Genomic DNA, 1,153,158 nt, shown 5'->3' on the forward strand with positions numbered 1-1,153,158 from the left:
TACGTGGCAGGCCACAGAACCTCACCCACCACTCCGGTAGCAGACCCCTAACCTCGGGCTGAGTTACTGAAGTCCTCAGATCATGGTTTAAAAAGACTTCAAGTTACAGAGAATCCACCCTTTAGTCTAGTTTAACCCTGCAAGTGACCCGTGCCCCATGCTGCAGAGGAAGGTGAAAAACTCTCAGAGTCTTTGCTAATCTAACCCAGGACAATATTCCTTCCTGACATCAAATATGGCAACCAGACCTCGAGCATGTAGGCAAGACCCACCAGCCAGACACCTGGGAAAGAATTGCACATGCCCATCCCACTGTAGGTGTGTGTGCCCAGTGTGACACCCCTAAGTAGGGTATTAGCCCACGCAACCAGGTTGCATGCAGCTTCTGCAGACTTTCTGGCTCTGGTGCTTATCTGAGACATTTGTAAGGCAGCAACTTGCTCATCAGTCCATACATTTGGCTCCCACTATGCCCTCTCTCAACAGTCCAGAGATGATGCCACATTTGGTCATGTGGTCCTAAAATCCTTGTTAAGAACAGCCATGCTGGGTCAGACCAAAGGTCCATCCAGCCCAGTATCCTGTCTTCCAACAGTGGCCAATGCCAGGTGCCCCAGAGGGAATGAACAGAACAGGTAATCAAGTGATCCATCCCCTGTTGCTCATTCCAGCTTCTGGCAAACAGACGCCAGAGACACCCCAGTGGTGCAAGTAGAATTCATTTCTTACTGGTACGCTGTACTCATGGGAGGGACACAAAGGGGGGGCACCAGCTAAAGGAGGGCACGTGACTTCCCCACGTGACTCCTCCTCACCTGCCTCCAGCCCAGGGCCCCCATGCTTTCCCTATCCCCTCCCCATGATCCCTATCAAAGTCTTATTCAGTAAGACGGAACTAATGGAGGCTGGGGATGTCTCCACCCTTTAGACCATTTTGCAGCAGAGCAAGGTAGCAAGAGCACTTCTACTAACCCAATGGGTACTGCTGAGGGAAAATATCTCCAACAACAGTGCACTGGGAGCACATATACATACCTACGGGGAATGGCCACGTGCAATCACCCAAAGAATAGGTACAACTTTTGTCTAGAAAGTGTCAATCTAAAGAGACATGGAAAGGGGACTTCCAAAATCCGCTTGAGTAATGGCAGATGATCTATAGCCTCCTGAAAAAACTTAGAAGGAGGGGCTAGCACTGCCTGCCTTCTTGGCAGAATAACTCAAAGTTCCCACAGTCTAAGGTTAATTTGAATGACTGGGTATAGGGAGGAAGAGACATAGAACTTAACTCTATCCTGTTACACTCCCATAAATCCTGGGTAATTCCAGTGATATCTATGGCTTTATTCTGGGGTTCCAGCAAACTCTGGCCCACAGACTGGACCAAACATCCTTTAAAAGTTCAAGTCATGTTCTAGAAAATCAGTTGCCCCAAAACCCAAGTACCAAATGTTAGCGACCCTGCTGCTGACACTATAGAAGATGTTTCAAAGAGCAGAACACCTCAAACCCCTGAACGCAGCTGGAAAAAGCAAGCAAGTTCGGGTGCCACTGGTCATGGCTGTCAGAATGGGAAATTAATAAACAGCTGGCAATAGAAATTAGATAGTTTAGAGGTGGCCCATCGCTGCCTAGCTAACTGTGTTCTGTGGTGTTCAGGAGCTCACTTGGGAAGTTGGGAGGAAGTTTGTTAATAGAGAAGTTTTTTCGGGGGAGGGATAGCTCAGTGGTTTGAGCATTGGCCTGCTAAACCCAGGGTTGTGAGTTCAATCCTTGAGGGGGCCATTTGGGATCTGGGGCAAAAATTGGGGATTGGTCCTGCTTTGAGCAGGGGGTTGGACTAGATGACCTCCTGAGGTCCCTTCCAATTCTGTGTATTCTAAGAAGAGAGACCTTTTCCCCCAGCATCTCTCTTTCTCTGATTTTACAGAATCATTTGGCCTCAAAAATGTCAGTCCTTCCTCAGTGCTGCATTTTGCTGCCAATTCAAAGACTGGCAAGGAAAAATCTGCCAACTTCTTGGGTCTCGGTTATAAATGAGAACATTATAAAGGAGAATTTGTGAGTTAGTTCATTTGTAAACACTACAGCAAGTCACTGTGTAAATATGTCGCTTGTGTTCCTATTATTTCTCTCAAGCAGTTTACCTGGCATCCCACACTGCATGCCAGGATTTTCCTCTCCTTAAGTTACCACAGTTCCTTCACACTTAAAAAAGCCCAGCTTCTTTTTATACTATTTAAAAAACAACCACCACCCAACCCTTTAATTAATCTAATCACAAAGCATCTTGATAATTAGGGTAGGAGAGTCACTGAAAACGTTGTGAATACAAATCAGATCTGCAGGTGCACTTGCATGGCAGGATACAGTTCTATTGCAGCCAATTAGGGAATGAGAACAAGTAAATAAATAACAGAGGGTTCCAGATATGTTGCTCATTTGAAACTTTTATCATCATGCAAAAATTTTTTTAAAAAATTGCTCTACAGGCTGTAGTAGCCATTCACATAAAAATACAATTTGAAATCAATGAAAGTACTACCAGGTTTGGCCCTGTTCATGTTACTCAGAGAGCAGGAATTGGTTTGATAGAGGGTCTTTCATATTCAAGATAATCTCAACGTATTTTTCAAAATAAGGAGTTAGATGCAGATGGTGCAGGGGCAAATCAATCAGCAGTGTGCTGTCAAATGGATCAGCTGTCATGCGCACAGCATTGGATGGAACACCAAGGTAATCCCCTACTCTTCAAAAATGAGCAAGGAACCTTCTACCTGCCTCCAAGGCAGGTTTAAAGTTTTGTCTGGAGGAGGGTCTCTCTCTTGCAGGGCAGCGTCTTCCTAGCCCAGAACTACAGCATTAGCAGTAGAAGACAGTGTAGTCTAGTATTTGAAGAAACCTAATCCTGACATTGGCTTGCTGGGTTATGAGACAAATCCATGTTCCATAGTATTCTAACCTGTAAAATGGGGAAATCTAACACCTGTGCAAAGTGCTCTGTAATCCCTGGGTGAAAGTTATTACCTATGGGTATCATTATTGACCCCAGTTCTGGTGTGGGCATGGAACGCACAATTCTATGCGTTAGGAGTATGAGCAACACCAGCTGCAACTGATACAAACCACAATTGGGACATTAGCTGACTATGAACAGAGGAAAGAAGCAGACCAGATTGAAACATCAATTCTGTTCACAAAATATATTTATTGTTGATACAGAGTGAGACATAATTTTCAATACTTGATGACAGTTGGTAGCATAACATGATCATAGGTTCCTGACAGAATGTAATTAAAGGCCATTTTACACCTTGCACTCCTTAAGTATTGGAGTGTTAACATGATTCCAGCAGAGGGCATGGCGAGGGAAAGGGGGACTTTTTGGTTACATAATCTTAGTAATAAGTTAGGCAAACATTCCTTCAATTGCATATAGAAAGGAAAAGTTCTTAACAACCAGCATTCAACACAGGCCCTATAGTATGTAGTAGCAATTGGCCAGTTCACATAGTGTCACCCTCCCCTGGGACACTAAGCATTACGTGCCCCTGGATTTGACTGCATGGAGTTACTGAGCAGATTCTACAATGAAATAGAAGCGTTTGGAGACAATTTCCCCTCCTCTAAGGTCAATGGGAGATATTTTTTCTTTACGTTTTTTCAATCACCAATAAGCGAGTTTTATGACGACTGAACAGCACCCTCGGATGTCTCATTTCTGATGTAATAAGATACAGGTCTTAGCTTTTCAAACGGCCACGCTGATTGAACTGTGATGGCTGCTGCTCTTGAAATGGCTCTTCCCGTTCTTCTCTTTCTTGGTCTGCTCTGTAAATGGGCTGTCATCTTCTTGGAGAAAATGCCCTGCTGCTGGAATTAGAGTTGATGGCTTTTTGCTTGATTTGGACGTCGCCTTACCCTCCTCTACCAAGCATGCTCTGCTAAGAAAAGGGGAGGGAAAAGCACAGATTTCAACATTTAAAGCTACACTGGATGCTCTCTTAAATGTCAGCAACAACTACACACTGTTTGCAGGTTACCCATATTCAAGGGAAGATGTTGTAAAGCAAAAGTGTCAGCATATATGTAACCACAGTAAAAAGTTAGGGGACCAGGAAACAGAATGCATCAGTGCTGTAGACTCAATGAGCAGGACACCAAAAGTACACCGAAAAGCTGGAGGAAAAATTCCTTTTATCCTTCCTAACAGTATTGCCTATGGCTGCTAGCCATTTTAGGCCCCTTTAAAAAAAATCTGCCCTTACAATAAGGAAAAACTCATCCCCAAGGTCAGTAGGTTAATCCTATTCCTAGGGTCTTAGGATACCACCTTCCATCACATTTTAAAAATATCCCCCTCTATCCCCCGCAATTTCCTGGTGTCTGTGAGCCAGGATCAAACTAGCCTGGCTAGCTTTGAACATGTCACACTGACCACGTGCTCCACTGATCATTTTCCAGGCACCATCAGGCCACGCAGATGTAACAGCGTTGAAGTTTCATATTGTGTGGCTACCCCAACTCCATTATCAAGAGTTCACAAGCTGCACTGATGTTCCTTCTAGCCCCACATCAGATATCTGTCAAACTCCACCAGCATACCCTGCATCTGGAAGTAACTCCACTTCAGTAACTTCTCCCTTAAAGTCGTCCCCGTTAACTTTGCTACATTGCTGATCAATTAGGGAACGTGCTTGTTTAAAGTTGTGCAATGCTTCCTTATAATGTTGTTTGGCAGCCGCCTGCTTTGCCCACTGCTTGCAGGAAGAGCAGCCCGTTGGAGCGAGCTGGGGAGGGGCTTGGCGCCAGGGTGGGCCGGCAGCCCCCCATCAGCCCCTGCTCCCCTAAGATCCCTGTGTGGCAGCTGCCCAGCAGGCTATCGATTACTGGGCAGTTCAGGTGTCCCTCCCACCACTGCCCTGTGCTGCTCCTGCCCTCTGCCTTGGAGCTGCTCCCGGGGGCCTCCTGCTTGCTGGGGGGAGGGGGTGTTAGGGGTAGGGGAAAGAGGGTGTCCCCCCTCCCCCTGCTCCTGCACCCCATCTCCACAGAGCACAGTGCAGGGGGGGGGGCGGGGAATGGGACATGACAGGGCTCAGGACAGAGGGAGCTTGCTGGCAGCAGCTGCTGTCTCAGCTTGCTGATCTGCTTAAAAAGGCAATGTACTTAGAGTGCGGTCAGCGTACTTAAAGGGGCAATGTGCATTTTTCTCACACACAGGGTGGCTCTGTCTCCCATGCTGTCTCCCCTCCCTCCATTCATGATGCCTTGTAGAGTGTGAGTCTGCATTAACAACGTGTTAACCCTTGAGGGCTCAGCCGAGTTCTAATTCATCATTTAGCAGTAAGCCATTCCCTGGGAAATATCCCACCCTCTTATTCCACCACCTCAACCAAGCTTCACAATCATCATTTTGTGTGTGTGTGTGTGTGTGTGTGTGTATAATTTTTGTCTGGTGAAAAAAATTTCCCCAGAACCTAACCCCCCTCCCACCCCCATTTACATTAATTCTTATGGGGAAATTGGATTAATTTAACATCGTTTCGCTTAAAGTAGCATTTTTCAGGAACATAACTACAGTGTTAAGCGAGGAGTTACTGTACTGTATCAGGCAATGGGATCCACCATGGATATAGAGACCCGGATGGCTATGTTCCTAGGCTCGCTGAGGATTTCCTATTGCTATGGCCTGTGGGAGAGGAGGTTGGTGGAAACAAAAACATGTAGAGGTTCCAAGAGGTAAGGGAGGATAGGTACCTGGCTCAGTAAAGAGCATACCACTAAGTGGGAGTTGGTACTAGACTGGCCAGTGGCATGGTAAAAGCATGGTGGAAGCTGGTGGGCTTGGAGGTTAACCAGAAGGAATCTGTTGCTCCTAGTCCTTGGTGTCCAAAAAAGGTAGCAGTGGTAGGTGCGGGACTGTGAATCTTTAGGCCTAATTGAGGTCTGAGCCCCAAATGCAGGCCTTGAAAAGTTACATGGTCTGGTATGACAGGGGAAAAGCCAGGCTACCATCAGTTGGCAATTACTTTAGTAGTTTATGGTGGGACAAGGCAGAGTTTCCAGCTCACCAGTGGTGATTCGGGAGTCGAGAGCCCAGGAATTTAGAGATCAGGAGAGAGGTGGTTAACGAATGGGGGCTGTTCTCAAAGTGTGCATGTGTGTAGCAAAATAAAGGGAAAAGCTGTAGGTTGTCATTTAGAACTTTAACCACACTCACATGATACATTTATTATAGCTCAGAAAATAACCTGCAAAGAGCAGTTCGGGTGTAAGGAAAAGATTGCACTGAGGAGCAGTTCCTGGGTGGATCATTGCACCACAAGCGTATGTGTGAAACAAAGAGAACTGCCCCAATGATCACAAATATTGATCAAAACCCAGATTAAATAAATGAGGAGAAAGTAAGACAGGTGAGTTTTATATTCCTTAGTTGCTATTAGAAACAAAGCAAAGTAAAACTTTTATTAGTTAACAAAATATATAATCTAAATCTTTACAGCATCACCTAAGAGTTTTTTGCAGAACTGACAAAGGCTATTTTAGCGAGAAGGCTTCACTGCAGTGGTTGTATGAAAACTTGCATGTAACTGCTGTTGGTCTGAATATTAACATTGCATAAATTTAACACTGCATAAATTAACATAGGAAAATCTTAAAGGATCTGGGGAAAAGCTCTGCAAGTCACAATCATAAAATTATTTCTTTTGCTTAGGATCCTGCTAACACTGAAATCCTGAAGGTGAGGAAAGAAATTGCAGGTATTGGCCCATCCACAGATTTTTGCCTGCAGCATTTCATCTCCACCCAGAAGGATGTGCTCTACGGCACCAAGAAGGTGGGATTGGTTGAGTGGGGGGTACTTTCTCCTGCTCAGCAATAAACAGCAGGGGCCCGCATAAACTAGGAACAAAACCTCAGAGGCTGAAAACTGTGGGCCGTCTCCTTTTGTTAAAATGATCTTAACAGATTGTGCAAATATAGTGGATCCGTTATCGCCGTGAACGAGGTTTCAGCCTGATTTTTGAATTATAGCTCAGTCATTGTCATGTATGCTGCCCCGTTCGCTCTTCTGGTTGGTTGCGAATGGCAGCACCGTGCTTTGCCAAGTCTTTACAGTATCAACTTAAATTCTGTAACTAGTATCACTGACGTTAAAGAATGAGAGAGTTGTTAGATCCTTTTGTCCACTTCCAGTCAGTGCAGGGCCATTCCCATTTATTTTATATGTGGCCAATCTTGTTCCGAGTATAACAAAGCAGTGGGGCTTCCACTATTTCCTTTGGAAGGCTGCTCTCTTCAAATCGCCCACTTGTCATTTTTGTTGCTCTTAACTCTCTCCTCTTAGCCAATATCCTTCTGGCAATGTACCTAGAGCTCAATGGAATGCTCCAGGTTTGTGGCACCATTGTGAGCGGAGGGACTATCACCAGCCTGCTCTGTGATGTGATTCTCATGTCTCATATGCTGCCCATTATCACCCCTATTTCAGTACCAATGTGGACACAAGAACAAATGGATATAAACTGGCCATCAGGAAGCTTAGACTTGAAATTAGACGAAGGTTTCTTACCATCAGAGGAGTGAAGTTTTGGAACAGCCTTCCAATGGAAGCAATGGGGGCAAAAGACGTATCTGGCTTGATAAGTTTATGGAAGAGATGATATGATGGGACAGATCTTCAACTATTAATGGTAGATATGCCCAATGGCCTGTGATGGGATGTTATATGGGGTGGGATCTGAGTTACTACAGAGAATTCTTTCCTGGGTGTCTGGCTGGTAAGTCTTGCCCACATGCTCAGAGTCAAGCTGATCGCCACATTTGGGATCGGGAAGGAATTTTCCTCCAAGCCAGACTGGCAGAGGCCCTGGGGGTTTTTTGCCTTCCTCTGCAGTGTGGGGCACGGGTCACTTGTTGGAGGATTCTCTGCACCTCAAAGTCTTTAAACCACGATTTGATGACTTCAATATTTCAGACATAGATGAGGGGTTTGTTACAGGAGTGGGTGGGTGAGATTCTGTGGTCTGCGTTGTGCAGGAGGTCAGACTAGAAGATCATAATGGTCCCTTCTGACCTTAAAGTCTATGATTCTATTTCAGTATTACTGCTTACCTAGTTTCTCTCCCTCCAGCCAGAGCATCTGCAATCAAATTATTCTCCCCAAAAGCAGCAGCAGTTTTGTTAACTGCTGCCTATGTTTCTAATTTCTGTAAATTCTCTATGGGTCGTAACAGTTAGTCTCATTTTAATACCATGTGCTAATTTCACCAGTTTGCCGTTTCTTCTCACTCTTCCGAGTCATTAATGAAGGTGTCAAAGGAGAATGGTCCAAACAGTACTCCCTAAGGCACGTACCTCTTCCCCACTTAATAAACTGCCTTTTATTGCTACCTTTCGTTAAAGTCTTTTAACCAGTTTTCACTCCACTTCTGTTTTCCCAGCCATGCTAAATTTAAAGAATTTTTCAATTCAGATTTTGTAGGCAGTGTCAAGCGCTTCACTAAAATCCAAATATATCACATTTATTGCAGGGCTTGGTCAAATATGGCTTTATTCTGGTTACGAAGCACTATTAAGGTCCACTCTCTGCTACAAATTGGAATCATGATTGTAACTAGGCTGGGGGACAATGTTTTGTAACCAGGCTTTCTGGCAGTGATGTATTTGTAGTGTACGCTAGGCTAAGGCTTGATACCATATTTCAAAGTATTTTCAAACACAGCCTAACGTGGCTGTAGAAACTGCCTAGCACAGCTACAATTGTACACCTGTACTCAGAACCTGTGCTGTACAGATGGTGTCGGGGTGTAGTATGGATGAGACTACAACTCGAAAATGAGGACCGACTGGTAGCAATGGGGGAGTCTGTAGCATAGGCAGGGTTCAGGGGGCTTTCCCAATGTCTCATCTATATCTGCTCTGCATAGACTAATAACAGGGTGATAGAAATGCTGGTAGACAGTCTAGATTAATGCTCCCATTGTTACTATCACTGGTAGTACTGCAACAGTGAAAGAAATTTTAAAAATATGCTGCTGAGGACTCTGCCATAGCGTCTACCCTTAATGATAGTAATAAGTATCCTTCTCCCCCACTATTACAATAGTATGAACAATACACTTCTATTTATTAGACCAGCTTCCTAGGACTTCAGGTAAAGATTTACACATTTGAAGTCAAGATGTCAAACTCCTTAGTATTAGCAGCTCTCCGGGCTTTTCTCAGAAGGGGAGAAAAGACAAGATTGAGACATAAGATTACAGTCAGGGAGAGAAATGAAGAGCATATTGAAGAAAGGGTGAAGTGATTATAAGCATGATAGGCAAGAAAGAGGAGTCAATAAATGCAATTTATGAAAAGCGCAGAGAATTCTCTGCCTGAGCATAAGTGCCCAGCTTCCCCACCTGGACACTGGATTAGTTAATTGGTTTTTAATATCTTGGTCTCGTCCCCCTAACAAGTTTTTTCCCCCTTTTGTTTTGCTTCTGGTAGCCAACACTAGTTAACATTTTGCTTCCTGAATCCTCTTTCTATTTATCCCCCTTAGCACACATTTTCATTTGTTAATCTTTGCTGTATATTACTATAATATTTAACACGGATTTCATAGTAATTGTACAATTTTTGTAATAAGTAGGTAAAAAATCATTCTATTTACAGCTGTACACATGAAGGATGAGAACTGCTGATCATTATGACAATGCAATTGTTGTTTCTGGCTGCAAATATTTCCGTCATAGAACGCTTCCCTGAGTCAGGTATATTAAGGTAGTAACTTGAATGAATCACCATTCTTGGAGCATGTATGAATGAGACTGAGAAATGGGCTTTAAAAAACCCCCCATTCTTGTGCAGGAAACATTTGCAACCACTCAAGAGGTTTGGCAAAAAATGGACACTTATTGCCTCCCACCCCCTTCTTCTCACCCTGCATCACAAGAGGATATGAGCATCTCCCAAACATGAATGAATTCATCCCTGTGAACACCCCTGTGAGGAAGGGAAGCATTGTTCATTGTTTATATTAGTTTACAACAGGTTTATACATGATTTAGAGATGTTAAAAATGTTAACAGAAGGTATTATAGATGATTATAAGCACATCAGTAGAAGGTATTATATATGGTTATAAGCAATCTAGAACTATTGATTAACCATTGACTAAAAGAACTACTAACACCCGTACCTATAAACATCCACAACAACATGCCGGAGAGGAAGATGCTTAGTTCAGATTTCAAAGCAGAAAGGCACTGCATGCCAGTAAGTGAAAATGTGGAAAAATTAAATATATGCAGATTAGCAGGGTCTGGCTGGTATGCACCCTAAAGGGTAAAGGGAATTTAGCTAAAGCATTTACTGAACTCCAGGCAGTTATCTCTGAAGAGACCCAGAGAATTAAGGAGGTTCCAGAAGGCTGGAGAAAAAGCAAACCCTTTCCGGCTGGTGAGTGCCCCACTGGAAAAAATGCAGTCACACTTTTCGTGCTCAAGGGAGTGCAAGGAATGTAGTTGTGGTCAATGCCTGCATGGCGGTCCAAAGCTTCTTGCATTTCCTGACACCTTATGTGCCTGAGCAGGGCTCAGTCATAATCTGCCCCAAAATAATAAATAAAATGGCTTTAGGTTTGGCAAAGGAAAAAGACTGGGTATCATAAAAAATTTCATTAGCAGTGAGATCCGTTAGACTGTGGAATATCAAGGGACGTGTGGGAGCACAATTGCTTAGGGCATTTATAACTGGATAGGAAGATGCTCAAGAGAACACACTGGAGGGAACAGCCCTGCATTCCTAGAGGAAATAGAAAAGGTGACCTAATTGGTCCTTTCCATTTCAGATCTTTATACTAACTGTATACTACAGTGAATCACGTTTGGTTGGGACTACTCATTCACCATAAGAAATTAACCACCAAATGAAGTGGGGAGCTTCTCTAAAAACGTAAAAAATTCCATAACTTGGATCCCTCCCCACACAGTGCAAACATACTGCAGCTGTTCGGGTGGAGGCCTTTCTTCCAGCGTTGCTAATCCACCAGGGAGTCCTATTTCAAAAGGAATACACTAACTACATGGACAAAGGATTACAAGGATGGAAAGAGAGAAGTTTATTAAGCGTTGCCAATCTCAGATGGTACGGGTTGTTTTAGCACCGCAACACAACGGTGACTATTTGGCTGGATTGAGATTCCACAGCAGCAGACCATTAGCATATTAATACCAATAAAGACAGCTGTAGTACAAATAAAGCTGCACTGACCCAGAGTTACTGTCAAAAGGCTGAAGTGAATGGATATGGTGAAACTCTTGCTAGTATTCACTACAGGTGTAACGAACTATAATAAAGGAAACAAGGCTACATTATCAGTATCAGAAGAGTTTGCTAAAACACTGGAGCAGGAGCGCTGATGTTTTCCTTTCAACTACTGGAGTTCACCAACATTAAAAATTGAGATCAATGGTCTTATTTAAGCACTTGCTTTTATACATATAAAGCAGTGGGGTGTGTGCATTGCTCCCATTGATTTCTTCAAAGACAGAGAAATTCACAGATTCTAAGGCCAGAAGGGACCACTGTGAACATTCAGTCTGACCTTCTGTATAACACAGGCCATAGATAACTCCTGTCTGAACCACACATATAGCTTTTAGATTAGACCAATATCCACCCTTGATTTAAAAATTGCCAATGATGGAAAATCTACCACAACTGTGGTAAATTGTTCTAAAGGTTAATTACTCTCACAGTTAAAAATGTACACCTTCCTTCTAGTCTGAATTTGTTGAGCTTCAACTTCTAGCCACTGACCTTTGTTATACCATTGTTTGCTAAACTGAAGAGCCCATCGTCAAATATTTGTTCCCTGAGTAGGTCCTTACAGACAGCAATCAAGTCACTCTTTAACTTTCTCTTTGTTAAGCTAGATAGATTGAGCTCCTGGAGTCTATCACTGCAAGACATGCTTTCTAATCCTGTAATCATTCTTGTGGCTCTTCTTTTAACACCTCCCTCCCCCCAACATTCTTCTTCAATTGTGGATACCAGAACTGGACCGTATTCCAATAGCTGTCGCTCCAAGGCCAAATACAGAGGTAATAGAACCTTCCTATTCCTACTCAATATTCTCATTCATGCATCCAAGGATTGCATTAGCCCTTTGGCCACAGTGAGAGACTGAGAGCTCAAGTTCAGCTGATTACCCACCACGACCCCCAGGTCTTTTTCAGTCACTGCTTCCCAGGATACAGTCCCCTGGAAGTAAGACCTAAGTTCTTTGTTCCTAAATGTACAACTTTACATTAGCCATATTTAAAATGCATATTGTTTGCTTGTGCCCAGCTTACCAAGAGATCTTCATCATTCTGTATCAGTGACCTGTCCTCTGAGCATGGAATACGTCCCTTGGTACTTACATTGGAGAAGGCCCCAAACCAAGACCCCAGAACTGAACCATCATGAAATATTGTTATGTTCAAAGAACTGAACCCAAGCTTAGAGGCTTGAGTTTATCTCTAATTTAAACATATACTGTGCTCATTTCTAGCCTCTTTCTCCTATGCTGCGCTAATATGTCAATACAACTAAGTGTGGTGAGTCAGCGAGTAGTACCCAAGTGCTTCAGTTACTAGTATAGCTGCAGGTTTGGTTGCTTGTTAAATAAAATACCCAACTGCCACACTATTATGATGTGTATACATCAAAGACCCCTAAAAACTACACCGTGCAGTTACAAGCCAGATACAAAAAAGGAATGTTAAATCACTGGCTTTTGAAAGGAGTCACAGACTTTTAAACAAATCTATTATATTTTGCAACTATTCATTTAAAAAATCCGTCAGACATAAGTGGCTAATCAAACTTTTATAGAACATCGGAAGTTTACACTATATGGTAAAATTATAATGCTAGCAAATTAGGCTGCAAAAGGATAGGATAAGCAGGTTACAATGCCACAGTCTGGGAGTTGGTTGTACATCAAAAATCAAAACTTCCTACAATCTGACTGGTTTGCTGGCCAGTTTAAGACATGCGTTAACTTGTTACTGAAATGGGTGATGTTATGGGTTGGAATTTTATGACAAAAATACCACTCAGATGAATCCGTTTATCTTGCAGCTAAAATCGTAGGTACGAGGAAACATTTGCTAACTGTAATGTCTATTACACTGTGGAACAGTCTCCCAAGGGAAGTTATGGAAACACTTTTGCTTGAGTAATTTAAAATTGGACTCTACAAAGCACATGAAAACATACTATTAGGAACAATCCTGCATTGGCAGGTGAAAAGGATTAACAAGATGATCCAACAGTTTTTTCCATTTTATTTCCATAGGCCATTCAGTAGCTGCATTCTTCTACCCACCTGTTTGGCATGATTGACACAATGAAGGTATTGGCTGGCTAGTGCAGAGCAGCTGAGGGTCTCATGTGAGTTTTGCTGATAACATTGGAGAATCTTACTCTGCAGATCAGCACAAATTGGATGAGACTCATATCGCCTGGGGAAAGAAAAACAGAACAACATTTTACAGTTTCCGACTGAGAAAGATTTCATGAGGGCTTTATCCAGCCGTTTTGTTAAAAGTAAACCAAATAGTAAAAGTGAAGGAAAATTTTGTAGAGTTAGGAAGGAAAGCTGCTTCCAGACTATACTGTGCTTTTACCTGAATAACATAAAATACAAGTGCAAAAGGGAGCTATAAACTATTAGGACCAGAGACCAGCTACATCTTCTAGATCCAACATTCAGTTCTAGTTTTTAGAGACACTAACACCCAATTTACTTCACCTGCGCATAGGTCTCTAATTAAAAGGCCCCAAAGCTACTAAACAGGCCTGGTTTCACCTACAATAAGAATAAGTTACAGAAAGAACCACAAGGTAAGTCAAGCCTCACCAATGCATCTCTCTGTGACATCTTAATACTTCTGCTGGTCATGTTGTGCCTGTGTGCATAGGACAGGCAAGGAATGCTATCTTCTTGGACCTGGCCCACAGAGCACATAAAGGACCCACTATTGCCACCAGATGAGGGAGATGACCTTTTGCTCAAATGATATCCTGTTATTTTTAGAGCTCAAGGCTCCAAGTTCTAAGCCCAATTCCCTGGTATGTATGTGATTTAAATAAGAATTTTGTCTGTTTTCTTCACTATATGGGATTCGTGACACTTGCATCAACCTCTCTTGTTAACGCAATGTAGCCATTATCTTCAATGGGAGCTGTGGGAATTGAACACATCTCAGGACCAGTCTTTTAAAATGTAAGCTGTTTTGGGCAAGTATCTTGTCATCTTGCCCTTATCCATGAAGTGCTATCCATGCCCTATAGCGCTGCAGAATCAATAAATAATTCCTGAGCTCTAAGCACGGCTCAGACACAGACACCCTCTGTAAACCTGTGCAGGTCAAACTGTCACTATTTCCCCATCTGTAAAATGGGGGTGGAATGCATGCCTACCTCAAAGCTAAGAATGTTTGCAAGGTGCTTTCAAGATGAAAAGTGCCAAGTATTATTAGACTGACTGGCGACCTGGGTGTGTTAATTGTAAAAAAAAGGCATTTCTATGGCATTCATCACTACAGCATAAAGCCAAATGATGTTTTTTTAAACCCAGTAGTAAAATGCTTTTTTATGGACTATAAATAAACACAGCTTTAAACATCATATGATTCTTCTACTTTGAAGACTAATATTCATTTTATGTGCATATATAGCATACTTAACTCGTCTTCCAGTTAGTTCTTCAAGGAACCTGAAACTGGCTGCTCAAATATACATTCCACAATACATTATTTTCAGCTCAATAAGGTTAAAAAAAAAAAGACTCATCAAGCCAGAGTATCCTCAGATGAACATTTGGCTCCTTATTTGCTGTTTGGCCTAGGCAGCTCTATATTGTACTAGAGTATGAAAGTAAACTGCAATGCACAATACTGTTCCTTAGGGACATTTGCTTCTTGGCAGCCTCTCAAGATGTAGTACCAAAAAAAAAAAAAAAAAAAGGTTAAATCTCCTTGATTTTACAGTATATGCCCATATAAAACATCTCTCTCTTATACTCTCTTCATCCAGTACCTTACATCTCCATGAAACACCTAAAACAGAATTTAAATCCAGTCCCATTACATGCTTACATTCTTTATGATCTGAAAATTCAAACTTTGTGGATTCTTATGGATGACGATTTTCCCTTAATCCTGTCTCTGCTGATACTAGCAAGCGTTTTAGAGGCTATTGTATCAGAATGTATGACCACAGAATGTTGTACACTGACTGATTAGAATGAGGTCTTTGGCTGTATCAATATCAAATAAAATGTGAGGGGAAGCACAGCATATGCTCTTTGCAGACTTATGACTCACCACTCTGATGATTCTGTTTCTACCAAGATTCATAGATTCCAAGGCTAAAACCAATGCTCATTTTACCTGACTGAAAGCCTACTCTGGACTGATAATCGAATCAGTTAACAGAAAATAAAGACATACATACACATGCATTGACCTAACCCTGCCTTAATTCACAAATGACTTTAAAAGTCTGCCATGTATTGTGTCCCATATAAATTGGGAGGTTGGGGGAAGGAAGGAAGAAAATGATTCTTTATATTTTCATTATGTAAATTTGTCTAAACACTATTTCAATAGTTTTAGGCCACAGACAAGCTTTTGTTTGTTTTTTTGAGTCATGCTATTAGCAACACAGTTCAAAGCCCATAAATTATTTTTTATTTGAAATGTGTCCAGGTATACTTTTATGCTGCTGTCAGTACTACAGCACTTCAGAGCCTTTGATTTTCTGTCTGTTAGTCACTTGTTTTCATAATGTTTTTAAAAAAGGACCTGCATCCACTGCCAAGCTCCTCAGACATTCGAACCTGGTATTTATGGGAGCTCAATGCGAACAGGTGCAGTTCCTTGAGTAGACCATGGCCATTTGCTTGGATTAGTCTGCTCAGGAAGAACACTGGATCTGTACTGATCTGCTATGCTTGTTATGCTACCCTAATGCACTGTTTTCACTTTTGAGAAACGTCTAAATGAGATACTATCTAACATTAGGTGGCCATAAAACACAAACTGTGGTACCTTCCATTTGGAAAGAGATTCCAAGATGCTTCCAATGTGCATACTGGTAAGTCTGCCATACAGTTACCAACTGATTTCTGAAGAGGAATGCACTCTCTCCTTATGATGTACAGAACTGCTGTTAAGTGGGCATCACAGAAAGCAAATGGCAAGACAACTCCTTGGAAGGGAAACTAAGTATCTACCTATAAGGGAAGATTTTCTAAGGTTTTATAAAAGAGGTTAAGGGCCTGGTGGGTTTGACTGAAGAGGAAAGGTTAAAAGAGTTAAATGATGAAAATACTAATGAAGTGATACCTGCAATGTATCTTCATTAAGCAATTAATGTATGTATTTCAGGGTTGTTTTTTGTTATTGTTTTTTTACAGCGGTCATCACCATTGTGGCTTAAGAGACCACCACATAATATCCACCCTAATCTACTGTTGATAAATATGTCCTGCCTCTGTTAGACCACCCTGTTCAGAAAAAGAGTTTTATGATTCTTAGCCACTCATGATTTACTGTATCTAGGGGGTGTGAAGGCACTAAGGAAGGAGAGGAAGTGTTTAGGGTAGTCCAAGGAGATATAATGAGAAACAAAGGTGTTAAATTAAGAAAAGGTAAATTTAAGATGACCATCAGGAGAAACACATCCTGACAGTGAGATCTATTATACTGTAGAACAATTATCCACAGGAAGTGCTGGAATCTTCATCACTTGGGACAGTCACAATGAGACCAGACAAAACAACAGAAAAAATATAATGTAAAGAACAGTCTCTTGCCTGGTAAGGGGATGAGCTGGATAGCTTGATAAGTCTTTCCCACCTCTAACAGATGCGATTCCATGACCACTTTAAGAAAATAACACATCCAAGAGATTTAAATAGAAAGTTGCTGGTTTTCATGGCAAAAATCAAAATGAGAAACAGGCTGATCTAGGCAGTCCATTATATGGAACAACTGCAAGAATTTGTTTTTGAACTTATTACTGTATTACTTCTTGATCTGCTTTTGCTTTCCTAGCTGCCCCTTAAGCACCTGACATGCTAAGAGAATGCTTCTGTGTATGAGAGTACGCCTTAAAGGATGCCATTCACCCACCCTTTCAATAAAGCTGATGTAATGGAAGTTGGTAAAGATAATAAAATGAAAACAAAAAAGAGAATAAGAGGTTGTTGTTTTTTAAATTCACATTCTATGCTATGGGATGAAGAAAATATTTAATGAAAGGGACTTTTCTTTCTATCTATCTATCTATCTATCTATATAGCTACCTATCTAGTCTTTCTCAAAGAACTTAGTTCATTATAGTCCCAGGGGCTCCAAGAAAGGAACCCTTTAGAATGTTCAAACAAAATGTCAACCAAAGAGGAAATCTGAAGCCAGCATGGTAAGCTACACAGTGTTGTAATAAAATGGGCATCCTGAATGGAAGAATTTGAATGACTGATGAGTTTCCAACTGTGCAGGTAACTGGTATGATCCCATAGGATGAGGAATCAGACAATTGTCAGAAGAATGTAAGAGCACACATTGAAACATACAGGATACACAGATTTCTCAGGTCATGGAGTTGCTCTTTAGCTTTAGGCCTCTCAACAATAAGGCACATATTTATGTGTGTATATATATACAGACAGACAGACAGACACACACACACACGCACACTTATCAGGAAGTGAAACATGTAGTTTCCAGTTGAAACTGCAGGGAATTTAGAGGGACATGAATCCAGTTAACAAAACTGGATTTTTGCCCAGAAGACTTGATTTATCACCATCTCTCATAAAAGAAGTGCCATTGGATCTTAATGGACAGAGGTGGCCAGAGCCTCAGTTTTATTCCTCATTCAAATGCTGGCACCTTCCAACAACACTTATTATCATTATTATTATTTGTATTACTCTACTGCCTAGGAATCCTTGTCAAGGCCCAGGACCCCATTGTGCTAAGTGCGGTACAAACAGAACAAAAAGATGCTCCCTGCCCCAAAGAGTTTATAATCTAAGTATAAGGCAAGAGACAAGAGATGGATACTGACAGATGGGGGAGTACACGGACACAATGAGACAATATTGGTCAGCATGACAGGGAGTGGAGTGGTCTCCACACACCAATAGCTTTACTGTTATCAATTTTTTGCAAGCATCATGTAAAAGATATTTGAAGGTGGATAATGAGGTGACTTTTCAGATGCTGACAGAAAGCGTGAGGGGAAACTCAGAGGAAAGCACGATGGTGCTTGTTAGAAAATTTAAGATGAGGGTAGGGCTGATGGTGGCTGGCATCATGGGCCAAAAGAAGGCGGGAAATGACATCTCGATAGCGAATAAGAGATGATAGGGATAGGGTGGGGATAGGCCATGAAGGGCTTGAAAGTGAGGACAAGGAGGAGGAATTCTATAGTATACCTATGGCCTGTGTAAATTGCATTTTTATTATTAATTATTATTATTATTATAATGCTTTTAAAATTCACAGCAGCATCACAGGTGTTTGAATTTAATGGGATACGCATGGTGCTGAGTTATCCCTCCCACCCCTAACTGATTTTTCCACTATCAAGGAGGACGAAGCAGGCATCCTAGCTTTCACCTAAATGCTGAGGCAGTGCCTGCTTGTGGGGAGTTAGCGGGCCGGTCCCACCTCAGTGGGGATAGGGAAGGCTGCAGGAGGTCTCACTACATGGCGCCACCCATCTACCCCACCCTGGCCAAGGACAGAGATTGGAGCTCGGCTTACTTCTTATTCAGCTCCAGCCTCGGTCCCTGCTGCTTCTGCTTCCTGGCCAGCTGGGTGGGGCCCCCTCAGGCACCTGCTCATGCTCCAAGTGGTAGATCCTGGTTTCAGTACCTCACCAGCCAGCACTTTGGTTCCAGATCACCGTGGGCCAGGCTGGGGTTCCAGATCACCGTGCACTGTTAGCCCTACCTCCATCTCCCTGCTAGCAGGGCAGGAAACTAGCACCATCATGAGCTGCTGAAGTGGCCCAATACCATGATTTTTCCAACAGCAGGGAGGTAGAAGCAGATGTCTCTGCTTTTGCCTCCCCGCTGTTGGAAAAATAACAGCATTGGGCTTAATTTAATAATTTCTGTGCAACCCTTGAAATCGTGATTTTCATAGGGCCTTAGTTATAACCTTATCTTGACAGATAAAGGAGGACTGATCACAGAACAAAAAATTAGTGGTGGTACTAGGTACAAGTCATCATAACTTGATCACATTTGTTATGTGCAAGCAGAACCTGAAGCCCAAACTAGGAATGCATATACGTGGTGATTTAAAAGGCCAGTTTCACAAAGCGGACAACAATTATAAGCCAAACCAGGTGAGAGAGAGAATTTCAACAGAAACATCTGAATGATAGTTGGGAACTGTTTAAGCAAATTTTACTAGATGCCCCAAAAGCCACAATAAAGAAGGCCACAATGATTAAAAAACTGTCTTAGAGGGGAAATGAAGGAAGTTATAAAAAAAAAAAAAAAAAAAAACCAACATAAATGGAAGAAAGGGGAAGTTGATAGTAATGACTATAAACCAGAAGCTAAGAATTTGTAGAAAACTGATAAAGGAAGTAAAAGGACACAAGGACAAAAGAAAATCCAGGGCCGTCCTTACCCATACACAAACCATGCAGCTGCGTAGGGCAGTGCCCTGCACAGCTGCATGCTGCTCCAGCCCCTGCTCCGGCTCTTCCCCAGGCCCCCGACCCTGCTCTGACCCAGCCCCGCCTCTTCCCTGCCCCAGCCTCCCCTGAAGATTGCAGTCAGGCCTGACCCTGCACTCACGGCATGGTAAGCAGAGCAGCCTGGGGACCCAGGCCTCCACAGGTGGGGAGGTGGGGGCTGGCCACTTCCTGCGGGAAGTGGAGTGATCCAGCCCCAGCCTGCTCCACTCCCTTGGCTCCTACGCTTGGGGGGGGAGGGGGGACCCACCCCCCAACACTCGCCAGTGGTGCGGCTGGGAGCCAGGGGAGCGGAGCAGGCTGGGGCCGGGTCACTTCACTTCCCATAGGAAGTGGCCAGCTCCTGTCCCCCACGGAGGCCTGGAGACAGCCCCCCCCTCCCCCTGCGGAGGCCTGGGGGGGCTGTGTAGGACACCAGAATAGCTAGGGATGACCCTGGCAAAATCTATCAAGAGTTCTTATTATCCTGAACTATATTAGGGACAAAAAATTCCTCAGAATGGCATTGATACAATACTAGATGGAAATGGTAGAACTAGCCATAATAATGCAGAAAAGGAAGAAGCGTTCAATAACATTTCTGTTCTGTATTTGGGAAAAAAAACATGTAGTCAGATCATATGATGATCATGCCATCTTCCATTCCAATAGTAACTCAGGATGAAGTTAAACTGCAGATACTGAAGGTAGACATTTTTAAATCAGGAGATCCAGATGACTTGCAGCCAAGAGTTTTAAAAGAGTTGGACAAGGACAATTAATGTTCATTTTTCAATGACTCTTGGAACACTGGGAAAATTCCAAAAGTCTGGAAGAAAGCTAATGTTGTGCCAATATGTAAAATGGGTAAACAAGTCGACCTGGGTAATTATAGATCTATCAGCCTGACTTTGGCACTGGGCAGAATAACTGAAAGGCTGATAAGGAACTCAGTTAAAGAATTAGAAGAGATTAATATAATTAATGTCAATCAATATGGATTTATGGAAAATAGGTCCTGTCAAATTGGAAATCTTTTTCTGATGAGATTACAAATTTAGTTGATAAAGGTAAGAGCATTGATGTAATAAACTTCTGTAAGGCATTTGACTAGGTATGCCTGAAATTTTGATTAAAAACAGAATACAAAATTTACATGCACACATTAAATAGATTAAAAACTGACTAACTGACAAGTCTCAAAATCTAATTGTAAATGGAGAATCATCATGGAGCAGATATATTTCTAGTGGCGTCCCACAGGGATCAGTTCTTGCCCTTCTGCTATATAACATTTTCATCAATAATCTGGAAAAAATTTGCAGATGACATAAAGATTGTAAGCGTGATACATAATGAAGAGGTCAGGACGATGACACAGAGTGATCCGGATCACTTGATAAACTGGGCACAAACAATGTGTGTTATAAATACTGTCAAATGTAAAGCCTAGCAACAAAGAATTTAGGCCATACTTACAGGATTAGGGACTCCATCCTGGGCAGCAGTGACTGTGAAAATGACTTGGGAGTCACGGTGGATAATCAGCTAAACATGAGCTCCCAGTGTCATGTTCTTGCCAAAAGGGCTAACGAATTTCTTGGATGCATAAAGAGGGGAATATCAAGTGAGTGGGGAGATTATATTACCTCTGTATTTGGCCCTGCTGCAACTACTACTAGAATATTGTCCAGTTCTGGTGTCCACAATTCAAGAAGAATGTTGGTACATTGGAGAGGGTTGACAGAAGAGTCATAAGAACGATTAAAGGATTGGAAAACATGCCTTATAATGACAGACACAAGGATCTCAATCCAATAAGCTTAACAAAGGCCAGACCTACAATAAAAAATTAGGTGAACCCAATTATGTCACTCAGGGGTGTAAAAAAATCCTCACTCCTGAATGACGCAGTTAACTCCGGGTGTAGACAGCACCAGGTCAATGGGCCTACCACTGCCTCCCAGGAGATGGCTTAACTACAGCAACGGGAGAATATGTCAACCTTCTCTTTCACTGTTTCTTCACTAGAAATGCTGCAGAGGCACATCCGCAGCATTGAAGCTATGCCGCTTTGCCATTTCTAGTGAAGACACAGCCAAAGAGAAGGTTAACGGGTGACCTGATCACAGGCTGTAAGTACCTACATGGGTAATTGGGCTATTTGATAATGAGCACTTCGATCTAGCAGACAAACAGCACAACATGATCCAATGGCTAAAAGTTGAAACTAGTCAAATTCAGACTGGAAAGAGAGCGTGTGTTTTTAACAGTGAGCACTTAGCGACTGGAACAATTTACCAAGGATTGTGTTGGATTCTCTATCAATGGCAAGCAAGACTGGATGTTTTTCTAAAAGATACTCTCTGGTTCAAACAAGAATTAATTCAGGGAAATCCTATGGCCTGTGTTACACAGGAGATCAGACTAGATGATGACTATGGTCCCTTCTGGCCTAATAACCTGTGAATCTACATTTGATGCAATAGGGATAGCCTGTGGGGGATGCAAAGAATGGGGTGATATGGTGAAACGACTGGCTAGGAAAAACATCTTTTCCACAGCATTCTGAATGAACCTGAGTAGGGTAAGACTGCATTTGTCAAGGCCAGCAAAAAGGATGTTGCCTTTATCAAGATGCAAGATGATGAAAACCAGCATGACAGTTTTAGCTGTGAGAATGCATAGGAAAGGCTGTGTCTTAGACATGATATGCAGAAATAATCAGCAAGGTATAGACAATGTCTGGATGTGAGGATCTACACAGAGGTCTGAGTTGAAGATGATACACATGTTATGGGCCTGAGTGATAGGCAAAAAGATCACTGTGGACAATACCACAAAACAATATAATGTTCGCTGCTTTAGTAAGGACTTATGTGAAAGGAGCGCTTTCTACCAAATCACGTCCTAGAACCATGTGAGGGTTTCTGTTCAAAGTGGTAAATAATAATCAGAAAACAAAGGGGAGAGTAACAAGAAGGCACATGATACTAAAGATATGTTTTGCACAGTTATTTTTAGTTTCAGAATTCATTTTCCCCTATGATAAATTATTCAAGACTACCTTCCCACATTCAACACATCACAAGTCATGTGTGGATTATGAAATATGCAAAACACAAATCAAACAATAATGTTCTTTTAAAATATTTTGGCATTACTGCAGTGTAACCAAAATCTACAATGGATATTTCTAAATGGTCCACAATCAAACCCCCATCCACCTACAATCCAGCTGATTACAACGTGGAAAAAAACACCACCTGAAGACTAAGTGCTCTACAGTTTGATTCTTGTTTGATTTACACTTGACTTTTTTGAGACTTTTTTATTGAGACTTTTTTGGTAGATGAAAATGAAAGTGGAACTGTTCCAAGAAAAAACTATAATTAAAATGGTGAAAGTAGACAGGATTAATTTCTCTTCCATCATGATTCAGAATATGGAATAAATGAGGAAACGCTGTACTAACGACTTCTGCACTGTGACCTTGAAAACAACTCACTCTGCCCACCGTCAAATGACTCAACCATTTATATTACTAGCAATCAGTTACTAGTGTTAATTTCTATAATAGTAAGCTAAAAGAATCTAAAAACGAACACGTATGGTGTATTACAGCAGACTAAATTCAGCATTGACAAACTGCATATGAAAATTTCATAAGCGCCTCGACTTCTCCCTCCTTCCAAGGAAAAGTAAAATCTACTTCATACATTTTGACCTATGAAATTTATAAAGGAGGATAGAGAACATTCAGTTGTCTCTTGAAGGCAATGTTAAATCTTCAGCTATTTCCAGGATGTTAACACAAGCTTTGTACACTGCCCAAAAAGTCGCGTTTAACAAACATGACTGGCAGAAGGCTCTATTGACCATTTTATATGTCTTCTTTGCCCTTTCTCAGCTGGTAAAATACCACTGTCTGGCAGGCTTTTCCTGTACTTTTTAGTATGATCTATGAGACATATATAAATGGAAACCATCCCCAGCAATGCAACACTATATTTACTGAATAAGGGAGTAGCATTAAGATTAATGGGAAAGAATTAAGACCCCAATGCAACAAAGCATGTAAGAACATGCATAACTTTAAACACTAAGTAGTGCCATTAACTTTAATGAGATTACTCATGTGCTTAAAGTTATAAACATGCTTAAGTACTTTTTGGATGGGGGCTTAAAATTAGTCTTAAGGATCAGGAAAGATTTCTTAACAGTAGGACCCTGTTAGGTTGAGGAACCATCTCCCAAGGGAAGTAGTAGAAACCCTATTACTTGGGACATTCAAAACTAGACTGGACAAACCATTAGTAAATGTGCTGCAGGAAATAACCCTGACCTAGAGCCTTCAAAATGACAGAAGTAATGTGATTTAGAGAAGTTAAAAGCACTTGTACAGCATGTCACCACACGCACAGTACATGACTCCTGTTGACTTTGATAGGCAGATTTAGACCCAATAAATTTGTTTCAACCTGTGCTGAGTTTCTGTTCTTCCAAAACATTATTCCTTTAAAAAAAACTTTAAAAATGCAAAGTATGCCATTACAATATATTATATAAATGCACAGAGGTCACAGTCACACAGTTGCTGTGGGAACCACAATTTTGGCATCCTGACTTGCAAGTGTTTACATTTTCAGCCATGATACTACAGGAACAATTTGCTTTGACTATTAAGATATTTTTACTATATATTTCAGGATAAACAGTGTTTTGATACAACAGTGATGGGCATTTTAGAAATTCTAAGACAGGTAGAAAAATATACTCCCTTAGTGTCAAAAATATAAATCAGTAAACCAGAATTTATTCAAAGAAACTCTAGATGGTGTGGGGGTGCATGCACCTGCATACTTGCCTTCTGTACAATTTGAGAATGGTAAACATTTCCTGGTCTTGTGATGGGAAGAGTTTCTGTGCAAGTCAGGAGAATGGTAATGACAAACAGCCAGCTATACATCTGCTGTACCACAGGGCAGAGAAATATAGAGTAACTCTCCCATGAGGGTGCATCTAGTCACTCTGGTATGCACAGAAACACACACATTTATATCACATATGTGGTTATATAATCATCATATAAACACATATTTCAAATACCATAGCATGAAATCAAAATGATAAAAATTAACTTTAAACTATACTTGTGGCGTTAGCTCTTTGCCTAAATCTTTCTAACTAGAGAGAATTGTTAAGGCTCCCTGGGAACTGGCATTGATACTTTGGCTGACATTCCTGAAAGAGGCGACTAGTCTGCTTCTTATGACCACCTCTTTTCCAGGACTGGTACATGTAATGTAAAATAAACAAGTTCCATAAAGAATATACTCAGCCACTGCATCATTGACTTTTGCAGACGAAAGTCAACCTGCAAGGCCCTGAAATCTGCTATGCAATGCTGAACTACCATACAGTAGTCAAAAGAAGAAAAAGAACAGAGGGAGACAAAAGCAAGGACCAAAAAACCCCAATGAGTAGCATAAACCAAAGGTATGATCGTGTAGGGATGCTGAAAGGTTTTATTGCCAATTGTTTCAGAAAAGCTGAATGATTCTCTTCTGGCTCTGTAAAACTCACAAGAAACATGGTCACCCCAAACTCATAGCAATAAAAATTTTATAGCAGCACACACTAATACAGAATCTTGCTTTCATTTTATATATATGTATGTGCTTGGCATAATTCATTTTTTAAAAGAATTCTGACAGATATCAATGTTTCTTTTTAAGCTTTTTAGACTTTTATCTATTTAATTTTTTACAGTTGCGGGTAGTTATTGGGGGCAGACAATTATTTAATGACTGTAGATGTTGAGATTCAAAAAGTTAAAGCTTTATGAATGCTGTATAATTATCTGCAGCTCCAGCTCCGCTAATGCCGGAATTGGCTATTTTAGCGGCGCTGTAAATATGTGCTTTATGCAGCATTCTTTACCTACAATGCATTTTATACACATTAAGGTGGGACTTTCTTACTTTGCCTATCTGTAAATTTTGATTATTTCGACGGAAATATTTTTTCATCAGTTTGTGTGTGTATACAGTGACGCAATTTACAGATATTTATTGATAAATTTAATCCTTCCAAGCCTAAATATATGCAATATTCCGATGTATAAACACACTCTTCCTGAACATCAAAGGTCTCTGTAAAATCTACATCACTCTCTATAAAATACCCTGAGGCATACAGCACTATGTTCTGGCACATTAGCCCCTAAATATTATTCTCTTGTGTAATATAAGTTTAACTATTTTTTTTATGGGGAGAGCCAGGAATTAGTGCACAGTCTGAAAGTCTGTCACTGATCACAAAAGAAAGAAATGCTACGGGCAAGAGGTACAGTATAGAGAAAGCAACAAAAGATTTAACTGCTGCTGAAACAGGTTACAATTATTTAAGGGAACTGAAGTTTCCATTCTTCTTAAAAGATGATGTGACAGTAAGATTACTGTATATCCAGATGTATGGATTACAGAAAGCATGTCTTGGATTCACAGTGATGAGCTGCATTTGTTATATGCACCTCTTGAGATCTCTCATTAGGCTGTGTTAACAAGTCATCCTGTCTTTAGGAACTGACCACAGTGTTCAAGTTAACTTGTGATGAGCTAAATTAAATAGCATTGTGTTGGCAAACAAAACCAAAAAAATCAAGAGGCATAAATCACCCCTGCAAGTATTTTTGATAAGGGGATGCTAGATCTGGTTGGAATATTGCTTATCTTTTAACCCTCTCTTACTGTATATTGGAGAAATTTAAAAGAAACTTCCTGAACATCTGTTAGACCTGCCTAACATAGTTATATGGGGAAACGTGCTTCTCACCATGAATACATTCTGAATTGTATTTAGAGTAAATTAAGTATTCAGAATAATATAAGATTTTCATGTTAACTTAATATTCCCTTCACCGCCTAGTGGTAAACACCTTCCTGAAACTCAGACATGATGTCTGACACTAACAATATATACAGCAGTGTTCTTCAACCTTTTTGGACTCAGGACCTACTTGTAAACCTTGATGGTCTGTCACAACCCAGTGCAAAAAACATCTGGCTTACTAAATATTTTTTACTCATTAAATGTAATATACACATTATCATAATAAGTAAGTACTAAATAAGCACATCAGGTGTACCATAGCAGCAGCTCCAGAGGATGTTGTGAAGGCCAAGACTATAAGAGGGTTCAAAAAGAACTCTATAAGTTCACTGAGGTCCATCAATGGCTATTTACAAAAGTATCTTCAAATTTAATTGTAATTATGACAACCTGCGGTAAGGCCTAAACTTATCATGATCTATTAACATCATTTAAATTAAATACAAAATAATATTAAACAGTACATGTTACTGCTGACATTTTAAATAAAAGTCAAAGAACTGAACTGGCGGAAGTTACTGGCTAACCAGCTGGAACCAGAGATTGTTGAAATGTTAAACCAGCTTTGACAGCGGTAGCTTCTTCTGTGGATGCAGAGAATATTTTCTTCATTTCACTTTATTCAACTAGTTCAATTTAATGACTAGTTCATTCAAAGTTAAACTAACTGGGAGTTGATAAAGCAGGAAAGCGTCTCTTCCTCTTACAATCTATGACGAAGAATTAGATGTGAGAAGTTTCAGAGTAACAGCCGTGTTAGTCTGTATTCACAAAAAGAAAAGGAGTACTTGTGGCACCTTAGAGACTAACCAATTTGAGCATGAGCTTTCGTGAGCTACAGCTCATGCTCAAATAAATTGGTTAGTCTCTAAGGTGCCACAAGTACTCCTTTTCTAGATGTGAGAAGTATTTATTAGTTCTAAAATCTTGAAGGACATGGTGACCGGCAACAATCGCTTCAATTCACTAAATACTGATTCTACTGCATTTAATAAATCAGTTAGTTTTAAATACAAAACATGTTTTGATAAACTTTTTTTAATGCATCCAGCACATTTAAGGTAGTTTTTATTTAACTAAATTTTTTTTAAATGCTGGTTTTTCACATTTTTCATAGAATTCCAATTTCCATCCAAATAGAGCTTAACACAAAACATAAGTAAAACATAATAATCTAGTACATTAGAAAGACATCAGTCACCATTTTCTATTAATCTGAATAAATTTATTAAAGGAATTATATATCTTAAACACACATGCGTAGAGATACAGTGCACTGCCTGGACTAGCAAAAGTAGTAACAAATTTAGTGTAAAGACTGTTGTTAGTTGCAAGTCAACATGTTTTAATGGTTACCAACTCTTGAGAATCCACTTTTCTTTTCGAAAATAACTGCAAAGTACCAATGCAAAACAAGATTTAAATCAATCTTGTACAATCTATGATTCATTATGGAGGCAACTGTTGATCCAAGAGAAGCAAGATGATTCCTGTGGTCAGCTGCAGGTGGAAGTTTTTTGGTGCTCTTGGGCGCTGTGGTTACTTAGATGTCTAAGTGAAGCACAGGGTCTGAGATGACCCCCCAAAGGAGTGACCAATCTAAAAATCTGAGGGTGATTACTTTGATGGTGAGGATTGTAACAGAGGAGGTGAGATTTCAAAGCACTTTTCCCTTCTTCCAGTATCACTTCCATCAAGTATCAATAGGCAATTTCTAAACTATTCCTTTTATGTCTCCTTATTGATCGAGCCACCAGCAGGAAAGCTGCCCCTTTTAAAGGGGTGAAGTAGTGTACCTTTTTCACCACTGGTTGTGTAAAACAGTCAGAGAACACCAAGCAAAGCTACAGCCTATTATCCACTCACATAGTAAGATGGTTCTATTGTAAACTGCACTCTGCACTGACTGAAAGCACCCATCAGTGATACCGAGAGCTCAAAGAGACAATAATGAACATTACTGTAGTTAGTTATTGTTTGGTCTACTTACAGCCCCATTTTATAATGCCTCAGCCATCAGAGCTATTTTATGTGATGTCTTTTTCATGCATCAACTTTTTTATATATCAAAGCAAAAGCCAACACTAGGCAGTTTCTCCTGCAGCCTGTTTGATAATAAATGTTAACACTGAACCCTGGCTGTTATCAATCTTCATAAATGTGTCCATGATATGGCAAGCCTGTTCCACATTACAATGAGCCTGCCCCTAATGCATGCACAGGAATGACCCAACGGCTTAATGGGTCTTCTAAATGGCTTGAAAAAGGGACCAATTTTACTGGGGAAGGAAGTTTCAAACAAAATTTGTTTTTCCTTTCCTTAAGTATATATGACAAAAGATTTCACTTTACCTTTGGTCTATCCCTGTCTTGTTTGAGAAATGGTTATAACCTACTTTAATACTAATTCGCAAACATACAATAGAGACCCCAGGGAAACTGCATGTAGTATTCAGGCCTTTCTAATAAGAGAAACTTGTTATGAGGATTTAATTAGCTCCTTTTGGCAGATATCTACATGACTGAGAATGTTTTGTCTCCAAGTACAAGAAACAAATTTTGACAGAGATGACTAACTCACTTTTGAAAGTGTACAACCTATTAAATAACTCTCAATGGCTATGTGGGGCAAGAACCTCATTTATATGTAAGTAATATTTGGGAAGTAGTTGGAAACACTAATAGGGCAAGCTGTTACTCGAGGTTATTGAGCAAAAAACCCCATGTGTATGGGGGGGTGGGGTGGGGGGGCCCTTGTATGGTCTTGACAGCGTCTGTATTTTAAATTCCACAGGGTCTAAGGATAAGAATAATCTTACTTGCCTAAATGCTCTATGGTTTGTATGGTCCTGGATACATTAAGACTGCCTCTCTCTTTGTGCTATAGAGTGGCTGTAGATATCACCTAAGACAGTCATGTTAAGAGCCTAAAAACTATTCATAGATTCTAAGGCCAGAAGGGGCCAAACTATGATCATCTAGTCTCACCTGCACAACACAGGCCACAGGACTTTCCTGAAATAATTCCTGTTTAAAATGATGGAGCATGGTAACAGACCTTTACAGTGATGAGTCCTCAGGTGTGGAACTCACTTCCCCTGACTGTCCATCAGAGCCTTATCTGTGGACCAAACAGATGGCTACTTGCAAAGACTTTTTACATGGGGGAAAATGTGAGGGGTCTGACATTTTTTTTGCTTGAGGAAAGAAGAACCACTGAGCTGGAATCTTACTGGAATTGACTCAATCTGTAAATAATTGTTTATTGTTTTCACAGTATCTGCTGATTACCATATTTATATGAAGAGTAATAAATATACTAAATACAACTATTATACTGCATCAGGAACAATCTTATGGGGGGAATGGGAAGGAAGGAAGGATACATACATTGAAGCAAAGGAAGTACATTTCACTGTTCAATGTGAGCAGAGAAAGACGCATTGCAAAACAGTGCGGACAACGGGCAATCTACCTCACACAGTTGCATCAATGCACTTCAAACCAGACCTGCAACACCTCATAATCCTGGACTTTCTTTCCGTAGTGTATGCTACACAATGCAGCACTTTCTAAAGTATATTGTCTAACTTGATACATCATTGACAAAACAGTCCATCTCTTCAAGGTTAATGGCCAAGGACACAGCACTCAAGTGGTCTCCTTAAAGATGCACACGTTAAACTTCACTTCAGTTCAATAATTTTCTTCGGGTTGTAAGCCTTGGATTAGTACATATTTTGACTCTGTACTGCAGTAAGAGGGATGGGGAGGAAGAGAAGCATGTGAGAGGGTGAAGGAGCTTACATGGTTTTACATTGAAAGCTTTCTAGTTTCAGCTACAGATCCTTCCTGGTGAACATAGCATTTGCCCTTACAAATATACTGCTCTAGAAACAGGTATGGGTCAAATTTCTGTCACAGAACAATTTTCAGCACTCATCTCTTCAGTGCTGGAAGCTGGGGTTCTGTTGTTAATATTTCCAGTCAACTATCACTACATATATTTGAATGGTCACCACTGTTAGTCAGAATTCAATTTACTACAACTCAAACAAAACTTCTGAGGAAATTTCTGCTGAAAAATTAATGAGATGGCTTTTGTGTGTTCAGAAATTAGGCATGTATTTTAAAAATGGCAAATACTGTGGCTAGATTTAAAAATGGGTTAGGACATTTTATGACCAACAACAGCATTTGTAATTACATGTTAAAATAAGAGTTGTTGAAACACACACTTCACGGCTGCAGCAGTAATCACTAGATGAGTCAGAATGGATGTGAACATCAACAAGATCAGAAATAATTCAGTATGGCACATGCAGATAACTAGAAATAATGGGATAAAATTAAACGGGAAATACAGACTGAACACCAGGAAAAACTTCCTAAAAGCAACATGCATTAAGCTGTTAAATAGTCTGCTGAGACAAATGAATAAAGCTGAGGAGTTTTATAAAAGAGAGGTTACTTATTTTGGGTAAATGGAGTTCTTCTAGATGTGTGATCCCTATCTGTATTCTATGTGGGTATGCATGCACTCCACACACTTGAGACTGGAAGATTCTTGCTAAAGTAGTGTCCATTTGTAAGTGCCTGCACACTTTCTCTCCTCAAGCTCCAAGCGGAGGGCATAAGGGACAGTGTGAACCGATTGCCTCTCCCATTCTTTCTCTACCGTGAAACCAAGTGTGATCTGAAGCAGAGGGGCAGGAGGGCGGGTAGTGGAATACACAAAGAGACCACACACCTCACAGAACTCTGATTATGGAAGGTAGGTAACCTCTCTTTCTTCTTCAAGGGCTGATCCCCATGTGTATTCCACTGAAGGCGACTGACAAGCAATTCTCATGAAAGAGGTGGATGCAAGGACCCTTGCGGTATTGAGGATTGAAAGATCACAGACCCAAAAGAATGCATGAGCTGAGAAAGTGTGCACCAGGGCATAGTGTCTTGTGAAGGAATGAATGGGACTCCATGTGGCTGCTTTGCATACGTCCACAAGAGGTACTCCTCCAAGCGCAGCTACTTAGGCAGCCTTTGCTCTGGTGGAGGGGGCCCTCACTCCATGTGGCAGAGGAGTCTGACAGCTGGCAAAAGAGGAAGATACACTCCGAAATCCAACTAGACAGTTGGTGACGAGATTACCAGCTCTTTCACGCATTCTGCAAGGGCAAGAAAGAGTCTGCGTGACTTCCTAGAGGGTTTTGTTCCTTGAAGACAGAGTGCCAACGATCAATGCACATCGAAGGAATGGAGTCTCTGTTCCTCCTGTGTGGTATGAGGCTTCCAAAAAAAAAAAAAAATACAGGTACATTTATGGACTGATTTTTGTGGAAATCAGAGACTACTTTGGGGACAATTTTAGGGTGGAATCATAAGAAAACCTCATCATCATGGAATACTGTACACAGTGGGTTGGCCATTAGGCCCTCAATTCAATGATGGCTACCAGGAAGGTAACTTTCATAACTAAATGGGATAACAAGCATGTTGCTAGTGGTTCAAAAGGTGGTTTAGTTAGTGTCAAAAGGACCACGTTAAGGTCCCAAGCTGGAACATCCGTTACTGGATGTGTGAAGATGAAAACAGTTGTTAATCAGAGAGTGGCAGACACTGATTGCTGCTACATGACCCTGTAGCGGGGTGGTTACCCACTCTGGCCCTGACAGGGCTGAGGCCAGCCCGGGGAGAGGGCTGGGGCTGTGGGGAAAAGCCCAGGCTGATTAAGGGAGCAGCCGCAGCTGTGGCCAGCTCTATCAGGCCCATCTGGCCCCTATAAAAGGCTGTGAGCCAGGAGCCCAGTCAGTCTGCCTCTGCCTGGAGAGGGAGAAGGGCTTGGCTGCAAGGTGCTGAGCAGGACACCTAGGTGGAATCTCCTTCCTTAGAAGTTTTTAAGGTCAGGCTTGACAAAGCCCTGGCTGGGATGATTTAGTTGGGGATTGGTCCTGCTTTGAGCAGGGGGTTGGACTAGATGACCTCCTGAGGTCCCTTCCAATCCTGATATTCTATGATTCTATGATTAGAGCAGGGCTAGAAAAGGGCCAGAGGAGCTGGGCGCTCCGGCCTCGAAAGCCTCAGGCTGTAGGCCTTACTACAGGCTGAATACATGCAGGGTTCCAGAGGGGCAGCCCAAGGGTAAGCGGAGGCAGGAGGTCCAAAACCCCCTTGCCGGTGATGAGTGGCGTATACACTGCAGTCTGCCCCCGATATAAGGCGCTAAGTGGGGACTGGCAGTAGCTCAGACTGAGGTGAGGTGGGGTTAGAGGGTGGGGTTTCCCCGGGTCAGGAGACCCAGAACCCGAGAGTGTGGGGGTACTGCCCGGGGGCAGCACCCCAGAGAAAGGGGCACCGGGTCCTGGGAGGGACACAGGGGCCGGCGGTAAGGCAGATCACCGGCCTGCAGAGGGCGCTCCAGGGCTGCACAAACTAATTCCCAACGACTACCAGCAGGAGGTGCCGCAGGGGTGAACTGAACCTTTACAGACCCCAAAGTGAGCGAAGGGAAAGATCAAAGGATTTCAAGGTAAGCAGATGGTCTAAGATGGTAAGGACAGTTGAAGAAGAATGGGGAACCAAAATTGTTGTGGCCACCTGGGAGTGATGAGAATGATCACCATTGTGTCCTGCTGGATCTTTCTGAGAACCCGAGCTAAGAGTAGGATGGGAGGAAAGGCATACATCAGACTTCCTGACCATGAGATTGAGGGCATCTCTTCTGGAGTTTGCTCCCTGAAGAAGTTTATTGTTCACTTCTTGTTATCCCAAATATGTCCAGAGATGGGGGTCCTCACTGTTGGAATATGTTGCTTACCATTGAGCTGTGAATCTCCCATTAATGATCTGTTGAGAAATGACAGCTGAGATGTTGTGGCTCACAGGGAAGTGTACTGCTGATAGTGTAATAAGATGACACATATACCAATTTCACAGCTGAACTACATATACACAAGGGGATGTAGATCTTGCTTCCCCCGCTCCTTGATACAGAATAAAATTGTAATATTGTCCGTCACCTGGACATAATGGGACTGCATAAATGGTAGGAATCTTTTGCAGGCCTCCTGAACTGCTCTCAAGACCAGAAGATTTATCTGCATTCTTGATACATGAGAGCCATGTACCTGGGCTTGTGCGTTTGTCTAGATGCACTCCCCAACCTAACAGAGAAGCATCCATGATTGAGGCCCTCTGAGGAGGTGGGGAGAGTCTTGCACCAAACTGGAGAGTCTTGCACCAAACTGGAGAGTCCCATGACCTATGAGGATTTGTAACTAACTTGTCCACACTCTACTTGCTTGGCGCACAAACTGTGCAAAGCCACGCTTGCAGCCATTAGACGCCATGTGTCTGTTCGCCTATTCGACATTGGTGAGGTGTTGGTGGTGTCCAGTTTTGGGCCCCACACTACAAGAAGGATGTGGATAAATTAGAGAGAGTCCAGCGAAGGGCAACAAAAATGATTAGGGGTCTGGAACACATGACGTATGAGGAGAGGCTGAGGGAACTGGGATTGTTTAGTCTGCAGAAGAGAAGAATGAGGGGGGATTTGATAGCTGCTTTCAACTACCTGAGAGGTGGTTCCAGAGAGGATGGTTCTAGATTATTCTCAGTGGTGGAAGAGGACAGGACAAGGAGTAATGGTCTCAAGTTGCAGTGGGGGAGGTTTAGGTTGGATATTAGGAAAAACTTTTTCACTAGGAGGGTGGTGAAACACTGGAATGCGTTGCCTAGGGAGGTGGTGAAATCTCCTTCCTTAGAAGTTTTTAAGGTCAGGCTTGACAAAGCCCTGGCTGGGATGATTTAATTGGGGATTGGTCCTGCTTTTGAGCAGGGGGTTGGACTAGATGACCTCCTGAGGTCCCTTCCAACCCTGATATTCTATGATTCTATGTGCAGGAGGATGAGGTATGTCTGAACTGATGTTTGTGGTCTCTGTCTGAGCTGATTAATCAGAATGTTCATGGACTGGAACCTCCTCCATAGGAAGGTAAGCTCTATCTCACAGTCTGTGTTGGAGCAAAGGTGGACTTTTCTACATTTATGTAGATTTCTAGTGCTGTTAGGAGAGTAAGGATGAAGTTAATGACATTACTTCCCAACGAGACCTGTCGGTCAGAAGCCAGTCATCCAGGTATGGAAAGACTACTGAATTGAGACGAGATTCTTGATGCTAGAGTGACCATTCTGAATCTGAACTTCTGCATAAAGATATTGAGGTGGTGGTGGTCTAAGATGGGTCTCCATCCTCTGTTTTCTTGGGGAAACATTTGGATTGGAATCCTTTTCCCCAGTGCTGAGGTGATACATGCTCTATCACCCCTTGTTAAAGTGGTATTCTTTTGTGAAAGTGGTCCCTGAAAGGGGATAGGGAAGGGTGTTTGTGGAGGGGGAGGGGATAAGAACTCTATGGTGTATCCAAAATGAATGACACCAAGGACTCATCAGTTTGTTAAAATTGTTTACCATCAAAGGAAAATGTGGGCTAGCCAGCCACCAAATCAATCTTGGAGGAGGGAGAACATGGTCTCCAGGTCAGTTCACAGCTCTGGGAGGTCCCATCAAAAGTACTTCTTGCCTGGTGGTTGAGGATGGAAAGAGGACTATTCTGCGTGGACCTTTGCAACCTGTCTCTTTCATGGTGTTTCATACCCTCTTTGATGGAAGAATGGTTGAGCTTGTGGTCTAGGTTTATATGGCTGCTTGCTGTATTTTCTCCTGGCAGCTGTGTGTAAATAGAGACTGGAGGGTTGCCCATGAGTCTTAACGAGCGTAAGGATTTGTCAGTCTTTTTGCTGAATAAGTTGTCCCCTTCAAAAGGCAGGACCTCCACGATTGCCTGTTCTTCTCTGGGGAACCCTGAGGAGTGAAGCCAGGATTCCCACTGCATCATAATAGCAGTTGCCATTGATGGTGATGCTGAAGAAGGAATATGATATATCCAACAGGACTGCCGGATCCAGTTCTACTACTTCTTCCATGGGTTCCAGAAGGAGCTCGGGCTGGTCTCTGGGAGGAGAGGAATAATGACTCCCTACAGGACCATACTAACTCTGTGTAATGTATATACAGTTTCCATGGTCCCCAATACGGCTAATGGGAAGGGTCCATCATGGGCTGTGGTGGTCCCCAAAGTACCGATGGTCGCAGGGAGGTTATACTGCTCTACAGTGTGGTGGAGGAACCCAAGAGGTACTAGATTTTGCATCTGGCCTAATCTCCCTGGGTGGTGGCTATGAGGGTCTTTCCTTAATGCTGGAAGTTTCTGATGATAACGTAGGGTCCAATTCTAATGGTGGTGCCCTTGGTACCATCAATATCTTGCTGGTAGATGAGAGCGGCAAAGAGTCTTTCTCTTCATAGTAATCCTGCACCAATAGTATCAAAATCTCTCTGGTGAGGAACAGTTCTGAAAGGAAGGGAGAATATGGATCAGACTGGACCATACCCTCAGTTGCAATATACCTCTCCCCAGATAGGAGGGGTGAAGGCTTTTGTCTCCCCATACCAACAGAGCTGGTATAGGAAGTCCATTGGAAGATTTATCTTCTGAGTGCAAGTGTGACAGTATCATTAGTGCTCACTTTTTGAGCAATTTCTTTGCTGGTTCTGCTGGTAGCAGAAGTCTGGGCTTGCGGTGCTTTTTTTTTTTTTTTTTTGCTTGATACTGCTGGTGAGGTGATAGCTGCTGGTACCGGCACCAAAGTGATCTTAGTCTTCCGAGCCTGAGAATCATGCCTTGGGTCTTTGGGTCTAGCACATTATGATTCAGTTGACTTAGAGTTAATCTTTTTAGAAAAGGATTTGAAGGGGGATTTATCTCTAGAATGCAGACAGTGCCTCTCTTGAGTAGAAGTGATGGTACTAGAGGGCACGCTTCTCAATAACTCTGCCCCATGCACAGGGGTCAGACTGAGGTCTCATCTCTTGCTCCACAAGGTATTATCTGAGTGTCAACTCTCATGCTTGATGGGGCCAGCATGTAAAGGAGCAGCAAATTCTGGACTTGCCAGAAATGTGGGCCTCTCCCAAGCAGTACAAGCACATCTGGTTGTTGCTACTGACGGGAAGGTCTTGGGCAGAAGACGAAGTCCTTGAATCCTGGTATTTTGGGTACAGCTCTATGTCCATGTCAGGAAAAAGGAAGGGGAGGGACACCAAAAGAAGAAAAAATGGACTAACTAATTACACTAAAAGGACAAACTATCTAGTAAGAAATATTTTTTAAACTGTTTGCAGTTAAGTCGAAGGAAGAGTTCTGAGGACACTGGAGTGTTCTGTCTCAGACCACGTGGCGGTAAGAAGGAACTGGAGAGGCCGTCAGGCTGCATTGTCCCTTATACACTCAATTTTGAGCACAAGGAAAGAAAGCAGAACAATGGACACTACTAGCAGGCATCTTCCAGTCCCTTGTACATGGAGAGCATATGTACCCTCAGTGGAACAGAAACAGGGACCAGCTAGTGAAGAACTAAAATAAAACAGTAGTAACAGTACTGCGGGGAATAAGCCTGCAATGGCAGGGAGATGAGCTGGAAGAACTAATAGTTCTTTTCCACATCTACTATAGTTATCCCCTTCCTCCAAAAAATATGATATGGTGCAGTTGGCTTTGTATATTAAGAACGGTTTTCTTTTGAAGCATTAGATATAGATCTTTGCCAGAAATAATTTGGATTTTGGACTTGATGGACCTAGACCCAACCTGCTATGGCAAGGCAAATGTAATAGTCTGTGTGTGTGCATGCAGGCATGCACTCATGCAAGTAGCCAGGGTCTGGCAACCTGGAATGTACTGAACACTGACTGGTAAAACTAAATTTAAGAGGATGTCTACAATTGAAACTCACTGTCAAATTCAAGATGGAAAGAATAAGACATGTTAAGAGAGATAACATTCATAACTGGTTACACACTGCCTTGGATTTATTACATGTTTTTGAGCAAGGTTTCTGGATCTAATCATAAGGGAATAAATATGGTGTGCCTGACTTTGTTTAAAAAAAAAAGAGAGAGAAGTTTAAGTTTACATCAGATTAGCGGTGCTGTCATGCTGCTCCCCTGCTCAAAGCAGCGTGGGCAGCATAGCACACCAGCAATATTCAGTTCCAACAGAGAAGACATAACCAAAAGAAGAAGTGGTGTGTGGGACAGGGAAACAATACATTACTGCATGATCTGTATCACACTGCATGTTAGGAACATAGGAACTGCCATACCAGATCAAACTCTAGTTTCATCTAGTTCAATAGCCACAGCAACCAGTACCAGATGCTTCAGAGAAAACAACAGGCAGATATGGAGTAATCTGCAGTAGGCAGATATGGAGTACTTTTCCCCCCATGTTAGGTCTCATTTTATCTGTAAGAGTTAGAGATTGCCTTAAGCCTAGAAGCACAAGATTTAATATCCCTTTCAAAAATTTGTAATAATGACAACTCTGGATAGAGAGGGAGAACAGAAGTTCACTATCTGCTTTCTCTAGAGCATTCATTATTTTATGTACTTTTATCATGTCCCCTCTTATTTGTCTCCTTTCTAAGGTAAACAATCCCAGTTTTCTCAATCTCTCTTCAGTTGATGAATAGGAAAGGATGAAAAGCAGCAAATGTTAATTGACAACATTAGTATTCTGTATACTAAGCAGGAACAAAGATGGCTAGAATAACTCACACGCACCCGCGACAAGCAGCAGCAGAACGTAAGGTTCAGGGACTATTCTGATAACATCCCTTGAAATGTAATACAATCACAACACTAGGTTTACTTTTGAGAGAACGTGAGCTAGTGATCTGAACAAGAAATGGGACCCACCAATTCCTGTACTCTAGTTGCAAGTCTGATACAGACCCTCCCTCTGTGGTCTCAGGCAAGTCACTTAACCCCTAGTGCATCTGTGTTCCCTTGTGCTGGGCACTGTTTGTTAAGCACCTTTAACAGAAGGAGTACAATATAAATTCGAAGCATTATCATCAGGGCTTCACATATTTCATAGACCCCTAGGGTTAGAAGGGACCACAATGGTTATCTAGTCTAACCCCCTGCCAAGATGCAGATTTGTTGTGTCTAAACCATCCAAGTCAGATGGCCATCCAGACTCCTTTTAAAAACCTCCTGTGAAGGAGCTTCCATGACCTCCATAGGCAGTCTGTTCCATTGTCCTATGGTTCTGACAATTAGGAAATTTTTTCCTGATATATTATTTAAATCTGCTATGCTGTAATTTGAACCCACTGCCTCTTGTCCTGCCCTATGTGGCAAAAGAGAACAACTTTTCTCCATCTTTTTTTATGGCAGCCTTTAAAGTATTTGAAGGCTGCAATCATGTTTCTCCCCCGACCCCAATTTTCTCATTTTCCAAACTAAACATACCCGGTTCCTTCAGCCTTTGCTCATCTGGCTTGCATTCCATCCCTTTAAGCCTCTTTCTCACTCACTTCTGGATCCTCTCCAGATTTTCTACATCCTTTCTATACATTGGTGACCAAAACCGGACATAGTACTCCAGCTGAGGCCTAACCATCGCCAAGTAGAGCAGTACTATCACCTCCCATGATTTACATGCAATGCCACTATTAATGAAACCTCAAATTGTATTTGCAAAAAGAAAAGGAGTACTTGTGACACCTTAGAGACTAACCAATTTATTTGAGCTGTATTTAAGTGAGCTGTAGCTCACGAAAGCTTATGCTCAAATAAATTGGTTAGTCTCTAAGGTGCCACAAGTACTCCTTTTCTTTTTGCAAATACAGACTAACACGGCTGTTACTCTGAAATTGTATTTGCTTTTTTTGCAATAGCATAGCACTGATAACTGTTGTTAAGGTTGTCATCCACCACCACTCCCAGACCCTTCTGAGCAGTGCTGCTGCCAAGCAAGTTAGCCCCCATTCTGTATTTGTGCATTTGGTTTTTCCTCCCTAAGTATAGCACCTTAAATTTGTCTTTGTTGAATTTCATTTTGTAGTCTATAGCCCAGATGATCCCTTCTAATTTTTTACGCTATCTTGCAAATCTGATCAGTGTGCTCTCTATTCCTACATCCAGGTCATTAATAAAGATGTTAAATATATCACTGGACCCAAAACAGATCCCTGTGGAACTCCACTTAAGACCCCCTTCCAATCTGACATCATTCCATTAATAGCTACTCTTTGTTTTCAGTTGTTTAATTATGTATCCACTTAATGGTAGTTCTGCTGAGCCTGCATTTCTCCAGTTTACTTATCAGAATGTCATGTGGGACTGTGTCAAAAGCCTTGCTAAAGTCCAGGTATATAATGTCCGCTTCATTCCCCCATCCACCAAACCAGCTATACCCTGTCCTCCAGAATATTCGCAAACTGAACTTTTTTATAATTTTTAAATTTTTCTCTGGTAGCTTCCCAGGGATCAAGGTCAGGCTGACTGGTCTATAGTTCCCCAGCCCCTCCTTTCCCCCCTTTTTAAAAATGGGCACTACGTTAGCCCTCCTCCAGTCTTCCAGCACCTCTACTGTCATGCATGGGTTTGCAAATATTATCGCCAGTGATTCTACGGCTCCATTATTCACCTCTTCCCAACTGCTCGTTGAAGAATTTTGTTGCATTTAACCAATGAACAAGTGAACTGAGTGTTCACTGACAGTGCTGTCTTCCTGAGTCTGCAGACAGAATGAAATAACAGCTCAGACGTGAATTTTCCTGTTCATTTCAATGGGTTGTTAATACTGAAATCTAAAGATGACGATCCCAAACTACTTCCCCACACCTCCACAGGTGCTAAAAGTCCCAACAGTTTCCAGGCCAGTTGCTAATCCCTCCAGCATCACCCCCACCCTCCAGCTACCTACAAGGCAGTTGTATTGTCAGTACAAACATCTGCAACATACTTAAAAATGAAAATGTGGGGACAACATAAACTAACTTGAATTTAGTTTCAAAATTAATAACACGAGGACTATTGTTCTGGTTGTATTATACATTTTCCTAATTTAAAAATTTAAATGAAGCTGCCACAGAATTTTCAGTCTGCTGCCCCAGAGTGTCTTGCTGAAGAATCTAGGGCTAGATTGCCAAAGAGTATTCAGCACTTGGTTATTAACTAAGGTCCATCAGTGGGTTTCCTATGGCACTTTGAATTCCAGAGTCCATTGTGTTTCCATATGGACACACAAAGGTGCACTGCACTTAAAAATGAACCTATGCTCAGAAAAGTAGCTGCTTAAAATGACACGTTCCCCTCCCCTTGGGTAACTTCGAATCACATCAGGTTCCTACAGTGAAAAAACAATTCCTCACTCCAATTAATCCTACAGAACTCACACAGTTAAGGGAGATTCTATTTTGAGCTAGATTCTATTTTGCTTCATGCATCATCAACATAACTACCAGATGCTAAATTCTACCTAGTGAATCTTTATGACTGGTGATGATGGAACAGGCAGAAAGAACTCAGCTTGATTTGCAGGTCACATATGGAACTTGTAATGCTGGTAATTAAAAAAAAAAAAAAACAACCCAAACCCCAAACAAAATCCCCCCTACCAAAACAAGAAAATCTAAACAACTTTTGACTTATGACCTAGTTCAATTTGAACTAGAAGCCAGTGAGGGAACCTAAATACTACATGGATCCTCACAATACTATTTTTTACAAAATCCATTTTCTGAATATAACAGCACTTTGTAATAAAGTGAGTATTTGGTGTTAGCCGTTTCCAAACTGTTTAATGCACACTTCTGTTTGACAACGGTGATTGCACTTAGCTGGATTCTATACAGAGTGACTGCAGTCTATTTTCTTCACTCATTTTGCAGCTCAAGTATTAGATCAACACTACTGCAAAAAAAGAAAAGAACTGGTTAATTACGACTAGCAGCAAATGAGCTATAATGGAGGTGTTATGAATGTAAATCAGTGACGCCTGATGCAGCAACAGCAGCATCTGTGCATGCAGCTTGCAAAGTAATGAGATTGTGATGATGTACTGGCATCCTGCTTTGATCACTTCATCTTGTTCAAGAGCTCTGCTGGGAAAACAAAGGTTAGTGGACTGACCTCCCTTCCTGCAGCTTGCACATGCACAAATAATATTAGCAATTGATCAAGGACTGATTTCTTTCCAACCCCTTTTCAGAACGGATGGTTTCATAGTTGGAGGCCATGGGTAAACAGATAGCACAAACTCCTACAATATGAAGTGTCATGTTCTAACATGTTGAGGTAATTGGCAATTCATTCTTCACCCTGTAACCAGAAACAGGTGTATGCTACTTTAAAAAAAAACATACCATCAACTGTGCAAAATGTGTTCCCTCTCATGCAAACAGGTTTGCTGGTACGTGCTCAAATGCGGGGGCAGTGAGATTTGTAGATTTTCAATCTACAGATGGCTCAGATGCAATAAAAAAAGAATTTGTAAATCTTAGCAACACAAGATTAAAGAAACAGAACAAATGCATCAAAAAAGACTGCATTTTTTAGCCTCCCTTTGTTTTAATACTGTAATTGGGAAAGAGTTAACTTGTGTTTATGTTAATTCCCAACAAAGCATGTTTAACACATTTAAACAAGAGGCTTTAGTCTTGAAAGGGATTGTGAAGCCAGATGCATCACTGCCGAGTTTATTTGCCAGCTACACTAAGAACCAGCAGTTCATACTGGTTGTGGGTCACTCAAGAAACTGCAGCCAGCAGCAAGAGCAGCCCTTAATGAGCACATCTATCAATTTTCAGGGGACTTGGTTGATTACCATTACACAAAAATAAGTACCATGCCAATTTAACTGTTGGCTACTGAAGCGTGAAGGAAGTGTTTCACTCACTTGATTTCATAAGGAAGTCTATAAAATTACTTAACGTGTCCATGTGAGGAGATATCGGAGGCTGGAGGCATTTTAACACAAGTGTGTGTCCATCCACGTTAACGTGTGATGATGGGAAAAGATTCAAGCTGCACTAGTACATTATCTAAATAGATGTCTTCTTCCTATGCTCATTTTGAAGGGTTATTCCATCAAATTACCTTCCAGAAAAATCTGTATTTTTCCTATTTTAATGAAATCATTAAGTTAATGTCAACAAAAAGAAGTTTCTAACTACTGACTTGTTCAAGTCTTAAAGAAAAGCTTTTTTAAAATCTCACATGCAAATGCCAAGCTAAGTGAAAAACTGGTGATTACTTGAGGGGAGCATTTTTAATTTACCTAAGGTTTATACAAGGGGAAGGAGAAAAAGACATACAAGACATGGCTTAGTTCTCTTAATGAACAGGTTTATTATAGTACTGGTTTAAAAAATGAATAAATAGGTGAGTAGACCTACCATAAACCCACTGAAACCTTATTTGTTGGTCTACAGACATAGTTCTCAACACTCAAGTTATATTTGTTGAGCATCTCAACAAAATACTTAACATTTACATGCAAACTAACATGATTCTGTGCTTAAATTACAGCACATGAAGAAATCACAGATTCTTTTCTAAAATCCTCCGCTTCCACTTCATTCAGAATGAATCTACTTCTACCTAAAATGTACATAATTAATATTTCATACAGCTTTGTTGGGTATTCTACATTCCTAATGGATTGTATTGATCAGAGCAAGAAAGTTGAATGTCTATACTGCTGTAGAAGAAACTAAAATTGTCATAGATGAAGTGATCATTGTTTCATAGGTTTAATATGTTGAGTGGAGCTTCTACAAAGCAGAGGCAACAAATAATGTTTCGGACTCAGACATGTTGAAACTCTGTTCAAATTGTGTCCCTATAGACATCATACACAGACTACATAATACCACTTAAACTCAGGTCTACCATGCTGACCAATATTGTATCATTGTTTCGTTGTTTACCAGGGCCTGCCGGAGGGTTTTGATGCCGTAGGCGAACTATGACTTTGGCATCCCCACCGCCTCCCCCCTGCACATTCAATGTAGAGAAAAATGAGACGTCTAGAATGAACTTTTAAATTATTTACTTGGCATTGGAAATGAACAATGTAAACATAAAAATAGATTTTTTTTTACACTTTTCATTAATACTAACACAATTATTCTGTATAAAAAAATTACCTTCCGTCTAATTTGGCACCCCTTAAAGCCTGGCGCCCTTGGTGACCGCCTAGTTTGCCTATATGGTCGGGCCAGCGCTGTTGCAGACATGCCATCTGTCAGCATCCATCTGCTGTCTCTTGGCTTTTACTTAAATTGCAAGCTCTTTGCAGCAGTGACTGTCTTTTTGTTCTGTGTTTGTACAGTGCCTGGCAAACTGGGATCCAGTGCATGACTAGGGCTCTTAAGCACTACAGTAAGGCAAACAACAACAACACTGTGCATTCCCTCTAGCATAACTTGTTATCCAAACAACAAGAGTCCCTCATTCATGATGTGTAGGTTGTGCTATAAATCGTGCCATGTTCCCCCCTAAGGTTCCCACTGGGGTTGAACATGATTTCAGTATGGAATTATTTTCAGAACACTGAAATCCAGAATTTAATTGCAACTTTTAGTCCTGAGGGAATTCTGCACCAAAACATTAAAAATTGTGCATATTTTATTTGTCAAAGTAACATAATATAATCAGACCATTTTCAAATATTTTGGTAATTTATTACAAAATACTTGTCAGCAAGTATGTCTGTAATAATACAGACAACAAAAAAAGATTCAGGAACTGTTTTTTGACAAATAGATTCCTTAGTAGGCATATTAGCACGTCCATATGGCTCCACAGCGAGGGACAGAGTCTTGCATGCATACACACCCAGCCCTGCCCCCGTGATCCAGGTGTAGGGCAGGCAGGCTCAACCCAGCAGGATACAAGTGTGCAGGGGCTTATTGTAGGGAGATCCAGGTGTGGGGTGAGAGGGTTCTGTGTGGGGCAGTCTGGGTGCTGGTGGCTCAGTAGCGGGTCTGGGGGCAGGGGGGAATCTGGATGCATGGGGGCTCATTGGGGAGTTCTGCGGGGTGGTCCAGGTGAAGGTGGTAGACTCAGCAGGGGTGGTCTGGGTGTGGGGGAGATGGGGCTCGGCAGGGGAGTCTAGGTGCAGGGTGCTCAGCAGCAGGGGTTTGGGTGCTGGAGAAGTGGGGCTTTCAGGGGGGGGTCTGGGTGCAGCTGGTTGGGACTCAGTGCAGTGGGGGTCCAGGTGCAGGAGGCTTGGCGGGGTTGGTCTGGGTGCGGAGATGGGTTTCCAAATGCCGGGGGTGAGGCTCAGCGGGAGGGGAGGGGGGTCTGGGTGTGTGTGGGGTCTGGATGCATGGGGGTTGGGCAGATTGGGGGACAGCTCCTCATACAGTGACCTCTCCCGCCATGGCTGGGGAGCAGTAGAGGTAGGAAGTGGGAGGTGGTGGGGGTGCGGACCTTCCTGCAGCTGAAGGAGGTTCCAGGGGATGGGTCTGACCTCGCCCTGGGAGCAGCCCATGCAGGGAAAGAGGAAGTGCTGTCCCCACCCAGCTCAGCTGGGACTAGCAGCTGGAGCCCAGCACAGGGTAGGAACCACCGGCTGTGGTGTCCCCAGCCCTGCCTCCCGATGCAGTGATTTACATCTCCCCCGGCTGCTCCCGAGCCCGAAACAGACATGTGTTCCTCCCTCCACCCCCGACCACTGCTTGGGAGGGGTGCAGGAATCAGTTTTTCTGCAGAGAAAGAATAAAATCTGTGGGGGACATTAATTCTCCACTTGCGCAGTGATGCCGAATTCCCTCAGGAGTAAACTTTGCCACTAACTTATTGAATAACCTGGAGTGAGTCCAACCTCTGTGCCTCAGTGTTGGAAAATTAAATGTCATGTAAAAATAATGTAAAATGTGCATGCTACAATTTACCCTTAGACATACTGTGAGGATTACTTAATATTTGCACGGCACTTACACATGTGGGGTTTTAAGAATAGTATTGTCTAATATTTTACCAGGGGCAAGTAAAAATAAAATCACTGAGTGCTAATACAGCACTAATAAGTTCCGTGCTACCTTTATAAGAGGAAGAAGCTAGTTACCTCAATTTTTTTTTTTAGATTCCAATGACCTCTGCCAAGCAGGGCTTCTAAAGAAGTCAGTGGGAGTTCAGCTCAGTGAAGGGCTGCAGAATCTGGCCCACTGTTTCCAAATATGTTTCAGTTTTCAGTTATTCAAAGACACTATGTGGTATTTTTGCTGGGATTCAGTAAATACTACATATTATTTTAAAAGTGAATTAATGCTCATGAAAGGTGAAAGCATGGAAGATTGAAGCTATTTATCCATAAAATTATTTATCCTAAATAACAGGCAACAGCGCAAGCTATCTAGGTTTTGCGATGAGCTCCCCATCTATGGAGTCTATAAGTTCATCAAGAAGACTACTGAATTCATCTTCATAAAACCCTTGTAAAACCCATTTTTCAGATGGGGACGCTGAGGTACAGGATTGTCAAGGTTCCTCCCCCACTCTGAACTCTAGGGTACAGATGTGGGGACCTGCATGAAAAACCTCCTAAAGCTTATCTTTACCAGCTTAGGTCAAAACTTCCCCAAGGTACAAAATATTCCACCCGTTGTCCTTGGACTGGCCGCTACCACCACCAAACTAATACTGGTTACTGGGGAAGAGCTGTTTGGACGCGTCTTTCCCCCCAGAATACTTCCCAAAACCTTGCACCCCACTTCCTGGACAAGGTTTGGTAAAAAGCCTCACCAATTTGCCTAGGTGACTACAGACCCAGACCCTTGGATCTTAAGAACAATGAACAATCCTCCCAACACTTGCACCCCCCCTTTCCTGGGAAATGTTGGATAAAAAGCCTCACCAATTTGCATAGGTGACCACAGACCCAAACCCTTGGATCTGAGAACAATGAAAAAGCATTCAGTTTTTTACAAGAAGACTTTTAATAAAAAATAGAAGTAAATAGAAATAAAGAAATCCCCCCTGTAAAATCAGGATGGTAGATATCTTACAGGGTAATTAGATTCAAAAACATAGAGAACCCCTCTAGGCAAAACCTTAAGTTACAAAAAAGATACATAGACAGAAATAGTTATTCTATTCAGCACAATTCTTTTCTCAGCCATTTAAAGAAATCATAATCTAACACATACCTAGCTAGATTACTTACTAAAAGTTCTAAGACTCCATTCCTGGTCTATCCCCGGCAAAGACCCAGCATACAGACAGACCCAGACCCTTTGTTTCTCTCCCTCCTCCCAGCTTTTGAAAGTATCTTGTCTCCTCATTGGTCATTTTGGTCAGGTGCCAGCGAGGTTACCTTTAGCTTCTTAACCCTTTACAGGTGAGAGGAGCTTTCCCCTGGCCAGGAGGGATTTCAAAGGGGTTTACCCTTCCCTTTATATTTATGACAAGGATGATTAAGTGACTCACCCAAGATTACACTGGTGATAGAGCAGGGAACTAAACCCAGATCTCCTCAGACCCTGTCCAGTGCTTCAACCACAAGACCATCCTTTCTCTCTGCACTGCACTTTTAAAGTACAGAAAGTTAATACCATTGCTTTAGGATCGGGCAATAATATTTCAAGGTCTGTTTTTTTCCTTGTTCATTTAGACAAAGGACAAGTTGACAATAACCTCTTCCTAAACTTTTACTGTAGTACTTTCTTTAGGTCAACAAGTTAAGTAAAGATGATTCAATAAATTGAGCGTATCTCCTTCCTGACGTATGTACAATTGACCATAAATGATCAAAAGCAATCTGTGCTCCTAAATTCACTTTCCAGACAGGGACCTGAAAGTGTTTTACAAACATGAATAAATTAAATTTCACAGCACACTAGTTGCCAATTGGAGGAATACCTCATTATTATCCTCTGCCACGCCCTCTGGTTCTCCCATCCAATTCTGGATCCAAAGTTCTAAGCTTCAAGGCCCTGAACAGGCAGATGCCTGGCTATCATATATATATATCATGTCTCCCATCAGAGCTGTGGAAGTTATCTAGGATCAGGTGAAACTATCAGGTCCCACATAGAAAGAATATTTAGAGGAAGGTTCTAAACTAGCCACTACAGTAAACTCACTGTGAAAAGAGATCAGAATAAGCTGAGAGGTCTTACTAAAAACATTGTGCATTCCCCCTAGCATAAAGTTAGATCAATCACAAGAGCCAACTCTTCACAGAGGCAATCCCCACAACTGTAGGGCTCAACAACATACAGGCAACCTCACAGTGAGCGGAGAAAAACAAACAAAATCCACCAGTAACATCCATCAGTAGGCCAAACTGAGTGGTACATAGAGGCCTCTATGGCCACATCTACCCTACACACCACTGGGGGCAGCATATAGTGTATGTATAGCTACATGCTGCAGTGAAAGCAACACACCCTTTTCCCCTGCTGGAATCTTTCCCTGAAGCAGGGGAAGGGTTTAGCAGCAGAGAGTTGGTGGAGCCTTTCCCTGCTGCACCCCCAGCTGCCGGAGTCTTTCCCTGCTGCGGGGAAGGGCTCCAGCAATGGAGAGCTGCCCGAGCCTTTCCCCATTGTGGAAGTCGTTCCCTGAGATGAAGAGAGGCTCCACAGTGGGGAGCTGCCCAAGCCTTTCCTTGCCACCTCCCCCCTGCAAGCGCCATTCCCCGCTTGGGGAGTCTTTTAATGAGACAGGAAAAGGCTCCAGAAGCAGGGAGGCAGAGGGACACTGTAAAAAATAGCAGCGTAGACAGGGAGGCACTGCTTAGGCAAATAGAGAGAAAGTGTAGGGAATGGACTCTCGGACATACCCACCCCCTTCAGGTATGCCTTTACTCTACTTGTCTGAGATACTGCTATTTAGATCTGTGCTGGGGGCTATGAGGTTATGCTCTCTATATGCCACTGAAAAAAACTGTGCAATGTACACATACCTATGGCTAAAAACTATCTGTGTACCTTCATTTTATACTGGTGTCTAGATGTCGGAGTGTTTGGCACTATAAACAGAGACAGAAAAACAGTGTTACAAAACAGGAGGCCCAGAATTTGGCTCCCTCAAAGGCATTGGGAGTTTTGGAGCACTGAAGTGACATTCTTCGTTCCTGGAAAGAGGCTTACCTTTGTTTTGCTCTGCAGCAACACCACCTGGACAGTCCACAACAGCGTGACCTAATTCCCAGAGGCCACCTGGATTTCATCACTACCTCACAGCTTGCATTTCCTGGCAAAGTCCCCCAACGACTATGGAAAAGTTCTCTCCAAAACAGCAGCAGTACTAGCAAGGTAGTTTTGTGGCATGGGTCGAAATGGAACCGGTGAGGGGCAATGATACAGTTTGTAAAAATGCACTAATGCACAGCTGTTAAAGCTGAAATCCACCAAATGAAGTAAAAAACCCACAGAGGTGAAGGTAATAACATTTATTTTAGGTAGAATTTGGCCTCTACAATTATTTTATCCCTAACTGAATAATCAAGATGTTACTTGGCTCTGAAGACCATGGGGGAATAAAATGTCACCACTACAGCTGCCAAATTTCCTGCTACCAGCCCTCCAAATTAAAGGAAAAACCCATACAGATGCAAAATGTAATTAGTCAGTAAAAGCCCAAATCCTCACCAAAAGCCCTGCTCATCCTGTAATATTGCATTCTTTTCTTCTTGTGTATACTTCTAATTATGAGGGAGACATCTTCATAATATAATAATTCTGGTTATAATGTAACTGCTGGTAACATAACTCCTACATTAGAAAAGGCAGCATGCTCTAGTAATGTTGTTTTAATATAATTTGTGTACTGCAGGAACTGACTGAACCTGATCATTTAGAATTTGATCAATGTGAATTAGTGTCTTAGAGAGATAAACCATTTGATGATTTAGAATTTGATCAATGTGAATCAGGGCCTTAAAGAGATAAAACATTTATCATGCACATTTGGAATATCACACTAATTCATGCAGCACTGAAGTAGATAATAAGCAGGCATCAATAAATAGTGCAGACAAAATACAGAGGATATATGAGTTCTCTGATACAAGTCTATATAGGGTATTTAGTCTTCTCCCTTTAATGAAAGAATTGTGCATAAAGCCCACTGAAGCCACAAATGACATAATTTCAAGGACTGAAGGGAGGAAGGTAAGGAAAATGCAAGAAAGATAGGTAGATAGTTATTTCAAACTCTAGAAATAAATTTTAATTTAAAAGTTGAAACAGAATTCTAAGCTATCTGGATGAAACTTCCTAAAATTCGAGACGTTTAAAATGATTAGTGGAGCAGCTTCGTAACAATACCACAATTAGTGCTATTAATCTCACACTTTCAACTTGAAATCGTACTAACATGCAGCACATTGGTTTACACATTTAACAGAATTATAAATTTAGCAGTTCAACCTTATTTAATTCTTCTTTTACAGCCAATTAAACAAGCTCTTTAAACATTATTGCTTGAAACCCTGTCCTCCATTCTCACATTCAATTACACTGACACAAGAAGCGGCTGGTGATACCAAAAGAGCATCATCTTTAGATTTCACTAAATCATTCATAATTTATGTATCAAACCCCACACCAAAGACAGTGTTAAAATAGCATTCATTTAGTTTAACCCCACAAGAGCATGGAAATTTACAGTTTTAAAAAGAGACTTTTACATGAAGGAAAATGTGAAATATGGGGTAATAAAATCCATTTGCATCCCAAGTGTCCCTCACTATTTTTGCTAATTATGAAACATATCTGAATTTATAAATGTACTTCCAAATACCTTTTCTTCTAGTCTTTTCTGCCTCTATATAGCAATGAACCATATCTGGAACCACTAATCAGGCTACCCCAACAAACGCTGGCATCTTAGCTTACATCCACACTACAACGTAGGTTGGTATAAGTCAGTGGTTCTCAAACTGTGGGTCGGGACCCCTAAGTCATTTTAATGGGGTCACCAGGGCTGGCTTAGACTTGCTGGGGCCAAAGCCTGGGCCCCACCACCCGGGGCTTCAGCCCTGGGCATCGGGGCTCAGGTTACAGGTCCCCTGCCTTGGACTGAAGCCCTTGGGCTTCAGCTTTGGTTCACCCCACCCGGGGCGGTAAGGCTCAAGCTTGGCCCTCCCAACCCAGGGGGTGGGGTTCAAGTGGGGTCAGGCTTCGGTCCTCTCTCCTAAAATCTCCTGTTGGCTTAGAGTGTCTGCATTAGCAGCATAGCTGCACCACTGTAAGCTCTGCAGTGTAGCCATAGCGTTGGATAAAACAGGATTGGGATACAAACCTCCCCTTTTTAAAAAACACCCTTGTATTTGGCCCTCTGTATTTATTATTAGCATGGATTTCAAGGAGACTACTCTCATGCTTAAAATTAAGGATATAATTTTGTCAAGAGATAGAGTCACCCTGCCCCCTCACCCCAGACCTTGTGTCCTTCACATCCCTGGTGTCCTCCACATAAAGTGCCATAGCCTTTATGTGGAGGACACCATCAGCCTATTGGCTATTCTGGGGTGAATCAATCTTTCTAGTTTTTTTGCTAAAATTTTCAAGAGGTCTTGGTATCATCCCAGTGGGTAACAGGGAACGTTTTAATGTTCAATGACAAGAAAGCCATTTCTCACCCAGGTCTATTTTTAGAGACTGTTGACAAAGTGTATTTGAGTACAACTATCAGAAACTGCTGACAAGACGGATGAGTTTGCCAAGGTGCACTTGGGGACTTGGTCATCTATGGATGACCGTAAACAGGAAACAACTGGCTTCAAAAGTGTTTACGGGAGACAAGGAAGGTGAGATAATATCTTTGACTGGTCAAAATTACTTCACCCATCTTGTCTCCCTCATATCCTGGGACCAACATGGCTACAATAACACTGCAAACAACAATGAAAGATATAGTCTGAGGGTATATCTGCACTGCAGTTAGACACCCACGATTGGCCCACACCAGCTGACAAGGGCTCACAGAGCTCAGGCTAAAGGGCTGTTTAATTGTGGTGTAGACTTTCAGACTTGGGCTTCAATCCAAACTCTGGGACCCTCCCACCTCACAGGGTCCTCGAGTCTGTGTTCCAGCCCAGGCCTGAATGTCTACACCATAATTAAACAGCCCCTTAGCCTGAGTCAGCTGACACAGGTCAGCTGCAGTTTTTTAACTGCATTGTAGACATACCCTAAGGATCTAATCCACGAATCATGGGACTGGAAGGGACCTCAAGAGGTCATCTAGTCCAGTCCCCTGCACCCATTGCAGGACTAAGTATTATCTAGACCAGGGGTCTCAAACACGCAGCCCGCGGGCCGAATGCGGCCCGTGGGGTTATTTTCTGCGGCCCGCCAGCTCCCCGCGGCCCCCCCAGCATTTACCTAGAGTGGCTCCGGCCTGGCACGCACCGGGGGCAGGGCAGGCTCCCTCCCTGGCTGCCTGCCCTTCCCCCGCACAGCTCCGGGAAGTGGCCGGAACCTGCGGGGGGGGGGAGGGCACAGGGGTCTGTGTGTTCCCCCATTCCTGGCCAATGGGAGCCTCAGGGGAGGTACCTGGAGGAGCGGCCAGCACAACACACAGACCCCTGTTCCCTTCCCCCCCCGCTCGCTTCTCGGAGTGGCACGCGGGCAGGGCAGGCAGACAGGGAGCCTGCCCTGCCCTGCCCCCAGTGTGCGCCGGGCCGGACCCGCCCCCTGAACCTCTCCTGCACCCCAACCCCCTGCCCTGAGCCCCTTGCCGCACTTCTCCTGTACCCCAACCCCCTGCCACACCCCACACCCCTGCTCTGAGCCCCCTGCACCCCAATCTCCTGCCCCGAGCCCCCTGATGCACCCCGGCCCCCTCCTGCACCCCAACCCCCTGCCCTGAGCCCCCTGCACTCCCTGGAGGCAAGGAGGGGGCAGAGTTGGGGTGGGAATTTCAGGGAAGGGGTTGGAATGGGGCAGGGAAGGGGTGGGAAGAGGCAGGGCCTCACAGAACGGGTGGAGTGGGGGCAGAGCCAGGGCAGCGCAGGTTGGGGGTGGTCAGTGGTGCAGCCCTCGGGCAAATGTACTAGTCCTCATGTTGCCCTTGTGGTCATTTGAGTTTGAAACCCCTGATCTAGACCATTCCTGACAGGTGTTTGTCTAACCTGCTCTTAAAAATCTCCAATGACTGAGATTCCACAACCTCCCTAGGCAATTTATTCCAGTGCTTAACCACCCTGACAGTTAGGAAGTTTTTCCTAATGTCCAACCTAAACCTCCCTTGCTGCCATTTAAGCCCATTGCTTCTTGTCCTATCCTCAGAGGTTAAGAAGAACAATTCTCCCTCCTCCTTTTAACAACCTTTTATGTACTTGAAAACTGTTACCGTGTCCTCTCAGTCTACTCTTCTCCAGACTAGACAAACCCAATTTTTTCGATCCTAGATATAACATCAGTTCACCTGTTATGCTTCCTTACTTGCACATGCAGGCCAAACTTCCCTGAAATTATTTTCCTTCAATGGTCATTCATGTCTCTGTTGACAATCAGAAGAAGGAAGTCTCAACAAGTCTGAGGATTTCACAATCCCATTCCCCATATCCCCTTTGCACAACTATTTTTCTGGTTAAAGGAGGACTGAACGGAATGCTTTTCACAACTGGTTTTTAAACTTCCCAGATGATTTTATGTTGTGTGATGTTAGGTACTACACCTAGAACCCTGCTGTTTAGGCCAGGCCTGTAAACATCTGGAAGAGCCAGGCAGTACTTGACTGATTTTGGAAATTGCTGGGGGCTGGAACACGGCAGGCCTCCCAACTCTGCAAACGAAGTCACTGGACATAAGTCACAATAGCTACTACCACCTACCAACTATTCCCTTATTTCATATCTAGTAACATGGATCAGCATTCATGATGCGCTCTCCATCAGTACCTGGCCTGGGCCAAAAAAGCTAATGATCCAGCCAGCGGACCAAATTCGGTAATGAATCCTGGTCATGTGCCATGTTGTGCATACACTATGAAAAATATATTTTTTTTTAATTAAAGAAAGGAAGGAGGGTGCTAATTAGATGTTTCAAATTCAATGACGTTGATAAAATTAATTAGCCCCATAGATGGAAAGGGAGGGAAGGAACAACTGAATGATCAATAGCAACCAAACCATCTTCTCACTCCTACTTGCAGTTCCTCCAGATCAAGGTTGAAGCACAGTGTCATTGTGTAGTTCAATCAATACTTGTTCGATGGTCAGAAATGTTCAGTCCATAAGGCTGCAAACCTGGTACCTTTAACCAGCACTAAATTAACATAACACTAAACTAAAAAGAGATTCTCAAATAATATGTAAGTGAATACACAATGAAATGGCAAACAGATCCAACCACTGAAACATGTAGTAATTTTATATTAAGGTTGTTAAAGACTTTTATCATTTTATTAAGCTACTATAAACCAGACGTAGTCGGGGGCAGGGTATCAGAGCTCTACATAGGCTTCCACACCTCCACCCAAAATATGGCCACAATTCCATAATTTTTGTCTACAGTATCTATTGGTAGATGGTGAGAGTAAAGGGTTGTAAAAGGTTATTTTCATACTCATACAAAAATGATGAATGGCACTTTCTGCTTAATGGAAGAATTGGCAGAAACTGAAAGTCCAAAGCTAAGGGTCAGAGTCTCTTTGGTCCATCAATTACTGCATCTTCATTTAACCATCCTCAGGTCTAATAATAATTCAACCTGACCTTCGCTATTACAGGCAAAGTTAAATCACTGATTTAAATACCTTTTATGCTAAACAAGAATGGGATGACTACTACTGAAATGCAAGGTTGGCACCCAAGTTCTGGTATTACATTAACGAAGATGCATGTTTAAGGAGTAGAGTTTTTCAAAGCATTCTTAAATAGAATCAGGTGTAAATAAATTAATATACTACTAACTGTGCTGTCAATTTCTATGCAATCAAGGTACATAATACAATATGGGCTGGCTACCAGATTTCACCAAAATTCTTTCATTTCAATAACCAGTCCTGCAAAAATATATTTCATTTGCCACCTTCCAAGCACAGGCTGCTAGGTCAGGTGGAGAAATTTTTGCCTATTTTAATATGAACACAACTTCATCATATTCACATACTCAAAAGTATCGGGGGGAGGGAGGGGGAGCCTTACTTGAACCTAGCTTCCACTTCTTTGACAGCTTGTTGGTATTGCTCCGTGGTTACTTTGTAGAACTGTGCACTCTGAAAAGAGAGGAGAAAGTGAAAACGTTATGACCTAACGAATATTTATAGTGGTGAAAACATTCCTGGCACTCTACAGAACGTATAAAGAACCCAGGTCCCTGCACTGAACATCTTACAGTATAATCCTGACAAACAAAAGGTGGGATAACTGTTAAAGTACAAGACGAAGCAGAAGCATTATTGGTGAGCAGTTCACTGCAGAGCTAGAATGGAAAGTTTCTTATCCAGAGAAAATATTCTATATAGAAAAATGTTTCCATCCCGACTTGGGATGACACGTCAAAATTTCAAAAACGGTCACAAACCAAAAATGCAAAAAAATTTAGTTCGGGTCAAAATGTCTCATTTCAGTTTTGACTTTACGGTAGTTTAAATTTCTAAACAAAAGCCTCTTTCAAGTTGTAAAACTGGAAATTTTTATTTAGAAAATGTTGAAACAAAATTTATTAACAATTTAGCAACTTCCTCAATTTTTTCCATGTTAAAAAATTAGTAGAAACTGACTCTTTCCCCGAAAAAGTTTCAGTTTCAACAAATCTGCATTTTCTGATGAAAAAGCTTTTAGTCAAAAAATTCTGAACCAGTGCTAGTTCTTTGTATAGTAGGAAGGCTGCATAAAAAACTGGTTTTAAGGAAGAACTGGAAGGAGGAGGATGACTGGAACATAAATCAGGAGGCTGTTGCCATCATTGAGGGAGTCAATTTTTACATGATTGGATAATCCATAAATGGAATCCTTATTGTTGTGTGTGTATGTATTTACACTTGTGTACACTCAGACTTTATGTGGAGGCGATATTCATGTCATAAATTGCAGTTATGTTATAAATTAACCACTCATCCTCTGACTGTCCAACTGGCTCTTTGCTCACCAGTTCATTTCTTTCTAACTTATTCTAATAGTCCAAACTTTGAGTAACTTCCAACAGCTGCTATTTTATCTTTTTAAAATCAAGCTTCCTTTGTTAGATAGTTTTTCCCTTTCACCAACAAGTGATATGGGGCGGTTGCTGACCTGTAACTTTAGGTTCTTTGAGATGTTTGGTCCTTAGCTGTATTCCATTGTGGGTTATGCATGCACACCATGTGCCCAGTCTCAGAGAATTTAAAAGTAGGGCCTGTTGGTTGGCACATGAGCTCTAGTTCATCTCTTGCCTGGGATCAAGGGGATAAAGGGCAGAGTGGACCGACTGACCCTCCAGTTTCTTCTCTACCACAAATCAGATAGGATCTGAAGCGGAGGGGAACGAGGGTGGATAGTGGAATACAGATAGGGACCACGCATCTCAAACCTCCCCTTTTTCTTTGAGCGATGGTCCCTATTGTATTCCACTGTGGGTGACTGACAAGCAGTACCTATGTAGGATGAGAGTGCAAAGATGTAGATGGTAGAGCTGAGTGGAGGACTGCCATCCCAAATGAAGTATCAGCAGAGGAGTCCTGCACCAGAGCATAATGTCTCGCAAAGATGTGAACAGAGCTCCACGTGGCTGCTTTACAGATGCCAAGGAGGAGTACCTTCTGAAGTGATGCCACAGTTGTTGCTTGTGCTCTGGTAGAATAAGCTCTTACCCCAGGGGAAGGTTCAATAGCTGATAGAATAGAATGCAGCCAGAGATCCATTTGGAGGCTCTTTGGTTGGAAATGGCATGCCCCCTGATTCTTTCTACTGTAGTGATGAATAGTCTCTGAGATTTCCTGATTGGTTTTGTTCTTTGCAGGTAAAAGGCCAAGTCCTGCCAAACATAAGGGAGTGGAAACTTAATTCCTCTGTGGAAGCGTGCGGTTTTGGGAAGAACACAATAAGTAAATCGACTGGTTAAGGTGAAATTCGGAAACTACTTTAGGAATGAATTTAGGGTACAGATGCAAATAAAACTTTTCCTTTTGGAACACAGTATAAAGGAGGCTCTGCCAACATTACTCCAAGCGCACCAATCCTTCTAGGTGAGCTGACGGCTACAAGGAAAGTGACCTTCATGGAAAGGAGAGACATGGAGCAAGAGGCTAAAAATTCAATGGAGGGCCTTGTGAGTACTGAGAGAACAATGTTTAAGTCACACTGGAGAGTAGGCTTCTGAAAAGATGGAAAGATTCTGATTAGGTCTTTCCAGAATCTACTGGACAATGGATGTGCAAAGTCCACGTAGGCCTGAGAAGGTGTATATCATGCACTGATTGCCACCAAGTTGACTTGCAAGGAGCTGATGGATGAGTCTGATGTCTTCAAAGAGAGGATACAGTCCAAGAAGAGAGGAATATGTGCAGTTTCTGGGATAACGTCCCTTTGACATGCCCAAGAAGAGAAGCGCTTCCACTTAGCTAGGTAACACCTTATAGTAGAATCCGTTCTACTACTAGAAAGGATGACTTTCATGGCTGTGGAGCATGAACATTCTAAGGACGATGCCCATCCAAATATCAAGCCCAGAGGTGGAGCGTACACAGAGCGGGGTATTTGATCTTGCCATTCCACTGGCTCAGGAAACATTGGGAGGATGGTTGATGGTTGGGAAGACATGTGTAGGAGGTTGGGAAACCAAAACTGTCTAGGCCAAAAGGGATGATCAGATCTGTCCTGCTGGATTCTGCATAGAACTTGTAGCAGGAGCACCAGAGAAGGGAAGACATAGTTGAACTGGTCCAAGCAAGGAAGAAGCAGAGGGTCACCCTGGGAGTGGTAACCTAGGGCTCCTCTGAAGCAATATATGGTGCAGCTCCTGTTTGCTTGAGAAGCAGTCAGGTCTCTGGTTGGGGTTCCACATAGATTGAAAATATTGCGCAATACCATGTCATGGAGCTCCCACTCATGTTTGATTGAAAAATATCTGCTGAGGGAGTCTGCAAGCATATTTTGCTTCCTCAGAAGGTAAGCTGTTGATAGGGTGGTTCTATTGTTGATACACCAGTTCCAGAGACTGACTGTTTCTGCACATAGGGAGATGGATCTCACTCCTCCCTGCTTGTTGATATAAAAGACAGTCATAACATTGTTAGACATTATAATGACATGGAGAATGTGGATAAATGGAAGAAAAGACCTGAATGCTTTCCGGACTAGTCATAACTCCAGGATCTTAATGTGCATCATGGACTCTTGAGATGTTCAGGTACCTTATGATGTGTGCCTGTTCACGTGGGCTCCCCAAACTAACAGAGATACACCTGTAATAATGGTCCTGTGTGGAAAAGAAGGGAGAAAGGGGACACCCATGCATACCTGCCGAGGAGTTGTCCACCGTTACAGGGAAGACAATACTTTGGCCAGAACTGTTACCGGTTCGTGGAAGAGTGGTTTGGAGAGTATACCAATGCAGCACCATTTGAAGGCAACGAAGGTGGAGTCTTGCGAACGGGGTAACATAGGTACCCAAGGCCAAAACAGCTTTACAATCCTGCAGTCAATGCCACCGATACATCCTCTAGCTCTATGGCTATTGCCATCGTCCTGTGCAGGGAATCGTGGTTCCTTAGGGAGGTCCAGAATGCCAATAAGGACCTTCCCTTCGATGAATCACACTTCCCTTCAGTCAGAAGATGGATAAATCCCTGCATACCCTGAAGGACTCCAGAGCTACCTTCCACTCACTGGAGATACACAGGCCTGCCCATAAGAGGAAGTTTTAACGCCCATTGTTCAGACCTAAGAATATGGCTAAGTAGTTTTTCCATCAGAGGCCCTATGAACTACCACGCAAGAGACAGAGGGTTCAAAAGTCCCGCTTTCCTTCACCCTCTGCAACAGGCTCTACATCTCAGTCTCTGAATCAACATTATTTTTCACGGGAGCTTGAGAGTCACGAAAGACTAAGGCTATCTCTACACTAGTGAGCTTACAGCAGCATAGCTGCACCAATGTAGCTGAGTCGCTGTAAGATATCTAGTGTAGCTGCTCTAAGCCAATGGGAGAGAGCTCTCCCATCAACATAATTAATCCACCCCTAACTGGTGGATTACTCTCCTGCTGGTGAGTGGGGTGGGAGGAGGTATTTTTTCATGCTTTGTGTGTATATAAGATCTTCAAACCTTTCCACAGTATGCATCCGATGAAGTGAGCGGTAGCTCACGAAAGCTTATGCTCAAATAAATTGGTTAGTCTCTAAGGTGCCACAAGTACTCCTTTTCTTTTTACTCCCATTTGAAATACTGGTACATAGTCAATATTCATAACTTCATATCCAATGATAGCACATGTAATCCAATGATCAACAGATCAAGGCTTTTAGAAGGATACCTTACAAGGCATACTTTGTACAAAACATGTCATAATTACATCACCATGGTAAATATGGGGGTGTCAATGTGTTGCTTTGGGGTACAGAGTGTCACAATTAGCTCACCCATCTTGTCTCTCCAGAAATGTATTTCCATCTTCCCTTAATTCTGGAATGCCTCTCCCCCTGACTCCACCAATCACCCTGTCATAAATATAAAGGGAAGGGTAAACCCCTTTGAAACCCCTCCTGGCCAGGGGAAAGCTCCTCTCACCTGTAAAGGGTTAAGAAGCTAAAGGTAACCTCGCTGGCACCTGACCAAAATGACCAATGAGGAGACAAGATACTTTCAAAAGCTGGGAGGAGGGAGAGAAACAAAGGGTCTGGGTCTGTCTGTATGCTGGGTCTTTGCCGGGGATAGACCAGGAATGGAGTCTTAGAACTTTTAGTAAGTAATCTAGCTAGGTATGTGTTAGATTATGATTTCTTTAAATGGCTGAGAAAAGAATTGTGCTGAATAGAATAACTATTTCTGTCTGTGTGTCTTTTTTGTAACTTAAGGTTTTGCCTAGAGGGGTTCTCTATGTTTTTGAATCTAATTACCCTGTAAGATATCTACCATCCTGATTTTACAGGGGGGATTTCTTTATTTCTATTTACTTCTATTTTTTATTAAAAGTCTTCTTGTAAAAAACTGAATGCTTTTTCATTGTTCTCAGATCCAAGGATTTGGGTCTGTGGTCACCTATGCAAATTGGTGACGCTTTTTACCAAACCTTGTCCAGGAAGTGGGGTGCAAGGTTTTGGGAAGTATTTTGGGGGGAAGGACGCGTCCAAACAGCTCTTCCCCAGTAACCAGTATTAGTTTGGTGGTGGTAGCGGCCAGTCCAAGGACAACGGGTGGAATATTTTGTACCTTGGGGAAGTTTTGACCTAAGCTGGTAAAGATAAGCTTAGGAGGTTTTTCATGCAGGTCCCCACATCTGTACCCTAGAGTTCAGAGTGGGGGAGGAACCTTGACACACCCACTTTCAAAATGCAAGACAGGCAAGATTCAACCCATGGGCAGTAAAAGCTTTTCTAGACCCGAAAATGTTGGAGCTTCACAGTGGGATGTACAATATTCTAAGACAATTGACTAACAAGTTGTGACATTTTATGTCTAGATAATGTACTTTTTTGTAATTTTCAAGAGGTTTTTATGGCTTGATCTGAGCTCATCTGAACTCCATGTCAGCAGACTTGGACTTAGGGTATATCAGCTGAGGCACTTGGCTTCATAATAGGAAGAATAAAAAATGAAGTCAGTCATACAAAACTGTTCAAAACTTCTCTAAAATAGTTTTTCTGTAACATGTGGGTCATATACAGAGCACTTGATGTGGTGTGGTACAATGGGTTTGTTGGCACTTACTAGACCTGATTTAGGGCATTGAAACTCTTGAGTAATGTGGCATCACAAAAATCATGCCATTATGCCAATGAAATCTTTATTCCACATCATACTATCACATATTCTATTTTTTTTTTACATATACACTTTTAAAACTTGAGTTTAATTGTTTACACAGTGTTACAATTCAAGGTTAATTACTATGGCATCCATAAAACATTTAATCTATTTAGATGGCCACAACACAGTCTATGGAAACTATCATTCTAGATTTTCATGCCCCTCTGCCATGTACATTGGTCAAACTGGACAGTCTCTACGTAAAAGAATAAATGGACACAAATCAGATGTCAAGAATTATAACATTCATAAACCAGTCGGAGAACACTTCAATCCCTCTGGTCACGCAATTACAGACATGAAGGTTGCTATCTTACAACAAAAAAACTTCAAATCCAGACTCCAGCGAGAAACTGCTGAATTGGAATTCATTTGCAAATTGGATACTATTAATTTAGGCTTAAATAGAGACTGGGAGTGGCTAAGTCATTATGCAAGGTAACCTATTTCCCCTTGTTTTTTCCTACCCCCCCCCCCCGACGTTCTGGTTAAACTTGGATTTATGCTGGAAATGGCCCACCTTGATTATTAGACACATTGTAAGGAGAGTGGTCAGTTTGGATGAGCTATTACCAGCAGGAGAGTGAGTTCGTGTGTTTTGGGGGAGTGGGGGGTGAGAAAACCTGGATTTGTGCTGGAAACGGCCCACCTTGATTTTCATACACATTGTAAGGAGAGTGATCACTTTAGATAAGCTATTACCAGCAGGAGAGTGGGGTGGGAGGAGGTATTGTTTCATGGTCTCTGTGTATATAATGTCTTCTGCAGTTTCCACAGTATGCATCCGATGAAGTGAGCTGTAGCTCACGAAAGCTTATGCTCACATAAATTGGTTAGTCTCTAAGGTGCCACAAGTACTCCTTTTCTTTTTGCAAATACAGACTAACACGGCTGTTACTCTGAAACCTGTAACAAGAACAGTTTACGAAAATGCACTGTAAAGGCCTTAGCCTTGATCTTGAGGGATCATCCTTTTGTGAATGCAAAAGCGGATTTGGTCTTCATGATCAGTTGGTCACAAGAGCTTTCCTGACCAAGTGTTATCTCTCCAAATGACGTTAAAAGAAAAGCCACAAAGCGGGTTACTGTATTGGAGACTGATCTGAAACCACAAACTTATTTCAGGAGTACTTGTGGCACCTTAGAGACTAACCAATTTATTTGAGCATAAGCTTTCGTGAGCTACAGCTCACTTCATCGGATGCATACTGGTTAGTCTCTAAGGTGCCACAAGTACTCCTTTTCTTTTTGCGAATACAGACTAACACGGCTGTTACTCTGAAACTTATTTCACTTAGTACTAAAAGAGCGACTCTTTCTGGAAAGGTAAAAAGATAGACATTTCATACTCTGAGCCACTGTGTCTTCTAAAGGTTTTCCTAATAAATTACAAACTAACTTGAGCTCTTCAAAAATCAAAAGAAAAGAATACTAAGCTCAGAAGAAGGGTGAAATTAAATTTCAAGTCAAAACATCACCACAAATTATAACAAATTGTGCAACACATACCACAGCCAAAAGCACATAAACCGATCACAGAGGGGCATGGTGGTCTACTGCACTCCTGCTTCTCTGATCTGGACCTAATAATTCATTTGTATGGGAATTGAGGTTTCATGCACATGACTGGAGGTAGCGTATTTTTTAATAAATCAGTAAGAAAATGAAAACGGAATAGTCTTCACACCAGTGACCTCTTTACATTTAAGCAATCTTGTCTGCCCAATGACAGTCGAAGCCAGGTTTCTTGGATGTAGATAAAATCAATAGGTATGTGATTAGACAGTGCACTGACTATAGTGTGAGCATGGACAGGTCACTATTTGAAATGATGAATAGCCCTCTATCAACCTATAGTCCCTTACGATGCTAACATTTACTATAATCTTATTTGGGCTGCAATTTATCTTTCTCGTGCCTGATCAATAAAGATGAACACAACAGTTGTAAAGATCGATTGTAATTTTTTATAATTTTCAAGCATGAAGGTGCATTTTTGACACACAGACAACATTCCAAGTGTACTTGTTCTATCTTTTTAATTGCCGTTTGAGTGATCAAATAAGCTGCTACTAAGAAGATATTTGTCATCTTAGATTGAGTATATCATGTGTTTCTGTGTAATACCTTCCCTTCAGAATTCACTCAGGATTTTCTTTCATGTATATAATTGTTTACAATCCAGAGATGCAGTCATTTTAAAAAAATCCTCCCCACTTCTTAGAATAATTTCACCAGTAGCCAGTGCTGAGAATACTGACTAGAAATGATGCTTGCTATAACATGCTGTCAATTAGAAATTACATTACTGCATTGTCTACTAATGGACTAGCAGAGTAACGGTTGAATTAATAATAGCTTTTATTTCCTCTACTGTTCATGTGGAATAGCCCCTCAATACACCGATAAATACACATCAATGTTGCACGTCTACTGTACATGCACACACACACATGCTATACTATAATTATTTATTACATACCGAAAAAACATATTAAAAGAACAAGTCAAGCACTCAAAAATTAGGAAATACCAGAATTAAGGTGTCAAGGTTCTTTCCCCACTCTGAACTCTAGGGTAAAGATGTGGGGACCTGCATGAAAGACCCCCTAAGCTTATTCTTACCAGCTTAAGTTAAAAACTTCCAAGGTACAAACTTGCCCTTGAACAGGATGCTGCCACCACCAAGCGTTTTAAACAAAGAACAGGGAAAGAGACCACTTGGAGACATCTTCCCCCAAAATATTCCCCCCCAAGCCCTACATCTCCTTTCCTGGGGAAGGCTTGATAATAATCCTCACCAATTGGTAGAGGTGAACACAGACCCAAACCCTTGGATCTTAAGAACAATGAAAAAATCAATCAATCAGGTTCTTAAAAGAAGAATTTTAATTAAAGAAAAGGTAAAAGAATCATCTCTGTAAAATCAGGATGGCAAATACCTTACAGGTTAATCAGATTCAAAACGTAGAGAATCCCTCTAGGCAAAACCTTAAGTTACAAAAAAACAACACAGGAAAACACATTCCCTCCAGCACAGCTTTTTTTACAAGCCATTAAACAAAAGAAAATCTAACGCATTTTCTAGTTAGATTACTTACTAACTTTACAGGACTTGTAAGGCTTACATTCCTACTCTGTTCCCGGCAAAACCATCACACAGACAGACCAAACCCTTTGTTCCCCCCCGCTCCAGATTTGAAAGAATCTTGTCCTCTCATAGGCCATTTTGGGTCAGGTACCAGCGGGGTTTCCTTAGCTTCTGAACCCTTTACAGGTGAAAGAATTTTGCCTCTGGCCAGGAGGGATTTTATAGCACTGTATACAGAAAGGTGGTTACCCTTCCCTTTATATTTATGACATAAGGTTACCTGTGCAACCTTAATTCTTCCCCGTTGTGCATATGCATTATGATACAGTCTTTAATTACATGATCACATACTTTCTCCATACAACCCCTGCTTCAATCAGTGCACGCCTGTACTCACTGAATGGGTAGCTAGTCAATATTTCTTTTTATCCTCATTGCTCAATATGTGGCCCCAGGCATTGTTGAGTGCACACCATCCAAACTCTGCACTGAATGCAGAATAATTAATTGCCTCATGGATTTTTCTACGATGCCCTCACCATAGTATCTTAAATGTGAAGTTAAACTGGGAGGTGGTATTATTATACTCATTTTACACATTGTGAACTGGTGCAACCACTACTGAAATGCTGTGACCAGTCCTGGTGCCCACAATTAAAGAAGGATGTTGATAAATTGGAAAGGGTTCAGAGAAGAGCCACGAGACTGATTAAAGGATGAGAAAACACTCCTTATAGTGATTGATTCAAAGAGCTCACTCTATTTAGCATAATAAATAGAAGGTTAAGAGGTGACTTGATTACAGTCTTAAGTATTTACATGGGGAACAAATACTTAGTAACGGACTCTCCAATTTAGCAGAGAAAGGCATAATACAAGCCAATGGCTAGAAGTTGAAGCTAGACAAGTTCAGACTGGAAAAAGGGCTAAATTTTTAACAGTGAGGGTAACTAACCATTGGAACAATTTACCAAAGGTCACGGTGGATTCCCCATAACTGACAATTTTAAAATCAAGATTGATGTTTTTCTAAAAGATATTGTCTATGAATTACTTTGGGGGAAGGTCTATGTTACACAGGAAGTCAGACTGATAATCACAATGGGCCCTTGTGAAACTATGATTTAAAGGACTTCACAATACCTTTTTCTATTGCAGTTTGAAGAGCAAATGAGCAAAGGTAGTAAACTGTTTTATCAACTACCTTGGTAAATAAATGAAACAATGATTTTCTGTTTAATTTTGGCACCTAAAAATGTTTCCCTGAATCAGAGAGGTGAATTGTGGCAGATAGTATAATGTTAGATAAAGGGGAGGCTACAGAAACAAGTATGCTGTGTGAGAGGAACGGGGATGGCTACCAAAACTAATATACTGCATGAGAAGAATGGAGGTAACTGAGGAATTGACTAAAGTATTACTGTATTCAACTGAGGCTAGCCCCAGCAGGTGTGAAAGCATTAGGCACACAATGAAATCACCACAGCTTCATTATGCACATTAAAGGCAGACCTCACCACTGTGAGTCAACCAGGGGAATTCCCTGTGTATTGCAGTAGTGCTTTGATGTGGCTCTGTCCACAGCACTGCAGAGGGGTATTACCCTGGGGAAGGGCTAGCACAGACATTTTTGAAAGAGATACATTGACCCAAATACCTGCTTAACAAATATGCAGGAGGTAATAGCCCACACTGTGAACTCCAGTTGCAGAGCAAAAATAACAAGGATTCCTTGTGGCACCTTAGAGACTAACAAATTTATCTGGGCATAAGCTTTCGTGAGTTAGAACCCACTTCACCAGATGCATGGAGTGAAAATACAGGAGCAGATATAAAGACATGAAAGGATGGGGGTTGCTTTACCAAGCGTGAGGTCAGTCTAACGAGATAAATCAGTATCCACTGGAACTTCATGGCCATGGGGAGGATATACCTTGATTTTAGAAAGACTTTTGACACACTTCCAGAGGATATTCTCGTACACAAGCTAGGGAACTGTAGGCTAGATGAAATGACTATAAAATGGATGCACAAGTAGTTGAAAAACCATACTCAAAGAGCAGACATCAGTGGGTAACAATCAAACTCGAAGGACTTATCTAGTGGAGTCCTGCAGGCGTCTGTCCTTGGTCTGGTTCCAGTGAGGTTAATCAATCACTGGAACAATTTGCGAATGGTTGGATTCTCCATTAAGCTTGGATAATTTTTATTTACAGGATATGCTCTATTTCAAAGACATTCTTTTGGCCTGTGTTATACAGGAGGTCAAACAAAACAATCACAATGGTACCTTCTGGAGTTGGAATCTATGCAACACAGTGAACCAACAGAAGTTAGGATGTAACCAAGTCCAGATGACTGTGTAGTGGTGTTGGGAATGCATTTCATTTAGTACTCTTTTTTGTACCCTTTGTTATACATTTCTTTGAAAAGGTGTACTAAAATTAATTGGATCTTATGGAAGAAGTGCATTTTCAAGAGGAAACCAATGGGGAATGTTGATTTTGGTTGTGGAGGGGGTCCTGGATAGAAGGGGACTTAATCTACTATGTAAAATTAGGAACATTTTAAACTAAAATATTCAGGATGGAACAGAGACAAATAATAACTAACAATAATGGGATAAACTGAATAAAGGAAAATGTAATCTGAATACTAGGAAACACATTTTAATTCTGTCAGACTCTGGAATAATCTTCCTCCAACAGAAGCAGTGGAAGCCACATGTTATGCAGAAATAGGGGAAGAATTCTCTTTGCTGGTAGCAATGCTTTTCAAGTTTTGTATTAGAAAACAAGTTCCTACAGAAGCTTACAAGTTCAGTTGTTTCATCTGTATGTGGAACCTCAAAGCACAAGTGCATTTTTTACCTATACTGAAAATCTTTTCAGAACGTTTTCAGCAAGTTTGAAGCTCTAAAAGTTATTCGGTCATCCAAGCTGACAAAGGTTATCAACAGAATCAAGAGAATGTGAGAACCCTTGTTAAATTTCACTAAAGGAGCAGTACCAACATAACCTATTTCATACCAGAACTCCTTTTTGCTTTTGAAGTTTTTCTTTATGTGCCTTTAACTTTTAAAACCTGAACAAATTCAGTAGGAAGGTATATTCCACATAATCTATTTAAAGATTTTTACTTAATAGTTATGTTGTTTTTAGTTTATTTGACAAAGAAAGGGATATGGTCCTTTTATACAAGACTAAAATCTGACTTTTATTACAAGTTAGTGGCATGAAAGATAAAAACAAATTGCTTAATTTTCGGAGGGGCTAAGCACCTGCAGCACCCACTGAAGGATACAGGAACTCTGAATGCTTGGCACTTTTGAAAATCAGGCCAGAAATGTAAAATTAAAAGCTCCTCCCACCCGAAAGGCTTAAAGCGATCACGATCAGAAACAAATTCACTCAACAATAGCTACAACGACCCTCCACAATTCCTTCCATAACAACTTTCTGAAGGTTATTTCCATCTCTATGCCTAATGCGACCAAAACACACATTTGCATCCATTGAGTTCCGACACATCAGAGTCTGCTTCTCTCTTAATTGATTTTAACTGTGTCATTGGAAAACCAGATGTACAAATTATACTACAAGCAAATTTGTATGTTGTTTAATATATTATATTTATTCTGCCTTGAATACTATTGAAGTGTTGCATGAAGGAAGTTATCAGTTTGCAAGTCCATAAGATCAGTGCCCTTGTCAAAGTGCTTTATACTAGATTCCAGTCATTTATGATCTCCCTCATTGGGTCTGATTGCGTATATTTTTTCCATCCTATAGATGAAGACTGCCAAAGAGCAGATCTGATTTCCAACACCAAATGTTCAGTATAGTGATACATCTCCTAAGTTTGTGAAAGAGAGCGTATCAGATCAGCAAGTGAAGCAAAGCAGACAATTCAGATATGACCTTTTCATCTGAGCTTCCAAGCTCAACTTTTAGGCACACTTGGCTAACATAACTATTAATATCTCTAAAACCTCTCCCAAGATACACTTCACTTCTCTTTCTTACTAGAACACTGATCTCTAATTGGTTAACACTCAGAGCTGCCAAAGAACATGAAAACTTTTACTAAAAGGACAAAACTATTCAACATTCTTACTGCTATTCACCTTACCATCGAATCTGTATGTAATTGTAGCATATTCTCTAATACAAATGTTCTCAATCTTACAGACATACGCTCAGATGCACAACTATATTTAAACATCCTATTGATGACAGTATGCCTAATCAAAACCAATCCTGTCTACAACTTTTCTTCCAAGTCTCACCATGTTTTCAATATTACATGTTACAAATTACATTCTCACTAAGGAACCATATTGTTATTTCTCAGTACTCTAAAGGGCCCTGTCATCGCACACGACTTCAGAACACTGAGGAACCTTAACTGGCAAGTGAGAAGTCGGCACCATTCTCACATCTGTACTGCTCACAATCTAATGCCAACTGTATGTATGCAGTTACTATAATGGCATTTATAAATGGATGTCTGATATTTAAATTATGTACCAGCTTTCATCCCAAAGGATCCCAGTGCATTTTATAAACTTACACTCAAACTGAATATAAAGGAATTATTTATTTTACCACTGAAAGAAAACCACCTCTGGAGTAAAATGTGTTAGCTGATTAATATCCAGCAACACTTCCAAATGGTTTAGGTCAAACAGTAAATAACTCACTACAGTGGAAATTCAGTGAAGCAGAATATCATTATCAAAGTAAGGATTTGGCCAGGACTCTGGTGGTTCACACACCAAATCTGCCCTGTGATTTTTAATGACCATCATTGGTCAGAACTTCTGTTTCATATCCTATCTACAAAAGAGCAGTACAGAGTTCCCGAGGACTATGCTGAGGTAGTGATTCAATATTTATTCAGCAGAAGAGTGCTACCTCCTGAATCACCAATGCTGCACTTCTGCAATACTTAGATGCTCCTTGAAGATCTCAAGATACCCACCTGCACAAGCTTCTCTCAGCTTATGATACCTGACAGGATCACAGAACAATCTTACTATAGCTATTTCTAAAAGCACTTATCGCCTCATGGTATTTAAGGCAGTGAAATTACATCACTTAGGATGGAATAATTTCCTGAACTGTTAAGAGTAAAGAAACATTGACAAGATGGGACAGGAGTCCTATGTACAGAGAAATACACTATTCCTGGTATTTAAGTTTAGACCCCATGCACACACACTAGGAAGAGGACCCTCTAATTAAAACCATAAGATATTTATTAATTTTAATATATCTTGAGCACCTGTGCAAACTACATCTGCTAAATGTCATTAAATGTATGGCAGGACAAATTTTTTCACCTGAATAGTAAATTTGCTAAAAAAATATGCAGTTCTGGGGCAACTGAGATTATTGACAAATTCCGATCAAATCTGGCAAGCAGATTCAGCTGAATAAGAAAAATGAGGGAATTTTTTTTTAATGTCCAGTTTTGCATCGAATCTTCATTTCAACTGAAGCATCACTTTGAAATGTCATTTCAAAATATCATTTCAAAACTGTTTTGTTTCAAAATGTCATTTAGAAATGATATTCAAAATGTTTTGTTCGGCCCAAAAGACATTTTTCAGTCACACCTCAGTGAGGGGGGGAAAAATAAATGAAAAAATCAGTTTTGGTACAAAATTAACTGAATTTTTTTCTCCCCTGATTTTTCAATTCAGCCCTCAAACTGAAAATATTTCTTGCTCAGCTCTAATTAAATGCAGTATTCTTTGCAACCATGTTTTCTATACATTTGTGGCAGTTTTTGGTATCTGCCCTCCATCCAGTTTCCTTTGGGAGTACCAACAGCAAGAAGAACTCAACATTTCTTTTTGTCAGTATCTATGCCTTCCTGTTAATGCTCACCACCTCAAAGAGCCCATACTTTCTTCTTCGAAGACTCCTTGTGTTATTGAAAACAATTAACCACTTAAACTTCTTCCTTTCATTCTCCATCTTACTTCTCTCCTCTTTCTTTTACAAAAAATTCCTCGTCATATTTATGTCAACTCACAATTCTTTGGTTTTCACTGTATTTCCTGATTATTCTCCTTCCAACATTGTTTTCTCCTTCAAGCCTTTACTGTTACAATATCTTGCCAAACAGCCTTCTTGTTTATTCAACTGTTGGTTGTAGGTGTTTCCTAACACTCTGCTGTCTTCTGTATACACTTCTCCCAACCATAGTTTTAGCCTTACCACTCTAAATTCTTTTTTCCCAGTCAAACTAATCATTGCTACCCCTACAGATCAGAGAGAGCATTCTATCTGTGCAGAATCTATATTCTTCAGAGATCCACAATGTACTACCTACCAGTCTGCACCAATTTTTAGCCACCTCTTTAGTTTGCAATCTGCTGCTATTTACAGAGTCCCAAGCATAGTACCAGTGCATTTCTGTGAAAACTAAAACGCCTTCAAACATCCTTTTCTTAAGGCTGCTTCATAGTTTTTCAGGCCTGGTTCACAGGACCCAAGAATCTGCTTCTATGCTGCTCATTCCAGCATGAACCAGGTCTACTGATCCCTCAGTTCTTGCTTGGGAGTTGTCCACCACGATTGGTCTCCTACTGTGGCACCAAGGAGGAGATATGAACTAACCACATTTTAGATTGTAATCTATTTGGGACAGGGACTGTCATTATTATATGTGTGTACCATACCGTAATGTAATAACCTATAATAATGGGGTCTATCTAGTTATGGTCTTTAGGTGCATCCACAATATAAATGTTGAACAGTAATTCTGGGGAGAACTATACACAGTAGAATACACTTTTCCTAAATATCAAGTTTCCTGCCACAACAACCCTACTTAATTCTCCTTCCCCCATTAGGAGTAATGGATCTGCCCCTCCGTATTACTATACCATGCTCATTACCATAGTACCATAGTATATGGATGGATCTATACATGGACTTTTAAATTTTGATTCTTGCACTTCACTGCATGTACCCAGCTGGCTTTACCCTATACTCGTAAGTATTTAGAATGTGCTTCACACTTTCAGTGCTTCCCCCCCTTGTTTTACTGCACAGTAACACTGGCCTCATCTGTATTAAACACCTGAAATTCTCATGCCCTAGACATGGTCACTTGTCTTTCAAATCTATAGTGGTAAAACACTAATTTCACAGTTATGAGATTTAGCAAATGTCTTTCAAGATGTAATTCACTGTAAAATTACTTCAAGTTACAATAATTATTTGCAACACTGCCTACTGCCATATTTATTTTTAAATTCTCCTGGGTGCTGTGTAAAGTGACTAGTCTAGTTCTCAGAATCAGCACTTTTGATCTTATAGTGCTCAATCCTGTGGATGAATTCACTAAGAAAGCATCACATTTGTGGTATTTGCGAATTGCAGCTTTCCACTTTATTCTACCATCCACCTCATACTATCCCTAAAGCCTGCACCAAAAGAGAAGCAAAACAATATCAGTCAGTAAACTGTTATTCTATTTACCATTAGCAAAATGGCAGTTTAAAATTTTACAAAGGTTGCGGCAAACACACATATATTGTTTAAGACTGACATCTTTAATATAAAAGTACACTTCTTGTAAGGGTCCATTAAGGAGTCCTTCAATTTTATATATCAACACCTACAATTTCCTCTCGATTTATGGTAACAGCTCAGTGAAAAAAATGCATAAACCTAATTCAACTTCCCAATAAAGGAAGGAAAGAAGAGAAATTTCCTCAACTTCCGTTTTTCCCAGAAAGGTCTTCCTAGTTTCTTTTCTCTGTCCAAACAAAGGCTCCACTAATTAGGTGGGTGGCCCTTCACTCTCTCGTGTGCGGCCACCCTGAATGGAGCTCGTGGACCACAGTTTGAAAACCACTGCTCTAAATGACTCATGTAGAGTTTTACGTTAGTTATTGCCAAATGCTACCACATTAGACTTTTTAGATTGTAAGCTATTTGGGGCAATGAATGTCTGTTTTATGTTTTGAGCAGTGTTGTGTACAGTTAGTACTAAACAAGTCAACAGCAAACAACAAAAACTTGGATGTGAGTAGAATACCTGGTTTAGTAGGTGATGTTAGGTACTAAAAATGCTGCAATACCAAGAAAAGAGAGCGTGTGTAATGGGCCGAATATCTGCCTTATGTCTGAATTCTCTTGTTTGTGTCTATTTCTTAATGTCTTCAACATGAGTGTGTAATAGTGCATATAAATAAATAAGCTCTTGTGTATATATGATCTACAGTAATGTATGGGGTTAAACTCTCAGATATGGGGGGAAAATAAAGATTTCAAACATGTCAGCAGAGTATCTACTCATTTCAAAGGCATGATTATCTTCCCATATTTCAAAGGAAAAGCCTTTTGAAAGATCTGGCGCAGAAATATGCATGTGAACAGAAGCATATTGTAAAGTTTAAGCTTTCAGGTACAATGGTTCTCAGTTACAAGGCATGAGATGCTAGAATACTTGATTCTCTGTGGTACATTCAACAAAGCAGAATACACCACCAGCCTGGCATTATCACCTCTGTCCAGCCTCCAATCTGATGGTTAATGAAAACTTTTGTTTGATTGTGGCATATAGCCCTTCCAAAACTGTACCAAGCTCCGCTCAACTTCTGGGTTGGACCTTATTCATACTGCACAGATAAACGGATTTAGAAGCCAAAAAACTCTGAAATGGTTAGGTCCAATATAAAAAGTAAAGCCAGTTACCAATCTCTTCTTTTTTGTAAGGAGTGGGGGATCCAGGAATTTAACCAAATACAGGGCTGATGTGTATCAAAGGGGCTCTGATCTTGTCAAGGCAGCATCTGACCAGCAACTATGGGGTTTTTCCACCTAGCCCTTTATTTCCTCTTACCTCCTGCACCTCTATAACATTCCTCTTTTGCTGTTAAAACCAATTAGTAGCTCTGCACTGGTCAGCAGGGATTGCTCATAAGTAATGCAGCAGTCCTACTGAACCCTCCTCAGAGGCAACCCTACTGAAGCCAGCAGTTAGCCTCTGTGCAGAATCTAAACATGCACTTCACAATGAACATCATATGACATATGGTACCTCTTTTCCCACTGCCTCCTTTGTCAGCTGTCTAATGTAGGACCAAATCCTGAGGTCTTGGTCTTGATTCATTCCTTACTCTGGCAAAACACTCACTGAAGAGATGATGCAGTCATTAGATTGTTAACTCTTCAGGGCAGGGACCCCTTATAGACTGTAAAAATTACACCTAAAAATATGGGGAAGACCTATACGCCTAAAACAAGAATAAAAATTGATGCTCCACGCTGTGTAATCATCTAGGGAGTGAACTGCATCCCTTTATGAAAAATTGCTTTAATGAACAGCACAAAAGAAATGTAAGTGCAGTTGTTATAATCTGGAACTCATGTGAATTAAATTCTTGAGCTATGCTTTCCCCATACACACATTCACACAAATGGTGATCCACCAAAAACTTGTGTGCCTGAATCAGAGCTTATTGCTCAGTGAACCTCAAACAGCATTACAAAATCCATCAGCTGCCACATGTAAATGACCCTTTCCCAGGGCTCAGCTTCAGCAGTTCTCCTTTGCTGGAGAGAGCCCCCTATTCAATTGAAGGCCAAGTTATTAAGAAATCGTTTGTCGTCGTAGATTGGATTGATCGTTTGTTTCCTGAATTCCTTTTCCTATCATTTACTCATTATACGCCTCCTCCTGATGGGAGAGGACATTTATTTGCTTCTGCATTTATTGTGCTGGCAAACAGAAACATTCTGTAGCATTTCCTGGGGGTTCTCTCATTTATCTATTGGATAAGAGACTGAAGTTTTCTAAGGGCAGAAAAATTAAAATATCACTCAGGCTGACAGCAATGAAAATGAGGGTCTGTTTGTATAGGAAGGCTGTTTCTGAGCTTTAGGTTTACAAGGCTATTTACTAAAGAGGGTTGCAACATTTCATATAGCTACCACTTCTTGTATAATAAAAAAAATTCCTGGCTGTTTCCTAGCTGGATACGCGGATACTCTGAACAGAAGTGCTGAAATATGCCATGTTCTAATGCATATCAGAAAATGATATTGGTACCTGTTTAAAATGGAAAATACACTTAAAATTATGTAATTTTCTGTTTTAAGGTACATGCCTACCATCCATTGCACAATGGAGCAGCGTGTTCCCGTGATTAGGAACAGGAACTGGGTGTCACGAGTTCTCGGCTGTGTTTCATAATGTCACTGACTCTGTGACCTCAGTCAAGTCATTTAATTTTTTGGTGGCTCAGATTCCCCACTTAGCAAATAAAGTTTATATTTGCCAGCCTCTCAGGAGTCAGATGGGCTGTATGTAAATCACTTGGAGACTTTATGATGAAAGGAGTTACTGAATTTTACCTTTATACAATCAGTAAGCATTTTAAAAAGTCTCCTAAAATTTCAGTATGTTGCCTGTAATGTGATGCACTTGAAAGAGTAAGGTAGGATTTTCCTCAGTTGTTACTTTCCAAAGGTAAATTCAGGCAAGTTACCCAATCTCACATATTTTTAAGTAAAATATTTAATGGCATGATTTCATATAATCATTTTTATTGTTTATATTACTGTTTGTGCCTAGAGGATCAGCACCCAGTTGAACTAGGCACTGTACAAACACACAGGAAGACACAATTCCTTAGATTTTACAATCTAATTTAAAACCGAATTAAACACTTGGAAGTAAGAAGCAAACAAAGAGATTGGGAGAGAGACAGACAAGGATAACAGACAAAGGAGGATGTAGTTACAGATTAGCTGCATACATATATAAAAAACTTCTCATGTCCCATATAACACAGGAACCTGTTTGTTAACGTTAATAGCATGTTTACTTGTTTTGGTCAATACAACCTCTTAAAAATTCCCTAATTACATATTTTAGTTTAGCTCTAGAAAAAGGAGGGGACATCAATCCTACAGGATGGAATTACTTTCTCTCTCACACCTTTCAGAATCAGATTCTACTTGCCAGTAAATTCCAGTTTTAAAGCAAGCAAGGGGCAAAGCTGGCAGGACTAGTTCCTATTCTTCCTGACTTTGCAGGTGGGAATCAGAAGAAAAATGAGTGGAATCCAGAGGAACTGTCACTATAAGCTTTTTTACAGCAAGAATTGTTCCCATATCCTCAGTCCAACCCCAAGATTTCCGAGTAGTTTCATATAATCTATATATTCATTCCTAGTAATAATTTGCACTGATGTACATCAGAGGATCACAAAGTGCTTTACAAGTATCAAGAGTCAGGTTATTCTTATGAGGTAGATTGTTTACATGAGAAAAATCCTGACTCATGGCGACTGACTATTATTGGACAACCAACAAGTTTCTATCATTAAACCTCCTAAGAGGTTAATAACACTGAAGTCCAGAACAACATTAAGCATATTGCATATATCCATGCTTCTCAAACCACGATCTGTAGAGCCTTCCCTGGAGGTTTGCAGAAGGAAACATTAAAAATCAAGCAGGGAGGGACTAGAGCGCTGGGAGTGCAGATGGATTCATGGGGGGTCTCTCTTTTACAAAGTTGTCTGTAGAGTGAAGTAGTCATAGAACCTCAGGACAATATATAAATAGTTGTTTTCTGATTGGCTGCAATGAGCCCAATGAAAGTTAATATTCCCCTCCTTCTTGGTCAGTAAATCTTGCATTCACTTACAAAGTCAACAAGGGCCTGATTTTCAGAGGTTCTAAGCACCCAGGACTCCAACAGAAGTCAACGCTTAGCACCTCTGAAATCTACACTCAAGTCTCCTTATTGGAAGTTTGTAGATACAAATGAGTAAACTACAGTTGCTTGTCCAAAATCGTACTGCAATTCAGTAGCAGAGCCAAACCTGCTAGTCCTGACTCCTACTCCTTTGATCTAATCAGATAAAATAAATTCCTTCATGATTGTGATAACAGTGTTTCAGTCTTCTCTCTTCTAGATGTCTTATTTACTAGATACACTGTATTCGGACAAAAATCACTATCTTTGAAACAATCCCTCTAAAAACTTACTTTTAAAAGTTCATTCAAATTGGCTTGGATAGAAACCATGACACATCCACTGAACACTGGCTGCAAGACTATAAAGAAAGTGTAATGATAAAGGGAAATGTAAACGGCACTAACTCACACTACACTCAAGTAGGAGATGTTGAACATCAATGAGGGCTCAGAAACAATACAAATTCACCAAGTGAGATCAGAATTAGAACAAGAAATAAAATAGTCATTCTACCTGGAAAAAGTCAAGCCAAGATGTCTGAGAGAAAATAATTTAACATGCAAAAGTTTAACAGGAAGAAGGCACTTTGAAAGAGCAAGTGAGTGTCTAAAGATTGGAAGGAGACTTAAGGATGAATTCCGGACAGCATGTTAGGTATGAACTTCAATATATTATGGCAGAAAAAGAGTGAAAGCTTTGGATTGCATTTGAAGAGGAATCACATCACAGTATAGGGAGGTGGTAATCATCTATACAGCACAGGGAAATTGGATGCATTCAGTTCAGGACACGAACACAAGACAAAGATATAAAGCAAGAGGGACTAAGAAAAATTCTGTAAAAGTGATAAAAGCGGTAGACGAATAGATTTATGGAGGAAGATTAAAAGAACAACCTCTAAGAACACCAATACTTTTCCTTATATATTTCCAGATGGTTCACACAGTATCCAAACATCAGGTATTAGTATGTTTAAGACAAATGAAGCACTGAAATGTGGTATAAGTTATTGCTACTTAACACACAGTATTCTGGTATTAATGATTTTTATACAAATTAAAGAAAACAAAGCACAAGACAGATAGTTCCATATTTTGCTTTGCATTTGAAGTGTAGATATAATAATTTTCACAGCCAAAAAAAAAATCAATTTCTTTTGCATATCTTGGGAATCTGGAAAAATGGATCGTACAAACAGCCTCTATAAAACATGGCTATTCCTGGTGCTACTATATCTTTTCATAGAAACACAGTTTATGATAAAGAAAAATGTCCTGAAACATTATTGTATTTTTGTCTCATGTAGTTTATATGTAGAAAAGGAAAAAATTCTCTATTGAAAGAAATGTTTCTCTACACACTAATGTCTATTATTCAGTGTAGTGCATCTGCTTTTTTTTTTTTTTTTTGTTATTAAGTGACATTTCAGGACTGCTATTGATTTGATGCAAGAAAATGAAAGATGGGAACGAAAAGTATTTTTTTAAACAAGAAAAATGTCATGGAATATAAAGGCAAGGCTGACTTGTGATGGTTGTTGGAAAATACACAATTTTTTTTAAAGTTAATTTAGTGGAAGGCCGTAATAGAAGATGAGTGGAAAAAAAAATCAGTTTAAAAAACAATTGTTTAGAACTATAATGAGGCTCAGCCAGATATGGAGCTATTGCACTAAAGCAATACTATAGTCAAAAGGCTACAGTTCAGTCTCTGCCTTTTGTCAATCAGGTTGAGGTTAGAGATATTTTAACTGATAGCAAGATTCCTGATCTTAATATGCCAAGCAAAGAGCTCTCTCAACAACAGGGTAATCCCAAAAATATAATGTAATCTAAAGAGAAGAATTTTCTGGCATTTGCGACATGATACTGGATCTCAAGTTGAGTTGACAGCTTTATTATGTGAAACTGCAACAACATTACATTCTGGTCAGTACTAAACAGGGTATTGCTATGAACAGTATAGAATCACAAAGCATTGCAAAATTATGATGAACTCCCAGTTTTATCTTTCTGGTGCTGAGTCTGAGCTAAAGCATAGAAAACACGGTTACTCACTTTCTCGTAACTGTTATTCTTAGAGATGTGTTGTTCATGTCCAATCAGGTGTGTGCTCGCAAATGTGCACAGTAACCAGAAGATTTTTCCCCTAGCAGCAACCGTAGGGTCAGCCTGGGCACCCCCTGGAGTTGCACCTTCATGGTGCCCAATACAAAGCCCTGCTGACTCCACACTGCCTCAGTTCCTTCTTGCCGGCTACTCCAACAGAGGGGTAGGAGGGTGGGTATTGGAATGGACATGAACAACACATCTCAAAGAACAACCGTTATGAGAAGGTGAGTACCCGTTTTTTCTTCTTCAATTGCTTGTTCATGTGAATTCCAATCAGGTGATTCACAAGCCCAAGAACAGGAGGCGCGGTCGGAGTCATCCACTGATTGGAGCACTGCTCATCTGAAGGCCGCATCGTCTCTGGCCTGCTGAGAAATCGAGGAACGCTGTTGATGAAGTCTGCGCCCTGGTGGGGTGCCAGTAAACAGGGGTGCGGGAACCCCCGCCAGGTTGTACCATTCCCGGATGCAGGATGTGATCCATGACTAAATGCATTGTGACGACAAGCACAGGCCTTTCATTCTGTCTGCCGCTGCCACGAACAGCTGGGTCGATTTTCTGAACGGCTTCGTTCTCTCAATTGTAAAAGGCTAGTGCCCTGTGGACATCTAGTGAACGGAGTCTCTGCTCCTTGCCGCTAGGATGAAGCTTAGGGTAGAACACCGGGAGAAAGATGTCCTGGTTAATGTGAAACTGTGACACAACCTTTGGGAGGAAAGCAGGAGGCAGCCTGAGCTGCAACTTGTGCTTATAAAACATGGCATAAGGGGGCTCTAAGTTTAGGGCCCTGAGTTCAGACACCCTCCCAGCCGAGGTTATCACCATCAGGAATGCCACCTTGAAAGAAAGGTAGAGCAGGGAGCATGACGCCACAGACTCAAAAGGTGGTCCCATGAGTCTAGTAAGGACCAGGTTGAGGTCCCAGATCAGGACAGGCTGACAGATGTTAGGGTATAGCCTACTGAGCCCTTTTAAGAACTGGCTGACCATTGGCTGACCATTGGGTTAGTAGTTAGAGCGGCCCTCCTCACCCGGGTGAAAGGCCGAGATGACAGCTAAGTGCACCCTTATTGAAGATAACAAAAGCCCCTGCTGCTTCAGATGGAGGAGGCAGTCCAGAATAAGTGGCACGGATGCTAGTGTTGGGGATGAATGGTGTTGCGCCGATCAGACTGAAAATTTCTTTCACTTAACGTATGTGGCTCTCATAGACGGTTTTCTGCTGCCAAGGAGGACCTGTCTAATGTGGTCTGAACAGGAAATCTCCATTGGGTTCAACCATGGAGCTTCCATGCTGTGAGGTGAAGCGACTCGAGGTTCGGGTGTTGAAGACAACTGTGATCTTGTGTCAGAAGGTCTGGGAAGAGAGGCAGGGTGATTGGGGCTTCCACGGACATGTCTAGGAGAGATGTGTACTAGTACTGATGGGGCCAGGCTGGTGCTATCAATATGACTTGAGCTCATTCCCTCCGGATCTTGAGTACCACCTTGTGAATGAGCGGTATGGGCGGAAAGGCGTATTGGAGACCTTGCACCTGTGCTCCTCATGAACCTCCTCCACTGCCCCTAAAGATAGGAGCGATTGCACCTCCTGGATAAGGAGCTGCTTGTGAGAAGGGTCCCTGAAGAGGGACGGGGAAGGGGGGGGTGGAAGAGTGGGAGGGCACAGAACTTGACGGAGTATCCCCTCTCTACCATGCGGAGGAGCCATCAGTCCGAGGTAATACAGGACCATGCATGGTAGAAAGGGAATAGTGGGGACGAGAAGGTAAGGCGGGATGGATCCAGTCTTTGGTGTGGTATACCATCCTCAACCGTGCCTTCAAAAGACCAGTTTGTGTCCTGAAGACAGCCTGAGTTATCCCGAGCCCTGGCCAGAGGTTTGGCGCAGCCTTCTCCTGCCGTTCCGATTCCTCCTTTTGGACCCGTCTTGGAAGTTCTGCTGACCAAACCACTGCTGGGGCTGAGGATGGACTTGTCTCTGCTGAGTTGAAGGAGTATAGAGGCCCAGGGACCTGAGGGTGGCTCTGGAATCTTTAAGGCTGTTTAGCCTTTTGTCATCTTCTCTGCGAAGAGAGTCTCACCTTCAAAGGGCAGGTCTTGGATGGTTTGCTGTACCTCACAGGGGAGGCCAGAAACCTGGAGGCATGAGCCCCTTCTCATGGCCACTCCAGTAGCCATAACTCTGGTTGCTGCATCTGCCCCGTCAAGTGCCGCCTCAAGGGACACTCTGGAGATCAGTCTCCCTTCGTCAACCAAAGCCGAAAATTTGGCGTGGAAGTCCGAGGGGAGCAACTCCGTAAATTTAGCCATCGCCGAGCAGGCATTGTAGGAGTACCTGCTGATGATGGCCTGCTGGTTAGATACTCGGAGTTGCAGTCCCCCCGTGAAGCAGACTTTTCGCCCAAAAATGTCTAATTTTTTGGCATTCCTATTCTTCGACGAAGGGCCTTGAAATCCTTGCCTCTCCCGCTGGTTAGCAGCATCCACCACCAGAGAATCAGGCAGAGGGTGGTAATAGATCTGTTCATAGCCCTTGGAGGGCACAAGTACTGGCGCTCATTGTGCTTAGTCGTAGGTGGCAGTGAGGCCGGGGTCTGCCAAAGGGTCTTGGTTATGTCCATGATTGTCTTTATCAGTGGTAAAGCGATACGGGCAGGGCCGGAGGGAGCCAGGATGTCCACCATAGGGTCCTCATCATCCACAACTTCCTCTGCCTTAATGCCCAGAACCTGGGTGACCCGTCACAGCAGCTGCTGCAACACCCTGGAGTCTTCCAGAGCTGGGGCTACTGAAGTGCCTGCTAGGGCCTCATCTGGTGAGGAGGAGGAGGAGACCACCAGGGGAGGGAGTGGCTCCCTACCATCCCCACTCAAGCTATCTCTTGACCCTGTGGAAACTGCAGTAGGTTGGCCTGGTCCCGGTGCTGTGAAAGGCGCAGGTGTTGATGCCAGTGTCGGTTCCCACACCAGCGCCGGTGCCTGGTGCAGCATGTGCGCCAGGGTTCCTGTAGGTGTTGTTGCAGCCAGTGCCGATGGTGCTGTAGCTGCAATCGGGGCCGCTGAAGCCTCCGGTGCTGAAGTGGCCGATGTCAGTGCTGGTATTAATGACTGAGGCATTGGCTCCAGTGCCAACTGTGGCAGAACGAACGTCATGGACACCACTGATCCTGCACCCGAGTAGAACCCCTGGCTCCGACCCTGGGCTTGATGGAAAGCCCACGGAGTCCAAAAGGGCGACTGAGGTGGATTTTGCCATTGAGGGGCCACTGCATCGGGTGGGACCACCTACGGTGAGGAGGATCTTCTGCTCCTGCTATAGTCAGAGCGGTACAAGTCTGACTCCGACTCTGACTCCGAGTAGGAGGACCAGGGTGGAGTTGCTCCTCTCGAGGTAGAGCATCAGGAAGCAGAGTGCTGAGGTGAGGGGGATCGGCGTGTCATCATCGCTGACTTTCCCTTTGACTGCACGGGATGCTGGGATGGAACCTGCGGTACCGGGACACTCCCTTGTCTCGGCGGCAAGAACAGCGCCATGAGCCTCAATAGGTTCTGCACCACCTCGAAAGCCTCTGGGGTGGACGGGAGCGGTAGATGCTCCGATGGGTGCAGTGAGCGAGATGGGCCCATACTCGACTGCCTCGCTTGGGCAGGAGTCAATGTGGCCCCACTCTGAGTCTCCGAGCCATGGCATGACTGAGGTGCCACTGGTGGCTGGTCCCTGGGTCTTGCTGAGGGAGAATGGCCTCTCTCCGACCTCTTTTTATTCTGTTCCGGCAATTGGGACTGGTGCCGAAGGCTGGAATGTCCCCAAGAGGCTCCATGACGGTGCCAAGCTTCCTTGCCAGTATCTTTCTTCAGCACTGGATCCTTCAAAGACGGTGCTGGAGCACTTCGCCTCAAAGACGACATGCCAGAAGCAGGATTCCTGGTGCCTGGGTCTGACTGATGTCGGAGAGCAGTCTCCATAAGAAGAATTTTGAGACGCTGCTCTGTCTCCCTAATGGTTCTCAGTTGGAACTCCCGACAGATCTTGCAGCGGTCTTTCTGGTGACCCTCACCCAGGCACCGTAAGCAGATGTGGGCGTCACTTTTTGGCAAGCGCATCGCGCAAATCTGGCAAGTCGTAAAGCCTGGGATCGCGGCAGGCCCCGATAACAAATGGGGGTGGAGAGGAACCCCCATAGCTGAAACTTATAAAGAACTACTGAATTATACTAACTATTGGAAACTAACTATGTAGAGCGAATAAAGCACTGCTAATCCACTTGCCGAAGCAAGAGAAGAGCAAGGGGAAAAGTTTCAGCTATCGTCACTGGCGGTAAGAAGGAACTGAGGGGGTGTAGGGTCGGCAGGGCTCGATATTGGATGCCATGAAGGTGCAACTCCACCCTATGGTTGCTGCTAGGGGAAAATTCTTCTGGCTACTGTGCACGTGCACACACCTGACTGGAATGGACATGAACAAACACTCGAAGAAGAATGAATAGTTTGAAAGCCCAAGCTCACAGGTGGGAATTTGGCAATCTGGATCTAATTTTAGATCGGCTTCTATTCTCATCTCTGCCACAGAATTGCTGTGCAAACTAGGCCAAGTCACATTATTTCTCTCTGCCTCAATTTCCCCAACTGCAAAATGGGAGGGCAACATCACCAACCTCACAGAGATGCTATGAGTTTTAATTCATTGTCTACACAATATATTAAGATTTTCAAATGGACATCACACTATGTTTTCTTAGTTATATGTGAAGGAGTTCTGCAAGCAAATACATAGGCTTTTGTTTTTTTCAGCCCCTGTCATTGTCTATAGACAGGAGGATACAGACGCAGTATCTAGGCTGGCATATAGTGATGCCGGAGAAATTTAATTAAGTTTTATAACTAGCCTGCTCTGTGGATGATATTAATGTAATCACATCTCCCTTTCCTTACTCCACTAGCAACACTTAGGACTTTGGTTTATACAGGAAATAGCGTTCTTGGAAACATTTTAAATGAAATTCAAAATGTCAGGCAAATTTTGCTGCACTTTTCCCACCCCAGCCCCTTGGCTCTTGCCTGGAACCTGGGAGAGAGGGAGAACAGATTCCATTATGGACAACACTTTGCAGGTCTGACATACATTTTCAGCACATGAAGGCTTTATCTTGACAAGGGTTCAAAAGGTGTGTTGTTACCTCATGACAGCTAACCACCTTCCAAAATCCAAAATCCTAGCCCATGCTAAGATGGTTGAGTTAAAGCCTAGTCTTGTACCTCCTAGGCTTTAGCTCAATCAGCTTACCAGGTCCTAAAATGTATCTCGCCTTGCCTTGCATCTTGCTAGAGTTTTGGAAAGCACGAGTTAGATCGAGACAGCTGATGTAACCTAATATCCCATTTTTAAATCTTAGCCAAGATATGGACAGATACTATGACAAGAGGCACTGTGACTTGTGAATCAGGATGGAATCAATGGCATGGCATGGAGTTATGGGGCACTCTGGTGCTGGAGGGGTCGCCTTTCAAATGAGATATGTACACCTAAGTCTTGACCTCTTGCAATCACTAAAGATCCCAACCTCAGCTGTTGCGTAGGGATCAGTGTACTGATTACTTATTATTCACATAGTGTTTGCAAAATGTCAAGAGTGCTAAGCAGTTTTATTAGTGCTGTTGTGTACTGTTATAGTTAGTGGTTTAGAATATGTTAAAACCAGCCCAGGCACAAAAATCTATTTGCCCATCACTTAGCATTATGACTGACAGTATCAAAAAACTTACTGATATTTTACTTGTTCAGCAAGGAACTTATTCACCCTGGTCAACCAAACAAGTAGAACTTTGCCAGTTAGCCAAGTTACACCCCAGAGGTAAATTAATTAATTCTCAAGAACATTCAGAGACTTAATGTTTACAAAGCTCTCAGTTCCTCACATAAAATGTATTACATACAACTGCATGTTATCATCATCTAAACTCATTTTCCACTCTGATGGATCCAACCCAAAGTCTCCACACATTTTATTGATATCATTGTCATTTGATTCTGAAAGCCATCAATGAATGAAGTCCAAACTTGTACAGAGAAAATGCGTTTGCTGTACTAACTGCAGCTCTTAAACACAGGACAAAAGGAGTTGAATCCTTTCCCAGTTATAAAATTCTTGCTGATACACTAATGCAATATCTTCAAGAAAAGGAACAGGGTGATAGCTTATTTATTTTTTAAATTAAACATGCTTACACTACTCCCAATATATTGTAGAGAACATAAAGGTTTGAATTGATTTACATTGCTTTGTTATAAAACTTTTTGATTCTCTTATTATCTACACCTTGCAAGCTGCAGCTGAGTTGTTGAGTCTCAGAAAGGGTAAACAAAATACCGGAAAATATGAACAAACGTGAAACCTATATTGTTTGCATCTTAGTACTTATGTTCATTACAAACTCAAAAAAAGGCAAGACTTGGCTCTGAAGCTGAACTGTATATTATCTTCTTTTCAGAGCCCTGGGGCTATCATTGCAAAGCACAGTGGTCCATTCTAAGCCCTGAATAGAGAAAAGGAAGAGATCATTAAATTATAATTTCCCTGCACAATTGGTATGAGCATTTCCTACCAACCGGATTAATTTGAACGCAAGATCCCAGAATAAAGCTGCTCAGCAGAAAGGATGGCAGTTTAATGTCTAGTAAATTTGATTTCTCTGAAAACCCTGACACATCATAATAGTGAAATCCTATTTACTGTAGCAAACAGGATGGATTATACTATTTAATACCTGGTATAGTGTGTGCCATCAGCTCACAGCTTTGTGCTCATCTTACCTTAAGGTTAATACTCCTTGAAAGCCTAAACGGTAAATAGAATTCCCAAATTAAGTGCCGATCCGATGATTTGTAAATCCTTCCTCAAAATTTAAGTCGCGAAAAAAATAAAATGGATTCAGGTAAGACTATCATTTTTCCAGAACTTATGTCTAAATTCTTAGGCTCTGATCTGACAATAAGCTTTGCACAAAAAGAGCCTCTGCATCCATAAGAACTCCACTGAAATCCATAGAGGTCTGCCAACAGAATTCACTGTAGGATCCGGACCTCAGACTTTAAGCTATTTGAGACAGGGATTTTGTCTATCTCTGAGATTGTACAGCACCTACCATGATGTAGGGGGCCTCTGAGGGCTACTATAATATAAACAATAAATACTAACAACATCTAGCTCTTTTAAAATACGTACACGTACTCTGTACACTGCCCAGTGAAGATATTTTTAGGAAATCAGAAGCATAGGAACTTATTGCCTTGACTGAGCCAAAGCCTGACCAATATTAGGGCTTATTTCTTACTCATTCATATGAGACTGATAGAAGTTAAATAATTTTGTGATATATTAGCTTATTAAAAACTCCTTCATTCTTACTCCCACAAATAGGGGCATGATTCCCATCAGGATAGAGCTGAACACTAAATGACAACTGAATGTAAGTTGTTTCACTTCCTATAAACTGTATTACTTATATAGTACCATAGATCTGCATGGCACTGCTAAGGTGAAGAGAGACAACCAGCATTTCTCATGGATTTAAAAATACTCTAAAGCAGCAGCAACTGGATCAAGGAATGGTGGAGAACAAGACACACTATGAACAAAATTAGTACAAATTATTATTTTTGTTGGCCTCCAGATAACACAGTGATGAGCACATTAGAAATGCAAAGACAGATGAGATCTTGAGACAATGTAAAGTTAGACCAATGACAGAATGACTCATATGGCTGATCAGGACAACGGCAAATACAAGAGGGGGACATAATTCTTGGTGTGTGTTAGAAAAAGAGGTCTTGGAAGCCTGCAGAGCTTCACAGACAGAAAGTAGTAAAACCTCATCTCATCAATTCTTACACTGCAATTTTAAGGAAAAGTCAACATATTGTATATGTGAACGTTTAGGGTACTATAGAATGTAGAGTGGTTCTATCAAGAGATATTGTTCTATGGGCCTTTTTTTAAATCTAATTTTCTGTTAATTTTTCATTTAACTTACAAGAACCATAAACAGACAATGAAAAATATCTACAACTGCATTACAGCTTCTATTCCAATTGCTACAAATAAAGGTACCAGGTCCTGTTTCCATCAGCATAAAAAAAAAAAGTGACCCAAAAACCTTATATCTGTATCCTACAACTACATATGTACCAATCCTCAGTGGTCTGTTCTGATCAGAATGTGTGTAAGGAGCAATGTCCATATATCTCTTGGGTATATACAAAGTAGAATATGCCCCTTTTAGGGCTGATGAATTAATTTCTCTCTGAAAGTCTAATCTGGGAACTCTTAAATAATGAGTTTATAGCCTAACCAGATATACTGTATCTGAAGGTTATTTTTTAACTTCTTTGTTAAACTATTCCATCTTGCTTAGCTGCTGTGGAGTATGCAATAACTCTTAGTTTATGTGTCATCTTTGACCTAGAAACACTAGCAGCTGTTGGGGGAAATCACTGTTTTTTGGAAAGTACCAAAGGATTTTTAGCACATAAACCAAATTTATGAACAGCTATTGCCCCTGAGAATTGAACTGTTTATGTTTTAGTCCCACAGCTGTCACTGGTGCACAGTTACTTTGTCCTGCATTAATCCCCTGAAAAGGTTGACACATCTTCACTCCAGTCACTGAAACATTTTATAAGTGACATACTTCATCTGGCAGTGAATATGTATAATAATTTCTCTCCATAAGGAGCACATTGTGCTGACACTAATCTGTTCTGTTGTCATCTCCCTTTATTATCAATGTCCACACTGTTTTTTCAGCAGCACAGAAGAACAAAGCTGTGAAGCTTCTAATTGAAAAAAAGCTAACTAATCAAAAGGCCAATTAATCATACAGATGAGCTCTGACACTTAGTGATGCAATAGACACAAATACCACCTATTAGTAACCAAGGTGTTGTTAAAATGTGCTTATCTGATGTAAGAGTGATCTTAAAATTTAATTAGCATGCTTCACCACAGATGACAAGACTAATAATACAAATTTCTTCATATTGACATTTTATTTCTCCAAGTTCCCATCTTTTTATTCCACTCTTATCTTCTCTCTGTTCTACAGCACACACCATTATCTGTGTGCAGACTTCCACTGAAATCAATGAGAGTTTAGAAATAAACTACATGCTACACTACTCTATTAATTTGCACATTATAGCTCCCTTTTAAGCCCACCTCCACCATTCTCTACAACATTGAGACTCCAACGGCCTCTCCATTCCTTCCTTGGTTACTTTCACTTCTATTCAGATCACGGTGCTCAAAAATTATCAGCATTGTTTTGTCTAACAAATGACCCGGAGGTGGGGGGAGACATCCAGGTAAAAAATATCTCAAAACTTGGATGCAGTTCAGATCTTGACCTGACCTTTGCACGTAGCCCCTGTTCTTCTTCCAGTCCTGCACACCCCAAATCTGTTCAGAAGATAAACCAGACTTTGAGGATAGGGCTCATCTCATTTCAGCACCTATGGAACATTCACTGCATTGGAACCTACATGCCTCAGACTTGATTTACAAACAAACAAAATAATCACCTTGCCAAAACAGTGGTTCTTTAATATATCAATACAAAAGGCAGAATGAAGAAATTAGCTTTATAACATGCCATGAAAAGCTCCCAACTCTGACAGATAGAGGGCACACACTCCATGGCTGAGAACTCTCAACTGAGAATATCCTGCTCTCATTCTGAGGAATTCAATTTCAAGAGGAGAAACCAAGATAGAACCATAGAACATTAGGGTTGGAAGAGATCTCAGGAGGCCATCTAGTCCAATCCCCTGCTCAAAGCAGGACCAACCCCAACTAAATCATCCCAGCCAGGGCTTTGTCAAGCCTGACCTTAAAAACCTCTAAGGATGGAGATTCCACCACGTCCCTAGGGAACCCATTCCAGTGCTTCACCATCCTCCTAGTGAAACAGTGTTTCCAAATATCCAACCTAGACCTCCCCCACTGCAACCTGAGACCATTGCTTCTTGTTCTGTCATCTGCCACCACTGAGAACAGCCTAGCTCAGGGGTCAGCAACCTTTCAGAAGTGGTGTGCTGAGTCTTCATTTATTCACTCTAATTTAAGGTTTTGCGTGCCAGTAATACATTTTAACGTTTTTAGAAGGCCTCTCTAAGTCTTTATTATGTAACTAAACTATTGTTGTATTAAAGTAAACAAGGTTTTTAAAAATGTTTAAGAAGCTTAATTTAAAATTAAAATGCAGATCTTATCAGTTTAGTGCAGTGGTTCTTAACCAGGGGTACACACATCCCCTGGGGGTGCGAGATGCCCTTTCTGGGGGTGCGAGACATGCGAGATTTTTTTAGAAGGTAAATAATCAAAAACGCAAATTAAGCACAAGCACATAAGTACAACTACTTTGTTTCATCAAACCTATGTATTTATTAACATTATATATTTTTAAGGATTACTGTAATATACAAAGTTTTTACGTTTTCAAGTTTTTAAGCTAATTGTAGTGTAATTTTTGATAAGGGGTGCGAGAACATATTTTGAGAACTCCAGACCGTCAGTGGGCTGAGCGGGGCCAGGTGTAGTATATTAAATTGCCCCCATAGGAATGTGCTACTTACAGCGTACTACTTACGGCTGCCAGTCCTGGTGCTTTGAGCGGCATGGTACAGGGACGGGGAACAGGGGTGGTTGGATAGGCGTGGGAGTCCCAGGGGTCCTGTCAGGGGTTGGGGGTGTGGATAGGGATCAGGGCAGTCAGGGGACAGGGGGGCTTGGATGGGGGGTGGGGTCCTAGGGGGTGGTCAGGAGACAAGGAATGGAGGGGTTGGATGGGTGCAGGGGTTCTGAGGGGGGCAGTCAAGGGGCGAGGGGGTGGGGGAGTTTGGATGGGTGTGGGGGTTCTGAGGGGGGCAGTCAAGGGGCGAGGGGGTGGGGGAGGTTGGATGGGTGCGGGGGTTCTGAGGGGGGCAGTCAAGGGGCGAGGGGGTGGGGGAGGTTGGATGGGTGTGGGGGTTCTGAGGGGGGCAGTCAAGGGGCGAGGGGGTGGGGGAGGTTGGATGGGTGCGGGGGTTCTGAGGGGGGCAGTCAAGGGGCGAGGGGGTGGGGGAGGTTGGATGGGTGCGGGGGTTCTGAGGGGGGCAGTCAAGGGGCGAGGGGGTGGGGGAGGTTGGATGGGTGCGGGGGTTCTGAGGGGGGCAGTCAAGGGGCGAGGGGGTGGGGGAGGTTGGATGGGTGTGGGGGTTCTGAGGGGGGCAGTCAAGGGGCGAGGGGGTGGGGGAGGTTGGATGGGTGTGGGGGTTCTGAGGGGGGCAGTCAAGGGGCGAGGGGGTGGGGGAGGTTGGATGGGTGCGGGGGTTCTGAGGGGGGCAGTCAAGGGGCGAGGGGGTGGGGGAGGTTGGATGGGTGTGGGGGTTCTGAGGGGGGCAGTCAAGGGGCGAGGGGGTGGGGGAGGTTGGATGGGTGTGGGGGTTCTGAGGGGGGCAGTCAAGGGGCGAGGGGGTGGGGGAGGTTGGATGGGTCGGGGGTTATGAGGGGGGAAGTGCGCTGGCTGTTTGGGGAGGCACAGCCTTCCCCAAAACAGTAGGAATGTGCTACTTACGGTATACTACTTACGGGCTGCCAGTCCTGGTGCTCCGCAATTAGCACATTCCTACAGGGAGAAATTTAATACACTACACCAGTGGACAGAACCCCAGACTGGCAGCAGGCTGAGCTGCTCAGCCAGCCGCTGGTCTGGGGTTCCGTCTGCCGGCTCCTGCCTGCCGGGGTCCCAGCCGTCGGCCCCGCTCAGCCCGCTACTGGCCTGGGGTTCCATTCACCCAGGCTGGCAGCGGCCAGGACCCCAGCTGGCAGGAGCATGCCAGTAAAAATCAGCATTCATGCCGCAGGTTGCCAACCCCTGGCCTAGCTCCACCTCTTTGGAACCCCCCCCTTCAGGTAATTGAAGGCTGCTATCAAATCCCCCCTCACTCTTCTCTTCTGCAGACTAAATATCCCCAGTTCCCTCAGCAGAGGGAAGATGCAGCAGAGATCCTGTGTCCCTTGACACATGGGAAGGAGTCGTTCATTACAAATCTTCAGCATTGCACAAAAAGCTGGCACTAAAATCAGTACTGTTTGTTATCTCAGTTATATATGCAACAGTACACATTCAACACAGGTATGCTAGATCTCAATTCCACTGAGCTATTCTACTCTGGCCCCTTTTCTCAAGTCTTCTCTGCCACTTTAGCTCTGTATCTGCTCTGAATAAACAAAAAGTCACTGAAGGATAAAATGCATTTTACTGTATGTATATGATGTAACTAAAAATATAAAATGACTGTTTATTGATTATCCTTTGTCATGCCTCCTGGAAACCCCCAACTATTACACAGAGCCATAAGAGACATCCTGCTACCAACAAGCCCAAACCAAACTGACAAAAAAGCTTCCCTAGTATTCCTCCGTAAGGTCAAGCAAATGCTTGGCCGAAAAAGTAAGCCTTGCAACATGCGCCACAATCTACAAGATTCTAGTTTTGGTAGAGCACCAGAAAGAAGAAGTTCAACAGCTGAGGAGTCTCAGCTGAGAATGCATTGAGACTCCATGTCTCAATGGTCCAGCTAATGTGTCATCTTAGTGGCAATTTAAAATAAATTGGTATCTGGTCATTTCAAAATATATTTCATTGCCAAAATAATAAGAACTTCATCTGTCTTGTTTGCAAAAAGTAGCTCAAACCATAAAAACACTACATCCCATCTATCCACTAACTAAAACGCTCATTGTAGCCAATTATATACACTGACAATTTGTGCAATATGCTGTCCTCTCTAATCCATTACAAAGTTTTTAGTCGCCTGAATGACACATCACGAAAGCTCATGCTCAAATAAATTGGTTAGTCTCTAAGGTGCCACAAGTACTCCTTTTCTTTGTACATCTGTATATGTGAATAAATATAAATTACAGTAATATCTTAACCATATTAAGACTTATCAAAAAACAAGAAAACTCAAAGTTAAGGCTGGCATATTATTCCTAGATTATAAAGCCAGAAGGAATCACTGTAATCAAGTCTGACCTTTTGTATAATGCAGGCCCTAGGACTTACTCCAAATAATTCCTGTTTGACCTAGGATATCTTTTAGAAAAAGAGCCAATCTGGACTCAAAAAATGCCAAAACCCCAAGTTGTTTCGATGGTTAATTATACTCACTGTTAAAAATGTACATCTTGTTTCCAGTTTCAATTTCTCCTGCTTCAACTTCAGGCAATTCATTTTGTTATACCCTGTTTGCTAGACTGAAGAGCCCATTATCAAATATTTATTCCCTATATACATACCTATAGACTGTAATCTAGTCATCCCTTAACCTTCCTTAAGTCTATCACTATATAAGGCATGTTTTCCAATCCTTTAATCATTCTCATGACTCTTATCTGAATCCTCTCCAATTTATCAATATTTTTATTGAATTGTGGACACCAGAACTGAACACAGTATTCCAGCAGTGGTCACGCTGTGCTGAATATAGAGATAACACCACCTCTTCCACTCATATTCGATATTCCTGTTTATGCATCCAAGGATTACACTAGCCTTTTGGCCACAGCGTCACACTAGAAGCTCATGCTCAGCTGATTATCCAGAGGGCCTTTAATCCATGTAGTTTCTTGGATGAAAAATGCAAAGCTATGCAAATTGAAAGTTGTTCCAAATTTTGGGACATGCCTTAAATGATGCCAAAAAGGCGAGAAGCGTGATTTGTTACAAAATGTCATTATGTAAGATGCAAACATTAATAGCAATACATCTTTCTGAAATATTTACTCCATTAAAAAGAATGCATTTCATTACACTTCCACTATCGTTAAGCCATCTGGATTGTTCCAACAGTTTGCAGTGTAGTTTCAAATTCTTTTGAGGTAAATTTGCTAGTGCCTTCTAAACATGTCAAATTACTCTAACAATAAAGATGAATCTTTCCCTGCATATCTTGGTGGTTTGGCTAAGAGCAATGATCTCTGTCTAACCAAAGATGTGATTGTGGGTTTTTTATTTTTTATTTATTTTTATTTATTTATATATTTGGAGGAGGAGGGGAAGGGGAAGATAATTACGTTTGAAAGTTGTAATTTCACTCAAAATCTTGAGAATGTTGGGCAATGTCCAATGAAACAAAACCAGTTCACCTACACTGGCTCTTCATCCTGTATGCCCTTTATTGCTGGAAAAGTAACCTCTTGTGAAGATAAAAAACAGTGTGTGAGTAAATATTGTGAGAAATGAAAACTCATCTTAATCATAGAATCATAGAATATCAGGGTTGTAAGGGACCTCAAGAGGTCATCTAGTCCAACCCCCTGCTCAAAGCAGGACCAATCTCCAATTTTTGCCCCAGATCTCTAAATGGCCCCCTCAAGGATTGAACTCACAACCCTGGGTTTAGCAGGCCAATGCTCAAACCACTGAGTTATCCCTCCCCCCCAATATGACAATTATATTAATGACAATATTAGTCACTAAGGAATCAAAAAATGATTCTCAAAATAACAACCTCTATCTTCAGTCTTCACTTGTCCTTCTCAAACAGAAAGAGACAAAAACCAATTAATTCCATCATTTTAATTCTGGCTTATGAAATTCTTCCTGTTGATCTTTAAGCTTAAACAGAAACCACAAAGTTGGTCACGGAAATTAACAAAACTCTTAATTAAACAAGAAAAATGGTCTCACCCTCTCTTCCAGTCGAGCTAGCTGCTCTTTGTAGTATGCATCGTGCTTCTTCAGTTCTCTGTCTTTCTCTTCCAGCTGCTTGGCCTAAAAAAAGAAATGCAAACATAAAACTGGATCAAGAAAAAGCAGCGCTTGCAGAGGAAAAAGTCTAGTATAAATTGTATCAGTAAGTAGTATACAGCAATTGAAGACTGGAGCCTAATAGTTTTTGCCAAAACAGTATTCAGTATTAATAAGAAGAGGATTGCTGCATTGAAAATGTAAATGTAATTGTCTACTGTATCATTATTATTATTTGCTCAACAGCTGTATTTGGAAATGTCACAAAGGCGCACAAAGCATACTACTCTGAAATTAACTCTTTACTGGAAGGTTAACTTCATGGACAACTATTGCATTTAAGAAAACTTTCCATTAATTCCAGACAAAAGCCATGTGTACTCAGAATGATAGCATGTTAAAAGTCCAAAAATAAAATGGAGATTTTGGTGTGTACATGGCCATGGACCCCACACCAACACACACATTTGCATGTGATTTTAAAAATGTCTTTAAAATGATCAGTTCTGCATTGGGCCCCGATCCAATATAGCACTTAAGCATTTGCTTAACTTTAAGCTCTTTATTAGTCCCATTGACTTCAATGAGACCGCTCAGATGCTTAAACGCTTCATTGGATCAGACCTTAAAGCACAGTGTGCCTATTGCTCCATTGTCCTGTTAGGGTACCATTAAAAACAACGAAAGATCAAGGCCCTAACGTTGACACACCCTCAAAATACATTCATGGGAAAACTTCTAACGATTCACAAACAAAACTAGATTTTGAACGCAAACCTGTGTTTAAAGAAGTAAGAAATATTGCCATTAAAGAATCATGTTTTGTACAATTCCCACCCCCACCACACACACACTTTCTAATAGAGTAGGCTTGAACTGAACAACATATAATGACTTACAACACTGATATATAAAATGAACTGTTAGCTATATTTTAATGATTTGTAACTATGGGTAGTGAATGAGTACCAATAAGGTAATGCTACGGCCAAGGCCTTGTTGGCATAAGCACAGTTCTTTTACGTAGAATCGATGGCTTGTTTAAAATCACGTTCTTGCTGACAGAACAAAAGGTAACATGTTGTGCTGAAAGATGTAAGTGAGAGATACGCAAACATGTAATGAAAAAAACTCCTCTTTTTCTGGGACAACCCTAGGTAGGGGCAGAGGTGACATAAAATGAAATGACCCAGAAACTGCAAAAACAAGCAGAAACCAAAAGTTGAGTAACTGAAGCTTACACATCCAGAATATATGGGTTACCTAAAACACAAAGCATTGATGTGCTAAAAGGCTATTGGATAGAGATGAAATAATCAGTAATGTGGACATGTATAAAAGACGTAAGTGAACATGGTCCCAAACTGAAGATGCATCGGACCAGAAACTGAAGAACAGGACTGAAGGACCAGACCAAGGGATCAGAGAAGGTGATGTCTATCACAGAAAGTGGAAGAACTTCCCGGTGCCACAGAATGTGGTAACTTGGACCCATTTACCAATTCGGATTTGTCTGTTATTATTTGTCTGGCATAAATGTAAGTGACAATAATTCTGTCTGATATTGTATACAGAAAGGAGAAAACTGATTAAGTCTAAATGGGGTGGACTTTTGACTAAGTTTCCCTACTTTTAACCCACCAGTCCCTTTTTCACCTCTCTGGAAACTACCACCGTTGCTGGAGCGGCAGCTGCTGAATAATTTGCAAAGCTTTTACTGTTGTGTGAGCTGCTTCCTGGTTTACTTTCAGTTAATGGACTTCTGTCCTTTTAATATTATGACTTGAGCGCTCACGAAAGGTGCTGGATTTTCAGCACTGGTGAGTGAGGTGGTATTTTATTGCTTTTTGCTTATAGTAGGATATGTAGAATCAATGTGACTCACTAAGGACAGTTTTAAAATATTTAGATACTGTGCACACAAATATCACATATAAGAACACTTTTAGAGGGGAATGTTTGTCAGGTGATAGGTAACAGGATGTAGAACATTTCACCTCTAGGATATTGGTAAAAATTCATCCCAGGCACATGATAATCAAATAGTCATTGCCCACTGAGGGCCATTCAGTGGCCTACCTAAAATGAGTTATTGATCTCTACTGAGTGCCTTTCAGCCAAGCACCAACATCACAGAACCCACCACAACTAACACCCATGATGGTAGCATCAGCTGGAATGCCAAGGAGACTGGAAATTGAGTTACCTTCTCTCTCCTCGAGGCAGCATCTTTAAATCACATTGCCAGAGCCACACCAGGAAACTTACAAACTCCACTCTCCATATTGTACTTTTTTTGTGGACACAGGACTTATTCTGCTCATCAAGCCCAGGGAATTCTTTTTTGGTATTCAGCATGTACCATGTTTTTAGGCAAATAGTCTTTCAATGTATAAAATATGCACTCTGCATCCCTCGTTTTGTTCCGTGTTTCTACTTACCTTTATTTCTATCTCCTGAAGCATGTAAAGTTAAAAACAAATAAAGTCATGAATTCAGTGCATGAATGGAGGACATAAAGAATACAAAGAGACCACTGTGTGGGTAATGTGTCAGAAATCCAAGGCACATCAGAAAGCTACAGGAAAAATCATATTAATCACATTTATGCAGCCTTGCAAAAATCTGCTCACCCAGGACAACTCATTTTATTTTCCACTGCAATCATCATAGTAAAGGGCAAGCTATTACATTTGTGCCTGAGCTGGTAAATTTTTATGACAATTTTGTAGGGCTGCATGTATGGTCTAAGAATCAAGATGGTAAATTGGAAACACTTACATGTCATTACACTATTATGGTGTGAAGGAATCCACTGTATTACTAAAATACAATGTTAATTACATCTGAAATATGCTTCCAAGAAATAAAAGATTCTGAAAATGCCAGAATCATCAAAAATTGAAATATTTGTTTTTTTTTTAAATCAAGTGCCTATCAAGATCACCAAAATACATTTACATTTCAATACTACAATGTGGGAATATCATCACACAAGAACCTTTCTGTGAGGGGGCAATTAAGAAATTACAGCATCAGCATAATAGGCACTGGCTACAAAAACTTTATCAGCTCCTCTCTCTATAAAAATCATTTAACCTCACAGATTCCAAATGCATTATCATCTTAGCTGTCCTGTGCAACTTCATTCCACGTGTGACAATACCTACCATGATCCCTGAAATACCTGAAAGCTAACAAACAAAAGGAATACCTAAGTACAGTTAAGTAGCAGAGTAATAAAGAAAATGTAATGAATATTCCATTATGACTATTCCAAATACTCACAGTAATTTAATAAGCTTTAGGTCTTAGAATTCAATACTATAAATACATCACCTGATCCTACTGATGAGACAAAGTCACCCAATGAAACGGTCTTTGAAAAGTCAACAGACTGTAAAAAATGTCATAATGCAATTCACCTTCCACATGTCCAAAGATTCACAACTTTAGGAAATTTAAGAGTAAAACACAAAAAAGTCAAATATGAATAGTAATGACTGGGGAGACCACAAAGCACCTAATCACAAACTCTTTCTCCTCAACTAGTTCAACAGCTCAATTAAAACCAATTCCCTGTTCTTCACTGAAAGAAACCAATAGTAGCAAAGACTCTTCCCAGGAATGAAAACAGGAAGTGGTAGAATGAGAAATATACAGAAGACCATCAAACTTGAAAAAGCAGACTTAAACCCTACCTGTTCCATACTAAAAACGGATCAAGCTGTGGGACATGGTTAAAACTTGATAACGCCCAAGGATTTATCTATACAAACACTTAGTTTTCAGCAAGCGAGGAGGCGAATCTACCTTGCACTAGCCTGCCATGCATGAAATGTCTATGCGTACCCTGCTGCCGTACACTAAAAGTTCCCAAGTGTGCTTTGATCTACCCCATTTTTAAACGGGAGAATTTCAAAGGGCATGAGGGAACTCATAGGGCACAGCAGTAGAGTTCATACAGACATTTAATGCATGGCAGGCTTTTGCATGGTAGATTGACAATCCAGCTTTCTGTGAACTAAGTGTTTGTATAGACAAGTCCTAACTCAGTTAACATGGTTATATCCTGTCTGTGCACAAAACTAAGCAAAGTTATAACTGTCCCTAATTTGTGCAACAGCTTTGGACTTTGCCAGGCTGCAACATGGTTTCATATCATGTACAACCCAAGAGCAAAGAATGTTTTATTCACGCTGGGAGACTACCATTTTGTAGCCTAGTTCCTCTTTCTCAACTTGGCAGTCTCTAAAGTATGGAGAGAAGTTAAGAACCTATCCATAAAAATGTGTATCATGCTAGCTATAACCATTTTAAGCACCATTTTACTTTCCATACATGTTATTGCCAGCATGGTTTTCCCATCCAATAATTCACAAGGACATGGACAACGCTAGCCAAAACAATGTTATAAACAGACCTTTAAATAGTTAAAATCATAATTTAACATGATTTGTAATTGTGTTAGAAACGGACCACTTATTACAAAAGTGTAGGATTGTGAGTGTGAGTGAGTGAGACAGACTTTTATCTGTATTTGAAACTATCTATGAAGAAAGGACTGTAGATAAGGTAAAGGTGGATCAAGATAAAGAGTCAAAAGTTCTGTCAACGATGGCCAGGAAATGGTCATATTTCTAGTAAATGGTGCTTAAAACAGGGTTTCTGCTCAAACCTGAAAAAATGGCAACTTTCAACACTATTTTGAAAAGGAAAAGGTGTATTTGGAAGTAATGTGCTTCACCCATAAGGAACTCTTGTCAAGGAGTTCTGCTTTTTGCGCCTGCCCGTGGGATCATTTAAGATACTGAGAGTATGCAGCACTATCCTACTACACAAGTCAATGGCAGAAATTAAAGAAAGTGAATATTTAATAGGTCACAGAATCTATGGAATATGTAAAAATCAAGGAACCATTGAACATTCACATTTACAGAGCAACCTTGGATGCAACTCCTTGTAGAACTAAAATTCTTCTTTTCTTTGGTAGGCTTAGAACCTACTAACCTGCACAGAGTATGTCAGTTTTTAGCTAGGAATTTCACGTGCATGTTACAACTACAACAGCTGTTCCCTTTGTACTGAGATCTCAGCACTGCAGCCCACTATCTTAGTGCCTGTAATCTATGCTAACTGTAGTAAAACAGCATTACACTTGTTGTTCTGGACGCAATTAGTTTTACGACAGTCCCAGTCAAGCTGCTATAGAACATGATCAGGCATACGCATATATCATATCAGAGAAACCGTATGTGCTGCTACTAAAGCAGAAATCACTTTCGTTTGCTTGAAATGTGCCAATTTATCAGGACTCAAAAAACAGAAATGACCAGATATCATTAAAATATATATATTAGGAATGTTTTTATCTGGCTGCTAGTTGAGTTCTTCTCCAAATTGAGAAAGAGCCAGGACCATAAATGTAGGATTTCCACCACACCTAAGACACTGACATTTGAACAGTCCACTGTTATCAGATGTTCTGGCTGCGTGCGTGTTCTTTGTGCTTGCCGCACTGGCTTTGGCCAGATAGCCCATACAGCAAGCTCTGATTAAACTGCCCAATAAGATCACCAGACTTGGTTTAGTAGCAAAGGTGCCCAGCCAAGTTTATTGCTGACGAAGCACAGTGCTAATGCTGCGGCTCAAAGGTTACAGGTACATTAAAACATGTATGCTGTGACAACAGACGCAGCTTAGTCAGTGGCGGGACTTTCCACTGCCCGCTTGGCTGGACAAAGACGCTTTCTCTGAGATACATTTTTATGCATCAATACAAACAAATTACATATTACCCCTTTCATGTAGTTAGATGCCACTCTCTGACGTGGCTAACCCCCCCCCCCCACCACCATTACCTTGTACCTAATGGTTTGATTAAAACATTTTCATTCATTATGCTGTCATCTTGATCTTATCTTTAGAATGGGTCAGTATGTTTTTGTTATCTTTGGGGAATGTGCTGGTATTGAGGTGTTTTGGTACCACCTTTTTGGAACATGTTTGTGTATATATTTGTGTATAAATAGCCTAGCACTATTTAGGAATGTGTGTTTCTGCAATATTAGCCCTGTTTTTGCCAAATTTTGTAGGCAGGGCTTGCCTTTTGCGCATAACTTTACTTTGATTTATATTAGCAAGTTTGACCATTACTTTAGTTTAGGCCTCATACCAGGTCTCTGATAAAAGGGCTTATGTCTTAGGCTCTCTTCCTATTACAGCCACTAACACATCCTGCTGAGCAGTTATTTTCGTCTGTGCACTGACAACATGGAGCTGACAACATGGAGGTAGCACCTTTTGGAGAACTTTTACTTGCGCTTTCATTCCTGCATCAGGAAACGGGCAGAGCTTCCGCCAGACACTGGTGGGCATTCTGGTGGCATTTTCTGACCTACCAAAGGCACCTGACAGAGCTTATGGTGGAGCAGAGAGAGAAGGAAGAGGACGATGACAAACTGGCTGATGTTCCTCATGATACTCGTTACAACTGCTGATGCCCCCTGTATAGACCAGCACTTCTGGAACATCAAGCACAGACTGTAGGTCCTTGCAGACCTGGGATGAAGCAGCAATGGGTTCAGAACTTTTGCATGACAAACATTACATTTCTGGAGCTTTGTGAGCAGCTTGCTCTGACCCTCCAGCATAAAGACCCATGCATAAAGGCAGCTATCCGGGTGAAAAAGTAAGTTGCTATAGCCATCTGGAAGTTGGCTACCCCAGACTGCTATTGGTCTGTTGCCAGTCACTTTTGTGTTGGAAAGTTGACTGTGGGTAAAGTGGTGGCAGAGGTTTCTGAGGCAATCAGGCATGTGGTTTACCCCAAGATGGCGGGCATAAAAGATATTCCTGAAGTAACTGCTAACTTTGAGAGAATGGGGTTTCCAGTCTGCACTGGGGCCACTGATGGGGCTGTGTGCCTATTTTGCCCTCCTCAAGGAGCACATGATTACATAAACCACAAATGGTACTTACTGTTATGCAAGCCCTCATGGACCATAGAGAGCAATTTATTAATGTCAAAATGGGTTGCACTGTAAAAGTTCATGATGACAGGGTTTTTCACTGATCAGGAGTCCATGAATACAGACAGGCTGGGACACTATTCCCACCAAATGACACTATCATAAAAGGAGTTGCTGTCCTCACCGTTATTCTGGGGGACGCCACATACCACTTTTTGCCTTGGCTTGTAAAACCATCCCCTAATTTCAGAAGCCCTGGTAAAAGATAGTTTAATTACACTCAGCAGGTATAAAATGTTGTTGAATGTACTTTTGACAGCTCGAAATCCTGTTGGAGATATTGCGGTTTGCTGTGCTCTTCACCACCTTTGCGAAGCCAGAGACGAGCCATTTCCCCCTAAAGGGACCTTTAGCAGCGAGGGGCCACTGAATTGGTACCCTCAGCTAGGAAGTGCAGTTACCACAGCTGGAGCTGGATGCACCTGGGCAACAGAAGGCAGAGGTGCTTTGTGCTCCCACATTATGGGCTTCTCTGGCCCAACGGAAGAGGGGAAGTAGTACCTTTATGAATGTGCTCTGGACAAATTTGGCACAAAATGTTTTTGTTACAGCACCCCTTCCCCCACATACGTACACACAGTTCACTGTTTCCAGGCAGCTCATTACACTGTTGAGTGGTCACAAAGCAGCGTACTTACAGGCACAGCAATCTAAGGGTATTCTTAAGAAACAGGAATGCACTAGCAAAAATCTGTGCCTTTGCCTTCCAAGTGAATTTTACTGCATTTTAATGTTTGCATTTCCCAATTCACTATTTTGAACTCCACATGGGGGTGGGAGGAAAGCCAAGCAGCTGATGGTATACAATCCACCACTTGCTGGGGCTTCTAATATCTCTCCCATTCCTATTTTAATAAACAGTAGAATGGAGCCAGAAACTACCAGGCTCAGGGCAGCCTCTGTTCCTTCTGTGTCTGCTCCAGGCTCTGCAATGGGCTGTTCCTTGAAGGGGGGGGCATCAAACAGCTCCTATGAATACACCCCCAAGATATGCTGCTGCTGCTCCTGCTGCAAAGCCTCCAATGGGACCGGTTACAGCAAAAGAATGACTTTACTGTCCTCAGTAGGCACCTGCTGCTGGCTCCCATCAGTGCCCATGTTGGATTCTGGGGCCAGCAGAGTGCCATCCCAGCTGACCAGGTCATCATGCACCACCACTGGCTCTCTGGTTGGCACAGTGCCCAGCACCCAGTCAAAATCCTCATAAAACGGGCATGATTGTGGCAAGTTGCCTGATATGCGATTCTGGTTCCTGGTTTTTCCGTACTCAGTCTTGACCACTTAATTCTCTCCCTGCACTGGTCACCGGTCTGGTAAATTTGCAAAGCGGCCAGCTTCTTCGCTATTTGCTGGCATGCATGGTCATTCCTGGTACTCTTAATAAGTTCACTATTTTGCTGACCTTGCACAAGAGATTTTTGCCAGATTTTGACTTTGCTCCCATGACCATGAAGTAGCACCGTCTGCAAAAAGACTTCTTCAGTTCAGTCTCCATAGCAAACACAGAAAGCTCTCTGATGATATGTTTGCAGCTCAGTTTTCTGAAGAGAACGGAAGGATTAAATGCTGACTCACCAAGCTGTTCCACTACAGCAAGGAGGGTTGCCTTCATTTCCCTGGAGTTGACTGGAGATTCTTGGGATAGAGAGGACAAAGGAAGTTGTCCCATGGGATTGCGCGATACGGCTGGTGGACTCCCAGGACCCAAGTCGGCAGGGGTGGAGGAACTACATCTACATTACAAAAAAATAGGGCTTGACTCCTGGGTCCTGGCTTGAATCCTCCACCCCCACAGGGTCCTAAGACCCTAGGTCTGAGCCCTGTCCAAGAGATGTGTGTAGATAGAAGGGTGGTTTGGGCTCAGTCCTGTGCCTGAGTCCTGGCTTGATTACACTGCAGTGTAATCATTCCCTGAGAGTACACAATGACACTAATAGCCAATCCTGGTACTCTTACTCTATTAGTGGTAGTATAAAAACAATGCACCTCTATGGGAATGAGCAGTCTCGATAAAAACAGTTCGTTTCCTGAACTGTGAAAGAAACTGGTAGTTTTGCCAGCCCTGTAAATAATTCAGTTAAAAAGTATCCACCAAGTGACCTATGCTATTTGTATTTATGGAATAAGACAAAGCAAGCAAAATTTAAAATCACTGCAACATTTACAAAGCAAACTGCATAAGCATGCCCATTGTAGGAGAATTCACTGCTCAAATATAAACTTGCAAAGTAATATTGTATTTATGGGGATGTAGAACATGATCTCAGTGAATATCAATTAGCCGTAACAAAATAATTAACAGTAGCCATGTATTCAATTAACTGAATGTTGCACTTTAGTTGTAAATGAGAAATTATACAAGGTTCATTGCTTCTTTACAAAGTAGCTCTAATAAACAAAGTGTTCACCTAGGTGCTGTTTAGAAAATAACCTCAGAAGGTCACCTTCGAAAAGTAGCCTACAGTCTCCCCTATTAAAAACCTAAATTATGTTAAATGTTACCAGTCATGGGAATCACCATTGCTCAGACCAAGTTCAAATGTTAAGCTAGGTTTCATTTTCAAAAGCAGCAGCTGGGTTCACGTGGTCTGGATTTGAATGCTAACAGCCAAGGAAGAAGGATATCTGCAAAAAAACAACCACCCCCCCACAATACATCGTCTCCTTCACGCAACATCAGGTGATAGAAGTACAAGTGTTTCAGCAGAAGAAAGAAAAATAGTTTTATATGTATAAAGAAATCAGGGCCGGCTCTAGGTTTTTTGCTACCCCAAGCAAAAAATTTGTTGCCCCAAGCTCCGAGAGCACCACTGCCCAAGCAGAAAAAGAAAAAAAGGACGGCTGGAACGCCGCCCTTGGAATTGTGCCGCCCCAAGCATGTGCTTGCTTTGCTGGTGCCCAGAGCCAGCCCTGACAGAAACTCACTTACCAAGAGACAATTGCGCTCTTTCCAAGCTACACACAATACAATACAAACCACCACTGAAAATGCAGCCATCTCTAAGATACAGAATGGCAGCCACGCAAACAGCCAAAGTAAAGAACAACAAAAGAGGGTTCAGGAACAAATTCATAATCTTTAGTTAGTTAACTGACTACTTGTGTGCAGTGTTTGAGCTGTATATCGTCTATCATTTTGCTATCCATTGCAGCAGAAAAAACATGATCATTTAGTTTAATTTAGCAGGGTATGTTTAAAAGCAGATTTAAAAATAAGCTCTGGAAATACTGGAAAATTCCCTGTTCACCACTGCCCATTGGCTCTGAGCTCCAAATTCATTAACAGCTACAGAGTTTTCAGAAGAAAACTTGTCTGAGATCTCCATAGTTAGTCTTCTTCTACTGGAGAAGAATAGACTGCTTCAAAATAAGAGTTTTGAATTTACTATGCACCATGCGTCAATTTAGAAGAGTTCCAATACTTCATCTACTGCTTTCTAAGGGCTTGTCTACACTGGCAAGTTTCTGCGCAGTTAAGCAACATTTTGCGCTCAAACTGCAGACGAGCACACACTGCCAAGCCACTTTGAGCACAGAAACTGCTCAGCTGCAGCGCTGCAAAAAAGCCACCTCGACGAGAGGCTCCAGCACTCTATTGCCAGTGTAGACACTTGATTACTTTCTGTGATGTAACTGGCCTCCGGAGCTGTCCCATAGTGCTGCAAGTGACCGCTCTGCTGATGGTTTTGAACTCGGCTGCACTGGGTGTGCCCCTCCCCTTTCAAAGCACCATTTCTGACAGCCCTAGCAAACTGTGCTGATCTGGTGCGGGACACAAAGCAAACCATTAATGTGGAATGCTGGTGCTTTTGAACACAGAGGCAGGTGTGTGTGTGTGCGCAGAGAGCCCAGGGAGGGAGACAGGAGCTGATGTCGGGGTTTCCCCCTCCCCCAGTACTGGTTGCTTCCTGCCACTGTCTGAACTTACAAGACACCATGCTGACACACACTCTGTTCCCAAAAACACTCTGTCTCTCTCCCTGCTCCATACACACACACACCCTTCAGTTGAAAAACAGCTAGCAATGTAACAGGATGCCCATGGAACAATGGGATTAGGAAACCTGCATCATATGATGCTGTGCCTGCCCCATGAGGCATTGCAAACCCTTCCCAAAGCACCCTGTGGCCAGCTGCACCGTGGGATAGCTACCACAATGCACTGCTGTCTTTGCAAGAGCTGCTAATGTGGATGTGCTCCAGTGTCACAAGGAGCATAGTGTGGACACGCAACAGCACTGTAATTCCAGCGTTTTAATAAAAGTGGTATAATTTGTAGTGCAGAAACTTGCCAGTGTAGACTTACCCAGCGATGAGCTGCCAGAAGCTGAAGAACCAGTTCCTCCAGACACTCTGGGTTTTCGGCGGCACGTCCTTCAGTCGCTCCAGGACCCGCCACTGAAGTGCCGCCGAAGGTTTGGAGTGCCGCCGGGTAAGTAAAAATTCACAGGGAACCCTCCCCAGCTGACGGCTCAGGCAGGACGGTCCCACGGGCAGCATGTGGCCCGCGAGCCGGAGTTTGCCCAACCCTTTAACAACTGGTTCTAAACCGGCTTCAACATTTAACAACCGGTTCATGCAAACCGGTGCGAAGCGGCTCCAGCTCACCACTGGACATACCCTAAGCCTGTTCCACGTAATTCCCTCTTTCTGGGGAGGAGGAAGGAAGGAATAGCTGGACAAAGGATAGACTTTGCTAAATGATCTCCAAGGCTAAGAGACTGACAACTGATATAGAGGGCTTGTAAATAAAATAAAGAGCTGTCTGTCAGATTGACTTGACAGGACTAAAGAAACTTTGCCAGACAAAATGTTAAGTACAGAGATGAGGGCTTTTTTGCCACTGAATAAAGGGAAATGTCACACAAAGTATCCACAGGCCTTTAGGCAGGCCAGCCTACTTAGAAGGGAAGGTTAATGTAATAAAGGGCAAAAGAGAGCAGCTGCTAGAGCACCGGTCCTCTGCAGCCCCGGGAGTATGAAGACCTCGCAGAAAAATTGCTGGCGGGGTTGCTTGAACACAATGTGCTAATGTTACAAGAGAATAGATCTCAAATGCCACAAAAATAGATTTGTCTTTCATGATGTACTCAATGGGGGTTTTATGCATGTAGGATGAGAAAGATTAATTGCTGGTACAAGCTATCATGATCACCACTCATCTTTCACTCATTGAACTGACTTCCAAAAAAGTTCAAGTCTCACTTTTAATAATTATGGCCAAGGACAGGGGTGGGCAAACTTTTTGGGCTGAGGGCCACACTGGGGATGCAAAACTGTATGGAGGGCCGGATAGGGAAGGCTGTGCCTCCCCAAACAGTCTGCTCCCGCCCTCTATCCACCCCCACCCACTTCCTGCCCCTTAACTGCCCCCCTCAGAACCCCCAACCCATCCGCTCCTTGTCCCCTGACCACCCCCTCCCAGCACCCTCTGCCCCTAACCGTCCCCCCAGGACCCCACCCCCATCTAACCCCTCCTGCTCCTTGTCCCCTGACTGCCCCGACCCCTATCCACACCCCTGCCTGCTGACAGACCCCCCAGACTCCCACGCCCTATCCAACCCCCCCTGTTCCCCGACCACCCCCTCTCCCTGCAAACCTCTGCCCCATCCAACCACCCCCTGTCCCCTGACTGCCCCCCAGGACTCCCTACCCAACCTCTTGCGCTGCCATACATATGAAATGGTGCCCTTCTCTGCTTTTCTTAAATCAGTTCAAAATTGATGCTCGTTATGATGATAAAGGTATCTGAGGGGCATTCAGCCTATGCTGAATTAAACTGGGTGTTCTCAGTCCAGTTTTCAGTAACTGTCCATGTAGCAAAGTTATAACAAAGAAAATTGTTATCTTTACAGCATGGGCGGTCAACAACTGAATGATCCATGGAGAATGAAGCATCCTCTTGCCCCTAGAAGGGGCACTTCTCCCTAGGTCAGCACTGAAACACAATGGCAGCTCAGAATGAGGAAAACTTTATTGCCACTGTCTGTTCTGTAGCTGTTAACAGGATAAACAGCAGATGGCGCCGCCAAGGCTTTCACTCTAGCACCTTTCACTCTTACCTCAGAAATCAAATAGGATGGCATCTTTCACCAGACCTTATTTTGTATGAAAAGAATTAGTGTTTGATTTGTTTTGCTTTGTAAACAGAAGCTCAAGAAGTGTCATCCACTATAAGTGAAAATAAGCATTAAAATAATTCTCATTGACATTATACTAACATGAGCTGCAATAACCCAACAGCTCCATCAAACACACTTCAACCTCAATCACATTCAAAACCTCACAAAACTTATTCAACCCTGTATTTATTAAAAGTGTGTAAGCCTCAAAGATTATGCTGTTTTTCCAACTGTACATATATTGGTTGTTTCATTAAATAATTAAACATATTTGAAACCAGAATAATTTACTTCAAACAGGAGTTGCCATATTAGAGCTGGCTGCTGCACCTTCCCCCTTGGAATCTAATTTCTAACAAAGGCTTAAAGGCTGGATAGAGAAGAATGGTGGTAAGAAAATTTTTTTCCTTCTCAGCTACACAAGTTACTCTCTCGTGCCTGAGATGAGCATTTGTAATTTCTTCATCTTTTGCTTTGCTTTTGAGTTCAGGGAGAATAAGGACATTTCAAAGAAACTAACTTTTTTTTAACATCAGTCTTGTCCATGAAGGATGTTTGGAATATACCAGACTTACTCTTTTCAGGTAATAAAGATGAGGCACTAACAGAGACTGAGGTGTCAAAAGTAGTAGCACTGGACCAATTGACAAATTAAAAGAGTAACAAGTCATGCCAACGCCAGATGAGAGAACATCCAAGAGTTTTAGAAACTTTGGAGTGAAGTGGCTGAGTTGCTAACAAATTTATGCAATCAGCTATTCTAGGGAGGCCAGGGAATGTTTTTTAAAAGAAGAACTGACGTAAGCCTGGAAATTACCGTTAAGATAGTAATTTCTAAAATAAAGTAATTTACCTTAATTTTAGTTCAGTGTCAAATAAGTTGGTTGAAACAGTAATTACGGAGAGTTTTATAAACAGCTAGATGAACATGAAAGGACCAATCCAATCTACTACAATTCTTTGACTGTGGAAACAAAATAGTGGTGAAAGGTAAAACAGCTGACAATCAGACTTTCAAAAAGCCTTTGACACAGTCCCTTCCAAAAGGTCTGAAAACTAAATACTCATGGGATGAGATGAAAATTACTGTCTTGCATCAGAATCTGTCTAAAAGACAGAAAGCTATAAGAAACATGGTCAATTTTCCGTACTACAAAAAGTTTACAGAGTGGGTGCACAAAGTTCCATATTACAACCAGTGTTGTTTATCAATAATCTAAAAGAGGGGACCCCGTGAGATGGCAACATTTGGAGATAACAATTTGTATGTTAGTCAAGACCAGATTAAACAGTGAGGAACTTCAGAGGGACCTAATAAAGTTACAGTGAATGGGCAGACTGATCGCTGATAAAATTCAATGTTGATAAACACAAGATGATGCATATTGGAAGAAATAACTGCTCTACTCATGTTGATTGTTTGATTGTAAACTAACCAACCATCAAGAAAAAATGACTATGCATTGCTGCAGACAGCTCAATAAGAAGTCCTGCTCCGTAAGAACAACACAACACAAGAATGGCCATATTGGGTCAGACGAAAGGTCCATCTAGCCCAGTATCCGGTCTTCCGACAGCGGCAAATGCCAGGTGCATGTGTAGCAGTGGTCAAAAAACACAAGCAAAACATTAAAATGACTATGTAACAGAACAGAATAATACAGAAAATATTACATTGATTGCTGTAAATCAATTATATGTCTTCACCTAGAGCACTGTATTCAATTCTGGTCACCCCAGATATAGCAGAAATAGGAGGTTCAGAGACGTACTGAAAAATAATTGGAGATATGGAAAGACTTCCATATGAAGAAAGATTGGAAATATTTAGTTTAGAGAGAACACGACATGGTAGAGGTATACAAAATAATTAGTTGTACAGAGAAGATAAATTAGGCGCTCCTATATTTACTCCTTCTCATAATGCGAGAGAAAGGGAATATTCAGTGAACAGTGAAATTAAAAAACAACAAATCCGAAACTAGTTAAATGCATAATTAACCTGTAGAATTCATTGCCACAAAGTATCATGGCCAATTGTTTAGTAGGATTCAAAAGACGATGTTCTCACAACCATTATATATTAGATAAAATAGTTAGGTTTTTGTATTGTATTGTTTGGTTTGGTAGAAAGGACATACACCTCATGCTTTAGAGAACATTAATAAAAATACCTACCTCATAAACTACCAGGAATTAGGAAGAAACTTTCTATATGGACTGCCTAAGGTAGTCTGTGACTGTCTGTGACTCCATGGTAAGACTGTTACAGTGATCCGGGAGTTTGCATTTGTTACTGAATTGGTGAAATCGTACCAGTAGCTTAGGGTGTCTAACCTGCTTTTTGGACAGCCTGACCTGAGGTTGGTATTCACATCGTGAACCACTCCAGACAGCGTGACAGGGAGTGAAATAAGAGAAGGTACATCAGTTCTATGCTCTGAGTTTGTGGGAACAATGCTATGGATCTCCACCCTCTCCCTGCCACAAAAAAAAAAAAAAAAAAAAAGGCAGAACAGTCATAAATGCAACTGACATTTCTACACGGACAGTTTATCAGCCCTAATAAATGTATATTGTGGTGTATATATTGAGTCCTTAATTTCCTCTCTAAACACTGAACTAACCATGTGTAAGCCAAATATTCCCACACCTGTCTTTTTGCACTCCGCCAAAGCCCTATAAAATACATGAGATACATGAGTGTGGTGCTTTATATCATGCAAACTCAAGGCGGCTGTTTTAGACCTGAAAACTCTTTTCCAACCTTCATAGGCAATTAGTTTAAACCCCAAACATAAGGTTTCATTGCCCATGTAATACTGTTTTAGCTTCCATAGGTGTAAATGTTAATAATAGTTGAAATTATCCACAATATATTTCACCATTATTCGTCATTTATTATTTGTATTGCTCAGAGGCTCCAATCATGACTGTCGTTCCATTCTGCCAGGTGCACAGGAAGACAGCCTTTACTGTGTATGAGATACCATGACCTGATGGTGCATTAAGCATGGGGTTAATACTTGTAGGTATGTTCTGATGACTGATGTTTGTACAGCATTTTGAAAATGTAAAGTCCTATATAAATGTGCCACGGGGGCTGGCCCTGTAAGGGAAATCAGGGACCAACCTACCTGTGACAAGCTCTTTTCTTGAGGCAGACCAAGTAAACCTAGACCATTCCTGAGAGGTGTTTGTACAACCTGTTCTTAAAAACCTTCAATGACAAGGATTCCACAACCTCCCTTGGAAGCCTATTCCAGTGCTTCATTACCCTTACACTAAGGAAGTTTTTCCTAATATCTAACCTAAATGTTTCTTCCTACAGATCATGACAATTATTTCCCATCCTATCTCCAAGTAGACATGGAGATCAGTTGATCTCTTTATAATAGCCCCTAACATATCAAAAAACTGTCATGAGGTCTCTCCGCAGTCATCATTTTTCAAGACTAAATAGGCCCAGTTTTTTAACTTTCCTCATAGGTAGAGCCCTACAAATTTCACAGTCCACTTTGGTAAATTTCACAGTCATATGATTTTTAAAATCTTAAATTTCATGGTTTCAGATATTTAAATCTGAAATTTCAACACAGTGTTGTAACTAAGGGGATCCCATCCCAAAAAGGGGTTGGGGGGGGGGGGAGGGGTTGCAAGGCTATTGTAGGGGGCCAGCGGTATTGCCTTACTTCTGCGCTGCTGGCAGCCATGTTGAGCGTGAGCTGACAGCCAAAAATCCTCAAGGAGATGACAGAGAGACAGGCCAATATTTGGACTGAAGGAGATGTCTCTGGATTAGAGAGGCAGATCTGTGAGTCATCTGCACAAGGACAGTAGCTGAATTTGTGTATGAGGATGAGATTATCCAGAGATAAGGTGTAGAGGGAGAAAACAAGTGGGCCCTCATAGAAGGCTGGAGGGCAAATGAGGAGGATCCTTCACAGGATACTCTGAAGGAGTGATTGGAGTGGTAGAAGGAGAACCAAGAAAGGACAGAGTCATGGAAGCCAAGGGAGTAAAAAGTTTGAAGAGGAGGAGCAAGGTTGACTGTGTCGAAAGTGGCTGTCATGTCAGTACTCCATTCTCATTCTGCTTAATTCTGACATTTGGTTATTGTCATGTAAGACTGAAACTATGTCCTGGACCCACTCCCACTGTGGCTAAATATTGCAGAAACTTCCAAATGGAATGATCTTGCTTATTACCAATATATTATCAGGATTGCAGCGAAAAGTACATAAAGAGATACATAAAATGGTCACACTATGTTTATTTTTAAGAGTTCCTTCTATGAGTACCCATTCAACAGTCCAGGCATCCCTCCGAGACTTAACATACACCAGTTATAATGAATCACTAAAATTCAGTGCCAGGTATCCATATAATCATAAGTCATTCCCAACCACAACTCCATTTTGCCACAATTCAATTTACATACCCCCATCCCACCTTCATTCTGTCCCTTCCCAGCAATGTTCTTACACACAGGGGGGAGAAAAGAGACACACAAAAAGCCTACATATCAATGTTTCCCAGATCCATAGAGAAGAGGTTCGTGGATCCCCAAAATGCTATGTAAGTCAAATGATTAAGCCTCAAAGTCATAAAGCTTCAGTGTACTTCACGGAAGGTAGAGTATCCCCACCTCCAAAATTACCATGTAGAGCGTCTGATTAAATTGAGATTAAGTCATGAGTAAGTTGGAATATGAACAAGAGGCTGCTAGGCAGCTCTCTAACTCCACATTCTAGAGGCCATTTTCCTCTGATCCCACTGAGGATTACCAAAAGAAACTACACCATCTGTTCAAGGAACTCCCTGAAAAAGCAGAGGAACAGATCTGTGCAGACACATGCCTAGAACCCCAACCAGGGGTATTCTATCTGCCTCCCAAGAGCCATAAACCTGGAAATCCTGGACGCCCAATCATCTCAGGCATTGGCACCTTGACAGCAGGATTGTCTGGCTATGTGGACTCTCTCCTCAGGCCCTACGCTACCAGCACTCCCAGCTATCTTCGAGACACCACTGACTTCCTGAGGAAACTACAATCCATTGGTGATCTTCCAGAAAACACCCTCCTAGCCACTATGGATGTAGAAGCCCTCTACACCAACATTCCACACAAAGATGGACTACAAGCCGTCAGGAACACTATCCCCGATAATGTTACGGCAAACCTGGTGGCTGAACTTTGTGACTTTGTCCTCACCCATAACTATTTCACGTTTGGGGACAATATATACCTTCAAGTTAGCAGCACTGCTATGGGTACCCACATAGCCCCATAGTATGCTAACATTTTTATGGCTGACTTAGAACAACGCTTCCTTAGCTCTCGTCCCCTAACACCCCTACTCGCGCTACACTGATGACATCTTCATCATCAGGACCCATGGAAAAGAAGCCCTGGAGGAACTCCACCATGATTTCAACAATTTCCATCCCACCATCAACCTCAGCCTGGTCCAGTCCACACAAGCATTCCATTTCCTGGACACTACTGTGCTAATAAGTGATGGTCACATAAACACCACCCTATACCGGAAACCTACTGACCGCTATACTTACGTACATGCCTCCAGCTTCCATCCAGGACACACCACACAATCCATTGTCTACAGCCAACCTCTAAGATACAACCGCATTTGCTCCAATCCCTCAAACAGAGACAAACACCTACAAGATCTCTATCAAGCATTCTTAAAACTACAATACCCACCTGCTGAAGTGAAAAAACAGATTGACAGAGCCAGAAGAGTACCCAGAAGTCACCGACTACAGGACAGTCCCCAACGAAGAAAACAACAGAACGCCACTAGCTGTCACCTTCAGCCCCCAACTAAAAACTCTCCAGTGCATCATCAAAGACTTACAACCTATCCTGAAAAATGATCCCTCACTCTCACAGATCTTGGGAGACAGACCAGTCCTCGCTTACGGACAGCCCCCCAACCTGAAGCAAATACTCGCCAGCAACCACACACCACATAAGAAAAACTTGTGCTGGAAATGGCCCAACTTGATGATCACTTTAGATAAGCTATTACCAGAAGGAGAGTGGGGTGGGAGGAGGTATTGTTTTATGGTTTCTGTGTATATAATGTCTTCTGCAGTTTCCACAGTATGCATCTGATGAAGTGAGCTGTAGCTCACGAAAGCTCATGCTCAAATAAATTGGTTAGTCTCTAAGGTGCCACAAGTACTCCTTTTCTTTTTGCAAATACAGACTAACACGGCTGTTACTCTGAAACAAGAAAAACACTAACTCAGGAACCTATCCTTGCAACAAAGCCTGATGCCAACTCTGTCCACATATTTATTCAAGTGACACCATCACAGGACCTAATCACGTTAGCCATGCTCCTTCACCTGCACATCTACCAATGTGATATGTGCCATCATGTGCCAGCAATGCCCCTCTGACATGTACATTGGCCAAACGGGACAGTCTCTACGCAAAAGAATAAATGGACACAAATCTGACATCAGGAATCATACTGTTCAAAAACCAGTAGGAGAACACTTCAACCTCTCTGGCCACTCAGTAAAAGATTTAAGGGTGGCAATTTTGCAACCAAAAAGCTTCAAAAACAGACTCCAGTGAGAAACTGCTGAGCTTGAATTAATATGCAAACTAGATACCATTAACTTGGGTTTGAATAGAGACTGGGAGTGGCTGGGTCATTACACATATTGAATCTATTTCCCTAAAGTTAAGTATCCTCACACCTTCTTGTCAACTGTCCAAATGGGCCATGTTGATTATCACTACAAAAGTTTTTTTCTCCTGCTGATAGTAGCTCATCTTAACTAATTATCCTCTCCCAGTTTGTATGGTACCTTCGTGTGTGTGTGTGTGTGTGTGTGTGTGTGTGTGTGTGTGTGTGTGTGTGTGTGTGTGTGTGTGTGTGTGTGTGTGTGTGTGTGTGTGTGTGTGCGTGCGCTTACTATATGTTCCATTCTATGCATCTGATGAAGTGGGCTGTAGCCCACGAAATCTTGTGCTCTAATAAATTTGTTAATCTCTAAGGTGCCACAAGTACTCCTGTTCTTTTTTTGGTCCGATTACTGTAACTGCTCCAAAAATAAGGCAAAATATGGTGCACAAAGAACTGAATTACAGTCTGAACTTCCTTGCTTTAATGTTTTTGAATCATAGCATTTCTCTTAGCTAATTTTTATGTTTTAGAATACAAAATTGGGTTTAGTTTTCCACTGTACCCATGTAATAAGCAAACTGATAATGACGAAAATATTTTTGGTTCAGCCAACTTAGATTAAATCCCGCAAACCTAGTTTTATTGTTTTTCCTTGTAGAGAAATCATATTACAATACTGAACTTAAAAAAGTATAATTTTTTATCCCTAGTTGTTCTGGACTATTTTTTTTACATAAAATATTTTTTAAAAGCACTGTTTGGTTTGAGATTAATCCTGAAATATTTCATTGTGAATATTCTGCAGCTACAGATGTATGAATAGATCACTGCTGTGGAGACTCACAAAGCCTGTAGATATAAAACTCCTCTCTATTTTTTATTTATAAATAGAGAAATCCATCACAAAGCACTCAGCATGCAATAATATCCAGCCATCTGAGTGCCACATGCTTTGAGAGAGATCTAAGACAGCAACAAATTAAACTAGATCCTATTACTTTAAGGTCCAGGACTGAAAAGAGCTGCTGAACACTGGTGGTGAACCTGTGTCACTTTGATCTCTATTGTAACAGAAAAGCAAAATGACATGTTCAAATGAAAATCATTTATAATGGATGAAGGCAGGCCTGCACTCTCCTTGGACCACATATGTTTAGGAGTAGTCAAAAAGGGGGGAAAAAATAAATCAAATCAGCACCCCTCTTAACCCCCCAAAAAAGAAAAAAGTACACAAAACAATTATTACATATTTTGAATCCATGGTAAAAAAATAGCTGGCAATAACAGGTCATTTCTTATCTAATTTAGCAGCTCTATAAATTGATTCTAATTGTAAGTACACAGTGCCCTGGTAATGCAAATACGAAGTACTGGGGAGGCAAATAATGGTTCAGAACAGGGAACTTGGTGCTTTTCACCACTCTATTACTACCAATTTACAGTGTGAACCTGGGCAACTCAGTTCTCAGTGCTTTAGTTTCCACATCTAGGAATAGAGAAAATGATCCCTGTCTGCATTCATAAAAGTGTTTTAACATCCTGCAATGAAAGGTGCTATAAAGTGCAAAGCTACAATACAGAGCCTTCCACTGTACATCCCTATGGCTCTCCTCGTATATTTTGGACTTCATGCTACCTTTCAGAGTTTTTATGGTGGTAAATTGTTACTGAGAACAACATATGATCTGTGTTCCAAGCAGTAAGATCTTGGCGGGGCTTGTCATTAAAACCCCCAACGTAAATTTAGGAAGTATTATTCAAAATAGAGTGTTTTTCAATAAGTTTTCTTCAAGGTTAAAGTTATAATAATCACTATTGTAAAAGAGCAAAAGAAAATATTTTCAAGCTTCCTTTTGAATAATTACTAACCTAGAAATAATTCATTCTTGTCACCCATATTTTTGTCCATTTCCTCAACATCTCAAGTCCACATAACTCTGCTTATACACCACTCTTGGATACATCAGCACATTTCTGGGAACAGGGATACCTTTGTAAGGCTGCCTGGCTCACCAGCCAAAGAATACCACCATTTTTCTTCATAAATCATAGGAATATTTTAAAAACTACAGATTGGCCAGAGTCAAAAACTTCAAATTGCAAATGAGACTCTTAAATTTCAGTATATAACAGATTTGTCTGCATGACCATGCAGAACCTTTGTTAGCCCAATTTTATCTTCTTGGTTATTTCATTCAGCAACAGTTAAGAGAGGACTATGTAGATAGTTAAGCTGCCCCAGTTTTATTGGGCTTAAAAATCAGGGCCTACAATTTGAAACTGACTAGCAATGTTGGGTTTCCAACTTAAGACACTTTAAAGATGTCTAATTTTCAGAAAGTGCTGAGCACCCATCTTCAGAAAGTCAGGCCTCTTTCAACTTCTCATGGACACTAACAGTTGAGGCACTTAAAACACTAGTCAACAGTGAAAATTTAGGTTCAGATCATCTCCCATATCTAACCTTGATTTAAGCATGTGTTCATCTAGTTTGAGAGTCATGGGAATGGTGTACAGATCTCCTCATTGCCCTCCCAAATCCCCAACACAGCTGATAAAGTTCCTCCTCTTTGAAGAGGCCCTGGAGTTACCTACATTCAAGTCACCAATTCAACTGTGGCTGACATCTAATGTGGCCGACTACGTTTCAGAAAGAACTCAAGATTTCATGGCTTCCATGACAACATAAGATTATTCCAGGCAGGAACTAGTAACTTACTGAGCTGGTTACACTCAAATCTTGTTTTGGGGCTGCTATTTTAAACCTTCATCATGGACAAGCCACTACTTTCTGATGTGGGGGCAATCAAATCAAGATAAAAGACTTATTTTACTGTCCACACTTGGAAGTGAAAATAACCAGATCAGTTTCATCAGCAGAGCAATAGATTGCACCAGTCAATAGACAACAAGTGATGGTAAATTAAGACATATTTTGTCCACAGATGTTGATATAGGGGCTCCCAAATGCACTTTTCCTAGGCTTTATCATCAGAGCTCACCCTTGCATACTGAGAGACAGATAGAAATGAAGTGGAAGGGAAAATAAGTAGAACACCAGTAGATAAAGTCACATTTTAATTCTAATTGCGGCATAAAGTGATCTCATGACAACTGCACACAAACAAAAAAGTGGTTTCTTGCTTCTACCATAATGTCACCAAGCTTTGATCAGTGAGCATGTTCCAGCCAATAAACAGTAATTCACCAAAGACTTCATTCAGGGGCATTTTACAATGTAAGCAGTTTTCACTTTACTTGGTAGACAAAATTTTGATATCCATGAACGGCAGAACTGGTCCTGGAAGGAACAATCACACATGTTCTCTGCTTGAATCTAGCCTAAATTCACTCACTGATGTTCTAGAGGTACTAAGGGAGGTTTAGCCACCCCCTGCAAAATGGGTCCCATGTTTATCCTAGCTGATAAAATCCAGTGAAGAAACAGTGAAGCAATTATTGAAGAAGATGGGCAATGTTTACATTTAGGAAGGCCTGGTGCCAGCATCTCTTAAGGAAACCTACAACTGCTCATGATCAAGAAATCATCTATGGACAGATTTCCTTGGCCCTGATTGGTTTGGACACTTGGTATAGTATAGATTCCACTAATTTAAATGAATGATCTCCTAATAGCAATAAACTAGAAATAAGTGTCCATGATGACTTCTCTCAGCTACTTTTGATGTCATTGAACACAATATTGCAGATCTAGTGAAGATCAATGGTTCATTCTTGAGTAGCCTCATTCCTTTCTTGTTCAGAGGACCTAGCAGGTAGCACTGGATGATTGTTTACCGGCCATAAGGGTTATCATGTGGCTTACCCCATATCAAACAGAAGGTGTGTGAAGCCACTGAGGGAGATATTTTGAGAAAGAGGAAACGTTCGATTTGTCCAACATTGGCCCTAAGTTACTATACTTTTATAAGTGTATGCAACCCTGCACTCCTTGACATAGGGCCACTGTCTTGTGTCTCATCCCTAAGTTTGAAGAAGGTAGTTACCCTTCCTGGACATTCAGCCCTCAACCTCAAATTAGTTTTTATCTGCAACACAAAATGTGTTATCAGTGGGCCAGATCAAAAATATATATTTTAATATTTAAATGCACATTAACAGCCACAAACATGAATTTAAAAAAAAATAAAACCAACACATTTTTATATACACAGCACTGCCCAACTAGACATACATATCTCAGACTCAGTCAACTCTCAAAACGGCTGCTCCATGTAAGTTTCTTCTCTCCCTCAACCCCTTTCCTTGTGTTCGGCACTTGTCCATAAACTTCAAAGATAAAGAAAGAGGGATCATCTTCAAAGATTACCCAGAGCACTGGATGGGCACTTTTTTTTAAAAAAAAATCAAAATAAATGCTGCCCATGCCAGGAGAGCAGTTGAATCTCCAAAGACACACAGTAATTTATGCGCACAGGATTGAGCCCACTACATTTGAATGCCTTCTCCTCTGCACTGTCAGTTAGCAGTGCCTTTTATTGTTTAAACACCACTCCTTTCTTTTCAAATTCAAGCTATTCTCATTCCTTATCCTTTTCACTCTTCTTGGACTACACAGGGCCTGAACTCCGAAGTAAAAAGTCTACTAAAGAGAATGATGGCCGAAATATCTATATTTTGCGAGTATATATTATACTATAGCTAAACACATGGGTTTTTCCGCTATGGGGAGCTAACAGCTGCAAGACTTCTACTTTAAACTTCTTTTTTTCCTTTACACATATCTATAGGAAATTTAAAAAAACTAGCAGTAGACGCAGTTTTGATTTGTTTTCCACAATGCTTCTCTCTTTCACCCCTGCTGATTCCCCATCTCATATCCTCTAAAATTAGGTATTAGCACCAGCATTTTCTGACAAATTATAGAAACAATGAATATTTAAAATTAAAGTACTGATGCAGTTGTACTGCAATGAACTGCGACATAGGAGATTTCAAGCAGATAGGAGCTGGGAATGCTGCTAAGGCAAACACCAAACAGAACCCCTAAGGGATATGGGATGGAGCCAGATAGGGAGATGAGATGAGACAAGTAATGGAATATGAAGCCTTCCATCTCTAAATGGACAGTTCAAATCCAGCCCACGTCAATCATGATCAAAAAAGTTAGAATCTGACAGGTGCTTCGCCTAAATGAAAGCAATATTTCAGCTCCGGTGCTGCTCCTCATGAAAAGGAGTCCACATCGCTACTACATCTAGCATTAACGAGCAACTTAGGTGGCAATCCCAGTAGAGATGCTAAGAAAAGAACAGAGCTTTTGGTTTTAAAAATGGCTAATTAGGACTTGATACTGAGGTGCTAAGCATCTCCTGGAGAATGCAGAGCCCTTGAATGTTCTCTGAAAGGAATGGACATAAAGAGTGTTCAATACCTTGGTGTCAAACCCTCAGTGACAACAGACTGCCCACCTGCATAGCAACATTTAAAAGGATATTCTGTACATGAAGATTACATTAATAAATCCACCATTTGTTTCAACAGTGGCCATTCATTTCAATACTTTACCATACATAATTTGAGTGGCAGCCTTTTTTTTAATATTACTATTTATCAAATATCCACCTTTTACAGCTTATTTTTACATGGGATGTTACAATCAGCCCTCAGCATTTTTATCTAGCCACAGAGCAAACCACTGTAAAAGTAACTTAGCATTTAAGAATGCAGCACAAAAAGAACTTTACGAATGGATTTTACATAACTAATACACTTTAATTCACCTTGTTGAGGAAGAGTCAACATGGCTTTAGTAAAGGGAAATCATGCCTCACCAATCTACTAGAATTCTTTGAGGGGGTCAACAAGCATGTGGACCAAGGGGATCCAGTGGATATAGTGTACTTAGATTTTCAGAAATCCTTTCACAAGGTTCCTCACCAAAGGCTTTTAAGCAAAGTAAATTGTCCTGGGATAAGAGACAAGATCCTCTCATGGATCGGTAATGAACAAAGGGTAGGTATAAATGGTCAGTTTTCAGAATGGAGAGAGGTAAATAGTGGTGTCTCCCAGGGGTCTGTTCTGGGACCAGTACTGTTCAACATATTTATAAATGATCTGGAAATAGGGATAAACAGGTGGCAAAATGTGCAGATGGTACAAAACTACTCAAGATAGTTAAGACCAAAGCTGACTGCAAAGAGTTACAAAGGGATCTCACAAAACTGGGTGACTGGGCAACAAAATGGCAGGTGAAACTTAATGTTGATAAATGCAAAGTAATGCACGTTTGAAAGCATAATCCCAACTATACATATAAAACAATGGAGTCTAAATTAGCTGTTACCACTCAAGAAAGAGATCTTGGGAGTCACTGTGGATAGTTCTCTGAAAAAAATCCACTCAGTGTGCAGCGGCAGTCAAAAAAGCGAACAGAATGCCGGGAATAATTAAGAAAGGGATAGATAATAGGACAGAAAATATCATGTTGCCCCTATATAAATCCATGGTATGCCCACATCTTGAATACTGCATGCAGATGTGGTTGCCCCATCTCAAAAAGATATATTGGAATTGGAAAAGGTTCAGAAAAGGGCAACAAAAATTATTAGGGGTATGGAACGGCTTCCATATGAGGTAAGATTAATAAGACTGGGACTTTTCAGCTTGGAAAAGAGATGGCTAAGGGGAGATATGATTGAGGTCTAAAAGATCATGACTGGTGTGGAGAAAGTAGATAAGGAAGTGTTGTTTACTACTTCTCATAACACAAGAACGAGGGGTCACCAAATGAAATTAATAGGTAGCAGGTTTAAAACAAATAAAAGGAAGTATTTCTTCACACAATGCACAGTCAACTTGTGGAACTCCTTGCCAGAGGATGTTCTGAAGGCCAAGACCATAACAGGGTTCAAAAAAGAACTAGATAAATTCATGGAGGATAGGTCCATCAATGGCTATTAGCTAGGATGGGTAGGAATGGTGTCCTAACCTCTGTTTGCCAGAAGCTGGGAATGAGCGACAGGGGATGGATCACTTGATGATTACCTGTTCTGTTCATTCCCTCTGGGGCACCTGGCACTGGCCACTGTCAGAAGACAGGATACTAGGCTAGATGGACCTTTGGTCTCACCCCGTAGGGCCGTTCTTATGGTAAAGAACAATTTGTAGTTTTTACTAGTAAGTATAAATAGACTATATATATTAAAGATGTTGTAAAATGAGAAACCCACACAATTACACTCACTAAACACTTTAAACCACTTTCCTTATTTCTAAAAATAAGGTTCCCACTGTGCAGAAGGCATTGTAAAAAACAGAACTGTTTTCCATTGCATTATGGAATCAAGAAAACTGCCAAGAAGTTACTGAATGCATCCGATGAAGTGAGCTGTAGCTCACGAAAGCTTATGCTCAAATAAATTTGTTTGTCTCTAAGGTGCCACAAGTACTCCTTTTCTTTTCACCTTGTACAGTAACGAGGGTTCTTCGAGAAGTGTGTCTTTCTGGGTGCTCTAATGTAGGTGTGTCTGTGTCCCTACGCTGCTGATTAGAGAATTTCGGTTGCAGTGTCCATAGGGCCTGCACACATGTTGTCTCTCCTAATGCAGTGCCACAAGGCTAGCCATCGTGCACAGGCTAACCGCCCTCAGTTCCTTCTCTACCGAGTCTCATAGCAAGAATGCCAACGTAGAGGGAGGGCGGTTAGTGGAGCACCCATAGGGACACACATCTCAAAGAACCATCATTACTGCACAAGGTGAGTAACTTCTTCTCCACCGTTGGTGACTCCTAAGCAGTACCCCCTTTGGAGGGCTGGAACGTTAGAGTTGGGTTAGCCACAGATCTAAGTGCTGTGGAGCCAAAGATGGCATCAGAGATAGAGTCTCCAGTGATTGAATAATGTTCTGCAAACGTGTGGACTGATGCCCACGTCGCTGCTCTGAAGATCTCTGAGATGGAGACATTCTTAAAGAAGGTGCCAGATGAGGAGATTGACCTTGTGGAATGCATACAGATCGAATCCAGAGGGTCATGTTACGAATTTGGTAACACTGTCTGATGCAATTCGAAACCCACTTGGAGAATCTTTGGGCTGATATCGCTGAGTCCTTAGATCTTTCAGCCGTAGAGTGGAATTGTCGAAAGGACTTCCTGAAGGCCTTTGTCCTACTGAGGTAGAATGCAAGGACTCTCCTGATGTTGAGGGCATGCAGTATGGCCTCCCTATTGTCTCGGTGAGACCTGTGGTAGAGGGCAGGAAGGTAAATACACTGATTCTTGTGAAATGAGCTCACTTCAGGGATGAACCTTGGATGCAGCCTAAGTGTAAGCTTATCAGGGAAGAACACTGTCATGGGGGATGCGCCATCAGAGTGGTTATTTCCCCTATTCTTCGAGCCAAGGTAATTACAAACAGAAAAACCATTTCCACCTTTAGGTATGCAAGCGAACAGGTGGCCATAGGTTTGAAGGGGGGCCTTGTCAAACCTTTCAGCACTAGGTTTAGGTCCCACAATGGGGTAGGAAGTCAAGGTTGAGGGAAGAGGTTTGTTATTCCCTTAGGAACCTGTAGTAGTCGCACGCAATAGTACGGAGTACCTTTCTATGGGTTGATGAAATGCTGTAATAGCTGCTAGGTGGACCCTGAGAGAGCTCAGGGATAACCTTGATTGTTTTAAGGGTAAGGCATATTCCAGAATATGTGGAAGAGCTGCTGACACTGGAGAGAGTTGATGGGACGTGCACCAGATCTGAAACCTGGACCATTTCTGCAAGTAACTGCGCCATGTGGAGGACTTTCTACTGTGCAGTAGAACCCCTTGTAGTTCCTTTGAGCATGATCTCTCTTGGTGCTAGAGCCATGTAGAAGCATGCCTTGAGGCAGAGGATCCCCAAGCTGGGATGTATAGTATGCCGCTTGTCCTGAATGAGAAGGTATGGAGTGACTGGAAGGAAGATTGGTGGATACATTGCGAGCTGCACCAGGTAAGGGTACAAGGTCTGTCTCAGACACGTGGGAGCAATCAGAATTATGTGAGCTCCGTCCCTCTTTATTTTTAGCGGGACCTTCAGCAGAAGGGGAAACAGAGGGAGGAGTAAAGATGGTCCATGTCCCATGGGAAGAGGAGGGCATCACCCAGAGAATGCTGTCCAATCCCCACCCTGAAACAATATCATGGACACTTCTTGTTCTGATAGAATGGCAAACAGATCTTTGGATGGTGTTCCCCATGTGAACAAGTTGTGAAGTACTGATGGGTGCATCTCCCATTCGTGGTCGTGTGAGAATGTGCAATTGAGCTTGTCCACTATTGCATTTTGCGTGCCTGGGAGGTAAGCTGTGGACAAGGTGACGTTGTGAGAAATACACCAGTTCCATAGTTTCATTGCCTCCATGCAGAGGGAGAGTGATCTGGCTCTCTCTGATGGTTGATATAATAAATGCAGGCTATGCTGTTCATTAGGATCTTTTCCATTAGGATCAATCCTGTTATCAGTGAGAGGAAATGGGCGCAGGGGTTCCTAACCACTCTCAACTTGAGAAGATTGATATGCCAGGATCTCTCTGCACGTGACCATTTGCCTTGTATTGTGAGACCATTTAAATGCACACCCCATCCTATGAGGGATACTTCGGTGGTAAGAAGCAACGAAGATGGTGACTGGGGAAAAGGGGATCCAATTGCATGCATTGGCTAGGTTCTTTCACTAGTCCAATGAGTTCTTGATCCTGGTGGGTAGTGACAGGGATTTGTTCAGACTGTCCCTCTTTGGTCTGTAAACCAAGCTCAACCACAGCTGTAGGCATCGCATGTGAAGTCTGGCGTGCAGAATCACCACCGTTCCAGCTGCCATATGACCCAGGAGCCGGAGGCAGATTCTGGCTGGCACTTGAGTGCTGCACTGAGCTGTGTCTAGGTGATACCAGGGATAGAAACCAGTCTTGAGGTAGGAAGGCTTTGGTCTATAGCACATCTAAGTCAGCCACTATGAATTCTAGGCATTGCACTGCTGTGAGGATCAACTTTTGGGAACTGATCTGTAAGCCCAGTTCTGTGAACAAGCGTATTGTGTCCTCGGTGGCTCGACAAGCCTCTTGAAGCGACCAGGCTCTGCGAAGACAATCGTCCAGGTAATGGTAGATCATTTCCCTTGTGATTGCAGATGGGCGGCTACCACTGAGAGAACTTTGGAAGATACTCTCGGGGCCGAGAGTCCAAATGAGAGGACCCTGTACTGGTAGTGGTTGTGACCCAGAGTGAACCGGAGGAAACATCTGTGAGCCAGGAGTATTGAAATGTGAAAGCAGGCATCTTGTAGGTCAAGGCCCGAAAACCAGTCTTTCTGTTCCAGTGACAGAATGACCATCGATAAGGTAAAAAAAAAAACAGGAGTACTTGTGGCACCTTAGAGACTAACAAATTTATTAGAGCATAAGCTTTCGTGGGCTACAGCCCACTTCATTGGATGCATAGAATGGAACATAGTAAGGAGAGAGAGAGAGAGAGATACACACACACATACATATATTCAGAGAAGGTGGAGGTTGCCATACAAACTGTGAGAGGATAATTAATTAAGATGAGCTATTATCAGCAGGAGAAAAAAACTTTTGTAGTGATAATCAACATGGCCCATTTGGACAGTTGACAAGAAGGCGTGAGGATACTTAACATAGGGAAATAGATTCAATATGTGTAATGACCCAGCCACTCCCAGTCTCTATTCAAACCCAAGTTAATGGTATCTAGTTTGCATATTAATTCAAGCTCAGCAGTTTCTCATTGGAGTCTGTTTTTGAAGCTTTTTGGTTGCAAAATTGCCACCCTTAAATCTTTTACTGAGTGGCCAGAGAGGCTGAAGTATTCTCCTACCGGTTTCTTAATGTTATGATTTCTGATGTCAGATTTATTCTTTTGCGTAGAGATTGTCCGGTTTGGCCAATGTACTTAACATTGGAGGGGCATAAGAACATAAGAACGGCCATACTGAGTCAGACCAAAGGTCCATCTAGCCTAGTATCCTGTCTTCTGACAACTGCCAGTGCCAGGTGCCCCAGAGGGAATGAACAGAACAGGTAATCATCAAGAGATCCATCCCCTGTCGCTCATTCCCAGCTTCTGGCAAACAGACGCTAGGGACACCATTCCCACCCATCCTAGCTAATAGCCATTGATGGACCTATCCTCCATGAATTTATTTAGTTCTTTTTTGAACGCTGTTATAGTCTTGGCCTTCACAACATCCTCTGGCAAGCAGTTCCACAGGTTAACTGTACGTTGTGTGAAAAAATACTTCCTTTTGTTTATTTTAAACCTGCTGCCTATTAATTTCATTTGGTGACCACTAGTTCGTATGTCATGAGGAGTAAATAACACTTCCTTATTTACTTTCTCCACACCAGTCATGATTTTATAGACCTCTATCATATCGCCCCTCAATCATCTCTTCTCCTAACTCAAAAGTCCGTGTCTTAGTAATCTCTCCTCATATGGCAGCTGTTCTATAACCCTAATCATTTTTGTTGAGGCACAGTATGATTGTGGGGAAATACTCCCTGGTTGACCATGGCTCAGTGCCGTAATCTCGGTACCAAGGGGCAGAGAATCAGGAGCTTCCAACATAGCCAGGTGACCAGCTTGATGGAATTCTGCCCGTACCGAGCATCCCAGCATCGGTGGCAGTGCTGGGGGAGATGGAGACCTTTCCCGTACTAATCTCTCTGGTGCCAGATTGGTCAATGTCGCTGGTGGTACTGATGTCAGCTCACGTACTGGGACAGTCTTAGGGCATATGCCCTCACATCTCTGTACCGAAGATTCAGTGCCCATGCCCAAAGGGCACAACCTCAGTGCCAGTGGTGCCAAGGATACTGAGTGAGATCACTTTCGGCTATTGCTGGGCTTGCTGAGGGGACTTCCCGCTCTCATTTTTGACTTGTGAGAAGAGTCTCTGGACCATCCTACTATCCTTTGAAATCAAAGGTTGAGGGAAAGACTCATGCCCGCCAGAGGACTGGGGTCAGAGGACCGCCTCCATTATGTTTTTCAGGCAGAGCGCTCTGTCCCTGCAGGATCTCAGTCAGAGCTGCTGGCAGATAGAACACTTCTGTTGGACTGGCCCTCACCGAGACAACGAATGCACTAGGAATGCTTGTCCGTGATCAGGATTGCCTCGCTGCAAGTGAGGCACTTCTTGAAGCCCATAGAGTCGGACGTACCCTTGTCCAGAGGGGTCCCCCCACCACCAGAGGTCGACACAAGAATAAAGTCTCTCTAATATCCTGGGACTGACACAGCTACAACAACATTGCATACAGCTGAAAGTTAGAAATAGCACAATATCTTTAAGTTTTTCCTTGTAACTCAAAGTATCTTCATATAACACTACAAGTACTCCTTAATGCTTAAGAAACTGATTTTCCTAAAGAACCTTTGTGTATGTGGCAAGGTATAGTGGGGGGGTTAATTTTGAATTTTAAATTATCTAACCTTGTAGATGAGATGCAGACTTTGCAACCAACACAATCTTTCCATCAATCAAACCCAACCAGGTTTTACTGGCAGCCCTTGAGGCCAATTAGGAAACTGAAAAAGCAACCTACTGCTACCAGGTTATATTTTTGCCAATTAGAAAACTTCTTGGGTGCTCTGTGCCAATGAATCTTAGATCTCCAGGTCAAGCAAGAAGGGAAAAGCCCCTGACATCTGTGGAAATAAAGAGGAAACAGAGGACTGAAGGAAGCAGAATAGAGTCAAAAACAGTCTAAATCAAAATGTATAGTACTGTTACCTTTAACAAAATGAGACATTTTTCCGTAAGGACAATAAAAAGAGTGTGTGAATTTTACCCTCCAAGAAAGAAGCTTCCTCTCAATGGTTTCAGCAATGTATTAGTTCTAACATATCAGCAGAGAACATACTACTTCAGCCTGTGACCTCATCAAGTTCAACCCCTGATTCTGTTTAGCTTGTGGGAGACCTCCAGGAAAACTCAGAATTGCTGCCAGAAAGAATCATGGTGACTCAGTAGGTAGCTGTCTTCACTCTGCATCGGGGCTGAAATACTGTCCAGCATGGTGTTAGATGGCACTGTGCATTGCATTGCTTTTCCAGAATGACTCTTTGGAGTCATTAAAGTTCCACATAAAACTGTAGCTATATTATAGTTGTTAAATTCAAAATCCTGACCATGTTCCTATTCAAGTAGCTAACACTCTCCTTACTTAATTTCCTCCTGAACTTTCATACTGAATACTTTCGTCTTTAGCTTTCTGTCTTGTACAGCACGAAACACACTCTCAGTACTTATTAAATCAATAGAAAAACTACTACTTTATTCACATCCAGTATTTAACTCTTCTGTAACATTACTAAGCGTGTAAATTGCTACCACGTTCCACCTCTGGAGATGAATTTCGTTGATGACAGCAATGAGAAATACAGGTAATTTTATATTTATCTTACAAAAGCTCTTTGAAAGCCCTCTAGATAAGAGTCATTATATGAAAGCTTAAAAAAAGGTATTTATAACTATCAATTTGAACATATATATATATAGACCTTATTTTCAAACTGCTTTAATCAATCCTCACAAATCCCCTTGGCAATGGTGTTCAGGAAGTATCAATCCCATTGTACAGAAAGGAAAGAAGGGAGGAAGAGACAGACTGTAGCAACTCCTTTCATATATTTATTCATCCTGACCTTGTTTTCTAATTAACCAAACAATGTGAAAGCAAATGTGATTTGCTGGTCTTATTGTTTTCAGTTGTTTGAAAGATGACACATTAAACCCAGGGTTTGTCTATATGGTGAAGTAGCGCACACTACAGGGGTGTGATTTCTAAAGCACACTAAATGTGTTGCATATTATGGACCCGGCTGGTGCACACCAAAGTTTCCCTAGTACATTTTAAGTACAGAGTACTGTTCAAGCACTACATTTAAATGCAGTAGGGAACCTTTAATGCGCACCAGCTTGGTCTACATGGACCAATAAATGAAGAACACATTAGTTCGTTTTAGAAATCATACCCCCGTAGTGAGCACCACCCAACCTTGTAGACAAGACCCCAGTATTCTGAGGTTAAGGATATCAAAAGAGTCTTATGGAATTATAAAAAGAAAAGGAGTACTTGTGGCACCTTAGAGACTAACCAATTTATTTGAGCATGAGCTTTCGTGAGCTACAGCTCACTTCATCAGATGAGCTCATGCTCAAATAAATTGGTTAGTCTCTAAGGTGCCAAAAGTACTCCTTTTCTTTTTGCGAATACAGACTAACACGGCTGTTCCTCTGAAACCTGTCATTATGGAATTATGTAGTCTGTATCTGAATACTGGCAAAAAACCAACAACGATAAACCAAGTAATAAAGTGAACTGCCACAATGGGACCAGGTTCAGCCAGGGCAAATGCAGTTTTCTCCTTTCATCCATCCAATGCCCTGAACAACAGTGATGAAAAGTAGTTCAGATTCCATTCCTACTCAGCTCTGGGTCTTTACTAAGAACAGACCCCCAGCTGTACCCAACTGTGTCAAATTATGTGCAGTGTTTTTGTGTTTTTTGTGATTTAGGCTCCTGGGGGTTTATTAATCTATTTGCATCATAAACCTGTTGGTTAAGAAAGAAAAAACTAGAGATGCCCTAAAGGCATCAACTCAGTTCTGCCAGCAGATGTTTAAGTATTACACATTATGCAAAAATGGACAAAAAGTTTCTTATCTGTATTAAGCAGAGACATTTTAAAAAAGCAAAGCACAAATAAAATTTCTTATTGTATGTTGAAATATGCTGAAACTAATTTTGATGTAGACTTATGTATTAGTAGAAAACTCCACTTTTTAGCCCTAGACCAAAACACATACTAGAAGCTACTGTACTACTGCTTTCTCTTCAGCTAACAGTTTATGTCAGACTAAACACAGTTTGGTATCCATTGTCAAGAAAACTGGAGTTGTTCAGGCATAGCTGCAGTTACTGATGTTATTTGTTTGGAAGCCTTGTGATTTAGTGAAATCACTAGCAATTGTTTAGCAAGTAATTAAACTATAAAGCCGAGACCTGTGATTTTCAGTCTTTTGAAAGCAATAATCATCAAAATTCCAAGAATCATTTAAATGATTCCCATCTAAGTATGCTGGCTACATTTCTGCTGTTGTCACTCATCCAGTTACATAGTTTATATGGTTACATTACTGGCTTTATCCAAATTATACATTTTCTCTCCAATTTTACTGAACATGCACTATAAATGTCCATGTTTTAACAGATCTGGATCACAAGCTTTTAATCACATGAAATGGACATGTGATTTGTGCATTTATGCTCATTCACACTGGCCATGACTTTCATTTACATAATAATAAAAACAATCCTAGTTTAAAAGGTTAAGAAGTTCCAAAAAACTGGACTATTGTTCTCAAAACCTTTTTCAAACCTAAGAATGCATTATATTTATTTCACAATTCCCCTAAGTGCCTTAAAATTACACACAATTTAAACCATGATTCACATACCATACTTTGACTTCATGCAATTCTTTTCTTCATCTCAATTATGTCTTAATATTATGGGGGCTGAAATGCATTAAATAAATCATATTTCACAGACTCCGAGTAAAATAATAATACTTGCATGCATTTTTGAAGAAATTGGCCTGCACTATAAATGTAGTTATAATGTCATTACCTTATTTTCCATATTGACTAAAATATTACACAGCAGAGACTGCTTCAAGCTACGGATGGTAGCTTTTAGCAAACCTTATGTTTATTCTGCTGCTGGTAATTAGCTGTTTTAGTTAATATAATTCAGCATTTACAAACAGCAATTTATCCAATATATAAACTCGTTCCTGTAATTAGCAAAACATTGTTATTGATTAAGATTTAATATGGTGGTTTCTGTTTCTGCAGTGTACTATATAAAACGAACGATCATTAATTTGTCAGAGGACAGTTCCTAATCAGAGGACTATACTTGCACCATACAGTTTGAACTTAATTTTTTATAAAGTCTGTATTCCTAAAATCCAGAATTAAATATAAATATGGAAAATGTGGAGGAGATGCTTTAGTGAAAGGGCAATGACAGTGAAAAATAAATCCAATGGATGTGTAATACTTTAGAAGAAAATTAAATATCCAGTCTTTCCATTTAAATCCAGAACATTTTGATTATTGTTTGGGTGTTAAATTAACTGGTATCTGTAATGCTTTACTATCAACACCCATTAATGCATATTCGAAATATGATGAGTTTTATGGGGACCGAGTAGGGAAGGTTGTGCTAGGATTTTTCAAATCCAGCGGTTAACATACCAAAAGGGAAGGTTTTGAAACAACAACATTCAGAACAGTAAGAAAGTATCAATGCTGTTTAAATATAATAAATACTATATATTTATGAATAATCTCTAGGTGTCCCTAGCCTCTGTTTGCCAGAAGCGGGGAAATGAGCGACAGGGGATGGATCGCTTGATGATTACCTATTCTGTTCATTCCCTCTGGGGCACCTGGCATTGGCCACTGTCAGAAGACAGTATACTGGGCTAGATGGACCCTTGGTCTGACCCAGTTTGGCCATTCTTATATTCTTCCTGAGCAACCTGAAGGATTTAATAAGCTATATTACGCACACCCACACACCCCAGCAGCACTGAAATACAACTATCTGAGGGATGGAGGAAGGTCTGATGGCACAGCACACTGCACAACAGTGGGGAGAAAGTTGATGGTATTCAATGTAGCCACTGAAGAAAGATGAAAGGCTGAGTAACGCAGTTAAACTCTTTGGTGGTAAGGACCATATCTTTACTTTTTATTCGGTAAAGACCTTCTCACACTTTTAGAGATTGTGTTAATAAGTAAAATAGGTTTACTGTAGCTAATAGCAATAACATTGAGAAATTGAATTTTAGAATACAACCATTGCACAAATAAATGTAACGATTCTGACACATTCTAAGTCGCCCATGTATTTAACTATTTACAATGGAATAACTAGCTTCAAGGAACCAGTAAACCAATATTTTTTTTGAAAAATCTCTTATAATTTCATCCACTTAGATTTATACAATGAACTTGGGACTTCAAGAACCACAGATCTCCACTTTAAAGAAACAAAGAGTCAGGAAAACCATTACATTCATTAAAATGTGCCTAAAATAACTAGTTTATCCACTTTGCTATAAAACAGAGCAAGCTTGAGCATAAATTATTTATGATGTGGTACAGTTTAATGGAGTATAAAAGGGATTTCTCTTCTCACTATTAGTACAAGTTGTGATTTTTTTTGTATGGTCCATTCCACACTCAGCAGTATATTCTATCCATTTAGAATTATGACAGATGCAACAATTTTCTATATCATTCTATCAACTACGATCTTGAGAAAATTAGTTACGGTACCTGTAAATGTTATTCTCTTAAGTTGACATAGTAGTATCCTGCAGTGAACTACTCTGTGGAATTGTGTGGCCTTCAAACATACTGCAGAATGATGGCAAACCCTTCTGAAATTTGAGGAACATCCCAACACAACTTGGATAGCAGCAGTTAGTCATGATTTTGGGGATAAAGATCACATCAAGATAATCCACTTCAATTTCCCCTGGGATCAGGATCACTAACTGCCTAACCCAGTGTTTCTCAAATGCGGCCACCATAGCCTCATGTGGCCACCAGGGGATTTTTCTGCAGCCAGAACAGCCTCCAGGGCAGAGATGGGGGGCAAAGCAGCAGCCCCTCCCTACAGCATCCAACTGTTGCTCCTGAATGCACTACATTGGTGTTTGCTGGCGCCACCAGCAGGGAATCAGTGCCATGCACCACACAACCTCTTGGAGGGTCCAGGAAGCACATCGGCAGATACATGGGGCTGGGGTGTGTGCTCAGCAGGGGAGGAACCTTCAACTCCGCAGGCAGCCGATGAGTTCCCGACCTACGTTCCCAGGGACAGAGGGGCTTCAGGAGTGGGCTTCAGTTCACTGAGGCTCTGGGGGCAGGCTTCAGGCTTCAGCGACCCTACCTCCCTGACTCCCCATCCTCACCCCCCAGTCGTGGGGTTCTGGCAGCGGGCTCTGGCCTTCAGCCCTCCCCGGCTCCAGCTCTGGACTTCAGCCCCAGGACGGTGGGACTCCGGCTTAGAAAAATTGTCAGAGCGGCCACCAGCAACAGTTGGTGGGCATACTCTGAGGCCACCAAAAAATTTCTTATGAGAACCCCATATCCGATGGAACACACTACAATCACAAGGAATAGATGAGTGGGTAGAAATTTATGCAGAATGCTTGCCCCCAGGCAAGACCTGCCCCTACTTTAGATATCGCTGCATAGAACCAGTAGCTCTTCTAGAACACAAAACTACAGAAAATATTATGTTCCATGAAGGAACAAGAAACCAGTGTTAAATTGATAATTTCCCTCAATACCCCACAAATGATAGGGAAAAACTAAGAAACCCTTCAAAGGATAAGTCTGCATTTTATATATTATTTATATAAAAATCAAGCATTCTATTAAAAAAGAAAAAAAATAACAGACAAGAAGGAATAGTCCACTGAACAAATATGATTGAGAGGGACAAAACAGACATCTCATATCAGAACACACACATTCTAGGAATAGTCTGGATAGTTTTGATTCTTTTCCTAATATACTATCTAACTTATAGTGGGTGGCGTGGGTGCAAACACACACCACTGAGTCATTTGGACATTACATTGTCTTGTGGCTCTGCATTTTAGCTGCTGATCTAGGGTTACAGTCATTTGCAATAATGTATTCTGTAGTATACTTTTTTCAGTACCTATGTGAAACACACTGATATTGCTACCCTGTCCAAAGATCTGCCTTCCATCAACCAATAATTTACAGGTAAATCTAAACATCATTTCAAGTTTGCTACAACAGAAAAACTATCTGAACATAAAAAGATCTATTCTGTGAAGGAGATGTTTAAATATGATCTTGAAGTCCAGAAATAAGATGGGTGAACTTGAATGCCTGGTATTAAATGACAATATTGATATAACAGGCACCACAGACATTTGGTAGAACAACAATAATCAATGGGACACAGTAATACCAGGACACAAAATATACAGGATTGATAGAGCAGATCATGTTGGTTGGGGAGTGGTATTATATGTGAATGGAAGCACAGAATTCCACAAGAATTGAAGGAAGTATTCATCTAATTGCTAGACACACTCCTTTCTCTCCCAAATCTTTCTCCCCAAAGCTAAGCAGCACAGATCACAGCTGGAAGTGCAAGTAGGGAGCCTCACATACTGGAAAACCAATATTTTAAGTTTCTCAGGAACAATATTCCTGCAGACACTACATCTAATTCAGCAGCCATCCAGATTTGGTCCTCACTGCATTCAATACTCACGGAAGAGTTGAAACAATAGTAAAAATTGGATCGAGTATCTTTTTGTCCACCTTCTTCATTGCTGGGGAGATTTGACGGTTAGGACACCTCCCATGCCAACGTCTGCTGATTAGTGAAACCTCCAAAATCTGTACCAATTAGACTACTCTGGCCCCCAGTATCACTTAACGTTGAATGTTTTGTCAATAAAATGGGGGGGGTCAGGGGAAACAGGGTGGATCAACGATTTTTTAAAAATAAAAATTTGATTTTTTATTTAAACTAAATTAAGGTTTATTTTTTAAATAAATGTATTTAAATTAAATTTTTAATTGACAACTTATGTTAAGGCCTAAACATTTTACAATATATTAAAATTAAACACAAATAGCATTTGAATATATATTTGCTTCCAAGTTTTAAAGAAAGTCAAAACCACTGAACCGGTGGAACTCACTGGCTAAGCACCTGGAACCAGAGAGTTTGGTTGAAGTTCTAAGCCACCTTTTGACAGCAGCAGGCTTTTCAGCAAGTATAAAGAGAATATTTTCTTCAGTTCAGTTTATTCAAATGTTTTAGTTCAACGACTAGTTCATTCAAAGTTACGAAACCGCTTGGGAGTTGAAAAAAGCAGAAAAGTTTGTTTTCGTCTTCCAATTTCTGAATAAAACTAAGAAGATGAGATGTACTACTTCTAAAATCTTGAAGGATAGGTCAGTCAAAAACAATGAGTTCAGGTCACTAATTAAAGATAATACTTCCTTTGTTTAATAAATGTTTTAAATACAAAACATGTTTTGTTAAACTTTTTGATAACTCCTTTCCTGGCGTATCAAGCAGACTGCAGGTAGCTTTATTTAACTAATTAAAAAAAAAAAATCAAAAAGGTGGTTTTGTGCATGTTTAATTTTTGAATGTGAATTTCCATCCAAATAGAACCTGCAACAAATCACAAGTAAAAATTTAATCATCTAATAAATAAATGCATCCTTCACCATTTTCTAACATAACATAAAAAAATGTCAAAATTAAGAATCTGAATAACTGTATGTTAAGCTATATAATTGTTCAAATAAATGTATATGGTATAGGCAGCAGGTTTAAAAACAAACAAAAGGAAGTACTTCTTCACACAATGCACCATCAACCTCAACCTTGTTGCCAGGGGATGTTGTGAAGGCGAAAACTATCAGTGGGTTCAAAACAAGAATGAGACAAGTTCATGGAGGCTTGTCCATTAGGCTATGTCCATCAATCGCTGTTAGCCAAAATGGTCAGGGATGCAACGTTATGCTGTGTGTGTCCTTCGCCCCTGACTGCCAGAAGCTGAGAGTGGACAACAGGGGATGGATCATTCAATGATTGCCTGTTCTGTTCATTCATTCTGAAGCATCTGGCATTGGCTACTGTCAGAAGACAGGACACTGGGCTAGATGGACCATTGGTCTGACCCAGTATGGCCATTCTTATGTATCCTTCCAGTTAGCAAAAACAGAAGTACCAAGTTTAATACACTGCTATATTTAGTTCCAAAGGAACTTTTTTTAAGTTGTTACCAACCAGTCAGAATCAACCTTTCTTTATGAAAATAAAAAGTGCAAATGCAAAACACAATTAAAATTAATTATTTAACTCAAGCTTTCCAGCTTGCTGATTTAAATCAATCCACCCTGGGGGAAAACAGACCCAAAGAAGAAATCCTCTTGATTTCATTGACCTCAGAAAAGTAGTAGGAATCTAGGATCTCCCTCAAAGCTTTTCAATATATTTCCTGTTTCTGAAAGTCTTCTTTTCAGTTCTTCCTCAAAATGGGATCCACAGACCAATGTAAGCATGAGGTAGAAGAGTTAAAGATGTTGCACTTCACATCAAATTCCTCAAACACCTAAATAAGACTTGTGCCTTAAATACAGTCTGAAAAATTGGTTGAGGAGAACATAATAAAAGAATGATAATGTAATACAGACCACCTCAGAATCAAACACAAGATAATACAATGACATTCTAAATCAATAGTGTTGTATGATCAAAACAATCTCACTGGCTGATCAGGTCTTGAAGGCACAGCTACTGAAAGTGGCCTTTTCCATATTAACACTGTCACAGGCATCATATACATTACACCCATGAGCAAGGAGTATAAAGGGATAAAATGGGAAAAAAATATTCCCTCTTCAAAAGATTATCCTCAAACACAAAGAGGTGAAGAGAAGGTTCTTTATTTTGATAGAAATGTATAGAGAACAGACACCACTGTTACAACATATGATACTAAAGTATGAGTTGACGCACTACCAGACTATTGTCAGGGGGAAAATTTTTGATCTGCTGTACAAAATTTAAATAGAAAAAATTACATGTAGTTTCATTACAGACAGCTGATAACTTAATATTTCTTTCCATTTTTAACATATGCAGACCTAGCTGAATGAAGAACCAACATTACTTAACAGCCCATGCCCATATTTAGAACTGTTATAAAACTGGATTGACACACTGCAAATGAAACTGTTACAAGTTACTTTGGCTGCAAAGAACACCTACCAAAACCAGAAATAACATAACTGCTTTTTTTAAATCTTGAAATAAATTACACCTCGCTAAAAAAGTCAAGAACATAGAAAAGTAAAATGGAGCTTGCAAACAGACATGAAATACATGGAAGGCAAAACTGATATTCAAACAGACCTAAATCCACAAGCAGAACTGCTTTAAATTAACCAGAATCATGCTTGTTTATACTAGTACTGACTCCAGACAACAATTTTCATTTTCTTAAAAGGAGAATTTTAAATTATCTCACACACAAATAAGAATAGTCTGCACAAGATGGAACAAAATATTAATATTAAAAATTCTGGCTATTTAAATTATATCTTCAACATAAATATATACAGAAGCCTATAAATGTTGTATTAACCTTAACATTGCACTGTTAGGAGTTTAGGACTCAAGACTCAGAAAATGCCAATGTTAAGGATGCATGCACGGCCTCAGCTCTGCCGTTTTGTTTGTTACAAAAACATTATTTTATTTAGATGTCAGCAATGAATAACCATAGGTTTTTTTCCATCCCAAGTTCTAAGCACTCTTGTCATCAGTTAAGAACACATTACACAACCATTACAAGCCTAAAGACCAACAAACCCATCCTTCTGTGCACTTAAAACCACCAGGCAGTAAAATAAAACCAAATATAACCAAAATTTCTCCTGCTTCAAATCTGCAAAGGAAACCCCATCCTCAGATCCTTCAGGCCTCCCCAAATGTCTGCTTAAGAAAGTGAATTCTTGCAGCACACCCTCAAGATCAATACTACCACCTCTAGTGCACTCCACAGCCTAGCTTCATCAATCCAGTGAAAATAATTCAGTCCATGTCACCTCAGTACCATTCTTAACTGCCTCACATACCCATTGAATAAGAGCAATGACAGCACAGAACTTTTCAGTAACCCACAAAATATTGTTCATAGTGAAAAAGTAATTGCCCAGTATTACTCTCCAAGATCTCTCCAAAAGAAGGGAAAAAAAGCCCAATCCACTCCCAGTATGGGCTTTGTATGTGTACAAACATCTCCCTCAAGGCCACCTCATGATAGATCTAAATATATGATCATGGGCCTCTGATAATTAACTATGTCCAGGAGAATCAAAAAGTGCAACAATTGCACTATCTTTGATCTACTACAGTTGAAATTCCAATTTGCAAGAGTCAAGGAAGTCAGATATCCATATATTTTCTTAGAGTATTTTTATCCCCACACCCTTTTTCGTAATCTTAATCAAGAATGGAAGATTAGATATCAGTCAATAGTTTACTAGATTGCCAGCATCGATAGATGTTAAACTATGTGATACTAGAGATATGCTAAAGATACATTTAAGAATCTCAAACAAAGGACCCAGAACTTTGCTTGTGGTCTTCAGCAACCAGGAAATATAAGGATCCAAAGTACATATTGGGACAAGGCCGTTCCAACACAAACTGAGCTTACTCAGTGGTTCTCAAGGGGGGGGGGGGTGTCGGGGGGGGCGCACGAGCAGGTTTCAGAGGGTCTGCCAAAATAAACCATAGAGCATGGCCATTGTGAGACTCACTGGCACCCAGGTTAGAAAGCCCAAGCCCAGCCGTCCAGAGTTGAAGCCAAAGCCCAAGCAATTTAGCCTCACGGGGTCCCCTGTGGCACAGGGCTCCAGGCAACTGCCCTGCTTCCTAGCCCCTTAATACCAGCCCTGACTGGATATGCAGGAAAACAGCTGTTGTGGCACAGGTGGGCCGTGGAATTTTTACGGGGAGGGGCTCAGAAAGAAAAAGGTTGAGAACCCCTGGCTTCCATGACTGGCTGAAATTCAAGCAGAAAGGACATACCACTGGGCCCTTCCAGATATTGCCCTGCCTCCACAGATGCAATCATAATCTACTATTTCTCAAATATATAAATAATTGTCTATAACCCTGGAAAGAATTTAATAGTGTTTTTCATTCCTTTATGTTTAACCTAATTTTTATTTTCATAATGACCTAGTATGTCTTTATTTGACTGACTTTTACAGAAAATTCTCTTCCTAGGTATGTATTTTAATAATTTTGTCAGTGTCCTTGCAGAGCTCAGGATAGAAACAAGAGAAAAGCTCTCATCCTGAACATGTCAGGAGCCTGATGTAATACAAATGTTATGCGCCCGAAATAGATAGGTTATCATACATTTGTCAGTACAGCTCAGATTTTCAGAGATAAAATTACATGTGGAGCTGGTAGCTATGCCTATAGTTAAGGTTGCCTAACCACTTGTTTTCAGTTACTTATAACAACTTTAACAAACATTTATCGTTCAGACAAATGTCACACGCTAGGTGTTTGTTTCAGCCTCAACCCCTCTCCTCTGAAATGTTTCAGCTAAAAACAGTTTAACCATTTCCAAGAAAAACGGTTAGGAAAAGGTATGTTGGTTTTGACCATCTTAAAAAAATATTACTATTTCACTAAAAGCTCTAGCATTCACATGCTTTGGAGCAGGGACTTGAGATTTGGCAAGACAGGGATGTGTGTCACCCCGGTATCAAAGATGTGTCTTTTGCTGTCCTCATTAAAAACAGCCTAAAATTAGCCACATTATAAGCCTCCAAAAATTACAGGTTTCAGAGTAGCAGCCGTGTTAGTCTGTATTCGCAAAAAGAAAAGGAGTACTTGTGGCACCTTAGATGCATCCGATGAAGTGAGCTGTAGCTCACGAAAGCTTATGCTCAAATAAATTTGTTAGTCTCTCAGGTGCCACAAGTACTCCTTTTCTTTTTGCAAAAAAATTACAGTTCATACACTCAGAGGATTTTAGCATTTGGTAGCTAAATCCTCCAAAGAAGCATCTCCACACTCTCACAGCTCCTAAGTATGCCCACTGAATGACTGGGCAAGCACCATCTCAGTACTGCAAGAAGTAAGTAGGATTTTTTTCCTCAAACTGCTCTTCTCAGCAGCAGGGGGCAGGGTGGTGCCAAGCACCAGAAGTGCAAGCAGGGAGACGGTCTTGCCTATGCTTACATACCCCCAGGGCTAGCACCCAGGAAGCACAGAAGGAAAAAGAGGCAACTTGACTTGAATGCAGGGAGAGAAACTGTGGAGACAGAACCTGACAGAAATGTGGGATGAATAGGAACAGAGGGGTCAGAACCAGAAGCAGAATAATGCTGGAAGGACTGGACAGAAGCAGAGGGATACAAAGGCTGGTAATTGTGGCCAGTCAGTTTGGCCTTATTATCCCAAAAGCAATGCCTGTAATTAGTTTCTTGTTTTGAAGATCCACTAATCCGTTAGCATGGTGAGAAACGCATTGTCTTTTTTTTTTTTTTTTAAGATGGTTAATTCAAATCACGTTTGTAAAACAATATTTCACAACTTCTCATTTTCCTAATCATCATGCAGATAAACAGTGGGGATCATGACATTAGGATAAGTAAGTAGCTTATGATTTTGCTTGGAGAGAGAAACTCTTGCTGTTTTTCACGCCGCCCCCTCCCTTAGGGTTACGCAATAGTAATAAATGAGAAAGTCCAGAGTACTTTATGATAGATAGTTAATGGTCCTGTGCCTGAGCCAACAGGCCTCTTTCCACAGCATCTGTTACAATTCAGAGTCATTAGCATACCTTTAATGGTTTCTTTTCAAAATAATTTCTACTAGAGCATATAGAATACATCAAGGGGGGAAATATCTGACATTGAAAAGGGAATTCCAAACAGAGGCAAATGTTCTTGCCCATGTAAAACTTAGGACTAAAATACATCTTTTCAGTATACATAGAGGATATATGAATACACTGTGGGCTATTATTTTCCCCACTTTAAAGTTGATTTTTGAAGCCAATTTTTGGCCTCCAGCAAGTTTTTTTTATGCTTCCGATATCCCAGTGATGAGCCTTTTCCAGTGTTATTGCATTGCCCTTTTTGTATTTAGAGCACAGATACTAGTCTAACATCTTAACAAAGGAAACAGAAATGTATACAACACAGAGCGTGGTCAAGTTATTTGTACTGTGAAAGGCTGAACTGAAGGGCTGCCAACAGAATTTTAAAAATTAAGTCACAATGGTGGACCTCATGATGATAGCTGAGAGTGTCTGGTGTTTTGGTGTAAGTGAAGAAAGACTTCCCTAGGTTATAAATCAGACTTTCTTTTAATGCTTTTCAAGGCTGGGAAAGAGGAGATTGAGGGTAGGAAGGAGGAAAGTGTTATTTCTACATTTAAATACTGGGGAAGTACTCATAGTATGGTGATGGGGATCATACAAGTACCTAGATAAATAGATCAGTAAAGCCTGGCGTGGTTTTTGCTTTCCTATACTGTAACTAAATTGATATTTTGAATTTCTCTTCCTCCCCTATCATCCACCCACTTGGAACAAGAACACATACACAAAAAAATCACAGCTATTTCTTACAGAAGTTTGTGAAGGTGGGAGCTAGAACAAGATAGGTTCATCATATCACTTTCTCTGAATACATTAGCCACAAGTGACCTGTGGAATTAAAGAAAAGGTAGGTAAGATTTTCATGCTAGTTTGGTGTGCACTAAAAGTCTACTTTTAGTATTTACTTTAGCTCATTTGACCTTATGGAAAAACAGAGGGAAGAGTGCTAAAGGGAAAGCCCATGTATTCACCTTCAGCAGGATTTATTCCTAGCCTGATAGATTAATTTCCTGTTGGTTGAATAAAAATTCTTGTACTCCAGCTGGTGCATTGGAGGCTGCTGGAAATGGGATTCGTCAGACTGCCTTTCCTAGAAGACAGACTGCCACTTCCTGCAGTAGTAGCTGCAGCTTTCCAGTGGCCTTTAAGGACAGCATCAATGCAGTAGTGTTGAAATAATTATGGCATGACAAGAGACTGAAATTTGAAGAATTATCTTATTTTCGGCAGTTAGTTAATTTTTAGTAAGAAGCCTGGTCCTCTTTTCTCTCTATTCCCATTCTTCTGTTACTACCATTCACTATCTCTTTTCTAAAATTTTAGACTGAAAGCTTTTCAGGGCAGTGGTTAGGTCATTCTATTTGCCAGAGGCACCTAAAGCACATTTCGGGACACTATATAAGCAAATACATGATTATAGTAATCATATTATTATTTAATTAGGTATAATCAAACTGTTGCTAACTTTCTGTTAACATCTGTTTAACTCAAACTTCTGACATACACTCGGGGGAAATGCTGTATTTGTGAAAGATACAACTCCACCTACTTTTCAAACTCAGAGCTGTTAAACTGCCCATTCCTGTCCTCTAAATAGTCTTCCAGCAAAAATAAGACTAAGCAAAAATAAGCAAAAATTGGAGGATTGGGCCAAAAGAAATCTGATGAGGATAAGTGCAGGGTCCTGCACTTAGGACGGAAGAACCCAATGCACAGCTACAGACTAGGGACCAAATGGCTAGGCAGCAGTTCTGCGGAAAAGGACCTAGGGGTGACAGTGGAAGAGAAGCTGGATATGAGTCAGCAGTGTGCCCTTGTTGCCAAGAAGGCCAATGGCATTTTGGGATGTATAAGTAGGGGCATAGCGAGCAGATCGAGGGACGTGATCGTTCCCCTCTATTCGACATTGGTGAGGCCTCATCTGGAGTACTGTGTCCTGTTTTGGGCCCCACACTTCAAGAAGGATGTGGATAAATTGGAGAGAGTCCAGCGAAGGGCAACAAAAATGATTAGGGGTCTGGAACACATGAGTTATGAGGAGAGGCTGAGGGAGCTGGGATTGTTTAGCCTGCAGAAGAGAAGAATGAGGGGGGATTTGATAGCTGCTTTCAACTACCTGAAAGGGGGTTCCAAAGAGGATGGCTCTAGACTGTTCTCAATGGTAGCAGATGACAGAACGAGGAGTAATGGTCTCAAGTTGCAGTGGGGGAGGTTTAGATTGGATATTAGGAAAAACTTTTTCACTAAGAGGGTGGTGAAACACTGGAATGCGTTACCTAGGGAGGTGGTAGAATCTCCTTCCTTAGAGGTTTTTAAGGTCAGGCTTGACAAAGCCCTGGCTGGGATGATTAACTGGGAATTGGTCCTGCTTCGAGCAGGGGGTTGGACTAGATGACCTTCTGGGGTCCCTTCCAACCCTGATATTCTATGAAGACAACCAAGACCTTATATTTATAGTGGAAAAAGGGAATACATTTTAAAATCCCCAAACATTTGTTACATGTAAATTTAAAAATTGCAACAATGGTATTTCTTTGTAGGTCACCATTAAGTTCCCCCATACATTGTCTGAAACCTCTCTGTCTCAGCTAGAACCATGAGCAACCCAATTTTATAACTAAATATTAAATAAGCTATCCTGTGTAAAAAAGCAAAGACAAACCACATTAAAAAAAAAAAAAGAACTCAACCCAAGAGATAGACAATACTGATGCTTAAACTGTAGTTAATACAGAAAACAGCATCACTGTGGGAATACAGAACATTTTTCCATCTCATTTTACCCTATTATAAATATTAAATACTAAAAAAAGATTTCACATTTAATTTAATACAGTTTCTCTCTTTCATACACACAAACCTCCAACTTTACATTTAATTGCCGTAGCACCAAATATCAGCCTTCAAAAGTATTTAAAGAAATCTCTTTAATCAACATCATTTTATGAATAGGTAGGCTGGATGGAAAGTTCTTCATTAGTGTGTTCACGCTGAACGTCAGCCAAGTCAGTTCAATATCATACTGCATTCAGGATAGCAGCATCTGTGACACAATCCACCTCCAATCCAGACTTATGATGCAGAATAAGCATTCATTGAAGAAGAAGAAAATCCAAAAAATTTCTTCATTGTTCATCAAAAATTGTTTTGTGGATTAACTAATTTTCCAAAAATACTATAGATATGAAATCAGGGAGCGTTGGTGTTCCTCAGTGAAACAGCAAATAGTTCAGAGGTGTGAACTGCCCTATTCACCATTTGTCTTCCAAGAGTTACTGTTCCCTGATGAGGACTATGACATGTTTATGGAAATATGCTTATGAGTGTAAATATAATGTAACTAGAATATGCTTTATGCAAAAGGTCTCTTGTAAGGTATCATTACAAAGCTTCTGATCTAGTGTGTTCATCCTATTTGTATGAATGTATCACTCTTGTATCTAAAATTAGAAATATGAAGCATTACTCTGAGGTTCTATTTTAATTATGCAAAGTGTGGGCCATTAATGGTGACTTAGGATCTTGATGGCTCCCATTAACTAGAACAATTGTTTGTAAATGGCTCTGTTTACTTATAAACCTTCATAGAATCATAGGTTGGAAGGGACCTCAGGAGGTCATCTAGTCCAACCCCCTGCTCAAAGCAGGACCAATCCCCAACTAAATGTTCCTTCCTGTGTTCCTGTGAGTCAGATCGGAAAGAATGGAGACTTGGGGTCTCATAGGACATGTGACCATGTCACCTGGTACTGGAATCCATCTTAAACCTGGTGCTTTTCCATTTAGGAGGAGGGGGGGTGGGGACCCAGAGAGACAAAGGATTCCCGCCTTGTGCCAAAGCTATAAAAGGGGGTGGAACAGAACAAAGGGGGCTGCATTCATGAGAAAATCCCTAGTTACCATCTGAGCTGCAACTAACAAGAACTATACCGGGGAAAGGATTGGGCCCAGACTAAGAAGGAGTCTAGTCTGTGAAAGAAGCTTATTGGAACAATTCTGAGGGTGAGATTTACCTGTATTCAGTTTCTTAAATGTACTAGGCTTAGACTTGCGTGTTTTGTTTTATTCTTCTTGGTAACTTACTTCGTTCTGTCTGTTATCACTTGAAACCTCTTAAATCCTACTTTTTATACTTAATAAAATCACTTTTGTTTATTAATTAACTCAGTAAGTGATTAATACCTGGGGGAGCAAACAGCTGTGCATATCTCTCTATTAGTGTTATAGAGGGCAGACAAGGTTTAGAGTTTACCCTGTATAAGCTTTATAAAGAGTAAAATGGATTTATTGGGGGTTTGGATCCCATTAGGAACTGGGTGTCTGAGTGCTGGAGGTAGGTGACCTGCCGAGCAGTTTTTAGTTGAAGTCTGCAGCTTTGGTGGGTGCAGAGCAGACCTGGGTCTGTGATGCAGTAGGCTAGCGTGTCTGGCTCAACAAGTCAGGCTTCTGGAGTCCCAAGCTGGCAGTGGAAAACAGGCTCAGAGGTAATTCCAGCACATCAGGTGACAGCTTCAAGCAGGTCTCTGTGACTGAACCCATCACAATGACAATGTAAATGTAAACTACTTAACTACTAACTGTTTTAAAAACATCCCAGTCATGTGCTTATCTAGAGTCTTGATGGTTGATGTCATGAATTACTGAGGTAGGGGAACTAGGATTTCAAACCTCTCCCCAAAAATGCGGTCACCCCTTAACTGCCAACCAAGAACTAAGCGGCAACTCATGCCGTTTTGAAAGGCCCAAAACTTCCACCACCTTCTGGGTGCAAAAATCCCAGTTATTTCCCATCCACACCTTCCTGAGTGCAAAAAGGCACAAGTGTCCATTCCAGTTTCCCTACCACTCCTAATAACTTCTACTGTGCAACTACGTACTGTCTATATAAAATCTGCAGCACATGGAAAATATGGGTAGAGTAAAATAAACTGAACATACCACAATAAACTACAAGGAATGATGTATTTATGACATTTTTGTATTCAATAAGATCCTCCATTTCTTAGTTTACTTGAAGCCGCAGCAGAATTCAGACGTGGGATATTACAATAAAAAGGGCGCTTACTGCACAATGTAGGTCTACCTTGCTGCAGAGTAGGAAGAGTCCTGACTACAACTAACATTCCAAAGGTGCGTTGAACGAATGTCATAAATCTGCTGATATCATGGTCACTTATATGGCTGCCCATAACTTTTGGGCTTGGCTACACTTGCGAGTTAGAGTGCATTAAAGGAGCCCCGGGCGCACTAGCTCACTACCCGTCCACACTGGCAAGGCACACAGAGCGCTTTGACTCCACAGCTAGAGCGCTCCTGGTACTCCACCTCGGCGAGTGGAATAATGTTTGGTGCGCCCCCGCTGGAGCACTGTGGTGCCAGTGTGGACGCCCTGGTCTCTTAGTGCGCTCTGATCGACCTCCAGAAGTGTCCCAAAATGCCTGTTCTAGCCACTCTGGTCATCACTTTGAACTCTACTGCCCTGCCCTCAGGCGACAATGACAATGTAAATGTAAACTACTTAACTACTAACTGTTTTAAAAACATCCCAGTCATGTGCTTATCTAGAGTCTTGATGGTTGATGTCATGAATTACTGAGGTAGGGGAACTAGGATTTCAAACCTCTCCCCAAAAATGCGGTCACCCCTTAACTGCCAACCAAGAACTAAGCGGCAACTCATGCCGTTTTGAAAGGCCCAAAACTTCCACCACCTTCTGGGTGCAAAAATCCCAGACCTGCCGTCAGACCTGCCCTTTAAATTCTCTGGGAATTTTGAAAATCCCCTTCCTGTTTGCTCAGCCAGGCGTGGAGTGCTCTCAGCGAATCTTTCCAGGTGACCATGCCTCCACGTGCCAGGCAATCCCCAGTATGGAGCAATGGCGAGGTGCTGGACCTCATCAGTGTTTGTGGGGAAGAAGTTGTCCAGTCCCAGCTGCGCTCCAGCCATAGGAATTACGATACTTTCGGGCAGATATCAAGGGACATGATGGAAAGGGACCATGACCGGGACACACTGTAGTGCAGGATTAAAGTGAAGAAGCTGCGGAATGCCTACTGCAAAGCCCGTCAGGCAAACAGCCACTCCTGTGCTGCCCCTGCGACCTGCCATTTCTACAAAGAGCTGGATGCGATACTTGGGGGTGACCCCACCTCCATTCTGAGGACCACCATGGACACTTCAGAGCCCAGTGCAACAAGGCAGGAGGAGGAGCAAAGCAGGACCGAGGGTGCTGAGGCAGGGGAAGACACCCCGGAATCCCTAGATGCATGCAGCCAGGAGCTGTTCTCAAGCCAAGAGAAAGGTAGCCAGTTGTGGTGGCGGGTGCTTGGGGAAGGACAAACATTAGGAGGTTCCCAATAAGCGGCTTTTATTTCGGGAAGGAAGTTATTCGGTGCAGGCTCTTGGGGCGAAGAGGGTTAGGGCTGCATGCATGCATAGATGCGGAATAGGGTGTTGATGTGCTCTCTCACATCGCGGTAATCGGCCTCAGTGATCTCTTCAAAGGTCTCATGCAGAACTTGGGCAATGCGCTTGTGCAGGTTTCTCAGGAGAGCCACTGTGGTCCTTGTCCCAGTAAGGCTAACTTGTCTGCGCCACTGTGCCATGAGCGGCAGGAAGAACATTGCTGCACACAGGAAAGCTGCATATGGGCCAGGGCAGAAGCCGCATTGCAGTAGAAGACCCTCCCCCCTTGCTTCCCAGGTCACCCTCAGCAGCGAGATCTCTTCCAGGACAAACTCCTGTGGAAAATGGGGGGACAGTGTTCAGTATAGGGGCCCCCGCCGATGTTGTCTCTCACCAAGGCACAGAAACCCAGAGGACAGTACAGCCATGAAACAATCAGTCACGCTTGACCCTGAGCTTACTCACCATTTTGGGGCTCCCATAGGTTATGTATGCTCGCTATGGGACGGGCAACTTATGCTATTGTGTAGACTGTGCTTGCCCTTAAGTACGGGGGAATCATTGCTCTGTCTGGTGTGAACAATGCTGCCTCTGTTAAGTGTTGCATTTTGCTTTTACAGATGCAACCTTGAGATCTCAGCCGCCCGTGTTATCACCAGCAGAAAGACTCCAAAGAATCAGAAAAAGGCCACACAGAAGCAAGGAAGACATGTTGCATGAAGTAATGCAGCATTCAAGTAATGAAAATCACAAAGTGCAGGAGTGGCAGGACAGTGAAAGGAGGATCCGCCAGCAGAATGAGGAGCGCCGGCACCAAAGTGTGGTGCTCCAGCAGCAAACCATGGATTGGCTCATAAGCATAATAGTCTCTATCCAGGCACTTGTAGCCATGCAGGTGGAGCACTACAGCGCCCGCCCCTCCCTGCAGCCCTTGTCCCAAAATTCTTTCCCTTGTGTCCCCATGTCACCTCCAACCGCCACCAGCTGCCTCCAACACTTATAGCCTTCACCACCCAACCCTGAAAACTACGACCCTTACAAACTGCACTCAACCCCCATCACCATAAAGTATAGCCATCCTGAAGTGCAGCACTCACTGCACAGCACTCCAAACAGGAAGTTATGATAACAGAACATATGCAAATCTGTGATTGTACCGTTCCCCACCCCACCCCCTTGCCCTTTCTGTTCCCAAACAGTTGTGTTTCTTTTCAATAAATGAATTTTCTTTTCGATAAGTGGATATTTTAGCTGTGAAAACATTCTTTATTATTGCATAAAGTAAAAGATACCTTAGCCCAGGAAAGCAACAGGCACTGCAAGTCAGCATAGCAAACACAGACACCTAACAACATTGGAATCACGGCACTTCACTCCCATGCAGGGCACCAGACATTACTGGTGGCTTTCAGCCTCAAACTGCTCCCTCAAGGCATCCCTAACCCTTGCAGCCCCGCGTTAGCCCCTCTAATAGCCCTGCTCTCTGGCTGTTCAAATTCAGCCTCCAGGTGTTGAACCTCCAAGGTCCATGCCTGAGTGAATCTTTCACCCTTCCCTTCACAAATGTTATGGAGGGTACAGCACGTGGATATAACCGTGGGGATGTTGTCATCGGCCAGGTCCAGCTTCCCATACAGACAGTGCCAGCGGCCCTTTAAACGGCCAAAAACACACTCTACAATCTTTCTGCAACAACTCAGCCTGCTGTTGAACTGCTCCTTGCTGCTGTCAAGGCTCCCTGTGTAGGGTTTCATGAGCCACAGCATTAAAGGGTAAGTGGGGTCTCCAAGGATCACAATGCGCATTTCGACTTCCCCTAGGGTGATCTTCTGGTCTGGGAAGAAAGTCCCGACTTGCAGCTTCCTGAACAGGCCCGTGTTCCGAAAGATGAGTGCGTCACGCACCTTCCTGGACCAGCATGTGTTGATGTCAATGAAATGCCCATGGTGATCCACAAGTGTATGGACAACCACAGAGAAATACCCCTTCTGATTAACATACTCAGAGGCTAGGTGGGCTGGTGCCGGAATTGGAATATGTGCCCCATCTATCGCCCCTCCGCAGTTAGGGAAACCCATTTGTGCAAAGCCATCCACAATGTCATGCGCGTTACTCAGAGTTACGGTTCTTCTGCGCCGGATGCAATTAATAGCCCTGCAAACTTGCATCAACACAATTCCAACGGTCGACTTTCCCACTCCAAACTGGTTAGCGACCGATCGGTAGCTGTCTGGAGTTGCCAGCTTTCAGATTGCAATAGCCACCCGCCTCTCCACCAGCAGAGCGTGTCCTTGCGCAGCAGGGCGGAGGCGAGCTCATCACACAGTCCCATGAAAGTGGCTTTTCTCATCCGAAAGATCTGCAGCCACTGCTCGTCATACCAATCTTGCATGACGATGTGATCCCACCACTCAGTGCTTGTTTCCCTAGTCCAAAAGCAGCATTCCACGGTGGTGAGCATGTCCATGAATGCCACAAGCAAACTCGTGTTATATGCGTTACTCAAGTTGATATCATAGTCGGAGCCCTCACTGTCACTTTGGATCATAAGGAATAACTCAACTGCCAAACGTGACATGCTGGCGAGACTTGTCAGCATACTCCTCAGCAGTTCAGGCTCCATTCAAGCAGACCGAAAAGGAAGACAGAGCACGCAGTACAAAAAACGTTGAAAGATGGCGCCAAATGTGGATGGAAGCACATGGATTGCTGGGATACGAATCGATGCATCACGGGGCCCTGGGACAAGACCCAGAATGCCCCCCCCCCCGATCCCTTCCCACAAGCCACAGAGCCAGAATAGGAAGAGATGCTCTGTGGGATAGCTGCCCACAATGCACCGCTCCCAATGCTGCTGCAAGTGCCACAAATGTGGCCACGCCAGTGCACTTGCAGCTGTCAGTGTGGACAGACTGCAGCGCTTTTCCTACTGCGCTCTCTGAAGGTGGATTTAACTCAAAGTACTCTACATCTGCAAGTGTAGCCATGCCCTTTATGTTACACAACCAGCTGGAAATCTTTGTTCCAATTTTGTTCAGTTTATAATGTAGGCACATACTCCCAGCTAGTGTACCAATCCAAATCTCCACCCTGGACCATGAAAAATTATTTTAGGACTGTTTAGAATTAATTATTTCATTTCTTGCTCAATTATTTGTTAGCTAACTCAGAACTGTTTTAACTTCTTGCAGAGCAAATTAATCTTTTTTCTCATATCTTGTATTTCAACCCAAGAAAAAAATATAACCGATGTATTCTGGGAGAAAAATATGTCAAGCCAAGACAGTAACCTATTCTAATAAACACATATATTACAAAATCAGAATGCAAGTCCTAAGACTTGGCAAGATATTTTGTCAAAATTGAGGGGACTTTATTTCTTACATTTAAAGATTTCTGTCAGGGGAACGTGTTTTAATCCACTACGCGCATTTGTACCATGTCATTTATAAGGACAAAACCTGACAACTTTTTGATTTGACTTTTGTTGTGTCACACAACTGGCAGGGTATACACACTCCAAAGGCCCAGAAGTAATCAAGCGGGGGAGATGGGGAGAGAATATGTATATACATGAACTGTGCTGAAAACTAAGGGAGAATGTTATTTAAAACTTGTTCCTTTATGATGTCTGGGGGCAGAAAAGGATCTAGACTCTTTCTAATGTATTGAGTCCCTCAAGAAAAGTGATGGCACTCATTTGAAGAGACGGCACAGTACATCTATTAGCGATTCCATAAAAAAAGAGTAGCAGCAAGAACAAATCAGTTCATGTATGAGGGAAGCAAAAGGAGAGTATTAAGCTTCGAATTAAAAATTAACTCAATTTGAATTCAACAGAAAGAACAAATGGATGGAATAGCAAGGTTTGTTAAGTGCTACATGAGCTGAACGCTGGGATAAAACCTTGCTTAATTTTATCTCATAGTATCTTGGGCCTAACTACTATTGAAAAATTAAGAACAGAAGACAAAACTCTCCTTAAACGTTGCTTGGAGTAAAATCAGAGTCAACTCAAGAGCCAAACAATTTTTAAATAATGATAATGAATATATTTTTAGGTCCTACACCTGCCCCCGAAGACACCTGACAATTATAGTGATTTTACAACTCCATTTATTTTCTTTTCCTATCCATGGATTTTTTGAATAGCAACAAACACAGGAAAATACTATGCAGAGGAAACAATTAAACCAACTATACACAAAGTGCTGTTAAATGCACAAAATACATAAACTGGAAAAACAAAAATTATTTTTATTGCTTCATACAGAAGAATGTTCCATTGCCTGAATGAATGTTGTAGTTGACAAACTGGAGATAAGAAAGGGAAGCAGCTCACTCATCTTAGTTCAAAGGCACCCTAAGGGAGGGTTTCAGAGTTGAAATAAAACAACCATTTTATGAATGAATCTGATGAAGTGAGCTGTAGCTCACGAAAGCTCATGCTCAAATAAATTGGTTAGTCTCTAAGGTGCCACAAGTACTCCTTTTCTTTTTGCGAATACAGACTAACACGGCTGTTCCTCTGAAACCTGTCATTTAACTAGTAAACAGCTCAAATGACAAATCATAGTGGGATTACAACCTGGAGCAGGAAATGTAGCCTCATCTACAGGCCATTTTAAATTATCTTTACTATTTAACTTTCTCAGGAAAAATAAATTGCCTACCACTGTTAATAATGTAATTTTACACATACATGTGTTTTAAACATTTCTTCAAGGCACTGACACATACCATGCCCAGGTGAGAAAAGCATTTGTTATCTAATATATGGGTAGTGAAGCGGGATAGACACCCGCTCCTGCCCTGAGGGGCTTACAACAGCCCGGGAGAGGGCTGGGGCTGAGGCAAGCAGCCCAGGCTGAGAAGGGAAGTAGGCTCAGCGGGGGCCATGCCCCAATTAGGGCTCAGCTGGCCTTATAAGTAGGCAGTGAGCCAGGAGCTGACACACTCTCTCTAGCCTTTGGAGAGGGAGGGACCTGGCTGTAGGGAGCAAAGAGTACCTAAATTGGAGCAGGGCTGGGGAAAGGCCTGGGGAGCTCTGGCCTGGAAAATCCCAGGCTGCGGCCTAATAGAAGGCCATACAGGTACTGGGGTTGCAAAGGGGGCCTCAGGAGGTATTTAAATGGGATGAGGAGGGACATTGTGGACCTGTTCAAAAAAGGACGTTCTATATACAGGAGCAGCACAGAAACAGCTGTGGGAGAAACAGACAAATGGAGTGCAGGGGAACATATTAAGACACATGTCTGGGTAAGTGGGGAGGAAGAGGAGGAATTCTCTAAAGATTGGAAGGCAATGACTAGGACCCTGCCGAATTCACAACCATGAAAAACATCCCAGACTGTGAAATCCGGTCTCCACCCGTGAAATCTTAGTCTTTTCTATGCTTTTACCGTATACTATACAGATTTCACAGGGGAGACCAGTGTTTTTCAAACTGGGGGCCCTGACCCAATAGGGAGTTGCGGAGAGGGGGTGTGTGTGTGTGTGTGGGAGGGGGGTTGCAAGATTATTTGTGGGGGGTAGGGGGTTCGTCATCGCAGTGTTGCCACCCTTACTTCTGCACTGCCTGCAGAGCTGGGTGGCCAGAGAACGGCGGCTGTTGAGGAGGCACCCAGCTCTGATTGCAGCACCCCTCGAGCAGCAGCTCAGAAGTAAGGGTGGCAATACTATACCATGCCACTCTTTCTTCTGCCCTGCGGTCTTCAGAGCTGGGCAGCCAGAAAGTGGCAGCTGCTGACCGAGGGCCCAGCTCTGCAGGAAGCAGCACAAAAGTAAGGGTGGCAATACCATTCCATGCCATCCTTACCTCTGCACTGCTGCTGGTGGTGGTGGCGCTGCCTTCAGAGCTGGGCGGCCAAAAAGCAACAGCTGCTGGCTGGGAGCCTATCTCTGAAGGCAGAGCCGCTGCCAGCAGCACTGCAGAAGAAAGGGTAGCAGTTCTGCAACCCCCTACAATAATCTTGTGACCCCCCAACTCCTTTTTGGGTCAGGACCCCTACAATTATAACGCTGTGAAATTTCAGATTTAAATAGTTGAAATCATGAAATTTATGATTTTTAAAATCCTATAACCGTGAAAGTGGCAGGGCCCTAGCAATGACAGACTGAAGCTTGAACTTGATGGTTCTAGACTATTCTCAGTGGTAGAAGAGGACAGGACAAGGAGTAATGGTCTCAAGTTGCAGTGGGGGAGGTTTAGGTTGGATATTAAGAAAAACTTTTTCACTAGGAGGGTGGTGAAACACTGGAATGCGTTGCCTAGGGAGGTGGTGGAATCTCCTTCCTTAGACGTTTTTAAGGTCAGGCTTGACAAAGCCCTGGCTGGGATGATTTAATTGGGGATTGGTCCTGCTTTGAGCAGGGGGTTGGACTAGATGACCTCCTGAGGTCCCTTCCAATCCGGATATTCTATGATTCTATGATGGTGTAGAGAAGGGGGAGACAGAAGAGGGATTCAAAGGGAGAAGGATCACATGGTCAGATAGACAAACAAAGAATGTGTGACCCTAGTATCTGCATTTTTGTACGCACTGCAGAGGGGTTAGATGGGTGTCATCGAAGCCAGTGAGGAAGTGGTTACAGTAATCAAAATGGAAGCTGAGGCTCTAGACAAGTAGTAATAGCATGAGTAGTAGCAACTGAGTGACAGAAGAGTTTTGATCTTTAAAATGTTGTCAAGGAAGAAGGGATAATATGAGGTTACAGACTGAACGTGAGGAAGGAGTTAATGATATAAAAGGGGAAAATATTCACCAGTAGTTCTGATGAAAAGAGATCTTCAGGTAAACAGGATTCTCGTTCCTGACTCCACAGTGTACTCCAACTGTTGCTTTCATGCTGAATAAGCAAAAAGCTAGGGGTGAAAATCCTGTTGGAAACAGTATCGTTAGAGAAGTGATACCACTAAGTCTTCTACTGTATTTTGGTTTTTCAGATCGATATGGCATGAGATAGAGGCTCATCTTCTAGTTATCGGTGTGTTGAGAGCACTGCTAAGTGAAAGGCCTTAAACTCTAAGAGAGCTGATTATTTTCCTTGGCAATTTTAGAAGGGAGAATATTATTACTATATAGAGTAGGGTACAGTATGTTTGGGAATGAGTCACGAGTACCACCGCCCAATGGTACTCCATAGTAAAACATTTGAGATGCTTCCTTTTAGGAGCAGCAAGCAATATGATTCCAGGTTCATGACAGCCCTCTCTCATTTGAAAGCCAGTCTATGATAACTATCCATAATAGCACCTTCTCCTCTGGAACCCTCAACACTTCATATACTCTCCTGGGGCTAGCCAGAGGAATTTACCACATCCTCAGCATTCATTCCAGACTTCCCACTTTTCCCGGCAATCTGTCAGTCTCTTCTTAAACAAACAAACAAACAATACCACCCCATACACAGCATGTCGTGATAGTCTTACTAGGAGATATTCTAGGTTATGAGAATACTGGTAATAGTGCACATATGAATACCATGTCTTCCATAAAAGGAATGGATGTGTCTTTTTTGACAAATCCTCTCTCCTTTTGGAGGTGCTCTGAGTATCTCTTCATGGTATATGCTGACAACCAATGAAACTGTGGTCACAAATGGGAATGGGACACTTGAGTGAATGTAACAGTGACAGAGTTATGGTGAATGTTCCCCACCAAGCCACTGGACAGAGACCCTAAACAGAACAGCTATCACAAGGGTGTGGGGTGACAACACAAAACCACTGTAACTAATATTGCCCTGTATTGTTTCCAAACTTTATCTAATTTTCCACTCTGAACACTGGTAAGAACCTTTGCTTGTAAGTTGTAAGTAATCATAAATTATTGTCACTGATCATATTCTAAAAAAAAAAAAAAATAGCTTCGCCCTGTCTACCATAAGTAATCACATTCTGCTTCAGGCTATGTAGCTTACTTCAAATTATTTCAGAATCATCCAAAAAGACACATTTTTCTATTAAAATGATGAATGGGATAAATGAAGTATGTAATAAATACTCGTTTGTAAAAAGACTTCTGTTCTCTTGAGGACAAACACCTTACCTCACCGGGTATATCTGCCCCCGGGTATTTTCTAGTGACATCGTCCCTCTAAAATATGGTTAGTATAGGACTGTTAGGAAAGAGCAAGGATAGTCAGAATATAATCTCTTTATGGAAAACAGGGAACCTCCTTTTAGTAAAGCTAAAAATTGAGGACAGGTACAACAGGCCACTAAAGCATAGAAAGTATATACAATGACTTGGAGAAATCACCCAAGGATGAAGGGGAGAACATCTGAAAAGTCAAGCCACACAAGAGGAAGACGTAAATAAAATGTATTCATTTGTGACAAATGGGTCAAATTCATTCCTAATGTAACTCCACCAATCTCAGTGATGATAAATCAAGGGAAGTGTTTGGTCTATTGATTTCAGTGTTCAGAATAAAAAGGGAAGTATTTTATATCTCATATGTGATTTTGCTCGGCAAAAATATCCAATAAACTGATTAGTGCACTCACTTAAATGGCAAAAAATATTTTTAACAGAAGAATGTTTTCTACCATATAGATTTTTTTTAAATAAAGAGAAAAATTATTAGAGTCTTTTAGCGTAAAAACATTTATAAAATGTAAACAAAGATTTAATTAAGTAACTCTTGTTCCCATTTTAACATTGAGACAATGGATAAGGGCAACTTTTAAAATATATAAAAGTGTGGATGAAGAGCCATAATGATGATCAACTTTTAATGTTATGGTTAAAGCAAATGGACAGAACAATATTTCTCTACTCTTCAACAGGAAATGAGACTATAATGTCACTGGCAGCTCAGTAATACTGTTTTCCAACATGTAAGGTCTTAATGACAGCTCATTTCAGCCCAGGTAGTGAAGCAAATATGTTAACGGTAAATGCCAGGTCATTATAAGGAAATGGAAATATGCACTTTGGTTATCTATAGATTTTTTTCCTCCATGCTCTCCCTATCTCACCCTGACACTCATGATTCAAGTGATGGAATGTCAATAAGCTATTTATGGCAAAGTTGCCACATGTAAAACCACACAACAAGAGGAAGCCCATTTGATCTGTACACAATTTTGAGATGAAGAAAAAGTTTTTAAAACACAGGCTTCCAAAAATAAAAGTTTTCATAGGATGAGAAGTCTGCCACCAAGAACGCTACTTTAGAATTCAAAGAGCATCCCAAACCACTGCACTGGGACCTCAGCTACAGAAGCACTTGCCAGGAAAAACACCACCAATGCCAAAATTAAGTCTGTTGAGATTAAAATCGAAGATAGACAATTAAGTCTTTCCTCAGGAACACCACCCATGGGGAATGGACAAGGGAACGACAAGATAAAAACAAAACAGGAGGGTATGACAGATAACTATTTTTTGGATATTTTATCCTTCATTTTGTTCGGTATTTAGATCTCCAGAGAGAAAGACCATAAGACACTTAGTACAGAATTAATTATATAATTGTATATCCTTACAACCCTATCACAACAGTAAGTGGACCCTACAGACTAATGCATGCACTTCCTTAGTATGATTCTGACATAGGGAATCTATTTTGCACATTGGTGAAAACAATCCCAACACAGTTTTCACACAGTGAGGCTACATTAGCACTTTCCGCAGTAAAATTTTTGTCACTCAGGGGTGTGAAAACTACCAGCCCCCGCCCCCGGCCGACATAAATTAGACTGACAGAAGTGTCTGTGGACAGCGCTATGTCAGCAGGAGAGCGTCTCCTGCCAACAGTTACCGCTTCTCATTGGAGGTGGTTTAATTATGCCAACGGGAGAGCTTTCTACTATCAGCATAGAGTGGCTACACAGGAGACCTTACAGCAGCATGAATTGGTATAGATGGGGGTATGACTAAGGATTACTAAGGAACACAGCTGCACACTAAGCAGTATTGCCAACTCTCACGATTTTGTCATGCACCTCATGATAATTCCTGTTTGACTTAAAGCACAAGGTCCTGGAGTCAAGTGGATATTTGATGACTTCAGCCTTCATTCTTAAAGAAAAAGTAAGTTTCTAGCCCTTGTGGCTGTGAAGAAAGCTTCAAAATGTGACCCTAATGCACCCTAAAGGCTCAAAAAGCAGAAGGCAATTAAAAAGAATACCAAATCTATTATTTTTACATAATCTTATGATTTTAATGAGCCTGATTCATGACTTTTGAACATTTGCAATAATTAGCAATACGGCACTAAGGAAAGATAGGGTTTAGGCAATATCTGAATGGCTTTTAATGCCGACCACTGGAGTTTGGAAGAGACTGCCAAAGGAATCGACAGCAACTAGATTTAGCACTTGCACAGCACTTTTCAAATGTGAGCAAGATTAATCAAATCCTGTGAGGTAGGTAAGTACTGTCCTTGTTTTACAGATGGCCCACACAGCCACCACGTGTTGGAGGAAGGGCAAAAAAAGCTTTCACTGAAGCAGCAGCTGCCAAGCAGTGAGTGAGGAGCAGCATGGAGCAACCCAGCCAGGACCTCCCCGCCCCCGATTGACACAGTTTGGACCCAGGTCTAAACAGAAGATCCCGCTCTTCTCCACAGAAGAAGTATCTTTACCTCATGCATTTGTAACGCCGACCCACACAGGGGTGTCAGCAGCAGGGATCAAACTTGGGACCTCTGAAACTAAATGCATGAGCTTCTACCTTATAAGCTAAATGACACATCTGTTAGCCAAGGCTGTACCAGGCTCATCAATCTCCAGCTGGCCTAGCCACCATGTGAGGGAAACAAAGCGCCACTCCCAGGAAGCAGGGGTTACATATTTAAGGTCTCCTCCATTCACATGTAGAGCCCTACCAAATTCACAGTCCATTTTGATCAATTTCACGGTCAGAGAGTTTTAAATTGGTCAATTTAACATTTTCAGATGCTTACATCTAAAATTTCACGCTGTTGTAATGGCTGGGGTCCCGACCCAAAAAGGGGTCGTGAGCAGGAGGGACTGCAAAGCTGATGGAGGGGTGTCCCAGGATTGCCACCCTCACTTCTGCGCTGCCTTCAGAGCTGGGCTCTGAAGGCAACAGCCACAGAGCTTCCCGTAGCCAGGGCAGATTCCAGGAGGTGGAGGAGTGTCTGATCTCCCCCATGCTGCTGGGAGCCTTCAGAGCTGGCAGTAGCCACGGAGCTTCCTGCAGCTGCGGGAGGTACCCAGAGATGAGTCTCAGCTCCCCCCAAGAGCAGCTGTGCAAGGGAAGAGGAAGTCCCATTCCTCCCCAGCCTGGTGGACTAGCAGCTGGAGCCCAGTGAACGGTAGGAGCCCCCAGCTGGGTGCCCCCTGCTCTGCCCCTCCAATAGCTAGATTTCACAGGGGAGATCTGATTTCACAGTCCCTGTTTTTCACAGCCATTCATTTGGTAGGACTCTGGTCATATGGACTGGGAAGGTACTAAGGAAGAAATACTTCATTAGTAACAAATCAGAACCAAAGGAGCACCAGGGCCTTCTAAGGACTCAGAATTTCAGTGATGTTATAAGCTCATTTCATATTTGCACCTAGAACCAGCCACAGAATCATAGAATATCAGGGTTGGAAGGGACCTCAGGAGGTCATCTAGTCTAACCCCCTGCTCAAAGCAGGACCGATCCCCAATTAAATCATCCCAGCCAGGGCTTTGTCAAGCCTGACCTTAAAAACTTTTAAGGAAGGAGATTCCACCACCTCCCTAGGTAACGCATTCCAGTGTTTCACCACCCTCCTAGTGAAAACGTTTTTCTAACATCCAACCTAAAACTTCCCCACTGCAACTTGAGACCATTACATCTCATTCTGTCATCTGCTACCACTGAGAACATAGATCCAATAGATGGATCCAATAGATCCATCCTCTTTGGAACCCCCTTTTAGGTAGTTGAAAGCAGCTATCAAATCCCCCCTCATTCTTCTCTTCCACAGACTAAACAATCCCATTTCCCTCAGCCTCTCCTCATAAGTCATGTGTTCCAGTCCCCTCATGATTTCTGTTGCCCTCTGCTGGACGTTTTCCAATTTTTCCACATCCTTCTTATAGCGTGGGGTCCAAAACTGGACACAGTACTCCAGATGAGGCCTCACCAATGTCGAATAGAGCCACTGGGGTCAAAACACTCTTCTAGCCCCAAGAACACCCGAGGAAACAAGAGGAGACTTCTCTTCCCTGCCCTGCCCCCTCACACCTTTCTGCCCCCACCAATGGGGGAAAAATCCCAAAGCGGAGGGGAATTTGGGGAAGAGGAGAGGTAAGGTCCTGGATGTTGGAGGAAGACATGTTAAGAACAAAGTTAGCAATGCTGGAGGGTGGCACTAATGTTAATGATAGAGCACAGGTTTAAATAGGGGACTTTCAAAAGATAAATTTTTTAAAAAAGTTTTCTAACTGCCCACAAAGCAAGTCTGAGTAACCACATGAGCCTACGTTGCCATGAATTTATTACCATCTTCCTCTTCCTCCCTTCTCTCCAATTGTTTGTTGTAGTCATCTGTTGCATCTTGTATTAATTAGACTGTAAGCTCTTCAAGGCAGGGTTTAATGTTTTCCCATATGCTTGTATAGTACCCAGCACAACTGACCCCTATCAGCGGAGGAGACCTTAGGTGCTACCACAGTACAGAATATTAAAACAGCTGAGGAAGAGAGGTTAACTGACCAAAAATAACAGATTTAGCACTCAGAAATCCCTTTTCTGTGGAAGTATAAACTGTATAAGTCCACTGAATGCATCCGATGAAGTGAGCTGTAGCTCACGAAAGCTTATGCTCAAATAGATTTGTTAGTCTCTAAGGTGCCACAAGTACTCCTTTTCTTTTTAAATTATCATTTAAAAATGGATACATTATTTAACATTGTGACACAAGGACTTCTTCAATGCCAAGCATCAGATGGCAAGGAGTATATAGAGATACAAGGATTAATTGGGTTCACCAAAACAATGTCACATAAGGTCGCTAATGAAAACCTATGTCACACTGATCAGCGTAATCATTGTGAGATGTTTGTATAGAAAATATGTGACGAATTATATACATAGAGAGAGAGCGCATTTTACTCAGATTGTAAATGGACGTTCATTGTGAACAATACAATACTCAATTTGCATATGACTAACCAGAGTGAGATAAGCATTTGTCCCCTCCACCCAGTATATAGATTACCTTTTGGTGACCTCTCTTAACTCAAAAAGAAAAGGAGTACTTATGGCACCTTAGAGACTAACCAATTTATTTGAGCTTAAGCTTTCTTGAGCTACAGTTCACTTCATCGGATGCATACTGTGGAAAATACAGAAGATGTTTTTATACACACAAACCATGAAAAAAATGGGTGTTTATCACTACAAAAGGTTTTCTCTCCCCCCACCCCACTCTCCTGCTGGTAATAGCTTATATAAAGTGATCACTCTCCTTACAATGTGTATGATAATCAAGGTGGGCCATTTCCAGCACAAATCCAGGGTTTAACAAGAACGTCTGAGGAAGGGGGGATGAGGGGTAGGAAAAAACAAGGGGAAATAGGTTACCTTGCATAATGACTTAGCCACTCCCAGTCTCTATTCAAGCCTAAGTTAATTGTATCCAATTTGCGAATTTATTTGAGCATAAGCTTTCATGAGCTACAGCTCACTTCATTGGATGCAGTCTCTAAGGTGCCACAAGTACTCCTTTTCTTTTTGCGGATACAGACTAACACGGCTGCTACTCTGAAACCTCTCTTAAGTCACAGAGCAAGAGACGATAATTTTGTGTGCACACACACACACAAAATTATCGTCTCTTGCTCCGTGACTTAAGACAGGTCACCAAATGGTAATCCACATACTCCTGGCTTGGGGGGGGGAAGAGGGGACAAATGCTTATCTCACCCTGGTTGGTCATATGCAAATTGAGTATTGTATCATTCAGAATGAATGTCCATTTACGATCTGAGTAAAATGCTAATAGATGGGGCGAGAGCTGGAGGGAAAAACAAAAACTGCAGGAATTATCCTGTTAGGAGTAAGATAATGAACTTTTGAAACTATATTTAGGAGTACAGATGAACCCCCTAGGTACTCCTTCAATCTGTGAGGAAAAGATGTCAGTGGGCTTAATCTTATGAGAAGGGGTCTCAACCAAAATGGTTGAAAATGCTGGGGAAAGAACTTGATTTCCTCTATCATAACCATAACATTTATGTTTTCTTTACACTATTAAAACAATTAAGGATCAGCAATGGACATTCATTTTTACAGCACTGTAGGCATGTGCAATGCTTTACAAATAATAACATGAAAAGAGTTGAACCATGGATCTTACACTCCAGATCAAGTTAAAGAAAAGATAAAAAGGTTAGAGTTAGAGTTAAACTACTTGTATAACGTCAGAGGTTTTTGTGTGACTTTGCAGCAGACACATAAATATGGCCCCTGCCTTAAAGAGATTAGAATTTAATTTGAATGAACGATAATACCAACATTTAAATATGAGGTGTGAGAGACAGAGCCAAGAGAGTAAACTGACCAGCAGCAGACAAAGAAAGTAGTGGCTTTTAAAAAAAATTTAAAGGACAGTGAGTGTTACTTGGTACCTGAGAACACAGCAGGTTGCCCATAGCCACACATTTAGACAGTTTACATTTATTTAGATTAACTGTTATGTTATGTTATATAGATTAATTAGATTATCGGGAACTAAAACAGATCCATAGCCGCTTTGTTTCTTAATAAAGTTTGAAAAATGGCAAAGTTGACACCTGACAGTATTTAGGTAAATGAATGAATTACAACAGTAACAACAACAATTTAGCACTAACGAAGCACTTTTCACTCAAAGGTCTCTCAACATGTTTCAAAAATTTACAGATTGAAAAATTAAGGTGCAGAAAAGTTTACCTGACTTGCCCAAATCACATAGCAAGCCACTGGCAGAGAATTCAGAAAGCTGACTTCTGTTCGACAAGCACAAAATCTGTGCCACACCCAATTGGATAGGCTGCCTCTACATGCAAGGCATGCTGTTGTACACACCATAGGACCATCCCAAATTCCAGGCAATAGGTGCCCTCACCACCATAAGGCAGTGAGATTCTCTGAATGAAGGTCCACATGAAAAAAGATTGCATAGGATTTTTAAACATTACATCATTCCATTCCCTCCCTCCCTAACAAATGACACATGCATCTTCCTCTGCAGCTGCATCTCCGCTTGAAACAAATCCTCACCCTCCAGCCAGTAAGTACAAAATTAATCAACAATGAGTTCTTGGTTGTTTCACCAGGCAGATGTGGCTGATGCATTCTAGGCTAAGTGAAACCTAACAATGAAAAGTGACATTTCTGCAAAATAAGCTGTTTTTTAAATTTGTGATAAGAAAAGCCTCAGTGTTCAGAATTTTCAGAGAAAATAGGCCTTTTTCCACATGCAGGTATCAGGTTTTGTTTTATTTTTGGCAGGTCGGAAAGGTGATGTCTCTCTCTCTCTCAACACGATGAATAAATTAATTACAGAACCAAATAAGTTAAGAAAAGCCTGTTAAGCCCATGCAAAACACCCTCCAAAGCTTTGTTCAGCTAGGATAACAAAAATCTCTTGGTCTAGGCAAGGTTGCACAGACAATCTACTCCAACTGGCAATCCGTGTTACATGGGTTGAACAAGAATGTGTGTATTTTAGCTGCACTTTAAGGTTCTCAAAAACATGCTGACCATCTTTTTATGGTTCTCAGAAAGGGAAAGTCTCCAGGGTTATGCATGTACCTATTTCTACTCACATGAGCAGTCCCATTGATTTCAATGAGAATGCTCATATGAGTGAAGTTAACCAAATGCATAATGGTTTGTAAGATAGAGCCTTAGATTTTTTTCAGCTTGCAAACACCCATTTGTTCATTGCTTATACTCAAATTTATTTATTTTTTTTTTTAAGCAAAATGGTGCTTTCAAGCCTCAAAGAATGGTCATGGGGACTTCTCCCTGAGCACTACAAAGGCAACCGCAGCGATTGATGTGGGAAGCTACAAATCCGCCATACATTTGAAATGGACAGCAATCTAAGGTGTCAGTTTTCAGAGAAAAACAGCCGGCTATATTTCACAACTTGGTTGTCAGAGAGGTTTTATATATCAGCTCTCATGAAATACAGCTCTTCAGTACATACTTTTTCAATAAGCTGGTATTGAAGTTTGGGGCATAACCATAAAAAAAAAATCACACACACGTATATAAACATGCTATTTTGGTCTCCAGTATAAATAAGCTGGAGGAGAAAAAAAAAGAAAAAATTGTATCTTAGAACAGAGGTGCCGTCTCTCTGAGTTTCCTGGGGTTGCTTGACCCCCCACTCCACCACAGGCACTTCCCCCACTCCACCCCTTCCCCCCAACCCCTCCTCTTCCTGCTCCAACCCCTCCCCCAGCGCGCCCCTCCTGCACGCCACATAACAGCTCATTGTGGCAGGGGGGAGGCACTGGGAGGGAGAGGGAGGAGCTCACTGGCAGGGCCACCAGCGGGCAGGGGGCACTGGGGGAGCAGCCAGTGGGCGCTGAGCACCCACTATTTTTTTCCGATGGGTGCTTCAGCCCCGGAGCACCCACGGAGTCGGCGCCTATGTCTTTGGAAAATTCTTAAAATCAGTCAATGTTTAACCAACCACACTGTTAATGTACCTTTATTAATACACATTTATATATAAATGTTTGTGATAAAGTATTCAGTAATTTAATATCACATTATCTAACCAGATCTCCGAACACTTAAATACTGAAAATGAACCAGGCTAGCATCTTAGTTATTTAAATGCTCTCCTCACATAAAAGTTTTCTCCCAAAAAGCGACATACTTGTGACACTAAAAAGGACCTGTCAGTTTTAAAGCAGCTGCTCTTTTAAGGACTGTGATATTAACAGGGCAAAGAGAAGAAATCTTCTGATAATAATCATATTTGCTAAAGAGGAAAAGCACTACGGGGGGATAGAAACATTCTACTTCCTATATTTTACAAAAGAGTTTGCCAAAAGCATAAAAATTTTAGGACACTGACATTTGTTTTTAAACCTTCACATTTACATAAAAAAACTTATTGCACTTACAAAATGCTGTGTCTTCAGGCGTTCCTCTTCTGCCGCAGCTCTCTCTCTAAGAATGGCTCTAGTCAAATGCTCATTTGAAGCAGACCGCTCCCGCTCCAGAACTTTGCCAATTTCATCACGTACATACTTTTGATCTTGTTTCAACCTACATTGAAAAAAGGGTAAAAGAATTTAGAATGGATATACATTGTCAAATAGCTTGAATGGACAAACACATTATCATCATCAAAAGAGTACAGTACTTATGACAATGTTAAATGATTACTGGCTTTTAGAGCTCACTGAATATCCAATATCAATGCCAGAAATCTGTATATTGCAATTTTGAGACAATCAAAAATATAAACCTTCTGGCATTCATAGTGGATATGCACTGATTTATTTTATATACATTTATATACATACACACACACTAAAATAAATATATATACACACACATATAATAAATATATATAAAAACACACACATACATATATATATACACACACACACACACACCCCTAACAATATCAATAACCCCCGACATCTATCAGTATCAACATCTCTCAATATATATTGAGATAAATAAATTCAGCATCCCAACACTGTACCCAAATCTTAACAGCATTACCTCTGAAATTAAGCAAAATAAGGAATAAAACTAATTAAAATCTCATGCATAAACAATACACAATATACAGATTTTTTTAAACGAATTCTTGTTCGAGAATACTCAGCTCTATTCCTTTCTCTGGCACTGATACACTTTGTTACTTTTGGGCAGGTCACACCTACTCAGTGCATCCATTTATTCATCTGCAAAAAGGGTGTAACAGCTATGTTGACATGCTTAACATCTGGAAAAAGACTTAAGAGCATCAGATGAAAGGCGCTATTTAAGTGCAAAGTATTATTATTTCCTGAATTTGTGTTTTCAGAACTTAATCATGCATTATATTAGTCCCAGGGAATTCTCAACATGAATAGAATATAATGTCACAAGCTATAAAATTAATGGAAATCTTTACAACAATATTTTTATGAAAATGCATGTATACGTTACACGTATATGCAAACACATTTTAAAACAGTTTAGTCAATAAAAACACCTGCTTTACATATATATTCTCATACCAAACACAAAAGTAAATATCTACCAGTTCATCACCGGTAATGGAATATCAAATACTGTTTTTTAAATAGGCATCTGAAAAACAGTGAAGGAGATGAGGCTTCAGAATTTCCACTGAATGTATGTGTTACCAAGGGAGCTGCAGAGAACAAATCATACCGCCACTTTCTGAAAAGTGTCAGAAAGTCACTGAGGTCACTTTCTGAAAGGCACCAGCATTACAGTACATTAAACATTTTCCTTGGGGAAAACTTTAAGAGGGGTGGGGGATGATGGGGAAGAAGACAGAGCGTGTGTCATTTTTGTGCTCAGACACAAACCTCTGAAAGACATCAACCAACTGGGAGTTTTTATAAAGTTTATTAAGCAGCATCTTCAATTACTCCAGCAAAAAGATTACGCAGACATGGACCAAATTCCATTAAGTGATTTCCCAAGGTCCCCCAAATTAATCCAGCAGCATCAATGTATTTAATCTATCGCACAATCAATGATGCAGACAAAACACAGGCCAGTTTTCCTTTAGATTACAAAACTATTGTATCACACAAAGAGAAGAAGTGTCAAAATAGAAGTCTCAATAATTCCTTTTTTCTGAAATAAAAGCAGCATTTAGACTTTTCAGAGATTAAAGATTCCCTCCTCCCCCCCCACAACCCAATCACCTATTTTGTATTCTACTCTCTGTAGTTAAAGACTTGATTCCTCTTTTTATACATTACACTACTGGTAGTATATTTCACATATTTAATTATTGTATTTAGAGAAGCTGCTATTTGCTTGACTTTTTTTTTTTTAAAAAAAGCTTGGGCTTTTTAGCTCATATTCATGTCTCCTCATTTTTGTATTTGGCATTAGGCAGAATTATGCACCTTGATGTTGTCTCCACAATCTCTTTTCCAAAGAGTCAGTTTCCCTAAACCTTATAAATAATAAATTCTTAACTCCTAGATAAGTTGTTTGATGGCTTAACTGAATTGCTGTTACGTTCAACTTCCCTGCTAGCTATACTACAATGAGAATGGAAAAGTTCCTTACCTTTTAGGAGGAGTCAGTGTGTTCCTGTTGTCCTTGAGGAATGTTTTTGAACCATCCTTGATATTGGGATGTTCTGCTATCACTCTTCAGGAATGTGTTTGTGTGAGTACTCCGTGCCTAGCACTTCTTAGAAATGTGTGTTTCTGCAACATCAGCCCTGTTCTTGCCAGATTCTCTGAACTTGCAAGTAGGCAGAGCCAGAGGTTTGCTCACAGTTGACTTTTGATAACTTTGCTTTATATCAGCAAAGCTCAGGCTTCATACCAAGGCCTCTTATACAAGGACTTCTCAGGGTATCTTCCTACTATAGATACAAAACTATTCAAGATAGTTTAAGTCCCAAGCAGACTGCGAAGAGCTGCAAAAGGATCTTACAAAACTGGATCACTGGGCAACAAAATGGCAGATGCAATTCAATGTTGATAAATGCAAAGTAATGCACATTGGAAAGCATAATCCCAACTATACATATAAAATGATGGGGTCTAAATTAGCTGTTACCACTCAAGAAAGAGATCTTGGAGTTATTGTGGATAGTTCTCTGAAAACATCCATTCAATGTGCGGCGGCAGTCAAAAAAGCGAACAGAATGCTGGGGATCATTAAGAAAGGGACAGATAATAAAACAGAAAATATCATATTGCCTCTGTATAAATCCATGGTACACCCACATCTTGAATACTGTGTGCAGATGTGGTCACCTCATCTCGAAAAAGATGTATTGGAATTGGAAAAGGTTCAGAAAAGGGCAACAAAAATGATTAGGGGTAGGGAACAGCTGCCATATGAGGAGAGATGAATAAGACTGGGACTTTTCAGCTTGGAAACATGACGACTGAGGGGGGATATGATAGAGATCTATAAAATCATGGCTGGTGTGGAGAAAGTAAATAAAGAAGTGTTATTTACTCCTCATAACCCAAGAACTAGGGGGTCACCAAATGAAAATAATAGGCAGCGGTTTTAAAACAAATAAAAGGAAGCATTTCTTCATACAATGCACAGTCAACTTGTGGAACTCCTTGCCAGAGGATGTTGTGAAGGCCAAGACCATAACAGGGTTCAAAAAAGAACTAGATAAATTCATGGAGGATAGGTCCATCAATGGCTATTAGCCAGGATGGGTAGGAATGGTGTCCCTAGCCTCTGTCTGCCAGAAGCTGGGAATAAGTGACAGGGGATGGATCACTTGATGATTAGCTCTTCTGTTCATTCCCTATGGGGCACCTGGCATTGTCCACTGTCGGAAGACAGGATACGGGGCTAGATGGACCTGTGGTCTGACCCAGTATGGTCGTTCTTATATTCTCCAAGAAAGGAGTAAGAGAAGCGAGGGCACCATCTGAACTTCATTCTTCGGATGAATTCACCTTTCTCAGGGCTTGGCTACGCTTGCGAGTTAGAGTGCATTAAAGGAGCTCCGGGCATCCTAACTCATGACGCGTTCCCAATGGCAAGACACGTAGAGCGCCCAGACTCTGCGGTTGGAGTGCTCCTGGTAATCCACCTCCACGAGAAGCATAACACTTACTGCGCACCGGCTGGAGCGCTGCAGGACCAGTGTGGATGCCCTAGTCTATTAAGACAGGTTTCAGAGTAGCAGCCGTGTTAGTCTCTATCCGCAAAAAGAAAAGGAGGACTTGTGGCACTTTAGAGACTAACAAATATATTTGAGCATAAGCTTTCGTTGGCTACAGCCCACTTCATTGGATGCATGCAGTGGAAAATACAGTGGGGAGATTTTATACACACAGAGAACATGAAACAATGGGTGTTACCATACACACTGTAACGAGAGTGATCAGGTAGGGTGAGCTATTACCAGCAGGAGGGGAAGGGGGGAAACAAACACACCCTTTTGTAATGATAACCAAGGTGGGCCATTTCCAGCAGTTGACAAGAACGTGTGAGGAACAGTGGGGGGTGGGGGGAATAAACATGGGGAAATAGTTTTACCTTGTGTAATGACGCATCCACTCCCAGTCTTTATTCAAGCCTAATGTAATGGTGTCCAGTTTGCAAATTAATTCCAATTCAGCAGTCTCTCGTTGGAGTCTGCTTTTGAAGGTTTTTTTGTTGAAGAATTGTGACTTTTAGGTCTGTAATCGAGTGACCAGAGAGACTGAAGTGTTCTCCGACTGGTTTTTGAATGTTATAATTCTCAACGTCTGATTTGTGAATCACTGCTCTGTCTGATGTGAACAATGCTGCCTCTGTTAAGCGTTGCATTTTGCCTTTACAGATGCAACCTTGAGACCCCAGCCATCCTTGTTATCAATGGCCGAAAGACTCCAAAGAATCAGGAAGCGTACTCAAAAAAGCAAAGAGGACATGCTGCATGAAGTGATTCAGCAGTCCATTAATGAAAATCAAAAATTGCGGGAATGGCGGGAGAGTGAAAGGAGGGTCTGCCAGCAGAGTAACGGATAGCCGGCACCAAACCACGGAGCAGCTGCTAAGCATCATGGAGCACCAAGCAGACTCAATACGGCACTCGTAGCAATGCAGGCGGAGCACTTCCATGCCTGCCCCAGCCCCACAGCCCTTGTCCCAAAACTCTTTCCCTTGTGCCCCCATGTCAGCGCCAACCCACTTTCCTCACCATCCGCGTTCTTATCACCACCAACTGCCTCCAACACCTATGGCTTCACCACCCAGCCCTGCAAACTACGACCCTTACACACTGCACTCAACCCCATCACCATGCATTTTAGCCAGCCTAAATTGCAGTACTCATTGCACGGCACTCCAGACAGGAAGGATGAGTATATGACATACGCATATCTGTGACTGTCCTGTTCCCCACCCCACCCACTTCGCTCGTCCCACATAGCACAGACGTGTCATGCCCTTCCTGTTTCCCAAGCAGTTGTGTTTCTTTTCAATAAGTGAATTTTTTAGCTTTAAAAACATTTTTATTATTGCATAAAGTAAAAGATACCTTAGATAAGGAAAGCAACAGGCACTGCAAGTCAGCATAGCAAACACAGACACCTAACAACATTGGAATCACTGCACTTCACTCCCATGCAGGGCACCAGACATTACTGGTGGCTTTCAGCCTCAAACTGCTCCCTCAAGGCATCCCTAACCCTTGCAGCCCCGCGTTGGGCCCCTCTAATAGCCCTGCTCTCTGGCTGTTCAAATTCAGCCTCCAGGTGTTGAACCTCCAAGGTCCATGCCTGAGTGAATCTTTCACCCTTCCCTTCACAAATGTTATGGAGGGTACAGCACGTGGATATAACCGTGGGGATGTTGTCATCGGCCAGGTCCAGCTTCCCATACAGACAGTGCCAGCGGCCCTTTAAATGGCCAAAAACATACTCCACAATCATTCTACACCAACTCAGCCTGCTGTTGAACTGCTCCTTGCTGCTGTCAAGGCTCCCTGTGTAGGGTTTCATGAGCCACAGCATTAAAGGGTAAGTGGGGTCTCCAAGGATCACAATGCGCATTTCGACTTCCCCTAGGGTGATCTTCTGGTCTGGGAAGAAAGTCCCGACTTGCAGCTTCCTGAACAGGCCTGTGTTCCGAAAGATGAGTGCGTCATGTACCTTTCTGGACCAGCACGCGTTGATGTCAATGAAATGCCCATGGTGATCCACAAGTGTATGGACAACCACAGAGAAATACCCCTTCTGATTAACATACTCAGAGGCTAGGTGGGCTGGTGCCAGAATTGGAATATGTGCCCCATCTATCCCCCCTCCGCAGTTAGGGAAACCCATTTGTACAAAGCCATCCACTATGTCATGCACATTACCCAGAGTCACAGTAATCCTCTTCAACCCATCCTGTATCCTCTAGGGGCTCATATTTGGTGTAGTCTCCATTGACTCTTCCTCTTTTCCTATAGGACTAGCCGCTCTTCTCTTCTTCCTTGCCCTTCCACCTTCAGTGACTACCTGCTGAGTCCCTTCTTCATTTTCCAACTCTATAAACCTATTCTTGAGCTCTATTTCTCCTTCACTAGCCCATCTTTTCCTCTGCCTGGTTCTCTTAGTCACATGCTTCCACTGACCACTTGCCTCACCCAGCAGTCTCCCCTCAGAATTCCTCAGTCCTGCTTCCATCTGCAAGTCTGAGCTTTTCCCTTCAGATATCTCATGTCTTTGCTCCACAATCTGCTCGAACCTTTTTAAACTCAACCAGACTTTCCATCTGCATCTCCAAACCTCGGATCTTTTCCTCTATCAGTTCTATCAGAGGGCATTTCATGCAGACAATACTCTTACCGGGTACCCCCTCCAGGATCACGTACATACATACAGCAGCTTCCATATCCAGTCATCCTCATTGTGTCTTCCACTACATGGGTCACTCCCACCGCTGCCTCTGTATCTGTCACAGCCTTCCCACCTAAATCCTGTTAATCTGGGAAACACAAACCACACCAAAACACCACCACCCACAGCAAAAACAAACCCCAAACAAGCACCACAAGACAAACTCTCCTTACAAACTCCCACTGAAACTCCCCTGTTTACAGCTCTGTTTGTTGGCTCCTGTGCCGCTACAGCTGTCTCTGCCAGGGCCTGACTGGCTGGCTACCTCTATAGGACCCCTAGTCAGAGAAGCCCCGCCCCCTAATCAGGGCTCAGCTTCTCTCCCAGTACAAAGCGCCTGCAAGCCTCTCCACATACAAATAATACAAATACAAAACCAAATACAAATACCTTCTCCTCCAACAGAACTCCCACGTTACTCGAGTCAATAGCAAAGTCGGAGCCCTCACTGTCAATTTGGATCACAAGGAATAACTCGACTGCCAAACGTGACATGCTGGCGAGACTCGTCAGCATACTCCTCAGCAGTTCGGGATCCATTCCCACAGACCGAAAGGGAAGACAGAGTGCGCACTACAAAAACCATTGAAAGATGGTGCCAAATGTGGACGGAAGCACAGGGATGGCGAAGATGCGAACCGATGCATCACGGGGCATTGGCACAGGACTCAGAATGCCCCACGCCCCCCCAGCCCCCTTCCCACAAGCCACAGAGCCAAAATGGGAAGAGGTGCTCTGTGGGATAGTTGTCCACAATGCACCACTCCCAATGCCGCTGCAAGTGCTGCAAATGTGGCCACGCCAGTCCACTTGCAGCTGACAGTGTGAACACACTGCAACGCTTTCCCTGCTGTGCTCTCCGAGGGCTGGTTTAACCCACACCGCTCTACATCTGCAAGTGTAGCCATGCCCTTAGAAATACAATGAAGGAGAGGCCCCAGATTTCTTCAGGACCAGAAAGTATCAGGTATAAAGACCTTTTTCCCTCTGTTGGTAAGGAATTTCCTCTGTCGCTCTCCATTTTAGAGGAGACCATAGCTTATGAAGTAACATGGTCTCGTGAAAAGGGTCCTAAAAAGGGATGGGAAGGGTGGGTAGGGAAAGGGAAAGGAAATGAATTGGATAACATATTCCTCCTTTACCATGCTGAGTACCACCTTGTCTGAAGTGATGTCTTCCCAAGTGCAGTAAAAGTGGAATAGGTATGATCCTAAGTGAAGAGATATTGGTGGCATGCTGTCCCCAGTCAAAGTCAAAACTGCTTCAATGTAGCAGTTATTTGGTGAGAAACACTTGCTGCCATGGAAGACAGCTCTTGGCCTTGAAAAGATCTTGATCTCCTCCTAGGGGCATACTGAGACCTCTGGTGGAATGAGGATCGTGACTATAGTTTAGGTTTAAAATGTTTCCTTTTTGTAGCAGGAGTATAGACTTCCAGTGAATGAAGTGCTGCATGAGAGTCTACATTTCCTTTGGTCTTTCTCTTGCTCCTAGTATATTTAAAGAAACTCTTCTTTCCTTTTTTGTAGCTTCCTAGGTATACCTCATTTTGTGCTTTAGCCTTTCTGATTTTGTCCTTACAGGCTTACACTATTCTTTTGCATTTCTTCTTAGAAATCTGTCCATATTTCCATTTTCTGAAGTATTTCTCTCTTATTTTCAGGTCATTAAAGAGCTTGTAATGGGGCCATATTGCCTTCTTACTCTTCTTCCTCTCTTTTCTTCACATCAGTATAATTTGCAGTTTTGCCCTTGAGAAACTGCCAGCTCTCCTGAACTTATTTATCCCTTAGATTTTCTTCCTACAGCACCTTACCTATCAGATCTCTGAGTTTGTTAAAGTCTGCTTGTTTGAAGTCCGTTAGCCTTTTTCTGCTGCTCTCGCTCCTTCCTTTCCTTAGTATCATGAAATTTATCAAGTCATGATCGCTTTCATCCAAACTGCCTTCAACCTTCAGATTCACAACCAATTCCTTCATGTGAGTCAGAATCAAGCCTAAAATGCCTAGCTCTTGGTTACTTCCTCCACTTTCTGAAACAAAAGGTTGTCAAAGTCCCTGCAGCGCTTGTTCTTGTTGTTGTTTTTGGCAGGGGTGGAGGGGGATATTTCTGTTATTTGTTCTAGAAATGCCTCATCATCATCTTCTCAATGATTCAGTGGTTTATATTAGACCCCCTACTATGAACTGCCTGGTTTTTTTCCCTTTTATCTTTATCCAGAGACTTTCAACTGGTCTACTTCTCATGTCCTTTTTGACTCAGAACAAGTGTATATATAAAGAACTGGTGGAATTTAGAAGCTCATCTTTATGGACATGTCATGGGCTCAGTGATGAAATCCAAGGAAAGACTTCTGTGCCATCGTCTGTTCTCCATCGTCTGTACAGATGGCTAGTAGTATTATAATGCCTCTCTCTCCTACTGACAGACAGAAGTGTAGAGGTACTCAGAAGCATCAGATTCATATAGCTGATAAGAGCACAGGCTTGGGAGTCAAGAGACTTTGATTCTACTCTTGGCTCTGTTAGTATTTAATTTTGTGACTGAGTCACTCTCTCTGCCTTTGACCTAGTAGCAACATCAGTATATCTAGCCATGCCCACGTGACTAGAATTAGTTAGCTTCACTGTTCTTATTGAAAAAATTATTCAGGACTTAAAATTCAAAATAAAGGCTGCTTGGGAAATATTTATACTGATTTATTTGTGCTGCAGCTTTTGTAAGAAAACAGTGAACTATTTCATAATCGAATGTGTTACATAACTGTCAGGAAGATATGCTTGATATTCATTCTACATTCTCTCTCTTTTTGTCTTAATTTGTATTAACATGCCTCATTCTGCAAAATTCTTTGTCCATCTTTGGTGTTATGTCCCCTCTGAGGTACAGCCTGGCTTAACAATGACTGTTTACCTCCTATCCTTTCGCTGTAAAAAAGTGAACCCCTTCAAGCCCCCCTAATCTTTTTGTTGTCCAGTGTGTCCATATCTTTCCGACACTGAGCAGCCCAGAACCGAACACAATATTTCAGGAACAGTAACTCCACAGCTAAGTCTATACCATATACCTGCTCCATGATAAGCAATCCTAAACCACAATAGCTCTATTTGCTCCCATATTGTAGTGCAAATAATTATCTAATTTGCTGTTTTATATCAACTCCAGCTCTATTTAAATTATGATATACTGAAATTTCTAATAACTGATATTGGCTAAAAGAAACTAACAAGAGCTGGTAAGAAAACAGTAACTGCCCCAACCCTAGTTCATATGATTTAAAATACTTCTCACCATGAGTACTTGAAAATGTTCTTTTTGAAATACTTGTTGGAGTTGACCATGATTTGGGGGCAATGGCAGCATCAAGTTTTATTTACCAAAAAAATTAAATCTCTCTCAACTTATTTAAATTCACCAGAGTTTTAAGCAAAGTAGTATGCTTTTAATGTAAACTTCACTTATTTGTATTATGTAATTGGGTGGCTTGTAGAAGCTTAATGAAACAAATACAAGTCAGCTCTGTCCTAAGATTTCAAACACTTGCTTGCATCAACTTACAGTAGTTTATTTCCTTGACATCATGAACTCATTTTATTGGCATACAGTACAAACTTTACCTGAATGAGAGCAAACACTCACTAAATCTTCAATGATTACTTATATTACTAACTATTCTAAAGCAAAAAATCCAGACGTGTGATTTATATTCAGATACACAGTTACGGATCACACTTTGTCAGTTCAGTCTAATAATCAAAGAACTCTATATAAACAGACATTGCACAATGAAAATTTTAATTACACTAAAATGGAGGGCTCAGTCTAATACCTTATATTAGACGTTGCAACAGAAAAGGGGGGAAAAAAACAAGCAACTAAAATCTTGCACTGCTCATTTATACCCTGGAAGAAATAATTTAGAAGTCTGAGGGAATGCTGAATCGGCAGTCAAGACTGCTTGCTATACATTTTTAAAAAGAAAAGTTGATAGTTGGTAACTCAGCAAAGTAATTAGATTATACAATATTGACCAACTCAACATGTACTGCTTTCCAGTCACATTACCTCATTAAGTAAAACAAAAAGCACATAAGTATCCTGTGACATCACCCCTGTAAGTGGCTGAAAGTAAATGTTAAGTACTAAAGGGAATTCTTGTGGATTTAGATTTAGAACCAACCGCTTTAACATTTTATGTTCTCGTTATTGTATGGCATAAAATTACACGTACAAGGTTTGTACTCCAATACAAAGAACGCCTCCTCCTGTGTTTCTACAGCACCTTCCCACCTGAAGATCTCAAAGCTCTTCACAGCAACTATGGCAGTATTACACTATTGTCCACATTTTACCGATTAGGAGACTGAGACATACAGAGACCTACCAAGGTCACCTAGCAAGTCTCTGGCACAGCTAGAAGTCTACATCAGATGTCATGTCATCCATGTGTCAACTGCCAGATATCTGTCTGTCTCCACTCCATTAAATCAAACATGCAGCAACAACAGCCATTTCGCCCCTCCTAACCCGCCCCAAAGCATTGTCAAACCTATTTTAGTAAAATGACCAGCGGAAAAAAAACACCACACAATGTGGAAGTAAAGCAAAGGGATAAATTTTCTAAGAAGGCAGTGAGGTTTTAGCCATGTAATTCCCACTGAAGTCAAGCCAGATCGCACAATGCTTGCAACTTCCTTGCTTTTGCTAGCAAAAAGCTGAACATTAAGAACAGGAAAAGTTATGCATGCTTACCCGAAATTTCCCTTTGTCTGAAATTCACTACAACGATACTCTAACCTACTTGCTGTTTGGTGACCGAACAAGATCCATCAATCATTGGCTGCAGCAAAATGTTGCACCTTCTTAAGTTCCTTCCAGTTGAGAAAACTTACAGGAAAAAGGCAAAATTGCTCCTACTGCAGAGCATGGTAAATTTCACCTAATGACAACAGATCCAAATTGTTGGATGTTAATTCCATTTCTATTCTGAAGGATCTTTTTGTCTCCAGGGTGGGCCAGATCTGTGGACCTTATAACTTGAAGAAAGGAAGTTTTCAGGTAAGCACAGGTAAGTTTTATTCTTCTTCTTCATGCTAAGTTCCACAGACACATTACAATAGATGTGCCTAGCAGTGTGCCCCCAGAGTGGGAAGCAGGCTCACCCAAAACATGGTAAGATACATAAAATCTCTTCCGTCTTCCCCTGGGCACTAAGGCATATAGAAGACTTCTGTCAAAAGAAAGGAAATAGCGTTGGCTAAGACTGGATGACCCATATGCCGAATGTGGTGAATTTATGCATTACAGAACTCAATACAGGAGACATGATTACTCGTGCCCTGAAACAGTCAGTGCTCCTAAGGACCCGATTTTGGTGTTTAACCAAAGAAGGAATATTTCTTTAATTTACGTAGGGAATAAATGCTATGACAGTTGTGAGGACTACCTATCTGAATTCAGAATATAATAATGGGTCTTCTTAGAAAAAGCTCCTAACTTCAAATAAAAAAAAATCATCTGATTGAAAATCAGAGCCTATGGGAGGCCTGTCCTAATGGACAGGAAATGTGATACCCACTGAAGGAATTCAGTCTCAGCAGTGCTGACAGGAACAGAAAAGGGTTCCATGGTTGGGCTCTATTACCTTGCAGGGTTGGAATAAAGGTCGATACCCTAAAGAAGCATCTAATGTCAGGATTTGTACATTTCCTTTTCTTGAACATGCTAAGAACATTATCCTATTGACCCTTTTACTAGGACACATTTATACACTCACAATAAAAAAAACCTGGAGGAACACAAGGCTATGTTTCATTGGTTTCCAATGGCAGTTAAATTATGGGCTTCACACGAGCCAGTACATTTATTTTATTTGTTGCCTTCTCTCTTTTGGGATCCAGGACAGCAATAATCACTTCTTCCAAATATTTATATTAAACCTGACTGGTTCCCAATGGAGGACTGGTTCTGTAACACACAGACCTCCTCTCTGAGATAGAGACATTCAAAGATCCAATGTTAGGTTAAATCAGGCCTGAAAGCACAGCCAGAAAGATATAAAAAGTTTCACTACCACACTCTTGTTCTTATCTTTTGTATTGTCCTGAGGAGCAACGAAAAATGTTGGAAAACATAGCAAGGACTTTTCCCAATTTGGGAGAGGTCATTCACCACTTAATTTCCTGGGTCCTGACAAGGGGCTGCAGGACACTTAATTTACCCTTTCCAGATGCAAAGAGTTCGATTCCCAGCCCACCAAATTGACTTACAATAAGAGAGATATTTCTGGGTATAGGAGCCAGTCTGCTAGTCTGACTTCTGCCAGGTAAAACTTGGTGTACATCTCCCACTTCCTTGATGGACAATGTGATACCCACATTGTTATTTGCTTCTGAAACATGGCCAACGCTAGAAACTCACAACTGGAAGCTTAAGACACTCCATCAGAGATACGCATGGAGAATACTTGCAGTCCACTGACGGGATAAAGTAACTTAATACTGATGTGTTACAAAGGACTGACCAACAGACTATAGAGATAATGATTGGATAAAGACGGCTGAAGTGGACTGGGCATTTTGTACAGATGTAAAAAAAACCCCACATTCCTAGACAAGTCCTTGACTGGATACTACTTGGTGGAAGACAGAAAAGAGGACAACGAATGATGTAAGAAATCTGTTGAGAAAAATGTTGTCATGAGGTACCTACGATGGAGCAAGAAATGTGGCACTAGCCAGAGGTGGAAAGAGAAGGTTACTCACACTATACAGTAACTGAGGTTCTTCAAGATGTGTTCCCCTATGGGTGCTCCACTATAGGTGTGGCAGCACCCCCTGCACCTCAGATTGGAGATCTTCATCAGCAGTGCCCGTCGGACCACACATTCACACCTCCCCCCTCTCAAGTTGTGAGTGGGATGTATACATAGCGCTGTGGGTTCTGACCACCCCCAGTTCCTTCTCTGCTGCAGAGCATATGTTTAGGGCTCAAAGCAGAAGGGAGAAGAGTGGGTAGTAGAGCCCCCACAAGGAAACACATCTCAAAGAACCTCAGTTACTGCACAGAGTGAGTAATCTTTTCTTCTGAGCGATGTCCCTATGGGTGCCCGACAGGGTGGATAAAAATCAATGATTTTTTTTAAATCAAAATAATTGGATTTTTTTTTTAATTTAAATCGGATTTTTTGATAAAAATGCTTTTTGAGGAAAAAAACTATCTAAAGATAGTTTTAATTAAGATACATTATAGCTCAGAGATATCTCATCATGGAATAGGTATTATAAATTCTAATTCTATAGTATGAGACAATATATTCATGTAATGTTTAAGAAAAAAGTTTTGTAAATGAGTTCCAATAGTTCATGCATTAGGGACCCAATACTTATGGGGTTCCAGGGGCTTCGGTATAGATTATTTAGGTTAATCTTTCTACCTACCCAATGGGGCTCAGTCTAGAAGATACCATCAGAGATGCTTAGTTTTGCAGTTCTCAAACTGTAGATTTGTCTCTCCAGTGGTATCATGCTTGTTAAGAGCAAAAATGTTTTAAATAAGTAAATAAATAAATAAATATATAGAGGTGAGAAATAACAGACCTCAACCCTGTTGTCCCTCTGCAAATTTGTGTACACAGAGTCAATCCCTTACCTCTCTCTAAAAGTGCAAAGTTTCAAAAAGTTCAATGAATAGAAGACAGTCGGGGGCGGAATAGATCTGGACAAGGAGAAGAAGTCTGGAGATAAATGTGAGAAGGGAGGGACAGGCAGTAGAAACAAAAGTTTCTGTTTGAGCAGCATATTCCAGAAGTCTTAAGGTCTTTCTGAGTGTAGCCTTCACTGATTTGAGATCTCCCATACTATTCTCTCATTAGAAGGGAAAACCTATAATGGCAGCAGGCTGTAAAAGAGAGCCAGTTTGGGAATATTTTAATGAAGTTCCTCTACCTCTGGGTAAGACAGGCATGCGTGAAAAATGCAAACAGTGCAACAAAGAAAGGCAAGGCCTGGTTGCCAGGATGAAACAACATAATGAGGAGTGTTTCTTCTCAGGAGGAAGCTGCATTAAAGATGATGAAAGGAACATGTCTGAACATGCAGGATCTTCAGGCTGGTAAACTTTTTTATTTCATACTTCTCTCTTTAGGACTGCCTGTCTTCCTTCTGGACTATTCTTGAATTTTCATGTTTGAGCAAAAAATATAGTTGTTACTCTATGGTACTATCATTTTAGATGCAGTTGTGATAAAAAAAATACACAGCTGAAATAGGCGGATCTTCCTTTTACAATTTCACCTTTAAAGTAGTACTGAGTGTCAGTGAATGCAATGAGCAAAACTAAATGAGCAGTATGGTAATAATAACTAAATAACTGCATTGACTTATTTTGTTTCGGAGAAGCCATCCTCAACATACAGGATTCTGAAGACTATCCACCTTCAAGATCACCATCATTTTCTATCGTTTCAGAGTTATCCGCCAATTATGTATGTCACATAGCCACAGTATAGCACCTGTAGCAAAAAGAAAAAAAAAACATCTCCCTCATCCAGAAACAACCATAGATAAATTTGTGATAAGAACCAGCACATTACAAAAAGAGGCAATTGATGAAAAAATTGCCCGGTTTGTTTATGCAACAAACTCTCCTTTCCGTATGACTGAGAACCCACACTTCATTAACATGGTTCAGTCATTAAGACCAGAATACAGTCCACCCAATAGAGCAGATGTCGCAGGCAAACTGCTGGATAAAGTGTATGAAAGAGAAATTGAGCAATGTGCAAAAGGTCTAGAGGGTAAAATTGTTAACCTGAGTCTTGATGGGTGGAGCAATGTCCACAATGATCCTGTTGTATGTGCTTCTGTGACAACAGAAGAAGGGAACGTCTTCCTTACGGAAACAATTGATACATCAGGAAACACACACACAGCAGAATACTTACAAGAAGTAGCAGTAAAAGCTATAACTGAAAAAAATTCAAATGTTTAGTACGCAGCTTGGTCACAGACAATGCTGTGTATCTAGGTCCCTCTGTATCCTATCCCTACCCTCCAGCATATCTACCTCTCCTCCCAGTTTAGTGTCATCTGCAAACTTGCTGAAGGTGCAATCCATACCATCCTCCAGATCATTTATGAAGATACTGAACAAAACTGGCCTGAGGACCGACCCTTGGGGCACTCCACTTGATACCGGCTGCCAACTAGACATGGAGCCATTGATTATTACCTGTTGAGCCTGACAATCTAGCCAACTTTCTATGCACCTTATAGTCCATTCATCCAGCCCATACTTCTTTAACTTACTGGTAAGAATACTGTCCTCCTGTATCTTGCAAAGTATTCAGAATAGAAGGGAAAGAAAGGGAAGGTATAAAGGAGCAGTGCATCCCATGTTATCAGGAATGCGTCTCCCAGAGATCTGTGTTCCAGTCCCACTCTGAAACAGAATTGAGAGCAGCTGGCATTGTGTAGTGTGGCAAAGAAATCTATGGTGGGGCATCCGCATCGATTGAAGATGGGCTGAAGTGCTCACATATCCAGTTCCCATATGTGATCAAGGGAGAATCTCATGCTCAATGCATCCGCGATGGTGTTCTGGCATCCAGGAAAGTATGCTGCTGAAATGGTAATAGTGTGTTGAATACACCAGTTCCACAGTTTGAGTGCCTCTGAGCATAAGGAGTGGGACCTTGCTCCACCCTACCTGTTGATGTAATACATGCAGGCGAGATTGTCATGACTCTGATGGAGTCATGGAGCACGCATAGGAACATCACTCCAAGGAGAGCATTGGGTTGCCTCATGTGTCACAAGGCATGAGAGTACCTAATAAAAACTAATAAATAATAATAATTGGTTGGCAGTTCACATAGCGAGGAAAATCTCCTACACTTAAGAAAATCTCTTTGGGGTAAGATTGATATTATTATGAAAACCCCATCAGACACATTGACTGTTGTAATCAGACCTAATCTGCTCTCTCTGGAAGGAGCACGGCTTCAAGATCTCAATGAATCATTGTGTTCCAAGTCGGTAGATGCTGTGCTCTCCTTTTCTGGTATCCATTTCCTGGACTAAATCAGGAAGCTTCATTTAAAAAAGAATCTGATTTATCTGCATTCACCAGTTGCGGGAGCAGACAATATACAAGTGAAGCTAGATCTCTGCCAATGGATAAGATAGAATGAGATGCAGATGGGATGCCCAGAATTAGTGGATAGCTATCATATCCACTAATTCTGGACCTTTGAAGCATGTGCATATATGATATCAGTTGTCTCAACAGGCTGCAATAAGAAACCGTTTTTTGTGTCTGACACTCCTGTTGTTGTTAAACATTACCATCACCTTCATATTCTGCTACCATTCTTCCAAGAGGACACCTTTGCCGAATACTATTCAACCATAGCTCAGGCCTCTGGTTGACTTCCCTGGCACCATGCGTCTGTCCTGAATCTAAGATGCTGGATCACTGAGTGGTAAGGAAGGGCCATTACAGAGGTGGCAGCAGGAAGAGGGAGCCAGCCCTGAAGGCCCCTTACTGCACACCGTGGCATTGCAGCATTATACTGCATCCAGTGCCCTCCATTTCCAACCTGTGACCTATAATACTGATGGACAGCACTATGTGGTAATTCCATACATATATTTCTTGTAATTAGACTTCATTTTTAATGTCACTGCTCCAAATTTGTGGTTTACTCTTCACGTAGGACACTATACGAACGTCTATCCCAGTTTTTCAAAATGAATCTATGATCCAAAGTGAGCCTCAGCAGCAGGATAAAGTTGAAAAGAAGCTACAAGTTTTTAGCATGCATATTAACCCACTTATCTTAAATTTAAAAACATTATTAGATCAAAAAGACACATATTATTAAAAATCAGCTATGACATGCACAAGGTAGAATAAGCCTTGAATGACTGATCCGTGACGCGGCTCTTGAAATATTGGATTTCCACACTTGAATAAAATTTCATTTAAAGCTTTGTTTATATTACAAGGTGTATTGGTTTGAATTGCGTTAATTATGTATTGTTATGCAGTTAGTTGAGACAGTATAAATCACATATTAATGCCTTCACAACTGCTTCATGTATTAATTTGGCAGATGTGTTGCCTTAATAATAACAATTATCAAAGCAGCAAGTGGGAGACCTGTTGACCAATATATCTGGGCTAAAATGTGTGTGTATATCACATTATCAATACACATTATTCACACTACCTATAGTAATTTGCATTAAGCATACAATATCTATATAACTGCTAGAAATACATATGCAATATAATGTTATGTGGCCTGAATTGGCCTATGTCTTTCTATAATCTTATTCACTTATGCTAATACTTTGCAAAGCTGAAGTAAGCTTTGGCATTAGAAAATAGAAAACTTGTGAAAGGCAAAATACATTAATGTTTTGCCCTGGTACAAGCTGGAGAGGTACCTTCAAGGACCATTACCTGGAATGCTAGCATACAAAACAGACAAGAAAGGTACAGAAAAACAAGTTAAGGAACTGGTACGAACCAGTGGGTCGGACTTTAGTGAAATATAAAGAGTTTTATTATTCGTAAAGCCTCCTATAAATACTAATAGCTGAAATGTGTCACTTTGGAAGCAAATCTTCTGGTAAGGTGAATTCAACAATGCTGCACAAGATGGCTTCCTGGAAATTGGTACTGTATTGAATTTTATTTCCTGTATTATATTTGTATAAATCTCTTATTTGCTCTCTTGCATATATTTCTTAATAAACCAATCAATTGTGTATGCAATTTACCAACAAGGGTCAAGGCAACCCCACCTTTGCCTGGGCTATGAGGGGTAAACTGTAGTCTGCCCACAGAGCTGGCAGTCAAGCTTCCCAAAGATACATTTAATTGGTGGGGGGAGAGCGAGGAAAGTGGGACTGGAAGAGATTCAGACCTTTAATTTTGCCTTTTATCAGCCTAACTCTCTTCAAGAAGCCTGCAGAGGCACTAGTCACTGCAAACCCCTCAGAAGGAGAAGAAGAGTGGAGGGTGACAATTTCCTCAAAAACCAAACACAGCTCTGGGACACTAGCTGGAAACTACACAGTGTGTGTTGAACTGAACTGTCAGTCTAAAAATATGAAATGAAGTTTAGAGACACAAGGTGGGTTAGATACCTTGTGTCTCTAATATCCTGGGATAGACACAGCTACCACCACGCTGCAAGAAAAAAAGTTTGGCATTTTCCTCAGAAAAGCTCAGTAGTAGCAAGAAAAAGTTAACCATGACAGGATTTGAACATAGGATTCCATTTGATATTTCATGTCCGAGGCTTAGACCAGTAAGCCATCTCTTCCCCTTTATGAAACATTTTGTTTGGATCTAAAAAAATTCAAGAAATCTTTTATCAGGTCAGTGTGTTCAGTTTGGTACATTGGAAAATGTCTGTTCAGTTCTCATTCAAAAGTGTTCTCATTGTCTTGGATTTCCCAAGCAGGCAGGGACTAAAAGGACTGTTGAAGCAATGCACTCTACCCTGGTACAGTTCGGCTCTCCATAAGCTCTTGAGCATCCTTTCAGCAGATTCAAGAACTGCACTGATCTGTTGTGAAAGATCAATATCCAGGTCTTTTGGACAGCTCAGCCAAACAAAACGGATAGGGGAAGCAAAGAATTATCACCCCTACCAGAGAGACCCTCCCCATCAAATAGATCTGTCTTAAGATATGAATACAGAATGATTGGTGGGCAAGGTGCTTTCTGCAGTCCCCTGCCCTGAATTGTTTAAATGGTAAACTATTTGTTCCCACACACTACCCATAAGCAACTGTGAAGGATAATCAAAGGTTAAAAAAAAATTGAACATAGAATCATAGAATATCAGGGTTGGAAGGAACCTCAGGAGGTCATTTAGTCCAACCCCCTTCTCAAAGCAGGACCAATCCCCAACTAAATCATGTGGATGGTATTCTAAATTTTTACTTAAAAATGTAAAGACTAAGAGTATTAGTGAACAGGATTCACTGACTGTGCTTTCTAAGCACATTACAACATTACCAGATCTGTTTCTGTCATGAGCTGGAGAGAGAAATGCTGTTAATTATACAATATTAGCCTCTGACATAGCACTGAAATCCTGCACAGCATGAACCATGTTAGCTAAACTAACAAAATGAATAATTTAACTTAGTCAGAAAGGATTCACTCTACTACCTTCACTGTTTATCTCAGAATATCAATTTCTGACACTCCTGAAATTACAGTTGTAGGTGATGAAGATTAGCACTATTCACGACTCTAGAAAAATATAATCCAGGGACAGCAGTAAAATTACTAAAAGGTTCAGAGATCATTATAATAGCAAGAGTTTGTACCCCCACCAGCCGCAATTACCACACTGAAATCCTTTATTATAATCTAATTTAGAACTCAAAATTTATAATTGGAAACAATGTAATATTAAAAAACAAATGGGAAATTTTTCTAGAATTTGAAACAGGTATTACATCGAGTGACAGATTAAACATTTTCTTTTTAAGTCACTTTTGAGGGAAATAATTGTATAACTCCAAGACTGCAGTAGACTGCTATGAAGGGAGCGAGCAAGTTGATGAGTTCACAGTGATCCAGAATAAACCCTTGCCAATACATCAAAAGTTTGAACTCTGTCCCTTTTCGTCACATTATCTACCAAAGCTTACATATTTCCTGGTTTATAGGCCACTAGTAGGAAAGCCATTGTCTTCCTCCCTCTGTGGAGGGCAGAAATCTGAAGATGCAAGTTGATCCTAGGAATCTAAAAGTATTCCCCGGGGTAGAGGAATGATACCACAGCACAACCTCCATGTAACAAAGAATATTTAGGGATATTACAGGACACTTTTTCATTTTGTTATGATGTGCAGGAGGCATTTTGTTGAAAATGAATATTCATTCCATCCAGCTTTCTTCATCTTTCACTGTATTTTACCAGCAGGTTTCTGTGGTATTTCCTCAATTCAGACTGCTTACACCCTCCAAAAACTCTAGTGGAACATGTTTATTGGGCAAACTGTCATTTTTTGCTTAGTTTGACATGAGCAAGTTTGTTAATGTATTTTGACAGACTTGCATAACATCCTAAAATGTTTTGAACAATGCAGTTTAGACCATGATGCAATATTAATGAGTGAATAATGTTCCTGAATACTGGGTTTAATATTTAATAAGTCTGAGTGCAGGCTGGATGTGCTGCAGAAAGATGTGGCTGGAAATCACTGCAGCTGTCAACGACCAGAAAAGAGGCTACAGACTCCAAGACAAACCTTTAACCTAAACTTAAGCTGGGGTCTGAGAAGTATGAAATTGATGTTTCTTCAACTACACTTCTAGTAACTGATCATTATTCATCTGACTGAAAAGTTTATCCAGTGCCCTTCATTAAAACTTAAATTATCTAAGTTCTCCTGTCTGCACAGACAAAAAATATGCAGGGTGAGGGAAGAGACACAGCATCTCAGGATTTACAACTGAATCAATCTGAAAGGGATTGCAAGGATGGTTGCTTACTGAAAGTCACATAGAATGTGACAATGCATTTAACATGGCACATGGAAGACTATACTAGAACCCAACAATGAATTAATCTCAAGTAACTCTATTACTTTAAAATGATTTCTTATCATGTTTGTGCCTTTAAAAAAAAATAATCAGAAAGCCCCCTAACTGTACTTCTATGTAAATTATTGGATTCACACACGGCTTTGTATGCTACGGGTAAAAACACCAGTCTATTTTTGCTGCTTTTCTGTTGACAATGCTAACAGTAATTGCTTTCTTCAAAAATCTCTGCCTGATTTCACTTCTAAACCCAGTATTAGAAAGTACGCAAGTGTTCACAGAAACTGTCAGCCTTCACTGCATTTTAAAGTGATAAACTTGAAAATCATATGCACCTGAAATTTTTGTAGCGACTATAGTTACAAGTAATACTTGTTGATATGTGACAAACTGCAAAAAAAAAATCTTTTTTTTCTTCCAGTTTTGTTTGACAGTCAGCTTCTCTCTTCTCCCTATTGAGTAGTAGTCCCCTTACTCCCTTGCTGAAATTTTTTTATAATCAACAGAACACAAAACCTAAAGAAAACCACTTTTCTTTAAATAGGCATGATTTAAAAAAAAATAGGACAAAACTATTTAAAAGACGTTTTACTAAAAAAAATTTTTTTAAATCAAGTCCATTAAAAAAAAATCCAACTGACAATGTCCTTTTAAAATATCCTGCATCTTTTGATTGTACATTTCATAAAATTTTTTCAGATTCGTGGTTATATTAAGTACCACTTCAGTAACTCTATGGAATACATTTCAAAGGCTTGTGTGTCATTTCAGCCATGTGACTTTCACTGAAGTCACTGGGATTGGCATGGCCACAAGTCTATGCAATGCTTCAAACATTTACCCCCAAAGATGTCTATTCACCTGTCATTATACATGTACAGCATATTTAGTGCCCTACCAAATTCATGGATGTGAAAAACGCATCATGGACCATGAAATCTGGTATCTCTGTGAAATCTGGTTGGGTTCGGGGGAAGGGGGGTGTCGCAGCACCATCGCCACCATCAGCGCAGAAGTAAAGGTGGCATGTTGGGGAGGCGGGGTGATCACTTTTGAGAGGGGGGTAGGGCAAGCCTTATGGGTGGGGGACTACCCAGGGCAATGCAGTGAGGGGGTGCTGTGGTCACTCCACACACACAAAAGCCAACCCAAGGCCTCTTTAACCCCCAAGCACTAGGGAGGGGCAGGGTTGGGGGTGCCCCAGAGCTGGGTCAGACCCACCTCCAGCGGTGGCACAGAAGTAAGGGTGGCAATACCATACCATGCCACCCTAACCTCTACGCTGCTGCTGGTGGCAGGACTGCCTTCAGAGCTTGGCACTCGGCCAGCAGCTGTCATTCTCCTGCCGTCCATCTCTGAAGGCAGCGTCGCCACCAGCAGCAACACAGAAGTAAAGGTGGCTATATTATGATCCCCCTACAATAGCCTTCGACCCCCACATGATCCCCTTTTGGGTCAGGACCCCCACAGCTACAAAACTGATTTTTCAGATTTAAATACCTGAAACCATGAAATTTAAGATTTTTTAAATCCTATGACAGTGAAATTTACCAAAATGGACCATGAATTTGGTAGGGCCCTAAACGTATTATATATATCAAGTAAGAAATAGGCAGTTATATACATGGAGAGGAGACTCCAAAACATTTCCATTTCCCTCCACCTCGTATCCTTATCACTTCTGGAAAAAGTTCAGAGAACAAAAGCAGTGCGCCAAGCCCTTGGAATATTTTACAAAGAAAGTAGATTTTTCTCAAAAGTTATATTGTAACCTCAGCTATATGCACACACACACACATATTCTGGAGGCACTATACTGGCTCTGTACTTGAAGTTCCTTTATTCACATTTAAAGCAAGGTTTCATTTTATTTTTCATAAGATTATCATCACAAAACTTGCAATATTACCTCTTTGAGGAACAAGGAATTTATTTGTAAAGTCAAGGAAAAATTAAATATTAGTTCATCAGTTTAAAATGTTTTAAAGTGATCCACTTTGGTAGCCTACCAAATAAGTGGCTGAATTTTGGAGACTTGAAAACTGATTTAGGGGACAATTTTACCTGGATCTAAGGCCCAGGCAACTTTAAGTTACATAATTTGAAAATAACCATCATTATTCATAAAGACTTCAATTTATGCCATAGAGTCCTGCGGATAGTGAATTATTTGTCAATAAATGGCAAAGGATATTTTTAGACTATATAACTTTTGATGTCTAAAAGCTTCACAGGAGTGAAACTGACATTCTCCTGTTTTGCAGAACTCAACCCCATAGCTGCTTGTCGTCTGAGAGTCTTAGCAGCAGAGCTCCACTCATGTGGACCTCCACTCCTACAAACACCAAAGGCACAGCAGAGGAGCATCTCTTCTATACCCTCCAGCCAGGTAAAGGGGATTTAGATCAACAGGGAAATCCTGTCATCACTATATTTATCCATTACATCTTACACTGTTGAAGTATAAATATAAATTTGTGTATGTGTGGATATGATCCAGTTCAACCATAAATTATGGGACTTGATGCAGGTATTCTTGGGAAAAGTCTGTTACACAGTAGGTCAAACTAAATTACTGTAATTCTCCCTCCTTGACTTCAGTCTCTGAAACCGCCAACATCTTCCATCACCTAAAACACAATTGTGCATCTCCTGCTGCCTTGACTTATTTATTTTCCCTGCTCTGAAGAGCAAGGAATAGGATATGTGTAAAGAGAGTGCCAGTTATAAATGTTATTAAAATTATACACAGATTTATAAAAAAAAATTCCTTTTTTGGCTCAACTGTCAATAGTTCATAGAATCATAGAATATCAGAGTTGGAAGGGACCTCTGGAGGTCATCTAGTCCAACCCCCTGTCCAGAGCAGGACCAATCCCCAACTAAATCATCCCAGCCATGGCTTTGTCAAGCCTGACCTTAAAAACTTCTAAGGAAGGGGATTCCACCACCTCCCTAGGTAACGCATTCCAGTGTTTCATCACCTTCCTAGTGAAAAAGATTTTCCTAATATCCAACCTAAACCTCCCCCACTGCAACTTGAGACCATTACTCCTTGTCCTGTCATCTGCTATCACTGAGAATAGTCTAGATCCATCCTCTTTGGATCCACCTTTCAGGTAGTTAAAAGCAGCTATCAAATCCCCCCTCATTCTTCTCTTCCATAGGCTAAACAATCCTCTCCTCATAAGTCATGTGTTCCAGACCTCTAATCATTTTTGTTGCCCTTCGCTGGACTCTCTCCAATTTTTCCACATCCTTCTTGTAGTGTGGGGCCCAAAACTGGACACAGTACTCCAGATGTCGAATAGAGGGGAACGATCACATCCCTCAATCTGCTGGTAATGCCCCTACTTATACACCCCAAAATGCCATTGGCCTTCTTGGCAACAAGGGCACACTGTTGACTGAAAACCAAGAGAAAGCCTTGTTGACTTAATCATTATTTGTTTCCACTAGTATCTACATTATGCTACACACTGTATAAATATCCTCTGAGACGGTCTGGTGATAGGCAGCTGTATAAAACACTAAGATAGACAGTACAAATACAAAAAACAAAACGGCTTTCACCCAAAGAGCTCAAAGCCAATAATCCATCTACTATGTTAACTGTCTGCAGCTCTCAAAATTATCAATAAAAATGTCACAGACTGTGCTTGCTAATTCATGCTGCAATCTGGACACAGGCTCCTGACAATTTGACTACTACCTATTCTGTACAGAGTTCATCTTTTTTACGCAACTATGGTGCAACAGGATGCCTTGTTTCTAAGAGATGCAAACCGAAATCATTCACACATGAAACAGCATTGCAAAAAATACAGGAGAGTTTAACCAGTTTAATTTATGATTTTATGCCACAGGCATGAAGGATCTAACTCAGGACAGTAAAGCTGCTTTAGATAGTTTATGTATGTGTTTAGTTTTGAGATCTTTTTTCCCCATCTTTGTATAACTTGCAATGAAATTGCTTCCCGATTATACCTTTCCTACTCAATGGTATGATGCCCTGGTCAGAAGTCACATTTGCTTTTCTTGCCAGCTGGTAACCAATTTTTTATGTCTACTTTCTCAAGCTTGTCTGTCACTACAAATATCCTCTGAAATGAACAGGGTTGGGGTTTTTTGGTACTGTATGTTGTATTAAATAGCAACTAAGTTCAACAAGACTTGTAGAAAAAATAATATGTGATAGCATAAATATTATATCAAGGCATACATATAAGGGGGAAGAATTAAGGTTGCACAGGCTACCTTACTTGTGCCATTTCCTAAGGTTTGAGTGTTTTACTTTGCAATCTTAATGATGTTCTTTTAACAGTTATACTTTTAAATAGAATAGTTACACTGCATAGGATAAAAAAATTGTAAACACTTGTTCTTCAAGGTTGCCAGGGATTAGGAAGAAACTTCCCCTACTAGCAGGTTATTCCAAAATTGCACTTTACAGGGTTTCTTGAATCTCTCTGAAGCACTTGATACTAGCCCGTCAGAGAGAGGACACTGGACTACTGGTACGATCCAATATGACATTTCCTATATTCCTAAATATAATTACCAGTTAGATAATGTCCCCAACTGCTTTTTAAGACAAAGGTCATTCATTCCAAAAGTTATTAAATCCTTGCTCCAAAACTCCCAAAATGAAAATTGTACTCTCAGGCACTCTCCACTGTAAGATGTGAGGGCTGTCAATCCTCTGTCATATAGCCAGCAGCACTGTAAATATATTACCGCTGTCTGCTTACACAACGCAACAAGAGATGATCAAGAACTCTCAGCCACAGCATATTAAACTACAAACATTTTTCTGATGAAACCAGATTTTTGTCCCCGTATGTGGGAAGAAGCAACTATTCTAATTTGAAAGGTAATATATCAAAGTTAGGTTTCAGAGTAGCAGCTGTGTTAGTCTGTATCCGCAAAAAGAAAAGGAGTACTTGTGGCACCTTAGAGACTAACAAATTTATTTGAGCATAAGCTTTCATGAGCTATAGCTCACTTCATCGGATGCATTCAGTGGAAAATACAGTGGGGAGATCTATATACACAGAGAACATGAAACAGTGGGTGTTACCATAAACACTAACAAGAGTGATCACTTAAGGTGAGCTATTACCAGCAGCAGAGAAAAAAAAACCTTTTGTAGCGATAATCAAGGTGGGCCATTTCCAGCAGTTGACAAGAACATCTGAGGAACAGTGGGAGGGGGGAATAAACATGGGGAAATAGTTTTACTTTGTGTAATGACCCATCCACTCCCAATCTTTATTCAAGCCTAGGTTAATTGTATCCAGTTTGCGATTCAGCAGTCTCTTGTTGGAGTCTGTTTTTGAAGTTTTTTTGTATGGTAACACCCATTGTTTCAATGTTCTCTGTGTATATAAATCTCCCCACTGTATTTTCCACTGAATGCATCCGATGAAGTGAGCTGTAGCTCACGAAAGCTTATGCTCAAATAAATTTATTAGTATATCAAAGTCAGTTACATGTCACAGCAAAAGCAGAGTTTACTTCAAAAATAAATTAAGTCTAGTTCACAATTCATACAATACCTAACATACTACCCATGTACAATGAATAAGAGAAAATGTATGCATGATTTAGAAATTAAAATACATTGCTCAAACTTTAAATGACTAAAAAAGAAAAATAAAATTCTTTATTGATACTATTTTCCAGAACTATGCCATTAAACTAGAATAAACATGTTATTAACAGAGAAGTCAATAGAAAGCTTTAAAATATACAGTACCACAAAAGGTCAAGCCTCAGTATTGATTTTAATATAACATTTTTGTGCAGCTTCCCAAAGGGTTCTTTTCTAATATTGTTTTTCATTTTTCTTTCACTTTGTACCTTGATTGGTGAATTTGTTGTTCTCCTCTGCAAAAAGCTGTCTACTACAAGAAGCTTGTCGTATACATGACATACTGCTAAGATCTGACAAACCAAGATGGAGAAGGGGTAAGCACTCAAACACATCAGAGTATCAATTAAATGGCAAAATGTATTGCAAATATATATTGAACCCCCCACTCCAAACTCGACCACAACAAAAGAATAAGTTTCAAAGTAACAGCCGTGTTAGTCTGTATTCGCAAAAAGAAAAGGAGTACCTGTGGCACCTTAGAGACTAACCAATTTATTTGAGCATAAGCTTTCATGAGCTACAGCTCACTTCATTGGATGCATACTGTGGAAAGTGTAGAAAATCTTTTTATACACACAAAGCATGAAAAAATACCTCCCCCACCCCACTCTCCTGCTGGTAATAGCTTCTAAAGTGATCACTCTCCTTACAATGTGTATGATAATCAAGTTGGGCCATTTCCAGCACAAATCCAGGTTTTCTCCCTCCCCCCCACAGAAGAGTTCCCAGAAGTCACCTACTACAGGACAGGCCTAACAAAGAAAATAACAGAACGCCACTAGCGGTCACCTTCAGCCCCCAACGCATTATTAAGGATCTACAACCTATCCTGAAGGATGACCCAACACTCTCACAAATCTTGGGAGACAGGCCAGTCCTTGCCTACAGACAGCCCCCCAACCTGAAGCAAATACTCACCAGCAACAACATACCACACAACAGAACCACTAACCCAGGAACCTATCCTTGCAACAAAGCCCGTTGCCAACTGTGCCCACATATCTATTCAGAGGACACCATCACAGGGCCTAATAACATCAGCCACACTATCAGAGGCTCGTTCACCTGCACATCCACCAATGTGATATATGCCATCATGTGCCAGCAATGCCCCTCTGCCATGTACATTGGTCAAACTGGACAGTCTCTACGTAAAAGAATAAATGGACACAAATCAGATGTCAAGAATTATAACATTCATAAACCAGTCGGAGAACACTTCAATCTCTCTGGTCACGCGATTACAGACATGAAAGTTGCGATATTACAACAAAAAACTTCAAATCCAGACTCCAGTGAGAGACTGTTGAATTGGAATTCATTTGCAAATTGGATACAATTAACTTAGGCTTGAATAGAGACTGGGAGTGGCTAAGTCATTATGCAAGGTAACCTATATCCCCTTGTTTTTTCCTATCCCCTCCCCCTCCCCCCCCAGACGTTCTTGTTAAACCCTGGATTTGTGCTAGAAATGGCCCACCTTGATTATCATACACATTGTAAGGAGAGTGATCACTTTAGATAAGCTATTACCAGCAGGAGAGTGGGGTGGGGGGAGGTATTTTTTCATGCTTTGTGTGTATAAAAAGATCTTCTACACTTTCCACAGTATGCATCCGATGAAGTGAGCTGTAGCTCACGAAAGCTTATGCTCAAATAAATTGGTTAGTCTCTAAGGTGCCACAAGTACTCCTTTTCTTTTAAAAAAGAATAAGAAGCTAATGGCTCCATTCTGATCATGTACCACAGAGACCCACCTTCAGGGTGTACATTTTTTCAAAATTAATTTAGAGTTTTCAATGATTTTCCTTAACAAATGGATGAGGAGGTTTAGAAATATGTCAGACAGAGGCTGCAGTAAGTTATTAAGAACGGACCTCCTGGGTCAGACCAAAGGCCCATCTATCCCAATATCCTGTCTTCCGACAGTTACCAGTGCCAGGTGACCCAGAGGGAATGAACAGAACAGGTAATCATCAAGTGAGCCATCCCTTGTCGTTCATTCCCAGCTTCTGGCAAACAGAGGCTAGGGACAACATTCCTGCCCATCCTGGCTAATAGCCATAGATGGACCTATCCTCCATGAATTTATCTAGTTCTTTTTTGAACCTTGTTATGGTCATTGCCAACTTTCTAATTAGGGTTGCCGACTTTCTAATCGCATAAAACTGAACACCCCGCCCCTGCCCCCACCCCTTCTCCGAGGCCCTGCCCCCTGCTCGCTCCATCCCCCATCCCTTGGTCACTCACTCTCCCCCACCCTCACTCACTTTCACCGGGCTGGAGCAGGGGGTTGGGGTGTGGGATGGGGGGAGGGCTCCAGCTGGGGGTGTGGGCTCTGGGTTGGGGCTGGGGATGAGAGGTTTGGGGTGCAGGAGGGGGCTCCAGGCTGGGGCCGAGGGGTTTGGAGTGCGGGAGGGGGTGCGGGGTTTGGGAGGCAGGGAGTTGGAATGTGAGGGAGTTGCAGGGTACAGGCTCTGGGAGGGAGTTTGCGAGAAGGGACTCCGGACTAAGGCAGGGGGTTGGGATGCGGGAGAGAATGCGGGGTCCCGATGGCACTTACCGTGGCTACCAGGAAGCAGTCGCTATGTCCCTGCGGCCCCTAGGCACCTGAGCAGTGAGGGAGGCTCCATGTGCTGCCCTCGTGCCTGCAGGTGCTGCCCCCGCTGCTCCCATTGGTCACAGTTCCCAGTCAATGGGAGCTGGGGAGCCAGCACTCAGGGGGCAGGCAGCGCGCGGAGCCTCCCTGCCCACCCATGCGCCTAGGGAGCCGCGTGGAACCGGGCAGGTAGGAAGCCTGCCTTAGCTTTGGGCCCCTACTGTGCTGATTTTTAATGGCCCGGTCGGCAGTGCCGACCAGAGCCACCAGTGTCCCTTTTTGACTAGGCATTCTGGTCAAAAACCCAACACCTGGCAACCCTGTAAGTTATCCAACTAATGACACACAAAATGCCATGCTATTTGGGGCCCTATAAAACAAACTTGAGCAATTCATTAACAAGGAATGTCTGAAGAGAAATTGACTGTATTCACTAAAAACATTTGTCAGGTGAACCTCGTATAACAAAGTTTATAAGACTAGATGGTTCAAATGTGACAGAGGTTAGTAGTTACTGAAAGTTATTACCACCTGATGGTTGTTTGGTGACCTATGATAAAATGAACAGATATCATCATCACTAAAAAAAAGTCACAATTAGCAACCCCGGCAGTCCCAACAGACTCAAGCAACTTTGGTGTGTGGCTGAGCAAGAATGACTGAATGAGATTGCAAAACAAACTAGAGGCTTGTATACATAAACAGAGTTGCATTGGTTTGACTAAAGGTGCAATTTAAAACTGACTTTGTTAAGTCAGTGCAAGACTTTGAGACCACTTATTTTGGCTTAATTTAAGTCAATTAAGAAAAGGCTTAAATTGAAGAGAAATAAGCCACTCGAACAGAAATAAGAGTTTCTACAAAGGGGTTTAAAAACCAATTTAAGTTAACTTCTGCATATTGCTGAATTTTTATAACAGAAAATATTAAGCAACAGCTTTCCATATAATTAATACTTTTTATTTTCTTGTTTATGTATAAAAATCAGCCATTTCAGGTCTTGGAATAGAGTGCCCAGCAAGTCTCAGAGCAGAGTTACTACTGCTGAGCGACTGAACAACATAGGAGCATATTTCTTATCTGTTTTGGGATTTTTTAGAGGGAGGAAAAGATTTAAAGACAGTGATTTTTGAATGTCTCAAGAACTGAGTGCTTGACTTGTGGATGATATTTTTAACACCCAGGACAATACAAACTTGACTAGAGCAAATCTACAGCAGCTCTGATTTTCAAGCTTCCAAGTGCATGACAGTGTCTTGACTGATTAACTTGCTTTAAAGGGTCTCCTTTAAAAAAGGACACAATAAAATAGCCTTTAGTTGTACAAGGCCTTTCTCTGTGCTTTCTGTCATCACTTTATAAGCTCCATAAAAAAAAAAAAAAAAGGGGTGGGGGGCGCAGAAGAGAAATCAGGCGTGCAGAAAAAGGTCATTGCCAGCATCCCTCCAAGACAGTTACACATCAGCAAACTACACAGATACACATCATCTGAAGCTTTTACAAAGCTATCCACGTAAATGCACACATATGTCATCGTTGACAAGGAAATAAAAAGTTACAACAGTGTACATTTTACCTAATTAGGGAGTACAAGTCCTGAGCTGGCATTAGGATTTGTAGAATCCTCTTCCCCTCAATTTGTCCTTTTCTCATAAAAATCCCATCTCTCCCAGGATACAAAATATAAAGCAACATATAGGAATGACAGAGTAGGTCATGCTGGTGGGGGAGTGGCTCTATACGTGAAAGAAAGCATGGAGTCAAATATAATAAAAATCCTAAATGAATCGAACTGTACCATAGAATCTCAATGGATGGAAATTCCATGTTAAATGATAAGCGTATAGCAGTAGGAATACACTACGAGCCACCTGACCAGGAGGATGATGCTGATTATGAAATGCTCAGTGAGATTAGAGGCTACAAAAACAGAAAACTCAATAATAATGTAGGATTTCAACTATCCCCATACAGACTGGGTACATGTCACCTCAGGACGGGATGCAGAAGTAAAGTTTCTACACACAATTAATGACTGCTTCTTGAAGCAGCTAGTCCCGGAACTCACAAAGTGAGAGGCAACTCTGGATTTAATCCTAAATGAAGCACAGGGTCTGGTCCAAGCGGTGAATATAGTTGGACTTCTGGGTAATAGCAACCATAATATAAATAAATGTAACATGGGGGGGGGGGGGAGGGGTGCAGTGGAGAGAGTACCAAAGAAGCCCACCATAGCCGCATTTAACTTCAGAAAGGGGGACTACAGAAATATGAGGAAGCTAGTAAAACAGAAATTAAAAGGAACAGCAAAGGAACAGTCACAAGAGTGAAATGTCTGCAAGCCGCATAGAAACTTTAAACACACGCACACACAGAGTAAGAGAGGCTCAAATTAAATGCATACCCTAAATGGAAGAAAAAGAAAGAAAAAAAAAAAAAAAGTAAGAGCAACAAAAAAATGCCACCATGGCTAAACAGAGTAAAGGAGGAGATTAGAGGCAAAAAGGCAATCTTTAAAAATGGGAAGTCAAATTCTAGTGAGGAAAACAGAAAGGAGCATAGAAAGTATAAGTAGGCAGGCCAAAAAAGAATTTGAACAATTAGCAAAAGACACAAAAACTAACAGCAAAAAAAATGTTAAGTACATCAGAAGCAGGAAGCCTGCCAATCAACCAACCAGCGGGGCCACTCAATGAAGACAAAGCTGTTGCAGAAAAGCTAAATGAATTATTTGCATCGGTCTTCATGGGAGAAGATTTAGAGATTCCCACACCTGTGGAACTCATTGCCAGGGGATATTGTAAAGGCCAAAACTATAACCGATTAAAAAAAGAATTAGATAAGTTAATGGAAGCTAGATCCATCAATGGCTATTAGTCAAGATGGTCAGGGATGCAACCCCATACTCTGGATGTCCATAAGCCTCTGACTGGGCATGGATCACTTGAGAATTGCTCTGTTCTGTTCATTCCCTTTGAAGCATCTGGTGTTCGTCACTCATGGAAGACAGGATACTGAGCTACATGGACCACTGATCTGACCAAGTATGGATGTTCTCATGTTCCTCTTCTGTTCCTCTCATGTGATTGGGAGGAACAAGCCCTACTAGCCAGTTCTCACAACAGACTAGCAGAGAATATACTTGACTTCAATGGCGCTATGCTAATTTACATCAGCTGAGAACACTGTCCACGATCCTCACTCTGATCACTATGGTTACGATTAGTACACATAGCTGCTAGCAGAGGGCGCATCCATGCACGAAGACAGCCCACAGTCCCAGCCAACAAGATGCCAAAATTCAGATCAATACAAGCTCTCATGGAACAATTTACATAGTGGTCTTTACATAGTGTAAATTTACATAGTGACTACTATTTCATGGATATATTGTTTCCTCCATTTCCCCATTCACCAACTCAGAAAAGCAGACAGACAAAGCATTAGCCTTTTAGTAAAATCCTAGCTTCAGACAATTAGTACTGGTTTTGTTTTGGGAGAAGAGAGAAACCGACAGCAGAAAAAGGGAAAATATTTAATTAACAAAAAAAATAAAGTTCCTTACCAGTGAAACCGAGAACCCAAGAGTCACTAAGAAATCCAGAGAGGATGGATAAGTTATCAATTTATTTTTTCATTATAAAAACAACCACTTCTTACAGGCACAGCAGAAGCAGTGCTCTTTCAGTAGGAAACTGAATGAGAGAAAGGTGTCTCAGGATACAGTGGTGTGTCCCATCCATAAGTATACCAGAGACACATACAATTAAAATGTTAACGTTCGTCATGAATGTTTTGCCAAATCACATATGAAATACATGGACATACACACATGTAGAACAGAAATAATCAAACAAAATGCACAAATAAAATTTAGTTAAACTGAACTATTTCCAAGATCAATAAGGTTGTTTGAAAGGCAAAGAAATTTCAAATACTTGGAAGCAATAGTTATTACTGTTTGTCTTTTACAATAAGTCTCTTCTTTCACTCATCCTCCTTGTTTCTCAATGAACTGTCAGATTTATTTAACTGACTGACAACAAGCAAACCTCAGCTACAAGTTCATCAATATCATAATAAAAATTTTAACTTATTCTCCCCTTTTGATTTCCTTTTATACACTTTCTTCTGTATCTGCCTTTTAGATTGCAAACTCTTGGAGGCAACTGGATCTGTGTCTTACACAGCACCAAGCACACTGATGAACAAATAATTCTACTTCCAAGGGCAGAATGTCAAGATATCTACCATATTGGAATTGGAATTGCTGTGCAGGTTGCATATTAAACCTGCACCTCCTTCAATGTTCACCAACTTGGGGGAGGAGAGGAGTTTGCAACAGTATTTAGGCCACGGACCTGTAAATCAAATTCTAGGGTTCTGACACGAACTTTCTGTATGCCCTGGAGCAAGTCAGTTAACTCTTCTGTGCCTCAATTTTCCCATCTCTAAAGTTCAGAATGTTTACTCTTCTACCTCTCAGGTGTGCCTTGAAGCATATTAAATATTTGCATATGCTCCAAAATACCCAGATGAAAGGCACAATCTGAGCAACTATCACAGTTATTATGTAGTTAGTCACCCACCACTGTTAACAAGGATAGTTCCAAATACCACCTACTGGCAGTAGATAGCAAGCCTGAGTAATAGCATAAGCCAGAAAACTGTGAAAGTAGAAGAACACTGGAGGGTTGGAAAATCTGAGACTTCATAATACATAAAGTTTGTTTCTTGGCAACAAACCCATCTAGATTAATATCATTTCTCTCTATTGCGGATATGAATTTTGTTACTTCGTGATCTCTAGTGCTAGCTTAATGCTGTCACTCTCTCCCAAAGGCATGCACACTGCTCCACTGAGTTGTGGAGATTTCTCAGCAGAACTCAATGGAGCAGGTGCATCTTGCTGACCAGAAACAGATTCTCATCTCTGAAGTTCATGAGCCATGGCACCATCTGGCACAATGCACGCCATTTCTGTGCCACCAAGACAAATATTTCCAATTATATGAAAATCTTTTACTGGCACATCAACAGCAAGTTCAAACTACCATCATTACCGATATGAACATATAGATATAGCTAACAACTGAACATCAGAATAGTGACACAAGCCAAGTTAGAAATGCAAGGTCTATCTATCATCCTCCCACCCACATTGAGGGGGAATCTGGAGGACTGCCCTCACCATCACAAGCACTGAAAATTTTATTCATGTGTTTTATACAATTTTGTATCTTGACAAAGAATTAAATCACTAACATCACCTCCACACTTGCTTCTGTACCAGATACTGTTCACACATTTTAACCAACTTGGAAAAACAGTGTGTGTAAACAATCATTTCCTGATTTTTACTGTTGTAAAACTGCATCTTCCCATGCCTCTTACCCGACTCTTTTCGGTCATCTTTTACAGAATTATGTATATTTGAGGCTGTAAGCTACTCTGGGCAAAGACCTACGCTTTTTCATTGCTTGTGAAGTTTCATGCACTCAATCTAAATAATTAACATGCAAAGGTTCTAACAGATGCTTAATTTTTGTTTTTTGAAGAGATGTACAGCTCTTTACACTAATTTTTATTCTTAGTTTTCAGTACATCAAGTCTAATTTGCTTCTAATATCTATATCAGGAATGTAGTTACTGATATGAAATGGTGAAGAGACTATGTGAACGCTCTGCTTTATTATTTTCTGTCTTTATCCTTTTCTCAATGTGCTTCTGTTATATTTAATGAAAAATACCGGAGCCCTGCTGTGACAAATTTAACACCTGTAAATTCCCATGACTGTAACCAAAGACTGTGTAGCTCAGTAGATGTGCCTGCACAATATTTCAAAGATAGTAAATACAAACTCCGCTGAAGCTGAACTACAGTCACAGTATCACTTCTCTTAAAAAACAAACAAAAAAAACCTTATATGAAAAGCATTTCTAATGTGGAAAAACAAAAGGTAAAAACAAATAATTCAGCTATTTAAAACAAGTGCCCATAATTAATGCTAACTCAGTCCCTCACTGGAGTATCTAATGCCATACTTTGCAGGATCTTAAGGTTCTATGATTGAACAAGACATGGCTAACGTGTACCGTTTCCCCAAATCATTCTGAGTGTTGTCTTCATTTAAAAAGGTGTACTGAGGAACAGTCTATGTAGAGCTAGCACATTAATCCAATTTGTTAGCATGGGTGGCTGAATTTCTAGTATAACATCTGTACAGATGCTTCATTACAACATTGTTAAGAAAAGTCAGAGGACAGTCTGGTGAAAAGTGTAGAGGTAATGGAAACATAGGATGAAATTCTGGGTCCACTGAAGTTAGTGGCAGAACTCCCACTGAGTTCAGTAGGTTCAGAATATCACCTCATAGTGTTAATTCTTTTAGTTACAAGTGTTCTTGAGATAATCGTGGGTTGCTCTGAAGACTGATAATTGTGTGACATAGTTCATCTTCAAAATCCCAACAACTTGCACCTTTTGGAAAATAACAAAAAACCTAGGGGAGAGAGAATCCAAATCAACTCTGGGGGAATTGTGATCTCATGGAAAATCTCTGATTTCTATTAGCCTCTCATATTGCTCAGGATTTAACTTGACTTGTTCTCAGAGAAACAGATGATGGGATTCAGCATCATATCCAGTCACCCAAACACACATGTGCAAAGGTATCAAAGCCACAGATCTGTATTTTACAAATATACAAACACACTTTTTAAATTAAAGTCTTGGAAATGTATGCTATGAGAGCACTGACAAAAATACAGCGTTCAGCTCTGTGGAAAATGTTAGGAAATGTTTGTTCAAAAGTCAGCAGTTGGAGGAGGACCTTTGGAGGAGTGAGCATGGAGAATTACCAGCAGGAGGTAGTCTGGTCTGGGCTTGCTGAAGTTGACAAGAAACATCTCTCCAGAATCCAGAGACTGGCCCATCAGGAATGACAGAGGTCCTGGCTGCCAACAGAGTAGCGGGGACACCAAATTAGAGTACATTGGAGTGGTTTATGAAAAAGAAGCCTGAAATGGGGTATGAAATAAGCTTTTCTAGGGCTTGAAAAGGTCAGTGGGCACTGCCAGATGATTAGCCCTGAAGTGGACTCCTAGGTTTTAATTTTATGTAATAAATTACAAATTTTGTTAATTCTTCCTCGAGTGAAGGTATGGTGAAAAGTGATTTCTGCAGCAGGCTTCAAAGAACACCCACTGTCCCTATCAGGGGATCCCTGTACTTGAGGACAGGGTCCTCATAACAAAGAAGCAGAAAGAGGGGGAGTTCCAAAGTAAAATTTCGAAGTGAGAAGTTTAGTGGTGGCAGCAGGTAACCAATGCCAAGGTCACAGGAAACCTGAGGTCATGAGAAGCCCAATCCTGCAAATCCTTAAACACATGCTCACATATGTGAGGAGTCCATTTGAACTCAATGTGTAAAGTTAAACATGGACATAATTAATTTCAACTTCAATTTTATTTTTAATTGAAAGTGATGTAAAACTTATTAGATGTTGTTTTTCCACTTTTAACTAATAATGAATGTGAAGTACTCCTCAAAAACCAAAACTAGAAGAGAATATTTAAAAAGTTGCATTTGTATAACGAAGAACAGAGTCTAGAAGCCACAAGTACTTCTGTGTAATCAAGTCATTTCTTTCCTTTGCACTTCGATCTTTGAAGACAGCAGAAGACATCCTATAATGAGATCAGGAAGTAGCCATATACAGTGAACACATGCACTTAGATAATCAGCACATTCCTTTTTTATTAGATATCTCAGCTCAAACAATTACACCTTTCAGATGCTTCAAAGCATCTTTATGTTTAATAGCATTTTTACTATGAGAATAAGGTTGAAGAAAGACTTTTTTTGAAAGAGGAATAAAAACACAGCTATGTTTCACATGCTATTGTGTGTAAAAAGCTATAAAGCTAATTTAGAGACATGAAAGCATAAACTCGATGTACATTCTGATACAGTCCAGCTTTAAGTGCTTTTATAAAGAAAAGGTAGCAATGAAAAAGTAGTATGTTTTCAAATTAAATTGCTTACAAAAGAAATAAAAATCCAAGCACAGCTAAGTTTTTAATAATAGAATGTGGTATCATTTAACTTCACTAATGTAAAGAACTGGGGTGAAAGATGTAAAAGCTATTTTTTGATGCATGAGCATTCTGACAGGCACACACCTCTCTACAAATTTCATCAAAAAAGATATTCGATGTGCTGACTGGCTTTTCTAGATAAAAGCTGTGAAAAAGATGTCAAAGGCTAGGGGTCAGAACTGGTGACATTTTTCTCTCTGACAAACGGATTGAGGGAGCAGGTGAGACGTTAATCACAACTGTATATTTTTTTACTACTCACATGTATACCATTAGGTTCCTGCCAAATTGGCCTAGAACAGTCATGGTAGATACCCCCATAGCATTTTGTTATTCAGGGAAGACTACCAACTTACTTTCTAATGCACAGCTCCAGATGTACAAGCCTTGACATATGCACAATGTAAATCACTCCCCAGGAAATTTCAACAACACTTTTGTTGCATTTTTCTTCTAATAGGTGCTAATGCATGTGTAGGGAAACATAATTAACCTAAGCTTCAAGATCTTATCTACATTTTTGCATTTGAATTAAAAAAAAAAGGATACCATCAAAAGTATTCCTTCCCCATCGATGTTTATAACCATCTGGAAGGCTGAAAACCATTTTAAGCATTACATGGTAAGTGGGTTTGCTATGATATGTTCTGGACATGTTGGGCTACTAGTGTTTAAAAGTGAATCGTTTGCTTCAGCACTCTAACTCAATTTTAATGAAGAATTACATGGACTCTGCAAAAAGGTAGTGGTGGGCTGGGGAGGGGCCTTAGCAGACTGGTGTGGGAAGTTCCAGAGAAGGAAGAGAGGGGTCAACATTTTGCTTCTACTAAAAAGTATGGATCATGACTCAGAACACTGCTGAGTCGGATCAAAAAGGGATCCTGGCAGCTCCAGCCAGCACCACTGACTGGGCCATTGACTGTCCGTTTGGGGGTGCTGTGCAGCATGACTGGCAGGCTCCCTCTTAGCCTCTGCACCGCGCGGCTCCCGGGAAGCAGCTGGTATGTTTGTCCCCGCTCCAGCTCCTACACCTACCTAGGGCAGGGGTGTGGAACGTAGAACCCACGGGCAGGATTCAGCCCCAGGGTTCATTTCATCCAGCCCACGGTGCCCCCCCGCAGGGCTGGAGCTGTGAGCTCAGGCTCACCCCATTGTGGGGGGAACCCCCTGAGCTTCCGTGCCCCCCCCAGCGGGTAAGTGGCCCACGATTGATTTTTTTCTGTGGGTCAATGGCCCGTGACAGAAAAAAGGTTCCCCACCTGAGCCCACTCCCCCAGCCGGAGCCCTCACTCCCTCCCCCGTGCCCCAACCCCCCTGCCCCAGCCCTGATCCCCCTACCACCCTCCAAACCCCTCACTCCCAGCCTGGAGCACCCTCCTGCACCCCAAACCTTCATCCCTAGCCCCACATCCCCAGCCAGAGCCCTCACCCTCTCCACACATCCCAAACCCCTGCCCCAGCCCAGAGCCCTCAGCCCTCTCCCACACCCTGAACCTCTCATTTCTGAGACCACCCCGGAACCCACACCCCCAGCCCAGAGCCTATACCTCCTCCCACACCCCAACTCCCTTCCTCAGCCCGGAGCCCCCTCCCATACTCCAACCCCTCAGCTCTGCCCCCGAGCCCGGAGCCACCTCCCATACCCCAAACCCCTCAACTCTAGCCCCACCCCAGAGCCCGCACCCCAAGCCAGAGCCCTCATCCCCGGTGAAACTGAGCGAGCGACAGCGGGGCCTCAGAGAAGGGGCAGGGCAAAGGTGTTCAATTTTGAGCAGAAAGTTGGCAACCCTATTGCTGAGACATCCTTTGCACCCCTGCTCCCTATATAGATTACTATACTCTTCCCAGCATGAATAAAGTACGTGGGCTAAACATTGGTTGCATATGGAACCTAAACAACATAAAGCCATTCACAGAAGGACCTATAGAGCAGCTTCTGTAGCGTTCAGCAGAGCCTGATCTAGAGTGGAACACTTGCAACCCCATAGCTTTACATTAGCCAGAGTAATTCTAGCATATTCATAAAATGCAAATATCAACTAGAATGTAACCCACAGTATCTGATCAAGACCTCACATCAAGATCAGTGTGAAAAAATTTGCACCTCTTAAGACTACAAGACAACTTTAAAAAAAAAAAAATGAACACTGCTGAAAAAATTTTAAATAACTTTGGCACACTGCATAGAAACAAAAAAGGAAGAAAAAAAAACCTGATGCTTCTTTCTTACTTAAGATTATTATGTACAAGATTCAAAGACTACTGCCAAGAGCTGAGTTTTCTTATCATAGACTCTTCAAACCTCACCTCATTTTAAGACAAGAGAAGTGTATAAGTAGAGGCATTGCGATCAGATTGAGAGACTGATCGTTCCCCTCTATTCGACATCGGTGAGGCCTCATCTGGAGTACTGTGTCCAGTTTTGGGCCCCACACTACAAGAAGGATGTGGAGAAATTGGAGAGAGTCCAGCGAAGGGCAACAAAAATGATTAGGGGCCTGGAACACTTGACTTATGAGGAGAAGCTGAGGGAACTGGGATTGTTTAGTCTATGGAAGAGAAGAATGAGGGGGGATTTGATAGCTGCTTTTAACTACCTGAAAGGTGGATCCAAAGAGGATGGATCTAGACTATTCTCATTGATAGCAGATGACAGGTCAAGGAGTAATGGTCTCAAATTGCAGTGGGGGAGATTTAGGTTGGATATTAGGAAAAACTTGTTCACTAGGAGGGTGGTGAAACACTGGAATGCGTTACCTAGGGAGGTGGTGGAATCCCCTTCCTTAGAAGTTTTTAAAGGTCAGGCTTGACAAAGCCCTGGCTGGGATGATTTAGTTGGGATTGGTCCTGCTCTGGGCAGGGGGTTGGACTAGATGGCCTCCAGCGGTCCCTTCCAACTCTGTTATTCTATGGTTCTAAGAGAGATCTTATCACCTATAGTATTTTTCTTACATTGACAAAAAAATTCTTTATCACTAGCTAAATTCAGGCATGACTGTCAGCAATGATCTTTGCAAAACATGAAATCAGATGTTGAAAAGAAGGTCTGACAAAGCCAATCTGCTTTTTACCAAGGCAGGGCAAATGAAAATTGAATCACGGATATCCACCAATGAAAAAGTCTCAAGTCATAAAATAAATAATAGAACCACAAAATAAAAATTGCCACATGGTAAAAATGTTTACAAATTGCAATAAATTAATCCTAAATGGAAGTACTAATCAAAATTTCTAAATTAAATTAAAAATAGCTGCAATATTTCAAAGAGAAGAGATTTTACCCTAACATATTGATTGGCTTTACTGCTTAATCAAAGGGGACTGATTAGGTTTTAGAGCGTTTGTATTCTAGTATCCAATTATATACTCCGTCAACCTAATCCAATTAAATAATGTAGTGCTGTACAGGAAACAATTGAAATATATGCAGACAATTTTAGTAGTACTCATGAAATTATGATTTAAGAAATCTACCATAATGAGCCTTTCTCCCCACTCAAAAGGGAAAGGACAGTACCTGGTTTATGATTTTTGTTCCATATGTTTGAAAATATATACGATGCACCCAGAACATGAAAGAATTAGTTAACTTGAGTATGTGTCACTAATGACAGAACAGACATTCTTCAAAATCTGGTTAGTAATTCAAATATTTTTAAAATAATTGCTAATGGATTATTGTACACTATTTAAAATACGTCCTAACAATTTCAGGATCCAAGGCCTCATAACCTCTTTTCCCTGTGAACCATTAAACAGCCACTCATAGTAAATAACATTTGTGAGGAACAGATAATAAAAATTAAAAGGACACAAAGAAATCATGAAGCAGCTTCTTTCCATTGAGCTGTTAGTACAGCACTTTGCATCTTTAAAGCGCTATGCGAGCACTAAGTATTAAAGCAGTTCCACAACTGAACAACACACAGAAACATTGGACAAGAAACTAACACTTTTCCTGATGTCAAAATTTACTCTTGTTCAAGTAGAAGAGTTCTAAAGCTGTGTCTACACTAAAGAGGCTTGGTCTACATTTAAAAAAAAATTAGGTAGACCTAGCTATGTCACTCAGAGCTGTGAAAAAATTCACACCCTAAGCTCCATAATTAGATCGACCTAACCCCTGGTGTAGACGTGGCTAGGCTGATAGAAGAATTCTTCCATTGACCTGACTACTGCAGGAGACATGGATTAACTGCAACGATGAAAAAACCCCTTCCATCAGCATAGGAAGCTTCTGCACTATGGCACTACATCGGCACAGCTATATCACTGTTGCTCTGCCACTGTAGCAGCTGTAATGTAGACATGCCCAGAGGCTATACCAGCACAGCTATGCAAGCATAACCCCATAGCGCAGATGCAGCCTACACCAACGGAAGGGGTTTTCCCTCAGTGTAGGGATACCACCTCCCTGACTCATGGTAACTATGTTGATAGATTTCAGAGTAACAGCCGTGTTAGTCTGTATTCGCAAAAAGAAAAGGAGTACTTGTGGCACCTTAGAGACTAACCAATTTATTTGAGCACAAAAGCTTATGCTCAAATAAATTGGTTAGTCTCTAAGGTGCCACAAGTCCTCCTTTTCTTTTTATGTTGATAGAAGTATTCTTCCGTCGGCTTAGCTGCATCTATACTGGGGGTTAGGTCAGCATAACTGTGGTGGTCAGGAGTGTGTTTTTTCCACGCCCCAAACAGACGTACCTATGTCAACCTAATTTAAGTGTAGGCCAAACCTAAATAGCACACCTCTGCATTTTTCTTAGAGTTACTTCCATGCAGCAAAGTGTTTTCTAGGACTACAGATTTAGTTTAAAAAGTGAAGAAACTGGCCTGACAAGGCAAGTCAGGCTTGTGATGTCAAAGCAATTTAGATCAAAATTTAATATGAGCAGTTAATTTGTTTTAACAATGCTTAACACCAAAACGTACAATATAAGTAAAAGGACTGCTAAGAGTTTCTACTGATGGCACTGTAGTTCAATATTTACATTAAACAGATCTTAATCCTCCTCAGTTACTGTAACCTATCAAAAGCATTACATAAATTTAAAAAATATAGTTACAGCTGATTACAAACAAACCTTTTTTGAGATTCAGTCTCCCTCCTGGCTTGTTCCAATGTCAATTCTTCAGCTACTCTTTTCTTTAGTTCTTCTTCATTAACTACAATTAGCAAAAAAAAAAAAAAAAATTAACTTTAAACTTGACAATTTAAAAATATGTTGGAGGAACACAGTATTATGTCCAATTACAGAAGCAAGCAAAATTTTGCAAACAGTTTTTTATTTTCTTCATTTCTCTATTCAGCAATGTATGCATTTTCCTCAAGTTGTCTTCATTACAAATTTTCAATTAACACACTCCCACCAAAAAAAAGTTATGTCATGTCATAAGAGACACACACACCCCCCCCACACAAATCTTCCTGTAACTTTGAACCTCTAACACCTTAGCATCAACAAGTAAACTGAGTTAGGAGGGAAACAAGTTCCAGTAAGAAGGATGCTCTTCTGGTAGCTCCTTTTGTTTAAGGGAACTATCTCAAGTGCCTCCTCTAATATCTACTGTGGCAAGGAGAAAGAATCGTATATTCGGATCCCAAAGCACTTAAGACATTAAGGTTAAAGCCAACACCCTGACCTCCACCCAGGAACTTAACAGAAATCAGTACAGTTTCCAGAGTGCTGCCTCACACATCACTCAAATGGCCTGCTGCATTTTCATTACCCCGGGACTAAATGGTCCCAAATGGATAAGGGAAGCAGGTTCACATCAGAGAAAGATTTGCACACTTCTAGATAGGCCCAAACTGAAAAAAAAAAAAAAAAAATCATCTTCGCCACAGGCTACTATTTGATCTTCCAAAAATCAGTCATGAACCTACTAAAAGTCCAAGACTGTACAGTCTGAGTCAAAAATAGCAGACTCATCCCCCCCATCTCTTAACCAGGGCTAGAAAGCTCACCCATGCCAGCTACTCCGGTTGCTTTCATCAAATCATTATCACTGCTTTGGTTTTATCTGCATTTGGCCTAATTTGGTCTCAAATTCTCATTCTATCCTCGGAGTAGTGTAGTTACACCAACCTAATTCTCTGCCGATGCAACCGCACTGAAGCAGCATTTCAGATGTAGACCTGCCCTTATGCTTGGTCTACACTACAAATTTATGTCTGTATAACTGTGTCGCTAATGATAATCAGCACAAATCCAGGGTATAACAAGAACGTCTGAAGGGGGCCCCCTCAGAGAAAACCTGGATTTGTGCTAGAAATGGCCCACCTTGATTATCATACACATTGTAAGGAGAGTGATCACTTTAGATAAGCTATTACCAGCAGGAGAGTGGGGTGGGGGGAGGTATTTTTTCATGCTGTGTGTGTATAAAAAGATCTTCTACACTTTCCACAGTATGCATCCGATGAAGTGAGCTGTGGCTCATGAAAGCTTATGCTCAAATAAATTGGTTAGTCTCTAAGGTGCCACAAGTACTCCTTTTCTTTTTACTTCTTTCCAGATACTCCCCTAGTGCTAAGGAGACAGGGTGGGGTGTCTGACCATCATTAAGGACCATCAACTCATTTTGCAGCTCTCCCTTCATTCTGTCAGGGCATGCCAGAAAGAGGAACTATGGATTCAGAGGAGACGTCATGAACCGGATGACTGCAGACCAACAGAGGGGTCTTGGAACCCTGAAAGGTCATGAACCCCAAAGAATGCTCAGAACTCATGTGAACCTTAGGCATTTAGGGATCTGGGGCAAAAAAAAATTGTCCCTTCTTGCCCTGATATTCTATGATTCACAAGTAATGGTATACAGATGCTCACTGTTTTACCTAGATCTGTGTATCTCATGCTGTCTACAGCAGAGAATTATTGTTCTAGAAATCCTTCTGCAAGGCCTGTGTCTGTTTACTTCAACTATCACATGTCCCTGGAAGGGTAAACTATAAACCTGAGTGCCTACAAAGGTGGAACTTTGAGGAAGGAAGTGCTTAAGTTTCTGGGGATCAACACTCAACTTGGGAGCCTAGGACATTTAGATCACAAGGTGCGATTTCCAGGAGAGGAGTGTAACAGATAATTCAATAAGATCTACCAAAGATATTGTAGAAAATTGCCTTAAGTTTAAATATCTTTGGAATCAACTTTATTATAAATGCAAAGTTTATGTATAATGGTGGGATTGCATGTAACTTCTCTAGGGAGGAGACATGGCCAATGTAAACCCTGAGAAATGTTATGAGCTTCAAAGGACTATTTTAAATGATATTCTACACATGAAGGAACTTTTGGGACAAACAAGTTAAGTGGGGGAGGAGGCAAATGCAAATTCCCACCTCTGGACCCAACCTTTTAAAGCTACATACTAAGGAGAGAACCACTGTTTAACTAACTACCTATTCACAGATCAAAGTCCCAAATAGTATAAAGGAAAGACTAACCTCTGCATAGGGGTTCTTGTTCTGAACAAAAGGCATGATGAACTTGTAACCACAGAAAAACCCTTGTGAGAGATTTGAAGGACTGAGCACTACCAGATCTCTTTTTGGAGCTGGGGTGATCTTTGGTAAGCTTATTAGCATGTGTATAGGTTCTTTAATTGTTCTACTATGTTTTCTCTGTAATGCTATCACCTTAGAAAGACCTGTGTTGTACATTCTAGCTGTGGGCAATTACACTGTTTGTAAGTTCTGAGGCAAAAGCAGCATACGCAGGCAGCAGTGCAACCTGGAAAAACCTCAGACAGGAGTGAGAAACATGTAGGTCTCTGCCCAAGAGAGGTGACACCTGGGAACTGGAAGCCGAGAAGTGGGTGCCCTTGCTGGACGAGAGAAGCCAGAGCCAGTGACTGAAACCTTCCCACACAAAGCACAGTCTCTAGCTCCAACATCTCTGGCACGCTTTCTGTGCACAGTCTGTCTGGTACTTCTTGTCACAGTTCAGGACAACAGCACCTGTATTCCCTCTCCATAGTCCAGCAAGGGCACCCACTTCTAGGCTTCCAGCTCCCAGCCATCAACTCTTTTGGGAGGAGAGCTGTGAGTTTCCCTCCTGACCACTGTTTTTCCAGGCTGCATGGTTCCCTGCCTACACTGCTTTGTTTGCTCCTCAGAGATTGTAAACAGCGTAAATGCCCACAGTTATAAGGTACTACACAGCCATAATACAAGGACTGCAAAAAACTTTTTATGTGAATCAATCTGAATATATTTAACTTAACTTTGAAAAGATATTTCAATATTTCACATCTCTAATTCAACTCTTGGCAACATACACACGTATACAGAATAACAATTAAACTGCTCACCAGAATCAGTTTCCTGAAGTTTATTGTTCTTGTGTAAGAAAAAAGTAAAAAGAAGTCTAATGAAGCATGGAACTGTCTTTTAAAGTATAATAAATAAGATTTAGCTATCAGCTAATACAGACATGACACATTTAACCTGATCAATTACATATTGATCAGCCAAATATTAACAGGGAATAAAAAAAAAAAGAGTGGTAGATCACTGAATAAGATTCTGTTATATAGGTGGAATGCTTCATATCTCAGTGAAGATTATAATTTCAAGAGGAGGAGGACTTGGTATGAGGAAAAACAGCCTCAAAATTTCATTTGTCAGGAAAACAAAGAATCTGAAAGAAACTGCATCTGTTAGAACAGGTTCTGGGTTAGAGCAAAAAGACTTTTCACATCTAATGGTAATTTCTGCTCAGACCATACGATATTCAAAACAGACAACTGGTAAAAAAAAAAAAAAAAAAACTACCAGAGAACTGGTAGATAAGTCTGGTCAAACAAGTGTCATCTAAGGAAGGTAAAAACAGAGCCATTACCAAAAATTAAATAAATAAGGTATAACAAAATGGCACAACAACAAAAGAGAAAATTAAAGACAGACCCCACATTTTATTCCTATAACAAATCTTGAAATGTTTGCATCTCACAGATATTATACAATTCCATAAAGAACTGGTGAATGGTACCTCAGTGTATATACACCGTCAAAACTAAAGCAAAGTGGTTTTGCACCATAGCTCAAAAAAATATACAACTCCAGAACCCATCTATGACCCCAACCACACCAGTCTTCAGAATGTGCGGTGAATTTAAAATACTCATGGATTGACCAGCCCAGAAGACAGAGAGAAACATCACCCAGACTCCCAATAGCGTCAGCACATCCTCTCCCAAAACTCCAGTTCTGTGGATGCTCTGGGTTCACAATTTAACTCTTACAGGGCAAGTGACAGGTGAAGCAACAGACATATAGATAGACTTTGCCTAGGATTTTAAACACCATTACTCTTTAGATAGCATGAAAAATACACAGATCAAGACAGAACAACATGCACCTTTATATGCAGTTTCCCATCTCAGTTTCCTCACCATTCTGGACAATTTTTTGGTTTTAGGGAAGAGTATTGTGAGGACTCTTGGGGGAGGGATAGCGAAGTGATTTGAGCATTGGCCTGCTAAACTCAGGGTTGTGAGTTCAATCCTTGAGGGGGCCAAAAACTGGGGATTGGTCCTGCTTTGAGCAGAGGGTTGGACTAGATGATCTCCTGAAGTCCCTTACAACCCTGATATTCTATGACTCCAGGCTCATCATCCTGCATCTGACTTCTCACCAGAATCATATTGTCTGTCTTCCTCTGTTCTAAGTAAGCTTCCTTCCTTTCACCTTATGGTCCTGCAGTAAATCAGGACCCCGCCCCCTGAAAGCATGGCGCTCTCTCCTGCCCAAGCTTCCTGTGCATCTGTGAGAGACCCTCAAGTTTGAGTGCGCATCCCACCAACAGTCCCAGATTTCTTTCTTCTGCTGCTGGGGCCGTTACAGGCAGTAGAGCACTGTAGCTATGCCACTGTAGCACCATAGCTTAGGCACACCTTACAGCAACAGAAGGAGTTTTTCCATTGTTTTAGTAACCCCACACCCCTGAGTGAAGATAGCTAGGTCAATCTAACTGGGTCTACAACAGGGTGTAGCTGCAGTGCTTAGGCGTGTAGCACTATAGCTATGTCAACCCAAGCTTTAAGTGTAGACCAGGCCTAAAGATTTTCATTTCTCCAGCCTCCGAGAGCTTGCCTACACTTATCACACTGCAGTGGTGCAGCTGCACTTAGTGAAGATGCGACCTATGCCGACAGGAGACTGTCAGCAACCGAGAGGCAGCAGATATGTTGACAGGAGAAGCCCTCCCATCAACACAGTAGTAATGTCTACATGGGGGGTTAGGTCCGTATAACTATATCGCTCTGGGGGGTGGATTTTCCACAGCCCTGAGCGACAGTTATACAGACATAAATTTGTAGTGTAGACCAAGCATAAGGGCAGGTCTACATCTGAAATGCTGCTTCAGTGCGGTTGCATCGGCAGAGAATTAGTTTGGTGTAACTACACTGCTCCGAGGATAAAATCGTGGTACTAACATGAGGTTTCTAAGCCATCACTTTGTTCACAAGGATTGTAGGTTACATCCTCTTTCCCATCCTTTGTTTTCTATATTGAAAGTATCAGTTCTTCAGGACAGGAGCTGCATCATACTATACATTTGTACAATGCCTAGTAAAATGAGGCTCAATTGTGGCAGGAGCCTCTAGTCCCACCATAATACAAACAAGTAAATAAATAAAGGATGCAATTGCAGCAGCAACTGTGGAAGTTTTAATCAGAAAAAGTTCAGTGCAAATGCAGCTGTGAGATAATTGAAGGGTCTGCTGAACTACCTGTGAGTAATGGAAGCAGTTACACAGGGTAAGGACACTACAGACACACAAACCAATGCCTTTGCATCAACCTTTGCCTCAGAAGATGGAGAGTTACCTAACCCAGATCTATTACTTTCAGGTAAAAAGTGGAAGCATAGTCAGTCAGAGACGAAGATGTCAAAGAGAGGAGACATTTGAATCAATTAAAAAGCAAATAGTCATACATCTCTGAAGGAATTTAAGAATGAAGCGCCAAAGTTGCAAACAAAATTATACACTAATTAAAATCAATTACTATACTGGCGGCTTAGAGGGTACCAAATGTTTTACTTAAAAAAAGCAGCAGGGGAAACCCTGAGTTATTATAGCCAAACAACTTTACTTTGGTACCGAGTAAGTTAGCTGAAAAGATCGTTACAAATAGAACTATTAAACAACTGTAAATGAAAATTATTAAAATCTAATATTATTCTTTGACAATATATCAACAAAATAGTGAAAGAAAGATAACCTTTGACAAAGTTATTCACAAGAGGCTGTTAAGAAAACTAAACAGTCACGATGTGACAGCTAAAGTACTATCATAGATTAAGAACTAGTTAAGACAGAAAACAAAGCAAAAGAAAGTAGCATAGAAAAGAAAGCAATCAGTGAGGTGGCAACATCTGCAGATGACTACCCTAAATCACACATGGAGACTACAGAAGACTGTGAGGAACTTAAAAGGGAACTTAGCAGGTGGACACACTGGTAGAAGAAATTCAATTTGGATGAAAAGGTAGTGCACAGTTGAAGGAATAATTTGAATTATTCATGCATGTTGTTGGTTTCTACATCAACTACAGCCATGCAGGAAATATTTGGGTGTCCTGGGCAGTTCAAAGAAAACGTCTGTTTGATGTTCTGAGATGGTCAAAAAGGAAACAACAAAATGTTAGGAGGAAAGGGAATAGAAAATAATGCCAGAACAACAAAAATTAGTAATACTCCCCAGCCCAACTTGAATACCATGTCCATTTCAGCCATTCTATCTCAAAATAGATACAGCAAAGAATGGGTCTTTCTAAAAGATCTATCACCTCATCCAGAATTTACAGATTTGATAAAGGAATCACTTAGAGTTCTATGGCCCACATTATGCATTAGGTCAGATTAGATCAGCATAATAGTTGCTTCTGACCTTAAAAAAAAACCAATTAATACATGACACAAGGGGTCTAAAAATGAGACGAGTGAAAAAAGTGAAAATGATTTATTGACAGAAAAGACAGGTATATAAGATAATGAGTAATATGGAGAAGGAAAATCAACAACTTTTACTTACCCTCCCATAATTCAGAGATAAGGGGACAATGAAGAAGCTGGAGGGCAACACATTTAAAATTGAAAAAAAGAGAGTGTTCTTTGTGGGGGTTTTAATACAAAATAGGCGAAGAAATAGAACCGCCTCAGTTATGCTTTATGGAATAAAAAAAAGTAATAGTTAGGAGTATAACTTAGGGCATAAGAAAACCACTGCCAAATGTTAGAAAGAAATTCTCCCTCTGGACATACTGTTCCAGAATTCGCAAAAAGAAAAGGAGTACTTGCGGCACCTTAGAGACTAACACATTTATTTGAGCATAAGCTTTCGTGAGCTACAGCTCACTTCATCGGATGCATTCAGTGGAAAATACAGTGGGGAGATTTATATACACAGAGAACATGAAACAGTGGGTGTTACCATAAACACTAACGACAGTGATCACTTAAGGTGAGCTGTTACCAGCAGGAGAGCGGGGGGGCGGGGGGAAGAGGGAGAGAGACCCTTTTGTAGTGACAATCAAGGTGGGCCATTTCCAGCAGTTGACAAGAACGTCTGAGGAACAGTGGGGGGTAGAGGGGGGGAATAGTTTTACTTTGTGTAATGACCCATCCACTCCCAGTCTCTATTCAAGCCTAAGTTAATTGTATCCAGTTTGCAAATTAATTCCAATTCAGCAGTCTCTCATTGGAGTCTGTTTTTGAAGTTTTTCTGTTGAAGAATCGAAACTTTTAGGTCTGTAATCGAGTCACCAAAGAGACTGAAGTGTTCTCCAACTGGTTTTTGAATGTTATAATTTTTGACGTCTAATTTGCAAACTGGATACAATTAACTTAGGCTTGAATGGAGACAGGGAGTGGATGGATCATTACACAAAGTAAAACTATTTCCCCATGTTTATCCCCCCCCCTCTACCCCCCACTGTTCCTCAGACGTTCTTGCCAACTGCTGGAAATGGCCCACCTTGATTATCACTACAAAAGGTTCCCTCCGCCCCGTAATAGCTCACCTTAAGTGATCACTCTGGTTACAGTGTGTATGGTAACACCCACGGTTTCATGTTCTCTGTGTATATAAATCTCCCCGCTGTATTCTTCACTGAATGCATCCGATGAAGTAAGCTGTAGCTCACAAAAGCTTATGCTCAAATAAATTTGTTAGTCTCTAAGGTACCACAAGTCCTCCTGTTCTTTTTGCGAATACAGACTAACATGGCTGATACTCTGAAACCTGTTCCAGAATTGTCTACTGCAAGTACCCTGCACTTATTTCTGAAGCATCTAGTACTATTAGAAACAGAATACTGGGATATACAGGTCACTGGTATGATCCTGTATGGAAATTTCCTATGTGCCTGTATACACTAAACACTTACATTACCATCAAGTATGGGACCATGCTCTTTAAGGCGGTCTCCAAAACTATCATCTGTCTCACTATCTGCCAAGGCAACTACAGCCCTATAGACATTCAAGTTAATGAAGATGTCAGAAAGAAAATTCTTAACTGCATGCTAATAATCATAAATATTGAATCAGAAAGCACAGTGTTACAAACAACTTGGCGACTTGGAACATTAATAACATTAACCTAAGGCTTTATTGTGTATTTTATTGTGCCTTCAGAATTAAACTGACTTTTCCCTCACCTTCCAATCTGAGATACAATATGCAAATAACTTCACTTTTATTGTTTGCCACTTTATAAGCACTCCAATTTGGACCACAGTTAAGTTCCACACATTATATGACAGGCATACAAGTTGAAAACCAATGAAAACAAGAACCTTGAAACTTTCATTCTTCTTTTTTTAATCTAGCCAACTGTATAAATTGTATGCAGTGCAAGTAGATTATTAGTTTCCACCTGACCAGAAAAAATTACATGATACATGGACTGAAACACAAAGTACTCTGAGCTATTAGGTTTTGAAGCAAGACAATAGGCAGTTTGCCACGGGATAAAAAGTCAACATGCAGACACAAAGAAAACTATAGGATATAGTTAAAACAAAAAAATCTCAAACGAAATTGCTTTTCCAAAGGGGATTAACGAGATGCCTAATATGTCTTCTCTATGTCTGATACACTGGAATCCCTAATAAGTTAAATAAACACTAGCTTGATTTTATAATTAATGAACATCTTGTGTTTAAGGCACTAAACTGGGATTCAGGAGATCTGGATTCAGTTCCTGGCTCCACCAGAGACTTCTTGTGCTATCTTGGGCAAGCTACCTAATCGCTCTGTGCCACAATCCACCACCTGTAAAATACTGAGGAGTTGCAAGGATAAATTCATGAAATGATTGTGAGGTGCTCAGACACTACAGTAAGAGTGCATAAAAGTACCTATATAGAGTACATAGTTGGGCATTCATATTCCTTACTTCGATTGTAAACTCTTTGCTTCAGGGACTATCTTTGTGTTGCGCAGTGCCTACCACAATGGGGTCCATGAATTCCTAGACACTATAATAATACAAATAATAAAAACCACCACGTATGTTAGTCAGAAACTATGGGAAGGTCCAAAATATTAGTGCTTTACAAAAAAAAGTGTTACGGCAATCTTTTGAATAATGAATACTGTATTTAAAAGGAATGAACCCATCCGTGTTTTTTAATAAAAAAAAATCTCCAACACCACCAGTTTGGGGAATGGTATTAGAAACAGGTGGGAGAGACAGAATTTTTCATGTCCAGGTTTAAATCCCAAGCAGGAGAGCAGAAACATAATCATTACCACCTGATGACTTTTTATAACCTGATTTTAATAGTGGCCTATTAAAAATGGGTTGGAGGTCTAAAGGCTGCTCTCAGCTGACTAATGTCCACAACATAAAAGCCACCACCAAAATGGCACCTTTCTTCACAGTCTCAAGAGTTGTCTATAAATGACTAGTCTTGGAGACTGAATTCCTCTCACCCTTGAAATAGGTTCCTCCAGGTCAGACTGAAGCACACTGGTAACTCAGGGAAAGCTCACACTACTGTTGCCCACACGCTGCACATGTTCTATGGATACACAGGGAGAGTATGTTTTTAAGAGATTAAAAGTCACTAATGTCATCAAGTAAGTTTTACACCAGTCTCCTGAAAGTATAGCTAAAGTAAAGTGTGCCACTGCACATTTATCAAAAATAATTAGACTGCTGCTTAAAAACAAAAGCATTACAAGCCAGGAGACCTCGGTGACCCAAGACACTGTCAGACACTGGCTGGAAGAGCAGAACAAAAAAACCCCAACCAACCAAAATTACTTGTTATGCTGGTCTTTGGTGGCTGTCAACTACTCCCTCGTTCTTGATCTGTTACCCTAGACTGTAAATTAGCAGGGGAGGGGCCTTGCCTAACATATATGAAGTGCCAATCATTCTGGTGGTGCCATAAAAATAATCTTACACTCTTCCAATGGATTTTTTGGCTTCAGGACTTACTGCCCAACAATGAGAACAAGAGAACACAAGAGCTGTTATGCAGGTTGGGAAATGGAGGTGCAATGTATCTGTTATGAAGTATAGCTTGTCTTTTCTTTCTACAAAATGATTTTTAAATAGTCCAGTAGTAGCCAAACAATGTTGTATATAGTCTACAAAACAACAAATTGTCAAAACCAGTCTCTCACTCCATGGAACAGTCATGAACCATCCTTCCACTCCATCAACACTAAATGAAGCACTGGCAATAGGCATCCACCTTAAAAACCAAAATATGCTTTTCTCTTTTGAAAGAGACAGGAATCCCTGAGCGGCCCTCAGGAAGTTTAATGATGTGTGTACAAGGAGAAAAAGCAGGAAGATAATCATCCGCAGGGAAGGCATACCAGAATCACTTTGACTGACCTTATTATATACTTTCTGAATTTCTGTATTTAAGAGCAACAGATTAAATCACCAGAGTACAGCCCTGAAGAATGCTATTCCTAAGTGGATTTATTTTTTTAAGGGCAAATGCTACCCTCAGATACATGCCGCAAACAGCTCATATTTAGTCAGGGAGCTAAATTCACCGCTAGTATAGCAGTGGCAATTCCCATGGACTTCACTGGAGTTACAACCACTTACACCAGTAGTGTTTCTGGTACAGAAGCTGGGCATGCCTCCGAGGGCAGAATTTGGTCTTAAGTGTTTAGTATTGGAACAAAACATTAAGAGATTAGCTAGGGTAATTAACACAAAAACCAAATACAATTTTAAGCAAGTACAGTTCCAAAAATACAAGAGTTAAGGTTCTGAATGCAGTATTAACTACATCATGCTGCACATCTTGCGTATTTTATGGCACATATTTTACAATATAAAAATATTAAACTCGAAAAAAAACAACAAAAGATATTACCTGCACCAGATGGAATGTAGCCAAGTCAACATTATGGTTGGAAACTTAGATTTTTCAAATTTTATGACTTTTGTGACTTTAGTTGTGAAACCCTAATATTGAATAAATATTGATTTTTTTTTTTGCATTTATTTTCCTTGGTTTTGTTTTTACTTGCCTGTACTTAACATTTGCATTTAATGGGCTTCATTAGTTTCTGACATTCAGACCTCAGTAAGCTCTTGCTGTTACTACCAGCTCACCTGTGATTGCTTCCTGCAAAGCTAGGCTAAAAGAGTCACACATCAGTTTACACAGATGTACATATAAAATGGAAAAAACACAGAATTTTTTTTTTAAATGAAACCTTAAGGCAAAAATTTTGCTCTGGATCCTTCAATCCACAGGTGGAGAACGGGAGAGTAAGACGGCAGAGTGATAATGACCAAGTAGAGTTATCCTGCCCTGCACTAAGCAGTGCTCAACTGTGATTTGAAAAAGCAGTAATTACTCCTGGGGGAATTCTGCACCACTGTGCAGTGCAGAATTTTGCAGAAATTAATGTGCATGCAGCATTTCCTTTGCCCCACAGAAATGGGCTGCAGTGCTGCTGGCTGCCACTAGGGGGTGCTGGAGCCAGCAGAGTCCAGATCACACATAGAAGACACAGCCAGGGCATGGGGGGAGGGGGGGGTGGCGGGGAGGCAGCTAGAGCGTTCCCTGCAGCTGCAGTTCCCAGCATGCCCTGAGGGAAGGAGACAGTGAAACGCAGGAATCTCCATACAACCTGGAACTGAGCATCAGGCTGTTTCTCCCTCTGGGTACTTGGGGGTGGGCGCGCATGGATGCCCGGGCTGGGGGGGGCCACAGCTGTGCTCGCGGGGGAAGTGGTTGGGTGTCTGGGCTAGGAGGGCCCTGCAGCTGGACTCCTGGGGGAGGCGGGAGAGTGTGGGTATCTGGGTGGGGGGTGGAGAGGGGGCCCGCAGCTGTACTCTGTGAGGTAGCGGGTTCAGATGTATTGGGGGGGGGCACAGCTGGGCTCTAGAGGGGGGAGGGGTTGTGGGTATCTGGTCCCCCGGCAGGGGGAGAGGGGAGCAGAGAAACAGAAACTGGGTTGTCATAGGGGTTTCTTTAACTTTCTACTCCTGGGGGAATTTTGGTGTGTCTGTACTGGTACAGATATACTTGCTGATAGGTATTTTGAAATAAATTACCAAAATAATTGAAACTGGCGTGATTATGTAGTGTTATTTTGACAAATAAAATTTGCAGAATTTTAAAATATTGTGCAAAAAAAAATTTTTTTTTTGCACAGAATTCCCCCAGGAGTATGTCTGTGCTGCAGTGTTTGTTGCCAGAACCACACAATCATGTACAGCTTTAATCTCTCCACTAATGCAAACTTCTATTCACACCCTCATGTCTGCCCAAAACCCAGCTGACCCCTCCATAGTTCAAACTCCCTCTTTCCGCTCATTGTCATCCCCAAGTGCCTGTGGATGTGGAACCTGAAAAAGTTCATCTCAAAGGAAAACTTCAATGAGACTTTTAAATGCTCCCTCTATTAAAATTAGTGACCACTTAATCACAAATTACAGAAAATTCACCTGCCCCAAAACTGTAAGCATGTTGAATTCCAAGATTAATAGTTAAAATGTGGATCAGCAGGATTCAGCACTGCTTTAATTACAAATCTCAACACAGCCTAGAGTGCCTTCATGATACTTTATAAAGTACCTGTCACAAAGAGCTTAGCATAAAAGCACAAATGGATACAATTCAGAACACAAGTCGCACGGGATCTTTATTGCTGGAATGTTTCTCAGAACAGGAAGGTTTCGTAAGTTGTAAGAAATTTAGTTAGATATGGAATGCTGATGCTAGCCCAAAATGGAAAGGTGTTCTCAGTGCCAATCTTCTGTTGGGATTTTCTTGAAAAAAGAAAGCATTATTTCTATAACAGACTATGCCAAATGCACTCATAAGACAAGGTCTCTGTTCCAGGAAGCTTATAATATAAGCTAAACAAAACACAGATAAGGGTTGCAAGGAACAGATTACTAGAGGTGGTCAAAATATTTCTGACAAATGAAAAATGTGCCCAAAAACGCACTTCATGAGAGAAAACAGTGAATTGTCATTATGAATGAAGTGCCTCTATGAATGACAATGAATAGTTATTGGGCTAGAGAGAGAAAAGGACTCTATAACCGAGTACTTAGGATACTCACGTAGGCTGCGGGAGACCCAAGTCCAAGTCCATGCTCCAATTATTTATACAAAGTGAAATAGTTTGAACTAGAAAGAGAGAGGGACCCACACAAGAATATCCCATAGCCCGGTGTTTGAGCTTTTTTCTGAGAGGTGGCAGACCTGTGTTCAAATCCTTTCTCCACATCCAGCAGAAGGCCCTGACCACTGGGTTAAAGTTCTACCGTCAACACTACCTCCTTCTCCAGACATTTTGTGAATCAAAAAATCAGTTTCATGTTGAATGATACCTGCTTCCCAATTCACTAAAATTTTTCTCAATTTTTAGATTGTTTGACCCAAAATGATATTTTCTACCCTTTTTTTTTTCAAACTGCATACAACCTCAAAAAAAAAAAAAATCAATTTCACCAACTCTAATTGTAATAAAAAAGCACGAAATAACTGTTTTTCAAAACACGTGTATGTTTAAAGCAACCTGTAATTTCCTTGCAATTAATGGCTTCAGTGAAGAAGTGGCCAATTTATGTAAATATGGATCTAATTTTTGTTTTTTCAAATATATTTAGGCGCTTCATTTCCTTCCAGAAATATCACTGCCTGTCTGAAGTTTTATTAGACCGGTTAAAATTGCTTTCAGTGTCATTATAAAGTTGTAAACCCTTTAAACTGAACCCTCTTAATCTATCCTCTTCATTCGTCTTTGTCAAGGAGACACAGAATACTTTATTTCGGCACCTATTTAACCATATGTCAATTTGCTGTCAGGAAAAAAGCAAAACACACTTGTCTATGAATGGGAAGAAATACTCACTTTCACTGTGCTAGGCCATCCTGGACAGTATTTCTCTTTAGATTTAAATCAACAGCAACCGTGACTTGTTGTGCTGAAAGTATATTTTAGAATATTTTGTACGGCTTTTTTTGTTTAAAAAACAGGGGGTAGGAGTGTTGGGATCTTAATTTAATATTAAAGAAATAATCACATTGTAAATCATGATGTGAAAGATTTACAGCGCTGCTTTCAATAGGATAAAGTATACAGTGTTGTGTCAAGACCATCTAAATTTTTTCTGCTTCTGATCTCAGAGATTCATAAATGTATTGTAAAGTTATTTGATCTCATGGTATGGAGAACTTACTGGGATCCATTTTAATTTCTCTGAACCTTGCTGAAGTCATGACTAATAATGAATGGAGGGAAAAATATGGCATTTAAAAGAACTCCTAATACCTATTGTCTTCATTTCAAGAATTCAGCATGTGTAGATATACTGTCCGAATATATTTTGATGCTGTAGGACTCCTAACCAGGAACATATATTTTGTTAACAGACAGCAAATAATAAGATAGATGATAAACACTGAAAGGTTGCAAAGCTCAAAGAAAAAAACAAGAGGGGTTTACACACATGGGACATGCCTCAGAAAAAACATTGGATTAAATCAGTTACATTATGTGGAAGATGTGATGGTGAATTTAAGTAAATCTCTAATGCGGGAAAGGGCATTGAGAACTTCAGGTTATTTTTTGTATAAATAGATCCTCCTAAGGTATGCTCTCAAAATATCAAACAGCCCTGAAGTGCTATAAGTTAGCGTCAGGTGAAGTTTTACAGAAAAAAATTGGTACCAATACAGTTGGATAACTAGAAGTGTTTCAAAGCAGGATGAATTATAGAGAACTGACAAGATGGAACAATCAAAGCACAAAGTGAATGCACTGAGCGATGCACCATGGATCAGCCAGACTGCGCATTATGTATTTTTATTCCATGGTACCTGAGAATTGAGCAAAGTTCAAAGAAAGACAGGAAAACAGCATTACAACTAGAAAGTGGTTAGCTTACAGTATTTAGTTAAAAGGAAAGACTTCATCACTGAAGCTGCAGAAAAGATCATTGCCAGTTCTGTTTATTAATTGATCTTAGTGCTAAGTAAGATCAACAAAAATCATAGCATTAAGAAAAGGAACAAAAAAAAATCTTAATCATTTGTCTTCAGCTGCGAGGTGTAACAATTTAAAGCTTTGGAGAAGGGTGGCTAAGAACTCAGAAGTAGTTTATATAGTGCAAACAAAAGCTATGACCAATTTTTCTTCTTCAATCAAAACCACAAATTTTATATTCATCATCATCATGTTCCCATTACGCCTCTGGCGTTTAGGGCAGCAACAAAGTTCCTCCACTCCTGTCTGTTTCTGGCAAGTCTTTCAATGGTTCCCCAGCTGTGCCCCACATTTTTCAGCTTGGCTTCCACAGCTCTTCGTCATGTTGTTTTCGGGCAGCCTCGTTTTCGCTTGCCTTCAGGTGTCTATCTTACTGGTGATGGAATCAGTTTCCATCCGAAGCACCTGGCCAATCCACCTCCAACGCCTCCTGGTAATGATGGTGCTCATATCCTCTTGGCTGCACTGTGTTAATAGATCTTGGTTTGAGATTGTTCTGGGCCAAAAGGTAGAGAGGATTTTTCTGAGGCAGGTTGTATGGAATGAAGATAGTTTGGACATGTCATATTTTCTCATTTCCCAGTGTTGGGGACACTGGGGCATGGCCACTAGGTAACTCGAGGGGATGGAAGACCACGAGTGTCGATGAAGCCCCCTCGCACTAGGCCCAGGTGTCCTTGGCCCCCCCTCCTACCTGGAGGCACTCGCAGCAGCTCTGCGTACTAGGCCCAAGTGTCCTTGGCCCCCCCGCCTGGAGGCACACACAGCAGTTATGCTGAGAATCTGCAACAGTATGTTGCAGAGTCAGACTGCCTGAAACTAAGCAAGGCCAAACAGGGGAGATATGGAAGAACAATGCTGAATAAAGCAGCTTTATGTATAGTTTAACAAATGATACAGAGAATCAGGGAACTAGCTGGGAACTGAATTGGCTGACTATATGGATACTTGGGGCAGCTTGCTATTGGATAAGTATGCTGGGAAAAAGGATGTATAAAAGCCTGTGTAACTTCCTGCTCTGTTGTGCAGGATTTGAGATTTTATTCTCCCTGTACCTTTTTGCAGCTGCAAATAAACTTTTCTGCTTCTCCACTCCGTTGTGATTATTGGGTGTAGCACACCGGGTAACGAACCAACTCAAGCTGTTGTTCAGCCTCTCGGCACTGGGTGCCGGCAACACCAGCATTCTGCACTATAAAATAATGCTGAAAGTACGCCGCTCTGATATGTTATGTTTATATATATTTTATGTTCATAAAAGGGTATTTTATGTGCTTCCGTAGATTTTTTAGAAACATGCAAACTCACCAGAACAAGAAAACTTCAAATTAAGTACACCACTATTGATAACTTAACTCTCTGTAACAACATATCTCCCACTGTTTAGAGCATTGCAGAATTACTCTGACAGTCTATTAGCTGAACTTAATTTTGGTGTGATAATTTCCTTTATAGCTTTCAAGTTCCATCTGCAAAAATGTAGTTTACATACTAGATTTCACCTTATCATTATCATCATCAACCCTTTCACAGGCTGCTTCCCATCAGACTGAGGGCTTTTCCACCCTTGAAACGTTACAGCAGCACAGCTGCACTGCTGTAGCACTTCAGCGTACATACATACTACCTACGCTGACCAGAAAACCCCTCCCATCAACACAGTTAATCCACCTCCCAGAGAGGATATAGCTAGGTCAACGGAAGAATTCTTCTGTCGACCTAGCGTTGTCCACGCAGGGACTTAGGTCAATTTAACTACGTTGCTCAAGGGTGTGGATTTCTCCAAAGTGATATAGTTAAGCCAACTTAATTTTCTAGTGTAAACCAGGCCTAAGTGTTTTCTTTTTTTCAGTCATGGTAAAACCATAGGGTTTTCAGGTTTAGGTTTCATTCTTTCTGTCTTTGATCACAAGGAATACATTTCACTGGTTAAGTTTGAGGCTTTTCTGAAAAGCCATTTTACCCTGGCCACTGCGACAAAGGTCATGTCTACACTGAAGATTTTAAAGAACTCTCTCAGTGTTGATCTCACACCAGTCCACCTGCATTAGCGACACTGGAAGTAATACCAAAAGCCAATCACAGGCACATTTGTCACTTTGCTGGCTCACCCAGCTCTCAGCAGAATTAGATGACCCCATGGTAAAGATGCCTGCAGCAAATTTGGACTAGTGTTCCTACCATTATTAAGACCAATGGGTCTGCACTTCTGCCAGACCAAAGCTGGAAAAATTCCCTAAAATTCTCAACACACACACAGTCTAAGTAGCTGTTTCTGTGCTTCTAAACCACTTTGGTTAGTTCTGAGTACATGTGAAAAGGGGAACAAGAATCTGGATTTTTCTCTATTTATTCTGAAAGAATTTAAGTCTTTTAAACCAGAAGTGATCACAGTTGCAAATAAAGCAAAGTAAATGAAGCACAGCTTTGTAGAACATACAGGAAAGAAAATGAAAACTTAAGACTCCTTCGGAATGATTTTTAGCATTTTATTATAAAAGTGACCAGAATTTGATAAAATTTGATTATATGAAGGTGAAATCAAATCTTTTAGAAATGGATATTTCCCATAACCCTACTGTCCTAGAATCGGACAAATTCATAACTGAATGAAAAGCAACTGACTTAAGCATAATTCAGGTAAAGTGAGGGGACATTGGTAGAAATGAAGAAGCATTCTGAATAACTGACAAGAGACATGGCTTTGTTCTATTGAGGGTATCTGTCTCTAACATTTTAGATTGAATAAGACCACAAGACTGCATAAAAAGAAAGGATGGTCTTGTGGTTAAGGAATATGATGGGGAATCAGGAGATGTAGGTTTATTCCTGCATCGGTTACATATTTTTTCTGTGACCTTAGGCAAGTCTCTTCAATACTATGCCTCAGTTCCCTCATCCGTCAAATGACAGTAATACTCAATTATCTCTCAGGGCTGTTGTAGGGCTAAATTTAACATTTGTAAGTCATCTTGTAACATTTTAAGCCTACTGGTTTTTGTTTGTTTTTTATTATTATTTGCACTGTATATGCACCCAGGTTTGATGGAAACGTTCATATATAATGGCTGTCTTTTAAAGAACCTTATTGAGGTTACAGGGACAAATCACCCCGATGCGTAGAAAAAATAGTAAATATGGCAGGCGACCAGCTTGGCTTCACAGTGAAATCCTTGCTGATCTTAAACACAAAGAAGAAGTGGAAGATTGGACAAATGACCAGGGAAGAGTATAAAAATATTGCTCAGGCATGCAGGAGTGAAATCAGGAAGGCCAAATCACACTTGGAGTTGCAGCTAGCAAGAGATGTTAAGAGTAACAAGAAGGGTTTCTTCAGGTATGTTAGCAACAAGAAGAAAGTCAAGGAAAGTGTGGGCCCCTTACTGAATGAGGGAGGCAACCTAGTGACAGAGGATATGGAAAAAGCTAATGTACTCAATGCTTTTTTTGCCTCGGTCTTCACGAACAAGGTCAGCTCCCAGACTACTGGACTGGGCAGCACAGCATGGGGAGGAGGTGACCAGCCCTCTGTGGAGAAAGAAGTGGTTCAGGACTATTTAGAAAAGCTGGAAGAGCACAAGTCCATGGGGCCGGATGCACTGCATCCGAGAGTCCTAAAGGAGTTGGCGGATGTGATTGCAGAGCCATGGGCCATTATCTTTGAAAACTCATGGCGATCAGGGGAGGTCCCAGACGACTGGAAAAAGGCTAATATAGTGCCCATCTTTAAACAAGGGAAGGAGGAGGATTCGGGGAACTACAGGTCAGTCAGCCTCACCTCAGTCCCTGGAAAAGTCATGGAGCAGGTCCTCAAGGAATCAATTCTGAAGCACTTAGAGGAGAGGAAAGTGATCAGGAACAGTCAACATGGATTCACCAAAGGCAAGTCATGCCCGACTAACCCAATTGCCTTCTATGACGAGACAACTGGTTCTGTGGATGAGGGGAAAGCAGTGGACATGTTGTTCCTTGACTTTAGCAAAGCTTTCGACACGGTCTCCCACAGTATTCTCGCCAGCAAGTTAAAGTAGTATGGGCTGGATGAATGGACTATAAAGTGGATAGAAAGCTGGCTAGATCGTCGGGCTCAACAGGTAGTAATCAATGTCTCCATGTCTAGTTGGCAGCCGGTATCAAGCGGCGCGCCCCAAGAGTCGGTCCTGGGGCCGGTTTTGTTCAATATCTTCATTAATGATCTGGAGGATGGCGTGGACTGAACCCTCAGCAAATTTGCAGATGACACTAAACTGGTAGGAGCAGTAGATACGCTGGAGGGTAGAGATAGGATATAGAGGGACCTAGACAAATTGGAGGATTGGGCCAAAAGAAATCTGATGAGGTTCAACAAGGACAAGTTCAGAATCCTGAACTTAGGACGGAAGAATCCCATGCACCACTACAGACTAGGGACCAAATGGCTAGGCAGTAGTTCTGCAAAAAGGACCTAGGGGTTACAGTGATGAGAAGCTGGAGATGAGTCAACAGTGTGCCCTTGTTGTCAAGAAGGCCAATGGCATTTTGGGATGTATAAGTAGGGGCACTGCCAGCAGATCGAGGGATGTGATCGTTCCCCTCTATTCGACATTGGTGAGGCCTCATCTGGAGTACTGTGTCCAGTTTTGGGCCCCACACTACAAGAAGGATGTGGAAAAATTGGAAAGCGTCCAACGGAGGGCAACAAAAATGATTAGGGGACTGGAACACATGACTTATGAGGAGAGGCTGGGGGAACTGGGATTGTTTAGTCTGCAGAAGAGAAGAATGAGGGGGGATTTGATAGCTGCTTTCAACTACCTGAAAGGGGGTTCCAAAGAGGATGGATCTAGACTGTTCTCAGTGGTAGCAGATAACAGAACAAGGAGTAATGGTCTCCAGTTGCAGTGGGGGAGGTTTAGGTTGGATATTAGGAAAAACTTTTTCACCACTGGAATGGGTTACCTCGGGAGGTGGTGGAATCTCTTTCCTTTGAGGTTTTTGAGGTCAGGCATGACAAAGCCCTGGCTGGGATGATTTATTTGGGGATTGGTCCTGCTTTGAGCAGGGGGTTGGACTGGATGACCTCCTGAGGTCCCTTACAACTCTGATATTCTATGATTCTATTAAAACAATTATAATCACCCACTTAATAGAAAAACAATAGGAATCTCAATTTAAATTTTCAAAACAAATCTGATTTCTCTCTTCCATTGAAAATTTTATATTGATAACACAAGGGATCTTAAAGTCACTTACCGTGCATTCTACCAAGAGCAGACATTGAAAGATCCCAAATGGCATCAATTTGAATGTTCTATCAGGGTGAGGGCAAGGCAAATAAACAGAATGGAAAGATAGAGATAACACTTGCTGCATCATATAGCAAATATCAATCTTTAACAACATGGTGACATTTAGCCTTTTCTACTACTGCTTACAATTTTTTCCAGCATGATATTTATTCACAGCTCCAAATGCTGAAAGAATCTCTCTATTCTCGGAAATCACACTATTAAAAAAATGCTTTTTTTAAGCAGTAAACAGTACATAAAGACCTAGTTTTTATTCCTCATCAGTAAAGGCTGTTGGAAGTGTTTCGCAAACAGATTAGTGTATTACTTTCATCACTACATCTTTCAAAGCTGTAAGCATAATTTATACAAAAAGATCTTTGCTTGATGATTGGAATTATATACAATAGTAATAAAGATATGAAAAATTCTGCTTTCTCCATTTAAAGTAGTCTGACAACCTTACCTCCAGGTTTTCATGGACTAACATGTCGCCAACAATAAATGGTTATTGTGTCTATTCTATTTCATTTTGTATAAAAAGGTGTGTGAGTATCAGGGGTCTGCTTCAATGGAAAAACTGATCAAGTGCAGCAGTCTCTATATCAAACAATATAAAATTTTGAATACCTATACGTGGGAATTGAAACTCAGCAGCAGCCATCAAAACAGTCACTTTATACATAACTTTTAATAAAGACTTGTGATGACAAATGGCAGAGATCTTTCTAACAGATATTCTGGTTCTCTCAAGTCTAATCCCTATTTTATTATTCAGCTTTATAGGGAAAGATTTGTACAGAATTGTTTTCTTTACAACAATATGAAGCATACTCTCACATGTAGTTGACTCAGCTTGGATGCAAATTGCAACACGCCATCTTCCCTTCATTTGTAACTCCATTCAATTAACAGAAATAATTGAAACCCAAATAGAAATTGAGAGATATGAACCATTAAAATATATATGTAACTAATTGGTCACTTGTGTGTCCAAGCTTTACAGTCCAGTTCAGGGATGAAAATTCTTGGCATACAAACATGGATTCTTTTTTGATGTTCTATTTAAACAGCAGGGACTGTATTTTGTATCTTACAAAGGGGTTGTAGCCATGTTGGTCCCAGGATATTACACAGACAAGGTGGGTGAGATAAAATATTTGTTATTGGGACAACTTCTGTTGATAAAAGAGACACACTTTTGAAGTACACAGAGGTCTTTCTTCAGGTCTGTGTAGGTTCGTGTGGCTCAAAAGCTTGTCTCTTTCAACAGAATTTGGTCCAATAAAAGATATTACCTCAAAACCTTGTCTTTCTATTCTGTGTCTTAAGTATAGCAGCAGCAACATATACTGAAACAACCTACACTTATTATACAGAAGATAATCTAAAAAAAAAGTTTACACAAAAAAAGTGACCAAATGTTTACTTTATGTAATACCAGTAACAGAAGACGAAGTCTGGTTGAAATGTCGGCATTAGATATTTCGAATGTGCTTATCACTTAAGTATTCTAGACGCCATGGACACATGTGCCTGTAGGTTAGGCACAAATAATAGGTTTTTTAGAGGAAAGGGAGAGAAGTGGAAGGAAATCACAAAAACAATATGAATACAAATGTCTTAATTTCAGTGAAAACACTTTTGTATTTAAGTACCACCTAAAGTGTTTGAAACACAAATCATAGCATTGTGTTTGTGCCTGCTAATCAGAAACTGAACCTAACTACAAACAACATTAACTTTACCTGTATTTTCAGCATTCAGCCAAATGAAATAAAAATTATTTTAATGGTGAAAAATAAATTAGATGTTAAATAGATTATTAAATCTGTAAGAATTTTACATATATCTATAGTAACAGGTAATAAGATTTTAAAAATAAACTTTAAAATGACTATGATGCCCTTTAAAGGGACATAGTATTCACAAGAACTCTACTGCTGCTAAGCGACCTGCATGCTTATAACATTACAAAATAAGAAAAACATGCCACTATAAAGGGATGCAGCAGGTAATCTTACTGCTGCAGAGAGCAGAGCTAGTTTCATTTTAGTAACAAGCTAGATCTAGTACTGCCAGAAAGTAGCACATTGACCCTGCATGAAAGAGCCTCACAAAGGCAGTATTTCTCAATCCTAGCAGGGGGACTCGGGGCTACAATACAAGGTCCAGAAAATTTCATAGATTATAAAACTAGAAGGGACAAATGGTCAAATGATAATCCCAAGGACAAAGAACAGGCAGAAATAACAATGTAGTGATCTACACTGCCATACTAAATATGAGTTCAATTCCAATCTGTTGTTCTCCAAACCACTGCCCTGGAATGTAGTGAAAAGAGCATACTCCACTCCTAAATTAGGAGAATACAGATCAGAAGGACCTTGTGTCACTGGCTCCACATTCAGGGACCACTCCAGAAGTCTGACACAGCACTGAAAGGAAGCTCTTCAACCAGAGTGTTAGTTGGCAACAACAAAACACTTAACTGAAGCAGGAGGTTGCAAAGAAGAGGAGACTCAAAACTCCAGCAAGGACACAGAACATCCTCCTCCTCTCCAATAGTCATTTTTAACTTGGCTTTTTAAAGCGACACTGTCAAATGCAATGTAGAATTTTTTAAAATGTCTTCGAAGTTGAGACATCCCTATCCCTTGGGCTCACTCCCTTGCCAATATTTGCAGGTTTATTATAATTTTCCAACTTTTTGGAATCCCACACACACAGTCTCTCCCTCTTCCCCTATTGCTGAATGACATTTCTACCAAACAGTGGAAAGTGATTCAGTGACTGAAAAGGAGAAGCAGTAGAAGTGACTCTACACAAAATACTGTCAATTCCATAAGGCTAAACTGGAAAAAAAGAAGAATTATTTCCCCCCTCTAATCTTTCCATTACAAGTAACACTTAAAAGTGCTGTAACAATAGATTAAGTTATTCGGAGAGGTATGCAATTTTTAACTTCTGAAGGTGTTTCCAAGTTTTAGTGACATTTCTGAACAAAACGTCAAAGATCTTAAATACATGCAAGCCACTTTCAGGAAATAAGATCAATTTACAGTATTAGTAGATATATTTTTTCCTAGCTCCAAGGGGACAATAAGCAGTAAGTGGTTGCCTCCTGTTTAACTAATAAACAGCTCTCAGAGAGCTTTTGTGGAAGAAGACTATACAGTACACTTAACCTGTCTGATCTGACAGCTGATGAAGAGCTTTAGGAACACTTGGCTCCAGCCTGCACCTGCAGGTGGAAGATAATAAAACAAACCCTTTCTTTTCATGCTGATATGACAAACAGCAGATCCATAGCTCTAAAATGTTCTTTAATATTACATTAAAGATCTTTTAAGCTGCACATAAGTCATCACCGATAGAAAACAAGCACCTCCTGTTACAGCCAGGAGGCATCATTACTTTAGCAGGATGAATGGGGCTCTGTATAGGTATGTCCTTAAGAATCTGCCATATAAAATGTACTTTTTCTTTAATATTGTGAAAAAAATGAGAACCTGCAAAATTCAAAAGGTTTTCCCTCTTCACCTGACTGAAGAATAAAGACTTGGTTTAAAATCAAAAGTGAACTGAGTTACACGTACTGAACTCTCCTGGCACACTCCAGTACATTTTAATTTCGGTGACAGGCCATGTCAATTACATGTAACTCAGATAAGCATGTTCTTGATACCATATAGTACAATCTCTAATTAAACAAAGGATTCAGTAGTTTTGACATGCTAAGCTGCTTGTCAAAATTTTTGATGCTGCTTAACTCAAAGCTAAAGAAACCCACTTTAAAAAGGCAGCTATTGTGTTTTTTTGTTTTGTTTTTTTTAAGAGAGAGAAAGCACGTGATCTCACACACACACACACACACCCCCACCAGATAACTCTCAGGACTTGTATTCTAAATGGCATATTCCTTTACGCTCCTAAGACTAATTACCAAAAAGGAGAAACCTCGCCTGTAATACTAGCATTACACCATAAAATCACATTTGTTGAGCCCCGTGCAATGGCTGCCTGCCACCTTACCACCTCAAACTGTTAAAAAAGGCTCCCCATCCAATCTCTGTCTCCCCTATGCCTTCCCCAGCTCCTTGTCCAGGTCTCACTGCCCAACCAGTTCCAAGTTTCCCCCTCACAGCCAGGCTCCTCATCAGATCTCCCCACACCACATTGGTTCCCAGTTGCATTCCCAGACAGTCCCAGTCTGCTCCAAATCCTGTCTCAGGCTCCCAAGCACCCCTACACGCACCATGTTCCAGTCCATCTCTCCCCACCAGCTTCCAGTCTCAGTTCTCACCCCCGGGCTCCTTGCTCCCATCTATCTCCCAGCCCAGTTCGTCTCCCCTCTGCATTCAAATCAGGCAGCTTACTCCCCTATGCTGCCCTGCCATAGTAAAAGGATCACTAAGAACACAGAGGCAGGCTACCTGCTATCAGTTCTGGTACTCAGATCCAGCATGGTCCCCAGTCACTCAGAGTTGAGACTGCACGGAAACACGTGCTCACCCCCAGGGTTGAGCATGCCCAGTATAGATACATTTCCTAAAGATTCTAACTGTGAAGGTTAGCAGATCTCTACTAAGGGATATTTCAAAGGGTTACAAGGGTTACAACTTGGTCAAATTTGGACAGATATTCACGAGGACAGCAAAAGGCACATCTTCAACATAAAAGTCAGCTTCCCTGCCCCCACCGCCACATTTCGAGTCCCTGCTCTAAAGAACAAGGGTGCTCAAGATTTTTTAAATAAAAGTCCCACCAAAAATTTTTTTACATGGACAAAACATATTTTCCCCTAGCCTCATGCTCTGAAACAGCTGAACCATTTTGTATAAAGAACACACCACTTAACACACATACCCAGCATGGAGAATTGTAGTGGGAAGTGGTGGACAACCTTAATAATAGGCACCTGTGACGGGGTGTACCAGTCCTTTTGAGAGGCCTTGCAGTCCTACCACACCCTGCCCTAGGAAAGGAGCATTGAAAGTGGGTCCTCCAGGCCTGCCTAGAAAGACTGCACGGAAGTAGCCAATGAGAGTGTAGCAGGCTCAGTTAAAAGGAGCTGGAGGGCCTGAACAGGTCAGTGGATGGCTGGGATCAGAAAGCTGTGAAAGTGCACAGGTAAAGAGGCTTGAGAGAGACCCTGGTCAAGAAGGGACCAGACTGTGAAGCTCTCCAGGCAGAAAGGCCTAGGAGAGAGAACCCTAACTAAAAGGGGGCAGAGACTGTTACAAGCTCTCCAAGCAAAGAGGCCTGAGAGAAGATCCTGAGGAATCAAGACAGAGGCTGAGAAACTCTCCAAGCAAGGTGACCTGAGAGAGACCCTGCTCAAACAGAGAGCCCAAGAAGGTGATGGGACTGAGTGAGAAGCAGCCCAAGGAACACAGCAGCAACTATTAAAGGGAAGCAGCACATGGCTGCTGTTTATAGGGTCCCTGGGGTGGGATCCAGAGCAGTGGGCGGTCTTGGGTTCCCCCGCTGGCTGCTGAGGAAATGGCCTAAGGCCCAAGAAGGTGATAAGACTCGGTACTAAAAGCCCAAGAAAGGGTCTAGAATTTAAACAGGCCCAGAGATGGGGCTGAAGACCCCAGAGAGGGCCAACCACTTTTTGGATTTTGTTACCCGAGAAGGGGTTTGTTCATGCATATTAATTGAGAGACTTAGCCAGAGGGCTTAGCCACTGAAGACCCACCTAACAAGGGCAAAAGCCGACAGGAGGCGCCAGGAAAAAGAAAAAGTGCAGGATTGCACCCGGCCAACAGGAAGCGTTCAAGAGAGATGAGTGCACCTCATCACAACAGTACAATAAGCCATGCCCATAACACATATCATTCCGTTCTTAAACCCATCGCTACACACTACTGTTTTGTCTGGCAGAATGTTCTATGATCTAAATCATGCATGACTGGAAATACCTCTTCTTCTCTAGCTTAAAAATATCATTCCACATTTTTAGTTGAGAACAACTAAAACACCACAGCTCTGAGAGCCTAAACAGCCGAAACATAAGCCAGGTGCCAGCAGCTTTTTATTTTTGGTTTCCCATTAGTTAGTTATTGCCAGGGGGAGGGTGTTTTTTGAGCACAAAATCCATATTGTTTGTGAAGAGGATCACTAACTGCAGGTGCTACCCAATAGTCAGCAAAGGCATAGCAGGTTATCTTTTTCCTGGCACTTTCCCTGTTGGCAGCAACTCTGGACCTGAAGTGGTCTGTCCTTTCTGTAACTCAGCACTCTGGCCAGATCATGTTTTCTGTATGCTGTTTTCAAGGTACATAGCATCCAGCAATTGGGGAGTCCTCTGGGTTATGCAAGGGGGCTTTGGTTCTGCCCCTCTAGTCTGAGGTCTTGGGATCTTGACTCTTCTGTCCTTAGGGTTTTTCTCTCCGTATCAGGGGTCTGCTTCTGTTTTTGGCACTCCCTAGATGTTGGTAAGGGAATCCAAGCCCACCCTCTCCACTGGATTCTGATCCAGGGACCGCGGTAAGCAGCTAAGTCCTGCATCACCAAATGCTCAACTGCTGCCTCCACGGATCACTTCCTACCAGATCCCTGTTTCCCAATGGGCAAAGCAGCTGGAATCAAAGATAAAGTCTCAGACCTTCTGAGACTCACATCTCCCTTCCCTTGGAGTCCAACACATCTCAGGAACTCGTTCTCAGGAGTTCAGAGTGCAAGTCAGTTCACCTCCACTGTCTTCTGCCCTCCTACGCTGGGCTGGTCTCCCTTTGAGATCCTCCTCCAAGCCATGCTTGCTTTGCAGGTGTGGCAGAGTGGGGCTGCCTGGGCCCAAGGCAGCTGCTTAACCCCTTCTTTACCAGTGCTGTGTTTGTATAGCCCATCATACTGTGTAACAAAAAACAGATCTGCTCTTCCTAACCTGTACACAGTTTCTTAGCAACCAGATAACGTGTTGCATATAGTATCTTCATAATTGCTGTAAAAACATTTTTGCTATATCTGCATTGCTAAATTACTGAGGAAAAAAAGACTTACAGCAAATATCTGCATTCAGTAAAACCTAATAGAGCGCTTAGAGCTTGGGGTAGGTTAGCATGAAATTTAATTTGGCAAATCCACCTGAGACCAGGGAAGCACATAATATGCTGTACATTTGGAATGGCCTGTTTTACAGTACATATAGAAACAAAAATGGTACTTCTAAATGAATGCCTATTAAAGGAGAAAACACTGCCTGTGCACAAAAAGTTACCAGAGAGAAAGACAGAGAACTGACCACTAAAAGCAGAACTACTAGACCTACTTTAATCAAATAAATGTTAAACACACTGCTGTGGTAAACAGAAACAAACCAAGTTTCTCCTATCTATTTTTTCCTCCTTTTAGTTTTGTCTTGAGTCTCAAAAATATCCATTGGTTTTCCAAGATGTGAGCCATAAAACCGGTAAAATGATAATTAGACACAAACTTTCCAACTCACTGCTTGAGAATGTTCACGTTGCACTCTTCCACTATGCCTACCTGCTCTGATCTTGATAATTTCAAGACTACGCAAGTTAAGAAGAAATCCAGCTCTCCGAACAGCAGAATTGCTGTGAATTTCAAAACAATTTTTTCTACCCTGGGTGGGGAAGAGATCCAGCTATGCTGCGAGCCAGGACCAGCTTGAAACTCTGCCAAACTCTTGCCAGTCCCACCAGCCAAGCACAGCCAAGCTCATGAAGGAAAAGGAACCTCGGTAAGTGTGTGCATGTATTTTCCCTTACGAAGTTTAACTGTAAAGATAGCACGCAGCCCATCCCTAAGTTAAGACACAGGTATCAACTTTTCACTGTTTTACTCATAAAAGAAGATATAGGAGTACAACAAGCATTCTCCTGTAAGGTAGGGAAGGAACGCATGTGGAGCAGTTTGTTTATGTACACAGTAATGTCCCTTGTATCATAGTAAGGGCCCTGGAATCCTGAGAGATCTCAATAAAATTTTTATGTAGATACTCTGCAATACTCTTCCAAAGGATGTATGCCTTATTTTTCCTCCATGGTAGGACACCTTCCCATGCCACTCTCCACTGAGTTTGTCTGGAACCATTACAGTAAACAGGCTAGTGGCACATGGGTCCAGGCAGTTTTGGGATGCCAGTGGCAGCTGTGCCTTTGTTACCCTCAGTGAGATATCAGCTAAAATCACCACCACCTGTGGAAAACAGTACCAGTATTCAGTGCCATTGCCCTATACTTGAACCCATGGAAATAGGGCCCGAAGTGTTGTTATTTCATGCAACCTAAAATCTTAATGCCCTCCTCCTTCCCTCCCCCATGCCCTTCTGGCCCATATCCATCATGGCCAAGACTTAAGAGAAGTGCTGTGCAGAGGTACTCCAAAGCTGAAGTGTCAATAAACATATCTTTAAAAAAATTGGAATAAGGGGAGGGAGTTTTTAAATTAATCTTTCACTGCCCATTACAGCTGTAAATCCAACAATACATCTGTCTGTTTTATCTGTAGCTACTGCCGTTGCAGCCTTGAGGAGGGCCCCTTCCATACCAGCAGAGTGCCTGACCTTGAGAAGGAGGACAAAGGAGATGGCTAAGAAGGATATGTTTAGTGAGATCCTGCAAGCAGTGTTGCATCAGATCAGAAACTCAGGACTTAGTGGGCCAACATGGCAGATGGCATGCAGAGGAATAGAGAAGACAGGAAAAAAATGGAGAGACACCAGGCATCCCAACAGGAAAAGGAAAGGAAGGTGCATGACAACAGCTCCCACTATAGATTTTCCAACCCCAAAATTATTTCCCACTGACCAGTAGCAATCCCATGCTGCAAGCTACCAGAGTGCATTTGCCACTTGCTTCTTAACTGTCAATGTAGTTCTCATTCTAGTGTCCTTGAGCTGGAAAGGCTGGAGTGAGCTTGGCACACAGATCCAGATATAGAATTTTCAGATGCAAAAGACAACATTCATCATCCCAACCCAACATTACAATGCTATCTCACCAATCAGTGCTTGTTTTTTAGGCTCAAAAGCAGTGCTCCACCGTCTGCAGCTACTCCACGAACGCCACCCATGAATTGTTTTTCGCTATGTCCCTTAACAATCTGTCCTCCCAGCTACAGAACTTTGGATTTAACTGTAAATCCACTAAAGATTCCATAGCTGAGAACATGTCAAAGCACACAACTGAACTTCTGGTGTACAGTAGGAGTGTCCACACAACGAGTTACTGTGTGGTGAGCTAGTGCGCTGTAGATTCACATCCTGCCTTGCTGTTCTAACTGTGTAGGCAACCCAATAGTTCACCTACTAATAGCCAAACTAAACAGTGCATTTCCATCTGCCCCAAAGAATGCATCAACAAGATGGCAGAAAGTTTAAGAACAGCCAATAATTATTTACTGATCTGCAAGTAGATTTATCAGGTTATACTAAAATACACACTAAAACAGTTTTAATAACACAAATTAATAGGTCTATATCCTCTACTGTGGAGGATAGGGCATTATATTACACTTTCAGGGGATTGGGTGAAAACACTTAATAAATTCAATCTCTGATTACCATAAACAAAACAAAAAACAAAAAACAATTTGACTTTTTGCTTCTAATTTTTTATTCTGTTTTGCACTGAAATATACACCCCACCAAGGTGGTTTGTGACAGTCCACTCAATTAAGAGGTCTCTCTCATTTCCTATGCATACCACTGTCCTCCATATACTTTTGGCATCTAGGGACATGAGTGCCAGGTTAAAAATTATAGTGACAAAATGAAGAATTTGACAACTTTAGCAGGCTACTGGGTTAGAAGACATTTCATCATCTAATTATAAAATTTTACGCTGATACTGAAATGCTTTGGGTGAAAGGTTCAAACTACACACCACTGAAAACAGAGCCAAATCTGAGAAAGAACGTGGCACCAACTGCCATAAACATGCTGCAAGACAGCAGGGGTATGACTATTTTAGTCAAGGATGCTAGGACAAATCCCTACTCAACTAAACTGCCTTGTGATCTTTAGCATGTGATGACTGTAATGACTTCTAATCTCTATCTGATCAGCCAGCCATTCAATGCACTTTAGCAAATCTTTTCAAGAGAGTGTAAATTAAGTTTGCTGTCACCAAACAACCAAAAATTTTTATTAAAAGTGTACCTTTTCCAAGATTAAGAGCGGCCTTGCCTGGATCCTTTTTATAAAAGTGACACCGTCCAAGCGTGGCCATGTTAGACTCTATTTTCATGTACAGACCAAACTTTTCTGTTACTTTAAAATGGTCATCACACGGTAAATGAAAAGGAACAATTATTTTCAGAGTGCAAGACTAGCAAAGGGTGAGAGACTTTACTTGCAGAGGAGCTCTTGATTAACCCAAATGGGCACTAACTTGGCAAATTCTAGTTGCATTCTTCCATGCTGTTTTACAAATCGTAAACTCAAAACTAAACAAAGTACAAGCCACACAGAATAGCTCCTATATTTTCCCTGAAGCTCCCCGATCCAATTGCTGATGAGCACCACCCAGTAGTCTTTCTATCCTCAGTAATAGGACCTTTCCTCTGAAGGTGCTGAAGTGTTTAAATGAAGACTAGATGTCTTCCTAAAGACGTGTTGTAGTTTAAACAGAAGTTATAGGTTTGATGCACAAATTCCAGAGTAAGATTCTTTGGCTAGCGTTATGCAGAATATCAGACTAGATGATTATAATGGTCACTTCTGTACTCAAAAACTATTCCATAGTTTCAGTTGCATCTAGTTAGCTCCCAATGAGGAGTGTCTCCATGAGTTGCCTCCAAATTCTGAATGTAAATTAACCCTTGAAACCCTAGACCATTGTCTATCTTGACAGGGCTTATTTATAGAGACACCTCTGGGGTGGGGTGTTTCAGGTGTTTGAGGGCTCCTACAGGGACAACAAAAGAGCTGTACACCCGCTCACATAGCAACACACATAATTTAGGGTACCATTTCCAAATGAAAGGACCTGGTCATGTTTTTCTACTTTTGTTGAACATTCTAAGTCTGACTTACCGTATATACTCGGTCATAAGCCAAATATTTTTGGTAAAAAAATGACGCATCAAAGAGCGGGGGTAGGCTTATAAACGGGTCTACACCAAAATTTGATTATTTTAAACTCTATGAAATCATTGAATTGAATATCTAATATATTGTCGTTTTGTTTACCGGGAGCATCTGCAGGCATGGAGCCCCTCAGTTCCCTGTGGCCGCAGTTTGCCGTTCCCAGCCAATGGGAGCTGAGGGAAGTGGCGCCAGTTCCCCACAGCTCCCATTGGCTAGGAATGACAAACCACGGCCACGGGAAGCTGAGGGGCTCCGTGCCTGCGAACGCTCCAGGTAAGCAAAATGCTCCGACCCACCAGCGGCTTACCCTGACGGGCCAGGAGTCAACATTTGCCAACCCCTGAAATATAGGGTCAGCTTACGGAAGGGTCATACAGTTTTTACCATTTTTACTTATCCATCTTGGGAGGGCGGGGTCGAATTATAAACGAACCGGCTTATGATCGAGAATATACGGTAGTTTGTTAGCTGGGGGGGGATAGAGGCTGTTTTATTACTCGTTTGTACAGAGGGGCTTTGATGCTTAACTGATTTTTGTAGGTGCTACTTTAATACAAATAATGAATAACCAATATTATTAGGAACAAAAACAGAAGAGAAAAAAAAGCCTTCAAAACTCAGGAAGAATCTGTTCCCACAAGGGAAGGAACGTTGGCCAGGCATTAGAGCTTTTTTTCCCCTCCTTGTAATCAGGATTGTTGCTTTGGGGTTGTTTTTTCAAAATAGAATATTAACTTTAGAGTAATCCAGTAAAGCTAAAATGAATTAAATCATTCTCTTTGTCTATTATGACTGAGTTTCAGATATAATACACACACAGAAAAAGCACTTAAATAGGGATATCAAATTACTTTTCATCAATATTGCCCTAGGAATTATAGATATACTTTAAAAAGATTTCACACTTGTTACATATTTTCAGTACATTTAATGTTGCTCAGAAGACTGAAAATGACTCAAGCAACCTATTATGGTTTAAGATATAGTATTCAAACTTCAGATTTCATTATAGTTGTACAGAAAAAAAAAATTCCCAATTGAGGTCAACAATCATTGGCAAGCAAGACATTCTTGCAAGTGATGTAACCTGTTACTCCTCAGCCTGCAGCTTCAGAAAACTCTACTCAATTTTTCCTACTTAAAGTTTTTGACCATTGTGAAAAGAATTAAAACAAGACATCCCAAGATAAAGGGTGCAGTCCATATGATGTGAGGTTCTTAACACAGAGATTGACTTTCAAACAAGGGATGTAAGAAAAATCTTGCAAGTCACTGCTTTATCTTATCATCCAAACACGGATGAGGACAAATTAGGTCTGGCTATAGTATAAACAGGTCCACCAGCATTAATGCATCAAAAGAACTCAAGTCTGTAGTTCTTTCCTGAAAACACTCAAGGAAAAGTATACATTACCACATCTCTCATACCTCTCTAGCATTATTTAATCCTCTTAAATACAAGTCATTTTTTAACAACAAAAGTAAGCTATAACCCCTGCTGTACATTCTAGCAGAAATAGTCACTTCATCTAAATGTATGGCGGCTGTTTTTAAAGTTGAAAGTATATATAAGAAAGATAGTATGAGTTTCCCTAAGCTTGCAAAGGGTCAAACTGAATTTGAAGCCTTTGGAGTTCAATAAAAAGAACTGTATTGATTCCCCCAGCCTACCATACAGAGAGAAGACAAATAAAGCGTACAGTTTATGCACACTAAGATTAGACCTCTGGAATCCCTGGCTGCCAGTCCTGTGCACAGATTACCCATTCCAAATTTCCCTTTTTCACAGTTGCCGAAACATGAGACTCCCATTCTCAACACTTGTTTCATTTTATTTTCTAGAACTGCCCACAGTGATAATAGTGAGCAACAGCAATGAACATTATTACTGTTTTACAGGGCATTTTAGCACTGTGGTGGGATATATCACAATGAGATTATCTCAAAGGTAAGGGTATGATTTCAGTCAAAAGATACAAAGTGCAGCCTCTGGAGTGGCCCTTTTTATAACAGTAACATAGCACACAACGTCACAAGAACTACATTCGTTTAACTAAACTGGACAGTAGTGGGGCTGAGGCACGGCACCAGAGCCCTACTCCAAATCCCACTGAAGTCTATGGAAAAGTCAACTGGACTACACCCTGGAGTGAGGAGATCTGGTTTCCACTCCTTTCTCTACTGCTGATTGGTGTGCGATACGAGGCATGTCACCTTGCCTCTCCATGTCAAAGTTTCCCATTCTGTAAACTGGGGATAGCTCCTTACCAGGTGTGTTGTGATGCTTAATATTTGTAACACTCTCAAAAACAGTAGATGAAAGATGATACATTCACCTCATTGAAACTTTGCCTCAAGACCCATTTCTACCACAGTGTCTGTGATAAACTGGCAACTGAGAGCAACTAAGCAAATGGCTATTAGGGAATACTGATATTAATATTTCTGGTATATTTTAAAAAAATAGTTTTACTTGAAACCTGCTCATTGTCACATAATCATATGCTCCTATCACTGTTATTCTTGTCCTCTCCCCTCCACATATTTGTTGCATCTTGTCTTAATTCAGATTGCAAGGTCTTTGGCACAAAGGCCATTTTCAGTATGTATTTGTATGGGGTTTGGCACAACGGTGCCTTGATCCTAACTGGGGCTTCTGGGCACGAGCAAAATACAAATAAATAATAATCCAGGTAATCTTTAGTACGAGCTACAATTATCCTTATTTTCATCAAGACAAAGAAAACAGATAAAGTATCCATCTTAAGGCATATTCTGTATATCTCTAATAAAACAATGCGAATACTTGATTTTGATAACAACAAAAAAGCCCAAAACAAGTAGGAAAAAAAAATCATCATCAGAACCTGAGAGCTACTTCCTAAACTAACATTTTATTTTCTTTCCCTAAATAGATATTCAATATAATTTAGAAAAAATTTAACCAGAGATGTTTTTCCTTTTAGGAAATTCCATACAATTAGATACCTGGCTTCCTTTTAATGAATTTTTAGAGAAGATACATTCATCAATAGCAAGAAAATACATCACACTCCAATCACAGAAAAGAAAAAATAAGACAAATTTGAGAGTATTTAAGTGTTCTGACTAGATTGTTTTCCTTATCTGTTTTGTGTGTGTTTAATAAAGCATTTTAAAACATTTAGTGAACAATAAGCAAAACTAAGTCCATCATTATCACTTAGCTTGGAGAGAGGGGGTTATTGTCAATGTCAGGCAGAGAAAGAGTATCAAACAGGGTAACTTAAAAATTACAATATTCTAAAAACTCTCATTTTTACAAAGTAATCAGCAGGCACATTAACCTACAGAGTCATCTCTACAAAATGGTAACAAGTTTATCACAGTAATTTGAAAACTTCATCATACTCTACTTCTCCCCAAATTCTCAGAAAGTATGGCCATACCTGCAGTACCTCCAAGCAAGCCATGATCACCAGATGCTGATCGTCGCTGAAACTGCGGCCTTGCAGTGGACGAAGAAGACTCCTTCATACGATCAATGACACTCTCAGACAGCTGGAAAAAACATAAATCCCAGCAAGATAAAACAGGTCGCCAAAAAAACCCCAAACAAAACCACGGAATAAAAACCAAACATCTAAAATTTTATCAAAGATTTTGAATTAGCTTTGCAAAGCAATAGGTCTTCCACCCCTACTCCTTTCTTTCTTCCTCTCCAGACAAAGCCTGGAGGTATTTTTGAAGATGGGCAGGGGGAATGAGGGCATTTGGGGCTTGCTATAGAATATGAACAGAAAGCAGCAGGGTGGGGAGTAAATTGGTCTGGGGAAATAAAATAAAAAATGGAAGCAGCATAGGAAATGTAACAAGTTCTGTACTGTTTAATTTTCTTAATTATTTGGATCCTAATCAAGGATCATATTTTGTGTTTACATAACACATAGCCCAAAGGAGCCTTGACCTGACTGGGGTCTCTAGACACTACCACAATACTAATAACAACAGCAGCAAGTGTAATCTTCAGCTAAATCCACTCTAACATCAGCATAACACAGAATTCCCACATTTGTTAATAGTTTCAATGAATATGAATTGACGTGAGAACAAGAAATGAATGCACAGATTCAAGCATAGTCTGTAATAAGCCTGTAATGAGTTGAGCCCAGGGAAATACTTGACAGTAATATTAGTAAAATGGGTGGTAATATGAAATATTTATAATGTTCCAATTTACAGCTGTATCTTGTTTCCCCAATGCACCTTTTTAGGAAAAAGTAGTAAAACTTTATTATTTACTTCTTGGTCAGATTCTCCTGTGAAAAAACAGGTTCCGGCTAATTAAAATCTAGTTTTAACTTTATCAAAATACAAAACCAATTACATAACTAATAAAACCTTGTCTAAAAATATTTTATTGGTATAAATTCTTTATTTGATCAAAGACTTAGCAGGGAGATTCAATTTACACTTGAAGGTTTAAAATTATTCCATCCTCCTTATTTGCAAGGCTTAGTCAACCTCAACCCAGATATGGTTCTGACCTTCTATCATATGCTTAAATTTTATTCATGTGAGTATTACCACTGAAGCTGGGGATATTTGTAGGAGCAGGATTTTATATTTGTACTATAAGAATTAATGTATGATTTGATCATCCTGCCAGCTACCCTTTTTGAATAGCAGAAAGGAATGACCCTCTGGGGCACTGGTAAAAATGCATCTGCCAATGTTAAGGCAGGGACAGATCATAACAATCCTTATGACTGATTATGGTCACCCTTTTGTTTTAGGATAAGTTATAATGTCCACTATGGTTTCCTATATGTATTATAAATTAGGCACTCTAGTTAAATATACATTTATTTGTTTTAAGGTTTAGTAAGTAAGAAACAGGATCTTGTATTGCGTCTATTTTAAGGAGATTAGAGGAATGTTGAAGGTCCGGGCCAAAATGTGAACTGTTTTGATTACAAGATTTAGTAAGGTTTTATTTACAATGCCTTTCTTGCTCAACATAAAAACCGCTGTACACCTTTGAAGGTCTCTGTAAAAGACTGTTTCTGTGAATGAGGAGTACATGCATCAGGAAAAGATAAGGTGTGAAGGCCATTGTTAAAGTCAGATGGTCAAGAGAGGAGGAGTGAAGAAACTTAACTATACCAGAGAACCATCAACGTGCATCCATAATGAAGGAAGGGCAAATTGACGACCCTGAGGTGGAGGCTGGCACCTCTAAAGACAAGACAATTGATTAAATCGAAACCAGGACAGGATGACCCTCTCAGAGGTGTTCTGGAATGTTAACATCAAAAGATAACACCAATTAGGAGTAACCGGTCACAAACTGACACAGCAAGATCCATAGACTTCAACAGAGAAAAAAAAGACTATAAGAACAGGGTAGCTGGCCATGGCACTTTGGGTTCATCTTGCCACAACTCCAGGAGCATCGGATTGCGACCAACAGAGCCCGGCTCCTCTGTGCGACCGATCTGGCTGGCAACTAGACTGGTCCAGACTCTGGACTGGTAACTATAAACATCAACCGGCTAACTTAGAGGTGGGCAAACTACGGATCGCAGGACCCTCCTTCCCTGGGAGGCTCTCCCCTAGCCCCTCCCGCCACAGCCTCAGCATGCCATACTGCCGGTGTAGTGTATTAAACTGCTCCGCGTAGGAATGTGCTGCTGGTAGCCGTTACGGAGAGCAATTTACTATACTACACTGGCAACGCTCTGGGTGGTGCCGCTGTAGCGCTGCCAGCCACCAGTGCTCTGTGCTGTGCGGTAAAGGGGCAGGGACTATGGGGGGGTTAGATAGAGGGCAGGGAAGTTCGGGTGGTGGTCAGGAGTGTGGAGGGGGTCGGGGCAGCCAGAAGGCGGTGAGGGGGGGGGTTGAATAGGGGCAGAGGTCCCAGGGGGCTAGTCAGGAAGGAGGAGGAGTTGGATGGGGCAGTGGGGGGAAGTCAGGGGCAGGGGTTCCGGGGGCAGTCAGGGGACAGGGAGCAGGGGTGGATGGGGCGGGGGGGGGCCATCAGGGAACAGGAGGGGGTTGGATGGGGCAGGAGTCTCGGAGGGGAGAAGGCCATCAGGGGACGAGAAGCAAGTGGGGAGGGGAATAGGGGGCAGGGGCACAGCCTCCCCTAACCAGCCCTCCACACAATTTCCAAAACCCGATGTGGCCCTCGGGCCAAAAATTTTCCCACCCCTGTGCTAACTGCTGTATTCGCAATAAATGCGGCATATTGCCCTTTTCCCTAAAAAAGATCCTGTGTGACTCTTATACACGTAACATATTCACTAGAGTAATGCTAAGCATTTGCAATATTGGGGCATAACAGACATAGCAAGTAACAAGAAGATTCTAAAACTGCTTGATTGACAGACAGATATAAATACAATATGAACTGCATTTGTCCTTGTCTTCCTTGTCTACCACATCTGAACCCACACTGGTTAATTCCCAATACTTTAAAACCAAGTTTACTCTGCCAAATGTTCTATCCATTCCCCTACATCAGTGCAGTCACACTGACAGTAACAACTTTAAACCACACTGCGGTATTTAAAATACCATGAGTTTTGGGTGAAGAAGAAATACAAGGCTTTTCTGTACATTGAACTGCAGCGTCTGAGACTACCAGATAACCAGGGGAGGGGCAATGCCCATGTACACCACCAGGTATCCCTGTCTGTTCTGGAGCATTCTCCCATGTGAATGTCAGAAAAGGGCAACCACACAACAAGAACCCTACAGTGCCTTGTCTGGTTAAACTTTAATCTTCTGATGCAGGGAACAAGGCACTTCAAACCCTAACAGTGTCACAGAAAAACCTGTGCGTGTGTGTTGACCAGTGACAGAATGAAAAGAGAGCGAGAGAAAGAGGTAGGACATGTGGAAAGGGTGAGAGGAAAACAAGAGGAAGTCGAGGAGTGGGCGCAGGCTCTTCCAGCTCAGCCTCCCTCCTCTTCGCGTCCTCCTGTGAGTTTTCCTAATGAATCCTGACGACGACGAGATCCCAGCGGCCTATTCACGGGAACGCTTCGCTGCCGCGCTCTTCCTAAGCGTCCGACAACGCACCCGGCCTCCACGATGAGGGGCCTCCCGCGAACTCCAAGGTGGAGGGTCGGGAGGAGAGGAGGGGTCTCGGTGGCTGGGCCAGGGGCTCAGAAACAGGGGGGGGGCGGCAGGAATGCGACAGGGCCAGGCGAGAAGCGGCTGCAGGAGGGGAGGAGAAGACGGGGAGTGGGGCCGCAGAGAGGACGGGGGTCCTGGGGAGGTGGGCGGCGGGGGAGAGCAGAGAGGCAGGCGCAGGAAGAGCGGGACAGGAGGAGGTCTCAGGGGCCGTGGGGGTGGAAGGAAGCTGAGCGGGTCCCCGGCTTGAGGCCGAAGGGGAACGGCGGAGGGAGGAGGCAGCTGCCGGGGGTGGGGGCCGATGGTCGGGGCGCCTGCAGTGGCTGGGGGAGCGTCCCCCGGGTCCCCGGCCCCGCTCTCACCCGCACGCCCTTCACCACCGTGATATTCTCGTTCTCATCCGCCTCGAAGGTGACGCGCCGGGCGCTGCTCCCGCCGCCGCCCATCGCGGCTCCAGGCTGCTAGGCCACAGCCGGGGACAGCACCAAGGAGACTCGCGCTCCCCTCCGCCAGCTCACCCCGCCACAACACCGCCCACCATTGGCCGGCCGCCGGACAAGCCCCGCCTCCCACCGATAGAAGCCCCCTTCCCATTGGCTACTACGCGGTAACCATGGAAATCGCCCGGGAAAGGCAAAGGGTCCGGAAACTTTTTCTACGGAAAACTTCCAGCGGGCGGGCCCTACAAGTCCCGGAATGCACAGCGCCACGAGTGCCCGGCGAAAAGGGCGAGAGGGACGCAGTGCAGGCTGGGTAGAGTAGTCCGCCAGCGTCTCCATTGAGCGAACCAGTCTCCCGTTGCATGCTGGGAGCTATCCGTTTCTTGGCGTCTGGGAAATGTAGTTCTCGTGAGTCGATGGAGGGGCACAGAGGTCGGGTTGCCAGGTGCCTGGTTTTCGATGGGAACACTCAGTCGAAACGGGCCCGGTGGCTGGGCTGTTAAAAGTCCGGTTGGCAGCACGGACGCAGCGGGGCCGGCACGTCCCTCCGGCTCAGAGGCGGCTACGGGGGCTCTGTGCGCTGCCCCCCGGCCCGAGCACCGGCTCCGCAGCTCCCATTGGCCGGGAACTGCAGCCAATGGGAGTTGCGGAGGCGGTGCCCGCAAGCAGAGGCAGTGCACAGAACCGGAGGGGCATGCCGGCTGCTTCCCGGCAGCCGTCTGAGGGAAACGCTGCCTAGAGCCTGCACCCCTCATCCCCTCCTGCACCCCAACCCCCTGTCCCAACTCGCAACCCCCTCCTGCACCCAAACTCCTTCCCAAAGTCTGCAGCCCAAGCCCCCTCCCGCACCCTGAGCCCCTCATTTCTGGCCCCACCCTAGAGCCCACACCCCCAGCCTGAGCCCTCACCCCCCTCCCGCACCCCAACCCCCTGCCCCAGCCCGGTGAAAATGAGCGAGGGTGGGGGAGGGCAAGCGATGGAGGGAGGGGGGATGGAGTGAGCAGGGGCAGGGTCTCAGAGAAAGGGGGTGCAGGGGCAGGGCAAGGACGTTTGGGTTTCTGCGATTAGAAAGTTGGCAACCCTAGCACAGGGTGTCCTGAAACTGCCCTCTCCTCCTAACTCTATTTCCCTGTGTGCATCCACTTTGATACCATGTTTAATTACGTCACCCCACACTATTTCTCAAATAGTCTATATATAAGGCCCTTCGTTTTTGTTTTTTACTGAAAATTTCCCAGGTTTTACAAAAGCTATTACTTGGTTTTTACCAATTTTAACCTGAATTTTGGACACAGCTTGGTAACCTGGCCAGACCTTAGGGGGACCCCACAGACCCAGCTCCCTGCTGCTGAAGGAGAGATGGGAGCTTGGTAACCGAGCCGCTGTCTCTCCTAGAGTGGGCCCAGAAATAGAAGAAGGGAGGAGATGGTGCTCTCACTTCTTTACTTTTTTCTATTTGTTGCTTTTTTCCTGTCCTCCCGTTCCCCAATATTAACCCCAATGTTTATCCAGTAAACTATACGTTTTTGTAATATACATAGATAAATTCCTGAGAAATTTTAAACAAAATAAAAACCAAAATCGAAGGGCCTTGTCTATACAGTAAGATTCCAGGATTGTCACTGTCTGCGTGTCGCTCTGTGCATCAATGAAAACAGCTACAAACATGGCTGAGAGCTCTTTTTGTTCAGAATATCACCAGGTTCAATCACCACTGGGATTTGTGGTTTGTTACAGTCCAGTTTTTTAAGTTTCCAGTCATTTTCGGCTTTTTTACATTTTACAGATTACAGCCATACAGGTGCACGGGTTCTCACATAGTACAACATAAGATTCTGCCATTCTTATGACAGCCCTAGATGCACATTATTTATTATTTGTATTACCACAGCACCTAGGAGCTCTAATCATGGGCTAGGCACTGCCCAAATGCAGAACAAAAAGACGGTCCCCAGCACTAAAGAGCTTAAGTCTATAAAAGACAAGAAATAGGTGGATACAAACAGATGGGGGTGTACAAGGAAACAATGTGGCACTGTTCCCTCTAAGCTGTGCACGTGTGAGCACGCACACAGATCCTAAACCCTGCGCACACGGCGAAACACCGCGAGCACAAAAATTTGAACAGAAGGACAACACTTTGCACAGACATTTTTTGCACACATGGCCTGTCAAAAATTTGCACAGAAGACATTTTTTGCGCACACAGCCTGTCAAAAATTAGAGGGAACATTGGTGGCAATGTTGGTTAACTTGCTAGACAGTGGTATCATCTACACATGGTGTGTTGTCTTGTAATATTGTTTACCTTAATTTAGTTCAGTGGTTACCTTAATTTAGTTCTCTACCTTTCCCATACAGCACCCCCCCCCCTTAAAACATTTCAGGATCATGCCTCTTATAGCTTCAGGATCACTCCTGCCATCTAGCCATAAAGAAAGAGAGGTGATCATTACTCCCTGGACTTCTTTTGGACATTACTCTTCTGGACTTGCTGGAGTTCACAACCTCCAGGTGGAGAACCCATGTTCTATTTTCACTGTCCTGATGGTCCAGTACCTTTATTGACATACACTTTAGATATGTGATCTTCTTTGTAAGAGACTCATTTCAAGAATAGAATCAGTAGCCAATAGTGTACAATAACTTTCCTTTCCAGTCTGCAGCATAACCTTCCTTTGGCCCAGCGATATTAGGGATATTCATACTGGTGTAATTTGCTATACCAGTGTAAAACGGGTGGCTTTCCTTGATTTTAAACAGGAGAGAAGTGTATTTTGAAGAGGGAGTTGAAAGAAAAGATGGAGTATGTGGTACTGAGAATGACCTCAGGTTCCACTGTATTGTATTATAGATGCCAGGGATATAAGGACAGTCATGAGGCAGGAGGCAAGCTATATTGTACACACAGCTTGTCTCCAGGAAAATATACTCTTTTTAGCTCATTCTCCCACTATCCCTATTTGTTTGTTTCATCCACCCAGAGCCAAGATTTGGAGCAGAGACTGTTTTTTTACTGGATGTTTGTACACCATCCAGAACAATGAGACCCCAATCTTTCTACTGGGTCCTCTTGACACTACTGTAATACATATAATAATAATAACAACAACAGTGATTTGGGGGTATCTTACATATTTTTTGACCCTTTGGAGATCTCCTCAAATTCTGCCCTTCACAGCCAGGTTCATGAAAGGACCTCATATTTATACTGAAGCAGCACTGAACCCCACCCCCCTGCAGGAAATCTGCCCCAAAGTGTTTTCTTTTTATCAAAATGGATTATTTAAACTTATGTCAACTGGGTCATTTCATTTCTTTGAAGAGATGTAAACATCATGTTGCTTGCCTCAACAGAACTGCTCATGTGTCCTTGATATATTTTCAAGCAATTTTTATTTGGATGTAAAGTGTCTGTCAGCCAACATTTCAGCAATATCCGCCTTCCTTGGGGTTTAAGATATTGCTGAAGCATTGGCTGATAGCCACTTTACTATCAAATAAATATTGCTTGAAAATATATCAAGGACATATGAGCAGTTTTCTTGAGGTATGCAACATGATGTTTATGCCTGCTTTTATGGATGTTAAACCAGTTTCTCTGAAGGGGCATTTCGCATATTATACATTCAGCACCCTGGGTAATTGTATACATTTTGGAAGGAGTGGATGGACTATATCATCTATGTATCTATATGGTATTTGAGCACCTGCTAACCAGACGTTTGTTTGACAATTTCTTTACCTCACCAGAAATGTCTTTTCAGAGTCAAATTGTATTTACTCAGTCACCTGTGTAACAATGATGGCAATTTCCTCTTCCAAACCAGGATAATCTCCTGAAATATGTTTTGTCCTCTGTTTGAAGAGTTCTTTATGCGACATATCTTAGAAAACATTCATGATTTGGTGTATTGAAGGTTCTAGGTTGAAAAGTTCATTGTGTTTCAACAGGAGCTATTCCTTACCAAGAATTTGTATGCCCTCAATTTTTTTCTTTACTATTTGGGATCACTGAATGCAATGGTACATAGTCATAGATTTCAGAAAAGCAAATTTTGAGTAATTAAGGTCCAGAATTTTTCCTATGGAAAAATCTAGGGAGACAGGGAAGATGGAGGAAACTTACCTCTCAGAATTTCTTCCGATCATTCTGATGAGAGGACAAGGTTCACCACTTGTGGAATGGGCAGGAGTGTGGTCCCCCAGAATCCAGGGATCCCCCAAGATAGGTGCAAGACAGAACTATCTGCATGGAGGAAGGATTCCCCTCTGGGCTATACAACACATTTTGTGGGGCTTCCAGGGCCAATGATGGGTGAAGGAAGCTCTGTGAAAAAGGCTGCAGCATTTACAGACCATGAATTATCCATAAAAAATGTGAGGCAAATGAACTCAGAAACTGTACCATGTCCACAGACAATCTGCAAACACATAAAAGGCTAGAGTTATTGAATAAATTATCTACTAGAATGATTTCCTTAGTCCTAATATGTAGTATACCCATTTTAAAGATGGGGAATTGATGCACAATAAGGTGAAGTCACTTGCTGGCTCAGGAGCTGAGGAACTCCCCACCAGTTTATATTAATTGAGCTCTGATTGAAAGAGAGTTGGCAGAGGAGGCCAATTAACTGAGTGGAGAATACAACTGAGGGTCTCATTGGATGAAAGTATCCCCAGTATAGGACTATATAGGACTATATAGGCAAACAGGAAGGTAGATGTATGCAGAACTGGCATTTGCTGCACCCTTCCCCAGAAGTAAGTAGGGAAGTCGGCTATTGATTATAAATATAATATCTAATAAGGCATTGTGGTGGCTGTGGTCAGTTACTGAGTCTGGAAAGTACTTTCAGGGGACCACCCTGCGATACTTGTCCAAGGTCACTCATCAAGTCAGTGGTAGATCCAGGAATAGAACCCAAGTCTCCTGACTCCCAAGTCTCTTCTCCAGCTATTAGATAGTACCTTCCCCCAGTCCCAAAAAAGACGACTAACACAGAGCATTGTAACAAATACAGTCTTAACAATGAGCAGAAACCCATAGGCTCCTACCAATTTCTGGTTGAACTGTACCCATTTTTGAGGTGCATTAGCAGAAAGTCAGTGTCAAACTTATAAACTTCCAATATATCAAGTGTATCTTAAATGGCTGTGTGGTAGTTTAATTAGCTTAATTATCGCATTCCCTTCTTGTGATGCTGTATGTTAAGTTCCCATGCAGCATGCTTTTATAGCCAGATTAAGAAATGCTGCCACTCTTCTGCCTTAGTATGGGAATCATTCTTGACTGGATGTATTCCTTTGAGTTAGGATTAGTTCTCAAACCACATAATATACAAATGATATATTTGTATATATATTTTCCTTATATATTCCTGATATATTTTCCTTCCCCATGGAAGGAAAAGGTCTGGGTAGAGACCGTCGAATCGTGGAAGTCAACAAATGGCTACACAGGTGGTGTCGGAGAGAAGGCTTTGGATTCTTTGACCATGGGATGGTGTTCCAAGAAGAAAAGGAGTACTTGTGGCACCTTAGAGACTAACCAATTTATTTGAGCATGAGCTGTAGCTCACGAAAGCTCATGCTCAGATAAATTGGTTAGTCTCTAAGATGCCACAAGTACTCCTTTTCTTTTTGCGAATACAGACTAACACGGCTGTTACTCTGAAACCTGTTCCAAGAAGGAGTGCTAGGCAGAGACGGGCTCCACCTAACGAAGAGAGGGAAGAACATCTTCGCAAGCAGGCTGGCTAACCTAGTGAGGAGGGCTTTAAACTAGGTTCACTGGGGGAAGGAGACCAAAGCCCTGAGGTAAGTGGGGAAGTGGCATACCAGGAGGAAGCAGGAGCGCACGAGAGGGCAGGGCTCCTGCCTCATACTGAGAAAGAGGAACGATCAGCGAGTTATCTCAAGTGCCTATACACAAATGCAAGAAGCCTGGGAAACAAGCAGGGAGAACTGGAAGTCCTGACACAGTCAAGGAATTATGATGTGATTGGAAGAACAGAGACTTGGTGGGATAACTCACATGACTGGAGTACTGTCATGGATGGATATAAACTGTTCAGGAAGGACAGGCAGGCAGAAAAGGTGGGGGAGTTGCACTGTATGTAAGGGAGCAGTATGACTGCTCAGAGCTCAAGTATGAAACTGCAGAAAAACCTGAGAGTCTCTGGATTAAGTTTAGAAGTGTGAGCAACAAGGGTGATGTCATGGTGGGAGTCTGCTATAGACCACCGGACCAGGGGGATGAAGTGGACGAGGCTTTCTTCCAGCAACTCACGGAAGTTACTAGATTGCAGGCCCTGGTTCTCATGGGAGACTTCAATCACCCTGATATCTGCAATACAGTGGTGCACAGATAATCCAAGAAGTTTTTGGAAACTGTAGGGGACAATTTCCTGGTGCAAGTGCTGGAGGAACCAACTAGGGGCAGAGCTCTTCTTGACCTGCTGCTCACAAACCAGGAAGAATTAGTGGGGGAAGCTAAAGTGGATGGGAACCTGGGAGCCAGTGACCATGAGATGGTTGAGTTCAGGACCTGACACAGGGAAGAAAGGAGAGCAGCAGAATACGGACCCTGGACTTCAGAAAAGCAGACTTTGACTCCCTCAGGGAACTGATGGGCAGAATCCTCTGGGAGAATAACATGAGGGGGAAAGGAGTCCAGGAGAGCTGGCTGTATTTATAAAGAATCTTTATTGAGGTTACAGGGACAAACCATCCTGATGTGTAGAAAGAATAGTAAATATGGCAGGCCACCAGCTTGGTTTAATAGTGAAATCCTTGCTGATCTTGAACACAAAAAAGAAGCTTACGAGAAGTGGAAGATTGGACAAATGACCAGGGAAGAGTATAAAAATATTGCTCGCGGATGCAGGAGTGAAATCAGGAAGGCCAAATCACACCTGGAGTTGCAGCTAGCAAGAGATGTTAAGAGTAACAAGAAGGGTTTCTTCAGGTATGTTAGCAACAAGAAGAAAGTCAAGAAAAGTGTGGGCCCCTTACTGAATGATGGAGGCAACCTAGTGACAGAGGATGTGGAAAAAGCTAATGTACTCAATGCTTTTTTTGCCTTGGTCTTCGTGAACAAGGTCAGCTCCCAGACTACTGCACTGGGCAGCACAGCATGGGGAGGAGGTGACCAGCCCTCTGTGGAGAAAGAAGTGGTTCAGGACTATTTAGAAAAGCTGGACGAGCACAAGTCCATGGGGCCAGATGCGCTGCATCTGAGAGTCCTAAAGGAGTTGGTGGATGTGATTGCAGAGCCATTGGCCATTATCTTTGAAAACTCATGGCGATCGAGGGAAGTCCCGGACGACTGGAAAAAGGCTAATGTAGTGCCCATCTTTAAAAAAGGGAAGAAGGAGAATCCTGGGAACTACAGGCCAGTCAGCCTCACCTCAGTCCCTGGAAAAATCATGGAGCAGGTCCTCAAGGAATCAATTCTGAAGCACTTAGAGGAGAGGAAAGTGATCGGGAACAGTCAGCATGGATTCACCAAGGGCAACTCATGCCTGATTAATCTAATTGCCTTCTATGACGAGATAACTGGCTCTGTGGATGAGGGGAAAGTGGTGGACGTGTTGTTCCTTGACTTTAGCAAAGCTTTTGACACAGTCTCCCACAGTATTCTTGCCAGCAAGTTAAAGAAGTATGGTCTGGATGAATGCACTATAAGGTGGATAGAAAGTTGGCTAGAGTGTCGGGCTCAACGGGTAGTGATCAATGTCTCCATGTCTAGTTGGCAGCCAGTATCAAGTGGAGTGCTGCAAGGGTCGGTCCTAAATGATCTGGAGGATGGTGTGGATTGCACCCTCAGCAAGTTTGCAGATGACACTAAACTGGGAGGAGAGGTAGATACGCTGGAGGGTAGCGATAAGATACAGAGGGACCTGGACAAATTAGAGGATTGGGCCAAAAGAAATCTGATGAGGTTCAACAAGGACAAATGCAGAGTCCTGCACTTAGGACGGAAGAACCCAATGCACAGCTACAGACTAGGGACCGAATGGCTCGGCTGCAGTTCTGCAGAAAAGGACCTAGGAGTTACAGTGGACGAGAAGCTGGATATGAGTCAACAGTGTGCCAAGAAGGCCAATGGCATTTTGGGATGTATACATAGGGGCATTGCCAGCAGATCGAGGGATGTGATCATTCCCCTCTATTCAACATTGGTGAGGCCTTATCTGGAGTACTGTGTCCAGTTTTGGGCCCCACACTACAAGAAGGATGTGGAAAAATTGGAAAATGTCCAGCGGAGGGCAACAAAAATCATTAGGGGACTGGAACACATGACTTATGAGGAGAGCCTGAGGGAACTGGATTGTTTAGTCTGCGGAAGAGAAGAATGGGGGGGGATTTGATAGCTGCTTTCAACTACCTGAAAGGGGGTTCCAAAGAGGATGGATCTAGACTGTTCTCCATGGTAGCAGATGACAGAACAAGGAGTAATGGTCTCAAGTTGCAGTGGGGGAGGTTTAGGTTGGATATTAGGAAAAACTTTTTCACTAGGAGGGTGGTGAAACACTGGAATGTGTTATCTAGGGAGGTGGTGGAATCTCCTTCCTTAGATATTTTTAAGGTCAGGCTTGACAAAGCCCTGGCTGGGACGATTTAGTTGGGGATTGGTCCTGCTTTGAGCAGGGGGTTGGACTAGATGACCTCCTGAGGTCCCTTCCAACCCTGATATTCTATGATTCTATGATAGGTTATAACCTGAATCCAGAGAATGGTGAAGGCCAGCATTACCAGCCATTTACAAACAAATAAATCCTAATGAGCCCAGAAACAAGTTTTCATTAAATGTCAAACTACAGTTTCAAGATTTTAAGAAAAGCCATGAAAATACATGATAGGTGAGGTGACATATAAAGGCTCATTACACTTCCACTGAGTGTCAAGTTTCATTCTTCTACAAAGGATCATCCTGTCTGGTCTTTGTTGCTGCAGTGAGCATGTTGCATTTTAGCGCTATAAAGATCTGCAGTTAACCCTTTGTACAGATGTACTCCTGCAGGACATGTTCAGCATGAAAAGATTACTGCAGCCTCAGTGTTTCTTGCTAGTAAGTGTAATGCCGACTCACGCAGAGATGTTGGCAGTAAGGTTCAAACCCGGGACCTCTTGAGCTAAATGCAGGCACCTCTACTGCATAAGCTAAATAATACATTTCTCTTAGCCAATGTTGTGGCAGGCTCATCAATCTCTGGACGGCCTTGCCACCACTAAAGGGGGACAGAGTGCCACTCCAAGCAAGCAGGGGGTTACATACTCACCCTGGGTAAGCAAATGAATTCCCTCGCTTCAGAGACTTTGAATTGCCTAAAATCCCGTATGGGCCACCACCTGTAACTTTAGCACCCTTGTGGCCACGATGGAGTCTGCTCTGCAGGCAGCTCCGGCCAAGAAAAGGCACATGCAGAATGCAGCAGGGAAACTCCCTTCTATCCCAGGGACACTTATTCCACACTCCCTGGAGTAAATACACACACACACACACACACACTACAATGAATATAGGAAATGAAATATTTATTAGCAGAGGAATTCCTGGTCATCTTTGGCGCCAGTGAACTTTCGACAACAAACCCCTCCAGTGCTGCCTTCTTGCTGCTCTCTGCAAACCCACACAGAGCAATAACCTCCCCACTTAGCTAGCTACAGCCTCCCTCCTTATTCCCCATGAAACGTCACAAGCCCCCAGTACTCACAGCCTATACAGCTCTGCACAACAGTGATATTGGTCCAGCTCTGGTTTGTTCTTCTCAGGTGATTCCTCTCGAGCATAGTGCTCCTCCTCGCTTCTGTCCTAAGGCATCCCCGGTCAGCCACTCTGCCCCCCCAAGTTTCAGGCAGGTTCTCGGTTGCTTCACTTTGTGAGGGCCTGCTCACTGTAGTCCTTTTGTCTGGAACAACAGTTGCACACACCCTGTCACTTCCCCTCTCTCCACACCCCTAGAACAAGCAAGCCTTCCTCTTCCTGGAACCATCAGCACTTCCTCTGCCTCAGGACAAGGTTTTAAAGGGGCCATGCTCTCTAAACCTCAATGGGGTTACAGTAGCAATAACCAACAATGGCAAGGTAATCGCTGCAAGTTCTCCAGATCTAGGTGAGATATGACATGCCTCCATCCCACTGATAGCAAACCTAAGGAGCATCCCTGCACTCAGGCTGTGCCAATTAGGTGTACCTGCAGAGTTGGCTCTGCCTGGAGAATTGGGAGCTTAAAAAGGTGGAGCTGGCACCAAAGCAAGGAGGGAAAGTTTGCCCAAGAAGAGAGGCTGCTACAGACTCCTGTATCCAAAGGAGACCAGCCTAAGGCAGTGATCAGACCTCCCTTTTCCCTCCCCGTCTTTGTTTAAGGCACATAGACACAGCAGCCCTGAGAGGGTTTCTGGGGACATCTGCTCTCTGTCATTGCCCTGTAACTAGATCTGAGGAGCAGCGCCAGGGACTTGAGATAAACTCAGAAGGGCCTTGGGAGTGAGCTCATCTCTCGTGGGGAACAGTGAGTTTGCCCAGGGTTCCAGAGGCGACCCAGGGGCAAGAGACAAAGAGACAATGACTGAGCCCAGGCAGAGAGCTGGCCGACTACAAGTGGTGGGGAATGCAGACATGATGCCTGACACAGCTGGCCTGTCAGAACCTTGACCCAGAGCAGGTTAGGGACTCCCATCTGATGAAGACCACTAATTTAGATTACCTGGATATTAGCAAAGAGACACATGAGCAGTGCTTGAGGGCAGAAACCTGACCCAAAGAGGCATGCACCCAGGTGGTGGGACATCATTTAAAAGAGCTTTGCCGGCAGTGAGGTAGGGGAGTATTGATCTTCCTGTCCTGAGCGTAAATAAGTGGCAGCTAAGAATGTCCCAAAGGCTCCTTTGGTCTCAATGCCCTTAGTGGAAACCATATTTGAGAGACTAGGAATGGACATGCGGTTGGCTTTAGAGAAGAGATCATCAGGAAACCAGTAAATACTTGTAGTGGTGGACGATGCCACTCACTACTCTGAAGTGCTCAGTTAAGGCAACAGTGATCGCTCCCAAGCTTGTGAGAGTCTTTGCCCGGGAAGGTTTCCCACAGGATATATTGACTGACCAGGGCTCCAGCTTCACCTCGCAGGTGATGCGTGAGCGATGTTCCCTCCTTCAAATCAAGGCTTGAGGACATCAGTGTACCGTCCACAAATAGATGGCCTGGTGGAAAAATATAACAAGATGTCAAAAGATGTTGAAACGATTTGTCAGGATTGAATCTTGGTGCTGGGACCAGTTCCTCCCACCGCTTCTATCTGCCATGTGAAAGGTACCCTAAGCCTCCACAGGTTTCTCGCCCTTTGAACTGCTCTACAGATGCCAGCTCTGGGGATTCTTGAATGTGTTGCAAAAGGGCTGGGAGGATCAAGATGCAAACATGCTCAGGATGACCCAATACATCATTCGACTACAGGAACATCTCAAGAAAATGAGCACTTTCACAAAGGAGGACCTCGTCCAGGCTCAACAGAGGCAAGAATAGGGATATAATCAAGGGGCACACTTACAAACCTTCCACCCCAGAAACAGGGTGTTGCTCCTGTTACCATCCTCTGAGCCAAAATGAATGGCCCGTTGGCAGGGCCCATTCAAAGTGCTGAGACAAACAGGCCCAGTTGTTTATGAGATCAAGCTCCCCAGCAAGGGGACAGAGACAAATGTCTAGTCAATTTTCTCAAGCCGTGAAAGACACAGGAAGTCCTGATAGAACCTTGGCCAGGGAGTCCTGAACTAGGACCCGAGGTAGCTGCTAGCCCAGAGTCTGAACTCATACCATTAAATGAGGCCTTGCACCAGAACAGAAAACCCAGTTGGTACAAAATGATCCAAGACTTTGATAAGATGTTTTCTACAAGCCTAGTGAGAACACACATAATACACCATCATTTGGAGACCACGCTGGGACAAGTGTTTAGAGAGAATCCTTGACCCTTGCCCAAGAGGATATGGGACACATTCTTAGTAGAGGAGCAGACAATGCTGAGTATGGGGGTCATTGAGGAATCGAAGAGTGACTGGAGGAACCCTATTGCCCTGGTCCCCCAAGCAGATGGCACAGTCCGAGTCTATATTGACTTTTGTAAGGTCAGTTCCCTCACAAAGTTTGACAGTTACCCAGTGCTGCAAGTGGATGAGCTGTTAGAATGGTTGGGCTCAGCACAATATCTCAGCACGGTGGATCTTACAAAAGGCTATTAAGAGATCCTCCTGTCTCCATCCTCTCAGGAGAAAACTTCCTTTGGCCATTTCCACTTTAAAACCATGTCATCTGGCCTGCAAAGGGCCACAGTCACTTCCCAGCACCCAATTAATCAAATATCTCCACCCCACCGGCAATATGCCACGGCTTACCTTGGCAACATTGTAATTTATAGACATACCTGGAAAGCCCATGTTTGTCACCAAAGAGCAATATTGACTTTCCTACAAGAGACCAGCCTCACTGGTAACCCTGCCAAGTGTAAGTTGGCCATGACAGAAGTGACTTATTTAAGATAGCAGATAGGAGGAGGTCTAATGAAACTACTGATACATAAAGTCCATGCATTAAACTGCTGCCCTACACAAGAGAGCAGAAGACAGATGTGCCCCTTCTGGGACCTGGCAGGATATTATCGCCGGTTCGTCCCCAACTGTGCATCAATTGACCTGCTAAAGGGCAAAGAAACCAAAAGGGTCAGGTGGGACGACCAGTGGGATGAAAATTTTAACAACCTGAAGGCGCAGCTGAGATGGGCCTCTGTCCTCGCCAACTTTTGTCACTCAGGGGTGTGAAGAAAACACCTCCCTGAATGAGAAAAGTTTTAAGGATGAAAAGCACCAGTATGGACAGCGCTTCATTGGTGGGAGCCACTCTTCCGTCGATGAAGCTACCGCCCGTCCTCAGGGGCTGGTTTTATAAGAGCAGCTACACTACGTACTTTACAACGGTGCGGCTGCAGCGGCACAGCTGCGCTGTTGTAAGGTGCACGGTGTAGACATAGCCTAAATTAGTTTGTAGATGCTAAGTCCCTTTCATGTCTTAATTGCCTTTACTTTATGTATACAAATGTGTTCAGTTAACCTGATCAAAGATGTGAGACGCTGCAGGAAACTGGTAATAGTACCTATGTTGTCTTCAGCTTATCTATCCCTGTTATAATGAATGACCGGCAGTTTCCTAACGTAAATCGGTGTAAGTAGATTACTCGTGTGCACACAGGAAATAGAATGTTAACTTCAGAGTGATGGGTCAGTGTATAGTCACATGCTGCGCTCAGAACACTTGATAGTCTGTCCACATCCGATGAAGTGAGCTGTAGCTCACGAAAGCTCATGCTCAAATAAATTGGTTAGTCTCTAAGGTGCCACAAGTACTCCTTTTCTTTTTGCGAATACAGACTAACACGGCTGTTACTCTGAAACCAGCTATAAAAGAGAAACCTCAGGCCTGATCCTGCCATCTCTAGTCTGCTGAACTTTAAACTGTTACTTGGAATACCCTGGAAAGTGCATGGAAAGATGCTAACAGATTATACAGCTAAGATGCCATTTGGAATATACCCTTTGGAATGATTCCAGAGAGACTTTGTGCAAACCAGCAAACGCCCCATAAATACTACAGATATGATCTAAGGCCTTGCAATCATTTGTAATGTATATGATCTTTTAACCATTCAATAACTCTCTTTTATTAATAAATCTTTAGTTAGTTTACTAAGGATTGGCCGACAGCATGATAGTTGAATAAGATCTGAAATATATATTGACCTGGGGATACGTGTCTGATCCTTTAGGATTGGCAGAACCTCATGTATGGTGAATCGGTTTTTCAATAACCTCTCATCATATAAGACCAGTTTGTCTGGATAGGAACCAAAGACTGGAATGCCTAAAGGGGACTGGGTTTGACTTCTTGTTAACCAGTGTGGTGCTGCTACAGAAGCTCTTTTGTTACTGGTTTGGTAACTCTAATGATAGAATAACTCACCAGTGTTATTCATCCGATGCAGTGAGCTGTAGCTCACGAAAGCTCATGCTCAAATAAATTGGTTAGTCTCTAAAGTGCCACAAGTCCTCCTTTTTCTTTCACCAGTGTTTGGGGTATGCCTGCCCTGTTTCTTGTGGTCTGCCCTGAGTGCGATATCCTCAGTCCAATCTTGGCACCAGTCACAGTGGCTACACACTGTGAAAGACTCAAACCCCAGGATTATGTGCTGTTGTCTGGCACTCCAGGCCTATGGCTTCTGGATGCAGCACTGAACTGGAAAGGAGCATGCAAATGCAGATTTTTTTTCCCTGAGAGATTGGGACTGGATAGATGCCTGAACAAGAAACCTTTCTGTCTTAGGGGACGGGGGAAGTACGTGATAGGACACACCCCCATCCCACTGACAGCAAGCCTAATAAGCGTCCCTGCACTCAGGCAGTGTCAGGTGCACCTGCAGAGCACACATTTCCTGGAAAATGGGCACTTAAAAAGGTGAAGCTGGCCACAGAAGCAGGGGGGAAAGTTTGCTCAAGAAGAGAGTGTGCTAGAGACTTCTAGGTAGCCTTGTAGCCAGTGGATCCCAGCCCAAAGTAGTGACTAGTCTTCCCTTCCCTCCACCCATTGTTTATGGCAGACAGACACTGCAGCCTTGAGAGGGGTTCTGGATGTCTGCTCTCCGTCAGGGCTCTGTAGCTGGACCTGAGGAGCAGCGCCAGGGATTGGAGATAATTAGACTCAGAAAGGACCCCAGGAGTGAGTGCATCTCCTGCAGGGAGCAATGAGCTTGCCCAGGGATGTGGACCCAGGGGCAAGAGACATAAAGAGATGATGATCAAGTCCAGGTTGAAAGCCGGCCCACTGCACTTGGGCACCCTCTTTCACTGCTGCAAATAGATCTAGACATGGACAATGCTCGTTTGCCATGCAGTGAAACTAAGAGCTGAGTACTGCACCTCCAGTATACATGGCCAAATCCTGCTCCCATTGAAATCAGGGACACAAGTCTTAGAGACTTTAATAAGAGCAGGGGTACGCCCTTGATCCTTGAAAGGCAAAATTCTGCTCTCTGTTACGCACCGGAGGCCAACTCATATTCTGCCCTCCCAATAGGCATATGCTTCTCATAGACATCAGCAGGAGTTCCACACACAAAGGGAGCAGAATATCAGAGTCAGGTGCCATCTTGCAGAGGCGAAAGCAGAATTTTGCCCTTAGTGAGGAAAAAGAAAAGAAAAAGGCTTTGCAAAGCATCTGGTAAGGCCTGACTGCCTTCCACCTAGTGATCAACCTCCTTTGGGTTGTGTAAGCTTTGCAAACCTAAAATAAAGGCCTGATTTTGCAAGGTGCTGAGCATCCTCCACTCCCATTGCCTTTCCTGGCAGCTGTAGACATCTTGGGATCAGTGCCTAAAATCACTACCCTTTGCTCTTCATGCTCTTCATGTTTTGTTCCTGTTACTTTAAGGCCAGCACCAGCTGGGATTTTTCAGCATGGCCTACAGCCGTCCTGCCAGTAGCAGTTAGCAGCTGGTATCACTGAGATAGCCACGTATAGAAAGCTGTGTAAGTCACATCTGCTTGGTTTGCTTTCATGAATCTTCATGGTTAATGACCTGATTCTGTGAGTAAAGACGAATAATTCTCATCTTTGCTGAGCAGTAAAGGGCAAATTCGTCTCATCCCATTGCTGCAACAGGACATCATGCAGTGAGCATGGAGGCCTGGCCACCCATCCAAAGCATGCTGTGAAATTCTGAAGACCAAACTTCACTGTTGGCTGGTTGGCCATTTACTATCTGGAGGAGGCGAAAGCATCCTGCGATCTACCAGCTCTCTGCAGAACACCACTGGTCATTGGCCCATAGTTTCAGAACCCTGGGGATACAGCCTTGTTCTCTGTTTCCTGTACTAGATATTATACAGATGCAGCATTTTACCCCGAAGCTTTTCAGTGATGTCTAGTGTAATTCCAATATATCACTTAGCTATATACAGAAAGTAGTTGCAAGGCTTAATTAGTTAATGCATGTAACGTGCTTTGGGATCCTCAGAGGGGAGGTGTTATGGATTTCAAAGCTCAATATATTAATATTATGTCATATTATTATATGATTATTTATGTTGATACATTTTTATCAGTTTGGCATGGTGCACATCAGCACTAAGTACGGCTGCAGAATTTGCAGCCAGCCAGCCTGTCATTTCCAAGACCAGACTTGATTTATGGTCTCATTTCCTGTTTTTCCTCCCACTGCTCACAGACCTTTTCTTTCCTCTCCGTGGTCCATTTATTAAATGTAGAGTTGGAAACACAATTAGAATTTACTCAAGTCTGTAATATCTGACTACTAAATCTTCAGAAGAGTAAAAATTCTTCCCAACTTCCATCTTATCCGCGTTGCCTGTTGAACTGATTAACTCAGCTTTATTTATTGACTGAGTAAAAAAAAAAATTGTCCAACTCCAAGCAATAACTATGTGAATAATTCTGAAATGCCTCAGCATTGCTAAAAGACCACAAACCCAAAAGCACAGGAAAAAATGCCTTCTTGGCATCCCATAAGTACTGATGTATGAAGCTGAAAACCTGGAGTGTCGTGGTGTTAAGCACGGATACAGCAGGTGGAAAAGATAAGGTTCAAAACAGAGGGGGAAAGCTATTAGCTGTGGATTATGGGAAGGTCCCTTCCTTAGTCAGTGCCAGCAGAAACTAGATACTGATTTAATTTGAGTCTGTTTCCTCTGCTAAGTGTCACTTTGGGATTCTAATTTGAAAATATCAACATGTATAAAAAATCATTGTATTTAAGCAAGAATTCAACCTTGTTTTTCAGAGGTGCCATTCATGCATCATTTTGTGAAGCAAAAACAAAGGCAGTGGCCAAAAACAAAGACATAGCTCCAAAACAGCTGAACTAAAATTGTGGGGGAGGCCCATGTTTCTTGTAGACTTTTTGTACACAGCTCACCTTCAGCAAATGGATGCTAAAGCAACAGTCAGGCCAAATACAGTCAAAAGGTAGGTTTTCTGCAGAAACCTAAACCCAATAACATTTCTATTATATTTATGTCATACATTTTTAACTAATAAAGGAATTCCCTGTGGTGCTTCCAACTATACATTGCAGCATTACGCTAGTGCATGAGAACTAGAGAGTGAAAATGACTGAAGACCAATTATAAATAAAAGTGACATTGACCAATTGATTTTCATTGTCCAACATCTCCAGATACTGGTGTGATAAGTGTACTAGTAAAACACATGGGGGGGGGGGCAGATTCTTATCTCTTACCCTTGCAATTCGTTTGACTTCAGCAGAGTTACTCCTGAATTGCCCTGGTATAGGGCGAGATCGTAATTAGTCCAAGGGAGTTGTCTTGTCAGTAGCTAAAAACTGCATTATACATTTCTGGGGGAAGGATTCTATTCCATCCATAGACTATGTTAATGCCTGTTTACCATAGGAAAAAGCTGTTTATAGAGTAATTCTCTATATGAAGGTCCTTACACCAAGCCCATCACCGTGGTATCTGAGTGCTGAGATTTCCATAAGACTTGTGATACAATATAGAAGCCCTGCTTGGCATTCTAACTATCCAGGGACCCAGTCTTTGATGCGCTGGGGAGAAGGGTGGAGAGCATGTTGTGTTTTTCTAAATGCTTTGACTATTTTGAATGCTACATTTTGTTAACAAAAACTTTTTCAGTATGTATTAAAAAAGACAGGCAGCTAAAAGAGCTGGGCAAACTATTCTTAGCAGAGAGTTTATTCAATAGATTTAGCCCTATTTTTCCTTTTGGGGTGATCTTCACCACTGTGCAGAATGCCATCTGAATGAATTACCTACAGCCAGATCATGATAGTAACAGATTTGTTTGTTGTTTGCAGTTGTTCCATGGGCAATTCTGTGCGTACATGATGACTTGGGAAATTTCGTCCGTATAAAACTGATGAATCCTGGTTGATTTTATGAAATTTAAGAACATAAGAATGGCCATACCGGGTTAGACCAAAGGTTCATCTAGCCCAGTATCCTGTCTTCTGACAGTGGCCAATGCCAGGCGCCCCAGAGGGAATGAATAGAACTGGTAATCATCAAGTGATCCATCCTCTGTCACCCATTCCCAGCTTCTGGCAAACAGAGGCCAGGGCAGGGATCGGCAACGTTTGGCACGCAGCCCGTCCAGGAAATCCGCTGGCAGGCCAGGACAGTTTGTTTACCTGCAGCGTCCACAGGTTCGGCCGATCGCAGCTCCCACTGGCCGTGGTTTGCCTTTCCAGGCCAATGGGGGCTGCAGGAAGCGGCGTGGGCCAAGGGATGTGCTGGCCGCCGCTTCCCAGAGCCCCTATTGGCCTGGAACGGCGAACCACGGCCAGTGGAAGCTGCGATCAGCCGAACCTGCGGATGCTGCAGGTAAACAAACCGTCCTGGCCTGTCAGCAGATTTCTCTGATGGGCAACGTGCCAAAGGTTGCCGATCCCTGGGGTAGGGACACCATACCTACCCATCCTGGCTCATAGCCATTGATGGACCTATCCTCCATAAACTTATCTAGTTTTTTTAATCCTGTTACAGTCTTGGCCTTCACAACATCCTCTGGCAAGGAGTTCCACAGGTTGACTGTGTGTTGTATGAAAAAATACTTCCTTTTGTTTGTTTTAAATCTGCTGCCTATTAATTTCATTTGTTGACCCCTAGTTCTTGTGTTATGAGAAGGAGTAAATAACACTTCCTTATTTACTTTCTCCTCACCAGTCATGATTTTACAGACCTCTATCACTTCCCCTTTAGTCGTCTCTTTTCCAAGCTGAAAAGTCCCAGTTTTAGTCATCTCTCCTCATATGGAAGCCGTTCCATGCCCTGTTCTGTTGCCCTTTTCTGAGCCTTTTCCAATTCCAGTATATCTTCTTTGAGATGGGGTGACCACATCTGCACGCAGTATTCAAGATGTGGGTGTACCCTGGATTTATATCGAGTCAGTATGATATTATCTGTCTTATTATCTATCCCTTTCTTAATGATTCCCAACATTCTGTTCGCTTTTTTGACTGCTGCTGCACATCGAGTGGATGTTTTCAGAGGAACATGTATAATTGAATGCCTCAATGTATATTGATTCAGCCACATGCTAGTGGAGTTTGTGGCACATATCTGGCAGCTCTGGGCTAGGGAGGTATGACAGGAACAACTAAGAATCATTAACCTGAATAGTCTTCCATTCAGGTAGACACACCCTAGGACAGGGTAGTCAATAGGCAGACTGAGGGCCAAATCCAGACCGCCATCTGCTTTTGAATGGACCCTGAAATCATTTTATTTACTTATTATTATTTTTTATTCTTATTATTTTCTTTGGAGTCTGGACCTTGATTATACCTTACCCAAGAAATTTGGACCTTGACAATAAATAATTGACTGCCCCTGCCCTAGGACAAGGAGACAGCGATAGCATACGCTGTCTCCCCAGGTTGTCTGCAAAGAGTGGGTATGGAGCAATGGAAAATCCCCAGCAGAAAAGAATGAACAAAGAAACAAGGTGTTAGAAGTGTCTGTTAAAATGAGGCATGCTCACTGAGCTAAGGTGGAATCTTTTGACCGCTGGGCCTGAAAAAGCAAAGAGAAGACACCACAACCAGGAATGGAAAACTGAGCTAGAGGAGCGAGATCCAGGAAAGGCAACCTAGGATGCCTCAAGGCACCGACCAAAATCCAAGGAATGCTCAAAAGTGGGGTGGTCTCTGAGGGAGAGAACTGCATGCACGTTTATGATTTTTCAATAGCCCTGCATATCCCTAGTGCTGAGTAAAGTGTGATTGGTTTACACTGCAGTCTGTATCTTACTTGCTTCAACTGTCAAGTGTCCCTGAAAGGCAAAACTACAGACAAAGGTACCCAGGAGTAAGGAGCTCTTGGGAGGATATGCTAGTATGACTGGGGTATCTTGGAGGGTAAGCACTGGTCATGGGAGTCCAAGATAGCTGGACCACAGGGTCTCATTTCCTAGAAGTGATAATAGAGCCAGAGACTGTGTCTGGAACCTCCCCAGGCCAGCTCAGAGCACATAGATCCAGCACAGGCATGCAGACACAGTTGTCTGGTGAGCATCCAGGAGAGGGGGCTCAGCAAGGACTGTGATAACACACTTTTTAGACTATGGGTTGCTTCCATACTACTACCAGCACTCCCAGCTACCTTCGAGACACCACGGACTTCCTGAGGAAACTACAGTCCATCGGTGATCTTCCTGATAACACCATCCTGGCCACTATGGATGTAGAAGCCCTCTACACCAACATTCCACACAAAGATGGACTACAAGCCGTCAAGAACACTATCCCCGATAATGTCACGGCTAACCTGGTGGCTGAACTTTGTGACTTTGTCCTTACCCATAACTATTTTACATTTGGGGACAATGTATACCTTCAGATCAGCGGCACTGCTACGAGTACCCGCATGGCCCCACAGTATGCCAACATTTTTATGGCTGATTTAGAACAACGCTTCCTCAGCTCTCGTCCCCTAACGCCCCTACTCTACTTGCGCTATATTGATGACATCTTCATCATCTGGACCCATGGAAAAGAAGCCTTTGAGGAATTCCACCATGATTTCAACAATTTCCATCCCACCATCAACCTCAGCCTGGTCCAGTCCACACAAGAGATCCACTTCCTGGACACTACAGTGCTAATAAACAATGGTCACATAAACACCACCCTATACCGGAAACCTACTGACCGCTATTCCTACCTACATGCCTCCAGCTTTCACCCTGACCACACCACACGATCCATCGTCTACAGCTAAGCTCTGCGATACAACCGCATTTGCTCCAACCCCTCAGACAGAGACAAACACCTACAAGATCTCTATCAAGCATTCTTACAACTACAGTACCCACCTGCGGAAGTGAAGAAACAGATTGATAGAGCCAGAAGAGTTCCCAGAAGTCACCTACTACAGGACAGGCCTAACAAAGAAAATAACAGAACGCCACTAGCGGTCACCTTCAGCCCCCCAACTAAAACACCTCCAACGCATTACTAACGATCTACAACCTATCCTGAAGGATGACCCAACGCTCTCACAAATCTTGGGAGACAGGCCAGTCCTTGCCTACAGACAGCCCCCCAACCTGAAGCAAATACTCACCAACAACCACATACCACACAACAGAACCACTAACCCAGGAAACTATCCTTGCAACAAAGCCCGTTGCCAACTGTGCCCACATATCTATTCAGGGGACACCATCACAGGGCCTAATAACATCAGCCACACTATCAGAGGCTCGTTCACCTGCACATCCGCCAATGTGATATATGCCATCATGTGCCAGCAATGCCCCTCTGCCATGTACATTGGTCAAACTGGACAGTCTCTACGTAAAAGAATAAATGGACACAAATCAGATGTCAAGAATTATAACATTCATAAACCAGTCGGAGAACACTTCAATCTCTCTGGTCACTCGATCTCAGACCTAAAGGTCGCAATATTAAAACAAAAAAACTTCAAATCCAGACTCCAGCGAGAAACTGCTGAATTGGAATTCATTTGCAAATTGAATAGAGACTGGGAGTGGCTAAGTCATTATGCAAGGTAGCCTATTTCCCCTTGTTTTTTCCTCCCCCGACATTCTGGTTAAACTTGGATTTATGCTGGAAATGGCCCTTGATTATCATACACATTGTAGGGAGAGTGGTCACTTTGGATGAGCTATTACCAGCAGGAGAGTGAGTTTGTGTGTGTATGGAGGTGGGAGAGTGAGAAAACCTGGATTTGTGCTGGAAATGGCCCACCTTGATTATCATGCACATTGTAGGGAGAGTAGTCACTTTGGATAAGCTATTACCAGCAGGAGAGTGAGTTTGTGTGTGTGGTTTTTGGAGGGGGGGTGGGGGGGTGAGAAAACCTGGATTTGTGCTGGGAATGGCCCACCTTGATTTTCATACACATTGTAAGGAGAGTGGTCACTTTGGATGAGCTATTACCAGCAGGAGAGTGAGTTTGTGTGTGTGGTTTTTGGAGGGGGGGTGGGGGGGTGAGAAAACCTGGATTTGTGCTGGGAATGGCCCAACTTGATTATCATACACATTGTAAGGAGAGTGATCACTTTAGATAAGCTATTACCAGCAGGAGCGTGGGATGGGAGGAGGTATTGTTTCATGGTCTCTGTGTATATAATGTCTTCTGCAGTTTCCACAGTATGCATCCGATGAAGTGAGCTGTAGCTCACGAAAGCTTATGCTCAAATAAATTGGTTAGTCTCTAAGGTGCCACAAGTACTCCTTTTCTTTTTCCATACTACTGGCTCTAAGGATTCATTCTTTGCACTGTGTGGTTGATTGTGTGACCAGATAGTAAGTATAAAAATCAGGACTGGGGTTGGGGGGGCAATTGGCACCTCTGTAAGACAAAATAAAATCGGGGCATCTGGTCACCCTATTAGTTGGTCACCTCAGTCACATGGTATTGTTTCTTTTCCCTGATTCAATGATCTATGATTTATAAGCAGGATAATTTCCTTTCTTGTTTGCAAGGTATCTGAACATTTGTGATTATTCAACAAATCTACCCTGTGAATAGAATAAAAAGTGTTTGAAAAGGGCCACAAGTGTTTAACACAGTGGTTCTCAACCCACTGGCTGCTTGCGGCCCAATCAGCACACAGCCATGGTCCATGTGACATCCTCAGGGCAATACAGGTAGTATATATATTGTGTGGATGCAACCCACATAACACAGAGAACTGCATATGCAGCTCACAATGGTAAATAGATTGAGAACCACTGGTTTAACACATTAGCAAAGCATGTGTCATGTTGCCTGTAGTGGCAGGTGCTCTAGGTGATAAGAGCCTACTACTGCTACCACTAATGGAATTACTCCTCTAACTCAAGTGGCGGAGGTCCTTAGGACAGTGTAGAAGGAGCACCATTGCCTTCTGAGCACCCCCTTGTGGCTGAGTGTGGCTCTGCTGTGGCCTGCCTCAGTTTTCCCTCCTGAATGAGGTAATAATGAGGTCACTTACACAAACCAGTCAAGGAGAAGCCAAACACTATACTTGCTTCTCTGAGTGCTTGCGTATGTCCATTCCACAGTAGGTGTGCGCGCCGCCCATGCACAGTTGTCAGAGAACTTTTTTCCCTCAGCAGTACCCATCACGGTGGCTCAGGCACCCTCTGTTGTCACCCACCACTGCGTGGAGATATAAGAGAGTGGAGCCACGTCCAATATCCCTCAGTCCTTTTTACCGCCAGCGATGGTTGTTAGAGTGCTTCCAGACTTCTTGTGGCAAGTACTTCCCTCACTCCTTGTATATACCCTGTTCTTCTTGGATGTTATTTAGTAAGGTAAAGGGTAATTTAGTTAAATTTTAAAATTAGGTTTTCGTCTTTCTGATCAAATTCAAGATTCAGGACCGGGACTGGAACAATGCCTCACTCTCCAGGGTTAAAGTCCTGCTGGTCGTGCGATAAGCTGATGCTGGTCAGTGAAACGCACCCCACCTGCCTGAAACGCTTGGGAGAATCCCACATTAGTGTCACCTTTGTAAAGGATTCAGGCCTCGCTCAAAGAAAGATTGAGTGGCCTGGCTCAAGTGTTTGCTTATGGAGACAGCACTTTGCCCTCCCACCCCCCGCATCAGTGCCATCGCTTCCGGTACACACTCCAAGTACTATAGCTTCAGAACGGAGCAACCCACCAGACATGGCTACGGCTTCTCGATCTTTTTCACTGCTGCTGAAGATGAGGCTCAGTACCTTGGTCGAGTTCAATGGTACCAAAGACAGCTACAGGCAAAGTCTCTAGAAGAGGGTCTGAGGAGAGGCACTCCCTAGAACATTTATCAACCAAAAAGAAGATCATTGCTGTCGGAAGTTGTGCCAGGTCTGTTGAGGCCAACCCCTGAAAAATCCTCGCATCATGGGCAGGAATCATTACCTCTACCAACCATTCTACCAACATCAGGAGCATGCAGTACCGTTACCTCCCATGCTTTTTCACAAGCTGGTGCAGTCAAGAGGCAAACCAACAATGATATCCCCGCTACCTCCATCACTGGGCTCTGACTACCTAACCCCAGTTCTGAATGGCTCTGCTCTTCCGTTGTCAGGGGACTCAGAGTCTTCTTAGTCAGACTTGGAGGTGTGCTCTTCAGGGAGCATACCCTGCCCTGGGTCATGCAGCAGTCACAGCACTGGTCTCCTTCTAAGAGCCCAGATAAAACTTAAAAGTCCCAAGACAAAAGTCTCTAGGTTCCAACTAGCTCCTTCTGCTCTACGGCCTCAGGCTTCTCTGATACCTGGAGAGCTCTACCATCATTCCCCTGCTTGTTCAGGGTCTCTCTCAGGCCTCCCTGCCTTCCATTTACTTAGTGAGTTAATTATTCCCAGGTGGACGTGGCTTGGCTCATTCCCTTTAGTGTAACCTGGGTATCTAACTCCCCTAAAGGGCCAGCCCTGTGACAGGCAGCGCTGCAGATCAGGATTCAAACCATGCTGACAACCTCCGTGTGAGGTGGTTACAAAAGTGGCAACTGAGCCAGGTCTTGAACTCCCATGAGTCGCAGATGCTTGGGATAAGTTTCAGAGGGGAAGAGTGTATGTCACATCCCCCTTTAATAGCTGGTCCACTAGCGGCTAATAGCTTACTTCTGCTACAAGCTAATGGAATTACTCCGTTGGCTTACACAGAGGACTGTGCTGAAGTAGTTAGGTTCAGTCCCTACTGAAAACCTACACGGTGAGAGGAGCCATTACAAGAATACTTCTACAGTGAATGCTCTGATTAGTATGGATTCATGATGCTTTCCATGAAAAGTCCCATGAGCAAAATGTCACTCTTCCAGCGGTGGGTGAACAAGCAAATGAAAAGAGATGTGGATAGCAATGAAGTGAGTCTGCAGATTTAATTGTAATATCTGAACACATTTCTTTCTGTATTGACAACCACCCTCCAATAGGTGAGGAGATAGACAGCTACAGACATAGATGGCTAGATTGGGGGAGGGGAGCCTACAGTTTATAAAGAGTGAAAAGTAAATTCAATTTTATTTTATTATTCAGTTTTAATAATCTAAAGTGCTATTACTAACTTGGGGCAGTAAACCCTTTCTATTTCCGTGCTTTTTTAGAGTCTGACACTGTCCCTTTAATGCAGATAAAGGTCTGCCTTAAAGTACCCTGGCAATTACAGGCCAGTAAACCTAACTTCAGTACCAGACAAATTGGTTGAAACTATTGTGAAGAACAGAATTATCGGACACATAGATGAACACACTATGGTGGAGAAGAGTCAACATGGCTCTTGTAAAGAGAAATCAGGCCTCACCAATCTATTAGAATTCTTTGAGCGAGTCAACAAACATGTGGACAACAGGGATCCAGTGGATATAGTGTACTTGAACTTTCAGAAAGCTTTTGACAAGATTACCATTCAAGAAAGAGATCTTGGAGTCATCGTGGATAGTTTACAGAAAACATCCACTCAATGTACAGCAGCAGTAAAAAAAGCTAACAGTAATGTTAGGAATCATTAGGAAAGGGATAGATAACAGAAAATAACATAATTCCACTATGTAAATCCATGATATGCCCATGGCTTGAAAACTGCATGTTGTTCTGGTCGCCCCATCTCAAAAAAAGATATATTAGAACTGGAAAAATACAGGGGAGGGTAACAAAAATTATTAGCAGTATGGAACATCTTCCGTATGAGGAGAAATTAAAAAGACTGGAATTGCTCATATTAGAAAAGAGATAACTAAGGGGTGGTATGATAGAGGTCTATACAATCATCAGTAGTGTGGAGAAAGTGAATAGGGAAGTGTTATTTACCCCTTCACACAACATAAGAAGCAGAGGTCAGCCAAATGAAATTAATAGGCTGCAAGTTTAAAACAAACATGAAGAAGTACTTCATCACACAACGCACGGTCAACCTGTGGAACTCATTGCCAGGGAATGTTGCGAAGGCCAAAATGATAACTGGGTTAAAAAGAATTAGATAAGTTCATGGAGGATAGGTCCATCAATGGCTATGAACTGAGATGGTGATGAACGCAACCCCACGCTCTGGTGTTCCTAAGCATTTGACTGCCAGAACTGGGAGTTGACGGCTGGGGATAGATGACTGGATAATTACCCTGTTCTGTTCATTCCATCTGAAGCATCTGTCACTGACCATTATCAGAAGACAGGATACTGGGCTATATTGACCATTGGTCTGACCCAGTATAGTCGTTCTTATGTCTTAAGGGACCGGCAAAAATGAGTTGCCTATTGAAGGCTGTTTATAACTAAGAGTCAAAGAGGTTGTACTGTAGCCCACACGGAGATACAAGGGGGGATTCTCGTGGTCATTTAAAATAGAGGGTTGGTGACTGGAGGTCATCCTCTGAATGGCTTCACTGCACTTGCATTAGTAAATACAACACTGGCTAAGGCTGCAGCACACAGCAGAGTTCCAGTTGCTTCAGCACAAAAGCAGAGGAATTGAGTATTTAACATCAATATCAGCAGAACTGTTTCATGACCTTCAACGGGACCCGGCCCCCTACTGTGTTATTCATCAGCAAAACTTGGCTGGGCTGGGGAATCATTTCAGACACACTCAAACGCCTCCTGCGGAGAGCATCAAGGGCTTGGGGACTTAACAGTGATGAGCCTCACACCGCCCATGCCTGAGTCAGAAGGGCTGGAAGCTGCGCTCTCAGAAGCTGCTTTTGATCAGAAACACGTTCTGTGCTGTCCGAAGACAGATCCACTTGAAACAGTTTCAGTTCATATTCTGACCCATCTTCCCCCTGGGTCACTCGACCCCAGCCACCCGAAATAAAACAAGAACCTTCCTTTGGCTGACATGTGTCATTCCTCTCTGGAAACCCCTCCTCTGGCTCTGTATAAACACAGGGTAGCTGTGGCTGCTCATCAGGACTGGGAGCCACTTGTTTAGAGGGCTACGGGTGGGCTCACACCAAGGAGCCTGCAAGTCCCTGACTGCAGTACCAAGGAGCCCTGTCCCAACCTGGGGTTGCTCAGGGCAGCGCAGAAAAGGCCACCGAGTATCCCCCCCAGCCCCCAGCTGCTCCACTGTCAGCACCTGCACAGTCCTGAAAGACAGGGCAAGATTATGCTAATGAATTTGCAGCATCTCCAGGACCCCCCCATGCCCCCCCCAAGTCTTACCCTCTGCCTCCCTGGTCAGAGACTACCATGCAATAGTTTCTACAGTGCAGCGTGAGGAGAAGACAGAGCTTTGCTACAGAATGTGCCAGGGGGGTTCTGGGGACTTTTTGCTCAAAGTCTAGCATCATGCTTATAAATCATTAATTGTCTAGTTTTTCCTGTTGTGTTTTGAGGGGCCTTATTGAGTTTTAGGACCTTGGTATTCAATTCTCGCCCAACTGTGGGACAGCCTTCCTAAACTGTATTTATTAAGCCACCACTCTCCCCTCAGTCAAACCTCTCAACTCACTTCTGCTGGGAAGCCCACACCAAGTGAACTAGCTAGAATATTAATTAGAAAACTTGGTCCTCAACTCTATTGGGGAAAAATAAAATCAATAGTTCTGTGTTCTGAAACTGCCTGAGGCAGGAGAGATTTCATTCTTCAAGAGTCCTTAATTTCATGCACCCATAACAAAAATGGATTTAGCAGCAGAATTGTTTCTAAAGAGAATATTTCTCACACTTTTCCCCTAAGAGACCAATGAACCTGCATTTCTTCCATCTCATTGCAGTAGCTTTAAACAAGGCTCATCAGAAAACAGTTGGAGAAATACTCCTGTTTGCCATCTAGGGTATTTTACATGCACTCATGTTTATTTTACCAGTCGTTTAGAATGCAGCAGGTAGACTTTGAAAAACCGTCTCTTCAGCTATCTGGGATACAAATAGACTGTAATAAATAAAGATGGGCGTAGCGAGTAGGAGGAGAGAGGTGATTTTACGTCCACACACAGCACCGGTGACACCAATAATGGAATACTGTGTCCAATTCTGGTGTCTACATTATGGAAAGAATGTTGAAAAACTGTAGAGGTGCAGAGAAGAGTCATAAAAATGATTTGAGGGGTGGAAAAAAGGCTGCTCGATCTGGTTAGTTTATCGAAAAGAAGACTGAGAGATGACTTGATTATGATGTATAAGTACCTTCACAGAGAGCCCATACTGGTTACTAGAATCTAGCAGAGAAAAGCAGAACAAGAATCAATGGCGGAAGTTGAAGCCAGATGAATTCAAGTTGGAAATAAGGCACACATTTTTAACAGGGTGATTAACAATGGAACAAACTACTGAGGGAAACCGTGGATTCCCCATCTCTTAATATCTTCAGATCAAGTCCGGATTCCTTTCTGAAAGATACGCTTTAGTCAGGGCCGGCCTTAGGGAAAATGGTGCCCTGGGAAAACTTGTATTTGGTCACCCTTTTTTTGAAAGAAAAGGAGTACTTGTGGCACCTTAGAGACTAACCAATTTATTTGAGCGGTTTCAGAGGAACAGCCGTTTATTTGAGCATGAGCTTTCGTGAGCTATAGCTCACTTCATCGGATGCATACCGTGGAAACTGCAGCCTCCCACCCCACTGTCCTGCTGGTAATAGCTTATCTAAAGTGATCATCAGGTGGGCCATTTCCAGCACATTTCTTTGAAAGAAACCCAAACTGTACTGCAAGAGATATCACTGCCTAAAGACTGACAGATGGTTCAACACTGCACCTGAAGTGGCTCACTGGACCCAGCAGGTCCTCCCTTGAGGAGAGCCAGGGACTATCAATCAGTGAGCATGGAGAGTGTGACAGTGGTGGGCAATTCCAGCTGACCCCTGGCTCCTGGCAAGGGGAATATTTAATTTGGGATCACACAAGGAGCTCAGCAATGCGTGCTGGCCTGAAGCAGCAGCAGGGGCAGCAGAGCAGAGTGGGCAGGTGGGATTCCAGCCCCTCTGCGGGGGCAGGAGCAGCAGCAGCCAGGCGGAGGCAGAGGCAGAGGGAGTGGGGCTGCCCTTGCTGGGAGAATTGAGGCCTGGTGCAGGGCTCCTCAGCCACGACTGCCCCTTTCTGTAGCAGCCCACAGCTCCTGCCTGGATGTGCTGCCATGGCTCCCTCCCCATGCATGGAGCATGTGTTAAAGTTACGGAGGCCCTCCAGAGACACGCCTTGCTGCCATGGGAGGGAGAAGGGGCAGCTTGCCTGGATCTTGGGCTCATTGGGGGCTTGGGCTCACTACGGGCTTTTCTCAGAGAGGGGGTGCATTTAACACCCTCTTGACCACATCACCCACCCATGAGGCCAGCCCTGTGCATAACCTCTGCTGAGGCAGATACATGGGTATCCCTAAACACCTGACACAATGGGTATGTGGGGGCCCAGCCACTTGCGAGAATGGGTGGCTATGTACGGGGTGGGAGGCTGGTGTCTGCAAGAACAGATAAGTGGGAGTCCATCTTCTGGGATGAGCACAAGGGGGATAGAGTGTCACCTGCAGGGATGGGTTTACTGGGGTCTATAGTGTATCACAGGACAGGTGTGTGGGGTTCCTGGTGCTTGCTAGGGCAGGTTTCGTTAATAATTCCATGTGTATGTTTTCTCTCTGAAAGCCCACCTCAGTACTACTAGATGGCCAGCAAAAGGCACTGTCATTGGATCATAAAAATTGCTGTACCAGGACAGTCCAAACAAAGCCTCTAGAACCTGTTATTTTGTCACCAACAGAGGTCAGCGCTGGGTGCTTCAAAGGAATAAGACAACTGTTTGTGCTATTTAATACCCGGGACAGGAATTCCTTCCTGACCAATTGACAACCCCGGAAATGAGAATCTGGAGCCCACTGTAGTTTTATCCTAACAGCTGTCAAAATGCTTGACACAGCACGTGCCCCAGGGGTTGCCAACATAAAAGGGGGAAAGACCAGGTTTCTGGGAGGTAAAATACGCTCAATATCTGCTCAGGCAAGGGCTGTGTGACAAATTTGGAATTTGAGTCTCTTCTATCCAGTGATTTTCATGGGGATTACTGCAGATGCTGTTATAAAGCTGGGAGTGATGGTGCAGTATCAGATCCACCCCTCCCAAAGAAGGTGACTGGGAGCCCAGCAGGGCATCCTGAGATTGGCTGCATTGGCCTAGACTGCTCCACTCCCCCAGCTTCTCCTTTCACATTCCTCTTCTCCCTGCTGCAGGCCCGGGGAGCCCGTTAGGAATCATTTGGCTGTGAAGCTGGTGTGCTGCCACGGGCGACACTGAGCCAGGTTCCCCCACTCCTTCTCTGTCCCCTTTTCCTGCCCCCCTTCTGGTCACTCCTGTCACTGACTTGGTGCTGGAGCACGGAGTGTCTGAGCTCCTCTGCCCAGTCCCCCTCCAGCGGCATCAGTGACTCGCCCTGACACTCAGTACCTGGGGGCTCAGCGTGAGACGCTCCTTCAGCTTCTGCCACAGCTGAACTCGCTGCCGCACCCAGGGTGGCTAGTGGTGCCTGGAGCACAGCCTGCAACTCACGGTGGGCTCTGCGTTGTTGCACGGGCGCTGCATCTTGCCAGAACCCCGGCCATCCTGCAGCCCTCTGGCCACTCCTGGCTCGCTCCTCTCGGCGCCTCTGAGGCATGGAGGGGGCACGGCACTCCACACTGTCCCTCACTGCTCTAGGTGCCCTCCTGCCCCCCCGCTGCGCACACCGCTGCGGTGTGCCTGGCACCTCCCTGACCATGGCACCCTGGGCAGTCGCCCAACCCTAAGGCCAGCCCAGTCAAACACAAGCTATTGGGCTCAATGTGGGGGTAACTGAGTGAAATGCTATGGCCTGTTATATACAGGAGGTCAGGATAGATGATCTAATGGTCACTTCTGAACTTAAAAAAAATATCTATGAATCTGTGACCATCTCGGCCATCATAGTTGTCAACTGCACTGTACGCTATGGCCACTTGGAATTTCGCTGTGGGCAAGGAGACTGAATTTATGTCCTACTGCTCCAAAAGCCAGGACAGCTATTATGGGAGTGGCTATGCGAATACGATGATATAATTTTAGCTCTAAGCTACTGTCTGTGTTAAACCTCGCAGCAGGCGCAATCTGAAATAGCTGTTTCCAGAAATCCACACAGGCTCAGACTGAGCTGCTTGCTCATGCAGCTGGCAAAGGTGCTTTCACTGCAACCAGCCCGCTTCACAAATATTTAAGTATTACAGTATCAGAGCCAAGGACAATTACCGCTAGCTGTCAGCAGTATAGGTGCAGTGACACACAGCTGAACCATTTCTATTCTACCCAGCAGAGGGCTGTGATGCTCACACATTGGCCAGTTCACTACCATCCTTTTCTGGTAACCGAGTACAGAAGAATTTAGGAATTAAACAGGCTTGGGACAGTTCCTTTGCTTTGACTCAGTTTATTTTAGGTTCAGAGAGGTCCATTTTACACTAGCTACTCACGTTGCTTTCCTGGACCAATGGATCTACTCACATGCTTAAAGTTAGGCACATACTTAAGTACCTTGCTAAATCAGGACCCTGGTAATATACAATAAACCATACTGCGAATGAGTAATTCTGCACTGTGCGGAAGCTGTGGCCGTGCAGTGGGGAACTCTTGATCATGTCTTTTGTTTTGGCAGATGTTTAGCCCCATTTTGGGAGCACGTTCGTCTCTAATGCACCATTCTGGCACACTGCAGGGTCTCAAGTTTGTGCTGATTGTGCATTAGCTCCTCTCGGTATAATTCCTTCAGATTTGTCTGTTTCCATTCTAAAAAAGAGACTGCTTGCATGCGCAAAAAAGAAAAAAGAAAAAAGAAAAAGTACTGTATTACTCGCCTATGGGAAGTTCAAGGATTGTGGAGTCCTCTGTGAAATAGCAAATTGATTAACTGCATGTGACTAGAACAGATTATTTACTCAGTAAAAGACTAGCACAAGGACTTTTATCTTATTTAGAGTCCCGGTTGTTAATCTGTTTGATTTGCCAGTTTGTAAATAGCAGGCTAATACAATTTTGAAATATTAAACCTGGGCCATGATGGCACCTGATGGAATATAAAGGGCAGCAAGTGCTCACACAAATAACAAGGCAATAGCTGAGCAGAGTTTTCTTTATCTATTCAGTTTAGATGAGGAATATAAAAAAGGAAACCAAATGTGGGAGGGAGAAGCTAACCTGGCCTGCTCCCCACGAAAGCTTCAGGTTACACCCTGTAAAGTCCTGGTTCTCGTAATCTGTATAGTGTTTTCATCCATAGCTCTCAAAGCAGTTGACAAAGATAAGTATAATTATCCCCATTTTATAGATGGAAAAACTGAGGCACAGACTGTGGAAGTGACTTGTCTGATGTCACACAGTGTATCAGTGACCAAACTGGGAAAAAGAACCCAGGACTCCTGACTTCCAAGTCTGTGTTCTGTACTCTAGACCAGTGTTTTTCAACCTTTTTGAGACCAGGGACCGGTTTGCTGCCTTCCTAAACTGTGTCAGGGAGACCTCAGTGACTGGTGCCGGTCCACGAACCGGTCGTTGAGAAACACTGCTCTAAACCACTGCTTCTCCCATGCTACCTTCTTCCCTGCACTTTAGTACACACAAGACGAGACTAAGTAATAAAAATTATACTGTGATGAAGTCAGTCCACCGGATCCTCAATATTTTTCTAGAAGTAGGTAACTTACATGTTAATTACACACAAAAACAATATTAAAAGAACATGATTAAGGTTGTAAAGTCAAGCATGCTAAAGCTAGGAAATGCCAGAATTAAAGTTACCCATACAAGCTTAATTCGGCCCCCTTGTGCATGTGCATTATGATAGTGTCTTTAACTACACGATCACATACTTTTTTGACAAGACTGCTGACTCATTCAGTGCACAGGATGGTGGGTGTTCAATGAGCAGCTATTTAATGTGTGGCCCAATGCCTTATTGACGGCACAATATTCAAACCCTGCTCTGAAGACAGAATTATTAATTTCCTCACAGGCTACCTAATTTTCAACTGCTTTACTTTGCAACCTTAATAATATTCTTTTAACAAAGTTCTTTGTGTGTAATTTCCTGGGCCTTTTAAAAAGGAAAATGAAAGAAACAAATTTCATCCCGTGATATCCTATTGACACCTACATGGGTCATCATCAGGGCTGAAACTTTTAGATCCACCACACACGGGCTTTTTCCACTTAAGCTAAAGGAGTAACTGATAGCAGTAGTAGGTTGTCAACCTATACATGAACCAGAACCAGAGGGGGATGAGAACCAAACATTTTGCCAGTGGGTTTCACACGTATTTGCGGATAGCAGAGGAGTGGTGAGACTTGGGAATACTGGGTTCCATTCCATGCTCTCAAGGGGAGTGTGTTCTAGTGGACACAGACTCTTCTGCCCATTGTCCCCCAAGCACAACTACTTCTGCCCCATCTCCTCCAACGTGTCCCTTTCCCAGTCCTCTGACTTCTCCTCCCCAGCTTCCTGTTCCAGTCCCATTATCACCTAGCTAGTCCTCGTCTCCAGGTTTCTCATTCCAGTCCCAGTGTCCTTGCCCAGAAAGTCCTAGTCTCACCTCTCTGGACTTCCAGTCCGAGTCTCCTCCCAACTCCTAGTCCCAGTCTCCTTGCCCAGCCAGTCCCCATTCCCCTTCCTGATTCCTCATGTGTTCTATCTCTCCCCCTGCATCTTGGCCTCCAATGCCCTCATCCCATCAGCATTCCCCATTCCCACTGGTTCCCAGTCCTAACCTCCTTATCCAATGTCAGTGTCCCCCAGTTCAGCTCCTGGTTCCAGTCTCGGTGTGCAGATAGTGCTGGTTCTGCCCCCGCACCCTGGCTCCTCCTCAGATCTGTCTCCCCTTCCTCCTCACTTCCTTCCTTCCGCTCCACCGGGCCAACCCCTGGGGTTAAATAGGAGGCTTGGCCAATCAGAGGGCTGTAGAGTACCATCACTCTGGATTTTTTGGGCAGCACTTCCTATGGCACCTAGTCTCCATAGTGGTCCCTGGGTGCGCACCTATCTGGCCTCCTGATAGCACTGTGGGACCATCAGCTATTTTAGGCTCAACGAGACCTGGGTTCTAGTCCACAGGTCCTTGCTGTTGAAGCCTGCTTGTTTCTAATCTGAAGTCTGATCCATAAACTGCTGGAGGGTAGTCCTGACAGAGGCCTATTCCGAGGGGTATCATGTGTCAGACCTTCTAGGCCTTGCCTTCGAACAGCAGGCAAAGAAAACCTAGCTTGGAGGCCTTATCCTAGGCTTTTATTCAGGCAGATCATTCAAAATGATTGATCCAGCCAACCCAGGCTTGGCTATCCCCAGTATAAGCTCTGGGCATGAAGATGGGTTGCTGCTGCATCTCTCCACCTGCCTTGCCCTCTCTATTTCTGCTCTCGTTGCTCAGGGAAACACGTAGGTCACCAAAATTATTCATTTCTGCCCACCAAAGAGCCTTCGCACCTATGGTACCTGCCCCTTAAACCCTGCCAGCCAAATTGGCCATTTGGAATCCCACCACTCCCACCAGTGTCATTATTGCAGTGCTGGAGTACACCAAACTCCTGTGGTGACAGGAGCATGCCAGGTGTACCACAACTCAGAGACGAGCTCTATGGGTGCCCCACCAGCTAGGCCTTGTAGGTGCTAGCCCTGGTGGGTCCCAGTAACCACTCTGATACATGGAGGGGGGAAAGCGTATTTTATTAGGGCTGGTAGGAACTGGAAAGGTGCAGATACCCTAGGTGCAGAGGCTTAAACAGTTACAGTTCAAAATGAACAATGGTTTTTGGTTGGGTCTCTGAGCCATCCAATCGATAGTCAGGGCTCTTCAAGGCTAGTGCCTGGGGTTCCCTCTCCAGCTTAGGCTCTGTTCAGGCAAATAAGGACTTGTAGGTTTCTGGGCCAGGCTCAGTTACTGTCTCTCACTGGGTCCCCTCTGCACTGGTTTCCTGCCCAGCACTGCTACTCCCCATAAGTCCCACACAGACTTGCACTCAGCTTTGACATCCTGCACTCACAGCCTGTTCCATAACATGGCTCTGCATACAGCTCCTGGGGAATCCCCTCTGTATACAGCTTCTCTCCAGCTCCTGCTACCCATGTGGATGCCACTTGGCAGACAGAGCCCAGCCACTTCCTGGTTCGGGATCTTTCCTCTTGCCTGGCCAGGGAAAAGGGAAATACAGTAGGGAGGGGCTGATGGAAGTCATAACCCCTGCTTAGCAGATCCATCACAGGAAAATGGGGAAGGAAGAGCAAATAATTAATAATTCACTTACTACAAAAAGGCAGCTATCTTATGCAAACCTCCCTTCGGAAGGTCTGCTGTGGGTAGAAGAGTGTATGTCATCGCAAATGTGTAGCCCCCGTCCACGGATTGTAATTAAAAGTGGAACTCAGCCCTCTTAACCAAATGAGTTTGACATCCCTCGCATATTCATAAATGTATTAAACAAGCTTATTGTCCCACTGACAGTTAGTTTGGAAAAGTCATAGTAAAACAGGGAGGTAGCAGAAGATAGAAGAAAATCAAATCTAATCCCAATCTTCAAAAAAAAAAGGAAAGGAAGGTGATCCTGTCAGACTTACAGGATGATCATTAACTTCCACACCCAATGAAATAATGAAACATATACTACAAGAAAAATACATGTTCAACATATATATTCTCTAGACTCCAGAGGATAATGGAAAAATTAAATTAAGGGGAAAGTTGCCTGAATGTGGATGGAGTAATCACTGCAGGATTGGACCATAATTATAAAACTCCTATTTGAGGTTGTTAAGTATTATTTTTCTCATTTTGCATGTGTGTAAACTGAGGCACTGATATGCACACATGACTTGCTTGAGGCCACATAAGATTAAATCTCAGGAAAAACTTCCTAACCGTAAAAACAGTCAGGCAATGGAACAGACTGCCTCGAGAGGTTGTGGAAGCTTCTTCACTGGAGATTTTCAAAAGGAGGCTGGATGGCCACATCATGGATGGTTTAGACACAACAAATCCTGCATCTTGGAAGGGGGTTAGACTAGATGTCCCTTGTGGTCCCTTCTAACCCTGGGGTTCTATGATTCTAACAGAACACAGCCATAGTTGGCTGTCAGCCCCATGCTGCAGCTACTAGGCCCCATTCCCTCCCTAATAAAATTAATATGTTTGAAGCATCGTCACCCAGTAGTAACTTCTGTATTATTCCTAATGACCAGGTGAATGTCTTCTCATGGGTCCAATTCCTGTAGTAATATTTATACTTTATACCCAGTCCTTAACCAGGCAAAGCTTCTGCTGACTTCAGTGGGAGTTTTGCCTGAGTAAGGACTGAGGACATCAGAACTTGGCTCGATATTTCATAGCAGACGAGGCAGTAAACATTAGTCATTGTGGCAAACTGATTTGTATTCCATATGGCATTTTCAATGGCTTCTGGAAGACTCACAGGTGAAATAATAATCACAGACAAAGTATCTTTTTTTAAAAAATGTGTTTTTTCTCTCTATGCATCACTTCAAGGGATTTTAATTAAGTCCATGCCTGATTATGCTGGATATGACTTTGGCAGCCAAATTATAGTTTGTAGAGTTTTGTCGCAGTGCATGATTGTTCTCGGGGCAAAAACATTTCTACATCTATTCAGTACTGTGTGCTTCTAAAATATGTGACAGAGATGTGTTTAATTCCACACGTATAGTCAGGTGATGAGAGTCCCATTTTCTTTTTCTTAGTAATATATATGTGGAGGAACTTGACTTGGCTTGAGCCAGTGCCATTAACCCCTTATTTTCCTGAGCACAAAATACGTACAGCTCTCCCAGGGCACCTCAACCCAAACTAGAGCGAGGAATTAGGCTCAGAGTTGACATAGAGCCAGTCTCATGAGATCTCAGGCCTAAGATGGTGGAAATCTCAGGAGAGTTGCTGTTCTTAGGAGATTCCATCATCTGGGGGGGCATCTGAACTGAATCTAGAAAAATAATCCCCCCCTGGTTTTGCATTCAATCCAGAGCCAAGGACACTGGTGGATTTGGTCCTGGAGATTTGAATCTGAGTACCCTTAAAATTTAGAGGGTGGGGAAGAAGATAAATCTGAGGTTAATTTCAGGCTTCAATCCAATCCCCAGGTGTCATAAATATAAAGGGAAGGGTAACAACCATCCTGTTTACAGTGCTATAAAATCCCTCCTGGCCAGAGGCACAAAATCCTTTTACCTGTAAAGGGTTAAGAAGCTCAGGTAACTTGGCTGGCACCTGACCAAAAGGACCAATAAGGGGACAAGATACTTTCAAATCTGGGGGGGCGGGGGGAAGGTTTTAGTCTGTCTATTCTGTGTGATTGCTGGACACAGATCAAGGAAGCAAGCAATCCAACTCCATTAGAATCAGTAAGTACAAGCAAGGGAATGCGTAAGCTTATTTTTGTTTTGGCTTGTGATTTTCTCTGTGCTGAGAGGAAGGTGTATTCCTGGTTTTCTTTTTGTAATATTAAAGTTTGGCCCAGAGGGAAATCCTCTGTGTTTTTGAATCTTTTGTTATCCTGTAAAGTTATTTTCCATCCTGATTTTACAGAGATGATTTTTACCTTTTTTTTTTAAATAAAATCCTTCTTTTAAGAACCTGACTGATTTCTCTATTCTCCTAAGACCCAGGTGTTTGGGTCTGTGATCACTTTGTAACCAGTTGGTTAGGATATTATTCTCAAGCCTCTCCGGGAAAGGGGGTATAAGGGCTTCGGGGGATATTTTGGGGGAATAGGAACTCCTAGTGGTCCTTTCCCTGATTCTTTGTTAAATCACTTGGTGGTGACAAAGAATTTGTGCTTTGGGGAAGTTTTAACCTACGCTGGTAGAAATAAGCTTAGGGGGTCTTTCATGCGTGTCCCCACATCTGTACCCTAGAGTTCAGAGTGGGGAGTGAACCCTGACACCAGGCCTCACTTGTAAGGCCACTGCTTGCTGAAGTGAGATTTTTTTGTGGAGATTTTGTAAACACAAATGGGAAGGAGAATAAGATCCATTTATTATACTCACTTGTAATCATCAGGATGTGACTTGGTTTGTGCAGTCAAAAAGCCTGTTCCTATCTCACTGTACCACCAAACCAGCACCAGGGGCTGATCCTCATTTCACTCACATCAGTGTAAACCAGGAGTAACTCTGCTGAAGTCAGTGGAGAGACCCCCGTGAAAAACTGGTGTGAGAGGAGCATGAGGTGCCATGACTTACATTTTTGCTTGGTAGGATCAATGGTAATTTAAGTCAAAGACTACCTTTGTCCATTCTTTTCAGCATCTCTAGAAACCACAGCTTACAATTCTGCATCTGCTTCAGGTTGTACCTGTAAGCATGTTGTAACTGGGTGTGTAGACCTCACACAGGGCATAGCACAGAACAGCTATGTCAGACTCCTGCTGAGACTGCAGAAAAACCTGACCATGGGAGAATGTGGCTGGGTTAATGAACGAATCAGGTCCTGAGAGGCAGCTCAGGCTAAAGGCAAAGGGCCCCCAGGGGGAAAGCTGCATTTCTATAGCGCTTGCTCTTCAAGAATCTCATGGTGCTTTGAAAATGTGAAGGCCAAGATTTTCAAAAGGTTCTGGAGACAAAATAGCCTGCTTTGGTATATTTGCCCTCTCAAGATGTTTTCAGAAAGGGCACAAGACAGGCACAAGTTCCTTTGCAATCCCGGAATGTCTTTCCAAGGGGCAGCTCCGTATAGGGTGCTATCCACATAAGGCAGGTGTCAATAATGTTGCATGGAATATCAAGTTTTCTATAAGTAATTGCTTCTCCCCCCTGGACAGATATCACCAATGAGCTCCCCACAATGCTTCTGAGTGTATTTGTATTCTTGCTCCTGCCACTTCGGACCCCATCTGTATAGGAGCCATTTACACTATTTTTGCCAGTGTGTGAGACTTTATATTTGCTCAGGTTGCATTCACTTGTTGGAAGGAGGGACCATATCCCACATCCCACTCTGCTTTTTACTGTCCTGTTGCTGTCCCTTTCATTATGGCAGCAGGACTCATACTATTTCATTCCTGGTCTCCCCAACTCTTTTTACGCAGTCGGACCACTTTCATAATAGAATAAAATAAATAATAACTCCTTCCACTATAGGAGGCAACTTTTGTGCCTAGATCCTACAGTGATGAATGCTACAGAAAACCCTCTTAACAAAGATGGGATCCAGGGGAAAGAGGTCACCAAAACAGACTACAGGCCTTATTCTCCACTTTTATCTTATGTAGGCATTTACAACAGTACAAGGCAGTATACTCCAATGGGTAGAGCATTGTACTGGGTCCTGGGCGACTGGGATTTGTTCTACTCCTGGCTCTGCTGAATAACCCTGGGCAAGTCACTTTGCTTCTCATTGCCTCTTTTCCCCTTTCTGACTTTGATTTGTCTTGCCTAGTTAGAATGTAAGATGTTTGAAGCTGAAACGATCTTTTACTGCGTGTCTGTAAAGCACCTAGCACAGTGGGGGCCTGATCTGACCTTTAGGTGCACTTGAAATACAACTAATAATAATAGCGCGCAAAGTGTTACCAGATCACAATCCTGCACACAGGGAAGAGTCTTTTGTACCTCTTCTGCACTCATTTTGCATAAGTGAAAACGAAGGGGCCAGGCAGTGAAGATTCAAGCCCCAAGTCTTTCGAGCCAGCACACAGCTATGCTGAGCATACCCAGAGCTTTCTCTCTTGTCTGTGAAATTCAGCTCGTGGCACAACCCTATCTGCTAAAACAATTCAATATTAACAAGATAAATTAGCACTATTAAATATTTAACTGTAGGGAAAAAAAGCTGTTTGAAAACATAAAATATCTACTGTGTAAATCTAAATTGTAGAGAATGGCAATGTTACATTAACAGAGATGATCCGGTGCTTTAATATCTTATTTTAGGCTATTTCCCCTTTGGAGAACATGCAGCACAATTGCCACATCAATTTATGAACACATTCCCATGCCCACATTTGTTTGCTCTCTATTGTTTTCTTTGACTTTTATGGCACCTTGGGTGTGTCATTGCTAGAGAATAAGTGATTTTTAATCTTCTAGCTGTGGAATTCTGCCACCTTTTTCCATTCAGCGCTCATCTCTTCGTGTTTTATTTTTGGCCCGCAGAATTTTAGAATGTCATGAAATGTATGCAACAGACACAGCTGCAAAACTGATGGTGAGTCCGACTAACATCATGGCCACAGTTATTAATAATTAACTTAAAATTATCTAGTGCCTGTCACCTCTAAAGGATTACAAGATGCTTTGCAAACTTATATATACAACGTCTGAAACGCAGCCAGCTCTGGAGCAGAGGATGAGAGCCAGTTAGCACATAAAAGAATACTTGCCAGTGTGCAGATTGTGCAGAAACTTTGCTCTCAGTAACTTCCTTATGGAAATGATCATAATAATATTAATTGATAATAATTTACCCTTTTGGGGCTTTCATCAGAATCCCATTTAAGACAGTGGAATGACTCCCATCAACTTCAGTAGGTATCGTACGAGGCTCACATAAATTAAAAGGCGAAAAGAACTTTAAAAGAAGAAATATTATGGAGGAGAATTCATAGATTATGAAACCAGAAGGGCTCATTGTGATCATCTAGTCTAACTTCCTGTATAACACAAGCCATTGAACTTCTTTGAATTAATTCCTGTTTGAACTAAAGCAGCTCCTTTCGGAAAAACATCCAGCCTTGATTTTAAAATGTCCGGCAATGGAGAATCCACCACAACCCTGGGTAAATTATTCCAGTGGTTAATTACCCTCATGATTAAAAATGTAGTCTGAATTTGTCCAGCTTCAACTTCCAGCCACTGGATCTTGTTATACTTTTGTCTGCTAGTTTGAAGACCTTTCAGTTATCAAATTTTTGTTCCCCATGTAGGTACTTATATAGTTTGATCAAGTCACCCCTTAACCTTTTCTTTGTTAAGCTAAACATTTAGAACTCCTTAAGCTTTTAACCTATAAGGCCTATTTTCTAATCTTTTAATAATTCTTGTGGCTCTTCTCTGAACCCTCTCCAAGGTATCAACATCCTTCTTGAGTTGTGGACATTAGAAGAGGACATAGCATTCCAGTAGCAGTCACACCAGTGTCAAAAACAGAGGTAATACGATCTCCCTGCTCCTACTGATTTAGTTGAGGTTGGTCCTGCTTTGAGCAAGGGGGTTGGACTAGATGACCTCCTGAGGTCTCTTTCAACCCTAATCTTCTATGATTCTATGTTACTCAATATTTTCCTGTTTATACGTCCAAGCATGGCTTTAGCCCTTTCAGTCAAAGTATCACACTGAGAGCTCAGGTTCAGTTGAGCCCCACAAATTTTTGACAGTCACTCCTTCCCAAGATGGAGTCCCCCATCCCGTAAGTATGACCTACAGTCTATATTCCTAGATGCATGACTTTACATTTGGCCATATTAAAGCACATGCTGTCTGCTTGTGTAACACCAAGAGACTCCGGTCATCGGGGGGGGGGGGGGAGGGAGGATCGAATCTGGGACCCCTGAAACTTGGTGCATGACCCTCTACTGCATGAGCTAAAAGCCACATGGCCCTTAGCTAAAGCTGTAACAGACTCATTTATCTCTAAGTGGTCTCGGTGCCACTAGAGGGGACAGAGCACCACACCCAGGAGGTGTGCGGGTTACACTTGCTACCAGTTTACCAAGCAATCCAGATCACTCTGTATCAGTGACCCGTCCTCTTCATTATGTTCCACTCCCCCAATTTTTGTGTCACCTGCAAATTTTATTAGTGATGATTTTATGTTCTTTTCTGATTGTTGATAAAAATGTTAAATAGCATCAGGCCAAGACCCAATCCTAGAAACATACCCACTGGAGGGTTATTCTCTATTTGCAATTACATTTTGAGACCAGTCAGTTAACAAATTTTTAATCCATTTAATATGTGCCACATTCTTTTGTATTTCTCTAGTTTCTGCTCATTGTAATATAGGTAGATTGCTGCCTATGGTTAAGATTACACCAGGATTGCTACTTTAAACGGTTACTATCAGCGGCTTATAACTCAACATTTTTACTTTTTGGAGTGAAATTGTCCCTAAAGTTCATTTTCATCCCAGGAACAATATTTGAGATTTTTGGGTTTGGGGAAAAAAAGATTCCCATTGTATCTAGATGGAGGTAGATGATCTAGATGCAACCACCACTGAAATGCAGCCAGCTCTGAGATCAAATACAGCAGCTGGTTAACTTCGCATATCAGCACCACTGAATAACAGCGGAGGGCAGGAAGCGGAGATGAATAGGGCAGCTAACTAACTGCAGGGGGAATTTTAGATAGAGATTATATGAGTTGGAATTTGGCCAGGTCACCAGTGTTAACATCCTTACTGTTGTGAAAATGCCGTGGGATCTTTAATGGCTATAAGTGGAAAGGAGCTTGTCTTTCACATCTCATCTGATAGAAGGAGAGTGGGGAATTAGTTTACTCTCTCTAACACTGGGCTCCAGTACTGCCAAAGTCACAAAGGATATTTCTTTTCAGCCAGATGCTGACTGCTCGCAGGAAGCTGAGAAATGCCAGTTTTAATTAAAAGCTTTATTTTCAAATACAATTCAGAGATTATAAGAGTGAAAAGAGCCTCTCCACTGGGAACCCTCAGCATGCTGCCCTGTGCAAAATGAACATAATGGAAAGACAAGACATAGTGTCCTTTTGCATCAGCTGGGGTTAACCATGATACAGGTATATAAATCCAGCCTCTAAAGCCCCTACACAGTGCTTGGAGGGCTGTGAGCTTCCAGGAGTTGCCACTGACACTGCTGATAGGGGAAGAGGAGCCAAAGTGAGGCTCAAGGACTTCCTTTCCCCACTATGGTTGACTTATGGGGAAGAAATGGAGACAGAGAAGGGGGAGGGGAGGAGACTCCTGGGAAGGAAAGGACCAAAGGGCAAACAAACACTTGCTCATCCTCCTGTGATGGAACTGCTAAGCAGAGGACTACAACTCCCATCAGCCTCCTCCCCACTGCATTTCCCCTTACCTGGCCTGGTAAGTGGAAGGGTTCTGAAAAAATCATGGAGCAGGTCCTCAAGGAATCAATTCTGAAGTACTTAGAGGAGAGGAAAGTGATCAGGAACAGTCAGCATGGATTCACCAAGGGCAAGTCATGCCTGACTAACCTAATTGCCTTCTATGACAAGATAACTGGCTCTGTGGATGAGGGGAAAGCAGTGGACATGTTATTCCTTGACTTTAGCAAAGCTTTTGATACGGTCTCCCACAATATTCTTGCCAGCAAGTTAAATTATGGGCTGGATGAATGGACTATAAGGTGGACAGAAAGCTGGCTAGATCATCGAGTTCAACGGGTAGTGATCAATGGCTCCATGTCTAGTTGGCAGCCAGTATCAAGCGGAGTGCCCCAACGGTCAGTCATGGGGCCGGTTTTGTTCAATATCTTCATTAATGATCTGGAGGATGGCGTGGTTTGCAGATGACACTAAACTGGGAGGAGTGGCAGATATGCTGGAGGGTAGGGACAGGATACAGAGGGCCCTAGACAAATTAGAGGATTGGGCCAAAAGAAATCTGATGAGGTTCAGCAAGGACAAGTGCAGAGTCCTGCACTTAGGATGGAAGAATCCCATTCACTGCTACAGACTAGGGACCGAATGGCTTGGCAGCAGTTCTGCAGAAAATGACCTAGGGGGTCACAGTGGACAAGAAGCTGGATATGAGTCAACAGTGTGCTCTTGTTGCCAAGAAGGCTAACGGCATTTTGGGATGTATAAGTAGGGGCATTGCCAGCAGATCGAGGAACATGATCGTTCCCTTCTATTCGGCATTGGTGGGGCCTCATCTGGAGTACTGTGTCCAGCTTTGGGTCCCACACTACAAGAAGAATGTGGAAAAACTGGGAAGAGTCCAGCGAAGGACAACAAAAATTATTAGGGGGCTGGAGCACATGATTTATGAGGAGAGGCTGAGGGAACTGGAATTATTTAGTCTGCAGAAGAGACGAATGAGGGGGGATTCGATAGCAGCCTTCAGCTACCTGAAGGGGGTTCCAAAGAGGATGGATCTAGATTTTTCTCAGTGGTAGCAGATGACAGAACAAGGAGTAATGGTCTCAAGTTGCAGTGGGGGAGGTTTAGGTTGGATATTAGGAAAAACTTTCACTGGGAGGGTGGGGAAGCACTGGAATGGGTTACCTAGAGAGTTGGTGGAATCTGCTTCCTTAGAGGTTTTTAAGGTCAGGCTTGACAAAGCCCTGACTGGGATGATTTAGTTGGGGATTGGTCCTGCTTTGAGTGGGGGGTTGGACTAGATGACCTCCTGACATCCCTTCCAACCCTGATATTCTATGATGATTCTATGAACTAGGAAGTGGCCAGGATTATCAGCTGCATGGTGAGCCAGGAGCTGCATGATGGAGAAACCTGCAGGAACCGTGCACAGAGCCTCTTGAGGAGTGCTACAGCTGGGTGCAGGTCAGTGTGCAGCTTATGGGGGAGCAGCAGTAGCTAAGCAAAGAGCTAGTACAGAGGGGCCTCAGTGAGAGACACACCACTAACTGATTCTGGCCTGGAAACCTGCAAACTCCTATTTGCTAGAATAGAGACTGGCGAGGCCACCCCAGGCACTAGGTCCAAAGAGTCTGAATGCTCAACTAGACTGCCCCAAGGGCCGAAACAAGAACCACTATGGCTCACCTTGAACTGTAACTGTTTGCGATCTGTACCTAAGGTATCTGCAACCTTTCCCTTTCCTGCCACCTCCAGTGAAACACACTTTCCCTTGGCCATGTGGCTGAGTGATTATTGGGACCCACCAGGGCTAGTGCCTACAAGGCGTAGCCGTTGAAACACTTGCAATGCTTGCAGTCATGGTACTCCTGGCACACAACTGGCGTCCTTGGGGTTTGATGTACTCAGCAATGAGTCCTAATAATGATGCTCCACTTCCTCATTTGCTTTTTGAGATTCACCTTCTACAGTAACATTTTCACATCATTTGCAGTGACATTAACCAAATACACAGCGTTGAGGTTCCATTTACTCTGCACTCTGTGTTGTTCTGAGTAATGGCCTAGCTCTTACTGGAGATCCTGGTGCAATGCTGCAGCTCTCAGTGGAGCTACACCTGCCTATCCCAGGTATGATGTGACCCCGCTGCCTAAAGCTAACTAGCTTTAAACAAACAGGATAGGCTTTTGTCTGGCTATAGACAAACCCATCCATTCTTCATGGGTACCAAACGGGCCTGTCAGACTCTTCCCTGGTTGCCTTCTGATCTCATGATAGGGCCTTCACCTCCCAGATTGCTTCATTACCACTCACCTTCTGCAATGCAACAGAGTTAACCAGGGAGTTAGTTCTCTGCCTTTCTAGGGCTAATACGGGATTTCTGTGTGCTTTCACTCACAGATATATATCTTGTGTGGTACTGCTGCTGAGATGGGGCCTATGCCTTCGGTAACACCTATGTCCCTCCCATAGCACTGGTACAGGGTTTTGTTTAAGGCTGCTTGTATCTTGGCCAACACATCAGGGACTGAACAATGGATATCCAAAGTTAAAAGCATGAGTTGCTACAGCTTGTACTAAAGAATCAAGGCTCCTTAGCTGCGTCTGCAACAGACTCCATAACCTCTGCAGACCAGGCACTGAGAGGGACCTGTAACATACCAGGGCGTTACGTTGGCAGTTAGTTAAACATGTCCAGTGTGTGTTACTCCCTGTTTCTGATTGGGGGCATGTGTGTCAGATTCTGACCTTAGTTATAATAGTGGGAATCTGGAGTAACTCTGTCAATGGAGATACTTATGATTCTACTCTGGTGTGACTGAGAGCAGACTCAGGCCCCGGCTGTACAGCATTACACAATTTTCCTACTCCTTCCCTCTGCCACACCTAGTTTTCTTCCACCTTCTGAGCCCCACTGCTGTAGTAGTGTATCAAATTCTGTACAAATATTTAAGTGTAATAAGATAGATTCCATGAATTGATTTTCCCCAGAGGTCAGGTCAATAAGATTGTATGAGCAGCGAATATACAGTGATTGCCATTAAAAAGAGCCAGCTGTAGTAGATTAATTAAAGATATGCAGTATAGAAACATCCACATAGCTGCAGCTTTTCTCAGCTCTCATGAGCTATTAGCTGAATGTCCTGCAACATTAGAAGTCTCACTGCCAACCTAACAATGTACAAATTTCTTTTGAAGCAATCACAGCAATGCTAGAGTTTTTGAGAATCCAAAGGGTACTTTTCCCTTTCTATTACACAGAGAAATTGCAGTGTGAAGTAAATAAACGTTTGAAAAAAACCAAAACTGACCTAGCTAATATTTATTGAAGTCTAACAATGGATTGAAAATTTTCATCTGCTTTTTGTTTCCTCTAGATATCCAGCTTTTAGAAATAAACAATGGACTGTCCTTTCTGGGTAATTTTGAAACTAAAATATAATGTAGCATATATGTGAAATAATATGTTCCTATTAAAATGGTCTAGTGATTAGAACAGGGGCTCGGCGTGAGGACCGCTGGGTTCTATTCCCAGCTCTAGGAATGAGTGTGATCTATTGGTTAGAACATGGGGCTAGGAACCAGTAATTCCTGCTCAAAAAAGAAGAGAGACAGATGTAGACTATTGATCCCTTAGTGACTGAACTGATGTTTCCTAATTCACAAATAAGACACCTAGTTACTACAGTGATAGACTCAGTGGTAGTGTTTAGACAGATATACAGATATACAGGAGCTGTTATAAGAAAAGGAGGATTTGTGGCACCTTAGAGACTAACCAATTTATTTGAGCATAAGCTTTCGTGAGCTACAGCTCACTTCATCGGATGCAACCGGATGGAGCTATTATGTAGCACTCTAATATTGTGTGCAGATTTTGCCCTTATTTACATTCTGTCATTCTGATGGACTGAATTCTGTAATCAGCTACACTGGTGTAAATCTGGAGTAATTCCTTTGACTTCAGTGGATTTAGACCAGTGTAACTGAGAGCAGAATCTGGCTCATTGACTATAGTGGCTCTGCCTAGGAGATATGTGAAAGCAGAATGTGGGTCCCTTGCCTCTAACTCGCCTTTTAAATATAAAAATGGAAGATTTGTAAGGATATGGGGAACAGATTCTGATCACACTTACACCAGTGTACACAGAGTGAAATAAATGGACTTGATCCAAAGTTACCCTAGGGTCACCTACAGCAGAAACTGGTCCCATTGTGAACTGCACTTTAGTGCTCAATGTGGGAGCTCGGTGGGATAGTGATCTCAGAATTCTGGAAACAGATTTTTGAGACAGAATGGTTACTCCGACAGAGTAATTACAAGGATAATTAAGGAACAATGCAACACTTTGCACAGCCCTAGGGCAAATGCTACCACATGGTTACCACAGAACAATGTGGTTTTGCCATAAAATAAAGGCACTGCTAATTAATTGCAACAAATATTTGCTGTATTAAATTTAATGAGGTGCGTGTGTGGGTGTGTGTCTATGTGTAACACACTACAAAGCCAAGGATATTATGATTCCACTAAGGAACTGGTAGTGAAAGCGAATGTAAGAGGGGAAAAGCTGATGTGGTGACAGATGAAGAATTATCTACAACTGCTCCATGTTAGCCTTTGTTGTTCATATACAGGAATATGTCCAAAGAGAGGCACATGCTTTTCTGTGGGAGGTTAGTGGGGTTTTAAGGAACCCACTGGACTTTGAGGGATGAGATGATAAGTGGTTGTATAAGCTGGCCTCGTAACAATGGCTAGAGATGGGTAGGGGCTCATTTAATGCTGAGGCTATACTGAAGTTCCTGGAGATGGTCCTGATTTCCAAGGGTCTCACCTGTTCTGCAGACCCAGCTCACAGGACAATTTTTAATGTAGCTGTAACAGGCTGGTCTCTGCCCCTTTAAGGGCCCAAGGCTTGGGACCAGCTAGCCCTGATCATTAATCAGATGCAGTGGGGGAGGGGCAGGAGTTGGGCTGTCAATAAGGAAGAAAAGGCAGGAGCAACAGGAAGTTCCCTGGAGAGGCTGGTAGAGTCCCCGGGAAAGGGAGACAGCTCTGGGTGGGGGGAAAGCTCTGGGTGGCAGCACGCAGCCAAAAAAGCAAAGAAGAATTCTGCAGAACCCAAGAGTAGGGGCATAAAGCTTGCAGAAGGAGTACCCTGGAAGGAGGCTGAACTTATGGATTGTTATGTTTAATAAGGATATGGTGGGACCATTCTTGAAAGCCTGCACAGAACAGGGGCCTTGGTAGTGGCAGAAGATCCCCTTTATGATTTCTAGGCTGTTGCATACTGGCAGGTTTATCTGAGGAATTTATCTTTATGCTTGAAAGGGCTATGCTTGTCTTAATAAGTGAGCCTGAAGAGGTGTTATTGAAATGAGGAGTTTGTGAAGTCCCTTTTCAAGAGCCTGAGGAAGGGGAAACTGAGCTAGAGCACCCCAGTGTTGGGTCTTGCTGCCGGGGGGGGGGGGCAGTGCCACAAGATGGAGGGTCATGTGACAGTCTCGTAGAATGATTTATGGGTACCTACACCACTTTCTGCTAACGTAACATCTTCCCATCCCAATGCTGTGTCTAGTGCTAGTTAGAAAATGACATGTTTTCTATACAAAATATTTTAAAATGTTCCTTTTGTCTGAAATTTCACTGATTTTCAGTGGGTTTTTGATTAACTAAAATGAAACAAACATTTTGGCTTTCAAACAACTGAAAAATGTTAGTGGTTTTGGATTCTCCCAACCTCCCTTTTTTCCCTCTCTGGAAAAGGGGGGGAAATCCATACCTGAACATATTTCTTTTGTCAAAAAACTGAAAAATCTTTACAAAATCAAACATTTTGTTCTGCTAAAGTACTTTATTTGATTGAAAAGACTTTATTCAGAGAAAACAAATGTTTCAGCAACTAAGGGAAGATACAACAGAGTCTATAAAATAAAGACTGGTGTGGAGAAAGTGAACAGGGAAGTGTTATTTACCCTTTCACATAACACAAAATTTTCCATATCCCTGAGTGACGTAGTTCTACTGACTTAAATTGGTAGTGTAGACCAACCCGAACATCCCAAACCAAAGTTGGCAAACAGGAATGTGTGCTCTGCTTAATTTGCATTCAATCAGTAAACAGAGTCATCAAGCAGGAATGGAAACAAAGAAAGCTCAAGCAGATGAGAAAAAGCCAGCAGGGAACATCCTTCCACATAGACTCTTTGTCTCCAAGTGCCCAGCTGGAAAAAATTTTCAAGAGGGGGACTGAAACTATAAAAAGGAGGGACAAACACCCCAAGGGACACCTCTCTCTCTCTCCCTGCCCATTGCATTCACTCCACCTGAAGAGAAAAAGGAAGCAGTCATTGGACTCTGGGAGAAGAGTCCTGACTTACAGTGTTTGGTCATTAAGACTGCTGAAAGCATGTGATGAGAAACTTTGCTTGAATCTAATATAGTTTAAGTTAGGCATTAGTACATCTTATCTTTATTTTCCTTGTAACCATTTCTGACTTTTATGCCTCATTATTTGTACTCTCTTAAAATCTATCTGGTTGTAGTTAATAAACTTGTTTTCCTGTTTTATCTAATCCAGTGTGTTTAAATGGAAGTGTCTGAATAACTATTTGATATAATAAGATGGCATATTATTCTCTTTAAGGAATAACAGATTTAAAATATTTGAACTTTCTAGGAGAGAACTGGGCAGTACAGGACATACATTTCCAGGGAAATCTGAGACTGGGGGTGTGTTTGGGTCACCCTGCAGCATAACCAAGGCTGGTGAGATCCAGAGTGTAGCCCAAGTGTGGCTGGCAGGCTGTGGTTCCACACAGACATTCAGGGGATAACTTGCATGCTTGTTGGCTGTTTGTGAGGAGCCCAGGTGGAAGTGGCTTCAGCAAGGCATTGTAAGGCAGCCAAGGCTGCAGGGCAGGGGTGATACAGCCCCCCACTGGTCTAGACTGTACCCTTATATGTCACAGCAACTATTCCCAGCTCTAGGAATGAGTGTGATCTATTGGTTAGAACACGGGGCTAGAAACCTGTAAATCTATCATCTCCAGTGATCCAGTGGATACAGTGTACTTGGGCTTTCAGAATAGATTGGTGAGGGATGATTTCCCTTTACAAAACAGACTGATAGTTGATATAAAGTACTTGGACTTTCAAAATAGAAAGTGAGGCATGATTTCCCTTTACAAAAGCCGTGTTGACTCTTCCCCAACATATTGTGTTATCCATGTGTCTGATAATTTTGTTCTTTTCTATAGTTTCAACCAGTTTGCCTGGTACTGAAGTTAAACTTAATAGTGTGTAATTGCCAGGTCCACTTCTGGAGCCTTTGTTAAAAATCAGCATTACATTAGCTGCCCTCCAGTCATCTGGAACAGAGCCTGATTTAAGTGGTAGGTTACATGTGATAGTTAGTACTTCTGTAGTTTCATATTTGAGTTCCTTCAGAACTCTTGGGTGAACCCCATCTGGTCCTGGTGACTTTTACTGTTTAATTTATCAATTAAGTTACTTACCTACATCCCTTAGCATGCTAGCTTACTCACCCTCTCCTCATTTTTAAACCTGTACTTCTGGGGTTTAGGTGTGGACAGTAGGGGTATTATGGCACAACCACACGTGTGGGTATGTGAACAGTCGCTAGCGTAGATGTACCCAGCAAAGGTTGTTTTGGTTATCGTACTTTTCTAATACGATTAGAGAAGTTGCTCTCAGTGGTATACCATGAGCAGCTGGAGTGCATTTGAAGTGTCAGCACTCTTCTGCTGCTATTAAGCCAGCACAGCAGGTGTATCCTACATGGACGGGCCTGAAACATTCTGCAGAACAGCAGGTGCCTCCTACACGGACATAACTGAAACATTCAGTAGCAAACAAGCAGTTAAGGGACATAGAAAAAAACAGTGATGTGATAAACTAGGTGAAATAATTCATGGCGGTCAACAAACTTCATTTCTACTGGACGCCTCTTCTTTTTGACTAGCCTGCCTAATACTATTATACTGCTAGCAAACTCACTAGTATTCTGCTATATACACCAGTATTAGATAGTATATTTAGTATACTCATTAGATAAATAACCACTAAAATGGGTGTTCTGTCTAAAAAGCAGTGTGTGTGTGTGTGTGTTCCCTGTGAGATTTAAATGATCCAGTGTTATTACAAAGTGCTCTGAGTCATAACTTTGAATGTTAGACCCCATTATGACCTAGGCTGATGTGATACAACATAACAGTCTGTGTCACCTCAGTGCTACATGCCAGGAATGCAAAGCAATATATGAATGCACTGAGCCACATCAAGAAATAAAATAAAATAAAACCCTTCTCTAGGCTGATGCATTCTTCTCTTTCTAGCTGCAGCGGAAGGATAATTCATTTAAGCAGAATTAGGTGGGCATTTCCAGAACTGATGTAATCAGTTGCTAAATACCATGTCATGATACTTGCATTTGTTTTCAAAACCCAGGCTACAAACACATAATCACTTTTGAGAGGAAAAGACAAATGGAGAGTTCCATAGCTGGAGCTTCACATTGTATCTAGAAAGAAAAGGAGTACTTGTGGCACCTTAGAGACTAACCAATTTATTTGAGCATGAGCTTTCGTGAGCTACAGCTCACTTCATCAGATGTTTACCGTGGAAACTGCAGCAGACTTACTTTCCACGGTAAACATCTGATGAAGTGAGCTGTAGCTCACGAAAGCTCATGCTCAAATAAATTGGTTAGTCTCTAAGGTGCCACAAGTACTCCTTTTCTTTTTGCGAATACAGACTAACACGGCTGTTCCTCTGAAATTGTATCTAGAAGTTGAGGTTTGCACTGAATGCACCATGACGTGCTCACTACAGGCAGATTTGTCTGTGGCCCCTGTTTCTCCAGTGTACAATGTGAATCGCATCCCTGACTTACAGTATGAAATGTATTTCATTTGCAAGTCTCTTGTGACAGGGAAGACATGAAAGACTGGGGGAAACACTTTTGTTTCATACCAAGCGGTTGGGTTCCATTTTATACTGATTCAAGGGCCTGGTTTCTGGAAGTGCATAGAATGGGGAGTAAGGCTGCTGCACACCAGCATAGTGTGAGTGAAACTGTGCAGGGGGACAAGTTGAGAGCTAGGCTCAGTTCTGCATGCTAAGGTGTGGGAAGTACTTGTCTACTCTGGGATTTCAGCCAGTAGTGTTGTTGAAGCAGTAGTGTTTATAGCAATTAGTACGTTGCAGTTAGGAAATGCAGACAATTGAAAAAGGAAGCTAAAGGTATCAAAAAAATATAAATACTTTTTTTTAATTGAGCACCAGTACGGTTGAGAACAATAACATGGAATTCTTTAAATATAGCAAGAACAAACAAAATCTTTACAATGGTATAGACTTGACACTAGATAAGGATAGTAAAATTGTCAGTCATGATTCAGAAAAGTCAGAAGTATTTAATAAATATTTCTGGTCTAAATTTGGAAAGAAGCAGGATGATATGTTCATATTTTATACTGATAAAGCAATATTTTCTATTCCAACAGTGCTGTAACTATGTAAGATGTTAAATAGCAACTATTTAAGTTAACTATTTTTAAGTCGGCAGGACTGGATAACTTGCATCCAAAAGTATTAGAAGAATTGGTCAAGAAGCAATGTGAACCATTAATGTTTATTTTTAACAAATTTTGGAACACTGGAGAAATTCCAGAAGATTAGAAAAAAAAGTTAAAGTTGCACCAAGATTTTAAAAGGGTAAAGGGCATGATCACAGTTAACCTGTGGAACTCATAGGCAGGTGACGTTGTGAAGGCCAAAACTATAACTGGGTTCAAAAAAGAATAAGAGCTTCACGGAGGATAGGTTCATCAGTGGTTATTAGCTAAGATGGTCAGGGATGCAACCACATGCTCTGGGTGCCAGATGCCAAGACTGGACATCAGGAGATGAATCACTCAGTAACTGCCTGGTTCTGTTCATTCCCTCTGAAACATCTGGCACCAGACACTGTCAGAAGACAGGATACGGGGCCAGACGGACAATTGGTCTGATGCAGTATGTCCGTTCTAATGTTCTTAATAATTGCTGTTCCCTCTTCTGCCAGGGTGGAGGTTCCTGGCAGCGGGAGGAACTGATCTGTTCTGCTTTATAGGTAAGAGAATTCCAGGGGCCCTAAGAATGTAGGTACAACTGGCTCCCTGCAGAGCCCAGTGATGGCTGCCTGTGAGCCAGCACTCCTTGTGCTTTGTGGGAAAAGGGAACATCTGGAGGAGCTGCCACTCTGCATTCCCCCACATTCCAGAGAGGTGCACCACATCTGGGGCTAGCAGTGCCTCTGTAACCTCTCAATGGCCTCGACTGAAAGATCATCCCAGCAAGCTCTCTATATACTCTGGTTGGGCAGCGGGTACAGCACTGGTCCCACACCCTGTCCAAAAAGCTAGCTTTCTGGCATGCATGTAAAGAGAAAGCCTTGCTGCATGTTGGCTTCCAGCTGGAAAGATTACTGCTGGCCCATGCTGCATTTAGCAGCTAGTGTGGCTGGAATGGAGACACAAAGGGAAAGTCTCCCACCCACAAAATGGCATCATGCAGATTGCGATTAGGCGCCGACAGCAGCAACCAGTGGTGCAAGCATCCCGTGCTGCCGCTATCACTGCAAAGGGCTAAATTGCTCTGATTTAACTGAAGTTCCCCAGTATATCTGACTAAAAAAATACATGATTATAACTGCTCCTTTGTGTGTCTTTCCATGCTCATTTGAAAGAGGTATGGCAGCTCATAAAGCACAGCAACATCCCTTAAGCCCAGAGGGTTTAATGAAGAATTAACGCGATTGTAACAGCATAGCTGAAATAACAGGAAGGAAATTGAATTATTCCTCTCATATTAAATGCATATATTCTTGAACATTTCTGCCATTATAACTTTGCTAACCCATGGTGTGAAATACAGTCTGTTTTCACATGGGTGCATTAAACAAAGATGCGGGCTACAGTACAACAGATTTGAAGGGAATGGCAAGGCATCAGGATGAAAAAGCACCCCTGACATAGGGTTATATCAGTTCTAAATTGTCTCACAGCTGTTTCTAGCTCCATTAGATGGAAGACTGAGTAATTTATAGAAGTCATTTTTAACAATTTGATTGTTGGTATCTATCTGCTGAATTGATTGGTTGGGGAGACAGATCTTTATTTTTAAAATAGCAATAACATCCTTTGCAAATTGCTGCTCAATTTATCCATGATGCAAACAGTGCTAGTCAGCATCCATCAATTTATATTGGGAAAATATGCTGTTATTTCTTAATTATCGGTCTAATTGTGGGAAGAGCAGAGCATGAGATAAGCTGGGCTGGACAACAAACTACAGCAGCTAGGACGCTGTCTCTTTCCCTGCTGAAAGGCATGCAGCTCTCATTGAGACAAATGGGACTTCATATGTACGCAAAGGAGACGTTTGCTTGAAGTTTGCTATTCACCACAGCTTAACCTTATGTGGAATAAAGAGACCAATCTTTCCTCCATTGAAGTCAATGGGAATATGATCAGTTCATGCCAACCATCAAATTGTTACAGATGAGAGATTACTTCCATAAATTACCCAGTATTAAGTGTAATGGTGTTGGAAACAGTCATCATGAACAATGACTTGTCCCCAAACCAGACAGGCTCTTCTGACCAAAACATAGGAGTTGCCATACTGGGTCGGATCAGCAGACCATCTTGTTCAGTATCCTATTTGACAGTGGCCAGTACCAGCCGCTTCCGAGACAGAAACCCGGCAGCGAGCAGTTATAGGATAACCTGTCCTCCAGGATAAGTTTGCTCCTGACCCCCAAGAATCAGATGTTGTTTCAGGCCCAGGAGCATGAGGGTGTATGTTCCTTTTAAGTTCATTTTTTAAAAAATTATTATTATACCTCTGGATATTTTCATTTTCCATATATGTGTACAATCCTGTAAAGGTCTTGGCCCCAATGATATATTCTGGCAATGAGGTCCACCAGCTAGCTGTGCATTGTGTAAAAAAGTACTTTCATTTTCCTGTTGTGAATTTGCTACCTTTCAGTTTCATTAAATATCCCTTGTTGCCATATTATGAGAGGATGAACAGGAGATTCCAGTCTGCCTTCTCTATAACTATTTGTTATTCATTATATTTTTATCAAGTTCTATCTTTCCATCTAGTATGAAGAACCCTTTTCTTCCTCCCAATCCCAGTCCCAAACGGAGTGTGGTTCAAGATGTTGTTGCTGGGTTCCCAGTGCACTGTGGTACAAGATATAGGTGGTAGAGTAATGGCCACCCTGGACATGTGTTATATGCCAGCTCAGGAGCCAGAAACCCTTAATACCAACCCTTAGTGTTGGTCCTGCTTTGAGCAGGGGGTTGGACTAGATGACCTCCTGAGGTCTCTTCCAACCCTAATCTTCTATGATTCTATGATTAATAGTTACCAGTTGGAAGCCAGGTAAATCTTGAGGACCTGATTCATCCAACTATGAATGTCCTCCAGACTGCGGCTTTAGAACTTCATGTAGTTAAGATGTTTCTGAGATTCAGGTTTCAGTTTTGTGTTTGACCTTTTCCCTTCTCTACGATTTCCTCAGATCCCAGAGAAAAAAGATACGGACAACAGCATAGTAAGATAAGTCACAGTGTGGTTCGTTAAGTGACAAAGAGTAATAAAACAACAGGAATCATACCATTCTAGAATTTCTTTCCCCTGGCTTTATTCAAACATACAGACAATCTCGGTCAAACTGAATGAGTACAGCGATAACACTGCTGTCATTCCTTCAGTTGTCTATTCATACCCACTTGCCTGGGCAAGTAGGTGTGTCTGTTACCAAAGTGAAAAGTTACAAATGGCAGTCTAGGGGGGATGGCTATAAAGTTCCAGAGATCGTATGTCTAGCTGTGCTTCATCAAACATCATTACGAGCATCCAGGGCCAGAGTCTCAGCTGGTGCAAATTGACTTCCATGGAGCTACACCAGTGCCTTAAGAATCCTTCCCTGTCCAGCAGTCTGGTTTGCAAGCCCATGACTTCCTTTACATTTCTTAGCAACTGTCTTCTTCCTGACATTGTCCATGGCTTAGGAGGAACTTTGACTCCCTTGGGGAGTTGCAAAGTTCAGGACTTTGCCAACTCCAAAGACAAGTTCCCACATTTTGGACAATCTGAACAGTCCCAACTCTTTGGAAAGCTTCAAAGTTAAATTCCTACAGCCAAATCCTGGAGTCAATATTCAGTTTTTGTTGACTTCAATGGAAATTTTGCTTGAGTAATAACCACGTAAGAACTGGGTAAAGGCTTTGGGATTTAGCATATGAGGGAGGTCCCTTGTAATCAGTGAGTATATAATGTGGGGGAGATATGTAAAGGCACAAAGGGCTATTAGGCACCTAATCCCCTCTGAACTTCAGTAGGAACTTATTACCTATCTCCCATTTGTGCAGTTGAAAAAAAATCTCTCCCACATGCCTAACTCTGAAGCAAGAGTGGCATCACTAAAACAATGGTGAATCTTTCCCCACTCACTATGACGAGTGAGTTAATACTAAGCATCTCTTAAATCTGAACTCCAAATGTAGTTGTTGTAGTAGCCAGGCAAGGTACTAACAAACTTCAACAGGACTTTATTTTTTAAAGGGAAACCTCCTTTTCCAAGCTGCTGCTGCACCCTCAGTAGCTCTCCCTCAGCCTCTTCAACTCCTCACCCCTCCTTCCTGTTTCCTGTCCTTTCAGACTCCCAACAGCCCGTGCTCCCAATTCTAATAATTAGAAGCAACATCTAAACACCACATTCCCTCCTCTCTTAAGAAACTCTCCCAATTACAATAAACATTGTTGTTCTAACCACAGGAACAAATAGGAAACAAGGCACTATACTGTTGACAGAATTATTACACTAAAAACACTATAGATACAACATAACAGTCTCTAGTCCAGACAGGTGGTTGTCTGGGTCTGACAGACCATCTCTCAAGCCCCGGTTCCAGTGCAATGTCTTGTAGTGTTGATACTACGGTGAAGTTATCCAATGCAGATTGGGTGTTGGCATAATCTCATCTTGGTGCATAGGCAGGTGCAAGATAAGAAGCATTCCATACCTGCTCATCAGAAAGTCGATAGGTGTAAGACTCCTTCTTCTCTATGATTTTTTAGGGGCTGTGAATTTATGGTCCCCTTTGCGTAAAATTCTAGGTTTTCATAGTCTAACGAAGGAACCACTCTGAAATTTTGGTTCCTTAGCACCGCGCTACTTGCCTGTGAAAGGCTTATACTTTGCTTGCTTCTGTTCAACTGTTTTTCTCACATCATCCTCGGTTGGGGCCTCAGGTTGTGCCTTTAACAATCCAGCAATGTTCAGTTTAGTACCCATGCAGTAACTCTGTGGGTGATCTTTGCGTTGTGGCATTTCATGTATCCCGGTATGCTTGCAAGAAAGCAGTAGTGAAGGTTATCCACAATCGCCCTTCCAGTTTAGCCGTTTGCAAACTCTTTCAAACTTCTGTTAAATCCTTTGATTTCCCCATTGGCTTGAGGGTAGTATAGGGATTATCTTCTGTGTAAAATGTTCCTCTCTGCTAGAAAAGTTTCAAACTTCAGGAAAGTAAATTGACTACCATTATCTGAAACCGGTTCTTTGGAGTTACCTTCTGTCATAAATATAAAGGGAAGGGTGAACACCTTTAAATCCCCCCTGGCCAGAGGAAAAACCCTTTCACCTGTAAAGAATTAAGAAGCTAAAATAACCTCGCTGGCACCTGACCAAAATGACCAATGAGGAGACAAGATACTTTCAAAGCTGGAAGGGGAGGGGGGAACAAAGGGTCCTGTCTGTGTGATGCTTTTGCCGGGACCAGAGCAGGAATGCAGGTCAGAACTCCTGTAAAGAGTTAATAAGCAATCTGGTTAGATATGCGTTAGATTCTGTTTTGTTTAAATGGCTGATAAAGTAAGTTGTGCTGAATGGGATATATATTCCTGTTTTTGTGTCTTTTTGTAACTTAAGGTTTTGCCTAGAGGGATTCTCTATATTTTGAATCTGATTACCCTGTAAGGTATTTACCATCCTGATTTTACAGAGGTGATTCTTTTACTTTTTCTTTAATTAAAGTTCTTCTTTTAAGAACCTGATTGCTTTTTCATTGTTCTTAAGATCCAAGGGTTTGGGTCTGTGTTCCCCTATGCAAACTGGTGAGGATTTTTATCAAGACCTTCCCCAGGAAAGGGAGCGTAGTGCTTGGGGGAATATTTTCGGGGGGAAGACGTTTCCAAGTGGGCACTTCCCCTGTTCTTTGTGTAACACTTTGGTGGTGGCAGCGTTTAACCTAAACTGATAAGAATAAGCTTAGGGGGTCTTTCATGCAGGTCCCCACATCTGTACCCTAGAGTTCAGAGTGGGGAGGGAAACTTGACACCTTCCCTGCTAAAAACTGAAGAGAGGAACTTAATTACTGTAGCAGAAGAGACTTGCGAAGTAAATGTTACCTCAGGCCATTTACTGAAATAGTCTATTAAGGTGATGGCATAACGACAGTCAATTGGAGCAGTATCAAAGGGTCCTACAATGTCAGTCGCCACTTTTTCCCATGCAGATTCAGGAAGAGGAAGAGGCTGTAATGGAGGGGTACATGTCAGTGCTTCAGTTTGAGAGTCCATCCCTGGCCACCAGTACAGATCCCATAGTCATTGGTTGGTTCTGACAATTCCTTGATGAGTATTGTGTGCCAGGTGCATGAGTTTTGACTGTAATTCTTCTGGCACAAGTAGCCGGTGTGTACCTCATAGCACACAGTCATTGAGCTAAGAAAGTTCATTCCAAACTCTAAAATAAGGCAGCAAAACCGGGTCAAGGTTTTTAGGGTTACTGGGCCATCTCTTTGTCAGAAATTCCCGAAGTTTTTGTTGAATTGGACACGCTGAACAAGCAGCTTGAAATTGTTCTCTTGTAACTGCAGTAAGAGTGCTTGTAATAAGCGCAGCTACTACATCCTCATCCTCCGGTGGACCATCTGGTGAAGGCAAAGGCAGGCAAGAAAGGCAATCAGCTACCCGTTTTTGGTTTCCAAGCTTATATTCCAGTTCATAATTGAAAGAGTAGTCTTGCAGACCATCTAGCAATAAGATATCCTGCTCTTCCCAGTCCTTTCGTGGTGAGAAACATTGTCAAAGAGTTGTGGTCTGTGTGCAACTTGAACGTGCGGGCCCACAGGTAAGTTCTCCATTTTTCAGTAGTCCAGACACAAGCAAGTGTATCTTTTTTTTACTCTCAGCATTACTTAGTGTCCTTGAGGCAAATGCAACAGTTCTCTGTGTTGTCCTCATGAAGTTGTGTGAGGACAGCCCCAAGTCCATAATCAGAAGCATCAGTAGTTACAATTGTGGGCAATGCAGGACTGAATAGTGAAAGTACTGGACTACGTACAATCAAGTCTTTCGCCGTTTCGAAACTAGCTTGTGCATCTGTTGTCCACACTAAGGTTGAACTTCCCTGTAGTAATTCTCATAATGGTTCAATGACAAAAGCATAGTTGGGAATGAATTTTGCATACCAGGAGGTAAGACCCAAGAAGGAACGTAAGGTTTGCAAATCTGTTGGAGAAGGAGAATTTGAAATTGCCAGGATATGAGCCGGATCAGGTTTTAGTCCAGCCTGTGAAATTGTATGCCCCAGAAAGGAGAGTTCAGTTTGTCTAAATTTGCATTTGGACCTATTGAGCTTGAGGCCTGCTTTGCTGATGCAGTTTAGTACATACTGCAGGTTACTGTCATGCTCCTCCAAAGTATTTCCAAACACGATATCATCCAAATAGCACTGGGGCTGATGCGAGACGATATGGAACACGTTTAAAACAGAATAGTCCCTCATGCGTAATAAATACTGTGAGGTCTCTGCTATCTTCATGCAACATAACCTGGTGCTATGCGCTTTGTCAATCACAATAGCTTTATTTGGCTCCCTTAAATCCACACAAAGGCTAATGCCTCCACCCTTCTTCTGCGTCACTACTATAGGTGAAACCCATTCTGAGGAGTTAATCTCTTCAATAATGTCCTCTTGAACAAGTTTTGTAAGTTCCTCTGAAACAGCTTCCCTGACTGAAAATGGTAAGCGCCGTAATTTCTGTCGTATAGGCATCACATTATGCAGAAACCCACAAGCACAGCCGACTTTCTCCTCAACCTGGTGTTGGGTTCCAGCTGAAACTGGTGTGTGTACCACAAGAATGCTTTGCTGAGGAAGATCAATTCGTCCATTAACTACCCTGAGATTTAAAGCAGCCAATAAATCTCTGCCAAAGATAGGAGTGCCTTTGTGGACAATGTAGAACTCTGCAGTTACACAGCAATCCCCAAAAGTAACTATTGCTGGCAGGCAGCCACATACTGAAATATGGTTTTTCAAATAGCACACCAAATGAAGCTTGGGTTCAGTAAGAGGCACATCTTTAAAGTAATGCAAATAGATGGAATCAGGTAGCATAGATACGGCTGCGCCAGTGTCCAACATTAGCTGAATAGAATGTGATTTGCCTGAGAGTATGGCGGAAACGTTTACAGTGCACTTTATTTGTTCTGGAATATGTGCAGTAGTGATTTTGTCCACGCTCAGCACAGTAACATCTGGTATTGCAACTGCATGCACCTGTTGATTGAACTGGCTGCTGCGACATACTTAGCAAAATGCCCAGTCTTTTTGCAATGATTGCACTGAGCTACTTTTGCCAGACATCCTATGTAGCTTGCAAGGTGTTGTGGGGATCCACAGCGAAAACATGCTTTTACTGTATTTTGAATTTGCTGATTTGGTGGTTTTTCATTAGTTTTCCTCTTGTAATTGTTTGTTTGTCTGCAAAGATAGTGAACTTTTCTGCAAAGGAGTCACAGCCTGGACTGTGCCTCCTGTATCCATGCTCATTATTTTGGCTTCAGCTGTAGCTGACTCAATCTGGGTAGCAATGGTTATTGCTTTTTCTAGTGTAAGTTGTGGTTCTAGAAGTAAACGTTCTCTTACACGAAGCATGGTTGATTTCTCCAAGAGCTGGTCTCTAATCATCTCATCTGCCATATTCCCAAAGTTACAAGTTACAATCAGACTCCTCAGGGAAGCAATATACTGCATTATAGTCTCCCCTGGTTTCTGCTCACGCTGGCGAAATCTGTAGCGATTAGCGACTATGTTCACTTTTGGTCCAACAAGTTCTTTAATGCAGTGAGTGCAGTCTCATATTTATCATCGACAAGGGGAAAAGTGTAAAATATACGCTGCCCTTCTGCTCCAAGGCAGTGGATTAGCAGAGCACGCTTTCTTACTTCAGAAATCTCTGTAGCACTGATTGCAAGCAGATAAGTCACAAACATATGGATCCAGGCAGTAAAAGCAATTGGAGGCTCACCTGGGCTTTGTAGAAAGGGTGAAGGTGGGTTCAGAGGCAGAAGATCCATCCTCATCACCAAAATGTTGTAGTAGCCAGGCAAGGTACTAACAAACTTCAACAGGACTTTATTTTTTAAAGTGGAAACCTCTTTTCCAAGCTGCTGCTGCATCCTCAGTAGCTCTCCCTCAGCCTCTTCAACTCCTTACCCCTCCTTCCTGTTTCCTGTCCTTTCAGACTCCCAACAGCCCGTGCTCCCAATTCTAATAATTACAAGCAACATCTAAACACCACAGTAGTGTAAATGTGAGCTTATTTAATTCTGTTCTATAGTGGTACTTATCTTGAACTCACCACTGCAGTAGCTGAGTGCCTTCCAGGTGTGCATTAAGTGATGTGAGTTACATCTGGCACATGTGGTTTGTTCTCTCTCATCCCCTCCTCAATGGTTAATTGTGTGCACAGTAGAGTGTTTTGGTTGGTTTTATTAGGTGGGTTTTTTTTTTTTGAGGGGGTTTGTGATGAGGTGTAAATCACAAGAGCTGAATTAGGCCAAGTGGGCCCAATCATCCAACTAAGCTGCAAATGGGAGAGATTTTGACTGTGTGGAGGGAGCTAATTGGAAGGAAGCTCACCTGTGAGGAACAGGCAGGGCTTCTATAGAGCCAGGAATCTGAAAATAGTGTAGGGAAGCAGCTGGGAGGAAGCCTGCAGTCCCTAGAAGAAGTACAGTAGGAAGGAGTCCAGGGGTAAGAGCAGTAAGGTTGGTGTAGATGCCGACCTTAACAGTTCACTACAGGGCCCTGGACTGGAACCCAGAGTAGCTGGTGGGCCTGGGTTCCCCTACCAGCCACTGCAGAGTGGTATGGCTAAGGGCAGCGGATACGAGGACTGCAGGAGTTGCTGCTGGAGTGCCATAGACAGGGCAGCGGGCATGAGGACTGCCTGATGCTGCTTGAGGAGAAAGACCTCAAAAAACCACACCAAAAGAGAAAACCATTGGGTGACCTGGCCAGAGGGCTGAGTCCCAAAGAGGAAGCAGCAGCTCCTGGAGTGAAAGACGGACTGCAGACAGAGAGAGATGGAGTGCAACCTCAGGAAGGGGTGTCGACCTGGCAGAGCTAATCCCCAGAACTGGCAGGAGGAGGCGCTCTCCAGCGGTGAGTAGAGCATTCCGTCACAGGGGTCGCTCTCATTTATTTGTATGTACATCGCATGTACATATGTAAAAAAAATCTAACTTTCCTTCCAAATCACAAAGATGTCAATATGCCCAAGCAGATTTGCTACTTTCCTTCTGAGTGATAACATTATCTGCCTGAATATGTATATGGTGTTAGCTCCATTGGGATTTGTCAATACAACTCAGAAACAGCCTCCATTCAAATCCACAGCTTGTAAGTGACTCTCAAACCTGATTTATTAAAAACACTTATTTTCAAGAGCACCAGATTTCTGATTAATTTCCAGCACCATGGGTTATTTAATGCTGTAGGTTACATTGTCATTTTTGATTTTCCACAGAGTGCCTGATAGATAGAAGCTATCGTGAGCCTGTTTTTTGAGTGCATTGTTCTGTTACATAACAATAAAATTCTTATTGATGAAATGGCAGTGTCTCTTTTATATAAGGTAAAGTCATCATATCAACTCTGGGGACCGTGGGCCAAACAAATACACAAATGAAGGGAGGATTATTAAATTATGCCACGAAAGCTTAACATTGCAGAGGAGATACCATTGCCAGTGTAACAGCTACATTTAGTTGGTGTAATGTAACCCAGCGATTCATGACTCTGATATTAATTAATCAATGTTAGATGCTCATTTTATTTTTTTATGCTACTGCTGAATGTTACAAAATTGAGTGTCTTGTGCAGAGGGCATAAATCAATTGTAAATTAAATTAGCCTTTCGTTAGGAAGTTTTTTTCTTTTCTCTTCTACTGATAGCTATCCCCTGAAGTGGATTTATAAAGCACAGGTGGTAGAGATGGGAAGGAACCTGCTACTCTAATTCTTTTGGTTCATGTCTTTGCCAGTGCAAGATTGTAGCTCGTACAGCACAATCACCTGTGCACATTTGAGAGCAAAGCTCCCTGCCCCTTGCTGTTCCCACTGCAGTGAGAAATTGTGAGTAAGGGGAGTGAAAATTGCATTGTACGGTAGCAGTGAGATCTTCAAGCATGAAAAACAGAACTGACAGTGTCTCTATGCTCCTGTCAAAGTAACCTCACAACTCTGTGGGCTGCGCCACTGATTTAACTCATCAAACTGCAGATCTAAAGGTCAGACAAGTTTGAAGTGGAGCTATCGTCTGGAGGAAGAGGTCTCTCACATTCACTCACAGAGCACTGATGCTTTTAATAGTAGAGGAAGTAGCCTATGAATATAAATAGGCACCTTCACAAGTCATTCAACTAATGGCATTATGTGAGTTGAAGTAAATATTCTTCTGCTCTCCTCCTGGCAGGGAAATATATAATACAGCCATTTTCAAAAATTTGGGATTGAATTTAGCGCTGATAGAGATTAAAGGATTGACAGTCCGAGAGCCCAAAGCCGTAGGCAAAGAACAGCTGCAGAACACACTTATCTCACCCCAGTTACGGGTTTTGACCCAGACCCAGAAAGACCACTTCTAGGGTAAAATTCTGTTCCCATTGAGTACAATAGAGTTGCACCAATGTAAATTAGAGCAAAATATAGCCATCCATCTCCATTCAGATAGATGCTCCTTTCTGCTTCCCTTTTGTTTCTCCACAAAGGGATCACCATTATAATTTGATTGCTAAACTTAAAGACAGGGGCCCTGATATCGAGGTCTGTTGTGGCCCCTTTACATCAACCTAGTTTCTGCAGACCTTGCCATCATACCCTTCAACTAGGGTATCAGGAAAACTGATCCTTCCTAAGACAGTCCCAAAGTCAGTGCCACAGAGCAGCTTATCCAGGAAGGGCTGTTGGAAGGAGTTAATGCTCAGAGGTCTTCTGTGCTGACTGCTGCAGTGGCTTTGCCCTTAGAGCACTGAAATCACAAATCCAAGGTTATTCCCAAAGGCAGCTCTTCCACTCCATGGAGCTGCCACTTTAAGAAATTTGACTTGACTGAGGAGCCAGTGGAGACAATTGCTAGATCGTCATCAGCTATCCCTCAATGCGAGGATGATGTCTGCTGGGGGAAAAGTCATTGATGAGACTTAAGATGGCTGAGGAGTCCAATTTGTGCTTTACAGGTGTTTCTATCTGTGTGACAGGTGGCTGCTTGGAGAGACCACAACTGCTGATGAGGATGCTGTACCCTTTCCTTCCTCCTCTGCCGGGTCTCAGCCTCTCGAGCATGGCGATTCTCTTCAGAACGAACCCAGGCTTGATGTGTGATGCAACGCCATTGCAGTCTATTCCCAGCCAGCTCTTCTCAGTTCGGAGCATCAATGCCTCCCTACTTAAGATATACTTTCAGGGTGTCCTGGTAGTATTTCCTCTGTCCCCTGCAGGTCCTCTTACCGTGACTTGCTTCGGAAGACAAGTATCAGCCATTCCACACAAGGGTCAGCCCAGCCAAGTTGATGTTTCATAATCTTTGCCTCAATGCTGCTGCTGTTAGCTGCAGAGAGAATGCTGCCCTTGATACGACAGTCTTCCCATCTGATACAGAGAATCTTCCTAAGGCAGCACTGTTGGTACCACTCCAGATGCTTAAGATGGCTTAGGTACGTCACCCATGTCTTGCACCCATAAAGAAGACTGGGGCTGACCACTGCATTGTAGACCAGGATCTTAGTTTCCATCTGCAGATCTCTGTCAATAAAGACATGACAGAGCAACTTTCCAAAGGATGTGCTGGCACAACAGAGCCGATGTGCAATCTCCGCATCAAGATTGGCTGTATGGGAGAGGCAGCTGCCAACATACGGGAAAAGCTCAACACTTTCCAGGGGCTCACCACTGGTGACAATTTGTAGAAGAACCCCTGGGAAGTGTTGAGTTTTTCCCTTACCTTGGCAGCAACTTGTCACTGGGGCAGGCTGGTGGAGCATCTTAGTCTTCCCAGTGTTGAGGCTGCAATAGGTGCCTGAGAATAGATCTAGGGTGGGTGATCAAATCAGCCTTGGTGTGTCTGAGGATAGCACAGTTGACAGCATACTGAAGGTCAATAACAACAGTCCTGGTGACTTTATGTTTAGAATAAAGACGGCGCAGATTGAAGAGCTGGCCGTCCATGAGATACTCAATCCCAATTCCAAAAAAAAGGCAATCATGAGTAAGAATCAAGATTACATCAAGATAGATAGAAAAAAGGGTTGGGGCAATAACACAGCCCTGCTTACCACCAGTACGGATGGTGAACGGGTCCATCTCCAACCCATTACAGAGGACGGTGGCAGTCATTCCATCATGAAATAGCCTGAGAACATGAATGTACTTCAATGGACAACCAAACCTAGACAGCACCTTCCATAATGCTTCACAATTGAGGGAATCAAAGGCCTTAGGTCAATAAATGCCACAAACAAAGGCTGGTGTTGTTCTCTACACCTCTCTTGGATCTGTTGTGCAACAAAAATCATGTTAGTGGTGCCCCGAGACAGTCTGAAACCACACTGAGTTCTGGAGGGACGGCTTCAGAAAAGGGAGGAGACGGTTCAAAAGGGTGTGAGCAAGGATCTTCTCAGAAATGGAGAGGAGTGCAACAGCTCGGTAATTCCCACACATTGAGTTGTCCCATTCCTTTAAAATGGTCACAATATTGGCATTTTTTAGGTTGGGTGGAATTTAGATATAGAATCATAGAAATGTAGGACTGTAAGGGACCTTGATAGATCTTCTAGTCCAGTTTTCTGCACTGAGGCAGGACCAAGTATTATCTAGACAATCCCTGACAGGTGTTTGTCTAACCTGTTCTTAAAAACCTCCAATGATGGTTATTCCACAACCTCCCTAGGTAATTTATTCCAGAGATTAATTACCCTTACAGTTAGGAAGTTTTTCCTAATGTTCAACCTAAACCTCCCTTGCTGAAATTTAAGCCCATTATTTCTTGTCCTGTCCTCAGTGGTTAAGAAGAACAATTTATCAGCCTCCTCCTTGTAACAACCTTTTATGTACTTGAAGATTGTTATCATGTCCCCTCTCAGTCTTCTCTCCTCCAGACTAAACAAACTCTTTCAATCTTTCCTTGTAGGTCATGTTTTCTAGACCTTTAATCATTTTTGTTGCTCTCCTCTGGAATTTCTCCAATATGTCCACATCTTTTCCAGAGTGTGGTGCTCAGAACTGGACACAATACTCTAGTTGAGGCCTTATTAGTGCTGAGTAGAGTGGAAGAATTACTTCTCATGTCTTGCTTACAACAGTCCTGCTAACAACAGTCCTGCTAATGAATCCCAGAATGATGTTTGCTTTCTCTACAATAGTGTTACATTGTTGACTCATATTTAGTTAGTGATCCCCTATTGCCCCTAGATCCTTTTCTGCAGTACTCCTTCCTACGCAGTCATTTCCCAATTTTTATTTGTACTATTCATAGAATCATAGAATAACAGAGTTGGAAGGGACCTCTGGAGGCCATCTAGTCCAACCCCCTGCCCAGAGCAGGACCAATCCCAACTAAATCATCCCAGCCAGGGCTTTGTCAAGCCTGACCTTAAAACTTCTAAGGAAGGGGATTCCACCACCTCCCTAGGTAACGCATTCCAGTGTTTCACCACCCTCCTAGTGAAAAATTTTTTCCTAATATCCAACCTAAACCTCCCCCACTGCAACTTGAGACCATTACTCCTTGTCCTGTCATCTGCTATCACTGAGAATAGTCTAGATCCATCCTCTTTGGATCCACCTTTCAGGTAGTTAAAAGCAGCTATCAAATTCCCCCTCATTCTTCTCTTCTATAGACTAAACAATCCCAGTTCCTTCAGCCTCTCCTCATAACTCATGTGTTCCAGTCCCCTAATCATTTTGGTTGCCCTTCGCTGGACTCTCTCCAATTTTTCCACATCCTTCTTGTAGTGTGGGGCCCAAAACTGGACACAGCACTCCAGATGAGGCCTCACCAATGTTGAATAGAGGGGAACGATCACATCCCTCAATCTGCTGGCAATGCCCCTACTTATACACCCCAAAATGCCATTAGCCTTCTTGGCAACAAGGGCACACTGTCGACTCATATCCAGCTTCTCGTCCACTGTCACCCCTAGGTCCTTCTTAATTGATTGTTCCTTCTTAAGTGTAGTACTTTGCATTTGTCCTTTTTGAATTTCATCCTATTTATTTCAAACCATTTCTCAAGCTTGTCAAGATCACTTTGAATTCTAATCCTGTCCTCCCAAGCACTTGCAACCCCTCCCAACTTGGCATCACCTGCAGACTTTATAAGTGTACTTTCTATATCATTATCCAAATCATTTATGAAGATATTGAATAGAACCACCCCCAGGACAGATCCCTGTGGGACCCTGCTTGATATACCCTACCAGCTTGATTGTGAACCATTGATAACTACTCTCTAAGTATGGTTTTCCAGCCACTTGTGCACCCACTTTATAGTAGGTTCATCTAGGCTATTCTTCTCTAGTTTGTTTATGAGACGATCATGTGAGACACATGAGTAAAGCCTGATTTAAGTCGAGATACATCAGATCAGCTGTTTCCTCCTACCCACAGGGGTTGTTACCCTGTCAAAGAAGGATATTAGGTTGGTTTGACAAGATTTGTTCCTGACAAACCCATGCTGATTGTTACTTATCACCTTATGGGTGATTTGTCCATGTGTGAGGGGGCTGTTGATTCCTTACTGAGACTTAGTGGGTTTTTGGTGGGCCATCTCCCAATCCCAGGAGAAAGGGAAAGGACTGAAGAAGAGTCAGGATCCTAAGGCTGACAGTCCCCGGAGCCAAAGGAGTGAGGCCAGCGCTTGGAGTCAGCCAGATTGACAGGGCAGGCAGGCCAACAAGGGAGTCAAGAACCCAGTGGGCCCATCCTCTGTGTGAGCTGGGGCTACCAGGGGCAAAGTAGAACAGATCCAAACAGGGTGCAGCAGCTGGGGAGAGAGCAGTACGCCAGAGCAGCAGGCAGAGGCAGAGCTGAGCTGGAGCAGCCCAGAGCAGGAAAGCTGAAGCAGCGCAGACCAGCCATGCTGACAGGGAGCCAGGGCCAATTTTCAGGGGGAGCCACAGGGCAAGAGCCGGGAAAGCAGATGGCTGCCATGCCACAAGCAACCCTGAAGCCAAGCACTGTGAGCGGCTAGCGGGAGCCCTGAACAACAAGGGCACAGCAGAGGGAGAGAGATCACCAGACAAGAGACCTTGAAAGCTGGACTCATGGGGGGCATGCAACCCCAACAGGAAGGCTGATACTAGGGAGAAGGGTCCTGCCACCGAGAGCCTGAGGGTGTGTAGCTGCCACCAGAGCAGTGTCCGACCCACTGTATCACTGCAGCGCAGCCAGGCTCTGGGAGGCCTGGGACACGTGAGGAACACACAGTGACCTTTCCTTACGTCCCAGAGACTGCTGTTTATGGTGTCCCTTTGTCAATAGCGTGCGGTTCCTTGTTCCTTTAACCTTTTCTCCCTTATATTTTTACAGTTGCTATTTTAAAAATTGTATTTGGTTCAAACTCAGTGTAGTGGTCACTGGGCCAGGGAAGTGGCCGGGGTGGAGAGAGTACCCCCTAGAACCTATCCTAAGTGAGCCACAACAAGACTGGAGATTAAGCCCCCCAGGAATCCTGGGCCCAGCCTTATTGGGATTACAAGGACTCTTCCACTCTCCCATGTGGCAGAGTTGTTGTCGAGGTCAGGCAGGGATTCAGGTAAAGGGAGTTGGGGTGGGAACTCACAACCTTTTGCTATCCGCTTCCACAGGGATAGTATAGAAGCCAGAAAAGTTCCCCACAACAGCAGGACCGTTCCCCCTCTTATACATGGAAAAGTAGGTCAGAGTTAAGCCCACTTCCCTTCCATACTTCTCTGGGAAAATTGACTCCACGTTTGCTTTGTTCTCCACTTACGCCCCTGTTGATTGGGTGTACCAGGCCTTCGGTACCTCATTGCCTTGGTATATCCCACTCCAGGCCCCACAATCCCACTCCCCTGTATGCTCCCTGGGGAACACAGCTCCCTATATACCCCATACTCTCCTACCTTGCTCAGCTTTTAAATGTTGATCCATATCGTTGATAGGTATCAGCTTTATCAACATTGGTACATGTAAAAGCTGAATGTGGTAGCTGAGTGTGGAGCTGAATTATGTGGGGGAAGCATGTTGAAGAGGGGAATTGTGTGGGGGCATAGGAGGATATGGCTGTTTAGACAGGGAAAATATGGGGTGGGGCGTGGGGCGAGCAGGGCTGCATACAACAGGGAGCAAGCGGGAAAATATGCATGTGTGGGGAGGAGTTGAGAGGGGATTCATTGGTGGAGATAGAAGTAGGGTGGATTTCCCCCCGACAAACTTCCTACTGTCTATCAGAATGGTATAAGTTGTGAAGCTCATTCACTGAAGGAGAAAACAGTCCCAACCTCTGAGGTAAAATGGTTGCCACACTTGTCTTTCATGCTGGCATTCTATCTGGCAAAGAATCAGTGTTCACAGCTCCCTCTGGCCTCCTAAGGCCACTGTGTGGGCAGCTTAACAGGTGTCTGAGAGTAACAGAAAAGGAGTAAGAATAAAGAAAGGGCTGTACCTGAGCCAGGGAACTGCTAGATTCAGGTCTTTTCCGACCAGGCCTGCCCCTCATGAAGCAGCCTTTCAATGCTCTGATAGTATCCTTTTTGGTCCATCAATAAAACCCTAGTTATTTGATCGTCTGAATCCAATCAGATCCTGATTTCCCCAGAGAATCTTGCTCAGAGTGCAAGAAAGAAAAAAGGGGGGGAAAAGCCAGCCATTTTCTCTTTAATGAGTTCATTTGCTGATGTACAAATGCTCAAATTCACTATTAATGTTAAATTAGGTGGTTAAATTAGCTAATTATGTAAAATATGAACAGAACACTCCATATGTAATAGGGAGATTTGGCAGAGAAGGGCTACTCAGCTATAGTGGTCAAGAAATCACATCCCAGGCCAAATGAATTAAGAATGTTGGAAATGCTTATCTCACTTGGATATTGGCCTAAATCCAGTATTCTGCCTACTGAAGTGGCTGGTCCCTGATGCTTTGAAGGAAGATGGATTATAAAATAAATTGTCTGAAATTTTCAAACTATGTTTAGACATCTAGGAAAATGACTTACTGCGACCAAGTTAACATGGTCCAATGGAGTGGGCACTTGGGAGACCTGGTTTCTATACATGGTAACTCTCTGGCAGAGGCAGGTAACAATGGACTAGTCACTTCAACTCTTTGTGCTTCTGTTTCCCCTTTAGCTGTGTGTTCTATTTAAATTGTTAGCTCTTTCGGGCAGACACTGTCTCTCATAGAATAATAGAATATCAGGGTTGGAAGGGACCTCAGGAGGTCATCTAGTCCAACCTTCCATACCTCACTATGTTTGTACCGTGCCTAGCACAATGGGTTTCCCCATCGCAGTTCGGGTCTCTAGATACTGCAAGTGGCAGAACCAGGTTTTGCAGCCGGGGGGATGATGGGTCATTGGTGGTGAGTGAGTCCATCCCACACTCGCCCAGCAGTGGCAGCTCCTGTCCTGTGAGGCTGGGCCCAGCTCCCCATTCTGAGTGTTGAAACCTGGCTCATGGTCGCAGCACCACATGAGCCCATGCGCCATGTGGCAACGCCTGGAGTGGGGAGCCAGGCCCAGCTCTGGGGTACAGGAGCTGTCACTGCTGAGTGAGCGTAGGTGGGGTCACTCTCCAGCTCAGTGTGAAAGGTGCCACACATACAGCTAAATGCCACAAGAGGGTGCAGTTGCCCCCCCCACCCCGTCCAGGGGTGGAGCTAATTGGCGCTACTCTCGTACATTTAAAAATAAATTAAGCATTTACAGTCCCCACTGAAATCATACATATTTAACTTTAGTGTCCCAAGTTTGAAAAGTATGGATAAATGTGAATCATCTGAAAATTAAGTACATGGAGGAAAGGTCTTTCCTGAGCCTGATGCCTTATCTCTTTATGCCTTGACGTGTGAAACAGGCAGACAGTGCTGAGTATAACGCAGAGCAGTGCTTATGGCTGATGCACATATGGGCAGATTTATCCAAAGGTAATTCCTGGTTACGCCAAAGTTGAATTTAACCCATATCTTTCTGTGCCTCACATTCAAGCGTGATGCAGAACTTTGTCTAACAGGCTTTTGTTGACATTTTAGCATAACTGTACACATTCACTGGTCTGTTAAAGCCATCAGATCTCATTAAAAGCCAATATTGATCCTGCATTGTGCTACCTTGCCCTGGATCTGAGTCTAGTATTCCCCTGCTGAAGCACCCTGTTGAGCAAACATATATGTCATGACCTTTGATTATGGAACTGGCAGATGTCTAACAGATCTGAATAAGCTTCCGAGTATGTGTAACAAGGTGTACCAGACCTTTGTGGCCCCCTGCTGGAGGTCCCAAGGTCATACCACACCCCGCCCCAGGAAAGGAGCTGCAAAGGTGGGTCCTCCAGGCCTGCCTAGAGAGGCTGCATAGAAGCAGCCAATCAGTGCTCAGCAGGCTTAGATAAAAGGAGTTGCAGGAGCTGAGCAGGTCAGTTCCTGACTATATTAGAGGAGCAAGAGAGGGGGCTCCTTGCTAGTCACAGGAGCTCGAGAGAGAATCAGAAGATGGGTTCTGGTGGTACTGGCATTCAGCGAGCAGGAAGAGGATGTGAGAACTTCAGCCCTGAGGAAAGAGTGAAGAGAAAGGGGCTACAGTGGAAAAGGCCCAGGGAGTAGCAGCAGCAAAATTGCTATGTAGCTGCTGTTTATAGGATCCATGGGTTGGGACCTGCAGTAGTGGGTGGGCCCTGGTTTTCCCACTGGGAAAGTGGCCTAAGCCCTGGGAAGAAGACAAGTCTTGTTTAGAAGCCTGCTTGTTACAAAGATGGGGCTGAAGACCTTTGTGAAGGCTGACAGTTTGTTGAACTCTTTGCTACTGGGGAAGGGGTTCATCCATTTTTTACTATGTGCCTTGACTTGAGGGTGGAGCCTGCCTAGCAAGGTCAACAACCTAGAGGGGATGCCAGGAGTGGGGAAAAAAGATTTCAGCATCACATTCAGCTACTAAGAGGCACTTAGGAGGTGAGTGCCCCCTGTCACAGTATGCCAGAATGGTCTAACAAAGGATCCTTTAGGAGGTTTTAAGCCCCCTTACACTACAATCTAATTTAATGAGAGCAATGAGTAAAAATCTATGATTAGGTAGCTCATGCAAAGAACGCTGTGAAATGCTGAAGGCTAGCACCAGAGGTGACAAACCCAAATGCACCTTTTCTCTTTCTGTGATGGAGACAATAGATCTCTCCATACAACATGGCAGGAAAGGGGTTAAGAGGGAGCCACAGAGAAATAGGAAATAGTCCAGCTGGACCTGGTCAGGGTATTAAATGATTTCTCTCTCGGGAGGAAGTGGCTCCTATCAGGGAAAAAGACTATTTACTATGCAGCAGAGCTTAGCCTTGCAATGAAATGAAGGAGTCAACAAAGGCTGATTCAGAAAGACTCTCTGCAGGAGTGGAGTCACCTCCTGGTAATAGGCTGTACATATTTGCAGGACAGCTGGAGCAAGTTGTATCCCAAAGGTTTTGTTGGACTCTGGGCTCTAGGTACAACCAGATCCCTGTATGAGGCAATTTATTGCGCCAGCCAGGAGCTAGCTGGAATGGTGCTATGGCTGGAGTGCCTAGAGTCATAGAAAGGCAGGGCTGGAAGGGACTGCGATAAGTCATCAAGTCCTGTGTTGCGGCAGGCCCAAGTAAATTTAGACCATCCCGGCTAGGTACTTGTCCAACCTGTCCTTAAAAACCTCCCGAGATGGGGATTCCACAACCTCCCTTGGAAGCCTGTTCCAGAACTTAACTACCCTTAGAGTTAGAAAGTTTTTCTAATATTTAACCTATCTCTCCCTTGGTGCAGATTAAGCCTATTCTACTTGTCCTACCTCCAGAACGATTGATCATGGTCCTCTTTATAACAGCCCTTAACATATTTGAAGACTGTTGTCCGGTCCCACCTCAGTCTTCATTTCTCAACCATGCCCCGTTTTTTTAACCTTTCCTTGTACGTCAGGTCTTCTAAACCTTTTATCATTTTTGTTGCTTCCCTCTGGATTCCAATTTGTCCATCTCTCCTAAAAGGTGGCACCCAGAACTGGACACAGTACTCCAGCTGAGGCCTCGCTAGTGTTGAATAGAGTGTGACGATTATCTCCTGGGTCTTACATATGACAGTCCTGTTAATACAGCCCAGAATATTAGCCTTTTTTGCAACTGCATCCCAGACTCTCATGCAGTTTGTGACTCACTATAACCCCAGATCCTTTTCATCAGTACTACCACCTAGTCAGTAATTCCCTAGGCATATTTAAACTATATCCCTGCATTAAAACAGTTGGAAGAGCAGAAGAATGCAGTGACATCCTAATAGCAGATGTGGAGAAGCAACCTACTTAGTCCCATTGGGATAGGACTGGGACTGTTTTGACAGTGGATAAGCTGGGTAGCTGGAATTCATTACAGACTGTAGCACCTACCAGCCCTGACCCTGTTGGGCTAGGCATGGTACAAACAGAACAAAAAGACAATTTCTGCCCTGAAGGGTTTACATTCTGCATCCTTAAATTAAGGGATCCACCTGGACTTGCTGAGGTTGTTTGTGCATGAGAATCAACTGGACCTGCCACACCCAAGAACAGCTGTACAAAGGCTATGGGAGTTCACATCATGCTATGTGCTAGGGAAGGAGGAATTCAGACCTCTGGTTGACACAGTGTAAGCTCTCTGAGGTTACTAAAAGTCGGTCACGATAAGCCAGATTTGGATCCTTTTGGGGCTTGCTGGATATTATAGGAAAATAGTATCCGTGTTTGCCACATTAGCGCCTCCTCCCCTACTGACCTCGTCAAGATAACAGTCCCCAATAAGGTATGGTATTTGAATTCAGAAGCAGGGACTTTTTTTGAGAGAGAGAGTGGGTGAGACCAAGCAGAAAAGTCTAAATCCTGCATTATTATTATGTTGTAGCGGGTAAGAGTCCCAGTCCTGGACCAGGACTGATCTGTGCTAAGTCCAGGTGACAGAATAAAAAGTGGACCTTGCCCTAAACTGCTCATAATCTAAATAAGAAAGGTATAAACCCTGCAGTATTTGGGGAGCAGCTTGGTCTTGGTTCTCTGTTCCCAGTCAAGGGGAGTTGTGGGAAGCAGCAGCCAGCCTGTGGGCTGCAGGTTGCCCACCACTCCTTTAATGGCTAGGATGAGCTTGGGGTGGATGGTAGAGAATTCATGGAGATGTGGCATGTCATCAAGGTATATGGAGCAACTGACCATTTTGGCCTTTAAAGTGCAACCTTGTGACCATGCAGACCCTGAATAGGTTAGTCTATCAACCCGTCTGGCCTCCCTCAGGGTAGTATGAGTGCCTGTCTCACAGATAACGAATGCTCGCAGAGAGATCTGTGGGGTGGCGATATAGATTACCTTCTCTGCTACTCCTACAAAAATAGGCTTGAGCTCTGAAGACCCCTAGAGTCCTCAGTGGAGATCAGCACCTGATTGCACTAGGTGCAGCACAGACACACAGTAAGGACAATTCCTGCCCTAAAGAACTAAACAGACAAGCGAGACAAAAGGGTGGGAGGGGAAACTGAGGTGAAGTTTCTTGCCCAAAGTCACACAGGCAGTCAGTAGCAGAGCGAGGATAGAACCCAGCTATCTCAAGTCCTTCTCTAGCCCTCATAGAATCATAGACTATCAGGGTTGGAAGGGACCTCAGCAGGTCATCTAGTCCAACCCCCTGCTCAAAGCAGGACCAATCCCCAATTAAATCATCCCAGCCAGGGCTTTGTCAAGCCTGACCTTAAAAACTTCTAAGGAAGGAGATTCCACCACCTCCCTAGGCAACGCATTCCAGTGTTTCACCACCCTCTTAGTGAAAAAGTTTTTCCTAATATCCAACCTAAACCTCCCCCACTGCAACTTGAGACCATTACTCCTTGTCCTGTCCCCTTCCACCACTAAGAATAGTCTAGAACCATCCTCTCTGGAACCACCTCTCAGGTAGTTGAAAGCAGCTATCAAATCCCCCCTCATTCTTCTCTTCTGCAGACTAAACAATCCCAGTTCCCTCAGCCTCTCCTCATAAGTCATGTGTTCCAGACCCCTAATAATTTTTGTTGCCCTTCGCTGGACTCTCTCTAATTTATCCACATCCTTCTTGTAGTGTGGGGCCCAAAACTGGACACAGTACTCCAGATGAGGCCTCATCAATGTCGAATAGAGGGGGACGATCACGTCCCTCGATCCGCTTGCTATGCCCCTACTTATACATCCCAAAATGCCATTGGCCTTCTTGGCAACAAGGGCACACTGCTGGCTCATATCCAGCTTCTCGTCCACTGTCACCCCTAGGTCCTTTTCCGCAGAACTGCTGCCTAGCCATTCGGTCCCTAGTCTGTAGCTGTGCATTGGGTTCTTCCATCCTAAGTGCAGGACCCTGCACTTATCCTTATTGAACCTCATCAGATTTCTTTTGGCCCAATCCTCCAATTTGTCTAGGTCCCTCTGTATCCTATCCCTGCCCTCCAGCGTATCTACCACTCCTCCCAGTTTAGTATCATCCGCAAATTTGCTGAGAGTGCAATCCACACCATCCTCCAGATCATTTATGAAGATATTGATCAAAACCGGCCCCAGGACCGACCCCTGGGGCACTCCACTTGACACCGGCTGCCAACTAGACATGGAGACATTGATCACTACCCGTTGAGCCCGACAATCTAGCCAACTTTCTACCCACCTTATAGTGCATTCATCCAGCCCATACTACTTTAACTTGCTAACAAGAATACTGTGGGAGACCATGTCAAAAGCTTTGCTAAAGTCAAGAAACAATACATCCACTGCTTTCCCTTCATCCACAGAACCAGTAATCTCATCATAGAAGGCGATTAGATTAGTCAGGCATGACCTTCCCTTGGTGAATCCATGCTGACTGTTCCTGATCACTTTCCTCTCATGTAAGTGCTTCAGGATTGATTCTTTGAGGACCTGCTCCATGATTTTTCCAGGGACTGAGGTGAGGCTGACTGGCCTGTAGTTCCCAGGATCCTCCTTCTTCCCTTTTTTAAAGATTGGCACTACATTAGCCTTTTTCCAGTCATCTGGGACTTCCCCCGTTCGCCACGAATTTTCAAAGATAATGGCCAATGGCTCTGCAATCACAGCCGCCAATTCCTTCAGCACTCTCGGATGCAACTCGTCCAGCCCCATGGACTTGTGCACGTCATCCATGGGACCATGCTACGCGTGTAGGCTGACTTTTGCTCATGTTGAGACACAGTACGCCTCTAGCCCACCAGTTCTCAGGGTGTGGCCTGTGGGCTGCTTGTGGCCCAATCAGCACCCAGCTGCAGCCCATGTGACATCCTCAGGGCCATTCATGTAGTATATATATTGTGTGGATGCAGCCTACATACTACATAGAGCTGCACATACAGCCCACAATGGTAAATTGGTTGAGAATAGGGTGACCAGACAGCAAGTGTGAAAAATCAGGACGGGGGTGAGGGGGTAATAGGCGCCTATAGAAGAAAAAGCCCCAAATATCAGGACTGTCTGTATAAAATAGGGACATCTAGTCACCCTAGTTGAGAACCACTGCTCTAGCCCCTCAGAAGGCAGCTAGGAGAAGCCCAGGACACTTTGCATGTAGGTTCTATTGGTTTTAACAAAGCTTGCACAGTTTCACCAGTTTGGTGTTAAGGTGAAGACAAGAAAACCCAGCAGTCACCACGCACCCTAGGAGGTAAGTGCATCTTAGAAAGATTAAATCAAATCAGGGTTTTCAGTCCTTTGAAGGTGAAGGAAAAAAAATAGGGCAACTATTTTGGTGTAAACCATCAGGCTGGGCTCAGAGAACCGGGAGTGGGGAGACAGTAACATAGATGGAGATTTGCTTGTGCACTTTGTGGACGCTGTTGTTGCTGCTGCTGGGGCTGATACTGAGGTACTGTCAGAGTGACACATCCAGTGTATGTGGAGAAAGAATATTCACATTTAGTAAAGCCCATCACAACTTTGAAGGCTCAGGAAAGATGTCTTAGCAAGACAGCGATGTAATAAGTACAAGAAACATATTTCTGAAGACAGGTCCTTAGCTAAACTGCGTGCACCAGGAGAATCTTTCTGCTGAAATCCTTCATTACTTGATTTTAATTTTTGTTATTTCATTTCCAGCTCTGTAAAAACTGAGCAATTATGGTCTTCGATTACCTCTTGGCACCAACCCTATGAATGAATGGCCTTTATGCCGATTGCTTTTTGAACTGTTGGAGAGAAAAGATGAGCTGGGTCACCTCTATGAATAGGCTTGGGTCTAGGGGCTTGTATTTTCTGGCAAGTATCATCATTTGGTTTTTGGGATGAGTCCAATGAAGCAGATGGGAGGACTCTATGCCTGACTTCAGGCTTGGTCAATGGCAAAGCTTCCACTCACTTCAGTGGTGCAGGATCAGGCCTTGCAAAGAGTCCTTTCTGTTGTACTCCTGGGTCCGTGTCCTGAAGCAGGGTGTGCATTAGAGCCAGTCTCCAAGCGACCTAACAAGTGCAGCTGGCTAATAGTAAGCTGACTGGCTACACTGTCTGATTGGTGGAAAGAGTCAGCAGACCAACTCAAGCCCAGCAGCAATTTGGTGGCTGCTCAAAGCATTTGCCCATGGAGGTGATCACTCCTGTGCCTGCTTTTTCCCAGCCCTATTCCTGCCTTGGTCCCAGCCTTGCCTCAAGCCATGTAACTCAGCTCTGACTCCAGGTTATCAATTCCTGCTCTAACTACTAGGTCTGATTGCCCACATCCTGGACAGTTAGTTGCTCTGGTATCCTCTTCTTTCACCACCTCTTTACACCAAAAGTTTTAAATTACCGGGATCTAAATCTGAGCTGATGTTTTGGATCACCCTTTCCAGGTTGCTTGCTCTTTCTCTTACCTTCCCAGCAAACGTCCTTGCTTTTAAGCCCCAGTACCAGCGTCAGTGATATAGGGCTAAGTGGTTGGGTCAATGACTGTCTACACTGACTTTAAAGTTATTGAGCCAATATGTTTTGGATCAACAAACAGGGCTAACAGGTCAACCATCCCAGCCTTGTAAATTGATAAATTTTTCAACAGACTATATTAGAGTCAAGGGGATTGATTGACCTGCTCTCTGGATTCTTGGTGTAAACAAACAGCTGACTGCAACCATCTGGCCAGCACTGGGCTCTTGTGATTCATTACTGTCAACAGGGCCAGATCTATGCCAGCATCCCTCTTGAATGGGCAGCCAGGGCAGGAGGCATGAAGGATCTGATATTAGAGACCACCTTCACTACATGATAGTGACCAGGATCTAGTATTTCCTTCTAACATGAAGCTTTATCTTCTGGGTTCCCTTCATGTTTGACCCTTCACACTGGGTCTGGCCAGACAAGATGCTCTAGGGAAACTTTATTATTAGGGCTGTCAATTATTGCCTATTAACTCAGGTGAGTAACTCAAATCAATTTAAAAAGATAATTGCAATTAATCATTCTGTTAAACAATAGAATACCAACTGAAATTAAATATTTTTCTACATTTTCAAATATATCTATTACAATTACAACAGAATACAAAGTGTACAGTGCTCACTTTATATTTTATTGCAAATATTTGCACTGTAAATAGTATGAGATGAATTGAAAAATACAAGTATTGTACTACAATCTCTTTATCATGAAAGTGCAACTTACAAATATAATAGCTTCTTTGGTTATATAACTGCACTCAAAACCAAAACAATGTAAAAAATTTTACAAGTACACTCAGTCCTACTTCTTGTTCAGCCAATTACTAAGAGAAACAAGTTTGTTTACATTTATGGGCGATAATGTTGCCCACTTCTTAATGCCACCTGAAAGTGAGAACAGGCATTTGCCAGGCATGGTCGTAGCTGGTGTCACATGATATTTACAAGCCAGATACGCTAAACATTCATATGCCTCTTCATGCTTTGGCCATCGTTCCAGAGGACATGCTTCCATGCTGATGCTAGTTTAAAAAAACCAGAATGCGTTAATTAAATTTGTGACTGAACACTTTGGGGGAGAATTCTGCTTTCTGCCATATATTTAATGTTATATAAGTCTTGATGATCCAGCACATGTTGTTCATTAAGAATACTTTAACTGCAAGTTTGACAAGAAACAAAGAAGTTAGCAACAGCACTTGACCCAAGATTTAAGAATCTGAAGTGTCTTCCAAAATGAGAGGGAAGAGGTGTGGAGCATGCTTTCAGAAGATTAAAAGAGCAACATGCTGATGTGGAAGCTACAGAATCCAAACCACCAAAAAAGAAAATCAGCCTTCTGCTGGGGGCATGCGACTCAGATGATGAAAATGAACATGCATCGGTCTGCTCTGCTTTGGATAGTTATCAAGCAGAAGCCATCAGCATAGAAGCTTGTCCTCTGGAATGGTGACTGAAGCATGGAGACATGAATCTTTAGAGCCTCTGGCATATAAATATCTTGCGATGCCAGCTACAACAGTGCTATGCAAACACCTGTTCTGACTTCCAGGTGACATTGTAAACAAGCAAGCAGCATTATCTTCTGCTAATGTAAACAAACTTGTTTCTCTTAGCAATTGGCTGAACAAGTAGGACTGAGTGTACCTGTAGGCTCTAAAGTTTTTACCTTGCTTTATTTTTGAAGGCAGGGGGGTTTTGTACATAATTCTACATTTGTAAGTTCAACTTTTATGTTGAAGAGATTGCACTACAGCATTTGTATTAGGTGAATTGAAAAATACTATTTACAGTGCAAATATTTGTAATAAAAAATAAATGATAAAGTGAGCACTGTACACTTTTGTATTGTGTTGTAGTTGAAATCAATTTGAAAATGTAGAAAACATGTGAAAATATTTAAAGGGTGTTTAACAGCACGATTTTTTTTGTTTTTACACTGCTTGACAACCCTATTTATTATCCATTAGCCTCTTGCTTCAGCATCCAAAATGGCTGGTCTGCAGATGTTTCAGTGATGCAAACCAGCTGGTGCTGGACAACTTAAGCTTCTTCCACACCCTAGGAATACCTTGGGGACAGCCATTTGAGGAGAGCTTGATAGGATTCCCTTCAAAACTCATCCACACTGCTTCTGCTTACTGGCAACCATAGAGCACCAGGACTATGGATGAAGCTCACCAGTCACTTCCCAAGTGAAACCTGGTCTCCAAAGCCAAGAGTGTAAACCTCAAGTGAGCTGTAGCTCATGAAAGCTTATGCTCAAATAAACTGGTTAGTCTCTAAGGTGCCACAAGTACTCCTTTTCTTTTTGTGAATACAGACTAACACAGCTGCTACTCTGAAACCTGTCATTTTCTTGAGAAACCCTGACTCTACAGCCTGCCCTCCTTCCCTGGGGATTGACAGACCCTAATCCTGCTTCCATTGGTATTTGGCCAGTAACTTGAATAGAAGCCAGCTCAGGCCCTGAGCTAACAAATGAACTGATGTCTCCTGTACAGCACTGCACAATTCACCCACTAGGTCACACAGACAGCAATAGTAAGAGGCAGTTCCAAAGGGGGTTGCTTGACATCAGCTTATTGCTACTAAAAAGCAGGAAAGAAATATGAAGTTTCACTGCCTTAATATTTACTAGCTCCTGAGAGCATGTGTGTGAGTTCAGTGGAACTAGGCTGGTTTACATTTTCTGAAAATCTGTCCCCTGATCACATGTATGTCACTTTAAGCATTCTGTCTGTTCTGGCTTTACACTGTGCACTCCTCAAGGCAGGACAGTGCCTGGATTGGTTATTGCTGATGTCAACATATTTGTATGATCATTCTTGCACCAGGAAAGTGTAGGGGACAATTTCCTGGTGCAAGTGCTAGAGGAGACAACTGGGGGGAGCTTTTCTTGACCTGCTGCTCACAAACCGGGAAGAATTAGTGGGGGAAGCAAAAGTGGATGGGAATCTGGAAGTCAGTGACCATGAGTTGGTTGAGTTCAGGATCCCGACACAGGGAAGAAAGGTAAGCAGCAGGATACGGACCCTAGACTTCAGGAAAGCAGACTTCAACTCCCTCAGGAAACAGATGGGTAGGATCCCCTGGGGGACTAACATGAAGGGGAAAGGAGTCCAGGAGAGCTGGCTGTATTTCAAGGAATCCCTGTTGAGGTTACAGGGACAAACCATCCCGATGAGTCAAAAGTATAGTAAATACGGCAGGTGACCAGCTTGGCTTAACGGTGAAATCCTAGCGGATCTTAAACATAAAAAAGAAGCTTACAAGAAGTGGAAGGTTGGACATATGACCAGGGAAGAGTATAAAAATATTGCTTGGGCATGTAGGAATGAAATCAGGAGGGCCAAATCGCACCTGGAGCTGCAGCTAGCAAGAGATGTCAAGAGTAAAAAGAAGGGTTTCTTCAGGTATGTTGGCAACAAGAAGAAAGCCAAGGAAAGCGTGGGCCCTTTACTGAATGAGGGAGGCAACCTAGTGACAGAGGATGTGGAAAAAGCTAATGTACTCAATGCCTTTTTTGCCTCTGTCTTCACGAACAAGGTCAGCTCCCAGACTGCTGCGCTGGGCATCAAAACATGGGGATTAGATGGCCAGCCCTCTGTGGAGAAAGAGGTGGTTAGGGACTATTTGGAAAAGCTGGACGTGCACAAGTCCATGGGGCTGGACAAGTTGCATCCAAGAGTGCTAAAGGAATTGGCGGCTGTGATTGCAGAGCCATTGGCCATTATCTTTGAAAACTCGTGGCGAACGGGGGAAGTCCCGGATGACTGGAAAAAGGCTAATGTAGTGCCAATCTAAAAAAGGGAAGAAGGAGGATCCTGGGAACTACAGGCCAGTCAGCCTCACCTCAGTCCCTGGAAAAATCATGGAGCAGGTCCTCAAAGAATCAATCCTGAAGCACTTGCATGAGAGGAAAGTGATCAGGAACAGCCAGCATGGATTCACCAAGGGAAGGTCATGCCTGACTAATCTAATCGCCTTCTATGATGAGATTACTGATTCTGTGGATGAAGGGAAAGCAGTGGATGTATTGTTTCTTGACTTTAGCAAAGCTTTTGACATGGTCTCCCACAGTATTCTTGTCAGCAAGTTAAAGTAGTATGGGCTGGATGAATGCACTATAAGGTGGGTAGAAAGTTGGCTAGATTGTCAGGCTCAACGGGTAGTGATCAATGGCTCCATATCTAGTTGGCAGTCGGTGTCAAGTGGAGTGCCCCAGGGGTCGGTCCTGGGGCCGGTTTTGTTCAATATCTTCATAAATGATCTGGAGGATGGTGTGGATTGCACTCTCGTCCCCCTCTATTAGACATTGGTGAGGCCTCATCTGGAGTACTGTGTCCAGTTTTGGGCCCCACACTACAAGAAGGATGTGGATAAATTGGAGAGAGTCCAGCGAAGGACAACAAAAATTAGGGGTCTGGAACACATGACTTATGAGGAGAGGCTGAGGGAACTGGGATTGTTTAGTCTGCAGAAGAGAAGAATGAGGGGGGGATTTGATAGCTGCTTTCAACTACCTGAGAGGTGGTTCCAGAGAGGATGGTTCTAGACTATTCTCAGTGGTGGAAGGGGACAGGACAAGGAGTAATGGTCTCAAGTTGCAGTGGGGGAGGTTTAGCTTGAATATTAGGGAAAACTTTTTCACTAGGAGGGTGGTGAAACACTGGAATGCATTACCTAGGGAGGTGGTGGAATCTCCTTCCTTAGAAGTTTTTAAGGTCAGGCTTGACAAAGCCCTGGCTGGGATGATTTAATTGGGGATTGGTCCTGCTTTGAGCAGGGGGTTGGACTAGATGACCTTCTGAGGTCCCTTCCAACCCTGATATTCTATGATTCTTTTATTTGATCTCAAAAGTACCCCATATCACCCCCTAAAAATAGACTAATTTAATTGCCAGATTAGTCCTTCAAAGGATTCTGACCTCCATGTGCATTTGTTTTCTAGTACATCTGACAATGGATTGTGCCATCCGTGCAGCAATGTCTATTTAGAATGTAGCTATCCATTTGTTTATCTTTGTGATGGTGTTTCTAATAAATGGTTCAAATTTTCCTATAGAATTGGAATGAAATAAAAGAAAGAGGAAATGAAAATAAAGGAGAGATCCCTAAGATGAAACGAGCTAAGATTTCAAAAGTGGCTGTTGGCTAAATTCTGCTCAGAGTTATGCTGGGGTTTAGTGAAATCTGCTTGAAGCTGGTAGACATGCATAAGACTTCAAATATTTAATTGGCCCCCCATAACCATGGGGTCTCAATCTCCAGTGTAAGGCTGGGAAGTACTATAACCCCATCTTACAGATGGGGAACTGAGGTCCAGTTCCTCAGGGTTATTTAGGTGTCTAATTCCCATGGACTTGCCCAGCATCACATAGGAAGCTTGTGACAGAGCAGAGAATTGAATCCAGGTCTCCCAAGTCTCAAGCTAGTCCCCTAAACACTGAACCAGCCTTCTTGTTGGATGTGGGCAGAACCATCATAAACATGTCTGACAGTGAACCCTAGACCAGTACCAGTAAGACCTACTGGCACAAATGTTGACAGCAATCATTTCAATTTCACCAGATTTAAGAGGTGTGAATGGTAGATTCAGATTCTACTAGTTCTTACAGCCGAGGAATGAGACCAGAAGTGCTTGTGCACAGGTACAAAATGCTCCTGGACATCCTAGCCATATTTCACAAACATGACCACAGTGTGAATGTTGCCTGAGTAAGGATTAGAGGAAGCTTCTGATAAGAAACTCAGAGGCTATAATAGGCTTGTTCCATCATGTCCCACTGGCTTTTAGGTCAGCCCAGCCGACCACCCAGAAAGGGATTACACTTCAGATGAAAAAGGATTTTTTTTTTAAACCGCAAAGGAAGTAGCAATTTTCCAAAGGTCCCAAAATTTACTGAGCTTGTATTGCCTGCAGTCAGCTGCTGAGGATGTGATTTAGTGATCTCAAGGAAATGTTTGTTACCTAAGGCTACATACTTATTGCTTTTTCTGTTGGCAAATAAAAGTCGGTTTTATTATACCCATTCCAGTTCCCCTTCCCCTCCCCAAGAAAGCTACAGTGCCAACATGCTGCTCACTGTTCTGCAGCTATTGATTGTTTTTTGTTTGTGTGCTTGAATTTATGGCATATTACTGGCTTGTCTAATCCACTGCTTGCCTGCATGCACTGTTGTGGCCTGTGCCAGCCTGGTTGCTGGAAAAGTGTGCCAGCTAAACCTTGCTATGTAGCCATGTTTGTAGGAATCGGAAGTAGTTTCTGCAGCAAGCTGCTCTCCTTTTCTATCTGTCTGGTATCTGTCACTGGACTGCTGACCTTCAGGAGCACCCATGAGTGGATAGATGGGCTGTTACACTGGTAGCTCCTGAGGAGCCTAATGGCCTTTTGTACACACCCTTGCTATTTTGCACAAGATCAGAATAGCAAGTGCTGCAATACTGGGCCTGATCAAGTGCTCTCTGAAGAGAACGAGAAGACTCTTCATTCTAATTAGCACCACAGACCCTTCTGAGAGTGGTTGTCCTCAGATATTGCTAGTTGGGACTAGCAAGAGTAGGACTCTCACAAGAAAGATCATAATAGTTAGAATCCAGATGTGCAGATTTAAGAGGTTTGGATAAAATCTGGGAAAGCATCAGAACTTGTAGCACAGCAAGAGCTAATAGCTGGAGGTTGAAGCAAGGCAAATTCATACTTGAGAGGAGATCATTTATCAGTGAGGGTAATTAATTACAGGAACAATTAACCAAGGGATGTGGTAGATTCTCCATCTGCAGTCTTTAAATCAAGAATGGACAGCTTTCTAAAAAAGCCTTCTAGATATCCACAATTGGTCTTGAAGCAGGAATTACTGGGGGAGATTCTCTGGCCTAAGTTATACAGGAGGTCAGGCTTGATAATCATAATGGTCCTTTCTGGACTTGGAATCTATGAACTCAACCTGAACTCCAGACTTTGAGGTTCACCCTCCACTACAATTATTAGTTATATTATATTAGTTATTGTGCTTAATTATTTCATTGTTTATTTGCACTACAGAAACACCAGTGTTGTAAGTCCTCCAGGAAGTGTGGCATCTCTGTACATTCTCACTGCAGTCATTTGCTTTTTCCTCTGAGCCATATAGAAAAACAAATGCAAACAGGACAGGTTTAGTTACAGGCTACAGCTAGAGAATAGCCGGAAGTGTGTTACTTCATTGGTATAGATGGTCTCCATTCTTAATAAAGTGTTTAACACTGGTCTTGTCAATAAGATACTGCAACATGCAGGGGCCAATTGAGAACAGGACCCCATTGTGCTAGGCACTGAAGAAATAGAATAAGAGGCAGAAGTGCTTACAGTCTAAATAAACGAGATAAATAAGTGGGGGAAGAAAGGGATAGCACAGACAGGGAACAGAGTGATGGTTTGCAAGCATCATGTTAGTGCCATTTAAAAGAATCTTTGGGGTTTAGTTAGAGGAATTAGTTAAACAGAAAGGGGAGGGGAGCACAAAGTGCAGTGGTAGCCAGGCTCAAGTGGAGAGAGAGGGGGATGAGAGGTGGCTGGAGCAAGCCACCAATCAGCACCAGGGAGAGAATGGCCACCATGGAACCTGTCTGATGACATCAGCATCTGACAGTTCCTTCTCCAGCTTCTGTGCCTGCTATACTGGGTTAAGTTTCCCTGGCCCAGCAGCTGGCTGCTCCCTGGAGCTTTTCTTCCCCAAACCCAGATGGGTTTGGGGAGGGAAGATGCTGCATAGGTTGCAATGCTCTCTGGTGGGAAGTTGTGGGGGTCACTGACTGAACCTTCACTGCCAAACAGTCTTTTTTTTACCAGAGATGGTAAGAGCTTTTGCTTGATTTTTATCACTCAATATCATTTTATGGATGTACAGGTTACATTTTGGGTTTTGCTCTGTGTTTAATGTTGCTTTACCAGCCTTGAATTGGTATTTGCAAGCACTTTGCCACATCATTTGCAGATCATGAAGTTTCACCTCCACTCGTGAAAGTTCCTATGCCCTACTGATAGTTTTATAACTTCTACATCAGGCTGAGAAGGATGCTACCCTGCAGGAAGTATGTGGGGAGGACTGTTTGTGTCTTCTTGCTTGGGTGGCAGACCCACAGCAGCATCAGTGGTTATGCTCTCTCTCCACCCCTGGAACGAATCAACACTAGCCTCAAGTCCATTTCAAGCCTTTGCATCAGGGTACAACTTACTGAGTAAGCGCAAAACTTTTGAGTACTATCAAAAGTAAAGAAGTTTCCTGCCCACTACCTAACCCCTGCAGGATTACTCAGACTTTAAGGTCAGAAGGGACCATTATGATCATCTAGTCTGACCTCCTGCACAATGCAGGCCACAGAATCTCACCTACCCACTCCTGCAATAAACCTCATCTATGTCTGAGCTATTGAAGTCCTCAAATCATGGTTTCAAGACTTCAAGGTGCAGAGAATCCTCCAGCAAGTGACCCATGCTGCAGAGGAAGGTGAAAAACCACCAGGGCCTCTGCTAATCTGCCCTGGAGGAAAATTCCTTCCCAACCCCAAATATGGCGATCAGCTGAACCCTGAGCATGTGGGCAAGATTCACCAGCCAGATACCCAGGAAAGAATTCTCTGTAGTAACTCAGATCCCACCCCATCTAACATCTCATCACAGGCCATTGGGCCTATTTACCATGAATAGTCAACAATCAACTAATTGCCAAAATCATGTTATCCCATCATAACATCTCCTCCATAAGCTTATCAAGCTTAATCTTAACCAGATAAGTCTTTTGCCTCCACTGCTTCCCTTGGAAGGCTGTTCCAGAACTTCACTCCTCTGATGGTTAGAAGCCTTTGTCTAATTTCAAGTCTAAGTGTCCTGATGGCCAATTTATATCCATTTGTTCTTGTGTCCACATTGGTACTGAGCTTAAATAAATTCCTCTCCCTCCCTGGTATTTATCCCTCTGATATATTTATAGAGAGCAATCATATCTCCCCTCAGCCTTCTTTTGGTTAGGCTAAAGAAGCCAAGTTCTTCGAGTCTCCTTTCATAAGACAGTTTTCCATTCCTCGGATCATCCTGGTAGCCTCTCTGTACCTGTTCCAGTTTGAACTCATCCTTCTTACACATGAGAGACCAGAACTGCACAGTGTTCCAGATGAGGTCTCACCAGTGCCATGTATAACGGTACTAACACCTCCTTATCTCTACAGGAAATACCTCGCCTGATGCATCCCAAGACCACATTCCATAGGTGCCTTGAGTCCCAGGCAGATAGACAAGTTTCTCTGCTCCTTCTCCTTCCTCGCCTGCTCCCTACAGGATTACACTCCCCAGGCTTAGAAGCCACAGGTAAACAAAAGGTTTTCACCCAACCTAGGTACTCCTATAGGAGCCTACCTGCTCCCTACAGCTCTCCTTCAACTGAACTATTTGCTGGCTTTTATGAGGACCACAGGGCTAGAGTCACAAAGGAATTTAGGCACTGCAACACTGAACTCCCAGCACCCTTCCCCCTAATGGGGTTATCAGCCCTGAGCTAGGCACCCAGGCTCCTTTTGCATTATGTGGGGAGTATTAGGCATCTCAGTACTGTTGTGAAACTAGCCCCAGGTGATCTTCAAGCATCACCTGGTAACTGACCTCACAGCATTAGCTAGGAGGCAGCCGATTACTCACAGTTGGAGCTGGACCCAACTCCCCTTAAGGGCCAGCCATCCTATGACACATGCTGGGTATTGTATGGCCACAGGATGGTCAGAGATAATGCTACTCCCCAAGTTCCAATTTTGGCACTGTTTGCTTAGTGGTCTTGGGCAAACCTTGGGATCCACCAAGGGACTTGGGTGTTGCAACACTGAGCGTTAATGTGCCTAGAAAAAAAATCACAGGAACAAGACTGCACTCCACAAAGCTCAGTTATGTGCCTAGGCAATGAACAGGGAGAGACAGGCACCTAAGAATGTGAGCCACAAATGTTAGCATGCTAGAGCTGCCTAACATGGCCAGTGGAAGATGCTGACAAGATGTGCTAAGCCCCACCCCTCTCTCCAAGATAGGCACCTAAACCCATGCTGCAGGGAGGGGCCTGTGTCAGTTTAATCATTCATGAAAGGGAACCCCATGTCCTGAGTCAGGTGGCTTAGGAACCTGAGCTGCTTTGAAGGAATGAGTTAGGGACCACTCAATTTACACAGAAGGGCTGGAGGAGGAGCCCACCTTATAACTTTTAGCTCAGTGGTTAGAGCACTTACAGGGGATGTGGGCCTCTCCCAGTGCGCTCTGAGAGGTCTCTCAGTTTGTCCCTCCTCCAGACTAGAGCAGTGCCCCAGGGCTCCTTCCCTGGAGGTAATGTCTTCATCCTCTCAGGGCCTTTCTGGCCCCAATTCTTCAGCTAGGCTACTACAGTTCAGCTCCCCTTCTGGGGTGCCTCCAAGTCCAGGCCACTTTCACAGCAGCTGGTGGGTACCTAGGCCCACCCTATACTCCAGGTCCCAACCCAGGGACCCTATAGATAGCAGCTATCCATCTCCCTTTAAATAAACTGCATTGCTGCTCTAATTCCCTGGGCCACTTCCCCATAGCTCCAGCACATTCTTCGCCATTACCTCAGGGCCTTGTCCTGGTGGAGTCCTAGCAGCCAACCCAGAATACCATCCACTCTCCTCTAGCTCAAGCAAGGAATTAAGCTCAGTCTGGCCCTTCAGCTCTTCTTATACTGACCTACTAGGCCCTGATTGGCTGCTTCCCACACAGCCACTCTAGGCAGCTTGGAGGACTTCTCTACTGCCCTTTTCTGGGGTGGGGTGTGGCAGGGCCACAAGGCCTCCAGCAGGGGGCCTAAGGGCCTAGTCCACCCCATCAGAGTGGTGTACACCATTTAAGCCAGAAGGAGCAAGAGGAAGGAAGTTATTTGTACAATTGGGTGAATTCCAGGTTGCCTGCTACACTGGACCCTACCTTCTTGCCTGATTCCTGAGCCCTGTTTCCTGACCTGTTCCAGGTTCCTACTTTCTTGCCTAGATCCTGATCCCCACCCTTGGCCTCCAACTCTGGCCCTTGGCTTGACTCCTGACCCTGTTCCGACTGCTAGGTCTGATGACCCTGATCATGACATTGGGTCTCCTACCTCCTAGGTAGATGTCCAAACTACTGGACTACAGTGTCATTCTGACTTTCATGCATTCTCTCTCTCTGGCCCAATGAAAATTCCACTGGAGTTTAATACTTTAAATAGTTACTGGGCTAGAGAGAGAAAGAGAGAATGTCCCTGATCCAGGGGGAAGGGTTTGGGCCTGGAAGCCAAAGTGCACAGATGCTAGGGAAGTAGCAAAAAGACTTCAGCTTGGTAGGGCTCAGAGAGATCCGCCAAGGCAAGGAAGAGCTGCTGCGAGCAGACTTTGGGAAGAAGAAAAGAGCACCCCAACTAGGAAAGGCTGGGAGTGGCCTGCTCAAAGCAGGGAATTGAGCTGAACTTTGTAGACTTTATTGTGGGACTTTGAATTTTCTTTTGAACTTCATAAGACCGTAATGAGTGGTGTTTAGACAGAAAGAAGCCAGTGTGTGGCATTTATTGAGGAGCCCTGAAGGCGGAAAACTCAGGCATAATTGCCCTGCTTTCTACCCCTGGCCCTGATAGGGCACTGAAGATGTAGCTGAACTGACCCTGTAACATGCATATTAACTTATTAAGATTTAAGAGTCAGAGTCTAGGCATAGATTCCAGTGCTGGGGAATGGGCACTCCCCATCGTGACCATTGGCATTTGCAATGAATGTGCAGATTGCTGTGTAGGTTAAAGCCACTCCTTGCTGCATTAACTCCTTCTGTGTGGCTTTTGACTTACATGGACAAGGAAGGAGTGAGCAGCTACAAGGATGGTGCCAAAGGCAATAAGGCCACCCTGCTGGTGCTGTCTCCAGAGGGAGTCTGAAAGGACCACAGAGGGGCAGGTCCTCAAATATCCTGAGGATGAGTGGGCTGGGGGCCAGGATACCCCATGATTCCTTTGCTTCCACATAATTAAATAATCAGCCCCTTGCTCCTTCCATGCCACTGGCAGTATACAGGGACCATAAAGGAAATGGGGGCGTGGAGAACATCTGGCACAGAATTGGCCTCTTGAAAATAACTCCTGCTCAGGGGGCCTCTGTGCCTGGCGGAGAACAGGTGTAAGGGCTCTAAACTGTCCCTACTTCCAGCTGTGAGTGCAGGGGATGCAGCAGGGGTATGTTGTGCATATGGCCAGGGTACTCTGCGTCAGGGGGTCTCAACCTTTTTGTTTCTGACGTCCCCCCAGTATGCTATAAAAACTCCATGGCCCACCTGTGCCGCCACAACTGGGTTTCGGCATATAAAAGCCAGGGCCAGTGTTAGGGGGTAGAAAGCAGGGCAATTGCCTGGGGCCCCACGCCACAGTGGGCCCCACAAAACTAAGTTGCTCAGGCTTTAACTTCAGCCCCAGGTGGCAGAGCTCAGGGCCCAGGGCTTCAGCTCTGCACCGCGGGGCTTTGGCTTTCTGCCCTGGGCTCCAGTGAATCTAACGCTGGCCCTGCTTGGTGGACCCCCTGAAACCTGCTCATGGCTCCCCAGGGGGCCCCGGACCCCTGACTGAGAACTGCTGCTCTGCATTACGGCTATTCTCTGCTTCCCTTGACTCATAGACTTGTACAGGAATTGGAGTGGAAGTTAGAGCCGTCTTGTGGCTATTCTAATTTATGGGGGCAGGAGCTATAGAGGGCTCCTCCACAACTCCAGAATACAGACAGTACAAATGTGGATTAAAGTCACTTTAGCTCCTACATCATACGTCCCTGTCCCAAGTTCAGGAATGAATTAACTGAGAATCAAGCCCCATCAATCTGGTGCACTTTTTTTTTTTTTAATAACTTATCCCAACACAGAATTTAACTCCTAAAAATAAGCTAGGTTTTTTTAAGTACCTCTCAGGAGTAACTGTGAAATCTTTCAAGCTGTGGTTCTTGTGTGACTATTTATAAACAAAGGAAAATAAGTTCTTCCCCATTGCATAAATGGTTTGTGTGTGTCTCAATGCAAAAATGCAGTACAATAAAAGTATCAATCACATGTCGTGGATGACAATATTTCTGGCATGCAGCAGATTGTGGAAAACCTTCTAAGAGTCATTGCTGAGTTTCTGAGATGTCTTTTTAAAAACCTACAAAATAGTCATTCTTCAAATGTATTGAATTTCAAATTGCATCCAAATTCGTCTCAGTTCTTTTCCTTCCCTCTCCCTCTCTCCCCTCCACCACTGCCCCCGCCCCAGCCGCCATGGTACGACTGCACCACTTCTTTCCCTGGAAATACATGAGCAGATTTGAGACATTGGGATTTTTAGTTATATTGGGCCAAGTGTTGTGTTTTTGCTGCTACTAAAAGGTGCTGGTTACATAAAAAGAATAAAGAAAAGATATCCATGGTTATATTCAATAGGATGAAAAAATGAGAAGGGATATAAAACCAGTTGGTCAGATCCATAAGCACAAAGGACAGGAACGGAGCTCTGGGTCATCGAATTCAATCCTCTGCTATTGCGGGCACCTCAATAGAATCCTCTTCATAAACTGATTAAGTGCTATTTTAAGCCCGTTAGGTTTCTTGCTCCCACTCCTTCTTTTGGGAGGCTGACTCCTTAGATGCTTAGAAACCTCCTTCTAATTTTCAGGCAAAATTTACTCGTGGCTAGTTTACACCTCTTGTCCTTGTGCAGACATTGTTCTTTAGCTTAAAGAGCTCTTCTCCCTCCCTGGTGTTTACCCCTTGGATGTATTTAGAGAGCAATCCTACCCCTTTCAGCCTGCATTTTGGTAATATGGCAACAGTGTGTTCCTATCAAATGCATCATTTAAAAGAAATTTTCCTGTTAAAAATAAATAAAGTGAAGGAGAAAAAAACTCCAAAGAATCTTCTTTCACAGTTTCCACCAGGAAAACAGCCCATCTTTCCTCAGAGATTTCCAGTTGCTTCTAAGGGAAAATACCTCACACTTCTGATCTGATTTTCTGCAGGGATTGCAGTATCCAGGCTTGGTTGCTTTGATAGCTGAAATGCAGCCGTACTTTTCCACTTAACTTAATCTCCATTACTATTTTTTTCTGGGGAAGTGACACACAATGTGCCTGGGGAAATGTTGGAAGGAAAAGAACAATAAGAAAATATGTTTGAATCATATCTCGGTCTTGATTCCCAGTGTAAAAAGAGGTGACTTTTTCATCTGCCCCATAGATTGCTTAGTTCTTATTCACAAACAGGTTTCAGAGGAACAGCCGTGTTAGTCTGTATTCGCAAAAAGAAAAGGAGTACTTGTGGCACCTTAGAGACTAACCAATTTATTTGAGCATGAGCTTTCGTGAGCTACAGCTCACTTCATCAGATGTTTACCGTGGAAACTGCAGCAGACTTTATATACACACAGAGAATATGAAACAATACCTCCTCCCACCCCACTGTCCTGCTGGTAATAGCTTATCACAAACAGAAACACAATGGCTTGAAGGCAGCTATGAGCTGGGAAACAATACTGGTTGTTGTCATACAGGAAATCAGATTAAAAACAAAAGATCTTTCACACAGACATAAATAATTCTGTGAAAGACAAAGTCATTCAAACACAACTTATCATGGGGCCAAATCCTGATTTCCTTATAAGTCTTAATTTAGTTCTTACTCAGGCAGACTTGTAAGGACTTGTGTTAAAACTGAGTGAAGACATCAGGATTTTACTCATTCGGAGGAGCAGAAAGCATGGGACTGGATTTTCTGGTCTCTCACCCATTGTATGCAGTGTAACGCAACTGATGTCTGTGGAGTTGCTCTTGATTGGAAAACATGCCTCATAGTGATGAGAAAACCTGGATTTGTGCTGGAAATGGCCCACCTTGATTATCATACACATTGTAAAGAGAGGTTTCAGAGGAACAGCCGTGTTAGTCTGTATTTGCAAAAAGAAAAGGAGTACTTGTGGCACCTTAGAGACTAACCAATTTATTTGAGCATGAGCTTTCGTGAGCTACAGCTCACTTTGGATGGGCTATTACCAGCAGGAGAGTGAGTTGGGGGGGGGGGGGCAGAGGGTGAGAAAACCTGGATTTGTGCTGGAAATGGCCCAACTTGATTATCATACACATTGTAAGGAGAGTGATCACTTTAGATAAGCTATTACCAGCAGGAGGGTGGGGTGGGAGAAGGTATTGTTTCATGGTCTCTGTGTATATAATGTCTTCTGCAGTTTCCACAGTATGCATCTGATGAAGTGAGCTGTAGCTCACAAAAGCTTATGCTCAAATAAATTGGTTAGTCTCTAAAGTGCCACAAGTACTCCTTTTCTTTTTGCTCATAGTGATTGAATCACCTGGAATGGCTGCATGAGAGCAGCCTAGGGTGCTGCTTCTCATTCCTGGGGTGGGGGGGAGGAATGTGGGGAGGGCAGGACATACTGTTTCTATAATGATCCCAGTGCCTGTTCACTCAGGGAGCAAGGAAGTTTGGGTCCTCCTGTGGCATGATGGAAAAAGATCAAGCTTCAGGAGGGACATATATTGTTGTGTGACTGGAGGCGCAGGGCTTGATTCTGGGCTATGTTCAGATGGGGGGGGGGGGCTGCAGGGAGCCATTTGCAGCTCCCTGATACAGGGCTGCCTGATTCCAGAACAACTTAGGGCTGCATTGATGTAGCTCTGCCATACACAATTGTGGGTCCCTTGTGGCTGGCTGGAGGATCAGACAGAGCAGAGCGGTGCTTCATCTTGCTCCCTCTCCTTGTCCTGCCAAGGCCGATCTCTGGAACTCCCTCTCCTTCTCTTTAATGTGTTATACCAATAAAATAAAACCCAGCAGGATCTTATTAAAGGGAAAAAGGCAAAATACCACATTTATTGTGAATACAGAAAGAATCATAGTAAGCAGTTAGTTATAACATTCCATTCAATCTCATATTTATTCACACATTCATTCATACAAACACACACACACACACACACACACAGAGGTTCTGCAAGGTTGTTATCATAGTTACCAGCCTTAGAGTTGCTCATGCCAAGCCACTGGCCAGGTGGCCTGGACATGAGGAGGGAGCAGGGCCTTGTCAGATGCTCATCTGATGCTCCTGGAAGTTGGTTTGCAGAATCAGACCCCCAAAAGTTCTCACTTTCTAGAGTCTATTTTTATAGGAATTTATTCCTAGGCCAGTCTGTGGGAATTGCTTCATCATGCTGTTGCTGAATCAATCAGCAGATAGCACATTCCTGACGGCTCCGTGCTGCTAGATGTTATCTTGTTCTTTGGTTCTCCCATTCTTGAGGCTGTTGGGCGGATTCCAGTCTGCCCTCCGGGGGGTCCTCTGGTTATTTCCACTTGATGCCTTCTTCGGCCGATGGACACTGGATTCTTAGGCTGGCACCTCCCTGATCATTCAGTTATTATCCACATCAAGCATCCATCCACATACATCCTCTATCTCTGTTTTAATCACAATTGTTAATACAAAAAAGGGCGGGGAGTCTCCGTGTGCTGTTTCTGTTGTTACAGAGTATTGCTTTGAGTCTCTCTCTGTGTGAATTGCTTTGAGAACAGACTCTGTCTTAGAATGTACTAACGCAATTAGCAGCTTGCAAGTTTCACACGTAGAGGGAGAGAAACAGTACCAAAACCCAAGAGATCTCTTAATTAGTAATACCCTGGAATTTAAACTATGGGGAATCAAACTCATTTGTGATTTTAATACAGAACTTCTTTAATATGGTCCAACAAATGATGGGGGGATGGGACAGGAGGTAGCAAGGGTGCCTATGCCAGCAGATTGTTTCCCTGTCCAGGGGGAATTCTTCAGTGACTATTTAAGGCCACTTTGTGCCACTTATTATTTATTATTATGGTAACATCTGGGTGCCCTATCAGGGACCAGGACCCTGTTGTGCTAGGCCTGTACAAACACAGCACAAAAAGACAGTTCCCCCCACAAAGAGCTCACAGTCTAAAGTGGACTGGAGAATCAGGCCCTTAGGGTGTAAGGCTGCTCCTGGAGGGGAGAGAACCGTGTGGTGCAGGTGCTCAGTGTGTGTAGTGTTGTGTATTGCGGACATAGCACAAATCCTGGATTATAAACACGGACATGTGCAGACCCTTGGAGCCATGACAGCGGACTGACTCTGCATTGCATAGACAAAGGAGAAAAAAATAGTAACCACACTCTATAAAAATCAGATTCAACATATACAACTGCTTAAGCAACTATAAGGGCAAATTCACATTAACAGATTCAGCACTCTGCTCAATACATTCAAATACATCACATCTATCCCACTTGCCCCCCAATGAAATGGGTACACAACTTCAGAAGTGTTTGTGGTCCAGTTACAAGTCAAGTCCTTCCGGTGGCTTGCGTTTTCTTTCTGGATAGTGTCTGCCAAGATTTTGAACACTTCCCTGAGCAAGGGGTGTGTCTGCAGCAATGTCTGATTTAGATGTTCCCTCAGAAGATGCTGGTTGTTCAGCACAGCTGCTTTCTGGTCTGATGTTATTGGCTGTTGCATCAAGCTGGGGCACAAATGCACAAGCTGAATGCACTAACAATTGCTGGAAGCCATGTACTGGGTCCCCAATAATCACGTACCAGCACGGTTTGACCCACTTGTAGCTGATGAGGTGCACTGATCTCTCTCACCGTAGCTTGACTTATTTGACAATTTCTGACTTGTAAATGTAGATCTGGCTTTAACAAATCCAAATGTGACCTGAGATTTCGGCCCATAAACAGCATTGCAGGTGTTTGGTTCGTCATGGCATGTATCGCATTTTGATATGCTAACCAAGTGTGATAGCTTCTGCTGTAACAACTTCTCTCCTCTGTCATGGATTGTAGGGCTTGTTTAAAAGTTTGTACAAAGCTTTCAACCAAGCCAATTGTGGATGGATGATATGGTGCTGAGGTAATTGTCACGGAGTCACAGGTCCAATGCTCCGGAACAATTCTGTATGAAGCCAGACAGGACTCTGGGGCAGAGTCATTCTCCTCAGGGCACGCTGCCCCGGGCAATAAGCCTCTTCGGCTATGGCCTTCCTGGGTCTGACCTCAGAGCATTCAGCATCCCTGTTCTCACTGTGCATCTCCCTCAGTGGGTCCACCTGGACGGGACCCCTGGGGAAGCCAGAGGGGTCCTGCACCCTAACTCCATAGTCAGCAGTGACTCTCAACCAGCGTGTAAAACAGAAAGTTTATTAGTCGACAGGAACACAGCGTAGAACAGAGCTTGTTAGAACAGAAAAGAGGACCAATCAGCAAAGTCCAACTTGGGGGGACCCAGGGCCTGGTGCCCCCTGGGCGCTCCCTCCGACCCGCAACAGGAGACTGACTCACTTCCAGCATCATGACCTCTGACACCTCGGTGCCCCCCCTCCTTTGTCTTGCTTCCTGGGCAAAGTGTCACCTGGTCACATCCCCCTTCTGGTTCTCAGGTTTTAAAGGGCATGAGCCATCGCTTATGTGCAGGCAGCTGGAGCAGACTCACCTGCCCCTGAGGTTCTCAGCAAAAGTCACACACCCTGATTCCCCTTATTATTAAGCGTTGGCATAATACACAGGGAAACGGAAGTACACACAGTATTCATGCAAAACAGTAAGACTCTTACAGGCTCACGTACAGCATAACAAGGGGAAAAACCCCACTTTGTCACAGTTAATATGTAGAATACATTTTTCCTCACGAATCACTGAAACTCTTCTGAGGACCATTGTCACTCACAATTTGCTCTGGCAGTGCAGGTTTTGCAAACAAACGTCAAAGTTTTTCTACTCTCTGTGCGGCTATGGTGGTTCTTGTGCAAAAAAATTCTGGCCATCTGGAGTGTGCATCCACATCATTCCTAAAAATGGTCCGGCAAAAATCAACATGCAGATGTTGCCAGGGAGCTGATGGCCATTTCCAGAGGTGTAATGGTGCTGGCTTAGGCATGCGCTGTACCTGTTGGCATCCCGAACATTGCTTAGCAAGCTGCTCTATTTGTTGGTCAATGTCTAGCTATCATACAAAACTTCTGGCAAGTGCCTTCATTTTTACTGCCCCTAGGTGACCTATGTGGAGCTCTTCTAATATTTTTGTGTGCAGTTTACCAGGTATAATAACACAAATTCTTCACATGATACACCTTTGATGTATGGGAAGCACCTCTGCATGTGTAAAAGGGTGCCAGATTAGGGCTGTCAGTATATTCCCAGCCCTTCAAAGTGGCTGCATAATCCTGAACTAGTGTGGGATCCCTCTTGGTTTCTTGCTCAAACGACAAGCCACTGGGGCACACTCAATTTGAAACAAATTGACAAATTCGATAGATTCTGTCTCTGTTACAGGTGGTCCTTCAAGTGGCATGAGCAGGTAGGAGAACCCATCTGCATTTGTATGTGCTTTTGTTATTTTGAACTCAGTGTCATAGATGTAACCAGGTAAGAAGAGAGTCTAGTATTGCCTACGTGTTGCCCTTGTCACAGATACTTCCTCAGATGAAGGATTGCTACTAGGGGTTGGTGGTCTGTGACAATGGTGAATTTTCTCCCATATAGATACTAGCTGAATTTCTTCACACCCCATACCACACTTAAAGCTTCCTTATCTATTTGTGCATAATTATGATCTGCCACCGTGAGAGATCTTGAGGCAAATGCTGTAGGTGTCCCACTGCCATCTGGCGTTGTGTGCAATATAACTGCCCCAGTTCCATATGAGAAGGCATCATATCCTAAAGGGTGGGTTCAAGTGTGTGTAAATACACTGTCTGATGTGATCAATTATTTAGCTTCCAGGAAAGGTTTTTACACTCACGTGACCAAACCCACTTTTGACCAGTCTGCACTAAACAGTTTAGCAGATGCAGTTCAGTTTCTAGGTTTGGTACAAACAGTCATAGTATTTGATAAATCCCAGAAATGATCTAAGTTGTGACACATCCTTTGGCAGTGGAGCTTCCAGGACTACTTTAGTCTTCTCCTGAGATTTATGTAGGCCCTGCACATCAATAATGTGACCACAATAAGCTATCTGACTCCTTGAAAAATTCACATTCTATCCAATTAGCTCGTAACCCATATATTCTAGACATTTTATGTTCTTCATCACCACTGGTCACAATGATGTCATCCAAATAACACTGTGTTCTCAGGATAGCTTGCAAAACTTGGTCCATTGCCTGTTGCCATATAGCAGGAGCTGAAGCAATACCAAACACTAGCCTGTTGTACTGGTACAGACCTCTTTGAGTGTTGATTGTGAAGTATGCCTTAAGATTCTTCTTCAGCTTCCATCTGTAGGTACGCCTATGACAAATTAGTTTTCCCGAATCATGGTCCTTGTTAGGATATAGATATTCAGGCCTGTCTATAAAGGCCTATACTTTAAGAATTTAGGTGTATTCTTATCACTTGGCTAGTTAGAGGTATAAAAGAAAGAATCAAAATCACTGTCTGCCAGTGTAAGGGCCTTTTCTTACTGTGACAGTCTGAGGCCCTGTGCTTAGGCTAAGGCCTTTGGCTAAGCAGCAGAGGCAGCCATAAGCTGGGAAGCGACAGGTCACATCCTCACATTCCAAACTAGTCACATTGAAAGAAGGTGCTATTGGGCTGTTAGGAATACAATCCTGTCCTGAATACAATCCTGTCCTGATAATGCCTATCACCTCCAGAGAAAGGGAGTGCCTAGAGAATGTAAAAGGAAACAGCATCCTGTCTGGCAAGAACTCACTTATCAATACTGGGATGTGAAATCCTCACTCCTGTATTGTTTTGTCATTATAGTTCCCACTTTGTTATTGTTTGTCTGTATAATCTCTGTCTGGTTCTGTGATTGTTTCTGTCTGCTGTATAATTAATTTTGCTGGGTGTAATCTAATTAAGGTGGTGGGATATAATTGGTTAGCTGATCATGTTACAATATGTTAGGATTGGTTAGTTAAATTTTAGTAGAATGATTGGTTAAGGTATAGCTAAGAATATTACTATATAAATTAGGGACAAACAGGAAGTAAGTTGGGATTCGAAAATAAGGAAAAAGGAACTTGTATTTAGCTTGCTGGAAGTTCACCCCAATAAACATCGAATTGTTTGCACCTTCGGACTTCGGGTATTGTTGCTCTCTGTTCATGCGAGAAGAACCAGGGAAGTGGGAGAGTGAAGGAATAAGCTCTCTAACAGTCCTCCTGCCAGTGTAACAAAAATATCTTCAGTTTGAGGCAGGGTGTATTTTTCAACTTTCAGTACAGAGTTTATGGTGACCTTAAAATTGCCACATACCCTTACCGCACCATGTTGGTTTTTTTCCACAGTTGGAATGATAGGAGTTCCCGACTTGCTGCAGGCCACTTTTGAAACTATGCCCTCCCTTTCCAAACATTCCAATTCAGCATCTAGCGTTGAGTGGATGGATACTGCAAGGGAAAGATCAACCTCTGTGGAACTTGGGCTCTGCCTTGTCATCTAGGATTATTTTAGCCTTCATGTGTTTTAGAGTTATAGATATTAGATATTTTTAGGTCAGAAGGGACCATTATGATCATCTAGTCTGACCTTCTACACAACGCAGGCCACAGAATTTCACCCACCACTCCTGCAAAAAACCTCTCACCTATGTCTGTGCTACTGAAGTCCCCAAATCGTGGTTTAAAGACTTCAAGGAGCAGAGAATCCTCCAGCAAGTGACCTGTGACCCATGCTACAGAGGAAGGCAAAAAACCTCCAGGGCCTCTTCCAATCTGCCCTGGAGGAAAATTCCTTCCCGACCCCAAATATGGCGATCAGCTAAACCCTGAGCATAATGGGCAAGATTCATCAGCCAGATACTACAGGAAATTTTTTCCTGGGTAACTCAGATCCCACCCCATCTAATATCCCATCACAGGCCATTGGGCCTATTTACCATGAATATTTAATTACCAAAACCATGTTATCCTATGCCCTCCTTGAATACTCCCAATGTCTGACTTAGTATCCCTCCCCTTTAGTGGAGTCTCCTTTTGACTGTTTTAGTGGAGTCTGCTGAAATTGACTGCAGCATCTCCATAGATTTCCAATCCAGAGGAACCTTATGTAACCATTCACGACCCCACTGGCCCGGTTCCCACTTTCTCAATGACATGTAAGTCACTCCAATTGGCACTATTTTTTCTCCCATATAAGTTTTTAGTAACATTGGTGTCTCCCTCATTTTGGTATTTTTAACAGTTTTATCATATTCTGAACATGAGATAAGAGACACTGCAGAGCCTGTGTCCAATTCCATTTTAAGCAATATTGCCACCACCCAGATTGCTGAGTTGTCACTTTTGCTCACACTATATATATCCAGGCTGGCTACTCCACTTTCAAAGTCTGTGTCACTACTGCCTCTGTCTACAGAGTGTACAATTGATATTCCTTTTTCTGTACTCTGATTTGGTCTCTTCCTTATTTATCTTAATGTGACAAACTGCTTGGATATAACCTTTTTATTACAGATTCTGCAATATGCATCTTTAAATCAGCAATCAGAAACAGCATGGAACCCTTTTCCACACCAAAAACGTGTCTGTTTGCCTGCTGAGTGGATTGACTCTTGCATTGGGTTACAGATAATTTTTGCAGTCCGACTTCTGTTTTCGTGCCATTATGCAATTTTATTGCATCTCTAGCTGCAGTTTCCATTGCTACTCCAGTTTCTACTGCACATTTAAAGGCAAGATTTTCCTCAGTTAAGAGCCTCTTCTGTATGCTTTCAGTAAGCAGTCCCCACTCAAATGTCTCTTAGGATCTCGTTAAACCCATCCTTAAAAGTACAGAATTCTGATAATCTTAAAATTGTGTGGCAAAGGAGGAAATAGATTCACCTTCAACCTGATTCCACTTATGAAACCTGAACCTTTCTGCTAGGATCAGGGGTTTGGGTGACAAGTACTCTTGAACAATTTGCACCATCTCTTTAAAGGTTTTGCTGACTGGCTTCTCTGGGACGATCAGATCGTGTGCGAACTGTATGTTTTCCCTCCCATCACACACAGTAATGCTGCTACATGTTTTTCTGGCGGAATCTCATTTACTTCAAAATACAGCTCCAGTCTCTATAAATGTGGGCCAGTGCTGAAGTCCTCAATTTTTCCAATATAGCCTGCTACTTTACCTCGCCGCTGTTAGTTTAGTTGTTCAGAGTATTCATAGTGGTAGCGGTCTTCTCTTCCCACCGGGACTGCAAGCAAGCTTACGGATTGTTTTGCTAGTCTGATGCCTAGATCAATGGTCTCCAAACTGGGGTGCGCGCACCCCAGGGGGTGCGCAAGATGATCCCGGGGGGGGGGGCGGCAACAGGAGCACCGCCGGATGGCGTTCTGCCATTTTTTTTCTTCGGCGGCAGCTCTACACATCCACTGCTGGTGTTCCCCTCCGGCGGCCCGCCTGCGGTAAATCTTCCAGTCTTCTTCCGTTGGCAGGCCGCCTGCGACTGGTCTTCTGGTCTTCACCCTGGGGGTGCGCGAGCCAAAAAGTTTGGAGACCACTGGCCTAGACGGTTCTTGACATCCCAGCCTGGTTGCCAATTGCTGTGTGTAGTGAACATAGCACAAATCCCGGATTACAATCACAGCCATGTGCAGACAGTTGGAGCCATGATGGCTGGCTGACTCTGTATTGCATATAGGAAGAAGAAAAACAACAAAGTAACCACACTATATAACAGGAGATTCAACATGATCAATTGCTTAAGAAACTACAACTGCAAATTCACATAAACAGATTCAGCACTCTGCTCAATACATTCAAATACAACACATATAGCAAGAACTGGTTCTTACAACTCTTCCTCCTCATTGCATCATGTATTACTAAAGCTAAGATTTTGTCATGGATATTTTTAGTAAAAGTCACAGAGAGGTCATGGGCAAAAACGAAAAATTCACAGAGGCCATGACCTGTCTGTGACTTTTACTAAAAATATCTGTGACAAAATGGAGATCTGCAGGTCCTCACACTGCCTGAAGCGGGGCAGCTGTGCAGAGGCTAGGAGCCACTTTCATCAGCTGGGGGCTGCGGGGTACCCTTGCTGCCTGCAGCTCCAGGGGTCCCCTCCTGGCTGCGAGGGCCAAGAGCTTTCGGGTATCCCTGTCGCCCACAGCTCTGGAGGCCTATGGCAGCCAGGAGCTCAGGGGTTCACCCACAGCAGCCGGGAGCTCGGGGGTTTCCCCGCCGCCTGTAGCTCCAGGAGTCCCTGCCACCCACAGCGGCCAGGAGCTCAGGGGTTCCCCACTGCCTGAGGTGGCTGGGAGCTTCGGGGGCCGCAAGAGGCGGCAGGGGTACCCTGAAGCTCCCTGCCCCGTGGGTAGCGGGAGACCCTGCAGCTCCCGACCACCGCAGGCTGAAGTCACGGAGGTCAATGGAAGTTACGGATTCCCTGATTTCTGTGACCTCCATGACAAAATTGCCTTACGTATTACTAATGAAACAGGTCCTGAACTCAGGTTCCCTCTATATCAGTGTTTCTCAAATGGTAGGTCCCAACCCAATTAAGGGTCATGTGAAGGGTCTAAAGGGGTCACTTGTGCCCTGGAGGTGCTCACTCCTACCCTCACATTCTCATTTCTCTTGGTCAGCAGGCAGAGGCATGGGGAGCAGGATCTGGACAGCAGCAGTCCTGAAGAAGCGCCACAGGGGCACACATGGTGTAGGGACAGGCTGCTGACTGTCTGCTCACTGGCTCCAGCTGCTTCCTCCACACTGCTGTTGCTGCTTGGATCCCACTCCCAGTTCCCCTCAGCAGCAGGTAGCAACTTGGGGAACAGGATCTGGACAGCAGCAGCGTGAAGGAAGCGACCGGAGTCAGTGAGCACACAATCACCAATCTGGTAGTGATCATGGCGCACCTGCACGGAGAGAGGGGCAGGGCTGGGAGAGTGAGAGCAAGGAGGTTGGGGGAACTGAGCAGTGATGTGGGGGACAAAGTGGATTGCAAATGCAGTAAGGCTGTGGGATCTAGCAATTACTGTAAAGGACTGAAAGCCAAGAAAGTTACAACTCTTGGAAAAGTTCACTGTTGTATTGATGAAGTTCCTCCTGAATAAGGTGACTGTTGTAGACATCAGGAATCAAGAGGCAGGACCTATTGATTTCAGCCCCACTGTAATCTCTGCAATGTGTGTGTGCAGCATAGTCAATATGAATCACCAATTAACAAAACCCAACATTGGCAAAAAGTCAATTTGAAAAACTCCCTCCAGCCAGCATATAAAAACTGATTCAAAACACCATCTTCAAGCAAAGGCATGAGTAAATCTGCCCAGAAAGTCAATAAAGCTGAGTTTTCCCAGATCAGATAGGAAGCAAGTTCTAGAGCTGAGGGCTTATTTGCAAGGAGAAATTGACCAGAATAGCTATTGCACAGTAAGATATATATAATGTTTGTAGGTTTCTGGGACAAGGAAGGTTCTGCCACCCTGGAGGCACAGAAGAGGCCTCCATGTCAATGCTAAGTGTGTGTGGGATATCTATTTCCACCCTGTGACTGGCAGCTCTGTGGACCGTTTTTATCATCTGCATTGTTAATGTTGGGGGCAGAGTTAGTTGTTTTTCCTCTTTGTCCATGTGGTCAGGATTCAGCATCCATCTGGCTCTGGATCATTTTGAGCAGCACAGCCCCACTCTGCATCAGAGCTGGCTCATGGGTGGCGAACCTAGTAATCAGAGTCAGAGTCCAGAATCATGAGACAGGAGGCAAATGTCAGCTGCATGAGGATACTGGGAAGTCAGAAACAGAAGATAAGCTGGAGATCAGAACCACAAGGTGGGAACCAGTGTCAGGCTGGGTCAGGATACGAGGGGGTCAGAGGCAGGAGACAAACTGGAGATCGGGAACCACAAGTCAGATGCTAGGAAATCAAGCCAGATCAGGATGCCACAAAATCAAGCTGGGGTAGCAGCAGGATGGAGAACAGATATTCCAGCAGTTTCCTATTCTTGCTGCTGGCTTAAGTAGGGCCAGCAGGCCAATCAGCTGCTCTGGACTCTGATAATCAGACCTTGGGGCGCATGAGCCTCTCACTCACTTTGTGGGTCCCAGGTAAGCTATTGTTAGCATTTTGCCAGGTGGAAGATTAGAGCATGGCTTCTCCCAGAAGCCTTACAGGCTCAGGTTTGAGACCCATTAGTTGTGATGATCTGCTTGTAACAGGCAGATACAAATTTAGCACCAGTTGATACTGTGGAATGCACCAGGCCCCAGTTAACACAGAGCTCATCTGGAAACTGATGAATTAAGCAAAGAGATCAAAATCTCAATAGGTGATAATTCTATGATGATATCAGCATTTATCATTCAATAGTAAAATCATATCTGTCATGATGACCAGCTTGTGATTTTGTTACATAGTCTGACATCACAGTAAGCTAAAATAGAGACCTGTAGGAAAATTATTTTTTCCCCTGAAATATTTTAATGAAAATGACAATTCTCTTGTTTGTGATTAAATGTTTCAAGTTTTATGTAGATGATACAAAACTACTCAAGATAACTAAGTTCCAAGCAGACTGCAAAGAGCTACAAAAGGATTTCACAAAACTGGGTGACCGGGCAACAAAACTACTCAAGATAACTAAGTTCCAAGCAGACTGCAAAGAGCTACAAAAGAATTTCACAAAACTGGGTGACCAGGCAACAAAATGGCAGATAAAAACAACGAGGAGTCCAGTGGCACCTTAAAGACTAACAGATTTATTGGGTAAAAAACCCACTTCTTCAGATGCAGATGCTGATAAAATGGCAGATGAAATTAAATGTTGATAAATGCAAAGTAATACACATTGGAAAACATAATCCCAACTATACATATAAAATGATGGGGTCTAAATTAGCTGTTACCACTCAAGAAAGAGATCTTGGAATCTTGGGATCTTGGGATAGTTCTCTGAAAACATCCACTCAATGTGCAGCAGCAGTCAAAAAAGCGAACAGAATGTTGGGAATCATTAAGAAAGGGATAGATAATAAAACAGAAAATATCATATTGCCTCTATATAAATCCATGGTATGCCCACATCTTGAATACTGTATGCAGATGTGGTTGCCTCATCTCAGAGAAGATATATTGGAATTGGAAAAGGTTCAGAAAAGGGCAACAAAAATTATTAGGAGTATGGAAAGGCTTCCATATGCGGAGCAATTAATAAGCCTGGGACTTTTCAGCTTGGAAAAGAGATGACTAAAGGGGGATATGATAGAGGTCTATAAAATCATAGCTGGTGTGGAGAAAGTAAATAAGGAAGTGTTATTTACTCCTTGTCATAACACAAGAACTAGGGGTCACCAAATGAAATTAATAGGCAGCAGGTTTAAAACAAACAAAAGGAAGTATTTCTTCACACAATGCACAGTCAATCTGTGGAATGTCTTGCCAGAGGATGTTGTGGAGGCCAAGGCTATAACAGGGTTCAAAAAAGAAATAGAAAAGATCATGGAGGATAGGTCCATCAATGGCTATTAGCCAGGATAGGCAGGGATGGTGTCCCTGGCCTCTGTTTGCCAGAAGTTGGGAATGGGCGACAGAGGATGGATCACTTGATGATGACCTGTTCTGTTCATTCCCTCTGGGGTACCTGGCATTGGCCACTTTTGGAGGACAGGATACTGGGCTAGATGGACAGTTGGTCTGACCCAGTATGGCTGTTTTTATGCTCTTATGTTTATCTGAAAACCCCCAAACAATTTTTTTTAAAATGTTGGCAACCGAAAACAAAAAATTGTTTGCTTTTGGGGTTTTTGATGATAGCCTGAAAAATATTAACAAACATCAACATTTACTCCAAAACTTACCATTTTGTCAAAAAAGTCACTTGGCATAAAAAAACAGGTGTTGCTGGGAAGTTTTCTCCCAGCTCTATCAAGATATCAGCATGCTATGACACAGCTCCAAGACATCATGTTGCAATGCTATTGGGTGGCACTAAAGCGTCATCCAGTTACAATGCCGCACCACGTTCAGTCAAAGTGTTATCACGCCATGTAGAAAACTCAACCGGTTACAACACCACACCATAATGTTGCTTTATCAGGCCGCAGCAGCGAAACCACACGGCATTATGATGTGGCATCGTGCTATTGCTTCATTATGCAATGCCAAAACCTCATCCCTTTCCAGTGTCATGTCATTGAGCCAAAGCATCATTGTGTGGCATGTAACCCTCATCTCACGTGACGTAACAGCATTGCATCAGAACCATGAAATCATGATGCTGTGTTGCCTGGTGAGGCCTTTATGCTCCTCTCTCCCTTCAATCCTCTATTTTTTTAAAATCTTGGTAGAGTCCAAGACCAAACTAAAAATGAATAGCAATAATAATACATTTGATCGTGAGCTGCCTGGAGCAGGGACTATCTTTCTTCAGTGTTTGGGAAAGTGCCCACCTACCATGTAGAATCAGAGTCATTGGACTGGAAGGGACCTCCAGAGGTCTTCTAGTCCAGTCCCCTGCCCTCAAGGAAGGACTAAGTCTTATCTAGACCATCCCTGACAGGGTGTTTCTCTAACCTGCTCTTAAAAATCCCCAAGGATGGAGATTCCACAACCTCCCTAGGCAGTTTATCCCGGTGCTTAACCCCCGACAGTTAGGGAGTTTTTCCTAATGTCCAACCTAAACCGGCCCTTGCTGCCATTTAAATTTACATAAAAAGAAGTATGGGCTGGATGGATGCATTACAAGGTGGGTAGAAAGTTGGCTAGATTGTCGGGCTCAACGGGTAGTGATCAATGGCTCCATGTCTAGTTGGCAGCCGGTATCTAGCGGAGTGCCCCAAGGCTTGGTCCTGGGGCCGGTTTTGTTCAATATCTTCATAAATGATCTGGAGGATGGTGTGGATTGCACTCTCAGCAAGTTTACGGATGACACTAAACTGGGAGGAGTGGTAGATACGCTGGAAGGTAGGGATAGGATACAGAGGGACCTAGACAAATTGGAGGATTGGGCCAAAAGAAATCTGATGAGGTTCAACAAGGACAAGTGCAGAGTCCTGCACTTAGGACAGAAGAATCCAATGCACCGCTACAGACTAGGGACCGAATGGCTAGGAAGCAGTTCTATAGAGAAGGACCTAGGGGTGACAGTGGACGAGAAGCTGGATATGAGTCAGCAGTGTGCCCTTGTTGCCAAGAAGGCCAATGGGGAGTATAAGGCCAATGGGGTGTATTTTGGGGTGTAGAAGTAGGGGCATTGCCAGCAGATCGAGGGACGTGATCGTTCTCCTCTATTTGACATTGATGAGGCCTCATCTGGAGTACTGTGTCCAGTTTTGGGCCCCACACTACAAGAAGGATGTGGAGAAATTGGAGAGAGTCCAGAGAAGGGCAACAAAAATTATTAGGGGACTGGAACACATGACTTATGAGGAGAGGCTGAGGGAACTGGGATTGTTTAGTCTACGGAAGAGAAGAATGAGGGGGGATTTGATAGCTGTTTTTAACTACCTGAAAGGTGGATCCAAAGAGGATGGCTCTAGACTGTTCTCAGTGGTAGCAGATGACAGGACAAGGAGTAATGGTCTCAAGTTGCAGTGGGGGAGGTTTAGGTTGGATATTAGGAAAAACTTTGCACTAGGAGGGTGGTGAAACACTGGAATGCGTTACCTAGGGAGGTGGTGGAATCTCCTTCCTTAGAAGTTTTTAAGGTCAGGCTTGACAAAGCCCTGGCTGGGATGATTTTCTCCATGTTCTCTCCACAGGTACTGTTGCGGAGAGTGGACCAGATGATACGTCTGGGGGGAGAAAGCAGAAGGAGACTCCGCTGGTTGGAAGGCATGAGATGCGCTGTCCTGAGATGGGGGGTTCCACGACCACCACTCCCAAGAGATGGAGGCGGGTGGTGGTGGTCGGGGACTCTCTCCTCCGGGGGACTGAGTCATCTATCTGCCGCCCTGACCGGGAAAACCGAGAAGTCTGCTGCTTGCCGGGGGCTAAGATTCGCGATGTGACGGAGAGACTGCCGAGACTCATCAAGCCCTCTGATCGCTACCCCTTCCTGCTTCTCCACGTGGGCACCAATGATACTGCCAAGAATGACCTTGAGCGGATCACTGCAGACTACGTGTCTCTGGGAAGAAGGATAAAGGAGTTTGAGGCGCAGGTGGTGTTCTCGTCCATCCTCCCCGTGGAAGGAAAAGGCCTGGGTAGGGACCGCCGAATAGTGGAAGTCAACGAATGGCTACGCAGGTGGTGTCGGAGAGAAGGCTTTGGATTCTTTGACCATGGGATGGTGTTCCATGAAGGAGGAGTGCTGGGCAGAGACGGGCTCCACCTTACGGAGAGAGGGAAGAGCATCTTTGCGAGCAGGCTAGCTAACCTAGTGAGGAGGGCTTTAAACTAGGTTCACTGGGGGAAGGAGACCAAAGCCCTGAGGTAAGTGGGAAAGCGGGATACCGGGAGGAAGCACAGGCAGGAATGTCTGTGAGGGGAGGGCTCCTGCCTCATACTGAGAATGAGGGGCGATCAGCAGATTATCTCAAGTGCTTATATACGAATGCACAAAGCCTTGGAAACAAGCAGGGAGAACTGGAGGTCCTGGTGATGTCAAGGAATTATGACGTGATTGGAATAACAGAGACTTGGTGGGATAACTCACATGACTGGAGTACTGTCATGGATGGTTATAAACTGTTCAGGAAGGACAGGCAGGGCAGAAAAGGTGGGGGAGTAGCACTGTATGTAAGGGAGCAGTATGACTGCTCAGAGCTCCGGTATGATACTGCAGAAAAACCTGAGTGTCTCTGGATTAAGTTTAGAAGTGTGAGCAACAGGAGTGATGTAGTGGTGGGAGTCTGCTATAGACCACCGGACCAGGGGGATGAGGTGGATGAGGCTTTCTTCCAGCAGCTCGCAGAAGCTACTAGATCGCATGCCCTGGTTCTCATGGGTGACTTTAATTTTCCTGATATCTGCTGGGAGAGCAGTACAGTGGTGCATAGACAATCCAGGAAGTTTTTGGAAAGCGTAGGGGACAATTTCCTGGTGCAAGTGCTAGAGGAGCCAACTAGGGGGGGAGCTTTTCTTTACCTGCTGCTCACAAACCAGGAAGAATTAGTGGGGGAAGCAAAAGTGGATGGGAATCTGGGAGGCAGTGACCATGAGTTGGTTGAGTTCAGGATCCTGACACAGGGAAGAAAGGTAAGCAGCAGGATACGGACCCTGGACTTCAGAAAAGCAGACTTCGACTCCCTCAGGGAACGGATGGGTAGGATCCCCTGGGGGACTAACATGAAGGGGAAAGGAGTCCAGGAGAGCTGGCTGTATTTCAAGGAATCCCTGTTGAGGTTACAGGGACAAACCATCCCGATGTGTCGAAAGAATAGTAAATATGGCAGGCGACCAGCTTGGCTTAACGGTGAAATCCTAGCGGATCTTAAGCATAAAAAAGAAGCTTACAAGAAGTGGAAGGTTGGACATATGACCAGGGAAGAGTATAAAAATATTGCTCGGGCATGTAGGAATGAAATTAGGAGGGCCAAATCGCACCTGGAGCTGCAGCTAGCGAGAGATGTTAAGAGTAACAAGAAGGGTTTCTTCAGGTATGTTGGCAACAAGAAGAAAGCCAAGGAAAGTGTGGGCCCCTTAATGAATGAGGGAGGCAACCTAGTGACGGAGGATGTGGAAAAAGCTAATGTACTCAATTATTTTTTTGCCTCTGTCTTCATGAACAAGGTCAGCTCCCAGACTGCTGTGCTGGGCATCACAACATGGGGAATAGATGGCCAGCCCTCTGTGGAGAAAGAGGTGGTTAGGGACTATTTAGAAAAACTGGATGTGCACAAGTCCATGGGGCCAGATGAGTTGCATCCGAGAGTGCTAAAGGAACTGGTGCCTGTGATTGCAGAGCCATTGGCCATTATCTTTGAAAACTCGTGGCGAACGGGGGAAGTCCCGGATGACTGGAAAAAGGCTAATGTAGTGCCAATCTTTAAAAAAGGGAAGAAGGAGGATCCTGGGAACTACAGGCCAGTCAGCCTCACCTCAGTCCCTGGAAAAATCATGGAGCAGGTCCTCAAAGAATCAATCCTGAAGCACTTACATGAGAGGAAAGTGATCAGGAACAGTCAGCATGGATTCACCAAGGGAAGGTCATGCCTGACTAATCTAATCGCCTTCTATGATGAGATTACTGGTTCTGTGGATGAAGGGAAAGCAGTGGATGTATTGTTTCTTGACTTTAGCAAAGCTTTTGACACGGTCTCCCACAGTATTCTTGTCAGCAAGTTAAGGAAGTATGGGCTGGATGAATGCACCATAAGGTGGGTAGAAAGTTGGCTAGATTGTCGAGCTCAACGGGTAGTGATCAATGGCTCCATATCTAGTTGGCAGCCGGTGTCAAGTGGAGTGCCCCAGGGGTCGGTCCTGGGGCCGGTTTTGATCAATATCTTCATAAATGATCTGGAGGATGGTGTGGATTGCACTCTCAGCAAATTTGCGGATGATACTAAACTGGGAGGAGTGGTAGATACACTGGAGGGCAGGGATAGGATACAGAGGGACCTAGACAAATTGGAGGATTGGGCCAAAAGAAATCTGATGAGGTTCAATAAGGATAAGTGCAGGGTCCTGCACTTAGGACGGAAGAACCCAATGCACAGCTACAGACTAGGGACCGAATGGCTAGGCAGCAGTTTTGCGGAAAAGGACCTAGGGGTGACAGTGGACGAGAAGCTGGATATGAGCCAGCAGTGTGCCCTTGTTGCCAAGAAGGCCAATGGCATTTTGGGATGTATAAGTAGGGGCATAGCGAGCAGATCGAGGGACGTGATCGTCCCGCTGTATTCGACATTGGTGAGGTCTCATCTGGAGTACTGTGTCCAGTTTTGGGCCCCACACTACAAGAAGGATGTGGATAAATTGGAGAGAGTCCAGCGAAGGGCAACAAAAATGATTAGGGGTCTGGAACACATGACTTATGAGGAGAGGCTGAGGGAACTGGGATTGTTTAGTCTGCAGAAGAGAAGAATGAGGGGGGATTTGATAGCTGCTTTCAACTACGTGAGAGGTAGTTCCAGAGAGGATGGTTCTAGACTGTTCTCAATGGTAGCAGATGACAGAACGAGGAGTAATGGTCTCAAGTTGCAGTGGGGGAGGTTCAGGTTGGATATTAGGAAAAACTTTTTCACTGGGAGGGTGGTGAAACACTGGAATGCGTTGCCTAGGGAGGTGGTGGAATCTCCTTCCTTAGACGTTTTTAAGGTCAGGCTTGACAAAGCCCTGGCTGGGATGATTTAATTGGGTATGGGTCCTGCTTTTGAGCAGGGGGTTGGACTAGATGACCTCCTGAGGTCCCTTCCAACCCTGATATTCTATGATTCTATGATTTAGTTGGGATTGGTCCTGCTCTGGGCAGGCGGTTAGACGAGATGGCCTCCAGAGGACCCTTCCAACTCTTATGCTTATGCTCAAATAAATTGGCTAATCTCTGAGGTGTCACAAGTCCTCCTTTTCTTTTTGCGAATACAGACTAACACGGCTGCTACTCTGAAACCTTCCAACTCTGTTATTCTATGAGTCTATGATTCTAAAACAATACATAATAATAACAATTGGGTGACGCTGGGAATACTGAGGCTATTGAATCGGGCACGTCAGACTGGCTCCAAGCCCCTCCCACTAACCTCTTCCAAGGCTAGAACATTTTATGCCCAGTTCGCCCAGATCAACTCCGTTTCATCGACCAGCTACCTGATCCTGGGCCGCAGGAAACAGAACGCTGTGGAAACTACAACTCCCAGCGTGCCCAGGGCCCGCCCCACACGTGGCATAGACGCTCGACAGCCCATATCCCGCCTCCTCTCGGCCCTTATTGGAGTGTTCAGTCCCAGTCGCTCCACTCCCTCGATTCCGATTGGTCGACCTGCAGCCAGCCAGGGGGCGCGACCCTGTGTATGGGGGTGGGCTCAAGATGGCGGGAGAGGCGCCTGGGAGATACAGGAGCACCATGAGCAAGAGCAAGGACCCCTCGGGCCTGCTCATCTCTGTGATCAGGTACGGGGGCTCGCAGGCCCCCCCCCCCGCCGCCGCCGCCGAGGATGGGGGCGGCACGTCCCTTCCAGGCCCCTCTCAGCAGGGCTCGCTGGGCCACGCTTCCCCTCAGGCCCCCGGGGGAGCCGCCGTTGGGGTGGCCCCCGCCCCCCGGGGCCCGGCCCCCGCCCCCCGGGGCCCGGCCCCCGCCCCCCGGGGCCCGGCCCCCGCCCCCCGGGGCCCGGCCCCCGCCGTTGCAGCAGGGACCCTCTCCAGCAGCGGGGTGCCCACGGCCACGAGAGGCGCCGCTTGTCAGAGCTGAGGGCGCCTGTGGTGCCGTGACTCCAGTGGACCCCCCCCCACCCCCGGATTTCAGGGACCCCTGCACAGCAGCAGGAGGCCCCCATTTCTCGGGGGTGTGTGTGGGGGGGAGACGGCTTAGCCTCGGGGGGATCTCAGGCTGTAGCTGCAGGGGACCCCAGGCTCTCAGAAGCCGCTCACGCCACTGGGCGCCAGCGTGCCCTGCGGCCGGGGGGTACCCCCCTAGTTATCAGAGGTGCTTGTCTGACACAGCGGCCTTTGTGGGCATTGGGGGGGTGGCGTGTGTTGCCCACGTAATCACAACAGCCCTGTTAAGTCCCAACGGCTCTGACAGAAACAGTGAGAGCTAGAGACCGGGCAAACCCAGCAGGGCACCCCCCTTAATTTTTAGGAAGCCCTTCATTGGGAGTAAGGGCATCCATGTGCTCTGTGGAAGCTGTAATGTCTAATAGGTCCTACCCCCTTTCCCTATGCATTTCCTTGGCTGACTTGATTGAAAAAAAGAGGACCTAAGGATCTTGTGACCACAGCAGACTCTTTCTCACATGCCCCTTGTGCCCTATTCTGGGCAACAGGACTTAGTCAGGACCATTCTCGTGATGTCCTGGAAGGACTGGGAACCTCTGTATCAGTGTTTGCTGGAGCACCCTGCATGCACAGCGGCCTTTGAGCTGATTAGACAAAGGCTGGTCAGAAAGCACCGGGAAGTGTACATGCAGTCTCATATCCTGTTATAAACCACAGCAATTGAAAAGTTGCTGCCTTCCAGGGATTGTATTGTATTGCCTTGCAGGGGATGAAAAGGAGAAACTGCAAGCATGTCAAATCATATTGTGACTCTGCTGTTTTTTGGCTGCACTCACTCCTACAACCCCTCCTCTCTATGTCAGAGGATGATCCAGCTACTGTGCCTGAAGCTGTCTGATCCTCCTCACTCCACTCCACTAGTTTCCCTCTGTCTCTTTAAAAAATACTTTTAAAATCACATCCTTTTTATGCTGCTTATAACCAGTGAGTTGGCAGCCACTTTCCCTCACTGGTGTTTACTAATGCCAACTTCTCACATACTGATGCTTACTAATATCATTATTTGCTGTCCCCACACACACACATCATATTGTAACTACTGTGCATTATGGGATGGTTGCACTAATAATGCATTATAAAATTCAGTGGCTTTGTATCATCTACCTGGAATAAACTATAAAAATAATTTGCATTTACACAGCATTTCTTATTTAAGGATCTTGTGCCCTATACAAATGGTAATGACTGGAAAACAATCTGGTTTTCTTTAGTGTCCCGCAGGCGTAGGTCAGTGATTGGACACTAGATGCAGAGGACTCTGAGTTACGACAGAAATTTTTTCCCAGATGTCTGGTTGGGGGATCTTGCCCATGTGCTCAGGGTCTAATTGATCACCCTATTTGGGATTGGGGAGGAATTTTCCTCTGGATCAGATTGACAGAGATCCTGGGAAGTTTTCATCTTCCTCTGCAGTATGGATAGGTCACTTGCTAGTTTGAACTAGATTAAATGGTGTATTCTCTGTAACTTCAAGTCTTTAAGATTTGAGGATTTCAGTAAGTCAATGAGAGGCTATGGGTAAGTCTGTCACGAATGTCATGGATTCTGTGATATTATGAGAGTGCTGCGACTGCCTCAAAATTCAAATAATTCAGTCCCGGGTGATAGGATTTGGTCTTCAGCTCTGGGTGGCGGGGCTCAGGCTTCGGTTAAAGTCAGAGCCTTGCCACCCGTAACTTAGGTTCATGGGGCCCCTTGGGGTGTGGGGTCCTGGGCAATTGCCCTGCTTGCTGTGTACATTTTGATTTTATTTTTTATTGCTTGCGCACTGGCCATGAAATAAAAGTACACATCCCAAAATCTTAGCCTTATGGGCAGGAGTAGGTGGGTGAGGTTGTGTGGTCTGCAGTGTGCAGGTCAAGACTAGATGATCATGATGGTTCCTTCTGGCCTAAAACTCTATGGGTATGTCTACACTGCAGTTAGACGCCTGTGGTTGGGCTGTTTCAGCTGACTCGGGCTAAGGGGCTGTTTAATTGTAGTATAGATGTTCAGTTTTGAGCTGTAGCCTGATCTCTGGGATCTTTCCATCTTGCAGGGTCCTAGAACTTGTGCTCCAGTCCTAGCCTGAATATTTACACTGCAATTAAACAGCCTCTTAGCCTGAGCCCTGTGAGCCTGAGTCAGTTGGCACAGGCCACGAATAGGTTTTTAATTGCAGTGTAACCATACAAAAAGTGTGTATGAGACCACACAGAATTCCAGAAAGATAGCAACCCTTAGTGGACAGTTGTTTAGATCACATCTAAGGCATGTTGTATAATCTTTCAAGCATCCCAGATGTGTAACACTAGTTTTTAGAGTGTATGATGGTAACAAAATAAGAGGCACAAATAATAGTAAATACAGTGAGATGAAATGAGGTGGTTTTCTTCAACACACCTGAAGTTTTCTGTGTCCTTGATTTAAATTTACCACCCAAAAATACATTAAATTATTGAAAGCCAAAGAAATTAATAACCTAAGTGCATTTTGTTGCAGTAGATGACCAAGTTGTAGAGTCCCGTTACAAAATAACTGCAAGAATTCATTTGGGGGAAGATGAAATGTCTAAGCAAAAACTAACTCTCTGTGTGTGTGTGTGACATGTTTATAGTGGGAAAAACAAAAGGGGCCCTAACATAAAATTCATATTGTGAAGTAATTCTTTACCATAGTTTATTAATGACAGCTTCAAAAAGTTTAATAATGTAAATGTGACTACCTTTTACTACTTAAGTTGTTTTTAGTGTCACTGAGTGTGGATAGTGAAATTGGATGAATCATGTTTATTTTCTGTTCCTGTTAAGTTTCACTTTATGGTTCTCAAACCCAATGCTCTTGGTTTGAGATTCCAGCATAGCAGGGAAGATTTAAATCTTAAAATTTCCACAGTTTTTAAAAACTGAAAACCATGTCTGTTTATTTTAGATGTTGTCACATCTCTTATCCCCCTTTTTAACCATACTTAAATTTGGAATCCTTTAGGTTTATAGTGAAATATCTAATATTGTTATATGTTTATGTTTTACCTGTCTAGGAACTTTCATTATGGTAACAGTGCCTCTATAAAAAGAAAAGTAGTACTTGTGGCACCTTAGAGACTAACCAGTTTATTTGAGCATAAGCTTTCGTGAGCTACAGCTCACTTGCATCCGATGAAGTGAGCTGTAGCTCACGAAAGCTTATGCTCAAATAAATTGGTTAGTCTCTAAGGTGCCACAAGTACTCCTTTTCTTTTTGCGAATACAGACTGACACGGCTGCTACTCTGAAAAGTGCCTCTGTAGATAGTTTAGGCCCAAACTTTCAATTTAACATTTAGATAAAATACTGCGTGAAAATATTAAAACGTTCTAGTGAGTCATGACATTTAAGAAATAAAAAATCAATGGAAGCTGTTCTTGTTTTGAATCTAAACATTCGCTGCAGTGTTTGCAATCCAGACATCATAATGAACTAGTTCATGGGAATCTGAACGTAAAACTGATTAGCAGTGAAAGGAAAACTGATCCATTAATAACTTCATTTTCTAGTTGAGTGCAAAATGTAAATGGCATAAATAGTGGAAAGGAAGTTATATTATTAAAATTCATTCTCTATGATCTTTTATTAGTAATTAAGATAAAGATGAATGTGCTGAACATCTAATGACATTTCCATGCTGGTTGTTTGGCATATCTTGAAAAATACAAGTAATTTTATATATATAATTATTGTTATATTTGAAGTAAAACTGAAGGAACCGCATTTGAGCTCAGATGAGAGCCAACTGAGATGATGTCAAGGAGTGTTTGCTACATGGGAAAGATACATGGCTGTTAGGGAAAGCCATATAATTTTGAGCTTGCAGTAAGATATTGCCAACTATAATAAGCAAAACGTAGTTATTTTTTGGTGTAACTCCATTCGTGTCCAGTCTTTTATTTGCTAATCTCGTAAGGCTGTTGTAAAGCTTAAAGGGACATCATCAACTTGAAATTTAGTTTGTTTAAAATAAAAAACTTAAAATAATTTAATCTCTACTAAACCTGCGTCCAAGTTCTCATGCCAATTTTTCTGATTTTATAGTCATGGTTTCCTGTTTGTTTAAATGTGAAAGACCCACACAAAAAGCAGGGATAACTTGATGAATTTCTTTGAAACAGTGAACTGGATCAGGATCTAGATAAGTAAGAAATCTTCTTAAAAGAACGTTTCCAGAAAACCAGTCTATTTCCAATGCAATGGGCTATGTATCAGAAAAAGTGAAACTGACTATACATAAAATGCTGTAAAACACAAAGAACTGTAAATGAACAGGGAAATAGAGAACATTTGAGAACCCAGTCTTTCATTTACAGTACTCTTAGGTGTTATTTGTAACAATAGTAGGTATGCTTTCAGAAAAAAATATCTTTTTCAAGTTGACAGTGTCCATTAAATTTTTGTTTGCAAAATGCTTTGAGATTTGGATACCCTTACTCTTGTTGAGTAGCCCATTACTTATTGAGTATGATTGATATTGAATATTGTGCCATCTAATGTGATATTAGTGCCAGGAGCCTAGGAATTGGAACTTTTGGATTTTATTTCTAATTTGATGATTTCTTACTCAATGTGAATAAGAGCATCAGAGCCAGATTCTCAGCTAGTGTAAATTGTCAGACCTCTATTGACTTGAGTTGATCTATAACAATTTACACAAGTTGAGAGGATAATTTAGTGTAGTAGCATCTGCTTCATCAGGATATCTTGGGGCACTGCCTGTCATTGGCCCTCTGAGTTTTCTAAAGGTGGTCTTGTAAGGGTCCTAAGATCTACTTAGACTGTGCCAGGGTCAAAAGCTCTGTCCCTGCAGGGTTTAGAAACTCTAGAATGACCTCAGTCTCTGGGTCATTTAGAAACACCACAGTATCTTGGGATGCAGATAATCAGGAAATTGAGGGATAGTCCATAGAAAGGATTAGCTTGTGTCTCAATAAAGTAGTACTGTGTTACTGTCCCCAGTTAGTGGCAATCCTTCCCATTGCATTGGGAATAGACTGGTTTTCTGGACACTTTCTTTTTAAGAAGATTTTTCATTTATCTAGGTCCTGATCCAGATCATTGTACAGTACCACGTTTGCTCACAATAACATACAAAGTAGGCAGAGTGGAGGAGATTATCTAATGCAGGGCTTGAAAACTTTGCTGTACACCTGCGAGGAGCAGGGAGATAAAGTGGGATTGTACTAAAGCACTGTTTCTGTGACCTGCTGTGAAGCACCCATTTTTTATGTTGGCCGTGTCTGCTAGGTAGCTATTAAATTCAGGAGGAAGAGTCATTAAGTGGTTAGAGCAGCCGACTGCTACTTAGGCTCATATTGTGAGAGCTGAGCAAGGTTCTATTATTAGTGGCTCTGCCACTGACTTGCTGTGTGGTCTTGGGTGGGTTCCATCACCTCACTGTGCCTCCATTTTCCTATATGAAAAACTGGGATATTGCATCACAGACCACACAGTACACCCATAACATGTGGTATAAATAACTAGACAGAGTGTTGTACTTAATAAATATTTGTCAAGTACACGGATGATAGGTACTAGAGATAGGTGCACTATTGCATCTGGATGTTCCCCCTCTCTGCTGCTGCTGCTGCTGCTCTCTTCCCCTCTGGCTGCTTATAGGGGGATCTCCATTCTATCTTTCCCCTTTGCCCTCGTGGGTGCTGGAAGCAGCACCATTAGCAGTCTTTCTTATTCTCATCCCATTTCCCTCCTGCCTTGTCAGAACAGCAGAATAAAACTGAAATGATGGCAGGGCAGGGACTGTGTTTTTAATATTGGGCCTTGCATTGTGATGTTTAGAGTAGGACACTGGAAGTCAGGTCTCTTAGGGCAGGTCCACGCGACCTAAGTTACACATCTCCAGCTACGTGAATAACTTAGCTGGAGTCAACGTACCTTAGGTTGACTTATTGCGGTATCTACACCGCTCTGGGTTGACGGTAGAAACTCTCCTGTCGACTTACCTTACGCGTCTCATTCTGTTGGAGTACCGGAGTTGACGGGAGAGAGATCGGCGGTTGATTTAGCGGGTCTTCACTAGACCTGCTAAATCGACCCCTGGTGGATCGATCGCTGCAGCGTCCATCCACGGTAAGCATAGGCAAGCCCTGAGATTCTGTTCTCGGCACCACTATTGATTTTCTGTGTATTCTGAAGCAAAATGCTTATCCTCTCTGTGCGTGGTTTACCCATTGGTAAATTGTGCATAATAATCATAGAAATGTAGGACTGTAAGGGACCTCAACAGGTCATCTAGTCCAGTCCCCTGCGCTGAGGAAGGACCAAGTATTATCTAGACCATCCCTGACAGGTGTTTGTCTAATCTGTTCTTAAAAACCTCCTGTAATGGAGGTAATTTGTTCCAGTGTTTAACTACCCTTACAATTAGGTAGTTTTTCCTAACATCCAAATTAAATCTCCCTTGCTGCAATTTAAGCCCGGTACTTCTTGTCCTGTCCTCAGTGTTAAGGAGAATAATTTATCACACTCCTCTTTGTAACAACCTTTTTTGTACTTGAAGACTGTTGTCATGTTCCCACTCAGTCTTCTCCAGACTAAACAAACCCATTTTTTTGTTCAGTCTTTCCTCTTAGGTCATGTTTTCTAGACCAGTGGCTCTCAACCTTTCCAGACGACTATATCCCTTTTAGGAATCTGATTTGTCTTGCATACCCCCAAGTTTCACCTTACTTAAAATCTACTTGCTTACAAAATCACACATAAAAATACAAAAGTGTCACAGTACACTATTACTGAAAATTGCTTACTTTCTCATTTTTACCATATAGTTATAAAATAAATCAATTGGAATATAAATATTGTACTTTTCAGTGTATAGTATATAGATCAGTATAAACAAGTAATTGTCTGTATGAAATTTTAGTTTGTACTGGCTTTGCTAGTGCTTTTTATGTAGCTTATTGTAAAACTAGGCAAATAGCTAGGTGAGCTGATGTATCCTCTGGAAGAACTCTGTGTACCCCTAGGGGTATGCATACCACTGGTTGAGAACCACTGTTTTAGACTTTTAATCATTTTGTTGCTCTCCTCTGGACTTTCTCCAATTCGTGCACATCTTTCCCATACTGTGGCACCCAGAACTGGGCACAGTACTCCAACTGAGGCCTTATTAGTGCTGAGTAGAGTGGAAGAATTACTACTTGTGTCTTGCTTATCACACTTTTGCTAACACATCCCAGATTGATGGTCATATATTTTGCAACAGTATTACATTGTTGACTCATATTTGGTTTGTGATCCACTATAAACCTTTTCTGTGGTACTTCTTCCTAGGAAATCGTTCCTTCTTAAGAGCAGTACTTTGCATTTGTCCTCATTGTGTTTCATCCTGTTTAATTCAAGTAAATTTACTTAAACTTAATTTCTCAAGTTTGTCAAAATCATTTTGAATTCTAATCCTGTCCTCCAAAGTGCTTGCGACTCCTTCCAGTTTTGTATCATCTGCAAACTTTATAAAGGTACTCTTTATGCCATTATTTAAATCAGTTTTAAAGATATTGACTAGAACTGAATCCAGGACAAATCCCTGTGGTACCCCACTCAATATAGCCTTCCAGTCTAATTGTGAACCATTGATAACTACTCTCTTGAGTACAGTTTTCCAGCTAGTTGTGCACCCACTTTATAGTAGGTTCATCTAGGCTATTTTTCCCTAGTTTGCTTATGAGAAGATCACGTGAGACAGTATCAAAAACCTTACTAAAGTCAAGATATATCATGTTCACTGCTGCCCCCCATCCATAAGGCTTGTTATCCTGTCAAAGAAGAATATTAGGTTGGTTTGACATGATTTGTTCCTGACAAATCCATGTTGCCTGTTACTTATTACCTTATGTTCTTCTAGGTGCTTACAAATTGATTATTTGCTCCATTATCTTTCTGGGTACTGAAGTTAAGCTGACTGGTCTGTAATTCCATGGGTTTTCCTTATTCCCCTTTTTATAGAAAGGTACTATATTTGCGCTTTTCCCATTCTCTAGTATCCTGTCCTCCATGACTTCTCAAAGATAATTGCTAATGGCTCAGAGATCTCTTCAGCCACCTCCTTAAGTATTCTAGGATGTATTTCATCAGGCCCTGCCGACTTGAAGAGATCAAACTTGTCTAAGTAATTCTTAACTTGTTGTTTTCCTATTTTAGCCTCAGATCCTACCCCATTTAGTCTGGTAGTTGTCCAATCATTGTTAATTTTTTATGGTGAAAACTGAAACAAAAAAGGCATTTACTACTTTGGCCATTGCTGCGTTTTCAGTTGTTGTCTTTCCCTTCTCATTGAGTAATGGGCCTATCCTGTCCTTGGTTTTCCTTTTGTTCCTTACATATTTATAAAATGCTTTCTTGTTATCCTTTATATCCCTAGCTAGTTTAATCTTGTTTTGTGCCTTGACCTTTCTAATTTTATTGCTACATGCTTGTGTTGTTTTTTATATTTATCCTTTGTAATTTAACTTAGTTTCCGCTTTTTGTACGACTCTTTTTTGAGTTTCAGGTAACTGAAGATCTGGCTGAGCCAGAGTATCCTCTTACCATACTTTCTATCTTTCCTACACATTGGTAAAGTTTGCTCTTGAGCCCTTAATGCCTTTCTAAAAACCCACCAACTCTCTAGAACTCTTTTTTTTCCCCTTAGACTTGCTTCCTACGGGATCTTACCTTCCAATTCTCTGACTTTGCTAACATCCATCTTCTTTAAGTCCGTTGTCTTTATTCTGCTGTTTTCCCCCATACCATTCCTTAGAATCATGAACTCTCATTTCATGATCACTTTCACCGAAGCTACCTTCCACTTTCAGATTCTCAACTAGATCCTTCCTATTTTACACTGCTTTTGTATTTTTTAAACATGTTGTGAAGTGCTTTGAGATCTTCCAATGAAAGATACTGTGAAAGTGCAAAATATTATTGTTGGAGGCCAAGAGCCAGCTGTTACAGAGGTCTAATGTTAGTCCCATCTGCCTTCATACTGTTTCTTTAAAATGTAATGAATTGGATTGAGAAAATTCTGATCAACTGATGCAAGACAATTTGGGGAATATTTTCTTATCTTGCAGAGGACAAACACATGTATTTATATTGATTTTTCCTAACCTTTTGTTTTGTCTGTAGTTCGTTGAGGCAGCTTTTGTACTATGAAACAAGCAAGCTGGCATTTAGCAAATGCTATTTTTTGAGAGATCTTGTCAGAATTTTAGTGGGTGAATGTCTGCCTTTTATTTATTGTAAGACGTTTTTCTTTCCAATTAAAGGCTGCTATTTTTAAGAAGTGGCCTTTAATAGCTGGTTTAATTGGAAAAACAATCTTTGGTTGTGACTTGATAAGACTTTATTGTAGTCTAGGTGCAAAGCTTCACAGAGGCATACGTACGTACAAACACACATCTGGATGTAAGGAGAACTGAGGGCGCAAGTGGAGATATAGCATGTTACCAACTTTGTTTCTAAAATGTGTGCTTCTATAGATGTAAATCTGAAAGCATAGTATTCTCACACATGTAATTCCTTTTCTCTCTCTATATATAAAATAAATACTCATTGGTCAGTACTTTTATTCTTTTCAAAGTGAACTTTGCTGAATTCATTCTTACTAATGACCTGGCATTTGATCTTCTCTTTCTGTTTAAGAGCATAAAGCTGATGTCCCAATTCATGATTTATTGCAAGGAAGTCCAATATATAGCTGTTGCACTCAGAGTAGCATGCTGGAACTCCCACATTCACCACTGTAAGCTCAACACCTGGAGGAACATCTGGAAGACAAAGACTTTGAACTGGGGAAGGGTGGTCCCAGGCTGGAAGGTAATCCCAGCCTGTGTATTGAGGAACTGTAACCTGTTTGTACCATCTCTTAGGGTGAGAACTGCTTGATTCAAATCCTGCTTAGTTTGTAGACTTAAACTGCAAATTTATCTTTGTTTCTTAAGTAACCAACTCTGATCTCTGTGCCTGCTACTTAGAATCACTTAAAATATGTCTTTCTGTAGTTAATAAATCTTTTTTATATTTTTCCTAAAACAGTGGGTTTTGAAGTGCTTGGGAAATCTCAGCTCAGGTTAACAAGGGCTTTTGCATGTCCACTACCATTTTGTCAGAGTGGCGAACTACTTAATGAACTTGCACTGCCCAAGGGACCCTTGAGCAGCATAAGACAATATAGTCCTGGGGTCCAAGGCTGGGGAGCTGGAGGGAATTGGCTGGAGTCTTTCTGTAGTGGGTTCATGAGTGGCTGGGAAATCATTTGTGTAACACAGTTGGATGTGTCCCTGCCTGTGGTAGTCTGTGTAAGTGCAGTACTTGTCAGAGGTTTTCACCTTGACATCACCATCACAGTGTGAGAGGCAACGCAGGTTGGCGTGGGACAGAGAACTCAATGGTCCCACAGTCCAGGTTGCACCCTAGGGACACCATCACAATAGCTATTATTCTCATTTCTTGTATCACAGTTAGGATATAACTGTCACAAGAAGTATAGCCCAATAATTCTGATCTGTATATGCTGCAACATTTTGTAAATCTATTTCTATCACAAGCAGTGTTCTAAAACATTTTTAAAAAGACCCTTTCTCCAAGTGTTAAAACCAGCAGCCTGAAAGTTCACAGGATAAAAATATTTATCTCTGTATATAATCTGTGAACTGAATTGTAAATAATAATTTAGACTTTCTGTATAGCCCTCCCTGCTGAAGGGATGCCAAAGCAATTTTATAGACTGTATACATAGATTGATCCTATACGAATCTGAACTAAAATGCGGCACTTACTCCTCATGAATCATTCACACTACACAGAAGCTTAGGACAGTGAGTGTGAAATGATACCTTGTCCAGCTGAACCTCCAAGGAATTTTGTTTGTAATACTTTGGCAGAATGCAGTATTCAGAATTGGGGATCTGGCCACAATACTGGGATTAACAGCCGTACTCTTAAAAAGAAAAGGAGTACTTGTGGCACCTTAGAGACTAACCAATTTATTTGAGCATAAGCTTTCGTGAACAACAGCTCACTTCATCGGATACATACTTACTCTTGCAAAACAATCAAGCAAAAAACACAGTGGATTTTTTTCATGACAAGTGGTCAGGAGGGCAATGGTTTTGCATCTTCAGAAGAGACTATCTCCCAGCAGTACTGTGCCCCCTCTGCAGTGCTGAAGCTTTGGTTCAATCCTGGCACAAAAAGAAGCAAGCTAACTACTGAATCACCAGCACTACTTCCTACAGCACATAGTTAGACCTTGGACAGCTCCCACCCAAATACTGACTTTGACCAACCCTGGTTAGCTATGTGATCTGATGGAAATGAAGCAGTAGGTGGTATAACAAGCTTATAAATGCTGCTTCTGTTTTCATCTTTCAGATCTCTGATCTGAGTAGGATTGTACAGCTTTATTTTAATGGCTGTGAAAAATACTGGTGAGAAGATTCTGTCACTGATGGAAAATGCGGTTGCTTAATGAGCTTAACTTTTTCTTGTGTCTGAATCCATATGAAGTCTATTTGTGCTTGTTTTGGGATCTCTGATTTGTTTAAAATTAGTAACTAGTTCCCTCTGAAGAGACTGAGATTGTTCTGTTCTATATAGGTTCTTATGCTAGCTTCATCACCAGAGTATCTGTGTGCCTTTCAGTTATGTATTAAGCAGTGTGACTAACATCTCTCATATGTAGTTCATTCTCGCTCTTATCCTCTCCCCATGGGTGTGCAGTGCAGTGTTTTGTTTTTGGTAGGGTTTTGTTTTTGTTTAAATGTACACACTGCTTGAGACATCTCATGATGTTGAATTCTTGCTGCTAATGTAAGCTCCGATAACTGGCGTCAAGTCTGTCTGCTTCAGAATGTAGTATACAGATATCTTCTGCTTTTTGCTAAATCAACCAGCCACTGGTCAAGCTGACCTCTGCTGTCACAAATACGGGAGACACAAAGCTTTGGAGATGCTCATTTAAGGGTCTGGAGACTATTTGGCTCTTAAGCACTCAACTGAAGCCAAATTGCACAGATCTGCTAAGCTGATTCGGCTCTCAATGATCAAAGGTTCACCGTCGTTTCCTGTTGGAAATGTTTAAACCTGTGTACAAGAAACAACCAAGATTAATAGAATCCAAAGAGATCGGAGAGAAACTTTTTTCTAAATTCTAGTTTATTTTGTATAGTTAACAGCGCTTTGATTAGAGTCACTTTCTCTGTTTCTCTTTTATAGTCAGTGAGTTAGTTCCCCTGATTCTTCAAGGTTCTAAGCACCCTCAGTTCCCATTGATAGGGGTGTTGGTGCTCATGGTATTATGCAATGGTTCTCAGACTTATTTGACTGGGCCCTCCTTCTTTGTGTCTGTAGCCGTTCTCAGGCCCCTTCCCCCACAAGTACGTATACTGCCACCCAGCTCTGAAGGCAGAGTGGAGAGCAGCGGCTGCTGGCCGGGCGTCCAGCTCTGAAGGCAGAACAGTGACAGCAGCAGTGCAGAAGTAAGGGAGGCAATGTGAAAAGTGATGACATATCACTTTTCACAGCAGACTTATTGCACCATTGCCACCCTTACGGCTGCTGCCACCCTGGGGCTGACAGTGGGAGCCCCGCCTCCTCCGGGTGAGGGATTGGGAGCGGAGGGGAAGGAGAGCCTGAGCCCAGGCTGCCTCTTGGTGAAGGATTGTGGGTGGGAGGAGGAAGGAGAGCCTGGGTGGAGGGGCTCTGGCTATCATCTTTATCTCTGCTTCCTGGGTGCGCATGACCCTTCTGCATGAGCCCCAGCCATCCGGGGCTGATAGCCAGCACTCTTAAAAAAACCCAAAACCACACAGCTCTCACCTCCCTTGACACATTCCTGTGCCTGCCTTGGGAGGCCCGCCCCATAGTTTGAGAACTGCTGGTATAATGGAACGATATTCTGCTGGGAGAAGATCTTTTATAGTTCCATAGTCAATTTACTGTTTCCTGATATTGATACCCCCTGCTCCTCATGCCTATTAACTTGTACAGTGCTGATTTTAGTTACCTTCCTGCCAGCATCTCATTGTCTCCCAAAGGTGTATGTTTTATCTCTTAAACATTTTAACTTGTAATTTTCTCTTGCTTTTCATCTTAAACATTCATGTCACTGAATCCACAATTTAATGGGAGCAATCAGTTAACCTGTGGAAATAATGAGAAAACATTTAGCTTGTTGCTGCTCTGTTAAACATCTTTTGGATTTTTTTGTTCCTTGTGTATCCTAGGTTATCTGTTCTTTCTTTAAAGAAGAAGTTTTTATGTAATTGTTTCAATGGGATTCTGTGGTAATTTCAGAACATATATTATCAGTTTGTGTTTTGAGGTTAAGTACTGCTGGAAGCTGTAGATCAGTCCATCTGGGATTTATCTTTAAGGCAAAAATTTTCAATTATAAAATTCAAATAAGTCCTTTAGTTTCATGAAGCTTCGGAAATGTATGACAGTGTATATAGCAGGCAGAAAATATAACACTGTTGATCCCAGGGTGCCTCACAAAATTGTGCCCTATTGAAATTCAGTTGCTTGTAGGGTGTAGCCTACTGGCACACAAAACACTGCACCGGAGTGGTGGGGAGGGAATTGCTAGCTAGATGTACCAGGCAAACTTCTTTCCTTATTGGATCTTTAATGTCCACACAAAGAAGCCTGATTTTGTTTTTAAGGCTTTATCTGAAAGACCCCTAGGACTACATTCTGATGTCTGTTCTCACAATGAGTTGGACTTTACTGTGAGAGTAGTCCCCTCCAGTGGTATTAATTGTGGAGTATGGTGCTACTCAACATGGATAAAGGATCCGCAGTTAACTTGCATGGTCTTTGTTTTGCTCTGTCTGGGCCTGATCCTGAGAATTGCATACCATTGTGGGTTCTAGACACAAGAATCTAATCCTGGGAGGTATTATGTTGTCCCTTCGAGGGTATTTACTTACAGTTAGTATCGTTATTAAAGGACATCGTCACTAATTCATGGTTTTTATGACGATTGTCCACTTATCCCTGAAGCACCTCTTTGCTGTCTCCCATAGTGTCCCTCATGCATGGGAATAAATCCCAGTCAAAATGTGTAAAGCCAGTGCCTTATTTTCTTCAGGATCCTCCTTAAAACTTTGCCCCTTTGGTAATGCAAACAGCAGTCTGCAACCTTGCAAGGTTGAGCGTGTGGCCTGTTGTGATTACTGCCCTAAGTGGCTAAGAATTGTGCACATCCTGTTGTTTGGTTACTCTGTCTCCCCTGTTCTCCACCTAACCCCCTTGTCTATCTGTTATGACTCATCCACCCGTTCTTGTAAGATCTTTGTGGTAGGAACTGTCATTTTCTATAGGTTTGTACAGTGCCTAGCACAGTGAGGCCCCCTGCTTGGTTGGCTTTTAGAGGGCTTCTGCCATATAAATGTTTAATAGTGATGATAATGGTTTAAATTGAAATGATAACTCCTGTGACTGGTCTGTGACTTTAGACATCAAAAAGAGATGAATAGTTAGAGGTAAAATAATAATACTAATAATTAATAATAGGGTTTCTTTTCAGTCTGCTTTTATTATATACTGAAGTCTCGTTGGAGCTTTGCAGACATTTCCTGCACAGAGGAGACAGACTGTTCCAAGTATCCACAGTGCACCAGTTCAGAGATTTTGTTGCTGGTAGCAACCGCTTCCTTCATTTCACTCCAGATGTTTTCTGTTGGCCTCAAATCAGGTGCCTGTGTTGTCCAGTGCAACACATTGATTTTGTTTATCTTCTAGAGGACTGTATACATTCTTATATGCACTTTGGGTGGTTGTTCTGGTGCAAAATAAAACTATCTTGTAAGTTTCCTTCCAGATAGGTTATTTTGATGCTTCACTGTTCATTTTATTGTTCTCAGTGTGCTGAAAGTGTACACGACACTTTATGAAACATAAAAAAGAAAAGGTCTCCATCCTAAATAATATTGACACTTAGCACTGAGTGCTTTTTATCTGTACATTTTGAAGGTGGGCAGTAAGCATTATTATCCCAACTTTACAGCTAGGATAACTTGGGCACTTACATGTTTAAGGCCTAAACTAACTTTGATGGAAGTGGATGGTATCTACCTGTATCCTTTTAAAGCCCTGGCTTGCCCACGGCTAGAGTGTAGTTATATAAGTCCAGCTACACTGTAGCTTCTATGGTGTTTTAACTTGGACAGTCACATTGTAGCTGGGTCTCCTGACTGTTTTATAGCCATGTCTTGGAGAAAGCTAAGCCAAACCATTTTGAGTACTGAAGTAGAATGAGGACTTGACTCTACAATGTAGTGTCAAAATTAGAAATTGGGAGACTTAGCAAGGTATACAGTAGTACAGCAAAGAGCAATATGGAAACGGATGGCAGAGAAGCCTAAAGAACAATGTGGAGTGGAGTACTGTTGAGATCAGAGCTCTGTTTTCTTCATGCTCCTCAGTGATCCAATGCTCCGTTCCCTTTATTTCCAACTAATTCAGGGGGTAATATACCCCGAATCATTTCATAGATCTTTGTCTCCCTGATCAGCTGAAAACCATATGAATGTTTTACTTTTTCTATTTTTATTTTCCTATGTATGTTTGCAAACTTTTGAGGATTACTAAATTCAGGTGTCTAATTACATAATTTCTTTACAGTTTTAATTACTGCTAAGTAATGTTCCTGTTCTTTAATTCCAGGAATTTACAGCAATATGGGGGACTGCTTAGTATACAAAATTAGTCAATTAAAGTGGCAATTTTTCACTTCCATAAACTGCCAACACAGAAAAGTTGCTCAGAAAAGTTGTAGTAATACTGTTTTACTTCCTCAATATTTACAGCATCATCCATCTGGGAAACTCAAAGCCACTTACAAATATTGAATGAATTAAGCCTCCCAAATATTTAGGAATGTATTCTCTCTCTCTCTCTCTCTCTCTCTCTCTCTTTTACAAATGTATAAACTGAGATACAGATAAGTAACTTGCCCAAGGTAGCACGGGCGGTTTTAGTTGGAGCTGTAACTTCCAGCTTTCTAACTGTGCACTTAAATTCTCAATCTTAAATGTTACATTAACATTATTTTCTCCCATTGAATATCCTATATCTACTCTTGCAGCTACAGAGAGAGGAGCCCAAGTTGCACTAGGATCAATAGGGCTCCACCAAGTGTGGAGGAGGATTTAGGGAGCCCATTAAGGGAGTCCGCCTCCTCTGTGTACTACAAGGGACGTTCTGCACGTTCCAGCCCAATAGGATTTGTGCAGTGTGCCATGGAGATGGAGTTGATGGATCCACCTGTAACATGCTTTGGGACGGGGAGAGGATTCATTCTCCTTTTGTGTCAAACTCACTTACCCAGGCTTTGTGTGGGGTGCGGGTGAAGATCTAGCCCTAATGAATACTGAGCAAAAACACTTAGTATATCTTTTTCATGCAATTTTTTGGCATATCGATGTGCCCATGAAAAAGGAATGGGAGGAAGCTTTTGGAAGTTCTCAGATACTGCAGGATGGGTGTCTTGGAAATTATATGTGTATAATATATTCAGTTTTATGGATGCAGTCTCTCTCTTTCCCTCCATCCTCTTGATTCTTCGTTTTAAGGCTCAGCAGCACCTATAGCCAGCAGGTGCTTTTGTGGCACAGCAGCATTATGAAAGCCAGCAATGTGGATGTTGTAAACTTTTTGAGCAGTTTGTGTGAGCACAAAGTGGGGATGATTCTTAGGAACCTTAAATCTTGCTTTAGTCTTTCTGAGTAACACCTATTGTGGTCTGTAGTGTCCCTTTTTTTCACGAACGTTTTGGTAGCTCTGGTGATAACGCCTACCCAAAGACAGGATCTCAGTTGAAGCTGAGAGTAGCAATTTGCCAGGGCCAGTGTATTTCCAAGTACTTTTTCTAGCTGATCATCTCTTAATATCTTTTTCTACTGCAGTAGTTATCTATTATGCTGCTGCATCACATGACAAATGAGTCTGTTTTCTCTTGCTGTTGAATAATAAGAGAAGCATTCAGTGTCATTTCTATCATGGCTGTGAATAGGTATTTATTGGCTTCTGAAGGAATTATGGGTTGTGTGGTGTCCTTGTTTTTAATATCTGCTAACAGTGTGTTTTGGTCCTTCACAGCACAAATAGAAAGAGATGGTCCCAGCCCTGAAGAATTTACAACCTGGTTTTCGATATAGTGCTACATGCTGCAGATGCAAATGTTAAGGAAGGGTTGGGGCAGGGCAGGACAAGGGTTTCATCTTGCAGTTACTCAATATAGTCATGTGCCTTCTTCCATTGCGGGTGATGATTATTCAATAACAGATGCAAATGGAAAAAGCTATAACTTTGCAGTTGGACAATAATGTGAATATAATTAGTGCAATCTGATTGCACAGTTTACTCTTTAGCTGTCACTAAGGTAAATCCATTAATAAATTATATTAAATGAAAGAGAGAACCTCCCCATAGCTCTTATCTGGTGTGTTCCATTTTCAAAGCACTGTATGGAGGAGGGATAGCTCCATGGTTTGAGCATTGGCCTGCTAAACCCAGGGTTGTGAGTTCAATCCTTGAGGGGGCCATTTAGGGATCTGGGGCAAAAACTGGGGATTGGCCCTGCTTTGCAGGGGGTTGGACTAGATGACCTCCTGAGGTCCCTTCCAACCCTGATATTCTATGATTGTAAATATCAACCATCATAGTACCATAGAAATATAGGGCTGGCAGGAACTTTGAGTGGTCATCAAGTACAGGCCCCTGCGCTGTGGCAGGACCAAGTAAACCTAGACCATCCCTGACATCTTTGTCCAACCTTGTATTTAAAAACCTCCAATGATGGGGATTCCACAACCCAACTTGGAAGCCTATTCCAGAGCTTGATTACCCTTATAGTTAGAAAGTTTTTCCTAATGTCTAATCTAAATCTCCCTTGCTGCAGATTAAGCCCATTTCTTCTTGTCCTACTTTCAGTAGATATGGACGACAGTTGATCACAGTCCTCTTTATAAAGAGCCCTTAATGTATTTGAAGACTGTTATCAGGTCCCCCCTTAGTTGTCTTTTCTCAAGACTAAACTTCCCCAGTTTTTTTAAGCTTTCCTGATAAGTCAGGTTTTCTAAACCCTTCATCATTTTTGTTGCTGTCCTGTGGACTCTATCCAGTTTGTCCATCTTTCCCAAAGTGTGGCACCCAGAACTGGACATAGCACTACAGCTGAGGCCACCAGTGCTGAGTAGAGTGGGACAATTCTCTCCTCTGTCCTAAGTAAGACACTCCTGTTAGTATACCGTAGCGTGATATTATCCTTTTCCCAGTTGCATCACATTGTTGACTTGTATTCAAATTGTGATCCACTGTAACCCCCGATCCTTTTCTGCAGTATTGCTATCTAGCCACTTATTTCCCATTTTGTAATTGTGCATTTGATTTTTCCTTCCAAAGTGAAGTACTTTGCACTTGTCTTTTTTGAATTGCATCTTGTTGAATTCTGACCAATTCTCCAGTTTGTCAAGGTTGTTTTGAATACTAAACCTGTCCTCTAAAATGCTTGCAACCCCTCCCAGCTTGGTGTCATCTGCAAATTTTATAAGTATACTCTCCACTCCATTATCCAAGTCATGAATGAAAATATTGACTAGTATTGGACCTATGACTGACACTGTGTGACCCCACTAGCTACACCTTCCCAGTTTGTCAACGAATCATTGATAAATTACTCTTTGAATACAGTCTTTCAACCAGTTGTAGGTAACAGTATTCTCTATATTAAAGCTGGGAAGAATGAGGTACAGAAGTTATGTGATTTGCCCAAGGCCACTTAGTGAGTCAATGGCAGAGACTGGTTTAAAGTGCAGATGTCTTTCATCCCTTCGCTCTTAAGGCCTGTTGCAGTGGCCTTGAAGTCAGTTGGAAAAATCTCCTTGACTCAAGTGGTGTTTTGGACCAGGTCCTAAATGTCGCTTTGGCCATTTTGGGGTAAAAACTAACCAGTTTGGAGGGATCCTACAGTAATGATCCTTCTAAAAATGCCTAGAAGTGTCCTAGGTTGGAAAAATGGATATGAGATAAAATGCCTCCTCCTGTATGAGCTATTGACTTCTTGGAGGTGCCTACACCCTCATCTCCCAATGGATTGAACCGTTGTTCAGTTGTTAAGTATACTGTGAGTGTCTCAGGAAAGCTTGACTTCACTAAAGTAGGTAGGTGCAGATAGAGAGAAATACACTCTGAGTCTAATCATGCCAAGCTACTCTGACATTGTAAAGTGACCTTAAACTGTTAGACTAGAGCAGTGTAATGGGGTCCAAGCTTAGCTGAGAATTCAGAACAAAATCGTTGTTTTCACTTTGGTTCCTCTGCAAAGACAGATAATTGGGTTAAACTAGAATACAGCACATGCAATGAAAGCTTCTAGCAATATAAAATTTGCCATAATGGAGACAATATTACATCAAGTCTTGTATTCTGCCTATCAGAGACCAATATCTGTTATTCTGCAGAAAGCAAAAAACTCTCACAACGCACCTGTCTAATGCTATAATGCTCTTGGGCAATGCCGTATATGTTGTAAGGAGTTTGATTCTGACCCCAGGACTATTAGCTTATTCAGCCTCATGAGTTGTGGTTTTTTTTTTTTTTTTTTTTAAAGGAAAATTTAAGAATTTAAATGAAGTTGTTTGGAAAGGACTCGACTAAGCTCTGTAACTTGGTTAAAGGAATTTTTTCGTCTCCACTATGTGGCGAAGGGAAATGGTGCCAGTAGTTCTTCAGCGGAGCTGTTTGGAAAATGAAATTTCTGTCTGACAGAATATTCTAATACTTGTAGATTTGTTTTCATTTTGAAACAGGATAAAAAGTTAAAATATCAAATATTTTCTTAGAATAAAGTTTTGAAAAATTTCAATTCAGAATAATTGAAATGAAAATGTTGACATTTTAAAAATTATGGAATACCATTGTTCATTCAAAATGAAATGTTTGTTTTTAATTGTCCTATAAAAATCAGAACATGTCATCAAAATCAACATTTTCCTCCGAAAAGTTTTGATTTTGATACATCTCCATATTTTTTTCAGGAAACATTTGTGGTAGAAAATTTTTGACCGAGTGTCATCTTCAGCATTCATTGGTAAGAGAGAACTTTTGAGAAAATGTAGGCTTTGTGCCTAACTCTGAAAATGATCAAATTAGGGTTGGCTTCTGATTTCTTCTGGTAACTTCCTATAATTGGAAATTCTCCTCTAGAACACTTTAACTATTAGGATCACGACCTTGAAATTTACATGAAATATCATAGTCTGAACACATCAGAACCTTCCTATCAGTGTGCAGTAAGTATTGTTAATGTGTTCTTGGGCTCAGTGGTTGGCTTCTCTGTGTTGGATGAGCTGGAGTTTCAATGGGGCCTGTTCCTTCACCCCAGGCTGAGTGTGGTGCAGTGGTCTAACCTGGAGGTATGAGAGCATGGATCACTGCCTTGCTCATCTCAGAGGAATGGGTGCAGTTTCCTGGCTAGTTGGAAATATTGTCATTTACTGTCTGTGTGGAGCAGTGATGAATCCAATAAAATCCTAAGACTCTGAGATGTATTACTTTGACAATTCAAGGGCAGAGACTTATATTTTGTGATCTTAGCTAAGGCACTGAACTAGGTTAGACTCTGCATTCACTTCCTGGCCGTGACCTTGGGTCAAGTACTTAATCTCGGTATACCTCTGTTTCCTCACCTGTAATATGGGGATTGTAACACATCCTTTCTCCTGCCATTTATTATTTTGTTTATTTAGACTGTAAACTCTTTGGGACTTGAACTATCTTACTATGTGTTTGTACAGCACATCGCACAATGGGGCCCTGTTCTCAGAGCTTCTAGGTGCTACAAATTATGATACAAATAAGAACAAGTTAAGTTGAGAGCATTGTGAACTGTTTGCGGTCTGTTTATAAACAGAAAAATGTCAAAATGAGTTGAATAAATTATTTGTGCGAATGGTGACAACAGTACTTGTTGAAAAGGATAAATTTAGATGGACATCGCCGTACTGCATTCTGATGGCATAGTAGCCTGTGGTATCTCAGACCTCACTAAGACTTCTGTAGTCTAATCATTACTCATTAACTCTTTTAACGTACTGCATGGCTTCTGAGAGCAGCATTGGTCCAGTTTTGATCTGTACCTCTCCTGTAGGATGCAGGCACTTTGTATTTTGCTGTGCAAATGTCTAGTGGTTTTAGCAAGCTACTTACTTTTCTCATGGTAGGCAGTTTAACTCTGTTATGAGGTCAAAAACACCTGGTCTGTATTTCAGGTCAATATTTTTTTTTAAAAGAAGGATGAATGTGAAGGGAATTATTATTTTTTTTTTTTAAATCTGTTAAACTGGGAGCTTGCTGTAGCATGTAAAATGGGATGTAAGTGTGTCCTCTAGCACCACAGTGGTGGTGATTTAATTTTATGGAAGAGTCTGTGGCACTGCTGTTATACATTATTAACATTGTAGACAGAGAGGTAAAAATCAAAGAATTATATGAGCTAAAGATGGAAGAGGAGCTGTGAGGTCACCTACTCCATCTCCCTGTGAACGTAATATTTTTTTGAATGATTTTTATTGTGTGAAGGGAAGCTAAAAGAACAAGCATGAAATAAGAAAAAGAATCAAAGGTAAGTAGACTATAAAGCAAAAGTTGTCATATCATACAAGATTTAAATTACAACCCTTTATAGTCAAGGGCGTTGAGAGGTGTGGCCAACTTGGCTCAGTATCAGAGACCCCATATCCTGTTTGAGTGCTCCTCTCATCTATAACATAGGTTAGAGAGAATTGACGAGCAATGTCTTTCAATCTCACACTGAAGCACAGTACAATGATTCCCAAAAAGGGTGGGATATAAGGACCTGTCTCATGATAGGAAGGAAAGTACTCCCTTCATCATCACTCAGCAGTTCTCCATAAATATAACTTGTATTCTTCCCCATAAACTATCAATAGAGTACGTTTAAAAACCAAACAAACCAACCCTTGAGCCTTACTGCCTCTATTTATTTTGCATAGAATGGATGAAAATTTTACCCTTTAATCTTATGGGCAAATAAAGTGTGTCTCCTATAACTTGAATGCTTAACACACATTATTAACCTTTATCTAAGGTACTTATATGCCCCCCATTACCATAGTATCTCAGAGCCTCACAGTCTTTAATATATTTATTATCACAGTAGCCCTGTGAGGTAGGGAAGTGCTATTATCTTCACTTTATAGATGGGTAGCTGAGACACAAAGAGGTTAAGAGACTTTGGGGTGACTAGATGTCCAGATTTTATGGGGACAGTCCCGATTTTTGGGTCTTTATCTTATATAGGCTCCTATCTCCCCCCCCCCCCCCCATTTTTCAGATTTGCTGTCTGGTCACCCTAAGTGACTTGCCCAAGGTCACGCAGCATGTCTGTGGCAAAACAGAGACTCCAGCCCAGGTCTCCCATGTCCTAGGCTGGTGCCCTACCCACTGGGCCGTCATCCCTCTCAACTTCTCCTTGACTTTTTGTGTTAATAGCATCTAGGAAGCACTGCTGTACTGTTTTTTAGCAGTGTTATTCACCAAATCTTTATAGTCTTCTGCATAGTGAACGACAACCTTATTTCCAATGGCTTCCCTATTCTGTAAAAAAAACCTTGCTGTGGCCAGTTTGAGAAGTGAGCCTTTCTGGGAGTAGTAAAATAATGTAAGGGTGGTGGTGGTGGGGTTTATAGGCACTCTCAATCAATCATTCATTTATATCTACACAAAACCTTGCCCACTGAGTTCCGCAAAACATCCTGTTTAAAAAAGAAAGCAGAATGAAGCAAATAGTGCTCCGAAGCGGGAGAAGGTGCTCTTTTACAGCCTTTCCATTCATGGGATCTCAGCTGATCCATTTGCATTCTTCAGTCAAGGAGAGGGTCCCTTTCACCATCTGCAGCTAGGCACTATTTTGAAACAAATTCTGCTGATAGGAGTGAGAACACTACAAAATAAACGGGGTTTATGGGGTATAATAATTCTGTTAGACCCTTTGTTGTTACTATTGAAAGAGGTATGGAATGAGTAGCAGTTTTTGAAAGCGCGTATATCCTGGCAGTGGCTATTTTGCAGGGGTTAGTTCTTCAGCTTACTGCTCTGCTATGTGGTTTTCCTAGAATATACCATGTATGTAGGATTTGTTTCTGCTGCTCTCCTCAGAGGAAGGCAGCAGGATAAAAGCTGTATAATTGCAACCTCTTTTTTTTTTCTTGCCAAGTCCTTGGTAGTCTAGAATACTATCTCTTGGTTTATAGATACCCTTGCTGTAGTCTTGGGACAGTTACATCACTTGAGGTGTTTTTTAAAAAGGAGTGAGGGCGCAACTGCTGTTTGCTTTCTCTGAAGGGAAGGGGTAAGGGGATGGAAGCTTTGGCCCTATCTTTGCTGGCAGTAACTTTCTTTTAGGGATAGGGAGAGCGTTGCCTGTATATATTTTTAGTGCTTTGTCCAGGTTTGTTTTAGATAACTCAAACGGTATGGTTTCTACCACTTTCCTTAAGAGACTATTTCACAATCCAATACTGGTTTTAGTTTTTGTCTAGACTTCATTGTTTTAACAAGTCCAAAGTGAAAGCCAAATTGTACAGTAGTATAGAGCAGTGATTTTTTCCCTTCAAACCACTTGACCTGCTGCTCTGAAATATCTGAGTAGCCCTGGCAAGGAATTGATGAGCACTTTCACTCCTAGAACTTGGTTATTTGCATTCTACTTTTAGAGATGAGAGTGAAGGCCGTTCTGGAGTTGTATGCTGTGTCTTAAAAGGTGTAAGCCTCTCTCATCACATGTGTACAAAGGTCCCTATGTAAGATACTTCCAGATTTTCAATTCTGTAGAGTCTCAGGCTTAAATTTTCAAAAGCAGTTAGTGATTTTGGATACCTCAATTTTTGTATGCACAATCTCAGACACCTTTTAAAGAGAGTCATTTTCAGAGGGTGGGCACACAGCACTTTCTGAAAGTCAAGTCTTTTTCAGGAGTCTAAAGTTGGACACTCAAACTCACTAGTGCGTTTAGAATTTCAGGCCTACGTCCTTGTCATATCCTCTGCAATTAAAATCGTTCAAAATTTAGTCGTGTTTATAGTCCTCACATGCCACAGTATGAGAATCTTTATAGATAACTTCCACTAAACCCATAGAATTTGTATGAAGTGTGCCTGCAGTTCCTTCTGGTTGTGAAGATACACCCAGTCTGTCAGTTGATATCTCACTAATAGGGTAGTTTAACTCTCTCCAGCGAAACCAAAAATTCTAGCTCTTCTAGGGTAACAAAAAGTGACACAGGAATCTAAATGAAAATTCAAACCCTTCTCTTTCTGGGTCACAGCCCTCCCTCAGGGGTCTGTTCAATATTCATCCCTCTCCAGGTATAACAAATGTTACCCTAAATGCCAAAATTTTTACAAACAAATGTTATAGTTATGATCTGTTAAAATCTGGCTATTGATAGTGATTATACAAAGCCATGTCCTGATTATCTTGCTGGGCCTTTTTGGTAATGTCATATCTGTGCACCAATTCCCCAATTCTTTTTGTCAAAAGAAAATCCCTACGACTTCTATGTAAAATGCGTGGGAGAACATAGAACAAAGAATTGGGGGCTGGGGGGAGGGGAGACTTTTCTCTCTCACCCCAGTTCCATTCCGTTTCACCAACCTGACTGGTGACCAGGTAATGGATTAATGATTGATTAGTGGCAATGAGTCAAAATTATTGTTATATTTAAAAAAAAAAATTAAACTATCCAGATGAGAATATCGCTAAACTGTGTGAGTGCCCAGCTATATACATTTGTCCTTTCTCATCCCATTTCCTGCCTATAGTTTGTTACCCGTACTTACTTGTGTGACATCTGTAAGTTCTTTTGGGCCAGGACTGTGTGTTTTTATGCATGTTCTGTGGTGCACCTGGTACACTTCTGGGCTCAGTAGTAATAACAATTTGTAATAAATAATTGCAATACTACCTACCTGAGCTACCTGAAAAAATTAATAAAGCTCAGTAAATTATAATAACTAGCGGATGAGAGAGAAAAACATACTTAAAAATAAGACACTTAGAAGCAAGGAAGATAATAAAGGAAACTAAAAGATCTGTGTCTCATGCAAACAACTGTTATTGCTGGGTCTCAACTGAACTTTATACAAACATGTTTACCAGAGGTACTCTCCAGTCAATGGCATTTGAAGACTAACATAGTGGCTGCTTTCCAGCCAATGGTGTACTTTAGATTTAAGAGTTCCTGTGCTGGTAAATCGCTTCTAAACATTGCCATTGTTTTGACCTTGTTGTTAGGACTCTCTCCACCAGTGATGATGTCGAGGACAGAGAGACTGAGAAGGGCCGTCTGGAAGAAGCTTATGAGAAGTGTGACCGGGACTTGGATGAGCTTATTGTTCAGCACTACACGGAACTCACCACAGCTATCCGCACCTACCAGAGCATCACGGAGCGAATCACCAACTCACGCAACAAGATCAAGCAGGTGAAAGGGCAGGCAGCACTATGTTTGGCATCTCTCTCTCTCTCTCTTCCCCCCCCCCCCCACCTCTGCACCCACCATAAAAGGCTGCATGTGTTCAAATTTGTTTCTGCATTACATATCTACCTTTGCCCTGGTTTCTGTCCCTATTGTGATGATATAAAATTGAAGTATCAAGGTTTTCATTCAACCCTTACTTCTTCGAGAGCTGTCCCTGTGGGTGCTCCACTCTAGGTGTTGGTGCATCCCTGCGCCTTCACTCGGAGATCTTTACAGCAGTACTCGTACCGGTCGCACACGTGCAGAGCTTGCCCTCCCCCGCTCTGAGTGCACCTTAATAGTACGCGTACGCGACCGGTCCCCTCAGTTCCTTCTCTACCGTCCCCGGGCTGAGGCGGAGCTCAGCAGACTCGTTAGAAAACTTTTTCTCCCTTGTTACTCTTACCCTTTTGGATATTAGTTTGTTACCAATAGTGCTAGTTATTAGTGTTACCGGTAGTGTGTTAGTTTTGCTTAAAAATAAAAAAATCCATAGTTTCTGTGAGCGCAGCCGCTTCCGACATGCCTGGCTCCCCAGCGCTGCTCTAATTGTAAGGATGTCATCCCTCTGTCTGATGGCCATTCAAAATGCATAAAATGTTTGGGGGAGTCCCACATCCCCCAAAAATGTGCCCACTGCAGCCAACTTAAGTCTAGGGCACGAAAGGACAGGGAGTTGAGGCTAAAGCTGCTCCTGCTGCAAAAATCCTTAGGGTCAGCTTCAGACCCAGGCTCTGGATCCGGCTCTGCTCCACATCACAGCCCCCCCACCTCTAACAAAATGAAGAAAACTTTAAAAAAAACATCACTTTCTGTCACCCGCAAAGCGAACTTCGCGGGAGAAGGCTTCTCCCAGCAGGTCTTCCGCCTCCCTCCCAGTGCTCCCTCGGCTGAGCAGTTTTGACGCGCCAGGCTCCTCCGGCGCCGCGCAAAACCCGGCTGCGGCAGTAGCACAAAGCTCCGGTGCCGAGGCTTAGGCTTCCAGTTGCCTGCCTCTCAGATGGCACCTTTTGGCACCACGGTGGAAGCGGTGCCGACACATGCGGACATGCCTGACCCCTCGCAGGCTATCACCACTCTCCTGGCACCGGCACCCGCTGAGCTGGCCAGCAGCTAAATGACTTTAAAGACACCAGTGCAGAGTAACTTTTTGTCGCAGCAGATTCCTCTCGCACCGCCCTCACCGCACAGAGGAGCTTCAGCACTCCAATTTACGCAGTCAAGTGACCTGCTTGTGTCACCCATTCTGCAGTCACCCTTACTGAATGCCTACTTTTCACCAAATGCTCAGCCAGGGTCCGAACAGCCTTCCTCCAGTGAGGAGGAAGCTGGTCTCCAGGAGGATTTTTCACCATATGAAATCTCTCATCCTCAGACCCCAATTAATAGAAGTCATAGAAACATCACCTTGTCCTACTCTCAGGATCCTGTCCCGTGGTGTGTAAACCCGTGGATGGCACCACCTATGCCTTTCCCACCACAATGGCAATATTGGGCCCCGTCGGCATCCTATCCTCGAGACCACACTCGCTATGCCACCTCAACCGGGCCCAACATCGGCCCAGCTCCACAAGCTTACGAACCTGCCACTGATGCCAGTCACCAGACGGCATCATCACAAGTGCAGAATCAGGCACGACCTGTCTCTATCCCAGTAGACCCAGTTGTTACGCCTGACGAAGCCCTGCTTCCTATTTCCCCTGTCGTCTTAAGATGACTTTTCAAAATTTCAAGACCTTTTGAAAAGAGTGGCCAGTGAATTAAGAATTAATCTGGAGGAGGTTCCTGAACAGCAGCATGAGTTAATGGACATCCTGCAACCTTCTTCTTCTTCCAGGATTGCATTGCCAATCAATCCAGCCCTTCTGGAACCTGCCAAAGCCATCTGGCAGACTCCTGCTGGAAGCTTACCTACCTGCAAACGAGCGGTCTGCAAGTACTTCATCCCTTCCAAGGGCTCTGAATTTCTTTTCACCCATCCAGCACCTAATTCGCTGGTAGTTGATGCAGTCAACCAAAAGAACAAGCACCAGTATCCCCGCTCCACCCCAGCTGATAAAGACAGTAAAGTGTTTAGATCTGCTTGGATGTAAAGTATACGCATCTTCCACCCTACAATTTTGAATTGCTAATTATACGGCCGTTCTGGCAAAATATGATCACAAAAATTACAACAAATTCATGGACTTTATTGAGGACATTCCAGAAGCAAAGAAACCGCAATTCACTGCTTTAGCTCTGAGGGACAAATCGTATCACGTACCACTCTTCAAGCGGCCCTCGACGCGGCCAATACTGCAGCAAGATCCACCACTACAGCAGTAGTCATGCGCTGAGGGTCGTGGCTCTCTTCTTCTTTTCCTCGAGAGGTCCAGACTACTATTGAAGACCTTCCATTCGATGGTGACAAACTCTTTGCCTCTACAACGAACGACGTCCTTCGCTCTATGAAGGATTCAAGGGCAACTCTCCAGTCCTTAGGAATACAAACCCCTATGATCAGAAGGCGACAATATAGATACCAACCCTACCACCGTCCACGCTACCCCACATGTACTCAGCACTTCCAGAGATCACACGACCAACAACAGCAACAACGCCAGAGACCCAGATACCAGCGTTGCCGCCCCCATTCCACATCAGTGTCTCAACCCCCTCCAACTAACAAGCAGATTTGAAGCCTTGGTCGAGCGTTTAGAAAACAATGTTCCTACTTCAGCGCTTTACACCCTCGTTCCTACTTTTGGACACCCCCTATGACCATTCTTCCATCAATGGCACAACTTTACCACTGACAAGTGGGTTTTAGAGGTTATCACACTTGGCTATTCCATCCCCTTCCTATCTGTGCCTCCTACCCACCCACTCTCCCCGACCCTCTTCAGGGACCCCTCTCACGAGCAACCACTCTTACAAGAAGTACAACATCTCCTTCTGTTGGGAGCAGTGGAACTTGTGCTCAAAAGACACAGAGGGAAGGAGTTTTACTCCCATTATTTCTTAACAGAAAAGAAAACCGGGGATGGCGACTGATACCTGACCTCAGGCGGCTCAACAATTTTATCAAGAAGCAAGAGTTCAAAGTGGTAACCCTTGCCACCATAATCCCAGCGCTGGAGCAGGGCGATTGCTTTTCAGTCCTCGACCTACAGGACACCTATTTTCATGTGACAATACATCCAGCCCACAGACGCTTACTTCATTTCACCCTCGGCTCGACACATTTTCAATACAGGGTACTACCCTTTCGCCTATCCACTGCCCCCTGTGTTTTTTCCAAGCTCCTGGCCATAGTTACTGCTCACCTCAGGAAGCAAGGAGTCATAATATTTCCTTACCCTAGATGACTGCCTCCTCAAAGCCTTAACACTTTGATTCACACAACTCACCCGTCGATTGTTTCCTATCCCTTGGCCTACCAATAGACAATGACAAATCCACTTTAATTCCTACCCAGCACCTGGAGTTCATCCGAGCACACCTCGATTCCCAGATGGGAATAGCATCTCTCCCATCCGATCGCTTCAACACCATAAAGCAGTTGGCAACAAAACTTCGCAACAGTCCTCAAGTTACCGCTCGAGATGTTTACAACTACTAGGTCATGTGGCCTCTTTCACTTTCGTGGTCCAAAATGCACGACTCTACATGAGGTGCTTCCAAGCTTGGTTGGCCACGGTGTACAGACCCAATGTGCATGCCCTAAACAAACCCCTATCCATACCTTTCCGAGTCAAAGACAGTCTCCTATGGTGGACAGTTCCCTCCAACCTCTGCTCTGGAGTCCCCTTTCTCCAGGAAGCTCCATCCATCTTAATGACTACCGATGCATCCCTCACAGGGTAGGGTGCTCAAGTGTTACATCACACAACTCAGGGGCTGTGGTCTCCATCGGAAACCTCCCTGCACATAAACATCCTGGAACTTTGAGTGATAAGCAATGCCTGCCGTCACTTCCTCCCGATAATCCGTAACCAACATGTACGGATAATGACAGACCACATCGCCTGCATGTTCTATGTAAACAGGCAGGGAGGAGCTTGCTTTCATTTGCTTTGCACAGAAGCTATGAAACTCTGGAACTCGTGCCTTGTGAACAATATCCGGATATCAGCCGCCTACTTTCCCGGGGCTATGTATACCACGGCGGACGAATTAAGCAGATACTTTCCTTGGGACCATGAATGGGAGATAAACGAAATGATCATCACCAACATATTCCGCATTTGGGGCTACCCAGCCATAGACCGCTTTGCAACTGCGAAAAACACAAAATGTCCCGAATTTTGCTCCAGAGCAGGACTGGGGAAGCACTCCTGGGAGATGCATTTATGATTCCGTGGCACCGGAACTTACTCTGTGCTTTTCCCCCAATCCCGATTCTCCACAGAGTTCTGACAAAAATACAAACAGATCATGCCAAAGTGATCCTGATTGCCCCAGCATGGCCCAGACAACCGTGGTTCCCATTCCTCACCAGGATGTCAACTCAACCACCAATCTTGTTGCCTCTCATTCCGAACTTCCTCTCGCAGCAACACGGCCGATTTCTCCACTCCCACCTGTCCATGCTTCACCTCAAAGCTTGGTTCCTACATGGTTCTCCCAAAATGAACTAGCATGCTCTGACGAAGTCCAAAGAGTGCTCCTACATAGCAGAACACAATCTACTCGCACCACCTGTCTCCAGAAGTGGAAGTGATTTACACAGTGGTGCTCAACTAAACAACTGCCTCCTATGTCTGCAACAATATACTCTTATACTCGACTACCTGTTGGACCTCAAACAATCTGGCCTTTCTTTTAGCTCCATCAAAGTCCACCTAGCTGCTATTAGAACCTTCCATGATAAAATTGACAGTACCTGTGTGTTTGCTCATCTGATCACTAAATGTTTTCTCAAAGGACTTCAATCCCTATACCCAGACGTTAGACCCCCTACTCCTCCGTGGGACCTTCACTTAGTGTTATCTTGCTTAACTCAACAACCATTTGAACCTCTAGCCGCTTGCTCCCTCTTGCGCCTTTTTATGAAAACAGCATTCCTAGTGGCAATCACTTCTGCCAGATAGGCAGGAGAAATAGCAGCTCTCATGGCAGACCCACCGTATACCCTGTTTTTTAAGGACAGTTACCCTTCGATTACACCCCAAATTTATTCCAAAGGTCCATTCGTCATTCCATATCAATGAACTGATACACCTGCCGACCTTCTTTCCTAAACCACATGCGAACTCGTTTGAATCCACAATGCATACTCTAGATGTATGCAGGGCTTTGTCCTTCTATTTGGATAGAACCAAGCCCTTTAGAAATTCTTCTAGACTCTTTGTTGTCTTCACGGAGCCATCCAGAGGGACACCTGTTTCCACCCAGAGACTTTCAAAATGGATTTCTGACTGTATCCGATTCCGTTATCAGATATGGAAAGTTATGCCTCCAGCAGACATCAGAACCCACTCCACTAGATCGATGGCTACCTCCGTGGCTTTTCTACGCAAAGTTCCCCTGACTGACATCTGTAAAGCAGCCACTTGGTCTTCTGAACACACTTTTGTTAAGCACTATGCCCTTACTCAGGGCCCCTTCTCGGATACACGATTAGGCAGAGCTGTTTTAGCTACTGCATTTCTACCCAATCTGAAGTCCCTACCTCCTTGAGATACACTGCTTTTAAGTCACCTGGAGTGGAGCACCCACAGGGACAGCTCTCTAAGAAGAAGAGGAGGATACTCACCCTGTGCAGTAACAGACGTTCTTCGAGATGAGTGTCCCTGTGGGTGCTCCACTACTCACCGTCCTCCCCTCTACTTTGTAGTTGGGGTGGCCTCCGTTGTAGAGAAGGAACTAAGGGGACCGGTCGCGCACGCGTACTATTAAGGCACACTCAGAGCGGGGGGGCAAGCGCTGTGCGTGCATGACCGGTACGAATACTTCTGTAAAAATCTCCGAGCGAAGGCGCAGGGACACACCAACACCTAGAGTGGAGCACCCACAGGGACACTCATCTCGAAGAACGTCAGTTACTGCACAGGGTGAGTAACCTCCTCTTCTCTTGTCCTGTCTCCCTTCTACTTGATGATACCTTGTGCTGAACCAAATATTGAATGGAGAAGATGCCATTACCTGCCAGCTTTGAAACCACCATCAGAGTTATTTAAATAGGTCAGATTCTCAGCTAGTGTAAGCCAGTGAGGACCTGGTCTGATTTGTTACTTGACCAGCAGTAGATCACCCAAATCTACACAGCTAAAACCTCTCCATCTAGTCTATTCAGATTCTTATGTTGTGCCCATCAGGATGGTCTCTGATCACCTGCCACCTAGGTCATCTCAGTGACTCATCAGATGTCCACTGACCCATTAAATATGAATTTTAAGGTTATTTGCATAATCAGCTCTTGAGCTGTGCCTCCTGGTGGTCCTATATTTTGATATAGTTTCCTAACATTTATTAACCATATGTTTCCTAACATTTATTACTGCTCTTGTAAATAACAGTGGCACTCCTAGCACTGGTGAAGGCTTACTCTTTGCTGTTCTCTACCTCCAGTTCTGATTATTATCCCAGTTGGTGAATTCGCCACTCTCCCAGGCCTTGTTTTACTTTCTCTATGGATTGCTGTACTTAAGCCTTGAAAACCAGGTACATAAATTGTTCCATTGTCTGACTAGCGCTGTGGAGATCATGACTGGAAACCTTTCAGAGCAATGCTCCAGAAGCAGTAAGCTATGACCCTTCTGAGGCAGCACACTGACCATTCTGGTTTTTCAAATTCATTTAGCATTTTCAAAGCAAATGAGACCTCTCTGATCCCTTCCAGGGATAAGAGTTCATTCGAAGGATTTATGTACAAAGCCTGACTCTGTGAAGGCCCAGATCAATAATCTTAAACTTGAAATAAACTATAGCCTGTTTTCACCCAATATGCTAAGCTTTGCAGAGGTCAAAAACAATCCTATAGGGACAATGACATTCCCATCTAAACTAATCACTATGGGGGGAGGGGGGTGAAGGACCTTTGGATATTTGTTTTCTGATTAGCTTTAGTCAACATGTATTAAAATAACTTTGCCCTAATCTCATGCGAGGCACCATATATGATGCTAGACTCTGTGCCATCAGTCTAAATTATGCTGTCAAGCTTTCCATTTTGATGTTCCTCTCCTTTGTTATAGGTGGATGTTCATATTGCAACAAACTTGGACAGAAACATTTGTGCAAAAGCAAAATGCTTTGTCTGTGTTTAGTAGTCTGGATATCTGTTTGTGAAACAGCTATTTTCCTCAGCTCATATTTGTCCAGGAACCGAATCTTGTGGGAATGTGTCAGGGCCTGATTCTGATCTCATTTTATGCCCATATAACGCCATTGACTTAAAAGGCATTACGGGGTCATGACAGAGGAAAATACATCTTCAGGTGTTCACTCTATCTTCTTTCATATCTCTCCTCCTGCCTAGCAGCATTTTTGAGATTAGCATTGGTATCTGCCTCTTAGTTTAACAGGGAAAAATGAACAACTTGTCAAGGCAGAGCCGCTCTTTGGATCACTAGTCTATTTTGTACTCTGACAAGGACATCAAGTTTCAAACGTTTCATTCATTTCCGTGGACCTTTTGGTCTTTCTTAAAGTGACCACCATTTTGTATAAGGCACCGACAAGGCCACTAAGGCTAAGATGATACTGTCTAGTTTAAGGGCTTGTCTCCACTACCCGCTGGATTGGCAGGCAGCGATCGATACAGCGGGGGGTTGATTTATCGCGTCTCATGTAGATGCGATAAATAGACTGCTGAGCGCTCTCCTGTCGACTTCGGTACTCCACCAGAACGAGGAGCGCAAACAGAGTCGACGGGAGAGCGTCAGCTGTCTACTTACCACAGTGAAGACACCGCGGTAAGTAGATCCAAGTACGTTGACTTCAGCTATGCTATTCACGTAGCTGAAGTTGTGTATCTTAGATCGACCCCACATGGTAGTGTAGACAAGATCTAAGATATGCAACAGGACCTGTGCCCAGCAATTGCTGTGTATGGCATTCAGTTTTTCTCTGCTGTTGTGACAAGTTATGGAGCACGCAATTGTTGAGGTTTTCCCAGTGTTCGAAGATATTTCAAGGAGAGTCTGTTGGGTCCTGAGCCATCTAGAACCTTATTTTTGAAGCTGGGCTTTAATGTGTATACTTCAGAGCATGGTGCTGTTGTGTATTAATTGACTCTATTAGGAGTTGTCTTTCTTTTGGTCCATCTGTATGTTTCAGGAGGTCTCTTCACTTCATCCAAAGGAGGATAGAAGGGAAAGAGGTGCAGCTGAAGCATTGTTGTAGGTTCTTAAAGACTCTATAACTTGAAAATAAATCCAAGGGCCTCTCTGCATTTTTAATTCAGTGATGTTAGTGAGAGTTCTGGCTAAGAAGGGGTTAGGCCCTAAATATTCATGGTTTATCACTGAAACCAGATAACTGGTGTAAATGCTGTGTGAGAAGTGGTGTTAATTGCTTACTGATTTTAAGGCACTTAAATGATCATCCATTTATGGCATACAAGAAAAATTGGGTTGTACTGACCTTATCCCAGGAATTGAGGAATGCGATAGAAAAGCAAGAAGTTCTTTGACAGTCTGCAAGAGATGGCTTGAGATTTCAAAACAAAGTGAATGGCAGGCAGTGCACTGTTTTTTCTTAGTGTTATAGTGTCATGATGTGTAATGTAGATGCTGAGCTGAAGTTTATCCTACTTACAATCCATTTTGACATTCTTTCAGACATTTTGTTAGATAAACTCCATCTCTTGCTAACAAATTTGGTGTCACCTGATGTGACCAGGGTCCCAGGGGGGCCACGCTGAGATTGCTCAATCAGGGCAAACTGCAAAGAATGGGGCAGACAATCCCCAAAACTGGAGGTTATTTCTAATATTTAGATTTACCAATCCAGCAACAAAACAGCTTTTACAATATCTTACTGATTACTCAGAAGCCAGAAATACAGTTCCCTTAAAGCAACCCAGCCTTGGGCTCCCACCCACACAGCCAAGTCAAATACTTGGAGGATTACTGAAAATCTTATTCATCATATAAAAAGTTCTACCAATCCCAAAGGGTTGGACACATTACCCATCAACTTAATGAGTACTTCAGATCTTACCCAATTGACGTACAGCCAATTCTTATTAATGAAACTAAAATTTATTAAAAAAGAAAAGAGTGCGTGCGTATGGGTTAAAAGATCATTATGCCTGCAGATATAAATAAAGTTCTTAGGTCAGTTCATGGTAGAGATGGTGAGCTTCAGAGTTGCAAAAAGTTCTTTCAGAATTAGTTCCTTCGGTCATAGTTCAATGTCCAATATCAGGGAGACCCAGTCTGGAGCTGGGGACTTAGTCTTGCGACTCAAACTTCCCCTGGTGAAGCTTAAGCAGATCTGAGATAACAGGTCAGGGCCCAAGAGTTCTTTTCATAGATCCCCAGCAGCCTCTTGCCAGCAGGCATTCCTTGGGTACAGCATTGTGGCTTTGAAGTAGAAACACCTATTTCCTATGTATACACGGGTAACTAGTTGCATTCATCAGCATAAGGTAGTTATCCGTTAAGCAGTTCATAGACAGTTTACTACAAACTTCAAAGAGAAATATAGACAATGAAATTATTACACTCTAGTCTCATCTAAATGTTAATATTCCCCTTTGATCTCTGAATCAAGGATATAGTAACTGACAGGAACCATCTGTTTACATGGTTAACATCTAACAAGATATAAGTAAACACATACAATCTGTATTACCTCTAATTCTCTAACAGTACAGGTTCACATTTCAAACCTCTAGTCTATGGCTATGTTAGCTGTTTATAAGGAATAGTCCTAATTACCATCTATATACTTTTCTAATATGTCTTTAAAAATTGAATTTGGGTCATTTAGCCCGCTAGTTGCTTGACTCTTTCGGGTTTAATGTCACACCTGAGCTACTGGTTAACAGGGATCCTCCTGTATAGTCCGCTTTCATAAAATGGAGAAACAATAACTAGAAAAGAGGAGGAGGGAGAGATGCCACAAGAATGTAATAGGCAGACAAAAAATGTTTACAGAGGAACAAAATAGTAGCTATTTATTTACTTACACTAAACAATTGGCTTCCTGTTTCATGCCTAAATGCTGAATAAATGTTGGAAACAGCTGCAAGTAACTCTTTAGTCCTGGTGTTAAGATGAACATGTGTGGAATCCCATTAAGGCTACTCCAGTAAATAATGCACTAATAGCACAAAACTTGAATTAAGCCCCAGCACCTAGCTTCACTTCATTTCCCCTGTGGTTGCTCTCATTATTTAGGGTGATTATATGATTCGTCTGTGCTAGAGAGGAATAATAGGCTGGTTTTTAAAAAAATGTGTATTTGATTATTGCAAGTTGAAACTCATGTTAAAATGAGTGAGTTAGGGGAAGTGCTGACCATATGGCAGGCTCCAAGAGAAAGGGCATTAGACTGACCTCATCTTCAACCTGTTGCCTTGTAGGTGAAGGAAAATCTCCTGTCATGCAAGATGCTGCTGCACTGCAAACGGGATGAGCTGCGCAAGTTGTGGATAGAAGGAATTGAGCACAAACACGTCTTGAATTTGCTAGATGAGATTGAGAACATCAAGCAAGTGCCCCAGAAGCTGGAACAGTGCATGGCCAGCAAGCACTACCTCAATGCAACTGACATGCTGGTAAGATGGGATACCTAACATTGATGGTCATCTGTATATTAGAGTCAGCTAATGTGGCTCTCTAGGTAAATAGATCTTTCTCTGTGTGTCCACTGCTTGCTCTTCTCCTGCACTGTTCTCTTTTACCCTGTTATGTCACTCAGTTTGTGCTTGATCTTCAGCTTGCCAACCTCTTTGACTTCTTTGCTGCCCTCAGCCTTTTCTGACGTGGACTCTGGGTCTCCAATAGCTCTTCCTCCCCTTGTCTCTTGTCCATGGTTTTTTGAAGCCTCCTCCTTCTTTGCACTTCATTGACTCCTTTCCTTTCTTCTGTCACTGTGCTCCTTGCCTCTTGCCGTGCTGGGTTTCCTACTGCATTCATGGCCTTGGTTCTTATTCTCACTGATGACTTCCTCCACTGTAAGATCCTTCTCTTAGCTCCATCTATTTCCTTTCCCTTCCATCTCCTCTCTGACTGGCTCTGGTGCTATCACCCTGATCATCTCTCCTCTACCTTTCACTCTTATAGAATCATAGGACTGGAAGAGACCTCAAGAGGTCATCTAGTCCAGTCCCCTGCACTCCTAGCAGGACTAAGTATTATCTAGACCATCCTTGACAGGTGTTTGTCTAACCTGCTCTTAAAAATCTCCAATGACGGAGATTCTACAACCTCCCAAGGCAATTTATTCCAGTGCTTAACCACCCTGACAGCTAGGAAGTTTTTCCGAATGTCCAACCTAAACCTCCCTTGCTGCCATTTAAGCCCATTGCTTCTTGTTTTATCCTCGGAGGTTAACAAGAACAATTTTTCTCCCTCCTCCTAGCAACAACCTTTTATGTACTTGAAAACTGTTATCCTGTCCCCTCTGTCTTCTCTTCTCCAGACTAATTCTTCTTTCCAGACGAATCCTCTTCTTCTAACTACCTTCCCAGTCATCTGCCTCCACCTCCTTCTCTGCTGAGAACTCGCCAGTTTTTTTTAGGAAAAAAAGAAAATTGACTCTTGCCAGCAAAAATTTTCCTCCTCCCTCTCCCATTCTCTCTCTCTCTCTCATTTCCCTTTCTCCAACTGGCAGACCCCTGCTTTCTCATTCACCACGGAGGAGGAGAGGCTTCTTGCTTCACAACTCAAGTCTCTCTTTTACTGTTTCCCTCTAATTCCTTGATCTGTGCCCTTGCTCCCATTTCCTTCCACCTGCTCTCATTCTCTGCTCTTTCTCTAAGCCTCTTATTGAAGTGCTCTTTCTCCTTGGGCTCATTTCCATCTGCTTTACAAGCACACCTTTCATCCTCAGTCATGAGGAAGCCTCTCCTCACCTACACCCTCTTCTCCAATTTCTGTCCTATTTCTCTCCCTTCCTGTGTCCAAAAACTTCAGGCGTGGTGCCTAGACTTCATGACCAAATCTAGATTCCACCCCCTGCCAAAACTACCCTTTCTTTACCAATGACACTAGTAACCTTCTGCACGGGGTGGGAGTTTTCTCTATTTATGACAGGTTTCAGGGTAACAGCCGTGTTAGTCTGTATTCGCAAAAAGAAAAGGAGGTGCCACAAGTACTCCTTTTCTTTTTGCGAATACAGACTAACACGGATGTTACTCTGAAACCTGTCATTATGCAAGGCACTGCATTTAGCTGTATGGAGTGGAAATCTATCAACTGCTCAAATAAATTGGTTAGTCTCTAAGGTGCCACAAGTACTCCTTTTCTTTTTTCTCTGTTTATGTTCTTCTTGATTCCTCCACAGAATTATGTTTCTTGAAATCTCCTTCACCTCCCTCATCAACTCTTATCCTTCCTGTCTCTCAGGATCACAACTTTAGTGTTACCTTTGACTCTTCTCTTTCCCGCCTTGTAATCCATCACTTCTCAAATTCCTGTTGCTTCTTCCTCTTCATTATTGCCTGTCCTTTCTTCATTTTTCCCCACTGCCAAAACTCACTCTTGATTTCATTTTTTCGGGTCCCTCTTCTCTATACTGTCCAAAACACGTGTCTCTAAAGTTGTCTTCCTTTCTCACTTCTCGTAAAATCTCTTTTCAGGCTTCCTGTTACTCTTGGCCTCAAACTTAAGCTCCTCATGTTGGCCTTTAATGACATACATAATCCTGCTTCCGTGTACAGCTCCATTTTGTTGTCCCCTTCCTTCCTTTCTGACTCATTACACTCCTTCCAATCGTTTCCTGGCTGTTTTTCTTCAACTCGTACTCTTGCCTTTCTTGCCTTCGTGCCTCCTTTCATGCCACCCTCTACATCTTGTCTGCCAGTGGTCTTCTCTGTCCTCCCTCCTTAAAAAAGCTTTTCTTCCTGGAACCCTTTTTCAGCCTTGTTCTCCTCATCCTTCTTCCCCTTATTTCAGTGGTTCCCAAACTTTAACAGCCCGCGAACCCCTTTCACTAAATTGTGAAATCTCGTGAACCTCCCCCTAATAATTTAATATTTCTAGGGATTTAAGTTTAGATTTCCTCTGCTCTCTGCACTCCGTGGGGCTTCTGCTGCTGGACCCCGTTGACTGCCCCGGTCCACTGAGCTTGGGCTGCAGGCCCCGCTGACCGCCAGGACTCGGGCTGCCAGCCCCAACTGCCCATCCCTGCTCTCCCTGGGGCTTGGGCTGCCGGCTCCCTCACTGATGGGGGCAGGGCTCAGGCTGCCAGCCCCAACTGCCCTGCAACCGGGTCCCACCTGCTGCCTCCAATGCCCGGGGTCCTCTGGCTGCCAGAAGTGAAATTTTTCTGGCGAACTCCCTGCAACGTTCTGCGAACCCCAGTTTGGGAACCACTGCCTTATTTGAACTATTGTCCTGTCTCTTGTCTACCTTATTGTAAGTTGTTTGGGGCAGGTCATGAATCTGTTTTGTAAAGCACTATGGAAATTTCTGGTACGATATAAAATATTAAGTCAAGCCTGTTCTAATTCTTGGAAGGCATTAATAGAGCCATGACAAGAAGAGCAGGGATGGCTAGGATTTACTTAGATTTTGAGGTATTTTTAGTCAAAGTCCTTGATGGAGGAAATATGTTATCTGGAGTGAGAGGTATTCTCTTGTGTTTAAAAAAAAAAGCAAACAGGTTAAGAAGTGGAATAAACAGGCAATGTTCAGTGAAGAAAGAGTTAATGATTGCTATCTTGTGGATTAGTATTAGGACAGTTTAAATTCATTACTGTTAACCTATTGGTTTTTCCCATTTCTGTTACATTTGACCTAGTTAAACCTGTTAAAGAGCTAGTTTGTTGGTCTTCAAAGAATGGTTGCATGGAGGGCCATACCCTGACTTTGTGATCGTGGTGTTCTTCCAGAGAAGAATAGTCCCATTTCCAGCCTGTGCTGAGTTCTGATTTTATTGCTCTAGGAAATGAAAGAAAAACGTTCGTCTGCGAAGTGCTTTGCAAATATTGAGTAATCCTTTGACTCCTCAGTTGGTTTCATAGATGAGAAAACAAAGGCACACACAGCTGAGGCTTGCACAAGGTCGTAAGGGAAGTGAGTGTTGGTGCCTGCTCTTTGTGCTCAGGCTGCTCGACAGAACCATGCTGGTTCTTCGGCAGGGTTATCTGTTGTGCCTCATCAAGGTGCATTGCTGTAAGGGGTTACCATTTAACTTTTAAACCAAGCAACGCAGGGAAAGCTGCAATTAAACCTGTATTAATCCCTCCATCAGTTCTTTCAATTCCCATTTCAATACAAGTGCAGCTATAGCATGTAAACACAATAACTTATCTGCATCCTGACTGTTTTAATAGACAAAAATTGGTGAGGGCTCATTGGCTTTTGCTATCTTCTTTTAATTCTTCCTGTTTGTCAATGTGATGTTATAATCATGTGCTGGCTGCAGGATAATACCTTTCTCTCATTATATGATCTGAATAGTGTATAAAATAATTATTAAACTGTCAGGAATGCAGAATGTTTATAGATGTGCTTGTCCTTTTGTTTCCCTCCTCAAGGTAAACGGCTGCTGTTGGTTTATAAAAAGCCTAAAGTGATCTGACAAGGCGCTTGTATCCCTTGCATTGAAATTGGAGAGCTGATTAATATTGTTGCCTGTAGCTTTGTGATATGTACAGTCTAAATTAGACCTTTGCAGCCTTTGTGTTGGGTTGATGCAAGCACATTAATGGCATAATTTCTGGTTGCTGCATCATATTTCTTCAGTCTGTTCTTTGTATTCCACTCACATTAATTGAAGTAATTTTGCCACTGAAGCGTATTTCAAACCCTGCATTTAAATTGAAATTTTAATTCCCTTATTGTTTGGAAAAGATGGCTGAAGATGGCTTGTTACAGGTTTCATTATCACTCAGAACTCTCCAGCTGCTGGTTCTAATGTACAACGACTGATTAAATCTGGGAAGAATTATTAATATAAAAATGGCAGCTTTTTCCCAATAGTATGAGCAGGCTCATGTTTGTATGAAGTTAGATATTTTTTTTAAAAGTGGATTTTTTTATCCAACTGTTTACATCGGTCTAAAATTGCACAGATGAGCTTTGAACATCACTTATGCAACTTCTATGATATAGCATCCCCCAAAAATTCATTGTAGAATTGCAGTTAAGTACTGCAAGCTAAGCCAGAGAGGAGATTTGGGGGCTCTGTACTAATTGCTAGTCACATATTCCACAAGTAAAATAACTTGTTTGAAACCTCCTTCTGAGTGTGAAGATTTGAATAAGTTTTTTTTTTTTTTTTTTAAAAGTGGTGAACGTTCACAGCTCCCACTGAAGTGCCATTTGAGGGCCTTAATTATTTTGGTCTCCTGTTTTTGTGCACATTTGTAGGAATTAATAGCTGTATAATTGGAGAAAGGATACATATATTAAGTATAAATAACCATTACTAGCAGCACCATTTACTCTTGGATAGTAATTGGGCTTATGTCCACTAGGATTGACATAATATGCACTTGAGGTGGTCTGATACTGCCTCCAGTAGAGGGCAGTGTGTCACATAGTATATTGTAGACTGATACCCAGGAGGGTGGGAGAAAACACTGGGACGAGCCAGGTATTAGGAGGAGTAGAAAGGCACTGGGACTTGAACAGTGAGCCTGGAGGGAAAGGCTGTGATACTAGCTGACAAGGTGACTGCAACAAGGAGCGAGGGTGACGGGGTGTGAACGTGAGAGAGACAGGACTGGGACAGGAACAGTCTGGAGAGAACAACACAGTAAAAGAGGCAGTGAGAGGCAAAAAGGCTTTGCTTACAAATTGCAATTCAAATCCTACTGAGGAAAATAGGAGCATAAATTATGGCAAATCAAGAGTAAAACTCAAGTCAGCCTATGGAACTCATTGCCAGGGGATGTTGCGAAGGCCAAAACTATAACAAGGTTCAAAAAAGATTGAGAAAAGTTCATTGAGGACAGGTCCATCAATGGCTACTAGCCAAGATTCTCAGGGATGCAACCCCATGCTCTGGGTGTCCCTAAACCTCTGACTGCCAGAAGATAGGACTGGATGACAGTGGCTGGATTACTCAGCAGTTGCCCTGTTCTGTTCATTCCCTCTGAAGCACCTGGCATTGACCACTTTCAGAAAACAGGATAGATACTAGGCTACATGGACCGTTAATTTGACCCAGTATGGCCATTCTTATGTTTGTTTGGGGGAAGCAGGTGCAGAAGTGTCTGACTAATAGAGCACATTCCCCTTTAGAGCTTGGAAGAGAGCCCAAGATTCCTGAATTGACCATTCCTCTGCTGCCAGCAAATATCTGTGAAACAGAGTGGCAAAGTGTGCAGCTCATCCTCTTCTAATGCTGGTCCATATAGAGGATAACAGCCTATTATTGCTATCAGTTATTCTGTTAGCGCAAGTGGCCGAGGTCTGTGCGGTGGCTCTAAAGGTTCCAGCCCTGCTGATGTGGATGTCAATGTGATGCCACATGATGGAATTTGTTTTTTCAGTTTTTTTAAACCTAAGAAATTACATGCTAAGGAAGAAGAAACAGTATGTGTTCATGTCACTAAACACTGTATCAATGTTAAAGCCACAAGGGGACCAAATTAAGGATGCAGGGGCAACCTTGAGTCTGGCATTTTGTAAGTTCTTAGTGCCTGACTTGGCAGCCTTACTATCCTTTTAACAGATTTTTTTTGTGTTAAATATATATATAGGTAACTTTTATATTGAGGCAACTCATTTAATCCACAGGGATCCCAAAACACGTGATGAATTTACACACACACACACTCCCCCCAGCACTAGAGCACAGCTACCGCTATGGTGGAATGTACCAGCTGTTTAACAAAGCACATTAATGTTACGTAATTAGGTTAATAGCAAGGATGGATTTCTTTTCACATCTTGCTTTACTGTGAATACTGTAAACCACACCAGCGTGCTCTCTGGGAGTTTGTTTTATTATTCTATCTCCTTGTATGGCTTCTATCACTAGTGTCTCAATGCCTCACGATCATAAATTAATTGATCTTTATAGCCCCTTAGGGAAAGTGGGGAAAACTATTTATCTCTGCTTTTCAGATGAGACAGAGAGAGGCTAAGTGACTTGCCCCAGGTCACAAAGAGAGTCTGCAGCAGAGTGGGGAACTGAACTCAGATCTTCTAGGTCTCTGTTGAGTACTTAAACCATGAGACCCTCTTTTCTTCTATCTGTTCTGTGGAAGTTTTACCCGAGGAGATAATCTAATTTCCCACCCACAACTTTATCTTCCCATCGCATTGGGTCCGGGAGTTTGTCGACCTTCATAGCTTTTTGCGATGTTTTATTCTTCAAATATTAAGTGCTCCTATTTAGGTTTCCTTGTGCCAGCGAGAGAAGTATGTAGCTCTCCCTTTCTGCATTTTAAGGTGAATAATAGCTTCCAAGATTTCCCTTGAGAGTTAGACCTATTTCTTGAAGCCAGGTCGCATTGTTGCCAACTTGCTAAAAGGGGCCACAGCAATGGTTCCCTCAACCCACCCAGCAATATTGTTAACCTATCCAACTATACTCTCAGCCCAGCAGAAGCAGCTGTCTTATCTCGGGGCCTCTCCTTCTGCCCCTCCACCCCCACAAACATGATACAGTTCTGTGGTGACCTAGAATCCTATTTTCGACGTCTCTGACTCAAGGAATATTTCCAACATACCTCTGAACAACATACTAATCCACAGAGGCCTCCCTACCAACATTACAAAAAGAAGGATTCTAGGTGGACTCCTCCTGAAGGTCGAAACAGCAGACTGGACTTCTACATAGAGTGCTTCCGCCGACGTGCATGGGTTGAAATTGTGGAAAAGCAGCATCACTTGCCCCATAACCTCAGCCATGCGGAACACAATGCCATCCACAGCCTCAGAAACAACTCTGACATCATAATCAAAAAGGCTGACAAAGGAGGTGCTGTTGTCATCATGAATAGATCGGAATATGAACAAGAGGCTGCTTGGCAGCTCTCCAACAACACTTTCTACAAGCCATTACCCTCTGATCCCACTGAGAGTTACCAAAAGCAACTACAGCATTTGCTCAAGATACTTCCTGAAAAAGCACAAGATGAAATCCGCACAGACGCACCCCTGGAACCCCGACCTGGGATATTCTATCTACTACCCAAGATCCATAAACCTGGAAATCCTGGGCGCCCCATCATCTCAGGCATTGGCACCCTGACAGCAGGATTGTCTGGCTATGTAGACTCCCTCCTCAGGCCCTACGCTACCAGCACTCCCAGCTACCTTCGAGACACCACTGACTTCCTGAGGAAACTTCAATCCATCGGTGATCTTCCTGATAACACCATCCTGGCCCCTATGGATATAGAAGCCCTCTACACCAACATTCCACACAAAGATGGACTACAAGCCGTCAAGAACACTATCCCCGATAATGTCACGGCTAACCTGGTGGCTGAACTTTGTGACTTTGTCCTTACCCATAACTATTTTACATTTGGAGACAATGTATACCTTCAGATCAGCAGCACTGCTACGGGTACCCGCATGGCCCCACAGTATGCCAACATTTTTATGGCTGATTTAGAACAACGCTTCCTCAGCTCTCGTCCCCTAACGCCCCTACTCTACTTGCGCTATATTGATGACATCTTCATCATCTGGACCCATGGAAAAGAAGCCCTTGAGGAATTCCACCATGATTTCAACAATTTCCATCCCACCATCAACCTCAGCCTGGTCCAGTCCACACAAGAGATCCACTTCCTGGACACTACAGTGCTAATAAACGATGGTCACATAAACACCACCCTATACCGGAAACCTACTGACCGCTATTCCTACCTACATGCCTCCAGCTTTCACCCTGACCACACCACACGATCCATCGTCTACAGCCAAGCTCTGTGATACAACCGCATTTGCTCCAACCCCTCAGACAGAGACAAACACCTACAAGATCTCTATCAAGCATTCTTACAACTACAGTACCCACCTGCGGAAGTGAAGAAACAGATTGATAGAGCCAGAAGAGTTCCCAGAAGTCACCTACTACAGGACAGGCCTAACAAAGAAAATAACAGAACGCCACTAGCCGTCACCTTCAGCCCCCAACTAAAACCCCTCCAACGCATTATTAACGATCTGCAACCTATCCTGAAGGATGACCCAACACTCTCACAAATCTTGGGAGACAGGCCAGTCCTTGCCTACAGACAGCCCCCCAACCTGAAGCAAATACTCACCAACAACCACGTACCACACAACAGCACCACTAACCCAGGAACCTATCCTTGCAACAAAGCCCGTTGCCAACTGTGCCCACATATCTATTCAGGGGCCTAATAACATCAGCCACACTGTCAGAGGCTCATTCACCTGCACATCCACCAATGTGATATATGCCATCATGTGCCAGCAATGCCCCTCTGCCATGTACATTGGTCAAACTGGACAGTCTCTAGGTAAAAGAATAAATGGACACAAATCAGATGTCAAGAATTATAACATTCATAAATCAGTCGGAGAACACTTCAATCTCTCTGGTCACGCAATTACAGACATGAAGGTCTCTATCTTACAACAAAAAAACTTCAAATCCAGACTCCAGTGAGAAACTGCTGAATTGGAATTCATTTGCAAATTGGATACTATTAATTCAGGCTTAAATAGAGACTGGGAGTGGCTAAGTCATTATGCAAGGTAGCCTATTTCCCCTTGTTTTTTCCTTCTCCCCCCCCCCCCCCCCCCGACGTTCTGGTTAAACTTGGATTTATGTTGGTAATGGCCCACCTTGATTATCATACACATTGTAAGGAGAGTGGTCAGTTTGGATGAGATATTGCCAGCAGGAGAGTGAGTTTGTGTGTGTGGTTTTTGGAAAGGGGTGGGTGGGTGAGAAAACCTGGATTTGTGCTGGAAATGGCCCACCTTGATTATCATACACATTGTAAGGAGAGTGATCACTTTAGATAAGCTATTACCAGCAGGAGAGTGGGGTGGGAGGAGCTATTGTTTCGTGGTCTCTGTGTATATAATATCTTCTGCAGTTTCCACAGTATGCATCTGATGAAGTGAGCTGTAGCTCACAAAAGCTTATGCTCAAATAAATTGGTTAGTCTCTAAGGTGCCACAAGTACTCCTTTTCTTTTTGCGAATACAGACTAACACGGCTGTTACTCTGAAACTTCAGTTTAGTTTCTAGAATTGAGCTTGTGAAGATTACTGCTCGTTATTGCATTCGATTAAAAGCATTCAGCCTAAGATCGATCATTCAGAATAGAAGCCTAGTTTGCGGTAAACTTAGGTCATTTTCGATTGTGCCGATGCATGTTGAGTTCACTGTCTGCCTCTGTATTGCGTGATCTCTGAATCCTAGCTCTCTAGAATCTGTCCGATCTTCTTGCGTAATTTATTATTTATTTATTGAGCATGTCACTTTGCTTAGTGCTTTGCAACACAACTGCTGCCCTAAGGAGCTTACAAGCTAAACTAGACAAAGCAGCTCCGATACCCAGAAAACTGCACAATGCAGATTCTTCGTTTTGTTGTTATAGATTGCATCCCAGCACTGAGGCTTTGAGGCCAAAGTAAATTTTTGAAGTGGGACTTGTCTGATGAGAACGTGGTCAGTTCCTCAGAAGTGGGAGCCTTGTTTATAGACACATGAAAAAAAGTGAAGAGATGAGTGTAAAGTCAATGAAATAATCAGTCATGACACAGGCTTGGGATGGAGGAACAGGAGGAGTAGGAAGGAGGGATATAGAGGGGAGAAGGGAGGAATGAAGGGTTGCAGAAGCTTGTATGTGAGTTCAAGTTCCTCATTCTTGACATGGAAGGTGATGGGGAGACAGTCAAGGGTTTTAAATAATTGAGATTTTTTCTGGGGAGAAGAGGAGAAAATTGTTCTGCTATTTTTCCACTCCCAGGGTGGAGGTGCACTACTTGGTTGCCATTTAGCCATCTCCTACCTTTCCCTGTATCTCACATTAGTAGCATACGCTGGCACTGATGGTGGGAAGTAGAAGTCTTATTGGGAGGGATGAGCTGGAGTACCGATGAGAAGCGCAGTTAGGAAAGTAACAAATACTTTTCTCATGGATTGCATTTTCTAAATGGACATCCAACTTAATTCTTAATTACTGAGGGACAATCTCTTTTGCTTTTCACAGCCAAATCTCTGTACAACTTTTCATGACTGATGTACCCAAGTATTCAGATTCTAATATCTAAACTGTATTGTTAAATCTATTCACCTAAATTTGGGTTATTGCTGATAATGTATTCTATATATCATATGACTTTTAAAAAACTAACTTTGTATTTGTGGATAATCTAAGCACTATACCCAGATGTATAGACAGTCTTTTTCCCAACCAGTGTATTACAGTAACTCCCCACTTAACGTCCTCTCGATTAACGTTTCGATCTTACGTTCCTGCTCCATTACAGAACATGCTCGTTTAAAGTTGTGCAACACTCCGCTATAACATCGTTTGGCTGCTTGCTTTATCCATGGCTGGCAGCCCCCCATCAGCTCCCTTACCCTGCTCCCCCAAGCGCTTCCGACCCGCTGGTGGACCCCGCGGATTAGCGCCTTCCCCCTGCTCCCCACGGAAACAGCTGGTTTGCGGCGTGCAGGAGGAACGGGGGAGGAGCAAGGACGCGGCGTGCAGGCTCCCCCTTCCCTCCCCTGCCTCCTGCCTGTGGCAATCGGCTGGTTTGCGGTGTTCAGGAGGGAGGGGAAGCCTGCGCGCTGTGTCCTCACTCCTTCCCCCTGCCTCCTGAATGTCAGCAATCAGGTGGTTGGCGTGGGCAGGAGGCGGGGACGGAGGGGGGAGGAGTGAGGATGTGGCATGCGGAGTAAAGGGGGAGGAGGGAGAGAAGAGGCGGGTTAAGGATGGGGGCTTGGGGGAAGGGGTGGACTGGGCAAGCCAAGGGTTGAGCCCCCCCCCGCCCCCAGCAAAGTCAGTGCCTGTGCTTGAAGAACAGCAAGAGTAGCAGGGGGACAATCCACCCTCTTCCACTCTCTGACTCCACCACCTCAACCAAGCTTCATACTCGGCAGTGATGATTGTAGTATTAAATTGTTTCTTTAAATTTGTTTGAAACTTATACCTGTATTAAATTGCTTGTTTAAAATGTATATAATGCCTTTTGTCTGGCAAAAAAAAAGTTCCCTGGAACCTAACCACCCCTATTTACATTAATTCTTATGAGGAAACTGGATTCGCTTAACATCGTTTCGCTTAAAGTCGCATTTTTCAGGAACATAACTACAACGTTAAGTGAGGAGTTACTGTATATAATTTTTTTTTAACATTAGCTTTAATAACATTTTTAAATCTGTTCCAACACAATGTTGGATATCTGTAATCCTAGATGGAAATTGAAGCAAGTATGTTGCATCTTCCTGCTAGTACGTGGTTGCTCAGGGTAATCGTAAACTGTCAATCTAGAAATCCTTTGTCGTAAACAAACATTTGTTGGTATTAATATCGTACATAATTAAAATTTGAAAAAAATTCAACTATTTGTTACTATTTATATGCTTTGTTCACTATCTGCATTTCTCTCATCTCGGGCAATGAAAATCGGAAAGGGCAGTTTTTCATTGGTTTCATCAGTTTTGCTTTCTGCATTTTCCTGCTGCAGTGTTTTGCTTTCAAACACTTCAGCAGAATTTGTTTGTTTAAAACAAATGTTTTCAATGGAGTTTAAAAAAAATAGTCTGGTCCTAGCTCTTATAGAGGCATATTTTTACAAAATTTAGACCTTGGGCTATATTTAAACACTGTCTCCTTTAAATAACTCAATCAATAGTACTTCCAACATTTTTCTCCGGAGGCTGTTCCATGGTCTAACATATCTCACCATTGGGAAGTTACCTTGATTAAATAGCCAGAATTCTGTTTAAAAAAGGAAAATGTGAAATTTACATTCCAGTGGATTTTATCTCCTTTCGGTGGACACATTGATGTAAGCATTAAGACAAACAAACAAACAAAATACCTTTTGACTCTGTTAAAACAACTCATTCATGATCATTTTACTCATTGGCATAACTGATAATTTTTGTCATTGGTGATAGCAGTAGGATTTGACTGGGGAGAGAAAGGAAACAGGTCCTTTATTTATTTTTATTATATGTAATGTTTGGTGAGAGCATGTTCTAGTGATTAGCATATGAGTATGAGAGCATATGAGTATGAGAGCACTTGCATGAGAGGAAAGTGATCAGGAACAGCCAGCATGGATTCACCAAGGGAAGGTCATGCCTGACTAATCTAATCGCCTTTTATGATGAGATTACTGGTTCTGTGGATGAAGGGAAAGCAGTGGATGTATTGTTTCTTGACTTTAGCAAAGCTTTTGACACGGTCTCCCACAGTATTCTTGTCAGCAAGTTAAGGAAGTATGGGCTGGAAGAATGCACTATAAGGTGGGTAGAAAGTTGGCTAGATTGTCGGGCTCAACGGGTAGTGATCAATGGCTCCATATCTAGTTGGCAGCCGGTATCAAGTGGAGTACCCCAAGGGTCGGTCCTGGGGCCGGTTTTGTTCAATATCTTCATAAATGATCTGGAGGATGGTGTGGATTGCACTTTCAGCAAATTTGCGGATGATACTAAACTGGGAGGAGTGGTAGATACGCTGGAGGGGAGGGATAGGATACAGAAGGACCTAGACAAATTGGAGGATTGGGCCAAAAGAAATCTGATGAGGTTCAATAAGGATAAGTGCAGGGTCCTGCACTTAGGACGGAAGAACCCAATGCACAGCTACAGACTAGGGGCCGAATGGCTAGGCAGCAGTTCTGCGGAAAAGGACCTAGGGGTGACAGTGGACGAGAAGCTGGATATGAGCCAGCAGTGTGCCCTTGTTGCCAAGAAGGCCAATGGCATTTTGGGATGTATAAGTAGGGGCATAGCGAGCAGATCGAGGGACGTGATCGTTCCCCTCTATTCGACATTGGTGAGGCCTCATCTGGAGTACTGTGTCCAGTTTTGGGCCCCACACTTCAAGAAGGATGTGGATAAATTGGAGAGAGTCCAGCGAAGGGCAACAAAAATGATTAGGGGACTGGAACACATGAGTTATGAGGAGAGGCTGAGGGAGCTGGGATTGTTTAGCCTGCAGAAGAGAAGAATGAGGGGGGATTTGATAGCTGCTTTCAACTACCTGAAAGGGGGTTCCAAAGAGGATGGCTCTAGACTGTTCTCAATGGTAGCAGATGACAGAACGAGGAGTAATGGTCTCAAGTTGCAGTGGGGGAGGTTTAGATTGGATATTAGGAAAAACTTTTTCACAAAGAGGGTGGTGAAACACTGGAATGCGTTACCTAGGGAGGTGGTAGAATCTCCTTCCTTAGAGGTTTTTAAGGTCAGGCTTGACAAAGCCCTGGCTGGGATGATTTAGCTGGGAATTGGTCCTGCTTTGAGCAGGGGGTTGGACTAGATGACCTTCTGGGGTCCCTTCCAACCCTGATATTCTATGATTCTAATGAGTTCTTATTCTTATTTATTATGTTGTATTACCATCGTTTCTAGGAGCTCTAGTGATGGAATTAGAACCTCACTGGGCCAGGTGCTGTAAAAACACAGAACAAAAAGACAGTCCCCTCCCGAAGGAGCTTATCATTGAAGTATACTTTTAGCCCTGGCTCTGCTGCTGGTTTACCAGGCAAGCCACTTAAAATGCTGTGCCTCAGTTACCCTATATGTTAAATGGGTATATTACTCTAAGATATTATTTGTATTATTTGTTTACCTCAAAGGGGCATGGTAAGACTTCACTTATTACGTTTGGGAGGGTGCTTTAAGTTCCTTATAAAAGGCATTTGTGCTAAGTAGTAAGTGTTAGAACTGAGCTGGAAAGAAGTTCTGTTTTTGTATTTTTTCTCGAATTCAATTTTCTGATCTTGTTTCAGTTTTTTTTTAATTTGCTATGATAGATTTAAAGATAGTTGAAAGTAGAAATTCATAAGTGGAGTGTTTCTTTCCCTTTGTAACATCTTATCATTTCTTCCCTTAATGTACTATCGATAACTTCCTCTCATTCCTTTTGTCCTGTGAAATCCATTATCTGAGGGAGTCTGTTGCATTAAACTGTTAGTGCCTAATATTGCCTCATTTGCATTGACACATGCTTGACCTCAGCCCCTCCACTCTCTTAGTTAATGCACCAATAGGCACTGATATCTCTCTGGAGTATTATCATTTGGCTGTTAGCTCAACTAATAACAACCATTCTTTTAAGCTGATGAAGGTTTATTAAATAAAAAACATACAGTAATGAAGGTGGAATGGAGGTAGCTAGCATCCTGTTTTTACTGGTGAGAGTCTGCTGAGTCTATACGATAGTTACTGGATTTTCCATGGAAGTGGGGACACCAGTACAGTTGTGATCAATTGTTTGGTTTAGAAACAAGCATTTCTGGACATTTAATTTGATCTCCACTGATTACAATGTAGACACAGTAATAAAAATAATAACCGGCCTTGTCTGTCTAATGATACATCACCTCTTGGATGTGCCATCCAAACAGCAAATAGCGTTGTGGTTTACATTTCCATGCTTTCACACGTGGGATTTGTACCGTAGCTTAGAGATCTTTAAGCTAGAAACTTCAGTTGAATAAGGAAAAATGTAGTGATGGCTTGCCTTTCAATTGATTTAAAAAAAAAAAAAAAAAAGTTAAACTTCTAGCCAGCACCATCCATTATATAATTGAATAAAAATCCTTTATTTTGCCAGTAGAATCTTTGGTAGTTTTTTATTAAGCTGACTTATCAAGGTTGTTTTGTAACATTATTAACCACTTTAATTTCTCTTATAATGCAGCTGTAGTAATGTTTTTGCAGTAATCACTGCTTCTTCAGTTATTTCTCTTTAATTCTGAATCTCACAATCATAGTTTTTTCCCTAGTAAATAATGGAACACTATTAAGAGAGAGAAATCACTCAAGATCTCGAGGATAGTGGAAAAACATAAAGCATACGTCTTTCCAGACAAACTTGATTGCATATTAAAAATAGAACTGCAGAGTTAGTGGATGAAGGGAAAGGAGACACACTGTTATCTGGTTTACCGTAGTACATAGGAGCCGCAGTCATGGGCCAGGACTCCATTGTGCTATGCACTGTACAAACACAGAACAAAAAGACAGTCCCTGTCCCAAAGAGCTTATTGTCTAAGTAACAGACAGGTAGATGGGGGAATACAAGGAAACAATATTAGTCAACGTGATAAGCCATGGTCCCAGCAAACCAGCAGCCTAACTGTTGTCACGTCTTTTGGAGGCATCATGGCACTTGAGGGTTTTAGGGAGGGATTTGAAGGAGGATAAAGTGTTAGTTTTGTGTATGTTTATAGGGCGCTCCTCCCAAGCATGAGGGGCGGTATGGAAAAAAGCACCAAGGTGCTTGTTTGAAAACGTGGAAAGTGGGTGATAGAGGCTGGCATTATTGGCCCATTGGAGGTGAGAGTCAGCATTTCAATACTGAATGAGAGATGATAGGTAGGATAGGCCATGAAGAGCCTTGGAAGTGAAGACAAACAGCTTGTGTTTGATGCAGTAGAGAAGAGGGACCCAAGTATAATATATTTGGATTTTAGTAAAACATTTAGTACAACTGGGATGAATTTGGCCTAGTGTGACTCCACTGAAATCAATCCAGTTACCAGTGGATAAACTTGGCACAATGTTGCATGTAATCTTGTTCTCAAAAAGGCTTGGATAGAAACACTGTCACATAGAATGCAATGGTTTTGCCAAACTGCCCATAAACAAAGGCTTATGTAAAATGTTCCCATTTGGGGAGGAAGCTGTGGTTACCTCTAGAGATAGGTGTTAATTCTTGTCTTACAGAATGTCTTCATTTACTATAAATGGCAGGTTAGTGAAATTTGGAAGCAATACTAAATTGAAAGAAGTTGAAAATGCCATTGACAACAGAGAAACAGGACAAAGAAGGAGCTACAGAGATTAGAAACACAGACTGAAAATATCAGGGAATCAACTTGAAACACTGCAAGCTGATAGACATGGGCGAAAATTGTTCTTTGTAATGCAATAATAACATGAGGTCCCATGTGTGATCGGTGCCCCATTGTGTAGTTACTGTACAGACAGGTAGGAGACCATCTCTGCTCCGAAGATCGTACAATCTACAAAGCACACTCAAACTCTGTTTAGTGACAGTTAAGGTTGAATCAAGACCTAAGTTCCTGCTAAGCTGCATGGCCGTGCAGCAGCCTATTATGCGCTGCGCAGATCATTGTGGCTGCGGCAGGGACAGATGCCTCCCCACCATCCCTGGACCTGCCGTGGCAGAGGGAGGCATCCCTCCCCAGCCTCTCCCGTCCCGCACTGTACTGTGTTTATAGTGACACCAAGCCCATGCTCAGCAGGGGCCCTGCCAGCCTGGCATGACACTCCACTTCACTTGTCCTGCGGCCAAGTAGCCGCAGCGCTGGCTCCTTTTCTCTCCGACCCCTCCCCCGCTTCTAGGTCCACCAGCCCAGGGCTTCTCCCCCCTCCGCCCAATCACTCCTCTCAGCCGGCTGGCTAAGAGTTCCTTTCTCCGCCTCCATCACCGGTAGGCAGCAGCCGCTGGCTGCCTGCCAGTGATGGTGGAGGGTGGTGTGTGGAAAGGAGCCCACAGCCACTGCCTCTCCTCTGGGCTGACAGTGAGAGATGGTCTGCTGCTTCGGGTTCCCCCAGGGAGCCCGAAGCTGCAGACCGTCACTGGTGGCCCAGACTGCAGCTGGGGGAGAGACGACCTGCCCTGGCCCGGGGAAGAGGCACCCCAACCCAGCCCTGGCCAGGGAGAGGTGCCTGTCCCGCATCCCCAGCCATAGAGTTGCCGCAGCAGGACGAGGCGCCCCTCCACCACAGCCCAGGTGCTGTTGTGGGGAGTCCTCTCTCCCCACTGTAGCCCCGGGGCAGCCTGCACTCCAAATCCCTCATCCCCAGCCACACCCCCAGCTGGAGCCCTCACCCCCAGCTGGAGCCCTCACTCCGCTGCACCGCACCCTCTGCCCCAGTCCTGAGCTCCCTCCTACACTCCAAACCCCTCGGCCCCACCCCCGCCACATGAATTTTGTGATGTACACCAATATGGAGGTGATGTGTCAAACAACAAAATTCATTCCGCATACGTGTGCGAAAATTAGAGGGAATGCTAATCAGGACACAGCCCATGAAATGTAAACCAGAAAAGCACGGGAATAACAAATTAAGGGAAAAGTCATACAGTCCTTGCTACTTTCACAGTGCCTGCAACAGTGTTGGCAGCACACTCCATAAGGCTTTCGTGTCCACCTCCAACAGTCTCTGAAAAGCCTTATGGATCCCCCCTTCCTGAAACTGGTACTCCAGTGCAAAACATTAACATTACATTGAGACACACTTGTATCAATAGGTTGGTACATCTGACTGTCACACATTCCCTACATTTGGGAAGTTATTCTTCATTAATGTTGTGGAGGTTGCCATTAAGATTTTGTGCTAGAGTACAAGTGAAGAGGGAGGTAATAGTTCTACAGAGCAGGAACGCAGTGGTTTCTCTCTCTGTCTCTGGGAATCAGCCTCTTGATTCTTTCAGTCCCAGTCACTTCATGACAGAAAGTCATTGTTGAATAGGAAGAAGTTCAGTAGGAACTAAAATGATCTGGGGCGGCTGGTAGGATTGCAGAAAGATTTGAACGAGCTAAATTTGTCTAGCTGGGGTAAGAGACAGCTTCTGAGGGACACAGACCTTAACATGTTTGTAAAATTAAGGTGGAAAAGCAGTTAGAGTAGGACATGGGAGGTGCCCATGCTAGTGCTAACAGGCAAATGCAAAAGGGAAAATTTAAGTTGAATATTAAGCAAAATAACCTGCTGGCGAGATCTTAGTAGTCTCCCAAGGGAAGAGACCATCATTAGCACCATCATTTGGGACATTTTAAAACTAGAAGTATTATAACAATAAACACAGTCCTGCATTAGTAGGGAGATTGACTGTGTGATCTGCTAGTTCTCTTTGATCTCTAACTTCTCTGATGTTATGAAACTGGTTGGCCCCGTTAACCAAAGAGTTGACTCACCCCTTAATTCTCAGGAGATAAACAATGGAGTGTAATGGCCTTTTTAGATGACTCCTTAAAAACTGAGCTGCCCACCGTCCTCATTTTTCTTAACCACTGTGCACCTTCCTTCCCACTTTTGTGTGGTGTGATTGGTCATTGCTTGTTTCTGCAGGGGTGGCTGCATTTCAGTGCTGCTGTCTGAATATAAAGCTCTCTGGAAGCCTTTGATAAAAGGTGCTGTATAAATTCAAAGTATTATTTACTCATTAATTTGCAAGCATGTTCGTAATATATCTGCCTTGTTTCCCTTTTCCATCAAACTTCTGTTCTAACGTTGTCTGCTTGAATCAGGATGAAGGTATTTCTCCCTTCTCCTGCATGCCTGAGCATTGCCTCCTGTCGTAGGTTAATGTTCCAGTTACTATTAGTCTTTAGTCTTGATTCATTCCTTATCCTTTTTGTTTGTGTGTGGCAATTCCTATTAGTTTTTCTCTCAGGATGATTTTAGCCATTTCTGAAATATTCTCTTAGGTAAGATCTTCATTAGCACTGAATCTTTTATAACTTTTCATTTCTGCTCTTAACTTGTTAATGTTACAGGGTCAGTTTTGAACCGTTGGAAAAATTTCTTTTGAGACCAGCATGCAATACATTTCTGGTTTTTCTCACCCCACCAGAATTGACCCACCGATGGGCTGCGTGCGGGGTGTCTGCTGATTTTCACCTCATAGGATGAGAAATAGGCTACAAAACCCAGCAGGAGTGAGTGAGGGAGAAAGATGCTTGTTTCCTCTTGCTTTTACTGTTACCCTGTTCTGTGTCTGTCCCAACCCTGAGCAGCCCCAAATTTCTCCTCTCTCTTGCTTCGCAACCTCCCACAGTGTTCCTTTCTGAGGTAAAATCTATTCCATTTCAGAGCTGATCATAGAATCATAGACTATCAGGGTTGGAAGGGACCTCAGGAGGTCATCTCGTCCAACCCTCTGCTCAAAGCAGGACCAATCCCCAATTAAATCATCCCAGCCAGGGCTTTGTCAAGCCTGACCTTAAAAACTTCTAAGGAAGGAGATTCTACCACCTCCCTCGGTAACGCATTCCAGTGTTTCACCACGCTCCTAGTGAAAAAGTTTTTCCTAATATCCAATCTAAACCTCCCCCACTGCAACTTGAGACCATTACTCCTTGTCCTGTCCTCTTCACTGTGATCGCTGATTGCTGAGGGGATAGATGAAGCAGCAGCCAGGCACACATCAGTGAATTTTACTTACCTCAACCTCCCTCTCCTCAGCCCATCCTCCACTCAGCATCATGCCATGTCTCTAATCCCGCAATTCTTTTTCCGTGAATTTTACTCGCAACATGTCATTTTTGGGTCCCCCCGCCAGGTAGGAAAAGCTTGAGAATCACTTATCTGATATGGGGCTACTCACACACTTAAAGTTATTGCATATGCTTATGTGCTTTGTTGAATCAGGGTCCTAATCATTAAGCTGTTCTCCACATTTTCCCTTTTTTGTCTGATCACAAAATTCTCAGTAGTAAGAGACTATCTGTGCTCATCCACCTTTTCTTGCTGACAGTGGCAAACGTTATAGGTCAGACCCCCCACTGTTGTAAGTCAGGTCTAAATTGATTTCAGTGGAGCTGTGCCAATTTGAATCTGGCCACACACGTTTAAACCATCTCTTAGTCATTTTACTTTCCTGTCTCCCACAAAATTGAATTTCTTGTTTGTTTGTTTTTTAAATCAATTCTCTCCCTTTTAAATGTCAGCATTGTCTTTATTCATACAACTGGGCAGTTAAAACCTTCTAGGTTGCTGATATTTATTTGCCATGTTGTCCAGAAAGTTCAGCTGTCTTTTTCCTTTGTCATGTATTGTGTGTGGCTTGTTTTTTTTTCTCTTGTGAGCTATCACATTTTTATGCTTTCCATTATCTTTTCAATACCCCTTTCCTCCATATTTTTTCATCCAGCAATTGCTTTTTGTGTTCATGTACCAAGGGGCCTCTGAACTGTGAATATATTTGGGACACAAGTCTAAACTCAGTGTTCATTCCCTACTCCCATTCTTACCATCCATTATTTGTATTTCTTCTTGCCGAAAGAAGCATCTAAGGAACAGTCCCCAAGCCCAAATTCTTATAAACCTCTAGGAACTGTGACCTCTCTGTTCATCCATCATGTAAGATGGAAAACTAATATTTTGTTCCTTATAACAGTGGTATTCAAACTTTTTAGGCTGTGTACCCTTTTCCAAATAATATAGTCTACTGTTTGCCAGAAGCTGGGAATGGCCGACAGGGGATGGCTCACTTGGTGATTACCTGTTCTGTTCATTCCCTCTGGGACACCTGGCATTGGCCACTGTTGAAAGACAGGATACTTGGCTAGATGGACCTTTGGTCTGACCTAGTATGGTTGTTCAGTGGGGGAGGTTTAGATTGGATATTAGGAAAAACTTTTTCACTAAGAGGGTGGTGAAACACTGGAATGCGTTACCTAGGGAGGTGGTAGAATCTCCTTCCTTAGAGGTTTTTAAGGTCAGGCTTGACAAAGCCCTGGCTGGGATGATTTAACTGGGAATTGGTCCTGCTTCGAGCAGGGGGTTGGACTAGATGACCTTCAGGGGTCCCTTCCAACCCTGATATTCTATGATTCTATGATTCTTATGTTCTACTGCGTACTCCCATCTGAGATAGGCAGAGGTGATGCGTTGCGGAGGGGAGGGGAGGGAGAGATTAGCACGCAGAGTCATGTGCCCCCCCCACCGCCTCTCCCAGATTTCTGCCTTCCATTTAGAAACAGCTTCTAGAGTGGGGGACGTGGAGGAACATTTGTGGGGGCGAAGTGGTGATGCCAGGCAGCTTGGGCCAGCTCCATATGGCGGAGCTTGGGGAGGGAGTGCCACCTTCACCCCCTGACTCACCTCAGCGGGCCATGGAGCTTGTCTGAGTGGAGGGGGTGCAACCAAAAATTTTAACTCAGATGGGAAGCTCGGCTCAAAGTTTGAATTTTTCTGCCATTACAGGGCATACCCCAGTTTGAAAACCACTGCTTTATAACATTTCTCCTCCCCAACTCTCATCTCTTAACTCTGTTCCCAAGTGTGAAATTTTCTGAGAAATATGTTTTCTTAAGAGAGCATTAAAGGTAGATTTAGAGCTGGTTAGAAAACTTAGATTGAAATGAAATTTTGGAGAAAAAAAAATTGGTCACATGACATGTTTTCCAGCCATATTGCTAGCGCTCCCATTTCCTTTGATGAAGAGCAGTATGTAGGGACTAAGTATTAATAGTATCCTTAATGCGGGATTTGAGTCACTGTGGTGATAAGGAGGAGGTTAGAAAAAACAAAGCTTGAGGGGAGGGGAATCTAATGTCTGTTCTTTACTGACACTAGAGCTGGAAGAAAGTAAGTCCTGTCATCTTACAGACCAGCTGTGCTGCTCCTAAATGGAAACAATCCCATGATATCCCGCGCTCATGGCTTCCCCTCTCCTGAATAGAGCGCTGAATTCCTTGGATCATTCATGGGATAAATTTAGTACTCCACAAAAGCACACTATTTTCGCCATTGGCAACATGAATGCAGAATTTTGAATAAAGTATTTTATAGTGTACTCAGACAGAAGATTTGATAAGTCTTTCAAAATGCTTTTATAATATTCTGGTTGCTTTTGTAATGCCAACATTTACTCAGTAACCTCAATTGTATCCTCTTCTAAGTGTATGGGTATACAGTGGTGGTGGTGGTGTGTCTCAGAGACTATTTTTTGTAAATATTGATGGCTATTGTTTTTTATTGCTATTTCATAAAGCACCTATCTGAAAGAATACCAAAGTCCTTTATCTACATAATACAGACACATTCCTTCACCCTCCTCTGAAAACCAGATACCTAAGAGGTGGGACATGGCAACACACAGAAAAGCTACACCAACATTTTAAGAGAAGAAGTGAAGAATAACAACCAATTCTGAAACTGCAGAGGCAATTTAGATCTGTACACTTTGAGTTTGAACTTGATCACTGAACTCGCTAGGAATAATGCCTCCCCTCTGCCCCCATTTTCCTTAAAGGATGTTTCTGGCCAAGACGTCAGTTTTATGTTTCCTCTGAAAGAAGACTGTAAGACGTTCCTGTTCCTGAATTTGAAAAAATCCAAAACTCTCTCACATTTAACACTTGAAACTTTAGAACAAAAATTGAAGTGCTATTTAGATTGTAAATACGTTGGGGGCGGAGATAAGAACATCTGAGCCATGCTGGCTCAGACCAATGGTCCATCTAGCCCAGTATCTTGTCTTCTGACAGTGGCTAATTCCAGGTGCTTCAGAGGGAACGAACAGAACAGGCAATCATCGAGTGATCCAGCTTCTGTTGTCCGGTCCCAGCTTCTGGTCGTCAAAGGTTTAGGAACACCTAGAGCATGGGGTTGCATCCCTGACCATCTTGGCTAATAGCAATTTCATGGAGGACATGTCCATCAATGATCTAATTCTTTTTCGAACCCAGTTATACTTTTGGCTTTCACAGCCTCGCATGGCAAAAAGTTCTACAGGTTGATTGTGCATTGTGTGAAGAAGTACTTCCTTTTGTTTGTTTTAAACCTGCTGCCTATTAATTACATTGGGTGACTCCTAGTTCTTTGTGTTATGTGAAGAGGTAAATAATACTTCCTTATTCACTTTCTCCACACCTTTTGTGATTTTATAGGTCTTTATCATATCTCCCCTTAGTCTTCTCTTTTCCAAGCTGAAAGTCCCATTCTTTTTAATCTCTCCTTATATGGAAGCTGTTCCATACCATTAACCATTTTTGTTGCTCTTCTCTGTACTTTTTCCAATTCTAATCTATCTTTTTTGAGAAGGCATGATTAGAACTGCACACAGTATTCAAAGTGTGGGCATACCATGGATTTATATAGTGGCATTAGGGTATTTTCTGTCTTATTATCTATCCCTTTCCTGTACATTTAGCAGATGTTTTGAGAGAACTATCCACAATGACTCCAAGATCTCTTTCTGCAGTGGTAATAACTAATTCAGATTGCATCATTTTGTATGTATAGTTGGGATTATGTTTTCTAATGTGCATTACTTTACATTTGTCAAAATCTGCCATTTTGTTGCCCAGTCACCCAGTTTTGAGAGACCCCTTTGTAACTCTTCTCAGTCTGGACTTTGGACTTCACTATCTTGAGTAATTTTGTATCATCTTCAAATTTTGCCCCTTCACTGTTTACCCCTTTTTCCAGATCATTTATGAATCATCTGGTCCTAGTACAGATCCTTGGGGAACCCCACTATTTGCCTCTCTCCATTCTGAAAACTGATAATTTATTTCTACTCTTTGTTTCCCATCTTTTAACCAGCTACTGATCCATGAGAGAACCATCATTCTTATCCCATGACTCCTTGGTTTGCTTAAGAGCCTTTGGTGAGGGATCTTGTCAAAGGCTTTCTGATAGTCCAGATACTCTACATCCACTGGATCGTGCTTGTCCACATGTTTGTTGACCCCCCACACCCAAGGAATTCTAAAAGATTGGTGAGCCCTGATTTCCTTTTACAAAAGCTGTGTTGACTCTTTTCCAACAAAGTCTGTTCATATGTGTGTCTGATAATTCTGAAAGATAGTCTCTTTGTTCTCTGTTTATACAGCACGTAGCACAGGGTGGGGTCCTGGTTCGTGTCTAGGACTCCTAGGTGCTACTGCAATGCAAATAAATAATACTTGTTTCAGGCTAGCACAATGCCAGCATCACAAATTAAAGTATACTACCGATTATCTGAATAGACTGAGGGACATTTATCAAAACTCCCAATTAGTCAAATAAAATTATTGAAAGGGCAGGAGCCATTCAGCAGCAAGGTGGCCTCCCCTGTGGCCAGGGGTGGCGGCTCCTCCTCGCTGTCCCTGTGCTCTGCCCTGTACACTCACTCCCATGACAGTGGGGCTACAGAGGGCTCCTTGTATTGCCATAGTGCTGGTGACACCCAATCCAGGCAGGTGCTGAGTGCAGAGCAGAGGACCCCCTGGCCAGGACTCTGATCTTCTAGACCAGGACTGCAGCCTTCCCTTGCATCTTGTGCTTACAGGGATCTGGTGTCATCAACCCTGTGGCAGTGCATGGAAACCTTTGCGGCTCTGCTTTCCGCTCCTGCTCGCTCATGCCAGTGACAGCAGAGCTGGAGCAGGCTCCCTGCACTGCTGTAGGCACCATTCAGTAGCAGGGTGGCCTCCCCCAAGGCCAGAGATTTCTCCTCCTCCTCCTCCTTGCAGTTCTGGCCAGAGGTCTTTGCTTTATTATTTGAACCTCTGTTATCGGAATCCCTTCCTTGTTTCCCAGTGTGAGATACATGGGGGACAAGAAAGGGATTCAGATAATGCGGAAGTTTGGATAATAGGGTTTTGGATACATGGGAGTGTATTGCTAATATCCGTTAGCAAAATGGTTCCTCTCCCCCTTCCCCCTCCCCCTGGTTTCTAAAATAGGTAGATTTTTTTAAATCCCTGATTTTGAAATATATGTCACAGTTTATTCTGAAAAAGCGGCAAAGAGTCCTGTGGCACCTTATAGACTAACAGACGTATTGGAGCATAAGCTTTTGTGGGTGAATGAAATATAGGTCACAGATTATTCCTGGATAGGAGGATGCCTTGCAAAATGGTTAGTCTTCTTCTAACCAGAAGCCCAGGCAACACTTTGGCCTGGGTTTGTTCTCTTTGCTGTCAACAGAGAGCATCAGCATCAGGAGTTTATATTAAAAAATATAACTTGAAGATCCAGAAAGTTCAACTGGGTTGGCACCTGGATAGATGTGTTGGGCTCCATTGATTCCTGTGGCAAGATCCACTATGCTTCCTTGCTGGAAGATCGCACCAATCATAAACCAGTGGAGATGTGTGTATTAGCTTTAAGGGGATGGGGGGTGAGGGGGAAAGGGGGCGATCCAACAACAACAAAATATTTCTAACTTACATGGAAAAGAGGAAGACTATATTCAGATCTAGTCATGATTCTGACATTAAAGATAATTGGCCCTAATCTGCAAGGGATCAAAAGAACTTGCAATACGTTTTTATTAGGAAAGTTGTGCTTATATATTAAAAATAATTTTTTTAGACAAAGGCCGAAACATAGAAAGTTGAGTCCCGCGCTGTCCGTTTAACCCTTGTGAGCTTGGTAAGTATTGTAACCATTCTACGAATGGGATAATATAAAATACAAGTAGTATAAGTATCATGCCCACGGTCACTCAATGAGTCAGTGATACTTCAGGGAATAAAATTCTAGTATCCTCATAGATTCACAGGTTATAACGCCAGAAGGGACCATTGTGATGATCTAATCTGACCTCCTGCATAGCACAGGCCATAGGACTTCTCTGTATTAACTTCTGGTTGAAGTAGCGCATATCTTTTAGGAAGACATCCAATGTTGATTTAAAAATGTCCAGTGATAGAGTATCCCGCACAACCCTTGGTAACTTGTTCCAGTGGGTATTTACCCTCACTGTTTTAAAAAAAAACCCTGCACCTTATTTCTAGTCTGGATTTGTCTAGCTTCAACTTTCAGACATTGGATTTTGTTATACCTTTGTCTGCTAGAGTGGAGAGCCCTCTATTATCACATATTTGTTCCCCACTCAGGTATGTGTAGGTTGAGCAAGTCATCCTATAACCTTCTCTTTATTAAGCTGTATAGATCGAGACCCTTGAGTCTCTCACTATAAAGACACGTTTTCCAATTCTTTAATTATTCTCATGGCCCTTCTCTGAATCTCTCCAACATATCAATGTCCTTCTTGAGTTATGGACACAAGAACTGGACACAGTAGTTCAGTAGCAGTTGGACCAATGTCAAATACAGAGGTAATAGAACCTCTCTACTACTCAACGTTTCCTGTTTACACATCCAAGGATTGCATTACCACAGCATTGCCCTGGGGGCTCACGTTCAGCTTTTATCCATCACATCCCCCTTGTCTCTTTCAGAGTCACTGCTTCCCATGATAGTCCCCATCCTGTAAGTATGGCCTACATTCTTTGTTCCTACATGTATGACTTCACATTTGGCCATATTAAAACGCTATTCAGTGTGCCCAGCTCACCAGAATGTCTGGATTGCCTGGTATCAGCGACCTGGCCTCTTCTTTATTTACTACTCCCTCCAATCTTTGGATCCTCTGCAAACTTTATTAATAATTATTTTGTTTTCTTCCAGGTCATTGGTAAGATTATTAAATAGCATAGGGCCAAGAACCAATACTGGAGGGTCCCCACCAGGAAAAAAAACATCTGCTTGATGATTCCCCGTTTATAATTATATTTTTAGAACTGTTAGCCAGCCACTTTTTAATCTGTTGAATGTGTTCTGTATTGATTTTGCATTGGTCTAGTTTCTTACTCACTCCCAGTCCAGTGTTCTAATCATGTTTGATGGGCATGCCAGAACAGAATCCAGCTTGCTCTTCTGTAACTTCATTGGCTTTGAAGTACTAACAGGGGTAAATGCTGCTTTATGTGAGTAAAGAAAAAGGGATTTGATTTTGCAGCCACACAAGAAGATAGGCTTAAGAAGATGCTGTTTTTTACATAGGGTTTATTTCAACTCCCAGTGAAGTCAGTACGAATCTTTACATTGGCATCAGTGGAGCTGAATCAGACCCGTATTTCATTTTTCTCACCAAAACGGTTCTTTAAATAAAAGCTTTCCCCTTTAGCCTCTTGTGTCTTGGCAATCAACAGTAAATAGGGGTTTACTGAAGTGTGGCAGTGGCTAGGTAAAAGGCTCAAAGCCTGCATAACATTGATCGTTGGCTGTGTTGTTTACCTCTAGAATTCAATCACTGTGAAAGTGGCGTTATCAGGGGCATCACTCTCCAGCATGTCTAACTGCAAATATGAAGTGTCACAAACGCCATTTCCGAAAAAAAATTGCTGTAGTTTTTGCCAAAGAAGAAACGTAAATGTATATGGAAGTTTTTTTTATTCATACAATAAATGATTGACTATTCTATTTGTTTTCCTAAAGCTTTGCTTGAGACTTTTATGTTGATATAATAGTTTAGTTTTGTGCATGGCCTTTTTTTTTAAGCTCGAGAAGAAAAAGAAGAAAAGAGCCCAGCGATGTGAGTGAGAAGTAGAATGTCCGCTTTCAAAATGCCTACTTCTTCTTTCCTCGCTGCATCCCACTCCCTTCCCATTTCACAATCCTTTTCCCAGCTCTGTTTGTTGATTTAGGTCCTCCTGAATTTGTTCCTGATGTGGTGAAATGCTGAGTGTTTGCTGGGCAGTACCTAATACCCCCAGCTTTCATTGAAGTCCTGGGATGTTAAGGACTCAGCACCTCAAAGGATCAAGCTCTTTGGGCAGACACAGTCAACGCACACCATTACCCGCCCTCCCTTCTATCAAAATATGTCTACCTCTTGTTCTCAATGCCTTTTACCTGCAGGGCTGCAGCCACTTCCCTAGCACAGATCAGCAGAAGAGGGAGTCCCATCCAGTCCCTCCTGGCCAAGGGGTGATGTCAGTTGATAAAAGTGGAGGATTCTTAGCTGATTCTTTCCCTTAAGAATAGAAATTTAGTATTTAATTTTTTTTGATGTTGCATGCATTGTCATAGTACCTAGGCACTATATAGAGGTCGACAGTAATACAGACATAAGTTCTACTAAACAGGCCAGGCAGAATAGAATATTACAAACTACAATCATGCACTGATAAAGTCCCCTAACCTCTGGCTGCAGAAACCAAGAATTGGGAAACTACCTGGCTAAGGAGATATGCCTTACGCTGTGCTCCAATGGGCATCAGACCTCCGTTCTCATCCACGAGAGGGAGCAAATTTCACAGGTCTGGACTTCTTGCGGAAGAAGAGAAGTCCAGTTTCTTCTTATAAATTTCTCTATTAATGTAAAAGACTGCAATGGCTGAAGCTGCTTCAGGGCAATTTTGGATTTTGGGGTAAGTAAAGCAGGACATAGTTGGCCCATGAACTGTGTGTATCTGTTAATATTTATTAAGGGATCAGACCTTAGCTTGGCTGCCTGCTTACTAAATCTCCTTGCTTTTCATTTTTAATATCTAACTGACAGGTGTACTGTTAATTTAAATTCTATGTTGTAAGCAAATGTCTTCACTTATTTTACTAACAGCATCTTAGATTATTAAAAGAGAGATTTTAAAAATTCAGTCCCCTTCCATTTATGCTGTTTTATATTTGCATGTCTTTCAGCTTGGATGATGAAAATCTATGGAATAAGTTTCACTTTTGTTGATAGTCACTTTCAGGTTTTTAGTTCTGTGATGTTTAGATTTCAAACATTACAAAGGCGATGGTATATCTCTGAATTCAAAACAACTGCAGAAACATTTCTATTGGTCATAGATTTTATAAAAGCTTGGCTTTACAAAATGTCAATGCTGGGCCAAATGTAAATTGACAGTGTCCCTTTAATCTACTAGTTTGTCATTCCGAGAGGTTTGTGGTCAAATTCATTTTTAGGGCACAACTGAAAATTAGCTAGGGATCTCATTCTAGCGCACAGCAGGTGTTAGCTGGTCACTCTTGAAATGCATTGGCAGAGTTTTGTGGGAGAGGCTTGCCTGGTGCCTACCTATGTTATGCCAGCTCAAGCCACTGCCTGTCACTGTATTAAAGTCTCAAAATGAGGGAAAACATTTTTTCATGCTAAAATTGTGTATGTATTAAACCAAAAAGATTAACCTCCTAGAAGATCTTGATAACTCAGAGTACTGTCCCCAGTTCTCACCAGACACTGCCTGTGATTCCCATGTAAATCAGACTTGGTTGGTTTAACAGTTCGAATAGGAGACTCTGAGATTCAGGACTTCTGGGTTCCATTTTCTGCTGTGCTACTGAGTCATTACCTTGCGTAAGTGAACTAAAATCTTCATGTCTTTCCTCTATCTGTAAAATGGGAACAGTGTGACTGCTCTTTGAAGTTTTGGGAGGTTTAATTGTGTAAGGATGTGAGACTATCAGTTTGGCTGGAGTCACTATTAAGAGAGGAGGAAGCAGACTTAAGACCAACTATTCCAGCAAGAACTTTCAAAGCCTTATTACTTGCTAAACCTATTTCAGGAAGCACTGTGCTCTGGTTTTGTTTAACAATGTTCAGAATAGATTCTCTTTCACGCAAACGTCTGATGAGACGTTTGAAGGTGCTCGTGACAGTGATTTTGTTTATATCTATGTCAGTTTTACAAGTCTACTTGTTTTTTAAGAACAAAATTAAAAATATATCTCTCTTATTTTGAATTTGTGTCTGCTTTAAACAACCTTCCGGACAGCACTCACTGCGGTGTTGATATGTACCAGAAAGAACAGAGATCGTTTCTCTTTGACCAAAGGAAAAATGGGCATTGAGGAAGATTTAGGATTAGGAGAGTGGAGCCCACATTTAATATTTAATAAAATTTAGTAACATGATAAATTGTCATATTTCTTGAATTTTCTTTCCAGGTATCAGCAGTGGACTCTTTAGAGGGTCCTCTTCTTCAGGTGGAAGGACTGAGTGATCTGAGGCTAGAGCTTCACAGTAAGAAGATGAACATGCACTTAGTCCTAATAGATGAATTGCACCGTCATCTGTACATCAAATCTACTAACCGTGTGGGACAACGGAACAAGGAGAAAGGGAAAATAAGGTTGGTTTCAGGTAGTGTTAACTCAGCACTTGGGGGTGGGAGGGTGGAGGAACCACTTTCTCCCTTGGTGAGCAGAAGACTTTCCAGAGAGAGTGCTATCATCTTCTGCAAAATCTAACCTCTCATTGGGGTGAATATTTCTAGCTCCACTGGTTGAAAATAAAACCTTCCGATGATGGTCCCTTCTGACTTAAAGTCTATGAGTCTGTTCTGCCTTCTTGAGCCTGCAGACAGACTGCTCCACTGCCGATCCTCAGACATTCCCAAGCTGCAGCCCAGTGAGGACAGACCAGAGTGTTGTCAGTTTTCACTGCTCCTGTTTGTAACCCTGTGGGTAGTAATGACATTGGCAGTCAGGGTAGTTTCACTCTGCTACGTGTTTAGGAATGCTATAAGTAGCAACAGAGGCAGGCAGCTAGAGTCGTTCAGTAGGGAGGAGAACACAAAAATAGAGATTGTGGAGGGGTAGATTAGTAGATATTCCCCATCCCTATGCAGTGTTCAGGAGGCTCTGATGGGGTGGTAAGGGTAAGAACAGCGAGAGAGAGAGCATGCTTTCCTCCTCACTTCCAGCAGTCTGAGGGGGATAGAAAACTTCAAACTAATCATACAGCTTCTAGCCGGAGGTCATGAAATTTGAGGTTTTTAGCAGAGTCTACAGACAGCAACTTGAGTGAGGTAACAGGTTGGTGCTTTGCACCTGGGTGTTGCTTCTGATCATTGGGATACCTCATTGACTTTTGTCCTGTGGCTCTTATTTGTCTGATCAGTGTTTCTATTTCAGTCCCTGTGTATGAGGAGGGTGGGTGGGAAGAGATGGATGAGAAAAGCTAGAAAAAAGAAGTAAAGTGGGAGAGGGTATTCTTCTGAATGAGAGAGTGAGAAAATAGAGTGTAGGGAAGCAAATAGGGAGGTAAGAGGGAATACAATGAAAACAACAGAGAAAAGATGCATAATGATTTATGTTGGAAAGAAAAAAGAGTAGTGTAGCGAAGCAAGGAAGGGTAAGAAGGGGTAATCAAAATAGAGGGGGCGTAGTCAGTTACATTAAACAAATTATAAAACAGAAAGTTGATTGAAGTTGAAATTTCTAAGCAGAAGGCTTGTTAATGAGTCATCATAGTCTCTTGCTCACTCACCCCATTAATTAAAAACAAACACAAAGCTTGCTGCCCCCATATACACACTTGCTGATAAACGACAATCCTGTGTTCCTGCTGCAGGGACACTTATCTCTTTCCTGCTCTCTTTTCTTACATTTAACACGCACCTTCCTGTCGTACCTCATCGCTGTTTATACTGTAAGCTGTTTGGGGCAGGGACAATCTGTCATCTGATGATAGAAAATCACCTAGCAAAGTTGGGTCTGATCCTGATTGAGGGCACAGGATACTACTGCAATATAAATAATTGAATGTTGTTGTTAATTTCACTACAATGACTTGCACAACTTTTTAATTCCTTTGAATTGGGGGTGGTGTGGATTTTGGAGGAGGTTTTCACACAGGCAGCTAGGCCTTGAGTTAGTGCGTGTCGAGAAAGTGTTTCAACCCCGAAGGTAATGTAGCAACCTCATTATTCTTTGCTTTTCTTAACGTGATTTCTTGCTCGTGTTTCCCCTGCCTCATTCAGCCTCTTGCCTTTCCTTATGTGGCTGGGCAGCTTGACACACTCTTGACAGATAAATGTTAATTTATTGCAGAAAGTAGTAAAGTACCTTTCTTTTTAGGTAATAGGCCTCATGGAAGAGGTGAATGTGTGTGTGTTGAGCTGCAATTTTGAAGAGGGGAGAGGGGGGTAGGATGTTGTGGAGTGGGCTGGGAGGAGATTTCCATGCTGCTTAGAAGAAGGCATGGAAGTGGACTTTATCCCTTATAGTAACGGCGCTAGTTGCCTCATTGGATGGTTAGGCTTCCAGATCGTAATCAACTATTTAATGCCTATTGACCATAATTTTGGCATGAATTCATTTTGTCAGTGCTGGAAGAAGATCCTTTACAATAACCAAGAAACTCCCTTGGTAAAACAATACATCAAAAGTCTTGAGGTGTCTGAAGAATGCACTTGAGAGCAGGGGGAATTTTTTGAAGCAAAATCCAATTTGTTTAGGTCCTGATAGTGCAGCTACAGCCGCATAGGCAGGTACTGATACATATTAAATCAGTGAGACTTTGTTGGGGGCGGGGGGCTGTCTTTGTGGATCTAGTTGTGGGATCGGGGCCCTGGTTTCCTCTTATGCTTATCTTTTTAAATGAGCTTGCAATAGTAGTGTCTCTTCTGTCTCATTGTTTCCTTGCGCTCTCCCTTTCTGTTTGTATCCAGCTGTTTTCTCCTGTCTTATACTTAGATTGTAAGCTTCTCAGGGCTGGGATTGTCCATGTTAATGTTTTTATAGTACCTAGCACAATAGGATCGTGGTCTATGATTGGGGTCCCTCGGTGCTACAATAGTATGTTAATGTATTTGAAGCTGTTGGTTTGCTTTTTTCCCCCTGCCCAGTTCACTTGTGAAGGATGCCTCTCCCATACCTCTTATTGACGTGACCAACTTGCCTACACATTGGAAGTTCCTTGACGCCACCCAGTTCAGCACTCCCGGGAGCTCTAGTGGTGAGTATGAATACCTGCATGTTTCATTTATAGATCTCTAAGTGCAATTGTAAAGGCCGGTAAATATCGTTATCTCCATGTGTGATGGGGTGCTTACCCCACACAGTCATAAAAGGAGTTAACCAGGCCCTGCCCCAAAAGGAGCAATGGAGGTGAGTCCTGTGAACAGTGCAGAGAGGCTGCAGGGAGCACAGCCAATCAGGGAGGAGTTGCAGGGAACAACCAATCAGGACCCGGTACGCTCAAATAAAAGGGAGCTGCAGGGCAGGGTTGGGCTGTTGCTGCTGGGAGCCCAGGGAGTAAGAACTGCGTCCCTGGAGGGCTGAGAGAACTGTAAGCACCTTGGACAGAGCAGTGGCTGGCTCCTGGTCCTGAGCAACTCTGAGTGCCCTGAGGTGAGGGTGAAGAAGGTGCTGGGGCCATGGAGAAGGGGGCCTGGGAAGTGGCCCAGGGTAGTAGAGCGGCACTGACTGAGGTTACAGAGGAGCAGCAGGAAGCTGGTATTTACAGGGTCCCTGGGTTGGGGTCCAGAGTAGTGGGGCAGGCCTGGGGAGGTGGCTGAACTGTTAGACAGGTACACTTCTGCCCCGCCTCCCGGAAGGGGAAATACAGATGAGAATCGAAAAGAGGACGCTGCGGTTCTAGGAGCTGAGAGAGGAGCCGTAGGATGGAGCAGAGACAGAGTGACAGTGGACAGACCGCAAATGTGGGTGTTGGCCTTGAGCTAATCCCCAGTACAACCAGGAGGAGGCGCCAGTTTGGCAATGAGGGCTGCACCCTGTGACACCATTTCACAGATGAGGGACACTGAAGCACAGAGATGTCAAGTGACTTGCCCAAGGTCATAGAGAGAGTTGGTGGCAGAAGCAGGAATAGAGTGCAGTCTGCTAACTCCCATTCAGATATCCAGTACTAACATGGTTTAGCAGGTTTCTTCCTGACTAGTCATCCATTTATCTATTTTTTTCGTTCTCTGCTCAAATTAATTATATTTCATTCTATTTGCTGCTCCTGGTGTTGATTGTCTTTTTGATATACATACTTCTGGCCAGGAGGGAGACTTGTAGTTAATTCCTTTTGGGTCCAGACATCTCCTTACCTTATTTAATAGAGGATGGTAGGTACACAAGACAGTGCAAATTTATTTTTCTGGATTAGAGCTAAAAAACCAGAACGTTTCTCCTAAAAGCCCTTGTGGAAACTTATCTGCAGAGAAACCTCTGCCTATATGCATCATAGGTTTTCAGCGTTTGTTTCTCTATTTTTATTGTTGCTAGGGAAATTTTCATAATATATTTTGCACTTCCTTAGCAGTGAAAGTACTGGACGAAGGGTGAATTAAGTCTCCCAACAGCTCAGTGAGTTGTCGGCAGGGTTGTCCTTATTTTGCAGAGGAGTATGCTGAGCTTAGAAAGAGGTGAAGTGCACACCTCTCAGTGTGCTGCCCAGCTAAATGAGTGATGCAATATGGAGCACCCTTTCTTCATGGTGCATAAAACAGCTCCACTTTACACAAACTACAAAGGGAATTAAAAGTTAATAAGCAGGTTAAGAACCTTCCTTTTTCTTTTTTGTCGAATTTTGTCCTTCTCCCATTGCCTTTAGTTTTTTTCCTTTGATTCCTTTTTTCTTGTTTCTTATCTCTCCTTTATTTTCTGTTCCTCTTTCTCCTCACATTTGTCTCATGGCCCCTTTGTTTAACTTGATGGGCTTTCATTTCTCCTACATAGTACATTTCTTCAGTGCTGGTTGTTTGCTATAGAGACCGGCTCTTCATAGAGAGAATGAGTGTGTCTGTATTGCTGTTTAGGAGGGGGAAGTGGGAAGAGCTTTCATTAGTGGCATCTGAGCACCAGTTGATGGATTTTTCTCCCCCACAATCTCTTGCTGAGGTCTCTCCATAGAATCTATGACTTGGTGGCTTCAATGCTGGAATATAGGAGCCACCCAAAAGTAATGGAAAATCTGGTCATTCCTGAATTTTCTGTCATTGTTGAAAGGACTGGTTCAGTGACTTGCCCAAGGTCACATGACAAGTAAGTGGAAGATGTGGGAAAATGTACCCTTATGTAAACACTAGCCTGTACTCTCTTCAGTACCTATTTGTGTAGTTCATCTGCTTCTGCTGCGTATTCCCCACCTGAAATCCTAGTCTTCTGTCTGTGCAATAACAATGACTGTAGTTGTTGTGGAGCTGATGGTGATGTCCCAGAGGATTCTGACTTCAACGGGGAATAAGCAGAAGGAGAAGATGGATCTATTTAATAAACATTAAAACCATCTCTGTGTGAATATGCTCAGCAAGAATAAGATCAAGTGAGAAAAATATCAGGTATATCAGCAAAACAGCTTCTAAATAATACTAAGCCCTTCTAATTCTTCTCACCTTCAGAGCATTGCGTAAACTAAGTGATGCCCATCGCATCTTGTGCAGGAGATAAGCACTCATTACTGTACAAGATTGGCCAGCAGATCATGCCAAATCCTATCAAATGCAGACCTGGCCACAGTGATGAATGCATTTTAATGTCTGAGGCTGGACTACCATAATTCTTCTTGTTTAGGAAGGAAGTGCATTTCCTGATGAGGTGCCAGCTTGTTCAGAATACCTGGCTGCTCACCAACAGCCCCTAAGACTACTTGACCTCAGTATGCCACTTTCTTTATTGGCTCCACATTAACCGGAGAGTGTCCAGTTCAAGGTCACTGTCCTGACTTTCTAATATTCAATTCCTGTGTGGAATTGGCCATGTGTCCCTGCGACACCATGCTTCCCACTAGAATTGATCCCCACAACAGCTGCATTGTATGGGAGCAATGACTGTGTCAACCAACAAGGGCAGGTTCATGACTGTGAGAGACAGAACTTTCTCAGGGACCAGATCAAGAGTATGGAATTCTCTGCGGGAAGAAATAAGAATGACCGATACTTTCCCCACACTTGGAGCCAAGAGTAAAATCCTCCTCTTTGCCCAGGCTTTCCCAAATATTATTATTATTATTTATTATTTATTTGTATTATCCTAGCACCTAGGAGCTCCATTCATTGATCACGACCTCACTGTGCTAGGTACTGTACAACAGAATCAAAAAATATTCCTTGCCCCAAAGAGATTACACTCGAAGTATGAAATGAGACACAACAGATGGATACAGCAGACGGGAGAGTACAAGGAAATAATGAGATCGTGTTGGTCAGTATGTTAGGCAGTGGTCTCGGCACACCAGCAGCCTAACCGTTGTTAAGGTTTTGTAGGCCTTATGGCAAAGGAGAGTTTTCGGGGGCAGATTTGAAGGAGGATAATATTTACAGGTAGCTCCTGCTAAGCGGAAAGGGGGAGAAAGCACAAAGGTGTTTGTTTGAAAATGTAACAAGTGGGCACTGGAGACTGGCCTCATGGGCTAATCAGAGACAGGAGTCGACTGATCCTGAGTGAGAGATGATAGGTGAGGTAGGGATAGGCCATGATGGGTCTTGAATGTGAAGTCAGCAGCTTATGTTTGATGTGATAGAGAAGAGGGAACCGGTAAAGAGATACAAAGAGAGGGGTGATACGGTCGAAGGACAGGATTTGTCAAGGCCAGGGAAAAGGGATGTCACAGTAATTGAAATATGAGATGATGAGAGCCTGGATGCGAGTTTTAGCTGTGTGGACGGGTAGGAAAGGCTGTATCTTAGAGAAGTTATGTAGAAAGGATCTGCAAGACTTAGACATAGCCTGGATATAAAGATCTAGAGAGAGGTCTGAGTCGACACCCAGGTTATGGCTTGCATGACAGGATGACAGTGTTGTCCACAGTGATTGAGAAAGGTGGTAGTGGGGAGGGTTTGGGGAGGAAGATTGAGCTCTGTTATCGCGATGTTGAGCTTGAACTGATGGCGAGATGTCCATGAAAAGAAATCAGAGCGAGGCTGGGAAGATGCTGTTTTTCAGGCAGCAAGTAGGGAGTTACAGAGCTCGTTCGCCAAGGTTGCTAGAAAGGTAAAGAAGACCCCTTTAAAAATGAAGGGGGTTAAGTGGGCAGCGGCTGAAGGTGAGTCTCTTACAGAGTCTCCCTGAGGGCATGAGGCAGCAGCAGTCTGTCTTCATGAGGGCACTTTATAGAATTCCAGTAAGAAACAAGCTGGAAGCCTTTGTCTTTCTGCTGTACTGTGGAATGATATTATGTGATTAGAGATATGTAAATCTTACAGCAAATGGGGTGAATAATGTAATCAAATGACACACTCACCCCAAATGTAAGAATAAATAAATTCCTCAATAGGAATAATACAGTAATTTCTAAAATTAAGTCAGTCACTGGCTGTATACCCTGATTGAGCAAGGTACTTTAAGGACGTGTAGTCCTGTTGAGCTTAATAGTGGTCCTTGTGTGCTTAAAGTTAGGCATGTGTTTAAAATATCTTGCTGAATAAGGGCCTTAAAAATGCAATTTTGCCTTGAAAAGTGAGTGAAAAATGTCATAGTCGGTTTTCCTGTTTATTGGCTATCAATTACTTCTAATTTAAAGCTGCTCAGTTAAGTTAAACGGTGTGTGTTTTACTTGTCAGCGTTGCAGTCTCACCATGAGATCTAAGTCAAGCATGATTCTTTCCTAATGCATTATCATTGGTACTAAAGATTCAACAGACTAAATGATCCTCACAATTACATTTGGATTGCCCCAAATGCCTTTGTTACAGCTACACAAATGCAAGGGAGGGCTTACTTTGAAGGCAGTGAGGTTCCACACTCCACAGGTGCAGCTGGGAAGACAGTGTGGCTTGCAGAACTTCTTTTTCCCCCTTCATGAAGGTAATTTATAGATTACAAGGCCAGAAGGGACCATTGTGGTTGTCTAGTTTGACCTCCTGTATAGTACAGGTTTGTAGAACTTCCTCAAAATAATTCCTAGAGTAGATCTTTTAGAAAAACATCCAGTCTTTATTTAAAAATTGTCACTGACCAAGAATCCACCATAACCCCTAGTAAATAGTTCCAATGGTTAATTACTTTCACTGTTAAATGTACTCCTTTATTTCCATGATGCATAAACGGGGGAAAAAAATCCACTCTGATTTTCAGATCCAAGGATGAGTTTGCAGAGTTGGGACGTATAAAAAGAAACCCTTCATTTTACTTTATATTTTCTCAGTTTACAGGTAATCGTGATACAAGAAACATGGAAGCCCATGTTGCCAGTTTTATAGTCCTTGTTAGTACCGAACCGTACTTTAAACTGACAGCACCAGCTGATTGTTCATATCAGGCTGGCAGCTTGAGTTTTGAAGCATGTAATGTTTTCACACTTTTTTGTGTGTAATTAGTATTTTTTGTGTGAGAGAAGTCAAAAGATCCAAATACCTGAAACCAGTGGGCCCGCTTCTGTAATATAAGCAATATAATTTCATCCAGTTTCTCCTTTATTGAGCCCAAAAACTTGTTTGACTAAAGCTTATCTTCCAGAAAGGCATTCAGTCTTGATTTGAAGACTTCAAGTTCTCACACCAGTGCAAATGAGGAGTAACTTCACTGAAATGAATGGAGTTAAATTGGCATAAGTCATCTCCGAATCAGTGCTTATAATGCCATGTTGAGGAGGGCAACCTTCTCAGATCAAAATGCTTGTTTCCCAAAGCTAGAAAAGTCGTGGAATTGTGGGTAGAACTGTGTGAAAACCATTGCTTTAGAAAGGCTGACGTCCTCCTGGCATTTTTTCCATGGTATTGATCCCTCATATGTTTTGATACTGGAGTGAGAAGGGAGGCAGGTTAGAAAATGACTGAAGCTTGTATAAAATCATTTCTTTATGATTACCACATGGGCCAAAATAGAAATTGAACAATGGAAATTATGCAGGTGAAGGCTTTCCAAGTAATCTCAAATTAGGCCTTTGGGGCCCTATGAACTTGCATTCTTTTTGTCAAAAAGGGTTAAAGGAAGAGGGATATAATCTGGAAAGACATAATGTATGGAAAGTAGTACATAAAATTTTACTAGCTGCCCATAAAAGCATGCATCTAAGCAAATATACCATAATAAATATCAGCAAAATTTGACTAGTCATAGGAATGAAAAACAAGACCCAAGAGTCTGTTCCTTAGCTACTCTATGTGGAGGAGTTATCAGCAGTGGTTTTGCTGGGGATTGGATTGGATTTGGGTGAGTAAAGTGCCTCTTATAGCAATTTCCTTGTTGAGAGGTGGTGGAATCATACAAATTAGGTGCCATCTATTAGGACAGATATTTTTATAGAAGATCGTCAGACTGGACATTCACCAGGGATATTGCTACCTGAATAAGTGTGGGAGGTATTTAATTATAGTATAAATGATTCAACTTTCTGTTGCTTTAAATCAAACATCTTTTTTGATAAGCGGATAATTGTGCATTTTCATGTTTGTTTCCTATGATGTAGATTTATGAAAATGACTTCCCGTTTTACTGAAGAACATAAGAACAGCCATACTGGCCCAGTATCCTGCCTCTGAAAGTGTCCAGTGCCAGACGCTTCAGAGGCCATGGACAGAACAGGGCAATTTTGAGTGATCTATCTCCTGTTGTCTTGTCCAAGCTTTCTGACAGTTGGAGATATAGGGACATCTGGGACATGGCATTGTGCTACTGATCATCTTGGCTAATAGCCATTGATGGACCTATTCTCCATGAACTTATTGAGTTCCACATGTTGACTGTGCATTGCGTGAAAAAGTACGTCCTTATGTTTGTTTTTGAACTTGTTACCTGTTAATTTCATAGGGTGACCCCCTAATTCTTGTGTTATGTGAAGGTGTAAATAATGCTTTTCACTTTATCCACACCATTATGATTTCATAGATCTCTATCATATCCCCTTCAGTCGTCTGTTTTCCAAGCTGAACAGACCCAGTCTTTTTAATCTCTCCTCATATGGAAGCTGTTCCATGCCCTTAATAATTTGTGTTGGCCTTCTCTGCACTTTTTGCAGTTCTAATCTATCTTTTTTGAGATGGGGTGACTAGAACTACACGTAGTATTCAAGTTATGGGCGTACCATAAATTTATATAGTGGCATTATATTTTCGGTTTTGTTATTTATCCCTTTCCTAATGGTTCCTGACATTCTGTTTACTTTTTTGACTGCCATTGCATATCGAGTGAATATTTTCAGAGAACTATGCACAATGACTCCAAGATCTTTCTTGAGTGATAACAGCAAATTTAGATTGCATCATTTTGTATGTATAGTTGCAATGATGTTTTCTAATGTGTATAATTTTGCACTTAACATTACACTTCATTGCCATTTTGTTGCCCAGTCACCTATTTTTGTGAGATCCCTTTGTAACTCTTTGCATTCAGCTTTGGACTTAATTGTCTTGAGTAATTTTGTGTCATTTGCAAATTTTGCCAACTCACAGTAAACCCCCTTTTCTAGATCATTTACTGGTCCCAGTAGAGATCCTTGGGGGACCCCGCTATTTACCTTTCTCCACTGTGAAAACTGACAGTTTATTCCTGCCCTTCATTTCCTATCTTTTAACCATGAGAGGATTTTCCCTCTTATCCCATGACTGCTTAGTTTGCTTAAGAGCTTTTGATGAGGGACCTTGTCACAGGCTTTTTGAAAGTCCAAGTACACTTATAAAAGCTGTGTTGACTCTTCTCCAACATGTCATATTCATCTATGTGTCTGATAATTCTGTTCTTTACTGTAGTTTCAATTATTTTGCCTGGTTCTGAAGTTAGGTTTACTGGCCTGTAATTGCCAGGATCGCCTCTGTAGCCTTTTAAAAAAATTGACATTACATTATGCGATAGACCCAGGCCAGTTGGGTACAGCAGAGTAGGAGAAGGCAGATATACTGGCTATTGGATAAGCAGTTTTCTGTTCCCTGACTGACCAGAGCAGGGGCTGCTCCAGGCTAGGGTGGACACATGACTCCAATTATCCTGCCAAGAGTCAGGTGAGGTCGTTAAGCTAATGTGAACACCTGACTCTAATTAAGGCCCCTCGGATGCTATAAAAAGGCTCACTCCAGTCAGGCCGAGGAGAGCCAGGGAGCCAGAGGAGATGAAGTGTGGCTGAAGGGCTGGGTAATGAAGACACTCTCAAGCCACTGGAAGGGAGTCCTAAGGTAAGGATGAAGAAGGTGTTGAGAGAGAAGCGGGAGAGCTGTGGGGAAGTGGCCCAGGGAAATGTAGCAACTCTAGCGATGAAAGGTTGGCTGCCAACAGCTGCTGCCATTAGGGTACCTGGGCTGGAACCCAGAGTAGAGGGTGGGCCCGGGTTTCCCCCAACCCACCACTACAGAAACACCTCCTGGGAGGGGAAGACTAGTCTCCTGTCCTGACAGGGTCCTAACTGTTCAGGAATAAGCCCTTAGGGACAACAGAGACTGTGGGGGGAGTCCTTCCTGGGTTATGATGAAAATGGCTCAGTAGGCTGAGACCCTTGCCTCTAGAGGGAGAAGGGCTACGTAGAGAGTCACAGTGAGCCTCTGAGTCTAGCGTAATCCGCCAGGAAGCGCAGGACCCACTGAGACAAAGTCGGAGCTCTGCCACAATTAGCTACCATCTATTCTCTAGTACAGAGGCTCACTTAAGTGGTAGGTTACATACCACAGCTAATAGTTCTGTAGTTTTGTATATGAGTTCCTTCAGACCTCTTGGGTGAATACCATCTGGTCCTGGTGACTTATTACTGTCTAATTTATCAATGTATTCCAAAACCTCCTCTGTTGACACCTCATTATGGAACAATTCCTCAGATATGTCACCTAAAAAGAACGGCTCAAGTGGTGGGAGTCTCCCTCACATCCTCTGCAGTGAGGACAGATGTACAGAATTCATTGAGCTTCTTTGTAATGGCCTTATCTTTCTTGAGTGCTCCTTTAACACCTCGTTTGTCTAGTGGCCCCACTGTCTGCTTGGAAAGCTTCTTGCTTCTGATGTGTATACAGTTTTTTGATGTTAGTTTTTGTGTCCTTAGCTAATTGCCCTTCAAATTCTTTACTGGACTGCCTTATTATACTTTTACACTTGACTTGCCAGAGTTTATGCTCCTTTTTATTTTCCTCAGTAGGATTTTACTTCCAATTTTTAAAAAATGCTTTTTTGCATCTAACCACCTCTTTTACTCTGCTGTTTAGCCACGGTGGCATTTTTTTTGTGTGTCCTCTTATTTTTTATATGGGGGTATTATTTAAATTGAGCCTCTGTTATGGTGCTTTTAAGTAGTCTCCATGCAGTTCGCAAGTGTTTCACCCTTGTGACTACTGTTCCTTTTAATTTCCATTTAACTAGCTTCCCCATATTTGTGTAGCTCCTCTTTTTGAAGTTAAATGCTATTGTGGTGAATTTCTTTGGCATTTCCCCCCTTCAGGAATGTTAAATTTAAGTATATTATGGTCATGACTACTGAGAGGTTTAGCTATATTCGCCTCTTGGATCTGACCCTGTGCTCCATTTAGGACTAGATCAAGAATTGCCTCTCCCCTGGTGGATTCCAGAACAAGGTGCTTCAAGAAGCAGTCATTTGTGATGCCTAAAAATTTTATCTCTGCGTCTCTTCGTGACATGACATATACCCAGTCAGTATCACGAGAGTTGAAATCCCCCATTATTGTTGTGTTTTCTAGCACTATAGTCTCTCTAATCTCTCTGGGCATTTTCAGTCACTGTCCCCATCCTGTCAGAGGGTCAGTAATACACTCTGATTGCTATACTCTTATTTTCAATCATGGAATTTCTATATGTAGAGATTCTATGGTAAAGTTTATTTTATTTGACTCTTTGCTTTCTTTTACATATTGTGCCACTCCCATGCCATCACAACCCGTTCTCATTCCTGTATGTTTTGTACTCTGGTACTATCATGTCTCATTGATTATCCTCATTCCACCACGTTTCCGTAATACCTGTATATCACTATTCTCATTTAATGCAGGCATTCCAGTTCACCCATCTTAGACTTACAGCATTTGTATATATGCTTTTGTAGAGGTAAGGCAAAGACACTGTTCTTCTTCCGAGAGCTTCTGACCTCATGTAATTCTTGGACTGAATTGCATTGTCATATGATAATAGCTTGGTAATTCACTCTAGATTCCTGGATAGTGTTTTGGACATCTGAAGAAGACCATCCCCCCCAAGCCCATACCAAGTTACACACTGGGCTCAAATCTTTGGGACAGGCCTCTAGAATTTTCAGTCAGTGCTGTGTAGATGTCCTTGCACTGTATACGTGTCCAGTAAAGTTAGGAGTTATTAATACAGAGTTTCTGCAACAAGGTTCCGTCCATGGTGAGGCTCTCTGGCTGTGTTGATTACATATTTTAAACATAGCTCCTGTTAAACTGGTTTCTAAGAAAGTTTGGTTGTCCAGTCTGGATGGAGCCAAACCATCGGGAAAACAGTTCTAGCCTACGCAATTCAACTGATTGCCAAACCATGTTAGAAACTGCTTGGCCAAAGAAACGAGTTTAGCTGAAACCCCATGAGGGGTAAGTGAGGTTCATCCAGCAAATCCTTACTTACCTGAGGAGTCCTTGCGCATGCTAATAGTTGCTTTGGTTTGTATGGGGCTACTCATGTGAGTAAGTATTTGCAGGATCAGGCCCTAAGTTATTAACCACCTTAGCTGCAGTTATGTTTAAACAGTTCCGATATACCTATGAGGCCAGTATAGAAAGGCCTAATGAAATAAACCTCTACTGAGGTTGCTCAACTGCTGAAATAGGGAGGGAAGGATGCTAATTCTAATGGAAATTGGTTCGTTCAAAACCTTGGTCCACACAACATGTCCTTTTCACTTGGCAAACAGTTTCTGAAAAAACCTAATTATCGCTAACATCTCTTAATGAGCAGTGTGAGTTTCATTTGTGCCGCTTCACAGTCATTTTATTTTGGGAATACGACAAAAATGACTTTGATAAAACTGGATTTTTTTTCTATTTCCTTCGCTGACCCACAAAAGGAGACTGAAATCTAACTAACAGACACAAAAATGACTTAGCAAGTAAATAATCACTTCAATGTATTACAGTGCTTTTATTATTTTGTATGTTTTTTTCATGTCTTCTCTACCTTCTCTAAGTGCTAATGCAATAAGGAAAATGATCTTACTTGTCTTCAAAAATTCCTTACTGATATACTCTAGTTATAAACCTACAGACCTAGGTAGGTATAAAATGTATTCTAACTGTGTTGAGATTCTGACTTGATATTAATGAGTGGCATTGTTAGTGTGCATCGTTAGGCCAAGAGAAAATACTGGTCAAGACACTCCATTCTGCAAGACAATCTGAACTGGGATATATATCTGCACCTGCATGGAGCCCTTCTGTCTGTGCCGAGTAGTTTGCAAGATTGGAGCCTTCGGCCTACATTTTCATATGTGTCTCTTGCCCAATTTGACACTTTTAAGGTTGTCTGATTTCTGTGCCAAAGCTTTGTGTTCAAATGACCCATTGCTGACGTTGAATGACAGAAGAGGGTATGATAAGGGAGAAAGAGGAGTGGTCATAATAGAGAGAGAAGTAACATCAGTTGTATCTTGGGCTGTGATCTAGTCAGGTCCCACGGGACCAACCTAATCTTTCTTTGAGAAGATAGCTGATTTTTTTAGACAAAGGAAATGGAGTAGATCTAATCTACCTAGATTTCAGTAAGGCATTTGATACAGTTCCACATGAGAAGTTATTAATTAAATTGGAGAAGATGGGGATTAATATGAGATTTCAAAGGTAGATAAGGAACTGGTTGAAGAGGAGACTGTAACATGTCATACTGAATCGCTGGAGGGAGGTAGTGGAGTTCCTCAGGGATGGGTCTTGGGACCAATATTGTTTAACATTTTCATTAATAACCTTGGCACAAAAAGTGGTAGTGTGCTAAAAAAGTTTGCAGATGGCACAATGTTGGGAGGTAGTGCCAATATGGAGGAGGACCACAATATCATACAAGAAGATCTGGATGACCTTGAAAACTGGAGTAATACAAATAGGATGAAAGTTAATAGAGCAAAATGCAAGGTCATGCACTTAGGGACTAGCAGCAAGAATTTTTGCTATAAACTGGGGGCTTATCAGTTGAAAGAGACAGAGGGAGGAGAAAGAGCTGGGGGTATTGGTTGATCACAGGATGACTATGAGTTTCCCACTTGATGCGACCGTGAAAAAGACTGATGCAATTCCCCATCCCTGAGGTGGCTGTATTACACTAATGGATAATTCTCTCCGAAGAACTCATTTCTGCTGTGATGCCCACAAGTTGACTTAATCATAACAAAAAAACTCCTTTCAATTTTATTTTTTTAACTTATTATTTAAAACGTTGCCTCTTTCTGCAATTCTTTGTGTCCTGTCTTTTTACATAGCTTGTGCCCCAAGGAGCATACAGTCTCATGTCTGGGTCTTGTACACCTCTGGTGCTTAACAAATAATGAGTATAACTAATGAAATAGGTGAACTATATGTACAGTGAAAAGGTGTACTTGTGGCACCTTAGAGACTAACAAATTTATTTGAGCATAAGCTTTTGTGAGCATCTGTAGCTCACGAAAGCTTATGCTCAAATAAATTTGTTAGTCTCTAAGGTGCCACAAGTACTCCTTTTCTTTTTGCGAATACAGAGTAACACGGCTGCTGCTCTGAAACCTGTCTATATGTACAGTATGTGGTACACAAAATGCTTGGCTCTTGGGATGAAAAGTGCTAAGAAAATATGAGCTCTGAACTGAAATGTGTGCACCAATTGTAATATCCTAATAGCTTTGTGATTTAAGTGCATTGTAAATATCTCCTGTGTTCTCACTACCTGCTTGCTAAAAATATCCATGGTGCTTTGCTAAAGTTACCCCCAAAACTTGCACAAATAACACACTGTAGCTGTGGGAGGTTTTTGTAAAGAGAATTTAAATTGGCACTGGTTGGTTCTGATTGACATAAAAACTCAAGTTATTCTTCTGTCTTGACATTCTGTCATCTAATAGGGTCTACTCTCAGTGTGTGTGCAATGCTCAGAGTGGAAATGAATAGGTGAGCAAACTCCTGTAGCACAACGGGGCTGGGCTGAGCTGACGGGACAGAGTCTGAGGTTATGCCAGGGGAAGAGTGTAATCTCTGCTGAGCAGATCAGTCAGATCTATAATTAAAAGGATACCATCAGGGTAATATGTGTGCAAGTCAGCTGGCACTGAAATAAATTTTAACTAACCTATTAAAAATGATGCAAAATAAATAGTAACATGACAACAAAGCGCATAGGAAAATGTAACAATTACATCTGCACTTTCTGGGAGGAGATGGTGTGCAGGGCAATTTTGAACTTTTGTGGGCCTGGTGATGAGCTGTCTCCAGAAGGTGCTTGAGGTTTGTAACTTGCACCTGCTCCAAGTGTGCCTTTCTAAATGGCCTGACTGAAGTAGATTTGAACAAGTTTCAAGCAAGATTTGTTAGTCTTGCCCTACTTCGGTGGGCAGAAGTCATGTCATGGTCCACAGCAATAGGAATATGGGAGCGTTGGTCAGAGACTTTGTTAAAGGGATTAGATTAATACATTCCCCTCTCCTGGAGGAGATAACATAAACTCAGAAGTACCCCTCTAACATTTTGATGAATTATGGAGCTTGTATCTGGGTGGTGGTTAAACAAAGTGTAAATATAACGAGTGGCTTTGCCTAGGACTTTATATGATGTGACAATGTACACTATAGAAAATATTTATAGTTACGTTGCCTTTTACTTTCACATTGGCTTTTCAGTCTTTGTTACTCAGGTTGTAAAGCAGTAAGCAACTTTTTTCACTTCTTAAATTCAGGAAGAAGATGTCCAAAATTTTACTTTTCCTATTGCAATAGTTACTGAGGCGGAAGAAGCATAGGAAGGGCCAGAGCTGAGATGTCAGTGAGGAGGCACCTGTTTGGAACATTCTTTTCCGAGAACTCTTGTTTTGACATCTTTGTTCTGATATTTAGGCAAGCCTGTTGATGGACCTTCTGTTTCAGGTGGTGTTACCTCCATAGCTAGCTCTAGAGCTCTGTGTTCCTTGTGACATGCGTTTCTCTTGTTTGTGAAATCCATTTTGAAGTTTTCTGGTGGTTTATATAAACTTTCTTTACATTCTTGGATGATTCTAGAAGCATATTTTTAAATCAGTCCATTATAGAGCAGTATAAGTTACTGGAGTAATTTGTTGTCCAGCAGTCAGAGCTTGGTTCAACACCATCAGGATGAAACAGTTATTTGTCTCTAATCTCTGTGTCAGTAACCATTATGAGGTTGGAATCTCTTTATCTGTATACTTCTGAGCTGTGTGTCTGTATACTTCTGTTAACAATCCATGTGGCCATACAGTTCTTTCTTTACAACACATTTTGGTTGGACTTGCCTTGAAGACTTTCACTTCACGTTGGCTTTTCAGTGTATCAATTAGGTGTTTCACCCAGTCTTTAGCATAGGCTCCCTTTTGTTACTGTTCATTATCTGTAAATTAAGAAATGTTGATTAATGAGCATACTTAAAACAAAAACACATTACCCTGAGATTTTGTGGTCATGGTCTCCTAGCAACAGAACTTCATGTCAAGATACTCCATGTTATTTCAAGGGGACTGTATCCAGAGTACCCTTAATTCTCCATCTAGTTTTTCAAACCTAATCCTTTTTCTCTTTTAGACAATTTACTAAAAGGCTCTTATTAAAGAGTGTGATTAATATCTTCAGTCTCTTGACAGCAGTAATAAAATAGAATAGGATAACATCAAACCATCATTCCATACTTTATTGTAAACTAGAATGCAAAGAGGAAAAGAAAAAGTCCTTTCCTACAAATTCTTCAGGAGTTTGTTCTTGCTAAAATAATTGGTTCTCACAATAAAAAATTCTCTTTTGTGAAACATGGAAAATAGCTAGGTTGGGGGTTCAAGCCTATAATTGCATTGATATGTATAGCACTAAAATGATTATTAATAAAGCTCATATTTTATGAATGTCTTAATCACACTAGAGTTCAATATACCGCAGAACTTGCAGGTAACTTATTCCTCCCTGTGTATAACCTCTGACTTTGAATCAGTCTACTTTGCAGGCTGCTATGTTTTGTGTATAGTGAAGAAATTGAGTTGTTTTGTGTTTCAGCGTTTATTCCTGCAGTAGTCCATGATAGGCAGAGTTCTGCTTCGACAAGCCAATTGGAACATTACATTTGCTTGGTGTTGATCTTACTTTGAGTGGTCTAAACAATTGTTTGTGGTGGTGGTGTGATTTCAGTGCGAGAAGTGAGTGTGCTGGAGATTAAAGAAGATATGGAGCTGGATCCGGAGGAGAACAGTACTGTCTTCATGGGGATCCTCATCAAAGGGCTGGCCAAACTGAAAAAAATCCCTGAGACCGTGAAGGCTATCAAGGATCGTCTGGAACAGGAGCTCAAGCAGATTGTCAAGAGGTCCACAACGCAAGTGGCGGACAGTGGCTACCAGAAAGGAGAGAGCCTTTCCCAGGAAAACCAGCCCAGGTAGGCACATTTCAAATGCTGAGGTATGGAGTATTGGCATAAGCTGTGGGCTGAGGCCATCACCCTCAGGAGCACCAGCAGCCCTTTGGCTACAGCAGTAGTCTCAAAATTTTAAACATGTGCCCCAGTGACTTGGGAAACTAAGTCCCATTTAGCTTTTTGCAGGATCAGGTAATAATTTTTTTAATTGTGTTAATGTACCCAGAGGTCTGGGCACTGGGCACATGGTTTTATAAAAGTTGATATGAATGAATGATCATCAGCAGCTGATGAGCTCCTAAGACACATGGGTTTTGTTTCCATGCAGACCTCCCAAGAATATAAAAAATGATGGAGGAATCATCCTCCGATAAGGGCAGAGGGAGAATTGTTAATAAACAGAATGATATGCAATGTTTTCCATAAGGCATCTCCTGTTTTTAAAAGGTGAATTTAAAATCTTTAGAAAAACAAATGAAATAAAATGTAAGAGTCCCCAATTAACAGAAATCACATGTAGACAGTTGGGAAACGCAGCCAACCTAGACAAATTAGCTACGTTTTTAATTGAGTAAGTGACAACTCCTGTCTTAAAAGCCAAAGGTTCTTTTTTTCCCCCACAAGAGCCAAATTCTGTAAAAAGTTAAAGATGTGTAGAGTATGCCTCTCAACACTGTTTAAATGTTGTTAAGGTTTTTAATGATGGTAGGTTCTTCATCTCAGGACTTGGCGGGTATAATATGTTTTAGTTCATCTTAAAGCTAGAATCGGATATGAATACCCTTTGGTGTCTTTCATATCCGAGCTCATTGTCTGTCTTCAGCTACTGTACGTAGAAGATATCCATAAAAATGATTACTACTAACAAATAAAATGACTAATAAAGATGACTAAAAAAGATGAAAAGCCCAAAGGATCTGAATCTATAATTAAACTTCTTATGGGCAGCTTGCAGTAACCAGATGTGCACATAACTTGTATTGTCTGTTTTTCCAAGACTGGGTGCTGACTGTTGAAAGACTGACTGGTATTCTTTCCCTTTGAAAAGTGTCATGTCCCCTTCTGCTTGGGCTGGAGGCCAGGAAGTCTGTGTTTGGAAATTCTAGAGTAATTCCTTTAGGAACTTCTCATCAAAATGATTTAAATTCTGTCATTCCATGAGAAAAAGTTACACTTCTGGAGCACAGCCCTAGAGTTTCCTAATTTGACAGTGCCCCAGTTTGGATTATGAAAAGGTGTGGTACTTTAATCTCACTGTTGAATATTTTATTTTTCTGCCTATCATTAGCCTAGCCTAGTAAACTCTATAACTTCCATACTGTTCTGAAATATTAATTCACAATGCGTTTACAGAATACACAATTTTTAAAAGCCGTTTATATACTACTACATACAGATAAATTTTTTTTGGGGGGGAATGCATTTTCTCTGTAATTGACCATGATATACCTCAATCTCACCCTACCCTGCGTTCACCTCCGCTGGAGATAAGCAGGTTGAGGGCACCATTAACCACTAGAGGGAAGTAGGAGGTTTACTCTGCTTAAGCAGTTGTAGAAATTATCAAAACTGTAGACTGCAATGTAGTTGTGTAGAACTACTGTGGAATCTCCACATAGTTGGAACTGATCTTGGCTTTTCTGTAGCTAGTCTCTCTTCCAACCTTTATCACTACCACTGGTGTTTAGAACAGTACCTGGGTTCTTTAATATTTCTAGCAGTTTGTGCATTCCCTTGAACAATTACTTTGTGGAGAAAAGGTTCTGATTTTATCTCCTTCGTGAGCAGTTCATTAGATTGTAAATAGTATCTACAGAAATCTCTGACCTGGCTATGAAGGACAAGGTATAGTGAAAGAGTAAAACTATTGTATTAGTTTTAGTTTGAGAAGACTGGTAACATTACTACTGATAGACAAAGATATTGGGCCAGATCCTCTGGCTGTGTAAATTGTCATCGCTCCAGTGTCTTCAACTGAGCTATGAGGTTTTACATCGATTGAAGATCCGACTCACTGAGCAGGCATAATAACTATCTCATTACCAAACCCATGCAGCTTTTCCTTTCAGAGGTCTTAGGAAATTTCCTTACTTGTTTTTACCAACTCTTGTTGCTGAGGCTTGAACAGCAAAAACAAAACAAAACATCGAACTCCAAATTACCCTGAACTAAGCAAAGGACGTTATCACTGGTAAAGTGCATGCATTATCATTGGTGACCTCATGTAAGTGTCAGCAGTCACTTCCTATGGACTCATTCTCTTTTATTGCCCAGACAATAGGAGTTGCCTCAGGGCATGTGTCACTTTCTGTCGACATGTTTATGTATTTCTTGGTGAGTGGATGCTGAGAACTTGAACTGACAAACTGCCCGAGCAGCCCTTTGTCATTGCAGATATTTGTTCTGCTCAGGTCACTTGCTCCAAAAAGACCCTCCCCCACAACTTATGCCTTTGGAGTGAACTATTTTTGTGATGCTTTATGTTGTCTCTTTAACCCGCACTGCATTAATTTTCAGTCACCTTGTCTCAAAATGGCCTAAGAGATTTAGAAAAGGTCCAGAAAAAGGGCAATTAAACATGATTAGAAGCTTCAGGGGACTTGACTACAAGGAGAACTGGAAAGGATGGGAACTGTTTAAATGGGAGAAGGACGTATGGTAGTTCATTAGCTAAAATGATGACTGTCACAGAGAGTGCCAGTTGGGAGCTTCCAATCAACCCATGCCATAATGTGAGAATATGAAGGCACTTGTAATTAAGAAAAAATATAAATACCTTTTTGTTCAATGCATAATATCATTGAGTGCCAACAGGGTGAACAGTTTTAAATTCTGCAAACAAGTTGACTTAATCCCTTTTTATTACAAACACATCTCTCATTTATATTTTCTTATATCTGACGTCTGTCTAACCTATTTAATCCAGACTTGCAAAATTGTGCTTGCTTGGGGCAAACAACTTTTTTCTTTTTTCTATGGGTGACTAAATTATTATTTGGCTTCATTGTTGCCATGGTAATGGCAGGTGAATCGATTTTGTGCCTGGGCTGATAAATTTTCACAATTATGTATGTTTAATTATGAAGGTGCCCATCGGCTTCAAATTAAGGTTGCCTTCAGTTTTCCGCGCAAAGCAGGGTATAAGTCCTTTCAATATGAAAATGCCAAACCCTCGCAAATTCTGCCTCCATGTCATATTTGGCACCCTGGTTCTCTGGCTTCCACCCTTACCAGTTCCTCACCCTTGCTGCCTTTTTGCCTCCTCACTTGCGCCTGCTAAAGTGAGCCCCTATCTTTTGTACCTAATAAGGTCTATCAAACTGAGGCTCAGCTCTCCCAAGCCTTAGGTTGTCTATCTGATGGAGAAGCTGCCTATCAGAAATATCAGAGGGGAGCCGTGTTAATCTGTATGCACAAAAACAACGAGGAGTCCGGTGGCACCGTACTCCTTGTTGTTTTTATCAGAAATAGAAGCTCTGTTTTCAGGATGGATAAAGTAGATGCTTTTTTAAAAAATTGGATTTTAGAAATTGGATTTTAAAATTAAAATTAAATAAAGCTCACTTTTGAAACATAAACCTATTTAAATTTGAAATTATGACAACTTATATTAAGGCCTAAAATTACTAAAATCTCTTAAAGTCATTTAAATTAAATAGAAATATATTCAAGATGTACTTATTTCCTGCCGAAGTTTTAAAGAAAGTCAGGCCACCAAAATGGTTGGAAGTCGCTGGCCAAGCACCAGGAACCAGAGTTGGTTGAAGTGCTAAACCAGCTTTTGACAGCACTAGCCTCTTCTGCATATGCAGAGAGAATATTTTCTTCAGTTTATTCAGTTCTTGACTAGTTCATTCAAAATTGAGAAACTGACTGGGAGTTGAAAAAAAGCTGGCAAGCTTGTTTTCCTCTTCCTACCTCTGAGTAAATAACGGGTGGGAGGAGATGACACCTATTAGTTCTAAAATTTTGAAGGACAGGGTGACCAGAAACAACCAGTTCAATTCACTAATTGCTGTTACTACGTCCTTTGGTTAATAAAGCAGTTAATTTTAAATGTAAAACATTTTAATTTAGGTTAGATATTAGGAAAAACTTTCGAACTATAAGGGTATATAAGCTCTGGAATAGGTTTCCAAGGGAGGTTGTGGAATCCCCATCATTGGAGGTTTTTAAAAACAGGTTGAACAAACACCTGTCAGGGATGGTCTAGGTTTATTTGGTCCTGCCACTGTATAGGGGGTTGGACTTAATGACTTCTTGCGGTCTCTTGCAACCCAACATTTTGTGTTTGATAAACTTACTGTTTTCTTATGTATCCAGAATAATTAAGGTTATTTTTATTAGTAAAATAACACCATCTTAAAATGCTGTTTTTGTGCATTTTTAATTAAATCCCAATTTCCATTCAAATGTAGCTTGACACAAATTACAAGTAAAAAATTAATCATCTAGTAAATGAGAAATGCATCATTCTCCATTGTCTAACATAAATTGTACAAATTAGGAATCAAAATCTTAAGCTATATATATATATATATATATATATGTGTGCGTGTGCCTAAAATATATGTTAAGAAATCTAATTGATTAAATAAATGTGTATAGAGAGAGTGTGTCTTCCTGGTTTGCAGAAAAAAGAACCAAATAGTGTAAAAACTATATTTAGTTGCAAATCAAGATGTTTTAGTGGTTAGCAACCAGTAAGAATCTGATTCTATGATTTCCCCCCAAAAAAGATTCTTATTGGTTGCTTTATGCATAAATAAACTATAAATAACTAACAAATAAATAAATAATGTGCAGATGTTATTTAGACTAAAGCCTTCTTTCCACTGCCTTCTCCTCCTCATCCATATCCCAGGGGTTGAACGTTGATGCTTTCCCCTGGTAAACACATACAACACACACGTGCAAAGACCTATTGTAGCAGAAGAGGGCTACTCTCCTCCACAACTTGTATTCCAAAGCTATTTAAGGTACTGTTGCTAACTTGAAAAACAGTGGAAGTTCCCATACAAACAACTTTATTGAAAGTTAAGATTGCTCAAATACATGCAGTCAGTTAACGTAAGGCAACATATACAACTACACATGCCTTACCACCCAAATATCCTAGTTCCCAAATGCGCATACAGACTCCTGGCTTCTATAACAAACACCTTGTTCAGTATACACCCATCTTCAAAAGCAGTATTTCTGTTCTACATCATCCCCAGGCTGTCACTTTTACCTGCTACTAATTTGTAGGCATTTCCTAACATTAAAGGTGAAGGGAAAAGCTCCTGGTACCACAAAATGGAATGCCTTGCAGTACAGGATTTTATATTTTGTTTCATATGAGAGAGACTAGAGCTGCACATTTCAGATCTGGGTCCAGATTTGAACTTTTCTGGTATTTATAAAGGTGTTTGGGTCCGGGATGTGGTACAGATCAGGGCAACAATGAAGTTCAGTTCAGGATCCAAGCTTTCTAAAGGTCAGAGTTTTTAATCAGGCACTTTGTTTCAGCCCATCTCTATTTTTAGTATAATGTACAGACAAGCCATAGACCTGTTGTACTGTGCTTCTCTACCTTCCTAGACTTGTCATAGAATCATAGAATATCAGGGTTGGAAGAGACCTCAGGAGGTCATCTAGTCCAACCCCCTGCTCAAAGCAGGACCAAGCCCCAACTAAATCATCCCAGCCAGGGCTTTGTCAAGCCTGACCTTAAAAATATCTAAGGAAGGAGATTCCACCAACCCCCTAGGTAACGCATTCCAGTGCTTCACCACCCTCCTAGTGAAAAAGTTTTTCCTAATATCCAACCTAAACCTCCCCCACTGCAACTTGAGACCATTACTCCTTGTTTTGTCATCTCCTACCACTGAGAACAGTCTAAAGCCATCCTCTTTGGAACTCCCTTTCAGGTAGTTGAAAGCAGCTATCAAATCCCCCCTCATTCTTCTCTTGCGCAGACTAAACAATCCCAGTTCCCTCAGCCTCTCCTCATAAGTCAAGTGTTCCAGTCCCCTAATGATTTTTGTTGCCCTCCGCTGGACTCTTTCCAATTTTTCCACATCCTTCTTGTAGTGTGGGGCCCAAAACTGGACACAGTACTCCAGATGAGGCCTCACCAGTGTTGAATAAAGGGGAACGATCACGTCCCTCGATCTGCTGGCAATGCCCCTACATATACATCCCAAAATGCCATTGGCTTTCTTGGCAACAAGGGCACACTGTTGACTCATATCCAACTTCTCGTCCACTGTAACCCCTAGGTCCTTTTCTGCAGAACTGCTCCCGAGCCATTCGGTCCCTAGTCCGTAGCGGTGCATGGGATTCTTCCGTCCTAAGTGCAGGACTCTGCACTTGTCCTTGTTGAACCTCATCAGATTTCTTTTGGCCCAATCCTCCAATTTGTCTAGGTCCCTCTGTATCCTATCCCTACCTTCCAGCATATCTACCTCTCTTCCAAGTTTAGTGTCATCTGCAAACTTGCTGAAGGTGCAATCCACACCATCCTCCAGATCATTTATGAAGATATTGAACAAAACCGGCCCCAGGACCGACCCTTGGGGCCCTCCACTTGATACCAGCTGCCAACTAGACATGGAGCCATTGATCACTACCCGTTGAGCCCGACAATCTAGCCAGCTTTCTGTCCACCTTATAGTCCATTCATCCAGCCCATACTTCTTTAACTTGCTGGCAAGAATACTGTGGGAGACCATGTCAAAAGCTTTGCTAAAGTCAAGGAACAACACGTCCACTGCTTTCCCCTCATCCACAGAGCCAGTTATCTCGTCATAGAAGGCAATTAGATTAGTCAGGCATGACTTGTCCTTGGTGAATCCATGCTGACTTCCTGATCACTTTCCTCTCCTCTAAGTGCTTCGGAATTGATTCCTTGTGGACTTGCTCCATGATTTTTCCAGGGACTGAGGTGAGGCTGACTGGCCTGTAGTTCCCAGGATCCTCCTTCTTCCCTTTTTTAAAGATGGGCACTACATTAGCCTTTTTCCAGTCGTCTGGGACTTTCCTCGATAGCCATGAGTTTTCAAAGATAATGGCCAGTGGCTCTGCAATCACATCCGCCAACTCCTTTAGCACTCTCGGATGCAGCACATCCAGCCCCATGGACTTGTGCACGTCCAGCTTTTCTAAATAGTCCTGAACCACTTCTTTCTCCACAGAGGGCTGGTCACTTCCTCCCCATGCTGTGCTGCCCAGTGCAGCAGTCTGGGAGCTGACCTTGTTTGTGAAGACCGAGGCAAAAAAAGCATTGAGTACATTAGCTTTTTCCACATCCTCTGTCACTAGGTTGCCTCCCTCATTCAGTAAGGGGCCCACACTTTCCTTGACTTTCTTCTTGTTGCTAACATACCTGAAGAAACCCTTCTTGTTACTCTTAACATCTCTTGCTAGCTGCAACTCCAAGTGTGATTTGGCCTTCCTGATTTCACTCCTGCATGCCCGAGAAATATTTTTATACTCTTCCCTGGTCATTTGTCCAATCTTCCACTTCTTGTAAGCCTCTTTTTTGTGTTTAAGATCAGCAAGGATTTCACTGTTAAGCCAAGCTGGTCGCCTGCCATATTTACTATTCTTTCTGCACATCGGGATGGTTTGTCCCTGTAACCTCAATGAGGATTTTTTAAAATACAGCCAGCTCTCCTGGACTCCTTTTCCCCTCGTGTTATTCTCCCAGGGGATCCTGTCCATCAGTTCCCTGAGGGAGTCAAAGTCTGCTTTTCTGAAGTCCAGGGTCCATATTCTGCTGCTCTCCTTTCTTCCCTGTGTCAGGATCTTGAACTCGGCTATCTCATGGTCACTGCCTCCCAGGTTCCCATCCACTTTTGCTTACTAATTCTTCCTGGTTTGTGAGCAGCAGGTCAAGAAGAGCTCTTCCCCTAGTTGGTTCCTCCAGCACTTGTACCAGGAAATTGTCCCCTACACGTTCCAAAAACTTCCTGGATTGTCTGTGCACCGCTGTATTGCTCTCCCAGCAGATATCAGGGTGATTGAAGTCTCCCATGAGAACCAGGGCCTGTGATCTAGTAACTTCTGTGAGTTGCCTGAAGAAAGCCTCATCCACCTCACCCCCCTGGTCTGGTGGTCTATAGCAGACTCCCACCACGACATCACCCTTGTTGCTCGCACTTCTAAACTTAATCCAGAGACACTCAGGTTTTTCTGCAGTTTAATACTTGAGCTGTGAGCAGTCATACTGCTCCCTTACATACAGTGCAACTCCCCCACCTTTTCTGCCCTTCCTGTCCTTCCTGAACAGTTTATATCCATCCATGACAGTACTCCAGTCATGTGAGTTATCCCACCAAGTCTCTGTTATTCCAATCACATCAGTGTGATTGTCCTTTCAGTGTAATCAAAAAGCTTTTCTCCTTAACCATGAGCTTTGTGTTTGACACTGGTAATGTGTATTAGCTGCATACCCCATCTGAGAACTCTGGCAGTTGCCCATGTGGTACTTAAATTAGAGGGATACATTTGAAGGATTACGTTCTATAGTGAGCTATCTGGAATAGACATTTCTGTTGGTAATGTCCTGCTTTTACCTTTTGTGTCTGTGCTGTAAGGTCAAGAGAATGTTTTTGTCCAAGATGGCTAAGTGACATATGTGAGGGGACCACTATCTTTGGGCCTGGGGGTGTTTGTATAACTTCATAACAGCAACAAACTTAATTGACATTTTCTTCTAAATAATATCAGTTGTGGTAAGTCATTGTCTTGTCACACAATAGTTACAGGCTTTTGCAATGGCACATTAATTACAATAATTGGGCAGTAAAGAAGCCACAGGGAACAGCTAATGTGCTGTACACCTAGATGAGGGTCTAGCTATAACACCTTATGTGTAATAATAAAATTTTGATGATTGACACAGCTGATAAGCCCTGATACTTCTGGTTTCTGATCTTTCATGTAGGTTTTTAAATTCTTTCATACTGTTCATCCCATAATCCAAAATGTCACGAAACCGTTGAATACCATATTATTTTGAGTCTGTGTGTGTAAGTAAATGAGACTTACCTTCTCTCTCAATTTAAGAGAGGGGAAGAAAACAGATAAGCCCCTGCCTCCCACTATGTCTATCTAAGGTACTTGTAGGGCCTTCATTACTATGTTATCAGAATGCTTTATGGTCTTCAATGCATTTGTCCTTCCTTCTAGTTTACTTCTGGAACTGCTTGAACTTCTCTTTGACAAATTCAATGCTGTAGCGGCTGCTCACTCTGTGGTGCTGGGACATCTTCGGCAGACCGTGGCCTTTCCATCCAGCCTGTATGATGGTGATGTCAAATTGTATGACATGGCAGATGTGTGGGTGAAGATCCAGGATGTCTTGCAGGTAAGGATCTCTCAAACAGTCATGCACTCAGTTTAGACCAGCAATTTTTGCTGACAATTTGCCAGAAAATTCATTCCTATAGAGGCTCAAGAAGCATACATGCTGGAATTTGTCTTTATTGTTGGGTAAGTGTCCGTGTTGCTATAATGGACTGCTGGGTCCCAAAGCACATAAACCCCAGCAATCAACGTCTGTTTTGGCTTCATCTTTATGGTACGTGAAGAGGTGATACAAGTTACCTGCCAAGTTACCAAATGATGTTATCAAAAGCTTTCAAACAGTAACATTTAACTCAGTGTTGTTACCTTATCACATTTTCCTGTCACATAGAGTGTCACAACTGAAACCACCTGTCTCCTTTTGTCAGCATGCCTTCATTGCAGTCAGCTGAGACACTCAGGCTGGAGCTGCTGCCTGCATATTTTCTCTGAAGACTCTTCAACTTTTGTTCTAAATTGTGGTATACTCTGCTGTAAAGGATTATAGAAAGTTCCATGTTTTATTTCATAGACTATCAGGGTTGGAAGGGACCTCAGGAGGTCATCTAGTCCAACCCCCTGCTCAAAGCATTTTCTTTGTTGTTCAGTTTAACTGCACAGTGGTGTGTGATAACTGTCTCTACATATATAGGTATGGATAACTGCATACACCATGTGTGACTTATTAAGTAGTTTTGACTGGCTTACCAGCTCTTTGCCAATTAATCTCTTTTCCCCGGGCCTCTTTCTAGCCCTCTAGGCATCTTCAAACAGGCTCTTTATAAAGAATCAGTTTGACCCACACACGTTTCTTTCTCTCCCGATGTGAATTTTAACCCTCCTTCCCTTTGTTATTATACCTGCCCAAACCTCAGGATAGATAATATTCAGCCCCAGGCTAGTGACCGTCACAAATTTTAAAAACCTTGTGCAATTAGAGCTGACTGGAACAGGTTAGTGGCAATGGTTAAGCTTGTGGATGGCAATAGAGTGCCTAGTTCATGCTCTGGCTATGCTATCTTGGCCCTTGAGGGCCAAAAAACCTTTAAGAGCTTTGGCAGTTCTGCCAGTCTCACTCTAGGGAACAGAGGCCCAGGAGTGAGAATCTTGCACAATGTTATTGCCGGAGAAGCAGAAATACAAGGCAAGTAATTTTCCCTTATCGGCAAGAGTTGGTGATGGTTGCATCCCTCATAAATGGTGAACTATAAAATTGAGAAAACCTTTATACTCTCCCCAACCGAGTGTGTCTCCTCCGTGACAGAAGAATCAAGTGAGAGAGCTTTAAACTTTGTTATTGGGACTGTTTCTTGTCATCTACCACCTGTGATGCTTAGTTGCTATAAGCCTGACTGTTCAGAGCTCAGAGGGAGCCATAACACCCTCCAGAAATGACCTAAAATAGCTTTTCTGCACATAAAAATGACAGCAATTCAAACTCCATAATCTTGTGCCCATCTGGGGCTGGAAATAAGTGCTGGATAGTCATGGGAAGCTGGGAGTCTTCCCTATTTCTGTTTGTAGAGAGCTCCTATTTATTGCACTGCAGGGTCACAAGCATTGGTGGCTAGGTGCATGGGATGGGGGGAGGCCCTCACTCCAGTGGGTGTGTGGGAGGAGCCTCTTTTATGAGGCCCCACTCTCCAGTGTGTGTGTGTGGAGTGGGGGAGGTCACTGTCTTTATCTCAGCCTCCTATGGAGGGGAGGCCCCTAAGGTGGGGTTAGAAAGCGAGTCCTCCCCATACTCAGCAGCAGTTCCTGCCCCGCAGGGCCGGGCCCGGATCCCCTCCCTGGCCCGTTGGCTTTTGCTGCTCACAGCTGAAGGGCTTGACTCTGCACTTTTCAAGCAGGCAAGACTCATGTTGTCTTCAAAGGGACTCTTCTGCTATTAGAGTAGGATGAGAGATGATGGTTTAAAACCCCTTTTAAGATATATATCATTTAGTTTATTTTAAGTATCTGGCGTATCAGTTCTCATTTGTAAAGTTTTGAACAACATGGTGAGGTCTGGAAAACTTTCTTTCATCCCTGCTAAAAAAACTGAAAAGTTTCTTTCCTCTGGGCACATCATACACGAGGCCATTCTTAACAACTTCTTGGAGCTCAGGTCAAACATTAGTCAGAGCTGCTTGGCAGTGGTGTCCTTGACATTCATTTTAGTTGTCACTGTTTTTAATTTAATGCCAAACGAAACCAGGTAAAATGTGGCATATAAAAAGAGTAGGAGATAAGATGGTTTGTTTGGTGGTGGTGGGGAAGATGGGGGTGGGAAGGATAAATAACTCCCTGTGATCTAGCCTCCCAGTTGGCCTTGTGGTAGTTTGTGTGCAGAGCCTGAAGATAGCTGGTTAGAGGCAGGGAGCCTAGTCCCCTGAGGGGACTACAAGTTTCAGGCAGTGTTGACTGGGTTGTGCACACGGGGTGGCCTGGAGCGGAGCAGAATTGGCAGGCTGAGAAAGTGCAGTGGTTATTTCTGACATGCTGGAGCATAGCGATGTCCTGTATTTCATCTGCTGGAGCAACACTCTAGACTGCTCCTGAAGCTCTATGCCCCAGCGGCAGAGATAGACATGGGGGGAGGGGGAGTTAGGCCCCCTCCCCCAAGCCACCTGCTGTTTATGTTCATAAGATAGTGGACTTTAAAGTTGACACTTTTAGGTATAGAAAACCTTTACTGGCCTATAACTAAATTGTGTCCATTCTGGTTCTTGAACAGCAATAATTTAAGGACTGAAATTCCACATTTTTGTGAGGAAGAAGAGGAAACATTTCTTTGGCAGATTGTTTTTAAAAAAATCAGTGTTTGTTTCAATGTGTTCAGGGGTTAGGAAGGATGGAAGAAATTGTGAGAAGATGGATTAGTGGCAGAAGTGAAGTCAGGTGATGCAGTCAAAGATGAATGAAATATATTAATGCTTATGCAGTGTGTCCCATGCCTCTACAATTTTTCACACGGATAACATGTCCTCTAATAGTGTGTGTGCATGTGTAATATATTATGAAGTAGCTGTTTTTCTAGCAGCATGCATACATACATACATTTGTGTATATATGTAGGGGGTGGAGAGGCACCCTTGTGAAAAATGTAAGACGGTATTAATTTTTTTCTATCAGCTCAAATGACCTGACTTATTTTTCCTGTAGATGTCTGAATGCTTCCCAGTAATATTCACTGTTAGTGCTCGATTCTGTTGTAACCCATGTGCCTAATAGGGAGATATCTCTTTAAGAGACCTATTGGTGGGAGGCAGGAGTGAGTTGTGTCTGAGTCATTGTTGCTAGGCAGATTTAGCACCCCACATCCAGAAGCTTCTGGAATTGGGTGTGGTAGTTTTGGGTATGCTCCGATAGGTTCCCTGTTACTGGCGTCACACTCCATGAGGGCAAGCGGTCAGGGTAGCTGCTTTGCAGGGGGCCATGTGCCCTGGGTGAGTTGGGAGAAGCTGAGCCCAGGAGCAGAAAGCAGGCTGTCGTCCCTAACTCTGAAGCATTTTGCAGCAGTTTTTTTTATATCTATATACTTAATGGAGTGATGGGTTAATCAGTTAGCTGGCTGGCTAACAGTGATTTCAGCAGAGGAAGAGTCTGCATGGATTCCAACTGAAGATTTCTACAAGCAAGTGGAGGGAAGATGATGTTGTTTTAGACTCAGCAGACTGTATAGATTTGGTGATCAAAGACTGAGACTTAGGTGAACTGAACCTAAGTTTTTGGGAATTCTCTGTTACTTCTCACTGTGGTTCTGTGGGGACTAAACTGTTCAGATTTTAATTTTTCTTTATTTATGTTTACATATGACTGTGAAGATAATGCCTGTGGATTATAAAATACCATATTATGCTGTAAAAATTAGATAATTATTTATCATAAAATTTTATAAAGTTGTTTAATTAAATTCATTTTTTAGTTCCTTTTGGGACTTGAATGTGGGGAGTTTGAGCCTGTGCAATCCTTGCTGAAAATCCTTAGTAGAGACTGAACTCTGGGTCTCCAGCTACTTTTCTATGGGAGTTGGGGTTTTTTTTTAGGCACTGGAGAAGAGCAACGAAGTGTACTCTAGTCTAGCCCACCCAAAGGTTACACTATTATGTTACTCCTGGGGGCATTCTGTGCGGAATAAAATAAAAATCCTGAGCACAATATTTTAAAATTCAACAAGATTCTGCAATTTTTATTTGTCAAAATAACACTAAGTTATCACTCTAGTTCCAATTATTTTGGTAATTTATTTCAAAATACCTGTCAGCAAGTATGTCTGTAAAAATACAGACACACACAAAAATTCTCCCAGGAGTAGAGATTTAAAGAAACCTCTATGACAACCCAGTTCCTGTTTCTCTGCCCCATTTCCCTCCAGAGCCCAGCCGGGGGGCCAGACACCCACAACCCCTCCCTCCCCCAGAGCCCAGATACCCCTCACCCCGACAGCCAAGCTGCAGTCCCCCAACCCCCCCCCCCCGCCCAGATACCCACACCCTCTGGCCCTTCAGAGTAACACCAGCATTTAGTTAGATCCTGCTGAAATATCACCTGTCTGATATGCCAGTCATCTTGTCAGCTGTGTGCTATCAGGGTGTGCAATGCCATGCTGCACTAGAAAACCAAGAAACATCACGACTCTACATCTTTTGAATTGGAGAGTGCCTGTTGGGTCAGGTATCCTGCCTCCAGGTAAAGTCTTTACCAGATTTCTTCTTTTTGTGATATTGATAACTCTCCATTTGCATTGCCTTCCATCCAAGGTTCTCAATGTCCAGGACCTGTGGATCCCCCTCTTAGGCTGGGGGGGCATCCGTTAGCAGTGGATGGGCTTCGCCCGCCTGCTTCCCGGATCCCAATAGGATCCAAGGTTCTCAAGATGCATTACAAACATCAAAAAGAAGAGGAGTACTTGTGGCACCTTGGCGACTAACAAATTTATTAGAGCATAAGCTTTCGTGAGCTACAGCCTACCTACTTCATCGGATGCATAGAATGGAACATATGCATCCGATGAAGTGGGTTGTAGCCCACGAAAGCTTATGCTTTAATAAATGTGTTAGTCTCTAAGCTGCCACATGTACTCTTGTTCTTTTTGTGGATACAGACTAACATGGTTGCTACTCTGATACAAACATCAAGTAGTTTAGTTGGCAAAACCTGCATGAAATATTTTATAGGTGGGGAAACTGAGATGCAGAGAGATGAAGTGATTGGCCAAACGCACAAAAGAAGTCTTTCAAAACAGAATCCATACCTACTGTCTGCCAGTCCTGTGTCTTTAAGAAAAAGACAATCCTTCTGCACTTTAATCTGTTGTATTATTTCATAGCTGGGGATCGCAGAAAAGTTAAATTGTAAAAAGTGTGCTCCCTCCAGTATGTACATATCTTTTTCCGATACTTGCCTGTAGTCATCCTGTTATACATAGGAGGGAAGTATGGGTTAGTGATTAGTGCAGGAGATTGGGGATAGGGGAAGACATCTTCATTGCTGAGTTACTCCAGAGTTAGACTAGTGATTGGCACCCAAGTTTGAGTGCCTGTGTGTGAGGAGCCACACTGCAAAATCATACCCGAGTTACTGATTCCTCACATGTCCGTTAATGGCACTCTGTGCTTCAGTAAGCTGAGAGCCACTGATTCTTTCCCAGTGAATTCTGGGAGAACCTTTCTGTCTTTCTGGGCACACAGAGGGAATTGTGGGAATGTATTGGAAGACAGTCAGCACTCAGATGACTTAGCCTGCATCCTCCTCTCTGTGAGGTGGATGGGTTACCAGCATGAATTAAAGCAGCACCTGAGCTTTAACCTATGCCCCCATCTTGTTATACCAATAAAATAAAAACCAGCAGGATCTTAAAGGGGAAAAGGCAGAATGCCACATTTATTGTGACTACAGAAAGAATCATAGTAAACAGTTAGTTATAGCTATAATACATACACAGGTTCTGCAAGGTTGTTATCATAATTACCAGCCTTAGAGTTGCTCATGTCAACCACTGGCCAGGTGGCCTGGACACGAGGAGGGAGCAGGGCCTTGTCAGATGCTCATCTGATGTTCCTGGAAGTTGGTTTGCAGAATTAGACCCAAAAGTTCTCAGTTTCTAGAGTCCATTTTTATAGGAATTTATTCCTACGCCAGTCTATGGGAATTGCTTCATCATGCTGTTGCTGAATCAATCAGCAGATGGCACATTCCTGACGGCTCCGTGCTGCCAGATGTTATCTTGTTCTTCCGTTCTCCCATCCTTGAGGCTGTTGGGTGGATTCCAGTCTGCCCTCCGGGGGTCCTCTGGTTGTTTCCACTTGACGCCTTCTTCGGCCGATGGACACTGGATTCTTAGGCTGGCACCTCCCTGATCATTCATTTATTATCCACACCAAGCATCCATCCACATACATCCTCTATCTCTATTTTAATCACAATTGTTAACAAAGCGAGATAAATACAACAAAAGGATGGGGAGTCTCTGTGTGCTGTTTCTGTTGTTACAAAGTATTGCTTTGAGAACAGACTCTGTCTTAGGATGTACTAACACAATTAGCAGCCAAAAACCAAGAGACCTCCCTCTTAATTAGTAATACCCTGGAATTTAAGCTATGGGGAATCAAACTCATTTGTGATTTTAATACAGAACTTCTTTAATATGTTCCAACAATCTGGGCTAATTTGTCCAGATGGAAAGCACCACTAAACTTTCATGAGGATTTTGTGTGTGGACAGGAGTGGAGTTTGAGTCAATACTGAAGTAAGAGCCCAAGTTAACTGTGCAGTGGAAGAATACTTTGATACTTAACTCCTGGTTCTATTTCTGACTCTTCCATTAACTGTGTGTCTTTGGACATGTTACCTAACCAGCCTCTGCCTATGTTTCCCCATCTGTAAAATGAGGATAATATTTCATAAGAATGGCCATACTGGGTCAGACCAAAGGTCCATCTAGCCCAGTAGCCTGTCTTCCGACAGTGGCCAATACCAGGTGCTTCAGAAGGAATGAACAGGACAGGTAATCATCAAATGATCCATCTCCTTCAAAAGGGTATTGTGTGACATGATTATTTAAGTACATTAAGATCTTTGGATGAAAAGCAGTAGAGAAGTATAGTGTATTTAATATCTATTTCCATAAACTCCATATGAAATGTAGATGGCGTATATGCAATCCATATATACAGGTTCTCTTTACAGAAACTAATGACATTGTCGTTTCCTCCAATGCTGAAAGAATGTCCATGATTTGGCTCTTTCTGTTTCTCTTCATATGGCCTTAAGTGCACTGAACTGATGCTTTTGAAATTCTGAATGATTAGTCTCATTAACAGTATTCTTTCATTTAATGGAGAGGATCCCCGATAATGTCACGGCAAACCTGGTGGCTGAACTTTGTGACTTTGTCCTCACCCATAACTATTTCACATTTGGGGACAATGTATACCTTCAAATCAGCAGCACTGTTATGGGTACCTGCATAGCCCCACAGTATGCCAACATTTTTATGGCTGACTTAGAACAACGCTTCCTCAGCTCTCATCCCCTAGTGCCCCCACTCTACTTGCGCTACATTGATGACGACATCATCATCTGGACCCATGGAAAAGAAGCCCTTGAGGAATTCCACCATGATTTCAACAATGTCCATCCCACCATCCAGGACCAGTCCACACAAGAGATCCACTTCCTGGACACTATGGTGTTAATAAGCGATGGTCACATAAACACCACCCTATACTGGAAACCTACTGACCGCTATTCCTACCTACATGCCTCCAGCTTTCACCCTGACCACACCACACGATCCATCGTCTACAGCCAAGCTCTGCGATACAACCGCATTTGCTCCAACCCCTCAGACAGAGACAAACACCTACAAGATCTCTATCAAGCGTTCTTACAACTACAGTACCCACCTGCTGAAGTGAAGAAACAGATTGACAGAGCCAGAAGAGTACCCAGAAGTTACCTGCTACAGGACAGGCCCAACAAAGAAAATAACAGAACGCCAGTAGCCGTCACCTTCAGCCCCCAACTAAAACCTCTCCAATGCATCATCAAGGATCTACAACCTATCCTGAAGAACGACCCATCACTCTCACAGATCTTGGGAGACAGGCCAGTCCTCGCTTACAGACAGCTCCCCAACCTGAAGCAAATACTCACCAGCATCCCCACGCCACGCAACAGAACCACTAACCCAGGAATCTGTCCTTGCAACAAAGCCCGTTACCAACTGTGTCCACGTATCTATTCAGGGGACACCATCATAGGGCCTAATAACATCAGCCACACTATCAGAGGCTCGTTCACCTGCACATCTACCAATGTGATATATGCCGTCATGTGCCAGCAATGCTCCTCTGCCATGTACATTGGTCAAACTGGACAGTCTCTACGTAAAAGAATAAATGGACACAAATCAGACATCAAGAATTATAACATTCAAAAACGAGTCGGAGAACACTTCAATCTCTTTGGTCACTCGATTACAGAGCTAAAAGTGGCAATTCTTCAACAAAAAAAACTTCAAAAACAGACTCCAATGAGAGACTGCTGAATTGGAGTTAATTTGCAAACTGGATACAATTAACTTAGGCTTGAATAAAGACTGAGAGTGGATGTGTCATTACACAAAGTAAAACTATTTCCCCTTGTTTGTTTCCCCTCCTACTGTTCTTGTAAAGTGCTGGAAATGGCCCACCTTGATGATCACTACAAAAGGTTCCCCCCCTCCCCCGCTCTCCTGCTGGTAATAGCTCACCTTTCCTGATCACTCTTGTTACAATGTGTATGGTAAGACCCATTGTTTCATGTTCTCTGTGTATATAAAATCTCCCCACTATATTTTTCCACTGTATGCATCCGATGAAGTGAGCTGTAGCCCACGAAAGCTTATGCTCTAATAAATGTGTTAGTCTCTAAGGTGCCACAAGTCCTCCTCTTCTTTTTACGGATACAGACTAACACGGCTACTACTCTGAAACCTGGAGGATGGTGTTTGTGAATGTGGATTGTCTGCTGCTCTTGAAAAATGCAACTTCAGCCAGACTAGCTGTACAAGGAAGGAAGATACTCTCAAAGCTGTTAATCTTTTAAAGTCAGACTAGATCTATAGACTTCCCATTTTATTTTTGTTTCCTGTTTTTTATCCAAAAAGAAACTTATTTGCATTTTACATAATTTCTTAAAAAACAGCCTGGTGTGGAAAACGTAATGATTACCCTAGTTTGGGTGTGTTGTGTTTTTCTTTGGAAGTATGTAGGATCTAGACCATAAGATATTTAAGTTATCTTATGACTTTAAGATATATACTTGGAAGACAGCTCAAGAGCTAAGTGGATAACATAGACAGGATTGGTTTCAGAGTAGCAGCCATGTTAGTCTGTATTCGCAAAAAGAAAAGGAGTACTTGTGGCACCTTAGAGACTAACCAGTTTATTTGAGCATAAGTTTTCGTGAGCTACAGCTCACTTCATCGGATGCATACAGTGGAAAAATATCCGATGAAGTGAGCTGTAGCTCACGAAAACTTATGCTCAAATAAATTGGTTAGTCTCTAAGGTGCCACAAGTACTCCTTTTCTTTTTGTAGACAAGATTATTCTCACTCCAAGAGGTGCTCTCTTCAAGTTGGACTGAGCCATGTTGGCAGGGTGGTATGGCAGAAGTTTGCATGGCTGTTCTCATGTTATAGCTTTTCTGTGGATAGAGTTATTTTAGCCCTGGGATGTCAATCTACTGTTTCACAAGCTCTAACATTCACTTAAAGTTCAAAGAGATAAAAGCATCTGAAAAAATTAATTGGTTTCTATGTAGTGTGCAATCAACCACTTGAGTTCACTGACACAGGGGCTCACTGAGGCTTACAGTTCAGCTGATTTAAAAAGAGGATTAGGTCATTTTAGGGGCATGAACAACATTTGCTGCTATGTGAGCAGGAACAAAAATATATACACCCCTCCTGCAATGTAAAGTTTTAAGATTCAGTGAAGGCTAATGCTTATGGGGTTCAGGTGGATTTTTCTTCTATTTTATAATCTTGATCAATTAACAAGATGTATCACTGAAGATTTTCTAGGTTCATGTCTACATACTTCAGTGATTGTGGTGCCTTAGAGCCTAACCATCCAATGCGCATCCGATGAAGTGAGCTGTAGCTCACGAAAGCTTATGATCAAATAAATTGGTTGGTCTCTAAGGTGCCACAAGTACTCTTTTTCTTTTTGCGAATACAGACTAACATGGCTGTTACTCTGAATACTTCAGTGATTGGCATCCTAGGAGTACAGTACCTTCGAGTTTTCTTCTCTCTCAAATAATCAAGTAAGATGATAACTGAACTAGATGGACCAGTTATCTAGATGCATATAACCTGTTGGAGTGCAACTGTAGTACCTTGACTATGATACAATACCTCGCAAGCTGAACAAATTGGGCCTGATCAGTATTTGGATGGGAGACTTCCAGGGAAAATCTAGAAGATAGAGTAAGAAGTACTAGCAGATCAACAGGTGGTGGTAGTATTTATTTGGATTCTCTTCTGCTCAATAGTACTAAAAATTCCACAGTATGGTGTTTGGGGTGCATTTTGCTTCTACTGGTGCCCTGTTTTTCAGAATTATAATACAAAAATCCTGGCCATGTTTGATCATTAAATATTGCCTGGCACTCTTTATAAGGGTACGGGTGCTAATCCTTGGGCCCTGGGAAAATTTCAGTGTGTTATAACACTCTGCCAGATAGAATTCTCCTTGCAGTTTTAGTTATATGTTGTTCTTCACTTTCTGTTCTAAACTGTGGAGCAGCTTAGAAACACCTGCCAGGGATCATAGAATATCAGGATTGGAAGGGGCCTCAGGAGGTCATCTAGTCCAATCCCCTGCTCAAAGCAGGACCAATCCCCCATTTTTGCCCCAAATCCCTAAATGGCCCCCTTAAGGATTGAACTCACAACCCTAGGTTTAGCAGGCCAATGCTCAAACCACTGAGCTATCCCTTCCCCTGATAGCTCTATGTTAACTTGGTTGATCTATGTTAACTTGGTTTTGCCTTAAGATTGTTTTTTATCTGCACTGTGCTTATAAAAAGAAAAAAGGGAAACAAAAACCATCATTTTACCTCAGTTTTGGCAGCACCTCAGTGGCAAGTGATTGATGCTTATAGATTAAAATCCAAATTCTGCCTTGGATGCAAGTAGCAGGTGTAATGGGATACCTCGATGAGACTTGCTACAGACTCAGATTGCAGAATTTTGGCTTCCAGTTTGTAAAGCACTCTAGATGTCTTTCAGGTGAAAGGGACTATATAAATCTAAAATCAGTATAAAACTCCTTTATACTTGTTGAGAACCGTGCTAATATCAGTGATGTTGGTGCACAATCTAAGCATTAAACAAAAAACTCATTAATTTTAAGCTCCGTTAGAGATGCAAGGAAAAAAAACATGTTTGCCAAATGGAAAAGGGCTAAATTGGTAGAAGAAAAATTTTAATTTCAAGCTTCAAAAGAGTACAACAATTAATGGGAGCATTTAAAAAAAAAAAGAGAACTACTTGATGGGTATCCTTTTAAAATTAATGCAAAAAATAAGGAAAGAAGAGAGAGAAACCCCCCAGTAATAAAAAATTGCCATAATTAGAAAAAAAAATTACAGTGAGGCCTAGTGGCTGCAGGTAAGATTAGAGCCCCATTGTGCTAGGCCCCGTATAGACCCATGGTAAGAGACAATCCCTGCCCTGAAGATTTTACGGTCTCAAAAGCAAAGATAGACAAAAGGTGGGAGGGGAAACAGAGGCACAGAGAGGTGAACTTACTTGTCCAGGGTCACATAGGCAAGAGCAGAGACTAAAATCAGTGTTTCCTGACAGGGCCATCTCTACCCATACACAAAGTACGCAGCTGCGTAGGGCACCAGGAAATTTGGGGCACGACATTTCCAGGTGCCCAATGTAGCTGCTCCAGCCCCTGCCCTGCCTCTTCCTCATGGTCCCTGCCCCTGTCCCAAGGCCCCCACCCCCACTCCCCTGAGGACTGCAGCAGGGCTGGCCCTGCACTCACCGGCGGCGGGAAGTACAGCGGCCTGGCCCTAGCTGCGCCGCCAGTGAGCGCTGGGGGGTGGTTCCCCTCTCCCCCCAAGCCAGCTCCCCTCACCCGCTCTGTGGAGGCCTGGCCCCCTCCCCCTGCGAGGGGGGGGGAGTGGCTGTGTAGGGCCCCAGAATAGCTAGGGACTGCCCTGTTTCCTGAATCCCAATCCAGCTCCCTACTCAGTGGACCACAACATTTTGTAGTAACAGATGGCTTCTAAGAGCAGGTGGACCAAATTTTCTTTTGTAGCTGTTGTTCAGAATGCATCATCTTGAAGTTTCTCCCAACAATTTTAAGATTATGAAGCATCTGTTTCCCATTAGTGCTTTTGAGGAGCAGACTGAAGTGTTTTTCCCAGTGAGATTGTGAAGTGGTTAGTGCACTTTAAATCAAGTTTGCATTTCAAACTGCCAACACTACTATTTTTGTTCTGAATAAGTGGTGTATACAAATGTATAAAAAGAAAGGGTGGTAAGCCTGAAAATCACTTCCGAGCTCTTGTCTTCTGGAACGATTACTCAGTGGGAGACTATAGAAGAGATTAAACAGTATCTGCAATTAAGTGGAAAAAATCCCTGCCTTAAACTGATTCCCCAAACTCTTGAAAGTCCCATCAGTTAGGTTCATTGTTTGCTATTCTGATTCTTATCAGCATCCTCTGCTCTTCACCTTTGCAACCAGATCAGCCAACTAGAATTAGGCGAGACTGTGAGTAGTTCATCAGCAATGTGGGCAAGGTTTATACTGGCATAAAACCACACTTTTTTTTTTTTTTGATGTGCTGAGCTTATTCACACTGCCTTTGTGTGAGCAGCTTTAGAGGCAGTGAGACATACACTTACCAGCATCATAAAAAGTACTATGGATGAGAAAAGACCAGATGCTCATCATGTCCACACTGCAAGAGATCTAATCTTTCAGCAGTGCATGTGTGATTCATGCAGTAAACTCCTACTAATGATAGAGAGCTGCTGATACCCCAGGGAAAAGTCTGAAAACTATTGTATTTCAAAACCTTTCTGCTGCCATGTTGTACATTTTTTTGTATTTTTCCATTGTTATTTAGTATGCCTGACATTTACATGACAATAGGATAGGGACTTTCTTTTCTGTGTTCACCTGCTCCTGGTGTTTATTCCTGACCCAAAATCCTAATCCTCTGTATTTCTTTGACACTGCATGTTTCTTCAGGAACCATGTGTGAAGTTGGAAACTACAGGGCTACATTGCTTAAAAGCCTTTTAAAAATTCCCTTCTACCAAGAATTCTTGTTCTCCTTACTTGTACCCTGTCCTGACCTGATCATATTTGCAGGAGAATTATTAGAAACCGTAGATCCTGGACTAGGTTCTCTGTTAGGATTGCTTTGTATTGCCAGAACAGCACAAAGCAGCTGTAGTGTACCCATGAATTGAACTTTGTACCTTTTTTCTTTTCAATAAAATGATACATCTTTGAATTTAGTGTTGGTGAAAGGTGCTGGCCTGACAGCCTTAGAGATTGAAGACATCTTTGTATAGGTTGGGTAGCAGAAATTCAAGGCTTTTTCTCCTTCATTCCATTGGTGTGCTTCAACTGTCACCTAGAAGGGATCACCTCTACCAGGAGAAGAGGGAGTCCAGTCTACACGGCTTAGTCACTTATTGACTGCTTTTGCGAGCCTGCCATTTGTGGAGGAAGATTTTGGTACGTGGACACCTGAAACTGGAATGGAGCTCACCAATTCACTTCGCACAAGCCAGCTAACAACTTGAAGATATTGTTTTTATGCAAATCGCCTTCACTAATAAAGAATGAGAGAGAAGAAATATGTAGACAGTAGGGGAGAGAAGCTAAACATCCCAACCAAGATGTTTAAAGGAAGTTTTCATGAGCAGATTATTAGCTTATGTATCATGGGAATTAGCCATGCCAAGCCCCTTCGCATTGATAACCCAATCTGTGTCCACATTATCTTGCTTTCTCATTATAATATTTGTATCATGCTGTTCATTTTCAAAATGTTTTATAGTCACCATCTAATTCTAACAACTCTCCAAGGAGTTGGATCTTATCTTCATTTTACAGATGGGGAAACTTAGTGAGCTTCAGACCAAAATTTTCAGACATGTCCACTCCTTTTAGGTGTCTGGTTTTTTCGGTGCTCATTTTGAGATACCCAGAGCTAGTTGTCTGGGATGAGGAGTATCTTCAGCTTCCATTGACTTAGAAGTGTTTAAAAGATGGAATTGGCCTATTTGGTGCTTCTTAGTAACCTCATCCACGTATTTTATTCTTTGTTCCAAGTGGTTTCACCTATGCTAGAAGTTCTCAGACTTTTATATAATTTAGACCATATCTTAACTGAGAGAAAGCGTTATGGGCACCTTCCCCCCCCACTAATCCTGAGGGAATTCTGCACCAAAAAAAAATAAAATTTCTGTGCACAATATTTTAAATTTGTGCAAATTTCATTTATCAATAAATGTGGAGGCTACAGCGTGGCAGTGGGGAGCACAGGCCAGTGGCTGCATGGAGGTGGGAGATGGCCCTGAAGCCTTCCCCCTCCCTGCACCCCCAAGACATGGACTCGGGTGTGAGGCTGCACCTGACCCTGACACAGTGCAAGGGCCGGGCCTTCCCCAGAAACATCCCGGGGCTCTGCCCCTCTGCGCCATGGGCACCAAGTGTTGGGCAGGCAGGCTCAGCCCAGCAGGATCCAAGTGTGGAGGGGCTAAGTGTGGGGGGATCTAGGTGTAGCGTGAGAGAGTTCTGTGTGGGGCAATCTGGGTGTGGGTGGCTCAGTTGGGGGGTCTGGTTGTAAAGGGGATTTGGATGCATGGCTCATTGGTGGGTTCTGGGTGCAAGGGCAATGGGACTGTGCCAGGAGGTCCAGGGGAAGGTGGCTGGGGCTCAGTGGGGTGGGTCTAGGTGCAGGAGTGGTGGTCTGGTTGCATGGAGGTGGGGCTTGGCAGGAGGGTAGTCTGGGTGCAGGGGTGGGTGTCTGTTGGGGCCCAGATGCAGGGGGATGGGTCTCGGTGGGGTGGGGATTTAGGTGTGGGGGGCTCGGTGGAGGGTTCTGGGTGCGAGGGGTGAGGCCCGGTAGGTGGGGTCTGGGTATGAGGGGGTCCAGCTATGAGGGGATCCAGATGCACAGGGATTGGGTGGACTGAAGAGCAGCTCCCCTCACAGTGACCCCACCCCCATCCTGACTGAGGAGTGATGGGGGCAAGAAGTGCGTGGCAGGGAGATTTGGAGCTTCCTGCAGCTGGGGGAAGGGATCCTGGGGGTTCCTGGCCTCTCCATGCAGGGTAAGTGTGCTCCTACCTCATCCCCAGCTCAGCCGGGACTAGGAGGGTAGGAGCCACTGATGGGGGGCAGGGGAGGGCCAGATGCAGGGGAGGGGGGGCTTGGTGGGAGCAGCCTGGTGCGACAGGGTGGGGCTTGGTGGAGTGGGGTTCAGGTGCAGGGGGCTAAGTGGGGGGGTTCTGGGTACAAGGAGGCTCGGGCTGGCGGCGGTCTGTGGGTATGGAGTGGGGTCCGGATGTACAGAGGTTGAGCGGACAGGGGAGTGGGTCTGACCTGGCCTTGGCCTGGGCGTCCCTAGCCTCCTACCCCCCCCGCAGTGATTTACTTTTCTGCCGGCTATTCTGGGTGCCTGAAAGGCCATGCCTGCACTGCTGGGGAGGGGCATGTGACTCCTCTTGCAGCTTCCCTCTCAGAAAGTCATTTTTCTGCAGGGAAGCAAAGAAATCTGCAGGGAACGTGAATTCTGCTCCTTTGCAGTGGCACAGAATTCCCCCAGGAATACACCTCATATGTAATTATGCAGATCACCTCCCCTCCCATTCAAAATCACACAACATTCCTGTGTCAGCTACAGCAAGTAGGAGTAGTATATCGAGAATATTTAATATACTTTTAGCTGTTTCAATGTGGAAATGAGGAAAACCAGAACCATCTGACTAGCCAGCTGTTTGTTGACCACGACCAAATACCCAGTATACCTCTGGTGATCCACAGACTCCAGTTGAAGAACCTTTGTCTTACACACTTTTATTCTAGCTGCCCAAACCCTAGTCTTTAGATGGAAGCAGTGCTGCTCTCCATGCAGTGGTTGAGAATATGTTGACACTAGCCTTGTAAACCTGTTTTTATTAGTTTATAACTCATTCGTAAAAAAACTAAAAAAACCCATGCTTTGGGCTCAAGTTTGGCAAATAAGACCTCAGCATGGGAGAAATTGATATATAACCAATTAAAATTGCTCTCTTCATTTTATAAAATCAATATAAATATAGGGAGGCAAAAGACATTAAACCTGGTTATACAGCAAGAGATATGAAAAATAGAGAGCTTAGTTCACAACAGCATTTTATATGTTTAAGAAAATATTATACTGAAATGGACTTGTCTCTGTCAGTAACTGCGTGGACTTATTGAACAATTACTGACTGAGGAAATATCTGTTAGCTATTATCTTCAAAAACTCGTGGAAGACTGGAGAAGTTTCAGAGGACTGGCAGAGGGCCAATATAGTACCAATCTATAAAAAGGGGAATAAAGGCAACAGCCCAGTCAGCTTAACTTGGTACCTAGAAAAATGAAGGAGCAAATAAGCAATGAATTTGCAAACAAAAAAAGAAGATAATAAGGTGATAAGTAACAGTCAACATGGATTTGTCAAGAAGACATCGTGTCAAACCAACCTAATACATTTCTTTGATAGTGTAACAAGCCTTGTGGATAGTGGGGAAGCGGTAGTTGTGATGTATGTTGAATTTAGTAAGGCTTTTGATACTGCCCTGCATGACCTTCTCATAAACAAACTAGAGAAATACAACCTAGATAGAGCTATTATAGGGTGGGTGCATAACTGGTGTTGGAAAACTTTTCCCAGAGAGTAGTTATCAGTAAGGCTAAGATTTAGTCACTGGTATTTTTTGTAAAAGTCATGGAGAGGTAACGGGCGATAAATAAAAAATTGGCGGCCTGTGATCTGTCCATGACTTTTACTAAAAATACTCATGACTAAATCTCTACTTCTGGGGTCCTGCTGCTCCGAGCCCCTGCTTGGGAGAGCCTTGCTCCAGTGCTGGAAGTTGACTTCCCCCTAGCTGCTGCTCCTGGGGGCTGCGCTCTGGACATCCTCCAGGCGCCCCTGGGACCGCTGCTGCTCGGGTGCTCCCTGGAGCGAGCCACACCAGCCACTGTCCCAGTGCCAGCTGCTTGGGGCCACCTGTGCAGCCACCAGGACCACTGCTCAGGTGCTCTCTGGGGACGCCTGAACAGCGGCTGGTGCAGCTAGCCCTGGGGACTGCCGGAGCAGCTGGCCCCAGGTTGCTCCAGCAGTGGAAATCCGTGACTTCCGTGATCTCCATGAAAGAATCACAGCCTTTGTTATCAGTGGTTCACAGTCAAGCTGGAAGGGTATATCGAGTGGCATCCCACAGGGATCGGTCCTGGGTCTGCTTGTGTTCAGTATCTTCATAAATGATATAGATAATGGCATAAAGAGTACACACATAAAGTTTGTGGATGATACCAAGCTGGGAGGCGTTGCAAGTTCTTTGGAGGATAGGATTAAAATTCAAAGTAATCTGGACAAACTGCAGAAATTGTCTGAAATAAATAGGATGAAATTCAATAAGGACAAAGGCAAAGTACTCCACTTAGGAAGGAAAAACAATTGCACACACATGAAATAGGAAATGACTGCCTAGGAAGGAGTAGTGCAAAAAATGGATCTCAGGGTTATAGTGGATCGCAAGCTAAATATGAGTCAACAGTGTAACACTATTGCAAAAAGAGCAATCATTATTCTGGGATATATTAGCCGGAGTGTCGTAAGCAAGACACAGAAGTAATTATTCCTCTCTACTCTGCACTGATAAGGCCTCAACTGCAGTATTGTGTCCAGTTCTGGGTGCCACATTGCAGGAAAGATTTGAACAAATTGGAGAAAGTTCAGAGGAGAGCAAGGAAAATGATTAAAGGTCTACAAAACATGACCTATGAGGAAAGATTGAAAAAACTGCGTTTGTTTAGTCTAGAGAAGAGAAGACTGAGGGGGGACATAACGGTTTTCAAGTATATAAAAGGTTGTTACAAGGAGGAGGATGAAAAATTGTTTTCATTAACCTCTGAGGATAGGACAAGACTCAATGGGCTTAAATTGCAGCAAGGGAGGTTTAGATTGGACATTAGGAAAAACTTCCTTACTGTCAGGGTAGTTCAGCACTGGAACAAATTGCCTTGGGAGGTTGTGGAATGTATGTAATAGGAGGTTTTTAAGAACAGGTTAGACAAACACCTGTCAGGAATGGTTTAGTTATCATGCAGTCGTGCCTTGACTGCAGCAGACTGGATTAGATGACCTATTGAGGTCCCTTCCAGTCCTACATGTCTATGATTCTATGATACTGTATGCTTAGGGCTTAATTTCCAGAGGTGTAGAGCACCCATAGCACACCTATTGATGAAGATATTTCGCATCTCTGAACATCAGGCATTTAGTTCTTAATTATGCATTTTCTGGCACTCTGATTTGTATGATGATTGAACAGTTATTTCTCAGTAACCATATAGTACGCAAATTCCTGTATTCTGGTTGGCCAATGACCATTAGCTAATCAAAGTGCAGGTTGGGATTTACATAAATCCTGAATAACTATACAGTGATTATTTGAGCCCCTCTGCCCTGATTGACGGCAGTGTTCAGAACTTCCAACTCGTATGCAAACAACAAACATAGTGGCTGAGGTAATGTCTTTTATTGGATCAACTTCTGTTGGTGAGAGATGCAGGCTTTTGTGCTTACAAAGAGCTTTTCTTCACACCTGAAGAAGAGCTCTAGACAAGCTTGAAAGCTTGTCTCTCCCACCAGTGGAATTTGGTCCAGTAAAATATATTACCTCATCCACTTTGTCTCTCTAACATGATTTTACAAGTAGCGATCAGGTAAACCAGACTGCACAGTACATTCACAAGAGGGTTAGAGCACTGAACTTGTGCGAGCAGGAAAAGAGAAGAAATGAAATCAGAACTGCTTAGCTACAGTGTAAACTATTTAATTGATGGGCCTGATTCCCTGCTGCCTTGTACCTTGAGGGCTACTCCTGTGAAAAGTGGGTGTGAAATTATACCATTCTTTGCGGATGTATAAGTGACAACACAAGGGTGGGTGGCAGCTGAGAATTAGGCCTGGTAAATTCAATGCCATATGCCTAGGGGACAGTTGTCACTGAGTTATAGTCTGATCTGATGAAGTGAGCTGTAGCTCACGAAAGCTCATGCTCAAATAAATTGGTTAGTCTCTAAGGTGCCACAAGTACTCCTTTTCTTTTTGCGAATAGAGACTAACACGGCTGTTCCTCTGAAACCTGTACTGAAATGTGCACTCTGTCCTCTTGCTCTTCTGCTCTGGCTACTGGAGTATTGGCAACCCCAAGTATTGAAAAATCATTTGTCAGGCTTTTGAAATCATGAGATTTTAAAAATAAATGCTGGGGGGTTGTTTTTTTATTTGCCTTCTGGTTTCGGAGTCTGTAGGTTTTATGTCTTCAAGCTTTCCGCCACAACCAGGAGCACTAGAAACTTACCATTTAGAAAAAATGAAAGATGTGATTCTCAAAATAATCACCCAGTTCTGGGCTGGCGCTTTAAGAGAAATGCCCAACATGGCAAGAAATGACAATACCGTCTCTCTCGTCTCTCTGCTCTTTTGCTACTCCCCTCAGAACTCTTACTGCCTTAAAATCAGTCCTTAAAATCAGATTTAGTTTCTTACCAGCAATCTTTCCACACCTTCCCTTAACGTTTACTATTGTCCCGGGTGCCTTAGCATTGTTTGTGTTGGAGTGTAATCTTTTCAGAGCAGCAGATGGCACTCTCTCTGGTTTATGTAGCATCATCTGCTTTATGCCACTGCATAAAAGAGGAACATACTGCTGATCTGTTTTGAACTTGATTAGCTTGTGAGATATGACAAGATCACACTTCAGTGTGGCATTATTACTAGTTTATGCTGCCATATTTGACAGAGAATCTCTGTTGTATATCTCAGTGAATAAACTTACTCTGAGTTTCCTATTTCTTAAAATTCAGATATAGGTAACAGTAATGGCAGCCATCTGTAGAATGGAAGGCAGCTGGTGGTCTGTATAAATGGCCTTTGTTCCCTGTCTTGTTCTTGGAATATCAAATATAGCTCCTTGAACGTTGCAGTATTTGACTGGATGTATGTGTTAATAGCAGCTGTATTTAGCTTAGAATCAGCACGTTACTTACCCTCTTTTGGTAAATGACTGGAAAAGACATTAACTGTGTCCACACTAGAGAAGAGAAGGAACTATGGAAACACATTTGCATCCGAGGAAAGGGGTGATGAGGGAATTAGTTAATTAAATGTGGCCTGTATACAGTCATTTTACTCTTGGTATGCAATGTAATTAAATGCCTTGTAAAGCTCCTTGGGATCCTTGGTTACTGGAAAAGGACTGCAGGAACGTGAGTTATTGTTGATGTATTGAGCAACCATCAGTGAGACAGAGTTGTAGAAAAAAAAGGAGTATGAATCAACAATGTGGTATTCTTTCCAGTGGTAATAGAAACTAACCTGGGCTCTTTAGCCTCTAGTATAGCTCGGCTGGAAGAACTTGAAAAATAAAAGAATAAAATGAGAAATGGATGACATTTACTTTTCGTTTCAGAATACCATGACTATGTGGTTCTGATAATTGTATTTGCTTTGGGTTCCCTTTTTCTCCAGTTGAATTCTGTACCCCATGTTTGCATGTTTTTAACATACATTTGGACTTAGTTTTACTGGTCACCTCTTACCATAATCACTATGGAACAGTTCTTTATTTCCAATGTCTTTTTGATTTGTTTGGTGTAGGTTATTATGAACCATCCTATAGAGTTCTATCGCAGGGAGATGAACTCTTTTGGAAAGTCCAGCCTAAGGGAGTTTGGTGCCCAAATCCCATGATTAGTCAATGGAATTTGGGCACCTCCCTCCCTTTGATGCCTTTGAAAATCCCAACCTTAATTCTCTGTTAAACTTGATAACATGTCTTAAAAGATCAGAGAAGACTATAGAAAAATAGCATTGTACAGAAATCTGTAGGGCCTTTTCATAAATAGGGTGTTACTTGTCTGGCTTGGTTGCAAGGAACCTCTCTCCTTCTGAGAGACCCCCTTTGGAAAGGATTTTTCGCCTACCTGGCCTCATTGAGCAGGTGTAGGTAGGGGTTCTGGTTTCTTTGCTTTCCCACAGCTGACCTAAGACCTTGAGCGCAACTCTGGGGCCAAGAGGCAGCAAGAAAGTATTGAATGTACTACTCTGCAGGGTCATTCCACCTGCATGAGGGCTAATCTTGACTCTAATTTCCCTTTCTAGCCTTAAACTATCAGGAGTTGCTGTATATGAAAAGTAGAATAATCCAAATCAGATAAACCTCCCAGTAGGTCAGTAAATAGATAAATCACTGTTCTCTCTTAAGCATATTATTCGAAGTCTTTCCCTGTTGCTCACATATGACTGTGACAAAACCTAGCAGATTTACAGATGATTACCTAGGACACAATAAAAAGATGATCTCACTTTATTACAATGATTTGTTGCTGTATTTCTTTGCAGTTTAATCAGAATGTCACATGTCTGATACTCTTAGAAAAATTGCATATCCCAACCACATTAGCTGCCAACATGATAAATAATGGTGCGCTTTGAATTGTTCCTCCTTGCTAACCTCTCTGGATAATTTACCTTAATTTGAGTGATGCCTGTCCTTCAAAATCCAAAAAGAAAAGGAGTACTTGTGGCACCTTAGAGACTAACCAATTTATTTGAGCATGAGCTTTCTGATGAAAGTGATCTTCATCTGATGAAGTGAGCTGTAGCTCACGAAAGCTCATGCTCAAATAAATTGGTTAGTCTCTAAGGTGCCACAAGTACTCCTTTTCTTTTTGCGAATACAGACTAACACGGCTGTTCCTCTGAAACCTTCAAAATCCAGGTTGTCTACTAGTGGAAACAGCAGAACATACCCTAACAATCTGAGGCTACCTTTTTGTAGTTGACACTGTTATGCACACCATGGCCACCTGGAAGGTAACAACAACGATGATGGTAGAACTCCTACTCCAAAATGCATTTAAGCTAAGGGAGAACCTCTGCTGGCTGTTAGTAGAATAAGAATTAATGACACACTTTTGAGAAGTTATGATTCCATCCAGCAGGGAGCAGTAGTACATGCTTGCGCACACACAAGCCTGTTCATTACAACACCATCTGCATACACAAGGGTTTTGTGAGGGTAAGTATATTAAAGATTGTAAGTGCTCAGATATAATGGTGATGGTCCATATAAGTGCCTTAGATAGATACTGTTGAATGGGCTGAGACACACTGAGAGTTATACAGACAGACATCATCTTCCTTTAATTATGTGTGTATATAAAGTCTGCTGCAGTTTCCACGGTATACATCTGATGAAGTGAGCTGTAGCTCACGAAAGCTCATGCTCAAATAAATTGGTTAGTCTCTAAGGTGCTACAAGTACTCCTTTTCTTTTTGCGAATACAGACTAACACGGCTGTTACTCTGAAAACTGAGAGTTCTGAAGACAAATCCTCTTTTTTTTTTAATCCACAAGATTGCTACAGAAATTACCATCTTTTAGTGTATTAAAAAAAAACCCCAGCTACTAACTTTTCAAAATTGAAGCAGTGATCAATCCATTTCCAGGACACGTTTCAGTAGAATTCCTTTGTGATTAACATTATACAGACAATTGGAGAGCTGGCACCTAAGTATAGTTATTCAAGCAACCTGGCAGTAGCTTTTCATCTCCCTGTCTTCTCACTCTTTGAATTTCGCAAAGGAATAAGCACACTAAAAACCATTTTTGATCAGCACATTAAGTTCTGCAAATACATTCCTTCCTTTGGCTGTGGTTTTTAGTTATCCTTACAGATGGTTAGGCCAAAGCACTGGCAATCAGCAGACCTTATTACCTGGACATTGACAGTAATTCTGATACAGTTTTGGAGTTGAGGAAGTGGTTTTGGAGGACGTGGTGCCCAGCGTGAGTTGAAATGGCTGTATATCAGATAAGTAGTTAGGCTCAGCACCTTGCTAGAACAAGAATCACGGTTCACTTGTGCTAATGATAATTTGTATTTGTCATTCATTGAAAGCTCTAAAAGCATTTGGGAAATATGAATAAAGCCTCCGTGCCCCTGTGACTCAAGTATTATAGTACCGATGATATCATTGGGTAAATTGAGGTTTAAAGAAGTGGTGGTTTGCAGAAGGTCACGCAGTGGCTTACAAGTCAAATTCTGCCTGTCTTGCAGCCTGTGTGATCACTTTGAATTCAGTGGGATTTCAAAGGGTACAAGACAGGTTACAGTTTGGCTCTTCAGTTCCCTTTCCAAACAATTAGACCACAGTGATTCTTATAATATGACGTTCTGTGCTTTACTATTAAGAGTTTTCCCAGAGATTTTTGTTAAGGAAAGAAGAAATCCTCTTCGCTACACGTGCTTCAAATTTGTTACTCTGTACATATGTTCCCACACTTGTTATATAATACAATATTTCCTAAAAACTAAACCGATATTATCCGAGTCTTTGCAATGCCAGGATAAATGTATTCTGTTCTCAAACAACAACAAACGGAGAATGATTTCTTAGTTCTTACAATCCATCTAAATGTGTATTCATAGAACTGTAGAAATGTAGGGCTGGTAAGGACCTCCAATGGTCCTCAGATGCAGCTCCCTGTGCTAAGGCAGAACCAAGTAAACTTGATCAGCCTTGGCTTTATCTAGTAAATAAACAAAACTACAAACTGAGTTTAACATATTAGATATGTAGGATATGAATTAGCAAATTCTCACCCTGAGCGATAAACAGGCTGACAGATTCTTAAGGCGCAAGCTGCCTATGCTTTGCAGCTTGGGTTTCCCTGGTTTTCATATACAGGCTTGAAATCCCTTTAGCTCGGGACCATCACTTCTCCCAGTTCAGTCTTTGTTCCTCAGGTATTACCAGGTGTGTTATTTTAGGGGGAGAGAGGTCACCAGATAATATCACACCCTGCCTTATATAGCGTTTGAATATGACGGGAACCCTTTGTTTCAAAGCTTGGTTCCCATACCAGTCTGTGGGAAAAATACTGACATCCCAGGATGGAGTCTAGCATCATGTGATCTGATCACATGTCCTTGTAGAGTCATAGCAGCCATTGCTCAAGGCTGTTTGGTGTGTTCTAAGGAAGGCTCATCATCAGGTGGGAGATAAGCTTCTCCAAAGGCCTATTGTTTTTTCCTAATGGCCCATTTCCTTGAATAGGCCCTTCCCTGCTCACTATCTAGTGGGCATTACCCAGATGTAACTAGATTTGAAATAGATACATAGACAATATTCATAACTTCAGATACAAGCGGCATTAATGATCCTCTGAATTTCTATTTCTTTTATCCCAAAGTGATGTATAAAATTAACATATGTGGATCACATTAACCATCTCTGAATTGCAACTGTCTCAGGAGTGTAGTTCGGTACCTGTTTAATAGAGCAGAGTAGCATTGTGCAATAGTTTAGCACTGGAAGTGAAGAATGCAATAGACCATGTTTTTTAATACAGAGTTAATTTAGGGAGAAAAATTATAACTCAAATTGGGATTTGGGTGGGACACTGGTATACACTCTTCTATTCTTTTTCTTTTTTTAAAAGCACCCAGACATCTTTAATGAGTACAAGTAGACAGAACCTCAGTTTTTCATCTGATCCGAAGGACACTTATGCAGTGGATCAAATTGCCCCTGGATTGTTCTTGTGCATCCGTATGCGTGTTTGTCAGGGAAGGTGAGGTGATGGGGTGGATGGTCCTAAGAAGTGACAGAGTCAGTGATTCCTATTGCAAATTTATTTATGCACCATAAATTGTTTCTTAAAATTTACCAACTTTAGTTTTTTAATGGGAACTTCAGTTCTCTTTGTGTGTTTTCTTAAAGTATGTATTTCATTAGCTCAGTTTAGATAATCAAAGGTTTCCACTCTTTATTGATTTTTATAGTGGCTAGTGTAATTTAGTGCCCTGCTTCCTTCTTGTTATGGCTATGCGAGTAGATGTCTCAACACGTTCTTCTGGACATTGCTTACTGATTATAAAATTATTGCAGATGGAAACAGAAAGGTGTTGTTTAAAATCTGACAAATGTACACTTGCTAGAGTCATGTTTGCTAGTGTGGAGGGTTAACTTTACAGCGCAGACTCAACTGCAGCCAACAAAAACTGTGTAATGTTTTTTAAAGCTTAGAACAACCTGTGGCATGTTCCATCCACTACTGGCTGATTATTTTCATGATGTATTTTTGGTGCTGTACATAATTACCCTACCAGGTCAAGGCAGAGAGGTAATTTTATACAAATGTAGGTTTAATTCTGGTTCTGAATGGAATACAAAGCCTTCCAATCAAGGGGAGATGAGAGCTGGAATGGTTTAAAGAACACAATGCATAATATTCACTCTCCTGCATCTGAAGGATCTTTTTACATGTGGCATAGCACTGTAATGCATCTTTCTCACCATTTTATTTGAGGGCTTCCCCCCCCCCCCCCCCAAAGCCTCAAGTCTGTTAATCCCACCATACTCATTATCCTCCTGCATCCATGCATTCCTTTGCTGAAATTCTCAATCTCTTCATGACATCTTTGGCTAAGATATAGGGAAGATAACCTGCTTTGAATCTGCTTTTAAAAATTTCCCAAGCTGTGTGAGCACAGAATGGAGATGATTTGGTGATTTCCCTTTCATGAAACTTGTAGGGAGCTGTGCTTCGTAGATTTAATCACTGTTTTGATGGGACACTGTCTTTTGCCATTTGAGCTGCAGTGGTACGAGGGCCGGATTTCCCATTCGGCACAGTAGGCACGTGCTCAGGGGTGACGACGTTCTCAGGGTGCCTAAAAATTCAAATTTTGCTGCTCCTGGGTCCAGAAGGGGGGTGGGCGCCACTGCGGGAGAGATGGCCCCACGCAGTCCTGCTGGAGTGTAATGCTCCTCGCTCAGCCCAGCAGACAGTGTCACCTCCCACTGGGACTGGTGAGTGTGGCTGGGGGCAGGGCTCAGGAGAATGGGTCTCTGGGAGGGGCAGCTTGCAGGGGGGGAGTGGGAGGGTGCTGGGTAGTTGGGGCTTTGTGGGGGGCTCTGGGGAGTGGACAAGGTCTGTGTGTGTTGGGGGGGTTCTGGGTAGTGAGAGGGGTCTGTGGGCAGAGGGGTGCTGGGCGGAGGGGTGCCTAAAAGTGGCGGAGTACCCCTACCGTCCATGGTGGTTAGGAGCTCTGAGCTGCTGCAGGAGGTGGGAGTACCCCGCAACTCCCAGGCAGTGGGGGCGGGGGCTCCAAGCTGCCGTGGTTGGCGGGGGGACCCTGCAGCTCCCTGTTGCCACAGGTGCCGGAGTGGGGAGAGGAGAGGGCTCCAAACCCCCCTGCACCTAGGTGTGCCCAAGGTTTAAATCCGGCCCTGAGTGGTACAATGAAGATATTTACATCAACACATTTTGTGGGGTTGCTTCTTTTATACTTTGATGCCATATTCAATCTCTGAAGTGCAAAGCCTGGTGTGGAGAAAGTGTCTTAGTGATGGAGAAGTACTGAAGGACGGATCAGCTTAGAGTGAATGCCATCGCTCCCTCCCAGGATGCACTGGGCCATAATCCAATTTGTAATTGCCTTCATCCAACTGACTGAGGGCTATAAAGATAAAACAATATCATTCTGAGTAGCAGTACCGTGGTCAGATCTTGATTCTGCCAACATTTATGCACATACCTAATTTGATTCGCATGAGCAAGCCCGTTACAGCCAATAGGACTGTTTATCAGAGTATAATTAAACATGTGCCACAAGTGTGTGTAGAAGGAGGCCTGACTTTCCTTGTTTAGTGTCCTTAATAATTCAGAACAGATTGCCATAAAATAATGGCTAAGTAAACCCCTGCTTACTTTTAACAGTGAACTATTAGCGGTGCAGTAATTAACAGGACAAAGTCAATCCGTTTGGACCGAATGTGTATTTTATAAATTAAAGATTTTAGTCCTCTTGAACAGAATTTATTTTTGTGATTAATTTTCTTTTAAGGGATCCTGTTGCTCCCAGGTGATTGTGCCTGTGCATTGTTGAGCCTTTGGTGCGAGAAGTACTCCCCCTTCACATTTATCTTAGCCCGCCCCTACTCACTTTTTAAAAGCATTGCAAATCTTCCCTATACTTAGCCTCCTATTCATGACCTTCCCAGCTCACTTTGCCCCTCCAGCCTTGAATTTTCACCAGCTTGGTTTATTTCATTTATTTGACTTTAAGTGGGTGGCCTTTTAATTGAATGGTTTTGTAGAACTTTGTTTTATAGCCCCCAAAGATGCGAGGGGGCACTTAATAAGTAGTTTTTGGTATTCCTTATAATTAAATCCTCTTATTTCTTTTATTTTTTTGTCAATTTGTTTAGTGACAAACAACTTGCTCGTTAGTTGGCTTTAAAACTTGTCTCTCTTTATATGGAAATTATGTGAATTGCCCATTATTCCAAGGCAGTGTTTACTATTTTTGTTCTTTTCTCATCTGAGGATGAGAATGGGAGGGATAGCTCAGTGGTCTGAGCATTGGCCTGCTAAACTCAGGTCCAATCCTTGAGGGGGCCAGTTAGGGATCTGGGGCAAAAATTGGGGATCGGTCCTGCGTTGAGCAGGGGGTTGGACTAGATGACCTCTTGAAGTCCCTTCCAACCCTGATATTCTATGAGGAGGCAGTGTTGCCTGCTGGATAAAGCAACAGACTGGGACTCTGGAGTCCTGCCTTCATTTCCCGTCTCTGCCATTGGTTTGTTTAGTGAACTTGGGCAAGGTACTTCACATCCATTTACCTCAGTTTCCCCGCCTGTAAAATGAAGATAATTATACTGATCTTCTTTATAAAGTGCTTTGAGATCTGTGGATGAAAAGTGCTATATAAGAGCTAGGTATTGTTATTATTTATTGTTAAATTATTTACATATTAATAACTGCTTTCTGTTTATATATTATTAATTTATTATTAATTTAGCTTTCTCGTCTCTGTTTTTGGGGTTCCTGTCTGGTAAATGCCCTTTCCGCTTCCTTTATTTACTGAGACACACTGGTGGATGAAACAAACAACTGTTTTATTCTGAAGTCCAATACCATAAGGCACCTCCTTGATGCAGGCTCTGTGTAATTATTTCTTTCTTGTCTTATTGATTAACTTATTCGCTCCCTCCCCCTGCAACCCAAAATGGTAATCTCTTAAGGATTTCGAACTCCATTCCTTCTTTGTCTGCTCCATTACGGTCTAGAAAAATTGCTATTGATTCCTGTGTTGATTCTTTCCTCATCTGAACAGTGGCGTTAAGAATCCAAAAGCAGTTTGATCAGCCAAGGTCTTTTGCTTCCTTAGCTTTAGTTGTAGCTGCTAAGCAACACAACCTTTTGTGTTATCAAACCATTACAAAACTGGTATGTTTTTGTTTGCTGAGACATCACAATACTGATAAGTTCAATGTGTTCAAGTTGGCAGGGTCTGATGACATTCATTATAGGGTGCTTAAGGAACTAGTTGAAGCAATCTTGGAAGAGTTAGCAGTTATCTTTTAAGAACTCCAGAGGACTGGAGAAGGACAACCATCCTTATCTTTAAAAAGGGGAACAAAGAGGACCTGGGGAATGACAGACCTATCCTCCTAACTTCAATACCTGGAAAGATGCCTGGAACAAATTATTAAGCACTCAATTTGTAAGCACCTAGAGGATAATAGAATGATAAGCAATAGCCAGCATGGATTTGTCAAGAACAAATCATGCCAAACCAACCTAATTTCCTTCTTTGACAGGATTGCTGGCCTAATGGATAGAAGGGAAACAGTAGATCACAGAATCATAGAACTGGAAAGGACCTCCAGAGGTCATCTAGTCCAGTCCCCTGCACTTGTGGCAGGACTAAATATTATCTAGACCTGTGGTCACTGACCGGTCAATCGCGATTGACTGGTCGATCCTAGAGGATCTCCCAATCGATCGCGATCTCCGGTGGTGCAGTGGGGCTGCTACTAAGGCAGGCACCCTGCCTGCCCACGCTGCTCCTGGAAGTGGCCAGCATGGCCCCGCGGCCCTGGGGTTGGGGGCAGGCGTTTCCCTCCACACACTGCTCCTGCCTGCAAGCACCTCCCCCCTTCATTCCCCGCAGCTCCCATTGGCCGGGAATGGGGAGCTGTGGCCAGTGAGCGTCCACCCAGTAAAACCAGCCTCTCCGTGTTCGAAGGTTTGAGAGAAAGGCAGGTATTTTGATGTACGCTTGATATTTATATGGAGTATTGAGCTATAAATTTGTGACTGAGAGATGAGAGACTAAGTCATGAAATATGATTATTGCTGAACAAAGTAAGAGAAAGAGTGAGGTGAAGATGAAGGACTAATTATAAAAGTACGGCGGATGTTGGTTGAGGTTGGATGTATGAACCTCAGGAACCTAGGAGAGGAAGATATGAACTTCTGAAAATAGGAGGAAAATTGTATAGTTTAAATTTATAATACACTTTTGTGGGTGAGGTGTAACCAACTTCAGTGATAAGTTTAGCTAGAATTTGAATAATGATAGATAGCAATGATGCAAGAGAACGATTTACAAACTAAAGTATTGACATGTAGGGCAGCAGCCAAACGTCGACATCAAGGGCCTGGGGGCATATCTATAACCAGTTCTATTCATACATGTATTTCAGTGTTCAGATAGGTCTTGATCCTGCAGTGTGCTGAGCACTTTGGCCCTGATCCAGAAAAGCTTTTAAGCACAAGTTCAGTGGGACTGCTCGCTTACTTAAAATTATGGGCATGCTTTGCTGTCTGGAGGCCAGAATGCTTAGCACCTTATAGCACGAAGGCCATATTTCTTCAATAAACTAGAAAAGTAGAGTTTTTAGAATGTGATTCAGACTTCTTTCCATGTGCTCTCCTGGGAAGTAAACCAAACAGAATATGTAAGGTTCAGGATGGCTCAGAGGCTTATCTTTGTCAGTTCTCAATGTCTGGACTATGTTGCTTGTGAACAAAGTTGTATATTTGCATTGCCGTTTGGGGGCTTATATGGAATAATTTTTGGATTTCAGTTTAGTCCCTAGTCTTCATCTCAATACCACAGTCTTGAATGACAGACTTGTTGGCATTCTCAACTGTGATTAAACGGGTGATCCCTCTAGATGTGAAGGTTCAGGCACGTTTGTGATATTATACGTGTAATGTCAATGCTGTACTGTTTGTGTGGATAGCTGTCTTAATTCTGGAGGGCTCTCAGTTTCACCTGAATTCTTTAGCACATAATTAAGATGGGATAATGATTTTAATACCATCAGTTTTTAATTTTTAAAAAGCATTTATGCCTATTCTAATGTAGTGGAACCATTTAACAACCATTTTCCAGTATTATATTTGTCCAAAGTATGTTTTTTGTACAACTATTGTTATTTATTAATAGAGTAGCACCTAGAGGCTCCAACCAAGACTTAGCCCCACTGTACTAGGCACTGTACAAATATGTATGGAGCAAATTTGCTCCAGAATGTAAGTAACAATTAAAGAAGACACAAGACATGGTCTTTCTAACAAAGCTAAGACAAGACGACAGCACAACCTAAGAGATCAGGGAACAACGTGCAGGATACCTTTTCTGTTTATTTTTTAAAAAGGCGGGGGAGAACATAAGGGTTTAAGAAAAGAGCAAAAACAATAATTGTTAGAGCTTATTCCTTCACTCTCCCACTTCCCTGGTCCTTCTCGCATTAACAGAGAGCAACAATGCCCGAAGTCCGAAGGTGCAAACAATTTGATGTTTATTGGGGTGAACTTCCAGCAAGCTTAAATCCAAGTTCCTTTTTCCTTATTTTCGAATCCCAACTTACTTCCTGTTTGCCCCTAATTTATATAGTAATATTCTTAGCTATACCTTAACCAGTCATTCTACTGAAATTTACCTAACCAATCCTAACATATTGTAACATATTGCATCCAATGAAGTGAGCTGTAGCTCACGAAAGCTTATGTTCTAATAAATTTGTTAGTCTCTAAGGTGCCACAAGTACTCCTTTTCTTTTTACAGTTACAGACTAACATGGTTGCTACTCTGAAACCTGTCATATTGTAACATGATTCGCTAACCAGTTATATTCCACCACCTTAATTAGTTTACACTCAGCAAAACTAATTATACAGCAGACAGAAACAATCACAGAACCAGACAGAGACCATGCAAATAAACAATAGCAACATGGGAACTATAATGACAAAACAATACAGAAGTGAGGATTTCACAAGTACATCTATAAAGACATAAGAGTTTCCCAGCTGTGTCTATTGATAAGTGAGTTCTTACCAGGCAGAAAACTATCAAACTAAATTTCCTTTTACATCTTCTAGGCTCTTCCCTTTCTCTGGAGGTGATAGATCGGATCACCTTGCTAACAGCCCCCTGTTGACTAGTTTAGAATGTGAGGATGTGACCATACCCTTCCCAGCTTATGGCTGCTTAGCCAAAGTCATTGGCCTAAGAACAGGGCCTCAGACTGTCACAGTGAGAGAAGGCCCTTACACAGATTCTTTCTTGTATACCTCTATTAGTAGCTAAATGATAAACATATACCTAAATTCTTAAAGTATAGGCCTTTAAAGGCAGGCCTGAATATCTGTATCCTAACAATAATGAGCCCTTTCCTGCCAATATAGTTGAAATATACATCTTAAGAAAGATAGTGGTGCATTACAGAGAAAATGATGTACAAAATATTTTCTTATATGTCTTTACAAATGAAGGTATGCCTAAAATAGAGAATAAAAGTCTGTTCATAGAGCTGCATATTGTGTGGGTATCACAATGATAGTGTGTGTAACAAGGAATAATTTCTTTTCAATATGAAAGTGACATGGAGTTGGAAATGGATATCATTTATTATTAAAAATAAAAATTTTCCTTCTGAGAGCAAACAAGAATGAATAAATCAATTATAAACAAAAACATTTCTGGAGAGAGTGAGTGCATGGAACTGTAAAAAATTAAAAAGTTAAATAAAAATAAGCCTCCAATCAAGAGTAAAAACTACACGGCAGAATATAAACACAAGAAGTTTGAAAGCAAAATAGGTGAACTAGAAGGCATTGCAGAGGATGACAACTTTGTTATGATAGATATTATGGAAACATAGTGGAATGAAAGAAAAGGAGTACTTGTGGCACCTTAGAGACTCACCAATTTATTTGAGCATAAGCTTTCGTGAGCTACAGCTCACTTCATCGGATGCATACTGTGGAAACTGCAGAAGACATTATATACACAGAGACCATGAAACAATACCTCCTCCCACCCAACTCTCCTGCTGGTAATAGCTTATCTAAAGTGATCACTCTCCTTACAATGTGTATGATAATCAAGGTGGGCCATTTCCAGCACAAATCCAGGTTTTCTCACCCTCCGCCGCGCCCCCCCCCCCCCAAACTCACTCTCCTGCTGGTAATAGCTCATCCAAACTGACCACTCTCCTTACAATGTGTATGATGATCACATTTGGGGGGGGGGGTGAGAAAACCTGGATTTGTGCTGGAAATGGCCCACCTTGATTATCATACACGTTGTAAGGAGAGTGATCACTTTAGATAAGCTATTACCAGCAGGAGAGTGGGGTGGGAGGAGGTATTGTTTCATGGTCTCTGTGTATATAATGTCTTCTGCAGTTTCCACAGTATGCATCCAATGAAGTGAGCAGTAGCTCACGAAAGCTTATGCTCAAATAAATTGGTTAGTCTCTAAGGTGCCACAAGTACTCCTTTTCTTTTTGCGAATACAGACTAACACGGCTGTTACTCTGAAACCTGTCATAGTGGAATGAGAAATGCTAATGGGATAGCTACTCAAGCTATACAGGAAAGACAGTCTAGGTTGAAGAGGTGGAGAAGTAATGTTGTATCAAAAGTATTCTATAGATTCTAGTGAAATAAAAACTATGAGTGGAGAGGACCACACAGTTGAATTTATATGGATGCGAATCACAAACTCCTGAGAATGTAACATATAAGTAGGAATGAACTATCAGCCCCTGGATCAAGAAAAGGAAATTGAGTACCCACAGTGTTGAGAGAAATTCAGAGCAGCAGCAAAATCTAACAAAATGATGACAATGGGTGATTTCAACTACTAGTGTAGAAACTGGTCAAATGGAACAGCAGGAAGAGGTTGAGAAAAACAATTTCTGTAAGTGATTGCTTCTTGGAACAGATAGATCTAGAGCTCACAAGAGGAGTAGCTGTTCTTGACAGTGCCCTGGTCTACACTGGGGTGGGGAGGGGGAATTGATCTAAGTTACGCAACTTCACATACGTGAATAACGTAGCTGAAGTCGACTTATTTAGATCGACTTACCGTGGTGTCTTCACCATGGTGAGTCGACTGCTGACGCTCCCCCGTCGACTCTGCCTGTGTCTCTCGCGGCGTTGGAGTACAGGAGTTGATGGGAGAGCACTCGGGGATTGATTTATCGCATCTAGACAAGATAAATCGATCCCCGCTGGATCCATCTCTGCCCGCCGATCCGGTGGGTAGTGAAGACATACCCTTAGTCTTAGATAACACATAGTGGCTCAGCTACTGTCACTTCATGAACTAGCACCTAAGGGCAAGTCTACACTGCAGCCTAAGTTGATACAATTTATATAGTTCAGTAGCGTGAAAAAGCCTCCCCCCGAACGACACAAGTTTTGCATTGTTCACACTGGCACTATGTCGGCAGGAGATGTTCTCCCGCCGACATAGATTTGGCTTCTCGACAAGGTGGAATAATTCTGCTAATGGGAGAGTGCACTCCTGTCGACAGTGCGTCTTCGCCAGATGCACTACAGTGGTACAGCTGCATTGGTACATCTGTGCTGATGTAGTGCTTAAATGTCGACTTGCCCTAAGTAATGGTGACCCCGGTGTAATTAGGCTTACCATTCAAAGGGCAGGAAGAGTACCAAAAAGAGACATTGGTGGTTAACGTCAGAAAAAGAGACTTCAGTAAAATGAGAAGGTTAGTCAAGAAGTCCCCGAAGTTAAAAGTAAAGGAAGTAAAATCCTTAGTGTAAAAAAAAAAAAAAAAAAGGCGTCAAAGGCATTTTTACCTCTGAAGAAAACGGAAACCAGGAAGAACACCAGTTTGGCTAAGTGTCACTGTTTGAGATACAAAGTTGGTAAATTAATATCTTTTTATTTGGCCAGCTTCTGCTGGTGAGAGAGACAAGCTCTGAAGCCACACAGAATTCTTCTTCAACTCTGGGAAAGGTGCTCTGAGAGATTGTCTACACTACAGGTTAGTTCGATATAATTTACATTGCTCACAGGTGTGAATAATCCACACCCTTTAGCGACGTAAATTATACCGACCTAAGTGCCAGAGCTCTCTCCTGTTGGCTTAGAGCAACTCCACCACAAGTGCTACAGTGGTACTGCTGTGCCGCAGTAAGTGCTGTAGTGTTGATGTAGCCTGAGTGTCACAGCTAAATGCAAGGTGGAACAGATGGTTTAGCATAAGTCGTTAGCACATATTGTAAGGGACCATTCAATGTAGAAACTGGATTTATGGCTTATTATGAAAATCTGTAACCCACTAACACCTTCTTATCCCCTTACACCACCAATGACCAAAGGGTGGATTAAAGAAGTGATTTTATTGCAAAATGAAAGAAAGCTTTAGAATTCATAACTAGAAATATCCTGGAGAATGTGGACACCTGGACAGATCTTGGGTCTTTAAATATATTGTTCAGTACGTTTTCCCAACTCTAGTATTGTGTTCAGATCTGCTAATGTGAGGGAGATGGACAAAACCCATGATATACTCTGCCTGAAACAGCAGTAATTCTTATTTAAAATAAGAAAATAAGACAAATGGGATAGTATTTGTTTAAATGCTCCTTTATCTGCTTTTGCTTCTACTTGGAAAGATTTTCATTGGAAAATATGCATTAGCTATTTCGTCACTGCCTTCCTCCTCTCCATACCACAAATGAAGATTGAAGAGTGAACAGTTTTGGAGTTGAAGAACCACACAGAATTTGTTGAAGAAAGCTACAGTGAAAACCAATAATGGAAGACCTGCACTCTTGTTGATTTAAAACATTTTCAGCTGTTCAGTTTAAGATATTAAGTCCTTATACAAGGTTTAATGCAAACACTGTTAAAAACCCATCTTAAGTAAGGATAGATTGTTTCTGGGAAAGAAAGATCATCTTGGTTTTCTTATTTCTAGATCATTGATGTTAAACTGTACAGTAGAACCTCAGAGTTATGAACACCTTGGGAATGGAGGTTGTTCGTAAATCTGAAATGTTTGTAACTCTGAACAAAACGGTATAGTTCTTTCAAAAGTTTACATCTGAACATTGACTTAATAAACTTTACTATGCAGAAGACAAAACTTGCTTTTAACCGTCTTAATTTAAATGAAATAAGCACAGAAACAATTTTGTTACCTTGTCAAATTTTTTTTAAAAGTTCCCTCTATTTTTTAGTAGTTTGCGTTTAACACAGTACTGTACTGTATTTGCTTTTGTTATTGTTTTCTCATCTGCCTGATTGCATACTTCTGGTTCCAAAAGAGGTGTGTGGTTGACTGGTCAGTTCGTAACTCTGGTGTTCGAAACTCTGAGGTTCTACTGTATTTTAATCAGGAGAAGAACATTGAAAGGGACATAATAGACTTAGACTATCAAAAATATATTCCAGATTTTAGTTTTAGGAAGTTGTGGAATACAAGGCAAGCAGGCATGTTGGATTTCTTGTAACTTTTTGGTAAATAGCAGAAAACCAAGAAGCAGACTCTACATACTGTAGTCATAGGAACATAAAAATTGCCGTACTGGATCAGACCAGTCCAGTTTCTAGTCATCAGCAAATTGCCAGTATCAAACTTCAGTTGAAAGTGCAAGAAACCCAGGGAGTTATGCAATAACTTTCTTCAGGGTAAATTTCTTTCTAACCTTCAGTATTTAGAGTTTGGTTTATGCCAGGAAGTGTAGGATTATATAGCCCTTCCGAAAGTTTTTGAGTGGTAGCCGTGTTAGTCTGGATCAGCAAAAACAACGAGGAGTCCTTGTGGCACCTTAGAGACTAATAAATTTATTTGGGCATAAGCTTTCTTGGGCTAAAACGCACTTCATCAGATGCATGGAGTGAAAAATACAATAAGCAGTGTGTATATACAGCACATGAAAAGATGGGAATTGCCTTATCAAGTCGGGGGTCAGTGCTCACGAGACCAATTCAGTCAAGGTGGATGTGGCCTATTCTCAACAATTGACAAGAAGGGGTGAATATCAAAAGGGGGGAAATTACTTTTGTAGTGCTAACGAGGCCAATGCAATCAAAGTGAACGTCGGCCATTTCCAACAGTTGATAAGAAGGTGTGAATATCAGTAGAGGGAAAATTACTTTTTGTAGTGACCCATCCACTTCCAGTCCTTATTCAGGCCTAATTTGATGGTGTCCAGTTTGCAAATTAATTCCGGTTCTGCAGTTTCTCGTTTAATTTTTGTTGAAGAATGGCCACTTTTAAGTCTGTTGTTGAGTGTCCAGGGAGATTGAAATATTCTCTTACTGGTTTTTGAATGTTACAATTCTTGATGTCTGATTAGTGTCCATTTATTCTTTTGCGTAGAGACTGTCCGGTTTGGCCAACGTACATGGCAGAGGGGCATTGTTGGCACATGAGGGCATATATCACATTAGTAGATGTGCAGGTGAATGAGCCTCTGATGGTGTGGCTGATGTGGTTGGGTCCTATGATGGTGTCCCTTGAATAGATATGTGGACAGAGTTGGCAACGGGGTTTGTTGCAGGGATTGGTTCCTGGGTTAGTGATTTTGTTGTGTGGTGTGTAGTTGCTGGTGAGCATTTGCTTCAGGTTGGGGGCTGTCTGTAAGTGACGACTGGCCTGTCTCCCAAGGTCTGTGAGAGTGAGGGATCATCCTTCAGGATAGGTTGTAGATCCTTGATGATGCACTGGAGAGGTTTTAGTTGGGGGCTGTATGTTATGGCCAGTGGTGTTCTGTTACTTTCTTTGTTGGGCCTGTTCTGTAGCAGGTGACTTCTGGGTACCCTTCTGGCTTTGTCAATCTGTTTCTTCACTTGCAAGTGGATATTGTAGTTGTAAGAATGCTTGATAGAGATCTTGTAGGTGTTTGTCTCTGTCTGGGGGATAGGAGCAAATGCAGTTGTATCTTAGAGCTTGGCTGTAGACAATGGATCATGTGATGTGGTCTGGATGAAAGCTGGAGGCATGTAGGTAAGTGCAGCAGTCAGTAGGTTTCTGATATAGGGTGCTGTTTATGTGACCATCACTTATTTGTACTGTAGTGTCCAGGAAGTGGATCTCTTGTGTGGACTGGTTCAGGCTGAGGTTGATGTTGGGGTGGAAATTGTTGAAATCCTGGTGGAATTCCTCAACCGACTCCTTCCCATGGGTCCAGATGATGAAGATGTCCTCAATGTAGCACAAATAGAGTTGGGTCTCTTGGGGACAAGAGCGGAGGAAGCGTTGTTCTCAGTCAGCCATAAAAATGTTGTCATACGCTGCCACCTTAATTGAATTGGCTTCGTTAGCACTGACTCCCCCCACTTGGTAAGGCAACTCCCATCTTTTCATGTGTTGTGTGTATATATATGGGAGCTTACTGTATTTTTCACTCCATGCATCTGATGAAGTGGGTTTTAGCCCATGAAAGCCTATGTCCAAATAAATTTGTTAGTCTCTAAGGTGCTACAAGGACTCCTCGTTGTTTCTTCTGAAAGTTGTAATTTTAAATATTCTTTAAACTTTGGATATTCTTGTTAGCTATAAAAAATATCTATTTCTGCTGGGAATCCCACTAAACTTTTGGCTTCAGTTATGTCTTAGGACCATGCGTGCCATATGCTAACCATGCACTGAATGAATAAAAGATCTTGTTGCCCTATCCCTGACTTCCTCTGGACCCCTCTACACCATTCCATTCAGAGCCTTTCTGGAGATCTGCTGTGACACGCATAGGGTGCGTTCTGCCCCCAGCCCGCTCCCTTTTTCTCCCCCTTATCCTCCACACACCGTGCCACTGATGGTGCAAAGGGCCTTACTCAGGACCTTCCAACCAGGGAGAACTTAATGAAAAATTATTGATTTTGGGTGACTTATACTTCCACAGCAGCAGGTAATGTAAACCACTGGGGACTACAATTCTGCTACCTCGAACTGGGTCTCCAGATTCACATCCATCAATCTGCAGGGCTGTCTGGACATTGAAGTCTTGCCACTTTACTCTAAAATCTAAATCTTGTATGTTGGGACTTTGGAGAGTTAAAACCAACAAAATTAAACGTGAAATTTTAAGTGTGAAAAGGTGGAACCAGATACTTCTTGGAAAGCAACAGGTGTGAGGTTTCATAAAGAAGGTGATGGGTGCTTTTGGGATTTTGAAGTGGCATTTGGCTTGAGCTCAGAAGGGACTACTGGTAGGGTTTCCACCTCTAAGGTACAAAAACCAGGACATTTGGGATGCTTCTGAGCCATAAACCTGGACAGCTGGCCGTGCGTACTGAGCACCCCAACAGATTTCCCAGGACAGCTACTTCCAAAACAGGGAAGTTGCTGGGAAAATCTTGACAGGTGGCAACCTGAACTGCTGGTTGGAGGGATTTCAGAGCTGAAATCAAGTTTGTCTGAAGCTGGGGAAAAGCAGTGAGTGCTCTTGGAAGCCTTCTCTATTGGCCTTTGTTGACAATGGTGAAAAGAAGATAGACAGACACAGCTATTTACTCCTAGAAGCTTTCACCCTGATCATTCTAGCAGGCTACAAGAGTCTTACCTGCCTCTTGATTGTGAGTTATTTACTCTCTGACTGATGCATTTAGAACTTTTGAAAATAAAAGTATATTATTCCTCCACTTATGACTGATAGGATCAGGGGGATAAAAGCTGCAGACTAATGGAAGTGAAAAAAGAATCACTTGGGAACTGCTGGTTCCTTCTTGACAGTGATTTGTATGTCTATAGATTAGATTATTAAAGCACACATGCTGCTTGGTTGTATTTTAAATGTGCCTGTTGGCTTTTCTTTGGCTTTGTGGTAACCCCCACTCTCCTAGCATTCTGAGCATTATTTAAAAAACCCAAAACAAACCAGTTTTCTATCACTGTGCTTGGTTTGACCAAAGGTCCTCCCCATACAGTTATACAGATGCCCTCCTCACTTTTATTTGAGGGGTTCACATTCCTCTTTTCCACCTATGAACTCTGCCTACACGTTGGAGGTCAGGATAGTGTTTATCTAGTCTGCAGATAGTCACCTTTGAGAGTAACAATAGCAACAGAGTGCCTTGGACTAGCCAGCTTGCAGTGAGCAGCTGTCGTGGTCCTGCTCTCTTCCCTTCCATGGGATGCACCTGTTCTAATTTATATTGCAGTAACACCAAAAGGCCCCAGTCAAGATCAGCGGCCTTTTGTGCTACGTGTTATACAAACACAGTGAGAAACAGTCCCTGCCCCATCAGTCTACACAGATGAAACAAAGGGTGGTTTGGGAAACAGATGCAGAAGCAGGTGGAGGTCACACAGCAGATCACCAACTGAGTAGGTCTCTTGCCCTGTCTATTAGCCCACACTCTCTGTGCCTTTTCTGTCCACTGCATGTACAAGTGACCAATTTGAGTCATTTGTTCTCGTGCCATGTTGCATGGCAAAGCTGCCAAACCACCTAGCAAACCCTTCTCATTTTTCTTAGTGCCATGGATTCTGTTGACATGTATAGAATGTGATGTTCCTTTAAAGTAATTTACACGTTTTGCTGCTTGAAGTCTGTGCTCGTCAAAAGAGAGAAAACCATTTAAATAGCTACATTTGATCCACTGAAGATAAATCGCTGTCACACATCAATAAATAGGTAACTCTCATGGCTGCCAACAGTATTAGATTGCAAAGACAATAAATTTACAGACTCCCTTGTGAGTCACAAATGTCTTAAAAAACTCACAAGTAATTATCTGAAACAGACAAGTTAATGCAGATTTGCTATCTCTTCATTTTCCCATCAGTTCTCATCACCCTTGTCTATGGTTGTAATCCAGTCCATATTTTATTTTTTAAGTAATATATGTATAAATTAAATGTACCATCACATAACTAAACACAGAGTACTGTGTATCTTCAATAGCATTGTTGAACTACATTTGTTTGTCAGGTACAGTTGTGCTATGAAAGATGGGCTTACAGATTGGACCTTGAGAATGTTTAGAAGAAGTGTAAATAGAAGCATTAAATGGTAGGTAGCCTTCTGGAGACTGAGGTTGAGGCTGCTTCTCTTTGACAGCCCTGTATTTTTTAAGTGGTGTTACGGGAAGCAAAACACAGTTGTTTCACTTAATACCTTAGTAATTGGAAGAATTATGTAGCACTTTGGATAAATGAACTCACCCTTTGTCTCTGAAGTTCAGAAACACAGCGGAAAGAGAGATCCCTGGAATACAATCCTCTACAGGGTAGAATGCAAAATATGGTATCAGGATGACACTGCAATTTTTTATTCTTGCATCTGGTTCCAGTATACCGTGAGATTTAATGACACTACAAATACCCAGACACGTTTTTGTGGCCTTTTAGTTGTTGGGTTGCAGAACTGTGTACTACGGTGGATTTCATTCATCTGTCAAAGCAATATTCATGCTTAAAAATAAGCTAGTGATGCTTTTATTTCTAAACTTTGTTGGCAGTCTTTTTAGAAACTCCATGCTACTGTTGGGAAAATGTAGCCTGCTTGAGTGCTATGCATGCTAGACTGGGATCTTATTGTATGATGATTCCAAAACTCATTTGAGAAAACAAGAGTGGTGGTTATGGGTCTACCTGAATAAAATTTCTCAAAAATAATTTGAGTCTCAGCTGAGCTCGGCAGAGTATCCATCATTGAGTTGTGTGCTCACCATATGATCTCAGAACTCTGACTGAGAGTTACACAGTAGTTCAGTCTGTACCCATGGTGAAGTGCATTACTGCAGTGTGCAGAGGGTCACCTTCCTGCCAGTGAAGTCATTTGGAAATTGTGGGTGGTGTTTTGAGTTCGCATTTGGCATTCGTTAGCATCCCACAGAGCAGTGGTGGTTAGCAAGAAATGGTTGGTAGGTAGGAACGGATGACTGGCACGGGCTCCCTGGATCTAGGCAAAGGCTGGACATGGCTGGCCTTGCTGTTCGTCTTGCAAACTCCTTGCTAGATCTCTGCATGTGGTTTTGATGCTGTTTCGTGTCTTGTGTCGCTAGATGAATCCAGTCAGGGATTTAGAGAAGCAGAACTGGGGGGTCTCATAAAGGAAACTGCCTGTCTCCCGAACTGGTGGAGGTACAGATATGACAATCCTCAGCCTTTGCAAATGGTTAAATCTGAAATTTTATGCTTAGCAGAGACTGCTATTGACTTTTTCTCTGACCAAAGAGCTGCAAAACAAACTAAATGATTTTAGAAGGCTTCCCCTTGCCCCTTCAGTTGCGTTCTTAGTTGCATTCTAGTACATAATTAGTATTTCTAGCTGCTGTTCACAAGATAAGAGAAAATCTACCCCAGGAGTGGATGCTTTCCTCTCCCCAATTAAGAATTCTATTCAGTCTTCCTGGTGCATCTGTTCAAAGAACAGAGTGAGAAATCTCTTCAAGGTCACACACCTCCTTGAAACCAACACTGTGTTTTTCTTAATCCCATTACAAGGTCCCCAGTATCATTAGATGCAAGTGTTACTGTTTAGCTTTCATTTGATAAGCTGATGAAAGGGGGAGAAAAAGACTCCCTGATGCAGAAAGACAGTCAAGCAACTACTGTAATGGAGCATGTTTGGAAACATAATAATCCGCTTAACGTTGGCATTTTGGTGGCCCACTACTGGACCTTTCATAGTACAGCATAAAAGAGAGAAGGGATAGAGAGCCTAAAGGGTACTTTAAAAGGAAGAAATGGCTAGTACACTAGAGCTTTGAACAATTTCAAACTTTGATTATTTTTCCCCCACACCTGAAAATGTGAATCTTCTCTTTGCTGTGAGCTCCCCCCTCTGGCATCAGTGTCTTATTAATATCTTGTAAGACGAGCAAGCTTCTCAAAAACAGGTTTCTTACTAGCATTAGTTCAGAGGTGCATTTTGGTAAACGGTGGGGTTCCTAGCTTTGTCTCGAAAGCTAGGGAAATCAGAATGCTGCTTACAATCTCTGCAGTGATTCTAAACCTCTGTTCATGTAACAACAGGAAGATTAGAAAACCACATTCATTGTGAGTTTGAGTGAGAATTTCTCTTGAGCTCAGCAGCGTTCAAAGATATTGATGACCTTATAGGCAGTGCCTGAAAGAGTGGCTGTTGTATTGTGTCAAAGGTGAAAGTGCCATCGCGTCAGCCTCTTGGGCTGACTAGACTTGCTCCTACAGAAGTCCAGGTCTGCCATCCTTGGTATTAGTAAGGTTATAGATGAAACCTCTCACTTTTGACCTTGCATGGCTGTTTTCTGAGAGGTGTGTTTTGTCTGCTAGGGGTTTTGCCTTTGGGCCACAACTTAATATCCAGATGTGTTCAGATCTTTAAGTTTAAGCTAATACGGCTACGAATAACAACCCATAGCTGGTGAATCAAGAGAAAATGTGGTGTTCATGTGTGTGGCATTTGTTTAAATAGAGTTGTTTTGGCACTCCATCACATTACAAAGAGGCAGCCTCTGAAAATCATAAGACCTTATTTTTCTCCAGCTAATTCTGACAAACATAGCTAGGTACAGTATACAAACTTACTCTGTCTAGGGTTGGGTTTTTTTTTTTGTTATTTTTTTATTGGGCCTTCATAATCATTCTCTTGTTTGGTCTGTCTAGCAGACTTTTAACATAAAGCAACAGTGATAATCTTTATCAATAACTGTCATAAATGTAAAGGGAAGGGTAAACCCCTTTAAAATCCCTCCTGGCCAGAGGAAAAATCCTCTCACCTGTAAAGGGTTAAGAAGCTAAAGGTAACCTCGCTGGCACCTGACCAAAATGACCAATGAGGAGACAAGATACTTTCAAAAGCTGGGAGGAGGGAGAGGAACAAAGGGTCTGTGTCTGTTGGTATGCTGCTTTGCCGGGGATAGAACAGGAATGGAGTCTTAGAACTTTTAGTAAGTAATCTAGCTAGGTATGCGTTAGATTATGATTTCTTTAAATGGCTGAGAAAAGAATTGTGCTGAATAGAATGACTATTTCTGTCTGTGTGTCTTTTTTGTAACTTAAGGTTTTGCCTAGAGGGATTCTCTGTGTTTTGAATCTAATTACCCTGTAAGGTACCTACCATCCTGATTTTACAGGGGTGATTCCTTTACTCCTATTTACTTCTATTTCTATTAAAAGTCGTCTTGTAAGAAAACCGAATGCTTTTTCATTGTTCTCAGATCCAAGGGTTTGGGTCTGTGGTCACCTCTGCAAATTGGTGATGATTTTTACCAAACCTTTCCCAGGAAGTGGGGTGCAAGGGTTGGGAGGATTTTGGGGGGAAAGACGTGTCCAAACTGTGTTTCCCAGTAAACACAGTTAGAGTTTGGTGGTGGCAGTGGTTATTCCAAGGACAAAGGATAAAATTAATTTGTACCTTGGGGAAGTTTTAACCTAAGCTGGTAAAAGTAAGCTTAGGAGGTTTTCATGCAGGTCCCCACATCTGTACCCTAGAGTTCAGAGTGGGGGAGGAACCTTGACAATAACAAATCAACTTTCCTATTTTTTCAACCACTTTTCATCCTCCAAATTCCTGTCCCTGTTTAGTGAGTGCTTCCTTTGGTAGTGTCCCCTTTTGTGACTGGCTGTGGGGTGGAACAGTTTTTTCCCGTTCCTGCCATTTTGAGGTCACTGGGAAGAAGTGCTGTAATTGGCCTAAACAGAGATGGAGTGGTCTGAATCTGAATAGGATTGGTGCTCAGCACCACTGACGTTTGTCCTTCCATGCTTCGTCCACTCCCTTACCGTTAATCCTACTTGATGTTACACCTAAAATACGATGGCAAATTCTTCAGAGCAGCATCCTCAGTATCTTCTGTTTGCACTGTAAAGTATGCAGCACACTGTTGGTTGCTGTAAATATAGTAAATACTATCAGTTTCTGATGCTGCATGTGCTTTACAGTTGTTTTCTTACTTGAGTCTACTTTTCTGTCATATACAACGTTGCCAGGGTGTGTTGACAGCTGCTAAAGATGTAACACAGTTTATTGGCACTTTAGTTTTTCATGCTGAAGGTCCTCTGTTCAGTGTCCACCTGGTGATTGTATTGTCTGCAGCCAAAATTCATTGCGAAGTGGCATTGCAGATCGGACTTGAACTCTTGCAGAGCTCAGATACTTCTTACTATGTAATACACTGACAAAGTCCTTGTGATCGTAAGCCAGCAACTACACAGCCTGCTATTTAACTATAAAGTGCATGGACTGATAACACAATTAATACAAGCCTCAGGATAAATTCAATACAGAAGGTGAAATCAATGGTAAAAATCCGACCAACTTCAGTGAGGCCAGGATTTCACCTATAAACTTCTGCTCTCTGCGTTAGCTAGCAGGTTGTATATATGTTTAATAATGAGTTTGTAATGTATGTACGTGCATTGTATGGATCATTGGCAATACCAGAAGAGTGAGGGGTCATGGAGACTGTACTGCCCTCTGAGGTAGTTCAAGGTTAAAATTCAGGAGCAGTGTGTGAAATTTGCCTTGTTGCTCCCAGTGAGCCTGTCCTGTGGCTAAACACAGGGCTTCATGCTGCCATTTTAGCACCAGTCAGAAGTACTAAGTTCACCCCAAAAGAAGTTTTTATACTTGTGACTCAGATGGTAATTGATGAGCTATATGCTCAGGGAGCATAAAATCCTCGTGAGTCAGATTTATGAGGGCCTTCAAGTTTCTTTGTCAGAACAGCACTGTTGTTAACAGGGATAGTGAATTACAGGGGAAGCACTGGTATGTTGGAAAACATCTTGTCATATTATTTCTGAACTGGAATATCAGTGTGCCTCTAAGACACTCTCTTCTGTGACACTTGGGGGCAGTGGCTTGGCAGGGATTAAATCCTTAGAAAAAAACAAAGAAGTTTCTGGGATATGCAGGTGGTAGCAGAAAAGAATCCCAAGGCTTCCTCCCCCTTCTTGCTGTAGGAATATTGCACATTTTTTAGTCAAGTGCCTGATTAAATTTGACATTTGAAAATAGAACTTCATGCAGAAATAAGTACTGTACTTCTCAGCATTTAATTAAGATGTTTAGTTCCTGTCAAGTCTGATAGTTTCTTTTTCCTGTTAAGGGCAATACGTCTTCAACTTCTGAAATTTCAGAAACCTGTACTTAACCTTTAATCGTCATTCCATTTACATAGAAATCTGATTAACAACTTTTAAAGTTCAGGAGCTGGGAGTAAATGCAATTAAACCCGTTTTGGAGTCTGTTATTAAGAGCTGGCATTTAATGAAAACTGAGGGCATACTACTGTTACTGTCTCCACCATAGCAGGATGTCTTAAGCAATTAGTTAGAAACATGAAATACATGAAGTGTACTACATTACCTGTGAGTTAACACAGTTGGTATTTAAACAGCATGCTGTCTTCTTCCCTTTGCTGCTGCTGTATTGAATGTGCCGGTTTCTGGATAGTAAAGCAGTTCTCATAGCATTTTGGTTGAGCTGTCGCACTGGTCATTTTGTTGTACATACTAAAGCTGTGCATTTCTTCATTAACTTAGTCTCACTCTGAAAAGTGGCTGTATGGAAAATATCTCAACCAGAATCAACAGATGAGCTTTTCTACTGTATTCATTGATGTATGAGCTGACTTGAGTTGACCAAATATGCATTGCTGACTAGTTTTTACTCCTGTAAACACTGTGGAACAAGTGCATCTTTGGGAGACTTGTCTGGATTCTTTTTTGGCTGGGGTGACCTGACATCCTGATATTAGAGGCTTTGTCTTGTATATGCAACTATACCCCCCGCCTCGAAAAAAAGTGTTCCAATTGTTCACACTTGCTATCTGGTCACCCTATTTTTGGCTCACATATCATTGAAAGAAATGTTAACTGATGATGATGACAGGGCCAAATTCTACACTCAGCTGCCCGTCCAGCCCCATTGTACACCTGTTCACTTTTTTTTAATACTACTTGAATAAGGGGGAGTTCAATCAACTCGAAAGGCAACATGTTTAAACTCATTACAAATATACTTGCTTACACAACACTTAATGACCTCCTGCTTTTGTGCCTCTCTGGTGAAGCCTATTGCTTCTTGCACCTTTTGTGGACATACTCAGCTGGTCACCTGCATTCTTACATATGTTAGTGGGCTGTATATATTGTACAAATACTTACTAGTCGCAACAGAGAGACTGAGGATCAATGGGCAACGATGGATTGGGCAGCGATCGATCCAGCGGAGGGGATGACGTCTAGTCTAGTCTAGTATGACGTCTAGTTTAGTCTTGACGCTATAATTTGGCCGCCGAGTGCTGTCCCATCAACTCCGGTACTCCACTGGAGCGAGAGGTGCAGGCGGAGTTGACGGAGGAGTGTCAGCTGTTGACTCACCTGCAGTGAGGACACCGCGGTGAGTAGATCTAAGTACATCGACTTCAGCTACGTTATTTACATAGTTGAAGTTGTGTATCTTAGATCGATGCTACGTTATTTACATAGCTGAAGTTGTGTAACTTAGATCGATCCCCTGCTCCCAGTGTAGACCAGGCCTAAGGATTGAAAGGCTAAATTGAATGTAGCCAATAAGCAAACAGAAGAATTACAGTTGTTACTAGGCATATGCCAATTTACGTGCCAAAGGAGATGGATGAGTTCTTCCCCTGCCCTTGGTACTAACAATGAGGGGTAAATTTTCAAAGCAGTGACCAGTTTTTTATTTGTGTGATTTCCATTGATTTTAATGGGAGCTGCACAGCTGAAACCTGATGCATTGCTATGAAAATGTACCCCATTAAGTTTTGCTTATATCTCAAGAAAATGGAAAAAGAAAAGGAGTACTTGTGGCACCTTAGAGACTAACAAATTTATTTGAGCATAAGCTTTCGTGAGCTACAGCTCGCTTCATCGGATGCATTCAGTGGAAAATACAGTGGGGAGATTTTTATACATAGAGAACATGAAACAATGCCATACACTCTGTAACGAGAGTGATCAGGTAAGGTGAGCTATTACCAGCAGGAGAGTGTGTGTGTGTGTGGGGGTGAACCTTTTGTAGTACAAATTTATTTGAGCATAAGCTTTCGTGAGCTACAGCTCACTTCATCGGAAAAGTTCCGCCTTCCCCCCCACTCTCCTGCTGATAATAGCTCACATTACCTGATCACTCTCGTTACAGTGTGTATGGTAACACCCATTGTTTCATGTTCTCTGTGTATATAAATCTTCCCACTGTATTTTCCACTGAATGCGTCCGATGAAGCGAGCTGTAGCTCACGAAAGCTTATGCTCAAATAAATTTGTTAGTCTCTAAGGTGCCACAAGTCCTTCCTTTCTTTTTGCGGATACAGACTAGCACGACTGCTACTCGGAAACCTGTCAAGAAAATGGATATCCCTGATGGATTTTTTTTCTCTTTGTTTTGTTTTGTGTTAAGCTTCTGACCCTGGTGGCAAAAAGCTGCCCGTCATACTGGATAATTTCTATTAAAATAATCTTTATTTAAAGAACAACTGATGTGTAAGGGGAAAATTCAAACTCACTGTTTGTTTTCTGTCCTAATTTTCAAATTCACTCTTGGCAGTTGAAAGAAATTTGCCAGCAATCTGTTTTTATTTTGCATGAAAGCAGCAGAACTGCTGGGAAAGAAGAGGGAGAGAGGAGGGGCAGAGGGGAGAGAGACGCCTGCACATGCATGCACATGTGGCCCTGCTAAGAGAAGAACCAGTCTTCACATTTTGGGGAGGACATCTAAATAACCTGCTACATCACCGCTGTACTGTGAAGGGAATGGTAATGCCTGAAGTGGTCTACTGTGTACTCTTGTAAATCAAGTGCATATTAAAAATGTAACTTCCCTGTTGCAGAACTACTCACCCATGACTTGGGAAAGGGGTCACCCTGTTCAAGTCATTGTGCAGCCCCTGCTGTTACTCCTTTTGGCTAACAGCTTCCAGAAGCTGATTCACCAGGCTTACCTGGTGTGGCAGCTCTCAGCACCTCACCCTTTGGCTCTGCTTATCTTGTGTGTTGCAGATGTAGGTTAAGATGAAAACTCTAATAGCTGGCATTTCACAGGTGCATAAAGGTGGGGAGAGAGGGCATAAGGAGCCTCTTGTCTTATGCCTTTCTGCCAGCAGTAGAACACAGACTGTCTCTGTCCCCTTGCAGCCCTCAGTGACAGGGAGAATCAGAGAGGGAAATCCTGGCTCTGTGGCAAATGAAAGTTTCGCCACTGCTTTCACAGGAAACAGAAGGATACCTAGAATCTGTAAAATCAGACAGACCCTCAACAAGGTGTTGATGATTAATTAGCTAAAGTTTGTACAGAACATTCAATATGTAAATTGCTATATAGTGTCATGTATGTTTGTTTATTATTTCAGCCAGAGTTCCTTTCTTGGTTGAAGGTTGAGCTCCCTTGGTCCTTCTTGAAATTCGGAGCTTAACATGTGGCCTATTAAGTGTCTTAAGGTGGTGATACACAGACTGAGACTTGGGAGCTGCAAGTGGCTCTTTAATGTGTCTCCTGCAGCTCTTTGCAGCACATGATATTAAAAGATGGTGTGATATAATTATTAACCAATCAGGATGCTTTTCTTATATTATTAACCACTTGTAGAACACATGGTCAGTTATTTTGCCGTGAGAATTATTTGTGTATATGTGTGTGTGTATATATATATATTAGGCTGTTGAATAATTGCAGTTAACTCACGCAATTAACTCAAAAAATTAATTACGATTAAAAAAATTAATCGCGATTAATCGTACTGTTAAACAATAGCATACCAATTGAAATTAATTAAATATTGTGGATGTTTTTCTACGTTTTCATATATGTTGTATTCTGTGTTGTAACTGAAATCAAAGTGTTTTTTATTACAAATATTTGCACTATAAAGTCATAAACAAAAGAGATAATATTTTACAATTCACCTCATTCAGGTACTGTAGTGCAATCTCTTGGTAGTGAAAGAGCAACTTACAAATGTAGATGTTTTTTTGTTACATAACTGGACTCAAAAATAAAACAATATAAAATTTTAGAGCCTACAAGTCCACTCAGTCCTTCTTCTTGGTCAGCCAATCGCTAAGACAAACAAGTTCGTTTACATTTACAGGAGATAATGCTCCCCTCTTCTTATTTACAATGTTACCAGAAAGTGGGAAGAGACATTTGCATGACACTTTTATAGCCGGCATTGCAATGTATTTACGTGCCAGATATGCTAAACATTTGTATGCCCCTGCATGCTTTGGCCACCATATGTATGGAAACAATGAACTCACACTGGTGTGGTTATTTTGGGTAACGTTGATCGCTAATTTGGCTCTTGAATCACTGTGGTCTTAGTATCACTGGTCTAAAGACTTCTCCTTTTGCTCTGCTAATAAATATGGAACCTCGTTACTTTGTAAAATATTCTCAGATACATAGTACATCCCTTCACAAAGTACAGTAAAACCAAATATGGTTCTGTATGTTGTGTGTACGAAAAGGTCCATGCAATTGTTCTTGGCAGCTGCAGAAAGAACTCACAACCACATCAGACTTTTGAAATAAAAGAATTCCAGTTTTAAACCTTCCAGAGCTGGCTAAGAAGGTGTATGATTCAGTACCTAATAAAACTGCCTTGAAAGAGTTGAGTTTAAAATACTTTTGGGGTTAATTTCCCCCCCCCCCCCACTGAGATATGGAAACATTCACAGGTCTATGCTAATGGCTGTGCTAATTGAACAACTGGAATTGATAATGAATGCAGTAGAGTTGGCAGGCGTTCTGTTTCTTCAATGGTTTTGTTTTTTATTTAAAAAACTTTAGTCCTTGTATGATGATAGACCTGGATAGTGCACTGAGAAAATTGAGTTTTTTTACTGTCTTGTTGTAGTTAATTTCATGCGGCGCATCAGGATTATATGGAACAGGTTGTATCGCGCTAAACAGTCTTCACTGCACCTTATAGTCTGTAAAAAGAAAAGGGGGACTTGTGGCATCTTAGAGACCAACCAATTTATTTGAGCATAAGCTTTCGTGAGCTACCCACTCTCCTGTTGGTAATAGCTTTAGGTTTGGGGCGGGGGGAGGGAGAGAAGAAAACCTGGATTTGTGCTGGAAATGGCCCACCTTGATTATCATACACATTGTAAGGAGAGTGATCACTTTAGATAAGCTATTACCAGCAGGAGAATGGTGTGGGGGGAGAGAAAACCTTTTGTAGTGATAAACACCCATTTTTTCATGGTCTGTGTGTATAAAAACATCTTCTGTATTTTCCACAGTATGCATCCGATGAAGTGAGCTGTAGCTCACGAAAGCTTATGCTCAGATAAATTGGTTAGTCTCTAAGGTGCCACAAGTACTCCTTTTCTTTTTGCGAATACAGACTAACACGGCTGTTACTCTGAAACCTTATAGACTGTGTTTATTCTCGGACTTACTGTGTTTGCCTTGTCCTATCTATTTCTGTTTAAGTCTCAGTCCTTTGTGTATTTAGCCTCTGTTCTGTTGAATTTTTCATCCAGTATGGTTTGTGCAGAAAGCCGGGTTTTAAAACACAGTCAAAGAGTTTTCTTTTGACACTTTACAGGATTTGTGGGTGACAGTGGTGTTTGACTACTGAAATGCAGATAGTACAGGTTTGATACAGTTAATTAGCCCATGGCTGTATGTACTATTGGCTCAAAACATCTCTCACCAAAATTCTCATACAGGCTTTCATATCACCTCACCTTACCTTGGCTACTCCTTCTTTTGAGGGCCTCACAAAGTCCCAGCTTTCCAGTTTGTGAATAATGCTGCTGGCCATCTTCCTGCATTTACAGAGACGGGCCCAATATCATACTAAAATACCCCATTCACTTGAGGATCTGTTTTGCCATTGCCTTCCTTGTTGTTAAAACCTTCCATGGACTTGCTTCAGCAGTCTTCACAGACAGCGTGTCCTCTCTAGTCTGCTCCCTTTGCTTTGCTTTCACCAGCCAACTCTCTGCACTTTGATACAGTTTTGCATCTGTGGGTGCCAGGGCTCCATCTGTAAACTGGCATCTAGAAAGTGCTCTCGACTGACCTTTGCTGATTGCAAATGTGAACATAAAACTTGCTTTCTCTTTGCTTGTAGCCTCAGCTTCTTGTTCTCTCTCATTAATTCTGGAATTAAAATTTAACTCTCCAAAATATTTTCAGATGTCTAGTAGGAAAGATTCTGCCCAAAGTAAAGTTAGCAACATGTAAGTACTGGCTGCAATAATAAATAACCTAAATGGACTGGTGCCATCCGTCATGTTGAAAGGCAATGATAAGTTGAGAGTAAATCTTGTTCCTAATGCCAACTCCAAGTAGTGTGGTGCTGGAGATCTTCACAGGGCTGCGAAGAGGAGAATTCCACCACTTGTGCTTCCATTTTACCACCATTAACCATTTCCTTAAAAACCAGATCATCAGGTAATGGGCCAGATTATCAGGTAATGGGCCAGATCATCAGGTAATGTAAATCAGTATAGCTGCATCCAGTGCAGTGGAACTTTCGTGTCATATTCTGGTCTAACCAGACCAGTGAGGCTTTGTGTCGCTTGCCTGCCTTGTAGCCCAAAGTGCTTCAAAGGGTTCTGCTGCTGTGGTTCTCTTGTCTGGACGCTCCCAGACACCATATAAACACTGTTGTATTATATTGAGTTTTTTGATTGATGGTTCAGCAACTGTTAATCAAATGTTATAGCAACAAATCCTGAAATCCTTACTTTGTCCTGTGGTGAAACTCCTGTTCACTTTGGTAGGCAGAACAATGTGGTTTTATTGATTTTAAAGTTTAAGCTGACTGTGGTTTTTATAAGTACATGCCAGGCTAATAATTTTTGACACTGAAATATGGAGTTTATTAAGGTCTTGCATTGTGAGGATTGCAGAGGGTGCAGAACTGTTGGAGATGTTGGGGTGGAAGAGATGCAGAAAATGTTGAGATGGATGAAGACAAGCTGAGAAGTATGTAGGGTACAATTGGCCTATGGAACTAATACAGCAGGATGTTATTGAGGCAAATAACTGAGTAAGTTTTTTTTTTTAAAGATGTTTTCATACATGTAAATAAGATCTGCTTTGTTAAAAATTAAAAGGGCTTCAGCTGATCCCCTGCAGGGGGCAGGAAGTACTTTCCCTCGTTGTGCTGTGTTTCAGAGTAACAGCCGTGTTAGTCTGTATTCGCAAAAAGAAAAGGAGTACTTGTGGCACCTTAGAGACTAACCAATTTATTTGAGCAAAAGCTTTCGTGAGCTACAGCTCACTTCATCGGATGCATACTGTAGAAACTGCAGAAGACATTATATACATAGAGACCATGAAACAATACCTCCTCCCACCCCACTCTCCTGCTGGTAATAGCTTATCTAGAGTGATCATTCTCCTTACAATGTGTATGATAATCAAGTTGGGCCATTTCCAGCACAAATTTTCTCACCAGGTTTTCTCACCCTCCGCTCCCCCCCCCCCCCCACAAACTCACTCTCCTGCTGGTAATAGCCCACCCAAAGTGACCACTCTCTTTACAATGACAGGTTTCAGAGGAACAGCCGTGTTAGTCTGTATTCGCAAAAAGAAAAGGAGTACTTGTGGCACCTTAGAGACTAACCAATTTATTTGAGCATGAGCTTTCGTGAGCTACAGCTCACTTCATCAGATGTTTACCGTGGAAACTGCAGCAGACTTTATATACACACAGAGAATATGAAACAATACCTCCTCCCACCCCACTGTCCTGCTGGTAATAGCTTATCTAAAGTGATCAACAGGTGGGCCATTTCCAGCACAAATCCAGGTTTTCTCACCCTCCACCCCCCACACAAATTCACTCTCCTGCTGGTGCTAGCCCATCCAAAGTGACAACTCTTTGCATAATCAAGTCGGGCTATTTCCTGCATAGATCAAGGTTTTCTCACATCCCCCCCACCCCCATACACACACAAACTCACTCTCCTGCTGGTAATAGCTCATCTAAACTGACCACTCTCCAAGTTTAAATCCAAGTTAAACCAGAACATCTGGGGGGGGTGGGTAGGAAAAAACAAGAAGAAACAGGCTACCTTGCATAATGTGTATGATGATCAAGGTGGGCCATTTCCAGCACAAATCCAGGTTTTCTCACCCCCCCACCCCCTTTTTCCAAAAACCACACACACAAACTCACTCTCCTGCTGGTAATAGTTCATCCAAAGAGACCACTCTCCCTACAATGTGCATGATAATCAAGGTGGGCCATTTCCAGCACAAATCCAGGTTTTCTCACCCCCCCACCCCCCAAACACAAACTCACTCTCCTGCTGGTAATAGCTCATCCAAACTGACCACTCTCCTTACAATGTGTATGATAATCAAGGTGGGCCATTTCCAGCATAAGTCCAAGTTTAACCAGAACGTCGGGGCGGGGGGGGGGGGTAGGAAAAAACAAGGGGAAATAGGCTACCTTGCATAATGACTTAGCCACTCCCAGTCTCTATTTAAGACTAAATTAATAGTATCCAATTTGCAAATGAATTCCAATTCAGCAGTTTCTCGCTGGAGTCTGGATTTGAAGTTTTGTTGTTTTAAGATAGCGACCTTCATGTCTGTGATTGCGTGACCAGAGAGATTGAAGTGTTCTCCGACTGGTTTATGAATGTTATAATTCTTGACATCTGATTTGTGTCCATTTATTCTTTTACGTAGAGACTGTCCAGTTTGACCAATGTACATGGCAGAGGGGCATTGCTGGCACATGATGGCATATATCACATTGGTGGATGTGCAGGTGAACGAGCCTCTGATAGTGTGGCTGATGTTATTAGGCCCTGTGATGGTGTCCTCTGAATAGATATGTGGGCACAGTTGGCAACGGGCTTTGTTGCAAGTATAGGTTCCTGGGTTAGTGGTTCTGTTGTGTGGTATGTTGTTGCTGGTGAGTATTTGCTTCAGGTTGGGGGGCTGTCTGTAGGCAAGGACTGGCCTGTGTCCCAAGATTTGTGAGAGTGTTGGGTCATCCTTCAGGATAGGTTGTAGATCCTTAATAATGCGTTGGAGGGGTTTTAGTTGGGGGCTGAAGGTGACGGCTAGTGGTGTTCTGTTATTTTCTTTGTTAGGCCTGTCCTGTAGTAGGTGACTTCTGGGAACTCTTCTGGCTCTATCAATCTGTTTCTTCACTTCCGCAGGTGGGTATTGTAGTTGTAAAAATGCTTGATAGAGCTCTTGTAGGTGTTTGTCTCTGTCTGAGGGGTTGGAGCAAATGTGGTTGTATCGCAGAGCTTGGCTGTAGACGATGGATCGTGTGGTGTGGTCAGGGTGAAAGCTGGAGGCATGTAGGTAGGAATAGCGGTCAGTAGGTTTCCGGTATAGGGTGGTGTTTATGTGTCCATTGTTTATTAGCACTGTAGTGTCCAGGAAGTGGATCTCTTATGTGGACTGGACCAGGCTGAGGTTGATGTTGGGATGGAAATTGTTGAAATCATGGTGGAATTCCTCAAGGGCTTCTTTTCCATGGGTCCAGATGATGAAGATGTCATCAATATAGCGCAAGTAGAGGAGGGGCGTTAGGGGACGAGAGCTGAGGAAGCGTTGTTCTAAATCAGCCATAAAAATGTTGGCATACTGTGGGGCCATGCGGGTACCCATAGCAGTGCTGCTGATCTGAAGGTATACATTGTCCCCAAATGTAAAATAGTTATGGGTAAGGACTAAGTCACAAAGTTCAGCCACCAGGTTAGCCGTGACATTATCGGGGATAGTGTTCTTGACGGCTTGTAGTCCATCTTTGTGTGGAATGTTGGTGTAGAGGGCTTCTACATCCATAGTGGCCAGGATGGTGTTATCTGGAAGATCACCGATGGATTGTAGTTTCCTCAGGAAGTCCGTGATGTCTCGAAGGTAGCTGGGAGTGCTGGTAGTGTAGGGCCTGAGGAGGGAGTCAGCATAGCCAGACAATCCTGCTGTCAGGGTGCCAATGCCTGAGATGATGGGGTGCCCAGGATTTCCAGGTTTATGGATCTTAGGTAGTAGATAGAATATCCCAGGTCGGGGTTCCAGGGGTGTGTCTGTGCAGATTTGATCTTGTGCTTTTTCAGGAAGTTTCTTGAGCAAATGGTGTAGTTGCTTTTGGTAACTCTCAGTGGGATCAGAGGGTAATGGCTTGTAGAAAGTGGTGTTGGAGAGCTGCCGAGTAGCCTCTTGTTCATATTCCGACCTATTCATGATGACAACAGCACCTCCTTTGCAGCCTTTTTGATTATGATGTCAGAGTTGTTTCTGAGGCTGTGGATGGCATTGTGTTCTGCACGGCTGAGGTTATGGGGCAAGTGATGCTGCTTTTTTTTTTTTTTTTTTTTTTTTTTTTTTGAAACTGCTGAATTGGAATTCATTTGCAAATTGGATACTATTAATTTAGGCTTAAACAGAGACTGGGAGTGGCTAAGTCATTATGTAAGGTAGCCTATTTCCCCTTGTTTTTTCCTACCCCCCCCACCCCGCCCAGACATTCTGGTTAAACTTGGATTTATGCTGGAAATGGCCCACCTTGATTATCATACACATTGTAGGGAGAGTGGTCAGTTTGGATGAGCTATTACCAGCAGGAGAGTGAGTTTGTGTTTTGGGGCGGGGGGGGGGGGGGGGGAAGAAAACCTGGATTTGTGCTGGAAATGGCCCACCTTGATTTTCATACACATTGTAAGGAGAGTGGTCACTTTGGATAAACTATTACCAGCAGGAGAGTGAGTTTGTGTGTGTGGTTTTTGGAAAAAGGGGGTGGGGGGGTGAGAGAACCTGGATTTGTGCTGGAAATGGCCCACCTTGATTATCATACACATTGTAAAGCGAGTGGTCACTTTGGATGGGCTATTACCAGCAGTAGAGTGAGTTTGTGGGGGGGGAGGGGGGCGGAGGGTGAGAAAACCTGGATTTGTGCTGGAAATGGCCCAACTAGATCATCATACACATTGTAAGGAGAGTGATCACTTTAGATAAGCTATTACCAGCAGGAGAGTGGGGTGGGAGGAGGTATTGTTTCATGGTCTCTGTGTATATAATGTCTTCTGCAGTTTCCACAGTATGCATCCGATGAAGTGAGCTGTAGCTCACGAAAGCTTATGATCACATAAATTGGTTAGTCTCTAAGGTGCCACAAGTACTCCTTTTCTCATTGTGCTGTGTTTTACAGTTGGTCAGTTGTACTGAAAGATAATGTTTTTTCTCTTAAGAACTTGGTCTCACTGCTGGAGTCAGGACACTGGACCACATGGAGCAGTGGTCTGATCCAGTGTGGTTTCTCCTATGTGCATATTGGTATAGTTTATCTGTTTTTCAATGTCCATAGATAGTGAGAGCCAGCCCTTCATCTTATCTTATCTATCTTTAGGTTCTGGTGACATCACAACCACCCATGTTATTTCCCCTTTTGGTTTGTGGTTGTCTTCAAACCCCTCTTATGACTGTATAACCATATTGCCATACATTTTGGTGTTTTTTTGATGATGATCTTGTAGCAAGACCAGTTCTTTGTGGTTCTAGTTTAACTCTTTACTGACATCTTGTAATCCTTGAGTAAAATACTGCATTATTCACTTCAGATATCCTGCTCATGTTAGCTCTAGATTTAGGATAGTTTCAAAATCATGGGGCCCATTATGAGTACGTTCTGTCCATGAACTAGGAAAATTGCCAAGCTTTTTTCCTGGAAAAGATTTTATATGACCTTTTGTTATTTTTAAGGTTATGGATTCAAGTAAACAAAGCAAATACCTAACCAGAGAATACAGAGCAGCACTGGTACATTACTGGGGAAAAAAACCCCACAATAACCTGAGTGTAGTAATTAGTTTTTATATGGCAAGAATCATGCTTGTATTTTAAAACCTTCTCTCAGATGAAGTTTTAATTGAGATATTTTAGGAATTGAAATCAAGTTACCTTTATTTAATTGTGTTGTATCTTTTTAGAGCAATTCTCAATTGTTCCTAATTAGTGGCATGATATCTTTTGCCTAGATATTATTTCCTAGATACTATTTCTTAGTAATTTGTTTAAAAATAGACAGCACAGTCCTGATGTATTCCTCTCATTACACTCAACACTTTGATTGGGTTTGGCTGGCTCATAATAGAATGGAATGTGGAATGTGTTATCAATAGCTCCAAGATGCTTAAAGCTTCTCAAGTATATTCAGGGAGTTTAATTTCTTGACAAAAGTAAATTTGTTTTGTGTTTGTTTTCTTAAACTACATTAGCTTCCTTTATCTCTCCAGAGCCAACACAGCTAAAAGTGAATGAGCTGGAGTGTAATCCTGTTTCTGCATAATGAACAGAATTAGTAGTTCCTGGGCCAATCAGTTAGTTCTTTGCTGCTCCACTGAAGGTGTTGGGGTTGCACAGATTTTACTGAGGGTGTTGTTTGCCCTTTAGAACTTCCATCATTGATGATGGTCTAGAAGAAAACTCGGCTCGATTGAGAGATCCTAAATTGAGCATGGAGGGCTGGTAGCAAGGGAGGAGAAATCCATATTCTTATTTAAATAGAAAGTACATTTGGTCTGGTAATCACTGAGAGACAGCCATGCCATATTTTTTCAAAAATAGGACCCTCATTTTAAGCTGTATGCAACAATCCATGGTTTCCAACTCCCAGAGAAATGTACCAACCGCTGGACCATCCTTCCTCTTTCTCTAATTCAAGTACTTTACAGGCTCTGCTGGGAAAGCCTGAGGCTTCACAGCAAATAAGTGGCATAGTCAGGTTGAAAATTCAGAGGTTCTTTGCTACTAGACAGGCTTGTGTCCACACTCTCCTCTTGTATTTGTGTCCATCACTGTAATATCTAAGTATGTACACTTTTGCTCAGTCCACTAGACCATAAGGCCTCCCTCCCTCTAATCAGCTAGAATTCAGGTGATGATTCAACTGTTTGAATTAACAGCACTTTTTAATCTCTCCTGTTAAATATATCCATTTAAATATTCCAAGTGTGTGGTACATATATTTAAAGGGATACGATGATGTAGTTTATGCCCTAAATTTCAGTTAAAAAAAAAAAGAAAAAGAAAAAGAAACATGTCTTACAAAAACCAATCTGAAAATAAATAATTTAATCATGCACTGTATTTCAGTAGAATTGGTATTTTGTGTTTTGGGGGGAAGTAGTGTGGATTTCTTTGTGGTACAGAAAATTCAAACACAGCGGCACTGAGCTGGTGCAGTAGAACCAAACATTGGAAATAATAAACAGAAGGGGAATAAAGTGTCTAATTCCTTCATTTTTAATTATCTTAAAGCCTTGTCTACACTGTGACATTTTGTAACCCCTCCTCCATCATTGCTGAACAAGTTCAGCTTCAGAGGTGTCAGCAATGTTGGGAGGCCTTGTCTAGATAGGCTGCAGCTAGTGTTTTAAGCACCGTGATATGGAACCTTAATGGTAGGTATTGATAGGTCTTTAAACACCAGCTGCCAAGCTACAATAAAGTTCTCAATGTTGTTAACATCAGTGGAGTTGTACCAGTGCTGACTGCATCTGAAAAATTTTGCAAAATTTCTGGAATGTAGACAGTACTTTTATGGTGGTCTTAAATTAGGCGAGTGATTTAGGAGCTACGCTTCATTGAAAATCAATTGGACTTAGGCTTGCAAGTCACTTAGGCACTTTTGAAAATTTTACCAATTGTCATTTTTTTAGTTTAGCAGTGTCCTGTTAAGACACTTAGGATTTGTGAATAAACTTGCATCGCTGTTCTATTTCAAATGTTGCATTCGTCTTCTCCCTGCTCTCAGATGCTGCTGACAGAATACTTGGATATGAAGAACACTCGGACTGCTTCAGAGCCATCAGCCCAGCTTAGCTATGCCAGCTCTGGCAGAGAATTTGCTGCTTTCTTTGCAAAGAAGAAACCTCAAAGGCCTAAAAACCCTCTGTTCAAGTAAGTGTTGTTATGATGCCAGAATAGTACCTGGCATTGAGGTTGTCTCTGGAGCATCAAGTATTGTGCACTAATAACGTTTTCAGACACTTCAGATGGAAATGAACTACCAAAGCTGGAGCTTTTCTGTCATCCGAGAGCTGTACACTGTTCCTTCTTCACTGTTTATATTACGGTAGTGTCCAAAGGCTTCACTTAGGAATGGGGCCCCTTTGTGCTAGGAGTTGTACAACATGTAGTAAGACATCATGCCTGCCCTGATGTGCTTACAGTCGAAGTAAAGACGAAAAACACACAAGCAAGAGCAGAAATTGAAGGGCTGCATAGAGAAAAGGAGAACAGGACAAACAAGATCATTGTGTAAAGACTAGGCGTTTAATCATACCACATTTTAAAGGAAAAATTTGGAGTGAAATTAGAGTTGATAGTGTGGAGTAGAATGAAGCAGATGGGAGGGGAATGTAGGAATAAGAGTGAGGCGGAGTGGGAGTTGGACGTGAGAGAGGAAGAAAATATGGGGAAGCAATTTGACTGCCAGGGAGAGGGAGGCTGGTAGGGTCTGGGGAGTAATGCAGATAGGAGAAGAAGATTGACCTTGTCGTTAAGGCACTGAGTCAGGAGGGGACTTGTGTTTGATTCCCTTCTCTGCCACCAGTTTCCTGCACTAGTCTCTAACTTCTCCGGGCCTCATTTCCCCAGCTGTAAAATGGGGATCTTAATACTTCGTTTCTCTCTCCCCTCCCCCCACTTTGTCTGCCTTGTCTATTTAGACTAAGCCCGGATTGTCTTTCATTATGTATCTGTATGGGGCTTAACATAAAGGGGACCCAATCTCAGCTGAGGCCTTTGGGCTCTGTTGTAGTACAGATACATAATAATAATGAGGAGGAACTTCAGGGAGCAGAGAAGGAAAATGTGAAGTCCAAATTTAACAAATCCAGTCAATCTGTTACTCTGAGGAAACTGGAAGGAAATTAATGTGAGCATAGGCCTGTCCTGCTGGAGTTGGAGGTGGGGTCCTCCTGGCTAGGTTGGCTCAGCATGTGGAAATGGGAAGAATGCAGGAACTTGGCATCCCTGGATGGCTTGCCCTAACTTTGTCAGTGGGATGGGCTAGGAGAAGATATGTCCTGCATTAACACTCTCCTGCACTGCTGAAGCAGCTGTCTGGGGGGAAGGGAGGTATTGGGTGCTGGGCCTCTTTCCAGCCCTCCCTAAAGCTTCTCCTGCTTTCTTTAATCATTAAGAACCAGTCAGTGGCCTCCTTATTCTTTTTTTTTCTTTTCTCCAAACCTTAACTATAGCAGACCCAGTTTTTATTGTCTGTGTTCTGGTAGGGCCTAAAGGGCCAGTGAGAAATCAGGGCTCCGTGTGCAAGGCACAGTGCGCGTGCGCACACACACAGATCCCAGCCCCAGATCACTAAACATACTCCCCTGGTATCAGAGGCTTTCACTTTTTCCAAAGAGTTGGACGAACACCTGGCCCAGCCATGACTGATCCAATAGGTGGCTTTAGATCCACATCCCCAACATTTCTCTCCCCAGATTCTCTCTCTACTCCTGTCTACTCTGCCAGAACTCCCCTTTGGATTTAATTCCATTTCTAAGATGACTTGCAGATGTGCTTCAGAGCGCCACAGGGCTGCTCTCCTTTCTCCATTACTTCGCACGCAAATTCTGCAGCATTATCAGCCCCTCTCAGTCTGAGGAGAGAGGAGGATGAATTAATCTGCTCTGTTTCACCCACAGTACTCTGTACTCCTTTCTATCAGTTGAAAATGAAGTTAAGGATAATTGGTTAACATGATGGTGCCTAACTTCATAAGAATAGCCATCTTTTACCACTCAGGCTCCAGTCACTAAGTCACTGCTAGCACCTTAGTGACAGTGACGCTTATCAGGATCTCTCATTCTGTTATCTGTCTTCTGTCAGCTGTCACTACGTGTCTATGGAAATCTCTCTGTTGAAATGGAATTTTTCTGTCCGCCGAGGGATGCACCTGTTTGATAAAGTCATATTCTTGTCGTCTATTCCATCTTCAGTTTTTTTCTCTCCAGACAGAGAGGCTCTCTTCCTTGTATTTCCATCCCCTGCTTCCAATTTAGAGAAGCCATCCACTTGTCATAAAAATCTCTGCGTTTAGAGTCCTCACTTTGGAAATCACTTGAACAGGCGATGGAGCCTTGCTCTCATAGATGGATAGAGCTGTATGATGTGTGAGCAGTTTGTATAGCTCCTTGGAAGCTAATTTTGTAGATAACTGGGTAGAGGGAATGTGATCTAGCTACACCAGTAGAAATCAGAACTTCTGGGTTCTGTTCCTGAGATTCTGAGACTGACTTGGTGTCATTTGGACAAGTCATTTAATTGTTCTGTGCCTCAAAATTTCCCCATCTCTGAAGTGAGTGTAATACCCATATAACAGGGCTGTTGCGTAGCTTACCTGATGAATGCTTGTAAAGAACTTTGAGATCTTCAGATGAAAGGCCCTATGTTAATTCAAATTATAATGTATACTATAACAGGCCCCAGTCAGTCATGGCTCCATACACAGTGTCCATACTGTGAAGAGCTGGCAATCTGAACAATCAAAAATGATACCCATAGTGTGTGGGAAAGGGATGGGTGTACAAGCAAGGTGGCAATGGGTCCACAACATGTTAAGCTTATGTTTTGGGGTTTTTAACACATTTGATTATATAATTGTTTTATTTATATTATAAAAGCATAGTTTTAGAGACTTTTATCTTGGAATCACTTGCGATTGAAGTGGAGGAAAGGAAAGGATTGCATGAGTAAGAGTGCGAAGTGGAAACTGGAGGCAGGGAGCAGAGGGGAAAGGATAGAGAGGAGGGGTGGTGAGAAGTCAAGTAAGGCAGGGGGAGCGTAAAGTTGGATAGCGGTAGGAGAGGGATGTGCTGTAGGAGGCCCAACAACAAATGACAATTCAGCAACTGAGAGGAAAAATCCAGTCTCCAGGTCTCAGAGCTGAGTGAATGATAATGCTAGGAGGCTGATAAAGCTTGCTACTGTCGTGCCCCATCAGAGACGTCTTCCGGGCCTGGAGCCTGGGTGGGTCTCTCTGCATCTGGTGGGAGGCTGGAAGGCTCTTTCACTTCCTGTCCCCCAAGCTCTATCTAGTGGGGGCTGCTTTGAGGAAAGACTTGAAATGGAGATTTCCATAGTTAGCTCCCTATGGGCACCTCTTGGCTGCTGCTGAAGCAACACAATAATAAATAATTGAATAGTTTGTTACTCCTAGTTTTCCAGGGGAGTATTGAGTTTTAATCACTGGCTGCAGCGCTTCCCGGTTAGGAGCTGAGGTGTGTGCTTAGTGTGTGGGTTTGGTTTTGTGGAATCCACCTGTTTGCTGGGTCTTCTCTGTTTGGAAAGCGCCTAGCTGTCAGAGCTAATGGAATTAAGTAACAAATAATTTCTCATTTAATCTAACACAGTATCTCAATCTTTGTGGCTACAGAAAAGGCACCATGAGTTGTGTGACTGACTGCATGCTTTTTATTGCAGGTTTGAGTCGTCCTCCCATGCTATTAGCATGAGTGCCTATTTGCGTGAGCAGAGAAGGGAGCTCTACAGCAGGAGTGGAGAACTTCAAGGTGGGAAGCTTGATAGCTCATTAGTTTGGTTGATTGCTTTGCCAAGTATCTGCAGACCCTGCCTGGATGGCTCAGAACTGTTAGCTCCTCTCTAACAAACCATATGTAGGCCATAGTCAAGGCCATGTTTACACTAGCGCTTATGTCTACAAAACTTGTCGCTCAGGAGTGTGAAAACACCCCCCCCAAGTGGCATAAATTTAGGCGGCATAAGCCCCCGTGTGCACAGCGCTATGTTGATGCTCTCCTACTGAAATAGCTACTGCTGCTCGTGAAGGTGGTTTTTTGATGTCGACTGGAGAGCTCTTTCCCATCGGCACGATGCGGCTGCATGAGCGCTCTTACAGCGGCACGGCTGTATCGGTAAAGCTGTGCTGCTGCAAGCTTGTAAGTGTAGATGTGGCCTAAGACTCTGTAAACTTGGCCAGCTCATATCCTCTATTTATTTGCTCTAGGTAGGAAGGCAAACACTTCTATATTTTCTTTTTTCCCTTTCTAACTGCACATACTGTAGGTGTGAGTTTAAAAGGACACACATAAAACAATGACTTAAAAGAGAAAAGATCTCACTCTAAATGATGCTTTTGGAAGATTGAAACTGATGTTTGTTTCCTTACCTGAAATTTATTTTCACACTGGAACATGCACGTGTGCCCTGGCTGGGTCATCTGCAGGGACTGAACTCTGCATCTGAAAGCATGAGCCTTTACTGCTTGAGCTGAAGGACCGTTCTTTTGCCGATGAGGCAGTTACAGGCACACAAGTCTCTTTACCTGATCCAACCACTAGAGGGGGGACAAAGAACCACAATGTGTTAATGTGGGTTACATGTTTTTTTAAAAGGTAGATTTGGAACGCTGAGCTGTTGCCATTAGTTTGTTGTTCGTGAGAGATGGGGTGTGTATGCAACAATATATATATATATACACACACACACACAAAATGTGTGTGTATATAGTGTGTGTGTATATGTGTGTGTATATATATATGTAGCATCTTTCCTCTGAACATTGAACAACTGTAAATTTCTCTTCCTGACAGCTTTATCCATAAGGGATGACTTTTTTTCAGCAGCAGGGGAGAGTGGGACATTAGGTAAAATCTTCTGAAAAATCTTCATAGTAATATGTATAAGAAAGACCAGAGTGGTTCTATAATCTGATCCAGTCTCTTACAGCATGCATATTGCCCTAATGCAAGTTGACTATGGGATCTCTGTTGAAGTCATTGTTGTCCAGATAGCAGCGATGGGCAGAGGCAGAATTGTACCCTGAAATCCTATTCACAAGAATATTGGGGTGATTTTAACAGACTCTAGATATTTACAGCTGAGGTATCAGGTGATTTGTAGTTCCAGTTCCCTCCCCAGTGACTTACATCCATCCTCCAGCCGGAAGTTGACCCTACAACAACTTGAGAGTAAACTCTTATGTAGAGTGTTCTTTTGGATGGTTATGCTATATCTAGCTTAGCTGATGTTACAGAATATATCCATATAGCAAGGCTTGGATGCTCTGTTGATGGCTCTCTGGAAAACCCTAAATTAGGTAGACAGATACCTAAATTGACACTTGACCTTCACTATGGTCTGACAGTTTGTAAGAATAAGATAGAGGTGAAAATGTCTATCTTTGAGGTGTGATATAATGGTCTAAGCACATTACGAGGTGTTCAGTTTACTTCTCTTCATCTTAGAGGCTAAAATTGTCAGCTGTAGAAACCTGCCACATGTATTTATGTGCTGTGAGAAACACGTTTGTGGACATGTGGTTAGTGGCTGTGCAAAGAAGTTTAGAAAGATAAGGCAAGTAAAGCACTGTCCTATTATAGGGAATTGGGGAAGCTCAAAGGGTGGGGTTTCATTTTGTTATTACACCCACGCAGTTCTAATATCAAATCTAAAAAAATCCTGTTTTTAAAATTTTGTAGTAGTAATAATTCTAACAAGCTCTACCGTGCTGCATCTAAAGTACAGTACGCACAACCCTCACCTTTCTCGTCATAAATTATCAGATTTTTCCATACCAAATGGCTGTGGGATTTAATTACTGACTGCACCAACGCCACCCATTGCATCCCGGAAATCAGATGGAGCAGCACGATCGAAATCCAAGAGTGGGAATTCCTGACGGGAGTTACATGCTTAAAGTTGTGAGAGGAGCTGCCACTGCTTCCTTTCAGTTTAGGTATCTTCCTCGGTGCTTTCAGGCCTGCTGGGATTGTCCTAATTGCAACCCTCCAATATAACCACCATGTCATCTCAGGACCTGGCTAGTTTTCTATTTAGCCTTTAGAAAAGAGGGGGTGAGAAAACAATATTAACCCATCCCACGTACATTCCCTCTTCCAGATCTGCTACGGCTGAGAGGTTGTGGTGATAGTGGTTTTTCATATATACTTATGCTGTTACTTTGAATTGATGGTTTATTTTATATAGCTCTGTTTATTGATGTGATAGTGCTATACAAACATTGATGAGGCATGTTCCCTGCCCTGAAGAGTTCTCTACCCATGGCCCTCATCCTTCAAGGTTTGGAGCCTAAATGAGGCCTGGCCTACTTTAGAAAATTAGGTCGGAATAACTACGTTGCTCTGGCATGTGAAAAACAGAAGAATTCTTCCGTTGACCTAGCTACCGCCTGTTGGGGAGGTGGATTATCTATGTCAATGGGAGGGGTTCTCCTGTCAGCATAAGTAGTTTCTACACTGAGTGCTACAAATGTGCTGTTTTAAGTGTAGACATGCCTGAGATAAGACAAGTCATGGGACAACAGTTCAAGAGAAGGGAGAGTATGAAGATTTCTGAAGAGAAGAACTGAGTTTTAAGGAAGCATTAGAAGTAGAAAAGAAAGAGAGCTTAAGTGAGATGATGAGGGAGACTGTTCCAGGCATAGGGGTGGGATGTTAGGAGTGGGAAGAAAGGAGGGGGAATCACAGGACTTAACAAGCAAGAAAGAAGTCATAGATGTAGGTGGAGACAAGATTATGCATCCCTTTGTGTATGAGTATGAAAAGCTTGACTATGATGCAATAGGAGATGAGCAATCAGTGCAGGGAGTCGACAGGGAGGATAGATTAGGTGAATTTAGTAAGAAATCATCACTATTGAGCCAGAGGGGAAAGTTCCCTGTTAATTTTTTTTCTGTGTTAAAAATCTCTCCGCCTCTCTTTCCATTGTAAAGTGCAGTTGTTCCCTTTCAGCTAGCCCATTTATCTGCCTGATCCCTGGATCACAGCCAGATCTGCATTTCCATTTATCCCTTAAAATATAATTGAATTGTTCAGTCAGGTTAGTGGAAGGCTGACTTGCAACACCATGCTCCTCTGAACACCGCGAGTTGCTCTTCTCAACAGCCTTATCCATGGGGATGACTTTTTCAGCAGCAGCAGGGAGAGGGTGGAATACTAGGGAAAAAATCTGCTGAAAAGATGTTCAAAGTAACACATAAAAGAAAAACTTGAAGTTCATTTCATGCCAACTTTTTGAAATAGGATTTTAATTTCAGTTGCCTTAAAATCCACAACGATCAGGCTGACGCTTGGTCGTTAAGTGGTGCCATTTGGTCTGAAATATTGCAGTGCATATGGCATGCATTATCACCCACTATTGGAAGAGACCTGCTGCAAGAAGGTTAGGGATGGAAGCATTAATTCTTGAGGGTCTAATCCCAGTGAAGTCAATGGAAGAAGAATCAAGCCCTAGTTTTCTTTGCTTTTGTTTAAGCTGGATGCCTCACATTGTTTGCAAGAGAAGTTACATCAATTCACAGTCATTTAATAAAATGGAAAACATAGTATTCCTTCCTCTGAGTTAGTACAGAACCCGTGTCCCAGCGTGGTGGTGATGGGCTGTAATGTTTCCGGAAGGTTCTATCTTTTGTATGAAACATAAAACATGGTCCTGACCACTTATGGGCATTTGAATTCCTATGTATCTGCTGCTGCAGCTGCTGCAAATGCAGGGTTGTTAACTATCTTGGTCAGATTCTAATGTTACACTTTCCTTCTTAAAAAGAAAATGAGTACTTGTGGCACCTTAGAGACTAACCAATTTATTTGAGCATAAGCTTTCGTGAGCTACAGCTAACTTCATTGGATGCATACTGTGGAAACTGCAGAAGACATTATATACACAGAGACCATGAAACAATACCTCCTCCCACCCCACTCTCCTGCTGGTAATAGCTTATCTAGAGTGATCACTCTCCTTACAATGTGTATGATAATCAAGTTGGGCCATTCCCAGCACAAATCCAGGTTTTCTCACCCTCCGCCCCCCTCCCCCCCCACACACAAACTCACTCTCCTGCTGGTAATAGCCCATCCAAAGTGACCACTCTCTTTCCAATGTGTATGATAATCAAGGTGGGCCATTTCCAGCACAAATCCAGGTATATATATGCCATCATGTGCCAGCAATGCCCCTCTGCCATGTACATTGGTCAAACTGGACAGTCTCTACGTAAAAGAATAAATGGACACAAATCAGATGTCAAGAATTATAACATTCATAAACCAGTCGGAGAACACTTCAATCTCTCTGGTCACGCAACTACAGACATGAAGGTCGCTATCTTAAAACAACAAAACTTCAAATCCAGACTCCAGCGAGAAACTGCTGAATTGGAATTCATTTGCAAATTGGATACTATTAATTTAGGCTTAAATAGAGACTGGGAGTGGCTAAGTCATTATGCAAGGTAGCCTATTTCCCCTTGTTTTTTCACCCTACCCCCCCCCCCCCGACGTTCTGGTTAAACTTGGATTTATGCTGGAAATGGCCCACCTTGATTATCATGAACATTGTAGGGAGAGTGGTCACTTTGGATGAACTATTACCAGCAGGAGAGTGAGTTTGTGTTTTTTGGGGCGGGAGTGGGTGAGAAAACCTGGATTTGTGCTGGAAATGGCCCACCTTGATTATCATGCACATTGTAGGGAGAGTGGTCACTTTGGATGGGCTATTACCAGCAGGAGAGTGAGGGTGGGGGTGGGGGTGGGGCGGAGGGTGAGAAAACCTGCATTTGTGCTGGAAATGGCCCAATTTGATTATCATACACATTGTAAGGAGGGTGATCTCTCTAGATAAGCTATTACCAGCAGGAGAGTGGGGTGGGAGGAGGTATTGTTTCATGGTCTCTGTGTATATAATGTCTTCTGCAGTTTCCACAGTATGTATCCGATGAAGTGAGCTGTAGCTCACGAAAGCTTATGCTCAAATAAATTGGTTAGTCTCTAAGGTGCCACAAGTACTCCTTTTCTTTTTGCAAATACAGACTAACACGGCTGTTATTCTGAAACTTTCCTTCTTACATTTCTCCTGCAGTTTCAGTTGGATTGGTTATTCCTCTTTACTGATAGCCTTAGGTAGGTAGTATTTTGCTGTGCATTGTGAAAAAGCTGCTGCATTTCACCTCAGAGGTGACTGCATGTCATTGGTCAATGAAGTGATTTCTATGTATAAGCTATATTTCATTTTGCTTTTAGAGTGCTTTGGAAATGTAATCCCTTGGGATGCAAAGTGTTGGTGGCGTTGGGGCAACGGTTGCTAGGCCAGCATGTTCGTCAGCTGCCATGTGCTTTTTGTTCTCATTGTACTGGGTGAGATTTGGACATGGAGGACATAACTTTTCCATTCAGAGGAGAAAGTTATTGTGAAATACATACATTGTTATACCATTTGTGGTAGTCAGATCACCATTTTGGGGAAGTTCTTACACATCATTTGGTCTTGCTGGATAGACAGGCTATAGTTCAGCTCAGAGCTATCTGAAGTTTAAGGGTTGGCATAATTTAAGAAGATGGTTAAAACAGTTCAGTTCCATCATAACTGCACGTTTGAACTGTATTGGGGGATCTGGATTACCAAGCTGTAACTGCAACAAAAAAGGTGGTATTTGCAGTGTAGATGGGACTTAAAAGAGAATATAGAACCTTAAAGATGGGTCATCATCTTTGCATTCCATTCTTTTGTTTTTTAGTTGAAACCATTCTGGACAGTACCATTGCCTGTCTGTTTTTTATTTGTATTATGGTAATGCCTTACGCCACCAGCCTAGAGCTGGCCTTCGTTGTTCTAGGCTGGTGGATACGTACATGTGGAGACAGTCCCTGCCCCGAAGAGTTTACAGTCTGTTGTTTTTCATGTTTCTCTAGCTGTCATCAGCGACAGCTGGACAGTGCGGAATGTATTGGGCTGTGCATGGCAAAAGACAAATGATGATTGACGTGATTAAACTCTGTGTGTATGTAGCTGGAATGGAAGAGAGGCAGTAGGGGGAATTTTGGAGCTACCTTGCTAACTGGTTCAAAGCACACAAGTACAAAATACACGGGAAAAACAGTGGCAGCCAAAAATTAAAACTCAGTGGGTTATATCCTTTTTGTCATATGCGTCTGAGGAAGGAGTCTAACCTAAGCTGCTGATCTTTCTTACCAATAGCTATTCCTGCGTTCGCTGGATTCAGAACACCTGAGGTAGAAAGGCCATAGAGCATCTTATCAGCAGGCAGATACCATAATGATGTTTGTTTTGCTAATAATTTCTAGCACAGTATCATTTTGTTGAAGGTGCCATTGGTCATGGACTCTTAAATACATCAAGTGTTATATCAGGTCCCTGTCGCTGCAGGTAGTTGTGTAGTTGTTTGGAGTGTTTGTAGAAGCTGTGGCCTCAGTTCAGTTTATCAGCAGAACTGGTAAGGGAATTTTTATGTGCTGTGAAAATCCTGAAGAGCCTTAAGGGGACTGATCAGTCTGGAAAATAGCATCCAGTCCCTCTCAGTTAGCTGTGCTAGGGCGGGCCCTAGCAGTTCATATCAAGGTCAACTTCGCTGGTGTTGTGCATCTGGGGTTTTGATTTTTAAGAATGAACTGTTAAGAGCTGCTGAACAGTTAATGGCATCTGCAGCTGCTCAGCACCTCTGAGAAGTTTGGAGGATCTGAGGATCTGAGAAGTTTGGAGGATCTGAGGATCGCAAAGCATTTAAAGATCAGTATGTTATTCTTATTTTATAGTTGGGCAAGCTGAAGCACAGAGTGAGTAGTCCAAGGAGTGTACAGACTGAGTAGCAAAATTAGGGTCAGAACTATGGAGTCCTCACTTTTGAGTTCCTTGTTGTTCAGAACAGTAGTGCATGCTGACTAGGTGTCAGTATACATTAGCCCACCGTTGATATACTTGCTGGACTGATATTCTCATCAGATGGTGTCTCTCTGAAATTTCAGCCTGTAATAATGTGCAGTGTATAATGATCAAAATGTTCTAGTTTCTCTATTATTCCCTAGAGTGTAAGTTCCTTGGAGAATGGCTGTCCTCCTTCAGTGTTTGGGAAGCCTAGAGCAGGGGTTTTCAAACTTCATTGCACTGTGACCCCATTCTAACAACAAAAGTTACTACATGACCCCAGGAAGGGGGACCAGAGTCTGAGCCTGCCTGAGCCCCCACACCTGAGGCTGTTGGTGGGGGGGGGGGCAGCAAAGCCCAAGGGCTTCAGCCCCAGGTGGGGGTGAGGGGGCTGTCACCTGAGCCCCACAACCCAGTGCTGAAGCCCTCAGGCTGGGCTGGGCGGTGGGGCTTGGGCTGTGGCTTCAGCCCCAGGTGCCAGCAAGTCTAACGCCAGTCCTGGCGACCCCATTAAAATGGATCCCAACCTACAGTTTGAAAACCGTTGGCCTAGATTTATCTGTCTACGGTAATTATATGGTCCCCATCACCATAGTATCTGAACTCCTCACAAGCTTTCGCGGGTAGAAAAACACTTCTTCAGATGCATGGAGTGAAAATTACAGATGCAGGCATTATATAATGACACATGAAGAGAAGGGAGTTACCTCACAAGTGGAGAACCAGTGTTGACAGGGCCAATTCGATGAGAGTGGATGTAGTCCACTCCCAATAATAGATGAGGAGGTGTCAATTCCAGGAGAGGCAAAGCTGCTTTTGTAATGAGCCAGCCACTCCCAGTCCCTATTCAAGCCCAAATTAATGGTTTTAATTTTTGTTTATTGCCCATGACCTGTCCATGACTTTTACTAAAAATACCCATTACTAAATCTTAGCCTTAATTATCAGTAACCTTATGAACATAAGGAAACTAAGGTCTTAGTTTGAATCAGAGGCAGAATTAGAACTGAAGACTTCCACGGATCAGTTCTGGGTCCAGTTCTGTTCAATATCTTCATCAATTTTTTAGATAATGGCATAGACAGTACACTTATAAAGTTTGTGCATAATACCAAGCTGGGAGGGGTTGTAAGTGCTTTGGAGGATAGGATTGAAATTAAAAATGATCTGGACAAACCTCAGCATGTTTGCCCAATCCCTTGTAATATTTGCAGGTCATAGAATCATAGAAGATTAGGGTTGGAAGAGACCTCAGGAGGTCATCTAGTCTAACCCCCTGCTCAAAGTAGGACCAACCCCAGTTAAACCGTCACAGCCAGGGCTTTGTCAAGCTTTGTCAAGCTGGGCCTTAAAAAACCTCTAAGGAAGGAGATTCCACCACCTCCCTCCGTAACCCATTCCAGTGCTTCACCACCCTCCTTCTGAAATAGTGTTTCCTAATATCCAACCTAGACCTCTCCCACTGCAACTTGAGACCATTTCTCCTTGTTCTGTCATCTGACAGTCAAGCTCCATCCTCTTTGCAATTCCCCTTCAGGTAGTTGAAGGCTACTATGAATTTCCCCCCCAACCTCCCTTTCTCTTCTGCAGACTAAATAATCCCAGTTCCCTCAGCCTCTCCTCGAAAGTTATTTGCCTCAGCCCCCTAATCATTTTCGTTGCCCTCCGCTGGACTCTCTCCAATTTGTCCATGTCCTTTCTGTAGTGGAGGACCCAAAACTGGATGCAATACTCCAGATGTGGCCTCACCAGTCCCTCACCAGCAGGTCTCACCTGCTGAATAGAGGGAAATAATCACTTCCCTCGATCTGCTGGCAATGCTCCTACTAATGCAGCTCAATATGCCATTAGCCTGTTGGCAACAAGGGCACACTGTTGACTCATATCCAACTTCTCGTCTACTGTAATCCCCAGGTCCTTTTCTGCAGGACTGCGGCTTAGCCAGATGGTCCTGTAGCAGGTGCATGGGATTCTTCTGTCCTGAGTGCAGGACTCTGCATTTGTCCTTGTTTAACCTCATCAGATTTTTTTTTTTTTAGCCCAATCCTCCAATTTGTCTAGGTCAGTGCTACTCAAAGTGGTGGTCCGCGGACTGGTGCCGGTCCGCGAGCCATCGGCTGCCAGCCTGTGTGCACATTGGAAAAAAAAATTGCCGGTCCCCCACATCAGATAGCTTGAGAAGCACTGGTCTAGGTTACTCTGAACCCTATCCCTACCCTGTATCTGCCTGTCCCCCCAGTTGAGTGTCATCCGCGAACTTGCTGAGGGTGCAATCCATCCCATCATCCAGATCATTAATGAAGGTGTTGAACAAAACCGGCCCCAGGACTGGCCCCTGGACCGGCACCTGAGGCACTCCGTTTGATACTGGTTGCCAACTAGACATTGAGCCGTTGATCACTAACCATTGAGATACTCATGCAAATGATTTTTGGTGGGGCTAATAAAGCCCATTTTTTAATTCAATTTACGGAAGTCAAATGATTCAATGTTGAAGTTGCCACAAGACAGTAACTGGCCAGATTGTGAGGTAGTATGTTCAAACTATATTTGTATATTACTTTGTCTCAGCCGTTTGCCAAAGATCAAGTGTAGCATCTGTTTTAATAGCTAAATAACCTTTTACAATAGGGATGTATCCATCCCTTGAAGTACGGAGGATCTGAAGGTTGTCTTCATGTAGGTCTGTGGTCTGGTTGAGTTACTTATTGCTGTGGCAGGGTCATGAACTTTTAGAATTTTCTGACTCTTGTGCATTTAAGATCTCAACCATAGCATACTTTGTACCCCATAAGTGGATCAGAAGTAGAGCTGCAAGAATGTGAGCTCATATAAGGAGTGTATGGATAAGTTTTACCATCAGGGAGCAGCGCCTGGAAACTGAGATGTCATTTTATAAATATGTTTATAAATGAGTCTCGAGGGTTCCCAGAGCCTCGGATGGATGCTCTTTGGTGGAGTTTTAAAATTTCAGTGTCAATAAATCAATACGCTTATTATGGTTTGGACCTGGGTGGAATGTTCACTATTGGTCAAGTGGTAAATCATAGAATATCAGGGTTGGAAGGGACCTCAGGAGGTCATCTAGTCCAACCCCCTGCTCAAAGCAGGACCAATCCCCAACTAAATCATCCCAGCCATGGCTTTGTTAAGCCTGACCTTAAAAACTTCTAAGGAAGGAGATTCCACCACCTCCCTAGGTAACCCATTCCAGTGCTTTACCATCCTCCTAGTGAAAAAGTTTTTCCTAATATCCAACCTAAACCTCCCCCACTGCAACTTGAGACCATTACTCCTCATTCTGTCATCTGCTACCACTGAGAACAGTCTAGATCCATCCTCTTTGGAACCCCCTTTCAGGTAGTTGAAAGCAGCTATCAAATCCCCCCTCATTCTTCTCTTCCGTAGACTAAACAATCCCAGTTCCCTCAGCCTCTCCTCATAAGTCATGTGTTCCAGTCCCCTAATGATTTTTGTTGCCCTCCGCTGGACGCTTTCCAGTTTTTCCACATCTTTCTTGTAGTGTGGGGCTGAAAACTGGACACAGTACTCCAGATGAGGCCTCACCAATGTCGAATAGAAGGGAATGATCACGTCTCTCGATCTGCTGGCAATGCCCCTACTTATACATCCCAAAATGCCATTGGCCTTCTTGGCAACAAGGGCACACTGTTGACTCATCTCCAGCTTCTCGTTCACTAACCCTTAGGTCCTTTTCTGCAGGACTGCTGTCTAACCATTCGGTCCCTAGTCTGTAGCGGTGCATGGGATTCTTCCGTCCTAGTGGAATAAATACAAGTGGAATATGCCAAGCATAAACATGATTCTGGTTTGCACTGTAAAACTGGTATTATTCCTGTTAAACCTCAGCCATTGTGTGCCATTGGTTAGGCTTGTTCTGCAGTTGGAAATTCCTTACCTTTTTTTTTTTGGTTTTGTTGTTGTTGTAATTAATGAAATCAAAGCAAACTGCTACTAATTAAGATTTTTCTTTCCTCGTTGAGAGCTGAAGAAACAGTGACGGCGGCAGCAGCAGCAAATGGTATCTCAGACTGACAAGTGGTAAATTAAAACTTATACATTAGGCCAGGCCCGGAAAAATGCAGTTATGTGTAGGTGCCTTGTTCCATTTGAATTAACCAAAGGGCTGTCTGAGGAGGCCAGCTGTGTTCTCTGATGACAAAAACGAATCTTGACATTTTGGATAATGAAAATTCAGTTCAGCACCTCTTAGAGATGCATATGATAATATGTTGTCAGTCAGATGCTTGCAGGGGAGGCGGAATTCTTATCTTATTACAAGAGAGAGTGTGACAAGTGGACAGTCCCAGTTAAAAATATACCCCCACAAAGGAGAGACTGTGGGAGGGAGTCTGAGGTGTAGAAACTCAGTTGCGTTAAGAAGGGGAAAAGTATTTGACGTGGTGAACTCTCTTTCTGGTGGCTGCCTTTGTCTCCCCAGGATGCAAAGTATCACGGTTTTATCTGAGGGTGTAGGGAGGTGGGGGGCAGAGAATCACTTTTTTGTGATTTGACAGTATTAATGCAATCATCCAGTTCAGACCTTGTAAACCACTTATTATTTCCTCTGCGTGTGTTTTTTCTAGTTTAGTGGATTAGCTGCACTGTCTCTTCAAAGGCTATCCAATCAAAAAGGGGTTATTAAAACCAGGGTGCTTTATGACTGAGAATTAATTAGAGCAGCATTTTCATGCAAAACATCCAATTTTTTGATTAGCAATGGAGCAGGGCCGCAATTAACACTTTAGGAAGCTTACATTTCCAGCATTTTGATTCTCAGGAAATGAGATTATCAAACCAGGGTTAGACACTTGACAGCAAAAGGGGGATTATGTGTAAGAAAATAATTTGTTTCTTGATTTTGCTTCTGAGATTGCCATTAAGGAAGCACTGAATTCAGAGGGAGTTAAGAAAGGGGGGAGGGGTGGGAGGAAAGAAATGGACGCAGGAGAGGTCCCTGTGCTTCATTAGTGTCCCGCGTGCTATGCAAAGTGCCTTCTTCGTCTCTTTTAGTTACAACACATTTTACATTTGAAACACAGCAACAGGTTTTTATTGCACTGTTGTTATTATACAGCCTTTTCTAATAGATTTCTGGGATTCTTCCGCAGTTGTTAAATATTCAAAATATTTATATCCTTGGGGAGGAGAAAAAGATCCTTTCAGTAGACACACAGCTTTGTCTGTGTTGCTTTAAGTCGATGTGTGCTGGTTTATTTCCTAAACCATTTTCTGATCTGCTGTTGGTATCTGAGGACATAGATTGAAGCTTATTAAAGGCTGACCTTTGCCAGGAATATGTGTCTATGATAAGAAGCAAAGCATCTTCGCCACTGTTGTAAAATGCTGAGCGTTTCCATCTCTAGTTTAATTGTTCTCCCTGTTCAGGGAGACACAAGGTAATGAAAGTCAGACTTCGGGCTGTGGAATCTTTTCATTCCTCAGTTTGTGTCTCCATCTTACGAAAGGCTAAAAAGAAACGGATCTCGTTTGAAGGCTGATCAATCGCTGCTTGTTATTAAGTGCTCCAAAGCTGTGATTTAATGTCTTACCTCAGGGGAAAGAATTAGGGGGCACCTGTCCTGCCAGTCTAGTTATATTTTAAAATGGCCATTTAACTCCAGTTTAATCTTTTGATATTTTTTAAAATTTATATTTGGATGAAATTGTTGCTCATGAAAGTAATTAGCTAACAGTGACAGTCAGAATGCGAAAAGGCCCAATATAAGCTGCCCCCACATATCACCTCTGCCTGGGCATCCCCATCTTGAGTTGCAATGCCCATTAGCTTGCAGCAACCATTTGTCTTCCAGTGTTGGTCCCCACACAATTCTCCTTAGTTTTGACCTGCTAGTTCACCTCTCCTCCTCACCGCTGCTTTGCTAATGCATTCTAATTCTGACCTGCAACATCCTCTGCTATTCTGTTTCTGGATTTCCATAACGCTCTTGCTAAATAAGGTTCCTCGGTCTTGAATTTCAGCTTCTCCTGCTGTTCAGGTCCTTGGCCCACCATACAGCTCTGCAGGTATACCTCATTTCTGAACTGCATTGCCTCTGCTATTCCAAGTCAAGTCAAAGGATGTCGGCCATTTGATGGGGACAGACTAAAATACCAGGAGTGCTGCGCACTGAAAAAAGTCCTGTCAGTAGAGGAGCTTGCTGAATTAAGATCGAAACCCAAAGGTTCCGAAAAAGAGGTTCATGAGCCCCCCCCCCCCCCCCCCCGAGTCAGCTGGTCACATGCTGCTTCATTCTTTTCCCTGTATGAAGGAGAATGTTGAAGGAATGTTCAAATGACAAAACCTTCAATGGATGAACATTTATAAAGAATCACTTCTGAAGCTCTAGGTGACACTAGTACTACTGGGTGGTAAGCCTCTGCGATTGTGAGTTTGTGCCTTTGCAGGGTTTGTGTTGGCATGGTATAGCTGTCTGAAGCAGTTTTTTTCACATTTGCATTCCTTCTAACTGTTATCAGGCGGGTCTAGTGAAGAACGGTGATGTCGTATGGTGAAATAGAAAATATGTTGAGAGATGATGTGTTACTCTGCAGTGCAGATTAGTAAGAGAAATAGGAGGGTAGTTGGCAGATAGAAAATACATCTGCTGCTGATAATGCCCTGCTCTGCCTCTGTTGTAGGGCTTTTAGTTATTTATGGCCTACTTTTTGGAGGTGCTGAGTAGCTTCAGCTTTCATTGAAGTTCATGAGATGTGCAAGTCCTGGACACCTTTGCCATCAGGTCACTTGGGTCTTCATCCTCTTTTGGGTCTAATTGGACACTGAGGAGTCTAAGTGAACGTTAGTTGTGCATCTTGGTACCTCTGACTTAGAACAGCTGTAAAAGGCATGAGGTGAAAGTAAATACATTTCAGTAATATGTCTCCCCCAAAATCTGTGAAGATTTTCCCTCCAAATATACATGCATCCCTTATGCAGCAACCAATGCAGAGGCCTGGGTGGCTAGAGTTTATCATGTGGGGGACCTGTCAAATAGTGTTCAGCCATTGGTTTTGCAGCTCTCAGATAGTTGTTTGGTATGTGTCTTTCTCCCCCAACCCTCCCGCTGCTGAACCAGAATGGAACATGTAAATGTTGTTTTTCTTTATTGAAGGAAAATGATGACCTTTCCTCAGCGCAGCCTGCAAGCGTGGCAATATTTCTGACAGTCAATCATGGGATTCCTCTTACTGCAATTTGAAAAAGCATCTTGGTCTTTTTAGCTTCATAAAGTTTCCTTTTTCTTCATTAACCTTTTGGACTTCCACTCTCTCCTCTGAAGTATGTGTGTGTTTTTTTTGTATGGTGTGTGATAGAGAAATGTTTCATGTACTGTGGCTTGCAACAGCTGGGTGTTTAAGAACATGATTCATTGACCCAACCTGGCCCTTCATGCCCTAGGCTGACATGCAGTATTGTGTGTCAGTCTCCTCTAATACCCCCTCCATCTGTGAAGGAATATCCATTGCTACATGACTCAGCATGGACTGCAGTCCAATCTTGAGTTAAGAAAAAGAACTGCTTCTTGTAGCTTGTTAAGTTGATGGTACAAAATTTGTCTTCCAACCTTGGTTTATTCAGTACTGTGTTATAGTCGTCCCCCATACTATGCAATCTGGACCCTATTCCTGAGTCTCAGTTGTCATTAGAGAACCATTCCCTGCAAAGTCTTCTCTGTACCATTTGAGGAACGTTACTATATTGTGCCCTCATTATCATTTGGATACAAATTATTGCACGCCTTTGGGTACCTCTGTCTTCTCTTGCTGCAAATGTCTCCTTGTTGGCCTTCGTGACAAAAATAGTTTGCACTTCTATAGTACCTTCATCTGGAGATTTCTAAGTGCTTTAATTAAGTCTCACAACACCCCTATGAGGTAGGTTAAAGTGAAGGATGCATAAGGGATTATTTCATCCATCACAGAAAAGCATCCATGTCAAGTGGAGTGCAGCAGCTGTTAAACAGTGCACAGCAATGCGTACGTCAGTTCAGGAAGTGAAGTGAAGAATATACTATTCAACTGAAATGGCAATGGGAACGTAGGTAGACTGAATGTAATTACCTGAGTTGGAATTTGCCCAGGACATTGGGGCTAATAACCTTCCTCTTGCAGAAAGCACAGTGGGATCTTTAATGACCACATAGGGTCAAGTCTTCTGATTTATGTCTCATCTAAAAGACTTCCAGCAAAAGGATTCAACTCCTTCTAAAAGCTGCATCTTGAATTATTGCTTTACTTTAAAAGTTCAATTCATTCTCAAGTCACTATGTTAGCATGAAATATCTGCTTGCATAGTCTTTAAATCTGGATTGTGAATTAGTTCAGAGCTCTGGGGCATCTTATTTGCTTGAGTTATTATATATGGTGCTGCTGCCCACACTTTGCTTTTCAGTGGTTTTGGATATCTTGTTGAACTCTGTCTTGCATCACAAGTAATGGATGCAGTCAAGAAGTTTCTGTCACAAGTTCTCACTTGTAAGATCAGGAACTTTCTGTCTTTCTCGCTACCCCAGTTATATAACAAAACACTAAAGACATTATTGTTTGGTATAGCGTTTATTTCGCTTCTAGATAGTGTTTATCATTTTCTAAGTTGTTTGGTTCTAGTTGTACAGGTTGAGCAGATGTCACTAAGAGAGTTAAGGTTTATGTTTCCTTTCTTCGTTTTGGAATTGAACCCCAAAAGCATTGCATAGAATTTGATTTGTTATAATCTACTCAGAAAACAAAAATATTTTGCTACCAGTGGACAAATGGCCCCACTTGGATGAAGGTGAGTTTGTAGCTAAAGTGACAGTGTTTGATTTTAAAGGAAAATAGATTTATATTGCCACATATTTCTAGGTACTATTCTGAAATTCAAAAAAAATCCTTCCTTTTAAAAATAATTTGTCCTCTGGACTACTCTAATTTCCACAAATGGACTATTTGAACTAACAAGAGCAATGGAGAGTGTGAACAGGTACTGTATGAACTTCCTCCAGCCACAGCTTTACCACTGCCCTGCAGTCCTCATTTAAACGGCAACCACCCTGAACCCCCCTAGTGGGACTTTTCTTAGAAGGGACCAGATGTATTGTTAATTGTAGCTTTGGAGCTACAGGAAGTTCTATGTCTGACGATGACCAGTCTTTCTGGTTTTCTCAGAAAAGGAGCATTCTTTACGTGAATGAATGGAGCAGACACCTCTGGAACTGTTAATCTATATAAGAAGTTTCCAGGAATGTCACTCAGTGTGTCACGCTGAAGCCTGGAATGTCTTTTTAGTCTTTGTGAAGCAATGGAAGCAGTTGCGAACATAGTTGGAAGCTCTTTTTGTTCAGAATATCACTGGGCTTTGTGGTTTGTGTAACTGTCCAATTTTTAAATTCTCAACCATTTTGACTTACAAATTACATCCGTGCAGTGTACAGCTACAGTAAGGCACATATCTATGGCCTGCCAAGAGTCCTTAAACCGTTGTGATATCAGAGGTGACTCACCCAGTAATCCCCTTATTCTACAGCCAATTTGCATGCAATAGTTTCATAGGTTGTGAGAGAGAGACTGTACAGATAGATGGTGGATCACTTGGCCCAGCCACCACATCAGTGTGCCCTGCTGTCATCTACACAAATCAACACAAATCTCCCAAAACAACCAGCACACACAATAACCCCAAACGTCACTCTGAAGCCTCAAAAATCTGTTGAGCCTGCGTGAAGCGACGGAAACAGCTGCAGGCATGGTTGAGAACTCTTTTTTTTGGAATATCACCTGGACCAGTCATTATTGGGATTCGTGGTGTATTACCGGAAAGTTTTTAAGTTCTTGGTCATTATTGGCTTTTTTTACACACATGACTTTATAAATTATACCTGTGTGAGATCACAGGCTTTCAGCTACTAGTAGAATACTAAAATCCTTTAATCTCTGGGTTAAAGCCTCCAGTGGGCAATGCCAGCCATTCCTTTGCCTTGGAGGTTAACAATAGCAGCACCTCAGTCCCTGAGTCCCTTTGAAGTGCTTCCCTGTCGTGTCTAGGTCCCTTATCCACTGAACACTCACAGTAGGTCGGTTGTCCCCAAAGGAGCAGTGCGTGTGTGATTCTAATTTAACCCACTAGTTACAAGCAAGAAATCATTTCCACCTAATGGTTTTTCTGTATCCCACAAGAAATAAGTTGTTGGTCTTAGCCCAGTTCCTAGCAGTGAGTCACTTTTATCACAAAAAGCAGCAGCACTGTTGGCTTTCTTATTGGCAATCTCAGCAAAAAGGTCAAGGATTGAACTGGCCCGTGGAGACTGAGCTGCCCTCTTGCTCCCTCAGATAGTACTTCTGTGGCCAACTCGGGGCGCGCCATAACAGAACCCAGATAGTATTGTGTGTGGGGTTCACCAGAAATACTTAGAAAACCAGAAGTATAGACACAGAGTAAGTTCTCTTTGGTACTGTCCTGTGTTGTACCTGCTCAGTGGATAAAGAGAGGTGTTTAGAGTTAAGCCTCATCATTCCAATGCCTTTCACCACTGCTGAATTCGCATTAAAAAAAGAAATAAAGGACATGAAACCATTGTCATGATCTCTAAGGTGAATTTTTAAAAAAATGCACCAGTAGCAGCTGTGTTAGTATTTGCATTTTTTTTCTCTTCTTGCTTTGACTATCTGACCTTTTTTTTTTTTTACTGAAGAGTTTTATCTGATAATGTCGGAATGAAAAGTTACATTGACAGAGTGGTGGGAAGCTGGATGGAGCCCTGCTTTCAGTTAGGGTTAAAGCCATCTAGGTGAGTGTGAATTAACATTTCCCTTGTCTTGTAAAAGGTCGTCCTTTAATTGAGATTCAATGCATTTAGTCCAAAACCTAGGTTCTAGGAGACCTCTGTTCACAAAGAGGGCACAATTGGCAGCATAATCTCATCAGAGGCTTAGGTTATATAATAATAAATCATTGAATTCAAAGCTAAGGTGACTGCTACAGAGCATAAAACAAGATAGATGCTTGAAAGACTTGCATGGCTTGTTGTTTGAATTAGTAACTCAGACTTGGAGGATTTGTAGGTGTCCAGGGTTGATCTTGATAAGGAAAAACAGGTGTGGGAACAGAATTCTTACTTCATTACAGGATTTTAAAAAACATTCTGATTTGGCTTTGTTAGTTGTTGTTCATTCCAGCCAGTGTGTGAATTTGAGGTGTAATGTATTGTATAGCTGTATGCATATGATATTTGGGAATTTACATTACAGCTTTATTTTATGTAACATCTTTCATGTACACTTAATCCCCAAAACAATTTACGGAGTTAAATGTTACACTGAAAAGTTAATTTATTTCCCCCTCTGGTATTAAGAGGTGATGATAAGCAAGAAAAGTTTTTTATGTTGTGCTATGAAGATTCAGAGGATAAAATTGTCAAAAGTGTGTAAGGCCCCCATTTTTAAAGGTGTTTAGGCATTGCTGTGCTCAGCATTGCAATGCCTAACTGATTTAGGAGTCCATGTCTTGTCTTCAAAAAGGATTTAGGCACTTACGAGCCAAAATCCCTAAATCCCTTTAAAAATATGGACCTAGGTGACTTAAGTGCTTCAGTATAATTGAAAATCAAACTGATTTAGGCTCTTAAGAAAATATTCCAAATACAATATTATTGAAATAGTCTCTCAAATGAGATCTTAAATGAAAAGGGAATGGATAAGGTCGATAGATGCAAAAAGTCTGTTCTGGGTACAGGAACTTAAGGGGAGAAGCACCCTCAAGTGGGCAATGCCAGCCATTCCTTTGCCTTGGAGGTTAACAATAGCAGCACCTCAGTCCCTGAGTCCCTTTGAAGTGCTTCCCTGTCGTGTCTAGCTCCCTTACCCACTGAACACTCACCGAAACGCTAGGTCGGTTGTCCCCAAAGGAGCAGTGCACACACTAGTGTGTATGATTCAGCTCAGGATCAGAACTTTGCTTAATGTCACAGCACATATTTATAGTGGAAACATTACATTTATTATCAAAGATTCAAGTGACAGTGAGTAAGAATATTGGAAACAAATGGTTACATATAAAATAAAACCATAACACGCTTTCTAGAACTTAAACTTAACAGGGTAACTTCCTATCTAAAGAAGTTTTATCTCACCCAATGTCTTCTGCAGCTTTTCAAAAAGGTTGGCTGAGGTCCCATTTTCATGAATGTAAACACACTGCCCATTTACGTCCTAGGTGCAAGATAAGGGGTTGTCTGCTTTGCCTTCTGCTTGTACTCCCCAAAGTTCATTATCCAAACTCAGAGACCGTATAACCACCTGTGTGTTGCTTCCCTATTGAATTCACACTTCCTCATCGTCTTCATACATAAATGGTATCCATTGTGTTAGCCTACAATTAATTTACGTCTGACAGAAAGATGAATAAACATCTCTACTCTGTCAGAAAAACTTTTTTCACCTCTGCAGGTGACTAATACAGATGCGAAGAACATGTTTTTAGTATATTTACATAACTCCTTACACGCTATCTGTACACACATTTCACATCAATATTAATAACCAGAGTGTCCCTGACTTTCATTTAAGACCTCACATGACATTCTTTGATGAACTGGAACGTACATACCAGAATCAGGATGTTCCTGTATCTCCCTTGCCAGCTGACATTAAGGAGTTCTTAGGTCACAACCATCTCCTTCAGCCCCAGTACTGACTCCCTGCATCATCTTCTGGGATGGTACCTGTTCGTCCTCAATGCATGTTGCAAGTGGCTAGGAAGCTGTTCATGCATCCTCCAGAACCATTCCCCCTGTGCTGGGTCTACATCACAGTCATCAAGGTCCCCCTTCTGGTATTGCACCACCCTGGCTCTCAGGATATTCTGATTCCTTGTCAGACTCCGAGGTAGATTTGCAGATATCTTGGTACTGAGAGTCCAGAGCTTCCTCCTGCACCTGGTTCCATACTCACTGGCTGGGTTTTGAGAGAACTGCATGCTTGGGGCAGACTTGCGTGGGGCCTGATAGGGGCATTGTGGGGACTGGTGTACTATCGGATATTTCCAGCACCCAGATCTACTTGCAGTCCTTTGAGATCCTGGTGGAGATGAAACAAACAATTGAGGACCACCTTTTTGAAGGGTGTGCCTTGTTCTCATCCAGGACAGATGAGGCTTTGCACATGTAAAACTCAAGTGGTGTCAAAATCATTGGGCCCTTACAAAATATCGTGCTCAGAACAAGCTTAGTGAGCAATCTTACCCGTTCTGGCAAGCTGGACCAGTCCTAGAAGAGGCAAAAGTTACATAGCAGGAAGAAGACTACACCCTCTCTTTCCTCACTCTCTTCTTCCCAGCAGTCAAAGGCCTTGGAGCAATCATTTTGACTCTCAGGTTGAGGACAGTGTACTGCCCAACCTGGATCTCATTGTCCATTCGCCTTTCCAGGACAGGTTATCCCATTTCCTACATGCCTGGCTATCCCACTGGGATATACCCTCCAGTTCATTTCCCTCCCCTGCTCCCACCTCCTTACAGGTTGCCTGCTCCTCTGTGCTGATCCATCCTGGCCACAGTAGATGCTTGACGTTTGTTGTATGAGATGATAATTGATAATTACCAGTTCAGTGTTGTTGTCGTGTCGTCCCCCCCCCCCCCCCCCCCCGTCCCCCCCCGATCTATCGTTAGCTCTGAGAATATTTACCAAGTGCTTGGCAGTAGTGGCCGCATACCTATGCAAAAGAGACGTCCTCAGGTATCCTTACCTGGATGCCTGGTTAGTCCAAGGTCATTCTAGTCATCACATGTAGGTTGCTGTGCAGCAAATCCTGTGTATGTTCAGTGCCCTAGGCCTGAAATTAAACAAAGAAAAGTTGACATTAGTGCCTGTGCAGAGGGCAGAGTTCATCGGTGCAGTCCTGGATTTGACCTCAGCCAGGGCTTCTCTGCCTCTTGACAGATTTCACACTATATGGGACCTTTCTGCATCCCTCAAGGACCATCCATGCACCCCTGTGAGGACTTGTCTCATGCTCTTAGGGCTGGACCTCAGAGCTTTGCAGGTATGTCTAATGCCAGTCTATGAGCCCCAGATTCATCATCTAGACAAGCTAGTGTGCCTCCCAGACAGAGTGCTGTTGTCTTTGACCTGGCTGAAGAGCCAAGACAAGCTGTGCAGAGGTGGCAGTGTCTTTCCCAGCAATGACTTCGGTAATGGACATGTCAACCATGGGAGGTGGGTGGGGTACACATCTGGATGACCTTCAGTCTTAATGTTTGTGGATTGCCTACGAGGCCAGATTGAAGATAAATATTTTTGAACTGCACACAACGTTCCAGGCATATCAGTACTTTGTACCACACATTCAGGGCAAGACCATCTTGGTGCTTACCAATAGCACTGCAGTGGTTTTCTATGTGAACGAGCAGAGAACAGCCAGAACAGAGCCTCTGCCAGGACACAGTCAAGCTGTAGAACCTGCATATTCGGACAGCAGTCACTCTCAGAATGTCACACCTGTGGGGGGTTCCGAGTGGCCTGCTGGATCCTCTGAACCCTTGGTTCTCAAGCAGGGGTACACATACCCCCGAGAGTACGCAGAGGTCTTCCAGGGGGTACATCAATTCATCTAGATATTTGCCTAATTTTACAACAGGCTACATAAAAAGCACTAGCAAAATTGGTACAAAGTAAAATTTCATGCAAACAATGACTGGTTTATACTGCTCTATATGTTATACACTGAAGTATAAGTACAATATTTATATTCCAATCGATTTATTTTATAATTATATGGTAAAAATGAGAAAGTCAGCCCTTTTTCAGTAATAGTGTGCTGTGACACTTTTGTATTTTTATGTCTGATTTTGTAAGCAAGTTTTTAAGTGAGGTGAAACTTGTTGGTATGCAAGACCAATAGACTCATGAAAGGGGTACAGTAGTCTGGAAAGGTTAAGAGCCACTGCTTTGAACAGATGCTTCAGTTTGGACCATGAATAGTCCCACAATGTTTCATGTAGGGGACGTTCTGTCCCTGGGCCTGTTTATGGCTCGACAGAACAGTAAGTGTCCACTGTTCTGCTGCTGAGTGGGTCAGAGCGCAGGATTGATATCAGACACTTTTCTGTTTTGATAGTGTAGAGAGCTCCTCTACATGTATCTTCCAGTACCCCTGATTCCCAGGATCATGCTCATGCTCGAGCAAGAACATGGCAGAATGATCCTTATTGCTTCAGCCTGGCTGAGACAGATGTGGTATTCAGACCTCTGCAAACTGTCCACTGGAGAATCTCTGCTGTTACCAGTAACCAGAGACCTCCTGACATAAAGCCAAAGCCAGGTGCTGGACCCGAACCCACAAGTGCTGCACTTCACGGCATGATTCCTTTGTGGCTGCTACACAAGAGGCATGTTGTTCAGCGGCAGTCCATAATGTGCTCCGTAATAGCAGGAGACGCCTTTCACAGGAGCTACTTACATGAGTAAGTGGAAATATTTCTCCGTCTGGTCAGTCTCCCCTAATGTGTTCCCAACGTGGGCTAATATTCAGATGATCCTGGATTATCTGTTTTACTTCAAGAGTCAGGTCTTGCCATTGGCTGTATCAGGGTGCATCTGGTGGCCATCTCAGTGTTTCACCCTCCAATTGAGAGTAAGTCTGTTTTTACACACACTATCACATTCAGGTTACTAATAGGTCTGGACAGATTATTTCCACCAGTCAGAGACCCAGTGCCTTCCTGGGATTTGAATCTCATGTTGTCTGCACTTATGGACCCTTTTTTTGAAATGTTAGCATTGTGCTCATTTTTACACTTGTCAGCAGAGGTAGCCTTCTTGGTGGCCACCACCTCCAGCAGGAGTGTAGGTGAACTGAGTGTATTGGTCATGGATCCCCGTACACTGTTTTCTACAAGCACAAGGTGCAGCTGCGACCTCACCCCAAGTTTCTTTCAAAAGGGGTTTCTGATTTCCATCTGAATCATTCTATCTACCTGCTATTTTTCTTCCTGCAAACCCATATGCATAGTGATGAGCAATGACTCCACACCCTAGACATTCATCAAGCATTGGCTTTTTACCTCAATAGGACAAAGCCCTTGAGGGTTTCTTCCCAGCTCTTTGTCTTGTATGCGTAATGTCTGAGGTCTCAGCCAGTCGCTACTCGGGCTCTCGAAATGGATCACAAGCTGCATTACAGTATGTTATGCTGCTAAAGGAGTGACACCACCTCCTAAACTCACGGCATGCTTGCCCAGAGCACGTTCGATCTGAACAGTGTTTGTTGCATGTGTCCCAATTATGGACATCTGCAGAACGGAGACATGGTCGTCCGTTCATACTCTTACCAGACACTATGAGCTGTCTGTGCAGTCAAAGGAAGATGCAAATATAGACAAGGCGGTCCTACAGTCCCTCTTCCGATGAGACTCTGAGTCCCAGCAGTAATTAATTGGGACATTACAGTGTAATGGGCATATATAAACACGTGAAGAAAGAAAAATGGTTACTTACTTTTTGTAAATGTTGTTCTTTGAGTTGTGTTGCATGTGTCATTACACGACCCACCCTCCTTCCACAGTGTATCGGTGTGTATCATAGGTTTCCAGTTCAAAAGAATTTGAGTCTGGGGTGGGGCAACTCCACCCTCTCTGCCATCTTCACGGAGCACCAGGAGCTCATCGATGAGAGGGGCTGCCCTGACAGGTCCCGCTAGGGAAAACTCTCTGGCACCGGTGCACAAGTCGCATGCATGCACACCTACAGTGTAATGGACATATGCAGTACACTTTGATGAATAGTTACAAAAAGGTACGTAACCATTTTTCCTTACTGTTGGACTTAAGAGGCCATCTCTAGGGCTGACAGGGATATTCAGGCCTTGGCTTCACTAGTGAGACTGCTAACATGGTCACCAGATAGTACTGATAGGATTGGTTTATTTTTGTTGTAATTTAGACATTTACAAACTGGGAACTGCACTGAAATGACCCCAAAGTCATTTCACTCAAGCCATCAAATGGTAAATGACTTGCAATCACTATCAACTGAGAGAAAGCTCAACAGACAGTCTAGTGTTGGAAAGCTCTACGTCCCATTACCAATCCCCTGAGCCATCTAGTCACCGCTGTGAAATCTGTCATGGCACCAGATGTTTCTGTGAGTTTTCTCCATCATAAACCCCTTTTATAACTCAGCTTGTGGCAATTTACTCCAAGTTAGTTGGAAAAACCACACTACATTTGTTTCCTCTAAGTAATGGGTACAGTTTAAGTACTTTTTGAAGATCTCATTAGTGTTTTCAAATTTCAGTCTAATTACTTGACAGTATAATAACAAAGACTTGATGTGCTGTAACTGGATTCTCTTAAATAATATAAAAAATATTGTAAGTGATTACGGGCTTGGATTTCTTCCCGTGTTCCTCTCTGGGATTTTTAATTGCAGTGATTGTGTAGTTGTGTTTGACTTAATTGTCATCATCAGCTACTGGATAAAGTCCCCTGCGTAAGTGCTGTGTATTCATTGCACCTCAGTGGCGTCTAGAGATGTGTGAATAAATTTAACAAATGTCACTTTCTTTGTGTGTTTAATGAATATATAAATGCTTTCAAATGGCCTCTTCCCGAGACTATAACTATATATTTCTCTTTTAATGGCAGATGTGCTGATAATACATGGAAAAGCTGTAATTTAGATAATAATTGGTTTATAGTGTACTTGCCGCCTTTCCTGCAGCTGGATGAGAGATGGCCATTTTAAATAACCCCAGGTTAAGTAAGTAATAAGTAACGCATGATCAGGTGTGTGTAACACATGACCAGGTGTGTGCTTATGGGATATCTCTATGCCTGGGGTGAGTCATGTGGAATAAGAACTATTGCTTTTTTACCCAATAGTGAGATGGGAGAATTTTTTCATTATCTTAATTTTTAAAGTGAATTGTTACATAATTTTTTTAACATTATATTTTTTATTATGTAAAGCCAGTAACTACACCAAGGTTAAGCAAGCTTTAAAATAACACGGTACAGAGCAAATTGTATCACATAGTTTGTATGACTTGTGGAGAAGGAAGGAAGCTATTACAATTGTATTTTAATTTAATTAGCTATTACAGTCTAATACACTGAAAAATGGACGTTCCTTTGTACACCCAGTGATATTTGATGTTTAATTTATTTGGGCCACATATGGCTAATGCGTTTCTCATTATCTGGCTGTTATCTGGTTGAGTCACAAAATAAATAATAATGCTTTGAATGAACATAGTGTTGTTTACATCCATAGATCTCAAATCACTTTATAAAGTTGAGTGAGCATTATTATGTCCATGTTACATGTAGGAAAACTGAGGCACAAAAGTGACTTACTGGCAGCCATGCAGCAAAGTAATTGCCAAAGCCAAGAACAGAACCCAGATCCGATGATTTCCCAGCTTGGTGCTCTCTTGTTGGTCACCTGTTACTCTATCCTATTCTTGATCATACCTAGCACTTGCTATCTTCCAGACATTAGTTACATACAGTGGGATTTCAGAAACTTAATCATAGGTGATTAAAATTGAGTTTATAATGGGAAGTGTCTTGAAAGCCTAACTGGTAGACATTTCAATGGAGAGTGAATTTGTGTGGGGAGGTGGAGGGTGAGAAAACCTGGATTTGTGCTGGAAATGGCCCACCTGATGATCACTTTAGATAAGCTATTACCAGCAGGACAGTGGGGTGGGGGGAGGTATTGTTTCATATTCTCTGTGTATATATAAAGTCTGCTGCAGTTTCCACGGTATACATCTGATGAAGTGAGCTCACGAAAGCTCATGCTCAAATAAATTGGTTAGTCTCTAAGGTGCTACAAGTACTCCTTTTCTTTTTGCGAATACAGACTAACACGGCTGTTACTCTGAAATTTGTAATACTAGTTAACTCTGTGTTTCTGAATTTTTCTGAAATTTAGACTTTTAAAAATAAAATTCCAATGTTCCCAATTTCAAATATATGTCCCAGTCTATTCAGAGATTCAGGATTTACATGCAATAAGAAAACTTTCTAATGGTGAGATCTGTTAGTATGCTGGGAAAAACCCTTTTCTTAGACATTTAAAACTAAACTTGTTGCACTAAGCATTATCAAATATACTATAAGGAAGAACCTTATGTTAGCAGAGGAATAGACTAAATCAGATCTTTTCTATCTCTGACTTTCAGTGATTAACTTGTAACTAGAGAACTGTGCCATATAAGTTTTTAAAAAGAAATCAGCAGTGACTTGCTGGATTGTCCCCCTCTGATTAACACTCCGGTATTTCTAAATGTGCCCTTTAACTGAGTATCTAGGTTCTATCATGTTTCTTGCCACCTTTGACTTTCTAATTCTGTTGCTTGGAACAGGAGGGTCTATTAGTGTAAATACATCTATTATGTGTGCACACACAGAGGGGACATTTCCAAACAAACATCTGACAATTCTGGTTGTGTTAACATACATCTGTTAGTACTAATTGATGACTGCAATGGTGTGTTGAGTATTCCACACGTCAAAAACCTGCAGGCCTTTCTTGACTTTGTAAGGTCCTGAGGTGAGCTGAAGAAAGTCAAATGTTTACTTAGAGTTGTGATAAGTGGAGACACTGTGATGGAATACCTAGTGGCATTGGTCTCACAGAGATGTCGGGCTGTAATCATTAGTTTCAGTGGAGCAATCAGTTTAACATTATACTAAACAAACTAGATAAAGCACTTGTCATTGGCATTATGCTACGTCTCGGATTATATAGTCTTATTACTATTTTTTTCTCTTAGCGGCTGTTTGGAATATAGAATATTGGGGTAAGGATAAAAGGAAAGGATGGTTTTTATTGACATTATTTATAGCATCCTTTTTTCAGCAACTGTCTTCGGGGCAGGGACCTTGTCTGACTTTGTGGTTTTGTTAAGTGCCGTATATTCTCTCTTACTAGTAATCATCACTCACTCAATCCTCTTTCAGTGCCTGAATTTTTCAAAGTGGAATTATTATAACAAGTTACAGTGTCCTGACTAGTTCAATCAACAGATATTCTATCCTCCTATCAGCAGATGGAAATGGGGGTGGGGTGGGAGGTGGAAAAAACCTTGCGACATCAGACACACTATAAATAATGCTGTGCCAGCTGAGCATCCTAGTTCTATCTTGTCTCCCACCAGATGGGAAGAATTTTTTTTGTCTGCTAAGCTATTTTGTTTGGTTTGTTTCCCCAGCTACCTTCCTGTTAAAGAAGCCACTTGGGAATACATAGAGTTTCCATAAAAACACTTGGAAGCTGATCTAAGTAATATACATATGTTATGTATCAAATGTTCTGGCTTGATGAACCATTCCACCATTCTTTGCTCCTCCTACATCCTTCATGACAGATAGCCTTTTTGTCCTACAGTGGTAATTGACAGGCAGAAGGACCATTAGAGAAGCTGAAAGTGTCTGTCCCTAAATGTCTCTCTAATGGTTACATTCCAGAATAATTTCACTTCTGTTTTGCCTGCAGAATACAAGAGGAGCTAGTCATCTCCCTTAATTTGTCAGAGGAAAACAGGTTTGGAAGTCAAGTGTCTGAGAACAATGAAATAAAGCCATGTGGGGGCTCTTAGTAGGTGGGGTGGGTGCTGCCTACCATGTTCTGAACTGAGTATGCTATGATTTTTATGCATTTCTGTAAGCTGGAATGCACCTTTATGTGACCATTACACTTACACAGTTTCAGATGCAACCAGCCGACAATGGAAGAAAGAGGAGAATAAACACTCTGTACCTCCACTTTGCTGAATAGAGGCCACAAGACTGATATGTGCAGAAGTGGTGAATTTAAGGAAGGAGGAAAATATAGGCTTTCCTCCTCAAGCTGTCAAAGGACAAATGCCCTACTTAGCAAGGACATGATCACCGCTTCTTGTCTCTTCCTTGCTGCTGCTTTTCCTCTGTGGAAATCTCAGAGGAGTCCTCCCTCACAAACCTTACTGCTGAGGATATGGGTTCAACACTAAAAATTATGTTAGAATCTGGGCTTCAGTTACTATGCAGAGTGTAGAAAGGATTTACTCATATAGTGTAGAGAGACTACCCATTTCCTGTCCTAAAAAGCCTTGAAAAAAAGACAGAAATGCCATCTGAGCTTCACCACTTATGCAGAATATCTGGTATACCCAGGACCTTTTGTAGTCCTTTCCACCTGTGCAAAGTGAATGTAGAATTGAATCACACAGATTTGGTAGGTTTCAGAGTAGCAGCTGTGTTAGTCTGTATCCGCTAAAAGAAAAGGAGGACTTGTGGTACCTTAGAGACTAACAAATTTATTTGAGCATAAGCTTTCGTCAGCTACAGTTCACTTCATCAGATGCATTCAGTGGAAGATACAGTGGGGAGATTTATATACACAGAGAACATGAAACAATGGGTGTTTGAAGTGAGCTGTAGCTCATGAAAGCTTATGCTCAAATAAATTGGTTAGTCTCTAAGGTGCCACAAGTACTCCTTTTCTTTTTACAGATTTGGTAGCGTTCCATGCTCACATTGCATTGGTGGAAATGACTGCACATGGTTAATTGGGCCCCCATCCTCATGGCTTACACTGTATGCCATACTGAGAGATTAATGGGATTTAGGGGGCACAGTACTTTCATGGATCTACTGCCACTATGGCTGGCTCTAATTATTTAATTTTATTTCTTGCAAGCATTTAACAAGGTAAAATAATTTATGATTAATGTAGCACCGCATGCAAGTATGTGAAGTTTGCAACAAATAGGAGACATGGTCCCTGCCTTGGAGAATTTACAATCTGGATATGATCTCAGAACCATTGTATCGCTTTGGCAGGGATGTTTCTGTGCCTAATCCTGAAGATAGAGAAATTGAAGCCGAGGCTTAGAAAGAAATTTGAATTCTGCCCCCTGGGTTTAGGTACTGATTTGTCAAATACTTTTAGCCAGAGCTCATCTTAGTTTGTGTGAAACAACTAGATATGTTTCAGAGTGGTAGCCATGTTAGTCTGTATCAGCAAAAACAACGAGGAGTCTTTGTGACACCTTAGAGAATAACAAATTTATTTGGGCATTAGCTTTCGTGTTCTAGCCTACGAAAGCTTATGCCCAAATAAATTTCTTAGTCTCTAAGGTGCCACAAGGATGCCTCGTTGTTTTAACTAGATATGTGTGAATGGCTTAAAAGGAAAATTCTTCAGAAAACAAGGAAACGTTTGGAAGCTCTAGCTCCAAACTTCATTTTGAGAGGCATTCTCGGTTCATAGGGCCAAAGGAGGCCATTCTCTAGTGGCCTGACTTCTCAATCCCAGGAAAAGTCTGTAAGGAAAGAGATCTCAATTTTAGTGCCTCTAATTTGGCTAAGGTGCACTTTATGGGTTTTCAGTTACTGGCAAAGGTTGCCTTGCTTCATCTTCCGGTGACAGCCTATTTAATATCATAAGGTCCCATTTCCCAAACGGGCTAAGAAATAATTGGCCTCTAGGCATTACTTGTGAGCAAGGATATCCGCTGAAAAGTTAGGAATTAAATTCAAAAAGGTAGTAACTCCCAAATCATATTGCAGACAGTGTCCTGTGACGTATAGGAGGTCAGACTAGATGATCTGGTGGTCCCTTCTGGCCTGAAACTTATTGACTAAATAATTTTTTCCTCAATGCAGTAAATGAAAATCCTTAGGATTATTTTTTCTGGATTGTTCTGGTATGTCATGAGACCAGGGAGTTTGTGACTTTGTGTATTGGACCATCTGTCTGCTAGTCATTCCTCTGATAATAGAAAGCCATTCAGTTTATACTGATGGAGCAAAACTGCAGAAACACTATTCATTATTCTGTTATTCCTATTTGTTATTTCCACCACTTCTCTTTGCTGGGTATGGTATCTCCTGAATTAGTCTAACCAAGTATCAGCTGTGTCTGATGTACTGTAGAGAATCATCATAACTGAGTAGTGCCGTGTGATTGAATTAAAGGTAGGGAAAGAAGATTGAAACCTTTTTCCATTTGAATATGAAGCTGATGCAAATGGCAGAAGATAAGCAAATTGTAATACGTTTTGATGAAAATGTGTGGAGTTGGAATGATAGGGTTTGATTGTCTATATTGGAAGTTAATGATGCGGTTGTGGTGAAGCAGTATGGAGGGATGAAGACAGTGGATATAATATGGTGAAATTAAACAGGCTAATTTCCGTCCTTGATGCAAGACTGCATTATTTTGAGCTATGAGTGCAGATTATTACATGGTTAGATAATGGGTTTAACCCTCTAGATGCTTTCTGATTGTGCATAAAGACACCAACCAAAGGAAGGAAAAACTTGAGCTTTATTGTTTTTTCCCTTCATTCCCATGAATATAAAAATTCTTCATCAGAAAGTAGCCATGTCCAGTGAGTTCAGTGTAATGCAGATGGCAAGTCTCATGTCTTATGAAAGTGCTTTGGGATCTCTAATGGTCCCATAAAATAGATATAATTTGTATATTTCATCTGAAATATTTACATAAAAAGTTTCCATACATGTTAGGATATAGATATTCAGGTCTGTCTGTAAAGGCCTGTACTTTAAGAATTTAAGTGTATTCTTATCACTTGGCTAGTTAGAGGTATAAAAGAAAGAATCAAAATCATTGTCTGCCAGTGTAAGGTCCTTCTCTTACTGTGACAGTCTGAGGCCCTGTTCTTAGGCTAAGGCCTTTGGCTAAGCGACAGAGGCAGCCATAAGCTGGGAAGCGACCCGTCACATCCTCACATTCCAAAGTAGTCACATTGAAAGAAGGTGCTATTGGGCAGTTAGGAATACAATCCTGTCCTGATAGTGCCTATCACCTCCAGAGAAAGAGAAGTGCCTAGAAGATGTAAAAGGAAATTGAGGTTGATAGTTTTCTGTCTGGTAAGAACTCACTTATCAATAGACACAGCTGGGAAACTCTTATGTCTTTATAGATGTAGTTGTGAAATCCTCACTTTTGTATTGTTTTGTCATTATAGTTCCCACTTTGCTAGTGTTTATTGGCATGGTCTCTGTCTGGTTCTGTGATTGTTTCTGTCTGCTGTATAATTAATTTTGCTGGGTGTAAACTAATTAAGGTGGTGGAATATAACTGGTTAGCTAATCATGTTACAATATGTTAGGATTGGTTAGTTAAATTTCAGTAGAATGATTGGTTAAGGTATAGCTAAGAATATTACTATATAAATTAGGGACAAACAGGAAGTAAGTTGGGATTCGAAAATAAGGAAAAAGGAACTTGTATTTAAGCTTGCTGGAAGTTCACCCCAATAAACATTGAATTGTTTGCACCTTCGGACTTCGGGCATTGTTGCTCTCTGTTCATGCGAGAAGGACCAGGGAAGTGGGAGAGTGAAGGAATAAGCTCTCTAACAATACAGTTTACTGTAAGTTTGATTTTAAGCTGCCCCTCAGTATGGTCTAGTTTTGGCAGGTCCAGTTTTGTACCTGCTTTTTATGTCTGTGCATGAATGTGTGTGCACACATGCAAGTGCTACCAATTAATTGGAGGCAGAAATATTGGCGCATTCTGAAACCCAAGGAAGTCAATGGAAAGAATCCCATTTTCTCTTTGGCTTTGGACCCTTAGACAGCTAGGTACCGTATTCTGAACAAATCAGGTATCTCTACGTCAACTGAAAGGATTTGCACCTACATTTAATTGCTGGCATAATTTGAACCTCTAGACCAGGAGTGGCCAAACTTATTGACCTTCCGAGCCATATACGACAATCTTCAGAAGTTTGAGAGCTGGGGCGCACCTGCCAGGGTTCAGAGCTTCAGCCTCTTGGAGAGGTGGGTCTAGAGGCTTCAGCCCCATGGTAGGTGGCTTGGGGCTTCAGCGGGGCATGCGCATGCTTGGGGCTTCATGCGTGGCCGGAGATTGGGAGCGGGTCTGGGCTGGGAGTAGGGCCACTGCCAGGTCATGGTCGGGGCGAGCAGCTGGGTGCAGGGCCGAGGCAGAGCTCCGGGCAGAGCAGGCCTGGTTGATGCTCCCTCCACGTTCCTGTGGGAACTGGCCAAAGCCCCGCCACACTCCCCTGAATGTTCCTTCACGCCCCCCTTGTGAGGGAATCCCACAGTTTGGGGACCACTGATCTAGTATGTAATGTGACACCATATTGGTAGAACTATCTGCATTTTTTATGCCAGTGATACCCAGAGAGGAAGCTGGAAGTGCTCTCAGTTACATTTTTCTAACACCATTATTTTGCAATTATGCCCTCAGTGACACTGGCCCAACCCAGGAGGAAAAAAATCTATTCTCAGATTTGCACAGGTGTAACTGATTGGAAATTAGCAAAGAATTCTTTTGATGCCAAAAGGGAATAGAATCCATCTCATTGTCTCTTACTTGTATTGGCTCTGAATGGCAAACAGGAGTCAAAAATGGTAAACACTTTTCTGTATGCCTGCATGACAAGAATAAGAATCCCCACAAGGAGGGGGCCTGTTGGGTAAATGGTGTATTTTTACATAGTCACATTTCAGAGTTGGGATCCCACTTTAAAATTTTTTTTCCCATTTGGTTTGCATCAGCCAGTCACGTGCAGGGGAACGGTATTGGATTAGAAAGTCACCTTTTTCTTTGGAGACCTTGGCAAATAGGAAGTCATATTCTTATCAGCTTGAATCTGTGCATTGTTGACTATTGAGAAAAGCGAATCCATAATTGATACTTCTCATTAGTGTGGTATAGCTGTTTTAACCTTAGGTAACAGAAAACCTAACTACATTGTATTTAAAGATATTTATGCTGTAAGCTGTGTGTGTGTGTGTGTTTTTCATTAGGATCTGGGTTGAGTTTTCCCCCTTAGCTATGGGTCTGGCGCATCTTGATTTCTGAATGTTCTTGACTGCAGCTTCTCTTGTGGTCCTAGACAGATAATTTAATGGTATGTTGTTCAAATACTATATTAATTTCTTTATTTTCCGAAGACTGGTACAGGCATGTTATGTTCATAAATATGTCAAGGCTATTCCTTTTGCTGTGCAACTCCTGTTGCCGTGAATAAAAATTAAGGGTATTATAATGAATCCAATCTTACTATTTTTATTGGGTGGAGACCATTCTCTTACTAATAACTGATAGCTTACCACCTGAGCATACTTGGGCCTCATTTGGACAGGATATAATCTTTGTATACATGAAAAATAATAATGCTTTGAACAAATAAAAAAAATGGATAACACTGAATGGAGAAAGAAAACATTAATTCTAGGCTATATAAAGACATGTTTTTCCTAACACAATTGAATATATGAAATAAGCAGCTGGGAAGAATCTCTTACAACACAATCACAGTGCCATACATAATGAGTTTTTGTTTTTTTTTAAATAATGGTTGATTGTTAAGACTGCTGCTAGGAAAGAGAAAAGCTACCTCTACTAACACCAAGAAAGGCTTTTTGGTATCAAGGATTTAAAATCCCATCCTAGAAGTTTCTCATTTGACTAAATCTAGAGTTTTACTTTCTCTTTGCTGATGCCAAGAGCAGAAAATGCCTCTTAGATGAAGGCCGTTATGTAAAATTGCTTTTGAAAAAGTAAGACCTCTCTCTGGTGTTTAATTTACTCCCTAATGTTTAGATTCACCTAATGCCAACAAGTAACTGTGCTGAAGCTGCATGCTGCCATTATCACTGCTTAACCTTTGTTAACTCCTTGGCGATGTGGTTTTTGCCATTGCCGACTTTGGGATGCCAGCCAGAAGAGTTGGTCTCTTGAGCTCAGTCAGTCAGAGCAGATGGACAAACAGAGGAAAAATATTAAGCATAAAAACAGATAAAACAAATACCAGAGCTAAAGAAAATAAATGAATTTTAAAAGGACATGATAATATAGGACAAAATTTGATTTTTTAAAAAAATACTTGTAATCTCATAGAGGATGTTCTGTGGATTAATTTTTTTTTATCATGTACTCCCTGGCGGAGAGATTTTTGTGAGGCCTACAGAAAAACAGCACTTAGCTCTTATGCTGCCTATGCTAGCTCCACATGCTAGCTAATTAGCATGCAGTTTTCCCTGTAGATTTTGCGTGTTCTTGCTCTTGGTGCCTGAAAAAGAAACAAAGGAAATGGAACTATTGGTATCAGCTGCATTTGAAACCATGGTGTCAGGGGGAATATATTTTTTCCAAAAGAAAAAAGAACAAACGCCATTAAGAAATAAAATTGATTTTCAATCATCTAATAGTTTATCAGTTGGTGCCAAAATTTTTCAAGACTTCAGGTTAAATTTTCAAAAGTGATTGAGGAGCTCATTAGAGACACAAGGTGGGTGAGGTAATATCTTTTATTGGACAAACTTTTGAGCTTACATAGAGCTGTGTGACTAAGGGCTTGTCTACATGGGAACATCCAGGGAAATTAATCTGAATTAATGAAAGGTTATTAACGAATTTGATGTGGATTAGTTAAATTGTATTAAACCCCTGTGTGAACACCCTTAATCAGAATTAAAGTGACCTTAATTTTGTTTATCTTAATTCACTTCCAAAGTATATTAAACTAAACTGAATTAAGGACACTTTAATTCTGAATAACATGTCCATACAGGGATTTAATTTATTTTAGCTAATCCACTTCAAATTCACACTTTAGTTAATTTGGATTAATTTTCCTGGATGCCCCCATGTAGGCCAACACTTAGTCTCCTAAGTGTCTATCACTTTTTAAAATGGGATGTAGGCAGCTAAGAGTTTATCTGCGCTGCCCCACTGTTCACACTATGGGGATGTGAATAGCCGTGCGAACCAAAGTGCTCCACTGCAACTCCCCCCATTGCAGGCACAATCTAAAAAGTTCCTGATTTACATTAATGTAGCCCTCTTCAAACAACACTACATTAATGTGAACTCGGAACCCTTTACTATGAGCCTGCAGTGTACACACCTGGGAGTTACAGAGTAGCACTTAGGTGCACGCTGCTTTTCACAACCCTGTAGTCCAAAATGTGTACCCTATGTCACTTTGGTGCTGTAGAAAACTTTACCCTTCAGCCCCAAATGGCAGAAATCTCACTAGACCAGATGTTTTTTATGACATTTTTGTTATCGATAAAGGTTACAAAGGGAGCACAGATGCTTGGGTACCTCAGTTCTGTATGCAGTACAAAAGCCTAGGTGTATGAACTGAATGGAAAAGAGGGAAGATCTGATGTGGAACCAAAATGGCCGGGAGAGGTTCAGTTCGGAGATTCATATCCTGCCTCTGAAATTCAGAGGGGTCTGGAATTGAGTTTTTGGTTTTAACCCATCTCTCTGTGATAAGGGGTTTGTTGTTCAAAGACACAAACGGCAGTAAGGTGTACTCACCTCCCACTCATTTCAGTGGGAGTTGGGCACTGAACTGTCCTTTGTCCCTTTGGAACATCTCCCCCTAAATGCTTACACTGCCATGTGCAAAGGATGGCAGTGGAGACTGCAAAACGGAGCTGAGAGTTAAAGGCAGTGGAGACTGCAAAACGGAGCTGAGAGTTAAAGAGGGGTAAAAATAAAAGCGGAGAGTGAATAGTCTTTAAGCTGAGTTTCTGATGAATGCCACTTTATTCAAATAGATGAGGATACAGGGTTTATTCAGGGAGACAGGACGGAGCTGTATGAGGTACTGAGGGATGTTTAATTTGCAGGAGAGGTATAGTATGCAGCATTGTGCGGGCTTTGCTGTAGTTCTGGTTGAAGAGGCACTGTCATTACAAGCTCCTATTTTCAAGAGTTTATAACTTCCAAAAATTGTCCTCGTGGAATGAAACTGTTCATGCTTCTTAGCTCGTAGATAAATTTGGTTGTTAAAAGTTTGCTTGAATTCCTGTCAGCTGCTTTTGAGCTAGCTGAGTGGGGTTGTTTTCACAGTATAGGAAATGTGGATGGGGTTGGGAACTGGGTAGATATTTTACGTTACTTTAATCCCTATTTTAGACATTTCTTTACTAACCAGACATGGACTTTGCCCCTTCGTGAGATGCCTTTGACCTATTGAGACAAATTTGGTCTTGAAAGTCTGAGTCGTGTTTCTGAAAGTCATTCACAGCACAAGTGCTGGACGTGATGTACTCGCAAACATTTAACATAGCCAGCTGTGGAACTGCATATTTATGTCTGGGCATGACTGTATCCGGAGCTCTTCACAGCTGGATTTGTTTCCGTCATTATATGTTATGATCTGATCCTGCTCCCACTGAAGTCAGTGACAAAGCTTCAGGGGTGGAGGATCAGATGCTTATCTTCCAAGTAGATCAGATGCTTATCTTTCAAGGAGAAAAAAAGACTTCAAATATATTAATCAACTAAATAAGGGATACCTCTGGGGTGCCAAGAGGGGACTTCAGCAAAGGGAGTGCAGGAGAACTGAGCAAGAGCTCCATTAGTTGCCAACCCAGCCCCCCAAGAATGCTATTATCAGAGCTCCCTCTGGCCTCCCTCTCTCCAGTACACAGTGCCTCTCAGCGAACCCTTTCTGTCTGCAATATACTGCTCGCTGTACCACCAGTTCTGCCTGGTAGCCCCAGCAGAATTCTCCTGGCAGCTGCCTATCTGCTTTGGAAGTGAGGTTGCTTTTCAGATACCCCTTTTCATTGGATGTGCTCTTCCCTTCCTGTCACCAATTAAGGCGGTGGGCACCACCAGAATTTATGCTAACAGGCAGCCAGGCAATTACTGTTGTGGCTCGCCCCCCTGCTGACCACCTAGGGCCTTAGCCTACTGGGATTGTTAAGCAGAATACCCTATTGAAATCAGATGGGGGTTCTTCTGAAAAAAAACAAACAAACAATAGCATAATATGGCTCATAGCTAGCAGTGCCCAGTAGGGTTAGGGCTTCTCTTTAGACAAATGGGGCCCTTTGGAGGCCCAAAGTGGCATAAATTTATATTTTACTTTTTTAAAAAATAAACCAAGACTGACACGTTGCTTCCCAATGGCAAGATGGTCTCTCAGTTGTCTTTTAAAGTCTCAACAATAATGTCAGATTAATATAAGTTTATAGATGATGCACAGAGAATGTGTTTTTACTTCTAAGTTTCTGTCACAGTGTTCACCAAGGAGTAGGGTAGAAAGATGCAGGAACACAGAGATTAGGTTTTCAAATTGAGAAAGGAGAAAAAAAAAAAAAGTAGAAATCAGGCTTGCCCAGAATCAGAAATTAGGGGGTCAGGAAATGGAGACAGCTGGAGACATCAAGGTCCGCTCGTATCCATCCTAAAGTTCTGAAGGAAGTGGCCCAGGATGTGAAAAGGACCTTGAACAGATTGATTCAAAACTTCTTTGCTAGAACTAACAAATGCTAATGAGGGCATTAGGGAATATCCAGTAAAGTACGGCTTTACAAACTGAGCATAAGCAGTACAGTAGATGTTGCTTTGCAGGAAATAATGAACAGTGACAGAATACGGGTACACCCAGAAGTTGTTTATAGTGATACCTCTTTGAATGTTATAGTTAAGAAATCCTCAGCATTTCCATGATTTGTTTTCTAGTTTATACACACGTTTATTCAGTTTGGTATGTCCAAGTTTTTCTTTCTGATCACTTGTCATGACTTCTAGGAGAAAAAAAGACTTCAAATATATTAATCAACTAAATAAGCATGACTTAACAATGATGAAAAATATTTCCACGACCCCCTCCATCCTTTCAGCCACACCCTCAGCAGAATCTGAATAAATACCTAAACCTTGCAACATATCTTGATGTTCAATAAATCCCAGCTCTGGATGACCCTCTGCTGTCTCACCTTCACAGAACATGAATGAGCTGAGACATCTCAGTCTATCTCTAGTACTGGATAAGAGCATAAATAGAGAGGTTTCAGAGGAACAGCCGTGTTAGTCTGTATTCGCAAAAAGAAAAGGAGTACTTGTGGCACCTTAGAGACTAACCAATTTATTTGAGCATGAGCTTTCGTGAGCTACAGCTCACTTCATCGGATGCATACCGTGGAAACTGCAGCAGACTTTATATATACACAGAGAATATGAAACAATACCTTCTCCCACCCCACTGTCCTGCTGGTAATAGCTTATCTAAAGTGATCAACAGGTGGGCCATTTCCAGCACAAATCCAGGTTTTCTTACCCTCCACCCCCCCACACAAATTCACTCTCCTGCTGGTTTTAGCCCATCCAAAGTGATGTGAGAAAACCTGGATTTATGCAGGAAATAGCCCGACTTGATTATGTAAAGAGTTGTCACTTTGGATGGGCTAGCACCAGCAAGAGAGTGAATTTGTGTGGGGGGCTGGAGGGTGAGCAAACCTGGATTTGTGCTGGAAATGGCCCACCTGTTGATCACTTTAGATAAGCTATTACCAGCAGGACAGTGGGGTGGGAGGAGGTATTGTTTCATATTCTCTGTGTATATATAAAATCTGCTGCAGTTTCCACGGTATGCATCTGATGAAGTGAGCTGTAGCTCACGAAAGCTCATGCTCAAATAAATTGGTTAGTCTCTAAGGTGCCACAAGTACTCCTTTTCTTTTTGTAAATAGAGAGGTTGTCTCTCGAAATTGTGAGCACTTTATTTATTTATTTTTACTCTTAGCATGATTATAGCAGGAGTTTTCAGTTACAGGCATTAAAAAAAATAAAAATTCTTCCACATCTCTAGAGATTCCTTTTTGGAGCCATATCTCCTTTTGGACTGCTGCCCCTCTGAAAGTGGAATTCTTCCAGCTTTCCTTGACTTTATCTCAGCTCTCAGAATATTTTTTCTTTTTCGTATCTTAGAAAACATCTTTCATCTTTGCTTTAAGTAGTCAAAAACAAGAATTAATCAAATCATCTATCTTGGGACTTGCCCTGATTTGGGGTGTTCCTTTGGAAGTGCTAGCAACATTGCGTTTTAAAGCTTCTTATCTAGCAGGGCTCTAAGTATGGACCCTCATGTGGAAATTGGAAGGCATAGATAGAGGTTCTCACCTATTAAATCTTTTCTCCAAAAAGAGGTCTGTCATCCCTCCACCTATTTTTTTTATTTGTTTGACCATTGACATGCTCTGCCTAAGATTTTCAAATGTGGCTAGTAATTCATTGACTCAGTTTTTGAAACACCTTAAGGATTGAAGATCAGCATTTTCTGAAAATCAGGCCCTCCACTAATAGGCGTCTCAAGTGGACACCCCAAAACCTAACATGCTGAAATTCACTAGTTACTTTAAATAATGTTGGCCTCTGTCTTTCAGTTTCTTTGTAAATACAGGACCAACTGTACATTCAGCAGAAAATGGGCACTAATAGAACGTGGCTAAAAGGATGATCTGTGCCATGTTATTCCAGAGATGTCCTCTGCTTTCTTAGCACAGCTGCTGTGATTAGGTTAGTGTTGTCACAGATTAAATCAGCTATGGAAAATTATTTCCCTGGTGAGACAAAGCCACCTCAGCTGTTTTCCAGGTCTTTATGAAAAATCAGAGTATGAATAATAGGGATTTTTGGTTTTGGACCGGGCTAGTAAATATTTCTAGATTCTAACAGAACTGTGACCATATGTGTTTGCTTGGACTTTTCTTAATGTTTACATGTGGTTTTCTGGACACTTCTGGTCCATTTGTATTGGCAGGTTTTCTGAGGGGATTGCCATCTGGTATTTTCAGCATTGCTATATATCACCTGTCCACAGGGCTAAAGTGACTTTGCTCCTTGTCTCCTTTCTGAAATGAGTTCATTAATTAAAAAAATTAACAGAGGAGGAAAACAATACTTTACTATGCATACTTAGGATACCCTGGATCTGCCATTTACACTACTGCGAGAGACAGGAAGTGCAACTCACCATCAATGAGAGAGTGAAGCTGACTCTAGAGAAAGTCCTTTAACATGCACAAAGTAAAGAAACTGGTGGGAGGGGAAGAGAGAAATAATGCTTTTTCTTCTGATCTTTCATTTATAATCATCCTCACTGTTACTTGAACAGTACTGTGATTTCAATTTGACTGTGTCCTTTTAAAGGAAGAGCCTTCGTCTCCTGCTTCTCTACCTTACCTGATGGGTCGTCTTACCCAGTTGATGATCTTGACAAGTTCTCAGCTGGATGATCAATGAAAATCACATTGTTTTCTCTAGTATGTTGTTTTAGCACATCACGAATGCTCAAGTACATACAATGCAATGACTGGAACTTTTTTTGCCATCTTTATTGTAGGCAGTCATTGAGGTGGGCTGCAGAACATTATGCAGGAAGTCCAAACATCAGAAAATGGGACATTTGGCTTTTTTTAGTGACCATTTATATATGTATCTCATTTTCCTTTGTAAATTCTTGATGTGAAAGGCCTGTACTCCCATCTGTTAGCTGACCCAGAAGCAGTGCAATTCTTTAATGTAATCACAAGACAGTCTCTTTAGATGTCTCTCATTCTAAGCCCATAGCTTCAGGATCATTTACAGCACTGGTTTTCAACCTTTTTTCATTTGCGGACTTGTAAAAAATTTCATATGGAGGTGCGGATCCCTTTGAAAATCCTATACATAGTCTGTGGACCGCCAGGGGTCCGCGGACCACAGGTTGAAACCCACAGATTTACAGCAACTAAATGTATAGGTTGTATAGAATTGCTATTCTGAACACCAGGGAACTCTTTCAGAGGGAAGAGGTTATGCACTCCCTCCCCAGCATTTAAATGATCAGTGGACACGTTTTGCTTAGCAAATCCTAAATAATGCATTTCCTTACCCCCTAGTGTTCTCACACCTTAACTGAAAATCACTTGCTGGCTTGCAGCCCTACCTCTCCTTTGAATACTGTGGACCCCACATTTCATACAAACGGGCGCCTTTTCATACATCCTTCTCTTTTTTGTTCTTGATATAGGATGCACTCAGATATCTACTTTGCATTGTGATGGTCTTTGCACTTATATAAAGGCTTTCACCCAAGAGTAACAAAGTGTTTCACAAAGATGAGTTGTGTTAGCCCCACTTTTGCTATCTGTAAAAGAGGAATAAGTGTTTAGGCCAGGAAGATTATGGCAGACCTGGGAAAAGTACCCTGATGACCTCACTTCTAGTGCCCCACTACTAATTGCTATATATGCAGTCATCTTTTTTCAGGGGTGGGGGAAGGTGTGTGTGTGGAAATGGACTATGTCTGGTATGCTTCCTTCTGAGTATTCTTCTCAAAAAATCAAGATTTCCAGAAGTAGGCACTAATTCCATCCACCTTTGAATATTTAGGGATTCTGTCCTCACTGCATGCTTTGTAAAGAACGTGGATGCGGGTTGCAGAGTATATCTCCAGTGTTTTGTCAAAGGAGTCTCAATTTTTTTTTACCTTTTCCAAGGGTTTGGTGGTTCAACACTGAATCTCTAGTTGTACACTTTTGTTTCTTACAGCCAGGCTTCCATTTTATTTTCTTGTCATTTGGAATAACAGGTATAGAGCCATCACTCATGGTCTGTTCTGCATCAGTTCTCCTGTCAGGTAGGATTTGTGCAGCAGAGTCAAGTATTTGAGCCTACTCGGGTATCAAAAGTTATACCACTTTCACAGTCTGTTACATCTCAAACCAGGAGTGTTAGAAATAAGTGCTGTATGCCAATGGATACTTGGTAACTGCTTTTCATTGGCATCCAGTATTCAATGCCTAAATGCTACAATGATGGGTGCACTACAAATACTAAAAAAATTCATTTATAACCCTAGTGAGTCACATAAAATTGGCCCATAAATTCACATCTCTCTAATTTACCATATTGACTCTTTTCACCCCACATCCATTTTAGCTTGTTTTAGTAGCTGCCATTTCAAGAACTACTAGAGCTTGGAAATCAGTGATTTATACCATCTGAAAGCAGCTGGGGATTCCAGTTTTCAAATATTATAAAGCATTAACCTCTGACACTAGAGGTTTGTGATATATTAGCTGTTACAATCATGCTAGAATTGAAGAATGTAGGAGGAAGAAAGGGAAGTAGGATGGTAATTAGAGTGATTGTATTTTACAATTTAGGTGTCAACTGGTTTTCAAAGGGCAAAGTTCTGTGAGGTTTTACAAAGCTAATAGTCAATAAAAACAACTACTTAAAAAATTATTTCAGTAAGTTCCCCATAAGAACCCAAAGTTGCAGCTCACTGGCTTCGATGCTGTTGTGATGTGCATGCTCTTGAGATGCTTCTGCATGCCCTTTCATATAGAAGAGATCTGTAGAATTTACTTGGGATGAAACCAAGACAGTTCTATATAATAAGGCTTAATGAAAATTACTCTAAAAATCTATGGAATTTGAGAGAATGAACTCCTTTCTACAGAATTTTTAAAGTAGGATGTTGTAGAAGAATGCAATCTCTATTGGGGTGGAAAGGCTGGTCTAGTAGGTAGGGCCCAGGACTGGGAATCAAGAGACCTGGGTTTAGTTCCCAGCTCAGCCACAATCTTCCTGTGGGACCTCAGGCAAGTCACTTCATGTACCCTGTGCTTCTGTTCCCCTTTTGTGAAATGGGGATAGTACTTCCATACCACACATCAAAATTAATTAACGATTGCGAGATATTAATATGGTAGAGCGCCGAGGGCCATATAAGTACCTAGAAGGGGCTTGTCTACATAGCGCTACAGTCCAGACTGCAGGGGTATGATTTGTAGAGCATTTTCTACAAAAAGTGCCCCAATTAAACTCTGACATCAATTTCCATGCATTGCACTTTAGTGGGATTCCACAGCAGCTGCCCCTTACAGAGAAGTCCTATAGAATACAGGAACAATCTTTCTCCACAATTTTTAATACAACCCACAGAATATGATGTCTGTCTGTCTATGAGCTTGTCTAAACCCCAGTGCTGCAGTCCGGACTACGGGGGTGTGATTTGTAGAGCACTCTAAAGTGTTGCACTCTTGCTGCCCCATGTAGACCCTGCTGGCATGAACTGAAAGGTGCCTAGTTCACGTTGATGTTGTCATGTTTCAAACAGTATTATGCTAATATGAACGAGGTACCTTTTAGTTCGCACCTGTAGGGTCTACATGAGGCAGTTAAAGTGCAACACTTCAGAGTGGTCTACAAATCACACCCTCGTAGTCTGGACTGCAGCACTGTTTAGACAAGCTCATAGATAGATAGACATTATATTCTGTGGGTTGTATTAAAAATTGTGGAGAAAGATTGTTCCTGAATTCTATAGGACTTCTCTGTAACGGACAGCTGCTGTGGAATCCCACTGAAGTGCAATGCATGGAAATTGATGTCAGAGTTTAATTGGAGCACTTTTTGGTAAGATTGTAGTGAAGATAAAAATCTTTGTATGAATGAGAGCAAATGACAAAGAGAAGGTACAGAGCCTATAGGAGGGAAAGTGAGTTACAAATTATTTCAATATTTTGTCTTTTTGTTACAACAGCTGAAATATTTTTCCAAACCTTTATAATGTACTGAAGCATTCCATCCGTTAGCCAGCCTTCTAAAGACAATCTTCCTTCTTCAAGCCGTGTTCAACGGTATTTGTGACAATGCCACATGGAGTAGGCAAGGTCCTCAGAGCAAATGGAAGGCTGGCTGGCTCCATTTTTGGAGGAACAAGTTTATCTGTGTAGATTCTTATATGGTACTCATCCCCAGGGAGGCTGAGTACCCAAGTTTAAAATCTGCGGTGTTGACTGTCCCATACTGTTCAAACAATTCATTATAGAACCTGAAAATTATTTCATTTGTTAAAAAACAAAACAAAAAACCCACCCTGAACGAAGATGCCTTTGCTTGCTTGCTTCCATGTTGTGTAAGCATATGTGTGTTTATATCTTTGAGACTTTCTAGTCTTATATTTTGAGGCCATCATTGCATCAGGACTGCTAAGGAAGAATCTGAGAAGAGCAAGCACAAGTCTAATTATTTTGTTCACTAGAGGCAATAATTGACTTGTTCAGAAGTAATGAGATCATTCAGATGTAAATTCGTTTTTGAGAGGGAATTTTAATAACGGATAGTGTAGGAAATTGTGTTATAAATGAAATAATATTTTGTTTATAAAAGGAACCAGTAATGTGACTACAGAAGGTTAAGGCCATTTCAGCTAATTCACAGCTGGAAAATAATTCTGGGAGACTGTGTTTGACTGATGCATAAATAGTATGCATTCTGGGATGTTAGTGTGAGGTTTTAACGAGGGAATTATCATATTAATACAGATCTTACATGTCCCTGAAACTGCACTAAGGGTACTTCTACACTGCAAAAGAAACTCCTACAGCAGCGAGTCTCAGAGCCTAGGTCAACTGACTTGGGCTCACACTGCAGGGCTAAAAATAGTAGTGTAGATGTTGCCACTTGGGCCGGAGCTGCGGGAGGTCTCCGAACCCGGTCTCCAGCCTGAGCGGGAATGTCTCTGATGCTATTTTTAGCCCTTTAGCGCAATCCTGGGTCACTTGATCTAGGCTCTGAGACTAGCTGCTGGGATTAATTGATTTATGTTTGCGGTGTCGCCATATCCTGAGACTACAGGTGATAGTTTTTGGGCATGTAAAGTTTTAGGTTTTGATGCAAGGGTAACCCATTTTACTGCTGTATTTTATGACAATGGAATTCCCCTCGCTGTGGGTAACACAGAAGATAAATATGCAGATGCCCATACCCTGAGTTGCTCCAGTCTGGAATAAAGACACCAAAATGTAATAAAGCCACTCAGACTAAGAAAAAAATCTTTGTTTATAGGAAAACAATTTGAGGGTTAATTAAGATTCTTTATCAATCTAAACACAATCTTATCATTACAGCAATACTATTATTTTTGTTTGCATAGTATTTACTGTATCAAACATACAGTTTTCTTCAGTACCAAAAGATACACCGGCCACAAATTTTATGCATTTAAAACATGCACCATGGTTTTGGCACTGTCGTCACTACGTCGTCGTCCTGAGCTGAACAAACACCAAGTGCCCAGTTCTTTGCATAGGCCGATATCCTTCTTGTGGTTATCTTCTTCCTGCAAGAAGTAAAAGCAGGCCTGTAATTGTCGGCCCTCAGAGCAGAGGTCTTCACCTCCTCTCCAGTATGGCTACCTCCCTCTGGGTCTGGTTGAATTAATTGACTGAAGAGTTTTGAGCAGTAGCTCCCTGCCTCGCCCACATAAAATATACATCACAAACACACAATACAGTACCATATTCTTAAACATCTAACAACAACAGTTCCTTACAGGGAATCTCTAACTAAGTTTGCCTCTAACACATACCTGTAATAAGTAAAAACAGGCCTGTTAGCATCAGCTCAGGGCAGAGATCTTCACCTCCCTTCCAGTACGGTTGTTTCCCTCTCGGTCTGGCTAACTGAAGAGTTTGGTTCCCTCCCCCTGCTTTTTTTCCCCCCACTTGGGAATGGAATTGGACTTCACCCTTGGAGATGCCATGCTCAGAATGCTCCAAGTGTTTGTGATTTTTTTCTTTTTCCCTACTAGTCCCAGACTAGCTGAAGTCAGTAGACAGCTCCTTCGCTCTTATGATGAAAAAACCTGACTACTACTGTTTAAAGGAGCAGCGACAGAAACATGGGTTATGCAACCATAACTTCATCGATTTGCTAAATTTGGGGTCCTACTCAGGCCCACCTGTAAACAGAGTCCAGTTGTTGACTGATATGTGAATTCTGAGGAAATAATATTTAATGTTCTTCTTTAAGTGCTGGTCGTTATGTGTATGCCATGTGCTCCGTGCACCCAGAGCTGGAGAATTTTAAAAGCAGTGTCCATTGGTCTGGATGTACACCCTTGATGAGCTCATGCCTCCGACTGAGGGGATAAAGGGCAGGTTGGCTGACCTGTTCCTTCTCACCACTGCATGGAACCTCTTGTGTCCAAAGTTTCAGCTTTATTCTTTTATCTGTGAACATATATTATACATCTGTAAATAGTTTTAGAAATTTTTAGAGGTTAAAGTTCTTTATCTAATGGTTTTACTATTTTATGGTTAGTTAGACTCCCTGACCTGGGGAACCCCATGCCTCCCCCCATATCCCGTTTTGGGTACTGGACTATGCCCAGGACTCCAGGCTTCAAAATTTGTGCTTCCTGCCTGCACTCCTTCTTGGGCAGCGATGACCACCAATATTCCTTGTGCTGCCTTGAGGAAGCCCCCATTGTGGCAAGGTGCAATATCTGATGTTCATTCTCTAGTTATGCCTGAGAAGGGCAGGAACTTTGTCTTAGGAATCACCTAATGGAAAAGGCCATGATGCCACAACTGAACCCAGGCTGGGAGACCCCACCCTTTACACTGACCTTACTCAGCAAGGAGTTCATCTCTTACCACGAGGTCTGACTCCGGAGCGAGGGAGCTTATCCTCACAGATCCCTCATTTAGGTCTTGCTGAGAGAGCTGGGAGCATTCTCATAAGCATGAGATTAAATCCTTCTCCAAATTCACTTCAAAGAAGTTGGATTCAGCCCTGTCTAAACCGAGCAAGTCTCTAAGCTCAGCCCAAGAGAATTTAGCAGTCCTAAATCTCAGGAGAATGATGAGAAAGCCCACAAGTTTAGGACTCCATTGCCACCGGACTGTGATTTGGAGGGCATGATGCCTCTAGAACCACCCAAGTACAAGTTCCGGGTCTGTTGGCACCTACAAAGAGCAATCAACACTGGCTATCCGTGGTACCAGCTTTGTCTTCCATGGCTGTGGCACAGATGGTCTCTACTGCAGCTCCATCAATTCATACAAACAGGACCCCACACACCCTGGGAAGAGCCAAGATCTATGCTCCTTCTTTACTCTCCCAGATCCAGTGTCTCCTGCTCCATTGGGTCCCTCCCTCTCGAGAGTGGTCCCGACTCCACCGGGAGAGCCGACTTTTGGGAAGAGTCTGCCTCCCATTCCATCATTGGGTTTTAACTTCCCTCCAGCGGCACCATCAGTACCGCCACTGGATCTGGAATCGGCTTTCTTTTTCTTGGAAGATTTTGTTATTTCCTCCTCTAAGACATGCCTTCTCGGAGAGGAGGTCTGGACCCACTTGGGACCAGCCTCCACCTCACCACCTGCCTCAGAGCCATTGGTACACCAAGCCATTAGGACCTCTGCAACCTCCATTCAATCCATCCTGTTGGCCATACTGGAGGCCATGGGGGACACACACCATCCCGCAGAGTTGGTCTGGTCTGCTAGGGAGTCCTCCCATCCCCTCTCTCCAAGAGGACAACTCGAGATGCTTCCTGATCCTGTTGAGGAGGAGGAATACATGCTGGATCCAGTGGTTCTGCGAAAACCAGTGAGATTGCCACGTTTGTCCACAGAGGAGTTAGTGGCTCCAGTGTCTTCCTTCCCTCTCCCTTCCTTCAACTCTTCCCCCCCCCCCCCCCACCCCCGGATGACTAGAAGGAGTTCCAAGAACTCCTCCTCAGAATTGCTGGTGAGCTGTAAATTCCTCTTGAGGAAATTCGGAATCCTCAACATAAGCTCCTGGACGTCCTCCAGTTCCATTTGAATAGTGCTCCCTGTTAACAAAGCTGTCCTGGACCAGCTAGAGCGGTCTGGTATACCCCAGTGATCTGAACCCCTACTCCTAAGAGGGCAGAGGAATGCTACTATGTCCTAGCCAAAGGGGTAGAATTTCTGTTCTCTCATCCTGCCCCTAACTCTTTAGTGGTCAAGGACTCCATGAGAGATCTAGGCAACAACACAGTTATCCTGACTGTTAAGGAGGGCAAGCATCTAGACTTAGTGGGAAGTAAGGTCTTTTCTTCTTTTAGCCTTTTGTTCGGGATAGCCAACTACCAATCACTAATGGATGAGTATGATTTCCTGAATTATTCAAAATGTGTGGACTTTGCTGACAGGATTCTCAGCAGGACAGAGCTCATTCTAGGCTCTCATAGAAGAAGACAAGATGGTTGCCAGGACAGCTCTTCAATCAACAGTAGATGCAGTGGATACATCTTTGAGGAATATGGCTACTCGCATTGTAATATGCAGGGAATTGTTGCTTCATGCTTCAGAGTTTCCCAAGGAGGTTCAGAACACTATTGAAGAAGACCTGCCCTTTGATAAGAATAATCTGGTAACCAGAAGATGGATGAGTCTTTGCATACCGTGAAGGATTCCAGGGCCACCTTTTTTTCCTTGGGTATGTATGCTCCTGCCCCCAAAAGAAAATTTCGTAAGCAGCCATACAAGCCTAAACCAGTGGCTCAACAATTCTACCACAAGAAACCTTATCAGCCACTCCATAAGAGGAAGAGGGTTCGAAAGCCCTACTTCCCTGCACCTTCCACAGCATGTTCTTTGTCCCAATCCTGAACCTCGGCTAAGCATTATTTTTGATGGAAGATCAGGAGCTGCAAACCACCAAGTCCAGCATCTGCCAATACCCATGCACCTTTTGGGGATTGTCTGGCACTCTTTTTCAACACCTGGTGTGCAATAACAGACAGATGAGTGCTGAACATCATCTGTTCTGGCTATATGATAGAGTTTACATCTGTACCCCCTCTAAACCCCTCTTCCTCACCCTCTTTCGGAGTCCCTTTGGAACTGTGGTCCTTTGTTCTGCTTTGCCATCTGCACCCTCACACCCACCTCCTACTTGAGTACTGCTTGTCAGTCACCCACAATGGAATACACATCGGGACCAGCATTCGAAGAAGAGAAAATTACTTACAGTAACTGGAGGTTGTTTTAGGTTGTGGTCTGAGGCGCCGACTCCATGGGTGCTCCGGGGCTGGAGCACCCACTCGGAAAAAATGGTGGGTGCTGAGCACCTACTGGCAGCCTCCATCAGCTCTTTCCACCCCAGTACCTCCTGCCTGCTGGCGGGCCCCGCAGATAAGTGCTTCCCCCTCCCTCCCTGCACCTCCCACCCACCACAATCAGCTGTCTCATGGCGTGCAGGAGGCTTTGGGAGGGAGGGTAGCGAGGGCACGGCATTCTGGGGGGAGGGGGCGGAATAGGCTGGGAAGAGGCAGGGGCAAGGGTGGAGTGGGAGTGGGGCGGGGCTTAGGGCAGAGTTGGGGGTCGAGCACCGCCCCTGACCGGCACTTCGGAAAGTTGGTGCCTGTGTGTGTGGTCCTGATATGTATTCCACAAACCACCCTCCTTCCTCTCTGCTTTGGATCATCTTTGCGTTTGTGATGGACAAGGAACTGAATAGGTGGTTGGTCTGCTCTGCCCTTTATCTCCTCAGTCAGAGGCACAAGTGAGCACGGGTGCATGTGTAGACTAATGGACAGTGGAATTCAGATAGGGTCCCCATATCTCAAAGAACCTCCAGTTACTATAAGGTAAGTAACTTTCTCTTGCTTGTGACATCTTTCAGATGCTTTCAAAAATGCACCACTGTGTCCTCCCTCTAGTGTTTAAACAGATGATTGGTGAATCCAAAAGTTTCTTGACTTTAATTTCAGAAACTGTCACTCTGAACACTAAATGATATCCATTATTTAGAGGGGAGACAAGGAGCCAGAATTTCTGGGCTCTGTTCCTCGTTCTGTCACTGGCTTGCCTTGCGACTTTTTGCAAGTCACTTAGGTTAACATTCCCCAACTTGGACACCTACATCCAGTGAAGTCACTGGGCGCTATCAAGCCTCAGTACCTCTGAAAAGCAAATAACTTATTAGGTGCCCAAATTTAGACTTCCAAGTTTCAACTTTAACTTAAACTCCTTTGTGCTTTAATATACACACTTGCAAAATAGCAGCATGTGTTGTGAGGCTTAATTAATTTTTGAGACCCTCAAATGAAAGACCCTGTTTTCTTAATGATGGCCACGGTAGGGTCACAGAGCTTTTGAGTCTGGGAGCTATATCTTTTTTCCTTTGGGTGGGTGAATTTTAGAGTAGAATTAATGGCTGCTGGCTCGTACCAGGCACAGTAGAAATAAGAATGTTACAGCACCTGGCGCTGCTGTAAGGACCAACCTAGGGGCACCTCTGGGAAGTGTTGGGAGGTTGGAAGCATGCTGGCTTGAGAAGGTGGAAGGAGGAGGATTGATGGATTTGAAGGGCAGAAGGCATATGGAAGGCGTTGAGTTTTGGTGGAGAGAAGAGGAATGGGAAGTATGAAACTGGTGGATTTTGGTTCTGGGAAGGGAAGTATGGGGATGATGAGACTTTTGGAGGGACTAGGATTTTTCTCTGGGAATGTCCTGTATTATTGACTGGAGTTGACCGTTCTTCAGGGAGCCCCTTGTTGTTAGCATTTTGACAGGACATCACTGGTTTCGCCCCACTCTGTCTTTTAAATTGTGTCTCGTGTGTTCAGTGCGTCATACAGGGGGACCCTGATTCTAGCTGGAGCCCCTGCAATCTGCCACAATATAATAAATAAAAATGAATAAGCCTTAACCTTTAAACTAGTCTTTGATTACTGCACTGATATATTGTGGGGGTGCAGGATTTCTAGGAAAGTTGTGTAGAAGTTTATAGTGTTCTGTGTGATTATAATAAAAGAGGAGGAGGAAGAGAGGGAGAGAAGAATATAATTGGTTTCCTTTGCACTTTGCTGATAAACACGTTGCTCTTGTCTCCTTTTAGCTTCAGAAGTGTTTGTTGTGCTGCAAGTTGTGTTCCAAGCTCCTGTTTTGTCCTGTGCTGAAGAACCTTGGTTAATTTTAATCAAGCCTGAACTGTCATTCTGGTTCATCAGTGTCACATTAGCATCATTCCCGTTCATCCATGTCTTAGCAGCAAATCTGAAATTGCTGATTATTAAAGTGGATGGAAATCACAGCTCTGTGTGTGGCCAAATAGCTACTCATCAGTTGGGTTTTTGACGGCGGCTGATAGTTTAATGCAGGCCTTAATCAAGGGCTTCCAAGTATTTTCTTTGCTGGTTTTAAACTTCAAAGTATTGAATTACATTAACACATACACAGACACCCTGCCTATGTTATTTTAACATTAAGCACCTGCTTTAAACATATCTGAGCAGGGACATTCTAAAACCAGTTGGTTGCTTCCTTTTTGTTAGGCTGTGCTAAGGAGACAAAGTATCACTGGCACCTAAGAAGAATGGAGAGATTAAGGAAGGGATGGCAGGAGCTAGCTGCCCTGAGGACATACCTCGTGACTTGGATAGGTATATACTCAGGGTGGCTAGGCCCTCCTGCTGTTTGCACCAGCATGCCTGTGCTCTGTTCTTAGCACACTAGCTCAATCAGAGTTAGAGTGAATATGTCTTCTTGACCTGGAATTTGCACTCCAGCTCCAAGTGGAGACATTCCCACAGAGCGGCTCAGCTTACTCAGCACAAAAAAAGTGGGATGTGGCCCCAGAAATCCTAGTGGCTAAGGTGAATACATCACCAGTGAGGACACTAACTCAGGTATAACTTTGCAGTGTTGCTGCTGACAGGTAGGCAAGGCTAGGGTGGTTACTTATGGCTTGTCTACACTACCAGCCAGATTGACAGGCAGCGATTGATCCAGCGGGGGTCGATTTATTGTGTCTAGTATAGGTGCGATAAATTGACAGCTGATCGCTCTGTCGACTCAGGTACTCCATCTCAAGGAGAAGCGCAAGGTGAAGACACCGCGGTAAGTAGAGCTAAGGACGTTGACTTCAGCTACGTTATTCACATAACTGAAGTTGCATAACTGAGATTGATTCCGCCCCGTAGTGTAGACCAGCCCTTAGATTTGGGTTCCAACCTGAGTTAACCCTGCGATAAAGACAGGGCCGTCCTTAGGATTTATGGGGCCCTATGCAGTATTATTAAACTGGTGTGCCATGCCCGACGGCAGGCCCGGCTCACATGTGTATTTTAGATAAGGGTGGTCTTTTGAAGGTTTCATTTAAAAAACTATATGTCTGAAGATCTAAGCATTTAAGGCTAAAGATGAATAATCAGACTGTGCATCTAAAAATCAATGCAAGGATTTTTTAGAGATGTGATTTCATAATCTTCAGCAACACACTAATGAAATATTTTTAAAGCATATTTTAAATGAAGGTCCTGTAGACCAGCATGTTCTGAGTAAATATTACAGTAATGCACAACTGTTTTTGTCAGTAAATTCAGAAACTGAGGGTATATACCTGGGGTTTGGCAAATGCCTGTTAAATGGCTTCCTTACCCTTGAATGGCTCTTTAACAGTTTCAGTGTAGTGCTAATAGGTCTGGCAGACTGGAGGCTTTTTCACTTCTAAGTACTAGATCCCCTCTGGAGGAAGACTCACCAGGCTGCAAAGCCAGCTGTGTTGGGAGCCTGCAGGAAGGGTCAGAACAGAAATAGGAAGAGGGTGAAGGGTGGACACTAAGACCCAGGGCTGCCCCACGCAACCCAGTATGCTGCATATGCCTAAGGATGGCCCTGGATAAAGACATTCCACAGAGGTGAATGACAAAAGAAAATGTAACCTGGCCAAGCAGTAGTTTGTTTAAAGCAAAAAAAAAATAACCTTCCCTGATCCAGAAGCTTTCTCCCTAGCTATAGTAGATGTTTTTTGTAGCAGAAAGGAAATCGGGATTTGTCTGATTTTGGACCAAGTGAGTGAACGTTTTCCGGGGTGAGGGGGCCCTCATAGGAATTCCGCAAGGAGAGCTTCCCTTCCTGCTGTAATATGGGGGCGTCAGCTCAAGTGCCTCTGCTTCTGTGCCAGACAATGGAACCTTTTTTCTTTCTTTTTTATTGAATAGCTTTAAAACTTAGGGTTCAGAGTACCCCACACTAGCCATGTTGAATTGATTTCAGTTTTGCTCTCTGTCCACACTGGCACTGCCCTAAACCGTTTTAATGGCTGAAAGTTCTGGGTATCTTTTCCACAATTCCTGCCTCAGCTCCCAGAAGCAGTGCGTTCTGGAAGATTTTTGCAAGGTCTGCAGTACATTGTGGGACAGGAAGAGGAGCACTAGTTTAACCATTTTGGCTTGTCTTGATCCAGACTGTTCCTAGACTTAGAGATAGACTTCATTGGCATGACAAGCTATAAAATGTTGCCAAAGTAGAGAAAAAGAGAAAGCCCTAAGATGTCTGTCAGTGGTATGCATGACTCTCGCAAGGTAGAGTTATGCTAAACCCATTCTGATGAGCCATTTAACCTGTAACCAGTTAGTTATTAAGGATGCTGAAAGGTACTTATAACCAGTTATTAGAGTAAACCGTTTGTGTACCATTTAGGGGTTTTTGTTTGTGGATACAAAGTGTTCTACAAACATTGATGGGGCATTGTCTGTTTTAACATTAGGATAGACCATGTCTCTAGGTTTTGTTGTTTGCCCTCATGTGACTGGCCCGTTTTAAAAGGATCCAAAGTAGGGCTGTCAGTTAGTCGCAGTTAACTGACATGATTAACTTAAAAAAATTAATCACGATTAAAAAAATTAATCACGATTAATCATGGTTTTAATTGCACTGTTAAACAATAGAATACCAATTGAAATTTATTAAATATTTTGGATGTTTTTCTACATTTTCATATAGTATTCTGTGTTGTAATTGAAATCCAAGTGCATATTTTTATTACAAATATTTGCACTGTAAAAATGATAAACAAAAAAATAGTATTTTTCAGTTCACCTCATACAAATACTGCAGTGCAATCTCTTTGTCGTGACAGTGCAACTTACACATGTAGATTTTTTTTTGGTACATAATTGCACTCAAAAACAAAACAATGTAAAACTTCAGTGCCTCCAAGTCCACTCAGTCCTAATTCTTGTTCAGCCAGTTGCTAAGACAAACAAGTGTGTTTACATTTACGGGAGATAATGCTGCCCACTTCTTAATTACAAAGTCACCAGAAATTGAGAACAGGCATTTGCATGGCACTTTTGTAGCAAGGTATTTACGTGGCAGATATGCTAAACATTCATAGGCCCCTTCATGCTTCGGCCACCATTCCAGAGGACATGCTTCCATGCTGATGATGCTCGTTTTGGGGGGTGAGAGGAAGCATTAATTAAATTTGTGACTGAACTCCTTGCGGGAGATCCTGTATGTCCCCTGTTCTATTTTACCTGCATTCTCTCATACATTTCATGTTATAGCAGTCTCAGATGATGACCCAGCACATGTTGTTCATTTTAAGAACACTTCCACTGCAGATCTGACAAAACGCAAAGAAGGTACCAATGTGAATTTTCTAAAGATAGCTACAGCACTCGACCCAAGGTTTAAGAATCTGAAGTGACTTCTAAAATCTGAGAGGGATGAGGTGTGGAGCATGCTTTCAGATGTCTTAAAAGAGCAACACTCCAATGCAGAAACTACAGAACCCGAACCACCAAAAAAGAAAATCAACCTTCTGCTGGGGGCATCTGACTCAGATGATGAAAATGAACATGCATCAATCCGCTCTGCTTTGGATTGTTATCGAGCGGAACCCATCCTCAGCATGGCTGCATATCCCCTGGAATGGTGGTTGAAGCATGAAGGGACATATGAATCTTTAGTGCATCTGGCACGTAAATACCTTGCGATGCCAGCTCCAACAGTGCCATGAGAATGCCTGTTCTCACTTTCAGGTGACATTGTAAACAAGAAAAGGAGTACTTGTGGCACCTTAGAGACTAACCAATTTATTTGAGCATGAGCTTTCGTGAGCTACAGCTCACTTCATCAGATGCATGTTTCCACGGTATGCATCTGATGAAGTGAGCTGTAGCTCACGAAAGCTCATGCTCAAATAAATTGGTTAGTCTCTAAGGTGCCACAAGTACTCCTTTTCTTTTTGCGAATACAGACTAACACGGCTGTTACTCTGAAACCTGTCATTGTAAACAAGAAGCGGGCAGCATTATCTTCTGCATATGTAAACAAACTTGTTTGAGCGATTGGCTGAACAAGAAGTAGGACCGAGTGGACTTGCAGGCTCTAAAATTTTACTTTGTTTTATTTTTAAATGCAGGTTTTTTAGTACATAATTCTACATTTGCAAGTTCAACACTTATGATAAAGAGATTACACTACAGTACTTGTATTAGATGAATTGAAAAATACTATTTCTTTTGTGTTTATACAGTGCAAATACTTGTAATAAAAATAAATATAAAGTGAGCACTGTACACTTTGTATTCTGTGTTGTAATTGAAATGAGTATATTTGAAAATGTAGAAGACATCCAAAAATATTTCAATAAATGGTATTCTGTTGTTGTTTAACAGTGCGGTTAATCGTGATTAACTTTTTTAATTGCTTGACAGCCCTAATCCAAACTGATTTAAAATGGGTTTTGTAACCAATTCTTAATAAATCCAAGTCACAGTCTTCTTTGGCCATGGCAAGTTTCTCTGAGTAAGTCAAGAAGTTAAAACGCTGAAATTTACAGTACTGTTGATGGAATCCATATTCTTTAAGGCCCAGTACAAAGCTGTTGAAGTCAATGGAAAAGCTCATAGGGGGTAGTGGCTCAGACCCTTATAGAGCTACTGGGAGCTGCTACAATTGGAAGCCTTGTTTCACAGCCTGGCCCAGCCCTGCTTTATGGATGGACATCGGTCTATTGTGATTAGATCCAACCTCTGAATCCTACATTCGTCCAAGCCCACTGGATCTTGGTAGTGACTGGTCATGATGCCTACTGCTGGGTCTCTCACGCACTCCCAAGGTGCAGATCTCATACCTGACATCCTTCTTGGGAACTGGGACCCCACAGTCTGACCACCTAGGTCTCAGAGCCAATGTCACAATCTTCTCAAGCCCCAGTTGCTTACACACATGTCACCCCCGCCCCAAGTCCACTTGACTGTGGAAACTCTGGTTTACTAGTTACATCCTTCGGGGACAATGTGACAGTAAAAGCAAGACACGCATGCTTTACTGTTAAAAATCACAAGAGTATAATCTTTGGGTTCTCTCAAATCCTTAGGCTAGTTAGCACTTCTGGATCTGGTCATTATCACTTGCTTAGAGCAGCACCCCTTTTCAAATTGGCTTTATCCCCTGTTTCCCCATGTGCTGCAAGCTGGGGGGAGGCCTAGGTTTCAGTCCCCCATCCGTGACACTCTCCTCCCAGTCAGCTTCTGTGTAGAGACATTCAAAGTCAATGGCCTTGTTAGTGAAAATCCCATTATTCTACTATGGAAGAGTTGTTCACCAATGATGGCTCTTGATTGCTCTGTTGGAGTGTCTCATAGTCTGTCCATTAGGTGTCAGATGTTTGCTACAAAATGGCTGCTCTAATCCACAGTGCTTTAGAAGAATACTAGGTACTGAATGGAATGGATGTGTAACAAATGCTGAGATTAATGCAGAAAGTTCATCCACGCCTTATGTAAAGTTATTCAGAAAAAGAGATGGAAATATTTGGGAAGTGTTAAAGACGATGCTAGAATATTGCCCAGGCAGATGTGCCATTGGGTAGCTGGAAAAAGAAAAGGGGCCGACCAAAAGAATCTCTCAGTCAACCACTAGTCAAAGAACTTAACCTATAGAACTTAACAACACAGAGGACATGCAAAGAGCGGTCCAGGATTCACAAGGATGCCAGTGCCTTGTTTGTGCCCTAAGTGACCTCTGATGGTGCAGGAGGGATTTGGGTTCAGAACCCACCATGAAAGTTGGAATCATAAATGATATTCACAAAATTAAATGGAATTCATAATTTGACACAGATGTATCCCCAAACTGTCTCACCGTGATCTGAGGTGAGAGGCTTATCTTTGTCTCAAAGTTATAAAGAAATTAATGGTGCTCAACAGATGTAAAGACAGCCCTGAGCTGCAAAATTTAGATCTGGAGCTAACTCAGGGTTTGGTTAGGCCAGTTTCTAAACAGAACCGTGAGTCTACCAGTTGTGGTAAGCGTGTGATTAATTTAAACAGAGGTATAGAAGAAGTGTTACTATCATACCAAAGCACAAATGGGCTATTTAAGAACAGAGGCACCACACACCTCTAGCTTTGTCTTTTCTTGCTTTTTTTGGCATATATTTAGCCCTTCTATGCTGCTGCGAGGAATTGTGTGTGAATGTAAATTACTACCAACATTTATTTTTTTAAATCATGCTGAAGTACAGGCTGCTTCTTTATGCATAAAATAGCTACCTCATTCTCTCTTCTGTCTAAATCTGTCTTTGAAGCCATAGTTCTCATTTATGTAGCACTTGGCTTACTTGAGGAGTGGAGTGTCTGTACTTTACTCCCCCTGTTTGCCAGCTGTAACACAGATTTAAAAAAATTGATTGAAAGTGATTGAAATGTGGGATTTTGCATATTAAATGCGCACATGGTGATGGAATGTTGTTTTCATCCTATTTATCAATGAGTCATTACTGGAAATTTCCCAACACCACAGTATAGGGAGCATGGAAATGATGACACCATTAAAAACGATTGCACTATTCAACTGATTACACACCATCACATCTCTGCTCCCTCTGAAAACTATTAAAAGAACATTACGTTTCTGAGAACTGCTTCACTTTCATAATCTATTTATTTAATTGCTATGTTGAAGTTTTATTCATTGCCCAAAATCCTCAAGCCTTTTTTAATGCAGTTCAGCCTATAAAAGCATATAAAAGTTAGCTATTCTTTTCCATATTCTCCGTACACTCATTTTTGTCATTTCTCCTGTATTCAACTGGTTCACTCTCTGAGAAGATCTGTTGTGTTGTATATGATACTTCCCGGGAGTACCCAGGATCGCCACCAGCTGCCTTTAGCATGAGGAAGTCTTGTCTGTGCCTGCTGTGGATCAGCTTACTGAAACCACCAGCCTTTGGCAACACAAGCACTGCCTTCCATTAGCATTAGACTCAGTATGTAAATATGCCTCCATTGTAGAGTTGGTAGTACTTTGTTTACATGTAGCCAGAAAGAGAGACATTTCTTACTTCCTATCTGGTGGAACCATTCTAAGGCATGTCACCTTACATGCTTTAAGAACATAATTTTTGTACAGATTCATAACTCCTTAAATATCACCTGTGCATACATCTTGCAATGATTAAGGGGACCACCATGACACAGGCTTTCATTAGAGACCTTACAGGACACTCTTTGGTGGACTACAATGTAAATACCAGACCCAGGGGATCCCTGTAACCCTTGTGCTTCCCTTATGCCCTCTGCCAGATGGCATCAAGAACTCCCCTGGTCACATTGTACTAATTATTTTTGTTCAGCTTTGAACTTTGCATGTTAGTAGTAATAATTTATCAATAAATAGTGGCTCCTTTTAGAGGATCTTGAAGCACTCTACAAACATTTAACTAATTGGTCATTGCAGCACTACTGTGACAGAAGTAAGTAGTGTTATGCCCATTTTAAAGATGGGTAACTGAAGCAAAGAATGGTTACTTGACTTTCCTAAGTTCACACTATACCAAATCCTCCTCTGGTGTATATTTGTATAATTCCATTGATTTTGGAGTTATGCTGAGTATCTTGTCCAAAACACATGGCAGAAACAAGACTGCATTTCACTGGTAGTTAACATGAATCCTTCAGAGTGTTTGTCAGTTAAATTTGTAAAGCTCTTTGGGCTAATAATGCTTAGCCTTACATCTACAAATGTTAAGTAATTCTTCAGGATGAAAGTTTCTGTATAAGAACAACGTTATCATTATTTTATTATTGAATAAGTGGACCGTAAATCATTTTGAATGATAACTTACCTACAAAAGAGACATCATGGTCCAGTTATCAGGGCATTAGACTTGGACTCCGGATGCCTGGATTCTGTTCCCAGCTTTGCCAAGGACTTAACTATGTAACCTAGTGCAAGTCATTTCATCTTTGTCAGTTTCTTAACTCATTCTTTGTTTCTCCCTTGTGTTTAGATTTTAAGCTCTTCAAGGCCCTTCCTATGAGTACCTAACACAGTGTGGCCCTGGTATTGTTGGGGCATCTAGGTGCTATTCAATAATACAATAGTTGCATGGCAAAAGTCAGAAGCTATGGTTTCAGTTTCTTCCTCACCCCTGCCTTCCTGTTATAAGTGGTGGTGACTGGAAAAGTTACTGGGTCCAAAATAACTTGTTCCAGGATTCTCTAGTGTGTCTGTGTTCAGATGGGAATGTGTGACGATACTGACCCTTCAATTCATTTTAGGATGTGAAGTGATTTCTTAAATCTTGGGAGTTAGAATCATAGAATATCAGGGTTGGAAGGGACCTCAGGAGGTCATCTAGTCCAACCCCCTGCTCAAAGCAGGACCAAGCCCCAACTAAATCATCCCAGCCAGGGCTTTGTCAAGCCTGACCTTAAAAACTTCTAAGGAAGGAGATTCCACCACCTCCCTAGGTAACGCATTCCAGTGTTTCACCACCCTCCTAGTGAAAAAGTTTTTCCTAGTATCCAACCTAAACCTCCCCCACTGCAACTTGAGACCATTACTCCTTGTCCTGTCCTCTTCTACCACTGAGAACTGTTCAGATCCATCCTCTTTGGAACCCCCTTTCAGATAGTTGAAAGCAGCTATCAAATCCCCCCTCATTCTTCTCTTGCGCAGACTAAACAATCCCAGTTCTGTCAGCCTCTCCTCATAAGTCATGTGTTCTAGTCCCCTAATGATTTTTGTTGCCCTCCACTGGACGTTTTCCAATTTTTCCACATCCTTCTTGTAGTGTGGGGCCCAAAACTGGATACAGTACTCCAGATGAGGCCTCACCAGTGTCGAATAGAGGGGAACGATCACGTCCCTTGATCTGCTGGCAGTGCCCCTACTTATACATCCCAAAATGCCATTGGCCTTCTTGGCAACAAAGGCACACTGTTGACTCATATCCAGCTTCTCGTCCACTGTCACCCCTAGGTCCTTTTCCGCAGAACTGCTGCCGAGCCATTCGGTCCCTAGTCTGTAGTGGTGCATTGGATTCTTCCGTCCTAAGTGCAGGACTCTGCACTTGTCCTTGTTGAACCTCATCAGATTTCTTTTGGCCCAGTCCTACAATTTGTTTAGGTCCCTCTGTATCCTATCCCTACCCTCCAGCGTATCTACCTCTCCTCCCGGTTTAGTGTCATCTGCAAACTTGCTGAGGGTGCAATCCACACCATCCTCCAGATCATTTATGAAGATATTGAACAAAACCGGCCCCAGGACCGACCCCTGGGGCACTCCACTTGATACCGGCTGCCAACTAGACATGGAGCCATTGATCACTACCCGTTGAGCCCGACAATCTAGCCAGCTTTCTGTCCACCTTATAGTGCATTCATCCAGCCCATACTTCTTTAACTTGCTGGCAAGAATACTGTGGGAGACCGTGTCAAAAGCTTTGCTAAAGTCAAGGAACAACACGTCCACTGTTTTCCCTTTGTCCACAGAGCCAGTTATCTCGTCATAGAAGGCAATTAGATTAGTCAGGCATGACTTGCCCTTGGTGAATCCATGCTGACTGTTCCTGATCACTTTCCTCTCCTCTAAGTGCTTCGGAATTGATTCCTTGAGGACCTGCTCCATGACTTTTCCAGGGACTGAGGTGAGGCTGACTGACCTGTAGTTCCCAGGATCCTCCTCCTTCCCTTTTTTAAAGATGGGCACTACGTTAGCCTTTTTCCAGTCGTCCGGGACTTCCCCCGATCGCCATGAGTTTTCAAAGATAATGGCCAATGGTTCTGCAATCACATCCGCCAGCTCTTTTAGCACTCTCGGCTGCAACGCATCTGGCCCCATGGACTTGTGCATGTCCAGCTTTTCTAAATAGACCCGAACCACTTCTTTCTCCACAGAGGGCTGGTCACTTCCTCCCCATGCTGTGCTGCCCAGTGCAGTAGTCTGGGAGCTGACCTTGTTTGTGAAGACAGAGGCAAAAAAAGCATTGAGTACATTAGCTTTTTCCACATCCTCTGTCACTAGGTTGCCTCCCTCATTCAGTAAGGGGCCCACACTTTCCTTGACTTTCTTCTTGTTGCTAACATACCTGAAGAAACCCTTCTTGTTACTCTTAACATCTCTTGCTAGCTGCAACTCCAAGTGTGATTTGGCCTTCCTGATTTCACTCCTGCATGCCCGAGCAATATTTTTATACTCTTCCCTGGTCATTTGTCCAATCTTCCACTTCTTGTAAGCTTCTTTTTTTGTATTTAAGATCAGCAAGGATTTCACTGTTAAGCCAAGCTGGTCGCCTGCCATATTTACTATTCTTTCTACACATTTACTTTTCTTTCTACACTATTCTTTCTTTACTATCTTTTCTACAGTTCTGGAAAGCCTGTGTGTATTATCTCTGTCTCTTCATTTTGTCGTCTTTTACCCCAGCTACTGTAATCCTTTTAACACACAGTTAAATTGATTTTCTGTAAAATACTTCTTGGCCCAATGACCTTTTTTAGTGATTTACTCCATATGCTCATTACCCCTTTCTGTGAAGGTGATTTTGCTAAACTCTCCTTGATTTTAATACCTTGATTTTTGAGCATATGTCCTTTCATTTTTTCTTTTTTACCATTAGCAGGAATTTCTGAATACATCTCCTTGTGACAAATTAAATTAGGTCACAACTCAGCGTCCCATCCATATAAATTCTTTGGCTTTGCTTTTTAACTTAGATGTTTGAACCTTGGCACTGTCTTTTGTTGTTGTTGTTCTCTCAGTGTGTTAGCACCAGGACAAAATTAATAAGCACTTGAGACATCACTGAATGGAAGGTCAGGTTGAACCAAGTTCTTGAAATGGAAATTAGAGCATCATCTTTTCTTTACATTCCCTTTCTTAAACAACAGGATATTGATCCAGTGGGCTGTTCTGTTATCTTCCTAGTTTGTTTTTCTGGAGGAGCATGCTTTAGTTACCTTTACATTTAACGTGATGAAAGAAGATGGAGATCAGGTTTAAGTTATTATGAAGCTAAGTCTTCCCCTTCTTTCTGTACTTTCTTATTCTGACTTATACGACTGATAAAAGTCAGGGGATCTGAGGCTGAGCTTTGTGTGAAAGTTTTTGAGCTGTGAAAAAGGTTCTTGTTTAATATCTATTTAAGATTAAAGCAAGATGCACAAAAAAGCGTAGATGTGTTACATCTTAATAAGTGAATTTAGTTCCTCTTTTGGTTTTCCATGTGCTGTATTATGGGGCAATAAAACTCTGTTTGGACAGAGTCTTTCATACAAGTAATATCTGAAACCCCTTACGTAGTTAAATACTACTGTAAATTGGAAATTGAGAGCCTCAGGGGAGAGAGCTATTATTATTATTTGTACTACAGTATTGCCTAGAGACCCCAGTCAGAGGTCAGGGCCAAATTGTGCTAGACACTGACCAAATATTTCGTAAAAATACCCCTGAGAATTGGTATCAAGGTTAACAACAAGACACAAGAGATGAATAAGAGAAACAACTGCTGCCCATTGCACTTCTCCTAGCCTTCTAGTTCCAGCCTCCTTTCTGTCCCTTTATACAGTCTTGCGTTTTGATATGGGCATCCACTCTTCTGCAGCTTCTGCTGACCAGTACTGGCTCATTGTTTCCTTATACTCCCCCAAGATGGGCTATCTATGGGTATATCTATACTACTCATTGGATCGGCGGGCAGCAATTGATCCAGTGGGGGTCGATTCATCGCGTCTAGTCTAGAAGCAATCAATCGACCCCCTGAGCGCTCTCCCGTCGACTCCTGTACTCCAGCACCGCGAGAGGCGCAGACAGTCGATGGGGGGAGAGGCAGCAGTCAACTCACCGTAGTGAAGACACCGCGATGAGTACGTCTAAGTATGTCGACTTCAGCTATGTTATTCACGTATCTAAAGTTGCATAACTTAGATCGACCCGCCTCCCCACCCACCCCCCGCCCCTGAAGTGTAGACCAGGCCTTTATGTTCTCTCATCTCATACATTTTAGATTATATGCTCCTTACAGTATGGACCACCTTTTTGTTTGTTTGTACAGCGCCTAGCACAAGGGGGTTGTCAAGGTTCCTCCCCCACTCTGAACTCTAGGGTACAGATGTGGGGACCTGCATGAAAAACCTCCTAAGCTTATCTTTACCAGCTTAGGTCAAAACTTCCCCAAGGTACAAAATATTACACCCGTTATCCTTGGACTGGCCGCTACCACCACCAAACTAATACTGGTTACTGGGGAAGAGCTGTTTGGACGCGTCTTTCCCCCCAAAATACTTCCCAAAACCTTGCACCCCACTTCCTGGACAAGGTTTGGTAAAAAGCCTCACCAATTTGCCTAGGTGACTACAGACCCAGACCCTTGGATCTTAAGAACAATGAACAATCCTCCCAACACTTGCACCCCCCCTTTCCTGGGAAATGTTGGATAAAAAGCCTCACCAATTTGCATAGGTGACCACAGACCCAAACCCTTGGATCTGAGAACAATGAAAAAGCATTCAGTTTTTTACAAGAAGACTTTTAATAAAAAATAGAAGTAAACAGAAATAAAGAAATCCCCCCTGTAAAATCAGGATGGTAGATATCTTACAGGGTAATTAGATTCAAAAACATAGAGAACCCCTCTAGGCAAAACCTTAAGCTACAAAAAAGATACACAGACAGAAATAGTTATTCTATTCAGCACAATTCTTTTCTCAGCCATTTAAAGAAATCATAATCTAACACATACCTAGCTAGATTACTTACTAAAAGTTCTAAGACTCCATTCCTGTTCTGTCCCTGGCAAGAGCAGCATACAGACAGACCCAGACCCTTTGTTTCTCTCCCTCCTCCCAGCTTTTGAAAGTATCTTGTCTCCTCATTGGTCATTTTGGTCAGGTGCCAGCGAGGTTATCTTTAGCTTCTTAACCCTTTACAGGTGAGAGGAGCTTTCCCCTGGCCAGGAGGGATTTCAAAGGGGTTTACCCTTCCCTTTATATTTATGACAGGGGTCCTGGTCCATGACTTGGGCTCCTAGGAGCTATGGAAAAACAAATAATAAATGATGTCTGGAATAGTTTTCATCTCTCCTCCTCACTCTCTCTCCTTTTTCCAGATCTTTCTCCTTTGGCTATGCCTCTTAATAATTATAGATCAGATATGCTGTGTGTGTGTATTTGGGATGTTGGGGTGCTGTGTGTGTGGTATCTATTTATTTATAATACATAACATAAAAACATTTGATTTTAAATAGCATTTGAACTGACTGCTATGCACAAATGGAATCATGCTCCTGTAATATAGCCCTCTATTGTCTAATGATTTCCTCTGTAGAATGTATATGGATACCCAAGACTGGCTTATTTTTGATTACTGCTTTTTCCCAGCAGTATAACTGATAGCTTGCTGTGGTGTGTCCAAGAATGAGCTTTGAAATACATATTTTAAAATGATCTGATCAGGCATTGCGTTGATTCCCAGAACTGGAAATGGGTTACAGAGCCTTTCAGCCCCACATCAGTGATTCAGATTTGGTACTTGTCCTTAGTGACCAAAGTTACCATCTGATGGCTCTGTGGTATATGTGAAATGAAATGATGGTCCCGGTTTTCAGTAAGCAAATATTCACATCACAGAATCCATTGTCACAATTGGCACCATCTTCGTACAGTTATTGTCACTGTCAGCAGAGGCCCCAGTCTGAATGCGTAATAATGGAAGCACTGCTGCATGGCTGTTATGTTATTTCTGCCCAAGATTGAGGCCTAAGCGGAGAGCTTTGAGTTATGCATTTTATTACCATGATAAAGGTGAGCTGAAGCCCAAGTCTCCTCACACGCTTACTCTCCATTATCCCTCACCCCTTCTTTATACCTTTACACTTGTCCATAAAGCTGGTGCACTGGAGGTGGAGGTGTGGTGTTGAGACTTCGTACGTGCAGTGTGTAGGGCTATGCCTATTGCTTACCGTAGCTTTCTGAGCCTACGTGTGCCCTTTATTTATGTTGTAGTGCTACTGTTTTACACACCCTGCTGTGTACCATGCAAGAACTCGCTTGAGCAAGAACTTAATCTGTCTCCGTCTTCTTTTTATCCCTCATAAAAAGGGGATAACGATACATACTACTTCATAGCGTAGTTCTGAAGTTCAATAACTGTTTCTCAAGTGTGCTGAAATGAAGAATGGGTCCAATCTGGCAAGCGCTTGTTAGTGGAAGTGGTTCTTACTGACATATGTAGTTCCATTGAGTTCAGTGGGACAGCACGCTGCAGGAAGCCCTGTGTCCACTGGGCCATGTATAGTTCTTCAGGGTGCTGTATCAGTGATTACTAAACTGGTATGCTTTGGCTCTTTTGTTATCTGTCCAGCTCTGAAACTTTCACACTGCAGGAGGAGAGTGGAAGTTGGCTCCCGAGCATTTGACGACCTACATTGTACAGTATTTTAAATGTCTTATAGCACGTGAGTGCTAGGACTAAAATTTAAGTGGTTGAGGTCAGACAGAGGGAATTAATACAGTGAGACAGCCAGTTGTTCTGAAATCACATCCAAGAATTTTGTCATATGCTGATATCGAGCCAAAGCATATGGATCTCCATATGGTGACTCTTTCTAGTTTTATACCACCTGTAGTCAAGCTGATTTTCAATCACTGAATTCGCTTGAGAGGTAAAGCAAAATAAATATGGTAATGAAAATAAGATGGCAGTGTTAAAGTGCTGAAGTTTTATGTGAGTTATCATTATTACAATAATTACTAGAAGAAGAAAAAACAAGTTTATTTAATGAGCACATTAGTAATATACAAATGAGTGTTTCTAACACCGTGTTAGCAGTGGTGGGGTGGGTTCTGTGCACTTCTTTGTCTCTGAAGAGAGGGAAACTCATTTTTGTTTTGACTGAGTTTCCATGAGAAGATGGAGTTAACTCATTTCAGGTATCTTTAGCAGTAATATCAGTGATAATCCATTTAAATGTCTTCGTGATTCAGGAATAATGATATTGTGGATGACATCCTGCATTTTGATTGAATAAAAAGAAAAGCAATAAAGCTGCTCAGATTCTAGCTCCATGCTATTTGCAGTAGCTTTATACCATTAAGGGAGCCTTGATTTAAAAAATGAGGAGAAAATGCAGTTTTTTTTAAATGTAATTTTTCATTCCCTTTTTTTCCTTCGAGCTGCATGGGCTGTGTTGTTGCTTTGTGTGGCACGCAGTCATTTCGCTACGTCACATGTTATTTGTGGGAGAGGGTTTTGAAAGGTAAGTGCCAAGGCAGAGAGGATGTTCTGAGTAGCTGGGTAGTGTGGAGATGCACGCACACAGTGCGCTCTGCTGCGTTCCATTTGCCCAAGTGATGGTCTAGCTCCCGCTGGCAGAAAAGCCACCCAAAAGCGGGGGGGTGTCACAGAAAAACTCCTACAATGCCTACTCTGCTAGCCAGAGGTTTTCCAAATGTCAGTAAGAAATGGCTGGTGAGGATGCGGTAGCCAGAGCACCTGGAGGATTTGCTGGTTCAATGCATCCCTCAAACAGTCTCTGCCAGCAGGGCTCCTACAGTGGACACCACTTCCTGTCATGCTGACTGATATCATCTCCCCCATCTGTCTGTCTCCATCTGTAGTCTCTTGTTTTATATTTGTCTTAGATGGTAAATTCTTTAGGGCAAGGGTCATCATTTTGTTCTGTGTTTTGTACCGTGCCTAGTGCAATGGGATCCTGGTCCATGACTGGCGCTCAGAGGCTCTATGGTAATAAAAATAATAATCAAGTAAAGCTGCCATCTGCTGTGCCCTAAGGGTGAATCCCCTCAAGTGTGCAGCCTTCCCCATTGGTGTGTGGGGAGCTGTTAGTGGCAGGGGGTGTGAATCAAGTCCGTTAGTCATGGTGTGTCCAAAGATCTCCTCCCTGAGCTAACAGCATGATGGTATGGGGATAGCATACCCATGTATTTTCTTCAGAGTGACTTTTGAAGCACTCCTTGTGGCTCCCATTCGACAGCTTGCCTGATGGATGTTGATGATGATGTTGTCTTGCAGTGTGGAAGACTGTAGTTCCATACAGCCTTTAGGAACACAACTTGCTGTCAGTACACTCTTAAGGGGGGGAGGGGCTATTGCAGGGCACACTCACTAAATTCCACCTGCCCAATCTCACCCTGCAGAAGAGCTCTTTGTAGATCAGAAGCTTCTCTCTTTCACCAACAGAAGTTGGTCCAATAACATATATTTCCGCACCCACCTTGTCTCTCCAATCTTACCTGGGCAGGTGGAATGTCGTTCGCTTTTCATTATTGCTAAACATGTGGGTAGGTTTTGCATCTGGGTTGGTAAATTGTCATGACCTCTTCGTAAGGATTGTGCTGATGGGAAGTCAGTAGAGCAGCATCGCAAGAAACTACAGAGCCAGAGGCTAGATCTGTGGGGTTCTGGAGTTGGATTTGCTGCTGCTTTGGTGTGTGTGTTGTAGGGAAAGGGAGGGGAAACAAACCTGCTGATAAGAATATTCAGAGGCCACTCCACAGAGGGAAACCTTGCGGAACTTTCCTTGTCCCCTGGGTGTCTGGTTGTGGTTTCCTGGTGTTAGAGCTTATCTGGGCCACAGTGAGTAGGTGAAAGCTATTGCTATTAGAACTGTATCCTATTCCTTCCCACCACTTCCTTCCCAATGTCTTTATTCCTTGTAAGCATTAGAGCAGGGATTGGCAACCTTTGGCACGCAGCCCGGCAGGGTAAGCTCTGGGCTAGTTAGATTCCCTTACTTTGTTGAGGGACATATTTTAATAAGCACTAGATTCAATTGAAAGACGGAGCAAATTGGTGCATTTCAAAGAGAGAATTTACTGAAAATTCCAAATGCTCGTGATGAAAGTGAACACGGCATCTCTGAAAAAAAAAAAAAAAATACTGACTGAAGTGATTTTGCACAAACTCTATGCTTGTCTGCAGCTGCCCAGAGTTAAGTCATTAAAATACAACCAGCTACCTGTACTCTTTAACTTGCCACCAGATATGTTCTTAATAGATTGTTGTAGCTTTAATGAAATCCAGCCTCGCTGAATCACTAAACTTGCTTTCTCTTGGAAGGCTCTTTATTGGGACCTGACAGATCACTTCTCCAGTGCTTCCAGACGTCCTGGCTCTCTAATTCTTCTTCATAACGAGTTTTGTGCTGCATGATAAAATATTCATGTTAAAATAGGTTCTAAACTAATTATCTGCAGCCAGCAGTTGCCAGTGCAGTCATTTGCTGTTAGCTTGGCTCAAGTTAATGGCTTGTATTTCAGTACAAATAGTCCCTCCTGGCTGTTTCCTGTCGTTGATTCTTATCCTAAATGGAATTTCCATTCATATCTAGACTTAATTCTTCTTACTTTCACAGATGCTTTTTCTTCCTGCTTTTTGCACCCTGTTTTTAAAGATCAGGAGATGTTATGTATTTTTTTCATGCAGTAGTAGCTGCAACCTCATATTCCTCTGAAACAATAATCCAATAGGTCCTGTCTTTGTGTACAGTGAGCCTACATTTCAAGTCTTTTTTTTTTAAGTGGCCAGGTATTCTTAGCAAGAATAGAAAGTGGCCGTTCTATGGAAAGTGATCTTTCTGTTTTAGCACTGAAGTTATATAAAGAAAAGAGGGGAAGGTGGCCTGTGTTTAAAAAAAAAAAGAAAAGAAAAAGAAAAATTACTTTAATAATTTGATCTGTCTTGGTTTTGGATAAAAAGTTGTTAGCTGAAGTCTTTCTGACACAGTTAAAAAATGTAAATCCACCCATTCTAAGTCTTAGCAGTGTACTTAACAGACAAATGTGATGTAAGAGAATTGAATAAAAGTGTGTTGGATATCATAAGGTTATTAACATCTTTATTTTTCCTTGTTGCATGTGGGAGAGGACATAAAAACTTTACCCCACCCCCAAAATGATTTATAAAGATTTCCTCTTGACTTTAAAGCAACAATATTACATCTCATATAAACTATATTTTTCCTAATAATATCTTATGCCCCAGTTCTGCAAAAACTGATGCATATCAATAAGCTAATTGAAGTAATTAGGACTAGCTACATGCCCAGTGTTTAAGTACATGCTTACTTGTTTGCAGGATATGGGTATAAGATTATTTAAAATGGAATGAATTTAGAAATTTCGTTTTTGCCATTCAGGCTCTTTGTTTATATTTTTGGGGTAAGTCCTATGGCCTGTGTTATACAGGAGATTAATAATCAGACTAGATTATTACAATAATTCCTTCTGGGCTTGGAATCAATGAGTATTTCAGACCCTTTGCATTGAAAAAATGGTCTCGTCAATTTCACTCTTGTTTCTGTTCCATTTCAGTTTCTGGTTTGCATACTCTAGGGGCACTGGGGTTCCCGATTCTAAGGGAAACTTTAAATCCAAATGAAACTGTTGTCATTTGAAATTTTTATAGGTGTAATTACAGCAATTCTATCAAGGTTTTGTACAAGTGGTTGGTTTTTTTTATCTATGTTTGGGGCATAAAGAATGTAACACACATCCTTTTAAATCAGGGCTCCTCAAACTGTGATCTAAGGCTTTCAGATAGACTGTGAAGCCGTCTCTTGATTCTCAAAGTTCAGCTGTGTGTGTGTGTGATTTCCTGGCCTCCTATGGAATCCATCCCAAGCCTTTGTAGAAAGCTGTCCTCCTTAAATGGCCTCTCCACATTCTGCTGCTAGGCACTTAAATATCATGGTGATGGACATGGTATAAGAACTTGATTAGAATAGAATTGGTTTGCTCCTTTGGGAAGAGTCAAGCAGGCTTCATTTCAGGTCAGTTGGGAAACAAAACAAAAATTCCGTGTTAATAGTCATCTCTGTTGTGATGCCTACAAAACTCATCTGTTGATAATGGGTAGGCGGGTGGTCAGATATGCCTACTATTTACTGTGCAAAACCTGCATATTTCACTGTTACCTCATACTACCTAGCCCCATTTGTTTGTTGCATCTTGATTGTAAACTATGTAGGATAGGAGGCTGTTGTTAATTTCATATTTCTACAGAGCCTAGCACAATAGGGCCTTAATCCTAGAGTGCAGCATTTAGATGCTAATTGAATACAAATAATGAAAACAAAGAAAGAAAGTAAAGTAATTTGCTCAGCCTAACAGCAGTCAGGAGTAGCTATTCTGTCAGTTTAAGGTCTTGAGTAGATTATTGTGCAAATCAGGAACAAAGTTGCTTTTTCATATGGTTGGTCTTTGGCCCAAACGTCAGTTTCATAGTTGTCCCACAAATAAAAAGGAAAATCCTGTTAGGACCGTACAAATAATTTTTTCCAGTTTAATGATTTTCAGATCTCAAGCATGTTTTTGTGGCGAATAAAAGTAATCATGTGAAAATAAAATGTACAATGTAAATTTCCCATACCAGGAGAATGGTGGGTGGACTATTAGGGAGAGGTTTGGGGAGCAGAGAGAAGCTTTCTTTCTGTATTGAATACTGTGAAGCTCTCAAAGCTACATGGAGTTTTAAATCACGTGGACAACAGTACATTTTTTCACTATCTTGTTTTATTGTAGCTGACGTTTGGCAACATGAAAATACTGTCGCGGTGTCAATGGGATTAAGGAGTATATACTCTCGTAAAGGGAAGTTGATCTCAGAGCAGTTGAGGGATTGGGATAGTTTTGTAGTGTGTAATCTGTTCCACATTTTATTCTACTCTTCTCCTTTATATCATTCTCCTCACCATAGTATCTGAGCATCTTGCAAAAGTGCTTTTAAGGGTATCTCTACACTAGGAGCTGTGGAAGTGGTTCCCGGTTCACACAGGCATCCTTGCGCTAGCTCACATCTGAGCTAGCATGCTAAAAATAATAGTGTCGTTACAGTAGCATGCACAGTGGTAGTGATAGCAGGAGCTACTCTCCCTACATACACACCCAGGCCTGCTGACCAGGAGCGGGATGGGGGAAGCAATTGCCCAGGGGCCTGGGCAATTCAGAAGGGCCTGGGGGCCCCTGGCTGCTGCCGTTGCTGTGGTAGCCACGGCTGGGAGCTCCAGGCCCTTTCAAATTGCCTGGGCAGGCTGCAGGGCTCCTGGGCACGCGCGGGGTTGTACTGGTGGTGGCGAAGGCCAGCGGGCGGGCATGTGGAAGCCCTGGAAGAGCTGGCAGCAGCTTGCTGGACACCAGCCAGCACAGGCGCAGCACGGCCCAAATATCAGGCAGACCATGTCCCCCTCTTTCCATACGCCTGCAGTGCAAGATACCCACTACATGACTCACCCCACTATATACGACCTTTCCCTTGCTAATGTGGGACCCTCCTCTCTAACCTCCCTGATGAGCCTTTCTCTGGAGCTGGAGCACTGTCTCCCTGGTTCAGAAGTGTCCCAGGCAGGATCACACAAGACGGCCACAATGTGATTTTTGGGTCCACTTCTGCAAACTTTGTCCGCCTGTGAGCCCTCCTGCTCTCTCTTGGTGGTTTAACTTTCCTCCTTTGGTCACTGCTGGCATCCTGGCTGTTGTTTGGGGGAGGGAGGCCAGAAAGCAGGAAGGACGTTCCCAATTTCCTTAAACCAACACTTGCGAGCAGGAAGCTTTTACAGATCTCCCCAGGAGGAGCAAGACTTGTAAAGGTAAGCAAACTGAATTTCCTCTTGTGTGAGTCAAGGGGGAGCATAGGAGAGGTCCGATGCTCATTTGTTCTCAGCACTGCCTCCCACTCTGTGCACAGGTCTAACGATTCATGGGAATGGATGAACTCCTGGGAAGCAACGTAGTCATCCTCTGACTCCTTGGGAATTCTTGAGCTGAGCAGCAGCACCCCAAAAGTTGTCTTAGCTGAAAATGACCTGCGTTTGTGGGGTAGGAGGACAGGGTGATTGGGTACAAGGAACGTTTCTGCTTCATCAATCACCGGTACTGATTTATGCCAGATTTTGAAGGCAGTGGTGGTGGCTGGGGTGGGCAGCTGCCCGGGTAGCGCCAAAGCCTCCCTCTGGAGCAAGAAGGCAGCCCGAGCCCATGAGCAGAGGGGCGACAAGGCCGGGGGCAGACAACAGGCTTGGGGGAGGAAGGGGAAGAGAGATCACCCCCCCCGCCCACCCAGCAGCTGGGAGGGTCGCTGAAAAGTGAAAAGCAATGCAAATGATTAGCCTCCAAAGGGAGGTGACCTGCATCCAACGTTTTCCCTCTGCATGGCCAGCCTTTTCCCCCCCTGCTGTTTCAGGCAAACCTCCCCAAGCCCCTTATACGCACCGCCCATGCGGTTCATTTCCCCCCCCTCTTTTCCCCTGAAGGAGAGGAACGTGTTCTGTTAAACACCTGCAAAGTGAAGCAGTCATTAGAGGAAGGAGAGAGACCAAGTTTTCCTGAAGGACCCCTCCCTCCATTTCGGAAAAAAGAAAAGGAGTACTTGTGGCACCTTAGAGACTAACCAATTTATCTGAGCATGAGCTTTCGTGAGCTACAGCTCACTTCATCGGATGCATCTGAGTGATTTCTAGCATCTCTTTACAAAGGGGTTTGAAGGAATATAAAGGGAAGTTTTACATTCTCATTCAGCAGTATCGGGCACTCCCGTTTCATAAGAATGCTGTTAGTGTGCTCTCTCTCAATGTATTGCTAAACTGACCCTTCCTACTGCTGCGTAAAAATGCCAGTTGTTCTCAGACTGGTGGAAAATGGAGATTCCATATGATGATTGCTCCAGTTCATTGATCACTGTTGCTTTTGTTGTTTACAGCTATTCAGATTAGTATTCTGTTCTCATTACCCTGCTGCTCTAGAAAAATGATTCTTACCCTTGCACAGGAATGAAAGCTCTTGTCTTACCAGGTGATAAACAGATATGTAAAAACAAATCAATAGTGTCCATATTCAGTTTTTGCTTCGAGAGATATTTTTAATGGAGACTGTAGGGATGGAGATAGAAGAAGCTCTAAATTGGAATAATGCACCTTTATTATAGACTTTTGGCCCCATTTTCCGAGGTGTTGGACACCCGCAAATCCAGCTGAAGTTAATGGTGGCTACATGTGCTCAGCACATCTGAAAATCAAGCAGCAGGAGCTGCAGCATCTCTCACAGTGTTCAGCAGCACCATCTCATCACAATGAACGGGAAACAGAGCACACAGGAGCTGTTGGTCAGCAATCTTCCCCAAAAGTTTGTAGTCTTCACACAGCCTTGAGAAGCATGCCATAGTGCATTCCGTCCAATCAGCCATATCATAAGAATAGCCATACTGGGTCAGACCAAAGGTCCATCCAGCCCAGTATCCTGTCTACCGACAGTGGCCAATGCCAAGTGTCCCAGAGGGAGTGAACCTAACAGGTAATGATCAAGTGATTTCTCTCCTGCCATCCATCTCCACCCTCTGACAAACAGAGGCTAGGGACACCATTCCTTACTAATAGCCATTCAAGGACTTAACTTCCATGAATTTATCCAGTTTTCTTTTAAACCCTGTTATAGTCCTAGCCTTCACAATCTCCTCAGGCAAGGAGTTCCATAGGTTGACTGTGCGCTGAGTGAAGAAGAATTTCCTTTTATTTGTTTTAAACCTGCTACCCATTAATTTCATTTGGTGGCCCCTAGTTCTTACATTATAGGAACAAGTAAATAACTTTTCCTTATTCACTTTCTCCACACCACTCATGATTTTATAGACCTCTGTCATATCCCCGCTTAGTCTCCTATTTTCCAAGCTGAAAATTCCTAGCCTCTTTAATCTCTCCTCATATGGGACCTGTTCCAAACCCCTAATCATTTTAGTTGCCCTTTTCTGAACCTTTGCTAATGCCAGTATATCTTTTCTGAGATGAGGGGACCACATCTGTATGCAATATTCAAGATGTGGGTGTACCATGGATTTATATAAGGGCAATAAGATATTCTCTGTCTTACTCTCTATCCCTTTTTTAATGATTCCTAACATCCTGTTTGCTTTTTTGACTGCTGCTGCACGCTGCGTGGACGTCTTCAGAGAACTATCCACGATGACTCCAAGATCTTTCTCCTGATTAGTTGTAGCTAAATTAAGCCCCCATTGTATTTTATGTATAGTTGGGGTTATTTTTTCCAGTGTGCATTACTTTACATTTATCCACATTAAATTTCAATTGCCATTTTGTTGCCCACTCACTTAGTTTTGTGAGATCTTTTTGAAGTTTTTCACAGTCTGCTTTGGTCTTAACTATCTTGAGCAGGTTAGTATCATCTGCAAACTTTGCCACCTCACTGTTTACCCTTCCTCCAGATCATTTATGAATAAGTTGAATAGGATTGGTCCTAGGACTGACCCTTGGGGAACACCACTAGTTACCCCTCTCCATTCTGAAAATTTACCATTTATTCCTACCCTTTGTTCCCTGTCTTTTAACCAGTTCTCAATCCATGAAAGGATCTTCCCTCTTATCCCATGACAATTTAATTTAAGTAACATTGTACATAACATCGTTGAGCCAACACTAGCTGCAGGTGCCATATGGCGCTAGTTCCTGAAAACCTTGCTTTGGCAATCTCCCTCGCTGATCCAACCAACATGTCTCATAAACTCAAGCTTCCTTTGTTTTAATGTCTTGATGATACCAAGTATCACTGCAGTATTCAGATACCCACATGTTTCAAGCACTTCAATTTTCTGCACTTTAGTATTCTGAAATCTGAATTGCTTTCCCTTATTTGTTTTCCTGGGAAAATCCGTCACCAGTGTCATAGCATTAACTTTCTCCGGTCGTTTTCCCTCATGAGTTGTCAACAAATCAAACAAAAACTAGTTATGGACTAGTTTATAAATCCTGTTTGTGTGGTGGAGATGGGCTAATGCAATGGGGAATTTAGTGTAAAAACTTGTTACAAAATCTGTGGCCTTTTGAATACTTTTTGTCTTCCACCCCTGACGTAAGGGGGGATATGATAGAGGTCTATAAAATCATGACGGGTTTGGAGAAAGTAAATAAGGAAGTGTTATTAACTCCTCAGAACACAAGAACTAAGGGTCACCAAATGAAATTAATAGGCAGCAGGTTTAAAACAAACAAGAGGAAGTATTTCTTCATATTTCTGTGGAACTGTTTGCCAGAGGATGTTGTGAAGACTATAACAGGGTTCCGAGAGGAACTAGACAAATTCATGGTGGACAGGTCCATCAATAGCTATTAGCCAAGATAGGCCGGGATGGTGTCCCTAGCCTCTGTTTGCCAGAAGCTGGGAAAGGGTGACATGGGATGGATCACATGATGATTACCTCTTCTTTTCATTCCTCTGAACCACTTGGCATTGGCCATTGTTAGAAGACAGGATACTGGGCTAGACGGGTCTTTGGTCTGACCCAGTATTGCCGTTCTTATGATGTTGATAGTAAGATCTCGCACCACTCTTTAAAAATTACTTTTAGAGTTTCAATTCTGATGAAGCAAACCCTTTCAGGCTTCAAGAATGTAACATAATTAACATCCTGTAAATTCCTCAGTATCTACAGCACACATGCATCCTTTGAAGGAACAATAGTATTGATGGAATTTATGAACGATTTTTAATAGCAAAATGTATTATTTTTGAAACCTCATAATAGCATCTTAGTCTTCAAGATCTCTAATTAAAATAATCTAGCACACTGCTACACAATTCGTCATGTGCAGCGGTTTCTGTATAGGAGAGGCCCAGGATGGAAATGGTGTATTTTTATAATTTGGGATTGAGGTGTGTTAGCACATTTGTGAGTGAAGTTGGCACTGCTACTATGTTTTGTTCAGACCAGAGTTGTTCATCGGTTGCTTTCACAAGCATTAAATGTACTTACTTTTATATATTTACGTTTTTAGAAAAGCCCATTTTAACATGCTATGACTTCTAATGTACATGAAGGCTCAGTAATGTAAAAAGTTAAAGGAAAATTTATCCTCCTTAAAACTCAGGGTTTCACCTACTTCTGTTTTTGGATTGCTTGTGGTTTCTGCATAGCACTGACTAGCCCCACACTAGAGTGGTAATGTTGTTTAGTGGGCTAGGCATGGGGTTGGTAGTCATGAATGCCTGAATGTTAATTTTGCTCTACAACTGGCTCTCTGTTTGCCATTAGACAAGCCACTTAACTTTTTTTGTCCCATCATGCATTGATTTGTGAAGGAGTGTGAGCATTAACGATGACCAGCAATACCTCACTGGATCATTGTGACGAATGATTAGTTAATGGGTGTACAGTGCTGTGAAAACGTAAAGTGCTCTCTACTGAAGTTTCACTTATTTGTTACTGATGGAGCGCTTTATAACACTGGAAAGGTATTGGGTTTACTTAGAGCACTTCTAGATGTTCTTTCTAAAAGGCAGTAATGAGAATTGAGCTCAGACTCTGATACTGAACTGACAGGCACATTCTGAGCTAGGCAAGGAAGACAGAAAAGAATCTGTAGAAAGGTTTCAGAGTAGCAGCTGTGTTAGTCTGTATCCGCAAAAAGACAAGGAGTACTTGTGGCACCTTAGAGACTAACAAATTTATTTGAGCATAAGCTTTTGTGAGCTACAGCTCACTTCATCGGATGCATTCAGTGGAAAATCTGTAGAAAGTACAGCTATAGCGATGGTTTGTTGTTTTGGGTGGAATGGCTAATGTATCATGAGTCTCTGATGTCACACTGGCCTGACTACTCAGGGACTCCAAAAGAAAAAGGAGCCTAACATGCCATTATTAATCTTCATGCCTCTTAATAAGAACTTTTAACTTTCATTTTCTGAGCCATCAACTTTTTGCTTTGAAAGCCCTGGTGGCACCACCAAATATGTTCCTAATTAGTTTTAATAATAGGAAGACTTATTAGTGATGTGTGTTGGTCTGCTGGGAGAGACCATGACTGAGATTGATACCAGGGAAGACAATGAAATCAATTTTGGCATTTCAGTGGAATTTCTCTGTAAGACAGGAGCTGAAGAGGGGAAGTGGAGTACAGTCAGTGGTCAGCAGTGAATAGGTTAAATGTGAAGTTTGATCTGCTTGGTTTTAGATTGAGTGGGTAGAGACTGGGAGTGAGGGTTGGAGGGACTCTTAGTGGCATACATAACTAAAAGGAGCTCTATTAACCTTTTTTTATGTTTTAGAGAGCCCGAAAGAAAAGTAGGCTTTGTGTACCAAGGCTTGAGAGTTTTTAAGAAAGTGGGTCAATCTGGTTAAATTGTGAATGAGTATTCTCCTGTGAACATCTGTAAACTGTTGAGTTTAATTGGATTGCAGCTGGTGTTGATTGTAGATTTCTGGGGATTTTTTTTTCTTCATTTACTTTATATCTCATTTCCTCTTTCCTACTGTTTCCTGGTGCAGTTTGTTTTTTCTGGTGTGTTTTAAAAAAAATTAAAGAACCCTAAATAGAAGTGGGTTTATCTGTTCAGCCTTTTTTCCCTGCAAACACCTGTTTACAGATGAGTGTAATTGGGCGACACCTGATGCTGAGTATGTATGGGAAGAGTAGATGGTGTTTATGGACTGACTTATTGGGTTTTACGTTGTGACATTCTCTTCTTTCAGATGCTTTGATGTCTTTTAGAAACAGGTTAGCAAACAGTGTTTGAGGCTTCTTAATGCAGGGTCTATTCTGAACAATAACTAGTGAAAAGGGCAAATTCCTATTCAGCCTATTTTGTTTCTTTTGTGCATTGGGAGTCAGAACAGCTGAATGCAATGACAATTGCTTTTTACTCCCGTTAGTCCCGCAGAGCCAACACAGCTGAGAGGTGACTTGAATTCCGCTCCTTCTTGTGCTTCTGCAGCAGAATTGTTCCAGTCAGCTTCTCACCTATACATTAAAATTTCCCCTGTGCGATTGCAGGCAGAATTGGAAGGCATTGTGGTTGTACAGGTAAAGAGCCTAATTTGGCCTTCAGAAGATGTACTACTCGAATGGATGCACAAGAAAGTAATAATGTAACTTGGTTTTCAGAAGCCAGAGTGAGGATTGCATGGTTACTGTTAACTAGCCATCTTTATTTACATTTGATGATGAAATTGGAGTACAACAAACATGGAATCCCCAAAGCTATTTTTATAGAGTTACTTTTCAGGGTAGAAAAGCACTTTAACAACATACTTTAACCCAACTAGCACTTTTCTTTTGTTGCTTTTTTTTAAGTCACGTACCTCTTATCAGATGTGTTGCACAAATTGTACAGATCCTGGTTTGTGACCCTATGGAATCAGGCCCTTAAAACTATGAGAGAGGTGTATAGAAAATCATATCATACAGCAGAACCCAAGTACACAAGATATCTTTACAAATATGTATCTGAGCTTTTGGGAAAGTGCATGACGTGTTACTATTTGCCAAACTCCATACAATTATAAAAAGTCCCTAAGCATTCCAGGGGTTTGTGTACAGGTGCCTACTAATTGCTGGCTCTGCCAGGGACCAAGATTTTTCAGTTGTTTCTCCTCCTCTGGATGTGGTCTCAGACAGGTAGATGCAGGCTGGAAAGAAGCTGTAGGTATCTTAATGGATAAATGCATTTGGTGTAGTAAAAGTGGGTCTGTCCAGTGTGCTGCAAGATTGCTGGCTTAAAGAGCTGGCCATGGTACTACCCAACATTCAGGTGGGATGGAAGGGTCATAGTTGAGAAGATGTCCAGAACACACTGTGGATGCCTCTGGATGTAGTACATAGGAGGGAGAATTTAAGAAATGATTACCATAATCCTAGTATAATCCATAGTTGGTATGGCTATTTGTCCATCGCTATGAAGTGAGCTGTAGCTCACGAAAGCTTATGCTCAAATAAACTGGTTAGTCTCTAAGGTGCCACAAGTACTCCTTTTCTTTTTGCGAATACAGACTAACACGGCTGTTACTCTGAAACCTGTCATTATGCAAGGCACTGCATTTAGCCGTATGGAGTGGAAATCTATCAACTGCATGAAAAAACTTGTACAGATACAGACAGACATCATCTTCCTTTCCAAATGCAAACAGATGGACATCGTACCAAAAGGACTTAAGGTAAAAAATCCATTAAAATCTACATACCACACAGACTATGCTGACAGCTTGTGCCACACGCTCTCAAAGAAACTGCGGAATCACCTGATCAACATCCTCTACAGCAAACAGGGAAAGATTAAGAATGAGCTCTCAAAAATGGATACTCTCATAAAAAACCAGCCTTCCACACAAACTTCCTCGTGGCTGGACTTTACTAAAACTAGACAAACCATTTACAAGACACACTTTGCTTCTCTACAAAAGAAAAAGGACACTAAACTTTCTAAACTACTACATGCCACAAGGGGCCACAGCAATGGTTCCCTCAACCCACCCAGCAATATTGTTAACCTATCCAACTATACTCTCAGCCCAGCAGAAGCAGCTGTCCTATCTCGGGGCCTCTCCTTCTGCCCCTCCACCCCCACAAACATGATACAGTTCTGTGGTGACCTAGAATCCTATTTTCGACGTCTCCAACTCAAGGAATATTTCCAACATACCTCTGAACAACATACTAATCCACAGAGACCTCCCTACCAACACTACAAAAAGAAGGATTCTAGGTGGACTCCTCCTGAAGGTCGAAACAGCAGACTGGACTTCTACATAGAGTGCTTCTGCCGACGTGCACGGGCTGAAATTGTGGAAAAGCAGCATCACTTGCCCCATAACCTCAGCCGTGCAGAACACAATGCCATCCACAGCCTCAGAAACAATTCTGACATCATAATCAAAAAGGCTGACAAAGGAGGTGCTGTTGTCATCATGAATAGGTTGGAATATGAACAAGAGGCTGCTCGGCAGCTCTCCAACACCACTTTTTACAAGCCATTACCCTCTGATCACACTGAGAGTTACCAAAAGAAACTACAGCATTTGCTCAAGAAACTCCCTGAAAAAGCACAAGATCAAATCCGCACAGACACACCCCTGGAACCCCGACCTGGGATATTCTATCTACTACCCAAGATCCATAAACCTGGAAATCCTGGGCGCCCCATCATCTCAGGCATTGGCACCCTGACAGCAGGATTGTCTGGCTATGTAGACTACCTCCTCAGGCCCTACGCTACCAGCACTCCCAGCTACCTTCGAGACACCACTGACTTCCTGAGGAAACTACAATCCATCGGTGATCTTCCTGATAACGCCATCCTGGCCACTATGGATGTAGAAGCCCTCTACACCAACATTCCACACAAAGATGGACTACAAGCCGTCAAGAACACTATCCCCGATAATGTCACGGCTAACCTGGTGGCTGAACTTTGTGACTTTGTCCTTACCCATAACTATTTCACATTTGGGGACAATGTATACCTTCAGATCAGCGGCACTGCTGTGGGTACCCGCATGGCCCCACACTATGCCAACATTTTTATGGCTGACTTAGAACAACGCTTCCTCAGCTCTCGTCCCCTAACACCCGTACTCTACTTGCGCTATATTGATGACATCTTCATCATCTGGACCCATGGAAAAGAAGCCCTTGAGGAATTCCACCATGATTTCAACAATTTCCATCCCACCATCAACCTCAGCCTGGTCCAGTCCACACAAGAGATCCACTTCCTGGATGCTACAGTGCTAATAAACGATGGTCACATAAATACCACCCTATACCGGAAACCTACTGACCGCTATTCCTACCTACATGCCTCCAGCTTTCACCCTGACCACACCACACGATCCGCTGTCTACAGCCAAGCTCTGCGATACAACCGCATTTGCTCCAACCCCTCAGACAGAGACAAACACCTACAAGAGCTCTATCAAGCATTCTTACAACTACAATACCCACCTGCGGAAGTGAAGAAACAGATTGATAGAGCCAGAAGAGTTCCCAGAAGTCTCCTACTACAGGACAGGCCTAACAAAGAAAATAACAGAACGCCACTAGCCGTCACCTTCAGCCCCCAATTAAAACCCCTCCAACGCATTATTAACGATCTGCAACCTATCCTGAAGGATGACCCAACACTCTCACAAACCTTGGGAGACAGGCCAGTCCTTGCCTACAGACAGCCCCCCAACCTGAAGCAAATACTCACCAGCAACCACATACCACACAACAGAACCTCTAACCCAGGAACCTATCCTTGCAACAAAGCCCGTTGCCAACTGTGCCCACATATCTATTCAGGGGACACCATCCCAGGGCCTAATAACATCAGCCACACTATCATAGGCTCGTTCACCTGCACATCCACCAATATGATATATGCCATCATGTGCCAGCAATGCCCCTCTGCCATGTACATTGGTCAAACTGGACAGTCTCTACGTAAAAGAATAAATGGACACAAATCAGATGTCAAGAATTATAACATTCATAAACCAGTCGGAGAACACTTCAATCTCTCTGGTCACGCGATTACAGACATGAAAGTTGTGATATTACAACAAAAAAACTTCAAATCCAGACTCCAGCGAGAAACTGCTGAATTGGAATTCATTTGCAAATTGGATACTATTAATTTAGGCTTGAATAGAGACTGGGAGTGGCGAAGTCATTATGCAAGTTAACCTATTTCCCCTTGTCTTTTCCTCACCCCCCCCCCCCCCAGACGTTCTTGTTAAACCCTGGATTTGTGCTGGAAATGGCCCACCTTGATTATCATACACATTGTAGGAAGAGTGATCACTTTAGATAAGCTATTACCAGCAGGAGAGTGGGGTGGGAGGAGGTATTTTTTCATGCTTTGTGTGTATATAAAAAGATCTTCTACACTTTCCACAGTATGCATCCGATGAAGTGAGCTGTAGCTCACAAAAGCTTATGCTCAAATAAATTGGTTAGTCTCTTAGGTGCCACAAGTACTCCTTTTCTTTTTGTCCATTGCTAGTGGCTATAACCCTTAGAGAGTTTGGAGTTTGCTACTGCCTCTTAGTTAATGGGCCTAATCATTTAGTGTATGCAGTAGAGGCTTGAATTTTTAGCTCCAGAGGTTCTGGGTTCATTCCTTGCAGCCGACCCTGCTAAAGAAGCCGACCCTGTTATGCTAGTTTAATTTGTAATTAGGAAGACAAAGTGAGCTGAATTTCAGATTTTCATATTTTACAAGTATGAGAGACATTATGTGGAAACAAAAGGAGCTGAAAAGCAGCTGTGGAGAAAATGAGAAATGTTAAGATTAAATTAGTGTTTGCCCTTCTTATAGTCTGTGTATCCTTTTAACAGAAAAATAAAATATAAAATGCCAAAATGGATGAAACAGCTGATGCAGATGCACTCACTAGTATAGAAAAAACCTATAAAGTTTAAGGTTAAAATGAAAGAGTGGGAAGATTGTGGAATGAAGTCAAGACAGAATAAAAATGATGCAGAAAAAAGGAATGGTGGAGAAAGGAAAAAAAAGATTGTACAATACGTTTGAACATATACAAACATTTTTAGTAACAAACCAGGAGGAGACAATGTCAGTGAAGGAATAAATACAGGCTTTCAGAGACTAGGCTAATAGAGCTAGACATAGATTAAAAAAATCATCATATGAATGATTTGGCTCAGGGTACACAAAGGAAGATGATGGAACAGTTGCCAGAAACAGAGAGAGACGTTTCCTAACGGTGGAAGAAGAAACTATTTGAACTCAGGGCCATGCCAAAACAGGTGATCAAAACCCATAAATGACTGGAGTCTGACAAAGCTCAAACTGGACCCTGTCCAGAATTCTGAAGCGGGGAAAGAGAGCCGGGGAAGGAGAGCAGTGCCTGGAGATGACAGAGAAGATAACCTAACACTTGTGTGTAGTAAATAAGGATTCTTGGTTTTGTTTCAAATCAAAAGCAGTTGATAAAACAGCAATCCTATTTTTTAAGCAGGTAAACACTGATAGAAATAAAAAATGGCAATGGCAATGTTCCTTTAAAGCGTGTTTTATACCTTTCCTTTGCTTTCTGTTCATACTATCCACTGCTACTCTTTTTATGTTCATATTTGCTGCTGTTCATTCTTTGGTCATGCAGGGCAGGAGTGTGGGAATTGCTAGAGCAGGGGTTCTCAAACTTCATTGCACCACGATCCCACTTCTGACAACAAAAATTACTACATAACCCCATAAGGGGGACCAAAGCCTGAGCCTGCCCAAGCCCCGCTGACCCGGGTAGGAGGGCTGAAGGCCGAGCCCCACTGCCCTGGGTGGAGGGGCCAAGCCCAAGCCTGAGGGCTTCAGCCCGCAGCGGGGGGCCTGTACCCTGAACCCTGCCACCCAGGGCTGAAGCCCTCGAGGTTGAGCTTTGGCCCCGGGCAGTGGGACTCAGTCTTTGACCCCAAAAGGCGGGGCTCGGGCCTCAGCAAGTCTAATACCAGCCCTGGTGACCCCATTAAAACAGGGTCTTGACCCACTTAGGAGTCTCAACCCACAGTTGGAGAACTGCTGTGCTAGAAGAAGTGGTCTGTGCGCACGAAGACGCTAGATTGCCAGAAGGCAATGGACTAATACCGTACATTGTGGTTCAATGGTGAACGTCGTTGCCACTGTGTTGTGGCAAAACAGTCGATTTAAGCTCACAATTGTATAACCACAATTAAAATAAACTCGTAGGAACAAATTTTCAAAGACGTGAAAAAGCAACAAACTACTTACAAATAAACACCTAAAATTAATGAGAACCAGAAACTGAAAACTGGGAGATGGTTTCACTTTAGCATGGGGAACAATACTGGTGAAAACTCCCATTGACTTCAGTGGGCCTTGGATCAGGCCTGTGGAAAGTAAAGGTTGAACAAAAGCAGCATTTTTCACCAAAGTGTGTGAGGGGTGGTAAATGGTGTCCATGATTTGCTAGAAGTTTATTATTGCTTCTGAAGGTAGTATCCTACAAAAAAGACTCTTTTGTAAGCTCATATGAGTATGGTATATGGGATGAGCTACTTGAGCAGTTAAAAAACTAGCTTGGATATTAAAATTAATGTGCCCGATTTGTTCATTTCATATTGCAATGACCTGGAAAAGTGATATACAGTTATATGATCAAATTTGCTGATAATTAGGGCCTTACCAAATTCACAGTCCCTTTTGGTCAATTTCACAGTCATAAGATTTAAAAAATTGTAAATTTCATTATTCCAGCTATTTAAATGTGAAATTTCACAGTGTTGTAATTGTAGGGGGTCCTGACCCAAAAAAGGAGTTGTGGGGGGGTTGCAAGGTTATTGTCGGGGGGTTGCGGTACGGCTACCCTTACTTCTGCGCGGCTGCTGGCGGTGGTGCTGCCTACAGAGCTGGCAGCTGGAGAGCGGCGGCTGCTGGCCGGGAGCCCAGCTCTGAACCCAGAGCTGCCACCAGCAGCAGCACAGAAGTAAGGATGGTCTGGTCTGGTGTTGCCACCCTTATGTCTGTGCTGCTGCCTGAAGAGCTGGGCCCTCAGTCCGCTCTCTGGCCGACCAGCTCTGAAGGCAGCAGGACAGCAGTAGGGGTGGCATGGTACGGTATTGCCACCCTTACTGCTGCTGGCGGGGTGCTGCCTTCAGAGCTGGGCGCCTGGCCAACAGCCGCCGCTCTCCGGCCACCAGCTGCTGCTCTCCAGCCACCCAGCTCCGAAGGCAGTGTAGAAGTAAGGGTGGCAAAACCGTGACCCCACTAAAAACCATGCAGTCCCCCCTGCAAGTCCCTTTTGGGACAGGACCCCCAATGTGAGAAATGCTTGTAGTCTCCCCCATGAAATCTCTATAGTATAGGTTAAAAGCACACAAAAGACCAGATTTCACAGTGGGAGACCAGACTTCACGGTCCATGACACGTTTTTCATGGCCTTGAATTTGGTAGGGCCCTACTGATAATCCAAAACTGGGTGAACCCATATAAGGGAGAATTCAAGGCCACAAGAACCTCACAATGGCTTGGATGAAGTAGGACAGGAACACCTAAAATACAGCCTGAAGGTGAAATTCAGGTCATGATTGTTGCCCTGTAGTTTGTGGCGTGTTATATGTAAGGGTACAGCCTATGGAGCCGAAAAGCTAGATTTTGATCCTCAAGCTGGTTTAAGTTTGTGACTCGGTTCAAGTCAATTTCTCTCATGCATATTTGTCCAGATGCAGCCCTTCTCATTATCAGGTTGGACAAAGGGGGCAGGGTTTCTTTAGACTGTTGAGCGCTTGTCAGATGCCTACTGAACATGTGCAGAAATGGTTTTTCAATTGCTAACAGCCTCATTAAAATCAGGTTTCAGAGTAGCAGCTGTGTTAGTCTGTATCCGCAAAAGGAAAAGGAGGACTTGTGGCACCTTAGAGACTAACAAATTTATTTGAGCATAAGCTTTCGTGAGCTAATGAGTCACATTATTTGTTCCTGTATTTTTGCTGTGACCCTATAAGTTGCATTGATGGGCTAAATTCTGATTGCTAGCTCAGTGGCGTAAAACTAGTGTAATTCAATTTAAATCCTTTATTTACTCCACATTTATAAAAACGGCAACTCCAGTCAGAATCTGTTCCCCTGTTACTCAAAGTGGGTGTAGAAGTAGGGCTATATTTTTGGAAAAGAGGAGAGCTCACCAAAGTATACAAAATTCTGCAGGGAACAGAGGGTAGATAATACATGACTATGTAATCTAACATTAAATGCAAGACCAGTGGGGTATGATCTTCTTTAAACAGATTTAAAACACAATTTCTTTAACCAGAGAACAGTTAATACATGTATTTAAACTGCTGAAAGCAGCAGAAGCAGCAACTGGTATACTTTTAAAAGACTAGCTGAATAAGTGCTATGTGTACAGGGGAAAAATATTGCAGGGCAGAACTGTGTTAACTCAAAGGAAGAGACAGATTTTAGATGAGCTTTTTGGCCTGGCTTTGTCCTAAAGTTTCCTCTGTTCCAATTGGATGAAAAGATGATCCTCTTAGTCTTAACGACCATCGCTTTCAGGAATTGTAAAATTACCAGATCTCATTAATGCAGGGCTCTATCATTCATCAAAGCTCTTCTTATGCATCATGCTGGCTTCTTTTCTTTCCACCTCTTAATCTTTCTCTCATTATAACTATGTGTCTGCCCTTTGGACCTAGCTGCTTCCAAGAAGTTGACACCTGCAGAGATATTATTTGGCAAAGATTTGTTAACTCTTTCACAATTGGAATGGTATGCTGAGCCTTCAGTGGAGGACAAAAAAAATCTGTTGACAGCTGCTGTGTAGAATGAGCGCTGCTGTAAATATCATAGCAACAAAGACCAATGAAGGGATGGCACACTAATGAAAAGTAATTATTTGTATAACTGTCCATTGTGTACTCTTGATAAATTATTAGTGTAGTTTCCTGCATGTACAGCTGCGCATCAACATTTCTTTTGCAAAGCTCCACTTCGGCGGCTCTCTTCTGATCGAATAAATTTTTCAGATGTGTCTCATGTATTTGGATAATTCAGGAAAAAAAAGATTTAAAAATAAGACCAACTTTCCATGGATTGTAGCCCTCAAAGAGGGAACATATCTTCGACATGTTCACAAAATCTAGTACTCAAAATGATACTAATAGTTGTATAGCTCCTTTCATCTAAAGAACTAAAGCACTTCGCAAACACTCATTTTACAGAAGCACTGCAGCGATCAAGTATTTTAGCCAAATGAATACTGTTTATAAAGACAGGTTTCAGAGGAACAGCCGTGTTAGTCTGTATTCGCAAAAAGAAAAGGAGTACTTGTGGCACCTTAGAGACTAACCAATTTATTTGAGCATGAGCTTTCGTGAGCTACAGCTCACTTCAAAAGTGAGCTGTAGCTCACGAAAGCTCATGCTCAAATAAATTGGTTAGTCTCTAAGGTGCCACAAGTACTCCTTTACTGTTTATAAAGGAATTGTCAAGAGTTTTTTAGAAATACCTGTCACTGGTCCAGTGTCTTTGTTCATTGATTGGGGCTCTTATCTCTCTCAGTGGGGGATGCCAATTTAATGATGTATTTTCCTGTTTTAAACCCAGTTTCAGGAGCATATTAGGGCTGAGAAAACCCATGTCCCATTGCAAGTAAGAATTTGAAAGTTGTTTTAAGTTGATTCTGTAAATATATATATTTTTAAGTTGGCTGATTTGTGAGGTGTCCTACTTCCTCTTAAAGTAACCAAGTCATTTTTTATATGTAGTGTTTCAGAGTAACAGCCGTGTTAGTCTGTATTCGCAAAAAGAAAAGGAGTACTTGTGGCACCTTAGAGACTAACCAATTTATTTGAGCATAAGCTTTCGTGAGCTACAGCTCACTTCATCGGATGCATACTGTGGAAACTGCAGAAGACATTATATATACAGAGACCATTTTTTTCTCACCCTGGATTTGTGCTGGAAATGGCCCACTTTGATTATCATACACATTGTAAAGAGAGTGGTCACTTTGGATGGGCTATTACCAGCAGGAGAGTGAGTTTGTGTGTGGGGGGATAGGGGGGTGAGAAAACCTGGATTTGTGCTGGGAATGGCCCAACTTGATTATCATACACATTGTAAGGAGAGTGATCACTCTGGATAAGCTATTACCAGCAGGAGCGTGGGATGGGAGGAGGTATTGTTTCATGGTCTCTGTGTATATAATGTCTTCTGCAGTTTCCACAGTATGCATCCAATGAAGTGAGCTGTAGCTCACGAAAGCTTATGCTCAAATAAATTGGTTAGTCTCTAAGGTGCCACAAGTACTCCTTTTCTTTTTATATGTAGTTTATTTTAAAATAACTTTAAAATTTGCATTTGGCATTTGATTTAGTACTGCACTACATTCTTCTTTTTAAAAAATTGCACTATACTCCATCAATAGAGCACATGTTAAATGGATCAAGGACTGGCCAACTGACAGTCTTAAAAAGTAGTTGTCCAGGGGAATTATAGAATCATAGAAACCCCCTGCACTTATGTAGGATCAAGTATACCAAGACCTTTGCTGTCAGGTGTTTGTCTAACCTGTTTTAAACAACCTCCAATGATGGGGGATTCCACAACCTCCCTTGGAAGCCTATTCCTGTGCTTAACATCCCCATTTGATGACATAAGGATAGTAGTTGTTGTTGAGGGTTCCACAAGGATTGATACTAGCCCTGATGCTATTCATTGTTTGATCAATGATCTAGAAGTAAATATAGAATTGCTGCAGATGATACAAAGACTGGCAGAATGGTGAAATGATGTTAGGATAGTCAGTCATACAGGGTGATCTGGATCACTTGGTAAGCAGGGCCCATTCAAACGAAAGTGGGTTTTAATACAGCCAACTGCAAAGCCATGCATCTAGGAAGAAGGAATTTAGGTCTCACCGACAGAATGAAGAATTGTATCCTAGAAAGAAGTGACTCTGAAGCGTAAATTCAGGGTCTGCATTTTAAAGAGAATGTTGAAAAAATTGAAGAGGTGCAGAGGAGAGCCACAATATGATTGTAGGACTGGAGAAAATGTCTTTCACTGAGATATAAGAGCCTTCAGAGGAGAAAATACTGGATGGTAAAGGACTCTTTCATCTATTGGAGAAAAGCATAACAAGAACCAATGGCTGGAAGTTGAAACCAGACAAATTCAAATTAGAAATTAGGCACAGACTTCTAACGGTGACCGTGATTAACTATTGGAACAAACTACCAAGGGAAATAGTAGATTCTCCATATCTTGATGTCTTAAAATCAAGATTGGATGCCATTTTGGAATATATGCTTTAATCAAACGCAAATTATTGGGCTCAATCCAAGGGTAACTGTGTGAAATGTAATGGCCTCTGGTATAGAGAAGGTTAGACTAGATGATCTGCTATGTTTTCTGGTCTTAAACATAATATATTTCCATTAGGAGATTCATTTTTCAGTCATAATCTGCTTCACATATTGTCAACATGGCATCTCCATGTCCTGTTAATGATTTTTTTTATTATTATTATATGTCAGCCAGTTGAAAATAACGGTCTTGTAATTGATTGGCATATCACTTCTGTTGCATTGCAACTCAGAGCAGTGGGACAAAATTTAGGAGTGAATTCCCTCTTCCTCCTCCCTTTTCATTTTTTCCTCTAGAAGACTTCCAGGTCCTCTACAGTCCCAACATTTGCTTGAGTTTGTCAACATAACACAGTGATAGGTGGGAGAGAGGGAAATGACTGTTCAGCCACACACTGAGGGTTAGACTTCAAAAGTGCATAAGGCAGTTAAGTACCCAGTTTTTACTGAAAGTTAATAGGAATTAAGTACCTAACTCCCTTTTGGTACTTCTGATAATGCCAGGCAGAGTCTTTGTAAACTCAGGCCAAGTTCTTGTCCCCGATCCCTGAAATGGCTATTTAGCTCTACAATTTAATTCAGTGGAGTTTGACTACATTCTTATGTTGCAGAAAGCAGAGCAGTTCCTTAGGCACATGCTTGATCGTATATAAATGAAAATAATTCCTTTTCTTGCCCTCAGCACAAAATGGCATGCATCATGGGGAATTCAAAAGATTTTGGATGACTGACACTCGTTAACTGCTATTCACCTGCTTAGGTGGACCAGTCCTATCTCTCATAACGGCAATCTGCTTTCATGTTTCTTAGCCTGATTTCTCTTGGCAGCCAAACTGGATGTGGTTGACAGATTATGTCTGAAAAGACTTTGGTAATTGCTCGATCTGTTCAGCGACTATGTCAATGACAGATGGTCACACTGAATGTTTAAAATGTTCAGGACTTCTGGATGCTCCTTAAGCTTATGAGCAGCAAGCTTTGCCTACATTTCTGCTATCTATTAGCAAAAAAATTAAAATATTCCCGTGCATTGCTGTTTTCCCCCCCAAGTCTTCAGGCATGTTCCATGTGGATCTGTGTTTTCCTGATACATTCTCCTTTTTTTTTAAGTAGAGAAAGTCTCAAGATGTTACTGCAGACTGGCATAAGTAAGTGCCAGCTGCTCTTCCAGACTCGTTAATGAATTTATTTTTGCCTGAGAACTGCACATATGGCCCAGAGTGGAAATATTGGGGTCTGTAATTGTTACGAGGGCTGGCAGATTTCATTTTAGAAGAAATAAATATATTTTTAATCTGTGTCAGGGGTTTCTTAACTTTTTCACAGCATTGACCATATCTTAATGGGGAGATTGTGTCATGGATCAGCTCCCCTCCAATTCATAGTCACATAACATCCATGTGGCAATGGGAGCAATTGCGTACATGGAGAAATAATGTTAGGAAAGTAGCTAATTCATTTGTAGCTGTTTTAAATACAATGCAATTAACAGTTGTAAACAAGGGGAGCCAGCACCCTCTGACCTGCTATTCTTCTATGGAGCATCAGTTGTCTACAAATCATGGACTGAGAACTGCTATCCTACAACATATGGCTTGGGAATATAGTTGTATACAGTAGCATATAATATTTCATGTAATGTATGTCTTCCTCTCAGGTTGAAATACTCATTTGGATATACTTATTTATTACTCTTCTTTTTTAAATTTTTGCTTATAGGTGCTTTCAGTCATTTAAGTTATTCTTAAACTTGACCACTGCCTAGGGAACAGAAATGGGCTAAAGCTATTTAGGATCCTCTTTCTTCTCTCAGGTAACTTGATGACACAAATTAGGAAGAAAGATACAAGTTTTCTTGAATTTTAATAGGCCTTCTAAGATTTTCTTCCCCCATCTATTTCTAACCACATTATAATATGGTTAGCTCCATACACTGTGACCAGATTGTCAAGGTGATACCAGGTTCTAGCATAGTTCCTTTGCTGCACAGGAGGGAATGCCAATCAATCCGTGTAACAAGCCAGGCCTCCTGCACCCACCTCAGGTTTCTTTGCATAGTGCTATATGTTAATTTCCAGCTACTTGATGACGTTAGGTCAACCATACCATGTGTCAGACCTACCTGTGCCACCAGTGTGTGGTAAGTTGATTTAAAATGACGGTTACTTGCTGTTGCAAGCCCTAGCGATCACCTAAGCACACCATTCTGTGGGATAGCTGTATTCTTGTGTTAGCTACATGTCTGGAATAGAAGAGAAGTGAATATGTACCTGGTCTGATTTTGTGATGACCTTCCAAGGGATGTGAAGTGAGGAGACTGTCTGTCTCAGGTGGGGTACAGTTAGCCCAAGTCAGGACACTGTTGTGGTTATGCAGTGTAGTGGGCATAGACAGGGCACAATGCAGGACATGCAACTATGTCAGGTGAGCGTGTCAAAGACTACGTCGGCACTTTGAGCTGGGGATCTGAGTCCCACTTTTTCTAGCTCTTAGTGAGTTAGTGCCCTAAAAATAATAGTGTGGCTGTGATTGCATGGGCTCTGCTGAGTGGTGGCATGGGCTAGCCACCCTGATTACGTACCCACGGCGTCCAGGCGGGTTGGTACTCGGTGCAGCGAGCCTGTGCCGCCGCTTGCTGCTGCCTGCTGCTGGGTCTACACTACGATTTTTAGGGCACCAGCTCAAGGAGAGCTATCATGAAGTATGTCTGCTTGAGCTTGGACTCGGACCCCCAGTTCCAAGTGTAGACATAGCCAGAGTGTGATTCAGTTTACCGTACTTTCCTCTGTAGTGTAGGTGGGCCCCAAGCACGAGAGGGATTGTAGCCTGATCTGGTAAACATTCCCTCGCTCCCTGTTCTTGTTGTCTTCTGATGACTTTTGCTGTTTTGAGAGTCTTATGGCGCCATTGCTTTGAGTCAGTCACATGGGTTCCTTGATGTATTTGGTGCTACCTTTGCCTTTCCTCATTTATTGAAACTGCCAGTCTCTGTATTTATTTTTGTAATAGCTCAATATGAAAAAATCAGGGAAAGAGAAAGAAACTGAGCTTTTGTATGTCTCCTGACTGCCTTCTTTGGGTTAGATTTAATTTACAGTATATTGAGGATTCAATTTTCAAACTTGGACACCTAAGTTAGGTCCTCCAGTTCCATAGTTAGATGTTCAAACTGGCACCTATTTTAAGCACCTCATTGCTAATTTGGGCATCCAAATCTAGAATTGATCACCCTAATTTAGGTGCCCGAGTACAAAGATGAGGCTCCTCAAGTATTTCTTTGGTGTTAGTTTCTATTCTGCATAGGTTCTTACACCATGCTTTTCACCATAGTATCAGACTACCTTCCAGTAATGAATTAAGCAATGTGACTAATATCAGGCATGTGGTGGTGTCATCCTCTCCCCAGACTTCTAGGTTTTTCGGGGTGGGAGTGGGGGGTTGTTCTTTAAAATATACCTGTTGCTATGTATTTATGTTAGAGAAGGTTTTCAGTCCTGTCTCCTTTATTGCACAGTTAAAAATTAAACATTTTTATTGGAGCTCCTCTTTAACATACTGAATATATCGGTTTTAGAGTTACAACCGTGAGCTGTAGTTCACGAAAGCTTATGCTCAAATAAATTGGTTAGTCTCTAAGGTGCCACAAGTACTCCTTTTCTTTTTGAATATATGGGAAGGTTGTATTCCCATCACTTTGTGCTCAGTCTTAAGCCAGAGTCGTACTGTACGTTCTAATAGCAGAGCCAAGGATAATATGAACCCTCAGGGAAAGTGAACTGACATTTAAAAATACTTTTGAGTAACTTCTGAATGAATAAGTGTTTCAGGTGTTGAAGCCAGCACCTGCTCGGTGTGTTCTATCTAAAGCTGCTATTAAAGAGCCGATCAGGAAAGCTAAGCCAGTTGTGATAATGCTCACTAGGAAATAGCTGCATTTGCCAGCATCAGCTTTAGATATAGACATTGGCAAGCTGGCACAAATATTCAAGGAGTATTGGCCCATTTCCATGCTATCCTTTTTAATGATCTTTGTATTGCAGAAGATTTTCAAATTCTACAAATTTGAACATTGTGCGGTACCTCTGTGGTTTGATTGCCACAGGTTTTCCTGGTAGTCTCTCTCTTTTCCAAAAGTAGCTTCTCCAGGTTCTTGGATCTGCCAGTGGTGGGGCTGTTGGGCATTGCCCTAAAGCAGCCCTCAGAACAAAGGACACTTTGCCTTTTGGTCCAGTATGTTCTGGATATTTGTTCCATATGGTAACTGAGGTGAGAGGAACCAACTTCTCTACATATTTATTTTTGAAAGTTTTCCCCTTTCTGCACACAACAATCTGAATAAAAATAAGAAAAAGAGCAAAACACACCCATCTGGTCTACCTGGCAGAGCATCATAGCCCCCGTAGGAGACCTTCCAGCTCAACACAACGGGGAAGAATCCAGTAAAACTAAACCAAAGAGCAAAATTAAAACATCTCAGTCTTTTAAACTTGTGGTTCATAGAATCATAGAATATCAGGGCTGGAAGGGACCTCAGGAGGTCATCTAGTCCAACCCCTTCCGCTCAAAGCAGGACTAATCCCCAATTTTTGCCCCGATCCCTAAATGGCCCCCTCAGAGATTGAACTCACAACCCTGGGTTTAGCAGGCCAATGCTCAAACCACTGAGCTATCCATCCCCCCATCACACACAGTCCTGGCAGGTTGAGTGGGTGCATAGTAAAAATGCACCATACTCAGGAGTCATATGTAAAGTGGCTAGGAGAAAATCTAAGGCAGTATGATATGAAACTTCTGCCAGTCCTTCAGTTTGTAAGTTGTATCAGTTTAGGTTCCCTTAAACCCATTTACAATGTGTAACTTATACCCCTTTTCAGATCAGCTCTGAATGTGAGCATACTGATGTGTTCAAAAGCTTGTTTTTAAATGAGGAAGTAGTCCTTTTGACTTTCCACAGTACCAATGATTGAAAAGTGCAGTTTAATTTTTAGAGTCTGGGTATTTTTCTAAGTGGTTTCTTATGTAAGCAACTACACATTGCTATCTTGCATGCCAGATCTTCTTTCCCATCTCTCTTCCATTTGTGGCCTGTGATTCTATAATAGACTATCAGCTGATCTCAGAGAGATACTGCAAGATCTTTCAGCATTGGCAATGGATTTCAAATTTTGCCAGTAGTTAACTGGGTAGCTGTGTTACCTGATGTCCTTCACTGACCCTCACTAGTCTGTCTCATAATGTTGTTCTCGGGATATATTTTAATGACTGTCTTTTAGTCACTGGGTTTCTTGAAATTGTAGCAGTGGTCACAATAATAATATTAAAGTAACTCACTTGACATGCTTTCACTTTTGAGTCCAGCTTTTAATTAAACAGCTCATTTCAAAAGCCATTGCTAGAAAAGTTGCCAGAAGAATTGCATTAATTTGAGAATATAAGGCCAGAGTTCCCTATAGTTAGTTACAGCTGCAAATGAATGTAATATTGAATTTAATTGAGGACGTTACTGGCACTGTTGTCCATCATACAAACCAATACCTTTTTGTTGGTGCTGTAGCTTTCTTCCAGCCTGAAAGTGATGAAATCTTTAATAAATGTGAGACTGCATGGGGTCTCCTGGGCTCGTGGTAAATACCAAGCACCAAGATACTGTTGAAATTAATTTGGAAACATAAAAATGTAGCACAGAAAGAAAAATAAAATAAAATACGTAAAATAAAAATAAACCCCCTCAAAGTCATGGAAAAGGGATGACTTTGAAACTCTCTGTAATTATTGTGCCCCAAACTCTGCGTTCAAGAGTGCTTGTTAATCCGAAAAACCTCCAGGATTACATAAATAATGAAAGAGCTAAAAATGCCTTGGTTTTGTAATGTAGATGAAGGCAAGGTGTCATGTCAGGACCACATTTACATACTAGAATTATTTAGTTATCCTGTCTTGCCCTCGAAAGAAGTGAAATGATTATAAATATTCATAGGCTCAATTAAAATATTAATGGCACACTGATACTTTTGTTTTAGGTCTCCAAACACCCGTAAACAGTCTCATTTAAATATGATGAAGAGTGTAGGGGATAGCGTTTAAGGAGCAAGAATTGTCCTTTTGCATGGGGATTCACGGTTATCCTGAAGTTACAAGTAAATAAGTTATTTACTCTGTGTTTACCGAGCAGTATGCAGTAGTTTAAAAAAAAAAAAAAACTTTGTTACAATAGTTTGATACAATACTACATGTACACATGTAACTCCCACTGACAGTCATGGGTATTCGGGTAGTTTAAGAACTGCAGGATCAGGTCCCTAATCAACGAATTATTGAGGTCTACTATCTAGTCTGGGAACATGTGTAATTCCGTGGACAAGTTTATGGTAGGAAGGTAAGGGAGATGTCATTCGATTTGTAAAAATCTACCAAATCATAATTTTGGTGGTGTCATACTCCGTGGCATGGCACAGGGGAATCACTCTTCTCCTCTCCCCCCCCACCCCACCCTCCCGCCGCATGTCAAGTACAAGGTCCTCTGATTGGTGGAAATTGTGAATAAAGTATTGTCGGAAGTGGGTTGAGTTGGGTATCATTTGAAAGCCCTTTCTCCCATGAACACTATGTGTAGATATATAGATAGATGTGTAGATATATATTCAAGAAAATATTTACAAATCAAGCTCTTTTTAATTATACTTTAACACGGGGGTGCATTGCTTGCATAAAAAAGATATTCATCTTTGGTAATCCTATGGAAATTAGCCTTGACATGTAGGACTGAAAACATTTATTCATCAAAGTTATCATCAGTTTTGTCTCCATCTAGGACACAACTGCTAGACATGTTGTTCCACTGATCCTGATCCACACTGCACTTGCACATCTCTGTACAAGGCAGGCTGCTGGCCAAACATTTGCAGATTGGTGAGCATCTGGTCTTTAAAGCACATGGGGATTTGATTATCTGACAGCTTGATATGGGAGCACATGGTATTTCACACACAACTGGTGTGATCCGTCCCTCCTTCAGATCCCATCCATGCCCGACAGAGGAGGCTAGTTTTGGATGTGCTTGATCATCCTGGAGCCATACCATTGCTTGATAATTTGCCTTCTTGACAGCTGGTGTAAATGCATCCCTTGTTGGTGGCAATTTTTCCGAGCAAACTGAGCTATCAACGGGGCTAGCAGATATGATTGGCAGGATGCATACAAGGGTCATTTTCTGTGGCACCTCATGTAGTGCTGAGTTAAAGACTGACCATATTGTAATGTACCTGACTCCTGAAATGGTGTGGTATGGTAAGTCCTGGGTGTCCAAATCATTTGATGGTCCATCTTCTATCTCTTCAGCTGAAGCCATAGTCAATGATTTTTTGCCTGTGGAGTACATCCCACTTTTGCATAATAACTATGTAAGGTCAAGGTTAGTGAACACAGAATGCTTTACTATAGTCTGTTTAACTGATGCATAAATGAAAACCGGACTTCATGGTTCCAGAATTTTGGGCCATTTCCAGCACAAATCCAGGTTTTCTCCCCCACAAACCCACTCTCCTGTTGGTAATAGCTTATCTAAAATGACCACTCTCCTTACAATGTGTATGATAATGAAGGTAGGCCATTTCCAGCACAAATCCAGGGTTTAACAGGGAAGTCGGGGGGGGGGGGAGGAAAAAACAAGGGGAAATAGGTTAACTTGAATAATGATTTAGCCACTCCCAGTCTCTATTCAAGCCTAAGTTAATTGTATACAATTCGCAAATGAATTCCAATTCAACAGTTTTTTGTTGTAATATCGCAACTTTCATGTCTGTAATCGCGTGACCAGAGAGACTGAAGTGTTCTCCGACTGGTTTATGAACGTCATAATTCTTGACATCTGATTTGTGTCCATTTATTCTTTTACGTAGAGACTGTCCAGTTTGACCAATGTACATGGCAGAGGGGCATTGCTGGCACATGATGGCATATATCACATTGGTGGATGTGCAGGTGAACGAGCCTCTGATAGTGTGGCTGATGTGATTAGGCCCTGTGATGGTGTCCCCTGAATAGATATGTGGGCACAGTTGGCAACGGGCTTTGTTGCAAGGATAGGTTCCTGGGTTAGAGGTTCTGTTGTGTGGTATGTGGTTGCTGGTGAGTATTTGCTTCAGGTTGGGGGGCTGTCATAGCCGCTTGCTTTAATGAAGGAAGCAAATTCTTATTTCGGTTTCACCTGCAGAGGAAATACAGCTATGTGAGAATGAGTTGAATTCTGTTCTGCCTTCTGCATCATCCACTATATTGTCAGCGATGCTCTAGTTGCAGGCCCTTTAATATTGTCAATGCTGCATGAAGATGAAGATACGTATCTTGATTTTTGGGTTCCAGGGTGAGTTTGCAGCATTGGCAGTCAGAAAAATGGTCCTTTGGCTTCTAAAAGAAGACAGCTTGATCAGGAAGTTATTGAACAAGAAGAAATATGGAACTCCAAGATGCTATTTGTTCAGTCACTTTTAAGAATACAATATAACACTGCTTTATTACACAAATTCTAGACTTAAAATGCTCCCTTCTTCAAGTATTACTTTCATTTCAGGGAGAACTTTGAAACTATTTTTGTTAAGAACACGTGGGGAAAATAAAAAAAGATGAGTCAATTAAGTGAGCAAAACCTTTCACTACATCTCTTACACTATATAGGGATCTGATTGTAAGGGTTGACTAAAGAGGAGTCAGTTAATATCCTATATGGGCATATTGGCTGATGAACATTACTAATTAAAACATCGTTGTGGTCCCTTTTCACTGATACCTGTAATTAGCTGATATAAATTTGAATTATATATTGTCTGTACTTACCTATATGACTTATAATATTGATAAGTCTCACCACAAAACTTTGCAACCACAGCACATCATCTGGGCTCTGCCTTGTGAAATCAGGGCAGTGCCATCCTCATTAAGAAACAGCTGATCCTCCATGATCAGTCACATCACCTGCAGTTGCAGTTCCAGTACTTTCATCAGGTTTACACATTCAACTTGTTGCATGGGGGCTGCCTTGTTCATAAAAACAGGTTTATGTTCATAAAAATTATCACTGTTGCCAGTGCTGGTGGGAGTGCCACTGGGCAGGGTTTTAACCACATAGTCATCTAACTATGTTTAGAGCAAATCTAGATGACACCGTGGTTGAAATGTTGGCAGCCTCTCTATCATAGGACTCTGAGTGTTGCTATCGCTGGTGGAACTGCACCAGGGACTGCAGTGGTGGGAAGAATGAAAAGGGAAAAAGTCTCGGTCAGCTCCCAGACTGCTGCGCTGGGCAACACAGCATGGGAAGGAGGTGGCCAGCCCTCTGTGGAGAAAGAAGTGGTTAGGGACTATTTAGAAAAGCTGGACTTGCACAAGTCCATGGGGCCGGATGCGTTGCATCCGAGAGTGCTAAAGGAGTTGGCGGCTGTGATTGCAGAGCCATTGGCCATTATCTTTGAAAACTCATGGCGATCTGGGGAAGTCCCGGACGACTGGAAAAAGGCTAATGTAGTGCCTATCTTTAAAAAAGGGAAGAAGGAGGATCCTGGGAACTACAGGCCAGTCAGCCTCACTTCAGTCCCTGGAAAAATCATGGAGCAGGTCCTCAAGGAATCAATCCTGAAGCACTTAGAGGAGAGGAAAGTGATCAGGAACAGTCAGCATGAATTCACCAAGGGAAGGTCATGCCTGACTAATCTAATCGCCTTCTGTGATGAGATTACTGGTTCTGTGGATGAAGGGAAAGCAGTGGATGTATTGTTTCTTGACTTTAGCAAAGCTTTTGACACGGTCTCCCACAGTATTCTTGTCAGCAAGTTAAAGAAGTATGGGCTGGATGAATGCACTATAAGGTGGACAGAAAGCTGGCTAGATTGTGGGGCTCAACAGGTAGTGATCAATGGCTCCATGTCTAGTTGGCAGCCGGTATCAAGTGGAGTGCCCCAAGGGTCGGTCCTGGGGCCGGTTTTGTTTAATATCTTCATAAATGATCTGGAGGATGGTGTGGATTGCACTCTCAGCAAATTTGCGGATGATACTCAACTAGGAGGAGTGGTAGATATGGTGGCAGGTAGGGATAGGACACAGAGGGACCTAGACAAATTGGAGGATTGGGCCAAAAGAAATCTGATGAGGTTCAACAAGGATAAGTGCAGAGTCCTGCACTTAGGACGGAAGAATCCAATGCATCACTACAGACTAGGGACCGAATGGCTCGGCAGCAGTTCTGCGGAAAAGGACCTAGGGGTGACAGTGGATGAGAAGCTGGATATGAGTCAACAGTGTGCCCTTGTTGCCAAGAAGGCCAATGGCATTTTGGGATGTATAAGTAGGGGCATAGCCAGCAGATCGAGGGATGTGATCGTTCCCCTCTATTCGACACTGGTGAGGCCTCATCTGGAGTACTGTGTCCAGTTTTGGGCTCCACACTACAGGAAGGATGTGGAAAAATTGGAGAGAGTCCAGCGAAGGGCAACAAAAATGATTAGGGGTCTGGAACACATGAGTTATGAGGAGAGCCTGAGGGAACTGGGATTGTTTAGTCTATGGAAGAGAAGAATGAGTGGGGATTTGATAGCTGCTTTCAACTACCTGAAAGGGGGTTCCAAAGAGGATGGAGCTAAACAGTTCTCGGTGGTAGCAGATGACAGGACAAGGAGTAATGGTCTCAAATTGCAGTGGGGGAGATTTAGGTTGGATATTAGGAAAACTTTTTCACTATGAGGGTGGTGAAACACTGGAATGCATTACCTAGGGAGGTGGTGGAATCTCCTTCCTTAGAAGTTTTTAAGGTCAGGCTTGACAAAGCCCTGGCTGGGATGATTTAATTGGGGATTGGTCCTGCTTTGAGCAGGGGGTTGGACTAGATGACCTTCTGAGGTCCTTTCCAACCCTGATATTCTATGATTCTATGATTATTACTTGTTTTTCAGTACACATGGAGACCCCAAGCATAAACCGGGACCCCATTGTGTTAGGCACTGTATAAACATGGTCTAAAAAGTAGGGCTGTCAATTAATCACAGTTAACTCATGCAATTAACTAAAAAAAATTACTGTGATTAAAAAAATTAATTGTGATTAATCACACTGTTAAACAATAGAACACAAATTGAAATGTATTAAATATTTTGGATGTTTTTCTACATTTTCAAATATATTGATTTCTGTTACAACACAGAATACAAAATGTACAGTGCTCACTTTATATTATTATTTTTGATTACAAATATTTGCACTGTAAAAATGATAAAAGAAATACTAGTTTTAATTCACCTCATACAAGTACTGTAGTGCAATCTCTTTATGATGAAAGTGTAACTTAGAAATGTAGATTCTTTTTTTTGTTACATAATTGCACTCAAAAAGAAAATAATGCAAAACTTTAGAGCCTACAATTCCACTCAGTCCTACTTGTTGTTCAGCCAATTGCTAAGACAAACGAGTTTGTTTACATTTATGGGAGATAATGCTGCCTGCTTCTTATTTACAATGTCACCTGAAAGTGAGAACAGGCGTTCACATGGCACTTTTGTAGCCAGCGTTGCAAGATATATACATGCTGGAATTGCTAAACATTCATATGCCCCTTCATGCTTTGGCCAGCATTCCAGAGGACATGCTTCTATACTGATGATGCTCGTTTAAAAAAAAAAAAGCGTTAATTAAATTTGGGACTGAACTGCTTGGGGGAGAATTGTATGTCTCCTGTTCTATTTTATCCACATTCTGCCATGTATTTCATGCAATAGCAGTCTTGGATGATGACCCAGCACATGTTTGTTTTAAGAACACTTTTATAGCAGATTTGACAAAACAAGGTACCAGTGTGATATTTCTAAGGATAGCTACAGCACTCGATCCAAGGTTTAAGAATCTGAAGTGCCTTCCAAAATCTGAGAGGGATGAGGTGTGGAGCATGCTTTCAGAAGTCTTAAAAGAGCAACACTCTGATGCTCAAACTACAGAACCCAAGCCACCAAAAAAGAAAATCAACTTTCTGCTTGTGGCATCTGACTCAGATGATGAAAATGAACATGCATCGGTCCGCTCTGCTTTGGATCGTTATCAAGCAGAACCCATCATCAGCACTGACACATGTCTTCTGGCATGGTGGCTGAAGCATGAAGGGACACATGAATCTTTAGTGCATCCGGCACGTAAATATCTTGCGATGATGGCTACAACAGTGCCATGTGGAAGCCTGTTCTCACTTTCAGGTGACATTGTAAACAAGACGTGTGCAGCATTATCTCCTGTAAATTGTAACCAAACTTGTTTGTCTGAGCAATTGGCAGAAGTAGAACTGAGTGGACTTATAGGTTCTAAAGTTTTACATTGTTTTATTTTTGAATGCAGTCATATTTTGTACATAATTCTACATTTGTAAGTTCAGCTTTCATTATAAAGCGATTGCACTATGGTATTTGTATTAGGTTGTAATAAAAAATAAATATAAAATGAGCACTGTACACTTTGTATTCTGTGTAGTAATTGAAATCAATATATTTGAAAATGTAGAAAACATCCAAAAATATTTTAAAAATGGTATTCTATTATCGATTAATTTTTTAAATTGCACAATTAATCACGATAATTTTTTTTTAATTGCTTGACAGCCCTACTAAAAATATGGCGCTTGCCCCAAATCTCAATATAAGGTAAGAGACGATAGGTGGTTACAAGAGACAGACAGCAGTGCCCAGGAGAATACCATGGAACCATCCTGCTTGACAGAAATGGAAACTGTTCAGGAGGATCCAAGGGTGACAGGAGACTTTATTGCTCGTCTAGGGCAGTTGTCACAGAATTTTGCACAGATGTTAGGAAGGGAGAGGGAGAGAGAGACACTTTAAGTATGAGTGTAGAGGAGGATATGGAAGTGCCATAATACAAATTACCATTTCTGGTGACAGGAACTAGAAGAAATGTTTGCCTCTGAAGGGTTAAATGAAATTCTTGACAGCTATGACGTGAAGGCTACATAGACATTATTGCATTTATTTTGAACTTTAAAAACCAACAGTTTGATTAGCCGGAGCAGGTTTTCCCCCTGAGGGAAGACTGTGGAATGTAATTTCATTACAAAATATAGTGCTTGGACTTGAACTGAAGTAGGATTTTTTTCTTCCCTTAGGGAATTGACATTTCTGTTTCTTGACATTTCTCCCGCTGTTAGACTAGCTTCTTCGTGCTTATTTTTTCTGGTGAAATTGTAACTTTGTCTCCTCAAAGCCAGGGATGTCTTCTCCTGTAGCTAAAACTGCTAATAGTTTGAATTAGCTTACCTGGCAGCATAATAGGCAGATCATTAGACAGCAAAGATATATTGACGTATTTAAATATAGGGTACCTGAAGAGACAATGAATTATAGAAAAGGAATTAAGCGGCAGTCAGTGAAAATGGATACATTAAAATTGCCGTTAGCAAAAAGTTTTGAAAAATAAAACAACGATGGGGCTTAGGGTGAAAAATGATCATGTGCCACCTACTGTACGTTGCAAAAAGAAAAGGAGGACTCGTGGCACCTTAGAGATGAACCAGTTTATTTGAGCATGAGCTTTCGTGAGCTACAGCTCACTTCATCGGAGGCATTCAGTGGAAAATACAGTGGGGAGATTTATATACCCTACTGTACCTTAAAAGCTCTGGGTGGATGCATTTTAAATGCATCAGAAATAGAACAAAATAATGATTAGCTTGACTCCTGCAGCCCATTGTTTTAAAGATGTCACTTGTTTGCCTGCAGCTCAAATAACATTTTTGATAGGGTGTCTGGGACTTAGGCTCTCTCTGTCCTCTGCTCGATTTCTTTGCCAGCAGTCAGCCTTTGGGCTAACACATGGTGTTGCATGTCATTTGGTATCTAATACATTGGAGTATCATATACATGCGGGGGAGTGGAATTTATGATCTGCTAGGTCTTTTCCAACCATTATGATTCTGTGCAAGTCGTGTCACACTGGGTTGTAGCAGGGGGGAGACATCTTTCTTCTAGTCGTGCTTACAGGACGAAATGCTTATTTCACCCCTAACTCAGTAGCATATTGGCTAATCCAATAGTGACGATGCATGGTTCCCAACCTTTTCCAGTTTGATTCCTCTTCATAGTTCATCTGCCAAAGTGCTGGAGAGTGTTTTGCTCATAAGGTGAAGAAAGTACTTGTTCCACTCAGCAACTGACTCGCTGCTAGATGATCTTAATTGCTTTCCATGCTTACTTAGGTCCTTTAATTTTCTCCTCTGTGTGTGAGAATTGAAAAACTGAATCCCCTTCATACAGAAATTAAAAGGATATGAATAAAAATATTCAAAAACTCTTTACTCCTCTTTATCAGGTATCTGCTCTCTCAGGCAGACCAGCTTCCATTCTGCCTGAGAGAAGCTGTCTACCAGTAACTTCCAGCATCTCTGTTTTAGCCCATGTATTGGTTGTCTGTGATGCAGGAAACTGTTCAGAGCTCCAGTTTTTCCTGATAACTGTGTTGCAGCAAGCCTTTGCATTACTGAGCTGCTCTTCCCAAATAACGGAACTCCTTTGCCATGATTTGATCTGACTGCTTTCCCCAGTCTGTAATTAGCCTGAGCAGAGTATAGATTTAAGCAAGATATTATAAATAAATTCTCTATCAGATAAGGGTTCTCGTATTTTGGGGGGGATAGAAGAGATGTGTCTTCTGATTTTTCATGATGAACAGGGTTTTTCAAGGCAGCTTTTGTAAATACTTGAAACCAAAAGGTTAGGACCACAATAGATGGGGGTACCCTGAACTGAATACGCCTTTGCTGTTTGCAGATGCAGATGGGCTTAAATCCACCCTTAGAAAGAAAGGGATGGATTCTCCAGCCCTCATTTAGAGATGGCACACAGCTCTTCAGAACGTAGAGCTAGCTAATAGTGCAAGCTTCTCAATATTATTACACAAATGAGCCTTCACATTTAGAACATTTAGAAAGTTTACCTCCTAGGGGTATAAGGATAGCTTAGTTGTATGCCCATTCACTTCTTTAGCTCTCTCTATACCTTTTGATTTGTTTGCACTTGGCACCAAGTGTAATCATGGCCTTTGTGATGTAGACATCAGAACTGAGCTAAGGACATCCAAGTCTGTTCACATTAGCGACTGGCCACGACCAGCTTTAGATGTGCGTGATCAGATTCACACCAGTGATGTAGATGAATGAGGCCAGGTCTACACTACAATTTACACTGGCATAACTACATCGCTCGGGGTGTGTGAAAAATCCTCAACCCCTGAGGAATGTAGTTCTACCAACCTCTAACCCCTGATGTAGACAGCGCTATGTCGATGGGAGTGCTTCTTCTGCCAACATAGCTATTGTCTCTCACAGAAGTGGATTAACTAAGCTGATGGGAGAAGCTCTCCCCCGTCATCTTAGAGTGTTTTCCTTAAAGCACTGCAGCGGTGCAGCTGCAGCTTTTTAAATGTAGACCTCCTTGAGATTTATCACATCACTAGTCAGGGCATTGGGGGAGAACAGCAGTCTTGGGTGTTGTGGAGTAAATCTTCATAACTTGTGTTCTGTGTTTGTACAGCACCTAGCACAATGGTTGGATCTTTTAGGCATGGCTGGGCATCTTAAGTATTGCTGCAATACACTTAATAATAATAATAGATTTCAGAGTAGCAGCCGTGTTAGTCTGTATTCGCAAAAAGAAAAGGAGGACTTGTGGCACCTTAGAGACTAACAAATTTATTTGAGCATAAGCATAAGTATATAAATCTTCCCACTGTATTTTCCACTGAATGCATCCGATGAAGTAAATAAATAAATTTGTTAGTCTCTAAGATGCCACAAGTCCTCCTTTTCTTTTTGCAAATAATAATAATGTATATCCTTTTCCTTACTTTGTTTTGAGAATTAAAAGCACCTGTCATTAGCGCTCGTAAAAGTGTGAATAAAAGTTGTTCTAAAACACAGGATGAATGCTGTTCAGAGGCTCGGTTATTGGGGGTGGAGGCTGACGAGTCAGCAAGAAACCTGGGTTTAATTTTTACAGTGAAATTCAAAACTTCATTTCCCCATTTTATTGCAAGTAGATGTTTTTTATTACAATTTGACAATTATTGCTTCTGTCTACCTTTTTGATTTTTCTGACATTGAGTTCTGTGCTTTTCAGCCTTGAAATATCTGTGTAAGAGTAGAAAGAAAAAATCCTAACAGTATTCTGGAAGATGTAGGTAATAACTGTTCTATTCTTCACATAGGAGAAATCTCGTGTTTCATTGCATCCATAACATACAGAAACATATGGAAAGGTCTCTTCGTTTTTTTCCCTGGAATTTGCTAAATTAGGTCCAGCATGATTCTGACACACTGACTTTTATTAAATTGGTTTTTATTAAAGTCTGCAGGTTGTTCTTGTGCTACCAGTGGCTTTGATTAAGCACTATGGTAGGGTCATATGCTGGAATAACAGCATTTCCAAATCCCTGGCTGTGTTTGAAAGAATTGTGATTAAAGTTCTGGCTGTTTTCCCGCAGTTGCTAATGTCTGCTGAGGGTTGAATTACCATGCTTGTTATTGGTGCTTGATTTCTGTTATAGCCCCTTGCGCTTTCTTGCCAATATCAGTGGCAGTCTCTGGAGGGAAGCAGTTTTGCATTGAAATGGGAGAACTAAAAACTGTAACAAAATTAACAGAGGGGTCTAGAGTTTCTGATGTGACTAGAGAGCCAGAATGTTGGATGTTTTCTAATGTCTAATTCATCTTTGATTGAATTTCAGACAAGACAAAGCAAGGAGGATGAGGAGGTGGGGAAACCCATCTAAAAAAGATTATGGATGAACAGGTTGAGAAATGCTGTCTGACAGGTCATATTCTGAGCAATCTCATAATTTCTGCTAGAGCCAGGAATTGTTTTTGTGCATTTTGTTCGCTGGCATGGACAATCCATTTAGGGCTCCCCGTGGGAAAATCCATGTTATTAGCACAGATCTTTTTGCATATTGCTGGAAAATGAATTAATTCAAACTAGTTTCTGTACATATGAGAAGAAATGGCACACTTTTATGGTTGCAAATTTATAGAGACATCACAACGCAGACTCGCCATGTAGGATGATTTTTTTTAGCACTGCCTGACATATAGATCATGCTCCTGAGTAGTAATATTTTCATAACTTGTCAAAGAGCTGACATGTTTATCTCATTAGAAATGATTCATTCATGAAAACCTGGGAAGCAAATATACCACAGTCCCCTGGATGGTATCTTAGGCACCAGAAATCCAGTTGTATAAGGTTCCTGAATCTTCTGCTTTCTTTGTTTTACATGAAGAAGGAAGGTGCTCACATACATACATACACACACATGAATATACAGAGTGTATGTGTGTAACTTGTATTTCTATAGTACCTTCCCGCATATGACCTCAAAGCACTTTACAAACATTGATCGATTGATTGATTGATCCTCACAACAGCCCCATAAGAGAGGCAAGTAAAATAACCCCATTTTACAGATGGTCAAAGTGAGGCAGAGAATAATTGAGCCGTTTTCTCACAGTCACACAGCAAGTCTGTGTAATCAGAGAGTAATCAAAGCCTTGTTGACTCATGCCTGTGCTCCAACCACTACACATGCTTCCTTCATTTAAAAATTCTGTAAGAATTAAGTTAAGTTAAGTTATGGTAGATGAAATATGGACCTGCTTTGGTCCTGCTTTGAACAGGGGGTTGGACTAGATGACCTCGCAAGGTCTCTTCCAACCCTGATCTTCTCTGATTCTGTGACCTTCTTTTAGGGAAGATATGTGAACAATTTCCAAGAATATAAAATAACAGATAACTATATGGCTAGAAATATCTTTGTCCTTTTTTCTCTCTCTCTCTTTCTCTCCAGTTATTTTTCAGACATTCACTTTGAATGTGAAACATGTCAGGAATATAAAATTTCTAGATAGGAGCTGTTTGCCACTTAGAGAGATAAGATAGTGAAAGGATGCTGTGAAAGGAAAAAAATCTTAAACTGAAGGCAGTGTGGCATGTGGGTAAGTAATCACACTTCATTAGCACTGGCAAGTTCTCTGGTTTCAGATAAGGATTTGTACTGCACCCATGCCTTGGAACGGATTATGTCTGTAGACATTAATTTTAGGGAGACCAACAAAAATAGTAAATATGTGAGCTGACAAATACATTAATCAAAGTTCCTGCTTCTGAATTCTGAACTTAAAAAACAAAAACAAAAAAAACCCCCATGAATTTTAAACTTATTATGGAGCTGAAAGGAGACTTTACATATGCGTCTGACACTCTGATCAAATGATAAAGTGGAGTCAAACTGAACCTCAACCTTTTGTACAGCCTGTGAAAATGAAGGCACATTGCAGTTTTTCAAGGCAGATGGAGTGTGAGAAACTAATAAATCAGGTTTTGAAACATTAAAGAGCAACTTATTTGAATGCATATGGTGCTGGATCTCAGACAAGGCAGTACTGGGGAGTCTAAATAGGTTTGGGCATGGAGACATGAGCAGAACAATATGTCTGGGCATCAACTGCATGACCATATCTGAATCCATTACTTGCAATAATGTCCAGAAATTTAGTAATGGAGGATAACATTTTGTCAAAATATGCGTAGGAACCCCACGGAGTTGCAGGCAAGCGATCAGAATAAGATGTATTCAAACAAGCTATCAGCTCAAATTCTGCTAAATTTGGCTCATACATATTGTTTATAGAGCAGAAAGTTGCAAGGCTTAAGTAATAACCTTCCCTCCCCCCCCACTCCCCCCCGCCAGTATGATAACACTTTATTCTTTTACAGTGCTTTTCTTCCATAGATCTGAAATAGCTTTACAAAGGAAGGTAAGAATCATCATTCCCATTCTACAGATTGGCAAAGTAAACAGCAGAGACCTGAACTAACTTGCTGAAGTCATGCAGCAGGCTGGTGGCAGACCTGGGACTAGAATCTGGATGTATAGCTGAACAACATTAATATATTAAACGTGGGTTGCCTGAGCTGCATTGACTGCCTGTTGTACTCTGGATTGATTTTAAGGTATTGGTGTGACTCTGAACCTTAAATGGCTGGGACCGAAGTACAGAAGATGCCCTGCTGCTGTAGTTGTGGTCAGTGAAGTTGCTTGAGCTGGGGCTTCCTTGGAATAATAGAAAAGCCACAGCTGGTAGGGCACTGTCTCTTTGATTTCCTTGCCTTTGAAATCATTCCCCCGCCCCAGCTTTGGGTCTGAAACAGACCAAGTTTGTTGAACTTCAGGGCAAGCTGCAAGGTTCATCCTTGCTCCCTTGCTTTTAGGGAGAGGGGAGATTGGTGAGGTTGGGTAGGGGTGGAAGTTTCTTTTGGGAGATGGAATTTTGTGTAAATTTTGCTGCATTGGGGCGTTATGTTTTGAAGGAGGCCTGTTTGCTTATTTATATATTTTCAAGGATTATCAAGGATGCCTGGAGCTCTCTCGTAGCAGGAGTTATATATGCTGAAATAAGTAAATAAATGTAGAAGGAAATATACACGTGTGACCCATACACAATCAGTCCAGTGTTAAGATATACCTGGCGAGATAACTTCCATAGGGAGTGCTTAAAATGTAGGGTAATAAGAACAATGGTAAAGTATGAGACAGTGTTCCCTGTTAGTAGGCATATAACCAAGAGGTTATTAAGCTGATAGCAGGAACTTGTTTCTGATATCACTTATACCAGTAAAAATCAGTGCTAACTCAGTCACTGGATTTGAAGTGGTTTAAAACCATTGTCAGGTACTCAGAATCAGGCCATAGGTCTGCAAGCAAAAACTAGCTAGTGTGCTCAAAAATAATGATATCCTAAGGCAGGCAATATATCAGAGAGAGATGGATGCAGTAATTCATGCAAATAAAGCTGGAGAGATGGGGGGACAGTGTCAGGAGAGAAGTCGGGAAGCAATTGGAACATTGAATTGTGGGATTAACAAATCAAAATGAGTATTTTGGCATGAAAGTATTTACTATTTTTAACACTCATAAATAATTAATTAAAGGAGCCTCTAAACTTTACTTTGAAAGTATCGAAATAAACAAGTGGACAAAGCACTAGGAATTGTATTGCAGGAAATAGTCAGCTAGGTGATCAAAGGAAACAGTGTGAATGAACATTCTAGTCAAAGGGGTCTTGTCCATCCTTGATTTTTCACAGTGCTGGGAAACATTTCTTGCCTTTAGCAGAGAAAAAAGGGTAAGATTTTCTAAAGAGCCAAGGTGATTTAGGAGAAAAAATGCTCGTAAGTCACACAGACTTTGAAAATCTAGAGCTTTGTTATAGAGTATGTTGAAAGATCCTAGAATGAAAATGTACTTTATATGGGGGCATTTGAGGGAGGTTCAAGAACTGGTTTATTTCTAGTTATATTAGGACTAGTATTAATTTTAATATTTATTGTATTTTAAAGTAGTGCTTAGAGACTCCAGCCAGTATCAGGGCCATGTTTTGTTAGCTGGTGTACAAATGCATGGTAAGAGACAAGTCCCTGCCTTAGATTCACAAATTCTAAGGCCAGAAGGGACCACAGTGATCATCTAGCCTGACCTCCTGTGTAGGTCCGTAGAATTTCCCCAAAATAATTCCTTGTGCATATCTTTTAGAAAGACAAGCAGTCTTGATTAAAAAATGGTCAGTGATGGAGAATCCACCAAGACCTTTGGTAAATTGTTCCAATGGTTAATTACTCTCACCATTAAAAATTTACATCTTATTTCCACTCTGAATTTGTCTAGCTTCATCTTCCAGCCATTGAATCATGTTATACCTTCCTGTGTTAGAGTTTGAAGAGTTTACAATCTAAATAGACAACACAGACAAAGGGTGGGAGGAGTCAGGGTTACAGAGAGGGGAAGGCATGTCCGAGTTTACACAGCATATAATTAGTGGAGCTGGGAATAGAAACCAGATCTCCTGAATCTCAGACTAATGGATTTATCCCCTGGACCATGCTGCCTAGGGAAGGAATAAATATAAATGATAAAGCAACATGAATTTGAAGAACAGCAAATCCAGTACAACACAAAGGAGAATTTTTGGTGGATGTCCAGTTTCTGCTGATTGGAAGAGAAAAAAAAACACTCTTTCCTGCCTGTCATTACTTAAGCCTTGTAATGCTAATCTTCCCTGCAAAGGAAGACCTGCAGAGAATCACTAAAAATACTGGTACTGATAAGAGAACTAGCAGCTCCCAGAATTAGGAACGTCTAGTTTTAGTTTTGCCCCCAACATTTCAGCTTTGATAGTTTGAATTCAAATGTAGAGCATTACACCACTGAAATAAGATCAAGGGTTTCAACCTGCTCTTGTCTTGTTATGTGTTCAGATCTCACATCTACCATACAACCGGCAATCCATGCTCAGGAGATGACTGGTATTAGAATAGCTGCAGTGTTACAGGTCAGCAATTAGGAGTGTCAGTAGGCTGTAACTGGGAAACTTTGCCTCCTGACAATGATTGTTTTGCTCTTACCAGGGCTATTCATGATTAGTTTTTGTGGCTATTAAAGCCTGGAATAGGGAGAAATAATGTTAATATTAAGTGACAATCAGGTGTTGCAGTTTTCTCATCATGATACAGACAATAGCAATTGTTTTCTAAAGGTACAAAGTATAGAAATATTTTTTCTTAACTGTTAAGGGAAGACGGTCTTGTGGTTAAGGAACATGACTTAGACTCTAGATCTGTGTTCTGTTCCCACTTCTCATTCCTTTGTGACCTGGGAGAAATGAGTAATCTCTCTCTGCCTCAGTGTTCTCATACACAAAGTGCAGATGACAATAGTTGTGGGATTGTTGTGAAACTTAATTAATTTGCAAAACATTTGAGTTTATTGGATGAAGGGTGCTATAGAAGAGCTAAGCATAGGCATTATCATAATGTTTATTAATATAATATGTGTTGCTCATGTACTGTACATTAAGTGGGTGCATACACTTGTAAGTCTTTGAGGGGAGTGGCAATCCATCTTGATGAGCTGGAGAGCTGCTTCTTAAAGAACTGAGTTGCAGAGAGCCCTGAAATCATGGTACAGTGTCACAACGTTGCCTTGAGATTATGGGTCTTCACAGCATGAGCTCCTCGTGTACTGATGTAACCTGATTATGAGAATATTTCCAGGCCATGTCAGGAATTTGGTATATGATTTAGTGGCTCTTGGCTACTCCTTTTATTTAATAAAATGTCTCCTCTGCCTTTCTTCCTCTCTCCTCTTGTCTGCTGAATGGATGAGGAAGAAGTTTTCTGTCTGTACCACTCTGGCTAGTAAAAGAGGTCCCTGGGTTACTGTGGCACATAGAGACTTTCCCAGTGATCAGCCAGATAAATGCTCTTGAGACCCAAGCAGCATGGGATCGGGAGGTTGGAAGTGGACATGCCTGATGGGAGCTGCTACTTACAAAGAGAAGTGCAGAAAGGAAGAATCAGAGCACCCTGAGATTCTTGCTCTCTTAGTCATCTGCTCTTGCCTTGTGTTTGCTCATTGTGTAGCATGACATTTCAGGCTCCACTACGGAACCATGTGGTACATTAGTAACAGACTCATCTCTGACTCCCACCCATAAAGATATTCACTTCACTGATGGCACAGCATGAGGATATCATTAACTTTGAAAAAATTTCACTTCACCTCAAGTTTTTTTCCCTTGTAGCTTATTACTCAGCAGATTAAATCAGCAAGCTGGTGCTCATGAGAAAAAATGAGTGCAACAGTTGCATTTCTTGTAACAGCTGCAACACGTTTAAGGCATTCCTGGTTGCTGTAAAATGTGGCTATTGCAGTTGCCTGTCAAACTATTTTCAAGTTTAAAAAAAGCAACCAAAGATCATGCTAACATGTTGGGGGGCGGGGAGTGGGTGTTTTGTCTCTCTCTATTGTCTACCTCCTAAACTTGGTATCAGTCAGGGATTCCACTGGGAGGCCACTGGTTTCTTTGGGTATGTGTGCAAACCCGCCCACGCCCCCGCTCCCCGCAGCAAGTCTCAGAGCCCAAGTCTACCAACTCGGCTTGTGGGGCTTGTGCCATGGCACTAAAAATAACAGGGTAGATGTTCCCGATCGGGCTGGAGCTTCAGCTCTGAGACCCAGGGTGGGGATGGGTATCAGAGCCCAGGCTCCAGCCCAAGCAAGAACATCTGCTCTGTTATTTTTAGTGCTGTGGTGCATGCCTGAATCTGTGGACTCGGGCTCTGCGACTCGCTGCCTGGGTTTATTTTTCTGTGTAGACATACCCTTTGTAGGATGGATGACTGGATACCTTCTGCTGGTGTGGAGCAGCCAGGAGCGTGGGACACTGTGTTGGCACGGCGTTGCGTATAGTGTATTACAAAACAAAGACCGTCTCTGCTCTGAAGAGCTTAGTCTAAGGCCTTGTCTAAAGGGATTTCAGCCATCATTGGCCAGGCACTGCACATCTGCACCATTTGTATCTTTCCGGTAAAATATTTTAATATAAATAAAATTACTTTTCTTTGTAGTTCCCACCTACGCACAGAGCATCTATTATTATTAATTGAAAGTATAGGAGCAGAGAAGATTAAAAAGCGTATCCTTCTGCCTGAGTTCTGGTTGCGTAATGTGCTCAAGCAGATAAGACAGATTGTTTTATTCCTTGCTATGAAGTTCGTCCCAGTCAATAATATTGATTAGTGTAGGGTGACTTGACGTAACAAGAATAACACCCTTTTCTTAATTTGAGCCTGTATTTCCTAATTCATGCCTCAATAGTTCATGCTTGGATGAGTTCTTCAATAAGTCAGTTAGTGACAGACGCCACTGGAAAATGCAGAGTCAGACGTTAATGGGAGAGATGAATAATTGGCACTTTTTTTCTCCTTTCTACATTTAAATTCTGTCATATTTGTGAGGGTTTTTTTAAGTTAGCTTGAGCATAAACATTTCAATTTCATGTTTGGAGAATTGTCCTTTCTTTAATTGGAAATAGAATATATTTATGAACTGTGTATCCTTAGCTAGTTGTGTGTGTTCATTGAATCCTCTTGTTAGCACAAAAATTTTCATATGTCTTAATGTGCCCTAACTCTTCTGTTAATACTTATATACACATCTGGGGAGCTGAGTTTACTTGTCAAAGTATTCTAAGTAACTCTAAATACCCCTGGTTTATGTAGTTAATTCACTCCTCCATTTACTCAGCCACCCATTTTAATGATCTCATAAAAAAACATGCAATACAGCATACAGAAATATCTTTGACAAAGATTTTCATCATAGAAATACTGTGTAGTGGAACCTAGAGGTCAAGACTTGAAGTCCTGAAGTCTGCTCTGGGTTCTGCCCTTGACTCAGAATCACTTAACTTCCTTGTATCTCAGCCCTGGTCTAAATTACAAACTTTTAGTTGGTATAACTATTGGAAAATCCATACCCCTGAGTGACGCAGTTATAGCAACCTAACTCTTGGTGTAGACAGTGCTGTGTTGATGGGAGAGCTTCTCCTGTCGACATAGCTACTGCCTCTCGAGGAGGTGGAGTACCTATTCTGACGGGAGAAGCTCTCCAGCTGGCATAGGTGGTGTCTTCACGAAGCACTGCAGCAGGTCAGCTGCAGCGCTGGAAGTGTAGACAAGCCCTCTGTTTCCTTATGTATTTAATTGGACTTTTAACGTTTACCTACCCAATAAGGGTATTGTGGGGATCTCTTTGAATCAATATCAGGACTGCAAATTGTTCTATATCAGTGTTTCTTGACAACCAATCCGTGGACCAGCGCCAGTCCCTGAGATCTCCCTCATGCAGTTTAGGAAGGTGACAAGCCGATCTCTGGTATCAAAAAGGTTGAGAAACACTGTTCTGTATAACAGTACTGAACTGGAGGGACCATTGCTAGGGTGGAAAGGGAGTTGGCATCTCTCACCTGATTAGTCCCTTATCTCTGTACTAAGATTGTTAACACAGTGACTAAATAGATCAAGCTGTGGTAGAGCTTTTGCGTGACTTGAATACTAGGCAAAGGACTGAGGCATGTAAACTTCACTCTGAAAAGAAGATGGGAGTCATTTATTCATTGGTTCTCACCTTTCCCCCCTCATTTCAAGATTCAGTCTTCCTTCCATCTCATGGGAGATAGCTATGAAGGTCAAAGAGCACTGTAGTATTGTAGATGAGAAAGAGGCTATCAAAATAATGTGACTAGGCTCTTTATTATTTATTTTTAATTAATGGATGATTCATGTGTATTATGTGCCATTACAAGAATACCACCAAAATATCCTTACAAACATAACCCAACTGACTTAGATTGCTTAGGGCTAGATTCAGCCCAGGTTCTTAGAGCCTAACCCTTAGAAGTAAAAAAGGGGAAAAGGTTGTGTTTAAGACTCTATTATCAACCACAAAATGACCAGTGCTGAGTGACGGTGAAAATGGCCAAGATGATAGGGTAATATAATATATTGAATGATCAAAGATTCCACAGTCAGAAATTTTTGTCATTCACGTTTGAGGCAGAGTAGACTCCAGCTTGCTCTCCCATCGTTTTGTTTAGGGTCAACAGGAGTACAGTCTTGTTGCTGTCAAGAGATATGACACACAGAATGAATGGCTCTGTCAAGTAAGAAAATGCCAGTTTACCATTATTTTCTTTCTATATCTGTGCTTAAAGCCAATTGATAGTGGGATTTATCTGTGGCAGTAACTTTGGTACAGATGTAATGACACAAGACTGGTGTTTCATTTCTGATTTTAAGATCTTTAGTCCAGATTTCAGCTCTGTAAATCACACTAAGTATGTGTATACTGTACCTTCCAAGAGATGGCCTTGGATTGATTAACTGATGCAAGTGAATGTGCCAGATCAGATCTGTTTATTTCTGCTGTATCTGCAAAACACTGATTTTGCATGTACTGTACCTGGAATTTCGGCAGAGAAGTCACAAGAGTCAAACAATGTGGGAAACTGTTTGACTCTTAAAAGCCTTTATAAGAGATCTAAAAAAATCAATGGAGCTACACAAACAAAACAAAATAAAAAGGAACAATAGTTATGCTATCATAAGCTACACAATATAAAAACCAAGCTAGCTCCTAGGGAAACAAACAGCAGCAGGGTGGAAGGTCCCTACCTGCAATAATATTTTGCACTTTTATAGAGCCTTTCATGCTAGGATCAAAAGCACTTTCCAGACATTATAGTTAAGTTTCCAAATATCTCTTAAAGGTAGGTGGTGTTATCCCTGTTGACCAGAGCCTGGTTGTTAGCTCAAGCAATAGAGACACTCATTCTTTTGAGAAAGGATGGTTCAGTGGTTGGGGCACTAACCTGGGACTTGGGAGACCCGGGTTCTATTTGCTGTTTTTCCACAGACTTCCTGTGTGACCTTGGGCTAGTGACTTTAACTCGGTTCCTCATCAGTAAATGGGAGTAATAGTTTTAGGAGTGTTGTGAGGATAGAATCCATTTATAATATCTGAGCATTTCAGAACTATGATAACGGGGGCCATATAAGTATCTAAGAAAGATAGGTGGGTAAAGTGAGGCACAGGGCAGTTGATGGTTTGTTCAAGGACACACAGCAATTCAGATGCAACAATGGGAATTGAAACTGGGTCTAACTGATGCTTAATTCTGTGCTCAGTCCTCTAGGCCAACTCTCAACCCATACTGTTGCTAACAACCAGGAAGAAATACTGTCTCTTATGTTTACTAATGGTGATGTGATCCATGTCTTTATTTCATCTTTCGGTCAGAAGTAACACATTAGAAGCCCAGTTTATCCTAATAGAACAGAAGAATTGAAATATGTTCATTTAATTACAGACCTTTCATGATGCATGCTGAGGGAGGGGAGGAGCCTGAAATCATTTTAAGATGCTAATGAATTTTAGAAAGGGTACATTCAGATCTTGTAAGAAAACTCTTCTTGTGTGTTTTTGTTTTCAAGGAGGTCCTGATGATAATTTAATCGAAGGTGGTGGATCAAAGTTTGTCTGCAAACCAGGCGCAAGAAATATTACTGTCATCTTCCATCCATTACTCAGGTAAGATTTCATATATATATATCTATAAATACAAATAAATGGAGCAAGTTAAAATAATGTGCTTTCCTCAATTGTGTTTGTCTTGTGGGTTGTTTTGTTTTGAAGAGAGGAGTGGTGTTTCTGTTTCTGAGATGAAATACCATAGCAGTGATGATGTATTGATGCTCTTGCAGTAAAGTTATTCTCCTAGATAAGTTCATGAAGGATAGGTCCATCAATGGCTATTAGCCAAGATGGGCAGGGATGGTGTCCTTAGCCTCTGTTTGCCAGAAGCTGGGAATGGGCAACAGGGGATGGATCACTTGATGATTACCTGTTCTGTTCATTCCCTCTGGGGCACCTGGCATTGGTCACTGTCGGAAGATAAGATACTGAGTTAGATGGACCTCTAGTCTGATCCAGTATGGCTGTTCTTATGTTCTTCTGTAAAAAATCTTTAGGTAGCTTTACAGCAGATGTGCACTTCACCTCTTAAAGCTGGATAGCATTCCTGCTGGGCTTACTTGCTTGTTTTGACCCCTTTTGCATCAAACAATGTAATTTTTATTGATCAGGGCTGGGAAAAGTTTAATCACAGCTTGTGGCAAATTGTTGATCACTCATTGTCCGTTATGTTTAATAAAAGTCAGAGGAATATTTTCTGTGCTGCATGGTAAGTTAATTTCTCAATAAACAGGTACAACTTACGGACTGCAAATTAAGTCCCTGGTCTAGGATGCAGCATCAATTATTAAAATACATTAGAAATTCTCAGCTGAAAGCTCATCAAGGGCTGTTGGAAGTTTTGAAATATCTGAGCTGAGTTAGTTAGAAATAGGAGGCTTATTGCAGCGCTGTTCAATTTTAATCTCACCCTTTCCACCTTGTGATTAATTTTCTTTTTATCGTCAGTGCAGAATAATATGAGGTTTCTTTTACTGTGCGATAGCCTACAAACTTGTCTTGCACCTCTAGTTTTTCACATGTGATTCCCCCTTCTCATGCCTGATTTTCCCCTAGTCAGTCACAAACCAGACCTCAGAATAGCACCATCTCTTAATATTATTTATATTACTATTAAAAATCACTGATGTTAGTGTGAATTTTTGCAGCACTTTATAAACATTGGGCCTCATCATGAGAGGAACTGAAACCCCCCAATTGCCATAAAAGTTTGAGTGCTGTGGGCATTTATTATTTCTCAGTGTCAGAGTTATGAAGTAAAGCATGTTCCTTGCCCTGGAGGGCTAACACGCCGATATTTGTTTTCAATTTGTGTTCCTACCTCTAGAGAGGTGGCCATGTTTAGTGATCAGAGCTGGGAGTAAACTCCAGAGTTCTGTTCTCCTCCCTGCAGATGGCTTGCTAACTGCTTTTAAGCAAATTACATAATGTTTCTGTGCCTCGATTTCTTCAGCCATAAAACGGAGATAAAGTAATGTATCTTTGACAGGGTCACTGGCCTAGTGAATAACAGGGAAGCTGTAGATGTGATATATCTTGATTTTAGTAAGGCATTTGGCACAATCGTACATGACAGTCTCATAAACAAACTAGAATTGTGGTGTAGATGAAATTACGATAAGGTGGGTGTGTAGCTGGTTGAAAGACCATAGTCAAAGAGTAGTTATCAATGGTTTGCTGTCAAACTGGGAGGACATATCTTCAGGGGGTCAGTCCTGGGTCTGGTACTAGTCAGTATTTTCATTAATGACGTGGATAATGGAGTGGAGAGTATGCCTATAAAATTTGTAGGTGTCACCAAGCTGGGAGGATTTGCAGACACTTTGGAGGACAGGATTAGAATTCAAAATGACTGTGACAAATTGGAGAATTGTTCTGAAATCAACAAAATAAAATTCAATAAAGACACGTGCAAAGTTCAATACTTAAAAAGAAAAAATCAAGTTTGTACTACAAAATGGGGACTAACTGGCTAGGTGGTAGCACTGCTAAAAGGGATCTAGGGTTATAGTGGACCACAAATTGAATATGAGTCAACTGTGTAATACAGTTGCAAAAAAGCCTGAGATCATTCTGGAGTGTATTAACAGAAGTGTTGTATGTAAGAAGACAAAGGAGGTAATTGCCCTGCTGTGCTCTGCCCTGGTGAGGTCTAGGCTAGAGTACTGTGTCCAGTTCTGGGTGAACCAGTTTAAAAAAGAAATGTGGACATGTTAGAGAGAGTCCAGAGGAGAGCTACAAAAATTATAAAAGGTTTTTAGAAAACTTGACCTATGAGCAAAGATTAAAAACATGGGGCATGTTTAGTCTTGAGAAAAGAGTGAGGTGGGGACCTGGTTAGTCTTCAGATATGTTAAGAGCTGTTATAGAGGACAGTGATCAAATATTCTCCATGTCCATTAAAGGTAGGGCAAGAAGTAATGGGCTTAATCTGCAGCAAGGGTGATTTAGATTAGATACTGGGGAAAACTTTCTAACCATAAGGATAGTTAAGCTCTGGAATAGGCTTCCAAAGGAGATTGTGGAATTCCCCATCATTGGAGGCTTTTAAAAACAGGTTAGACAAACACCTGACTGGGAAGGTCTCTGTATACTTGGTCCTGCTTCAATGTAGGGGACTGGGCTTGATGAGCTCTCATGGTCCTTTCGAACCCTACATTTCTATGATTCTATAATAGCCTATCTTTACAAGTCTTAAAAAATAAATCCCTATATGTGTCAAGAATATATTAATTAAGATTTGTTGTGTGCTTTGAAATCCTTGGATGAAAGGGGCTACATATATTCAAATTACTACTGTATGATACTGTATGAGCCAATATCAATAAATGAATTAGATTATTTTTGTTAACAACATTTTATTTCCCCCGTCTCCTTTACATCGGAAGAAACACTGATTGCTAATTTATATGCTGTACTTTTTTCTTCTTCATTTGACAAGGAGCTTTTGCTCTTCAATTAAAATCTTTGTTTAACGAATTTACTGGCAATTAATAACTACTGTGTAAATAGCTCGAGAAAGCATGTTGCATAAAGTCATCAACCACTTTATTATGACAGAGAAAGACAACTATTATTATAATGTGCTATACAAAGTGACCACTTTACCATGGCATGTAGTTCTGGCTGTTCATCTTTAGTGACTGTGTTGGCTTGTCACAGCACTCAGATATTGCTTTATTGCTGACAGACTTTACAAGTGTGTGAGGTAAATGAAAACTTCTTTACCCCTTTTCTCTCTTCTCTCACTCCCACCTTCCCATCCCCCGCCCCAGTCAACACAGATGATGCATTTTGAATAGCAATTTTCATGACACCCTCTGGTTTCATTACCAGCTTGATGGGTAGGCAGTGGAAATAATTTGTGTCATAAAAGCCGTTACAACAAGATTTAAGACTGAAAGATCTCGGCATGCAATATGCTTGTCACACAGTGAGAAAGATGGCATTTGCAACATCTTAACTTACTTTTGTGGAGTAGCACATCAATAACTGTGTGAAGAGAAATAATAAAGTGGCACAAATTATCATTTTACTTACCCCACTCTACAGTGAGGTGAGCCTCGGGAGTAGAGAGTTGTTAGTAATGTGATTTGTTTAGCATAATGCCACTAACCATACCCATCAAGAGAATAAATAGATGTGTAGATTAGAAGACCTGGCTGTTTGGTTGTAATTAACAAGAATATCTTCCGCTACAATGAAAGCTTTCTTGCCGTAACTGCAAATGAGAGCTGCCATGACATGGACAGAACTGGTACCCAACGCTACTGTTTGTGGGATGAGGGTAGCACTGATTTTTTTAAATAAATAACAATAATAACCCCCTAGAAATAAGGCAAAATAGCAGGAGCTGAACACATTCCTGACAATGTACTGGTTTACCAGATATAACCCAGGCAGTAATTTAGCCACTGACCTTAAAACTAACTGGCCTTAATATGTCATTTTTGGATGAAAAGAGCAGAATTTGATGGACTTTTGTAAATAATGTTGACATTTGGGAGAACTCACAGCGCAAAATCTTGCAATTAGTGCGTGTTTGCCAGACCTTTGACAACACAGTATCTTATACACTCTTGTATTAAGGGCATAGCTATTATGAAGAGAATTCCTTTAGACCAGCGTATTTTTTACTTTTTTTTATTTGTTAGGGCTTGTCTACATGAACTTTTAGTTTGTTGAAAGCTGATATGCAAATCTACCCCACGCTGGGCTGCCTGTCTGCATGGCCCTTTCTGACACACATTAACAGTTCATTAATACCCTTTCGTCTAGTCCGGTTTCCAAAACACTAGATAAAAATACATTAATGAACTATTAATGTACGTCAGTGGGATCCACATGGACAGTTAGTGCGCAGCAGGGTAATTTGGGGTGGATTCACACCTTAGCTTGCTGCAAACTAATATTTTCTGTTCTTCATCTGGTTAAATTTTTACACTAACAGGAAAGTTTTAAAAATACCTCAGATACTAGCTGTTGTTTATTCAGACTCTTAATGACTGGAAACATTGAGCTGCCTCAGGATCACTGAAATTCCAGTGAATGTTCTAATGATATAACACTCCTGTCTTACGTTTTGCTAGCCGAGTGTGCTGTCACTTAATGTCCTGCTGTGTTGAATCTTGTGTGGAGTGGTCTAAACCAGAATCTTCCAGCTTTCCTGGTCCTGAGTTTGAATTAATCTCTCATTTTGTCAGGTTTCAGAGTAGCAGCCGTGTTAGTCTGTATCCGCAAAAAGAAAAGGAGTACTTGTGGCACCTTAGAGACTAACAAATTTATTTGAGCATAAGCTTTCGTGAGCTACAGGTCACTTCATCAGATGCATGCAGTGGAAAATACAGTGGGGAGATTTTATATACACAGAGAACATGAAACAATGGGTGTTACCATACACACTGTAACGAGTGTGATCAGGTGAGGTGAGCTATTACCAGCAGGAGAGAAAAAAACCCTTTTGTAGTGTTTTTACGTAAAAGAATAAATGGACACAAATCAGACGTCAAGAATTATAACGTTCAAAAACCAGTCGGAGAACACTTCAATCTCTCTGGTCACTCGATTACAGATCTAAAAGTCGCAATTCTTCAACAAAAAAACTTCAAAACCAGACTCCAACGAGAGACTGCTGAATTAGAGTTAATTTGCAAACTGGACACCATTACATTAGCCTTGAATAAAGACTGGGAGTGGATGTGTCATTACACAAAGTAAATCTATTTCCCCATGTTTATTCCACCCACCCACACACACACACACACTGTTCCTCAGACGTTCTTGTCAACTGCTGGAAATGGCCCACCTTGATTATCACTACAAAAAGTTTTTTTTCTCTCCTGCTGGTAATAGCTCACCTTATCTGATCACTCTCCTTACAGTGTGTATGTTCTCTGTGAATATAAAATCTCCCCACTGTATTTTCCACTGCATGCATCCGATGAAGTGAGCTGTAGCTCACGAAAGCTTATGCTCAAATAAATTTGTTAGTCTCTAAGGTGCCACAAGTACTCCTTTTCTCTCCATTTTGTGTTTCTATTCTGAAAAGCAGCTGTTTAAATGATAGCCTGGGGCTCCATGTTTTCTGTGTGTCTGTGATTTCCCAATAAAATATGCTCAGATTTTTTTTCTGACTTACATCTTGGGCTCTGAAAATCAAGTTGAGATCTGTCCTTTTTGCACACATGGATCAAACCTTGATCCAAAGTCCACTGAAGATTGTGGAAGTGTTTCCGTAGACTTCACTGGGCTTTGGATTATCCCCATTATCCCCAGTAATATAGGTTCTACCTGTGCACTATTATCTTGATTGGGTTTGCCCGGGTGGAAGTGACTGGAACTTAATAAAAGGCAAGGTGGGTGAGGTAAAATATTTAGTTGGGCCAACTAGTGTTAGTGAAGGAGACAAGCTTTGAGCTACACAGAGCTCTTTTTCAGGTCTGGGGTGTCTCTTTCACCCACACAAATTGGTCCAATAAAAGATTAAAAAAATATTACCTCAAATATTATTAAAAGATATTATCTTATCCACCTTTTGTCTCTCATATCCTGGGACCAACATTGCTACAACAACATTGGAACTTAATAATCAGTTCTGTTGAGGATTCACAAGAAGCAATAAAATGAAGTTTACTTTTCCGTAACTGACTCTGCAAAACTACAAAGAGTTAAAAGCAGTAAACACTTGCTTTAATCAGTGAAGTCAGCAAAATGCTTGTGAATGTGCACAGAGAGCAAATCTGTTGAGTGAGGTGCTTTTTTTATGTGGCCATTTGTCAGAATAAAACCACTCTTTAAAAATTCACTTGTTTTTTATTTTGCTTCTGAACTCTTACATACTGTTACTCCAGACACAACACTTATGATTTCAAAATGTCAAAGAGGACAAATATGTGAACTGTTTTCAAAGTGTGCCTGCCTTAGAATTCATGTGGTGTAGCAAGCCAGAAATGGGAAGGGAAATGCTATGCAGCTCTGGGATATGGTCCTAATTTCCACTAGGACAAATAAGATGCACACACCCCCTCCCCACCAGATTAATTACCAGCCCTTAATGATATACCACCCCACAAGTAATAAATGAACAATGGATTTTCAGAAGGCAAGTGGGTATTCAAAAAGAGATGATTCCTGGGAATAGATTTTTACTAGCAGGTTTTGAACATATGAAAACTAATTGCACTTACAAATTGGAAAGGAATACACATCTGATTTTCCTTAATTACATATTGTGGGAGGTGTTGAAGTATAAAAGTTAGCACAATGAGAGTCCAGCTTCTTTCTTCATCCTCCACTGATAACCAGCATCTGCTTGCATTGTTAATGTGACAGGCAGAAGGTGTTATTGGTGTGTGGACTCCCATTGGCGGAAGACAATGTGGAGGACCAAATCCAAACTCCTGTGCATTGTGGAATCTTAACAGCCTCAGTGACAAGTCTGCTCTAACATTTGCTTGGTGTTCTTCATTCTTTGTTTGTTTCAGCTGGCATTTGAAAGGCACATGGCTCTTCAGGGTAATAATCATTTTACATATGCTTTACGGAGTATGTTTATTACCAGACAATTGAAGAACAGATGTCTGCAGTCTTGAGGCTGTGTGTGTGGAAGGGGGAGATGGACGAGAAGGAGCTGGAGACATGGGGATAACATTTCAAATTGTGAAAACCCTGTTGATCCTAATGCAGTTGAACACTGTTTGGATATTAGGTATCAGGGCCTCAAGGGGGTATCTCTTTATTAATATCAGCCACACTTTATTAGGATCAGACCGCAATTAAGAGTTGTAAGATGGCACAGACAGCAAAATGCTGCTCATCAGCCTGAAAGAAGCAGTTGCTTCTTATCAAGTTTGTATCCATGTCAGGAAATGGAATGGGAAAACTAAACTGTCTTGGCACCCCAGTTTACCTGTCTGTCTGATGGGTAGTCTCTGTCAGATAAGTAGGCAGCTGCTTGAAAGGAAAAATTGCAATGTAATATCACTGATCTTCTAATCACTGCATCCAGTTGCAGAGGGTGAGTAGTTAGAGAGTTTGTCTTACATAAAGTAAAAGGGACTAACAAACAGGAAGCTGCCATCTTGATAATCTGGTCATATAGTTTGAGACACAGGAAACACAACACAACAGTTAAATACATGAATGATGGGACACCTGTCAGTTGCTGAAAGGTAAGTTTTTGTATTGTTTTGAATTTGGTGGGGGCGAGGTTAATTTAACAAATTAAACTATTAGGTCCACATTAAACTAACTCCCATAATTCTAAAATAGCAGTGTTTGTCTTACAGCAGCTTAGAAAGTTCCTGTCTCTTTCATCCATTCTATTGCTGAAACAGTGAGAAAAGCCGTGTGTGTGTCTGAGTGTGAGAGTGTGTGTGAGCGTGAGAGAGAGAGAGAGAGAGAGAACACATATAACATACTGACAGCATGTGCTTTGTCCCCCTCTAGGGGCTGGTTCTACGGGATAATGGTTTACTCTACTGCCTGTTGGAATTACTTTGTCAGCCAAGTGTTATCAGTCTGTGCTAAGGTGCTGAAGTTTGGGATTCAAATCCCATTGATAATCCATGAGGGAGTTTGTTACATATACGTAAATACTATGCATGATATATATGTAAATATACATATGTATATTTGCTTAGTAACTATTGCCTGGCAGCATTAGAAATAACCATTGCAAACTTTAATTTTTGATAGGTGTTTTATAAAATGAAGGTCATTGTTGACTTCCGTTAAAATGTAGCAATTACTAAACGCTTTGGCGACTTTGAAAATAGCAGTCTAAGGGTTTTGGATGCTATATTTCCTTAGCAGTTTTGAAAATGTCAGCTGCAAATACAGTCTGGGTGTGATTCTAAATGTATGCCTGTAAATAATTCAAATGAAAGAATCAACTTACACAACCTATAGGTACTTTACTGGTAACACTTTATATAAAAGTAATATTTATGAAGTTTTACTAATTAATGTTTTATAAAAAGCGTTTTTCAATAAATCATAAATTGTGCTATAAAATTCTGTAGAGAAGTACTATAAAATTACTTCAGTATTTCATATTTACTTACATTCCTATTATATGAAACATGCAAATGGGAAAATGAACAGGTTGGTGTATATGGTGTGTTAATATGTATGTATAATTAATTTATATTAAATATATATAATTGTCTTTGCACCATATTAAAATAATCTTGAAATAAGTTGCAAGGAAAATATATTTACATTAATAATTTAACTGTTAATGTGATTATTAAATTAAATGCACAATGTCGTATAGTTTTAGGCCTAAAACTATGGTTTTACTAAATATATATGAATAAAAATATTTTTATCTTTTTAAAATTAATACATTTTAAAAAATCCTCTGTATATTTTGTGAATCAAAGTGATATCATGCTAGTGCAGGGGAATCAGATAATGAAAATTACTCTAACTCAAAATGAAACTGACCATTCTTACTTCAGGGATCAAGCTGAATAATGTTCAGAAAACAACCAAGTAGCTTACACAGAGAAGAGAAAGTAGATTTTAAAAACTCAAATGTAATAATCTAAGATGTTGTTAGTTATACATATAAGGAATTGTTAAACATTTGCCCAAAAAAACACATCAAACCATCAGAGACCCTGTTTAAAATGTAACTATTTATCTTTCACGAATAAGAATTTTTAATGTTGTATCAAGACATATTGCTTGTAGCCATTCTATATCTTCAGAGCACTGTACAAATATTTAGCTAGTTATTCTTAACACCAATAGTACAAGGCAAGTACTGTCCAAACTTCACACATCAGGAGACTGGAAATTACTCAAGCCGCATGGTTAATCAGTGTTGGATAGGATTTAGAACATGGGAGATCTTGACTCCTGATTCCGATAATAACAATGATGTTTAATGCCCACGTCTTTATTTTGGAATCATTAATGTTTGTTCTAGAATATGGTGAATGTTTTATGCAACTTTTCTTAGACTAGGTGTTTACTTCAATTGACCTCTGGATTTCAGTAAACAAAATCTTAAGTGAGCAAGTTGATACCCACCTAGTGAATCTTTCTCCCTGTGGTTTAATGAGTATTTAGAAGACATTTAGTTGAGGTGTCCCTTGCTGTTGACATTTAGTTCTTTATTCTGTTGACAGCAGGAATGAATGCTTCTTGCAGGCACATCCTAACTCTCTCTCTTTTGACAGGCTCTCATAAAGTCTGTGTAGCTGAATTACAAAGACACATTTCAAAAAGCTTGTTGTTGTGACATTGCTAAGAAGAGGGTTAGTTCTGATTCAGGTCACTGCAAAAATGGTGTGTATGAGTGGGGGCGAGATTATTAACTTCTGCCATTTTTTAATGCTTTATGAGAGCTGACAATCTTGCTTTGTGCGTCTGATTAAAGATGACAGTTTATAAAAACCTTAAGGTAAGGCTGTTCATTTCCTCCGACAGCAAATAAAGTGCCCCAACCTCCCACACAAACACACTTGCACACCAAAAAGCTCCTAATATGTGATACATTCATCTTATATTGTCTGTCAGAGAAGGTGCTACATCAGATCTGTCAAGTTTTGAGTTTGCAAACACGCTTCGTCCATACTGTAAATCAGACAGCCTGTCATAAATTTCACATCTCTCCAGCTCCTCCTACCCCCCAGAACACAATCAGTGGAATCCTAAACAGCGTACACATTTTGACAAACATGGTTACTTGTGCAGAATGGCTGAGAGTCCTGTTCACAATTTTCAACCCTGCCTGTTGCAAATACCTGTTAGAAGTGTATGAAACCATTTTTACATGTTACTCCTATAGATTTTTTGTTAATTAATACTTAGCAATTAGTAGTTATTTTCATCTTCAAAGCTCTCTACAGGCACCAGCAAATCTTCACAGCAGCCTTGTGACGAAGGTAACTGAAATGTGCACATGAGGAAACTGAGGCATAGTATTTGAGGCTGGCCCAAGGCCACAGAAGACATCAGTGGGAAAAACATAACTAGAACTCTGCAGTTCCTGGCTTCCAGTTCTGTGATCAGACACCGGACCTTACTCTCTTGCCTCATGTGAGCATGCTGTCACCCAGCAGCTATAGTCTTTGAAAGAAATCTCTGCACACTTTCCATCCCTAAGGAGTTCTCCCAGTGCCTCTTTCCTGAAGAGGTTTTAATGTATCTGTGACTCCTTGGTTTTTCAACATTCTTTCTATGCAAAGCCTCACACATTTTCTTCCTCTTTTCACAAGGGCAAACCCACTAAAATGGGTTCTGCCAATGTGAGCATATTGTCAACAGATTCGTGTGACTTTACATAAAACAGACATCTGTGGCAAGGAAATGCTCTTACTATTAACTACACCACTCCATGCTTGGAGCTGGTTACAGTGGCGACTGGTGTGTAAAAAAATGCCTAACCTAGCTGGATAAAAGAGTTAGTTCCAGCTTTCATAACAGAACAGGATACAGGTGGTAGGCATGATTCGCAAGATGCCCAACAGTGTTTCAAAAGGAACCTGAACCTTCCCATACCAACTTGGATCAGCTGTAAGTTGTAATCACCTATTGTCACCCTTATTGGCAGTCTCAGTAAGTTAGGTTAGAGAAGTTTGAGGTGTTTGGAGACTAAACTTCCCTCGTCTATCTCCAGAGGATCATGTCTCCAAGTCAGGGCTGAGACAAATTCATGCACATTGGTGTAGTAGAAATATGCCTCCAGAATTGTACCAGAATATTGCTTTCTTATTCATTGCATGTAAACGTGACGTTTGGAATATTTTTTGCAGTAGTCTGTATGCTATTAACCAGGAAATTCAAGTTGTTTTTCCCTCTTAGTAGTCCAAACACTAGTGAAATGGGTGTTCATGTGCCTTCTGAATACTGATTATTTTTATCTTAAAGCATGTACATGACCATTAATCTACAGATCTGACAGTGGATAAAGTTTTGTTGACACACCATATAAGATGGTGGAAAGAGATTATGGAGGGAAATCAGAGATTCACTGAGTCCAATTCAGGAGTTTTGTCCGTATCTTCAAGTCACTCAATGGTCTGGACCCAGGGTACCTAAAAAGTGTCTGAAGCACCAGGATGAGAACCATGGTCATCAGCTTTGCTCTTCAGGCACAACAGAATTGTCCACCACAAACTACCTGTGCAGTAGACAGCTTTCTCAGAAGCCAGTCCAAGACCCTGGAGTGATCTCCCATGAGTACTAAGAACTGCCTCAATCCTCCTCAACTTTCACTCCAAGTGGAAGGCCTTTACTTTGTCCTTGACTTCAGTAATAAATATACAGAGCACAACAGAAAATAAAATTTAAAAAATGGACCCTCACGTAATTTTTCACTTGGGGAGAAAAGAGAGAAGGAGAGAACCAAATGTGACAAATTATAGTCATGTTCTTGCGTGCACTTCTGGAATCTGCTCAAAAAATATGATGAAGAGGGTGTTATAAGAGTCTGAATAGAATAGAGTAGATCCAAGAAAGAAAATCTACAGTGCGGTAAATGTATTAAATATTAGAATATCCTGAAGCACCTTGCTAGGGAACACATGATGTCTTCCATAAAATTCTTTCAGTTGTTGATTCAGGGACAGAAAGGGGCACAACCAGATTCTTAATGAAAGTAAAGGCAAAATATCTTCTGCTTTTTGTCCAAATTTGAAAAGGTGTAAACAATGAATAGGGATACCACTTGTATTTTCTTCTTACTGTAAACCTATAGAGATCATGGATCCGAAAAAAACAGAACACAGATTTTCATGTATTTGGAATTGCATAGTTTACAGGCATTTTTACCCTAAGAAAAGTTTAGGTAATGACTATGTCAATTCTGAGTTTTAAGTCATTTAAGTCAGGGGCTCTGAAACCTCTGTGCTCGTTTTAGCTGCATTGTTCTGAATTATTTGCACATGATTAGGAGGGTCTTGAATAGAACAGAACGAAATTCAGAATGTCCATGGTGGGGAAAATTCTGACATTTCAACATTTGATTTCATTCCAAATTGGAACAAAAAGTTGAAATTTTTTACTGAATGGAAATTAAAAAAAAGATTCAGAAATGTTGAAATGATCAAAATGAAACATTATTTCATTGTTTGTTGAAATGACCCTAAATGCTTCTTTTCCAATCACTTCAACAGTAAACTGCATTTTCCCATTGTGGTGCATTGCCTGATGGGAGTTACGTTTTGGAAGCCTGATACTCCCAGTCGCTCTTGTGGACCAGGCTCCCTGGCCAGACCGTTATATTCCCATGATATACAGTAACCCCTCACTTAACATTGTCCCGGTTAATGTTGTTTCATTGACACGTCGCTGATCAATTAGGGAACATGCTCATTTAAAGTTGCGCAATGCTCCCTTACAACGTTTGGCAGCTGCCTGCTTTGCCCACTGCTTGCAGAAAGAGCAGTCCGTTGGAGCGAGCTGGTGGGGGCTTGGAACCAGAGTGGGCCGGCAGCCTCCCTATCAGCTCCCCCAAGTTCCCTGTGGGGCGGCAGCCCAGCAGGCTATCAATTGCCAGGAAGTTCAGGTATCTTTCCCCACCACTGCCTTGTGCTGCTCCTGCCCTCTGCCTTGGAGCTGCTCCCAGGAGCTTCCTGCTTGCTGTGCAGGGGTGGGGGAGTGGGAAAGAGGGGTGCTAATGTCAGGGTGTCTCCCTCCCCCCACTCCTTCCCCCTGCTTCTGTACCCCATCTCCACAGAGCTGGGGAGGGGGGCATGACAGGGCTCAGGACGGAGGGAGCTTGCTGGCAGCAGTTGCTATCTCAACTTGCTGATCTACTTAAAAAGGCAATGTATTTACAGTGGGGTCAGCATATTTAAAGGGGCAATGCATGTGTGTCTCTCTCACACACACACACACACACACACTCTCTCTCTCTCTCTCTCTCTCTGTCTCACACACACACATGCACCACCCGGCACTTTGGAAAGTGGAGGGAGTGGTGCGCTCCAGTGGGATAGCGTGGGTTCATCATCACATTCAGTTTCTGCAGGGAGTGTTTGCAGCCACTGCCATGCGTCGATTGTGTCTCCTCCCTCCATTCGTGCTGCCTTGTAGAGTGTGAGGCTACATTAACAATGTGTTAACCCTTGAGGGCTTAGCCGAGTGCTAATTCATCGTTTAGCAGCAAGGCATTCCCTGGGAAATATTCCACCCTCTGACTCCACCACCTCAGCCAAGCTTCATAATCATCATTGCTGTGTACAGTATTAAATTGTTTGTTTAACACTTATACTCTGTGTGTGTGTACATGTATATTTATATTTATATTATATATAAAGAAAGGGGACCTGAACTAGACTAGGCAATGTGCTGATAGAGTAATGCTGTTCAGTGTTTTATTGAGCTGATTTGAAATGAAACATTCCAGGTCATTTCAACACAACAGAATAATCTGAATTGGGTCGATCTGACCCAAAACAAAATCTTTCATTTTGATTTTTCTGATGGAAAATTGAAAACTTTCTGGAAAATCAAGATTTGCCCATAGAACATTCCAACTTTCTGGAAGGTGCATTTTCTGTCTGAAATATTTTCTGACAGAAAATTTCCAACCAGCTGTTGTCTCAGTTCTGTTAAGAAATTTTAGCTATGCTATGGAAATCCCCAAGTAGCTATAATTGAATTCTGCAGAAAAGGAATGGTCCTATATTTTGATTAGTTGGGTCCCAAAGTAATGGCATACCACATACATTAGTAGTAATTAGGGCTGTAAAGTGATTAAAAGAATTAATTGCGCAATTAATTGTGCTGTTAAACAATAATAGAATACCATTTATTTAAGTATTTTTGATGTTTTCTACATTTTCAAATATATTGATTTCAATTACAATATAGAATACGAAGAGTACAGTGCTCACTTTATTTTTATTTTTGATTACAAATATTTGCACTGTAAAAAACAAAAGAAATAGTATATTTCAATTCACCTAATACAAGTACTGTAGTGCAGTCTCTTTATCATGAAAGTTGATCTTACAAAGGTAGAATTATTTACAGAAAACACCTGCATTCAGCAATAAAACAATGTAACACTTTAGAGCCTACAAGTCCAATCAGTCCTACTTTTTGTTCAGCCAATTGCTCAGACAAACAAGTTTGTTTACATTTGCAGAAGATAATGCTGCCCATTTCTTGTTTGCAATATCACCTGAAAGTGAGAACAGGGGTTTCCATGGCACTGTTTTAGCTGGTGTCGTAAGATATTTACATGCCAGATGTGCTAAAGAGTCATATGTCCCTTCATGCTTCAGCCACCATTCCAGAGGACATACATCCATGCTGATGACTGGTTCTGCTCAATAACGATCCAAAGCAGTGTGGACCGATGCATGTTCATTTTCATCATCTGAGTCAGATGCCACAAGCAGAAAGTTGATTTTCTTTTTTGGTGGCTTGGGTTCTGTAGTTTCCATATCAGAGTGTTTCTCTTTTAAGACTTCTGAAAGTATTCTCCACACCTTGTCCCTCTAAGATTTTGGAAGGCACTTCAGATTCTTAAACCTCGGGTTGAGTGCTGTTTCTATCCTTAGAAATCTCACATTTGGTACTTTGTTTTGTCAAATCTGCTGTGAAAGTGTTCTTAAAACGAATATGTGCTGGGTCATCAACCGAGACTGCTATGACATGACATGAAATACATGGCAGAATGTGAGTAAAACAGAACAGGAGACATATAATTCTCCCCCAAGCAGTTAATTCACAAATTTAATTAATACTTTTTTTTTTTTAAATGAGCATCATCAGCATGGAAGCACGTCCTCCGGAATGGTGGCCGAAGCATGAAGGGGCACATGAATGTTTAGCATATCTAGCACGTAAATATCTTGCAACGCCAGCTACAACAGTGCCATGTGAATGCCTGTTCTCACTTTCAGGTGACATTTTAATTAAGACGTGGGCAGCATTATCTCCCATAAATGTAAACAAACTTGTTTCTCTTAGTGTTTGGCTGAACAAGAAGTAGGACTGAGTGGACTTGTAGACTCTAACATTGTTTTGTTTTTGAGTGCAGTTATGTAACAAACCTACATTTGTAAGTTGCTCTTTCATGATAAAGAAATTGCACTACAGTACTTGTATGAGGTGAATTGTAAAATGCTGTTTCTTTTGTTTTTTACAGTGCAAATATTTATAATAAAAATAATATAAAGTGAGCACTGTACACTTTGTATTCTGTGTTGTAATCGAAATCGAGATATTTGAAAATGTAGAAAAGCATCCAAAAATATTTAATAAATTTCAATTGGTATTCTATTGTTTAACAGTGCGATTAATCGTAATTAATTTTTTAAATCATGATTAATTTTTTTGAGTTAATCGCATGAGTTAAGTGCGATTAATCGACAACCCTAGTCGTAATTGCATACTATTACTTAGTATTTCCATGACTCCTTTCACCTGATGTTTTCAAGCCCTTTACAGGCATCAATTAATTAAACCTCACAACACCTCACTACATGTAAACCCTGATTATCTGACATGTTGGTGGGGCATCTGAAACATTCAGATAATCAGGTGGAATTGTTTCTGTATGGATTTTGGATTCCTGGGATTTATTTAAAAATCAGATAATCTTAATTTGGATAATCTGGATTCAGGTAATTTGTTGAATATTACACTTCAGGAGACCAACTGACTTGCCCCAGGACACATACGTCAGAGTCAGGCCAGTGCTCAGAATCCAGATATTCAGTCCCCTGATTTAACCACTAGACCACAGTACTGCATAGCTTTTAGAGTTCTCTCTCTTTGACAACATAGCTTCCTTTAATTTTATATTTAGCATACAGGAGCTCTTTCACACAGGAATTTTTGTGAATATACTTCGTGACCTCCAGGAAGCTTTTCTCCCCTCCTTCAAATCACTTCTAAAGTCTCATTTTTACCCACAATCCCTCAATCAATCCTTTCATTCCCTACAGATTATTTAAAAAGTCACATTCTTTTTCCTGCATCTTTTTCAGAAGACAGGTTTCAGAGTAGCAGCCGTGTTAGTCTGTATTCGCAAAAAGAAAAGGAGTACTTGCGGCACCTTAGAGACTAACAAATTTATTTGAGCATTAAATTTGTTAGTCTCTAAGGTGCCACAAGTACTCCTTTTCTTTTTGTCAGAAGAGAGAAGGATAGTCCCATGTTTAGGGTGCTAGCCTGGGAGATGTCAGTCCTCTGTCCAAGGTTTCTTGTGCCACCTCATGGAAGTCACTTAATCTGCCTTGGGAGAATAATGGGGATAATAGAAGTTCCCTGCTTCATAGGGGTGTTGTAAGACTCAGTACGTTAAAGTCTGTGAGGTGCTCAGAAATGATGGTAATGAGTGGCCATATAAGTCTGATAGCATTTGTCCATGTTGTAAACTCTTCAGGACATGGACCTGTATTTTTTCTTTCTGTTTATAAAGCTATTCACAGAAGATTTAGTACTGCAAAAAATAAGGTATAACCCCATGGTCACTTGCACATAGATGCTGGATTTTACATTAAAATTATGCAATCCTCTGTTTTTTCCCATCTCGTAGATGTTTTTCAAATGACAACTGGCCGTATGATCCAAAGTGCCATTTGATCAATCTCAAGCTAAATTGCTATCCTGCACTTCAGCTTTTGATCTGTGGCTGGGTTCCTTCAAATAATGCAATTTTCTTGCCTCTAAATGCACCTCTGCTCTTCTTCCCACCTCTTTGCCTGATTTAAATGAATTTTAAAGCAAGGTGGCCTGGTGGGGTTATGAAAGGAAAAGGGACATCCTTGTTCTGGATTTTGATTCCTTTGAACTTAATAGTGCTCACAAAATAACAAGTTGAAGAGCATTTTCTGCCATTCCTTTTTTTTTTTTTTTTAATCCAGTGCCGAGAAGCCTGAGCTCTTATGTACTTTTTTTGTTTGTTGGTTTGTCTGGAAAGGTAGTTGAATGAAATTGATATGTTGGTTAAGGAGTTGTTGGAGCCGATATCCTTGATACGATTGCAGCAAAATCAAAATAGTGTCAAGTATTTGAGGGGAAAAAGCAGCAGGCAAATGTGATTCTTTTGCCCCTTAATTAACTATCTTTTGAAGTCAATATCTATTCTCTTCTTTAATGCAACTGAATTCTTCCATCTTGACTTTGAAAACTAAACTTTAGATGGGACAGAACATTGGGAGAGAAGAAGTCAAAGAGGAAAGCTACAGGGCTTTTAGCAGCAGATGGCTGTGAGGTTTTTGTGTTGGTATGTCCAATGGAAAATGCTCCAGTAGTTCTGAACTCACTATTACCTGAATGTTTATAATTTATATTTGGTATTTTGGTAGCAACAGTCATTTGTCTGTGATTTTCTCGCTATACTTCTGATCAACATTTGTGTGAATGAAATAAAATGCAGATGAATTCTCTGTTTTGTCCCACATCTGTATTAAAGCCTTACCAGGCAATTCTTTGAGTAGTTGTTTGTTTGTGCAAATTAAATGAACGTTTTTACCATGGATTTTCTTCCCCAATGTGTCAAGTGTTTTCTGTTTGGAAAGGTAGATCATGGTGTGTGGTTTGATGGTCAAAGAAGGCTAGTACAAAGGATCATTCATCTGGGTTGTGTTCCCAGCTCTAAAACGGATTCCCTGTGTGACTCTGGGCAGGTCACTTAATTGCTCTGTACCTCAGTTTGCCATCTATAAAATGGGATACAATGCCACCTGTTAATTTAGTATTCTAGTAGTGAAGTAACTTTTGCCTCATGTGCATGTATAATGAACCATTACTGCATCTATCTACGCACCTTGGTCATCACTGAGCGAGTGATAGAAATCTGTGTGTTTGATTCTGAAGGTCACTGCTTGAATCCCTGTGAACAACCATGGCGTGTTTAGTTACGTAGCCATGTTTTGTTGCATACTCACTCACTGTGGCTAGTGCTCATAAGCACATCCTACAATACCCGCAGACAGATTCTAGCCACTTGGAAGTGTCACAGAGAACTCATGACAGGAGTTCAATTAGGTATGAACTAGAGATCAAGGGGGCCTGGTCCTCATGGTCATGCACACGTTCTCCCATATCAACGTGTACCCAAATGCACGAAAGCCAACCACATAATCTCGTTGTTGTAAGCCTTCTTGTCCTATTTCCTTACACCACCCCATTACAGTGGTTATTGCTTACCTTATATCTGAAGTAAGATAGTGAACCCCTTTGGGGCAGGAGCTCTCTTTTGTTTGTCTCTCTAGTTTCAGGTATCCTTATGACATTACTTAATTCTGATATCCAACAGTGGTCTCTCTGCATTGTCTCTTGCGGAGGTGATTTTTTTTTCTTGTGGTAGGAATGGATTATGTAAGAGGATTGTGTGTTTGTATCTGGTCTCAGCCAAAGTAGTGATGCATATTAATACTAGAGCAGCAAATGTGTGCTTATTTGGGTGGCACCATAATGCCTCTTCCAAGGCAATAAATATAATTTAGCTCTATTGTACTGGTTCTGTCCGTATTTTCAGACATTCTTTTCAATCCAGTGGTGTGAGTCTTATACTGGCTTGTTCCAATATTCTCTTCAGTTGTAACCTATGTTAAAATGTCGCACAGGCCTCTGGGCGTGGAGCAAACTCTGAAGGCCTCCTATCAGTTTGATGATTAGCCTTTCCCCCTCCTGGAGATAGAATGGTCAAGTGGAGAGAGCACAGGATTAGTACTAATCCTGGACTTGTTGTGTGATCTTGACACATTTAATCTCTTTTGCCTTTGTTTTCCTATCTCTAAATGGGGATACTGATACTTACTCTCCTATAAATCACTTTGTGATCTGTAGAGGGATAACCCTATCTAAGTGCTAATTTATTTTAATTTTGCCTTTTTTACTTTTGTTTTATAGTCAGTTGAAAGCATATTTCCTTTCATAGACAGTGTGTAATTAGAGGAGTTTTATGTAGTTTTTCTGTTGAAGCATTCCCAGTGAATCACAGATGGTTTGAGTACCGTAGACATTTATTTTAGGGTATGGGCACCAATAAATAGTTTTGCTTCTGTGAAAAACCTGGACAATAAAATACATCCAGAATTTAATTTGTGAAATGGACCCTTTAAATTCAATTTTTCCTCTTGATAGTGGCAACTTGAGGTCTTGAAAGCTAAATAGTGCCTTCTAATGTCAGGGACTTAGACCTATTTGTATCTTCATACTGGTGTTTTGTTTTTTCGGCAGTGACTGTGAAATAAATGTTGCAAGATAGAAGAACCTAAAAGCTTTACCATTTTTATTTTTATGGAGGCTAAAGCACCAATCCTGTAATAGTTCTTAAAACTAATGGAGTGGTTGTTCCAGGGGCACTGAATGATGTGGTAATGCCTCTGAACAGAGAAGTGCATCTTTTATTAAGGTGTTGCACTGGCCGGTCTGGTTGGCTTCTCACAGGATGAAAAGGCTACAACAAACGTGTGTTATTGGTGCTATATGTCCTGTAAAAGATACTCACCATCAAACACTGTCTCTGCTGCTTTGTCGTGTTCATCATTTTAGAGATTTTTAGGAATCCCGTTATCTCTGCAGTAATCCCGGGGAAAGTGAGTATTTTAAATGAAAAAAAAAATGATTCCATATGCTAGCACTCCATAAAATGTTATAGCCCTTCTAAGATAAGGGCTCCGATCCAAGCTTCCTAGCAAATATCTGAGGCATGGTGCTTGGGATACTTGGATTGGTGCCTTTTAGTTCTGGATAAGGCAGGTAACTAGTTCAGTGGACAAGAGAGAGGTTACATTGATATAGTTATTGTGATTATAAAGGTAAATCAGAGAGTCTACAAATAACAACAAGAAGGAACAAAGATCCAAAGAACCATCAGACTTGGTTTTCTTTAAATAGGTCCCAAGAGCTTCAGGTAAAAAATCATCCTTTTGTCAGTTTGGTTTTTTTTAAATGAAAATGACTGACAGCATTCTCAGAGAGCCCTGGTTTAGTTGGGGTCCAGGCAATGGATAGATCACAGCAGAGAAGATCAAAACTCTGCTGCACAGAGTAGGAAAGTTTACATTTTCTGAACTTGTATAAAGCTGAGGGGGGAGGAAATAAGCCATCCTTGTTTCACCTTCACAAAAAATGGAGATGGGGTTCCTTCACCACTCTGCAGTCCAGAAGAACTGTTCATCTGTATTTATGAGGCACCGCCAGTTAATCATTGCAATTAGTTCATCATGGATAAATCATCCCGAGTAATACACCAGACGGTTGAGTTTAATGAAAATTGGCCTTGGAATTCACCATGAGGAGCAGATTGAGCCCTTGCCTCACATAAATCATTACTCCAAGGTGAAAATCAAATTGCTATTCAGAAGTCGCATTCTGATAGAAATGAGTTAATTACAAGGAATCTATAGATTGTTGGAGTTGCTGTACTCTGCTTTCTTTGCTACACCCTCTTTCCATGCCTCATACTACTCTGTTATCCTCTCTCCTAAATATTCTCTTTGTCTCCTCCTTCACAGCTTCTTTCATACCACCCCTTAGACTTGGAGCAGTTTCCGACTCATTGAGCGCTCCCACTTTTCTCTTTAAGTCCTCTCTTAAAATCCACTGCTTTACAAAACCTTTTCAGTATTGATTTCAGTGACGGTCTGATTATCACAATTAATCCTGGCATATTTCTAATATACATTCATTGTGTTCATGTCTAGACACCACTAGCCATTGTTTCCATGTGCTTCATCCTTGTGTTTACATGCTCTTCAGGACAGAACTTTTAATGCGCTGTTTTTAACAGTACCATGTACACTTACGGTACTCTGTTTAAAAAAGAAAAAAGACTGTTGTCCTTGGCGCTCAAATCTGTGGAGGATACTTGCAAAAAATGGGTAGTGGTTGCCAGTTTGGGGTATGGACAGAACAATGAATGGCTCATCGTCCTTCTACACTCAGTTCGATGGAGGACAGCAGCAGGTTTAACTGGTGATTGTCATTCTTAAGGATAGAACAATGCATTGTATGGTTCATTCTCATAAAGTACTATTAGGATGTCCAAGTTTCTCTTAAGATGTTTGAGTATGGTTTTTAAAATGATGTTAGTAAGAACTTTGAACTGAAAATGGTAGCTGTTGAGAAGAATGGCTAAGGCTTATAGTGGCAGATAGAGCTATGTTGATTTATTGGTGAATGTAAGACTTCACTTAAGGGCAGGATTCAGTATGACAGAGTCACCATGAAAAGGCACTTACCATGTGTTAGGTATCACAGGTAGTGTGTAGTTAAAATACACACTGGGATGTATTGTACTGTGTATGTGTACTCAGTCTCAATCTCTCTGTTTATATTTATAATATATATTTATTACAAAAATTGGCCTCCCAGTAATCCTAGACACTTGCACAGCAAGAAAAATGTGACCTCCTTCAAAAATTAAAATCAAACCAACTTGCAAGAGAATGTGAAAAAAAATACCCCATCTTTTCTCCCTATGACTTCAAATCTTCCCAAAAGCTCAGGAGAAATAGAAAGGCCATGAAGCATGCCCTGAAGGTTTGCGAATGTGAGTTATTTCAGGCTGCTATGCATGTACTTTTTGAGTTTCAGAATTGAGGGCATCTGCAGAAAACCGTCTACAGGGAGCTTTGTTCCATTTACATGTAAGGGACCTCCACCTCGATTGCTTCCGCTGATCTCAGCTGTGGTGGTCTCAGACAGGAGAGAGCTGGTTTTTCAGGTAGAATGGTCCCAAAATGTCTACCAAAATTGATGGTAGAGAGTGATAGATGGGACAGATATTCCAATTTGAATCCACCTCAACTGTTTCTACAAATGACTAAATTGATTCCTACCTAGCCATGTTGATGTAGAATTACCAGATGTGCATGTACCATCATTTCCATGGTGTGCATAATCTTGGATAGAGCTGGCGAATTTTGTTCAGTGTTTGGGTCAGATGGAGTGAATTGTTTTGGCTGAAAAAAAGAGGGAACGTCAAAACAGTTCATTCTGACATTTTCACGATGAACTGTCTAGACATTTTGCTTTGAAATGACATTTGTGAAACAAAATGTCAGTTTAAATTGACCCAAACTATGTGTTTTGGGGTGTTTTTATTTTGGTTTGGAACTCTAAAAAAAAAAAAAAAAAAACCACTAAACAAAACAAACCAGCCGCACACATTTTTGGTACTCTAAAAAAACCAAGAATTTGATTCAAAGCGAACCATTTTTTAAAATTATTTTTTCAGTTCTGCAATTGAACAGAAAAGTCAGTTGGCTCAATTCCAGGCCTGGTGCAATTTCTCGTGTACGTTTTTGCCCATCGGACCCTTGACCTCTGTTTCTGACAGCATGGATACCAGTGCCCTTCCACGTTTCTGTAACTTTGTCATGAAATGTTGAATACCCCAAATTCCTTAAAAATGTGGTATTAGTTAAATTGAATGTGATGGAGGGACACGATGCAGTTGCATGAGCACCACAGAAATCGATCACAACTGATGGCATTAACAACAGTGAGCTATCCTGTTTACGTTCTTTCCACTCTCAGTGTTGCAAACCTTGATATAAAATAAAAGCATCGTTATCTGAATTAATTGGTCTCCAGGCCCATTTGGCTGTGAGACTTATTCACATTAGTGGAACACCAAGTGTAAGATGAGTGAAGGACAGGATGCTTGGTGTCTATTCTATTTTAAATGTTGGTCTTCAATTAAAATATTTAAATATATGCAAAAAATGAGCATTTTTTCCAGAAGGGTGGCATGCGTGTATGCTCTGATGATGGGATTTGTACTGTCACAAACTAAATGAAATTTAGCTAACAAATGGCATTTTAAAAAAATGCTTGTTCATCTAATTTAACACATGTTGATAAAAGAGATAAAGATCGCCTGTGAACTAATCAAAAGTGGCAGATTTTGTTCTCTTTCTTAGTAAAGCCTCTAAAGATGACACTGTGTGTGTGTGTGTGTGTGTGTGTGTGTGTGTTTTTAAATGACTGTCTTAAACTTCTAATATTTAAGTAGATCTTTTGAAAGACATGATGTGTATATTTCAGCTGGCCTTGCAAATTTTATTTTAAACAAAATTTTAAATGTAATTATTTTTTCCCCTTCCATACAAAATCAAACTGAGATAACTGGGACTGACAGTACATTTGTATAGAACTTAATAGGTGTAAATCCTTCTCTTGTTGGAATTAGCATCAGGCACAGAGAACCTGGCTTGGGGAGAAGAGGATGTCATTGTCACTCATGGGCATGAGCTAAGACTTCCCTGTGTTTTGTGGCTGGTCCCAGCAGCTTAACACAGAAACAAGTCAAATTGTCAAAAGTCATTAGAGATTGTCACTTCACAGACCGTCACTGTTGCACCCCCTTGGAATCTCAGCGGAATGTTTTTTTCCCCTTCCCTCTTCCTTAAGTAACTAGGGCAATCTAACATTTTGTGTGGATAGATACAATTTAACCCTTGTGGAGCTTTCTGGATTTTGGATTAATGGGACGTGGAAAATCATTACTTTTCTGGTCCAGGACCCTGGATATTGAGCTTTGACATCTATATACAAGAGAGAAGAGAGAGAGAGATTACGTTTTTTGGTGATCTTTGTAGTCTGAGAGGAAGGATGGTCCAGGAGTTAGGTTGCTAGTCTGGATTTTGGGATCCCTGGGCTCAGCTGTAAACTTCCTGTGTGACTTTTGGCAAGTCATGTAGTCTCTCTTTGTGAATCCCACAACTGTGAAATGGGTATAATAGCACTTCCCTACTTCATGGGGTGGTGAGACTAAATACATGAAAGATTTGGGATGCTCAGGTGGGGGCACAGGTATCTAAAATTAAAAAAAAATTGTTTGCCACTCCCTGCCTTCAACTCCAGATTTCCTCAAGTCCCTAGGGATACAGTGTCTTATCTACCCTGGGATTTTAGCATGTTAGTTCACATACATTAAAAATACAACCTCTTTTCCCAGTGTAGACTTGGCCATAAAGCATGATAGGTCAAAACCAACAAAAGGAGAGAAGGGCCGAGATATAAGTATTCTTCTTCTTCAAGAAGGTCGTGTCATCTGATTCACTCCTTGTGGGCTGGGTCCTTCCTCAGCTAATTGGGACTGTTCCTGTGCAAAAAGAGCTCCCAGCTGCCTGCTTGGCATCCTACCCATCTGGCAGTAAATTGGTGGGAGGAGCTCTCTACAAACCTAACTAGCTGCCTCCCATCCAAATAGCAGAGTGGACCCAACTCCCAAGCAGCAAATCAGAGAGAATGTGCCTTCTTTGAGAACAGATATTGGCAGATAAAGGACAACATTTTGCTTTATCTGCAGCATACAGAAGTGGAAGCTGAGGAACACAGAATCTAAGTGACTTGCCCTAGGTCCCATATAAAGTCAGTGACAGAACTGGGGATAGACTCCAGATTGCTGGATTTATATTTCTCTGCTTTCACCACATGGTTTATCTTTTCTCCTCTGGGATGTGCAAGATGCACAATCAGATAGTCGTTACCACTGTACAAAGGAGCTAAAACTGCACAGATATTTTCTTTAGCTAATGCAGATTAGTCTTGAATTAGTTGCTTCCCTCCCCAGAAGAACACACTATGTGATCCTGATTGTGTGCCATAATCAACAGACTGGGCAGTGAGTGATCTGTTTCCCAATGTATTGCTTCACTCTGTCTTGGGAACAGGGTGAACTTTTGATCAATCAACAGATGTACAGTCTAAGGAGTGTTTATGTAACTCTGCATAGTGCTTTAGGCATGTGCTTTCCCCCACAGCAGTCATTGGAGTTCAGCTGCCCGGCTCTGACACACTGTAACAGGTTACTAATATGGCACCAAGATGCTACGGTAATAGGACAATTAGAAATGCTAATAGGTAGAACGTATACAAATAACTTTCATCTCTTCATCCTCTCTCTCTCTCTGGCTGCCTTAACAGTCACTGGTATCTTGGGGTCTGTCACCTGCCTGAATAAATCCCACAAACAAACAGTAGTCACTCTTGGGTGACATTGGGCAAGTCATGCGACCTGTAAAATGGGAATATTATTACCTCTTTCGTAACTTGCTTTGAGATCTGCTAATGAAAAATGCAGTCTAACAGCTGAGTATTCTTATTATTGCTGTTTATACCTTACTGCAACAAATGTGAAGTTATGGCATTTGTCTGTGGCTGTTCGTAAGTGGATATCTTTTCCACAGATCTATTCCCCTATTTTCTTATTAGTTTCATTTTGATTATTAATTGAGACAGACAATTTAATGTAGGAAAGAGAGAGGTGTTCAGAGGACAAGAGGGATTACTGGGATGTAAATAGGTAGGCTTCTTGTGGGACATTGTCATCACTTGTGATGAGATCATTCAGTAATTGGGTTGCTACTGGTGTCGGTTATATAGGAGCCATTTTCTTTATCAGACATTGTCATACAGTATTGTAAAGCCTAGTTTACGCTTAAGTTTTGCTGGCTTAACTCTGTCAATCAGGGGTGTGACTTCCGCCCTCCATTCCCATGCCTGACTGACATAGCTATGCTGGCAAAACACCTAGTGTAGATGTAGTTGTCTCAATTTAAAAGTCCTTGTGGCAGCACATGATAACCAGGGGCACCCTAGACTAGCTGCCAGCAACTGGCGCCCTAGGTGAACCATGCAGTCGGCGCCCCCAAACCCAAGGGCAGATCTAGGCTGAGGTTTTTGGTGAACAGAAACATTTTGCCCCTTTTTTCCTTTTAATGTTTTTTTAAGTGCTTTTTTTTTTAAACAGAGGCTTAATTATTTGGTTTGTCTGTCCGTCTGTCCAACCAATGTTTCCGAGATCAGATAAAATAGAGACGTGAAATTTTCAGAATGGATTTATACATGACAGCTAGATGATATTTCAGTCTGATTTCAAATAAAAATGTTAATTATAATTCGTATTATTACAAATCCAAAATCATCCATTACACTGTCTTGCTTAAACTGCCATTACCACCACATCCAATATAGAAAGAAATAAGAAAACTCTTCAATTAACTTTAACCTGTATTTACAAAACACTCTGAATAAAAAACACTGTGTTCTTAAAACATGACTTTTCTTGCTTTAAGTTTTGAAAATTCAATCACTAGTTCTTTTAGATCCAGTTTTCCAGCTATTTCATGCTCTATTGACATTGTGGCAAGTCCAACAAGTCTCTCTTGCACCATTGTTGAACGCAGACATGTTTTTATAAGTTTTAACTTTGAGAAGCTATGCTCCCCACTAGCTACGGAAACTGGCAAAGTTAAAAGAATGCATAGAGCTATAACAGTGTTTGGGAAACTCTGACTTTATTTTCACAAACAAATTTCAGGACGTCTTCAGGAGTGGACTGTTTCTTAAATCGTCTTGAAAAAGCCTGAAGTTCACTACACAAATGTGTAGCATCAATGTCTTTTGAATTTTCATGAGTCAATGCCAACTCCATTTTATACAAAATTCTCTTATCTGTTTTGCTGTTTTCTTTTGCAAGCTGTAGATATCGTATAGAAAGCCAAATACTGACTCTAGCTGCTGCACTCAACCGAGTGAATAGCAGTATCAAAGACTGCAAAGTAGAAATTCACTTTGAACTTCTGTTTTGGGTTCTGAATGGGTGTGTCTTGTCCTTCATACAAAAACTGCTGTTTCTTTTGCTGAATGCAAACTGGCTCTGGTTCAAATTCTGTTGGAAAGTCTATTTCTTCAGCAGGCTCAAGAAAATCTACCAGTGTTCTTTTGAACCCTTCATCGCTTCTGAATTCCTCCAGAATATTTTTAGTTTGCTGCAGTTTTTAAATAGCAGAATGTATGTTCAGGTTCTTTTCCTGCAGCTGCTTACTAGTGAGGTTAATCTCGAAAAACATATTCTACCACAAAATGAGTGAAGTCACAAATTTGAACTCGGAAGGGCCATTTGCAAGAGCTTCTGCATCTGAATGTGCCATATTGCCAGATGAGCCAGTAAAGGTAGTATCAGAAATTTCAATTAGGGCACCATAAATGTTTCCAGGTTCATAGCGAAAAGGCTTCAAAGCATCAATGCGACTCTCCCATCTTGTCTGACTAAGTGGTTTCGCAGTTAGAGAATTCACATGGCGAGTCAGAATCTCCCAACGGCGTGTTGAGCCTGAGAAAAACACATAAACACGTTGCACCAGGTCAAAGACACTGCTTGCCTCCAAACAGCATCTAGCAGCATCATTGACAACCAAATTCAGAGAATGCACACTGCAAGGAACAAAAAAAGGCCCTAGGATTGATTTCCATCATTCTCCTTTGCACACCATTGTCTTTACCCTTCATATTACTCCCATTATCATAGCCTCGGCCACGTAAGTTTTCAACAGATAATGACGTTGTTTCAAGCTCTTGTAGAATAGTTTCAGTCATAAATGCTCCAGTTGTCTCCTTCAATGGTACGAAACCCAAAAAATGTTACTTTATGAGCACTTCAACATTATCTTCATTTGAAGACTTTTCCATAGCCACAAAACAAATGATCATCGTCATTTGTTCAACGTGACTCACATCTGGTGTACAGTCCAGTATTATTGAAAAGTATTTTGCAGAATGGGCAGCTTCTACAATTTTCATTTTAATGGCATTTGCTACGATTTGAGTCACTTCATTCTGCATATTCCTAAGTAATGAACCTGTGTTGCATGATCAGTTATTTTACATAGATGCTCCTTCATGACTGGATCAAACAAAGGTAGGTATTCAACAAATTTTTAAAAGTTTCCATTACCTGGAGTGTATAATTTTTCATTTCTACCACGTCCGTGGAATGCAAAATTTTCCCCACCAAGAACTCTGACTAAAGCAATCAGATGCTCTAATATTTGTTGCCAATATTCTTCCTTTTCCTTGATCACATGTAAATTTTCTTCATCGATAAGTTTTCCTTTTTTTCAATTGTAATTCAAGTTCTTTCCAATTTTGAAAACACTCCAAATGTTCTGTACTACTTTCATGTGAAGAGAGAATTGAAGATATGTTTTTCCAGTCCTTCGAACCATTTTCAGTAAGTGATGTACCAGTTCCTTGATTTCTAAACAACTTGCAGCAAAAGCAAAACACAGAGTCCTTCGACACTGAATATTGTAACCAGTTTTGATGAATTTCTTCCCCATTAATGAGTTTCCTCTTGTAATGCTGAGCAGAGAATTTTCTTTTATTCCCATCCTTAGAGAAGGGAAATTCATGAACTTGTTCTGGTCCATGTTCCGCGAGTATTTGCCGCACATTGTCATCACATCTCGGCCATAAAGCTGGGTCCCCACGCTGTAACTTGTTTGTAACTTCCTCATCCTTTCTTCCTTCAACTTCATTTACTTAAATTTCAGTATGTGTCTCTGAAGGTGAATAAATTTTCTCCACTTCCATATCAGTCTGATGCTGTGACGTCACAAATTGAAAAAAAAATTCACTAAAATATTATTTATTTTTGCAGTAAATAAAAGATTTGACTTGGTAATAAATTCTCAGAAATGTAGAGAAATTAATTATAATTCATATTCCCTCCATACACGCGTGGGAATTGAAATAATGACATCTTTGTTGTTTTATTTCTATTTTTTTCATCTTTTTCATTTTTTTTTTCAATTTGATTTTTTCCTCGAATTTGGCACCCCATTTAACTTGGCACTGTAGGCAACCGCCTAGTTTGCCTATATGGACGGGACGCCCCTGATGATAACTCTGTTCGGGGAATGGTTAAAACTAAAAGAACGTTTTTACCAGTATAAACCGTGCCTCTGCTAGAGACGTTTGTTGGTATACCTACACCTGTAGAACTACACTGCCAAATCCTTTCAAGTGCAGACAAGACTTAAGATGTTCTCTCTTTCATCCTTCCTTCCTTCCTTCTCTATCTGTCTGAAGGCGTGTTGAGAGTCTTATATGTTTGTAAAATGTCAAGTTCCTCAGATGCAGGGTGTTGTAGAATTACCTATTTAGTATTATTAATTGTTCAGTAGACAACAGCCTGTTTTACCTATGGTTCATAAGGCATGATAGGTTTTACGGGACAAAGTAGAAGACATTTCTTTTTTCCCCTAGTGTTTTTTATTGTAATCAGTCGAAAAATGAGGGTTTTAACGCTGCTGTAATTCTCAATACCTCTGGCTATTCAAATGGCATGTTAGTTACTTCAGAATTACTTCTTAAGCACAACATTTTAGTACTCCTTCGGTTTTTGCTAATTGCTATTTTCTGATTGTTATTACTGTACTTCACTGTCTGTATATATATCTTCTCTCTCTTTCTCACTCACGCACACACACACACAGTCACTCGTAGCTCTCTTTGCTTAAGACATGCAGAGCAGATATTTGCATTCTCCCATTTCCTGTGTTTTGTAGCTCTCTGGGAGATGATTTGTAGAGTGTAAGTTGTATTTCAATTTCTAAGAACGATCAGAGGTACTATGTCAATTTTAGAAAGGTACAGGAGTGGGAAATAGTTGTTGAAGCAGAAACGGCAACAAACAAAAACTGCTGATGTTACAGATAGAGCCCTGGGCAGATACAAAAATGAGTATCCACATCCAGTACGCATCCGCAAAAATTATCTGTGGATATCCGCGGATTTGCAGGGCTCTACACCAGGGCCCCACTTAGGCTCTGAGGCACATGTGCACACCCCCACTCCCACCCCGCTGCAGCCCGGTTGGGGAGAGCTGAGCCACATGGGCAGCTGTGAGGAGCCCGCACAGAGTCGCGGACCCTCCACCTGCCCTTGGCCAGGCGAGGAGTCCAGGGGGCAAGGACACAGCTGGGGGCTGCTCTCAGCACCCCCGCACTGTGAGCAGGTGGAGGGTCTGCCGTGGCTCCCTGGCCGGGCTCCACACTGGCCGGACTGGGGGTGTGTGTGTGTAATCTGTAGAGCTGCCCAGGGCAGGTGGAGGGTCCGCTGCAGCTCCCCACAGCTGCCTGCCTGGCTTTTACTGTGGTCGGGCTGCGGCTCCAAGCTCCCCTTGCTGGAGCTGGGTTGGGAGAGCTGCACTGGCAACTGTGGGAAGCCTGGGTCCCTCCAACTGCCTTGGGCGGGAGGAGGTCTGGGGGACAGGGACAAGGGCCAGGGGCTGCTCAGGTAAAAGCCGGGCAGGCAGCTGTGGGGAGCCGCCGCAGACCCTTCACCTGCCCTGGGCACGGGCCTGAGCAACACCCCCCCCCCCCCCCAGTGTCTGTTCTCCCCCAGGCCACCTGCCCAGTGGCCCTGGCTCCCAGACCCCCTGCCCAGGGCAGGTGGAGGGACCCAGGCTACCCACAGCTGCCAGCCTGGCTCTCCCCGACCCGGCTCCGAAGTGGGGGGGCTGGCGATGGCTTGGTGCCACAGCCTGGCTACAGTAAGAGCTGGGTGGGCAGCTGTGGGGAGCCATGGCAGACCCTCCACCTGCCCTGGGTGGGGGGCCTGAGCAGCCCCCAGCCCCTGCCCCTGCCCCACAGACCTCCTGCCCAAGGCAGGCAGAGGGTCTGCGCCACAGTTCCTTACAGCTGCCCTCCCAGCTCTTACGGTCAGAGCCATGCACAGATACAAAATTTTTATCGGTTTCAGAGTAACAGCCGTGTTAGTCTGTATTCGCAAAAAGAAAAGGAGTACTTGTGGCACCTTAGGGACTAACCAATTTATTTGAGCATGAGCTTTCGTGAGCTACAGCTCACTTCATCGGATGCATACTATGGAAACTGCAGAAGACATTATATACACACAGAGACCATGAAACAATACCTCCTCCCACCCCACTGTCCTGCTGGTAATAGCGTATCTAAAGTAATCATCAAGTTGGGCCATTTCCAGCACAAATCCAGGTTTTCTCACCCTCCGCCCCGCCCCCGCCCCCCCCCCCCCCACAAACTCACTCTCCTGCTGGTAAAAAAAATTTGTATCCGCGTCCTCTCTGCTATCCGCAAAAATGGTCCACAGATATAAAGCGGACCCACTGATTTGCAGGGCTCTAGTTACGTCTGCCAATGATATGAGAACTGGCTGGTTGTGTGGATGTGTAGCATAGTCACAGCATTGTTAGAGAAAAGGTTTAAAAATATGTATAAATATAATGCAGCTTAGTTTTAAAATTGTGACTCTACTTTGATCAGTGAGAGGCAAGATTTGTTGAGGAAAAAGAAGAAAGGAAATAACCATGAGATCATGAAAATCACCTTGACCTTTGCCTGAAGATTCTTTCTTTTACTGTACATCTTTTGACATTTTTGATAACCATGTCATTACAAAAAGGGGGGGAAATTCCCACCTCGCATGACAAGCCACCTCACAGAGACCCATTTTGTCACAGGCCATTAATGTTCGTCATTACATAGCTTAACGTGGCTGCCTCTTCTCTTCACTGAACTCTACACAGATTTATCTTGGAGGGCATCCATGGGGCCGGGAGGGAAGAAATGTTGTGAAGCTCTGTGCTTAGAGGCTTCCTCTCTTGTGTAGCATGTTGAAAAAGCCAGTCGCCCAGAGGGGGCTTGTATTGAGTTGTTGGTGAGTAACACATGGCTTCAGTGTCACTTTGGTTTTAATAGGAAATGCTTGTTCTTTAGAGATGGCTGAAGCCTGGGTGCTTCAATTGAGCTCCCTGGGGCAGGAATTATGGTTAGCTCATGCTGGAGCACACTATGCAGTGGGAGGAAAAGGTTCACATGCTCTCCTAAGGCAGTTGCTTTGCAAAGCTGCATTACGGAGCTAGCAACGACGGTCAACATACTTCAGTTGGAAAACTGCTGTCTTTCCGGATTTATTGGGCTTTAATTAAAGTTACGCCTGTTCTCTGTTTGAGTACTTGTCACGTGGTAAGTAGTATACCAATATCCAGGGCAAGAAAGCATTGCCACTTCTCAAGCCCTGCTGCTGTTACTTTTTGCTATTTCTGTACAAATCTCTATCTACAATGCTGACATAAATATAAAGGGAAGGGTCAACACCTTTAAATCTCTCCTGGCCAGAGGAAAAACCCTTTCACCTGTAAAGGGTTAAGAAGCTAAGACAACCTCGCTGGCACCTGACCTGCATTCTTGCTCTGGTCCAGGCAAAAGCAAAACACACACAGAGAGAACCCTTTGTCCTTTCACCTGTAAAGCGTTTTTCCTCTGGCCAGGAGGGATTTAAAGGTGTTTACCCTTCCCTTTATATTTATAACAAATGCCCACTTATGTTGGAAGAACAGGAGGACTTGTGGCACCTGAGAGACTAACCAATTTATTTTGAGCAGAAGCTTTCGTGAGCTACAGCTCACTTCATCGGATAAAGTGAGCTGTAGCTGTGGCTCACGAAAGCTCATGCTCAAATAAATGGGTTAGTCTCTCAGGTGCCACAAGTACTCCTGTTCTTTTTGCGAAGACAGACTAACACGGCTGCTGCTCTGAAACCTGTCACTTATGTTGAGGAAGCCATGAAATCTTTAAAGGAAGTACAAGATAAAAGAGAGAACGCAAAAAGTATCTGATCTCTGATTTATATATACACCAGTAACTGTGATATCCAGATGCTGATATAATCTCTCGGTTTCACTTATAAAGCACACAGCAGAAATTCTCCAAAATACATGCACCAAGTCCTGTTGTATACCCCAAAGGGTGGAAAAGTGGCAACAATCCAGTGCTACAGCTGTTGGTGTAAGAAGTCCTACAGGCATTGTGTTGGAGGGAACAAGGTGGCACACTACACTATTCGGGCTTTGAATCTCGCTGTTAACTTGGTCTGGATTCCTATCCCACAATTCGTCATCCAGGGACCAGGAAGTGCGGGGCTACTGTCACCTAAAATCATCATGTTACAATGCTACTTGTTGCATTGCTACAAAATCAGTCCCCAGTGTCATCCGTCCTCAAAGTATTTCAAAGACAACGTCTTCTAGGGCATTGAGAAGGCAGTGATTTCTCTTCCAGGAAGAGTGTCACAGAAATGACTTTCCTTCTGCAGATCTTTGTTACGTGTTGTTTTGCCTCGTTAAATTGCCTTTGCAGTTCCCGATTAGAAAAATAACACAAACGACAAAAGAAACTACCATAAGTAGGCCTAAATCAATGCAAGATTGGAGACAGAGACTCTGGGAAAGATCCTCTCAGTTGGCTTAAATTGTCATACCTCCATTGTCTTCAGTGTTATCAAGGGAGCTGTGATAATTTACACCAAGGATCTGCTCCAGTCCATGATTACATGGAAAGAGTAGAACAGAGGGACAGCTAGGAGACCGGGCCTTTCATACCCTTTATTTCAGAGTGTATCATGGACAGGTGCTGTTCACTTGCCTCAATCCCAGTAGTTTTAGTGTTATTAGGGATACCACGGCTTGCAAGGTAAGGTATTTGACTCACCTTTCTTTCTCATACTAGCCAACGTTTTCACTGATGTGTTCCGAGTATTAGTCTAATGACTTCCAGCAGTGGAGACTTGCCAAATCGTCATGAAAATTTGCCAGACACAGAATCTGCTTGTCTATGCTTTTACACAAGGATGAACATAGTGAAAATTTTGGGACACCGAATGAGCAATTTAATTTGATTACACAAAAAACAATTAATTGCCCTAAGCAAGTATAGGTGAATAGGATTCTGCAAATCTGCTTTAATGCAGGTTTTCAAGCCCAAACTCTCATGCTTAGAGAACATTTACAATTATGTCTATATTCCTTTCTTTCTCCCCCTTTCTCTACCCTGTTGATGGGCTTCAGGTGGGTGGGTGTCCAGACTCAACTGAACCAGTAGATGGGACCAGAAACAAATGTTTCTACAGGAGTCAGTGTAAACAAGGGGATATCTTGTTATTAATTGTCTGTCATCTTCATTTGTGTTCTGTCTAAGGCAAAGCTTAGCTGACAACAGAAGCTGCACATTCCCCTTACTATGTTTATAACTATGGAACTGTGTATTTTTCAATTTTGAGAAATTTTCCCTTGCATTGCATATCAAATATAGTGACTAATCAGAAATATCTTGCCGATATGCTGGTAGGTATTAGCAAGAATGTATATTCCACCTTCTGAATTGCATATAAAGTAGAAAGCATCATCTAACTCTCTCCTTATTAAAACAAATGTTAGAAAGGACATGCCAAATTCTTTTTTTTTTTTTTTTCCCTCTGCATGGAGTCTTTCAGGGTTGTTTTTTTTAATCACTAATTTTGTCATTTAGCTCAGAATTTCCTAATATTGGCAGACACAGAAGACAAGGTAGAATGTCTGTCTCATAAGTATATGATATGCAAAATAATATCTCCTAGGTATAGTCAAAGATTCATTCAGAAGGTTCTACTGATATTGATAAACCTTAAGAAAACTTTGGTTAACCTTATATTGTGTCAGTCCCAGGATAATTTGTCATAACTTCTGAAACATGAATGGATATTTAGCTTTTACTTCAAATTTATTAATCCCATTTCCTACTCCTTCACTTCTTTTGTTGCCTGTAATTCAAGGGCAAAAAGTAAAGCATGTTTGATGAGTCAGTCTTTGTAGAGCTAGAAATAATAGACTGAAACGTTAATGATATGCAAAGGAGCCTTGAAATGAGTTTAAGAATTTGTGGAAAAAGTTAAAGATTGTTAAAAAAAAAAAAAAAAAAAGAGCTTAACAAAACAAAACTTACACTGACTTTTTAAAAAACTTTTTATTGTATGCATCATGTGATAAACTAGTTTATGGTTTTATCTAAATGTGATCTTTTGGGCAACAGGAATTGTATGATTGTAAGAACTGCAAAAGATCACTGCAATGTACATCTTTAAAGAAATGGGCATTGATCATCTGTTTTACCCTCTTTGGAGCATTGGCAGTGCCATACTAAGAAATGGGTACCCTCTATTAAATTTCACCACTGAATATGATGCATGTTCATTTTTTTTAATGATGCTTACTTTAATCTATGCAGACAGCCATGAAAACGCTTCTTACTCAGTTGCCAGCTGTCATTTCTAATGAGGCACTTGATTTTGATAGTAAAGTGTATGTGAATGTGGGGGACATATAAGAACCTAGATGGACAGAAACCTCCAAAAAGCTCTTTGCCTTTTCTTCAAAGCCAAGTGTTGACACTGGAATATTCATGGATCTTAGAAAACAAGTGCAATTACTAATATTATTGATATTGCTCAAAGCTAGCAAAGATTAAGAAAATTACTACTGTATATCAATGATTTTAGAAATGACTCTGGAATGGTTTTCCAGGGGTAGTTGTGGAAGCCCCATAGTGTAAGTCATTTAAAACCAGACAGTACAAAATACTCTTAAAATACACCACAGGAAACAGTCTTGCTTTGGCAGAGAAATAGAGTGGATGAGCCAGAAAGTCTTTTCCATCTCTAACTTCTGTGACTGCCTGAGATGTTTAGCCATTAAGTTTCTCTTGCACACTTTCCCAGCTGTCTGTCAGGGTTCTACAGGCAATGTGTTAAGTGTCAAAAAATTAAGTAGCTTCAAGCTTTAATAATCTATTCTTACAAGGTTCAGTGAACACATTTTAAGTATGACTTATTCAAGTGGGGATTGACACTTTTGACAACTGCTGGTTGTATATCACAACAGCAACAAAAAAATTGGCTTTGCAAAGATGGCATTGGCAAATCCCTCACAGCCAAAAAAATATCATCAGCTCTTTTTATTAATCTGCTTCATCCAGATGTGAATCGTTGCATTTCTATACTCAGATCCTATTAATATTCACCTCAATTTAGGTTATTAGAAATCTGATTCTAATATGTTGGGAGGGGAAAAAGGATACAGATGGGATGTTTTTAAGAGGTCTCTGATGATGAAACACGAGTGCAGTTGTTAAAGGGTTAATTAAGCATGCATTCTGAGTGGACTAACCTTCTGTCAGAAATTTCTAAAATGACCAAAATAACCCAAACTCCAAACAAATGTCCAAAGTAACATTTTAAATTCATGCAGTGCTAACGTGACCTGCATGTATTATATATTCAGCCTTACAATGAATCTCAAATACTGAGAAGATATTTAACTCATTGGACATCCTCTGTTGACAGTACATATCTTCACCCGTTGAAGGCCTCTGAACAACAAAAAATAACTCCCTTCATTTGAGATGAGACAATTCCCTAAAAGAAGGGTGAACGTAACGATCACAGCCCATTACTCTGACTGCAGTGTGTGCGTGACCATGAACCTTGAAAACACTGCTGCTTGTCCTTTTAAAGCTGACATCTCGAACCGGGTGATCTCGGATTCTAGGCTTTAAACATATGTATGTAATGCAAGTCTCTCTCCCCTAATAGGACTTCCTCACCACCCAGGATCAGACTTCAATTACTGGAATTTCTAAACACCTTTGCTGAATGCTTGGTCTTATTTTTAATAGTAATTTGTATCTTTGTGCTTTCCCACATGCCTGACTTCTCTGGTACAAAGTAGACGGCTGTGCCATACTGATGGTTTGCAATGATAAATTTCCCATTAACTTTACTTGCCGCCACACCAGAGCAACCAAGACAAAAACAAAATGATTCCAGCTAACTAATTCTAGTTGAAGAGAGTTCCAGGTCCTCCTTTCTTTAATGTCACTGCTGTCCTGTGGTGACCTGATACTGAGATGTATTGTGTTCCCCCTGACGTATGTTACAGGAAGTAGTGACCTGACCTTTTAAAAATTTTATTAACATTTATGCGTTTATTTTAGTGTGTGATGTTGAGAGAAAAATTATTTTTCATTCAAAGAGACAGAGGACTTCCTGGGGCCTGGATTGATTTTTCATTTTTGTAGTTGCATATTTAAAACCGCTTCTATCTGAAGTATCCTTATCTAATCTAGCTGTCTGTTTATCTGTCTTTGTGATATGTAAGTAGTTATAATGTGCCTGTCACAATGTTATCTATACACTAAGGGCTTGATTCATAGTCTGTTGAAATAAGTGGAAAGGCTTCCTTTCAATTCAGTGGATTTTGGTCTCGAATGATGAAATTTTGGGTTTGGGAAGAAAGTATATGAAGCAAGTAAAAAAGTCTTGACCTTCTCTTACCCCAGAGACTCCTTAGGCTGCCACCTGTTGCAACGGGGTGTTTGTGTGTGTTCGGGGGAGAGGAATGAATATCTTGTCAGCCCTATGGGTTAGGGAAGTTATTTCAGGAACTGAGTGGCAGCATTTGTAAGATGGACTCACGCTCCACACTGTACTGGACCACACTGTAGGGGTCTGGTAATCCCTGATGAGGCTCAAGAGCGACTGGAATGTTAATTTTACTTTCATTAATACAGTTCAAGAAAGGAAAAAAATCAAACAGGCAAAACTGGAGAGGGAAACTACAAGTCAAGCCTCAGAATGCTCTCCATAAAGTCCCCACATAAAGAACCTAATGCAATCAAAGATTTATCAAGTAGGTAAGGATAGCAGGGTTTCCTATGCTGCTATGCCACTCCTCCCTGTCAACTGCTTTAATGGGAAGGCCATCAGACACACTGAACATGCCACATTCCCTCATGGTAGTGGACAGAATTTTGGCTTGTTTTGCCAGCTGTCTCACCAGTTTTCCTGCCCTTTCCCAGAAGCCTCTTTGTCCCCAGCTGGTTGAACAGGGAATCTTCAATAGCGTGGGTCTCTGAACCATAGTAACCAGCAATTTGCCATGCTGACTTGACCACTTAGACACACTTCTGTACAGTGATCTGAATGACCTGGTTGTAAGTGATCACAACCCCCCAAAAATGTGTGCAATACAACCAAAGGCAAAGTAATATAACTGGGAATCAAGAGTGCAGGTTACACCTACAGGAGTGGTGGCTCTGTCTTGGAAAGCAGTGACTCGGAGGAGGACTGGCTTGATTTGACTCTTTTATGCTGGTGTAAATCACGTATAGCTAATAAGGTGGGGGAAATTGCACCAGTGTAAGACCAGTGTGAGAGCAGGATCAAGGCATTGGTGGGTATGCCCTGTGGTTATGGAACCAATTTAATTTTGAGAAACCTAAATGTTTTAGTTCATAAATCACTGAGTATCTTGAGCAAGATACTTCCTCAATGTCATTTTTTTGTTGGTTCCTCAGAGCAAAGGACTGGGAGCCAGAAACGCCAGAGCTCAAATCCCAGCTCTGCCACTGACACCATCTGTATCCTCTCTGCCTCCATTTCATCCTTTTACTAAATGAAGATTCTACCACATACCTTCTTCCGTCCCATGTCTGTCATAACAAATAATTAGGTAATGGCTGTAAAATACTTTGGTGAAGGTGAAGACTGTTGTATCATATTTATATTTCCCAACTCACAGGATCTGCCTCTTCCATCTGTCTAGCCAGTCAAATAATAACAATTTTAAAACATACACAATAATAATGATTGAAATTATTATCCTAGAAACAATACCGTCCGTTAGCGAGAACTATATCAGCCAGCTGACTTATCAAAGAGACACTGCCCCTCTGCACACATGTGCGTTGTCTTCATCGTTATGTAGCCATCTTGCTTTATTACATCCTTATTAGAATGAATGTTTTCCACATCTTTATGGAGTACCTGTTAATAGCATTTACTTGATTTAAGGAATGGCTCCAGTATATGAACACAACTCATTTCGATGAATAAATTTAGCACTTTAATGCTATTTATTTACTCCGCACTATAAAATGTAATGTAATAAATAATGGGTCCCACAGGGGTGTGGGGTAAGTCAGTGATCATCTTCTCAGTAGGCAGATGAACACAGCTCGAGTACAGAAATAATGATCAAAATTCACAGTGCTCCCTGGGATCTTATTTAAATACGTGAATCTAATAAAGAAGGAATTACAATGCTTAACAGTGTGCTTAGTGCTGAGATCTGAATGTAATGAGACTGGGTGTGGGGAATGCACAGCCACATTAGCTAAATCTGAAAACATCAAATCAGCCTCAAATCAGAGGTCTGGGCAGCTAGAACTGAGAGATCTAATGCTAGCCTGCACGTCTTCCTTCCTTGATTGCAAATGGAGGTTCAGGGCTATATATTTCCTGTATATCTTACTGTCCAAAACCTGCTGTTGAAGGCTAATTTGGGGTTTTCAAGATTTAGCTAATAGAACTGTACCCATAACTCACATAAATGAAGCCTGAGAGAGAAAGGGGAGGTGTGGTGTGTGTGTGTTTATATATATCCCATATATATTATATATAAAAATCTATGTTAAAATTTTATTAAGGTTGAAAATCAAGAAGTTAGCAAATGCCAGAGTTAAGGTTGCCTGTTCTGGCTTGCACGTCTTTTACGAATGCTGTGTTGGTCACTATTTCTCTGATCACAGGTGCCCCAAACCGAATCAGATCTGCTGGGTAGTAAGCGGTTGGTATGCTTGGGATAGCCTGATCATGTCCCAGTCTAAGATTGGGAGAATTGCAAAAATCCTCACTGACACAGCTAAGGGCAAGAGGCCCAAGACCTGAGCTGGGTGCAGTCAGAGAGACCAGAAAGGCAGCAAGCCCTGCAACTGGGACATCCTCCTTTTACAGACAGTTTTCATAGTAGATCTGCACTTGCAAGGCAAATCATTAAGAATTGCAGGCCCCCATTATATTTGGATACAGCGCACACATTGTTGCATTGTTTTAATGACTGAGAGATAGTAAGTGAAACTGGCTAGAAACCGTTCTCTGTTTTCATTCTCCAAGCTTGAGAGAAGTGCAGAAATAAATACATAAATAGTGAAAAAAGTGAAAATTTAATATTTGTAATAATCAAAGGTATCTAATTCAGTAACCCATGTAAGGGAATTTGTTTATAATAATGTCCTTTTTAACCTGTCTGTATTGCTGGTAGCATTTTTTGTGGGGAAAAAAGTACCTTTTTTCCTTCTAATTGCCAGCCCTGCAAACTCCACCTGGAATCTTTACTTCTTCTCTCCATCATCGGTTAAAAGAAAGAAAGAAAGAAAGAAAAAGATTCTGTAGGCCATCGTATGTCCTTAATTACAACCATACCAGCAATATTGTCTTAAAATATTCCCTCAGTAATGTCTTTCAGCCTTGTTCAGTGGGTTTCCTCAGGTATAGCTGATTAGTAAATAATTCAGTAACTGATGCACAAGAAGGAATAGAATCCACCTCAGTCTCCCAGAGCTGTATTGACTGTGCAGTAGTGAAACACAATTAAGATGAAGTGAGCTGTAGCTCACGAAAGCTCATGCTCAAATAAATTTGTTAGTCTCTAAGGTGCCACAAGTCCTCCTTTTTGCGGATACAGACTAACATGGCTGCTATGAAACCTGACAATTAAGACTGATATTTCAGAGAAGTGTCAGCAATAGAGCTAGCCACAAAGATGATAATGTCGTTCCCCTCCCCCTCGCTTCTCCCCCCCACCCCCACCCCCGAAAATGTTGACTTTTCGGTAAAAAATCAAAAATGTTGTCCATCAACAGATAATTTTGGTGCTGTGGTGCCTCGTGGAAATTGTAGTTTATATGCCTTCAGGCTCCCATTCTCCTTATGGGCCAAGCTTCCTGGCTAGACTACATTTCCATTGATGCCCAATGGTCTCTTCCTTTTGCTGAGTCACCATGGTGCATGATGGGAAATGTAATCCATCTGGGAAACCTGGCCCATAGAGAAGAATTGGGGGAACAAAGCACCCAAACTACAACTCCCACAAAACATCACAGCAGCATTTCCAGATTGAACATTTCAACGTTTGGGCATTTGGCTTTTCCAAAAAAAATTTTCCAAAGAATTTTTCTATGGAAAGCAGCCACTTTTTAGGGGAAAAAAATCATTTAGTCAAAAATCCTATTTTTCATCAAAAACTGTTTTGATGGAAAATTTTGCACCAGCCTAAGCATCAGATAGAATACACCCAGGGAGCAGATCTGTTGAGCAAGAAGGTGCCATTTTTATATAGACCCTTTTCCAAGTAGGGCCCACACTATAAAAAGAAATGTAATTTACATCTCACTCAGACAGTTGGAATTCCCAGTTGTCTATAGTCTGTTAAATTTCTTTTCATTTTGGCTAAATAAATCATTTCCTGCATGTGAGAATAGAGCTGTCTCTGTCCTTCTGTATATAGGAGCCATTTCACACACGCTATTCATACAGCACATGAAAGGCATCTTGCAGAAATAATTTGGGTTGGCTATTTTTAGCCGCATCAGCAAAACCACTGCAGAGGTCTCTTCGGTCCTTGCTACACATCGTTGAGTAAAAGAAGTCTCTTGCTGCTGGAGGATTATGACCAGACAGATGCGTCTGCTAAGATCAGTTTTGCTTCTTACTGGGCAATAATTTCTCTTTTATCTCTGTAGAAAGCCTCTATGATGGGTGGTATTTGGGGGGTGTCCAACTGGTGGAATCACAGGATCACCCATATTACCTCGAAGGCATGGTAGGCCTCAGTTTGTTGAGGTTGTATACTCTTCTGGGAGGTGTGGGGTGGGGTTTGAATAGCCTCCTTGGAACGAGCTATAATATGCTGATTCCAGTATTCATGGCTGCCTGCACCTGCCTCGGTCTCATTAATGGGATCACAGACTCTATCCAACCTGATTGTCTTCTAGGCATGCTGTTGGGACACACAGAGCATACTTGGTGCCTTCTCTCGGTGTCCTAGAATGTGTGCAAGGGAGGGGTTAGGTAGCAGGATCTTACTGGCTGCGCTGAAACAGAGGAGATGAAAAGGGCGTCTTATGCTGTGCCATTGCCAGCCATGTCTGTTTTTAGAGGAAGAATAAGAATAGACTTGATGGGGGAGGAACCAGTTTCTTCAATCCCTCTCCTCCTTTCCCCTAATTAGGAAGCTCATACACCTTTCATCCTACAGTCATGTATTTCTCACCCCTTTGGCCTTCTTCCTGTTTAAAAAACAAAAAGGCACTTTATTCTGGCCATTCTCAATTGCAGCATTTTGGCCACTCAGGGATGTACCATTTTTGACCATGCTGTTTCCACTACCTTAGGACTACCTTTTTGTTGAGCTTCTGCAAGGAACTGCCTCATTTGGGGCAGCAAACTGTAAAATCCAGAATACGTTCTGTGAGCTTAAAAAATGTAATATGCAGCAGCAGGAGCTGCCCCATTGCCAGGTGGGAGAAATTGGTTTTATTCCCAGGCCTTCCTGCTCAAAGGTGTAGAAGCTGGTAATACAATGAAGGTTAAAGGGTGGCATGAGGTAAAGGAGAAGTAATGTGGTGATAGTCCATTTGATTGTGCTGGCACCTGGCTAAGGTGTTGGGTAGCCTTTTGTCTCTGGGGAACTGGTTTGAAGTTGTTTCCCCAGAGTTGGAACATGTCTTATACATCAGAATTTTGTAACTTTACATACAATGTTGCCACACACGTTTTACCAGGACAATAGTATTCAGCATATTATGAGTTTTCAAGTGATACCTCAGAAGGCAACTTTGTACAAAATCCGTTATAGTTTTCTTAAAGGGTACAGACTGTCACAGTTGGTAATAGATTTTTGGAAATGAAATGAAGGAGATGAAGGAATAAATGAAACCTTTCCTTTTTAAAACTCAGTCAAGTTGCACTTCAATTACAATGTCTCTGGTAAGGAAAATATTTTGGAATGTTTGGTTATGCCAAGTAACAATGGATGAAAAGCTGAGGCTATGGCACTTTGTTTCCAAAATGTCACCAGGAGTAACTTCATATGCTTTTTAGTTTCTCTATAGCTGGTGGAGGAATGGAGTTAATGGGGTCTGAATGGCAACAAATTGGTTGCCATCAACATCTACTGACAATTTTTGTGAGATGGTGTCTGAGACATTGTAAACGCAGTGCGTGTCTTTCTCTGAATCTCAGTGGGCTTTGATGGGGTCCTACATTTGGAATAAAATATCTCCATAGAGTCTTACATAACACGGTATGAAAAGTGTTGCTAGTTGTTAATATTTCATTGGTGTCCACTCTATCTGTCCAGTATGCAGTCAAGATAGGTGTGGTAATATCTTTTATTGGACCAACTTCTGTTGGTGAGAGACAAACTCTCTGACAAACAGAAGTTGATCCAATAAAGGATATTAACTCACCCACCTTGTCTCCTTAATATCCTGGGACCAATATGGCTTCAACTACACTGCATACAGGATGCAGTCAGGTAGATGGTGGCTTTGATGCAAAACTTTCACTGTGGGGAACAGGTGGAATGTGGGAGTTCATAGGGGGCTTAATAAAGACCATCTTTACACCTCACCATTGAGAAGAAAGTAAGAGCATTTGACTGTCATTTATTTATCTATCTATACAGATATTTGACTCTGTGTGTGTGTGTGAGTGATGTAATGTACTATTTATTATAAACACCTCTAGCCCGATATAACGTGACCCGATATAACACGAATTCGGATGTAACGTGGTAAAGCACCGCTCTGGGGGGCAGGGCTGCATGCTGCGGCGGGTCAGTGTGTCTGGCTCCAACACGCTGCTTTGAGCGGTGTGTTAAGGGTGCCGGGCCGGGGCCGAGGGGTTGTATAAGGGGCAGAGGCTCTCAGGGGACAGGGAGCAGGGGGGGTTGGATGGTTCGGAGGTTCTGGGGGTGGGGCGGTCAGGGGACGGGGAACCAGGGCGTTGGATAGGGCTTGGGAGTCCCCGGGGGCCTGTCAGGGGTGGGGGTGTGGATAGGGGTCGGGGCAGTCAGGGGACAGTGAGCTGGGGGGTTGGGTAGTGGGTCTCTGGAGGGGGCGGTCAGGGGACAAGGAGCAGGAGGGCTTGGATAGGGGGTGGGGTCTTGGGAGGGGTGGTTAGAGGCGGGGGGGTCTCTGGAGGGGGTAGTTGGGGGGGTTGGATGGGTCGGGGGTTCTGAGGGGTCAGTCGGGGCGGAAAGTGACTATTAATAACAGAAATGCTTGAGGCCAAAGAAAGTTCGATATAACGCAGTTTCACCTATAACGCGGTAAGATTTTTTGGCTCCCGAGGACCGCATTATATCGGGGTAGAGATGTATATATGAAACAAAGCATGAAAAGACAAGAATATAAACCAGCCTGCAGAAGTTGAGTGGTCACTAGTTCACGTGTTCTTGGGTTAGAACGTCTATCACCTTACAAAAAGAAAAGGAGTACTTGTGGCACCTTAGAGACTAACCAATTTATGTGAGCATGAGCTTTCGTGAGCTATAGCTCACTTCATCGGATGTATACTGTGGAAAGTGTAGAAGATCTTATTATATACACATAAAGCATGAAAAAATACCTCCTGCCACCCCACTCTCCTGCTGGTAAGAGCTTATCTAAAGTGATCACTCTCCTTACAATGTGTATGATAATCAAGTTGGGCCATTTCCAGCACAAATCCAGGTTTTCTCACCCCCCCACCCCCCCCCCACACACACACACAAACTCACTCTCCTGCTGGTAATAGTTTATCTAAAGTGACCACTCTCCTTACAATGTGTATGATAATCAAGGTGGGCCATTTCCAACACAAATCCAGGTTTTCTCCCCCCCCCCCCCACCCTCCCCACAAACTCACTCTCCTGCCTGGATTTGTGTTGGAAATGGCCCACCTTGATTATCATACACATTGTAAGGAGAGTGGTCACTTTAGATAAACTATTACCAGCAGGAGAGTGAGTTTGTGTGTGGGGGGAGGGGTGAGAAAACCTGGATTTGTGCTGGAAATGGCCCAACTTGATTATCATACACATTGTAAGGAGAGTGATCACTTTAGATAAGCTATTACCAGCAGGACAGTGGGGTGGGAGGAGGTATTTTTTCATGCTTTATGTGTATATAATAAGATCTTCTACACTTTCCACAGTATGCATCCGATGAAGTGAGCTGTAGTTCACGAAAGCTTAAGCTCAAATAAATTGGTTAGTCTCTAAGGTGCCACAAGTCCTCCTTTTCTTTTTGCGAATACAGACTAACATGGCTGTTACTCTGATCACCTTACATAAATCTCCTAGAAAACCATGGAAAGTAGATTCCTTCAACATACAATTTGAAAAATGGACCTACAGCAGTTACTTTTAGGAACTTCAGAGCAATCTACAGGAATCCTGACTCTGACTTCATTTTCATGGAAAGATTCTTCCCTCACTTCCACTTTGTAAGCTCAATATAATTGAGTAAAATTCCTACCAAGCCTTGAATGGATTTCAAAGCGTATTTGTGTCACGGACCCACAAATGACCTCTAAATCCTACTGACTGTTTGCCTGAATATGTTTTATTTCCTAACCATGGAAGCATTGGATGAACTTTTCACACTTGTACATATTAAAGCATTTCACAGATTAACAAGATGAGTGGCATCATTTCTTCTTAATATATGACACCCACCTCTGTAGTATCTGGGTGTTATAAAGAAGAAAAGTATTAGAGGCTTTTATAAAAACCACTGTAATAAACTGTAATAAACAGCTGTATTGATCGACCTCAGTTTAAATGAAGACAGCTGCTCCATTTTAGTTGTTCAGGTGTTCACTAACCTATTCATTACCCATGTCTTCATACATTTAATGCCTTCATACATTTTTTACCCTTATTTTTAGGTATAGAGGCTATCATTTTGTCAATAGTCTGTTCTAAGATTTCCAAGATTTACAGGAAAAATTTGACATCCTGATATCTTTAAAGTTTAATTGGTTTTGCCAGGTGTCCTCTTGGTTCTATTATTATTCTTGTTTGTTAGTTACAATATGCCGTTAGTGGAGCGCCAGGCATTTTAGGTTTGAAATCAATCTCTGAGTATGGGCATGAGTCTTCCTCATACTTTCCGCCCCTCCCCTATTGATGATTGATGTTAACTGAATGTGCTGCCAAGCCTAGAAAAATAATGTTCATACTATTGATTTTATTTAACTTTATTTTCCAAAATAATTCTTTGAGAAATGGTAATTATAAAAAGAACCTTTCTGGGCCTGATCCAAATCTTGTTGAAGATAATGGGTGTCTGGGAGCTGAATCAGATGCTTTGGTGCCTATTTGTTATGTATAAGTAGTTCATGTGTTTAGTTCATAAGCATAGTGTTGTAATATGGCATCTAATATACATTAGGCAGATCTGTTTTTAACTGCTCAGAGCTGGAGATATCGAGCCTGTTTTACTACTGCTCTCGTATAACACCGCTTTAATTTCAGTGAAATTACACCATCATAAAACTGGAATAACACAATGGTACATCAGACTCATTGATTTGAACCATGAGGCTATTTTATCCTTGGCACAAAATATCTGACTGACTAATAGCCAAGCAGATATCATGAAGTACAGTGAAAACCCAAACAAACACAGTATGGTAAGAGGACATGTTATAGCTAGACTTCTTGGAAAGGGGAATAAGTATAGAGTTTAGCATACAGCTAAAGCTTCATCACGTTATTTCAGAATAAGGTGAGGTATGAACTGAAGTGCTATAGCTATTCCAGAATAGCTCCCGGTCTGAATGCTCTTATTCTAGTATAAGAGTGTCCACATGAAGAGCTATTCCACAATAGCTATTGTAGAATAGTTTATTCCATAATAACTATTCTTATCCATATCCCCATGTAGATATGCCGTTGGTGAAAGGCATCATGAAAGAACGTAAAGCTTGAGATTTTCAGGGGATTTAACCACACCTCTTCAATAAAGTCATAAGTCAATTAAGTGAATGAAAGGAGTGGTTAGGAGAGAATTGGGGTCCTGAATCAAAAGCTTATATGCCATGAACAATCATTCAAAAGAATTGTCTATCCCATAGAATCATAGAGTTGGAAGGGACCTCAGGAGGTCATCTAGTCCAACCCCCTGCTCAAAGCAGGACCAATTCCCAATTTTTGCCCCAAATCCCTAAATGGCCCCCTCAAGGATTGAACTCACAACCCTGGGTTTAGCAGGCCAGTGCTCAAACCACTGAGCTATCCCTCCCCCCCATTTTCCCACTGGAATACAGCCTGGCTCAATTTGTATCACTATTGCCCTGTAGGCCAACATGTTATGACTTCAGATTTCACACAGAAATTTAGGCTTAAGTGTGGATGTTTTATTACCATGGTGAGGATGCTGCATGGTAAAAGGTATTAAATAAGGGTCTCTTCTACCCTGCTCTGGTAGTTGCTGTCCAAGTGGCATTTAAAGGTTCTGGGATTCTAATGCTGGAGATAATCCCTGACCAACTTTCCCTTCATTAAAATGGATTTTGATGTGCAAAGTTGCCTTCGAGCTATTGGCTGGGTACATTAGGGCTGCCCTGTTGGCTTAATATCTTAATCGTTGTCAAGGGAACCTACGACCAGATCCTGAGGTGGTGTAAATCAGTGTAGCTCCGCGGAAGCCATTGGTATTACACCAGTTTACACCAGCTGAGGATGCGGTCTGGAGAGTACAAGAGCATGTTGAGCCAGATTCCATATTATATTAGAAAAGAGAACAAACTTTGTGTAAGAAATTTATAATCTGAGCAAGAGAAATTTGTGCCATGGCCATCTCTTCACCATGCACCACATTTTCTAAACATTTTATAGATTATAGTCACAGGAAACACCTTAATATGCCAGAAAATTGTGGGCTTGCAGGAGAGGGGATCATTTGTGTGTGTTTCATATGTGTGTTCTTTCCTTTTCACTGGAACATACTTCCCATTCTTTAAAAAGTTGGTGGTTTGGCCTTGTGAAGAAAACGGTTGTATGGGGGGAAAACAGATCAAGGAATGTTTTCAAAGTCAGCCTTTCCACCAAAACCCTTCAATCTACTGGTTCATTTTCTGAGCACTGTGACCCTCTTGAATGTCATCTGCTCTATTCCAATTCTAAAGCCTTTCTCTCTCCTCCCTCGCTCCCTTCTCTTGTGGATCTCCTCTGTTCTGTCCTCTGCCCTTTCTTCCTTTGTGATGCTTCCCTCCTCCTTCTCCTCCTGCTGCTGCCAAAGGAGTTGCATTATCTGGCTCATTCTAGCTGACACCTTTTGTTAGTGTTATCAGACAGATTAGAGTGACTAAAATCTGTGTGGGTGCTGGTGCAAATTCCTCCAGGTCAACAGGTTTGTTTCCGATGATGGCTCTCTTTGATTGCTTAGTTAGAGTGGTGATTGATCAATACCAAATTTGCAGTTTATCCCAAGTCTGAATTCTTGTGAATTTAACTAGCTGAGCACTGGTTTGCAGAGACTGTGTTTGCTTCTCTGGTTGACTCAAAGTTTGGTTGTCTTGGATATCAAGTAGATTGTCTGTCTGATTGGGCAAAACTTCTTAGTTCCTTCCTACACTAGCTGACTTTGGGAAACAACATCCACTGTTTAAAATTAGGTTTCAGAGTAGCAGCCGTGCTAGTCTGTATTCGCAAAAAGAAAAGGAGGACTAGTGGCACCTTAAGAGACTAACCAATTTATTTGAGCATAAGCTTTCGTGAGCTACAGCTCACTTCATCGGATGCATTCAGTGGAAAATACAGTGGGGAGATTTATATACACACAGAACATGAAAAAATGGGTGTTATCATACACATTGTAAGGAGAGTGATCACTTAAGATGAGCTAATACCAGCAGGAGGGGTGGGGGGAGAAAACCTTTTGTAGTGATAATCAAGGTGGGCCATTGCCAGCAGTTAACAGGAAGGTCTGAGGAGCGGTGGGGGTGGGAGGTTTTCTCCCCTCCCTCCTCCCCTCCCCCCCCCCTCCCCCCGCTCTCCTGCTGGTAATGGCTCATCTTAAGTGATCACTCTTCTTACAATGTGTGTGATAACACCCATTTTTTCACGTTCTCTGTGTATATAAATCTCCCCACTGTATTTTCCACTGAATGCATCCGATGAAGTGAGCTGTAGCTCACGAAAGCTCATGCTCAAATAAATTGGTTAGTCTCTAAGGTGCCACTAGTCCTCCTTTTCTTTTTGTTTAACATTAACTAATTTAGTGCTCATCAAGGTGAGGGAGTCCTAACACTGGCTTGAGCCAAGCATAGTGAAGTGTCAGCCTTGTGCAGCGCTGTCTGTGGAACCTTTGTCAGGACACTCATTGCTTCACTACTAATCTTAACGCTCCACTGGGTGCTGCCAATCTACCACAGACCTGTCCTGCAGTGTCTGATCCTCTCCCAGTAAGGAGACCCCACCAGGCTCTTCCTGTACATTTTAATCTAAATGTGTACTACCCCCTGCTTTTCCATTCCTGACACCATATAGTGTTCTGCCAGCGGACCTGGTTTACAATTGGCACCTATTTCAAATGACATTCCTGAACCTATTGCATTTCTTGCTAAAAATGGTGTTTGCAACACTGGGACAATGTGTGAACCCCTATGACATAAATCAGAAACCAGTTTCCATCCTACTTTCATAATGGAATAACCATCCTAAACCAACTTTAAAATGTGCAAAGGGTCCAAGGTTTAAATTTAAAATATTATTATAGTCTCACTTTTGACTGTTGAGAGCAAGATCCACAGTGGATGTAAATTGATATAGCTGCATTGAAGTCTGTAAAAACAACGAGGAGTCCTTGTGGCACCGTAGAGACTAACAAATGTATTTGGGCATAAGCTTTCGTGGGCTAAAACCCACTTCATCAGATTCATGGAGTGAAAAATACAGTAAGCAGTATAAATATTGCCATCTCCTCGCGTTGTAATATTTATACTGCTTATTGTATTTTTCACCCCATCTGATGTGGGTTTTAGCCCACGAAAGCTTATGCCCAAATAAATTTGTTAGTCTCTAAGGTGCCACAAGGACTCCTCGTTGTTTTTGCTGATACAGACTTAACATGGCTACCACTCTGAAACCTGTCACCATTGAAGTATGTGTAGCTCTGTTGGTTTACACCAACTGAGGTCCTTTATTTCACTCCTTACTTTAGCTTTACCAAAAATGCAATGGGTGCATGTGAAATACATTGTGTTATAATAGCGAATGTTTGCGAACAATGTATCCAAGTAGAACCATTTGCTTTCCCTCTAACGTGGATCCATATAATACACATAGTAGTATCTTCAGGGATCCATGCAATTTATTAATGGACCTCAACAAAGCAGAGTTGCATTAGGTCTCTGCCAGGGTTAACCTATAACAGAGGCTATTCAGAGAAAGTGGCGTGTCTGTGTGTGTGTGTGTGTGTCTGCCTAATCTATTTCATGTTTCTGTGTCTGTGTTTAATAAAATTTCAGAAACTTCTGCAAGGGAGAAATGTATCTTCTAAAGGGAAAGTGAAGAAAGAGAGAGGGAGCAACAGCAAAAGAAGCTCTCTCAGCATTTTAATTTGCGTCCCAGTGGATTAGCAATAGTAGTTGTCCTTAGCAATGACAGTGCAGAGATGGTTGCTCTAAGTAGCGCGGCAGGTTGCAGAGCCCAAAGGGCAGAGTCGAGCGGTGTTTTTAAATTAATGAAGTTACCTTTGGAGAAAGATGAAACTGTTAAAATTAAGATTTTGTTTCTTTTTCTTTTTGTTTGAGAGTGATTGAATACATCTGTTATTTTTTATTAAACACGGGATTTATATTTCTCTGTGCTGGTCTTAGTCAATTTGATCGAAAAATTATTGACTTCCCCTTTTATAGTCTTTGGTGAAGTTTGTGCAGTAGCGTCTGAGCACACATGGTTAAAGGAAAACATTTTTCTCTCAGATCTGAGTTTCTGGTCTTGACTGATCTTCTGTTCCTTTTACATGCACAGAGCTCAGGGTATGGACCAGTTCTGAAGATTTTGCTGCCCTAGGTAAACTGACAATCCTCTGCCCCTGAAGCATACCACAGTAACTCCACTGAATGCATCCGATGAAGTGAACTGTAGCTCACGAAAGTTTATGCTCAAATAAATTTGTTAGTCTCTAAGGTGCCACACGTACTCCTTTTCTCCTTGCAAACAGTTACTGCGTGTTTCACTTTCTATGAGGTGCTCTCATTCTGTTCCCTATGTTGGAAAGCAGACTACTTGAGAAGCCGAATATTGGAATCGAGACCAAGGAGAATTTTCCCAAAGTGGTTGTGTGTTTTTTTGTTTTTTTTTAATCTTGAAAAATAGTAATTTTTTTTATTTCAACTTCTGACGTCAAAGAAATTTACAACTACTGATGAATGAAGTCTCAGACATCTTGGTGAGCTAGACCAATATTATACCCATTTTACAGTTGTGTAAACTGAGGGGGAGAGAGAGAGAGAGAGAGAGAGAGAGAAAGTGATTTACCTGAAATTTCACAGTAAGTTAGTGGCAGAGACTTCTTATGTACATTATAAACTTGGAGAGGTTTTGAAAGGTTTTGAGTGAATACAGGTCTCATAGGGTGACTGGCTCCTTTAAGAGGAAACTGGGTCCAGGGCACCTATGATTGATTGCCTGCTGCCCGGTTGACCTTAGTGGAAGGGACCTGGGCCTTGTAAAGTGGGAGACAGCAGCAGGTGAAGGATGGTTACCCACTGACCTCTCTCAACTCAGGGAAATAGTGGTGGTGCTAAAGGAAGGTCTGGCAAAGGCTGCAAAGAACAGGAGACCTTCAGTAATTTTGCTAAAATACCATCACGGTTGGGTCTACTCAGCATTTTTTCCTCCAGAATACAGACATCAGTGTGGCTATTATAATCTGATGTGAATTAAGTATGTGTCTGTAAACCTGTTCAGTAGAATGATATTCAGAAGGGCTGTATTTATACACTATCATTAATCAATTATATGAACCATCATGTTCTAAAATGACTGAAAGTCAAAGTATGCAGTGTTGTAGCCGTGTCAGCCCCAGAATATTAGAGAGAGACAAGCTGGGTGAGGTAATATCTTCTATTGGACCAATACTTGTGAGAGAGACAAGCTTTCAAGCCACAAAAAGCTCTTCTTCAGGTCTGTGGAAGGTACTGAGAGTGTCATAATAGCTCATCTTAATTAATTAGCCTCTTACTCCACATTTTCATGTTCTCTGTATGTATGTGTATATATATCTTCTTACTATATGTTCCATTCTGTGCATTCGATGAAGTGAGCTGTAGCTCATGAAAGCTTATGCTCTAATAAATTTGTTAGTCTCTAAGGTGCAACAAGTACTCCTGTTCTTTTTACTGTTAAATACAAGACTGAAAATGTAGTTCAGAATACGTAGCTAGCATATTTTTGGGACCGTTCAAGATGAAGTGACCTGTTAACACCCCTGTAGTCATAGGACAAAAAAGGGGGCTAGTGTGTTACTGATAGTTGTAATGAGCTGTAAATCCAGTATCTTTATTTAGACCATGATTTTTAGTGGCTAGTAAAGTTATGAATTTAAGCCCCCAGGCACATCTTTTGAAAGTGTTGTGCAGATCTCCTTTGAGGACTGAGGACTTGCAAGTTACAGCGCAATAAAGGAGACCCAGGCGCACTAGCTCACTCCCTGTCCACACTGGCAAGGCACTCAGAGCGCTCTGACTCCGCAGCTACAGCGCTGCTGGTACTCCTCCTCGGCGAGTGGAATAAAGTTTGCTGCGCTCCCACTGGAGCGCCGTGGCGCCAATGTGAACGAGGTGTTGCTTTACTGCGCTCTGATCAGCCTCCAGAAATGTCCCACTCTTGTCATTGTTGTGAAATTGGCTGCAGGAATGTGGAAATGCCCTTTCAAAGTTCCGTTTCGGAGAAGCTGGCTGCTTATCAGCTCCGAGAAAAAGCAAACATTTACTGTTTGCTTTGAGTGAGTGAGAGAGAGGCGGGGGGTATCTGAACTTACAAGACAGCGTGCTGACACACTCTCAGCACCCCAAAAACCCACTCTCTCTCCCCCCACATACACACAACACACTCCCTGTCACACACACACACCCCCATTTGAAAAGCACATTGCAGTCACTTGCATGCTGGGATAGCTGCCCATAAGGCACCGATCCCAGTGACGCTGCAAGTGCCACAAATGTGGCCATGCCAGTGTGCTGTCAGCTGTCAGTGTGGACAGACTGCAGCGCTTTCCCTACCGCGCTCTCCGAAGGCAAGTTTAACTCACAGCACTCTCCATCTGCAAGTATAGCCATGCCCTGATAGGTCAGACATAGAGTGATGGTTTTGTGAAAAGTGTTCACCCAAAGGTGATACAGTGTCAGAGGGCCAAAGCTGCATTTTCTTCCAAGACAGGACTCTACAGGGTAGGGATTGCTGTGAGCTTTTTAATGTTGTTGCTCATGTTAATTTGTATGTGCTTCTTAAATCCAGGTCATGACTTCAAGCTCTATCTTAGTTAACAAATAAATAAAAGTAATAGCTGCCTGTCCTGTACACTGGGTTTGGCCTGTGGAGAGATGAAGTGCTACATTTTTCAGCACTGCAAATCCTTTAATCTGCCGTACCACACATACTGTGTTCACCCAACAACTTCTAATTGCATGTCTTTTGGTAAAGGCAATGGTAGTTGCTGGCACCATTTCTTTTTTCTCAATCATTGCACAAGAAAGGAGTAAAAATACTTAAAATTAAATTATAACATTTCTTCTGGTGAGATAAGAACATAGATTTGAGAAATATTATTGATCTTTATCAGCCTAACATCCTCTTTTTCAGCAGACAATCAATTTATGCAACATTACTAGCTCAATCTGTGATCTCATCTGACTTCATAGACTAGGGTAAACTGGGTCAGTACTTGGATGGAAGATTTATAGGGAAAGCATGAATGCAGTACTGAACCAAAATCCCAGTATCACAGACTTATTGCTGGAGATGTCTTTTGTCTGTAAAAGTAATATCCTAATGGCTTTGTCATAAAAAAGGCACCTTTTTATTTTTGCAAGAATGAGAGGTGTTAACCTTGATCCCCTGGTCAGATTCTACTTTGGATAATTACATCCCTAAATTGCCACTGCAGTTTGAATGAGATGAGATGAGGTTCCTCACTGCTTATTACAAACTGTTCTGTCGCATTGCTGTGTGGCTTCTAAATAGCTTCAGCATTCCAGCCCAGAGAGAGGTGCATTTACTGTTGACTGGAGTCTTTCCTATGCATGTAGTTTGTACAGTCAGTTAATAAAGTTCATACAAAGCTCTGGGATGTGTCCAGATCAAAGTCTCTTTATTCATGCAAGGTCAGTTATTGAAACACATTCTGTTTTTATTGAGATATGGTATGCCAAGAATTTTTGAAAATTATTATATTATTTTCTCTACGTGAGGGGAAGGAGAATGCCCTCACAGACAGACTGTAGCTTTTCAATGTGTCTCTACAGTTGGTTCATGGGGTAGGCCAATGGTATATATATATATTAAAAGCACCTGTCCATGATTTTCACATTATTGTCACATCTTTTCATGTATTTATACCTGCTCCTGTATTTTCCACTCCATGCATCTGATGAAGTGGGTTCTAGCCCACGAAAGCTTATGCCCAAATACATGTGTTAGTCTCTAAAGTGCCACAAGGACTCCTCATGGTTTTTGCTGACACAGACTGACACGGCTACCACTCTGAAACCTGCCCATGATTGGTTTGATTTGGGGACCCCAGCATTCCAATCAAAATGTATCCTGCAACCCATACATTTATTGGCATGGGAGGTGCATACTGAGCACTGGATTAAGGCAGTCCAGGGCCCTAGGCATAGCACAATATAGGGTCTTCATGGCACTGCCCCCACGCCATGCTCCCGCTCCTTACTTGGAGTGGCAAAGGCAGGGGTCCTCCCCATCCTCCCAGAGATTCAGGGTTAGCAGCATGGAGCCCCTTTCTCCCTGTCTGGAAATGGCAGCGGAGGTCCCCCTTGTGATGTTATTGACATAAGCTGAGACCGTATAGATCATTGTTGCAACCAAAGTCCTGTATAAAGGGGGTCAAATGAGGTGTCTAAGACAAAGTTATGGTTTGCTGGTTATAATTATACTGTCCATATGTGTGTATCATTTTTATAATTAAAGTTATGAATATTGACTCTCTACTGTCTGTATTTCAAACCTGTGCTATGCTTCTGGAGAACACTCCAGACAAGTTGGTGTCCGCTCTGCCTAGCCTGCTTGATGGCCCATTAAGGACCCTCAGCTACACAACTGACCCATTGAGAGAAGGCAGACTCGCCTTATGACTCAGCAAGGTATGCAGGGACATGCCTATGGACAGAACTCTGAGGTTTTCCCATGCCATGTGATGGACAGCTTGTCTTTGGGACAAAGAAAGAAAGACCACACAGCAAGAGAATATAAAAAGCTGCTGCAGCTCCTCCATCTGGTCTTCAATCCTGCTTCTTACCTCTTGAGGGACTTTGCTACACTGAAGCTTTGAACCAAGGACTGAAAGACCCATCCCAGCTGGGGATGTTCTCCAGAGACTGGATTTGAACCTGCAGTTTATTTGATCACTGCTGCAAGCCTGAACCAAGAACTTTGCCATCACTGTATGTCATTGATTCCATTTCCCCAGTTCTAGCTCTCATCTGTATCTTTTTCCTTTTATGAATAAACCCTTAGATTTTAGATTCTAAAGGATTGGCAACAGCGTGATTTGTGGGCAAGATCTGATTTGTATATTGACCTGGGTCTGGGGCTTGGTCCTTTAGGATCGAGAGAACCTTTTTTCTTTTACTGGGGTCTTGGTTTTCATAACCATTCGGCCCCATAACGAGTGGCCCTGGTGGTGATGCTGGCAAACTGGAGTGTCTAAGGGAATTGCTGGTGTGACTTGTGGTGAGCCAGTGGGGTAAAACCAAAGTCTTCTGTTTGGCTGGTTTGGGTTGTCTTGGTGTGCATAGAAACCCCAGCCTTGGGCTGTAACTGCCCTGCTTGAAGCAGTGTGTCCTGAATTGGCTCTCTCCGTTGGGTCCCGCCAGAACCAGCCTCGTTATACCCCTCTCCTCAGGTAAAGCAGTGGTGCTGGCAGGAGCCCTTTCTTCCACTTCTGCGGAGGTAAGGGTGGCAGCGGGGACCTCCAGTACTTCCCCCAGCAGCTGCAGTTTGTGCGTGGGGGGGCCAAGCCGACTGTGCTCGTCTCCTGCTACACACGCAGTCCTCTGCTTGGGGTGGTGTTGGTGGGGGGCCCCATAGGTCTTTGTGTTAACCCTCCATTGAGAAGCTTGGGGCAGTTTACATCTCAGGCTCCCTGCAGACTGAGGCAGGCATTGGAGCATGGGTCATACTTGGGTCCCATTTTCAAGCTTTTTCTTTGCTTTCATTAAAAAAAGATAAAAAGATTCCAGCTCTTCAAACCGCAAAGATTCTGATGTAACCACATGAGTCCAGGAGCTGGGGCCCTAAGCATGGGCCTGTACCTATATCTTACTACAAAGCAGAGGAAAAGTGAGCTTTTCTTATTGGTATCAGGTGCATGGTTTTCCCACAGCTGAAAGGATCTGTTCTGCCTGTCGGATTTTTTTTTTTTTAATCAACTGTATTTTGTTCCATTTGCATAAAGTGCTTCACATGTGGTTTTGGGCTGCCAGCAGTCTAGCTTGGTCCTTTGTACTGGCAAGAAATTGCCCAGCCTCTAAGCTCAAAAATTACTGATCATTCACTCCAATAACCAGGAGGATTTGGAGCAAGAGCGCTCTGTTGCTTATCTGCCAAAGCTTTGAACCTTCTCTCTCCTACCCCATGTGCACTGCCATCAATTGCTAAATCTATGGCCACACTCCCAATCCCATCCTTAAAACTTGAAGAATGATCTGAATTTGATTGGTGTTTAAATCTCTTTGGGTTGATCTTCTTATCCTTCACCTAAAAAGCTGTGAGTAGCTTATAGAGGCTGTGCCAATTCCCGGGACCCACGACTGGCATGATAAAGTTGCCAAGCATTGTAGGGAAGCTTCTGGCCTGCCAACCCTGCAACAACATGACAAGCATGAGTGTAGCCTCATCCAGAGTGTTCTTGAGTGCTTGGGTTGAGATCCAAGCAGTATCACAGCTCCAAAAGCAAGCGAGTACATAAGTAGCAGTCTTTGTAGGGATCTTAATGTAGCGTGAGAGCCCTCACCAAATATTTAGGACCCATTTATAAATTCTTGGAAATGAATGTTGTTGTTGTCATCATTGTTTTAGAGATCAGTCACATTTGGCCCCGTATTTTCAGATTTTCTCTATAAACTTGGGTGCCTAAATTAGCATGATTTTTCCGAAGTACTGAGCACATTTGGCTTCCAGAAAATTCATCAGGGTGCCGAAAATCAGGCCACCTCTATTTACATGTTTAAATGTAGATGTTATATGCCTATCTTTAACCAAATTTGAGCATTTTAGTCTACGTCTTTGTATATAAACCAAATACAAATAGAAAAGTTTCCATGACTTTGTTTTTAAAAATATTCTCCTGCACCATTTGCAACCCAAATTTTGCATCATGTTAATGCCTGAAAATGGGAAAGTGAAATTTACTAGACCATGACTGAAAATAAAAGTGACTGATTTATTTTTCATTGTCCAATTTGAGAGCATGGCAGGAAGTAATTAAAGTGCACAAATGGTAAGAGCAGCATTAGCATTATAAAATGTTTGAGGTCTATTTTATTTCTAACTTGCATCCGTTTGACAGACCCTTAACTATGGCACTGTCTACATGGCAAAAACCAGAATTTGCCAATTTGTTAAAGTCTCTTGCAGCTTTCTTGTGTTCTAGCATGATTCAGCCTGTTCTGTGCAGGACTAGATGACAATCGTTTTCAAAAACTGCTCTGCTCTAGATCTATGCCTGGAGTTAGGGAATTTTTTAAGCTCAATTATAATATGACTTGGCCTCATCCACAAAGGGTAGGCTGACCTGTGCTGTAATACATTTGACTTGCAACTGACAACCATTGCTAAACACTGTAGCAACGAACTATTGTTAAGGGTCTGTCAAACTGAAGATAATTTCTGGGTGTTGTGCCCAAATTCCAAGGTGATGAGGCCATTGTTAGTTACTAAATGGATGCCTTCTGGTTATGCAGTGTAGGTGTAACCATGTGGGTCCCAGGATATTAGAGAGACCAGGTGTTTGAGGTAATATCTTTTATTGGTCCAAATTCAATTGACGAGAGAAACAAGCTTTGAAACCATACAGAGCTCTTCTTCAAGTCTGAGAAAGGTGCTCCCAGCATCACAGCTAAATGCAAAGTGGAACAGATTGTTTAGCATAAGAACATATCTTGTAGCATGTGCTAAGTAATGGCTTATTACAAAAACCTACTAACCCCCTCTTTTTGTCCCGTGACTGCAGAGGTGTTAACGGGCCCCTGAGCAACATAAGTTTTGCTGGCATAAACGGTAGTGTATACATACACTGCTATGTCGGCAGGAGAGCTTCTCCTGCCAACATGTTGGGGATGGTTTAATTATGTCGACAGGAAAGCTCTCTCCTGGCGGCATAGATCGACAACTCGAGAGTTCTTACAGCAGCACCGCTGTATTGGTATAGCTATACCTCTGTAAAGTCTGTCGTGTGGACATAGCCTTAGTCTGAACTCTCAAATGTCAGGATTTTTTTTCAGTGGATTCAATTGTTTATTTGAGGGTTGGCCCTCCATTTCTTTTATATGTCAGATGAAGTTTCTCTTCACTGCTGGGGGGTAGCCAGGCTGTCTCTTCCCCACTTGTTAGCTTGATTGCTTTGTTTATTGGCTGTGTAAATGAATTTTCATTGCCTTTCACAGTCCTTTGGAATTAAATGCCCAGTGGAGAAACCACATTCCTTTGTTTAGGATGGGGTGACTCCTATGGGACTGGAAACACATTTGTGCTGCTGCTGCTGAAAAAAACCAAATCCTGACATTTGAGAGTTCTATCCTGAGATCATGAGTGAGGCTTAATTTCATGCATAAATCACAACTCCTGTGATCAGTTTGAGATCAGTGGCATGTCTGCCTCACCCACCTTGATTTTCTGGTTAAAAATTCTATTCTTAGACCTTGAATTCCTTAGCTAACGCCTTCAAATTTAAGGCAAAAGCAATCCCGAGCTGCAGCTGAGATTAACGGTTTTGTCATATAGTTACTCTCATCTCTTTAAAAAGAAAAGGAGGACTTGTGGCACCTTAGAGACTAACACATTTATTTGAGCATGAGCTTTCATGAGCTACAGCTCACTTCACAAAAGCTTATGCTCAAATAAATTGGTTACTGTCTAAGGTGCCACAAGTACTCCTTTTCTTTTTGCGAATACAGACTAACACGGCTGCTACTCTGAAACCTCTCATCTCTTTGACAATCCAGGCCATATTAAGTGTTCATTGTACCAAGGGCCTTTTCTGTGCTTGTTCTTTTTTTAATTTGAAGTAAGAAATTAAGCTTTAGGACTCACTTAACATGTGATTTGTTAGGCTTTGTACCCAGACTCCTGTCTGAAAGGTAGGATGAGTGAATTTAGAATGCTACTTAGCTAATACAGCGACAAACATCGTTCTATCAAACAGAAACAAAGAAAAGATACAACCATTGACCGTGCAGCAATTTATTTTCTGAACATCCTCTAGATTTTAGTCTACAGAACCACAGAACTGTTCCATTTCCTGTCATTCATTTTCTCTGTTTGCAATGATATTGAACTGCAGCGCCCATCTTTTCCCCCCAAAAAATAAAAATAAAACTACTGCGAAGGGCCACAGTCTGCTATCAGATGCACCAGTGTAAACCCAGATGAATTTTGCTGAATGCAGTGGAATTACTTTGATTTCCACCATTGTAACTGAGAGCCTTGTCTGGCTGAGAGAACCTTTTCCCATTCCAGGGAAACCAGATTTCTGTGTTGAGAGAAACTCTGGATGCTGCTGTGTAAGTTACACATAAAAGACAGCTGCAATGGAGCATATGGGTCATTATATTAAAGCTGGATCAAAGGCTTGTGTTTAACTGGAAGCAGATTGGGCTAGTAAAAATTCCGTATTTAGCACATAATAAGGCCAGAGGAATTCTGAATCCAGGCAGGACTCCAGAGACAGATCATGAAAACCTGTGAATCTTCATGATGAAACAGCAGCAGCTTATTTTCATGTCAACAAAATAAAAGACTGAAAAATAAATAATGCTGAATTTGCTCCTTGTAATGAAAAGGAGGACTTGTGGCACCTTAGAGACTAACCAATTTATTTGAGCATGAGCTTTCGTGAGCTACAGCTCACTTCATCGGATGCTCACGATGTAGCTCACGAAAGCTCATGCTCAAATAAATTGGTTAGTCTCTAAGGTGCCACAAGTCCTCCTTTTCTTTTTGCGAATACAGACTAACATGGCTGCTACTCTGGCTCCTTGTAATGGTGGCTGATCACCTGGATTAAATCCAGTGCAGGTATTGCTCCATAGGTAAATGCCCTTGACATACAAAATGACTTTCTGCTCACTCCGTTGCCAGCAAATCATTACCATTTTGATGATCACACCAAAACACAATGCATTCACAGCCTTCTTGAGATCCCCGAACCGCTGTTTTGGATCAGATAACAAACACGCTTTGTGATGACTCATTGCCCTCCAGAGATGTTAACCGCCATCTATAGAAGCATGAACACCGATGGTGATATATAAGAAATTTGTCCTCTCTTTCAAGGTCTTACACAACCTGGCTCTGGCTGACCTCACTTATTCCATTTTACATCATGTCACATCCTCAGCTCAAGTAGCCTTATTGCACGGTCTCTGTTTCCCACTCCTGTCGCTGTGTCTTTTTCCATGCTAATCCATCCTTGTTCACAAGTCGCCACGCTCCATATTGAGGTACCTCTTAAAGACTCCCTTCTTCTGTGATGCACACAAGCAAACCAAAAAGTCCTGAAGGCTGAGGGCGCTTAGCACCCTGGAGGATCAGCCCAGTGTCTGCCCTGTTTTTCTAAACTCTGTCCAACTAATTTGTCTCACACTTAGGGATACTTTTGACTGGGAAAGGCACTAGATAAAACCCAGTTCTGCTCTCTTATCTTCATACAAAAGAGAAACAATGATTGGCGTGCACATTAGATGGTTATTGTACTACTGGGCCCCCAAAGGGGCTTCATAAACCTTCTGCTGTCAGACTTGTGCTCAGATGGAGGAGTAAACAAAAGCTGAGCTAGTGAATGCAGCAGCAGCAAAGCAATAAAATATTGGCTTTACAGGGAGAATCACAAGAGTCCTGGGTAAGGGTATTGGACGTAAAGGGAGAGAGAGGAGAGAGAACATTCACATTGGCTTTGTAGCGTAACACACTGAGACAGTGTGTAGAGAGCAGGCACAATGCTCCTGGTTCCAGGACACCCAATGTTTTGTGACACTGAGGGGCAGCAAAGGCAATTGGCCAGGAATCGAAGTGTGGCATCCAGTAATATAGACATGCCTTTCTGTATTGATATTTTTAAAACAAAATGAATACACTTGTATTGTTCCCTTGTACTCTGACAATCTTTGAGAGATGACTTGACTCACCAGTTTCAAAAAATTGAGTTGTTGAATTTTGTCCTCCTGCAGTTACAATGAGAGGGGGGATCCTGGACCACACATTATTCTTCCCATTGTAGCTTCTTAAAATGAGCTGTGGCTGAAGTCTGTAGGGGAAGGGTATGAGAAGGGTGAGAATGGAAATAGGATTTCTGGAGTCAAATGCTGTACCAATAATAAGGATTTCTTGCCAGCTGGTCTGTCCGTCCAATCTCTCCATCCAACCTCATCTTTCTTTATTTGATTATTATGTCTGCTGGGTCATGTGTACATATATTGCTGGCATGGGGTAGTGGGTTGAGCTGTCCATCAAGGTGTTTGTTGTGCACATTGAAGGATGTGAGGATACTCAGAACATGGGAGAGTGGCGATTGGACATAGAGAGAGGGTTTGTTTTATATTGTTTTATAAATATTCTAAGCATCCATAACATGCTATAAATGTGGTATCTGAGCACCTTCCTCAGTGTAATCTCTTGAGCTTTTGAGCATTCCTTTTTAAAGTAAAAATGGCCTGCTTACTCCAGGATCCATATACATTAAAGCAGGGTTGGGATGCCTCAGGGGGTCGTGAGGTTATTACAGAGGGGGTCACGAGTTTTCAGCCTCCACCCCAAACCCCATTTTGCCTCCAGCATTTATAATGGTGTTAAATATATTCAAAAGTGTTTTTAATTTATAAGGAGGGGTTGCACTCGGGCTTCCTATGTGAAAGGGGTCACCAGTACAAAAGTTTGAGAACCACTGCGTGATTAAAGTATCTTGTTTTGCATGTGACACTCTAGGAGGGTAATGTTTTTTTTTCCTGTAAGCATTAATACAATAAAATGCAAAAGAATTAAAAGATCAATAACTCTAAGGAGATACTGGGTTACTGGGTAACTTTGAATCGTTGCTTTCATGATGGGGAGGAGCATGTGGCTGGGCATTAGTTTTCGTTTTCATACGCTAAGGGGCCGAATAGTGTTGGCTGGAGTCAGGCAAAGTCCTGGCGGGTGCGTGGTGACTTATATCACAATAGCTCTGTGTCAGCACACCTCACTTTCGGCCTGTTGCTCCTCCATGTTTGGTTCTTTTCTTACATGCATTTAAATCTGAATCCTGACCTGTAGCACACCCTGCTATTCTAGTCCTGAGTTCATGTTGCGCAGGAACAGCAGCAGTATGTAATAACTTGGGTCAGTTAGCGTGGGGCCTTCGTGATGTAGATATGGGGATGTCTACAGTGGGAATGAGCCTCCGCGCCCAGGTAGACGACTCACATTAGCAGGACTTGAGCTAGCACATTAAACATACCTGCGTGGACTTTTTGGCACTGGCGGAGGCTCGTCCTGGCCACCCCAGCTCCGATCTAGGGTGTTGGATGGTCTAAGCTCAGGTACAATGTCCACGCTGCTATTTTTAGTGTGCTAACATGACCCCCACGAGTGCAGATCTGTCTGTCCGGCCTGGGAGGCTCTCTCCAAGTTGCAGTGTAGACCAGCCCTGCATCTGCTTAGGGAGTGTGCGTTAGATAACAACTTGTGACATCAGCCAGGCATTGAATCCAGGGTTCCAAAGGGAGTGGAAACTGCTGTGCTGAGATCTTTAGACACATCAGTGTGTCACCGCTCTGAAGTTCCTTTCTTTTGTCAGCTGATTTTATAGCCTTTCCAGATTGTAACATTGTTTTTTTTTTTGTAAACAAGACTACACTGAAAACCTGGTCATGTTACAGGACGTTATCGTGTCTGTTTAAAGACACATACAGTTTTTAAATGGAGCATCCATCAGTCTATCAAAAAAAAAAAAGTGAGGGGAAAATATTAGCCATGTTGTTGATGAAACAGAATGGAGGATACAATATGCAGCAATGTGTCTATTGAACAAAAGCAGTAGAAAATGAACTTTATTATTTCTCACTCACTGGTTCTGTCGGTGATTGAGGCATTTCAGAGAACAGCCAGGAAAATAATAGGTTGCTTTCACAACGGTAGAAGTTTAACAAATGCTCGTTCATTCTTTCTACATCATTGCTGTCATTGGCGAGAGCTTTAGTCTATGATATTGATGCTTTGCTTCATTCTTATCGCTGTATTCTTTTCAGATTCAATCTGTCTTTGATGGACCACTAAACATTTCAATTTGCTACCTATAGAGTTGGATTGAAATGCTTGGGCTAAAATGAGAGGGAAATGATTTGGGGTGAGAAAGAAGGCTGAGAACTTCATGGCTTTATGTATAAGGCATTGCACACATTGAAATCCTCTGATAAGACACCGGTTTACTTGTGAATATCTCATAGCTGTTTGTGGTGCTAGGCAATTCAAGGGTGCTTATAAGTAAAAATGTTCTCAGTTGAATATTGATAAGCACCCTCTGGTTGTGTGGAACTCTGAATTCATATTAACCTGACATGCACTTTCTGTTACATGGTACTGTTTTAATGGTCATGGGGTTTGTCTAAACCTAGGTTGTACTTATTGCTCTTGAAAGAACTTTGCATACACTAACTAAAGTCTGTTATGCAGAATCACCAGGGGTGTGTTAAGGATGGAAACGCAATGGATAGGCTAATAATCAGTTGATAGTAATTAATAACATTTTGCATCTAATCTTTCAAGGGAGTAGTCTGCTTCCATTGTTCCTTCCATCTGAGGATCCCAAAGCACTTGACAAATGTTAATGAATTTTGCTTCACTACACCCCCATGAGTTTTTTTAAGGATTAGTTATTCCTGCTTTATGGATGGAGAAATGGAAGCACAAGGGTTAAATTTGCTGTAGGTCGGTGGCATAAGTGGGAATGTAAGTCATATCTCTCAACTCCTACTCTTGTTATCTAATCTACCTACTCGTGGTAAAGTGTGTAGCAATTACTTGATCACACTTTGTTTCATTATGAAATATATACAAGAAACCAAATAACTAATATCAGTCAGGTTTATTGCTAAAAGTCAATAATAGGTTAGTACAAGAAAAAAAGATTCACTACAAAGCCAGTTTCTGGGAAGTCATCTCATGCAGTGTGGTTGAATTCAGCTTACACAGAAGGCTTGCTTCCAAAGTGACACATTTCAGCTAGAAGTATTTATAGGATGATTTACAAGTTACAAAATTCATTACGTATCTCTAAAATCTAACCCATCACTTCGTACCAGTTCATTAACTTGTTGTTCTGTACCTTTTTTTTTTTTTCATAGATGTTTAGGTCAGAAGGGACCATTATGATCATCTAGTCTGACCTCCTGCACAACGCAGGCCACAGAATTTCACCCAACACTCCTACAAAAAACACCTCACACCTATATCTGTGCTATTGAAGTCCTCAAATCATAGTTTAAAGACTTCAAGGAGCAGAGAATCCTCCAGCAAGTGACCCGTGCCCCATGCTACAGAGGAAGGGGAAAAACCTCCAGGGCCTCTTCCAATCTGCCCTGGAGGAAAATTCCTTCCCGACCCCAAATATGGCGATCAGCTAAACCCTGAGCATATGGGCAAGATTCATCAGCCAGATAATACAGAAAATTCTTTCCTGGGTAACTCAGATCTCACCCCATCTAATAGCCCCCATCACAGGCCATTGGGCCTATTTACCATGAATATTTAATTACCAAAACCATGTTATCCCATCATACCATCTCCTCCATAAACTTATCGAGTTTAATCTTAAAGCCAGATAGATCTTTTGCCCCCACTGCTTCCCTTGGAAGGCTATTCCAAAACTTCACTCCTCTGATGGTTAAAAACCTTCATCTAATTTCTAGTCTAAATTTCCTAGTGGCCAGTTTATATCCATTTGTTCTTGTGTCCACATTGGTACTGAGCTTAAATAATTCCTCTCCCTCGCCGGTATTTATCCCTCTGATATATTTATAGAGAGAAATCATATCTCCCCTCAACCTTCTTTTAGTTAGGCTAAACAAGCCAAGCTCCCTGAGTCTCCTTTCATAAGACAAGTTTTCCATTCCGCGGATCATCCTAGTAGCCCTTCTCTGTACCTGTTCCATCATCCTTTGAATTCATCCTTCTTAAACATGGGAGACCAGAACTGCACACAGTATTCCAGGTGAGGTCTCACCAGTGCCTTGTATAACGGTACTAAAACCTCCTTATCCCTACTGGAAATACCTCTCCTGATGCATCTCAAGACCGCATTAGCTTTTTTCACAGCCATATCACATTGGCGGCTCATAGTCATCCTATGATCAACCAATACTCCAAGGTCCTTTTCCTCCTTCGTTACTTCTAATTGATGTGTCCCTAGCTTATAACAAAAATTCTTGTTATTAATCCCTAAATGCATGACCTTACACTTCTCACTATTAAATTTCATCCTATTACTATTACTCCAGTTTACAAGGTCATCCAGATCCTCCTGTAGGGTATCCCTGTCCTTCTCTAAATTGGCAATACCTACCAGTTTTGTATCATCTGCAAACTTTATTAACACACTCCCACCTTTTGTGCCAAGGTCAGTAATAAAAAGATTAAATAAGATTGGTCCCAGAACCGATCCTTGAGGAACTCCACTGGTAACCTCCTTCCAGCCTGACAGTTCACCTTTCAGTAGGACCCACTGTAGTCTCCCCTTTAACCAATTCCTTATTCACCTTTCAATTTTCCTACTGATCCCCATCTTTTCCAATTTAACTAATAATTCCCCATGTGGCACGGTATCAAACGCCTTACTAAAATCTAGGTAAATTAGATCCACTGCATTTCCTTTGTCTAAAAAATCTGTTACTTTCTCAAAGAAGGAGATTACCTTCCTTGTTTGTTTTGGATACTAGCATTCCAGGTATTGGTCCATGAAGGTACCTCCCCAGCTTGTACCAGAGCAGAACATTAATGTATTTTGCCTTTGACAAGTTTTCTGTTTTCTAATGCAAAAGCTGACTTCAGGCTTGCAAAGTATTATGGGATACTTAGCACAAATGAACGGAATTATAGAAAGACATACACCAGTTGAGGTTGCATAGCTGCTAGAAACATATTTATACAATTAATATGTGATTTATGTCTCAACACACTGCGCAAGCAGTAATATATAATCAACACAAATAAAACTAATACATTTTCATGCAAAGCTTTAAATGCATCTTCTGTCCAGGTGTGGGAAATCAATATTTTAAAATCCCCATCATGGATAAGGTGAGTCAAAGCTTGTTTTTGCCTTGTGCATGTTGTTGTTAATTTAAATAAGTATGTCTTTTCGGTTTAATAATATTTTAAAATTTAAGGTAAGTGGGTCAATATGCACATTAAAAACTGATAGATACTTTTTTATTTTTATGCTGTACTGGGTCTCACTTTGTGTTATGAATTTACTCTGGGAAAACTGGGGTAGGCATTGTTATAGTGTGTTCTACAGAGCTACGTACATTTGGAGTAGTGACATTACAAACGAGGTTTCTACATATACATTTCTTGTAATCAGTTACCACACAGTACTGTCCATCCATATTATAGGTCACTCTTATTGTTGATTGTCACCATCTGGTAAGATTAACTGGGTAGGAGACAGGAGTGGCTAGCTTCTCTGTCTCGTTGTACTGGTTCAAGCCGTCATGGCCACACACACATGATGTCAAAAACATCACATCAGCATACGTATCCATATCCCTTAATGGAATGGCAAGCTGTATGTAGTATCCTTTAGGTTCACATTATTGAGTGATGCACCAGTAGCTAAGGTAGATTCAGAGATTCCTTGTAGATGCTCTCTTCCAGGTAATCTACTGAATGGACAGTAGCTACTTTATTAAATATTGCTGTTAAGATTCGTATGGGTCAAGATACCTTAAAGAACCAGACATTGTGTAAGATTGTTTTGAATAACATGAGCTTCAGTTAGGATGCGGTGTCACTGACCCTAATTACGAGTTGTGCTAAAGGGGATTTGTTTGCATAATTTAACGCATTGCCAATTCACCATAGTTTTGTTATCAACGGAAGACAATTCCACCTAGCTAAATGCTCTTCATTTATAAGGTCTGGTAATTTCCCTTTTTCAGTATTTCATAATGAAATGGTTATGGCAGTTAAAACATAATTCCCAACAGCGGTACAAATCATTTCCTTACCAACATGGTTTTCCCTTGCCATCAAATTGCTTACTGCATTTAGTTCATTCATTTTTACTTGTTTGATTAAACAGCTTAGCGATGTCATGCATATTGTACACCATGTACCATTCTTCACTAACCAGGCCCTCAATACCATGATTCGTGGGTTTAGAGCAATGGTGCAAAAACTTTTCCAGTCGTGCCTCCCTTGCCATTAATTAAATCTGCTTGCCCTACCCTTCCGCCCCCCCCCACCCCTACCTCATTACTGCACAATCAAGGCTTCCTCAGCAGTGGAGCTTGGGCTGAAGGTGGAGCTGGGGGCAGAAGGGGTAGGAGCTGGGGCTAGAGGCGGAGCTGGTCAGGGGACGGAGAGGGAATGAGGGCAGAGCTGGGCTCGGGCTGGAGAGGGAATGAGGTCAGGGATGGGGGTCGGGGTGGGGCGGAGCAGGGTTGGTGGTGGAGTTGGACTGAGGGCGGAGCAGGACTGGAGGTTGAATGGGGTTGGGGGGCGGAGCTGGTCTGGAAACGGAGCGGCACTGACCTCCGGGACTGAATCATATCCTTCCTGATAAGATGCTATTATATTAATTAACAAAGAAGCATACAAGGATACATAGACTTTTACACAAAAAACGAATTTAGACATATTCCAATGAGAGAGATTTAAAACTACACGTATATGCATGAACTCACTTTGCTTAATAATGTACAGTTTAAATAACAGTTATTCCTGGCCACGCTAGTGGTTTTTATAATGTGTCTGTGGTCAATTGCATATTCAATTGTCCAGATATAGTAGGTTGAAGTGTGGCTGACCAGTCTGTTGTTTATAACACACTGTGTCTTTTCTTCTTCCAAAACCAGGAGGTTTCTTGACTGTGTGCACTGATTATTCTGGTGTCTCTAGTCCGTGGGATGCATTCTTAATCTGCTCATATTGGTTAACATGCTGCATTTTTTTATTTTCCGTTTCTCTTGTTTTTTCAGTAACCCGAATTTATACACAGATGAACTTAGTTTATTTACATGTTTTAGGGACCAAGACATTTATTACACAAGCTGTGCTTTGGTACAGCATATGTTGGAAGAATGGCCTGGTTTTTTTTACTCTTTATTTTTTTCTTTGTTAAAATACATTTTTGTTCTTTGCTCTGATTTTTCCATTCTTTAGGAAAACCCGCCCCCGACCCCAAATGTGTTTAGATGCATTTGTAGTTTTTGCATAAAGACATTCATTTTTACTTCCTTAACCTGTACATGACTAGTTTTCATAATAAATATAGTACTTGACTGCTAAGAGAAATGCTCACAGTCTTCTGTCAGAAGATGTATTGTTCTCCCCTCCTGAGCAATATCATTTACCAAGATAGATGGCAACAGAATTTTTACTCAAGCTTTTTACAGTTTTGCTTGTGGTAGCGATTCCAAATATTTAACAAAATTTTAATCATAAACTTTAATAACCAAAACTTTTTTTAAACATAGCACAGTAAAAATAGTATAAAATTGAAGTAAAATGAAGTTTAAATGCAGACTCATGCAAACTTTTTGAGGGTGATAAATTTATGACATTTGCTTGTGCATGGGAGACAAAGGTAGCAATCTGTTGAAATTTGTTTGGTTAGCTTTAACATTTTGCAATATTACTAAACATCATATATATATATATATTATATTTTTAAACATTTTGGTTATAACATACCTATTACTATATTTTCATATTTAAGAAAGGTGCAAACAAGTTTTTAAAAAAACCCTAAAACAGTTGATTTTATTAATATTACCATTGCATTAATATTGAGGTTTTTTGCCTGCAGTTTTTTCTTCAAACAAAAAGCCTTTAATAAATAAAAACAAAAAATTTTCTGCTTGCTGTTGAATTATTTATCGTGACAGCAATATTTATTTATAACATACAGGCCTTTCTGAGCTTTTCAAAATAAATTTAATTGGTATTATGAGATGATGTTTATAACCTAATCATAAAATAGTACGGTACCACTAATGTTTTTTTTTATATATTTCATTCAGGCCAGGTAACTGCTGGAAATATATATGAAATATAATTTTATCCTAATATTGTGTGCTTTACACATTAATATATGTGATGTGAATAATACATATTGATAATATGATGTGTATATATATTAGCCCAGCATATATTGGTGAACACCACCAATTCTGTGGCCACCATCGCCTGAATGGCAATCTCTCTTTCATCTCTCCTAGCCTATAAGAGAAGTAAGTTGATTAATTATAGAGGGCATGAGAGAGAGGAGGGTGTGTTGTGGGTTTGAATCTGTGTCTAAGAGATGAGGTTTGCGATTATTTCTGGATGTGGTACCTTTTAATCACGGGATCATTTTCCCTCTCCTGCCGGTCAAAGAATCCACTTCCCAGATTCTTAAAGCAGTAAGGAAATGGGATTTCCTTGTGGTCTTCATGAGAAACCTGGAAATTGAATGTGGAGAATGGAACGAATAAGAGGGGCAGAGTTACCTCTGATGCTGTAATCCTGCCACCAGACAGGCTGCCCTGCATGGGAGGCCCCTACCAAACTTACGGTTGTGAAAAATGTGTCACGGACCATGAAATCTGGTAATTGTAAGGGAGGGGCATGACTGGTGGTGCCCCACTCCAGGGGCTCCTATTGTGCGTTGGGCTCCAGCTGCTAGTCCTGGCCCAGCGGGGGAGGGACAAGACTTTCTCTTCCCCTGCAGGGGCCACTCCCCGAGCAGGGTCAGACCCACCTCTGGCAACCTCCTTCCGCTGCAGGAAGCTCTGTGGCTGCTGACTGGGAGCCCAGATTTAAAGGCAGCTGTCAGCTCCCGATCCGGGCGGGAGGCTGCGGCCCCAGCTGTCAGCTCCCGACCCGGGCGGGAGGCTGCGGCCCCAGCTGTCAGCCCCTGACCCGGGCGGGAGGCTGCGGCCCCAGCTGTCAGCCCCTGACCCGGGCGGGAGGCTGCGGCCCCAGCTGTCACTCCCGACCCGGGCGGGAGGCTGCGGCCCCAGCTGTCACTCCCGACCCGGGCGGGAGGCTGCGGCCCCAGCTGTCAGGCCCCTGACCCGGGCGGGAGGCTGCGGCCCCAGCTGTCAGCCCCTGACCCGGGCGGGAGGCTGCGGCCCCAGCTGTCAGGCCCCTGATCCAGGCGGGAGGCTGCGGCCCCAGCTGTCAGCCCCTGACCCGGGCGGGAGGCTGCGGCCCCAGCTGTCAGGCCCCTGATCCAGGCGGGAGGCTGCGGCCCCAGCTGTCAGCCCCTGACCCGGGCGGGAGGCTGCGGCCCCAGCTGTCAGGCCCCTGACCCGGGCGGGAGGCTGCGGCCCCAGCTGTCAGCCCCTGACCCGGGCGGGAGGCTGCGGCCCCAGCTGTCAGCCCCTGACCCGGGCGGGAGGCTGCGGCCCCAGCTGTCAGGCCCCGATCCGGGCGGGAGGCTGCGGCCCCAGCTGTCAGCTCCCGACCCGGGCGGGAGGCTGCGGCCCCAGCTGTCAGGCCCCGACCCGGGCGGGAGGCTGCGGCCCCAGCTGTCAGGCCCCGACCCGGGCGGGAGGCTGCGGCCCCAGCTGTCAGGCCCCGACCCGGGCGGGAGGCTGCGGCCCCAGCTGTCAGGCCCCGACCCGGGCGGGAGGCTGCGGCCCCAGCTGTCAGGCCCCGACCCGGGCGGGAGGCTGCGGCCCCAGCTGTCAGGCCCCGACCCGGGCGGGAGGCTGCGGCCCCAGCTGTCAGGCCCCGACCCGGGCGGGAGGCTGCGGCCCCAGCTGTCAGCTCCCGACCCGGGCGGGAGGCTGCGGCCCCAGCTGTCAGGCCCCGACCCGGGCGGGAGGCTGCGGCCCCAGCTGTCAGCCCCTGACCCGGGCGGGAGGCTGCGGCCCCAGCTGTCAGGCCCTGACCCGGGTGGGAGGCTGCGGCCCCAGCTGTCAGGCCCCGATCCGGGCGGGAGGCTGCGGCCCCAGCTGTCAGGCCCCGACCCGGGCGGGAGGCTGCGGCCCCAGCTGTCAGCCCCTGACCCGGGCGGGAGGCTGCGGCCCCAGCTGTCAGCCCCTGACCCGGGCGGGAGGCTGCGGCCCCAGCTGTCAGGCCCTGACCCGGGTGGGAGGCTGCGGCCCCAGCTGTCAGGCCCCGATCCGGGCGGGAGGCTGCGGCCCCAGCTGTCAGCCCCTGACCCGGGCGGGAGGCTGCGGCCCCAGCTGTCAGCCCCTGACCCGGGCGGGAGGCTGCGGCCCCAGCTGTCAGCCCCGATCCGGGCGGGAGGCTGCGGCCCCAGCTGTCAGGCCCCGACCCGGGCGGGAGGCTGCGGCCCCAGCTGTCAGCTCCCGATCCGGGCGGGAGGCTGCGGCCCCAGCTGTCAGCCCCTGACCCGGGCGGGAGGCTGCCCGGGAAACCCAGACGTTTGGTAACTTTCCTCCCCATACCAAGTAACCCTCACTTCTACGCTGCTGCTGGTGGTACTGGCTTTAGAGCTTGGTGCTTGGCCAGCAACCACTGCTGTCCTGCTGCCGAGCTCTGAAGGCCATGCCCCCGCCAGCAGCAGCGCAGAAGTAAGGGTGGCCATCCCACGAGCCCGCTATACTAACCTTGTGACCCCTGCCTCCCACATCCACTTTTTGGGTCGGGACCCCCATGGTTACAACACCATGAAATTTCAGACGTAAACATCTGAAACTGTGAAATTGACTATTTTAAAAATCCTATGACCATGAAATTGACCAAAATGGCCCATGAATTTGGTAGAGCCCTACTCATGGGGCTGCAGCGGGGAGCAGTCAGAAGACAGGAACAAGGAGGGGTGTGTGGTAGCTATGCTGGAGGTCATCCATTTCCTGGTAATGACAGCAGATATTTAATCATAGCTGCTTCACCTGGGCCACACTTGAAGGAGCATGGCTTGTCTCAGAACAACTTTCCTCTTAAGTGCATAGTGGTCCTCGTGAAGAGGAAACTGAAATCCTCTCTGTGTCCATACAACAGCACAGGAAGTAGCAGTATGGGTTTCCCAATGTGTTACCAAAATTTCTGTCCCTGGGCAGTGGTGGTGGCCTTTGGCCTTGCTGGCAGTCCCAACACAAGGGGTACCACTTAATAGTGAATAAGATGCTGCCTTGTACAATGTGTTCAAGCCATAAAACGTCCATTGAGGGTAACTGCTTTCACTCAGTACCAAGCTGGGGTGGATGCAAACCAGTGCCCCAGAGGTTAAAATCTCTGTATCTTGTCATCTATCCCATGAGACATCAGCCCTCCCAGGACTTTTAAAAATCTTAATCCATCTCTTGATAGAAGTTGCTCATAAGAATTTGGCCCATTAGCATGGTAATAATATCCATGTTACCTCTGACATGGATCATCCTGCTCTGTTTTTATTTCTATTTGGTGATACTTGCACATCCAATTAAAATATTGGGTTTGGTTTTTTGTCAGCATGTGAAATGACTGAAGTGCTGGCCCTATGAAGGGAAGGTAAATTTGTTTCTCTTTGAATTGATGTTCTCTTACATGCATTATTGTGGACCCATCAGAGGCAATTCTTTAGTCTGTCTTAGCCACATACTTCTATTTTGTCATGCCTACAGTATATGGGTTTTTAATAACTGTATGAAGATCAATAAAATAAAATCAGATCTGAATAGGTGGCTTTGAATTCAGTCTCTCAGAAGCTTCTTCAGCCTTTGTAAGTTATAGCTTTGTTGCTGATCTTTAATTAATGTAATTTGTAGTTCAAAATTTCCCCCCTTTGGTTTTTAAAATCTTCCACTCGCTCCAGCATACCTAGCTCACTAACATTGTATCTCTCAGCCTTCCATACCACTTGTCAGCCCTGGCCTCCTTTGTTTACCTTCTCACAACCTGACAGGTGTTGATGCAAGAGCCTTCTCTATGTTAACTCTCTTCATTTGTTAGTCTCGGAGAAATTGCCACCCTGGATAAGATCAATGGTCTGTCTAAACCAGTACCCAACACCAGATGCATCAGAGGAGGGTATAAGCTCCTCGTAGTAGGAAATAGGCAGGCTCCCTGTATCATTCTGCATCTCATTTCATATCTCATCAGAAAACAGTTTTCTCTTGTTGCTCCCTCTGTCTTTGTAGCTCTGGGAAGCATTTTGGGACTAGTTTGTGTGTAAACCACTGTACAAGGGAAGCTGCATTGTAGTTGCAAAAAGAAAAGGAGTACTTGTGGCACCTTAGAGACTAACCAATTTATTTGAGCATGAGCTTTCGTGAGCTACAGCTCACTTCATCAGATGCATACCGTGGAAACTGCAGCAGACTTTATATATACACAGAGAATATGAAACAATACCTCCTCCCACCCCACTGTCCTGCTGGTAATAGCTTATCTAAAGTGATCATCAGGTGGGCCATTTCCAGCACAAATCCAGGTTTTCTCACCCTCCACCCCCCCACACAAATTCACTCTCCTGCTGGTGCTAGCCCATCCAAAGTGACAACTCTTTACATAATCAAGTCGGGCTATTTCCTGCACAAATCCAGGTTTTCTCACATCCCCCCCACCCCCATACACACACAAACTCACTCTCCTGCTGGTAATAGCTCATCCAAACTGACCACTCTCCAAGTTTAATTCCAAGTTAAACCAGAACATCTGGGGGGGGGGGGTAGGAAAAAACAAGAGGAAACAGGCTACCTTGCATAATGACTTAGCCACTCCCAGTCTCTATTTAAGCCTAAATTAATAGTATCCAATCTGCAAATGAATTCCAATTCAGCAGTTTCTCGCTGGAGTCTGGATTTGAAGTTTTTTTGTTTTAAGATAGCGACCTTCATGTCTGTGATTGCGTGACCAGAGAGATTGAAGTGTTCTCCGACTGGTTTATGAATGTTATAATTCTTGACATCTGATTTGTGTCCATTTATTCTTTTACGTAGAGACTGTCCAGTTTGACCAATGTACATGGCAGAGGGGCATTGCTGGCACATGATGGCATATATCACATTGGTGGATGTGCAGGTGAACGAGCCTCTGATAGTGTGGCTGATGTTATTAGGCCCTGTGATGGTGTCCCCTGAATAGATATGTGGACACAATTGGCAACGGGCTTTGTTGCAAGGATAAGTTCCTGGGTTAGTGGTTCTGTTGTGTGGTATGTGGTTGTTGGTGAGTATTTGCTTCAGGTTGCGGGGCTGTCTGTAGGCAAGGACTGGCCTGTCTCCCAAGACTTGTGAGAGTGTTGGGTCATCCTTTAGGATAGGTTGTAGATCCTTAATAATGCGTTGGAGGGGTTTTAGTTGGGGGCTGAAGGTGACCGCTAGTGGCGTTCTGTTATTTTCTTTGTTAGGCCTGTCCTGTAGTAGGTAACTTCTGGGAACTCTTCTGGCTCTATCAATCTGTTTCTTTACTTCTGCAGGTGGGTATTGTAGTTGTAAGAAAGCTTGACAGAGATCTTGTAGGTGTTTGTCTCTCCACACAAAGATGGACTACAAGCCGTCAAGAACACTATCCCCGATAATGTCACGGCTAACCTGGTGGCTGAACTTTGTGACTTTGTCCTTACCCATAACTATTTCACATTTGGGGACAATGTATACCTTCAGATCAGTGGCACTGCTATGGGTACCCGCATGGCCCCACAGTATGCCAACATTTTTATGGCTGATTTAGAACAACGCTTCCTCAGCTCTCGTCCCCTAAAGCCCCTACTCTACTTGCGCTATATTGATGACATCTTCATCATCTGGACCCATGGAAAAGAAGCCCTTGAGGAATTCCACCATGATTTCAACAATTTCCATCCCACCACCAACCTCAGCCTGGTCCAGTCCACACAAGAGATCCACTTCCTGGACACTACAGTGCTAATAAACAATGGTCACATAAACACCACCCTATACCGGAAACCTACTGACCGCTATTCCTACCTGCATGCCTCCAGCTTTCACCCTGACCACACCACACGATCCATCGTCTACAGCCAAGCTCTGCGATACAACCGCATTTGCTCCAACCCCTCAGACAGAGACAAACACCTACAAGATCTGGGAGTGGCTAAGTCATTATGCAAGGTAGCCTGTTTCCTCTTGTTTTTTCCTTCCCCCCCCCCCCCCCAGATGTTCTGGTTTAACTTGGAATTAAACTTGGAGAGTGGTCAGTTTGGATGAGCACAAGAGATCCACTTCCTGGACACTACAGTGCTAATAAACAATGGTCACATAAACACCACCCTATACCGGAAACCTACTGACCGCTATTCCTACCTGCATGCCTCCAGCTTTCACCCTGACCACACCACACGATCCATCGTCTACAGCCAAGCTCTGCGATACAACCGCATTTGCTCCAACCCCTCAGACAGAGACAAACACCTACAAGATCTGGGAGTGGCTAAGTCATTATGCAAGGTAGCCTGTTTCCTCTTGTTTTTTCCTTCCCCCCCCCCCCCCCCCCAGATGTTCTGGTTTAACTTGGAATTAAACTTGGAGAGTGGTCAGTTTGGATGAGCTATTACCAGCAGGAGAGTGAGTTTGTGTGTGTATGGGGGTGGGGGGGATGTGAGAAAACCTGGATTTGTGCAGGAAATAGCCCGACTTGATTATGTAAAGAGTTGTCACTTTGGATGGGCTAGCACCAGCAGGAGAGTGAATTTGTGTGGGGGGTGGAGGGTGAGAAAACCTGGATTTGTGCTGGAAATGGCCCACCTGATAATCACTTTAGATAAGCTATTACCAGCAGGACAGTGGGGTGGGAGGAGGTATTGTTTCATATTCTCTGTGTATATACAAAGTCTGCTGCAGTTTCCACGGTATGCATCCGATGAAGTGAGCTGTAGCTCACGAAAGCTCATGCTCAAATAAATTGGTTAGTCTCTAAGGTGCCACAAGTACTCCTTTTCTTTTTGCGAATACAGACTAACACGGCTGTTACTCTGAAACCTGCATTGTAGTTGAGATTGTAAATTATTTGCGGCAGATTGGACTGCCGGGTTCCTCCTGTTTACCCTTTGCCTGAAAACACTCATGTTGTCTATGCTGAGGGCAAGATGATACTAGGGAGACACCCCACCCCACCCCCCAGGAGCTGGGTTACTCCTTCCAGAGCATTTCCAGCTGGCCCCAGGGAGCAGTGGACTATAGAAGATGTACATTATGGCATCATGACAAAAGAACATAGCAGACTGTCACTTGGACAAATAAATAAAATAAAAGCGGTCACCTTTTGATTCCTATTCCTTAAAATATAGTGTAGCAGAATAATGTCATCAGTCTAAAGAGAATTATGGACTTCCCTCTGAAATATTATCTATAGAATGCTTGGCTCATTTGTTATAGATCAATATTTTCCTACTTGCTAGGAACCATGCAGAAATTAGGCCTTTAATTCTGGAACCTGTTTCTCTTTGAGTTTCTTTAATAAACTCTCGTAATTTATGGACTGTATTTTACATCCTTTTCCCCTTCCTCATATCCCCCAGGGCTAGTACTCGCCAGCTATGAAGAAATGAGATATCGAGTTATTATTATTCTTGATTAAGTCAGTAAAATCCATTTGTCTTGTTAAGCAAGTAGCTCCATTTGGCATGTTGTGCAATCCCAGATTTTACAGTTGAGGGGAGAAATTAATACCCGAGACAATGATTAATTGTTTGAAAATCAGAATTGACCATCCAGTACTCCAAGTTAGCAACGCTTTCTTGTAGCTGTACTATACAGTTAGGTCTGTGCAGTGTAACCAAAATGACAGTTTTATGTGTAATTTCAAATTATTAACTGATGATTACTTTGATCATTGAAGAATATTTGTCATTTTTAGATGACAGAAGTCAATTTTTTTCCCCAAGTAGTTTCAGTGTGAAAATTAGGCAATGGGAAAAAAAGAAATTTGCTCTGAATCTAGATGATCCATTGGGTTAGCACACTAATTCGAGACCCCTAGCAGCCTAGGTTCTGATTCTCATTGAGACATGATCAATTCTCACAAAGCCACTACATAGGTTGTCATGACTGAAAGTACTGGTCCAGGTGAGACCCTGGGCTGGAAACGATGCAGATGAAAACTCAAGTGTTGTGGCAGCACTGTGTGAAAGAATCCTGCCCATAGGGCCATTTTGCACTATACCTGGCTCTAGGATCATTCCCGTTAGCATGAATTTCACCTCAGAATCACACTGAATCAGGAAAAAGAAAAGGAGTACTTGTGGCACTTAGAGACTAACACATTTATTTGAGCATAAGCTTTCGTGAGCTGCAGCTCCCTTCATCGGATGAAAGCTGTAGCTCACGAAAGCTTATGCTCAAATAAATTGGTTAGTCTCTAAGGTGCCACAAGTCCTCCTTTTCTTTTTGCGAATACAGACTAACACTGCTGTTACTCTGAAAACTGAATCAGTGTGGATCATGGATATGATGCCCACACGTCATTTCAGTGAGAAAGCACTATTCAAATGGCAAAATCTTTTAATTCAATCCTCAACTCTGAATTTCCGAGGAACAGCCATGTTAGTCTGTATTCGCAAAAAGAAAAGGAGTACTTGTGGCACCTTAGAGACTATAAATGTAGATTGTAATGTCTCTAAGGTGCCACAAGTACTCCCTTTTCTTTTTCTGAATTTCCTAACTTTCATCCCAGTAAATATTCAGTCCTAGGACTGGATTCACAACATTCCTTTTGTTGAATACCCTGTAGTTTGTCAGAGATAAGGTGGGTGAGGTAATATCTTTTATTGGACCAATTTCTGTTGGTGAGAGAGACACTTTCACGCTACACAGAGCTCTTCTTCAGGTCTGTGAAAGGTACTCAGTGTCACAACTAAATACACCAACTGAAGTTGGTCGAATAAAAGACATTTCCTCACCCACCTTGTGTCTCTAATATCCCAGGATCGACATGGCTACAACATTCCATATAACTGGTTTTTCAGGCCAATAAAAAACACATCCATCCTGCTTCCCCCCCCCCTTTAGTGCCTCTCTTGAGCTCAGCAGCAATAACCACTAAGTCCTAACTGTATTTTATTTGTTGGTAAACCAGCAGATGTTATACAGATACTTCATAATTTGGATCAGTATCCAGATTTAGAATACCCTGAAGATCAGAGATTTTGTTTAGATCCATAATAAAGATAGGGATCATTTGCAGAATTCAGGTCCAGACTTGAGTCCCAAACCCCCGTTGGTCAGGTGTCAGACTTCAGGATTTTATGGGAAAGTACAAAGCTGTTCTGCTAATTCAGCCTGACAAACAGACTAGGTGGGTCTCTTTAGCTTCAGCTTGGAAATACAGAGTATGGCCACGCTAAAAAAAAGAAAAACACCAAAAAAGACCTGTGGCAACGAGTTTCAGAGCCCAGGGTCAACTCCCATGCATGCATGGGCTTGCACACGGGACTAAAAATAGCAGGATAGACATTCCCACTTGGGCTGCAGCCCAGGCTCTGAAACCTGGTAAGTGGGGAGTGGAGGGGAACAGGATGTATGGCTGGGACCAGGAGTATTGTGAAGGAGCTTGGACTAAGCTTTAAGTTTTGTTGGTATACATTCATAGAATATCAGGGTTGGAAGAGACCTCAGGAGGTCATCTAGTCCAACCCTCTGCTCAACGCAAGACCAACCCCAACTAAATCATCCCGGCCAGGGCTTTGTCAAGTTGGGCCTTAAAAACCTTTAAGGATGGAGATTCCACCACCTCCCTAGGTAACCCATTCCAGTGCTTCACCACCCTCCTAGTGAAATAGTGTTTCCTAATATCCAACCTAGACCTCCCCCACTGCAACTTGAGACCATTACTCCTTGTTCTGTCATCTGCCACCACTGAGAACAGCCGAGCTCCATCCTCTTTGGAGCCCCCCTTCAGGTAGTTGAAGGCTGCTATCAAATTCCCTCCCCCCCTTCCCCCACGCTTCTCTTCTGCGGACTAAATAAGCTCAGCTCCCTCAGCCTCTCCTCATAAGTCATGTGCCCCAGCCCCCTGATCATTTTCGTTGTCCTCTGCTGGACTCTCTCCAATTTGTCCACATCCTTTCTGTAGTGAGGGGACCAAAACTGGACGCTAAACTCCAGGTGTGGCCTCACCAGTGCCGAATAAAGGGGAATAATCACTTCCCTTGATGTGCTGGCAACGCTCCTACCACTTTGTCTTAGGGCTTTGATAGTTCAGTGAAGAATAAAGGCAAAAACGTGACGAGGCAGCTGAGGTTTTGGGCCACGACCTAGAGTGTGTATACAAGGGATTGAGAGTCAATGCAGGACTCTGCCCGTATACATACAGTCTTCGCCTCAACAGTCCACGTTGTTTGGGTCCATTTTTACTAAATGACATGAGTCCCCTTGCATTCTGTTAGCACAGAGTATGTCTACACTGTGGTTAAAAAACCCATGGCACCAACCTCAGAGCTTGGGTCACTTGACTTGGGCTTTCAGGGCTAAAAATAGCAGTGTAGGCATTCAGGCTCAGGCTGGAGCCTCCCCCATTGTGGGATGTCAGAGCCTGAGCATCTACACTGGGGGATCTACACTGCTATTTTATAGCCCCACAGCCTGAGCCCTGCGAGCCCAAGTTAGTGGACCTGGGCCAGCCACGGCCATGCCACAGGTCTTTTATTGCAGTGTAGACGTACCCTCAGACATTCAAAACATGTGCTATAAATGTAGAGAACAGAGGTACAAAGGCTATCGTTTTAGAGAAAACTGTAGGAAACTAAAGCAGTCCCTGTTTGAGGACTCCCTGCTGCTCTGCTGTCATTTTAGGCATCTTACCTACCTCGCATGCAGAACTTTTTAAACTCTGACAAAAGTATGTCTAAGTTAAAGGGTTCCCATGAAGCTGGTAATTGAGGACAGAAACACTTAGTGCTGGAATTGAATTCAGCAGAGAACAAAATAGAGAACATCCATATTTTAAAGGTAAATAACCAGCAAAAGGAGAAACTAGATCAAAACAAGAAATGCCTTCCTGCCCCTTCCTCTTACACTTCTGTGAGTCTGTTCTGCAGGGGGATCCAATTAAAAGGCAAATGGAGGGATGGATACATGGAACTGATAATGCATTAAGGAGATTTTTCCTGTCTCAGTATTAATGGTGCAGCCTTAGGTTTGGATGCAGGCAATAAACCAGCAGCCTGGCTTGCTTTCTGCATGATGATTAAGAGAGGCAGCCTTACTTTGTACATTTATCTGCTGCTCCATCACCTTGCAATTTATGGTGTTCTCTGTGCTCACAGGAGTCTATTATATGCAGACAGACTTTACAATATAACCAAGTACAAGGCTTTTTATTTTATTTTTACCCACTGGGATTCTCAAAATGGCAGTTTAAAGGGCCGTCATCAAGGATGACGGCTCCAAAATTCAATTTAGTGTTTGTGTTTTTCTCTTAGCTCTGTTTGCCATCCTGAAAATGCTATCTGACTCTCTAAAGAGAGGGATACAATGCTGTTAAAATCCAGCATCTCTAAAGATCCCCAGCACTGCAGATTTCTGCTCCCAGGGTTGTGTTTTGGGCATATTTTCAATCAGTTAATCCAAGAGAGTCGTTCAAAGTGCCAGTGTTCGAGCAACCTCTGTGAAATAGCCCCAGCAACAACTCGAGCCTTCAATCTCCGGACCCCGCATTTGGGGAAGAAATCTGTCTCTAGTTATTGCACTTGTTGTCTCAACAGTAGCGTGTTATCAATTTATTCAGTTTATCGTACAAGGAATCCTTATCTTCCCAAACCTTGTGTCCTTTCATAATATACCATTCCATTTGGACCCCTTCCCCTTAGTTCATTAATAACATTTGCATGGTTTTGATCTCTGTGATGCCAGCAGATCAGGTGCCAGCTCATGCCAAGGTCCCCAGGTCCCAACTGAACAGTGATAAAATACATGGTTGGAAGCAGTCTGGTTCCCCGTATGTTAGTATTGCTAAAATAGGTATTGAGATTATATAAGAATCTATTTTGTATTTAGACTTTATTGAATGCTTGTGAGTTGCTGTATGCACTTATAACATCTGTATCCCATATAGCAGCGGTCCTCAAACTGTGGGGCCATGCCCTGTGAGGGTGGCATGGAAGAACGTTCATTGGGCACGCGCTGCAGCCCGGGCTAGCCCCCATGGGGGGCAGGGAGGGAGTGCCATGCTTCCAGACCCACCCCGCCATCCCCAGACTTGCTTCACTTCCAGGCACAGCTCTGTCTCCAGACTAGATCTGCACCCAGGCCCACACCACCCCAACCCCACTCTGCCCCCAGCTCTACCCCCATTCTCTCTCCACCCCCAGACCAGCACCTCCCCCATCCTCAGTTCCACCCCCAGCTACACTTTCAGCCCAGGCTTTGCTGCTGAGGAAGCCTTGTCTGTGCAGTAATGGAGGGGGGCTTGGACAGATTCAGTTAATAGTACTGCAGGGTTTGACTGGAAAAGTTTGCGCACCATCATATAGTAAGCTCTTCTCCAGCCACCCGCCCCTCCTGCTGCGTGTCCGTAGGCGGGCCAGGGAGTGTGCACCCAGCATGCGGCATCTCCTCACTGCAGATGCACAGAGTGAGTCAGGACAACAAATCAGCAGTGCGGGCATGAATTTTTTTTTTTTTAAGGGAAGTGGAAGAAGCCAAAAAGTACAAAACCCGCAACTCTATAACATTTTAAGCAACTTTTTTTAAAAAACCAAGCCCAAATCCATATCCAAAGTGGTAGGGTAATATTTAAGCATTTGTATTGTATGCATCTGTGACTGTGACACTCACCAGACAGGAGAGAGATTAAATAAAGTGTTGATCTCTAGCAGAAGGTGTTACATCCTGGTGGACACCAGATGTGCTATTGTGGAACATTAAAGAGAACAAAAGACTTGTTCTGCTCTCCTGTCCTACCCCTCACGAAGAGGAGACATGCAAGTGAATTCCTCCCATCATCTGAGTTTGCCACTCAAAGCACATTGGGTTGTGAGGAAGGGAATAAAAATCTCTGACAAAAAGGAACTGTATCTCTATGCTGCTTGGACTCTGCAGGGCAAGGTTTCCTTAACACAAGCAAGAGATCCCTGGCTTCTTAGCCTTAGGTTCCTTAGGTTTTTGTGCAATCAACTCTTAAAGCAAAGTATTTTGTTTTTGCTATTTTAGGCTGTGTCTTGGAATGGTGAGGCAATGTAGCAGCTGCTAGGAGTCAAGATATGGCCTATAGCAGTTATATAACCTATTTCTCTTGCTAGGACTGGTTTTGAGATGTCTCCCTATTTGGGAGAATTTATTATCCCTATTTAGAACAAACAAGGTATCATCTCCCACCCGCCAGAATTGAAAAAAGTTTGTATTGCTATTACACAAGGCAATTTCACCTGGTTTCTCATTTCCCACTCCAGCCTGGTGTGCATCAGCTGAGGATCTGGTCCAGTGACTTTAATGAACCTATGTTGATTTACACCACTTGGGGTTCTGGCCCAAATATACCACAACAGATCATTACTGCCGACTCATTTGCATTCCTGCCTGCAGAATTGAGCATACAATTAAAATGTCTTTTTAATATTCCATAATTTTACCTTTCCATAGAAAGGTTGTAACCAAAAGTCTCCATGGCTGTACTGTAAGGGGAGTACCATTCATTCAGACATAGTTGAGCAGAGGAGGAAATTGAGGGATCAGAGGAATTCTTGCCCCTTGGACTGTAGCAGTAGATTCTCTGTTTCAGTGAGGCACAAAGCTTGTGTTTTTAAGGGAATGATTTCCTGACTTGTCTAAATGGTCTTTATCAGTTCAGTGCATCTTCCAGGAGCACAGCCTAAAGCATCATGAGATTGATGCTGGGATAGCCAAGGATATTCTGGCTGTTGATTCACTGTAAAGTCTGGTGCAAGTACAGTAAGTGGGGCCTTCAGCCACAAACATGATCTGAATATTAATAAATAACACTGTACCTAGCAAAATTTGATAAGAAGCACTGCTGCTTCAAAACCAAATGGGTTTCTAGACAAATCCCCAGAGATTTCACTTCACTTTGATTGTCTCTTCTGCTGCCTTACAACGATACCCAGATGGCATCTGGATTAGATTCTTTTCCGGAGACAGCTTAGGTGACTTCGTTTTGCATCCTTTGACACCATTATATTATTATATTTTATATTATAAATTATATTTTAACAAATTATATTTCCAGTAGCTCCTTTATGGAACAGTACAACCCAGGAGTTGATCTTAATCTCTGAAAAACAGGTATCCTCTAATGAATCAACTTCACGTTGGCACGACTTGCCCTTGAGAATCATGGTGCCGGTGTGTGCACTGAATCCTGCAGCCTTCTGAAGGACACATTAGAGATCTCTAGAGACCAGCCGTTTTTCTCCAGGTGAAACAGCATTTCTGAAACTCAAATGGAAATCATTAAACAGTGAAAACCTATTTGCCTTACAAGAGTGGATTTCACATGAATTTGCTGTGTTCTTAGATTCATGCTGTTATACAGAATCTCTGCCATCATATTTATTGTCCAGTCACAGTGTTGTTTAGGGCCTTTACCCGGTGCCAATTGGCACGGCAAAACCTGCTAAATGGAGATAGTTTAAAACCTTTTCTCTTACAGGGAACCATGGAAGCTAGAGGTGGAAAAAGGCTTATTAGATCATCCATACACCTCTCTGCCAGTGCAGGATTGTTGTTATTTGTTATACTTATTATGGTAACACAAAGAGGTCACCACCACCACTGAGGCCTCGCTGTTTGCTAGACATTGTGCATATACAAAGTAAGAGAGAGTCCCTGCCCCCAAGAGCTTATAGTCTGAATAGGCAAGAGGGACGAGGGGTGAGAGAAGGACAGTAATATTATCTCCATTTCACAGATTGGGAACTAAGGCAGAGAGAGAGAAAGGGATTGATCCTGTACGGTGCTGAGCACTCTGGCCCTGCTTCAGCAAACTGCTTCCACATCTGTTCCCCTTTAATCATGTGATTTAGGATTGAACTCAGGAACTGAACCCCGATCTTCTGAGTCCCAGTTCTGTGCCTTAACTAGAAGCTCATCCTTGCTCTCAGTGAATTGTTCCCTACCTTATATTTCTTTAATGTTTGTCCAGCCTAGTTTTATGTCAGGAACCAGCAATTGAATGTATTCAGAAAAAAGATGCTTATTTTAAAAGGGAATAGCAGTATTGCTTAAGCCATGATTTAGGTAATTAAGTGTTCCTGTCACCAGCCAGCATTTTGATAGGGCTTGCTAATGTTGCCTTTATGGATAATAAAACTGCCGCAGTAAACAGAGATGATAACTGTTGGACTATTTAACACAACATTGTGGGGCTTTTAGAGGTCAAGGGGAAAAGGGGGAAAAAATCCATGACCTATCAAAATTTTACCAAGTGTGTTATTTAAAAATCAATGTAGAATTTTGCCACCAATCACGATGTAAAATAGCACATAATATCACTTCTCCAAATTGCCCCAAATTGTTGCATTTTAAACCAAGCCAGCTTAGTTTAAGTAATGGCTCCACACACAAACTCTGTTTCCTTGATTGGGTTATTACTATGTGAGTGTCTTAGCAAGAAAAATGAATTTTATGTCAGTCTGAGTTGCAGCTTTACATATATTATTTAAGAGCACTCTTAACCTCTCCCTAGGTCAATGATCATCTACTTGCAGATTGCTTTTATTCTTATTCCTCAGAGCATGTGATTCCTTTCTTTATGAGTATTATTTATAAGCCAAATGTTACTTTAGCATTTACATTAATGCTAATGAATTATTAAGATGTTTAGGAATTCATATGTTACCACTTTACCATATGAAAGCTGTCGAATCCTCATTGAGAGATTTATTGCAAGTTGAAGGCAGCATACTTTGGTGACCTATGTGGAATAAGTTGTTGCTTCTCATTCCATTCTCTGGCAGATGGATATTTGCATCTCAAAAATTACCACTATCCTTGTGTTTCATCTTCCCCCTTGTTGCCAATCTCAGCAGAGGAGCCAAGGACAGAATGGACCACAGGAATCACATTGCCTAGGAAAGGGCCTTTCTGGATCAGAGTTGAGACCTATTCCCAGTGCATGGTCAGTAGCTTGTAGGAGTGCTATACCTGGCCTCTGAGTAATCAAAGATCTTTCGTTTCTGGAGCTGTCAGCGTGGAGCCGTCAGCGTGGAGCCGTGCACTTGGCCCTGTTTTTTAATTTTTTGTCCCCTGTGGTTTGTTGATTTCTGAGTTTTGTGGCCCCTTCCTCACCTGAGCAGATCAACCTTTCATTGCTCTGATGGGCGTTGGCCACCAATCCCAGCTATTGAACAGGCTGACACCCTTCCCCAGCATTAAATTCACCCAGTGGTTCAGTTATTAAGGCAGCAGCCCAAATGCCACTGCTGTGACTGCATTGATAGTATGTTGCTCCCCTCCAAATTGATATAAAAGGGGATAGAAGAGCGGTATCTTTTTAGATTTCTTGCCAGTTGAGAGTCAGATCCTGTGAGGTGCTGGGTAATGGGAGTAGTAAAGAGCAGAACCCTTCTCATGAGACACTCGGCACCTCACAGAGTCTGCAGAAGTGCATCATTGTCCTGCTGGAGTTCCTAACGATAGATGCAACCATTAGGCGTTGGTGGAGGGACAAGTTTGACTTAACTCAGTGACTCCTTTCTATTTTTGATTTCTATTCTGTGTGGATAAAACACTGTGTGGATGGAACACCTTGCATTGTATTACCATCCTGTCGCAGAACGACAGAGCGCAGTACCCACGTACAACTGGAGCAAACAGTAAACTTGTGCACAGCGGCAAATAAAGGCTGTGCCATCCTTGCCCCCTTCCTGTTTTACACTGTGCATTAAGGTTCTGTTAGTGCCTCTCCTTTCAATGGTTTTTGAGGTTATCTAGCTCTGCTGTATCCCATTCTGAATCTCCTCTGAAGTGCCACTTTCCTTGTGGATCAGCGGAGCAGCCCCGAGTGAGAAGGAGCCAGAGCTAAAGTCAACACTTACAACTTTTTCATTAGGCCTTAAAACGTGACATTAAACATTTATTGCTGCACAGTTGGTGGAGGAGAATGTAGGGAAGGGGAGGTTCAGAAAATCTTTGGTTAACAACTTCCCGATCTTTCTGCAGGTACAAGTGATACTTCCACCAAATCAGTAACTTTCCTGAGGTTTGTGTGTAGAAGGGGTGTGTGTGTGTGTGTGTGTGTAAGTAAACATGCAGGACCTTGGTTAATGAATTCATTACTCAGATCATATATAAAATGCATTACGAGGGTTGGTGGGTAAAATTTTCAAAAGCACTTAAGTGACATAGGCTCTAAAGTGACTTAATCCCTTTTGAAAAAGAGGACTTAGGTTCCTTAAGCATTTGTAAAAATGTATTCAATGTCTGTGCCAAATGAAAGGTTGTAGGGTGCAAAGGAGTGGACGGGTCCCAGGGAACTGTAGATCCCACTTTGTGGATTTAATTCCAGATATTCCTGAGATTCTGCTGTTTGAGTAATTTACAGAGAGTTGTTGAATTCAGTATTTTAAATCAGATTGGAAAGAATAGTATATGATGAGGAAAAAAAGGCTATAATATTCACCATGGTTGATGTTCTCTCCTACACTGGTGTATTCTCCTACACTACTAAGTTCATCTGGAAAGGAATTTGGGGCTCCCCTAATGTAAACAGAGAAGAAGTGCCTCCCTCACTGTAAATGTCTTCATTTTGGAAAGTTACTAAAAATGTTTTTGAAAGTTTTCTTAACAGGTGCACCTGGGGTAGGTCTATGCCCTTTTATTTCTTACTGGGTGATTCCCATCATGTGGATGGGTATAAGCCACATAGTTTATTGAATGTTCAGTATTTAATAGACACTTCTATTCCAGATGAATTCTAAGCACAACAAATCCAATAAAGGGGAAAATGTATTGTGTATTCTCTGAATATTGGAACCTCACCCCCGGGGAAATACTGACCCCATCTTTTAACTGAGCCCCTGTTTTCGTCCCCACAATAATTTCAGGTTAGTACATTTAGGCACCTCCATACCTAATTGCACTGGCAAAACATGTTCATAGCTACATAAGCGGTCTAAATTGTACTTCCTGATAGCTACAAGGATAAAATTGAAGGCCTGTGTTTGAAAAGCTGGAGCTGAAAGTCTGGTAGTCAGCTGATGTTGTGAGACTGCTGCCTATCATGCCAACCGATATGGTATCATTGATTCCTTGTGCTCCCCTGCCTGTCTGCATCCACTTGTTCTGTCTCGTTCTATATTTAGGATGTAAGTTCTTTGGGGTAAAGCGGACAGTTCTGTTGTTCTCTGTTTGTATAGCGCCTAGCCATGGGATCCTGATCCATAAGTGGGGCTCCTCGGCAGTACCACAAGACTAATAATATTAAAAGTCCCCAAACCACCCCAAAGATCTTGTGCATCACACTTTGGCCACAGCCACTGACAATCAGTGCACTCCCCAGAGGGTACAAGTAGAATTGATACTCTGAAATTTCTAACTATTGCCAGTTATCCTGACCCCTAATGTTATTTTTTAAAGTATTTGTGTGTGGATTTATTTCTAGTGCTAGTTTTCAAAAAAACAAAGACAGTCTCTTTTTTGAAGGTTTACAGAAATTGATGCGACAGACTGACAGCTGCTTTGGTGACAGCTTCTTAAGTGAAAACAGTCTTGGACCATTTTTGAAACTGATTGAGTTTGTGTGAGAGACAGTAATTGATCTGATGTGTCATGCAGTTGTTAATATGTTGCTGTTTATGCCTTTGACGCTAATCATTTCCTAGGTTTTGCTGAAGGTTATTATGCAAATCTGAATCTAACCTCCAGTCCCCTTTTTATAAGCAAATGTTTGGCCTGATAGACCTAGTTCTGTAAACACCCATTTTCCTAGGGTAGACATTCTGCTCAGATGGACAGAAAATATGACATGACAATACAAGTTACTTATCGTGTATTCTCAAGGTTTTTATACAGTTGTAATCAACTCTTGACAGATCATCTCCGTAGGTCACTAGCCAGCAGACTGATGCAGCTACTACTTGTTAAATGCACAGAAGATTTGGGGTGAACAAGGAATGACAAAACCTCCTAGCCACTATAGTAGGAGGCAAAATTCAGGCCTTGTCCTTAATTGTCCTTGGTCAATTTTGGCCAGTTTCAAGATGTACTGGGTTCAGATCACCATACAATAATGTACATTGTATCTATGCTGGTGGTTTTCATTAGTGGCTAAGAAACAAGTGTAGATATGGCCTGCTGAAGAGATTGTGAGGATGATGAACTGAACTGATAGAGGTACACCCCAGCGAGATGAATGGAGGCAGTTCAGAATTCTCTGTTATTTCAGGCACTCTCTTTGCAGAGTCAGGAACACAGCACTGCATGAGTTCACATTTGGTTTCCTTCTCACCCAGAAGAGCCAGAATTTAGTTATTACTCAATATTTTTGTTTATCAGTTCTTCACCACTGACTGAGAGCAGCTTGTCAAGCCAAGTTGCCAATATTTCTACTGAAATTACTGTGATTTAATGCAGCTATTTCAAACTGTGCCAATGTATCTGCGCAATAATATGCACTCTCCAGATGCTATACATGGTTTTTGGAACAATCTCGGTTTTAACAAATGAAAAATCTGAAGACTTTAAATATTCAAGTGTGAGAATCTTTTTCTTTCGTTCGTTCGTTCGTTTCCAACAGTTGACAAGAAGGTGTGAGTAACAGTAGGGGGAAAAATAAGCATGGGGAAATACTTTTACTTTGTGTAATGACCCATCCACTCCCAGTCTTTATTCAAGCCTAATTTAATGGTGTTCAGTCAGAGAACTCTTCAGTCTCCCTGGTCACTCGATTACAGACCTAAAAGTTGCAATATTACAACAAAAAAACTTCAAAAACAGACTCCAACGAGAAACTGCTGAATTGGATTTAATTTGCAAACTGGATACCATTAAATTAGGCTTGAATAAAGACTGGGAGTGGATGGGTCTCTAAGGTGCCACAAGTACTCCTCATTCTATTTCCAGCAGAGATCCCAGGACTCTGCTAAGAGACGATTTTTGACATTGCCAGATGGCTTTGTCTCAATTAGTTCCTTCTCACTGTACATTGACACCCTGTAAGCAATCGTTTTGACTGTCTCCTTGAGGACAGCATACCAATCTCACCATTTATCCCACCTTTTGGAAGATGTCTATTGTTGTTTTACAGCACTTGGAACAAAATAACAGCAGACAAGTGGGTGCTCAGCACTGTAAAGAAGAGAGATGTTATCCAGTTCCCCCTCTCCCTTTCTCCAACCCACCTTCCCCATTCCTTTTCAGTAACCCATCTCATGAAACTGTGTTGCTTTAAGAAGTATGGTCTCTTCTGCAATAGTGAGCTATAGATGTGGTTTCTTCTTATCGCAGAAGTAAAGGAGTCTGTTCCTGTTACTTCCTAATTCATAAAAAGACTAGTGGCCTATATCCTATTTAAGACCTCAGCATGTTGAACCACTTTATCAAGAAAATCAAGTTCAAGATGGTTTCCCTTGTTTCCATTATCCCAGGACACTGGAGATTGATATATTGTCTTCATTTTGTAGGACGCATACTTCCACATGACAATACTTCCTGACCAGAGGAAATACCTTTGCTTTATATCAGGGGAGATGCACTACCAGTACACGGTGCTCCCATATGGCCTGTTGTTGGCCCCAGAGGTCTTCACAAAATGCATGGCAGTCGTAGCAGCCCACCTGTGCCACTTGGGTGTCCAAACTTTCCCTTACCTGGATGGTTGGCTAGCGTACCGAGCTGCAAGCATCCATAGCAGCTTCCTCATTATTACACAGCTGGGCCTCAAACTGAATTTAGAGAAATCAAAGTTACTGCCAATGTAGCATGTAACATTCATAGGAGCAGATCTCGACACCATAACCATGGTGGCCTATTTTCCAAAGCACAGGAGTCCCACCTTGGTCAACTTCCTGTGCAAACTCTGTGGTCATCTCAGGACATAAATGTGCAGGAACTCTGTGTTGGGCCAGGGGACATTTATGTCTACTAGGAAGAGCCAAGTGGTGCAAGTCTTTACAGACAATACCTCTACCATGTTTTCTCTCAACAGGCAGGGGGTGCAGTGTCATGGTGCAACTCAGCTATAGATAGAATCATAGAATATCAGGGTTGGAAGGGACCTCAGGAGGTCATCTCGTCCAACCCTCTGCTCAAAACAGGACCAGTCCCCAACTAAATCTTCCCAGCCAGGGCTATGAGAAACAAAGTTACCTTGAGAGCTTTTCATCTTTCAGGAGTGAGGAACACCATTGCAGATTCCCTCCGCAGGAATTTTGTAGACCACATAGAATGGTCACTCAGAAAGGACATCCTCCTCCAGATCTTCCATCAGTGGGGATACCCAGAAATAGACTTGTTGGCTACCAACCTGAACAGCAAGAGGTTTTGAACCAGGGCGGGCTGCAGTCCTGGTTCCTTAACAGGTGCATTTCTCCTCCTGTGGACCAATCCTCTCCTATGTGTTTTTCCTCCAGTCCATCTCATCCCAAGGATACTCAGGAAGCTGAAAACAAACAAAGCAACATTAATTTTAGTGGCACTAGCCCGGTTAAGACAGTACTGGTTCAGGGATCTACACCAACTTTCAATCAGGCCACTTATAACTGTTCTTATTCAGGGATCTCCTATCTCAGAACCAGGGCAGGTCTCTGCATTCCATCCTCCAATCTCTCCATCTCACCTCCACCTCACAAGTTAAATGCTTGCAAAAAAATTGTGCTCCAGAGACATCCCCGGGATCTTAGTGAGCAGCAGGAAGGATTGCAGTAGAGCCACATACATAGCAAAGCGGAAGAGATTTTCCATGCAGGCATGATCTCAGCCTTTATCACCCCATCGATCAGACATTAGCCATATCCTGGATTACTTACTGCATTTGAAGTCATTCTGGCCTTTTGGTTAGCTCTGCGAGAGTTCACCTGGCTTTCAGATCTATAGTTCGTCCATCAATAGAGGGGTTTTCTGTTTTCTCTCATTCTCTGGTATCCAGATTTCTGAAAGGTCTAGTCAATGTCTATCCACCAGTGTCTGACTCAGTACTGTCACGGGACCCTAACCTAGTTCTTTCAAGCTTGATGCTCCCTCCCAGCTTTTGAACCTCTAACAACAAACTCTGTGAAAGTTGTTTCAGAGTAGCAGCCATGTTCGTCTGTATCTGCAAAAAGAAAAGGAGGACTTGTGGCAACTTAGAGACTAACAAATTTATTTGAGCATAGGCTTTCATGAGCTACAGCTCACTTCATCGGATGCATGCAGTGGGAAATACAGTGGGGAGACTTTATATTCACAGAGAACATGAAACAATGGGTGTTACCATACACACTGTAATGAGAGTGATCAGGTAAGGAGAGCTATTACCAGCAGGAGAGAAAAAAAACCTTTTGTAGTGATAATCAAGGTGGGCCATTTCAGGCAGTTGACAAGAACGTCTGAGGAACAGTGGGGGGGGGGGGAATAAACATGGGGAAATCATTTTACTTTGTGTAATGACACATCCACTCCCAGTCTTTATTCAAGCCTAAGTTAATTATATCCAGTTTGCAAATTAATTCCAATTCAGCAGTCTCTCGTTGGAGTCTGTTTTTGAAGGTTTTTTGTTGAAGAATTTCCACTTTTAGGTCTGTAATCGAGTGACCAAAGAGATTGAAGTGTTCTCCGACTGGTTTTTGAATGTTATAATTCTTGACGTCTGATTTGTGTCCATTTATTTTTTTACGTAGAGACTGTCCAGTTTGGCCAATGTACATGGCAGAGGGGCATTGCTGGCACATGATGGCATATATCACATTGGTAGATGTGCAGGTGAACGAGCCTCTGATAGTGTGGCTGATGTGATTAGGCCCTGTGATGGTGTCCCTGAATAGATATGTGGACACAGTTGGCAACGGGCTTTGTTGCAAGGATAGGTTCCTGGGTTAGTGGTTCTGTTGTGTGGTGTGTGGTTGCTGGTGAGTATTTGCTTCAGGTTGGGGGGAGCTGTCTGTAAGCAAGGACTGGCCTGTTTCCCAGATCTGTGAGAGTGATGGGTCATCCTTCAGGATAGGTTGTAGATCCTTGATGATGTGTTGGAGAGGTTTTAGTTGGGGGCTGAAGGTGATGGCTAGTGGCGTTCTGTTATTTTCTTTGTTCGGCCTGTCCTGTAGTAGGTTGTGTTTCTTATGAAAGTTGTGTTTCTTATGGCAATTATTTCTGTAAGAAGAGTTTCGGAGCTACAACTACTACTGTACTAACTGACCATCCTTACGTTTTCTGCAATCTATGCAGCTTCAGGTGCTTTTTCTGAAACCTTGTTCTTCCAAAGCTGAAGGAAGACTTCACACTGTGGATGTCCGCGGAACTTTGGTGTTCTACCTTGACTGAACTAAGTTGTTCAGAGCCTCTCTGAGGCTCTTTGTAGCTTATGCTGAGAGACTCAATGACCAACCAGGGACAGCTCAACGTATTTCATGCTGGATTTCTAACTGTATCAAAGTTAGTTACAATCTTGTGAAAATGTGTCCTCTGCTGAAAATAATGGCTCACTCCACCATGTCTCAGTCCACTTCCTCAGCATTTTTGAGCAATGTTCCCATAACAGATAGCTGCAAAGCAGCAACACGGTCACCTGTACATATCTTTTCCAGACATTATGCCATCACTTAGGTCTCTCAGGGCAATGCCAACTTTGGCAAGTCAATATTGCCATCTCTGTTCAGATAATCTGAAGTCCCTCCACCTGTAAGGGAACCACTGCAGAGTCATCTGCTTTGGAATGTATAGATGCACAATCGCTCGAAGGAGAAATACACTCACTTACAATGATGGTTGTTCTTCGAGATGTGTCGTGCACGTATACCTTCCACGACCCTCCCACCTTCCCTGCTACTTTGGACAATAATTTCACAAGCAGTGAGAAGGAATAGAGAGGGTGATGATGGACACACCCCTTTCATGGCCTCGGTTCAACACATGAGGAGGGCAGGGGTGCATGTGCTACCTAGTGGCTGGCAAAAGTGTCCAAATTGAGGCATTGGGTGTAGGCACACCTGCAGTGGAATGCAAATGTGCACAGCGCATCGCAAAGACCAACCGTTACTGTAGGTAAGTGGGCATTTCTTCTCTCCATTATATTTAAACAAGTACTGGTATAATTTAAGTCTACGTGTGAAACTGAAACATTGAAGCTCTTCACATACAGCTGTGGGATTAACCTTTGGCATGGGCCCCAAGGTACAGAAATTTGTTCGTCTTGGTTTGACTGCAGGGCATGGTGAGGTTGAAGAGGGTCTTTGAGTCCCTGTCAAAACACTGAGGTATGATCTTATTTTCTCCATGCCCCAGCACTGAGTAATGACCTTTCACTCTCTTCCTTCTGGCCCGGGGTGACAGGATACAAGTAGTCTTTGAAGCCCATCGACTCTCTCTGATGGAATCCTTACCTATCACTCACTAATTGAGCTTCACTAGCACCTGTCCTTTCGCCTGCATCTGCCTTTGTCTTAGTCCTTTTTGGATTCATCAGCCAACTGAGCAGTGAGTGCAAAGTGTAGATCCCATGCTGTGGAAATGGGATTGCTGGCTCTTCAATGTCCCTGGACTTCCTCTGACCTGGAGTATGTTGTCTGGTTCCCTCTCCATTTCTTAAGTCATGGAGAACAAGCTGTCCGTAGACTGCCAAGAAAGAAATGAAATTTCACAGTACCAGTAAATAAGAAATCAATATGTTTGGAGATGTTAATGACTCATTTTTAATGCAAGTGTACATGAACACAGGAAAAATTAAATGTAGAGGATCATTACTTCTCTTGTTAGGACTTTAAGATTGGCAGTACATTGCTTTGTGCAACACTTCACAACCTAGAATTCTTATTGCGGCATTAGTTTAATACTTGAGGATTTTTATAATAGATTAACAACAATTTGATGTTTTTCTCTGGCTTTCTGTCACAGTGATCTTTAAGTGATTACCAGTCAAAGTCCATATGGGTCCAGAAGCACCATGCTGTTACTGATGATTTTTCTTTGCCTGGAAACCATATTTACTTCTAAATGATAAGAATACATGTTTTTAAAAAGAATATTTAAATGTTTTAAACTAATTACCAGCTCTTTGTTGAAGGGGAGTTATGGTGAAAGAAGTTGATTGTGCATTGGTGCTTTTTAACTCAATAAATCTGCTTCTTATACCCCTGTAGGTCTTCAAATAATACCTTCTGACTTCCCTGACAAAAGCAAGTGTCTGATCCTGCAAACCTTACTCATGCAAATAGTCCTTACCCATGTGAGTGTAACTGAAATTAGGGTGACTGTTTGCTTGCGTATGGGCTACGAGATAAGGATCCAAGTTCTTTAGAAAAGGGAAGAAGGAGAATCCGGGGAACTACAGACCAATCAGTCTTACCTCAGTCCCTGGAAAAATCATGGAGCAGGTCCTCAAGGAATCAATTTTTGGAGCACTTGGAAGAGAGGAAGGTGATTAGGAACAGTCAACATGGATTCACCAAGGGCAAGTTATGCCTGACCAACCCGATTGCCTTCTGTGATGACATAATTGGCTCTGTGGATATGGAGAAAGCAGTGGAAGTAATTTACCTTGACTTTAGCAAAGCTTTTGATATGGTCTCCCACAGTATTCTTGCTAGCAAGTTAAAAAAGTCTGGACTGGATGAATGGACTATAAGGTGGGTAGAAAGCTGGCTAGATTGTGGGGCTCAGTGGGTAGTGATCAATGGCTCGATGTCTAGTTGGCAGCCAGTATCAAGCTGAGTGCCCCAGGGGCCGGTCCTGGGGCCGGTTTTGTTCAACATCTTCATTAATGATCTGGATGATGGGATGGATTGTACATTCAGCAAGTTTGTGGGTGACATTAAGATGTGGGGAGAGGCAGATATGCTGGAGGGTAGGGATAGGGTCCAGAGTGACCGAGACAAATTGGAGGATTGGGCCAAAAGAAGTCTGATAAAGTTCAACAAGGACAAGTGCAGAGTCTTACACTTAGGACTGAAGAATCTCATGCACTGTACAGGCTGGGCAGCGACTCGCTAAGCGGCAGTTCTGCAGAAAAGAACCTGGGGATTACAGCGGATGAGAAGCTGGATATGAGTCAGCAGTGTGCCCTTGTTGCCAAGAAGGCTAATGGCATATTGGGCTGCATTAGTAGGAGCATTGCCAGAAGATCGAGGGAAGTGATTATTCCCCTCTGTTTCGCACTGGTGAGGCCACATCTGGAGTATTGCATCCAGTTTTGGGGCCCGCACTACAGAAAGGATGTGGACAAATTGGAGAGAGTCCAGCAGATGGCAACGCAAATGATTAGGGGGCTGGGACACATGACGTATGAGGAGAGGCTGAGGGAACTGGGCTTATTTAGTCTGCAGAAGAGAAGACTGAGGGGGGATTTGATAGCAGCCTTCAACTACCTGAAGGGGGGTTCCAAAGAGGATGGAGCTTGGCTGTTCTCAGTGGTGGCAGATGACAGAACAAGGAGCAATCATCTCAAGTTACAGTGTGGGAGATTTAGGTTACATATTAGGAAAAACTATTTCACTAGGAGGGTGGTGAAGGACTGGAATGGGTTACTTAGGGAGGTGGTGAAATCTCTATCCTCAGAGGTTTTTAAGGCCTGGCTTGAGAGTGCCCTGATTGGGATGATTTAGTTGGGGTTGGACTAGATGACCTCCTGAGGTCTCTTCCCACCCTAATCTTCTATGATTCTATGATACTCCTGCTTGACGTGCGGATGTAGCTAAGGGAAAGTGAGTTGGATTCTCTTTTGTCTTATGATCCATTACATCTGATTTCAGACTTTTTTTTTTTTTTTTTTTTTTAATTTTCTGGTAATAGTGTGAGAGGCAGAATCCAGTTGTAAGGAGAGTGATCACTTTAGACAAGCTATTACCAGCAGGAGAGTGGGGTGGGAGGAGGTATTTTTTTCATGCTTTGTGTGTATAAAAAGATCTTCTACACTTTCAACAGTATGCATCTGATGAAGTGAGCTGTAGCTCATGAAAGCTTATGCTCAAATAAATTGGTTAGTCTCTAAGGTGCCACAAGTACTCCTTTTCTTTTTGAGAATCCAGTTGGATTTTCAGATCCAACCCTTAAAGACAACAAATTTTTAATGTGATATGGGGTCCAAGGGAAGCAAGTGAAGCAGTTTAAACGAGGGGAGTGACATGGTAAGATCCAGCAAGGAAGAAAATTTTGGCTGTAACACATTCTGGATGAATTGGATGGGATAGCTATGAGACTTCTCAATGCTGAGAAGATCAGAGAAGAGAGGAAATTTCAGAAATCAAGGCAAAAGATAAGGGCATGGACAAATGATTTAGTTGTGCATCTGACAACAGTGTTACTACAGTCTACATTGTAGTTACTGCAGTGGGAATATTCCCATTTTCTTCCATGAGCTTTGGATCAGGCCCTTGTTGTGTACAGTAAATGGTGTTAAATATGGGCTGCACACCTGTGACTTAGACATAAATGTATTGCACCTCTGTTCTATCTGCCCCCTTGTGGGGAGGCCCAAAGGCCAAAACTGAGGCAAGCACCTGTGCTGAAGTGGCATTCTCTTTGGCAATGATGCTGCTCAAAAGCACAGAGCAAGAGTCCATGGCAGATTGTGAAATACAGAAAAGTGTGATTTTTGCAAAGGTGCAGCTGATTATCTGGTCACCTAATTGCATTTTGTTTTTCACTGGCTGCTCTTCTTATCAGAGCCACACAAAACTCTGCAAGTTCAGTCAATACTTGTATATTCACAGGAGGCAATCAATAGAAAAATTAAAAAAGAGAGTCAGGGTAATTAGGCTGAAGCTGCTGCTTACGAGTTTTCAATAATTACTTTAGCTTCCTTCTTTTCTTACGTCTCAAGAAAAATGGTGCATGATTGAAAGAGTGGATCTTGTTTGACTGAGGACATGTCAGAATTCTACAAAGCCAAGCAGGAAGTAAAATTAGTGCTCTTTGTTTTAGCACATAAAGGGGGCTTTACAGGATGGCAGGGAAAGAATAGGCTTGATTTGGATGGTGCCAGCTAACAGCTGTGCCATTGTTTTTTACCTGTTTGATGTCCTCTGTTTCCATACCCTGTAGTATTAGTTTCCCTGACACTAACCCAGGGACTCAAAACTCTCATTAGTGCTTTGGGGAGAGGTACTGGCTTGAGCATTTGTGGAAGTTCGGGGGAGTTTTGCTGAATCTCATAGACTAATCACTGATGCTGCACCTATGGATTTATGTTATTATTTTATATTTATATTACAGTAATGCCCAATAACGGCCAAGGCTGATTAAAGCAATGTGGGGCCGTAGCCACAACTCCACACAGGACACCTGGTGTCCCACCCATTCTTTTGGACAGTTGGTGACAAGAACCACACACAGAAGGACCATCTGCTAGTCTGGAAGTCAGCCTGCCACCTTTCCGCTCCTGTGTGCTGATCACTTCCCTTCTCCCTGGCCCATCACTCCTCCTTTTCAGGCAGGCTAAATCCATCAAAACCAAGGGAGGCCTTGGTTTCTTGCCATCCCAGCAGAGGTCTCTGCTGAGATTGCAGAGTGGTAGATGCGGGGGAGACTTGCAGCCACAGAGTCCTCTGTGAGGCACTGAAGACTTCCTTTCCTCTCGCTAGATCCTGGCGGGCCCAAAGACAGGGAGCAGTGAGCTGAGAAGGAGGCAGGCCCTGGCCAGCCTGAAAACCGACAGTGAGGGCCTCCACTGACGTCCAACCACACTGCAGAGGGTTCTCGGTGTGTGGGCCTTCCTGCTACTGCAACAGAGGGCTGACAGTATGGAGACCCCCGCTCCTGCACAGCCCTCTCCTGGGGTGGTAAGAGAAACTCCTACCCCCAGCCCTCTGGGCTGGAGGTGAGGTTGACAGCCTCCCCCACCCACAGACGGGCTTCTGTTTCAGCGGTCACTTGACAGGGCTGCCACTGTGCTACAGTGCAGCAACCAGTTAACAGCTCACAGCAACACATTACGCCACAGCTAGTAAGAGGAAGAAGAATAAGGGGCCGATTTGAAACTACAGTTGCAATTTGACTAGAACATTACTGTTAACACTCATGTATTAACCCATTAATGGTATTGAAAGAAGCAATCATAGTTCATACCCCTGACCTGACTAATTGTTTTTAACTACTGCTGCTGTATTCAAATCTGATGATCACTTGTGATAAAAATGGTGCAAGACTGGCAGATCCCACATTCTAATGCTCACCCAGCTCTCTCTCACTCTGTGTCTGTGTGTGTGTATATACGTACATGTGTAAATTCTTTCTGACAAGTAAATTCTTTCTCCCTGGCACTTCAGTTTAAGGTTCCTCTGCATTTGCAGAAGGGAATTTTGAGCATCAGCTCACTCTATAAGGTATCCTGCCTTGCATCCAGACTGGATTTACTGAACAAAAAGAGGTTATACGGTGAATGTCTTAACATGAAACCTGGGATTCTCCTGTCCGTCATTTGTTCCAGCTAAAAACGAGACCACACATTATCACGGCCTGGCCTCGATACTAGGAAGGGACCCATCAGTCCTTACCTGGTAAGACTGGTAAAGAAAGTCTACCTTAAATACATACACATATATATTCAAACACAGCAAAGACATGTTTCATTATCTTGCACTGTCTTCGCTTCCCCACAGAAATTGCAAGTCACTCTGGGGTTCACGCAAGGCTCTCGTATCCCTGAATCTCATTTTCCAAGTAGGTTGGGCTCTAAAAGCAATGCAAAGCTATTGATGGACAGACCAATACTTGAACTAATTCAAAAGGAATGCAGAGCCCTTTTCATCTTTTCTCTATGACGTTTCAAAGCCATGGAAATGCAGCCTGTCTCTCCTCTGTATGATTCATGCTGGTGGTGTGACAGCAATGGATCCCACACTTTTCCGTTTTGGCCCTGAACAGAATGTGCTCTTCTCCGTAAAGAGATCTTTACTCTAGCTTTTACAAAAAGAGAGAAAGGAAAAGAAAGAGATTGTAATATCTGAATTTATCACACTTTCTTTTACCCTCTCTCCAGAAGCTCTGCTTTTGTGTAGGAAGTGTTGGAATTAATTGAAGCGTTAGTGAAGGATGCTGGTAGATACAGCTGTAAAAGCACCAGGCCCTGCAAAGGCCCACAAAGAACAGTCAGAGTTTAGCTATTTGTGGAGGGGTTTTTTATTTTTTTTTAATATATAGAAGCTACTTGTCATTTTTCAAGATTCAAGGCAGCTTTTAAAATTGGCTCAGTGCTTTCTGGTGCTCCATTCTTGCTGAGTTGCTGTATGGTGGTGACCTAGACTTTCCAGATGATAGTCTTGTTACTCTGTGTATTCATTAGCGGTGCTTGGGTTGGGAATGGTGATTAAATCACTGAATTATAATAATAATGCATCCAAATATTAGTCCTCCTTCACCCCACTAGTGCACCAGCATAGATCATAACAGACTGAACATTGCAATGGTGGTGATTCAAGATGTTGGAGTTGTTCCAGTATGATTTGTATGGCTTTCACATACCTATATCCCTTGGTTTCTGGGATGTCATCTCCCCTGCCTTCCCACGCCCTATTTGCAACTTGATATAAGAGACGTGCTGAAACATCAGTCTTCTTTATAAGATGGAAATACTGTCATGTGCTGTCTACTAAGAGGTGCAGGGGAACTATGCAGCATGTTCTCTCCTGGCTTCAGGGCTCATAACATCAATTCCATCATTCTGGGTGGTCAAACGTGAGAGAAACCAGATCTCCCAGAAATCATTATGGAAATAATCACTAAACCCATTATATTCTAAATCACTAGTGCTGGTTTTGAACATTTAGGACCTCCCATCTAAATGGGTCAAATTCACCTCCTTGTTATCTCCAGTGACACAGGATTTCTGTTTTCAGGTCTCTATTCACATAGAACATCCTTCACATAAAAACATCCTTTTCGTTTTCTATGGCTTCTTAATTGTGGGACTGTTGTACTTCCTGGATGATTCTTTTGTGTTGGCAAAGGAATTGTCTTTGAGTTTTAAACAAATGTAGCAGTGACAGAAGCTTGTACTTTCTATAAGAGGTATGTTTAGTCTTAGCATCACCGGGGCAACAAGAGTCCTGTCTTTATGCTTGCCCTCACCAAGCCCTGAAATCTTAAGGCTTGGTTCATCTAGGAAATCTGGTTCAGGGTAGATGTAGCCTCGGGTTTTTACTCAAGAATAAATATTTCTTTTGGGTTTCTTATTGTCTGTTGTTCAAGTTGTGGCAGTCCGATTGCAACAAAGTACTGTCTTTGTGTCTTAGATGGGGTGACACTGATACTGTCCCCAGCACCTGTTTTTCTTGAGGCCACCTCCCACCATCTGTTATAGAACTGAAAAAGGCAGCGGGAGGGTTCTTATTGGGGAGAAAAAGTACATCCAGCTTATGTTACCTGTATAGTTTGAGGGCCGAATTTAGGAAATGTTCTGATAGTTGGGAACTGTTACAGATGTTCTTCCCTGACAGCATTGAAAATGGTTGCTTCTGTGGTAGATTTCATAGAATCATACCAATTAGAGATGGAGGGCAGAGAGGTGTCCTATCGTAGGTCATCTTGGCCACTCCTCTGCCAGTGTAGGCTTGTTCCCTAAATAATGTCTTACAATACTGGAGAGAGAGTGAGGTAGTAGACCATGGAGGCACTTAAGCAGACACTACAATATACCTTTTTGGAACTGATGATACTTCAATTTGCTCTTCATATTCTGAATCACTTGAAAAATTTTCCATCGTGATTTCAGTACATTCATTCCAGCTGTCATCTGGCAGACTATTGCATACACAAACAGAGGAAACCAGCTTTCTAGATTCTCAACCCCTTCGTTCCCCAGACATCTTTCTGAGTGTACAGGGTAGTATTCTGGATCCTCAGCAGTCAACTGGCAGCAAATTATTTAACAAGCTCCATTGTAGGCTTGTCCTACAGCACTTTTCCAAGTTTCTGCTGACAGTCCACTGCTGCTCTGAAATGGCCTTTCTGTGTTTCCATTGGTCCATTCAATACAATGACACCAAAGCACTAGTGGCAGAAATGAAAAAAGTGTTTCAGTCCTGGGGGGACAGCATTTGAATGGCATGCAGAAAGCTGGACACAACACAATAGTTGTCTGGGCTTTTTTAAAAGTCATGTGTGTGGGTGGCAATATTTGTCTTAAATCAAATTGTTCACCTTCTCCTAATGCTGAAAATAGATCCCAGTTCCCCTCTTTATATCAGAGATTGTTAGCTTTGGGATTGACCATAACATTTAGTGTAGTACAGTGGCTCAAGGATGTGTGATCACATCCTCCCCTAGTGGCTGAACCAGAGGGAAAGATAAAAGTCCTATTGCTATCAGATAATAGAAATTGGTTATAAATTATTGAATTAGCAGGGGAAGTTTCTTAGCCCTATCCCTGCTGGCAGCCATGGTGTCTGAACATTTGTAAGGCTTGGGTTCATAACAGGCGGGGTGCAATTATTTTTGATATAGCAGACTAGTCAATGGTGGTTTCTAACAAAACAGTTCAGATCAGATAATTCTGTATTTATTCTGCCATTAATAAAAGGATCATGCACTAGAAACACAGAACATACTACAGTCTGTGGTCTGGGAGAGAGAGAGAGAGACACGCTCTTATCTTTCTAAAGTGGTGTATAAGGTTACCAAATAAGCACAAGAAAGGGGATATCAGTGTCACACTTATTAAAGTCACATAGAATATAATGATAAATACAATCCAAACCCATCACATATCTAGATGATCATGGTTTATCAAAGTAAATACTGTAACATCTTAAATTTATTTACTGCCTTTCATGCTGAAGCATCAGCAAGTGCTCCATAAATGCATATACAAACTAGATTGAGTGTGAAACCACAGGGATATGTTTGCTAGAATGCACCTTCCTCTAAGGTGGAATCTTGCACCTGTTCAGTAATGCGTAGGTTCACTGTCAGTTTGGAGCATATATGAAGAACACTTTATACAGTTGAAATTGCAGGGGGAATTTAATTAGGTGGAGTATAATTACCTTACCTAGAATTGGGGCAGGATGCGGATTAATTCTACTATACTTCTAAAAGTGTCATAGGATTTCATAGGGGTCCTGGGCACTGTGATATAAATAATAATAATGCTTACAAGTGATCAAGGCCTCAATTTTTTCTGTCTGGTCTGTACAAATTTCAAGATAGGCACCTTGTCCCCTTCCCCAATTCTAACTTAAGTAGGATTCATTATTCATCTTTCAGGGCCTGTTTCTGGTCTAATTTTCTGTGGTGTAAACCAGGAGTAAGTCCATCAAAGACATTGGACTACAATGAGAACAGAGTGAGGCCTTGAGAACCCAATAGAGTAGGCAGTAATTTGTAAAGCTTTCACTTGAAAGTGGATAGAAGATCTTGAGTTTCTTGAGCTGTTTGGATTTCAAAGAGCCCTGTGTGGTTTTGAAATCGGAGGAAGTTGTACTGAACATAAGACTGCCATACAGTGAAGCTCTTTGGAGTTTATTTTCCTACACTTTCCCAAACATGACTCTTGTAAGTTGGTCACATGGCATATTTTTTTCAAATTGTTTGGCAGACCTCTTTAGAGACCTTCATTTCATCTGCAAATAAAACCATCAAAATGTTTTGAAGGCCAGTTCATTTTCCTTCTCACAAAGGCGCCTTTAATTGCTCCCATGAAGTAGTCTCTTGTCTTTCTCCTTCCCAATAAAGTGACATTTATTAGCATTTCTATGGTGGTTATTTGTAATTGCATTGCTGTTCCTGATGCCTGCATGTTATAATTAAATCATTTCAGATCCTAGTTACAGTGCGAAACAGCTGCATCAAATTACAGCTGAAGATGTAAGCTGAAAATATGCAGTTCCAATTAGCTAAGTATCTGGGGTGCAGTGGGGGTGAAAAAAAACAAGAAAACAAGAGGCCCAGAATAGGTTGCAGCTTCCTTTCTTCCATGCTTTGCCTGGATGCCATCTGCAAAAGTCTTTACCTAGCTGGGTGATGAGGGAGGTGTCCTGCTTTCCTTCCAGAATGATCTCCCCAGATTCCTTAGATTGGATTCCATAACACAGAAGTCTATGGTTTTGTTTATCTTTTACTCCCAATTTTCCACCATTGCTACTGTTGGAGGGAGCAGCAGTGTAGTACCACAGAGTCAACCCTGATAAAAGCAAGTCTGCATGACCTGGTGGTTAAAATGAACACTGGTGGCTTGTTTGCTCCCATCATCTGTACCAGAGAGATAGGAAGAAGAAGGATGATCCAATGGTTTGTGTGTTAGCCTGGGACTCTGGAACCTTGGGGTCTATTCCTGACTCTGCCACCGACTTCCTATTTGTCCTTGGGCGAGTCACTTAGCCATCTGTGCCTCATTCCTCTATCTGTAATATAGGGATAGTAGCACTACCCTGCCTCAAATGGAGGTTGTGAGGATAAATACATTAAGGATTGCAAGGTGCTCTGGTACTACAGTAATGGGGACCATTTAAGTATCTTCAATAGATGCCTCTTCCTGCATGAATAGTAACGGTGGGAAATTTTGAGAAGAAAAGTTTGATGTAGACAAGTCTGTGTATGTAGGATTGGAGAGGTAAGTGCGGAGATTCCATTCCAAACAGTTGTGTGTGCTGTTTACATCCCCTTCTTCACTGTTGGGCCCTCTACACACGTCACAAATAACCATGCGTGAGAACAAACTCTGTTATATAACTTGGTTTATTCTTCCCTGCATGGATATCTGGGGTAGTGCTGGAATGGTATCACTAATGCTTTAAGCTATAGTGTAGACACCGTGCTGGGGATTTTAATACATCAATGCTGTCAGGGAATAATATCACCTAGATGTGATCTCATAGGCTTGCTTTTTTTTTTCCACATTGTGGTCACTCAGCATGGGGCCATCTCCACTACACATATATCTTTGTCAGGGTGCCCCGTCACAGTATGCTGCTCCCCAGCACAGCTGAAACACATTTTAGTTTTGCAGTATAGGTGGGTCATGTGGAACTTGCAAAGTGGCTTCATGCTTGTCCTCAAAGGTCATAAAAAGGAGAGTGTTTAGGCCCTGTCTTAGGGCTGGTAATTTTTAAAATTACAGTAGAGGCATAGCAGGCAAGTCACAGAAGGTGATAGTACCGCTCTACTCAGTGCTGGGTAGGCCTCAGCTGGAGAACTGTGTCCGATTTTGGTCACCAATGTACAGAAAGGATGCGGAGAAACTGCAAAGGATCCAGAGGCAAGCGACAAAGATGAGCGAATGCAAGCCATACCACCAAAGGCTGAAAGAACTGGGCATGTTTAGTCGGGAAAAGAGGAGATTAAGGGGGGACATGATCGCAGTCTTCAATTGCTTGAAAGGCTACCAAAAAAGATGGAAAAAAGTTGTTCTCTCTTGCCACAGAGGGCCGGACAAAAGGCAATGGGTTCAAACTACAACATAACAGATTTAGATTATATCTCAGGAAAAGCTTCCTAATGGTAAGTAGGACAGTAGGACAATGGAACAGACTGCCTAGCGAGGTTATGGAAGCTCCTTCCCGCCTAGGGAGGCTGGATGGCCGTCTGTCTTGGATAGGTTAGACAGAACAAATCCTGCATCTTGGTAGGAGGTTGGACTAGATGACTCCTGTGGTCCCTTCTAACCTTCGGGTTCCATAATTCTAAAACTGAATCTGAACATGGTTATGCCTCTGCTGCAGTGCGGTGTAGCACCCGGTTACATCATGTGGGGGCATTGGATTAGTACTTTCTCAGCGGGAAAAGCACCACCGCACCATTTCCAATAAGATCCAGGTCTCCTTCATGGTCTCTCGTCCATGTAATGACCAGTATCACTGAAATTACATGCTGCAGAAACCCCACTTATTAGCACAGATTCTGGATCTTGCTATGAATGTTAGGCAAAATTTCCTGAAGATTTCCAGTGGCCCTAACAACAGCCTAGCCAGACTTTGCTTAGCTTGATCACTGATAAAGTAAGAGTACAAAGTCTAACAATGTCTAGGTACTTGTCGAATATCCATGACCCTAGTATTGGATTTAGCTACTTGATACTGTCTCTGTCCATAACTTAATTTCAATGGTGCATTTTGAAGAGCTAAACTGGTGTGTGCACATGCTCTAAGTATTGTTACTAATGTATTATTTAAAAGCTTAAACCATCCCTGTGGCTAGATGTCACGTGATCATGTCCACTGTCTTTTTAGGAAGAATCTAAACTGTGCCTTGGAAAGGCCTCTTTAACCATGTGCTTAAAGCATGTGCCTGTTTACTTATAAAAGATAAAATAAAGCAGTAAATGTATTCCCAAGCAGCCATCTTTGCATTTTCTTAAAACATATCTGTGTTAAATTGCCTGTTAGAGATTTCTTTTTGTGTGTGTGAGAGGATAAGCAAGTGTTAACATCCTGACTTAGTGTGGCTGAGGCTTGTCTTTCTTCCAATGTGTGCTGCTTTCATGGAAGGATAGTGGAATCCTGGCTTTAGATTTAGATTATGGTTGAGAGAGGATTTGACACTGAATGTAAGTCATTGAACATAATATCATTTTATAGCTGTGGTTAAGCAGCTCAGAATTTTTCTTCGATGGGAAAAGAAAAAGGGAGAAGAAAACGGTTTTAGAAAGATGAGGCTTCTCATTTCACTGTGACCTAGGCTGTGTTTGCTTTGTGATTTAGAAGTTCACAGGGGTGCCATAAAGATTCTTCAGTGTAGGCACTGCCTGAAATTGGCAGGGATGCGAATAAAGATAGATGGTCATGTCTTCCTTTCTTAATCACAGTTCAGTGTATTCTTTTTTCAGATTTCTATCCAAAAAGGCTTTTGTGAAATGGCTCCAGCTCCCTAGCCTTTTGAAACTGGAGAAGGCAAAGCCAGCCATTGGGTAGACGGGGGGGCCCCCTCACTCAGTGGGTCATCACTGTTTATATAGCGTCCAAAGCATGCCTAGTACCTTACAGAACAAAAGAGACATGCCAGAGAGTTCAAATTTGGGTTGAACACTTAAGTCTCCTCAGCACCTCAGAAAATCAAACACACTGATTGTAGGTGCCTAAATATGGAGTTAGAATCATAGAATATCAGGGTTGGAAGGGACCTCAGGAGGTCATCTAGTCCAACCCCCTGCTCAAAGCAGGACCAAGCCCCAACTAAATCATCCCAGCCAGGGCTTTGTCAAGCCTGACCTTAAAAACTTCTAAGGAAGGAGATTCCACCACCTTCCTAGGTAACGCATTCCAGTGTTTCACCACCCTCCTAGTGAAAAAGTTTTTCCTAGTATCCAACCTAAACCTCCCCCACTGCAACCTGAGACCATTACTCCTCGTTCTGTCATCTGCTACCACTGAGAACAGTCTAGATTTATCCTCTTTGGAACCCCCTTTCAGGTAGTTGAAAGCAACTATTAAATCCCCCCTCATTCTTCTCTTCCGCACACTAAACAATCCCAGTTCCCTCAGCCTCTCCTCATAAGTCATTTGTTCCAGTCCCCCAATCATTTTTGTTACCCTCTGCTGGACTCTTTCCAATTTTTCCACATCCTCCTTGTGGTGTAGTGCCCAAAACTGGACACAGTACTCCAGATGAGGCCTCACCAATGTCGAATAGAGGGGAATGATCATGTCCCTCGATCTGCTGGCAATGCCCCTACTTATACATCCCCAAATTCCATTGGCCTTCTTGGCAACAAGGGCACACTTTTGACTCATCTCCAGCTTCTCGTCCCCTGTAATCCCTAGGTCCTTTTCTGCAGAACTGCTGCTTAGCCATTCGGTCCCTAGTCTGTAGCGGTGCATGGGATTCTTCCGTCCTAAGTTCAAAACTCTGCACTTGTCCTTGTTGAACCTCATCAGATTTCTTTTGGCCCAATCCTCCAATTTGTCTAGGTCCCTCTGTATGCTATCCCTACCCTCCAGCGTATCTATCTCTCCTCCAAGTTTAGTGTCATCTGCAAACTTGCTGAGGGTGCAATCCACACCATCTTCCAGATCATTAATGAAGATATTGAACAAAACCAGCCCGAGGACCGACCCTTGGGGCACTTCACTTGATACCGGCTGCCACCTAGACATAGAGCCATTGATCACTACCCGTTGAGCCCGACAATCTAGCCAGCTTTCTATCCACCTTATAGTGCATTCATCCAGCCCATACTTCTTTAACTTGCTGGCAAGAATACCGTGGGAGACCGTGTCAAAAGCTTTGCTAAAGTCAAGGAACAAGACATCCACTGCTTTCCCTTCATCCACAGAGCCAGTTATCTCGTCATAGAAAGCAATTAGATTAGTCAGGCATGAGTTGCCCTTGGTGAATCCATGCTGACTGTTCCTGATCACTTTCCTCTCATGTAAGTGCTTCAGGATTGATTCTTTGAGGACCTGCTCCATGATTTTTCCAGGGACTGAGGTGAGGCTGACTGGCCTGTAGTTCCCAGGATCCTCCTGCTTCCCTTTTTAAAAGATTTGGACACTACTTTAGCCTTTTTCCAATCATCCAGGACCTCCCGTGATCGCCATGAGTTTTCAAAGATAACGGCCAGTGGCTCTGCAATCACATCTGCCAACTCCTTTAGCACCCTCGGATGCAACAGATCCGGCCCCATGGACTTGTGCTCGTCCAGCTTTTCTGAATAGTCCCGAACCACTTCTTTCTCCACAGAGGGCTGGTCACCTCCTCCCCATGCTGTGCTGGCCAGTGCAATAGTAGTGCCTAAACATCCAGTTTTGAACCTTTTGACCACAGTTTCTTCTTTGAGGAGCATGTAATCTAAAAATACACAAAACGTAAGGGGAGATGAGAGCGGGGGCTGGGGATTTGAGGACGAGATTCACCTCAGTGAGATTAAGTGGTAACTTTGGTTAGTTATTCACATTTCACGGACATCATGTTTCTTGTAATGCATGTAGGAGGTCGGGGTGAAATGGGGGAGGAGAAAGGGTTGGGAGCAGAGGAGATAGGAGGAGAAAGAGAAGATCCAGGGGAAGGATAGAGGCAAAAAGGGGGAGAAGCATGGAGTGATTGACTATAGGTTGGAGTGTAGTGACGTAGCACAGCAGGCAAGAGTTAAAGAAAACTGATGGAAGCAGAGGTTAGAATTCCAAAGAAGTTCAGATTTACTTGACTGCTGTTGGTAGGTCATGTGGTGACTCGCCCCTGGCTCCCTGAGGGCTGGGAGGGGTCTCTTGAAGCCAAAATGCTTTGATAGCACGCCATAAAGAATGATCCTAGCTGGATCTGGAGTCACTGGGGCTGCATGCTTCTGCCGGTACAGTGGGTAATGATGATGGGGGTAGGCCAGCCTGGCACTCACTTCTGGTACCTTGCTGGTTCCAGTGCCACTAACTGCAAGGGCCTCCAAGGAAACGTCCATAATAAGGAGCCCTGGAGAGCGCTCACAGCGGGGTCCTGGGACGCTGGCGTGCGAACTGCTGAGTGCCGTTTGCTCTTTTACTCACCACCTCTCTTCCCCCAGCCGGAGAGTTGTAGGCGCCAGCTGAATCTGTGCTCAGGCCTGGCTCCTCAGCTTTGAATGTTGGTACCATGGGATTCCCCAAATAGTCCTTGTCCTGTGCGCTACCTTGAGTTCCGATGAGTCTTCTTTTCAGAGTTGCTTGGGCTGGAAGGTTTGGAAGGGAGAGCACAAAGGCAATGTTTTCCAAGTGGAGCAATTCCATCAGAGAGTTTTTCTGAGATTGCCTGTGCTCAGAAATATTAACTCTGACGTGGTCTCATTTAGGCTTTTAAGTTCGCAGCTCGTTGAGATAAATAGGGTGAATGTGCTCATACTGTTATCTTTGCTGGTGCTGTGGTTTAATTGGTGACATGTTTCTGCAAGGCTGGGTTAATGGGGTAGCAGCGCTTGCATTTACGTTTTCATGTCTATTTGTGTCATTGAAAAGAAAGCATGCTTTTTTTTAAAAAAAAGAGTGAAAGCTTTGATTCTGTAGAATCTGGTGTCCTTCGATTACTTGGGTTCCCATTGCCCCTTCTTGCTCCCTAGACCGGGTTCCTAGGCTTTCCATACCAGTTGCTTCCCCCCATAGCTTGCCTTTCCAGTTGGAAATGTCCATCCTTGTCAAATTGTGAGAGTACCTGCCCTGTGATGAAATTCACTGAGTCTAACCTAATGTTTAAAAAAGTATACATCAACGAGTATATGTGGTATATGACACACCTGTGAAAGGTCCATTTGTAACAACAGGAGCTATACAGAAGAAGGACGGTCTTGTGGTTAAGGTGCTGGATTGGGATTCAAGAGATCTAGCTTAATTTCTCAGCTCTGACGCAGACTCCCTGTGTGTCTGTGGGCAAATGACTTAACCTGTCTGTTTCATCATATTCCCCACCTGTTACTGGGGATAATAATACGTCCATTCTTACAGTCTAAAACAGAAACACTGAGAGTTCTTTCGGGCAGGGACTGTCTATTATGATGTGCATGTGTTGCAGTGCCTAAGACAATGGGGCCACAGTCATGATTGGATTCTGCAGGCACTGCCTTCATACAAATGAACAGCAATAACTATTCCCAGGTGTTCCTGGAAATGTTGAGTCAAGATAGTGTTCTGATGAGATGATGCTTCTGTTGTGAGTTTTGTTGCTTGAGTATATTGTAATTCAGTATCCTTTTGGGACGACTTGTGCATGTACAGTCCCTCTTAAAGTCATGAGGGTTTTCTATTTCTTTTTTTAGGTACTTATATGGCCCTCATCTCCAAAGGCTGTGAGGCACTCAGATAGTACAATGTGTTTTTCCTCGAACATTCCCATGAGGTCAGTAACCTCATTTTACAAATGGGAAACTGAGGCACGGAGAGACTTAGGGCGGGTCTACATGGCAGCTGTAATTTCTAGCTTGGGTAGTCACACACTTGATCTAGTATCCAAAAATTGTGGTGTGGCCATGACAGCATGTGCTAGTCACCGAAGTATGTACCCAAAGGGTCAGGCAGAACTGAGTTCAGGCAGCTAACGTGCTGTCGCCCATGTGGCCATAGCCACGCTGCTAATTTTAGCACATCAGCACAAGCAAAGCTAGCATGTGTATGTCTGCCCAAGCTGGGAACTACACCTCCCCACTGCTGTGCAGATGTACTGTAAGTGACTTGCCCAAGGTCACATGGACTCTCTGACAAAGCAAGGCCAAATCCTAGGCTAGCAGCCTAACCACTGGACCATCCTTCCTCCTTTACATTTGTTTGTTTAAATTACTTACAGACTCGCTGATTATTTTAATAACAAAAGGAGAAACTGACTGACATAAATGTGACAATCAAAACTCGGACAACAGTTTACAAAATGAGTAGCAGCCGTTTTAGTGCTGCAGATGTTGACAAGCAAATGCTTACATTTTGACACAGTTATAGAAAATATCCTGGGGGGGGACACACCGATAGCATCTCTAGCAAAGCACAGTGCCACTGATGCCAAATTATGAGTAGACTTTCTAGAGCCCTGATTCATGCAGTTGTATGTCAATACATAAAGCAGTCAAGCTCAATCCTTCCTTTTAGCGGCAAGAGCAAAAAATTAAACGCTGCACTCAAAGGCCTCTAGGCAACACAGTAATACAAATAATAAAATAATAATAGGGAACATACTGCAAAATATTGGCTTTCAGCCTTAGGCTAAAAATGAACTGATGAAGAGAGAATTTAGTATTAATAATAAATCCATTTGGATACAGACCTTCCCTGATTACAGAGTGTCGTGCAAGAAATTAGCATTTTGTTGTTGTTGTTTACCTCTGTAATTTAGGAAGAGACCAAGAGTGAACAAAAGATGCCCCACGGCGCATTTCTGAAAGAAGTCCAACCGTTGCAAAGTTACACAGATGAATTGATTTAATTAGCCTGTGTAACATCATTTCTGCTACAGCATCTGAGACACTCATAAGAGATGATATTATGTGATGCAGTTTCTGTATTGTTTGCCTGTTTCAAGGGTGCCTATGAGTCTTCTACACAGTATATGCCATGGAAGTCCCTCCCAAAGTCGTAGTTTAATAGTTTATATGCATTCTCTGTTTCTTTAATTTTTCTGATTTTTTTTTATAGAGGGACGTGTGTTGGATGTCCATATGCATGTGAATATATCTATAAATTAGGGCTGTCAAGCGATTAAAAAAATTAATCGTGATTAATCGCACTGTTAAACAATAATAGAATACCATTTATTTAAATATTTTTGGATGTTTTCTACATTTTCAAATATATTGATTTAAATTACAACACAGAATACAAAGTGTGCAGTGCTCACTTTACATTTATTTTTATTACAAATATTTGCTCTGTAAAAAACAAAAGAATACTATATTTCAATTCACCTAATACAAATACTGTAGTGCAGTCTCTTTATCATGAAAGTTGAACTTACAAAGGTAGAATTATGTAAAAAAAATAACTGCATTCAAAAATAAAACAATGTAAAACTTTAGAACCAACAAGTCCACTTAGTCCGACTTCAGCCAATTGCTCAGACAAGCAAGTTTGGTTACAATTTGCAGGAGATAATGCTGCACACGTCTTGTTTACAATGGCACCTGAAATTGAGAGCAGGCATTCACATGGCATTGTTGTAGTCGGCGTTGCAAGATATTTATGTGCAAGATGAACTAAAGATTCGTATGTCCCTTCATGCTTCAACCACCATTCCAGAAGACATGCGTCCATGCTGATGACGGGTTCTGCTCGATAAAGATCCAAAGTAGACTGGACCGACACATGTTCATTTTCATCATCTGAGTCAGATGCCACCAGCGGAAGATTGATTTTCTTTTTTGGTGGTTTGGGTTCTGTAGTTTCCGCATCGGAGTGTTGCTCCTTTAAGACATCTGAAAGCATGCTCCACACCTTATCCCTCTCAGATTTTGGAAGACACTTCAGAGTCTTAAACCTTGGGTCCAGTGCTGTATCTATTCTTAGAAATCTCACATTGGTACCTTCTTTTGTGTTTTTCAAATCTACTGTGAAAGTGTTCTTAAAACAAACATGTACTGGGTCATCATCCGAGACTGCTATACCATGAAATACATGGCAGAATGTGGGTAAAACAGAACAGGAGACATACAGTTCTCCCCCAAGCCGTTCATTCACAAATTTAATTAAAGCATTATTTTTTTAACACACATTATCAGCATGGAAGCATGTCCTCTGGAATGGTGCCTGAAGCATGAAGGGGCATATGAATATTTAGCATACCTGGCACGTAAATACCTTGCAATGCTGGCTACAAAAGTGCCATGCGAACACCTGTTCTCACTTGCAGGTGACATTGTAAATAAGAAGCAGTCAGCAGTATCTCCCATAAATGTAAACAAACTTGTTTGTCTTAGCAATTGGCTGAACAAGAACTAGGACTGAGTGGACTTGTAAGCTCTAAAGTTTTGCATTGTTTTGTTGTTTGAGTGCAGTTATGTAACAAAAAAAATCTGCATTTATAAGTTACTGTTTCATGATAAAGAGATTGCACTATAGTACTTGTATGAGGTGAACTGAAAAATAATATTTCTTTTATCATTTTTACAGTGCAAATATTTGTAATAAAGAATAATAAAATAAAGTGAGCACTGTACACTTTATATTCTGTCTTGTAATAAAAATCAATATATTTAAAAATGTAGCAAAACATCCAAAATATTTAATAAATTTCAATTGGTATTCTATTGTTTAACAGTGCAATTAATCGTGATTAATTTTTTTAATCACAGTTAATTTTTTTGAGTTAATCGTGTGAGTTAACTGCAGTTAATCGACAGCCCTACTATAAATATATTTAATATTATGACTCGGTTATATTTTGCACTTAGAGTGAGAGTTCAACCTCTTTGTTTTGTATGAAAAATATAGTGTATCTGCTTCAATTTTTCAGCACATAATTTCTGAATTAAGCTTAAATTTCCTGAGGATTTTCAAGCAAGTTTGTTAATTAGTGTCCAGTTGAAAATTGGCCCTAAAAAATGTTCACGTTCTGAGTCTCATGATTTTTTTGAGTCCTCTTGGCTTAAAAAATACAAACTTGTAGGAAGACAAAACTGTGTATGTACGTAGAGTGTTTGCTGGTTAGGTAGTAATCTGGTTAGTTTCAAAGAAAAAATTATTAGTGTTGTTTGTCATAGCTGAATCTTTTATTCACTGCAGTTAGCTGATGGGGAACATGATTTATGTCAGCTACTTCCTGTCCCTGACATGGTTTTTGGAACCCTTTGTGAGCAGTGTAGGAGAGAAATATAACATTGCTTTTTGTCATATGCCCGCAGCTCTTTTCCCTACATCTGAAAGTGGGGGCTAAACATGGTGCACGGGAAATGGATTTTGCTGGTCCAGAGGCATTTACGGTGTGTCCAATAATTTGATCTTCAATTAAGGAGTAGCGTTTGTGTCCAAAATCAGTATCCCTTGAAATTGTTCAGAAGTGTAACAGTTTTGCAAAGAACAGGATCTTCGACTCTTTACTCTGTGGAGGATGCTGGTCTTCTTGAAACTGGTTCAAGAGCTCCACTCATGAATCAGCTGGGCAGTTTCACAGAGATCCTGTTCTTCACAAAAGCAACAGCTATTATGTCAAAAATCCTGGTCTTTGTGAAACTGTTCAGACAGTTTAGGAGCAGAGCGGCCTTGCAGTTACAGTAGATGCCCTCAGGGCTTGATCCAAAGCACACTGAAGTCAGTTTGATCTCGATGAGCTTTGGATCAGGGCCCCAGAGAGTACTGAAGATTTTAATAAGCAGAGTTAGACTTAGTATTTTGGAGATGGGTTGTGAAACAGTTTTATGGCCCCTTCCCAGCAAACAAAACCACTTTCAATCTATTATGAGTACGCTGCTACGCACAGGACCAGCACAAAGATGTTGGGGATGCTCAGTGAGATTATTATTATTTTTTTTTTTAGAAGAAAGCTCAAACTTAGACGTGTTTTCCAGTAATAGTGCATGAATTGGGATGTCCTGTAGGGTCTCCCCCGCTTCCTGCTGCAGGAGTGGAGCCCAGCTGCATATTCCTTTCAATCTTAGTAATCACTTATTTTAAAGGCTATATCAGCAAGAAAAAAGGGCTAGACATTTGCTACTTAAAAAAAAAAAGAAAAGAAAACTTTTTCTCCTTTGCAGTTCCTGAAGGCCAGATCTGCTAATAAATTCATGTGGCCCCTCCTGCCCCGAGGTAATCAGTACCAAGTTCTGTTCTAGTTGTTTGTTGAAGCAGAGATATGAAGGATTTCAGCAACCAATACGTTTACTTCCTTGGTAAGTGTATTGGTTGCTGAACCAAAAGCTCCAAATTAAATCAAGCCATTCAAAAAAACAAACAAGCCTCATCATGGCTGGGCTTTGTTTGGATTCTGTTAATTTCAGTTGGGTTACATGGGGCCTACTTTTTAGATCTTGTGTTCTCGAGATTCTTGAAATTGCTTTATAATCACCGTGTAAAACTTTGAAGTAGTAAAGAATACATTGGCAAGATCTAGTACAATTACTTTGTCATGCATCTTGTTATGTTGCCATATTTGTTTAATTAAATTCCTTGCTAATTAGAACTGTATGTACTTGCTTTAATTATTATTTGCTTAACACAATCAACAGTGTAATTCTTTTCAGTAAAGCGGCATGCTTCCTAGTTAAATTAAATTACTATTTCATGTGCTTTCTGAAAGAATAGATGTGCCATTTTTGTCAAATGGTATGTTGGGTTTTTTAGTATGACTGAAATTCAGTTTGGACTAACTGGAATTTAACATAATATTTTTAATTGGTCTTTAAGCAAGAAGAATTCCACATTCCATTTGCTACCTCAGCACAAAGATGTTTTTCTCTTTGTCAGTTAAAAAATTGGATCAGACTCCTATTCCTCACCCCATTGGATCTATTTTCAGATGCAGAAGGGAAAGTATTTTGGTTTTAATTGTTGCTTCAGAGCAACAGTTCCACACAAACAAACAAACACACACAAAAAACTCAGTGGGATTTGAGGGTTTTATCAGGTTTTCAGTGTTTTCCTATCTTTTTTGAACATGCAGTACTATAGAATATTGTAAATATTTCAAAACTTTTTCCTACCACACCCATTAGGCTCTGATTTCAATCTGTGAATGAAAATTGATAGCTAATTTAAAAAGTGAAAGGGAAGTGAGAGGAAATATCAAGATTCTTATTATGCCTATAAGGAGATTATACAAAGGCTGTAGGATTGTTTTAATCATAGATGGTATGAGGAATGGGAGGAGTCATTGGTAACTGGAGGGCGTGGAACAGCTATAGGGTGGAATAAACAAACTTTGGAGGTTGAAAGGAGGAGAGGAGATGAAGAGGTAAACCATTAAGGGATGCTTGATTCACTAGAATCAGTAACTTCTGAATGACGGTACAAGTGCTGATGATATGGTTCTGTGTAAATCTGGCAAGCTCAGTCTTCACAGCAATGAGTCTTCTAGATAATTTTTTTTCATTTTAATTGTAGTAAGTGTGTGAGCTGCTGATCAGTACTGCTAACTAGTGTTTAGTGTTCAGTGATTATCAAAGAGAAGCATATGAATTTAACTCAGTGTGCCTCACATTGAAGAAGGCAGTCAGAAGCAAGCAAGTGAATGGACTGATGTAATAGAAACATCTGTAACAGATAATTCTTCTAAAGCAAAACATAAACATTGTCAAGAGATTAAATAGCAAGATAGAAAGGATTCTTTCTTATCCAACGAGTGCAAGTAATTGGTTTCTTGGATTTTTCAAGATCAAATGTGCCATTGAATGAAACTTTGGTCTGTTGCAGTGGAAAAGCAGATTATTAATGAGTTTGACCCCACAAGTGAGACATTTTGATGTCATTGTAGTCATTGAAATGTAGCAACACTGATAATTTAAGTGTGTTTCCAAGACCTTTCAGTAGTCCTTCAGCATCAGTATCTGTTTTCCATCACCTAAAAATGGGAAAGAACAATTAGTGAGTGTGCCACAAAACTAACTGAAAGGCAAAGGCTTAAAGGGTCCAGTTCAGGAAGGCACTTAAGTAGATGCTTAAGTCCATCCATATTTAGCATCCCTATTCATTCACTGGGGTTCTGGTCCATGACTGGGACTCCCAGACGTTAATACAAATAATAATAATAATAATTCCAGCTGTAGTCCACAAAGCACTTCAATGGCATCTGCTGAAGTGCTTTGCAGAATAGGATTAATTTTCTGAATCAGGGCAAAACTTTGATAAATCTTTTATGTTAGCAAGTCACCTTCAGTGTATCAGAAAATTAACAGTGTAACGAAATGATTGATATACTTGTGCAGGTAGAGTTAAGCTCACGGGTCCACTACTGTGTGTTGCAAGAGAAGAATTAGGGGAAGGGGGGGGATATAAAAGAGCTACGAGAATCAATTCTGACATTAATGCAAGATGGTTGGTCAGGTCATAAAAAATAATCTGGTAATGTCTACGTTGAAAATCCATTCTGATTTACTGCTGTTGATTTTACACCTGAAGAGAAATACATTGGATATTGTGTCCCAAGTTACCAAAGATGTCATTCCAGAATGCAGAGAACAGTATAACAAGGACGATAGAGGTGGTTTTTGGCATTTCATTGTACAACAAAAACAAAATGAAGATGACAAGAGAACTTTTCTGGGGCAGTCCTCCTACATGTTTGGCATAAAGGTGTCTGGCACACCTTTTAAAACTCATTGAAGATGTCATAACACCTAACATGGTGGAAGTTCAAAAATTCTTCCACAACCATCATCAGTCTCTACGCTGGTTGACTGAAGCACTAAGGCGTATGCCCCCTGCTTCCTGTGACATTCAGTGGTGCACTCAAGAAAATGGTGAGCTTGATTCTCTTCTTGCACCAAGATAAATCAGGAGTAATGAAATTAGTGCTGTGACATTGGTGGGTAACGAAGAATTAGACCCACAGGGTAAATTCCTGATCCCATCAAAGTCTATGGCACAACTCCCATTGACTTCAATTAGGCTGGATTTCATGCCCAGTCTCTACATTTGAATTTAAACACTCCACTGTGTTGAGATTTGTACTAAGAAGAGTTTGGCGGAATATTTGTAGTTAACAAAGGTGTGAAAATGCTTAAAACTCAAGGAGAGTTTCACCAGTTTAGTGCCAAAAGTCTCTCTGAACATGGCAGATAATGGGGAGTAATTCGCTTCATTAAATTAGCAAGGTGATTGTATATCAGCCTTTGTTTTAATGGAAGTAAAGTTGTGATAAAAATTTACTTTTCCAGAGGAGATCGGGGGCCAAGGAGGCAGGTAAAAACCTATGTAAAATCTATACTGTCTCCTCTTTTCCTCTCTCACTTTCCAGCAGAATTACTTACAAATGTTAAGTTCTTTACCTGTTTTTTGTAGCTAAGCTTACTGGGGTATTGTCAGAACCTACCAGCTTGTTTTCAGTAATGGGATTTCTGTAAATTTCACTTTACTGGACATGCTTTCTATCTAGTTTTTAGTGTTGTAGATAGTGGAAATAAGCTCTGTATAACTCTGACTGCAACATTTAAGGGGGTTCATTCAACACAACTCAGGTTACTTAAGTATGAACACTTCAGACAGACCTGTTTATCTGAGGTACTTATAAGGTCCCCACTACCATGCTGCTGGAGAGCCTTACAATCATTTGAATGCATTTATCTTCACAACACCCCTCTGAGGTAGGATAGTTCTATTATCCACATTTTACAGATGGGAAACTGAGACATAAAGAGGCCAAGCGACTTGCCCCTTGACTCCCACACAGCAAGTCTGTGGCAGATCAGGGAATTGAACCAAGGTCCTCCAGCTCTTAGGCTAGTGCCCTAATCACTGAACCATTTTCCAAGATCACAGACCCAGTAACTAAAATGTCTCCTTGTCTTAAGTTCATGATCAGCCAAGGCATTTGAACTGTTGTGATGCTGTAACCCTGGACACCTATGAAAGGGATCTGTGTCACAAGGGTGAACATGTGACAAAGAGTAGCCCCGGGTGTCTAGGGGAGAAACTGGTGACATACGACTAACTAGAAAATGCAAATTCAGGGACTTGGACTTCAGTAATAACCTCAATGCTCTAACCCCTCTTTTGAACCCTTAAAGTTAAGTGAAGTAAGATACTCTATTTACAAATACCAATCAAAGAATAGACCAAGGGAACTTCAAGTCCTAATGATTAATGAACCATCTCAAAGATTCCTGAACAAGTAGTTTTTGAGAGATCAGCTCTTCCTTTCTATTCTGATGCTGTATCTGATTTTCATTCCATTTCTGAAATCAGTCTGCAGACCCTAAAATGCGCAGCTCAGATAAGGACACATTACGACCATCCTGTGGATCTAGGAGAGTATTGAACACTTGTGTAAAAAGAACTCATTTGGAGAGACTTTTTGTACATTTCCATAGGTCAAAGACTTCCTTCTTCCACAAGGCAAACATGCTATGTTAAAATGGTTAATTTCCAGATTAGGAGAATCACACTTTTTCCTATTCTGTACATGTTGACATATGATGTAGCCACTTATGAAGAATTAGGCAAAATCTAGATGTTTGAGGCAACCATATTAGAGAACCTTTGGATTCTGGTATTAAAATCTTCTTACCAGGATCTGATTTCTGTGCAGCTTTTGTCACATTACCACAACATACTGGAGTTATACTATTCTTCTGGTAGATTTTTCATCTGAGAAGAGGGAGCGATTGAGAGAAATCCATAGTCAGATTATTCATATTGAAAGAGTCCCAGTTTCCCATCCCAAATGTGGACATCCTCAACCCTCCTCTTGAGAGAAGATTCTTTTCTAGTCCTTTTACTAATATTCTGACCCTAGCAGTCACGTTTGGAGACTTCACAGCTTGAAGAGGTACAAGGTACCTCTATCATTGAATGCTAATCAATTCCTGTCCCATGTATTGCACTGCTTCCTCCTAACAAATCTAACTGAGACACAGAGAGATTAATTTATCCCTCGCTCTAATTAATAAAAAAGAGAGCTAAGATCTAACTGTGTGATGTAGTACTAAGAAAATAAGCCCTGTAAGTGTCATTGTTATTTAGATATAATTGTTTCATTAGATGGCTAATAGTTTTGCAGACAGCTTCCACTTTCATGTCATACTTGTGTTCCGGTCCTTCTCTAAAGCTGAGTAGTAAGAAGCCAGCAAGGAAGTGGTTTTAAATCCATCACTTGTTTGAAAAGTGAACACCAAAAGGGAGAGGGGGCTTGTGAGGAAACCAGGTTGTTTAATAAGACAACAAAATTCATTCACCAGCTTGTTTGAAAGGGGCCTTTAATATTCTGGAGCTAAATTAGGCAGCAGATCCAGCATAGGCCCCAGGCTTTGACATGTGTTTTATAATGACAGTTAATTAGATGCTGTCTGCAGCAATCATAGGCTGTCATTCCTAATACATGTCTAGTAACTTGAAGGACAGGAGAATTTCCCTCCTCCCCCAACTGAAATCAGTTGCCAAAATTAACTATGAATATATGAAGTGTTAATTTGGCAATTAATATAGCCTTTCCCTGCATGCCAGCAAGTGGGCCCCTTTTAACTCCTTTTTCTCTATGTGCTTGACATTTCAGGCTGTTTTGTGTATACTCCATGGCAAGCAGAGAGGGATATTATTTCCTCGTAGTATTTAGGAACATCACACAGCTCCTCCCAACCTCATTCTTTCTCAGGGTATGTGTTACCTGACATGGAGTCTTACGTATTATAACATTAAGAACTGTCTAGTTCCACAAATCACTTCCAGTCACATTCCACTGCTCCACCAATGCAGGACAAGGACGTTATTACCTTAGGGGATTTGGCTCAAGCCATTAGAATGGGAAGGCAATTTGGTTGTCATTTATGCAGGTGTGCATATGTATATATAAATATACCTCAGAAGTTCCTAAGTCCCAACAATTTCTTGTACTTCCTACCATACTTCAAGAAGAATGGCTGTAATTCTTCTGTTATTTGCTTAGTAGAGCCAAACGCCCTGAGGTTCTTGCCTGATCCCATCTCTCTTTTCACCTTTCCCCCCTCAAAAGACTGCCCAATGAAAGTAGACCACCTTCTTCCTACTAGAAATAAAGGGCCTGATCCTGAGAGAGCTGAACCCTCAGCTTTTAGGGGCAGGTCAAGAAGTATCTCCATCAGATGAACAGGCCTGGAGCATCAATTCAAGAGCTATGGACAAGGCTTTCCAGAGCCCCATAAGTTGGGATTTAAACAGTTTCCATTGAGACACCATGTTAGGATGTCACAACCAATGATATCCCAAGTGCAGGTCCTCAGAGTGTTGTTGCATGTGCAAGTCATAGGTCTATATTAAATTTATAACAATACTTTACATTTTACCCTGCTACACTTATTGCCCTGTTACCACCCTCCACCACAGCATTAAATTCTCTCTCTTCAGAATAAATCCAGCCTGAGTCTCGACCCTTGGTAACTTAAAACCCAACTCTGAGGCAGTCAAGAAAGCAACCCATTAAGATCTGTAAGTGCTAGGATCTTCCAGCAGCTTCTGGATTCTCTTTTACGCATTGTGGATCATGACTGCAGTAACGGTTCCTGTATGGCATGAAGAATAAGGGCAACTGCTATGATCACCATAACCAAGAACATGTCTGATTTGCCTTCATTGGATATTTGTCCTTTGGGACCTAAGAACTGGGTGCTCTTCACTGCCCCAGGTTTAGTAATGATATTTATAAATAAAGGGTAGGTTAGGGCAGGTTGAGATTTCGGACCCCAGGTTCAATTCCTTTCTGTGCCTCAGGCTTCCTGTATGACCTTGGGCAAATCACGTAGTCTCTGTGTCCCTCCGTTCCCTGTCTGTAAAATAATAGCACTTCCCTAACTCACAGGGTGTTGTGAGGATAAATACATTAAAGATTATGAGGTGCTCAAATACTAAGGTAATGGGGCCTACACACATACCTAAAATAGATTTAGAACAGATAGCTCTTTATATGTGTTAATCAATCCTCACAGCCCTTGTGTGTGGTTGTTAGATGTATTGCTCACATTTTACTGATGGGGAAGTTGACACAGAGAAGTTGTGACTTGCCACAACCACAAAGCAAGACCTGGTCAAGGTCTGGATTAGAACTCTGTTTTCGTGGGTTGCTGGCCCTATGCTTGGACGGTACCTCATGCCGGAGATTTGTTGCTGCTGATGTCATTCTTAAGGGCTGGAGTGCTCATTTAGCATAACTTCAGCCAAAGTTCTTCTGTTCTGGCTGAAGCACAAGGACAATAGGCATCAACACACTTGAATTATGAGCCATCCATATGGCGTCTTAATAAAACAGCATATGCCAGGCCTCTGTGACCATCGTGATTCAGTGGCTTATGCCAGTAGAACAGGAGGAACTATTTGCAGCCACATGATTCTGGAAGCCAAGTTGCTGGGCACCTCATTCTTCCTCTCAGCTGTTTCTACAAACAAGACCAATGTCCTACCAGATTGGCTCAGTCACAGAGAGACCTTCTGCCAGGAAGACTTATGCTAGACCCTCAAGATCTTCCTCTTCATTGTTTATCATATAGTTCAACTAATTATTGTTATATTTGCCAACCAAGCTTTTGCTTAGCTACCCATTTCCTTTAGAAATGCTGACCTTAAAAGGCAGTTCTGCTCTGAAAAGCGATTATTAAAGTATCATTGTGGGTTTCCATGTTTGGGTATCAATAACAATGTTGGATTATCTCCCATTCCAGCTAAGGACTAAGAGTCAAACTGGGTTCTTTCCTCCTTACACATCATCACCAGAAATGAAGGATTTTCAGACCAAATTATGTTCTCATTCCGTTACATCTGTGAGATCCCATTAACTTCAAATGATACCTTCAGTGGCAGTTTGGATGTTTCATTGTCCTCATTAGGTTTGCAGAGCTAAGAGAGAGTGAGCTGGAGGTGGTTTCTTCTTGTGTATCAGTAGAATAACTCTGATTCATTCTTGTCACTCATTCATTGGTTTCAGTTTTAAGCCAGGCTATAATGCTTTGCATCTCTATTGCACTTTTCATCAAAGGAATCTCAAAGCATTTTGCAGCCATTAACAAATTAAGCTTCATACTGTGAAGCAAGTTCTATTATTCCCATTTGACAGCTTGGGGAAAATAAGGCACAGAGATATGAAGTTACTTGCCTTGTTTCTTATAGGGCATAGATAGTGGGAATAGAACCCAGGAGTCCCAACTCCTAGTTCCTTGCTTTCACCACTAGACCACACACTCCCTATCATGTAGCTTTGCTCTTCGTTTATAATAGCATAACCTATATATATATTACATTTTACAAAATTAGTTCAAGGTTTTGATCTGGGTCTGGTGCCTTTGACAGCATTAATAAACTCTTCGTCTTTTACTGTGAGATAATGTGGCATGTAATGCCTTAAAATAACCCATTAGTAGACTGGGAAATACTGCATAGCACTACTGCTTTATGTCTCAGTTCATCTTGCCTGGTTGTTAAGTACATGAAAATAGGAGTTTCAAACCTATCCTCCACGTATGTTGTTTAAATCAGTATATACAGTGCAGGCTATTAATATTGTGATTGGTTTCAGAGTAGCAGCCGTGTTAGTCTGTATTCGCAAAAAGACAAGGAGTACTTGTGGCACCTTAGAGACTAACCAATTTATTTGAGCATAAGCTTTCATGAGCTACAGCTAAATGCATCCGATAGCTTATGCTCAAATAAATTTTTTTGTCTCTACGGTGCCACAAGTCCTCCTTTTCTTTTTGCGAATATTGTGATTGTAACTTTGTCTCATTGTTTTTTCTTACCGTTGAGTAATCAGCTTCAAAATCTTCCCGTCCAGCCGTGTCTGGGAGTATTGCCCGGTGTGGCAAGTGTGTCTTTAGCACTCACAATCCAAGTCAAAATCAGACTCAAGAAACTTAGAGCCTGTTGACTGCTGCCTACTGTACGAGGCGATTGTAGCACGACACACCTTCTGTGCTGATGGGTGTAACAGGTGGAATCCCTGAGCATCCATTTATATAAATGGCAGCTCAGCACAGTGGCCCTGTGGGTGGACTGGATGGTGAGACAACTAATTGCACCTCCATATGAAGCATCAGCCTTTTGATTCCTGACTGATAAATAGCAGAAACCCTATGGAGAAAAGGAGCTCAGACACCAGCAGTGCAGGAAGCACATACAGCTAGGAACTTAGTCTAGTGGACCAACCTGCAGGACATTTCGCCAAATAGTCTGGGAGTCTGGTGGCTGTCAGACGATTCTGTGCTCATTCTGGTGACTTTGAGATTATGTTCTATTTAGAAGAATAATCTAAAATTTACTAATAGGCACATAAAATCCTCTAGGGCCTGCCAGATCCTTGGCTTGTTTGAAAAGTCGGAGAATGTTACCCCTTTTCTGCCTTCAGTTGTTCTCTTCCAGGGCTTCCCTTGCCCCTCACTCTCTGTGATTCATCCTTATTACCATGAACACTGAATCTCTCTTCCTACAGTAGCATACAGGCAGCTGCTCAGTGGCTTCCTCCCCTGGTTATTTGTCTCACCTGCAGGCAACCATCCTCTGGCTCCACACATCTGCTGCTGCCTGTCGACCTGTTCAGGAGCTGCCTGAGATCAGTACCTTTGAGAGGTGAGACCACTGAGCAGCTGGGAGGGGAGTTTGCCAGCAGCGGGACATTGGGCCAGGATGGATCAGTAGGTTGACTTTCAAAACCTAAGACTATCTCAGCCAAACCAAGTAGGTAGGCAGTTACTTGAAGAGTTTGGGAGTCGCTGTCTCAAGGCAAGCAATCCTGACAGAAGCTTGCGTCTCTTATTGCATCATGTGGCCCCAAAACAATGGTGCTATAATTGCTTCATCTAATCCCGTATTAGCCTGTAATGTAGTTTCTGTCATGTCAGACTTTTTTATTTAATTTCAATAAAATGCTAACAATATTTTGCTTCTCATTCATCCTCATCCAGGCAGCTTCAGGGACTTATAAGTAGATTGTTACGGCATTAATTTCGATTTCATGGTCAGGCCCTGTTCCTCAATAGGGATGATATGATTTTGTCCCCACTGCGTCTTCAGACAAGGAATCTACAAACATCCCTATGATGTCTCCTACCGCTTTAGAAGATTTGATATAATGGAGGGATGATGAAGCCATCAAACAAATCCTATTTACACTTCCCTGCGAGTATAATTCATGCATCAGTGAGCACTCTCAATGGAAAATTACCTTTGGAGTTTAAATTTCCATTCCAAAGTTACATTACAAAGATAATTTTGTTTTCATAGGCTACAGGGTTTTGCTTTTTAGAGACCATGAAATTTATATCTAGTTGCTATTTTCATTGTACAAGCGAAAAGCTTAAATACAAAGTTTTTAATGTCCCTGTCTATAAAAACTAGATTTTTAGTGGCTTACTCATTAGCACTGACTTTCACCTTTTTTCTTTAGTTTCCCAGTGGCTCAGATGTACAGACTTTTTTAAGAAAAAAGAAACCAACTAAATACATAACTGAAAAAGCAGCCCAAAACAGATTTGATTTTAGAGACCGATCAGCAAACTCTGTGTGTCTTCTTACCACCCGTTTTATTTTAGCAAATAGTAAGATTTATGTGAGAAATCTCATGAGCACAATTTACAGCACAGAATTGCTGCAGAAATCAGTGCTTTATACTGTACACAAGGAATAGTTTTTCATACTCTCTAGGATGCAGCTGTGCCTGGATTTCATTTTAAAAATAAAAGGGGGAAGTTTGTGATTCAACATTTTATAAATAGAATTAAGATATCAGTGATGTCCATCCACTGTTACTAGTCACAGTTCTCACTGATGGGAATAGGAACTGGTGGTGAGTCCACTACATATCATGTCAGTATTGTTTTCTTAGAAACATAGTACTGTACTTGTATAGATCTTGATTCTGAAAGTTCTTGCAGTGTGCTTTGCAAGTCACTTGTGGTATTTCCATCACCAGGGCAGACTACATGCAATACAGGTGATGAAGGAGTGGGGCATGGGTGGAGAATGTATGTGTCTGAAGAGACATGGCCACGAGTGTAATCCTCCTCATGTTAGTGAGGCACTCAGCTGTCTGCTTCCCTCTTAGGTCTCTCTCCTGCTGGTAGGCAGGAGTTACTTGGCAAACACACAGCCATGTTTCATGAATGCAGGATCTGGTTCCCCTGCACCATCTCTGCTACTCAATTCTCAATTTACACAACACTCAGTGCCTGGATTGTGCAGGATCAGGCCCTTTGAGTTTCATACAGTAATCTCACAAATATTAATCCACACAATACGCTTCGGTAGGTAAATGTTGGCTATTTTACAAATAGGGAAACTGAGGCACAGAGTGGGTAAATGATTTGCTCAGGGTTACACTATGGGTCAGTGTCAGAACCAGGAATAAAACACAGGAATCTTGGATCCCAGTTCCCATTGCTCTAACCCACTAGCTGACAGTCTGTTCCTCTGTCACTTAAAACATGTTCTATACAGTGCTTCATCTATGGAGAATGAACCCAATCTTCCAAAGGAATGTCAGTTAGGGGAACTGTATCCCTCTCTGTCCATGCAAATGCTGCTCCATGTAGACGTGGGGGATTTTGGTTGGAATTCAGACTGGATCAGGCAAGGTGGGTGAGCTAATATCTTTTATTAGACCAACTTCTGCTAGTGGAAGAGACAAGCTTTTGAGCCACACAGAGCTCTTCTTCAGGTCTTTAAAAGGTTTTGTCTGAGGCTTTGTCTACACGGCACTTTCATCGGTGAAACTTTTGTCGTTCAGGGATGTGAAACCCCCTGCACCCCAAATGACAGAAGTTTTACTGACGAAAAGCGCCAGTGTGGACCGCTCTACCGCCTCTCGTTGGGGGTGGATTTATTTTGTTGGTGGGAGAGTTCTCTCCCGCTGACAAAGAGCGGCTACACTGTGCACCTCTTAGCAGCATGGCCGTAGCGCCATAGCTCTGTCGCTAAAAGGTGCCTAGTGTAGACATAGCCTGAGTGTCACAGCTAAATGCAAGGTGGAGCAGATTGTTTAGCATAAGTTGTTAGCACATATTGTAAGGGACCATTCAGAGTGGCCAATTAACACCTCTGCAGTTATAGGACAAAGAGAGGGCATTAGTGTGTTACAGCCTGTTGTAATAAGCCATAAATCCACTGTGTCTTTTCCTTCCATGATTTTTAGTGTCTAGCAGAATTATGAATTTAAGCTCCCAGGCTCATCTTTTGAAAGTGTTGTGCAGGTTTTCTTTGAGTTTGAAGACTGATAGGTCAGACATAGAGTGATGGTTTTGTGAAAAGCATTCACGCACAGGTCATAGGATGTCTCATTTGAGGGTGTCTGACTCTGACCTATCAGTCCTCACCAAAATAAGTTGGTCCAATAGAAGATATTACCTCATCCACCTTGTTTCCCCAATATCCTGGGACTGACATGGCTACAACTACATTGCATACTGGATCAGACAAAAGCCAATAAGGATTTATGTTTAATCTAGGTATCTGAGATTCCTGTCAAACCTGTCGAAAGAATCTACGTAGTATCTGGGCATCTTACACATCTTTTTAAAAAAACAAAGCACATAGGATCTCAGTTTCTTCAGTCATAATTAAATGGCTTAAACCTGATCACGATATGCATGAAATAATTTTTTCTGTGCCTTAGTTAGGAGAAGCACTGGAGATCTGGTTGCTAGGATTGGGTAGCGTTACAATACCCGAAATGGTCATCCTTTGGAACACTACAACTCCTGGAAGTCCTGGAGCAGAATCATAGAACTGTTAACTGTTTAAGCAGGAAACAATGGTAGTTTTTTTTCCCCCTTCGGTTTTGGGAGGGTTGCTGTGACCAGCACAGTGACTTTCATGTAACTTTTGAGGGAAGGCAGCATCACCCCGGCATGAACGCTGCAGCTGCCTTTGAACAGGTATAGACTTAATTTGACTGAAGCTCCACTTATCTCGAACAAGTGGATCTGACACCCTTTGAACTGTGCCAAAGTAGCACATCACATGTAGCTGGGTCTCTTATCACTGGGCTGTAATGAGAAGGAAACATTCTCAGGATGTCTTCTCTATTTTTAAATTGCTTCTTTATAGATTATTCGTGCCATTTTCTGATACTACATGTATCCTTTTGTATTTGATTTTTTTTAGTGGGAGGTGGGGTATCAGTTCCTTAGAAGGAAAAGTTCTCTTTTTACAAGAGTGCATGGGAAATTTAGTCTAGATGATATATAATGGGGCAAATTATAAATGCATAAATTCTTTAAACTCAAGAGGGCAATCTTCAAAACCATTCAGTGTTTGGCTTGCCATTGGAGTGTTCCCATTGACTTCAGGGAGAGCAGAGTTAGACCAATGCTAAGTGCTGTTGAAAATCCCACAAACGGTCAAGAGTGGCAAGATTAAGGAACTTGGATGGCTGAGGGACTTAGCTTGCTCAGATCTAGCCTTGGGTGATGGGCGACATGGGATGGATCACTTGGTGATTACCTGTTCTGTTCATTCCATCTGGGGTACCTGGCACTGGCCACTGTCGGAAGACAGGATTTTGGGCTAGATGGATCTTTGGTCTGACCCAGTATGGCCGTTCTTATGTGCTTAACCAAAAACCATTCACATTTCATGGCGGCTTAGTGGTTTAGAGAACTATTTGAAATGGTTCTTGTATTTCTCAGTCTTCCTCCCAGTGAATAATGTTTCACATCACAAAAACCGCTATCCCTGACATGTTTCAGAGTAGCAGCCATGTTAGTCTGTATTCGCAAAAAGAAAAGGAGTACTTGTGGCACCTTAGAGACTAACAAATTTATTTGAGCATAAACTTTCGTGAGCTACAGCTCACTTCATCGGACATGGCACTTGATGCTGTTTGGCCCTTTTTGGGACAGCTCCAGTAGAAAACACTGAGTATCTAATGAACCACGGAGACTGAACTAGCCTCAGGTGAGTCTGGGTCTTTTACTAAGCATGAGGGGCAGGGTTGTGAATTGCACATGATGGCTCAGATTTCTTGTTTGAGGTTCTCTCGTGTGCCTGGGACCAAGGTTGAGAAAGGTGGAAGTCGTGGGGTTGGTATGTGGTTCCTGTGGCATAACTTCATCCCAGATTCAGGTCATCTCTGTAAACACGATTGGCAGTTCTTCACAATGCTGAGTTTTAGATGACATGTGATTAACCATCCTGGAAAGTTCATGATTTAGCAGCTGCAATAACCAAAGGGAAGAATCATCTCTTCACTTTTATCATGATCATGGAGCAAGAATCTAGGAAACTCTTGTGTTGGAGTTTGCCTTTGCCTTGGATCTTTGCCATCAGCATTTGAGTTTGTTTCCTTTTTAGGTTCATTCATTGCAAGTCATCAGAGAGCTATGGTGATATGTGAGATGGTAAAGGAGAAGGTGGTGTTTAGATGCCAGGACATCTCTGCTTATGCTCAGAGTGTAGTTATGATGTTTTTGAGGATGTTCTCAAATTTAGTTGGATCCATGAGCTTACTGTGACAGGCCATGAAGGTGGAAGTGTATGGAGGGTAGTTAGTAGGTACCTCATTGTTGTTTCCCCTTGTTGGTGGATGTTTCTGGTGTCTGTTTCTTCCTGTCAGAACTGGGGTTATGTTGATTATCCAGCAATGGGGGTAAAGGTTAGCAGGATGTACCAGATGTTAGAAGATCTGGCAGCCGTCTTGGATGTTGTGTTTGGCTTGTGTTGTGGGAAAGGTCAGAGCTGGTGAAGAAGAGTTCTAGAATACTAGAAGGAAGTACGGCAAGCTGGTAGCGTTATTTATTTATTCTTTTATTGGTCCTGTGTCTTTAAATGAAGAGTGCTGTCATGCTGTGGTGGTAGACTGCATGTCTTGCAATGAGGCCACACAGGCTCCTACTTCGTGAATGACCGCTCCAGTGGTGGCAGGGGGCTGCTCCTCTTTGGTTCCTGCTGTTGAGGAAAGGTTAAGAGTGTGGTCACTTACCCAGGAGTTTGACCTTTGAAAGTCTCTGGTCCCTGGATGGCAGCTGTAACCACGCAACTGCATGCTTTGCAAGCCAGGGGGTGGAACCTGCCATGTCTGTGCCATCGCTACCCTGGGAATGAGAGTTAGGAATTAGGAATGGAACTCAGGTCTCCAGCACAGCCAGGCAGAATACTCTATGAGCAGGCGTGTGCTGCAAAGATTTTGTTTCCATCATTTGAATGAGACTCAGAAACATTATTTAAAGTTTGGCCAAGTGATGAGAAGAAAATGGTGGTGGTTCTAATGCCACAGCACTCGTTAGCTGGGGAGAATAAAGCACATAATTATTTTTGTTCTCGAAGGGGTAGAATAATGGAGTGAAGAGCATTTTGTGAGAGCGCTTTTCTTGTATGTCTTTAATCACCTTTTTCTCATTAACTTAATTTCTCCTACAATCAAATCATTAAGGTCACAGAAGGAGAATAAGATGAAAGAATAGAGCAGCTCAGGAGCTAACATAGGAAGTGGGGGTTGTTACAATTTAAATTAACTTTTTTAGGCTTCGTCCAGACACCTCTCTACCTTTTAACATGGAGTTTAATAGAATAAGAGATGAAGAAGACTTTTTGGCTAAGGTCAAGCGTCAGCGTCTATTTAATGTGTGACGTATCATCTGTTTGGTCTTCTACGTATCTACCCACTGTACTACAATCCTGAGATTAAGGGTGAGCCAACTGGATAAAATACAGCAAAATTTTCCCCTGCTGCTCATCTATACTCCAAACTCAAATCACACCAAATCTGATTTTTTTTTTTTTTTTTAGGAGCAAGTGTTTAAAAACACTGGGAAATTTTTTTGTTTATATATAATTTTGTGCCTGCATCTGCACTTGTTTCTCTGCTTTCAGCAAAGAATTGGAGGTGCCAAGATGCTGTGAAAATACCAAAATGCACATGTTTTACAGTGGCCCGATATAACACACGAACCAGGGGTCAACCAATTAAATGTATAGGCAGCAGGTTTAGAACAAGCAAACAAAAGGAAGTACTTCTTCACACAATACACACACAATCTGTGGAAATTGTTGTTGGGGCGTGGTGTGAAGGCCAAAGCTATAACAGGGTTCAAAAAAGAATTAGGTAAGTTCATGGAGGATAGGTCCATCCATGGCTATTAGCCATGATGGTTAGGGTACAACCCTATGCTTTGGGTGCCCCTAAGCCTCTGACTGCCAGATGATGTGGATGGCAGGGGATGGATCACTCAATAATTGCCCTATTCTGTTCATTCCCTTTGAAGCATCTGCATTGGCTACTGACAGAGAAAGGATACTGGGCTAGATGACCAAAGATCTGACACAGTATGGCCATTTTTAAATTCTTATGACCATAAAACAGGAAGCTCTACAAATGATACAAGAAAGCCTAGCTATCCTTACAGAGAGTGTTAAACATATGTTACATGCTGCTCTCTCTTAAACTTTGGATATAATAATATGCCAACCCTTGTGGATTCTGCCCTCCAGCACCCGGATTCTGCCCTCCAGCACCCAGATTCTGTGGTAATGGAGTCATATAAACACTGTAGGTAGAAGGGCTCAAATTCATCCTCTGTTCCTTTCCAGAAACTCGTTGTAGACCTGGTAAGAAGGCCGAATCTAACGATGCCTGAGCAGGTCCAGGGTTCATGATTACAGACCAGCCTCCATGTAGTGGTTCTCAAACATTTGCACCTGGGACCAATTCCCAAACCATCCATGAATACAAGTGACTCCAATTTACAATCTTTTAGTTAATTTTGTAAATATAATATTAATGTTATGTATTTTCCAGAAGGAGGTTGAGGAAAGAATCAACTTCACACAGTATTGTTCTCTGTTGCTTTAAGGTGATGGCATGTGTACCACATTCCATCTCCTTGACCTGTTTCCATAAGGTCTAGTGTCATACCAGTTTAATATCGCCACTAATATATTGACATCTGCTGTCATGGGAGACTATAACCTGTTCTTGTTGTAGGGTGGATGTGCTTGATGATCTGATCTGATCTGATCTTGATGGTCTTTTCCTTCTCTCACTGATGAATAGAGGGAACAAATGGGAGAAGTTGTCTAAGCAGCATCTATCAGGAAAGACTGTGGGTGTTTGGAGGAAGTTTGAAGTGTTCTGTTTGTTTTCGATGGATAATTCGCAAGGTTCTAATTCCCCTTCCCCAAGTTCCTCCTCTGCTGTTAAGTGACTGGCACATTGAATCGAAGGGTATGTCTACACTACGAAATTAGGTCGAATTTATAGAAGTCGGATTTTTAGAAATCAGCTTTATATATTCGAGTGTGTGTGTCCCCACAGAAAATGCTCTAAGTGCATTAAGTGCATTAACTCGGCGGAGTGCTTCCACAGTACCGAGGCTAGAGTCGACTTCCGGAGCGTTACACTGTGGGTTGCTATCCCACAGTTCCCGCAGTCTCCGCTGCCCATTGGAATTCTGGGTTGAGATCCCAATGCCTGATGGGGCTAAAACATTGTCGCGGGTGGTTCTGGGTACATATCGTCAGGCCCCCGTTCCCTCCCTCCCTCCATGAAAGCAAGGACAAACAATCGTTTCGCGCCTTTTTTCCTGAGTTACCTGTGCAGACGCCATACCACGGCAAGCATGGAGTCCGCTCAGCTCACTGTCACCGTATGTCTCCTGGGTGCTGGCAAACACGGTACTGCATTGCTACACAGTAGCAGCAACCCACTGCCTTGTGGCAGCAGACGGTGCAATAGGACTGGTAGCCGTCATCGTCATGTCCGAGGTGCTCCTGGTCGCCTGTGTGAGGTCGATCAGGAGTGCCTGGGCAGACATGGGCGCAGGGACTAAATTTGGAGTGACTTGATCAAGTCATTCTCTTTAGTCCTGCAGTCAGTCCTATTGAACCATCTTATGGTGAGCAGGCAGGCGATATGGATTGCTAGCAGTCCTATTGCATCATCTTCTGCCGGGCAGGCAAGAGATGAGGATGACTAGCAGTCATATTGTACCATCTTCTGCCGAGCAGCCCTGAGATGTGGATGGCATGCAGTCCTTCTGCACCGTCTGCTGCCAGCCAAAGATGTAAAAGATAGATGGAGTGGATCAAAACAAGAAATAGACCAGATTTGTTTTGTACTCATTTGCTTTCCCCCCTCCCCCATCTAGGGGACTCATTCCTCTAGGTCACACTGCAGTCACTCACAGAGAAGGTGTACAATAACTTAGGTGCACCATTTCTTATTGGAACCCTCCGTGAAGTCCTGCCTGAAATATTCCTTGATTTAAAGCCACCCCCTTTGTTGATTTTAGCTCCCTGAAGCCAACCCTGTAAGCCGTGTTGTCAGTCGCTCCTCCCTGCGTCAGAGCAACGGCAAACAATCGTGCATCTGAGTTGAGAGTGCTGTCCAGAGCAGTCACAATGGAGCACTCTGATGGGGCTAAAACATTGTCGAGGGTGGTTCTGGGTACATATTGTCAGGCTCCCGTTCCCTCCCTCCCTCCGTGAAAGCAAGGGAAGACAATCGTTTCGCGCCTTTTTTCCTGAGTTACCTGTGCAGACGCCATACCACGGCAAGCATGGAGCCCGCTCAGCTCACTGTCTCCGTATGTCTCCTGGGTGCTGGCAGACACGGTACTGCATTGCTACACAGTAGCAGCAACCCATTGCCTTGTGGCAGCAGACGGTACAATACAACTGGTAGCCGTCATCGTCATGTCCGAGGTGCTCCTGGCCACGTCGGCCAGGAGCGCCTGGGCAGACATGGGCACAGGGACTAAATTTGGAGTGACTTGACCAGGTCATTCTCTTTAGTCCTGCAGTCAGTCCTATTGAACCATTTTATGGTGAGCAGGCAGGCGATACGGATTGCTAGCAGTCGTACTGTACCATCTTCTGCCGGGCAGGCAAGAGATGAGGATGGCTTCCAGTCCTTCTGCACCATCTGCTGCCAGCCAAAGATGTAAAAGATAGATGGAGTGGATCAAAACAAGAAATAGATCCAGATTTGTTTTGTACTCATTTTCTTCCTCCTCTCCCCTGTCTAGGGGACTCATTCCTCTAGGTCACACTGCAGTCACTCACAGAGAAGGTGTAGCGCGGTAAATCTAGCCATGTATCAATCAGAGGCCAGACTAACCTCCTTGTTCCAATAAGAACAATAACTTAGGTGCACCATTTCTTATTGGAACCCTCCGTGAAGTCCTGCCTGAAATACTCCTTGATTTAAAGCCACCCCCTTTGTTGATTTTAGCTCCCTAAAGCCAACCCTGTAAGCCATGTTGTCAGTTGCCCCTCCCTGCATCAGAGCAACGGCAGACAATCGTTCTGCGCCTTTTTTCTGTGCGGACGCCATACCAAGGCAAGGATGGAGGCCACTTTGGCAATTAGAAGCACATTAAACACCACACGCATTATCCAGCAGTATATGCAGCACCAGAACCTGGCAGAGCGATACCAGGCGAGGAGGCGACGTCAGCGTGGTCCCATGAGTGATCAGGACATGGACACAGATTTCTCTGAAAGCATGGGCCCTGCCAATGCATACATCATGGTGCTAATGGGGCAGGTTCATGCTGTGGAATGCGATTCTGGGCTCGGGAAACAAGCACAGACTGGTGGGACCGCATAGTGTTGCAGGTCTGAGACGATTCCCAGTGGCTGCGAAACTTTCGCATGCATAAGTGCACTTTTATGGAACTTTGTGACTTGCTTTTTACATGACGCTCGCATCTTCAGGAACTCTGGTCTGTTTCAAAAGCTGCAGGAAGGGACTTTATTCCCAGACCAGAAAATAACTGTTGGGGATGTTGAAATGCCTATATGTATCCTTGGGGACCCAGCCTACCCCTTAATGCCATGGCTCATGAAGCCGTACACAGGCAGCCTGGACAGTAGTCAGGAGCTGTTCAACTACAGGCTGAGCAAGTGCAGAATGGTGGTAGAATGTGCATTTGGATGTTTAAAAGCGCGCTGGCGCAGTTTACTGACTCGCTTAGACCTCAGCGAAACCAATATTCCCACTGTTATTACTGCTTGCTGTGCACTCCACAATATCTGTGAGAGTAAGGGGGAGACGTTTATGGTGGGGTGGGAGGTTGAGGCAAATCGCCTGGCTGCTGGTTACACGCAGCCAGACACCAGGGTGGTTAGAAGAGCACAGGAGGGCGCGGTACGCATCAGAGAAGCTCTGAAAACCAGTTTCATGACTGACCAGGCTACGGTGTGAAAGTTCTCTTTGTTTCTCCTTGATGAAACCCCCCGCCCCTTGGTTCACTCTACTTCCCTGTAAGCTAACCACCCGCCCCTCCTCCCTTCGATCACCGCTTGCAGAGGCAATAAAGTCATTGTAGCTTCACATTCATGCATTCTTTATTCATTCATCACACAAATAGGGGGATGACTACCAAGGTAGCCCAGGAGGGGTCGTGGAGGAGGGAAGGAAAATGCCGCACAGCACTTTAAAAGTTTACAACTTTAAAATTTATTGACTGCCAGCCTTCTTTTTTTTTGGGCAATCCTCTGTGGTGGAGTGGCTGGTTGGCTGGTAGCCCCCGCACCGCGTTCTTGGGCATCTGGGTGTGGAGACTATGGAACTTGGGGAGGAGGGCGGTTGGTTACACAGGGGCTGCAGTGGCAGTCTGTGCTCCAGCTGCCTTTGCTGCAGCTCAACCATACACTGGAGCATACTGGTTTGATCCTCCAGCAGCCTCAGCATTGAATCCTGCCTCCTCTCATCACGCTGCCGCCACATTTGAGCTTCAGCCCTGTCTTCAGCCCGCCACTTACTCTCTTCAGCCCGCCACCTCTCCTCCCGGTCATTTTGTGCTTTCCTGCACTCTGGCATTATTTGCCTCCACGCATTCGTCTGTGCTCTGTCAGTGTGGGAGGACAGCATGAGCTCGGAGAACATTTCATCGCAAGTGCGTTTTTTTTTCTTTCTAATCTTCACTAGCCTCTGGGAAGGAGAAGATCCTGTGATCATTGAAACACATGCAGCTGGTGGAGAAAAAAAAAGGGACAGCGGTATTTAAAAAGACACATTTTATAAAACAGTGGCTACACTCTTTCAGGGTAAACCTTGCTGTTAACATTACATACATAGCACATGTGCTTTCGTTGCAAGGTCGCATTTTGCCTCCCCCCACCGCGTGGCTACCCCCTCAAACCTCCCCCCTCCCCATGGCTAACAGCAGGGAACATTTCTGTTCAGCCACAGGCAAACAGCCTAGCAGGAATGGGCTCCTCTGAGTGTCCCCTGAAGAAAAGCACCCTATTTCAACCAGGTGACCATGAATGATATCTCACTCTCCTGAGGATAACACAGAGAGATAAAGAACGGATGTTGTTTGAACGCCAGCAAACATACACTGCAATGCTTTGTTGTACAATGATTCCTGAGTACGTGTTACTGGCCTGGAGTGGTAAAGTGTCCTACCATGGAGGACGCAATAAGACTGCCCTCCCCAGAAACCTTTTGCAAAGGCTTTGGGAGTACATCCAGGAGAACCGCGAATGCCAGGGCAAATTAATCCTTTCACATGCTTGCTTTTAAACCATGTATAGTATTTTAAAAGGTACACTCACCGGAGGTCCCTTCTCCGCCTGCTGGGTCCAGGAGGCAGCCTTGGGTGGGTTCGGGGGTACTGGCTCCAGGTCCAGGGTGAGAAACAGTTCCTGGCTGTCGGGAAAACCGGTTTCTCTGCTTGCTTGCTGTGAGCTATCTACAACCTCATCATCATCATCTTCATCCCCAAAACCTGCTTCCGTGTTGCCTCCATCTCCATTGAAGGAGTCAAACAACACGGCTGGGGTAGTGGTGGCTGAACCCCCTAAAATGGCATGCAGTTCATCATAGAAGCGGCATGTTTGGGGCTCTGACCCGGAGCGGCCATTCGCCTCTCTGGTTTTCTGGTAGGCTTGCCTCAGCTCCTTAAGTTTCACACGGCACTGCTTCGGGTCCCTGTTACGGCCTCTGTCCTTCATGCCCTGGAAGATTTTGACAAAGGTTTTGGCATTTCAAAAACTGGAACGGAGTTCTGATAGCACAGATTCCTCTCCCCATGCAGCGATCAGATCCCGTACCTCCCATTCAGTCCATGCTGGAGCTCTTTTGTGATTCTGGGACTCCATCATGGTCACCTGTGCTGATGAGCTCTGCATGGTAACCTGCAGCTTTCCATGCTGGCCAAACAGGAAATGAGATTCAAAAGTTCGCGTTTCTTTTCCTGCCTACCTGGCCAGTGCATCTGAGTTGAGAGTGCTGTCCAGAGCGGTCACAATGGAGCACTCTGGGATAGCTCTCGGAGGCCAATACCGTTGAATTGTGTCCACGGTACCCCCAAATTCGACCCGGCAAGGCCGATTTAAGCGCTAATCCACTTGTCAGGGGTGGAGTAAGGAAATCGATTTTAAGAGCCCTTTAAGTTGAAATAAAGGGCTTCATCGTGTGGATGGGTGCAGGTTTACATCGATTTAACGCCGCTAAATTCGACCTAAAGTCCTAGTGTAGACCAGGGCTAAGAGTACCATTCCATTGCTCCTCCTTTCTAATTGCTTCCTGTTCTCTTCCTTTCTCACATGTCCCTCTTCCACATTTGCCTTTTCTTACTACCCTTGGTGACAGTTACAAGTGTCTGGGATTGTGCACTTTGCTCTTAACACAGGCCAGTCAGTAGCTATTTAATTACAGTTTATGTATCTTAATCAGTGTGTGGGTTTTTATATAGACAAAAGTTCAGTGAGTGCATATAGAATTAGCAGAATCTTCTATTTATTTTAACTGAAACATACAGCGTCTGTGTGTAGCTAGCTCTCTCTCTGTATATCTATATTTATGATTACCTATGTAAAGATAGTCGAAGGATTGAGAAGAGGAAGGCCTTAGCCATCCTTTCATCAGAAGGTTTTAATACTGAATATAAATGTTTGGGGAAAACGAGCTGTTTGGTTCCTCTTTCCATTTACCCCCTTCACTTGGTAGGGTTTATGCCAGAGCAATGTGGCATAGTTTGTGCACTCCATCTGGAGAGCTGACAGCACAGGTTGGCTATAATAATGCTTTCAGATTTCTTCTAAGTGTGTAATTAAATGACATCACTGAGTCTTAAATGCATCTGGTGTAAAAGTCAGAAGGCTAAAACATCCCATTAAAGGGAGGAAAGTGTTACTCAGTAGTAAAGGAGCTAGTCCTCCAGGAAAGCTGTTTTAAACCCACCTGAGCATGTTACATTGTAGGAAGATTAGTAGGCTGGTAAGCATGTTATGGTTAAAAATAAGCTCTTAAGGTGAAGCTGTCAGGTCAAATTTGCCCCAGTATTTAGTTTTTAAAAAGCCTTTTATAAACCTTAATAGGAATGTTTCCATAAGATCACACACACACACCCCTCTATGTGTTCATTTTAAGCAATGTGCTTGTTAATTTTTGAGCATTATCTATTACCCTGAAGTGGCCCCAAACAAATCATTACAAGTGTTTGAGAGGCAAGTGGTGAAACTGCACATAAATAAAGTTGAAACTGGCTAGTCTGTTTTCCTTACATAGGCTGAGAGATTTGTAAAAAGTAAACAGCATAAGTAGTGATAAGAAAACTAGATTTGTATAGCTCTTTCATCCTTAATCATCTATATTGGTGTCAGAAATGTAACTAAAGAAACTTGTGTTTTCAAAGTGTGTAGTGTTTTAAACCTGACAGTGTCTCCTTAAAGTGGAGAAATACATGAAACATATATTCGGTAAAAATGAAATCATGGAGTGCCAGATTAAATTAGCCCTCTCCATGGCTTCCCAGTCAAATCAACTCAATTTACATGTCAGAAGATGAATTTTCTAACTCCCCATGCCTCAGACTCCCCCTGAGATCTGAAAATCAAGTTTGGTTCTTTCTGCCTCTTCTGTTATCACCAGTAAAAGATTCTGTAGTGGGACCTTACGTAGTAAGTTGGTTGAGCAGGCATGAGACAGAATAGAATCCAACTCATTCTCCCATAACTATGTTGGATCTGATCTGCTGGACTAACGGGATAAAAGCTTGTTTTCATAAGTGAAGAAAGTATATGTAATTGTAAAACAAATAGGGAACAGATCTATGGAGCAAGAAGGTGCCATTTTTTATATGCAGGCAGTTTTCTTGCCATAACTTCATTAAAACAAAATTGCAAACCCTGAAACATTCAATATTTTATCTCATCCCCAGTTCAGCTCTTTACTGCCTATCCTCTGCTCTAATGTCTCTTATATCAAAGGCCCTTAAGACATGCCATTGAAGTCAATGGAGCATCAGGACAACACCTACAGGTTCAGCAGTACAGGATACACATTCTGCCAACATATAGCTAGTGTATTCCACAACACTTAATCATATACTTTTCCTTCCTCATCATTGCCAATTCCCAATTTGTTTCTCTTCTATAACCAGCCTTCCTCCTCCTGCCTGATTTATTAAATGAAGCCATGATCCAATTTTTGTGATGTTGCAGACATTAAATTGATCACTGTAGGAAGTGGGCTGGAGGCAGAGTAAATCTAATGGAGACTTCTTCTGTTTATACACAAATACTGTAGCTGTAATCAACAATGATGAGAAAGAGAGGCTGCAAAATCAAAGGATATTTTAATGGACTTTATGTCTTGTTAAATTGTGCTTAGTAAAGATTTACCAGGTGCTACATTTGCTTTATCCCCAGAAATAGAACAGTATGTTCTGTGCAGATGTGTTGGTGAAATTATGGTCCCTTACAAACGAAAAATTAGTATCTAACAAGATAGTAGGAAAACAAATCAGTTGATCTTATATTGTCACTGTAATTGGGCATACCAGCTTTTTAAGGCTGTTGAGGGAATCCTCCATCACTACCCCCGCCCCCCATTCCAGTTTTCTTTCTAAAATAAAACTCTGGGACGGGGGCATGGCCGTTGAGGAAGAAGAAATGGTCTCAGGAGCTTTGGGGAAATTCCAAACTGTTGGCTTTAGTTTAGGGCCTGTTTTTGAATAGTGTGGGCTGGAACTCCGTTCTCTCAGTGCTGAAGGATCAGACTGGGTATGAGGGTACCAGCCAGTACATCTCTCTGAACTGAGAGTCTTACAGTACTTGATGTTGAACTTAAAGTGCCAGTTCCTGGAGAAAAGTGATTGTGAGAACCTCATCTTTCATTTAAAAAAATAAAAAGTAAGTTTTTCTTCCTTGTGGTTATGGGGAAAAGCTTGAATATGTGTCCCAAATGAACCCTAAAGGTTAAGACACCAGAAGGCAAATAAAAATAATCCAAATGTTTTTTATTTTGTTTTTTTAACAAACACCTATTTTTTAAGCCAGTCTCATGAGTTTTTGAGACCCGGCTTATAATTCTTGAACATTTGTGGTTGGCAATACTGTGTATCTGTTGTTGTTGTTTTTAAATTGTCAGAGGGACATGATCTTGAGAAGTATAAAATCCAAGAGACCATGGAAGATGTGGACGCTTGGATAAGTGTATTCCCCACATTCTTTCCCTATGAAAATAAGGTGTCTGGTAACACTAAGTCACGTTATGAATATTATGGGGCATCACAGTTCTTCCCTGTTAGTGGGCTTCATTCCTGACTCGCAACATCCCCTCACTGTTCTGATTCTGTATATCTTCTGAGCAGAGGCAGCTCAACTGTCGAGTGGTGGTTATGATCTGGTCAGAGTGACCCACAAGGACTTCAAGATAAGATCATCCAGCTTTTTCACTCAAGACCATCATCCAGGTCTCCAGAAATGAAGAGCTAGAGGACCTCATCATCAAGTCCTCTCACCACAGCTGAATTCACCTCCGGCAGCTTCTCAGGGAATGCAATAGGCTAAAACATAACTGTGTGAAGCCACACGCCATGATTCTTTCACCTTCTCTGTCGATCATTCGCTGGTCTGATTAACTCATGTGGGAGCAAAAGGGCATGTTGAGGTTTTTCTTCAGATGAAGTAGTCTGTATTCATAAGGAACATAATACTGTGAAACTCAAAGCTCCATGCAATCAATATTTCATGGCAATGCCGCTCCAGAATTGAATTAGCTTAGAAGGCTTTCCTATATAACAAGACCTCACTTTGAGGCAACCAGTCGCTCAGCAGCCTTGCAGGGGCAGCACTCAAAGGCATTTGTTTTCAAATGTTTACATGAATCTTGTGCCTAGTGCACACTGTAAAAAATGTTCAAGCTTTCCATAGTGTAGCATACAGCTATTAACGCAGGTCCCACTACTCTTGTCACCCCCATCCCCCGGTTCTTCCAAAATGTGTCTCCCGCGAGCACCATGTCAGAACATGCCCAAAGGGCTGCCTCTTACAGGAGAGCCCACTGCTCACGATTGAACCACAGAGCCAGCAGCAGCACCTGCTGTCTGCAGGGCTGTCATGTATCAGAGCTGGTGGTGTACATCCTGGAAGACACTGGTTCAGAGGCTGTCTGCTGCATGGGTAAATTACAAGCATTTTGCTAACACAGCACTGAAATCTGATATTGCTCTGCTGCAATAAGAGCAGTCCCACCTCAGGCTCGCTCTTGTGCTAAGTCAAGCCGTGGCAGCTGCTTGTGCTGACTTATCACCACTGGAGCGGAAATGAAGACTTCTAGGAATAAGATATTCATCAGTTGTATAAATGGAGAGGAATCCAATCAACACAGTGTTTGAGAGGCACAAAGGAAAGTCTCAGATAAGGCATCCCTGAGATTGGAAATGCCCCCAAAATCACGAGTTAGGAGCGAGGCCAAGAGCTGTATAGGTCTGGAGACTGAATTGCCCACTGAGCACTAGAAGTGTTCTCGTCAGTTTATCAGCTCACAATTGAGGCGCATTGGCACAACAGTGTAGAGGAACTTGCACTGCTTCTGGCTGTACTGGGATAATAGGAGACTTCAGTTATCAGTGCTGTTAATCTGGCAGTTTTCCCCAGGCTACATCTGCTCTACGGACCTTATAGCGGCACAGCTAAGGTCTCCCGTGTAGCCGCTCTTTGCCGGCAGAAGAGAGCTCTCCTGCCAGCATAATTAAACCACCCCCAATGAGCGGCATTAGCTATGTCGGCAGGAGAGCGTCTCCTGCTGACATAGCGCTGTCCACGCCAGCACTTATGTCGGTTGGGGGCTGTTTTTTCACATACCCCTTTGGTAGTGTAGACAAAGCCATAATGGGCAAATACCTTGACATCTTTATACAGAGATGAGACTTTTAACTGCCAAGAGAATAACAATCAAACTGTCCTTTTATCGAAGGCTCTCAGGACGCCTTGGGCTAGAATTTCAAAAGTGACTAATAATTTGGGATTCCTCAATTTATGGTTTCTCGTGATGGGTATCCTACGAAGGGGTCTGATTATAGAGGGCAGGTGCTCAGCACTTTCTGAAGATAGGGCTGCTCTAAGGGGTGTCAAGCTGGGCACCCCAAAAAGTGAAGCACTCGAAATCAGCGTGCACTTTTGAAAATCTGGGCCTTTGTAAACGTATATGAATGGAGCTTATCAGCTCCCCTATGAGGTTGATAAGCAATAGTATCCCCATTTTATAGATGAGGAAACTGAAATACAGAGAGGTGAAATGATTTTGCTCAAGGAAACAAAGGAAGTCCCTGCCAGAGCTGGCATTAGACCCCACATTGTGTAACTCCAACTCTTGTGCTGTAAGCATTAGGCAAGTTGCTTCCTTTGACTGAATAGCTGGGTTCTTACAGCAGCGTTAAAAAAACCTTAAAACCAAAAACTCATTTACAGGAAGAGAGAATTGTTGGCAAAGAGCATGCATTGAAACTGCTGTAATCCCATAAATGAGCCTATTTTAGAATATACATTCTTAGATAGAAATGGGAGTAGAATGGAGAGAAACCTACCCAAAGTAATTGGGAAAAAATGTAGGGAATTTTTGAAATAGAATGTGAACAAGCTGAGCACAAATTTAAAATACAGGTGGTTACGATGACAGTATTTTATACCATGAAAATACATCAATATATCCCTAATAAAGACTGACAGCTCTACTAGTCACTGCGATTCCACTTCCACTCATTCCCTTCTTCAAACTCTGCTTCACCAAGCACAGTTTGAATTTGGGCTGAGATGTATTGTGCCATATAGAAATGCAAAATATGTACATGGTACTTTAAAGACCACAATAATATGCATAGCACTTGGGGAGTGATTTACATTTCCAAAGCACAGACTGGCAGTAAGCTGAATTCACCCCTGGTGTGCTCCAGCCTTTACAGCTGTAAGCCACAGCACATGGCCCTTGGCAGTGGACAGCCTAACTGGGGAGGATGGGTTTTCAGAAAGCTGCGACAATCTTACAGCTGCCAGTATACCCCAAAAAGAGGGTGGCGCTGGCTGGAGGAGGGGAGTAGCTGGGAATGCATTGCTTCGGCACATCCCCTGTGTATCCTCAGCTAGTGTGGTTCCTGTCTAACCACAAGCATCCACAAAAGGTGCCCCTCCCTAGGGAAACCCCAAAAGGTGAATAATGATGGAGACTGTGCCTGCCAACCCCTGGAGGAGAATCCCCCTCAAGTCACTGTGTCACAAGGGGCCTCACTGGCAAAGAGAGGGGCAGAGCATACTTCCCTGCACTGTCAGGAATGAATTCATCCCATGAACTAATGAGTTCAGAATAAAGCATCCCCGATGGATTTGGTTGCATTACATTCTCCTGCATTGCAGGTGTGCATGGAGGCGATTCTCTGGGTCCCTAAAATCTTGGTGAATGACGTAGACTATTCCAAAGTCAGCAGTGTTCAGATATCAGCCTCTGAGACTGCGCTGGCAGTGGCATCTTATGAGATGTGATGTTTATAAAGCCAAGTGATACCTGAGTGCATTGGGTGTATCTGTGCAAACTAAGGTAATTATATGGGTAATGAAACCTCATAGTTCAGAACATGAGCTGAACGTGTGCCAGGGATAAGAAAGAATTTTCCCCAAGGCGATAAAATCATCTTACGTTTATACTGTGCCTTGCATCCTGAGGCCTCCTCATGAGCTTTCCCAGTCTAAGAAATTCTAGACCCTGTATGGATGAATCTACCCACAGCTGGAAAGCAGCTGCCTCTGGGGTGGAACTCAGCACTTGTTTAGCAACACGCCCACGCAATAGTTTGAGAGCAGGAGGCAGAGAAAGATAGTGAATGTGATTGAAACTGCAAGGGGGAATTGAAGTAGGCAGATTGTAGTTCTTGAAGTTTGGAACTGGCTAAGACATGAGGGCAAACATCCTTGTGAGAAGAGACTTTCTTAATGACCTAACCCTCAGTTATATTAACTCATCTGAAACTCCATGCCTCCTGGAGCACTGCATGATTGGTTCATGGGTCATTATCATGGGAATCCTCTTTCCTCTCAAGCATCAGTTACAGTATTATCTTCTGCTGGAGGCTGAACGTGATGAACAATGTTTTGATCTGGGGCAGCTCTGATACTGTAAAGGATCTGTTTTTCTGCCTGTGTTTTTCAGAATCTGTTAAAAGAAAATTACCTTGATTAATCTTCCTTCTTATAATAAAATGAGCTCACTGGACCTTGTCTCAACACTTAAAGGAGTGACTATAGAAATAATTCTAAAACCTACTGGTTTTGCACATACCTCCTAGGGCATATGGTAAACTTTACACCATTTTTCCGTTGTGTTCGGTTCCTTAGATGAGGCACATGCTTGTGAATAGCTGCAGTCTGGAGCACAGTTGATTGCCTTCAATCACTTTGTTTTCACCTTAAAGAGCAATATCGCTTGGCCCCATTGAGCTGAGTTTCTCTGCCAGCCTAATAATGAATCTGATTAGGCTGAAATGGTACATGGCTGAACATAGGCTGGCTTGGTTTGTACTATGGTTCACACCATACGTTGTGTTTACCTTGCCTGGCATTTGTCTCTAGGACCCCTTCATTGTGTTCCTAATCACACAAAACAGCCGTGACTCAGTAGTGCCCAGCAAGAGAGCACACATGGCTACATTTACAGCCAGATCCTGTGAGGTGCTGAGCACCTCCTGTGCAGTGTTGGGTACCTGAACTCAGTGTGAGTGGGAGTTGCGGGTGCTCAGCCACTGGCAGGATGAGGAAAGTGTAAGAGGAGCCCAGTTCTTTCCATTTGTGCTTCCTGCTCTTCTGTTGCCATGATATCTTAGGTAGTGGTGGTGGTATTTTATTAATAATGATCATTTGTTTTGATGAATGGTTTTGGGGGTTTTTTTTTACACCCCTCTCCTCTTCATGTGCCCTGTGCTTCTCATAGGAAAAGAAAAGTGACTTCAGGCAGTAAAGAATTTTGGCCACTACTCACTTGGGCAAGATTTTATCTGGTCAAATTGCCCATTAAAACCCAGGTTGGTAGTGACTGAAATTTGTCACTTCCCACATCCTTTGCAAAATTAGTTGGTGATCTCCAGTCTGGTTCCTTGTGTTCAGTTGTCCACGTTGCAGAAAAATCACCCCTATTCTTGACACTAGTTGTGATCCCTTTAGCAGCAGACACCAAGAACTTAATTTGCAATGCGCACTGAACTGCCCTTTACCCCTTGGATGAAGTCGCTCTGGGTCAAGACGGAGGCATATTCGCACTGGCGAGGCTCACGTCTCTGATACATACTGTACTTTTTTGTGGCAATAAAGAAACTCCGTTCTCCAGAGCCGTCAAAATGACACCTTTCTTCTGAATTCACTTTGCGGAGTAACAGACAGTCATTACGATTGCCTGATAAATGACAATAAACCTCCAAAGGAAAGTATACTGGCTTCATAAAAGCTTATTTAACTTCCCTAATTTTGGCATGGCTCTAAGCTTATCTCTTCTGTTCTCTGTAGATGGATAGAATAGGCAGAGATAGGCATGCTGCAGAATATAGATGCTTCTTAATCAGGAAGGAATGGAATAATTTAGGAAAGATGGTACTGCAGTTAATGACCATGTTTTCTCCTCAAACCAAGACTTTAAAAGCATAATCCTCATTAAAGAGCTGTAAGTTGCCTGCTTAGAGTGGCTTAGCACACTAATGCTTACTTCCTTTTAGTGCATTTTAGTGCAATGACCCCTCTGTTTTCTGCAACTATGAGGCTGCGATTTGCTGCCTCTGGGCATTATTATTCATAATGAGAGGACAGAGTTTCTAGATCCCTTTCAACCTACCAGTTGTTATCCTTGGTGATGAGGAGAGCCTAAGAGGCGCCCAAGTCACTCCAGCATTGTCTCCATTGCTCTGACTCTTTCATCGCTGAACAAAAGGTCCTGCCTGCTGGTCTGCACAGCCAGGCACTTCTGAGTTCCGTTCCTGACTTTGTCACTGTCTCGCTGTGACCATGGACAAGTCACTGAGGACCGCACTTTTAGACATGCTGTTGCACCTGTGTATCCCATTGACTTTACTGAGCAGCTGGATGTTCAGCACTTCTGAAAATCAGATCCAATGACTTCTGTGCACCTTGGTTTCCCTATCTTTAAAAGGAGTGTCGTCATGTTTCCTTCCCAAACTAATAGGCTCGATCCCCCAGCCACAGAATTTCATCAGTCACAAACTTGACCCCCCCCCCACACACACACAAACAGCTTCCCAATAAATCAAGATTAATCAGATCCAGATTTGCATTGTGTACATTGAAACAATCTGGGTATTCCTTCCACATCACTTAGAGTTGCTTTTTTAATCGGAGTTCCTTGTAAAAGGGTTCTGTTAGGTTTATAATTCTTCTTTTTCCCTGCCCGTTCTGTGCATTTCCTTGCTTATTAGTGGAACATTCCCTGAGTCACCCATCGTACACTTTATGAAGCTTGTGTCCCCTGCATGGAGACACGGTGCAATAGTTAATCTCAGTCACGCAAGTCAAATATGGCCATTCTCCTTCCCTCCGCCCCCCCCCCCCCATACACTTGAGGAAACTACACTTTTGCAGGTATGGGAGGTGGGATTATAGCCCTGTGCAAAGGCAGAAAGATGGCCCATTGATCAGAGCACTAGCTGGGAAATTGGGAGACACTGATCTGCCACAGACTTGTTGTGTGACCAGAGGCAGGGCCTTAATCTATCTGTGCCTTAGTTCCACATCTGTAAAATGGGGATAATAATACCTCAGGTTTGTTGGGAGGATAACTACCTTAAAATGTAATTATCTAGGTGCCATTGGATGGATGGATGCATAGATTGGTCTCTGAGGCATCCACTGATGGAGTCTTAGGTTATTTTCATTTGTATCAGCCCTTTTATTTACCCTGGTGAGTTTTCGGACTAAAAACGCTTGATGTAATTGATTGGCTGCACCCTGGTTATGCGCACTGGAGGCTAATAAATCAGTTGGATGATAATGAAAGATCGTGCCATCTGTCTGCTTATTTAATGGAGTGTCAGCAACATACCAAATAGGAAGTAATTGGATTGACAGACATAAAGCCAGTTATTAGTCTGTTGTTATCTGATTGGAAAAAGCATTCGGCGGAGCACAGAACTGTAGCAAAGTTAATCTGATAATGTCTGTTGTTGCAGGCGTGAAGTCTGCCACGCCAGATTCATAGGCTTTGAAACCCCCAGCCAAATGGAGTTCTTTCTGCATCTCCATCGTCTTTAAATTCATCTTTGCATTCTTATTACAAATCATTATAATGCAATCTAATAAAACACAGTTTGCATAAAGATGGTGCCCATTTATAAAGCTGTCACCACAGCCACTCTATTAATAGAGCCATTTTAAAGATTTATAGTCAGCATGTGCTATCTTTTACAGGAGTCCATACTGAGGAGTTGTAGGATTTCAACATGCAAGAATGTGCCACCAGATTAGATTTAAAAATAATACTAAAAATAATTAATTTTTAAAAGCTCCTCTGTTCAGAAAGTAGCATGAAGTATTTGATCTTTTATGCATTTTAGATATGGTCATCAACAAATCTCATTTAATAAGGCATTCAAGGGGGGAAAGGAGGATTTACCATTCAATGGGAAACAATTACATTAATGTAGAGTGAAGGTTGCTTGGTAGTATGTCGTACACTTGCAGAATGTTGAGAGCAAAACTCTGACTTCTGAAATCCAGCAAATGATCAGATAAGGTTGTCTGTGCAGCCTTAACTTTGCCCTCTTGCAGCAGTACCCCAATATGCTTTGTTAACACACACACATGGCTTTACTCTGCCAACTCCACTGTCACTGAAATTTACAAGCTCTTCATCTCCTTTTACAACCCATCACTTTTGCCCATAGGATTCCATTCCATCTAACTCTATTATAGGAGAAACAGGGGGAAAACAAGATTGCCCACACCACCTTTCCTCTGCCCTCTTTGAGCAGTGCCTCATTATGCACATACTCACACTGGCCCTTTTGTATACCCCACTAGCTGCCAATCATCATCTTTAGGCACCTAAATACCTTTACAAATCTGGCACAAAGTGTTTTACCCACACCATTTAATTAAGCATCACAACACCTCTGTAGATCAGCCGGGGATTACTATAGATAGATTTTCAAGCTTGCTTAAATTGTAAGCTCTTTGAAGTAGAGACTACCTGCATTTTTTGTGTATTTTCTTTCTTTTACAGTGCCAAATATATTGTTGATTAGTTGAAAAATATTCTACCCATTTTATAGGCAGGAAAACTGAGGCATTGTCCCTAGTCACATAGCAACTCAGCAGCAGAACTGGCAATAGGACTCAAGAGACCTGACCCACAGTTCCCTGCTCTGACCGTTAGACTGTGCTCACACCCATTGCATCTACCTTAAGTTCTTGTAAATAAACTTACTGCAGAGCCTCTTTCAGACATGGTTAGTACATTAATTTTTTGCTTCTGCAGTCTTGGGTTTAAATTGTACCTGGAGCAGCAGTAGGTAATTTAGTTCAGCCGTCTCTTTGGATAATCACTAACATCACAAAACCACTGTGAAACTCAGGGCTGTTTGGCATGACAGGCAGGCTTTGCTCAAGAACTAGGGGCCAGCAAATGAAATTAATGGGCAGCAGGTTTAAAACAAAAAAAAAGGAAGTTCTTCTTCGCACAGCGCACAGTCAACCTGTAGAACTCCTTGCCTGAGGAGGTTGTGAAGGCTAGGACTATAACAGGTTTTGAAAGAGAACTGGATAAATTCATGGAGGTTAAGTCCATTAATGGCTATTAGCCAGGATGGGTAAGGAATGGTGTCCCTAGCCTCTGTTTGTCAGAGGGTGGAGATGGATGGCAGGAGAGAAGTCACTTGATCATTACCTGTTAGTAATTACCTAACATTACCTGTCACTTGATCACTCCCTCCGGGGCACCTGGCATTGGCCACTGTCGGCAGACAGGATACTGGGCTGACCTTTGGTCTGACCTAGTCTGGCCATTCTTATGTTCTTATTATGTTGAAGTGCAGGCTAGGATTGGAGTAGTTCTGAGTGCTGCAGGTCAGGGTTCGTGGTGCCTTGTCAGAGAGAGGTGGAGGCTTAGATTGGAATACGAGTTGCAGGGGGGTGTGATGCGGTGCAGCATTGATATCTAGTGCAGGGAGAAGCTTGCCCTGGGTGTGCTTGCTCTGCACCTTGCTTCAGTTCTCTGGATCCTCAAAGTGCATAAAAACAAAATGTCTTTCAATAGCAACTCCATGATCATAAAAAACATACAGATAATCAAAGTGAGGCATTGGGTTAAAGGCTGAATGTATTGCTCTGAGTGTTCATATTATCTTGCCCTGCATTATAGCTCTCTGCTCTCCCCATTCGCCAAGCATTGTATTTGCTGAAACAAAACCAGAGAAGCAGAGTGCTGGGCATTTTTCAGAAAACTCTTTTTACCTTGACGCGAGTAATAATACTAATTATACTCTGCTTTTCTACAGTGCCTTCCCTCTCAGGGGCTCTCAGCACTTTACAAACATCACTTAAGGCTCACAACAGCACTGCAAAGGAAGTAAATATGAATGCCATTTTACTGAAGGGGAAACTGAAGCTCAGCTAGAAGAAGTGACTCCTTCCAGATCTCCCAGAGAGTTGTTGGTAGCTGTAGGGTTTGATTAGCAAGTCTCCTGGTACCCAGCCATATGTGCTAGCTAATATTCCAGGGAACCTTTCACCTGCTTATTAAAGAGACCAGAAGGAGGAACAATGCATACAGAGAATCAGGGTACATTTCTGGGAGTAAATGTTATGTGCCCAGAATCCAGCACAATTTGTTGTATGGGGGGGTTTATAATATAAATGGCACCAGTTACAGAAGCCACCATATAAAAATCTTTTACATTGATGTAGCACTTTCATTCCAAAAGCTCCCAGACTGCACTGCGTATTAAATATGAAGTATATACTGTGTACCACAATGTAGTCAGCACTGGGTGGAGATTAATAAATAGACAGCATACTACACAGTGGTGGGAAAAGAAGAAATGTCCAAGAGCAAGACCCCATTCTTATAGAAAGTGGCACTGTGTAGTCAAAGTCCACAAGGCTCAGAGAGGACCTGAGCTATTAAGGCTTTTAAGGCCTAATCTGAAAGATGCCAAACCACCCCCTTTTTCCCGGCCAGTAAACTGCATGGAACTCAATTTATGTAACTTGGAAGGATGAAGTGCTTAGAAGGATGAATCGAAGGGAACATTTATATGGGGGGAGCGGCGTGGTACGTTGGCTTCATGTCTCATACTGTGCTAAATGTAGCAGAGCCAGAATTTTCTCTTCACACTGAAGTGCTATAAGGGAAAAGGCCTGTGTGTGTGTGTGTAGATTTATCTGATGAGATGTACTACGTGATGAATAAATAAGTGCCTCAAAAGGCCCAGCTCCCTTCACTATTTTTATGAATCATAGACTTTAAGGTCAGAAGGGACCATTATGATAGTCTAGTCTGACCTCCTGCACAACGCAGGCCACAGAATCTCACCCCCCCCCCACTCCTGTAACAAACCTCTAATCTATGTCTGAGCTATTGAAGTCCTCAAATCGTGGTTTAAAGACTTGGAGGTGCAGAGAATCCTCCAGCAAGTGACCTGTGCCCCACACTGCAGAGAAAGGCGAAAAATCCCCAGGGCCTCCGCCAATCTGCCCTGGAGGAAAATTCCTTCCCGACCCCAAATATGGTGACCAGCTAAACCCTGAGCATGTGGGCAAGACTCACCAGCCAGACACCCAGGAAAGAATTCTCTGTAGTAACTCAGATCCCACCCCATCTAACATCCCATCACAGGCCATTGTTCGTATCTACCGCTAATAGTTAAAGATCATTTAATTGCCAAAATTATGCTATCCCATGATATCATACCTTCTTCCATAAACTTATCAAGCTTAGTCTTGAAGCCAGATAGGTCTTTTGCCCCCACTGCTTCCCTTGGAAGGCTGATCCAGAACTTCACTCCTCTGATGGTTAGAAACCTTTGTCTAATTTCAAGTCTAAACTTCCTGATGGCCAGTTTATATCCATTTGTTCTTGTGTCCACATTGGTACTGAGCTTAAATAATTCTTCTCCCTCCTTGGTATTTATCCCTCTGATATATTTATAGAGCGCAATCATATTTCCCCTCAGCCTTCTTTTGGTTAGGCTAAATAAGCCAAGTTCTTTGAGTCTCCTTTCATAAGACAGGTTTTCCATTCCTCAGATCATCCTGGTAGCCCTTCTCTGTACCTGTTCCAGTTTGAATTCATCCTTCTTAAACATGGGAGACCAGAACTGCACACAGTATTCCAGGTGAGGTCTCACCAGTGCCTTGTATAACGGTACTAACACCTCCTTATCTCTACTGGAAATACCTCGCCTGATGCATCCCAAGACCGCATTCGCTTTTTTCACAGCCATATCACATTGGCGGCTCGTAGTCATCCTGTGATCATCCAATACTGCGAGGTCCTTCTCCTCCTCTGTTACTTCCAAGTGATGCGTCCCCAGTTTATAACTAAAATTCTTGTTATTAATCCCTAAATGCATGATCTTGCACTTCTCACTATTAAATTTCATCCTATTACTATTACTCCAGTTTACAAGGTCATCCAGATCTTCCTGTATGATATCCCGGTCCTTCTCTGTATCGGCAATACCTCCCAGCTTTGTGTCATCCACAAACTTTATTAGCACACTCCCACTTTTTATGCCGAGGTCAGTAATAAAAAGATTAAATAAGATTGGTCCCAAAACCAATCCCTGAGCAACTCCACTGGTAACCTCCTTCCAGCCTGACAGTTCACCTTTCATTGTGACCCATTGTAGTCTCCCCTTTAACCACCTTTCAATTTTCATATTGATCCCCATCTTTTCAAATTTAGCTAATAATTCCCCATGTGGACCATATCAAATGCCTTACTGAAATCGAGGTAAATTAGATCCACTGCGTTTCCTTTGTCTAAAAAATCTGTTATCTTCTCAAAGAAGGAGATCAGGTTGGTTTGACACGATCTACCTTTTGTAAAACCATGTTGTATTTTGTCCTAATTACCATTGACCTCAATGTCCTTAACTACTTTCTCCTTCAAAATTTTTTCCCAAACCTTGCATACTACAGATGTTAAACTAACAGGCCTGTAGTTACCCAGATCACTTTTTTTTCCTTTCTTAAAAATAGGAACTGTGTTAGCAATTCTCCAGACATATGGTACAACCCCTGAGTTTACAGATTCATTAACATTTTTTGCTAATGGGCTTGCAATTTCATATACCAATTCCTTTAATATTCTTGGATGAAGATTATCTGGGCCCCCTGGTTTAGTCCCATTAAGCTGTTCAAGTTTGGCTTCTACCTTGGATGTCGTAATATCTACCTCCATATCCTCCTTCCCATTTGTCATCCTACCATTATCCCTAAGCCCCTCATTAGCCTTATTAAACACTGAGGCAAAGTATTTGTTTAGATATTGGGCCATGCCTAGATTATCCTTAACCTCCACTCCATCCTCAGTGTTTAGTGGTCCCACTTCTTCTTTCTTTGTTTTTTTTTCTTATTTATATGGCTATAGAACCTTTTACTATTGGTTTTAATTCCTTTTGCAAGGTCCAACTCTACTTGACTTTTAGCCTTTCTCACTTTATGCCTACATATTCTGACCTCAATAAGGTAGCTTTCCTTGCTGATCCCTCCCATATTCCACTCCTTGTAGGCTTTCTGCTTTTTCTTAATCACCTCTCTGAGATGCTTGCTCATCCAGCTTGGTCTACAACTCCTGCCTATGAATTTGTTCCCCTTTCTTGGGATACAGGCTTCTGATAGTTTCTGCAACTTTGACTTGAAGTAATTCCAGGCCTCCTCCACCTTTAGATCCACAAATTCTTCAGTCCAATCCACTTCCCTAACTAATTACCTTAATCTTTTAAAGTTAGCTCTTTTGAAATCAAAAACCCTAGCAGGAGTTCAGAAAAGAATGAAGATGCTGAATGCTGGGTTAACTTTGTTTGTGGAGAATTGAGAAGTCCCCTCCTTTCCCAGTTCTGTTACTAACGCTTTGCCTTCCGATGCAAATTTCTTAAAATATACTCTGCTGGGATGATTTTAAACTTGATGCTGGGAGCCATGTCACAATTCACTGGTGTCCCTGGCTTGTTTTTGCCAGTAAAGAAGTACGTTGTATGTTGGTCATCATGAATAATCAAAAAGCCCAGTACCGGTGAATTAGAGCAATATCGTCAGTCATTTCTGAATAGTCACCCAGAGAGGCATCACAGTGGCTGTGTGACACAGAAAGAGAGGAAAAAGGAGTGCCAGCATCAGCAAGTTGTTAAGTTGCCCAGCTGGCAGTGAATCCTACGTGGTGGAGAGTAAATGTAAAGCAGGCTACACAACCCAGCCCTAGTGGTGAAATCATCGTGAATTGCTTTGGTAGAGCTTGGAAATACAGCCATTTCTCATTTTGGGTGCGTCTGCACTACTGAATTAACTGAAGTGATCCAACCCTCAGTTACTTCCCTCATGTTAGCCGGTCATGAAGGGAGAGCGGCACCACTGCAAAATAGCAGCTGAGTTATGTGGAGGCGGTTGCAATGTCCTGCAATCACATTGGCCCTGTGCTCATGTGGCGCTAAGGCTTCTGCGGACACATCCCATGGGTTATAGTTGCCACAGTTAACTGTGCCACTCTGTGAATGCTCTTGCATCGTGTGAGAGAATTTGTCTGCCCTTCTGGGGTCAGGGGCAGAAATTGTACCAACCAGGCGAATCACGACATTTAACCAGTTCTGGGTAACTGTACTCTTTGCCAGCATGGAAAGGCATGGATCCAGCTCAGAATGGTGACACAAGGGCAAGTCTCATTTTGGGGAAAGGAGGAAGAAGTGGGGCACAAGACGCAGCTGTGTATGATTTGGCGATGGCTTGGTGCCGTGAGAAAGATACAGCATACTTCCTTAAAGGGTCTGTGCAAGCTCTCCTTAAGGAGTGGAGACAGTGGGTGCGGGTTCTGATAGCAGATAAATTCCCTTATACTGAGTGGTGGCAGTGGTCTAGGTCCACAAGCACAACATGGTGGGACTACATTGTCACGTAGACCTTTACTGACCAGGAATGGGCCCAGAATTTACATAGGAGGATGGCTTTGTTCCTGGAGCTGTGTGAGGAGCTCACCTCGTCCTGCAAGGACACAGGGACGAGAGACATTGTACCAGTCCAGAAATGAATTGCTATTACGCAGTAGAAGCTGGCTATCCTGGTTTATTACAGATTTATGGCTAAACAGTTTGGTGTTGGCAAGTCAACTGTTAGTTCTGGGGTAGTGGATGTTTACCAGGCAATTATTGCTTTGATTCTTCCACCAGGTATAGGGAGAAGTAACATGGTAATAGTATCTAGCGATAGAAATGGAATAAAGTTAGACTTTGGATGCTATAAACTTCACAGGACCATATTCCACTCTCAGGTACACCAGTGGAAATAGGGAAGAACTCCTGTGAAACCAGTAGCTTTACATGGTTGTAACTGGGATCAGAATCTGGCACAGATGACCCTGGAGTTTCTCCCAAATTTCCATTGCTAGTATCTGAATAATAGAAATCAGAGACAGAAAAGAAGTGTCTGTTAGGTCATTTAAATCCATTCCTCTGCCAGCATTCTCCATGATATATTTTCCAGTGCTTTGCCCCGACGGTGACATTTATATCCTTTTCACAGCTTTCCTTACACAATAATGGTTTTCAGTTCTTCTGTCTTGCTGCTTTTGAAACAAAGCTGACTTCCTTATGGAGGGTCAGAAAACTGCTTCAGTTTACCACCTTAGGAAGAATCACCTCTGAATATCAGTTAAGTTCTGGCAGCTGCCAAACAACTCGGAGATATGCAGCAGCTTCCTGAAGCTTGCTGGTGCCCTCACAAGATATTAGAGGATAGATAATGTGTGATCTGAGTGGTAGTCAAATAACCTTTCCCAAAACTTTTTATCAGGCTGGATCTTGCTAATGTTTGCAATACGTTAATTATACTGTGCAGGCTTTGTTGTGGAAATCATTACTTCTGTAATGAGATCCACCTCCAACATGATTAAAATAAAAAGAGAGGGAGAGAGGCTTTGGAGCAATGAATCTGAACTCAACTGAATCAGAGCAGAAAGATATTTTCACTAATGCCTAAGCTTGTTAATGAAGATTTCCTGTGTTAGGAGACTGCTGAGATCCAGACCAGGTGGACCAAAAACTAATGTCTACCATAGCATAGCCCTCCTTTTTAGTGGGGTCTTTCGTCTCTTGGATGCACATGCCTACTTCCTATTAAAGTAAATGGGACTGGCTTGATTGCATAGAGATGAGAATTAGGCCCTCTGGGTTAAAACTGGAAATGGACTTTGTTGTAATGCAGTACTACTGTTAAAATGAGCTAGCCAAGTAATGAGGGGAATAGATGCCTTTGCTACATCATTTCCCCCTCTCCTATGTATCTACAATGTCTAATTCAGGGCTCAATGGGAAAGACTCTCATTGACTTCAGTGGGAGTTGGATGACGTCCTTATGAGCGGAGACCTTTTTTTGTGTCAGTAAAGTGAAGCTCATGCCTGTGGCTCTGTAGAAATAACTGGGAGAAGCCAGCTAAACCTGCGTAGCGTTACGGTTTACAGGTATGCTATGGTTTTGAGAGTATAACCCATGCTTACATAGTGTGACTTCTGTACCCCTCTAGTGACTAGTCCACATATAGACACTTATGAATCGGCTACAGCCTTTGAATTATGGAACATGGGGTCTTTAGCTTAGGCAGTAAATGCTCATACTTTTTACATCCAGAGTTCCTGGGTCCAAGGAGCCCTGGCTAATCATCCTATGCTCTAACCACTGACAATACTCCCCACTTTGATTCAATATAAGAAACAGCATTCTATCGTAGAGGCATTTCAGCTAATCTAGAAATTTGTGATCTGCAGGAATTAGCTAGTTACTAAACAATAGCTGATTCAGCACAAATTAATTGTAAAATACACCTTTTATTCTCTGTACTCATGTGGCCTCCATCACCATAATATCTCAGTACCTCACAAACATTAACAAATATATCCTCACAGTACCCCTGTGCAGATAGGAAGTCTTATTACCCCCATTTTATAGATGGGAAATGGGGGCAGAGAGAGAGAAAACTTGCCCAAGAGTCACACAGGGAGTCTGTGATAGAACAAGTAATGGAATCCAAACCGCCTGGATCCTAGTGCCTTAGTCACAAGACCATCATCCTTCCTCCCTTATACTGCTATAGGGACAAATCCTGAAGTCTTTACTCATCCAAAAAGCTTGTTGAAGCCAGTGACTGTTTTTCCTGAGTAGGGACTTCTGATTTGGTAGATTTTCAGGCTGGAAGGGACCATTACGGTAATCTATTGCCTAAAATACCCTACAGAATTCGGCCCCATCATGTTTCACTGAACATAAGTTCAATTCCAACTGGTACTGCAATGTATTACAGGAGCAAATGCTGTATATAAGCCTCTCCCATACTTCTCTATCAGGTGTATTTTAGTCTTGACTGGCAAACTTTGTTTTCCCAGCACTGAGCAGAGATTAGCCACCCAGCCAAAATGTGCACTGCTTTTGTGATATGGGCAGAAGCTGGTGACCTCAGCCAGGATTTGAAGACAGGTCTCTGCACTCTCTACTACTTTAGACCACAGAAGAGTTAACTTACATTAAATTGACACCTAGTTACTTGGATGACAGATACCTAAGATTTAGTGGTCTCCCCTTAAAGCTTGCCAGTTTTCTTAAATAACTGTTACCTCAACATTTTGCCACATTGCCTGGGTACATCCTATAGTTAGTCCAGGGAATCCTTCAGATACTGACGTCAACTTAAGTATTTATCTCAGAGGAAGCTGACAAGCTTTAAATACGACCACCATGGACAGATCTCCAGCAAGGAGTTGTGCCTACACCTTCCGTTAGCTTGTGCTCTGTCATCTAGATGAGAGCTTGGGCTTCCATTTCCTATGTACTATTCCCTTCACACAGTCTTTTCATGTAGACAGCTGGTTTATCTTTGATATGGTTAAGGTATTTATCATTAGCACCTTCCTCAGAGATATATCAGTTCAATGGTAACTGCTAATACTGTAATCAAAATAATTCCCAATGGTCTAGTTTTTCTGTGGAAATACTGTGCATTCCATCATTTTAGTATCTACTCAACTGATGGGTCTTCAATGGCAAATGATCTCTGGTGTACCCACAATGGTGGATGTTTTATATTTATTGTATTTATTATACAACGTACATATGTAATGATCAGAACCACTTGACACTTCAAGAGCCTTAATGGGATTTCACTTCAAGAGCAAAGAAAAGAATAGGAGGATGAAATGGAATGAGGATTGTGTTGAGAATTGTGTTCTATTCCAACCAGATTGTTTTGTCAACCAATTTAGTACATGAAATAGCTATTTAGGGGGATGGAAAAAAGCAAGCCAATGATTTCATTGTAAGCAGAGTGTATTATAAGCAGCTCCGTAGTACCAGTTTCATGGGATGTTGTTTAATCACTTCTCTCCCCATGCCATACTGTCCTAGCTGCAGTCAATAGGGACATTTGATCTGAGTCCTCCTAGTTATAAAGGAGAGAGGATGTCTGGCAGGATGTTCTCTGTGTAGGTTCTATAATATATTAAGTATCTGAAGGGTGTGATCACCCAGGAGGAAGAAAAAATTGTGTAAGGTGGCACAGGGGCATAACAGGATGAAATGAAGAGAAGGAAATTTAGGCTTAATATCACAGAAAACTTCCCAATAGTGAGATCTATCAAGCTTTGGAATATTTTATCAAGGGAAGTGCTGAAAACACCCACCACTTGGGATATTAAAATGTAGACAAGACAAAGTATTCAACAGTGTAACGAAGGGAACAATTCTGCACCAGCAAGGGGATTGACTGAATAACCCAGTTTGTTTTAATCATCTCTTATTTCAGTTTTTAGGGTTAAACTTCAAAATTTTATTTTGTTATTAGATAAATACGTACACAGGGCGACAGGGAAGCAGTTTAAGTGTCAACCTGTGAAGTAGAAATGAAAGTACAGAAAATCAGGGATGCAAAAATTCTACCGGCTCACCTAGTCTATCCACTATGCTGTTGTAAGATTGGTCCCTAGGGAATGTTTTCCAATGCATTGTACAGACTTGTTCTGAATAGTATGAAGCTTCCACCACTTCCTGGGGGTGCCTATTTCACAGCCTCGTACACTTCACAGTTTATTAATTCCTCCTCCTAATCAATCTAAAATTACCTTAAAGGCTGGAAAATGATTTTGGGAAAGCCATTCACAATGAAAAGCTTTTTAAACACCCCTCTTCTGCTGTGTTGCATACAGTGAATTGAACAGATTTGTGTATGTACTGTCAATTGTTCTATTTGTCTACCCTTAGATTGTGATCTTCTCCTAGCTGATGCTGTCCCTTCTTGAATGTATGAAAAGCACCTACCACATCATGGGAACTACCATACATTATTATTAATTATAATAATACAAAATAGTCTACAGTGAAATAAACATGAAATGATTCTGGAGTAGTTGAGTGGGGATTAGCTAGTATATAATAGGCAGGTTTTTCAAAAGCACCTAAGTAACTTAGGAGTACAAATCCTATTGACTTTCAATGGGACTTGTGCTCCTAAGTGATTTAGGTGCTTTTGAAAATCCAACCCAGTTGTTTGTTTTGGGGGCACTTTCGGATAATAGCTTCATTAGTTAAATCAGGGTAGGCTTAACTGAAGTTGCTGGTGTTACTGGAATTCAGTGAGGCATTTTCTATATTTTTAATTACATTTCTTTTTATTAGAGGTTTAATAACAAATGGAATAAACACCTTAGCATGAGAAGAATGATATAAGTTTCTGAATCAATCTTTTTTTTAAAACACATACAGCATAGGTAAGGCAGCCATCAAAGTTGGGAGTTAGAATGACTTAAATATTCTGAAATGATGTGCTTTTTTAAAAAATCCAAACGACTGTCATTTGCAAAAAGGCACTTCATTTTACCTAAAGTGCTTTTCTGTCTACAGGGAACACTTAATTGTAGTCACAAATCACCTCAAATGCTTTCATAGAGAGATAAAACAAGTTAAATTTGTATATTACTCTGCAAGTGCAGGTTGTGAATTGGATATGAGATGCAGATTTCTATTTTTCCTCATCTTTTCAGGATCTCCATCCCATGCAGACATTTCACAAAAATGTATATCTGATCAGTTGAATCCCACTTAGCTTCATTAGGATTTTGGACAATTAACCTGGAGTATATGCAGTGACCATGGTCCAGCATCTGATGGTGTGCTTGGTTTGCATTTTTATTTGGAGAAAGCTTTGGAGCATTTTACAGAAGAAGGAATGCAGTTATGTTAAGTAAGTGTAATTACCAAGTGTTAGGGGAATGTTCTTGATGCGCCATATGACTTATTCTCACCCATCAAGAGAATGCACCCCACAGTGCGTTAACCTTTATGTGTTTTTCTTCAATTTTCATGTGCCAGTGAGAGATGGTTTTAAATGAGGCTGTTGATAGTGTTTCTTGAATCCCTTGTAAATTGCATCTGAAGGGTTCTTTTTCTAGTAAAACAATCTAAGCAGACCATTTGAATCAAACCTCTTCCTCTGAGGCTTCATCCCTTCTTATGGTCCTGTTTGGCAGCAAAGTGTATCTAAAATCTCACTCTTCGGAGAATAAAACGAAAATAGTAACTGTTGAAATGATGTATCATTGAGCCATTTTCACCATCATGATGATTTCTTATGGGTTTTTTTATTTGGATTTATGGAAATGCATCTGATTCCAGAGGCCCATTGGCACACAGTCATGTGTGCATCACACACTTGGCTGTGCCTCATTTGAGGGTTTTAATCCAGAGTCAAAAGTTTTCAATGATTTAATTTTTAAACCGTTTTATATTTGGTGAGTTTTTCACTCAAAATGACATTTCTTATCCTCTTCTCTGGGTGGGATGACTGAGGGGGTGAGTTGAGTGAGGAGGATTTTTGGAAGGCATTCCTGTGAAGATATTTATTTAATTATGATGGTCATTCAGTCAAATGTCTCATGTCTGTTGTAAAGATCAGAAAGTGCCTAGAGTTCAGATAGATATTGTCATAAACTGAAATAAATAATAGCGTATATACACGCCTGTCTGTCTATAAAATATTATCGGTCAGGCTGGGAGCTGAGTAGGACTTTCCCTGAAATTGCAGCTCTTGGCTGTTTCAAGCTGTTCAGGTCCAGCCATCTGAACTGAGAGTGGGAAGACTCTCTTTCCTGAGCTCTCAATGGGACATACCCCTGCTGGGCCCAGGTCTGTGGGGGAAGAAGCTGCCTAAGTCAAATGGAGAAGGGTCAGAAGGAAGAATGGCACAGGGGGGACAGGGAATGTGGGCGGAGGGGTGACGGGTAGGGTTGCCAACCCCTGCCCCGCCTCTTCCCTCAAGGCCCTGGCCCCGTCGCTCTTCTTCCCTCCTCCCCTCTCTCACTGTGTTTCCATTCTTCCCCCCTCCTCCCCTCTACCTAGGGCAGGAGGGACTAGCCTGCAGAGCCAGGGCTGGGAGCTGCAGCCGCCCAATGCAGGTAGGAGGCAGCCCCGGCTGAGTAGGAGCTGGTGGGGGTGGTGACCCGGCACCTCCCTGCCCGCAGTAACCAGACTTTGCATGTCTGGTCAGGTGCCCTTTTCGACCAGACTTTTCTGTCAGAAACTCGTCACCTGGCCACCCTATTGCTGTGAGATAGACAGATCAATTAAGGACGTGGGTGAGGAGGAACAGGGATTGGCTGGGCATGGAGACTGAGGAGAAGCGGCTGGGGAGCTAGCAGGAACAGGGAGTAGGTGGGGCAAGCAGATTGGGACTAGATATGGGTGGAGACTGGGACTGGGTCAGGGAGTCCAGAAGAATGAGACCGAGGATTTGTTGGGCAAGGAGTCTGAGATTGGGGCTGGATTAGGTAAGGAGAATGGGCCTGGGACAAGCCATGGTGTGAAAGTGACCAGACTGGGTCACAAGGACAGACTGGTGGTAGTGGAGTAGCAGGGATCACATTTGGGGGCAGTGGGCAGACAAGTCTGTACCCATTAGATCACATGCCCCTCTAGAGCCTGGAAGGGAACCCAAGGATCCTGAGTCTCATCATTCTTCTGCTGTTAGCAACCATCTGTGAAATGCACTGGAAAAGTGCCCCATCCCTCGCTAGTGCTGATCCACATAGAGGATGACAACCAACTACTGCTATCTGTTATTCCATTAACTCAAGTCTCAGAGCTTGAGGTTCCAACCCTGCTGTTGAGTACACGACCTTGATTCATTCCCAGAGGGGGGCCATCCCGTTCACTGAAGGAGGGAGGAAACCTGTGAAAAAAATTGTACGTGATCATGTAATTGAAGACCATATCATAATGCATACTGGCAAGGGGGCCAAACTAATGTTGTACAAATAACCTTAATTCTGACGTTTCCTCCCTTTTGAGTGCCTGACTTAGCAACCTTAATAATGTTCTTTTAATATAGGGGGTTTTGAGTGTCATATATTTTCCATGAGATCAGTTTTTTAGTGAGATCATAAATAGTGAGGGCAGGGGAAAATCACTTATAGCATCCACCCACACTGCTTAGCTGTTCCCTTTGAGATGTATTCAGACATCCTTATTAAGTTTTTACTCAGTCTTTTCTCATGCAAAATCCCCACTTACTTTAATGGAGTCTTTTGAACCAGTGAAAATTTCAGTTTAATATAATTTAATCCTACTGTCCTTGAATATTTGCAGTGATGGTTCCTCAACCATATCCCTCAGTCATCCATTCCACTGAGTATTTGCTTTGGCTCTTGTCATAAATATAAAGGGAAGGGTAAACCCCTTTGAAATCCCTCCTGGCCAGGGGAAAGCTCCTCTCACCTGTAAAGGGTTAAGAAGCTAAAGGTAACCTCGCTGGCACCTGACCAAAATGACCAATGAGGAGACAAGATACTTTCAAAAGCTGGGAGGAGGGAGAGAAACAAAGGGTCTGTGTCTGTCTGTATGCTGGTCTTTGCCAGGGACAGAACAGGAATGGAGTCTTAGAACTTTTAGTAAGTAATCTAGCTAGGTATGTGTTAGATTATGATATCTTTAAATGGCTGAGAAAAGCATTGTGCTGAATAGAATAACTATTTCTGTCTGTGTATCTTTTTTGTAACTTAAGGTTTTGCCTAGAGGGGTTCTCTATGTTTTGGAATCTAATTACCCTGTAAGATATCTACCATCCTGATTTTACAGGGGGGATTTCTTTATTTCTATTTACTTCTATTTTTTATTAAAAGTCTTCTTGTAAAACTGAATGCTTTTTCATTGTTCTCAGATCCAAGGGTTTGGGTCTGTGGTCACCTATGCAAATTGGTGAGGCTTTTTATCCAACATTTCCCAGAAAAGGGGGGGTGCAAGTGTTGGGAGGATTGTTCATTGTTCTTAAGATCCAAGGGTCTGGGTCTGTAGTCACCTAGGCAAATTGGTGAGGCTTTTTACCAAACCTTGTCCAGGAAGTGGGGTGCAAGGTTTTGGGAAGTATTTTGGGGGGAAAGACGCGTCCAAACAGCTCTTCCCCAGTAACCAGTATTAGTTTGGTGGTGGTAGCGGCCATTCCAAGGATAACGGGTGTAATATTTTGTACCTTGGGGAAGTTTTGACCTAAGCTGGTAAAGATAAGCTTAGGAGGTTTTTCATGCAGGTCCCCACATCTGTACCCTAGAGTTCAGAGTGGGGGAGGAACCTTGACAGCTCTTAATAACTTTTCTCTAATATTTAGCTTGAACTTTCTTTCCTTAGTTTTAGACCATTGTTCTTGGAAGCTTTGCTGAGTAGTCGTTAAGTTTCACACTCCCTAAATCATCTCTGCCTGTCAGCATTCACATGCACTGTGATTACTTTACAGTTCGCATCAAGTAAAATATAAATCCCTTAAAGCACCGTGGACATGCTTCTGGTCCTTACTGAATGATAATGAGCCACTGTCACCCTATCTGTGCCAAGAAATCACATAATATTAGAACACATGGTTACCTAACCTGGTGTAGTTTCCTCATGTAGACAAGGTCTATGGTGGTTGAAGTGGGAGTCCTTAGGAGAGTTTTGGGATAGAAATTAATGCACAAGGCTGAGAGCCAAGAATTCTGCGTCTAATCCTGGGTCTGATACCAACTCTTCCTGTGGCCTTCAGCAAGTCATTTACACCCCAATCCTACAGACAGTTACGCACATGCTCAAATTGTAAACATGTGAGTAGTCCCTTTGACCTCCATGGCAGTATTCATCTGCTTAAAGCTTAGCATGCGCATATGCATTTGTGGAACAAGGCACTCTGCCTTGCTTTCCTTATCTGTAAAACAAGGATACAACTAGGGGCATCGGGAAGGTTAATTCTTATTTCTAAAATTACTTTCCAGATCAGAAATGCTCTGTAAGAAGCCCTGTATAAAGAAGGGTATCCATATAAAGAGTGATATGAACATTGCAAATAGATACTGGAACAAATATAAAGGCACAGTAGGTCACAGCTTAATCGTGACAAGCATCCGCTTGAAGACATCCGTAAATGTCGGTCCACAGAAGTTGGTGACATTGGGTGTGTTATTTCAGAGATAAGCCTCTTCTGCCTCTCTCTCGCTGCATGACTCTGCAATTTCTCTGGTGGATAACTTTATTCTCTTTATCAATCTGTGCAAACAAGGGAGTTGCCTTCCTTTGTGTTTCTTTCCTCGTGCTTTTTGCTGGGGGAAGTTGCACTGCAGCTCTGACAGTTGAGTGAATTTTCAAAGTTATCAGAGTGAATGGGTCCCCATGCAGATGGTGCCTCACCCCATATGTGTCATTTTAGACTGATGAAATCAGCAGAGTGTAAGCATTAGGGAACAAATGGTTTAAATCTGATAGAAATCATGCTGCTGAAATTGACAGGGGACACTCTATCAATCCTGCTAAGAGAAGTTACCTCATCTAGAGAACTACATGTGGAAGTAGAAAATATGGACAATTAAGAAAATCATATTGATCTGTTTGGGGGCATAGTAACTGCTAAGAAGTCACTGATAAATGCTGGAAATGTCAGAAATGCCTCCGTTCAAAAAATCCTTCCCATGCAGAGGAGGGATGGCCCAGTGGTTAAGGGACTGACTTGGGAGACTTAGGTTCAAATCCCAGCTCCACCAAAGGTTTCCTGTGTGACCTTTGTCCAATCATTTTGTCTCTCCGTGCCTCAATTCCCCTTCCCCCCGCCCCCCCCCCCGCAAAACAGAGTTAGTAGCACTTCCCTGCATCACCAGGGTGTGGTGAGCGTAAATACATTAAAGCCTGCAAGGTGCTCAGATACTGCCGTAGTGGAAACCATACAAGTACTATAGATTGATAAATCAGTTAATTGTGACTTCTGTTGTTGTTGTTCTCATCACTTCAAGAAATAAAGAAAAAAATGACTTTCACTTCAGTCATTTTGGATGTAAATCCAATAAACCATCTTTGCCTTGAGGGTGTCACTTTATTGATGTGAGAGGAGGTGGTTCCTGGAAGAAGCGGCTGACTTGGCCAAGCAAATTATGTCAGTGAAATACAGATGTGTTGATGAAGGAGATGCTGAAATTTTTTAGGAGGTGGGACATTAAGGGGGGCGGGGATATTTGGGAAAAGGTAGCATGCCTTCTGCATGCATATAAGTGAATGTGATCCAATCACTTCTCCTGGAATAAAATAATAATACATAGCACATATACAGCATTTTGCTTCCAGGGATCAATCAGTGCATTAGATGGGGCACTGTGCCCAAGTGGATAGAGCTCTGGACTGGAACACAGGAGATCTGGGTTCTATACCTGGTTCTCAGCCTGGCTGGGTGACTTTGGGCATGGCATGTCATGTCACCTGTCTGTTTCTCACTTTCCCTGTCTATAAAATGGGAACAATGATACTAAACTCCTTTGTAAAGTGCTTTGAGATCTGCTGATGAAAAGCGCCATTTAAGAGTGAGGGATTGTTATTGTTAGAAATAAAGTGGAACATCATTACCCCATTTTACAGAAAGGGAAACTGAGTCATGGATAGGTAAAATAAATGATTTGCCCAAGTTCACATGCAGGTCAGAATTTTCAAAAGTGACTAATGATTTTGGGTGCCTCCATTTTAAGTGGATTCCCAGCCCATTCTGAGGATCAGGAACCTTTAAGGTATTTCAAATTGGGTACAGTCAAGGGCATAGCGGAGGGATAAACTCAGGAGTCCTTCCTGTGTCCAGTGCACTCTGTTAGAACTCCATTGCCTCTGAATCTTACAACTCTTCCCTTCCAGCTCCCATGGTTGACCCTATGTTCTCCCACTAGCAGTATGCTTGGGACGTTACAGTGTGTAGCTCATGGTAATTGTATTGTGTGACTAAGTATGATTTCTCTTTTTATATTTTAGATTTATTCAGGAGATTGAGCACGCCCTGGGCCTTGGCCCAACCAAACAATGTCCGCTCCGGGAGTTCCTCACCATGTACATCAAGAACATCTTCCTTAATCAAGTCCTAGCAGAGATCAACAAAGAGATAGAAGGTGTCACCAAGGCATCTGACCCCCTGAAGATATTGGCGAATGCGGACACCATGAAGATGCTAGGAGTGCAACGGCCTCTTCTTCAGGTAACCAAGCTGAGCGATTCGCCAGCGTTTTTCTGTTGTCCCATGCCTGTGGCTGTATTGGCAGCAGAAGCAGTGTGCAATTTGTTTTTTAGAGAGATGTTTTGCAAACTACGCATGCCCGCCGATATTAAGTCCCCTTAATTTGGTGGCTTTTACCTATTTACTGTTTTGTACTCCCTAACTTTTGCCTTGGTGCATGGAGGGAGGAGGCAACCATACATGACACAATCTCTCCCTCGTCGTCCTTAGCTCTCTCCTTCGCAGGGACTATTACTTGACACACCTGGCTCTGATTTGAATGACTTCCTTACCTCCCCTTCGTTTTGAAACCAGCTTTCACTCCTGTGTTGCTCCCTTGCATTTTTCCTACTGTCTCCTACTGGGGATGCTTGCAAATCTTAGAACATTTCAAGCTTACTAAACAATATTTTAGACAATATATTAAGAAATTTGCCTTAAAGGTTACAATATTTAAATGGGACAAATGCTTGATTGGAACAGTTTTTTATCAGTCTCATAAGGACTAGTAGGGACTGTAGTAAACCTATTTTTTCTCCTTCGTTGGGTGATAACGAAATACTACAGAGGCCCTTTGGGAGGTCTGGTGTGATGTCTAGTGCACAGGACTGGGAGGCCAGAACTGAGTTCTAACCCTGGCTCTGATATTGACTCCTCTCATGGCCATTTTCAAGTAATTTAACTTCTCCGCCTCACTTATCCCATCTATAAAATGGACATATTATTACTTGTCCACATGACCATAGGTGCTGGAACTACGGATGCAGCGGACGCTGCCGCACCCCCTGACCTGAAGCAGTTTCCATTATATACAAGGTATACAGTTTGGTTTGATGGCTCTCAGCACCCCCACTATACAAATTGTTCCAGCACCCCTGCACATGGCAGGGGTATTTTGAGGATTGACTAATATTTGAAATGTTCTTTGAAGGTCAAAAGTGCTGTCCAAGTGCCTACATAATATGTATCACTGTCATGTATTTGCAATTTATATTTTAGTTTAGAAAAGATTAATTGTGAAAACAGTCTCTAGCAGTCTATATTTCATGTTTTGTTGTTCATACTAATGATCTTCAAGACAAATACCACCAGTCAATTGATCTAAGTACAATGGATTTGAGTTGCTGCATCTCCAACAAGTTTAGAATTTATTTAAACTATCACAAACAAATGAAAGCTAGAGTCAGGGGAACGATTTTCAAAAGTGCCTAGAGGGATTTAGGCGTGCAAGTCCCTTAGATCAGTGTTTTTCAACCACCGGTCTGTGGACCAGCGCTAGTCCACGGCAGCCTCCTTGCCAGTCCCCTAGATTTCCCTGACACAGTTTAGAAAGGGAGCAGGCAGCCTCCTGGTGGGTCCCTGAGATCTCCCTGACACAGTTTAGGAAGGCAGCAAGCCGGTCCCTGGTTCAAAAAGATTCAGAAACGTTGCCTTAGCTGCTTTGGAAACTCTCCTCCTCACATTAGAATATTTTGGGGCAGCACAACATCTCCAAACTCCTAGGTTTTTAACATGGATTTCTCTTCCCTGCAATGTGAATCTTTTACAGTCACCTGCCAGCCTCCATTTGCAAGACCAGGGGACCTAATGTATTATCAATAACATGTCCCTCATATATAATGTCACAAAATACCATTGTTCCAGCCCAAAGAGCAGCCGTGATTGTTAAATGAGCATATGGAAAATGACGGGGAGCAGGGGCACCTTTGGAGTAGCTTTTTATCTCTGGACTTCTGAATTCAGATCCTTACGTGAGCTGAAGATAACTTTGGTGAATCTCATCCTAGCTTTGGAATAGCAGAAATGTTACAGATCAGAACTGAGATGTAATAGCAGGACTGCAATAGCAGGCAAGCTGCAAGGCAGGATCATGAAGCATAAACAGAGTTGTGTGAAGAACCTTCCATTAGACTAGTAGGAGTTTTTATAGATCAGAACTAGGAAGCAGATGCAGAGCGATCTGGCTCACTTGGGAAGCTGGGTACAAGCAAACAATATGGGTTTTAATACGGCTAAATGTAAGTGTATACATAGAAGAACAAAGAACATCGACCAGACTTACACGATATGAGACTTTATCCAGGGAAGCAGCTACTCAGAAAAAGATTTGAGAGTCATGGTGGATAATCATTTGAACATGAGCTCCTACTTCAATGCTGTGGCCAAAAGGGCTAATGTGATCCTTGGATGTCTGCCTGATAGTGTTACACTCAAGGAGCTGAATCTATTCAGTTTAACATAGAGAAGGCTAAGGGGTGACTTTATTATAGTCTGTAAGTACTTACATGGGGATCATATATTTAGTAATGGGCTCTTTAATCTAGGAGAGAAAGGTATATGATCCAATGGCTGAAAATTGAAGCTAGACAAATTCAGACTGGAAATAAGTAAATTTTTAAAATTAAGAGTAATGAACCATTGGAACAATTTACCAAGTGTTGTGGTGGGTTCTCCAACACAGACAATTTTAAAATCAGGATTGGATTTTGTTCCCAAAGATCTGCTCTAGGAATGATTCTGGGGAAGTTCTATAACTTGTATTATGCAGGTCAGACTAGATGATCACAAGGGTCCCTTCTGACCTTGGAGACTTGGAATCCATGAAAAGCATTAGCAGATCTGGGTTGGCCAGAGTGTGGTATAGTTCAACAGTGAGGTGTATCTGCACTGGTGGAAGTTTTGCATGATACTTTCTCATCCTATGGATGTCTCTGGTACTAATAGTTCCTCACTTTCACAGGTTCCAAATGAAAGAGGAAATATACATGGTTGGTTTTGAACAGCGAAATCCTTTGAGACTTGACTTTCAGTCGGTAGTGGAAAATCACATTTCAAGCCTGGTCTGCTGGCTTCAGGGGCAGAAAAACTGTATTAAAACTGAAATAAAAAGATGTAATACAAGGCAGAGTGATTTAAGTTCAAGACTAGATGGCTTGAAACAGCATCACCAGTCAAGTTCATTTGAGTTGTATAGGAAAAAATGCAGATTATTGTTGTGGGCATTCCTTGAGTATCTTGCTTTTTCTCTTTCTCTTTCACATCAGTAACTTGCTTGTGAGAATTAGAATGGATAAGTTTCAGAGTAATAGCCGTGTTAGTCTGTATTCGCAAAAAGAAAAGGAGTACTTGTGGCACCTTAGAGACTAACCAATTTATTTGAGCATAAGCTTTCGGAATAAATTGGTTAGTCTCTAGAATGGATAAGAAACCCAAATCAGTCTGCCCAAGCAGATGACCTTATCAAGAGCTGATAATTCTATTTGGTCATATCAGAGTGTAGGCTTTGGATCAGGGCCATTAAAGCTGTTAACCTTCCAAATTTGTTTTGGATTCTTAGCAAGATGATACGATATATGCCTGCCTCCTCTGAAGGCATGTGAATTTGCTTAAGGTCCATTTGAGGTTGAAGAGACGGACTGGATTGTGATTTCTCATTCAGTTTCTATAATTTGTCAATCCTTAGTACCTTTATTGAGGCTTACCACAAAGGGTATGTCTACACAGTAACTAGACACAGGACCCTGCGAAGTGGGAGGGGCCCAGAGCTCGAGCTCTGGTTTGAGCCCAGAAGTCTGCACAGGAGTGAAACAGCCCCACAGCCCAAGCCCCACGAGCCCTAGTTGGCTGACGCAGGCCAGACAAGGGTGTCTAGTTGCTGTGAAGATGTATGCAAAGGGACTAGTCATGGTGGTAGTTTTATGATGTAGACACACATTCACTAGGAACTGGTTTAAGAACTATTAAGAACCATCCACTCCCTTTGCATAGTTCACCTTGAGATGTTTGAAGCAAAGACCTCCATCGTAGGGGAAAGGTTTTCTGCCATCCTAACCCATCATGTCCCTCTCAAATTAGTGATGTAATTCTACAATGATTAAGCTAAAAACATTGTAGTAGCCCATTAAAAATATTGCGCTTAACTATGAATAGGGCCTCATTAAGTACTTTTTCGCCATTATTCTATAGTCAAATGGAAGATTTTGTTAATCACTCCCCTTTTAATACTGCCAGAACAGTCATGAACAAAAAACTAAATTGTTGTCAAATATTCTGCATTAACGTTCATGCTACAGTTGTTTAAATTAGTATTAAATCAGGATGAAAACAGCTTGACAACTTCTTATATCCTGTTCCCATGCTGTCAACATCAAAAATGATAGATCTTTTCAGCAAGGTGGCCACTACCAACAATGACTTTGGAAATGCAGTTTCAAACGTGTTTCACAGTTTATGCCCAGTGAAAAGTGTTTCTTGCTGTTTGATCTTTACAACTCCTGGGCTATACAGTACAAGCCAGACTGAAATTGGCCTTTAAGGCATATGCATTTACTACCATGTATCATAGCAGCATAATTTGTCTTATATGGCAGGGCATAAAAGTTTCTGACAAAGGGCTGATTGCTGAAAATCTAGTTAAAGTCTCATTCAGAAATCTGAGTGCACAGCTGCTTCCTGGATAATGACTTGCTTGAGATAATTACCCGTTGCCTAGACTGATTATCTCGCACGCTAAGCTGAGTCACTGCCAGGATCACTTGTGACTTTCCTGAGGAAACATTACCAACAGCAATGGCACATTGTTTTCATCCTGTCAAATTACGGCATGTTAGTAAGAAGAATGATCGCAATGAGTGGCATTCAACTGTGGTGGTTGTTGCACACATTGGTTCAAAGTGGATTTCTTTATTATTAGTGTAAACAAATTATTCGTCCTTAAGGTCCACTTGCAGCAGGAATCAAAATCTATTAGGCTACAACTGTGGCTGGTCAATTTGAATTTCTTGGTGAACATAACCTTTGAGGAAGCACCTGTAATTCTAATCAATAAATTCTAATAATATTTTACAATGACATGGTGCCTCAAGAATATCAAAGTGCTTTACAAATAGTTACACCCTGTGTGGCAGGTGGCATCCATTTTTGCAGATGGGAGAACTAAGACACCAAGCGGTTGAAATATGTTCAAGGTCACATTTTGAGCAGTGGCAGAGCTGTAAATAGAATCCAGGAGTCCGGTTCCCAGTCTCCTGTTTGAACCACTAGACAAAATTCCCTCTCAATGGAGAATCTTCCTATTCACTTGAGTATTTCTTTACACGGATTCTTGCTCCCTCAACATACTGCTATGTCTTCTGGAAGCATTTATGCTCTGCATTGAGACAGATCATGTGACCACAGCATGGTCTAAATGCTATTGCTAGTTTAAGGTAAAATGTTACAATTGATTTGTTTTATTTTAAAAAAACATGTTCACACGCATATTCAGTAAAGCATAGATGGGAGAACGGATTGAGTTGACAAGTTCATAAGGATTTATGTGGACATACTGGCATGGCATGCCATCATGCTGAATTATTTTCTTTATCCCCAGTATAGAAACATTCCCCTCCCACTCTTGCCTCCCGCCCCCCATCCCCTCCCATGCCTCCATAACAGTAGTCTTAGCTTCTTCAAACCATCCCACAAATGTGCTTCAAACTTGACCAAAAGGGGACAGAAGTAGGAATGAATCTAGAGGTCAGTCTCTATTGTCCGTTCAGTCCTGACTCTCATCATGAGATTGCCAGTTAACGAAATGTCTAGAGATACTCGATTAGCTACCTAGGTTCCATCACCATCTCATTTTATTTAGGCCACCAAATGTGTATCACATGGTAATAACTTTTGGCCAATTCCAGCCCCAGAAAGATTTGAATTTATGACTCAAAGAGATTACCAATGTGTCCATCTCATTTCTAATAATTTCTAATAACAAAATCATCCAAAGCACAGGACTTAGTGGTGATAGAGGACTTCATCTACCCAGACATCTGTTGGGAAAATAATATAGTAGGGCATAGATTAGCCAACAAGTTCTTGGAATGTATTGGAAACATTTTTTTTATTTCAGAAGGTGGTGAAAGCTGCTAGGAGATAGCTGTTCTAGATTTGATTTTGACAAATAGGGAGGAACTGGTTGAGAATTTGAAAGTGGAGGGCAGCTTAGGTGAAAGTGATCATGAAATAGTAGAGTTCATGATTCTAAAGAATGGTGGGAGGGAAAACAGCACAATAAAGATAATGGATTTCAAGAATGCAGACTTTAACAAACTCACAAAGCTGGTAGGTAAGATCCCGTGGGAAGCAAGTCTACAGGGAAAAACAGTTCAAGAGAGTTGGCAGTTTTTCAAAGAGACATTATTAAGGGCACAAGAGCAAACTATCCCACTGCGTAAGAAAGATAGGTACTAATGCGGAGAGTGGACTAGATGATACGTCTGAGGGAAGGGAACAGAGGGAGATTCCGCCAATTGGAAGGCATGAGATGCACTGTCCTAGGGTTGGGGGTTCCACGACCACCGCTCCCAATAGAAGGAGGCGGGTGGTGGTGGTCGGGGACTCTCTCCTCAGGGAGACGGAGTCATCTATCTGCCGCCCCGACCAGGAAAACCGAGAAGTCTGCTGCTTGTCAGGAGCTAGGATTCACAATGTGACGGAGAGAGTGCCGAGACTCATCAAGCCCTCGGATCGCTACCCCTTCCTGCTTCTCCACGTGGGCACCAATGATACTGCCAAGAATGACCTTGAGCAGATCACTGCAGACTACGTGGCTTTGGGAAGAAGGATAAAGGAGTTTGAGGTGCAAGTGGTGTTCTTGTCCATCCTCCCCGTGGAAGGAAAAGGCCTGGGTAGAGACCGTCAAATCATGGAAGTCAACAAATGGCTACGCAGGTGGTGTCGGAGAGAAGGCTTTGGATTCTTTGACCATGGGATGGTGTTCCAAGAAGGAGGAGTGCTAGGCAGAGACGGGCTCCACCTAACCAAGAGAGGGAACAGCATCTTCGCAAGCAGGCTGGCTAACCTAGTGAGGAGGGCCTTAAACTAGATTCACTGGAGGAAGGAGACCAAAGCCCTGAGGTAAGTGGGGAAGTGGAATACCGGGAGGAAGCACGAGCAGGAGCACGTGAGAGGGGAGGGCTCCTGCCTCATACTGAGAAAGGATCAGCGAGTTATCTCAAGTGCCTATACACAAATGCAAGAAGCCTAGGAAACAAGCAGGGAGAACTGGAAGTCCTGGCACAGTCAAGGAATTATGATGTGCTTGGAATAACAGAGACTTGGTGGGATAACTCACATGGCTGGAGTACTGTCATGGATGGATATAAACTGTTCAGGAAGGACAGGCAGGGCAGAAAAGGTGGGGGAGTTGCATAGTATGTAAGAGAGCAGTAGGACTGCTCAGAGTTCTGGTATGAAGCTGCAGAAAAACCTGAGAGTCTCTGGATTAAGTTTAGAAATGTGAGCAACAAGGGTGATGTCGTGGTGGGAGTCTGCAATAGACCACCGGACCAGGGGGATGAGGTGGATGAGGCTTTCTTCCGGCAACTGACAGAAGTTACTAGATCGTAGGCCCTGGTTCTCATGGGAGACTTCAATCACCCTGATATCTGCTGGGAGAGCAATACAGCGGTGCACAGACAATCCAGGACGTTTTTGGAAAGTCTAGGGGACAATTTCCTGGTGCAAGTGCTGGAGGAACCAACTAGGGGCAGAGCTCTTCTTGTCCTGCTGCTCACAAACCGGGAAGAATTAGTAAGGGAAGCAAAAGTGGATGGGAACCAGAAAGGCAGTGAGCATGGGAAGGTCGAGTTCAAGATCCTGACACAGGGAAGAAAGGAGAGCAGCAGAATACGGACCCTGGACTTCAGAAAAGCAGACTTTGACTCCCTCAGGGAACTGATGGGCAGAATGACATGAGGGGGAAAGGAGTCCAGGAGAGCTGGCTGTATTTTAAAGAATCCTTATTGAGGTTACAGGGACAAACCATCCCGATGTGTAGAAAGAATAGTAAATATGGCAGGCAACCAGCTTGGCTTCACAGTGAAATCCTTGCTGATCTTAAACACAAAAAAGAAGCTTACAAGAAGTGAAAGATTGGACAAATGACCAGGGATGAGTATATAAATATTGCTCGGGCATGTAGGAATGAAATCAGGAAGGCTAAATCACACCTGGAGTTGCAGCTAATGAGGGATGTTAAGAGTAACAAGAAGGGTTTCTTCAGGTATGTTAGCAACAAGAAGAAAGCCAAGGAAAGTGTGGGCCCCTTACTGAATGAGGGAGGCAACCTAGTGACAGAGGATGTGGAAAAAGCTAATGTACTCAATGCTTTTTTTACCTCTGTCTTCACGAACAGGGTCAGCTCCCAGACTACTGCACTGGGCAGCACATCATGGGGAGGAGGTGACCAGCCCTCTGTGGAGAAAGAAGTGGTTTGGGACTATTTAGAAAAGCTGGACATGCACCAGTCCATGAGGCCGGATGTGCAGCATCCGAGAGTGCTAAAGGAGTTGGGCGGATGTGATTGCAGAGCCATTGGCCATTATCTTTGAAAACTCATGGCGATCGAGGGAAGTCCCGGACGACTGGAAAAAGGCTAATGTAGTGCCCATCTTTAAAAAAGGGAAGAAGGAGGATCCTGGGAACTACAGGCCAGTCAGCCTCACCTCAGTCCCTGGAAAAATCATGGAGCAGGTCCTCAAGGAGTCAATTCCGAAGCACTTAGAGGAGAGGAAAGTGATCAGGAACAGTCAGCATGGATTCACCAAGGGCAAGTCATGCCTGACTAATCTAATTGCCTTCTATGAGGAGATAACTGGCTCTGTGGATGAGGGGAAAGCAGTGGACGTGTTGTTCCTTGACTTTAGCAAAGCTTTTGACACGGTCTCCCACAGTATTCTTGCCAGCAAGTTAAAGAAGTGTGGGCTGGATGAATGGACTATAAGGTGGATAGAAAGTTGGCTAGATTGTCAGGCTCAACGGGTAGTGATCAATGGCTCTATGTCTAGTGGGCAGCCGGTATCTAGTGGAGCGCCCCAAGGGTCGGTCCTGGGGCTGGTTTTGTTCAATATCTTCATAAATGATCTGGAGGGTGGTGTGGATTGCACTCTCAGCAAGTTTGCAGATGACACTAAACTGGGAGGAGAGGTAGATACGCTGGAGGGTAGAGATAGGATACAGAGGTCCCTAGACAAATTAGAGGATTGGGCCAAAAGAAATCTGATGAGGTTCAACAAGGACAAGTGCAGAGTCCTGCACTTAGGATGGAAGAATCCCATGCACCGCTACAGACTAGGGACCGAATGGCTAAGCAGCAGTTCTGCAGAAAAGGACCTAGGGATTACAGGGGACGAGAAGCTGGATATGAGTCAACAGTGTGCCCTTGTTGCCAAGAAGGGCAATGTAATTTGGGGATGTATAAGTAGGGGCATTGCCAACAGATCGAGAGACGTGATCGTTCCCCTCTATTCGACATTGGTGAGGCCTCATTCTGGAGTACTGTGTCCAGTTTTGGGCCTCACGCTACAAGAAGGATGTGGAAAAATTGGAAAACGTCCAGCAGAGGGCAACAAAAATGTTTAGGGGACTGGAACACATGACTTATGAGGAGAGGCTGAGGGAACTGGGATTGTTTAGTGTGCGGAAGAGAAGAATGAGGGGGGATTTGATAGCTGCTTTCAACTACCTGAAAGGGGGTTCCAAAGAGGATGGCTCTACACTGTTCTCAGTGGTAGCAGATGACAGAACAAGGAATAATGGTCTCAAGTTGCAGTGGGGGAGGTTTAGGTTGAATATTAGGAAAAACTTTTTCACTAGGAGGGTGGTTAAACACTGGAATGCATTACCTAGGGAGGTGGTGGAATCTTCTTCCTTAGAAGTTTTTATGGTCAGGCTTGACAAAGCCCTGGCTGGGATGATTTAGTTGGGGCTTGGTCCTGCTTTGAGCAGGGGGTTGGACTAGATGACCTCCTGAGGTCCCTTCCAACCCTGATATCCTATGATTCTATGATAGGAAGTATGGCAAGAGACCACTCTGGCTTACCCGGGAAATCTTCAGTGATCTGAAACTCAAAAAAGCATCCTACAAAGAGTGGAAACTAGGTCAAATTACAAAGGATGAATATAACCAAATAACACAAGTATTTAGGGACAACAATAAAAAGACCAAGGCACAAAACGGGATTAAACTAGCTAGAGACATTAAGGGTAACAAGAAGACATTCTACAAATTTATTAGAAGCAAGAGGAAGACCAAGGACAGGGTAGGCAACCAGGGAGAGAAAACGTAGAAATGGCAGAAGTGCTGAATGACTTTTTTTTTTTTTCCCCACCAAAAAGGTTAGTAGCACTTGCACATCAAACATAGTGAAAGGCAGTGAAACTGAGGTAGTTCAGAGGCTAAAATAGGGAAAGAACAAGTTAAAAATTACTGAGACAAGTTAGGTGTCTTCAAGACACCAGGACCTGATGAAATACATCCTAGAATACTCAAGGAACTGACTGAGAAGATGTCTGAGCCATTTTTGATTATCTTCGAAAAGTCGTGAAAGACAGGAGAGATTCCAGAGTACTGGAAAAGGGCAAATGTAGTGCCTACCTGTAAAAAGGGAAATAAAGACAACCCGGGGAATTACGGACCAGTCAGCTTAACTTCAGTACCTGGAAAGATAATCGAGCAAATAACCAAGCAATCAATTTGCAAACACCTAGAAGATAATAAGATAAGTAACAGTCAGTGGGCCACAGAGATGTGCTGGCCACCGCTTCCCGCAGCTCCCATTGGCCAGGAACAACAACACGGCCACTGGAATCTGCGGGCAGTCGAGCCTGCAGACGATCAGTGTAAACAAACTGTTTTGCAGCCCGCCAGCGGATTACCCTAACAGGCCACAGGTTGCCCATCACTGGTCTCGATACTACTTAGTCCTGCCTTGAGTGCAGCGGACTGGACTAGATAACCTCTCAACGTCCCGTCCAGGCCTACGATTCTATGAATTCTCTAAATATTTGCTTACCCAATCTAACTGATATCCTATCATTTAAGAAGCATCTTAATTTCTTTCACATATTTATTTTATTTATTTTAATTTTCATGAAGTGCATAATTAAACCCAAGGCGCTTGTATGGAAGTGTAAAACTTACCGCCAGTGTAGCACTTGTAGCACTGTGCAGTGTTTGAAGCAGCTCTTAATGAGCAGGTAACCGCATTCTGCAACAGCGTAAGTTTCCAAATGGTATTAATATGTTGCCCCATGTAGAGGATGTTGTGGAGTCTGGATTTCTGATTTAAATTATTCCAGCACTATTCATGATAATAGTAATATAATCATACCTAGGTCTTTTATAGGGCTTTTCATCGATAGATCTCAAAGCACTGTACCAAAGAAATCAGTATCATTATCCCCACTTTACAGGTGACAACGTGAAAATGCAACTTAGCATTTGTTAAATTTGCTATCTGTAGGTTCTTTTTCTAACCCCACAGACATGATTTCTCTCTCTCTCTCTAAATCTGTGTATTTTATAGTGCACTAACCAGTTTGGTTTCTAGGTGCCTCATACTAGTACTTTAAAATGAATTGATGGCATTAAGTATGTTTGTAATTTTTTTATGGTGGCGCAATTTACGGTATCAGCCCAGATTCTCGACCTTAACTTTGCGGGTTTGAGTCGGGTCTTTATCATTAATTTAAACATAGTTTGGATCTGACTTCCTCGAGTTGGAAAAGAACAGTTTCCTTGGTTTTCGGTGTTCTGCAAACCTTGATTGGAACAGGGTCAACCTTTGCATTTTCAGGGGATGTTTTAGGGTGTTGATTGGTTGCTGTCTGTTTTGATCTTTCTGCTGCAGGACTGCTTGGTGAATAAGCAGGAGAGAGGTAATGGTTTATGACACATCTGCTGACAGGGACTGAACTTCATTAGCACTCTGTCAATCTGATCTTTCAAGAGCTGACTTTTTTGAAACATATTTGACTTTACTCGCTATCAAAGGCATCTTCAGTTTTCAGTGCTGCTTAGGATGTTCAGCAGTCAGTCAAGAAGGGGGAAATGACTGGATTCCAGACCTGAAACCAGCAGGAACGGCTGTGGTTAGGGAGTAGCAAAAGTGCTAAACCTGTGAGGTTATCCTAGGAGCTAGTATGAGCATGAAGGGAGGACTGCGTCTGGGTGAATTTTGAGGCTCTCTTGTTTCTCTGATAATTCATCTCATAACTGGAGACAGTAACCAAAGCAGAGGGAGTGTCACTCCATTTGTCACGCATCAGAGATGGCTTTGCAAAAAAAAAAAAAAAAAAAAAAGCCATCACCCTCTTCTTTGGCCTACAAATTTAGCACCTCACTGTCAGTTATAGCAGAGCAAGTCTATCAGCTGTCACTACCATCCTCTCCCCCACCCCCATTTCTGCTTTTTTAAGGTCTTTGCTTCATAGGTGCAGTCACTGAGGGGGGGGGGGTCACTGGACTGGGGGAGGGTTATATTCCAGCCTTTCTCTAGCCTGTTGATATTCCCTTCTAGAACAGCTAGAGAAACTCTACATGCATTTTCCTCTGGATCCTTCCCAGGTCTATTTATATGGTTGTACCTTTGTGGTCCTGTAGCGATTGCGTGTACACCATTATCTTTGGCTTCACTGGAAATTGGTGGGAGTTTAATATGCACAACAGCTTAAGGATGGAGACTGTGGAGCTTAATCAGTAAGGTATGAAACATTCCTGAGATGCTGAGCACCACCAGCTCCCGCTGACTTGATTGGGCCTTGACGAGGACTCAGTACATTGCAGGATTAAGCCCTTAATGAGGGCTTTGCTGCAGCAGCAGTTACAGTATACATTCTCACCACAGATTGAGCGGCTGTTTTGAGGGGCAACGCATTGAGCAATCACTAGACCAGTAAAAGCACTAAAACGTCCTCATAAGTCATTTTATTTATTTTTTCTCACATTCTGGCTTTTCTAGGAGTTGCTTTTGACATTTGGTTTATCCCCAACTTTTCATCTGCCCCAGCCTTGGACATAGGCATTGATTGATTATTTTAATTAGTAAAACAGCACAGACAGGCTGCCTTCACAGGGTAAATATTGCACTCATAAATCTTCATTTTGCCTCCTCCGCTGAGCCCACATGGTTGGTGTCAGCAATGGCTGCCGTCATCTTATGTCCATCGTAGAAGCCATTTGGCTTGGCCATGTTCATATTTATTTGAAGATTGTGCATTTTATTTGTTACCTCGTTAAATACACAAGTGCCTTGCCATTAAAGCCTTTCCGTTTGGGATGCAGAGGAAGATCGGGCCTTCTCGTTAACTGATCATCAGTGCTGGCACTGATCTTTTGAAAAGTGCATGTGGGATTTTAGTTAGAACTGTATCAATAATCCCCACCACACATATCCATCCTTCCAGCTCCCTTTTTTTCTTATATACTTTTTCATTTTTAATCTGATGTTTCGGTTTAGCTGTGACTTTTTCTTTGATGGATGTCCATATCTGCAGTGTCCAGAATGCCCTTAGCATTCACTTACAAATAACTACAAAGGCAAATGCTAATAAACTGCACTCAAACGAAACACATCATTCTGTGACCAGAAAGACTCTAGAGTTTTCTTGCTTACCCCCATTTTTGCTAGGAAAGCTTAATTGGCACTCATACTTGCGGATCTGTAGCATTTTTTGGACTTTCTGTGCACTGATTAACCCAAAGTTAATACTCTGTATCATGGCAATGCGGAAATGCTCTGTTGCCCTGGCCTCTTCCGTTTGCAGAATTAGTACGCTTTGTGACTCCCAAGCCTAATTTAGAATGTGAATCCCAAGTCCAATTTATAATGCTATATAGTGTGACATAAGAGAGACAAGGTGGGTGAAGTAATATATTTTATTGGTCCAATTTCTGTTGGTGGAAGGGACAAGTTTTCGAGCTCCACTGAGCTCTTCTTCAGGTCTGAGGAAAGTAGCCACAGTGTCTGAGGGTAAGTCTACACTGCGACGTTGTCGACAAATCTTTTGTCTTTCACGGGTACTTAAACACCCCCCCCCCCCCGCGAAAGACACAAGTTTTGCTAATGCAAATGGCAGTGTGAACGTGGCTTTGTCAGCAGGAGCGCTTGAAGTAAAGTGCCAACAAAATACCGATAGAGAGCGTTCACACACGCTGACTTTTAGCGACAAGGTTTTAATGTCTATCAGAGTTATGAAATTCCCATGCTCATCTTTTGAAGGCATTGTGCTGGTTTCCTTTGAGGACAAGGACTAAGAGGTCAGATATGGAGTGATCACATTGAGAAAAGTATTTTCTCACAGGTTATATGATATTTTTGTCTTTTATCATTTTTCTGTGTGAATTCATTAGAGAACATAGTTTCACCCACACCGTTGTTGGTGAGGTATTTGATGTACTTGATGAGATGTGTCATACATTGTGATAGGCATGAGTAGGATATGTAAATCTTAAAAAGTGTGTCGTGGAGGGTATAGATCATCATGGCAGTGGTGGTATGTCTGAAGGTTTTGCATCTGTTGTTCTGGGCAGGGTTCGTCACTGTTTTCAGTTGTTGCATCCTGGTCTGTGGGGAACTTGCTTCTGATGATTAAGTTGGTGAGGTTGGGGGGTTGTTTGAAGGCCAGAAGAGGGGGTTTGGGAAAGATTTTTTTCAGGATGTGGTTCCCATCAAGTAATTGTTTGATCATACCCTGTAAATGTTCTGTGGGGGGTGGTAGGTGAAAACTAGGGATGTGCAGTCAGCGCATTTTGTCTGCATTAAAACAGATTTTCCTGGAGTATTTGGGTGGCCCTTTCCATGATGCAATCGACTTCTCTGGTGGAGAGTTCATATTTTAAGTGTGTTTATAACTGCAAGAACTCCACAGAACGCCACTTCTAGGAGAAGCAACAAGACTAGGACCCACCACATGGACACTACATGACTCCCCGATATCATTAACCTATCAAGGCTAACTCAGAAGTATTTGTAGTCTCCAAAGGACTAAACTGCTGCCCCACCATAGAATCTGATACCATGCTAACATGTGGAGAACTAGAAGAATTCTTCCACCAACTCTGCCGCAAGGAATTTTTTCACAACAAAGACGATACCACACACAACTACCAAATCCCTATCAACAGTCATAAGCAAAAGGAATCATGTGACTGGACATCCCAATAGGACAAACCCTCACACTGGATCATTACATCGATTGCTTCAGGAAAAATATTGACTGTGAGTTCCTCAATGAACATTAGATCCACCACAATCTCTACTACCAAAAGGACAGCTAAATAGTCCCTGAAATCCAACCACCAAATAGCGATCAAACCAGCAGACAAAGGGGGTGCCATTGTCGTCCTTAATCGTAATGACTACGTCAACAAAGCCAATAGACAACTCTGAATCCCTATTAGAGAATTCAAGGAAGACCCCAATAGACAGGTCACGCATGAAATCCTTTCTCAAACTATTGCAAGAAAAACCCTACAATCTCATCCCCCACAAACCCACCACAGGACCTTCTCCCGGCTTCCCAAGATACACAAACAAGGGAACCAAGGCAGACCAATCATATCTGGCCATGGCACTCTTATGGAAGGAATATCGGGACTCATAGAAACCATCCTCAAATCACTCACCGCACAAAAGGCCAGCTTCCTCCAAGATCCTAGCAACTTCCTCCAGAAGTGCCGCAACATCAAAACTTCCTCCAGAACACTATCCTTGCCACCATGGATGTCACCTCCCTATTCACCAACATCCCTCACCATGATAGCATTGCTGTCCACCTCAAATACTTACAAGATAACGTACAGGGTTTGGAAATCCACCCTAAACACATCACCAAACTCATCCATTTCATCCTCATCCACAACATCTTCACATTTAACAACAAACACTTTGTCCAAACCTTGAGAACATCCATGCATGCTAGGATGGCTCCCCAATATGTCAGCCTCTTTATGGGCCATCTCAAGGAAGAATTTCTGGAAAAATGCGCCACAAAACCAACAATATACCTGAGATGCATGGATGATATTTTCATCGTCATGACAGACAACCTGAACAAAGATTTGCAGCACAAATTCAACAACCACACCCCTATCTATCAAACTCGCTCTAGAAAACTCCACCCGAGCATCAATTTCCTGGACACCCATGAACAGCTTCAACAATGGAACCTTACGAACGACTATATCTAAAAACCTGACCAATCACCATACGTACCTTCACAGATCCACCAACCACTCCAGACACACCAAGAAATCTGTTATCTACTGCCAGGCACTCAGATACCACAGAATTTTCTCCAAAGAGAAAGTCTGGGATACACACCAAAACACACTTAAAACTGCCTTTACTAAACAAGGACACTCCCCCCAGAGAAGTAGGTCACATCGTGGAACAGGCCACCCAAATTCCCTGGGAGAACCTACTTCAATAAAGAAAAAAATAAAACCTCTCTCAACACACTCCTAGTTGTCACCTACCACCCCACACAGGAATACATATAGGGTATCATCAAACAATTACAACCTATACTTGATGGGGGACCACATCCTGAAATAAATCTTTCCCGAACCCTCTCTTCTGGCCTTCAAACAACCCCCCAGCCTCATTAAGTTCATAGTCAAGAGTAAACTCCCCATAGTCCAGGCCATACCTACTCAAAACGGCACCAGTCCCTGCCAGAACAACAGATGCAAAACCTGCAAGACATATCTCCACTGCTACAATGAGCAAGACCCATAGGTAAGGCTACAATCTAGTCATGGGTATTTTTAGTAAAAGTCAAAGACAGGTCACGGGCAATAAACAAAAATTCACGGCCTGTGACCTGTCCATGATTTATACTGTAAATACCCCCTGACTAAATCTTGGGGGGGGGAAGTGTTGCTGAAGGGCAGTCCTGTGGGGGAGCCGCTGCTAGGGGGAGGTGAGCAGCATCCATCCCATGGGCCACGGCCCCGCTGCTTGCTGCTGCGGGCCGCCGAGCAGCAGCTGCTCCAGCTGTCCCCACGACTTTTGTTCTGGTGGTCCCCAGGGCCAGCCGCATTGACTGCTGTTCTGGCGGTCCCCGGGGCCAGCTGTCAGGTGCTGCCCAAGCAGCAGCTGGCTGCAGAGCCACTCCGGCAGCTGCCAGTGTGGCTGTCTCTGGGGCCACCTGAGCAGCTGGCCTCAGGGCCAGCTGCTCGGGAAGCCCAAGGGTTAACCACACTGGCTGCTGCAGAAGTCACGGAGGTCATGGAAAGTCACGGAATCCATAACTTCCGCGACTTCCATGACACACACAGAGCCCTACCCATAGATCCTCCACATGTCGATCACAACATATGGTGTACCTCATCCAGGGTATCAAATACTCCAACAACTATGTGGGTGAAGCCAGACAATCACTACTATCTTGAATGAACTCACAGAGAAAAATAATAAAAGGCAAAAACACTGTATCTCCCATGGGCAAACATTTTTCCCAAAACCATCGCTCCATATCTGACCTCTCAGACTTTGCCTTCAAAGGAAATCTGCACTGTGCCTTCAGAAGATGAGCTGGAGAACTTATATTCATAACTCTGCTAGTCACTAAAAACCGTGGTGTCAATAAAGACACTGATTTTATAGCTCATTCCAACAATTTGTAGCACACCTACTGCCTGCTAAGCCTTAATTGCCCTCTTCATTTTAAGTGGTCTCCTGCAGCCTGTGTGAACCCCCTTGTAGCGGGGCGGTCACCCCGCTCTGGCCCGGAAAGGGTTAAAGCCAGCCCTTGGAGAGGGCTGGGGCTGAGAGAAAAGCCTTGGCTGATTAGGGAAGCAGCCACAGCTGGCCCTTTGAAAGGGCTGTGAGCCAGGAGCAGTCAGTCTCTCTCTAGCTGTGAAGAGAGAAGGATCTGGCTGCCTGGGAGCTGAGCAGGGTACCTGAGTAGAGTAGTGCTGTGGACAGGCAAGAGGAGCTGGGGAGCTCCAACCTGGCAACTCCCCAGGCTGAGACTTCGGATAAGGCCCAAAGCAGGTACTGAGGCTATAGAGGTGTAGCCTGGGGTTAGGCAGAGGCAGCTGGTCCAAACCCCCTTTGCCAATCATGAGTGGCCATGACAGACTGCAGTCTGCCCCAGTGAGTGGGGGCTAGAGGATGACTGGCAGTAGCCACTGAGGCAAGGTGGGGATAGAGGGTTAGAGGTTCCTCTGGGTGGGGAGACCCAGAGTGTGGGGGCACTGCCAGGGATCAACACCCCAAGGTAAAGGGGCACCAGGGTCTGGGAGGAACATGGGGGCCAGCAGCAGGCCAGACACCAACCTGCAGAGGGCGCTCCAGGCTGGAAGAGCTAATTCCTGAGACAACCAGCAGTAGGCGCCGCACTGGTGAGTCATCGCCTCGCTACACCCCCTTATGTTGTAAGAATCTGTCCCAATTTATATTTTGCTCAGACACTCTGGTTACCTTCCCCAGACCTGAAGAAGAGCTTTGTGAAGCTCAAAAGCTTGTCCCTTCAACCAACAGAAGTTGGTCCAGTAAAAGATATTACCTTACCTACCTTTTCTCTCTCGTATCCTAGGAGCAACATGACTACAACAACAGTACAAACATATAGTTGTGATATACTTTTTATAAAGGACCCCAAGATACTATGCAGAGAATAAATTTTTCTACATTCCTGTTAGGCTCATTGGAAAGTCACATTTACATTAGCGTGCATTCTTTTTTCTGTGTTTTGAAGTCTGGGACCATTTCGCTCAGAAAGAATCACACTATAATTTCTAGTTTTTGAAATGTTTTTCCAATCAGAAAAGCCACTGTGTTTTAAATAATTGATGGCTAATTTATTGAATTGTCAGCATTAATCCATTCTCCTTTTGAAATGTTCAAATGCTCAAAGGAACTAATCCTTTTACAACACACTCATTTTTAATTCCATTTTTATAATTACATTATTCACAGTGGAATGTAATTGCAGATGTGTAGTAGGGGGGAAAAGAAACCGTGTGCTAGCCTTTTCGAGTTGTAAAGGACCCACCGCTAATTCCTGCGCCATCCCTCCTATTAGACATTTAATTATACCTGTTGTAAAAGCATATTTCAAAATGTGACATCTACTCTTGCAGAGAACAAAAGAGAGATTAATCTATTGTTAAATGGAAAAGGTAAAGAAGCTACTTTACATCAGGACCCGCCCTTTCCTGACAAGGTGCATTCATTGGAGCGAGGGCAGAAAGGCTGCCACCTTTTTGAAGAAGTGGATTTGTCAATTGCAGAATAGAAAACAGGAAAATAGACCCTCAAGTGCTGTGATCAGAGTATTCATTTCTGCATTATGGATTTTTTTCCCCTTTGGGGAATATAAAGGTTCTTACGAAAGTGTATAAACTTTGCTAGCAGTTTAAAGGTTAATAATGTTCTAAATTACATCCGAAACAATTCAGAGAAGGCAATAAATTTAAAGTTTCCCCTTTCGTTACTAATCTGTAAATAGACCTTTTCACTTAAAAATTACTGATTCTCTCTCACGCACAGAAGAGCCTGTCAGAATGGTAATTTTTGCAAAACGATCTGCTTTTGTGATAGAAGATATTTTCCAGTGTTGCCCCAAGTTGACGTTGTGAAATTGTCATGTATTACCATGCATGATGGGCTTGATTCTGATCATTACACGCTTGACGTAGGAATCACTGGGTGAAATGCTCTGTCCAACATTATACAAAAAGAACAGGAGTACTTGTGGCACCTTAGAGACTAACAAATTTATTAGGGCATAAGCTTTCGTGGGCTACAGCCCACTTTCACTAACATGGCTGCTACTCTGAAACCAACATTATACAGAAGGTATGAATCAGAATGGTCCCTTCTAGCTTTAAAATCTGTCAATCTCATGCTTCTATAAACCTGAAAAAATCTCACTGGAGTCAAGGGAGTTAAAGCCATGTAAAACTGATATAAAAAGATCAGAATCCTGCCCAGTGCAGTGTTCTGTTAATTTACCGTGGATTGTAGTTCCTGTAAAGGGTAGAGAGAATTAAAGCATATCCGAGTCTTAAAGACAATATCTTAGATTCTGATCTCAGTTGACCTTGAAGTCAATGGAGGTACACTGGATTTACACCAGTGCAAATGAGATGAGATCTATCCTATTAACTCTAAATAATGACTAAAGATAGTCCTTTTAAGCTTAAAGGGCGAAAAAGGATTGTATGCACAGTTGCATCAGATTCCTGTTTGTATGAATAACTTCAGCCTGAATAACTGCTTGTGTCCCATGTAATTAAAAGAAAAAACAATTTGGCATAGATTTTAATGTATCTGTTGTTGCAACCATCCTCTGCTATGTACCTTTTTGGGGGGAGGGATAGCTCAGTGGTTTGAGCGTTGGCCTGCTAAACCCAGGGGTTGTGAGTTCAATCCTTGAGGGGGCCATTTAGGGATCTGGGCCAAAAATTGGGGATTGGCCCTGCTTTGAGCAGGGGGTTGGACTAGATGACCTCCTGAGGACCCTTCCAACCGTTACATTCTATGATTCTATGAAGGAGTGAATCATAACACTTTGAGCTCACCGGACAAGCCATTTTCTAGTGATAATCAGCGGGAGTTAGCTGTCTAATTGCCCTGTTTATGCCTTTGAAAATCTCTCCTCGAATATGTGATGTGGGGAACTGTGTGAAAAAGGAAATGAGCATGACAAGCCAAAAAGCATGTCTTTGGTTTAAACAGCTGTATTTCGTGTTTGCTCCTGCTCTCTCATTTCATGTCGTACTTAAGGGAAGCAAAGTGATCTGCATCAAATTACTCCAGCAGCTTTTGGGCCCCCAAAAGTCCAACGAATCACTCTAACCAGGGATCGTATCTTTGCCCATGACTGAGCTGGCTTGCCCACTTTGTCAGCAGAGATCACTTCCTTGGGTTTGTTTCTGGAACCTTGACTGCTCGCAGAGTTCTAGTTGACTGTGATAGACAGAAATTTCTCTCTTTCATCTTCATTTGTCTTGAAGTTTGCGATCATATCTCTCAGATGTGGACAGTGCTGCAATTATTTGTGCTTGTGTGACCTTCAGCCTGGAATATTGCAATTCACTCTACATGTGCTAATCACTTGAAAGCATCAGAATTGTAGAGAATTGTGTGTATTAAGGGAGCATTTTAAGTCAATGCACCGAACTGTCTCCATGTTCTTTTCTGGGTGCATTTCAAGGGGTTGATCTCTAAAAGTTTTGAGCCCTATTGTTACTACTTGAGAAGCTACCAGTTTACTTGGGCACATTGCCAAAATATCTGAAATTAGCTGGCGCTCTTGTCATTCCCTAGAGCTGAAATCTGGGGCTTTTAGCAGGGTGTTCAGTGGAGGGACTTTGGCTCTGGGCATTAGTCTGATGACGTTAGGGAATGGTCTAAAGTCCATCCGTAAAATCTGGTGTAATGTTATCATGGTGTAAAATCTGTACAGTCAGGCTTTTGCTTGATAGATTATATTTTGAACTTTGGTGTGGTTTCTTTTAATATGTCCTTGCTATATTTGGACTGATTTTTGTAGTTTTTTCTTAAAGAATTTGTGTTCATGGGCCTAGGACATGCTCTGTGCGATGAAAGGAAATGTAGGAGTTTGCATAGAACCAGATGGCACATGCCCCAAGTTCAGGCTCCAGTGCATAAACTCAGTACGACCAAGAGGCATAAAAGAGTGAGTGATAATACTTCAAACATACATATAGTGCTTTCCATCTGAGGATCTTAAATTACTTTAGAAAGGTAGGCAAGTGTTGTTATTCCCATTTTACAGATGGGGGGATTTAAGAGACAGAATTTGAGATTACCCAAGGACATAGAGGAGGGCAGTGGGAGAGCTGGGGATAAATCCCAGGCTTCCTAATTATCGTTGCCCATTTAAACCACTCGACCACATTGCCTCTAAGAAATGTCCCTGCACAATGCAGTGTTGAACATTTATGGGCATGGTGAAGCTCTCGCACCTTCCTGGACTACAGCAATCACTATACCTTACATTTATGTCAAATCCTTCACAATAATGCCAGGGCCTCCAGTAATAAAATAATCAGCTTTTTTGGACAGTTATAACCTATAATTAGCATGACAGAGAGAGAAAGAGATGGCAGCATCCAACGTAGCAATCTGCTGTTAGATCAGGAAGGGGTTCTGCTGATAAATGGCCACATGGAATCAAACCCCCACATATTACATAGTCCAGCTGTGGGTGGATCTTAATTATCTAGCAGATACCTGAGGGTTTTTAAAAAACACACACACACACAGAAAGACACACATACACCAACAACAACACCGCACCTCTGGCAATGTTTGTACAGCTTATCATGGCAATAAAGTCTCATTTAATTGAAGTGAACTGATTATGTGTACCTATGTGTGTATTTCCTTGTCCTGGTCTTGAACCAATGACACAGACAGCCCATCTTTTTATTTCATTAGGCACTACATTCCATAGCTGGGGTGCATAGTTGCCAAGTATCCTGGCTCCCAGTGAATCAAAGTTTACAACCAGAGAAAACAAAATATCCTGCTAATTCTGACCTTAATAATTGGCCAGAAACAGAACAAAAGACAAACAGAGAACTGGCAGGTGAATGAACCACAGACGTTTAGGACCTTGAAGGAGAGGAAAAGAACTTTCAGAGCAAAATGTGATTTGACGGGGAGCCAAAGCCAAGAGTTTAAAACAGCAGTCGTATGCTCAGACAGGGGTATGTGTGTCTGGAATGATGTGAGCTACTGCATCCTGAATAAGCTCCATTCTAGATGTAGCAGGAGGAATTGCTCCTGAACATAAATAATTGAGCCTCGGAAAGACGAAAAACATTTATCAGTAGCTTCGCATTTGTTTTGCCGATCACCAGTCTCAGTCTGACAACATTTCATAGGTGATGAAAAGGAATCGGATTAATGGAACTAAAAAGGTACAAACCCCTCGATCAATCTGAGGCTAGAGTAATGCCTACATTCTATATCTGAAGATGGAATTGATGATACATTATCAAAGGGGAGGAGCATCAGGGCTGTCAATGCTGCCAGATCTGCACTGGCAGGGAGACCCTTCCAAAGCACGTATGCTATTTACCACTCAAGCTCCAACACCAGGTGATGTGGAGTAGAGCATTGTGATGGTAACTTGAGGCCCCTGGGGAATCAGAATTTCTCCCTTTTTGTCATGGCCTTGGCAGAGTTGTGTGTGTCAGATTCCTGCCTCTTCGCGTGTAAAAGAAAGCCTCCGTCCACTAGTTTGCTAAATCCCCCATCACCAGTACTCTTTACATGCTTTACTGGGCATGGCATGGAAATCTGATGGTAGACAAAGGGTGTTGCACAGAATCTTGAGCCTTGACGCCCAGGGACAGTAGAGAATCTTGACGCCCAGGGACAGTAGAGATCCAACTGAATGACTCAGATAAATAGTTTTGGTCCCTTGGTTATAAGAAATCGGTTTTATTTAAATGGGAAAGCAAATGAACAGATTCACCAGTCCCTGGGGTTTATTACAGGGTGAGGAGTAAAATTGTGTGGTAGCCTCTGGCACCGCATTAGTGGAACTGAGCCTGCCGCCGCAAGGTCCTTGTATAGACTCTCACCCAAATGCTCAGTTTCACAGTGAGGTGGGATTTGCAGTGGCAATACACTCAAAGAGCCACAATTCCAGCAAATCACCTGCCTTTCTTTCTGAACTATTTGCTCTTTCATTTATGGATGTACATGTGTGTGTTATGTTGGGGGGGGGTTAAAGCAAATTTTCTCACCATATAATTTGGCGCTGCTCCACGTTTGGGTAATGAGAGAGTTTGTTGTGCCTGTGATGAGGAAAATGATTTAAATGTTTTTTTAATAACTTAGCAGGAGCAAGTGTTGAAATTGCTGTAATGAAATAATGACAGGGGAGCCTCTCGTCCTGAACATACTGTGGCAGTGGAAAACATGGGGTTCGTTGGTTTCATTTTTGCTTCTAATTTCCACTCTCTGGGTTATTCTGTCATGCCTCTTCGTCTGCTTTGCTGTTAATAATCAAATGTAGCTTGAAGGTGCAGCCTGGCTTTAGGATGAGAGACTGAGCCCAGGGAAGTATAGTGTGGTGGTTATCTTATATTGTGATTTACATCTAAAGCAGGATGCAGTCTCTGCCTGGAAAACTTTATAGTCTAACAAGATGAAATGTAGAAAGTGTAGGGGAAAAGGGATACAAGTTACCAATGATGACTGGTCATGATTTGATGATACAATATTGATAAATCAAGGTGTTTTTTTTTTTAATTAGATATGTAGACTATCCCCATGTACGCCCATACTTGCCGTTACTGAATTGGCTAATTTCTTGTAAACATCATGGTAGGAGTAGATCTTCAAGAGGGATTTGAACATAACATCAGAACCTAAGAACAGCCATACTGGGTCAGACCAATTGTCCACCTTTTCCAGTATCCTGTCTTCCTACAATGGCTAATGCCAGTTGTGTTAGAGGGAGTGAATAGAATAGGCAGTCATCGAGTGATTCATCGACTGTCATCCACTCTCAGCTTCTTGCAGTCAGGGGCTAGGGACACTCAGAACATGGGGTTGCATCCCTGACTATCTTGGCTAATAGCCATTGATGGACCTATTCTCTACGATCTTATCTCATTCTTTTTTTAACCCTGTTATCATTTTGGCCTTCACAACATCACCTGGCAATGAGTTCCACAGATTGACTGCATTGTGTGAAGAAGTAATTCCTTTTGTTCCTGCTGCCTTTTAATTTCATTGGGTGCCGCCTGATTTCTGTGTTATGTGAAGTAGTAAATAACACTTCCTTGTTCACTTTCTCTACACCATTGACAATTTTATAGACCTCTATCATATCCCTTCTTAGTAGTCTCTTTTGTAAGATGAACAGTCCCAGTCTTTTTAATCTCTCCTCATATTGAAGCTGTTCTATGCCCTTAATAATTGTTGTCACCCTTCTCTGTACCTTTTCCAATTCTAATATATCGTTTTTGAGATGGGGTGACCAGAACTGCATGTAGTATTCAAGATATGGGAGTACCATGGAATACCATGGATTTATATTATCTACCCTTTCTTCATGGTTCCTAATATTCTGTTAGCTTTTTTTGACTTCCACTTCATATTGAGCAGATGTTTTCAGATAACTATCCACAAGGACTCCAAAATCTCTTTCCAGAATGGTAGCAGCTAATATAGTTCCCATAATTTTGTATGTATAGTTGATGTTATGTTTTCCAGTGTGAGGTACTTTTCATTTATCAACATTGAATTTTATCTGCCATTTTGCTGCTCAGTCAGCCAGTTTTATGAGATCTCTTTGGAACTATTCAAAGTCTGCCTTGGACTTGACTATTCTGAGTAATTTTGTATCATCTGCAAATTTTGCCACCTCGCTGTTTACCCCTTTTTTCCAGATCATTCATGAATAGGTTGAACAGCACTGGTCCCAGTACAGACCCTTGGGGGACATCACTATTTACCTCTCCCATTGTGAAAACTGTCTGTCTGTCCTTTGTTTCCTGTCTTTTAACTAGTTACTGATCAATTAGAGGACCTTTCTGCTTCTCCCATGACTGCTTAGTTTGCATAAGAGCAGTTGGTGAGGGACTTTGTTGAAGGCTTTCTGAAGGTCCATGTACACTATATCCACGGGACCACCCTTGTCCATGTTTGCTGACCCCCTCAAAGAATGAAGGGAGGGTAGTGACCTAGCAGACCAGGTCAGGGAGGATGGTCTATACATAAGGAGTGGGGGGTAGAAGAACATACTGAAGTGTTGTGTTGGAAATGGACAGATGGTGTCTGCAAGACTAGCATTGTTATCAGAGCAGAAGTTACATGCAGACAGACCCGGGTGGTTAAGTAGGGGAGGGAGTTGAATTATGCAGGGCCCAGAAAGCTGTGTTCTATTTCTGTGTTTGCCATTGACTCGCTTTGTCTCTTCACTTATTTGCAAAATGATATGGTAGTCGTGATCTCGCTATCATCATCATGAGGTAGTCCCTCCTTTTTGCAAAGCACTTTGAGATCCTCAGGTGAAATGTGCTCAGAAAGTGTCAAACATCCTTGTCAATAACATGGCTGAGATGAGGTGTCTTGCTCTCTTTCTTCTCCCCACATCTTTTATGCAGGGCACTTGGTGCCAGAGCAATGAACTCTAGAGACGCGGATGAGCCCTTGCAAAATCAGCAGATAGCCAGTCAAAATATTCAGCTCAGTGTAGTCAAGGAGCTGGAATCAAGTGTCTGCTTGAACGGATTAACAGCTCAGTTTCTCATGTCAGACCACGTCAGGACAATCCTGTCCTTTTTTTGGCACTGGAGTAAAGGTGCTGACTGTAATGCCTGCATAGCTAACAGAAATTAGTTAATTTCACCTGGTTTCATATATTGGTGTCTTCATACAGTTTAATGCACAAAAGCAATAAAAGGAGGATAGGAAAGCACTTGTTTTGCCCATATAATGCATGGTAGGTCTGGACATTTGTTGGATTCTGAGGGTTTTGTGGAATTATCCATAACAATTGGCTGCTGAAAATTGTGTAAGTAGGCAAATAGATATGACAGTAAAGAACAGATGAGCAAACCTCACAGAGAGACTCAAGCTGCAAAGAGAAACCCTGGGCTGTATGACAGGCTGATAAAGATCAGTGACTCCAAAGATCAGAACAGTGGATTCGGCCCTGTAATGTGATGAGCATTTTCCACATCCTTTAAGGAACTCAGGGTGCTCAACCCCATGAGAGTTGAGGGCACTTAGCAGCAACTCACAACCAGATTTGCAACAAATGGCAAGTTTGCCTCCAGTGAGAACTCTAACCCCATAAAGTAGTTCTACCTCTCTGAAGCCCTCTTGCCTTCATGCCCCAAGTTGATTGTACAGAAATTAGGCATTGGAGAGGCAACTGCTGTGTTGCTTATAGCCCAGTCTTTGCCTAGTATCGTTAACAATGGGAATACAAAGGCGGTTATAAGTGTCAATACATGCCCCGTGATTTTTTTTTTGCTTATGTTCCTGTAATTTTGCATTTTTTTGTAAATTCCCACTTACTTTTATTATAATAATAAATAACAGCAGTCATCACACAATCTCAGCCATTTTGGATCTTTGTGATTGACACCGTTCCTCACTTAGATCAATACCAACAGCTCCTTTCTCCTGGCTTGTCTCATAAATGCTTGATAAAATGTAGCCTCCAACTCCTCCTTGGTTTGTTTTCACGAACCAGGCTTTCGTGAAAGGAAAATGAAAATGGAAGTGGCATAGAAAACTGAGTACAGTAATTGCTTTTTCAATCAACTTTAGAGAGCTGCTGTAGGAAGAAAAATATCAGAGCCTTTAAATATAGATGATATTTATTTTTTCAGTTTATTGCAGCAAAATGTTTATGTATCTTTCCTGTGCTTAGTGAATGACTAAGAAGCTAGCATAAGATGATATAGGTAGGTTTGGTCAATAAAACATGTTTTTGTTTGACCCTTTTGCTGCCCTTTTCTTAGACCTTCACCTAAATGGATTGCTGCGATTTTCCTTGATTGGCTTTTATAAATGTGTTCTGTGTAAAATATGTAGCCGCTGCTAATATAGAGTGAAATCCTCAAGTCCTTATTCAGTCTTTAATCAGCTCTCACTTATTGAATTCAATGGAGGTTTGCAAGGGTACAGACTGAGAAGAGGAAAGAACTTCAAGATTTGACCTCTGTTTTAAGTGTGTACAGACAGTTTTGTGCATGACAAAGTTGGGAAATCAGGAAAAGTGTGTGTAAGTAAAAGTAACACAAAGAACAGAATTACCACCACCAAGAGCACATGAATTCTTTAAGGACAAGATCTTGGGCTCCTGCAAATATATTTCTTAATAAAGAACCAGGAAAGAGAAATACAGACTCTGTGATGTAGGGTGCTGTCACTTGAAAAGTATTGGGGATTGATGAAGTCTCTGGCCCACTGCTCATGTGCCACTGTCTTGGCTCTCCCCCCTGAAAGCACGGAATCGCAGCGGCTGCTTTAGAAGTTGTAAAGGCTTTGCATCGTATATACATACTCAAAGGCCTGGGCTACACTTGTGGGGGGGTGGGGTTCGAACTAAGATACACAACTTCAGCTACGCTAAAGTCGAAGTATCTTAGTTCGACTTACCTGGCCATCCTCATGGTGGCGAGTCAACCACAGCAGCTCCCCCGTTGACTCCGCTTACTGCTCCTGCCAAGGTGGAGTACTGGCGTCGATCCCCAAGAGATCAATCACTTCCCCCCAATCTGGCAGGTAGTGAAGACGTACCCAAAGAAGCCGTTTCAAATAAAAAGCAAATCTTGTAAAACTTCGAAAATGACAGCAGCTGCTTTGAATGTAGAACTTTTAAATTATACATTTTTTAAATTTAAAAACCAATGCTTGAGCCATTGGCGTGGGATGTTCCAGATCAAGACTGTGGCGCTTTTGCAGAATTGTGTGAAGGGCCCAGCACTGGAAGTTAGGATTGAGGTACATTGGTAAAGCTCTGTGAGAGGCTCAGAACTGGAACAGGAGATGATCTAGCCCAAGATTGAGATGCATTGGCAGATGTGTGAAGGAATTTGGCAGAATGCCTGCTGTGCTATGCTAGGCTTTCACCATGGCTATAAATAATATTTTCCTGAGCACACAAGCTCACTCTCTCTTAACGTAGGAATAATGAGATTTCCAGATCTCCCGTACGTCTTTTATGCGTAAGTCAAATGTGTGCCAGCGAAAGAAGATTAAATGTATTCTGTTTTATGGGTCTCTGTTTTAGGCAACCACAAAATTATAGTGATGGGTTGATGAATTGCAGTATTCTGACTGATTATTATTTAATGTATTTTACCAACATGTGGATAAGACTTAGATATTGGCATTAGGGAAATCCCTCTGTTTTTATCGTAGTACATAATAATAGGCTTAATTCCAGTTTGGTTCAGTACTAATAAGCACTATTTTATTTGTTTCTTTTAATTTTATAACTAACCTGTTTTTAAAAAAAAACAAACAAAAAAGTGCTTCTTCTTGGATTCATAGATTCCAAGGCCAGAAGGGACCATTGTGATCAGCTACTCTGACTTCCTTTATAACACAGGCCATAGAACTTCCCCAAAATAATTGCTAAAGCAGATTTTTTTTAGAAAACCATCCAGTCTTGATTTAAAAATTGTCCATGATGGAGAATCCACCATGACCCTCAGTAGATTTTCAACAGTTAATTATTCTCACTGTTCAAAATGTATGCCTTGTTTCCCGTCTGAATTTGTCTAGCTTCAACTTCCAGCCATTGGATTGTATTTTACCTTTCACTGCTGGATTTAAGAGCCCATTGTTAAATATTTGTTCCCCATGCAGATACTTATTGACAGTAATCAAGTTCTCACCCCGCCCTCACCCCACAACTCCCTTTGTTAAGCTCTTTGAGTCCATCACTTTGATCATTCTCATAGTTCTTCTTTGAACCCTCTCCAATTTATCAAAAACCTTCTTGAACTATTGGCACCAGAAATGGGCACAGTATTCCAGCAGCAGTCACACAAGTGCAGAAGTAACCTCTCTATCCCTACTCAAAATTCCTGTTTATGCACCCCAGGTTCACATTAGCTTTTTTGGCCACGGCGGCACACTGGCAGTTCATGTTCAGCTGGTTATCCACCATGACCCCAAAATCTTTTTTCGGAGTCACTGCTGCCCAGGATAGAGCCCTCCATCTGGTAAGTAGAACCTACATTCTTCTGTGAATCTTTGCCAAAAGCAGGTTTTGCTTTGTTGCATTCTTTGAACAAGAATAGGACACGAGGGCAGCCAAGGATCCTTGTCTCAAATAGCAGGATCCTTTATTACCAGAAGTTTTGCCATTGTCTTCAGTGGCACCAGGGTTTTACCCAAGGAATCTTCAGGTCTCAGTGAAGGATGTTCAGAAGGATTCCTGGGGAAGTGGAGACATACAGTTCAGGGCTTCAATACACTTGGCCTATTACTCTGTCTTCAATGTCTAGGAACAGACTGTCTACCAGCAAGGTCTGACCATTGGTCTGGTTAGTGCAGTATTGTGCCACACTAAATTGTCCAACAGATCCATCTCGTTTGGTATCCTTCCTCCAAGAGTGGCCAGTGAGGAAGATGATAAAATCTACAATGTTCCTGGCTAACAGTGAAAGTTCTGTGCATTCGAAGGACGCTTTATGCTGATGCCTGAAATTTGATTCCTCTATTTTCCCCTACCTGAAAACTCCACGCAGTAACGGACTGATCTCCAGTGTAATGATTTCCTCAGGCCAACTACACTGCCTGAAGTTATAGTTAGAACAAACAAAAGGAAATACAACTGCCATTCTAAATTTACCTGTTCTTTTAAAAAGAAAGATCACCTACTTTATATGTGTTCATTTACAATCAAAATAGAAGGTAAAGAGCAAAATATAAGTTTTGCTCATTTCTAAATGATGCCACTTAAAGTTCAGTGTCACTTATAATGGTGCAGCCTAGCTCAGGCTGGGCTGTTGTCTACTGAGAATCTGGGGGGGGATAACTTTCTGAAGAGATCAGCACCCATCACTGCCATTGGAATTAACAGGAGATGCAAGCACTTGGCACCTCTGAAAATCAGTACATTACATTTAGAAACCTTTCAGGTAAGTGTCCTGCTGCTTGCTCCTATTCAGTCTTTAAACTTTCAAACAATGGTTTTGAACGACAGCAGCAGCACCCAGACTGTGACAGGTGCATCCATGTGACAAAAATGCTCCTGAAAAGACCCCTGATAATTATCATCCCTCCTGGTGACATCTAAGCTCACTGGAAGTAGAGCATTTAGGAACACAGCAATTCTCATACTGTATCAGATCCGCAATCTAATATGGTATCCTGTCTCTGACCGTGGCCAGTAGCAGATACTTCAGATGAACCTCGCAGTAGCACACGTGGGATAAGATGTTTCCTCGACTCCACATTAGGTCTCATCCTGGTCTCTAATGGTTAGAGATTGACTTAATCCATGAAGCAGAAGATTTAATTTAATATCACTGCTGAAATGTTTGTTATATTTATAACAACTCTGGATATTCTTGATATCCATATACATGTCCAAACCCTTTTTGAATCTTGCTAAATTCTTGGCTTCAGTGGCTTCCTGTGACAGTAAATTCCACAATCTAACTGCATGCTGGGTTGAAAAGTATTTCTTTTTATCAGTTTTGAATTTCCCACTGTTTAATTGTATTGAATATCCCCTTATTTCTTGAGACAGGGCGGATCAGATTCACTTTCCTCATCTGTCTTCTCTGTTCCGTTCATTTTTAAGCACTTTTATCATGTTCCCTCTTATTCGACTCCTTTCTGAGGTGAACAATTCCAGTCTTTTCAGTCTCTTCATGTGAGACTTTTCTTGGGTCCTTGATCATTCTTATCACCATTCTCTGAACTCCTTCTAGTTCAGCAATATCCTTTTGATATGGCATGAAAAGTACTGCACACAGTATCCAGGTGAGGCCACACCACGTATAAAAGCAGAATAGTATTGTCATATCATTCATTATCCCATTCCTTATGCGTTCTAACATTGTTAGCTTTTTTTGACCGCAGCTGCACATTGAACAGAGATCTTCATTGAGCTATCTACAATGACACAAGTCCCTTGAGCTGATACAGTTGATTCAGAACCCTGTAAGGTGTATAAGTAGTTTATTTTTTCCCTCCACTGTACATTACTTCACATTTATCGACATTGAATTTCATTTGCCATCATGTTATCCATTCACCTGGCTTGGTTAGGTTTGTCCGAAGCTCCTCATAGTCCCCTCTAATCCTGACTAACCTAAATAATGTTGTATCATCTGCAGATTTTGCTACCTCACCCCTTTTCCAGATCATTAATAAATGTAGTAAACAACATGGGACCTAGTACAAACCTTACTGCACTTGTTATTAACTTTTGACCATGATGAAAACTGCCCATTTAATCCTACACTTTGCTTTCTGGCTCCTACCCACTTTTTTGGTCCATAACAATACTTTGCCTCTTGTTCCATGACCACTAGTAGCTTCCTGTGCAAGACTTTGTCCTAGGGCTTTGGGAGCTAAATATATTTATTTAGCAATAAGAAGAACTTGTTTTCAAAGGACTCAGACTAATTGGCAGCTACTATGCAGCTTCTGTGTCACAAAAGTGGTGCTCTCAGCAACTATAAATGGTAAACATCCACAGTTTCATCACAGGGTCTGGTGTGTTTTCGTGATTGATTCCTTCAAGACCTCAACCTCCGCTACATCCATTCTGCACCAACCTGTTCAGGCTGCACCCTCCTAGTTTTGAAGTTCTCAGTCTGAATGTGAATGGGGAGCCAGATGACAGCTGGGAAAAGGGGAACTCCAGGGTGAAGGCGGGAATCATTTGACACTGGGGTATGGATGTGTTCTCCCCAGTCTCTTCCTCCACCAGACTTTGTTTCCAGATGCTGTCATTCAGCGCCTGGTGGGCGAGGCTTTCTCAGGTGAATCTGCCTTCCCCGTGCTCTGTTATAGCCTGAGAGCAAAGAAAGGAGTGTAAGAGAGGAGGTTCAGTTTAGATCTGACCCACTCTGGTCACACCTGATAAAACTGCAAGGGAAAGGCAATTGGAGCTGGCAGAATTCAGTTCACTCCTTCCATGTAGTTGTCCACTGTTTTAGTTAGGAAACACTGCTCTGCTCTCTGGGCCTGCAAGTGAATCTCTGATCTCAGTGGACACTTGAAAATGTAAGGCCATCTTACTGTCACCATATTTCTCTTCACTGGCTTTCCCCTTCCCCCATATTGGTCTCACTCCGCAAGAAGTGAAGGAGGTAGCTTTTCTGGAAGGAGAACAATAATATTTTCCTTTTATTCAGACCCCTCCTCCCACAGTTTAGACCTCACTTTGAGCTGACCCTCTTTATAGTATGTTGAAAGATGGCTGGATGCAGCTCCTCAATGGCACAGTGAGGAAAGGGATTCACTCCTTTGGGATACCAGGCACTTCCTCCACTCTCCTCAGTGCAGAGCTTGCACCCCTAGGAGCTTCTCCTATTAGCAAGGGAGCACACTTCATGTTGATCTCTGTCCTTCAAATGACAGCACAACATGCTGCAACCGTTCTGCTTAGCCTACTAGGCCGTGTCCTTGGTGTGAAATTCCCCTTGCTGCTTCTGTAATACAGTGGGTACGTTTCAGGCTGAAAATAAATTTCACACACGCATTTTGTTTGTCATCTGTTTATTTTTGAACTCTTGGGTTTGGCAGTACTGCTGTTTGAGGAGCATCTTGTCAGACTCTGATGCATCACTGTTCCAAACCCGTTCCTGAGCAGACTTTCAAGGTCTGCATGCGCTGACTCACAAATGCCATTTCACAATGGGATCGACTCCGCATCTGATGCGAAGTATTAAAAGGAGGGTGCTGTGGTTGCAGCATAGGACGAGGAGTCAGGATTCCCATGTTTTGGTAGGTGGGTTGGTTTTCCCACAGCTCTGTCACTGACTTGCATGTTTTTGAGCAAGTCACTTACCCTTTCTGTACCTCCATTCCCCCATCTGTCAAATAGAGTTTTATCTGCCTTACAGGCACTTTGGGAGGTTTAATTCGTCAATTTGTGAAGCACTTTGAGATCCTTAGATGGAAGGTGACACAAGTGCAAAGTGATGGTGCTTTGTATGACACATCCTTGGCAACTGCTGATCCTTTTAAGCTCTTATAAGCATTTTTAAACAAACTGTTTCCTCCCTAATGTTGGTACAAACACGTTACCTTCTGTTCTGACCCAGCAACAGCACCGGACTGCTTTAAGCTTTGCTTCAACTTCAGAAATTGAGTCAACTGGCCTGCTTCATTTTGTCAACTCTCTTCCCTCATCCCAAGTGTCCCACTCCCAAAAAACACTGACCAAGCTCATTGCCTCTTCATCATCAAGGCTGCATTCCATCCAGGCCTCGTCTTTCTCTGGATAGCCGGAGTGCTCCACTCTCCAATACCCTTTTCAAAAAAGCCAAACAATTCATTGAGTTAGCATAATTGATACTCATCAATTGAATTGAGTTAAATCTGTTGCCATTGTTTTCACCTGCACATTGCTGAGAGAGGCAAATTTCTCCCCTGCTCTTGCTTCATTTTGAAGTACATGTCCCAGAGGTCGGAAGATGTTGCACCAATCTTGAGTGCCACCTGGCTCCCTGATAAGCTTTTGTTTTATGTGACTCAGTTGTTGGAGCAATCACTGCCCTTATCAGCATTGCATTGCCAGAGAGTCCTTGCAAATATGACAGCAGGCTAAAGACAAATTGTCTCCTTTCTGAGTTAATTTCTGTTTCCCAGCAGGGCTCTGGTGTGACCCTGCTGGGTTCGGAAATGCTGCTGTTTGGTTAATGGATGAATGTTTTGTGGATGAGTGTACCCGTGCTCTGCTGGTGCCAAGTTTGGCTTCCCCTGCTCTCTTGATTTGTCCCTTGCAGCCGGCATTGCTTAGACCTAAATGGATTTATTCACAGGACAATAACTTGACTTTTCATTAGCATGGGGGAAATAATGGATGAGCAAAAGACAAAACAAAATGCTTAACACGGCTGTTACTCTGAAACCTGTCATTATGCAAGGCACTGCATTTAGCCGTATGGAGTGGAAATCTATCAACTGCATGAAAAAACTTGTACAGACACAGACAGACATCATCTTCCTTTCCCAATGCAAACAGATGGACATCGTACCAAAAGGACTGAAGGTAAAAAATCCATTACAATCTACATACCACACAGACTATGCTGACAGCTTGTGCCACACGCTCTCAAAGAAACTGCAGAATCACCTGATCAACATCCTCTACAGCAAACAGGGAAAGATTAAGAATGAGCTCTCAAAAATGGATACTCTCATAAAAAACCAACTTTCCACACAAACTTCCTCGTGGCTGGACTTTACTAAAACTAGACAAGCCATTTACAAGACACACTTTGCTTCTCTACAAAAGAAAAAGGACACTAAACTTTCTAAACTACTACATGCCACAAGGGGCCACAGCAATGGTTCCCTCAACCCACCCAGCAATATTGTTAACCTATCCAACTATACTCTCAGCCCAGCAGAAGCAGCTGTCCTATCTCGGGGCCTCTCCTTCTGCCCCTCCACCCCCACAAACATGATACAGTTCTGTGGTGACCTAGAATCCTATTTTCGACGTCTCCGACTCAAGGAATATTTCCAACATACCTCTGAACAACATACTAATCCACAGAGACCTCCCTACCAACACTACAAAAAGAAGGATTCTAGGTGGACTCCTCCTGAAGGTCGAAACAGCAGACTGGACTTCTACATAGAGTGCTTCCGCTGACGTGCATGGGCTGAAATTGTGGAAAAGCAGCATCACTTGCCCCATAACCTCAGCCGTGCGGAACACAATGCCATCCACAGCCTCAGAAACAACTCTGACATCATAATCAAAAAGGCTGACAAAGGAGGTGCTGTTGTCATCATGAATAGGTCGGAATATGAACAAGAGGCTGCTCGGTAGCTCTCCAACACCACTTTCTACAAGCCATTACTGTCTGATCCCACTGAGAGTTACCAAAAGAAACTACAGCATTTGCTCAAGAAACTCCCTGGAAAAGCACAAGATGAAATCCGCACAGACACACCCCTGGAACCCCGACCTGGGATATTCTATCTACTACCCAAGATCCATAAACCTGGAAATCCTGGACGCCCCATCATCTCAGGCATTGGCACCCTGACAGCAGGATTGTCTGGCTATGCTGACTCCCTCCTCAGGCCCTACACTACCAGCACTCCCAGCTACCTTCGAGACAACACTGACTTCCTGAGGAAACTACAATCCATCGGTGATCTTCCTGATAACGCCATCCTGGCCACTATGGATGTAGAAGCCCTCTACACCAACATTCCACACAAAGATGGACTACAAGCCGTCAAGAACACTATCCCCGATAATGTCACGGCTAACCTGGTGGCTGAACTTTGTGACTTAGTCCTTACCCATAACTATTTTACATTTGGGGACAATGTATACCTTCAGATCAGCAGCACTGCTTTGGGTACCCGCATGGCCCCACAGGATGCCAACATTTTTATGGCTGACTTAGAACAACGCTTCCTCAGCTCTCGTCCCCTAACGTCCCTACTCTACTTGCGCTATATTGATGACATCTTCATCATCTGGACCCATGGAAGAGAAGCCCTTGAGGAATTCCACCATGATTTCAACAATTTCCATCCCACCATCAACCTCAGCCTGGTCCAGTCCACACAAGAGATCCACTTCCTGGACGCTACAGTGCTAATAAACGATGGTCACATAAATACCACCCTATACCGGAAACCTACTGACCACTATTGCTACCTACATGCCTCCAGCTTTCACCCTGACCACACCACACGATCCATCGTCTACAGCCAAGCTCTGCGATACAACCGCATTTGCTCCAACCCCTCAGACAGAGACAAACACCTACAAGATCTCTATCAAGCATTCTTACAACTACAATACCCACCTGCGGAAGTGAAGAAACAGATTGATAGAGCCAGAAGAGTTCCCAGAAGTCACCTACTACAGGACAGGCCTAACAAAGAAAATAACAGAATGCCACCAGCTGTCTCCTTCAGCCCCCAACTAAAACCCCTCCAACGCATTATTAGGGATCTGCAACCTATCCTGAAGGATGACCCAACACTCTCACAAATCTTGGGAGACAGGCCAGTCCTTGCCTACAGACAGCCCCCCAACCTGAAGCAAATACTCACCAGCAACCACATACCCCACAACAGAACCACTAACCCAGGAACCTATCCTTGCAACAAAGCCCGTTGACAACTGTGCCCACATATCTATTCAGGGGACACCATCACAGGGCCTAATAACATCAGCCACACTACCAGAGGCTCGTTCACCTGCACATCCACCAATGTGATATATGCCATCATGTGCCAGCAATGCCCCTCTGCCATGTACATTGGCCAAACTGGACAGTCTCTACGTAAAAGAATACATGGACACAAATCAGATGTCAAGAATTATAACATTCATAAACCAGTCGGAGAACACTTCAATCTCTTTGGTCATGCGATCTCAGACCTAAAGGTCACAATATTAAAACAAAAAAACTTCAAATCCAGACTCCAGCGAGAAACTGCTGAATTGGAATTCATTTGCAAATTGGATACAATTAACTTAGGCTTGAATAGAGACTGGGAGTGGCTAAGTCATTATGCAAGGTAACCTATTTCCCCTTGTTCCCCTCCTCCCCCCGCTCCCTGACATTTGTGTTAAACCCTGGATTTGTGCTGGAAATGGCCCACCTTGATTATCATACACATTGTAAGGAGAGTGGTCACTTTAGATAAGCTATTACCAGCAGGAGAGTGGGGTGGGAGGAGGTATTTTTTCATGCTTTGTGTGTATATAAAAAGATCTTCTACACTTTCCACAGTATGCATCCGATGAAGTGAGCTGTAGCTCACGAAAGCTTATGCTCAAATAAATTGGTTAGTCTCTAAGGTGCCACAAGTCCTCCTTTTCTTTTTGCGAATATAGACTAACACAGCTGTTACTCTGAAACCTGCATATTTTGTGCAATCCATAACTGCCTGGGAGAACTCTGAAAGATACTGGAGAGAGCCATCTGTTCTGGAAGTGGCGACTGTCAGGAAATCATAGAAGTTAGAGATGGAAAAAGATCTATTCAGCCCATCCTCCTATAAAAGCAGGATTGCCCCTGACTGCATGTGTTCCAGTGCTTTGGTCAGTCAAGTCTCAAGTATCCTGAGCAATGGAATTTCCATCATTATTAAACATGGCTTGTAATGAATTGACCCAATAGGTCTCTTCCGTCTCTGATTTCTATGAAATTTTTTCTTTGAAGAGGGTGAGGGGAAAAGACTGACCTCTTACACATGTTCAAGCAGAGCTTATGAGTATTTCTAAAACTTGGGTTTACAAGCATGCAGCCCTTGGAGTTTCTTCACTCTGGGTTATACGGTGGATAGTAACTAAACTGTAGCGTAAGAGCTGACTTCCAATCATTCTTATTCACTGCAGCGAGTTCACACGGGAACATTCATCACTAGATGGTAGACACTGTGAACTGCAATTGAACAATGGTTTGGTTTCTTTTTTTGGTTGATTTGGGCATTTTCTGAGCCGGTGGACAGATCCTGTTGTCAAAGTGGCATAGTTTGTAATTGGGGTGCTGTGTCCAAGAGTATAACCCAGTATCCATTATGCTATGGGAGGAGAGAGTGTGGTTAGAAGAGAGGACTAGAGGCTTTTGCTCTGTGGAGGGTAGGCGTGAGGTGGACGTCTCTCTGCCTGCAATGCAAGGGAGGAAGAGGAGGAGAGTAAATTGTTTGATTCCACTAAGAAGGAGGCTTGTCTGCTGTGTTCTGTGCTTGTGGCTTCGTATCCTGGCCTGTGACCCAGTCTGTCTACCCCCCTGGGCTAAGAGTTCCTGTCTGGTCTTTTATGGCAGTTCCACTACCGCTGGGATCATATATAATATCTGTCTTGACATCAGGATGGATGCCACTAAGCATTCTGGTACATCCTATCCGTCCTGTCACGAGCGGGTGGAGGAGGGGGCAGACATGAATGAAACAAAAAAGTTCCCATTACATGTCTAGTTCAGAGTTTATCTATAGTAAGAAATGTTTCTCAGTGTGTATACTTTTAGCATGCAAAACTGAGAAAAATGACCTGACTTTTAATACAAACATTTATCAACAGGTTTTCCTCCAAACCAGATTTGTTTTCTTTCTGAAGGCGTTCTCCTCCCCTCATCTCCAATTTGAATGCCGATTTGACAATAAATCTGTTTCAGCAGGGTTCATGCCCCATTTGTAGTAATTTTTCAGCAAACTTTTGAGAGATTTGAGTTTTACCAACAGTTTTAAGCTTGTGCATTCAAGTATTCACCTCTAAGGCAGGAGTATGTCTTGTATGGGATGGCACCCTGCTAATTAACACAGCAATGGCACAGCATTCCCAGAACTCGTCACCTGAGCTCTGGCCCAGAGGTGATTAAATGAGCCAGACAATGACCTGAATGCACTAGTCAGGGATCTAGGACTGATCATACACATAGTTGCTTTGTGTCAGTGGCTGATGTTGATGACAGAAAATTACAGACCATAAATGCATCACATATTTTATATGGGATGGCTCTTGTTTCTTAACACAAACACCTTGCCAGAGATCCGGCATAGTTCGTGAGTAAACCAGAGAAGGCGCTATATCCACACCTTTTCGCAGCTAGGATGGCTTATGCACGTGCATTTATCTTGATCCAGATTCTGATACCATTACTCACATTGAGAAGCACCTTATTTTGCAAATGTTCCCACAATGAGATGACTTATGGAGTGATATGCTATTCAACGTGAGTAAGGTTTGCTGAATCTGACCATTTGTATATATGTGGCAAGAGAAAATACCATTTAAACTCTGCACATACCCCATAAATCTTACAGTCTCCTAGGGAGCGGTAGTAATTACTCTAAGATCTGGTGGCTTCTTCTGTACCATTTCTCGATCATAAGAGTTATGTTCGTTGAATCAGAACAGGAGCACCATGTGGGTTATGTAACCAAGCATCACTAACTGATGCAGCTTGAATACAGGCTATGAGATAGTCCAAGCAAACTGTTGTCGACCTTTTTCACAAAATAATCCAGTAATTAAATGCAAAGAAAATCATGATCTGCTCGGTTGTTCGATGTGTAGAACACCAGACTACATGTATTGAGTAAATTCCCCTTCATATCTGTTCATCCCTAAAACCCGCACACAAGTTTTTCTCCCCTTCCATGACTTTTTGGCGGAGTGTTAGGATGTTAAAAATCCATCTGGTATGTTGTTAACCCAGGGATGGCCAAGTTGTGCTAGTATTTTTCTCTGAACCATCAGCAAGTGCAGCTGATTAGAAACAGTCACCACCAACTAGCCGTTGTCCTAGCTGCGGGAAATGCAAAAAGTCAACAAGGGGTATAAATGATAAAAAGTCTATACGAATTTTGTGTTCTGTGGCCTGGTTATGTAGGAGGTGACACTTGAATCAAAGTGATCCTTTCTGGACTTCAAATCTATGAATTAAATGCAGACAGCTTTAACACCCGAATATGTCAGAAGGCTAAGGGAATTTGGGTTGGTATTTTTTGTAATATGTTTTTTCTTTTTACGCTAAGTACTGTACAGCCCTGCTCACTACTTAGTAACCTGTCTGTTTACTTACAAACTAAATTGTGCATGGAAAGGACAGAGAAAGTATTGCTGATTACATTCAGAAGAGCTGTGTCCAGTGCTGGTCAGACCATGTTTTGTTGAAACTGAAACATTTCACAGACCTGTTGGTTTTGACATTTTCATAAGGAAGGGAGTGGGGTGGGGAAACCAACTCTCACGCTATATAGCCTCACAAGTAGGTCACTGGTCTGGGGTATGGGAGACTCAGATTCACAAACTGCTCTAAATCAAGCAGATACCCACCCACCGTGCTTCGGTCCGAAAACAGACATTTTGACACAATTCAGTTTTTGTGAAAACGTTTGCAAGGTTTTGGTTTTTGATCCAGTGCAGAACGAGAACTAATTTTGAAACCTCAAAAGTTTCAGCAAAACGGAATTGTCATCCTCCAGTCAGCTCTAGGATTGTCTTTGTTTGCGGGCACTGGGGTGTAAATGAAGATCAACATAAACATGTAGAACCCAACTGCTCCTACCTGAGGGCGACGCTCCAGGAGATGTTAGTTGTTGGTGGCCCATTAGTCATAGCTGTCAATGATAATCTCCAGGCCCTACTCTGACAGGACCAGACTGTGTGTGGCAACATGTTATAACTGGAATAATTGTAAAAAGAGATTGGCAAAAGTGTAACTGTCTGCTGAGTTATAGATCTGTATCCAGAGAATACAGCTGATGTTTGGCTTTTGAAAAGTGTATTGGGGTATCTTTATACTTGTTTTCCTTTCTCTCCTCTCAGACATTCTCATTTTAAAGAAAGACTACTGCAGATTTGCCCTGAGCTATTGTAATCGCTCTTTTGTTTCTTGCTTTTTTTTTTATAAACGAATTAAGACTTCTTGCGCAAAGCCATTTTTTGAGTGGTTGCCATTTAAAAACTATCAACATATACATCCTGTGGTGATTAAATGTACTGTGGTCTTTGTTATTTTTTAATCAAAATACAGAAAACATCACAGAAATGTCTCAATAAAAGATATGACTTCACCCACCTTGTTTCTCTAATATCCTGGGACCGACACGGCTATAACTACACTGCAGATGCCAATGCTGATATTTTGTAGGGTCTCCCACTGTAATTTGAATCCATTTTAACCATCCCAGGACCCTCTTGTATGGCTCTGCTTTATCCCCATTCCCTCAGATGGAGTCCTTCCCACATGGAAACTTCAAAACACTGAACAGTATTTGAGGCATGTTTGGGTTAATGAAGATTAAGAGGCTTGATAGACAGAAAATTGAAACACCCAGCTGTCAGGTGAAGTCTGAGTGACCTGTGCCTCTAGGGTCCATCCAGCCTTCCTCACTAGTGACTTTATCCTCACTTGTCCACCCAAGAGTATGCATTTACAAATGAGACTCTTTTTGAAATAAGATAACTGACAATCTCTCCAAACCCTGACAAATGATCTCTGTTAATTTAGGGGAGGTGGCTTCTTACTGACCTCAAAACTCAGCTGGGCTAATTTCTAGAGCTGTGTGGAACTGATAGATTCTTTTTTTGCCATTTTGTTTCAGATGATCTTTCACCCTCTGAATTTCAATTAGCTTCAGGTTGAAGCTGGATCATAGTCATTCTCTAGGCCTTTGTATTGGTGCCTGTCTGGGTGCATGCATCTCACAAGGTAGCAGCCATTTCTTTTTTGCCCCAGGCCCTGTCATGACACATTCTCATTCTGTTTTTCCAGTTTTCCACTCTTAAAAAATGAAGCACTGTGCATGCGCTAAGTAGTAGTGTCCTTGTGACTCTTGTGTGTGTGTTGTCTGTATGATTAATTGTTCAGTGTGCTCTCGTTTTTCTTGCTGTTAAACATTAGGTTGAGGGTCTTCCATTTTGTTCATTGGGCCTGGTCGTGGCTGGTCCTGTGCTTAGAGGGAGAGGGGATGCAATGAGCCTTCTCCTTCTCCATGTACATCCATGCACAAGAGCCAAGAGGAAGGATGGCCTTGTGATTAAGGCACTAGACTGGGACTCAGGGGCACTTGGGTTCAATCCCTGGCTCTGCCACAGATTCTCTTTGTGACCTGGGGCAAAGCATTTAGTCTCTCTGTGTCTTGGTTCCCCATCCATACATAGGGGATAACAGCACTGCCTTATCTCAAAGAAGTGTTCTGAGGATAAACTGTAAATACATGAGAGGAGCTCAGACACTGCATTCATGGAGCCATATAAAAATCTGAATCGACGGAGACTTTTGCACTCCCTGAGTACAAAGATAAACCCTACCCTGGCTCCATCAGGTGTTCTGGTTGTAAAGGGTACAATGAACTGACAGGGCCATCAGCCAGCTTTTGTCAAGTGCATGTGTCAAGTTTGCTGTCCCCCACCCCACCAGAGGAGTTCTGCGTCCCTCACTGGTGCCCCCCCAAAAGCAGTAAAATTGAAATTCCTGTGCACACCCCTGCCAGCAGCTGATTAAAGTGACTCAGAATAGAGCTCCTTCCAAACAGGTGTATTGAGTAGCTCCTTCCAAACAGGTGTATTGAGTGTTCACCCAAAGGTGCACTGCAAGCACATCAAGGGTTAAAACCCCAGAAGGACTGCATGCCTAGGTCTTGCCTAAAGGTCAGTGCTTCTCTCAAAGTTTAGGCAAGTCTAGCTGCCTCAGACACATCCTGCAGGGCCTGTCTGAGACCGACTGAACGACCCTTCTGCCTTCTCTGCCTCTTTGTGTCTCTCCATCAGTGTTTCTCCTCCTGAGCAGCTTCTGGGGACTCAGTGAACTGAGGTTTGCACTCCAAACACTTGCAAAATAGGCCCTAATGGATTGAAAAGTGAGGGATAAAAGTGCAAGCTATGGTTTATTATTTTCTTTTCTTTATTTTGGGTTACGGGATATTATCTAATTTGAAAGTGTAACCCCCAAGGTTGTGTCTTTATGTCTGTTTTCTATGTAACTTGTATATGTTTGTTTTCCCTTGCTGTTTCATCTTTGAATCTCTGATTTTTCTATTAAAAAAAAAATGTTTTCTTTACTTTTATTCCAAGCAGCAGGTCTCTGGTCTGCAAACTGTGTGACGTGTGCATACCAAAGCAAGCTGGTATCTGGGAGGGGAGGCTGGTTTCATGCCTTCGGGATGACGAACCAGAGGGGAGAGGTCAGAGTGTTTGGTAGATAAGTACTCAGGGAGGACGGATTTGGGGAGACTCAGGACTGGAAGGGCTGTTGGCATCACCCTGCAAAGAGTAATTAGGCTGGTGGGAGCCACTGGGAGACTTTTATGCTTACAGTCTGGCTACTAGTGTCTGGGATCTGAGCCAGAGCTGCACAGCACAAAGGTCCCCAACAGTACAGGGCAGGTAGTGAAAGAACTCTTTACTGGTCTGGGTGATCCCAAAACATCACATTGGCATTAAATCAGTTGATTTAACAGCTCATTTGGGGGGTTTAAATCTTCTGTTCTCCCTTTGGAGCATCTGGATCCTGATTGTCACACCCCTTCCTTTCTAGCTAGGGATTTGTTATTGGTTTAGTGTCCTTTTGGTCTTATGCTCCCAACCCTGAAAAAACAGACTGGCTACCTGGCTAGAGGTAGGGAGGTAGGTAGACGCTTCGCAATTAATAGCCCACCCAATGTTCTTTTTGAGGACACTTGAAGTATTTTGCCCAGGGATATATGTCATCTCGAGTCATTGTTTTGCTTCCTCTTTGTTCTTCATAACAGCCTTTTAAATTCAACTCCCGGTAGACAAAGGGAGGAATATCATCAAGCCAGTAAACTGAGGTACATGTAGTAGTTTTAAAAAATAATACAGGCTACCTCCCTCATTCTCCATTACTGAGATACCAGTATGGAAACATGTTTCAAAGAGTCTCACTCCACTCCCAGAATTTATGTTCTGCCTCTTAACATCATTAATTTCATGGGCCATATTCAATTTGTGCCATGCTGCCGTGTGGCAATGATGTTGTAAAGCAGATATTACAAAAGAGAAAGAAGCGTGCCACTCACTAGATGGAAAATAGTTTAATTGCCTTGAGTTTGTCTCTAAATTGGGAAACAGTGATGTAAAATCCTAAAAAGAGCCACTTCTGCTGATGAGAATGTTCAGCTAGGTTAAAAAGGCACGGTAGTAGCTCCTGAGCTCCCGGAGACATGAACTCTGTGTGATACAACTGAGACGTGAGGCCTTTCAATACGACCCTGCACAAATAAGTATCGATTAATAAAGGAAGAGCATGGCTTGTGCTTGCACTTTTGAGTGATATACAGTTATGCAACAGTAAAGAGGGTACATTAAGGGTAAAAGCTAATGACTTTTTTTGTGTATGTAACACAGTAAAACCAGCATGAGCCTAAAGCTATTTCATCATGTTGCTAATGTCCCTGACAATATTCACTGGGTAGGAGTGAATGAATGGAAATCCATTTAGAGGAGTAAATTAAAATACCTTAAAAAATGTCTTTAATAATAGTCAGCAGAACTCAGCAATATCATAAAAGTGCGAAATAGAAAAAGCTTATTAGGTTATCCAGTCCATTTCCCTGCAGGAGCAGCAGTGTTCCTTATACAGTTACTAAAGTATCATTCAGACTATTATTATTTATTTGTACTACTGTAGTGCCTAGGAGCCATAGCCATAGACTGGGACCCCATTGTGCTAGGTGCTGTACAAACACAGAACAAAAAGACGGTTCATGCCCCAAAGAGCTTACAATCGAAGTATAAGACAAAAGACAACTGATGGAAATAGGTATATTGACAAGGGAGTACAAGGAAACAATGCGACAGTATTGGTCAGCATGATCAACAGTGGTCTCAGCACACCAGCAGCCTAACCATTACCGAGTTTTTTGTAGGCATCACAGCAAAGGAGAGTTTTAAGGAAGGATTTGAAGGGAGATGATGAATTAGTTTTGCTGGTGTTTACAGGGAGCTTCTCCCAAATGTGAGGGGCACAATGGGACAAAGCATGAAGGGTTTTGTTTGAAAACTTACCAAGTGGGTGATGGAGGCTGGCCTCATGGGCTGATTGGCAGTAGAAGTCAACCTTGTGCTACTCCGTGAGAGACGATAAGTAAAGTGGGTTTTAGGCCATGAAGGGCCTAGGAACTGAAGAAAAGTAGTTTATGTTTGATATGACAGAAAAGAGGGACCTAATGGAAGGATGCAAAGAGAAGAGAGACATGCTCATAATGATGGCTAGGAAAATTACCCTTTCAGAATACTGTGGCTGCATGCATATGATTTAAATGTCCCAAATGATGGCCTGTCCACCACTTCCCCTGGGAGACTATTCCACAACCTAAGAACACACTGCTCTGTCAGAAAGTTTCCCCTGGCATTCAGCCTAAATTTTCCCTTTTCTAAATGTCTTATGTGCATATTTCATGTTTGCACTGTGGGAGAGAATGCAGGAAAATTACTATGAGAACCTTAACTTTGGCATTTAATTGCTGTGTGTGCGTGTTTTTTAAAGGAAAAAGATGAATTCACCAGTGTCTACTGATTTCCCTGAGTATGTTCATAGTTGCATAGCCAGAATATTAGGGAGTTATGCAGCTCTTAGTTAGCGGACCCAAGTGTGGGCTATGCAGATATTATGGGCAGGCTGTGTTTGGCACTATGTCATCCATTTGCATCTAAACTGTTTTAGACCTCTTTTCTATGTGATTTATAGCAGTCTGTTCTCAGTGTCACTAGTTTACCTTTTCTGTAGCAGTGAGTAGTCTTTTCTGATGATCCATCTTAGATAGCAATGGAGCCCAGTGGGTTTCAGAGGGAGAATACTGTCCGCTCTCCCAATGATATGGTGGGACACTTACTTCTTTTGTCCTTAGCCTTTCAAACAGTGTCTCCAGAACACTCATGTCTCAGTTCCATAGTGTTCAGGTGACCCATGGCTATAGTGCTAATGGCCATAGTCTTGTTCTGAACTGGATCAGGTGCAATTCTGCCATAGTTGAGGTAAATACGGGTGATTGAGCTCAGTCCACCTTGGTACACAAAGGGCAGGACGCTCTCCAGGAAGGCCCCTTTTCTTTGGAATGTGATCCTCTATGTTCCCCTGGGTTTAAAGTAGCCCCTGTGCCTTCCAGGCATCCTGGCAAGTCCATCTCTTTGAGCGGGTGGTTGTGGACGGCTGAGTCTGTTGAAAGTGGGATTTCTGTCTGATGGGAAAATGCAATGGAGGTTTGGAGGGATTAAACCATTTTGGTCTAGTGAATCCTGATTTGTTCAGTTGTGGTAGGGCTGGAGGAAGAAGTGTTTCTGCTGCTTTTAGTTGATTTATGTTTCATAATTCCTGTGGCATTGTGTCTTTAAATGTATATCGGGGCATCCTTTGGCATGGAGTTTGTTAGATTAAAATCAAAGTAAATTCGTAGATTTTTAGGCCAGAAGGGACCATTATGATCATCTATTCTGACCTCCTGTATAACACAGTGTAGAGCAGCGGTTCTCAAACTTTAGTAATCTGAGGACCCCCGTTTTGATTTAAAATTTTGCTGTGCTCCAAACCACACCGCTCAGTCCCAGGCCCCACCCCACTCCACCCCTTCCCCCAAGGCCCCACCTCTTCCCGCCCCCCACTCCACACCTGCCTCTACTCTTCCCCGCCTCTTTCTGCCCCCTCCCCTGATCGCCCCATCCCTCCTCTTCACCTCTTCAGCTCTACAGCTGTTCCCTGGTGTGCAGGAGGTGCTGGGGGGGGAGGGGGAGGAGTTGATCAGTGGGCCTGCAGACCCCCTAGACCTCAGTTTGAGAAACACTGGTCAAGAGAACCTCACTCAGTACTTTCTGCCTCAAGCCCATACAGCATATCTTTGAAAAAGACATTGAGTCTTGATTTAAAGATGTCAAGTGCTGGAGAATACACCACATCCCTAGGTAAGTTGTTCCAGTGGTTAATTTAATTGTCCGTGTTAACAATTTGCACCTTATTTCTAGTCTGAACTTGTTTAGCTTCAGCTTCCAGCCATTGGATTTCATTTTCTGCTAGACTGAAGCGTTTAAATAAAATAAAGACCTTTAAACTTATGCTGTAGCAACTCAGGAGGCCAAGTGGAGTTTCTCCGTATATACGGTTACATTGGCAAAGGCCTGAACAGTGGAACTGTTCTGGGAAGCTGACAACTCTGGGCAATTAGGGCTGCTTGGAGCTGATGTGAGAGTGGGGTGTTTCTCACTGTGAAGGATTAGAAATCTGTAGAGAAGATTGCTCATATCAGGACACAGCTTTATTACTCTGTGGTGGCGGAATTGGTTCCCAGGGGCGCCCATAAAGAGTCTTCACTATGTGTCAGCTTGTGATGTTCACTAAGGCTGCTGGAGAACGTACGAGTAACAAGCTGTGCATTAGATTCTTGTCCCACATGGCTGGTGAAAGTCAATGGGGAGGCTGTGAAGTTGTTGCCAGAGATGAGTGCCAGTGATGTGCTGAGAAAGGGCTAGGTGCCAGGTTTTTAAAAAGCAACAGTTGTTACACCCTTATTGAGGAAATGATTATTTAACATAAGCTGGTACCTGGAGAGACTGTCCATCTCAAATCTCTTCTTTTGGGGGAAGAATATCAAGAAGAATGTCATTCAGAAATGCCTGGAGGTATTCATGCCTCTTCAGCCTGCCTCAATCCTGATGTTTCGCCTACTTGCAGTACAGAAATGGCTTGCTTGGTATTGGTGGTCAAGCGTGTATCAATGGATGAAGATCATATATCCATGCTGAGTATGTTATCTGTCAGCATCCTTTGATACCGTTGACTCTGAAGTAGTGTTTATCCATTTATTGGATCCTAGCAGAAGAGGGGAGAGTTGATTTTTTTTCAGTCCTTCTCATTTTAGGTTGGTTGTGTAATAAAAAGCCATGTGTTTTAAATCATGTACTGTGCCTAGAACATAGGGTGGACGTATCTGTGAAAGCTAAATAAATAAATATGTGTGCATGTCAGTTTGACAAGGAGAAAGCAATTCTACTTCATGATCAGAGGTAATAGAGTAATATGCATATCTTCACAGTACATGTTCTATCTTAAAGAGCTGTACAATTTACTCTTCATCAGTATTGCAGCTTGTTGGAGCAAAAGCATGCTGGATCACTTGATACAAGGCAAACATGACAGCTAAATAATAACTTACATATGCATTCACTTAATACCAGGATATAAAATATATAGGAATGACAGAGTAGGTCACACTGGTGTGGGAGTGGCACTATATGTGAAAGAAAGCACAGAGTCAAATATAGGAAAAGTCTTAAATGAATCAAACTGTACCATAGAATCTCCGTGGATAGAAATTCCATGCTCTAATAATAAGAATATAGCAACAGGAATATAATACTGACCACTTGACCAGGATGGTGGTGATGACTGTGAAATGCTCAGTGAGATAATAGAGGGTGCAAAGGTAGAAAACTCAATAATAATGGGGGGTTTCAACTATCCCCATATTGACTGGGTACATGTCACCTCAGCAAAGGCTGCAGAGATAAAATTTCTAGACACCACTAATGACTGCCTCTTAGAGCAGCTAGTCCTGGAATTAAAAAGGAAGAGGCAATTCTTGATTTAGTCCTAAGTGGCACAAAGGATCTGGCGGAAGAGGTGAATGTATCTGAACCAGTTGGTAATGGTGATCATAAAGCAATTAAATTTAACTTCCTTGTAGGGGAGGAAATAGCTACAGTTACCCACCACTGTAACATTTAACTTCAAAAAGGGGAACTACACAAAAATGAGGAAACTAGTTAAACAGAAGTTAATAGGAACAGTCATAAGAATGAAATGCCTGCAAGCTGTGTGGAAATTTTGTAATAATGCTGTAATAGAGGCTCAAATTAAATGTTTACCCCAAATTTAAAAAAACAGTAAGAGAACCAAAAAAAATGCCACTGTGACTAAACAGCAGAGGAAAAGAGGTGGTTAGAGGCAAAAAGGCATCCTTTTAAAATTGGAAGTCAAATCCTACTGAGGATTGATAGATGGAATGGGTTCTGAGGATGGAATGGGTTATCTAGGGAGGTGGTGGAATCTTCATCCTTAGAGGCTTTTAAGGCCCGGCTTGACAAAGCCCTGGCCAGGATGATTGCATTGGGGTTGGTCCTGTTTTGAGCAGGGGGTTGGACTAGATGACCTCCTGAGGTCTTTTTCAACCCTCATCTTCTGTGATTGTATGAGGAAAATAGAAAGGAGCATAAACTCTGGCAAGTCAAGTGTGAAAGTACAATTAGGCAAGCCAAAAAGAATTTGAACAGCAACTAGCCAAAGACTCAAAAACTAACCACAAAAAACCTAAGCATGTCAGAAGCAGGAAGCCTGCTAAACAGTCAGTGGGGCCACTGGATAATTGAGATGCTAAAGGAGCACTCAAGGATGATAAGGCCATTGCAGAGAAACTAAATGAATTCCTTACATCCATCTTCACTGCAGAGGATGGGAGAGAGATTCCCACACCTGAGCCATTCTTTTTAGGTGACAAATCTGAGGAAGTGTCCCAGATTGAGGGGTCATTAGAGGAGGTTTTGGAACAAATTTATAAATTAAACAGTAATAAGTCACCAGGACCAGATGGTATTCGCCCAAGACTTCTGAAAGAACTCAAATGTGAAATTGCAGAATACTAACTGTGGTATGTAACCTATCATTTAAATCAGCCTCTATTTCAGATGACTGGAGGACAGCTAATGTTATGCTCATTTTTAGAAAGAGCTCCAGAGGCGATCCTGGCAATTACAGGCCAATAAATCTAACTTCAGTACCAGGCAAGCTGGTTGAAACTGTAGTAAAGAACAGAATTATGAGACACATTATGTTGGGGAAGAGTCAACACAGCTTTTGTGAAGAGAAATCATGCCTCATCAATCTATTAGAATTCTTTGAGGGAGGGTCAACAAGCATGATCAATTGGATATCATGTACTTGGACTTTCAGAAAGCCTTTGACAAGGACCCTCACCAAAGGCTCTTAACCAAAGTTAAGCAGTCATGGGATGAGAGGAAAGGTGTCTCATGGATCAGTTACTGATTAAAAGACAGGAAACCAAAGGTAGGAATAAATAGTCAGTTATCACAATGGAGAGAGGTTAATAGCGGTGTCCCTCGAGGATCTGTACTGGGACCAGTGATGTTCAACATATTCATAAATGTTCTGGAAAAAGGGGTAAACAGTGAGGTGCAAAATTTGTAGATGATACAAAATTACTCAAGATACTAAAGTGCAAAGCTGACTGTGAAGAGTTACAAAGAGATCTCACAAAACTGAGTGACTGGGCAAGAAAATGGCAGATTAAATTCGATGTTGTAAATGCAAAGTAATGCACATTGGAAAACATAGTCCCAGCTATACATACAAAATGATTGGGTCTGTAGCGGGGAGTGATAGCTCAGTGGTTTGAGCATTGGCCTGCTAAACCCAGGGTTGTGAGTTCAATCCTTGAGGGGGCCATTTAGGGATCTGGACCAAAAATTGGGCATTGGTCCTGCTTTGAGCAGGGGGTTGGACTAGATGACCTCCTGAGGTCCCTTCCAACCCTGATATTCTATGATTCTGTTTATTAGCTGTTACCACTCAAGAAAGAGATCTTGGAGTCCTTCTGGATAGTTCTCTGAAGACATCTGCTCAATGTGCAGTGGCAGACAAAAAAGCTAATAGAATATTGGGCACCATTAGGAAAGGGAAGGGGTAGATAATAAGACAGAAAATATAATGCCACTATATAAATCCATGGTACGCCCACATCTGAAAGACTGTATACAGTTCTGGTTACCCCATCTCACAAAAGATAGATTAGAGTTGGAAAAATTTCAAAGAAGGGCAACAAAAATTATTAGGGGTATGGAGCAGTTTCCATATGAGGAGAGAGTAAAATAACTGGGACTATTCAGTTTAGAAAAGAGACGACTAAGAGGGGCTATGTTAGCAGTCTATAAAATCATGAATAGCATGGAGAAAATGAATAGGGAAGAGTTATTTACCCCTTCACATAACACATGAATCAGGGGTCACCCAGTGAAATTAATAGGCAGCAGGTTTAAAACAAACAGAAGGAAGTACTTCTTCACACAACACATAGCCAAGCTGTGGAACCTGTTGCCAGGAAATGTTGTGAAGGCCAGAAGTATAACTGGGTTCGAAAAAGAGTTGGGTAAGTTCATGGAGGATTGGTCTATCAATGGCTATTAGCCACGAGGGTCAGGGACACAACCTCATGCTCTGTGTGTCCCTAAACCTCCAACTGCCAGAGGCTGAGAATGGATGACAGGGGATGGCTACCTCAATGGTTACCCTGTTCTGTTCATTCCTTCTGGGGCATCTGGTACTGGCCCCTGCTGCAAGACAGGATGCTGGGTTAAATGGATCATTGGTCTGAACCAATGAGGCTCCGTTTTAGAGGAGCTGAGATGTATAGAGCATCCTTATCTCCCACTTACTTCAGTGAGGAGCCAAGTGCTCAGCCCCTCACAGGATAAAGCCAATGAGAACAAAATACCACAGTAGACAGACATCACATGTACTCATGGCTAGAAAGTTCTTATATCTATTCTTGTATTTTTGATTGGAGTTCATCTATTTTTGAGTTATGGGTCAGCAAAGTTTTACACTTTCTCTGATAGAAAAAGAAGTTATTTTCCATTCACATATAATTAAAGAGAGGTGGGGTGTGACATCTCCCAGGGTGCAAATCAGACAGTAGGACAACTGTGCCCCCTTAATTTTCCAGTCTGGTGTGTACTGTGCCCTGCTTTGCTGTGTGAACTGGCACTCAGCCTAGCCTCCAGCATGCAAGTCACCCCCAGACATGTACCAAACTGCTAGGCCCAGCCTCCCTTGAATAACGTATAGGGTGACACCTGCATATTCCTAGTCCTAGCCTTGCATCCCAGAAATGTACCATCCTGACAAGTGAATATTATAATTGGATAGAGTTACATGGCATTGGTAAGACTGCTCGAACTATGGCAAAGCGAGTGGAGGTGCTTACATGTACATCTCTAGCAGGTTTTGAGAACTGTTCGCTGTTCAAGGCTCTAGGAGCACTTGATATTTACTGGATCACAAGAGCCTGTCCAGATTTTTAGCACCTTGACTGTTTTCTGCGACTGCCTCCCTTGCCCCAACACCAGAAAACCTCATCATGTGCTGGGAGAGCACCACACAGCACTATGCTTCACCCACCTGCCGAATAACAAACTGTTATTAATTGACAACAGAGTATCCAAATGGCAACTGGCAGCCTAACATTGCAGAGCATCACATGTCAGAAAACAGCGGGTTTCTAGATCCCAGGTGGCGGAGTCTGGGTTGCGATGGGGAGGAGGTTGGACAGACGCAGCTTAATGTTTCAGATTGTATGCAAAGCTGTTTGCCTAAGGTACATTTCTGGCAAAGCTCACACTGCTGTTGAAACCCTGTCAGTTTGTGTAAAGTCATAATACATTCAAGGGACTCAGGGAAAATGGGAGGGGGGCCGAGTATCTCAGAGAGAGGAAGAACAGAAATTCTCTATCTTGTGGAGACATCTGTGATCATTTTAAAAAGAGTAGCATAGGAGAGACCTGTATTTGTATCTTCTGCCCTCAGTACGCTCCTACCAGATGGAGAAATTCATTTTCCAAAACTTCACTCTTCCTGTAAATTTATCTGTAGGTATCAACTTAAAAGGAAGACTATAAGGATTCAAATAGCCTCCCTTCTTAATTACCATGCAGTGCTTTATTACTAGGAGTAACAATAAAGGTTACTTTAAAAAAATGGATTTGAACCAAAATCTAAACACCCTGAAATTCTGAGGAAGTTCAGATCCAGAATGGATCTTTGTCACTGTGGAAGGATGGTCCAGTGGTTAGGGCACCAGCCTAAGACTTGGGAGACCAGAGTTCAGTTTTCTGCTTCCCCATAGACTTCCTGTGAGACTTTGGAATTAGCCTCTCTGTGCCTCAGTTTCCCTCTGTTGCCATCTGTAAAATGGGAATGATAAAAACAATACTTCCCTACCTCATATGGGTGTTGTGAGGGTTAATATATTAAAGATTGTGAGGCACTTTGAGATCTGCTGATGGAAAGCCCTATATAAGAACCAGGTATTATTATTATATTCAAAAATAGATTGAACCAAAAATCCCAGGTCAGAACACCCTTGAACTTTCAGGAAGTGCATGTCCTGTTTCCAATTTGAAATGTTCAGCTGAGGCAGATATCTAATAATAGTACCAAGGACTTGATTCCTCTCTGCATTACTCCAGTTTTGCACTGGTGTAATGCCGTTGAAATCAGTGGAGTTATACCAGTCTAGTGTGGCAGTAATGCAGTAGTGAATCAAGCTCTGACAGTCTATAACACGCTCCATACCCTCTTCGTACTTTTGCTACAATGATGAAAATGAAAAGGAGTACTTGTGGCACCTTAGAGACTAACAAATTTATTTGAGCATAAACTTTCGTGAGCTACAGCTCACTTCATCAGATGCATGCCGATGAAGTGAGCTGTAGCTCACGAAAGCTTATGCTTAAATAAATTTGTTCGTCTCTAAGGTGCCACAAGTACTCCTTTTCTTTTTGTGGATACAGACTAACACGGCTGCTACTCTGAATGATGAAAATGTTGAGCAACCCATAAACCTCCTGTTTTCAGGCAGAGTAAGCAGCTTGCAGCCTGGAAGCAGACGAGCTTTGGACCTGTGAGCAGAGATTCTCTGTTTAAAAGACAACAGAAAAAACAAACAATGTCCCATATGCCCTGGGACTGTGTAAAAGCTTTTCATGTAAGCCTGCTCTGCCACTTAAAATGCTTGCAGTTGGCACGCGGGTGTAGCGATTTGGCAGTTACCCTAGAAGAGATTTTGAGACAATATGGGAAGAGCCAGCGCTGTAATATGGAGAACGGGTCCAGAGGGGAATGAAGGATGGATATGTTCGGTTATAGGATAGAGAGCCGAAAAAGATCTTTGGCAACTGTTCACATCCTACAGCCTTGCTAAAGAGAGGAAACTTTGCATGTGATTTTAGATTTGTCTAGCTGCAACTTCGTCTTGCACATTTGGCTAAGACCTAGTTTAGAGCTGGGCCCAAACCAAAATCCTGTGATTTAAATAGCCCCAACTTTGCTAGAGTTCAGACGGATACAGACCCAGAACCAAATTTCAACAATAGCCCTTATTGTTGTATTGCAGTGAATCAAAACCCTAGATCAAAACACCTGTGAACATTAAGGAAGTCCAGATTTGTGACTTTTCATACCCCTCTTGACCTGAAGGTAGAATCAGACTAATATCTATGTCCTCTGTTGGGAGACTATCTAGCCTGCCCTGGCAGGAGTGAATGGAATCAGTGATCTGATAGGTTTTAACTGCCAAGATTCTGAATTGTTGCCACCTCATAAGGGAGCTTATTCCTCCTTCCTACTGTCCTTTGACCAGGCCCCCTTCTCTGCATTTCACCTCCGACGCACATGAGTAACTGAAGCTGCATGGATTTGTAGGGAAGCTTGTCAGCATAATTGATTATTACATGGTGTATGCTACTGAAGACAGGTGAGGCTGCATAGAGTGGAACAAATCTGTTTGTATCATGCATTCCTGCTGGGTCAGGCCGGGGCTTCTTCCTCTGACATGTTGATTTATATGTTTGCAGCTCCTCCCTAATGAATAGTGCCCCATCATGGGTCACTGGAGCCCCCTGCTGAAAAGACCCTGTCAGTGCTGTGAAGAAGAATGAATAATGTTTTTAAAGCCTGATGTTGTGAATTTAACAGCTCTTGGGCATCAAGGGGGGAAGCTGAGAAGATGTAATTAAAAAACAAAAAAAATACATCAATAAGGAAACACTATATGTCCAGATGCCAATTTCTATGGAATTTAACCTTTAGTCTGCTGGGGCTTTGAAATACACTAGAAACCCACAACTGTGGATCAATAGTGGGAGAAATGTGGGTTGAAAACCTTTTAACCTGTCCTACTGTGCCTTTAATTGCAGCCTCACTCTGCGTAACACCTTAAAAACCTCTGCTTTTTAGCTCTAACCTTGCTTAAAAACCTTTATATTTATTTTCCTTGTAGCCGCAACAGCCTTCACTCATCTGGCACCTTCTACTGCCAAGACATCTTGAGGTGCTTTATAAATGATGGGCAATAATTTACTAATAATCTGCAACCCTCAGAATGCCAAAGTCACTTTCCCCCTCTCTGCTGCATTTTGGAGAAGATATTGCATGTGGTGACAAGATTTCTGTGTCCCTGGTTTGTTTTTGGTTTGTTTTTTCTTCTATCTACCAGCTCTAAGAAACGAAAAACCAAGAATTTGTAAATGCATGGGTGTCTGAGGGTATGTTACCAGCCATAAACTATAAAGAGGCCCCAGTTCCTGTGAAATACATTCAGGGCAGAGATTATTCTTCTGATATTCCCTAGCTCAGAGTTTACATAACTTATAATTACAGATCTAAAATCTAAAGATGATAGGAGGGTTGAGGACCCAATGTTTTGACCTATTTTTGGTCTGTCTGCAATGTCTATGCAATTTTTTCTATAGACCTGTTAAAATATTACAATATTCTGCAGTAATAATTGAAAACACTTCATCTTTCAGTAATGTGACATAGTGTTGCTGGATCAGCACTGTAGAATACTGTAGTATTTTTAGAAGGGTATATAATGTTGGGAGTTAAGTAACCCTGGAGAATCAGACAGGCACGCTATATGAATTCTTGTCCTTGTGAGTGAAGCTACAGCAGCAAGCTAATGTGTCAGGCCTGGCATTCATGGTTAAATCTGCAGTGACAAACCAGTGCAAACAATGCTCACAGTTGACCCCACAGTGCCAGATCAGTTCTCTTGAATGGTTCTATAGCAATAAACCAGTGAATGCAGCCAAGCCCTTGAGTAATGTAGATAACAAATCACTGAATATATTTATCTTTGAAGAGGGGAAATAGGTAAGCAAACAAATTTCAATTTCTGGCTTCCAAAGGAGAGGCCCCGTGCAGTGGCATGACCGGAAGCACATGAGTTCTAATCCTGGTTCTGACAATAACTTGCAGTCTGACCTTGTGCAGTTCTCTTAACCGCTCTACTTCAATTTCCCTATCCGTAAAATGAGGATGTTAATACTATTGGGCCTCTTTTATTTATATACCATTCTGGCAGTGTAAAGAGGCCATAAATTGGGGTAGGTTATACTCCCCTTAAGGCTCCTTTACACTACTGGAGGGGTATAAAGAGGCTTTAAGGTAAGCGGGAATCAGACCCCCCCCTTGAGGATTAATTAGCTTGTTTGTTAGATTAGTTTGTAAAATACTTGAAGGACTTGGCTACACTTGCAGCGGCCTGTAGGGTATGTGCAGCTACACACCACAGTAAAAGGCAGGATGTATCCACACTGCAAGGTGTAGCTGTAAGTGGCAGTGAAAGGAGGGAGCTATACGTGGCACGAGGGAGGGAGCCTTTCCCAGGTGCCAGAGCCTTTCACTGTGGCAGGGAAAAGCTCCAACAGCTGGGAGGCAGAGGGACACTACGCTGCTAAAAATAGTGGGGTAGACATGGGAGGCACAGCGTGGGCATGTGGAGAGCTATCTAGGGTTCTGGCGTGTCTGTGTTCTACTTGCCTAAGCAGTGGCTCACCAGCTGCACAGCGATTTATGCCTGTGCTAGCTGGGTGTGCAGGGTCAGAACTCTGCGCACAGCTGTATGTGTAGACCTACCTTAGAAGGAAAAACATGACGTTAGTGGTGAGTGTTGTTATTTCTTATCATGCTACGTCAGTAGGAGCTATTGGTGAGTGATTCTTAACAGGAGCTTTTTCCTCTCTTTGTTAGTCTTGAGTTTCTTTCAAAGCCTCCTTACTGTGCCATAAGAGCAATCCATTAGACCTGTGGCACAATGTTAAAATTCAGCACCATACACGGGTTTCAAGTGGGAGGAGATTAATATTGGTCCGTGCATGAATTTCCTTGTTAGTGTGTTTTTAAAAGGCTTCATTGAAGTGTCTTGCCATAAAATTACACTGTGATCATAGGCATTTAATGTTAACAGAATCAGATGGGTTAGCAGCATCCAAGCTGTAACCCTCCAATAGAACGTGCGTTGCCTTTCATTTTCTCCCCTAGAGTTATGGAAGATGTTTTGCGGTGCCAGTTAACAAATCCAGCTGTATTAACGTGGACTAATGCATTTACAGTAATCCTAGTGACAAATGCATATTTGTTAGGATTCATCCACAAAAGGTTAAAATGTTACACAAAAAATAGCCATTACATGTCCAGTGCAGTCTTTTTTCATATAGTATGTCTCCATTTTATTAAAATCAGGGTGAGTAGCAGAGGGCATCTAGAGAGACACAAGACTCAGTTCCTGCCAAATTTGTATTTTAAAACTTTACTGTGTTTTTAATGTTGGTGGAGGGGAGCTGTCAGCTGTCAGAAACCGTTGAGAACCATTGTTTGCTCTCTCTTCTAAATGTATACGCTTTGTTTTAAAATCGTTAAATTGCTTTGTGTTGTCTAAAAGTAAGAGAACAAGGGGTCATTTCACGAAACAAGTCAATGTAAATCAAATACAAAGAAAATACTTCCACACGTGATGTGTGATCAGTCTATGGAGGGCATGCAGAAGGTTAGATCCTACGGGTGGTGTACATTAGCATCACTCCATTGATGTCAGTGGTGATGCGTCAGTTCACACCAGCTAAGAATCTAATGTTGTAGCTGTTTTTTCTAAGGGGACTGGGTAATTTTATGTCATTCACTATAATAAAATCTGTAGTTATACATTATAAAATGAGGGTAATCATACTCATCCTCCAGGGCATTAGCAGATTGCCGCATGGGCCAGGAAGAAATTTTTCCCTTTATGTAAAGCATTGGATAATTACTCATATGCATTTATTTTTTCCCCCTGTCACTGAAGTATCAGACCTAGACCAAAGCCAAAAGCAAGATGCTGGATTTGCACATGGCAAATTCTATATTCAATATATCTAATCTAATTGATTTAATCTATATAATCTATTGTATATAGTTTTTATACTTCACTCATCATGATATCGGCATCTACATTGATTTTTTGCATATGTGAAAGGTCTCATATCAACAATCCTGTTTTAGTGAGATTTGGCTGGTTTATTTAAATTAACCTCTTTGCATCCCCTCTTACCATGTTCAACACCTAGAAGCTGCAGCGAATGGCACTCTGGAACTAAGATAAGTGATGACTAAGCAAAGAGCCAGTTGGTGTTACTATGATAACTGCTGCTACTGATTGGCTATCAATTGTGCAAACAGCTAGTCTGTGCTAAAATATCTGCTTATTGTTATTATCCCATCCTCCCTATCTTCAGCCATTTGTTTAATTCACCCCCACACCGCACACTACAACTTGTCATTTATATTGTAAACTCTTTGGGGCAGGGTCTGTTTTTTACTGTCTGTATGTATAATACCTAGCACAATGGGACCTGTTTGTAGTTGAGTCTCTAATAGCTTTTACAGTAGGCGCTTGTTTGCAGCAAGACCTTGTAAGAGCTACTGCTGCTTACGAGCAACATTTCCCTTGGGAATGCTTTCCCTAATGTGAATTATCGACACTCCCCATAACAGCAACCGCCTCTTAGGAGCAACGTAACAAAAGGGCACTGATAGGTTGCTACTGACATGTGTCTACTGTATAGTATAAATAATTGTAATAAAAGGTATCAGAGGCGATATAAAAAGAATGCCTGGAAAATGGTATATTTTTGTTTGGACACATCTATTGTTGAAATATAGCTAGTTATATTAGAAATTACCTTGTTTGTGTGGTTTGTTTAAAAAACTCAACTTTGGGTGTAAGAGGAGATGAAATGATGTTTGTCACCCTAGTACATTGCTAGCCAAGCACACTCCACAAAGCACGCTTAGTGCAAAGCTCCGTTTAAAGATCCCGTTGTACAGGTTAAGGAATAACCCAGGTCCTGAATGAGGGTGAGGTTTTCTGAATCTTTTTATCAGCTCACAGACAAGTAACAAAACAGAATCAATTCCTGTCACTCATAGGTAAATATGGAGGAACAGGATTATGGAGCTGGGTGCCGTTGCAGTTCTTTAATCTGAAAATCGATGCAGAGACGGAAGTTGGGCTTGTGGGGATATTGCAGAGACTGTGTTGTGGGCTTCGATGAGATTTTTGCTCTGCAAACAAAGGACTGAGTTCTAAATTAATCCCTGATGTAATTCTGTTGAAGTTAGTGGAGTTACCCCAGAGATGAATTTACCCCAATAGCCATAAAACCAAACAAGGATTGGCAAATGCTTCAGCCTCTCTTTCTCTTTTTCTGCCTGTGTGCGTAGCTCAGAAATAATCCTTCAAGCTCCCTCCTAGCCTATTATTAACTCATTTTATATATTGCAGGATTTTTGTAACACTCCATCCCCATGGTTTGTAAACAAGGAAATGAAATACCTAGGGCTATGTTACAAATGCAGGAAATCTCATTGAGTCACCTTGAGATAACTCCCCAATCCCAAAATTTGCAGCGACTCTACAGACTGCAGATATGTTGTTAGATATGCAGTGCCCCCTGCTCCTGCAGACTGTTCTTTGGTATATGACACAGAATTTTAAAGCAGTAAGCTTGCCCTTTTGTGGTTCATATTTAAGGCTATGTTTTAGTCACAGGTATTTTAGTAAAAGTCATGGACAGGTCATGGGCTGTAAACACAAATTCACAGGCCCGTGACCGGTCCATGACTTTTACTAAAAATACCTGCCATGCCTAAAACTTGGGTGGGGCGCCGCGGGTGCTGGGGGAGATGGCCCGGGAACCCCACTGGTGCTGGGGGTGGGGAGGGTTGGGTTCGGTTGGTGGGGCTGGCAGGGGCTTCCTACCCAGCTCCGCATCCCTGCAGCTCTTAGGCAGCGGAAGAGCCAGGGCAGGGGCTCCACTGCTCCTGCCACCAGCGCCCGCTGCCGCAGCTCCCATTGGCCAGGAACTGCAGCCAATGGGAATTGTGGGGGCAGGGCCTGCAGGCCCGGGCAGCGTGCGTCGCAGAGCTCCCCCAAGCCCTCCGCCACCTAGGAGCTGCAGGGCCATGCCAGTGGGAGCTGGGGAGCCCCCCACCCCAAGGTAAGTGCCCCCCATACCGCTCCACCCCCTGCCCCTAGCCCTGAGTCCCCTCCCACACACCCAAACAGCTGATGCTGCCTAGCTGGGCAGCCCCTGAGCCAGCACCAGCCGCTGCAGAAGTCACGGAGGTCAGAGAAAGTCACGGAATCCGTGACTTCCATGACAGACTCACAGCCTCATTCATATTACTTAAATATAGTGCCTATCATATCAAAAGGATCCCAAGGTACTTCTCAAACCATACCTGCCAGCAGAACATGCCTGGGGTGGAAGGTGGCTGTCCCCCAACACACAGCAATTTGTACAATGGTAGGGAGATGAATTTGGAGACAAAAACAATAGGCCAAATCTAATCTTAAAAGTTACATGAGATCTACCCATGTCAAGATGTAGTGACCAGGCTTGCTGAGTATCCACACCCCAGCTGAAGTCAGTGGGAACATGCAAGTGCTTGGCACTTCTGAAAATTAGGCCCTACAGGTTCAGTCTTGTCAATTAAAATGTATGATAGTGAGTTTATCATATAGTTTATCATACAGTTTATCAACTTTGGAAAGATTAATGGCTGAGTCATCCCTGCCAGTATTCAGGCCTCTGGCTCTAGAAAATCTAGGGATTTCAAACCTGATAATTAGACCAATATGCTACCGTTTTATACAGTTCCTGCTTTTCCTTTTATCAGTCCATTTTACATCACTCAGTAGTCCACAGTGTTCAGTAATTCAAGTCAGTGATGGGAGTTGGTGGGTTTCTGCTGTAAGGTTGGATCCACAATACAGATTGACGACATCCAGGAAATTCAAAGTCAAGGTTGTGCTTAACCCTTTACTTTTACTTCCTTTTTTTAACAACTTCAAAACCCAAGTAATAAAAGTCCATGTGAATTCTGAATGCTGCCAATGAGCACTAATTTTTATGGCAGTTTTTACGGTGTGGTCAGTTGCCTGCTAACAACTGGAATTAGCACCCTCATCTCATTTGATACAGCTCATTGAAAGGTCTTTGTATGATGATTAATTTGGGCCAGTATCAACCCAATCCGATTTAAACCAGTATCCTGGAACTGAAATGTTCTTTAACCCATTGCCAGTCAATATCATTGTGACCTTAAGACTACCCCAATGCCAGATGGCACACTGTTGCCGTGATATTTACCCAAAAGGTGGCATTGTAACACATCACTGGAAAACTAATAACTCATTTATCTTAATTTTCTTGCATGATGTATGTATGGATAACACACAAAGAACTTTACAGATGTGCTTGAAATATATGACTAAAATGTGTTTAAACCAGCCAGGCCCAGGGGAATTGATAAATGGGTTTTCTCCAGACAAAGGAAAGAGGTGAATACCTCAGACCAGGCAGGGCCAAATTCAGTGGGCTATTCATTTGTATTGGAGATTGCAGGAAGAGATAATTTGCATTGTAAAAATCACCAGAAGGGGAGGGACCAGCATGGTGTCTACAACCAGCAGGGGAAAGGAACTTTATTGAGGAATACATTTTAGAAGGCTACATTTCAAAAAGGCTTACTGGACTGTAAAGAGAGGGGGAGAGAACCCTGAAATCATCCTTCACCCGAAGAGCTAAAGGCCTAGTCAGCCATATTGGAGGAAAGACTGGTGAAAAAAGCATCTTTGAACAAAGGGCTCTAGTCTGTTAAGCTAGACTGAAGTCTTACTGAAGTATTTTTACTTTTGTTTGTTTGTAACTATTTCAATCCTTATACTTGATATCGCTTAAATCAGTGTCATTTTGTTCATAAACTTGTTTTACTTTTACCATGAACCAAATGCGTGCTTTGATTGAAATAGAGGGTGTGTTAACCCCAGTTAAGGTCATAAGCTCTTGTGTACTGTCTCTTTAAAGGAGCAGCAAAGTTGGTAAGGTTTTATAGGTGCTACAGTCAGAGGGGCTGAGCATTGCAGATGGATGTCTCTGTGGAACTCAGGAATTGGGGGGCACTGATTGTTTAATGCGAGACAAGGTTTGGACTAGGAAAGTCCTTAAGAATTTGCTGACAAGCCACATAGGTTGGTGTGTCAAGGAGCTGACACATAGTTTAGCAACAGCAAACCTCCCACTTGCTGGGGCTGAGAAGAGTAACACAATGGTTCCCCAGCAGATTGTCACACCCATCCCTTCCAGGATCTGTGGTTCTCTTGCCTGTTCCCCACATCCTCTTCCATTGGTTACATGAAAAATGTTGTGTCATCATGCCCTTTCTTTTCCAGAGTACAGTAATTGTGGAGAAGACAGTCCAGGACCTCTTGAACCTGATGCATGACCTGAGTGCTTATTCAGATCAGTTCCTCAACATGGTGTGTGTGAAGCTCCAGGACTACAAGGAAACCTGCACTACTGCCTACAGGTATAGCCTAGCCCAGGGAGCCAGACCCTCCTATACAATAAGAAGAATGAGCCCGACCTCACAAAATTGTTGGGGAGGATTAAGACGAAAGATGTGTAGGTCTGAAGTGTTGTTTTATTTCAGTATGTGCAGGATGGAGTTACTTCCTCTTGGAAAGCTTGTCTGCTTGGTTAGTGGGCGGGAGAGAAATCTGAGGTAATAGCCATCCAAGAGGCTGGGGAGACCCGGTGACTTCTCACACCCATAAGCATACTTTCCAAAAACACTGATGCAGGTGGTTGGTAGAATCAAAAGAGACACGTCCTTGTTCTTAATCAGAGAGATGGATTAATCAGGGAAAGTAGGGTGGAAAAGTGTGATCTCCATAACCGTGTGATCGCATCAGCTCTGTTATACTTGGTTACATGCAGTGAGAAAACAAGTTGAATCCTTTCATATTACAAGTTCTCAAGATACATAGGATGAGATTTTTAAAGCCAGCTGATTTCAGTGCCCAATTCCTATTCATTTTAATGAATCTGGGCATTTAAGTCCCCTAAACTGCTTTGAAATTTGTGGCTATAATATATGCACAGTATACACAGGATTTTATTTAATATTTAAAACATTTAACATTCCTATAGCACCATTTTCTCCAAAGGATCCTAAAGTGCTTTACATACAGGACTGAACTCATGCATCCTTAAAGATCTGGGGCTGAAGTCTAACAGCACCACCACATGGGAACCTAGGCTCGGAAATAAAGGATGTGCTAGTGGTTAGGGTGCTAACCTGGGACTGAGGAGACTCTGGTTTAATTCCCTGCTCTGCCACCAAATTCCTCTGTGACCTTGGGCAAGTGACTTAGTCTCCCCGTATCTCAGTTCCCTCATCTGTAAAACGGGGATAATAGCTTCACAGGGGTGTTGTGAGGATAAAAACACTAGAGACTGTGAGGTGCTCAGGTACTGTGGTAATGTGGGCCATATTAGTACCATAAAAAGTACTTTTTAAGAGCTAATTGAAGCTGGTGGTAGCAGCGAAAGTAGTAAAATCCCTTTGTGTGTTCCAACCAGTAGTGCTAAGAAATTATTTCTTATTGCCTGATTTCATTCAGAAAAGTTTCATCTGGTAATGGGCTACCTATGGGAATATTATTAACACCATATACCTACACGTGTGGTGGGTGTGTCTATATACATCTATATTATGTATTATTATTATTACAATTAATGTTCCTTCATTATGCCTGTTTCAATAAACCTTATGGAGCGAAATCAGGCAGTAGAAAGTAATTGCTTTACAGCTGTTGGTCGAATTTGATAAAGGATCTTTCTTTCTTTCTTTTGTCCTCTTTCTTTCTTTCTTTCTTACACCTGCTGAGGAGTAATTAGGACAGCACTAATTTGGACTACCATATCCTGATTACAGCAGGAGGAAAAACAGGAAGTGTTCTAGTTTTGCTGCTAGCAAATGACTGACGGAAATAGAAATCTATATACAGTTCAGATGATTCAGAAGAGCATAACAGGGACAGGAGAAATTCTGCTACCCCTGTTTTCGCGCTCGCGTGTGTGTGTGTGAGAGAGAGTAGCTTGAGATATTCCAAAGAGATGATCAAATCCATAAGGTAGCAATGCCCTCTGCTGGGAGCTCTCATGTTGCCAAAGCTCTGTGCAGTCTTGCCCTGTGAACAATGGTTTCCCCCAAGGTTTTTGAGAAGGGCAGAGGTGAACCAACAATTAGTCTTATTGGCCCCCCGCCCCCTCAAACTTTGGTAATATTTGGAAATATTAAGGCTTAATCTTCAACTGATGAAAATCAGCTCCTTTAAAGTCAGTAAAAAGAAAAGGAGTACTTGTGGCACCTTAGAGACTAACCAATTTATTTGAGCATAAGCTCAGCTACAGCTCACTTCATCGGTGGAATTCCACCTAAGGATCTGGCCCTACGAATTTACAGCGTAAATTGTAAGTGGTAGTATGCTAAGGTTTAGTCAAAGGGCTTTCTGGGAAGGAAGTTTTTGTGTGTGCATGATAGAGATGGTGGGCAGCAAATGACAGTATAAGGTAGCTACCATCTTCTTTGGAGTTCAGGGAAACCACAAATATGAACATTGCAAGTCTTACTAACTAGTATACAAAGTGAGATGCCATGCTGACAGGCTCTTTATAAGCTAGAAAGGTAAATAATAGAAGACTTGTGCAGTGGCCAGTTGGTTCGTTAGCTTGGCTTTGTGTATGTATGTTTCTAATAGGGAAAAATAATTCAAATAGCCCATATGGTCCTCTCTATTCACGTGGTGAATCTGCTGTGCTCCAGATGACCAATATCCGGAATCCTTTCAGCTTCAGCCATGTAATAGCTATTGTTTAATAGTGATGTTTTGGTGGTTTCAGAAATAGGCCCCAACCTCCAACAACTGGAGCTCAGAAGAAACTTTCCCAGGATGTATAGAATCCTAACTGTACACTGCAGCATTTCTTAACCCTTCATCTGACGAAGCGGGTATAGACCAAAATTGAACTGTATGGGAGCACTGGACTTATTCATGGCCATTCCTAACCAGAGACTTCTGATTTGGAGGAATGGACCCAGGTTTTTAGCGGTCGTATGACAAAGGTTGCATGAATCCTGAAAGTGAAACTCATTCTTTGGTAGAGGGGACTGATATAGACCATGTGAAATGTTCACATTGTGCCAGAAACTTGAAAACTGAGGCTTTTCCAGTTCCATTTCAGTTTTATTTTAATTTTCCAGTGAGGACAAGAACCTAACAAGATTCAAAAACAGCCTAGATATGTATGTAGCTATCAAGAAAACCCCATGTTGTCATAATTAAAGAGAACAAATTTTGGCAGGGTTATTAAGCCTTGTGCTTCAGGGTTTAAGTCAGTCTCTGGCAATTGGAAATCAACAAGAGCCCTAATGTGGCAAACACATTATCACATATCTGCCTGTTGTGGGGCACTGACCTCTCCCTCTAAAGTATCAGATACTGGCCACTGTCAGAGAAGGGGCATTAAACTAGCTGGACCTTGATTCTGATCCAATCTGGCAAATGCTATGTTCCTTGAACGTTTCTTAAATTTAAAATGTTCATGTTAACAAAGGTCAGTTTTCATCCTGAAAAACAGCATTTTGAAAATTCATATGTTTGGATGCAAAAACTGCCATTCACGAGTGTTTCATGGAAAGCAAAATTGGGGACCACAAAATGACCCAGAGTGAAATTTGCGAATTTTTTTTTTAATGTCGGGGTGAAATGTTACTAAAAAAACATTTGCCAGCTTCCCCTACCCTGGTATAGGTGACATAGCCAGATCAATATTATGGTCTCTTGCTGATTCGAATCAGTCTTTGCCAAAGGATTGTCGCTGGGCTGGGGGATAGCAGTAAAGAACAATATGATGTTTTAGGAACTAGAAAAGAACTAACAACATCAACATGGCTGCCCATTTTTGTTGATTCCAATCAATCCTTCCTCTTTTAGTTTCTCACCATGTTCCTCTTCCACCACAAGCGAACCTTGCTCTTTGTTGAACCAGATAGCTGACCTTAGCTTTTCTTGGTGATTTATCCTGTTAGAACTGCCAGAGTTCCTTTTCTAACTCTTTCAGGCAACTCACCCTCAGTCCCTCAGAGAGTCCACTAATTTCCTACAACCTTTTTTTTCAAAGACTGATTCCTGCTGTACCACTGAAAACACCTTGTAGCTGAGCCCATTTCTCAGATGGGGAACCAAGGCACAAAGAGACTTAGGGTATGTCTACCCTGCAATCGGGAGATGTAATTGCAACACATGTAGACACATAGCCAAGATAGCTGTGATCAAGCTAGCTCAAGTAACAACAGCAGTAAAGCCATGGGGGCCGCTCAGCTGTGTACCCAAGGTTCTAGGTGGCAGGTCTAGCCCATGCAGTCAGCTATACAGCCGCAGATTCACTACTATTGTTATTCAAACTAGTTTTGATCTAGCTAGGACCAGGAGAACAGCTTGTGTATTTCTGCACGTGCTGCAGTCACACCTCCCAGTTGCAATGTGGACGTACCGTATGTGACTCGTTCATGGTCATGCCGGAAGTCTGCAGCTGAGCAGGGAATTTATCCCAGGTCTCCAGAGTCTCAGACTGGTGTCCTGTTATTTGCTTCTTTCTCCCACTGTTTTTTTATGTATGTTTTTAGCTGGTATGTTGTCTATTTAGATATGTAAGCTTTTCAGGGAAGGGGCCTGTCTTTGGCTCATATTGAGCACACATTAATAATAGATTCTAAACTCTCACCAGTGTGAACAAATCAGAGCTTGGAAACGGTTATGAATCACCAATTCCTAGAGTTCGGAGTAGCTTCTACCTTGGTCTTGCAAAAGAAAACATCGTTCCTGGCTGCGTTTGTCATGAAATAGCTAAATCCAATTAGCCCCTCTCGCCCCCAGTTGTTTTCCTAATGAAACGGCTTGGCACCCCAGCTGTGTCCAGGGACCGTTAGTAATCACTCTGCACAACTGCTCCAAAGGGGAAACGGTGCGAGTCTGTGGCTACTACCACTGGCAGATGTTTTATGACTAAAACTCGCTGAGCTATGGAGGGGTGGGCCCTTCTCAGCGGTGCACCATCACCTGTTCAAGTGTTACACCTATTTTCCTGCCCCCTCCTGGGAGCTAGGTACAAACGGCCACACAGATGGCACTGCGTGTGGCCCATTGAGCTGAGAATTAATTAGCAGATTATGGCACTGGTGGTAATGATTAACCCCATTACCATAGCAGAGTCACTGCACAGGGTTTTTCATGGTGGGGGAGGGTATTTGTAAATAACTATTCTGGACTCTAGTAAAGCTTTTCTTAGTGTCTTATGATGTGTTATTAAAGATCTAAGTTAGACCAACATGTATACGAAGTTACCATGTAGACTGAAATCCAGATGAAAGACCGAAGAAAGGGTACTGGTAAAGGGCCATGCAGTTGATGGTAGAGGCTGGATGTCTGGTGGGTTATCAGTGCTAGTTCCGATCCTATTTAACGTCTCCACTAATGAGCGGGTAAATGGAGTAAAAACAGAATGTCAACAAAACCAGAAGGCGCACACACGAGAGTTCTATTTAAAGCGCCAGTTCTATGTGGCCCCATGAACAGGATATAATGCAAAAGTGAAGGATACATACTAATGCTTTTGAAGCCAGATAATCAAGAACAATAGGAGAAAGACTCTTGAAAGGCCATGATGCTGGAAAAGAATAAACAGACAATACGTTGGAGCTGAGCTTGCAGTTCAGTATAGCAGTGACAAAACAAAAAAGCCAATGTGATTTTGAGCAGCCGATGTCTCACCTTGTAAAGCAGACAGGTAACTGTGTCTTTCTCTGTACAATGCTGGTGAGAATGCTCCCGAAGATTGCATTCAATCCTAGGCGTCCGAAAGGAGATGATAACGGTCTATAAATAATTGAAGAGTGTGAACCGTAAGGGCAGTGAGGAATTGAGGCTGTTACAATCGATGTAACTGGGAGTAATGAGATAGAATTAAGCTGAGAAAAACTTAGACACTGTATCAGGGGTTTTTTCCCCCAGAGTTAGATTTGTTCGACTATGAAATAGACTTTCAAGGAAATAGTAGTAGTTCCATTGCTTCAGTCATTTAAATTTTGACTGGACAAAGCACTGGCTAATATAGTATCGGGAACAGGCATCCTGCATTAGCAGGGAAATGGACAGAAATGACCTCATTTGCCTTTTCTATCTCAAATGTCTAATAATAATAAGGTAATAATAAATTAATATGAAACATTGATTTCTGACTCTGTATACAATGGTACAGCATTTTTGTTCAAGACAACTTTTACCTGCATTTTTGCTTTGTTGTCAGGTTGTTTGTGGAGTGTTTTTAAATAAGGTTTTAGTTAGATTCCATTTTTACCAGTGAAAAAATGCAAAGTTCCAAATAGCAGTAGGAGGTAAAATTGATCGTCAGACACTGAGATCTTGTGCTGCTGAAAAAACAAAAGTGCTTCATTTTGTCTGTGGCAAATTAAACACGAAATATTAGGGTAGAAAAGTGAAGCTCATCTGCAAGTATATGTGACAAGCAGAAAGCGATTCGCTTTCGCAAATGGTGTGTATTTGAGAATTTCAGGTTGCCTTCTTGCTGTTGCTTGAAAGGTACAATCAGTTGATGGGTGTTAGTGGCGAGAGAAGATAATCTGTCCCATTTAGAGGTAAATCTGTGTTGTCTCATGATACCTCACTGCCATTTTCACTATATTCCTTTTAGCAGCTCATAGACACTGGTGAATTTAATTTCTTTTATCCCCATTCCGTTACCATAACATACCTTCAGTATATTTATAATAAGGGTGGCTTTTCCACACACCATAAAGCGTCTCAAAAATCACCAGTTAGTCACTAACTCCTGGTTAATGACTGAAGTATTTTAAGTTGGTGTTAGATAAGGTGGGTTTTGTGTCAAGGCCATACCAGCCATTGGCAGGTCTGAGGCAAATATCCTTAGGGTTCCCATTGCACTAACTGGAAATAAGGAACATAACAGGTATGCTTCTTTAGCACCTTCCGTCATAAGGGTCTCAAAACATTTTACAAACATTAATTAGATTCTTACTACCCCTTGGGTAGGTGGTGGTATTCTCATTTAGGCACAGTGCAGGTGTGGAATCTTGTGTTATCACAAAGGAAAAAGTGATGAGTTATGGAGGGAGCTGAGGGGAACTTGATTCAGCTTTAATCTGTAGCTCAGCATCTCAGCAGGAGGAGGATCATGGTTAAACCCACGTCTCTTAATATGTTTCCTTTTCCCTCATACCCTGCCCATTTTCTACCTACCCCATGCTCTTCAGAGTAAGAGTGAGTAAACAGGGGGGCTTGACTGCCACACACACTACCTTGCTGTTAATCTTACTGGGCCCTGCACATAGCCGCCACGTCCACAACCCTGCTGTTCATCGTGCACAGACTTCATAGATGGACAAACAGAAGCACAGAAAGGTTGGGGGACGTGCTTAAGGTCACACAGAACGTCAGTGATGGAGCCGGAACACAGCCCGTGAACCTGTGAACTCTGATTCGCACTCCACTCTTTTAACCACTAGAGCAGTGTTTCTCAGCTTCTTTCAAACTACTGACCACTTCACAAGAAGTGAGGCTCACCGATGCATGGTTCTTAATTTCCTCCACTGGGGCACTGGTGGTCAGTGGAGAACAGTTGGGAAGGTTACATGTGCTAGGTCATATGCTGCTATTCATCCCTGAGTAATTTCATGTGGGAAAAGAGGCACTAATCAGCACCTTTATATGAAATGTCCCTTCTGTCACCTGGAATTTCCAGCATGATTTTCAAGAGCATAGATATTCATTATACTACCAAAAATGTTAAACAGGAAAGCCTTTGTAATTAGAATGCAGTGTAATCTTTGATTCAGGTTTACACAAACTGTTTAGCTGATATGTCTCATATTAGATGACTCAAACAACTGGGAGTAGGTTACAGAACCATTAGTCTCCTAGCCGCTGCTTCATATATACTCCAAAAAATTGCTACCATTGGATAGCTGCCTGACAATTGGTATGAGCTTGCTGGACAGATACCCATATGGCATGAGGTCACGGCAGAGTTGGCACTAGTTAGCAATCGCAGCAGAAATTCCAAGAAGCAATGAGCCAGGGGGACTACACCACTCTCTGCCCATATTAGACAAGATTAGAGATGAGTAAAAAGAATTGGTTGAATAGTACATTTGCTGAAAATGCAGTTGGGGTCAAATTCAGTGAATAGTTTCAGTCATATAAAAAATAAGGATTTTTTTAAAAGTCGGAATGGTTTGTTTCAACATTTTCAAAAGACCCCTTTCAGCTTTTCATTTTGAAACTGTGTTTTGAAATGTAACTATATTTATTTTAAGGAAACCAAAAAAGAGTGGAAAAACCCATATCAAAACAAAAAAATGAAAAAAATTCATTTTGGGTTGACTGAAACATTTTGTTTTTGTATTTGTATGGGGGAGGGTTTTGGTAAGAAAAAAAACATCTGTTTGGGTTCAAAACTAACTGAATTTGGCGGGATTTTCCATTTCAGCCACCAAAACAATTGAGCTCTTCTCTCAGCTCTGGGTGAGCTCTTTATGTGGTGTAAATCAGTATAGCGCCATTGACTTCAAGGAATCCGAGGATCTGACCTCTATTGTCCCTTCAAAGAACATAATAGAGGGGGCAGTGTGGAGAATCTTGCACTGCGGCTGCCTGCCCGTACTGCTTCCGTCCTGTGGACAAATGGAGAGTTACACTCTCTGTTGACCTCCTCGTGGAACTATTCATTAGTATTGTACATTTTTATAATATAAAGGAGAAAGTGTCAATATCTGTGAAGCCATTACCCACACGAGAAGTAAGACATGCCCTTTTCATTGTTGGTTTCACTTAGGAGCATTGCTCAGTCAGATGAAAAGCTGGTTATCAGTGCATCCTGGGCAAAAGATGATGACATCACCAGGCTCTTGAAGTCTCTGCCCAACTGGATCAACATGGCTCAGCCCAAGCAACTCAGACCAAAGAGAGAAGAAGAGGAAGACTTTATAAGGTAACATATTGTTTAGCTGACGTTCTAATACGCTTTGAAGCTACAGTAACAACAATGGACTATAGTTATACAAATTACCTCTTTCTTTTTAAAGTTTGGCTAGTGTTTATGACCACAGAACATAAACCACTTACCCACGGGCTTAAGTCCATCCTTATTCAGCAAAGCATTTAAGCATGGACTTAAGTGCCATTTAATTCCATGAGACTTAGGCATGAGCTTAAAGTTAAGCACATGCCGAAGTGGTTTGCCGAACTGGGGTGTAACAGTACAAAGAATCCCTATGCAACTGCCTAATACTTGGTAATGATTCCTATTCTGTGGATTGCAGTCTTGAAGCAGCTCACCAGCAGGAATCTCATATTTCTTGATATGTTGCTGAGTTCCGTCGACTTGTGCTCTGCTTGCTGTGGGTGGGCAGAGAAACCTGCCCTTAGTTATCCCTTTCCTAACAGCCAGGATGGAGAGAGGAGGAAAGTGGAGATCTATGTAGATATTTTAGCTAGATTGAAACTATGCCTACTGAAGCTGCAACCACACCTTTGATTGCAGGAAGAAAAGGAGGACTTGTGGCACCTTAGAGACTAACCAATTTATTTGAGCATGAGCTTTCGTGAGCCACAGCTCACTTCATCTGAAGTGAGCTGTGGCTCACGAAAGCTCATGCTCAAATAAATTGGTTAGTCTCTAAGGTGCCACAAGTACTCCTTTTCTTTTTGCGAATACAGACTAACACGGCTGTTCCTCTGAAACCTTTGATTGCAGGTAGACACATCCCTCCATATTCCATTCCATTCTGTAATGGACTGGACCTCATTGCAGCCCCATCATCACTTGTTCTCAGCTTCCCCTTTCAGTGACCCCCAATGTCCTGTGACCATCGCCCCTTTTGTTTCTCATGAACCCAATGCTCCCTTTGTGCTGGTTCCTGTCGTGGTTCAAAGGGCTCCCAGCAGAGGTAGAATTTCACTCCTTTTCTTTTCTTCCCACCTGGCTCTCGGGAGCGGAAGATCAGCACAGGCTTGCATGCCTGCCCAGAACCCTGCGTATTCACTCACGTTGCTAGCCCGCTCCTGGTTCCATGCCACAGGGTCTTCTCCACTATTTTTAGCCACACTATCTGGGTTGCAATCACACCTCTGATTTCAATGTAAACATATCCTAAGACTCCTCCTAGCTACTAGCAAACTGGCTCGCCCCTCACCGTGCGCGGACTCTGCGGCTCCCGGGCATATGAGCCGCCTCCCCGCTCCTGCTGCCTCAGCACCCTGCAGGGGAGGGGCTGTGCACGCGGCAGCCCGGCAGTGTGTTTGCCTCCACGTGGAGCCAGCGTCTGACCGCCATGGGCATGGTCAGGGGAGTCCCAGCTGGGGGGCAGTCAGGGAGCGGGGAAGGTTTGGATGGGTCGGGAGGTCTGGGGGGCACTGTCAGGGGGCAGGGTGTGAAGAGGGGTCGGAGCAGTCAGGGTCTGGGGGGGGTTGGCTGGGTCAGGAGTTCTGGGGGGGCTGTTGGGGAGGGGGTGTGGAGAGGGGTCGGGGCAGTCAGGGGACAGGTAGGGGGTAGGGTCCTAAGGGGGCAGTTAGGGTTGGGGGAGGTCTGAGGAGGGGGCAGTCAGGGGACAAGGAACAGGGAGGCTTAGGTAGGGGGTGGAGTTCTGGGGGGCAGATAGCGGCAGGAGTCCCAGGAGGGGGCAGTCAGGGGACAAGGAGCAGGGAGGGGGGTTGGGGATTCTGAGGGGGGCAGTCGGGGTGGGAAGTGGGAGGGAGGGGATGAGGCGGGGCGAGGGCAGGGCTCTCCTCACCCTCTTTTTTGATTGTTGAAATATGGTAACCCTAGACAAGGGAGGAGCCGGGGGGCGCACGGGGGCTGGCGCCCGCATGCACCCGCTGCAGCCTGCAGGAGCCCCGGGGGGGGGGGGTGCCGGGCCGCAGCCTGGGCAGGAGGCAGGGGGGGCACGGCTGCTCCCTGCTAGTGCCGCCGCCGCCCTTGCAGGGCTGGTGCCCCCCGCGCCGCGCCGGCTCCTCCACGGCTGGGGCTCGCAGCCGCCACTGTCGGGGCGCTCTGGCTCTCCGGTGCCTCCGGAAGGCGGCTCCTCCCTGCCGAGCCGCTGCAGCTGCCCAAGCCCAGCAAAGCCAGTGAGTGGACTCGGGGCGGGGGCCGCCGGTGTGGGCTGTGCACCCTCCAGGGGAGTTCAGGGGGTGGGAAGGGGGGAACCTGATCTGGGGAGCAGTCCCTGGGCACAGCTGGCCGCTGGGGTCTATAAAGGCTCATTGGGATTTGCCCTTCAATGAACCAATGTGCAGGGAGGGGTGGGGCACAAGGTGGAAGTTTCGCTTAGGGCGCAAAATATCCTTGCACCGACCCTGCTTATGCTGAAGAAGCTAGTCATCTTTACATTTCTGGTTAGCCGCAAGCCTGTGCTTTCCCATCACTATTCATCGTTCCTTTGATTGGCATTTAGCTATAATATTGTAAGAGCAAGTGAGGCTGTTTAAAATTAATCTAATTCACCCAAATTATCTTTTTACTTATTCAGTGAATGCAAGAACGATAAAGATGATGCAGTTTAGAGAAAGGAATGATTAACAACGTAAATCGTGGGTAGTTGCGGAACTGTTTGCTCATGCTGCACTGTCATCAGTGCACTTTAAAAATCCTATTTGATATTTGGGAGTCTGGGAGAGAAAAACACGTATTGCTTGTGAAGTAAACATGCAATTCTTGTGGTTTTAGCCTTCATGAATTATCCCTCCTTTCCTACAACTAGGGTTAAAGCTGGTCTTAACATCTTTCCTTTCCTTCCACTATTTGGTTGATCTTGGTGTGGATAAGGGTTGGGGCAGTCAGGGGACAGGTAGGGGGTAGGTTCCTAAGGGGGTAGGTAGGGTGGGGGGGCAGTCAGGGGACAAGGAACAGGGAGGCTTAGGTAGGGGGTGGAGTTCTGGGGGGCAGTTGGGGCAGGAGACCCAAGAGGGGGCAGTCAGGGAACAAGGAGCAGGAAGGGGGGTTGGGAGTTCTGAGGGGGGCAGTCAGGGGGTGGGAAGTGGGAGGGAGTGGATGGGGTAGGGCTCTCTGCCCCCCCCCGTCCTCTTTTTTGATTGTTGAAATATGGTAACCCTAGGCAAGGGAGGAGCCGGGGCGGGGGGCGGCGCTGGATCATACTAATCAAAGTTAAAGTCTTACCATAAAATCCTGGCCACATTGAAATCAGTAGCAAAATTCTCATCAGCTTCAGTGGTACCCCCAAGATTTCAACCTAAATGTCAGTTCTTTTTTCTTATTTTTTAATTTTATTATCCATTGATTGAAATTTCTTCATAAGCAATGTGACTTCTAAATTTTCCTTAGGAAGCTATTCGATGTGTAATTTCTCCTGGAAGCTGGAAAATAGCATTTAATTCTTTCTCCGGTTTTTGTCCTATTTTCCCACTTAGCTGATTTCTTAACCATTACTGTGAGAGCTCAAATTCATGTGATTTTTGTTTCTGTTGTTGTTTGCACCTTGGTATCATCGATATATGAAGAGCAACTCTGGGAATAACATTCACTATCTAACTGTTCCTGCAGAACCAGGGGGAAGCAAAACATTGGTTTTATGGGTCCCACAGAAATTGAGGTGGAGGTTAATTTCTCTCTGACTCATGAGCCTGCTAGGTCCAATTGTCCGTTATCTAATCATCCAAGGTATTTTAAAGATGCATATTACCTTGCTATTTAACCGTCTTCATATATTGTTACAACAAGGTACACAGACCTTCTTCCTGAGCTAGCAGGGAAAGAGTTAAGTCTGGGAAAGGCCACAGCTGGGGTGCACTAAGGGGGGGCAGCGTCAGCTGGGAGGAAGGGGATGTCTGTCTCTCTCTCTGCCTAGGAGGGCAGCGTGGTGTGTGGTAAGAAGAGCCCTCTCCTATGAAACTCTCCATGGGATGTTAGGACTTTGTTAGCGCAGTGAGGGAGCAAGCACCGGGGAGAGGGTTGGATGGACTATTGGAGCCTGGAGAAAGAGTTGTGTGGAGGTGAATGTTTTGCTAATAAATCAGATCCCAGAGGTAGAGGTCTGATTTGAAACACCCTCCACCCAATCCCTGCTGTGTACATTTTGACTGAAAGGAAAGAAATTGAGGCATGGCCGTGCCAGGCACCCAGACTGGGGAGGGAGCAACACCCTGCCACAGTTGTACTTAAACTATTTGACAATATTCCTTTAAGTATATTAATTCAATTATGTCCTGTAGTTTTAACACTAGTCTATGGAGGATTGTGGAGGGGAGTGGGGAAGTACTGTTAGTTTTTTTTCTTTTCCTTAGGTTTCCGGTGACTCATTAGCTTAATTAGAGTGAAGAATCAAAATAGTGTCCTTCCAAAAACCTCATGCATATCTCTGTTAACACTGATTGATTCTGTTGTCTTTAACCTGCCACTATCTCTGCTGTGATTAGATGTCAAAAGTCAGGGTAGGGAGTGGGTGAATCTCCCCGTTAATATTCTTGTGTGGTTGGATAGACAAAAGAGACCTGATTGAGCATATTGTAGTAGCTTGGAACTTGGCAAGGACAGGAAGGAAAGAAAAGTCATGCCTCTCCTGATATAATTAGTTTTTGAAGCTGGGAAGGCTATTTGGCACTTGGCTGGATGTGAAATAAAATGTCCTTCTTGCTGTATAAAGGTTAGCATTTGGTTCATTACTGAATCAGGCTCGTTAGAGATAAAAACCAAAAATGTATTATTTCCAGGCTTAACTTTGAATGGAAAGAATAGAAAAGAATGTTAGATCTGACCACTGGCAAATCACAGCAAACCCCCCAGTCTTCTGTGTTGCAGCTGCTCTGTAGCACAAGGGGTGGCAAGGGTACTACATTAAAGAGGCAACGCGTATTAGGAGAGCTGTGAAAAAGAAAGCAGCGCCCGCGTTGCTCATCCCAGCATCCTGGGAGTTCACAGGGTGAAAATCATTTCACTGCAAACCTCAAGCTGAGCTTGTTTGAGGAGCTCTCCAGGATGGAGATGGTGATAGAGCAGAATGTATTTGGCTGCAGATCTCAAGTAACAAATCTGCTGGTACAATAAGGATAATTGGGTGACTTGAACTCCTCCCAGTATGGTCTTGTTTTGGTGTCAGAACTCCTAACTTTGGACCAGATTCTCAGACTGAAGTCAGTGTTGCTATGCCGATTTCCACCAGCTGAGAATCTGGCCCTTCTTACTGTGACAGTTAATTGTACTAGGATCTGATTTATAGCTTTGCACTAAATGAAAAGTGCCAGATTCTGCCATTCTTACTCTGGTCAAGTAGTGCCTTACTTCCCAAGTAGCCCTTTTCATTTCACTACAACTACTCACTGAATAAGGTACTACTCAATGTGAGTAAGGGAGAATCTGATCCTTTATGAGCCCATCTGATCGCTCTATGTATAGTTTCTATCTGAATATACTGCATAGTTACTTTGGGGAAATCTGTCCATGCGCTCAACTCCCACCATCTGTAAGAACAGAATGCTGGGGGGCGGGAGGTGTTACTGGTGTACTGGCGCATCATAGAGGGCAGAGCTGAGGTTGGATTGTGGGGATGGCATGAACCATAACTCTGTATATTATGGTTTTCAGAGGTTTGAGGTTAGCTGAACACAATGTTCCCGAAGGGCACAAGGTACCATCAGGCTAACTCTGTGTTAACAAAGATTTTGGGCATTTGGTTTGTTCTTTAAAGTATTTCTCTGCATCCCCATGTACCACAGCCCAACTCTCCCCCTCCACTGGGTCTGACTCCTTGGCAATGATTATCCAGCCCACAGAATGCACTGGCTGCATGTCAGTTACTTCACTGCCTCTGTATCATCTCCTGTCTCTCTGCTTGTCCACCACAGCCCAGTTCTCCCTCCTTAAAACCCTCCTTGTAGAGAGATGGGTGTTAGAATGGGACCTGCAGGTTGAGGAGCTGGGGAAAGAATGCAGGAACAGTCTAGAGACTAGCATGGAGTAAGTAGGGGCATTTTTCAGATGGGGTGACAGACCTGGGGGTGGGGGGAATTTGGGGACTCAACAACCCTCACTCCATATCTGACCCTCTCCTTTCTACGCCACTCTTCATTGCACTGCTTCAACACCCCACACACATTCCCCAATGTGCCAAGTGTGGTTTTACTGGTCCCAAAGGTGTTACACCACCATTGCTCTGACACTGATCCAGCATTCCCCCCATCACACCCATTGCTCTGACCGCCACATTCTCCCACTGCTGTGAGCCCCCTACTCGCACACCAGCTCCGTCCTCCTCCTTGCCTCCATGCCCCTGGTAAGCTTGGACAGGCAATGGGAGGTGGTGGGACAGTGAGGAGTGCAAATACAAGCAGGAGGCATGAGGGGGCAGGAGAGTGGAGATCCAGAGTCTCCTAATCTATATCTAGTGTATGGGGAAGGGCTCTACACACCCATCTGCAGCATAGTAGGCTCAGAGAGGTGTGAAGTCATCCATTCATCTCAATGAGATGATGTTCTCTGCTGAATGAGACCACCCCACAGAGATGAATACGGCATGAAACAATAGGTCTGCGATGTGTGAACTGCTCCACTCATCTCATTGGGTGTTCTCATCTTCCCTCCCTGAGCTGCCAAGCTTATGGGCCAGTACCATGCACTACTCATGGCTGTTCTCAGCTCTCCGTCCCAGTCTCGGTACTGTTGGGCATGGTTTGAATGGGGGACGGAAAAGTTATGAAAGCGAGCTGGTTTTTGTGGGGTAAAGCTGAAGCACCCGCTGCATCCCCCATTATACAGCTCTGACTTGTACCATTTCTCCTCTTACTCCCCAGCACTTCTTTGACTTCCCTTTTTCCCCTAGAAAAAATAGCATCAGGGGACGTACGAGCCTGGAATCCCTTCCCTACTGCTGGAGGCAGCATAGGCAAGGTGGGGGTCTCTACCCCCTAAGCCCCCTCAAACCTCTCCCTGCACTCTGCCAACTTTCACACCTCCTGCACTGCTCTAATACCCCTCCCCCACGTTCCCTAGCTCTGCACCCAGAATGTTATAAGAATATGGAAATGTTATGACCAGCACATATTAGGGCGGCTGTGTTTCAGGAACCGCTTGACCGAATGATCCTGCGACTTGCTTTCCTCTGATCACACTCAGTTCCATTGTTTGGATTGATTACATGACCGTAACTGCTTACTGGAGTATTTCATCTTCCCTCTATTTAATTAATGCTAATTTCCTGGACTCTACTTCTAAAGTAAAATCTGAGTCTGCCTGTGGTTTTCTAGAGCACTTTGAAATATCACTTTTAAACTGGACATTTCCATCTCCGGGCAAAACCTTCAACAGGAGTCCCTGCAGAATGCAGGCAGAGAGGAAGGAACATTTACCACACACATCTTCTGAAAACTGCCAATGGTGGGGCTCACATGGTCACAGTCTATCACCTTGAGGCACCCAGTTACCGTGACAGTCTGTTCATCCTTTCACTCTAAGCAGAGCCCTAGTCTTGCTTTATATGAGCATTTCATTCTTTTTGGCTTGAACTACTGATGCTCTGGAGTTCCTAATTAATCCTGAGTAACTTATTCGCTATAACACAAACACATACCCCAAAGGGGCAAGAGGTGTCATACAGTAGCTGAAATAAATCCCAAGTGGATGAGATCAGTTTGGGGATGATTAGAGCCAGAGTTTGAGCCCAGGTGTGTGCAAAACAAAAAAATTTGAACAGAGGTAATTTTTGTAAACACATATTGGAGGGGCAGTGTCTTGGAAAGGTCTTGCTCAAGAGACCCCAAATTTGGACCACTAACCCTACCCCGCACCACCATGAAGCAGAGAAAAACAATCTGAGCTATTGCGTGGATTTTAGAGCACTTAGAATAGTAGACTTTTAAACTCTCAATCTTAATTATAACAGAGCTCCTGCTCCACTATAATGATTATATACAAATATACATCTGCAATTTGTTATTACTATAGATGTTTAAAATGCTAACAATCCTGAATGTAGCCGTCTTAAATTGACTGATTTCTTAAGAGTTGTGGCGGAGGTGGATCTCAGAGTAGTGGTCGTTAATGTCTTTACCAGTGCAAGCTGAGTTAATGATGAAGATACTCAAACCTCATGCCAGCTGATTGCCAGCAAAAGATCAAGGAATAAATCTCTCCTCCTTTTTTCTCCTCTCATCCATGTGCAACATGCACACTTGGTGTTGTTTAGTTGTTGATGTTTCCTTCTTCTGAAGTAGGCATGTAGGAATGATATCAGGAGAGCCAAATCGCACCTGGAGCTGCAGCTAGCAAGAGATGTCAAGAGTAACAAGAAGGGTTTCTTCAGGTATGTTGGCAACAAGAAGAAAGCCAAGGAAAGTGTGGGCCCCTTACTGAATGAGGGAGGCAACCTAGTGACAGAGGATGTGGAAAAAGCTAATGTACTCAATGCTTTTTTTGCCTCTGTCTTCACGAACAAGGTCAGCTCCCAGACTGCTGCGCTGGGCATCACAAAATGGGGAAGAGATGGCCAGCCCTCTGTGGAGATAGAGGTGGTTAGGGACTATTTAGAAAAGCTGGACGTGCACAAGTCCATGGGGCCGGACGAGTTGCATCCGAGAGTGCTGAAGGAATTGGCGGCTGTGATTGCAGAGCCATTGGCCATTATCTTTGAAAACTCGTGGCGAACCGGGGAAGTCCCGGATGACTGGAAAAAGGCTAATGTAGTGCCAATCTTTAAAAAAGTGAAGAAGGAGGATCCTGGGAACTACAGGGCAGTCAGCCTCACCTCAGTCCCTGGAAAAATCATGGAGCAGGTGCTCAAGGAATCAATTCTGAAGCACTTAGAGGAGAGGAAAGTGTTCAGGAACAGTCAGCATGGATTCACCAAGGGCAACTCATGCCTGACTAATCTAATCGCCTTTTATGATGAGATTACTGGTTCTGTGGATGAAGGGAAAGCAGTGGATGTATTGTTTCTTGACTTTAGCAAAGCTTTTGACACGGTCTCCCACAGTATTCTTGTCAGCAAGTTAAGGAAGTATGGGCTGGATGAATGCACTATAAGGTGGGTAGAAAGCTGGCTAGATTGTCGGGCTCAACGGGTAGTGATCAATGGCTCCATGTCTAGTTGGCAGCCGGTATCAAGTGGAGTGCCCCAAGGGTCGGTCCTGGGGCTGGTTTTGTTCAATATCTTCATAAATGATCTGGAGGATGGTGTGGATTGCACTCTCAGCAAATTTGCGGATGATACTAAACTGGGAGGAGTGGTAGATACGCTGGAGGGCAGGGATAGGATACAGAAGGACCTAGACAAATTGGAGGATTGGGCCAAAAGAAATCTGATGAGGTTCAATAAGGATAAGTGCAGGGTCCTGCACTTAGGATGGAAGAATCCAATGCACAGCTACAGACTAGGGACCGAATGGCTCGGCAGCAGTTCTGCAGAAAAGGACCTAGGGGTGACAGTGGACGAGAAGCTGGATATGAGTCAGCAGTGTGCCCTTGTTGCCAAGAAGGCCAATGGCATTTTGGGATGTATAAGTAGGGGCATAGCGAGCAGATCGAGGGACATGATCGTTCCCCTCTATTCGACATTGGTGAGGCCTCATCTGGAGTACTGTGTCCAGTTTTGGGCCCCACACTACAAGAAGGATGTGGATAAATTGGAGAGAGTCCAGCGAAGGGCAACAAAAATGATTAGGGGTCTAGAACATATGACTTATGAGGAGAGGCTGAGGGAGCTGGGATTGTTTAGCCTGCAGAAGAGAAGAATGAGGGGGGATTTGATAGCTGCTTTCAACTACCTGAAAGGGGGTTCCAAAGAGGATGGCTCTGGACTGTTCTCAATGGTAGCAGATGACAGAATGAGGAGTAATGGTCTCAAGTTGCAGTGGGGGAGGTTTAGATTGGATATTAGGAAAAACTTTTTCACTAAGAGGGTGGTGAAACACTGGAATGCGTTACCTAGGGAGGTGGTAGAATCTCCTTCCTTAGAGGTTTTTAAGGTCAGGCTTGACAAAGCCCTGGTTGGGATGATTTAACTGGGAATTGGTCCTGCTTCGAGCAGGGGGTTGGACTAGATGACCTTCAGGGGTCCCTTCCAACCCTGATATTCTATGATTCTATGATTCTATTAAGTATCAGGCCCGTGCTAGGGGCAGGATGCCAGATTTAGTTGGACCAGTCCTGAACCAGAATGTCAGGAATCAAGTGACTTTCTGCCACAACCATCTGTTGTAGCACAGCGGGAGGCAGGATGGCGGACTAAATGGCCCAATGACAATTCCTATGTGCCTAAAGCGACAGCTGTACTAAAATTGGCATTTAAGGGCCCTTTTGGTGGTGCTGAAAAGTGACCTTTGTGATTACGCAGTGTGGATTCAGGACAAATCTAGGGATCTGACTTCGGGGTGGGTTAGGGATCTTTCCTCACACCATTTAGACTCATTGACTGATCCCAGACATGAAGAGCTGTGTAAGCTCAAAGGTTTGTCTCTCTGACTAACAGAAGTTTGTCCAATAAACGATATTACCTCACCCACCTTGTCTGAGCTCAGGCTGAGGCATTCCTGCTTGCTAGGCAGTGTGCGGCCTAGGTCTATCATGGCTGCAAGTTGTTACCATCTGATGGCTGTTGAGTGGCCTATGTGAAATTAGTTTGTGGATTTCTGTCCAATCCCTGTGGAAAACATCTACATCAGAAAAATCCCCTTGTTGGGAATCTCAGCATTGAGGCCTAGAACTAAATGGGCACTAGAAGATTGAGTTCCTCTTCAACTTCAGGGAACAGTCCCTCCATCTGAAGCACAGAGGTGCGACAATTTGTTTGTGCTGCACTTGATCTGTGATTGCAGAGAAGTGACTTTTGTTCCCTCTTTCTGTGGATTACATAGACTCATGATTCAACCCTCAGAGAAATGGCTGTGGCATGAGGAAATTTAACACCTGCTTTCAGATTTGTTACTCCTGCAAGATGCATCCTCCATTGAAATGAACTTAGCAACAGTCCTGGCTCTGCTAATCCTTGTTACTGTTTCACAGCATACTACAAGACATTTGCTAATACACAATGCTACATTAGGCAACATAATTGAAACTGATTAGACTGGTCCAGGAAATGAACAAAGAACATTATGTGATGCATTATTCTTCTTATTTTATTATTTTAAGAATAAATTAGTGATCCACTGTCTTATGGTCTTGTGACCCCTTAGATGTGCAGCTGTCCAGTGCTAATCTTGCTCTTCACTCTTACAGATCCCTGAGATCAAGTGAGATATTTTTTTCAAATCTCAGTGACCCTCCAATTTAGGCCAGCATTAGAGAGGGCTGAATCCTCAGTAGTGTAAAGCGGCATAGCTTTGTTGATTTTTCTCGACTGTATTGCTGTGCAGAAGTTCAGAGAAATGTCCTCACAAGTTGAATCTTTGCAACTACTTTGCAACAAACAAGACCACAAATTCTGTAAAAAGTTATTGAATTTGCTTTTATTGGTCTTGTTGCAGAGTCATGTTAGAGTGATTCCTTTGGCAGAAAACGTCCACTCTTGTTGGTCTCTGTTTTGGTGCTTGGACAATATCTTGATGATCCTCAGACAACTTTTGGAACAGGGAAGGCAACTAAAGTGAAGCAAGGGCCTTTTTTCTAAATTCTTTTTGATAAACAAGAACAATATTTTTGTAGGATTATTGGTTTTGTTTCTTTCAATTCAAGTGAAAGGCTTCTGCCTTGGTAACTTTTGTATAAAGCTTTTAAATGTAGTCTCCAAGTCTCAGCCAGAGCTAAGCTAGAAGGTTGACTTTGTGGCTAAAGCATAGAGCTCTACATCAGGAAATCAAAGTTCTATTCCGCACTTGCTGTGTGATTTTAGGCAATTTTCTATACAGCTGGTCAGCGGGGGAAGCCCAGCCTTCCTTCTAACTAGCGTGCTGAGGGAACAGGGGGGCATCTTTTTCAACACACAAAGGAAATCCTTCTTTCTCACTGGTGTACTGTATACTCTGCAAGAATTGAGGGGTATCGGGGATGCCACCAAACATAGCAATTACAAATGTATATTTACTCTGAGGCAGCTCAGTCTCATGGGTTTAACTCAGAGCTGGGATCCAGAAACTCTTGTGCTCTTACATGTGGTCTTGGGCAAGTCGCTTAACCGCTCTCTGCCACAGTTTCACCATCTGTCAGGTGGGGAAATATCTACCACAGGGGTTGTGAAGAATAATTAGTGTTTGCAGAAGTGCTGCCTAAGTGATAAATATTATTATTCTGTATTATGCTTTCCACGAGGCACCACACATACGTTCACCTCTTGTCTGGCCCCTGATATTCTGGACCACTGGCTACAAGCTCCACACAGTGCTATTAACTGAAGTTTGAATTCACTGTGATGCCTATCAGCTAAGAGCGTCTGACTCTCACTCTGAAAAACTAGACCTTCAAGAGCTGCTGCAAAGCACAGTGTGGAAAATGACAAAAGGGACCTTGTCAGAATGGTAAATTCACTCCTGAGGGAATTTTTCCTCTTCCCCTCTGTAATTTTGCCCTTGGGGGGCTAGAGAGAGGAAAAGGGGAGGGTGACACTCAAATGGCCCCTCTTGTTTGCACAGCTCCCTGGACACATTCTCCCAGTGAACTGATTCATATTCATCATTTGCTGAAGGAATAATTGAAGCTAATTCCTTGGCCATGAAAAGGGAGAGAAGCAGTAAACAAATGTAAAGCTGTTGCCAAGGGCACACAGGAGGCCTCATTCCATCGCTGTTTTGTATTGATGTGGATACTTGGCTGGTTGTCAGCCCTGCTCTGACATGGCCAGAATGCCTTAACTAGCAAAGGTGATCTTGATTTGTCATGTCTGCCCTTCGTTGGCCCTTGTTTTCCTTTCACTATGTAAGTATTAAAGTAAGAGAGAGGGAAGCCTCTTGTCGCCATCAGATCACGTATTTCCAGTCTAAGTCTATGTGTGGTTTAATTTTATTAACATCTCATCCCCTGAAAAACATACATATTGCTTCTCCGGAAGAGGAGAGAGAACCCATTCTTTCTGCTGGATATTCATTTCAGGTGGGGGGCACTGTCTTCCACTGTGTATCCCTATATGTGCAATGCTAAGAACAGGCTATGCATGTTACAGAGTATCCAATAAAACAGAACAGATCTAAAGCCAGTCCTGGTATTAGAGAAAGAATATTATAGAAATAGCGATGACACAGCAGAGGGAAACAGAATGATACTTAGACAAGCGATATTTTGTTAGTCAGATGACTTGATCAGACCAGACCTGCATTCTTTGGCAAAAAGGAGATTAAGAGTAGACCCTATTGACCCACACACAAATCTTTATGGGAAACAAGAAGGTTGCATGTTCAGTCTTAACTTTAGTATTTCCTTACTTTTAAGTGCTTAGCTGGGCAAACATAATAGTCCATTAATGTAAAGGGGGAGGAATTATAGGAGATTGCATTTAATATGTATTGTGAAACCTGCCCTAAGCAGCCACCCAAAAGACCAGCAAAAGTAAGTTGCCTCATATAGCTGGGTGTTAACTGAAGGTAAAAAAAGAAAAAAAAACCCACTCTGGGGATCCTTGGGGATACTTTAAAGTGATCTTTTAAGACAGAGTTGCTTGTTGAAGGTTATCTCCATTGCAGATTTCAGTGTGTGTGTAATGATGGAATTGTGAGCTTGGATTTCTGCTGCCAAATAGATACATTTGAGAAAACAAGTGAACATATTTGCTGTACTTTTGCTATAAATTCCTACTAAACCATTGTTGTCTTAGAATAAAAGACTGTTTCCCATACATGCCAATCATAATTAGGAGCATAATTTCATTGATAGAGATACGTTTGTTCCCACCCCGTGTTAAAAATAATAAATATGCAATAGTGTGAGATGTAGATTTTATTAACCTGAGTTTGGGATGATCGAATGATTCATGTAATGGCTATACAGGTCACCCCAAACAAGTGCCAATAAAACTTTGTTCTTTGCTTTTTGTGTTGTGGAAACTGTTTTTGGAAAGAGTTGGAGTCCTTTGGGAACAAATTACATTGTAATCACTGTTTTGGGTAATGGCAAACTAGTGTTTCGTAATCCAACATTTCGCAAACTGTGGTCTGTGAAGAACTGCACAGTTACGTTGTACTAACTCCACTCCTTATTTCCAGCTGCTAAACCAAGTTAAAAGAAGCTAAAAATAGATTAAGTATTTCCTCTTATTCCTTTGCCAGGTAAAAAAGTTGCTGTAGTTGCCATAGGAGTGTTGTTCGATTCATAGACCTAAAGGTGAAAGGGACCAGTGTGGTCATCTGCTCTGACCTCCTGTATAGTGCAGGCCATAGAACTCACCCAAAATGATTCCTAGAGCAGATCTTTTAGAAAAACATCCCATCTCGATTTAAAATTTGTCAGTGACGAAGAATCCACTGCGACCGTTGGCAAACTGTTGGTTAATCTCTCTCACCATTAAATATTCATCTAGCTTCAACTTCCTGCCATTGCCAATGGGGCAAATGATTGTCCACCTGGGAGAGGAAAAAGTGTCGATGAGACGTACCCACTATTAAGATGTGGTACACTCCAGAAGACGTAAGAACATCTGTACTACCTACCAAGGCAGAGCTGAAATGAGATATTCCCTTGCTGTTTGACAAGTTACTTAAGTATAGGAGCATACAATACAGAGGACAGTTAGGGCGCTGGCCTTGGACTCGGGAGACGTGGGTTCTATTCCCAGCTGTGCTTCAAGACACCCTGTGTGACTTTGTGCAAATCATTTAGTCTCTCTCTGCCTTGGTTGTCAATCTGTAAAACAGCTGTTCTCTACCTCACAGGGGTGTTGTGGTCATAAACATATTAACGATTGGAAGGCACTTAGATGCTAGGGTAATGGGGGCATAGAAGTACCTAAGATGGAGACAAAGATATAACATAATTTGTAACTGTCTGCCCTTATGATCAATCTTGTTGGATCTCTTTCTCTGTCAGCCATGAAAGTGTGTTGGATGGGGAGCACAGCTGGTGTGGTGAATGTAAGTACCATAATGACAACTTCCAGGAATCTATTAGCAATGCCCAGCCTTTCCATAGGAGGAGCCTGGGGGGATTTAATCAATTCCAAACAGCCATGAGACTGATTAAAATCAGTCACATGCTGTAGAGAAAAAAGGAGCCAAATTCAACCCTGGTGTATTTCCACTGAAGTCAAAGGCATCCCCTTACCTCCCAATCCTCAGCATTAGCCAACAGACCTACTTCTTCTCAGACCATACTGTCAGAGACAACAGCTCTACAGCACCACCTTGAGGGATGTAGCTTTATTTTTGTTACATTCTCAAGCAAAATCCCTGAAAGTGAAGGGTTTGGGGTTTTTTTAAAATATTTTAATTAAATGTTTAAAATTTTAAACCCTATTCAGATTTATATGTCGTTTAATAAATCAAAAATAAGTGCAGTGAAGCTACTTAAACACATCTAGTTTGAGGTACTGGCAGTGTGACTGCTTGCATGGTTTAAAAGACCACTGATGGAATTTAGAGTAGCAGCCGTGTTAGTCTGTATCCGCAAAAAGAACAGGAGGACTTGTGGCACCTTAGAGACTAACCAATTTATCAGAGCATAAGCTTTCATGTCCATTTATTCTTTTGCGTAGAGACTATCCGGTTTGGCCAATGTGCATGTACAGTCTCTACGCAAAAGAATAAATGGACACAAATTGGACATCAAGAATCATAACATTCAAAAACCGGTAGGAGAACACTTCAGCCTCTCTGGCCACTCAGTAAAAGATTTGAGGGTGGCAATTTTGCAATAGAAAAGCTTCAAAAACAGACTCAAACAAGAAACTGCTGAGCTTGAATTAATATGCAAACTGGATACCATTAACTTGGGTTTGAATAGAGACTGGGAGTGGCTGGGTCATTACACATATTGAATCTATTTCCCTAAGTTAAGTATCCTCAAACCTTCTTGTCAACTGTCTAAATGGGCCATCTTGATTATCACTACAGAAGTTTTTTTCCTTCTGCTGATAATAGCTCATCTTAATTAATTAGCCTCTTTCAGTTTGTATGGCAACTTCCACCTCCTCTGTATGTGTGTATATATATCTTCTTACTATATGTTCCATTCTATGCATGAAGTGGGCTGTAGCTCACGAAAGCTTATGCTAGAATAAATTTGTTCGTCTCTAAGGTGCCACAAGTATTCCTGTTCTTTTTACTGATGGAATTATTTTCCCGCAGCTATTCATCTATCATTCTCAGTGGCATGAGTTCTCATTGTAAGATCTAGTGGCTGAAAGTTGAAGTTGGCAACGTTCAAGCTGGGGAAAAGATTTTAACAGTGATGGTAACTAATGATCGGAACAACTTACAAAGGGCTGTAGTAAATTCACAATCACCTGGAGTCTTCAACTCAAAACTGGATGTCTCAATAAGATACAGTTTAGCTCATCCACAAGTTATTGAGTTTAGATGTAGGAAATAATGGGTGAAAATCTCTGGTTTATGTTTTATCCAGGAGGTCAGACTAGGTGATCAAGATGGTCCCTTCTGGTCTGTATGTCTCAACCTGTGTAAGTGCTTAGTGGTGGTTTTACATGCAGGTAAACTTGGCAAGATTCTTTTGGAATCTGGCATTTAGGACTTTGCTGCGCTAGTCCTCTCAAGCCCTACGGAGAAGAGCATGGCAGAGGGCTAAAATAGAGTGCAGGAGATGATTGTGACGCAAACCTGAAAGACAATGAAACCTGAAGAACAATGAAAGTAATAGGTGGCAGGTTTAAAACAAACATAAGGAAGCCCTTCTTCACACAAGGCACAGTCAACCTGTGGAATTCATTGACAGGCTACAACCTGTGGCTCTCAAAGGCCAAAAGCATAACTGGGTTCAAAAAAGAATTAGCTAAGTTCATGGAGGATAGATCCATCAATGGCTATTAGACAAGATGGTCAGGTATGCAGCCCTGGGCTCTGAGTGGCCCTAAAACTCCAACTGCCAGAAGCTGGGACAGATGACAGGGGTGGATTACTCAATAATTACCTTGCTCTGTTCATTCCTTCTGAAGCATCTGGCACTTGCCACTGTCTGAAGACAGGTTACTGGGCTAGAGAGACCATTGGTCTGACAAGTATGACCATTCTTATGTTCATATCCTCTATGTTCTTATGACCCCTGGAAGAAGTTCTTTGGAGCTTATGTACAAATCAATGTGCTACGTAAACACATTTGTCTTGATTGTCGCTTTTCACCAAATACTACATTTGTGCTAGTAAAATAATGCAAAGCCTAATTTTCAAAGCTGTTTATTTGCCTCCTTGTTCTTTTGAGCTATCAAGCTCCAGGGTACGTTTCATTTGATGTATGTGTGTATGAAAAATGATTCAGAAGTTGAAGAGACTGACTTACAAGGGAAGATTAAATGAACTAAATATGTGTAACTTGTCTAAATGCCAACTACAGGGAGACATGAAAACAGCTATACATGCATCTGAAAGGTGTATTTGCCAAGGAGGGTCTGGAGTTGTTTGGAGTGTTGCCAGGAGAAGTAACTGAGAGTAATGGGATGAAGTAGAAAGAGTGCAATCAGGCAGAATATCTAAGAAAACTCCATGAGAATGAGATGAATTGGGCAGTGGAATTGTTTTTCCCAAAATGGATAGTGTCCACAAAGCTGATAGAAGCTCCAATAAATGAGATATTTAAAACTAGAGTGGACACACTCTTAAGAGCTGAGTGTAAGGAGCAATCTTACATTGGCCAAGGGTGGATGTTCAAAATCAGTGGCTCTCGACCTTTTTGGGCTCAGAACCTATTTGTAAATATTTATGGCCTATCACGACCCAGTAAAAAGTCTGTGGGTGGAGGCTTTGTTTCGGTTGGGTCATGGACCCTGGGGAGGGAGTTTGGGTCCTGCCTGGCACTCACCCCACAGAGGTGGCTCCTGCAGCTCCTGTGCTGTGGGGCTGGCTGGGCTTGGCTCTCTGTCCTGGGTGTTGAAACCTCCAGGATTGCAGCACCTCTCAGGTTTGGTCCCACCATCCTGACTGGTCCAAATTTGTACGAGTGGAGTTGTGACCTGGCTCATGGGGTTGAAGTGCCGCTTACTCAAATTTGACCTACCTGGACTCCTGTCATCATGACAGCTGAGCCAAACCTGAGTAGCTCTGGGACCCCAGAGGTTGCAGTGCCTGGAGCAGGGAGAGGAGCCCAGCCAGCCCTGTGGGACAAGGCCCGCAGGAGCTGCCATGTAACCCTCTGAAACATTCTGGTGACCCAATTTTGGGTCCCGAACTATGGATTGGGAAACCCTGTTCTAAATGACCAAACTGGTCCTTGTCCATCTCCACTCTTGTTGACTCTGTGATATATTAACATTCCTGTTTGTGTTTGCATTTCAGGGCTGCCTTCAGCAAAGAGTCAGAAGTTCTCATTGGGAACCTGGGAGATAAACTAATCCCACAGCAGGAGATCCTGCGTGATGTCAGTGATCTGAAGGCCTTGGCCAATATGCATGAAAGCCTGGAGTGGTTAGCTGGTCGAACAAAGGCAGCCTTCTCCAACCTTCCAACAGCCCAGAGTGAGTAGCTGTCATGGGTCTCTTGATTGTATGGAAACACTGGTCTTGATGGTAAAACCTACCAATAACTGTGTCATGAAACTGGAGAGGAGAACCTCTTACAGGCTAGATCCAAGGGGTTTTAAAATCCACCTGCAGACTTAGGTTCTGCTGGGTTACAACTCATACAGCACTAGGCTGTTTTTAAGGAGCAGCCCTGGAGCATAGGGCATGTGGAGACGCATCTTCAGAGTGGTAGAACTGGAGCCAGTTGCCTTAGGCAGGCACAGTTCCTCAAAAGGCTCAAGAAGAAGCACAAGGCAAAGCATCTCCACCTTTCTACAGAGCATAGTATGTGCTTCCCTCTGCACTCTGCCAGCTCTGCTCGCTTGTGTGGGAGTAGTCCTACAGCCCCACTCCTCACAATAGTGGGGCACCAGCACCACTGGGAACACAAGCCATGGGCAATCTCTGCATGCAGAACCAACAGGTGAAGATGGCATCTTGCCCCCATCCTTCTCTTGTATATGCACACAGGGCCAGACACAATCCTGGCCACAAAATTTTAAACAACTCCTGCTAATGAGGTTCCAGAGGGTCAGATATTAGTAGTGGGCCATCGGGACACTTTTTATGTTTGAATAAAATAAAGCATAGCTAGATCATTAGGTATTTTAGAACAGTTTTATATGGATCCAGTAGAGAAATAGGAAAACTTACCTCTTTTCTATAAGATACATGACATACAATATAACAGGAAGAGAATGCTGTCTTTTCACTTTCCCAAATGCCTTCATTACCTGTTGTTTCTTCTGGTTATTCCAAAGCATGAAGGATGGGGGAAAGAACATATTTTTATGAAAGATCCACATTGGAAAGCAGTTCAAACCATTTCAGCTTCCCCAGGTTACAGTACAGGAAGCCGGGAAATTGCTCTGTATTGAGCTGAGGCTGAAAAGCCTGCTTAGGAGGAAAAATGATTGAGAGATACTCTTTTAACTAGAGACATCCTGGTTTATATATTGAAACGGCTTATTACTGTGGCTTTTGTTACATTGGCAGATGATAAATCTACTGAGCTGGCAGTGGCCCCCCTCATACTGAGATGCATTTCGGTCCAACAGATAGCTTAGAGGACTGGGAATCTAGCTTCTATTTCTGGCGGCATAACCTCTGGCAAATCATTCTACTTCCCTGCAACACTGTTCTCTGGGGATAATGATAGTACCCTCATCTGTGGAGTATTTGGAGATCTATGAATGAGGAATGCTAGGCAAATGATTGTGGTAGCTCTGATTATTAGCATTATTATTGTTATTGCCCGCAGAGATTCTTGGCCAGAGCAATTATGCAGCGGAAATACAAATTGATCTCAGCCATGATTTCCTTCTTTCTGAATGAATGAATCAGCTATAGTAAAAATACAGTTGCTATTTAAAAAATGCTGTAGGAATAATACTACACTTGCAACTTAGTCATATTTCTGTTGTTCGTACATCACTGAGCCCCCTGACACGACTGATGCTGACAGACCTGTGCCTGTAATGTTCACCATTATGCAGAGGATGACATCGTTGACCGAATAGTGTCCCCTATGTCATTTCATTGTAGCAATAACATGCTCTGCCTGGTACATCTCAGGGTGATTATTACACTTCTGGAAGTTTAAAGCCATTGAGCTATCAGCCTCATAGTATAACACTCTCCCAAGCATGCTATAATTGCCTAGAAAAGTACTGACTCTCAGGTCTTTTTCCTTACATGACTGAGGGACATTCAGCATATCAGTTAACTCAACTGGCACCCTTCCTAACCATCTCATTGTAAACAAGCCTTTGAATAGCAGAAGGACTTTATAGCAGCAGCCCTTTTTACTGTGGTTGCTTATGGAAGGAGGGTTTATTTCTTAATAAGTAACACTATAATGAATTAGCTAGTGTGTATGTTTACCAGTATTAAAACTGCTCCTGTGTGTGTCATAGAGTCTATGCTGCTAATGGCTAATGAAGATTCTCCTTTAACTCAAATGGCAGGGGTTTGTGTTCTTTTGGAGCAGTAAGGGATGAGTTCAATCCTTACTTTTGCTCTGACGTTCCAAATGGCTGTAGGGTGCAAGGCAGTGACCACTACAAAGTGGCCATTTATTTGTTGCGGGACTTTGCATTTCTTTAACTCCCTCTCATCTGAGGAGCCGAATGTGCTTTACAGTCATTATGCATCAACACCGTTGCAAAGAAGACAATGGCAGTATTAAAGCGGCTGCCACTAGGGTAGAGTGAAGCAGCTGTCTAACTGTAACGCTACACCACAGTTCAGGAAAGGAGGAGAAGGAAATTGTGAGTAGACAGTGGAATTACACAAGTGAAATGTAACCAGGACACCTGAAACAGGTTGCCTCGTGTGGACACACTGCACTTTTTCAGTTCAGTCACACCAGTGCAAGTTGCAGTGATGCAGTTGTCTGGGTTCAGATTTTCAAAACACTGAAGGGTGATGGGTAACCAGTTCTCATTAATTTTAATGGCCTTCAGGTATCCAAATACTTAACTGTAATTGAAAAAAATCTCAGCTTTAGTCTTAGCGGTGTTACTAAACGATGGAGTCTATTGACCTCATGGTCAGAAGTGAAGCCTGGTGGGATGAGACTCATAAATGGAATGTCAACACAGCCAAGTGCAATCTATACAGGAGAAATAAAAAGTGAAGAGAAGGGGCAGAGGTGATGGCATGTGTCAAAAGTATTTACAAATCTGCCAAGCTACAATGAAGAGTGTGGTGGAGAAATTCTTTTGGGGAAGGATACAAAGAATAAAGAACAAAGGAGAAATGAGACAAGGCATCTGCCTACATTCCATCAGCACAGGAGAACAAACAAACAAAAACAAATAAATAAGTAAATCCTAGGCTGACTTGGAAAGTGCTTGAAACAACTGGATACTGAACTCCTGGGGGATTACAACTACCCAGATCTGGCTGGTTTAGTGATTCACACAACACCAGTGCCATAAAACTTACCTGTGCCACAATTTATTCAATTCTAGATAGATACTTATACATCACTCAGCACCTAAATACTGCTGTCCACCATGCACAAAGGAGAATGGGGCAATAAATAAGCTAAATAAAGGTGTCTCCCATCATAAACTGTCCAAATTCAAGCTCTGGCTGATTGCCGGACAGAGTAGATGCTAGAGACAGGGGTCCTGAGCTCTGCAGTCATCAGGAAAACTGACCCAAGCCCCTAGAGTCATTCTCAATTTCAGCTTTTGTCACTTCAATTTTGAGATATTTGCAGATTTGAAACCTGCGGATTCTGTGCAAATGCAACTGACTGACTGCTCCTTGATTCTTTGTAGTAATCTGTGTGTAGAGACCTCTTCATCATTTCTGTGCCAAGTTTATAGAGTGCTGGCTACCCCTCTGTCTTAGCAGGCTGACTTTGAGCTATAGGGCAGCATGATAGTCATTGTCATCTTCTGTTTCTGAACAGGTCCATCTTCAGCCTTATTTTGTACTTTGGAATAGGTGCTATATTAAGAGCCTCTGTCACTTGAGCTACAGCAGTAATTCCAGTAGGCGGTAACAGTTGTAGGCTCTTATCCTTTCTGGACTAGCCACCAGATTGGGGCCAAACATGCTTGGCCTGAGTGTTACCTGTAAAAAGCATGATGAGAAAATGGAAGCTTTGCTGCGGTGTGACATGGGACGGGGAACTAGGAACTCTGGGCTTTTCTTCTGACTCTCCAGCTTTGGACCAGGAAATTCCCACTTGGGGAGGAATTTTCCAAAAGGGCCAAAGTGACTTAGGAGCACAAATCCTGTTGAAAGTCAATGGGACATGTTCTCAGTCACACGGGTGCTTTTGAAAATCCCACCCTTGCAAGCATTTTCCGCCTCTGTATAGCGGGGTCACCAGCATGTAGCCCCCTCTTAGCACTGCTGTGCGGATTATTTGCTTAATTTGCTCCACGTTTCCTATGTGGAGAATACTGCTGTTGCAGGGGGTCGCTCTACGCAGGACCCAAAAGGTGAGAGGAGCCTGTTTATGCTCCTGTCTGCGACACAGATACGGACAGAGTCTGCTGCCTTTCCGAAGTCCTTTTTGGCTGACCTTGGTGGCTATAGGCTGTTCAATCCCAGCTGGTTCCTCTTCCTCTCTTAAGGATAGAAAATCCTCCATTCACAGGTTTGCGCAGGGGCAGGACTTAGCAGCCCTGGGGCTCATTTCTGGTTTATGTCACATGTTCCTCAGAGCTCATGCTGCAGGGTTTCAGCCAGCCACCTGCTGCGGTAGGATGGGATTCCCCTCACTCTCCCACCCCCCCCCTTTGTATTCCGGGGTTTTGGATTTTTTAATCTCCTTCATCTAAAGCATCAGAGATGATCACGGCTAGACATGGGATACTGCACAGGGAGGGCCAGGAATCGGAAGAAGCAGTGAGCATTCTCTCTCTCAGATGCTTGGCTGGCTGGCTTTTGCTTGCATACTCAGGGTCTAACAATGTGTGTGGTTGGGAAGGATTTTTTCCTCAATCAGATTAGCAGTGAGCTTGGGGGGGTTTCACCTTCCTCTCCAGCATGTGGGTGCGGGTCACTTTCCAGGATTCGCTGGGTATAGCTTACTTAAATATTTCCCTGCCATTGTCGGGGCTTCAGGCATTGGTGCATCTCAGTCCCTCCTATTTCCTGCCTGTGTCACATTATAGTCTAGTCTCATGTGGGTATAATACTCGGTCTAATTTTAGTTGTTGGGTTTGGTGTGCGGGTGCTCAGTGGTGGTGGCAACCTCTGATGTAGAGGGAGTCAGACTAGTGATTTGGCCTTCAGTTTTCGGACTCTCTGTAGGCCACAGTTGTAATCCCCCTGAATCAACAGCCAAATCCCATTGCATTTAAAATTCAGACTGGTTACTCAAGAAAAAGAGAAGAGAAACCACTGCGAGTCAATAAAAGGACTTACCCAGGTTCTTCTTTTGAAGCAGAAATGGGAACGTGGGTTTCTGATAGTCCAGAAACTTCAGCTATCAAATTCAGTGACTGGTATTATTTATACAGCAGCAAGTATGGGCTGCATGCTTTACAGAACAAATGAGAGCCGGGCCCTGTCCCCACGTACATACAATCTCCTTTCAGATGTGATTCAACAACTGAGAGCAACAGACAACAAGGGAGAAGAGAAGAGTACGGGACAAAGGGCCACAATAATAAGATGAGACTCTGTGCATCTTGATGGTATCACTGTTTTATTTTGGTACTTGTCTTCTTACCTGCTATTATCAGTGTCTCCCTTCGTAGCTGTTTCTTGGAGCATGTCCTCCCAACACTCTGTATCCACCCATTCTTACAAGAAAGGATTGTCATTTGTGTGTGTGCGTGTGCATGATGAAGCCCAGGTTTTTGTTCTTTTCCACGGGTCCTGACCTGTGCTAATGCTTTTGGGTGAAGTTTTGGACCTATTCGAGTCAATGGCAAAACTCCCACTGAATTCAGTGGGGCCAGGGATTTCACCCTTGGTTGTATTATCAGAAGTACATTTACTGGAAAATGTCCATAATTTGTTTCTTTTAGCCCCCTCCCTCAACTCCCCACCACACAGACACATGTCCCTTCTTAGGGTGCCTTCCCCTATAGACAGCCCATAGCTTTTTTGTGTAATGAAATAGCAGATGTTACGTGAATATGAATATACAGAAAATGGGTAAAATTTTCAGGCATACATTTACAGTTGGATGAGTAAGAAAATGTGGTAGGGAACCGGGGGTGGAGGAGGTTAAGGAAGCCTTTTATGAATTCCACTAAAGAAAGAACTATATGTAGGTGACTTTTTGGTTAGACTGTCAAAAGGCCCCTTACTACAGATAAAAATTCAATAACCTTCCCCTGAGAATGTGTCACAATTATCACTCATTTAAAAACAGTCCTGCTAATAGAGTGTTTTATCATGCCAGGCAGTCTCTGCATTGTTCATTATTTAGTGTTTGCTAAGCTGATGGCACTTCCATAGCTCTCCCCTTATCTGCACTTCTTCAGAATTGGATTTTATATTTTTCAAACCAGTCAGATATGACAAAGCCATTTGCTTTTTCTCTTGTCTTTTAAGGGAACACAAACTTCTTTTTAACAATCACCATTTAAGGATTAAAGTTGGAGGAAGTGACTGAATTAGCCAAGGTAGTCAAGCAAATTTTAAATAGATTATATGTTAAATGGAAGTGGGACTTTCCTCTCTTCCTCCCTCTATTTCCCCGTCTCATTGTATGTAGATATAACATATACAATCCTCCATTCCCTCTTTAGAACACTATCCTTCGGAAGCCCTCTGAATATTATGCAGAAATGAATTATAATGCACAGTGATGAAGTTGGAAGACAAGATGTGGTAGTCTTACCTAGATGCATTATAAGACGGGTTGTGTACTGTGTGCATGTGTGAAGATGGAAGATAATGACATTAGCCTAACACCTTGGAGACACCAATTTACATTCAACTGGTTGTTTTGCATATAGTGACTTTGGACTGTTACAGTCAGCAGTTACTTATGTTGAGTTTAAAGAGACTCTGGGGACTGAGATAACATAAAGAGAGAATTGCCTTTCTTCACTAGAGAGGTACAGTTAAGTTTGTACATTTGTACAATGTACCTGTGTGTATGTAAAAATATATAGATATATAATCCTGTGTAAAACCAAGGATATACTTGGTCCATTATCATCTATCATTCTATGTGTGGTTTATATTTCTTGTCTCTGTAGAGGAAGATTTTTGAGGCTCTATTAGGGTAATACCTTGACTATTCCTCAGCTGGAAGAACAGCTTCCTAGTGATATTCTCAGGAAAGGCCACACATTGAGATCTCAATCACATTTCCCCATCCAGAGATCGTACTGCTGAAGAGATTGAAGATCCATAAAATATTCTGTTTGTCTGACTTGGAATAGTTTTGACCCAATGAACCAGGAGTAGGAATGATATTTCCACAGATACGATATGCACACTCAAGGGCTGGACTTTTTGAGACTTGGCTCATATATTGGGATGCTTCCCATCCATCACTGTTGTATGCTGCTTCCCAGTGAGTACCGAAGAGGGAAACAGCAGAACGTTCAGAAGAAAAACCTTCAGAAGGAGCTGTAAAGGAAACCCCCACAGTCTTCCTGGAATGATGAAACAGTAACAGCTCCCAGGATCCTACACAAGTTCATCAGATGCCCAAAGAGCAGATTAACCCACGAATGTTCACATTGCACTAGCTGCTGTAGAAAAGAGAAAAAGCCGCATAAAACAACTCTGCAGTGAGATGTTAACAAAGCATTTTCTAAACAAAGAATTGCTTCCAATACTTGAATAACTCCCTGTAAAGGAGATTCACTTTTGAAATGAATACTCCAGGTTCCCCCATGTTCCTTCAAAGCAGAGGTTATGTAGATCAGAGGTATGACAGGAGAGGAAGTAACAGTTTGGAAAAAACATTGAAAACAAGGGAGAAACTCAAAACAGTCTAATAATATCCCAGTGTAGCCAGAGCTCATGATTTGATCATGCATCTTGCAATAGCTGGTGCTCTTCTTGAAGCCCTGGCTCTTGGAGTCACATGATGAGATGAGAATCTTTGTTTTCATTTTTATAAACAGTCTAGTTCTTATGGGTCTGGAGAAAAGCTTGAAAATATGAGCTCTAAAGTCTAAAACACCAGAAAACAAATGAAAAACCCCCACAGTTGTCAGTTTTATTTGAAATCTCATGATCTTTAAGCCAGCCTCATTTGTTAGGGCTCATTCTTTTTGAATGTTTGGGGTTGAAAATGCTGAGATGGGAGAGAGAAAGTAAAATGTGACAACAGTTAAACAGGGCAAGAAACCTCATAAAAATGCATTTGAAAATACTTTATGGAGTTAAATAACACAAATGCAAAGAGAAATAATAAGAAAAAGAGTGATACTAGAAGAGAGCCCAGAGACTGTACAATGCTTTCAACAAAGGCTTGAAATGGGATGGAGAGTCAGTGAGGAGGAGAGAGGGGAAAGCAGCGGTAGCAAGAGCACACAGAGGGACAGAGAGGAGGCCCGTGTTTGCAGAAGAGAGAGACACAGTCAAGGAGCCTGAAGCAAGCCCATGGAGTGTTTGGTTAACAAGAATGCATATTCTGAACCGAATGATGTGAGGAGCTAGTGTATCTCTGAGAGTTTCTTAAGACGGAGGTTGGGCTTTTTCTTATGTGTAATAAGGAAGGGAGCAGCTGTGTGCACATGGTGGAGCCTGGAGAGTTGGGACTCATTGAAGACAAAGAGAAGGAGTTGGGGGATCTCATTTCCTTGTGGGTGGAGTTAACCGTGCTGCCTTTTGCATGGGAAAAAGGGAAGCCCCTGCTGCTATAATGGAGATTTAGGCTATGTCTACACTAGGAGCTAGGGGTGTGATGCCCAGCTCACGTACACACACTGATGCTAGATCTCATCTGCTAGCACACTAAAAATAGTACTATATTCCAAGGTAGCATGGGCAGTTGTGAGTGGCAGATTTGAGGAGAGCTAGCACGAATATGTCTGATCAAGCTGGGAATCACTCCCCCCTACCTTGTAGGGCAGACGTAGCCTTAGAGATGGCAGTAGTTTGATCAGTGGGAGCTGTGGGGAGAGGAGTTGGGGGGAAGGGGCAGTGGACTTGCTGGGGCAGGTACTTCCAGCAGTGCTCCAAGCTCCTATGGCAGGTGTCTACCCAAGCTGCAAACCTGCTAAGGAGTGCAGAAGTGGAGATCCTCTCTTGTTCTGGCCAGTCCAAGGAGCTTGGGAGAGCCCAGGAGCTGGGGCAGGAGGGTGTTGGGAAGAAGCAGGTTTCCAGGGGAGATTGGCAGAGAGAGAGATTTGATAACCAGGGAGCCAGACATTCAAATGGAAATTCCTAAGGTTTTCCCCACAGCCTGCTTTTAATCAGCTTCGCAGCTGATCCAGTGTCTGGAGTGGAACGCGCCAAAAGTCTGGCCCAAAACAGCTTTGAGCTCTGGAAAAGTTCTGATCCAAATCTGGGGTCAAACTTTCCAGCTCAGCATGGGCAGCCTGGTATTGCTGTAGATTGGGTTACGGAAGACTGCTGCTGAGGCCAGGCTACACTGCCTGGAGGCTTTGCCCCACCCGAAGGCTGCACCTCTCCCTGCCCAGAGGCTGCACTAGCTATGCCACTAACCACAAAAACATTTCCAAACTCCCAGCTGTCAAGAACAAACTCATTTCAGAAAGCACACTCCCTCATCTACACGCTTGCCGTTTCAGAGATGTGGTTTGTAATTGCTTATTGGAATAGGTGAACTTTGCAGTGCAGTGTTTTGTATTAGACGTGAAGCTAATTACTGTGTTTGGCCAAGCTAACCACACGTGAGATTTTAATGGAAGGTATAGCATCATGCTGTGGAAACATTCCCCCCCCCCCCCCCCCACACACACACACATACATACACAGAAGGGGCTTGCATTTGCTGAAGTATCAGCTTCTTTCCAAGAAGGGCATCACCTTGCAGCTTTTTCTCCCTCTTGGAAAAGAGGAGATTCCTTAGCCCTAGTCAGCTGGAGATGGAGGAGCATCTCCACCAAAGGATGCTGAATCCTTCCACTGACTATATCTTTCTGCCAGTGCACATGTAATTAGGGCTTGATTATGATAATTGCCTGCAGGTGAGCACAGCCTCCTCTTCTGCCTCTTATTCCTCTTGAGAAAATATTTCCCTTTTTGTTCCTGATTCCTGTCTCACCCATCTGGACAGTCTGAAGTTACACCTAATGTCATGGAACCAGCGCACCACCCTGGCTTCTGTCTACACAGCCTCATAGTTCATTGCTCTCATCCATTTTACTTTGGAATCCAGCAGATTTTCTCATAGCACTATAATACTCACCCCTGTCATGTTTTGCTCTTTTTATCAGTTGTATCCGAGTCATTTAGTCAAAGTTTTTGGAGTTTGTTTTCTGGTGATATAAAGCCGGGAGTCGATTTATTTTTTAGGTCCAAATTATGTCGGGCTTAAACTGGGATGTGAATCAGGGCAGAACTTGACCCTTATTAAAATGTAAGAGCCACTCAGCACATCCCTTGGAAACCCCTGTGTGAGGAGTTGGTGGTTCCCAGGACAGTTTGCAGTGAACAGGAATCCACATAACAAAGGTGACCATCTGATTAGGTTTGCCAGCAAGGGTGTCAGCGTCTTTACAGAGCAACCCAGGAGTGATTAGGCCATTTAGATGGACCTGTCCCTGTCCCTTTCCCCTATGTGAGGGCTCTCCAGGTCAGGTGATCTTCCTCCTACCAGAGGCAATCACTCCAGAACTGGAGGCATATTGGTAGGGCAGTATGAGGAAGATGCTGTCTCCACTTGTTATGTAGATGTGTGCAGGCTTCAGACAGCACCTTTTATGAGCACAAAATTTACTCCAAAGTAGAAATAAAATGTTAATGTACCGGAGGTTTCCCAGATACTGTACTTAGGTATTGCAGGGGTCTGTCAATGGGGCACAGTCTTATTAACACTACTTAGCAGTTTCCATCCATAGATCTCAAAGCACTATGCAAAGCTTGCGGAGTAAGGCTACTACAGTGTCTCGACTAAGCTGGACCACTTACAGCGCAGGGTGTTAGCCTTCTTTTTGCAAATTGCTATATACCTACTATTGCCTAAGCAGAGAGCTGTGACTGTTAAAGGAAAGCACCCTTCATCACTGACAAAGGGATGTCCTTAAAAAGTGACACTATAAAGCTCATTTATACCACTCTTCCAGTGTAAATGGGCACATGCTTTACACCCACTTTAGGGCACCTTGATGCTGGCAGGGTGGTGTAAAGGAACGAGCTGTAGCTCACGAAAGCTCATGCTCAAATAAATTGGTTAGTCTCTAAGGTGCCACAAGTACTCCTTTTCTTAGTATGAATGAAAATCAAGCCCGATGAGGTGTTAGAATTGATGCCTTTCTCTTTATCGTCAGCCTGCGCTGCTCTGCTGAGATGGGTCTTTATGTTTAACCCAAACGTTTCAAATTAACTGAATTAAGCTCTTAAATGTGGGTATATTTCCCCCAAGATGGAGCTTATTTTGTCCATTGCTGAACTTGTAACACATCTCACTGAATCAATTATTCACTGGGACCTTTTTTTTTTCCTTAGAGACTTTTTATTAATAGATAACTTTATTTAAAAGCCAGAATAATGAAAGACTACAAAATGTCTGTCTGACCTCCAACAGCAACAGGAGGACTTAACAAATGTCTCTGCTCCATTAGTGCAATAAATGTGGATTTTTTAACAGAAAATGCTGTAAATCTCCTCTTAATGCGAAACATCTACCATTAGCTTAAAGTGCTGAATTTTGAGTGCTTGTATTCTCTGATGAATTCCTGTTGCTTAGACATAACTTGGACTAAATGAGAGTTTTCCTTTTTAGCAACATAAGCAGTCTTGCCGTCTTCCATTATCCATTCCACTCCTCAGCTCAAGTCAGGATACTTAAAAAGTTAATGGTACACTTACTATATATACTAAAAGCTGGGTCAAAACCCCTCCTTCTCAACTTTTTATCCATTCTCGGCTTTCACAAGGCTGTCCTCTGTTTCTTCTCTTCATAACTTTTATGGCCTCACATACTCCTCCTCTTCCACTGCCCATAGGTAGGGCCCTACCAAACTCGCAGCCGTGAAAAACGCATTTCGGACTGTGAAATCTGATCTTTTCTCTACTTTTACCCAATACTGTACAGATTTCATAGGGGAGACTAACATTGCTCAAACTGGGGGTCCTGACCCAAAAGGAGGTTGCAGGGGAGGGGAGGGATTGCCAGGTTATTGTAGGAAGGCTTGTGGCATTGCCACCCTTATTTCTGCGCTGCCTTCGGAGCTGGGTGACCGGAGAGCGGCGCCTGCTGGCCAGGCACCCAGCTCTGACAGCAGCGCCCTGCCAGCAGCAGCGCAGAAGTAAGGGTGGCCATGCCAGACCATGCCACCCTTCCTTCTGCTCTGATGCCTTGGGAGCTGGGTGGCCGGAGAGTGGCAGCTGCTGGCCAAGGGCCGAGCTCTGAAGGCAGCAGTGTAGAAGTAAGGGTGGCAATACCATACCATGCCATCCTTTCTTCTGCGCTGCTCCTGGAGGCGGCTCTGCCTTCAGAGCTGGGCGCCGAGCCAGCAGCAGCCACTCCGAGCCTGCTGCCCAGCTCCCAAGGCAGCGCCACCTGCAGCAGCATAAAAGTAAGGGCGACAATACTGCAACCCCCCTACAATAACCTTGCGACACACACACCAGGTAGCCCCCGTTTGGGTCTGGACCCCTACAGTTACAACACTGTGAAATTTCAAATCTAAATTGCTGAAATCATGACATTTATTATTTTTAAAATCCTATGATCGTGAAATTGACAGAAACGGACCGTGAATTTGGTAGGGACCTACCCATAGGGGGTCCAGGTGTCCTCACTTTGGCTCCCTTCTTGCTGAGCCAGTCTTCCTTTGATTGATCACGTTCACTCACAGATTTTCAGCTACCTTATCTGCACTGATGACTCAGGGATCTACTTGTCTTCCTCCAGACAATCTCACATCTCAGCCTGTCACTCTGACATCCCTTGTTGGTTATTACACAAATAAGTTAAACTCATCGTGTCCAAACACTCTCTGAAAGCCTCTCCATGCCCTTTTCCCTCCATCACTGTTGATACCACTACCCTCCACACCATCACTCAGGTCAGTTGTTTTAAACGGGGCGTGATATAGGTGTCATGGGGAAGTGTGTTCTATCATGTAAGGTTCCCCCAAAGCAAAAGCATGATTGCTAGGAGCCCTAAGACACAAAGATTCATAGATTAGAAGGCCAGAAAGGACCATTATGATCATCTATACTGACCTCCTGCATAAACCAGGCCAAAAACTCACCCAAAATTTCCTAAAGGAGCCCCTGCAGAATTCACATGTCTCAGAAAGCTGTTGGGCAGGATTCGGACTCACAGAGCATGAGGTGTGCTCAATGGCCACAACTTGATTGCCTTGAGCCATTCACACAGTCAATGGTAGGAGCCCTAAAAGGAGGATGGTGTCAGAATGCAGACTCCTGTCAGGCCATATCTCAAGGAGGAGGGCTCAAATATTGGATACTGGTTACAGATAGTATTGCCTATAACATTAAACAGTACAAAAGGCTTCATCAAAGTGCTGTGGAATCAGAACCATAACTGTGAAACAGCCCTACAGGGCTTTGGATGCTTTCTGTCTCACTGGGCTTTGGACCAAACTGAGGGATTTAAAGGATCAAACAGGGATTTTTTTTCTAACTGCCAGCACTACAAAATTACCTGGGGATCCGAAAACCAAGCTATGGATGTGAACCTCCAACAGCAGATTTGAACTGACAGTTTGGTTGATGGGCTAGAATCCAGCTGGTTCTCCCATAACTGATTTAGCTCTGCAGGACTAAAAGCAGTGAAAACTTGTCTGTGACAGTAAAGTCAGCAGGCAATATTTGACATGCATGAAGGGAGCAGATACACTGAGTGGGAAGGAGAACAGGAGTATGTGTGGCATCTTAGAGATTAACAAATTTATTAGAGCATAAGGTTTCGTGGGCTACAGCTCGCTTCATTGGATGCATAGAATGGAACATATAGTAAGAAGATATCTATCTCTATCTCTATCTATCTATCTATATATACATACATACACACACAGAGAAGGTGGAAGTTGCCATACAAACTGTAAGAGGCTAATTAATTAAGATGAGCTATTATCAGGAGAAAGGGGGCATTTTAACACAGTCACTTATTCTGGCTGTGGCTGTTCTTTGCGGAAGAACTTTTGGCCATTGGCATCTGACTGCATAAATGTTTGGCACATGTCGTTCTATGGCATTCGTAATACAAGTGACTCATTGCTTTTCTGGACCAGTGGGAATCGGGCACCCAATCTCCAGCCAGCTGTGTTAGCCAGGTCCTGATATTCTTTTTTTGAGAGCAATCTTCCCTCCTCATTCAGTGCCCTAACGCTCTTTCTTGATACTTCTGTGCAGAAACTGCCCTTGTAGATTAGCAGATAGTGCCGTCACCCCCTTGACCATTTGCATCAAATATTTAATGGCTAGAGGATTAGAAAGTTGTTTTTCTGACCCAGATCCACAGAGCTCATGGCTTTTCTTCTTAGACAACATGTATACTGCTGTGCCACACAGTCCTGGGCATTGATCTGGTATCTTGGGGGTCAGCTTTTTAGCTTAAAGTTATGATGCTACTAATTACTCTTGTTCCAGTTTCTTTCCTCCCCCTCATCTCCTGAAGCACAGGGGATTGTCACGTAAAGAAGTGACCTAATTAACAGTGAAATCAAACAGTCTTCCCATAAAGATTCCTTGTCAGTGACCCCAGGAATGCAAGGCCAATCTTCATGGCACCAGCTTCAAGGACTGCACCATATGGGAGCCTCTTCCCCACTGATGCACTACATCCAGTTCAATCCATGCATAAGGCTCAGCTGTCCGTCGGTTACTAGTAAAATGGCTCATTCGTGTTAAAGATCAGCAGCAGCTAGTCCACCTGACCCTCCTTCATTTGGTGTTGGAAACAATTTAACTGCTGGTGTAGATGGGTCAAAACAGTTTTCAAACCCAGTTGTGGGGATCCAGGAGGACCCGTTGATAATAGCCATTGTCAGCAAAGGGTCATTTCATAGTGTTGATGCAGTAAAACTGGGTGCACACGCTTTATATTCGTGAGAATTGGGAAAACAAAAAACTGTAAACTCTGCTTTAATTCCAGTTCGTGCTGGTGGCAAAGTCGTCAGCCTATGACTTTGGGCCTGCACTGCTCCTTATAAATCTGGGGCATAATCTTTTCTGACCTAGTGAAGACCTTGTAACTCCCCCTGTTTCCTTTCCAATGGGTGGTACTTTGCCTCGTCCCATTTTGCCGCCTAGGCCTGGAATATCCTCCCTGCTTCTCTGTAGCATTCATATAGGGCTTCTGGTTTTGGATTTTAACTGATGAACACTGATGAAACACCACAATTAAAGAAAAAAGAACAACAATACCAGAAATGGTTACTTGTATCCAAGGGCTTGTCTACACAGAGCAGTAATGCTGAGTACAGGAGTGTGATTTCTAAAGCACACTAACATATTGCTCATTAATTTGTCTGTGTAGACCCTGCTGGGGTGCACTAAAGATTCCTTAGTGTGCTTTAACACAGTGCTGTCTGAAAGAGTACTACATTAAAGCTCACTAAGAGACTTCACAAAAAGATTACACATTACAATATATTCTACTTAATGAGTAATATCTATAATATATAACGATATAATGTGCATTGCTCATTACAGTATATACAAAGACAAAGCCCCAAAACACCTGGATTTTTGGACATCTATATAAAACTTGAAAATTGCTGAAAATAACCCCCTCAAAAAATGAAATTAATAAACCCCCCAAAACAGAAGCCCTACATACACCTCAGTCTCCCTCCTTCTCCAGATCATTCCTGGAAAGACTCATTACTTTCAATTTGTCATCCAACACTGATCTCCTTTCCACCATTCCTACCACCTTCATGGACATAGCTCTCTCAAACTAATTTAGTAACTTTTAAATAAATAAATCAAACTACTATGTCCAAAATCGCATACACTCTAAAGAGGAAGCAATAAATCAATAAGATGTGTATGTAACTAAAGCATCTCTTTTTATCTTCATTATCTCTTGCTGTTGTAGTCCTCATTCTTCTGGTCCCAACCCCCTTGTTTGTCATCTGTTACTGTCTTGTACCCTGCTTGGGGCCAGATCTTGCAAACAGTGCTCACTACAAAGTGTGGTCTCATTGATGGCAGTGGAGACTGCTCCCAGTAGTGAATGCTATGCTCTGTAGTAAGCATTTAGAAGATCAGGACTGGAATTGAAGTGGCATGCGGGTCCGGTACCTGTCTCTTTATGTATCGAGTGCAATTCACCGAGACAGCATACAACTGAATCTTGCTAAAATTCACATGTTCACAAATCCTTTAACTCTCTCAAAATACCCAATATTCTTACTCCACTTCTTAACGAAGATTTCATGGCAGAGATGATAGTGCTGTCAGTTGGTTAGATACTACTGAAATTTCATTAATTTTATTAAACATATAGTACGTTTACTCTGAATGCTATGAAGTACTGCTATAAACAACTAAAACTAAAGTACCCTTCGTAAACTAAATGAGCAAGGTGCATTTTATAAAGCAGTAGCCTTGGGCTTTGTTTTTCTAAATCACTTTTGTGCATTTGTTCACAAATTTTGACAACCCTCAATGGAGCCTCATCTCTGCTTCACATTGAAATCAATGACAAAACTCCTATTGAGTTCAGTGAGGGAAGGAAGGAGCTCTTCCGGGAAATCCTGGCTCTAGTAAAGTCAATGGGAGTTTTGCCATTGATTTAAATGAACCCAGGATTTCAACCCTAGTCTTTGGTGTGAATTAGCCAGGTGAAGCCTGCATCTGTTTTTGAGCTAGCCAAGCGTACACGAAGGAGGGTGTTGAACATTTAACAGGTGAAAAATGCCTCCGATAACTCAGTAGCGGCTGAATGGATTTTTTGTTAAGCTTTCCAAACCAATTCATCTCTGAGCCGAACATGAGAGAATTCAGGCCAAGAGGAAACTTTTTGGGGGGAGTGGCAGGAAATGACAGTATAAGTGACTGAAAACAGGGGAGTTAGAATGCAAAGTGCATCTTAGCCTAGGGATGCACTAGAAGAGCAAACGGGCTTGCGCAATGGGAGTCTTGCATGTCCAAACCCTAGAACTATAAAAATCCATGTACTGCAGGAGCAGATAAGGTATGGGGGGCTTTTTCCAGTGAAGAAAACCTACTCTATATGCCATTAGGTTCATTTCTGTTTAGAACAGGAATTTGTTTCTTTCCATCCTCTACCAGGAGCTCTGATTCAAAAAATGTCCAGTGAGTCTGAGGGTATCTTCTCCTTCAATGGATTGCACTACCCCAGGGCTAGGATGTTCTGCTTCTCTCTTATTCCTTCCCTCCCCTTCAAACTCCGAGGTGTGTTTTTCCCTGATAATCCCTTTCTCAAGGCAGCGTGTTTGCAGAAACTAATGGAAAACAAACCACTTTTAAAGGAATTATTGCCTTTTTAAAAGTGCTAATTTCCATGCGAAATTTATGCCTGCCAGCAGAGGCAGCCGAGGAGCACCACAGGCAGTTCTAACGAGACAATTCATTAGCCGGCGAGTGTACACACGCCATAAAGAACATTAATTCGCAAAATGGAAAACTAATAGAGTGTTTAGCTGGCTCTTTATCACCAGTGACAGTCTGCACTCTTCTCATCATTAGTGTTTACTGAACTGATGGGGGCTGCAGCCCGGCCAGCTTATCACTACTCATCTCAAATGAGTTTGCGATGCTTTTTCAGCTTGGCTGGCCTTCCTCTCTCCTCCCTTGCTTTAGTTTTAACCTGTAGTTAGAAACACAGATTTATGGGAGGAAGCTCATAGCTTCCATTGCTCTTCGCACTTTCTGTACTTCACTTCTCTTTCCCTGCACATGCCATTAGGGGCTCCGAGGATCTTCACCCCAGCGTCCCCTAGTTATCTGGAAGATCTTTCATTATGGTCATGGTCCCCTCTGGCTGAGGACTGGATGTTGTTCCTTAATTAGCTAGATGGACACTGTTGTTAATGACAGGTTTCAGAGTAGGCCAATTACATGTTCCCCATTCAAAGGCTGAACATGCTGCCTCCTTTGCCCTGTATGGACTTTGTCTGAGTATTTAATTCACTCGCAAATTGTGAGGTTTTCAAGGCACTCAGTGTTGGGCTAACTTTGCTGCCATTGAAGTCAAGGGGAGTTTTGCCATTGATTTCAGTAAGGGCTGAGTTTGACCAATGCAGAGCACTTAGAAAATCTCATCCTACACTGATCTTTTATTTGTGAGATCCGGGCCTGGCCCTTAAAATTCCTCCTCTCGTGCAGGAAAGAAGTGCCTTTTTATTTTTGCCAGACTCCATGCTCTTCACTTCATTTTTCTCTTGATAAATCTGGGTTAGTCATTCTCAGTCCCTTGTTCTTTTTGCACGCATGTGTTAAATATTCCTGGAGCCTTGCACAGACTGGAGAAGCAGAGCAACTCTTTGTCCAGAGATGATGTCTGCATTTGATGCTCACGATAGCATAGAGAGTCATCGTGCCAACTTGAACAAGGCTTGGCCTACTGTGCAGGGTGCTTAAACCAGGTGCTCAAGGTTCTGTGCAAGCTCCATACCTACAACAATTGCTGCACCAATGAGCCTAAGACCTGACCTGCAGCATCCCTGCTATTCCACACTTGGGCCCCAAATTGCTTTGGCCAATGAAACTCAAGCCTGACCCACAGCAAGAATGGTGGCTGAAATGTTCAAAAGTATGTTCCCTCTCCGCGTGTTCCTTTGAGCAACTGCACATTAAAGATCAGGCAAACGTACACATATGGAACTTTACTCACATGGGTTGTCCCAATTAAGTCAATGGGGCAACTGAACTGAGTAAAGCTACATACACGTATGAGTGTTTGCAGGGTCACGGACTAAGAAGATGAACTAAATAATCTTTCTACAGATGTCCTTACCCAGGTCCCCGGAAGTGAAAGCCAGAGCACTGACCTGCAGTGCTTAACTTTTGTCAATTGGGGGGTTTTTTTTATTGCTTTTTCAGGACAAGATGGAAACAGTGGTCAGCAGGAAGACAAGTAGTTGTAGAGTAGTCATGCCTGTGTAAAGTAGTCTCAAACCCTCAGTCTAAACACCCCTAACTATGAATGGGGGGGTGTCATAATCCAAATCTGGATTTAGCTCACAATTTCCCATATCTCTACAACAGGCTGAACAGAAAACCCACTATTAGAGCAGTGCAAATAGCTGACCAACCTGAAAAACCAAGGGGGAAAATTGTTTCAGGTCAACCTGAAATGAAAAGTTCTGGCAAAATGGAGAAGTAGGAAACCAATTGTTTTGAGTAAAATAAAACGTTTTGTTGGAACTGAAATGACGTGTTTCATTTGGCTTTTAACTTTTTTTACCCTTTAAAAGAAAATTCTAATGAAATTGACGTTTCAAATTGAAAAATTTTTGAAGTGTTTCATTTAGAAGATGTCAAAACAAAACGCTTTGATTTTTTTCAGACTTTTTTGGAGTTTTTTAATTTGAAAAAATGCAACAGGAATTTGTTAAATAGTTCAGTTGACATAAATCTGCATTTTTTTTTGGTGAAAAAAAGTTTTATCGAAAAAAATTCATCTAGCTCTAATCAATATCCAAATATCTCCTCCTAATATTGGGAGAGTCAAAATATTTTATTTAGAGATGTAGCCCTAAGATGCCAAACAGGACAATTTAGATTGAGACCATGAGTGATCTACACCTTAGAGCCTCAAATAATTGTGCTGCAGCAGAAAGCAGTCCAAGCGATTATTTTTTAAAAGTCATGGAAGACAGGAGAGATTCCAGAAGCTTGGAAAAGGGCAAATATAGTGCCAATCTATAAAAAGGGAAATAAGGACAACCCAGAGAATTACAGACCAGTTATCTCAACTTCTGTACCTGGAAAGATAATGGATCAAATAATTAAGCAATTAATTTGCAAACATCTAGAAGATAATAAGGTGATAAGTAACTGTCAGCATGAATTTGTCAAAAACAAATTGTGTCAAACCAACCTGATAGCTTTCTTTGACAGAGCAACAAGCCTTGTGGATAGGGGGGAAGTGGTAGATGTGATATATCTTGACTTTAGTAAAGCTTTTGATACTGTCTCTTATGACCTTCTCCTAAACAAACTAGGGAAATGCAACCTAGATTGAGCTACTATAAGGTGGGTGCAAAACTGGTTGGAAAACTGTTCCCAGAGAGTAATCATCTGTGGATCACATACAAAATTGGAAATGATTGTCTAGGAAGGAGTACTGCGGAAATGGATCTAAGGGTCACAGTGGACCACAAGCTACATATGAGTCAACAGTGTAACACTGTTGTAAAAAAAGCAAACATCATTCTGGGATGCAGGAGTGTTGTAAGCAAGACACGAGAAGTAATTCTTCCGCTCTACTCCGCACTGATTAGGCCTTAACTGGAGTATTGCGTCCAGTTCTAGGCGCCACATTTCAGGAAGGATGTGGACAAATTGGAGAGAGTCCAGAGAAGAGCACAAAAATGATTAAACGTCTAGAAAACATGACGTATGAGGGAAGATTGAAAAAATTGGGTTTGTTTAGTCTGGAAAAGAGAAGACTGAGAGGGGACATGATAATAGTTTTCAAGCACATAAGAGGTTGTTACAAGGAGGAGGGAGAAGAATTGTTCTTCTTAACCTCTGAGGATAGGACAAGAAGCAATGGGCTTAAATTGCAACAAGGGAGGTTTAGGTTGGATGTTAGGAAAAACTTCCTAACTGTCAGGGTGGTTAAGCACTGGAATAAATTGCCCAGGGAGGTTGTGGAGTCTCCATGATTGGAGATTTTTAAGAGCAGGTTAGACAAACACCTGTCAGGAATGGTCTAGATAATACTTAGTCCTGCCAGGAGTGCAGGGGACTGGACTAGATGACCTCTCTAGGTCCCTTCCAGTCCTATGATTCTAAGTGGACATATGGCTTGCATACAGTTGTTGTTTATTATTTCTTTAGTGCCACAAAAAGAAAAGGAGTACTTGTGGCACCTTAGAGACTAACCAATTTATTTGAGCATAAGCTTATTTATTTGTTTATTTATTTGAGCATAAGCATAAGTGCCACAAGTGTACATAGCCCTTTGCAAGAAGATAAAAAGACAAAGTCCCTGCTTCTTGGCGTTTACACTCTAAATTAGATCCAGACTGCATTGCAACAACTGCAAGAGAGCAAAGTGGAAGGAAAAATGCGTAAGCACAAGAAGAAAAGAATTGTTTGAGAGCAGTGTCCCAGCTGTTATTCCCACAGAGAGAAAATCATTTAAGTTGATAAACTTTGCATTTCTTATTGGTTATGTAGGCTTTTTAATTTTATATGTTTGGGGTTGATTCCTGACTTGTTCGGGTGAGATAGAGAATTAGATCTGAGGAACATCAGCATACTGAAAACTCCACAGAATGTGCCACTTAATAGTCCCTCCCAAAGGCCCCGTACAGGTTGAATAGAAGGGGAGACAACCTAACTTTGTGGAACTCCATATTACAGCACCTTTGGATGATGAGCTGTTGCCCTACATCCCACTCTAGGAATGCAGCGCAAGGAGAGCATCAGCATGGATGCCTGTTCTTCATCCATCCCCAGGAAGCAATCATGTACCAACATCACCCAGGGCCGTTTCTTTTCTGTACCCAGACTGACAAAGGGCTTGAAGATCTGAGGCTTAATTGAAAGAAGGATGGCGTTGCTAATTGTGATATTGTAAAAAGACATCTCTTGACTGTACTGTCGCTGGCTTCAAAACATAGAGGTCTCCTGATGTTTGCCTCCCCCTAAGAAATCTACTTGAAATAAATCCTTGATGTTGGATCTGACACATACCTATTGTACATACTTGTGTGTGCTCCACCTGTTTGCTTCGTTAGAAAGCAAACATTTGCTAGTCTGTCTGATTTCTTCCCACTCCTTACAAGGCGTTTTCTGTCAAATACCGTTTATTCTTATTTATTTTTATTACACGAGTGCCCAGAGGCCCCAAGTGAGATCAACACCGGTCCCACTGTGCTAGAAGCTACAAACACAGTGAGAGACATTCCTTGACTCAGAAAGCTCACATTCTACATAGCCATGGCATGCAAAGGAAATATTAGCACTTTTTTACAGATGGTGACTTGGAGCTCAAGAGATTCAGTGACTTGCCCAGGGTCACACAGGAAGTCTGTTGCAGAGCCACAAACTGAACCCGGGCCTCCAGAGGTCTAGTCCAAAGCAGTAACCACAAGAGTATCCTTCCTCGTGCGTTTATTTGTAGTTAGCACTTCGTAGTGATTTGTTGTTTTCATCTGACAATGAGTAAGTCTTGCTGGCCCCAGGATTGTGGAGTGAACTCCCGTAGCAGCTAAGGACCATCGTAGACCTCTAAGTGCACATTTTTTGTCCTTGCCTCCTCTAATGTAACATATAAAAAAGCTCCAAACAAAATACTGCACTACATATGCTTCACCCCTGGGGAGAGGGTAAAAGAACAATATGTGACAGACGTTAGTCACGTTGCTCCAGGGCTGGAGTACACCCGGGGAAAAATTAGTGGGTGCTCTGTACCCACTGGCAGCCAAGCTCCCCTTTGAAATGCAAACAGAAGCCATTTATTTATATAAATACATTTTATCTAATAGATGAAAACACGCATGCATGCACCCGCCAGAGTTACTTCACAGGGTTAGATTGTGCAGCAGCTAAATCAGAACCTATAATCCCAAACTGATTTGCTCCCCAATGCTGTTAAATCATTCAAATCCGCTAGTAGTCATTCTGATCAAGCAGGAAGCGGGCAGAGCGCTTGCAATGTAGATGTTGATTGGTTACATAGGTTTGTATATGAGGAACATTGCAGGTTACATTTAATGTTCCCGAGGACTTGTAATTTACATCCATCGATTTACAAGGCACAGTGTTTCAAGAGGCACCAGCATCGCTTTGAATTACAAAATGATTGAAATCATTGGTGACAACCAGCATACTGGATTTATTTTTCTTAAGTTTGGTGTAATGAAACATTTCTTCTCTTTGTTTTTCTCTCTGTTTTGGCAGCACCCGAAGCAGGCTAGGGAAAATCCTCTTGGCCAGCAGGACAACCCAACCCAGTTCAGACAAATGAAATTTGGTTACTTACTGCTTAGCAGTCACATTGCTGGACAGTATTTAAAAATCCTGGGTGATTTAGTTGAGCAGCAGGTCTGACTTTTGGCTGAATGAGAAAACTAACCATCTAGCCAAGATTCCTTGTAGGTGCCACCAAGTAGCAGAAGAAATGGATGCCTGCCCAGCCTGCTAATGCATCTCCTATTGCATTTCTGGAAGAGCACTCCTATGCACTGTCCCCAAAAGGCAGCGTGGGGTTCACCTGCCATTGGGTGACATTTACCACAGGCCCACAAGCTCATCAGCCTGTGCTCTGTAAGCTGCACTGGTTCCTTCTCCTATACCAGATCCTATTTAAAGACTCTGATCAGGACCTTTAAGGCCCTCAGTGCCCTGGGTATCTCTTACCCCACCCGCTTTCCATGAACACATTTGCTGAGGACGTACGGGATGATGGAGTTACTGGTACCTAGAGCAAGACCTGGGGGAGCAGGGGATCTGCTCAGTGGCTGGCTCTCAGCTGCTGAACTAACTATTCCACCAGTCACAAGACGAGGAAGAGGAAGGAAGGTACTTGCATTGACAAGTTGTTTGCACACCATGCTGGAGAAAATGCAAAACAGTATATCTTAAGACCCTGTTGTAATGGAAGGAGGCCAAGCTGGAATAGATTCTGCTATAGAGACCTGGATTCTGGAAGGAAGGGGATGTTCTTGTGGTTAAGGCACTAGGCTGGGGCTTAAGAAATCTTCATTCTGTGTCTTGCTCTATCATAAGCTTATTGTGCAACCTTGGGCATGTCACTTAATCTCTTTGTGATCCAGGGTCTGGATATTTTTGTGATAAAAATCTCATAATTTTACATAGCTTTTTTGCAGATTTAATCTAATTTGATTGTTTGTCTTGTATTAATGTCTTCCTCCCCTTGTGGCAAGGAAAAAAGAGACGTCTTCAGGAAGGACTGTCCAGCTGTAGAAATCCAAACCCGCCTCTCACTGCAGTGCAGTACTTGACTTAAAATGGGAGGAATCGATCTACAGTCTCTGAGAACAGCAACTACCATTTTGGGTGTCGTCTCGTCCCCCCCCCCCACCCCCCCCGGCCTTCCAACCCACCGCCCCCCCGGCCTGGTGTAATGAGCCGCCCAAATTGACTTTTCCACATTTGATTTAAATAAAGAGCAGATTGTCCCATTCCCATCTCCCCACCAGCACCAAATGTAATTCTGTCTTTACTTAAACTGCTGCAAATTAATTGAAGAGCTGTGCAGACAAAAAAAAACACTGCAAGGGAAATTAGCTGAGTCTTGTATTTCAGATGACACGGCCATCCATCTCCCTGCCCTCTAACGAGGCACTAGCAGAGCGAGCTGCAACAGGCCATTCTGGTTTCTTAGGTAGCTTGCTGCCCCACCATCACCTTCAGCTGATTAAAGGAAAATGATTCTTCCACTTATAATACCCCGGGCGCAGCTCCGTGACTCAGGGAGCAGCTGAATCCAAGAGCTTTTCCCACGGGATTTAAGGAATATTTTATTATAAATTGAATGGAAAATTGTGGGTTTTTTACCCCTTTGAAGAGAGTTGTGCATGGTCACAGGAGGGAGGGAGAGAGACTTTCTGACTAAAACTGTGATGAAATAAATAACCTCAGCCCTGATCCTGCAAGATCCAGGGAGCACCCCTCCCCCATTGAAATGAATGACAATTGAGAGTACTCAGCAGGTTACTGGGTTGGGTCCTAAATGGAAAAGCATTAACTTGTCTTTCCAAACCCTTCCTGGAATCACCTATTAACGTGCTTATACTGAGATAGGGACTTAGCAGGCCAGCTGATTAAAACTTCAAAGAGTATATTGAGCTGCATATATAAATATGCTGTATTTTGCTTGTAAAGATTAGTGGGTGGGTGTGTTATGCGCACACTTTCCAGCCTTGTCTGCATCACCGTGAGCAGATTCCATCAGGGTTACTTCCTTGTGTTTTTCCCTTTGACATTTAGGAGCTAGTTAATTACTGTCACTTGTCTTTGCTTCCTGGGCTCTGACTTTCTTTACTCACGACTGTCTCCTCGGTAAAAAGACTTCATAAATTTCATTGAGCTGAGAGGAGAGTTCATAAAGCAATCTTCCCAGAGACACCCCATTTTGATGCTGTTTCACTATGTGCACATTTTTCTTTTGCTGTCGCTTACACTAAAAGTAGATGGTTGCGTGCTTTGTGCAGTCCTTTTCGTTATGCTGTTGCTAATTTCTTTTTAATTTTGCGGCTGTCTTCTGTGTTTATCTTGATCTCTTTTACTTGCAAATGATCATTTGACGTTTTTAGCGATTTTTCATGTACTTGCTTTCTTTACAGAATACATTTTCAGGGGCTCTTTTAATTTTATGAAGAAGCTTAAGAACTAGAGTAGATTCATTTTGTGAAGGTTTTTTTTATTTTATTTTATTTTTTTGTTACATGGCAATAGAAGACTTTAAATGAATCAGTCCCCCCCGTCTTTTCACTAAGCCCTTGGTGACTCTGGCGCTCATGCCTTCTTTCCCAAGCAGTGTGTGTGTGTGATTTTTCACTAGTGGTTGGTCTACTGACGGACAAAGAAGAGCCTTTTATTGCTGCTGCCTAGGGGTGTGATTTCCCTGCTCGTGGGCGTATACTCATGGTAGCCCAATGAGAGCTAGCAGGGGTATAAATAATACTGTAGCCAAGGTAGCGCGGGCCAGGCAGCTGAGCCATGCCAAGTATATACCCACTGTGTTCAGGCGGGTTTGTACTCGCTGCCACTGCCCGCGTTACTGTGGCTACACTGCTATTTATATTCACATTGAGCTACCATGAGTATATGTATCCAAGCAGGGGAATTGCACCCCTAGGTCTTAGTGCAGACAAAGCCTACGATACTAATTGACACACTCCTCTGAAAGGTAGCATGGTTCAGTGTTCCGGGAACGAGGGGTGTGACAAATAGAAATACTTTAAGACTGTATGCCGGCCTGGCTCTGTCATGGTGGTTTCTATATGAATATCTTTGATTAAGGACTTCCCAATAGGTGGCCATCTGGAATGGGTTAGTCAGGAAAGAGATGGCTCAAGGTGGTCGCTTAATCAGCTTCTGCCTATGAGTGCTTAAGGGACAGTGCCGGCACTCTTGGCTCTGATGACTCTGGCTTGGTCCCCCAGCAGCCTACAGAGTTGGTTTTACCAGGGAGGGCCAAAGCCCACCAACACTTGTAAAAGGGGCTGGGGACAAAGAAGCCTTGCAGGATTTATAAGGACATTCTCACAGGGATGCTGGAGGGAGCCAGACTGAGAGAAACTCAGACCCAGGAGCCCTGAGGGGTGTCTGGAGAAGCTAGGCCTGGCTGGGTGGCCATTATGGGACAGTAGGTAAGATAAGATATGTGCACAAGTGATTTGTTTTAAAATCCGGTTTTTCTCACTAATGCTTCATTCCTACTATTACCTAAACATACTTTGTTTTAAGAAGGCTGTTGGTCACTATAGACTGGTCACAGGTTCCCAAAGGGAAGCAATGCAGTGCCCGAAACCCAGTCAGACCTGCAGGTGGTAAACAGGGTGACCAGACAGCAAGTGTGCAAAATTGGGACAGGGTGGGGGGTAATAGGAGCCCATATTAAAAAAAAAGCCCCAAATATCGGGACTGTACCTATAAAATCGGGACCTCTGGTTACCCTAGTGGTAAATGGTTGGCGTACATGGGATAGTGACCCCAAGTATCAGAGTGGAAGAACTGCAAGATTCCACCCCCAAGACAGGTAAGGACAAAAGGCCCAAAACCTAATGTGGGTGCTCGAGCTAGTGCATTAAATATAGCAGTGTGGCCACAGCGCCATGGGGCAGCTTGGACCAGCACCATGTGCACAATCCCACCTGTCCCCTTAGGTACATCCTTTGGCCTGAGTTACTGCACATGCCTCTGCAGCCACACTGCTATTTTTAATTGCTAGCTTGGATAAACTTACATGCACTAGCTCAAGCAGAGCTAGTGCATGTATGTCAACCCAAGTTGGGAATCACCCTCCTGGCCGCTGTGTAGATGTTCCCTGAGAGATGGACTGGCTGTAAATGTTCCCTTGTCTTCCAGGAGCAGAAACCTCCATTGTGCTGCAATATACTTGCAAGCAAATGATTTTGGTGGTTGATTAAACGCCTCATCTTTACTTTGGAGTTTAATCAATTGCAGAAACAGTTTGTTGCTTCATATACTCCAGGATCTTAGACATTATTGCTTAGCTAAACCTGTGAGAATGCGTGTGCATACGGTGGAAATAAATGACATGACATGGTTGCTAAAACACAGATGTTTGATTAAATATATTACCAACTGTTAATACGTAGACACTCTCTCTCTCTCTCACACATCTATATCAGCGCCATCACCTGGTCAGGACAGCCATGCAAATATGGACCTCCCACCGGTGTCAGAACAGATCATGCAAACGCTGAGCGAATTGGCCAAGTCCTTCCAAGAGATGGCTGACCGCTGCTTGCTGGTTCTGCATTTGGAAGTCAGGTATGGCATAGAACCTCTGAATCTAGAATGTGAACTTTTTGAGGTTAAGGCTACTATTAAAACTTTAGTAATTAGATTAGCTTCTTCTAGTAGGTGCCCTACTCTCAATGAGAGAGATGTGATCATAGATCATAAAACCTGAAGGGACCATTGTAATCATCTAGTCTGATTTCCCAAGCCATAGAACTTCTCTGAATTAATTCCTGTTTCAACTACAGTATATATTTTAGAAACACATCTGATCTTGATTTTAAAATTGTAGTGATAGAAAATCTACCACAACCCTTGGGAATTTTTTTCCAATGGTTAATAACCCTCAGTATTGAAAATATGTGCCTTATTTCCAGTCTGAATTTGTCTAGCTTCAACTTCCAGCCACTGGATCTTGTTATACCTTTGTCTGCCAGACTGAAGAGCCAATTATCAAATATTTGTTCCCCGTGTAGGTATTTATAGACTGTGATCAAGTCACCCGTTAACCTTCTCATTGTTAAACTACGTAGATTGAGCTCCTTGAGTCTATCAATATAAGGCATTTTTTCCAATCCTTTAATCGTCCTCATGGCTCTTCTCTGAAGTTGAACCCTCTCTAATTTGTCAACATCCTTCCTGAATTGTGAAACCAGAACTGGACATAGTATTCCAGTAGTGAAGACACCAGTGCTAAGTAGAGAGATAATGTAATCTCCTATTCAATATTCTGCTGGTTATATATTCAAAGATCACATTTGCCCATTTGACCACAGTGTCGTAGTGGGATCTCAAGTTTAGTTGATTATGTACCATGACCTGAAAGTCCTTCTCAGAGTCACTCCTTTGCAGGATAGGGTCCCCCATCCTATAAGTGAACCTGACAGTGTTTAGTGAATCCTCTCAAATTTCACAAGCTTAAATCTCCTGATTTCAATGGGGTTCTGTTTTGTTTAAACAGAAAAAAATTATTTTCCAGTGTCTCCTTGTGTGTTGGAAACATCACCAGGAAGAATTATTTTTCTGGGATCTTTTCCTTATGAACCTCCAAAAGAATGCTCTTTTGCGCTACTTTCTTTGAAGGCTTTTTTATGTTTATCATCTGCTGTGCTCTGGATTCCAAATGGGAAACTATTGTTTCTAACTGTTGAAAGGATAATACAATTGGAGAAGGATGAGGGCACTGCCTTGATTTTTTTTAAAGGGCTGGATAATTTTATGACATGTGGTTACAAATGCAAAGATCAAGATAATCAAATCTATGGCTTCAGGCCATCAGCTGATTGGTATGGGGGTTGGGAAGGAATTGTTCCCTTACGCACAATATGAGCCAGGTGTACTATAGCTGGTATTTGCCTTTCTCTAAGGCATCAGGTTTAAGCTCATGCCAGTGGCAGGGTATGAGATTTGATGGACCAGCAGTTTGTTCTGTTGTGACAGATTCTGGGCTATATCCTGTACCAGTGTAAACTGGTGTAACTCCATTTAAGCGATGCCAATTTATACCAGCGAAGGATCAGTCCCAGTATTTATATTTATATTACATAGTTTTTAAAAATAAATAAATTCACATCATGTACTGTCAGTAGCCTCTCAACCTACTCTCCATTCTCAGTTGGACACTGTATTGTAGGCATCTCAGAAGAACTGGGACTTGAAGGATTTTAAGGTACAGATAGTTAAGTTATTGAAATAGAACATTTTTCCAGTTTAGGTATAGTACTGGGTGACACCAAAATTAACCCTACAACTGCTGTTGTAAATGGACCAGAGCGAATGGGCTTCTCTACAAAAACCCTCTGTAGTTTTCTGTTGCACCAGGCAGCTGAGTTTTGAGTAGTGGCAAGTGTGACATGCAATTCAGGAGTTCAGGGTTTGTCTTAATAGGCGCCAGGTTTAAAACAAACAAAAGGAAGTATTTCTTCACACAACTCACAACTTGTGGAACTCTTTGCCAAGCCTATAACGGGGTTCAAAAAAGAACTAGATAAGTTCATGGAGGATAGGTCCATCAATGACTATTAGCCAGGATGGGCTGGGATGGTGTCCCTAGCCTCTGTTTGCCAGAAGCTGGGAATGGGCGACAGGGATGGATCACTTGATGATTACCTGTTTTGTTCATTCCCTCTGGGGCACCTGGCATTGGGCACTGTCGGAAGACAGGATACTGGGCTAGACGGACCTTTGGTCTGACCCAGTGTGGCCGTTCTTATGTTCGTATGTCTGAAGCAGACCATTCCCCATCTAGTCTGGCATCCTGCCTCTACTGATGGCCGCAATCTGATGCTGCAGATACACCAAGCCAGTTGTGTAATGCTCTGCATCATAGGCATGGGAAGTAGTGGTGCAGGGTGCTGCAGCACCCCTAGGTTTTGCGCCCAGCCCCGTGCCCCTGCTGCCCAGGGTCCTGGCCACCAGGCCCGCTGCTTCCTGGGTCCCGCTTGACCACCAGTCCCAGGTCCCGCTCAGCCGTGGGTCCCACTCAGGGTCCCGGCTGCCAACCCCAGCTCCAAAGGGCATGGACAGAGGTAAGGGGGGTGGGGGGAGTGCAGCTCAGCACCCCCACTTCAGAAACTCTTTCAGCGCCACACCTCTGCATGGATGAGTGGAAGGGAGAGAAGGGAAGGTGTGCTAATGACCAGTAAACACCCAGTCTCTGTGAGAGTTCCCCCCTATTAATCACACTCTGTTGTGCAACCACCTGCAGTAACACCAGAAAAAATAGCCATCACTTTGGTGGCTGTGAATAGCGGGATTCTCTGAAATTACTATGTGAGCTCCCAGAATTCATGTAATTGTCTAGCTGTATAATGCAGTGTGTTTTCATTCACAAAAATCTGTTCTTTAAACGAGCCTTCATGGCACATCTTCATGGAGGTGCATTGGAATTTATCAGCACCAGCTCCATTTCAAGGAGGGTGCAAGCGAACAACCAGGCAGGGTTTTATGCCAAAGCATCAGTTCCTTTCTGCTTTCTCCCCTCCTCAGGCTCTCTGTTCGCTTCCAGATTTTGCCAGATGCAGTCACACTACGGAGTTTGACTAGTTGGGCCTCACAGCTCTCTGGAACCATGTGGGAAAATGATCCAGGGACCACTGTAAAGCCAATGTAATTCTACTTAAGTCAGTGAATTTACTCTGGGTTTACAGCAGCATAGGTAGGATCAGAATTTGGCCCTCAAATTTGTAGCTGCTTATCTAAACCAAACCCGTTGAGATTCACAGGTCATTAACCGTTATCCCATTTAAAAATAATAATGGTGCTTTGCATTTCTTTGGTTCTGCTTGAGGATCATAAAGTGCTTTTAAAACATTTATTTAGCCTCATACCAGTTCTCAGAGGCCAGGAAATATTATTAACCCAGTTTTACAGAGGAGGCCATGGAGGCACAGAGAGACCGTATGACTTGCCCTCCTTCACCCTCAAAGTCTGGGGCAGAGCTGGGACTAAAATCCAAGTCATCTGACTCCCTGTCTTCTGCCTTAACTACAGCTCCATCCTTCCTGTTCAGGACAGAATGTAACAGAAAATATATATTTTTTTCTGTAGGTTATTTGTACCCTCCTATAGAAAGTAACAGAAGATTATTGGCTGAATGCTCAGGAGCAGTGCTTGGTGTATAGAGGTGGGCACAAGGAAGGCTTAACCACAAGCTTTCTGCCCCACCCCACCTATGGGCAACTGGAACCCTGTGCAAGTTAGAGACACCTCAGGGCTGGTCTGAATTGTACTAGTTTGTAAGGGCCCCTTTGGGGATGTTTTGGTAGTGGGGATCACCAGAGGGCAGGGCACTTCAGTCACATTCCCTCCCATCCCCACACAACACAACCCTTTCACTGGTTGGGCCAGGGAGTGATAGAATGGAGTCAGCTGGGCCAGCTCTCTGCTAGGGATTCTTCTATGCTTGACTACCTTTGTGCTTGTCTGTGAATGCAGCATGCTGAGCGGTAGATATATTGGGAAGTAAAAGTCACCAGCCCAGATTTTATGATTATTATTATTATTCACCTATTCGAACTTTAAAAGGAAAATATTCAACTGTCACTTTATACAGGGCACGCTCATAATGTCACCTCTATCAGGCAGTTTCCTTAAATAAAAGATCTACCTTCAGGAGGCCTTCCAGTGTGTTCAGCAGCGATCTCCTAGCACTGCAACCTCCTAAATATGCACTTTATAAAAATCAACCTTCCTGCTGTGCAATCAGCAATGTTTTCAGAAAACCTTAATGCCAAAGTCATACTGAGGTCAGAACAAACATGTCAGTGCTCTGAAGGGGGAAAAAAGCCTGTTTCTCTCTTTCTATTTCACTTTTGTAGCAGTCTCGGTCCCTTTTCACATTGCTAACAAAATATTGCCAATCAGTTCTATTTGGGATCAGCCAGTACACTAAAAGCAGTGTAAATTACTGAAGAACTGGGGACCTTGGACAGTTTCAGGGAAGCAGTAATGAAATAAAGAGCCTTTCTCTGCTAGGTTTCAGAGGAACAGCCGTGTTAGTCTGTATTCGCAAAAAGAAAAGGAGTACTTGTGGCACCTTAGAGACTAACCAATTTATTTGAGCATGAGCTTTCGTGAGCTACAGCTCACTTCATCAGAACTCTGCTAGGCCACTGGTTCAAAGCCAGCTTAGGTCAGTAAGGGTCAAAAGTGACGGCTATCTGGGGATTACTCAGTGATTTACATGGAATGAACTTTTGGGTCGCAGTCTAGCTCCAGAGAAGAGTTTTTACCACAGAGAAATGCCACCGGAATTGTCACCCTTGTTAGCAGTTTCAGCTGAAAGGCCGTGGCGGCTTAATGTGGCCCCTCCGAATCATGGTGGTGGTTCTGCTGCCTGTTGCTGCGTCTGCTGTGTGCGTCACAGAGGACTTGATGCAGCTCCCGTTAAAGGGGAGAGTCTCCCATTGGCCTCAGTGGCAATTGGACCACCCTGAGAGGACTTCAGGATATGCAGCTGTCCATCCAGCGTGTTTAGACCAGCAGTAAATTCATCCTGAGCACATTTTTTAAAGGAGGGAAAACTTATTTTTCTTCCCACTGGGTCTGGGTACATGAGAAAATAAAACCCGTTGTCGTTATTTTTCCCAGCCAAAGCCATGTTCAGTAAGGTTAGTATCTCATTGGGGCAAACGTTAACGTCTTACTGTGTTTCTCTCTGTAGTGACTCTCTGCCTTCTGTCTTCTAGAGTTCATTGCTTCCATTATCTGATCCCACTGGCTAAACAAGGGAATTATGCCATAGTGGCCAACGTGGAAAGTATGGATTATGACCCCCTTGTGGTGCGGCTAAATAAAGACATCAGTGCCGTTGAGGAAGCTATGAGTGCCAGCCTCCAGCAGCACAAGTTCCAGTATATCTTTGAAGGTCAGGCATTTGCCAGTGTGCTCAGTTGATGTGCTGGGAGGAAGGTGGGGGCTGGGGATATGCTCATCAGCGTTAAAACTATCTGCGGTATGGATCAGCCTGGCAATCATTGGTCTTTCTCAGCCTGAAGATGAAAACCTTCTTGTTTGGTTAAGACTGACTGCAGAATGGTTGCCATCTGCTCCGGATTGATGAGGAGACCTGTGCAGGCAGATGGCAGCCCTGCTGCCTCCATGCCACTCCTTCGTGTATATCCATAAACTGGGAGGAATGGGCTCAGACTGAATGGGGGAAATATAAAATTAAGTACATGCAGCAAGGATCTTCATCAGGAAAGCCATGTACGAGTGTTTATATATTACAAACATAGCTACTGTGGCCCGCACACCTCCTGGATGTGGTGTTCTGTCCCCTCTAGTAGCACCAAGACCACTGAGAGATTAATCAGTCTGCTCTGCATCATTAGCTAAGGGCCATGTGGCTTTTAGCTCATGCAGTAGAGGCTCATGCATTTAGCTCCAGAGGTCCCAGGTTTGATCCTGCTTGCTGACAGCCGCTGTCTGTTGGTGTTACAATATGTTATGGAGTGGTCCCTGTTAGGACCTAATACTGTTCTGTTTCTAACATTAAATTGGGAGAATTTCAGCTGCTCTAATTATTTAAACATCTTTAAGAATCTAAATCATGTTTCAGTTAATCTCATCTATATTCTGTGGCTTTAACACACCATTCTAAAGGCCTGGGTAGCCATAAGGTGCATCGTTTTATTCAACAGATTGTACAAGGTCAGGAAAAGTACTGTGAATCACATCAAGTGTCTGATATGATGTGCTGGACAGAAAAAGGGGGCGCAAAAACAGGGTTTTACAGTGCTGGTTCTCCCTAGATTCCATGCCATTTGAATCCCCTAGTAGAAGTTTTGAAGATCCGTAAAGTTCCCCAACCCCCATTTCTTCCCACCATTAATAGCTATTTGTTTAGTACACAAATCCCCTGGGCTGGACAGAGATGTTTGAAACCACACCAGTCAAAGCACTAGAATATCAAATACATATATAATGAAGGACTCTGCCAGGCACAGACCTTCACTGGCAGAAGGATGGACTACAGACTGGAACAGGTCTTTGGTATCTCTAACCTTTCTGATATTGTGGCAGGCTGTGATAACACCATCCCATGGAAAAGAGCTGTCTCGCTGTGTAAGTCCGACCGTTTGTGTTCAAAAAGAGGGAAATTCACCTCATAGCAATGGACCCTACACAAAGCCTGGTGAACCATTTGTGAGCTACTTCGGCGCATAGGGTGAAATTTCTGTCTCTCCAGAGAGCCAACTCACAGCCCGGTCACTTCTTTATCCATATTTTGACTATTTACATTGAATGTAAGCAATACATAGGCCTTGTGGTTGCTCTCTCTCAGGTGTGAATTCTCTCATTTCACGGTTTGTACAAACCTTTTTTGCTGGGGTGAATTTAACCTTAAAGTTGTTTGCCATGAGACTGTTCTGGTGTTAGAATTACTCTGGCAGCCTGCTTAAGGCAAGGAGAGAGACCTCAGTGCAATTATGCTCAGAATATGACTCTGTAAAGATAGCATCTTGTTGTTTCCTGTGCTTAGTCTCTGGAAGTGGCATATATATCCATGTTTAAAGCAAAACCAGATTTGTTTCCTAGCCACCTGCCTTGGAGGATCTCTATCTGGAGATCCCAGCGTGCTTTTTCTACTCCATGCATCCTGACCCACCGTGATGATTCTGCAATTAGACCTGACCTGAGGCTGATGGCACATGAGGCAGAATTCAGGGCAGGGCAGCTCACTCTTCTCCAGCGAAATTTGCTTTGCTGGGCTGACAGCGCATAAAAAAAAAACCAACTTGATTTTATTAGTAGATTAAGCTAATTAGTAGATATGTGGAGTAGTAGAAATGGTCAGTGACAAGATGCCATAAACACTTCTGATGTTCTATTCGAGAGGAGCTGAACAGAAATTAGCCTAGGTCTGTTTATAATCCACCAGTGCCCATTTGAAGGTCCTGAAATATCCGTGGCTATGAAAATTTCACAGATAGTGGATACTTCTGCTCCTCATGCCATTTTTTTGGTGTGTCCAATTTTTTTATGAATCAAGAACCTTTGGCGGGAAGTCACCTCAAAACACACTGAGGGTGGTGGTAAAGGCCAACTTCAGAAACACCTTAGGAACGTGAACAGCAGCATCTATTACAGATATGTTTTAAGAGTAGGCACCTGTTTAAATGGTTTGTGTGGCTGGTGACTAGAAAGCAATCTCTTGCTAAACATTTTCTTCCTCTTTGCAATTCTTTGGCTTATCTCCCCTCCCAGGCTTGGGCCACTTGATTTCCTGTATTCTCATCAATGGCGCCCAGTACTTCAAGCGCATCAGCGAATCTGGTATCAAGAAAATGTGTAGAAACATCTTCATCCTCCAGCAGAACCTGACCAACATCACCATGTCACGCGAGGCCGACCTGGACTTTGCAAGGTGTGTTGGAAACCATGCCCCTTGTTTGTTAATGCTGTGACAACAGAAGTAGCCTTAAAAGGTTAAACCATCAATTGTGTAGGTGACTGAATAAGCTGATCAATGGAGTAAAACCCTAGAACTGTTTGAAATGCCATCCACTTCTCCCTCCCACTATTCAGCAGACTCAGCAGAGAATCATTCAATGGAATGAAAGTCCCTTTGAGCTTATCTTCCACCAAATTAGTTACATTACAGTTGCTACATGCTATGAGTTTGCTGAAGGTTGATACCTGTAGTGCCCCCTTGAAAATGTACGGCTAGGTGGCAAGATCAGAGTCCCAGAATGCTCTCTCCCTTTACAGCTCTTGGTGGGGTGGGGGTAGGGGGATGCAGGAGAAAGGCAACATCCACTGTACATGTTGTTTGTCCCTATTTAACTGCTTCACTTATTGTCCTCCATGCTAGTCTCTGTGTTACTGCTCAGAAGACATTCCATTAAAATCAAAAGAACATCACGCTGCTGCTAATGCTTCTGGCAGCTCTGCAGGTGCGTTCTGGCAAGCTTGCCATAGCAAGCAGTTGTGAAAGAGACAGCTCATTGTCTTGACAAAAATATTCCCACTCGCCCAGAAAAGGTCACACATTGGGATTTAATGGGACACTTGTCCCTGAGGTGAAGAAGAATCTTGTATTCATTTGAAACCTAAGAGGGAATTTTAGGTAGGCAGACTATAGTTGCCCAAACTGGAATTTGACCATTAAACTGAGGTTAATGCCCTACTCCTGTTCAAATAGCTTGAGCTGTTTAATAACCCAGTGATAAAAATCTGTGTTTAGCATAAAGTAAAAAGTTGACCTCTCCAGAAGTCAAGAGGCAACAGGATTTGACAGGTATTCATTAAAGCTCCATAAGGCATACAGAAGGTACAATAAAGTCATATCCGTATTTTATAGATGTGAAAAGTGAGGCTGAGAGATTAAATGGCTTGCCCCGGGCCACAGAATGGAGATGGTGTCAGAGCTGGAGCTGGATCCTAAGATTTCCTGGCTCTCAGTCCTGTGCTTAGACTTATAGACCATGCCTCTCTAAAGAGAGAAAGTTTGGCTTTTCAGTCCTTTTACAATGTACCTCCAGCTCCCAGGTGCTGAGAATTCAAATAGACATTTCACAAAAAGCAGATGGAGCATGTTAACAAAAGCAAATGTTAAAACGCACACAAAGAAGTGCATTGGCTTTGCAAATGGATATAAGAACAGAACTGGTGTTTCAGATCTGTTGGCTCACTGAGGCTGGTAGTGACCATTTCAATAATAGGCAGCTGAGTACACATGAAATATTCATAAGGAAGAGTTTGGGGGGCTAGAAATCTAAAAGCACGGGTGGGTGCAAGGCAAAAAAAAATTGTCCAAGGCTAGAACAATCCACAAATAATGGCAAGTGGATTTTGTCATGATTTGGCCATCTCTCTCAGAGGCTGAATTTGGTTGAAAATCTGACTCACTCAGATTAAGGTATGACTGAGTGCTTCATTTATTTGGGCGCTCATTTGGCGTATGGTGTCATTACTGTATTAGTCTATTCCTAATAACACTGACATGGGGGAGTTCTGAATGCTGAGGCCTGAGGAGGGAGAGAGATCCATCACTAATTCTCTGAGGAATACAATTCCCAAATTCAATCATCCGTTTTAAATTATTTTTTTTAGTTGAAATGTTAAGTAAATTAGTCCAGGTTTTTGGCAGGCAGAGCAAGGCTTGAAGATGTGTTAATGGTAACTGGAATCCAAATAATGAAACGTTGACCAAGCCCCAGTGGAGGTTGGCATCCTTGGGCCATCAGCTGTTTGCAGAGGCATTTGAGGCACTAGTTGAATAGCGATGGAGTTGTGCCTTTCAATGCCACACTGTGTGTCACTTGGGAAGGGCTAGAATCGAAAATGTTAGTTCCTCCCTTAGTATAAGTTCAAGAGCATTTTTGACAGCTCAGATGGCTGTATTGTTTCTTTCTTTCTTTTGGAGCAGATTTCTGTGATATGCTACATCCCTTTGAGTTTCAAATTACTATGGAATCCAGGTACCTGGATCTCCATTATTTGAACCTCCCTTGCTAATGACATCCCTGTTCCATTGACACCTGCTGATCTGAATTTGCAATTATCCAGGCACATTTAGTGTTGGCCCAATTAGTGGTCCAGCAATCAAATCCTCCTGTAAATATAAAATATGCATAACAATACCAAAAGAGCAAATAGTAACACTGACAGTGATCCTATAGCACCTCTCATACTAGGATTTCAAAGCACTCTGCAAAGGTAGGCAAATATCATTTCCTCCATTTTATAAATGGGGAAACTGAGTCACTGAGAGGTTTTTGTCACCCACCTTGTCAGTATTAGAGCCACCCCAGAAGTCCCTGATTCCCAGTCCCATCTGCTAACTAGTAACGCTGCTGTTGGGGAAAATGACCTGTGACTGTAGGATGTGACTGAATATTCCTAACCACATTTAATCCAGTTTGTGAAACATTGCAACCCCTGTATTTCTGTAGAACCAGCCTTGAAGAAAAATAATCCATAGTTCATTCCTATTAGATGCGGGGGGAGGGGGAATTGTGACTAGTGCATATGTTACATATTTCAAATAGTTCTGTATTTCGTGACTCAATAGAGATGGAGGAAGAGCTGAATTGTTTCCAACAGAAAAAACTCAGGTGTATTCCAGCTTTCATGAGACTATTTATTGTACAAGGTCTTTGTCATTCAAATTCAGATTTGGACGGCTGATGTTTCCCTGGCTAGGTATTCAGTACTGATATTAGCTTCCTCGCTCGCCCTGTCGTTACTTGTCTGCCCATTAGAGCTTGAAGTCTAGAGTTCAATATACAGACAAATACTATTAAAAGTTAATATGCAGCTCTCTTCACATTATGTTTTAAATTTGGAACAAGACAGCTGGTTAGGCTGTAAATTTATTCTATAAATTAACACATCCGAGCTCTGGTGTGTTGTGTTTTACAGTGGAGCCTGGTGCCACCTGAGAAAGTGGAGAATGCTGGGGAACCTAGCATATTTGTGTTCTCTGAGTGTTGGTCCTTTTTTCTTCTTTACATTCCTCAAGGGTTTGTACAGAGCACTGAAGAGCATTGCTTACCCTGCCTAGTCTGGAGTGGCTCCCTTTGAAAGTTTATTAGCAACCTAAGGCAGAATAAACCTCCATAAGGAAGTGTGAGTGGGAAGCCCTTTCTTCTATGAAGCTAAAGCCATGCAGAATATTCTCACTGAAACCTGAATCCACATAATAATCACCTGATTCTGGTGAGACTTTGCAATTTCAACCACATTTATTAAAACGTTTGTGAACCTGCAGTTCACATCAGAATCCTGTGAAATTCACTGCTTTGTGGGGTTTTAATATGATGCAGGAGATTTCATTTCAAATGAGTTTTACTTGGAGGTTTTGGGTTCGCCCTCTGCTCCAAGTTACGTCAGGGAAGGGGAGAGGAACTCTGCACAAAAGCACACCAAGGGGAATGTTGGCATGTCATAGATAGCTCTATCAGCAATGGACTTAGGTATACTTGGTCTTGCCTCAGCACCTGGGGAAGGACTGGGTGACCTCTGGAGATCCCTTCCAGTCCTACATTTCTTAGATTCTATGATTCTGTGTTTCCCTGCAAAAAGTGAAACTGCCAACTTTCATACTGCTTTAGAAATAATTGTATCCAGTCACATAAGAGGAGGTGTAAATGATGCAGATAACTGACTGCAGTATTTGTGCATTTCTCTGTTTTACAAAAGCTATAAAGATCGGTTTTCTAAAGTTCATATTAATATTTTCAGGGATTTGGGCAGAGATTGCCTTTTTATTACATATGTCTAGTGTCTGGCACATTAGGGCCCTGATCGCTGATTGGAGCCTCTGGGTGCTACCAAAATACAAATGAATAATAAGGGTTTTCCTCCTACAGTAATTCTTTATTTAAAAAGGACATGTGCTGCAAAATTTAGATCTGGGACTGTATTTCAAAGGATCCAAAGTTCTGAAACTTTCAGATCCGGGGTTTCGGTTTGTGCTTTTGTAGAAATCAAAGACTAGCTGTGAAATGTGTATGTGAATTCAGGTCTGAAACGCATGTGCCCATGTGCACACGCACATCTACCAAGGTGTCCAGATCTCCATTTCTGGTTCAGACATGTCTTTAAATAAAATGTTCTTCCACTGTTAGAGGATTTAATCAATGGAAGACTTATTCTTCTGCCATCCTGCTGTTCTCTCATTCTGATGCAGAGGGTGATGGTAATACTGCCTTCTTCCAGGAAGTTAATTGAGTTGGGCGTGAGAGAGTGATTGAAAATGTTACATTTCTTAAAACAGCATGTAATTTTGACCTCTCTGGCATCAGGTGGATTGAGAGTTGCTACTGTTCGCTATTAGGTCTGAAAGGCTAGTTTGTGCTGGAAGATAATTGCAGATTAACTAGAGGGAATAAGGATATTATCAGACTTCCTTACATCAGTAGAACTCCTATGAAATGAGCAAACTGTCTTTGAATCAGATGTAATCTTGTTTCTCCAACCTGAGCCAGGAGGCCAACTGAATGGTTAATGCGCTACACAGCCATGCCTAGGGCACACGTTTGGCTTCAGATTGGTCTCTCTCTGCCCCTTCCACCTTCACACAGTTTAGCTGGTGCTGGGAGCACTAGTTAATCAGGTGCATCTGTTTTTTGCCCAGCATTGATCACTCTGGCCAGTTCATTTCCAGTATAATAGGGATTTGACAGGAGGTAATCTTTTCCTCCTCTGGAAAGGAGAGAGGCACAACACACATGGCTTACAGTGGGAGTGTAGGGATTACTCTAGGTATTTAGAGGACTCTGTGGGGTGGAAGAAGATATTAAGTTGGCATCTAAAAATAAAACTCTATGTTAAAGGAGAGTAGTAATGACTAATTGGCCAGGAGATAAACACATGCATAGCAAACCTTTTGTGGTGAAGTGAGGGAACCTTTTCTAATGTGGGGCCTAATTTACAAGAGATGAAAGGCAACGGGTCCTGCAGACTCTTGGAGATCCTGTTCCTGCTACTTTAGAAACTGGGCTCTTGGATTTAAAGGCATCTTTCTAAGAGATGTGGAGTGTATGTTTCCATTGCAGTCAAACCCAGACTGTCCTAGAGAAAGCCCAATGAAAAGGGTATCAGAACAAGCTATCAGCATTCCAGACATTGTTCACAGATTGGCGATGAATAGGCCCTTGCAGTGTAGTTCACGTGCATATAATCAGCACCATCTGTATGTACGCAAGGACCATCTTGAATTTTTATCCTTCAGGAAGGATAAAGACCTTTACTTCTGCTTCGCAGTGAAATGCAGCTGCTGTTGCTGCTCCTGTCGTTGTACGTCTCCGCAGGTGGCCATCCAGCTACTTGCTGTTTACTCATAATGATGTTCCAACATACATGTAGTTGCTGGTATATGTATATTCTAAGGGGTAATTCCTGTCCCACCACCCACTCAGCCACAGAATGTCCTGTCTGCAGTGGATTCAGAGACGAGATAACGACTGCAGTCATGTTGGCTTAGAAGTAGTGAGGACACCCTGATGGTTTGTAGGAAATCACTAATATCCCAAGAAAATTAAATGCATACTCCCAAAATCAAACCTACAAATCTCTTTTCCCAAACATCACCAGGTTAGGTTGTATTTTCCTAAGAGGCTACACTGTTGTTTTCAAGCCACTCACGCTGAGCATTAGCTGCTTTTGGCTCCCACGGAGCATTGCCCTCGGACCAAGGGAAGCTGACCACCATTCACCTTTCAAAAAGGCTCCCTTTGTCATTTGTTTGATCTGTTGTTAAATCGGGCAAAAATTGGCCCTTAACATTTTTAAAGTTGCTCTGGGCAGGCCCTGGTTAATCATTCCAGAGCATGCATTTTCTTTTAAACTGATATTGTTTCTAAAAATTGTCGTGGATAAATAGCGTCCTCAGTGACATATAGACAGAGGTGGTAGGATAGTCACACAGGATGCAGGCCTGCTTGTGTTGAAATAAGTGTCAGTGGGAGCAGGATCAGACTCAGTAATGGGATTTCTGAGAGGCTTTAATTCCTCACTGCAATGCCATTTAGGTTGCTGGGTTCCAAGAGCCCCTTTTATTCTGGGATTATTTGGTTGGAGATATTTTGTTTGGCTGTGTAGGAAGCCAGAGTCTGATCTGCATGTGGCCATCAGACCACTAGGAATTAGCAGTAACATGCTGCCATCTACTGGAGTTATCCAGTGGGAATTGGACAGCAAGAGTGCTTTAGACTGAGGTTCCTCAGAAATCTTTGTGCTGCTGAAATGTGATCCTCCCAAAGCTACTGAGTCTGGGTTTGACTGCTTTTGCTACACTGGGGTAAATATATTATTTATCTTTCTGTTTTTGTTCTTTTTCTCTTAATAAATATATAATCAAGCACATCTGATGCCTGTGAATCTAAGAGGCTGTGGAAATAGCTAGAGACAGGCATTGTTCGGGAAGCTACTCTGCAAGTTCTAACTGAACACAATTCTTAGGATGAGCTTCAATTCCGACCTGCACCCGGTGTACCATAATGTCAACCTGCAGCAATAACCCCTAGCCTGGAGCCTTACGCAACTTTGGCGGGGCTTATTCCAGACCTAGCTCTTTCCTGTGGTGGTTTTGTGATATTCGCTAGAGCTCCCCCAGACTCCCACTTCACTTGTAACTGGAACGGGATAAAAACGTGCAGGTCAAAAGGGAAATATTATCATGGCTCCTGAGTGGGGATGTGTGTTTGGGGACTTCAGTCTAACAAGAGGATGCTGCCTGAATGGGCATGCCTGGGCACCCAGTGCTATATCAGACGGTGTGCCACCAAGCCTGACCACAGGAGAGATGTAAAACCAGAGTGGGCAAACCCCTCGAAAGTATATTATAGGTAGCTGGATGTGAGCAGGGCAAGGACTGGTTGAACTAATAATCTTTTTTCCCTTTCTGATTTCTGTGATCCTAACACAATGTACAATGCACACTCAAGTCCTATTTTTTCCAGGGCCTCCCTACATGGGAGCCTCTTCTGCCATACTTAGGCAGGGGAGAGCTGGGTGGGTGACGCTAGACAGTCTGCATTGGACACAGTGGCGGGGGAGTAATGGAGCAGGGTGTGTCCGTGACCAATCCCCCATCAGGCACTGGTTGTAATATGCAACGTGGAAGAGCATTTACCATGCTGATGGGCACAGTGTAAGAACCTGAATAAGCAGAATAGCTGAAGCCTTGCCTCTGGATCAGATACAGCTGCAGTGCATTTCCTCAGTTGATGGGAGACATGCCTGCTCCTCCAGGTCGGGATTCTAGGGGTCCCTGTTCTGGCAGTGCCCTCTACCCTCCACCTCCCCAAGAACCATCACAGATTCCCAAATGTTCAGTCACTCTGCCTTGGCTAAAGTCGTTAAAAATGGGGCGGCCATATATGTTTTGATGTGTAGGAAAGTAGCTTTCAGCAGCTGACAATGAAACCGAGTGGCAGTTCAAGGGTTAAGTGCACTCTGCAAGGTGCATTCACAAGACTCCCATTTGTGGATGACCTGTTCTCATACCCAAGCAGTGGACTTGGCCATAAAGGCTTCATTCTGCCCTCAGCTATCTATAGGAGTTAAAGATGTACAGCACCTTGCAGAACTGAGCCCTACTGGAGTTACTCTGCAAAGGAACCAGAAGCAGAATCGACTGTAAGGAAAGCTCTCCCAGGCTGAAAGTCCCCTATCTGGAGCCTGGGAAAGATGTGTTATCTCCATGCTTGTGAAGTCAGACCAACGTTGTGTGCTTATGGAGCATTGCCCCAGATTTGCTTTTGCTCGTTTTAATTAAAAAGTTGTTTTATTTTTCAATTAAGAATTTGGCTTCAAAAATATTTCCTTTTCCTTTCTTTGTCTCTTGTTTTTTCCCCCTGTAGTTTTCATTGAGCTCAGATCTCAGCACAGCTTTAAATTAGCTGTAATTAGTGGTTTCACTGCATTAACCAAATATCCTAACTGCAGAGAATTAAAAACCACTCCTCCACTTGATTGCTTTTCCCATTTGTGTTGGGTAATCAGAGAATGGGCTTTCCCCCTCGTGTTTCTTTACTGGCCATCTCACATGACACAGGTGCAGTGGGGGAACTAGGGACAGTTGCTTTCATAAGAATGGCCATACTGGGTCAGACCAAAGGTCCATCTAGTCCAGTATCCTGTCTTCTGTCAGTGGCCAGTGCCAGGTGCCCCAGAGGGAATAAACAGAACAGGTGATCATCAAGTGATCCATTTGCTGCCACCCATTCCCAACTTCTGGCAAAAATAGCCAGTGATGGATCTGTGCATGTGTATGAACACACTGGAATGCATACCCCATTGGGTCATATGGTCCAATATATTATGTCCGGAGGTTCTCAGTGCTTCAGAGGAAAGGCTACAAACCAACACACATCCCTCAGTGCACGTAGCTAACTGTGCAGAACTATAGCACAGGGCAAATTTGTACCCTGCCCCAGCTGCTGATCATCTTATGCCCTATGAAATATGAAAGTTGAGGAGTGATTTTTTCACTCAGTTAATGTGACTGCAATTTATATTCTTATTCACACGATGGAGAGGTTTAAAAATACATAATTTTCTCGGGTTCCTTTAGTTGTCAAGTAACACCTACTGGTGAACAGCTGAAATGTTAGTATCTGGTGAAAGGCACTCATTACTTGCTGTGTTCAGAAAACTGCATCAGAAACTCTTACTATGTATTTGCATGCCAGTAACACTTAGAGGGCACCAATCAAAGATCAAGGCACATTGTGATACATGCTATACCGATACGTAATAAAAATCCAGTCCCTGCTCCAGAAAGCTCACAATCTAGGTTATGACAAGATGTAACAGGTGGATAAGACAACAATCAAGATGTGGGAAGACAAGATGAGAAAGCAAGCAAGTCATTGCACAGTAAATGTAGTTCTCTCAGCTCACTACCTGCGTGCCCACTGTTGGTTCATTTCAAACATGTTTGTTCCCCCTAGGACTGAAGCTATGTACACACTACAGCTTAGGTCGGTACAAGTTATGTCGCTCAGGGGTGTAAACAAGCCACCCCCCTGAGCGATGTAAGTTACACCGACCTACCCACCGATGTGAACAGAGCTATGTCAGCAGGAGAGCTTCTCCTGCAGACATAGCTCCACCACTCGCGGGGCATGGAGTAATTAATCCGACAGGAGAGCTCTCTCCTGTCGGCTTAGAGTGTACACTCGCAGCACAATAGTGGTGCAGCTGTAAACTCTGTAGTGTAGCCATAGCCTCAGTCCTGGGAAGTTTTGTTTCTGAGTTTGCATCAGATGCATCAGAAAAAATATCTCACCTGGTGCTGATTTTCCGTGTTTAGAAATTCAAAAACACCAGAAGTTCTAAAGCAAAGAATCTGACTCTTGGGGGAGGATATTTCTGATGTTTGTCCTTAAGTAATTTTTCTGAAATGTGAGCACTTGAATATAAGGGCTGGATGAAGGGGACTTAGCCACGGGTTAACAATAACGTGTAGCTTCCTTTCCTCTCTTCTTTGTTGTCTCTCCTGATTACAAGCCCCTGGAGAAAGGGGTTTTTATGCTGCTGTTATTATTGTTTTACTGTAGGTGTCCGGAGGGCATAAGGCACTTCACTGACAAACAGAACATATGTGGTTCCTGGCGCCCCAAAGAACTTACAGTTTAAGGCCCCAGTCCAACAAAGCACATAAGCAGGTGCTTCACTTTAAACACATGAGCAGTGCCAGTGAATCATTGAAATCAACGGGTCTATACTTGAGCTGGGTTGGGGCCTAACTGTACCCATGACACAGAAAGCAAAGGCAGTAAAGAGTGGAGAAGATAAGAACTAGACAGATAGAAATAAGGCAAGGAGAGTAATGTGTCGAAAGAGGGGGAGATGCTGGAACAAACTGATAAAGAGCAATAGGTCACTGGGACACAGGTAAGATCTAAGAGCTCTGAAGGGACTTGAGAATAAAGTGGGTGAGCTGAGTTAGGCTGGAGCAAATCCATCAAGCGTTTTAAAAACCAAAGGGATTCATTCTGAATTGATTCTGAGTGAAGTGGGGAGGCCAGCGGTGTTTTCTGGGGCACTTGCTAACATATCTGCATATGACTGAGATAATAGGCAGTATAATAATGTACATTCTGCAGAGCTGGTGCTTAAGGATGCCTTGAGAAGGGAGTTGCATGCAGAGGTACAAAATAGCTAAAAGCATGCTGCGATGCTTCCCGGGGGCACCAGGGCTGTGAAGCATCTCGCTACCACCTGCCTTGAGCATGAGGAAGCCTTGTTTGTGCCTGGCATGGGTCAGCTCCCCAACTCCAGTGGCCATAAGCCCTCCCCACTCGTCCTATGGAGGCCCTGCTCTCTCTCTGCAGGTTAGTGAATGGCACACTCCAGCCTCCAAGCATCTCCCTGAGCATCCAGCCCCTGGACACTTGCAATATTCACAGATTCACTGCTTCCAAAGAAACAGCACATCCAAGCTCACCAGTCCACCTCAGATCACTGCTCCACTTAACACACAGCACGTCGATATGGTGATAGCAAAATCAGGTATCCGTGTATTTAACAAAGCATAAAGATGCAAGTGGTAACAAGTAGAAACCTCAAAGACAAATGGTTACATATAAAAAAAATCATAACATGCATTCTAGAGCTTAGACTTAATTAACAAGATACTCTCATGTAATCTCATGTAATCATGTAAACTGAGAGCGAACGTGTATCCCACCAGGGAATACCTAGGGCGTGGCAAAAACAATCACAACGTACAGTGCAGGCATTGTAATGCCTCATATGAATCACTTTCTCATGTTCTGGGACAATGTCCGGCAGTTCAAGGTGCACGTATCCACAGACATAACAAGTTATGCGTAATACTCACACGAGAAGCCCGTAAACTTAGTGGACAATTTATCAAGAACTACATCTGCACACTGCCAATAAGGAACTACGAAAACCAGACCTTGTTTTTGTCAAAGATGGAACAGCCCTGGTGGTCGATGTCACCGTATGCTTTGAACACAAAGACCAAACTTTCTCTGATGCGGCGGCTGAGAAAGTCCAACACTATGCATCTCTGACAGATGAAGTCAGAAAACTAACTGAAGCCACTAAGGTCAAGTACTTCGGCTTTCCTCTCGGCACGAGAGGAAAATGGCCCAAAATCAACGAGCAAGTCCTCTCAGCCCTTGGTATGTCAGAGTACGCACAAGGAAGAGCTGCTAAACTCTTCAGCCGTAGAGCTCTCCTGTAATTCCTCGGCCTACCAACAACTCTTGTGTTTTCCACGCTGCGAGTTTTGTTTAGGTTGACTGGCTTGGATTCTTTCTGCATTCGTACCACGGGGTGGGCCCGTCTCTTATGGTGGGAGAGACTTGATTTGGTGCCAGATTGTTTGGCACAAACCTCACAAGCCCAGTCACCAGCTGGTTCCTGTGATGTCAGCCCCTTGCATTTAGGAATGTAACATAGGATGCTGTGTGCTTTAGGATCGATCTTATCACACAAAGAACATTGGAATTCAACATCCTTCCCTCCGTGGTGACGTTTAAGATGTACATGCAGAGCAGTTGGTTTCCCTACATGATCCCCGCAAAGGAGACATGCTGGGTTATCGTTGGGTAATCTCACCAGAACCTTTCCCTGCACCCTAGTCTCGCATTCTCCTTCTGTCACCGCGACAGTGGGTGTCTTGGGAGAAACACTGATGGTATTGTTTCTATCATCTGCCAGTGTTTCAGAGCCAATGTGATCTATGCCATCATGTGCCAGCAATGCCCCTCTGCCATGTACATTGGCCAAACTGGACAGGCTCTGCATAAAAGAATAAATGGACAGAAATCAGACGTCAAGAATTATAACATTCAAAAACCAGTCGGAGAACACTTCAATCTCTTTGGTCGCTCGATTACAGACCTAAAAGTGGCAATACTTCAACAAAAAAACTTCAAAAACAGACTCCAACGAGAGACTGCTGAATTGGAATTCATTTGCAAACTAGATACAATTAATTTAGGCTTGAATAAAGACTGGGAGTGGATGTGTCATTACACAAAGTAAAAATATTTTCCCATGTTTATTCCCCCCCGCCCCCCGCGCTGACATTCTTAACTGCTGGAAATGGCCCACCTTGATTATCACTACAAAAAGTCCCCCCCCCCCCCGCTATCCTGCTGGTAATAGCTCACCTTACCTGATCACTCTCGTTACAGTGTGTATGGTAACACCCATTGTTTCATGTTCTCTGTGTATATAAATCTCCCCACTGTCTTTTCCATTAAATGCATCCAATGAAGTGAGCTGTAGCTCACGAAAGCTTATGCTCAAATAAATTTGTTAGTCTCTAAGGTGCCACAAGTCCTCCTTTTCTTCTCATGTCTCGTAGAGTATTGCTCACCCAAAAGCCTTGTGCTTTACAGCCAGGCTGGCAGTGAACCTTCTTTTGTGAGACAAGCACAATATCAGTTTGCCTCTTAAGTCAAGGGATCAGTGTGTCGCTTTGCACTCCACGTTATACCAGAACAATCCTTATACATAAACAGGACACCCCCTCCCACTGGGTGTTTGTTCCTGTAGATTTCCTCTCTTGTACATTTCACTATATCTCAGCCCTCACCTGGCTCAGTATGCAAACAATGCAGGCATTGTGAGGCATGCAATACACAAGCGGCCAGCCAGGGAGATACATGGCTGAGGTATGTCACCTCCTGGCCACCTGTCTTAATTCCACGACCTTAAGAACACAATTTTTATTATAGATCCATAACTCCTTAACTGTTATCTGTACATACATTTCTCAGTGATAATGATGACCAGTGGGTTATGGGCTCTTGGTAGAGACCTCACGTGCCACCCTTCGGTGAACTGTTATGTATATTTCTTACCTAGGGCATCCCCATAAAACCCTATGCACCTCCTGTGCCCTCTGCCAGTTGGCAACAGGAGCTCCCTGGATCACACATGACCAGTGACACCCAGCGAAATGGAAAGATGACAAATTTCCAACTGAGGAAAAGGCAGTACTTTTCTTACACAGTTCATAATTAACCTGTGGGACTGACTGCCACCAGATATTAATGAGTCTACAAGTTTAGCAGAGTTGAAAAACAAAATGAGACATTATATAAGGAGCAAAAACATCCAAAGTTAAAACAGATAGAACAAGACAAGAGGGGTTGGTCCAATAAAAGATATTACCCCACCCACCTTATCTATCTCATATTCTGGGAGTGACCCAGCTACAACATTGCAAACAATAGCTAGAACTTAACACTAGCTGTCCGGACTTTAGCAAGTACTTCCCCTATGGGCAATTTAATCCATAATTGTCCTTCGTGGGGTCTTATACCTTCTTCTGAAGCAGCCAGTACTGGCCACTGATAGAGACAGGATGCTGTATTAGCTAGACTTGTGGATTGATCTGGTCTGGTAATGCCTGAACATACTGCCCCATATGTAATCATACAGTATTATAACGTTCACATATAACTATTCGAAAAGCAAGACAATCGTCTTAAAATATCAATCTAGCATCTCACTGCTGCTGCACCTTCTCTCTCTCTCTAGCCATGCTGAAGTTTTCGTATTGACTCAAAGGTTGTATTTAGATTAGCCATTTCAGTTTTTCCTGGAGGCACTTTTAATCTTTGCGCTATGACCTTTAAAGATATAGGTTTTCGTGGCCTCAGTAATGATTTTTATTGCCTGAATATGGATGTTTGGTTTCCTCCAAGTAAACAGTTGAATTCCATTTTCCTAAGCTGGAAATGGACTAAAGAAAAACGAAGGGGGGCTTCATTGACTTTCCTTACCTGGCACTCAGCATTGTGGCGGGGGGGGGGAGGGGGGGAATCAATCGGATGAACTTTTCAACAGGCAAAAAAACTGCTTTCACTCTCCCAGAGAAAATAAGGCCAAGGAAGGTGCTGAATGAATATTTATTGATTTGGTTTGGTTTTTTGGGTTTGGTTTTAGACTCGGTGCTGAAGCACTTTTATCGACTGCATTGACAGCTTCATGATATATCCTCCTAGAAATCAAATTACAAGCAAGTTCCTCATTTCTCTCTTAAGCGACCGTCTTTTCTTGATACCCGTTTTTAACAATATTTTTCAATGTGGGTGAAAAATACCAAGTAATTACTTTATGTTCCTGAGTCCTTCATTTGTATCTGGAAGTGTGGGTACGTGTCTGTCTATTTCAGTCCCTTTTTCTAACCTGCTGCACTTTGAATGTTAATTAAAAGGCAAGCATTACTTTCTTTTTAAAACTTTTGTTTTGGAATTGCTGTGTTCAGTGACTTTCCAGGGGCCATGTAAGAATACACAGCTGGTGTTTATTTACTTGTATGACGGAGGTTACTTTGAGACTAGGGTCTCAATTTGAGATTGCTGACAGTACCTCTGGAGTCCGAGAGATCATTCTCCAGTATTTGGCAAAGTCTGTCGTGTGTAGGGGTGTGGAATATCAATTGATCACACAGACCAGGTTTTGAGAGCTTGCACTCTAAAATGAGTGCACACAGGTCCTGATTTGCACCTGCAAAGTAGTATTGACATGTGCAAACCATTTGATAATACAGTCCCAAATGGTCCAGGTTTTCATAGCAGAAACATCAGGCTATTGTCTGATCAGGCAGAAAGTCTTCTGTTTAATGGGGGCTCACTGACTCTCTCTGAAAACTCTGCAGTGGTGGTTCTTGTTTTACTGCACTGGATTCAGTTAGGCCTGGGGCTTTGATGCTGTTATGGAATTGAAGGGTCACCTCTTTGCCAACCTACTCATTTTTGTACCCTTTCTCTACAACAGGTTCTCTCACTGTCTGCCACAAGCCCTCTCCATATTCCTTACTTGTTCCCCCAAACCTGGGGATCACTCCCCTGAAACAAAGGCAGAAAGGCTATTGGCTGACATTCCCCACCAGCAACGCTTTCCCCAGCACATTTACCGAGAGTCTCCAGCCCCTGCTTGGAGAATGTGAAAACACTCACGGAGTACTGAGCTGGGAATTGTTCTGCCCCAGGACTAGCTCCTGAACCGTGGCTCTTAGAAAGCTGTCGGAATAAAAGTGCTTCACGTTCCAAAGCAAGCGTCACAGGTGGAGCAACGAGACGACAAGCTAACGGTATCGTCAGCTTCTGCCAGCAGACTCAGGTTGACGTCTCCAGTGTTGGTGGGTGAGGCATGCCTCTTGGGGTACCACGCAGCGCACCCCCCAAAGGAACGGAACAGTTGGGGTGTCCCTGATGTTGTGTGTCAGGCTGTAGTTAAGCAGTGCATGTCCCATCTAGACCTCCAGGACCAATAACGTAGATGTAATAACTCTTCATGGAGGCCAGTAGGCTAGATTCAGAGGGTTAGCTTGCAGATTGCTATAAAATAGGAAATCCCAGTGACCCTGTGAACCAGTGAACTTTCTGCTCTCAGCCATAAAGATGGTTTTAAGGTTCTTTTCTTTAACTCTTCCATCAGAGAGTCTTGTCTGCCTCCATCCCAGATCCTGCAGAGCTCTCTCTACCACCCTACTGCCAAGCCTCTGAGCTTCCACAGTTCCCTGGTGGCTAAATGGCCAAGTCAGAAGCTGTTTTCAAACCTGTGGGAAGCTGGTTGATGCTGAAGCCCATCTCACATCTCTGAGGCACTGCCAGTCCAGATCCTGGGTGATCACAGGGAGGAACTGTCATAGTTGATGGCAGTGAAATGACATCTGGGAGCATGAGGTACCCAGGAAAGATTTTTGTTTATTTGTTTCTAACCCTGGGTAAGGTCCAGAAAGATGGGGGAGGGGGCCTGGGCCTGGGCCCAGGCCCAGGCCTGCCAGGTCTGGATCTCACCGTTTTTCTTAGCCCAAGACAGAATGGCAGATTTTCAGGCAGACACTCAAGAATAAGCCCCCGTTTTTGTTGTGGCATCAGAAGCAAATCAGATGCACAGCCCAGTTAAATACTGCTCGGATCATGGCAAGATGAGCTGGGAGGAAAATGCAAGCGGGAACCTAACAGCCCTCTTACATATCCTTCCTTGGATCGCCCTCTTCCAGGTGACTGGTGCCAGCACAGTGGTTTTTCCCAGCCAGTGGTGTTTTTCTGTGCTCAGCAGGACACTGAAATGTGTTGGCTCAGTGGGAGGCTTTATCCTCTGAGAAACGAGTCCAGGATGCCACCCACCTGGAATGTGAGTGAGTTTTCTCAGGCCCTGCCATATGCCATCTTGCCAGTACCTGCTAGTCAGTGACACTTTAAAATACACATAATGGTTTTATTATTTTAAGTGAATTTAATGCTGGGGAAAGGTGCTGATTGAAACGCTGGAGACCTGAGTGTGTTTATAAAGAGAACGGGTACAACATGCCTCAACCCTGACCCAGCAAGGCCACCTGTCTTCTGCAAATCTCTCTTCCATGCGGCTAAAGGATACTGAAATAATCTTGGGGCTTGTGCAACATTATGACATTTACGTCATAATGCAGGACAAATAATTAACATTGACCTAAGGTGTTCTGAATCAGTCTAAGAGTGCTACTCAACCCCTGTGGGTGACCATACAGTACAGGCCCCGGGTGAATGGTCATAGGGCCCAGTCATCCTCTTTGGAGTAACAAAGATGCATCAGGTGAAAGGATGATCCATATATCATTCCAAACCAAGGAAGTATAAACTTGCACCCTTTTGTCCCATCCTTAGGTGCCAGTCACACAGGGTGATCCATCTGAGGAAAAGACAGCTTTCCCTTCCCTCCTCTAGAAGGCCTTTTATTTATGGTTCTTGGACCCAGAGCACAACAGGCTGCCCATAATAACAAAAGGTTCAGATATGAACGATCTCGATGATCCAAAGCATAGAGATCATAGCAGTCAGTGGCAACAGCTGAAGCAGTAGGCAGACAATACAAGCATGGAAGATGAATGGACAGTAGTAATAATCCAGCTCTGTCCAGTCGTCCTGCCACAAGGAAGCTGAGCCCATAAAATGGACCCTTATGCTGTGAGCGGAGAGAAAGCAGATGATCACAGGGCTCGTGGAAGGACACAGAAACACCAGGTAGGGAAGAAAGGAGGAATATTCCGAGCCTCCCGTTTCCAAGGGTTTACGAGTAAATTTCACACATGGAGTAGTGTCCATTAGCAAAGCAAAGGTACCATCCATTTTCCGAGTTAAAGGAAATGTATTTCTCCTTTCCTCCCACCATACAGGCAGCTCTTCTGAGGGTTACCTGGAAAGGGCAGTTGCTTCTTGTTGCTTAGCTTCTGCAGCTACTACAAGGGACTGCCACTCTGTTTCCACAATGACTGGGGACTATTTCTTTTCGTGCAACTGGGAAGCTCGATGTTCTCAATTCAAGAAGCAAACAACGTGGCCAAAAAAGGGCATGTAATACTTATGCCTGAAAACATCCCTCTGGGGACCAGTAGGGCAGGGGAAGAATCAGAGAGCTGGTAGCAAAGGTTAGCACGTTATAGAGAAGTGTGAGGGAGAAACTGACAGGAACCCTGTTAGCATGGGACCTACATATTCATGTTGACTATAGAGAGATTGTCTCTGAGGTTTCGGTAGCCCTGTGGGAGGACAGTGATGTGTTTTTGTAACCTTGGATGTGACAGCAGCACCTCCAGACAGAAGCATACACAGGGCAGTACAGTGTATTTTTTTAAGTTTTCAAGGTGATTGCTATCCAGGGAGAATGTGGGGGAGGGGGAATGTATTTTGTAAAAACCAAGTTCTTCGTTAACAATAGGAACTCCAGAGGGCCAGAAAATAGCAATCAAGCAGAATCTGTAGAATTGACTCTTTGTCTGGATTGATTTTACTCACTCTTTACCTTCTAGCACTCGGAGACGCCTGCTGTCCTGGGGAGGGGTCTGCCTAGGAGTGAAGGGAGGGGAAGTGGCTGGAAAGAGGAGGACCATTTAAGCTCAGCTAGGGTGGCTTGCGCAGTGATGGGGGAAGCGTAAACATTACATCCCCTTGAGAAATGTCTGATTAGGAAGAGAGCCTGGAGAAATACAGGGATGGGAAACAAACAAGGAACTCTTCGGATTGCCTGTTACATTTCCTGTAGCACCCAAGTAATGTAACAGAGGCAGCCTTGATGCCAGATGCTGATTTCACACTGAGATAGCGCCATTGACTTAAATGGAGCTGCCCCTGGTTTACATTGGTGTAACTGGGATCAGAAGCAGGCCCCAGGACTCCAGCAAGGGAATGAACTTTCAGGGTCATCCCACTTTGAATGGGTCAAGAGACAGACTCCCCTGGAAGCTCTCTTTTCAAATGTGGGGTCCATATCTAGGCACTCAGCTGATCTATGTAGACTCATCAGTTATCTATTTTACCTCCTGAGCCGCGACTCCAAACATAGCATTTAGGAAACTTCTTTATGCGCCCATGATTGAAAATGATGCCCTCCCTGTGCTAACTCTCGCCTGCAAGGAAATTCCACTTATGCACGCAGGTGTCAGCGACCCGCAAACAAAGGTGTTAGAGGAGGGACAGGTTTTTGAAAAGAAAAATTGACACAAGACAAAAAGAATCATGGAGGGGAAAAAACCTCAGTGTGTGAAGAACAACTATCTGGACATTTGTCTACAAATTGTTTCAAAAAGTAAATATTAGATTGTCAGCCAGAAGTGTAACTCCATTGCTTTGTTTCAGGCTGCAAATGGAAGCAATTAGAAAAAATGTCCTGCTCCTTTCACTGTCGGCTGTTTCTTTCTACCACAAACCCCCATAGATAGGAGGGAAAGCACTCAAGTGCTTTAGTAGCGGATTGGTTTGCCCCGTCAGTCAGATCTCATTAGAAACTGCAATGCTTCATGCCCAGTAATCTGCTAGAATGTGGCAGATATTTGTGCTGTGTAATATGTTTGAGGGTCACCACTCATCACTTTTCTATGCCATTAAAGCACATATTTCGCAGATGTCTCTCCTTTAATTAAATTAAGGCGAGGAGATGAGCTCTTTACGGGCCAATGCGGCGGTATTATGGCGGCAGAAATAGGAAGGCACAAAAGCAGGCGGGGGCAGCCGATGTGGAGAGGTGTGAAGTACTGATGTTAGCTCCAGCGTGGGGGATAGGTGGAGCGGTGGCTGGTTCTAGACAGGTTAGGCCAGAGGAGCAGACTGCTCCAGAGAACATGTCTGGTTTGGCAGCGGCAGAAGGGCAAGTTCTGGCAGCAGGGGGAGAGAGAGGGAAGCTAAGCCAAGGCCAGAAATGGCAGAGCAGAGAGAATAGCTGCCACTAATGAGAGGGAAGTCATTTTATGTGGCGTACTGTAATCTCAGTTAGAGCAAAGGGCTGAGAGACACAGGTTCTAGTCCCAGATCTGCTGTGGACTCACGGAGCGATCTTGGGCAGGGTCTTTCTAACTCACTGTGTCTCTCTTTCACGCTGTAAAACAAGGATAATAGAACTGCAATAAATTAATATGTGGCCACCAAGGGCATCAGTTCTGTCACTGTGTTGCCCAATGAGGCTATTTGGAGCTTTATGGTAACCTCAGGGATGGAACCCAGGTCCTCTTGCTCCATAACGACAGGACTCTACCATCTGAGTTAAAGGACATTTTCCATTAGCAGTTAGCTGTATAGTGCAAGGGACACACCATAAACAATTCTGATTCCGTCTAGCAGAGAGTAGCAGCATGTGCATGTACAGTGAGTTCATTATAGTATTTTCCTACTTGATAGGTGTGATCTGTAGGCTGTAAATCCAAAGTACTATAGTTGATTATATCTTTCCTGTATCCAAAACCAAATCTGAGTTCTTTGGTGAAAGATCAAAGACTTTTATTTAGTATTTCAAATGCTAAGAGTTTTAATTCTCAGAAAAGGTTCAGCCCGCTTTTGGATGGTGAAGTGTGATTCTGAGGCATTAGAGTCGCTAAGTATGTGTTTTAATAAAAAGTGGCACATCTTGGTTTTGTTGGCTCACGTGTAAACTAGGAAACAGCTGAGTGGATTCGATGATCCCTGCAATACTGAAAGTGACTGGCTGCTGGGTACAGTACAGCACCAACCTAATGGGAGATGCAGGCCAGGCAACTCCTATGTGTCCAGTATGGATCCTCCGATGAAGCAGACATTGACAATTCTGACTAAGATGCAGGAAACATGGAGTTAAGGAGGTGAATTATTGATTCAACATAAGTATTAACATATCTGGCAGATGGAGATTGTCTGAGAAAATTTTGCAGAGTGGCATCTGCAACATGCCTGATTGGCATTCCTGAACTTTCACACATCAGATGTAGAACTTCAACACACAAACTCTGATGTGGCAATTAAATTCGTCCCATTATGATCCTGTGCTCTTTAGCCAAGAAAAAAGTGTGAATTCAGGTAGATATTTAAAACCTTAAGTCTTGGTTTTTCAGAGCAGTTTTAAAATAATTATATCGAAATTGCTGTGTTTGAACATACATGTATGATGTTGATTTATAAGAATGATATATTCTTTTCAGGAAACAATCTCCAGCATGTAATTTCTTACTCAGACATTATTGTGGGCTACAAAGCTTGCCTAGAATTGAAAAATTTTTATTGCAGATCTGAGATCAAATATATCATGGATATAAAATTCAAATGAGATATCATAGCACATAAAGGCATTACATCTGAAGCTAAAGTAAGTTCCTTGTGAGTGTATTTAAGATATGTATCAGATACAAGGTCAGGCTTGACAAAGCCCTGGTTGGGATGATTTAGTTGGGGATTGGTCCTGCTTTGAGCAGGGGGTTCAATTAGATGACCTCCTGAGGTCCCTTCCAACCCTGATATTCTATAATTCTATACAAAATTATGCCCCCCACACACACAAAAAGAGAGAGAAGAGGAAAAGAGGTGCAAATAGTGATTAAGCTGTGTGCTATCATGGAAAACAGCTCACTACTTATTGAAGGAAAGGTAGTTGTAAAAGATACCCTGGGTAATGCAATATGGTACCATGAGATTCTTTGGTTGCTTGTTCAAATCCAGCGCAGGTTGGTAAATAACTACGTTTTTACGATCTGTTCATTGTTCAGTGGCTTATGTGAATTTGGTTGGCAAGTCAGAATCCACTTCCTAGTGACCAAGTGGCCACATCACAAAAACCACCAGCAAAATTGGCATTGCATCTTAGCAAAGAGGCAAAGGATCAGGTCCACTATGGAGAGCGACCCCCGAGGTGAATGAAGAGGAAGGTTCACAAGGGGCAGTTTCAGGTGCTGATAACATGTCCTTTTCTAGAATCAGGAGTACCTTTTTCTTTCTGGAAGCTTGGAATGTGAAGCCACTCTGCATCTTCTGCTGTTGCTTCAGCTGGAAATCTGACTGGGGAATTGTGTTATGAAATAAGTAACCTGCTTCTCGAGCTCTCCATCCTGAATATATACCCACGTCCTCTTATGTTCTTCTGAGGCAGCATCATACTATACACAAAACTTATCAGATAGATGCAAACATCCATGGTTTTTCTCAAGGTTGGATCCATGAACAACCAGGCCTGGACAGTGTTCTTGTTTTCTTCATACAAGAACCCTCTAGTGTTTCATTGCTCTCTCCCTTGCTAGTAGCCTTTTAGGTGCCCCAGTCCCATCCCACCATTCATCTATCTCCAGAGAGAGGGACAGAGCACTCAATCCCCTTCTCTGCTGGTGTTAATTGTGCTTCACTGATGGGCCAGTCAATGATACTTAGGATGCTTCATTGTAGTCTTGACTTTGATAGTCCTCTGTCCCATGTCCAGCAAGCAAGAACTTGCAGACCATTCCGAAAGCCCCCAGAATCTTCAGGGCTCACACAACGTGATGATGTTGAACCTTGATGTCACCAAAAGGACATTACATCATCTTATGTGAGGCAATTGCTTTGCCCTTGAAGCAAAGAATCTAAAAAGTGATGACCCAGTGGAAGTTGCCACATGTCCAATTGGCAAAAGACCACATTCTGGTTTTGGTGTGTCACTGCCCATAAAAGTCCAGTTACCAGCATTGGCAGCCACTAAAGTAGGCAAGCCAAGAGAATTCATGAGTGAAATCAGAGCATAAGCTGGTCCTTTTCAAGAACATGGAATTTAGGCAATTGGTCAGTTATATTGAGTTTAAAAGGTTTTTGGAAGCATCAGCTCCTGACTGCTGCCAGAGCAGGATGTTGGATTAGAAGGACACAATATCTGATACAGCCTTTCCCATGTTGCCACGTATTTTGCTTTGATTATAAATGAATGACGTGATCCCATAAGATGTGCCCTTCACACACCAATAATATTAATGTCTGTTTCCATTAAACACTTGCAAATGCGCACCACTACGCCGGCCCTTGATTACAGCATCAGGCTTTTCTGTGCAGTTCTGAACCAGTTGATTATAAATATGGCAGGATTTTAGCCACAGTAATTGTCGTTCCCAAGGGGTAGCTAGAATTGTATTAGTTTTTTTGCTGACTGGAGCAGTTTTTGCAGTACTTTCCTTCGAACTGCTGACTCTCCTCTTCGGGGCTGCATTCATTTCCAAGTCTCCCCTCGTTTACACATGAGGCAGGGGGAAAAATGGCTTCATATTCTTTATAAACTGGCATACGGTTTAGGTAATATTTTACCATATGCAGTAAAAATGCAAATATGCGTGGTTTATTTGCAAATGCAGGCATTAATAACTGATATTTAAACAAGTCAGATGAGCACTTTTACTGATATATTCAAAAAGATTTTTTCCCAATCATTTGCACACTCAGAATCAATTTGAGTACAACATGTAAATTGAATTGAATTTTTTTTATATAAATTTGCACTTATCTGCTTGAACCATTAAATTTACTATTTAATATGTACTTTCCAGCTCACTTGGCTAGAATTTCATTGCTCTTTATCTGTATAAATTTAATTAGCCTTGATATCATCAGTGTATTATAGAACTAATTAAAGATTTAGATAAGTGCTGAGGGTGCTTATTTAATACCCTATAAAGTTCCATTTGGAGAGTGAGAATTTCTGTTCTTCGCTTCATTTTGCTAGTCAATGTGAAGCCACCAGGAGTGTCATAGACATTGTTTATGAGCAATCATTTAACAGGTTTGAATTGTCTTTTTTGATGCCTTAATATGGATTCAGAAGTTTAGTTTTAGGCTTCTTTAAAAAAAACTCTTAGGCAAAATTGCTTGGCCCCCAGGTTAGAGTCCTGGACTCTGGAGTCTGTCCCCAAAGGGGGAGGCTCAGGTACAGATCTGGGTGATGGGACATCAGTGCTCTATTCTCATCTCTGCCACTGTTTTTTTTTTCTTTGGACAAGTCACTTAAACTCTCTGTGTCTTAGTTCCCCCATTTGTAAAAGGAGCTCACACTACCCCCACCTCACTGGAGGGGGTTGTAAACCTTAATTCATAAAAGTTTGGTGAGCTTGATAAGTTTATGGAGGGGATGGTATGATGAGATTGGCTACAATGGCATATGGCCCATCCGCAACTGCTATTAGCAAATATCTTCAGCGGTTGGTGATGGGCCACTAGATGGGGAGGGCTCTGAGTTACTATAAAGAATTCTTTCCCAGGTGTGTGGCTGGTGGATCTTGCCCACGTGCTCAGGGTGTAACTGTTTGCCATCTTTGGGGCCAGGAAGGAATTTGCCCCCAGGTCAGACTGGCAGAGACCCTGGGGGTTTTTTCCACCCTCCTCTTCAGAGTGGGGCACAGGTCACTTGCTGATGGTGGATTCTCTGTAACTTGAAGTCTTTAACTCAAGATTTCAGGAGTTTGGTAACTCAGCCAAAGGTTAGGGGTCTATTACAGGAGTGGGTGGGTGAGGTTCTGTGGCCTGTGATTTGCAGAGGTCAGACTAGATGATCATGATGCTCCTTTCTGGCCATAAAGTCTAAAGAACCTATAACATGTTTTGATTTTCAGAGGAGTGCAAAGTAGCATTATTTTATAAATTCTCTGTTATTTCTTCCTTTCAAGTTATATTTCCTTTAACACACCATTTCACTTCTTGAAAATTTCCATCATTATTCCCCTAAATGAAATTGTTTATATACTTTATTCTTGTTTTACTTCAGGAAGGTATTGGTGATAGTATTCTTCATTTCCTGTCCTGAATTGCTACATAGTCTTGCACTGCCCTGTTACAGAGCTGCTGTCTTTCTTTCCTCTGACAAGAGGCTGCATGTCAGTAGCATGTGAAGTGATCAATTGTACGGTTGCAAAGTTCTTTTGAAATGAAGGATCATTATTAGGATCGCTATCATTGTCTGAACAGGCCCAAAAGAATGTAAATCAGATTAAGTTAAACAAAGAACATTTTAAAAGGATTATGAGGAATAGTGGGACCATGACTGGACATAGCACGTAGAGAATACAGTGTAGGAAGTGATCCTGCACATCTGGTAGAATGGACTCTGTGATGTACAGTAGTAAGTGTTCCATTTCTAATTGCTTTTATGCTCTCATGAGCTCCCAGTGGGAAAGAAGGACCAGGAACTCACCTTTGTAGGCTCCTACTTGCTTTAAAACAAACATAATTGGAAAGCATGCAAAAATCACAGTTGTCTTTGTAAAGAGTGGGAATGTCTGAGAAATACTGGATTCCATGGGCTCCCCTTTGCCCAGTGTATCAAGTTTAAAAGTCTTGCCTTTGCATTCAGGGCCCTGCACAATGCTGCTGCAGCCAACATTTTAGACCTCATCTCTCTCCTGCCCCCACTGCTCCACTAATGACACCCACCTTTAACCTGTTAGATTTCCTCTCCCACCCCTATCTCTTGTGCTCCCTACAGATAATGTCCCCACGATCCCTGTTCGCCAATCCATCACCCTCTTGTCTCCCCATTCAAATCACTTCCCAAACCTTCTTCTTCCACATGGCCAACAAGAAATGATCTAGAAACAAAAGACTGGTTCATCTAGTCCAGTCCCGTTATCACAGGCAGCCACGTCACATCCTATTCATCAACTTATCAATCGCCAACTTAAAACCAACAGTTGGTTGTTTGCCCCCTACTACTCCTATTGCGAGGCTGTTCCAGCACCTTAATCCTTAGATAGTTAGAACCCTTCTTCTAATTTCCAGCCTAAATTTATTCATGGCCAATATATATTCATTTGTTCTTGTGCCAATACTGTCCTTTAGTTTCAGGAGTTAAAGGACACATATATACATATGCTCTTACTCGTTCACTCACACGCTCTCTGAATATATAACTTACTGGCACCACCAAGATCTTGCACGTACTTACACTAAGTGACTGATTACTGCAACCTTTCGCTTTCTTCATCTTGACTGCCTATTGTTTGTTATTCTCACCTGTGGTTAACTCCTCAAGAGAGGTCATTTTACTTGCTTTGTATAGCACCCAGCATATTTGTGGGTATGGACAAAAAAAGGGGAGGATATAATGGGAAGAACACTTCCTATATTTGCTAAGCCAGCATTCAGAGCTGAATTTGTAGCTGCGGAGTCCATACCTCACTGCCTTGCGTTGTTACAGAATCGGCATCTATGTAAAAATATGAATAATAAAAGTGATGTTCCTTATTCTAAAATAACACAGCAGAAATCGGAAGGTCTTTCTCTTAAGATGAGAGCAAATCATTCTTAAGAAAATCATGATTGAATTTTGAATTCACCCGACCATCCTCTGAAAAACTTTTCTGTGTGCAGGTCCCGGGTTATCGGTTAACATTAGCATTTAAATGGAGAGACGCATTAATAGCTCTCAAAGGAGCTTGTCTCGCCATGACTGCCTTTTCAGAGAAAAAAATTTTAAGTGAGAAACCCGCTTTTTTTTCTTTCCTCCAAAAAAGAGAGTTCAAGAGACGATCATTTTTACAAAGAGGTTTTTATTTCTAATAAACGTGCTCAGAACTGCAGCGTTGTTAAATGGGTTCGGTACTGGGGATCTGGACGTTTTGTTTTGAAACCATCATTTTGAAAACACAACCCTCTTTTCTGGCCTTTGGCTTCTTTTGTTCCGTCTCTTCAGATTTGTTCTCAGCGTGTCTTCATTTGATCCCAGCGTCATGTCCGACGCGGATATCAATATCTTCCGTTTGTTGTTAGTACAGAAGGGAGTCACTTACAGCAGTAGTTCTTCATGGGCCAGATCCAAAGCCTACAGAAAGAGTCCCATTGACTTCACTGGGCATTAGATCCAGCTCCACGTGCTCTAAAGATCAAGGCATAGTGTTTATCCTCTTACCCTAAATCCTACCATAAGAATTTTAGGACACACCAGAGAATTCAGAAACTTTGGGCCCAATGCCCCAGCCCTGACAGGTGAACAGGCCTTAAATAAATGGCCCAGGGGCTTTCCATGAGATGAGTTAGGGACCACTCACACGAGCAAGGGTGGCAGGACTGAGCCTTGTGTTTTCCAAATAAGTTTCATGTCATAAAGACAAGGCTGGTTCCGCTGCCTGTATTACCAGCTGTTGAAGCGCTTCCCCCGGGTCGTCCTTTGAACCATCATTGAAGTTCTGAGATATTCCATCACTTCCCTCCCCCCGTCCCTCCCTAAGCCTCTGTATTACTGCCACCAATCTGTTGGGTGAATATAGACAGAGAGGACTGGTCCTGAGGCATCTATCACCTTCTCCGGCTTCTCCCATTCTAAAGAGCAAAAGGAAGGGAATGAATTAGTTGTTTCCTTCCTCTCCTAAGGAGGTAATTGCTTTTACTGTCACCTGACATCAGGAGTAATCCATTCTAAGAACTTGTAAAAGATGTACAGATATGAGGTCTGCCATACCAGGTCAAGCCAATGAGCCATCAAACCAGGTCCACGTCCCCAGCTGATCAGTTGTGCAAACAAGAAGGTTGAATTTCTTCCTGACCCTGCAGTGATCAACTCCCACCAGTGCTAAAGCCACGTTGCCAGTAGCTTGGAGGGACTCGCTCTGAGAATGCATCAGTCCTGCTCCTGCACTGAGAGGGACATGAGCAGAATGGGATAAAGCTGGAGCGGGGATATGCTCCTCTCCATAGTGGTTGCACACTTGGCTTACCACCTGAAGCATGAACTTTGATTGCCTGTATCTCAGCATGCGTAACTGCCACAGACTCTTCGTATTGGCTGTAACATCATCCAGTCCTTTCCAGATCTGGAGATGGTATGTGACAGTAGCTGATCACACAGTGTGAGCCTGGCTCTGATCACCACTTTTACTCTGGTGTAACAATGGAGTTCCTCTTGATTTACTGGAGTGTAAGGGAGAGCAATGTCAGACCATGTGTGAAGAACCAATTCCTTATTTGTTTTAAACGTGACCTATCTTTTGCTTTGCATGGCCCCTTCTTCTCTTACCGGGGAGGGTGCACAAAGGAGAGGCCTGATTAGTATTTTTACCCCTCAGAGTCACAAAAACCTTCCTGATTTGTTTGGGCACCAACACCCATATACAGGATTTAATGCCTTGGGCGGCAGTGCCAGAGGGCCTGGAGGACAGCCTGGCGCCCTGTGGTGTCCTTTAAATGCTGAGATTAGCCCGACTGGCATTTGCCACAGGCTCTCGATACAGGGAAGATGCTGCAACTTTACTCAGGGTGATCACAAGAGCCTTTGCAACGTCATGGGCCCTTGGCAGAGAAGACCCAGCTGAGAGCGAATCGATCCAATGATACTCAGACTGAGGCTTGGGAGCTGCAAGTGGCTCTTTAATGTGTCTCCTGCGGCTCTTTATAGCACTTGATATTAAAACACTGTGTGAATTAATTATTAACCAATCAGGATGCTTTTACTACATTATTAACCACTTGCAGAATACTTGGTCAGTCATTTTGCTGCGACAATTTAGAAAGAGAGAGAGTAAATGAAACAGTGAATTCACACTACTGTGGCTCTTCTGGCTAATGTTGATCACTAATTTGGCTCCTGAACCACTGAGGTCTGAGTATCATAGGTCTAACCTGTGTTCACACAGTTGTTATTATTTATTTGTAATAATAAGGGCCCCAGTAATGGATCGGGTCCGCATTGTGCAAGGTGATGTACAAACACAGAACAAAGAGACAGTCCCTGCTCCCAACAGGCTTACAATCACACAAATAGTCCTCACTCTCTCAAGCAGCTCCGTGACTTCAGTGGGTCTCCTCAGGTGCGAAAGATTTGTGGGATCAGGCTCCAATCTGTTCCATTCTATACAGGTTCTGATACTGCGCCTGTCTTTGTGTATCTGACTGCCTGGCAGATCTGATTTTCCATGCAGGGGTGGACCCTTGCACCCAAACACAGTCACAATGAAGCTGATTGGAGGCCAAGGGCATTAGGGGTTTTTTGCTAGGTGTGTTAATACATATTAGTATTTATTAACTTGTCTCATCAGATGGTGGAAGAGACTTCTGATAAATGTTAATTGGGTTTTTTTACTTTTTAAATGGCAAGATTAAAAAGCAAAGTATTTTGTGAAGTTCCACTGAGTGCAGAACAACTCTCCATAACCTGTCCTCCCCTTCTGACAATCAAAAGAACATTTGTAGTGGCAAGCACAAACGCATTTCTGAAAGTAAAATGAAGAGCCTAAATAAAAAATCACAGAACAAGAGATTAATTCCACTCACTCTTTCATATTTCATTATTTGATAACATCAGGAGATGAGTCCATTAGAATTGCTTTGGCAAAGGCAAACAGGAGTGTGTCTGATCAATATTTATTAATACTTTCAAAGACAAGGGAGGAAAAGTTGAGCAGACTCAGTAACGCAGTGAATAATTATTCCTACAAATCGGGCTTGGCCAAAGGCGATGCAATGCCAGAGAGGCCGAGTTTTCATTTTACCCAATTAAAAATGCATACCTTTCTTTTTCTTTGTAGGAAATTTTTAATTAAAAAAATAATCTGATTCTGAAAAGAGTGACAGGTGACTCCTGAATTGATTAGGTGCCGATTTCTACTGCAAAAGAAACTGAGGGTTTAGGACACATTACAGAGGGGAAGGGGGGAGGAGGCAATCTGCATCGTCATGGTAAAAGAATGGTGAATGCGGGGCCAGAGTTAGCACTTTTGGACAAGGTTGTGAACCTTTTCTGTTTCCCCGGTGCCAACTCAAACCTATTGATCACAGGGAGATTTAGTGAGGGTCAGCAAGATGATTTGTTAGGATGCACCCCAAAACCAGGAGCTCATATCCCAGGGCGGTCAGTGTAACATAAATGCTTCCACAGACAGACAAATAAAAGTAGGGTGACCAGATGTCCTGATTTTATAGGGACAGTCCTGATTTTTGGGTCTTTTTCTTATATAGGCTCCTATTACCCCCCACCCCGTCCTGATTTTTCACACTTGCTGTCTGGTCACCCTAAATAAAAGGGATGTGGACATCTTTGTCCAGCCTCCTGCTGAAAGAGACGTGTGACCCAGCTGCCTGTGTATAGTTTGAAACATTTCAGAAAGTTTTGAAAAGAGCAGGTGTCCAGATGAGCTGGGGCCAGGGAGAGCACCAGAAGGTTTTGTGTGTGCTTTTAGCACATTATAGCGCAGCCTAGCATTATGGCTGCCTGACATTTCCCTGGGTAAGACCCTGCTTTCGGTTGCTTATAATTTGGTTGCTTACAACTTCACCAAACTTTGGGCTGAAATTTCTCAGGCTGTGTGTCTGTCTCAGGCTGGCTTGTTTTGGAAAGTTTCAGCGGGAATGGTTCGGCCGTTTCTGAGAAAGAGATTAAGGGGAAATAAGTTGTTTTGCCCATGTTAGACAAAAATTCTGGTGACCTTTTCCTTGAGAGGCTCTACTGCCCCCATACGTTGGTGCAGGGACTTGAAATTTGGCAGGGGAGTGACTGTTATGTTAGGGATATGCCTTTTGCCATCCCTGTGAAAATCCACCTCAATCTGGCTAAATTTATAAACTTCTGAAAAATCTCAGTGTGCACGTGCTCAGTAGAAATTTGTTTGAGCTTTGCAGCTAAGTTCTCCAAAGGGGGCAGGCATTTTTTGACTTTTGAGTGCTTGACTTTACAACCTTACTGTTTTTTTAATGTAGAGGGTGAGTGGGGAAGAGGGGTGTAGGTAATACACATTGAACAAGATTTTCAAACTTACTCTAAAATTAGATTCCTACATTCATATTTAGGCACTTAAATATGTGGTCTGATTTTCCAACGTGTTTTGAGCAGCCAGCAGCTCCCAGGGAGGTTAATGGGAGCTGCTGGTTGCTCAGCACTTCAGAAAAATCAGACCATTTATTTAGGTGCCTCGATATGGATTTAGGAGCCTCACTTTAGAGAGCCATCTTTCAGATTTTACGCCTTTATCATCACAGCATCCCGTTTGCCACAGGATTTTGCAAATGGGGAATCTCAGGCAAGAAAGGTTAAGAGACTTAACTAAGGTCAAAAGAGGAAGCTGGAATAAAAATCAATAGTCCAGTGCTCCTTAGTCCCATGCTTAGCCCACTTGACCGCGAAGCTACTCGTGCTATTCAGCTCCCCTGCTTGTGACCAGAGTTCCCATTGACTGCTTAGCTGAAGAACTGGCTGAGCTGCAAGCAGCTGGCTGGGAGACAGCTTGTGGCAGCCCTGGGGCTATAAAGGGGAACATGCCCCGTTCTGTGATCTGCCACTACATCCACAAACCTGGAACTGCCCAAGGTCTGCGGAGGTTTTTGGCTCCTGTGCACCAACATGGGAGGGGAGGCAGGCAGTGGCGTAGCTAGGTGGAGCGAACAGGGGGAGCGGACATAAAGAAAGGTGTCACCCGCTTGTACTCACCGGGCGGCGCTCCGGGTCCCCAGCAGTACTGAAGGCCCTCGCCGCCGAAATACCGCCAAGGACCTGGAGCGCGTGAAGGGCCCCGCCACCAAAGTGCCGGACCGGCCGGCGAAGACCCAGAGCGCCGCCGGGTGAGTAACAATTTTAAAAGGTGCCAAAAAATTAAAAAGGCACCACTTGTGCTCAATGGGAGAGCAGCTGCTCCCCCCGCAGCTACGCTACTGGAGGCAGGATCTGACCCTAAAAGAATAGTGGATCCATTAGTATGGTTGGCTAGACGTGTTGGCTTCTTCATGGTGGGTTCCTGAGTTAAACAGTTTTGCCCCACAGTAAGGGCTTCTCAGGACTTTGTTATCCATTTTGCTATCAGCAGAGTGCTGAGGCTTTGTCATTCTGCTGGAATTATAGTACCAGCATTAGACAGGTCTATTTCAGGACATGTAGGAGACAAAGTTAGGCTTGGTCTCTCACTATTTTAGTGCAGTATTAAGCAATTTGGTCCCAAAGTTTCTTAGCTTTTCCCAGTGATGCTCTACGAACGTTCCATAAAAGATTTCAGGGCCGTGCTCTTAAAGGGGCAGTCTCAGCCTTACAAAATGCTTCTTACCTGGGGAAAATAGATGTTTTTGACCACCGTCTGAAATAGCGTTGGTTTCATTCAGCACAGTCAACATCCCAGTCAGAGTGAGTGAGACAGAGAAACAGCTGCTAAAAAGAATACAGCAATAAAATCTTAGAACATCCAATGTTGCCCCTGGACATTTTATCTTTTCGGGGGGCTCACTCCATGGAAGCTGCCATAGGGCTGCTAATATAGGCGTGACGTAACGAAGTTCAGGACGGGAACAAAATCATTCTGTATTGAAATCAGTGAGGAAAACATGGATGACTTGGATGTTCGATGGAGTAGCAGACCTGCCCAGGAGTGTGTGGCTGAAATACTATTAGGGGTTATAACGTCTCCAGACCGCAGCAACTAGAGGGCAGTAGAAGATCTCTCCTGTCTGTCTGTCTGTCTCACACCCCTCCACACACACTCTTGAACAGGTGAGTGCTCTAGATAACATAGCCAGTAAAACACTGGGATTCCTTGAGGTGAGAGGCACTATAAAAGGCATAGTTATTAAGCCTGTTCTGGGTGAAATGGGTGGATTTCATCCACTGAGGGTTATGCGGGGATCCATCCCCTGACCCAGGGCTGGAACTCACCCGAACAGCATTCCGGCACTTTTTCTGCATGGAGGACACCAGGTTGTTCTCAAAATGGTGTCCTCCACATTGTGTGACCTCTCACGCACCGTTCCCATGCTGGCGGGGGAGTTACGGTAGCCCCGGAAATAAAAGTGATCGGGGACAGTTAGGCAGATGCCAAAGGCGTCCTTGACACAAGAAAGTTTGGGAGCCACTGTTCAATATCATCACAGATTCCCTGACCCGTTTGTCCTATGTTTCTGGTGGGGATAGTGCCTTGCAGTACCAGCAACATCACAAACTCTCAGGGGATGTCTTGTGATGGCTCGGAAACTTCACCAGTGAACTGGCTCTTTGACTCTCTCTAGCTCCAGGAACTTTCTTGACGGTAACGTTAACCTGGAAACTAACCAGCTCTCTTTGTTTTTCAGTTTAACCCAGTGGAACGCTCTTAAGGAGCTTCTTTCTATTTCCATTTCCTCTGCCCTTCCCTGCACACCCCGCCTCTGACACACACACTCGGGCAGCTCACCCGAACTCCTGTCCATCACCCATCCTGTGTTGTGCTCCAAATTGGGGATGAGTTTTGTGTCACCATCATTTAGCCGTCAGAACCATCCCCCCCTCCCCCCCCCCCCGCCGGCTCAGGATGAGGATAACTTGGGAACAGACTCGAGCTACGGGAACAAATCCTTCAAGCCACAGCAGTGGATTAAGTCTTGAAGGACACAGAGACAGATAACATCTCTGCTGGACTGTAGCGAGACCAGTACAGTGTGAGAATCTAGCCAGTCACAATGTGAGCTTTGCGGCACCTGGACAAGGCCATCTGTAAAACTGATTAGTGCTCCAGTTTGTATGCTGGGTACTGTGCGCAGGCAGTGGGGTCTCTCACTTAGGCCATCCCTGGGGCCTGCACACCAAAGGACCGGAGGAATGTAATATTTAGTGCACCGCTTTCTAGTGGCTCCTCGGATTGCCATTTTAATGCATTCAAACAGCGGAGAGGAGCCGAAGGTGATAGCTTTCCTGGGTCACCCCTGGAAGCGCTTAAATTATTTACTCCACCACGTCCCATTGCCGGAGCTCACACAAACAACACCGACTTCACCTTCAGACACACTGCAGCGTTCCTGCCTTCCCTTGCTCTGCAGCTGGGAGACATACAGGGGTCATGGTGCTCATTTGAAATGAGTTCTTGTTGCAATATGCTGCATGCAAAGAGAAATAGATCTTTATCCTGAGCTTCTAAGACCCTTGTTTGTTTAGGATCCATACAAAGGAAAAAGGGTAGTTGGTTCCTAACTGGCAAAGAGAGATTTTCCATCTATCTATCCATCCATCCGTCCATCCTACACTCCCTGTGCCTGTGACACCCCCAGAGAAAAGCAGACCCAGCAGCCTGGTCTCAACACCTACCTGGGAGAGCCAGCCTTGCAGTTCCACAAGTAAAGCAGTGTACAAGGAACTTTCTCCCAGCAGGGTCTGCCCAGAATTGCAGCACCTGCCACCGCTAAAGGGACTGGGGGTTGATGGAGCCAGAGCCCTGACACCTCAACACTGGCCGGAAGGGTAGGATAGCCATGGAGGGAAGAAAATGCTGCTTCCTAAAGGGAATAACCCAACAGCACCCTAAGGCATAATGCTTCCAAAGCGCCCCCGGCCTGGGGCGCTCCAGCCCACCCCCACACTGGCCTCTCCCTTCATGGCACAGTCTGGACCTCAGACTCCTGGCAACTTCATGAGATCCTTCTTGGTAACCATTATTCTACCCATTGTACAGATGAGGCACCAAGAAGCTGTGTGTTTTCTGCAAGGCCACACAGTTATAGTGCCATGCAAAGAAACCCAGTGTCCTGACTCCTAGTCCCCTGCTCCAACCACTAGACAACACTCCCTCTTTCTAGAGAGATCACTGACGTTCCCTCATTTTACAAATAATTAAAATGAGCTTGTCATTAAATAGGTTTATTCTTAGGAGAAGAGGGGGCGGAAAAAGTAAAACCTCTCAACCAGTCTCCTACCACAAATCCAATAGAAGTACAGCAAGTGTAATCGCTTCTTTCTGATTGGCTGGAACACAGGAATAAAATCCAATCCGTAGGCCAATCAAAGCACAACCTTTCCATAATGGTCCGGTGCTTAACTGTCAGACTGTTCACCCTCAACCCCCTTGGAAAGTGACACCTTCATCACTGAAGTGACTCCTTGCTTAAATTCACAGCTTTAAAATTCATTCTTTAATTCGGTGCATTTAACACTAATTGAAACTAACGAGATCTGCAGCTTCTGTACGACCCTCATCTCGGCTTTAACTTATTCCAAGAGCCACCCAGACCCATCTGAAAGACATTTTCATTTTTTGAATTTCTTTTTCAAATGTTGGGCAATTACAATGACATTGACTGACTCTGAGTTTAGGGCCCTGCCTGTAGATCCACTCTGCTTCCTATTAGGGTTGCCAATTTTGGCTGGATGTATTCCTGGATATTTCATCACAGAAATTACTGACGAGTCCAGGCCAATCCTGGAGGGTTGACAACCCTACTTCCTATTAGCATCCATTAGTTGGGGCAAGGGCATAAGCTCTTATCATGTTAATTGAACCCCTCCAATCCCGAAGGTTTCTGCCCTTTGACCAGGTTGGACTGAGAAAGTCTAAATGAACTGCAATGTGCTGGCTGGCTTGTACTTGTCCCACTGCCCTCTAGAGACCAGATGTCTAAAGATAATATTCCTGCTGTTGCTAACTTCTAAAGAAGATTTTCCCTATAGGTTCCCATGGCACAGAGGTGTGATTTAGTTGTGGATGAATGGTGTGAGATGTGGAGGGGCGCAAGGGATGTCCTCCTCATCTGTCTATCTGTTCAGCACTGGTGGGGCCACATCTGGAGTATTGAGTCCAGTCTTGGTCCCCCCACTACAGAAGGGATGTGGACAAATTGGAGAGAGTCCAGCAGAGGGCAAAGCAAATGATTAGGGGGCACAGGAATTACGAGGAGATGCTGAGGGAACTGGGGTTATTTAGTCTGCAGAAGAGATGAGTGAGGGGGGATTTGATAGCAGCCTTCAACTACCTGAAGGGGGGTTCCAAAGAGGATGGAACTCAGCTGTTCTCAGTGGTGGCAGATGACAGAACAAGGAGCAATGGTCTCAAGTTGCTGTGGGGGAGGTCTAGGTTGGATATTAGGAAACACTATTTCACTAGGAGGGTGGTGAAGCACTGGAATGGGTTCCCTAGGGAGGTGGTGGAATCTCCATTCTTAGGGGTTTTTAAGGCCTGGCTTGACAACTCCCTGGCTGGGATGATTTAGTTGGGGTTGGTCCTGCTTTGAGCAGGGGGTTGGACTCGATGACCTCCTGAGGTCTCTTCCAACCCTAATATTCTATGATCTGTCTGTATTACCTTTTGTCTCTCGTCTTATACTTAGATTGTAAGTCTTTGGGGGCAGGAACCGTCTTTTCTGTGTTTGTACAGCACCTAGCACAGTGAGGCCCAGGTCTATGACTGGGACTCATAGGCGCTACCGTAATACCAATAATACATAAATTACAGTATACTGTAAATGGATGTATGATTCAAAAGCACCTGGGATCATGCTCATGGCTGGTTTCCTTGCTTGCTTTACAGGCAGTATTATGAGATGCTGTACAACACGGCGGATGAGCTCTTAAATGTAGTGGTGGATCAAGGAGTGAAGTACACGGAGCTGGAGTACATCTATGCCTTGAGCTTGCTGCACCGTAGCCAGACTGGCGTCGGGGACCAGACAACCCAGAACATGAGACTGCAGCGTCTGAAAGAGATCATCTGCGAGCAGGCTGCCATCAAACAGGCCACCAAGGACAAGAAAATCACTACAGTGTAATCCATGCTATCATGTCCCAGAATCAGAGCAGCATGGGCCACTTCCCCTGCTGTGCAATCTACAGTAACTATTGATAAAACACGTAGGTTATGGGTGGTATTGTACTGTACTAATAGCATGGGGACATACAGTCTGAGGTTTGGGTTTTTTTACACTTAATCATGCCAAGCTCCCCTAATGTATTATCCTGAGAGCATTTGCACTGATCTCCCTTCACCAAGAGGAAACTTACAAAGTTTAACCTAGATGAAATTTGGATAGGGGTGGGGTGGGGGGGATAGAGGTGCAAATAGATATCGGGCTGTCTCTGTTGAGCTGTTGCTGATTTGCCTTGAGTTTTAAAGGGGGCAGCCAGCTGTGGGAGGCGGGGGGACAGTGAGGGGAAGGATTCTCTCTTTGTTTGTCTGATACCGTAAATGGAAGTTCAGCTATCACTAATGGAAACAGCACCATGACCGTTAAGGGCAGATCTCGATCTAATTTGTGAAATCTTGATGGTCTTGAAGTTGTCCCAAGGTTTTGTTGATTTGAGTTCTGTTGACACTATTGCTCTTCTGTACAATGCTGTGTAGGTGCATTGATTTTTCTTTTTTCTTCACTGTTTCCACTGCAAAGAGAACTGGTTGCTAGTTTCCCGACTGATGGAACTTGGCTTTTATTTTGGATGGTGTTGAGCCAATTCATATATCATTAGAGGCAACACATTGGGTCATCAATTTCAATTTCCACAGTTCTTCTGCCTCAGAGCCATGAATCATCAGTTTCCAGAGATCATTCTGTTCCAGATAATGGTGGAAGTAGGTGGAAATTGCCAACTCAACTTTTTAACAGGCAGGGAAACTTCTTCAGACATTTAACTCTCCTTTTCGTAAATATCACTTTTGTCAGTCACCTGCTTGAAAGATACACCCCGATTCACATCACAGGTACTGTAGCAGACATGTACTCAACAGTAATGGGCAGGGAAGGAAGGAGGAGGTAGATTACGAGAGCCAACCTGTCTGAGATGAGTTTCTGGAATACCATGCTAATCTGTTGCAGCATCACTTCCATCTTTCCTTCCGCCATTCACTACTGTCACCCACACTGGAAAAGGATCCTTATTCATCATGGCTGATGGATTTCTTCCAATCTTTAATACAAAGTATGCATTGTATTCATATTTTTGAGAGGGAAATTGCTACCCATGGTTTGGTGTCATGTCCCGGGCTGTGTTCTCTTTGTCCTGCAAACCTGCTTTTGCAGCAGCTGTCTTGAAACAACTGGAAAATTAAAGGATGTTTTAAGAATCCTTAAAGATTGTTGTGGAGGTTTTTTAAATTATTGTTATAAATCTTAGTGTTTATTTTGTACTTGCTCAGCACCTGGCACCTAGGGATTGTCCAGAACTTTACAATTAGGTTAAATGACGCTTATATCACCCTTGTGTAGGAGGTATTCCCACCTTTGTACAGATGGGGAAAATGGGGACACAGAAAGGTGACAGGGAATGCTCAAGATCAGTCAGTAAAATAGAACCAGATGTAGACACCATGAACCCTGCTCTAACCACTAGATAAGTGTCTTTCTGACTTCTTAATAGCCTTAGTAGTCTGCCAAAGAAATTCAATGTCAGCTACTTCAGACAATGAGCCTGGGATGTTCCCCAGCAGATACTTTCAGACTGTGAGAGGGATGGTGAAAACCTTTGTCAACAGCCTCTAATTTTCCATCTGTCCCTTGTTAGTTTATTTTAATGATCTTTAACACAGCCGCTAGAGAAGCAATTTTGTATGTGATACAAGTTCAGTGTCAGTGGTCCACAAATAACAGGAGCCTCTTATATGTGTTCACTTGCATAAGCCCTCATAAGCATGTCACTGGAATAACTGTTACTTGGTTTCATTTTATGATTATTGTTCTAGGTGGAGCCAGTACTGCTGCCTCTAGTGAAGATTGCCTGGAACTTTAAATTATAAGACCCCATTTTCAGTTGTTTACAACGTGGTAGAAAATTTTAGTCTGAATGGTTCGAGTTTTATCCCGGGTGGCTGCCTCAGGCTCCCATATATTTGAAAGTTCAGCAAAAAGAAAAGAAAAAGGGTTCAGCTGTTTCTCAGAAAAAGATTAGGGAAAAATACATGGTTTGACCACATTAGAAGAATTCTTACAGCTGTTGAATTGAGATGATCTAGTGCCTCCCGGCCATAGAGTAGATGCTTGACCTTTCAAATCCACCCTGGTGTTAGGGATGTGCCTTTTTGTGTCCCCATGAAAAGAAAGGGCGGTCGCAAGGTTCACGCAATCAAGTGCCACACTGGAGAACTGGGTTCTGTCCCTTCCTCCGCCACGAAGTTCCTATGTGAACTTCACTCCATGAAAATTCACCCAAATGTGCCCAAGTTACAAGCCTCCAAAACCTGCAATTTCACATGCTCAGTAGCGATTTAAGAGACTAGATATTCAGTGCACAGGATGGATGAGGTCCTGGGAATGAATCAGGCTTGTCCGTAGGGCTCCTGCCTCATTTGTTGCAGAAATTGGAAGATGTGTAGTAAATGAGACAGGGAATTATGGGAAGAAAAAGGATGTTTCAAGATTAACGCAATCAAATGCCACTCTGCAGAATTAGATTCTGTCCCTGCCTCTGCCACAGAACTGGGCAAGTCACTTAAACCAAATTTTTCACAGGTGGCCACTAATTCTATGTGCCTCATTTTTGGCAGCACTCACAACTGCAAACCAGTGCTTAATTTGTGCTGGGCTTTGCCAGGGCTGAGCCCCAGCACCTCTGGGCTTGCCGCGTCAGTTATGAAAGTAAAAAAATTGCTTGAGCCCCGGTACCTCTTTCATTACAAATTAAGCAACCTTAACATTCTTCAAAGTCATTTTTCTGAATGTGATTATTTATGTAGGGTGACATTTATCCCTGTGCAGAGGGCTCAGCGCAAGGATCAATATCCCCCACACCAGCCAAAGTGCGCTGGACAAATAAGCAGAGACGGTCCCCTGCCCTTGAGGAGCTTACAGTCTAAACGGTGTCCAGTGAGCTACATCTGGGGTCCTTTCAACCAGTATAGCCAGATAAAATATGAGGTACTATCAGTCAGTGTAGGTGCTTACATAGCCCTCACCACTGTACTACCTGAGCACCTCGCAATTATCGATGGATTTTATCCCACAACACCCCTGGCAGGCCGGTATTATCCCATTTTACAGATGGGTGACTAAAGGCCAGGGGAGACTGTTACTTGCCCAAGGGCACACAAGAAGGATGTGGCTGAGATGGGAATTGAAGCCAATTGTCCTGAGTCATAGTCCAGTGCCCAACAGATCTACCCCTAACTAGGTACATTCTTTGTAGACACATTTCTTCTGTTGGAACCTCTGAAATATTCTAGTAACCCTCAGAGAGGCCAACTCCCTTCCTTCCATTTGTGTAGCCTAAGGCGTCTTTAATTTCCAATCATGACTGCATGTAATTCCTTCTCCGTGAAGGAGAGCTCTTTACTCGTCCTTGCTGTGACAACGTAACAGAACTTGAGAGCATTGATAGTGTTACCCATGTGACGGGCACAAGAAGAGACTATTCATCATTCACAGCAGGAGAGGGATGGAAAAGGACTCCTTCAGTCATGTACTGCCGGGTTCTCAGACCCTTTGATGCACCGAGGTGATGTGTGGGAAGCTTTGAGCTTGAAGTTATGGGCTGTTGTAAGCATTCGTCAGTCCATTGGGGGAGGGGAGGGCAGGCTTGATTCAAACCCGGTACAAAAGGGTTGACACATGATTATTTTCATCCTTTAAAAATTGCTTAGTAATCTGAAACTCTGCCTTGTTGTTACGATTCCAGGTTGATCTCTGTCTTGAGTCCCCATTTTCCATCCACCGAGTAGCTGTGCTGGCTGGTGCCTTGACAGATTGCATGAAATCACAGAAATTCTAAATTCGGGACTACCTTCTTCTTCCTAAATAAATCACTTAAAAGAATCTCTTCTGAACTGCAACTTGCATCGTTGCTCATGTCACCACGAGCTGTAAAATACAATTATAGCTCCAGCTCCTCTCCCTGTGCAGAAATACAATGAAATTGCTGACTCATATGGTAGAAGAGCACAACTTCAAGAACGCAAAGAGAGAAAATGTAATGGGACGTTTTCCAGCAGCATAGAAAAGTAGGATTAGAAGGGACCATGAGAGGTCACCTATTCCCACCCCCTGCGCTGGAGCAGGGTATGTGCCATGGACAATCTGATAATGCTGTGTACTTTGCTAGCCTCTTTCACCCAAGGATCTCACAGCTAGGTGGTGGTGTTGTTAATCCTCCCATAAAATCTTCCTATGGTCAGACGCCATGGTCAAACGGACGGACAGTGAGGCTAACAGTCTCGCCCCAGGCCACAGAGAAGATCAGTGGCAGAGATGGGAACCTAGGAATTCTGACTGCAAATACCCTGCTCTTGCCACTAGTTGGCACTCCACAGTACAGGCTTTCTTTCTGCATCTTAAGAAGATGCCATCGGAAATAACCACTCACTATCACTAATATAATCTTTAATTAATATTCTACATTGAGCAGCAGCCTTCGAATGCCTCACTTTTTCTTGCAGACAAGGACTATGAAACTTAGGGTTGGGGCCAAGATTTTAAAAAGCAGGAGCATGAAGTTAGGCTCCTAAACCCATGTTTAGGCTTGTTACCGGTGGCTCTACTCACCGCTGGACTAGGCTGACCACCTGTTCTGAACTGAGCGGGACAGTCCTGAAATTCAGAGTTCAAGTCCTGGTCCCGGGCTGAATGACGCCAGGACAGCATTTGTTCCAGATTCCCAACAGTGTCTGCCCGAGGCTCAGGGGCTGTGCCAGCCTCTTCCTGAGGGGGGCTGAGGTGGGCCTTAGCCCCCCACTTGCCACAAGGCCCTGCCCCTGCTGCTGTTTCCCCAAGGCTCCGCCCCCTGGCTATGCCAGTACCGGGCCATTGTAAGAGCTGCCCAGCTAGCCTGGGCCTCTGATGGGAGTCCCAGACCCTCCAACTGCCCTGAGTGATTTCCCCCCAGGGACATGGGCCGGGGGGCTGCTCTCAGGCCCCCTGACCCCTGCCCAGGGCAGGTGAAAGGTCCAGGGCTCTCTGGGCAGCTCTTATCGAGGCCTGTCTCCAGCTTCTGGCCTGGTCAAGGGGCTGGTCCTCAGGGAGCAGGAGCGGCGGGGGGCCCTTGCGGGGTCGGGCAGAGCTCCTGCATGTGGCCGGGTTTTCCCTTTTGAAAAGGTGGTCACCCTACACTGGGCAGCACCATTTCCTGGTGGTTCTGGGGACTAGCTCGGTTAGGCTGATGCCCCTTCCAGCGGTTACATCCCTTCAGTCCTTTGCAGCCCCTTCTCTCGCAGCGTCATCTTCATGACTCAGCCCTCCGGCCAGGTCACTAGTGTGGTTCCCCTTCCTGCGGGGGGTTGGAGAGTGTATCCAGGTTCCTGCTCTCCAGCAGTTTCAGTCTTCTGCTTCACTGCCCCACGGTGCCACTCCCGCAGTGGCTGGCGGGGGAGCCCGCACCCACCCTCTCCCCCGGGTTCCACCTCTACACAGCAGCCAAGGTCCATCCCCTGCACCTTGCTGCCTTTCCCTGAGCCGCTTCCATACCTCCTGGCCTTCTATGGTGACTGGATAACAAGGGTATAAAAGTGGGATGGGGGTGGGAGGTAATAGGCACCTGATAATATCTAGACGTCTTATCACCCTGTGGCCTTCCCCACTGCCCTGGGTTTGCCAATCTCTTCACTCCCTCCTCCCAGGGAGTAACTTTAGGCAGCTCATCTCTGCAGCCCCCCAAACGGACCTCCCTCTTCCCAGGGAGTGACTGGAGACTCCTTCCCTGGAGGCCTCCCCTCCCCCCCTTCCAATTTTCTGTCTTTTTCTCGAAGCCACACCTGTCCCTCACGGGTGAGCTGCTCTCTGATCAGCTGCCTCCAGCCTCACTCTCCTCCATTTGCAGCCTAATTAGCGGACTGGGCTCACCTGGCCCCATTCAGCTCTTGAAGGGCCAGTGTGGGAAGCAATCCCCATCACACGGCCCCCTCCCTGATCTTCAGAAGTGCTAAGCACCTAGCGCTCTCATTGGCTTTCACAGGCGTTCTGCATGTTCTGCTCCTTGCAACCAATCCCCGCAGTTCACATGCGCTAAGGAGGGCCCTACCAAATTCATGGTCCATTTTGGTCAATTTCACGATCATGGGATTAAAAAATCATAAATTTCATGATTTCAGCGATTTAAATCTGAAATTTCAGTGGTGTTGTTGTAGGGGTCCCGCCCCCAAAAGGAGTTGGGGGGGGGCGTTGCAAGGTTATTGGGGGAGGGGCGGGTTGCGCTACGGCTACCCTTACTTCTGTACTGCTGCTGGTGATGGCTCTGCCTGCAGAGCTTGGCAGCTGGAGAGGGGCGCCTGCTGGCCGGGAGCCCAGCTCTGAAGACCAATACCTGGTCTGGTATTGCCACCCTAACTTCTGCCCTGCTGCTGGCAGGGGTGCTGCCTTCAGAGCTGGGCGCCTGGCCAACAGCCGCCGCTCTCCGGCCACTTAGCTCTGAAGGCAGTGCAGAAGTAAGGGTGGCAACACTGTGACCCACCCCATAAAATAACCTTGGACCTCCCCTGCAACTCCCTTTTGGGTCAGGATCCCCAATTTGAGAAATGCTGGGCTCCCCTGTGAAATCTGTATAGTAGAGGGTAAAAGCACACAAAAGAGCAGATTTCATGGCGGGGAGACCAGATTTCACAGTCCATGAGGCGTTTTTCATGGCTGTGGATTTGGTAGGGCCCTAGCAATAACATTTCCACTTCAAAGACAGCAATGTTCAACCCAGCCTCTTGGGTGCTTCCCTGACAACACCTACGGAAAATGCTCTTCCAAATGCACAAAAGGTCAGTGGCACTGACCTGGGCAGTTGGCATTAACTGAGTTATTCTGACAGCAGTTTTCTGGCTGATGTGAAATATGTTAGAAATCTCAGTGGCTGGTTCCCTGTGTCACTAAACCCACCCTTCCAATGCGTGCCCTTGCTGGAGTTTGCACAAAGGTGCCAACGATTGAAAAAGCCATTGAGTCAGAAGCCTCTTAGAAATGAGCCTTCCAGGTTAGGTCTGAGTCAGATACACAGGGGGTAAGTTTGTTGTGCCAGATCTGTTCTCCTGATGAAGGGAGGATTTTAATGCTCTCATTCTCTTTTTATGAGACCACAAATAACAGCCATCTCCAGGTTATGTGACTCCGATGAATTTTGCTTTCAGAAACCTGCATTCCCTGCCACGCAACCACAAAGAAATATCAATTTATGGACAAGACCTGGAGTTTCTATTTCATCAGGCAACATGAAATGCTGCCAGGACAGCCAGTATGCAAAGAGTAATCATATATAGACATGAGCCTTTGGTGCTTAAAGGGGCAAGAAAATACACCTCCAGCTTGCAGAGAGAAATATTTTCACTGCGGCTATAAAAGTTCATGGGGAGTTTCATGATTTCCTTTTTACAGCCTCGTAATTTTGAATGGGTCTTCATTATCACATTATTTCAAAGCCAGTGCCAGACACAATACCGTAAGAGGCAGGTGAAGGGAAATAACTCACATGCCTTCCAGCCTCATGTCTTAATTGGCAGCCCTCCCCCTAGACTCTCCCTTGATTGAGTTTGAAATAAGCCAGCCTGTGTCATAGCAACGATCAAAAAATAACCCCCATGTGATGTCCCAATCTCATATGTTGCCAGACACATGATGGTGACACAGGCGCTCAGGGAAAACACTCTTTGGGAAGGCATTGCTCCACTGAAATCCTCCTGTATGGTTTTATCGGTTGCTATTTTATTCTCACAGGTCATACTTGCACATTTCCATCCAATGTGGTAAGTAGCCACGAACAGGACAAGGCTAGCCAAGAGGAAATTAGCATGCAAGATTATTATTTTTAATCTGATTCTAAACAGCTTTGGTACAGTTGGACTCTTCTTGGTCATTTACCATTTTCTGTACCAAAAAACAAAAGCACAGGTAAGTTACAAGCGTTAGCCACAGTCGCACGGCAAGTCACCCTCAGATCTGAGGCCAGATTGGGAAGGTGAAATGGGAATTCTGCATATCACCTCCCACCCATTTCAACGGACTTAACCCTCCTCCCCACAGATGAGCTTGCTTTTGTTTCAGTGACAAACTATGCAAGAGACTAAAGAGTTTGCCAGAAGCTGGGAATGAGCGACAGGGGATGGATCACTTGATGATTCCCTGTTCTGTTCATTCCCTCTGGGGCACCTGGTATTGGCCACTGTCAGAAGACCAGATACAGGGCTAGATGGACCTTTGGTCTGACCCCATATGGACGTTCTTATGAGTACCACAAGGTCTTTTCTGTGTTAATCTTCATTCCGGCCTCGGTGCTGGAAAGCACTAACCACATTCACGGTCTTCAGTGGGACTTAAGCACATGCTTACGGGTGTGTCGACACTTAAAAACACTACAGCTGCACCGCTGAGTGCTTCAGTGTAGATGCTGGAGGGCACGGATCAGCATTCACATCGTGCTCCCTGGCAGTGCCTGGCCCAAGCCGGGGAAGCTAACGATCCAACCAGCGGACCAAATTCAGTGATGAATCCTGGTTACGTGCCACCTGAGGCACATTGCGCAAACTCTAGAAGGCGAAGTGTAGACACCACCTACTCCAGTGGGAGGGATTCTCCCATCTGCATAGATAATCCACCTCCCCGAGAGGTCATAGCTGGGTCAGTGGAAGAACTCATCCATCGGCCTAGCACTGTCTACATGGGCACATATGTTGGCTCAGCAACGCCGCTCAGGAGCATGGATTTTTCACGCCCCTGACCAACATAGTTAAAATCAATCTAATTTGCCAGTGTAGACCAGGCCTAAGTGCTTTTCAGAACTGGGGCCTGAGTTTGCTGCTGGTTCTATCTCCTCCTCAGAGGAAGGGATGCCTAGGAAATAAGGGGAATGGGATTCCAGGACTCCTGAGTTCTTTTTCTGTCTCTACCACTGGACGATTTAGGGGAAATCACTTTCCGCCTCTGTGCCTCAGTTTCCCAATCTGTAAAATGTTCACCGTACTCCTCTTCTTCCCAAGGATGTGGAGAGGCTTAAACATTGTGTTCAATGCACTGAGAGAGCCTCAGGTGAAAGGTGCTGTAGAAGGGCAAAGGAGTAGTAGTTACTGGCACTCTCACTCTACAGACATCAGGTTACATTAATGCTCTATTGTCTCCGTTTAATGAGTTGCCAGACCCACCTGAGCCAAATTTTCCGGTCCAGATGCATCAAGTTAGACACCTGAGCAAAAAGATGCCTGATTTATCGGATGCGCTGCACACCCATCGCTCCCCCTGGCAGACCCAAAGGCAGAGTTCGGTGTCTAACTCGATTGTATCAGAAGAGGTTAGGGGAAAATAAGTTTCGCCCACGTTAAAAACAGCTTGCAGCCATTTCACTGAGAAGCTCTATCTCCTCCTTGCTTTGCAGCAGGGCCTTGAAACGCGTTGCCTTGGTGTCAGAGATGTGCCCACGAACATCCATCTACATTTGGTCATGTTAGATGCTTCTGGAAAAAAATGCAGTTTGCACATGCTCAGTAGCGACTCATTAGAGTTTTCTCTGAAAATTCTCTCAGCACGGGATATTTAGAGGCTGAGAATCAACACAGTGGTCCATCTGGCCCAGTAGCGTATCTCCAACAGTGGCCAGTACTAGAATTTCAGGGGTAGTGTACAGAACAGGACAGCTGAAGTGATCCACCCCTGTCTCCCCTGGCTTCTGGCAGTCAGAGGTTTAGGGTCACTCCAGCCTGGGGATGCATCCCTGACCATCTTGGCTAATAGCCATTGTCCTCCATTAATTTATTTAGTTCATCTTTGAACCTAGTTATACTTTTGGTCATCCCAACATCCAATGGCAATGAGTTCCACAGATGAATTGTGCATTGTGTGAAAAATTACTTTGTTTGTATTAAACTGGCTGCCTATTAATTTCATTCGATGATCCTGGGTTTTTGTATTGTGGGGAAGGGTAAATAACACTTCTCTATTCACTTTCTCCACACCCTTCATGATTTATAGACCTCTGTCATGTTCCCCCTTTAACCATCTCTTTGCTAAGCTGAACAGCCCTAATCATTTTAGTCTCTCCTCATTTGGAAGCCGTTCCATACCCTTGATCAATTTTGTTACCTTTTGCTGAACCTTTTGCAGTTTCACTGTATCAGTTTCGAGATGGGGAGACCAGAACTGGACACAGTACTCAAGGTGCGGGTGCACCATGGATTTATATAGCGGCATTATGATATTTTCTGTCTTATTTTCTATCCTTTTCCTCATGGTTCCTAACATTCTGTGAGCGTTTTTGATTGCTGCTTGCGCGCTGAGCTGAAGTTTTCAGAGAAACATCCATGGTAATTCCAAGGTCTCTTTCTTGAGTGGTAAGAGCTAATTTCCCTGCAATTGCTCTTCTCAGCTGCCGGGGGCGGGCCTGGGGCAGTAGGTACAGGAACTGAGATCAAGGAGACCGTCTTTCCTATATTCTCAATGCTCTCGCTGCCAGCACTCAGGAGAAGGAGAAAGCTGCCTGACTAGAATGCAAGGGGCAGGCAGAGAAAAGCTCCAGAAAGCAAATGCCTCCTCATTCCTCTGCTGCCAGATAGCTGTGAAACCCACTGGCAGTGTGGCTTGTCCACAGAGAAGGTGACAACTTGCTATCAGTTATTCCATCTGCTCACATGTCAGCTCTGTGCCATGGATCTAACACCTCTAGTCCAGCTGGTGACCCGTGTGAGGGATCAGCGTGGTTCTGTATAATAGCATGTCTGTTTTTTCACTTCATTTGTTTTGTTTTTAAATCTAGAAAATTACATAGAGTTGCACACGAATCTGTAATTCTGGCACGTCATTACTCTTGAGTGCGTGACTTCACAATCTTAATGTTCTTTTCACAGTTTTTTTGGAGTGTAATTTATATTACAGTAGCTCCTAGCGGCCCCCAGCAAGATCAGATTCTCTGTGTACATGTAACACGGAGAGACTCCCATCATCAGTGGGCGGGATCGAACCTGGGACCTCTGGAGCTAAGTGAATGAGCCTCTACTGCATGAGCTAAAAGCCACCTGGCCCCTAGCTAAGGCTGTAGCAGACTCACTAATCTCTGACTCAGTCCCACTAGAGGGAACAGAGCACCACACCCAGGAGGGGAGTGGGTTACATATACACTGTGAGAGACATAGCGAGAGACCATCCCAGCAGACATGACAAACAAGGGATGGGAGGGGCAAGAGAGGAACGAGAAATGCAGTGACTTATCCCAGGTCATGCAGCTGGTCAGTGGCAGAGCTGGGAATAAACCCCGCACCAGCGCTGTAACAGGCTCTACCCGCTCATCCAGGGGCCTTTCCAGCGTTCTGCATCCGCGCTTGAAAACATTTCCCCAGGTGTCCTACAGCTCAGTTTTTACCTTCCCACCACTGACTCGAGAATGGGCTTGGTAGTCTGGTGTCTTGTTTGATTTTCCGTTCCCACCTCTGCTGATTGGATTGGACAGAAAGAAAGAAAGAAAAAGTGATTGGGTGGCTCTTGCCAGTGTATAGTCATTAAATTTGCTTTGGGATGACCGATGTGAAATTCGGCAGCAGCAATTTATTGGGCTGTTCACTGCAGCAGTGTTCATTATCTACTCTGCTAGACTCCGGCACAACGGCAGTCAGGGAGCAAGACAGGACTGTTAGGGCCTTGGATGTCAGGGTTGGTAATTTCCTCTACTGAGTTGCACCGTGAAATACATTTGGCACAGACAAATTACTCCCTCCATTACGGCTCCGTACAAGCACAGCTTAGCTGGTCTTTCATGCCTGGGACATCGCTGTGTGTCTGATAACTAGAGATGGGCAAAAGTTGTCCTGAAAAAATTAAAAGTGGCTTGAATCTCCACCCCCAGTGCTGAACAGCTTGAGGCTTGGTTACATCTCTGTTGCTTTCTCTCCCATCTTCTGCCCACGCTGATGCAAGGTTATTTACGTGGACCAGCTGCTGCCCCAACACTTGCTAGATCTTCCAGTTTGCACCCCCTCCCATTGTCCAAACAACTGACATCATCTAATCTCAGGCACTCCGAGCCTTGCCTGATGTCAGGAAAGCACAATGCATTATGGGGTACCTCTGGCCTAGGGAAATCCTGGAACACAGGAGGTCCAAAAACAGCTGCTAGCCCAACAGAAGGCTAGCTCAGCTGTGATCCTGGATTGGATTCTGAAGCACACAGGAAGACAAGGCAAGGAAAGTATGGGCAGAGAGGAGGAAGCAAAAGCCATTGGCCCTAGTTGATCCACATAGTCTGGGAGCATAATCTCATGCTGTGGGCAATTATCATCGAATATCAGGGTTGGAAGGGACCTCAGGAGATCATCTAGTCCAACCCCCTGCTCAAAGCAGGACCAGTCCCCAATTTTTGCCCCAGATCCCTAAACGCCCCCCCCCCCCCACCCCAAGAATTGAACTCAGAAACCTGGGTTTAGCAGGCCAATGTTCAAACCACCGAGCTATCCTTCCCCCAAAGCAGTAAAAAGGTAGGGGATTCATAAAAATCTACAGAATCATAATTTCAGTGGTGCTATCCTCTGCAGGGTGGCAGGGGCTCCCAGCTCCTGGTTCTCTGGTTGGTGGAAAAGTTGATAATACAATGTTGTCAGAAATGGGTTGAGCTGGGTGTCATTTCAAAGCCCTTTCTCCCACAAACACAATGGTACCAAACATGCTGGTTACAGTGGACGAGAAGCTGGATATGAGTCAACAGTGTGCCCTTGTTGCCAAGAAGGCTAACGGCATTTTGGGATGTATAAGTAGGGGTATTGCCAGCAGATCGAGGGATGTAATCGTTCCCCTCTATTCGACTGCTCAAAGCAGGACCAGTCCCCAATTTTTGCCCCAGATCCCTAAACGCCCCCCCCCCCCCAAGAATTGAACTCAGAAACCTGGGTTTAGCAGGCCAATGTTCAAACCACCGAGCTATCCTTCCCCCAAAGCAGTAAAAAGGTAGGGGATTCATAAAAATCTACAGAATCATAATTTCAGTGGTGCTATCCTCTGCAGGGTGGCAGGGGCTCCCAGCTCCTGGTTCTCTGGTTGGTGGAAAAGTTGATAATACAATGTTGTCAGAAATGGGTCGAGCTGGGTGTCATTTCAAAGCCCTTTCTCCCACAAACACAATGGTACCAAACATGCTGGTTACAGTGGACGAGAAGCTGGATATGAGTCAACAGTGTGCCCTTGTTGCCAAGAAGGCTAACGGCATTTTGGGATGTATAAGTAGGGGTATTGCCAGCAGATCGAGGGATGTAATCGTTCCCCTCTATTCGACACTGGTGAGGCCTCATCTAGAGTACTGTGTCCAGTTTTGGGCCCCACACTACAAGAAGGATGTGGAAAAATTGGAAAGCATCCAGCAGAGGGCAACAAAAATGATTAGGGGACTGGAACACATGGCTTATGAGGAGGGGCTGAGGGAACTGGGATTATTTAGTCTGCGGAAGAGAAGAATGAGGGGGGATTTGATAGCTGCTTTCAACTACCTGAAAGGGGGTTCCAAAGAGGATGGCTCTAGACTGTTCTCAGTGGTAGCTGATGACAGAACAAGGAATAATGGTCTCAAGTTGCAGTGGGGGAGGTTTAGGTTGGATATTAGCAAAAACTTTTTCACTAGGAGGGTAGTGAAGCACTGGAATGCGTTACCTGGGGGGGGGGGGTGGAATCTCTTTCCTTTGAAGTTTTTAAGGTCAGGCTTGACAAAGCCCTGGCTGGGATGATTTAGTTGGGGCTTGGTCCTGCTTTGAGCAGGGAGTTGGACTAGATGACCTCCTGAGGTCCCTTCCAACCCTTATATTCTATGACAAACTTAGAAAAGGTATGTAGTTATTGTAGTAGAGAGAGAGCCGAGCATTGGGCCTGGTGCAAGACTCGAGTCTGGAATAGGGTTCAGAGTGTGGGAGGGGGCGCAAGCTCTGGGAGGGAGTTTGGGTGTGGGTCAGGGCTGGGGCAGAGGGTTAGAGTGCAGGAGGGGGTGAGAGGTGTGGGCTGTGGGAAGGAGTTTGGGTGCAGGAGGGAGTGAGGGATGTGGGCTCTGGGAGGAGGCTCAGGGCTGGGGCAGGGGGTTCGGGTGCAGGCTCCGGCTGGGAGGCGCTTACCTTGGGTGGCTCCCAATTGGTGGAGTAGCAGGGCTAAGGCAGGCTCCCTGGCCCCGCGCCACTCCTGGAAGCAGCTGGCACGTCCCTGCGGCCCCTGGGTAGGGAGTATGGGGGCTCCGCAGGCTGCCCGCGCCCACAAGCACTGCTCCCGCAGCTCCCATTGGCCATGGTGCGCGGAGATCCCTTGCCCTCCGCAAGGGCCGCAGGGACATGCCAGCTGCTTCCGGGAGTGGCGCAGGGCCAGGGCAGGTAGGGAGCCTGCGTTAGCCCCGCTGCACCGTCTGACTTTTAGCGGCCTAAAAATCTCCTCATTTGGCTTCAGTAGCCTCTGGGAGATAAAGCATGATTCCGGGAGACTCCCAGCAAAACCGGAGGGTTAGCAACGCTAGGCCAGAACCACAGTCAGCAAAACCAAGCTGTGCTATGACCCAAAGTCAGGCCCTGTTATAAAGCAGATGCTTGCTTACAAGTTCACTGTCTGGTATATGAACTTGACAAAGGTATGGCAAGCGTTGCTAAAACACAGGCACTACTAGGTCCTGGGTATTCATATAAACACATTCCTGGGAGATGGTACAGGAACACATTGACCCCGAGTAAGACAAGGATGGGAGGACAGACTAATGAATGGTTGTGTTTGAACCAGCAGGTGTGGGTTGGTAACTAACCACATCAGGAGTGTGATACGTAACTTGTTTCTATCAATGTATAAAACAGAAATCATAGGAGGGCTACCTCTGTCCAGCCTAGGGGGCAGCAGAAAACCTCGCTGCTGACTGAGATGGTCCGCTGATGGCGGGCGTACATGCAGTAGTATATCTGTAGCACATATGGGGCACTAGGACCGTGCTTTGTTGACAATAAACCTGGCTGAGCGCCTTCACTACCAGACTGAGTCTGTGGTCTTCCTGGATAATATTATCGAGGTCTGTTGAGCTGGCTATCTGCACAGAGCTGGGACATCCCACAGAGCGAACATACATACATGTCTACTGACAACAGAAATATATTTGAGAAAGTGTTTAAAAATTATGGGTTTTTTGATTTAATACACGGATACATTGCTTGATATTTGCTAATCCTAGGGAAGTTAGCTATATGTGTAGGACCAAAAAAATGTATTCATTAAAGTCATCATCAGTGTCACCTTCGTAGGGCACCATCGTTAGATACATTGTCACACTGATCTTCATCCATGCTGCACTCACACATCTCCATAAAACGTGGGCTGCTGGCCAAACGTCTGCAGGGTGGTGAGCATCTGGTGTTTGTACGAGCATTTGATTAGCTGAAGGATTGACTTGGGAACGCATGATATTTCACACACAAGCCTTCAACACCCATCCACGCCCAGTAGGGGAGGATACTTTGGGATGTGCGCCATCATCCCAAAGCCATCCCATTGCTTGATCATTTGCCCTCTTGGGAGCAGGTGTAAATGCACCCTTTGTTGGTGGCAATTTTTCTCCATGTGTCTGCTTCTCGGAAAACACCCACCAATGTAGCTCTGTGTTGTAACATTGGTCTTCAAATGGTAAACTCAGCATATGAATGCCTCCAGTGCATTTATGGCCTCAGCAGTGACAGTCTCAGCCATTATGAGCACCTTCAGAGCGAGCAAGGCAGAGCATCTTTGGAGGCTGAATTGAATGACTTCCAGTAAAATAATTTGGTCTTGTCAGCCAACCTTCCAGTGGTGTCACGTCCCAGTAACGTGGCGGCTTTTAACGAGTGATAGGAACACATCTCTGAGGGAAATACTGCGATTCTGTTCCCCAGCAGCAGGTACAAAAAACAGAGTCTTGAGTAGCATCTCACAGAAAGCAATAGAAGGCAGCAGCTTCATTGGTGCAAAAAAAGCATCAAGACCAAAGTAAAAACAAGGATTTTGCAATAACATAATTAATTACAAACCCAAAGTAATTTATGGAATGTATGTTATGTAACTGTGTGCGTACCGTTTGCAGATAGATGCCAGTAATTTCTGGCTGGATGCTGACAGCTTAACCAGTGTCTCATTGCAACTCTTTTGGCCTAATAAAAAAAGCTGATAACCAAGATCACTACGCCCTTCTTTTTTTGCCGATGACGGCAAAACAACTTGACGCACCCCTTCCATTTATAGTAATCTGTAACATTCAAAAACTTAATCAGGTATCATATCATGAACAGGGAAGAATTGGTGGCGAATCTGAAGGTGAAAGGCAATTTGGGTGACAATGATCATGAATCATGTATCATGATTCAAAGGAAACGAAGGAGAGAGAGCAGCAGAATACGGACAATGGACTTCAACCAAGCAGAGAACAAACTCAGAGCACTGGTAGGTAAGGACCCACAGGAAGAAAATCTAGGGGGAAAAGAGTTCAGGAGAGCTGGCAGTCCCTCAAGAAGACAATATTAAAGGCACAGCTGCAAACTATTCCGATGCAAAGGAAAGATAAGAATAGTAAGAGCTTGTCTACACTACCGCGTGGGGTCGATCTAAGATACGCAACTTCAGCTACGTGAATAGCGAAGCTGAAGTCGACATACTTAGATCTACTCACCGCGGTGTCTTCACTGCAGTAAGTCAAAAGCTGACGCTCCCCCGTCGACTCTGTTGGCACTTCTCGTTCTGGGAGTATCAGAGTCGACAGGAGAGCGCTCAGCGATCAATTTATCGTGTCTAGACTAGACGCAATAAATCGACCCCCACTGGATCGATTGTTACCCGCCGATCCGGCAGGTAGTGTAGACAAGCCCTAAGAGGCCAGTGTGGCTCCTTCCAGAGCTCTTTAATGACCTGAAAATCAAAAATCCTACAAAAAAAGTGGAAACCTGCAAAGAGGGAGAATCCCAGAGCCTGGGCTCCAGCCTGAGCCCAGATGTCTACACTACAATTTTATAGTCCCACAGCCTGAGCCCCACGAGTTGACATGGGACAGCCACAGGTGTTTTATTGCAGTAGATGTACCTTCAGCTTATGAGCAAAGGGCTCTCGGGTTGGGGTTTAAAGAGAGAAAAAGCTGTAAGATAAGGAGATGAGCCAAAGCCCTAGCCCTGCAAGCAGAGAACGCGCCATCCCGGGGAACTGCAGTCAGACTACACAGCTGCTTGCTGGCCATTGTGCTGCTGGCCCTAAGTGTACAGCAAGGTGGTTGTGCTCTCGCACAAATAATAGTGGAAGCCACAGGTGGGCCAGCACAGGCTAGGTATTCGGCATAGCAGGTATTAGACAGAGCAGCAGCAGGTCTCAAGCCCTCTGCACACCCATGCCTAACTTGCAAGGACTCAGGGTAGAAAGGGGCGGGGTATGGGCACAGAATGGGCAGGACCTGGATAAGCAGTTTTCTGCTCATGCTAATGAAGGGTTCAGCTCCAGGCTCCCCTCATTGACCTGACTCCTGCTACTGGGCAGGGTCTGGGGTTCTCCTGCGCACCCCGGCCTGCTCAGCACTTCTTTACCTTGTTTGTAGCGGTCACTCGCTGCACCCTGCCACAGCAAGGAGGCAGGGCTGTGCAGTTGCAAAGGACTATCGATGTGTCAAGGCCTCCTATCAATCTGCTCTGCCTACAGTGTCTCTCTGAGAGCTGGCTACGTTTATAATTGCTTTGTAAATCAATGTCTTTGAGAAGGTGTTTGCCTCAATGCTCGGAGTCCGAAGTGCTCTGTCCATTGCTATTTTGGAAGGTTTTCGTAGGACAATAACGATAGATTTAAATCTTCAAAGCCAGATTTTTATGCCCGGTCCTGCGTTCTGTTCCAGAGTCAGGGAGACTCGAGAATCGGTCACGCACCAGCCAGGAACGGATTGGGCCACGGAGACCGATCAGCCCCAGCGGTGCCAGCAATGAGGCTGTGTGTTTGTGGAGCAGCCTGCTGCTATGCATGGCCTCTGCGCAACTCAAGTTCCACTTAACTGGGTTTTTAGGGCTGTAGTGGTCAGAGCTGAGTATCCCCCGCTGTACCCATTCAGTGCCTAACCACAGGGCTTCCAGCACCTTCCATCAGTGCAGCATTACCTCTGCCTGCTTTCCTAAAGTTACAGGCAAAGCCCAGCACAGGCACGGACTTTCCAAAGTGCCAGGGGGTGCTCGCCCCCCTGCTCTGCCCCAGGCCCTGCTCCCACTCCACCCTTCCCCCAAGGTCCCACCCGCCCCACCTCTTCCCGCCCTCCCCCAGCGCGCTGCATCCTCGTTCCTCCCTCCTTTCCCCCCAGCCTCCTGCACGCCACGAAACAGCTGATCGCATCGGGCAGGAGGTGCTGATCCACGGGGCCCACCGGCGGGTGGGAGGCGCTGGTGGGAGGTATGGGGGGAGCTAATAGGGGGCTGCCAGTGGGTGCTGAGCACCCACCATTTTCCCCCCGTGGTTGCTCCAACCCCGGAGCACCCACGGAGTTGGCGACGACAGGCCCCACGCCGCGAGTCCCAGGGATCAAGCATTGGCTCAAACTGCTGCCCAGCTTGGCTATCACTGTGAGAGCGCAGCTTGCTTTCCGCTCTTTCTGTGGCATCTCAACGGGACAATCGCCAGCTGGCCTCCGCCTGCATCTCCTGGCCCTGCTGAGTGGCTCTGCCCCATTATACCAAAGATGAAAGAACAAACACAGCGTACGCCCCATTATCCAAATAGCAGGGGGGACATGGATTGTAGTCGGCTAAACGGGAGTTCGGATCATCCAGAGGGCAGGAGCCATTCAGCAGCAGGGTGTCCTCCCCTGTGGCTGGGGCTCATTGTCTGCCTCACATTCCTAGCCAGGAGGCTCTGCTCTGCCCCACACACTCACTCTCGTGACAGCAGGGCGGCAGAGGGCTCCCTGCACCGCTGCAGGGCTGGTGACCACTGATCCCTGCATGCGCTGGGTGCAGAGCAGAGACCCTCGGCCAGGATTCAGCTCTGCCCTGCCAGGACCACAGCCTTCCCTGCACCTCGTGCCTGCAGGGAGCAGGAGTCACCAGGCTTGTGACAGAACATGGAGCCCCTTGCAGCTCTGCTTTCTGGCCCTGCTCTGTCACCCCAGCCTAGGGGTGCCTAGGACTGGGTGGCAGCGGCGGGGGGAGGAGTAGGGGGCCTGCCCCCTTTCTCTCCACCAGGTCCTGGCCCCTGTCAGCAGGGAGCATGGTCCCCACCCCGTCAGCAGGGATCCTCCCGCAACACACTGACCCTCCTCGGGTGCGAGGAGCCCCTCACTCCACCCCCCTGGGCCACGTCCGACCGTGAGTCCTGAAGCCGGGGGTCTATTCATCGTCAGGGTCTCCAAGCTCCTGGGCGCAAGTAGATTATTGGGACTCCGACTCCTGTCGACTGGCTGTGGGCGACCGGTCCCCGGTTTGGCTCTCTGGTTCCTGCAGGCAGCCGGAGCCTCCACCCAGCGTCCTTTTCCCCTGGGGATCAGCCCAGAATGAGCTGGGCGGCTCTCCTTTATACTCGTGCAGCATTTGGAGCATGCCCAGTCTGGTCTAAGGGGCGGGACTTCTGCCGCCCATAATGTGGGATTAACCCTTTCCTACCTAGCGTGGGATAGGCATGCCCCGTCACAGCATCTCTTTTCCCAGAGTACTGTGCACCTGAAAGCTCCTCTGGCTGAAGCTCCTCCCACTTACATTTTTGTCTCAGCCAGGGATTTAATGGGAAATGCTCGTGCAAAAGTGTTTGCTAGTGTAACCCACTGGTCAGTGTGTTCTGTGTCACCCTCTGTGCATAAGCCACAAAGGCTGTGAACCTGCTGTAGCCCCAAGCGGCAGAGAAGATTGTTCTTTAGCTCAGACTGTAGCAGCTTGTGCTTATGGCAGTGGAGGTCCCCAGTGCGAATCCTGTGGATAAATTGGAGAGAGTCCAGCGAAGGGCAACAAAAATGATTCGGGGTCTAGAACACATGACTTATGAGGAGAGGCTGAGGGAGCTGGGATTGTTTAGTCTGCAGAAGAGAAGAATGAGGGGGATTTGATAGCTGCTTTCAACTACCTGAGAGGGGGTTCCAGAGAGGATGGCTCTAGACTGTTCTCAGTGGTAGCAGATGACAGAACGAGGAGTAATGGTCTCAAGTTGCAGTGGGGGAGGTTTAGATTGGATATTAGGAAAAACTTTTTCACTAAGAGGGTGGTGAAACACTGGAATGCGTTACCTAGGGAGGTGGTAGAATCTCCTTCCTTAGAGGTTTTTAAGGTCAGGCTTGACAAAGCCCTGGCTGGGATGATTTAACTGGGAATTGGTCCTGCTTCGAGCAGGGGGTTGGACTAGATGACCTTCTGGGGTCCCTTCCAACCCTGATATTCTCTGATTCTGTGTTGGCCAACTCCTGCCAGTTATTACGCTAGCTTGACTGCTGTCGTTCCAGCTGTGCTTCCTATCAAGATGGGGCATACGCGATAGGGCCCCTTGTGTCCTCAGGCTGCACCTCTGTAGCCCACGCAAGGGCTGCATCATGGGTCACGCTTTAACTCTCCCTGCTTGGCTATTGAGTGACACCCCTTCGGCCGCATGTAACCCTATCACCTGGCTGGGCTTCAGCCCTGATAATATATTGCACCCGCAATACATTGCACCCAGTTTTCTCCCTTAGTGCACAGAGAACAAGACTTCCCCTGAATGAGCTATTAATAACCATGCCTATGTCACTGCGATGCAGCTGATTAATCATTTAGAAGAGAAGCCATAAACTATAAAAGTCCCTCATTTGCATGATTACTTCTTACCCAGCTGATTTCAAAAGAAAGACACTCATTGAGCTCTCTTTAAATGCGACTAGATTATCCGGAAAGCAAAGGGAAATCCAAGGTAACTCCTCTTCCTCCCCCTCTTCTCTGGTTTGTGAAAGAGAAATACATTGGAAAGGGCAGAATTTGAATTAGGAGACAGTAAAGGGCTCACTATACAAACACCAACCCCTCTCTCCCTCGCTGGGATTCAGTTACATTTTGTTTGCTGTTCCTTGGCACAGGCCCGACCTTACCAATTTGAAATCTCACGCACGCTGCTGGCCCTGTTTAAGTTACTCACCAGAGCAATACCTCTTTCCTTCACAAGCCATGTATCTTTGGTTATCATCAACTACAAACTGCACAGAAGTGCAAAGGATCATTAGCCACGATGCAAGGGAGGTAGGGTTGTGAGAACATGAGTGAATGCATGACCCTGGGTGCATTAGAAATACGAGATTCAATCCGCTGGTGGCAGCAGCAGCCCCAGTGCAAACTTCCTCCACACTGCCCCGACCATCTGGGAGGCCCATCACTAGGGGTCACCTCCATCTCTGCATAGGGACATATTACCCCTGCCCTCGAATGGGCAAGCAGGGTGTGGCAGCCACTAGAAGTCTCTCCCCACCCTCAGCCCCCAGCACACTGCACAAAATTGGGGACTGGATGATCTTTATATCCTGATACCTGTAAGGCAGGAGGTGGGACAGTGGTCATCCCCACCAGCCTCCATCCCAGCACAGACCCAAGACCTCTGCAGACTCCAGTACTTCCATGAAGGCAGCTAAGCTCCCTTTCCTTCAGTGAATGGTGCTATCCAGCTGTGAATCCAATGGGTCTGATGGGCACGCAACACATGATCCCATTGCAACCAATGGGATTACTCAGGTAAGCCTTGCAGAATTGGGCCCTACCTCTCCAACCACGGGCGCCTGGACACCTGTCCATTAGGAGCTGGAGAGAGAAACAGTTCATTTCAGCTATGTGGTGGTAACAACCTGGGCCAGATTTGAAGCAATGTCCTAGAGGGGAGCAGGCTTCATATCCCGTTATCAGCCATACGGCCCTCTCAGCTGGCATGTCCAAATAGCAGACTTGTTGCTTTGACACAGAGACGGTTGCAGAAATCTTGACCAAGCAAGTGCACTGAACTAGGGTCGCTGCTATGCCGTGGGGAAACGAATGCAGGGTACGTGGAACGACCGACCCACTTTGTCCCACCTGGCTCAAACCAGCTCTGGCAAACGAGGACCACGGTGAATTTGAATTGGCTGAGTAGCAAGGTGGCAGGGCCCAAACACAGATGCTGGAGCTCCATTCAGCAAAAGCTCTCACTTAATGCCACGCATGTGCAAAAACGCAAAGCGTGGAATCCCGCTACCCCTTCCTGAGCCTCTGGCTGTGGGGGCCGAGTGAGTGGCAATCAGTCTTATAGTGAAATTGAAACACACTGAGATGTTAATAAAGCGCAGCGAGTGTGAGATGTTTGAAGATTATTTAAAGCTGCATAATTACTGCTTAATCCTGTGCCCCACGCCATCAAAGGCGTCTGCAGAAGTTTAAACTCCACAGCTTAATTCAGTAAACAGCACCGTTCTGATTATTCATCTCTCCTCCAGTGGATCGAGCAGCCGTCAGTGATAATGTTATCAGCTGCTATCAGCCAGCTTTTCTCTTCAACTCGCAGCACAGGGCTCCCAATCAAAGCACTTGAAAGGTTGGTGTGGGGAGGGAATCAAGTGCTGCATATTGAGTAGCCAGATTAGCGCAATGAATGAGAAGCGGGAGGCTGGGGGTGAATATCATGGGCTCTGGGGACATTTGAGTCTGGCTGGGTCAGAAAAGGTCTTGTCTGGAGCACAGGAGATGCTGGATCTGACATGTTTGGCAATCGCTGAGGGGAAGATGGAGGTGGGGTGAAACAATGGGCTTGTGATTAAGGCACTGAGCTAGCCTGCGGGATTCTGGGTTCGATTCCTGGTCCTGCCATAGCCCCCCCCGTGTCACTTGGGCCAAGTCAAAGAAGGGCCCATTGTCTCAGGCCTAAAAAAGGGGGGATACTTTTCAATCTCACAAAGGTATTAGTGTCAGGAGGGTTGTCTGCTGGGCTGGGACTATAAAAGTGCACAGTTGGATAGGAATCTGGAGCAGTTGAGGGAGAAGTATTGCATGCAAGGTTTAAATAGTTTACCTTCCAAAGCAGATAAAGTAACCAGCCCCCACCAGGTGATGTGTGGGGATAACTACCCTCCAGAATCATCTGTCAAAGCCATCTCTAGGCAGAGTCCTAATTTAAATAAGCACAAAAAACCTGGATTTGTGCAGGAAATGGCCCACCTTGATTATCATGCACATTGTGTAGAGAGTTGTCACTTTGGGTGGGCTATTACCAGCAGCAGAGTGAGTTTGTGTGTGGGGGGGTGGAGGGTGAGAAAACCTGGATTTGTGCTGGAAATGGCCCAACCTGATGATCACTTTAGATAAGCTATTACCAGCAGGACAGTGGGGTGGGAGGAGGTATTGTTCATGATCTCTGTGTGTATATAAAGTCTGCTGCAGTTTGCACGGTATGCATCCGATGAAGTGAGCTGTAGCTCACGAAAGCTCATGCTCAAATAAATTGGCTAGTCTCTAAGGTGCCACAAGTACTCCTTTTCTTTCAACAGGGGAAAAAAACTTTTGTAGTGATAATCAAGATGGCCCATTTAGACAGTTGACAAGAAGGTGTGAGGATACTTAAGGAAATAGATTCAATATGTGTAATGACCCAGCCACTTCCAGTCTCTATTCAAACCCAAGTTAATGGTATCTAGTTTGCATATTAATTCAAGCTCAGCAGTTTCTCGCTGGAGTCTGTTTTTGAAGCTTTTTTGTTGCAAAATTGCCACCCTTAAATCTTTTACTGAGTGGCCAGAGAGGTTGAAGTGTTCTCCTACCGGTTTTTGAATGTTATGATTCCTGATGTCAGATTTGTGTCCATTTATCCTTTTGCATAGAGACTGTCCGGTTTGGCCAATGTACATGTCAGAGGGGCATTGCTGGCACATGATGGCATATATCACATCGGTAGATGTGCAGGTGAACGAGCCCCTGATGGCATGGCTAATGTGATTAGGTCCTATGATGGTGTCACTTGAATAAATATGTGAACAGAGTTGGCATCGGGCTTTGTTGCAAGGCTCCTGGTTTAGTGTTTTTGTTGTGTGGTGTTTGGTTGCTGGAGAGTATTTGCTTCAGGTTGGGGGGCTGTCTGTAAGCGAAGACTGGCCTGTAACCCAAGATTCTAACCTGGTCATTGCATTCTACATACCTAAATTCCCCCTGCAATTTCAATTCCAACCTGTGTTCCTCACACCTGGACATAAACTGCTATATGCAGTTGAACTGCGATTGCCCCACCTCAGGGTGGCTGCATTTCCGGGTGTTCCCTCTTTTTGCTTATCGACAACCACATACCGGTTTGCAAAATGCTGTGAGGTTCTTCAAGATGAAAAAGGCTACAGAAATGGAACAACTGCTGTTCTACTTGTGTAAAGACCACAGGTGTAAGTTTAGTCAGTTTCATACACGGTTGTTGTGGAAGGGTTGGAACTGCATTTGAGGAGGCAATGCCACCTACCCTTTCTTTAGCAGGGGTCATGGCTCAGGGGGATTGCAATGCTTTGCGGGGGAAGAGGGAAGTATGAGGCACTGAGGCCAAGTAGTGTCTTGCAGAGCATTCAGAGATTAAAGTTTTGCAGACAAAGCACAGGCCAGGAGCTCAATTCCTAGCTCTGCCCTGACTCCCTGGGCAAGTGATTTAACCCATCTGTGCCTTGGGTCTCCCTCTGATCAGACAGGGTTAATGCCTACCTCACAGAGGTGTTCTGAGGAGAAATCCATGCATGTTTGTAACGTTCTTTGAGCCCTCTACAGGTGGGCTAGTCACTAGAGGGAGACAGAGAGCCATGCTGGGTTACGTGGGCTTAACTTGAAGCATGTGCTTAAATCCCGTTGAAGTGAAGCACACGGTGAATATGGTTTGCAGAATATGGATGGACTGCGGAATCAGGTCCTATGTGAGGAGATAGATCTCTGTCTTTGGGGCTCTGAAGGATGAAGATTTCCCATGCCGTTTCAGAGGCTATAGCTGAGCATTGCATTTTAGCAGGGGACTGTCACCAGCTTTCATACGGCCTGATTTCTGGCTCTGTCAAGGCCTCAGCTGCTGCCTGCCCATTTTCCAGGATTTTCACAGCTCCATGCAGGAGCCGTCTGTCTCGGGTCTGAAATACATACGGCTATTTGCATTCAAATTGCCAGCCGTCACGGAGAGGTGCTTTAAAGGAGTTTTGCTACTTGGGCTGAGTGAATAGGCAGCGCTCCCCACCCTGCCAAGCTGAACAGATGGGGGTTTTGTGTTCCTGAAGTTTTAATAATCCGCCCTCCTGTCTGAATCATCACAATTCCCAATGGAAGGGCAAGCGTTTTCCAGATGGTGGCAAATAAACTCTGGGAGACTTCAATGCAAGAACTCATTAGCCCAGGTTGGCTATGTGCCAAACGCAGTGGCAGCTCATGTAGACTCTTTTTGGGCCTGCCCTTCCTTTGTCATATAGTCCCACCAGATCCTCAGACCTGTCTTACAAGGACAATCTACCTATCTAGCCATTAATTTGATTACTGGTGGCCTTTGCCTCTCGGAGAACTTGCCGTCTGCCCAGCAAATCTACTACAGGTGAAACATGGCTTCTGTGCTTCCTTCCACTCCATGTTAACTGGATGGTGAAGCTTATCTGATGAGGATGATGTGGTCGCTATGTGACAGCCAGGACAGCTGAGGAGGGAGGCAGAGAATTTTTCTGGTTGGCCTCAGTGCAGCAAAAGCAGAGGGCTGAAAAAATTGCAGCGTGACCAAGTTCAGGAAAAATCTGACGTCACGACTGTGTTTTGAATAGGCTGTAACTGTGTACTCCACATACCAGGTGCTTTGGCCTTCTATGGAACACACACACGAGGTAAGTATTGTACCAGTTCCATGGGCTACCTAAGTCTTCATGGCGGTAACTATGCTGCACAGCACAGCAGCTTGGGACATTTCAGCAATAGCAAGGACAGAATTCAGATTGTCCTTCTCCAAAAACTCCGGCTCCTGCTACTCGAACTACAGAAGAATCTCCATTAGCTGCTAGCAATATAGGGCCTATGACACACTGTTTGAGCCGTTCTGATTCCATCCATTACGTTACTTCTGTGTGTATTTTCTATGCTATGTGTGGATTTAGATCTAGATCATAATATTTATTGCACCTCTGGCTTGCTAAACACAGTTGAATTAGTTTAAAGAGTAATGAGTCCTGGCATAGTTTTGCCCTCCTACCTGCTCAATGGTCTGTAGCGTGTCTGTGCCAAAAATTAGTGGCAGACTCCTTGGTAACGGAAATGGCATCATACAAGCAATTGGCTTTAAAACACGAAGCTCCAGCTCAAGGTGAATGTTTGAGCAACACAACTGGGCAAAAAGACCCTAAGCTTTCAACATGTCAATGTAATGTTATGGCAGGGGTCACCAGATGACACCGTTACACATACTCTTCCATGGCTGTTTCTTAGCATGGTAGCAATATTCAGTCTTTCAAGAAATTCTTATATGTTTGTTAGTGTTGTGAAGATGTTTTGTTGTTGGAGGGATAACTGTGGCAAGCATCAACAGTATTTGCTGTCTCCCTTAATCTCTCTAACTAGAGTCAATGTTGAGGCAGAACTGCTTCCTGGGAGCCAAGCATTGGTATTTTGGCTAAGATTCCTGAATGAGGGGATTGCTCGTGTGCTGTTTGTGACCACCTCTGTTCCAGGGCTGGTGTCTCTACTGCAAAATAAACAAGTTGCACCAAGAATATACCCAGATTCCACGTCAGTGAGTTCTCCTCCAGTGGAAAGCCGACTTGCAAGGCCCAAACATCTGCCACCTCTCAGCAGAGGGACTAAACATATTCTACATTTAGTGCAATGGTTCCCTAGCACTTGGGCTGCATTATAGCAGCCAGACAAGCATGGGGAGAAATAAGTGCAAATAGAGTGAAGGGGGAAGAATGGCTTGTGGGATTGGTAAAGGGATCTAAGTCTGTTAGTCTCCAGGTCACTGGTTAAAATCCAAACCATGCAGGTAGTGCCTGAAAGTTGTTAGCACCTGATGTCTTTTCAGTGACCAAAGTGAAATGCACTGGTGGTTTTCAGTCCAGTTCTTAATGGACAGGTGTCAACATCACAAAAGCCACCATCACAATCAGTACTTTAGCAATCTCAACAAAAAGCCAATGACTGAATGGCCTATGGAAACTCAACTGCTCTCTCATTGCTGGAGGTGATCCCTCCAAGGCTAGTTCCTGGCAAACTGATGGGACAGCATCTGGGGGAGCTTGCCTGGCTGCCACGCCCTGTGAATAAACTGAGAACTCCAGGACTGTCCATAGAAATGGGTGAGCCATTTTTAGGCAATAATTTGACATATCTTGTTTGTTTTGAGTTGCCCACAAACAGATAGCAAAATGGGTGATTTTTTTTCATGCGTTCAAATTATTCACAAATGATCCATTAATGATTAGCGTTAGCCTGGATTGGCTGATTGTTCTTATTGAGTGAAACTGATTCCCTGTGCAGAAGGTCATTGTACCACTTATATCCTGAAGGCTGCTCTAAATGCGCCCAGAACCAAACCAGCTCCAGGGCAGGAGAGAGACATTTCCTAACCCCACTCTCCTGTCCACCCATTGGCATGGTGTGCCAGGCCTGACACTAATGGTGCTAACTCCCACAATTTGATCCTGAGTATTGCAATATTGGTATTTTTCTAAAAGCCCCAGCTCCTGAATTCAGGTGAATACATGAGAAGCTCTGTCAGTTTCTCGCCCTCATGGTTGCAGATAAAACCCTGAAAATGCCATCCAAGTGAACTCTAAAAGCTCAAAGACCGGAAGGGAAAGAAAGAAAACCCCAAAATTAATTGTGGGGTTTTCCCCCTTTAAATCTCACGATTTTTACACCAATCTCATGATTATGGGGACCCCCGACTTCTGATTTATGAGCACTGGGGTTGGCAATACGGGCAGAGTCATGGGAATGACTGCAGGCCCAAAGATACTTCAGGTCCAGCACCTTGGGGCACAAAAAAGACATTTTTAAAGGCTACAATGAAATGTATTCTATGTAGACAGGTCTTTTCATTTATAAGGAAAACTACTATTGCTTGGGTTGAAAAAGTGCCCTCCGGTGGGTAATAAGAATTCTGCTTCTAGCTACAAGCATTGCACCTCACTGTCAGTTAAAACAAGTGATAGGTGGAGTAAAAAATATCTCCCCTGCCAGCTAAAAGGACTGTGTTGGGGAGGAAAATCTTATTTCCTAGCTAGATGGAGCTGGTTAAAGGGTTATAATTTATGGTCAGGGGCTATATGTAAATAAGACTTTGTTTTGTGCAATACAGTCCCCACCCAACAAACTGTTCAGTGGATTTGAGTTGGTAACAAAACCAAAAGGTGTTGGTGTGGTTTCTGGTTTAGTTTCAAGTGCTTCACCCAGCTTTGCTTACAGAGCTGCTACAGTCAATGTGCTGAGATTGCACAAGGCAGCAGAGGTCTGGGTCACAGGCCAGGATCCCATCCTGCACGGGTAGGCATGCCTGCGTAGGCTACAAATACAGGTGATTTTAGGGTTTGACATCCCACAAGGTACCACACCTAGAGACTGATGCTGTGCCCCATTGGGCAGTATGTAAGCCCGGCTTTCCAATGGTATATGGCCGGGGTGGCCAACCTGCAGCTCTGGAGCCACATGCGGCTCTTCAGAGGTTAACATGCGGCTCCTTGTCTAGGCACCGACTCCGGGGCTGGAGCTACAGGCGCCAACTTTCCAATGGGCCGGGGGGGGCTCACTGCTCAACCCCTGCTCTGCCACAGGCCCTGCCCCCAGTCCGCCCCTTCCTACCCCTCACCCTGAGCCTGCCACGCCCTCGCTCCTTCCTCTCCCTCCTGCACGCCACAAAACAGCTGCTCCGGAGGTGCGGGGAGGGAGGGGGAGGTGCTGACTGGCGGGGCTGCCGGTGGGCGGGAGGCGCTGGGAGTGGTGCGGGCGGAGCTGACGGGGGGCTGCTGACGTATTACTGTGGCTCTTTGGCAATGTACATTGGTAAATTCTGGCTCCTTCTCAGGCTCAGGTTGGCCACCCCTGGTTTATAGGTTCAGTTTCTAGATCTGGCGGCTCACAAGTTATTCTATCTTGGAATGGTCATGGTTTCAGCTAAAAAAACCCAAATAGGCCATATCCACTACCAGACAGCACATATCTCCAGCGGTCTGGTTCAGTCCAATCCTGGTAGGTAGCACCTGAGCAGTGGTAGACTCTAGCCTTTTCCCTCTTGTTTGTTCTAAGCGTATGGAGGCCTTTCCTTTGTTGCAGCTCCCAGAATGCAATTCTCAGACATATACCATCTGGAGAAAAGCTTTCACAGGGCAGCCACTATGCCCGAGGGGGCCCTGGGAGCAGGCGGAGGGTGCTTCGTGTAAGAAGAGTAAATCTCATTAAGGGTTTTCACATTTCTGACTGGTGAGATAATGAAGGAAGGTAATTTGGGGTAGCTTTATTGCAGTAGTTATAACGTTTCCCTGAAGCATAGAGATAAAAGTCAGTGAATGGTGTTCATAAGGACTTTTTTTTTTAAACCGACAGCCACAGCAATCAGAGATCCTTCTGACATTGTCATTCCTGGGTGGGGGTTCTGGGCTAGGCTGAGAAATTGAATTATAAAACCTCTTAGAATCATGAGCTTTAACTTGCAGTCTTTGCTCAGACCCAGAACCCATTCAAATGAACCGGTTAGTCCCCAACAATCAACCTTTCCATCCTGAGTGCTAGTGATCGGCCTACCTGTGTCTCCTCAGAAAAGTATGTCAACTCTGGAGGGTAAGGATAGGGTCCAGAGTGACCTAGACAAATTGGAGGATTGGGCTAAAAGAAATCTGATGAGGTTCAACAAGGACAAGTGCAGAGTCCTGCACTTAGGGCGGAAGAATCCCATGCACCGCTACAGGCTGGGGACTGACTGGCTAAGTGGCAATTCTGCAGAAAAGGACCTGGGGATTACAGTGGACGTAGAAGCTGGATATAAGTTAGCCTTGTTGCCAAGAAAGTTAACGGCATATTGGGCTGTATTAGTAGGAGCATTGCCAGCAGATCGAGGGAAATGATTATTTCCCTCTATTTCCCTCTATAGAGGCCATATCTGGAGTATTGTGTCCAGTTTTGGGCCCCCCACTACAGAAAGGATGTGGACAAATTGGAGAGAGTCCAACAAAGGGCAATGAAAATGGTCAGAGGGTTGGGGCACATGATTTATGAGGAGAGGCTGAGAGAGCTGGGCTTGTTTAGTCTGCAGAAGAGAAGAGTGAGGGGGGATTTGATAGCAGCCTTCAGCTACCTGAAGGGGGGTTCCAAAGAGGATGGAGCTCGCCTGTCATCTGCCACCACTGAGAACAGAACAAGGAGCAATGGTCTCAAGTTGCAGTGGGGGAGGTCTAGGTTGGATATTAGGAAACACTATTTCACTAGGAGGGTGGTGAAGCACTGGAATGGGTTACCTAGGGGGGGGGTGGAATTTCCATCCTTAGAGGTTTTTAAGGCCTGGCTTGACAACTCCCTGGCTGGGATGATTTAGTTGGGGTTGGTCCTGCTTTGAGCAGGGCGTTGGACTAGATGACCTCCTGAGGTCTCTTCCAACCCTAATCTTCTATGATTCTTGGAGCTGGGTTCTGGCAGGCTGCATGTTTGCGTCCTTCGCATCAAATTCCACATCACTTTTCTTTGTTGCTTGACTTCCTCCATTGACCCGTTTTTTCAATACAGTAACATAGTCAATGAAACGGAAAAGCAGCAGATTTAAAACTGATTGAAAGAAATGTCTTTTTCTTTTTTACACGATGCATAATTAACCCATGGAACTCACTGCCAGAGAATATCACTGGGGCTAAGCACTGAGCAGGTTTTCTTAGAAAGGGGTTATCTGTTTCTATGTATAATTGAAACATCCACAGATACATTAGACAGGGACATAAAAAAGGGATATAAATTCTCATGCTTCAGGGCACAAGCCAACTCGGTTATTTCATTATGGGATATCTTGCAACTTCCTCTGAAGTATTTGGTATTGGTCACTGTCGGAGACACAATATAAGAACAGCCATACTTAAGGTTGCCAACTTTCTATGACACAAAACCAAAACACAAAACCTGCCTCACCCCCTGCTCCGCTGCTGCCCCAAGGCCCTGCCCCTTCTCCGAGGCCCCACCCTCCGCTTGCTCCATTCCCCCTCCCTCCATTGCTCACTTTTCCCCACCCTCACTTTCACCAGGCTGAGGCAGGGGGTTGGGGTGTGGGAGGTGGGTAAGAGCTCCAGCTGGGGTGCGGGCTCTGGGGTGGGGCTGGGGATGAGGGATTTGGGGTGTGGGAGAGGGCTCTGGGCTGGGGCAGGAGGTTGGGGTGGGGGTGTATGGGCTCTGGGCTGGGAGTGCAGGCTCTGGGTGGGGCCAGAAATGAGGGGTTCAGAGTGGGGGAGAGGACTCCAGGCCCACCCTACAGTTGTCTCTTTTCCAAGATGAAAAGTCCCAGTCTTATTAATCTCTCCTCATACAGAAGCCATTCCATACCACTAATAATTTTTGTTGCCCTTTTCTGAACTGTTTCCAATTCCAATATCTCTTTTTGAGATGAGGCAACTGGATCTGTGCGCAGTATTCAAGATATGGGCGTTCCATGTATTTATATAGAGGCAATATGATATTTTCTGTCTTATTATCTATCCTTTTCCTAATGATTCCCAACATTCTGTTCGTTTTTCTGCCTGTCGCTGCACATTGAGTGGATGTTTTCAGAGAACTGTCCACGATGACTCCAAGATCTCTTTCTTGAGTGGTAACAGCTAATTTAGACCCCTATCATTGTATATGTGTAGTTGGGATTATGTTTTCCAATGTGCATTACTTTGCATTTATCAACACTGAATTTCATCTGCCATTTCGTTTCCCAGTCACCCAGTTTTCTGAGATCAGAGAATATCAGGGTTGGAAGGGACCTCAGGAGGTCATCTAGTCCAACCCCCCGCTCAAAGCAGGACCAATCCCCAACTAAATCATCCCAGCCAGGGCTTTGTCAAGCGTGACCTTAAAAACCTCTAAGGATGGAGATTCCACCACCTCCCTAGGTATCCCATTCCAGTGCTTCACCACTCTCCTAGTGAAAAAGTTTTTCCTAATATCCAACCTAAACCTACCTCATTGCAACTTGAGACCATTACTCCTTGTTCTGTCATCTGGTACCAAAGATCCCTTTGTAACTCTTTGCAGTCAGCTTTGGACTTAACTATCTTGAGTAGTCCTGTATCATCTGCACTTTTTGCCATCTGTTTATCCCATTTTCCAGATCATTTATAAATATGTTGAATAGTACTGGTCCCAGTACAGACCCCTGGGGGACACGGCTATTTACCTCTCTCCATTCTGAAAACTGACCATTTATTCCTACCCTTTATTTCCTATCTTTTAACCAGTTACTAAGACATGAGAGAACCTTCCTTCTTATCCCATGACAGCTTACTTTGCTTAAGAGCCTTTGGTGAGGGACTTTGTCAAAGGCTTTCTGAAAATCTAAGTACACTATATCCACTGGATCACCCTTATCCATATGTTTGTTCACCCCTCAAAGAATTCTAGTAGATTGGTGAGGCATGATTTCCCTTTACAAAAACCGTGTTGATATTGGACTGGATGGACCATTGGTCTAATCTGGTTCGGCAACTCCTCGGTTCCTTTGGAAAGGTCAGAGTGAAACAAAAAACATGTTTTTTGGCAGCTGTTGTCATTTTAAAGACATTAGTTCTCTTATAGTGTGAATATCTGTTATGTTTTCCTCACCTGAAATGTTAAAATAAACAATTCTATTATAGTAGAGGCATGAAGGCCCTAAGGAACATCAGGTGCCCATTGTGGTAGGCACTGCCACACACATAAGAGACAGTCACCGGCCTGATGAGTTTACAGACTAAATAGACAAGAGAAACGGAGGGTGGAAACAGAGGCCGGGAGATAAAGGGACTTAGTCAGAGTCATGCAGCCACGAATAGAATTCAGATCTCCTGATTTCCAGGCTAAGGCCCTGGCCACTGCATCACACTGCCTCTTGAGTAATTCTTGAAATATCCCCCTACCATCTCGAAGAATGGTGTGTTTATATTTGTACTTAGAAGAGCTTTTTTCCTGTTCCCCTAACCCCATGTCTGATCAGTTTTCACCCCCGTGATGTAGCCTGGAATCCTTAATGGACACTCCATTTTGGTGAAGACTTGCCACTATAATGTAGATTTTCAGCTCGTCTCATCAATGCTCCAGCTGCTGGGCTGTGATTCAAATGTTCGCCTTTTTGTTCCAGTATATATATAGATCCATGGGTAATGGGCACATAGTTGTAAAAAGTGTGTCAAGTTTAATGCTGATAGACAGTAAAGTCAAAGCTGATTATGGGTACAAGATTGATTTACCCCATTTCCCAGGGTAAATCACAGTGAAGGAAATTTGAAAATAAATGTATTCTACAGAAGCCACATTACTGAAAATACCCAACAAGTACAGTTTTTTCTCAAGAGATGCCTTCTCATTTTTCAAAAACGTCCAGAGAATTTTTGTTTGCAGTGTTGTTGTAGCCGTGTTGGTCCCAGGCTATTATAGAGACAAGGTGTGTGAGTAATATCTTTTATTGGACTGTCTGTTGGTGAAAGAGACAAGTTTTGAATTTCACAGAGCTCTTCAGAAGTTGGTCCAATAAGAGATATTACCTCTCCCACCTTATCACTCACGGAATTTTTGTTTATGGGATTTTTTTTCCTGTTTTGAAAGTTGTAATTTTTTTAAATGACATTTTTAGATTTCAAAATCCAAACATTTTCAGAATGAACCTTTTTTGATGGGGTTTAGAGGGAAACCATCTTGTGACTAAGCTACCCCCTTAGAATGGCCAAAGTTACCTATTCCATCCTTCATTCCTCCCCACAAAAACAATAGGTGTTAGGATAGCCTTGTGGTTAAAACCTTGAACTGGAATTCAGAGGCCTTGGGTTCACTGCCTGGCCCTCCTACAGCCTCTTGGGGTGACCATGGGCAAGTTGCTCAGATGTCATCAGTTTTGCACCCTGTACCTGTTGCCAACTCTAGTTGGGATTCTCAACTTTGTGACCTCCCAGGTGGGTAATCACAAGCCCAGGGCTGAGACCTGGGAGCTGGCAGGAAGGCTGTTTGTATAGTTTTTAAGCCAGAAAGTTCTCTTTGCCTGAGGCAGGGGTAGTCTATTGTTTCTTGTCAAGGTCCAAATTTCTTGGTCAAGGTATAGTCAAGGTCCAAACTCCAGAGAAAATAATAAAGATAAGTAAATACAAAGATTTCGGGGTCTATTCAAAACTGTCTGGTGATCCGGATTGCCCCGCGCTCCACCTATTGTTTGAGGCTCTAAGGGTTATCCCCCTGTCCAGTATGGGATGGGGAACACCGAGCACGCCGCCGGCGTGACCTCACATGCACCGTGCATGGTGGCAGGGGTGGGGTACTGCTGGTGGGGGGTCACGCCAGTGGGGGCAGGGTCACGGCGTTCCCCGAAGCACCAGAACGTCCTGTATTCTGTGGCTGCGGCAGTGCCCACCTGGTGCCCAGGGCGGGGACCCAGCCTCCCCGCCGGCTGGCTGCACAGCCGGGCCTCTCCCGCCTGGCCTGGCTCAACCCAGACTAGGGTGACCAGCGAGCACGTGTGAAAACTTGGGAGCGGGGGTGGGGGGTAATAGGAGCCCATATTAAAAAAAAAAGCCCCAAATACAGCATCAGGACTGTCCCTATAAAGCGGGACTGCTGGTCACCCTCGCCCAGACCCCAGCACGCCCCGCACAGGACGTGGCCCTGCTCGCCGCCGCACAGCGAGCGGGGGACAGTCCTACACCAGCCGGGCAGGGATGCTGGGTGGGCTCTGCTGCGAGGCTGGGGGAGCCAGGTGCCCAGGCCGGGGGGGGGGGGCGGGGGTGTAGGCAAGGTGAGCTGTGCTGAGAACTACATCGCCCAGCATGCCCCGCGTCCCAACGGCTCTCCCTCCGGGTGGGAACTACATCGCCCAGCATGCCCCGCGTCCCAACGGCTCTCCCTCCGGGTGGGAACTACATCGCCCAGCATGCCCCGCGTCCCAACGGCTCTCCCTCGCGGTGGGAACTACATCGCCCCGCATCCGCTTGCTCCCGCTTTCCCAGGAGCCCCCGCGAGCCGGCGCCCCGTTTCCTAAGCAACGGCTGGTAAACAAGATGGCGGCAACCGGGCCCCCGCCGGGGGGCAGCCGAGTCTGAAACACCAGCACATTCGCCCCCTTCCCCGTCTACCCCCGCCCCCGCTGCTCCCCATGGCCGAGCGCGGGGGCGAGGAGGACGGCACGTGGGGGCTGCCCCGCCCCCCGCCCCAGCTCCTCGGCGGGGTCCCCCTGGGACCGACGCCGCGTGGGGACGGGCCCCGCCTCGGGCAGTCGCAGCTCAGTGGCTGCGAGCCGGAGCCGGAGCCGCAGGCGAGGGAGGAGGATTCGGACTCGGACCCGCAGCCGCAGCCCATGGAGGTTCAGCTCGGTCCCCGCCCGCGGGCTGGGGGGGGCGGGGTCTGTCCCAGGAAGGCAGCGGAAAGGGTGAGGGGGCCTGGGGTTATTGAGCCTGCAGCAGAGACGCGTGAGGGCGGATTTGACAGCAGCCTTCAGCTCCCTGAAGGGGGGTCCCAAGAGGATGGATCTAGACTGTTCTCAGTGGTGGCAGATGACAGAACAAGGAGTAATGGTCTCCTGTTGCAGTGGGGGAGGTCTAGGTTGGATATTAGGAAAAACTATTTCACTAGGAGGGTGGTGAAGCACTGGAATGGGTTCCCTAGGGAGGCGGGGGAATCTCCTTCCTGAGAGGTTTTTAAGGCCCGGCTTGACAAAGCCCTGGCTGGGATGATTTAGTTGGGGTTGGCCCTGCTTTGAGCAGGGGGTTGGACTAGATCAGTGGTTCTCAAACGGTTCGTACTGGTGACCCCCTTCACATAGCAGGTCTCTGAGTGCGACCCCCTTTAAAAATTAAAAACACTTTTTTATATATTTAACACCATTATAAATGGTGGAGGTGAAGCAGGGTTTGAGGTGGAGGCTGGCACCTCTCAACCCCCCCCCCTGCAATAACTTTGCAACCCGCTGAGGGCTCCCAACCCCCAGTTTGCGAACCCCTGGACTAGATGACCTTCTGAGGTCTCTTCCAACCCTAATGTTCTATGATTCTATGACTGAGCCATTAAGGGCCGAGCTGGGCAGCACTTCCTCTGCCAGGAGGCCGCAGCCCTGTGGGATCTGCCCTGACGGTGATGGGGAAGCTCCTTCCCTTTGAGCACGCAGCCCGGCTGGGGGTATGACCCAGCTCACAGGTGTTTGGAGGGTGTGGGGACGCCCGGCCCGGGTGGACAGACTGGGGCTGTGTAGACCTTGCCGTTTGGGCTGGAGCTCAGGCTCTCATGTCTAGGCAGCGGGGTGGGAGCCGCAACTCCAAAGCCCTCTGTCTACACAGCTATTTGTAGCGGGGGCAGCTCTGCCAGCCTGCCTGAATCTGTTGACCACTGGCTGGGTGGTCTGGCAGTGCCCTCCCTTGGTGTCACTGCCAGGCAGGGCAGGGGGATCTGATCATGAATTTTCTTGTCACTCCCCCCCCTCAGTGTGTCACTGTGTCAGACAGAAGGAGGGGCATAGCTGAGGCTATTTCCCTGCCCTCCATTCCTCCCTCCCCTGTGTTGCTTCCATCAGTGGGGAACTGGTGTGTTTTCTTCTTCTGCACCCTACCGGTTACCTGCCAGAAAGGAGCAGAAAGCAGGCTGGCATGCAAATTGCTGAATTAATGCAGGAGAGCAAAGGCACCTCAGCGTAGCTGTGTGCAATGTATGTGCCCAGCCCTGACGTTCAGTACCTTCCCAGGAAGGCGTGGATTTGTTTCCTTTCATCTGTCTCTAATCTACCCATTACCAAGGCATTATCACCTCATATTTTTTAATCATGTCTTAAATATCTCTGTAGCACCATCCACTGTAGTATCTCTGTAGCTCCAATTGCTGTAGGAGGTGCTAGGATTTGCATTATTACTCTTTGATAAATTATTTATCTTTGGTCCCTAGATATGAGATCATTGTGTGGCTTTTCCAAGCTCATAGGAATTTCACAAATCATTGGCTTATTTTCTCATTAAACCTGTGCACTGGTTCACTAGTGCCATCTGTTAACCACCCCCTTTGGCAGAGGACTGGTTGTTTTCTGAAAAGGATTTCACGTTACTCAGGCAAAAAAATGTTAAGGGGCCATTGATTCTCTGGATGTGTTAGTTTTTGAGTACCCAGCTTGAGATATTTTGGGTCTGATCTGCAGAAGAACTGAGCATTCATAACCCAGTTGAAGTCTAAGGGAGATACGTGCACTCAGCGCCTCTGCAGATCAAGCCCTTTCTAAAGTTGAGAATCTGAAATGTGAGGTACAGAAAACTAAATGGCCCCTTTTGAAAATGTTGAAGTCAGCCTTTTCTATTGCCCATGTGAGAGTTCAGAGCTAGTGTACAGTATGTTCTAGTATGTTTTGAATGCTAAAGTTATATCCAATGTTTTTGTTTTTCGGAGTGTATAAAGCTGTTGCAAATGGTGCCGCAGCAGGGACATGAGGCTAGAACTAAAACCTGTGTTCTGTTCTGACTTGCATCCGATGCAATCCCAGTGACTTCAGTAGGATTGAACAGTATAGTATTTGGTTTCTTAAATCTACCTAAGAGTGTGTCTGTCCTTCTGGTGTTTTGCAGGAACATTTTGATGGGGTACTGGATGAAGATACTGTCGGTGAGGCCCTGTACAAACTGGGGCGTTCAGCCCCTGGCGCCAAGTTTGTTTACCTTAATCTGTTGCTTTCAGTGAGTACAACCAAAGAACAAACATCTTTCAGCAGAGCCATCATTGTGATCACTCATGTGATTATCTGCTCACAAGGGTCACCCTAATCTGAGCTTCACTCTTAACAGGCGATGGCCTGCGTGGCAAGATATGTCTTCTTTTTCAGGAGGCAGGCGTAATTGTTTCACCTTCTGTAGATGACACTTCTGTGCCTGTATGAGGGGACCTTTGGAAGGCTGTGACTTCACTCCTGAATCAGTCCCTCTTTGTTTTCTATTGGGAACAGCTATAGCTGTAGGTGTCAGGGATTCTCTTTATTCTGTCTCCAGGGTAACTTCCTACAGTACTCTTGTTCTGCTCAGTCAGAGCAGAGGAGGAGAAGCGGGAGGTGATAATCCCCTTGGAATACAGCCTGTAACATCACTCTGGTGGGAGGTAATTGTTGCTGTCCAAGATCCATGGGCAACCATGGAGACAAATGTATTACTGCCTTTTTGAACAGTCTCAAGGTAAAGACAGCACAGATTAAGGCAGCTGTGTGGCAATAATTGAACTTGGTGGCTAAGTTGTTACAGACAAATTGCACTACCTTAAAGAACTAAATGTAGGAGTAGGTAATTTAAAAAAAAAAATTAGCAGAGTTGAACCGAGTTAAAGATGATTCGCCACAGATTCCTCTTATATGCAGCCTGATGTGGCATTCCCTGTGGATGCAGCCATCTCTCTTGACTGCATTTTTTTTTTCTGCTTTTACTTTTTCCCCCATTTGTGTCTGGTTTTGGGCATGTGGTTACACAGCGAGTTATTAAAGCTTCTTTGCTTTTTATTTTCCCAGGGATGTAATTTAAGTGACATTAGCATTCTCTCCAGATACATTCACCTAGAGAAGTTGGAGCTTTCATACAATAAAATTAATGGTATGTAGTAAGTACTCTAGTAAACTCTTGGCTTGTAAAATCATTTAAGATGAAAAATGCAGTGTTCTGTGTAGCTTTAATATCACAAAAACCTGTCCACACATTAATGACATCACTAATCCAACTCTGTGGAGTGATACAGTAGCTGCGTCTCCTTGAGAATGATTTACTGATGGTATTCATAGAGCTGTACCAGCATATGCTAGGCAACATGAAAGTAAAGATTATTGTCCAGTTTACTATGTGGACATAAAGTGCAAACAACCATGTTAGTGCAAGGTTAAGGTGGAGATTTTACACTTGCAAACATCAGAGCACATAAAGTTATGTCTGTGATAGCTATTCCAGTCTTGGGAGTTCTCTTCGGGAAAGATTTCCAGCTGAGGTTGAAGTGTACCAAATTGCGTGCTGCTTTTATGGATGATCACAACTGGGGAGTAGGACGAGACCCACCAGACTAACAATCAGGTCTCATGTCATTTTATTCTGTGTTTGCTCAGCACCTAGCACAATGGGTCCTGGTCCATGGTTATTAATAATAATAATTAATAAGTAAGGCCTGTGCAGTAACCTGCTGCATCATGTAGCCTCTGCCTTAGTACTTATACATTTGGAGAGCTGGAGATCAGTGCACCTCTGTGACTGTAACAACCTCGCTGTGCCCATTTTACTTTTTTCCAAGTAGAGTACCAAATAGATGCCTGAACTGAATAGGGCCCTTCTCCCAAGAGATAATCACTCCTTTCTTGACCCCTTTAAGATTATGTCTTTTATGAAATAATTACTAATATCTAAATTCAGGGGGGGAAATCACATGCTCTGCTATTATGCATATACCTCTTAAAATAGGTGTGAGTGATGCTGTGTGGAAGATAGATAATTTGTGACTGATCTAAATATACATATTCAGCCTTGTATGAGACTAAAGAGCCTAAGTAACTTTTGGAAATGAGATTTAGGCTCATAAATCACTTAGGCTCTTTTGAAAATTTTATCTCTAGGTGACAAAGTTAAATTAGGATGATAGAAAACTAAACCAATTTTAAAAAATAGGGATTTGATTTAGGAATTGGGCGTTTATCTCTGTCTTGAGTTGTTCACAAAGTATCTTTTGTGTAGGAAGAGGTGCGAATACATTGAATTACTGCGTGCCAAGCCTTGCTTTGTGTCTTGCATGATTTAAAATTGATTTTTGGTTGCTAGTGGGTGTAATTACTATATTATATTATGACTCTGTAATCTATGTATTTCCCTATGTATTATTTTACTTAATTTGCCGTTTTCCCTTTGTTATAGATCTGTCTTGTGTCAGTCACATGCCTTACTTACTGGAACTTGATGCTTCCAATAATGAACTGACTACATACTTTGATTTCAAGCCACCTAAAAATCTCAAGGTAAGTTGTGAAAAATGTCCTTTGTCAGGTTTGAATTCAAAGAGGCCTTTTAAACGTAATTTAGATTCTATATTAGGCCAGGCAAAGAGATCAAACTTTCTTTGTCCCCTACACATCCATCTTATTCTGGTTGCCATTTAAAAAAAATAATTGCACCTCTCATTTGGTTTCACGTTCCTGAACCCCAAACACTATGGGAATGGCATTTTACACAGTTCGTTGTACTGGTTAAGATTTTGCCAAATGAATCAAATCTTGAATGGAATCAATTCTTACCTTTCAGACTGACTGGTACCAATTGATACTGTGAAAGATGTGTGTGAAGTATAGTCATATATTGTTCCACTTTCTCTGCTATTGTTTTGATATAGTCCACTATGGTTTACAAAGATCTGTATATTATTTTGAAACACTACCACTATGGATTCCTCTGCTTTCCCTTCCTGATCTCTAATCTTTATGCATCATTGCCAGGACCATTTAATATTGTCTGTAGGAGGAACAAAGAATAGCTAATGAAGCTTCCAAAATTTGAGTTATGTATCTAATAAAAAACCCTTTTGTTATGTCTCACCATGTATTAATATTAATGACCCTTTTATTTTGTCTACAAAACCCACCACAAATATAATGGAAAAGCCAGTTAGTTTCACAGGGGAGTGGAAAGTGCAGAAGAAAGAAAAGCAACCGTGTGTGTCCTTTTTCTCTTCAGGAGGTGGATTTCTCGTACAATCAAATACCTGAAATGCGTGATCTGTCTGCATACCAGTCACTTACTAAACTCACACTGGACCGTATCCTTTGTGGAAACCACAACAGGAGAAGGTAGTTTGTTGTTGTTTTTGTGAAGGTTGTTCATTCTGTGTAGCTGCCCATCTTTACTATGTAGCTTCACTCAACCATACAATTCTGCCTTGAAAATCAAGGTGAAATAGTTTTAAATCTAATGATGAAATTGATTTTAACTTAGTAAAACATTCATATTTATAAAGGCAGGGTGGGTGGGAGTGTTTGTGAAGATCAAATTCTCTATGCTTGTCAAGGGAAAACAAAAAACCTTCATGGCCTGAAAAGCTAAGAAAGCCGTGAATCATACTCCCCAGACATGGCAAAGATGATAAACAAATGCTCACTGCAGCACTGGGATATGAAGTGTGATCTTTGGAGTTTACTTAAACTCCTTTGTGCTCAGATGCAGGATTTCCCTAAGCTATAAGTGAGAAGCTGGGAGGGGAAGACAGGGTAAATCTCTCCAAAGTTGCCTGTTGTGTACATTTCCTCTAAAGCTCAGATACTGGCCACTATCAGGGCAGAATACTGGGCTAGATGGACCATTGGTGTGACCCAGTCTGATTGTTCTTATGATATACACCTGTTAAAGAAAGAATTTAATGTTAATATGAATAATAAATAATAATTACTTGGGCCTGTGGTATTAATTTAGATGTCATATATGGGCTAAACATGTTAACATAATCAAGTCACTGTCCAACATTAAACAGTGTTAAATAAGGTCTGTGGTTTTGTATACAGAGACCTCAGCCTGCTTAGTACCATGGCAAACACACCATTAACAATCCTTTGAACTTTAGAAGGAAAAAGAGTTAACACATTTGAAATGTTAAATATTAAATAAGGCTTTCATTTTGAATAATATCCCTTATTCCTTTTTACTGGAGAGTTTTTAAAAGAAAAAAACAACCACCTTGTTTGACAGTCTCTTAGGTAGATGATAATAGCTGTCCATTTGAGGAAGAGAGAAGTTAGTTGAGACAGACTGGAGCTGCTGCTGTTAAAGTCTGATCCTGTTTCATCCCAGGTGGCGGTTGGGATCCAGCTATAGCTAGCAAAGGTGGTGATGTCATCTGGGTCCCTCTCTCTGGCTCAGCCTGGTCAGGACATCTTTCAGGATTAGGATGAAGAAGTTCTGGGGTCCCAGGAGATGGTGGGGGTGGAACCCATGATGGTGAAGCTTGGACCTGTAGCCAATTTTTCTCCCCAAATCTCTTCCTTTAAGGACCCCAAAAGGGAGTGATAGGTGGAATAGCCCACTCCCTCTTTATTTTGTCCACCAATTAGGTCTAGTTTCCAACACACCAATTTTGGTTCACTGATTTTTGGTTGCACACTTTTCTGGTTTACCAAGCGTGATCTTAACACAGTCCTTAAGTTATATAAGGAGACTTTTTTTTATTTGGACTAATTCAATCTTTCTGTCTCTCTTTTGGTCCTTTTCCCATCAACATTTGTTATTCTGGCTTATTGTGACATTTTATAAGCTGTCATGTACTTGTTACAATTGAGCTCATAATTAGGGTAAATTTGTAGGCCCAATTATTACAATAAGCCTCAGTCATGGACCAGGACCCCCATTGTGCTAGGTGCTGGACAAAAGCCAAACAAAAAGACAGTGCCTGCCCCAAAGAACTTATAATCCAAGTACAGTATAAGACAAAAGACAATGGATGGATACTGACAGATGGGGGGAGTACAAGGAAACAGACAGTGTTAATCACCAGGATTTGAAAGGTCTCAGCACATCAATGGCTTAACAGTTGTCGGGATTTTGTTGGCGTCACAGTGAAGGAGAGTTAATGGGCAGGAAGTTCCTGCTTTTCGCATTGAAGGGGGTTCAGCATTTATGTAGATTTAATTTGATTGACTGAAAATCAACTTGGTGACAGGTGAGCTGCTTTAACTGAAAAAACTTTCTGCTGTGTAACCTCAAAAGTAGCTAAAATGGACTGATTTTCAGGTTCCCACAGAGTCCGGGAAAGTTAAGGCTATTAAATGTCAGTGTACAAGATCGTGCTTGTATATGAGGTAAGACTACACATGGTGCAAATTGTTCTCAAAAACACCTTTCAGTCTGTGAGTATGCTGCCCAGGTTGTGGGGTAGTAAACCTCATTCTGGTGGAGATCTGATAAGGATGTGTTAGATACTTAAGTTTTTCCACGGTCTGCTTTTCCAAGGCACCTGCTGTGCAGAACTGTCCTTATTCCTCCTGAAGGCTCTCCTTCTCCTACACTTTTCTAAGGCTTGGTCAAGGGTGTGACAAAAACTCCATTATAGACACAGCTGTGCTGACAGAAGCGTGCTTCTGTCCGCTTAGGTAATGGGATTCAGAGGGGAGGTGTTCCTACATGGACAGAAAACCTCCTTCTGTTGGTGCACACCACATTTACACTAGGGGGCTATACAACCATAGCCATGCCAGTAAAGGGTCTGTAGTCTAGACACGGTCTAAGCTAATGCTCTGTGTTGCTCTTTTGTATTCCCATGTAAGCTTATAAATGCTTACTGAGCCTTAGGAACCTCTTTTCTCCTGCCTTGCACATTACATCCTGAGTCTGCTCCAGGAGGAGAGGATTGCAGGCTGTATCATTTTGGTTCCTTGTCTTCTATACTCAAGTAACCCTATTACTGAAGGATGTTATTTCAGGATTCTTATTTCTCACAGGGGTGGTTAGCTCATTTGCAGGGTTTTCATGTTACATTATTGACAAGTTTCATAAGGTGTACAGGTGACATGATTCTTGTTGGAGAATGGCACTGAGATGCCATTCAAATTTCCTATTGCAAAGCAAAAATAACGTGACCAAAGAAAAGGGTCAAGGGTTGTTATCACTGATTTGAATAGGAATTAGGATTTTTCATTTGCTTTGAATGCAGTAGTTCAATATCTTTATTTGCTGGCAACAAATCAAATGAATCAATATGGGAAGAACAACTGTGTGTATGAGTGCATCAGGACCATTTGAAATTCAGAACATGAATGCAGAGTTTAAAATGCAACATGGCACCATTCCTAACTTGTGTCAAGCAAAACTCTCAGAAGACATGGCAGCCAAAACAAGCTGTTCTTATAATCTACAAATGAAACAACATTTCTTAGATATCTTACAGTGGTGAAAGTGTTTGGGATGCATTTCTTAGCAGACAGTAACTAAGCATCTCTTGCCATATTTCAGTGAGTTGTGATGCAGATGGTAAGGTCATTACAAGTTTTCCTGACAGTTGCACACACAAACTTACCTGACAGGATTATAAATTAATCTTCGTAGAGGAAATTGTCTAAAACAGAAAGGAATACAGTTTACTAAGGCAGTAATACCTGACCAACCAGTTGTAGTGGGCCATTAAGATTCTAAAATCGGTTGTTAGTGCTGACTGATCTCCTGCATCTTATTGGTGCAATCACCTTTTATTTTACGTTTGTAATCTCTTGGAACCTAATAGGCTGGTGTTCTACTTACTGGCAATCAATGAGTGAGTGGGTCCACTGTGACCAATATCAATCATGTGCCCACTGAAGTTTTGCCATAGGCTTCAATTGGAAGAGGAGCAACCCTATTTTGTCAGAAAGTCACTGTCTAACTATCAAGTGTGGTACACTTAATCCTGCCTCAGCACAGGGGGATGGACTAGATGACCTCTTGAGGTCTCTTCCAGTCCTACATTCTATTGTGGTCTGAGTGCACTTTTCAAAATACGTCAAGCAGCCTAGCATAGGCCTAAAATAGGCATAAAATGATAGCTCTACAGTAGGAAAATGATAGATCCTACTAGGTAGGAATCTAGGTTAGAATGTAGTGTTGGGGTTTAGTTATAGTTTGACACTGTTAGTGCAGATTGGGCCAACCCGTGTTAGGGGGTGTGTGGCAAAAGCTGGCCAAACCCTGTCATTCAGCACAACAACAGTCAGCCTATGGAACTCGTTGCCTGGGAATGTTGTGAAGGCCAAAAGTATAACTTGGTTCAAAAAATAATTAGAGAAGTTCATGGAGGATAGGCCCATCAGTGGCTATTAGCCAAGATGGTCAGGGATGCAACGCCATGCTCTGGGTGTCCCTAAACCTCTAATTGCCAGAAGCTGAGACTGGATCACAGGTGATGGATCACTCAATAAATTGCCCTGTTCTGTTCATTCCCTTTGAATCATCTGGCACCAGCCACTGTTGGAAGACAAGATACTGGGCTAGATGTGCCGCTGTTCTTGTGTTCTTATAACTAGATTGTATTTTCTTTCATTACCCTTGTAGGATAAATGCAGCTCCTAATTGCATTTGATTAGAATTATTGGTATGGTTCTGGCAAGGAAAAAATAACCTGATTGTTTGTCTACAGGCATCTAAGAATTGAAATGTGGTTGGTTGTGTTACAAAAAGAAGTCGCTGTCCCAGTTTTCAGACTGGTATCATTCTCTCATGTACATTAAAATGAAATATTGTTGCCCCTGTGATTGCATAAAGGCATCACTCTGAATCCTGCTTATTCTACTTTGGAGTATTGTAGCAGGGTTTCTTATTTATATTCTCTTGTTTTTAAAGTGTCTGATTCCATTTTGGTCTTATGTGATATGGTTAGTTTTGCCTTTGCTTTACTTTAAATTAAAATGACACAGTCACCACCACTTGGACACAGAATCACTACTGAGACTGTTATAACTTACTTCAAATTCAAGTAAAAATTTGAATGCCTAAATAATATCATGGATAATGTATATTATACTTATTTATTGTTATGTTTTATGGTCTATGCAGTAATGCTTTGGGGTCTTATTGTGCTAGGTGCTGCACAAGTGTATAGTAAAGTATAGTCCCTGCCTCAAAGAATTTATAATCTTGCATCTTGGATCCTGCAACTGACTTGAATCATAGAATCAAGGTTGGAAGGGACCTCAGGAGGCCATCTAGTCCAAGCCCCTGCTCAAAGAAGACTTTCCCTTGGTGAATTCATGCTGATTTGCCCATGACTTGCCCTTGGTGAATCCATGCTGACTGTTCCTGATCACTTTCCTCTCCTCTAAGTGTTTCACAATTGATTCCTTGGGGACCTGCTCCATGATTTTTCCAGGGACTGAGGTGAGTCTGACTGGCCTGTAGTTCCCCAGATCCTCCTCCTTCCCTTTTTTAAAGATAGGCACTACATTAGCCTTTTTCCAGTCATCCGGGACCTCCCCGGATCTCCATGAGTTTTCAAAGATAACGGCCGATGGCTCTGCAATCACATCTGCCAACAGCTTTAGCACCCTCGGATGCAGTGCATCCGGCCCCATGGACTTGTGCTCGTCCAGCTTTCCTAAATAGTCCTGAACCACTTCTGTCTCCACAGAGGGCTGGTCACCTCCTCCCCATGCTGTGCTGCCCAATGCAGTAGTCTGGGAGCTGAGCTGACCTTGTTCATGAAGACAGAGGCAAAACTTGACATGGGTGGAGCCCCATTGACTTCAGTGGACCTCCCAACAGGTGTAAAGAACTGCCCACATGCACGCAGTTGCAGGATTGGGGCTCGGGCTTGAGAGACAAGATGTAATTGGTGGTTGAAACAAATAAGTTACAGTGGAAGGAGGAAGACACGGCTGTTAGTAAAATGAACGTCTGTATACGAGAGAGAAACCGACCTGCTAACTTAGTTCTAAATATTGCTATGATTTTTTGCATGTGATTATTTTCCTTAAGTGCAACACTGATGCATAGATAATAATATAGAGGAGATCAAAGGGCTAGAGAAGTGCCATAGTTTGACTTATCTTAGCTTGGCACACAACAGGATCACTACAATCAATGGCCTGAAAAACTTACCTATCAAAATACTCTGTCTGGTAAGTGATGAGTTAATTTTTTTTAATAAAGGCTTTCTTTTTTAAATGGTCTAGTTCATCTCCTTAAGAAATGTATTTGTGTTAAGTAAAGGCTGGTTTCCATAGTTCTGTTTATAGTGGTTACAAGTAAACTTTGGTTAAAAGTTTGCTTTTGTACTGTATACTGTTTTAGTAATGTCCTATCTCATTTTCTCTTTGGTAACCCTTTTAGAAGATAAAAATATCAACAGTGTGTGAGCCCTAAATATAACGTTTGAAAGAATCAAAACTTTATTTTGAAAGAATCAGATGTGTATAGAAAAAATGAATTAATTAAAAAATTGAAAAGGGTGATGTTTTGAAATAGACATTCCCTTGCAAAGTTGTTTTGGTTTAGAGTAGCATGGGATCTGAGGGGTGAAAGGGAAACTGACCAGTCTACATTTATTTTCCAAGATGAGTAAAATTCAGTAAGTTAATAACATCAATTATAGAAGAAAACTTATTTTGAGGCTCTTGAAGTCAAAGTGGCAACATGGTCCAATGAATAAGTCATGGGCCTTATTTCAGGATATGTTGGTTCTGTTCCTGACTCCCACACTGTGTGGTTCGCTTACCTCAGTGTGCCTTTGTGTCTCAGTTTCCCCTTCTGTAAAATGGGGATAATACCTAGCCTTATTTGTAAAGCCCTTTGCGATTCTTTAGTGAAAAGTGCTACGTAAATGCTAAGTAGTAATAGCTGTAAGTGGTGGTAGAAACGTATATAAGAATATTTTTAAATGAGCTGAAAGTGTGCTTTTAAATCGTTGTAAAAGCACAAAGTACATTTTTCCACCTCTTCATTTTATTTTCTTTGTAATTATGATCTTTAAAATAATGTAATTGATATCTTCAAGAACTTGAATCTGAAAATACATATGTACCTGCTTAAGTTTATACACATTAATAGCAAATAAATACATTAGTGTGTCATGTAAAGCAAGTTCTTTATTTTTAAGTCCATAAAATTTTTAATTTGTTTTTTCTGTGCTAACGTACAAAATGGCACCGTAGTATAGAAAAGAATAGTTAAATCCTACATAAGTCAAATGCAGTTGTTCCTTGCACTTCTTTAACTGATTGTCTTATTTTAATATGCACTAGAATGTGTTCATTTTTAATAGTGGACAAAGTAATGAGCACTCTTGTATTTCAGGCATACCATTCTTTGCAAATCCCTCAGTGCCAGTGAATCTGGAGCTCTGGCTCTCAGTAGAAGTAGAAAAGATTGATTCAGATTGAGAAAAATCCTATATTTAAAAAAAATTAAATGAATTATGAACTGGTTGAAAACTAAATTTTCAGAAAGATCTCTTTTCTCTTTATACAGTGTAAAAAACACTTATTCATCCTTTTCTTTACGTAGCAACAGAGCAAGTCACCTAACTTCTCTGTTTCTGTTTCCCCATCTGTAAAAGGGGCTAATAATACTTATACCTAATTAGTTGTATTTGAAAATGTTTTGAAGGTGAAAACTGCTATGAAACTGCAAAGCATTATTAATATGACCACGTTCTGTATTTTTGTATTTCCATTCTACTGTGACTGCTCACATAAAGACTTCTCTTTTTTCTTTAATCAGCAAAGTAGGTAATCACATAAAAATGATGTAAATAGTGAAATTTCAATGTAGTGTTTTCTTTTACAAATTCAGGGAAGATGTAAACAGACTGTACATGGCAGAAAAAGGTTATTTTTTCCTGTTGATTCAGCTTTCTTTCCCATTCCCTCTTGAGCTCTTTAGGAAAGAAAATAGAACAGTCTCAAGTTCAGAAGAAGGAACATCAGTAACTGAAAAAACTGCTTAGATATGCCAAAGAGGCCATATTCTGCCCTTGTTTGCAAAAAATAATGAATAGTGCTGTAATGAACTGGATGCTCAGGAAGTTTACACTTTCCAAAAGAGGATTCCTCACACAAATCCCTTGGTGCACAGAAATTTGTTTGTACCATTTGCACAGCACTTTGCAACTACGACTCTTAGCTGTACCTTATTGAGCAGAAGTCTCATGAGGAAGAGGGAGGGAAGAGAGAGTGTCCTTGCTATTAATAGCCCGATCAAAGATTTAAAAGTCAGGAAAAATGTCAATGGTAGACAACCGGATCAACATTGCAATGCATTTATTTATTTATTTCTCTAGTTCCTAAATATTTATTAATAGCATTTGAACTTCCAAAATAGCTTTCAGCATACAGTGACGCTGGTGGAATGAGATACGTAGCTTTCAAGGTTATGGTTACAGATTGCATCAGTAATTGGGGCCCAAGATTAACGCACAAGCTAGCATGCTATACCATGCTAAGAGTTGATAATAGGGATGGCTGTATGATTGATGGGGCTTCAAGAAATGAAACTACCTAGAACCTATGCAGAAACATGTGATCTTCTCATCTGTTTTCTCTTGTGGAGAAAGGGGAATCAGGCCTTGTGTGGTGTACAATGAAAAGCTACTTCAGGGGCCCCCAAAAGCACTGAGTAATCCCAACTATCAGATTCTGATATGCTTCCTTACAATAATTTCAGTGGTGGTATTAATGGAGTAAGATACTACCCAAACTAGAGATTTCCTTAGGTTAACAACCCACTGAGGTGAATAAGATAAGTTGACACATCAGAGAGCTATTGTTTCAGGCTGCCTGCAGAGTCAGGAAAATAACAGTATATTGGTTTATGTACAGTTTACATTTTGATCTTTTTGCAGGCATATAGGTAACAAACATAATTTTTAAATAGATGAAAGCTTGGCTTCTGGGCACAATTCTACCGTGGTGAGGGGATTCTGTAGCCACTTCCATGGCTATGAAATTGCAGAGAAAATCAGGGCCCAGTTTATTTTACTGACACGCATCACCAACCTGCTGCTTAAGGTAGTGCACTGAAGATAAACCAGTCAAGAGGTTGCCCCGTTGGTTACTTCTTGAGTAGAATGAGAAATTATAAACTGGCATCTCAAGGTGAGGATGGGATTAATATGAGGGACAATGTTACTTTCATGCAATGCTAATGTATACAAGACCCAGGAGAAGAGAAATGGCCTGTCCTGTTCTACTAAGACTGTAAATGGTATTTAAAGTGAACACAGAAATTACCCATTTAGACAGTAGGATGTTGTTCCTTGTCAGAAACATTTTTTTCATGAAAGCTGATGAGAACTTATTATATACTTTGGATTGATTTTCAGTGCTCTAACCAGATTGAGAAGATAACCGGTTTGGAGGACCTGAAAGTCTTGCAGAACTTGGACTTGTCTAGTAATAAAATCAGCAGCTTAGAAGGTTTGGAGGAGCATGATCTACTAGAAGTGATCAACCTAGAAAATAATCAGGTAACATCCTTCATACTAATCTGAATTGTTTTTAGCTTTACCGTCTCTTTCTGAAATTCAGCTCTTCGAAGGTTCAGCCAAAAATCGCATAACGCTACAAGAAAGAAATGACTTTCACTTTACAACCCATTCTGCCACCCTTGCTTATGTTGAGTAGAACCTTACTCCCTGCTCTTGTTTAATTGCTTGGACTAATTTCTGTTTATGTGGGTAACTCTGAGGGAGCATTTAGTGCTCATGACAGCGTTCCCTAGAATGAATACCACATTGCAGGGAACGGCTGCACAGGCACTGACTCTGGGCGCTACGGGACTGGAGCACCCTTGGGAAAAAAAATAGTGGGAGCTCAGCACCCACCGGTCACCCAGATCAGCTCCGTGCCTCCCCCCCCAGCGCCTCCCACCCACCATGATCAGCTGTTCAGTGGCGTGCAGGAGGCATTGTGTGGGAAGAGGAGGAGTGGGGGATGGGAAGAGGCAAGGGGGAAGGGGTGGAGTGGGGGCGGGGCCTGGGGTGGAGTGGAGTGGGGGTCCAACACCCTCGGGGAAATCACAAAGTCAGTGCCTCTGAATGGCTGTGCTGCCTTCTTCCATCCAGCTGTGCCAGAGAACCTCTACTTATACCTTAGCTACTCCAGCATCCAACCCCAACAGATCTTGCCAATGTCCCTCAATCCTGTAACATGCAGGAGGTCAGACTGGATGATCATGATGACCTTAAAGTATGTGAGCTTCTCCTGGGCCTCTGTCATAGAATACCAGTCATGCATACTGTAAAATGGCTTTTGTTATACAGATAAATGTTCACTGGAGACTAGGGTCAGACTATCCAGCTCTTTTATATCTGTAATCTTAACAAGGATTTGAATCCTGGGCCATATAGGCAACAATTAATCCATTAACCCAGCAGATCACTGAGACACCAAGGTCTTTAATTTCAGAAATGACCCTCAGTGGATGAAGTAATATATTTTATTGGACCATTTTCTGTTGGTGAATTCAATAAAAGATACTACCTAACCCACTTTGTCTCTCTAATCCTGTAACCAACAAGGCTACAACACAGTCTACCTCGATGGATGAGTCATTCTCCTTTCAAAGCCAAGACTTTGTGGTTATGATCTGAACCCACCTGAAATTATGTATTTTAAAATGCAAATAAAAAGCAACAATAAAAACTGGAAATTGAAATATTCAGATTATTCTCCCAATTTTCAGGATACATCTACAAGCATTAACATAACCATTGTGAATTCTCTTTATAGCGTCATGTTCAGGTCAACATTTAAAAACACATCAGTGTTTAAAATCACACAAGGCAGGATGCTAACTATAGCATGGTCCATCATTAGAATTAATAATGCAGCCTCCATTGCCTCATGTAGTTTTTTGTTCTCTATAGCAGGCAAAAGCTATTAATTCTGCCTCATCAACATTTGGTTTATGTCCTCTTTTAATGAAATGTTACTGAAACTGATCAATGAATTACCACCTTTCCAATATCTCCTTCTCTAGAGTGACTTTAAGGGGATATTGCTAACATTGGTAAAATCTCAAATTTCATTTACCTGAAAATGTTGCATTAAACTATTCAGTGTTCAGTCAGTATCTTAGGTGGCTAGTGTTCTTTTTTTGACAATTTCAGAATAACAGCCGTGTTAGTCTGTATTTGCAAAAAGAAAAGGAGTACTTGTGGCACCTTAGAGACTAACCAATTTATTTGAGCATAAGCTTTCGTGAGCTACAGCTTACTTCATCGGATGAAGTGAGCTGTAGCTCACGAAAGCTTATGCTCAAATAAATTGGTTAGTCTCTAAGGTGCCACAAGTACTCCTTTTTTTTTTTTTTTTTTTGACAATGGTATTAGAGTCAATGTATTTTACTAAAAATTCCAAACCATGTTACCTACTAGTGCGGAGTTTCTCTATTATCGCGAATGATCACACTGGATTTCATCTTCTCCCACTTTCAAGGGTTGGAAGAAAGGTCTGGAACCAGTTCTGACTCTGGAACAGTCTTCCAAGTGTTTACAGCTTCTTCCATATGAATGGATTGGAGGCAGGACTTATGGTTCTTATATCCCTGAACTTTAATCCCTGAGCAAAGGGAGTAGCATTGTGATCTATGGCCCTCATTTAGATATCTTAGACAGTGGTTATGAGGGTCAAAATAGAGAATGTAGAGCTGTAAGGGCTGTTCCTTGATCTCTATGATCTTTTGCAGGTTTTGTCATATATAGCAAATAAGAAAGATTTTATGGGAAAATTTCCCTCTGAAAACAACATTAGGGTGCAGAACCAAGAAACAATAAATTATCTACTTCCAGAGGGAAAACCTCTATCTAGGGGAATAAACAGTGTCCAACAAGATAAGAAGCAGAGGGAATTCAGACTTGCTGCTTTGGCATTAGGAAGGAATTGTTGGTTTATGGGAGGCCATGTCCCATCATGTAGCTTCAAATGGAACTTTTTCAGGCACAGGTGCATTCCAGGATCCTTCAGAAGTGTCTAGTATAACAGTCATTTCTGGGAGAGAGTGACAGTACTCTAGGCAGGTTTTCTGATCAGTGGAGTCTTTTGAGTTTCCCTTTTCCATGAGGCCAAGGAGACTGAGCGTTCCTCTTATGCCAGAGGTAGATAGGACACATTGATGGGACAGTGTAGGGAAATCTTTAGCTACCACTTCATGAACTGTATACATCTAAAGGTTAAAATAACTATCCAGAGATCAGATTTCAGAGTAGCAGCCGTGTAAGTCTGTATTCGCAAAAAGAAAAGGAATACTTGTGGCACCTTAGAGACTAACCAATTTATTTGAGCATAAGCTTTCATGAGCTACAGCTCACTTCTTCGGATGCATTCAGTGGAAAATACAGTGGGGAGATTTATATACATAGAGAACATGAAACAATGGGTATTACCATACACACTGTAAACAGTGATCACTTAAGGTGAGCTATTACCAGCAGGGCGGTGGGGGGGAACCTTTTGTAGTGATAATCAAGGTGGGCCATTTCCAGCAGTTGACAAGAACGTAAGAATGGCTGACTTAGAGCAACGCTTCCTCAGCTCTCGTCCCCTAATGCCCCTACTCTACTTGCGCTACATTGATGACATCATCATCATCTGGACTCATGGAAAAGAAGCTCTTGAGGAATTCCACCATGATTTCAACAATTTCCATCCCACCATCAACCTCAGCCTGGATCAGTCCACACAAGAGATCCACTTCCTGGACACTACGGTGCTAATAAGCGATGGACACATAAACACCGCCCTATACCGGAAACCTACTGACCGCTATTCCTACCTACATGCCTCCAGCTTTCACCCAGACCACACCACACGATCCATTGTCTGCAGCCAAGCTCTGCGATACAACTGCATTTGCTCCAACCCCTCAGAGACAAACACCTACAAGATCTCTATCAAGCATTCTTACAACTACAGTACCCACCTGCTGAAGTGAAGAAACAGATTGACAGAGACAGAAGAGTACCAGAAGTCACCTACTACAGGACAGGCCCAACAAAGAAAATAACAGAATGCCACTAGCCATCACCTTCAGCTCCCAACTTAAACCTCTCCAATGCATCATTAAGGATCTACAGCCTATCCGGAAGGATGACCCATCACTCTCACAGATCTTGGGAGACAGGCCAGTCCTTGCTTACAGACAGCCCCCCAACCTGAAGCAAATACTCACCAGCAATCACACACCACACAACAGAACCACTAACCCAGGAACCTATCCTTGCAACAAAGCCCGTTGCCAGCTGTGCCCACATATCTATTCAGGGGACACCATCATAGGGCCTAATCACATCAGCCACACTATCAGAGGCTCATTCACCTGCACATCTACCAATGTGATATATGCCATCATGTGCCAGCAATGCCCCTCTGCCATGTACATTGGTCAGACTGGACAGTCTCTACATAAAAGAATAAATGACACAAATCAGACATCGAGAATTATAACATTCAAAAACCAGTCGGAGAACACTTCAATCTCTCTGGTCACTCGATTACAGACCGAAAAGTGGCAATACTTCAACAAAAAAAACAGACTCCTCCCCCCCCCCCCCCACTGTTCCTCAGACGTTCTTGTCAACTGATGGAAATGGCCCACCTTGATTATCACAACAAAAGGTTTTTTCCCACCCGCTCTCGTGCTGGTAATAGCTCACCCTAAGTGATCATTCTGGTTACAGTGTGTATGGTAACACCCATTGTTTCATATTCTCTATGTATATAAATCTCCCTACTGTATTTTCCGCTGAATGTATCCGATGAAGTGAGCTGTAGCTCACAAAAGCTTCTGCTCAAATAAATTTGTTAGTCTCTAAGGTGCCACAAGTCCTCCTTTTCTTTTGTCCAGAAATGATATTGTTCTGGGCCCTTTCAGCTGTCCTGAATTCGTGATTCAACAAAACTTGGAGCAGTAATATAACACTAGCTTGGTTAGATGCACAATATGTCTGTTTTAAAGACAAGTGTCTCATTAACTGCTCTGTAATCATAATATGGCACCTGTGTTGTTATCTCACCATAGTGGAACATTTTTCCTTTAAGTACTATTCTGTTGGAATTCTTCATTCATAGTATCAAAAGAATAGGTCTGGAAAATATAAAGCAAAAGGTACACCAATTACTACCTTTCAGCAGGTGCTTCATATTCCTGTATAAAAAGAGAAATCAGAATCCTATGATATAAAATAGGAGGATTTTTTAATGTAGCCACAATCAAAACATAGTGCCATTGTTACTGCAGAAACATGGATACTGGACTAAGTGTGCCTGTAGCACAAGCAGCGTTGCTTGCTCCAGAGATGGTGCATTTCCAGGTGAACTGACTCACCTACTTATTTTTCTTCTGGAAGATCAAGAAGCTTTTAGCATCTCAAGAAGGAATCATTAAGGGGTTGCAGAAACTAAGAAGAGGTCAGGTCGGGCAGGAGGTCCTAATATCAGGAGTTGTGACAGTTGGATGAACACTGAGTAAAGCCTGGTGTGCAAAGCTGTGTCATGCAACTTGTTTTTAATTGGTTATTTTTGAGAGTCCTTGTTCTCCATTATTCAATTTCAGAAAAGCTTGAACTGAATGAAAGCTTAAAATGTCTGAAACAGCTGGTCTGTGTTCTCTGAATCCTATATTAAGAGAGGTTTCAGAGTGGCAGCCGTGTTAGTCTGTATTAGCAAAAAGAACAAGGAGTACTTGTAGCACCTTAGAAACTAACAAATGTATTTGGGCATAAGCTTTCGTGGGCTAAAACCCACTTCATCAGATGCATGCAGTGGAAAATACAGTAGGAAGATATATATATACACACACACAGAGAACATGAAAAAATGAGGGTTGCAATACCAGAGAAGCTAAATGCATCTGTTTGAGATCCTAGCGTGCAACCCTCTAGCCACTCACTAGGCCTTCTGGGAGGGGAATCCAAACCTCTGAGTTCTGGATACCTTGGGCTGTGTTAAACTCCTGGAGCCCAAACTGAGTCAAGCCTTTCCCCAATCTCTGGTTTCCTAGGCACACTTTCAGGGTGCAGACCTTCTATCTGGCATCCCCCTTTGAATGCTGAAATCCGCTGTCTACCCTTTAGGCACAGTGGTGACCCTTCAGACTTTCCAGTGTTTAAACACACACCTCTCCCAGAACTCCACCCATAAGGTGTGATGCTTCTGGTTTGCAGTTTAGCTCTCTCAGGGGCATGCAGTAGTTGTGAAGCAATCAACACACACGCATTTGTTAAGTCTATCAACTTTATTCATTTTATATTTAATCATGTAAAACACAGGTGAGTAGAGACCAGCAGGCTACTTGTCCAATTTTAAACTGGACTGGCCTGCTTTTGTAATCTTTGTCCCTTGTCCAGTGCTGAAATGAAACCAGACAAAGTTTTGTCCAGTATCAGATGTGGGACGACATAATGAAGAGTGTGGTGTTCTGCCCATGCTGGCGTGACCTCACATACAACATGTCCCTGCCAGCATGGCTTTGCACGCAAGGCAGTGCGTTCAAAATGGCATCCCCTTGCAGCTTGACCTCGCATGTACTGTGAGTGTAAGGTTACGCTGGCAGAGGTGGGGTCATGCTAGTGGAGGTAGGCTCACACCATTCCCAGAAGCACCAGAATGTCCAGTATTCCAGGAATGTGTGAGTGGCCACCCTAAGTACAGATCACACAAACAATAAAATACTCAAGACACAATGTCCCTCGCTAGCTCATCCTTCTCTTGGGAATCCTTGGAGGATCATCTGTGTTCTCTCAGGTAGGCAGGCTCTTCTGCCCCCTTGCCTATCCTGCCCCTGCAGCAGCCTCCCTCATCTTAATCTGGTACAAAATGGCATTCAGTCCCAGTTTGTTCATTCTCCTCTGTGATTCCCTTTATAGACTCCTGCTAGGATCACTTGCTTCTTTTGTTCTGCCTTTTGGTAATTTCTCACTGCTCTCAACCTCCCTCATCTTCAGACAACTGGGGGCAGTGTCTTCTCCTCCCAGCTAGAGGAAACCCATTAGCCCAAGGTATTTGAATAGACCATCATTCAATGCACTCACCATTGTCTCTGACCTAGAAGAGACATGACACAGCCCCGCTAACTCAGAGTGGATCTATATGCCTATAAGCTTTCCATGACACAGTAGATTCATGATACAATTTAATAAAATTCACAATTCAGAAGCGGTACAGACCAAACCTGCAATTCGTCACAGCATCAGTTCAGGACTCTCTAAAAATATAAAGCACTCCTACAAAATAAAGTGAAATAAGTGGGCAAAGATACTATTTTTGAAACAGTACAGAATGATTTAAAAGATTTACATTAACTGGCTCCGACAATGACAATTTACAATCCAGTTTTTCAAAAGTGGGCATAATGGTCTTATCCGCAAAAAAAATCCATACTTGTGAATGCAACTTGTATGATTGCATAGGCAAAGGGATAATTGTGTGCACAAATGAGTACTTGCATGTGCAGATAATAGGGGTGGGGAGACTTTCTGATTAGGCGTCATTCTACACACACATCCACTGTCAGTGCATTTATTCTGAATCATTCAGTATCTTGTGTTGTTTTTCAACACAGGTAATATATAGGTAGGTGATGACATGTCTTGTTTTAATTGTCAAGTCCTGTGATTGGTCTTAGCATTCAAAAGCAGCCAATCAGGCAGGTTTTAGAGTGAGGGCCTTCACTCTGACTTTGCTGTGGACACCAAATGAAAAAAAAAGTCCTTTACAGAAAGGGAGGTTTTTTTCCTGCTTGTGACTCTAAATCTGCAGGAACTGACTGCAAGCTACAGTCTTTCAGGGCACCCTATTGCCTGGCTAGTTCCCTTCAGCCAAAAGTACTACTATCTGATAGCGGTTTGTTTAATGGCCCGTATGAAACGTGTTGGTGGTTCTTAGTGTATTTCCTAAGGGTCCAAGTACTACATAAAAAACAAAAAAAATTTGGGCACTTCAGGGTTTGGCAAGGTACTATACAAGGGTTGGAGACAGCTGTCTTTTTAAAATAACCATCCAGTCTTGCCTAAGCAAGTTACCCAAGCATTATCGAAGCTACCTGAGTTGTGTGACAAGAAGTGTGTTACTGCATGCCGTGGATATGTTACACCTTTGGTAGGTGTAGTGGGGTTTTCGTGTCCACATTTTAGTTTGGCACTAAGATGCTTTCTCCCCATAGTTATCTTATGCTATGTGGCTTTTTACTGATATCGTTTTTTTCTGTGCATAACTAGATTTCTGAACTGGGTGAGCTGGAATATCTTGAAGACCTGCCTCTGCTCAGAGTGTTCAATCTGTTAAGGAACCCAGTACAGGTAAGAAAGAGGTGAACACGTAACTGAAAATATACTTGCAGTGAATAGTTCATCCTATGTCAAAGGGTTAGAGAGATGTATGGACAGAATAGATGCTGGGCATGCCCCTCTAAAAATACGTAAAAGCGTTAGGGCCCTGATTCAATTCCCAATGAAGTTCATGGAAAGGATCCCATTAATTTCAGTGGCAGCTAGATCGAACCCTGAGTGAGCAGTCACCTTTTAAAATTGCCTCTCCTTGGAATTGCTGTAGCTTGTCAGGCCCAGGATATTAGAGAGAGAAGGCGTTTGAGGTAATATCTTTTATTGGACCAAACTCTTGGTGAGAGAGACAGGCTTTTGAGCTTACACAGAGCTCTTCTTGTGTAAGCTCAAAAGCTTCTCTCTCACCAACAGAACCCTCATCCACCTTGTCTGTCCTTGGAATGGGCATCTTTCTTTCTTTCTTTATGATAGACTTATTTCTCATTCAAGGGCCCTACAATCTTCCCTGGTTGATGAGCTAAAACAGCCCATTTATCAGTGACAGAAACCTTTAATGTGGAGTCAAATCTTAAGTACTGTCTTTGTACATCATGTATTTATAATGTGTCCTGGATGGTGCTGAAGATTAAAGATCCTAGCACCCTGCTTTGATGATTTTAGATCCTCTTTGAACTTCATAGTGATTTCCAATGTCTGGGGAAGAAATATTAAGGGCTTATCTTCTCCCTCCTGTTTTAAGATAACTGTCGATTTCTGAGGTGGCTTCCTTGAGAATAGCCTGTTGTTGCATGCAATGGAATGAACATAAAGAAATGTTGGAAATACACCACCTCTTCCTGACCTTGCAGCATTCTGCATCGTTTCAGAAAAAATCTGGACGGGTGAGGGAGGAGCAACACATTTAGAACATTATCTGTGATTATATTATGTCCTGTAAAGTTGCAGAGTTGGGTGGGGGAAGTGGAGCATAGGGACCTATGAAAAGTTGGGGAGGTGGGGAACCAAGGTCAAGGGGGTCTGTTGCATCCCTTGCCCCATAGCAAATGATGTCCCTACCCCTTTGATATCACAATAGACAAAGCTCCTGAGAGCAGAATTTTACCCCATTAAAATGCATCTGTGTGTGCGTGCATGCGTGCATATTTTTTCCAGTTAATTTACAGGGTTTTCAGTTACTTGTGAAAAATAAACAACAATTATCTTAAAACAGCTTTGCGACTGTCTTTGAATTTCAATAGTTTAACAGGACCTGACTTTTCTCAGAATTAATATGCTTCAGCAGGTTGTCAAGATGTCAGCTTCTTATTTAATTGTTAATGATTCTTTTTTATTATGTATCAGACTTATTTTTTTTAGTGATTTACAGGCATACATAGTAATTATATTTTATACTCTAACTAAAGAAAAGTTCCCATAACACTTCTTGCAAGATTAGTGGTATTAGCCATGGGTGGTTATCTAATTCCCATATGGGTAATTACTTTCTGTCCATCCATGTTCTCTGTACATTTTCAGTTGGATATGGTATTATTCTTCAGTTCCTGTTCCAAACTGTTATACAATGTTGCTTCAAGATGGTAAACAGCTCTCTGATGTCTTTCTAGAGGTGGCTGCATTTCAGTGGTGGAGGAAGTGATCGGTTTATGCAACACATTGAGATCTTTCGTGGTGAAAGACATTATACAATATTATGTTAAAATGGCCTTTGGGATATTATTTGCTATCTGAATTTAAATATTTATATATGTAAAAGTGAAAACAACTGAATGCTTCTCTTATTTCTACCAGGAGCAAACAGAATATTGGCTCTTGGTGATTTTCATGTTGCTCCGACTAACAGAGCTGGATCACAGGAAGATTAAAGTGGAAGAAAAGGTATATGGCAACTGTTGGAAACACCATATAGTTCTGGAATGGTGCTAAATAATCCTGTTTCCTTCTGGGCAAAGGTGGTAAATTCAACTAGTTTTCATAAATATTTATGTGCAGATAAAAAATTGCTTTATGTGAGGGGAAAAAATTCCCCACACTCCAGCCAGTAGGTATCAGTTCAGTTCAGTTTTGCTTTTAAGACCCTGACATCTGACGATATATCTGTTGTATTGTCAAAAGCAATTCTAGTTTATCAATATACAAATATTACATAAAGACTACATTTCTTAATGAAAAAGTAGATTCTAACAGTTAGAGAAGTCCCTAGTTAGTTGTTTAGATTCATTAGTTAATATTTGTAAAGTGCTTTGACGTAATCACCATGTTACTGCTGTTATTTTCTTAAGATATCTTATACTGCAAAGTGAACTGTCTGAAAGCTATAAAATACTGGTAATTCTTTTAGCTGTTTTTATTAGTCAGGATGTGATTTTAAAAGAGCCTTCCGCAAGAAGTAACTGGAGGGACCAGTTGGTAACCTGGCACTGTGTAGAATGTTTCACTTCTAGGGCTCCTTTTGTATTTACAGGGGAGCTGTATTTAGAAATACACGATTCCTGTGTATAAGGGACTAGAATGCATGGGCCAAACCCATATTAGAATCATCAGGATTAACAATTTGCTAGCCTAGGTTGGAGTCTTGGCCAGAAAACTTCCTTTAAAAATGGTCCTTAGCTTCTTCACTCCAGCCTTGTCACCCATATTAGAACTCTTTTCAAATATGATTCCCCAGCAAGTGTAGACAGGGTCTAGATCACTGATTTAAATCTGTCTGGGATGAAGTAGCCAAAAGGGCTACCATCTGATAGCTCTGGTTTGGTGGCCTGTATGAAATAAGTTAGTGGCTCTTAATCTATTTCCTAATGGGCTGCTGTCTACATAAAAAAATATCCACTGATCAGTAACATGATTAGAAGTTTCAGCAGAATGGACCAAGAATAGAATGGGCTCAGAGACTGACCTCACCTCTCCCTCCTAGATCAAAGCTGAAGTACATTTTCAGGACCATTTTGGGGGAAGCTTGCATTGGTGGTACCCCAGCTTTCACTTTTTGGGGGAATAAATGAAGGATTTCTGTCTCTATGACTTTCATTCTGGCATTTTTCACCAGCACTAAGAACAGAAAAAGTAATGAATAATAAAAATATAGACAAAATGAGTGTGTACTTTATGAGCTGACCCCCATCCCTTAGCCTTATCCCTCCACCCAAGAAAAGATAGAATAAATTAAGAGAGATGATGAGTTAGTTTTGGGTGCTTTCCACCTATTTAAATTTCCCAAAAAGCTTTTTTTAGTCGAGCAATCATAGACAAGCAAGATATAATGATTGCCTCTTGTAAATATGAAGCCATCATTATTCAGACTACTTTATTCAGGGTATTGCAGGTAAGAACAAGGACATCACTTTTCCCTTCCTATGCCTCTAACTCTGGAAACAGGTTGCTGCTGTGAACAAGTATGATCCTCCTCCAGAAGTAGTTGCCGCTAAAGATCACATGACCCATATTATGTACAGCATGATTCAGCCACAGAGGATCTTTGACAGGTAATCTGATCTTCAATTCACATCTGGTCCTGTAGGTGGCACTCAGGTAAAGCAGAATATGTGGTTATATTTAGTGGGACATTTGTCTGTCCCTCTTCCACCATTAAATCAGTCTAACAAAGAGTAGGCATTCTGCAGTCTGCTGTTGTCAGCCTGGAAATTAGGCATATCCTGCTTGGTTGAATTGATTATGAAATGAAGTTAGTTGCTCACCTTGAAGCTCTGAGACAGATTGCCCACAGCTCTGTTTCTTTTAAACAATCTGTTGAAGCAGATGGCCATTTGCACCATAAATGAAAGATGCAAACACTCTATCAATACCCAGTGGCAATTTAAAAATCTCGAGAGGGAGAAGAGAGCTCTAAAATTTATCTTCTTTCTACTCTATTTACTTCTTCCCTTCAAACTGTTGGCATCCCATTGTGAGCAAAATAGCTTTACTTTGCAACTCAGAGCACAATTTACACGCCCAGAGTCAAATTTTCAAGCTTGCATTTATGGAATTCTGGCCAGTTCTGCATTTGGAAGGAAAAGATGTTGACTACAGGTTAAAGCACGGAACTGGGAGTCAGATCTTGGTCCTGTTCCCTGCATTGCTGTTGTCTTGCTGTGTGACCTCTCTCTGCTTCATTTTCCATCTCTAAAATGGGACTATCTATTTCCCAGGGATGTTGGGCTCACCATCTCTTAATTCTTGAATGTTTGTAAAGTGCTTTGAAATACTCAGATGAAAGGTGCTGTAGATATGCACATTTATTATTATTAAGGTCAAGATTTAGGCACTTATCGCCACTTAAGTTCCCAAAAGCCTACTTTAGCACCTAAGCACCAATTTGGGTACCTAAACACATAACTGGGCACTCTGACTTTTAGAAGACGCTCATTGTGATTCCTACAGTTAGAATGGCTTCCTCTCTATGGACCTGATCCTGAAAGTTGCTGAGCATTGTCTCCATGGCTCTGATTGCTCTCAAGGGGCCCAGCAGCCTGCAAAAAGGCAGTTAGCATCTTGTAAGATTGGGCTGTAATTGAGTATTTCTTGACTAGCACAATTGTTTTTCCAGAAGGCATCCATGTTTGGCATCCCTTCCAACACAGACATAGGCCCAGTTCAGGTATTTCTTTATGGATATGTATGTGAGTTCAGTGCTGGAGATATACATGTCTGTAAACCTCTGTATTGAGTCAGAAGTACTGTATAAACAAACAGATAAACATATAGTCTGGCACTTAAGGTGGCAACCGATAATGTTAATTAAGCTTTGAGTGCCTGCCAGTGCTCAGCTGGAAAAGCATGCACTGCATTCATTAGTGAAATCTTCCTAATGATTTTTTTCTAATTTTCTAAATTAGAAAATGCTCCTTGTAGCCACATTTTTATAGTTCATTTGCATTAATCTCCTTAGATCACATGCAGGACATTTTTATTTACTGTATTATTAATAATTCCATTAAAAAACTATGTAAAGAACTGTAAAGTTGAATAGTTGTACACTCAACAATCAGGAAATGTCAACGTTAACATTGTGCAATGCCCTTTCTGCATAGGCAATACAATACTGTCTTTAATTATAGAACATTCTACTATTTAAATAATACAGTATAATATGTGATTTTTTTTCTACAACTTTAGATATACATGAAGGCTAAGTCACAGTATATAAGTACATGGGGAAAAGAAATTTTGTCACAGAGAGCTTTTCAGTCTAGCAAACAAAGGTATGAGTTAGGTATAAAGGCTGGAAGTTGAAGCTAGAGAAATTAAGATTAGTAATAAGGCACAATTTTTTTTTTAACAGCTAGGGTAATTAACCATTAGAACAACTTAACAAGCATTGTGGTGGATTTTCCATTACTGCAGATTTTAAAATTAAGATTGGATGTTTTTCCAAAGATATGTTCTGGCTCAACCACAGCTATTGGACTTGAAGTCCTATGGCCCGTGTTATACAGGAGATCAGACTAAATGATCACAGTGGTCACTTTGGACCTTAAAATCTATGAATCTTTGAGAACTGTGTATTACTTTGAATGCCAAAGCCCACAAGTTGCAAAATACACAGTGAATGAGCTGAGGGCACCGCACCTTACAAGATACTCCTTACAAGGTTGTGGGGGGAAAATTGTATGACTGTGTAATTAAAGACTTTATTGTAATGTGTTCTTCTGATAAAATAGTAAATATGGGGACTTTGAGGACATGTTCCTGTGGTCTAGCAACAGGAATGTATTTAAAGAAATTAGAGTTCTAAGTGTCGTCATATCAAATAATTATATATTGTATAGTTACATGATATGACCCTACTTTATAAAAGAGATGACAATAGAGAGAAATCTGCATTTTACCAGGTTGTATCAGGTACTTGTGTGTTATATGTATTTATAAGGGATATATTATAAATCTATTGAAGAAACTGATTTTATCTTTACATGCTGGGTTGGCATCATTAGTCTCATGTGACATGGCCTTGAGAGGGTAATGAGAACATCTGTACTGTGTGTAGATAAATTCTGAAATCACCAGTTATTAAACATATTTCATGGAATTCCCATATTTAAAATGGTCCCTTTTTAATAATTCACTCACTGGCTGTAATAGTTATTGCTGTCACTGGCATCTGTTGGGCTTGTTCTGTGTTGAACTGGTCCCTTCCTGACAGCAAATGGCAGAAAGGGGGAAGGCAACATGAAAACATGGAGTAACAGTGAAGGAAGGGAGAGTTTCTTGACTTGAACTGAATGCATCACAGTAGCAACTTTTTGATGTAAAAAATATAGAGAGAATATTTTGCATATTGTTATCATATTGACATTTTTAATGTCTTGGTGTATTTTGTAAAGATTATTTTTGTGGCAGTTGTGTAAATATGTCTAAAATCAGGATAAAAGCTATGTCCCTAAGGGTGCAGCACTTCGGGTGCTCATGCGCCCTGTGCCTTTGATCAGAGATTTTTGGTGGCAGTGTCCATTCAGCCCGCACATGTGTCCTACACATCCTCGTGCCCTGCACTGAAGCGTTATAGAGCTGTGTGGGCAAACCATCCTCAGTTCCTTCTCAACCACCTTCAGCCTGAGACTAAGTCTCTAGCATGTCTCCTTCTACTAATACTTTAGCATAGTTAGTTAGTTATAGTTGTAAATAGTTTATATTTGTAGATGGTTTCCCTTTGCTTTGTTTTCCCCATTTAGTCGGGTCACTTTGGACTCTATTTCTGGGGTATGCCTGGATTCCCAGTCTTTAAACATCGTCTTTCCTGTAAGGAGTCTATCCTGATTAGTGATGGACACTCTGTGTGTGTGTGTAAAGTGTTTGGGGGATACTCATATTCCCTTGAAATGTAAGATCTGTACTTTATTTCAAAGAAGATCTCATCAGAAGAGGGAGATCAAATTCAGGCTTCTCTTGATGGAGCAAGCCTTAAAACCAGCTTTGGCTCAGGGCTTTGAGAACCACCCTATATGGACTGCCCTGTATATCTCTGGATTTCAGTCTCCTGGAGCTTCTAGTAGTGAGACTGCTAATACGTCATCTACCTACAGATCCAGGTCACCAAGAGCTTTTAGGGGTAAGATTCCTGCTATCCCAGTTGCCTCAGGATCTTGGTCACCGAGGGACATAAAGGAGAAGGTGGTGACTACCTCAGCCATTTCAGGATCCCTGTCACCAAAAACCGCCATGGGGGTGTCTGCATCTGTGCCTATAGTACCAAGACTCTAGCACTCGAAGTTGATGGAAACTGATAAGAAAAGCAGGAGTGCTAAATCTCTGTGAAAGAGGCCTCGGTCACGGAAGACCACCATCCCCAAAAGGAGCACTGCTGAGGCTCCAAGTGCTTCTGGTACCATGAAGAGTTTGAGGCTGCTTCTAAGGCCACTACTAAAAAAACCACTGGTTCCAAAGATCTCCTTTGCTTCCAGTAGTCACAACCACACTAGCAAGAATTCAGCATTACCTGACCCTTCAGTACCCTTGGTACTTATGCTCTGGACTGCAACATGTGAATATGTTACTTGGGGGTGCTGATTCCTCAAGACAGATACCTACCTCATACTGACACCAACCTCTTATGTTCTTTGGTATCACAGGAGTTCAGATACTTAAGAGATCTCTGTTTCTAATGAACTGAAATATCCACTGATTACTGGTATCGTACACCTTTTGATACAGAGATCATCTGGGTCACCTGATACCCACATCTCATTGAGTCCTTCTGGTTCTCCAACTTTGATAATTCATGGAGATCAGTTATCACCTCCTTTAGAGAATGTGCATGAGGACTCTGACTCGGATTCTCAGTTTTCAGTTCAAGAGTCTCTATTTGAAGAGTGTTTATTCACCTCTGCATACTGAAAGAAGCGAGGATAAACTTCCACCACTTTCAACCAGCTGGGATGACCAATGGTAGCTATCTCTGTCTATGCCCTATGACTCTCTCCAGCAATCTTACTGGGACCCCTAGGTCCTATACTGCCAACAGTTTCTAAGGGCTCAGAGTACAAACTGCAGGGAACATAGGAAATTCCATTTCCCTGTGCCTTTGCTCCCTCCTCATCAAACAGAGTTTGTACAAGAGACCTTTGAGGAGCAGGAGGCAAGGGCTGATGAGGAGGTGAAACCTCATCCAAATATCTCCATCCCCTGATGAGGCTATGATGCCCCCTCTACCTTCATGGCAGATGAGTTTTGTCAGTTGCAGGACCTGATGAAGTGAGTTGTGGACATGCTTCAAATTCCTTTTGAGGAAGTTCAGGACTCCCATTATAAACTCCTAGATATTTTGCAAACCTCAACCTTGTTGCAAGTGGCTTTTCCAATTAACAAGGCTCTCTTTGAGCCAGCCACACTGATCTGCTAACCTCCCACCATGGCACCTCCTACATGCCAACAAAAAGTATTACCTTCCTTCCAAGGATTTGGAATTTTTATTTATACACCCCACACCAAATTCCTTAGTTGTGGATGCAGTGAATGAACATGAAAGGCAGCAGAACACCAATGCTGCTCCGAATAGTAAGGACCAGAGGCATCTTGATCTTTCTGGTCACAAGAGCTACTCCTCTGTGACATTACAGTTTAGGATAATGAATCACCAAGCACTCATGTCCAAATGGGACTTCCTGAATTATAACAAATTTAACACCTTTATTGAACATTAACCAAAAGCGCACATGAACAATTCAAAGCCATCATACAGGAAGGTCAGCTTTTAGCAAGAACATCCTTGCAGACCTGCTTGAATCCAGCTGATACCACAGCCTGTTCCATTTCCACCACCATCATGATGAGATGAGTGTCTTGGCTTCAGCTGTTGGGCTTCCCTACAAAAGTGCAGACTATTGGTTAGAACCTTCGTTTTTATGGCTGTAAGTGGTTTTGGGAGTCTACAGATGACACGCTTCATACCTTGAAGCACTAGTCTTAGATCCCTCGGGATATATATGCCTGCATATAAAAAAGTTTAGCAGGTCTCAGATGGCACAGAGATCTCACCCAGCTTATTATTCTACCTTCCATAGATCACCCAAGCCACTGGCCAAGATGCTTAGTTATGCCAGCTACTACCATAGCTGTCTCATCCCACTCATCTTTGTCACCCAGGCACAAGTTTTGATGGCTTGGTCCACAGTCTAAACCACCCTCTTAACAAGGATTTATTGCTCCACCATCCCAACCTCCTTCCCCTCTTTGGACACGGTCTATCCCAATTTCAACCTGCTTGGGAGAACGTAACATCCAACAAATGGGTTTTGGAGGCCATAACATCTGGTTACACCATCTGTCCCTCCTTCCCAATCCCAGTTTACGTCTGTCCCTCCTTCCCAACCCCCTTCCCCATCCCTTTTCAGGGACCCATCTCATGATCATTTTCTCAGGCAGGAGGTTGCCTCTCTTCTATGTCTAGGGGCTGTAGAACTGGTACCAGTACAGCACAAGTGAGAGCAGTTCTACTCCAAGTACTTTCTGGTGCACAAAAAGAATGGGGGATGGAAACCAATATTAGATCTCAGACATCTGAACAGCTGTGTGAAACATAAGAAAATCCAGCACGGGGACTCTAGCAGCTATAATTCTCTCCCCAGATTCCAGAGATTCATTTGCGACTCTTGACCTTCAAGGCATCCACTTTCATATTGTAATTCATCCTTCTCACAAGAGGTTTCTTTGTTTCATAGTCATAGAATATCAGGGTTGGAAGGGACCTCAGGAGGTCATCTAGTCCAACCCCCTGCTCAAAGCAGGACCAATCCCCAATTTTTGCCCCAGATCCCTAAATGGCCCCCTCAAGGTTTGAACTCACAACCCTGGGTTTAGCAGGCCAATGCTCAAACCACTGAGCTATCCCTTCCCCCTGTCAATGACAACCACTACTGTGTGCTGCCTGTTGTCTTCTCCTTTGCCCCAAAGATATTCCCAAAGGTTATGTCGGTCATATCTGCCCATCTTTGTCAAATAGAGATAATCATCTTCCCTTATCTCAATGATTGGGTAGTCAGAAGTCAGTCTTATCATGAGGTCCTATCGGTATTGCAAACCACAAGGTCCACAGTTTAGGCCTCCAGTTCCCTCCTGAAAAGTGTGTTTTGACTGCAGTTCAACAGAGAGATTTTCTAGATGCCATAACAGGCAAAGTTTACCTTCCTGCGGACAGCTTTATTAACCTAAAAAAAACCTTGCTGCAAGAATTCAGATAAGTCCTCAAGCTGCAGCAAGAAATTGTCTTCAGCTGTTGCTAATATGGCAGGATGTATCTTTGTAACTCAACATGCCAGATTACATCTCTGAAGTTTTCAGGGATGGCTCAGGACAATTTACATACCAAACACACACAGTCTCAACAGATAGGTCTTTGTTCCTTGGCAAGATCAATTGGTGGAATACTCTTCTAAGATATGTTTGAGGGTTCCTTTCTTTCAAGCTCCTCCAACTGTTGTTATAACATCAGACATATCCCTCTTGGGCTGGGGAGCTCCTTTTGGACCACACACCATCCAGGGCAAATGGTCCACCTAAGAGTGTCTTCTGCACATAAACATTCTGGAACTGAGAGCAGTCAGGAGGACTTGCTCCCACTTCCTCCCATTGATCAGAGCCAAATCCATCAAGATTATGACAGACAACGTGGCCTGCCTGGTCTACATCAATCATCAGGATGGGGCATGTTCCCCATCACTCTGTGCTGAATTGATGAAATTCCTGAACTGGCACATAGCCAGCTGGATATTCATCACAGCAGCTTATCTTCTGAGCATTCAGAACACCACCACCAACAACCTCAGAAGACGCTTCTTCCAGAGTTACAAATGGGAGTTGGATTCTTAGGTCCCTCCACAACATATTTCTAACCTGAGGGTGTCTAGAAGTCAATCTATGTGCCACTGCAGCCAATGCAAAATGAAACAGTTTCTGTTGGAGAGGGGGACTTGATCCCCAATCACCAAGAGAGGTCTTCCTCATCTCATGGGTGAAGTGTCTCCTTTATGCATACCTACCAATGCTGTTGCTCTTGAAAGTCCTCAGCAAGATCAAGGAGGACAAGGCCAAAGTCATTCTGATTGTACCAACTGGCCTAGACAAGTCTAGTATCCTTACTTCCTTCAACTTACCTCTCACCCACCTTGGTGGCTTCTGACCAGTCCCCGTGAGATGTCTCAGGATGTCGGTCAGACAGTTCATCCCAACCTGGATGTTCTGCAGCTCCAAGCATGGCGCCTTAATGGTTTTGTGGGTAAGAGTCTTCTTGTTCATCAGATGTACAACTGGTATTGGTAAACAGCAGGAAGCAGTCTATGAGATGCATTTACCTTCAAAAATGAAAGAGATAATCTTTAATGTACCTGTCAACAAGTTTCTCCTGCTGCTCTTTGCTTTCCATTGTCCTAGACTACCTGTTGGAATTGAAAAGATCAGGGCTTTCTATGACCTCTATCAAAATTAACTTGGAAGCTATAACTGCCTTTCATTCATCAGTAGAGGGTTTTTCAGTTTTCATTTATCCTATGTCAAGATTTCTAAGAGCTCTAATTAATCTTTTCCCCAAAATTAGAGACCCTACTCCAATCTAGGACTTGAACCTTGCCCTTAATTGCCTAATTAGAATACCATGCACCATGAGTGGTGGCTATCACTTCTGCCTGGAGGGTTAGGGAACTGGGGCCTTAATGGCAGACTCTCCAGGTACAATGTTCTCCAATGAAAAGGTCTCATTACAACCGTTTCCTAAATTTTTACCTAAAATACCTTCTGAATTTCAACAGATCCAAGGTTTCAGAGTAGCAGCCGTGTTAGTCTTTATTCGCAAAAAGAAAAGGAGTACTTGTGGCACCTTAGAGACTAACCAATTTATTTGAGCATACGCTTTCGTGAGCTACAGCTCACTTCATTGGATGCCTATGCTCAAATAAATTGGTTAGTCTCTAAGGTGCCACAAGTACTCCTTTTCTTTTAACAGATACAAGGGATCCACAATCTCCATTGCAATGATTTTCAACATGGATTTCTGGGTGTATTATTGCTCGTTATGACTTGGCTGACATTCAGCCTCCCCCTAGCATGATAGCACATTCTACAGAGTCACAGTCTACAGATTGGCTTTACTCAAAGCCGTTCCAAATGTCCCAAAGATGATGAAATCTGCAGAGCTACAACATGAATCTCTGTACATACTTTCTCTAACCTTTGTGTTCTGATTCATGCCATTAGATAGGTGCTGCAGTTCACAACACAGCTCTCTTTTCAGTACTGGACTCTGCTCTAAAGCTCCTTCCTCTGTAAGGGGATACTGCTCAGGAGTCACTTGAAGTGGAGCACCCATAGGGACACTGCTTAAGGAAGAAGGAGAAGGTTACTCACCTTATGCAATAACTGGAGTTCTTTGAGATGTGTGTCTCTGTGGATACTCTACTACCTGCCCTCCTTCCCCTCAGCTTCGGAATCTCCCTTGTGGGACTTTGCAATGAGGAAGGAACTGAGGGCCGTTCACTGTGCAGTCTTATGTAGCCTCAGTGCAGGGCATGAGGATGTGTAGGGCATGTGTGTGGGCCAAATGGGCACTGCTACCAAAAAATCTGATTAAAGATGCAGGGTCACATGTACCTGAAGTGGAGCACCCATAGGGAAAGACATCTTGAAGAACTCCAGTTACTGCACAAGGTGAGTAACCTCTTCTTCTATTGAGGGATTCTACTGGCATCCTAACCCAAGGATGTAAGGGTAGTCTAGAGCAGCGTGTCTCAACATTTTTTGACACCAGGATCTGGCTTGCTGCCTTCCTAAACTGTGTCAGGGAGATCTCAGGAACTGGTGCCTGTCCACAGACCGGTCATTGAGAAACACTGATCTAGAGAACAGGGCACTAGACTGGGATGCAGGTGACCTCAGTTCAGTTCTCAGTTTAGCCACAGAATCCCTCTGTGACCTTGGACAAGTCACTTAAATCTAATCTGTGTCTCTGTTTCTCATCTGTAAAGTGAGGATAGAACATCCCTACCTCACAGGAGTGTTGTGATGATGAAATTTATTAATGCTTTAGAGGCACAGAGAGAGTATGGTACTATATCAGTACCTAGACAGAGAGAACTGTTTTGCTGGTGTGAGCTGATGCAGGAGAGAAGCCATTACTCTGAATTATCTAATTTTTTCCTTTCACTTATGCTCAGCAGCTAACATTACTTCAGATAGATTAATCATCTACTTCTGTTGCTGTTTCCATTATACACTCTGTTTTTCGGTTATTTATAGTTAGCTATTTTAAATTATATTAGTCTGAAGTTTGGAACCTAGATGTGATCTGTTTTCTTTAAAAGAAAATGTAAATGGGTCAAGCCGTTTATTAATTTCCCAAAAAGGTGGGGTTTTTAAAAATTATTTCAGCTGGTGTTTGTTACATCAAATGACGTAATCTTAACGTCTCTGGTAAGATTTTCAAAAACAAAATGTCTAAATTTACATTCCATATGTAGGCACCTAATAAGAGGCCTCACTTTCAAAAGTGCAGAGCACCCACAAATGCCCATTGACTTTAAAGGGAGCTGCTGAATGCTCAGGACTTCTGAAAATCAAGCCACTTAATATGGATTTAGGCTAAGATTTTGTAAAAATGGGCACCTAAAGTTAGGCCTCTGTGTTTCTGCAAACACTTTGCATCCTATCCTGCAGGGTGCTTCGGTCAGTGGGAATTAAGGGTGCTTCATGCTATGCACGATTGGGCCCATAATCCTTAGTGTCTTTCATCCCATTTGTAGAGCACTTTGCAAACTATCACCTTGATCCTGCAAACCCTTCAAGTCAATGAGATTACTTTCACAAGAGTTATAAAGGTTTGCAGGATCGATCATAAATATGGTCAAGACTCAATTATCCCACCATTGAAATGTTGCCATGTCTGAGGTGGAGCTGGGCAACTCTTTAACAGTCCACAGCAACTGTAACTGCAGAGGGAATTTCAGAAAAGATGGTAAATCCAAGTTACAATCTGAGCAGGATACACCAGGTTTAACATCCTTCTTTTTGCAAAAAATGCTATGGGATTTTTTAAGGAAATATTTTGTGCTCTTTTCATGTTTAAATCATGCATAAATGCACACACTTGATTTTCCATTGCTTTCTTTGTCTATGCGGTGAATGACATGAATAGTATAGACTCATAGATTTTAAGGTCAGAAGGTAACATCATGATCATCTAGTCTGACCTCCTGAATGTTGCAGGCCACAGAACCTCACTCACCTACTCCTGTAATAGACCCCTAACCTCTGGCTGATTTACTGAAGTCCTCAAATCATGTTTTAAAGACTTCAAGTAACAGAGAAACCACCATTTACACTAGTTTAAACCTGCAAGTGAGCCATGCTCCATGCTGAAGAGGAAGGTGAAAAACTACCAGAGTCTCTGTCAATCTGATCCGGAGAAAAATTCCTTCCCGACTCCAAATATGGCAGTCGGACCCTGAGCATGTGGGCAAGACCCATCAACCAGACACTGAGAAAGAATTCTCTGTAGTAACTTGGAGCCCTCCCCATCTAGTGTCCCATCACTGGCCATTGGAGATAGTTGTTGCTAGCCTTTGCAAATCGACTACATGCCATTGAAGGTAGTCTCATCATGCCATCCCCTCCATAAATTTATCAAGCTCAGTCTTGAAGCCAGATAGGTTTCCCACTCCCCTCTCCCCCATACATTAGATTAGATCAGTTCCCTTGATGATATGCCATTCCCAAAGACCTATATGATGCCAGTACAAGTGTCCATTGTAGGAAGTGTAATAGTGCCTTGTCAAGGTTCCTCCCCCACTCTGAACTCTAGGGTATAGATGTGGGGACCTGCATGAAAACCTCCTAAGCTTACTTTTACCAGCTTAGGTTAAAACTTCCCCAAGGTACAAATTAATTTTATCCTTTGTCCTTGGAATAACCACTGCCACCACCAAACTCTAACTGGGTTTACTGGGAAACGTAGTTTGGACACGTCTTTCCCCCCAAAATCCTCCCAGCCCTTGCACCCCACTTCCTGGGAAAGGTTTGGTAAAAATCATCACCAATTTGCAGAGGTGACCACAGACCCAAACCCTTGGATCTGAGAACAATGAAAAAGCATTCAGTTTTTTTACAAGAAGACTTTTAATAGAAAGAGAAGTAAATAGGAATAAAGGAATCACCCCTGTAAAATCAGGATGGTAGGTACCTTACAGGGTAATTAGATTCAAATCATAGAGAATCCCTCTAGGCAAAACCTTAAGTTACAAAAAAGACACACAGACAGAAATAGTCATTCTATTCAGCACAATTCTTTTCTCAGCCATTTAAAGAAATCATAATCTAACGCATACCTAGCTAGATTACTTACTAAAAGTTCTAAGACTCCATTCCTGTTCTATCCCCGGCAACAGCAGCATACCAACAGACACAGACCCTTTGTTCCTCTCCCTCCTCCCAGCTTTTGAAAGTATCTTGTCTCCTCATTGGTCATTTTGGTCAGGTGCCAGCGAGGTTACCTTTAGCTTCTTAACCCTTTACAGGTGAGAGGATTTTTCCTCTGGCCAGGAGGGATTTTAAAGGGGTTTACCCTTCCCTTTATATTTATGATATGCCTTGTTTGTTTTTCCTCCTTGCAGCACTTTGCCTAGTCTTGATGCTCCCTACCCCATGTTAATATTAGTTGGACCCATGGCCTGTGGAAAGCGGGAACTTTCTCACAGGATCTGCAGACAGTTCAACAATTTCTTCAGATACAGGTAAATTTATTCTATCAGTTTAAGAGACCATCGAGTGCAGTCATGGCTCAAATTGTTGCTTTTTTTTTTTTTTTAAGTTAAATATTACAGAAGACTGTTAAATGGTCATTGCAAGGCGTTCTGTCTCCTACTAGATCTAGGCTGTCTGAGGTCATCATATAATATCTCCTTATTTTTTAATATGCTATATAAATTATCAAGATTCTTTTAAAAGTGAACTGCAAAGCAAAATCAGCACCTTTTTACTGCTCCTTTTATCTGTCTGTCCATCCATCCATTCATCTGAACTTTTCCTTTAGTTCATGTTACTGTGTCACAGTTCAGGGCAACTGCACTTGTATTTCCCCTCAGGTTCAGCAAGGGCACCTACTGTTGGCTTCCAGCTCCCCAGCTATTTTCTTTCTGGATGGAGGCCCGCATCCCTCTCCCTTTGGACCAGGGTATTCCCAGGCTGCATAGTTCCCTACCTTCACTGTGTATTTCCCAGCACAGACAGGTTGCTCAAGGACACCCCCTTACTTTCTCTTCAGAGACAACAGAGTGATTGTCAACAGATATGTTATCACACAGCACTTCCTAGGCAAGCCTACTTTAGTCTTAAGGTACAAAACATTACAGAGAAAATATACTAAAACAATAAAAAAACTTACATGCATTCCAAAAGGTTGCCAAATAACCCCAAGCCTATCATGGGTTCTGGAGGACCCAGTCCTTCAATCCCTACCCTGAGGATTGGGACCCTCCATGGACCAGGGGTCCTGTCCATTTTCTGAATCAGGAAGAAGGCCATGAGCCAGTTTAAGACCAGCCTATTTGTCCAAAAATTCTTTCCTTATCTGTCAGTCTCTGGAGAATCCAGTTGGAAATAGTGTATGTATACTTTGCCATGGGGGTGGTTTCTCTGGAGATGTTACAACCTGAGTGAATTTGCCTAATCACCCCCTGCTCTTCTCCTATTTACCTTTCCCATGGAAATACATACAGTTCCACAATAACACATACACAATTGCATTTTTAATACAATGAACTCCAAAGATGTTAAAACTAACTCTGTAAGGTTTAACTTAATTCAGTAAAGTTCATTCAGGATATTACAAGAAACTGCCAGCCTGCCACACCCCACTACAAAAGTGTTAGGGTGCATCTATACAGGGCACCTACATATTGCATCCAGAAGTGAATAGGATGCCAGTGTAATTACTGAACTATTACAATATGCTTTCTGTGACTAATGCCGACAAAGTGGGAATCCTCCATTCGTCACCAGCTGTAGAGTCTAAATTTCAAGGTAGCTGGACCAGTGTAATAATCTTTTTGTAGCTAATTCTGACAAAGCAAATGGGCCTCCTTCATTCTTCACCAGCTGTAACTTCTACCTTTCAAAGGTAGTGCTATATAGTACACATTGCAGTAATCTGTGTAGCCATGTGTTACTGGTGCTCACTTGTTGCATTTTGCCTTATTTTAAACTATAAGTTCCTCAGGGCAGGGACTATGTATGTATCTATATACATTACTATGTATATGTACAGCACCTAACACAATGGGGCCTCTGGGTACTAATGTAATAAGTCATAAGAATAGAGCCTTAAGTGCATATATAATAGTTGACAATGTAGAAGCGGAATTAGTTCTTTGGATGCCCAGCACCACAGAACCCTAGACTGAGTATCAGTGATATTATATAATAGGCACCTCCTTCAACTCAAGTCCTATAATGTGAAGATCTGCTGGGTGTTTGTAATATTTTATAATGCTAGATTAAGTCACATGACTAGCAAGTCCAAAGGACTTCTTGACAGAAAAGCTGTGATGGTTACAAGATTGGAAAAATCGTGTACAATGAGTGCTTTGAGAGACCAGCTTGGAAATTATAACTAATTGAAAACTGGCCCGAATTTTCCAAGCACTGTCTGATTTCCAAAAGCATTGTTTTTTATATGTATTATTCCTCAAAAGTTTTATGTATGAGAAAAAAGGAGAGAGAGAATTTTAACAGAGCAGAACATTGCAACTACAAAGCAAAGTTGTATTTTAATTATTCAGTGGAGATTTCAGCAATTTTATGGCTTACTGTTTTAAATTTCAAACAGTCCACTCATTAAAAATGTATTTCGTGTAAGGTATCCTGGCAGTTCAAATGTGAACATGGCCTTGCAATTAAAAAAGTTGTAATGGGTAAAAGTCTTTCAAAAAATGAAATTGGACACTGAGACCATCTGGTTTGTGCTCAGGAATGTCCTTTAAAGCTGGATATGTTTGTAATATCTTTGAGAAAATCAAGCCTTTGAAGTTAAAGTTTTATAGGGTCCATGTGCACCACACTGTTCTCATTTGCCATAGTTCACTGATAAAATAGTGGTACACACTAGTGCTGCTACAGTTAAGGATCTGTCAGCCTCTGCATTATAAACTTAATTTCTTAGTGGTTTATAACTCAGTTGTATTAAAGAAAAGAATTTATTCCACATTAAATCTAGGATCTCAGTACAGGGGAAAAAAAATCTCTCCCCTTTGACTTAGATATTTATTTATTCAGGAGTGTATTAATAGGAGGGTTGTATGTAAGACCCAGGAAGTAATTGTCCTGCTCTGCTCAGCATTGGTGAGGACTCAGCTGGAGTACTGTGTTCAGTTTTAGGCACCACTCTTTAAGAAAGATGTGGACAAACTGGAGAAAGTCCAGAGAAAATCAACAAAAATGATGAAAAGTTTAGAAAGTCTGACTCATGAGGAAAAGTTTAAAAAAACCTGGGCATGTTTAGTCTTGAGAAAAGAAGACTGAGGAGGGACCTGATAACAGTTTTTAAATATTTTAAGTGCTGTTATAAAGAGGACAGGGATCAATTGTTCTCCGTGTCCACTGAACATAGGACAAGAAGTATTGGGCTTAATTTTCAGAAAGGGAGATTTAGGTTAGATATTAGGAAAACTGTCCAAATATAAGTTAAGTAAGGAATAGGTTACCTAGGGAGGTTGTAGAATCCCCATTACTGGAGGTTTTTAAGTACAGGTTAGACAAACATCTCAGGGATGGTCAAGGTCCTGCGTCAGCGTGGGGGGGTGGACTAGTTCAGTGTTTCTCAACCCAGGGGTTATGACCCAAAAGCGGGTCGCAAGAATGTAGGAAAGGGTCGTGGCTGTCTGGAGCCATCCCATGGGCGGGCGAGAGCCCAGAGCCTTGCCACCCGGGGCTGAAGTCGCAGAGGTCACATAAAATCATGGAATCCATTACCTCTGTGACCCATTTGTAGCCTCATAAATTAGACAATCGAATGCAAAGCGAGAAGTTATGGGAGATGAGTGTTCCATGTAGAACTTTCAGTGACGAGTGTGCATTTTAATCACAAAGTGAGTCTTTAGTCAGTGAAATGGATACATTTTAAACCTGTTCTGTTGCAACTGCAAGTACAAGTGATAGCAGGAATTCATCACAGCCTAAGAAGAAAAATAATCATAGGTACGACCCTGTTTACTTAAAGCTTGGGTTTTCATTTATTGAGGACTGAAATGATGAACACAGGCCACAGTGTGTCATCTGCTTGAACTGTTAGCAAATGAAAGCCTAAAACCATCAAAGTTACATAGGCATTTCTAGACAAAGCACTCTAGCTATAAAGACAAGCCTCTTGATTTTTTTAAACAAAAAAGGAAAGATTTGGAAATGTCACAAAAAACACTTGAATGTGTATCTACTATCTGGGAGCAAGCATCGCATGCTTCTTACCTTTTTGTGCACTGCATTGTGAAATGTAAAAAAGCTCACACGGTCACTGAGAAGTTAATTTTACCTTCTGCTATTGACATGTGCACTGAATTATTGGGTGAGTCGGCTGCAAAAAAATTAAAAACAATCCCTCTCTCCAGTGATACAATACAGAGAAGAATCTGCGATATCTTAGAAGACCTCAAACTGCAAACAGCTGATAGTCTTTCAGTACACGACTGTTTACAGACTGATACAGAGTGCGATTTGATACATATCTTGCTGGTTTTTGTGAGGCACATGTGGGAAAGTGATTTTCAAGAATCATAGAATCGTAGGATGGGAAGGGACCTCGAGAGTCCAGTCCCCTACACACAAGGCAGTACTAAGTATTATCTAGACCATCCCTGACAGGTGTTTGTCTAACTCGCTCTTAAAAATCCCCAATCATGGAGATTCCACAAGCTCCCAAGGCTATTTGTTCCAGTGCCTAACCACCCTGACAGCTAGGAAGTTTTTCCTAATCACCAACCTAAGCCATTTTGCTGCAATTTAAGCCCATTGCTTCTTGTCCTATCCTCAGAGACTAAGGAGAACAATTTTTCTCCCTTTTCCTTGTAACAACCTTTTATGTACTTGAAAACTGTTATCATGTCCCTTCTCAGTCTACTCTTCTCTAGACTAAACAAACCCATTTTTTTTAGTCATCCCTTGTAGGTAATGTTTTCTAGACCGTCAAATCATTTTTGTTGCTATTCTCTGGACTTCCTCTAATTTGTCCACATCTTTCCTGAAATGTGGCGCCCAGAACTAGACATAATATTCCAGTTGAGGCCTTATCAGTGCAGAGTAGAGCAGAAGAATTACTTCTCGTGTCTTGCTTACAACACTCCTGCTAATACATCCCAGAACGATGTTTGCTTTTTTTGCAACAGTGCTACACTGTTGACTCATATTTAACTTGTCATCCACTATGACCCCCAGATCGTTTCTGCAGTACTCTTTCCTAGGCAGTCATTTCCCATTTTGTATGTGTGGAACTGATTGTTCCTTCCTAAGTGGAATATTTTGCCTTTGTCCTTTATTGAATTTCATTCTATTTACTTCAGACCATTTCTCCAGTTTGTCCAGATCATTTTGAGTTTTACATCTATCCTCTAAAGCACTTGCAACCCCTCCCAGCTTGGTATTGTCTGCAAACTTTATAAGTGTACTGTCTATGACATTATCTAAATCATGGATGAAGATATTGAACAGACCCAGACCCAGAACTGATCCCTATGGGACCCCACTTGATATGCCCTTCCAGCTTGACTTTGAACCATTCATAACTACTCTCTGGGAATGGTTTTCCAACCAGTTCTGCACCCACCTTATAGCTCCATCTAGGTTGCATTTCCCTAGTTTGTTTATGAGAAGGTCATGTGAGACAGTATCACAAACCTTACTAAAGTCAAGATATACCACATCTACTGCTTCCCCCCATCCACAAAGCTAGTTACCCTATCCAGTACTTGTTTAGTGTGGATTTGCCTACTTCTACTACTGCTGCTGATATATTTGTTGCATTGGATGATTACTTGGAGTCGGTGGGATTGAGCTGGTCGAAGTGTATTGGTGTTACAACTGATGGAGCTGCTTCAAAGACAGGGAAACATTCAGAAGTTATTCAGATAATCTTTTTGAAAGAACCCAGTGCAATGTGGAACCACTGTTTCCTGCACAGGGAGGCATTATCAGCTAAAGACATGGTACCTGAGCGTCACAAAACTCTTAAAGATGTTGTCAAAATTGTGAATTACATCAAACAATATGCCAAGAATTCATGATGCTTTCAAGTTTTCTGTCAGGAAATGGGCAGTGCACATTACATCTGCTTTACGATGCTGAGGTTCGCTGGATGTCCCATGGCAAAGTGTTGTCTCGTGAATTTGAACTTAAAAGTGAGTTGGCAGCTTTTTTTTTTTTTTTTGAAGAAAAAAAAATCTCACCTGGCAAAGCACTTCAGTAATGACACATGGCTTCCTCATGTTGCATATATGGCAGATATATTTGATTATCCAAATTATTTGAATCCATCTTCACACGGAAGAGGGCACGATCGCTTTGAGCAAACTGATAAAATTGTTGCATTAAAAAAAACTTTCTCTGGTGAACAAACATGTTTCAAATAATAGAATGGACATGTTTCGTAATGAGTGTCTAGAAACAAAAAATTGGAAAGATTCTGCTAGCCAGGAAGCACTGAAGAAAACAATCAGTAATCATTTAACTAAATTACACAAAAGATTCTGAGATTACTTTCCAGACAAAGAACTCAAGGGAAAAGAATGGATACTAATGGATACTATCCAAATGGATCTATTTGGAGTTGTGTTGGAAAATGTTAGTCTACTATGGAGGAAGAATCTCAGCTGGTCGAGTTATCTTGTGATCGCAGTCTACAGAGAAAATATACTGAAATGTGCCTTCCCCAGTTTTGGTGCAGTGCTGCTGTTGGAATATCCTGCTCTTGCTTGCCAGGCTATTATAGTCATTTTGCCTGTCAGTATAACATACTTGTGAGAAACTGAATTCTCTGCCCTGACTCAACTGAAGAACAAAAGCAGAAAGAGACTGGATGTTGAACATGACCTTTGGATTGTGCTGACTAAAATTACACCAAACTTTGATTAAACTCATCAAAGAGCATAGAATCATAGAATATCAGGGTTGGAAGGGACCTCAGGCGGTCATCTAGTCCAACCCCCTGCTCAAAGCAGGACCAATCCCCAACTAAATCATCCCAGCCAAGGCTTTGGCAAGACTGACCTAAAAAACTTCTAAGGAAGGAGATTCCACCACCTCCGAAGGTAACGCATTCCAGTGTTTCACCACCTCCTAGTGAAAAAGTTTTTCCTAATATCCAGCCTAAACCTCCCCCACTGCAACTTGAGACCATTACTCCTTGTTCTGTCATCTGCTACCACTGAGAACAATCTAGAGCCATCCTCTTTGGACCCCCCTTTCAGGTAGTTGAAAGCAGCTATCAAATCCCCTCTCATTCTTCTCTTCCGCACACTAAACAATCCAGTTCCCTCAGCCTCTCCTCATAAGTCATGTGTTCCAGTTCCCTAATCATTTTTGTTGCCCTCTGCTGGACTCTTTCCAATTTTTCCACATCCTTCTTGTAGTGTGGGGCCCAAAACTGGACACAGTACTCCAGATGAGGCCTCACCAATGTCGAATAGAGGGGAACAATCACATCCCTCGATCTGCTGGCAATGCCCCTACTTATACATCCCAAAATGCCATTGGCCTTCTTGGCAACAAGGGCACACTGTTGACTCATATCCAGCTTCTTGTCCACTGTAACCCCTAGGTCCTTTTCTGCAGAACTGCTGCCGAGCCATTCGGTCCCTAGTCTGTAGCGGTGCATGGGATTCTTTCGTCCTAAGTGCAGGACTCTGCACTTGTCCTTGTTGAACCTCATCAGATTTCTTTTGGCCCAATCCTCTAATTTGTCTAAGGCAGCAAGCTCGGGTTTCTCATTAAATGGAACCTAGGATTTATTATACTGTTGTTAATCTGTTCCTGTTGTTGATTTCTGCCTTTAACTTTGACTGTTGATCTTCTTTAACTTATTACTATTGTTGTTATTACATGTAGTGGGTAAAAAGTATTTTGGGGCCAAAATACTCATGTGTTTTCTACTTAATCTATTTATTGGGTCGGGATTGGCCACAAGTGTTTACAAATGGGTCCTGGTCCAAAAAAGGTTGAAAACCATTGGACTAGATGACCTGTCAAGATCTCTTCCAGCCCTAGATTTCTATGATCAAATTAATAAAATTACAGGGAAACAAGAGAGGCTTTACAAGATCTTCATTATCAAAACTCAAAAGAAATAAAAACAAGAAGGGCCTTGTTTTTGGAAGGGGTTTTTTATTTATATTACTGTAGCACCTAGGAGCTTTAGTCATTGACCAGGAACCCGTTGTGCTTGGTGCTGACTAGTTTATGGTATTAGGAGTCCACTGAAACACCTATGGGACAAAAAAAGAGAACGGAAAGAAATAAGCAGTTCAAAGTTAAACACAAATGGTACATCTACTCATAGGTTTTGGCATAGAAAGTAATAGACATACAAGGGTCTGATTCTCACTCACAGTAGGGTTCTTTTACACTACTCTGGCAATGTAAAAGGGCCTAAGTATAAATGAGAACCAGGCTCATAAGTATTCTATTTTTCATCAGTTACCCAATACCCATACCAAATAAAGCATGTTTGTGTCACACTTGGGAATGAAATCTGGGTTCCCAGACCTAGACAATGCTGCCCCTAAGTGTGACATGGCTTTTTTTCATTCTGTGATCTCTAGCTTGAGGCTTCAAGACCCAAAGCTCAGCAAACAAGCTGTCTGTCCAGTTTTATTTTGCAAAGCTGGTTAAAATCCATTATCAGTGTTTTAATAACACAGCCAGGCTCCATATATTTAGATGTGAATATTTTTTGCTATGTTTTGTCTGAGATGGAGCAGTCAAGAAGACAAAATATTGTCAGTGTAAGTCTATGCATAACATTTTTGTTCTGCTTGTCCTGTGGCACAAAAACACTATTAGCAAAGTACCACCTCTCAGGAATGTGACCCACTGTTAGGAGTGACTGAGGACCATATGCTGGTGCTTATGTGAAACAGAATGTGTAGGAAGGGACTGGAGCCTTTAAACTAAAATTTCTTCATATGTAGACTTAGCTATTTGGCCAGATTCATATTTGTATGACCCTCATCTCAAAAGAAAGTTCATGTGTCAGATACTTCAAATGGTTGCTCTTAAATAGAAGTGTGCATTTGAAATAGTTCCCTTACCTCCCCCTACTTCCAGCCAATCTCATTGATTCCAGCACTGATACCCTCTTATTGCTGGTTCTGGAGCTCACCACTGGTCCCTCCATCTACTTCTATTAGTTGCTCAACCTGCCTCCCACCACCCCTCCTGTATCTAAGATTCCTATATATCAGCCAGGAGTCAACAAAGCGGGGGTGGGGGGGGAGGATGAATTTATCACTTCCCTACTTATCGGTGCTGTGACAGCTTCCACTCAGACATCCTGTGTGTTTGGATTTATAGCCCAAATGTAATGTTATATTAATACAGTTTTTTTGCATTTATAGTTATTCTTTCAAATATGCAGCATTAGTGGTATGATTTTGCACCTCTTTATTGTCCTCATATTTCTTCTCTGCTTAAAATAAAATGATTTCTCGTGCTCTTCCCTCCTCCTCCTCCACTACCAGCTTCTTAAATGATTGAAAACTGGTGGTTCCTTTAACATATCGTATATCTTCCAGCCCCTGTCACACCACGAGGGCATCTTACTTCGGAGAAGACAACAGACTTGATTACTACTTCATTTCTCAGGAGGTGTTTGACAATATGTTGAACATGGTAAGAATTGGACTTGTGTCTTGGTAGGCCTAAACCTGTAGTATCAGTGAGTTCACTGGATCTCACTGAAACAAAAAGTTTCTAAAGGCCTGATTTCTGAAAAAATGAGATGTGTGCACAATTACATGACTAATATGCATGTCCAGTAAGCACAGTTTCATGTGAAAATTAGGTATTTATTTGTGCAAATGGTCAGCTAGACTGTCTCTTACTGTGTTTAGCTACAGTACCTTTTACAGTGGGGCACATAGATCAGTTGGAGTCTTTAGGTACTATTGTAATATTAATAAATAATAGGTCATTTGCATATGTGAATACCAAGTGTGTGTGTGTGTGTGTGTGTGTTGGGGGGTGGGGAGGATAGGGGTGCTAGAAAGCCAAAACGAGGCTTGTGGATAGGGTCCTACCATGTTTCTCAATGTTCTAGGAGCCCTGTGGGGAGCACAGGATTTAAAGGATAGCAGATTGACCCTGGAGACATTGTACCTGCTTCTCTTCTCTCTCTAGACAGAATGTCTCCAGCTACTGCTTCTGGTGCATATCTGTACTCCCAATGCAGTTTGGGCGCAAAAAGCCCAATTATAGTACTTTATTGGTAGATACACAAGGCCTACACATTCATAAGCCATTGAACTGATGTTTAGTGTTTACCTCTCAATGACAGTGTGGTTTAATTTCCAAAGAATATCTTTGGACACAAAGTACTGGGCACCAAAGTTTTTTTTTGCCAAGTTTCACTGTTGAAATTTATTTCCCAAGTATATGTTCCCCTTGCAGGTTTGCTTTGTGTACCCACTTTCCTCTTTGGTATCTTCTCTTTTATCCGGTGCTGCCATTCATTTTGAGGCACTGTCAAAGGAAGATGCCTCTTGCTTTAGATCTTGTGCTTCTTTGCAGGGTGAATGAATAACCAATGTAAAGTTGTAATCCATCAGCTGCTTGTTTTCAATGAGCTGATGTTTTATTATTCCCAAACAATGTACAGCCTGCACCCTTGAGGCCTGTTCTTTGCTGCTCTCTGCAAGTTGTGCACCCCAGGTGGCCTTGTTATCACTGATGATTTAGGCTTTGTGGAGCTGTATACTAATGGTAACCAAGTCTAGAACAATAATTTTTACTGTGCTTCTGTAGGAAAGCTGTTTTCATTACAATCTTTCCATTGTCATGACACATCACCATTTTAATTTCAGGGGAAATTTATTGCAACCTATAAATATAGCAGCCACTACTACGGATTAGGAAGAGATACTGTAGAATCCATTGCCAGAGAGGGACTGGCAAGCTGTGTTCATTTGGAAATAGAGGTAGGCGTTACTATTACTTAACCATTATAACGTCATCGAAAAACAAAACATGGAAACGTGTTCATTATCAATCCAAAAGAATAACATTTACCTTTGTAGTTTCTGCTCTAATTAAATAATTCTCATTATGAGAATTCCTCTCATGTGAGAGGAAGGATGATGTAGTGGTCAGGGCACTAAGGTAGGACTTGGGAGACCCAGGTTCAATTCCCTGCTCTGCTACAGACTTCCTGAGTGACCTTGGGCAGGTTACTGGGCCTAGATGCACAAAAGGAGTTAGATGTTGCTAAGCTGAGCATCAAAACCCCCAACATTTGGGAGTCTAGAAAATCGTAGAAACATACTGCGATTCACGAACCCTGAGTTAGGTGCCTAGGCTCCCCATACAATGAATGGGGAGAGATAGGGGCCTTAAAATGCTATTCACAAAAGCTAGCTTGCCAGGCAGGGAAACACCTAAGCTAGCCAGAGGAAGATGACCAGAGGGATGTGTGCTAAGTCCCTCAAGGAGATAGGTGTCTAAGATCAGGCTGCAGGGAGGTGCCATCTCTGCTAGCAAGTCACAGATGGGATACCCCTCCCTTATAACTTGTAGCCCAGTGGTTAGGGTACTCATCTGGGATGTGGGAGATGCCTGCTTCAAGTTGTCCCTCCCAGGTGGGTTTGAACTGAGATCCACCACCTCTCGGGTAACTGCTGTAACCACTGGCTATGGGATATTCTGTTATGGGGCTCCCTCATTCTCTCTTGTTGAAGCTTTTCCACTGTGAATAAATAACTAAAGAGTCATTGGAGTAGGATGAGTGGAGCCTGGGTGAGTGCTCTAACCACTGGACTATAGAGTCATTCTCATGCTTGTGCTCGCTTGCGCTCTCTGTCTCTGGCCCACTTGACTCTTTAATTATTGATCCACAGTAAGACAGCTTCAACAGGAGAGATTGAGACAGCCCCACAACAGAATACCCCATAACTCAGTGGTTAGAGCTCTCACCTGAGAGGTGGTAGATCTCAGTTCAAATCCCTTCTTCCTCTCAGGTGGAGGAAGGACTTGAACCAGGCATCTCCCAGATGAGTACTCTAAGCACTGGGATAAAAAAGTTATGCCCTCCCTGGTGGTTTTGTGTCAGTTTGCCTGAGGGGCCCAATCTGGTAGGCTGCCTCTGAGCACACCTTCTGAATCAGGCCCCGCCTGTGGTTTGGCAGCCGAACATCTTTCTTCTCCTGGTTTGTAGATTGCTCTGGGACTTGTGGGAGGCAGCAGTGCGCATGCACAGAGACAGAAACATTGGTGCCTAGCGAACTTTTTATTGCAAAAATATAGGTGCCGAGTAAATTTAGGTGCCTACAAGATTCAGTGGGAGTAGTTTATGTGCATTATTATTAATCATTTATATATTGCCAGAAATGTACAAGCCACTGTATAGCGATAGCTCTGTATCAAAGGGCCAACAATTAAATGGTCTGATCTTGCAATCTGAGTGCCTATTTTGAGGTATTAGCATATTCAACTCCCATTGACTTTAACAGGCATTGAGGATGCTCAGCTTCTCACAGGCTAGGACCCTAAATTCACAAGTGAAGACAAACTGGACATGACACAGTGGGATGTGTCTCATAAAGCTTGACTGCTTCTCAGAATAGGTGTATTACTAAATGATGGAGAAGTTAGGGCCTGTATATGAATAGGGAAGTTACTTTGTCTTTATTGGATATTATCAACAGCAATATCATGAACAGCTAGTTAAGAAATATCTCTGGTGCCAGAGTTCTAAAGCGTGTAATAATTATGCAGCAGTCTGCATTGCTGTGGCCTCTACCTGTTGATGACAAACCATAATGGTGAGTTATGCATCTGAAGCAGAAAGGCTTCAAGTTCATTATCATCTCCTAAGCCCCTAACAAAAGTGATTCATGCCTATTAAAAGAACACTTTAATTATGGTTCATGAGCTGAGGCTAAACATTTGAGCCATTTAATACCCTTTAATCTATCACCTCTGCACTGTTAGGAGGTGGGATTTGTCCCCTTTGTAATAACTATATTTCTAGTCAGTGAAGTACCTGTTGCATTCTGCAACACAGTGAGGGGAGATGTTCCAGGGCACTTTCAGGACCCATCCCTTGTTTACGCGGCCATTGGTGCATACAGTTACCCCATTTGAACATAAAATTGCAGTGGCTGCATGTGCACATTAGGTGTACAATTTAAGTTTCAATCCTATTTTTCAGATACGTCTTCAGTTTTAAGTTTCGGTTGGCCCCCACACAGACTCCATCCCCACCCCTCATTTTAGTGATGTATCATTTTTGGTTTTTGATTTGTTTTACACTAGAAGGCACATTTTGTTGCTTTTGTAGACAGAGCTTATTGCAAACACGAGGGGTTCCTTGCATCTCTCTATTCCCACCACTTTGTGGGCCACCCTCCGATTCCTTTTTATTTCAGGGGCATATGTAAGTAAGGTCAGGTCTATATGCTATATGCTTACTTCGGTATAACTAGGTCACTCAGGGGTGTGAAAAATCCACACTCCTGAGCGACACACGAAACTGACCTCAACCCAGGGATATGTTGGCTGGGTGCTGCCAATTATGATGCTGTCGGGAGAGAGTGTCTTCAGCAGACAGTACAACTGTGCAGCTGCATCAGTGCAGCTGTACCAAACCAAGCTTGTAATGTAGACCTGCCCTAAGTGTAGGTATGTAAGACCCTCATCCCGCAAATACTTTTGTACTTGAACAGTGTCATTGAAGTCAGTAGAACTGTTCTCATGCTTGAAGTTAATCATGTTCAGGTTTATAGGATTGGAGGCCTAAGGTACTCACTCAGGACTCATTTTTGCTGGTTAGGCCTAGCCGTAGATTGGATGGGATGGAGCTATATAGCTCTGTCTTCTCTCCTTTGCCTTTGGGCATTTGTATATCCCAGATGGTTGTGGGGGAAGTCAGGATGGAGCAGCCCATATGGTACCCAGAGCAGACAGCTGCAGTTTTGTCTGGCCCTTACATATTAGCCTTTCTCCCCTCACCATTATATAGCCACATATGCAGAATTTGGACTCAAACAGAGAAGCCAGTTGATCTGTGCCAAGTGCTTTAGAATCCTGTATAAATGTCACATACTGTATTTTTTATTTCTTTATGCTATTCAGGTATGTTTAGTGCGGATGTAGACTTCCCCCTTTCTCAGAATATCATGGTTTGGTACAAGAGATGCCGTCAAAAATTCAAAAGCAGTTCGCTTACCATCATAAACTACTGTGGTTTAATAAACCCTCATTCTCCAAAAGTTATCAGGCTGCTCAGCATCAGTTAGAAAGACATTCTGATTGAGAAGAAGATTCTGATGTGGTTCATTGTAAAAATGAAAGGGCCAAATTCAGTGGTGGTGAAAGTGACATGTGGGGTATAAATTGGTCAGAAAATGGTTGTAAGAAATACAGTAGTATGACTTCTGACATGCAAAATAAGGGGGGAGAAAGGATAGGGCCTAACAGGAAAAACAGTTACTAGGCAGGTATATGAAAGCAAGGTGCTTTAAATCACCAATGAACTGTAGGGTTCCTGGGAGTTGTACTCACTCACTCCAAGATGAATTCGATGCCAGATTTTGAAGACCATAGACTTAAATAACTTACCAACATTGCTAAATATGATGGTTTGTAATAAGTAAGGGGTCATCATGAACACAGCATGTCAGTAAGTAGTCACTGAGTTTCAGGAATAAAACATTATTGGGTGCTTTCTGTCTAATCTTAAAGGGTGTGCAAAGTTTGAAAAATACCTACTTTGAACCTCGATATATCCTGTTAGTACCAATGAACAAAGAAAAATATGAGGGACATCTGCGGAGGAAGGGGCTGTTTAGCAGGCCAGAGATTGAAACTGCAGTCTCCAGAGTGGACATGTATATCAAAATAAATCAGGATTTTCCAGGATACTTTGATGCAGTAATTAACACAGGTGAGTTAACCTCTTTTGTACCAAGAATCTGATTACCCAGGGTGATGGCAACGGATGCCCCCAAACGGCCATGCAGATAAAGTCATCTCTGAAACAAAAACTAGGGAAGGCAAATTGATGCTCAGAGTAGCTGGTTTGAGTCTGCCAGAAATGGAACCCAGCTAGTTCTTATCCAGAGGACATAAAGAACTGCAGATTTGTATCTTTGTCACCTCAAGATTGAATTACTGCATTATGTGCTAGCTACATCTTAAATCCATCAAGAAATTGAACCTGGTGTAGAATCAGCTGCACATTTGTTATGCAGTGTCTTTCATGAGGCTGTTCCACTGAAGTTCCGTGATCTGCCCTAAGTTCCAGATCCTCAAAGGTATTCAGATCCTTTGAGGATCTGGACCTAATTGTCTGTTGGTTTTTGAATGGAGTTCAGTGTGTTGTTTTTGTCCTGTTAATCCCTAAATGGCCTGAGGTCTGGCTGCCTTTTACCCTGTGCCATACTGCCACCGTTGAGGTCCGCAGGGGCATAAAGAGAGGAACTGCTGCAAGGGCCTTCTCTGTGAGGACCCTTCTACTTTGAAACTTGATCACCTCCTTTGGGTAAAATAATTGAATCTGTTGATCTTTCTCAGATGTTTTCTCCCTGTTGTTTAGGGAGTGAGAGAAAATCATGAGGGGAGGGTAGCAAGTAGTGGGACAGGGGATTTTTCCTAGATATTTTTTTTGACTGGCCATTGCTGCGGTGGATTTGGGTCTAGGGTTTAGATGAAATAGCTGGCCTTGTGAATTATTATAATCATATTTTTAACTATTGTTAAGGACACCTGAAGCCAGGGATAGGCAGCCTTACATTTTTAGTGTAAAACAGAAGAAATCAAAGGCAATAAATAAAATTAAATTGAGGAGAAGAACATTTAGGCTGACTTATAGGAGTTTAGAATGTAGCTGAATTTAGGAAATGCTTCTTCACAGTAGTAGGCTGTGGATTATTCTCCCAAGGGAAGTTTCTCAAGTGATGAGGTTTCACCTCATTACTTGAGGAACATTTACAGCTAGACTGGGAATACATTTACCAGAGAATGTATTGTGGAGAAGAAGCCCAAACTGGTAGGGAGATATGCTGGGTGAGCTAACAGGACATTTTCATCTCTGACTTCTGTTATAATTTCGTGCTGGTGCATGGCTGTTCTTTTGTCATACATCCTTTCCCTCCCTCCTTGAAATGTGCAACTGTTTCCTGTAGATGATTACGATGAGGCATACACCCAGCTGAGTCTCCTCATAAAGGAATATCTAGGTATGGTACAGCCTTCAGATTTGGACAGCAGTCGCGTCTTGGACGACAAAACAGTCACAGGTACTGTACATGACTTTCCAACTGTGCCAGTCAGGATCTAACACCAACTTTATTAGGAGAATGTTACTAATTACTTGTCAATTAGAAACCTTTGTGCCCTATCTGTGAGAGAGGTGGCCTCCATGATTACTGGCCTGTGAAAACTCCCCAGGCCTCCCACTGAGTAATGTGCCTCTCTGACTGCCCCTCTCCGAGGAACCGAGTCTGTGATGCTGCTCCTTCCAGTTACTTATAGTTACTTTATATGGCAACTGACTTGGGAGAACAATGTTGGGAAAAGCGCATTGTGTGACCCTAATGTTATATGGAGGCAGGTTATTCTCTAGCGGATAGATATCCACTCATCAGGGAAGGTTTTTAAGGGAGATTCACAACACAAAACATGTCTCCTTGGCTGCCATCTTTGTGCCTATCAGACTAATGAGAAAAAAGAATTGGAGCTCTGAGGCTGAACACTTACATTCCCCCTGGCCTGGTGAACAGGGATATGAATGGGGTCTCTCCAAATCAGGATCCCTCTTGCCATTGGCCAATAACCCCCATCTCCTTTTAACAATAATTCCTTATTGCCGAGTTAGCCTGGGTGATTGACACCTGGGTTAACCTAGCCTGGGTACAGCCACACGGCACAGCCACATCTGAGTTACTTTGTCCTCAGTGGTGCTGCACACTTCTATGTGTGTCGCTAGGGCTTTGGGGGCATATCCCATGATTCTTTGTGCTGCAATAAACTAAGCCTCTTTAGGAGTCTTTCCCAGTGAATTGTGGGAGAACTTGTCTATCGTTTTCGACACACGGGGGAATGGTGGGAAGGCACCGCAGGACTATCAGCACTTGAGTGATATAGCCCGCATTCTCACTGCAAAGTGGGTGGCGTACCAGCCTCAGTGAAAGTGGAACCCAGGCTCTCACCCATACCCCCAGCTGGGCCAGCTAGCTCAGGTATAAAGCACCACTAAATTCAGATGTGTGGACAGCAGGAGACTTAAGGGAGACACCTGGGCTAACTCTGTGGTGAAGACATGCTTAATGGTGAGACGTGCTTCTCCCTAATGACAAGTAAATTATTTAAGAAATCCATCCTTATTCTGGCCCTAGATTCCATTCTGTCTCCTCTGTTTGGGCTATACACTCCTGTAGTTAATGGAGCCCTCAGTGGGAATGAGGGAGGGGAGACAGAGAGTTTCTTGACAGGGAGTTGTGTAATAAGGGAGACAAGAAACTTGTTTATGATAGCTCTTTTCTCCAAGAGCTTCCACAGTTCATAGGTTACTTTAAATCCAGTGCTGAAGGAGGGTGACTGTTTTCCTAAACAGGGGAAGAGCCAATAGTCGTGACTTTCTGCATGGCTTGCAAGGCTGCAGATAAGAGAATCTGAAGAAAGCGTAAGACTGGCACCAAAGTGTTCATGACAGATAGTGTAAAATTCATCACTTTTTCAGGTCAAGTGGTTTCATATCCTGAAAGAATTAATAAATGTTGATTACTCTGTGGGGAATGAAAAGCCTCAACATGGATTGTAACATATAGATACTACCATGACAGGTCTAAAGAAACCAGTAAATTTAATCTAAATCTGGACTATCTTAATTTTCACTTCTAGAAGTGCCAGTGTTTGTCTGAGGTTAGGGAAGGCTTGTGGGGCTGACTGGATTTTGGAGAAGCAGGTTACCATGTATGCTGTATCTTGTTCTTGCAATCTTGCTGTTAGTTATTTTCTGCTAAAACACTAGGGCAGGTGTTCTCAAACTTCATTGCACCATGACCCCCTTCTGACAACAAAAATTACTCCATGACCCCAGGAAGGGGAACAGAAGCCTGGGCCTGTCTGAGCCCCACTGCCCCAGATGGTGGGGGTTCAGCCCCAGGCAGGGGGCCTGTAACCTGAGCTCCACTGCTGAGGGCTGAAGTGCTCGGGTTTAGGCTTTGGCCCTGTGTGGTGGGGGTTGGGCTTCAGCCCTGGGCCCCAGCAAGTCTAAGCCAGCCTTGGTGACCCTATTAAAATGGGGTCCCAACCCACAGTTTGAGAACCACTTCACTAGGAACTAGAACTTTCTGGCACAGGAGGGAGCGCAATGTGGAAGGATTACGGACAAAAGAGAATCTTATCTAATTATAATATGTTCTGTCTAAAGCACCTGACATTCCTTTAACAAAATCTTAATATTCTTTCACATTTTGGAATTGTCAATTTTTACTTTGTTGCTAGCCACAGAAATTCCATTAATAGTACTGGGTTTTGGTAATTTTGCTCTCCATAAAGTAACTTTTAAATTGACTATGCATCGTTAAATACACTTAGAGCTTCATTTATAGGAGTTTAAATAAATTTAAATATCTTAGTTCTGGAGAGAGTATCTCTTCTTATGGACGGTGTGAAATAATTCATTTTAAAGAATTTGCCTCAAGGTTGACTTTATTTTGGACATTTTTAGTAAGAGAGTAGAAGGGAGAAGATTGGTTCTCTGATATTATGATAGGTTGTTAATTTTTTTTTTAATGAGCTGCCATTTGAGATCTTTTGTTCATGTACAGAATAAAGACACTGGGAGAAATCAATAAGCTCTTCTTTTGAAACACTTTTTATAGAAGAAATTACCGTACTCATATGATGATAATGCTTTGCACGTACGTAGCAGCTTTCATCCAAGATGTCGGTGCTTTATAACTATTAGGTAAGCCTCACAACACTCTGGATAGGAATACATACTTCACAACATTTCACAGATGGGACATTGGTGCTGTAGCTGATTATCAGTGGTGCTGAGCACTCAGAATTCCCATTGAAGTTGGTGGGAGTGGTGGGTGCTCAGCATGTCTGTAAATCAGGCTCAGTTAATCATTTGTAGCACCTGGAATAGAACTCAGGAGCCATAACTCCCTTGTTTTAATTACTAGAAATTCCAGCATATGCATATCAGCAACTTGAGCTGGCTAGGCTGAGAGACATTTGGGGAAAGTTGGCATTTATTTATTACATAATTACAAAACCAAACATACACAAAATATGAATATGTGTGTGTAAGATTGTATGTATTTGATTGTCTCCCTCTCCTCCACCCTTCATTTATTACTCTTCTCTTTAGATTGTAGGTACTTTGAGAGAACTACTTTTGTACAGCACCTACGACAATGGAGCCTTTCTCCTGACTGGGTTTTCCAAACACTGCCATAATATAAATATTCGTAAGGGTTTTCTTTAAATTTTAAATTGATATTTAGCGGTAATTTGTTAGCTAAACTGAAGCCCAGCCTCCTTATTTGTGGCTGTAGTTTTGCACCCTCAAATTTTGCTTGAAAAAAGTGAGTTAGTTATATCTCCAGCTATCTGGTTTAGTTGCATTTCTGACTACTTGTAAATCAGGTAGAGGTGCAAGTACTTACATTTGCACCCAGAGGTGAATTGTGTGCACAAAAATTCAGGTGCAAATGATTCTGACAAAAGGAAGGGCAAGTGATTCAAATTCCCTGGCTGTGAGGTAGGTCAAACATAGTCTTTAAACAGCTTAACAGTGGTAACAATGTTTAATAGCTAGCACCTCAGGCAAATAAAATTAAGCATAACAACATGCTGTACACCATCAGTGTCCCTCAGTGGTTTCTGTTTTGAGTATTTTTGGGAGCCTACACTTCCCTAGGTATTTTGAGGATGAATTGGTTAGTATTTGTAAAGTGTTTTACAAATTACAAAAAGTGCTAAGTATTTTTATTCCATTCCCTGGCATCTATTTCTTAGAACTGAGTGTCTTATTATCTTTTTAACTTTCATTCTTACCACTTGCAAACCCAGAACAGTGTGAAAAGGTACCTGGTTATTCTGCAACTGCAGACATGGAGTTTCTTCAACAGGATTTCAACTTCTTGTAAACAGAGTTTAAATTAAGGGTTTTGTTGCAATAATAACTATACCTGTTCCCTACTAGATTCCAGCTCACTGTCTTTTGGAGATCACAAAACTTTAACCAGTGGAGGGACCATTAGAATTGCCCAGTCTTCTGACATCAATGAATTTTCGGACTCTTCAGCCAGAAACTACTCTGTTAGAATCTCAGCCAAACTTGCCGCACAAAAAACACCAGTGGTAAGGGGGAAATGCTCTAATTTTAAACATATAGAATGCTAACCTATGAGTAGGATGTTTATGCTTTGGTCTATCCCTCCAGCCCCCATATCATTTTTACTGCTGTTCTCTGAACTCCTTCCAGTTTGTCAATATTTTCCCAGAGTGGAATGCCCAGAATCAAGCGTACCAAAGGCAGCTGAAAGAAAATGTCATGAGCATCATCATCTGAGGGGGAGATGGGGTAGGGAACTGTGGGCTTAATCTTTTCACACCAGTTTTACACCAGAGTAACTTCATTGATTCTGTTGGAGTTGCTTCTGATTTATGTGGTTTAAGTTGGATGAGGATCAGTTCCTATATACTTCTACAAGAATGCATGGAAACAATCCAAATTCAGGATAAATAATGGATATGCTGCCATGAGATACAAGGAAATTGTCTAACAGGACATCAAGAGCTTTGAACCCGATTCTGCTCCCACTGAAGTCAATGACAAAACTCTCATTCACCTAAGTGGCTGCATGTTTGGCATGGTTGTCACCAGAGATTGAATTCAGACATGTTTCACTGCTGCTTTTTCTTCTTTTTTTGGCCCAGAGACTCAACAGTGTGCTTAAATTTTAAAAAAAGAAAAGGAGTACTTGTGGCACCTTAGAGACTAACCAATTTATTTGAGCATGAGCTTTCGTGAGCTACAGCTCACTTCATCGGATGCATACCGTGGAAACTGCAGCAGACTTTATATATACACAGAGAATATGAAACAATACCTCCTCCCACCCCACTGTCCTGCTGGTAATAGCTTATCTAAAGTGATCATCAGGTTGGGCCATTTCCAGCACAAATCCAGGTTTTCTCACCCTCCACCCCCCCACACAAATTCACTCTCCTGCTGGTGATAGCCCATCCAAAGTGACAACTCTTTACACAATGTGCATGATAATCAAGTTGGGCCATTTCCTGCACAAATCCAGGTTTTCCCACATCCCCCCCACCCCCATACACACACAAACTCACTCTCCTGCTGGTAATAGCTCATCCAAACTGACCACTCTCCAAGTTTAAATCCAAGTTAAACCAGAACATCTGGGGGGGGGGGGGGGGGGGGATGTTCTGGTTTAACTTGGATTTAAACTTGGAGAGTGGTCAGTTTGGATGAGCTATTACCAGCAGGAGAGTGAGTTTGTGTGTGTATGGGGGTGGGGGGGATGTGGGAAAACCTGGATTTGTGCAGGAAATGGCCCAACTTGATTATCATGCACATTGTGTAAAGAGTTGTCACTTTGGATGGGCTATCACCAGCAGGAGAGTGAATTTGTGTGGGGGGGTGGAGGGTGAGAAAACCTGGATTTGTGCTGGAAATGGCCCAACCTGATGATCACTTTAGATAAGCTATTACCAGCAGGACAGTGGGGTGGGAGGAGGTATTGTTTCATATTCTCTGTGTATATATAAAGTCTGCTGCAGTTTCCACGGTATGCATCCGATGAAGTGAGCTGTAGCTCACGAAAGCTCATGCTCAAATAAATTGGTTAGTCTCTAAGGTGCCACAAGTACTCCTTTTCTTTTTGCGAATACAGACTAACACGGCTGTTACTCTGAAACCTTAAATTTTAAACAACCTTGTGCAATCTAAGCTTCATTTTTTTTATAGGTTGTTCCCTAAAGGCAGACTTTAATTCACTCTCCTTGCAGGCTGTGGTGGAGTTGGTGCTGTCAAGCAGATATTTCTAATGATCCTTTTCAATGACAACGGCAGGGGAAAGAAAAAAACAATGGAAGCTTCAAAATATGTTCCATTCCAGGGCTATGAAGTCATAATGATGAATGATGGTTTGGGCAGGCCTGGCTTGCTGGATAGTTATTTCCACTATCTCTGTATTTATAGCAAGCTATACCTGATTCTGATGTCTAGAGTTTTGATTCTGGATGGAGCAGAGAATCAAAAAAAATCACCGCTATCCAAGACTTAAAAAAAGGCTTTCTTTAGTGGGGAGAAAGGTATGACTGTAAAATGGGCTACCCAGACAGGGAACCCTCCCATCTTTCAGACATCTTAAGCAAAATCCCATGTCTCATGCCATGTAGAGTTAAATAACTGTCATTTCATTTTATGTTTATTTCATCAGAATATATATTAGCTTAAACTGAAGGAGAAGGCTGTGTTTCTCTCACTTCAGCAGCTTTCCGCTGTCATCTGTATCACAGCGATTTATGTCTCTCTCTCTTTATTGCATCTTATATTGACACTTTACATTTTGTCAAGCCAGGGAAATAAGTATTTTATGATGAAGGTGGCTATAATTTAGCCCGGGTTTAAGTTCTTCAGTGGGCTAGAAGGCTTCCTTTATTAGTTTCCATGTTCGTTGCTGGGAATATCTGCCAAGCTATTTACTTGGCCTTCTAAGTGCCCAATATATTTGTTCATGTGTATGATGAGGTTCTGTAGGATCAACTGAAATGTCAGTCAGTAAGTGCTCCAATTTGAAACATGAGTGCAGCTCCAATAATTTTCAATATTAAAGATTGTAAATATGTCTGTTATGAATTTAAAGTAAAATCCTGTTTAATTGTTCCATTTGGAAGAAGAAATGATTCCTTTACTTTTGGCAACAAAAGCATATGGCATGACTGCTACAACTGCATTCCTTGCTTCCTATGTGTAGAATGGCAAAGTGAGAAAGAGCATAAAAAGACTAGCACTGGCAATCCAGGAGCAGGGTAAGAGGAAAGGCTTGCTGACCAGGAAAAGAACCATCATTCTCCATGGCCCTTGCAACTTGTGGGTGCAAAACACATTATACCAATGTTGCACAAGTAGAAATAATTACACGAGTTGCAAGGCAGTACAGAACCAGGCCCTGCAATCTATACAAAAATCAGAAAGAATTGCTTCTTTACAAAGTACATGATTTGTGAAACATCTGTCTGAAATCTGTGTAGGTCTGGACCTAGCTGGAGTAGCAAAAGGGAAGGAAATCACAACAATCTGTGGGTGAATAGGTTCAACAAGGCAATCTGACTCTTTCTTGTGAACCCTTTGCCATCTGGAGAGCCATTCTTGGGATGGGAGTCAGCGTCACCAGATAAATTGTGGTGTGGGGTCTTATTGTACCATTGTGATGCCAAATCAATATGTGATAATGTCACTATAAAATGACTGTTGTTTTTTTGAGCGTTTTCTTGCCTTACCCACACTGGATTTGTCTGCACTGGGAAATTATATTGTGCTGATGCAGCACATGTTAACTAACACACTGATTCTCTAGTCTGCTAAGGCTACCTTGTGCTAGGTATACAAAGAACCCTGAAAGTGGCCATAGATTTCCAGCAGAGAATTCCCTCTGTGTAGGGGAAATCTCAGCTGGTGTAGAGTTGGCACAGGTGGGGTAGCCACCAACCACTCCCTACCCTTAGAGTGAGAGGACAAGGAAAGCAGCATGTCAGGAGTATGTTGGAGCCAAATTCTACTATACTCCTTCCCAGTGTTTTCCCCAGGAATTGAAATTAAAGGGGGGTGTTTGAATTTAGGGGGGAGGGGGGAAAGGTCAGGGCCGATCAGGGGTGAGACTGTGAGGGTGAAGGTGGGCTGTATGGCACCATAGTAAAAACTGAAAAATGTTCCATGACCATTTTATTAGATTTAACTCATGTTTTAAAATCATCACACAAATGGAAGTTGGCTACTCAAGCCTTCTATGAAGCACTACATCTACATCCTTCTTGGTTTCTTGTTATAATTTTGCACAACTCCATTAATGAACTTCTTGAATGCAATGTGTGTTCATCTTTGGTGGCTTCTCGTGTGTTCAGTACTTCCATTCCTTCAATTGATATGCTCATTAGTTCATTCACATGATCAGGCAGAAGGTGACTTCTTTCAGAACACAAAATTCTATTCAATGATGAAAAAGAACGCTCAGCTGTAGCTGTTGTGACTGGGAGTAACAAGAGATGAATTCCTAGTTCTTTCATCTCAGGAAACATAGCACAAATATCGGGTTGAGCCACTAGTGATGATAAAAAAGAAGTTGAAGTCAAATCTTCATTCATCCCTCGTATGGTATTCCACTGTGTGTTCAAATTCTCTATTCTGTCCTGAGCACATGGCAGTCCCATTGCTGGTAGTGCCTCACTCCACTCAACTGTCAGTGTTTTATAGGACAGGGATCTGTAAAAGCTACATAGAGGTTGAATAGAATCTAGAAGTTGCTGTTGTACATTTTTAAGAATCAAGTCTATGCACCTTTTCAGTTGTCTTTACAAACACTTCTTGTCCTCTTCACTTAAGGATTCAGTATAAATGCCTTCATTAGTCAACTTCTGGACTGAAGTCTTTGCTTCTTCCAGTACTTTTTCAATGGTTAGGTCTCTGATTGATCCAAATGTAGCTTCTATTGCTGGACAAAGATCTACCACTGTTGTAGCAGATGCCTGGATGGCATTGTTTAATGACCCAAGTGGTTTCAACAGTGAACTTACAAGAGAGAGAATGGCAATAGTCTTCTCTGAATGTAGTAGCAAAAGTAATCCACCAGCCTCACTTCTTAGATCCATCCCATCTTGGTAGAGACTTTCCAAAGCCAGTAATAACGGCTGGAGTAATTTTAAGACAACAGCCAAGGATCGCTCATGAGAAAGACAGAGGGTGTTCCCAGGTTGGACTAACTTGAACTTCAGTCCCAGTGTATCTTCTGTATTTTCCAAGATATTCAGTCTTTTTGGACGCTTGCTGAAAAAAGAATATAATGAAGACATTAAATTTATAACTTTTTAAATGTCTTTTGAAGAGTCTGCGGCTCGTACTAGCACTAGTTGAAGTAGATGGCCTCTGCAGTGTGTATAGGAGAGATCAGGGTTACACTTTTCTCTGAACAAAGCTTGTACTTCACCATGTCTTCCAGAGAAGTCTGCAGCTCCATCAAATGCACAAGCAGCCATCTGTTTGGGGTCCAATTGACAAGCATTTAACTCTTCTAAGATGTGAGTTGTCACAGATGCAGCCGATGTGCCTTCTATAACTTGAACATCTAGAAATGCATCTACTGGCCTACCACTGACATCCAGATAACAAACACAATGACTTAATACTTGATGCCCATTTGCATCGGTGCATTCATCAGCCATGTATGCAAATTTTTTGAATGTGGTGAGAGAGTTCTTCACTTTTTCAACTGTTGAGTCTTTCACTGTTGCACCACGTGCTTCTAGCCAGTCAGTTGAGTTTCTTGCAGAAAGATAGTGAGCATTTGCTGGTCTTGTTCAAAACCAGTGTTCAACTTCAGGATGAACAAGTGACAATGCACTTAACATTGGCCTCCAGTTTGTAGTGTGTGGTATCTCTTGCTTAAATAGAAAGTATGATGCCACAGCCATGTTTGTTCGCATGAACTGTGTTGTGTCTCCAGCATTCTTAACAACCTCATGAACACTCACCGGTGTTGTCCTTGGTCAGTGGAGACTCAGATTTCAGAGCTGCTTTCACATGAGTTCACCTCCCAGGTGGGGGGCAAGAAGGCGCCTTGCTCGTTCCTCCAGCTGCTCACTGTTCGCTCTGGCCACTGTTGTTTGTTGTGCCCCCGTTCACTCCATCACTCTGTTGCCAGTAGCCCTGCGCCATCACTTCTGCTGCCACCTGCCACTGTGACCTCTGCGAGTTGGTCTCTTGAGGTTCCACCAGCCTCAGTGATTTCAGCTGAGCTCTCAGTGGGGGAACCTCACTGCTAGTGCAGGCTGGGCCGTCTCTTCCACAGAAACACTGCCCCACAGCAGGTCTGAGCACTTAGACCTGATTATCAGTAATTTTAGCTGTAGTGGTCACTTAACAAAACAAAAGACTATCTATGGAGCCTAATCAGCTCTGTCTTTAAACAGTGGAGAGGGGCAGGTCAAATAGTACTTGTGACTCAGGCAGACCATCAAGCAAAACACCCGTCCCCACCCTCTCTCTTGATGCCCTCAATCAGCACAGGCTGAGTACAGTTCTACTGCCCTTTACTCATACAATAAGAATAACAACATTTCATTCCTGCCCCCACCCCCATTCAAGTGATTTGTAACCGAACCCTAGCCAAAATCTATCATTGGGGCAGCACAGCTCTGTTTGCTGGATACCTAGGTGGATTAGGTTTGAATGTAAATACAATCTGGTCCTGCAGCCTTTCCCCCCAGCCCCCAGCTCATCACTAGCTGTCAGGGAGAGCTCATTCAGACTTTGCTTACAAATCATCATTTGAAATTATTAGGTTGGCCAACATCACCGAAATGAATGCACTGACACTGTCATAAAAAACAACAGTTGTATAAGGAAGCTAGTCTATGTTCATACTTTTCAAATCTATTCTACCTTTTCAGATACACATATTTTATCATGCACATTATGTGCTTTAAAGTGCGTATTAATATTTCAATTTCAATTCAAATTTCCAAACAATCACTAAATTGGCAACACAGCATGTAACTATTCACAAAACTAGGGGGGTGTTGGGGAAATTCATGGGGGGTGTAGGGAAATCCCTGCTCCATCCTTTGCTGGTGAAAGGAACCTTATGCAAGCAGCGTAAATTAAAGTAGGATTATTCTTGTTTTAATTTATACTGGGACTGTGAATCAGCCAGCTCCCTGCAGTCACCCCTTTCTGCTACATCCTAGCATAGCTCAGATGTAGTGAAGAATCAGGGCTTCAGTGTAAACCAGGACCGCCATGTTTAAAATCAGGCGTGACTTTAAAGACAAAAGTCCTGTCTACACTGAGTGCTGAGTGATATTTAACACCGTGTTAGTTAACGTGTTATAACACAATGTAATTTCCCAGTATAGCTAAACCTATACACTCAAGAGCCTTAGGCTATGTCTACACCACCACTTTTGTCAGCAAAACTGGTGTTGCTCAGGGGTGTGAAAAAACACCCCCCCCCCCGAGTAACATGAGTTTCACTGGCATAAGTGGTAGTGTGCACAGCACTATGCCGGTGGGAGAGCTTCTCCTGCTGACATAATTACCGCTGCTCATTGGAAGTGGTTTAACTATGTCAATGGGAGTGCTCTCCCCCATTGGCATGGAGCGGCTACACGAGAGATCTTGTAGCGGAACAGCTAGGCCGCTGTAAGGTCTGTAGTGTAAACACAGCCTTAACCAGAGACAGGAATGTCGTGGCCATTTGTTACCTTTCTGAAGGCCTGTATGTACTTGTAAGTTATTGTAATAAGTTGATCATATTTCTTGCTCAGGAAAAAGCATCTCTGCAGAGACGGCAACATGCAGCACGTCAGGCGCTGTTGGGGAAGGCTCCTAGTGCATATGCCCAACTTTTTCAAAGGTAAGGCGGGCATTTGTATTAGTCACGTCCTTTTCAGCCGAATGGAAAATGTCCATCGTGAACTCCTTCCCCGTTGTGTCTGCAAGATGAATGATCAGAAGCTCTTAAAGATCACAAGTCCCATGGGTGACTCTTCTTAAAGCCTTAAGTCGAATCCTTTAAGTCGAATCTACAGTTAAGCCCTATACATGGAGATAGTTTAAGACCATTTTGGCTCTCAAGTCAGAGGGTGGACTAACAGTGTGAGGCCAACCTGCAGTATATCTGGGACTGTGAATTTATAACACACACAATGACAAGGCTGCCTAGCTCGCAGCAGGGAGCAGTTGGGAGGGTGCGAGAAGCTGGGGCATCTGGATTCCACTTCTGGCGGGCGAGAAGCCCCAAGCTACTTCCGCTGGCTCTCTGCAAGGGGCAGCCCTCCAGGAGCCTACTGGGCAGGGTTCCCAGTAGGGAGCTGCCACCGGAGTTGAGAGACCGGGCTCTCAGCTCCCCACGCTGTCCATCTTAGGTCGGTGGATGTTCATCACCTGTGTATATTAGGTCGACTTACATTTCTAGCATAGACATACCCTTAGTCCACTGCTATTTGCTGCCTTTATTTCACTGTGCCTTGCTCATATTTTGGATTCTTTGTTTGGAGAGAAAATAAGACTTCGTTTTGGCAGAGCTGTCAGATAGGTGAAAGAAACTCCTATCACCCTCATTTGGTATTTGCAATTACCAGCCCTGAAGGGACATCTGTGCTCAGTGAAAACAAATTGGATGCAGGAGTAGACAACACTCCGTTCCATATGGTGATGCAAGAAGTGAAGACAGGAAATGCCATAAATATGAACGTTTGAGACTCAGAGTTGGACAATGAATCCTGAAATCATAGATATTAGATAGAAAAGAGAATTACAGGGTCATTTAGTCTCTTATGTCAAGTAGTGTGATTACTAGTGCAATATCCAGTCTAGTTTTAAATGTACCTTGAGATTGGCTTTTCACCTTAGAAGGCTCTTCCACAGTTTAATACATCTCCCTATCAGAAAGATTATCATGATATCTACCCTAAATTATCACTATCCAGTTTCGTCCCATTACTCCTAGTTATACGCCTTGTACCACTCAATATAACCCCTCTTCGTTTTTTTATGCATTTCAGAAAATTAGACTGTTATCATGTCTCAACTCTCTATTAGTCAACAGTTAGCCAAACTACATATAGTTACATCTTTCCTCATAAGTCTGTTCCTCTGGCCCCCTGGTAAATTTTGGTGTTGTGCTCTAAATTCCCTCCAATCTGTTAACATCTGGTAATTAGGTGCCAGAATTGATCACAATATTCCAGCTACAACAATGGGTAGCAAAGAAGGCAAAATTACCTCCTGTCTCTGGGACATGATATCTCATTGCCACTGCATATGCAGCTCAAAATTGCATTGGCCTTTTGTGGTCATTTTGTGTGACAGACCCAAGTCTCAGTAGCAGCCATGTCAGTCTGTATCCGCAAAAAGAAAAGGAGGACTTGTGGCACTTTAGAGACTAACAAATTTATTTGAGCATAAGCTTTCGTGAGCTACAGCTCACTTCATCGGATGCATGTAGTGGAAAATACAGTGGGGAGATTTATATACACACAGAACATGAAACAAGGGGTGTTATCAGACACGCTGTAACTAGAGTGATCAGGTAAGGTGAGCTGTTACCAGCAGGAGAGCCGGGGAGGGGGGGAAAAACCTTTTGTAGTGATAATCAAGGTGGGCCATTTCCAGCAGTTGACAAGAATGTCTGAGGAACAGTGGGGGGAGGGGAGGAGAAAAAACATGGGGAAATAGTTTTACTTTGTGTAATGACCCATCCACTCCCAGTCTTTATTCAAGCCTAAATTAATTGTACCCAGTTTGCAAATTAATTCCAATTCAGCAGTCTCTCGTTGGAGTCTGTTTTTGAAGTTGTTTTGTTGAAGAATTTCCACTTTTAGGTCTGTAATCGAGTGACCAAAGAGATTGAAGTGTTCTCCGACTGGTTTTTGAACGTTATAATTCTTGACATCTGATTTGTGTCCATTTATTCTTTTACGTAGAGACTGTCCAGTTTGGCCAATGTACAGGGCGGAGGGGCATTGCTGGCACATGATGGCATATATCACATTGGTAGATGTGCAGGTGAACGAGCCTCTGATAGTGTGGCTGATGTGATTAGGCCCTATTTTGGTGTCCCCTGAATAGATATGTGGACACAGTTGGCAACGGGCTTTGTTACAAGGATAGGTTCCTGGGTTAGTGGTTCTGTTGTGTGGTGTGGGGTTGCTGGTGAGTATTTGTTTCAGGTTGGGGGGCTGTCTGTAAGCAAGGACTGGCCTGTCTCCCAAGATCTGTGAAAGTGATGGGTCGTCCTTCAGGATAGGTTGTAGATCCTTGATGATGCGTTGGAGAGGTTTTAGTTGGGGGCTGACTTCCTGTTCATTGTCATCTCTAGGTTTTTTCAGCATGCTGCTTCCTAGGTTTCTCCTCTCTGTGGAGTATCTGTCCACTTATCTGTATCTGTGACTTAGATTATGTTTCCCCAGTGTGTATTTTATTTTGACTTTTTTTTGTTTCTACTTGGCTACACAAGTAAAGCACAAATCACACCTCTCTGAAATTTGATTATAAAAATTTCTCTTGACATCCATCATTTTTCTCTTGTCAGCTTTGTTCTTGTACATTATCTACTTTCATTTAAAATACAATTCAATACAAATACCCATTCAGGGAAAATGTTTCTTAATCTCAAAGTTCAGTGACTGTGGGAGGGAGCTTCTTACTGTACTCTGTTGTCAAGAAAAAGAGAATTACTGTTTACATCGAAAGCTATCCTTTTTACTGGCAGTGCAGTTGAACTGACTGAGAGAATGCTGGTCCTAGAGTTGTGCTGACATAACTGAAGATGCTAATAGACAAAAGAAAAAAATATACTCAAAAAAGCTATATTAACTCCAAGCTCCATTGAAATGGAAAGTGGAAAACCACTGTTTGCCACAATGGATGAACTTAGTAGGGAAAGAAACTTTGTTCGATTGAGGGCATTGTAAATAATTTGGAACAAAATACATTTATAGCTATAATAAAATACTTGACTGTTTTTAAAAAAAGCACAGCTGTCTAATTGGTAAATATACAGAGTATTTGCCATATAGAAATACCAGTGTTTTTATACAATGCTATAAACTACTGAATTGGATATTTTAAGATTTTGGGACATGTCCTTGACCAACATAAATCAAAAGTAGCTCAGTTTAAATCAAAGAAGTTATATTGGTTTTAAAAGTGGTTTAAAGGAAGAATCAGTTCTGTTTTTATTTATTGCAACAGCCAAAGGAATAACTACATAAATTTATATTTTTAAATTGAGATAATTTAAAATCTGACTTCCTTATTTTGTTCCCGTAGCTGTGTGCAGTTGCAACTGAGGTTATTTTGATGTTTAACTACCTGAAACACAGTATGTGGGCACAATTGGGTAGTTTGACATCTAATAATAATATCTAGTTTGTGTCAATGGTGCCTGTGCTATTAAAGGTACAAAATAAGAGGTTGGGGTGAGGTCTAACTGAAATCAGGCCCTTAGCCATTGAATAACTTGTTGATTTCCCCTGAATGCCCCCCGAGGGCCTGGATTCTGTCACATACACATGTGAGTAAAGAAGAGAAGGCATGGCCAAGAAGAGAACTGCAAAGTGTAATTGACAGTGCCACGGTCCTGGCTCCACCCCATCTCAGGGAATTCACACACTTTGCAGTCTCTGCACTGCTTTCCAGGATGGGGCTTAGTGCTAAGGAGGTATGTTCCATGCATTTTAACATAACACACTTGATACACTCTCTTCTGCCTGAATAGCTCATGGTCAGGGCATGAGTATTCCATGCAGGTGGCTGTATGAGAGATTTGCTGGCTTTCCTGTCTGATCATAAGAACATAAGAATGGCCATCCTGGATCAGACCAAAGGTCCATCTAGCCCAGTATCCTGTCTTCCAACAGTGGCCAGGTGCCCCACATTCCCACTGGACGATCGAGATGCTAAAGGAGCACTCAAGGACGATAAGGCCATTGCAGAAAAACTAAATGAATTCCTTGCATCGGTCTTCATGGTTGAGGAGGTGAGGGAGGTTTCCAAACATGAGCCATTCTTTTTAGGTGACAAATCTGAGGAACTGTCCCAGATTGAGGTGTCATTAGAGGAGGTTTCGGAACAAATTGATAAACTAAACAGTATCACCCTGAGCTCTTCCAGCTCAGCCATCCTGGTCTCCGAAGACCATACACGGTCTCTGAGGGCCAGGAGCTCCTTGCACCAAATGCACACAAATGCCACCTGCCCATAGGGCAGGTAATCATACATGCTGCATTGGGTGCAATAAACTGGGTAACCCCCACTCTGTTGCTGGACTTCGTCCTACATTCTCTTTTTACTCCTGAAGCTTGTTCCTTTGTTGTTGTTTTGTTTTTATCAGGGGGTGTGTTTGGCTTTAAGTTTCAAGAAGTTTAGGGAATGTTAAGTGCATGTGCCCCCCTCCCCTCACACTCTCCCTGGAGAATCCCCTCGCAAAACTCCCCTGTTTGCTAGCTCCCCTGGTCACTTAGGAGTGGGCTTTTTAAGGCCCTGGTCTTCCTGAGTAGCCCTGCCCCTTGTTTAAGGGTTGATGGGTACAGGATACAGGTACAACATAATGTTGCTTTGCCTCATTATTCTGTGCCCATTTGGGGGCAGAAAGGAAGAAGCAGTAACTGTGGCCCCAGGTACATGGGTGTCCTCTTCAGAGTGTCAAAGTGGATGAGGTAATTTCTTTTATTGGACCAGCTTCTGCTGTTCAGGGAGAGACAAGCTTTTGAGCTTACACAGAGCCCTTCTTCAGGTCTGGGAAATGTACTCAGAAGTACTGAAACATACTCAGAAGCTCTGTGGAAGCTCGAAAGCTCCTCTCTGTCCCTAACAGAAGTTCGTCCAATAAAAGATATTACCTCCCCCACCTAGTCTCTCTAATATCCTGGTACCAACATGGCTATGCTTCAGAGTGTGTAATTTAACTTAGCTGACATGTTTTTCTTTCTTATTCAAGCTGCGGCAGCCTGGAGCAACAGAATTTATAAACTCCTGGAATATGAATGTTTCTAATGAAACTGATGACAAAACCTTAATGACAGTCACACACTCAATTGGCAGTGTGAAAAATAAGGGATTTGGCAGGGAGGGGGAAATCCCTGTGAAGCCTTTTAAAACACGTTTCTTTCAATTGTCTGGCTGGTTGTTTTAAGTGTATCTATCAGTAGGGATTTAGCCTTTGAGAATGGGTCACTGATTCTAAATCAAAGCTTTCACTTCAGGGAGCAGAGTCCATTTTCCTGTGGCGGATGAGTCCTTAGACTGTGACCTTCGATCTTAAGTGGTGCATGATGTATCCTCTTCTCAGATTTCTGTTTGAGCTCTCCTAACCTCTGCTGTCAAGCTGCGTGTTTCAGCATTGCATATTGAGTGGAGATATTTGTTAGGAAATGTGTGTGAGTGGAGGGTTGTTTTTTGTTTCTTTGAAATGCCATGACGTTGATTTAGAAGGCTTTTGACAGTCATCAGTGGCTCTGAGAGCCAGCAATGGGATAAAGAACCCTTTTTCCTCTATGTAATTGGTTCAGGCCAATAATGACCAAAAGCCGTTACCTGCTGGCAACCATTTGGTGGCCTATGCAATAGGAAATTTTTGGTCTCACTTTAAGGGAGATTTATTTATAAGTAGGATTAATAGGATGAAACTAAGAAAGGGCAAATGAAAGACCAATGGCAGAAAAATCCTGTTTGCAGTGAAATGTGTTAGGCTGTAGAATGATTCCCCAAGGAAACTGGTGACAATCCCATCACTGAGACATTTTAAAAAATAAACAGGACAAAGCACTAGAAAACATACAATAGGAAACAGTCCTGCATTGGTAAAGGTTGGTTTCTAGTATCTGTGATTTCTATGGGACAAGGATCTACAAACCACTTCTGCAGTTGACAACATTATTGGCAATCTTAGCAGAAGAGCTGAAGAATGAGGGAACATGCTGAGTTGGGGTGTATCAGCAAGATGGCTGCTGCACCTGTACATAGGATAGATAAAGGGCATCTTTAAGAGCTGTAACTTAATTTTAAATAAAACATTTTAAGAGGGACTTCTCTTATGTTGGAAATTCAGCAGTGCTCTTTGGCACATGACTAATGTTTATATATAAAATGGAGGCAATACTGCAGTTAGCATGGGTTACATTTTGTTAGATGTTATCATGAGTGACTGTGGTAGAAGACATGAAGAAGGAACTCCAGGCCTTGTTAATAACAGACACAAGATGATGAGAAAAATAATGCTGTAGGCAAGACTTTCAAATGGGATCTGTGCTCCTAAATCACTTGAATACTTGTGAAAAGCTCACCCTTAACAGGTATAACCTCTTTTAATAGATCAAAACTATTTTTTTTCATTAAAAATAAATTTGCTTAGCTTACCACTTTGGAATCAGGAGAGCATAGATACAATACTGATTGTCGTTCCAGGAGTCTGTATTTATTGTTGTACCACACAAGTTTTATTACAATGTGGTCTACTAAGAAGAGATGGGGACTGGGAGTCTGGACTCCTGCTTTCTCTTACTGCTTCAGTTGGTGCCTTGATACGTAACCTTGGGCAAGTCACTTAGGCCAAAATTTTCAAATATGGGCACCTAAGGTTAGGCACCTATATCCATTTAGAGATCTACATTAGTGGCCTGAATTTTAAAGATGCTGTCAGAATTCCCATTAAAATCTAGGAGCTATGGGAAGTTTTGGCTTTAACGTCTGTGGCTCACTTTCCCCATCTGTAAAATTGGCATAATACTAACCCAGCTTTATAAAGCACTCTGAGATACTCTGATGAAGGACACTAGATCAGTGTGCCAAAAGTAGTGTATTAGAATACATGAATGTATGCTCTGCGTGCTTAACTTTCTTATGTCATTTCAAACATCTTGCAAGTACCCCAGCAGCGATCAGCCCACATGGATTACTGGAGCCAACATCATATACCTCTATGCTCCCAAGTGGAAGTAATGTCACCCAAGACCGGAGTCTGCTCCCTGCTAGCCCAGACACCAGGTGAGTTTAGCTGCTGGATGAACAGATTATTGCTGGACAGGTAGAAAGATAATGCCATAGCGCACAAGACTTGAAATCATTTCCCCAACTAATGCAGTTGTCTCCTCTGTTACATCAACTGCCTTGCTAAACACATGTTGCGACAATGTAAAACAGAACCTGGGGATGATATTGCATAAGTGCTATAACTTGTGTGGATGACGTAGCTGCAGACTGAAGATTTCATGAGCTTTGTTTTTAAAGGGGCATATTGGAGAAGGGAATGAAAAAAATGAAAAAGGATAGGGAGAAGAATGAAAGAGCCTGGGACTCCATGTAGAGAAACAAAACTAGAGTGATCACTATTTAAACTCATAATTTACCAACAGTTACTGCACAGTGGTATCCAGGAGATCAGTGTTTTTAAGAAGATACTGGTGGTGACTGGAATACCATTGGGCCAGGCAGGATGGTGATGGTGGTGATATCCCTGTTTACTCAAATTCTGATCTTGTGAATTGTTTCAGCATCAGCAATCCCTCCAGATCACTCTACCCAACCCTCCCACCCTGTGCTCCATTTGCCCCCTCTCTCATTGTGTCCCTGTGCCTTTGTTATAACCCCTTCTTATGCCCGGACCCTCTCTGTCAAAGATGGCAAAGAGCTAGAGGGGGGGGGGCAGCTTGATCGTTGTGCACTGAGCTCCCAGCTCCTCCTGCGACTGCCTGGGAAACCTCTGAATGATCCTTTGCTGCTGTTAGGGAGGGGAGATAGGCTTCGGTCTTCTGCTTCATTTTTAGAGAAGGGGAAACTGAGGCACAGCATGGTGAATTAATTTGCCTTTGTTTGTCCAGTGAGTCAGTGGTAAAGTCAGGATTAGAATGTATTGTTTCCTGACTGCCAGTCCCATTCTCATTCCAGACAGACCATAGTGCCTTTCCAGGGGTATTTGAAAGAGATCATTTTTTTCTCTGTCTTTTTTACCTTTCTAAAAAAGTAGTGTTAATTAGTTCTTGAAAACTTGCTGTCATAAATATAAAGGGAAGGGTAAACACCTTTAAATCCCTCCTGGCCAGAGGAAAAACCCTTTCACCTGTAAAGAGTTAAGAAGCTAAAATAACCTCGCTGGCACCTGACCAAAATGACCAATGAGGAGACAAGATACTTTCAAAGCTGGAGGGGGGGGACAAAGGGTTCTCTCTGTCTGTGTTGTTGTTTTTTGCGGGGACCAGAGCAGGAATGCAGGTCAGAACTCCTGTAAAGGGTTAATAAGCAGTCTAGTTAGATATGCATTAGATTCTGTTTTGTTTAAATGGCTGATAAAATAAGTTGTGCTGAATGGAATGTAGATTCCTGTTTTTGTGTCTTTTTGTAACTTAATGTTTTGCCTAGAGGGATTCTCTCTGATTTGAATCTGATTACCCTGTAAGGTATTTACCATCCTGATTTTACAGAGGTGATTCTTTTACCTTTTCTTTAATTAAAATTCTTCTTTTAAGACCTAATTGCTTTTTCATTGTTCTTAAGATCCAAGGGTTTGGGTCTGTGTTCACCTCTACCAATTGGTGAGGATTTTTATCAAGTCTTCCCCAGAAAAGGGGGTGTAGGGCTTGGGGGGATTTTGCGGGGGGGGAAGACGTTTCCAAGTGGGCTCTTTCACTGTTACTTTTGTTAGACGCTTGGTGGTGGCAGCAATAAGGTCCAGGGACAAAAGGTAAAATAGTTCGTACCTTGGGGAAGTTTTAACCTAAGCTGGTAAAAATAAGCGTAGGGGGTTTTTCATGCAGGTCCCCACATCTGTACCCTAGAGTTCAGAGTGGGGAAGGAACCTTGACACTTGTGTACGTAGACAGTGACTTGGTCTGATCTTGAGAGATACAAAACATCCACAATCCCCTTTAAAGGTTATGAAGCTGTTCACTTTATCCCTTGTCCTTTAGGCTGCAGAGTTCTTGCGCTTTTGTGGATAAACTTGCTGGTGAAATACACTGTACTGTTCTGTTCAAATCATAAAGAGCTCGTACATTTCCACTATATGCTGTCCAGCCAGCCACTGTAATTACAGAAGTTAATTATCACGCTGTAAAAACGTTGAAATGGTAGGCCTCTGTGGATTAGATTGTACTGTGTGCTTGTACAATATTGGAGCATGCTGAAGGGAACAGAGTGAGTGCATGAGAGAGACTCCGTGCATAATAGGTTGCCAAGGGATTATGCATCATCTGTCCACACCAGTAAAAAGAGGCAAAACCTATAACCCAAGTGAGTGTGAAGCTATGATGAGTTGTAAGAGCGTTAAAGCCCTTCACATAAGGGAATAAATGTGTCTTTCCACTCTAGCACAGTTTGGTGTTTTGACTGTAGCAATGTTTTCATTTAACGCTCTTAATAACACAGTGGGAAAACAACTCTGAGGAGAGAGAAAACAAACTGCTAATCTAATTCATTTTCTGTGCATGCATCAGGCCTACTGCAAAATAGACAGTCATGCTGTCAAATCCTTTTGCAAGGAAAAATAATGAAGGCTTGGCTGAAAGTTGTTCATAGGCATGATGGCAATGTCTTGTATAGACTCCCTCTAGCGCTTTTGTAAAACATCACTTCAGAGACTTAATGCTAAAACCTGTGGTGGGTTTTTTTGGGTTCGCGTATTGAGGTGAATTAATATTCTTTTATTTTCAATTCCATGCTTCCAACATTTGGGATGGCAGAAGCAGTAAAATGAAAAACCGCATGGGGTAAGGTCCAAATGTGAATTACTGGCCTGTGGGTGTAGCAAACAAAGCACTGTCTCCTGACCTCTGGGATTTGGGCCAGCTAATGAGTTGGAGAACTCATTAGGCAACGTCCCAAATCAGATGCGTCGTTCATCACATTCATCAGTTACTGCCCTAGTTTGAGCTGTTATGGAAACCAAACCAACTGTTATCCCTAAAAGCAGGAGGCCTGCAGGCCACTGACACTTGGTGTGGTGATGCTCAGTTCTGTAGCTGGTCTGTGAATAAAAAACAGGAATTCCATGGTTCTGCTCCAAGGGCCAGCCCAAAACACATGTCTAGTGCGTGGCTCCACAGGGACCTGCATTCTTTCAGCACACCTATTCTTCTTTTCTTCTCTACCTTGTAAGGTGAACTTCAGGGCCCAACCCTCCATCATCCCACAGAAGAAAGCCCCATAAGCCACACTTCCTAGGACTTCTGATATTCTCTGCCGGTTACTAATCTCTCCCCTCATAAATGTGCTGTGTGGGTTTCAGTCAGAGGATCCACTGATGTTCACCCAGGGGCATAAACAAGTTTGGTTGTTACTGGTCTTTTAGCCAGTGCAGAGGTGGAGCCAGATGCTTAGCTGGTGTAGATCAATGCAGCTCCATTGACTTCAATGGAGCTATGTTGATTTACACCAGCTGAGGGTCTGACCCAGAATATTAATTAATTAATGTTAATGAAAGTCCCATCACCATCATACAACATGCAATGGAAAACACTGATCTGCTGCAATGCCATGTGTTGACATGGAATTATGTATATTCGAGTTGAGAATTTGTTTTGCAGTCCAGTACAGATACATACAGTACAGTGAGCATACCTATGAGACCGCATTACAGTCCAGTGCTTTAATCTTCAATTTATTTCTTTTTGATATATTAGTTATATGCACTATGATCTCATTATTCCACTTTATTGTCCTTTTTTGAGCATGTTGTTTTCTGTGCTTTTCACTTTAACAGAGTCATGGGGTGGGGAATTTGTCTTGGTGGAAGGAAAAGAGGAGAAAAGTAATTCTGAAGAAAAGCCTAAAAAGAAAAGGAGTACTTGTGGCACCTTAGAGACTAACCAATTTATTTGAGCATAAGCTTTCGTGAGCTACAGCTCACTTCATCGGATGCATACTGTGGAAAGTGTAGAAGATCTTTTTATATACACACAAAGCATGAAAAAATACCTCCTCCCACCCCACTCTCCTGCTGGTAATAGCTTATCTAAAGTGATCGCTCTCCTTACAATGTGTATGATAATCAAGTTGGGCCATAGCCTGGCCATCCCGACCTAACTATATGCACTAATTATTTTCCCAGTGCCCCTATGGTGAGGGGTTGAAGATGTGCTAGATGATCAGAACTGATTTACAGAATGCTTGGCCAGAGATAGTGCCCGGGGGAGATATTTCAAAGGTACAAATGGCAGTTGAAAGTCCATAAGTTGACAAGCACTCAGATTCTGTGATGGCAGGGACCATATAACCTCTGCTTGCCCCCACCCAATTCACTGGAATTTGTTTTTCATGCCGAGGAACTTTTCGGGAGTCCTGTAGTATATGATTGTTTATTTTTATGACATTTATGCTGAGAAGCCCAATTAAGGATCAGGATCCTTTGTGCGCAGCCCGTATCAGACTTATCAGTAGAGCCGCTGATACAGACTTATTACAACTCACCGGGTGTAAGGGATGAGTTAACAGAAAGACATCAACGGTTTTTTCTGGTCGTTAGTTATATACCTTGTGTCCCAAATGCCCCATTATCATCCATTGCTCTTTAGGAACACAGGGTAAGACAACTCAGAATTGCCTGTTATTGCACTGGATTGTATCACATTGTGTTCAGATGTGACGTGTTCATGTATACTATATGGAGATGGACACAGGATTAAATTCCAATCTGAATGCAATTTATTTGTAGTTTCTGTTAGGAGACAGATGCAGGGCTAGGTTCTAGAATAGCAGAGCAGGGAACTGACCCTTTAGAAACTAGTATTTGCATTGGCACTGACATTTTTGAAAAATCCAAAGCTGCTGGTTATTCTTAGCCTGGATTTACAACTCCCAGTAATTGCTCTGCCACCCTGTAATGATGCCTGGTGGGTGTTATGGGGAGCTAAAATGAGATCACTGCTAGGGTTAATCACAGTGCTTCAGCAGGGCAGTACGTGGTGCTGAGCCCTCCTGGGTCCCATTGACTTCAGCGAGAGATGTGAGTGTTCAGGACTTCTCAGGATCTAATCCTGCTGGGATTGAGGTCAATGGCAGAATCCCCTTTGCTGTCCATGGGCCAGGATCAGGCCTGTAGTGAAGATCATTTCCTGGTGTTTTTTCCTGGGCTTTATGCCACTGTTGTATCTCATTATTTTGATTCTTCCCCCCTCATATTTTGAATTTCCTTATATTTTTTTATTTCAAAGGCTCTGCCAGTGCGTAACACTGTCTGCTCCTTTAACCATTCTGCCTTCTCCCCCAAAGACATTCTAATCACAATGTTATCACAAGTAATTGCACTCCACGCAGGAATCATTGGGCTAAATGCTCTGGCCTGGCTTGTGCATTAGATCATCAGAATGGTCCCTTCTGGCTTTAGAATCTACGAATCAATGTTTTCTTTCACACAATAGGCCAGAACAGCTGTTGTGTAAAGATGGACTTAATTAAATGTCTACAATGTCTACTACAGCCTCTTAAAAGTTTCCATGTGATTTCTTATTTAAAATGGGTATTTACTGGTATGAAACATCTTCTTTGGAGTAAATGTGCATCAAAGCATTTTTTTCCTTCAACAAATTCAGTGTTTGTTATAGATGCTGGATTCACATCTTTAGAGATTGAAATCTGGGTAGTCCCAGGACAAGTTACAACCCGGGCACTACCATTGTCATGCTAATCTGTGTCCAGGTTGACCTGCAGGCAAGCTGCCCATTCAGGCCTTGGCCTCTGTTGATTTCCCACAGTAGAGCCAAATGCAGAGATGGCTTTGTGCCACAGAGACCTGCCCACTGATGAGTGAAGTGAGACCACCAACTGCTTCTGTATAGGCTACCCAACAGCCAGGTTATTTATTAGTAGTATTGCAGAGGTGCTTGCTTTCTCCAACACCCATTGTGCTAGGCAATGCACATATGCATGGTCAGAGATGGTCCTTTCCCTGAGGAGTGTACACTCGAAATAGACAAGACAGAGAAGGTGTGGAAGAAAGGAGGTATTATTCATTTCATTTTACAGAAGGGGAATTGAGGCAGAAAGAGACTAAGTGACTGGCCAAAAATCACCTTGGCAGTCTGAGTCAGAGCTGGGAACTGAAACCAGATCTTCTAAATCCCAGTTCCGGGCCTTTACCACAAAACCATCCTTTGATTCTGCTGGGATGTATCATCTAGACAACGCTAAACTTTCCTTATGAGCCTCGCAGATCCTCTATTCAATAAATAGGTCTTTGTAACTTTTGTAAATTCTTCACTTTATCCCAAAATCACTCACTAAGAGACACCGTTTATTATGCTGAACATAGAATTGGCAAACAGGATCTCTTTGAGGTCTAATCCCATCTCTCCAGCTGATTCACTCTGTAGCATGAAGCTCTGCTTTTCTTCCCCTGTCTGTGATTGATTAAATACATTAAAAATTAAAGTGGGTGGTGGCAGTTTTGTGTACTACCTCCAAAGGAGTGTTGTCATGTGTGGAACAAGTGCTGTGTAACTGCTTAGTCTGATGATTTGTTTCAGGCTCCTGATTGACAATATTACTGGTGTCATTGAAGTCATGTTAAACAAACTCACAGGGTCTGGTTTCTATTACCACAAAAGAATAAATCCATTCTCACACTCAGCTCCAGAGAATCACGTGCCACTACTGGGTTATCTATAATGTCCTCGGCTGGTGCATTTTCTACAGAAAGCTTGTCTGCTCGGAGCCCAGTTCCCAATGCTCCATACTCCGAAGAGGCCAATGCAGAACATGAGGACGCTGGAGGAGTCAGCAATGGAATGGAAAGTTTGAAAGGTATGAATTGTTTTCCAAAATCTACTTTTTTGCTGAGCCTTTGTAATAAGGGCACGGTAATTATAGTGTAGGCCAGGGGTACTCAGACTGAGGCTCACAATGTGGTATCTGCGGCTCTTTGTGGTGCATGATATTAACACACTGTGTGACGTAATTATTAGCCAGTCTAAGCTATTAACCAATCAGGATGCTTTGACTATGTTATTACCCAATTGTAGTTTATAAAATAATAATACTTGATCAGCCATTTTTTGCTTTGACAGTAATATATAAACTAAATATTTCCCCTCTCATAGTGTTTAAAGAGAAATCTAAAGTACTGTAGTAAATGAAACAGTGAACTCACATGACTGTGGCTCTTTTGACTAACGATCGCTAATTTGGTTCCTGATCCACTGATATCTGAGTATCAGGGTATAAGTATATCCAGATTACAGTGCAATTACATTGTCTCAGCTTCTAATAATACCTGTCTTAAAAACACCAAAGGGTGGTAATAAATGTAGACATGTAGTTAACCTTCCACTTCTATGAATTAGGGGTAGTCACTAGGGCTGGTTGAAAATTTCCTGTTAACTGTTCTTCAACAGAAAATTAAGTTTTTAGCTAAATACATTTTGTGGAAAATTTCAACTTTTTATTGAAAAACAAAATGCAAAAAATTTCAATGCAGAAATTTTGCTGTGATGCTTCGTGGGAGTTGTAGTTTGGGTGCTTCATGCCCCCATCCTCCTCTCTGGGCTGAGTTCCCCAGCTGGACTACATCTTCCTTTTCCTTTGATCCCTATAAAATCATTTGAACTAAGGGTCACAGGCTCGGTATAGATCCGTTCTCCACTGGGAAAGTTCCAGCTGAATCACATCCAGATTTCTCAGCTGGTGGAAGTTTTGAAATAATGTCTGCTTGCTCTGTTGCTTGCGAGGGAGTGGGGTACCATAGAGGAAGACCAACGGCGGGATTATATAGTGTTGTTCAGTGAGAACAATCTTTATTTCCTTGAAATTGCTTACTAATTTGTTTGTTTGTTAATTCTTGCAGACGCTGAACTTTCTAGTGACATGCTTGAAAAAAAACCCAGCAAATCCAAGTCCAGTTCTCCTCGTGTGCCCCAGATTGCAAACCGACCAGGCTCCAACTCCAAACCCGTCCTACCTCCAATCCCATCAGGGCGGAAAAAGACAAACCCTTGATGGTCGACATCAGCTGAGGCATTGTCTTGATCATGCCCATTTCCGCAGTCTAACTTGAATACCGGTTTTGATATAATTTCCGCCCCCACACACACAAAGAAAAGTCTCTCAAAGAATATTATCTTTCTGAATCCATCTCTGATTAATTCTAAATCATTCTTCTCTTTAAAAAAGTTATTTATTTATAACTTTATTAAAAAGTACTTTCTGCTTTTCCCAGAGCTAGAAATGATTTCCCCAGATGCTCCCCCACTTGGAAATGTCATAGAATTTCCCCTGAGATCCATGTGAACAGATCTTCCAGAGATATTTTTTCTGTTTCACTGACTTAATTGAGGTGTGGAAGCTTGAAGGCCTCTGATGATGATGTTGCTTCTAGTACAAGACTGCGGAATTAGTTTTTGCTAAGAGAGATTTAATCTGATACTTAGATTTAAGTGAGGAAGGGAAACTACTTAATTCCAAGGCAACCTTTTATAGAAGCTATATCTTTAGAAATGAGAAGTTATTTTTAATATACATGTATATTTAAACAAACAACCCACAAAGGAATCATCAGAAAAAATCCTTAATTAATTTGATTTTGCTAAAATTTTAACTATTTTCTGATTATGCTGAGATCTGTTTTTGCCATATATGATAGAAATGGCATCTCAATATTAAATAAAACTCATACCTTAGCCTTTTTCATTATTCATTTATATTAATATATATTTACTTTGTTATATTTACTGAACAAATAACCTGCTCTGATAAGCTTGCACTGTGGAGCCCTATTGCTGTTTATATAACACCAGTCATCTGCATGGCACTTTGGAAATGCGAGAAGACATGATCTATGATCAGTTATACCAGAGTGGATTAAACTTTGCTTGTGGAACTGCTCTGGATTCACCCCCAATGTAACTGATCAGAATTTGGCCATGGTCTATAAAATCTAAATTAGACAGACCAAAAAAGAACAACAGATCATGGCATGTAAGGGATAAACCCAATATCCTGAACTTAATAAATATTACAAAAATACAGTGACGGCTGTAGAAGAACCCAACTTTAAGAAGCTTACTATCTCACGAGCAGCCTAAAGTATCCCCAGACGGCATCTAGCTCTGTGCCATCTCCTTTAGAAGATACATCTCTCCTAAGGAACCAGTTTTTACAGCAGGTTTTGCATGAACAGAGCCAAAACTCATCAAGCCAGATATGCAAAGGTATCATCATCAAGGCAAGTTACCAAAGGAAGCAGCATCCTTACAGATTGAGCCCACCAGGATCCTATCTTCAGCTAGGTCCTTAAGATGGGCCGGCTGGATGTTCAGCCTATGTCAGTCATTGGTGATCTTATCGCTTTTGGCAACCAAGTGATCGCTGACCATGTTGCAGCATTCCTTGGTAAATGTGCAATTGCTAAGGTGTTTAGACACCTAAAGATGCAGATAGGTGCCTAAAGAGATTTTTCAAAAATGCCTACACAAACTACACAGTTTTAGTAGTTGTTAGGTACGTTACCTGTTTAGTAGCATTTGAAAATCCCATTAGGTGTCAATCTGCATCCGTAGGTGCCTAAATACCTTTGAAAATCTGGCCCCTACTGCTATTCCTGCTCCACTGCTGACTTACACGGTAACCTGGGGCATGTCACTTAACTTCTCACGGTGTTATTTTCACTGTTTTACCAATGAGGATAATTATATCACTCTACCTCTCACTATTGCTGTTAGGCTTAATCAATTAATGTCTATAAAGTGCTCTGAGATCCTTGTTTCAGAGCTGTAGCCGTGTTAGTCTGTATCAGCAAAAAAACAAGGAGTACATGTGGCACCTTAGAGACTAACAAATTTATTTGGGCATAAGCTTTCGTGGGCTAAAACCTATTTCATTGGATGCATGCAGTGGAAAATACAGTAGGAAGATATATATATACACACAGAGAACATGAAAACAATGGGTATTGCCATACGAAATGTAACGAGACCAATTAATTAAGGTGGGCTATTATCAGCAGGAGAAAAAAACCCTTTTGTAGTGATAATCAGGATGGCCCATTTCAAACAGTTGACAAGAAGGTGTGAATAACAGTAGGGGGGAAAAATTAGCTTGAGGAAATAGTTTTTACTTTGTGTAATGACCCATCCACTCCCAGTCCTCCTTCAAGCCTAATTGAATGGTGTCCAGTTTGCAAATTAATTCCAATTCTGCAGTTTCTCGTTGGAGTCTGTTTTTTTGTTGGAGAATTGCAGCTTTTAGGTCTGAAATTGAGTGATCGTTGTGTGATAGTTACTATTATATAATGTTGTAATTAACAAAAGAGAAACATACCCTGAGAACACAGAGTTCTGTAGCATCCTTGTTTAAGTAGCTATATGCAGCATATTCTGGAAACACGGACTGTAGGTGCTGAAAGATCTCTCCTTCTCCCGCACCCCATGTCTGTGTATTTTCCCATCAGATTCCCTATGCATAGACTTCTGTCCCTATCCCAGTCTGCCACGTCACAACCTTTCCCCACATTCGGATCCCTCCTAAACACTCCAATACCCACCAAATTGTTCACTTCCATTTAAAAACAACCACTCCACCACCTCCATGTTATTCCTTCCTCTGTGCTAGCCAGGGTGACCTGATCTTCCCTGTGTCTTAGGGTCTGTCTACGCAGCAACTACACACCCGCAGCTGGCCCAGGCCGGCTGACTTGGGCTTGGGTTGCAGGGTTGTTTCATTGTTGGGTAGACTTCTGGGCTCAGGCTGCAGCCTGAACTCTGGGACCCCTCCCACCTCGTAGGGCCCTCGAGCCCAGGCTCCAGCCTGAGCCCAGAAGTCTATGGCAAAGAAATAGCCCCACTAGCCCAAGTGCTGCAAACCTGAGTCAGCTGGCACAGGCCAGCCACGGGTGTCTAGTTGCTGTGTAGGCATATTCTTAGAGGACCCAGTCCTGGAAACACTTATGCACATGTGTAACTTTAAGCACATGAGCACCTACTGACTCAATGGGTCTACTCACTTGTAAAGTTATGCACACCCTTAAGTCTTTGTAGGATCGGTGCTCTTGATTTTAATCTCTCCAGCACAGGGATTGTCGTTATTTTGGTGTGTTATCCAGTTCTGAGCACACTGGCATTACTCTTATATCCCAGTTGGCAGCAGAGAGAGGACCCTGGTCCTGCCATCAGCTCTGCATGGGCAAATCTTTGCTGGGTGAAGGCATAAGTTCGCTCACTTACATTCATATCAGCTGACTGCATTTGTGTGGAAGGAGAATTTCCAGTTTGGCATTAATTCTCTTGGGTCTGCAAACACTTATGAATATGAATAGCACTACTGAGTGCAATGACACCGCTCAAGTGTTTGCAGGCTCAGGGCCTCGGATAGTATGCGAACTCCTGAGTTTAAAAATAATAAAGAGAGATGTTGGTTTCTGCATCTTCATTCAGATTAGCTCAGAAATGTGATGGTGTTAGTTGAACAATATATTCAGTTGCACTCTCACCTCACCAACCTCCTTCATGCACGCACACACACACACACACACACTCTCCCCTGGCCTTCTCCCACACAGGCTGAGAAGCTGTGGATTCCCAGACCTTTTATGGTTACTGCAGTGCACCTGCAAACAGACTTTCCTTGTTTCTCCCCTCACAATCTTATCAGCCCTTTTGCCCACGGTTATCTTACTTTTTTTTGCTGTCTGTGTTTGTGTGCATAAGAAAACAAAATGGACTGAGAAAAAAAGGCTCTTTGTTCATTCCACACATGGTGGTTGGTGGGGGTAGAGTTTACAGTGGAGAAAAGGCAATAGAAAGGATAGTTTGGTACGGAACAACACAGGTAAGTGTTACATTACTGTGATTCATTGCTGAAACTGGTTTTCAAATACTCACAGAGATGCAGAGCCCCTCAATGGGCTTTTCTTATTGCCCTGGTATCTGGCTGTTCAAAGTTGGCTGCTAATCGATCAGCCTCAAACCCCCCCCCCCTCCCCCCCAGGAGAAAGTTTTCTCCCTTTGTTTCACAGATATTATGGAGCACACATCAGGCAGCAATAGCAATGGGGATATTGCTTTCCCGGAGGTCTAACCTAGTAAGCAAACAGCGCCAGCGACCTTTTAAACATCCTTACTACTATGCAGGCAGCTGGTGTATGGTTTCATGAGCCATGGGAGCAAGGGGTAGGCTGGGTCTCCCAAGATCACAATTGGCATGGCAACATAATCAATGGTTATTTTGCAGTTGGGACAGAAAGTCCCTGCTGGCAACTTTCTGAACAGACCTGTGTTCCTAAAGATGCGCATGTCATGCACCTTTCCCGACCATCCCACATTGACTTTGGTGAAATGTCCTCTGTGATCCACCAGCACTTACCACACTACTGAGAAGGATCCTTTTCAGTTCATATATATGCTTTGGCAAGGTGGTCTGGTGCCACAATTGGGATGTGCGTGCCATCTATTGCCCCACTACAGTTAGGGAACCCCAACATGGCAACACCATCCACTATGTCTTGCATGTTGCCCAGAGTCACTACCCTTCTTCGCAGAAGTTGATTAATGGCCCTGCAGACTTGAATCACAACAGCTTCTACGGATTTACCAACTCTGAACTGATTCCCCACTGACCAGTAACAGTCTGGCATTGCAAGCTGCCATAGAGCGATCACCACTTGTTTCTCCACTGTCAAAGCAGCCCTCATTTTAGTATTGCTGCGCTTCAGGACTGGGGAAAGTTCTGCACAAAGTTCCCGGAATGTGGCCTTCCGCATTGGAAAGTTCTGGAGCCACTGCTGATCATCCCATAGCTGCATAACGATCCGGTCCCACCAGTCAGTGCTGCTTTCCCAGGGCCAGAAACGGTGCTCAACTGATGTGCGACTGCCACTGGCAACTGATCATTGTTTTGCTCTATGGCTTGCAGCAGGGCTGCTTGTGTGACATCGCAATGTTCCGCATGGCGGCTCCTGTCTTGGCTGTAGAAATACTGCAGGATAAGGTGCAAAGTGTTTGTAATGCTCACAAGAAGAGTGCACAGCTGAGTGGGGTCCGTGCTTATCTGGCTATGGCATCTGTGCCGCTAAAAGACGTGAAAAAGCCTTGGTTTGTTTGCTGTTGATCTCAGGGAGGGAGGAAAGTGCATTATGGGAGGCTAACATCATGTTCCCATTACCACCCGTAAAAATGTTTGGTCCCATGAAGCATTGCAGCCCTACCCAACATTTTCTTTTGGCTACTTGCACTGTGGGCTAGCTACCCACAGTGCAGTGCACCGTGCATCAATGCAAGCATTACTAGTTTCAGAGTAACAGCCATGTTAGTCTGTATTCGCAAAAAGAAAAGGAGTACTTGTGGCACCTTAGAGACTAACCAATTTATTTGAGCATGAGCTTTCATGAGCTACAGCTCACTTCATCGGATGCATACTGTGGAAAGTATAGCAGATCTTTTTATACACACAAAGCATGAAAAAATACCTCCTCCCACCCCACTCTCCTGCTGGTAATAGCTTATCTAAAGTGATCACTCTCCTTACAATGTGTATGATAATCAAGTTGGGCAAAACTTGATTATCATACACATGGTAAGGAGAGGTTTCAGAGGAACAGCCGTGTTAGTCTGTATTCGCAAAAAGAAAAGGAGTACTTGTGGCACCTTAGAGACTAACCAATTTATTTGAGCATGAGCTTTCGTGAGCCACAGCTCACTTCATCAGATGTGTACCGTGGAAACTGCAGCAGACTTTATATACACACAGAGAATATGAAACAAGGAGAGTAATCCAGACTCCAACAAGAAACTGTTGAATTGGAATTCATTTGCAAATTGGATACAATTAACTTAGGCTTGAATAGAGACTGGGAATGGCTAAGTCATTATGCAAGGTAACCTATTTCCCCTTGTTTTTTCCTACCCCCCCCCCCCCCCCCCCCAGACGTTCTTGTTAAACCCTGGATTTGTGCTGGAAATGGCCCACCTTGATTATCATACACATTGTAAGGAGAGTGGTCACTTTAGATAAGCTATTACCAGCAGGAGAGTGGGTTTGGGGGGGGGGGGGTGAGAAAACCTGGATTTGTGCTGGAAATGGCCCAACTTGATTATCATACACATTGTAAGGAGAGCGATCACTTTAGATAAGCTATTACCAGCAGGAGAGTGGGGTGGGAGGAGGTATTTTTTCATGCTTTGTGTGTATATAAAAAGATCTTCTACACTTTCCACAGTATGCATCCGATGAAGTGAGCTGTAGCTCACAAAAGCTTATGCTCAAATAAATTGGTTAGTCTCAAAGGTAGCATTACTAGTGAGGACGCACACCGCCGACACAGTGAGCATGGTGTGGACACACAGGATCGGAGACTTGATGTCAACGTACATAAAGTCGACTTAACTTTGTAGTGTAGACATGGCTGAAGTCTCTGAGTTTTACAAAGGGCAGTATTACAAGCTGTTTAATTTCCCTTTTTCCCTGCAAGTAAACATTCAGCAGTCACAAGAAAGCCAGTGACCAAGAAGAAATGCTCAAGACTATGGCTTCTTGCTTTGTGAACTCAAGATTCAGCACTTCACAGATAATTTATGTGGGTTTTCACCCAACCGGCGAGATTAAGTATTAGCTTCATTTTACAGATGGGTAAAATGAGAGCTGGAGTGATTTGCCCATCTCACAGAGTGTAGAGTTGAGAATAGAACCCATAAGTCCTGGCTCCCAGTCCCCTATTCTAACCACCAGCCAGTTCTAATGCATGGGGAGAGATGGGGGGAAACTGCCTGTATTATGAGTTATGCAAAGAGAAAACTGTCATGAGGAGCATACAGCGGGTAGGCTCTCAGGTTGCAAATACTTCCAAAAATACAAAGGAAGGAAATTCGTCATGATTTTGTATGATGGTGGGCAAGGAAAAATGGCCTGAAGCTAAGGTGTGGAAAGTTTGTTAGCCATTAAGACAAGGTTCTTGTCTCCATTTGAATAGACTAGCCCCAGTTAGGTGGGTATTGATTAGCAAGCATGATGTAAGACTTAATCCCACAAAGGCCGAGACGTCAGAAAGGATCTATCACAATGGCCTTTACTGGCCCTCTGAGCTTAGAGCTGAGCTGAAACTCAGCGTAATTGTGGAGGGTAGTCTCTGAGACATTGTCTAATGTAAGGAATGGAAAGCATCCATAGGTGAAGAGCCTGACCCAGAGCCCATGGAAGTCAGTGGAAATCTTTCCATTGATTGCAATGAGTTTTGGATTAGGTCCATAAATAATAAAATAAGATCTAGACGTTATTCCCTCTTGCAAAGCTACTGGAAATTTTTGAGGGATAGAGGAAAAGCAATTTACAAATGAGCATAAAGGTGGGTAGGATCCATAGTCATCAGTGGTAGTGGAACAGTTTTTATAGTGGGAGGTGCTGAAGGCATAAAGCCTGTATTTGGGTTGTTATTACTACTTCAAACCAGGGGGTGTGGCAGCACCCCCCAGTACCCCTAGTTCCAGCACCGATAGCCATCTAGTCCAACCTGCTGCCCACTTTGTGGTGGCCAAAGGGTGGGATTTTAACTGGCCTGATTCTCCAGCACTTTACACCTTGCAGAGTCTTTTACATCTGTGCAAAGTGGGTGTAAACTGCTTCTACATAGGGGTAAATGACTGCAAGATGCAACACAGCGGAGAAGCAGGCCTTACTCATTCCAAAACATGCTAGACTCCTAGGGGAACAACAGTGTGAACTATGAAAACCCACCCAGTGGGCTCTTGGCTGGGTATAAAAGCCCAGGTATTTTCATCTCCCTTAAAAAGGCCCAGCAAATCTCAGCTAGTTACCAAAAATGTATTTTTAACACAGCTGCAGTCGTATCAGATACTAACTGCAGGGCTGTTCATTTCTACAATACGGAAAAAGAAAGCACAAAACTGGTTCCAAAAATACCTGTTTAAAGACTATAGTTGCATTCCAGGAGTGGCTAGCTAACTTCTGTTCCCTCAGGAGCTTGTCTAATTGAATGTGCTGCATAATATGCTGTTAATTTGGCAGCTGTCAAAGTGAATTATAATTTTTTTAACAGTAAATGTGGGGGGCTTTTTTGCCGCAAAGAGTATATTTCCTTGGTTACCTTTGATTCGCTTTATTCGCGGGACAGATGAGGAATGGCTGCAGACATAGCGTGGGGATGATTCTTCCCCCCTTGCTCTTCCTGTGGAGTGTTACCTTAGACCCCCGACCCTACAGCCTGACCCACACATGCTGACTTTGGGGGTTTGTGCTGCTCCGGCGTCCGCCCACACAGCTCAGGTTGCAGGATCAGGACCTTAATCTGCAAGTGGTCCTACTGAGCTCAAGGAGTAGGATAGTACTTAGTGGGAGTAAAGGTGCCGGAATTGGGCTTCTTAAGAACACTTGTATTTTAATGCCTATACTCTCATTCCCAGGTGTGATCATTTAGTCCTGCACATGGCTAATTTTACCCACACAAGTAGTCACCGTGACTCCCACGGGGTGCAGGTGGATCCTGACAGAGGATCAGGGCCCTAATCAATAATACTTAGTGCTTGACAAACAATAGCCAATTAAGGCATGAGCAGGGTCACCAGCAAATCTTACTGGTTGGCCAGATCCCACTAAATATTTCAAGCTTTTGAGCTATTTTTCCTCCTCATTAAAAAAAAAAAAAAAAAAAAAATCCCTAATGATGAGTTTCATTTTCATGCCCCAGGGTACATACATTTTTATTGTGTGTGTATTAAGTGTTCATACCTGTGAGCAAGTATGAGCATTAAAATGTGTCAGTGGGACCCCATCGGGCTTGGAGACCGGTGCTAGCAGATTCCATCGCTGGACGGGTGCCTGTGAGAGGAAACACAGTTTAGTGGCTAAGGTCCAGGTGTTGGAATCAGAAGATCTAGGCCCCGCGTCCTCATTGCATTGGGGTACCTTTTAGTTGCTTCCACAATACAAAACTGCCCCGAAGCTGGTAGGTCTGGCCATTAGACCTTGGGGAATCTTGGGTGGTACAGAGCTGGCATAGCAACCCCTTCGCTAGCCCTTCTCCTGCAGCCAATGCCAGCTGCTTGGCTTGGCCCTTTGGGATCAGAGCAGCCACCACAACTGAGAGCAGTCCTCAGGCCGATGTCAGAATAGCGTAGGATCAAGGGTTAAAGACGGATTTCCACCAAACCCTTCCTGAGGGCTCCACACCACAGCTCAGGCTCTGGGCCTCGGTTTGTATTCTCTTCTCCGCCAACCCCTTGCTGTGTGGGGCTGGGTTTCCTATGCTTCAGCTTTCCCATCTGTAAAGTGGGGATAGCTCCTGGCCTCTGAGTGCCAATCTCTTAGGTGCCTGCAGCGTGTCCGGCTAGAGAGGAGAAAAGCTTTAGTGTCTTCTTAATTCTAACAGCGGCCCTAGTTAAAGCGTTAATGCCTGCGAGGCTTCGTGCCTTGTAAAATTGGACTCTTGACACGAGCAAGGATTTTTCCTTTTGACCTGATGAGAGAGGAGTTTATTACAGCCAGGTAAACTTGACATGCTCTCTTCTGCCCTGCATGCAGGATGCCAGGTGCATGGGAAGACACACAGTCCCTAGCAGGGACGAGAGCTGCGGCAATGCTTAAGGCAAGCAAATGTGAAGCTCAGCCGGCATAACATGTGGCATGACTGGGATACTAATCAATACCCATCAGCTAGGGGAGGCTCTAATTACAGGAGATCAGGAGCAGCTAAAAAATTAGGGGGGGACCAGTCTAGTCTGTATTTCCAAACAGTCTCTGGGCATCAGAGTTCCCATGCTACAAGCAAAGGATTTCTGCCACTGCATAGATGAGCTTAATCCAATGTTCACTCACAAAAAGACATGAGGGCCATTCCTCGGCTGGTGTGAATTTAGAGGGAGCCCTCCAATTCCACAGCAGTCAATGGAGCTCCAGTTACATTAGGTGAGGGTCTGGCCATTGGATCTTAATTGCCACTGGGCTGATGGGGGGCTGCTCACGTATTACTGTGGCTCTCTGGCAATGTACACTGGTAAATTCTGGCCCCTTCTCAGGCTCAGGTGGGCCACCCCGATCTAGTCTGACCTCCTGCGTAACACAGGCCAGAGAACTTTCCCAAAATAACTCCTAGAGCAGAGCTTTTAGGAAAACACCCAATCTTGATTTAAAAACTGTCAGTGATGGAGAATCCACCGTGACCCTTGGTAAATTGTTCCAATGATGAATTACTCTGCAGTTAAAGATGTGTCTTATTTCCAGTCTGTATTTGCCTAGATTCAGCTGCCAGCCGTTGGATTACGGAGTAGGTTGCAGATAGCTCTCTGTAGAGGAGTTCGAGATGGGTGTCAGTCATGGTTCTAGTCAATCTCTTGAACCTCTGGAATCTGTAACAAACTATGAACCATTTATCGAAACATCTATTAATCAGTTATTAACCGGTCGTGAGCTACTATCAATGTAGCCTTCCTATCACATGGGCCTCTCTTTGGGGGCAATGGAGTTGCAGGAGTTTATTATACCACAGATAAGTTTGGCCCAGTGTGTCCAATCATCTCACTCCTTTTCCATAGAGGCCACCCCCTCAATTGTTCAGGTTTTACGCCCCACCCAAGCTCTGTGACTCCTTTAAGCCACTTCTCCAAAATGGCATCAGGACAGAGTCTGAGAAAGGAGCAGCAGAGACATGATTTGTCAGTCAGCTTACTTGACTATTTTTCTCATGCTGTGGTTCATTAAATCCTGTACTTGCCTTGTGCCAGCAGTCGTGACATTAGGAGCAGCCTCAGGATAAGTGGGCTCAACTTCCTATACATGTTCTATCATCTCCAAAAGCCATCCCTCACCTCAGATACCTGGCCATGGCCATTGTTTCCTAAATAATGAATCAGGTTTGCATTGGTTAATGGAATGAGAAACTAAACCCCACCAGGGAATTTCTGCCTCCTTCTACTGCATCTACTGTCTCTCATGCTTTGAAAAGCGATAGGCCTCTTAGCTCAGACAAAACAGTAACAACTAAATTACACAGTGGCATTTTACAGAGCCATTTACCAGGCCACCTGACTGTGGGAATCGCAGTTTAAGCTGCTCCGTACCATGTGATTACCAGATTAAAGACCAGGGAGAATGAAATGCTAAGCTTTGGCCTGCCAACTGCGCCCGTACCTGACAATGGCTCTGTTGATACACGTGTGGGGCTAACAGGCTATAATTGGCCATTGATGCAGCTTGAGTGACAGGTCTTAAAAATTAGCTTGGGGAAAAAGGCAACAAACTGTAAATGTTGGAGTCTCCCACCTGCAAACACAGAAGCCAGCTCTCAGATAGCAATTTTCAAGCCCCACCATTTCTTCCTCTGAGAGAGTCTTAAACCATATTTGATTTTTTCCTCCCCTTGCAAAAGAACAAGACCCCCCCCCCCGACTCGACAATTGCATTTGCACGGGCAGACCCATGCGATGCTCCAGTGACTCAGTGGGGCGCCATGTGGCTGCTTGGCTCCTCCCACACCGTCAGGCACGGACGTTTGCATGGCCCCTCACCGCCCAGCGCAAAGTGGTGGTGCTACTCGACAGGGTTTTGAGCATGAGCCTCGCCCCAATAACCAAACCAAAGACAAAAGGCTCAGGGTGCTGGGGTGGGGGGTGCTTGTGTGTGTCTCCCCTTCCCCCCCCCCAACACCCTGAATAAAGACCTCCCTATGGATTCACTACACTACAGGTTTGTCACGTCTCCAGGACCAGGGCTGCTACTCCATTCACTGGTCTATCTTGCTTGGGGAGTATTTTTGCCTTTCTGAGAAGAAGCCTCGCTCTTTCAGTTGCTGTGGCCAAAGCCCTTAAACGTACCTCCCCCTCAGTCAGCCGCCAGAGGTACTTACCGGCAGATGGCTGCCAGGCTGCTCCGCTCTAAGAGCATTTGTGTGCCGTCTGGGGATTTGCCACAACTCTGCTGCAGGAGTAAAATCCTGCCCGCTTTAGCCGGCAACAGAAAACCGCTGCTTGCCAGGCCAGGCCAGGCCTTCGCGCACGTCAGCCGGACGCCTGCCCTTTGCACCACAGCTGCACCTGCCCGCTGGAATTTCCACATTGCCGCTGGTCCGGGGGTGGGCAAACTTTTTGGCCTGAGGGCCACATCTGGGTGGGGAAATTGCACGCAGGGCCATGAATCTAGGGCAGGGGGTTGGGGTGTGGGCTGTGGGGGTGGGGGTGCAGGAAGGGGCTCAGGGCAGGAGGGGTGGTGTAGTGTGGGAGGGGGCTCAGGGCAGGGGTTTGGGGTGTGGGGTGCGGCAGGGGTGCAGAAGGGGGCACAGGGCAGGGGGTTGGGAAGCAGGAGGAGTCCGGCAGGGGGGTTGGGGTGCAGGGGGCATGTGGGGTGCAGAAGGGGATTCAGGGCAGGGGGTTGGGGTGCGGGGTGTGCTGTGCAGGAGGGGGCTCAGGGCAAGGGGTTGGGGTGCAGGAGGGGTGGTGTAGTGTGGGAGGGGGCTCAGGGCAGGGGTTTGGGGTGCGGCAGGGGTGCAGAAGGGGGCACAGGCAGGGGGTTGGGAAGCAGGAGGAGTCCGGCAGGGGGGTTGGGGTGCAGGGGGCATGTGGGGTGCAGAAGGGGATTCAGGGCAGGGGGGTTGGGGTGCGGGGTGTGCTGTGCAGGAGGGGGCTCAGGGCAAGGGGTTGGGGTGCAGGGTGCTGGAGGTGGCTCAGGGCAAGGGGGTTGGGGGTGCAAGAGCGGTGTGGTGTGCAGGAGGGGGCTCAGGGCAAGGGGTTGGGAGTGCGGCGTGCGGGAGGGGGGGCTCAGGGCAGGGGGTTGGGAGTGCGGCGTGCGGGAGGGGGGCTCAGGGCAGGGGGTTGGCGTGCAGGAGGGGTTTGGGATGTGGGGTCCGGCCTGGTGCCTCTTACCTTGAGCGGCTCCGGGGTGGCAGCAGCGTGCAGCGAGGCTAAGGCAGGCTCCCTGCCTGCCCTGGCCCTGCGTGGCTCCCAGAAGCAGCCCGCAGCACATCCCTGGGGTCGGGGTGGGGTGGGGGCGGGGAGGCAGAGGGCGCCACATGCTGCCCTTGCCTGCAGGTACCTCCCCCGAAGCTCCCATTGGCCGTGGTTCCCTGCTCCTGGCCAATGGGAGCTGGGTGGGGCCCCATGGAAGGGGTGGAGTAGGGCCGGGGTGCGGTGCGGGGGGTCGAGCACCCCCGGGACAGTGGGGAAGTCTGCGCTTAGAGACCAGCTGGTGACTGAGGGGCCGTCTGCCCTGGAGCTGGGAGGGCTAATTTCCAGCTCAAGGAGGCAGCTAAACGCCAGCTCTGATGCAGCTGGTGCGCTATTAGAAGGACTGGGGTACTAGCCGCCTGCCCCCTCAGCTAAGGGGGCGGAACCACTGAGTCCAGGCTACTCGTGATTACGGGGGACAGCAAGAGAGAAAACTGGATGCGGAGTGGGGGGCAAAGGTTGATAATGAGGGCTCCAGAGGGGGACACGGAGCAGAGAACCTCAGGCGGAGCCCCCTGCTCCTCAAAGGCATCTAAGGAGCCAGTGGACGCCGCCCAGGGGGTCCATGCCCACAGACGTGATCTGAGAAGGGAATGGATGTAGACCCCCCCATAGTTGCAGAGCATGCCCCCATCCAGCTTCCTCCTTGGAGCGATGGATGGCTGCCGTGGCCAGCGCCCCGAGGAGATTGACGAGGAGGTCCCATGAGTGCGTGGGGCCATGGATGGGGTGCGGGTAGAGCAGGAAGGGTGGGGAAAAGTGCAGCCAGAACCTAAGGAAGAGGTTCTGGAAGAGCCGGAAGAGGGGCTACAACCGGATGTACTCTTCAGGGTCTCCCTCTCTTCGCGCAGAAGGGGCAAGTGTTGAGGGAGATCATGAACCCTGCCAAGTACACACCCATGCTCATGGCTCCATGAAGGAGACACCCACTAATATCCCTGGCAGGCTGTGGGACCAGAGTGGCATACGGACTGGCCCCCAAGGGTTCCTCGCCCTCCTCAGGTGGCAGGACGGGACATGCGGCCGGGGAAGTGGATGGTACAAAGCACGAGCGTGCACAGAGGTGCAGTTTGGAGGCAGGCTGGCTGGCGTTCAGCTGGCTCCGGTTGCGCATCGTTTTCAGCCAAGGAGGCTCACGGGGCAGGCGCCCAAGGACAAGGTCTGAAGGGCCAGGGGCGAGAGGGTAGCTTCGTCCTGTAGGCCTCACTCAAGGAAGGCAAGGCTTGGATGAGTTTGGCGCTGCGTTTGGGGTGGGAATCTGAGGGTTGTCCATTGTCTTCATGGCTTTCCATCACAACTTCAGCAACCACCACCCCTCCATTAAACCGTCTCTGCAAAACTTCCACCCTGGCATCAACTTCCTGGACACCAGGATCAGCTTCAACAAGGGAACCCTACAGATCCCTAGTTCGTTGTTACTAAGCAGACGGGCTGCTGTGTTTTGCACCAGTTGGAGCTTTTCCAGGGAGCATGACTTCAGCCACTTCTGCAAAGTAGCTGAAAGGTGCTAAGTACTAGAGTTATAAGGTCAGGCGAGATGGATTGTCTCAGCATTAAACAGTCTCCTGGAGGCTTGGAATGGATACAAGGAGAAGCAGCAATTGTCAGAGTATTGCTGAGACAGTACCAGAGGCGCCGACTTACAAAAGTGCCGGGGGGGCAAGGGGGTGCTCGACCCCCAGCTCTGCCTCAGGCCCTGCCCCCACTGCACCCCTCCCCCCAAGGCCCCACCCCTGCCCTGCCTCTTTCCGCCCCATTCCACCCTCTCAGTAGGAGGCGCTGAACCTCGGGGCCTGCCCACGGGCACTGTGGGTGGGAGGGAGCTGAGCGGGGGGCTGCCGGTGGGTGCTCAGGACCCACCATCTTTTCCCTGGGGGTGCTCCAGCCGCAGAGCACCCTCTGAGTCGGCCCCTATGGACGGTGCTGTCAGACCAAAACGTGTGCACGCATGTGGCCTTCAAAAAGCCGGTTGTGCCTCTCCAGCAGTTCGGAAGCAGGTGGCAATTCTCCAGGGCAATTCTCCAGGGGTGGAAAGTGGCTTTTGATTGATCCAGCTGGTGGGGGGTTAGAAAAGCAGGACGCTGGCAACCGTTGGAAGCAAAGAACCCAGCAAGCTCCGGAGAGCTGTCGAAGGAGGAGGACACCCACTCCAATGGCAACAGTGTGTACCAGCACCTGCCATCCGCCTCTCAATCACAATGATTCCAGGCAAGCCGAGCCTGCCTCCAGCTGGCTACGGAGTCGGAGATGAAATAGGCAGAGGACCGTCTTCATTTATGTTTTGTTCCACAAATTCATAAAATCCTCCCCCTAGGGAGCCTTGCTGCAAAGATTGCACAGTTGGGGGATTTGCTATTTCCGAGGCACACGAGGAGAGACAGTGCATCAAAGTCTGAATGTTTTAAAGAGCCAAGCCAGCGAGGTAAAAGGTCTTTTCTGGCCCCACCTCTCTCGCTCCCCATGACTTTGCTCTCAAAGAGCCTGATCAAATTCCCTGCAAGTCAATGGGATTTTTCCTCCCCATTGACTTCAGTGGGCTTTCGATATGTCCCATGGGCAGAGCTGCTCTTGACCTGCGTATCGTAGATATGGCCATTTCCTGCAATATCCTGGGCAAATCTGATTGAATTACCTTAAACCTTATTGAGTTAAGGTTCAGTAACTTAAGAGTTCATTGTATTAAAAATGCAAGAGTCTATGTATCACTGTGGGATTGTACATAATGTCTGTAAGGAGGAGACCTAGAATCATAGAATCTCAGGGTTGGAAGGGACCTCAGGAGGTCATCTAGTCCAACCCCCTGCTCAAAAGCAGGACCAATCCCCAATTAAATCATCCCAGCCAGGGCTTTGTCAAGCCTGACCTTAAAAACTTCTAAGGAAGGAGATTCTACCACCTCCCTCGGTAACGCATTCCAGTGTTTCACCACGCTCCTAGTGAAAAAGTTTTTCCTAATATCCAACCTAAACCTCCCCCACTGCAACTTGAGACCAATACTCCTTGTCCTGTCCTCTTCTACCACTGAGAATAGTCTAGAACCATCCTGGCCAGTGTCAAGCCTGGGCAGTATTATGAACTTCAAGGGACTCTTTGAAAACAATGTTCTAGACCTGGGTTTCTCAAGCCCCGGGGTCAGGAACCAAAATTGGGTTGCGTGACAGCACCTGTGAGCTCGCCTCCCTGCTCCCGGCACCACAACCTCAGGGGTCCCAGTGCCACTCAGGTTTGGCTCAGCCGTCATGATGATGGGAGTCCAGGTAGGCCAAATTTGAGTGACTGGCACTGCAACCCCATGACTGAGGTCACAACTTCACTCTCACACATTTGGGTCGGTCGGGGGGCAGGACCAAACATAATGACCATACGGGGTCAGATCAATGGGTCCATCTAGCTCAGTATCCTGTCTTCTGACAGTGGCCAGTGCCAGGTGCCCCAAAGGGAGTGAACAGAACAGGTAATCATCAAATGATCCATCCCCTGTCGCCCATTCCCAGCTCCTGGCAACCAGAGGCTAGGGACACTTCAGAGCATGGTTTTGCATCCCTGCCCATCCTGGCTAATAGCCATTGAAGGACCTATCCTCCAGGAACATATTTAGTTCTTTTTTGAACCCTGTTTTAGTCTTGGCCTTCACAACATCCTCTGGCAAGGAGTTCCACAGGTTGACTGTGTGTTGTGTGAAGAAATCACCCCAAGGCCTCCACCCCCAAACTATTTACTAGGTCACGGCAGGTGAAGAACATTTACAAGTAGGTCCTGAGCCTAGAAAGGTTGAAACCCACTGTGCTAGACCAAGTTAAGTGGGATTCCTAGGAAATACTTGGAAGGAGGGGAAGGCAAATTCTCACCTCCAGACTCCACCGTTCAAATCTGTGCCCTGAGGAGAAGCCCATTGTCTGCAAAACCTGTAGACATATCTTCACTACTACAATGATCAACAACCCCCTTTGAAGATCCATGGGGCCTACACATGCCTGTCACCACAGATGGTGTACCTCAGACCTCAGATCTTGGCCTCCTGTAACCCTGTCACTGAAGGACAAGATCAGAGGCCAAGAATGGATGAAGGCATGACTCAGAGATTCATGAGGATGCTGTTATCAACTTGTGACCACTGACAAATCCCTTGGGGGAGGGTTGTGAGGGACTGATCACAGGCCAGAGCCCTTGCTGGAAGTGGAGTGATCTCTGGTAAGCTCATTAGCAGGCATGTAGGTTCTTTGATTGTTTTTAATATGTTTTCTCTGCAATGCTTTTACCTATGGTAATTGCACTGTTATCACTTCTGAGGCAAAGGCAGCCAAAGCAGGGCTGCTGAGGCAATCTGACTTGCCAGGGAACTCAGAGTATAGGCAAGGGTCTGTGCAACCTGGAAATACACTGGTCAGGAGGGAGAGAGATGTGGACTCCACCCAAGGGCGGTGACAGCTGGAGTGCTGAAGGCCTAAGAGTAGGTGCCCATGCTGGACCATTGGGGGTAGGGAGGGCGGGGGGAGGTGCAGTTGCCCTGAACTGTGACAATGCAAATTACTTCCCCCCTCCATTTCCCTTGTCAGTAAATCTCACTTTTTTTTTTATCATCCTGGCCTTTGCAGCTGCTGATTTATGTTCACTGTAATGAACGAGGCTCCACAAAAATGAACTGTGCTGTCAGGTGTGATTTATGAAGCCATCTTTACTGCTCGCAGAATCATCTTCTTCCCCTCTTGTTTAATTTAGTGACAGGAGCCGGTTTTATACCTCAAAAGCAACCAGGACTTAGATCTCCAAAGGAACCTTAAGGTTTTCTTTTTGCTTTACAAGTCCCTTGTTCCTTTGACCCCCACAGTGGGAAGGGCTGAAGACAGACTGAAGTCATGAATAAACACTAGTACACTCCCTAAAAGGCAAAGATTTCACGCTAAAACCTCGAGCTTTTATGAATGAAGAGCCCAGCAGATAGGGATGTATTAATCAGACCTCGGCAATGTTAGGGGAGAAAGATGATTTGTTCGATTAGAGATATAGACTCCATAACTGCTGTGGAATTAAGTGCAGCTATTAAATGTTTAATATGTGGGATTTATAGGTGTGTATGTTAACCGTGAAATTACAGGCAGGCTTTGAAGAGGTATCTTCGTGAGCACATTAGCCCTTTATAAAGTGATTGAGCCTTCACTCGTGTATAGAAGGACCTCCGACATCTGCTTTTTTTATCCACTCACGGTCCCCACTACTCAGCTTTACTAGAGGAAAGCCTGTCTGAGGGTCTGCCTTCGGTCGTCAGTGGGCAGCAAGAGCCAAGCAGCAGGGGCTGAACAAAGCACTTTTGAGGTGCGGCTGCGCACCAAGCTTTTCAGGTGGCAGAAGCTTGACTTTCGGCAGGGACGTCGATATTTAGACACCTCAGAAAGAGGCCCGATTTTCAGATGTGCCGAGCGCTCAGCAGTTCCCACCTTAAACACTGGCCCACTTAGCGAGTTGGCTCAATAGGGACTTAGGCCTCTAAATTTAGGCACCCAACTTCTGAGAATCTGGGCTCATGCGTGAGGTGTTGCATCCCTGATCATCTTGGCTAATAGCCATGACAGGTTGCATCCCTGATCATCTTGGCTAATAGCCATTGCTGGACCTCTCCTCCATGAACTTATCTAATTTTTTGAACCCTGTTATACTTTTGCCAGCTCAACATCTCATGGCAATGAGTTCCACAGGTTAACTGTGTATTGTGTGAGGTGGAGTTTTGCTTCTAAGGGATAGGCCAGGGGTGGGAGAAGGCTGTGGGACAGATGTAGGGGCTGTAACAATACAGAATTCTAAGACAACATTAGGATGACAATGACTCTATATCCATATGCTTGGTCCTAGCCCTTCAAAGAAACCTGTTGCACCCTGCCAGTTTGCTACCTGGGTGAGGTTCCTTTCCAAAACTTTGGTCATATGGCTAGGGTGCGACTCAGGACACCTAGGTTCAATTCTCTGTGCCCCCGTTCATCATCTGTAAACTGGGGTGACTAGCACTGCCCTACGTTACAGGGCTGTTCTGTGTAGAGCATGAGACCCCCAGGCCCCATTGTAATAAGAGGCGAAAGAGATATCTGCGATGGGTAGGCTGATAAGGATTGTGTGAAATCTGAGTTTAGAACAAGCTAAAGTAGCCACTGCTCTCTTTAGAGCAATTAGCAACTTTAGAGCAATTAGCTTTAGAGAAACTTTAGAGCAATTAGCTTTCAAATCAGCCTTACCCTCCCAGCTAGAAAACTAAAGAGCTTGGTTTTCAGCTCCCACTGACTTCAAGTAGAGATGGGGAGGTTCTGCCCCACTGGAAAATAAACCTAGTTTCCACCACCCAGTTCTGACTCTGATTCAGCTGCCATCCTCTGTTCCTCCTGAGTGCGAGTTCTTTACTGATGGGCAGTCCAGATCCTCCAGAATGGGATCTGGTAGCAGCAGGAAGGTCGGGGCTCCTTGATTGCTCAGCGTTCATTTTTGTTTGCAAGCCAGCACTGAGACCAGTTACTGACCTTCTGGACTGAGCTGGGGCACACTGTCATTCGCAAACGCTGGGGCTGGCTGGCTGCTCCCCGGAGGGAAGGTTAACCCTGAAACCAGAGAGCCTGCTCTGAAGCCCACCTGTCGAAGGCAGTATGACTTCAAGGCAGCAGGACGTGGGCTACTTCCCTTAGCAAAGTGTGCTCAGCAGAAGGAACATACAACAACAAAAGTCACAGTCAGCAGTCACAACAAAAGCTAAGGGTCAGGAGCAGATTTATTTAACAATAGAAAAACCTCAAACCTAAATCTCTACTTCCATTAAGAAAGCATTTCAGATCTTTGGGGTTGGGCTTTTTCAAGTGTCTATTTGCATATGCGCTAAATCACTGTCAGTCATTCAAGTATACAATTTAAAAACAAGTCCCCTACCCCTACCGTGAGGACACTGACAGCTGACAGAGTGTCTCTAGATAGTCCAGGTTGTCTCACCATTTTCCTTCCCCTCTGCCTCTCATGAGTTTATAAAGACTATCACTTAGAGATACTAGAATACCGGAGGGAAGCCATCCCTACTGGTGTCTGGTGATAACTACTCTGCAACACCTAGACTGTCTTGTAAACAGAGATAGATGTAAAAACATCCTGGTGATTTCATTCAAATAAAATCCAGATACAGAGCATGGCAAAAAAACTGCATCACATGAAACAGGAGACCACATACAGTGTAGCTGATAAATGAGAGCAGCCTGTGTACAAATACATTCCGTTCACTTTTACACTTGCCAAGCTATTGTTTGGCTAGCAACAGTGAACCCAAACTACTTGAGTCACATTCACGGCTAGTGTAAACGGGTTCCATGTGGAGTGGAGGCCAGTGCTGAATCTGACTCCATGTCTCAGCCCCATGCCAGATTTTCACTCTTTGATCTACAAGCTTTACTGCTGCTCTAACACTGAATTCTACTTGTGCTGAACACATTCCCTGCTCTGAGTCTGTGTAAAAAGCTTTCCCCTGCTCCGTGATGAAGATCAAGGTGGAAATCTTACTTCTGGGCTAGTCTTTCCCAAGGTATGTATATACCAGCTGATGAGCAGAAGCAGGGTTTAAACCAAGTTATTTGTGGGAAGGAGGGATAGACCTTCCAGTGAACATGCAGGCTTATTCTCCCCCTGCCTGAGAAAATACCTTGAAAACCATGTGCCGTTTGGGGCACTCCAAAGGCAGGAAGTTTTGCTCCTCAGAGATATTGCTCTGAGTCAGCAGATGCCAACTCCATCCTGCTATGGGCGGCTTCACAGTTACAGGAAAGAATGAACTTCAAAGGCAGTGAATCCCTTCCCGTCTACTTGAACACTGATTGTAACATAGGGGTGTTTGCTTGTGTGCTGTTCTCTGACAAATTAGAGGAGCAGCCAGTGGAACAAGTCTTGTTGTCAAACTCAAAGAGCGTTAGGAACAGTGGAGCGTGAAAAGGATAGGCTGGCTGATTATGCCCCTTTCATTTAGTCTGTGTTATAAGCAGACACTTTCAATAGCACAGGAAGGAAGGAAGCTGTAAATTAGTTTGACCAGCTGCTCAAAGTCAAGACAGCTGAAAATGGGGAGCTAATCCGGCTATGGAACAGTTCTAGGAAGTGGCATTGCAAGCTTCCCCACAAGGCACCAGCTGTGACCTCTGGGGACCTCTGCTAAAGGTCATCACTGTGGCTAATTCAGTCCTTGTTCTCTGCTGAGACAGCCAAAGGCTGCCACCCTCAGAGCTACTTATGATGGCTTTCGCTCTTCTGCTATCACGGCTTATTCTAGCCAGATGCTCAGCTAGCTGCCTGCGGGCAGTAAATGTAATCTAATATGGGAACGTGTTGGCTTTGTATTCAGATTGGTTTATGCCTCTTAACATTCACTCATTAGCAGAGTCCCAGCAGTGTACTCACTTGCGGGTTTGTTACTGCACATTTATCTTTCCTCCTTGCTCCTAAAAAGGACAATACAGAACCCTGCCACTATTAATTCTCTATTGCTACAACCCCTGTGCAAGCTCATTCCTGAACACTGCTGGCCAGGTCTACCACAATGCACAGAACTTGTCTGTGCACTTGCAGCCGAACAGGAGGATACGCAAATCCAAAGCCTCACACGGGGGGGGGGGGGGGGGGGGGGGGGGGGGGAGAGAGAAATGGCACGGCACAAAGAACTGGCACACCCAAATCAAAGCGAGGATCGGAAAGGTTGGCTCCTTGACCTTGCCAAGTCATTTAGCAGGACACTAAGTGGAAGCCATCTTTATGGACCTGATGTCACAAGAGCGCCACCCCTGGTTGATTCAGAGGCTTAAGCAGCAGCAGCAGAGGGGGAAAGAGTGGTGAACACAGGGAAAGCTCCATGTTAGACCTGAGCAGTAACTTCACCATGGGATTCAGAGGACAATCAACCATGCAAAGGCCTTCAACATGGTTGACTTCATCTGAGCCCTTCGGGGGAAACACCTGTAATTTCACTGGGCATGTCACTCAGCAGGGTGGTTCTCCTCTGCAAATGGAATGTAAAAGAGGCACCTTCTGATTGAAGAGATCTGTTCCCTAGCTGCACTCAGGAACACAAACAAAGCCTCTACTCTTAGCCACGCAGAGCCGACAGCCTCCAGCTCACTCACTCTTGGCTATTGCATCTTGTGCTCCAGTAGAATAGTCTAAATTCTAAACAGTCTCATCTTGACAAACCCACTGGACTCGGGTTGCTAGGAGTCACTGGGTTCTAATTTGGCCTGCAAAACCCTTCCAGTCCAGCTGGGTTCTTTGGATCAGGGCTGGCTTTACTACGCTAGCCATTAGGATGGGAAAAGCGACCTGGGAACTGGACACAGCTGACCAGGACGGAGTCCCTGGTGCCATTTGTCACCTGCGCTTTAAAAGGTGACCTGCAAAATGAAACTGAGTCAAGCCCTGATCTTACGTATGTCCGGAGCAGGAGACCAGGACAACAGCGTGACTGACCTTTTAAATGTCTTTCCCAGCTCAGTGACACTCTCTCACACGTCTGGGCTCACTGAAGAGCCCACAACACGATATCCCAAATGGAGAGTCTTGTTGCAGGCTCTGCGCCGGTGCAGAATGCATCCTTCCTAGCCACGTGCACCGAGCCAAGAACGGCAGAGGACTTCACAGAGGGAGCAGGAGACTTGGGAAGAGTCGGTAGCCGCAGCGGTTTTGAATGCCCCCTGCAGCTAGGGAGCCAGCCCAGAAGCCGGGGCTTGGCATCCATGCTTTGCGATTGAACTTTACAACGCTGCGCTGGGCATTAGCGGCACCAGGCTGCGAGTAAGGTAATGAGAATGGTAATGGACAGCAGCCAAAGAGTAAAATCAGACAGGTGGGGAGGGAGGGTGGGCCGACAGCACCACAGGCAGGGGGCCAGTGCCAGGCCAGCGTCTAACAGACGCATCTTACCTTTACAGTATTAAAAATTTTAAAAGGACCATTTTAAAATGAAAGGGGCTGCGAGCCGAACTCACTAAACTCGTTCTCTACATGTTCCCCACAGCTTGGCGCAGCCAGCAGCTACTCTGTATTACAGAAACGACCCCTCTTGCAGGGGAGTCCCTGGTGCTCTGCCCTGGAAAACCATAAAAAAAAAAGTCCTTTCTGAGACAGTCCTTTACTCCTTCTTGGCCTCCTTCTTCTGTTTGGCCAGCAGAGGCCCCAGGCTGGTCCACACTTCGGTGTACATCAGTGTGCCCACAAAGACAAAGAGGGTGCCCAGCCAGTGCCAGGCGGTGAAGGGGTTCTTGAAGTACAGGATGGAGAAGATGAGGCTGACAAACTTGCGCAGCGTCACCACCAGGGTGACGGTCAGGGAGGTGCACTCCGTGGTGAGGATGAAGACTCCCCGAATGCACACATATCTGGGTGGGGCAAGTTAAGGGCACAGCGAGTGGAGAGAAGCGCAAGCCGGTGGTTGGCCGTTTGAGAACATGGGGGCCTTGGGTGGGTCCAGTGGACGGATTAAGCCCTCAGGAAAGTGAAACAGATAGCACCAGCTTGAGCCAGGGACAGTGCAGCTAAGTGCTACTTCCCGACCCGCAGAACCCCTGCCATTCCAACCCTGAGCTCCTCCTGCCCAGCTCTGCCAATGCCCCTCCAGCCTGACCCATAGTCCCTCCTCCTGGCCTCTCCCCACACACAGAGCTCTGCCTATGCCCCTCAATCCTGCCCCCCGCCCCACCCTCCTATTCCAGTACTGCTCTCCCCGCACACACAGCTCTGCTGATGCCCCTCCGTCCTGACCTGCAACCCTCCTTCCACTCCCTGCTCTTCCGGCCATGGGCCCCCACTCAGCTCTGCTAAACTCACTCCAGTCCTGCAGCGCCCCCCAGGCCTTCTGTCCCTGTCGCCCAACCCAGTTCTGCAAAGGCCTCTCACCCCTGAAGGAAGCTAGGTTTGCTCATGTTCTTTTAATGCTAAAATATTTCTTATTTGCCCATCTAGCTTGTTCTTCCTCCCTGTTTCATGGTTTCTGTACAGACACTGCCCCTGCTCATAGCCATGACAGATATTCACAGGTGCTTCTCCTGCTGCCCCAATCGCCTACAGTCTGAAGGCTCATCTGCCCCACATAGCTGCAAAGGCACCTCAAAGCTACCCCCTCCCCAGGTTCTAGCCATCCATTCATGCACAATCCAAACTAGCCAATGGAGCACGGCTGGGAGATCTTTCTGCTCCTTTGCTCTATGCCCTGTTCCCGGAAGCTGGGTTTGCAGGCTCTCTGGTAATTCCTACCAACGTCCATGCACCTTTACAGCTCTCCCAATACAAGGGATGATACGATGTCCTTCAACAGAGGCCAAACCCTAGGAGATTCAGGATCACTACCATGCACCTTTAAGTATAAGAGCTAGTAGCCTCATTCCTCACATTCAGGGCTAGACTTACGTGACTTAAGGCCACCAGCCACAAGGGAATACTCAAGATCCACCCCTGCCCCCACCCGGAAAGAACTGACTTTAAAGAGAGGCACAAAATTTGTTCTCCTCTTCTGAGCCCTTAACATGTTTCCATAGCCGTTTGCAGTGCCTATATGAATCCCCCCACTCCTCGACACCAGCCAGAGCTCTCGGAGAATCCAGCCATCATAATCTCAGAACCAAACACAGAGCTAGAGAAGCTGCTCTCTTAAAGAAGGGTTAAAAAGTTGCACTGATGTGCTGACAGCACCTGCTCAAGACCAGGGAGGCTAAATCTAAGAGCTATCAATCCTCCTGCTGCAGGGCATAAGCTGATAAACAGCAGGAGTGGAGAAGTTTCTTCCCCTCCACGCCCCCTTGCTAGAATACAGGAGGGACGTGTTTAAGGAGGGTTTTTTTTTTTTTAACACCAAGAGGCTTGTGAAGCAGTAGAAAGGCTCCTCACTGGGGTGCAGAGGGAATAGTGAAACAAGGACCGATAGCTGGGGCGGGGGGGGGGGGGGAATTTCTAAGACAAAGGGGTGGTAGAATTTCGACACAGAGCCAGCCGGCTGCCTTTTTCGGGGGATCGGGAAGCTTCTCACTGATCCATCTTTCCCCTTCCCCGGGACAGGCAAGAGTATTTGTATTCACAGGAATATTTCCACCCTCCTCTGACCCAGTAAGTGTAGAGGACAAAGGTAGAGTTCAATGATAGGCAAGTAGAGTTGCCTAAGTGCTAAAGCCAGTCAGTTGTCAAGTCATTCCACACACACAGGACCCTAGGCTAGCTTCTGCTGCTACTTGACTCAAATTATATATGCACAGCTGTCTGGATCTCTTTCCAAATTTCCTCTGAAGTATCCTGCAGTGGCTGCTGTCAGAGAGAAGGATACTGGTCTAGGTGGAGTATTGGTTTGCTGCAGTGCAATGGGAGGTGGCATATTGTACTAGATGAACCATTGTTGCTTTATACGCAGGTGCACATAAGTTGCCATTGCAGAACAGATCAATCCTTGCACAGAGATTGGGAGGGAACAGAAACAGAAACCCCCCTTCCACATAAAGAGCTTACAATAACCGCAAGCCATAGCTCGGCAAACTGCAGGAGCATCTGTCTCACCCCTGTATCGCCGAGGTGTGTTCATAACAAACAAGCAACCAGAGGGTGCCATTATCAAAATGCTTGGGTCCCCGTCTCTTCTGTTGCCTTCACTCACTGCATTCTGCCTGAATTCAGAGAGCAAGAGCTTCCCTGCCTCACAGGACCCTCTCTGCCTGCCTTTTCCAACTTGACACGCACACTTTCAATAATTATTACCCGTAGAAGTTTAGCTGCTGTGTCCATACCTTACATCAGCTCAAGCGACCTGTCGATGCCTCTGGTCTCTTGGACACTACACGCACGCTGTTTCAGCAGCTGACAGCTCCTCTTGCACATCAGCTCTGAATTCAGGGAGGTCTAAGAGCACAAGGCAGGATTTACACAACTGACCTTTTGGCCCCGTTTTCTCAAAACACTTGAATCCCTGCTGCCTGCCCTGGCTCTGCCGCCAGTGTGTTTGAAGGATACTGAGTGATGACGTTCACGACGAGGTAGAACCACATGATAGGTAAGGTCAGCCCGATCCCCGGGACTTGGAATGGCTCTGTGAGGAGAGAGGAAAGAAGAAAGGTCCATGTCTGATCTCAGCCCAGTTTTTAATGGCACAAAACCACAGGCAATGGCAATGAGCCCCCTTCTTGGTGGTCTCAGCAGGGAAGCCTCTCAATTGCATCTCACTCAGGGAGGCCTGCAGGAAAAGCTGTGGGGAGCTTTCATTGCGGCTGACGATGCTGTACCCACGCTAGGGATAAACACACCACAGCTCTGGAGACGGAAGGGCATTCAGCACCAATGGCATTCTAAAGCATACTGGAAAGCAGTAACAGTTGCACATGCTCCAGGGGCCCTGGGCCCTACCACCTGGAAAGGGGCCCAGTTCTGGTTCTGATCTAGTGGGGTAACTTGACTTTTATTGCTAGACAGAAACATCATGGTGAGGTGCCATCTCTTACTGCTCGCTGGTGTCTCCTGCTGTATGTGCATTACACACAGAAGCTGGGCAAAGCTTTTGCCGTGATAAGCACCATGAGAGCTGTGCATTTCAGAATTCTCAGCCGAAGACGGGTCCACTATCAAGCAGCTATTGGCGGTGAGAACATGAATCCCAGTTTGCACGTGCTTCTGCAAGTTTTTTGGGGAGGAAAGGAAATCTCACAAAGGCAACACTGTGCTGGCAATACCCCACTGGAAAAGTTCGTGTGAAAAACATGTGTCATTTTCACACAGTTCATCTACCCGGACACGCATCACGGGCTAGAGCAGGGGTGGCCAACCTGTAGCTCCGGAGCCACATGCGGCTCTTCAGAGGTTAATATGCGGCTCCTTGTCTAGGCACCGACTCCAGGGCTGGAGCTACAGGCGCCAACTTTCCAATGGGCCGGGGGGTGCTCACTGCTCAACCCCTGGCTCTGCCACAGGCCCTGCCGTGCCCTGGCTCCTCTCCCCTCCCTTCCCAACCAGAGCCTCCTGCATGCCAGGAAACAGCTGCTTGGGAGGTGCAGGGAGGGAGGGGGAGGCGCTGATTGGTGGGGCTGCCCGTGGGCGGGAGGTGCTGGGAGCAGGGAGCTGGTGATGTATTACTGTGGCTCTTTGGCAATGCACATTGGTAAATTCTGCCTCCTTCTCAGGCTCAGGGGGGCCACCCCTGGGCTAGATCCTCAGCTGCTGTAAGCCTCTGCAGCTTCATTGATTCCAATTTCATAGCTACGCCGATTGCAACCAAAGAATCTGGCCTGTTTTGTGCTCATGCCCTGCCCCATGCCAAGGCATCACTTATGTGAATGGTTTAATGAAATCTGTTATCACTTGATTTTCTGAATGGGGAGGAAAAACAGCCCTTCTTTTCCGCTAGATAGAAGGATTTTCATTTTTACATGGCTGTGATTGACGAGGGAAGATGAACTGTGTGTTACGGGGAACCTGTTTACGAAACATCATGTAGAAAAGTTTTTGGCTGTCAGATAAAATTGGGGATCTGTGTATGTGAGGTGGGGCTTATTTAACAATAACATTCACCAGTTTTCAGGTTTCACTTCTGCATGTAAGTAACTTCATGCACACAAAACAGACCCACTGATTTTGACGGGATTACTGATGATAGATAAAGTTAAGCATGGGTGTATTAGCAGGGTTGGGAACTTGACGAGTTTCTAATCCCTCTGCTGGGTTAAAGCATTCTTCATAGCAATCCACAGATTTAAGTTCAGAAGGGAGCACTGTAATTACTTAGGCTGACCTACATAACCACCAGCCAGAGAGTCTCACCCAGAGATTCCTGCACTGCAGAGAAGCAACAAGTGCATCGACTTGCACAAAGAAAACTCACCAGACTGGCTGAAGAGAACAGCATGGGCGTAGATGTCCGGAGCGAGGAGGAGGAAGCCAGGGAGGGGCAGGGCATGCTATGGCAAGAGACAGAAATTCAATGCAGAGATTTAAACTGACACCATTCAGAGAATCCACATCAGTACAGGGAGCCAGTGTATGTGCATTTCAACTAATATTAAAGGACAAATGCTTTAACATACTAATTGCCACTACGAGGCTGCCCGTGTATAATCTGAGCTCATGTACAGTTTATCCATCTCTCCGACCCCAAGTGAAAATGATCAGTCACTCTTGGAAGACCAGTCCAGGATTACGACAGGATGAAATGCATTCACTGACCCAACCCTCAAGTTCTAAAGGGCTGAACACCTGAGCGAGAAGCTTGGGGACAGTTTTTGATCAATGCAGGCCTCATTTCCCCTACCCCCTCTACAGTATAGTAACCTGGCATCATAGGACTTAAAGATGGGAAAGGACCTATTATAAAATCATCATGCAGGATTATTTCCTACAAAACATTTCCTACCGCCGAGCACCGCCAGGGATTGCCCTCATGGCTCTGACCATAGGATCAGGGCCTTCAGGTCTGGATTCTTTCTAAAAAAAGGTTCCATCCGGGCCAGTGGCTCTATCGCATAGAGCAGACTAGAACACTGCATGAAATGTATATTTGAAATACTTTGGTTTGAGATAAAGCCAGCCGTTGCTTACGTTGTAAAACAGTGCCTCCTTGGAATGCTTTCCAAACTGTTTGTAGATGGTCTCTTGAAAGATCCCCATTCTGGCTGACATCAGGAGGGCGAAGGTCAGTGCCACGATTCCTGTAACACAAAAGCAGCCTTACTGTCTTGCCCCAGAGCTTAATAAACCTCACGTCAATCAGCGTAGGCAGATCTCCAGGGCGTGACTCGAAACGCAAGAGAATGGGAAAGCCGACAAGAGACTGGTGCCGCAGCCAAAAGATGTTGGGGCCTTTGACTATTTTACCCATGTGACTTAGGCGCTACGTCTCATGGAAAGCCAATAGGGTTTAAGCACCTAAGGCCCATTTTCAAAAGTGATTTCGCTGCTTTAGATGATGTTACCCCCTTGACTGATATCAAAATCTAAAGCCAGCCCCTAGATGGAGTTACTGCCCCACATGCAAAGAGACTAGTGATGATATTGGGTTCCTCAAGATATCAACCCCAGCCACTAAAAGCAGCCAGAAAGTGAAGACTGGCCATATTAAACTCTTCAGTGCCAGTTTTCTAAAAAGGCTCCTCCATGGTATATCAGACCCATAAAATACAACCAAGCTTGTAGGTAACTGCTCCCTCATGGGGTAGTCTGCAGCACCTGGGTGAACAAGAAGGCCCTCTATTGTAGGGAGGAATTGGGCCAATACTGTCGGCATACATATGGGGCCAAATACATGCCTGGTTTAAACCTGCTGTAGGCAATGGAGTGACACCCAGGACTGAGACTGTCCTTTGATCTCTAAGCAATTCTTTTACTCCCCCTTCAGCTTCAGCGGATGACGGGATGCTGCAATATTTTCAGAAGCCATCATTTCTTGGGTTATTCTCCCATGTCTCTTTCCTACAGGGAGTCTGCTTTACAGAGTTAGGCCCAGATTCTAATCTTGGTTACATCAGTGGCACCTGTCGAATGGAGATCAGACTCTGCCCTGTTTGTACTTAATATGAATCTCTCAAATTCACTGCTGAAAAGTAACCTGGGAAGAGACCTGATAAAGGAGCAACCCAGCTCCGTCACTAACCCACACGAATACTTTGGATACTATTTTTGACCAGCTGGTTGCAAGCAGCTTTTTGTGATAGGCTTGTATCAACAGGGTGAGAGAGGGCAACGTGATTCTGCTTAAATTGATAGCAGAAATGCAACTGATCCCTGGAGCCGGGCATCCCACCGCTCTCTGCTGCCGTGCAGTTTAAGCACGGCTGCAGGCCTGGAGATCAGCCCCATGAAAGCAACTTCGACCAACATAATTGCAAAGCCAATTAGCGTCACTGCACTTACAGACCTAACAGCCACCACATGAAGACATGGAGTCCGTCCGCTTCACTTAAGCTGGATTTAGAAGCCTACGGAAGGTGGGGACAAGAGAGTCAGATCATTATAATGGATGCAGTTTGGCAGTTTTCAAGGGACTAAGTTTGTCTCTCTGTTCCCAATAGCTGATGGATTGTGTTCCAAACCTACATACACCCAGGGTATCGAAGACAGCCCGGAGTGTCCTTCCTCTGCACCTGTAAGTCCCTTCACTGGTTACAGAGAGTATGTGCTAGTTCTGGCTTTCACCCCTGCTTTAGTGAAATTGGTGGGGTATGGACAGAAGATCAGCAAAGCATCCCTTTCAAAGAAACACACTGGCTGAAGACATATGTCGCTTCCCCTCCCCTCCCTTTATCCTAACTCTTGACTGACTGTGTGAGTTATGATGAAGCGGGTATTTTGGGATATTTGTTGTATTTGGAAAAAATAATCAGTTACCAAGAATACTACAAAATGCTAAACGCCCATTTTTTCATGCTTTGTGTGTATAAAAAGATCTTCTACACTTTCCACAGTATGCATCCGATGAAGCGAGCTGTAGCTCACGAAAGCTCACGCTCAAATAAATTGGTTAGTCTCTAAGGTGCCACAGGTCCTCCTTTTCTTTTTGCTCAGAGATGGTGAGCTCCTGAGGAAGCCAACAGGAGCTGCAGGTGCACAGCCTCCTTTGTGGGGTAGAAAACAGACTTATCCAAGCGTGCGCCTATTGAAAATGGGATACAGGCTCACACATGCCGATACCCACGCCTGCACTCCATGGCACATGCCGAACTCACAGTATTTGCTGTGAACCTATTAAAGTTAACTTGGATTATTACTTCTAATCTAGTCTAGAAGTACAGCTGTTCAATGCATCTGGGGATGCATTAATCTCCTGAAATCTGCATTATAAATAAGCAAGGATCCTACAGAACCCAGCCTCTTTCACTGCAGACTAACTGTAAGCAGCTGTCTCTGTGAAAGAGCACCAGGGCTGCTTATAGTTATTGCACAAGGAATCAGGCCTGGCTCCATGAGAATCTTGTAAGTTTTTCCTCTCTACAGGTGCCTGTGAAAGCAGGAGATTGGTCTCCGACCCAGGAGGTCCCTTCCAATTCTACGTTCTGAAGTATATTTTCCCCCATGATAAAGCGTTATTGTCACTGCAAGTCTGCAGTGGGCTTACACACTATTCAAACCCTCAAAACTAGGCCAAATTAAATCAGTTTTCACCAAGACCCTGGAAGGGGCATCTCTCTAAGACCTATCTCCATGGTCAGTTTCAATTTTCTGGACTTACCTCTTTAAAACCTGTTAAACCAAGAAGGAAAAACCTAAAACAAGAAAAGTTGCACACGTGTGTGCATTCTCCTTACCCCAAAACCACACTCTCCTTGCTCACAAAAAATTGCCATCCTGTTTATGCTCAAACTTACCCAAAAAAATAAAAATCACACTTGGTTTTGGGCCAGGCCTGGAAAATTCTAGTTTGAAAAGTGACCAGTTCTGGAAGCTGAGAGCAAGGTTTTTAGATAAGCCACTGCCACTCTAAGCAAAGTCACCACAATGGTTGTGCAACAGGTAATAATCAAATATATTAACCCCAATAATTCTGTTTCCTCTGCAGGTGAAAGTAACTTGATATTCAGTGTGCCCCTTGGAAAAGAAAAAACTAAGCAGCATGTCATAAAAGGCACCTTGAACTAAAAAATAAAAAAAAAGGGAAGGCCAGCAAAAATCAGGTGTCTGACTGTGGGAAAGCTCTCTAGGGAAACAGACAAAAATAGGCAGTGTACTTCCTTCCCATTGATACAAAGGGAATTGCCTGATTAAGGCATCCGTGGCAGCTCCTACTGTTAATAGGGCTCACAGCTGCACAGACTCAGACACTTGAAAAGCATTCCTTACCACTTGCTTTGCAGACATTAAAGTGCAGATAAAGATCCCCATGGACACCAGGGCTATGGATGTGTATTTAGACACACTGTATCTGCAACAAGAGAAGAACAGAGAGACTTCAGCATTCTAGTCTCCCCTTTCCAAGCTGGGAGCTTTCACCCAATGCTGCACTGAAGAGGCATTAGGCCTGATTCTGCTCAGTTACCTTGGTGTAAGTCTGGAGTAACTACTGATTGGAAACTGTTGAACAGAAGATCCACGGAAAAGCTCTTTCAGTTCTAGCCCTTTCCATGCTCAAAAATTTAAGTGCTCTCTTTCCAAGAACTAGTCCAGGACCAAAGGGTTCCTAGCCCCACTAGATCACAAGATAGGGAGCCTTAAGATCATGTAATTCTGATTACTCTCTTGCTGAGCCACTTACTTTTCATTCGCTAATACCCACACACAGATGGAAAGGTCAGCAGAAAAGAGCTCTTATGGCAAAACCTAGCCTCACTCCCGCCTGGCCCAGCAGCATGTCTCAAGCCCTGGTTCATCAGTGCTAACAGTATCTTTTACATAAACCAGCCACTGGAGGGGGACAAAGACCCACACGCTCCTATTGCGGCAAAACCAAAAGCTTCTTGAAAAATATTTAAGCCGATACCCCACATGGAAGGGAGTCCTACCCAGGCCTCAGCTGGAAGGCTGGTGGCTGCAAAGGGAGTGACAAGGGCTACTGAGTGACAAAGCACTCTCTTCCCTGTCGCTCCTCAGCCACTTACAGTCACACGGCCAGCCCATGAGCAGCAACCTGGGATCAACTCTCCTTAACTACTTACCTATCAGTAAGGGGTGATATAGGGCTTAATCGATTAATGATCATAAAACACTGTGCAGCTCAGACAGAAGGTGGTACAGAAATGCAAAGCAGTGGTACTGAAATGCTCCCCCTTCAGATACAGCTGGAGCACCAATCCCAGCTTTGATATGGACTCCCTCCCTGACTTCTGGCAAGTCACTTACCTTCAGTGCCTCAGTTTCCCCATCAGTGAGAGGAGGAGAACACTTACACTGGGGGATGACAGATCAAGTCTGAAGTGCATTGCAGATGAACAGGTTTGCACATGTGCCAAATGCTGCTGACTATCAGATGTTGCCCTGACTAAGTCAATAACATACATTTTTTTTCTGATGAAACTGGGAGGTATAATTTACCTTTTTTTCAGAATGATGATACCTAGAACCATGCTCGCTATTAGAGAACCCTGGAGAGGTGGGGGGGAGAGAAAAGCAAAACAAGGTCAGTGTGTCAGGCACCCGCCCAGAAATAGGAACACATTCAACAAGAAATCCTGTGTGCTCTGAACAGTTAAGTACAGTTCACTAATAGAAATAACAGCTTCAAGATAAGGATGGAGAGAGACCAAAATCAGAGAAGGACTGATTCTCATTGGACCCAGAGAAGAGAAGTAATAGGACTTGCGGGCGCAGCAGGGAAATTTAGGTTTTCTCCTTATTGTATTTACGCTAAAACAGATACAAAGGCAGTTCAGGAAGAGAACAAACTAAAAGAGTTTCTGGCATCAACATTGTGGGGAACAAGCATAGACCCTCTATCTACCTGGGGATGGCTCAGGAATGATAATGTTCAGGTGAGAGAACTACGAGGTTATCTAGCTCAGCGCAGGACTGGTTCCTAGACTGTATCCTCTTTTTATTTTATTTTTTAAACAGTCTAGATTTAAGATGTGTCAAGCCATTGGCCATCCACCGCTTCTCATGGAAGGTTACTCCACAGCTTAGTAAGCGATACCCGATACTCAAGCATTTGATACATTTCCTTTTTGCTTTAATGTAAGTTTACCTTGCCACTTGTTTTGCAGACATTAAAATTTGTGAAACTAACATGGACGGGGCAGCATTTTCTAAACCGTGAGGTGCACCCACTAGGGGGGCATGAAGGACTAGCAGCGTGAGCACACACATGCGTGCTGTGTAAGCCTTAATACGGCATGGTGCTGCAGAAGGGAGGAGGTGAGAAGGGTTTAGTTTTCTTGAGGTGGGGCTCAGCTTTCAGGTGACATCTTCTTACCCAAAAGATCCTGTTTGTACATTTCATGGCTCATTGGGTTAGTACATCTCCCCATGCTAGTAGTTTTATTATGTCAAAGTGAAGCTCTCCTCCTCAACCAGGCCTGGAGGGAGACTGAACAGACAGGTTCCGCTCCCCTGGGACATTGTGCATGCCCACACTGAGAGAAAGGCTGGCAGAGGTACTCACTGATCTGAAGATCATGTGGAGTGGCATGGCTATGTTTAGATTCAGGGCGTAGTTATTCACTACGCTGACTGTGAAGAACATGGCCACCATGATCAGGTAGTATCTGAAAGGGAAACACAAGGGGCTGGTCAGCAAAGCAAGTTGACGACCGGGAAGTTCCTTCTAGATGTTCTCTCATGCAATGCTCAGGCAGCACTAATCTGTGAGCCCCAGAGACTCAAGTTCTCTGCTCATCCTCCGAGCAGGAAAAGCCCAAGCGGTACAAGTCTCCCTCTCTCACGCGCAACAGTGCTCCCACATCTGCTCCAGGGTGGGTGGGGAATTCAATCTCCATCATCTCCGTAAGTAGACTGTTGGTGCCAGCAACGGGACCAACTGTGAACAGGCTGGTATTTAGCGATACACTCGGCACCAGTCTGAAACCAAGTCGTTTCACACAGGCCATCAAGTCGCAGGGATCAGAGGTGGAAAAACCCATCAGGTTTTCTAGGCCACACTGGTGCCAATGCAGGATTGTCCCCCACAGAATAAGTGGGGGTAAAAGAAGAATTTTTGCAAGACTTCTTTCCCCACAGATTTCCAGTGGGCCCCACTCATTACCAAACGCAAGAGAGATCCAGTCCCCTAAAAGACACGCTTGCTTACTCAACAGCTACTAACATGTTCCTTAGGAGAGAAGACTCTGAAAGCAGTTTCCTATTAATAGTCCTGGATAAATGAGTTCATATTTTACCAGGCATGACAAGTTCTGAATGAGGCGTTGCTAACTCTGGAAAACGAATGGGGTTTAGACAGGAGAAAAGGATAAGCTGTTTTATTAAACATGAAGAGATAACAGATATCTAGTCAATTCAAGCCCAGCCAAAGCATTTAAGTCTACTGTACCTTATTGGGATGGCTGGCCGCTTCCTTCCAAAGTTGGCTTCAAAGATAAAACCTTCCACTGCTATAAATAAGAACTGTGCAAATGTCACTATGTTCCCGCATCCTGGAAACTCTCTGGATTTGTGGGGAAGAGAGAGAAGGAGAAACATGACAACACAGAATATATTGTAACTGAATGCACACAGGAGGAGACCAATAGCTTACACACATTCATAGAGCACTTACCAGTGTTTACCATTCTAACACACCAGACAAGCTTACTTAGCATGGTTCTTACATAGCCCTAATCACTGCAGTATAGGTACCTCCACCGTAAATTCATATACAAACTACTCACAAGGATCACTTCACTCATCACTGGGATGTAGCAACCTCTGGGGAGCAGCTTGGCAGCTGTTTAACAGTGCACAGCAACACCACTCAGCAGGCTTAAGACAGGAAGTGAGGTAGGATATCATTTTCTTCTATACAGGTTTTTTGACTGCCAGCATCCTTGTATATCTGAACACCTTACAGTCATGTTATTCACATTGCTTAATGCAGCTGTCACCTGTGGCTCATTCTCTTATCCTTCCCCCAAGAGGAGAACTGTGCATGTGGTGGAGGCTTTGGGTTTGATAAGGAGAGAGATATTCTTTTTTATGTATCTATCTGTGTTTGCTAGAAAAGGCCGGTCAAAATGGTGCACCTTGCACTTGGAGAGGAAGGAGATAAGGTTTAGGATGGTCTTTAGTTCCTGGGGGAGTTTGTTCCAGTCTCAGACTAGCCCCTGAGAGAGCTCTGTCTCTTGAAGCGCTTTACCCTCATGGGAGAACGTTTCACTGTGCCGGAGGAGCAGAGCTGTTGCCCAGAGTCCTCACTCTGGAGCGTCAGGCGATCTTTCAGATATCCTTGCCCCTGGCCACTGAACACGCTGAGAAGCAGGCCCGAGACCTTTAGATTGCTATCCATTGGAAACTGCAGTGAAAACTAGGAAAGAGAAATGACTAGCCATTTGGAATTCAGCTAGGACACCAGCGTTACTTACCTTGCGTTTGATTTTTGCAAGAAGGGCTTTGATCTTTAACCACCGTAAGAGGGCAGTGTTTCAGTTTTACATTTCATCAGAAAGATTTGGGCTACGGTAGCACCTCTGTGCTAGGCCCTGTATGAACACAGTAAGTCAGTACGTACAGTGGCATAGGTCCATCTGCCACTATGCTGGGGCATTTGCTCAGTACTGACCCAGAGGGGAGAAAGTGCCACCTATTGGATCACTCATTTAAATGAAGCTTATTGAGATGAGCAAGCATACAAGATACAGTGCAGTCAGACGGACACAGGATCGGGCTTCATAGAAATAATGAATTTTTGTACCAGGTGTCCACTCCATCATATTTGTTTCTACTTGGTAGCAGGTTGCCACATCTTACAGTTACTGTTGTCGCCTCTTTCACTCCTCTCAGAGCCAGACTCAATTTTCCTTCCTTGCATTTCAACAGGAAATCTTTTGAAGAAGCGCTTTTTCCACAGCTCAGGGTTTGGATGGTGGAACGGAAGATGTCTCCGTTTTACTGTGTCACATGGTTAACAGAGCTGTTCCTCCCTGCACTTCCAGTGTCTGATTGCCTGTTATGGAACTGCAAAGAGCCTATGTTCTGTCTCTCACTGAGCTAAGGCAGTCTGATTGGGTGAGGTTTCTGTGTATCACTATTGTTTGCTGTGGGGTTTTTATTGTTTATTTGCTGTTCTTCCTGATGTACTGGATAGGGTCTTGGTTTTAGGGTTGGTGTGTCTTGAACATTCATTTCTGAGGGGGGTTATTTTATATCACTATGTTACCTTGATGCTAAAGAAGAGTGGATGGCTCATTTGGGCTCTTGCTTTAAGTTGTCTGGTATGGGTCTTCTAGTATCTTGGGTGGGGAGTAAGCATATGGTTATTTGCTATTTATGGCAGTAACTAGGTGTTTGCTCGAGACCTCCCATTCCAGAAATGATCGAGCCCAAACCTGCTTAGCTTGGGAGATCAGACATGACAACAGCATTAAGTGTTTGGTGCACATGGGATATTTAGTGCTGGAGTAGTGTGCTGGGCCCAGGATATCAGCGAGACAATTACTTCTCACCCACCTTGTTTCAGGAAGTGGTATTTAGGCAATGCAGGAACAACTAGAGCGAAGCCAGTTTTTCTTGTTACAGTGTCGGGTTTCCACAAACTATTGGTAGTGATACACAGAATCCAATCCCTGAGATTCAGGCCCCTGCTGCCCGGTTCTTCTTCTCCCACCAGGGACCCAACCATCTCCCTACCCCTGGTGGTCACTAACTCAGGAGTCTGGATCACCGCCAGTGTAATATTCCTCCAATACTTGCCCCTTCAGTGCTCCCATCCCACCACAAGATCTGGAAGTCTAATGCTCCTGCACTAAATATAAAGTCTTGTTGAAATTGTAGAGCTCTGGGAGCAAATGGAGAAACCATAATTAATCTAAGAATCAAGCAATTACTCACAAGGGTGTGACTGTGTCCTGAGGTGAACCAACTACCGGTTGCATAAATCTACTGTGTGTGTGTGTGTGTGTGTGTGTGTATACCAGAATAGCCAGGGCCAACATTCAGAGATTCTCCCAAGGAACTTTGATGCTGGGACAGGACAACATGCAGCTATCACAGAGCATTTGCTAGAGTACATGACTGGCTGGAAGCTGAGATGCAAGAGCAGCCCACTATGCTGTGCCCCTCCCCGCCCAATTGCATGGATGCGGCATGCTGACTGTTGCTAGTTTATAGTCATAGGGGACAACTGAAAGTTGAGTTGACACTTCCCCTTTTCTGACAGTCTCTGAAAACCACCGACCCCTCTGATGCAACAGAGAAACCAGTGCAAAGGACTCTTGAACATATCTGAGCGCTGGCTGTGATGAGCTAAAACTCTGGTGTTTCAGACTGGAGAGGACCCATTTTTCACTGATTTGCTGTCCAGTTGTGTTTAAGTTGCAAACTCAATTAACAGGAATGTGTAGACAAATATGTTGTTAGCCATTTGTAGGTCTCTATCTGGCCTTTACATTTGGTTCACATCCCAGGATTGGTGTGGGGTGATTTGAGAGGGGCTGGGAAAGAGGAATTACAAGCCTGGTGGGATGCCAGAGTGGTCTCTGACTCGACTAGGATTTGGTCATTCATCTAGTCCATTCCCCTTTGCTCTCTCTTGAGCCACAGGAACTCTGCCTCATTGCTCCACAAGTAAAAGTAAGAAGTTAGGGACAAGCCCGGTTCTAAATTGTGTTGACATAAAGCTATTTGCAAATTTTACAAGACAAATACAAATGAAAAACAGACTAACCAGCCACACACCCATATAACAGTATCCTGACACCTTGGCAGGTTTACAGAAAATGGCTAAGAGCCTAGTTATATCAATTAATTTTTGACAGCTATTTTAACTCTACCCAACTAGGCAATTCTCTTTCTTTAGGACAATAATCCTCCAATAAATTTAAATTACATACAAATTGTAAGGCACCAGAAGGCTGGGTGGTTCTGGGTCTCTCATTTTGCTATTACATTAAGATCACAACCCTTTTTTGTTTCTCTTCTCTTCCTGCCTTCTAGGAGACTGAATTTTCACTTCTGGGCAGTCTGGTACAAAATCCAGAATGCAGGATTTTTCCGTAGCATGGGCTAGAACAATGGCTCTCAACCTTTCCAGTCTACAATACCTCTTACAGGAGTCTGATTTGTCTTGTGTACCCCCTAGTTTCACATCACTTAAAAACTACTTGCTTACAAAATCAGGCATAAAAATACAAAAGCATCACAGTACACTAGTACTGAAAAACTGCTTACTTTTTATTTTTAAAGTTATATGGTAAAAATGAGATCAACTGGAATACAAATATTGTACTTACATTTCAGTGTATAGTATATAGAGAGAGCAGTATAAACAAGTCAGTGTGTGAAATTTTAGTTTCTACTTACTTCACTAGTAATTTTTATGTAGCCTGTTGTAAAACGAGGCAAATATCTAGATGAGTTGATGTACCCCCCCAGAAGACCTCTGCGCACCCCTGGTTGAGAACCACTGGGCTAGAACTCATTACAGAGAACAGCTTTTCAGCCGCCTCTCTGCCCATTCCCAATCACATAACTGTTAGCGTCTGGGAACAACAGCAACTGTCTGGAAGAGGTAGCAGGAATCTCTTGAAGCAATTTTGCAGCTGGAAACAACTAGAATAGCTAAAACCATGCAACCAGCCAGCTCTCAGCAGACCATTAGAAAGTGGACCACAGTTTGGGAGTCCTGGCATAATGGACTTGCTCATTCAGTTCATCTCATCCAAGTGGCTGTTCCAATGTATTTCTATCTGTCGTCATGAAGGGACTGGCTACAGTGTCGTGCGCTCTCTCTCTCTCTCTCGCATTATGTATGTGTATATAGAGTACATCACCTGTCAGGCCTCCTTCATACATCATAAAGGAGAAGAGTCCATGTGCCCAATTCAAAAAGGGAAAAGTCCTTTTTGCTGGTCACCTTTAAAGAAGTCTGCAGCACGTTGACATCTTATATTTAGTGAGGATGATTTACCTGCAGTGTTCTCAGGTGAAGTTTCAAAACATGGAACTCAACTCTGGTTTGCTAAGTGGATTCATATGGATCTCTTTCTGATACCAAGCGTGATGCTTTGCTACCAGTATCCTCTTCTTTTTAGGTTATCATCTTAAGCTCTGATCCTGCAACCAGATCTATACAACTCATGCCTCTATACAGAGCCTCATTGACTTGGGGCCTTAATTGCTTGAGCAGGGGCTAAGAGGCTTGAAAACCAATCAGTTAGGTTTGTATAGCTTGAAAGCTTGTGTCTCTCACCAACAGAGTTGGCCCAATAAGAGATTGCAGCGTTGACTCTGAAATTTTCTGGATTTCAACTGCTTGCTTTTTTGATAACCACAAAATCCTCTCTGAGGTTTTCATCCTTTTAAATGGGAAAATCTGAGCTCAGCCTCAACTCTAGCTTAATAAAACACTGCCATATGCCAATAATACTGTATAGCACTTTGCATTTTCAAATACTGTAGGGACATTAAATATAGATTATGTAGGTAAACACTGGCATGTTACTGATGGGGAAACTGAGACACAGAAAGGGGCTGTGACTTGCACAGGAGGCATTACAGTGTTGCCAGCTCTCATGATTTGATCATGAGTCCCGTGATATTTTTAGGGCCCGAGCTCCTTGAGTCATATGAATATATTAAAATCTCTGCTTTCATTTGAAACCCCCTCTCCCCCCCCCCAAAACCCCCTAAGTTTGCAGAGAAAAACTTGAAAACATGACTCAAGTGCACCCTAAAGGCTCAAAAATGAGAAGGCAAATAAAAACATTAAAAAATAGTATTTCTGAGGAAAAAAAAACAAAGACACAAGTGGTTAAGTCAACCATGATGTTCGGTGGTTGATGGTTTGATTTTTGAAAACCTGGGGTTGGCCATGCTGCCATGTACAGGGATGTAAACCAGGATAAGCTGGCTCTTGACACGGACACACTGGTGGCCTTGGTCACATCACATGCCTGGCCTGATTTTTCTGACGTTCTAAGCACTCACACTTGCCACTGACTTCAGCGGGCGGTTAGTGCTACGGCTGCCTTCAGGCCTGACCCACTGGAGTCTGAACTGGGAACCTTCAAAGCTAAAAGCATTGACTGCTACAACTAGAGGTAAACAGCCAATGCTCCTGAGCTAGGGACTGTAACAATTCATATCCTCTGCAGACCCGCACAGAGGGAGGGAGACCTGATACACACTCACCAGTGGGTTATATGAGCACCTCCAGGGAGGAAAAGAGACAGGTCATTAATTTCTTTGAGCCTCACTTTTCTCATCCACAATATGGGAGTCATGTCACAAACCTACCGCACAGGGGGCTTCCCCCCTCTGCTAATAGAGGATTTTCCTTCACTCACAAGGAACAGTCTCTCCACATATTGCCATCATACGATAATGCTCCCATTTGCAGACCAGGCTCCGGTACCCACCATACGCTCTCCCCTTTCTTCTAACACAAGGGAGACCCCTCATGTCCCATTACACAGCTGTCTCCATCCCCATCCCATGCATGCCCAGGGCTTCCTCTCCCTATTATTTAGAAAACTATTTGCAGCTGTGTATGAGTCATTCTGCAGGAGTGTTGGGAAAAGAAAACAGACACCCCAACACATTTTAAGTTGCTGCTCCTGTTAAAATCTTATGCCCTATCGCTTCAGGTGCATTGCCACAGATGACAGCCCCCTTCTCTTTAATGCAGGCATGCATCCCAGGGGGAACATAGGCTCCAACAGGTGATGCACCCTCTTAAATTGCAGCATGGCCAGAAATTGGGGTCCACCCTGGGCTCCAAGCTTGGTTGTTTAGAGGGCCCAGTCACAAGACTAGGGCACTAGGTAGCCATCTAGCTCCACATTGGGGTGGACTCTGGGATACAGGGCAGCCCCCCTGAATTCAGCATTAGATCTGCCAGATAAGGGATTACAATACTGAATGACACTGGGCTAAGAACCAATCCCCAAGGAACACCACCAGAAACACCTTACTCAATGGCCCCATACACAGGATAGATAGCACGATGCTGAGCTATGGACTGAAATCTGAGGTGGGTCAAAGCACATGGTCGTAACAGTGGGGTGCAGGGTGGCCCCAGAAGCTCTGGGGTGAATCAGAGCCCACAGCTAAAGCTCTGGGCTGCCAGACGCCCATGGCTGGGAAGAGCACCAGGTGACAATACCCACACAAGGTGCAGACTCATCAAAAACTGCTTAGCCCCCCCCCCACCCCCTAGGTTCACAAGTGCCCCCAGCCTGGGCCTTAACCTAGTGATCCCAGCATGGCACTCTCCACCCCAGCAGGCTGTGCACAGACCAGACCCCGCAATCCTAGAGTGCTAACAACTCTCTGGGCCAGATGCCCCCAAGCCTAGGGGACAGCACAAGAACCCTGCCCCCGAAGATGCTACCACTCACCCGGTTGGGAGCCCCCAGGCCAGGGACACTGCCCCTCACCCAGGCAGTGACAATACACCTGGCCAAGCAACACCAGCTCAGAAGCCCTGCCCGCCCCCCGCCCAGTAGCCACATCAGGAGCCATACCCCCCTCCAAACCCAACCCAGCCCAGGAGCCACATCAGGAGACCTGCCCTCCCCCAACCCAGCCCAGCAGCCACATCAAAAGCCCAGCCCCCACCCCCACAAACCCAACCCAGCAGCCCTGCCCCCGCCCCCCAAGCCCAGGAGCCCTATCAGGAGACCTTCCCCCTTCCCCCAACCCAGGAGCCCTATCAGAAGACCTGCCCCTCCCCCGCACAAACCCAACCCAGCAGCCCTGCCCCCCCACCCCCAGCCCAGGAGCCCTGCCCCCCCAACCCAACCCAGCAGCCCTGCCCCCCCCCCCCAGCCCAGGAGCCCTATGAGGAGACCCCCCAACCCAATCCAGCAGCCCTGCCCCCCCATCCTCAAGAGCCCTATCAGGAGACCTGCCCCCCCCAATCCAGAAGCCCCATCAGGAGACCTGCCCCCCCCACCCCCAGCCCAGCAGCCCTGCCCCCCCCCACCCGCAATCCAGACGCCCCATCAGGAGACCTGCCCCCCCAACCCAACCCAGCAGCCCTGCCCCCCTCATCCTCAAGAGCCCTATCAGGAGACCTGCCCCCCCACCCAGGAGCCCTATCAGGAGACCCCCCCCACCCCCAACCCAACCCAACCGCCCTGCCCCCCAAGCCCAGGAGCCCTACCAAGAAACCTACCTCCCCCCCACAAACCCAACCCAACCCAGCAGCCCTGCCCCCCGCCCCCAGCCCAGGAGCCCTATCAAGAGCCCTGCCTCCCCCCCACACAAACCCAACCCAGCCGCCCTGCCCCCCCCCCAGCCCAGGAGCCCTATCAGGAGACCCGCCCCCCCCCGATCCCACCCCACCTGGCCAGCAGCTCCAGGAAAACCACGTTGCTGCAGCAGCCGCTGAAGACCAGCCCGACGGCCAAGGCGCGGCGCATGGTACCGGCTGGGGGCCCCGCTCCCACGGCCGCGCTGAGCCTCCGGCCGGCCCCGGCGCCATCCCGCCCTGCGGTAGTTCCTCCCCCGCCCGCCTGCCGTGCGTCCCGACGGCCGCCCCGCCCGCGGGGAACTACAGCTCCCAGCACCCCCGCGCCCGGCTCCCCAGGCGCCCGCGACTTTCCCGCGCGGCTCCGGGCTCCCGGGGGCTGATGGGAGTTGTAGTTCCTCGGCTGCCCGCGCTCCCCTGGCCCTGAGCTCGCCCGTGGGGACGACCCCTGAGCTCGCCCGTGGGGACGAGCTGTTGTAGCAACTGGAGAGGGGGCGGAGGAGGAGGAGGAGGAGGAGGAGGAGGGAGGCAGCCAGCCCCTGGCAGGCAGAGCAGCTCCCCACAAGGAGTGGGAAGGATTTCAGGCCCACAGGTAAAAGCTCACCGGGAGCGAGCCCCTTCTGGGCGGCAAGCTCGCGGGGTGCGTGCCCGCCCCTGGCCTGGAGCGGGAGGGGGGCTCGGGCAGAATTCCTGCTCCCCTCCCGAGTTTTGCTCGATTGCTGGCTAAGGCTAGGCTGATCAGTGAGCGGATGAGCATTAATGAGCGCGAAAAGCTGGCGAAATGCCGACGGCGCGCTTGGTGCTGTACGAGGCACCGCTCTGGCCTGAAGAGCTTACTGCCTGAACAGGCACAGCCTTCCCCAGTTCCTACCCCCGCTTCCTGGGCCTGACCTTGGTGGGCCTTATTGGGAACGAACACCCTCCTACCCTACACCTTCCACCGAAGGCTCCAGGAGAGGCACCTTCTTCCTCTGCTTCTCGCCAGCGAGCAGAAGGTCGCTGTCCTTTTATCTGAGAATGGCCCGAAAGGACAGACCCCAATGGAACAGCCAGTAAAGCCAAAGGCCTTACAGTACGGAGGGGAAACCAAACTGAATCAAAGATCATCAAAATATAAAATCTTACCTAGTCTAAGGTCTGGGTAATGGTCCCTCTAGGGGCCTGATCTCAAGGCTACTGAATTCCTAGGAAAGTCTCCCATTGACTGCAGTGGGCTTTAGATCGGGCAGTGGATGGAGTAACATTTGTTGTTACTTTAGAATGAGCAAGAACAAAATTCTTACATTTTCAGAGCAGCCGTGAGCTTGTTCTAGCCCCGTTTCCTGAGAGTGAAGCAAACTCTTTGTCCTTTAACAAGCAAACTAAGATGTCATGTTCAGACCACTGTGTTACTACTCTGCCTTAGCAAGAGTCAGAGCTTTACTGCTGCTGAGTTATGTGTCTGCTCCCTGCCACACCAGCCCGTCTGCTTCATCAGCACACTCTTCGACTCTGCCAGTCTAAACCTTGCCTTGCAGGTACCAATCAGGAAACCCCAGAGACGTCTCCCTGCAGTCTCCAGTCCCTCTCATAGGACACTCTCAGAAGTCACCAAGTTCGCTGTCTCCAAAGAGACAGAGCTGTTAGGTTAGCTGAAGACTTACATATCACTTTAATACACAGCACTGAGATGGTTTTGTAGTAAAATCAAGAATAGGTTTATTAATGAAGAACTGAGATTCACATGATACTAAGCAAGAGAAAAAGACAGGTCTGGTTACAAGTAAAACATGCTTTCCAGTGACTAAAACTTAATCTTAGCAAATTACAATATTTGCTTAAGTAGTTTTCTTTCTTACATCAAGTTACCAGCATCCCCAGCCCTCCAGACTAGGGGATCCTGCTTTCACAGGCTTACAGGGTGGTGCTGTTCCCTGTGTTCCCTACGTGGCTTTTTTGCTTCTGCTTATATTTTCCTCATTGTTTTGTCTCCAGAGCCAGGATGACCTTCTGCCGTCCTTCCCAGTCTGTGGACTTCCCATCCTCCTCCTGATTCCTATGTAAATAGGGTTTCCATTGGTTTGATTACATAGTGCTTAATTTAAACTGGAGACAGGTAGATAGCTATCTTCCATCCTGTCTGGGAGAAAGCCTGTTTCTCCCTTTGTTTGGGCATAGGCTTTCAATCATAATATCCGTGAGTGTCCATAATTGCTCATATAGCGTTAATACATACATGATATTAATCACTGGTGTGTCATGAAAGACCTCACTTGATACACTCTTATAGTACAGTGATGTTGTATACAATCAGTTGATTCAATTGCTTATTCTTTGAGGTTCAGAAGCCATGTTCTAACCCTGGGGTATCTGGACCCTGATGGTCGCACAAACCTCTTACTGATTTCCAGCGGGGCCCCAGTGTAATTCAATGAAAGCTTTTGCCGTTGACTTTAATGGGAAGAGGATCAGACATTAAAGGACTGGAGAATTTTGGCCCAGCAAGAAGTATTAGGCTGTAGAATAATCTCCCTAGAGAAGCAGTGGGAGTACTACTGCTTGACACACCTTTAAAACTAGATGGGACAAAGCGCTGGCAACCTGTACAGCGCGTTGCTTGGGAGAAGATAGAAAAGACTTTACATCATCTTGTCCATTCCTATGAGTCCATCAAATCATAAGCAACAAAAGATCTTGTTTTCATCCTTAGTCATTAAAACCCCCAACACAAAACAACTGATATATATTGAGATAATTATCCCTATCTAGAAGGTTTCCAGAGTTTTTTACGAGGTGGGCACCAACAGGAATTTTAGTAACATGGGTTTGGGAGCTTGATTTAAGTGCCAATCATTAACGTTCAAACTTCCATGCTCTAACTCTCCCCGAAAAACCTGGTTCTCCAGCCAGACCATACTTCCCATTATGTACCATGGACATACAAAGGCTGAACTGAACCTGGGTCTGCCATATCCCAGCTGAGTTCCCTAACCAGGGGTCTAAAGTTTGTAAGCAAGGCTTCTATCACCATCCTCTCCCATGCCTGCTTTGTGAATCTAGTCCTCCTTTGCATTTCTCAAAATGCCCAAAATGAAAATGAAAAATGTCAAGTTTTGTTTTGACCTGACTCGAAGTTTTTTTTACTTTTTCATTTAACAAAATTTTTGAAAAATCTCGTTTTTGGTTCAGACCAAAACGAAATATTTTTCCCTCCCAGAATTGCAGCAAGCCGAAAACTCCATTCCTTGCCCAGCTTTAATCATGGGAGATGTAGTCCAGTCCGTAGAAGAGAATGGGGGCATGAGGTAGCCGAATTACCGCTCCCAAGAAGCTCTGCAGAGATATGTCCAAATCAGAATGTTGAGTTTTAAACCTTTTTTGTTTTTGTTTTTGTCACAATTTTCTTTGGAGAAAAATAACCTGTTTTCCAACCACCTCAAGTGAAAAGCGATTGAGTGGCGATTGAGTGGCCCAGTGAGTAAAGGTAACAGGGACTAACCTGTGGACTCAGGAACTAACACCCTGTCACTCAAATCCCCACCATTTCAGATCAATTGGGTGCTCAGGCAGTAGCCAGAGGAGGCCAATTAACTGCGTAAAGATTCAGCTGAGGGGCTAATTGGTGGAAGTATCCCCAGCAACTGGGACTAGATGAGCAAACAAGAAGGAAGTGTTTGGAGGAGAGCTGGGAGCCTGAAGGAAGGCAGAACAGGCTGCTGCTATTGTACCTGTCCCCAGAAGCAAGTGGGGAAGCTGGCTACTGGCTGTAAATATAATAAAGTGTGGTGGTAGTGAAGAAGACCTGAAATGATTGTGACCTGGATTGTGGCCTGAAAGGACCCTCAGTGGACCACCCCATGACAGTAGGGCACTTGACTGGGACATGAGAAGCCTGTTTTCTTTTCCTGGCACTCACCTGCTGTGTGACACTGAACCAGTCACCTCACCTCTCTGTGCTGCAGTTTTCCCCTGCCTTTCCCTTTCTCTCTCTTGTCTATGTAGACTGTAAATTCTTTGGGGGCAGGGACTGTCTCGTATTATGTCTGTGGCTACTGAAATGCAGCTAACACTAATTTTCTCCTTGTCTGACTACTTCCAGGGACAAGTTAGCTCTGTTAGCCCCCCAGATGTTCTTGTGATGCCTGTGACAGAAATGGCAATCCCATGCAGTATCTTTGGGGACCCTGGCATTACATTTTGGAATGGTTTATGTATGATTGAGTTCTACTCCATGGGAGTGGCTTACCACAGCTCCTACAGGAACTAAAGACAGTAGGGGGTGGCTACCCCTGAGACTGTAAAGGACTCCAAAGAAGTTCCGGCCCCTGCAGTGGTTGGCATCGACTGGATCAGGCGGGTTTTTCAGAGACTAGGATACAAAGGAAGGGTTTTGCTATAAAAGGATGAGCTTGAACTGTCTCAGTGCCTTCTTTCTGGAGGACAGCAAATGAACAGGACCTTTTGTCCAAGGTGAGCCCCAACCCTTGCTAGGGCTCCATAAGACCGATGGGCGACGCCTGGTATGTTTTGTATGTGTTTAAATGTGTGGGTTGTTTTTTATGTTTTCTCTGTAATGCTTTTGCCTTAAGAATAAATGTGCTTGCTTAGAAAGAGCCGTGTGGATGGCTGTGATGATACTGACTGGTGTGGGATAAGCAGGGAGTGTAAGGCAGGGAGATGTGCAACCTTAAAACTCCTGGTCAGAAAAGTGTGGGACAAAGGTCCCTGCCCAGAGACAGGGGCTGGCTGGATACCTGAGACATGACTGGGAACTCCTGGATTGGACCACGGAGAGATGAATACAGACGCAGTTACCCTGAAATCGTGAAAATGCCTTCAGATGAAATCTCCTCCCAATATACCAGCTGAATTTCTCCTGTTGTCAGCTGTGTTTGATGACTAATAGTTGCCAATTTAATTCCTGCAATACAATTTTTCCTCCCCTTTGGTGCTGGGTGCTTTGCAGGGATCAGACTTTTTTCAGACCCTGAGTCCAGCACCGCTTTGGTTTTCCAGTCGTCTCCAGACACGGAGTAACGGGCTTCTGGGCAGCTCTTTGCATGGACCATTCTAAAACTTGCTGATGGTGGCCGTACTGCATCAGCAATTTCTAGTCTTCCTTGCTGTGCCTTCCCGCTGCTCGGGCAATTCCTCCTCATTGCCTGTAAATTTCACCTGGCCTGGGAGCCACTCAGGAAGTGGTCTCATCTGAGCCACAGGTTACCTGCAAATAGCTTTTACTTGGGCCTCCTCTGACTTTTAATTTAATTTAATTTAATTTTTTTTTAAAGCTACTTCCCTGGCAATTGTTTCTCTAAGTGCTGTATCTGGTACAAGGAGTCACCTGGGAGGCTGGGAATTAAAAGCAGATACCTTTAAGGAAACTCCAGTTTCTACTTCCGCATTTGTAACTCTGTATATAGCCAGGCCCATAGGCTTATCCCTTGTGTTATCTCCCTTCACTAGCAGGTCATGAAGCTCTCCCGTTAAAGTGATTTTTTTCACCCAGGATTCTGCCATGGCTTGCCACTGGGCACACGCCCCCCGTCTGCATTGCAGTTCAGGATCTGGTGCAGCGGGTTCCGCTTCACATGAGCGGGAATTGACATTTGTGATACTGGCTGAAGACTGGTGGTGCAGGCCTTGAAAGTGAAGACAAGTAGCTTCTGTTTGATACAATAGAGAAGAGGGAGCTGGTGGAGGGGTGTAAAGAGAGGGGTGACTCCGACCTGGGTCGAGGATTCCTCACTTCCTGCCCCCTAAGATGCTAGGTAGGTTGCTGCCTGTGCGCTTTTAAATATCTGCTGCGTATGCCCCAGAGGTGGCTGCATTTCAGTGGTGAGTAAAGTTACCCCTTCATGTGTAGTTTTTGTTATCAGTTTTGTAAAGCACTTTGGGGACTGTGATACAGGAGGGCCAGGGAGCAGTGGTAGACTGGTCGAGGGGAAATATATAAGCCCAAGGCTAATTACGATGTGGTTCCCTGTAGACTAGGGAGGGTTGCTACAGGTTAACTGGAGCACCTGCAGTCAATTAAGGCCCTGTCAGGAACCTAATAAAATGCCCTGCTGGACGAGGACTAGGACTGGAGCTTGGAGGTGTGTTGTGAGAACTGAAAGACCAGAGAACCGAAGTAAGGGAGACCCTGCCCTGCAGGGCAGGGAGACTCCCTCCCCTAGCGTCTAAGGACCGAGGGTAACCCCACCCAAGGGGGAAGAGGGTAAGAAACCTGCAGGGGTTGAGAGGGGCTGCTCCTCAGAATGAGGAGCAAACCCAGACCCCTCCCCTGCTTCCCTCTTCTACCACCTTCCCGGGGCACTAGCGGGGCCTTCGGCCCCCAAGAGCAGGGGCAAAGAGTGGCATCTTAGCCCCCCCTTCCCCCCCCAAAAAGCGCAGGACCCACCATATGAACATCGGCCATCTTGTCACAGGATCCTCAGGCTGAAAGGCGCTGTTTAAAGTGTGCGAGCCTGTGACGCTTTCCTCAGGGAGCCCAGAACCATAAGCCACTGTTACCACTCTGCCTTAGCAAAAGAGAGTTTTGCTGGAGCTCAAACTGTGCGTCAGCTCCCGCCTCACCAGCAAACTCCTTGAGAGTCTGCCAGTCTAAACCGTGCCTTGCAGGTAACATTCAGTGAACCCCCGTTCCCGAGTTCCCCAGAGACGTCCCTTTCACTGGACACGCTCAGAAATGACCAGGTCCGCTACCTCCAAAGAGACTGTGCACACATCAGCTTGTTGGCTCAGCTGAGGACCCACACTTCACTTTAATACATGGCACCGAGAGGGTTTATTGTAAAACTTAGCATACAGTTTATTAATCAAGAACAGAGATTTAAGTGTTACTCAGCAAGAGAAAAAGAGACATGTCTCATTACAAACAAAACAAAAATAGCACACTTCTTAATGACTAGAACGTAACTTTAGGAAGCTACAAGCTTTGCCTAAGCAGCTTTCTCACTTACATCAAGCTACCAGCAACTCCAGTCCCTTGGGCAGGGGGACCCACCATTCACAGAATCAGAGGGTTCTGTTCCCTTTGTCCCCTAAGTGATGGATAACAAAGAAATCCCTCCTTTCTTTCCTATTATAGTCCAGAAAACCTTGAAAATGTATTCTTTGAAAAGTAAACCCAGACAGAGTTCCTCTCCCTGGCTGCTGGTTCTTTGGGTTGCAAGCGCCAAGCTCCTCCGTCATCCACTGCTCAATTCGCTTTTTCAATTGGCTTGATCACTTTGGTGACTTGAGATGCAAATGTACTTCTGTTGTCCTTTGCTTGTTAGCTTGATCCAGGCAGATGGGTAAATCCACATTCCTTTGTCTAGGGCGGTCTTGTTTATCAACTGCCTCCACAACTCATCTTTTAAGAACATATTTCCAGCACACATACCTAACTCTTTACACACAAGCCGTGCATACATCACGCAATGACAGTTGTGACCAGCGGTTCACCAGTTTTCAAGTGGTACTTTACAAGATACTGTTTGGCTAAAGATTCTGACAACAGTGTGTTAGGTTGGCAAAAAGGCATTCGTAGGATCACAGGGCCTGATCCAAAAACCTATTGAAGTTGATACAAAGGATCCCATTGATTTCATTTGGCTTTGGGTCAGGCCCTCTGTTATGCGTTTATATATTATTAAAAAGCAACACAGTTCAATAGCAGCGAACAAAGAAAAATAGTCTCGCTCACTGGAGCGTTTTAGTGTGTCCAGGACTTTGTACCTGCGATTCCTCAACTGCTGTACAGGTCAGAATGATTGATCTCTCTTCCTGTCATTAATAACCTCTTGCAGACTTGTGTTCAGTTATTCTTGTTCTCTTTCTAGTCACTTCCTCCTCGCTTCAAAGTTTTCTCTCCCGCGATAAATCTGCTGCCCCTCACTTCCTGAGTGCGTTACCGCAGAACGAATTGCTTCTTTTGAACCGCTCCAGCTTAACAATAAAAATAAAGTCTCGGCTCATAAAACATCTGACCATTTTCTTATTGCTTGGCACCCGTGGAAGGTTACCCTCATCTGGCTGGCAAGCACTTCCAAAGCCCCTTCCAACATTTCAGTTACAAGGAGAAGTTCTTTTGCGGGGAGGGAGAGGTTGGGGAACTGCCTGGCTCAGGAGAATAATGAAGAGAAATGGAGCCCTTTACCTCTTTGTTGATCAGCTGCAGCCAAAAATCATTATCATCTGACAGCTCAGAGCAGTGGCCTATATAAACAGAGTTATGGTCCTTAGTCCAGTTCCCAGCAAACAGGTGTTCACGTCATCACAAAATCTACCCAAGCAAATGGACTCTATCCTTCTGAGCAGTCTAAAGAAAGAGACTAGAGACGTGTCTACACTGCAATTGGGGTGTGGCTGCAGCATGTGTAGATGTACCTGAGCTAGCTTTGATCTAGCTAGCTCAAGTAACAACAGCAGTGAAGCCGACCTGCACTCCTCAGGCTCCGGAGTCTGAGCTCCAGCCCGAGCCACGATATCTGTGTAGCTGTTGTGAGCCTGAGCTCTGAGATTTGCTAACCATGCATTTTAAAAAGCAATGTAGATGTACCTGGGTTGTGCCGAGGCAGCTCGCCTCTACTGCTGCCCAAGCTGCTGTGTCTTCCTTGATATCGTTACTCAAGCTAGCTACATCGAAGCTAGCTCGGATATATCTACCCATGCTAGAGTCACTCCTCTGTTTGCAGTAAGGATCGAAAGGGTCAATCTCTGGACACTGTGAACGAAGCTTGCGTTATCTTTGCCTGACTTCTACCTATGAAGGTTTCTGTTCCCGGACAGTCAGTCTGGCACTTTTCACCAATACTGACATTTCATTTAAAAAGATCATCACCCTAAGATTTGTTTAAACCTCATTTTGCCTCCCATGATTTTGTTTTAATCCTTCTTTCCCTTTTGGTCTGATCCTGCACCCACTGAAGGCAGAGGCAAATCTCCCATGACCTTCACTGCAGCAGGACTGGTGTTACTTTGTTGTGGTCACTAACGTGTGCTCTGCCTTCATGGATAATTTGGGGCAATTTTAATAGCTAGACTTCGCAGAATTTGACTTTATTTTTTTGAGGATTTTAATGGATAACATCAATGTTTATTTTAAGCATTTTAAAAGATTTTTAGCCATTTAAATTTTCAGTTGTGCAAAATTATGGGTCTTAAGCATTTCCCCCCCTATTTTTTATCAATTTAAATTTTCACAGTTATGGAAAATTATAGGGGATCAGACAATTATTTAATGACAGTAGATGCTGAGATTCAAAAAGTTAAAGCTTTATAACTGCTAAAATGCAAACTGTCGAGGTCCCCTCTCAGATATACAAAATATATATCCTTAAATCAAACACTAATGATTTCGCAAGCAGCATTTTTCTTACTTTGCCCTTCTGTACATTTTGATTGTTGTCTATGGAAATATTTTTTGTGGGTTTCTGTGTTTGCAGTGAAATTGACGTTTATTGACATTTACTGATTTAAAAAAATAATTGGATCCTTCTAAACCCATTACAAGTGTGTACAAGATTCACTGAGACCTAGAACTCAGAATGGTGGTTTATTCTCAGTTTTTTAAATGGATAGTATTCTGAGGCCGTTCTCAGACTCACAAAAGTATTATGAAAGTATTTGACAATGAGAGATCTTAGATTCTGATCTGAGGCCTTGCCTGTAGAACTAAATGGATTTAAAGTCTATTAGTTATTATTTGTCTTATGGTCATGCTCGGGGACCCCAGCCATGGGCCAGAACCCCATTGTGCTAGATGTTGTACAAGCATAGAACAAAACTATGGTCCCCGCCACAATGAGGGTACAATCGAAGTATTGAATCTGAGGTTGGGTGTACATTAGAAAATGAGGTTGGCTTAATGAAGTCACTTGGGGTTTGAAAGTGCAGAGGGTGCTAGGTCGAAGGAACTGCATTATTCTAACTTTCTGCAGAGATCTTTGAGATAAAAGGCATTTTTCATAGATATTAAGGTCAGAAGGGGCCATTATGATCATCTAATCTGACCTCCTGCATAATGCAGGCCACAGAATCTCACCCACCCACTCCTGCGATAAATCTCTCACCTATGTCTGAGCTATTGGAGTCCTCAAATCATGGTTTAAAGACTTCAAGGAGCAGAGAGTCCTCCAGCAAGTGACCCAGGCCCCATGCTACAGAGGAAAGCGAAAACCCTCCAGGGCCTCTTCCAATCTGCCCTGGAGGAAAATTCCTTCCTGACCCCAAATATGGCGATCAGCTGAACCCTGAGCATGTGGGCAAGATTCACCAGCCAGATACCCAGGAAAGAATTCTCTGTAGTAACTCAGATCCCACCCCATCTAACATCCCATCACAGGCCACTGGGCGTATTTACCATGAATATTTAAAGATCAATTAATTGCCAAAATCATATTATCCCATCATACCATCTCCTCCATAAACTTATCGAGTTTAATCTTATAGCCAGATAGGTCTTTTGCCCCCACTGCTTCCCTTGGAAGGCTATTCCAAAACTTCACTCCTCTGATGGTTAGAAACCTTCATCTAATTTCAAGTCTAAACTTCCCGATGACCAGTTTATATCCATTTGTTCTTGTGTCCACATTGGTATGAGCTTAAATAATTCCTCTCCCTCTCCGGTATTTATCCCTCTGATATATTTATAGACAGCAATCATATCTCCCCTCAACCTTCTTTTGGTTAGGCTAAACAAGCCAAGCTCCTTGAGTCTCCTTTCATAAGACAAGTTTTCCATTCCTCGGATCATCCTAGGAGCCCTTCTCTGTACTTGTTCCAGTTTGAACTCATCCTTCTTAAACATGGGAGACCAGAACTGCACACAGTATTCCAGGTGAGGTCTCACCAGTGCCTTGTATAACGGTACTAACACCTCCTTATCTCTCCTGGAAATACCTCTCCTGATGCATCCCAAGACCGCATTCGCTTTTTTCATGGCCATATCACATTGGCCGCTCATAGTCATCCTGTGATCAACCAATACTCCAAGGTCATCTTCCTCCTCCGTTACTTCTAATTGATGCATCCCCAGCTTATAACTAAAATGTTTTGTTATTAATCCCTAAAAGCATGACCTTACACTTCTCACTATTAAATTTCATCCTATTACTATTACTCCAGTTTACAAGGTCATCCAGATCTTCCTGTATGATATCCCGGTCTCTCTCTAAATTGGCAATACCTCCCAGCTTTGTATGATCCGCAAACTTTATTAGCACACTCCCACTTTTTGTGCTGAGGTCAGTAATAAAAAGATTAAATAAGACTGGTCCCAAAACCGATCCCTGAGGAACTCCACTGGTAACCTCCATCCAGCCAGACAGTTCACCTTTCAGTATGACCTGCTGTAATCTCCCTGTTAACCAATTCCTTGTCCACCTTTCAATTTTCATATTGATCCCCATCTTTTCCAATTTAACTAATAATTCTCTGTGTGGCACCGTATCAAACGCCTTACTGAAATCTAGGTAAATTAGATCCACTGCGTTTCCTTTGTCTAAAAAATCTGTTACTTTCTCAAAGAAGGAGATTAGGTTGGTTTGGCACGATCTACCTTTTGTAAAACCATGTTGTATTTTGTCCCATTTACCATTGACCTCAATGTCCTTAACTACTTTTTCCTTCAAAATTTTTTCCCAGACCTTGCATACTACAGATGTTAAACTAACAGGCCTGTAGTTACCCGGATCACTTTTTTTTCCTTTCTTAAAAATAGGAACTATGTTAGCAATTCTCCAATCATATGGTACAACCCCTGAGTTTACAGATTTATTAAAAATTCTTGCTAATGGGCTTGCAATTTCATGTGCCAATTCCTTTAATATTCTTGGATGAAGATTATCTGGGCCCCCCGATTTAGTCCCATTAAGATGTTCAAGTTTCACTTCAACCTCAGAAATGGTAATATCTACCTCCATATCCTCATTCCCATTTGTCATCCTACCATTATCCCTAAGCTCCTCATTAGCCTTATTAAAGACTGAGGCAAAGTATTTGTTTAGATATTGGGCCATGCCTAGATTATCCTTGACCTCCACTCCATCCTCAGTGTTTAGTGGTCCCACTTCTTCTTTCTTTGTTTTCTTCTTATTTATATGGCTATAGAACCTTTTACTATTGGTTTTAATTCCCTTTGCAAGGTCCAACTCTACTTGACTTTTAGCCTGTCTCACTTTATCCCTACATGTTCTGACCTCAATAAGGTAGCTTTCCTTGCTGATCCCTCCCATCTTCCACTCCCTGTTGCTTTCTGCTTTTTCTTAATCACCTCTCTGAGATGCTTGCTCATCTAGCTGGGTCTACAACTCCTGCCGATGAATTTTTTCCCCTTTCTTGGGATGCAGGCTTCCGATAGCTTCTACAGCTTTGACTTGAAGTAATCCCAGGCCTCCTCTGCCTTTAGATCCATACGTTCTTCAGTCCAATCCACTTCCCTAACTAGTTTCCTTAATTTTTAAAAGTCAGCCCTTTTGAAATCAAACACCCTAGTCGCAGATTTATTTTTGTTTGTCCTTCCGTTCAGTTTGAACTGAATTAGCTCATGATCACTTGAACCAAGATTGTCCCCTACAACCATTTCTTCTACGAGGTCCTCACTACTCACCAAACCCAAATCTAAAATGGCATCCCCTCTAGTCGGTTCAGCAACTACTTGATGCAGCTGTCTGTGCCGCTGCCTGCCTGGCTGGCTACCTTTATAGGACCCCTTCTCCAACAGAACTCCCACTGAAACTCCCCTGTTTACAGGTTTCAGAGTAACAGCCGTGTTAGTCTGTATTCGCAAAAAGAAAAGGAGGACTTGTGGTGCCACAAGTCCTCCTTTCCCCTGTTTACAGCTCTGTTTGCTGGCTCCTGTGCCGCTGCAGCTGTCTGCAGTTTGCTTGCTTTCAGCTCATTAAAAGTAGGAGGCCTTTTCCTGCCTGTAACAGGCCTATAGCTCCCTTCTAACGTGAATGTACAGCCCTTCACAGGTTGACTAGAGCCCTGAGGCAATTAGAACTCTCCTTCTGAAATACACTTCTGAGCAAGGTTGCAAACTTGCACTGCTGGTGACAGGGGTTTTGTGTTGATTTACTGCATACTTCAAAAATCCTTTCTTTAGCTGTGCCTAAGAGCCACATTGGTGAGGTCTCCCATGTGTTAGTGCTTAAGAACAATGGGCTTATGTAGTAAAATGAATTTTGCTTCTCTCCTTTTAATTATGGGCTTTAACATTATTTCCAACACACAGGCCTGGTCTACACTAATGAGGTAAGTCAATCTAAGCTACGTAAGTTACGTAACTTAGGGCATGGCTACACTTGCAGATGTAGAGCGCTTTGAGTGAATCCAGCCTTCGGAGAGCGCAGTAGGGAAAGCGCTGCAGTCTGTCCACACTGACAGCTGCAAGGGCACTGGCGTGGCCCCATTTGTGGCACTTGCAGCGGCATTGGGAGCAGTGCATTATGGGCAGCTATCCCAGCATGCAAGTGGCTGCAACGTGCTTTTCAAATGGGGGGGGGGGGGGGTGGAGTGTGACAGGGAGTGTGTTGTGTGTATGTGGGGGGAGAGAGAGTGGGTTTGGGGGGGGCTGAGAGCATGTCAGCATGCTGTCTCGTAAGTTCAGACAGCAGCAGACCCCCGCCTCTCTCTCTCACACCCAGCATTCCACAGTAATGGTTGCTTTGTCTCAGAGCAGATAAGCATGCCGGCTGTCAGAAACGGAGCTTTCAATGGGCATATCCACATTCCTACAGCGAGTTCAAAACAATGACAAGAGTGGCCACTTGACTGAAGGGGATTATGGGACGTTTCCGAAGGCTGATCAGAGCGCAGTAATGCAACACCTCCACACTGGCGCTGAGGCGCTGCAGCGGGGGCGCAGCAAACTTTATTCCACTCGCCGAGGAGGAGTACCAGCAGCGCTGTAGCCGCGGAGTCAGAGCGCTCTACGTGCCTTGCCAGTGTGGATGGGTAGTGAGCTAGTGTACCCGGGGCTCCTTTATTGCACTGTAATTCACAAGTGTAGCCAGGCCCTTTAGTCGTCGTAGCTTAAATCGATTTACAGCGGGTCTGGTGAAGACGTGATAAGTCTGGTGAAGACGCGCAAAACTGGTGTGACACTGTCTACACGTTTTTGCAGGAAAAAATCTTGAGGTTTCATTTCAGGAGACAGTTTTGAGCCCTTTGGGTTTTGCAAAAAGTGACAAAATAGTTGTTATTTTAGCATCCCAAAGAGCTGCAAAATTTTGAATTGTGAACATGTACCTATTTTAAATCTGAATGCCCAAAGCCGCCTTTTGATGGGAGCGTGCCCATTTGTATTTGGGAATAGGCTGCTTTTCATTGGGAAACGGATGCATTTTTGAGGAAAACCTTTTTTAAAAGGTGGCTATTTTCTCTGGGAATGGGACCATTTTCTTAATTTACATGGAAAAAAAATCAGTTTCAGATACTTTCACCTCTCATTGTCGATATGCAGCTGGCACATGCTAGTGAAAGGCTGATTGTGCCAGGCATGGTGTGACAGCTGTAACCCACTGATGTGTAATAGGTTCCCCCTTTGTGCCTGATCCACAAGGGATCCGAGTGTAGCAGCTTGTAGTTTTAGCTCTGGAAGTTCCCAATTTAGTCCCTGGTGCATCAGTCAAGTTGGCAGTCATCACACAGATACTGTGCAGATATCCCAAAGGCACCTGTAAGGGACTGCGGAAGACTTTGTTACGGCCTAGCTAGGGAACTTCCACTTTCTCGAGGCCGTCCGGTCACTGTAGACATGGAAAACTAGCTATAACCAGCTTTACGCCGGTTCTGTCTGCCCTGCATGGCCCTTTGCCAGGTAGCGGAAAGCCCCTTTAGGAAAGTACCTAATTATATATTCATGAGCTGTTTCTGCGTAGTGCTTCTTATGGCTCGCTGTTTACCGCTTCATTGGACTCCGTCCCAGGCAAAGCTCCGGTGTGCTGGGTTCTCCGCCTCCGTGACAGCAACGCTGGAGTCCCTGTTGCGGGTGTGTCACTAACCTTCAATAAAGCCAATAACTCGCTGCTTAGCTGCGTGTGGGTCTCGTTTTCCAGAGTACCTCTGCCGGCCTGCGGTGCTTTGAACACCTTGGCCCAGAACAGCAGCTCCGCCAATAGACCACACTCAATGTAATCAGCTCTGAGGCGGCGAACTCTGCTGTCATGAAGATACCGTAGACGTATAATGGTGCAGTTTGCAGCAAGCTATAAGCTTTACAGCATCTCAGCTACATAAATGGCAGCTCACAATCAATTCACCAACCTAGTTTCCCAGCATCCTGGTTCCCACATGTTAGCAGCCACCTCCTTCCTGTTTTCCTTCCCCCTTGCGTCAGCATATATCGAATCACAGTCATTTGTAAACAGGAGGCAGTTGTTACACAAAATCACCATAACTGCAGACTCTAACAAATAGGCTTCCACAGAGCTTGTGCTCTGGCTTGTCTTGCCTTTGTTGTCCAGGATCTGCAACCTATCTGGACCTATATATGCCACAGAGAGACATCTAGTGGCTGAGAAACATACTACATTGCCTCTCCCAACCAGCTCTGCTCCTCTTCAGGTGGCAATGTCCCTGCAAGCAAAACAGTCTGACATACTGTTGATGACTACAGGGTCACCACTGCAGTGCTGTGGAGTCTTTTCATAGTAGCTGTTCCAGTGAGGAGATCCAAAACCAGAGAGCCACGCTTCTCTCTAACCTGTGTCTGCCTGTGGCTCTATGTTCTCAAGGCGTTCTCAAAGACGGGTGAGAAGATGAACCGGCAGTTTGTTGAGGATCGGGTCGTGGCAATCGACCCGCTCCCTTTCATCTGGAATGTGAAAGGACCTGGGCCTCACTACTGTCTTGATATGAAGATGTCCCGGCTCAAACGACTGGCCTTCGCCTTTGAATTTGGATCAGTGAACCCCAGGTAAGAGGGCGACTCTAACAACAAAAGAAAAGAGAAACCCATCCAGCCCAGTCTGAAAAGGGGAAATAACTGACCACGAGAAAAACCGATTTAAATCGGATTGTGGAAGCTCTGAGGAGGGAGTCAGTTCTTGGTGAGCTCAGGCGTGGGTGTGGAGGTGCCCACAGGCTGGATAGTAGGCCAGTTCCCCCAGGGGTCTTGGGTGGCATTCACCAGTGTGATAGTTACTTCCTCCTTGGAGAGGGCACAGCTTGCTCCTCCCGTTGCTCCTGGCCAGCCCTGATAGAAGGGAGGTGGGACCTTGTCCCAGCTTTCACCCTGCCCATTTTCAGGCAGGAGGAAACCGTGGGGTTGCTAGGAGAAAGAAGGGCCTGCAGCTTCCCAGCCACGCTATTGCTGGCTATTGGGCATGGGGCCAAGAAGGCCGTGAGAGGGGCTTTGTCACTTCTCCCCACCCCCAGCTTTTGTACCCTCCCAGGGTTTTCTCCCTCTACATTTCAGAGCACCCCTCCTTCCCTCTAGGTGACGTAGGCTACGTCAGGTTTATTATGACCATCTATGATACCATCCACTGTATTCATGGTATATGCCCCTCTTAGCTTATGAGGGGCATACACCATGAGGGTATACACCATGCTGGCAAGCAGGCGCGCTGGGCACCATTCCTAGCCTCAGTCCCACTTGCCACTGACTAAGAGGGTCTGGGGTGCTCAATATAGGAGGGGGAGTCTTAGGCATGACGATTAAGGAGTGAGGTCGATGGGGTCCTCATGCCAGTAACAGAAGGTGGAGGCACCCAGGATTAACCCTTTAAAGAACCCCCAAGACCTCTATCCACTATCCGATATCAGTTCCAGGACCTTCACTTACTTGGTGCGACTGTCCAGGTAGCTCACCTGGCTCCTTTGCCTGCCTCCCCTCTGGTCTAGTCCTGTCTATTCCAAGGCTGCTGGTTGATCCCACTAAAGGCAGGCTTAGTACATTAAAATTAGCATATCAGTAGATAAAATAAAGAGCCCTTCCAATATCAGGCCACCCTGACGATCAGACCTGACTACTTTTTCTTTTCCAGACAATCGTTCCCAGTGACTGAGTTTCCTGAAAGGTAAAGAAGAGATTTAAGACCTTGCATAATCGATGTGTTGGGAAGGGATGTGCGTTATCTTCTGGGTTTATCGCTGGGTTCTTTCATGGCAAAAGCATCAATAGTTCTTTGCTCAGAAATAGTGCTTAGATGCTACACTGTGGGGCACTCTAGGAAAACCAGGACAACACTAAATCCTAGTGAGGCCTGGGCCCCCGATAGCATTTTTCATCCATAAATTTTAAAACTCTTTACAAAGGCTAGTAAATATTGTTAACCCCACTTTACAGAGAGGAAAACTAAGATGCAGCAAGGGGGAAAGATTCGCCCAAGGTCACCCAGCGGGTCAGTGGTGAAGCTGGGAAAAAGATCTAGGTCTCCTGCATGCCAATTCAGTGTCCTATTTGCTGGCCTATGCTGGATCTTTCTAGAATCTCAGTGCACAAGAACAACCCACAGTATTTGCACAGGAAGCAGGGGAACACAATTACAAGCTTTCCAAAGGGGTGCATACTGCAAACACTTGTGAAGAATTTTTAGCCATGTACTTTCCAAAGAGATATTATCAATAGCAAAGACTTGTTGGTGCATCCAGCCAGAAGTCCTGCCTGCAATACATGATCTAGTCTGTTCTCAAATGTTTTCAGTCTGTGGGCTGAAAGACAAATCCCTTTGTGGAACTATCCTGCTGCCAACGCCATAATCCCCAATCCCTTGCATCTCCGTGTCTTTCATTCTGCGGATTATCACTAAGATGAGTTCTCCAGACCACAGGTGCTCCACACCTGGAGAATCACTCTTTCTCCAGCCTAGCTGGAAATATCCCAAGCATTGGGGCTTCTGTGACTGGAAGGACATCTGCTGGGAGATTTTTCTTAATGACACCCCCATTAGTTATTTTTTTTAAAACCAGTGATATATTTTTAGATGAGCTAGCCAGAGATGATATTCTCCCCCTTCTTTCTGTTTTGTGTTCTTTGGCTCTGCATGTATTGTCATATTCCAGCTCCACAGAGTATTCCTTCTCTCACCTCTTCTGTGTATTTTTCAGTGGTTTCCATTATTATTTTCTAAAAATCTTGCAACTTCTCCCTCCACAGATTCCAGTCCTTGCATGTCTTCCCTTGATCCCATGCATTTCCCAGTCACGCGTTTGAACAACCGGCAGAGATACCAACTGCCTCAAACATTTGATTTTTTTCCCCCCAAAGGTGCACAAGCAGATGTTTTCTAGCACACTATGCGCCAGATCCCTAGCTGGTGTAAGCTGACGTTTAACTCCATTAACGAACATGAGATACATGGTGCTACCTCGATTTATATTGGCTGAGGGTCTGGCTCTCTCATTCATGTCACTTTTTAAGCTCTCATTTTTCTAAAGAGTATTATTTTGGGTGGTTTCCAATATACAGCTTCTCTAACCGGGCAGTTCTAGCGTTGAAACTCTCTCTGAGTGTTGCTGCTTGTCAAACATGGTGATTACATCAGAAGCTAAAAACTCCAGACATTTTTTTTTTTGGGGTGGTGGTGGTGGTGGTGGGGGGATTGGAAATAGTTTGATTTTTTTACTCCCTCTCTCATTCCTTAGGATCGTTAAACTTGACATCTCTTTAAATGAGCTGGAAGAACTGCAGCCTGAAGCACTTTTCCCTTTTGAGAATCTCTCTGACTTGGATGCATCCCTCAATGTGTTAGGCATGTGAGTATGACATAGTGTAAGTGATTGATGGGCTCTCATGAAAAAGTTCTTGTCATAAAAAGGAGGGGAGGCATTTTTTTATTATTATTAGAGCCCTGAAAGCGAGGGACTGTTAGTTCTGGCAAAATGTTGGCCGGTTTCTTCTCTCCTGGTTCAGCCGGTGCACCTTCATATGTAGCCTGCATCCCTCTGAAATTTCAGTTGTGATCGGCACCACATACCTCTGTCAAAATACCTCGCTCTCGAAATTTACCACTCTGGTATTCCAGTGTTAGTCTTCGCCACAAAGGCATGTTCGGGTATCTCACTCCAAACCAGATGAGCGCAGCCATTTCTGAGCAGAGAGAGCTGCTCGTTCCTAAAACATTAGACATGAGGGCTCTACAATGTGGACAAATGACCATGAGTGGTAACTATCAAATTTGTCTTTGCTTATGATCTGAGGCTGGATTTGAACTGCTCTCAGGTGAAGGACTAGTATACTAACTCACTGCAGCACCCAGGCATCAGATAGAGAGGATTCTTCATTAAACTTCATGTATCCTCCCCAAATATTGCTTGTTGTCTTTTGAGTGTTCCGTAGGATAGTGGCTGGAAGGGAAGCCACAAAACCTTTATGTACTAGAGGTGGACTTAAGCTGCAATTAAGCTGATTGTCTCTCAGCTACTCGGATCTGCGGTTTTGGTTGAACCTTTTATAAAGGCCATTTGCAAATCCTGCACCTGAGTTCAGATGTCCCTCAACCCTAAAAGTTCCAGTAATATTGGTTTCCAGAGTTTGGTTAGTTACCTCCATCACTGACCTGTATTATTCAGGAGCTCTACCTATTACTAATACCCTTCCCAACTGTTTTGTCTTTGGTTCCAGCATCAGAGGGGTTGAAGTTCTTCCCAACCTCTTCGTATTAAACCTCAGTCATAATGCACTCAGTGACCTAAGAAGTTTAGAAAACTGCATACACCTGTCTGTGCTGAATGTGTCTCACAATCCAGTGAGAGCCCTGGGGGACATGCCACTCCTGAGCAACCTGACGCAGCTTCACTTGGGTTCCAACAAGGTATTTTCCACGCTGCACCGGTGACAGGGCACCGTGATGTGCTTATGGGCAGAAGAGATGGGTTACGTACTCAAGGTAATCCTAGGGATCCTCTACCTGAGCTGGAATTTTAGTCAAGACACTGGGTTTAACACATCTTGTCTTGAAAAGAATGACTTGGGAGCTTCAACAACCATAAGTTGTCAGGAATAGATTTTAAGTCTCTAAAAGACAGCAGCAGGGCAGCCACTATGTTCTGTGGGACTTGGTATGAGGTAAGATGTGTGTAAGCCACCCCGTTTACTCCCCTGCCTGTAACTGGGCTCTTCCTTCCCTCAACCTCTGTCCAACCAAGAGGAGAGCTCAGGTAGGAATTCCACCTCTGGTTCCACCGCTGACCAAGCGATGAAGAAAAGACTGGGGCAGTGGTCACCAACCGGTCGATTGTGATTGACTGGTCGATCCTGGAGGATCTCCCAGTCGATCGCGATCTCTGACTGCGCAGCAGGGTTGCTGCTAAGACAGGCTCCCTGCCTGCCCCAGCCCCATGCCACTTCCAGAAGCGAACAGCATGGCCCCACAGCCCCGGGAGCAGGCAGGGGTCTCCCTCTGCATGCTGCTCTTGCCTGTAAGCACCGTTCCCGCAGCTCCCATTGGCCGGGAATGGGGAGCTGTGGCCAGTGGGAGCTGTGGGGGCGGTGCTTGCAGAGAGGGGCAGTGTGCAGAGCCACGTGCTCTCCCCGCCAGGGCCACAGGGGCATCTTGGCCCTTTCCAGGAGCAGTGTGGGGCCAAGGTAGGCAGGGAGCCTGCCTTAGTGGCAGCCACCAACCGGGAGCCGCTGGAGGTAAATGCTGCCCAGCGGGAGGCCTCACTCCAACCCCCCCCCCCCCGAGCCTCCTTCAGGAGCAAGTACCCTATACCCTCTCCTGCACCCTGAACCCCCTCCTGCACCCCAACCCCCCCCCAGGCTCATCCCAGAGCCTCCTCCCACATTGTGAACCCCTCAGCCCCAGCCCAGAGCCTGCACCCCCTCCCGAACCCCAACCCCTACGCCAGCCCGGTGAAAGTGAGTGACGGGGGGAGGGGTGAATGGAGTGAGCAGGGTGGGACTTTGGGGAAGGGGTGGGGTAGATCCTGGGTTGCCCTTAAATTCAAAAAGCGATCTTGGGCATAAAAAGGTTGGAGACCCCTGGTCTAGAGGTACAGTTTGTGGCACCATTGGGAGCAGATGAGTAGTGAGGTCAGCCCTCCCCATAGGAAGTATAGGCCTCCACCACCCACTCTGGCATCGTGCTGTGTCACTCTCTCAGTAGTGACTCCAAGGGAAGAATCACTATTGTCAGTGCCTGTCAGACCTGAGTTCTCCTTGGCCTGCTCCAGGTCCAGCTCTGCTTAGTTTGATAGGCTCCAGTGCTGGTTTTCGGTAGCCAACACAAGACTCTGTGGTAATAGCAACAGAGTCAATAGCTGATATCCATCCCTCACCTTCCCGTCCTGAAATCTCAGCATGCAGCCTCCGAAACAGTCACCTTCACATACCACGTCACGCCTTGACCCCTCAGTGAGCGCATCCCTCCTGTGTCTCTGGCTCCCCCCTGTGCAGCTGTCAGGCCACTAAGTCTTAGCTAGGATCCCCAGCTTGTCTCATGTCCTGCTTTCTCATTGTTTCCTCCTCCTCCTGCTCCCCCTGTAGCTGAGGTCTCTGGAAGGCATTCAGAATTTGCCCCAGCTCTGTGAACTCTATGTCCACAAGAACTGGATTTCCAGCTTGCTGCCTCTCTCTTCCTCGCTGGCTCTCAACATACTGGGTGCTGACAGCAATGAGATTGGCTCCCCGCAGCAGGTCCTGCATGTGCTTGGAGGACTCCGCAGGCTGAGACATTTCAAACTCCAGGTGAGTTTGGGGCCTACTATAAAGTACTAACGAGGCAGGGCATTCAGATCAGATTCAGATTGCTTTACCAGCTGGCCAAGGGCTGCCTCTAATTCCCAGATACGTTTACATACTAATGTCCGCAGGATGAGGAGGTTGGAATAAAGGGGCCGTGGAACGAAACCTGGCCAATTCTCGTTCTGGTTAAAGATCTATATATAAACCTGGGAGTCACCAGTTCACGCTGGGCTACCAAACTTGGTAGAGGGCCACCCCAGGGTGTGCTGGGTACTAAGCCAGTCCATTCACCCACCCTTGTGCTGGTCTGCGGGTTCTAGCGCTGCAGCCTGGGGGCTATTAGGAAGAAAAACCCCTTCCATCCATGTACAAAGTGTCGACGCTCCCATGCTACAGTGGCATAGCTGCCTCGCCATACCTGTGCCAGTGTAGCTGCTGTCAGGGTTGTTGCTCCAGAGAACCACTGGGTCAGTAATTACTTATGCTTTATTCCCCCACCATGACTTTACAAGGGCAACCCGCTGGCCCGGGATAGCTGCTACGTCGCTGCAATCAAACAGGCCACTTCCGTGGAGCTCCTGGACGATGTGCTTCTTAGGGACCCACCTCGCTGCTCAGCCTTGTCTTTGTTCAGCTGGTCTCTAGTGGCTGGTTTGATGGACTCGGGTCAGACCAAAGAGGATCTGAAAAAATCAGCTAGGAGGATCTTCCTGGAGGAACTGCAGCATAAGACAGAGAGCACGGAGGGCGTCGTACATCACTTGCATAACAGAATACTGTAAGGAGTGTGCGGTCTTTCTGCTTGTTTAGGTAGTGTAAGGGCCGGGGGTGCCGGAACAGGGAGGCCAAGGGGCCATGGCCCTCCCACATTTTGCCCGGCCCTCTGCCCCTCCTCTTCCCCTCCCCAGGGCCCCATCCCCCGGCCAAGCCAGAAGCTGGAGCCCAGCATGGGCAGCTATGGGGAGCCATGGACCCTCCATCTGCCTGGGGCGGGGGAGCCCGAGAGCAGTCCCTGGCCTGTGTCCCTGCCCCCCGGGCCCTCCTCCCAGGGCACATGGACAGTCTGTGGCTCCTCACAGCTGCCTGGGCAGCTGTTACCATGGCCTGGCTGCAGCTTTTTGGCCCCCCAAGGACCCACCCCCAGGCTGGAAGCCAGAGCCGTGTTGGGGTAACAGCTGCGTGGACAGCTGTGGACCTGGGCAAGGGTCACGGGTGCAGGGACAAGGGCCGGGGCTGCTCTTGCCTCTCTTCCACCGCCCCCCCCGCTGGCAGGTGGAGGGGCCTGGGCTCCCTGGCCCAGATCCAGCTTCTGGCTTGGCTGGGGGGCAGGGCCTCGGGGGGGAAGAGGAGGGGCAGGGGTGGGGCCATGGAGGGGACAGGGTCTCATGGCCCCCCGCTTTCAGAAAGAATCCGTCACCCCTGGTAAGGGCTTATGTGGCCGCAGCAGCTATTTCTTATGCATGCAGATTTAAACTGATCACCGAGTTTGGGGCTGGAAAGGAGGAGTTTTCTTCCACTGCGGTTTTGGCACAGACCTTGTGAATTTATTGGCACAACAGTGGACTGCTGAGAAGGATTGTCCACTGGGATTAGGTGGACATATCCCATCCTACACGCTCTCTCTCTCTCCCCTGCATCCCGGAGGGACTATAGGTCAATTTAAGCCCCTCTGACCATGGGGAATGCGATTTATACACGGCAAGGGGTCATCTATAACGCTCTGCTCCATGGCCAGGCTCCTGGAGATGTGGGGGAATTTTGCCACTGTTGATGCTGTGCAGTGATGGGGATGTTTGCTGACATTGTTAATGGACACGAAGCGGTAGGAGCAATTCCGCATGGCTAGAACCCTGGAGGAACAGGGGCATGTGCCTGTATTTATTGTACAGTAAGTGCATGGGCACTTTTTGTCTTGGGTCGTCAGTGGGGACTCCCCCATGTGACTTGCGACATGTTGCATATCCAGGGCAGCATGCGGGGATTTAAACTCCTGGGTGAGTCACAGGATAGCACCCAGGGTGGTGTCAGCTGAATATGCTGGTCAGATGCGAGCATGGTCCTTCGCCATGCAACTGCCAGCCAGGCTGAACCTATTGAGAAATCCTCCTCAGGGTTCACGGTAGGGTGAGATTTTCCTCTCTCTCTCTCTCTGATAGGGACCTGTGGGAAGAGCTGAGAGATTACGAAGAAGCCTTCAGAACAGAAGTGGATGGCTGCATAAGGTAACGTGAGCCATGTCATGCTACGGAGGGTCTGACTGCATCTCAGCAGTCTCAGGTGCCAGGAAGCCGGACTGGGCTCTTTGCACAGACTGGAAGTGAACCAACCTCCTCCTCTGGTATTTAAATGTTATTCCATGCTGCATATGGGAGTATGCAGCATGTATAAGAGAGACAGCGTGGCCTAGTGGATAGCGCCCTGGCCTGGGACTCAGGAGACATGGGTTCTGTTCTCGGGTCTGCAGCTGGGTGATCTTGGGCAAGTCATTTTGCCACACCGTGCCTCAGTTTCCCCATCTGACCTCCTTTGTAAAGTGCGATATAAGAGCTAGGTAATATTATTATATAGCATTGATATATCAGGATATACACTGGACTGGATGAAATCATAAGAGATGGGAAGGATGTATAATCCTGCACTGGCAGGGTGGTGGACTGGATCACCCAATATGTGTCCTCCATCCCTAACATCAACGGTAGATCAGCCATCCCTTCCCACCAAGTGTAGAGGACCCACTAGGTATCAAACTGTAGAAGATCCACCGGATATCAAACTGATATTACATGAAGAGGTGCTTGATCAAGGCACTTATGGCCCAGATGCACCATGAGACCAATGTCATTATTACTCCATCGCTATAAAACAACTTAACCTAGAATCTTGTCTGCCACACAGATTGTGTCCAAAATGCAAACTGTGGGATGAAGGAGCAGCACTCCCTGGGTTGTGCTGGGGCATTAGTGATGCAGGATTGGTGCTAGTGTGTTCAGCTGATGCAGGAGGAAACAAAGTCTTATAACGCAATGTCAAACCTTCTCCCTCTCTAGGTACATTGACGCTCTCCCATCTGAGGATATCCAGGGCTTGGTTAATCCTCAGGAGATCCCAAATGCTATGGAGAAGTACCTGGTCACCAAGTTCTGGGAGAGGTGGCAGCATGGCAGAAGGAAGCCGGCCAATATACCCTACAAGGAGCTGACTAAACGTGAGGAAGTAAGAAGTGTAATTGTTAGCAATCGTTGCGCCTGTCAAATGCTGCAGACTCAGCTCGTGGGCCCATCAGGGAAGTTTCCTTCTGATTGTTCCTTCTGCTGTGTGTCTAAAATATAACCAGGTGCTGGCATGGGCCAAGGGCAGGAGAGTGAGAGAATACATCAAGTGCAGAGAGCTGCTCCTGATTAAAACAAGGGCAAAAGGATTCCCCCAGCTGGAGGCCAGCAGTGGAGTCTAGGTCTCATCTCAGTCCACTGCAGAGGCCGTGGGTGAAATCCGGGCCCCACTGAAGTCAATGGGAGTTTTGCCATTGACATAAAAGGATCCAGGATTTCACACAGTGACTTCTAAATGCTCACCCTCTTCTGGGGTTCCCGCTTCCCCTTCCCTAATGTCCCAGTTGGCCTAAACTGAGCTCAGACGCATTCCTCTCGTGGCTGGGTTCGCTGGCAATCGCTGCAGTGAACTCAGGCAATTGAGGAAAATTCTCTGCTTTGTGGGAAGGGAGATTTTTAACCCTTTCTCTGCCAGTTATGTGAGATAAGAACATAAGAATGGCCATCCTGGGTCCATCTAGCCCAGTATCCTGTCTTCCGACACTGGCCAATGCCAGGTGCCCCGGGGGAATGAACAGAACAGGTCATCATCAAGTGATCTGTCGCCCATTCCCAGCTTCTGGCAAACAGAGGCTAGGGACACCATCCTTGCCCATCCTGGGTAATAGCCATTGATGGTCATATCCTCCATGAACTTATCTAGTTCTTTTTTGAACCCTGTTTTAGTCTTGGCCTTCACAACATCTGCTGGCAAAGAGTTCCACAGGTTGACTGTGTGTTGTGTGAAGAAATACTTCCTTTTGTTTGGTTTAAACCTGCTGCCTGGGGTCTGCACCTGATCACAGACACTGTACAAGTCTCCGCTGCACAGGGGTGCTGGAACAATTTGTATAGTGGGGGTGCTGAGAGCCACTGAACCAAACTATAAACCCTGTATATGATGGAAACCATTTCAAGCCAGGGCAGCTTGTGGCAGCATCTCCAGCACCCCTAGTTCCAGCACCTACGGCACAGCATATCGGGCAATGGGTGTGTGTTAGCCTGTACTTTGGCAGGGTGTTACAGAATGCTAGGATTTCCTCGTTGTTCTCGTCAAACCAGTCTTGGTGCTGATAAGTGGTGCCGACAGATTAAGGAGAAGTGCAGAGAGCAACACAAGGGACTGCTCCTGGCATTCACTGACCTAACCAAGGCCTTTGACTCGATCCATCATGATGCCCTATAGAAGGTGCTGTGTAGGTTTGGCTGTCCACAGAAATTCATTTCCATCATCAGACTGCTCCATGATGGGATGACGGCCACCATGCTGTGCAACGGCTCAGAGACTGAACCATTCATCATTGGCACTGGTGTCAAGCAGGGCTGTGTCATTGCTCCGACACTCTTCTCCATTTACCTTGCCGTGCTCCTGATCCTCATCCACGACTGCCATCCTGATGGAATCGGGTTTGAGTATCGTATGGATGGTGAACTCCCCAATCTCCGACATCTCCAAACAACATCTAAGATCACGAGAATTGGCATCACTGACCTTCAGTATACAGATGATCGCATCATCCTTGCACACACAGAGCACAACCTGCAAAGTGCTCTAAATCTTTTTGCAGATGCCTAGCATAGCCTGGGTGTCTCTCTCAACATCAGGAAAACCAAGGTACTTTACCAGCCCTCACCTGCACAAACTACTCTTCGTACTCCACAAATCACCAGCAACGGAGAACGCCTGGAAAATGCGGATCATTTTCCATACCTTGGCAGCCACCTCTCCCAAACAGCATTGACACAGAAATGAAATACAGGATCCGCTGTGCCAGCACATCCTTTGGAAGACACTCAAACGAGTCTTCAATGATAGGGATTTACAAACAGGCACCAAGACCTTGGTTTACAAGGCAATTGTCATCCCCACCCTTCTCTATGGGTGTGAGACCTGGGTAACCTACAGGCGACATCTCAAGCGGCGTCTCAGAGGAGTCTCAGGTTCAGCTGGGAAGACCGACCCACTCACATCAGTGTTCTCTCTGCAGCCAACATCAGCAGTATAGACGGGCAGGTCACGAAACACCAACTCTGCTGGGCCAGCTGCTGTCTACGTATGCCTGACACTTGCCTCCCGAAGCAAGGAGTCTTCTCTCAGTTAAGTCAGGGAAGAAGGGCTCGCGGAGGGGAGCAGAAGCACTTCAAAGACGTACTGGAAGTACACCTCGAAAAAGGAGGTATCAACCCAACTAACGGGGAGGCCTCGGCAGGGAACAGAACACGGCGGCACCACACCATACCCAGCTCACGCTGAGGAGAGCAGGCGTGCTCATGAGACAGAGAAGTGACAAAGGAGGAAAGAAAGAGCACAGCAGGCCAGCCAACAACCGTCTCCTCCAAGATCACACCTGTCACTTCTGTGGGAAAATCTGAAGGGCGTGAATTGGGCTCCTCAGCCACCTAAAAACCCACCAATGAACCCCTTTGGCAGACATCCTTTTGGCATTGAGGGATAGCTGAAGAAGAGGCAGGGTGTGACAAAGTGCGGGCAATTGTCAGGGGGGTTGGAGAAAGCTGATGGGGGTAATTGAGGTTAATTATCTAATCAGGTGTGGGGGAGGGGCTAGGGGAGCTAAAGAGCCAATTATCAGTCTTGAGCTGATAGGCTAAGAAGAGCACAGGAAGGACGTGAGAGGAGAGAGAGGCACAGCGCTGGGTTAGCTGAATCCTACTCTCACAGAGTGGGACTGTGAAGGTGTTCATGGAGGGAAGGTAAATGAATAGCGTGGTGTGGAGTCAGCAGTTCCCGTGGTGCTAAAAGGCAGGAGGAGGGGAGTATGCTCTGCAACGCAGAAGGAGCTTATGACAAGTTACAGTGCCAGGGTGAAGGGAGTTTTTTCCTTTCTTGTGTGAGTGCTGAAGGTCAAAGGGGCAGTAATGAAGTTAAACAGCTCTAGTGGAAGACGCAAACCCTTGATTCACTAGGGGAACAAAACCAGGTTAGACATGATGTCTGTAAAGAGCCAATGTCCTTCCTATTGTTCCCACAACAGCTACCTGAGTTAACTCAAGTTTTAAAACTCACATACCCTTCATGATCGCTCTTTGTTGGCTCTTGTGCATTTCAACTCGGCTGGCTGGCTGTAAACAGAACCTCCCACTTTTCTTTCTAGCCAGCTTCTCTTCACTTCATGACCCTGATAAAGGGCTAACGGCCTCATTTCCGTGTCAGACCCTGCCCCAGATTCCCTAGTTCCAGAGAGGAAAAACCACCACAGTTGCTGTCTTTGAATTATTCTCCCCTGCTGGGGGCTGAGTTGTTAACATAAAATAAGGGTTTAAATCAAAACTAGCAAAGAGTCCTGTGGCACCTTATAGACTAACAGACGTATTGGAGCATAAGCTTTCGTGGGTGTATACCCACTTCGTCTATAAGGTGCTACAGGACTCTTTGTCGCTTTTACAGATCCAGACTAACACGGCTACCCTTCATAGAATCATAGAATATCAGGGTTGGAAGGGACCTCAGGAGGTCATCTAGTCCAACCCCCAGCTCAAAGCAGGACCAATCCCCAACTGATACTTGAAATCAAAAATAGACTCTCCCAGCCTTCTCCACAAGGCCCAGTAGTCCCCTCTGCCCCTCACAAGCTCATAATTCTATCTTAAGGGTTTTGCTTCTGCCCCTCATTGCAGATATCTTCAACCACTCTTTACCCTCTATCCAGGAGAACGAGCTTCTTCCCCACTCCTCTTTGGTCTCACTCCTCTCTACCCTTGTGTCAGGCCCTAGCACATGCCCTCTTTCTCTTTAGGCCTCTCCAGGGAGTCTTTCCCCATAGATCTTCCTTACTTCCCGATCTCCCCCTCCCTTAGGGTTTTTCTATAGGAAGTCCCATCCTCACATGATGCCGGTCACCTGATCTAACCACCAGCTCAAATGCATCACCTGGGAGGTTGTTAACTAGGCACTGGTGTGGATGAGCTCCATTCCCTTAAAGGGACAGCCCGCCCTGTGACACGTCGTCAAGTGGGCGTGAGGTGCTCTGAGGAATTGCTCTGGCAGAGGAGGCCTCCTCGGCAGATGCAGAGCTAGAATACCCAGCTCTTTGCCTTTCCACTGCCAGTACCCCATGCACTGGGGGCATGGCTGGGGCATTCTTGTGACATGGCTTTTCTGCAGGGGTGGAATGGCCCATAGTGGCTAGTGGTCTAGGGCACAAGTTAGGACAGCCCTCAGTGCTGCCGTACCCTGCACCAGTGGTCCATTCTCCACTGCCTTGGCACAAGGGTGCATGATTACATTGGGTGCCTGACAATGGAGAATCAGGCCCCTAATTTAGTTAGCTTGAGCAATGGGCAGCCTCTTAAGTGCTCCTACTTGTGAGTAAGGGGTTAAGCACCCACCTGGGCAAAGTATTCAGGCCAAGATTTTCAAAAGTAACTAGGGATTTGGGGGGCCTTCCAAGTGCCCCGTTCGGGGTGCCCTATAGGGGCTTGACTTTCAGGGGTGTTGAGCACCCACCTTCCAAAAATCAGTCCCCTCCCAGGTCCTTCAACTTCTTGTTATAAGCAGATCTGGGCTTCTTCTGTTCCCGAGTTGCTTGGTTTGTTTCTTTGAAGCAGCGGGTCGCGGTTGTTTGGGCTGCTCTCCAAGATGGCTGCTTGTTTTTGTGCTTCATATTGAGAAGCAAATTACAATGGAAAAGAAAGTCCTGCCGCTGCCGGCGTAAACTTGCAGGCACTTCACGGCACCCACCCTCGCCTTGCCTCAGGCAATGGCTGATCAATGGCTGCTTGTCTTGTCATGTGGCCACAGGAGGCCAATCATGTGCCTCATATGCTCACTTTTTCAAAAAGCCATCAGCGTATAAAACCGGGCAACCAAAGTCACTAGTCCCTTAAAAAAATGATGGCCCTGTCGTCTTCCAACGCCCTGCCCCTTCCCCCACGCTTTCGGAAACTTGTCTATCCGTTATGTTGGGTATAACACACACAGGCCATATGGAACCCAATGCATTTGTGAAATAATACTGAACCATAACAGTACACTGTAACTTTTTTGCTCCTACACTGCTTGGAATTTTCCCTTGCAGAATGGTGACTGGGTCCTGAGTTCATCTGTGGGGGTGGGTGAATGGAAGGTGGGTCATAAAAAGTCTAGACGGATGTGGCCTCCCTCAGAGACTCCATCTTTATTAAACGGGCCAGAGTCCCGGCCTGCGTGAAGAGGCTGGATATGAGCTAATGACAGAGCCATCTCAGGGCAGCACCATCTTTAACTCTTTCAGCTTGCAGCACCATTTCTACAACTCTCTTTTCAATAAACAAACAGTTATTTTTGCCTTTTCTGGGCAGGGAACTCACTGTGTAGATGTGGATGGCTGCTGGCGAAATATGCTGGTTTAACAGCCCTGGAGACTGAAATCCTTTGTTTTCGCACCAAACAGCTGCAGCATGGACTATGTTAGTGCATGAGATAGCCCACCAGCTTACAGTGTGCCAAACAAACACTCTCCAGCCACAGGATTTCAGTTTCTTTCTTTCTTTCTTTCTTTCTTTCTTTCTTTCTTTCTTTCTTTTTCTTTCTTCAAAATAAAAAAACCTGTTTAACCTCTCAGGGCAGGTCTACATTACAGCCTAAGTCGATATAACTTACATTGCTCAGGGGTGTGAACCCCCCCGCTCCCCCCCGAGCAACGCAAGCTTTGCACTGTCCACACCGGCGCTATGTCAGCGGGAGACACTTTTCCACTGACATAGCTTCTTGTCGAGGTGGAGTAATTATGCCAATGGGAGAATGCTGTCTCAGGTGTCTCATACTGCCTCATACTGCGTCTTCACCTGAGATGCCGCAGTAGGACTGTAGTGTAGACTTGCCCTCAGTTGTGTCCTTTCCCCAGACACAAGTTCTTCTGCAGGGGCATAATGTTCTTAGTTCAATCACTAAAGAGAACAGAATCCATTGGTTGGAAATATCCATGCATTAGTCCATTTGGGTAAACCCCAAATGTTCACAGTTTGCTTTTGGCTTAGATATCAGCACCCAAAAGTTTGGGTAGCTTTTTCACACTATCTAGATTTCTTGAGACTACAAAGGTGACCTGGAAACCTCACAAGATCAGTCTGTTTCATGAGGTGTCTTAATTTTCTGCAGCTGGACAGGCTGGAAATTCCACAAGACCAGCCTTACATCTGGTACTTTGACACTTCTGGTTCTTAACTGCATCATAATAATAATGCATCAAATCATGTCCTCATTCAGTTTTTACTGGGGGCAGAAGTTAGGCCTCTGTCATTCCTCAAACAAAGTCCCAGCAATGTAAAAAAATAAAAGGCCATCTTCATAAGAAGGAAGGGGGATAAAAGGCTATCCTAGACTACCTCCTGATTTCCAGAACTCCTCCTTCCAATACTGCTAGCTGCTCAGACTCTGTAGCATGAGCAAGGTATAAATGCAGAGATGACTAGATTAGCTGTAAAGAGAGAGAAGAGTTTGAGATGACACCAGCCCTGGGAGGCAGGACAGTGGAGTTGTCAATGGTGATATGGGAAGGAAGTTTTGGAAGGACTAAGAATCCCTAAGGCCTCCCGGTAGATGGAGGTCTTTGTCTCTTTTTGAACATCTTCCATGATGGTGCTTCCAAAACTCCCTCTGCAGTTTTTCCTTTTGTTCTAAATATTAGGATTATTATGCTGTTTTATCCAAAACCTGATGCTGAATGAGTCTATTGCTACTTCTTTTGTTCTCATTCACGAGGGGAAATAATTGTTTCTTTCTCTTAGTAACATCTCAGTATGTAATTGTATACCAATATTGAACACAACAATGGCCATACTGGGTCGGACCAATGGTCCACCTGACCTAGCCCAGTATCCTGTCTTCTGACAGTGGCCTATGCCAGATGCTTCTGGATGAACAGAACAGGGCAATTATGTGAGTGATCCATCCCCTGTTGTCCAGTCCCAGCTTCCGGCAATTTTGTTGACTCCACCATTATAGAGTATGTGCCTTTAACAGAGACAAGGGTGTGAGAGAGTCCTCCTCATGTCACAACCATCTTTATTGGCTATATTCAGCCAGGGCTGAGTAAGGGAGAGAAGGAGCTTTGTGTCCCCAGGGTTTGGAGACGTACTGGGATTTTTTTTTTTGTGCAAGGCATGCTTGTGTTGGGAGAATTGATGGAGAATGGAACTGTGAGCAAAGTCTACAAACCTGTCACTCAAGCAGCCCTGAGAAGCAAATGGAGGCCTGCATTTGATGCTGGCTTGTGTTTGTGTGATTCAAAATCCGCTATGGGTCTCTTTGCACTGCTGCGGTATAGCTGGTTTAAGCAGCCAGCTGGCAATCCCCCCATTGTCAGGGGAATCCCTGGGCGACATAATTGGCCTAGCCAGCCCTCCTCTCAGCCCTTGGGGTAGGAGACATGTAGGGGGTGGGCTGAGGGCGGGAGGAGTGGGCTGAGAGCTGTGTGCAATGGCAATCCCCAGGGGCACTTGCAGCTGGGGTGTTGCTGAGAGCAACCCTGAGGGTAATGGAGTCACTGTCAGCTCGTTTCTGGCTCCTCCGCCTCTCCTGAACCCAGTCTGCACTGGCTGCCTCCAAGAATCGAGCCCCCAGTGACCAGCTGCCTCCAAACGTTGGAGGGGGCAATGGACATGTCACGGCATGAAGGGGCATATAGAATTATAAGCGACTCATGCCAGTAGTTCTCCCAGCTCTAGTGATGCCTCGTTCTTGATACTTTACTGGCAACATCTGCCTTCTCTGCACTCAATAACTCACTGTCAACAACTGCCTCTCTTGCAGAAGGAAACTTAGTGTGTTTGCTTCTCCGATATCTTAGTCTTCGTAGAATCTGCAGGATTTTCAATATGTCATCCAGAAGGGTTTGGTATTTTTATCTTCTTCTCCTTTTAAGCTATGTCCCAGTGTTTGGAGGGGCTTCTGAAACACATTACAGTTGCGCGGGCTGACAAATGTATAGATCCTTGCCTGTCATTTTGCTTCTTTCTATTGTCAAGGTCAGTGGGAAGGGAAGTAGATGTGTGTTAGAAATGTTTGAGATGCCAAAGACAAGGCACTCTGAGGACAATCCCTTGGATGATAGATTGCAGAACCAGGAGAGTCTGGTTCTAATTTAATTCAGAGCAAAGCAAAAAAAGATATGGCGAGAGAAAGCATAGGATTGTTTTATGTCTTATCTCTGCGTCATGTGGATTTATGCTGTGAATTTTTGGAGATGATGTTGTGTTGTTTGATAAATCGCACTTCTTTTAGTCAAGTATTTTGGAAAAGGCAAGAGTGAGGAGACTATGATGATGATTTTGAGATGGGCCTGACTCAAATATCTGGATCAAAATGCCCCAAACTTTGGACAAGCTCAGACCTGGATCCAGATTTTGTAGTTCAGGCCCATTTGCGTTCTTTTCTTCTTTCCGATTCATTTTGATTTATTACATATTTTCAAGAAGGATAACAGCCATGAGCTGTGCAAAATGTTCATTGTGAAATATGAAATCATGTGAAATTTGCTGGCATTTAGAACAAATTCAAAACTGACCCCAGGTTTTTTGAAAGGTTTTTGCTCAGATTCCTGAGTCCAGTTTCACCTGGGATTGTTTTGGTCTTCATAAGAGCTCTCTGTAGGAAGCCAGGCACCCCATTCCATATTCTTGGAATGGTAGAGGAATTGCTGGACTGGATCAGACCTGAGGTCCCCAGTGTCCTGTTTGAAGGTACTGGCCACTGTGCCAAAGAAAGGTTCAAGAACCCTTCAGTACACAAATGTGGGATAATATGCCTCCCAACCCCTGCACTAGGTTTCTCCCTTCTCTCTAATAGTTAGAAATGGGCGTAAACCCTGAAATATGAGATTTAACAGCCCATCTTCAAGATGTCTGTAATCATTAATTATGATAACTGTGGATGTTCTTAATATCCACAGCCATGTCCCTTTTTGAAGCTTGCTAAGTTCTTGGCCTCCATGCCTTCCAGTAACAATGAGTTCCACAGGTTAATTACACACTTTGTGAAAAAGTATGTCCTCTGGTCATTTTCGAATTTGCCAACTTTTAATTTCACTGAATGTCCTCTTGTTCATGTGTACAATACAGGGGGACAGAAGTTCTCAATCTACCTTCTATCCCAATCGTTATTTTGTGGACTTTTATCATGTCCCCTTTTATTCATCTCCTCTCTGAGGTTAAAACCCAAGTCTTTTCAATCTCTCTTGAAAGGAATTTATTTTCATGCTCTTGTTCATTCTTGTTGCCCTTCTCCAAACCCCCTTGTCAAGGTTCCTCCCCCACTCTGAACTCTAGGGTACAGATGTGGGGACCTGCATGAAAAAAACCCCTAAGCTTATCTTTACCAGCTTAGGTCAAAACTTCCCCAAGGTACAAAATATTACACCCGTTATCCTTGGAATGGCCGCTACCACCACCAAACTAATACTGGTTACTGGGGAAGAGCTGTTTGGACGCGTCTTTCCCCCCAAAATACTTCCCAAAACCTTGCACCCCACTTCCTGGACAAGGTTTGGTAAAAAGCCTCACCAATTTGCCTAGGTGACTACAGACCCAGACCCTTGGATCTTAAGAACAATGAACAATCCTCCCAACACTTGCACCCCCCCTTTCCTGGGAAATGTTGGATAAAAAGCCTCACCAATTTGCATAGGTGACCACAGACCCAAACCCTTGGATCTGAGAACAATGAAAAAGCATTCAGTTTTTTACAAGAAGACTTTTAATAAAAAATAGAAGTAAATAGAAATAAAGAAATCCCCCCTGTAAAATCAGGATGGTAGATATCTTACAGGGTAATTAGATTCAAAAACATAGAGAACCCCTCTAGGCAAAACCTTAAGTTACAAAAAAGATGCACAGACAGAAATAGTTATTCTATTCAGCACAATGCTTTTCTCAGCCATTTAAAGGAATCATAATCTAACACATACCTAGCTAGATTACTTACTAAAAGTTCTAAGACTCCATTCCTGTTCTGTCTCTGGCAAGAGCAGCATACAGACAGACACAGACCCTTTTGTTTCTCTCCCTCCTCCCAGCTTTTGAAAGTATCTTGTCTCCTCATTGGTCTTTTTGGTCAGGTGCCAGCGAGGTTACCTTTAGCTTCTTAACCCTTTACAGGTGAGAGGAGCTTTCCCCTGGCCAGGAGGGATTTCAAAGGGGTTTACCCTTCCCTTTATATTTATGACACCCCTCTCATTCAGCAACATCCTTTTTGAGGGGGGCTGAACAGTTCTTCGCACAGTGAACTGAGCCACCCAAGTGGCGGCAGTAAGGGGGTTAATAGAGAAGAAACTCTTACTCCAGTCAAGCAGCTTAGACAGCTGAGGCAGGTGCCTTCAGCAGCCCTATTTTCTGTGATTTTCCTCATCTTTATATCAATGCCCTTTGTCAGTTCTGACCATGTGACCCAAAGCAGTTGCATCCAGGGTGATGGAAAGACCAACCCCTGTGATAGATTCCCAGTGCCTTGTCATTTTAAAGGTCACAACCTCAGGGTTTCCACCTCCTCCTTCAGGAGACTGTTCTCCCACGTGAGCATCATCAGTGTAGTGACCATCAGTCCGCTGGGCAATGTACTTCCAGCCACCGCTGCCAAGGACAGCATCTGTATATTAACCATCTGTTTTGCTGTTGCCTTTAAATGTTCCTGTCAGGCATTCAGGTGTTCAGGGAATAAAAATGCCAGCCCAGGTGAAAGGCAAGGAGCTGCTCCATCTCCGGGATGTGTTGTGTGTATGCAGCTATGCCAGGAATCTGCTCAGCTGTAGGAAGAATGAATTCTGATAAGTTAAGACGAGATAACTGGCCTGATTCTCCACAGGCTTTGTGCCGCTTCCTCTGTGGAGTCATGATTCTGCTTGGGTACCATCTCGCACCCCCTTTGCACTCACTCAGCCCATGTGGAAATGGCTGTGCAAGGTGGCGGGGGAATGGGGCCCACTGTTGGGATTTATTGCACGACAAAGGCTTTTTGCTGTTCAAGTTTTACACGGGTTGTGAGTTCTCTTTGATTCTGTGTTAATGCAACACCCAACACAGCGGAGCCCTAATCCACGCGTGCAATGCAAATACACTTCATGTAGCTATTTAACCTCACTATCTTTTGGTCAGTTGAACAAAAACGGGTGCAAAACGTCAGGGCCCAATCCACTAAGGTCCCTTACTTCTGCAAATAGCCCTTACGCAAGCAGCCCTGGCTAAGACCGGAGAAACTTCCCATGGCACACAGGTAACCCCCTCCCTTTTGCAAGACTATTAAAAGGAAATCCCTCGTTAACCTCTCGGGCATAAGGGTCACATCACTGAAGAGCCTAGTGAGCTGAGACTCGGGGCTCAGTAGCCTGAAGCCATGCAGCATTGTACGGGTTCCCTGTCACAGGTCCCAAACTGAGCTGGGCCTGGTCAGTGCTTGGCGGGGAAGCTCCAAGGAGCCCCTGCGGGCTGCAGGAAATGGTGATTCACTAGTAGGAGCTCTTTCTCTCAGTCAGGGTTCAACCAGTGTCCATCCCTGCCAGGTGGTAGTGAGCTGGGGTTGTTGTCATCTGACTGAGACAGAAGTCTATGGTCATTACAGATCCCATGGCATTTTTTTTAATAAGAGCGGGATGTTCATTCCAGTGCCCTGGCCAGTTTGGGGGACTGTATTCAGCCTAACTGAATCCCTCAGTTGCATCTTCTAAGATATGCACTGAGTGAGTGAAGGACTTTTTGGTGCCTCAGCCTCATGGGCCTGGTGGGTATAATAGGCCAGGGAAGGCTCTGCCTTCCCTGGCTGGAGCCACTGCCACAGGACACTGGGCTGCGGTTGCTCAGGCTGGCCAGCCCGGGGCTCCTCTGGCGGTGGGGGTGGCTCAGGGTTCCGGTCGTCCTGGGCCTTCTCTGGCCATGGGAGGGGGAGACAAGGGGGCTCAGGACTGCTGCCACAGAGGGTGGGGGAAGGGGCTCAGCCTCATTGAGGGGAAAATCTATTGTGGGTATTTTTTTTTTTCCTAACCTTGTTCTCAGAAATGGCTGAACCATTTGTGCTGAATTTCAGCGGGTGGCAAAAACCCAGCATAGAAAATTTCTGCCCTAACCGTTAACATTTAGCAAAGTTCTAGGAGACCTAACCAGGAGCTTATAGCCTAGAGTGTTGGACAACTATAACTATAGGGATTGCTGGCAGCGCTGCCTATAATGTGTGTATTATAACCTAATAGTGTCCCCTTTAAATGACCAGGTATCTTTCATTCAGTCTGATTTCTGGTCATAACAGATACCAGGACTCCCTGACGTACCACGGCTGTCTCCTGGTCTGAGCGCCTGCTGTGGGAAGCTGGGCGAGTGGGGCTCTTGCTTGAATTTTCTGGGATCCAGCCCCAGTGGGTCCTGGCACTGTTCCAACGCTGATTAAGCTGGTTTACCAGATTGCTTAAACCAAGAGGTGTTCTGCTGCCATTTCCAAAGGGGGTGTGTGTGTGTGTGTGTGTATTAAATGAACTTCTTGTATACCGTTGCAACGGAAGCAATTTCCTACCACACAGGTCATGAGCTGTTGATCAGTCCACTGTCTAAATAGCTTCATATCCTCCCTCTCTTCTGATCTGTGACTTCTGCCCTTGTTATTTTCAAGACCCAAGGTGCTTTGTGGCTGAATGAATGCCAGTGGGAGTTGAGGGATGCTAAGTACTTGGCTGGTGGTGCTAAGCGTCTTGCAGGATTGGGTACACAGTTTGTATCTAGTTTGATTACTGTGGGTCCCATTTTCCCCTAGTCTAAGCAGATAATTATTTCCATCCACGCATTTAACGCATCCTCTCTCATTGTTACCATTTGGTCTTGGGGTGATCATTGGCCTCGTTACATTTCATTGCTCCATTTCAAATCATCTAACATCTGCCACGTGGCCTCTCCTCGAATGCCGCTGCTGTAGTTGTCAAACGGCACCTGTAATTGATGTGTGATGGGGGCGCGATGCAATTCCAGCCCAACTTCCCAGTCCTGTCATGCTGTCGTGTCCTGCTAGACTTGTGATAGATCACAGCAGAGAGATTTCCATATAGCTCCTTGAAGCCGGTCAGTCGGCCTAAATGAAATGTGTTCTACATTTTCCTGAGGGGTTTGAAATGGGTTGGTGTGGGGGAGGTCTGCATTCTTTCTGATCTGGTTTAATCTCATTTATTTAGTGGCCTTGCTCTTTGTTGAGGTCTTTTTATTATCTCAAAGCATTTTCTCTCTCCTGCATGGGTCCATGGGCCTTCCACATTGTTGCATTTAAAAGAAAAATGTTTCAAGTGGCTTTAGCTTTGGTGAAAGGGGCTGGGGTGTTTAACTGTAGGGAAAGGGAATGGGCCAGGCCCTTGAAGCCCTGCTCAAGAAAGCCAAAGGGCCCCACCCCTCAGGTAGAGGGGAGGGGTCAGAAGAGGAGGACGAGTCAAAAGGGCTGAGTCAGGATCAAACAAGCAACCAAATTGCCAGGGAGGGACACTGATTAGCAAACCCCAGGTGATGCCCACTGCCCTAAGAAGTCTAGGGAATCAGTGGAGGCTGCCTAGTGGAACTCTGCTTGGATAAGGGAGTGAAAATAGGCCAGACTCTTTGGTTGGGGAGGTGGGTACAACCAGACCTAAGAGAATGGCCTACTCCTTGAGCCCAGGAGAAGGGCCTTCGGGAACCAGGGGACAAAGAAAAGGGGAGGAAAGTGGGCCAGAGGTGGAAAGGAGGGAACCAGTGTTGGGACACTGGGCAGGGAACCCCAGACAGCACCCCAGGTACCCTGAAGGGATTGAGGCAATTGGCAGACATGGTCTGGTGGAACTTTGCCCTGATACAGGGGCGAAAGGGACCTAGTTTGCAGCTCAGGAGACTAAAGTCCTCTGCTTATCCATCAAGTGGTCCTTCCGCAACCCAGCTGAGCTCAGTAATCTGCCTGGGGGCTGGGCTGGCGAGTCCTCATCCCTGACCTATTTCCATTGAAGGTGCTTGGTCCTGAAACAGTGTGGTTCAAACTAGATCTTGAGGGACTTCCTCTCGGGTTGACCATTCAGTCCTGGGCTACAGCTGCGAGCAGGCGGTGGTTTTGCGATGTGGGCAATTTGGTGAGCCCCACAAGTCATCAAATGGCTATCGGATGCTAATGGGTTTCAGTCGCTGGTAACCCCAGTCCAGAGATGAGCTGATGCCTAGAGGTGAAATTCTCCACAGCCCGTTAGCCAATTCCCAGAGCCATGCTTTTAACAGCATGATTCTGTGGAGGGAGGGGTGCTGGGAAGAATGTAAGTGCTAAGTGCTGTCTCAAGCCCTAACTGCTGTGAAATGTCTCCTTCTAATTTATTACCTGTCACAGACATGAACTGGCTGTTTGGGATCATTTGCTCCGAACAATGTGGGGGATATTAAAATGCTGAACCTCGCGCTTGATGCTTTCCTTTCTCAGCTAGTGGCCATGATCTTGGCTTGCTGAGTGTGTGACACAGCCCTGTTGGGGACGGGAAGGCAGCAGTGTATTGCAGTATGGCTGAGCTGGTGCTGATTTCAAATGGCCCGTGCAGCAAGGCGCCACATGGGGTTTTTAAAAGGGAGTTGGAGCCCCCAGCAAACCGTGAATTGCGGCAGGGGAATGGAGGAGTTTATGGAGTCACTGAACGACCTAGAGGATGAGCTGTGGAAACAGGTCAGGGATGAGTTGCTCAAAGGCTTTCAAATACCATGAGCCAGATCCTCAGCTGGTAAAACTCAGCCTAGGTCCATTGACACCAATGGGGATGCACCAGTTTACACCAGTTGAGAATGTGAACCCAACTACTTAACTCCAAGTTAGAAATGGGGTCCAGCTGGAACCCAGACCCAGCTGTTCACGAATGTTGGGGGAAATCTGAATCCTGATCCAGCTCTGAACTTGGCTTGGGGCCCATCTCTATTCCTAACCTAGCATCAAGCTCGTCAGGCAAAGTGTGTCCCAGGCTCGGGGTGGTGTGAAGATGGCTTAAAGTGTCCTTTGCCCTCTGACTCTAGACTGGCTGGGCCAAAGATCAAATATCTGTAGCTAGAGCAGAATCTATGGAAGCAGGTAATGAGAAGTGTAAACCCCACAGCCATGTCTGCTGGTGCATGGGCCTGATCCCTTCATCTCTGCTGCGTGTTCTAGACCCTGTTCACATCAGACTGAGTTAAATCTCAATTGCAAAACACTGCAGTTCCCAGGGTTAAAGGCCCACTTTCATCTTCCCTTCAATCCATTCTGGGCTCTCCAAGTAGATTCGGTAACTGGTACCCGCTGTCCCCTCACTCCTGCCCACCATCTAGGTCTGGGAGACTGGCAGAAGGGGATGTGGATGCTCCTGTAATGTGCAGTTTGACAGCGAGAAGGAAAGACACGTGCTTTCTGAGCAACGGGATGGGAAGGCCAGAAGCTTTCCATATGATCCCCCCTCTCATAAGCTGACTTGGAAGCTGTAATCTCTCTCCTGCGTGTGACAGAAGGGTTCTCTCGTCAGGTCTGGGCAGCACCTGCAGCTCCGGGGGGAAGGTGTTGTTGATGTATGGTTCGAGCTCTGTGAATGGGAAGCCCGGGGCTGGGACTTGTCAAACCAATACATGCCTCCTTTTAAAAAAAAAAAAAAAAGAAAATGTAGCCACAGGCCCTGAGCAGGAGCAGCTGCGATTGTTGTGCGCCTAGAAAGAGTTCACTGGAGTTCCAGGGTGGGGTGCTTCCCTAGTGCCGTGTGAGGGAGCCTGGCGAGGAAGGATGGTCTAGTGGTTAGGGCAAAGCCTAAGAATTAAGAGACCTGGGTTCAAGTCCTTGCTCCACCAGTGACTTCCTATCTGGCTTTGGGCAAGTCACTGAGCCCCTCGGGTTCTAGCTCACCATACGAGGAGAGAGACAACAGCCCGGCCCTAACCTCACATGGGTGCTATGAAGCTAAATCCGTTAACAATTGTGATGGGCTCGGGCTCTGCCCTGAAGAGGTTCAGGTA

The 1,153,158-nt window shown here is 43.1% G+C and overlaps 4 protein-coding genes and 1 long non-coding RNA gene across 17 annotated transcripts; 2 read left to right on the forward strand and 3 right to left on the reverse strand.

The window, feature by feature from the left end:
• Positions 1-3,188: 3,188 nt before the first annotated feature.
• Positions 3,189-242,871, reverse strand: CHCHD3 (coiled-coil-helix-coiled-coil-helix domain containing 3). 4 transcript variants are annotated; one of them, XM_048836700.2, is made up of 9 exons: positions 242,702-242,871; positions 238,649-238,760; positions 203,477-203,558; positions 161,023-161,167; positions 94,628-94,642; positions 92,127-92,210; positions 54,656-54,726; positions 13,367-13,502; positions 3,189-3,941 (listed from the first exon to the last, which is right to left on the reverse strand). In XM_048836700.2, exons 1-9 carry the CDS (start codon positions 242,783-242,785, stop codon positions 3,918-3,920), a joined length of 753 nt encoding a protein of 250 aa, XP_048692657.1. In that variant the 5' UTR covers positions 242,786-242,871; the 3' UTR covers positions 3,189-3,917. The 4 variants fall into 4 exon arrangements, with proteins under 4 accessions (XP_048692657.1, XP_048692656.1, XP_048692659.1 ...); XM_048836699.2 differs by having other exon boundaries at positions 3,189-3,944; positions 242,702-242,870; XM_048836702.2 differs by lacking the exon at positions 94,628-94,642 and having other exon boundaries at positions 242,702-242,869.
• Positions 242,872-355,230: 112,359 nt separating this feature from the next.
• EXOC4 (exocyst complex component 4) lies at positions 355,231-955,042 on the forward strand. Its single transcript, XM_048836703.2, has 18 exons — positions 355,231-355,343; positions 381,056-381,245; positions 391,798-391,992; positions 421,947-422,131; positions 424,631-424,740; positions 439,972-440,215; positions 449,372-449,549; positions 508,644-508,789; positions 512,318-512,406; positions 627,711-627,807; positions 793,029-793,248; positions 855,588-855,724; positions 864,133-864,288; positions 882,663-882,841; positions 909,985-910,126; positions 915,286-915,464; positions 917,807-917,966; positions 953,508-955,042. The coding sequence occupies exons 1-18, from the start codon at positions 355,261-355,263 to the stop codon at positions 953,743-953,745; spliced, it is 2,928 nt and encodes a 975-aa protein (XP_048692660.2). The 5' UTR covers positions 355,231-355,260; the 3' UTR covers positions 953,746-955,042.
• Positions 955,043-988,946: 33,904 nt separating this feature from the next.
• On the forward strand, positions 988,947-1,070,276 carry LRGUK (leucine rich repeats and guanylate kinase domain containing). 6 transcript variants are annotated; one of them, XM_048836705.2, is made up of 21 exons: positions 988,947-989,343; positions 991,514-991,621; positions 992,437-992,518; positions 993,815-993,915; positions 994,628-994,709; positions 1,000,397-1,000,521; positions 1,003,722-1,003,865; positions 1,011,615-1,011,695; positions 1,013,469-1,013,555; positions 1,015,053-1,015,159; positions 1,027,268-1,027,387; positions 1,036,427-1,036,523; positions 1,037,714-1,037,827; positions 1,041,588-1,041,789; positions 1,043,030-1,043,143; positions 1,047,067-1,047,224; positions 1,054,437-1,054,525; positions 1,061,539-1,061,658; positions 1,064,349-1,064,375; positions 1,068,233-1,068,405; positions 1,069,445-1,070,276. In XM_048836705.2, the coding sequence occupies exons 1-21, from the start codon at positions 989,071-989,073 to the stop codon at positions 1,069,594-1,069,596; spliced, it is 2,556 nt and encodes an 851-aa protein (XP_048692662.2). In that variant the 5' UTR covers positions 988,947-989,070; the 3' UTR covers positions 1,069,597-1,070,276. The 6 variants fall into 6 exon arrangements, with proteins under 6 accessions (XP_048692662.2, XP_048692667.2, XP_048692663.2 ...); XM_048836710.2 differs by having other exon boundaries at positions 1,068,298-1,068,405; positions 1,069,445-1,069,482; XM_048836706.2 differs by lacking the exon at positions 1,064,349-1,064,375.
• A 3,038-nt stretch (positions 1,070,277-1,073,314) lies between these two features.
• Positions 1,073,315-1,082,346, reverse strand: LOC125630562 (uncharacterized). Of its 4 annotated transcripts, none has more exons than XR_007354700.2 (5): positions 1,081,442-1,082,346; positions 1,079,791-1,080,433; positions 1,078,507-1,078,927; positions 1,078,330-1,078,419; positions 1,073,315-1,074,660 (listed from the first exon to the last, which is right to left on the reverse strand). It is a non-coding gene; the product is annotated as an uncharacterized LOC125630562 (long non-coding RNA). The 4 variants fall into 4 exon arrangements; XR_007354701.2 differs by having other exon boundaries at positions 1,079,791-1,079,945; positions 1,081,442-1,082,341; XR_007354702.2 differs by having other exon boundaries at positions 1,079,791-1,079,955; positions 1,081,442-1,082,341.
• Positions 1,082,347-1,084,316: 1,970 nt separating this feature from the next.
• SLC35B4 (solute carrier family 35 member B4) lies at positions 1,084,317-1,112,570 on the reverse strand. Of its 2 annotated transcripts, none has more exons than XM_048836714.2 (10): positions 1,112,415-1,112,568; positions 1,104,466-1,104,579; positions 1,103,581-1,103,683; positions 1,102,515-1,102,564; positions 1,101,327-1,101,408; positions 1,099,408-1,099,468; positions 1,098,093-1,098,202; positions 1,097,380-1,097,455; positions 1,095,522-1,095,597; positions 1,084,317-1,085,173 (listed from the first exon to the last, which is right to left on the reverse strand). In XM_048836714.2, the coding sequence occupies exons 1-10, from the start codon at positions 1,112,489-1,112,491 to the stop codon at positions 1,085,020-1,085,022; spliced, it is 903 nt and encodes a 300-aa protein (XP_048692671.2). In that variant the 5' UTR covers positions 1,112,492-1,112,568; the 3' UTR covers positions 1,084,317-1,085,019. The 2 variants fall into 2 exon arrangements, with proteins under 2 accessions (XP_048692671.2, XP_048692670.1); XM_048836713.2 differs by lacking the exon at positions 1,084,317-1,085,173 and adding an exon at positions 1,089,265-1,092,910 and having other exon boundaries at positions 1,112,415-1,112,570.
• Between the last annotated feature and the right edge of the window lie 40,588 nt (positions 1,112,571-1,153,158).

The sequence above is a fragment of the Caretta caretta genome, chromosome 1, assembly GCF_965140235.1.
Source record: "Caretta caretta isolate rCarCar2 chromosome 1, rCarCar1.hap1, whole genome shotgun sequence".
In the NCBI taxonomy this organism is placed as follows: domain Eukaryota; kingdom Metazoa; phylum Chordata; order Testudines; family Cheloniidae; genus Caretta; species Caretta caretta.

What these genes read in the sequence shown, in the direction of transcription:
- LRGUK (XM_048836705.2), top strand. Translation starts at nt 989,071, where the DNA reads ATGGCCGAGCGCGGGGGCGAGGAGGACGGCACGTGGGGGCTGCCCCGC. An exon ending in TATGCCCAACTTTTTCAAAG is followed by an intron (nt 1,054,526 to 1,061,538) that starts GTAAGGCGGGCA and finishes ACATCTTGCAAG; the next exon opens with TACCCCAGCAGCGATCAGCC. An exon ending in AAAATGAAAAACCGCATGGG is followed by an intron (nt 1,064,376 to 1,068,232) that starts GTAAGGTCCAAA and finishes TCTCACACTCAG; the next exon opens with CTCCAGAGAATCACGTGCCA.
- CHCHD3 (XM_048836699.2), bottom strand. Translation starts at nt 242,785, where the DNA reads ATGGGCGGCGGCGGGAGCAGCGCCCGGCGCGTCACCTTCGAGGCGGAT. An exon ending in TAGCTCGACTGGAAGAGAGG is followed by an intron (nt 54,727 to 92,126) that starts GTGAGACCATTT and finishes CTCTCTTTTCAG; the next exon opens with AGTGCACAGTTCTACAAAGT. An exon ending in GTGTCAATCATGCCAAACAG is followed by an intron (nt 3,945 to 13,366) that starts GTGGGTAGAAGA and finishes CCCTTTTCTTAG; the next exon opens with CAGAGCATGCTTGGTAGAGG.
- EXOC4 (XM_048836703.2), top strand. Translation starts at nt 355,261, where the DNA reads ATGGCGGGAGAGGCGCCTGGGAGATACAGGAGCACCATGAGCAAGAGC. An exon ending in CCTAAAAACCCTCTGTTCAA is followed by an intron (nt 508,790 to 512,317) that starts GTAAGTGTTGTT and finishes TTTTTATTGCAG; the next exon opens with GTTTGAGTCGTCCTCCCATG. An exon ending in GAAGAGGAAGACTTTATAAG is followed by an intron (nt 864,289 to 882,662) that starts GTAACATATTGT and finishes TTTGCATTTCAG; the next exon opens with GGCTGCCTTCAGCAAAGAGT.
- SLC35B4 (XM_048836713.2), bottom strand. Translation starts at nt 1,112,491, where the DNA reads ATGCGCCGCGCCTTGGCCGTCGGGCTGGTCTTCAGCGGCTGCTGCAGC. An exon ending in ATCATCATTCTGAAAAAAAG is followed by an intron (nt 1,101,409 to 1,102,514) that starts GTAAATTATACC and finishes CTCTTGTTGCAG; the next exon opens with ATACAGTGTGTCTAAATACA. An exon ending in GTCGTGAACGTCATCACTCA is followed by an intron (nt 1,092,911 to 1,095,521) that starts GTATCCTTCAAA and finishes TGCCCCACCCAG; the next exon opens with ATATGTGTGCATTCGGGGAG.